This window comes from Phocoena sinus, chromosome 18 (genome assembly GCF_008692025.1).
Source record: "Phocoena sinus isolate mPhoSin1 chromosome 18, mPhoSin1.pri, whole genome shotgun sequence".
NCBI classification, from domain to species: domain Eukaryota; kingdom Metazoa; phylum Chordata; class Mammalia; order Artiodactyla; family Phocoenidae; genus Phocoena; species Phocoena sinus.
The window spans coordinates 22,704,801-23,814,932 of NC_045780.1; the positions used below are offsets into that span (position 1 = coordinate 22,704,801).

General features: G+C 41.1%; 4 protein-coding genes and 2 pseudogenes across 13 annotated transcripts; 4 read left to right on the forward strand and 2 right to left on the reverse strand.

Moving 5' to 3' along the window:
- Nucleotides 1-181,149: 181,149 nt before the first annotated feature.
- On the reverse strand, nucleotides 181,150-193,560 carry LACC1 (laccase domain containing 1). 3 transcript variants are annotated; one of them, XM_032611568.1, is made up of 8 exons: nucleotides 193,117-193,545; nucleotides 192,399-192,435; nucleotides 191,336-191,942; nucleotides 190,538-190,716; nucleotides 189,260-189,425; nucleotides 186,247-186,472; nucleotides 184,934-185,094; nucleotides 181,150-183,912 (listed from the first exon to the last, which is right to left on the reverse strand). In XM_032611568.1, the coding sequence occupies exons 3-7, from the start codon at nucleotides 191,883-191,885 to the stop codon at nucleotides 184,935-184,937; spliced, it is 1,281 nt and encodes a 426-aa protein (XP_032467459.1). In that variant the 5' UTR covers nucleotides 191,886-191,942; nucleotides 192,399-192,435; nucleotides 193,117-193,545; the 3' UTR covers nucleotides 181,150-183,912; nucleotide 184,934. The 3 variants fall into 3 exon arrangements, 2 of the variants coding, with proteins under 2 accessions (XP_032467459.1, XP_032467458.1); XR_004346703.1 differs by lacking the exon at nucleotides 192,399-192,435 and having other exon boundaries at nucleotides 184,934-185,083; XM_032611567.1 differs by lacking the exon at nucleotides 192,399-192,435 and having other exon boundaries at nucleotides 193,117-193,560.
- Nucleotides 193,561-193,834: 274 nt separating this feature from the next.
- CCDC122 (coiled-coil domain containing 122) lies at nucleotides 193,835-228,423 on the forward strand. The gene is made up of 6 exons (XM_032611487.1): nucleotides 193,835-193,864; nucleotides 203,048-203,135; nucleotides 203,649-203,764; nucleotides 212,266-212,664; nucleotides 213,414-213,530; nucleotides 227,732-228,423. Exons 2-6 carry the CDS (start codon nucleotides 203,090-203,092, stop codon nucleotides 227,879-227,881), a joined length of 828 nt encoding a protein of 275 aa, XP_032467378.1. The 5' UTR covers nucleotides 193,835-193,864; nucleotides 203,048-203,089; the 3' UTR covers nucleotides 227,882-228,423.
- A 38,074-nt stretch (nucleotides 228,424-266,497) lies between these two features.
- ENOX1 (ecto-NOX disulfide-thiol exchanger 1) lies at nucleotides 266,498-889,330 on the forward strand. 7 transcript variants are annotated; one of them, XM_032611633.1, is made up of 20 exons: nucleotides 266,528-266,893; nucleotides 420,750-420,815; nucleotides 476,593-476,754; nucleotides 585,921-586,064; nucleotides 620,218-620,364; nucleotides 633,962-633,998; nucleotides 669,661-669,804; nucleotides 670,654-670,791; nucleotides 731,307-731,477; nucleotides 732,900-733,106; nucleotides 736,727-736,960; nucleotides 747,399-747,611; nucleotides 763,754-763,860; nucleotides 768,024-768,141; nucleotides 793,043-793,227; nucleotides 821,170-821,277; nucleotides 825,614-825,670; nucleotides 851,813-851,915; nucleotides 864,514-864,599; nucleotides 888,356-889,320. In XM_032611633.1, exons 7-20 carry the CDS (start codon nucleotides 669,792-669,794, stop codon nucleotides 888,485-888,487), a joined length of 1,872 nt encoding a protein of 623 aa, XP_032467524.1. In that variant the 5' UTR covers nucleotides 266,528-266,893; nucleotides 420,750-420,815; nucleotides 476,593-476,754; nucleotides 585,921-586,064; nucleotides 620,218-620,364; nucleotides 633,962-633,998; nucleotides 669,661-669,791; the 3' UTR covers nucleotides 888,488-889,320. The 7 variants fall into 7 exon arrangements, with proteins under 7 accessions (XP_032467527.1, XP_032467522.1, XP_032467524.1 ...); XM_032611630.1 differs by lacking the exon at nucleotides 633,962-633,998; XM_032611631.1 differs by lacking the exons at nucleotides 633,962-633,998; nucleotides 821,170-821,277 and having other exon boundaries at nucleotides 266,527-266,893.
- Nucleotides 889,331-936,359: 47,029 nt separating this feature from the next.
- On the forward strand, nucleotides 936,360-937,027 carry LOC116743337 (annotated as a pseudogene).
- Nucleotides 937,028-1,004,975: 67,948 nt separating this feature from the next.
- On the reverse strand, nucleotides 1,004,976-1,077,461 carry DNAJC15 (DnaJ heat shock protein family (Hsp40) member C15). 2 transcript variants are annotated; one of them, XM_032611664.1, is made up of 6 exons: nucleotides 1,077,300-1,077,461; nucleotides 1,051,156-1,051,207; nucleotides 1,048,794-1,048,867; nucleotides 1,039,770-1,039,846; nucleotides 1,033,258-1,033,328; nucleotides 1,004,976-1,015,264 (listed from the first exon to the last, which is right to left on the reverse strand). In XM_032611664.1, the coding sequence occupies exons 1-6, from the start codon at nucleotides 1,077,402-1,077,404 to the stop codon at nucleotides 1,015,194-1,015,196; spliced, it is 450 nt and encodes a 149-aa protein (XP_032467555.1). In that variant the 5' UTR covers nucleotides 1,077,405-1,077,461; the 3' UTR covers nucleotides 1,004,976-1,015,193. The 2 variants fall into 2 exon arrangements, 1 of the variants encoding a protein (XP_032467555.1); XR_004346729.1 differs by lacking the exon at nucleotides 1,039,770-1,039,846 and having other exon boundaries at nucleotides 1,077,300-1,077,431.
- Nucleotides 1,077,462-1,079,688: 2,227 nt separating this feature from the next.
- On the forward strand, nucleotides 1,079,689-1,080,484 carry LOC116742936 (annotated as a pseudogene).
- The last annotated feature ends 29,648 nt before the right edge of the window (nucleotides 1,080,485-1,110,132 follow it).

Genomic DNA, 1,110,132 nt, shown 5'->3' on the forward strand with positions numbered 1-1,110,132 from the left:
TTATGCACCCAACATAGGAGCACCTCAATACATAAGGCAAACGCTAACAGCTATAATAAGAGATAATTGACAGTAACACAATAATAGTGGGGGACTTTAACACCTCACTTACACAAATGGACAGATCAAACAGACAGAAAATTAATAATGAAACACAAGCTTTAAATGACACAGTAGACAAGATAAATTTAACTGATATTTATAGGACATTCCATCTGAAAAGAGCAGATTACACTTTCTTCTCAAGTGCACACAGAACATTCTTCAGGATAGATCACATCTTGGGTCACAAATCAAGCCTCAGTAATTTTAAGAAAACTGAAATCATATCAAGCATATTTCTGACCACAACGCTATGAGATTAGAAATAAGTTACAGGGGAAAAAAACGTAAAAAACACAAACACATGGAGGTTAAACAATACATTACTAAATAACCAAGAGAACACTGAAAATATCAAAGAGGAAATCAAAAAATACCTAGAAACAAATGACAATGAAAACACGACAATCCAAAACTTTTGGGTTGCAGCAAAAGGAGTTCTAAGAGGGAAGTTTATAGCAATACAATCCTACCTCAAAAAACAAGAAAAATCTCAAATAAACAACTTAACCTTATGCCTAAAGGAACTAGAGAAAGAAGAAAAAACAAAACCCAAAGTTAGCAGAAGGAAAGAAATCATAAAGATCAGAGCAGAAATAAATGAAATAGAAACAAAGAAAACAATAGCAAAGATCAATAAAACTAAAAGCTGGCTCTTTGAGAAGACAAACAAAATTAATAAACATTTAGCTAGACTCATCAAGGAAAAGAGGGAGAGCACTCAAATCAATAAACCTAGAAATGAAAAAGGAGAAATTACATTGGACATGGCAGAAATGCAAAGTATCATAAGAGACTACTATAAGCAACTCTATGCCAATAAAATGGACAACCTGGAAGAAATGGACAAATTCTTAGAAAGCTATAACCTTCTAAGAATGAACCAGGAAGAAATAGAAAATATGAACAGACCAATCACAAGTAATGAAATTGAAACTGTGATTTAAAATCTCCCAATGAATAAAAGTCCAGGACCAGATGGCTTCACAGGAGAATTCTATCAAACATTTAGAGACGATCTAACACACATCCTTCTCAAACTCTTCCAAAAAATTGCAGAGGAAGGAGCACTCCCAAACTCATTCTATGAGGCCACCATCACCCTGATACCAAAACCAGACAAGGATACTCCAAAAAATGAAAATTACAGACCAATATCACTGATGAATAAAATGCACAAATCCTCAACAAAATATTAGCAAAAAGAATCCAACAACACATTAAAAGGATCATAAACCATGACCAAGTGGGATTTATCCCAGGAATGGAAGGATTCAATATACACAAATCAATCAATGTGATACACCATATTAACAAATTGAAGAATAAAAACCATATGATCATCTCAATCGATGCAGAAGAAATTTCGACAAAATTCAACACCCATTCATGACAAAAAATCTCCAGATAGTGGGCATAGAGGGAACCTGCCTCAACATAATAAAGGCCATATACAACAAACCCACAGCAAACATCATTCTCAATGGTGAAAAACTGAAACCATTTCCTCTAAGATGAGAAACAAGACAAGGATGTCCACTCTGACCACTATTATTCAACATAGCTTTGGAAGTCCTAGCATGGCAATCAGAGTAGAAAAGGAAAAAAAAGGAATACAAATTGGAAAAGAAGAAGTAAAACTGTCACTGTTTGCAGATGACATGATACTACACATAGAGAATCCAAAAGATGCCACCAGCAATCTACTAGAGCTAATCAATGAATTTGGTAAATTTGCAGGATACAAAATTAATGCACAGAAATCTCTTGCATCCGTATACACTAACAATAAAATATCAGAAAGAGAAATTAAGGAAACACATTCACCATTGCTACAAAAAGAATAAAATACCTAGGAATAAACCTACCTAAGGAGATAAAAGACTCAGAAAACTATAAGACACTGATGAAAGAAATCAAAGTTGACACAAACAGATGGAGAGATATACCATGTTCTTGGATTGGAAGAATCAATATTGTGAAAATGACTGTACTACCCAAAGCAATCTAAAGATTCAATGCAATCCCTATCAAATTACCAGTGACATTTTTTACAGAACTAGAACAAAAAAATCTTAAAATTTGTATGGAAACATAAAAGACCCCAAATAGCCAAAGCAATCTTGAGGGATAAAAACGGAGCTGGAGGAATCAGACTCCCTGACTTCAGACTACACTACAAAGCTACAGTCATCAATATGGTATTGGCACAAAAACAGAAATACAGGACAGAAAACCCAGTGATAAACACACACACCTATGGTCAACTAATCTATGAGAAAGGAGGCAAGCATATACAACAGAGAAAAGACAGTCTCTTCAATAAGTGGTGCTGGGAAAACTGGACAGCTACATGTAAAAGAAAGAAATTAGAACACTCCCTAACACCATACACAAAAATAAATTCAAAATGGATTAAAGACCTAAATGTAAGACCGGACACTGTAAAACTCTTGGAGGAAAACCTTGGAAGGACACTCTTTGACATAAATCACAGCAAGATCTTTTTTGACCTACCTCCTACAGTAATGGGAATAAAAACAAAAATAAACAAATGTGACCTAATGAAACTTAAAAGCTTTTGCACAGCAAAGGAAACCATAAACAAGACAAGAAGACAACCCTCAGAATAGGAGAAAATATTTGCAAATGAATCAATGGATAAAGGATTAATCTCCAAAATATATAAACAGCTCATGTAGCTCAATATTAAAAAAACAAACAACCCAATCAAAAAATGGGCAGAAGACCTATATTGACATTTCTCCAAAGAATACATTCAGATGGCCAAAAGGTACATGAAAAAATTCTCAACATCACTAATTATTAGAGAAATGCATATCAAATGTACAATTCACACCAGTTAAAATGGCCATCATCAAAAGATCTACAAACAGTAAATGCTGGAGAGGCTGTGGAGAAAAGGGAACCCTCTTGCACTATTCTTGGGAATGTAAATTGATACAGCCACTATGGAGAACAGTATGGAGGTTCCTTAAAAATCTAAAAATAGAATTACCATGTGACCCAGCAATCCCACTATTGGGCATATACCCAGAGAAAACCATAATTCAAAAAGACACATGCACTCCAATGTTCATTGCAGCACTATTTACAATAACCAGGTCATGGAAGCAACCTAAATGTCCATCGAGAGACAAATGGATAAACAAGATGTGGTACATATATACAATGGAGTATTGCCCAGCCATAAAAAGGAATAAAGTTGGGTCATTTGTAGAGACGTGGATGGACCTAGAGACTGTCATACAGAGTGAAGTAAGTCAGAAAGAGAAAAACAAATGTCGTATATTAACGCATATATGTGGAATCTAGAAAAATGGTACAGATGAACCAGTGTGCAAGGCAGAAATAGAGACACAGATGTAGAGAACAAATGTATGGACACCAAGGGGGGAAAGCGTCAGGGGTGTGGGGGTAGTGGTGGGATGAATTGGGAGATTGGGATTGACATGTATACACTAATATGTATAAAATAGATAAGTAATAAGAACCAGCTGTATATAATAAATAAATAAATAAAATTCAAATAGAAAGTTAAAAATAGAAATCAACAGGACTTGGAGAAGGATTTTACATGGTGACTGAGGGCAAGGGAGACATCAAGGGTGTCTTTTCAGGTTCTTACTTGTACAAGTGGGTCTGACAGTGATGACGTTCTCTGAGACAAGAAACACAGATAGAAGGCCAGGTTTTAGAGGGAAAATTTTAAATTCAGTTTTGGACATATTTAGATGGAGGATTTTTTCTTTAAGAGTTTGTTCTATAGAATGTCTTTCCCATATTCTTGATTATTCTTTGTTGTGTTTGGTTTGTTTTATTTATTTTTCTTACCTCCTCCAGTCTAACACTTCAAAAATACAATCACAAGCTCAGACTGTAGTTATTTATCATGTCACTGCATCCAAATATTGGTGCTTGCCTAATTTGAACCTTCCTGGAGAGTAATGCAAAGAAGAGAGAAGATGGAAAATTTGTGAAGATTCCCCAGGAGTGCTTGCAGGATGTCAGACACTGACCCCAGTTAGAGTCCAAATGTGTCAGGGAACTTTCCTGGCTCTGGCTAACAAAGGCCACCTAATGTGCCAGGATTGCTTTTCTTGAAGGTGCTGTGCGAGGATGAGCAAGCCAAGTTTAGAAGAATTGGCTCTAATACACAGAGTCATTTCAGAGAAACACTAATGAGCTCTCCCTTCATTGAAAGTTAAATCTGTCAAGGATATGAATCAGGTGTCATGTGAAAGAAGCCAATCAACTCTTTCAAAGCAATTTCCTGTTAGAGCTCTGTGATGGGAGGTGCCATTTCCCTTGCTCCAGGGTGGTTGAGATCCTGGTGGCAAGTTGTCTTGAAATCCTTTCCATGAGAAAGCACACAGTGAATATGACAGCCTGTGCAAAGTCAGTTCACATCCAGAGAAAGGGAATATGTAGTCATGACTCTCTCTCTCTCTCTCTCTCTCTCTCTCTCTCTCCTGTCTCTCTCACTCTCTCTCTCTCATTGACCAGTAATATTATGAGGATGTATTAGGCCTTTTTTCAACACATTTTTTTTCTTTATTCTGCTTGCATATATTCTTTAGTTCTGCTGGGACTTAAAAGAAGAAATTAGCTTTCTATCTATTGATATCTGATAAGAAATTTGGTTATGGTATCTGATTGGAATGAGGTATGTAGACTTTATGATGATTAAGTTATGTGTTGTTCTTTGACAGCTTAAATTTTAAAATTTTGCTCCAAGCATTGAGTTTGCCTACAGTTTCAGTAGTTGGCAATTCCTTACTTGTAATAGAACCTTGAGTTTTGTAAATGTATGAAGGAGGAGATAGATGATTTATAGCTGTTTCACAAGCTATGAATATAATTCAATTGTCAAAGGAGGAAAGGTGGTAGATGTTCAGGTGGTAGATATTCAGGAACTTGTTCTTTTATGTGATTTTCCGTATTTCTGATTTGTTTGAAGATTATCATCTTAGGAAATTATAAAATAAAAGGTTATATATATGTAGCCTAGAACTGGGCCAAAGAGCCATGACTTTGCTTAATACCAATGCTGCCTAATGCAAAACACCACAGAATTTTGAAGTGGGGAGGATCTTAAGCCATCAGGTGGTCCAGAGCTCTCTGGAGGGCTGTGATTTGGGATCCTGGTTTTAATACTCCTCACCTCTCATTACCCATAGGTAAACAAAGACCCAGAGGGGAAGTGACCTGGTAAAAGTTACGTGATTAGTATCTCAGAATTCATCTTCTTGTGAATTTTATTCAAAGAACCAAGCACTTGAGCTAGTCTTTATTCTAAGGGCATGATTTGAAATATTACAAAGAGAAAGTCTCAGATGATAGCACTGGGAAGAACTATCCTACATGAAGTCCCTCTCGATGGGTTCTGGGCTTTGGATGTGCTCGGGCCATTTTATTTCCATTTTGGATTCCTGCAGACCCTGTAATTAGGAGGAAGCCACCAGGTTCTTGTGGCTGAGTGGAATTGAGGGAAATGAGAGGAGGGAAGCATCTCAGCACATGTCTGAACTTGCCCCTTACTTTGGACCACTCCTGCACACAGAGTATGAAGCTCTTGAGCTGGTAAGCAAGGACCTTGGGCTAGAATGTTTTGCTTTCACATTCTCAAACTTTGTGTTTACTTCCTTTCCTCTAAGATAACACTTGCTTACTCCCCATGTGGTTCCCAATCATATATTGAGAAATATGGGTGAAGTCTACCTTTTAATAATTTATCATGTTGCTTGTTCTTGAATTTGATGGATGAAACAAATGACCCAGAGTTTGTGATTAATGGAACCCCATCTCCACTCCAACCCCAACTCATTAACCAATGACTTTGACTTGTGCCTGTCATATCAGTAAATATGCCAGAGGCCTTAATTAAATCTGGAGCTGAGCTGGTGATCTTAGTTGAAGTACTCTGATTCATTCTAAACAATCATTTGATAGAATAGCCTCAGTTTTTCTATATGTAAAATGAATTTAATGTTGGTGACACCGGTGTTAAAGTAACTTTAAGAAAATTGCTGAAGGCTGTGACATATTGACCTAGTGTATTATCATTTTATAATGGAGAGTTTTACCTACCAAAGAGAAGACCTATCAGTTGCTCATGTCATCGCTGGTAATTTGTTATTAATGATTTCTAAAAATTCCAGCACTGCAGGAAGCTTCAAGCATCATTACTGCATAACATTTTGCTTTCATGTTAATGGACAGCTATTTTTCACTGTCACTTTCACGAGTAGCAAGAGAACAGAGATGAAAAATTTTAGCAAATATGGACAGTTGAAGACGTATTCCAGGCTTTGTCACTTGTTAATAATTGAATGATCAAATTCAGCTTTACCAGAACCAAGAATTTCCTGGACACAGACAGTAACCCATATACGTCCTTACCAGTGCCCTTGTTACATCACACCCACTCAGAAGCAAAATCAGGAAACACTGAATTTTGTTAGCAAAGTCAGGAAACACTGAATTTTGTTAGCACTTCCATGCTTAAAGAGTTAAAAAATCCACATCATTCCCCCTCCACATGTCCTCAAATCCATTCTCTATGTCTGTCTCTATGCTTTTTTATAACTGAGAAGGAAAAAGTCATGGTATAATTTCATCCAGTGGAAAAGCTTCTATTCGATTCAACTTCTTCATGGATTAGAAGGAGGAAGCACTTTTGATGTCACCAAAAAGATCTTCTCCTTCTAGAAGGCCTTTTAAAAATATTATGTCTCACAGAGAGTTCTCTGGTTTGCAGACATCTCATAGAGGTAAGGGGTCTCTGCTTACCACAATCTGGAATAGTCTAAGTCAAGCCCAGTTAGCACACTGTAGGAGCAAAACCATGCTAACTCCTGATATTACCAGTGGAAGCAGTTCCTTTCTGTCTAAATCACAAGTCCCTACTCTGCATATCCAGCTTGTAATCTGTCTCTCTTCAAAATTTTTGTGCCCTGGGGATGGCTGTATCTGAAGGTGCTAACTGTCAGCAGGGACAAGGACATCAGGGCTCTTGTACTCTTTCCTCTTCCATGCCTGTCCTTTGATTAGTTGGTGTTGTGAGAACAAGCTTACAAATTGAAGGGCACATTTTCAAAGGGATGAAGAATGCCAAGACAATAGCTGTTTGCCAATGTGGTGTAATTGGCAGGCGTGAAAGGTGGAGAAAGGAGATATTTAGCATGTTTACACTCATTATTAATAGTTTACAGCTAAGCAATTGCATATTTTGTTTTTATGTCTTCTGACTTCATGCAGTTTTCCTTTATGCAGTCCAAGCATGTGCAACAAATACTTTCTCATCCAGTTATAGATGGCAGTGTAGCTTTTCCCCATCAGCAGGGTCCTTGGTTGTGGTAACAGTCAACAGAAACAAGGACATCAGGGGTCTTGTTCTTCTCTCCTCTTATTTTCCATGGCTGCTCTTTGTTGTTTGGCTTAGGTAATTTGATGCCAAGTAATGGCTCTGATGCATCATATTTTCCATCCATTAACTAATGCTAATCCGAAGAAGAATGGGGCATAGACAGGGAAAGGTCCCTTTCCTTCCCTTACAAAACAAGTTAGTGTTTATTCTTGGAATCTGTTCTAGACAAATTAAAGCACAAAGAGACTGCACTATCCATTAAACACGATGACAAACTAGCTGTAAAACCTCACAATTTGTTCAGAGTCAGTAAATGAATATTGTGATATTTCTTATCTGTGTTATGGGCTAGTGAAGTATTTCCTAAAAGGCATTTCACAGAAGAGAAGCCCTTGGAGGTGCTTCAGAGAAGGGATTCTGGAGTTCAGTAAAATTGGGAAGTGTTTCATAGAGGAATTCCCTCTTTGAAATTCACAATGCATAATAGGATTTTACAGCTCTGACAACTCATCTGTTAAAAAACAAAACTAAACTATTATACTTTGTATAACCCAGAACTTTTAAAATTCATTTGATCACAGAGCACATTTTAACACTCATTTTTTGGAATATCTGGAAGCTGTAAGTGAAGCAACTGATCTATAAATTATAGTTTGAGAGTAGATCAGTACTTTTATTTAAAAGATAAAATTTCCAACTCAAGGTCTGCAACTGATTTGTAATAAATCACAAATCACCATCGTATCCTGCTCTACCCCATCAATAAATTTACTTTTAAGTGAAAATTTATTAAGTTTTTATGATGTGTCAGGTACTATAGTAAGTGCTTTATATGTCTTATTTAATTTATTCCTTTAAACTTGTGTTTATTTTCTTTTTTTTACACATCATTATTGGAGTATAATTGCTTTACAATGGTGTGTTAGTTTCTCCTTTATAACAAAGTGAATCAGCTATACGTATATCCCCATACCTCCTCCCTCTTGTGTCTCCCTCTCACTCTCCCTATCCCACCTCTCTAGGTGGTCACAAAGCACTGAGCTGATCTCCCTGTGCTGCATAGCTACTTGCCACTAGCTATGTATTTTACATTTGGTAGTGTATATACGTCCATGCCACTCTCTCACTTCACCCCAACTTACCATTCCCCCTCCACATGTCCTCAAGTCCATTCTCTATGTCTGCATTTTTATTCCTATCCTGCCCCTAGGTTCTTCATAACTGTTTTTTTTTTTTAGATTCCATATATTTGTGTTAGCATGCAGTATTTGTTTTTCTCTTTCTGACTTACTTCACTCTGTATGACAGACTCTAGGTCCATCCACCTCACTACAAATAACTCAATTTCATTTCTTTTGATGGATGAGTAATATTCCATTGTATATATGGGCCACATCTTCTTTATCTATACATCTGTCAGACACTTAGATTGCTTCCATGTCCTGGCTATTGTAAACAGAGTTGCAATGAACATCTAGGTATTTTTTGATTTCCTCTTTGATTTCTTCAGTGATCTCTTGGTTATTTAGTAGTGTATCATTTAGCTTCCATGTGTTTGTATTTTTTACAGATTTTTTTCCTGTAATTGGTATCTAGTCTTATAGCATCGTGGTTAGAAAAGATATGTGACACAATTTCAATTTTCTTAAATTTACCAATGCTTGATTTGTGACCCAAGATATGATCTTTCCTAGAGAAAGTTCCATCAGCACTTGAGAAGAAAGTTTAATCTGCTCTTTTTGGATGTAATGTTCTATAAAGAAAAATTAGTCCATTTTATTTAATGTGTCATTTAAAGCTTGTGTTTCCTTATTCATTTTCATTTTGGATGATCTGTCCATTGGTGAAAGTGGGCTCTTAAAGTTCCCTACTATTATTGTATTACTGTAGATTTCCCCTTTTATGGCTGTTAGCATTTGCCTTATGTATTGAGGTGCTCCTATGTTGGGTACATAAAATTTTACCATCTTCTTCTTGGATTGATCCTTGATCATTATGTAGCGTCCTTCTTTGTTCCTTGTAATAGTCTTTATTTTAAAGTTTATTTTGTCTGATATGAGAATTGTTACTCCAGCTTTCTTTTGATTTCCATTTGCATGGAATATCTTTTTCCATCCCCTCACTTTCAGTCCGTATGTGTCCCTAGGTCTGAAGTGGGTCTCTTGTAGACAGCATATATACGGATCTTGTTTTTGTATCCATTCAGCTAGTCTATGTCTTTTGGTTGGAGCACTTAATCCATTTATATTTAAGGTAGTTATTGATATGTATGTTCCTATTACTATTTTCTTAATTGTTTTGGGCTTGTTTTTGTAGGTCTTTTCCTTCTCTTGTGTTTCCTGCCTAGAGGAGTTCCTTTAGCATTTGTCGTAGAGCTAGTTTGGTGGTGCTGAATTCTCTTAGCTTTTGCTTATCTGTAAAGGTTTTAATTTCTCCGTTGAATCTGAAAGACATCCTTGCTGTGTAGAGTAATCTTGGTTGTAGGTTTTTTCCCTTTCATCACTTTAAATATGTCCTGCCACTTCCTTCTAGCTTTCAGAGTTTCTGCTGAAAGATCAGCTGTTAACCTTATGGGGATTCCCTTGTATCTTAATTGTTGCTTTTCCCTTGTTGCTTTTAATATATTTTCTTTGTATTTAATTTTTGATAGTTTGATTAATATGTGCCTTGGCGTGTTTCTCCTTGCATTTATCCTGTATGGGACTCTCTGCACTTCCTGGACTTTATTGACTATTTCCTTACCCATATTAGGGAAGTTTTCAACTGTAATCTCTTCGAATATTTTCTCAGTCCCTTTTTTTCTCCTCTTCTTCCTCTGGGACACTTAGAACTTGAATGTTGGTGCATTTTATGTTGTCCCAGAGGTCTCTGAGATTGTCCTTAATTCTTTTTGTTTTTTTGTTTTTTTGTTTGTTTTTTCTTCTGCTGTGCTGTAGTTATTTCCACTATTTTATCTTCCAGGTCACTTATCCATTCTTCTGCCTCAGTTATTCTGCTATTGATTCCTTCTAGAGAATTTTTAATTTCATTTATTGTGTTGTTCATGGTTGTTTGTTTGCTCTTTAGTTCTTCTAGGTCCTTGTTAAACGTTTCTTGTATTTTCTCCATTCTATTTCCAAGATTTTAGATCAATTTTACTATCATTACTCAGAATTCTTTTTCAGGTAGACTGCTTATTTCCTCTTCCTTTGTTTGGTCTGGTGGGTTTTTACCTTGCTCCTTCATCTGCTGTGTATTTCTCTGTCTTCTCATTTTGCTTAACTTACTGTGTTTGGGGTCTCTGTTTTGCAGGCTGCAGGTTCATAGTTCCCATTGTTTTTGGTGTCTCTCCCCAGTGGGTAATGTTGGTTCAGTTGGTTGTGTAGGCTTCCTGGTGGAGGGGACTGGTGCCTGTGTTCTGGTGGATGAGGCTGAATCTTGTCTTTCTGGTGGGCAGGACCACGTCCACTGGTGTGTTTTGGGGTGTCTGTGAACTTATTATGATTTTAGGCAGCCTCTCTGATAATGGGTGGGTTTGTGTTCCTGTCTTGCTAATTGTTTGGCATAGGGTGTCCAGCACTGTAGCTTGCTCGTCATTGAGTGGATCTGGGTCTTAGGGTTGAGATGGAGATCTCTGGGAGAGCTTTCATCATTTGGTATTACATGGGGCTGGGAATTCTCTGGTAGACCAATGTCCTGAACTCAGCTCTCCCACCTCAGAGGCTCAGGCCTGACACCCGGCCAGAGCACTAAGACCCTGTTAGCCACACAGCTCAGAAGAAAAGGGAGAAAAGGAAAGGAAGAAAAAATAAGTAAAATAAAGTTATTAAAATAGAAAAAGTTATTAAAAATAAAACAATAAAAGGTAATTAGGAAAAGAGATAAAAAGAAAGAAGAGAGCAACCAAGCCCAAAAGCAAATCCTCCAATGATAACAAGTGCTAAAAACTATACTAAAAAAAAAAAGGACAAACAGAACCCTAGGACAAATGGCAAAAGCAAAGCTATACAGACAAAATCACACAAAGAAGCATACACATACACACTCACAAAAAGAAAAAATATATATATAAATAAAAAAAGGAAGAGAGCAACTAAATCAATAAACAAATCTACCAATGATAATAAGCTCTAAATACTAAACTAAGATAAACATAAAACCAGACACATATTATTTGCAGAAAGCAAACCCCAAGTCTACAGCTGTTCCCAAAATCCACCACCTCAATTTTGGGATAATTCGTTGTCTATTCAGGTATCCCACAGATACAGGGTACTTCAAGTTGATTGTGGAGATTTAATCTGCTGCTCCTGAGGCTGCTGGGAGAGATTTCCCTTTCTCTTCTTTGTTCTCACAGCTCCCAGGGTTCAGCTTTGGATTTGGCCCCACCTCTGTGTGTAGGTCACCTGAGGGCATCTGTTGCCCTTCCAGACAGGACGGGGTTAAAGGAGTAGCTGATTAGGGTGTTCTGGCTCACTCAGGCCAGGGACATAGAGGGGTACGGAATGTGAGGCGAGCCTGCAGAGGCAGAGGCCAGTGTGACGTTGCACCAGCCTGAGGCCCACCGTGTATTCTCCCAAGGAAGTTGTCCCTGGATCATGCGACCCTGGCAGTGGTGGACTGCACAGGCTCCTGGGAGGGGAGGTGTGGATAGTGCTTACACACAGGCTTCTTGGTGGCTGTAGCAGCAGCCTTAGCATTTCATGCGGGTCTCTGGTGTCTGCGTTGATAGGTGTGGCTCACGCCCTTCTCTGGAGCTCGTTTAGGTGGTGTTCTGAGTCCCTATCCCTCATGCACTCTGAAACAATGATCTCTTGCCTCTTAGGAAGGTCCAGAGATTTTCCCGGACTCCCTCCCGGCTAGCTGGGGCGCACTAGCCCCCTTCCGGCTGTGTTCACACAGCTAACCCCAGTCCTCTCCCTGGGATCTGAACTCCAAAGCCTGAGCCTCAGCTCCCAGCCCCCACCCACTCCGGTGGGTGATCAGACAAACCTTTCGGGCTGGTGAGTGCTGGTTGGCACCAATCCTCTGTGTGGGAATCTCTCCACTTTGCCCTCTGCACCCCTGTTGCTGTGCTCTCCTCCATGGCTCCAAAGCTTCCCCCCTGCCCACCCCTCATCCCTGTCAGTGAAAGGGCTTCCTAATGTTTGGAAACATTTCCTCTTTCACAGCTCCCTCCCAGAGGTGCAGGTCCTGTCCTTATTCTTTTGTCTCTGTTTTTCCTTTTGCCCAACACAGGTACTTGAGGAGTTTCTTGCCTTTTGGGAAGTCTGAGGTCTTCTGCCAGCATTCAGTAGGTGTTCTGTAGGAGTGGTTCCACATGTAGATGTATTTCTGATGTATTTGTGGGGAGGAAGGTGATCTCCACCTCTTACTTCTCCACCATGAAGGCGCCCCCCCTTGTGATTATTTTCAAATAAACCCAAGTAGTGCAAGAATACATTTTTATCCAAAAAGTCAAAAAAATACATAGAGGGCTTCCCTGGTGGCGCAGTGGTTGAGAGTCCGCCTGCCGATGCAGGGGACACGGGTTCTTGCCCCGGTCCGGGAGGATCCCACGTGCCGCGGAGCGGCTGCTACCGTGAGCCATGACCGCTGAGCCTGCGCGTCCGAAAGCCTGTGCTCCGCAATGGGAGAGGCCACAACAGTGAGAGGCCCGCGTACCGCAAAAAAAAAAAAAAAAAAAAAAAAAACTTAAAAAAAAAAAAAAAAAAATACATAGAAAATTCTTTAATTTTTGTATGTAAATATCTAAATATTTTTCTGTGCATTTACATTAAAAATGGGTCCTTAGAAAACATGTATATTTCTTATTATTTAAATAAAATGGAATTCTATTATGCATACTGTTGAGCAACTAGCTCTTTTCATTTCAAAGTATTTGTTAGAGATATTTCTATGTCAGTATATGTGCATCTACCATATTAAATTTAATGGCTTCATGACATTTATAGTGTATATGTACCCCCAATTTTTTAGTGGTAGATATTCAGCTTATTTTAGAATTTTTCACCAATTATTTTTATTTCTGTTTCTGGTAGTATGGCAGATAGATAACTTTGAATTGAAACATCCAGAATGCTGGAGCAAACATAGAGTGTATCAACTGGTGCACAAAGAAAGAATCCTCAGAGGTCAAAAGCAAAGAGAATGCAGAGACCTGGTGGAACAAGAGACTGACAAAGTTGTCTTTCCTTTTGAGGTTTTCTATTGAACCCAGGAAAACTTGAGCTACTGCTTGCTGAGGTGCAGGAGCCAGGAAGTAAAAAGTCACATCCATACAAGAAGCTGAAGCCAATAGAAAACACCCAGCATAAAGCTGGCATCCAAAGGACTATACCTTCAATGTAACAGTAAACAAGAAGCAAAACCACTATCCAGACAGGAAAATAAATAAATGTACTTGTCTCAGTCTGGGTGCTGGGTAGAGGATGATAGCAATCTCTCCTGAAAATTCAAAACCATAAGCCTGACTTCATGTGGGTTTTCAATCTATTTCATGTGATGTCTTTGTGTTTCACAAAACATCAAGTAAAGAATATAAAGTGGACCCAAGTTAGTGGTGCCTTTAAGCATATTATGTAAGTAAAAGAAATCTGATTCTTTTTAGAGGGATTTCAACTCAGTCCTCAAAGAATTCCCACTGATAATGTGATAAGAAAAATGATCAGCCTACAGCCAAAATTCACAAAACACATAAAGAACCAAGACATCATGAATGAAAACCATCAAAAATAATAAGCAGGAGAATTGGACTTGCAAAGACTTCATATATTGAAATTATCAGACACTAAAGATAAACTATATTTAATGTTTAGAGACATAAAGGGAAAGCTTGAGGATATAAATAAGAATAAGGAATTGAAAAAGAAGAAGCAAATATATTTGTAAAAGAACCACTAGAGAATTTATAGAATTCTAGAAGTAATAAATAGACAAACTCAAAGTAATAAGACAATACAAACAACAGATAAGACAGACACAGCTAAAGAGAGAATTAGTCAATTGGAAGATATAGCTAAAGAAGTTATATAGAATACATTCCAGAGAGATCAAGAGACAGAAAATATGAAAGAGATGTTAAAGACATAGAGGATAAAGTAGGATTATCTTACAGACATTAATTAAAGTTTTAGAGGACAATAATCATGATAATGGGGAAAAGGTAATATTTGAAAAGATGATGGTTGAGAATTTTCCCTAACCATTGAAAGACTAATGCTGTTTTTTAAGAATGTCAATGAGTCCACAAGTATGATAAACAAGAGAAATTTATATCTAAACATATCACAGTGAAACAAAATACACACAAAAGAGATTTTAAAGAAACAGTCAGCAAGAAGACACTACAAATAAAAAGCAATTATCATTGTGGCTAACTTCTCAAAAGCAACAATGGCATCAATTTCTTCATGCTGAGAGAATATAAATGTCAATTTAGAATCTGATACTAAGAAAATTTCTTTCAAGATTGAGGTGAAGTAAAGATATTTTCAATCCTTTTGCTTAGCCATCCTTACAATATGCTATTTGCCTTGTCACAGAATGGTTGCTTCACCTCTGCGGATTGCCTCTGCATTCTGGGTAGGAAAAAGGGAAACAGCAAGGGCAAAAACCATGCCAGCTGAGTCTGTTCCTTTTTTTCCTGGAAGTCCCATGTACACATCCACCTATATCTCATTGGCCAAAACTCCATCACATAACCTCACGTATCTGCAAGGTAGCCTGAGACACCTCACCTCCCCCAACAAAATTTAGTTTCTATTTTCAAAAAGGAGGAGTAGGGTGGATATTAAAGAAGCCACTAATTAATGATTTCTATCAGAATCAAGAATGAAACATGGTTTTTGTCCTCAAAAATTTCATAGTCTGGTGAGAAAGATGGACCTATAAAACAGGTAAATGTAGAATTCCAGACACTGATTTCTATAGTTCTTTCCATAAATAAAAGGGAGAGGCTTTACTACTATCATTTTGGGCCTTTGTTTATTCATCATTCCATCAGAAAACCAACCAACTGACTTTAATAAGCATCCTCTTATGCTAGGAATTATACTAAGTCAAGGCTACAGAGAAATATCAAATGTGGTTCCCTCTATGTAAAGGACTATGAACTAATGGAAGATGTCCGGCAGAAAAAAAATACACTAGTGCAAGAAATTATTACAATATAAATAGGGGGAAAGGAATAAAAGAGGGCATTATAGGTTGAGTTGTACACACCAAAAATGAAATTTGGTGGTCTTAACCCCAAGCACCTCAAAATGTGACCTGATTTGGAGACAGGTTCCTTACAGAGGTAATCAAGTTAAAGTGAGGTCATTAGGGCAGGCCCTAATCCAATATGACTGTTATCTTTCTGTGCAGAAGAAATTTGGACACAGACATGCATGGAGGGAGGCATTGTGAAGAGAAGGGAAAAACATAACCATTTTGAGACCAAGGAGTGAGATCTGGGACAAATCTATCCTTTATAGCCCTCAGAGGGAACCAACACTGCCAACACCTTGATTTCAGACTTCTAGCCTCCAGAACTGTGAGACAATCAACTTATGTTGTTTAAACCACCCCATCTGTGGTACTTTGTCATGGCAGCCCTAACAAACTGATACAGAGGGAGTAGTAAATTGTCTTTGAGTCGTGGGAAGAAAAGGTATTTTACAAAAGCCTTCATTGATTATCTGAAGGTTGAGTTGTAAGCTGAGTAGGCATTCACCAGGCAGAGTTAAAGAAGGAAGAGTAATAGAAATTCCCACCTAAAAGGCTGTTATAAGTAGAGATTCAGATGTGTGGTGAAGCATGGCATGACTGAGAAAGCATTACAGCAGGAACATACGTTTTGAAGTAAGACACCATGAGGGAGAAGACTGGAGTAACAAGATGCTCAGATTAAGAAGGACCTTTGATTTCACGAAAAAGCACATCTCTTTGAAAAATAAATATGAAGTAGAGAAATCTTTGTAGCTAGTTTTGTATTGGATTGAGTCTGTTTCTGATTTCTTTGATGTCACTTAAATGAGCCTTCTCCATCAGATAAAACTGATGCTCAGATGAAATTGACCACTTCTAATCTCCAGTACATTCTGTACAGTACCCAGTACACTTGCAGGTACATTGTGTTGAACAAATACTTACTGATGGAAATAGGGAGCTGTATAATCAGTGTGCAATGAAGCAATATGGCTTCACACACTTCCATGAAATCAAGATCTTAGTCCTTCTAATACAAAAGTGATCTTTTGATTCCTTTGAGACTGTTTAAGAGCATTGGCTCAAAGATATGAATTCACTTAATGTAGAAGATTATACTGTCTGAGGATGTGTTGATATATAACTGCTACAATTATGTCTCTTCAATTAACTGTGATATTCTTGTACCTTTCTAATTTGAAATTTCTGTTCTGGTTACATGTTCATTACTCAATGTAATTAAGTCAGGTACATGCAAGAAATATTGGAGGAGCAGCAGATATAGCCCTTTCATGTTCAAAACCAGAGAATAGAAAACTCTAGTGTGTTTTAAAATAGAAACATTTTCAATTAAACCCACTCCCTCCCACCCAAGAAAACCCATCTGAATCAAGTTTGATGACAGTACTTCCTGACTGTAATAAATGACTGTAAATAAGCAATCTAATTTTCAATGCTTGCAGCATGAAGTATAATTAACCCAGCAAAACTTTCATGATAAAATTTGTCACATCTTGAATCAAGGTTATCAAAATGGCCATTATTTATACAGACAGCAGCCATTCATTGCTGACTTTTGTTATTCCTGCATTCTAAACCAATAGTCCATCTTTTATAGAGAAGTTAAATTTAAAAAGCAATTAAATAAAACAATATATTACAAATACTAGCTGCTAAAATACAGGAGGTGGAAGGTATTATACACGAGAGAAGCGTAAATAGCATAGCAACCGGATTCCATTAGAGAAATCTGTTATCCATTCATTGTGAGGCTTGGATACATTCTTCAATACCAGAGTACTTCTGCTTTTCCATCTGTAAAATAAAGGGATGCGAAATAGATGTCCCCTCATCCAAATGAAGCGCATTGAATTAAAGAAATAATGTTCCAGGTGTCCTTGCTTGATTGCACACTAAAAATGTCACAGCAAAATGAGCATTTTTGCTTGAAAAGGCTGGAGCAATTTACAACCAGTGTTCGAAGATGATCCTCAGAACTTAACAGAAAGAATTAACACCAGCTCTGTTTATGCAGAGATTTATTGTTTTTATTTAATGTATTTCTGGAAAAGGAGAGATGGCCAAGTAAATAAAAGTTCTTTAGAAGAATGTTGATGTTAACTGGCTATGAAAATTGCTCTCACTGAATCTGAGCACTCTTGCTGCTTTGGGACTGAGTAGAAAGAATTGTTCATACTAATTCTCACACCAGGTTAGAATCAGTAACAGGTTTACAAATAGAAAGACAATGACAGCTACAGGGTTTTTAAATGCAAATATAAGGAGACAGTCACAGATTTGACTTTTATTTATTAATTGAAGTTCTCTTTGGCATAAAATAATTGTAGGCCACCCTGCATTATACACACCTTCCTTATTATCTCATATTTAAGAAATGAACTGGACAATCTGGATGACCAGTAGGGAGGAGGGACAGTCTTAGGACCCAAAGAGCAGAAATAATTCCCTAGGTCTGCAGAGACCCTTATCAGTCTTACAGGGTGTTCCTCCAAATGTTTACATTGCCCTTCCCTGTTATCAATCCATTTTTCCCGTAACATGGAAGGTGCTGCACTTCTTACATTTTTAAAAAATGTGTTCAAAAATCCACTAACACTCTTGGTCTGAAAGATTTCTAACAAGTTAGAAAAATTGTCTCCAATTTTTAAAACAGCACAGATAGATTTTTATTTATTTATGCTCTTCAGTTCACTAAATTCCACCTAAATCCCTGACTGTGAATCATATTTCACACTCACAGCTTACCCAACCTGATAATTTCAACAACTTTTACCAATAGAACATATGTGTATTTCACATTCCACCCATATAAATATAGGTGCAAATAAGACAAATCGCCTAAAAAAGCTGTTAGTAATATCCACTTAAGTAAGTGGATATTGATTGATATCCACTTTAATCAATTGATTATTGATTAAATAGGAGGAGTGGGCTTTCTGTGGCAAAACCCATAATTGTTTAAGACAGATTAAATCAGTCACTCTAGGGAAACAGAACTTCATTATCATGTATTGAGTTCCTCCCCCATAGAAATGGATGGTGAATATTTGTTATCTAATTTAAGTCCGAAAGTGTTTGTAAATACCTGACCCAAGGAAAACAAAGATTGCCAAACAGCAGGCTGAAATAAAGCCAAATCTTTTGCTTGGTTCCAGTTCAGTGGGTCTCCTTGGATAAAAATGAAAATGGCTAGATCAGTGTTGTCTAATAGAAAAACAATGCAAGCCACATAGGTAATGTTAAATTTCTAGTAGCTATGTTAAAAAAGTGAAAATAAAATGAGTAAAATTAATGTTAGTAATATATTTTACTTAACTCAATATATCTAAAATATCACTATTTCAATATGTAATCAATATTAAAATTATTAAAGAGGTATTTTCGCCTTTTTTGGAACAGTCTTCAAATTCATCTGTGCATCTTATACTTAGAACCATCTCAGTTTGAACTAGCCCATTTCAAACGCTCGAGAGTCATCTATGGCCAGTGGCCACCACATCAGACAGCACAGAGCTCTAGAACAAGACAAATAAGAGAAAGATGAAGTTCAATTCTCTGGATGGCTCATGAGGCAAATTGTAAATGCTTCTCTGGAATTAATTGTCTTCAGTTTTTAGACACCAAAGCTGGGAAGCCTGGATTCAAACAGTCTGAAATGGGTTGTCCAAGATTCCAGCCAGCCAAAGTCAGTCAGTGGATGCACTTGCTTGAACACTGTTGAAACTTGGCAGGATTTCTTTTTGCCATCCAAACAAGTTTGCAATTTGCCACAGATGTGAACAGGATTTTTTTTTTATTGCTTCATCAGCCACATTAATCTTTAGTTAGGATGCCCATAGATAGAATCGATTATTCAAACAGGAATACTTTTAAAAGAAATTTTATTGAAATATAGTTGATTTACAATGTTGTGTTAATTTCTGCTGTACAGCAAAGTGACTCAGTTATACCTACATATATTCTTTTTCATATTCTTTTCCATTATGGTTTATCATAGGATATTGAATGTAGTTCCCTGTGCTATACAGTAGGACCTTGCTGTTTATCCATCCCATATATAATAGTTTGCATCTGCTAATTCCAAACTCCCAGTCCTTCCCTCCCCTACCTTTCCTCCCCCTCGGCAATCACAAGTCTGTTCTCTATGTCTGTGAGACTGTTTCTGACAAACAGGGAAACTTTTGAGAGAGAAAGGAGGTACTCCTAATAATTACCCTGGGACAACAGGCATAATATGAGACTGTCCCTGCTGGCATATCAGGGTACATGGTTACCTCTAGTCAGCGTTCCCAAAAGAACCTGGGTTACTGCCTGTAGGCACATGTTTCTCCATGATATATGTAACTCAATGAAGAGGAACCAGTTTCCACAGGAGCCCTGCACACAAAGCCCTAAACTCCTCCTATAGAATTTAGGTCTCATCCCAAAGCCAGCATCATAGAGGGTCTTTTACACCAATGTCTAACAACATTACTCTGATGCAATTTGCATGCTTCCTGTTTTGCAATTTTCCACGCTGGGTCATGCTTAAATTGGGGGTTTAATGAGAAATGGCTGTTGTCAGCTAAATGGAGCTTCTTGTTGGCGAGGTCTCCCAAGAAAACTAGAGGACCAGTAAACAAAGCTGTGCATATAGGTGGCCAGGAGATGTCTTTTTTTTGGGGGGGGGAGGGTCCTTCTCTTTTAAAATTTCTTTTTCTCCTATATAAAAAGAGAAGTAGAACAATCAGCAGCAACAGCTGAGGGAAATGTTCCACAGGAAGTAACAGATGGCTCAAAGCCACCTTCATTTCTGAGCGAGAGGGAGAGTGCCTGTAGGCCTGGAAAATTGAAGACTTGGAGACTAATTTTGTTTGACTCTTTAATCCATTTCAAACATAGGCTCCAAAATGGAAGATTAAAGGATTTCACTTTTGCTGCTGAGGGCATTCAGTTTAGAAAGGTGACAGATTCAGAAGCAGAATGACTTTAGGAGGAACAATAGGAGATTGAACAGGAGGAACTTACCTTTATTAACCCCAGAGTAATTGAATAAAATTCTCAAATAAGGATTTTGCTATTACTGTTTTTGTTGTTTACGTTAAGACTGGAGTGTTTTACCAAACTGTAAGACACTGGGTCACCATACGAGATTATATTTTATAGAGAAACTACAGGTCACATTATTCAGAGCAAAAAGTCATAAAGTAAGATTTGGAGGTTGGTTAATATGAACATTCCAGCAGATGTAATGAAAAACACAAAGGACTCAAGCTTATTCATTCATTCATCCAATATTTATTGAGCACCTACTATGCGGCAGGCAGTGTTCTGTTTCAGGTTCTGGGATCAGCTATGAACAAGGTGTACAGTGTAATGTGCATTACAACAGCAAGAAGTTGACAACAAAGAAATAAACAAATAGTAAGATAATTTCAGAGAAATATGAGCACATGAAGAAACCTTAAAGGTGGAAAGAACAAGTAGGATGGAATGGGGGTACTTTAAATAATGTAGTCAGGGAAGACTTCTCTGAGGAGGTGGTATTTAACCTAAAACACTGAGTGGTAAGAAGGAGCCTTCCAGGTGGCAGGAATAGTGTATGCAAATGTAGCTTGGCCCCATTATGTGCCAGGCATTATTCCAGGAATACAGTGTGAGCAAATTAGGCAAAATTCTTGCCCTCATAGAACTTATACTTTAGTGGGGGTGGGAAAATAAATATGAGCTAAATAGAAATACTTAGCTGGGAGGTGCTAGGTAGAAAAATTAATCAGGGAAATCATGGCTCAGGGAAGGTTTCACTTGCTACCTTCTCAGGGAAGGTGATATTTGAACAAGGACATATAGGATGCAAGGGAATGAGCCATGCAAATTTATGGGAGAAGACAAGCTTTCTAGAAAGAGGAAACAGCCAGTGCAAAGGCCTCAGGCAGAAAAAATGTGTAGCTTATTTGAGTAAAAGCAAGGAGGCCAATGTGGCTACAGTTTATCCAAGAAAAGAACAAGAGTAATTTGTACTTAGTATTAGAAGATGATGGGTGCCTGGCCAATACCATAAGACTTCATGATTTCATCAATTATTAGTGTGTTGTTTAATCTTCAATTCTAGGGGAACTTCCAGATATCTTTGTTATTGATTTCTACTTTAATTCATTGTGGACAGAGAACATACTTTGTATGACTTAAACTATTTTACAAATAATGAGATTTGTTTTATGGCACTCAGTGTGGTCTTAGTGATTGTCCTGTGTACACTTGAAAAGAATATGTTTTCCGTTATTGGCTGAAAGTTCTACAGATGTCAATTATGTCACTTGGATGATAGTGTTGTTCAGTCTTATATGTTTTTAAAGATTTTCTATCTAGTTTATTTCTACCAGTTAGGGAGAGAAATGAGTCAAAGTCTCCAACTCATATAATTGTGAGTATGTTTATTTCTCTTTTGACTTCTATCAGCTATTTCTTCTTCCTGAAAAATTATTTTAAATATTTAGTTATTTTTTTATTGGGGTATAGTTTTATACAATGTTGTGTTAGTTTCTACTGTACTGCAAAGTGAAGCAGAGTTCCCTGTGCTATACAGAAGGTTCTCACTATTTATCTATTCTATATATTAGTGTATATATGTTAGTCCCAATCTCCCAATTCATCACACCCGCCCTTTCCCCCTTGTGTCCATATATTTGTTCTCTACATCTGTGTCTCTATTTCTGCCTTGCAAACTGGTTCATCTGTACCATTTTTCTAGATTCCACAAATATGCGTTAATATATGATATTTGTTTTCCTCTTTCTGACTTACTTCACTCTGTATGACAGTCTCTAGGTCCATCCACGTCTCTACAAATGACCCAATTTTGTTCCTTTTTATGGCTGAGTAATATTCCACTGTATATATGTACCACATCTTCTTTATCCATTCATCTGTTGATGGGCATTTAACTTGCTTCCATGACCTGACTATTGTAAATAGTGCTGCAATGAACTGGGCAGAGGACCTAAATAGACATTTCTCCAAAGAAGACATACAGATGGCCAAGAAGCACATGAAAAGCTGCTCAACATCACTAATTATTAGAGAAATGCATATCAAAACTGCATTTTGTGAGGGATGACCTCACACCAGTTAGAATGGGCATCATCAGAAAATCTACAAACAACAAATGCTGGAGAAGGTGTGGAGAAAAGGGAACCCTCCTGCACTATTGGTGGGAATGTAAATGGATACAGCCACTATGGAGAACAGTATGGAGGTTCCTTAAAAAACTAAAAATAGAATTACCATATGACCCAGCAATCCCACTACTGGGCATATACCCAGAGAAAACCGTATTTTAAATATTTATTAGTAGTTTTGCTGGTACTTAATGCTCTAAGACTTTGTTTGTATGAAAACATACAAGGAGAAATAGATTTCCCCTTCATTTTTGAAGACTATTTTCACTCAGTATAGAATTTAAGGTTGAGTTATTTTATTTCAGCTTTTTATAGATGTGACCCCATTGTCTTTTGACTTCTGTTATTTCTGTTGAGAAGCAATCAATTTGTAATTGTTACTTTGAAAGTGATGAGTCTTTTTCTCCAGCTACTTTTAATTTGCCTTTGTTTTTGTTTTCAGTTTACAGCAGTTTGACTACATTGTGACTGGGGTTGGGTTTTGGGGTTTTTGTTGTTGCTGTTGTATTTAGTCTTTTGGGGTTCTTAGAGCTTCTTGAATATGGATTGGTATGTTCCATCAGGTTTTGGAAATGATCAGTCATTATCTCTGCTAATATTGTTCCTGTCCTATTTCCCTCTTCTCTATTTCTGTAAATCCAATCACAAATATTAGGTCTGGGCTTCCCTGGTGGCGCAGTGGTTGAGAGTCCGCCTGCCGATGCAGGGGACATGAGTTCATGCCCCGGTTCGGGAAGATCCCACATGCCGCAGAGCAGCTGGGCCCGTGAGCCATGGCCACTGAGCCTGCGCGTCTGGAGCCTGTGCTCCGCAACGGGAGAGGCCACAACAGTGAGAGGCCCGCGTACCGCAAAATAAATAAATAAATAAAAACAAAACAAAAAAAAATATTAGGTCTTTTTCTTTTTTTTTTGTATTTCATATATTCTACAGTCTTTCTGTATTTTTCATCCTCTTCTCTCTCTATGGTTCAATCTGGATTTTTATTCACTTACTCATCTTCTAGTTCAATATTTCTCTCTTCTGCTCTAATTTTGTTAAACTTATTTATTGAGTTATTAATCTAAAATACTGTATTTTTCAATTCAAAAATTTCTATTTGATTTTTTATTTGGAAGATACCAGTATCCTATTCTTCAGCTAGTCATCAGTTTTCTCAGAAATATTGACTATAGTTAATTTTAAGTTTTTTCTGATAACTCTAATAACTGCGTTGCCTTTGGATCTATTTCTATTATTTTCTTTCTGTTTCTTGATTTTCAGTCATTTGGTCCTGTCTCCAGGCATGGTAGTAATTTTCAATTGAATAATGGGTATTACCTATGAAAAATTGTAGAGACTTTTGTGTTATTATCTATTTCCATAAAAGATTTATTTTTCTTTTGGAAGGCAGTTAGAGTAGGACCCTGTAACCTTGATTCAGTGGGGGACTGGGAGGACTCAGGTTGAATTTCCATTTTTGTGAGGGCTTGTCTATTTCCAGTTTGCCTTTAGTCTCAGCATGTAGTTAGTTATTTATGGGTCTCAACTCAAAGAATAGAATGTTGACCATTGCCTCTCATCCTTGGTTGGGATTCAAGCTCCAATTTGTGTCTTCCCAGTACCATGATATCAACAAAGTTTGCTAGAGTTTTTAACTTCTTATGTGTTTCATTGTGTTTGTCTCCTTGTCTTTTCACCTTGCACAGCTTATCGGTGGTAAAATGTCTCAAAGTGAAAAGCAAGAAAGTGTCAGCTTGTCTCACTATATTTCCTTTCTTTCCAGAATATTTGTCCCCTCACTCCTTTCCCCCTTGATTATTCTCTAATGCTTTCAAATTGCTACATTTCAGTATTTGTTCAGCGTTCATTGATGTTATCAGAGAGGGAGTTGATTTAATATACAAGGTACCCTATGATTCTTAAAAATGTAGATGACTTGAACTTTTGAATTTCTTTTACTTCTAAATATCATTTTGATGAAAAAATATTTAAATATCAAAGAAGTGTTATATTTCCTCTGCCAAATAAAATAACAACTTGAAGTGAGGAAACCGATTACTTGACAACCACATTTTTAATAGATGACTACACTGTAGTTATGCTGGAAACCAAGTGATAGGAGGAAAAAAATAAGCCATGAGATCATATTACCAGCAAGATGTTAGTTGAAACCAAGGAGAAAGGTACTGGAAAACGGGTTCTGCAATGTCAGTGTGGGTGTGTGTAAGAGGAAGAGAACCATTAATAGCTCACTTATTTTTAGAAAATAAGTGGGCTATTATTTCATTCTAAAAATACTATCATTTATCTAGTAGCACTATGATCTTTCAGTGTAACTTGGTACACTGATTGAGAGGCAGGTGATATTAATCATTTCCTGCTGAAATTTTGAAAATAAGGTGGCAGAATTGAGTAGCCCCTTTTCCTCAGCTATTGAAAATTCACCAGTGCATCAGTTACATGAGAGACAGCACAACATGGTAGCATTGGTGGGAAAGTGCTATTCTGTGCATAACCTTTAAAAAGTGGTTATGTGAAACGAGTGAATAATGAGCAACTAGACTCTTTACTTGGGTTATCGACCTACAGCAAAGCACTAACCTGCCCTCCCACAACAAAGACACTAAACCACTAGAGAGTGGTGCTGTAATTCACCAAGCAGATGATACCAGAGTGTACGGAAGAAACAAAGGAAGAGTGAAGGAGTGAGAAGGGGTCTCAGAGTCATCGTAACTAGGGTTCAGATACCCAGGTTCTGACACTTCTTAACCATGTGGTCTTAGTCATGTTGCCTGAGTCTCTGCTTCTCCATTTGTAAAAAGAGGATAATAATGCCTACCTTGCAATGCTGTTGCACAGGTTAGAAATTTCCTAGCAAAATGATAGACATAAATAGGGTCTCAATAAATAATCGGTATTCTTGTTATCGCTTTCTCAAACCTCCAGGATAATAATGTATAACGAGTTACTTATTGTCATGTAATCATTTACGTGGAAGACAATTTGCCTTAGAGATTCTTTCAGAATGAACTTTTAATTTTTATATTAGAAGAGTCATGTGAAATCAGCAAAGAGGGAGAAAATGTTTTCATTAAAAGAATTCATAATAATCGTCCCAAGAGCTATTAGTAATTTCTCATGGGGAAATGAAACTAACATTATAAGGTTGAGAAAAAAGGAAATCAAATTCAGTGTGGCCTTTGTAATTATGATTTGTATTCCAGTTATCATTTGAATGCAATGAGACTTCAACATAGGCTTAGCTCTTTGTCATCATGATTAGAAACGCAAAATTAATTTGTGGCACAATGACCTGGACACGGATCAGCATGCTTTTTCTGGTATCACAACTTTAACGATTATTCATAGACAAGAACTTCTGCCGTATTTACCTACAACCACTGTCCTCAAAATACCTCACTCTGTTTAAATCCACAACCCGTAATTAGAATAATCATTGTCTCCCACTCAATGTTTTGCCCCTATCCCTTTCATTTTGAAGGCCTGGCAAACACCAACTTTCTCACCCTCACTCCCACTTCTATTTATAGAAAACCTCTACTTTTCTCTGCTGGTTCCCCCCACTCCCTCTCCACCCATTCTCTCTTGAACCCACACAACCAGGCTACTATACTCACCACTCCTCTTAAATTGTTTTATCAAAGACATCAAATCTAGTACATAGTCAATTCCACATGGTCACCTTACTCAGCAGCATTTAATACAAGTGATAATTTCCTAATTTTTTGAAAACACCTTCTCTAGTTGGCTACAAAGACACATAATTGCTTAGTTTGTCTCAGACTTCAGAAGCTGCTACTCTGCAGTTTCCTCTGATGGGTGCTTTCCTTTTTTTTTTTTTAAACAACATTATTGGAGTATAATTGTTTACAAGAGTGTGTTAGTTTCTCCTTTATAACAAAGCGAATCAGCTATACATATACATATATCCCCATATCTCCTCCCCCTTGGGTCTCCCTCCCACCCTCCTTATTCCACCCCTGTAGGTGGTCACAAAGCACCGAGCTGATCTCCATGTGCTATGTGGCTACTTCCCACTAGCTATCTATTTTACATTGGTAGTATACATAAGTCCATGCCGACTCTCTCACTTGTCCCAAGCTTACCCTACCCCCTCCCCGTGTCCTCAAGTACAAACTCAACATCTGTGTCTTTATTCCTGTCCTACCCCCAGGTTTGTCATAACCTTTTTTTTTTTTTTAGATTCCATATATATCTATTAGCATACGGTATTTGTTTTTCTCTTTCTGACTTACTTCACTCTGTGACAGTCTCTTCTGACAGTCTCTAGGTCCACCCACCTCACTACAAATAATTCAATATCGTACTTCTTATGCCTCAGTAAATTTACATTGTATATATGTGCCCACATCTTTATCCCTTCATCTGTCGATGGACAACTTAGGTTGCTTCCATGTCTTGGCTAATTGTAAATAGAGTTGCAATGAACACTGTGGTACAATGACTCTTTTTGAATTATGGTTTTTCTCAGGGTATAGGCTCAGTAGTGGGATTGCTGGGTAGTATGGTAGTTCTATTTTTAGTGTTTTAACGAACCTCCATACTGTTCTCCATAGTGGCTGTATCAATTTACATTCCCACCAACAGTGCAAGAGGGTTCCCTTTTCTCCACAACCCCTCCAGCATTTATTGTTTCTAGATTTTTTGATGATGGCCATTCTGACTGGTGTGAATTGATACCTCATTGCAGTTTTGATTTGCATTTCTCTAATGATTAATGAAGTTGAGCATTCTTTCATGTGTTTGTTAAAAATCTGTATATCTTCTTTGCAGAAATGTCTATATAGCTCTTCTGCCCATTTTTGGATTGGGTTGCTTTGTTTTGTTTTTTGATACTGAGCTGCATGAGCTGCTTGTAAATTTTGGAGATTAAACTTTTGTCAGTTGCTTCATTTGCAAACATTTTCTCCCATTCTGAGGGTTGTCTTTTCATCTTGTTTATGGTCTCCCTTGCTGTGCAAAAGCTTTTAAGTTTCATTAGGTCACATTTGTTTATTTTTGTTTTCATTTCCAGTACTGTAGGAGGTGGGTTAAAAAGGATCTGGCTGTATTTGTGTCATAGACTGTTCTGCCTATGTTTTCCTCTAAGAGTTTGATAGTGTCTTGCCTTACATTTAGGTCCTTAATCCATTTTGAGATTATTTTTGTGTATGGTGTTAAGGAGTGTTCTAATTTCATTCTTTCACATGCAGCTGTCCAGTTTTCCCAGCACCACTTATTGAAGAGGCTGTCTTTTCTCCATTGTATATTGCTGCCTCCTTTATCAAAAATAAGTTGACCATATGTGCGTGGGTTTATCTCTGGGCTTTCTATCCTGTTCCATTGATCTATATTTCTGTTTTTGTGCCAGTACCATTGTGTCTCGATTACTGTAGCTTTGTAGTATAGTCTGAAGTCAGGGAGCCTGATTCCTGCAGCTCCGTTTTTCTTTCCCAAGATTGCTTTCGCTATTTGGGGTCTTTTGTGCTTCCATACAAATTGTGAAATTTTTTGTTCTAGCTCTGTGAAAAATGTCATTGGTAGCTTGATAGGGATTGCACTGAATCTATAGATTGCTTTGGGTAGTATAGTCATTTTCACAATGTTGATTCTTCCAATCCAAGAACATGCTATATCTCTCCATCTGTTGGTATCATCTTTAATTTCTTTCATGAGTGTCTTATAGTTTCTGCTTACAGGTGTTTTGTCTCCTTAGGTAGGTTTATTCCTAGGTATTTTATTCTTTTTATTGCAGTGGTAAATAGGAGTGTTTCCTTAATTTCTCTTTCAGATTTTTCATCATCAGTGTATAGGAATGTAAGAGATTTCTGTGCATTAATTTTGTATCCTTCTACTCTACCAAATTCGCTGATTACTTCTAGTAGTTTTCTGGTAGCATCTTTAGAATTTTCTATGTTTAGTATCATGTCATCTGCAAACAGTGACAGCTTTACTTCTTTTCTGATTTGGATTCCTTTTATTTCTTTTTCTTCTCTGATTGCTGTGGCTAACACTTCCAAAACTATGTTAAATAACAGTGGTGAGATTGGGCAACCTTGTCTTATTCCTGGTCTTAGTGGAAATAATTTCAGTTTTTCACAATTGAGAAGGATGTTGGCTGTGGGTTTGTCATATATGGCCTCTACTATGTTGAGGTAAATTCCCTCTATTCCTACTTTCTAGTGGGTTTTTATCATAAATGGGTGTCAAATTTTGTCAAAAGCTTTTTCTGCATCTATTGAGATGATCATATGGTTTTTCTCCTTCAATTTGTTAATATGGTTTATCACATTGATTGATTTGTGTATATTGAAGAATCCTTGCATTCCTGGGATAAACCCCACGTGATCATGGTGTATGATCCTTTTAATGTGCTGTTGGATTCTGTTTGCTAGTATTTTGGTAAGGAATTTGCATCTATGTTCATGAGTGACATTGGCCTGTAGTTTTATTTATTTGTGACATCCTTGTTTGGTTTTGGTGTCAGGGTGATGGTGGTCTCATAGAATGAGTTTGGATGTGTTCCTCCCTCTGCTATATTTTGGAAGAGTTTGAGAATGATAGATGTTAGCTCTCCTCCAAATGTTTGATAGAATTCCCCTGTGAAGCCATCTGGTCCTGGGCTTTTGTCTGTTGGAAGATTTTTAATCACAGTCTCAATTTCAGTGCTTGTGGTTGGTCTGTTTCTATTTTCTATTTCTTCCTGGTTCAGTCTCGGAGGGTTGTGCTTTTCTAAGAGTTTGTCCATTTTATTGGTGTAGAGTTGCGTGTAATAATCTCTCATGATCCTTTGTATTTCTGCAGTGTCAGTTGTTACTTCTACTTTCTCATTTCTAATTCTATTGATTTGAGTCTTCTCCCTCTTTTTCTTGATGAGTCTGGCTAATGGTTTATCAATTTCGTTTATCTTCTCAAAGAACCAGCTTTTAGTTTTATTGATCTTTGCTAAAGTTTCCTTCATTTCTTTTTTATTTATTTCTGATCTGATCTTTATGATTTCTTCCCTTTTGCTAAATTTGGGGTTTTCTTGTTCTTCTTTCGCTTATTGCTTTAGGTGTTTGGTTAGGTTGTTTATTCGAGATGTTTCCAGTTTCTTGAGGTAGGATTGTATTGCTATAAACTTCCCTCTTAGAACTGATTTTGCTGCTTCCCATAGGTTTGGGGTCATATGTTTTCATTGTCATTTGTTTCTAGGTGTTTTTTATTTCCTCTTTGAATACTTCAGTGATCTCTTGGTTATTTAGTAGTGTATTGTTTAGCTTTCCATGTGTTTTGTATTTTTTACAGATTTTTTCCTGTAATTGATATCTAGTCTCATAGCATTGTGGTGGGAAAAGATACTCGATACAATTTCAATTTTCTTAAATTTACCAAGGCTTGATTTGTGATGCAAGATATGATCTATCCTGGAGAATGTTCCATGAGCACTTGAGAAGAAAGTGTATTCTGTTGTTTATGGATGGACTGTCCTATAAATATCAATTAAGTCCATCTTGTTTAATGTATCATTTAAAGCTTGTATTTCCTTATCTATTTTCATTTTGGATTATCTGTCCATTGGTGAAAGTGGGGTGTTAAAGTCCCCTACTATGATTGTGTTACTGTCAACTTCCCCTTTCGTGGCTGTTAGCATTTGCCTTATGTATTGAGGTGCTCCTATGTTTGGTGCATAAATATTTACTATTGTTATATCTTCTTCCTGGATTGATCCCTTGATCATTATGTAGTGTTCCTCTTTGTCCCTTGTAATGGTCTTTATTTTAAAGTCTATTTTATCTTATATGAGAATTGCAACTCTAGCTTTCTTTTGATTTCCATTTGCATGCAATATCTTTTTCCATTACCTCACTTTCAGTCTCTATGTTTCACCAGGTCTGAAGTGGGTCTCTTGTAGACAGCATATATTCAGACCTTGTATTTTTATCCATTCAGCCAGTCAGTCCATGTCTTCTGGTTGGAGCATTTAATCCATTTACATTTAAGGTAATTATCGATATGTATGTTCTTATTACCATTTTCTTAATTGTTTTGGGTTTGTTATTGTAGGTCTTTTCCTTCTCTTGTGTTTCCTGCCTAGAGAAGTTCCTTTAGCATTTGTTGTAAAGCTCATTTAGTGGTGCTGAATCCTCTTAACTTTTGCTTGTCTGTAAAGGTTTTAATTTCTCTGTCGAATCTGAATGAGATCCTTCCTGGGTAGGGTAAATCTTGGTTGTAGATTTTCCCTTTCATCACTTTAAATATGTCCAGCCACTTCCTTCTGCCTTGCAGAGTTTCTGCTGAAAGATCGGCTGTTAACCTTATGGGGATTCCCTTATTTGTTATTTGCTGTTTTTCCCTTGCTGCTTGTAATATTCTTTCTTTGTATTTAATTTTTGATAGTTTGATTAATATGTGTCTTGGCATGTTTCTCCTTGCATTTATCCTGTATGGGACTCTCTGTGCTTCCTGAACTTGATTGACTATTTCCTTTCCCATATTAGAGAAGTTTTTAACTATAATCTCTTCAAATATTTTTTCAGTCCCTTTCTTTTTCTCTTCCTCTTCTGGGACCCATATAATTTGAATGTTCGTGCTTTTAATGTTGTCCCAGAGGTCTCTGAGACTGTCCTCAATTCTTTTCATTCTTTTTTCTTTATTCTGCTCTGCAGTAGTTATTTCCACTATTTTATCTTCCAGGTCACTTATCCGTTCTTCTCCCTCAGTTATTCTGCTGTTGATTCCTTCTGGAGAATTTTTAATTTCATTTATTGTGTTGTTCATCATTGTTTGTTTGCTCTTAATTCTTCTAGGTCCTTGTTAAACATTTCTTGTATTTTCTCCATTCTATTTCCAAGATTTTGGATATCTTTACTATCATTATTCTGAATTCTTTTTCTGGTAGATTGCCTATTTCCTCTTCATTTGTTTGGTCTTGTGGGTTTTTACCTTGCTCCTTCATATGCTGTGTGTTTCTCTGTCTTCTCACTTTGCTTAACTTATTGTGTTTGCGGTCTCCTTTACACAGGCTGCAGGTTCGTAGTTCCAGTTGTTTTTGTTGTCTGCCCCCAGTGGGTAAGGTTGGTTCAGTGTGTTATGTAGGCTTCCTTGTGGATAGGGACTAATACAGGGGGCTATTTTCTGGTGGATGAGGCTGTATCTTGTCTTTCTGGTGGACAGGTCCATGCCCAGTGGTGTGTTTTGGGGTGTCTGTGACCTTATTATGATTTTAGGCAGCCTCTCTGGTAATGGATGGGGTTGTGTTCCTGTCTTGCTAATTGTTTGGCATAGAGTGTCCAGCACTGTAGTTTGCTGGTCACTGAGTGGAGCTGGGTCTTAGCATTGCCATCTAGATATCTGGGAGAGCTTTTGCTGTTTGATATTACGTGGAGCTGGGAGGTCTCTGGTGGACCAATGTCTTGAATTCAGCTCTCCCACCTCAGAGGCACAGGCCTGACACCCAGCTGGCACACCAAGACCCTCTCAGCCACATGGCTCAGAAGAAATGGGAGAAAAAAAGAAAGGAAGGAAGGAAGGAAGGAAGGAAGAAAGAAAGAAAGAAAGAAAGAGAGAAAGAAAAGAAAACATAGTAAAGTTATTAAAAGAAAAAATAACAAATAATTATTTAAAATAAAAAAATTTTTAAGTAATTTAAAAAAAGAAAGAGAGAGTAATCAAACCAAAATCACATCCACCAATGATAACAAGCACTAAAAAACTATATTAAAAAAAAAAAGAACAGACAGAACCCTAGGACAAATGGCAAAAGCAAAGCTATACAGACAAAATCACACACAGAAGCATACACATACACACTCACAAAAAGAGAAAAAGGAAAAAAATATATATATATCGTTGCTCCCGAAGCCCACTGCTTCAATTTGGGATGATTCGTTGTCTATTCAGGTATTCCACAGATGCAGGTACATCAAGTTGATTGTGGAGATTTAATCGCTGTTCCTGAGGCTGCTGGGAGAGATTTCCCTTTCTCTTCTTTGTTTGCACAGCTCATGGGGTTCAGCTTTGGGTTTGGACCCACCTCTGCGTGTAGGTCGCCGGAGGGCGTCTGTTCCCGCTCAGACAGGACGGGGTTAAAGGAGCCACTGATTCGGGGGCTCTGGGTCACTCAGGCCGGGGAGGGAGGGGTACGGATGCCGGGCGAGCCTGCGGCTGCAGAGGCCGGCGTGACGTTGCACCAGCCTGACGCGCTGTGCGTTCTCCCGGGGAAGTTGTGCCCGGATCACGGGACCCTGGCAGTGGCGGGCTGCACAGGCTCCTGGGAGGGGAGGTGTGGACGGTGACCTGTGGTTGCACACAGGCTTCTTGGTGGCGGCAGTAGCAGCCTTAGCATCTCATGCCCGTCTCTGGGGTCCGTGCTGATAGCGGCGGCTCGCGCCCGTCTCTGGAGCTCATTTAGGCGGTGCTCTGGATCCCCTCTCCTTGCGCACCCCTAAACAATGGTCTCTTGCCTTTTAGGCAGCTCCAGACTTTTCCCGGACTCCCTCCCGGCTAGTTGTGGCACACTAGCCCCCTTCAGGCTGTGTTCACGCAGCCAACCCCAGTCCTCTCCCCGCGCTCCGACCGAAGCCCGAGCCTCAGCTCCCAGCCCCGCCTGCCCCGGCGGGTGAGCAGACAAGCCTCTTGGGCTGGTGAGTGATGGTCGGCACCGATCCTCTGTGCGGGAATCTCTCTGCTTTGCCCTCCGCACCCCTGTTGCTGCGCCCTGCTCCGTGGCTCTGAAGCTTACCCCCGCCACCCCCCGTCTCTGCCAGTGAAGGGGCTTCCTTGTGTGTGGAAACTTTTCCTCCTTCACAGCTCCCTCCCACTGGCGCAGGTCCCGTCCCTATTCATTGTCTCTGTTTTTTCTTTTTGCTTTTGCCCTACCCAGGTACGTGGGGAGTTTCTTGCCTTTTGGGAGGTCTGAGATCTTCTGCCGGCGTTCAGTAGGTGTTCTGTAGGAGTTGTTCCACATGTAGATGTATTTCTGATGTGTTTGTGGGGAGGAAGGTGATCTCCGCGTCTTACTCTTCCGCCATCTTGAAGGTCTCCCCTTTCCTTTTCTTGATTTATGAACGTTGGAATGCACAGGGGCAAGTCATCAGACTCCTGTTTGTCCATATTCACTCCCTTATGATCTCATCCAGACTATGGCTTTAAGTGACCTCTACATATTTCATCACATCTAAGATTCTGTGATAGGTTGAATAATGGCCCCCAAAGATATCCAGGTTCTAATCCTTGAAATCTGTAAATGTTACTTTATACGGCAAAAAGGATTTTGCAAATCTGGTTAAGTTTAGGATCTTCTTGTAGGAAGATTGCCCAGGGTATTCAGGTGGGCCCTAAATGTAATCACAAATGTCCCTATAAGATGGAGGCAAGGGAGATTTGACTGTAGACACAGAAGTTAATGTGATACCGAAGCAACATGCTATATAACTGAAGATAGAGGAAGGGGCTTCAAGCCAAGGAATTTAAGGATCACAGCTCTAAGTACTGGAAAAGGCAAGGAGATGAGTTCTCCCCTAGAGCCTCTGAAGGCGTGTGGCTTTGATTTCAACCCCGTGAGACCATTTGGACTTCTGGCCTCCAGTGCTGTAAGAGTATAAATTTGTGATGTTTTAAGCCACCAAGTTTGTGGCAATTTATTACAGTAGCCATAGGAAACAGATACAGATAATACTTTTTTCTCTACATTTTAACATCTTTGAGATCGGATGCATCTAATAATCATGGCATCTTAGAATTGCTGTCAGCCACAGGGAAGTTGTGATCTAGTTGGAATAGTTCAGTAGTATAAGTACATTCACATTGTTGTACAACCAAACTCCAGAACCCTTCTCATCCCACAAAACTGAAACTATACATCTATTTAACCACCACTCCCATTGCCCCCTCCTCCCAGCCTTGGGCTACCACCCTTCTACTTTCTGTCTATGAATTTGACTACTCTGGGTACCTCAAATAAGTGGAATCACAGTGTTTATCTTTTTGTGATTGGCTTATTTCACTTAGCCAGTGACAATGATAATATCATCAAGGTTTATCCATGTTGTAGCATGTGCTAGAATTTCCTTCCTTTTAAAAACTGAATAATGTTCCTTTGTATATAATGTATATACCACATTTTGTTTATCCATTCACCTGTCTGTGGACACTTGGGTTGCTTCTCCCATGGGTTTTTGTCATGCTTAGAATAAAATCTGGAGTCCTTATATGGCTCAAAAGGCCCTATATGATCTGACCCCTAGCCATCACTTTGGCCTTTTTGCCTATTAAGCTTCTCCTCACTGCTCCCCAGCCACACAGGCTTCCATCACAGCGGGCTGTCTCCTCTCTCTCCAGGGCTCCAGGACTCCTCTCTGAGTGGTCCGCAGGGTCCCTCCCTCACTTCCTCTCTCAAGGCTTCCATCACATGTCCCTTCTGAGAGAGCACTTCCCTGACCACCACATCCAACACAGCACTGCTGCCACCTCCCCTGCCTGTGCATTATACTGATTCATTTTCCTCCATAGCATTTACTGCCTGACATTATTTGTGTTTTTATGTGTTTATTATCTGTCTCCCAACTAGAATAAAACTCCAGGAAGGCAGGGATATTGTCTCACTAAATGCTGAGTCCTGAGTGCCTAAAATAGGAAATAGCGTGTAGTAGAAATTCCATAGATGTCCTGGAATATTCAATAGAGTAAAAGAGATCAAATTCAGCAATTAACCTTTGGAGTATCTTACTATTTTTTTAATTAAAAGACTTTATTTATTAAAGCAAGTTTAGGTTTACAGAAAAATTGCATAGACAGTACAGAGATCCCATATATTTCCTTTCCAGTTTCCCCTATTATTAACCCTTTGCACTGATGTGGTACATTTGTTACAATTGATGCACCAGTATTAACACATTATTATTAACTAAAGTCTGTACACTAGGGTTCAGTTTTGGTGTTGTACGTTTCTATGGGTTTTGCAAATATGCAGTGTCATGTATCTACAATTAGAATATCATACCTAATAGTTTCACCACCCTAAAAATTCCCTGTGCCCCACCTATTCATCCCTCTCCTTCTTCCCAACCCCTGGCAACTGCTGGAGTGTTTTAATTTAATGTGACTAGGTGACTAGACTCTTCCTAGGACAGACATAGGAAAGCCCATGCTTTAGTTTTCCACTGCTCCTGACACATTGCCTTCATGTTTAATGTTCTTGCTTTTCAAAGCTATTAAGGAACTGGAGCACATTTCTGGGTTAAAAAAAGAAAAAAAAAACCCACATCACCTAATAATGTTCCATCTTGTATTCCTTTCAGAATTATTGCTTGGTTCTTAATTATCACCCAGCTGTGGTCTCCGAGGCTGCTGCCTGAAAGCTGTGATTAATATGGGGGCTCACTGGGAAATAGTTTCTCACATAGATTCATTTCCTCTTTCTAGGATTCTCCCTACTCCCACTTTTTTCCCTTTTCTTGTCTTCATTTTCTAACAGTCTGAGTTATTGAAATTTCTAAATATGTTTTTATGTAATGCCACTTTAATTAAGATATGGCCACAAGCAAATGGATTTTTCCCATCAGTCACAGGAAAAAGCTGTGCTTGAAAGTTTTCAAATGGCAGATGCTCTAATATAGGGGGTGGGGTAGGGAATATAGAGCGCTACCAAAGGGCTGGGGGTCTTTCTGTGGGGATGGGGACAGAGCGACTGCTAGGTGAATGACTTCTTTCCTGGTAAGGAGAGGATCTATATCCATACTCCCTGACTACCTGTGAAGTCAGCTGAAATGTGTCGAGGGGGAGTAAAGCTTTCTGGTCTCAGCTTGGCTGCTGGGGGATTCCTCCCTCTTTTACTCATATGACCACTGGAACTGGATCATTTATTTTCTTAGCCTTCAATTCTATCTCCTTGGAGAAACTCACCAGTTACAAAATCACAGTTATTGCTAAATGCAGAGAAGTCTTAGCACTAGGGAAGAAAATGTATTCGAGAGGAAATTATTTATGTTCATTGTGTAAATCAAGTTCATAAGAATGGTTTGTTTCACAAATTGCTTATCATTTCCTAAGCACACAATTCTTTCCTTCACACATGTTTTCCGTGTGCTCATCCTGATGTCAGTGTTACGTTTTCTTTCTCTCTCCCTCCTTTCCATCTGTGATGTCTTCTCTGTGGCCACCAGGGTGAGTCAGCCACTCCTTGTTCAATCTTCCCATTGTTCTTTATACATAATTTTAATATCATACATTTTACTCCTCTACTAAGTGACAAGTTCTTTCTTAAAGGCAAGAAGTTCATCTAGAGTACCATAATTCATGGTTAGGTGCTCAAGAAACTGTGGATTGAAAGCCTGAACTTAGATCTTTTAAACGCAGTGTAGCAGGAGTCCTGGCTGGAATGTGAACTGTTGACCCCATGGTCAACATGTCTGGAGGACTGGTGGAGCCAGCCCACTGCAAGCTGTTTTCGTGAAGACTGAGAATCTCTGGGGAGAGAATTAATACTACAAGACTCGTTCCTGGAAAGACTAATCTCTCCTGCCTCCAGGCTTCTACACATGCTATGCACACATGTTTTGCCTGAAACTCTTTCTCCGCCTATTTCATTTATATTTCAGAGCTGCGTCTAAATATCACTTCTCTAGGAAACCTTCGCTCGAGCCACCCAGATTGTCATCTCCTCTTGTTCTTCCCTCCCTAAGCGCCCTGATTTCTACATTAATACCTACATCATGTTAGTTACTTGTTCAATGTCTGTCCTACTTGCTTATAAATTCCATAAGGCTAAGACCACCCCTGTTTTGTTTATGGCTTTACCCCCAGAATCCAGCCCAGTTCCAGTGTACAGTAGAGATTCACAAATATTGTTAAATCAATAGATGAGTATACGCAAATGCCTCAGTGCCCCACTTCAGTAACTCATCAACCTGCATATGTTGTAAGCTTTTGATTTCCCCTCAAAGTTTTTCATCTTTCTCATCTTAGTAAATGCATCAGCATCCATCCAAGGTAGAATCTTGGTAGTTGATCTTGATTCTTCTCCTTACCATACCTCTATGTTGACTCTATCTGCAAATTCTTCTGGTTCTAGAATACATCTTCCATTTACTTATAACCATCTCTGGTGTCACTGTCCTTCAAGCCACCATCACCTCTTACTCAGTTGGCTGCAACTTGCATCCTTACACCTCTCCTTACTAGCACCCTTATTCCCCTCTAATTGCTAATTAGCCTCTGACTGCTAATTCCCCACATAGAGTCAAGAGGATCTTTGCAAAATGTAAAGAAAATTATTCCAGTGCTCTGCTCTTTAATGGCTACCCCAGTACAACTCACAAACCCAAACATAGCATGGCTACTCCTTACTACTCCAGTCCCACCTCCTGCCACTCTGTCTCTCTGTCACTGACTCTGTCTCTCTTCTAGCCACACTCACTCCAGATTTATCCTAGGTCTTCAAATATACCATGCTTCTTTATTCCTTATGGACTTTGCTGTTCCCTTTGCCTGGAAAAATCTTCACCCAGATCCTTAATGGGTTGTTTTCTTCCCCTGCTTTGGCTCTCAATCTAAATGTCATTTCCTGAATGAGGCTACCTCCTGACAATTCCATTAACTCTCGTTCCTTATCACAACACCTTGACTATTTCCTTCTCAGCACTTCATGTAGGTAATTGTCCATCTACTAACTTGTTCGCTTGTTGACTGTCAGTCTACACATGGGAATCTAAGCTCCATGATGCTTCTTTCCTACATAACTGTACACCATAAGCCCACTTTATTGCTCTGTAAATAATAGATGTTCAATAAACATTTGTGGACTGAAAGAATACATAATGACTGAACAAAGCTCAAGGACAATGGGGTGGAAGTGGAGTGGCCAGTTGGCTTTGATGACAATACAGAGTCTGTCATGACTAAATGCAGTGGCCCAGATATTGGCCTCCTTGATCGCCATCAGCCTCAGGGTGGACATTTGGAACAGTTGGCCTCTCTGGTGGGCATTGAAAGCCAGGCTCTCCCCTCAGGCACAGCAGAGGCAGATGTAGCACCATGGAAGTTCAGACACACTGGGGTCCCATGAGTGCCAAGAAGGTTAGTTGTTTGAACCCTTGGGAGGTGCCATATGGGAAGAATCTGGGCCTTACTAAGACCCTCATGGGAAGAATTTGAGGGGGCTGAAGTTTCTACAGATTGTGTGAGGGTAGAGCTAGAAAAAATGCCATTTTGTGAGAGTTGTGGCCAAGGACATGTGAGTTTGGATTGCCTAAGTCTTTCAAGCCTTGTCTCTCAATTGGTAAGTTACGTGGGGTTTGATTTTTATATTCAAGACATTTAGAGTAGGCAATATTAATAATCACTAAATATCAATAGTGTTGGAAGATGGACTCAGGGAGTTAAACAAAACCTCAGTCCCACTGGTAGTAGTGGTTACAGTTTTATGAAGTCACTTTGGAAGTACATTAAAAAGCAGACACAAAAGATAATTGAGCCGTGTTCCAGCTGTTGTAGAAACGCTTCAGGTATTATGTCAGGGAGCACATTAACAGTCTTAATAGGTCACAGGTGCTGCATTTTATTTTTTTAAAGCATCCTTACAAGGCGATCCAGTTTAAGTATACATTTGGGCCAAATTCTCATCCTTTATGGCTCTATGGGGACATGAATTCATTAGTGAAAAGGCGTAGAGTTCTTCAAAAGGAAGAATTGTCTACCCGTTAGTGAGTTGGCCTAAAATATTAGAAACTCCATATCCTCTTTCTACTCTGTTCATTCTCAAATTATTTCCTTCAGTGGGGGCTCTGGTTTTCCTCAGGGCTGACTTTCTTCTTGTCACCTCCAACATGAGTTCTGGGCGAGGAAAATGAGGTCACAGGAAACCAACATGGATTAGTCTTGCCCAATATCCAGCCTCCTCAGGCTTCTTCTCCCTCCATAGCTGAGGCTACTTAAGCCCAGTTTCAGGCTCAACCTTCTGAGGCTTAAACAGCAGCAAGAAGTTCCAGATCACACCCTGAGTCTCTGCACAAAGTCACGTGTGCCCCCAGTCCAGCTCTGCCCTTGTACACAGGCCCTTCTGTCTTAGCCCCAAGAACTAGTCTCCACCTCAGGCGCCAGTTCTGAGAATTTGGCTTCTTCCTTGTCCCCAGTGTCTGAGTTCCTGTATTGGAAACCTGACGCTCTCTGTTTTAAAAAGTTTTTTCTTCTTTTAAAAAATTTTTCTTATGGTAACATAACGTATAATCTACCATTTTAACCATTTTTAAATGCACAGTATTTTCACATTATACATTGTCATGCAACCATCACCACTATCTATCTCCAGAACTTTTTCGTCATCCCCAACTGAAACTCTGTACCCATGAAACACTAACTCCCCATTCCCCTCCTCCCCATGACCCCTGTATTCTACTTGCTGGCCATTGTCTCTTATACTGAGCCTTGTCTTGCTCTTGCCTGCCCACCTCTTTGTTCCCAAGCCACAAGGACGAGTAAGGGACTAGAGTCTTGTTTTTGAACTTTGACATAAGAGGTGAAGCCCTGCTACTTGCTAACAATTTTTTTTATATTTTCCGCCTGCCTGCACTTCTGAGTATCCCTTCATATCTCAGTCTTCACGGCCTTCCTCTGCCCGTCTCTCATAATTTCCTGGCTCTTTTGCTTTGACCTACTTCACAGGACAGTCTTCTTACTTCCAACGTCCCTCCCCCATACCTGTGGCTTATTTCCATACCCTCTGAGACAGCGTTCTCTCTGCTGGACTATACTTCTCAGCACCTGTAGCTGGACCCCTCTCCCTGCTCCCTTATTCTAAGTCTTTGTCCCTCCAAGGATGTTCTTCCCCAGCCTACCTGGCAGCCTCAGGGGGCAAGAGAACATGGCCATTCAGTGCCTAGTCACATGGAGACAAAGCCACTGGCTCTGCAACCTTTAGAAGTATAAGGCTCTCAATCTCCCTAGGAGCATGTAGACTCAAATTCAGAATTATAAGCCAAAAGCAATGAGAATTGATAAAGCACTGCGCAGGGAAAGTATCACTCTGGTAACACAAATGAGATGAGTTTTAATGGACTGGAATGAACCAATATGAAATCTCATTTGATACATAGATTTAAAAGACTGACTTCAAAAGTCATCGATTCTGTCTCCCGAGGCCCTCCACACCATCATGTGATATGTGAATCTCTTCCACAATAACCTGTACAAGGATAGGAGCTAAATACATCTGTACCTGAACAGGTGTCCTGTACCTGAACAGGTTAGATTGTTAAAACCCAAGGTCCCTTCCTAAAGAAAAGCTTGCTCTTCTAATGTACAATATTATTTTTCTGTTCTATTAAAGACTGATTCAGCTAAAGAATTAGTTTCTATATCATTTTAATAGTAAGTATTTTTAGAGGTCAGTGAAATATTACTGTGAAATTGAAGATAATGACCCAATTCCTCATCTTCTTCAATAGAAGTGACACATGTTAAGACTGAGAAGAGAGATGAGGTAGAATTAGATATTCATAATAACTCTGTGAATTCTCAAGTACTTCATTTTTCAGTGAGCTTTTAAAAATAGTACAGAGAACCTATTTAAAATAGCATTTGGGTCGTCTCTAGCAGTCTGATGCGCTTCGTCATGTGTCACTTTTGGTCAGAACCAAGGAAAAACAGGCATAGGGACCAGGTTCTCAGCATCAGGCAGGTGGGTGAGGAATTTAAAGCTGAATTTTCTACTGTAAAATGAATAAGGTCTGATGATCTAGTGTAAAAGATGGTGACCATAGTTGATAACAATATACTGTATAATTGACATTTGCTAGAAGAGAATTTAAATGTTATCATGAAAAAAAAAAAGAAAGAGAAATAAAAATTTTAAAAGAAAGCTGAATTATGGTGTGGAAGCATGATAGATACAGAGTGACTGCTTACCAGCTGAGCAGGAATGAGAGACCTAAAGTTCTAATCAGACTCATACAAGAAGCAGAGACAGTGAAAGCATTTGGGGGACAGGTTGAAAGAAGAAATTAAATGACTGGAATTGAGACTTAATGATGGGCAGAAGAATTTTGAGGTTTGTTTGTACCCATGCCCACTTAGAAGGCCAAAGCCCACCTGTGGTGTTCTCACTCAACAGATGACACCTTGTTCTAGATGCCTGGTATTTTCTAACATGTGCCAAAGAACAGGACAAAGGCTTTCTCGAAACAAATTTAGTTGTAGAAAGGGTATTTGGTGTTAGTTTGCAAGACCTGGGTTTAAATTCCAATTCCACTACTTTTTAGATGTATATTTGGTGCAAATTACTTACCCTCCCTGAACCTGTTTCTTCCTCTAAGTAACAGCAAAACCCACTTCACAAAGTCCTTTAGTCATCAAGTGAGTTAAGGGGTCTTTAGGCATTGGACAGCATTCTACAGTTAGTAAAGCAAGAGTTTTCTAAAAGAAATATCTTGCAGGCTCTAAAATCCAGCCATTTGTTCCACAGGAGATGTCAGCTGCATACAGAAAACAAAGTTGAGAGAGTTTGTATTTCCCTGTTCAGTTCTGTTCAAGGGTCCCATGTCATGTTTTTTCAGCTGTCAATAATGGAAATTTCTGCCAAATATGTAATAATAATAATTCTAACTCTGAACTTCTTCTGGCTGCCACTTCAGCACTAAGCCAGCACAGAGCCAAATGGAACAAATTTTTCTGGAACTTATCCGTGTTATATCATTTTATCTCAGACTTTTTTATATAGATCTTCCCCGATCTGTTTTGTAATATCACAGGAAAGAGAATAATTTTCTTTTTTTGAAAATAAACTTTATTTTTTAGAACAATTTTAAATTTTAAATTTATTTTTTAGAACAATTTAAAACTTTGTGAAGATGGTTCACAGAGTTCCCATATACCCCACACCTACTTTCTTCTGTTAGCCTCTTATATTAGTATGGTATATTTGCTGCAATTGATGAGCCAATGTTGAAACATTATTATTAAGTAAAGTCCATAATTTAATTAGTTTTCACCTAATTTCCTTTTTCTGTTACAGAATCTCATCTGGGACACCACATTACATTTAGACGTCATGTCTCCTTAAGGTTCTTAGCTGTGACAGTTTTTTAGACCTTCCTTGTTTTAGATGACTTGACAATTTTGAGGAGTATTTGTCACGTATTTTATAGAATGACCCTTAGTTAGAATTTATCTGATTTTTCTCTCATGGTTAAACTGGGATTTCGGGTTTTGGAGAGGAAGACCACAGACTTAAAGTACCCTTTTTCATCACATTATATTAAGGGTGCGTACTACCCACATGACATCACTGTTGTTGTTAATCGTGATCACCTGGCTGAGGTCATGTTTATCAGGTTTCTGTGCTGCAAAGTTATCTTTTCATTCCCTCTTTTCGTACTATTCTAAAGGAAGACATTGTGTGCTGGCTACATGGCCACACTTAAGGTGTGGGGATATGTGCCCCACTTCTTGACGGTGGAGCATCTACATAAATTATTTGGAATTCTTCTGCATGGGAGATATTTACCTTCTACCCCATTTATTTATCTATTCAATTCTTTATATCAATATATGCTCATGGACGTTTATTTCATACTTTGAATTATAATCCAATACTACTTTATTTGATTTTTTTCCCATATTGTTCCAGCTTTGGACTTTGGAAGCTCTTTCAGTTGGCTCCTATATCCCTTGGGAATATCTCCCTTATTATGGGGTTTGTTTGTTTTGCTTTTGTTTCTGTTTTTTGGACACTTCCTTACTTTCTGGACTGTAAGATGCTCCAATATCATCTCGTCTATTTCCTGACCCAGCCTTAGAATCAGCCATTTCTCCAAGGAGTCATAGTTCCTTTTATTGGGAATGGTATTAGAAACCAAGATCTGGCTACAAGGTGTGTTTATTGCTACTGTGGTGTTGGTGCTTCTGGGTCCTCTCAGCTGACAGAGCAAAGAAATATATGTGTGTATACTGACCTATGTATTTACACATATCTAAAAACCTTTTTTTTTATAGCCATCTATATCTATATTAAGCTGAACATGAGTTCATACTGATGTCTCCAAACCTAATCTGTTATCACACGGTTCATTGTGGCCTCCTCCCCTTGCTTATCTGTAAACATCCACTCTAACAGTGAGAAATCTGACTCTTATCATCTGCCATCCATTTTCTTGATTGTTCAGTTCCAATATACATGTATAGTAGTTTCAGAATCATTAACCCATATCCCTACTGGAAGCAATTTTACCAATCAGAGTGCAGTGCTTATGTGCAAGTTCTTTTTCCTTTAATTCTTACAGACTCCACTTATTTCCTAAATCACTTGGACCAGCACCTTTTCTCCCTACCTGCCTTAGTGAGGTTGTTTCACACACTGTAATACCGTTAGAGTCTCTTGTCATAGCTTACACTCCTCCTTGGTATCCCCTGACACCTTAAATGATTTCTTAAAAGTTTACATAAACCGAGTTTCACTCTTTGTCTTTTAAAGTTCAGTGGGTTTGGACAAAATGCATAGTGCTGTGTATCCACACTTTTCAGTATCATACAGAATAGTTTCACCACTTTAAAATCTCCTTTGTGCTTCATATTCAATACTCACCCCCACCACACCCTTGAACCCTTGGCAACCACTGAGTATTTTACTATCTTTATAACATTGACTCTTCCAGAATGTTATGTACATAATTGGAATCATACAGTACATAGCTCTTTCAGACTGGCTCCTTTTACATAGGGGTATGCAGTTAAGATGCATCCATGTCTTTTTGTGTCTTGATAATACATTTCTTATTATGGTTGAGTAATATTCCATCATCATATGACTGTACTGTAGTTCATGTATCCATTTTACCTCTTAAAGAATATCTTGGTTGCTTCCAGTTTTTAGTGATTATGAACAAAAGATGCTATAAACATTCAGAAACAATCCAGTTTTAGCACATTTCCATCAATGGAAAAATTCCCTTGAACTATTTTCATTTAATCCCTGCTCTCTCCCCAGCCCCAGGAAGTTTTGCCTTTTATAGAAATTATTTTAAATGTAGTCATTATAGTCTAATGCATTTGGCTTCTTTCACTTAGCATTACATTTACGAGGTTCATCTATGTTGTTGCACGTATCAGTAATCCATTCCTTTTAATTGCTGTGTAATGTTTCATTATAAGAATTTACTACTTTTTGTTTATATATCCATCATTTGATGGACCTTGTCATTTTTTGGCTATTACAAGTAATGCTACTATGACCATTCACATACAAGTTTTTGTATAGATATATGTTCTCATTTTGGGGGGGGTAGATATCTAGGAGTGAACTTGCTGGTCTGTTTGATAAGTTTATATTTAACTTTAAAAAAACTATCAAAGGGGCTTCCCTGGTGGCGCAGTGGTTGAGAGTCCTCCTGCCGATGCAGGGGACGCGGGTTCGTGCCCTGGTCCGGGAAGATCCCACGTGCCGCGGAGCGGCTGGGCCCCTAAGCCATGGCCGCTGAGCCTGCGCGTTCGGAGCCTGTGCTCCGCAACGGGAGAGTCCACAACAGTGAGAGGCCCGCGTACCGGAAAAAAAAAAAAAAACTATCAAAGTATTTCTCAAAGTGGTTGTATCATTTTACTCCTGCCAGCAGTGTATGAGGGTTCCACTTCTTCCACATCCTCACCAACACGTAGAATTTTCAGTCTTTTTTAATTAAGCTACTCTAGTGGGTGTGTAGTGGTTTCTTGTAGTTTTAATTTGCATTCCTTGATGACTAGTGGCACTCATTTGTAAATCTTCTTTGGAGAAATGTCTATTCAAACCATTTCTTATTTTTAATTTGGTTGTTTGTCTTATTATTGAATTGTAAGAGTTATTTATTTATACAAAATTATTTTATCAGTTGTTTTGCAAATATTTTCTCCCAGCCTCTGTTTTATCTTTTCATTCTCTTAGTAGTATCTTGTGAAGACCAAAAGTTGTGATTTTGATGAAGTCCTATTTATCACATTTTTAATAGATGTGCTTCTGATGCCATAGCTAAGAAATATTTACTAACCTAAAATCACAAACATTTTTCTCCTGTGTTCTCTTCGACATATCTTAGAGTTTCAGCTCTCACATTCAAGTCTGTGATCAATTTAAAGTTAATTTCTCAGCTCCATTTGTTGAAAAGACTGTTTTTCCCCTTTGAATTACCCTGGCTCACTTGTTGAAAATAAATTGACCATATACATGTGAGCTTAGTTCTGGACTATTCTGCACCATTGACCTTTATATCTACCATTATGCCAACATCACACTGTCCTGCCTACTATTATTTTGTGTTGAGCTTTGAAATCAGGTAGTGTAAGTCCTTCAACTTTGCACCTCTTTTTCAAAATTGTTTTGACTATTCTATGTCCTTTGCACTTACATATGATTCCTAAGATCGACTAATTGAATCTAATAAAAAAGAGCCAGCCAGAATTCTGTAGGGATCATTTTGAATCTGTAGATCAATTTGTGGAAAATTGACATCTCAATATCAAGTTTTATAATCTACAAACATGATATATTTCTCACTTATTTCGGTCTTCTTTAATTTCTTTCAGCAATGTATTATAATTTTCAATGTAGAGGTCTTATCTTTTTAAAGAAATATAAATTATTCCTAAGTATTTTGTTCTTTTTGATATTATTGTTAATAGAATTTTTTGTTTTTTGTTTTTTTTTTTGTTTTGTTTTTTCAGTACGCGGGCCTCTCACTGCTGTGGCCTCTCCCGTTGTGAAGCACAGGCTCCGGACGCGCAGGCTCAGCGGCCATGGCTCACGGGCCCAGCCGCTCCGCGGCATGTGGGATCTTCCCAGACCGGGGCACGAACCCGCGTCTCCTGCATTGGCAGACAGATTCTTAACCACTGCGCCACCAGGGAAGCCCTGGAATTTTTTATTAATTATATTTTTACATTGTTTGTTGCTAGTATATAGGAATACATTACTGTCTGTATATTCATCTTCCTGTTACCTTGCTAAACTCTTAACATTAGTTCTAACAGTCTTTTTCTTATATTCCTTAGGATTTTTTACACACAAGATCATTTCATCTGTGAATAAAGCATTTTACATCTTCCTTTCTAATCTATATACCTTTAGGTTTTTTCATTGGCTTGCTTCACTGGATAGAGTATCCAATATACAGTGAATTTCCCCAGTCTAAGGGAGAGAGAATTTAATCTTTCACCACTAAGTATGATACCAACTGTACGTTTTTTTCTTTAAGATATATTTTTGATGTGGAACCTTTTTAAAGTGTTTATTGAATTTTTTACAATATTGCTTCTGTTTTATGTTTTCCTTTTTTGGCTCTGAGGTATGTGGGATCTTAGTTCCCTGACCAGGGATCAAACCTCCGCCCCCTGCATTGGAAGGCAAAGTGTTAACCACTGGACTGCCAGGGAAGTCCCAACTGTAGGTTTTTTATAGATGTTCTTTATTAAATTAAGGAAGTTCTCTTTTCCTGCTTGTTTCTTGGGAGTTTTTTTTTGTTTTTGTTTTTTGCGGTACATGGGCCTCTCACTGTTGTGGCCTCTCCTGTTGCAGAGCACAGGCTCCGGACGCACGGGCTCAGCGTCCATGGCTCACGGGCCCAGCCGCTCCGCGGCATGTGGGATGCTCCCAGACCGGGGCACGAACCCGCGTCCCCTGCATCGGCAGGCAGACTCTCAACAACTGCACCACCAGGGAAGCCCATGATAACTGTCTTGCTTTGACATCAAGGTAATACTGGCCTCATTAAATAAGTAGAAAAGTATTCCCTCCTCTATTTTCTGAGTGTGTGTAGAACTGGTGTATTTCTTCCTTAAAAGAAATGACTTCACAGACTTTACCAGTAAAGTCATTTGGGCCTCAGCTTTTCTATGTGGAAAGAGTTTTAATTCTAATTCAATTTCTTTACTTGATGTAGATCTATTCAGATTTATTATTTCTATTATAGTCAGTTTTAGTAATTTGTGTCTTTCTAGGAATTTATCCATTTCATTTAAATTGTCTAATATGTTAGAATAAAGTTATTCATAATATCCCCTTATAACTATTTTAATTTCTTCATGGTTTGTGTTAATGTGTCTCTTTTGTTCCTGATTTTGGTAATTTATGTCTACTTCCATCTTTCCTTGATCAGACTAAGTAAAGGTTTATCAATTTTTTTAATGTTTTCAAAGAACCAAAATTTAGTGTAATTGAAATTCTCTATTGTTTTTCTGCTTTCTAATTTACTGATTTCCATTCAGATCTTTATTATTTCCTTCTACTCCCTTTGGATTTGGTTTGCTCTTCTTTTCCTAGTTTCTTATGATGGAAACCTAGATTAGTGATTTTATCTCTTTCATTCTTTTTAATACTATGTAAGTATTTATCACTATAATTTCCTTCTAACCACTATTTTAGATGTGTCTCATAAATTTTGATATGATTTGTTCTCATTTTTAATTAGTTCACAATATTTTCTAATTGCTTTTGTGATTTCTTTTTTGACCCATGAGTTATTTAGAATTGTGCTCTTTATTTTCCAAATATTTGCGTTCTCAGATTTCTTTTTGTGATTGGTTTTTAATTTAGTTTCATTGTAATCAGAGAATTACTTTGTATAATTTTAACCCTATTAAATTTATCACTATTTGTTTTATGGAATTGTCATAATATCTATACTGGGAAATTTTCCATATATACTCGAAATGAATGTGCATTCTGCTGTTGGTGGCAGAGTGCATTATATATGTCAATTAGGCCAATTTGGTTTATGTTGTTCAAATCTTTCTTACTGATCTTTCTAGTTCTGTCAATTACTGAGGGAGGAGTATTTAAATCGCCAACTAAAATTGTTGACTTGTTAACAATTTTAATTGTTATTAATGAAAATAACAATTATTTTTAATGGAATTGTATTATATGCTTTATACTTATCTTATAATTTAACATAATTCTCAAAACAATCCAGTGATGTATTCTTTTTACAGCTGAATAACCTAAGGATCATAGAAATTAAATAACTGGTTCAAGTATACAAAAAAGCATTAAATGAAGGATCTACAATTTGGATCCTGTCCTGTTAGACTCCATATGATACTGTAGAGTTTTCTTCAACCCCTTCTCTCTCTTTTCTTCCCTCCATGCTCTTCTCACTCACATAATTTTTCCTCCTAACATTCCCCATGCTCTTTTCAGATACTTAGTGGTTCATAGCGAGTTATCTGTCTCTTTTGTCAGAGCCCAGAGACTATGATATACTCATTCACAGTTGTCAATAATTAATTGTGAGCTGCCTTATATAAACGTATAGCCAAGAGAACTTTAATTTTATGGATAGATGATCCATAAGAGAAACCCAGGTGAGGACTGAGGAGAAGGAGATAGCAGTTGCTTTTCTCTCTTTCCCACCCTAGGACCATGTTTCTAGCATGGAGGATATGTTGGCTTTTATTCTGATTTCCCAAACCCAACTGGAAAATTTGAATATAAATGTCTCTCCCCCTTTTCCAGGTGTCTAGAGGATTATCTGAGGGAGTCAGAAGTAAAATTGACCTTCCCAGGGACACTAGGCTCTCAATTCCTTACTTAATTCTCTCTAGAATAATAAAATATTTGATAGAAGGTCTTCTAGACTGGCATCTTACTTTTGCCAATGAGAAAACTGGACGCCAGAGAGGCTGTGAGGTTTTGTCAGATCTCACAGCAGGTCACCACCCATCTGGAACTTAGGTTTACCTCTCTGGCCTCTCAGGCCAACATTCTGCCCACTCTGCTATACCACCTCCCTGATGGATGCTAGCAGAAGAACATTCTGATGAAAAGGACCTTAAGTTTTTACAACAGCTGCCTAAATTTTTTCTTTAGCATCACGCAGTATTATGAGTTAGATTTTGTACATAAATTTATTATTGGTGGATTTGTATCTCATTTTAGACATGAGAAAACTGAGGAGCTGGGTTGCACCAACTCCCATAGAGTCTGAAAAATACACCCAAGACGGCTCTTCATAGGGAAAGTGCTCAGTGCAGGCTTCCAACAATGGAGGAGTATGACTCAAGCAAGAGGAATGGTTGCCCATTCATAACAAGCCCAAGGGCACGGCATCGCTTTGGCAGTCCAACTGCCCCAGATAACCCAGGATCTGGATTGCCAAAGGCATCCATAGGGGATGGTACTAAGACTGCCTGTTGCTAACACCACCCTTTGATCACTCAGTCATACCTAAAAGCGTTTATTAAGAATCTGTGTGAGACTCCCTGCAGGGGCTTCTCTTTGTGTCTCTGTTGTTCACACTTCCCTGCTTCTCTTCTGTGGCTCTTCACCCCTGCCCAAAAAACTCCCCAATGCACATGCATCTCACATCTGGTGTTACCCTTGTCACAGCCAGAGCAGGCTCTCTTTTTGGTTCCTTCCAAGATGTTATTCAAAGTCCAGGACAGAACTCTGGACATGGATCTAGGCTTTATGCCACTGTAGAATCTACGCATTCCCCCTGCTTTCACAGGATTCTGTGTGAGAAGCAACCTAGTCAGTAGTTGGAGGTTATAGGGATGAAATTTTAGCATCTGTTTTCTTCTTTCAGAATGCAGAGTGAACATTTAGAAGAGTTTTTATGAAAGCAATTTACAGCCAATAATTGGAAGTGCTGAAGTGTTTTTGTAAGACCAGTGTCTCAGATTACAGGTTTACGATTTGCCTAAAAATAAGTCATTTATTTTAGGCTTAGACTTTAGAAAGAAGAAAAGTAAAGTCTTAGAATGATTTTCTTCAAGTTTCCCATGATGTTCTTTACATCAGGAAGGAAGGGAGAAGGGAGAATGCAAGATGGAGTTTCTAGAGAGGAGGGGAATCCAGCACTATTTTCCCTCCAATCATTTATGAGATTACATTTTCCTAGTCATATACACTATTTCCATTTTACGACTCAGACAATTTACTATGTTTAAAGTTACATTAATTTCTTTTTGTAATGCTTAGGTCAAATATACATACTATGTGTATCAGTGGAAAGTCCACCTCACATATTCAGCTCTTAGTATGGATTTTGTATTTGTGTCCTCATTGCCGTGGTGACTAGAAAAGGTTAAAGCCAAAGTCTCAAAAAACAGAGTGGCTGTGCAATAGAATGTCATAAATATGTGTATGCTTCTTAAAATATTCTTCTCAAATATGGATGAAAACATCTTTGATCCACTGTCTTAAAATTAATTTTCCATTTCTACCATGCAGGTTATTATCTGAAAAGACTATTCTCAAAACAACCTCTTACAATTCACTCCCTTTCTCTCCCAACTGTAATCTAATGGCTTTTTATCTCAAAAGACAGACTATGTAAATCATGAAAAATGCTTTGGGTTTTTGGTATGGATGAGAAATGGCGATGAGAATGAAGGGGAATGGAGTTGTTTTCTGACTGAAACACACTGTCTTTTTCAAATCTCCCCCTTTAAATCTATTTATACAAGAATAATAAGATATTTTTCCCAGTTTGTTTAAGAACTTGATAAATAAACTTGGGCAACACTTGACAGTGCCAAGATGTTAAACATTTACCGGCTGTAAGAATGCAAGCTCTTCTTTTTGTTGGCTGATGGCCCTCAGGTCCTTGACTGACCCTTGTTATTTCCTCATACATTTTAACTATCCAGTGGGATGGATTTTAAGGGTTTAGCCTCAAAAGTAACACTAAATAGGAGTAGAGGATATAATTCCTGAAAGGCCTGGATCCGTTGCAGTACTGGAATAAAAGAGCGTTTCTCATATCCACGTGTCTTTCCTATTATATTTCCAAATGCAAAGGCACGATGGGTGAAAAACACCCTTTGAGTCCTTTCCCCATACCCATTGCCCATTTCATCAGGATACCAGAAAGAGGATTAATATATCCCTTGGTCTATAATCCCTGGCTTAATTTGTAATCTCCAACCTAAATGCTAAGGTTCACCTAAGTTCTCCACAACCCTTTCTTTATTTCAGGATATTTCCATGTAGAACATATGATAAAAATAAAATCATAGCAATATATTTCACAGTTTATTTCCTACCTTTGATACCATCTCATATTTAATATCTAAGAATCAAGATTATCTCAAGCTCAATAACCTGGCCCTTCTTCTGCCATCTGGTGGAGAAATAGGGAAGCAGTGAAATTAAGTAATGAATGGAGAGTTTCTTCACTGAATCCATAAAAGCATCAGTAAGCAAATGTTTATGGAGCTGTTATTATTATGCATTATTTTTATTCAAATAGTACTCATCGAGGGAGGTACTTGGTACCATTAAGCTCAATACACTTCAAGTTAGCCGAACTCAGTCCTTGGCCCAGGAAGGACTGTGAAATATTACACATTTAAAAGCTCCCCGACAGTGTAGTATTTTCCAGCAATCAATTCAACACATAGGACAAGGCAGAGACTCTTTAAGACACTGAAGTTACCACTTAGCTCATTTCAGTAGTAATTTACTTTGTAATGATAGTCTGACCCTAAGATACTCATGCTTTTCTGAGCATTTTCTAAAGAGGGAAAAAAAAAGAGGGGGAGAAAAGGGGGATGGCAGGGGTAGGTGGGGTGGAGAAACTCTTTTATGCCTTATGAGGCAAAAAATAAGGTTTGGCAGCATTTTTCAGTAAGCCATTTAAGAGTGCCTGCAAGAGGAAAAAGATGAGAAAAAATAACATCTCTGTGAACAGTCTGCATTTTTCTCCATTCCTAATCTGCTGGCTATGGAGAGTAGAGATGTGATAGTAATCATACTAACTGGCACAGATTGGCAGGAAGTGGCAGCCTCCTCAAATAACTTGAACAAAATGATGCTACAAGCCTGTTGAACTGCCCCCACATATAGTCAAATCTGAATTCCCTTCTTCCTACCAAAATCCACAGAGAAGGGGCAGCCATAAATCATGTAGGAGATACTGCGGTTGTTATTAAATGTCCCGTACATTTCAAGGAAATGTGGCTCTTTATGCCATGGATTCTGGAGGAATCCACTCAAGAGAGAAGGATCATGCCAATTTATGTTGAAAGGGGCTGTTGGCTTGGTCTGTTAACATATGTTCTTTGGTTTTAAAGGACATTGAAATCTAAGGAAGGTCCTTCATAGTGTTCCAAGTCATTACTATAGCACTGAGGAAAAAGTAGTGCTGATGTAACTAACATAGTCAACTCAGATGGCCTTAGCCAGGGATGTGGAGCACAGTAATCTCCAACTCCCGCTTCCTGCCTCCTCCACTCAGCATCCTCTTGGACCAAACCTAGGATGAGCGGTCTGCCAGAAATTGTCCTCTTGCTTAAACAGGGGATAGAGACACCACCTTGAACGTCCCTAATTATAATCATCAGTGGATATATTTTGATTAGATATGGATATGTGATGCTTTTCTAAACAAAATGAGAATTTATCTAGTCCAAAAATATACCCCCTGGGGTTTTGGTAGCTGTTTCTCTCCTCTAACTTCTCCCCACACATCCTGATCTGCTGCAGCAACCCGAAAGGGCAACGTAGTTTTACAGTTGACTCCTAGAAATTCTGTCTCCCGCCAGAATGTCTACAAGCAGGCTCATGGAGCCTTCTGCCCACAAAGGGAGGCTCTGGAACCTGTAGAAGAGGAACTGGTAATCACTGGGAGCCAGTATACGTTCCTTAATATCAAGTTATGTCAATCTAAACTCATCTTTCATAAAAATTGTTTCTATAGTGTAAGTATATTGTATCTTGATAACAGCAAAATATCCCCAAACCTTCCTTATGACAAAGATGAAGGAGAAAAATGAGCTGAATCCAAACACATTTGAATTAATACACATTGAGAGATAGATCCCCAAAGAAGGATGTTTCTGGAAGAAAGCTAAAATATTCTGTCCTTTTTTACATTTTAATCAAAACTTGAAAAATATAGAAGGTATGCCTTTCAAGTTGGTCCAATAAACATTTAACTGAGTATGCTCTAGACACCAGGCCACGTGCCAGGATTTGGGGAGAAGGGTGTTGCAGAAAGCCCCACCTCCAGGAAACTAGTCAGACTCTGATTATGCTGTTGGTAGAAAGCTGGGAGAACTAAAGATTGGATGACATCATCACAAGCAAAAGCCATGCGACCTTCATTGGGCTAAATTTAGCAGGGATATATGTGAAATTCTGGACTAAGGATCAAAAAATATAATAACCTAGCAAGGCCATTACAGAATGGGAAGACAAGACTTAACAACTGCTTCATGAAAAAAACGTAATGGTTTGAGGTGAGCAATATAGAATGACAATGTGATGTAGCTCCCCCAGAAGCCAATGCAGTGTTGGGGCACATCATATAAAGATCCAGAAAAAATTGGCAACTACCCCCTTCTACTCTGTGATGGTTCTACTGATATCAGAGTATCCTGCACTGGATACCGCATATTAGTGGGCTATAGACAAACAAGAGATCCACTGAGATGGTGATGGACTAGAAACTAGAAACTACTCACCAGCAAATGTTTATTGAGTGCCTACTTTGTTTAAGTCACTGATTCTGGTGCTGGGTACAAATGGTGGACGAAACATTCAAGGTGCCTGTTCACACAGAGGTGACGGATTTAATGAAAACAGAAGATAAACAAATAGTTGAAAATATAACCTTACATGCTGGTAAGTACTACTTTAAAAGCCATCGAAACCATGTCCTGTGAAGCACATTGGAAGGGAGCTAGAGACACGATGAAAGGGGAAGATGAAAGAGATATGCAAATGCTTTATTAAAATGTAGAAGGGATTTTCTGTAAGAGAAAGACTAAATATATTCTGTAGGAATCTGAAGAATAGAATCAGGGCCAGTGAGACATGAAGACAGAATCAATTCAACATAAAATTAAACTCCTATGAATCTGGTCACTCCAAAGGAGAGAGAGCCTCCATCAGAAGAAGAAATGCTCTTCACCAATCCACTTGCCAAAGCAGAAACTTCTCAACCCCTGCTTGTGCAGGAGTTGGAGGCTCATGGCTGGTGGGTCCAACCTCTGTGTCCCCCCAGTACTTTGTAGGTGCCTCTGTTAGTGCTTTTCCCTCAGCTCACTTCTCTGAGCCCTGAGTAGCTTCATTAATGTCGCTGAAACCATCATCTATAGCCTCAACTCAAGGTCTCACCATTTTTACCTGGTATCTTATTCAGGAAACATTCAGTTGCAAGTGACAAAAAGCTAACTCAAGTTTGCCCAAGCAAAAAGGAATCTTTTGGTGTATGTAAGTGGAAATCCACTGGCATACTGGTTTCAACACAGCTGGATCTAGGTCCTAGATTCTAGGGGGCTCAAACAATATCAATAAATCTCTGTTTCCCCATCTTTTAGTGTATTTTCCTCTAAGTGGCTTAATGATCAAAGCGCCCTCTCTATATCGCAGGAGAGGTGGTTTCTGGAAACCAAAGGCTACATCCTTTCACCTGAAAGAAAAGAAAGGAAGGGAGGAAAGAACGAAGAAAGGGAGGGAGGGAGGAAGGAAAGAAGGAAGGAAGGAAGGAAGGAAGGAAGAGAGAAAGAAAGAATCGTACATCCAGGAGTCCATATGTGAAGTTTCATGAGAGAAGTCTGATTGGTGCTGCTTGGATTATGTGCCTAACCCTGGACCAGTCACAGTGAATCAGGGCTAGGGTACTATAATGGTCTGGGTTTGGGTCTTATGTCCATTAGTGTGAGGGTGGGCCAGGGGTTGATAACAGGGCAATTCTCTTTCAAAAAGCAGATGCTAGACAGACCAAAACAAAACAAAACACGTTAAATGTCTTCTATAGTCACACTGTTGCAATAGCTTCCTAATTGCCCCAAGTTTTCTCCAGTTTATGCTTTTCTTTGCTAGAAGAATAGTCTTCCTAAAGAGCAATTATAAATTCTCTGCCTTCCCTCCTCGAAACCTTAAGTAGATCCTATTTGCCTGCAAAATAAAGCCAAAACTCATTACAATCTGGACCTACCTACATCTGTCTTATTTCTCCCCCAGACTGCTCTCAAGGCCATAGCCCTAGCCATTCTGAATCGCTTGCAATTCCCCAAACATTCAAGATCATTCCATGCCTTCAGTCTTTACTCACATTGTCCCCTCTATCACCTTCCCCCAATCCCACTAATTTCCTTTTGAGAGGCATCCCCAGTATCACCGTCTCTCCAAGCCTGTCCTGCTCTCCCTCAGGTGGAATTTATCCACGTGGGCCTTGTGCATGTCTCTGTCTCTTTAGCTTTCACATTTGCTTACATGCCGCATCCCACTTGATAACGTGTGGGCTCCTTAGAGTAAATGAGTCTTATTCATCCTCATGTCCTGGTAATTGCCTGACAGATAATGGTACCTAATAAACACTTTTAAGACAGAACAAAAAGGTGGGGGGAAGGAAAAAAGGAATTAAAAAAAGAGAAGGAAAAGGACAGATTCCTCAGGGCCTGTTTTTTCCTCCGAGATAATAAATAAATTTTGAAAATTGCACTCTGGGTAAAATGTCCCGACTTTTTTGTCTAAATTGAGTAAAGAGTCATAGTGAGAATTTCAGGCTCAGTCATGGCGGAAGGTAGACGCAGGGAACATGGGAAGAGGGGACAGAAGGTCTTTGTCGTGTCCTTTTTAGATGTGGACTGGGGTAGACCAGCCACTTATCCCACCCATGCAAATGGTGAGCCCTGCACAGGTGTAGAAGCACCATTCTCAGGGATGCGCTGGGGCTGCCCCATTTCTGGCTCACTCCTGACTGGGCAGTCATGTGGAGAAATGGAAGTGAATGGAGAATTAAAAAGATGACCTAATTCTCTGCTGAAATCATTTCCAATCATAAGTCTGAGTGTATTTTAATTATACCTGGACACAGAGGCCCTCATCCATACATAACTGAAGTCCCAAGTGGACTGTCACTGAGGCTGTAAAGATTTCCTAAGCTTGTGTTATCTCAAGGGCCTGACATCACACATGATTAAGCAACAGCGTGGAGGCACAGCTGCACATTACCATGGCAACCTGCACTGGGCGCGCCTGCAGAGCTTGGTAACAAGAACATTTTATTATGGGTCATTAAGGGCAAACGGCTTCATTTACATTATTTCCTGTAAAATTCTATTATTTCGGGTGTTATACTCCATCTTCATCTAGGTGGCTCTTGTAGAAGAAATCGCAAAGGTGGGTTACTAGGTAGAGGAAAAATAACAAGCTTCAGGTAAACTGTCAACCACAGTGTTTTGTAGATGAGAAAAGCATTTTGCTGTAGGGATGCACGGTAAAGAGGCATCCAGTGTTCTCTGAAGACAGAGAATTCTTATTTTGAAAAGAGAAAGGTTTTTCTTTTTATTGTCTGTTTCCTCTGGCCTGAGTCATGCTTTAGACTGTCACTGATACTGATTCTTGGGTCCTGTAATCTGCTAAACAAGTATTGACAAATCTGGCTCTGCTGGTCTTTTTTCTTTAAATTTCTTTAAATTTTCTGTAATATGGTAAGAACGCTTAATGGGAGATGTACCCTGTTCACAAATGTTTAAGTGTACAATACAACATGTTGACTACAGGTACAATGTTGGACAGATCTCTAGAACTTATTCCTCTCGTTTAACTGAAACTTTAAGCCCGTTGATGAATAACTCCCCATTTCCTCCTGCCTCCACCCCTGGCAACCACCATTCATTCCTCTCCTTGATTCTATGAATTTGACTATTTTATAAGTAGAATCACACAGTGTTTGTCTTCCGGTGATTTGGCCTTTCTTATCCGCATCAGCTGCTGAATTTCAATATCTTATACCCCAGAGTAACCTTTCTTTCCCAGATGCACCAAATCCAGGAGCTTCTACCAGCACCTAAGAACTTAAAGCTCTAGAAAGCAATGAGCCCCTCTTTTGTGTATCTGTGTATGGAAGTAGGGAAATTAGTTGTTCAACCCTAGCCAGCGTCTTTCCGATAGCCCAGGCCCCTGGCCCCATCACAGGCTGACCTGGCGCTGATTGACAGTGATTGCCTCTGAGCTGTGACAGCACTAAGTCTACTTGGGGAACGGAGCTTAAAAGGTCATTCATTCACTCACAGCTCCATCTGCTGCCTATAATTAAGGATATCAATTCTACAAGGTAGAACCACAAATGCCACAGAATATGCTCTTACCTCCAAGTCCCTGTGACGTAACGAGAGTCCATTTAGGCTTTTCTGAATGCTCACAAGTCCTCTCATGATCAAGAAGACTCTGGAGTCTTGCAACCCAGGATGACAGTTGAGAACTAGAGATAAACAGCCTAGGGTCTAATCCTTACATTTTTCGAGTTAATTTAGTGCAGCCAGGAACATGTGAAATGCTTCACTGTTCAGAAAACTGCTTTCTTAAATGAGTGGAACAATGGACATGTCATTGAATTAGTGCACAATTTCACTGGCATTTTCCACCATCCTCCCAGGACGGCAGTAATTGACTTCAGATGACCCAAGGCAGAGAAGGGGTCAGCAAGTGGATGATCGTCAATGCTTTGCTTTGTAAAGAAGATGGTACAGAATTGTTGGCTCATATTAAAAACAAAAAATGTCAAAACTGTTCCTTAATGTTCACCAGAACTCTTAGAGCTAGAAAAAGTAGATTTTGTGTGTGTGTGGCAAATTCCAATCTTTTAATTCTAGAATTAAATTATCTCTGTTATAAACAGTTCAAGTTCTTCCATTAGAGTTGAGTGACACAAGGCAGGAGGCTGGTGAACTAAGACAATCTGATGAATGTTCCAGGGTGTAGTTCCTGGTGTGATGGAGGGACCAGAGAGGCGAGTTGGGTGCGGACTTCCTCTTGAGGTGTGAGCCAACACATAGAACCTCCAGCATGCTTTCAAGCCCAGAAGATACTTCTTGAGGGTTATGACAAAAAGATTATATTACAAGTTGTTTTTCTTGCCCCAGAAAATGGGATCGATCTAGATTAGATTTGGAAAATTAGGCTATACTACAGATATACAATATCAGGTACGTAAACACATTCTCTATGTAGAACAGAGGTGAATATGAGTTTTAACTGGTATTTTTATACCAGCAGTAACTTAATTCTAAAAGGGTCACAGCTATTTGACACATCAAACACCCCTTTAAAAGCATTTCAATTCAGAAAATGCCCTATTTGAGGAGGTGAATTTTCCTGTTCCCTAAATCAATAAACATGCAACTAATTAGAGTTAAAAGGGGCAAATCTCTGAGGACAGGGGTTTCACGGGAAACTCCCAACAGCCGGAGTTAAAAGATTGGATTTAATCACAAATTATTGTCCCAAATCCCCTCCTTCAGCTCTGGTATACTTACAGTGAACTCTCCTAAAGGTTTTACAAATGAAGAACTGTTTCTCTTAGATAAAGATAACTGAATAAGAACGATGTTTATACATAAAATTAATCCTTTGTGACCTACATTTTCAATGTCTTTTATCTAGAATACATGGGAAATTATTGTATAGACTACTAACATAAAATGTGTATATTTAAATATTATAAACAGAACATATACAGATCAGATTTGAGGGATGCAAATATATTAGACAAATATTGACAAAGATAAAAGGAGAGCAAAAATTTTAAATAAAACTTAATTTCATAAATTGGAAAGGTTTTTAAAATTTAGTGGTGATGTTTACCTCTAAATGTCCTCTTCCATTATGTATTCCTGGCTTCTAAATAGTATTAGAATTATAGTGACCTGCTTTACCAAAAATAAGAGTGGATTAATATAATAGTTTGAACAAAATCAACTAATTTAATTAACTTATCCATTACATCCTAAACTATTAAAAAGTAAAGTAGGGCTCCCCTGATGGCGCAGTGGTTGAGAGTCCGCCTGCTGATGCAGGGGACACAGGTTCGTGCCCCGGTGCGGGAAGATCCCACATGCCACAGAGCGGCTGGGCCCGTGAGCCATGGCCGCTGAGCCTGCACGTCCGGAGCCTGTGCTCCGCAACGGGAGAGGCCACAGCAGTGAGAAGCCCGCGTACCACAAAAAAAAAAAAAAAAGTAAAATAATCCTGCTCTGAATTAAAGGACTGAGCTGCCCGTGGACATTTCTCAAAGATTCCTAACTTTCACATTAGTTCCCTTATTACTTCTGAAGAAAATCATTACGACCCCTTTTTCAGGTCTGTCTCTCCTTAGTTCCTGAAGAAATAAGCAGGAAAAACTGTCATACTTGTTGTTTGGCACTAGACCTACAAAAAAGCAAAAAGTGCTATTGAAAATAAAAGGTTTAGTCATTTCAATCTTTTGACATAGACTAACAGTTTGAGTGATATTTTATTCTTTTGCTTTAAAGGCATGTCCATTTATGAGTGTAAATTTAAACTAACTCTTGAACCCTCTTTGACATTTCTTTTTGCACTGACTGCTTACTTCAAAACTCCTGATTCTATACCTCTTGCTAATATATGTGTCTAAATTATATGTGACCTTACTGTGAGACCTTGCATTCTTTGATTGGATGAAATGGTCACAAGTGTCCACTTATAAGACATCCTTATAGGCTAATTGGGAATCAGAAATAGTCAGGCTTAAAGAAACCATTTAAGTCATGGCTATCTCCAGTGTTGATTAACAAAGAGGTCTATAATTAGAATTTTGAGAGCTATCTTTTCAGAGTTAACATTTTGCATTGTTCGTGTAGAAGCTAAGTCTCAAGAGTTTTATGGACCTCACAGACATCGTCTAGTGATTTTCTGCAGCATCTTGATAGTGTAATGGGAGGCTAACATCCTGGCTCTGGAGCACAGATGGCAACGCTAAGCCATTGTAGTAAGCATTGTATTTATATTGTTAATGCATTAAGTCATATTCTTTTTTACTACAGTTTTAAGGACCTCATGTGCATAAGACTGAGGTGATCGTACTCATTAGTCCACATCAATCTGAGGAAGGTCCTTGATTTGTTTTATTACTTTCCTCTTCATCTCCCATCTCCAATCCCATTCCCCTCCCTGCTCTACTGGAAAAGTATGCAAAAGTGTGAGCTGTCCTTCCAGGTCCAACATATGGAAGCCCATGCATTTATGACCCAGCAATTTTGCCCCTGAAAATATATCCCAGAGAAAATCTTGTACCTTCACAAGAAACTATGCACCTGTCTGTTGATCACAGAGTTGTTCAGGAGAAGCAAAGAGATGCAAGCCACCTGTGTTCATCACTAAGTGAGCAGAAAAATAAAATATGTCTCATAGACATAGCAGGATATTATGTAACAGAACCAATGAAGTAGATTCTCATATAGTAACATGAAAAAGGAATGACACGGAATGAGATTAGAGCACAATGTCATTTATGTAAAGTTTTAAAACCATACACATAAAATAACACGAAGCATTTCTTAGATAGATGTTTATCTCATTTTTTTAAGGGAAAAATTGATGTAGTTTTTTAAGAATGAGAGGAAGAAGGAAAAGGAAAACATACAAGGGTAAAAGTGAAAAAGAAATTCAACAAAGGGTCTATGGATCTAATTTATTAACTATGTGCCAACACAATGCTAAGCTCTTTACACAAATTATCTTAGTCAAAATTATAACAACCTTAGGAGGTAGATACTGTTATTTCTATGAGGCTCAGAAAGGTTAATTGTCTCAACCAATGGTTCACTGCAAGAAAGTGTCAGATTCAATTTACAAATGAAGGAAACCTGGCCCAAGAGTCACCAGGCAGTTATAAAACCACTCATGTCTGAGAGCTGTGTTTTTTTTGTTGTTTTTTTTTTGCGGTACATGGGCCTCTCACTGTCGTGGCCTCTCCCGTTGCGGAGCACAGGCTCCAGACACGCAGGCTCAGCGGCCATGGGTCACGGGCCCAGCCGCTCCGCGGCATGTGGGATCCTCCCGGACCGGGGCACGAACCCGTGTCCCCTGCATCGGCAGGCGGACTCCCAACCACTGCGCCACCAGGGAAGCCCGAGAGCTGTGTTTTTGAAGTCAAGATTGTTTATTAGGAATTTTCCCACAGTCAGTTTTCTCTGTTACAATTCTATGCTCAGCTTTCAACTGTTAGTTGTTTTCTTCCCCCCAGATTCCAAGAAGTGGATATTGAAAGTAAAAGAAACAATTATAATCAACATTGAGAGATATACTCTGCGTCCCACAGGTAAATACAGGTGCATCTGATTTACACTTTAGTGTTTCATTGATTTGGTTAGCATGACTTGTTATGTAAGAAGCTAATAAGCCTAGATGCACTGTTAAAATTTATTTTCTTTATGTGAAAAGGTAAGAAAGTGATTCCATAATGTGGTGACTCATCTGCTATCATCACTTTACCTGAAGACCTGACTTGATCTACATATTATTTCTCTTTTCCATAGGCTGTTCTCAGTAGATTATTAAGCTTTTGAGAGTATGTGTCCTGTTTCTTCATCATCTAAACTATTCTATAGTTGATCTTTAAAATATTAAATAAAAATGTTTCTTAACCAGAATAATCAATTAAATGTCCTTCCTGGAAGTTTTATGCATTCCTTCCAGGTTGCTAGAGGTTAAATTTAACAATGATGAAATCTCTTAGAAAGTTTCAGAAATCCAGGCCACACACCTATCATTGAGTTGACCCTTTATTTTCTCTACAATTGCTTAGTGGAAAACGACTTTTGAGAGCTCTAACAGAGATGGCACAAAAGCCGCTTCTGATCAGTGAAAGAACAAGGGAAAAGATGAGCAGTGTTACATCACTGGCATCACTGAATAATATAATGCTTTAGATTTTCATTTTTCTATTAAGTATGTTCAGTATACTATGCAGAGAAAGAAGTAGAAACTTCAACTCAACTTGGAAGCCACAGTGAAAAGTACTGTCCATTGATAATCTCATATGAACCCTCAAAAGCTACAAAAAAAAAGGAAATTTAGGGGATGGGATAGGGAGGGGAAATGAAGTTTGTCTTAGATGAACTTTGAGATTCATGGCTCCAGAAATAGAAAAAGAATTGAATAGTAATGATAGAGGACATATTTAATACTTTCTACCTCTTGGAAATTTACTAATACCCTTTGTAATAATCCTTATGTTTCCACTAAGAAGAATCTAATTAAAGTGTTCCACATGGACTTCATTTCTTTATGTAGAGCAATGATTCTTTATGTTTTGGGGGTTATGAACCTCTCTTTTCATCTAATTTGATGAAAGTTATGGACTATCTTTTTTTTCAAAGTGCACATAATGCACCATTTTCCATAAAATTCCAAGGGTTCATAAATCTAAAACCCAAGAACTTAGACTAGAAAGTTCAAATTGATAGAATATTTAGCAACTCAATCTAAATTTCCCGTATAATTCTCTTCATAAAGTTTTCTAAGAAACATCTGGACATTTACCACTTTTGCAAGTATTCACACATAAAGAATGAAAACAAATCATCCTACTTCAGACCAAGTCCAATCTCGACGTAATTAGATTTTGTTTATTTTACTGGAGCTGCCATTGAATTCTGCAAATTGCAGACATCATAACGAAACTTTCAGAAACTAGTACCAAAGGATGCAAAAAATATCTGGTTACCAAGGAGAAGGCTGGTGATGCCTTGTGCTAGTGGAAGGGAGGTGACATTAATCAGGGGCGATCTCAAACTAATAGATGAGAACTGAGAGCTCATCAAAGCTTATAGCTTTTTTTTTAAAAATAAATTTATTTTTATTTATTTTTGGCTGTGTTGGGTCTTAGTTTCTGTGCGAGGGCTTTCTCTACTTGCGGCGAGCAGGGGCCACTCTTCATTGTGGTGCGCAGGCCTCTCACTGTCGCAGCCTCTCTTGTTGTGGAGCACAGGTTCCAGACGTGCAGGGTCAGTGGTTGTGGCTCACAGGCTCAGTTGCCCCGTGGTATGTGGGATCCTCCCAGACCAGGGCTCGAACCCGTGTCCCCTGCATTGGCAGGCGGATTCCTATCCACTGCGTCACCAGGGAAGCCCCAAAGCTTATAGCTTTTTGAAAAATAAATGTAGAAGAGTACACCAGTAGTATAGTTAACACTCAATTAAAATATTCTTGTCTAACTCCCATGCCAGGTACATCATTTAGGTTTAATGCAATCATGTATTGAGAGCAAATAGAAATGTTATTTCCCAGGTACATTTAATCCAGTCGAGAAGATTTGTTAAGCAGTGAGATTAGTTTCTTGTGCCTTGGGCTGCTCTAGAGAGAAACATTTATCCACTAGGAAAATATTTAGACCCCCAAAGCTGTACCTACTGTCCACCTGAATGCTCATCTCTGTTCCATACCAAGGATGCGACGGCGACATTAGATTCTGCTCAGTTAGCTCAGACACGACTAATGAAGGATGTCATTTTCCATATTCAGAGTTTTTTAGTTGCTCCTGTGTGGGTGATATTATTTATAGCAATATGACAAATTTAAGGTAAAAGATAACAAGAGACAGGAAGGTATTGTGAGGAAGCCTGAAATAGGAAATCAGAAAGACTGGGTTTGATCACTGACTCTGCTACTTAGTAACTATGTCAACTTGTACAGTCTCTCTGGGCTTCAATTTCTTCTCATGTAAAGTGAACATATAATGCTTATCTGTTAGGAATTTTCTGGGTTTCCCCATCAGTCATCATAGTGAGGTATGTTTTTCTCTACATTCTGAATACACTTTAAATATAATTTTTATGATCCTTAATTTATGTGTACAGTTTAAAAAGTCAAATATTACTGCAAGACTCAAAACAACAATAATGAAAAAAGCAGCAGTTTCTTTCCAGATTCCTGCCTCCCAGGGGCAACTACTATTAACTCTTTTTAATTGTTTATGTCCATTTTTATAATATGTTTGTATCTATTTCTGGATGTTTTCTCACACTTAGATATTATATATTGAATTCTTAAATTGAAAGATTAGAATTTACTTCTCCTGTCCCACCCTCCAGACACACACTTTCCCCTCATTCATCCTCCCAATGTAGTTTAAAACAGTTTGTGATTACATAAGGATTCAGTGTTTATATTATTATGGCAATAAACATCTCCAGAGCTGAGCCATGTAATTTACTAGAACTAAAAGAATGGAGGAAAGTCTCAGAGACATCTGGAACAACATTAAATGCAACAACATTTGAATTATAGGTGTCCCAGAAGAAGAAGAGAAAAAGAAAGGGACTGAGAAAATATTTGAAGAGATTATAGTTGAAAACTTCCCTAACATGGGTAAGGAAATAATCAAGTCCAGGAAGCTCAGAGAGGATAAATCCAAGGAGAAACACACCGAGACACATATTAATCAAACTATCAAAAAAAAAAATACAAAGAAAAAATATTAAAATCAGCAAGGGAAAAACAACAAAAAACATACAAGGGAATCCCCATAAGGTTAACAGCTGATCTTTCAGCAGAAGTTCTGCAAGCCAGAAGGCAGTAGGCAGTAGCAGGACATATTTAAAGTGATGAAAGGGAAGAACCTACAACCAAGATTACACTACCCAGCAAGGATCTCATTCAGATTCGACGAAGACATTAAAATCTTTACAGACAAGCAAAAGCTAAGAGAATTCAGCACAACCAAATGAGCTTTACAACAAATGCTAAAGGAACTTTTCTAGGCAGGAAACACAAGAGAAGGAAAAGACGTACAATAGCAAACTCAGAACAGTTAAGAAAATGGTGGGCTTCCCTTGTGGCGCAGTGGTTCAGAGTCCACCTGCTGATTCAGGGGACACAGGTTCATGCCCCAGTCTGGGAAGATCCCACATGCCGTGGAGTGGCTGGGCCCGTGAGCCATGGCCAATGAGCCTGCGCTTCCAGAGCCTGTGCTCCACAATGGGAGAGACCACAACAGTGAGAGGCCCGCGTACCACAAAAAAAAAAAATAAGAAGAAAGAAAAAGGTAATAGCAACATACATGTCAATAACTACCTTAAATGTAAATGGATTAAATACTCCAACCAAAAGACATAGACGGGCTGAATGGATACTAAAACAAGACATGTATATATGCTGTCTTCAAGAGACCCACTTCCGATGTAGGGACACATACAGACTGAAAGTGAGAGGATGGAAAAATATATTCCATAAAAGTGGAAATCAAAAGAAAGCTGGAGTAGGAATTCTCATATCCAACAAAATAGACTTTAAATTAAAGACTATTACAACAGACAAAGAAGGACACTACATAATGATCAAGGGATCAATCCAAGAAGAAGATATAACAATAGTAAATATTTATGCACCCAACATAGGAGCACCTCAATACATAAGGCAAATACTAATAGCCATAAAAGGGGAACTCAATAGTAACACAATCATTGTAAGGGACTATAACACCCTACTTTCACCAATGGACAGATATTCCAAAATGAAAATAAATAAGGAAACACAAGCTTTAAATTATACATTAAACAAACTGGATTTAATTGATATTTATAGGACATTCCATCCAAAAGCAACAGAATATACCTTCTTCTCAAGTGCTCATGGAACATTCTACAGGATAGATCATATCTTGGGTAACAAATCAAACCTTGGTAAATTTAAGAAAATTGAAATCATATCAAGTAATTTTTCTGACCTCAATGCTACGAGACTAGATATCAGTTACAAGGAAAAATCTGTAAAAAATACAAACACATGGAAGCTAAACAATGCACTACTAAATAACCAAGAGATCACTGAAGAAATCAAAAAGGAAATCAAAAAATACCTAGAAACAAATGACAGTGAAAACACGATAACCCAAAACCTATGGGATGCAGCAAAAGCAGTTCTAAGATGGAAGTTTATAGCAATACAATCCTAACTCAAGAAACAAGAAACATCTCAAATAAACAACCTAACCTTACACCTAAAGCAATTAGAGAAAGAAGAACAAAAGAAACCCATAGTTGGCAGAAGGAAAGAAATCATAAAGATCAGATAGGAAATAAATGAAAAAGAAATGAAGGAAACAATAGCAAAGATCAATAAAACTAAAGGCTGGTTCTTTGAGAAGATAAACAAAATTGAGAAACCATTAGCCAGACTCATCAAGAAAAAAAAGGAGAAGACTCAAATCAACAGAATTAGAAATGAAAAAAGAGAAGTAACAACTGACACTGCAGAAATACAAAGGATCATGAGAGATTACTAGAAGCAACTCTATGCCAATAAAATGGACAACCTGGAAGAAATGGACAAATTGTTAGAAAAGCACAACCTTCCAAGACAGAACCAGGAAGAAATAGAAACTATAAACAGACCAATCACAAGTGCTGAAATTGAAACTGTGATTAAAAATCTTCCAACAAACAAATGCCCAGGACCAGATGGCTTCACAGGAGATTTCCATCAAACATTTAGAGAAGAGCTTATACCTATCCTTCTCAAACTCTTCCAAAATATAGCAGAGGGAGGAACACTCCCAAACACATTCTACAAAGCCACCATCACCCTGATACCAAAACCAGACAAAGATGTCACAAAAAAGAAGACTACAGGCCAATATCACTGATGAACATAGATGCAAACATCCTCAACAGAATACTAGTAAACAGAATTCATCAGCACATTAAAAGGATCATACAACATGATCACTTGGGGTTTATCCCAGGAATGCAAGGATTCCTCAATATAAGCAAATCAGTCAATGTAATACACCATATTAACAAATTCATCTATTGAGATGATATGATCATCTCAATAGATGCAGAAAAAGCTTTCAAAAAAATTCAACACCCATTTATGATAAAAACCCTCCAGAAAATAGGCATAGAGGGAACTTACCTCAACATAATAAAAGCCATATATGACAAACCCACAGCCAACATCGTTCTCAAGAGTGAAGAACTGAAACCATTTCCTCTAAGATCAGGAACAAGACAAGGTTTTCCACTCTCACCACTATTATTCAACATAGTTTTGGAAGTTTTAGCCACAGCGATCAGACAAGAAAAAGAACTAAAAGGAATCCAAATCAGAAAAGAAGAAATAAAGCTCTCACTGTTGGCAGATGACATGATACTATACATAGAGAATCCTAAAGATGCTACCAGAAAACTACTAGAGCTAATCAATGAATTTGGTAAAATAGCAGGATACAAAATTAATGCACAGAAATCTCTTGCACTCCTAAACACTAATGATGAAAAATCTGAAATAGAAATTAAGGAAACACTCGCATTTACCATTGCAACAAAAAGAATAAAATACCTAGGAATAAACCTACCTAAGGAGATGAAAGACTTGTACTGAGAAAACTATAAGACACTGATGAAAGATATTAAAAATGATTCAAACAGATGGAGAGATATGCCATGTTCTTGGATTGGAAGAATCAACGTTGTGAAAATGACTATACTACCCAAAGCAATCTACAGATTCAATGCAATCCCTATCAAACTACCAATGACATTTTTCCAGAACTAGAACAAAAACTTCATTATTTGTATGGAAACACAAAAGACCCTGAATAGCCAAAGAAAGATGGAGACAGGAAAACGGATCTGAAGGAATGAGGCTCCTGGACTTCAGAGTATACTGCAAAGCTACAGTAATCAAGGCAGTATGGTAGTGGCATAAAAACAGAAATATAGATCAATGGAACAGGATAGAAAGCCCAGAGATAATCCCACACACATATGGTCATCTTATTTTTGATAAAGGAGGCAAGAATATACAATGGAGAAAAGACAGCCTCTTCAATAAGTGATGCTGGGAAAACTGGAAAGCTGCATGTAAAAGAATGAAATTAGAACACCACCTAATACCATACACAAAAATAAACTTAAAACAGATTAAAGACCTAAATATAAGGCCAGACACTATAAAACTCTTAGAGGAAAACATAGGCTGAACACTCTATGACATAAATCACAGCAAGATCCTTTTTGACCCACCTCCTAGAGAAATGGAAATAAAAACAGAAGTGAACAAATGGGACCTAATGAAACTTCAAAGCTTTTACACAGCAAAGGAAACCATAAACTAGATGAAAAGACAGCCCTCAGAATGGGAGAAAATATTTTCAAATGAAGCAACTGACAATGGATTAATCTCCAAAATTTACAAGCAGCGCATGTAGCTCAATATCAAAAAAACAAACAAACCAATCTAAAAATGGGCAGAAGATCTAAATAGACATTTCTCCAAAGAAGATATACAGATTGCCAACAAATACATGAAAGGATACTCAACATCACTAATCATTAGAGAAATGCAAACCAAAACTCCAATGAGGTATCACCTCACACCCCTCAGAATGGCCATCATCAAAAAATCTACAAACAATAAATGCTGGAGAGGGTGTGGAAAAAAGGGAACCCTCTTGCACTGTTGGTGGGAATGTAAATTGATATAGCCACTATGGTAAACAGTATGGAGGTTCCTTAAAAAACTAAAAATAGAATTACCATACGACCCAGCAATCCCACTACTGGGCATATACCTTGAGAAAACAATAATTCAAAAAGAGTCAAGTACCACAACGTTCATTTCAGCTTTATTTACAATTGCCAGATCATGGAAGCAACCTAAGTGTCCATCAACAGATGAATGGATAAAGAAGATGTGGCACTCATATACAATGGAATATTACTCAGCCATAAAAAGAAATGAAACTGAGTTATTTATAGTGAGGTGGATGGAGCTAGAGTCTGTCATACAGAGTGAAGTAAGTCAGAAAGAGAAAAACAAATACCATAAGCTAACACATATATATGGAATCCAGAAAAATAAATGGTTCTGAAGAACCTAGGGGCAGGACAGGAATAAAGACACAGACGTAGAGAATGGACTTGAGGACATGGGGTGGCAGAAGGGTAAGCTGGGACGAAGTGAGAGAGTGGCATGGACATATATACACTACCAAATGTAAAATACATAGCTAGTGGGAAGAAGCCACATAGCACAGGGAGATCAGCTTGGTGCTTTGTGACCACCTAGAGGGGTAGGATAGGGAGGGTGGGAGGGAGACACAAGAGGGAGGAGATATGGGGATATATGTATACATATAGTTGATTCACTTTGTTATACGGCAGAAACTAACACAACATTGTAAAGCAATTATACTCCAATAAAGATATCAAAATAATTAAAATTAAAAATATGGATGGTTTCACAGTCTCCTGTAATAACAGTAATGAGCTCTTACTGAGGCCCTAAAGCTCTGGGGGCACTGTGTTAGCCCTTGGCATATATTATAGCTAATTCCTACAACAGTACAGCTTATTAGAAATTATAGCTGTACAGATGAGAAACTAAGATCTCAGAGGTTACAGATGACACAGCTGGTTACTATGCAGCCAGCATTTGAATCCATATCTCTCTGGCTCCAAAGCTTGCATTTTTGTCCCATATGATGATCTAAGTGAGCATTTGTTGTACCTAGGGTTTAACATTTGCCATCACTTAATAAGTATAGATGCTCAAGGCCAGTCATATGGGGCCTGATTATTTGTGCACTAAATCTGAAATTATTTTGCATCATGTAAACACTGGTGTCTCCTACGGGGGCAGAAGGTCTGCAGATGGCTTTCCTTAATTAGAAAAAACTGGCAGAAACAGGAAAACAGCTAATTAAGATGTTTTTAATTAAAGAAAATTATCAAAAGCAATTTCATCTTCAGATTAAGCTATTTTATATACATATGGCACAATATATTACAGAATAAAACTTGAAGGAATACACTTAAATATGTGATCTCTTTATCAATCTGTTTGTCACATTTCAATGATTGACAGCCACTGCAGAAAGACCATGTCTTTCTTTTCCCCTCCCAGGGCACTTTTGATTCATCACACGTACCCACAGGTCATACTCAGGTCCCAGATCCTTATCCTGTCTGTGGGACATACAGTAGCTGGGGATGAAATTCCCTCTTGTTTCTCCTCCTGCCCCTCCTCCTAGAAACCTACAGAGGTTTCATTTTTTCACCTGTTGAGGCTCAGGAATAACATCTCCTTTTCTGAAAAAGAGCTACTGATATTTACCTATCTCTTGGGAAGCTTCAATTTTTTTTTTTTTTTCACATTCTGTGATCTGTCTTTTCAAGGCCAGACCATGGGGGCAAAAACAAGAAACCTGGTCAAAATATGTCTCTTTTTTCCTGGGCTTCTCCCCCTTGATAGCTTCCTTCCAATCAGGAAAAAGTCCTCTTTGACTCACTAAACTCATTTGATGAACTGTCTCAGCGGTCCCCCTTTAACAACGCCGTACGGTAAGCGTAGAGCCAGTTCTTTACATAACCTGTCAAATTTGTGACTGAGAAAGGGCACTCTTCATATTTTTGTTACTTTAAATATATTTGGGTTCATCAGAATGTTTTGGAGGTCTTGCTTCTACTATTCCCTTACACAGAGTGTTCTCAGTTCCTAGCATCCTCTCTGGTTTATATGAATGTTATGGTCCATGCGCGGTATGAAACACTTCCTAGTTACCTTTTTTTTCTTTCCTGATTTCCATTAAACAGAATTACTTACATTGTTTAGTTTTGTTTCTAACCATGAGAAAATAAAAGTTATGAAGGAAAAAACTCACCAAGATTCCTAGAAATTGCACCTAGTACCTCCAGTCAGTGGCAGAGAACACCTCCGCTCTCCCACTCCCAGGAGGTTTGCTCACCTGAGATGGGCCCAAAGACACCTGTTCATAGTAGAAAATCTAGAAGAGGATGAAGGAACAGCTCTGACTCCAGAGCAGAGTCTGTGGGGTATTGGTGATCCGTCATGTCACCACCTCAAGCCCGTGGCCTCTCGGCTCTGAGCCTGGATCTTCACCTACCTTGCCTATGTGTCTTGGTCTTAAATGCGATCTGTGTCTCTGGGCCTGGCCTGGTCAATGTTTGCTGATAGTTCAAGATGTGAACTGGTTACCACATAACTTTTATTTTACCCCAAATGTTGGATAAAAGAGGAAGATGAAACTGTGCATGCAGTCATGCCCAAACATGAGGTACATATCGGTGAAACATTTAAAGAATGATAGAGTGGCTGGGGAGAAAACTGGGTAGCAGGCAAGCAGTAGTACCAATGAGTTCAACTAACACATAGCAAATTCCTTGATCCAGGCTCAGCAAATTCTCCTTCCTTGGGCCAACATTTAAAAGTCAAATAGTTTGAACCAGACACCAAGAAAAGAGACAACATTTGTTTCATTTTTTTCATAATCAAGTGAGAAGGATTCTTAACAGAAAACAGATTAAGCATAAATGCCCAACATCACGAGAGACTTTACTTAACACGTATCAGGAACAAAGTAAAAACGTCTTAACAACATCTGACCTTTCAAATGAAGATAATTGTGGAAACTGTAAGAAACCAACAACAAACAGATTTATTTATTTATTTTTTTAATGCATTACTTTTGCTGTTTGCTCAGAAGATCAGATTGCCCCTTTTGGGCAATGACAGGGGATGATACTTTAAACTCCGAACTGAACCAGATAAAAGTTGCTGGTGGTTTCTTCCTCTTCAGGGAGTAGACCAGCAGAGTCCATGCCAGGCCTTGGCCTTCCCTGGATCATTTCCTGACCACAGAGCAAGCCCCGTGGAGAGAGGGACCCAGGGCTACTTTGGCATCTTTGTTTCAGACCATCCAGGGTGCAGTCTTCCATTTGAGTTTCTGGCTGGCAAGTTCCAAGGAATCTGATCTTTTAGCCAATAATCCATTTCAATATTGTCCCAAAGAGTTGTAATAATAGACACGAGTCAGTCAATCAATTTTGCACCAAGTACAAATTCTCCCCCAGCTCTCCTTTCTGAACCAGAGCTCTTTCCAGGAATCAAGCAACTGCTACTGAGAAATTGTTCACTCCTAACCTGTGAGCAGCATGCAGAAGAAGGATTTCAATTAAGATGTCAGGCTGGTGATGTTGGTTCAATCATTAACGTATTACATTTTCCAGATTGAATAGCTGAAGGTTACCCAGAAAGATAGGAAAGGAGAGTTGGAACCAGAAACACAGATTAGAGAATTAGATTAATTGATCATTTCATTTTCCAAACTACATTCAGAAAGTTTAGAATTATTTAATCTGGCCTGTGTTAAAGTTCGTATTTCACTATCTGGGAAGAAATGCTTTGCTAAGCAAATTAACAGAGTAATAAAATTATCTAGTGCATTTTAACCTACCAAAAACAATAGGGTATAACTATTTTCTTTTTTGTGCTTTATTTCTATAAAATTTGAATGAGTGAAGGAAAAGATAATATTTTGTTCAATAGTGAAGGTTTGATTTATTTATTTACTTATTTTTTGGAATAGTGATTCATGTAACTTTCTTACATGACAACAAGAGGATGAAACAGTGTTTAGAAAGAAAAACAGTACATTTAGGAAGACTCAAAAGACTGCCAGAAGTTTTGTTTCAACATTTCATGTCTCAGTCTAGCTTTTTTATTTCTATATTTGAAAATTAAGTTTTGTTATATTCAATCAGTATCGATAGAATTATATTACGATTGTAGGTAATTTGATGAAAAAAAATCACATCTAATATGACTAGGAATGACTTTATTGAGTCATACTGTGTCCTTGAATCAGCACTGCTATATCAAACTAGTTTTTCTCTGTATTAAAGACTTTCTTCTTTTTACAGTCCTTCGGATACAATTTTCTTTTAGGGAATCAAAAGCCAAAACAGAATTTTTTCCCAGGTTAAGCATTAGGGCACCTGGTATAGAGACCCGAGATGTGAGGCAAGAGCCAGTTTGGGTAGACCAGGAACCTGGTAACAGGTAGGAACCAGGTAGCTCAATGACCTGACACCAGGAACCCACTGTATCTGGAAGAAGTAATCCAGCTGGTCTCCATTCCTAAGACAGGGTAAAGGCTTTCTTGTATCTGAGCTAGCCAAGAAAATACATGGAACAAATATTGGTTAAGAACAGGACAATCTTATATTTATTATGGAACAAATATTGGTTGAGAACAGGACAATCTTATAATTTATTGTCCAAAGTGACGCACTCTTGAGAGTAAAAGATGCTATTAATAATTATGCCAAGACAAAAGGTGTAAACTAAGTCTCTTCCAGGCAAAATAAGACCTACAGCCAGCCAGTTAGAAACCAGGTAGACCTATACAGTTTTCAGAGCCTAAAAACTTAGGGCAGAGGGAATCAGCCACCAATACTTTCATTATACAGGTGGAGCAGCAAAGGTGTAGAGCTGTGAAGATGACTTTCTCAAAGCCTGACAGCAGTTACTGGCAGAATTAGGACTAGAATAGAACTTCCTGCTCCCAGCTCAGTGTTTTCCTAATGAATCCCATATTTTTATAGTGTTTTATTCTCTTCAAAGCACGGTCACAACCTCTTGTAGACCCAAGTCTCCCCAGGCCATCCCATTCCGGAATATAAACCAAGGTCATAGCAGAAACAACACACAGTATTTTCTTGGTTATTTCTCTACCTGTGATTTTAGAAATTCCAGTTCTACTTTAAATTCCCATCATATAATTTTGAGGAGCTTCCTCAGGCAAACTAATGTTTGTTCACGAATAAAATCCTCCCTACATTTTGGAGAATCCACCGTTTCTCTGCATCCACCTTCACACCAGGGTAGCACCGACATCACAAGCTGGAGATCCAGAGTCAGGACTGGGTTCCACTTCCTTGCCAGTATTATAGCTTTGAATACAATATTTAACCTCTCTAAGGCCTAATATTCATCTAGGTCTAAATTTTTGTAAAATGTGACCTTTGTAGAATTACTTTCTGGAACTATGACTATTAAGTGAAATAACGTACAGTCAATTCTCATTATTCACAACAATTAGAGTCTATAGAGTCACCACAGACACTGAATTAGTAAATACTGAACTGTCGTTAGGAGAAGAAATACAGAGTTAGGTTCCTGAGAGACTCTAGTCACATTTTTGTCAAGTAATCAATACATAATCTCGTCTTATATGTGTTTCTGTTTAAAGATAACTTGTTTAATATACAGTGTTGATTCATTAACGTTAAACTCATGGCCAATAGCATTATAACTCATGCTGAAACAAAGCTTATCTAATGTATACTTTTTTTCTCTAAAACAGATCACAGCTTTCTTGCGCTTAGCAATACAAAAAGGTACTTTAGCATTACACTTGGGGGCCATTTCATACGGTGAAATCACCAACAAAAAGCACAAAAATGAAAAAAAAACATGGTACTACACAGACTACAAAAAGGACCCTTGTTTACAGTATGAAAGTTGAAACAAGAAGAGAACGTCACCCTGTTTGACCTCAGCTGGGAACACACATGTCAGGGGACTCAAATTTTTCTCTGTTCTGCCCTTGTCCCTGAACGACCGCAAAAGCTCTGTGAGTATTGATTTTGGAGTCACGAATACTCTAGCAAGTAGGCAAATATGGAATTCCACAAAAAGCTTAGCACAGCACATGACACAGACACACACCCCCCCCAATAAATGTTAACCATTGTTGTTCTGGTGTGATCATGGTTAAGAAAAGCCCCTGCCCCTGCCAACGCCTAAGGCACAGGGAGGCCACCACCCAACAATTGCTGGAGACCCCAGAGCTGCCTACTGCTGGTGTCAACCAAAGGAAATATTTTCTAGCTCATTGATCAAGTCTTATATCCCAGATAGAAAGTGTTGTGAATTTTTCCCAAGTGTCTCCAATGTCCACCAGATAATGGACCCCTAGCGAGCCCACCTTCCAGGTTCTCTAGGATCAAACACTACTGAATCCTACGTGAACATCACGTCTCTGGCTCAGACACCCTTCCCCACTCCTGGGCCCCACTTCTCTGCGTTGCATTTGTCCCTCACAAGGTGCTGATGTGTTACGTAGGCAAACACATGGCACAGCGGAATGAATTAATGACCCAACATCAGACAAATTCTACACGCACTTGAACGCTTCCCAGTTTCTCGTACAAAAGGTACCCTCAGATTTTCCATTCCCCTCTTCCGTTTACTTTTTATTTTGTTTCTCAAGTTCCTCCTTCAGCCCTCTCTGTGGCTTTGCCTATTCTCCTATTCTGGGAGCCTGTTCTTGAAATGGATTTAACTCCTCCTTTGGCTGCCCTCAGGGTTTTCTCTTTCCCTCTTCTCTTTGACTCCTTGATTTCTGGCTCTTCACTGTCTCAAATTCCAATTACTCCCTCCTCCAGCAGATCCTCTTCCTGAGGATCTTTCTATAATTGAGCTTGTTGTTCTCCTCTGGCTGTCTTCACTTCCGAGAACAGTCTCCTCCCTGCGCCCTTTCCTCCCCTGTGGCCCTTGGACACAGTTGTTTTCTCTGGGGCAGGCCCAGACTGTCGCCTCTCCTCAGTAGGGGGTGTCTTCTCCCCGCTGTCTCTTCCTGTGCTTTTTGTGGAGCCCTAGCTGCATTCTCAGTTTCCCACTTCCCCTTTCTCTCTTATCTCCATCTGAAATCCATCACCCTTGACTCATGCGATTTGTAGGTTTGGATTTTGCAGAAAATTGCATTGTCTTAAAATAGGTGGTGCTTGAACAGGCTGTGTACCTCCTTTGTAGAACAGCTCAATGTCACATGGATTTGGAGACACCGCGGGTCACATCCCACCCTCTAAATTGCAACTCCACACAGGCCAGCCCGTTGTGATTGCCAACCCAGTGTGTGCCTTTCATTTGTCTTCCAAAACCAGCATGATGAAGAGCTGATCCAGTTGCTTCCAGTTCTGGAGTTTTAAATATTATACCCAAACGTTGATTTGCTCTACAAGTTAGCTCTCTGACCTTGCTGCTTCCACTTCCTCTACCCTGCCCCAATTCCACTTACCCAGCCCCCAATTACTGTCCCCAAACAACTCTCCCTAGATTGCCAAGGACTTCCCAAGGTCAATCTGATGACCTTGCCCATTCTCCTGTGCCTGCCTCCTTGTCTTCTCAGCTCTGTCCAACACTGTTCATTCTTTCCTTCAACAAATAGTCTTCCGGTATCTCTCCATACCAAGCACTGCTGTAGGTACTCAGAAAAGGTGCCCTCATGAAGTGTATATTTGATTAGGGGGCTGAGATCAAACCACATAAATAACCAATTGTTATTACGTACACAAACGAGCAAGTAAATTATCTAGTATATTAAATGGTCCTAGGGAAAACAGAAAAGGGAGAGCAGGTAGACATCACTGAGAAGGTAACAATCAAGCAGAGACTTGAAGGAGGTGAGAGGCAGCCATGTAGACAGCTGAGGAAGGGTACTCCAGGCAGAGAGGGTGGGCAGTGTTAACACCCTAAGGTGGGACCTGTCTGCATGTTCAAGGAATAGCAAGGAAGCCAGTGCACAGGAGAGGAGAAAGTTACGGGGAGGGTCATAGAAGACAAGTCAAAGAGCTGTTAGACCTCAGGCCATCTTGGACCTTGTGAGCCCTGCTGCTCGCATTCCCCCTTGGCCTCCATAAATGCTTTGTGCTGGCTCTCTCTTTAGTTTCTTCCTCTGCTTCCTCCTCCAGGAACCTTGTCCTCAGCTGATGCCCTTGGAGTTGGGGTCTCCACATGCTCTTTGATCTTCCTCCTCTTCCTCCTCACCATCCCTCCCTTTTCAATCACATCTACTTCCTTGGCTTCTGCGATGTGACTAATTACCAAACTTCCTCCAAGTTTATGCCCACTTCCAAGGTGCTGTTTTTAACTTGGTGTCTTACCCACATCTCACACTTCCTGTGAAATACATCAGCTTTCTCTCACACCAGTCATTTCTGGGGACTTTCCTATTTCCATTAGTGAAAATTCTACTTCCTTGGCCATTTGTGTATTAAAATTTCATAATTACCATCCTCCTCCTTATCTAATCAGTGTCAAAGGGCTGTTAAATCCATCTCCACAAACGAAAACCTCACATGAGGATCATACTTTTTTCTAAGAGAAACATAATTTTTACTAGAGTTTGCCAAGGCACTTTTAGACCTTCATAATATTATTGTATGTGTCTTCCAGAACTCTGAATACGATCAGTATTTCTGTAATGAGTCTAACAAATCAGGAATTGATTTCATTTTACACTAGAATCATTCAAACGTTTATAATAAAGTGCAATTCCAAGGTGTCAACTAGACAAGGTAGCCATGGTTTTGTTAACACCGGCAGAGTAATAGGATCTAGGTTACAGGCTCTTCTTTGGGCGCCAGAACACTCAGATCCTTTCCTGGGTCTTCCCTCACATTTGTTTATCTTCTTTGGCTGCTTTGCAGCTCCTGTCTGGCACTATAATTCAGTTGTTTATCACAGATCCACTCAGAAAAGAATTCAAGGAATGAGTGAAATTCCTGAAAGTAACCTGTCCACCCTCCAACCTGTTGAAAGATTGCACAACTTACAGGCCTGCATAACTCAGCACTAGTTTCCACTGGCACCATTCAGATTTTACAAGAGAGTCCCATCGTTCACCGCAAGGCTGGCTTGAGTTGTAGGGTACAGGCTGCCTTATTTACTTTTCCTCAGGCATTGTTATTTTCCGTGGCACTTCTTCTACAATAACAAAATGGGGGTTACCCCCTGCGGTGCCCATCTCTCCCCCTCTCTCCCTCCCCTTCCCTCCCGTTTCTCTCCTGAGAAGCCATTACCCAGCCTGCCTTTAGACAGATGGAGAAAGAGCCAGTAGAAGCACAGCTGATCTCTCTTGACCAGTGAGTGTCATTTCTCCCTCTTAGGGGACAGACCTTCCTGGAGCATGTAACATGTTCTCCATTCCTGTTTGTACAACTGCCCACTCTTCTTCCTTTGGCGAGGAAGAGGCATCTCCAGGGAGGAGCTATGCTCCCTGTGCGGCACAAGCTCTAGCTCTCTTAGCAAGGATCCAAAACCATCATTGGAACAAGATGGTATCAGTGGTGGGGTCTTCACGTGGATGCTCGTAAGGAAAGACAAGGTAGAGTGGTCCCAGTCCCATCAGACCAGCCAAAGTGTCCACTTGCAGAGACTGACCACTCAGCAGACACACCTGAGGGGTTTCTACGGGTCTTAACATTGGGATTTAGGAATCTGATGACAGTTCTGAGACCTGATGGAGAAAGGAAAGGGGTGAGGGTGACAGAAGAGAAGAGATCAGGGTTAGGGCAGAAATAAGGTTGGAGGGGTTTTCCCACTCCTCCCCCAGCCACCGGGGCCACTGTTGGGGCCCTGGGCCACCACAGACGGGCTTTCACTGTTCACAGGCCTGTCTAGCCTCAGTCTCACAGTGAGACCATGAGCTGACAGTGTTATTGACGTTTCTAGTACATTCTTAAAACACTTAGGCCCACGGTACTCTTTGCACATCTGTGTGAAGAGTCCAGTGTATTTGGACTGGGGTCTATAGGTTGGAAACTCAGTGAGATTTTGTTAGGGGCTCAGAATTCGAAGTCTAGCGCCTCCCACTGGCTACGTCTGCCACGCAGCCACTGTCTAAGTGTTCCTCCCGCACCTGTGCCTGAGGACTAAGAAGCTGCTGTGAATTCCTGGCTCAGGGAATTCTCCTGAAGCCTTGTGGTCTAAAGTCTGACGTCATCACATGTGGGTTCCTCTCATCTTCTGCTCTAGTTTCTACCACAGTGTGAAAGCCCCTTCCTGTGCTGTCCCGTTTGGAACTGGTCATTGGGTTCTGAACACATACTACTGGTCTGCAATCCCTGCAGAAAACTGACTCACATAATTTTCTCCAGGCTCCATTCTCTGTTCTCATGAGTAGGAGGTGCCCAAGACACCAATGACCAGGCAGGGAGTGTAGACACATTGTATGTCCCTAAATATAATGGGATCTGGTAACTGGCTGTGTGGTGGGAAAATGTCCAAGGGGAGGAGAACCTGTACACAAAACAGAAATTCATCTACATTCAAGGGGCATGCATTTCACAGTGGCCAAAATCTTGAGAATGCACAGCTCAGACATCCTTCATCGGCCTGACGTATAGTGGTACTGACTGAAATTCAGAAAAGCACACTGACCAATCCGATTAGCCAATACAAACAAATTCGATGAAAAAAAAATCATATCCTATGAACAACAAATGTATGTTTTATTGTAGACTTTATTTTTAAATTATCTATCTGGCCAATTTAGTCAACACACTTAAAGTCACTATGTATATGGGCATATTCTGGAAAGATAAATTTTGTTCTTCAGTTTATCACCTCTGCCAAAGAGTATCCTGGGTTGTTTAGCTTGTGTCATTCATCATTGACTAGTTAGCCTTTTAATTGTTCTCATCTTATGAAGAAGGAGAATGATGGGAAGTGTACAAAGGGAGGAGTTTCTGGAAATGGTGTAAAACTTTGACATAACTTCCTGAACCATCCTCTTGTTCTTGGTGACCTGGTCTGGAGAGTCAAGTGCACACATGTGCTCAGGAGGCCAGCAGTGCCAAGTGCCCTCAGCCTTGGAGGTGGACATGTGGGTGCATCCAACTCCCACAGAGCTGAGTCTGCGCTCACTTCCCAGATGGTTGCAATAAAACCTTCCTTTCACATAAAAGGGAAACATTTTAAAACAGCCCTCCTATGTACAGTACTATCCCAGGCAAAGGTAGGAAATCAAGTCTGAATCACCCATTTAAATCCAAAGTACTATTTTTATTGATGGTGTCAGTTGTTATTTGACACTCTGTCCTGAAGTCTGGGCCTCTTGGCCAGAGTTCCAGTCATTTGCTGATCATTAATGGAGTGGGTGAGACATGACTTATTAACGAGTTTCGGTTTGAGGCTGTGAGTTGGAGGCATAATGGTCTTGCCCCTTCTCTACCAAATGATCAAAGTCCAGCTTCCTAAACTGTGACCAAGCACAGCTCCCACCCACATCTTTCTCATCTCCACCCTTCCCAAAATAGGCAGGGTTTTATCAAAGAGCTTTCTTGTTTGATGCCACTATATGATTATAATTTGGACAGGGTAGCATTTTGAAATCCAAGATTTTTTATAAAGGGCTTTTGTTAAAAAATATAAAGCTGGATTTCCCCTAGTGATGTTTGTATTCACGGATCACCCAGGCTTTCGTGGCCCAGACTTCTTATGTATTCCCAGAAATTTGGCAAAATCTTCTGAGAGGAAGCCTCTGAAAAACTCTCCTGTTTTTAGCATCTCAATTGTCCTCAGGCTATTCAGCAAGATCCTAGAACCTGGGGACCAAGGAAGGGGCCAGAAAGGTGGCAAGCATCCTCAGTTCTCACAGCTGGGGTCAGGATTCAGGAACCCCTGGGGTGCAAGGTAGGAGATGGGTCTTTCAGCCTCTCTCCCTGAGGTGAGTTTACTGTCCTGGGCTGGCTGCCCTTTATGAGTCCACCGTGCCTGTTTGTTTTTTTGGTGGATTAGCTTTCCTCTCGTTGGTTCTCATGTTTCTATACCCCAGAATAGAGCCTGCTGACTGCCAGGAAGTGTTTTTCACCCCAGCCTGACCAGTCAGGGCAGTAACCACAGTCTAAGAACCAGGAAGATCCAACTGCAAGTCTGAAGCAATTTAATTTATTTTAATAAATTTTGACAATAAGTAGAAAATGTGGAGGCCAGTTCTCCTTTCCTTAGTCAATTCAAAATATGGACAAAAACAATCAAATCCAGGGCTTCCCTGGTGGCGCAGTGGTTGAGAGTCCGCCTGCTGATGCAGGGGACACGGGTTCGTGCCCTGGTCCGGGAAGATCCCACATGCCGCGGAGCGGCTGGGCCCGTGAGCCATGGCCGCTGAGTCTGTGCATCCAGAACCTGTGCTCCGCAATGGGAGAGGCCACAACAGTGAGAGGCCACAACAGTGAGAGGCGCGCGTGCCGCAAAAAAAAAAAAAAAAAAATCAAATCCAGATTTTACCCAAATGTGTCAGATGATTACTTCAGATTTTCCATTTCATCGTGTTATTCAAATGTGTTTCACCAGATGAAAATGCCTATGATCTCTCAGTGTTTCGTTATCATCAAACATTTGAGAGACCAGGAAAGCAATTTGGTGATATATGTCAAAAGCCATATAAACATGCATATCGTTGTGTAAGTGATTCCATTTCTTGAAATTTTTTTTTTGAAATTGATCCTCAGAGAATAAGCAACTGCTATACATAAAAATTTAGATAACTGAACAATCATCTTGAAACAGATCAAATGTCCAGCAAGAGATTTAGACTAAGTAATGGCTAATCCATGTTACAGAATATTATACAGCCATTTAAGAGTTCTATCTATAAGAATAGTAATGGCATGAGAAACATTCCATATCAGAAAAGGAAAAGAAAGGGGGTGGAGAGAGATACAGACAGAGGCAGAGGGTTGGGAGAAGGGGTGAGATGAGAAGATGAGAAACTGGAGGAGAACCGAATGTGAACTCAGTACTTTCAATTTGTGGGATGAGAGAGCAGGACTGAGCCGCGGCCAGCACGTGGGATGTTGGGATGAGCACGTAGAGACTCTTCTGAGGACCTGCACACTTGCTCAGCTGGTTGGTGTTAGTAAGCCATCCTAGAGACCTTGCAAGTCGTGAGAAGAAGGTGAGCAGCATTACGTGCAGATGGAGCCCACGTGCCCTCTGCTCAGACCAGGGAAACTTCTCTGTCTTTACCAACTGCCCTTACGGGGCATCCTTAGCATGCTTGGTCACGCTCCTCTTTAATAAAAAAAAAAGTACTAATGAAGAGTCCCTCATCCTGATGCTTTCTTAAAGGTACAGCACTCTGCCTCTTCTCCCTTTCCCAGGCACACTTCTCTTTCCAGGAAGAGAATCAAAGTGTCAGCTTCCTTGTGGTCCATTCCCTCCTCTGCCCGTTGAAGTCAGCCTTGACGCCCACTACAGCACTGAGACCGCGGTGGCGAAGGTCACCACGTGGCTTCCTAGTTGCCGAACCAAATAGGCCCCTTTAGGTTCTCACTGCTTGGACGTGGCACCGTACTTAACCATCCCTTATTGAAATTTGCTCTAAAACCCTCCAAAGGCACCACTCTCAACTGATTCTCCTTCTTTCACTCTTACCTTTCCTCCTTTGTCTCTTTTACTGGCACCTCCCACGAGGCCTGGCCATTCCCAGTGACCTGCTGAAAAATGTCTCCTTATCTTTCAAGACTTGGCTCCAAGTTCAATACCACTGTGACGTCTTTGTTCACTCAGGTCGCCTACCTGCCTCCCCACAGGTGGATCTACATGGAGGTTAATAACACTCAAGCATCAGGGCACTTCATTCGCAGAGGCCCTGGGCCTCATGCGTTCATAAGGTCATAGATCTTTGTAAACTTTGCATATAAAAACTATTTTAACTGTAATGAGTTAAGTCCGCTGTCTCTTTCCCACTCTGACTGCCCCTACCCCAATTTACATACGTCTCCTCATGCTGGGTAGCTTGGAAAGGCTGAGGACATTTGGGGGATCCAGTCTGGAGAGAGTTGAGCTAGAGAGACATTTATTTGGATTTCATCAGGTGTATTTATGTGGTTCCTAAACACTTCCATGTATAGTTAAGTGATACTAGCTGCGCCAGTGTAGGAATGGCTTCCAGGAATCCCCGTCCTGCCCACAGGGCTGACTCACCCTGTTACTCACCCTGTAACATGACACTCAGGAGTGAGGCCAGAGGCTGTACCATAGCAAGAGCAGCCCGCTATGCTGGGCACAGACCATGAGGGCAGTTAAGTGAAACGAGACGTACCGAAGTATCTTCTAGTCTTTCAAAATATAAAATTGTTAAGTGAGTGATTCAGCCTTTAATCACACCTAGTCAAAAAGATCAATAATAAAAAACAAATTTCACTGGACTAAGTTATAGGAAAGACTGAATTACATTTCTGTCTTTCTATGCAAAATAATTGTAAAAAAAATCACTGTCATATGCAGAGGAGATCAAAGATTATATGGTCAAAAAATACAGGGAAAAAAGTAATAGATGTTTGCTATGGAGTTAGTTAATAAGAATACTATGTCTTTTTTCCCACTTGGATTTTATATCTGTGCTATTTGTCTGATTTTTAAAATTTAAATTTGTTGGAATTTTTTCTCACTCTAAATAAATAAAATTTCTCTTTTATACTTCAATTTATATTTGTAAGTTGGTATTTTTTTTCTTATAGAGAGCCCTGCAGATCACATAAACTTTAGGCTTTATAAGCCTGGCTGCCCCTGGCCTCCCCTGCAGACCTAGGTAGCAGCCCCAGGTCTTCATCTGGTAGCTCCATTGTTGACACCAGATACAAATACTTAGTGCAGGCTACGTAAATGTTTGTTGAAAAACATATCATCTAAAAATCTTAGGATGCTACACTCAGAGGGTGAGAACTAAGGGTGCCAGAGCATCCTAGAAAACCAACCCCAATTTAGATGGGCCACTGCCAACTCTTATGCTCCTCTGCCCATATAGTGCTTCTAAATACCGTGTCTCATTTCATCTTTACAATGTCCCCGTTCCTGACGAGCGGGAGACAGAATAAAGGAGAAAGATGCAGGAATTCCTCTAATTACTCTAGGTGACTCAGAATATAGATGCAGCCAAATGAAGAAGAAATTAAAGAAGCATAATGAAAAGTATCTGCCTAGGACCCCTTGAAACACCGAGCTCCCCAAATTCCCTTTTCTGCAGAGACCACCCAAGTGTTAAGAATATATAGTCAGGGCTCAAAACTCATCTTCAAACATCAATCCCTGTACTTTGTTACTCTACTCTGTCTTGGAGGCCTTGCTATTTCAGGTGATGAACTCTACCCAAGGCCTAAATCGTAGGTTTTCAGCCAGTTGCTAAGTCTGCAGGACACACACCCAAGTTTGGCTTTTTCCATTTTCAAACTGCTTCTTGCCCCTGTTCTGGAGATACTCCCCTGTTCCAGAGTATATCTGTGGGACATCAGATACACTCTCCTTAGTTTGAGTCTAATGTTAATCCCTTTCTGTATCATTGATAACAATTTGCTCCATCTTCTGGGTTTTACCATTGGAACCCTGTGACCTAAACTCACCCTTGCCCTCCACCTCAGTTCAAGTTCTTTCCTTCTTTGATGACTAGTCTCTTCCCCTCTAGATTTTCATAACCATAGAGATGGAGTCCTTTTCTTTCAGCCTTTGTAGGTGTTCATCTGGCATCTTCATCATTGGGCCCTTAACCTCAGCATCCCCTCTCTCTACAGACATTACAAGCAAATTTCCTGGAAATAATTCACATTTGTCTGATAAATAGCTCCTGTGGTTTAATTCAGTTTATCCCACATCTTCTAATCCTGTCAGTCCACTTTTTAATATAGGTATAGAGCTGCATTCTAGTTCCATGTCTACAAGTCACTCAACAGCTCCTCACTGATAGAGAGCAAGAGAACACTACCTCAGGATTCATAAATAAAGGGGATGGCCTGGATAATCCAGTTTAGAAAGTCAGTAAAAGTAAACACAAGACAATCAGGAAAAAGAAAAGAAAGAGAAGGACGTGGAGAGACTAGCCATGAAGAAGATGGAACTCTCATTCCACGTTGTAGACAAAATATAAAAGAAGATTTGGAAAACAAAATTGCCGGTGTCTTCTAGAGAAAATTGAAAAATAAGTCTAAAACCTGGAAGCATAGGACAGGTATTTGAAACAAGAAACAAAATAAATAAAATGTAGAATTTTATGTCCCAGTGGCAGAGAAACGGCCTTCTCTGCCCAACTGAACTGAAGATGCAGTGGGCCTTACGGGTCCACACTGAACACAGAGAAAAAGAAAACCCAATCACCAAGACAGCAGGTATTGTAGGCAGATTATATTCTTAGCTTGTAAAAAATAATAATAATAATGAACTGCGTAGCTCTTCTTTATATGCTGCATTTTGAAATTTGATATTTAAAAGAATAACAGCAGATTAAAATAAGACGGCATTAGCACAAGAAATGTGTAAGGTTAAAAAGAGACACAATAAATTTATTTATGTGAGAATTCTTTGGAGGTAGATTCAAAGCATATTCAAGTTTGAAGATACAGGGACAATATATTTCAAAGGTAATAAGAATATTTGCGTCTTGTTTTTGAATAAACTTGGTATGACTCCAACAACCAGTTGTTCATAAATATAGGTTTTTCAGAATTATTAATTAAAAGCCAATTAACAATCATCTCAACCTGGATTTCTTTCCAGTTCCCTTGACAAATTCACTGTGGGTCTTCCTTGAAAGGGAAATATAACCAAGTTGTGTTCTGCCTGACATTCTTCCACCATCACACAAGGAAGCAAACAGGTTTTTTTCTGCTAATGTTGGCATAAATTTGTGCTCAAAGAATAGAACATCCCAGGGGAGTGTCAAACCACGAGAAAAGGGTAGGTAAGAGATAAAAATCTGCATTACCTGATCTTGGCCAAATCTGGGGGAATGGCATTTTTCAAATACTGGGAGTGCTTCCCTGCGCTTACACATTAAAAACTTTTCCTACGCAATGTCCAGAATACTATGTACATTTTGACAAATGAAGGTTCCTTTTAGGAAAAGGAGAGTCTCCAGGATTTTACCCCTCCCAAGTCATGTAAGTCTTGGAGTAGACAAAGGCCAGTGGCAATATCCACTGTTCTTCATCCCCGTTTCTGCCTCCCTCTAGGGCCCCAAGTACTTCAAGGGACTAGATGCCGTGTATTAAACAAACACATTGACTGGCACTGCTTTCTGTCATTTCATGAGGAAGCCCTCAGCAGTCACCTTAGCAGCAGACAAACAGCAAGGAGAGTAAAATTAAAAGGTACGTTTCTTTCTGTTATATCCTAGATCGTGCTGGGTCCCCAGAGAGGATTTCCCAAATCCATTGTACAGCCTTGCGTTGTAAATGAATATGCACATACCAGGGAGACATGTTAAACTTTTCTGGTTATTACAAAGAAATCCACCCCATTCTCTCCCACCCCCATGTCCACATCCCCCATGTCCACCACCTTCCCCCATGTACTCCGTACTTGGCATAATTCCCTGGCAGGGGAACATAGATTGTGTGATCTCTGATTGTGTCTTTTCTCAGGAGGAGATCCAACCATTCAAAAAGAGTTGTATTTCCTGGGGATGCACTGAATAGCATCTCTGTTTTCTCCGGAAGCTGTTTATGTGCTCACTTTGTGTTTCACCAGCCACACCTCCAACTAACTCAGGCAAAGAGGTACTGTAAAGAGTTCAAATTTGAATTGTTTTGGACAATTTTCTGGCAAGAATTGAAGTGTTCCAAGGTAGGGGCTACTTTTCCCACAGAAGAGTAGGCATCACTTGGCTGACAGGTCTTTTCAGCAAGCTCACCTCTCACTTCTCTAGCTGCAGGGAAGGATACCATAGCTAAGAGCTAAATTCCAGCTGCGTGCAGTGACCAGGCCACCTTGACCTACGAGAGTTAGTTATCACAGGTTCCAAGGGGAATCTGTGCATCTTAGGAACTGTTTCATCGAAGAATTGGAGCCGGATTTCTGGAATCAAAGGGAGATGTCTAATATTCTAAGAAGTTGAAGTAGTTCTGATAGTCTTAAAAAACTGATGTTATAACAATTCAATATTTCGGTGAAACTTCATTTTTATGGGCAAGAACCGAGACTGAGATCACTGTGACATTTATAAGCATTGCCATAAATATGTCCTTTCCATAAATCTGGGCTTTATGACTGCTTGACTAATAGAATTCAGAGGTAAAGACACTATTCTAGTTTTCATACACTGGTCTTAAAGACACTGGGTTTTCATTTCCTCTCTCTTGGAATTCTCACATTTGAGAACCAACCACCATGCTATCAGGAAGTCCAAGCAGCACATGAACCTGGTCAAGCTACCCCAGCTGACCCCCAACTGAGCAAACAAGTTGTCCCTGCTGACCCCTGACAGATCTCAGATTCATGATCAAAATAAATTATTGTTGTTTTAAGCAAGTGAATTTTAGAGTGGATTATTAAGCAGCAGTATCTAACTGATACCATCAACTTGCCACAGGCTATAGGTGGCAATCTGAGGATTAAAAGTAATTTCTCCCTAATTCGTATCAATTTCAAAATCTAAGAAAGCAGGTTTAGTTTAAGAGATGGGGTATTTTGCAGCAAACATAAATTTGATGTTGGTGTTTTGCAACAAGCTGTGTTAGATCAATATTCTGCATGTTTAAAATCGAAAACAGTAACATTAATAACAAAAGCATAGCACTAATGGTCAATTCCAGTGATATTATTCTTAATGTGGGAGTCTTACCATTGTTACCTTTGACATTTTTGCCTTCAATTTTGTGTCGCTCTGGGATGGACTATTTTAATGTTTTGATTTTTCTAGAACATTAGATTACATGGAGAGAGGATTGTGATTATATAACCATAAAGATGTTCAGCATGGGACAGAATACATCAACACACAACGCTATGGAATTTAAGGTAAATGAAACACTAGAGGCCCAGATGAATTTACTACAACACATCTCAAGTACTTACAGTAAAGATATATTCACTTATTTTTCCATTCACTCGACAAACACGTGATGAGATTTAACCATGTAGCAAACATCTGCTAGTGGTTAGACATAAAGATGAATGAGAAGGCATAGTGAATAACAATGAACACCAATGATTCTCTTCTGAAAACCTTGCTCCTTTTTCAAATCCTCTGGCTTCAAACACCTCCCACTCTTGTCTGCAAAACTGGGGCTTATGGATCACAAAACTAAATTAAAGTCTGTCAGTTTGATTAAAGATGTTAAGCTCTTTGCTCTGAGTCATGCAGACAATCAATAGCATGGGTGCAACCTAAGTGTCCATCAACAGATGAATGGATAAAGAAGATGTGGCACATATATACAATGGAGTATTACTCAGCCATAAAAAGAAATGAAATTGAGTTATTTGTAGTGAGCTGGATGGACCTAGAGTCTGTCATACAGAGTGAAGTTAGTCAGAAAGAGAAAAACAAATACTGTATGCTAACACGTATATATGGAATCTAAAAATAAACAAACAAAAATGGTCATGAAGAACCTAGGGGCAAGACGGGAATAAAGACGCAGACCTACTAGAGAATGGACTTGAGGATATGGGGAGGGGGAAGGGTAAGCTGGGACGAAGTGAGAGAGTGACATGGACATATATACACTACCAAACGTAAAATAGATAGCTAGTGGGAAGCAGCCACATAGCACAGGGAGATCAGCTAGGTGTTTTGTGACCACCTAGAGGGGTAGGATAGGGAGTGTGGGAGGAAGACACAAGAGGGAGGGGATATGGGGATATATGTATATGTATAGCTGATTCACTTTGTTATACAGCAGAAACTAACACACCATTGTAAAGCAATTATACTGCAATAAAGATGTTAAAAAAAAAATAGCATGGGTGGCTGTATTCCACATATCACCCTGGCCAGTGGATTGGTTTGAGGGTGAGCATTGCCAATCAGAGAAGAACTAATGATGTGGGTTTTCTGGCGAAGCAAAGGAAGCCCTTTCTTGACCCCAGACATGAATGGGAAAACATATATTACAGTTTGCTGGGGTATTAGTCACAACGTTGGGGGAACAAGCCAAAGAAATATGCATTTTTGACAAGCTCATCCAGAAAGTGTACAAATCACAATACCAGACAGAGAGCAAGAATCTATACTCATATCGGACACAGTCCAGATTCTGGAGAAAATACAGGTGTTTTAGTCAAGAATCATGATCATTTTCAGTGAAGAAAGAAGATGGCAACAGAAAGTGCATGGCTTGAAGCCAGTGAGGAAGAACCTGGGGCTCACAGAGGAAAAATACTTCTCTCTTCCATTCACTGAGTTTCAGGGGAAGCCTCAGGAGCACAGGGAGGGGCTGCAGAATCAAATGGAGACCACCCTGGGTGCAGCAGGACCCATCCAACGTGGGCTTGTTAAACAGTAATTGGAAAATAAGGAAAGAAGGTAAAACATGGTCCCTGACCTCCACAGTCGACCAACTTCTAAGCCCGTGAGGGAAGCAGCCAGTGTCTGACCACAGTCCAGTGGGGACACCAGGAAGACACTGCCTGCCCTGCTGAGGGGCATCTGCTGAGGAAGGGCTCTGAGAACACAGCCTCAGAACCCAATTCTAAAGAACCAGTAGACTTTTGTTCTTGGGTTGTTTGTGCTGTTCGTTTTATTTTGTTTTCATATTGTACCACGTTCCAAAAAGGATTTAAAGCAATTTTGAACTAGGATGCTCCCAGCTGAGAAGCACTTTGAGGGCAGAGAAAACAGCAGGAAGTAAAGGCACAGAATAATGATAAATGAACACAACCAGAGCAGGGAGGAGAAAGGAGTGGAGCGGGGTGATCAGACCGACCGGCTGCAATGGTGCCAAGAGAAGGTGACTCGTGCAGGTGAACCGTGATGAGGACCTAGACCAAGGCAGGACCACTGGACGCGGAAAAAGGGGACCTATGTGGAGATATTGTCTAAAGCAAAATCTGCAATACTGACCACAAATGGAACGTAGTGGGTTAAAGTAAAAGGGAATAGTTGGGAATAACGCTGAAGTTTCTACTTTGGCTCAGGCTGAGACATATGGGATAAGTGTCAGGCAAAGAGACACCCGTGCAGGCATGAAGCCGTCAGTTCAAACCCAGTCTGGTTTGGAATTTTTAAAATACAGATTATGGGCAAAACAGGTGAAAGGAATCAAATGTACCAACTTCCAGTTACAAAATAAGTAAGTCATGGGAATGCAATGTACAGCATGGTGACCATAGTTAATAATATTGCATTGCATATCTGAAAGTTACTGAGAGAGTAGGTCTTAAAAGTTTTCATCACAAGAAAAAAATTATAACTATGTACGGTGATGGATATTAACTAGACGTATTGTGCAATGTATACAAGTATTGAATCAAATACGCTGTACACCTGAAACTAATATAAAGTTATATGTCAATTATATTCAGTGAAACTTTTAATTCAGGAAAAAAATCCAGAAAAGAAGTGTTTTAAATATATTAGGATAGGTCAAATTATTAAATAAAGTGTTTTGATATCAAAAGATCAAGAAAAAAATTGCTTCAGGGCTTCCCTGGTGGTGCAGTGGTTGAGAGTCCACCTGCCGATGCAGGGGACGCGGGTTCGTGCCCCAGTCCGGGAGGATCCCACATGCCGCGGAGTGGCTGGGCCCATGAGCCATGGCCGCTGAGCCTGCGTGTCCGGAGCCTGTGCTCCGCAACGGGAGAGGCCACAACAGTGAGAGGCCCGCGTACCGCCCCCCCCAAAAAAAATTGCTTCAAAGAAACAGCAACAACAAATAGCTGATCTACAAAAATCCACCGTGATTACCTCACTCAAGGAGAGTAGTTTTGACCAAATGATGTGAAAGCAAGCTATTCTGCTAGAGCTATTTAATATAGTGGGTGCTACTTTTAGCTGTAATTGCAAATAAAGGGGAAGAGATGATCCTACTATCATAAAAATGTTGGTGATTTATCTGTAATAAACACCAGTTATGCAGAAGTAAAGTAAGGCATAGTGCTAAGAGATCTATAAGAGAATTCTGAAGATAAGCAAAGGATAAAAATAGATAGAGAAGATCAATGATAGATAGATAGATAGAAAGATAGATGATAGATAGATGATAAATTATGTGAGAGAAACATCTCTGGGAGAGCTACCTGTCAGAACTGGGAGCTTAAGCTCCAATCTAAAGGAGGGAGCAGAACAAGAAGAATACAGATTGGAGCACGAGGGCTTCAAAAATAACATGAAAATAGGATAGGAGCTCAATTTGCAACACACTTAAGAGCTATGTATTTATTACACAGATATGTCATTTTATCCTATGCTTCCTTGAGTATTGATGTTGCAATTGTTTTGTTGTGTTTGTTGTTGGCTATCATAAAATGCTCTGGAAAAGGACAGGGTACCAATAGGCTAGAGGACAGCGGTACCAGCCATGCATTCTCATTCCAGAATTGGGCAGGGGAAGGGGAGAAGCCAGTGGGAAATAATGACTAGCGGAGCTGGTTACTAGAGGCCACAAGTCAGCCGAGGGGCCAGGAACTGGTCCAACCTGCAAGACACCTAGAGCTTTACCCAGTGAAAGGACTATTAATCCAGGCCTCTGCAGGTTAAGCCCTGGTCCCCAAATAAGGCACAAACAGTGAGCACACCTTAGCTTTACCACTGAGCACATAAACTGCTTCAGAGAAAACAGCAGCATTTTATACAAGAAACCTGGCAAGCCCGTAGCATCGACAATGCACTGAGAGTCAGTTGATGTTTGACCTCCCCGAGACTCAGCCTCTTTGAGTTTCCAGCCCCTCTGAACCTTGATCATGAGCACATCTCACTAAGGCCTCTGATAATGGAAACCTTTTCTCTGCTATGTTCCCCAGCTGTCACTTGAACTTACTGGTAAAATTTCGGCGGACAATAGCGAGACTGTCAAGTCAAACAGTAACTCTTTTAGTGATTCCAGCAAGGTCTCTTGACTTACTTGGATGTCAAGAGTCCAGCATTGGCAGAGAGGACACAGAGGAGGAAGGGCAATAATTGGGGCAAGACATGTCATCAGAGAGAAATTCTCCTTTCTAGAAGGAAAGGGGCATCTGTGGGTGAGTGCCTTCCTGCTAAAGGCATAATTAAGTCACAGGTTAAATCTGTGAGATTCAAATACTTTGCTACCTTTGTCGATCATACGTCCAAAAATGTGAAGCCTAGAGCAGGGTCTTGAATGCATAAGAAAGAAGAAGAAATGCAGAAATGTTGAAAATAGCAGAATAATGGGAAATTATGAAGATGAGAAACGTTCTAAGGGAAAAAGACACAAGACGGGTTTTCTGTGATCTCAGAGTTCTGACTCCAGACGACAGTGGAATCACCTGGAAGAGTAACCAAGTTGGGAAGAGTTGGGTGATGCCCTGGTCAAGTGGGTTTGATTCTTTCCCTCACCATCTCTGACAATCCCAAGCTTTCACCTGTAGTTAGTGAGACAGGCCGTGGAGATACTTGAAATATTTAATAAATAAGACGGCAAGGTCTGACGAACCGGAACAGATGTGGGCCAGAGCTTTGGCGCAGATACTGGAGGCTTTCTGCCTGGCTGGATCCTGGGGAGATACCAGAATTGGGCCCAGGCATCCGGGGCATCAGAGCAGCTACTTAACAACCAAGACAAAACTACTTCAGTAGTTCACAAACCGCTACACACCCACCGTATGAACCAGTTGAATATCTGCCCTTTTTGGAGCCCTGATCTTGTTTCCATGCAAATCAAGTACCCTAATTTCATATAGCCCCAGATTTGGTTTTCTGATTACTTATCTATCTCCTCACTCTTGCAAAACCTTGAAGAGGGGGTCTTTTTTTCTCTGTGTTTTTGGTACACAGTACTTTACCTCTATTTCAGGTGGGAGTGCTGGAATCCTGGAAGAAGTAGAACCTGAGAAGGGCTTGTGTGGAGTAAATTTCAGGCATGCAGAGAGGGGAGAACTGGTTTTGCAAGCTGTAGAAATGCAATAAAAGAAGTGTCATAACTTGACCTTGGCAGGTAATGACAGTGGGAATGAAGAGGACAGTTTCGACGTGAAAGACATTTACTGAGTATACTTAACAGCTCTTGATAAATGATTGGAGGCACAAATAATGGGGGGTCAGGATGAAAGATGATGGCAAAGCTTGATTCCAGGGAAAATGGTGTTGCCCTTAAAAGCATGAGTAACTCAGAGAAGCCCCAGGTTGAGATCAGATTAGGAGGGGAAAAGAAGGGCTATAATAAGGACATTTGAATCTGATGGACTAGATGGAAAACCAAGGGGAGGGTTGTAAAAAACCGTCGCAAACATGGAATTAGAGCTTAGGAGAGACCTCAGGGATGGAGTTAGGGAATTAGCTCAGGCAGACTTAAATTTTACTGGACATAAAAAGACAAAGCTTAGTAGCAGCTCCTGATGCTTCCAGAGGTAGACTGGGATCCTGGCTGTGGCGCTCGCTTCCTCTTTTCCTGAGGCTCATTGGTCCTCCATGTCTCTCAGAGGAAGGTGAAGGATGAGTGTGGCTCCTGAGTCATCTAGCTGAGCTGACATCATGCAAAGCTGATGTCCAAGAGCCCAGGCAAGAGAGGAGGTAGGCTTGACCAGAGCTTTTCTCAACCTCCAAAGAATTACATTTATAACGGCTTTTGAATGGTGTATTTATAAATCAGTGGAAGTGGAGAGAATATTTCCTAGCCAGGCTAGGAAATGCTAGATTGTTCAGAGACGTTTTAGTCTGGCCCAAGAAACCCAATATCTCTAAGAAATGGGTTTTTTTCTGTAAGTACACAAGACAATACGTATTGATCCCAAACTGACATTGTCATTGTTATTGATAATAATAGCACAGATCTCAGCTCGTCAGCTAGCATGTTCTTGTGTTCTGCTCTTATTGGGTTTACTTGTTAGTGAGTTTGTTTATCTTTGCTGAGTGTACTATTTTCTCTTTCGGAAAGGATTTCTAATCTTTTAAAACTAAATTATTGTACTACTTCTGGACCAAATATTTTGAAAAACTCAGAGTTCCAACAGCCCCATCCCCACAGAACAATGGTTTTGATGTCTTAGCTTATGTAAGAGCACGCTCCCACAATTTAACCATTTCATTTCGCCGAAACAATCATACCACACTCAGTTGATAATATCCTTCTCTCCCAGATTTACTTATACTTCAAATAAAACAGTAAATTAAAAGAAAACAGCCAAGTGTTTACATTCTGGAGTCAGACTCCCTCTGTTTGAATCCTGGGGCCTTATAGTGGTTTCCTACAGCTGCTGTAACATATTACCACAAACTGGGTGGCTTAAGATGACAGAAATGTACTTTCTCACAGTTCTCGACACTTCAAGTTCCTAAATCAAGCTGTCAGCGGGGCCATACTCCCCCTGAAGGCTTTAGGGAAGAATCTTTCCTTGTCTCTTCCTAGTTTCTGGTGGCCCCAGACATCTCCAGGCCTGTGGCAGCATTTCTCCATCCATGCCTCCATCTTCACATGGTTGTTTTCCCTCTGAGTCTGTGTGTCCATCTGTCTCTTATAAGGACACTCACATTACATGCAGGGCCCATCCTAATCCAGGATTACCTCATCTCAAGATCGTCCATTTGATTACATACAGGAAGACCCTTTTTCAAATAATGTCACTTGCGCAAGTACCAGGGGATAGGACTTGGATGTATCTTTTTTTTTAAAGAAGATGTTGGGAGTAGGAGTTTATTAATTAATTTATTTATTTTTGCTGTGTTGGGTCTTCGTTTCTGTGCGAGGGCTTTCTCTAGTTGTGGCAAGCAGGGGCCACTCTTCATCGCGGTGCGCGGACCTCTCACTATGGCGGCCTCTCTTGTTGCGGAGCACAGGCTCCAAATGCGCAGGCTCAGTAGTTGTGGCTCACGGGCCCAGTTGCTCCGCGACATGTGGGATCCTCCCAGACCAGGGCTAGAACCCGTGTCCCCTGCATTAGCAGGCAGATTCTCAACCACTGCGCCACCAGGGAAGCCCGGATGTATCTTTTTGAGGGACAAAATTCAACCTACTACAGATCCCCATTACCAGCTGTGTGACCTTGGGCAACGTGCTTTGCCTCTCTGTGCCTTCGTTTCCTCGTATGTAAAGTGGAGATGGTAATAGTACCCAATAATTATATAAACAAATAAAATATGCAAACCACTTAGCACAGTGCTTGAAACATAAATATTGGCTATTATTATTTGCTTGGCATAATGCAAGAAACAAATAAAAATACAAGAAACAAAAGACAAGATCAAGTTATGACACTGTTCTTTACCATGCACTATACTTTATATTTCTGTAGTATGTATTTTACATTTTAAGTTTTATGCAATATCCATCTCACTTCAGCCTCACCCAGTCTTTGTGAAATAGAAAGAGATTTAAAGTATCATATTATACTACTTTACAACTGAGTAAACGGAGGTACTGTGTGGTTATTTGCAGTAGTTAATAGCATCACTGTAACTTGAAGATGGAATCCAGCACTCTTTCTATCTTAGCAATGTAGACGGGCAAGTTATTTCATATTTTTATGACAAATCATCCTTCCACATCCAACATTTTATCTAGATATAAAAGAGGGATTGTGATAGAGATCTTGATTTGAAATATACCTATGATAATATGGGAGAGAAACAAAAAAGATGAATTAGAAAAGGAGAAGAAAATATATTTATGAAGTGAAGAAAAGGTGGTCTTCAGAATGTCCTTTTCTTTCAAGTTTCATGTTTAATACTTTGGTATGTTTGGTCTGAAGCAGGTTACCAGGAGGCAACCTCTTCAGGCAAATCAATCAAATCTGCTCCTGTAGCCCCCTTGGATCACAGTAAGTTGGACCCACTAGCAGATGTCCTTGGGGCACCTGTTCCTTACTCCACCCTCTTTTTAATCTTGCTCAGTGGCAGCTAGCAGAGGTTCTAGCCCAACTTCTAACACTTCAGGGAACACGGGGGCAGAAACAGGCAATAAAAGAGCTGCAGGAAGAAACCATATATTTAATCCTTTGCTGACAGTGGTGAGGACAAACCCACTTTATTTTGTTCAAAAGGTATTCCTTGATGGGGAAAAAATTAGATATATTGAAAGGAAAGCACATGAAGGAGGGATTCTGGTGTTTTCATCTAGATCACTCAGCTTTTCGTTCTTAAATCCCCCTGTGAGCTCTTGCTAGAAGCCAGAAAGTTGCTTCATAGAATAAAAAGAACAGAAATAAAAGAGTAAAGAGGGGGGTGAGATAATTAGGTGGGGACACATTCTTATAAATTTTATTCTCGAAATATGGAGTGAGAATAATTATATAAGGAGACGAAATATGAGTATTATAACCTCCTTTGGAAATTGGACTCATACTGTTTAAAGTCATTTTAATAATCCTGTGGTTTGTTCTATAATGTATTTTCCAAATTGCTCTAGAAAGCCTCAGGGCACACGTACAATGAGATCATTCAGCAAAGCTCTTTAAACAATTGATAATAGTAATAAAATGGAAACTGCCTGCCTCTAATCCTAACCCACATTAAGATAATTTTTTAGTACTTTTATGGCATTTGCCTTGAGGTGACTGACCTCTGGGTACCGATTAATTAAATCCCACAAATGGAATGAGGGTCAAAATTCCGACAAGTACAATTAAATCCTGTTATAAAGCACCGTTTTAATTCACAGACTGGGTTACACCTGGGTCAGATTAAGCCCTTACAGATTATGCCTTTACGTGAGAGTGTAAAATGCATCTTTCACTCTATAACCTGAACGCTTATAACACGAGGTCATCTTTTGTCCAGGAGGACGATTAAATGACTGACTCAAAAATATTTTACTTTTGTTTCCTTCATTTATCTATGGTGTCTCTCAGTTCCTAGTCCCCATATGATGTCCATCTAATCCTACATTTAAAGCATTACCACATTTGACACAAAGATACAATAATTAATTTCCCAAACTCAACTGCTTCTCATTTTTCCAATCTGTCTTCAATGAAGGAACTGAACAAAATGTGTCCCATGTGCTGGAGGAAAAGCTATTCCAGCTAAGCATTAGGAGACAGGTGTTTCTTCCTGCCTTCAGTACTAGATTTTATTTAGTTATATTATATTTCTGGAAACTGTATTTTTTAAAGATGTAATTCCCCGCTAATTGGAACTTGCAGTCTGCAGGGCATATGTCTTCCAGGAGCTGGACTGAGAGACCCAAGCAGTAAACAACCAAACGTCCATCAGATGGTAAATGCTGGTGCATTGAATTCCTGCTGTTCTCTATTATATTTCAACAGGAACCCTTCAATGGAACATAGTCCATTGGGATAACTCTGCCTTTTCTTCAGCCACCCTCAGGGCTTCATGTCTCATTTCCTCTCTGCCAGGTTCAATCTGACCCCCCATTTCGTTGATCAGTTAGAGCCCATAACATCACGTGCAGAACATGCATCTCAAGATCATGGCAAAATCAAAGACCTTCCTTGCCCACCTGGGACAGATACAAAGTCTAACTTAAATGCAAAGACATGACAGTGTGCAAATAATAAACAGAAATCACAGACACAGCATATTACGGCTTCAAACCAGTGCTGGCTGAGCCAACCAAAGTGAAGAGTTTAGAGAGGGGTTTTCTGAAAAGTCTTCCAGGAGGCCGAAAGCTTGAGGACATGATTTAAATGTTAACGTTTAAAGGCATGAAGAGAGCGGCTCGGTGAGAAGAGGGTATGCTAGGAGCAGAATGACACGAGCCCAAGGAGGTGAGCTGTCGTGGGCGTACAAAACTTTGCTCGGCTGGAAAAGGGAATAATCCAAAACAGATAGCCTTTCCCACAGCCTCTCTGGAGAGTTGATAAGCAGATATCTCCTTGAAAGACTAACTGCTCTTGTGTTACACTTAGTGTAGCGTATTATAGATTCTCAGATGTCTCTTAGGACTCAAATGATAAAAACGATAGATAATATTTCCACATTGCTGATCTCTAAAGAACGATGGGTTGCTAATCGTCATATGGCTTATCTATTTTTTACAAGAATCACAGAAGCAACTTGGTGTCCATGGAAGTTTGTAAGTAAGCGAGGAGCTACTACAGAGATGATTCTTGAAGGTTCCTACCATCAGCAAGAACATAGCAGGTCAGGAAAGAGCCACATTACAGCGTCCAAAGGTTAGACATTAGAAGAGCCCTGTGTGCTATTACACAACTTGAATTCGTGTTTCTGGGCATGAAACCTCCCTTCAGCCCTGGCACTGCTCTCTCTACAGTCAGAGCACAAATCCACTTCTTAGATTGAGCCCACAGAATTTTCCTGTAAATGCAGAGTGACGACCCTTCTTTATCATTTGCTGTTTAAAGTTGTCTCTTCCATAAACCACATTGCCAAATCCTGAGTGGACCTGAGAATTTCTTCTCCTTTGACAGCTGCCGTCTTCCCCACTAATGCTCTGGTAAGGATGTCCCAGCTAGTGGAGCGGACAGCCCGGGATCCCAAGGCCTTTGGGATCCTCTCTCAGGGTTCTGGTCCACTGACCTTACCTCAAAACCACATCATTAACAGCAGCCCTAGGAGCTCAGGGCTCCGCATGAGGGCTTTGCCTCAAAGCTCCTTGCTTGTTCTCTAGGGCATAAAACAGACGCCTGCTGGCTTTCTTCTCTGTCAGAGATTGTTCTCTTGTCTCATTTTCACTCAGACTAAAAGCAGGAGAGCAGAGGCGCCATGAACAAGTGAATCTGCTTTTTCATCCACTTTCTCACTGACCCAACAAACAGTTCAGTCCTTACTCTGCACAGGACAGGATGCTAGGTTTTACTGGGAGTAAAACTACGTGCGTGGAGACCACGCAACTCCTCTGCTGCCTGCCCTGGTCTGGGAGTTCTTTGGTTCAAGCATGTGTAGAAAACCAGAGGGCTCAGTGTCCTTAGGGGCCAAAACCAAAGGACTGAGTGGGAAGGGAGTTTAAAGAAGTCAGTTATAAGGCACTTAATATATCACGTTCCAAACAGGCACCCTCCTCTCCTGACTTCAGACATAGCTTACTCGTGATGGTGGTCTCTGAGCAGACCGCTGTAAGCTGGGTCCTCCCTGGGCAGGTCCACTGCCCCCAACCACACCTGTGCAGATACATTTCCTACCCAGACATTAGCGGAAACTGCTGAGTCAATGGATAAATGTTAAATAAATGGATAAGTAAATAAATACTAAATAAATGTATAAAATATTCCCATTGGTCCTTTATTAGAGAGTGTGAAATAAGCAAAAAGGAGAAATCAGAAAGTAGAAAAGCAGAGATGATTGTGTTCTTTCTTGCTCTTTTCTTCTTTTTTCCAAAAAGAGGTAGGATGCACCACTTTCTCTATTTTCTTAGAAAACTCAAAACGGAGTGGATAAGTGATGTGCCTTGTAAGGATGGTGCCAGTTCAGGTGAGAACTCACATCTCCTCTGAAGCATTGACTTGTGTGAATTCCTCATCATCCCCTTGAGAAAAGTTCTCTTTCCTTCTAAGCCCCCAGAGTAAAATAAGTTTTAGTTCTGGTTTCTGCAGAGCATCTGGTCTTAAGTACGAATGGCTATTGGAGTTTGGAGACCAGAAAGCAAGAGAAATTTTAAGGGCTCCCTTAAGGGACACAAAACTTACCTGTGTGCAAAATAAAACGACCAAATATCCCCCACACACACACATGCACACACACATCCTCACACACCCACATACCCACACACACAGATGCTCAGTATTGGCAATGTTAGTACCTTTTCTGAGGAGACAGAAATGGTTGAATCTAATAGAATTCATCTCTAGAGGAAAGTTATAGAATATGCTTTGTGCGTCAGAAGAATTCCTAGAAAGAAAAAATAATAATCATTTGACAGTGCAAATTAACTGTTGCCACCTACTGCCTTTTTTCCCCTTTGCACAGAAGGTAATTAAGATGACACCAGGACAAACTGCCTTGATTGTCAAAATAAGTCAGACTTAACAAGTCATCAGTTTCTTCCCAAGTAAACCAGCACTCTTTCACCCCTTCCATCTTCCTTCACTTCCTCCAGCTGCCTTTCCAGCTGCTGGGTGATGCTGAGCTATTTGTTGAGTCAGCCTGGTGTGTCTTCCATTTGAAGGCGAGGTGGCAGTGTTGATGGACTTTTGAGATTCACTCCCATCCATCAGCCTGACAAGCTTCACTGGCGAGACGTCGGTACCTGTAGGAGCACTTCCCCAAGGCCTCGGCACACCAGCCAGGCTACTATCAGAGAAGAGAATAGACAGCGATCTGTCAGCCAATCCCCTGCATCCTTACACACTCATTTGCCAGAGTCCATAGGGAATGCTCCAGGCCTCCCACTGTAATCTGGAGGGTGCTAACCTCAGCTTGGTTCATGTCTGTGATTGTACATGCGTGCACATGAAGGCACACACGTGCACACGTGTGCTCACAAGGTAGGCTTAGAAAAAAAATCCATTTTACCTATCTCTCTTGCTTTTTTTTTTTTTTTTTTTTGCGGTACGCGGGCCTCTCACTGCTGCGGCCCCTCCCATTGCGGAGCACAGGCTCCGTCTCGGACGCGCAGGCTCAGCGGACATGGCTCACGGGCCCAGCCGCTCCACGGCACGTGGGATCCTCCCGGACCGGGGCACGAACCCGTACTCCCTGCATCGACAGGTGGACTCCCAACCACTGCGCCACCACGGAAGCCCTCTCTCTTGCTTTTTTATTTCTTCAGCAGAAATAAAAGATGATTAGTCTCCTTAGACGGAAGTTCCTATGGCACTCAGCACACCTTTTCTCTTTCTTTCTTTTTTTTTTCCTCTTTCAATCAATAGCACAGAAATGAAGTCTGCTTTTTGGGCTCAGACTTTCTGCACAAGATGAAACGGTGCCAGTCACATAAAAGTGATCGGGAGAAATGTCTGGAGAAAAAATACTTTTTTTCTAGCTTAACCTCAGTGAATAGGAAGAAACACTGCAAATGTGGGTTGGCATGACAGCTCTTATCTGCCAGACCCTGCGAAATCGCTTCCCCACCCCAGCGCCTACCCCTGGGTTTCAGATTTGCATTCCCACAAAAATCTTCCAGCCCAACTGTTTGGAAGATGGAAGAATACTATTAAGGTGCCATTTAAATCTCAGTGATTTTCTGAAAGGATTGATGTTTGCTAAACTTGTTTTTGTAGAGGAGGACTTCAAACTTATTTTAACCCCAGATCCATGCAAGCTAGAAAGCAGACTACTCTCCAGTGCTGATTGCCAGGAGGAAAACATTTGCCATTTATTAAAGAGAACACTGCAAGAAAATGCCATTTGCATGACCCAGATGTTAACCAATGGAAGCAAAGTCCACCCCTTGACCCCCTAAGTGCCTGGTTATTTTAAGTGCAAAGATTCCTGGTGCTTTTCTTTAGGAAGGTAAACACATCCACTACAGAATGTAGTTACTGAATTCAGTGGTCCCTTGATGAGAGCAATCACCAGGTGTTTGTTCTATGTACAATGCTCCTCAATGCCATTTCTGATTCTGAAAGTGTGCCTGGAGCCCCAGGCACTTATATTTTTAATAATCTTATATTTTCAGAAGTATGTTCAGCTACTATGAATAAAGATGCTGTAAAGAACATTATTGTACAATCTTTTGGTGGACAAACTTCTTTATGTCTCTTAGGTATATGCATAGGAATAGAATTACTTTGTCATGGATAGGTATACATAACACTACAGGAAACTGCCAATGAGTGCTCCAAAGTAGTTACACTCCCACCAGCAGTGTGTAAGAGTTCCCAAGGTTTCACCTCCTTGCCAATATTTGATGTCATACTTTTAATTTTAGTCATTCTAGTGGGTCTGAAATTGCATCTCGTTGTGGTTTTAATTTGCATTTCTCTGATGAAAATTGATGTTGAGCACAACCCAACCTTCCTTGCCACCGCCTTTTTGATTTTGTCAGTATGAGAGCTACAAGAAAGTTTGCAGGTAATTTTGGCTCACCTTTAGATTCAACTCAGTCAGGGTCCTGGAATTCAGTTACCATAGGAACATAAGTTTTCTGTTATTTCCTCTCTACTTACCATCCTTCTTCTTTACTCTTGCCTTCTCAGCAAAACTTGGTTTGGAGGGAGAATTACTGAGCCAGTTCTGTTCATCAAGGCTTCCTTGTGTCCACTGCTCTTTGCCTGCCCCATGGAAAAGTATGATTTAAATTTTGTATGGCTTTTTCTTTTTGTTACCATGGAAGAAAAGGGCTTTCATATGCCTCTAGATCCCAGCTAGAAGCAAAAGTCTTTTCCTTTCACCTTTTTCTAGTTTTTTAATTAATTGACAACAATTAAAAATTAGGAAAACCCAAGGACTATGCAGCTTCTATTGAAAGTAGGTTCTCTTGAACTCACTAGACCTGTAGTCCTAGATGCAGTGATTAGTCACAGCCAAACAGAGGTTTCTTCTTTACTCAAGGTGGGAACCCCCAACTTCCACCCAGTTCTCTCCACTCCCATCATCCAGCCGAAGTCACATGACCTGTGATTCCTGATCTTTTTGATATTCATCATCAAATATTTCCATCAGGATTGAAGGAGAGTTCTGCAGCAGGGTTTTTTGTTTTTTTTTTTTTTTTTTCTTCCTTGCAGCATGCGGGCCTCTCACTGCTGTGGCCCCTCCCGTTGTGGAGCACAGTCTCCGGACACGCAGGCTCAGCAGCCATGGCTCACGGGCCCAGCCGCTCCGCGGCACGTGGGATCCTCCTGAACCGGGGCACGAACCCGTGTCCCCTGCATCGGCAGGCGGACTCCCAACCACTGCGCCACCAGGGAAGCCCTGCAGCAGGGTTTTTAACCAAATTCGGATTCATCTGAACCCAAGGGCCATAAATATTAGTTTAAAAAATCTCGAGTGACTGATAATTTTTCTGGTTTAAGTCTCTGATCAAATTTGGCATATAAGGCTTCCCTGGTGGTGCAGTGGTCGAGAGTCTGCCTGCCGATGCAGGAGACACCGGTTCGTGCCCCGGTCCGGGAAGATCCCACATGCTGCGGAGCGGCTGGGCCCGTGAGCCATGGCCGCTGAGCCTGCGCGTCCGGAGCCTGTGCTCCACAACGGGAGAGACCACAACAGTGAGAGGCCTATGTATCACAAAAAAAAAAAAAAAATTGGCATATAATTTATCTCCCAGACTGAAAAATCAGGAATAATTGCAAGTAGGTATCTCTTGATTTGGAATAGAATGTCTCTGCTCTGGAAAGACATAGAACTGCCGAGACTAGAGACACTACCTTAATTTCCATACTCCGAGCTGTTATCCCTGAAGTATTGTCTGATGATGGACAGGTGACAATTAAACATACTGGACAGTATCTTTGACCTTTCTTTCAATACAACAACTATGTCTTTCAGAACCTTCTCAATCTTAGTTTACAAGTCAGCATTATAGGAGCTTCTTGCCATAAAATTCCCTACTCCTAGGACTTTTAATTAGGATCAGTTTCAAGCAAGAAGTCCCAGCCCAATTCTTACATGTATATTCTTCTGAACTTGGGATGCTCCCAGACTATGCCCAGATTTAGTACATTTAAATGAAGTCAAGCAGGATGAATTCTCCAAAAAGTCCTTTTATCCAAAATAGATGTTAGCCTTATATTGGAAGGTAACCAACAAAGAGCTATCAGGAAAACAGATTTTAAAAGTCATCGTTAGGACTTATATGATATGCTTTAACCAGCACAAAAAGTCATTCCTATAACTAAACTACTATTTTACATGACTGTTCTGCAACCAATCAAGAGCTTGCTGGGGACAGAGACGATATCTTATTCATCATATGACCTCAGCACCAAGCACACTGCCAGGCATATAGTGGAAGTTGAATAAATAGATGGTAAGACGTAGTCTAGTAGTCTTTTCTGAATTATGTTGGATGCAAGTTCAGAAAAAGCCAAGGAGCTCAAAAGCTCACACTCTTGCTGATTTCTGAAAGTCATGGGTTAAAAGATTTCAAAACCATATATGTGCTGTAATGAACCAAGAATGTCCTAGAATATGTTAAGATTTCGATCCTACAAGGGTTGGCAGGGTTGGGGGAGTTGGCAAGAGAGAACTCTGCAAAAAGAACCTTTTTGTTAACTATGAATCCACAGCTCTCCAGCAACTAGCCCTCCATTAGTAAAACTCAGGATTCATTCAGTAGGCATTCATGGGCCAGCCCATACTCTCTAGACAAGAAGAGCAGGGAAGGTAACATTGAGGTGTTGGGTCCATTAGGCCTTAGGAATCCCACACCCTGAAAGTTGACTATCTAGGCAGCTCATTGGTAGCAGAAGCTGTGGGAAATGAACAAATGGACAAAATTAGTGTGGGTTTTCAAGCAGTATCCAATTTATCTTTCTTGGTGACATTTTACAATGTGTGTTTTTTGCTTGATTTAGAGTCACATCCAATTCACAATAGCCCACTGTTGAAGCAGTGTCTCTGCTTCCTATTCCTAAATTTTAAATACCTTGGCAATGTCTACACATTCTCTCCCCATGTCACCCACAGACCTTTTCACCGGAGACCCTGATATTTCTTAAGTAGTGCCTGAGATGACAAATTAGCTCGAATTGATTCCTCTTACCTATTTTTATGTAATGTTGATTTCATTTTAACCATAAATTTTTTTAAATGGGAAAAAGATAATCTGATTGTTAAAATTCTCACGTTAAATCACATTATAAGTGGGTAGAAGATGGGACTTAAAGGCAGACCTTGGGCAAGTAAGTTCCTGTGTCTCTTGCTGCCTCCGTTGTAGCAACTGTCAAAGCGTAAGACTGAACTTAACGATAACATTGTCATTCTAGGATCGACCTAAAAAATGAGATTTCCTACCAGCCTTAATTTTTTTTTGCGGTACGCGGGCCTCTCACTGTTGTGGCCTCTCGTTGCGAAGCACAGGCTCCAGACACGCAAGCTCAGTGGCCATGGCTCACGGGCACAGCCGCTCTGCAGCATGTGGGATCTTCCCGGACCGGGGCACGAACCCGTGTCCCCTGCATCAGCAGGCGGACTCTCAACCACTGCGCCACCAGGGAAGCCCCAGCCTTAAATTTTTAAAATAAATATTTTATTAAAGTTGAACATCTCTAAAGAAAAGTCATAAATTATAGTTCTCTTGCTTGAAAGAATTATCACAAAAAGAACTCAGCCATCTAAGAACCACCTTGATGAAGAAATCAAACGTTACCAGCATTCAAAGCCCTCTTCATGGCTCACCCAATCACGACCCTCTTGGCCCTCCCCAAACATAACCTCTGTCCTTACTTCTAACACCACAAATTCTTGGGTTGGCCAAAAAGTTCGTTTTCCATAAGATCTCATGGAAAAACCCGAAAGAACTTATTGGCCAACCAAATACTTTGCTTTTGAACATTATAAAAATGAAATTATAACGTATGTGTTTTTTTTATGTTTGTAAGCCATATATTGGTCTATAATTTGGTGATAATCAAAATTCAGGTTTATTAATATCGATGACCAAAGTATTGGGCCTTTGTTTCTGTACCTTTGTGTCATTCAGGATTATGCAGGGAGGAAAAATATTGACTGTGCATTTTGAGTGGAGAGATATTTAATATAGAAAATTAGAAAGAATTGGAAGAGTTGAGGGAGCAAAGGTCAAGAGTCCACTCTAGAAGAGCTAGAGATGCAGTGATGGCTGGGAATCCACTGCCGATGACTTCAGTTGCCTGTCTAAAGGGAAGTCCTGTCTAAAGGGAAGTTCCCCCCCACCCCCCGCCCGTAGCCTACGGAAGCCATTAGCAATGATCTTAGCTCCCTATCCATGGCTGTCACAAGAGAAAAACACCTTCTCCTCTTCTCCTTCCTAATCTCACCGAAGTTCCTATCATTGGCAGATTTAACCCAGAATTCTACTGGAAAGAAATTCAGGAAAATGACATTCTAGATTTCCCTCCTGTGATGCAGGTGAGAATACAGAAAGGGGCAATGATGATGCTGAGCTAAAAGCATCATTTGGCAGAAGCTTAGCTCTAAATTAGCTGATGGAAGAGGATCAGCCTGTCTACATCTCTCACCTACTAATCTCTCCGTCTTTACATCCATTTCTAACACAAATCCTATAGCGCCCTCCATAGGGATACTTGAAAGCCTGCTTCTATTCTACTTTTATCAAGACCAGTGAATTAGAAGGTCCTCTTCTCTTTTTTCTTTTTTTTTAACATCTTTATTGGAGTATAATTGCTTTACAATGGTGTGTTCGTTTCTGCTTTATAACAAAGTGAATCAGCTATACATAAACATATATCCCCATATCTCCTCCCTCTTGTGTCTCCCTCCCACCCTCCTTATCCCACCTGTCTAGGTGGTCACAAAACACCGAGCGGATCTCCCTCTACTATGCGGCTCCTTCCCACTAGCTTTCTATTTTACATTTGGTAGTATATAAAAGTCCATGCACTCTCTCACCTCGTCCCAGCTTACCTTTCCCCCTCCTCTTGCCCGTAAGTCCATTCTCTACCTCTGCGTCTTTATTCTTATCCTGCTCCAAGTTTCTTCATAACCTTTTTTTTTTTTTTAGATTCCATATATATGTGTTAGCATACGGTATTTATTTTTCTCTTACTGACTTACTTCACTCTGTATGACAGACTCTATGTCCATCCACCTCACTACTAATAACTCGGTTTCATTTTTTTTATGGCTGAGTAATATTCCATCGCATATATGTGCCATATCTTCTTTATCCATTTATCTGTTGATGGACACATAGGTTGCTTCCATGTACTAGCTATTGCAAATAGAGCTGCAATGAACATTTTGGTACATGACTCTTTTTGAATTATGGTTTTCTCAGGGTATATGCCCAGTAGTGGGATTGCTGGGTCGTATGGTAGTTCTAGTTTTAGTTTTTTAAGGAACCTCCATACTGTTCTCCATAGTGGCTGTATCAATTTACATTCCCACCAACAGTGCAAGAGGGTTCCCTATTCTCTGCACCCTCTCCAGCATTTATCGTTTGTAGATTTTATGATGATGGCCATTCTGACTAGTGTGAGGTGATACCTCATTGTAGTTTTAATTTGCATTTCTCTAATGATTAGTGATGTTGAGCATCCTTTCATGTGTTTGTTGGCAATCTGTACATCTTCTGTGGAGAAGTGTCTATTTAGGTCTTCTGCCTATTTTTAGATTGGGTTGTTTGTTTTTTGATATTGAGCTACATGAGCTGCTTGTAAATTTTGGAGATTAATCCATTTGTCACTTGCTTCATTTGCAAGTATTTTCTCCCATTCTGAGGATTGTCTTTTCATCTTGTTTGTGGTTTCCGTTGCTGTGTAAAAGCTTTTAGGTTTCATTAGGTCCCATTTGTTTATTTTTGTTTTTATTTCCATTTCTGTAGGAGGTGGGTCAAAAACGATCATGCTGTGATTTATGTCATAGAGTGTTCTGCCTGTGTTTTCCTCTAAGAGTTTTATAGTGTCTGGCCTTATATTTAGGTCTTTAATCCATTTTGAGTTTATTTTTGTGTATGGTGTTAGGGAGTGTTCCAATTTCATTCTTTTACATGTAGCTGTCCAGTTTTCCCAGCACCACTTATTGAAGAGGCTGTCTTTTCTCCATTGTATATTCTTGCCTCCTTTATCAAAAAAAAGGTGACCATACGTGCATGGGTGTATCTCTGGGCTTTCTGTCCTATTCCATTGATCTATATTTCTGTTATTGCACCAGTATCATACTATCTTGATTGCTGTAGCTTTGTAGTATAGTCCGAAGTCAGGGAGCCTAATTCCTCCAGCTCCATCATTTTTCTCAAGATTGCTTTGGCTATTCACAGTCCTTTATGTTTCCATACAAATTGTGAAATTTTTTGTTGTAGTATTTTTTGATTTCCTCATTGATTTCTTCAGTGATCTCTTGGTTATTAGGTAGTGTATTGTTTAGCCTCCATGTGTTTGTATTTTTTACAGATATTTTCCTGTAATTGATATGTAGTCTCATAGCGTTGTGGTCAGAAAAGTTACCTGATACAATTTCAATTTTCTTAAATTTACCGAGGCTTGATTTGTGACCCAAGATATGATCTATCCTGGAGAATGTTCCATGAGCACTTGAGAAGAAAATATATTCTGTTGTTTTGGGATGGAATGTCCTATAAATATCAGTTAAGTCCCTCTTGTTTTATGTATCATTTAAAGCTTGTGTTTCCTTATTTATTTTCATTTTGGATGATCTGTACATTGGTGAAAGTGCTTTGTTAAAGTCCCCTACTATGATTGTGTTACTGTCGATTTCCCCTTTTATGGCTGTTAGCATTTGGCTTATATATTGAGGTGCTCCTATGTTGGGTTCATAAATATTTAGAATTGTTATATCATCTTCTTGGATTGATCCCTTGATCATTATGTAGTGTCCCTCTTTGTCTCTTTTAATAGTCTTTATTTTAAAGTCTATTTGGTCTCATATGAGAATTGCTACTCAAGCTTTCTTTTGAGTTCCATTTTCATGGAATATCTTTTTCCATCCCCTCACTTTCAGTCTGTATGTGTCCCTACATATGAAGTGGGTCTCTTGTAGACAGCATATATACGTGTCTTCTTTTAGTATCCATTCAGCCAGTCTATGTCTCTGGTTGGAGCATTTAATCCATTTACCTTTAAGGTAATTATTGATATGTATATTCCTATTATGATTTTCTTAATTGTTTTGGGTTTTTTATTGTATGTCTTTTCCTTCTCTTGTGTTTTCTGCCTAGAGAAGTTCCTTTAGCATTTTTTGTAAAGCTGCTTTGGTGATGCTGAATTTTCTTAGCTTTTGCTTACCTGTAAAGGTTTTAATTTCTCTGTTGAATCTGAATGAGATCCTTGCTGGGTAGAGTTATCTTGGTTGTAGGTTTTTCTGCTTCATCACATTAAATATGTCCTGCCACTCCTTTCTGGCTTGTAGAGTTTCTACTGAAAGATCAGCTGTTAACCTTATGGGGATTCCCTTGTATGTTATTTCTTGCTTTTCCCTTGCTCCTTTTAATATGATTTCTTTGTATTTAATTTTGAATAGTTTGATTAATATGTGTCTTGGCATGTTTCTCCTTGGATTTATGCTGTATGGGACTCTCTGCGCTTCCTAGACTTGACTATCTCCTTTCCCATATTAGGTAATTTTTCGACTATAATCCATTCAAATATTTTCTCAGTCCATTTCTTTTTCTCTTCTTCTTCTGGGATCGCTATAATTCAATGTTAGTGTGTTTAATGTTGTCCCAGAGGTCTCTGAGACTGTCCTCAATTCTTTTCATTCATTTTTCTTTATTCTGCTCTGTGGTAATTATTTCCACTATTTTATCTTCCAGGTCACTTATCCGTTTTTGTGCCTCAGTTATTCTGCTGTTGATTCCTTCTGGAGAATTTTTAATTTCATTTATTGTGTTGTTCATCATTGTTTGTTTTCCCTTTAGTTCTTCTAGGTCCTTGTTAAATTTTCTTGTATACTTTCCATTTTATTTCCAAGATTTTGGATCATCTTTATTATCATTACTCTGAATTGTTTTTCAGGTAGACTGCCTATTTCCTGCTCATTTGTTTGCTCTGATGGGTTTTTACCTTTTTCCTTCATCTGCTGTGTGTTTTTCTGTCTTCTCATTTTGCTTAACTTACTGCATTTGGGGTCTTCTTTTTGCAGGCTGCAGGTTCGTAGTTCCCTTTTTTTTTGGTTTCTGTCCCCAGTGGCTAAGGTTCGTTCAGTGGGTTGTGTAGGCTTCCTGGTGGAGGGGACTGGTGCCTGTGTTCTGGTGGATGAGGCTGGATCTTGTCGTTCTGGTGGGAAGGTCCATGTCTGGTGGTGTGTTTTGGGGTGTTTATGATCTTAGTATGATTTTAGGCAGCCTCTCTGCTAACGGGTGGCGTTGTGTTCCTGTCTTGCTAATTGTTTGGCATAGGGTGTCCAGCACTGTAGCTTGCTGGTCATTGAGTGGAGCTGGGTCTTAGCGTAGATTTGGAGATCTCTGGGAGAGCTTTTGCTCTTTGATATTACATGGAGCCATGAGGTCTCTGGTGGACCAATGTCCTTAACTTGGCTGTCCCACCTCAGAAGCACAGGCCTGACACCTGGCTGGAGCACCAAGACCCTGTCAGCCACACAGCTCAGAAGAAAAGGGAAAAAAAAGGAAATAAATAAATAAAATAAAATAACGTTATTAAAGTAAAAAATAATTATTAAAAATAAAAGAAATTAAAAATAATAAAAAAGGTAAAACAATAAGAAAAAAAGAAAGGAGAACCAAACCAAAAAACATATCCACCAATTATAACAAGCGCTAAAAACTATACTAAAAAATAAAGAAAAATAAAAGAAAAAATAAAAAGCAACAACATCAGCAACAAAAAAACATGGACAGGCAGAACCCTAGGACAAATGGTAAAACCAAAGCTATACGGAGAAAATCACACAAAGAAGTGCACACATACACACTCACAAAAAGAGCAAAAGGAAAAAAATACATATATCGTTGCTCCCAAAGTCCACCACTTCAATTTTGGCATGACTCATTGTCTATTCAGGTTTTCCACAGATGCAGGGTACATCAAGTTGATTGTGGAGCTTTAATCCACTGCTTCTGAGGCTGCTGGGAGGGATTTCCCTTTCTCTTCTTTGTTCCCACAGCTCCTGGGGTTCAACTTTGGATTGGCCCCGCCTCTACGTGTAGGTCGCCTGACAGCGTCTGTTCTTCGCTCAGACAGGACGGGGTTAAAGGAGCAGCTGATTCAGGGGCTCTGGCTCACTCAGGCCGTGGGGAGGGAGGGGTACGGATGGGGGGCGAGCCTGCGGCGGCAGAGGCCAGCGGGACGTTGCACCAACCTGAGGCGCGCCGTGCATTCTCCCGGGGAAGTTGTCCCTGGATCCCGGGACCCTGGCAGTGGCAGGTGCACAGGCTCCTGGGAGGAGAGGTGTGGAGAGTTACCTGTGCTCGCACACAGGCTTCTTGGTGGCTGTAGCAGCAGCTTTAGCATCTCATGCCCGTCTCTGGTGTCCGCGCTGATAGCTGCGGCTCACGCCTGTCTCTGGAGCTTATTTAGGCAGTGCTCTGAATCCCCTCTCCTCACGCACCGTGAAACAATGGTGTCTTGCCTCTTAGGCAAGTCCAGAACTTTTCCTGGACTCCCTCCCGGCTAGCTGTGGCGCACTAGCCCCCTTCAGGCTGTGTTCACGCCGCCAACCCCAGTCCTTTCCCTGGGATCCGACCTCCGAAGCCCGAGCCTTAGCTCCCAGCCCCGCCCGTCCCGGCAGGTGAGCAGACAAGCCTCTCGGGCTGGTGAGTGCTGGTCGGCACCCATTCTCCGTGCGGGAATCTCTCCGCTTTGCCCTCCGCACACCTGTTGCTGCGCTTTCCTCCGTGGCTCCGAAGCTTTCCCCGTGCACCCCACCCCCACCCCCGTCTCCCCCATTGAAGGGCCTTCCTAGTGTATGGAAACTTTTGCCTCTTCACAGCTCCCTCCCACTGGTGCAGGTCCCGTCCCTATTCTTTTGTCTCTGTTTTTCCTTTTTTCTTTTGCCCTACCCAGGTACGTGGGGGGGTTTCTTGCCTTTTGGGAAGGTTGAGGCCTTCTACCAGCGTTCAGTAGGTGTTCTGTAGGAGTTGTTCCACATGTAGATGTATTTCTGATGTATTTGTTGGGAGGAAGGTGATCTCCACGTCTTACTCCTCCGCCATCTTGAAGGTCTCCCCAGCCCTCTTCTCTTAACTTGCAGATTGCACGGGCAACTTGTGAAGATAAGCAGGCCGGTGTGTACTTATCTGAGGGTCCCCAGAATTAAAGCAGAATGCAATTCATCATCTGAATGAGACCACTTCCCATTGACCATGTCTCTGGGATGGTGACACTATCTCGTAGGGGCAGACGTAGTTGAAAATAATTACTATTTATTATCCTCTGCTAACAGAAATGATTTTCTCCCCTCACCTAGGTTTCCAACCTTAGAGGTTGTCCTGTCCTCACACAGGAATTACCAGCCAGGTAGGAGGTTTTTTTTTTTTTTTTTTTTTTGCTTTTCTGTGCTTTTAAATATCCTGAAAAATCTCATCTCCTGAAGGTCCCTGTAACTAGGAAACATAAGACATGCTCCAATTACAAGGTCCTCAATCCATTTTTTTCTGTGCTATTCTAGTTCAAAATAAAGATACCAAAGGCAGAACTGCAGAAACTAGATCTGAATCTTTATTACTACAAGCAGACAACTGCACTGCAAACCACCCCTCCCACTGCCACTTCTTATTGCTACTCAGAAATTCTGAGGTAAGTGCTTTTAAATAGAACAACAAATCTCACCTAAGAATAAGATCAGATCTAGTTCCTTGTTTTTCCTACAGAAAAAAGAACATGGAAGGAGATAGCTTTTGTCTGGTGACTGTTTATTTTAACCCAGACGCTTTCTCCATTTGTAATTTAGTCTCGCTTGTGTTTTCAGAAGTATTGCCAATTCGGATGGGTTTCTTGGGCAGGGACTAACAGACAAGGTTAAACACAGCTGCTCTGGTGACTGGAATCCTTAAGAGTTAGGCAAGACCTGAGCTGGTAAAATAAACTCAGAGAGGGCTGTCTGGACCCACTTTTCTAGAGACAAAATGAATATAAATAAGCATAGAATCCATATAGGCCAAGGTCAGAGGCAACGTGGGGACACAAATTGAGAGAGAAAGATACTATCTATAGTACATTTGCTACAAGACAGCACAACGTCAGACGTTCTGGCTTTGAATCATCAGGATATCACAAGGAAACATGGTCCAGGTTGGCAATGACCCTGTCAGCACTTTTTTGTAATATCAAATGCTTCTTTTACTGGGAATTTTGCAATCAGGTTGCAGAAGATAAAAATGACACTGAGATGCAAGGTCAAACCACAATGCTTATAATTTTTCAATTTGCTAAACACACACAGTCCTAACTGTACAGACAAAGGGGTCAATTGTTTTCCCAAGCGGTACCTCAACGTCTAGTGATGTACAAAGTACTTTTATACACATCATCTCATCACTATGGTGCGCACCCCGGTTACACAGATGAGTTGAACTGAAAATAGTTTCATTTACCACTTTTCACTATCTTTCTTTACCTTCTGGGTGGCATTAGTCTCCGTGTGGCCTAACAGACATCATTGTCATTTGGCTTTTCCAGGCCCAAGACACCTATAGAGAGGTCACCAGACTAGAACTACCCAGTTCTAACATCTTAGATGAGAGTCCCTCAGTCTTCCTGTGTTTCAGCTTCTTAAGATGTATGCTCTAGGGCTTCCCTGGTGGCGCAGTGGTTGAGAGTCCACCTGCCGATGCAGGGGGCACGGGTTCGTGCCCCGGTCCGGGAAGATCCCACATGCTGCGGAGCGGCTGGGCCCGTGAACCATGGCCGCTGAGCCTGTGCGTCCGGAGCCTGTGCTCCGCAACAGGAGAGGCCACAACAGTGAGAGGCCCGTGCACCGAAAAAAAAAAAAAAAAAGATGTATGCTCTAGATATATTGTCCAAATTGTGGTAATCCTCTCCAAAAAAATAAGATAAGAATGAGTCTGGGTGGCTATGGGACTTTTACACTCAGTGAGGGTATAGATCAGTGTGACTTTTTGTTGGCATTATGTAATAAAATTTAAAATGTAAAATATTATATCTAATAAATAGTCTAGTCCAATGAGATAGTCACATAAACATGTAAAGATGCACAAAGATGCTCATCACCATTAGAAACAACCTAAATACCCACCAACATGGGCCCATTTATAAAGATATGGTGTATTCCCACCAGAGAATCCACAAAAGAGAATCATGGAAATTTATATTTGTTGACTTGAGAAGAAGCGCCATGACGTATTTTTGAGAGAAAAGGAATTACAAAGCAGCATAGTTGATAAAATCCCATTTGTATATAAATCAAATAAATCGCATATCCCTCTGAGATCCAGTCTCAGCACCATGACCTTCACAGAAACAGCCCAGCTAACAAAAGGCTTTACCAAGCAATTTCAGCCTTTGCTCTCAACTTTCAGAAAACATTAAAGGACGTACAGCTGCTAACTCACAGTACCATATCTTAAAATATCTTTTGCAACCCACCTTTTTCATCCTGTTCTCTTTCACACTGTAATATTATAGCTCCTTCCTGAAGCCTCTCTCTACTCAACAGTTTTTCCAGAGTCTCATCCACAAACTTTGCTCCCAAATTGATCGTCACCTTCTCTTCCTGTCCCTCTTCCCTCTTCCTTTGGTAGTAATTACCATAATCTGAATAATAAGGTAGGGAGAGAAGAAAATACTAAGTGAACAAAATTTCCTTCCCAGGGAGTAGGAAGAAAATATTTATTGACTGTGTATATACTACAAAGTATCAACTTGGTAGCAAATGCAAAATTATTACACGGGTATCTACTGTATATATACATAGAAGCATCTGCAAGGATGTTGACGAAATTCTTAACAATAGTGATCTCAGTTGGGATTTCCTGTGAGTTTTGCTTTTAACTTTATATCTCTTCTTCTATCTCTTTGAATTATTCATGAAAAACGTGTTTTGTTTATAATCAGAAATGAGAAATAAACTCATATCAGCATGTAAAAAAGGGACTGTAGTAATGCTCACAGGGAATAATGGATGTGAAAAAATAAATACACCGTTTGAGTACAAAATATATGTACTTTAAATGAACTCTTTCTCCCTGTTTTCAACATTAATGAGCTTTATTATTTTGGAATTATTTTAATTACTGCTACATGTTAGCATTGGTCAGTTTCTTAACAGTTGAACATTTCCATATATTGCTTAATTTTTTCTTTTACTACCAGTCAATCCTGCTTAATTTGTGAGTCCACTGCATTGTGACTTGTACAGCATCTAATGACTTAAACACTTCAAACTAACTGTGATCATTTTCATCCATTTGCCCTGGAAGCCGTCATCTTTCAGGATCTTATTGGTGAAGAGGAAGTTAGTATATGTATGTTTGTATCCATTTCAATCTCCCCCATACTTAGACAGCCTTGTGTCTCTTTCAAAATATATAGCATCTATTTATTTTTATGATTTGTAAGCCAGACAAATTTCCCTGAAATTTCAAGATGGCTACCTGAGCAGTTCCCAAAATTCTGACTCATGGGTCTTCTTTTAGATGGGGGAATTCTGAAGAAAGTTCTGTAACACATCACCGGTGGGGCCTGGTTTTACAACTGCTAATAACCAGGCGACTGGCACTCCTGTTTCCTGAGAAAAGAGCTTGTTAGTCAGACTCTCCAACCAGAAATGCTAACTAGCACCCTTGCTTATGGCTGGAAATTCCATCCTGCGATTCCAGAAAGCAGAATGTGTTGCTGACACTTGTATTTACCTCTCAAAGTTTCTTCAGCACGATAACGCAATCTGTTCTAGTCATAGACAACTTAAAGCAGGTCTCTTTGTGAGGAGAGAGAAATAACTACTCATCAAAATCCTGAAGGACCTTGAAAAATTGAAAAAATGATTGGAAATGGGCTTTAATAGGCTGGTGACAGAACAGAACATTCAGAGGGAAAAAGTGTCCAAAGTAAGTGGAAAATGGTTGTCTTTTTAACTCTACAGATTCAGGTGTCGGGAAGGGACTATATCCTTCAGCGTTATTATATCAATATTAAGCAACATTTTAATAAATAGAGCAGGGTACCTGTTTGCTTTCTTTAGTTTTGTTTTGTTCTTGTTTTTTTGTGTGTCCTTCAGAGTCACTTGAATGGTCCTTAGTTCTGTGAATATGGCCAAGTAAGTGCCATTGACCTTTATTTCTCATTCTTTTAGAGTGACTTTGGAAATGTTGCTTTACTTTCTGGTAGGAAGTTGATCAACTTGGCCAAAAGCCAGGCTTTTCTGAAAAAAGAGCTCAGCAGAGTCACCTCCCCGGCAAAGTGTTCTCTGACTTTCCTCACCAGATGATTCTCCTTTTATGTAATCTCACCTTGTACCACTCCATCATTGCCTTCTCACAGTCGTGGCTTTGTGTTTTACTGTTATTCTTTCATACTTCAGTCCTGCTCTAGGCTTTAAGCAACATGAGGGTAAGGACCGAGACTCTCTTTGTTCCTCATTATATTCCTAATGCCTCACACAGTGTGACCCACACAAGCACTCAACAAACACGGTACTTGTCAAAAAAATAAATGAATGAAGACATGAATGAATGAATGAGTTGGAAAGATCTATTTACGGTGTTACCAATCAAGGTAAGTGGCAAAGAGGATAACAAAATCCAATAAGTTTACCACAAAGGTAGAAAGAAATGGGGCCAGTAGACTGGATTTGAGTTAGAAACTGAGAAGGGTATAGTTGTTTAATTTCAATGATGTGACAGACACTAGACATGGTCTTGATCCATCCTTCCTCGGAAGGCCTGTCTTAGGATCTGGCTAGGTATATAATGAAAGAAACATTCTCTATAAATGGTATCAACATGGACCTCAGACTTGTTATAGACGAAAGCTATCTGATCTGAGCAAGGGACAGGAAGTGACCTTCCCCCAAAAGCTTTTTGGGGTTAGGATAGGGCTCTGCCAAAGCAGAGGACTTCACCCAGCCTCACGGCCATGTTCCTGGACAGCATATGCAGTATTTGCCAACAAGAGTAGACAACATTCTGGAGTCAAATCAATACTCAGATGATGCATAACCTCCCTTCCTGCCTCTTCTTCTGCTGGAGGGTTTCTGGGCCACCTCACCCAACATGAAGTATTTCAAATCCAATGATTGGTACCCCATTGAACTCTCATTCACCTAACATTCACACAGGGATTTTCATTTGAACCTGCCCTGGAGGAGATTAGCACCCTATGAAAGTCACCAGGGGAAGGAGCTGAAATCACTATAACTCAAAGAGCCCTGGGCCATTAGCCGGGAGTCAGTGCCACTGAGTACAACCCAGGTCACCCTCCAATGACAACTTTCAAGCTGCACCCTGACACCCTTGACCACTCTAGGAACAGGGATTGTCCATCTATGCATTTCCAGCAAGGCTGACCTCTATTGGGAGCTTTCTTCCCTGCATCACTGTTGGTCCACTCATATGACTCAGAAGGAGCCTGAATTTCCCTCTTGCCAAGACACCTATAAACACTTAATGGATGCCAGGACACAGGATGAGGATGAAAGTAGAGATGAAAGAATTGGGGCTGAATGTCTGACTGTCTGTCTACTCTCATAGCCACATAGGGACTTAAATACTGTACCCTAGAAACTTCCAGTGCAAAACTAGGTAGAGGAATATCTTCATTATTTAGATAAAAACCAAAAGATAACTAATTCATAAACTCAGTCTACCTCTCACCAGTGCCACCTATAATTTTCAAACCTATACATTATCTTCCAAAATTATCAACTGAAATATCATCACCCTTAGAGGTTAAAAATCTCCATGTGATTCTCATTATCTACAGAATCAAATTCAATCTCCCAACACACCTTTGTCTCATACCCCTCCACACTTCCTTAAATGTTAGCTGTATCAATTTTTAAAATTTCTTTTTAGTATAAAATACTAAGTATAAAATATATATTTTAGCATGTATAAAATAATACACACTCAAACAATATAAAAGGCACAAAGAAAAAATATTTTCTCTTTTTCTATCTCCACCTCTTTCTCAGAAGTAAACTGTTATGCTTTGCCATGTAGCCCTTCAGATATTTTACTCTATATAAATCTTTATGTATTGGAGTTGCATTATAACCTACCAAGCCAACTAACGCACATATAATAAAAATATACAGAAAGAGAAAATTGCAAAGAGAAAGCAGCGTAAATAGAAGTTGAGGCTATTTATTCTACTCCGTGGAGCACAGAGCCTTGAGAGAGCCTGGGACTCCGCTGACCCTAAGGACAGCTGCTTCCAGGCCTGTGGAGGGTGAACATCTCACAGCTGAGTGTGGTCCTACTGCTTGTGGATGCAGGTTTGATTGTAGTTGATTCTCAGCTGATGAATTTGCTTGACGATCGAATCCCCTCATTGGATGTGACTCTATTATCTATATGAATATAATATTTTCACTGTTATAGTGAGGGTGTAATACGCTGCTTTGCAACCAGGAGCATTTTTTCAAGACTTTATCTGTTTTAACCACTGCCTGATATGCTATTGCTTAGATGTACTATAATAATTCATTCAACCTGTCTCTTTTTCATGGGTATTTCACTCCTGATTTTCACCCATTTAGGTGATGGGCCAAACATCCTTGTACATCTACCTCTGTGCTCTTGTTTGGTAGGATACATACCTGGCAGTAAAAACACTGGAATGAAAGGTAGGCACTTCTAAATTTTTGATAAGTATTACCAAATGGTTATATAAAATTTAAACATACTAATGGCATCACTCACTGTTTTCTAAAGAACATTTAGAGTTATTTATTATATAAAAGTACGAAGAAGAAAAGTAAACAGTCTCATAAACTCCACTGAAATTTATAATAGAGAACTGAAATATGTAAATATTAAAACTATAAAGGAAAAAAAATCTACCTCTCTACAATCTCTTCTAAAGATAACCACCTTGTATTTCCTTTCAAAATTTTTTGCATGCATATAATAGCGTTCTTACATGCAAATATATTTATGTATATATCCTTTTAGTAAAAAAAAAAAGGGTCATTATATACATGCAACTTTTCACTGTGCTGTTCTTTCCTTTGAAAAATACATCTTTGAGATTCTTTCCAAACCAGCATCCATAACTGTACCTGATTCTAGTGGCTGCATACCGTTCCATTTTCCTGGCAGTTCATAATTTAATTAACCAGTCCCTTACTGATTGATACTTATAATGTTTCAAGTTTCATGTTGTTACAAGTGATTCTTAACACACTTCTTATAAAAACACACTCATACTCTAACACACTCATTCTTAAAATTGAACATGGCTGTTCTTATTTTATTATCAATACATAGATGTAAGTGTAGTGTGGTTATTTATACATGTCTTCCTCAAAAAACTGTCTTCTTGAAGAAAAGAAACATGCTTTACTCTGTGGTAAACCCTCAGGACCTGGTACATTGTTACATGATAGGAGCTCACTAAATGTTACCTATATGAAAAAAGGAATGAAAAAAATGCTGCTAGTAAAGATCTATCTTTTCTTAGTTTTAATGTGAGTCTGAAAATATGCATTTCATGGGTCCATTGATACAAGAGACATTTGTTAAGCATCTATTATGTGCTAGACATTATGGCCTATACGGCCAGGAATTGAAGCAGGTGCATAAATAATGGAGATAAGTGGAGATAAGGGTCTCAGAACGCCACAAAGGAAGAGCCACAGGCAATCAGAGGGAGCCAGAGAACATTTCTAGAAAATAGTATATGCTTAAAATCAGACACTGCAGTATTGGTAAACCAAATCCTGGGCCAGTGGATGGTTGGGCAGGGGGACTTTGATTTATAGTATATACCAATTCCCGTGGCCATTTTCAAGCTACCAGAATATTTAACGGTCAAGTCTCTTAAGCCAGTACAACCTTCTCCAGCGTAACACTGAATCGCGGCATCCCAGCCAAGCTTCTGGAAACTCCCGTTCTCGTCCTGTCACCACGACCTCCCAATACCACATTATTTCAGTTATTGCCACTCCTCCCATGCACTAGACAGGTAAAACAAAGTATTCTTTGGAGGTCTGAGCAAGAGAAGTCAGGGGGCATTAGAGAATGACTTCTAACTGCCCTGTCCAGCTGTCCACGCTGCATGGCCAGTCTTGCTGGCCCTCAAAGTGTCCATTCCTGTAATAGGGGCGGGGCGGGTGCACGGTTGTCAGCGGGAGACCCTGAGCGAAGCCATTCGCGCGAGACCATTAGGACGAGATCCTGCGCACAGTGGTTAGAGGTTCTGCTCCGCCAACAGTCAGCTCCCAGTGGTCCCTGCGGCAGAGAGTGTAGTGAGAGGTGCATCGTGGCCTTCTCCCCGGGGCCCTCCAGGCCCTCTGGCCTCGGGTGAGCTAGGGAGCCCCGGGACAGAGAGCGCTGTGTCCCGCAGAGCTCCAGAGCCCTCGCCACAGCCGCCCACTGGCCGGGCCCAGGCCTTGAAGCAGCAGCAAACCTCTCCCCCATCCCCACCTCCGTGACTTAATGGCGAGGTCTGTCTCCGTGGGTCGTGGTCCATGGAGGCCTCAGCAGCTGCAGTATGTGGACACTGCCATTAAGGTAACAGCTTCAACAAGCTTCAGTCTTTCTGCCCAAGTCTCAAAAATTGGTCCAGCTTGGATCAATTGTCTACCCTCGGAGGTGGCCAGAGGGCAGGGCTAAGTTGCAGGGACATTGCACGTCATTACTTCAGGTCCACCTCTATGGTTGGGGCTATTGTCAAAGAAGGGCAGCAGTCGCGAGCTGGGAATTAACCTGATTTGCTACAACGTGTATTCCTATTGATCCTATACAAATGGTTCCCTCCAGTTTAAATGAAAAGCCTGAGGACCGGCCGGGTCCTGGGTGCCTGGCTCCCTCGGTGACGTCGGCTGGGCAGGGCCTGGGGGCCTGGCCCTGAGGGTGCCGCCAGCTGAGATCTGCCTCCTCTTCTGGGCCTGGACACTGGCGGGAGGACCCAGACTGGGTGCTGGACGAGCGCTCCTGGGCAGGGTTACCAGCCCGCGAAGGGACCCCATCCTCTTGGCCAGGTCCTGGACCTTGGAGGGCTAAAGTTGAGCCTTGGGACCTTGCCCTTTCTTGTCAGAACTGAGAATAACATCTGTTTTGATGGAGGTTTACAGGAACATCATGACCTGACCATGACCTGACCTCAAAAACAAAGGATCTAATACCAAGAAGTGTGCAACAACTAACCACGCCCCTCCCTCACCTTTCCAATAAAAGGGCTTTGCTTGAAAGCTTTTGGGAAGTTCAGGGTTTTTAAGGCGTGAGCCACGCATCTCCTGAAACGGCCCTGCGATAAACCTCTCTCTGCTCCAAACTCTGGTGTTTTGTTATTGTTTGGCCTCACTTTGTGTGGGGCGCAGGGACTTGCATTCTATAACCTTCCCTCCTTGAAGGCCTCTTTTCCTCATTACATTGCCTAAGCTGCTGAGTTCTTTACTAAAGTTTCCAGCTCAGCTTTGTTGACTGAGCCAGAAATCTAAGAAAGATAAGAAAAACAAATGGACTTTGCAGATTATAAATAGGGCTCCCCGCTAACCAAGCTCACATCCCCTGAGGCTTCAATGTGTATTTAAATATCAAATTTACAGCAGGAATATAGGGCCTGGAGTTTGAGAGATGAGTCAGAGTGTATTTTAAGAGGTATTGGATACATGTTAAGATTATACTTTTCTTTGGAGCCAGGAAACAAAGAGTGTCAGCTGTGCCATGAGAAGTTATAATTTCAAGATCCTGTCTTGGTTGCCCACGTGAGAATCTCATACAAGTTTCTAGAAGAGGGGCTTTACAGGCATTAGCCAATCTTAGCCCAGAGTATTTTTAGTATGATTATTTGGCTTTGGGCTTCACTCTTTATCAGAAATCTTGAAGACAAAATAAAAACAACCAACAAAAAAAATCGTATCTACCTCTTTGGGAGTTTGAAATGTATTTTTCCAAGTAGAGCTTCAATTTACAATATTCTCATTCATCAGATCCAGATTTGCAAACCAGTGTGATATTCTAATTTTCCACTTAAACCATGAAAACTAGTATGTTAGAAGAGGTCCCTTGGAGAATTAAATTGTGACTTTGATGATCAAAAGAAAGAATGGGGAATCACAGAGACAAAATTTAACCCAATCCCGTTAAAATCAATTAAGACGTATTTTTTTATTTAAATTAAGAATATTGACGCACTATCCCTGAAAATTAGCAGTACATTCATTCAACTTTTTCTATTTTTCTATTCTATTATTTTTCTATCAGAAGGTCTCAGACATGGGGAATTGGTAAAACTAATTACTTGCAAGAAAAAGAATGATGTGTTTTAAAACGACGCACAGAACATCGAAAACCAAAGGCTGAAGCAGGAAAAACTTAGCACAGGAAGAGGACTCAAGTAACATGATGACCAGGCTCTCCATAACCTTGAAGAAAACGCTTCCACCCGAGGCCTGCTTCCCAAGGATGCCACCAGTGCAGTTACAGAGCCTCATGCCCACGAGGGTCTTGTGCTTGGGGTTAATGGTGTTGTCTTGAAATTCTTAATTTTATCTTTGACTTGTGTTTTTAAAATAAGTGAGCCAGTGGAGCATGTACTAATGGCTTGGAGGCTTGGCCCACAGGAGGGCCCATCTCAACTGCCCTCCCTCAGACAGGCTCTCAACCACCCACCCTCTCATTCCCTGGTGCCTCAGGATATGCCCAGCCTCCCCTTCCTACCCCTTCGCACCAGAAGAAATAAAGTAGAACTAGTGTGCTCCACACCATCTTGGGACAGGATGTGTACTCCAGGGTGGCGTCCTGGGCTGGCTGTACCACAGTGCGTTAGGCAGGTGACTCTGGGCGGGGTGGGGGGGGGGTGAGCCTCTCATCCACCCCTGATCCAGGTACTGTGTACATTGGGGTGCAGAGGTCACAGTCCCTTGGGGGTCACTTGTGGGAAGGGGAGATTGATTTCCCTGCCCCCTAGTTGGGCATACATGTTGGTCCAGTGGCTAGACATTGATATATAATTATATCATATATATAATTAGTGACTTTTATATGCCTCTGTTTTACTTTTTCTTCACTTAATTGTCTCTTTATAAGAGTTAATGTTTTTAGCTGGTTCATCATCTGCCTTGTAGCAGTTCTCTGCCCAGAGTCGCATGTCTTGCTCTAGATCAAGAATCAGAAAACGCCTCTCTGCTGTTCCCTTTTCTTAGGCCCTTAGGTCCTGACTGCTTTGGCAGGGCTGCAACAAGACTTTTTTTTTTTAATGGCTCTTTGTTTTCCAGCAGGAACACAGGTATTCCATCATAGCTGGAAATTGATGACATAGTTTGGTGTCATAAACTGGACAGCTGTTCCTGAACAGCTTTCTATAACCAGAAAGAACAAATGAACATCGACCATTCCAGAATCCTATCATTCTGAGCTCAGAGCTTCTAAATTTTAATTAGTTTGTATTAAATAGTATTTTACATTAGTTCTTTAAATTAAACTATGTCTTTGAGGTGGGGTTTTTTTTTTTAATGGACACTTTAGGTGATGCATGTCACTTAATGGCAATATTTTCCAGTGAAAATTTTGTGAACATGTATTAACCCATAATGCTTCTAGGCCTGAGTTGTCTGTGTGTTCAAGTTAAACAATTAACTACTTTCTGGGGAAGATCTTGGCCCTGCCTAAGGGTACATCCTCTACCCAACCCCTGTGTGAAGCTGGGGCTGGCCCCTGGTTAGACCCCATATTATTCATAAAATGTCATAAGGAGATGTTGGCCCTGCCTAAGGGTACATCCTCTACCCAACCCCTGTGTGAAGCTGGGGCTGGCCCCGGGGCAGTCACATGCCCTGGTTAGACCCCATATTATTCATAAAATGTCATAAGGAGATGTCAAACCTGCCTTTCTCTCAGTTTATTCTTAAAATATATGTAGGGCACTTCCCTTTGTCAGTAACCTGGAGGTTAGGTAAATAGACAATATACTGTGAAGTTCTCTGTGGAACTTTTTTTTTAATAAAAAGCTTAGTTTTAAGAAATGTCATTCATGGAAGATTACCATAAGGCTATAGGAATCCACTCCTTCCTCTTGAATCTAAAAGAGCTAAGGAAGAAAAATATTGCTTTTGATTTCATTGCTTTGGTCCCTTGTACACTAGCTATGCTTTGGCATTGGGCCTCTTTGACCTGCATCCAGGGAGGTAAGAAGAGGAAGTCATTCTACACTTGCCATTTTATTTATCACAGAAATTATTGTTGAGGATGTCGTTCTCCTTGGGAAATCACAGGAGATGTTTCTCTCAGTTCTCAATATCAGGAAGAGCTGTGCATCTCTGAAAAAAAGGGATTTTTTCATTTTTAGACACTCTAAACATTGTAATCAATCATGTTTCATTTTGTTTGGCAGCTAGGAAGCTCAGAACCAAATCTGGAACCTCTTCAGGCAATGTATTTCAAGGAGTTTGTGTGTTAATTTTGTCTCTGGTTTTATTTTAGTTTCCTTCAGTTATCCTGTAGCATTGTATATATGTTTTCAGGTAGAATCTTAAATAATTTTTGGAATGAAACAAAGGATAAAAAACATGAATAGGGCTTCCCTGGTGGCGCAGTGGTTGAGAGTCCGCCTGCCGGTGTAGGGGACACGGGTTCATTCCCCGGTCCGGGAAGATCCCACATGCCGCGAAGCGGCGGGGCCCGTGAGCCATGGCCGCTGAGCCTGCGCGTCCGGAGCCTGTGCTCCGCAACAGGAGAGGCCACAACAGTGAGAGGCCCGCGTACCAAAAAAACAAACAAACAAACAAACAAACAAACAAAAAACATGAATAAATGACCTTAAGAATGGGGATGGACTGTCCTTGTGTCCCCAGTGTTTTTATCTTTTGGATCTACCCTTCCCTTCAGGCCCAGCCAAAGGAGGCAGGTGCATCTCTGTACCCTCCCAGGCTCTAAAGTAGCGGTTCACTGGGAACTTCCCCACTGGCAGTACCAGGAAAAAGAGGTGAGAGGAACATTGAAGAAGCCCATTAACAAAATCAGTCAGTAATTCATAACAATTGATGGGCTAGAGATGTGTTTTAAATGTTTATGACGGTCTCTTCCAGCTCTAAAATTTTATTTTATTCTATAATTCTATGAGCAGTTGTTAAACATACAGATTAATTCTAGTTTTGTAAGTTTTTGACACTCTGTGACCATTCTCTGTGTTTCTTGAAGCCCTTATCTTGAGTTCCTGCTGTTTAGATTCTTCCAGAAGGTCTGTTCAACATTAAAATCTAAATGAAGAGTCCTTGTCCCTCTTCCCACGCCTCCACAGCACAACAAAACTGAGGTTAGCAGCACACTTGCATCAGCCATCCCGGCCCCTATAGAAGTGATTCTTAACATGGGTGGGAGGGTGATCAACGTTTACATCACCATGATGGGATGGGTCAACATCATATTTTCTCCTGTGTGGTGCCCTGAGAAGAGCATAAATAGCATTTCTGGTGGTTTTGCTGTCAAGAATGCATGGGCATTCTTGTTTGAGCCTGAGGAATCATTGCACAGACCCAGGTTGAAGGACATTATACAGAATGAATATAGAATTAAATACAGATACAGAATTTAAAATGTCAAGGCCATGGAAGACAGGAAAAGAATGAGGAACCACTCCAAATAAAAGAAATTAAAGAGATATGACAACTAAATGCGACCCATGATTCTGGATTGGGTCCCGAATGAGAAAGGGAAAGAGACATTTGGGGACCATTGAGGAGATGTGAGAGGCGTCTGTGGATTGTGCTTTGGAGGGTAGTGTCATCAGTTGTGTCAGTGCTAATTTCCTGATTGGAAAATTTGTATGGTGAAAGGTAGGAAAGTGTCCTTGTTTGGGGTCATGATGTGGAAAAATATACACTGAAGGATCTAAATATGAAAGAGCGTCATGTTTGCAACTTTCCCTCATATGACTCAGAAAAAAACTAATGATCATGGGTGTATCTATCTCTATCTATATAAAGACAGAAAATGAAGGAATAAAGGTGGTAAAATGCTAATAAACGGGAATCTGGATGGGGGGGATATGGTATTCTTTAAGTTTGAAATTATTTCAAGGTAAATTATTTTTTAAAAACGTAGGATTTATGTTTATTGAAATGTAAAAATGTCCATGATTTATTTGTGTAGATTATCCATATATTTATATGTTAACGGAGGTAAATGTCTTCACCCATCAGATTGGGAAGATCGGGGAGAGGTTAAGAGGGACTTTGTCCTCTTATACACTTTATAAACACTTTGTAAACAAGTATTTACCTCATTGTAGGAAAATCCAGCTCATGGAGATTAAGATACCACTTAATTAGAGAAGGCAAAGAGGTCAGTCCTTCTCTGCAATGGCTTACCCAGATGACAGTTCACAGAAAAATACAATGCCAGCCTTTCTTTGTTATTCATTCTGTTTTCTTGATGTTTAGCTATCTCTTTGGATTGAGTGTTCTCCTGCTTTTTGCTAGTTTAGGTCGGTCATCAATTTAATTAAGAGAACTAGTTCCATCAACATTCACATACACAAACTTTCTTGTGCAGTGGATATGTATGGGGCTTTTTACCTAGTACCTTTCTATCAATCATTGGAGACCTCTGAAGAAAACGTGTTTCTTCAACTCTCCTCGAAGAGCTGTCCCCTACTGTCCACCTCCATGGATGCTGTAGAGTCCACTCTGTTAGCCCAGTGTTACCCTCCTCTGACACTTATTCACAGGGGTGAGACCCTAACTCAAGCAGAGCCAACAAGCTCTTTTTTCAGGAGTTTTAGACTTGGGACTGAGAGCATCGCATTCTCTCTCTCTGTCTAAGCGGCTAAAGTTCTGAGGGCTTTCAGCAGCTATCTTTCTGTCAGGTAGATAAAACTGTTAAAAAAAAAAAAAAGAATGTGAGGAATCAGGGTTTTCAAGAGCCTAATCCAGTTGTTCCAGAAGCCCAGCCATCTTTCTGACCTTGGTTTCCAGGAGACATGTTTCTGTGCTTACAATAAATACCCTTTTTCATTAAGGTAATTCAAGTTGGGTTTCTATAGCTTGCTATCAAAGGAGTTCTATGTAGTATGTGTGGAAAAAGCACAGCATCTATGAAACCACCACTCTGTTCTGGTCTCATGGCAGTTTGAGTCATGTTTCTTGCACAAGGAGATACTTGTCTTGTGACACTGAGTGTGCCACCTTCAAGCTACTACAAGAGTAATTTGTGTGATGGAGAATGACTCCAGAGCTGGGTTCTTATCCACCATCAAGAAACATATTTTTCTTCAATTCTCCAAGGAAAGAATATTTACATATGTAATTTCTTACAGAGATTATCATCATCTTAGACACCTGCCTGACACGTAGGCTTTCAGAGTCAACACTGCTAAAGTTGAGGAGAAAAATATTTGGGGAGGTGGGGGTGGATTTTAGAAAGATAAAAAGGAACAAAAAATGAAATCTGAAATGTTCAAGTTCTGATTCTCTCTCCCTCTTACCTTCTCTCCAAAATTACTTTGGGGAGGAGGTGGGGGAGCCTCTAAAAATTTCTTTCTGAGTTCTACTCTGCTCCTGCCACATTAAGCCTAGAAGTATCAGTTTTCTTTCTTTATTGGCTTTTCCTTCATGAGGAACTTTTCCACACTTAAAATAGTCAGAGGGTGGGCTTCCCTGGTTGCGCAGTGGTTAAGAATCCGCCTGCCGGACTTCCCTGGTGGCGCAGTGGTTGAGTCCGCCTGCCGACGCAGGGGACACGGGTTCGTGCCCCGGTCCGGGAAGATCCCACATGCCACGGAGCGGCTGGGCCCGTGAGCCATGGCCACTGAGCCTGTGCGTCCGGAGCCTGTGCTCCACAATGGGGGAGGCCACAGCAGTGAGAGGCCCGCGTACAGCAAAAAAAAAAAAAATAGAGTCCGCCTGCCAGTGCAGGGGACACGGGTTTGAGCCCTGGTCCGGGAAGATCCCACATGCCTCAGAGCAACTAAGCCTGTGAGCCTCAACTACTGAGCCTGCACTCTAGAGCCACAACTACTGAAGCCCGTGTGCGTAGAGCCTGCACACCACAACTAGAGAAAGCCTGTACTCAACAACGAAGACCCAACGTGGCCAAAAATAAATTAATTAAATAAATAAAAATTTTTCAAAAAGGTAAAACAACCTCCTTACCCATCTTCCCACTTCAACTCTTGTTCCCTCTCATCCATTCTCTACATAGCAACCAAAAGGCTATTTTTTAAGACATAAAATCAGAGAACTAAATCCCCTGTGTGAAACATTCCATGTGTTTCTCACCATACTTAGACTGAAAACCAAATTTCTGACCATGACTTCCAAACTCTGTCTGATCTGTGCCCTGTATACCTTCTTAGCCCCAAATCCCATCACCCTTTCCCTCACTCACTGTCCTGTAGCCACCCTAGTTCCTCTCAGACTCTTGAAAGTGGTCCAAAAAGTGCTCTTCTAAACCAGACAACCTGTGCTTACAGGGCAGCAACCTACAAAATTCAAGTCTTTCAGAAGCTCACGAAAGGGCTGATGTGCCAGTCAACGAGGAAGGTTCTACCCTGGGAGACAGAGACCCTTAGGACACCAAACCAACATCTATTATTCTACTGTCAACTTATGAGAAAACTAAGTAAGCAACTGCCTAATATTCCCCCTGCTCTGAGTGCCACGGGACACCCCCCACCATCATCACTCAGGTGAGACTGCAAAGCTAGACCCGGGCTCCTGACAGTAAATAGAGTGTTATGGTTTATAACACAAGTTTGATTTAGACAAAATTAGGTTTGAAACCTGGTTTTACCACTTAGTGGTTTTGTGACTTGAGGCCTGTAAACCCCTGTATCAGCAACACTTGTCATGAGGCTCATTCCTGAGATCCACGCAAAAACCTCTCATCCAGAATCCCTGGGGTTGAGAGCAGAAAAAGACATTTAAAACAAGTTTTCTAGATAGTTATTCCTGTACATATAGATTGACAGCATGGAACTGGTGCTCAAACCAAAACAGACTGATTTATTGAACAACAGAAACTACGACTGATCTCAGATGCAAACAATCCCGTTCAGCTTTGCATCTTTCAAACAATCTTTCTCCAAACATAAGCAATATATTAGATTTTTTTTTTAAAAAAAGAAATGCAATGAACAAAAGGTCAAGAGTTCCTGGGATATTTATTTCAAAGCCCTAGAGACCTCCTCTTTGACATTCCAAAGGCCCTCGATAGGCCTGTAAATTGAATGTCATATAACCACATGCACATGGAAATCCATTCTTCCAGAGACGTGCCCTCCCACAGTGCAGTTTCTATCAGGTGGAGACTTATAGCTCATGTGTAATATTGACAGAGCACCCTCATTTGACACTCTATCACTCTTTCCACCCTATATGTGTGTTACAAAGAATCGGACTCAATTTTTCATGTCTGCTGACAACTTTCCAGCCACATCGTTCCTCTTCTCCTGCTGCCCCACAGCCGGATGATAAGAAGCCTGGGTGCTCCCTCCTTTGGTACCAGCAGGAAATTCAGGTTACGCAAGCCTCAGCACATGTGAGGGGACACTCACTCCATCCCTACACTCTAACCGCCGTAAAAAGCCAGCGCAGTCGCCCTTTCCGGATCTCCCAAGCCTTTGGACCTGCTTGGGAGTTTGTCCTGCTCTCCTTTAAAAGTCTCATTATGGGGCTTCCCTGGTGGCGCAGTGGTTGGGAGTCCGCCTGCCGATGCAGGGGACGCGGGTTTGTGCCCTGGTCCGGGAGGATCCCACGTGCCGCGGAGCGGCTGGGCCCGTGAGCCATGGCCACTGGGCCTGCGCGTCCGGAGCCTGTGCTCCGCAATGGGAGAGGCCACAGCGGTGAGCGGCCCGCGTACCACACACACACACACACACACACACACACACACACACACACAAAAGTCTCATGTGAGTAATAAAGCTTATCAGGCTCTCATAGTGTGTGTGTGGCATCATCAGTCTAGACCCCTGAACTAAACTTGTGGTGGTGGCAGGTCCCTCCCATTTCCACAGAGGGACCTAAACAACCTGGGAAATGACAGATCCTTCCTTCCTTCCTTCCTTCCTTCCTTCCTTCTTCCTTCCTTCCTCCCTCTCTCCCTCCCTCCCTTCCTTCCTTCCTTCCTTCTGCAAAGGGTCTTAGTTGCGGCACACGGGATCTTCATTGTCACATGCAGGATCTTTTAGTTGAAGCATGTGGGCTCTTGGTTGCGGCATGCAGGATCTAGTTCCCCGACCAGAGATTGGACCCGGGCCCCCTGCATTGGGAGCGCAGAGTCTTAACGACTGGACCACAAGGGAAGTCCCAATAGCAGTACCTTCTAAGTCATCTTGGTGTCTGAAGTTCTCTGTCCCATCTGCACACAGCTGAGTCACCGCTCCAACGTGCTGCTCTGATTTTGTCACTTCTCCATTTAAGTTTGGAATTAAAATCTTTCAGTGGTTTCCCTACAAAATCAAGTTCTAAAAGCTTAGCATGGCATCTAAGGCCCATAATTTTAACACAACTTTACTTTCTGGGCCTGTCTCCTCTACCATTTTAGAAACTCTATTCTTTAGCCAAAGAGCTGAACTACTGATTCCCAGAGGAATTTTAACATCTGACTTGTATTCACAGTTAGCCTTGTATGTGCTTTTCCATTGTTGTCTTAAAGTATTACTTATATATTATGATGTTATTTAAACTTTCAGTTCTTAACGATATTCTTCTACCAGATTTTTAGAAGACAGGAACTTTCTTTGTTTCTCCCATAGGATTTAAGGCAAAGCCTGACCCATCATATGTGCTTACTGAATATTTATTCTTCTGATTTGATTTTATAAAGAGTTATAAATCTACTCTAGGATTTCTCAAGGGTGAAAAAACAAAGGATAATTTTTGTTGTAGACTTTTCAGCCATATTTTATGTTTTAATTATACATGACTTAATGGACTGGGTTTGGGAAAATATTCTTTAATATAAAAACGAAATGGATCTGCCCTTTAGTGTATTGTGATAAACAAATTTGAACTTTTCTCACAATTGTAACTTATCAAGATAAAACTTCCTTAGGCTGAATTACTAAGTCAATTGGTTTGTTTCAGATGTACTGATTTTTAGAGGAATTTTTCTAATCATACACTTTTAGTACAGATTTTAATCATTCAGTTAACACTTTACAAAGGCTCCTATTGCTAAAAAGGGCAACATGGTAAATTTCTTCCATTGGATTGGCGTTCACATGGGCATACACAACAGGGATTTGTGGATCATTCAAAAAAGCATTGTTTTTTCTTTAAATCCTCCACTCAGCATCCTTCCTGGGCAGATAATAACTCAAGGAGAAGGACTTGGAGCGTCATGGTTCTCTCAGTAACAATGGTTATCACTCCAGTAAAGCTTCTATCACAAAGACACAGGCTATGCTGTGGCAACCAATAGAATTCTGACTATTTGTGGGAAGGTCAAGACACATAGGTGGCTCATTTTCCCCTTAAACTTGGTTTGATGCAAAGAAAAGGATAGCCAGCAGAAAGCCTTCTGTAATCCAGAAGCTATTTGAACAATATTTATACCAATGCCTTTCTCAAAAACCTGCTAATAATATTGGAAACCAGATTCTATCCTCATTTATTAGGCAATTTGCTCAATAAAGACAGATGAGTCAATAGCCCTGCACACATAACCGTCTGGGAATTGGGGACTGCAGGTTAGAAAAGACTTTAGTAAAATATGTTCTGGGTCACATACTTGCGCTTCCTCAAATATTTTTGAGAACTATATTAAAGCTTGGATTGCCTGTTTCTACTGTACTTTTGTAAAGTGACACGGCTTAGGGATTGGATCACATGCGTCACAGCTTTCTAAGTATTACATCAGCTCCAGACTCTAAATTCTATAGCACTTTGTCAGTTTTTCTGCTACAGCGTCAGCTGCCATTCACTAAAAAGCTCACAGTTCATACATAACGCGCAAGACGCTCTCGGTGTCTAGGCTCTTCCCCACCCAACTCAGCACACTTTATGTGTCTCCTTCCTCTACTTAATCTTCACTCCCTTCATTTTTTTCTCTCACTCCCAACTCCTGCATACAGCCTCACATGTCTGAAATAATTTCCATTCAGCTTCTCTCCACATTCCTCACCTTTAAATGCTCCATGTAATTGGATAGTCTGAAAAGCTCAAAATTTCTGAAGTCTCTTTAGAGGAGTTTTCTATCTACCCTATTACTTTGCTAGGCTCAAACATACTTTCCCATATTTTCTTCCTATCTCGTACTTTTCTTGGCCATGTAATATTATAGCAGCATCTAAATCTGGCAGTGGCAAACTATCAACTCTTGATGCTAAATAAATCTTCGTTCATAGTGTTGGAGGCTAATAAAGTAGTTATCCAAGATCAGGCTCTGGAAGTCACTAATGATGGCATGTGAGGAACATGTCACTAAACTCCCTCAATTGCTGGAGCTTATTTCATTCTTTAAAAAAAAAAAAAAAAAAAAGTAGCCTAATTTTCCAGCTGCGCAAAGCAAAATGGAAGAAAGAAACCACTATCACAAATTGATGTCAGGTTTCTTAACAGATGTATATTTTTTTGAATAACCGGAATCACCACCTATGACTGGTTGTAACACAAGGGACATTTATCTGTAAAATATAGAAATAATTCCATGAAGACTAAAAAGCATAAGTAGAATGTATTTAAAATATGCTCACATACTTGGAGGATTTCTGGTAAATAAAATCTGAACGTTCCACTGGAATCTTAAATTAGGTTTCTATCCTTTGCATCAAATGAGTAAAATAATCATTCCTACAAATATACCACATGTTTGATAATTATTATATTCTGTTATTTCTTTTGTTCTTTTCCTGTAATAATCAAGCCAACAGATCCAGAACAGCAGTTTTATATTATAATGTTGACACCTTTTTATGGGAATTTGATCCTAAATATGACCAGAAAAGTCAGTCCCAAAATGTCTCCTTGGCAATGATCCATTTCTTTGTTCCCATTTCATTCTACAACATTCCCCAAGGGACATACCGAGTATGGGCACTTTTATTTATCAGTCTGCTGTTAGAACAATGGTGAAAAAGTAGCAATACTTACTTATGTTTCAGAGACATCCAGAACTGACTTTAAATGCTTACATATTGACTAACCAGCTTTCAGTTAAAATGTAGATTGAACACAAATGTTTACTCTTTTCTCTCCAGAAACCTCACTAAGGAGGCAGTAAAGGCAATAAAACATATAAATCCACAAGTATAAAGAGAGCAGGAAGACAAATGACAATAAAAGTTTGAAAGCTGAAAGTCTTATGGATGAGTAGTTACTAACTTAGGAAACTAGAGGAAGCCTGGAAGTGGTTTGAGCTGGAGAAGCCTCAAGGTAACTCCAGAAATAAGCAGGTGCATGTGACAAAACCACCGAAAGCCTCAGTAGTTGGGGTATCAATTACCTCTGAAGGTGGGGTGTTCAGGTGAGGCTGAAAACCAGAAGCTTAGTTGAAAATCTGTATAGGAAAAAATTAACCTCATAGATCTCCCTCCTCAGCCTCCTCAGACCGCCTCTTCCCCCACCGTAAAAGGAAACAAAAGGTTTGCTCACTGATGAGCTATAGCCTCACCTCGCTAGAGAGCTCTACTAAATACAGGGAAAACAGGCCAAATGTGAAATTTCTGAAAGGTGAACCCTCCTCACCCCCATCGCAGCACTTTCTCCCACTCAGTCCCAGAATGCTGCAAGAACTCATAACCCCCAGGCGTGAAATTGGAAGATTCATATCTAGGGAAACTGACTCAGCAGAAAGATCTGCAGATCTTGACAGTTGGGGTTCCTCTAAGAAGACACTCAGCCAGATTACCTTAGAGTGAAGCCCACTACTCAGCAAGGCCCCCTACTCATTCAGACCTTAGAAGCAACCTTTTTCATTAATAATAATAATGAACACACAGCCAATAATAACAGTAAATCTGAGAAAGACCTACAATATGAAAGACACAGACCAAAACAAAAGAGAGAAAACAGAGGCATTGAATGAAACAGAAGAAAACTTCAAAAAAAAAAATAAACTGCAACTAATCCTCATAAAAATAAAATAGATAAGAGGAGTCTGTAAAAAAGCAACATTTATTGAACAAAAACAAATTCTTGGGAATTAGGAAAAGAGCAAAAATGAACATTTTAATAGAAGGGATCGAAGATAAAGTTTAGTAAATCAAGTACAAAGTATGACATATCTGTTGATGAGATAGAAAATAGGAAGGATGATAAGAAAATTAGAGAATCAACCTGGAGGTCCATCATCCTTTTAATGGAATATTCAGAAAGAGAGGAAAAAAATAAAACAGGGAGAAATTATTAAAGAAATAACTTGAAAATGTGTCAGAACTAAAAAAAAAAAAAAATAGCTTCCAAATGGAAAGACCCACAGAATGCCCAGCACAATACTTGAGCAAAGATCCACATCAATTCCTATAGTGAGGAAATTTCAGGAGCTGAAGGACAAACAGGAAATCCTAAAACCTTTCAGGGAGTGAAAAATATACAAAGATCAGGAATCAAACTAACACTGATTACATCATGTTGTTACAACTACTACAAAATAACATAAAGTGAAATATCAGAATCTAGAAGATGCTGGAGCAATGCTTTCAAAATCCTGAGGGAAATGCTTTTCATTGTAATAAGATACCAAATGATTGATTAATTATAAAACTGGAATAAAGATTACAAGTTCTTGGGGCTTCCCTGGTGGCGCAGTGGTTGAGAGTCCGCCTGCCGATGCAGGGCACGCGGGTTCGTGCCCCGGTCCGGGTAGATCCCACATGCCGCGGAGCGGCTGGGCCCGTGAGCCATGGCCGCTGAGCCTGCGCATCCGGAGCCTGTGCTCCGCAACGGGAGAGGCCACAATGGTGAGAGGCCCGCGTACCACAAAAAAAAAAAAAAAGATTACAAGTTCTCAAAAAATGTATCTCCTATGAACTGTTTCCTAGGAAGTAACAAGGTGTGCTCCATCAAAACAATGAGGAAAGCAAGAAAGCAGAAGACACAGGATCTAGGAAACAATGGATCCAAAATAGGAGAGAGGCAAAGGGAATCTCCAAAATGGTAATGACTGAAAATTCCTTGGCAAAATTGGTGTGGCAGGCCTAGAGATCAGCCAGTCCGGACTAGAAGGGGAATAGAGAGATGTCTTTAAAAAAAAGAAAAAGAAAAAAATGATGGGATAGTTACCTGTTGTAATTGAATATATTTAAAGAGATTTGTATTTCTGGCACAGTTCAAGAATGAATCAATGACAGTAAACAGTATATAGAACTAAACAAATGAAGAAAAGGAGCTCATACAACTCAATATCAGAAAACAAACAACCGACTCAAAAAATGGGCACAAGATCTAAACATTTCTCCAAAGAAGACACACAGATGGCCAACACAAAAAGATGCTCAACACTGCTAATTATTAGAGAAATGCAAATCAAAACTACAATGAGGTATCAACTCACACCAGTCAGAATGGCTATCGTCAAAAAGTCTACAAATTGTAAATGCTGGAGAGGGTGTGGAGAAAAAGGAACCCTCCCACACTGTTGGTGGGAATGTAAATTGATACAGCCACTATGGAGAACAATATGAAGGTTCCTTAAAAAACTAAAAATGGAGTTACCATATAACCCAGCAATTCCACTCCTGGGCATATATCCAGAAAAGACAAAAATTCTAATTTGAAAAGATACATGCACCCCAATGTTCATAGTAGCACTATTTTTAATAATAAAAATCAGAGTGATTACCTCTGAGGACAGAGGTATTGACTGGAAAGGAGCACAAAGAAGCTCTTTGAAATACTGGAAATATTCTGTATCTTGATATGGTTTGTGGATCATGAGTATGTTCACAGATAAAAATTCAACCAACTATATGCCTAAGATTCATGCACTTTAATATATGTATAATATATATGTATAATGTATATTATACATGTATGTATACATGTATGTAAGGTATGTAATTATACATATAATATATGTGTATAACATGTGTATAATATGTATAATTATAATATTTTATATATATATATATATGCCATTGTAGCAATATTATTCCTCAACAGAAAAGAAAAGTTGCTTGGAAGAGAACCTCTCCAATCCTCTAAGCTCCTTCTCCTCACTCACTCTGAGCCTCCGTATCACCTCTACCGCTGATTTCCAGCACCCTGCACTCCTCCCCCCGCCCATCTGCCCTATTTACACTTGGAGTCCAAGCTGAAAGCTGGTTCCCAACTGTTCAGTCCCATGATTCCTCCAGTGGCAGCACGTTATACATTCTCTTCCCCCAACCACCCAGAAGTTAGAGTTTAGCCATCTCAAGTTTAATCATCTCATAAATATAGACTGTTCCAGATATCCTAGGCTTCCGTCAGCCCTAAGTAAAATGCCTGCCTGGGGGAATGTGCATAGACTATTTTTACGAGTGCATGCTGTCATCGTATTCCACATTCTAAGCTTGCTGAAGTCTTTCTACCCAGCCCATACCCCAGGAAGGAAGAAAAAAGGAAGAAAAGAAGAAAAAAGACTATGAAGAGATGGCTCTGTAAATTTCTAACCTCCTTTTTTTCCCCTCTGCTGGCACAAATTTCTTTTTAGCTTATTATAATTCTCATATTTTTTCTGCCTCTTCCTTTCCTTTACACTATTCTTATTCCTTCTTTGCTCTCTACCTATATCTGTTATAGTTTAATAAGACATTTGAAGAATGGAATAGTTCTGGAATTTTTATATTTTTATATTTTACTTTCTTTTTTTTTTTAATTTGTTGAACACTAGCATTTATGGAGTGCTGGAAACCAAGCTAAACATTTTCAGTAGAGATCACAAAGTGGTGGTCCATAGACTGTATCCGCCTGAAGTTTTGTTTTTAAATATTTGAATTTTTAAAAAAGTTTTTGGCCATGCCACACAGTATGTGGGATCTTAGTTCCCCAACAACTTCCCCTGCAGTGGAAGCACAGAGTCTTAACTACTGGACCACCAGGGAAGTCCTGGAATGATTTTTTTAATTGAATATATTTGGCACATAACACTGTATAAACTTAAGATGTACAACATGTTCTTTGATACACTTTTGTATTGTAATATGATTGCCATTGTAGCACTATTTATCACATCACATAATTATAGTACAATATTATTGTCTAGACTTAGAATGATTTTTCTAAATTAATGTACTTTTTAGAGCAGTTTTAGGTTTATAGAAAAATGGAACAGAAAGTACAGAGAGTTCCCTTATACTCTCTTTACAAGATACCCCGCCTTTTGCCCACAGTTTCCCTATTACTAACATCTTACATTGGTGCGTACAATCGATGGACCAATACTGACACATTATTATTAACTAAAGTCCATAGTTTACATCAGGGTTCATTCTTTGTGTTCTACTGTTCTGTGGTTTTGACAAATGCGTAGTCATGTATCCACCATTATAGTATTATACAGAATAGTTCCCTGCCCTAAAAATAATTTGTGTGCCAATTGTTCAGCTCCCTCCACCACACCACCAACCCCACTGAACCCCTGGCAACCTCCGATATTTCTACTCTGTTTAAAGTTGTTTTCCAGAATGTCATATAGTGAGAATCATATAGTATGTAGCCTTTCAGACTGGCTTCTTTCATTTGCCATATGTGCTAAGTTTCCTCCATGTCTTTTTCACTAGCTCATTTCTTTTTATCACTAAATAATTTTCCATTGTCTGAATGTACCACAATTTGTTTATCCATTCACCTATTGAATTACATCTTGGTTGCTTCCAATTTTGGCAGTTTTGAACGAAGCAGCTGTAGAAATGTGTGCACCATGTTTCACGTGGACCTAAGTTTTGGCTCATTCAGGAGCTCGATCGCTGGATCATATGGTAAGATTATGTTTAGCTTTGTCACAGAATAATTTTCTAAACATTCTAAAAATAAAGAAATGAGGCATTTCTTCCAAATAGGACATGGGAAATAGCCTTCCTTCCATTGCTACTCCAGTCCTGCTCAATAATAAGTCTCATAATAATTAACATGTTAACCTTTTATCCTGGACTTTGCTTCTCTTGAAAAGCCTCTGTACAAGTCAGAATTATATGGACCTGGGTGGTAAGGGAGAGAACCAAAATGCCTTAGACCAAATTTCCTAGGTAAGATCTCTTTTCCTGGGTTAACGAGCTTTGAAAGGAGATAGGGCAACCTTGACTCCAAGATCAGCTCCTCATGGCAGCTACTTAACCTCCCATAGCCTCAGTTTCCCATCCGTAAAACGGTGATAGAAATAAGAGCATAATGACACTGGAGAAAGGATTTGGCGAGATGCCATATCCAAAGCTCATAGGACACAGCCCGGGAAACGGGAGACACTCACAAGAGTTTATTTCCCCCCTTTGATTAAGACTGCTTGTATGCCATACTATATTTTTTCCTCCCATTTCACTGGGGCAATACAAATGGTTAGCCTATCTCCACTCAGGAGACCAGGAGCTCTCTGATAAGACTTTCAAGTGAATTCTTGAAAAAGTCTTGACCGGCCTTCTAAGAATGAGTGACATGCTGTGGACGTTATTAGGATGGAAATTGACCTTGGCAGCTCTCTTGATAGTGTGACTCCTTAATGCTCTTTAATGTATTACCCTCCCTAGAGCATCTGCATTTTAAGTGAGGATTCCAGAAGATAATACAAAGGAATTCGTGCCCAATGGAATTTTAATCAACCCTGTGGTTCACTCCCTTTAACCCGACCTAGGAAATACCAGTCTTTCTGCAACACAGACCAACATGTCCACAGAAGTCAACTCAAGACTCTTCAAACAACCATGGAATGTGGGATCATCCATCCTACAAGGAATACAAGGTTCAAATGAAAGGAACACCATGGTGTTGAGACTGATCGGAGCCTTGTGAAAGTGAGAATGCTGGTTTTTCTTTTTTTATAATATAAAAATTATTTTTTTGTGGAAATATATCTATCTTTAGGCGTGTTTTAGCCCTAGCTACCACAGAGAGTATCCAGTCAAAGTTAAGTGACTTGACAGAAAGCAAAAGTGTTGAGATTTGCTGATCACTTCCAGGATGTGTCAGATTTCTTAGAGCTAGCTCAGTGCTTTAGTATCATAATAAATTATATCTCCCTTTTGTCTCTTTGATTACCAGGGGATTAACAGCTCTTTTAAATGCACCTATGTTATGAGCATCTGCCAGTCATAGATCCCAGTATTCTTTCCCCAAGACAATTTACCCTCCTAATTTTCAGGGTTATATTTGCATCATGGAGCCAGTGTTTTCCCTTCCTCAAAAGAGGGCAGTATCCATGTCTTATTTGCCCCTGTACTTTGTGTACATGGTGCTGAATATCTATTGACAAACACCATGGTCTTATTGTAAATCAAGAAATTAAAGATGCCAATTCTCTCTTTACAATGTGATTACCAGTCCGATGGTTAACAATTTCCACCTTACAATTTACAAATTCCCCAAATCACAGATACCATTGTAGCATAGAATTTTTTCCATAAAGTTCAGTCAAGCATCATTAAAAACTTTTAACCGACCCCTTAAGACCTTCATAATTCTATAAATAGAGGAGTAGACTCATTTATAAGGCAAATAGTATGAATTCTGTCTGGAAATTTTATTGAAATAGTGTGTGAATTACCTTTCCTTATTTCCTTATGGGGCACATGGTAAAAGCGCTCATATCGTGAATCCAAACCACCGCCAGTGTGGCACTCCCACTCCATAATTTATCCCAAACTCCTAATTTGCTGTATAGGCATCATCTTTTTCCCAGATTTCTTAGCTTTCTCCTCACTTTCATGCCAACACTCTTCACTGGTTGGTTCGAATTGTTTGTTCTTTTCTGTTTGTGCCTTTGTTTAGCAGGGGCATTTTCCATAAAATACAGAGATTTTCTTGCTTCACAAAAGGTGCATGGATGCGACGATGAGCTAAGAACCATAAAGTTGGTCTGAGATGAGAATGCTTGACCTTGGGTAGGTTTCACCCCAGGAAAGTGACTCACTACTGCCAATGACCGTCACCTCAGTGTATAGGACTTAAATATGTAGTTCAGGAAAATTCAAAAGACTACATTCTGTGGACCACTGGAGTTACTTAGCTGTAGTCAAAACCACACATCTTAATTCTCTGAATGCCAATAGCCTTATAATGATTTTTTTTAAATTCTAATATAATTTGTGAATAGACACCCTTTTTGAGACGGAGTGGGAGGGAGACTAAATTAGTGAACGCTGTTGTGAGTGAGGAGCTGGGTTGCTTGCTTTATGCTCTACAGACATGACATCATTTAATTCTCTCAGTAACATTATGAAGTAGGTATATTGTTCCTATTTTTAAAGAAATGAAAGTTCTGAGAAGAGTTAAACTTCCCCAAGATTATACAACTAATAATTGACTGGGAAATAATTCAAAACTGGGTGGTCTTTCTAACTGGAACCTTGATGCTCAAAATGTCCTCTGACCACAGCATCAGTGTCACTTGGGAGGTGGCTGAAAATGCAAAGTCTCTGAGAAACTTAAACCAGTTTATACAGAATTATAGATTGAGGCCTACAAAATCTCATAACTGCCTAGGAAAGACTGGAAAACTAAGAAACTGAAGCGCAGAAGGATGGAAAAGATTGACAAAGTTGAATTCACTACTTAATTAGGTAATATAAACTTTGAGTCTGTTCTTTTCTCTGGGAACTTTGTACCCCATCCTCAGGTTGCTTTAGATTTCTCCTTTCAAACATTCTCCTCTGCTAGTCTTTCAGATCCCAATTAGTGACGAGGCCCCAGTTGCTCAGGCCTATCCTAGGGGTCATCTTTAATTATTCTTTTTTCATTGTCCTGCACGTAACCCATCACAACTTCTTTTAGATTCACCTCCAAAATAAATAGCAAAAATCAATCTCACTCCACCATCACCACCCTCATCCAAAACACCCCATTTCTTTCCTGGGTGACCTTATAACTCACCATTCATCCCGATTTTACTTTCAACATCTGCAAGTCATTCACTACACAGAAGTCAAAGTAATATTTTAAATTATTGTTAATAATTACTTATTGTATTTAGAATAAAGTTCAAACTCCATGATCCAGCAGCTTTTTCTACCGGCCTGTTTTTCATTTATCGCATGTAACACTGGCCTTCCTTTTTTTCTGGAACACGTCCAACTCATTCTCCCCTCAGGGTCTTCATACTTTCCTCTGTCTGGGAGGCTACTCCCCCCAGATCTTTCTGTGCCCCTTCTCATCATTCACACATCGGCTCAAATATCAACTTCTTGGAGGAGTCCTACCTGACCATCTTAACTAGGCAGCCCCTCCTGATATCTGATATTTATTCCATTTCCCTGTTTCATTTTTTTCCTAACACTGCTGCAAGTTAGGTTCCCCAGGAACCAGAGACTGAGGAGTGGTTTGCATGTAGGAAGTTTATTAGAGGTTCTCTTGATCAACACCTGAGTAAAGAAGGAAAATAAGAGGAGTGGATGAAGGGAGATGTTGGGCTACAACTGCAGTCTTAACAAAAACCTCAGCAAACCGCACAGTTGACTTCCGAAGCTGCAAGATATAGAGATATACCATTTTAGCAAGAGGCAACAAGTTTGACATCCCCAGGTCAACCAGTTCCTGGATGCCAGGGGCTCTCTTCAGTTGAGACAATTCCCAAAGTAAGCTGACAGCAAAAGCTATCTGTCTGCAGAACTCCCAGCAGCTTGGGGAGCAAGTTTTTTGGTACTGAATGAGGGTCTAGGTAGCACTTCACGGAGTTCACGAGTCTACCCTTTGAATCCACTGCTCTGTATACATTCTGGAGGCAGCTTTGTGGTGTATTCTTCCTCAGGTAAACTTACTGAGGTTTAGTGGCAAGAAACACAGCCCCAGCTGAGCAGCCAGTCTTGGGATCACAAGTGAAACGCATTGTCTCCTCCTCCACCTCCATTCTATATTCTCCTCAACCTCACCTAGCATCTCCACAGGTCTGGGTGTCTTCCCTGGTGGCATGAACCTGACCAGAGGGCTCTGAGCTCCCAGTCACCATGTCCTTCTCTGACTAAGGTTTCTAAACTTGCCTATTACTGTCAACACTGGGCAAAGTAGTACCAAGAGGCACCTAAAAAAATCACTTGGGTGCCAAATATATTCTTCCCTGCTTCCGCTGTATGACAGTCTCCCAACCTCCTCCTGATGCCACGAGTCACCCCCTTCTTGCCTGTTGGTCCCTTGGCACAAGGAACCCAAAGTGCCGAGCTGTCGATTATAGTTTAATAGGACTCTGCCCTCTGGTGGAAGGACCAGAGGGAACCAGGACAGAACCCAGAGAAACAAGGAGAGGAAGAGAAATTCTCCAAGCAGGTAACAGAGTGATGGTAAGCAGGGCCATTCCTGCCCTGACCCCTAACTCCTGGAAGTATGTATTCTACCTACTGAGGATGTCACACCGTATAATATACATTGATATCAAGTACACAGTGCACCCTAGATGATGACCCCCACTTCCTTACCCTAATCTCAAAGCTGCTGCCTCAGCTATGCCTTGAATGTACCATTCCAGTGCTCTGCTGAGCCAGAGTCTCTGATGGTGCAGTATGCGATAGGACCAGTGCATCTCACAGTCACGTACCCACTCCTGCGTTTTGGTGTGTCTGTGTGGCATCCACCTGGGGCAGCTAGTTGCTCCCAGCATCCCTGCAGTGAAGCCTAAGAGCACATCCCCTGTATCTGCAGCCATGATAGTTTTAACACCAAGAAGACTCACCTTTGTGACGATGTCATTGTCAGAACACATTTTGGAGTCAGTTCTTTCCTCAGCCTGGGGGCAAAGTTGTAAGAGTGAACTGGCAACCCTTTTAGGGCTACCACAAGCTTCAGAATATGATGGAGAAGCAAAAAAAAAAAAAAAAAAAGTCAGGTTTTGATGACTGGAATTTCTGGATCAGTGTAGACCTCAAGGGCTATGGTTCCAGGTACCACAGGCCTATCCTATTAAAGTTTTTGTAAGGTTTTGGGCCTCCATTGATATTTATTCTCTTTTACTCCAATCTCAAATTGCATTTTAAAGAAAACAAAAAGAAAAATTGTATCCTTTAAACTCATTTATTAATAATGTGCATTTGCCAATTGGATGAAAAACTAGGTGACAACTTCTTGCCAAAAGCCAAGTGGAACTGAGGTTAAGTTTTGTATTTACTTACCTAAAGAAAACCACATGTAAATAAAGTTAATATTTTATGTGTAGAACTATCTATCTGTATATCTGTGTACATTTATGTGTATTGACATATAAGGACATAGCAGATGTCAGCTGATTTCCAGATCGTGAGCCTTGCAATATTCCATTACAAATATACTTTTCAAAAGCAGAATTTTTTACTCAATGGCTAGGACCAGTCTATCCAAAATACACTTTTAATAATGATATGAGATATGTGGAAAATATGAGGGAGAAAAATCTATGAAAACCACTAATGCCAAAATCAAACTGAAGATGCAAGGCATGCCGAGGGCGTGCAGAGGGCGTGCTACGTGGACACGAGCAGCTGAGGTAGTCAGCCAGGCTCCACAAAGCAGCCCTCAGCTCAGTTGCAAGGGCCAGTATAGGACTGTATCATCCACCCTGTTCTTTCCTCTTTGGTTTCTGCATGAACCTAAATAAGTCCATTCTTCATCTGGAGGGGTGTGTCCACCTTCTGGTGTGGGTCTGGTTATTGGCTTCAGAGAGGAACCGGAGTATTGAAATTGGCCCTGGAAATCGTGACTTACAAAGCCTTTGAGCCACAGTCTTATTTGAACAGGGATAGGAGCCAGTTACAGGGAGGAGGCAGCTTCTTCTGCTGCGGCGGCTGAATTTCAATAAGCAGAAATCAGTCAACAAAGTCAGGACATGGGAGCCCTGACATGGGAGCCCTGACAGGCTCCGGCCTCCTCTGAGATGAGGCCAGTCGGGGGACTTCAGCCTGACACAGAACTTTTTACATATGATATTAAAGACACACGAGCAACGGCACGTCCCCAGGAGGGTCCTTCTCTGAAGAGGGAAAGTCATGGCTGTGTGGCCTTCTCATTCCTGCTCTGTTGTCTGAAGCCACGCAGAAATAAAAGGCATCTTCTTTTGAAGAGAGTTATGGAAAGAACGCATAATAGTTGCTAAACATCTTACCAAGATAATTAGCAAACAAATGCCACAGGTTATATAAATTGAGTGAGTGAATTTAAAATTTCATTTTGTCCTTAGATTTCCCTTCCTTAAACCTTGAGAGCCGGAATAAAACAACTCCACATTTTGGAGGCTAGACAGGGTATTCTTGAGTACAGTCACCGGGCAAGCAGGATTCAAGGGTGCCGGGCAGACCCCAGTGTGTTTCTGGTTTTATCCAGTCGTGCTTTAGTGGAAAACATTTAATAGCAGTAACTCCTTCAGTTATTACTCCTCGTAGGGTGTCTCTGATACCTCTCGACTTACTTCACTGACAAAAAGCATGCTTTTAATCTGCTTTGCATCACTGAGCCAACCGAAAAAAGGCGGAACACAAAACGGGTCCTGTTCCTTGTGAATTATTAAAGCACGTTGTCAGCAACTATAAACCCTGGAGATGGATGACAGCCTCAGAAGCAGACAGAAGACAGCCCAATCTGTGGAGTCCAGTGGAAAAAAAGAAAGAAAGAAAATGACTCTTGACTGGAAAACTGAAGATACTCCTATTTAGATTTAGAATATGGATTTGAGGGAGCTCTTCACAAACACCCCAAATCAAAATTAACCAACAAGTCTTCTTGGATAAAGTTTTATACTATTTCTCTTGTTCTTTCCTTAACATCTTACTTGGTTGGGATCAGAGTCAACTAAAGTGATTTAAATGATAAGTTTCAGAGGAAAAGCTTTTGGGCACTTAATATAGACATTGCTTGAAAAAAGTTAGTATATAAAAATAAACCAAGCCTGTTAATCACCAGATGGAACTAAAAGGAAGAATACTGAATATTTTCACGGGGTTCATGTGAGTCCTATTCTCTCTGTTGTCAGTTCTAATTCATTATCTATTCATTCAGCAAACATTTGCTGGGGTCTCTCAGTCACTTTCTCTCTGTTCTTTTTGAAGCGAATACTCTTGGGAAAGTATTTAGAACTTCCTGGCCAGCCAATGGATAAGAGAAAATGTCTTTACCATGGTGTTAGCCAACATTTTTCTTGATACATTGATTTAGGAGTTTATTTTCATCCATCCTACATTATTAAAAGCCAGGGAGAAGCTAAATATTAATCAAATATTTTGTTTCAAGAAACACCATGGGGTCCCCAGACTCTGATTCAGAATGGACTCATGGCCCAATGTCAAAAAAGGGAAACAGAGGCCATCGGGTGTCAGGGCCAGTGCTGCCCAGCCTGGGGCAGGGAAGCATCCTTCCCCTCTCTGAGCCTCAGTGACCTGCACTTGTCTGACACTATGAGTGAATGCCTCCCTAATGCTGGCACCCTTGGCACCTCACGCGCCCACCCTAGTCCAAGCCTTGCCCCTATGATACCACTTTGGTGAACTTTATGACTCCAGAGACATCTTGGGCATAAAGATCTTGTCTCTGTCTCCTCATAGTGGAAGGTCTAGTAAAAATTGAAACAGCTCACCCTGACTCCAAGGTTAATCACTCCTCAAGCCCAGCTGTAGGGGCTGCTTTCCAGAGGGGCTGCCCACCCTGGGGCTAAGGAAGCGCTACTGCACCGAGGGAGGTCACGAGGGCACTTTCTGAATGCTGACACTGGACATTCTTGCTCAGTGTTGATTGCTTCTTTGGTTCCTGTCTTGTGCTTTGGCTCTGAGCTTTGCTAACTGTGACTTTTGGCTCTGGTTCCTTTTGGGCTTCTGCCCCCTGGCCTCCACGCTGTCTCAGTGGCAGACCTTCCAGCTCTGATCAGCAGCTGCGTCCTTGATCTGGCTTGTTACATTCATTCCCTTTAGGTCTCCTGCTCTCTTTTCTCCACAGTCCTGGGCTGAGGTCCTAAGGCCATTTCAAAATCCCAGGTCTGGTCATTGATAGTGTGTCCTGGAAAGGCGAGTGGAGACCAGAAACATTTGTTTTCTATTATTCTTTCCCTTCATGAAAAACAGACTAAAACAATATATTCTGCCTTTCTGGACTGCATAGGTGTGTTATAAAGATTAACGTCCGTGAAGCCTGTGTGGATTAATGTAAAAAGCAGCCATGTAGAAGATTGCCAAGGTATTGCCTTGGCAACATTTCCACTTTAGCAAGAAACCTATAACACAAGCTGTCATTATAAAGTAAGGAGGCTGTTTTAGTTTTAGCAAATGCACCAAACTCTGTACTTCTAGGTACCTCTTGTCCCCTTCAAATTAGCCACTGTGGGAAACTGTCAACTTATTTCACTTATTTCAGCAGTTAATGCCCATTCAAAAATTTGTTAGGAATGAACTTTCGCTATTTCCTTTAGGGACAGACGCCTATTTTTCTCAAATCTCCTTAGTGGTAAAAAGTCTTTATTCTATCAGGGTTGTCCTGAATTTAAAATCACCAAATCTGGAGGGAAAGTCCCCCACAAGTCTGGGAAATATTGAAGAAAGAGAGAAAGAGACAGAGACACACAGAGAAATTGATTGACTGATTGATTCCACCTAAAACTATAAAAGAGGAAAAAAGAGCTTACACTAAAGTAGTAACTGGATGTGTGTTCTCATGCATGCGTGTGGGGCGGTGTAATGATTGTATGTAGGAAAGTCAGAGAGAGAGAATATCCTCGGTGTTTCAATTTGTTGATAAAGTAGTGACTTTATGTCCCACTGAACAAAGAATGCAAATCTAATGGGCCATGCATGCTACAACTTCCACCCCTGTCAGGAAAATTTCTCAGCTTCAGTCTTAATTAGAAGCATAATTTTTTTTTTTTTTTGGAACAGATGATGCTGTCAGCAGGAAGGCAGAAGGTCCCACAGGGCACATCACGGGAATGTCTCTCCACCCAGGATTCACATAGCTCTGTCATCATATCTGAACTCTGCTGCCGCAGATGACCAGCCAACAAGGCTGGATGTGCAGACTTGTGAATGCTTTCAATTGAATTTTTGAGGAAAAGTTTACTTTGCAAACTAGTCAGCTCCCCTTTCTCCAATGCCACTAGTCTCTATGTCCAGTATTCCTTCCCTCAGGCCTCTCTCTGCCTTTATAAAGATCAGCAATTATTTTCAGCTTCAAGCAGGAGGCTGCCCCACAGGGGCCCTCCAGAGGCAATAAGTATGGGAGAAGGTGGATGATTTACAGATCAACAGCTACCTGGCAGATACTGTGGGATACTTTGCTGTCAACACCAAAGGATTGACGAGCATAGTTTTGCTAGCCATAGAAAAATCTGTAAGAAAAAAAAAAGAGGGGGGCTTCTCTGGTGGCACAGTGGTTGAGAGTCTGCCTGCCGATGCAGGGGACACGGGTTCGTGCCCCGGTCCGGGGAGATCCCACATGCCGCGGAGCGGCTGGGCCCGTGAGCCATGGCCGCTGAGCCTGCGCGTCCGGAGCCTGTGCTCCACAACGGGAGAGGCCACAAGAGTGAGAAGCCCACGTACCGCAAAAAAAAAGAGGAATTACAACCTCTCCTCCTCCTCTTGAAAAATCTGGTTGTTTCTTTCTTTCTCTTTGGTAGCTAATTCCATTTTTAGATGCCTATGAAAAAGACAGAAACATTCTTGCTTTGTGAATTCTGGTATTTCCTAACTCATACTGTCTGTGATCTGGCCAACATTAACAATGGACTGAATTCCCTGTGTTTGCAGTATTTCCTGGATCCCCAGGAGGGTCCACCTGTTAGATTCTACTGAGGACCACTTGAGGCTAAGTCAGGACATAGGTGCTCAGTCCATGTCACTCCTCTTGACTCTCAGCTGTACTGTTCACCTCCTCACCCTGTAACTGGCATACCTCTCTTCCCAACTTGCCAGTACTACCAGACTGCCACATTTCAGAAACTGAAATGCCAGAGTATCCTGAGGTCCCATGTTCATGGTTTTTGTTTTGTTTTTTTCCTATTTTATCCCTCTGGTAGATTACTACAATGTTTTAGAGGGTAATTTTTTTTAATTTAATTTTTATTTATTTAGTTTTGGCTGTGTTGGGTCTTCGTTTCTGTGCGAGGGCTTTCTCTAGTTGTGGCGAGCAGGGACCACTCTTCATCGCGGTACGTGGGCCTCTCACTGTCGCGGCCTCTCTTGTTGTAGAGCACAAGCTCCAGACACACAGGCTCAGTAGTTGTGGCTCACAGGCCTAGTTGCTCCGCGGCATGTGGGATCTTCCCAGAACAGGGCTCGAACCCGTGTCCCCTGCATTGGCAGGCAGATTCTCAACCACTGCACCACCAGAGAAGCCCCTACTACAATGTTTTAGAATGGATTAGCTGAATCTGTTTCATCCTGTAGCCTAAATTCAATTCACCTTAACAATCATTTGTGGAATCCTCGCTAAGGACAGATATAAAAGCTACAGAGGGTACATAAAAATTTAAGACATCGTTCACAATCTAATTGGGTAGATATTCAAGCACAAAAAGGAATGTAACACAAGATAGAGTAAGATAGGTATCTTAGGATACATAAAACATTGTTCCTTGATCATTGTACTGTTAGATGTTGGCCATCAGGAATGGGATACTGATGAGGAAAAGGGTGAATGACAGAAATCAGGAAGCCACACTATCAAACACCTTTGCAATAAATAAGTTCAAACCTGAATTCTGAAAGGGGCCTATGTTCCTTTGGCTTCACTGAAACCTTCTAAGTAGTACTATGTAGGTCAATCTGTTTTCAAGGTTTAAGTGTGAAGAAGCTGTTATTTAGTTTTTTAAAGACTTTATCTTTTAGAGCAGCTTTAGGTTTACAACAAAATTGAAAGGAAGGTACAGAGATTTCCCCTATGTTCCCTGCCCAACATATGCACAGCCTCCCTCAATATCAATATCACTCACCAGCACGGTACTTTTTTTTTTTTTTAACCAAGGATGAACCTACATTGACACATCATAATCACCCACAGTCCATAGTTTACCTTAGGTTTCACTCTTGGTGTTATACCTTCTATGGATTTGGACAAATGTATAAGGACATATATCCATCACTATAATATTACACAGAGTACTTTAACTACCTTAAAAAAAAAACAAACTATGCTCTGCCTATTCATTCCTCCCAACCACTTTTCATTTTATGGTCTTCATAGTTTTACCTTTTCCAGAATGTCATTAGGTTGGAATCATACAGTATGTCACCTTTTCATATTGGCTTCTTTCACTTAGTAATATGCATTTAAGCTTCCTCTGTATCTTTCATGGCTTAATAGCTAATTTCTTTGTAGAACTGAATAATATTCGATTGGGTGTACCATAATTTATTTATCCATTCACCTACTAAAGGAAATCTTGGTTACTTCCAAGTTTGGGAAATTATAAATAAAGCTACTATAGACATCTGTGTGGAGGTTTTTTATATGGACCTATGTTTTCAAATCATTTGGGTAAATACCAAGGAACACAATTGCTGGATTATATGTTTACTGGAGACGTATGTTTATTTTTGTAAGAAACCACCAAACTCTCTTCCAAAGTGGTTGTACCATTTTGTATTTCCACCAGCAATGTATAAGAATTCCTGTTGCTTCAAATCCTTGTCAGCATTTGGTATTGTCAGTGTTCCAGGTTTTGGCCATTCTATTGGATATATAGTGGTATCTCGTTCTTTTAAAAGAAGCTGTAATTTTTATTTTTATTTTTATTTTTATTTTAGAAAATAATGGTGGAATGTAAAAGTTGGAAGAGATGTCATAGGCCATCTGATCAAACCCTCCAGAAGAGGCTGAATTCCTTCCTTCAACAGAAACATTACTCAATCAGGAGAGACAGTCCAACGTTTCTCGAAACAGACCCAGAAGTGATTTATTCACTTCCTCCTGACCCAGTAGCCTATTCTTTCTTCAGAAAACTCGGTTCATTTTTCTTACATCAAGAGAAAATCTGCTCCCCTGCAATCTCCCCCAGATGGACATATAAACCCTTCATTATGAAAGACTTCAGGTGTGGAAACAGGTATCATGATCCACCACCTCTCTGTTGCCCACCTCACCCTTCCACACCGTTCTCTTCTGCAGCTCAACATCACCAATTCCCTCAATAGATATCCCCTCAATTCTTTTATTTTGTTAGAATGTAAAAATAATCAATGACTATACTAGAAAATATATTAAAGCATAGAGTAACAACTCTAGAAGCATGTTGTCTAGTTAAAAAGATGAATGTATGATATGCACACTATAAGAGCACAAAAGAAGGGCACTGAATGAAATTAGGTGGCAATGACACTGAGCTGACTGATGATGAATGAGTAGAAGGATAAGAGGCAGATTCGGAGAAGATATTTTAGAAAAGATCTTATGATGTTCAGAGCTTGCACCACAGCCCAGAAGTAGGAAAGTGCACAGTATTTACATGATGATAGGCATTCTTTTTGGTAAATAGTTTGTATGAAGGACTGGTAAGAGATGAAACTAGAGAGGTGTGTGGAAATCAGATTGTGAAGGGCCTTACATGCTAAGCTCAAAAAGAAAATGTTATTTTTGTCCCCAAAGTTATAGGAATACATGTCATTAATGTGTTTAAGAAAGGGAGCATTTTTGTTGCTGAAAGTTCACTCCACTGGCAGGTGGAAAAAGAAAGGAGCAACCTAGGATCAAGAAGAGAAAAGTTAGGCTATTGAAGAGAAAGAAGTGACAAAAACCAGAGTGGCAGCAGTGTTGGAATGAAAGAGAGAAAAGGAAAATATATTTCAGAGATTGAATCACTGTGACCTGTAATTGATTGAAATTTAGTGGTGAACTTCTATTCAACATAGTACTGAAGGTCTTGGAGCAATTAGGTAACAAAAAAAAGGCAGCCAAATCAGAAAGAGAAAAGTAAAATGATCTCTGTTTACAGATAACATGTTCTTATACACAGAAAATCTAAAGATTTCACCAAAAATAATCTTAGAACTAATAATGAATTCAGTAAAGTTGCAGGATAGAAAAACACACAAAACCCAGTTGCGTTTCTATATACTAACAATGAACCATGCAAAAAGGAAGGTAAGAAAACAATCCCATTTGCAGTAGCATCAAAAAGCATAAAATACTTAAAATAAACTTCACCAAGTAGTTGGAAAAACTTGTACACTGAAAACTGTAATACACTGAAGAAAGAAATTAAAGAAGAAATTTAAAATGCAAGTAAATGGAAAACATCTCATGTTCATGGATTGGAAGACTTAATATTGTTAAGATGCCCATACTACCCAAAGCAATCTGCAGGGCTCAATACTATTCCCATCAAAATCCCAGTGGCATTTTTTATAGAAAAAAAAATTCTAAGATTCATACGAAATCACAAAAGACTTTGAATAGCCCAAAGCTACTTTGATCTTGAGATCTTGAGAAAGAAGAATAAAGCTGGAGGCATCCTAATTTCAAAATATATTACAGAGAGGACCTTCAAGATGGCAGAGGAGTAAGACATGGAGATCACCTTAATCCCCGCAAATACATCAAAAATAAATCTACATGTGGAACAACTCCTAATGAACACTAGCAGAAGACCTCAGACTTCCCAAAAGCCAAGAAAATCCCCACGTACCTGGGTAGGGCAAGAGAAAAAAAAAAAAACACAGACAAAAGAATAGGGACAGGACCTGCACCTCTGGGAGGGAGCTGTGAAGGAGGGAGCTGTGAAGGAGGAAAAGTTCCCACACACTAGGAAGACCATTCATGGACAGAGATGGGGGTTGGGCGGGAGGGACGATTCAGAGCCACGGAGGAGAGCGCAGCAATAGGGGTGCACAGGGCAAAGTGGAGAGATTCCTGCACAGAAGATCAGTGCCGACCAGCACTCAACAGCCTGAGAGGCTTGTCTGCTCACCCACCGGGGCAGGTGGGGGCTGGGAGCTGAGGCTTGGGCTTCGGAGGTCAGATCCCAGGGAGAGGACTGGGGTTGGCTGTGTGAACACAGACTGAAGGGGGCTAGTGCACCATAGCTAGCTGGGAGGGAGTCCGGGAAAAATTCTGGACCTGCGGAAGAGGCAACAGACCACTGTTTCGGGGTATGTGAGGAGAGGGGATTCCTTCCCTGTCTGCCCAGAAGAGGCAGAGCACCACCTAAATGAGCTCCAGAGAAGGGCGCAAGCCACGGCTATCAGCTCGGACACCAGAGACGGGCATGAAATGCTAATGTTGCTGCTGCTGCTGCCACCAAGAATCCTGTGTGCAAGCATGGGTCACTATCCACAGCCCCCACCCCGGGGAGCCTGTGTAGCCCGCCACTGCCAGGGTCCCGTGATCCAGGGACAACTTCCCTGGGAGAACACACAGTGCGTCTCAGGCTGGTGCAACGTCATGCCGGCCTCCGCCACTGGAGGCTCACCCCGCATTCCAATTATAACTACCATACCCCTCCCTCCCCACAGCATGAGTGAACCAGAGCCCCCTAATCAGCTGCTGCTTTAACCTCATCCTGTCTGGGTGGGAACAGATGCCTGAGGGCAACCTACATGCAGAGGTTGGGCCAAAACCAAAGCTGAGCCCCAGGAGCTGTGCGAACAAAGAAGATAATGGGAAATCTCTCCAACAGCCTCAGGAGCAGCAGATTAAATCCCCACAATAAACTTGATGTAACCTTCATCTGTGAAATACACGAATAGACAACGAATTGTCCCAAAATTGAGGTGGTGGACTGTGGGAGCAACTGTAGACTTGGGGTCGGCTGTCAATGACTGATTTGTTTCAGATTTTTATATTTAATCTTAGTGTAGTTTTAGCGCCTGTTATCATTGGTGGATTTGTTTATTGGCTTGGTTGCTCTCTTTTTTTATTTTAGTTTAATAAATTTTTCTTTCAGTTTTCTCCCTTTCCTTCTGAGCTGTGTGGCTGACAGGGTCCTGGTGCTCTGGCCTGGTGTCAGGCCTGAGGCTTTGAGGTGGGAGAGCCGAGATCAGGACATTGGACCACCAGAGACATCCCAGCCCCATGTAATATCAATCGGTACAAGCTCTCCCAGAGATCTCCATCTCAACACTAAGACCCAGATCCACCCAACAGCCAGCAAGATCCAGTGCTGGATGCCCCATGACAGTCAACTAGCAAGACAGGAATGAATCCCACCCATTAGCAGACAGGCTGCCTAAAATAATACTAAGTTCACAGACACACCACCGGACATGGCCTTGCCCACCAGAAAGACAAGATCCAGCCTCATCCACCAGAACAGAGACACCAGTCCCCTCCACCAGGAAGCCTACACAACCCACTGAACCAACCTCACCCACTTGGGGCAGGCACCAAAAACAACAGGAACTATGAACATGCAGCCTGTGAAAAGGAGACCTCAAACACAGTAAGTTAAGCAAAATGAGAAGACAGAGAAACACACAGCAGATGAAGGAGCAAGGTTAAAAACCCACCAGACCAAATAAATGAACAGGATATAGGCAGTCTACCTGAAAAAGAATTCAGGATAATGATAGTTAAGGTGGTCCAAAATCTTGGAAATAGAATGGAGAATATACAAGAAACGTGTAACAAGGACCTAGAAGAACTAAAGAACAAACAAACAATGATGAACAACACAATAAATGAAATTAAAAATTCTCTGGAAGGAATCAATAGAAGAATAACTGAGGCAGAAGAATGGATAAGTGACCCTGAAGATAAAATAGTGGAAATATCTACTGCAGAGCAGAATATGAAAAAAGAACGAAAAGAATTAAAGACACTCTCAGAGACCTCTGGAACAACTTTAAATGCACCAACATTCAAATTATAGGGGTCCCAGAAGAAGAGGAGAAAAAGAAGTGGACTGAGAAAATATTTGAAGAGATTATAGTTGAAAACTTCCCAAACATGGGAAAGAAAATAGGCAATCAAGTCCAAGAAGTGCACAGAGTCCCATATAGGATAAATCCAAGGAGAAACACACCAAGACACATATTAATCAAACTGTCAAATATTAAATACAAAGAAAAAAATATTAAAAGCAGCAAGGGAAAAGCGACAAATAACATACAAGGGAATCCCCATAAGGTTAACAGCTGATCTTTTGGCAGAAACCCTGCAAGCCAGAGGAGAGTGGCTGGACATATTTAAAGTGATGAAAGGCAAAAAACTACAACCAAGATTACTCTACCCAGCAAGGATCTCATTCAGATTTGACGGAGAAATTAAAACCTTTACAGACAAGCAAAAGTTAAGAGAATTCAGCACCATCAAAGCAGCTATACAACAAATACTAAAGGAACTTCTCTAGGCAGGAAACACAAGAAAAGGAAAAGACCTACAAAAACAAACCCAAAGCAATTAAGAAAATGGTAATAGGAACATACATATCGATAATTATCTTAAGTGTAAATGGATTAAATGCTCCAGCCAAAAGACATAGACTGGCTGAATGGATACAAAAACAAGACCCATATATATGCTGTCTACAAGAGACCCACTTCAGACCTAGGGATACATACAGACTGAAGGTGAAGGGATGGAAAAAGATATCCCATGCAAATGGAAGTCAAAAGAAAGCTGGAGTAGCAATTCTCATATCAGACAAAATAGACTTTAAAATAAAGACTATTAAAAGAGACAAAGAAGGACACTACATAAAGATCAAGCGATCAATCCAAGACGAAGATATAACAATTGTAAATATTTATGCACCCAACATAGAGGAACCTCAATACATAAGGCAAATGCTAACAGCTATAAAAGGGGAAATCGACAGTAACATAACAATAGTAGGAGACTGTAACACCCCACTTTCACCAATGGACAGATCATCCAAAATGAAAATAAATAAGGAAACACAAGCTTTAAATGACACATTAAAGAAGATGGACTTAATTGATACTTATAGGACATTCTATCCAAAAACAACAGAATGATATTTCTTCTCAAAGTGCTCATGGAACATTCTCCAGGACAGATCATATCTTGGGCCACAAAACAAGCCATGGTAAATTTAAGAAAATTGAAATCATATCAAGTATATTTTCTGACTACAATGCTATGAGACTAGATATCAATTACAGGAAAAGAACTGTAAAAAATACAGACACATGGAGGCTAAACAATACCCTACTAAATAGCCAAGAGATCACTGAAGAAATGAAAGAGGAATTCAAAAAATACCCAGAAACTAATAACAACAAAAACACAATGACCCAACGCCTACGGGACTCAGCAAAAGCAGTTCTAAGAGGGAAGTTATAGCAATACAAATCCTACCTCAAAAAACAAGAAACAGGGCTTCCCTGGTGGTGCAGTGGTTGGGAGTCCGCCTGCCAATGCAGGGGACAAGGGTTCGTGCCCTGGTCCGGGAGGATCCCATGTGCCGCGGAGCGGCTGGGCCCATTAGCCACAGCCGCTGAGCCTGTGCGTCTGGACCCTGTGCTCCGCAACGGGAGAGGCCACAACAGTGAGATACCTGTGTACCAAAAAAAAAAAAAAAAAAAAAAAAAAACAAGAAACATCTCAAATAAATAGCCTAACCAAGAGCAATTAGAGAAAGAAAAACAAAATAACCCCAAAGTCAGCAGAAGGAAAGAAATCATAAAGATCAGATCAGATATAAATGAAAAAGAAATGAAGGAAACAATAGCAAAGATCAATAAAACTAAAAGCTGGTTCTCAAAGAAGATAAACAAAATTGATAAACCATTAGCCAGACTCATCAAGAAAAGAAGGGAGAAGACTCAAATCAACAGAATTAGAAATGAAAAAGGAGAAGTAACCTCTGACACTGCAGAAATACAAAGGATCATGAGAGATTATTACAAGCAACTATATGCCAATAAAATGGACAACCTGGAAGAAATGGACAAATTCTTAGAAAAGCACAACTTCCGAGACTGAACCAGGAAGAAATGGAAAATATAAACAGACCAATCACAAGTAATGAAATTGAAACTGTGATTTAAAAATCTTCCAACAAAGAAAAGTCCAGGACTAGATAGCTTCACAGGCGAATTCTATCAAACATTTAGAGAAGAGCTAACACCTATCCTTCTCAAACTCTTTCAAAATATAGCAGAGGGAGGAATACTCCAAAACTCATTCTACAAGGCCACGATCACCCTGATACCAAAACCAGACAAAGATGTCACAAAAAAAGAAAACTCCAGGCCAATATCACTGATAAGCATAGATGCAAAACTCCTCAACAAAATACTAGCAAACAGAATCCAACAGCACATTAAAAGGATCATACACCATGATCACATGGGGTTTATCCCAGGAATGCAAGGATTCTTCAATATATGAAGATCAATCAATGTGATACACCACAAATTGATGTATAACAAATTGATGGATAAAAACCATATGATCATCTCAATAGATGCAGAAAAAACTTGTGACAAAGTTCAACACCTATTTATGATAAAAATTCTCCAAAAAGTGGGCATAGAGGGAACTTACCTCAACATAATAAAGGCCATATATGACAAACCTACAGCCAACAACATTCTCAATGGTGAAAAACTGAAACCATTTCCTCTAAGATCAGGAACAAGACAAGGTTGCCCACTCTCACCACTATTATTCAACATAGTTTTGGAAGTTTTAGCCATAGCAATCAGAGAAGAAAAAGAAATAAAAGGAATCTAAATTGGAAAAGAAGAAGTAAAACTGTCACTGTTTTCAGATGACATGGTACTATACATAGAGAATCCTAAAGATATTACCAGAAAACTACTAGAATGAATTTGGTAAAGTAGCAGGATACAAAATTAATACACAGAAATCTCTTGCATTCCTATACACTAATGAATAATCTGAAAGAGAAATTAAGGAAACACTCCCATTTACCACTGCAACAAAAAGAATAAAATACCTAGGAATAAACCTACCTAAGAAGACAAAAGACCTGTATGCAGAAAATTATAAGACACTGATGAAAGAAATTAAAGATAATAAAAACAGATGGAGAAATATACTATGTTCTTGGATTGGAAGAATCAATATTGTGAAAATGACTATACTACCCAAAACATTCTACAGATTCAATACAATCCCTATCAAACTACCAATGGCATTTTTCACAGAACTAGTACAAAATATTTCACAATTTGTGTGGAAACACAAAAGACCCCGAATAGCCAAAGTAATCTTGAGAAAGAAAAATGGAGCTGGAGGAATCAGGCTCTCTGACTTTAGACTATACTACAAAGCTACAGTAATCAAGACAGTATGGTACTAGCACAAAAACAGAAATATAGATCAATGGAACAGGATAGAAAGCCCAGAGATAAACCCACGCACATATGGTCACCTTATTTTTGATAAAGGAGGCAAAAATATACAATGGAGAAAAGCCAGCCTCTTCAATAAGTGGTGCTGGGAAAACTCAACAGCTACATGTAAAAGAATGAAATTATAATAGTCCCTAACACCATACACAAAAATAAACTCAAAATGGATTAAAGACCTAAATATAAGGCCAGACACTATAAATCTCTTAGAGGAAAACATAGGCAGAACACTCTATGACATAAATCACAGCAAGATCCTTTTTGACCCACCTCCTAGAGAAATGGAAATAAAAAGAAAAATAAACAAATGGGACCTAATGAAACTTCAAAGCTTTTGCACAGCAAAGGAAACCATAAACAAGACGAAAAGACAACCTTCAGAATGGGAGAAAATATTCATAAATGAAGCAACTGACAAAGAATTAATCTCCAAAATATAGAAGCAGCTCATGCAGTTCAATATCAAAAAAACAAACAATCCAATGCAAAAATGGGCAGAAGACCTAAATAGACATTTCTCCAAAGAAGATATACAGATTGCCAAGAAACACATGAAAGGACGCTCAACATCAGTAATCATTAGAGAAATGCAAATCAAAACTACAATGAGTTATCACCTCTCCCTGATGGTCAGAATGGCCATCATCAAAAAATCTACAATCAATGCTGGAGAGGGTGTGGAGAAAAGGGAACTGTTGGTGGGAATGTAAATTTATACAGCCACTATGGAGAACATTATGGAGGTTCCTTACAAAACTAAAAATAGAACTACCATATGACCCAGCAATCTCACTACTGGGCATATACCCTGAGAAAACCATAATTCAAAAAGAGACATGTACCACAATGTTCATTGCAGCACTATTTACAATAGCCAGGACATGGAAGCAACCTAAGTGTCCATCGACAGATGAATGGATAAAGAAGATGTGGCATGTTTATACAATGGATTACTACTCAGCCGTATAAAGAAATGAAACTGAAGTATTTGTAGTGAGGTGGATGGACCTAGAGTCTGTCATACAGAGTGAAGTAAGTCAGAAAGGGAAAAACAAATACCGTATGCTAACGCATATATATGGAATCCAAGAAAAAAAAAGAAAAAAAGGTCATGAAGAACCTAGGGGCAAGATGGGAATAAAGACACAGACCTACTAGAGAATGGACTTGAGGATATGGGGAGGGGGAAGGGTAAGCTGTGACAAAGTGAGAGAGTGGCACGGACATATATACACTACCAAACATAAAATAGGTAGCTAGTGGGGAGTAGCCGCATAGCACAGGGAGATCAGGTCGGTGCTTTGTGACCACCTAGAGGGGTGGCATAGGGAGGTTTGGAGGGAGGCGCAAGAGTGAGGGGATATGGAAACATATGTGTACATGCAGCTGATTCACTTTGTCATAAAGCAGAAACTAACACAACATTGTAAAGCAATTATACTCCAATAAAGATGTTTAAAAATATATATTACAAAGCTACAATCATTAAAGTAATATGATACTAGAAGAGAAAGACCATCTGAATAATGAGTAGAAAAAAGTACAAAAAGGGAAAGGTGCAGAATAGGTGTTGGTCCAAAGGAAAGAAAAGTCCAACCACCATAAAATAATCAAATTATATCTAAAGATGTCCAAGTAAACTAGAAGCCTTCACCACAAGAACAATCAGTCTCCTTCACAGGAAAGAAAAGCACTAGCACACCAATTCAATTCCCCAAAATAAAGGGAAGAAAGATATTTTTAAAAAACAGGTCACAATAATGTTCAGCTGAGTCATACTTATAATAAAGGATGTAATAATTGAGAGAAATCTAATAGTCTGCCTTTAAACAAAAAGGGTAAACAAGTAATTCAATCTCTATGGAAGAGAAAAATGGCAGAATTTTTAAAGAAGAAAGGATCTCATTTCCAAAAGATGTTAGTACAAGTTACATAAGTTTTCTGTAGGACTTAATGTTTTTACAACCATAATCCTGCAAGCCATGGGAATAGTTAAGAATTTAATCATTTAACTAGGCAATTGACTATTGAAGCAGTTTGGTTTTACCAAAAGAAAGAAAAAAATAGACATAATCTTGGAAACTTTTGCCATTTCAACATTTTTTATAATGAGCCAAACAAATTACCTTCTAGCTAGAAGAAAATTGTGTGAAATTCAGATGGAGAAAAATCAAGTTGGTGTCAAGGAAATGCTTGAATTGATCAATTCCAGCCCTTACAAGCAGGCTGAGGAAAATTTCAAACATAGTCATGAGGTAATGTCCATTATTGGCAGAGAAATAGGTTGTGTGTTCCCATCTCAAATTGTTCTAACTCTTCAATTTACCCTTTTCCAAATAATTTATTCCATAATGCGAGAATGTTTACCTTCTGATCCAAAGGCAGAGGGCCAATACATTTTCCCATCCACTTGTCTTTTTAAAAATAAGACAAAAAAGAAAAATAATAAAAAGAAAATGTATCAATTCCTAATAGACCCTAATAGCTAGATAGTAATAATGGATAGATCCTAATAGACCTAATTCCTTTTACTAGGGGCCTGCTCACATAGGTTCATAGACAAAACATTCTAAAACCTCACCCTTCTGTTGTGTAAACACATATCCCCTCCAGAGATAGAAATAACTGAGATCCTGTTTCTATATCAAACACACATGTGGGAATAGCTCCTAAAACTCTCTAAGGATATTTGCCCACTGTAAATAAAACATTTTCTGAGTATCTAGACCTGCAGTTGAGGGACTTTGTTTTCTTGTCATTATTTTCCAGATTCCACCAGAGGTCTATTGAAAGTGTTTTCTAGCAGATTCAGCAGTGAAGGCTATCTGAAGAATAGGCCCACCTCAGCTCCGATGCTCCACCATCAAGGTGGGAAAGCAACAGCTGCAGCTTTGCTGCAGGGTCCCTGTTGGTGTAAGAAACTCTCAATACTGAGACAGACTTTCAATACTAAGCTTCCATGGAAGGTCTTCCTCTAGTGCTGACAAACTTGGGAATCGTGAAAGGAGAGAACACTGAAGTAACAAAACATTGGCATTCAGTATTATGCTAACTGGAACTGAAGTAAACCCAAATACCAGACCTCAAGTAGCCAATATGAAACTCACTACAAGAAACGAACAAAACGCAAACATCCTCCAGTGTAAAATGATGGCACAGAAACATTGTTCTGATTCACCAAGCTTTCTAATCCTTTCTAGTCTTCATAACTATCCCAGTTCTTGCCTGAGCATTAAATGTACTCATTAAATTTCTCTCTGTTAGGCTACAGAAAATTAAGCCTTAGTGCGTGGGTTTGTTTTTGTGCCCTTAACATTCCCCCAAAGTTTTGTTTCAAAATCTAAAACTCTATTAATCCACACTAGTAGCCACTAGAATCCTGTCCTATCTTGGACTCTTCGAATGACTTATTACTGTACCCAAGTGAAGCGCATATTTTTTATTTCCTGCTCTAGTTTAGTTTCTCTTTCTTAACATGGGAACAATTAGTAGGGTACCTATAATTTTTCTTAACAGAGTTATGGTAAATGTTCTGCAAAAATTAGCTCACAGATATTTTTTCTGAACAAATATGAAGAGCCTTTTCATATTGGAACTGTTACGACACACTTAATAAATACTGATATAGAAGATTATAGTAATAGCTTCATAGTGGCTAACAGAACTGAAAGTTGTAATTATACATACACTCCAGCCCTCGGGATACCATATTACTGTCCACAATCCTTTTAACTTCTCAGGAATGGACGACCTGATGATCCATTCGGTTTTGCCTTTATCATCAAAATAGTTTATATCAACAAAAATTCAATCCACTAAAAGGCTATGGACTGTGACTCAGATACTTTAAAAACTGACCAAAGTATCATCCAGTGGACATCTCAGATTTCTACTAGTCCAGGATACGTATGCAAATCTAACTCACTATTTAATATTATAAATGTTATTTTGATGGGCAATCTAAGTCAATGGGTAAAAAGAGTAGAATTATAAAGCAGGACAAAGCATATGTAATCCATTTTACATCCATTATCGTGGGGCCCAATTCACCAAGATGCTAGCTTTTTGCTACTTAAGGTTACAAGGATTCCAGCCTCCAGTGAGGTATTGGACTGGATCACCTCTGCATTCACTTTCTGAGAAAGGTTGTAATAGAATGACAGGAAGGGTTTAGGTTTTAACTCCCTATCCCCATGTTGGATTTCAGTTTTGTCTGTGGTATAATACTGAACAAATCATTTAATCCTGAGTCTTGGTTTCTAATGTATGAAGTGGGAACAACAAAGCAAGCTTGGAGAATTGTAAATGCTTTTGTTGCATTTGTTCCATGACATTTTGATTTGTTCACAGTTCTGTCCTGGAGCTTCTTGAGGGCAGGGACTGTGTCTTATCCATCTCTAAATCTTAAATGCCCAACAAATATCCAGCAAATGAAAGACACTCAATAAATGAACTATGACCTCTCAGAAACATTTGTCACAATAATAATGACTTCCCATTCAGCAGCAATGCCTCTTTTTTTATTTTTATTTTTAATTTTTTGAGAAACCTCCACACTGTTTTCCATAGTGCCTGCACCAATTTACAATCTCACCAACAATACACAGGGGTTCCCTTTTTTCCACATCCTCACCAACACCTGTCATTTCTTGTCTTTTTGATAATAGCCATTTTGACAGTGTGAGGTGATAGCTCATTAAGGTTTTGATTCGTATCTCCCTGTTGATTAGTGATGTTGATTGGTGATGTCATTTCCTATTCCCTTTCCCTGCTTCTTGTTTTTTCACAGCACTTACTCTTTAGCAGTGACTTTATATTATAGATCTATTAATTTATTTGTTTACTGTATCCCTCCTGACTAGAATGCCCTTCATGAGGGCAGAAATTTGATCTTGTTACCTGCTGCATCTCCAGCACCCAGGAAAAAGTCTGGTATGGTATATATTAGGTACTCAATAAATATTTGTTGAGTGAATAATTAATGTCCAAATTCACTCTTTTGAATTATTCAATATCCATTTATTTTATGTAACAGTACCAGGCAAGCAACAGCTTTAGATCTCAGGGTGGGATTACATATGCTGCCTGCATTACTTACCACCCAGCATGCCGGGATGGAGGAGGTTGAGCCAAGGGGCACCACAAAAGGGGGGCTGGGGAGTGGCAGCAATTCTAAATTGCATCCAAACCAGAGAATGGCAAACCCAGTGCAGCCCACTGCAGTTGTTGGTATTAGAGTAGGGAAGCAACGGGATGGGAGAGCCTTAGCATAAGGGCACAGCTTCCTACTATCAGGAGAAGAGTAGAGACCACAGGACTCCAAATAGCAAACAAGGTTATCTGGGGAAATTGTCAGATGTACTGGAGCAGAAGAAAATTTGCAAAGCTCACAAGAGATCTATCACCTTAATGGTTGATTCCTTGATTTCAGTGCAGGATCATGGCTGCCTACTTGTTTGAATGATGCTCAATCCAGTATCAGGCATGGGGATGGGCTGGGACCGGTATTGTGGGGATTGTGCAAAGACAAATAAAATCTCTATCTTCAAAGTGGCTGGAGACTTATGGGAGATGATAAGACACAGCTAGTAGAAGTAAGAGCATTACATAATATGTATGTGCTCAATGGAGCCGTGGAGTCATAGCAAGTTATGTCTGTAAAGGAGGCTATTTCTGGATTGTGTTTAAATATAAACTAGTCTCTTGGGTAAAAGAAGAACAATTTACCAGTTGCAAATCTCTTCATCTGCAAAAATGTAGGCTTTAAATAGAATTCATTTCTCTGTGTCCCTCTACTTCTAAATTGCTATCATTCTTAATTCATATACATGTAACCCTGTATACATACACATATATACGTAGATAATAAAACCTCATTAATTGGACTTTGCTAATTTGGGATTTATAATCAACCATCAGAGTGAGGCTAGTTTAATTTTAATTTTGCTCTATCAGTAATATTAGTAGCTTGTCCAACAAACAGTGTAAACAAATTATAAAAGGAATGTTCACCAACTTTAAAGAGCAAACTGTTTTCAAATACAAAATTTCAAACACAAATAGCTGAAGTGGAGTCAGACACTTGGACTAATGTTTTGATACACTTCTTACAGATCCCTGAGCTAAGGCCCCCTGGAGAGAAGGGGGTTGACACACAAGGTCCCTGACCCTCACCTTACCTCAGAGCATCAGGAGTCAGAGCTTGACTTGACTTAAAGGAGAAGCCAAAGGAATTATCTCAGAAGAAATGTGACCTCGCCACTTATCCCTGGAGCCTCTACTGTACTTCTTGCTCTGGTGGTAAAAAGTCCTTGGAAAAATGTGTAATAGAAAAGATGTATTCTTTTTTTAATAGGTTATTACATAAAATTCATTCATTTATAAAGATTTATCAGATGGCTACTATGCAGGAGGCACGATTATGTATCCACCTAACATTATGGATTTTTCAGTACCATGCGTTTATCTATCCACAGTTCTTGAAAATATGCTAGAAGAATATCTCAATATCTCAAAAGACTGCATGTATACCTCACAGGAAAATGGGAATCTTACCCAAAATAGAAAGTAAGGTGACTAGGGAATCCTAAAACTTAGCAAAAGCTTTTAGGACTAAGGTCAGAAAAGCTGGGACGAAGTGAGAGAGTGGTATGGACATATATACACTGCCAAATGTAAAATAGCTAGTGGGAAGCAGCCGCATAGCACAGGGAGATCAGCTCGGTGCTTTGTGACCACCTAGAGGGGTGGGATGGCACAGGTGGGAGGGAGACGCAAGAGGGAGGAGATATGGGGATATGTGTATATGTATAGTTGATTCACTTTGTTATAAAGCAGAAACTAACACACCATTGTAAAGCAATTATACTGCAGTAAAGATGTTAAAAAATAATAAATAAAAATAAAAAAATTTAAAAAAAGAAAAGCTAAAATTCAGAATGAGATGGAAATGGGAAAAAGTCAGGAAGGGAATGAAAAAGAAAACCTTGGAAACCACACAACTAGAAATTTTCATTATACCTTAGAAAAATGATCACAAAGTGAAGAGGAGCTGGATATAGGAAGGCAGAAATATGAGTCACACCACCTAGCAGCCTCTCTCTGTGGCTGAGTCGAAAGACTAATCAAGATAGGCCATGGTCCTCCATCTCCCTTGGACACGTTGAGGTTATTTCCAATTTGATTCCTTTCCTAAGGCGCTCTCCTCACTCAATGTCTGACTTTCAGACACTGTTCATTCTTCAGAGCTTTGCTGCAGTTCCAGCCTCTTCTCAGCACAGCTCTCTCTGTCCAAAATGACAGCCACTTTCTGGATGCACCACGAGCCCTTACACCAACACAGTTTACCACTAAGCGGCTCTTCACTGGGTGTTGAGTTCTTCGTCTGGATTAGTCTGCAGAGTCCTAACTAGCAGGACTCATACCTTAAACCTTTTAATAATTTATGAACTTACTTATGAGAAAAGTCTTACAAGAGATAAAAAATTAAATCATCTTAAATTTATATATTTAATGACTTGTGTTTATTAAAAAGAATAATACTGTAGGAAGTGAACCTGTCTTGGAAAGTTTGGAATATGTGTTCCACAAGACCCATTCACTTAACTCCTAAAATATTTTTGACTGCATATTGATTAGATTGATGTGTGGTAGTAGGAGATGTTTCTTTACGGAGACTTTTCGTTCTAACCTGTGTGTTAATAATGTATGAAGTTGATTAGTGCAAATAATCAGATAATATGTCCCGAAGTAGACTCGAGACATTCATTACCACCACCACCTAAAAACTGCTCAGCCTCCTGTATCCTCTATCCTGCTTAATGACATCACCACTCACCCAGTGACCTAAATCAGGATACCAGTGGTTACCCAGCACTCCTCTTACTCTCATATTTGATTCCTCATCGAATTCTGTTGAATCTCTCCGATTCATCCCTGCGTCTCCTTCAGACAGCTTCTTCCTTGGTTGGGGCCTTAGTTTCTCCACCCAGGCTCTATGGTCATTTCCTAACTGGTTACCTTATATCTGGTCTCACCTCTCTCCAATCCGTGCCAGATACAGCTGCAGATGATCTTTCTAAAATGCAAATGTTTGTGTCATCCCCCTTTCTAAATATTAAAATGACTCTTAATGTCTAAAGCATAAAGTCCTAACTTTTTTGCGAGTCATTCAAAGGGCCTCACAATCTGATCCCTGCCTTTCTTTTTCATACCAACTTTAAGCATTTGCCTACACACATCGTACCTTCTACCTATGCTAAAATTGTCAGACTTTGAAATACCATGCCATTTCATCTCACCATGTAAAACCATCTTTAACTCTGTATCCATTTACACTGTTTGAGTTAACTTCAGTCCTAACCCAGGGGCCAATTTCTTTCTTGACCATCTCTACAAGGCTGATACTTTTGTCAGCACTGTGCCTAGTAAATGCTTTCAATGTATTTGTTCATACACCCATTTTACCAACTAGATATCCTCTACCCTCAGAAGGGTAGGGAGGAACACAGCAGTATGTGGAGAGAGTATGTAGTTTGGGACTTCATATATTACCAGTCACCATAATGACTACTCCAATGTTTGCTGAACATGGGTGAGTCAGTGATGAAAGAGTTTAAAGGAGGAATTTCAGGGAAAGAGAACATCAGGAGCAAAGGCTCAGAAGCAGCAGTGAAATTGCAGGAGGCTGAGACCAGACCAGGGTGTTTTTACCCTGACACTTCTAAATTGGAGATATTTATGAAGGGGTTATAGGTAAAGGAAGAAGCCAGTTTGAACAAGCAGTGACTCAATAAGTAAAACATGAAATGAAACAAAAATAACTCAAAGATTTCTGCCTGGGAGCCTGGAAGATTGGCTGCACCTTCGCAGAACATGATAAACCTGGATTACACATTCAGACCAGTTCTCACCATCTGAATTTGAAAAAATGTCTAAGAGGAAAAACTGAATGGTTCCCTACAAATTACTTACGAATATCCTTGCCAGTCTGAGGGTTTACGCCACCTGGTGGCAGTATACCCAATTTTAGATTCTATTTAAAGTGGTATAAACTCTCCAAATTTGTAGGTACCTGCAAATCCTAGCACAGTGTCAGGTATGAAGCAGTTACTCAGGCATTTTTTGTTGAACAAATGAATGAGCTAAATGTATAAATCAATTATTAAATGAGGCAAAGCTCTGTGGTGAAAAGAGCTCTGACCTGAAGGTCGAAGGTCAAGTGAGTAGGCATCCAGTTCCATAGTATTAACTGCGGGGTGACCTAGGAGAGTCACCAGATCTCTGGGTCTCAGTGTTGGTGTATGTAGAATCTCTAAGTAGGGCCAGAAGAGAAGCTACATATCAGTACTAAAAGTACAGGAAGATTCATTGGGATGACTGAATTTTGTTTTGTATTGTTTATAATTGAAATATTTAGTTGATTTACAATATTTTAGTTTCAAGTGTACACCATAGTGATTCAAAATTTTTACAGATTATACTCCATTTAAAGTTATTATAAAATATTGACTATATTCCCTGTTGTACAATATAACCTGTAGCTTATTTATTTTATACATAGTAGTTTGTACCTCTTAATCCCCTACCCCTATCTTGCCCCTCCCCCCTTCCCTCTCCCCACCAGTAACCACTAGTTTGTTCTCTTTATCTGTGAGTCTGTCTCTTTTGTTATATTCATTCGTTCACTTTATTTTTTAGATTCTACATATGACTGATATCGTATGATATTTGTCTTTGCCTTACTTCACTTAGTATGATAATCTCTAAATCCACCTATATTGCTGCTAATGACATTATTTCATTCTTTTTATGGCTGAGTAGTATTCCATTGTATATATGCACCACATCTCCTTTATCCATTCATGGATAAAGTATTCCATTGTATATATGTACCACATCTCCTTTATCCATTCATGGATGGACATTTAGGTTGCTTCCATATCTTGGCTATTGTGAATAGTGCTGCTATGGACACTGGGGTGCATGTATGTTTTCAAATTAGTGTTTTTGTTTCCTTTGGATATAAATAAATTATTGAATAAATAATAAAGGGAGGAGAGTAGATAAATCTGTGCAGAAAATTTTCAAATTATTTATGTGGATACTCTCCCTTCACAGAGATGGAACATAATTCCCTACTAAGTATAGCTGTGTACACACCACCAAAGAATATAAAGCATGGAAAGGAGGAATGAAAGAGTGACTTTATCATGGAGAAACCTGACAAACACTACCTCAGCAAGGTGATCAATGGTGCTAAGTCATGCTGATTAGTACTTACCCTTGACATGACTTCACCTCTGCTGTCTTCTTCCCCAATATCCATAATTCAAGTCTATTCAATAGAAACACATCAGAGAAATCCCAGTTGAGGGGCTTTCTACAAAATACCTAACGAGTATTCCTCAAAGCTGCTGAGGTCATGAAAAAATAAGGAAAGCTTGAGAAACTGTCACACCCAAGAGGAGCTTAAGGAGATATGATGGCTAAATGTAATGTGGTGTCCTGGATAGGATCCTGGAACAGAAAAAAGGACTCGAAAACAAAGGCAATCTGAATAAGGTATGAACTTCAGTTAACAATATTGTATCAATATTGGTTCATTAATTGCAACAAATGTACCAAACTAATGTAAGATGTTAGTAATAGGGAAAAGTGGGGTTTTTACAATTCTCTGTAAGTCTAAAAACTATGCTAAAATAAAGATTGTTTTTAAAAAAAGAAAGCACGAGCCAAACCTCCCATCACACTCAGCACCATGTGGAGATTCAAGGAAACGTCAAAGTATTATTAAGTACCTTTTGGAAAATTAGACAGCCAAGGATATGTGAAAGAAAATGGAGGTTTTCAATCCAGGAAAGAGAAAGATAAAATATGGTTTAGGCACAGTTAGATATGTTTTTCTTTTGAAAAAAGTATAGTTCATTAAAATACATAGAAAAAATAGAAAATATGGAAAAATACAGAAAAGCAGAAAGGGGAAACAAAAGTTTTCATAATCTCACCATCTAATGCAACTACTATTACTACTATTTTATTTTCAATTTTTAAAAAATATATAGAAAGATGGCGGAAGAGTAAGAGGCGGAGATCGCCTTCCTCCCCACGGATACACCAGAAATACATCCACACGTGGAATAACTCCTACAGAACTCCTACTGAAGGCTGGCAGAAGACCTCAGACCTCCCAAAAGGCAAGAAACTCCCCACGTAACTGGGTAGGGCAAAAGAAAAAACAGAGACAAAAGAATAAGGACGGCACCTGCACCAGTGGGAGGGAGCTGTGAAGGAGGAAAAGTTTCCACACACTAGGAAGCCCCTCCGCGGGCGGAGACTGCGGGAGGCAGAGGGGGGAGTTTCGGGACCGCGGAGTAGTGCACAGCGACGGGTGCGGAGGGCAAAGCGGGGAGATTCCTGCACAGACGATTGCTGCTGACCGGCACTCACCAGCCCGAGTGGCTTGTCTGCTCACCCGCCGGGGCGGGCGGGGCTGCGAGCTGAGGCTCGGGTTTTGGTTTTGGACGGAGCTCAGGGAGAGGACTGGGGTTGGCGGCTTGAACATAGCCTGAAGGGGTTAGTGCACCACGACTAGCCGGGAGGGAGTTCGGGGGAAAAGCCTGCACCGGCCGAAGAGGCAAGAGACTTTTTCTTCCCTCTTTGTTTCCTGGTGCGCGAGGAGAGGGGTTTAAGAGCGCTGCTTAAAGGAACTCCAGAGACGGGCGCGAGCCGCGGCTAAAAGCGCGAACCCCAGAGACGGGCGCGAGCCGCGGCTAAAACCGCGGACCCCAGAGACGGGCGGGAGACGCTAAGGCTGCTGCTGCCGCCACCAAGGGGCCTGTGTGCGAGCACAGGTCACTCTCCACACCCCTCTTCCGCGGAGCCTGTGCAGCCCGCCACTGCCAGGTTCCCGGGATCCAGGGACAACTTCCCCGGGAGTACGCACGGCGGGTCTCAGGCTGGTGCAACATCACGCCGGCCTCTGCCGCAACGTCACGCTGCCTCTGCAGCCGCAGACCCGCCCCGCACGTAGTGCCCCTCCTACCCCCATCCCCCAACCCCCGGCCTGAGTGAGCCGGAGGCCCCGAATCAGCGGCTCCTTTAACCCCGTCCTGTCTGAGCGAAGAAACAGACGCCCTCCAGCGACCTACACGCAGAGGCAGAGCCAAATCCAAAGCTGAGCTCCTGTGAGCTGTGAGAACAAAGAAGAGAAAGGGAAATCTCTCCCAGCAGCCACAGAAGCAGCGGATTAAAGCTCCACAATCAACTTGATATACCCTGCATCTGTGGAATACCTGAATAGACAAGGAATGATCCCAAATTGAAGAGGTGGAATTTAGGAGCGAGATCTATGATTTTTTTCCCTTTTCCTCTTTTTGTGAATGTGTACGTGTATGCTTCTGTGTGAGATCCTGTCTGTATACTCTTTCTTCCACCATTTGTCCTAGGGCTCTATCCGTCCATGACTTTTTTTTTTTAAATTCTTTTTCTTAATAATTAAGTTTAATTGTAATAACTTTATTATACTTTACCTTCGTTCTTTCTTTCTTTCCTTCCTTCCTTCCCTCCTTTAGACAACGAATCACCCCAAATTGAGGAGGTGGTCTCAGGGAGCAGGATTTATGATTTTTCCCCCTTTACCTCTTTTTGTGAAGGTGTATGTGTATGCTTCTGTGTAAGATTTTCTCTGTATAGCTTTGCTTCCAACATTTGTCCTAAGGTTCTATCCGTCCCTTTTTTTTTTTTTTTTCTAAATATTTTTTAATTCAATAACTATATTATACTTTATTTTATTTTTACTGTATCATCTTTCTTTCTGTCTTTTTTCCTTCTTTCCCTCCTTCCTTCCTTCCTCTCTCCCTCCCTCCCTCCCTCCTTTCTTTCCTTCTTTGCTTCTTTCTTCCTTCCTTCCTTTCCTCCTTTCCTTCTTTCTTTACTCATACTTCTACTAATTCTCCCTACTTTTTCTCCCTTTTATTCTGAGCTGTGTGGATGAAAGGCTCTTGGTGCTCCAGCCAGGAGTCAGGGCTCTGCCTCTGAGGTAGGAGAGCCAACTTCAGGACACTGGTCAACAAGAGACCTCCCAGCTCCACATAATATTAAACGGTGGAAATATCCCAGAGACCTCCATCTTAACACCAGCACCCAGCTTCACTCAACGACCAGCAAGCCACAGTGCTGGACAACCTATGCCAAACAACTAGCAAAACAGGAACACAACCCCACCCATTAGCAGAGAGGCTGCCTAAAATCATAATAAGGCCACAGACACCCCAAAACACACCACCAGACGTGAACCTGCCCACTAGAGAGACAAGATCCAGCCTCATCCAGCACAACACAGGCACTAGTCCCCTCCACCGGGAAGCCTACACAACCCACTGAAACAACCTTAGCCACTGGAGACAGACATCAAAAACAACGGGAACTACGAAAGTGCAGCCTGCAAAAAGGAGACCCCAAACACAGTAAGATAAGCAAAATGAGAAGACAGAAAAACACACAGCAGATGAAGGAGCAAGATAAAAACCCACCAGACCTAACAAATGAAGAGGAAATAGGCAATCTACCTGAAAAAGAATTCAGAATAATGATAGTAAGGATGATCCGAAATCTTGGAAGTAGAATGGACAAAATGCAAGAAACAGTTAACAAGGACCTACAAGAACTAAAGATGAAACAAGCAACGATGAACAATGCAATAAATGAAATTAAAATCACTCTAGATAGGATCAATAGCAGAATAACTGAGGCAGAAGAACGGATAAGTGACCTGGAAGATAAAGTAGTGGAAATAACTACTGCAGAGCAGAATAAAGAAAAAAGAATGAAAAGAACTGAGGACAGTCTCAGAGACCTCTGGGACAACATGAAACGCACCAACATTCGAATTATAGGGGTTCCAGAAGAAGAAGAAAGAAAGAAAGGGACTGAGAAAATATTTGAAGAGATTATAGTTGAAAACTTCCCTAATATGGGAAAGGAAATAGTTAATCAAGTCCAGGAAGCACAGAGGGTCCCATACAGGATAAATACAAGGAGAAACACGCCAAGACACATATTAATCAAACTGTCAAAAATTAAATACAAAGAAAGCATATTAAAAGCAGCAAGGGAAAAACAACAAATAACACACAAGGGAATCCCCATAAGGTTAACAGCTGATCTCTCAGCAGAAACCCTACAAGCCAGAAGGGAGTGGCAGGACATACTGAAAGTGATGAAGGAGAATAGCCTGCAACCAAGACTACTCTACCCAGCAAGGATCTCATTCACATTTGATGGAGAAATTAAAACCTTTACAGACAAGCAAAAGCTGAGAGAGTTCAGCACCACCAAACCAGCTTTACAACAAATGCTAAAGGAACTTCTCTAGACACGAAACACAAGAGAAGGAAATGACCTATAGTAGCGAACCCAAAACAATATATAAAATGGAAATAGGAACATACATATCGATAATTACCTTAAATGTAAATGGACTAAATGCTCCCACCAAAAGACACAGATTGGCTGAATGGATACAAAAACAAGACCCTTATATATGCTGTCTACAAGAGACCCACTTCAGACCTAGAGACACATACAGACTGAAAGTAAGGGGATGGAAAAAGATATTCCATGCAAATGGAAACCAAAAGAAAGCTGGAGTAGCAATTCTCATATCAGACAAAATAGACTTTAAAATAAGGACTATTAAAAGGGACAAAGAGGGCTTCCCTGGTGGCGCAGTGGTTGAGAGTCCGCCTGCCGATGCAGGGGACACGGGTTCGTGCCCCGGTCTGGGAGGATCCCACATGCCGCGGAGCGGCTGGGCCCGTGAGCCATGGCCGCTGAGCCTGCGCGTCCGGAGCCTGTCCTCCGCAACGGGAGAGGCCACAACAGTGAGAGGCCCGCGTAACGCATAAAAAAAAAAAAAAAAAAAAAAAAGGGACAAAGAAGGACACTACATAATGATCAAGGGATCGATCCAAGAAGAAGATATAACAATTGTAAATATTTATGCACCCAACATAGGAGCACCTCAATACATAAGGCAAATACTAACAACCATAAAAGGGGAGATCAACAGTAACACATTCATAGTAGGGGACTTTAACACCCCACTTTCACCCATGGACAGATCATCCAAAATGAAAATAAATAAGGAAACACAAGCTTTAAATGATACATTAAACAAGATGGACTTAATTGATATTTATAGGACACTCCATCCAAAAACAACAGAATACACATTTTTCTCAAGTGCTCATGGAACATTCTCCAGGATAGATCATATCTTGGGTCACAAATCAAGCCTTGGTAAATTTAAGAAAACTGAAATTGTATCAAGTATCTTTTCCGACCACAACGCCATGAGACTAGATATCAATTACAGGAAAAGATCTTTAAAAAATACAAACACATGGAGGCTAAACAATACACTACTTAATAATGAAGTGATCACTGAAGAAATCAAAGAGGAAATAAAAAAATACCTAGAAACAAATGACAATGGAGACACAACGACCCAAAACCTATGGGATGCAGCAAAAGCAGTTCTAAGGGGGAAGTTTATAGCAATACAAGCCCACCTTAAGAAGCAGGAAACATCTCGAATAAACAACCTAACCTTGCACCTCAAGCAATTAGAGAAAGAAGAACAAAAAAACCCCAAAGCTAGCAGAAGGAAAGAAATCATAAAAATCAGATCAGAAATAAATGAAAAAGAAATGAAGGAAACAATAGCAAAGATCAATAAAACTAAAAGCTGGTTCTTTGAGAAGATAAACAAAATAGATAAACCACTAGCCAGACTCATCAAGAAAAAAAGGGAGAAGACTCAAATCAATAGAATTAGAAATGAAAAAGGAGAAGTAACAACTGACACTGCAGAAATAAAAAAAATCATGAGAGATTACTACAAGCAACTCTATGCCAATAAAATGGACAATCTGGAAGAAATGGACAAATTCTTAGAAATGCACAACCTGCCAAGACTGAATCAGGAAGAAATAGAAAATATGAACAGACCAATCACAAGCACTGAAATTGAAACTGTGATTAAAAACCTTCCAACAAACAAAAGCCCAGGACCAGATGGCTTCACAGGTGAATTCTATCAAACGTTTAGAGAAGAGCTAACACCTATCCTTCTCAAACTCTTCCAAAATATAGCAGAGGGAGGAACACTCCCAAATTCCTTCTACGAAGCCACCATCACCTTGATACCAAAACCAGACAAGGATGTCACAAAGAAAGAAAACTACAGGCCAATATCACTGATGAACATAGATGCAAAAATCCTCAACAAAATACTAGCAAACAGAATCCAACAGCACATTAAAAGGATCATACACCATGATCAAGTGGGGTTTATTCCAGGAATGCAAGGATTCTTCAATATACGCAAATCTATCAATGTGATAAACCATATTAACAAATTGAAGGAGAAAAACCATATGATCATCTCAATAGATGCAGAGAAAGCTTTCGACAAAATTCAACACCCATTTATGATAAAAACCCTCCAGAAAGTAGGCATAGAGGGAACTTTCCTAAACATAATAAAAGCCATATATGACAAGCCCACAGCAAACATCATCCTCAATGGTGAAAAACTGAAAGCATTTCCACTAAGATCAGGAACAAGACAAGGTTGCCCACTCTCACCACTCTTATTCAACATAGTTTTGGAAGTTTTAGCCACAGCAATCAGAGAAGAAAAGGAAATAAAAGGAATCCAAATCGGAAAAGAAGAAGTAAAGCTGTCACTGTTTGCAGATGACATGATACTATACATAGAGAATCCTAAAGATGCTACCAGAAAACTACTAGAGCTAATCAATGAATTTGGTAAAGTAGCAGGATACAAAATTAATGCACAGAAATCTCTGGCATTCCTATATACTAATGATGAAAAATCTGAAAGTGAAATCAAGAAAACACTCCCATTTACCATTGCAACAAAAAGAATAAAATATCTAGGAATAAACCTACCTAAGGATACGAAAGACCTGTATGCAGAAAATTATAAGACACTGATGAAAGAAATTAAAGATGATACAAATAGATGGAGAGATATACCATGTTCTTGGATGGGAAGAATCAACATTGTGAAAATGACTCTACTACCCAAAGCAATCTACAGATTCAATGCAATCCCTATCAAACTACCACTGGCATTTTTCACAGAACTAGAACAAAAAATTTCGCAATTTGTATGGAAACACAAAAGACCCCGAATAGCCAAAGCAATCTTGAGAACGAAAAAAGGAGCTGGAGGAATAAGGCTCCCTGACTTCAGACTATATTACAAAGCAACAGTAATCAAGACAGTATGGTACTGGCACAAAAACAGAAAGATAGATCAGTGGAACAGGATAGAAAGCCCAGAGATAAACCCACGCACATATGGACACCTTATCTTTGATAAAGGAGGCAGGAATGTACAGTGGAGAAAGGACAGCCTCTTCAATAAATGGTGCTGGGAAAACTGGACAGGTACATGTAAAAGTATGAGATTAGATCACTCCCTAACACCATACACAAAAATAAGCTCAAAATGGATTAAAGACCTAAATGTAAGGCCAGAAACTATCAAACTCTTAGAAGAAAACATAGGAAGAACACTCTATGACATAAATCACAGCAAGATCCTTTCTGACCCACCTCCTAGAGTAATGGAAATAAAAACAAAAATAAACAAATGGGACCTAATGAAACTTCAAAGCTTTTGCACAGCAAAGGAAACCATAACCAAGACCAAAAGACAGCCCTCAGAATGGGAGAAAACATTTGCAAATGAAGCAACTGACAAAGGATTAATCTCCAAAATTTACAAGCAGCTCATGCAGCTCAATAACAAAAAAACAAACAACCCCATCCAAAAATGGGCAGAAGACCTAAATAGACATTTCTCCAAAGAAGATATACAGAATGCCAACAAACACATGAAAGAATGCTCAACATCATTAATCATTAGAGAAATGCAAATCAAAACTACAATGAGATATCATCTCACACCAGTCAGAATGGCCATCATCAAAAAATCTAGAAACAATAAATGCTGGAGAGGGTATGGAGAAAAGGGGACACTCTTGCACTGCTGGTGGGAATGTGAATTGGTTCAGCCACTGTGGAGAACAGTATGGAGGTTCCTTAAAAAACTACAGATAGAATTACCATATGACCCAGCAATCCCACTACTTGGCATATACCCTGAGAAAACCAAAATTCAAAAAGAGTCATGTACCAAAATGTTCATTGCAGCTCTATTTACAATACCCAGGACATGGAAACAACCTAAGCGCCCATCATCAGATGAATGGATAAAGAAGATGTGGCACATATACACAATGGAATATTACTCAGCCTTAAAAAGAAATGAAATTGAGCTATTTGTAATGAGATGGATAGACCTAGAGTCTGTCATACAGAGTGAAGTAAGTCAGAAAGAAAAAGACAAATACCGTATGCTAACACATATATATGGAATTTAAGGGAAAAAAATGTCATGAAGAACCTAGGGGTAAGATAGGAATAAAGACGCAGACCTACTGGAGAACGGACTTGAGGGTATGGGGAGGGGGAAGGGTGAGCTTTGACAGGGCGAGAGAGAGTCATGGACATATACACACTAACAAACGTAGTAAGGTAGATAGCTGGGGGGAAGCAGCCGCAAGGCACAGGGATATTAGCTCGGTGCTTTGTGACAGCCTGGAAGGGTGGGATGGGGAGAGTGGGAAGGAGGGGGACGCAAGAGGGAAGACATATGGGAACATATGTATATGTATAGCTGATTCACTTTGTTATAAAGCAGAAACTAACACACCATTGTAAAGCAATTATACCCCAATAAAGATGTTTAAAAAAAAAAAAAAAAAAAATTTCCAGAAAAGACACCACAAAGTAAAACTTGCTTCAAGTATGTTACAAAATATATGTATTTTTTTAAGTGATAATCTTAAAAATAGATATAAGCATATTCTGGATCGTCGGGCAGTCCAATTATAACTGAGTCCTGTTGCAAAAAAAAAATATATATATATATATATAAAGTTTTGTGGGTTTTCTCATGTTGTAATCACACTTGATATACAATTTAATTTGGAAGTTTTTCCCTCTCTTAACTTGAAGATAAATCTTACACAGAGCTAGTTAATTAGTATTATTCTGCATTTTGGACAATTAAGTCAAGTGAAAGGGAACTACTGGACTTCCCAAGACTAAATGAATCTCCTGAATCTGCTCTCCTTATCTAGGATGTAGTACAGAACCAGAGAGCATGTATACTATGTTATATAGGAGCTTAATGATGTGTCTCTTGATTTCACCGTGAAGGAGATGTGGTATTTAAGAAACAAAATGGAAAAGGGGAAAAATTCACTGTCAGGCAAGAGCCACAGAAATGAGAGGCGGGGAACTAAGAGTGTTGGGGTCAGAAAATAGTTTAGGGGAATATAGAAGGGGCATGTGTGTGTTTAAGGAGTGAGGTATGAATAATTATAAAATGGCATGGATTGAGAAGAGCACGAGAGATCATCTATTTTGCAAATGTGTGGCCTGTGAACATATTGGGAGAAGAATGTGGTTAAGAGTAAATGGTAGGAAGTATTAACATTATTAAAATCTCTGTAGGTAGGAGCTTGAATTCAGGCAATATTGTTTCTTAAGATTTGATACAATGACAATTTTCCAAATAAAAGTTTGATGCCTTAATTTCAGTTAGTCTGAGGGAACTAGAAACAGTAAACATTCTTGAGTACACATTGCCACCCAGTGGATGAATGTACATGATGCACAAATCATATGCAAAGGAAAAGACAAAGGAAGACTGTGAGAGGTTATCACCGTGATGCTAGTGTTAAAACTTTATGTTCAGTGATATCATATGTGATCCAAACCTGAATCACACCACTCATTCAGAAAGCCAGGCTAGATTTTAATACACATTTTTCAAAGTATTCTGGTAAATATTATGAAAGGCTTTCAGCAATGAAAGAAAAATATTGAGTGTGCTTACCACCACATTAGATACTAAAGTTTCATTAACGCTAATAAAACTTATGTTCATGAATTTCCAATAGGACAAGTAGGAGATACTTAACTTGTCATATGGCAGAAAGAGGGCTGTCAAGGCAGAGATTCGAGATTCCAGTCTTGACTCCCCAGGGTGCTAAAAGCTTTGACATGAAATCAGAGATGAATTACATCTTTGGCATAATAATTTTGAGTCTCCCTTCATCTGAAGGCAAATAAAAAATATGAGATTAGGGATACACAGAGACAATGGGTGAAGTTGGGTCATTTAAATACGTATTGAGGCCATGTTTATATAGGGATTTCCTAGTGGTTCAACTTGGAGGGGCATAGCAATATTCTCTTGGAGTAACTCTTCTGGTATTCTACAGACAAGTCTAAATTTATATACTGTCTTTCCTAAAAAGAAAAATAAAATTTATGCAATTGGCATGACATTGAATGTCTAAGGAAAACTAGTCTGGGGCTTTGGTTTTTGCTATGTTTATGCAGTATCCTAAATAGAGGTTTATCCATTCACTTTTGAACACCTCTCAATAGGGAACCCACGAACTAATGTGCTTCTCCTTTGTTGGATCTGGGATTTATCGATTTAATCCTACTTATGGGCTAATAAATTAGTCTATCACCAGTATTGGCAGAAGATGTGAGATGACTGAGTTAGAGACAAAAGATTTCATTATTCATAGTTAACAAGTAGGATAAACATCTTATCTTAGTTCCCTTCCCTCCACGTCCCATGGGGGCACCAAAGAGGGGCTCAGGTGTATTGTATGCACACAGTAGGTTTTTGTCCTAGGTTAAGAACACTGAGCTTGGGGAATTCACTTTTATAATAAGTGGTAAGCAAGTCTGCCTTTTCTCCAAAATGGTATCTTAACCTATCCCTCAAGATTGCTTGCTGCAAACACAACCCTGATAAATGTCCTGGAAAAAAAGAGCAAACAGGGCCTTGCTGGAGTACTTAAGGCCCATGGCAGATAGCCTTTCTCAACACTCATACTAATCCAAAATCAGTCTTCCTATAATTTCCACTAATTTGTTCTATTTTTTTCTATTCCGTCGGCATTCTGTACTTCAAATATCTATGTTGTGTTGTTTAAATTCCACTGAGACTTCTTTTCTCCAAGCGAATCATTTCTAGTCCCTTTGACCCATCCCTCCCATAATCTGGCTTTGGGCCCCCTCACCATTAGTATTGCTTTTCTCTGAACTGGTTTAAGGGGTACTTCCCAAAATGTACTACAATACCCCAAGTATGGTCTAATCAATTTAGAACAGAATAGAAACATTGCTTTGCTCATTCTAGAAGTATATTTCTATATGGCAACCTGGGATCCCATGAGGTTTTTTGGCAGTCCCATTAACTCTCATTGAAAAACACTAACTTTTACCATAAACTGCTATTAAGCCATACACTTTTATTCTATTCTAGACTATTCTTATGCCAGAGGATGGAAGTTCCATGTAGTTTTTCATTAAAGGAATCATCATACCAACCAGATTCCACTTAATAGAAAATGTAAAAGTAAGCTTCTAATTTTAGGATAGTTATTTAGCAGAAAAGTGTGGCTCCTTATTGTTTCCTATTTTGTGAATTATAGACCTCCTGTGTTAATATAAATGGCATATAATTCTCATATTCTTCATTCAAACAAGAATCCAACGGTCAGATATGTTTGCTTTCTCCTCTCCACTCCCCACACCATGCATATAAAAGAATGAGTTGACAATGTTCATCTTCTGCTTTAATAAAGAAAATTGAAATGTGTACATACTTTTTCTAAACAAAAATGTTACTTTAAATATTACTAGCAGTGCAAGAAGTTTAAATTTTTTAAAAATTATGGCTAAATTTCAAACATTCACGAAAGTAGAGAAAACAGTACAATGAACCCCCAGAAAACCATCGCTCGGGTTTAACAATTCAAGATTTTGCCATGTTTGCATCATATCCTTATTACTATCATTATTATTGAAACATTTGGTAGCAACTGGCATGTAACACATCAGTTTACTCCTACACAGTTCAATACAGATCAACATAGATATTTTTTACAGAACTTCAATATCATTAACCTCTAGAAAAACTAATAATTCCTGGCATCATTTAATACCTAGATCATATTCCAATTTTTCCCAATTGTCTCAAAAATATGTTCTATAGTTTATTTCTTCTCACTGGAATCCAAACTAGGCCCACTCATTTCATGGGACTGTTAGGTCTAATAAATTTATTTTAATCCAGAACAGTCCCCCTCCCATCTTTTCTTTGGTAAAATGATATAGCCATTTATTTTAAAAAAATTTTATTGAAGTATAGTTGACATATTGGTTTCAGCTGTATCTCCCACTTTTTAAAATTCTTGACCAGTTTCAAAAAGTGGATCACTTTTTTACCATCCCAAATTTGTGGTATCCTTTAACTTAATCCTCCCTCCCCCATATTTCTTACACATTGATAATTAGCTCTAGAGCTTGATTAGATTCAGGCTAAAACAAGTACTTAAGGAAAGTGAAATAATAGGGAAGCACTGGTAAGATGTAAACTGTAGCAATGTATGATGCAAAAATAAATAAGAAGAAAATAAAGGAAAATAAAAATTCAAAACTCAATTGTCACCATGAACAGTTCTATTTTCTACAGATGTTTCTCATGGAATGAGAGTACCCTTTTTGTTGTTGTTAGAAAGGAATGTGGTATTTTGAGCTACTGAATCTGCTAGAAATTTTAATTGTTTAATAAGATACAGTAACTGGACACCCCAGTCTTTTGAGAACTACATAAAAGAAAAAGCCTGCTCCAGATACAGAAAGGACATAGCTCACCTCAGGCAATTGGCACAGACATAGGGAGCGTGATGTAAGCATTTCTTTCTCTACGAAGAAAATGCGTCTACGGAGAGTATGAGAAGTTTGTCTCCACACAACTGACATGTGATCATTGTGAGTCCAAACCAAATGCATTAACCCGGAAAAAGCAGTACTGGCAGATTTCTTTTTTCCTTCATTAAGCAATGACCTCACACAGAACAATGCATTACTTACAGCAGTTGCCTCATCTTTGAAATCACAAGTAAAGTTTAAAAACACTGCCTACAATGGAAATGGACGTGCTCTGGACCAGAGCTCCCATAAACACATACAGTGAGCATAAGGACCATGCTTCCATTCTTTACTGCCCGATTTACAAAATTTTTATAGAGGGAAATCTATGGTTCCACTGCATCCAATGTATTTTGTGTGACTTTACATTAGCTGGGGCAAAGAGGCTATGCACCATACATGGCACATACTTCTTGTTTACCATTTAGCACACACACACAGATCCATGTCTAAGATTGGTGGCACTCTCTAAGAGTTCACATAAAAGGATGGATACATCGGAAGTACAACTTTAGGACAACTGAGTGAAAACAAATCCTACTTTGAGATATAAAATGAGTTCATATGTCACTGTCCTCTTATTTCCAGCTTCTGAATCCATGGGTATCATTTATGTTTTTGTCACGTGACACAGAATAAGCTTCTTTGAATCCCTCCCACCCCCCAATCTATTTACAGAAGAGCAGTTACTGGAGATTCTGTAGAAGTGAGACCCAGGTAGGTGAGGATTCCTAAATGTTTTTACCTACTTGAACTATAAGTTGCATCTAAAGTAAGAGCTATATATGTGTTTTGTACAAATAAATACAGAGATTAAGATTGGTTCAACTTTATGCCAAGAAACAGAGCAGAGCTACTTGTAGAAATACTACCTCCTAGTGGAAAGACCATGTTTTCCTTTGCTTTATAAAGCAATGGAGTGTAGCATATTTAATCACTATGCTACTCTTCAGAATTTAAAATTACAATTAGATAAATTTTAGTTTGCTAATTAGCACCTCTAAAAAATCATGTCATGAACTCTGATTTACAAACTTAATTCATCGTCTTACTAAAACGACAACTTATATTTTCTATGTGCAGTTAGTAGTAGTGCTTAGATTGAAAACAGAACAAAACTTATTAAAAGTCATCATTGTAGTTACACCCTGAAAGTCCCAGAAACCTATATACAAATGCTTAAAAATGAGAGAGATCTTGTAGAGGCAATAAGATATGACTATTTAACAACCAACATTGTTTTTGAGTTACTGAATCAATACTTTTCACTCAGTAAAACAGCAAGGAGACAACTTTTCATTCTATGCTTTGACACAGATAATGCAAAATCATAGATAATCGAACATAATTTTTATTTGGTTTTGGAGTATTTTGATACATAAAGTAAAACATGGCTGCCTAACACTCTGCATTCAACAAAATAATATACAGTGAAGAACTGGAAAATTATCCATCTTTCTCAATGGAATTATTTCTTAATCTTATTGTTATCATGAAACAAGAGTATTTTACATGAGTTTGATTGCATGAGTTTGTCCTATGATTTGTATTTAATGCCTTCCCTAAATTGGAAGAAATGAGGTATTATATATAAGTTTCACACTGAGCTATGAGTTACATAAAAGAATTAAACAACCTTACAACACATATCACAGTATTAAAATTGTTGCTTTATTGAATGTCACTTTCACTGGATATTAAATATCTTAAGGGCCATAGCTATAATTTTTAACCTACCCTAGCACCTCAACAAAATTTTGACTGAGTGGATGAATACGTGATATTAACAAAAAGTTGCAAAAATTTAATTTAGATAGCTCTGATGAACTGTAAAATCTGAAATGATATTTGGAGTCACAAGATGTGGGTTCAAATCTTACTTTATCACAAATTATGTGATTTTAGCCTCTACCTGAACGAGGCTCAGTTTTCTCATCTGAATAAAAGGAATAGCACCTGACATATACTTCAGGGTACCTGTAGAGGTAAAATGAGGTAATGGACTTGAAAGTCCTTTATAAGTACCAAACAAATGTAATTTTCTGCATATTCAGGTAAGAAATACATGTATGAAATAAGAAATCTTTTTAAGGTACAATGTGACAATTCACATTAAAAGTATGTACCATACATACCATTTTTCCCAAGTGAAAACAGCCTAACTCCTCTCTTCAGCCTACAAATACACTTAAGACTACTCATCCCCCCTCCCAAATACACACACACACACACACACACACACCATGCTTCAAAATACAGCCCTCGGTGCTTTATTTTCTCCAATAAATACTAGCGAAGAAGGGTTGACACTGGTGCATCCTCGTCCTCAAGCAACTGAAATCTGATTCCTCCACCATGACCTATAGAACAGCTTCAACATGGTTAATCCATTGGTTTCTTCTCATTTTCTCTCTGAAGATTTCTTTTTTTTTTTTTTTTAACTTACTTACTTATTTATTTTTGTATTTTGGCCACGCTGAACAGCATGCAGGATGCTGACCAGGGATCAAATCTGGGCCTCCATAGTGAAAGCACCAAATCCTAACCACTAGGCCACAAGGGAACTCCCTGAAGATTTCTTTTCCTCTCATATCTATGCTGGCTTCTTTCTCCAAAATAACTATACATTTTTTTCTTCTAGGATCAATCTTTTTGACTGGTTCAGCTTCTGGCTCTCCAAATGCAAGTGTGGCATGACGTTTCATCCTTGGACCTCCCTTCTTCTCACTCTATGTTTCTATGGAGATGATCCAGCCTATTCCAGCAGACTCGGGCATTGCCTCTGCATAGCCAACTCCCAAATTGCTGTCTTTTTCGCAACTCCCTCCCAGGTTCTTGGTCTCTATTTCTAATTGTTGACCACATAATTTCCATCTGGATGTACTTCAGTCTGTGTGTCAATCTCATCATCCCTCTCCCTTGCCCCAAACCTCCTCCCCATCTTTGCTGCCACTCTAGGTAGTCAGCCAAGCAGAGACTGTGGAGGCATCAGGGACTTCTCCACTCTTCCTCATCTCTTACCTCCATGATCTAGGAACAGGATCTGCAGATTCCATCTCTGAAATGTCTCGCTAATTCATCTACTCTTGCCTCTGTTTTAATTTCCACTGCATTCAGGTTTCATTATTTCTTTTTAAAAGTATCGTGACTGCCTCTTAACTAATCTCTCTGCTTTAGTCTCTCACAAGTTAAATCCATCCTGTTAAATATAATGCCAAGGACATAAAAACACTCTCCTACTTTCTATGCCTACTCTTTGCCTGGAAAATAAACTCCAAACTCTCTGACACAGCATTCAAAACCTGAACTAATCTGTTTCTAACCTGTTTTTCCAGTAACTCCTGCCCACACCTTTCTCTTTGCAGAACATGTTATACACGCACAGCTTCATGCCCTAGTTTATGGTATTCCCTCTACCTGTTATGGTTGTTCTTTATTTGTCAAAAGCCTATACATCATCTTTCGGGTGCATGTGGTAAGTCATTTTCTCTGTAATACCTTCTCTATTCTGCCTTTCACATAGAATTAATCCTTCCTTCTCCTGTAGTCTTTGGCTATTAAAATTAAAATGTTAGAAGTGTTTATCTCTTCCACTGCATTAGACTCAAAGGGAAAAAGTATTACTCATCTTGATTTCACCTATGATTCACACAGCACTTGACAAATAGAGGCTACCCAATAAATACTAAACTGAATAGACCTACTCCTGATTTACATAACAAATACAGAGTACAAACTTTAAGAATAATCCTTATCTGTGTAACATATAAACTATTGGGTTGGCCAAAAAGTTCATTTGGGTTTAAGTAAAAATAAAAGACACATTTTTCATTTTCACCAAGAACATTATTGAACAACGTATTCATTAACTGAGCAAATCTTTTGGCCAACCCAATACATCATATTAATTTTGTGTCAGTTATTGTTAGAATCAATGAAATCATTTGGCTTTGGATAATAATGAAAATATATCTGAAAGATGAATTATTCATTATAATCCTTTTGGTTTTAAGTATGTCAAACAGCTAAATTTCTCTCTTACAGTTGGTTTGGAAGGAAGCAGGAAATAGTTATGCAAAAATCCAGTCAAGTATCTGTAAAAATACATAGAAATCAAATATGAGGAGGCCATTAGTAGTGCTATTAAAATATCAATGTAAGAATCACTAAATCTATCAAAGCCTTTTGTATATTAAAGAGTTAAAGACATTGTAAAGCCTAAAAACAGTATTAATTCAATTAAAAGTAACCTTAAAGAAAATCAGGTATATGCTAAAGGGTCAGTGCCAAATCACTGTCACAAAATATTTTTTGTATAACTAAAAAAAAAAATCCATCTCTAAGAAATACTAATTTAATGAAATTACACTAAATCTTGCTCTATGATTATAGCTCAAGTGTCAGCAAACTATACCCTGTGGACCAAATCTTTATCTTGTAAATAAAGTTTTACTGAAGCTGGACATACTCATTCCTTCCTGCTCCTGTCTGCTTTTGCTCTACAAAAGCAGAGTTGAATAGCTGAGCAGAGACTACATGTTGCACAAAGCCTAAAATATGTACTATCTAGCCCTTTAAAGAAAACTGACCAACTCCTACTATAGATAATCAGCTGGAAATTTGGTTGTAAAACCAGGCTGGTCTGTTACATACGATAATACAAACGTATTATCATTATAGAATTTCGAATTTTTATGTAAAGATTTCTTCTCAAAAATTAAAAGAATTTAAAAAAGAAAAATATAAAGATGTTATGATAGAAAATATACAGATGTCAAAAAAAAGAAAATATACAGATGTCAAGTACATAGGAGAGTTAAATGGCATACATGATTTTTTAATGAAAAAATTATTTTATTTTTATACTTTTATATATACTTATAATATATTCTTCATTAACTAGGAAAAGAAGTAGCTGCTCTTTATATTAGAGTATGTCACAGAAAATTAACTGTCCTACTACTATTGCTTCACTAAAAAGTAGAGAATTAATTCTTCCTATAGGAATAAATAAGTAAAGTTAAATATAATTAATTATTTTTTAAAATGAGGGGAGGGAAAGGTGCAAAGAGGGAGGAGAAGGGAGAGGGAGCAGGGAGCGAGAAGCTACTATACCTCATTCTCTAATTGATATGAAGCCAATCTGTGTACCAAAGTTAAGGCCGTCTCGGACATGGGAGAAAAACTTGTCAGGATGACAGGAGGTACAGAGGTTGAGATCTTGGTTCTGGTCCTGAATATTCTGTGGTAGAATTCCTCCCTGTTCTAGAAGAATCCTTAGATAAAGATTTTTCAAAAGACAGAAAGTTTACTTTACCAACAGCCAAAGCAATATGGAAAAAGTATGGATATTGGTGTAAAAGAATTCTGGGAAAGATCTGCTTGGAACAATGCAAATTGTTATTCAGTTACAGAACAAGGACAAGTCAGGAAATGGTAGATTTCACCACCATTAATCATCTAAGTTCATATGTGAACTGTATAACCTCCATATTGTCCTGCAGACATGATCTGAGTATAGGATTCTATAAGCAAAATCAAGTAATTATTTAAGAAGAAACTTTTATAAGCAAAATCAAGTACTAATTTAAGAAGAATCTTGAAGACAAGATTCAATTGATTCAGACAGAGCGTGCTTTGTAGTCATCTGGCTCTCCCGCCTCCTTTCCTTCTATTAACCAGATTTTTCACAGAAAACTTGCTTCTCCTTAAACACTTCATGGTATGAAATATGACTATAAATTAGTGACACTTATTTCACAGGTCACATTTAAGAATCAATTTCAATCCTTTCTACTTATGTACTAAATGAGGCAGAATCTGGGTAAGGTTTTGCTGACTGGAAAAGAAACACGATTCAAATCAGACATCAATTTTCCTTTGTAGAAATGACAAATAATTTTTATTATCTATTAATAGCAAAATTTCATAAATTCAAAAATGCAAGGGACCATAAAAAACTTGAAAGTATCTATGTGTTTATATTATCTAGTATTTTTGCTGAAAAATATATTCCTCCAGTTAATTAGAGAATAAGAATAATTTAAAAATATCAGTTTCCTGATAGTTTATTATATTTAGGAGAATTTAGCTGAGGAATGTCTGTGAAGTGCCATTCTTTTCTATAAAAAGTGCCAACTTTTCTATATGAAGTTTAAGTACATCTCTTAAAATTAAATGCCAGCTGTTTCTTCCTTCACTTTTAAACCAATAAGAGATACCAGATCAAAAGACTGCTGTTATTCAAACTTAAATGAGAAAAGATTTCATATTTAAAATTAGTTTTTGTGTAAGTGTATATGTCAGCTACTTAAATACCTGCCACCTGAATTTTTCTTGGAGTTACTAATTGTTTTCTAAAATTATCTTCATTTTAGAAGCAATAAGCAATAATCTAACTTGCAGTTCTGGACTGAAATCAAGCATACCTCGTGGCTTTACGGATGTCAACATAGGGATTTGGTGAGCCAAAGAGCCGTACACATCCGGGATCAAGATTATGAAATGCCTTTGCTGATTCCCTTGGAAGAGTAAAACAGCAAGGTCCTACTGAAGGCCCCAGTACAACAATAATGTCTTCCAAACTACAGCCGTATTCTGCTATCATAGCATTCACTGTAGCCATAGCAACACCTAACAAAGTACCTCTCCAACCTAGTAAATAAGAAGAAAAAGAGATAAGCAAAGTTAAAACATAAGAAAATTTCATCATAATTTATATCTAAGTTAAAAATGAACAGAGTCAGTTTATGTATTTTCGAAGTCCAGAAATAGTAAATGAATCACAAAATTAATTAAGCCAAATAATCAACTAATTAATTAAAATACTGGGTTTTAAATGAGGTATATTATACAAAGCACCTGACACAGAAGAGACATTTAATGGGAGGTCCCTTCCACTTCCTTTTTAAAATGTTCTATACTTTGTTTCCACTGGAATTATATCTTCTTAGTCTTCTCTCCTTCACTTTTTATGCACACTTTTAAAAATCGTGGGAAAAAACACATAACATAAAATTTACCATTTTAACTGTTTACAAGTGTACTCTTCAGTAACGTTAAGTCTATTCACATTGTTGTGCAACCAATCTCCAGAACTTTCTCATTTTGCAAACTAAAACTCTATGCCCATTAAACAAGAACTTGGCCTTTCCACCTTCCCCAGTCTCTGGCAACCACCCGTCTTCTTTCTGTTCCTATGAATTTGACTACGCTAGGTACCTCCTATAAGTGGAACCATATAGTATTTGTCTTTTTGTGACTGGCTTACTTCACTTAGCATAATATTCTCAAGATTCATTCAATGTTGTAGCATGGGTCAGGATTTCCTTCCTTTTTAAGGCTGGATAATATTCCATTGTATGAATTTTGCTTATCCATTCAATCGTGGATAGACACTTGGGTTACTTTCACCTCTTAGCTATTGTGAATAATTCTGCTATGAGGATGGGTGTGCAAATATCCTGCCAACATCCTGCTTTCAATTCTTCTGGATATATATTCAGAAGTGGAATTGCCGGGTAATATGATAATTCTATTTAAAAATTTTTGAGGAACCATAATACTGTTTTCTATAGGAGCTGCACCATTTTATACTCCCACCAATAGTGCATTATGGTTTCCATTTCTCTTCACCAACACTTTTTTTTATAATATTATCCATCCTAATGGGTGTGAGGTGATATCCTGTGGTTTTGATTTGCTTTTCCCAAATTATTAGTGATGTTGGGCATCTTTTCACGTGCTTGTTGGACATTTGCATATCATCTTTGGAGAATGTTCTATTGAAGTCCTTTACCCATTTTTCAATGTTCTATTGAAGTCCTTTACCCATTTTTCAATCAAGTTGGTTTTTGTTGTTGTTGTTGAACTGTAGGTGTTCTTTATATATTCTGAATATTAACTCCTTAGTACATATATGAATTGCAAATATTTACTCTCAATCGGTTGGGTTGACTTTTCACTTTGTTTACTGTGTCCTTTGATGCACAGAAGTTTTGACAAAATCCAATTTATCTATTTTTACTTCTGTTGCTTGTGCTTTTGGCATCATATCTAAGAAACCATTGCTTAATCCAAGATCACAAGGATTTACGATTACACTTTCTTCTATGAGTTTTAGAGTTTTAGCCCTTACATTTAGATCTTTGATCCATTTTGAGTTAATTTTTATATATGACATAAGGGTCTAACATTATTTTTTTGCATATGACTATCCAGTTTTCCCAGTACCATTTGTTAAAGAAACTGTCCTTTCCCCATTGTATAGTCCAGGTACCTTGTGAAAAATCATTTGACCATATATACAAGGGTTTATTTCTGGGATGTCTATTCTATTCCATTGCTCTATACATCTGTCTTTATACTAGCACCATACATACTGTTTTGATTACTGTAGCTTTATAACAAGTTTTGAAATCGAGACGTGTGAGACATCTAACTTTGTTCCTTTTCAAGACTTTCTTTTATCTTTGATATTTTTGAATTTAATGTTTCAAAACCCAGGAAGTAGCAAATAATATTCCCGTTTTATATCCAGGAACTAAAACTCAAATTTTAAGTAACTTTTGACAATGTCACTGACTTCTAGTCATTCATTACTTTAGCTAGATCAAAAGAAAAATGCACCACTTTCTTATTTATCTATAGTCTAAAATGCAAAGTAATCGTTGATTTACAAGCAGAAGAAAATCTAAAAGATCATTCTTCATTTTACATAGACTCATAACCACTGGATAGTCTAAACAGTATTTTTTAAAAAAATCACCAGAAAACAAAATTCCATTAACAGAACCTAAAAATTCTTTGTTCTTATCTTTAGAGAATAGTTAAAGCCACTAGACTACAGCATATTAAACTAAATGCGGTTTTCCCAAACATATCTTGCTTTTTCTTACCTCCACACCTTTACACATGCTGCTGCATTTCATAAACACCTTCTGTGACCCAACATGTCTCAACTTCCTATTCCCTATTATCTGGACTTCAAGGGTTCTGAACTAGAGGCAGTACAACTCCCTGGGAGTGTTTTGAAAAGCATGGAGGCTTTTTTTTTTGGTTCTTACAACTCTGAGTGCTACTGGCATGAAGAATTTCAAAAAGCCAAGTAAACTTGGTCTGCAGTTAGTGTAAGACTATCTTGCCCCAAATATTAATAGCACCCCTGCTGAGAAACACTGGCACCTAACCAAATCCTATAAATCTCCCAGGAATCAGCCTAAGTACTGCTTTCTTGGGAATTATACTCTGATTCATATAATTTGACCTTAGGGACTCCTTTTATCTGCTCCTGTCCTAAGAGTCTGCTAGCTCTTCCCTATCTTTACACTTATCACCATGGGTAGTAATTAACTATTTGTAATATCCATCAGAAAGAAATTATAACTTTTCCTGTACCAAAAAAATTGGTAAAATCCTAGATGTTTAATTAAGTACACTTACCAGAGTGAGCAACCCCACATGCTTTTCTGACAGGATCGGCAAAAACTATTGGTATACAGTCAGCACCAAGAGCCGCTATTGTGACTCCTCTTTGATTTGTGGTGATTCCATCGTAAGATTCAGGCTCCTTCCTTCCCATAATCCAGACGTCATTGGCATGATCAGTCTAATACCAAAGATGTGAGAAAAAAATGTTTTGAAGATAGAGTTTCTCATACCATAAGCTTTTCTTAAAGTATGCATCTTGTACAAAATTATATAACCAGTTTAAGGTTACAAGCATTCATTAAATATATCAGGTCCATATATGATAAAATAACAAACTTACTTATTTAACTTTATGATATGATAATCTCTGCATATTTTCCTCAAAGGAAAGCAGACTTTTACATTTAACAAACATTTAAAAAAATTCAAAATAGTCCATCCATCATGAATACCTCCCACTAGAGATGGGTTAATCTCTAATTGCAGTACTTTCCACAAAGTACTAATTTACTGAAAGAAATTAAATTTCCAAATCAATGATATTTTTACTTTTCCTGGAGTCAAGTAACGCTAGAATTCTGTAAGAAACAATTATCTCATCAGTTGTACCCGAGTTCCTCCTAGTGTTGATTAATAATGGCTCTTCTCTCTCACCAACCAGGAACCTTCCTTCTAAATCAAAAAGGGCAGTGGTACTATACTCTGAGAATTCACTGTACTTTTAGATGTGAGGAGCTCCAGATGAAATATATATATATATCGTCATAGAATTGATCTTTAGGTTATGGTATACAGCTCTAAGAAAAAAATCACAAACATTATCCTAAATCTTAGATAAAACACTAGATGCAAAAGTTAAATAACTTATTTAAAGTCCACGTAGTCATTAGCAGAGTCAAGAATATACTTTAGGGACTTCCCCGGTGGCGCCACGGTTAGGAATCCACTTACCAATGCAGAAGACACGGGTTTGATCCCTGGTCCGGGAAGATCCCACATGCCACGGAGCAACTAAGCCCATGCGCCACAACTACTGAGCCTGCGTTCTAGAGCCTGCAAGCCACAACTACTGAGCCACGCACCACAACTATAGAAGCCTGCACGCCTACAGCCTGTGCTCCGCAACAAGAGAAGCCACCACAATGAGAAGCCCACGCACCGCAAGGAAGAGTAGCCCTTGCTCGTCGCAACTAGAGAAAGCCCGCATGCAGCAACGAAGACCCAACACAGCAATAAATAAATAAATAAGAATATACTTTACATCTTCCAAAATAGGAAACAAAATTGTACCTTTATTCGGTAAAATTTCTTCACGTTAAATCCTGCTGCATTCCCCAGCCTACGCAGATTTTCTTGAACAACAGCCTTGGGATCTCTCCGTTTGGAACTACTGAAGAGATTGAATGAGCTAAGAGTTGGTATGTAAGATATCCCACCTGTTCTTGTAGTAAATCCATGTATGAAAATATCTGTTGAAGATAAACAATGAAGATTAAAAACATGACACACAAAAGACTATAAGCATTACAAACCCAGTCTCTCATTAAGACTTTCCCTAATCACCTCATCCTGCATTAGTTTATCTGCCTTCTAATTTCTACAGCTCTTTATACCTCCACCTATTCTTATTCTCCACCTATTCTTCTTATAATGCTTTGAGTTTGTTTTACCTTTTCTGTGGGATTATTGCTCTTCAAAGGGTATCTTTTGTCCCATTTGTCTTTGTTATCCCAATAGCATATAGCTCACAGTAAACTTCATTCTTCTGTGAAAGCACCAATGAGTTAAGGTTTCAGAATTTCTGAGTAGGAAATGCTTACGGTCATAAATCTCATTTAAAAGGAAGGCTGGGGGATTTGTCTTAAAGCTGAATTTGCAATAAAGAGAAATTATTTACTTATGGTGGCTATCCCTTGACACCCCTGACACTACAAGGCAATGCATGACACTCCCATGTTGTAACTGATGCTAATGAACACATAAATTCACAACAGTCTACAAAAGAAAGAAGCAAAAAGAGGTGAACAACCTGTAAAGAAAGACTGGTTTTTCACATCCAGTAAAATCAACAGATAGTGTTTAACGTACCTGGGATCAAAGGAGATGTGATAATGGTTAATTCTCCTTTCAGTGTTGGCAAACTTCTCAAATATGTTTCTATTTCATTCTGGATTGCCTCTAGTTCTTGAGCTGTGATTATGTTTATTTCAGTAGGCTGTTTCAAAAGACCTCCCCTCAAAGTCATCTGTAAATCTTCAAACTCAAAATTGTAAACATCAGTGAAGAGTTGACCAATAAAAGCCTTCATTAATGTCTTCCGGTGCACAGGCACAATTACCTTAACGCTGCTCAAATTTTTTTCATCAATTTTTTGTTTAATGGTATACAATGAGGCAGCCATGCTGGGATTGCTAACAGTCTCAAATTCTCTCAGGAAAGCAGATAATCCATTGCTTGTTTCTAATTCACAATTATCATGGTCACAGCTGATGTTACTGCAACACATTATGCAAAGGAACTTGGCCTTGGCACCATGGTGGTTTCGGACAGCATTCAGTGCCATTAGTAATGTCTGATGACAGTTTTTCTGAGAGTTTAATTTCAAACCAAAGAGATCTATCAACACTGCTTCTGCCATCCTTCAACACTGTATAAAGTTCTTCAAAGAAGGTTTTTGTGCCCCCCCCAAAATCACCTGTAAAGAAAAATTAGCCTAAGTAAGAATACAAAGTTATATCAATCTCCTTATAGTTACAACAGAAACTTGTGGATGGGTAAAAAGAATTGCATTGACTTAAAAATGTAACCAAAATAGTGAATCTAGACTCCTCCCAGAAAAGCTAGTGCACTATTTGTCAGAACCAGGACAATGAAAAGCAAAGCCATCTCTTAATTCATTTTGTGAAAGTACTTTACATCTTTCCAGCAGAGCAAGTTTTTGTTTTGTTTTATTTTCAGGTAGCAATTTTTTAAAAATATCTTTATTGGAGTATAATTGCTTTACAATGGTGCAGGTAGCAAACTTTAAGCAGGGAATTACTTGTTGACTTAGACAAAGTCCTGTATTTTAATTACAGGGTGTCAACTTATTGATATATCATTAATCCGGATATCACTGGTTTGCTAATTTACATCCCTTCATATGAAATACCTGGGTCTCGAGTTCAATAGGTTAAAAGGAGCTGCACCTAAAAATTAAAAATTTTTAAATTCTTAATTGCTTTTTTTTTCCTTCAGAAAAATTGCATTTTGTTATTGTTGTTTTTCAGAAGCAAACTCACAGATACAGAGGACAAACTAGTGGTTACCAGCGGGGAGAGGGAAGGAGGGAGGGGCAAGATAGGGGTCGGAGATTAAGAGGTACAAACTACTATGTATAAAATAAATAAGCTACAAGGATATATTGTACAGCACAGAGAATATAGCCAATATTTGATAATAACTTTAAACGGCATAAAATCTATAAAAATATTGACTCACTATGTTGTACACCTGAAACTAATATTGTAAATCAACTATACTTCAATTTTTTTAAAATGCGTTTTTAAGGAGATAAAAGCAGACTCCAGGATTCACGCAGGGCTCAGGTATGGCAATTATCTCATAAGCAAGGGCAATTTGGATCAGGTGTGCGTCCCACCTGCTCTCCTCTTCACTCCCCGCGCACAGATCTTCTCCCCCCAGCCTCTGCCCTCCCCCACCCCAGGCTGCCGGTCTCTCTTTGGTGACCCCTTCGGTGACCCCCTGTGCCCCGGATGGTTTTCTCCTGCCGCCACTCCTAACCCCCTCGCTCTGCACCGTGAAAAGCCCCACGACGCCTCTGCCACCCGCCCGGTCCGCGCTCGTTCCGGTGGGGCGCCGATCCTCACCTGCCGGACTCCTCCCGCCCCTTCGAGATTTTCCGACGGCCGGACGCACACCCGAGGCCGTTCTCCGTCCTCGTCCTTCGCGCGTCGCCTTCCGCTGCACACTCGGTGGGCGGCGAGCTCTGAGGCGTCTGCCGCCCCCAAGTCCTCCGCCCGAACGAGACCAGGAGGCCGCGAGCGTGTCCCCGGGCGCTGGGCGGGCGGCGCCCGTCCCGCCTCACCCGCCTGACCGCGGACTGCCGGAGCCCCCGCCCGGCAGCCCCCTGACAGCCGCGGAGGCCGGGCCGGGGGGCTGGGTGCGGGGAAGCGGGAGCGACCCGGGTAGCGACCCTCGGGTCGGACGCGCCAGACCGCGGGGAACCGTCAGCAGTTCCGGGTCAGGAGGGCGCCAGCCCGCGCCCGGCGCCAGGAGGAGGAACGGGAACCGAAGCAGCCGACCGACCGAGTGACCGGAGCCAGGCGGGTCCGCGGGCCGGTGGCTGGGCGGGGTGGGCGGGGCGCGAGGGAACGGGGCGGGCCTCCTGACTGGGCGCGCGGCCGAGCGGCCTCGGGTCGATGACCTCCTCCCCCTGCGCGGGGGCGAGGAAGCCCTTTCCCGGCGTCCGCGCTGCCAGTCGTGCCTCAACGAGTCGCCGGCGCGGCAGAGCTGTCACGACACTCGGTTTCCTCCCCAGAGCCCAGGCCTGAGAACCTCCTCGCGTTAGCACTTGGCACTCTGTCCCATCCAAGTTCAAGTAACGTGCCTCCTGAGGTAGACTTTTTAAATTTTTTTTAGCGTTTTTGCTTTAGTTGTTTCCAGAAACGAGTTGGCTGAACCCCTCCTTTGCCTTTTTGCTGATCCTGCCTAACTTGCTGACTAAACTTTACAGCTCCTGCACGTGTGTGGATAAACGGAGGTCCTAGGTGCCCTTTGAAAACTACGCGCCAGGAGTAGAAAATTAGAAGGCACTGACCCTTAGAGTTGTGACAAAGATGTAAATTAGCGTCCTTTCTCTGCCCTGAAAGAGCATAGCATTCATTTATTTAAAAATATTGAACAGCTCCTACGTATATGGAAGGCAGACGCTCTGGCCAAGGGGAAATATCTCCAACCTTCAAAGAGTTGGAGAAAGGATGCTTCCTGTGGAACTGGTTATGACAGAAGGAGGGGGTCCGTTTCTTCTGACAGTCGCTCAGACGATAAGTGCTGAAGAACCTGTCCCTGAGAGAAAGAATCTCAGCCATCTGGGAGTTTAGAAGAGCACCTGAAGTGGGCAGGTGCTGCTATTCTATGGCATCCCCAGCCCAGAATAGGAACCCACTGTTCAGTGTCTGGCAGATGTTTCTGTCAAAAATTGTACTTTCATCATTTTTGCTGGACATTTATTAAGAGCACTGAGTGCTGTGTGGTGCACCTGATGCGCTCGGCTCTGAGCTTGCTTTATGTTCAATATTACTGTAAGCAAAATAGAGGTCTTTAGTTACAAAGCTGGGTGAAAACATTTATCTCTTTTTATAGACAATGGTGGGAATTCATTTTCTGTCGTGCAACGGTAACAGTAAAAAAGGTGAAAAAAGAAATATTTCAGAATAGGGAAGCTGTCAGGGAAGAGAAAGTTTGCTGTTATATTGTATTTATATACCATTTCCTTTCATCATCTGGTACTGGGCTGCGGCCTCATCTCCTAGCACTCTCTTACCTCATCCCCATTCCCCCCACTCCAGTGGCTCTCAATCCTGGCTACACCTCAGAACTACAAGTAGAACTTTAAAAAAATATAAATCCAGGGAGCTTCCCCCTCCACCACCTCCAGATAAACATTTGAATCAGAAACTCGGGAAGTCACATCTCACGCCGGGAGTCAAGTCTCGGCCTGTTTTGCTTTGCTTTTTGTTTTGTTTTAATCTCTACAGATGATTCAGATGCGTAATTAGATTTGAAAAAACAACTTCCCTATTCCCAAGCCACTCAAACTAAAGGCTGTTCCTTGGAACACCATATGATTTCATCCTTAGCATAAGCTATCCCTTCTGCTTAGAACACTCTTCTCTTTATATGCTTTTTTTAGCTGTTACTTGTTCAAGCCCCTTCAAGCTCAAACATCACCTTGAATCCCCATCCCCTTGCTAAGCAGAATTAACTGCTTCTTTTAGCATTTTGTTTGTATAGGAGAAGCTCTCTCATAGATGCAATCTGTATCCATAACCAAGCAGTACATTGAAAAAGTCAATTAAACATTAAATTGTATACCTCATAAAGATGAACATGGTAGTATATAAATTATATCTAAATAAAACTGTTTCAAAGGAAAGTCAGTTAAACCAGAGAGTTATGAAAAAGTATACCATAATACCTTAAACATTTTTTAACCTAAAACAACTATATGCTTGTTTGCCAATCTGTTGAGAAGGTCCAAGGCCTTTTCTTTGTACATGGCCTCCTGATTAGAGTTCTGCATCATATCTCTTCTATAAACTACACTTCTCAACCGTCAGCTAAGCTTTCCCAAGATTCGGTTCCCTTAAGAGGAAAATAACCTAGAGGCACTTGTGAAGCTGAGTGTAGATTTCTTCTTTATAATCATTTATAGTTATCTCACACATTCAAACAACTCACCTTAATTGGGTCTTTCCAAAATATTAAACATAGCTTTTAAAGAAACAACAAACTTTATTTCCACACTATTTCATTGGTTTACATAATATTTAATTAAATTATGAAAGCACAGTGACAAGTACAACTGGCATAAACAGGTTCAGGAACAAACACAAGTGACATTGTCAGCTGTACAGTTCCACTGGTAGGAGCAGAAGTGGGCAGACTCACTGGAGACTAGCTTTGTAACCCTTTAGCATCCAGCATGCGCATTCAGCGTGATGTGGGAATTAGCAGCTTATGATTTAAAAGGAAACAAAATGAGTCAATTGGTTAGAGGTTAAGTGTAAGTAGACTAAGAGAACACCTACTGTTCCTCTACATTTTCATTATTTGACTTTGCATCTATTTCCCCCATAGAGACTTAGAGCATTTTGGGGGCAGAGAGAGTGCCTGGCTGTTGAGGGGAACCTTTGGGAAAATCCCCAGGCATTCTTAATCACCATGTAAATTCTTATCATGAGAACAATTAGAATAAAATTGGGAGCACTTGTCTTTAAACCATTCACACTAGGGTTTATGAGTCCTTCCAGAAAAGGACATGTAACATGCAAATTTCCTTGTTAAAAGATTATGTTAGTTTCCTAAGTTTTCCATAACAAATGACCACAAACTGGATGGCTTAAAACAACAAAAATGCGTTGTGTTATAGTTATGGAGGCAGAAGTCTTAAATCAAGGTGTGTCAGGACCGTGCTGCCTTCAAAGCTTTCCTTGCCTCTTCCAGCTTATGTTGGCTCCATGTGTTCCTTGCGTTGGGGTGCATGACTTGGGGCTCTATGCCTGTGTCCTCACATGGTCTACTTTCCTGTGTGTCTGAGTCTCAAATCTCCCTGTACCTTTCTCACATAAAGACACCTGAGTGGAAGTAAAGAAAAGGCCAATCATAGAGTAAGCAAAGGCTGTTTATTCAGAGCTTGCTGGAATAAGGGAGTCAGCCGCATTACTTGTGTTTTGGCAGAGACTCAAAGGCAGGCAGAGGGGTGGGAAAGCTTATAGTGGAAAAAAAGGAAATCTTCAAGTATGCCCTGATTGCAGGCTGTTGGCCTGGGGAAGCTGTAGGTGGGCTCACTAGAAGTTGCGCATCCTGTGTGATTGGTTAGGGGTGCATATTTGGCTTTCTCTGGTTGGTCCTAAGTTGGAAGTAGGGACAAAAACTAGGGAAGCTGTTATTTATTAATCAAGCACTGGCCATTTTGGGGCCATTTGTTACAGGGGTTAGTGTTTGGCTCCTGAATTGTTATTAGAGATAGTGGTCTGACTTCAGATGGCAGGCTAGCTGGTTACTGTAGATGATGGATGGTTTCCTGGGTTGGTTGCTGCAGGTTGTGGGTCAGAGTCCTGTTTTTATCTATGGCCTAGTCACTGTTTGTTTGCATGCTCAGCGTCTCACCTGTCACTGAATTTAGGGCCCACCCTAAATCCAGGATGATCTCGTCTCGAGGTCTTTAACTCAATTACACCTGCAAACATCCTTTTTCCAAATAAGCTCATGTTCACAGTTTCTGGGGGTGAGGACTCAGACATCTGTCTGAGGGGCCACAGTTCAACCTGCTACGAGCTCCTTTTGGTTTAGAACTCATGTTTACTTGTTTACAGAGTAAAAATAAAACTTTTCCCCTTACTGTCCTGAATGAGACAAGCAGGGAGGTTATGACTGGATTTCACCAAAGACCTATAATTTCTTTTTCAAACAGTTGCCTGGGCATCCCTTAAAACTTAGATTTGAGCTGCAGACCAACCCTTGTATGTCTACACCCCAAAACGAGATGTTTTTGTAGTCCAGTACTGTCTGTACATTCAGAGAAATCCCACCTTCGGCTTAAAGCTATCAATGAGTAATATCTGAATGTTCTCTAACTTGCCTTTGAAAGAAAGTTAAGGAACAGTACCAATCCTCTGGTTTCTTTCTGTTTTCAGCATCCTGAAACTTTAATCTCATTACCTAGCCAGGGAAGAGAAAAGTCCCTAGTTTCAGCAGATTCTAAGACTCTGGTATATAATAGGTATGCAATACATTTTTAATGATTCAATTAATTTATTCTTTTTGGATGACTCTGATGATGTAACTTCTCTTGAAAACATGTGGTTGAAAAGACTTGTCCTCTTTTTTACCTGAAGTATGTACTATTGATTCTTACTCATTTGTGCAGTTTGTTACATTTTCCCCATGATTCCTCTTTAATTTATTGTTGGAATTGAACCATCCAGAACTGATTCCATCATGCTTATGACAAATATAGACATAATTTTAAACTCTCAATTCCAGGAAAACTTTTCTCTCTTCCCCAGGTCAGTTTTTTTAGCTTCCCCAGTTAAACATCAGCTTCAGTTATTAAACTCCCCCTCCCACTTGGAAAACAAAAACAAAAGCAATTTCACACTTATGTGAAAATTAACTAAGTAATTTTTCTTTCCTTGTTTTCTAATCAAATGTATGTTCTAAAGGGGGTAGGAGGTAATTATAAACTTAACTACTTAAACTGCTTGGCAGGTCCACATAGCAGCTTTTTCCATTCGGGATGAAAAATGGTGCTTATGTGACATGGGCGCACATGGACAGCTGCCTCGTCTTGATTCTTTTAAGCCTGAAGCTCTCAAAACCCGAGGGGAGTTTGACAGCCTTGCTTTATTTTGCTCATTAACTTGAAGGGATGTACCAGACGATGTCTGAGTTTCCAAAAACTCAAGCCATGGCCTTTTTAAAATCTCCTCCCAAGGGCCAATTACAGGCACTCGCCTCGAATTCAGACGAGATGGTGCACAAAAGTCATGCTCTTCACGATGCTTCAGTACATGCTAAATACCTAATAGATGTTAATTTGGATCCTAGTTGCTTCACGTTTCATCCTTCCTGCTTGGATGTATGACCTTTGGTGAATTTCCTTATTTCTCGAAGTCTTAGTCTCCTCATTTACAAAATACAGGTAAAAATCATGTCTAGCTTATAGGATTGCTCTGAAGGCTAAAACAGATCATCTGTGTGAAAGTACTTATGGTAATTAGTAAATGTTGGCTATAGTTAATATAGAACATGGTGGTTTATAGTATTTCCATTGCATTGTTTTCTGTAAAGCTACTTTTTTAGTTGAGTGTTTTGCCTAAATGATTTTTTTTTTTTTTTTTTTTTTTTTTTTTTGGCGGTACGCGGGCCTCTCTCACTGTTGTGGCCGCTCCCGTTGCGGAGCACAGGCTCCGGACGCATAGGCTCAGCGGCCATCGCTCACGGGCCTAGCCGCTCCGCGGCATGTGGGATCTTCCCGGACCGGGGCACGAACCCACGTCCCCTGCATCGGCAGGCGGACTCTCAACCACTGCGCCACCAGGGAAGCCCCTAAATGATTTTTTATAAGTAATATTTGGATATTTACTCTCAAATACTATAGGTATTATAAGGTATGTTTTTTTTAATCAGTCACTTAATTCATATTTATATTTCCCACAATGCTTTGTATATAATATGTACCGACATACATGGTTTGAATGAAAGAATAATTAATACTGTCTAGTCTCTAAACTCTTGTTTTTATTGATTTATGCAATTGTAATGAATTATCAGTAGATGGCAGTAGTTTGTTTTCATTTTTATTTTTTGTCCATTCTACAGTAGAGATCCAGAAAAAATGAAAACTTCCTCAATTTTAGACCAGATATCCTTTCATGAATAGCTGGTTTAAATAAGTATCACCCAAGAGTTCTTCAATTTATGCTGCTTCAGAAATAGATATCAAGAAATACCAGTTACTTTATTTTTTATTGTATAAATCTAAGTTTCTTAATTTTTTTTTTGGTTTCTTCATCAAATACTTTAAAGAATACAAAAATGAGTAAGACTTCCTGGAGCTTATAGTCTAATAGGGAAATATAGTATAAAGTAATGTAAACAGTAGGAATAGAAATTGTTGAGTGGCAGGAATTTGCTAAATGCTTTATATTCATTATTTCACTTCATCCTCACAAAAATCTAATGAGGAAGGTACTATTATTGACAAGGAATCTGAGGCTGAGGTTGGAAAGGATTTACCAAATAAACTAGTAAGTGGCACAACCTAGCTTCAAGATTAGCCCTATCTTACCCTGAGACCTAGACTGTTATCTATCTTGGTATAATAGAGATATAGAAACAATTGTACTAAAGAGAGAGAGAGAGAGAGAGCTCATATCTACCCAGAAAGATCAAGAAAAACTTCTTAAAGAAGATGCATCTAAGGTGGAGTTGAAAGATTGGTTGCTATTTGATGTGATCAGAAGTGTTTCAGAAGCATTATTCTATCAGTAGAACAGGGTCAATTGAAGTGGAGATAGACTATAGTTAGACACCTGTTATGTTCCAGGCACTGTTCTAGGTCTCTTCCCTCATGGAGCTTACATTAGTAAAAGGAAATAAAAAAGAAAAATGATAAAATTGATAAATGCTGTTAAGAAAAATGAGGCAGGGTAAGGAAATGGGGGATGAAGGTCATGTTTTAGAGGGATTATCAGGGAAGCTTTCTTAGCTAAGATAGTATTTGGAAGAGGTAAGGAGTGGTTGGATTCCAATATAATTTAAAGGTGGAACCAGTGAGTTTTGCCAAAAGAATTGCATGCAGCGTATAAGAGAAAGAAAAGAGTCAAGATTCTGATTTGTCTCTTGGGTAAAACAATTGGGGCAGCAGTCTTGGGCCACATACTTGGGGAATATCTCAAATGATTTCCCAAAGGGTCTATGGAACATCATCAATGAGCTCTCATTTATGATTATCTTGGGCAAGGCTGATTAAATTGCCTTGGGCTCTATACTCTTCTAGATACCTCCCTGACAATGTTCTAGAGTTTTGAGTGTGAATAAGAAAAATGAACTTATAATTTACTGGGATGGAGAAGACCATGAAGGAGCAGGTTTAGGGATAGTGATGGAGTGGACAGAGACATAAAGAGTTCGGTTTGGAACATAATAAGTTGAAATGCCTATAAGAAATTCAAGTGGAAATATCAGGTAGGAAATTGTGTATGAGTCTGGAGCTCAAGAGGGATGTCAGGTTAGGGATATGAATTTGGGAGTTGTGAGCCTATAAGGGAGTTTAAAGCCATAGACCTGGATGGCATTACCTGCAGAGTAAGTTTAGAGAAAAGAAGAGGCCTGAGGACTGAGTGCTAGGGCACTCTAACGTAAATGAGAAAGGTGAGGAGGAGCGGGCAAAGGAAACCAAGAAGTATGTTGTTTCGAGGAGGAGGGCATGACCAAATGTGTCAATGACATGGATATGTTAAGGAAGATGAGGATCAAACTTGCCATTGAAGTGGCAATGTGGATGTCATAGATACCTTGATAAGAACTTTAGAGTTGTAAACGATTAATTCTGGGGGGCTCAAGAAGAATAGGTGGAGAGGAAGTAGACAGCAAGGATCTTGGCTGTAAAGGAGAGCAAAGAAAGGGGTCAATAGCTGAAAGAGATTAAAGTGTCAAGCAAAAGTGGTTATTGTTGTTGATGATTATACGATAGGCCGTCCAGGATAGTATGTTTGACCAAATAAAGGAGGAAATTCTGTTGATGGGACGTTTGAAGGAGCAATGTCCTTGAGTAGGAGAGGAAGGGGTACAGAAGGAGAGGATTGGCCCTAGGTCAGAGCAAGTACACTTTATTCACTGCAAGAAAAGAATAGACTAGTATATAGGTATAGGTCCAGGAAGACTGGTAGATGGGGTGATTTACCACCCTCTCTGATATTTTCCTACTATCTCAGTTAAATAAGAAGACGGGTTATCAACTGAAAGAGGAGGGGGAAAGAGATGTGGGAGGTTTGAAGACAGAGAAGAGGGAATGAAATAATCATCCATGAAACTTGATGAATCCTAGGGGCCTAGCATCAAGGGCCCACTTGACATAAAGTGTCTTGAATTTTAAGTGAGACCACAGCACAGGTGTGTGCTTTTCTTGAGGCATATTCAGCTACTAGTATGTAAGCAAAGCAACTGGTTGGAATTTTTCCAGGGAAGTAGGACAGGGAGAGAGTGGCACAAAAAAAGTGAGGTTGAATGCAAAGGAATCTAAACTGGGTAAGTGACGTGAGTACATGAAAGGCTAAGGGACCCTGAAAAGGTAGAAGAGTCAATGTGGTTGAAGAGCTCTTACAGTCAAAATACTAGGAGGGATGAGCTGAAAACTAAGCGTTTGAATCTGAGATTATGGATGAGGTGTAGTGATACTCTGTGGGTGGCTGCGGAGGACGGATAAGGAAAAACATCAAAGAACAGAGAAGTCAGGGTATTAAAAGTACCACCTGTATGGATGTTGAAATTCCAAAGAAATATTTTAAAAAGTAGTAATAGAGACACAGTAATTCAGATACTGTAATCTAGGAGTGAAGGGTAGAGATTTAGAAGTCAACTGATAATAAGGAAGAGTAAAGCTTACTTTACTTTTTACTTTTTCTTACTTTACTCATCTGAAGCTCATGATGGCATGAACTTCAGAGAAACTAGGTGGTTTTAGGGAGAAGATGTGTTAAAAAGGATGTCATCTAAAAAGAAAAATCCATATGTTCAAATGTTAAGCAGGAACACTACATTCCTTTTATTAATCATGCAAAATTGTATGATTTCTTTTGTATAGGAATGGACGGGCACAATCAGATACTCTTTTTCCAAAGACTGGTAGTGCCTTTAACTCTGCCAACTCAGCATTCATTTGTTGCACTGGTACAGGAAAGAACTCTCTCTCTCCACCTTTCAGGGGAGAAAACAATCTACCCCTTCATCTCATCCGTTTCTCCTACGTATAGAAGAGATTGAATGGTGATTTTAAACTTGCGTAAGGCTTACCCTGGCCTTACACAGGAGTGCCATATTGCCTGCATCCTACACCCATGACAGAAGTTGCTAATTCAGCTTGGCACTGTTTTTCACAGATTCTGGTTATAGTTTTAGAATCCATTTCATAATTCTTCTAGAGGTACTAGCTACTAATCCAGAATAATTAGTTACTCACTCTATGTCATTTACTGTGCTAAGCATGTTACATACATTAATTATTACAACAGCCCTATGAGGTTTTACAGATGAGGACACTGATGAGCAAAGAAATTAAGAAACTTCCCAGGGTCATAACAGCTGAAAAGCAGGACAACCAAGATGGAAGGACAGTTCTACTTTTCCCCCAAATCTCTCACTCAGTCATTGTATTTTAATTCTTGGAGCTGATGACGCATGTCATTGTCATCCTTGTGAGATATTTGACAGTTAATTTACTTTCAGGATCACTCATACATGACGGAAAAAAAAAAGAAAAGTGAAAGATTATCTACACTGGTTATTTTGTAGGAGTAAAGAAGGTGAACTAAAAAGGGGAAAAGAGACACAAGAATGTCAGGCAACGAAGAAAGGAAGAGTCAAGGAGTTCCTGAAGAAGGTAATGAAGCTATCTTCAGAAATATATAACTAAAAGATGAGCGGTTACAAAAAAGTAGTATGCTAGGATAATTGTGTTAAAATTAGTAGCAAATTAGAATAGAGGGCAGCTGTTGAAGTTTACCGGGAGGAAACTTATAGAATGTTTAGAAAAAGTATAACAACCTGAAAATGCAGGCCTATAATGAAAATTCATCAACTGCAATTGAGAAATGGTTATGGTACCACTATAACTGTAGTATATGTGCAAATGGTCTAGATAAAAATTTTTAGGCCAATCAAAATATTTATACTGTTCCATAAAGTAACAGGTATAATATTGTAGTAGGTGACTTTGAATTGTCTGTTTTTATGGCCTTTGATTTTGGTTTTGTTTATAGTCAAAAAGGAAGAGTACCAACCCTAAATTTAGTTTATTTTTGAGAAAACGTAACAATTTTCATGACTGAGTGAAGAAACATGTTTCTTAGAATGTTTGCATTTAGATTTTTATTATGTACTTTATTTTGTCTAGCTCTGGCTAAACAAGACACATCTTCATTAACTGATGCTATCAAGCAAGTTGCACAGCAACAACTATCACAAACATCAGAAATAGAAAAAAACAAAAAAGTTCTGTTCAATTTGCAGGTAACCTATTTCACACAGTCTTTTAAATGAGTCTTTATGTTCTTCAAAGTTATATTAAATTTGTAACAGGAAAGTTATTAAGCATAACTTAATAACTCTGAGGAGGCAACTTAGAATGTCTGTTTTTCATATTTACACCTTCTAAATTATTCAGGTATCCCTAAGTAAAGTCTACATGAGTATTCCAGGTTCATGGAACATTTTACACATCCAGTGTGCAAACTTTCAACAATGTCACTGTGACTATAAATAAGCATAAAAAATATGTCACATAGAATTATTTTAAATTCACTCTATTTGATAGTTTTTCCTAAAATTCTGAATTGAAAGAAGGTTAAGTTTTTAAGCCTGTGTTCTTATGAATTACAAGTTGCCAGTGAACATTTCAGGTAGGTAAGGAACATTTCTGTGTTCCTTAAATTTCAAAACATGTTCATAATTCCACCACAGGCATCTGGAAGCCATACTTGTTTTTGTATTCAGCGTAATGAGACATAACTGTTCTCTGTTAATATAGCTAAAGGAGCAAAAATTAAAACAGTGTATTTAAGTTTTAAAGGTTTTTTTTTATTAAATATAACATAGAAATGAAAAGAATATGCTCTAGAGCAGGGGTCCCCAGCCCCTGGGCCACGGACAGGTACCGATCTGTGGCCTGTTAGGAACTGGGCCACACAGCAGGAGGTGAGCAGCAGATGAACGAGCAAAGCTTCATCTGTATTTACAGCCGCTCCCCATTGCTCACATTACCTCTCTGCCTCCTGTCAGATGAGTGGTGGCATTAGATTCCCATAGGAGCGCGAACCCTACCGTGAACTGCGCATGCGAGGGATCTAGGTTATGCGCTCCTCATGAGAATCTAATGCCTGATGATCTGAGGTGGAGCTGAGGCGCTGGGGAGCATCTGTAAATACAGGTTATCGTTAGCAGAGAGGTTTGACTGCACAGAGACCATAATATATCAATTGCTTGCAGATTCATATCAAAACCCTATCAGTGAGTGACAAGTGACAACAAGCTCAGGGCTCCCACTGATTCTGCATTATGGTGAATTGTCTAATTCTTTCATTATATATCACAATGTAATAATAATAGAAATAAAGTGCACAATAAATGTGATGCACTTGATTCATCCCGAAACCATCTCCCCCCCAGTCCCCCACCCTAGGCCAAGGAAAAACTGTCTTCCATGAAACCTGTCCCTGGTGCCAAAAAGGTTGGGGACTGCTGCTCTAGAGCTGAACTGCCTAGTTTAAAAGAAGAGATTTGCTACTTCCGGTTCCATGGTTTAATCTCTCCATGCTTCTGTTTTCTCATTTGTAAAATGGTGATAATAATAAGACCTGCCTGTAAGGTTTTCATGACAATTAAATGAAATAATACTTGTAAACATTATGTAAGATATCCTTGCTGGGGCCCTGGTAGGCAGTATGGGACCAGATTTTGATAATGGCTTTAGGTATTAGTGCATCAACAGAGATATGATGATAATAATTATACCTTTTTGGTAATATAGATTTCGTATAAGTATTTGCATTGCATTAGTCACTTTCAGAAAAGAATACATGTTGACAATAGGATATAATACAAAGATAATAATGTCAGATTTCTATAAAGAAATTTTCTATAAAAATCGTCAATCTTCAAAGAGTTTTACAGATGTTATTTCACTTATGTTGAGGGCCTAATTTCTATTAAGCATTTTGCTGAATACAGTCCTCACTTTTACACTACTCACCGTCTATTAAAGAGGGAGACAAATAAGTAAACAAATAATTACATGCAGGGAAGTGGTGTCAACAGTAGAAGCGCAAACACAGATTTAACACTGAAAGAGGAGTGATCGGTTGAGTTTTTAAAAATATCTGGAGTTCATTTGAATGATTAGGTGTCTGGGATAGGTTTGAGGGTTAGGGGGTGAGGAGGATGATATTCCAGACAAAAAGAACCTGAAAAAATTCACAGAGTCCTGAAATAAAATTGGTACATTCATAGAACTATAAGTAGTTTGATAGTGGAATAACATAGACTGTGTTTTGAGAAGCAACAAGAGATGTATAGCATGATAAAAAACTTGAACTTTATTCTAGAGGTGATGGGAGGGTTTTGATGGACTTCAAGCAAAAGAGTGAATGATTAAATTTACGTTTTAGAAAGAGAATTCTAGATGCATGAAAGATACTTGTTATAATCCAACATCAATTTAAGATAAAAAACTTCCAGCAAATTAGGAATAGAAGAGAGCTCCAGCCAACTAGAAAAGGGCATCTACATAAATCCTACAGCCAACAGCATACCTAATAGGGAGAGACTGAATGTTTCTCTCCTAAGATCAGGGATAAGGCAAGCGTGTGTCTTCTCATCACTTCTATTCATTCTACGGTACTGATAATTCAAGCCACTCCTTGCAAGAAAAAGAAATAAAAGGCATCCAGATTGGAAAGGAGGGAGTAAAACTGTTTTTATTCACAGATAGCATGATTATTTCTGGAAAATCCTAAGGAATCTATTATTTTAAAAAGCTATTAGGACTAATAAGGGAGTTTAGAAAGGTTGCAAGATAAGATTAATTATAAAAATCAGTTGTATTTACATATATTGAAAGAAACTATCAGAACTTAAAATTTTTAAAGCATTATCATTTACAGTAACATCAAAACTATGAAATACTTAGGGGTAAATTTGATGAAAGTTTTTGTGTTATAGACTGAATGTTTGTATCTCCCCGAAATTCATATGTTGAAGCCTTAATCACCAATGTGATTGTATTTGGAGGTGAGGTCTTTGGGAGGTAATTAAGCTTAGATGAGGTCATGAGAATGGGGTCCTGGTGGTAGGATTAGTGCCCTTATAAAAATAGACTCCAGAGAGCTTTCTTTCTGCCATGTGAGGACACAGTGAGAAGGTGGACCTCTACAAGCCAGGAAGAGTTCTCACCAGAACCTGACTATGCTGACACCCTTTCCAGCCTACAGAACTGTGAGAAATAAATTTCTGTTGTCTTAGCCACTAAGTCTATGGTATTTTGTTATGGCAGCGCCAGCAAACTAATACAATATGTAAGACCTATATACTGAAAACTGTGAAACACTGCTGAGAGAAATTAAGGACCAAAATAGAGAGATATACCATTTTCATGAATCATAAGATTCAGTATTGTTAACATGTGAGTTCTTTCTCTTTTATCTATTGTTTAAAAACAGCTCCAATCAAAATCCCAGCAGGCATTTTTTAGAGAAATTGACAGGCTGATTCTAAAAGTCCTATGGAAACGCAAAGAACCTATAGTAGCCAAAACAACTGTGAAGAACAATGTTGGAAGTACTACTATTACTTTTTTTTTTTTTTTGGCCGCGCCACACAGCTTGCAGGATCTCAGATCCCCAATCAGGGATTGAACCCGGGCCCTCGGTAGTGAGAGCCCAGAATCCTAACCACTAGGCCACCAGGGAACTCCCATAATATTACCTGACTTTGAGATTTATTATAGAGTACAGTAATCAGGACAGTGTAACATGGCATAGAGACAGACATATAGATCCATGGAACAGAACAGAGCAGTATCCAGAAATAGCCCCACACATAACAATTGATTTCAGAGGTGCTCTCATGGACAGAATGTTTGTGTTCCTTCCAATGTGATGGTATTTGGAGGTGAGGCTTTTAGGAGGTACATAGGTTTAGATGAGGTTGTGAGGGTGGGGGCCCTATGATGGGATTATAGGAAGAAAAAGAGACCCCAGAGCTTTTCTCCCTCCCCCTCCCTCTCCCTCTCCCTCTCCCCCTGCCCCTCCCCTCCCCCTCCCTCTCCCTCTCCCTCTCCCCCTCCCCCTCCCCTCCCCCTCCCCCCCCCTCCCCCTCCCCTCCCCCTCCCTCTCTCTCTGCCATATGAGGACACAGCAAAAAGGTGTTTGTCTGCAAGCCAGGAATAGGCCTCTCACCAGTAACCAAATCTGCTGCACCCCGATCTTGGACTTTCTAGCCTCCAGAGTTGTAAGAAATCAAGTCGGTTGTTTATGCCACCCAGTCTATAGTGTTTTTCCGTTTTTTTATTTGTTTTTTTGTTTGTTTTATAGAAGCCCAAACTGATTAAGACGGGTGCCAAGGCACTTCATTAGAGAAATGATAATCTTTCAACAAGTGGTGGAGGACAGCTACATGCTAAAAGTGAACTTCAATTTCCACCTCATACTGTATATGAAAATTAACTAAAAATGGATCATAGGCCTAAATACAAGAATTGAAAGTACAAAGCATCTAGAAGAAAATATATGAGAAAAACTTAGTGATGCTGGGTTTGGCAAAGATTTCTTAAATAGTACACAAAAATTTTTTAAATTGGACTTCATTAAAAAACGTTTTTATTTCTGTTCAAAAGGCACTGTTATGAAAATGAATGTGAGGTATACCTGCTGGGGCCCTGTGGGCATTTGGGTTGTCATAGACTGGGAGAAAATACTTGAAAACATACCTGACAATGTACTTGAATTTATTTATACTATATAAAGAACTCTAACAATTCAGGAAGGCAAACAACCCAGCTTAAAAATGGGCAAAAGATTTCAATGCTCATTTCATGCAAAAAGATATTGCAAAAGACAAGCACATGAAAAGATACTCAGTATCATCAATTATTAAAGAAATGCAAATTGAAATCATAATGAGATTTCATTCTATACCCACTAGAATGGGTAAATTTAAAACGACTGACCATACCAAGTGCTGGTGCAGATATAAAAGAACTGGAATTCTCAGACCCAATTATTTTGGAATGTAAGTGATGTACCATTTGAGAAAATAGTTTACAGTTTGTTAAAAGTTTAAAATATTTCTACCATATAACCCATACATTCAATTTCTAGCTATTCATTTACCCAAGAGAAATAAAAGTGTATGCCCACTGGAAAACCAGGAACAACACAGATGTCTACTAGATGAATGAGTAAACAAAGTGTGGTATATTCGTACAAGAAATATTGCTCAGCAATAAAAAGAAAGAGCTACTGATATATCTAACAACATGGATGAGTCTCTAAGTAGGCTGAGTGAAAGGAGTGAGACTAAAATTGTATATATTGTATGATTCTTTTCAGATAAAATTCTTGAAAATGCAAACTAATTTTTGGTGACAGAGCAGATGAATGTTTGCCTGGAAACAGAGAGCTGAGGAGGGAAGGATAGATCACAAGGGATCAGGAGGAAACTTTTTTGGACATGTCTGATATTTGGACATGTGGGTAGTGGATAAGTTCACTGTCTTAATTGTGACAGTCTCATGATCATAAAATTAAGTCAAAACTTATTAAATTGTAAAGTTTAAATATGTGCAGTTTATATCAGTTATATTTCAATAAATCTGTTAACAAAGAAAGGAACGAGAAGGGGGAGGGAGATGAGAAAGAGGAAGGAAAGAAGGAAGGAGAGGGAGGAGGAGGAAGAGGAAGAGAAGCAGGATGAGGGGGAGACACAACAACAACAAGAAGACATAAAATTCTAGTGAAAGAGTAGAAGTGGATCGGAGGAGGAATTGAATAAAGCCAGGGAGAAAAGTCAACAGTCTATTAGTTATGTTAGTCTAAGAAAGAGAAGAGATGATGACCAAATTAGTGTAAATGCCATCTCCCCATATTGATCAATAGGGTCAACAGCCTGATCTAGTTGACAGGTCATGTGTCCCTTTCCTGACCATTCCATGTACATCACTCATTCACTCATTTTTTAAATATTTATAGAGCACCTACTTTGTGCCAGGTACTATTTTAACTACGGGGAAGATGGTGGTAAAGAAGTTAGACAAGTTTACTGCACCCATGGAGTTTACTTTCTAGTTAGGGCAGGCAAGCAATAAAGATATAAAGTAATTCCATTGATTGAGGTGTTACAAAGGAAATACAATAGGATGATGTGTAGAGAATAACGGGGGAGGAAGGTGGATAGTTAATTTATATTTTGATTCAGGGAAGGCTGTTGTGAGGAGTAGTAATAAAGCTGAATTGTGAAAGACAAAGACCCCAGCAGGTAATAGCTAGGGATAGAGAATTCTAAGGTTCAGGGAACAATTTCAAATGCCCTTAGGAGAGAAGGAACTAGGTGTATTTCATAAACAAAAGGAAGCTGGAAGTGGGGAGAGTAGTACACGAGAGGGATGGCAAAGTGGATAGGGATTAGAGCATGTATGGCCTTAAAAGCCATATTACAGAATTTGAATTTTATTATTAGTGCAATGGAAAACCACTGGAGGATCTTGAGCAGGGAAGTAGCATGATATGATTTATGTTTTTAAAGGATTCTTCTGCCTGAAAAATGGAGTCTAGTTGGGGGAGAGGAGGAAGCATGGAAACAGGAGACCAGTTGGAAGCTGGACTATGCTACAAAGACTGGTCAGAAGTGAGCTGGGATTTTATATATTTTGGAGGCCCAACCATCAAGATTTGTTGGTAAATAGGTTGTGGGGGTTAAGGTAAAGGGAAGAATCAAGAATGACTACTAGGTTTTTAAGTGTCCAGGTGGAAAGTGGTACAGTTTATTGAAATCAGGAAAGCTGGAAGAGGAACATGTTGGGTGTGCAAATTAAAAGTTCTTTCCTGAACCTGTGTAGTTGAGACATCTATTACATATCCAAATAGAACTGTCAAGTGGTCATTTTAAATATTAGAGCTGGAGATAAAGGTTGAAGTTCATCAGCACGCTGTATTTTTCAGTGTACTTCCCTCTCTTGTCTCTGCCAAGAAAAGGATAGGCTGGGTCTGCCTTTCTAGTGAAGTGCTTCCCTCCCCAGATTATAGATTCATTTAAAGAGGATGACCATACTGGATAGAAGAAAAAGGATAAAGGCCTACAGTTTTATTGGTGGGAGGATCTACAGAATTTGATGAATAGTTAAATATAAAGAGAAAAGAGGGGCTTCCCTGGTGGCGCAGTGGTGAGAGTCTGCCTGCTGATGCAGGGGACACGAGTTCGTGCCCCAGTCTGGGAGGATCCCACATGCCGTGGAGCGGCTGGGCCCGTGAGCCACGGCCACTGAGCCTGTGCGTCCGGAGCCTGTGCTCCGCAACGGGAGAGAACACAACGGTGAGAGGCCCGCGTACCACAAAAAAAAAAAAAAAGAGAGAGAAGGGAGGAATTAAATATGGCTCCCAAAGGAATACCATTAACTAAGTTTGGGAACATAGGGGTGTGGTAATTTGCATTTTTAGTCCCAAATCTTCATCCTCGTGTATACACCCTTTGCCATTTATCATTATAATGCCCTCCCATAATGGGTGGACATACTTTCTACCCCTCCACTGAGATTTGATCATGTGACCAGCTAGGATGTTATTTAAACAGAAGTTTGAAAAAGTTGTTCCATAATTGGGCTTCCATTCTTCTGCATCTGCTATCATCATGAGTAGGACATGCCTGTCCTGGGCCACTGGAGGATAAGATACATGTGAAGCAAAGCCAAGGCACCCCGGTTGGCCCAGTTGAAGCCAACCTAAATCATCTTACAGCCAGCCAACTTCCAGACATTTGAGGAAATCCAACCAAAGTCAACAGAACCACCTAGCCAAGCCCAGTTGCTTCTTATCACATGAGCAATAAACACTAGTTATATGTCACGGAGGTTTTGTGATTCTGACAATAAGTGACTGATACAAGGGAGAGCAGGTTGGGATCGGGGAGGGGAGGATTAGTCTGATTTTTGGACACGATGAATTTGAGATGGCCAGTGGCAGCTGGGTATAGGACTTAACAGCCACTTACATTCTGTGAATCATTAGCATATATGTATCTCAAGATCTAAGTGTGGATAAGATTACCCAAGGAGTATATACAGAATGAGAGGAGGAAATTATGATGACTGCATCCTGAGGAAAACCTGTATTTGAAGGAACCATCGAGATTGAAAAGCAATGCTCAGAGATATCTGAGGTGAAGAAGAGAAGAATGCTGGGAGGTTTTAAAAAGGAGGTGCTGGTTAGAAATGCCAAATCCCTCAGAGAGGCAAAGCTAAATATACCTTTAAACTCATCTTACAAGTGAAGACAGTGAGGTTTGAATAGGGTAATTAAGTTTGTTATGTATGATCGCCCCAACTAGTAAATAGTAGTAAGGACACTAGAACCTAGATCTTTTGTGTTTTCAATTCAGGGTTTTATCATTTTTATCATACAGTTTTTCTTTAGTTTGTACTTCTGATTGCCCACAAATATATTGGTAAAATGATTGTAAAGTATCTTTTACATATAAAATATTAAGACAAAGGATAAAATTTTAATATTTAGAATTAGATGAACATTAAAAAATAAGAAATATATAACCCTGGGCTCCCTCTGATTATAAAATAATTTTGTTACTATATTACATGTCTCCGGTTATGCATCAATTTTTCTGTATCTGATAAATATATATTTTTTATGTTAAGTGATTTTTCTACACACACTATGGATCAAAACAATGACTTTTCTTTCATGTTGAATATCATGAACTAATAATAATAATGTTGAAATATCTTACAGAATGAACTTCATGAGCTTAAAACACAAATAGCATCTGTCTCTGCAGAAACTAAAGAAACAGAAAGGCAAATTTATCAGCAAGATGCTGCCATACAGACTACCAAACTTCAGTGTGGAAACCTGGAAAATCAAATCAAATCCTTACATACAGAAAATGTGAAGCTTAAATTTGACATAGAGGCAGCACAAGAAGATTTTGAGGAACAAATGATAAGATATAATGAATACTATGCAAAAATAAAAGCACATAAAGATAGTTTGAGAGAGGTAGAGAGCAAATGGTCATTCATGACTGAACTCAATGAGAAACGAGACCTTGTTAAAAAACTAAAGACAATGAAAGAGGAACTTATGCAGGATCTCCAAATTCCAGAAGGAAACCTGATGAAACAAGTACAGGTTTGAAATATCACTTATTAAAATGTTTTCTATTATTCCTTTTATTGCAAGTACACTTACTAAGTGATAAACTTATCATTAACTTAATAAAATACCCATGGGTGCTCTAACTCGATTCACAAACTTGAAAACTTGTATAAGTGCATGAGTTATGTAACAACTATGCCATATGTGCAAATGCATGAAGGAAACATCCCCAAATCCCTTATAGATTAATAAAAATATATAGTCAAACAAAATCACTGTGAACGATTAATCCATTTGTTACAGAAAGTGTGACTCACAAAGATGTTGAAACTCTAGCTTCCAGGCTAATGGATACAGACCAATTAAAATCAATTTAGTGTGCTTAATGCTATTATACAAACAATATGAATTAATAATTGTACCCTAAGCATCTTTTTCTTAATAGTCTTTGAAGATGTTGAGAGATAAAAACTTAAAATATCTATTATTTCTTGCTAAAGAATTAAAAAATATCCTTTATATTGTAGCTGGGCAATTGCCCCTGTGACTACCACTTTCCTTTATGTCTTATTTTCATTTGGTCTATATTTTCAAATCTAAGGTTTGCTTGTTTGAACAACCATTCTTTGTTCCTCGTACCTATAGAAGTAATATTCTAATCCTATTTATCAAAATTAAATGTGATGGCTAGTTTTCTTAAATTATAGAAACACTGAAAATCTTGGATTTATATTGACCATTCATTGTTTGATGTGTATATTTTAAATTCTATAAACATACAGGAAGACATTACAAACCTAAAGGATAAAATTATAACTGTAAAAGAATCCATCATTGAAAAAACTTGTTTTCTTGAGGAAGAAAAAAAGACACATGAAAACTTAAGAAAAGAAATAGAGGTAAGTCTTAATTATCTGGATTTCAGTGTTTTATGGGATCATTTTTTAAACTTTTACTATAGTCATAATTTCCATAGTTTACTCTCAATTCCCAAAATAGCTAGAGAACAAAAAAGAGCTACAAAAAGCAGTTGATAAGTCTAAACCATTAATAGATAAGTATAGAGACTCCCTCATTCAAAAATATTCAAATATATTAATACATTCAAAGAAAGCAAGTACTCACTCTTATTTAAATCTGGCCTAGAATTCTTCCAGGTCGCATTCCACCAATTTTGTACCCAGTTAATGGCTAGAAAGCAGAGGCTAATACTGTATGTGGCCTTTTCAGATTGGCTTCTTTCACCTAGCAATATGCATTTAAAATGCTTCCATGTGGGGGCTTCCCTGGTGGCGCAGTGGTTGAGAGTCCGCCTGCCAATACAGGGGACATGGGTTTGTGCCCTGGTCCGGGAAGATCCCACATGCCGGTGAGCCATGGCCACTGAGCCTGCGCGTCCAGAGCCTGTGCTCCGCAACGAGAGAGGCCACAGCAGTGAGAGGCCCGCGTACCGCAAAAAAAAAAAAAATCCTTCCATGTGTTTTCATGTCTTGATAGTGAGCTGAGTGATAATTCCATTCTCTAGATGTACCACTGTTTATCCATTCACCTGCTAGAGGACATCTTTCTTGCTTCCAGGTTTAGGCCATTATGAATAAAGTTGCTATAAACATTAAAAAAAAGAAAGTAGAAGCTATCCAGTCAAAAATATGACCACTCCTAGACAGAAATTAAAGACTCTTCAAAGTAAAGTAAAGACAATGGAAGTATTGGTATTCTAAACTCCTCTGACTTCCTATTTGTAATTTTCAACTGTCCAATTAAAAACAACAAACTGATGTGTAAAATTAAAAGTGAAGCTAAATTTGAGGTGCCACTGGCAGACCTCTATAGTCATATTGTTTAGATGAGGGCAGAACAAAAATGGAAAAGTGTACGTTGTTAAGGGCAAAAAAATAATTTTCACCCTTAAAAATTACTTTGGAAAATAAAAAGATGTATATTTTCAACTTGTTTGTGTCTAATTTGACACAATAAAAAAAACCTGAGGAATCTGAAGACAAAAACCCTCACCTTTACAAAACATTCTCTTCAAGAAACACCATGATTTTATCTTATATTTTACTAGCAATCTAAATAGATGGGTATTTTTTTTTACCCTTCTAGATATCAAGATTTATTATAAAACTATAATAGTAAGACAGTATATAAGTGGCATAGAAATAGAAAAAATGATTAAACAGAAAAAAAGAATCCAGAAATAATCCATCATAAATGGTACAAACAAAAATAAGTTAGCCATGGGCTTCCCTGGTGGCGCAGTGGTTGGGAGTCCGCCTGCCGATGCAGGGGACGCGGGTTCGTGCCCCGGTCCGGGAGGATCCCACGTGCCGTGGAGCGGCTGGGCCCGTGGGCCATGGCCGCTGGGCCTGCGCGTCCGGAGCCTGTGCTCCACAGCGGGAGAGGCCACAGCAGTGAGGGGCCCGCATACCGCAAAAAAAAAAAAAAAAAAAATAAGTTAGCCATATGAAAAAATAAAGACAATTCTGAAATAAAATTAGATTCCTACCTCTTAACACATGCATGCACATGCTTCCATGAGGATTGAAGACAATATAGGAGACAAACTTAGCCATTTGTGTTACAGAAGTATTTATTTTAAAAGACACACAGACATATACGCAAACTACATGATTAAATGTTACTTTTGACTATATCATAAATTTCTAGATTATTGAGATGCAGCATAACAATAAAGAAGACAAGACTCATTTTGAGAGAGGGTATTTGTAACATACATAAGTGACTAAGAGATAAGAAAATTTCAAACAAGCCATAGAACATTGGTAAAATGGTATGAAAAGTCTTACCTTTCAAAACATGAATATCAAAAAAAAAACCCAATGGAAATGATGAACAACCTCACTAACAATAAGGGGTTGATAATTCAAACCACAATAAGGCCCCATATTTAGCCTGTCAGTTATCAATATTACAATTTGTAAGATGTGGAGCACCTGAATTCTAGAATACTATTGGTATGAGTATAAATTGGTAAAAGCATTTTGGAGAGAAATTTGAGATTCTTAGTAATTTTTATTAAGGTATAATTGTCTTAAGAGTAGGTACACTATAAGGGTTTAGCTTGATTAATTTTGGCAATTTATACATACACCTGGGTTACCATGACCTAGATCAAGATATAAAACTTTTGCATCATGCCCAGAAAGTTCTCTTGTCCCTTTTCCTCAGGCTACCACTATGCTGATTTTGAAAACAGCTTTATTGAGATATAATTCACATACCATACAATTCACCCATTTAAACTGCATAGTTCAATGGGTTTTAGTATGAATACAGATAATTTGTAACCATTACCATAGTCAATTTTAGAAATTTTCATCACCTCAAAAGAAACCCCATACCCTTTAGCTGTGCCCTCTCCATGTGTCTATTGTATTTACCCATATTTTTACTCCACCATATTCTTTCTTCCTTCCTGATGTTCTAAGATTTCCTCTTTTATCATTTCCTTTCTCTTTAGAAAATTTCTAAATTCATTCTTTTAGGAGAAGTTGGCTGGTGGCAGTCTCTGGGTTTTTTCTTTTTTTTCATCTGAGAATGTCTTCATTTCCCTTTCATCTCTGAAAGATATTTTGGTGGATATAGAATTCTGGGTTGACAGTTCTTTTCAGTTGAAAAATGCTGTGCCACTTCTTTCTCGTCTCTATGATTTCTAACAGATAATCCACTGTCATTTGAATTGTTTTTCTCTCTACAGATAAGGTATTTGTTTCTTGCTGCTTTCAAGCTTTCCTGTCTTTAGTTTTCAGAAGTTTTACTGTTATATGTTTTGGAACTAATTTCTTTGGATTTATACTATCTGGAAAATTCTCAGCTTCTTGATTCTGTAGGCTTATGTCTTTTGCCAAATTTGAGAAGTTTTCAGCTCTGATTTATTTGAATACTTTTGCAGTTCTGCCCTCTCTTCTCCTATCCTTCCAGGACTCTGATGACACAAATCATAGGTCTTTTTGTGATATAGCCCTACAGGTCCCTGAGGCTCTCTTCATTTCTTTTTTTCAGTCTTTTGTCTCTCAGTTTTTCAGATTGAGTAATCCTTAGAGTTCTATCTTCCATTCACTGATTCTTTCCTTTATCCCCTCCATTCTGCTATTGAACCATCCCATGAAATTTTTTTATTCGGTTACTGTGTTTTTTCCATTTGGTTCTTGTATCCTTTTTTCCTTTGCTGAGACTTTTTATAATATTCATTTGTTTCAGGCAATTCATAATTGCTCATTGAAGCATTTTTATGATGATGGGCCTTTAAAATGCTCATCAGATAATGCTAACTTCTGCATTTTCTTGGGGTTGGCACATGTTGATTGTTATTTCTTACTCACTTTGAGGTCTTCCTGGGTCTTGCTTGATGAGAGATTTTCTATGAGATCTGGACATGTTGGGTATTATGTTTTAAGACTCTGGGTCATTGTTGCTTCCAGGTAGTACTGGAAGTTCAGAGTCCTCCATGGACACTCATGGAGGGAAGAAGGGCTTCTTGTTACTGCTAGTCAAAAGTGGGAGTTCTGGCTGCCCACTAGGCTTCTGTTGATAAGCCCGTGGCTGGGAAAGGGCAGGAGCACCTCTTTACTGCTCCCGTGTAGATGTGGCCTTGCTACTACTGAGCGGTGATAAAAGCCCTGACTCTCCACTAGGTCTCCTCTGACATTCTCCCAGTGAGGAGGGGGAAGAATGCCTTGTTACCACTAGATGGGAGTAGAAGTCCAGCCTTCCCAGATGGGCTCCACTCACACCAGAGGATGTGGTTTGTTACTTTCCAGAGGGAATGAAAAGTCCTGGCTCCCCAGTCAGCCTTCTCTGACACCGCCCCAGCAGGAGGACCAGGGCACCTTGTAATAGCCCAGCAAAGGTGAAAGTGTAGGCTTTGCTAGTGTGGGTGGTGGTGGGGCCATAGTTTTTTCTGTGGTGTTTGACTTGAGTAGTTACTACCTAAGAGTTTTCAGTCTTGCATAGTCTGCCTTTTTCCTGGTCCTTTGGCTAGATAACAGGCTTTTCTTGGAGTTTTTTGTTTTGTTTTGTTTTGTTTTTGTCTGTACCTATTGGCATTTCCAGCTTGCTGTCTTCCCCATATCCAGTCTGGGATATATGAGGCAAAATGAAAACCCAGGGAGCTCATTACCAAGTCGTTCCTAGGATCCTAAGGTCTCCAGCCAGTCTGCCTTCTCTCCACCTTTCAGAAGCTTCTTATGCTAATAATACATACAATGTCCAGGGATTTTAGTTGTACTTAGCATGAGGAATAGGTATATGAAATGCATCTACTTTATTTTGACAGAAGCAGAAGTGTACATAGGTATTTTTAGTGGTAAAGGGTGATGTAAATGTCTACTAATGATAGATTTAGATGGAATGTCATTGAGCTTGAGACCAGTTTTTAATGTTTTCATCAGTATATTTCTTATCGTGAAATTTAATAAACTCTTTTTTAAGCTTTCATAATAGGGTTACTAAAGATCCTTTTAGGCTTTTTAATTTTAGTTTTATTAACTCTAATGCATTAAAAAGTAGTCCTCAATTCTATCACAATGTTATGGTTGAAAAAATGAAAATCTAAGAAATTAGAGATTATCTGTAATAAACTATAACACTGAAGGACAAATACCACAGCCACAGCATTGTCTTGAGAGCACTGCATTTTTTCCCCAACAACTTTATTTATTGCTTGATGAGAATTTATCATTGACACAAGTAACTTCTTTCTCAAAACAACTAGTTTTTTAAGAGTATAAATTTAAGTACCAGAAGATTTTTATTACTTATTTCTTTTTTGAGTCTTTTTTTTTTTTTTCTATTCCTTCTGGATGTTTTAGCCATGGTCTTGGTACAGTTCATGGTCATCTTTTGCCTGGATTATAGCATTCTTTTGTTCTAATGTTTAATTCTTTCAATATTTTGTGCTTTGCATGTTTAATCTTGATATTAATGTTGCTTTTTACATTTTTTGATTAAGAAAAACTGAAAATGGTTTTTGAATTTTACATGTTTTTTTTTTAGTCAAATGAATGTTTTTGGTAATTTTAGGCCATGTCTGAATGAAAGAAGTATTTCCAAATAATTATCCCAAAAAGCCTTTTTTCCCTGTCTGTTGTCTGTCCTTATATGTATTTTAGAAGAAAGGAACTAAAGAGAGGAAAATAAAGATAAGTTATGAGTCACTGATGAAGAAAAGTGGGGAAGCAAAATACAAAGCAAACAAACACAAAGCATTAAGCAGGAATCATTTTTAAAAAACATGTTATTTGCCAAATCCAAGTGTTTTCAGGGAAGGGAAACTAGAGCAGTTAAGAAGTTTTTAGCAAATGATGAGTGCTGCAAGTAACATTTTGTGATAAACAGGTATTGTGTAAAGCATTTTAAGATTTATTAATGGTTACCCTTGCCTAAATTTTGTTCAATTTGAGCTCCAAATTTAAAGGACAGGGAAAAATTCAGAGTGCTTTTGGAGCTACTAGGGATCAGGAACAAAATACGTTTCACTTGTTACAATGCAACATGCAGGTTACACAATTAACTAATCCATTCATTTACTGAGGTCAGCCACAGAAATGATTACACAACTAGAAAGCCGGTCCTACATGAAAAACCCAAAGAAGCAAAGGTAAAAAAGGTAAACTAAAGGCAGGGTAAGAATGATTCAGATAGCTAGATGACATGGTAACAAATTATTCTGTCTACAAAAGGTACAAGAAGAAATGTTCAGTATTATTAAATCTATTGCTGTTTATTGAGTGCCTGGTATTTTTCCAAGCACTTTGTGTAGGCTATCCCATTTAAATTCTCACAGTAGCATATTTTACAGAATTTCAGAAAATTTAAATAACTTGTACAAGGTTATATAGCTAGTGATAAGGAACAGAACAGAATATGAGTCCATGTCTTTTGGACTCTACTCCCAATCTTTTTAAAAAATGGTTTTCACTTCTGTGGAAATATATTCTCCTTGGAAAAGATTAAAATTTTAGAGGGAAGGCTAAAGTTCCTTTGACCACTGCCTCCCATTACATTGCTCTCTTATCACACTCACCTCTTCCTAATGGCAACCGCTGTTTGGTGTGTGCACTTGGGTAAGCATGAGTATGTATGTATATATGTATATATACACATGTGCATGTACACACACACATGAACACACATCTATGCACAGGGGAAGATTACATAAAGTACCATACATACAATTTTGCAACTACTTTACTTAATAACTTAATAAATAAATAGTATTTTTTCATATTAGTACCTATGGGCCTACATTATTCTTTTGAACTGCTGCAAAATACCTCACAGTATGACTATGCCTTAAATTATATAAGCATGCCACAACTGATAGACATTAAGTTATTTCCAGCGTTTCACTATTAAAAGTAGTGTTGTAGTGAACATAGTACACACACCCTTTGTATCAAGAAGTAGAATTACTGATAAGTTCCGTGATCTTGCTAATATTTAATATGTTCTCTTAATAATTATCACCACAAATAATAATAATAACTTACATTTGAAATCGTTTTATACTGTTTTAGGGATTCCTACCCCTCATCATGAGGTTGATTGAGTAAATATTAAATTTGGCCTTATTTGGAGCCCCAAACTTCTGTATTATCTCCCTTCAAATCCTTGGCTTTAACTTGAACTGCAGTTACATTGGGGACGGAGGTAAAATTTCAAGGATCACAGTGGGGAAAAACAGCTACAATGCTGAAGAACTGACCTGAGATTTTAGCATCTGCCCACTGCTACTACTGCCACACTTTAGGAGTAAAGACCATGCTCAGAACTAAGAACTAACACAAAACTAGACTAAAGACAAGGCCTAGATCTAAGAACAAAACTGAAATGGACACTCTCTAGCAAAAGTATAAAATAAAGTCTCACAAGTTCAAGATGATCCACCAGTAACTTAACTGACTGTTAGAACAAAATTCAAACTTTTCAGAATAAAGTAACATAATCCAGAGTTTATAATATATGTACACTGTTCAGTTAATTAAAAGCATTCTTACACATGTAAACAAATAGAGAAGTATTACCAATAATTAAGAGAATAATTAATCAAGAAAAACAGTTGAATAATTAATCAAGTCACAGTTGACTCAGCAGTTGTTCGGCAGGGATGGAAAATTATGATTAAATATGTTAAATATTCTTACAGCAGCGGTCCCCAACCTTTTTGGCACCAGGGACCAGGTTTCGTGGCAGGACAATTTTTTCCACGGACAGGGATGGGGGGAGTAGAGCAATGGTTCAGGCAGTAACGCGAGTGATGAGGAGAGATGGGGAGCTGCAGATGAAGCATTGCTCACTCACCTACTGCTCACCTCCTGCTGTGCGGCCTGGTTCCTAACAGGCCGCAGACCAGTACTGGTCCACGGCCCCGGGGTTGGGGACTCCTGTTCTACGTGAAAGATGGATACACAGTAATGGGTAAAGAGAAAGAATATTAATCATATAAAAGAACCAAGTGGAAATCTTAGAACTGAAGAAAAAGTTGAAAAAATTTATTGGGTGTAATTGATAGCAGGTTAGACACAACAGAAGCAAGATCTTTCTTAAACTTGAAGACAGATCAGTAGAAGTCATCAAAGCAAGCATACAGAGAAAAAGAAAAATACTGAAGAAAATACATAGAGCCTCAGTGACTTGTGAGACCATGTTAAGCAATGTGACATATGGGTAATTAGAGTTTCAGGAGGTGAGAAGAGAGAGAGAAAAGGGAACAGAAATATTAAGAAATACTGCCAACAATTTTCCAAACTTGACTAAAAGAATAACTCATAGATTCAAGAAATTTACCAAACCCAAAGCAGGATAAATACAGAGAAAACTGTATCTAAGGAAATTATAGTCAAGCTAGTGAAAACCAAATACAAAGAAAAAAATCTTAAACGCAGCCAGAAAAAAAGACACATTAAATATACAAGAACAGTGATGGTTATTGATTTTTTTAATAGACTTTATTGTTTTAGAGCAGTTTTAGGTTCACAGCAAAATTGAGCAGAAGGTACAGAGTGTTCCCTCATACTCCCTGCCCCCTGGCAGCCTCCCAAGCTATCAACAGCTCCCACCAGGGTGGTACATTTGTTACAACTGATAAACCTGTGTTGACACATCATTATCACCCAGAGTTCATAGTTTACATTAGGGTTTACTCTTGGTGGTGTACCTTCTATGAATTTTGACAGATGTATAATGACATGTATCCACCATTATAATATCATACAGAAGAGTTTCAGGGGAGTGGTGGTGGTGGGATGAATTGGGAGATTGGGATTGACATATATACACTAATATGTATAAAATAACTAATTAAAAAAAAAGAAGAGTTTCACTGTCCAAAAAATCCTCTGTGCTCTATGTATTCATCCCTCCCTCCCCCAACCTCTGTCAGCCACAGATCTTTTTACTGTCTCCATGGTTTTACCTTTTCCAGAATATCATATAGTTAGTATCATACAGTTTGTGGCCTTTTCAGATTGGCTTCTTCCACTTATTAATATGCATTTAAGGTTCCTTGTAACATTTCATGGCTTGATAGCTCACCTTTTGTTTTATTTATTTATCTTTTTAGTGCTAAATAATATTCTGTTGTCTGGATATACAACAGTTTATTCTTTCACCTACTGAGGGACATCTTGATTGCTTCCAAGTTTTGGCAATTACAAATAAAGCTGCTATAAACATCTGTATTTTTGTGTGGATATCAGTTTTCAACTCCTTTGGGTAAATGCCAAAGGGTGTGATTGCTGGATCATGTGGTAGAGTATGTTTAGTTTTGTAAGGAAACCACCAAGCTGTCTTCCAAAGTGGCTGGACCATTTTGCATTCCCACCAGCAATGAATGAGAGAGTTCCTCTTGCTCCACATCCTCACCAGCATTTGGTGTTGTGAGTGTTGCAGATTTTGGTCATTCTAATAGGTGTGTAGTGGTATCTCATTGTTTTAATTCTCATTTCCCTGATGACATTTCATGTGGAGCATGTTTTCATATGCTTATTTGCCATTTGTATATCTTCTCTGGTGTGGTGTCTGTTCAGGTTTCTGGCCTATTTTTTAATCTGGTTATTTGTTTTCTTATTGTTGCATTTTAAGAGTTTGTTGTATATTTTGAATAACTGTTCTTTATCAGATGTGTCTTTTGCAAATATTTTCTCCCAGTCTGTGGCTTGTCTTATTTTTTTGACAGTGTCTTTTACAGAGCAGAAAGTTTAATTTTTATGAGGTCCAGCTTATCAATCATTTCTTTCATGGATTGTGCCTTCAGTGTTGTATGTAAAAAGACATCACCAAACCCAGGGTCATCTAGGCTTTCTCCTGTGTTATCGTCTAGGAGTTCTATAGTTTTGCATTCTATATTTAGGTCTGTGATCCACTCTGAGTATAGACAGAAAAGAAATAAATAAAAAAGGCAAATAGACTAATGGAACACAAATATTGAAATGGTAGACTTAAACCCAACATATCAGTGGTTACATCAAATGTAAATGGACTAAACATTCCAATTAAAGGTAAAAATGACCAGATTGGATTGAAAAACAATTTGCAAACATAACTTTTTCACAAGAGATGCACTTTGAATATAAAGACACAGACAGGTTGAAAGATAGAAAAAGATAAGCTATGAAGACATCAGTCTTAAGAAAGCTGGTCATGGCTGTATTAATATCAAGTAGATTTTAAGATATGGACTACCATCAAAGTTGAAGAGGGCCATTCAATTCACCAGAAACAAATAATAATACTAAATGTGTATTTACCTAATCATAAAGCTTCAAAATACATAAGCAAAAACTGACAAAATTAAAAAGAAAAAGATACAAATCTACAATCATATTGGAGAGCTTAACAACTTTTTTTGAGTAGTTGATAGAACAATACACAAAATCAGTAAGCAAGCATATAGAAAATTTGAACAACTTATCTACCAACTAAACCTAATTACCATATATAAAATACTCCACCTAATAACTGTTGATTATACTTTATTTTCAAATGCACATGGAACATTCACCAAGATAGACAGTACACTGGATGATAAATTTCAAAGAATTTGATATTCTTTGATAACAGCAGAATTTAATTAAAAATCAGTAACAATAAGAAAGCTAGAAAATACATAAACATTTTGAAATTGAGTATCACAATTATAAATAATCCATGAGTCAAAGAAGAAATCACAAAAAAAGAAGAAATCATGAGAATTATTACAAAATATTTGAAATTGAATGATAATGAAAACACAGCATATAAAAAACCATAGGGTATAGCTAGAGCAGTATTTAGAGGAAAATTTACAGCTTTAAGTGTGCATATTAGAAGAGAAAAAAGGTTTAAAAGCAATTATCTAAGCTTCCATCTTAAGAGACTAGAAAATAAGAATAAATTCAGCCCATAGCAAATAGGAAGAAATGACATAATAAATAGTAGAAATCAGTGAAATAGAAAATGGAAAATCAGAGAAAATCAGCAAAGCCAAAAGTTGAAAAGACTAATAAAATTGATAAACCATAACAATACTGATCAAAAAATGAGGATCGTGGGGACCACTACTTTAGGTCCTATAGACTTAAAAGGATGATAAAGGCCTATTATAAAGAACAATAAATTTAACAACTTAGATGAAATGGACAAATTCCTTGAAAAGCGCACATACCATCAGTAACAGGAAGAAATTACTTTTATGTTTAGACCTATGATCCATTTAATATTAAGCTATATAAATGGTGTAAAGTAGGAATCAATGAAATTGAACTCATAATTAAAACCCTCCCCACAAGGAAAGCTTCAGACTGACAATGGCTCACTGGTAGATTCTATCACACATTTAAGGAAGAAATAATACCCAGCCTATACAAATTTTTCAGAAAATGGAGGGTGGAACTCTTCCCAGCTTATTTTAGGAGGCCAGCATAACCCTGACACAAGAATGAACAGGAACATTACCAGAAAAGTAATTACAGACCAATGTTCCTCAGGAACGTAGATGCAAAATATTTTCAAATTGACATCTGCTGGTATGTATAAAAAGGTTAGTAACTCATGACCAGGCAAAGTTTATCTCAGGAATGCAGAGTTGGTTTAACTTTCAAAACACAATGTAAAGAAGTGAAGGAGCTAGTCATGTAGATCTGAGGAATAGCTTTCCAGGCAAAGGAAAAAATAAGTGCAGAAGTCTTAAGATGAGAACGTACTTGGACTCAGATTCTAGAAGTGAAGTATGTCTAGAGTGAAGGGAATGAAGAGGCCAGTCTTTTTGCCACTGTGTTTTCTGAGCACCACCCCTGATTCATTATTATTCTTATTTCTGCCTTGAGTGTAGCAATAACTAAATAAGAATAGTAACCCCTCCATTTCTTAGAGGCAAAAAAAGCTGTATTCTCTCCAGAACCACTACATCCTTAGCTGTGTAATGGTATTCAAGTTTGAATATTGACACATACCAAAGGCAGAATTATACCAATAGAGGCTGAACAATTGGCTGGCCTTCAAGAAGGCTCACAATGTGACCTTCATCTTTACGAAGTCACTTCTTGGCCAAAACCTCCTTTAGCCTTGTGGGCTTAGAAAATTAACCTTTTAAATATCCCAGGGTTGCGTAGACATGGAGAAGTGCTAGTAGAGTTCACAAGAACCTGATGTATAAAACTCAAATGCCAGTTTATTGGTTTACAATAATAAAACTCTCAAGGAAATCAGAAAACCTATCAGTCATCAGTGCTTCTTCTCCCTGTAAGGAAACTACACTGGAAACCAAATTATCATAAAGCTGGTTACTGAGCATAGAAATCAAGTCAGTCATTTGAGTTGGAGTGTTCTTAACCTCTGGCTCTGGACACTCAAGGAGCCAATCTCCGTAACAGTGTTATTCTTATCAGACAGTCACTGGATGGGAACTACCAACACATGCCTCCTTCACTTGCCTATTTTTGTGCTACGTTCTTCACATAATCCCTTCTGATGATATATTCTTTCTTTAGTTTATATTAATACCTCCTGTGATATCTAGCTGAGGCTGGTGATCTAGAGTCCCACTAAGGGACTTTGCATGTCTCTACTCTGATCTATGGTGTGTTAGTTTCACAGCTTCACTGCTGAAGAATAATTTTAGAAGCAGGCTAATATGATTTATGGAGTAACCAAAATTTTGTTCCAGGTTTTTTGATTTCTATTAGCATATTCTATGAACATGTATATAAGCATATTCAGTGACTATATTCTCCTTATGAATGTATGCTATTGATATATCAATGGATGTATTTATTACATATTAATATATGCAGTGATATGTATTACATATATACATATAAGTTGATATATATCCCTTTGAATATACTTGATATATTAAAAATCTTCTTTTGAATATAGTTTCCTTATCTAATATGATGTTTCTGTTTACCAGTTTATTTATAATTCTTTTAAAGTCATTTTCTGTTTTGCCAATATATCAGGAGGCCTAGTTCACCAATTTGAATGAACTATCTGACTTTGAAGAATTAACAAAACTGAAAACTTAAAAGGATGTTTAAAGTTTATAGCAATTTATGTGAAGTGTTACTTGACAAGTTTCACTTTGTTTTTTATACCAGTATTTGGAATGCTTACAGTGTTTTCTGTCCTAGTTCCCCTGATGCTCTGCAGAAACTGTGTTTCCATATAATTGGTTTCTTTTGTATTCCTGTATGTTTTATTTTATGCATTTAAAAAGCATTCTAAGAAGAAGTCCATAGTCCTCATATACTATCAAAATGAGCCATGGCATAATAAAGGTGAAGAAGCTCCAAGTTAAGGGAGAAGCTGGGAAAGAGAGAGGGGAAACTGTACTGAGGGTCCCAGTAAAAAGGAAAGCTGAGTTACAGAGAGAAGGGGAGACAGGTCGGGGACAGAGTCTTAAGGCCCCAGAAACCCAGAGTCTTGTCTCCCTACAGCCATCTTAAGCTATAAACTTATTTTGGCAAATTGGTTATTTTGACGAATTGGTGTTTTGACAAATTGATTCTTCTTTGTATTGACCTAGAATCACCTTCCTGACTGACTAGAGCTCTCCCTTAAATAGACATGAGAATGAAGAAGTAACTTTCCCAGCCCCACTGATCAGTTCATTTTAAAGTGGGTGTTTTACTACAATACCACTGTCACACTCACTGGGAGTACCACTTCACACCCACTAAGATGGCTATGATTGTGATCAAAAAGACAGGTAATACCAAATACTTTCAGTGTGTGAAGAATTGGAACCCTCCCACATGCTGGTGAGAATGTAAACTCGTGCAGCCAGAGTAGAAAATGGCATGGCAGTTCAGCAAAAAATTAAAAATAGAATTACTGTATGATCCAGCAATTCTACTTCTGGGTATATACCTAAAAGAATTGAAAGCAGAGTCTCAAAGATATATTTGTATCCATATTCATAGCAGTGTTGGTCACAATAGCCAAAAATAGGAACAACCCAAGTGTCCATCAATGGATGAATGGATAAACAAACTGTGGTGTATACACACAATGAAATATTATTCAGCCTTAACCCATGCACTTTCCACTGGGCCTCACTGCCCTCCACTGTAGCCTTGTCTGTCTCAGCATAAATACTGATCTACTTAATGGCAGGGAAATGGCCTACATGATCTCCTGGATCTTTTAGATCAATAGGTCTATGTTTCAGTGAACCACTAGATATAGGAAATGAAACCATTACTCTTAACCAGAACCTGCTTTGTTAAGTAGAAGGCCCTCCATCGCAGATGCTTCCCTTGTGTTCAAATCCCAAACACCATCACTTGCTAGCTGTGAAAACTTGAGTGCATTACTTAAACTCTTTGATCTTCAGTTTATACAAAAGTGGGGATAATAATATTTACATCATAAGGTATTATGAGAATTTAATTACATGTAAAAAGCTCTCATCACAGTATCTAGCATGTAATGTGTTGAATACTTATAATTACTGTTTATTTTTATTATCATTATTATTTACAGTGAGTAATTTTTAATCAAGTGCTTTCCTCTTTAGAGTAGTCAAAATATCCTTTATGGCTGTTTACTAGTTTTCCTTCTCAAGGCCCATTGACATGTGCTCTTCTTTTAATAGGTACAACATAAGAGATACGGTGCAATTCTTAAGCGTTTGCACTGTCAGGTGAACAAGCTTCAGTCAGATAGAAGACAATGGCAATGGAACATTCAACAGCTGCAAAAAACTGCAGCTGAACTGAGAAAATGCATTGGAACGAAAGATTAACATGGCCAAGGGTAATGTAGTATAGGGTAATGCTGAGCACAGACTATGCCACAAAAATTATGGGATAGAAAGGTGAGAATATCCTTTGGGTCTTAACAAATGACATCCACTATCAGAGGGCTCTCTTAATGACGGATATGTTTTCTTTTCTTTGAATCAGTCATCTGTTTGCTGAAATGCCTTCCAAGCCGATAATTGATAGCAATAGAGAGACAATAGGAAGGCTCACAGAAGAATAGTGAAAGACTCTGTATGAATATTTTGAGTGTATAAGATATATTGTACTCATGAATGCCTGTTTATAAACATGTTGCCTTCACTAGCACATGAAGCAAAAATTTAGAAGAAAAGAAGCATTTGAATTTACAGTGGTTTAAGTTGTTAAGATATTTTAAATGGTTGTCTGTTTCAAACTACCTGATTTTTACCCCTGGCTTCAAAGCAGTCCATAAATGTTGACATTTATAATAAGGTTGTTATGTGTTCAAGGCTTCAGATATTTACTTAGTTTTTCTCTAGAAGGTAACAATCATTTTTCTTTGCTGTTGGATAACATATTTTTAGAGTGTTGCAATGTATGCAATTTTTTGTTCACTTTTCTGTCTGTATGTTCTTTCTTACTATTCTATAGCTAAATTGAATTTATAACATCATGTAAGGCAAACATACCAGCTCTTAAATGTTAACCAATGTAGACTAACATTTTTTTCTCATTGAAAGTCATATACTATGTCCACAGCAACAAACTTGTGCCTTTTAGAATAAAAGCGCTCCTTCTTGTGGCTCCATTGCGTTAAATTTTTAGAAGCAGAAACAAAACATCAATTATTGAAGATATGGTTTTTAAATATTCACTTTTAGGATTTAATGAGTTCAAAGCAGTAACATCAAAGAGGTATCTTAGGTCCATTTTCTCCTCACCTTTCTATGTGCATAAGATTCAGTAAGAGTATAGCTGACATAAAACCTGATAATCTTGTTTGCCTAATATTAGTAGTCCTATTAGGAATTTGCATGGCTTATTATGGCTAACACTTCAAGTGGCTTATGCTGTAACACAATCAGCATTGGCCCATGACTCAGAACTAGGTTATTTTCATTCTTTCTTCTAATTTTTAGGATTAGGATTAGGGTTAGAGTTAGTAGATCACAGACGTAAATGCAAAATGCAAAATTATAAAACTGCTAGAAGATAACATAGGAGAAAGCCTAGCTAACCGTCAGTATGGTGATGTCTTTCTTAGATACAACACTGAAGGCACAACCCATGAAAGAAATAATTGATAAGCTAGACTTCATTAAAATTAAAAATGTCTGCTCTGTAATAGATACTGTCAAGAGAATGATAAGACAAGCTATAGACTGAAAGAAAATATTTGCAAAAGGCAAACCTGATAAAGAACTGTTATTCAAAATATAAAATAAACTCTTAAAACTCAACAATAAGAAAACAAATAACCAGATTAAAAAAATGGGCCAAAGGCCTAATAGACACCTCACCAAAGAAGATACACAGATGGCAAATAAGCATATGAAAATATGCTCCACATGATATGTCATCAAGGAAATGAGAATTAAAACAATGAGATACCACTACACACCTGTTAGCATGGCCAAAATCTGTAACACTGACAATACCAAATGCTGATGAGAATGTGGAGCAACAGAAATGCAAAATGGTACAACCATTGAGGAAGAAGTTCATCTCAGTCTAAGTTTAGAGGAAAATTTGACAAAACCTTCATTTGCGGGACCTGATGATGGTGGTCTCACTGGTGATACCAAGAAACTGAGTTCCTTGTATTAAGTGCACTTCATGTATTTCTAATAAGACGACTTTCCAGAAAGTGAGATTTGTTATGTTCTGGCTTTTAAAAGGTGAAATAGAAATAAATTTCATAATTTATCCAAGAAAACAGAAATGCAAAATGGTACAACCATTTTAGAAGATAGTTTGGTAGTTTCTTACAAAACTAAGCATACCCTTAACATATGGTCCTGCAGTCACACTCCTTGGTATTTATCCAAAGGAGTAGAAAACTGATGTCCACACAAAAACACAGATGGTTATAGCAGCTTTTTTCATAATTGTCAAAACTTGGAAGCAACCAAGATGACCTTTGGTAGGTGAATGGATAAATAAACTGTGGTATATCCAGACAATGGAATATTATTTAGTGCTTAAAAAAGAAATGTTTTTAAGCTATGAAAAGATACGAGGAAACTTCAATGTATATTTCTAAGTGAGAGAAGCCAATCTGAAAAAGTTACATAAGTCTAACTATATGACATTCTGGAAAAAGAAAAACTATGGAAGCAGTAAAAATATCAGTGGTTGCCAGGGTTGCTGAGGGTGGGGGGTTGGAGGAGAGATGAATAGGTGGAGCACAGGGGATTTTTTTAGGGCAGTGAAAATATTTTGTATGATGCTGTAATGATGGATATATGTCATTATACATTTGTCCAAATGCATAGACTGTACAGTACCAAGGGTGAATCCTAAGGTAAACTGTGGACTTTGGGTGATTATGATGTGTCAGTGTAGGTTCATCCTTGGTTTAAAAAGATGTACCATTATGGTGAGTAACGTTAATGAATGGGAAGGCTGTGCATGTGTCGGACCAGGGAGTATATGGGAAACCTCTGTGACTTTCTCTCAATTTTGTTATAAACCTACAACTGCTTTAAAAATTTGTTATTTTTTAAACATCTTTATTGGAGTATAATTGCTTTACAGCGTTGTGTTAGTTTCTGCTGTATAACAGAATGAACCAGCTATACGTATACATATATCCCCATATCCCCTCCTTCTTGCGTCTCCCTCCCGCCCTCCCTATCCCACCCCTCTAGGTGGTCACAAAGCACGGAGCTGATCTCCCTGTGCTATGCGGCTGCTTCCCACTAGCTATCTATTTTACATTTGGTAGTGTATATATGTCAATGCTACTCTCTCACTTCGTCCCAGCTTACCCTTCCCCCTCCCCGTGTCCTCAAGTCCATTCTCTACAACTGTGTCTTTATTCCTGTCCTGCCCCTAGGTTCATCAGAACCTTTTTTTTTTTTTAGATTCTGTATATATGTGTTAGCATATGGTATTTGTTTTTCTCTTTCTGACTTACTTCACTCTTTATAACATCAGTACATGAAAGTCAGTATTAGTAAAACATTTGGGCTAAGGAAAGTGAAATTCTGCTTATAAAAATTGCTTTGGAACCTTGTAAAGTTCACATAGGTGATTACAATTAATACTCGAAGTTCCTGTATCGTCTTGCATTGAACATGGAATCCCTTGTTCATCCATACAAATCATTAAGGCCTATATCAATACTGTGGAAATTTAGGACTATTTTTTGGTGGGGAGAGTCAGTAGACTAAGAAGAACTTATGGTTTTTCAACTAAAAACTATTTGATTTACTAGTTGCTCATATTTTCAATATTTTATTTTTCATTAACTAAGATAATGATTAGTAAAGCTAATGATCAGTAGCTAAAAGTTGTGTGCCTGTCATAAATACCCTATGCTATATTTGTTTACTTGAATTTATAATGTATTTCTAAGGGAAGGGTTTGGTTTTTGGTTTTTGTTCTTTTACTTTCCTGATAAATTTGGCAGTATAAGTAATGGGTCTTCTATATCACATAAGCTACCATATAGCACTTTCTCCTGAATGTTACTGAACTATGACCAAAACCAGGAAAAATAAATTGAAACAGATACTAATAACAGAATAGATTTATTCAATACATATCTAAGAATGGGATGCTCCAAATTGCTTTTTCTCTTCTGTAATGTTCTATCTCAGTGATGGCTATGAGGTCTACATTTTTAGAAAAATTAAAATAGCATATGATTTAGTAATGACAGAGTTGCTGTTTACATAACCCTGTAAAGACAGACATGAAATAATGAAACTTCAATCTTTTAATTAATGAGATGATGTATTCCAAAAGCGAAACCAGAGTTCATGTGATAAATAGTTTTAAAAGGCTTCTTACTCAAAAAGCTCTCTGGCATTACAATCATGTCAGAATTAGAATAAAACCCTTAAATTACAGATATTTGCCAGTGTTGCTCAGCCACATAGCACAAGGTAATTTAGAGGCAATGATAACACACTGCCAGTCTAAGATAGACCTTCAAATTTCTTTTTTGTCCAAAACGTTTAAGTCAAGACATATCGTCCACCTTATCTATTATGTATTACTTATTACTCCCCATGACATTATTTTACATAGAATAGAAATTTGTTATCCTCGTGCTTGTATTGGAGAAGCTTCCTCAAGGTGCTTTCAAGACTATTTCTCCTTGATTCCATAGTGCTTCTTTATGTGATATGGGAAAAATATAACAATCCTGCAAAAATGAGTTGTTTTGTCTTCAATGACTAGTGTTAACTAATTCATGCCCAGTTAGCCAGCCAGATGTCAGCACATATACTTGGCTGAAAGTATTACACAGTTTTCTCCTCATCCACCTTTCCCACAGAGACTGTGTACAGCCATTGTCAAGTGTCTGTCATTCCTTAGAGGGAGACCGTTTTGAGGACACCTCCATCCCTTGGATGTAATATTGACTTGGCTGGGAAATTAGATAATGTTGATATTATTTTAATTTGTGGTTCATACAAATTTGTATAAAGCACTCAATTCTCAGAAGAGTCCATTCTTTCTCTAATCTTTCACTAATTTAGATTATTCATCTTCTAAGCCTTTCAATCTCAATTAATCTGTCAATGTAATTTACTCAGGCACAGTTTCCTAATAATTAGTCTAATTCTCTCATTTTTCTTCCATTTCTTTCCAGCAAAAAATACCACTTCCTCTTCAGAGCTTTCCTTTTCTCAGTCTCTGCAGAGCCCCAGTTGTATCATCTTCAGACTCCAATTCGCATTTTTGGTGTAACTCCAAAGTTTAATTCACTTGCCTAAATTTAGATCCCGAACATTGAAAACAATCTCTTCATTTATAACTGTCTTATGCAAGAGACTCCATCTTTATTTTGAACTGCATCCCAGAGATAAACTTTCTCAGAAACACTGACACAGTCAGTGCTCTGCCCAGACCCTCTCAGATCTCTTTTTTATCCTTTTTGAGCACCCCTCTCCCAGGTGAGCTATGCTTTTACCTCCACTAGCTCTCACCAACACTGTCTGTGGGAATCCTGCTACCCTCAAAAGGACTTTACCTGCTATTACAGCCTTGCTTGGCTTTCTTTTTCTTTCCAGTCTTGCTTCCCTCACCAATTTCTCCTGGGAGGACTTCACTAATAAATCACTTGCTCGGAGTCTGCTTCTGGGAATCCCAAACCAACTCACCTTGCAAAAATAATTACACATTGAAATCTCTATTTTCAAGATATGACTTTACTCCGGTTCCTCATTCCAGATCAATTCTGCTTCCAGCAGCAGCAGCAACAGGAAAAAAAAAAAAAAAAAAAAGCAAGAAACTTAGCACCTTTGAAATCTAATTACTATCCCACTTAGTGTAATTATGATGTTTTTATTTGCTTTAAGTTAAAAACGCAAGCCAAAAGATACAAACTTTATTCCATTTATTTAGTACAACAGTACAAGTACACTATGAGCCTTCAAGTATAATAAATCAGTCACTATTTTGTATTAAACTTTTTTTCATATTACTATTCTTAGGAACTACCATGTTGCTGCATACTATAAATTTATTAAATAAATCTTGATTTTGAATTTAACAATTTTTTAATTTAAAATTTTTTCAACTGTGCTGAGGTCCTGTGATTTTTAGACAGGCTTATTAAAAGACTCACACAACCAGAAAAAAAGGGTGATATTTAAGGAAAACATTTTGGTTGCTCTCATTCCAACTAAATGACAAAGACAGGGACAGGAAAAAATCATGTGTGCACATCCCCAGATCCGATGGCCTCGTATAATCATCCTGGTTCTTTTAAACCATCCTTTCCTATCTTTTCCATTTTTTTAAATTAGCAGTTCTCCCTTTTAATCATTCATTATTCCACCTACAACTCAAAACCCTAGAGTAACAGTCTGTTGCAGATCAAGAGTAATTAACTCAGAATATTACAAAGAAATGTGGATCTAGAAGACAGAACATTGTAAAAAATCAAAATCATAGCATCTGTCATCATGGTTTCAGAAAATTTACAGTCACTTTAAAAGTGTTGCTAAGGGTATTTCATAATATCTTTGTGATTTTTTACATTAACAGCATCGAAAAATATAAAATGGTAACAGTTATAAAAAAATTATTAGTGTTGTGAAAATGGTTTTAACCTAGGCTAAATTTATTAAGACTTCTTGCTCTTGGCCTCCAAACATTTGTAAACATTAGTGTTGCTAGTCCTCAAAACTTCAAGCTGATATATAAATAAGTTAAAATTCTGCAAAATGTCCTACACTTATGGAAGTAGGGCCCAGCAATAGGAACAAAATTTGAATATCCACTTTCATTTTGTAACAGTCTAAAAAAGAAGCTGACTGGTATGCGTTAAAGCCCAACACAGCCATTGAGCTGATGATGGCAAAGAAATAAATTTCACGTTCTACCTTCTTTGTTAGGTAATTGCAAAAATAAATATGTCATGGTTATTTCCATTCAGGAGATTAATTTAGTTGGCAACAGAGACATGTATATAATAGGTTCAAATACAACATAAAACATCCTGTAATAGAAGCATAAACAAAACCCTGTGGAAACACAAAATAAGGTGCAGTTAATTCCAGACGAGGGTGGAAGAGTTTAAAAGAAGAGGTGACATTTGAGGTGGGCTGCAAAGCAATTATTTTCTCATGATTGTTTTCACTCTTCAGACTCTGAAAGTTTCTATTTTATTCCCTTTTGCATTGCCATCAGCAAGCAGATACCTAGCATACATAATAGGTGCTCTGGTGTATGTTGAATGAATTAGTGAATAAGATAACCGTTGCTCTTCTTGTCAATATTTCCCAACATCCCTGTCGTCAGTCTCTCCTACCTCTAATCTTATTATTAATACTATTTCTTGAGTTATCTTCTTTGAGTAAAAACTGAGCATGAAATGCCTCTTCTGGGAAAAAAAGAAAAAAGAAAAACTTTCGAAAGACAAAATCCATTTCAGGACTAAACAGTAAACACTGCCTTTTTTTCCATTTTTTTTCTGTTCGATTTAACAATAAACCCTTTCCACCAGCCAAAACAAAATTCTAGGTCTTCTGTAGGCATGTATTTTCACAAATTTGCTTCAAGTTCTCTCTCCTACATTCAGGAATCAACAATAACACAGCCTCAGAACCAAGTTCAACAGTTACAGCTACTATAAAGCTGAACTACATTTAAAATGCCTCAGTTTCTCTGCAATGCTGTAGTTTAGAAGTACTAAGAAATATATACCATGATTTCTGAATCAAAATAAATATTGGCGTACAATTTAGAGAACTTATGTAGAGTTCCTTGTTTAAAATAGGTTAAAATAACTTTAAGCTTTTATATATTGGGCTTAATTATGGATAGTCTGGCATGGGATCATTTGATTGACATAGGATGATACCAAATAACAGACAATTCATTTATTATTTAAAAAAGAACGTGAAAATTACTTCCAAAATTTACCTTTATGATTTTAAACCAAAATGTGTGAATATTTATAAAGACCAAAACTTTTCTTTAAATGCTTTTCTAGAAAATGAAATGAAACTTTTATGTAACTCTAATGAAAGTAAACATGTTTAACGAGCTACAAGCAGTATGTTCTTGTGTTCTTCAATTATAAACAGTTTGAACCATGCTTTTAAAAGAGTTTTATATATTGAAAAATTATGTAAAATGTTCCATCTTTTAAAGAAGAAAGCTGTGAAAGCTTCATGAAAATACAAGTAAACAGGGAGGACTGTATGGAAATAGAAAGAAAATCTTTATTAAAAATGGAAACTATAACATTCCTCTGAATAGAATACTGTAATATTCTATTGAATATTGTATATTCATAAATGTAATGACTATTCAGGATAATTTGGGGCAATTTCACTTTGTTTTTATTGTTTCTATATGGTTTATGCATAATTGTGGAGTTTAACTATAATTCTAATATAATTTTTCCCAATGACACACTTTATATCTTTCCTTATTACATCTGTAGCAAAATCATTTTCAGGAAACCAACTTCCTATGTCTATTATTATATTATTCTTTACACCACTAAAAATGCCCTCCCTTTTAATCATTTTCAAATATTCTTTACTTTCTTCCCCTAGAATGGCAATATTCCATTAGCTGATGGCACAGGGGTTTTAAGTGCTTTTCAGAGTTTTGGCATCAGAAGTATCCTTAACCATGTTTATTAGGCCTTGGAGAGTGTTAATTTTCAGGTAGAAAGGGAGTTTTGAGCTTTTGTTAGGATGTTTCCCAAATGCTTTAGTTTCAGATATAGTTTAGTATAATTATGGCTGCTTTAACCAGGGCCATGTGAGAAAAAGCACTGAGTAGCTGATAAATAAATGACCATTGTAACACAGTTTAACATCCCATATACCAAAGGGAAAACGTGTATTCTGTGATATTAACTATTGTAATTGCTAATGCATCACAATTTAGGCAAATAAGTTCAAAGTATACCAAGTTCTTGAAATAGTAAGCATTCTTTGAATCCGAATAAAAATTGCAGCACTATTTAATATGGCGGGCCCTGGAGTGGAGTGAATAAAAAAATGAAAAGCCATCTATTTTACGTTTGGTAGTGTATATATGTCCATGCCACTCTCTCACTTTGTCACAGCTTACCCTTCCCCCTCCCCATATCCTCAAGTCCATTCTCTAGTAGGTCTAGTGGGAAGCAGCCGCATAGCACAGGGAGATCAGCTTGGTGCTGTGTGACTACCTAGAGGGGTGGGAGGGAGGGAGATGCAAGAGGGAGGGGATATGGGGATATATGTATATCTATAACTGATTCACTTTGTTATAAAGCAGAAACTAACACACCATTGTAAAGCAATTATACTCCAATAAAGATGTTAAAAAGAAAAGCCAAATATACCTTATTAAAAATAATTAGTAAAAAGAGTTTATTAATATGCATATTACTTAGAGTATAAATTTGTTGAATGAATTAAGAGGAAAAGTAGATTGTGAAACATTAGGAACAGTATATTTTAATTATATATATTTTTAAAGTGACTATGAACTCTGTTTCAAAGTGCCGGAAATACATAGCCCATGTCCAGCCCAAGAACTGTTTTCTCTGAGCTAAATATTCCCAGTTTATAACAACTCACGTGACTTTAGTTCATATCCCTCCACATCCTAGTCACATCCCTCTGGATGTGTTCTGCCTTGGTATTGTCCTATGAAAGATGCAGAACAGAAAACAACACTTAAGGTATTAGTCTGATCAACCACCTGTAGAAGAGTCTTATTTCATTCCATACTTGGGACTCAGTTTTCTGTTAATGCAACCTAAGTTTACAAAGGCTTTTATGGTAGCCATGTCATGTTGATCACTCGTGTTGAACTCACTCCCCAAACCTGAGAGATTATGTTAGCATACTAGCGATGTACAAGCATTCCAGTTTCTCAACATCTTCGCCAATACTTATTTTATTTTTATAATAACCATCCTTATGGATATAAAGTGATACCTCACTTTGGTTTTGAGCCCATGTTTCCTTAGTGATGTAGAGAATTATTTCATGTGCTTATTGGCCATTTGTATATCTTCTTTGGAGAAATGTCTACTCAAGTCCTTTGTCCATTTTTAAATTCGGTTGTTTTTATTTTTGTTGTTGTTGAGCTGTAGAAGTTCTTGATATATTATAGATATTAATCCTTTATCAAATATTTTATTTACAAATATTTTCCCCACTCCATGGATTTCCTCTTCATTCTGTTGATTGCGTCCTTTGATGTGCAGAAAATTTTAATTTTGATGAAATCCAGTTTATTTGTTTTTTCTTTTTGACTGTGCTTTTGGTATCATATCCAAAAAATTCCTGCCAAGTCCAATGTCATGAAAATTTTCTTCTATGTTTTTTTCTAAGAGTTTTATTGTTTGGGTTCTTACATTTAGGTCTTTAATCCATTTTGTGTTAATTTTGTGTATGACAAAAGATAAGAGTCCAACTTCATTCCTTTCCATGTGGACATCCAGTTTTCTAGCACTATTTGTTGAAAAGACTGTCCTCTCCCCATTGGATGGTCTTGGCACCTGTCAAAAATCATTTGACCATATATGGGGTGGTTTATTTTGGGGCTCTGTATTCTATTTCATTGGTCAATACATCTATCTTGATGCCAGAATAATCTTTTGTTTGTGATACAAGTAGCACATATTTATTCCAGTTTGTCATTTGTCTTTTTACTTTGTTTATAGTACTTCTTTTGCCATGCAAAGTTGCTTTATTTTTATGTAGTTAAATTTATCAGTGTTTTTCTTTATTGCTTCTGTATTTTGTGTCACAGGAAAGTTTTCCCTGTACCTAACTCGTAAAGGAACATGCCCATGTTTTCTTCTAGTACATGAATAACACTATAAGGTTTTCAGAGAAAAAGAGAGAGTAGACCCCTTTTTAGCAAATACATGATAATAAACTAAATTGAGAAACGACTACACAAAGACCACTGGCCAAGTTAGAATGTAATCCTTTGTGTAATAGTAATGATGACAGTCATGATGACGATGATGACAATGCTATCTATGACTTCATTTTCTGTACAATACACCATAGGAGGTCTTTGCATACAGTAAGTGTAGGGAAAGAAGAAAAACACAGTGAAGAGCTTTAACTTTAGAGTTATATAAACTTGAGTTCTAATACCTGTTTCACTAGATTCATTCCAAACTATCACTCATTGTTGGTGTGATTTGGGGCAAGTTTCTTACATTCATTAAGTCTCCATTTTAAAATCTGTAGAATGGGAATAATCATGATTTACTTCATGGAGTTGTAGATTAAATAAGATAATGCAGATAAAGTCCTCAGTGATTAGAATAAAATATCCCATACATATTAACTACTATTAATACAATCAGTATTAATTAGTTCACAGAATTCTCAATTTATCATTGAAATTACTGAAGCAGTTGAAAGTTAAAGTCATATAACTAGTATGTGTCAGAATTTGGACTCAAACCTAACCTCTGATCTCCTATTCCTCTACTACATCAGTAGGAAGTCATTTTAACATGAATGTTGATTTTATAAAAACCTAGAGTAGAGGGACCTGGTTGTTAAGAGAACTCTCTTCTGATTGGAAACAATGGTAATCGTATAAGAAACAATGTACAAAACTGTAGTGTATGACCCCATGATCTTTGCCTCTTTTTCCACAGTCAAATGGGAAGTGATCGAATTTTAGAGCTGAGAAGCGAGAGAAGATTAAGACCGGGAAGGTGTCACTGGATTGAGTAGTTAAGATCTTATGGTTGATTTTTGAGCCAGAAACCAGTGTGTAAGGTTAAGGAGTGAGTGTATTCCGGCAGCAGCAGGGTTGGCACGGTGGCTAAGACTAGATAGGCTTTCTGGTGCAGGAGTTAGGAGAAGCCCTAGCCAGGAGGCAGAGGATGGATAGTGTAGAACATTTATTCCCCATGGCTCATATTTCCATAAAGGGAAGAGAATGTCCAATCTACTCTCCAGGAATGGAAAATTATGGTAGGAATGTTTTCAGCTAATCTCCGAACTTCCACTTGTCCCAATAGATGAGTGACTTAACCTTTTGTTGATTTGGAAGAAGGCTTAGCCCCCGACTCTTCTTCTTGTAAGCCAGACTGCAAATCAAGTGCAGAGAGGGCACATTCTGGGCTGCTGTTATAGGAGAAAGTTCAATTTAATAAAACTATTCAGCCAAACATGTAAAGAAACATTTACCAATCAGCTTCATCAATAGTAAAGTTAATGTTCCAATATCTATCTGTCCAAACGCGAAGGGAGAAAAAAGGAGTGCGATGGGGGTTAGCGGTAGGCAGAAAATGTAGCTGGTAGGTGGTTAGCTTCAGTAAGTTCTAGTAGCAGTGACATAGGCAGAATCTAGTTCCAGGTGGGAGCACTTGCTACAGAGATTCAAAACTGAATCTAAGGGGTGATAGTTGCTTCCTTGTGAGCAGTTTTGTTCTAGAATCTAAGCACAAGCTTACCCCTTAGGCCTGGAATTTGTGGCCTTCAGTATGAGGACTGATGGGATGCAGTACATCCAAACAAAAAAGTGGATAAATTGAGATAACATACATTGACTGCACTTTTGAGAAATGAGATAGTAAATGAAAGGCTAGAAATGCAAGATAACTTGTAGGGTAGCTAGAAGGGTTAAGAGAAGGATTTCCTAGGGCCTGGGAAATCTGACCATGCTTGCAGGGCTTATGAAAAAGGCAGCATTGAAGATACAAGAGAGTGGGAGCTATTCGTGGAGTGCATCCTGGAAGCCCAGGAGGAGACAGGCTTCAGGGCAGAGAGGAAGGGAGTAACCTTCAAAAGAAAGAGCACTCCTGAGTCAGGATGAAAAAATTAGAGACTGAATAAAGGAAAAGGACAATTTAAAGAAAAGGAAATCAGAGGAGTTCTTGATTAGATAGAGTGTAAGAAAAACAGCTGAAGGTGACAGTGTAGTGTTAGTAGTGTAGAGTTAGTCATTTGAGGAAAATGAAAATGGTGTGAACTGCCATAAAGCCATAAAAAAAGGGATTAGCTTTAATGATCTAAATGACACCAATTAGAGTAAATCCACAGTTAGTGTAAATCCATGGTGAACCTACTAAGTTCAGCTTTGCAGTGTTTATTCAGCAGTGTTCTGTTTCCAGGATGAGGAGACACAGCAAAAGGTGGGATGGAAATTGGATTAAATAAACTCAGTAGGTCAAAGACTTTTTACCTTTTCTTTCTTAAAAAAAATTATGGAATTTTACCGTAGGGTCATCATTTTAAGTGTCTGTTCTCTCTATTCGGTGGTATAGTGGTAAATATAGAAGTTGTAAAAAAGAATATTGAACTCAAAACATACCTGGGAAGTAGTTTGTGTGGTTTGTTGGTCTATTTTAAAACTAAATTCAACATCTCAGATTACAAGTGAAGTGCTGATATTTAGGGAAGCCTAAATGCCCACGCTAGACATTTGCTAGGGCACCACACAAATATGTAACTTGATTTAATTAAGTATTCCAGGGTTCTGGATCGTTTATTAGTTGTACACCTACTAAGTGCATCTCTCGGCAGCATAATATAAAGTGCAATATATAGTCTTTTTTCTCCTTTATCTTATACCCAGTTGTTCCTCCAGTTAAGACGTGAAACAGATGAATCAGTTCAGCGACACTGAAAGAGCAATTATAGTGAAGTACCAACATATTTCACAGATTTTCAGAGGAATGAACAATATGAGCTATTTTGGGGATGATGGACAGGATTTGGATGAAAAGGAAAGGAAAAAATTGGATATTTCAAACTACAGCCATCATGTGCTGGAATGCCCACAGCACGCAGGTCTAATTACTCTTGGGAAAGAGTAAAGGAGAATGTTTGAATCAGATATACTGAGACTGAGGCCGGGTGGGGTTGGGAGGGCTGCTTCATGGAGGGAGAGAAGGGAACCCCATCTCTGAGTGTCTACATTATTGGTTTATCTGCTGGATCTAACTCTTCTAGGTTGCTTTGGCTATGAAGTCATAACTACGGTATGCGTTTCCACATGGTGTTCTATGAATATTATTATTTATAATAATTCCTTCATAATGATTTTCAAAACATGAAGTCTACACATATCAGTGTTCTCTGTAATCATTAAGTCCCTCTCCCGCAAGCAATCCTCAGCCAACCGACCCATTAGTCTAAGTTAAAATGGAAACTAACAATTTTGGAGCATGCCACAAGGCTTTTAAGGAACCTATACTTTTTTCTTTTTAAAGTCTTAAAATATGTGGAATAAATATGAAGAGGTAGCAATTTAAATTTTTTAATTTCTCTCTTAAAGCCAAAAACTAAGTCCAGATGTTTTTATTGGTTATAGCTCTAAAAGCAGCTAATGGGTTGATGCCATTTTATCCTTCCCCTGGTAAGTAAAATTTTTATATATCACTTATATGTGGAATCTAAAAAATAATACAAATGAACATGTTTACAAAACAGGAAAAGACTCACAGACATAGAAAACAAACTTATGGTTACCAAAGGGGAAAGAGGCAGGGGAGGGATACATTAGGAGTATGAGATTAACAGTTACACACCACTATATATAAAATAGATAAACAGCAAGGATTTACTGTATAGCACAGGGAGCTATATTCAATATCTTATAATAACCTATAATGGAAAAGAATCAGAAAAAATACATATTTATGTATAACTGAATCTAACACTTGAAACTAACACGATATTGTAAGTCAACTATACTTTGATTAAAAAAATGAAAGTAAAAAATTTTTTTAAAAAATGCTTGAACGAAACCTGCTAGAATATATCCTATAACCCCCAAACTTACAGCAGATCTGATATAATACCAGGCTGACTCCGAATCAGAAAGCCCCAGACAGTTGCATGAATTATAAGGGATCTCAGGAGTCAACTTAGTTATAGAGCTCATAACTGAGCAGGGAAGACAGATGTTAAATTATTATGAGGTTATTTATTGAATTGTAGAGATAGTAAGTGCTCTGAAGATGTAATACAGGGAACTCTTGAGAGAATGACCCAGTCTGGGGGTGGTCTCAAGAAAGACTATCTGGCTAAGGAATGCTATGCATGTAGCAAATTTATCACCCCATGGAGATTCTAGAATGTAAGAGAACAAGCAAATTATCATCAGCAAGCACCTCTTATGTCTCTTATTTTCTCATAAGCACTTTATAAACATTAATTCTATCCTCATAATTTCCCCATGAGGTAGATGCTATTATGACCATCATTCCCATTTTGCATATGGAGAAATTGAGACACAGAGTGGTGAAGTAAGTTGTACCTGGTCCCATAGTGACATCATGGCTTAGCTGGGATTTGAACCCTGGTGATCTCAATCACCACACTGTTGCTGCTTCTCAGCCCACATATAGCAGAGGGGAAGAAGCAAGCGCACCAAGGTATAAAATAACATATACTGAGAGTAGCTTAAGTACATATGTCTTCTGCATCCAGTAGAAAATTCAATCAGATCAAGGATTACTAAATTCCACCAGAAATCAAAGCGTTGCTGAGTAATATTTTGACATATAATTTGTATTTTCTCTCACCTAATTTTTCCTCTTATTCTTTTCCATATTCAAGCCAATAGCTCTCTGTGCTCTACTACTTCAGGTGTAGAAAGTAAAAATAGCCCCTATCCTTTCTGGCTTTTCTTTCTAAAAATAAAACTAAGCCCATAGAAGAACTTACACTCCTTATGGAGGATGCATAAAGGAGAACATGTTTGCAGGAGCAAACCAAGTTTGAAAAAAGTAGGAGGAAGAAAAAGGCTTTCGGCAGGGAGGGAAGTCCTGGGGCAGGAGTCAGATGCAGCTTTCAGGAAATATCTGGGGAGGCAGAAGAACCCAGTGCAGAACGGCTTCCAACACTGGCTATGACTGTGGAGGAAGGACAACGTGGAAGTATCAGAGTGCCGCCAGCCTGGAGGGACAAAGGACGTGGAAAGAGACAATGAGTGTGAATTCAGTGGGACACCATCAGGAAACCACTGTCTTCATCCATGTCCTGGTCGGTGTATCCTTTCTACAACTTGGCAACCTCTCCAAGAAATCCCATAGCATTTCTGGTCATTTTCAAACCATGTCTACAGTCTCATCTTTAGGTAAGCATAAGTGTAACTCTAATTTCCTGCTTACAATAAGACTTCTCTTCTCTCAGCTGAAGTCTGACTCCTGCCTTTGTTTGGGTACCAGGATTAGGAAGTGCAGGCTGCTTCTACTGCTGTCTTCTTCTAAACTCCAACTCCCAATACCATGACCTCCTCTCCCCACCCCCAAGGTGAAGGAGGAGGGCCGAGAGCAAAGAGCAAAGGCCTATTTACTTAGCTTTGCTGTTCCTAGTCTGTCAAATGTAGACTCTCTTTCTCTCCCAAGATGTATGTGCAGATGATTTAAATATCTCCTAGTCAGGGCACTCTAGTCTGCACTGTTCTCTAGTAGGATACCTTCCAAATGACCTCTTGCTGTCCCCTGCAGTGTCCGCCCTCTAGGGTGCACCCACAGTCTCCTTCTGCTGGGGTCCTTTCACTTCAACCGGCAGCCTCTTGAGCTGGCTCAAACCTGGCTCCTCTCGGTGTCCACTCGTTGTGATGTGCAAAATCCCGGAAAAATGGCACATTTTGAGCATGGAGGAAGTTTCCAAAAGAAGCAGAAGTTAAAATTTCCTCCAAGCAGGCGTAATGGGAAGTCCGGAGTCAGAAATTAAGGTGAGTTTTAGAAAGTAAATGGATATTTTTTTTTGCACAGTTATGTTTGTGGTTCGAGAGTCATACCTGCTAAAACAGTAAGTCTCCTCTAGAATGTTGTCCCTGGAATTGTGTAACACATGGCCCTAATCATCTATTAACGTAGGCCAAGTTTTTGTGCATTGCAGTAAATTTTCTTGGACTTTCTAGGAATGGTTGAAGAGAAGGAGTTGTCAATTGCCGTTATCTTATAGGAGGCGGAGGAATGAGTTACTCTCTAATCAGTTTGTAACCATGTAAGTCATGGTATCCAATGAGGAGTGCCTTCTGGTTTCTCATTCAAGATTTAACAACAGTCTTCTTTAATAGAACAATGTGAAGAAAGAGCTTCCTTCCCCTCGTCTCCTCCCCTTCACCCTCCCTCTTTCTTCTTTTGTCAGTTGATCAATAGTAGCTCAACTTCCACAAGTCACTGCTAATTGTCAGGAAGTTGGCTCCTGTTCACCATCTACTTTCTAGATTGTAGCTTGTCCTTGTTGTGGCAGCAGGGGACCATCATGTTTTGATAATTTGCTATTCTATTGATCTTCTCTGTTAATTTACAAAATAGTTAGCAAAAATATCCATTACCTGGGCATTTATCCAATATTAATAACCATTCTAAAAGGACAAAATTCCATACTTAAAAATGTGTGATGTTACTGTGTCACTGGATTCCACTTTATCTCTGAAGACCCAGATGCTGCTGGGTCAACTTTGACATGCTTAGCTAATGCGAAAAAGAGAACAAAGAAAATAAACGTACATAATGGGTCTGCAGTTAAAAAAAGGAGGCAGCATGGTTGGGGGGGGTGTCTCTCAAGAATCACACCTATGTATGCTGCTTCTCACTCTGGCTTTCTGACTTGTCAAATCTTTTGATTTTTTAATTACACATCTCTGAATCCTTAGAAAGGTAACAATACCTAAGCCTAGAAAATCTGTTAAAATTCTTTAAAAAGAAACAAAAAGCAAGGAAGATGGAACAGAAACAGAAATGGCTGTTTTCAGCTCACAAAACAGAATATGTTTTTGGAAGGATGACGTGGTTTCGTAACAATTTCAGGTCAATAGTTCATATTACTCTTCTAAGGCTCATCCTTTAATTGGTTATGAGTTGTTTTATAATTGTCCTCAGAGTTCCCTGTATACCCATAAATGCCTATTCAGCAAAATTGGCAGATTAAAAACTCTCATTCTTTAAATGTGTTCAAAAACACATTTTATAAACTAATTATGTATTTCAGACCAGCTAATTTTTGCTGATAAAATACATGTTAGACGTGCAGATTTTATCCCATCATCATCTCCATTGATTACTGACAGAATTAGTAGGGGTTCAATAGTGTGGAATACAATTAAATGAAACAATTTCAAATGGATGGAGGAGGGCATTTTGTCCTAATGTGAATCATTCTATTTTAGTGAAACCTATTACACGCGTATATTTATTAGCCATTCACACATCTCCAAGGCACTGATGAGCCATGCAAAACATAGTGATGGGCTGAGAAGTATCCCATGCTATTGTATCCAAAGGTAATTAACACCTAAATCCTGGAAACGGTGCACTGAGTGGGCAGTAAACCGGTTTAGATATGACACCTGGCAACATCATCTACTGGGCAGCACATTGCTTCTAAATCCCATTCAAGGCCATCCTCTCCTGAAAGCAAATTACATCTCTCAACTCCTTAATTTCTCCAGCATTAAAGGTTGGGAGAAATGCTTGGGAGGAGAGAACATTGGTGAAGATTCCCAAGGTCTTGTTTTACGAGAGCTTTCCATTTCACACCAAATCATAATTCATATATTAATTAGGTGGTTCTTAAACACATTTGGGGAATCCTTAGCCTTAAAACCTTTAAAATATCTGAGGATTTTCGTTACCTCCATAAGGTGATGGAAGTAAGGTAGAGTATAACACTCCAAATACAAATACATTGTATTTATATAATTATAATTGGATTCATAAGTCTATATCACTATCTGCCTACTTTTTGTAAATGTCAATATTTGCATATATTAACTTTTAATAGTTACATCTTAAGTCAGGAATTTTGACTTAAATTTGAGGAGAAAGGCAAAATTGGAACTTCTTAGCATGAGCACAAGAAAAGCGAAGTGTTCTCAATTCTCATATTAAAATCACCTGAGAGATTTTTAAAACTACTGAATCCTTGGATCCACTCCAAAGCAATTAAATCAGACTTGCTTAAGAGACCTGGGCATCAGGATCTTACAAAGTTATTCACATGTTTCTGATATGTAGCTGAAGTTGAGACCCACTGGAAAAGGTCAACCGACAACCAGTAAGAAGAGGAGGTGTCTTCTAGCTGTGGTGGAGTCTGGGAAGTAGGGCAAAAACTGCTTAGAGCATAATGGAATTGCCCTGGGAGCAGTACCTGCATGAAGAAAGAAGCTGGAGAGCCAATTAGGGCTCGATGGAATAAAGAAGGCAGGCTTTTAAGATCTCCACGTGAAGAAGGACTTGGTCTGGGAAGAGGCTGAATCAAAATTTCACGACAGTGATGTTCAGAGGGTCTCGATCTCAGATATAATCCTATTCTGTTGACTGTAATCACCAATCTGCAGAATAGTCAACAAATCCTGCATTAAAGGAACTTTTGAGCAATCCAAAGGTTGCTATTCACGTCTTAGCCCTGAAGACAGGAAAGAAAAATTTGCATTAAATGAGCCACTATTTATTGGGTATCAGCTCTGCATGAGACACTATGGAAGACATAAATAAATACATGGTCTCTGCCTCTTATGAGCATATTTCCAACGAGTTGGAAAGAATTGTAGCACTGATCTCATGTTCCATATTATAGCAAATGTTCACTTTCAAGTCATCTTTCTTCACGCCCTACTTCTTCAACACGACTTAAGAACTATTTAAAAACAGTCAGTGACTAGTTGTCACGGAGTGGGTCAGATTGTACGTGCTATGGTTTTAAACAAGAAGAGATCACTATGGACAGGGCTGACCTAGGAGAAGGCTTCACAGGGGGCTTATACCCGAGCTGGGTTTGAGGCTGAACTGGCTGTAGTTAAGTGACAGGAGGGTGTTGTTGGTCTTGGGGATGTGTTTTCCTGCTGTCACTGTTGTCCTTTGGGGGAGTCAGAGAAAGGTTTGGTTTGCTGACAGTCAGTTGGCCTCACTGCACCAGCATCTCCAGGAGAGGTGACACCACACACGAGCCAGCTTCCACAAAAGGCTGCGTAACTGAACCTCTGTCCACACTGCCACACCATTCACACACTCTGTGAACCACACACACGCGTCACCGTCACACCCGGGAGCCTTTACCAGGCCAAAGCAATTGGCATTTTATCTAAAGAAGGAGCACCAAATCTGAGAACATAGTTGGAAAAAGAATAAATAAATGATTTATTGATATTATATTACAATATATGACAAAATCATATTTTATGTTTCTAGACTTTATAGGCCACCTGGTGGTCACTTAAGTTCATTAAAAGCTAAAGTTCTGGGAGAGGTTAGTTGCCATTAACAAGACTGATCAAGAATGGGATAAATGAAAGGTATCCGAGTATGGGAAGTAGAAAGAGAGGAACAGCCCACAGGGAGAGGCAGGGTGCCAGTAGGAAGGAGGGGACACTCAAAAGGCAGTGGGAGACAGCCAACAAACGCCGTCCGCTCCACAGTTTTCCTGAAGACAGTCTTTGTCGGGGTAGTCCTGGAGTTTCCCCAGAGCTGCAGCTTCCCAAGACTGGCTGTACACTGGTGTGGCCTGGGGACCTACACAGTGAATCAGAATCACTGAGATGGGACCCAGGAATGGACAGTTTTTATTTTTTATTTTAAGTAAATCAATGTTGTGGAAAGCTTTATTCTTTCTTACTTTTATTTTTTTTTGGTATGCCATCAGCAATTTTTTAAATTGAAATACAGTTGATTTACAATATATCAGGTGTACAGCAAAGTGATTCACTTGTACATATATATATATATACTTTTTCAGATTCTTTTCCATTATAAGTTGTTACAAGATATTGAATATAGTTCCCTGTGCTATACAGTAGGTCTTTGCTGTTTATCTATTTTATATATAGTAGTATCTGTTAATCCCAAATTCCCAATTTCTCTCTCCCAGCTTCCCCCTTTGGTAACCATAAGTTTGTTTTCTATGTCTGTGAGTCTGTTTCTGTTTTGTAAGTAAGTTCATTTGTATCATTTTTTTAGAGTCCACATATAAGTGCTATCATATGATATTTGTCTCTGTCTGACTTACTTCACTTTGTATGATAAACTCCAGGTCCATCCATGTTGCTGCAAATGGCATTATTTCGTTCTTTTTCATGGCTGAGTAATGTACAGCTTTTAAAATGCCACAGATGGTGCTGATGTGCAGGCACACAGTGTTCTAGAACAGACCTGGCAGGAAAGGCCTGGGATGGATCATTGGAGGCTCATCCACCTGCAGTGTGATCTTAGGCACCAGAGAGGCTACAGAGTAAACAATCCCAAGGTGCTGGACAACGGATATCAAACCCCAATGTGCATAAGAATAGCCTGTTAAATGAAGATGTCTGGGTGCCAGACCAGAGGTTTATGATTCAGCACATCTTACGACTCAGGCAAGGAACATAAGTCTTTCACAAACTCCCCAGGTGATACTGATGCAGGTGGTTCGAGGACCTCAATTTGAGAAACACTGTGCTGGGTGTTGCCAGGACGTGGATCACGAACCACCTTGCACACTGACCAGTGGAGAAGCCAGGTGACCTAGTGCCCTGAGTCCTCCTGGGAAGAGCTGGGGACAACACATCCAGCCCAGCTCTTTTCCACCATGTGGGCTTCATAGAATGAGCATTGTTCACACTACATAGGCCCTGGCCTCCTTCCTGGGTTATGTGTTTCTTTTCTCCTCCTCTTCTTTGTGAAGAAAGAAATGTGTTAGCCTCTGAGGTGGATCAGACTGAGGTTGGAGAGTTGTCAGCTGAGCAGATGAGATGGGTTATTTCGAAAACCTGGGGAGATTTTGCTCAGTTTCTACTTGACGATGCTTCCATGTAGGGTAACTTAACTTTCTTTCGAGAAAGATTTTTTTTAATATTTAATAATTGTGAAGGCAATTATTTTGTTTTTATTGACTATTTCTTTGAATACCAAGAGTAAAGTGACTTTAAATGAATTCATAAAGAAACAAACAGCCACTTTAAAATATTTTGGAATCTTCATGACAGGTAACAAACGTTTTTCTTGTTTAATGTGTTTTGTTATTTATGTTGTGTATATGTATTGAATATACACAACTGTTCAGTCTGCAAAACTTCTAACAAAGAGAAAATTAAAGCCCAGTAGATGGCACTGTTTGCTACTTTTTTACAAGTTAATTCGGCAAGGAAACATTCCCCTCACCCCCAAATCTATTTGTTCTTACAATAATATAAATCCAACCTCCATTTTTAAAAAGGATTTCTTACAAGAAGCCCAATCATTCTGTCCTCTTCTGGACCTACACTGAGTAACTCTGTCACAATTTATTAAATAGAAAAGTACTTGAGGATTATTAATCTTGAGTGTAGAATGCATTTAACTTGCTCCTTTTCCTTCAGTGCTGCTGAGACAGCTGTATTTCCCCTCCTCCACCCACCCCCATACACTCTACAGATGCTCCCTCTTCAAAAAAGATGTAGGTTAAAAATCAATTTCAGGCCAGAACTGCACTCGTGTTTAAATGAAATTGTTTGTATTGGGATTATACCTATAGCTGTTCTCTAACATCATTTTTTTTCAAATGCTATAATACATATATGAAAAAAACCCTTCATGGTGTCTTTTGACATGAGAAGGAACTAATGTGTGACCCATGTGTGTAGGTCACTGAGATCAGAAGGGGCACTGGTGTGAGCTCTGGGGGCTCCAGTCCCAGGTCTAATCATAGGACCCTGGGTCCAGCATTTAACTTGTCTGAACATCATTGTTACCATGTGTATAATTGTGATAACAATGCCTATGCCGTAGGAGTATTATGAAAATGAAACTCGATAGTAGAAGCATCCAGTACCGTGCATGATTCATAAGAGGTACTCAAGTAGTGGTATCTGTTGTTCATGGTGTTATATCAACAATCTCCTAGAGTCAGTCATGCCTGACACAAAACTTTCTAAAAACTTCAGAAAAATAAATTCCATAATCTCCATTAGCAATATATTTAGTCGTAACCCTCCCCCAACCTATGGGATGCTAATTTACTGTGTTTTCTCATCATTAGCATCCAACCTATATTTTTAAGCTTCTTGGGCTTTAGAGGCACACAGAGGCAATTCAGCAAGCATCATTTACTATTGAAGGTTAACGCAGTCATACCCTGTAATCTCCTACTTAGCTGCCAATACTAATTTAATACAGAGAGGTGAACACATGGCTGAAACATTCAGTGCAGTGTCTATTTTGCCCATCTCAGTTTAAGATCATGAAAATTATATACTGTCTACAAAAGCTAGTATTTCTAGTTAGTGAGAGTTTCCCAACATCAGAGCACTAAATACATCAAAGTGCCAAGGTATTCTACTACGAATTAAAATTTGATGTCTGTCGGCATTCGATTTGATAAAAATTCTGAAGCCAAGCAGACAAAGGTGAACAAAATGAACTGGAATATTCAGGAGGAAGAAAAGTACCAACTAGTAAAGAGAAAAGGGGGGGAATCACCCTAAAAACAACTTGAATTTTCTATATTTATCTGTGTGTATTTGCTCCACTTGGTTGTCAGTTTTAATTGGTCTGCAGCATGCTGGGGTTCTAATGTATTCAGAATTTCAATTGTTATTTCCACCATCTATTATAGTATCCCCAAAATGCAGTCTATTCTTGGTGAATAATAAGAGTTTCTCTCTTTATTGAAATAAAGAGCTTATTAAATCTACTGTTAGTTTTTATACCTGGTGACACAACTGTTCAGAAGTGCAGAAAATGAGAAACTGTCTCCTTCACAAATCATATTTACTAGGAGCAAGGTTGATTCCTCAAGGTTGGTCCAATGCTATTTAAGATTTTGTAAAGGTTAAAGCCAAGGCAGGTATATACCAAACTGTCAGAAGTTCACTACTGACACTCATGTCTTTCCAACGCAATAGTTTTCTGGATGCCAAGACTATTTTTAAAGAGGAAAGAGTCCTGCTGTGCTGCGTGTATGTCTGCGTGCTATAGCTATATAAACTTCGATGGTTCTAAAATTTGAGAGGCCACGTGATATACTGAAAAGAGCATAGGCCTTAGAGAAAGACAGATCTGGAATCTTAGATAGATACTAGCATTTATTTGTTTTCTTACCTTGGGAACTTATTTAAACTTTCTGAAGCAGAACTTTGTCATCTATAAAAAATGAGGATAATAATACATGCCCTATAGGAAGTGACTGGTGTATTTTATCACAGTGCCTGAAAAATAGGAATAGCTCAATACTCGCTTAAAAATTAACTCAGAACATAGGTGGGCCCTTAAACAACTTTATATATGAAAATCTGGATTCACAACTACAAAAAATTCGTTGTTGATAATTTTTTAAGCATAATCGTAAGAGAAATAAAAATAGAATCATTTTTAAAAGCCTCTATTAGTGCATTTAAAGTTTAACAAGAATAACACTGTACAAAACATTAAGTACAGTGAAATAAACTGTAGAATTAACAGAACACCAAAAGGAAGACATCATGTTGTTTCTGAGCCATTCATTGGTTGATTCCTATTAATGAAAATTAACTTCCATACTTGAGTAACACCTAACAAGTATTTGTCTATGTTTTACTTTAAATAGGACTGGTTGATATTTAGATGTTTAGGTTTGTTAATTTAGCTAGTGTCAATATGTATGTGTGTATATATTATTTTGTGCTGTTCAGAAATATTAGTTAATATATGCCTGATCAGGATATGGAAATTAAAGGTTAAGCAAAATAAACATAAAGAAGACACAAGGGTCATGGGGTAGGGAGTTGGGACCCACTACCTTCTGTCCTTTTCTCTGCATGTCTCTCAGATCTCTCATTTGATATGAAAAGTTGGAAAAGTACTGAAAATCTCAGATGGTTTTATTGAAGGGATAATAAAATTGAACTACCACACGTTGATATTGGACGCACTCACGAATCCAGGGTTGTATATTCTCCAATTTCTCAAAATGTTATTACAACAGTCTATTATACAGTCTTCATTTTACATAAGATTTTCTTCCAAGAGAGATAGTTTGATGGATGTTTTGTTTGTCAGTTTACTAGAAATTGAAAAACTGAACTGAGGACACAAAGTTAGCTGAATTTACCAATATGTGCGTCTAACAGAGGCTGCGTGGCTGAGAAAGGATTGGTAGTCTCTTGGTTCATAATCAGAATTAATTATGATTTGGAGAAATAAGACCGTAAGTTCAACCACTGACTTCCTTGATGAACCATTTTGAAAAGCTAATTAGGCAAAATGCTACTAAAAGACTGAGATGCATCTGCAAAGTGAAAGCATATGCATGTATATAAAGGCTGTGGAGGATGTCGATTTTGTCCCTAAACTAGTGCACATTCAAACATGTTCATTGTCATTTGATTCTGGCACTATCAAGCGTTGAAAATCACTCTAGCAACTAATACGTGAGCGAGCAGTTCCTTCGGCTCAGTCTTGAAAATCACTCTAGCAACTAATACGTGAGCGAGCAGTTCCTTCGGCTCAGTCTAGTCTAGGTGAGAGGATTACTCACTATTTCTGGCCACATCTAAGAAAAGCAGCCGCTGAGAAATGCACAGCCATTCTCATACCCTCCCCTTCCCTACTCTCTACAATTCCCAACTCCCCTGTTGCACAGTCCAGCTTGTGTGACCAACACTTTTCAAAACTCAATGTAAGCACACCAATGTCTCAGAATTCTCATATGCCATTAGCACAAACAGGGGACCTTAGTAGCAGTCTCTCAGTCACAAGGCACGTGTGTCCTGGTATCAGGGCCTGACTTCCGGACAACACAGAAGATTCTGGCAATAAACACATCACACATTTTCTTAATGAAACGAAAAGTTAAACTTTTAAGGGCTCTTCTACTGTGTTTTGCAAGTTATAGTTGAGTCTATTAGAGAAATGGCTATGCACCTGAGCTACTGATCAGGGATAGCAGCTTGTTGGGAGAAAGATATGATTGGAAAGTAGGACTGAAAGCTGGCATCACAAGTTTTGCTAAATGAAACAGAAAATTCGCAATATATAATGGTTTTCCGTGGGTTGAGCAGCAGGCTAGATGGCAGGGGTGTCAGGCCGTGAATTCAATAATTATTTCTTGAATCCTGCCGATAGGCTATCCATAATATTAATTAATTAATTAAATGACTATTTACTAAACACTTGCTGTGGACCCCAGTCAGAGTTTGGTGCACATATCCAAAGGAAAGAAAATAGATATGCTTCCTGACATGTTCACAGACCAGTCCTGGTTATGGCTATGAAGTTCCTGTGATATCAGTTAAGAAGAGCCTGGGCAGAGATTCTGCAGGCTTGGATTCCTCCCTAGCTGTGCTGCTGACTTGCCGAGGGATATTAGCGAGGGCATTTAACCTTGCAGTCTCACTCTCTGCTTTCATACAAGGAGGCTAACAAGAGTTAGCCTAGATAGGGCCTAGATAGGGCCGTCAGTGAAACTGCCCTGTCTAGCTTCCCCGCAGTGTTGGTGTGATGGACAAACCAGATAATCGATATGAGAATGCTTTGAAAATTGTAAAGTACCCATTTTAATTTCACCTTGCGATAGACAGAAATAATAATTTCCACCTATTCACCTCACATGCAAGCTGCTGCTTCTTGGCACGTATTGAACAACAGTGCTCACTCCCTGATTTACAAACAGAATTAGACAGAGTTCCTGCCCTGTGGTTTTAAACTAGGCAGACATGCATGATAAAACAATGAGAAAACATTCAAGGTAGACAGTATTGTGGTAGACATTAATGTGTTTATAAAAGGCCTACGAATTTCTTAGATGGAAAGTGCTATGGGCATTTTTCATAGTCCTTAGGATGTTTGCTTCTTGTGAAATAATGCAAAATACATATTTTTTTTAACCTAATGTAAAATAAAAAGAAAGCTACAGGAGGATTGAAAAGAAAAGAAGTTGAGTAAAAAGAAGGGAATAAGTCAGAAAGACAAATATCATATGATATCACTTATATGTGGAATCTAAAAATACGATACAGGACTTCCCTGGTGGCACAGTGGTTAAGAATCAGCCTGCCAATGCAGGGGTCATGGGTTCGAGCCCTGGTCCGGGAAGATCCCACATGCCGCAGAGCAACTTAGCCCGTGAGCCACAACTACTGAGCCAGCGCACCACAACTACTGAAGCCTGTGTGCCTAGAGCCTGTGCTCCGCAGCAAGAGAAGCCACCACAATGAGAAGCCTGTGCACCACAACAAAGAGTAGCCCCCGCTCACCACAACTAGAGAAAGCCTGCGCGCAGCAACGAAGACCCAATGCAGCAAAAAATAAATAAATAATAAAATAAAAATAAATTTATTAAAAAAATAAAAATATGATACAAATGAACTTATTTACAAAACAGAAACAGACTCACAGAGATAAAAAAAAAACAAACTTATGGTTACTAAGGGGAAAGGATAGGAGGAGGGATAAGTTAAGAGCTTGGGATTAACAGATACAAACTACAATATGCAAAATAGACAAACAACAAGGATCTACTGTATAACACAGGGAACTATTTTCAGTATCTTGTAATAAACTAAAATGGAAAAGAATCTGAAAAAGAATATACATATGTATATATGTACGTATAACTGAATCACTTTGCTGTACACCCGAAACTTTGTAAACCAGCTATACTTCAATTAAAAAAAACAGAAGGGAATAAATAATGTGGGGCAATTAAGTCCAGCAAAATGTACTGAACACCTTACTATATGCTTTATACTATGCTGTGTCCTTGATGGGGGAAACATTGCTATTGGCATGAAGTGAACAACAAGCATGTTCTTTATTTTGCTCTAGAAACTATGCCAAGTAGTTCACCTCATGATTGACTGCGATCCTATAGTTTTGAAATTATTAATATTTTTAAATAGTAACAATTGTAGTAATACCCTCCAGATATTTTAGCATCTATATAATGCCTTAGATTTTACAAAATTTTTATGTGAACAATCTAATCTTCATAATAATTTTGTGAGATGGGCATCACCATTATCTCTAATTTACAGATGAAAAAGTTGGGCAGGCGTTGGTAAAATAATTTACTGAAAGTAAGACAGTAATTGGGAGACCCATGGCTTGAACCCAGTCTTCTGACTCTAAGATGTGTTTTCCATCTTCATGTCACATAAGTCAACAGTCTAAAATAAAGCACTGTGAAGCCTGAATTTGGATGCATTGTGCCCTTACTCTCATCTTATTCCATTTGTAGAATTTACAAGTCAATGCCATTGGTTTCCAGAGTAATGCAGTTATTAGAAGAATTTCGTGAAATGGTTGCTTGAGCAAACACTGTCTTCTTAAGGAATGTCACTGTGAAGTACTTTTTTTTAATATTTATTTTATTTTTGGCTGCGTTGGGTCTTCGTTGCTGAGCGTGGGCTTTCTCTAGTTGCAGCGAGCGGGGGCTACCCTTTGTTGCGGTGCGTGGGCTTCTTGTTGCATTGGCTTCTCTTGTTGCGGAGCACGGGCTCTAGGCATGCAGGCTACAGTAGTTGTGGCACACGGGCTTAGTAGTTGTGGCACACAGGCTTAGTTGCTCCACAGCATGTGGGATCTTCCCAGACCAGAGCTCGAACCTGTTTCCCCTGCGTTGGCAGGCAGATTGTTAACAACTGTGCCAGCAGGGAAGTCACTGTCACTGTGAAGATTTAATTGTGGATTGTGTTTCTGCATAGGTATAGGATATATTTCTTTCATGAGATTGTTAGAATGCTCAAAAAAAAAAAAAAAAAAAAGGAGACCCGATGTGAGATTCACTAAAAAGTTTAAAGCATTTATTTTATTTTCATTAGTTACAGGTAATCACGTGTAACATGAAATCTAAAAAGAGAGTGAAAATAGCTTTAAAGAAATATAAGCCAGGGCTTCCCTGGTGGCGCAGTGGTTGGGAGTCCGCATGCCAATGCAGGGGGCATGGGTTCGTGCCCCAGTCCGGGAGGATCCCGCGTGCTGCGGAGCGGCTGGGCCCGTGGGCCGTGGCCGCTGGGCCTGTGCGTTCCGGGCCTGTGCTCCACGGCGGGAGAGGCCACAACAGTGAGAGGCCCGCATACCACAAAACAAAAACAAAAACAAACAAAAAAAAGAAATATAAGCCAAATACAAAGTCATAATTGACATTTACTTTTTAAGAATGAAATAAGATTCTAGTTAACTGTCTAATTAATGAGAAGCCTATATGAGTAAAACACATACACAATCACACAATTATGCATGGTTGTTAGCAAAACTTTACTGATTTCCTGGAAATTCTAATAGTCTTCTAGTCCAAGAACAGATTACTACATGGCCCCTTTGCCAAAGTTAGGGTAAAAGACAACAACTACTACAATAACTTGGGGTAATGCCTTAGTTGAGGCTCATATAACAGAATACCACAGACTGGCTAGCTTAAACACCAGACTGGTATCTCTCACAGTTCTGAAGGCTGGGAAGTCCAAGATCAAGGTGTTGGCAGATCCAGGGTCTGGTGAAGACTCTCTTGCAGATGGCCATCTTCTTGTCTTATGCTCACATGGTAGAGAGCAAGCTCTCATGTCGCTTCTTGTAAGGCTTGTAAGGCCACTGATCCCATTCATGAGGGCTCCACCCTCATGACCTAATTACCTCCAAAGGCCCCACCGCCTAATACCAATACCATCACTGGGGATCAGTCTTCCACATAATGAATTTTGGGGGGACACATTCAGTCCATAGCAGGTAGCTTAGATCTCTCTCCCTCCCTCTCTCTCTCTCTCTCTCTCAGACACGCACATGCACACAATAAGAACAAGATCTTTAACAAAATATCTTTTACCACGATAAGAACAAAATCTTGTTTTTCTCTCCCAGACTATTGTCTCCCTTCTAGAAATCTGAAATGAAGATTGTCTCATTAAAACAGCTGCTAAAGGCCAACTTCCATTTCTTTTCATTTTTCCTTCTATAATTGTAATGGAATAAAACTATCAAAATATATTATCCTACTCTGAATTTTCTATTCAGAGAATAGAAAGTTACAGTATCAGAGAATCATCTGACTAGAAGAGTGCTTGATTGATTATCAATGTCTGCCTTTAGGAAATACTATGTGTAAATACTTTTATTTAGACCTATTTATAAAGATCTTCAGAGAGGACAATCCCATCATCTTTCTTACCTCAATTTGGATGCAATCACTTTCTTTGTCTGGAAACTCTTCTTTATACTTTGATTAAATCCCTTATACATCACAGATTAAGAAATATAAATATACAGACTGGATCTTTACATTTGAAAACTTGACCCTTGGACTGTCTTAAATATGGAAAAGAACTTGAGTTCATGTATTTCCAAAAACTTGTGATTGTTATGATATGAAAATCACTGAATGTTCAGGCTGGGTCACACAGGATGTAACCCTTAATGAAATCTTCATGGTGTGAGGCTTGGTCCCCAGTTTTGCAGTTGCAAAAAATTGGTAAGTGGTCTGGTCCTGGGCAAATGATTCATGCTAGCTGAAATCACAAGAAACTGGTTTACAAGGGTGAACATGTGGTATGATATGAGGGGTGGGGAGTTGAACATGAAGGAGGGTAGGCAGATGCATGCCTTTTCTGCTGGGCATTTTTTTTTAAGATATCAATACTTTATGTATTCAGAACAAAGCCTAGACATGGGAAATAAGTAAAAAGAGACCGTTTGTAGTGAAAACTAGGTGTCCCCAAGTCTATGCAATGGAGTTCTGTTTTGAGCAGAGAAGAATCTACAGTCAGTCACACTGAAGAAACAAGAAGAGATGGCTGACACCTTGAAGGTATACAGAGAAAGCAGACATGTGCACTCAAAGGTCCATTTGTTGGTGGAGGATGGTGTATTAGTCCAGGTTCTCCAGAGAGGTAGAATATATATATATATAGATATAGATATAGAGATATATCTATATATGTGTGTGTGTGTATATGTATATATATCTGAATCACTTTGCTGTACACTTGAAAGTAACACAACATTGTAAATCAACTACACTTCAAGTTTTTTAAAAGTTAACTTTACTGATCTCTAAAACAAAAAAGAGAAACTTACCCATGTTCACCCAGAGAGTGACAGACCCATGATTTAAATTTAGCTCAATCTGATCTTAAATCCCATAATATTTTTACTTTTCTATGCTCTCTATTTACTATTAAATATTATATTCATTCCAGTGATTTTAATTTGTGACGATTAAAGGATATACAACATACTATATTTTAGCAGAACTGCCACAAAGTAATTAAAATTTAAAAATATTTTGGTACTTATTTTTTCTTAATTATTCTGGTCAAATATGGCCTTATTATATTAATTGAAATAAAGGCTGACTTTTGATAATGGGGTCAAAAGAAATAAAAGCAGAACACATCCATCTCTTTGAGCTTCAGCCAAGCCAAGCACCACATATGAGGGGCATTCCATGGCTACTCTACTCTCATGGACTTGGTTGTGGAGCAGTGGCCTCGTCCTGTCTCCGTTTCAGACTTTCTTCTTTCACCTCACCTTTCAGATTCCATGCTATAAACTTGGTACCTCTTCCTGCCCAAGGCCACTTCTTAGCCCAAGGTGGACCCATAGACATAAACTTGCAGCATCTAGGACAGGAAAGAATCAAGATAAATGACCCTGTGCAACAAAAGTATCCCTTTTTAGTTGCTGAAATTCTCTGATTTGCTAAACATGATGGCTCTCTCTGATGAATGCTAGAGACATGCTATCAATTCTCTAAAACTTTTTAATGCATATTGCTATGCCATGTATACAATTTCCAAGATTACAGCTTGTCTCATATGTTGCATTTTATTATCTCATTCTTTTCTTAGATTAGTTGCACATACAAGGTGGTAACTTATTTCCTTAAAACTTTCATAATTCACAAGGTAGGGTGTATATTCTTCAGAGAACTCCTATAGATAAATAATCTCACCTTGTTTTCTTTGTTTCCTTCCTTCCTACTGTCAATTCTTTAGCTTTCATTTTAAGAGTGATGCCAGAGGTCCTGGTCTCCTGGATTTGCAGAATGGGATAGCCTGGATTGGGGTTGTTTTACTCTGGGAACTTGTGCTCTGTACAACTAACAAATCAACAAAATTATAAACATTGTTATTATGTTCCATTAATAATTATAGCTTCCTGGGTGAAATAGCATGCTCAATTGCAAAAGCGGGGGATTCGGAATTATAGTCAGCATTTTCGTCTTGAAGGACTGTTTATAGCCTCTTAAAACAAAATAAAACACTTCCCAAATTTTGCCTGCAGCAATTGACACAAAACATGAACGCAAATAATTCACCTCCAGGCCAACCTTCTGTATAACCGGTAGATGGTCACTCCAGTGAACATTCTGGTTACTTATTGAAATCAAGAATCTTTCCTGCTCCATCAGGGAATTCAGTACCAGATCCAAGGTCAGAGCCGGACCTCATCTTGGGGGTGGAGGTTAAGTAATGCAAAGCATCCAGAGAATGGCTAGAGGCCAAGGAGCAGGGCTTGTGACTCCAGAACGAGGCAGCTCAAGGTGAGATTAAGTTTTTAAAGGGTCATTAAGAAGTACTCACTGTTAGAAGTGGGGAAGTAAAAAGGGAAGGTTTCAAGGATGACTTGGTAAAATCCTGTTTAAAGGACTCGCTGAGCAAAGAATCCTGAAAAGGAAGAGTATGAAAGGAAAAAAAACCCAAAACCACTTTTGAATCTTTTTGTGAAAGAGTTTAACTGTTTTTGCTAAAATGCTAGTATATATATATTTTTTCTTTTTAACATCTTTATAGGGGTATAATTGCTTTACAATGGTGTGTTAGTTTCTGCTTTATAACAAAGTGAATCAGTTATACATATACACATGTTCCCATATGTCTTCCCTCTTGCGTATCCCTCCCTCCCACTCTCCCTATCCCACCCCTCCAGGCTGTCACAAAGCACCGAGCTAATATCCCTGTGCCTTGCGGCTGCTTCCCCCCAGCTATCTACCTTACTACGTTTGTTAGTGTTTATATGTCCATGACTCTCTCTCGCCCTGTCAAAGCTCACCCTTCCCCCTCCCCATATCCTCAAGTCCCTTCTCCAGTAGGTCTGCGTCTTTATTCCTGTCTTACCCCTAGGTTCTTCATGACATTTTTTCCCCTTAAATTCCATATATATGTGTTAGCATACGGTATTTGTCTTTTTCTTTCTGACTTACTTCACTCTGTATGACAGACTCTAGGTCTATCCATCTCATTACAAATAGCTCAATTTCGTTTCTTTTTAAGGCTGAGTAATATTCCATTGTATATATGTGCCACATCTTCTTTATCCATTCATCCGATGATGGGCGCTTAGGTTGTTTCCATCTCCGGGCTATTGTAAATAGAGCTGCAATGAACATTTTGGTACGTGACTCTTTTTGAATTTTGGTTTTCTCAGGGTATATGCCCAGTAGTGGGATTGCTGGGTCACATGGTAATTCTATTTGTAGTTTTTTAAGGAACCTCCATACTGTTCTCCATAGTGGCTGAACCAATTCACATTCCCACCAGCAGTGCAAGAGTGTTCCCTTTTCTCCACACCCTCTCCAGCATTTATTGTTTCTAGATTTTTTGATGATGGCCATTCTGACTGGTGTGAGCTGATATCTCATTGTAGTTTTGATTTGCATTTCTCTAATGATTAATGATGTTGAGCATTCTTTCATGTGTTTGTTGGCAATCTGTATATCTTCTTTGGCGAAATGTCTATTTAGGTCTTCTGCCCATAACATGCTAGTATATATTTAAATGGCTGATACGTTGACTTGGATGACATTTTAAAACAATAAACTGATGCAAAGAAGATGTCTGGAAAGGTATACGCCAAAGTAGGAATGTTGGTTCGTCCCTGAGAGGTGATGTTACAGCATTTTTTTTCTTCTTTATACATTTCTGTATTGCTTGTTTTCCCCCAAGGAGTACACACACTGCTTTCACAATTAAGGAGGAATAAACAGTGAATTATTTTTGTTTAAAAAAAATAAAGTTTACAGTTGGTCTTAATCTGTAAAATAAATGTTCCTATAGCTAAGTTAGCAGCTCAAAACACCGTTGGGGAAGCAGGATCTGTGTGACAGGAAAAACAGAGACTAATTAAAAACAAATGAACACAAAAGCTTGGGTTTTGCGACAGCAGCAGAATTTACAGAATTACAACACCTCTAGAATTATGGAACCCACAAGTTCCTGCATGTGTCTGTTTCTGCCAACTTCTGGTTGTCTGTGGCTTTCTTAAAATATCCTTGGAAGGGACTCCAAGAAATCATCAAATCAGTTCAATGTTCTTTAAGTTATAGTCTAACAAAGGCTCCAGCATTTCTACAGGAGCTTCCCATTCGTGGACGTGTTCCAATTTTCTGCCACACACTTGATTTAAATCCAAGATTGCGTAGACTTACTTAGCTCCCACAACGTTTGAAGCCCTTTCTCACGTTGTAATTTTCTTAATCAATGAGGTAGTTATTATTGTCCACATTACACAGGAGAATCAACTGAAGCTCAGAAAGTGACTTGCCCAAGGTCTCATAGCAACTTGTTTGCCAGGCTGGATTGAACTCAGATCTTACAACTTGATGTCCAGTGCCATTTTTATATGACACTAAGTCAGCCTCTGGAGAAGTAAAAAGATGTGACTGGTAGTCCTGGTGTCCCCACATGAAGCCTCTGGGGCCCTTGGAGAGGCAGGCTATGTAAGTGGTCAATACATGGATGGTTGAGCTTTCCACAGCTCTAATTATGTGACTGGCTTTATGTTCATGCCACCCTATAAGTGGGAGAGGAGTTCATGGTAACACTTCCTTTAACTGAAAATCTCTTGTTTCCTTGGATGATTGCTTTTCCTCTTTATAAGTCTGTCATGAATTGAGTGAAGGAGTTGTAGTTTCAAAAGTTCTATTAACCAAAAATAAATAACGTTAAAAAGTGAAAAGAACAGAGGGCAAAAATTAAGAAATTTTAAGGAGAGTCATAATAAAATATTACACCAAAATTATCCAAGAATAGACGGAAGGGTCTTTGTAGATACAGAAATTTCAAAATACATGGGTGGTCCTACTAATTTGTGGATCAGTTGAAATACAAACTATATAAAATTGATGAGCATATTCTAATCAACTCCACTCTGCCCAGGGATCTCCAGGGATACTTAATCCACAGCTGCCATTGCCAATATGGCTGATTTTTTCTTGTCAGTAATTTTCTTCTTATCCCCAATCTAAAATTCAGAATTCAGCAACAGACTAGCTTTTTACCTTATACATCGTGTGGTAATTTATTACTACTAGGGAATATGAATATGAAAATATGCATATATACCTTGGCCACTAATCAATTTTCAATGGAATGGTTTATTTACTTAACAAATGGCTCGTTAAGTCACATTGGTAATTCAAGTTGAAGTTTTTTGTACCTGGTCAAGTGATAAATTATGCTTATGTTCACTTTTTTGTTCCCAAGAATAATGATAGCTAGATTGTAGGCTCCTTAAAGGCAGAGATAGATTGCATTTTATACTTTATTTGTTAACAATCATGGCATTAGGAATGGTACTGATTATGAAGTAGGTACTCAATAAATACTTGTGGGGTTTACTGATTTGCTTATGCATCTTCTCGGTATTGACAACCAAATAACTTATTGGATTAAAAACAGAAGTAAGGATAGTAGTATATCTACCAATTCATTTCCCTTTAGCCATAAATATCAATGTGCAAAGGATCTATGTTAGACAGGGGTTCTTAACCTGAGCTTCAGAGGGTGTTCCCTTAACTTCCTGAAATTTTATTCAAATTTTTTTTGTGTTCAGATGCTCACTTTCCAGAGGAGAGGATCTAGAGCTTTCTTCACCTTCCAGGAAATCCATCATTCCATAAACTATTAAGAACCTGTGGTCTTTAATATTTTCGCCTGTCTCCGGAATGTCAGCACTGATAACTCTGGAAGCCCACCTACATTTGCTTGGAATACACTATAACCTTTTTCCTCTGATTTTTGACTTCCCCAAACATGCCTGATCTCCAGTTAGAATTAAATTGCCCTAAGTAATATCCGGAATAAAACAATGTATAAGACCATGAAGAGAAACAGGATAACTTGAAACTTCTTCTTGTTCCCATGCTACACTCTGTACTGAGCTGGCATTTGGGTCCAGGTGCAAGTCAAGGTGCTTTTTTTAATCATTTAAAACTCTAATGCACTAAGTGATCTGTGACCTAATTATGGGGGAAATTACCTGTATCCTTATGCGTGCTCACAACCACTAAACGCAACAGCAGCATTTCAGCTAACGGTCCCTGGCTTCTCACTTGAGAGAATTTGGAGCAATCTGCTCCCAGCATGAGCAGTTGACTTTGGAATTCACGGTACATCTCACAGCCTAAATTTACCAGTCTTCAGAGGCAGAAAGCTTTTGTTATAACTTCAGAGGGGCAGATTAGTTCATTGTGGTCAAATCAGTGTGAAGTGTTTCTCTACACACCCCACCCTTTCCCAATCCAGTATTTTTAAGGAAGTTAATGTTTGACTAGTTCATTGCACTGCTGCAAATTGAAAAAAGCAGTTATGTTAAGGAGCATTCCCTTTTTAGGAAGAAAAATCGAACCTTTATAATTATGCTATTAATTCTCAGTTCAACTGATAATAACATATGAAAATGAATTTCTCGGTAGAACGTTTTATTATTATTTAGTGTTTAGCTAGCATGAAGAGCTATGGTTTATAGCATTTTAATCGTAGCTAGTCCTCTAAACTTTTAAGTGGGTCAGAAACACTTTCTCTCTTACGTCGTTAGTCTTTCTTTCTATGGTTTATCTTTTAAATTAACATACATTAAGATTGCTCCAAGCCTACCTTCTTATTTTTAAATGTTGGCTTCTTCTAAATGTATTTGTTTTTACAAACACAAGTCTAATCCCTTTGGTGCTCATCAGAGAAGTTATGGCTTTGTTCCATTCTTCCATCCCACCAAGCAAGTAAGCACTTGGGAAGCTGTTGAATGAAACCATAAAGGCAACTTTTTAAGCAAAACAAAATTATTTAAAATTATTTTGGAAGACTCTAATAGCCATTTTAAAGGTTGGCTGTCAAGAGCCCATTTTGGGTATCAGAGTTTTTCTGCTCCTTCTGCAAGTTCTAGAGCTTCCTTTCAAGTAAAAATTTAAAATATCTAAGCTTTCAACCTAACAAAAAAGCACGTGAATTCCATATCACAACAAGTGGCTTCTAAGAAGATTGTAAATTGAGTGACAGAAGAGGAATCATTTAAAGGGACTCCCACTAGAGAACAGACGACAGCACCCAAATAAATCCATTTTAATTTTCACTTTATTTCAGTTCTATTTCAAAGCTGTGATATCATGAGTGGAGAGAGAAGCAGCTCATAGAAGAGCCTGAGTTCAAAGGAACTGAAATTTAGCATGGAATGTAAAATCGAGGACTTTTGCTTCTAAGAGGATGACTGTAGAAATACCAAGGTTGAAGGATGTGGGCTTGGTGCTACAGCAGAATTAGTCGTCTGGGGTGACCCTGCATGTATTGGCAAGTAGCCATTAAGTAATGCTCTTTACAAGAGAAAATCTTGTACCCGACAAGCTATTAGAAACGTGCATTTCTCTTAAACCTCTTTTCCTGCCCTTCTACTCTAGAAGAGACATTATAAACTGCTAATGAAATGTGACTTTCATGTTGAGAGACTGGATTCCCCCAGGACTGAAATGAAGCACGCTTTAGCCTTCTCACACCCAGGTGCTCCATCGGGTTCCCTGCAGAGTGATCTCTGCCAGCACCCTGGTGAGACTGCACAATGGGTCAGTACTCTCTGCCGTCATTCTTTGCACTGGGGCTCTGGCCGACAAAGGGGAAAATCGTCACACACAGGGAAATGGTATAAGTTAAAATCAAGCAAGTCTGGTGGGGTGGTAATGACTTTCCCAGCATCCAAGTCTTCGCCTTCAGGACATGTGAAGCTAGAAAACAATGTCATTCATTCAACATTTATAGAGAACACACAAAGTACACGGTACTGGGCTCAGTACTGGAGGGCATGCAAAAGTGTACGAAACACAAACCCTGCCCCCACCCCTGCCCGAGGATTCTTGCCAGGAAGGGTATTTCAAGTATCAACCAGACCTTATGACCCTTTAAGAAATTCTTGAGGGAATAAAAGTGCATTCAGAATTTAAAACAAGCATGGAAAAGAATACCGCTAGGACAATAAGTCTTTTAGGAGAAAGGGCACGTAAATGTGCCTGAAATTTTTATTTCTATGGTATACAATGTAGCTTGGCTGAATGAGAGAGCAGAGGTTTAAAGGGCCAAGAGCGGCGCCAGGCTGGCCGGTTCTTGGAGAAGCCGGACTTCAAGGAAGTCGGATGCCTGCACAGTTAGCTGAATCCGAACAAAGAGGAAGCCGGCACTTTTACCTGGGAAGTGGATAACTTCGAGGAAAAGTGGCCTCCGAGGAGGAAAAATGGCAACATTCCGCCCGGAGTGGAAGCCCTCACAACCCTCGAATGTGCCTGCTGACCGCACCCTTGACCGACCTCACCCTCGCTCCCCCGCCCGGCTTCCTCTACCCAGTCTAGGCGGCAGGCCGCGCTCCGCCGGGTTCCACCGCCCACTCCACGCCCGCAGCTCTTGCACGCGCCGGCTCCAGCCGGTAATCGGCCATGTGCGCCGGGTTCCCCGCTCGGCCCCTCAGCGGGCCAAGCGCCTCCAAGGCTGCGGTGGCCACGGTGGGGGCTCGATCCCCGTCCCCACGCGCCCAGCCGAGAAGTCCCGACAGCGGCGGTGGCGGGAGCGAGCGGCCCGGCCCCTCGCTAGAGGGAGCAGCGCGACAGTGGGCTGCGGGCGCCGCCTCTGCTGCATCGGTGGCTGCGCGTTCCGCTCGGCCCAGCCCAGCTCGGATTTGGAGCCCGCGCGCGCCGCGCTGCCTTCCCCTCCTCCTCTGCCACCGCCCCGCGGGCGGCTCCCCCGGGCCACACGCACGTTCGATCCTCTTTTCCCTGGTTTACGGATTTCCGAGGGCGAAGAATTTCGCCTCGGTCCCTGCGAGTGTCTCTCGGCCTCTCCCCCTTTCCCCTCGCGACTCCCCCTTCCCGTGGGCGCGCGCGCGCACGCTCGCTCACACACACACACTTACACTCGCCGGCGCGCGTGCGCACGGCCCGCGCGCCCTGAGCCCGCGGAGTCTCCAGCGCCTCTCAGCAGATCCCACTCTCTCCGGCGCCGCTACTCACACAGGCTTCCAGCCGCCACTGGGCGTCCTCTGTCTGCGGTAGCGCGGCCGAGGCGGCGGTGGGAAAGGTAGCTGCAGCCCGGCGCGGTCTCAGAGCTCCGTGGCCCTGGACCGAGTCCGGGGAGAAGCGGAGAAGGAGGACGCCGAGGGCGAGGAGGAGCCGCGCGCCGCGCCCGAGTCCGCGCGCTGGCTGCCTTCGCTACCGGTACCGCAGCCCCAGGTAAGCTGCTCCGGGGCCCGCAGCATCCCCGGGGCGTCCGGGTCGGAGCGAGGGTTCCGCGGTCCCACCGCCGCCGCGGCACCAGGACAGAGGCTCGGAGGGGAGTGGGCTCGGGGGGAGGGGAATGGAAGCTAGAGGTGAGGCCGGTAGGGAGGGGGGGCAGGGGAGCGTGGGGGCTTCACCGCAGCCCCCCCGCGCCCTTCCCCCTCCCTACCTCAGCTCCAGCCGGGTGACTTTTACGAGCCTGAGGGCGCCTGGCGCCCCAGACAGCTATTCTCAGTTCTCCCCAGCGCCGCCAGCTAGTGTTGGCTGCGGGCTCCGCGCCCCGCCGCGCGCCTCCCACCTCCCGGATGCACCTTGGACAGCGCACCCCGCTGCCCGCCGCCCCCTGAACCGCACCCGGGTCCGCGTCCTGCTCGCGCAATCCTCCCACTGCTCTCTTCTTCCCGGTTCGTCACCCTCCCGCCCTGCATCCATTCTCCCAGCCGTGGCGGACTCCTCTGGGTGGCGGGCCGGAAACTTTCCTCCCCGCCTTGTCTGAACTAGGTACTATTGTTGTTATTTGTGACTGTCCCCTTACTCGGGGAACTCAGACACAGTGGACTGGTTTTCCTCGGCGGGAGGCCCGGTCCAGCCCGAGGCAAGAGAGGCATCGGGCAGCAGGACTCGGCGGCTGCCAGGGTGCAGAGCCTACGCCTCGGTAGCCGGACGCCTGCCGCCTCCCCTCTTCTCCGGACTCCACACGTGCGCGCCTCCCCACGGACGCCGCCCCTCCCCCGACCCACCCCACGTCCTCCCCCTGCACTGCCACGGCCACCCCATAGGTTGGACACCTGGGGCTTGCGGGTCCTGATTGGCTGAAGGCGTAACCCCGCCTCCTTTCCGGGGTGGGGGGTGGTTTGGAGTGTTGTGGTTGTCATCCCGCGGCGCCGCACATGGGGGAAGTTGGGGTCGACAGGTGGGGAAGCGGGGCTCGGTTGGATCCTCTCGTCCCATTGTGTATAACTACGCTCTCACCCGCCTTCCTCCAAATGCGCTCCTGCTTTTCTCCTTTTCTGTTTTTTTCTCAACGTTTTGCTGCTGTGACATTAAAAGAAAAAAACTGGCTTGTAACCTTATTTTTATTAATATTGTATTTGCTCGGTGGTGGCGATTTTTAAAGCAGATCTAGAAGGATGAGGGAAACAAGTGCTTATGGGGAGGTTCGTGGCAAAACTGGGCTGCAGCTTTTGAGTCCGGTAGTTTTGAGAAAGTAATGGGTGCCTAATGGTTATGAGGAGGGTGGAGAAAGTGAGAAGGAAATGTTTCTTGGTGGGGGCCGGACACAGGTGAGCAACCTTGAGAAGCTGAGGGAGAAGAAGTGGGTCATGTGTGGGGTGAGACGTGAAGGAGAAACCCGGATGGGCGCTCCCGGGAGCGTTTTGCTGAAGATGGCTCTGTCCGGAAAAGTAATTTTGACTAGTATTCAGTTCATTATTTAACACACTTTGTTTCTGTCCTGCTAACGTTGCCCTTTTGATATATTTTATAGTAATAATGTCAATCCACGTAATGGGTTTTGCTTATTCCAGTTTCTTGCGATATATCGATTTGCAAGTGGTAATGAATTTCAAAAAGTGAATTTCAAAGGCTCCTTTAGAGGGATGCACTAAATAGTTCAAGTGCTTTGGAGTATTGTGAAGGATGAGCATTGCATAAAATCAAAGACTGTTCTGGCATTATTTAGGGTCTTTGCAGAAATATATGTGTGTGCGTAAGTGACACTGATTTCTCTTCATTTCAAAGCATGATTGCCTCTAGCACTTTCCAGCTTTAATTCCTTCAGGCTGTTTTGATGTCGTGTCTGTACATCTAAGAATATTGTAATTCTTATCTTTAGAAGCCTTGTCAGTGGAAAACAAACAGCAACTGATGCAAGCTAATGTTGACAACTTTATAGTGAGTACACTATTTTATTTGTAAGCTAGTGAAATATGCAAGAGTAACATAGCATGACTGTTATTCCCTAGGGACCAATATCAAAACAAAGTGGGGAATCACATGAGGCTATTCCAGGGAGCACAGTTCAATTATTAAAAAGTGAATATATGTTAAGATTCTTGGGTGTAAAGAAAAGCAGAATATTCCCACTTGAATTATTATCCTTGTACGCAGTGGTAGCAGATGATTTGAAGTAAAACGACATATTAAATATGTTTGATGATTCCAAAGTAGATGGTAAAGGCTTTCCATTTATTATTTTTTATATAAGTAGAATTGCTTTTCTGACTGAAGAACTTTGTATTCAAAGGACAGAATTTGATACATCTGGCAAATTGGTAATTATTGCTATTGTTGAGAAAATAATTCTTACTTGTTTTCATATCTCCAGGTCATGCTTTGATTTGCCCTCAGGGATTTAGATTCTAGTTTTTGGTCTATCAAATTGAGATGGGTTGGAGGTAGGTAGAACAAAAATGTATATAGTCACACACACACACACACACACGCAAAATGTATGTATGTATATCAGCACACAGCTATATATTTATACACATAATTTGGGGGTGCATTCAGTGTGTTTAGTTATATATATGTTATTGTCATCCTTAGAATTTTTTCTCATTTCTCCTTGTCCAAATGGTGGCCCTGTTTTAAACTGTGGAAAGCATTATCACCAGTAAAATTGGCCAATAGATCATGGAAACAGACAATAGTATTTTGTTGCTTGGCAACCACCTACTGTGAATTGAAAAAACAAAGCAGTGACAGCTGCTTCCACATCCTGACACTCATAACTGTAACTCAAGCATCGCAACCCTCCAAATGAGACAGATCTACTAACTTTCATTTGAGGAAGGTGAAGTGGTTTCCCTTTTGGGGATGTTTTTAAAATGTACATTTAAAATTGTTATTATAATAAGAATTATATTGGTATTGTGGGATGAGATGAAGCATCTAATTTCAGTTGCCCTCTTAAGCCTAGTATAAACTGAAAATGCAAGACTGGGAGGATTGTTTTAGACCCTTCTCATTCTTCCCTTCATAGTCATTAAGCATCGTAAGCACATTTTCTGCTGCCGTTAGATGCTCTTAGGATTTTACAAAAACTTGAGTTCTCTGTGATACCTAAATAGGTGACTGGATTTTACTGCCAGGAGGGAGTTAGAGACTGATGCTTTGGCCTAACCCTTTAGTTTTAAGGGACACTGAGGCACAGTTAGGTGTTGTGATTTGAGCCTGGTTACAGAGTCATTCTCCAGGATGTCTTGCCTTGGGTCACACTTGAAAAATTTTCTCCTGTTTCCTCACTCAAATTATTCTTTCTTTGTTCTTTACACAGAATTGTAACCAAGATTTTTATCCTAATAAAGATACTTAGAAAATACAGTAATATTTGGAGTCAAAATTCAGTGTTGACACCAGGCTACATTATGGTTTTAGATGCATTGTGTATTCAGCCCTCAGTCGCGGAAAGTCCTGTGACTTTCCACCTCTTTCGTCGAACTGGGGAAGCCCAGTCCCTTGCTTTGGTAATTGTTTACATCTTTGGACCACCTTTAATGATCTATTATTCTCTAAATGAATTTTAAACGGGGATGAGATTGAGGATTGTGTTGGTCAGCTTGTATACCTGCAAGAGTTTAACCATTACAGCTAATTAATCACGTGTTGTGGTCTGTCTGTAACGTGATAGACGTACTGTTGTTGATCTAGTGATCTGGGCTCAAAAAAAAAAAGATACAAACGAACTTATTTACAAAACAGAAACAGACTCACAGAGAACGAATTTATGGTTACCAGGGGTGAAGGGTGGCAGGGTGGATAGATTGGGAGTTTCGGATTGACATGTACACACTGCTATATTTAAAGCAGATAACCAACAAGGACCTACTGTATAGCACAGGGAACGCTGCTCAATATTTGGTAATAACCTAAATAAGAAAAGAATTTGAAAAAGAATAGATACATGTATAGGTATACTGAATCACTTTGCTGTACACCTGAAACTAACAAACATCGTTAATCACCTATGCACCAACATAAAATAAAATTAAAAAGAAATAGAGTACATGGGACAGACTGTGTACCTGCATAGTCTTCGTTTCAGTCTTTTGTCAAAGCTGTCTTGCCAAAGGTATTATCTGAAGCCCGCTTGTGGAGGACAACTCACCTATCTGTGAGAGATGGCAATAGTGTGCCGATTGCTTCTGAACTCTGAAATGATAATGAATGGAGTACTGGATGGCGAACTTGGATCACATGTGCATCATTAAGGCTTTTTTTCTAAACTTAGGCAATGTATTGCATGTGTGATACATTTTGAGGTTCCTTATGCTATTTTAAAGAATCTGTATTCTGTTATTTATTATTTATGACAAAGGTAGTCATTGAACTTTAATGCACCTTAACTGGAAGAGAAACTTGGATTGGACTGGTTGGAGAAACAGTTGTAGTGACAGTATTAAGTACCACTGCAGAGCCATTTTCACTGGAAAAGCATGCACTGTAGCAGATTTGTAGGGGAAATAAATTGATTTACAGCATGTTTAACCTAGTTTTAGAAGTCTGCTATTAACTTGTTCTAGCTAGAAGGATTTCCAAGCAAGCATAATAATTTCGCAGATTTCAAGTGAACGTCACTGATTTTTAAAATCATTTTTCACAGTCTGGTTGTAGTTTGTTCAGGACAAGTGCTTGCTTTGGATCCCCTAGGATTAATCTGAATTTTAAGGTTATTATTATTTTTAAAAATTCAGAACCATTTCTCTTTGCGTGGCATGATGTTAATATCCTGTAGTTCATACATTTAATTTATTCCACTGGAATCTTGAAATTTAATTAACTTCGCTCTCCTCTCTTCATGTTCAAGAGAATATGTGTATGCGTATGTGTTTGCATTCTTTTCCTTTTCATGGTTTTCATCCTAACGATAGAGCACCAAAGGGCCTGATTTGTATTTTTTTCATACAGTAAAGAGAAGGTTTAAACAAGAGATATTTGCGTTTTCCATTCCCTTATGTCAGCTTCTGCTATTATAACCTGGAAAACTCTCACCCACACAAATAGGATGATTGCTAAACAAGCAAACAAATAAATATTTATCCAAGCAGCATCTCATTTGCTGCCCTCCAGGCTGGCCAAGAAAGCATATTTTCTCACTCTTAGACACACATATACTTCCACACCCACCCACATACACATTGAGTTTAAGGTCCTGTAGATTCTTTTTTTTTTTTTTTTTAAAGAGTAGACGGAAATAGTATTTGATTGGGAGATCTGTGTGTTGATAGATTTTAAGTAAAGCTGATGTAGTCAGATTCTCAGAAACGTAGCAGCAGAGGAAGATTTAAATTGAATTATTCCCTTTGGAAAAATTTCAAGTTTATGCTGAGAACATAACCCATGACCCTTACAACAGTACCCGCAACGGAGCCTGCCACGTGGTAGACACTTAGTGTGTATTTTGTGGAGTATGCACCTGCCGCATCCTTTATGTGATGCTGCAAATATTTCAGTCTGTATCTGCACGAATAGCAAAAGTTGGGGAAATGGAGGAGAAATGACGACTTTTCTAATTGTTTCTGGCCGTGTATAAAAACATGTCAAAACAACTAACTTAGCCGGTGATATTTTGGAATATACTCTTGTCGGTGTAGGAAAGTTATACCAAGGGTATTGATTTTGCACAAACACAGCCATCCTAAGTACAGAAGAGCACTTTAATAGCCCACAGCAGCATAACAAAGGTAACGGCAGCTGGGCCGAAGGAATACTTTATTTAGCTGGAGCTGGAGGGTGAAATCTGTTCGCCCCAGTGTAATTATCCAGACTGGAGTGTGGCCAGGGCGCTGTGGTTAACAACCCAGACAGGGAGAAAAGCCGCCGATGAGGTCTTTAGTGACTCCGACTGTCCAGACCTCTGCTTGGTTTGTAAGAGAGCACCTTGAGTAGCTTGAAAACCCAGAAGCTGTTGTGCATTTAAGGGATAGAGCCCAGAGCTACCATCGAGGTCCCAGGTACCCAAATTTCTGGTGATTGGAAGAAGTCTTAATCCTGAGAGATCAGTGGCATTGAAATAAGACTTTCTTCTTCATCCTGCTCCATCTTTGTGAAGTATGTGAAGGGCGACCATGTCTCTGGGGACAGCCCTGGCAGAATCACCAGGTAGGGTAAAGCCTGACAGGCTTCCAATTCCCCGTAAAGCATCCTTCACCTTTCCACCACTACCTCCGTTGTTTGTCTCGCTTGTAGGGTTTAATTCACAGTTTTGTAGCAGCAAGTGTCTGTTAAGGTGTATGCTGATCAAAGGTTATAGAGCTTTTCTGGAGGGATTCCTGAGTGTCTTCCGTATATTAGGTGCTCAATAGATACTTGTTTCATTTTACTACTATTTTGAGAGATAGGGAAGATAGTTATGTCCACAGAACCTATGTAAGTAATACCGTACTAGTTCCTTTTAGGATGATTTCTTTAACAAACATTTATTGAGCGTTTACTGTATGACTGGCATAGTATCTGGCTTTGGGGATCATAGAGATTATTAAGGCACAGTTCCTGCTTGTAGCAGAGAATATGCTGCCTGCGGGGAAGACTTGCAGGAAGTGCACAAATTCAGTGTGATTTACAAGTGACTGTGCTGGCGGGTGGGGGGCGGGAAGGGGGAGGAGGTTTGGAGAGCAGGGCAGGGGGCAGACCATGGAAGAACTAGTAAGACCCATCAAAGATGTTGAACTTTATGATATGGGTCAGTGTTTCACAATCTTCCCGTTCTTGCCACAGTACTGATTCCTGGGTCCCAACCCCGGCCCCCCGAATCAGACTCTCCAGGGACCCGCCAAGTCGAGTAGACACATTCATATGCTCGGATGCTCACTGCTCCCAGGCACATCTGCAGAAGTCTTGTGCAAGCACCTACTGTTCTCCACCTGAGGGCTTTCTCTGTCACATGTGGGGCAGCTGTGGGGCAGCTGTAGGGCAGCAAAGTTGGATGGCCTCAGGAGTGGACCTCATCCAATGATTGAAGAGAGCTGGGTGGCAGTACCCTAGCATCTTGGCCCATCAGGTGCAGAGACTGATGTGTGTCCTACGCTGTGTCCCAGGATCCCCTAGCGAGACTGATGATGTTGCCCATGGTGGCTGTCTGCTAGATAATCTGGGCTTTCTTGGCTGCCTTCCTTTCCCGTACTAGTCCTTCCTAGGATCCCCTCCCAGATGAATAGCTTGCATTGAAATTCTTTCATGGACTGCCCTGGTGGTCCAGTAGTTAAGACTCCACGCTTCCACTGCAGGGGTGCGGGTTCCATCCCTGGTCAGGGAAGATCCACATGCCACGCAGTATGGCCAAAAGAAAAAAGTAAATAAATTCTGTCTCAAAGTCTGTTTCTGGAGAAACCCAACGTAAGATACTGAAGAATCTGCTTCATTTATTTTTAAAATAATGCCCCCACTGGTTTGCTTCATTAGGCAAATTTGGGCACTCTGGCCTCAGGTGATAGAGAGCTACTGAAGGATTAAGGTGAGGGCATCGTTACTCTTGATCTGCAGCTGAGAACGACCTTGCCGGCAGGTGTGTGGGGAATGGATCGATAGGGGAAGAGTTGGGGGCATGGAGACCAGCTAGGAGATGGCGGTGCCTAGACAAACCGAGAAGATAGTGGCTGGGAGGCTGGAGATGGGGAAAGGATGCAAGAATGATTTGGGTGGAAAGCTGGCTGGAAAAGTCAGCAGGACCAAGAGGCCTGAGACGCGTGCTCACTTAGCTCATCCCAAGACGGAGACATCAGTCCTCCACCCGCGGCTTGGCCTGCTGTCCCTCCAGCTCAATACGCCCTAAAGGGCTGAGACGCCTCTGCCTTGCCTGTAATTGTGGTCAGGTTCTCTAGAGTTAAGTAGTACAGTTCTGGGCATAAATAAAAGAAGACAGAAAGATAAACTGAAGCATATAAATAATTTACCACCAGATCATTAAAGGAAGAAAGTTATATTTTACGGGCGGGATTCGTGGAGTGGTAGAGGAGAGTTGGAGAGACGTCTGTGGCGCATGTCCATTTTGCGATGAATAGTGATTTTTTTTCCCGTCACACTCTTGGCTAAGAAGGGACTTTCATCCAGCATCAGTTTCTGGAAGACCTAGCAGGCACTCCTATCTATTGTTTTCCCCGCTTCTCCCGTAGCCTATATTTTTAGCTGAGTGAATGAGTGATAGCTGGGAGTGGGCTGGCTCTTTCCTCTTGGTCTGTCAAAGTGCCAGGCTTTTTTCTGCAGTTTCTCCTGCCTGTTCTTAGGCAACCAGCTCCAAAGGAGATCAAAGGGTGTGGAGGGTGGGAGAAGGGAAGCATGCATCCAGAAAGAGAGCGGTTTTGAAATGAATTCTTAATCATGAAATGAGCAGGTTAAGGCTTGTTAGCTGAGCTGAAATAAGATCAGGCAGTCTCCCAATTGTCCCGTGCATGAAGACTAAGGTCCTGGCTCCGTCTGCAGTCAGAAAGGCAAAGGCTGAATAATCAAACAAGAGCAACCTAGCACCATCATATTTCTGCAAAAGTAGCACTGAGCCAATGACAAAGAGAAGACGGAATTCTGAGAAGTTGTCAAGGGGGCCAACACAGAGTTTACTGGGTCTTGCTTCACCGGGAGATAAGAGTCCTGACGGTAGAAACACGGCGCTTGTGAGTGTATGGACCAGAGACAGTATGGGTGAAACACGGTGGCCAGGAAGAGGCCTTATTAATTTAGAAGAGTAGGCACGTATTTATGATAGATTTTAATTAAACTTTTTATTTGGAGATCATTACAGATTCTTGTGCAGTTGTCAGAAACAACATGGTCAGAGCCTGTGTACCCTCTACCCATTTCCCCCCTGTGGTGGTAACGTCTTGCGAACCTATAGGGCAGCATCACAACCAGGACATGGATCGCTGTGGTCCACCAGTCTTGGTCAGGTTTCCCCAGTTTCACCTGTACTCATTTGTGGGTGTGTGGGCCCAGGCGTGCATGCGTATATTTTCTCCTATTAAATACTTATATTTTAAAATTTTTTCAAAGAACCTTTTTTCCCCTAGGATTTTGGGGAAAAAATGCACTTTTTAAGACTAGTCCTGGATTAATTGTAACTGAAGAAAGGGTATTACTATAGAATAAATCCCCCAACCCGTGCAGCTCGGGGACTGTGCAGAATAGCTCAGGGTCACCTGCACGCAGCAGGAAGGTCAGTAGGCCAGTCCTGCCGGTATGGCTTCCACTTAATTTATTCCTGTGTGACCATTATATGGCAGTAAACAAACCTTTTAAAAGTGTATCTGTTGGGAAAGAGGCTTGCTTATTACAGCTCGCTGTGACTCCTGGTCCTTGCCCCAGGCTTCCTGGCCTTCCCTCCCTTCCCCCCCGGGTGCCGGAGGCTCACCCCTGCAGGCTGTTCACCCAGGTTTCCGAGTCAGCTGGCTTGCTGTGTTCAGCCCGTGGAAGGCACGTGGGAGACAGCAGGGAGAAGGGCAAAGCCAGGGAGGGTATTTTTTTTCCTTCCTCCAGCTTCGCGCGGCGTTCCCGGGCGGAGGGAATCCCTCTCCGGTAGCACCACTCACGCTTGACAGACCTTCTCTGGTTCTAGCTGCTCACAAGTGACCTTGGCCCGTGGACTCCAGCAGCAGCCCCTCCTTCCGTTGTCTGTTGTCAGCCTAGGCAAGGCGGCAGCTACCTGCCCTTGCTGATCTCTGGATTATCTCACTGTCACGTGTAGGCTCTCTGCTCCCCCATCACCTGAGTAACCAATTCTCTCTTGTAAATTTCCTCCGTGAAAAATACTTGAAGAGATTCCTATTTTCCTAGTTAGACAGTCCCCAGGTCCGGAAAGCGTGGGCACGGTGTCACTCTGATGACGTTTTCCTCTTTCTGACATTTTGGCTTCTTCCGCTGCAAAAGTCTGGCCAGCTCCAATCGTGGCAGAAAGTACCTGCATTTAGAACGTCACTCCTCCCACCAGGAGCCTCCATCCTTTTACTGACTCTTCATCCCCTCCTAGTCTCTGGTTTTCCAAGCGCTGATTTCCCTTTGTCAGATTTATTCGGCGTTTTGGCAACCTCTCCTAGTGTCCTTGCTAGTCTGTCCTTGAGCTCTTCTTGTTACTAACCATCTCTACCTGATTTTCTGCCAGTGGTTCTTACTGACCTTACCTCCGTGTGTAATATCCTTATGCCCGTATTAACATGTTGGTCTCGTGACTCATTCCTGAATGTCCTCTGGTTTACAGGTTATACCTCGGCTACCTAAGGATTTGGTTTTGCCGGCACTTCACTTTCCCGCACACGTGTGCTTTCTAAATGTGTTATCGGGCTTCTCCACCTCACCTCCTATAGAAGTGTACGTGGTTCTCTAACAAAATCATTGGTAAGAACGTTAGTAAGGATGCTTTGGGAAGAAGGGAATAGGACTCAAGGAGCACCTTCGAGGCTAAAGCAGATTTAGAAGCCATGTCAGAGGAAGCCGAGCTGGTGGCCAGCTGGCGTGGTGGCCTCGCGCACTACCTTAAGGACCTGCTCAGGCTCCTCCCCCTGTCGGAGAGCAGTCTTGTTGGTTGCTCCCATATTGGTCCCATAGTTGGCCTCATCGGGCAGCTTTGTCCCTTCTCCGGGGGGTCCCCAGCCAAGCACAGAGAGCTGGGAGTTGGAGCAAGGAGAAGGCTTTCGAGCTCTCTCCGACTAAGATGCCAAGAGGTCGCACAGACAACCTGTTGTAGGTGCCCCGTCCTCAGATGTCAGGAGCAGTACCTTCAGGCATTGCAGCTCACGTGGGGTTACTCTAAATTCACCACCAGGTCTAAGGACTGGGGCTTGGGAAAGCCCAAAGCTTCGGCGAAAGAAGAGTTTAAGTGTAAAATTATGCTTATATACTTATATACTATATACTATATAAAAGAGTTTAAGTAGAAGAATAGCCTATGGCATGGGTGGTAAATGTGCTCAGGTCTTGACGTTCTCCTGCCCTTGCAGGGGGAACAGGGCTGGAGAATGTTCAATGGGCCGGTGCACAGGATTTTGCACAGACGGATCTCCTTGGAGCTGGGCCACTCGCTGGCCTCTCCTCTGCCCGGTGATCCCAAGTGTTGAGAGCTGGGTGGGAGGACTGTGGATTAGGTGGCTCTGGGTGAGCTGACAATGGAAAAGAAATAAGCTTATTTTAAATGGGCATAAGCTTTGAAGGCAAGTAATTAAGACACACTTCAGCCACTTGGACAAATTAGGGTTCTAGTTAATACAAATGCAAGACTGGAAAGAATAAATCACTCGCACACCTATAATCACTGAAGAACAGTTTGCTTAGTAACAAAATACCAATTATGCCTGCTCTTATGTGAGTTTCTCCTCTATTTCCCTTTAAAAAAAGTCCCTCAGAACAGACTGAGTTGAAGGTCCTTTCTTCCTGGGTTGGACTCTACGCACTTTCCTTCAAGAAAGTGGTGCCCACGTGAGGGCAGCCCGCGGTTTCTCCTGACATCCGTCTGAAGCCTGGTCTTTTACCCAGTTCAGTTGCATCTTTCTGCAAAGTTACAGCCTCCCTTTCTTTCCTTATTTCTCAGCGATGTGCAGTGGCACAAGGAGAGAGTTTTTAAAAGGCATTTCCTTGAGCATCAGGGACTTGATTCTGTCCAGAAACGCAAAGCAGGTGCTGTAGCAGGCAGAGAGGTTGCTTTCTGTGCCTGGTGGGTGTTCTCCATACTGTGTTGAGTTGGCCCTCAGTAGTTTCTGATTTTTCTCATCTAGTTATTAATGTCAACATATATATTCTAAATCTCCCATCATATTGTGACCTAGCTCGATACTCATTTTGTAGTAGAGATTTAACATTTTTGGAGCAAAGCATGCTACATAATCTTTGTGCCAAATGAATAGGTATTTATGGTTTCCAGGTTCCCACTAGGTGCTGGGAGTGCAGTAGCGAACAAAAATCCCTGGTCCTGTCCTCCTGGGAGTCCATAGTTTACTGGAAAAAATATCAAGTAAAACAAAAATCATTATGTAATTGGAGCTCATGATAAGTTCTTGGAAGAGACCAGATTTCTCTGAAAGGATACCATGAGGGTGGTCAGGGAAGGCCTATATGGGAGAGTAATTTATAAATTAAGACCTGAAGGTTGATGGGGGTTATCCCACGGCGAGGTGGTGGGGAGGGTCCCATGTATGAGGCCCAGATGTGAGAAAGAGTCACTGGAAGATAGCCAGTGCGGCTGGAGCGCAGAGAGTGAGGGTGACAGTGGCTGGAATAAGGCTCTGAGATGTAGGTTAGGGCCTGATGATGCCGGACCTACCGGGCCAGGCTGAGGACTTTTGACTTTTAGCCTAAGTGCCGTGGGGCGCCATCGAAAAGTTTTTCTTTTTCTTTAAATTGGGGTGAAACTTATACGACATAAGATGAACCATTTTAAAGCGAACGATTCAGTGGCCTTTAGTATATTCAGTGTTGTGCAGTTGCCCCCTGTGTCTAAAACATTTCCATCACCAGGAACGGAAGGAAATCCCTACCCACTAAGCAGTTATTGAAGGGTTTCGGGGGCAGTCATGTGTGATTTGTAGCGTGGAAGATCTTCCTGGCAAGTTTCTGGAGAAGGAATCGGAGAGGGCAAGAGCGGAAGCAAGACAACCAACTTGGAAACTGGGGTCAACTCCAGGGAGAGGTGGTGGTGATGACCTCTTGGACAAGGGGCAAGAGTAGTGACCATAGATGTGGAGAAGAATGGAATGATCCAAGGAGAGTCATCTAATCGGGTTTGATGATCTGTTAAGTGATTTGGTCACCTTGTAATAACCTACGTCACTCTTCCCCAAAGGGTGATCCATGCCCTGTTCAGATCTATGTAGGGTGCTTATTAAAAGTACAGCTTCTTAAGCCCACCTCAAGATACTGATGCAGAAGGACTGAAGAGGGTCCCTAAGGGGTTTCTTACTGGAACTGAGGTGTGAGAACCACTCAGTGTCTTCTTTCTCATTCTGATGCCCTTTCAGGTTGAAGGCGGCTAACAGTCCATCCAAGTGGGATGAATTAGAACGAGACACAGAACAGGCAAATGGATAACCTAGGGCATGCTTGTGATTTGGAGTGGGAGGGATGCTTTCCAGAGATGTATCTTTAACTTGATCCCAAAGGCAAATGTGTAACACAGACAGTTTTATGGGTGGTGTTTATCTTTGATTCTTTCCTTTCGTGGAGTATTCGGACTCTCCCAGAATTAAATGGTGACTGACTGTGAGCCATGGCATTATCATGAAATACAGTGTAGGTACAGTATAGTAATTTATTGTAAAAGAAACAAGTGCAGGAAATTAACTTCTAGAACAAACCATCCTAGTATTTTTGGAGTCACCTAATATCTACAAGATTCCTGCTACTTCAAAGAGATGTTTACTTCACTTAACTGATTTTAGAGCCAGAGTTTCTGAGACTTTATTGTCAGAAAATCCTACAAGCTGTAGTAAAAATCACCAATAAACAGATCACGGTTTTTGTCTTTGTCTTCTGTTTTCCATTTGCCTTTGGTACGTTTTTCTAACCCAGTTCTTCCTCTCAGAGATGTCACTTGGAGCCAAGTCTAAGCTGCTCAGATGTTTCTGTCCTAGTGGTGTTTGGACATTTCAGATAATCCTCGTCCTCCCAACAATTTGTGTAATATGTTTGGTTAAATTATACCTTTAGAACTGAAAAGGCTCACAGAGAGCATCCAGTTTTCTAGTTGGCTTGAAGTGATTTAAAGTGACTGTAATCGTCCTCCACTGCTGAGGAGTGGGGTTAGGTTTTGGGGTGGGAGGTCTTCCCCATGAGAAAAGGGTATGGATGTCCAGCAGCAGCCAAGGGCTGAACCCTCTGCATATCAGCATGGTAGCACCCCACACCGGCCGCCCCTGGGTACTTTCTGTGCTCACTGTCACGTGTGTTACCCTCTCTCTACCTCCCGCCCTCCCGCCACTGCCGCTTTCCCTTTTAGGAAAATGAAGTGCTCAGCTTCTTTAAGAAGATGTTTCCTTTCGATTCATGTTATTTCCACTCTTCTAGAAAGACACTGAGGCACCTCTGGCTGTGTTTCTTTTCCAGCATGTACAAATTCAGATCTTAAAGCAGTTTCATTGCTTTGCCATGGAATTTTATAACGAAATAATATTTTGAGTGCCTGGGTAGCATCTTCAATTTTTTTTTTTGTCCCCCTCGGAACACTTCAGTTTGGAGAGGGATATGAGGCAAAGCCGTCCACTTATTTCACACTAGAGAGAAACAGAATCGGTAAATAGCCAGCTTTGTTTAAAGCTGGATTTTTCTGCGGCCCCTCCCCCCAAATGCATGTTGTTGTACAAGAGCAAACACTATACAAGAATACAAAAAGGAAAGGAAAATTCTTCGGAACTAATACAGTTAACCATTGCTGACATTTTAGTAAAATTCTTCCAGGAATATCTCTCTGTCTCTGTCTGTCTTTCTCTGTCTGTGTGTGTGTGTGTGTATATATACACACACACACACACACACACATATATTACATACACACACGTACATACACACACAAGATACAGATAAAATTCTAAATAAATGGAATTTTGCTGTACATGCTATTCTGTAATCTGCTATGTTGTTCTAGTGACATGTTCTGGGCATCTTTCCATGTCAACAAATATATCTCATCTTTTTTTTTTTTTTTTTGCGGTACGCGGGCCTCTCACTGTTGTGGCCTCTCCCGTTGCGGAGCACAGGCTCCGGACGCACAGGCTCAGCGGCCATGGCTCACGGGCCCAGCCACTCTGTGGCATGTGGGATCTTCCCGGACCGGGGCATGAACCCGTGTCCCCTGCATCGGCAGGCAGACTCTCAACCACTGCGCCACCAGGGAAGCCCTATATGTCATCTTTTTAATGACTGAATAGTTGTATTAGATGCTTTTCATTGTAAGTAATGCAAATCCCAGGGCAAACTAGCTTAGATAATAGGAACATACTGAAAAATCCAGTAGGTAGGGTGTTCAGGCATGATTTAGTTGGGATTTAGGATTTCTTTCTTTATAATTTTCTCTTTCCTGCTGTTTTTCATGCTCATGGTGGCAAAATAGCTGTGGTTCTAGGGGCCCATTCACTGTCCAGAGAAAGAGAGCTTCACTTAATCATCAAATAAATCATTAAAAAAAAAAATCCTGGCTTCCTTCTACTTGGACCATTTTAGGTAAAGTGACCAGGGCAGGGACTTCCCTGGTGGTCCAGTGGTTAAGACTTCGCACTCCCAGTGCAAGGGGCCCGGGTTTGATCCCTGGTCAGGGAACTAGATTCCACATGCATGCAGCAGCTAAAGATCCCCCATGTCACAGCCAAATAAATTAATTAATTAGTTAAAAAAAACGTGACCAGGGCAATGTTCTGATTGCTTCAGATTTGGGTCGAAGTTCATGCTAACCCTCTGGACTTCGTGTGTAGGAAACTCAGAGTACTGGTAGAAAAGAAGGGAAACAGCTTGCTGAGGAGGCTGTCTGTTAGATTTTATTCTAGGCTTACTGATAGACATTTGTCTCCAGTTTTTCAATCTAGAACTCATTACAGCTCTAAGCATGCTTGTAGGTACATCATTTTACACTTGTGCAATAATCTCATTTGGGTAGATTCTTATTAGAAGAATTGCCGGTTCAAAGGGTATGCCCATTTTACAGTTAATAGCCATAAGCCATCTAAGCTATAAGACCACCCTTTTGCCAATTATACATTGAAATCCTTCAACTGCCTGTTGGGAGTTTTAAATTTTTTACTTTTTAGCTTTTGAATCTTTAAGTGGAGACTTCAGACTTACAGCAGAATTTCAGATGTCACAATTTCTCTGAGCAAGACACATTTGACGTGACAGAGAGTTTAAGGTTAATCAGAGCTTCTGTGGTGTAAAATGTTTCACCAGGAAGGCAAAGAGAAAAGGATGGAGAGGAATGCACTCTACCAGCTGCAAGTCTAGTGCTTGATGAGCGATGGCTCAGGGATGGGCTCTTTGGCTGCCATTGGTATGTGCTCTGCATTCACCCCGTCACTGTCTATCTCACATCTCAGTGTGATCCGAAGACAGGCCAGACGTGATTGGAAATGCTGGGAGAGGATGGTCATTCATACATTTATCCTGCACTTTCAACTGTAGTACATCTGAACTTCTGGCAGTTGAATGTAGTAGGAAAAAGCTAACTTGGAAATCAGTGGTCTCTCGGATGGTAGGACCTTGTGTACCTTGGTCATCCTTTGGAGGAAGTGAGTGGGGAAGCTCATGGGAAGACACACTTTCAGGGACCCAGTGGCAGTGAGATGCTATTTGCTGGGATAGCATTTGTTAGTGTGTGTGAGAATGGTGCGTGAGTGGAAACCTAGCAGGAGAATTACAGTTAGCATCTTTTGAGTATTTTCAGGTACAGTTTCCTGTTTGATCCTCATGGCAACCTTTTCTTATGCCAATAATAAGAGGAAACCAAGGCTCAAAAAGATTGAGTAACTGGTCCACTGTCATAGCTGGTAAGTGGAAGAGGCAGGAATTTTGAACCCTGTCCTCCACCACATTGTGTGCTGTGATGCTCCTTGTCTCCCCAGTAGAAATGATTAGTAGCGACGTGCTTTGTTTTTTCTGATGATGCAAAAGAAGGAATATAATGTCTAGTATTAAGATATGGCATCGAAGAGATTCACCTGAGAATTGTAAATGATAAAAGGGACCGAAAGTGCGAATGGCCCAAATGAGGTGTGTGACCCAGAAAGCAAAGAAGTTGCATCAACAGTGACAAAGAGGACAGGCTTCCCTGTAAGAACTGACTGCAGGGTGGGAGTTTCATGAGCATGAGACATGTAGAAAGGGGCCAAATGGAAAAAAGTGGGTAAGATAAAACGTATGAAATACGTGAGCATGTTCCAAAGCTATGCGTAGGCTAAAGAAATAGAAATTATTATTGTTAAATTAGATATGTTTGTCACAGAAACATTTCCATGACAGCATTTTATCACCGAGTAGAGAAGTGGCGGAGTTTTGGAGATGTGTGAACTTGGCTGCTATGTTGTTGATTGGGGTTCAGAACACTAGAAGGATATGGCTCGATGCAGTCAAATAATAGCCTCATCAAGAAGAAGAAGAAAAAGGGAAACTTACAAATGAAGCACAACGGTATCAGGGTGCAAATACATTTATACGGGAAAAGAGAACGTTAGGGTATATAGCATGCTTCGTGGAGAAAAGTAATGGCTTAAACTCACAGGAATGGGATTACCTAAGACAGGGTCAGTTCTTCTGACATTTAGAATAAGGAAGAGTTGTTTGGATCGTGGGTCAAAAGGAGGGCTCCAGCTCTCTGAGTCTCTGTCTGATGCCCCCCAGCTCACTGCCGAATACCACGTGGAGCCGGGGAGCACCACCAGGTTGAGTGGCCCCAGCGAGTCTCCTCTTGCGAATGGGAACCAGCGAGTTGCTGTCCTCAGGCTCCTGTCTGCTGCCGAGCACAGCCCGTGCCTGTGATGTCTGCCAGTGGACAAGGTGATTCAGAGCCACGGGGGAGCGTGTAAGGCTTTGGCGAGTGCCCAGGTATACGCGGTAGGCCCCGCTCATTGTTAGTGCTTTGGTGGGAGCTGAGCGCATCCTCTCCCACTGATGCTCTGATGAAGCCATTATGGAATATCTGCTAGAGTAGCTCCTTGGTCATCTTTCCTGGGAATCAACTCCATTTCCCAGTTGCACTGATCATTAAAAGCTTCCTGAAGCGTGTAGCCCAAACTCTTCTCGCCTTGGCTGCAGGCAGTTGTGGCTGCCCTATTTGGCAGTCGCCGTGAGTAGCTGTGAGCCCTAGTGATGTTATTGGCCGAGTTGTTAAACAGAAGCTGAAGAAAGTTTGGCTCCCTGCATCCTTCAGGGCCGAGCTCCTGGTCCCAGGGTGAAAAACAACAGAAACAGCCACTGAAAGTGTCACTGAGTGGCACACCGTGAATGGCCTTCCATGCCCAACGGGGGGATCCATGCCTGTAGAAGATGCTGTTGCAGACTTTCAGTGCTCCAGATCTGTGCTCCTGTCTCTTTAGTCTCCAAATCTTAGCGTGAAATATTTAGTACCCTAGGAAAGCTAAATTAATGGTGAGTCAAAGTAATTAAGGCAAAGTAAATAATCTCCAAGGTTCTCATTCCCCTTGAAACTAATTTCATATCTTATCCTTCATGTGTTAAAAATAGTTCTCTGCTAATTCAAGATGCCTGTGCTCTGTGTTGGTGAAGTGCACTTCAGTTCTATTGAAAGGATGCAGATTAGAGAGTTATTTTCAATTGGGCAATTTTTTTTTAAGAGAGACATTTATTTTGGCACCAGGAGAGCATGAATCTCTTTGGGTGAGCAGAGCGGGGGATACAGCTGTGGCTGGGCAGCTGATGGGCCAATTCGCTTATGATCGCTTTCAGCCGGGGTAGGCTTTTTCATCCTTTAGAGTGAGGACTTTCCGTTCCCAGCCGTCTAGCCAACGATCAGGTTCGTTTGACTCTTTTGCAGGATTTTGACTGGTCATAGCTTGACCTTGAATATGTCTACACGTTCAGAAACTACATGTGTTTAGTTCTTCTGAGCGAGGGGAACGTTGGGACATGAATGTCGTTTTAGAGTCTTTTCTCACCTTAAAATCATCATGACATATAACTAAGGGAACAGTTGTGAGCGTATGGGTTTTGAGGCATCAGTGTACCAAAGCGGATCCTTCTACAACTGAGCTATAGCAGTGACAATGCCCCATTGTCCCAGGCCCGCAGGGGACATGGTGCTTTGGCTTGAGTGAGGAGAGGACACTGTGCTTCCTCAAGCTAATGGAACAGCTTTAGGATTTCTTACTGTTACAGCAGCGGTCTTAATCAAGTGAGAGAATTCCTTCTCTTTTTGTGACAAGAGAGTATTTTGGTTAGGAAGAACAGAGGTGTTTGAAGAGAAACATTCAGCATATAGTCCTCAGTTACCTACAGCTGAAGTGTGAGATCGTCATTCTGCTGTCGGTCCCTCCCAAGATCCTTCACTTCCGTTTGCGGTTTTGCATTTGAGGTGACGGCATGCGGGTGCAATCTGCAGTATTCAGTGGCCGTCACAGAGTGGAATCTAGTCACACATCCGTGCAGAAAACTGTGGTTAATTAATGGAAGGAGAAGCACATGTAAAGAGACTTTAATGATTCTCTGACTTTTAGATATTTCGTTTTAGTGTCAGGAGAACATTCTTTTGGGGGACAGTGAAGTGTCCTCTTTTGCTAAAGTTTAAATTTCTCTCCCTGAGAAAAGAATATTGAAGTTGAGTGTAGGCATGTGGTAGGTATGGGGAATAATAACTTTTTTTTTTTTTTTACTGTATGTAAAGATATACTGTATTTGTACACTGTGGTGTTTGTTTGAATATTACCATCTTTATCATCATTATTTACGTACATTTGTACAGCACCTAACAACGTGCGAAGCACCATCTCATCTTTTGACCATCATGACTTCTGAATGAACTGGGTAACGATTATTATCCCTTCTTTAAAGGTGATGAAACTGAAATTTGGTGACGTCAGTTCATTATTCATTCCTTCATTGATCCGTTCTTTATTTCACGAACTTTTACTGCACGTTCTCTAGTGTTCTGACAGTTCTGAATGTACAGAGGTGAGATGATCCCTGCCCCGAGGAGCACGGAGGCTCCAGAAGGAAGTGGGCTGGCACAGATAACTAATCCTGTGTCGTAGGCATGATGATGCAGATAGTATTAGAGGCGCCTACAGCGAGGTGCCATCCCTTGTGACCAGGGAGCGGGGGTACCATTCACAGAGGTGAGAATTAAGCTGGGCTCCAAAGCGGTTCTTCAGGGAGAGAAGGTCATTCAAAAGGGAGACGCAGAGGCCCAGCAGAACACAGTTATGTCCAGGGAGAGTAGTGTGAAGTGGCTGGAGCACTGGGGACACGTGGCAAGTACAAGAACGGGGAGATGAGGCTTGGAGTGTCACATAGCTTGTCTGTGACAGAGTCAAGAAGGTACAGGGCTTTCTGCTTCCCGCTTTGACATTTCTCCTTTACACTAGGTTCTTTGTTGCCTATTTACGTTTTCTTTTTTTTTTTTTTCTAAGTAAATCGTTAGCACCCTCTACACAAGCCATGTTAAAGAAAATGACAAGTGGGGATTTCACTTGACAGGGTTATCTCAGGTAGCTAGAGATGGGGCTTCTTGCATTTTGGTCGGCGTGTGAATCTGTGCGTGTTCCTTTGCATAAGCTGAGGTGAAGTGACAGTGGAGTGGGGGGGTGCCGAGGCCCAGGTATGCTTGGTTAAATGTTCTGACAGGTGAAGCAAATGCTACTTCATCAACCCAACAGGCATGCTTTTCCTGCCTGACCCTGGCCCTAGTTTAGAGGTCTCCCAGGTTATGTATAGTTGGCACTCGGAAATCTAAAAGCTTTTAGTAATTATCCTGCAGGGGATTTTTTAAAGCTGTTTCTCTGGTTGAAATGACGTTTTGTTCACAGAGCTGAGTGAGTGCTGGAAATAATTGAAAATGACTTGAAGAAGGGGAGGGTAAAGTGGAGGTAAGGCATATTAGCTGCTGGCTGAGATTATTGCTTGAAAGCAGGCGGTTCTGTTAGATTCCATACACTGTATGTGGCGTAAAGAACAAACCTTTCCATTTTTTTTTTTCCTGAGAACCATGATGCTATCTCGGTAATTGAAAATAATCTAAAGTTGCTCTTTAACTAGATTTACACAATCCCCTTTCAAATCAGCTGTTATCTGCCCTTACGTTTCACAGTTAATGTTGCTGTCTGCACAGCCCCTGCTAACAAGAAGATCAAGTGTAACTCTTTTCATGATTTGAAATAAAGTGTTTCTATTGTAATTATCCCGGCTCCTGGTTGTGCCGTTTTAAAAGTGGGCTCATTTCTCAGCTGGGTTTATGGGGATGTTTCCTTGTGGAATGTAAGGCCTTCTGTTCCAGCAGTGTTTTCTTTCACGAACATCTCAAGGATTTCTCTAACTCTCTCATTTTCATTTTTTTTTTTTTTAACATTTAAAAACATTTTCATAGATATTTCAGGGCGGGGGCTGGGATGAGGGAGAGGTAGGGCCTGGGCCGTTTTTTCTTCTGCGATGCTGAGTGACACTTGTGAGGCATCACATTCCCTGTTTATGTTTTTGCCAACCTCATTTTGGCAAAATGAGAAAAAAACCCACTAGGCCTATTAAACTGCAGTAGGCAGGTTTTAAATTGGTGTTTTTCGTGGTGGTGAGAGGGTAAACATTGACATGCCCTGCCAGGGAAGGTTGTGCAAAGCTGTGGAGTCTCCTTTGGAATTCTCCTGGAACAGGATACATTCTCGTATGTTTAAGATACAGATTCTCTACAGGTCTTCTGCGTCTGTGCCGATGCGCGTAACTCTCTATTTTCAGGCTGTGCTCACATTTTATTTTTAAGTTGCTATGTTATCCCTCTTGCATAATTGATCTACAAAAGCCTTTTGCTTATTCCAGGCTAGCAAAATTTCAGTGACGCATTTTTTAAAATCAAAATTGCTAATTGCTTACTTCCTCGAGGAAGACATCAATCAACAGCCCTGAAAAGATGAAAGGACATTAAGTCCTATGTACGTTGGAGTACTGAATCCATTGGAGACTTGTACTGAGGAGGGTCTCAGTAGTTAGTATTTGTTACTGGTATTTTGGGAAGTGAACTAAGAATAGGGCCGGGGGTGGAAGACACTAACCGAAGCAACCAGTTGCTTTTAAGACTTCTTTTAAATATAGTCCACAGGGCTCCACTTCACCATGTCCATTGCAGTGGTCACCCTGATACCTGACTCTTCCAGTTAACAACAGTGGTCCCTTAAACATTTTAAGCCAAACTTCCCTTGGGTGCAAAAGAAGAGGATTGGACAGGATGACCCGCTAAGATTCTCAACTGCTTTGAATTGATGAATTCTATTAAATCTGAAGAATATTCTGTGCACCCATATACCAGTAATACAGAGTGTAGACTCAGGAGCCATCGTTAAGCTACTGGGCTGCCTGCCATTGTAGGTTCTCCACTGTGTTGATCAGCTCCATTAGTAGGAATAATTGAGAATTGACTGAATCATTTAGACTCCCTCCTGATTACATTAACTAAAATATAAATAGTCCATAAATACTTCAGGCTTCATACAACGTGACACTTTTTTTTTCTCAAAATATCTTCTGACTTTAGGTACAGTAAGTATGTGTTGCCTCGTGAATAGTAAGAGAGTAAATACCTTGCCTAATTCCCACAGTTGGCTACCCACAGTGCCTTTTCTTTGGATGGTAGGATTCCAAGTGAGCGTGCTTGTCCCAGATTATTAACTTCCTTCTGGTGAGAATGGATACCACTGGCTTACTCTGGTTGGAGGCAAGAGATCCAGCTTCTACTCTTCTTTCTATATTGTGTTTTGTCCGGTTCAGTACTTAACTAGTAGCGCTACCACTTAAAAGGACATACAGGACCAGTTGTAGGGAGTTACATTCAAACTTTATCCCCTGGTTAACTAAACAACTGAGGAAGTTGATAAGGAAGAAACTCAAACCTGAGAGTTAAAAGGAAGCTAACTTCTCACCCCCAGTTATCTCAGAGAACTGAGACTTGGCTTTCCTGTAGAATAAATAATCTCTCCTGACCTGCACACCTTTTCTTCTTTCTTCTCAAGGGTAGACTGTCGACAGCCCAGGGAGTAAAGGGAAAATTGGAGGGAGGTATGCCTGGAAGAAACGGAAGTGGCTGCATCAGCAGCTCACATTTATCTTAGAGCTCCAAACAGAAAGCGCGCAGTGGAAGGCGAGACCGAATTGGTAACAAAGTTTAAATTGCCCCAGAGCTGCTTTAATTTATGAGCTTCTCAGAGTAATGGAGATGTTGCCAGAAGAATTCTGCATACTTTTGCCAACAGTGGGCGGTCCCTCCAGACGGATCTCAGCAGTCCTGGCCGTGTCACGTGCAGCCAGGCACTTTAAACATCATTCGCCTACCTGTACTAGTACGTCCAGCTTTATTTGACATCTGGTGTAGAAAAAGAAGGAGGATGTGCAGTAATTAGATTCGCAGGAGGCGGCAGCATGACCTAAAGAAGGACACAGACGCCTGCTTTTATTTTTATTGTTTTCATCTCGCTTCCTGTTCTCCTGCTGACTACTTGGAATGCTGTTTCCAGCTCCTCTTCTGTAAAAGTTTGTAGTATTTTACTCATTGAGGCTGGGAAGTGACACAGATTTGGCTTAAAGCAGTGAGAACATTGTGAACACTTAAAATGTCATATAACAAGAATCCTGGGAGATTCAGCAGGCACAAAGGAGGAGAAAGAATGGCGCCACGGGCTCTTCGGTTAATTAGCGAGTTGAGGCGGGTCGCAACAGTGAAATTCATCTGAAAACAATCCGGTCTAGTCCAAAAATAGTGGGCGGGGAGTTGATATTTGTAACTTGCTAACGCAAAGTCCTTTCTGCGAAAATGTGTAGATAGTTCTATATACTGTCAGAGAATGGTGTGACTTTTTTCACTGTATGAAAAGTACTTTGAGAGTTATTGCACTTATCTCAGCAATTTCAAGGTGACAGGTCCATCTGATGGTGTAGAAAGATGAGAGTATTTTCCTGTAAGTTTGAAGTACTTTCCGTAAGTTTTTGTATGAAATAGGGTGGTTTCTTAAGACTGAAAACATCTATTAAAAGATTTTTACTGATCTTAGTTTTGAGGAACTTGCTTTTTCTTACCTCTCTCTATATCTGAGAGGACGATCAGGTACCTTGTGGACAGTTTTGCTCTGGAATGCTTGGGAAGCATTGTTTCCTGAAAACAAAATGAGGAGGGTGGGGCAGGCCGGAAGACCCTCAGGCCTCTTTCTTTTCTTTTCTTTTTTTTTTTACATCTTTATTGGAGTACAATTGCTTTACAATGGTGTGTTAGTTTCTGCTTTATTACAAAGTGAATCAGTTATACATATACATATGTTCCCATATCTCTTCCCTCTTGCATCTCCCTCCCTCCCACCCTCCCTATCCCACCCCTCCAGGCAGTCAGGAAGCACCAAGCTGATCTCCCTGTGCTATGCAGCTGCTTCCCACTAGCTATCTGCCTTACATTTGGTAGTGTATATATGTCCATGCCTCTCTCTCGCTTTGTCACAGCTTACCCTTCCCCCTCCCCATATCCTTAAGTCCATTCTCTAGTAGGTCTGTGTCTTTATTCCTGTCTTAACCCTAGGTTCTTCGTGACATTTTTTTTTCTTAAATTCCATATATATGTGTTAACATACGGTATTTGTCTTTCTCTTTCTGAGTTACTTCACTCTGTATGACAGACTCTAAGTCTATCCACCTCATTACAAATAGCTCAATTACGTTTCTTTTTACAGCTGAGTAATATTCCATTGTATATATGTGCCACATCTTCTTTATGCATTCATCCGATGATGGACACTTAGGTTGCTTCCATCTCTGGGCTATTGTAAATAGAGCTGCAATGAACATTTTGGTACATGACTCTTTTTGAATTATGGTTTTCTCAGGGTATATGCCCAGTAGTGGGATTGCTGGGTCATATGGTAGTTCTATTTGTAGTTTTTTTAAGAAACCTCCATACTGTTCTCCACAGTGGCTGTATCAATTTACATTCCCACCAACAGTGCAAGAGTGTTCCCTTTTCTCCACACCCTCTCCAGCATTTATTGTTTCTAGATTTTCTGATGATGGCCATTCTGACTGGTGTGAGCTGATATCTCATTGTAGTTTTGATTTGCATTTCTCTAATGATTAATGATGTTGAGCATTCTTTCATGTGTTTGTTGGCAGTCTGTATATCTTCTTTGGAGAAATGTCTATTTAGGTCATCTGCCCATTTTTGGATTGGGTTGTTTGTTTTTTTGTTATTGAGCTGCATGAGCTGCTTATAAATATTGGAGATTAATCCTTTGTCAGTTGCTTCATTAGCAAATATTTTCTCCCATTCTGAGGATTGTCTTTTGGTCTTCTTTATGGTTTCCTTTGCTGTGCAAAAGCTTTGAAGTTTCATTAGGTGCTATTTGTTTATTTTTGTGTTTATTTCCATTTACCTAGGAGGTGGGTACAAAAGGATCTTGCTGTGATTTATGTCATAGAGTGTTCTGCCTATGTTTTCCTCTAAGAGTTTGATAGTTTCTGGCCTTACATTTAGGTCTTTAATCCATTTTGAGCTTTTTTGTGTGTGTATGGTGTTAGGGAGTGATCTAATCTCATAATTTTACATGTACCAGTCCAGTTTTCCCAGCACCACTTATTGAAGAGGCTGTCCTTTCTCCACTGTACATTCCTGCCTCCTTTATCAAAGATAAGGTGACCATATGTGCGTGGGTTTATCTCTGGGCTTTCTATCCTGTTCCATTGATCTATCTGTTTTTGTGCCAGTACCATACTGTCTTGATTACTGTAGGTTTGTAGTATAGTCTGAAGTCAGGGAGCCTGATTCCTCCAGCTCCGTTTTTCGTTCTCAAGATTGCTTTGGCTATTCGGGGTCTTTTGTGTTTCCATACAAATTGTGAAATTTTTTGTTCTAGTTCTGTGAAAAATGCCAGTGGTAGTTTGATAGGGATTGCATTGAATCTGTAGGTTGCTTTGGGTAGTAGAGTCATTTTCACAGTGTTGATTCTTCCAGTCCAAGAACATGGTATATCTCTCCATCGATTTGTACCATCTTTAATATCTTTCATCAGTGTCTTATAATTTTCTGCATGCAGGTCTTTTGTCTCCTTAGGTAGGTTTATTCCTAGATATTTCATTCTTTTTGTTGCAATGGTAAATGGGAGTGTTTTCTTGATTTCACTTACAGATTTTTCATTATTAGTGTATAGGAATGCCAGAGATTTCTGTGCATTAATTTTGTATCCTGCTACTTTACCAAATTCATTGATTAGCTCTAGTAGTTTTCTGGTAGCATATTTAGGATTCTCTATGTATAGTATCATGTCATCTGCAAACAGTGACAGCTTTACTTCTTCTTCTCCGATTTGGATTCCTTTTATTTCCTTTTCTTCTCTGATTGCTGTGGCTAAAACTTCCAAAACTATGTTGAATAAGAGGGGTGAGAGTGGGCAACCTTGTCTTGTTCCTGATCTTAGTGGAAATGCTTTCAGTTTGTCAACATTGAGGACGATGTTGGCTGTGGGTTTGTCATATATGGCCGTTATTATGTTGAGGAAAGTTCCCTCTATGCCTACTTTCTGCAGGGTTTTTATCATAAATGGGTGCTGAATTTTGTCGAAAGCTTTCTCTGCATCTATTGAGATGATCATATGGTTTTTCTCCTTCAAGTTGTTAATGTGGTGTATCACGTTGATTGATTTGCATATACTGAAGAATCCTTGCATTCCTGGAATAAACCCTAGTTGACCATGATGTATGATCCGTTTAATGTGCTGTTGGATTCTGTTTGCTAGTATTTTGTTGAGGATATTTGCATCTATGTTCATCAGTGATATTGGCCTGTAGTTTTCTTTCTTTGTGACATCCTTGTCTGGTTTTGGTATCAGGGTGATGGTGGCCTCGTAGAATGAGTTTGGGAGTGTTCCTCCCTGTGCTATATTTTGGAAGAGTTTGAGAAGGATAGGTGTTAGCTCTTCTCTAAATATTTGATAGAATTCGCCTGTGAAGCCATCTGGTCCTGGGCTTTTGTTTGTTGGAAGATTTTTTTTTTTTTTTTTTTTTTGTGGTACGTGGGCCTCTCACTGTTGTGGCCTCTCCCATTGTGGAGCACAGGCTCCGGACGCGGAGGCTCAGCGACCATGGCTCACGGGCCCAGCTGCTCCACGGCACGTGGGATCTTCCCGGACCGGGGCATGAACACGTGTCCCCTGCATCGGCACGCAGACTCTCAAGCACTGCGCCACCAGGGAAGCCCTGTTGGAAGATTTTTAATCACAGTTTCAATTTCAGTGCTTGTGATTGGTCTTTTTATATTTTCTATTTCTTCCTGATTCAGTCTTGGCAGGTTGTGCATTTCTAAGAATTTGTCCGTTTCTTCCAGGTTGTCCATTTTATTGGCATAGAGCTGCTTGTAGTAATTTCTCATGATCTTTTGTATTTCTGCAGTGTCAGTTGTTACTTCTCCTTTTTCATTTCTAATTCTGTTGATTTGAGTGTTCTCCCTTTTTTTCTTGATGAGTCTGGCTAATGGTTTATCAGTTTTGTTTATCTTCGCAAAGAACCAGCTTTTAGTTTTATTGATGTTTGCTATCGTTTCCTTCATGTCTTTTTCATTTATTGCTGATCTGATTTTTATGATTTCTTTCCTTCTGCTAACTTCGGGTTTTTTTTGTTCTTCTTTCTCTAATTGCTTTAGGTGCAAGATTAGGTTGTTTATTCGAGATGTTTCCTGTTTAAGGTAGGATTGTATTGCTATAAACTTCCCCCTTAGAACTGCTTTTGCTGCATCCCATAGATTTTGGGTTGTCGTGTGTCCATTGTCATTTGTTTCTAGGTATTTTTTTATTTCCTCTTTGATTTCTTCAGTGATCACTTCATTATTAAGTAGTGTATTGTTTAGCGTCCATGTGTTTGTATTTTTTACAGATCGTTTTCTGTAATTGATATCTAGTCTCATAGCGTTGTGGTCAGAAGAGACACTTGATACAATTTCAATTTTCTTAAATTTACCAAAAAGACTTGATTTGTGACCCAAGATATGATCTATCCTGGAGAATGTTCCATGAGCACTTGAGAAAAATATATATTCTGTTGTTTTTCGATGGAATGTCCTATAAATATCAGTTAAGTCCATCTTGTTTAATGTATCATTTAAAGCTTCTGTTTCCTTATTTATTTTCATTTTGGATGATCTGTCCATTGGTCAAAGTGGGGTGTTAAAGTCCCCTACTATGAATGTGTTACTGTCGATTTCCCCTTTTATGGCTGTTAGTATTTGCCTTATGTATTGAGGTGCTCCTATGTTGGGTGCATAAATGTTTACAATTGTTATATCTTTTTCTTGGATTGATCCCTTGATCATTTTGTAGTGTCCTTCTTTGTCTCTTCTAATAGTCTTTATTTTAAAGTCTATTTTGTCTGATATGAGAATTGCTACTCCAGTTTTCTTTTGGTTTCCGTTTGCATGAAATATCTTTTTCCATCCCCTTACTTTCAGTCTGTATGTGTCTCTAGGTCTGAAATGGGTCTCTTGTAGACAGCAAATATATGGGTCTTGTTTTTGTATCCATTCAGCCAGTCTGTGTCTTTTGGTGGGAGCATTTAGTCCATTTACATTTAAGGTCATTATCGATATGTATGTTCCTATTCCCATTTTCTTAATTGTTTTGGGTTCGTTATTGTAGGTCTTTCCGTTCTCTTGTGTTTCTTGCCTAGAGAAGTTCCTTTAGCAGTTGTTGTAAAGCTGGTTTGGTGGTGCTGAACTCTCTCAGCTTTTGCTTGTCTGTAAAAGTTGTAATTTCTCCATCAAATTTGAATGAGATCCTTGCTGGGTAGGGTAATCTTGGTTGCAGGTTTTTCTCCTTCATCACTTTAAATATGTCCTGTCAGTCGCTTCTGGCTTGCAGAGTTTCTGCCGAAAGATCAGCTGTTAACCTCATGGGGCTTTCCTTGTGTTTTATTTGTTGTTTTTCCCTTGCTGCTTTTAATATGTTTTCTTTGTATTTAATTTTTGATAGTTTGATTAATATGTGTCTTGGCGTGTTTCTTCTTGGATTTATCCTGCATGGGACTCTCTGTGCTTCCTGGACTTGAGTAACTATTTCCTTTCCCATATTAGGGAAGTTTTCAACTATAATCTCTTCAAATATTTTCTCAGTCCCTTTCTTTTTTTCTTCTTCTTCTGGAACCCCTATAATTCGAATGTTGGTGCGTTTAATGTTGTCCCAGAGGTCTCTGAGACTGTCCTCAGTTCTTTTCATTCTTTTTTCTTTATTCTGCTCTGCAGTAGTTATTTCCACTATTTTATCTTCCAGGTCACTTATCTGTTCTTCTGCCTCAGTTATTCTGCTATTGATCCCATCTAGAGTATTTTTAATTTCATTTATTGTGTTGTTCATCGTTGTTTGTTTCATCTTTAGTTCTTCTAGGTCCTTGTTAAATGTTTCTTGCATTTTGTCTATTCTATTTCCAAGATTTTGGATCATCTTTACTATCATTATTCTGAATTCTTTTGCAGGTAGACTGCCTATTTCCTCTTCATTTGTTAGGTCTGGTGGTTTTTTATCTTGCTCCTTCATCTGCTGTGTGTTTTTCTGTCTTCTCATTTTGCTTATCTTAGTGTGTTTGGGGTCTCCTTTTTGCAGGCTGCAGGTTCGTAGTTCCCGTTGTTTTTGGTGTCTGTCCCCAGTGGCTAAGGTTGGTTCAGTGAGTTGTGTAGGCTTCCTGGTGGAGGGGTCTAGTGCCTGTCCCCCCCTGATGGATGAGGCTGGATCTTGTCTTTCTGGTGGGCAGGTCCACGTCTGGTGGTGTGTTTTGGGGTGTCTGTGGACTTATTATGATTTTAGGCAGCCTCTCTGCTAATGGGTGGGGTTGTGTTCCTGTCTTGCTAGTTGTTTGGCATAGGGTGTCCAGCACTGTAGCTTGCTGGCCGTTGAGTGAAGCTGGGTGCTGGTGTTGAGATGGAGATCTCTGGGAGATTTTCGCTGTTTGATATTATGTGGAGCTGGGAGGTCTCTTGTGGACCAGTGTCCTGAAGTTGGCTCTCCCACCTCAGAGGCACAGCACTGACTCCTGGCTGCAGCACCAAGAGCCTTTCATCTACACAGCTCAGAATAAAAGGGAGAAAAGGTAGAAAGAAAGAATTAGTAGACGAAAGAAAGAAAGAAAGAAAGAAAGGAGGGAGGCAGGGAGGGAGGGAGGAAGGAAGGAAGGAGGGAAGGAAGGAAAAACAGAAAGAAAGATGATAAAGTAAAATTAAATGCAGTAAGATAAAATATAAAGTTATTAAAACAAAATAATTATTAAGAGAAAAAAAAAGAAGAAAAAATTAAAAAAAAAAAGGACGGATAGAACCCTAGGGTAAATGGTGGAAGCAAAGCTCTACAGACAAATTCTCACACAGAAGCATACACAGACACACTCACAAAAAGAGGAAAAGGGGGAAAAAATCATGAATCTTGCTCTCAAAGTCCACCTCCTCAATTTGGGATGATTCGTTGTCTAAAGGAGGGAAGGAGGGAAAGAAAGAAAGAAAGAAAAAAGATAAAGTTATTAAAATAAAAAATAATTATTAAGAAAAAAAATTAATTAAAAAAACACAAAAAACGGATGGATAGAACCCTAGGACAAATGGTGGAAGCAAAGGTATACAGACAAAATCTCACACATACACATACACATACACATACACACTCACAAAAAGAGGAAAAGGGGAAAAAAATCATAAATCTTCCTCTCAAAGTCCACCTCCTTAATTTGGGATGATTCGTTGTCTATTCATGTATTCCACAGATGCAGGGTACATCAAGTTGATTGTGGAGCTTTAATTCGATGCTTCTGAGGCTGCTGGGAGAGATTTCCCTTTCTCTTCTTCGTTCTCACAGCTCCCCGGGGCTCAGCTTTGGATTTGGCCCCGCGTCTGCGTGTAGGTCGCCAGAGGGTGTCTGTTCTTCGCTCAGACAGGACGGGGTTAAAGGAGCAGCTGCTTCGGGAACTCTGGCTCACTCAGGCCATGGGGGAGGGAGGGGCACAGAGTGCAGGGCGAGCCCGCGGCGGCAAAGGCTGGCGTGACGTTGCACCAGCCTGAGGCGCGCCGTGAGTTCTCCCGGGGAAGTTGTCCCTGGATCCTGGGACCCTGGCAGTGGCGGGCTGCACAGGCTCCCCGGAAGAGGGGTGTGGAGAGTGACCTGTACTCGCACACAGGCTTCTTGGTGGCGGCAACAGCAGCCTTAGCGTCTCATGCCCGTCTCTGGGGTCCGCGCTTTTAGCCGCGGCTCGCGCCCGTCTCCGGAGCTCCTTTAAGCCGCGCTCTTAATCCCCTCTCCTCATGCACCAAGAAACAAAGAGGGAAGAAAAAGTCTCTTGCCTCTTCGGCAGCTCCAGACTTTTCCCTGGACTCCCTCCGGCTAGCCGTGGCGCACTAACCCCCTTCAGGCTGTGTTCACGCCGCCAACCCCAGTCCTCTCCTGGTGCTCCGACCGAAGCCCGAGCCTCAACCCTCAGCCCTGCCCGTCCCGGCGGGTGAGCAGACAAGCCTCTTGGGCTGGTGAGTGCTGGTCGGCACCTATCCTCTGTGCGGGAATCTCTCCCCTTTGCCCTCCGCACACCTGTCCGCACACCTGTTGCTGTGCTCTCCTCCGCGGCTCTGAAGCTTTACCCCTCCGCCACCTGCAGTCTCCGCCCGCGAAGTGGCTTCCTAGTGTGTGGAAACCTTTCTTCCTTCACAGCTCCCTCCCACTGGTGCAGGTCCCGTCCCTATTCTTTTGTCTCTGTTTATTCTTTTTTCTTTTGCCCTACCCAGGTACGTGGGGGGGTTTCTTGCCTTTTGGGAGGTCTGAGGTCTTCTGCCAGCATTTAGTAGGTGTTCTGTAGGAGTTGCTCCACGTGTAGATGTATTTCTGGTGTATCTGTGGGGAGGAAGGTGATCTCTGCGTCTTTCTCTTATGCCATCTTCCCGGAAACCTCTGAGGCCTCTTTCTGTGAATTTGGGCAACTCACTTAGAATCTTGGTCATCACAGCTTCCCTCTCAAAGTATTAATAATTATACTTGCTTTTTGTTTTGTTTTCTTCTGTATCTCAGGAATTTGGGGAAAATAAGCAATAGTAAAATGTTTGAGCTCTTCACAGGGAAAAATGCAATATAATATAATTACATAATGCGCCAGGTTGGTGGTATTTATTTCTTTGTTTTTTCTACTTTAATGCTCTGGAAGTTAAGTCAGGAAAGCACAGTACCCCTCGGCCCCCTGAAAAGATTTTTCACAAATGCCGTGCATCTGAATTTTGTTTTAAGCAAAAGGTCTTTTTACTTTATTTGTTTACTTATTTATTTAAATTTTTTGGCTGTACCACAGGCACGAGGGATCTTAGTTACCCGACCAGGGATCAAACCCGCAGTGGAAGTGCAGAGTGTTGGGTTCCCTTGGAAATTTTCATTTCTGATCTTGCTTAGAAACTACAGGAAGAGAAGACATAGCTGAAGAAAGCAGGTTAGAACGGAGGAGTGGTGGTGCAGGCAGGCAGTAGGGACTCGTGCCCCAGGAGTTAGGGGGCACTAAAGGAGACAGACTGTGTCCCTGCGCTGGGGTGTGTGATGCGGCTCAAGCAAGCGTATGTGCCCCAGGTTACCGGGAGAGGTGGGGGAGGGCACAGACGGACAGCAGGCTACAGCAGGCTGCCAGAGTTCTGGTCCTCTACCTACCGGGGCAGCGTTCAAAGTGAATAGGTGGTACTGACATTCTCAGAGCTCACCAGGGGCCGTTGGAGAGAGACTAAATCCCAATCATCCATCCGTTTTAGTGATGCAGAGGAGTGTACAACTTGTTGCATTTTAGGAGGATTTAGTGTTTTGAAATTTTAAATAAAATTTTAGCACTGGGTGATGCTTTCCAGCTTTCTAGAAAATACACTTAGCTGGGCCAGAATACTCTTTGATGATGGCAGGTAAATGAAGTGTTTGTTTTCGTTATCTAAATGGGGAAAAAAAAAATTGAGCTGTTTTCACATTGTATGGAAGAGATTAACTTACTGTTGATGATAACCGTTCAGATGAGTAGATGCTTCTGCATCCAGTGAGGTCTTCCCAAAGCCCCTCTGTAATTCCCATGACTGAACATTTTGTGGTCAATAAGCAATTATGTTACTCTCCTGAAAGAATGTAAGTCTCATGAAGGCAGAGATTGTGTCATGCTTGCTCATGGTTGTAGCTGCAACATCTGATATGGTACCAAACACAGAGGAGATGCTCAGTAATTATCTGTTGAATGAACGAATGGATGGATGGATGGATACGCTTCAATATAGTGCAGCTTGATGTGCTTGTACGCTGGCTGCATTCAGATGCCATCAAAGAAGTAAGTATCTTAAAATGTTGCTTATATCTACACACTGAAGCGACGTCACTCTTTATCACTCCAAGGTGATATAAAATGGAAACCATTAAGCCTTGTTTTCAAAATGCTTATCCCGCTGACTCTGATGTGCAGCCTGTAATGTCTGCACCGAGCTCTGATTTAGAGTTTTACAATTACGTTTAAGTCTGAAAGATAGTGGCCTCTCTATCAGCTCCCTCTCCATCATTTTTTTTTTTTTTTTTTAAATGAGACATTTCCTTATTAGGCATTGTGGAGCATAGCCTGAGGGGTTGCAAAGTTAAATGGGGATAAGTTTAATTTAACTCTTGGGTTATATGTTTAATTACATATCTTTAGGTGTATCGTAGAGACTAATCAATTTCCAGCCCAGGTTTTTATTTACTTATCTTTCTGACACATGTTTTCTTTGTTCCATTCTATAGCTTTTTCTAAAATAGAGCTGTCTTTCTCAGTTTCCTTGTCCTTGAGCAAATAACGTCTCCTTTTCCTTGCTTTAGGTCTCTTTTCTAGTAAGCAACTTGACCACATGAATTGCTACTGTCTACCTTGCTGTCATGCCTTGCCCTGTGCCCTGAAATCTGGCTGGACTTTAAACAAACAAAAATACTTGTTTATATGTGACTATGTTTATTTATTACTATTTGTTACTATATACATTGTTACTACTGCGATTACTATTATCAATAATAACATTTATTGAATACTAACTGTTCTCTAAGAGCATTATAAATATCATTTCACTTAGCCATCTAATTTAGGCCCTATTAGCTAAGTACTGTTCTGTCCCTGTTTCACAGATAAGGAACCCAGGGCTTATAAGTCAACTCGGTAACTTGCCCAAAGCCATTCAGGTAGTTAGTTTTAAACGAAAATTTTTATTTTGAGATGATTGTAGATATGTGTTCAGTTATAAGAAATAGATACTATGTATCTTTTACTTAGTTTCTTCAAATGATAATATCCTGCAAAACTATGACACCGTATCATAACCAGTGTACTGACAATGATGCCGTCAAGACATAGAATATTCCCGTCACCACGAGGATCCTCCACATTGCCCTTTTTGTTATTCCCATACCCACCTCCTCTCCTCTTGCCCCCACCCCATAGCTGTGACCCCAGCAACCACTAATCTGTTTTCCAGATTCTATAATTTTGTCATTTCCCTAGTAAATATATAAATATAAATATAGTGTGTGGCCCTTGGGGATTGGCTTCTTCTCACTCAGCGTGACTCTCTGAAGACTCATCTAAGCTGTGGCACCAGTAATTTGTTCCATTTTATTGATGAGATGTAGTCCACTTTTTAAACCATTTTCTGTTGAAGAACTTCTGGGTTGTTTCCAGTCTTTGACTGCTGTGAATAAAGTGACTATGGACATTCATGTATAGGTTTTTTGTTTGAACGTATCCCAGGTCTTTCCTGGGATAAATGCAGTTGCAAGAGTGCAGTTGGTGGTAGTTTCATGTTTAGTTTTATAACAGTTTTCCACGGTGGCTGTCCCAGTTTACATTCCCAGCAGCAGTGTATGTGTGCCCTGGTTTCTCTGCATCCTCCCCAGCATTCGGTGTTACTATTATTTTTTGCTTAGCCACCTTGATGGGTATTTAGTGGTATCTCAATGGTGGTTTTCATTTACTTTCCCCTAATTCTTTGGTGAAACGTTCTGCATCTGGGTGCACATGGCAGCATGGCTCAGGGCTGGCTGCCCCCAAGTCTGGTAGTTGACTGACTGTCCGCTGGAGTGATGAGGACGGTGGAACCCCATGGCCTCTTCTTGTTTCCCTTCATCCAACAACCCACCCTGGTGACCGGGCAGGGTTCTGAGAGAGTAGAAGTTCACAAGGCCTTTTGAGACCTAGTTTTGGAACTGGCACACTTTTACTTCCCCTGTATTCTGTTACTCAGAGCAAGTCACAAGGCCAACCCTGATTCAAGGAGTGGAGACATAGACTATCTATCTCTTGAAGGGAGAAATTGCAAAGTCAAATATCCGAGAGTATAGATACAGGGAGGAACAGAGAATTGGGGGCTGTTTTGCAATTAATATACCACATCAGGTATCTTGTATAATTATCTTCCACCCATTTTTCCCTTCATAACACACATTAACCTTGTACACTAGTATACCTAATACACTATTTAGTGTACTTAGTGAAAATATATTTGACTAGGAGTTGGAAAGTCAGTTGTGTGTGTGTGTGTGTGTGTTAAGATATTGGATTAAGGGTTCTTAGTGTTATCCAGCTTATTTACAAACATTTACCTTTAACACACACACAGTTGACTTCTGCCTAAATCTCAATGGGACAGTTAGAATTAAAGAAGATTATATTTTCATCTTTTTTGTAGTGTGTTACATAAGCTAATTTCCGCCCATCCAATTTCAACTCAGCTGCTTCTGGGGCAGCCCCTAAATCCATCCAGCAAATCCTCACTAAGTGCCAGGTACTGGGGGTAAAAAAGAGGAATAAGATACCTGCTGAGGACTTCCAGCCCAGTGTACAGAACAATGCCGAGTGGTGGGTTGTATCTCCCATCTCATATACTTCTTTTTCCCTGGACCTCTTGCACTTATTAACTTTTTTTTCCCTTCCCAGCAGAAACGACATGGCCTTATCTTTTTCCCACTTTCCCACCCCCGGTGTGTGGTCATATATACCTCTAGGATGCTTAGAGCTCTGTCTGTGGATGGGGTGTCTCATGCCACCTGGCTGAGTGACAGTGTTCCGGCTATGGTTTTCTAATTAGTAAGGGATTTCTCCATTTCCTAGTTAATTCTGCTCATTTTAGTAATAAACCACGGGCAGCTGGAGGGAGTGCAGGTCTCACACCATAATTATTTCATGGCTTTTGTTGAAGGTCTAATGCTCTCTGTAACGTTTTTACTTCTTTTGCTAAAATCGCACCAAAAAATAATCGACATGTGTTCCTGCCATTTTTACCTACTTGACAGTTTAGAAAACAACTGTGGATAACTTTCTAATTTCATTTTGGTTGAAAATGTCGTACAGGGGAGAACAGTCTGGGTGAATGTATACCAGATGTTAGGAGCGGTGATCTCTGGCTGGCAAGTTTAATGATGATTTGTTATCTTATTTTGGCTTTGTTGTGTTTCCTAATGTTATACTGTAAAATGTATTATGGCTGTAAAAATTATTTTTAGTATGGAAGAAATTTACGGCCCACACGTAATGTTTTATGACCAGAGAGAGTGTGTGTGAGAGTGAGAGGGATGAGAGCTTCCCGGGTAGGCAAGGTCCTGACTAAGGCAGTGACAGAGGCCTCCTGAATGACTGTATGTCAACGTAGAGAAATAGGAAGCAGGTTTAGGGAGCTCTGACCAGATTTCATTCTTCGATGTTAATTCCCTATGTTTTTCGCCTGGTGTCTCCTTTTTGCTGTGCCCTTCACACGGTGCGTCATTCATGCTAAAGGATGATGCTGCTGACACTGATGGTCAGCTGGAGACGTGGGTATAGCTGAAAATGCTCACGTTCTACCCCAGATCCTTTCAATTAGAAACACGCTTTGAGGTTTTCTGGGCAGTGTGGAAGAGAGAACTGGTTTTGTGTTCTGGGGTTTGTAACAATGGTATCCTTTCTTTTATGTCCTGAGCAGATAGAGTTCTGGGGTTGTGAAGGATGGAGGAACATGTGACCTCGGAGTTTTCTATTGCAGAGAATCAGTGCAGCAAACAGGATATGCTGCACTGTGGAGCAAGCATCGTATTTATGGTTGTGGGGTGAACAAGAACGTAAGCAGATTCAGTTATACAGGCAGTCCACATGATGTCATATGTAGAATTCAGAGTCAGGAACCTGAGACTAATCATTCAAAATACAAGTAGATACAGAGAGGACACACTCCAGTTGAAGTCCCTGTTCTGAATTGTAAGGGCTAGATTCCTATTAAGGAAACCTGGTTATAAAAGGATGAGGTAGCAGAAACCATCCTAAAGGAATCAAGGCCAAAAGGAAGGTGAAGCATTACTGTTATGGGCTCCCGGAGTTCCTCTTCTGTGCTGAGGGATTATACTGTTTCCCATTGCAGAAACTGTTTTAGGAAGGACCATATGCATTAAATCTTAGAATTTTTTCCAAACCACTTGGCTGATGAGCTCAAGGACTCATTCGAACCGTCTAGGCCAAAGATATAGAAACAGGAATGCAGAGGAGATATCTTTATTTCCTCTTTTTCCCCTAGAAAATGTACCTCCACAGCATACATTTTCCTGTATGTCGTTGTGATCAACTTCCTTTGTCCCCCGAGGAATTGAGATGGTAACTTAATTCCTTTTTTTTTTGCACGGTACACGGGCCTCTCACTGTTGTGGCCTCTCCCGCTGCGGAGCACAGGCTCCGGACGCGCAGGCTCAGCGGCCATGGCTCACGGGCCCAGCTGCTCCGCGGCATGTGGGATCTTCCCGGACCGGGGCACGAACCCGTGTCCCCTGCCTCGGCAGGCGGACTCCCAACCACTGCACCACCAGGGAAGCCCAAGATGGTAACTTAATTCTTAATTCCAGTGACCTCTGGCAAGATTCCAGGATACAATATCAATATATAAAAATCAGTTGTTTAGAGATTGGTTCAAGATGGCAGAGTAGAAGGACGTGCTCTCACTCCCTCTTGTGAGAGCACCAGAATCACAACTAACTGCTGAACAATCAAGGACAGGAAGACACTGGAACTCACCAAAAAAGACACCCCACATCCAAAGACAAAGGAGAAGCCAAAATGAGATGGTAGGAGGGGTGCAATCACAATAAAATCAAATCCCGTAACAGCTGGTTGGGTGACTCACAAAATGGAGAACACTTATGCCACAGAAGTCCACCCACTGGAGTGAAGGTTCTGAGCCCCACGTCAGGCTTCCCAACTTGGCAACGGGAGGAGGAATTCCTAGAGAATCAGACTTTGAAGGCTAGTGGGATTTGATTGCAGGACTTCGACAGGACTGGGGGAAACAGAGATTCCATTCTTGGAAGGCACACACAAAGTAGTGTGTGCATCGGGACCCAGGGGAAGGAGCAGTGACCCCATAGGAGACTAAACCAGACCTACCTGCTAGTGTTGGAGGGTCTCCTGCAGAGGCAGGGGTTGGCTGTGTCTCACTGTGAGGACAAAGACACTGGCAGCAGAAGTTCTGGGAAGTACTCCTTGGTGTAAGCCCTCTCAGAGTCCACCATTAGCCTCACCAAAGAGCCCAGGTAGGCTCCAGTGTTGGGTCGCCTCAGGCTAAACAACCAACAGGGAGAGAACCCAGCCCCACCCATCAGCAGACAGCGGATTAAAGTTTTACTGAGATCTGCCCACCAGAGCAACAGCCAGCTCTACCCACCACCAGTCCCTCCCATCAGGAAACTTACACAAGCCTCGTAGATAGCCTAATCCACCAGAGGGCAGAGAGCAGAAGCAAGAAGAACTACAATCCTGCAGCCTGTGGAACAAAATCCACATTCACAGAAAGATAGACAAGATGAATAGGCAGAGGGCTCTGTACCAGATGAAGGAATAAGATAAAACCCCAGAAAAACAACTAAATGAAGTGGAGATAGGCAACCTTCCAGAAAAAGAATTCAGAATAATGATAGTGAAGATGATCCAGAACCTCAGAAAAAGAATGGAGGCAAAGATCGAGAAGCTGCAGGAAATGTTTAACAAAGACCTAGAAGAATTAAAGAACAAACAAACAGAGATGAACAATACAATAACTGAAGTGAAAAATGTGCTAGAAGGAATCAATAGCAGAATAACTGAGGCACAAGAACGGATAAGTGACCTGGATGACAGCACGGTGGAATTCACTGCTGCGAAACAGAATGAAGAAAAAAGAATGAAAGGAAATGAAGACAGCCTAAGAAACCCCTGGGACAACATTAAACACAAAAACATTCGCATTATAGGGGTCCCAGAAGAAGAAGAGAGAGAGAAAGGACCCAAGAAAATATTTGAAGAGATTATAGTGGAAACTTCCCTAACATGGGAAAGAAAATAGCCACCCAAGTCCAGGAAGTGCAGAGAGTCCCATACAGGATAAACACAAGGACAAACATGCCGAGACACATAGTAATCAAATTGGCAAAAACTAAAGACAAAGAAAAATTATTGAAAGCAGCAAGGGAAAAATGACAAATAACATACAGGGGAACTCCCGTAAGGTTAACAGCTGATTTCTCAGCAGAAACTCTACAAGCCAGAAGGGAGTGGCATGACATATTTAAAGTGATGAAAGGAAAGAACGTACACCAAGATTATTCTACCCAGGAAGGCTCTCATTCAGATTTGAGGGAGAAATCAAAAGGTTTACAGACAAGCAAAAGCTAAGAGAACTCAGAACCACCAAAACAGCTCTACAACAAATGCTAAAGAAACTTCTCTAAGTGGGAAACACAAGAAAAGAACCTGCAAAAGCAAACCCATAACAACTAAGAAAATGGTCATAGGAACATACATATCAATAATTACCTTAAACGTGAATGGATTAAATGCTCCCACCAAAAGACACAGGGTCGCTGAATGGATACAAAAACAAGACCCATCAATATGCTGTCTACAAGAGACCCACTTCAGACCTAGGGACATGTACATACTGAAAGTGAGGGGATGGAAAAAGATAGTCCATGCAAACGGAAATCAAAAGAAAGCTGGAGTGGCAGTACTCATATCAGATAAAATAGGCTTTAAAATAAAGAATGTTACAAGAGACAAGGAAGGACACGACGTAATGATCAAGGGATCAATCCAAGAAGAAGATATAACAATTACAAATATATAGGTACCCAACATAAGAGCACCTCAATACATAAGGCAACTGCTAACAGCTATAAAATAGGAAATCGAAAGTAACACAAAAATAGTGGGGGACTTTTAACACCTCAGTTACACCAATGGACAGATCATCCAAACAGAAAATTAATAAGGAAACACAAGCTTTAAATGACACAATAGACCAGATAGATTTAATTGATATTTATAGGACATTCCATCAAAAAACAGCAGATTACACTTTCTTGTGAAGTGCGCACAGAACATTCTCCAGGGTAGATCACATCTTGGGTTATAAATCAAGCCTCAGTAAATTTAAGACAATTGAAATCATATCAAGCATCTTTTCTTACCACAACGCTATGTGATTAGAAATCAATTACGGGGAAAAAAACGTAAAAAACACAAGCACATGGAGGCTAAACAATACATTACTAAATGACCAAGAGATCACTGAAGAAATCAAAGAGAAATCAAAAAATACCTAGAGACAAATGACATGAAAACACGACCATCCAAAACCTATTAGATGCAGCAAAAGCAGTTCTAAGAGGGAAGTTTATAGCAGTACAATCCTACCTCAAGAAACAAGAAAAATCCCAAATAAACAATCTAACCTTTCACCTAAAGGAACTAGAGAAAGAAGAACAAACAAAACCCAAAGTTAGGAGAAGGAAAGCAATCATAAAGATCAGAGCAGAAATAAATGAAATAGAAACAAAGAAAACAATAGCAAAGATCAATAAAACTAAAAGCTGTTTCTTTGAGAAGATAAACAAAATTGATAAACCATTAGCCAGATTATCAAGAAAAAGAGGGAAAGGACTCAAATCATTAAAATTAGAAGTGAAAAAGGAGAAGTTACAACAGACACTGCAGAAACACAAAGCATCCGAAGAGACTACTACAAGCAACTCTATGCCAATAAAATGGACAGGCTGGAAGCAGTGGACAAATTCCTAGAAAGGTATAACCTTCCAAGACTGAACCAGGAAGAAATAGAAAATATGAACAGAACAATCACAAGTAAAGAAATTGAACCTGTGATTAAAAATCTTCCAACAAACAAAAGTCCAGGACCAGATGGCTTCACAGGTGAATTCTGTCAAACATTTAGAGAAGAGCTAACACGCATCCTTTTCAAACTCTTCCAAAAAATTGCAGAGGAAGGAACACTCCCAAACTTATTCTGTGAGGCCACCATCACTCTGACACCAAAAGCAGACTAAGATACTACAAAAAAAGAAAATTACAGACCAATATCACTGATCAATAGAGATGCAAAAATCCTCAACAAAATACTAGGAAACAGAATCCAACAAAATATTAAAAGGATCACCAAGTGGGATTTATCCCAGGGATGCAGTGATTATTCAATATACTCAAATCAATAAATGTGATACACCATATTAACAAATTGAAGAATAAAAACAATATGATCATCTTAACAGATGCAGAAAAGGCTTTTGACAAAGTTCAACATCCACGTATGATAAAAACTCTCCGGAAAATGGGCATAGAGGGAACCTACCTCAACATAATGAAGGCCATATATGACAAGCCCACAGCAAACATCATTCTCAATGTGAAAAATTGAAACCATTTCCTCTAAGATCAGGAACAAGACAAGGATGTCCACTCTCACCCCTATTATTCAACATAGTTTTGGAAGTCTTAGCCATGGCAATCAGAGAAGAAAAAGGAATACAAATTGGAAAAGAAGAAGTAAAACTGTCACTGTTTGCAGATGACATGATACTATACATAGAGAATCCTAAAAATGCCACCAGAAAACTACTAGAGCCAATCAATGAATGTGGTAAAGTTGCAGGATACAAAATTAATGCACAGAAATCTCTGGCATTCCTATACACTAATGATAAAAAATCTGAAAGAGAAATTAAGGAAACACTCCCATTTACCACTGCAACAGAACGAGTAAAATACCTAGGAATAAACTTACCTAGGGAGACAAAAGACCTGTATGCAGAAAACTATAAGACACTGATGAAAGAAATTAAAGATGATAGAAACACATGGAGACATATACCATGTTCTTGGATTGGAAGAATCAATATTGTGAAAATGACTATACTACCCAAAGCAATCTACAGATTCAATGCAATCCCTATCAAATTACCAATGGCATTTTTCACAGAACTAGAAGAAAAAACCATAAAATTTGTATGGAGACACAAAAGACCCCAAATAACCAAGAAGTCTTGAGGGGAAAAAAACGGAGATGAAGGAATCAGACTCCCTGACTTCAGACTATACTACAAAGCTACAGTAATCAAGACAGTGTGGTACTGGCACAAAAATAGAAATATAGATCAATGGAACAGGAAAGTCCAGAGATTAACCCATGTACCTATGGTCAACTAATATACGATAAAGTAGGCAAGGATATACAATGGAGAAAAGACAGTCTCTTCATTAAGTGGTGCTGGGAAAACTGGACAGCTACATGTAAAAAATGAAATTAGAACACTCCCTTACACCATACACAAAAATAAACTCAGGATGGATTAGTGACCTAAATGTAAGACTGGACACTATAAAACTGTTAGAGGAAAACATAGGAAGGAAACTCTTTGACATAAATCACAGCAAGATCTTTTCTGATCCACCTCCTAGCGTAATGGAAATAAAAACAAAAATAAACAAATGGGATCTAATGAAAGTTAAAAGCTTTTGCACAGCAAAGGAAACCATAAACAAGACAAAAAGACTACCCTTAGAATGGGAGAAAATACTTGCTAATGAATCAATGGACAAAGGATTAATCTCCAAAATATATAAACAGCTCATGCAGCTCAATATTAAAAAAACAACCACCCACTCCAAAAATGGGCAGAAGACCTAAATAGACATTTCTCCAAAGAAGACATACAGATGGCCAAGAAGCACATGTAAAGCTGCTCACCATCACTAATTATTAGAGAAATGCAAATGAAAACTGCAATGAGGTATCACCTCACACCTGTTTTAATGGGCATCATCAGAAAATCTAGGAACAACAAATGCTGGAGAGGGTGTGGAGAAAAGGGAACCCTCTTGCTCTTTTGATGGGAATGTAAATTGATACAGCCACTATGGAGAACAGTATGGAGGTTCCTTAAAAAACTAAAAATAGAATTACCATATGACCCAGAAATCCCACTACTGGGCATATACTTAGAGAGAACCATAATTCAGAAAGACACATGCACCCCAATGTTCATTTCAGCACTGTTTACAATAGCCAGGTTATGGAAGCAACCTAAATGCCCATCGATAGACGAATGGATAAAGAAGATGTGGTACATATATACAATGGAATATTATTCAGCCATAAAAAGGAACGCAATTGGGTCATTTGTAGAGATGTGGATGAATCTATAGACTGTCATACAGAGTGAAGTAAGGCAGAAAGAGAAAAACAAATATTGTATATTAACGCGTATATATGGAACCTAGAAAAATGTTACAGATGAATCGGTTTGCAGGGCAGAAATAGAGACACATATGTAGAGAACAAACGTATGGACGCCAAGGGCGGAAAGTGGCAGTGAGGGGGGTGTTGGTGTGATGAATTGGGAGATTGGGATTGACATATATACACTAATATGTATAAAATGGATAACTAATAAGAACCTGGTATATAAAAAAATAAATAAAATTCAAAAATTCAAAAATAAATCAGTTTTATGGTATACTAACAGTGAACAATCAGAAATTGATATAAAAATGCCATTTACAGTAGCATCAAAGATAGAAATACTTAGGGATAAATCTGACAAAAGATGTGCAAAACCTATACACTGAAAACCCATAAAATATTACTGAGAAAAACTAAAGAAGACCTAAATAAATTGAGAGATGTATTTTGTACATGGTCAGAAGTCTCAGTATTGTTATGATGTCTGTTTTCCCCAAACTGATCTATAGTTTCAATGCAACCACAATCAAAATGCTAGCACTGTTTGAAATTGCAGTGGTGAATCTAAGAAGTCACATAGATACGCAAAGTTCCCAGACTAGGTAGCCAAAACAACTTTGGACGAGAAGAACTAAGTTGCAAGACTAAAACTACCTGATTTCATGACTTATAAAGCTCAGTAACCAAGAGTGTGGTGTTGGTGTCACAGTAGACAAATAGATTACTGTGGAAGAGCAGAGAGTCAGAAATAGATCCACACATATATATATATACAACCGGTTTTAGACAAAGGTGCAAAGGCAATTCAGTGGCGTAAGACTGTTCCTTCAAGAAATGACTCTGGAACAATTGGATATCCATAAGCAAAAAGAACATTGAACCATGCCTTATAGTGTATATTAAAATGAACACAGAATAGATTATAAAATAATGAGAACCTAAAACAATAAATCTTGTAGAAGAAAACATAGGAAAAAAATCTTTGTGACATTGGGTTGGAAGAGATTTCTTAGATATGATACAGAAACCACAATCTATAAAAGAACAAATTGATAAGTTAGACTTCATCTAAAATTAAAAATTCCTGCTCTTCAAAAGATACTGTTAAGAAAATGCAAAGATAGGGGGCTTCCCTGGTGGCACAGTGGTTGAGAATATGCCTGCCAATGCAGAGGACATGGATTTGAGCCCCGGTCCAGGAAGATCCCTTGTGCCACGGAGCAAATAAGCCCATGCACCGCAACTACTGAGCCTGTGATCTACAGCCCGAGTGCCACAACTACTGAGTCCATGCACCACAGCTACTGAAGCCCTCGCGCCTAGAGCCTGTGCTCTGCAACAAGAGAAGCCACTGCAATGGGAAGCCTGTGCACCGCAACGAAGAGTAGCCCCCCACTCGCCACAACTAGAGAAAGCCCGCGCGCAGCAACAAAGACCCAGTGCAGCCAAAAATAAATAAATTTTTTAAAAAGAAAGAAAATGCAAAGATAGACCACAGATTGGGAGAAACTATTTCCAAATACATATGATAATGGACTTGCATCCAGAATATAGAAATTATTCTCAAAACTTAATAAGAAAACAAGCAACCCACTAAAATAACAGGTATGTGATATGAACAGATATTTCACTGAAGAAGAAATAAACAAGATGCTCAACGTCGTGAATCATTAGGGAAATGCAAATTAAAACTCCAATGAAATAACACAATAGGCATATCAGAATGGCTATAATTAAGACAACTCACTGTATCAAGTGTCGATGACGTTATGGAGGAAATGAACTTTCATACTTTGTTCTTGGGAACGGGAAATGGTATAGCCACTTCGGAAAACACTTTGGCAGTTCCCTAAAAAAAATTAAACATCTTCCACATGATTCATCCATTCCCACTTCTAAATATTTACCCAAGAGGAAACAAATAGAAACATGTCTCTGTTCAAAGAATTACATGTGAATGTTCGTAGTAGTGGACTTAGTAATAGCCAAAAAGTTGAAACAATTCAAATGCTCATCCACAGGTGAAAGGGCAAACTCATTGTACAATAGCATAGCTCAGCCCGTGCTGAAACGACTCAGGAATAAAAGGTAAATGAAGTGTTGATTCATGCAACAGCATGGACGAAGCTCAGTGTAATTAGGCTGAGTGAAAGAAACAAGTCCGCCTCCATCCCCACCAAAAGAATACATGCTGTATAGTTCCATATATTTAAAATTATTAAAAATGCTAATAAATTTAGTATCCAAAAGCAAAACAGTGTTGCCTCGGGATGGGGAAAGGCAGAGAGGGGGTGACAGGGAGAGATGGCAAAAGGGCATGAAAAACTTTTGGAGCTAGTGGGCTATGTTCATGATCCTGATTGAGGTGATGGCTTCATAGCTGTATGCTAAAACTTATGAAATTGTACGCTTAAAATGTGCAGTGTCTTGAATTTGAATTACTCTTCCATAAAGCTCTTAAGAAACAGTGTAGTAAAGGGAGGAGTGGTACAGGGTCTGTCTGGGGGCACAAAGAAAGGAGTGGTCAGTCTTTGCTGGGAGGTGATCTTCGCTGAGCTGTAAAAGGTGAGTAAGCATTTGTCAGAACTGCTGCAAAGACAAAACACTCCAAGCCTCATGGAGGCTCAGTGAGGGCTGAGAGGTGTGAAGCAGCGTGGCAAAAAATTTGAGGACTCACAGAGAGATTTAGCATCCTGGCAGCTGTGGAAGTAAAGGCACCTAGAGAAGTAGGTAGGGGCCAGACCATAGAGGACTTGCTTATCATCCTGAAGAGTTAGGATTTTAGCTCATAGGCACATCTGGGCAGTAACAGGCTGTATTTGTTTTAAGGAAGATTATTTTCACCCTAGAATGAATGCTTAACTCTGATAATTAAGGATATATAGGATTTTAGGTAAATAACAAGAGAATTTTCCATTGATAAAGGTTCCATATGATCACTTCCTGTGAAAGTATTTTATCTTGAATGTGCCCCCCGCCCCAAGTGTGATCACATGGAAAATTTGGCACCTAACATCAACTGTGCAGATGCGTACACATGGATATCCATTCCTGGATTTCTCTCCTGTCTTCTCCTTACCCCACCTGTTGACAGAGAGGGAACTTTTGCCAATCTTGTTCCAAGGCTCTTTTGTCAAAATGTTCCAGGTCAGAGATTCACCTTAATCTAAATAGCGAAACTGCTCCACTGCAGAATCACATCAGCCTGGAGTTGAGAACCAAGCTCAGCAGCCTGGAGATTTGGAAGGCATCTCAATGTGGTTGAGCTCCAGTGGTCCAGCCACTAAAGACCAGGTCCACCTCTCCCTGGGTGCTTTGCAAAGCGCCTGCAGTGTTGAAAGCCAGCATTGCAAAGGCACCGTGAATCCCTCAGCGGAAATGTTTTACTTTGGCCACCGTTAAGGGATGTTGGCAATAATAATACTGGCATGAGTTGAGCACCGAAGAGGAGAGTCCTCTAATTATGAATCTGCGTCGGTTCCACTGTAAATATTTCTACTACCTGATAATCTTTGGCCACTAAACCCAGATTATGCCAAATTTTGCTTTCTTGGTACAAAAAGCTTCTTGTTTTCCTTCGTCCTGGGAATGAACCTTTAGCTGTATGTGTTGGAAAACTAAATCTCCATGGAATACCTCTGTGTGCATCTGGGGAAAACCTAAAGATTTATTGCTTCTGACTTTTAAAACTAGTGATTTAGCAATCTTTTAATTGTTATTTTTAAAAAAGCAGATCTGGTACTTGCATTTTTGTTGAGTACCAGGAATAGTGATGAGCATTGATTTTATAGTATATTAGAATTAATGGGGTATGTATCATCATTTTACTTATTTATTTATTTATTTATTTATGCGGTACATGGGTACTCTCACTGTTGTGGCCTCTCCCGTTGCGGAACACAGGCTCCAGACGCGCAGGCTCAGCGGCCATGGCTCACGGGCCCAGCCGCTCCGCAGCACGTGGGATCTTCCTGGACCGGGGCACAAACCCATGTTCCCTGCATGAGCAGGCGGGCTCTCAACCACTGCGCCACCAGGGAAGCCCCATTTTATTTATTTTTTTAAAATAAATTTATTTATTTATTTATGGCTGCATTGAGTCTTCGTTTTTGCGCGTGGGCTTTTTCTTTAGTTGGGGCGAGCGGGGGCTACTCTTTTTTGCGGTGCACGGGCTTCTCATTGCAGTGACTTCTCTTGTTGCAGAGCATGGGCTCTAGGCACGCGGGCTTCAGTAGTTGTGGCTCGCAGGCTCTAGAGCTCAGGCTCAGTAGTTGTGGCGCGCGGGCTTCAGTAGTTGTGGCTCGCAGGCTCTAGAGCTCAGGCTCAGTAGTTGTGGCTCACGGGCTTAGTTTGTTTGTGCCCTGTGGGATCTTCCTAGACCTGGGCTTGAACCCGTGTCCCCTGCAGTGGCAGGTTGATTCTTAACCACTGCACCACCAGAGAAGTCCCTCATCATTTGATTTTAATATTCATTGTCTTGCTGGGAGGGTTAATAATATATTCAGCAAAGAACCCTGAATTCTTAAAGCTCAGAGGTAAAAATCAATAAAATAAAATGATGGTGAGAATAGTTTCACGTGTTTCATAATTTTGCTGTGATTAGTTGCTGAGTTACTAATTACTCAGCTACCTTAAAAGATGGGGAGAAGTGAGTGTGTTTGTTGTTATCATGATTATTGTTTTTACTGTTACTCTTAGTTAAAAGAATAACGTCAGTCACATTCTCAGAGATCAGTGGTTTGTATAGGTTTTAAATTAAGCCAAACCCTACTAATTGCCAGGTGAGGAGCCGGGCCGGTCCCCTGCTGGCAAACAGGTGCGTCTCTGCTCCCGTGTTGCTGACGTGGCCCTTGCTGTTGTCACTGAGTCCAGCATTTCCATGGCTCCTTTCTCCAAGGTGAGCTCCAGCCTGGGCCACAGAGGCCACTCTCTGCACCTGTTTAAAGGTACAAAAACATAGTTGTGTTTGTCCGTATATGACACAGATCGGTTGTCATGAAAGAAGCATTTCTTTCAAAATGTAAAGAATCCATCTTGTGTAAGCTTTGACTTGGTTGCAAAGCCATGGGAAGTGGGGTCTTTCCAATCCCTCCTAGGAAGTTATTGTAGCTGGCTTTCCTCCCTGCCTTGTTCTTATTAATGTCCAAATATATTCATGTAAATAATTTCGTTTAAACGGGACTGACTCCACTTCATTTATGATAAGTCATCACTAAAATTCACATGAAAGGAAGAAGAAAGAGTTCTATGTAACCTGATGAGAAACCATTATATAATAACTATTGATGATGTTGATAATAATAGCTGATGATTACCAAGTATTTACTGTTTGCCTGGCACTTTTTAGTGTGCTTCGCATATGGCTATAACTTGACCCTTATAACAACCCTATGAGGTAGATATGATTATTTTCCCTATGTTACAGATCTAGAAACTCAGTCTCAAAAAACTGAGGAATTTACTCAGAGTTACACAGATTGTAAGTGGTGGAGGAAAATTCAAACCCAGGCCGTCTGTCTTTAGAGTCTGTGTTCTGAGGCAGTGCATTATGTTGTCTCTTGATTATATAACCTTTTAAAGAAATCATCTTAAAGACTCAATGTAGCTTGAAGATGGCGGAAGAGTAAGACGCGGAGATCGCCTTCCTCCCCACGGATACACCAGAAATACATCCACACGTGGAACAACTCCTATAGAACTCCTACTGAAGGCTGGCAGAAGACCTCAGACCTCCCAAAAGGCAAGAAACTCCCCACGTAACTGGGTAGGGCAAAAGAAAAAAACAGAGACAAAAGAATAAGGACGGCACCTGCACCAGTGGGAGGGAGCTGTGAAGGAGGAAAAGTTTCCACACACTAGGAAGCCCCTCCGCGGGCGGAGACTGCGGGAGGCAGAGGGGGGAGTTTCGGGACCGCGGAGTAGTGCACAGCGACGGGTGCGGAGGGCAAAGCGGGGAGATTCCTGCACAGAAGATCGGTGCCGACCAGCACTCACCAACCCGAGAGGCTTGCTGCTCACCCACCGGGGCGGGCGGGGCTGCGAGCTGAGGCTAGGGTTTTGGTTTTGGACGGAGCTCAGGGAGAGGACTGGGGTTGGCGGCTTGAACATAGCCTGAAGGGGTTAGTGCACCACGACTAGCCGGGAGGGAGTTCGGGGAAAAGCCTGCACCGGCCGAAGAGGCAAGAGACTTTTTCTTCCCTCTTTGTCTCCTGGTGCGCGAGGAGAGGGGTCTAAGAGCGCTGCTTAAAGGAACTCCAGAGACGGGCGCGAGCCGCGGCTAAAAGCGCGAACCCCAGAGACGGGCGCGAGCCGCGGCTGAGGGCGCGAGCCCCCGAGACGGGCGCGAGCCGCGGCTGAAAGCACAAACCCGAGACGGGCGCGAGCCGCGGCTGAGGGCGCAAGCCCCCGAGACGGGCGCAAGCCGCGGCTGAAAGCGCAAACCCCAGAGACGGGCGCGAGCCGCGGCTAAAACCGCGGACCCCAGAGACGGGCGGGAGACGCTAAGGCTGCTGCTGCCGCCACCAAGGGGCCTGTGTGCGAGCACAGGTCACTCTCCACACCCCTCTTCCGCGGAGCCTGTGCAGCCCGCCACTGCCAGGTTCCCGGGATCCAGGGACAACTTCCCCGGGACAGCGCACGGCGGGCCTCAGGCTGGTGCAACGTCACGCCGGCCTCTGCCGCAACGTCACGCTGCCTCTGCCGCCGCAGGCCGGCCCCGCACGCAGTGCCCCTCCTTCCCCCATCCCCCAACCCCCGGCCTGAGTGAGCCGGAGGCCCCGAATCAGCGGCTCCTTTAACCCCGTCCTGTCTGAGCGAAAAAACAGACGCCCTCCAGCGACCTACACGCAGAGGCAGGGCCAAATCCAAAGCTGAGCTCCTGTGAGCTGTGAAAACAAAGAAGAGAAAGGGAAATCTCTCCCAGCAGCCACAGAAGCAGCGGATTAAAGCTCCACAATCAACTTGATATACCCTGCATCTGTGGAATACCTGAATAGACAAGGAATGATCCCAAATTGAAGAGGTGGAATTTAGGAGCGAAATCTATGATTTTTTTCCCTTTTCCTCTTTTTGTGAAGGTGTACGTGTATGCTCCTGTGTGACATCTAGTCTGTATACTCTAGCTTCCACCATTTGTCCTAGGGCTCTATCCGTCCATGACTTTTTTTTAAAAATTCTTTTTCTTAATAATTAAGTTTAATTGTAATAACTTTATTATACTTTACCTTCGTTCTTTCTTTCTTTCCTTCCTTCCCTCCCTCCTTTAGACAACGAATCACCCCAAATTGAGGAGGTGGTCTCAGGGAGCAGGATTTATGATTTTTCCCCCTTTACCTCTTTTTGTGAAGGTGTATGTGTATGCTTCTGTGTAAGATTTTCTCTGTATAGCTTTGCTTCCAACATTTGTCCTAAGGTTCTATCCGTCCCTTTTTTTTTTTTTTCTAAATATTTTTTAATTCAATAACTATATTATACTTTATTTTATTTTTACTGTATCATCTTTCTTTCTGTCTTTTTTCCTTCTTTACCTCCTTCCTTCCTTCCTCCCTCCCTCCCTCCCTCCCTCCTTTCTTTCCTTCTTTGCTTCTTTCTTCCTTCCTTCCTTTCCTCCTTTCCTTCTTTCTTTACTCATACTTCTACTAATTCTCCCTACTTTTTCTCCCTTTTATTCTGAGCTGTGTGGATGAAAGGCTCTTGGTGCTCCAGCCAGGAGTCAGGGCTCTGCCTCTGAGGTAGGAGAGCCAACTTCAGGACACTGGTCAACAAGAGACCTCCCAGCTCCACATAATATTAAACGGTGGAAATATCCCAGAGACCTCCATCTTAACACCAGCACCCAGCTTCACTCAACGACCAGCAAGCCACAGTGCTGGACAACCTATGCCAAACAACTAGCAAAACAGGAACACAACCCCACCCATTAGCAGAGAGGCTGCCTAAAATCATAATAAGGCCACAGACACCCCAAAACACACCACCAGACGTGAACCTGCCCACTAGAGAGACAAGATCCAGCCTCATCCAGCACAACACAGGCACTAGTCCCCTCCACCAGGAAGCCTACACAACCCACTGAAACAACCTTAGCCACTGGAGACAGACATCAAAAACAACGGGAACTACGAAAGTGCAGCCTGCAAAAAGGAGACCCCAAACACAGTAAGATAAGCAAAATGAGAAGACAGAAAAACACACAGCAGATGAAGGAGCAAGATAAAAACCCACCAGACCTAACAAATGAAGAGGAAATAGGCAATCTACCTGAAAAAGAATTCAGAATAATGATAGTAAGGATGATCCGAAATCTTGGAAGTAGAATGGACAAAATGCAAGAAACAGTTAACAAGGACCTACAAGAACTAAAGATGAAACAAGCAACGATGAACAATGCAATAAATGAAATTAAAATCACTCTAGATAGGATCAATAGCAGAATAACTGAGGCAGAAGAACGGATAAGTGACCTGGAAGATAAAGTAGTGGAAATAACTACTGCAGAGCAGAATAAAGAAAAAAGAATGAAAAGAACTGAGGACAGTCTCAGAGACCTCTGGGACAACATGAAACGCACCAACATTCGAATTATAGGGGTTCCAGAAGAAGAAGAAAGAAAGAAAGGGACTGAGAAAATATTTGAAGAGATCATAGTTGAAAACTTCCCTAATATGGGAAAGGAAATAGTTAATCAAGTCCAGGAAGCACAGAGGGTCCCATACAGGATAAATACAAGGAGAAACATGCCAAGACACATATTAATCAAACTGTCAAAAATTAAATACAAAGAAAGCATATTAAAAGCAGCAAGGGAAAAACAACAAATAACACACAAGGGAATCCCCATAAGGTTAACAGCTGATCTCTCAGCAGAAACCCTACAAGCCAGAAGGGAGTGGCAGGACATACTGAAAGTGATGAAGGAGAATAGCCTGAAACCAAGACTACTCTACCCAGCAAGGATCTCATTCACATTTGATGGAGAAATTAAAACCTTTACAGACAAGCAAAAGCTGAGAGAGTTCAGCACCACCAAACCAGCTTTACAACAAATGCTAAAGGAACTTCTCTAGACACGAAACACAAGAGAAGGAAATGACCTATAGTAGCGAACCCAAAACAATATATAAAATGGAAATAGGAACATACATATCGATAATTACCTTAAATGTAAATGGACTAAATGCTCCCACCAAAAGACACAGATTGGCTGAATGGATACAAAAACAAGACCCTTATATATGCTGTCTACAAGAGACCCACTTCAGAACTAGAGACACATACAGACTGAAAGTAAGGGGATGGAAAAAGATATTCCATGCAAATGGAAACCAAAAGAAAGCTGGAGTAGCAATTCTTATATCAGACAAAATAGACTTTAAAATAAGGACTATTAAAAGGGACAAAGAAGGACACTACATAATGATCAAGGGATCGATCCAAGAAGAAGATATAACAATTGTAAATATTTATGCACCCAACATAGGAGCACCTCAATACATAAGGCAAATACTAACAACCATAAAAGGGGAGATCAACAGTAACACATTCATAGTAGGGGACTTTAACACCCCACTTTCACCCATGGACAGATCATCCAAAATGAAAATAAATAAGGAAACACAAGCTTTAAATGATACATTAAACAAGATGGACTTAATTGATATTTATAGGACACTCCATCCAAAAACAACAGAATACACATTTTTCTCAAGTGCTCATGGAACATTCTCCAGGATAGATCATATCTTGGGTCACAAATCAAGCCTTGGTAAATTTAAGAAAACTGAAATTGTATCAAGTATCTTTTCCGACCACAACGCCATGAGACTAGATATCAATTACAGGAAAAGATCTGTAAAAAATACAAACACATGGAGGCTAAACAATACACTACTTAATAACGAAGTGATCACTGAAGAAATCAAAGAGGAAATAAAAAAATACCTAGAAACAAATGACAATGGAGACACAACGATCCAAAACCTATGGGATGCAGCAAAAGCAGTTCTAAGGGGGAAGTTTATAGCAATACAAGCCCACCTTAAGAAGCAGGAAACATCTCGAATAAACAACCTAACCTTGCACCTCAAGCAATTAGAGAAAGAAGAACAAAAAAACCCCAAAGCTAGCAGAAGGAAAGAAATCATAAAAATCAGATCAGAAATAAATGAAAAAGAAATGAAGGAAACAATAGCAAAGATCAATAAAACTAAAAGCTGGTTCTTTGAGAAGATAAACAAAATAGATAAACCACTAGCCAGACTCATCAAGAAAAAAAGGGAGAAGACTCAAATCAATAGAATTAGAAATGAAAAAGGAGAAGTAACAACTGACACTGCAGAAATAAAAAAAATCATGAGAGATTACTACAAGCAACTCTATGCCAATAAAATGGACAATCTGGAAGAAATGGACAAATTCTTAGAAATGCACAACCTGCCAAGACTGAATCAGGAAGAAATAGAAAATATGAACAGACCAATCACAAGCACTGAAATTGAAACTGTGATTAAAAACCTTCCAACAAACAAAAGCCCAGGACCAGATGGCTTCACAGGTGAATTCTATCAAACGTTTAGAGAAGAGCTAACACCTATCCTTCTCAAACTCTTCCAAAATATAGCAGAGGGAGGAACACTCCCAAATTCCTTCTACGAAGCCACCATCACCTTGATACCAAAACCAGACAAGGATGTCACAAAGAAAGAAAACTACAGGCCAATATCACTGATGAACATAGATGCAAAAATCCTCAACAAAATACTAGCAAACAGAATCCAACAGCACATTAAAAGGATCATACACCATGATCAAGTGGGGTTTATTCCAGGAATGCAGGGATTCTTCAATATACGCAAATCTATCAATGTGATAAACCATATTAACAAATTGAAGGAGAAAAACCATATGATCATCTCAATAGATGCAGAGAAAGCTTTCGACAAAATTCAACACCCATTTATGATAAAAACCCTCCAGAAAGTAGGCATAGAGGGAACTTTCCTAAACATAATAAAAGCCATATATGACAAGCCCACAGCAAACATCATCCTCAATGGTGAAAAACTGAAAGCATTTCCACTAAGATCAGGAACAAGACAAGGTTGCCCACTCTCACCACTCTTATTCAACATAGTTTTGGAAGTTTTAGCCACAGCAATCAGAGAAGAAAAGGAAATAAAAGGAATCCAAATTGGACAAGAAGAAGTAAAGCTGTCACTGTTTGCAGATGACATGATACTATACATAGAGAATCCTAAAGATGCTACCAGAAAACTACTAGAGCTAATCAATGAATTTGGTAAAGTAGCAGGATACAAAATTAATGCACAGAAATCTCTGGCATTCCTATATACTAATGATGAAAAATCTGAAAGTGAAATCAAGAAAACACTCCCACTTACCATTGCAACAAAAAGAATAAAATATCTAGGAATAAACCTACCTAAGGATACGAAAGACCTGTATGCAGAAAATTATAAGACACTGATGAAAGAAATTAAAGATGATACAAATAGATGGAGAGATATACCATGTTCTTGGATGGGAAGAATCAACATTGTGAAAATGACTCTACTACCCAAAGCAATCTACAGATTCAATGCAATCCCTATCAAACTACCACTGGCATTTTTCACAGAACTAGAACAAAAAATTTCGCAATTTGTATGGAAACACAAAAGACCCCGAATAGCCAAAGCAATCTTTAGAACGAAAAAAGGAGCTGGAGGAATAAGGCTCCCTGACTTCAGACTATATTACAAAGCAACAGTAATCAAGACAGTATGGTACTGGCACAAAAACAGAAAGACAGATCAGTGGAACAGGATAGAAAGCCCAGAGATAAACCCACGCACATATGGACACCTTATCTTTGATAAAGGAGGCAGGAATGTACAGTGGAGAAAGGACAGCCTCTTCAATAAATGGTGCTGGGAAAACTGGACAGGTACATGTAAAAGTATGAGATTAGATCACTCCCTAACACCATACACAAAAATAAGCTCAAAATGGATTAAAGACCTAAATGTAAGGCCAGAAACTATCAAACTCTTAGAAGAAAACATAGGAAGAACACTCTATGACATAAATCACAGCAAGATCCTTTCTGACCCACCTCCTAGAGTAATGGAAATAAAAACAAAAATAAACAAATGGGACCTAATGAAACTTCAAAGCTTTTGCACAGCAAAGGAAACCATAACCAAGACCAAAAGACAACCCTCAGAATGGGAGAAAACATTTGCAAATGAAGCAACTGACAAAGGATTAATCTCCAAAATTTACAAGCAGCTCATGCAGCTCAATAACAAAAAAACAAACAACCCCATCCAAAAATGGGCAGAAGACCTAAATAGACATTTCTCCAAAGAAGATATACAGAATGCCAACAAACACATGAAAGAATGCTCAACATCATTAATCATTAGAGAAATGCAAATCAAAACTACAATGAGATATCATCTCACACCAGTCAGAATGGCCATCATCAAAAAATCAAGAAACAATAAATGCTGGAGAGGGTGTGGAGAAAAGGGGACACTCTTGCACTGCTGGTGGGAATGTGAATTGGTTCAGCCACTGTGGAGAACAGTATGGAGGTTCCTTAAAAAACTACAAATAGAATTACCATATGACCCAGCAATCCCACTACTTGGCATATACCCTGAGAAAACCAAAATTCAAAGAGAGTCATGTACCAAAATGTTCATTGCAGCTCTATTTACAATAGCCAGGACATGGAAACAACCTAAGCGCCCATCATCGGATGAATGGATAAAGAAGATGTGGCACATATACACAATGGAATATTACTCAGCCTTAAAAAGAAATGAAATTGAGCTATTTGTAATGAGATGGATAGACCTAGAATCTGTCATACAGAGTGAAGTAAGTCAGAAAGACAAAGACAAATACCGTATGCTAACACATATATATGGAATTTAAGGGAAAAAAATGTCATGAAGAACCTAGGGGTAAGATAGGAATAAAGACGCAGACCTACTGGAGAACGGACTTAAGGATATGGGGAGGGGGAAGGGTGAGTTTTGACAGGGCGAGAGAGAGTCATGGACATATACACACTAACAAACGTAGTAAGGTAGATAGCTGGGGGGAAGCAGCCGCAAGGCACAGGGATATTAGCTCGGTGCTTTGTGACAGCCTGGAAGGGTGGGATGGGGAGAGTGGGAGGGAGGGAGACGCAAGAGGGAAGACATATGGGAACATATGTATATGTATAGCTGATTCACTTTGTTGTAAAGCAGAAACTAACACACCATTGTAAAGCAATTATACCCCAATAAAGATGTTTAAAAAAAAAATAAATAAATAAATAAATAAATAAATAAGCAACAAAAAAAAAAAAAAAAGACTCAATGTAAGTTATAATTCAAATGCCATTAATGACTAAAGAAATGATAGTGCTACAATTTACTGAGTACTTACTATATCAGGTGCTGTGCTAAGTACTTTGCATGTATTATTTAGTGTTTTGCATGTATTATTTAATCCTCTTAGTAATGCTTTGAGGCAGGTATTATCATTCACATTTTATAGATGAGGAAAAGAAATGAAGCTTAGAGAGGTTTACTGGCTTGCCCAAGGCCAGACAGTAAATTTGAGATAGGATTCAAAGCCAGGTTCTTGACTCAGATGCTTGTGTTTTTAACCCAATGGGAAAAGATTATAAAAACTCAAATTGGACTGTCTCATGCATAGCCTGCTCTATTATGTAAGTCATGTTATTAATTTTGAACTTTTTGGTTAATATAAGCAACTCGTACATCTCAGGATAATTGCAGATTCTCAGATGTTTTCACCTTCACATTTAAAAGTGTTTCAAGCCTGCACAGTTCTTTTAATTGTTGGACAGTATAATCTAGAGCAGGGCTTCTTAACCTTTTTTAGTGTCGTGGACATCTTTGTTTTTTTTTTATTTTTATTTCTACATCTTTATTGGAGTATAATTGTTTTACAATGGTGTGTTAGTTTCTGCTTTATGACAAAGTGAATCAGTTATACATATACATATGTTCCCATATCTCTTCCCTCTTGCGTCTCCCTCCCTCCCACCCTCCCTCTCCCACCCCTCCAGGCAGTCACAAAGCACTGAGCTGATCTCCCTGTGCTATGCAGCTGCTTCCCACTAGCTATCTGTTTTACGTTTGGTAGTGTATATATGTCCATGCCTCTCTCTCGCTTTGTCACAGATTACCCTTCCCCCTCCCCATATCTTCAAGTCCGTTCTCTAGTAGGTCTGTGTCTTTATTCCTGTCTTAACCCTAGGTTCTTCATGACATTTTTTTTTTCTTAAAGTCCATATATATGTGTTAGCATACGGTATTTGTCTTTCTCTTTCTGACTTACTTCACTCTGTATGACAGACTCTAGGTCTATCCACCTCATTACAAATAGCTCAATTTCGTTTCTTTTTATGGCTGAGTAATATTCCATTGTATATATGTGCCACGTCTTCTTTATCCATTCATCCGATGATGGGCACTTAGGTTGTTTCCATGTCCTGGCTATTGTAAATAGAGCTGCAATGAACGTTTTGGTACATGACTCGTTTTGAATTTTGATTTTCTCAGGGTATATGCCCAGTAGTGGGATTGCTGGGTCATATGGTAGTTCTATTTGTAGTTTTTTAAGGAACCTCCATACTGTTCTCCGTAGTGGCTGTACCAATTCACATTCCCACCAGCAGTACAAGAGTGTTCCCTTTTCTCCACACCCTCTCCAGCATTTATTGTTTCTAGATTTTTTTTTTTTTTTTTTTTTTTTTTTTTTTTTTTTTTTTTTGCGGTACGTGGGCCTCTCACTGTTGTGGCCTCTCCCGTTGCGGAGCACAGGCTCCGGACGCGCAGGCTCAGCGGCCATGGCTCACGGGCCCAGCCATTCCGCGGCATGTGGGATCTTCCCGGACCGGGGCACGAACCCATGTCCCCTGCATCAGCAGGCGGACTCTCAACCACTGCGCCACCAGGGAAGCCCTGTTTCTAGATTTTTTGATGATGGCCATTCTGACTGGTGTGAGCTGATATCTCATTGTAGTTTTGATTTGCATTTCTCTAATGATTAATGATGTTGAGCATTCTTTCATGTGTTTGTTGGCAGTCTGTATATCTTCTTTGGAGAAATGTCTATTTAGGTCTTTTGCCCATTTTTGGATGGGGTTGTTTGTTTTTTTTTGTTATTGAACTGCATGAGCTGCTTATAAATTTTGGAGATTAATCCTTTGTCAGTTGCTTCATTTGCAAATATTTTCTCCCATTTTGAGGGTTGTCTTTTGGTCTTGTTTATGGTTTCCTTTGCTGTGCAAAAGCTTTGAAGTTTCATTAGGTGCTATTTGTTTATTTTTGTTTTTATTTCCATTTCTCTAGGAGGTGGGTCAAAATGGATCTTGCTGTGATTTATGTCATAGAGTGTTCTGCCTATGTTTTCCTCTAAGAGTTTGATAATTTCTGGCCTTACATTTAGGTCTTTAATCCATTTTGAGCTTATTTTTGTGTATGGTGTTAGGGAGTGGTCGAATCTCATACTTTTACATGTACCTGTCCGGTTTTCCCAGCACCACTTATTGAAGAGGCTGTCCTTTCTCCACTGTACATTCCTGCCTCCTTTATCAAAGATAAGGTGACCATATGTGCGTGGGTTTATCTCTGGGCTTTCTATCCTGTTCCATTGATCTATCTATTTTTGTGCCAGTACCATACTGTCTTGATTACTGTAGCTTTGTAGTATAGCCTGAAGTCAGGGAGCCTGATTGCTCCAGCTCTGTTTTTCATTCTCAAGATTGCTTTGGCTATTCAGGGTCTTTGGTGTTTCCATACAAATTGTGAAATTTTTTGTTCTAGTTCTGTGAACATGTATGTCTTTGATAGTCTGGTAGAGTTCATGTCCTCCTTCTGAGAGCAAAGTATGTGACTGCATAAGATAAAATACATAGAATTATAAGGAACCAATTAATTATAGTTATCAAAATATTAAATTTGTTTTGTAGTAATACATGTGCTCCTTGATTAACACATTATATTTGATCTGGCAATGGGTATAATAACCACTGTAATTTCAAGATGGTTATAAACATACATGATATTTTGAAATATTAGCATCAGTTACAATGAGATATGAAGATACCTGTGGCTTCTGTTGGTGACAAATGTGTAAGTACTGCTAATGCTGCCATGATTTGTTGCCTAAATTCATAATTGAAGCAAATGCTAAATTTCAGTTAGATACTGGTAAAAATAAAGATCTAACTTTTTTCCCATCTGAGTGTAAGTACCTCCATAAACTCCATCCATGGTTCCCTTTGGTATTCGAGGACCTAGATTAACATACTCTAGCCAAGAGGGTATTGCTTCATCTTTATGTGCTTCGAGTAAGAGGTATCCCATTCGATATGCTGTGCACATCTACATGCTCAAAACTGTTTTACCTCTCCAGAGGACCTGGGATCCCCTTCACTACCACCACGTAGAGGTTGGCCCCAGAAGGTTCTCTCTGCGTGGCTTTGTAGTGTTAGTTGGTTATTTGCCTGCTCGTGAAGTCTGAAGTCAACATCCCTCACCATCTTAGATCTTATAGTTCTAAAGAGAAAAGGCAAAAAGCACGGAAATACACTTTCAACATTGAGGATGTGTTACAGATGCCCAGGAAGGGCAATAACGGTAGTATAAGCAGTAAATGGGAGACTTTGATGTTAGAAGGAAGTTACCTGCTCTTACTGCAATCAGATAGAATTCACTAGAATTTTACCCTTTCCCATACCTTTGTTTCGTGCACAATAATAGTACATATAGGGGCTTCCCTGGTGGTGCAGTGGTTAAGAATCCGCCTGCCAATGCAGGGGACACGGGTTCGATCCCTGGTCCGGGAAGATCTCACATGCCACGGAGCAACTAAGCCCGTGCACCACAGCTACTGAGCCTGCGTGCCACAGCTACTGAAGCCCTCGTGCCTAGAGCCTGTGCTCCACAACAAGAGAAGCCACCAAAATGAGATGGCCGTGGTTCATTTGTTCATTCAGAAACATTTAAGTGTTGTGCTATGTCCAAGGCACTGAGTTGTCATTCGTCTGTCATTTGAATCTCACAGTTCTTTGAAATTGTACCCATTTTTCAGACTAGGGACCTGAGGCACGTAGCGGTTTAGATGTGCCTGTGAGTGGTAGAGCCGATGGTTTTACTATTTATACTGAGAGGTACCATTTACTCTCGGCAGCTCTCCTAGCGTGCTGAACTGGATGGCAGGGCTTGGTAACTGAACAAATAAGCTGTTCCAGTTCCCAGGAACATCTGGGACATGGTGACACAGACTAACAGGATATATAGGAACAGCGATTTTCAACTGAAATTTGCTGGACTTGTTAAGGGAAGACAAACTGCATTTTGAAGTTCTGATTGCCTTTTGGAAGCAAGAAAGTCGATTTCAGGTTAATGGGTTTGGAGCCAGCTTACTTTGTGCTGGACTGGCTTTTGGTAAACAGCCATATGTTATGAGTCCCCTCATAAATTCTGTTTACTTGCCTCTTATTTTTCTTTTGTGCTGTTTTAGTCACTGTTGCCCATTCATTCTCAACCTTGTTTTTCCATGTTTTTGCCACCTCCTCTCTTCCGCCTTTCAGAAATTCCCTGTCACTTTTTCTCAGAACTCTGGATGGACAGTGGTCCTTTGTACCCTGTGAAATACCTTCTCCTTCGAGGTTCAGATTGTTTTCTCACTCCTACTGCCCTTCAGCTCAGGGTGATTGGTTAGCTGCTGTCCAGGTTAGAGCTCAGCATGACTGCTTTTCATTCCCTTAGTTACACTGCCTGTCTGTACCCTGCCCTGCCCTAGCCCTAGCCCTAGCCCTACACACCTTCTGTTTTTCAAAGCCCCTCTTACGTTTTACCCCTATTACCCTAGGATACACTTCTAAAGTTTGTTCACATATACTAGTTGCTTTAAAATTTTTTGATTCAATTTTCACTCTTTAAGAAGTTTTTCCAGTGACACATGTAATATAAGTTTATATTGTACAAAATTCAAGCATTACAGAAGTACATTAAGGTAGGAAATGAAAGTATCCAATCCCATAATTTCCCCTCCATTTGTCTATTACTCCATACTGTTTCTTTCCTGTGTATATACCAACAAATACTGTTGTAGCTATTTATTTTCATAAAAATACTTTTATACCATGCATGTTTTTCTGTATCTTGCCTTTTAAAAATTTTACTTGGCCATGTCTCATAGACATAGTTTCATGTCAGTACAAATAGATACACCTCAATTTTTAAAGTGATATAGGAAGTCATTTTCTATATATGCCCAGAATTTATTTGATCTGTCTCTTGTAGACAGATATTTGAATTGTTTCCCATTTGTTAAACCATCACAGAGCCGCAGTGAATATTTACATATACTCTAATTGCCTATAAAAATATGGTGTGGGCTTCCCTGGTGGCGCAGTGGTTGAGAGTCCGCCTGCCGATTCAGGGGACACGGGCTCGTGCCCCGGTCCGGGAAGATCCCACATGCCGCGGAGCGGCTGGGCCCGTGAGCCATGGTCGCGGAGCCTGTGCGTCTGGAGCCTGTGCTCCACAACGGGAGAGGCTGCAGCGGTGGGAGGCCCGCGTACCGCAAGAAAAAAAAAAAAGTGGTGTGTGTGTACGCGTGTCTTTACCATAAGATTAATGGAAAGTTTGAAAGAAAACTGATCTGTCCATAATTCTGCCATGCTCATCTGGTGGTTTTGAGTTTTCTACATTCCCTTCCAGATTTCAGCCTTTTGTGTACGTGATTTTACGTCTTGCATTCATCGTTTGATATCTTGCTTTTTTCATTTAGCATTATGTTATAAACACTTTTCCATGTTGATACGTTTTCTTGGTGGTTCTAATGGAAGTGCCATTTTCCATGATATTGACATTCTGTTTGATGTTTTTGTCTTCTTCTACTCTTGCTTTCTGTTACCTGTCTCACGATGCTTCGCTGCTTTGAGCTTTCTACTGCAGTTATCTCTTTCTTGCATGTCCTTTGTTAAGCAGCTTCTTCTTCCTCTCCCCTTGTGAAACCTTCTGACCAGAGGCTGCTGCAGCCTTGCCACCTCCTTTCTGGGACTCAAGCCCCAGCACATTCTTAGTGCTCAATAAACACACGGTCATCCTTTGCCAGGGAGTGCCTTCCCGGTTATCTCCCTAAGAATTTTGCCTACATCAAGGTGCCTCTACAAACACTGCTTCTGGAAAAACGTGTACCCTGTTGGTAATCCATGGATGCTAAGATGCACTGTAGATGTAGTTTATATTCATAGCCATTTATGCAGTGCATTATTTAGGCAGTTCAGCACCAAGGAGAATGACTCCTTTAGCTTGGGTTCAAGGTCAGTGGAGGATTTACTGTGTTTAGGCCTCTGTAGTGCTGTTGGTAAGATGTAATTTTTCTATAATAGATGAAAAGCCAAACCCGGTATAAACACAGTTTAATAACGGTGAAAGCACTGGCAGAGCTGTACACCGAGGAGACATGAAAGTTCACACTCCTGTAGCTTAGACTTAATTGAAGCAAATAGTCTTCATGTTTACATTTGGGTTGTTTGTTTTTAAATGTATTTATTTATTTTTGGCTGTGTTGGGTCTTCGCTGCTGTGCGTGGGCTTTCTCTAGTTGCAGCAAGCAGGGGATACTCTTCCTCGTGGTGTGCAGGCTTCTCACTGAGGTGGCTTCTCTCGTTGCGGAGCACAGACTCTAGGCGCGCGGGCTTCAGTACTTGTGGCACGTGGGCTCAGTAGTTGTGGCTCATGGGCTCTAGAGCGCAGGCTCAGTTGTTGTGGCGCACGGGCTTAGTTGCTCTGCGGCATGTGGGATCTTCCCGGACCAGGGCTCAATCCCGTGTCCCCTGCATTGTCAGGCGGATTCTTAACCACTGAGCCACCGGGGAAGCCCTGCGTTGTGTGTTTTAATGTCAGTCTTAGAGTGGTTCATCAGATGCCTTCCATTCCTCTACACATAACAGCTTAACAACCTACTCTAGGATTCCATTTGGTCTTTGTCTTGTCTCCAGGCCCTGGGGACAGATTTACATTTTCCTCTGTGTGCCTTGGAAATCCTTGACATGGTACCCTGGCCTCCTTTCCTCTGAATATCTCTAGTGCTGAGAGGCACTGCTTCCTCATTAGCTGTTGCTTCACTGACAAAAAATGACTTGAGAGGCGTATTAGGGTCTTGAACTGAGACTCCTTTTGTCTGTTTGTATACCGAGTTCTCAGAACTAGTTCAAGGTTGCCTAGAGCCAGTTTTCGGAGAAGACTCCAAGCCTCCTGCTTTCTCTTGAAAGGAACACTAGCTATTCCTTGTGCCCTGTGGACTCAGTAGATTTTCACTGAAACGGAAATCTTGTCTAGGATAGAAGGTAGTGGAAAGTTGCTAAATCCAGAGGAAAATCACCTTTTTTTATGAAGAATGAGACGGCTTAAATGCTTCTGTTCCCTCCCTGCGTGCGACAGTCCTTATCCTGCTTCACCTGCCCCTTCTGAGGCCAGGGGAGGGAGATTAAGTCTCTTTAAGGAACACTAGAGGTGCAGTGCTTTTTTCCAGTGCAGTGGTATGAGCTATTTGAGTTGTGCCCTGACCGTCTTCTCAAGGGTTTTCATAGAACTTGAAGATTTATGCCTGAGAACCCCCTGGGCTGGACCTATTAGAAAGTCTGCTACAAGAGCTGCTTGAAAGACTTTCTGAGTTAATAGGAAATGAGATTCTCTTGTCTTCCAGTGAATACCTTCTGGAGGAGTATGATTTGAAGGATGTCTAAGATCCCATCTAGCCTGTAATATCTTCTCGTTTGACCTGTGGTGAGATTTGTGGTTCTCACAATTAATTTGTTAGAGGTTAGTCATCGTGTTTCTAAGAAGGACTAATGACAATTCAGATAAATCCCCAAAGAGGGATTATCACAGCAGGCTTCTGAATGGTCCCTCTGCCCTCATCCTCATTCTCCTACCATCTGTTTTTAATACAGTAGCCCAGGTGATCATGTCACTCTTCTCCAAGCCAAAATTGTAGTCTGTGACATCAAGACCAAAAATATTGAAGTCAACTTTTAAGTCTTCTCTTCCTCTCACACCCATATCCCATCTCTAAGCAGGTCTCATCAGCTCAATTTCCAAAGCATATCCAGAATTTGACCACTTAGCTTTTCCATTGTCACCCTCCTGGTTGAGAAACCAGCATCTCTTACCTGATTTATGATAGTGGCCTCCTAACTGGTCTCTGTGCTTTTAAGGGCAACAGACAAAGCCTGTTAGACAAATCCTGTTAAAATGTAATTTAGTTTGACAAGGGAGCCAATAATTCAGTGGAGAAAGAATAGTCCTTTCCAAGTAGATGCTGAAACAACTTGATTTCTACATGTAAAAGAATAAAGTTAGACCCCCTTTCTCTCACACCATATAGAAAAATTATTTCACAGTGGATTAAAGACCTAAGTATAAGAGCTAAAATTATAAAACTCTGAGAAGGAGACATGGCTATAAAACTTCATGATCTTGGATTAAGCAAGAGTTTCTGAGATACACCACCAAAAGCACAAGAAAGCAAAAGAAAAAAATAGGTAACTTGGACTTCATCAAAATTAAAAACTTTAGTGTTTTACAGCAAATCATAAAAAAGTGAAACAACAACCCACAAAATGGTAGAAAATATTTGCAAACCGTATATCTGATAAGGGACTTGTATCTAGGATGTGTAGTGAACTCTTACAACTCAGTAATAAAAACACATGCCCTATTAAAAAATGAGCAGAGGATCTGAACAGGCATTTCTCCAAAGAAGATGTACAAATGATCAATAAGAACAAAAAGATGCTCAATACTACTAGCCATCTATGAAATGCAAATCAAAACCACAATGAGGTGCTGCTTCATACCAGCTTAGATGGCTATGATCAGAAAGACAGATAAAATTACGAGTGTTGAGGATATGGAGAAGTTGGAACCCTTATGCGCTGCTGATAGAATGTAAAAAGATTCAACCGCTTTGGAAAACAGCTTGGCAGTTCCTCAGAAGGTTAAGCATAGAGTTCCCATGTGACCCAGCAAGCATACTTCTAGGTATTTCCCCAAGATAATTGAAAATGCATGCCTCTACAAAAACTGGTATACAGATGTTCAGAAAAGCATTATTTATAACAGCTAACAAGTGGAAGCAACCCAAATGTCCGTCAACTGATAACTGGATAAACCAAGTGTGCTTTATCCATACAATGGAATGTTATTCAGCAGTAAAAAGAAATGACGTACTAGTACCTGATACACGAGAATGAACCTTGAAAACATACCAAGTGTAAGAAGCCAATCACAGAAGACCACGTATTGCATGATGCAGTTTATATGAAATGTCCTGAAAAGGCAAATCTATGGAGACACAGAGTATATTAGTGGTTGCCTAGGGCTAGGAGTTCGGGGGATGGGGAGTGATTGCTGAGGGGTGTGGGGTTTCTTTTTGGAGTGATAAAAATGTTCTAAAGTTGATTGTGGTGACGGTTTCACAATTCTGTGAATATACTAAAGACCATTGAATCGTACACTCTGTAAATGGATGAATGCATGGTGTGTCAATTGTTATCTCAGTACAGATGTTTTAAAAATAAAAAGGGATATTACTCCATTGTTCGAAACCCTCCAGTAGCTTCCCTTCTCATTCAGGGTAAAAGCAAAGTCTTTACAGTGGTCCTTGGTGCCTCGAATACTCACTACGCTTTGCCTCATTTACCCCACTCTAGACACATTGGCCTTGTTTCTGTGTCTCAGAAATGTTAGACTCACTACTTAGGAATCTTCTGTGTCCTCTGCCCGGAACGCTTTCCCCCATATCTATCCACAAGACTTTCTCACTTTCTTCAGGCCTTTATCCAGCTATCGCCTATCTAACCATCTTATTTAAAATGCAACCCCACCACAGCAGCTCTCCTCTTTTGTTATTTTTCTTTATTTCTCTTAGAACTCACAGAATATATACATGCACATATATACATACATATATATTTATTATCAATTAATTAGTTTATGTATTGTGTTAGCCTCTCATGAAGGCAAGAATTTTGGTCTGATATTGTCTACAAACACATCCTCAGCACCTAGAAGAGTGCTGAAATATAGCCGGTGCTCAGTGGGTATTTGTTGAATGAAAGAATCCTTATAAGATTGTCAGTGAACAATTGGTATCAATCTGATTAGATGGTTGGAACCTAGGAAACAGTAGCAGAAGAAAGGGGAGAAAGGATAGATTTAAAAAAAAAAAATGTACCTTTGCAGATTGGTCAAAGTTGGGGATACCATCCATAAAGAGGCAACCCTGGGACTTCCCTGGCGGTCCAGTGGTTTAAGACTCTGCGCTTCCACCACAGAGGGCGCGGGTTCAATCCCTGGTGGGGAACAAAGATCCCACAAGCCTTTCGACATGGCCAAAATGTAAAAAAAAAATAAAAAAAGAGGCAACCCCATTAAGTCATGAATGGTGGAGGGTTAAGTTCTTGGGTGCTAGTTGAGAAGGTTCGGAGAGGAAATGGCATGGAAGGGCTCCCAAAGCAGAAAAGCGTTGGGTTAAAGGCAGTGCCTCTTCTTTTGCAGCTGTAATTAGGGGGGAATATTGGGCCTTCATAAGAATTGAGTTACTGATTAGCAAATCTAGTATGAATAAATGAGATGATTTCAGAGTTTTTGAGGCAAAAATCATTCATCTGTGCTTCAGATGCTTGTTAACGGTCAGGTATCGTGAAAAGGAACTGAGCAAACATAACGCAAGAGGGATCAATTGTCATCTTGGTAGGCCTGTTCGATATTAACTCTCATTTTTTTAAACATCTCTAATGATATGCAATTAAAGGATTATTATTTGGAAGGCACTTCACTTTGAAAAGTGGCAAATGAAAGCACTGTTTCTATTTAAATGTGGATGAGAGACGGACCATATAAATACAGCGGACGAATGTAACTGTACCAATTCATCTTTTTAATTGATAACTTAAGAACTACTAATTCCATTGTAATTCTATACATGACACTAGAGAAAGGCAGTTAACCATAGAATAAATGTTTTTGGTATCAGATATTTTTTTCTTTTTCACTGACTGTCACACAGAGCTTTTCCTTAAATTACTGGATTGTTTGCCTTATACTTGACTGTCTAACTACATTTTGTTATGTTGAAAAACTGATTAAAGACCCTTATATCTAAGGAACTATGGCCTGATTTATAAAATTATTTTCCTGTAGGTTGTATCATATACTGTGTGCTCTTTGAGCCTGGGTAAAAGGGCTTTTGAAAGTATTCATGTTGTAAAATAAATAATATGGCGTTCCCAATGCTTTATAATAATATTTGAAAACACCACCTTATTAATAATATTTTCCTACACATGTTCATTTAAAACACTGAAGATCTTCAAGGAAACTAATTACGGTCATGAATTTAGGTTTAATTTAAAGTAAGAATTCTACAGAAAAAAAATAAAGAGAGAAAAATGGCTTAAAATCATAGCCCCTGTTCTCCTATCAGAATTGGTTCAAGTGAGGCTGGTCCCCTGTGTGGGAAGTGGAGAAGCATAAGGATTAGATCCCCCAGTTTTAGTTGCGTTTGCCGTGTAAGGGCCCATTGTGTGTTCTGTGGGATCGGCAGATTAGCCATACGTGAATTGTAAATAATAAAAGTCAAGGTGTGTTCGTGATATTCACAAATTATGATTCGCTTGATAACATTTATGTTTGTGGATACCAGACCTTAAATCAGGTGGTCCTTTCTGGAAGGTCAGGCCCCGTCTACTTCCTTCTTGAGTACGTTATCCTGCTTTGCACTTACGGTATGTAAATGCATTAACTGTGCTTTCTGGGTGAGGCATATAACTTGTGTAGTTGGGTCATTAAGATTAATAGAGGGGCTACGTATCTTGAAGTATTTCTAGTAATTACCAGACAGCCTGGGCACCGGCCTAGTGACTGATGCAGGTTTCCTCAAGCAAACGTTGGTCTGGATCTCCGGGAAAACTTTGCATTTGTCAGCAGCAGTGAAGGCCTGAACAGGCTGACGGGTACCCCTCTCTTCCATGCCTCCTTCCCGTTTCTAAACATTTATTTATTTATTTATTTTTGGCTGTGTTGGGTCTTCGTTTCTATGCGAGGGCTTTCGCTAGTTGCAGCGAGCAGGGCCCACTCTTCATCGCGGTGCGCGGGCCTCTCACTGTCGCGGCCTCTCGTTGTGGAGCGCAGGCTCAGTAGTTGTGGCTCACGGGCCCAGTTGCCCCGCGGCATGTGGGATCTTCCCGGACCAGGGCTCGAACCCGTGTCCCCTGCATTGGCAGGCGGATTCTTAACCACTGCGCCACCAGGGAAGCCCTCCTTCCCGTTTCTGAGCATGCAAGGCTCTTCCATTTGCTTCAGAGCTTTCCTGAACTATTCCAGATAGGTGGGAGCTCTTCCCCAGCACCGATCTTACTGGCCAAGGACATCACCCAAAATTACAGTTTGTAAACAACATTAGCACAGGCTCTTAACCCTGTGGCAACTTTGCCAGAAAGCTTGCTCACCCGACGAGCTCGGTGTAATCTGAATACCGTCACACTGAAAGGAAACACTTGCTTGCCATTCCCAGGGCTAAATTAAGGGTACGTCAGGAATATTTCTAGAAACTGAAAACATAAAAGACATTTTCATCCAAATGAGTCGTTCAGTCCGATGTAATCCTGACTTTAGAAAAAAATTCTTACTGACAGCACCTCTGAAACATAACCCGTTGACTAGAGGGAATAAGCAAAGCACGATGCTTCATTCGCTGACCGTTTTTGATAATTTTCTTGCCGTAAGTTGAGAAAATAAAAAATATTTACGATAAAGCTCTTCAGGTTTTCTGGCCTCCATTAATAATTAAAAGATCAATAAATGCACTGTAGCAAAAGTTTCTACACAAGTATAAATGTGTACGATTGAATCAATAAGGTACATTAAACGATGTGCCCTGCAACCAAGCTGCCTGAGAGAGTGCAAAGTAGGTTTAAAAAAAAAAATCAATAAAAGGAGGAAAATGGAAGTAGTTAGTTCTGAAAATGGGTTTTGATCATCATTCTCTATTGTTCACTTTACCTTCTCTAATGCTGCACTTTTGTGGGAAGTCTGAGAAAGCAAGGATTCCTGCCACCATTGTCCATGCTGTGGTCAGTACTGAGTGGAAGACCTGTGTTGTTTGAAGCCTGAACCTTGAACAGCCTTCTGGAGTGATGAGATCTATGTGTGTTAACTGTCCTTAGGTTTTGAATTGTTTTTCTCTGTGGCCTTTAACCTTTCACATTTCATTTTTGCTCCACGTTTGCCTTCTTCTTTCATACTTCCCGATTCTACAAGTACTTGGTGTGGTTGAGAATGAGTGGGAATAAATTTTATTGCTTGTTTCAGTTTCAGTTTGGTAAATACTATACTGTGTTTTATGGATTACATTATTGTTTTGTTTTTATAAATAGCAGAGAGGAATTTTTTTATGTCTGTTCAGAAAAGCCAAGCTGTAATTGTGATCTTTAAAGGCCCAGTTTCCTGGACTGTTACCTTAAATGTCATGCTTTCTGATATGTTTAAACACTGAGAATTTTGATTAACATTTTATGGCATAGGAATGTGTCCCCCATTTTCCCAAACCCATTTTCCATTTTAAAACATTAGGGTTTTTTGTTTGGTTGTTTCTGTGCTGGCACAAAATTGGCTTTAGCTGGGGCGTCTGAAAGCACGTTATAAACGGGCACCATCACCCCCTTCTTTGGAGACTGAGAAGCAGACAGACAGCAGTCTGGTAGAAGGCCTGCCTAGGTCAGGGTTGGCAGTGAAGTCCTAAAGATGTATCTTGAGCCTGGTTTTTCTCATCTGTAAAATTATGGTATGCGATCTCTAAAAATACGACTGGTTCTCGTAGTAAGTTCTCTGATTCTGTGTCTCCAGAGCTGTCCTCTGTCCTTGGGAGTATATCCCACATACCTTTGTTCCAAACAAAGCAAACTGGATTCTCCTTTACATCCCTCTTTATTACCATCTCTTCAACAGGAATGCTCAGTTTTCTCAGTTGCTAGCAGTACATGCTGTGACCTCATTAAATAATCCAGAGCTGTCATCCTCTATGCACCCATACCTACAGACGTTAAAACATCAAGTTGCTAAAGGCTCTTTACATCTGGGTGTTCTGAAAGGCAAATGACAGGTCAGAAGTTGATTGCTGGCACTTCTGGATCTGCCTTATTGCCTTCTCCAGGATGAGCCCCTTAGGGAAAGGAAGGCAGGGTGACCTCAGCAGTCTCCAAAGATACTTTCAAGTTTGAAGGTGGCAGATTGCAGCAACACTTTTGTTTCTCTTTTGGTTACAGATAAGAACTTCTGCTGTCAGGGGATCTTATCTATTTGCGTGGGTTATGGAGGGGGCTTCTATGGGCTTGACTTAGCCCCCATCCAAACAATCAGGGGAGTTTTCATGAAGTCCTGCTGCAAGGCAAAAGGATGGAAGAGGTACCCCTTGTCTTAGTATCCAAGGGCTGCCATAATAAAGTACCACAAACAGGGTAGCTTAAATCAACACAAATTTGCTGTCTCATAGTTCTGGAGGCCAGAAGTCTGAAATTGAGGTATTAGCAGGGCCATGCTCCCCCTGACGCCTCTAGGGGGGGATCCTTCCTTGCCTCTCCCTAGTTTCTGGTGGTTTGCTGGCAACGGTGGAAGGCAGTCCTTGGCCTCCTTGGCTCGTGCCATGGCACTTCAGTCTCTGCCTTGGTCATCACATGGCCCTTGTGTTTCAGCATCTGTACTCTTCTTCCTATAAAGATGCCAGTCATATTGGATTCGGGCTCACCGTAAGTGTCTCATCTTAACTTGATTACATCTTCAAAGACTCTATTTCCAAATAAGGTTGGATCCACAGATACCAGATATTAGGCTTCAACATACCATTTTGGGGGACACAGTTCACCCCAGAATAACACTAAAGCTTTCTCCCATATCTAAGATGCAGAGAGCCTCTCGGTGAGGGGTTGAACCTGCAGATGAGCAATCTGAACAATGTATTTGGAAAACAAGCCTCTGGTACAAAGAAAGATGAAACATGCTTTTTTAAAGGACAGTGCTTTCGGTGTATTGAAAGACTGGGTCTCTTGTTTTACTTCAGAACATTCAGACAAAGTCCAAGGATAAATCACCACGTTGGATGTGGCTTTCGCTAATGCCTTTTGATGCTTCTGACATGTTTGTAAAGGCCAAGATTCATTTGTGCATAGAGGTTATTATCTTTCAGTTTTTTGTGTGGGAAGTAACTGAGCCGATGGTGTTCTTCAAAAACAGTTACTGGACCTTTCACATAGCAATTACTATCTGGTCTTTTATCTTGCTACAGAAGAGAAAATGTACCATTATATAAAATACAGTGTTATGTAATACACACACACACACATATATATATCTGTGTGTGTGTATATATATATATATATATGTTCTATATATATATGTATGTGTGTCTGTATGTATGTGTATGTGTATATATATATATATATATATATATATATATATATATTCCCCTGTAAGAATGGTATAAGATTATTTCGGGTACATGAAATCCTTATATTTTTGTTCCCCATTCCCCCGTGATACATACACTTTTTGTGGGGAGTGGGGTCTAATCATCCAGGTCTGAAGGTATATCCGGGAGAGAGGTTTACCATGGAGGGAGGTTCCAGGAGGGACTGGCTAATAGTGAGGTGTCTCTTGTGACTGGCCTAGTCTCTTGGATGTGGGCTGTCTTTTGTGCTGTGCTTGGGCCCTGTGCAATTAGCTGTAATTTGTGTCAGTGATGTGAGCTGTCACCATGTGCGGCCTGGCCTCTGCCACATCCAGAGCAGTCTGATGGACAGGTGGAGAACTTGCTTTGTCTGGCTTTCATGGGGTGGACCGAAAGGCCAGAGAGAATCCAGTGAGTGCTGAGGGACAGTGAACGAAAAACGTCAACAGGCAGTGCTGCCTGAACCATGCTGAACTTTTGGTATTTACCAACTTAATTCTTGTGGGGATTTTCATTTAAGAAAATCTTGGAGCAAGATTTGAGAGGAATATATCTTATTATCCTTTCACCCAATAGCCCATTGTCTTTTTTTTTTTCTTTTTAAGGGTACTGCTTTTGGTATTGGTTCTTCAGTACTGAGCAGTTGGAAACTAATTCGCTTAAAATATTTTTTTAAGTGGTAGGGGGCTGATTGGGCCTTAATCCTTATTTGGCATGTGTGTTTCAATGACTTGGTAGAAGATATAATTAATTTTATGAGAATGGAAGTGTATTCTAGAAGCTTAAATTGTTTATACATCAGTTTCAAATAGCCTTTGGTTAAAAAGATTTGAGGGAGTCCCCACTTTCACCAATGGACAGATCATCCAAAATGAAAATAAATAAGGAAACACAAGCTTTAAATGATACATTAAACAAGATGGACTTAATTGATATTTATAGGACATTCCATCCAAAAAGAACAGAATACACATTTTTCTCAAGTGCTCATAGAACATTCCCCAGGATAGATCATATCTTGGGTCACAAATCAAGCCTCGGTAAATTTAAGAAAATTGAAATCATATCAAGTATCTTTACTGACCACAACGTTAAGAGACTAGATATCAATTACAGGAAAATATCTGTAAAAAATACAAACACATGGAGGCTAAACAATACACTACTTAATAAACAAGTGATCACTGAAGAAATCAAAGAGGAAATCAAAAAATACCTAGAAACAAATGACAATGGAGACACAACGACCCAAAACCTATGGAATACAGCAAAAGCAGTTCTAAGAGGGAAGTTTATAGCAATCCTACCTTAAGAAACAGGAAACATCTCAAATAAACAACCTAACCTTGCACCTAAAGCAATTAGAGAAAGAAGAAAAAAACCCCAAAGTTAGCAGAAGGAAAGAAATCATAAAGATCAGATCAGAAGTAAATGAAAAAGAAATGAAGGAAACAATAGCAAAGATCAATAAAACTAAAAGCTGGTTCTTTGAGAAGGTAAACAAAATTGATAAACCATTAGCCAGACTCATCAAGAAAAAAAGGGAGAAGACTCAAATCAATAGAATTAGAAATGAAAAAGTAGAAGTAACAACTGACACTGCAGAAATACAAAGGATCATGAGAGATTACTACAAGCAACTCTATGACAATAAAATGGACAACCTGGAAGATATGGACAAATTCTTAGAAAGGCACAACTGCCGAGACTGAACCAGGAAGAAATAGAAAATAAGAACAGACCAATCACAAGCACTGAAATTGAAACTGTGATTAAATGTCTTCCAACAAACAAAAGCCCAGGACCAGATGGCTTCACAGGCAAATTCTATCAAACATTTAGAGAAGAGCTAACACCTAACCTTCTCAAACCCTTCCAAAATGTAGCAGAGGGTGGAACACTCCCAAACTCATTCTACGAGGCCACCATCACCCTGATACCAAAACCAGACAAAGATGTCACAAAGAAAGAAAATTACAGGCCAGTATCACTGATGAACATAGATGCAAAAATCCTCAACAAAATACTAGCAAACAGAATCCAACAGCACATCAAAAGGATCATACACCATGATCAAGAGGGGTTTATTCCAGGAATGCAAGGAATCCTCAATATATGCAAATCAATCAGCGTGATACACCATATTAACAAACTGAAGGAGAAAAAACATATGATCATCTCAATAGATGCAGAGACATCTTTTGACAAAATTCAACACCCATTTATGATAAAAACCCTGCAGAAAGTAGGCATAGAGGGAACTTTCCTCAACATAATAAAGGCCATATATGACAAACCCACAGCCAACATCATCCTCAATGGTAAAAAAATGAAACCATTTCCCCTAAGATCAGGAACAAGACAAGGCTGGCCACTCTCACCACTGTTATTCAACATAGTTTTGGAAGTTTTAGCCACAGCAATCAGAGAAGAAAAAGAAATAAAAGGAGTCGAAATCAGCAAAGAAGTAAAGCTGTCACTGTTTGCAGATGACATGATACTATACATAGAGAATCCTAAAGATGCTACCGGAAAACTACTAGAGCTAATCAATGAATTTGGTAAAGTAGCAGGATACAAAATTAATGCACAGAAATCTCTTGCACTCCTATACACTAATGATGAAAACTGAAAGTGAACTTAAGAAAACACTCCCATTTACCATTGTAACAAAAAGAATAAAATATCTAGGAATAAACCTACCTAAGGAGACAAAAGACCTGTATGCAGAAAATCATGACACTGATGAAAGAAATCAAAGATGATAGAAATAGATGGAGAGATATACCATCTTCTTGGATTGGAGGAATCAACATTGTGAAAATGACTCTACTACCCAAAGCAATCTACAGATTCAGTGCCATCCCTTTCAAAGTACCAATACCATTTTTTTTTTGCGGTACATGGGCCTCTCACTCTTGTGGCCTTTCCCATTGCGGAGCACAGGCTCTGGACGCGCAGGCTCAGCAGCCATGGTTTACGGGCTCAGCTGTTCTGTGGCACGTGCGATCTTCCCAGACTGGCACATGAACCCGTGTCCCCTGCATCGGCAGGCAGACTCTCAACCACTGCGCCAGCAGGGAAGCCCACCAGTAGCATTTTTCACAGAACTAGAACAAAAAATTTCACAATTTGCATGGAAACACAAAAGACCCCGAATAGCCAAAGCAATCTTGAGAAAGGAAAAATGGCACTGGAGGAATCAGGCTCCCTGACTTCAGACTATACTACAAAGCTACAGTAAGCAGGACAGTATGGTACTGGCACAGAAACAGAAATATAGATCAATGGAACAGGTTAGAAAGCCCAGAGATAAACCCACATACATATGGTCACCTTATCTTTGATAAAGGAGGCAAGAATATACAGTGGAGAAAAGACAGCCTCTTTAGTAAGTGGTGCTGGGAAAACTGGACAGGTCATGTAAAAGTATGAAATTAGAATACTCCCTAACACCATACACAAAAATAAACTCAAAATGAATTAAAGACCTAAATGTAAGGCCAGACACTACCAAACTCCTAGAGGAAAATATAGGCAGAATGCTCTATGACATAAATTGTAGCAAGATCCTTTTGGACCCACCTCCTAGAGAAATGGAAATAAAAACAAAAATAAACAAATGGGACCTAATGAAACTTCAAAGCTTTCGCACAGCAAAGGAAACCATAAACAAGATGAAAAGACAGCTCTCAGAATGGGAGAAAATCTTTGCAAATGAAGCAACTGACAAAGGATTAATCTCCAATATTTATAAGCAGCTCATGCAGCTCAATAACGAAAAAACAAACAACCCAATCCAAAAATGGGCAGATGATCTAAATAGACATTTCTCCAAAGAAGATATACAGATTGCCAACAAACACTTGAAAGAATGCTCAACATCATTAATCATTAGAGAAATGCAAATCAAAACTACAATGAGATATCATCTCACACCAGTCAGAATGGCCATCATCAAAAAATCTAGAAACAATAAATGCTGGAGAGGGTGTGGAGAAAAGGGAACCCTCTGTACTGTTGGTGGGAATGTAAATTGATACAGCTACTATGGAGAACAGTATGGAGGTTCCTTAAAAAACTAAAAATAGGGGTTTCCCTGGTGGCGCAGTGGTTGAGAGTCCGCCTGTCGATGCAAGGGAGACGGGTTCGTGCCCTGGTCCGGAAGATCCCACATCAATTGGAGTGGCTAGGCCCGTGAGCCATGGCTGCTGAGCCTGCGCGTCCGGAGCCTGTGCTCCGCAACGCGAGAGGCCACAACAGTGAGAGGCCCGGGTACCGCAAAAAAACAAAAAAAACAAAAAATAGAACTACCATATGAACCAGCAGTCCCACTACTGCACATATACCCTGAGAAGACCATAATTCAGAGTCTTTTCTACCAAAATTCTCATTGCAGAGCTATTTACAATAGCCAGGACATGGAAGCAACCTAAGTGCCCATCAACAGATGAATGAATAAAGATGATGTGACACATATTTACGATGGACTATTAGCCATAAAATACAATGAAACTGAGTTATTTGTAGTGAGGTGGATGGACCTAGAGTCTGTCATACAGAGTGAAGTAAGTCAGAAAGAGAACGACAAATACCGTATGCTAACGCATATATATGGAATCTACGAAAAAAACAAAAGGTCACGAAGAACCTAGGGGTAAGATGGGAATAAAGACACAGACCTACTAGAGAATGGACTTGAGGATATGGGGAGGGGGAAGGGTAAGCTGTGACAAAGTGAGAGAGTGGCATGGACATATATACACTACCAAACGTAAAATAGATAGCTAGTGGGAAGCAGCCGCATAGCACAGGGAGATCATCTCAGTGTTTTTTGACCCCCTAGAGTGGTGGGATAGGGAGGGCGGGAGGGAGGGAGATGCAAGAGGGAAGAGATATGGGGACATATGTATATGTATAACTGATTCACTTTGTTATAAAGCAGAAACTGACACACCACTGTAAAGCAGTTATACTCCAATAAAGGTGTTAAAAAAATAAAATAAAAATGAGCAAAGGACTTGAACAGACGTTTCTCCAGAGAAGACATACAAATGCCTAAAAAGCACATGAAAAAATGCTCAACATCCTAATCCTTAGGAAAATGCAAATCAAAACCACAATGAGATACCAGTTCACATACACTAAGACAGCTATATATAGAAAAAATGCAGAAAATAATGTGTCAGTGAGGATGTAGAAAAATTGGAACACTTGTACAATGCTGGTGGAAATGTAAAACGGATCAGTCACTGTGGGAAACAGTTTGGTGATTCCTCTAAAGTTAAACATAGAATTATCCCATGACGCAGCAATTCCACTCCTAGATATCTAGCCAAAAGAATTAGAAACCTGTATTCAAACAAAAACTTGTACATAAATTTTCATAGTGGCACTATTTACTATAGCCAAAGGTGAAAACATCACAAATTTCATCCAAAGAGGAATGGTAAGAATATGTGGTATATCCATATTCAGCTATAAAGAATATTTAGCCATAAATAGATTGAAAGACTGATACATGATATACAACATAGATGAACCTTGAAAACTTCAATCTAATAGAAGCCAAGCACAAAAGGCTACGTATCAAATGATTCCATTTGTTTAAAATATCCAGAAAAGGCAAATCCATAATACAGAAAAGTGATTAGTGGTTGCCAAGAGTTGGGGGGAGAGGGAAATGGGGTGTGACAAAGGGTTTTCTTTTGTGTCAATGACAATGTTCTGGAAATTCATAGTGGTAATGGTTGCACAACATTACGAATGAACTAAATTGCACTAAAATTTTCACTTTAAAATGGTTCGTTTTCTGTTATGTGAATATCACCTCAATTTTTAAAATGTAAAGTAGAAGAGAGTAGGCCAGTAGTTCAAGAAAATTGTGTTGTTTTAGCAGAAAGAAAACAAAACTTTAGATTTGTATTACTACAATATTTGATGCTAAAATTCTTTTTGAAAATATTTTAAATAAATGTATCAAATGTTAGCCAACTTTGACACTGACAAATAAAATTCCCTTCCCGTGAACTTTCTGTAGTACTCTATATCCGTAAAGCATCTTTCTAGTACATCATCTACAAGTGGCAAAAATGGATATTTTCATTAAGCAGTGTATATATATATATATAAAGGTATATTACATAGGATATCCTCTACCATATGAATACTGGGGCAAAAAGTAAATGAACCTAAAATTAAGCCTAGTAATTGAAGTTTCAGTATTTATTTTTCTTAAAAATTATCTTAGTATCTAAAAAATATACATTATTTAGATAAATTTAGCATCAGTTTAAGGTCTTAAGTTACCTGAATATTTTGGAGATCATCTTCAAGCTGACATACTATAAAATATAATTACTTTTGAAATAATATTTGTCAGAATAATGATTCAATCTTGTTATTACAAATTTACATATTTTATAATCTTAAACATTAAGCAGAAGCAGTGCTAGATCATTCAGTCAGTAAACCCAAATTAGTTTAGAAAGAATGTGGCCAAGTAGGATAAAAATGTATGAAAAAGTATTCTTTTTTTAAAAATTGAGATACACGAAACAGAATAGAGAGGCCAGAAATAAACCCACACAATTATGGTCAATTAGTTTATGACAGAGGAGCCAAGAATATACAGTCAGGGAAGGACCGTCCCTTCAATAAATGGTGTTGGGAAAACTGGACAACCACATGCAGAAAATGAAACTTACACTCTACACAACATGCAACAATATGGATGGTCCTTGTGGGCATTATGCTAAGTGATATAAGTCAGACAGGAAAAGACAAATACCATATGATCTCGCTTAAATGTGGAATTAAACACATATATAACAACAAACAAAACTCATAGATACAGAGAAAAGATTGATGGTTGCCAGAGGTGGGGGCTGGGGGGGTAGGAGAAATGGATGAAGGGGATCAAAATGTACAAATTTCCAGTTCTAAGTCATGGGTATGTAATGTACAGCATAGTGACTACAGTTAATAATATGGTATTGCATTTTTGAAAGTTGCTAAGAGTGTAGATCTTAAAAGTCCTCATCACAAGAAAAAAGATTTGTAACTATATATGGTGATGGATGCTAACTAGACATTTTGGTGATCATTTCACAACATATATAAATATCAAATCATGTCACATACCTGAAACTAATATCATGTTATATGTCAGTTATATCTCAATTAAAAATTGGTGCAAGAAAATCTTAAAAAAAAAAAAAGGATTTGAGTGTGTATACTTAAAAATAACCACAGTGTATCTCTTAATCTCATATCCCAATCTTTCCCCTTCCCGCTTCGCTCTCCCCATTGGTAACCACTAGTTTGTCTTCTATGTCTGTGAGTCTGTTTGTTCTATTTTGATATATACATTCATTTGTTTTATTTTTTAGATTCCATATGTAAGTGATAATGTGGAGTATTTGTCTTTTCTGACTTACTTCCCTAAGCATAATATTTTTTAGGTCCATCCATATTGTTGCAAATGGCAAAATTTCACTCTTCTTATGGCTGAGTAATATTCCATGTGCATATATCCCCCATCTTCTTCATCCATTTATCTGTTGGTGGACACTTAGGTTGCTTCCATCTCTTGGCTATTGTAAATGGTGCTGCTGTGAACATTGGGGTGCATGTATGGAATAGATATGCAGCAAGGGTATACTGTATAGCACAAGGAACTATAGACATTATTTTGTAACAACTTTAAATGGAGTATAATCGATCTATAAAAATATTCAGTCACTATGTTGTACACCTGAAGCTAACATATTATAAATCAACTATACTTCAATTTATAAAAGGATAAATACAGTAGGAGATAAATCTAGGTTCAATGTATTTTCTGTTATTGGATACTTACTCATAAGGAGTGGGGGAAGAAAAAAGAGAGAAAATTGAGTCATACAACAGGAGTGGGTCCCTGGAGTTCAGCTAATGTGTCCTGTGTCTCTTGGCAGGTCTGCCACTGGCTGTGTAAGGCTGTATAAGAATCAACCATGCAAATCCGCTGTTTTTAAGGGTTAGCTGAGTAGGGGCAGGAGCAAGGGGCATCAGACCGGACTTGGTGATGTTGTAAGTCTCTTAAATTATATTCACATCACAGGTGACTCCTATAAGGTTTGAAGTGAGTTCTGATGCCCTTAATATTGATTTTGATTTTCGTTCCCTTTTCCTTCTCTGCTTGGGATACACTGTTAATTAACTCTAACCTGTGAAACTTGTGTGCCTCATTTTGCTTGTGTAATTTACATTACAAGTCCACGGGGCAAGCTTCTTTCTGTCCTCTGCAGTGCCAAAGACTCTGATGGCAGAAATGTTTATTATTATTAGGTATTATAATGTTCTGCTAAGATACTGTGCTGATTGCATGTAGTCAGAAGTGTCAGCTTTAGTCCTTTTTAACTGGAACTATTTTATTTTGCTTTAAGCCAGTTAGACAGTGATTTCCTCAGGAAGACTAAGCTAGATACTAAATTGAAATGTAGTTTGAATGCATTTTTGAATTATGCTGGTTATTCTGAGCCAAAAGCAGTTGCACCTTCCTAGTAAAGTATGTTTTAATAATTTTAAATCTCCTCTCACTCCAGAATGGCTAAGTGGATTTTTCTTTTCTTTTCTCAAATTATTCCCAAACAAAGAAAAAAATAGGATGGGGACCAAGCCTAAATAAATTTGGCTGAGGAGGGGCATTATGATTGAGTGAAAACACGTGGCTCTAATATTCTGCTTAGAAATATCTTCAACAGGAACTTTTAAAAAACTGTAAACTCTGTCAATTACTGTAGAAGGCTCCATCCATAGAGAGTGACAGAGAACCGAGGCACACGTCAGAATAATGCAGTCCAGGAAACACTCTATGGGAAACATCTTAACAGAGAAAACCCTGTTAATTAAAACTGGCTTGGAAAGGCCAGCCGAATGAGTGAAGTTTACACGGGAGTAATCTCTAGCGTATGGCAAATTGATGTGATTACCCATGGCCGTTACCTAGAACTTGGCAGGGGTTCTGGGAAGTGGGGAGGAACTCAGAGACGTGGTGGGATTAGTGGGTTTGTGCTTGTCATAGCTCGTTACTCGTTTTATTCATCCAGTAGACGTTTATTGGGTACCTCTTATGTAATTGGCACTGTGCTAGGAACTGGGCCTCTGGAGTGGAGGAAGACGTTGTTTCTGCCCTCAGGGATGAGACACACCATCAAGAAGACTGAGGAAGCCCTGTGAGAGAGCAGTTGCAGGTTACAGGGTATCACAGGAGTACTGAGAATGGATAGCTAGACTAGCCCAAGCCAGGGAAAGCTTCCTGGAGGAGAGGGTGCATGAGTTGAATCCTGCAGAATCGAGGTGAGGATGCGGGAACAGCACGAACAAGCACTGAGGTCAGAAATAACGCAGGCACAGCGGGAAGCCATGAGCAGTTCCCGGACCACGCGGAGTACGGGGCCGTGATGGTGAGGCTAGCTGTTGGACAGAGGTACATGGGAGCCTGTGTTAGGGAATTAGGGCTGTAGGCGATACGGGGCTGCTGAAGGGTTTTGAGCACAGATGAGATGGAGTCAGTTTTGTGTTTTACAAGGATCTCTGGGAAATGGTTTCTTGAGTAGAAGATGGGCTCGAGGGTGGGAATAAGACCAGAGGCATGCAAAATGCAAACTAGCTGGGGTGGGGGGAGACTTTTTGAGTTATGCAAGCTAAAAGGGAGAATTGGAATCTTATTGGTAAAAGCAGTCAGCCCTGGAGTTTAATTGGATGTAAGTTCTGAGGGCAATGGAGTCATGTAGAATGAATCCCAGATTTCTTGTTTGGGCATCTAGAGGACTGCTGGCGCTAACGGTTGAAACTGGGAGCAAAAGTGAAGGATCAAGTTTATGGACGAAAATGAGGCTGTGCCTAATTGGATGCACCATGGGAAAGAAACAGTTTCTCTGCTGCAAGGCCAGCCCTGGGGAGTCCACCTTTTCTCTCCTTCCTTTCTTTCCCCTCTTCTCTTTGCTGCTTTACTGCAGAAGTATTTAGGGTGGCTAACTACAGTTATGCATTTGGGAGCTATTAGCATATGTGGGGTGGGTAAAATTGCGAGAGTGGAAAAGATTCCCCACCCCAATGGGTAGCGGGGAAGAGGGGAACCCAAATTTAGGGTAGGGGAGATTTTCCAGAGATTCCCCCAGAGGAGGGAATCCTACGCAGAAATGAGGGGGGGTGGTCTCCCAGAGTAGAAGCCGAGGGGATTCCACCGTTTCCAGTGTGAATCATATTTACATGAGACGGCTGCCTTCTCCATAAATAATGCAAGAGAGAATGTTTACCTAGGCCTAGCTGAGTTATCCCCAAAGCCAAATTTTACTGTAATCAAGAGTGGTGTTTTAATCTGAGTTAAATAAATACTGATGTAGATTTTCTCCTTTATCTTAGCCTATATTAGATCTGGAGTACATATTGAGTAAATACAATTTTAGGGAACGTTGGATATTTGAAATATTGGATTTTCTATTCTATCTTCTGCCACTTTTTCACTAAATGACCTCGGGCAAAGTAGATACCTATTTTGGGGCCTCTCTTTTCTCACGTATAGAACAAAAGGACTGGACTAAGTGGTTATTATGATTATTACTCTTGATTGAATGAATAAAGCAGAGAGAGAGGCTCAGGTTTGAGTTGGAAGGTAACTGGGTACCCAGGAGCTCGTTAGGAGCTTAACTGACCAAAGAAAGGGCAGACGCTTTCTCTCCAGCCTCCTCTCCCAGTCACTTACGTTCTCGATGATGCTCCACACACCTCCATCAGCCATTTAAAAATAATTCAGACAAAATATTTTATAAATATGCATGATTGGATTGTATAGATGTGGCCCATTTTTTCCTCTCCAACTTGTGTTTCATAGAACGTTGACTAGTGACGTGTAACACCAAGGAGTTAGTGGTCAGATAAGTCTTGGGAGATGCGACTCACCATACCCCTCTCTTAGAAGTTCCCAGCACATCTCACATTCTGCAAGAATGTCTGCTGTGCAGAAATGTTTTTTCTTTTTCCTTAATCCAGCATTCATTTTCTCAAATGAATATATTAAATTCTTATTTTACTCAGACTCTGTTGCCATCCCAGAGAATCCTTGATCTCAGTGCACTTTATGGGAAACAATAATGTATTTGCCCAAGCTCTCCAGATGTTCACTGAAGGGATGGAGTATCGAATGCCAGAGACACGAGCACTGTGCTAGACTCAGATGGATATCACCACCCCGCGAAATCCTGCAATCTAAGGAGGCCTGGAAAATAGATATGGAAAGAAAAAAATGCTTTTTACCCCTTTAAATTGACAAGTGATGCTATTTTGTTCAGACTGTCTTTAATTCCACATTTAAGCAATGGCATTGAACTAAAACTTATGAATTTGAGGTTTCCACTCCTTTCTTTTATTCTGAGGACCATTCCAGGAAATGAATGTGCTCTGACTTGTGAAAATCTGGCCGGTTTGATTCATAGGTCACTTGCCCTCTCCCCACCTTAGTTTTGTCCCTTCATCCCTCTTCAGGGAAGAAGAAAAAGAAAGATGACAAGAAAAGAAAAAAGCAAAGGAAAATAAAAGGAGGGGAAATTGGATTCATAAAAGCCCAAGAGGTATTAAATTCCCACAGCTGCTACCACAGCTTTGAGTACTTTAGGCTATGGGACATTTCCTGTAATAAAAAGTAGGGTAAGCGGGGGCCTTTGTTTTAAACTTAGAATGAGTTCTTGTTGTGGATTGGTGATATTAGTGTTCCTATCAGATGTGCTATTAATAATATGGCTATTTGGGATCTACAAGTAACCTTAAAATTTGACTTCTTTAAAATGAAAGAATCAATAAGCAAATGCCTAATAATAAGGGCAATGATTTTAGCATTAACCGCCCCCCTCAAAGTTGATAATATCTTTCAGATGGCTTCATACATTTGATTAAAGGTGGGGTTAGTGGGGAGGGTGGGATGGGAAGGAGAGTAGAGGGAGGCTGTCGAATCCTGTCTGTCCCTTGGCCATCTGACACAAGGTTTAATTCAGAGCACGAGCCTCTCTACATTCCTGCCTCTGCTCCGTCCCCTCTTCTTCCACAGCAGCTACCTGTGGACTCCATCACCATCTTTTGCCATCCCCGTTCTCCTCGTGGTGAGCCCCCGACCACGTCGATAACAGACTTTCTAGAACCACTTTGTGATGATGGTCTACTTAGGTTGTCTGCCAGCCAAGTAGAAAAGAACGTGGATTGAATTCATTTTAATCTGTGTCTGCGCTGTGAGGGACAGCACAATTCTGGTTATCCTTGCGAAGCGGAACCTCAACTGGGTGGTGGGGATAATTGCTGCATCTGGAGGTGGGTGTTGCTCTTTTCTTTCCATCCGGTTGAACACATGTAGCGAGGAATTAGCCACGGAATGATCATAAAGAAGGATGTAACTTGAGTTCATTAAAATGATTTGGGGGACATGGGCATTTACTCTGGAGTCTGAGCTGGCAAGAAGGGCTCCAGGAAAGAGCTGGAGTATCAGTAACCAACACTTGCATGGGGGAGAGAAAAGATAGAGACAGATGTTCAGGGTGTTCCTTGGTGCAGGACTTTGGCCTTGAGGCCAAAGTTCAAATGCTTTTGCCTAAAAAAAGCAATATGTTTTCTTTAGTCTCTTTAGGGCTGAATTCTGATCAAAGGAGAATTTCTACTTCCTCCTTTAAGCCTGTTCTTCTCTTTGTCCTTGATTGGCTGAAGCATTGGTTAAAGTGTATATTTTTGAGGTGATTCAGGTGTTCGCTAGTAGTTCATTTTTTAATCTCATGCAGATGATGGGATGGTCACTGAATGACTAAAGTTGAGATATGAAATTGCATAACAAAAGTCAGAGCTTAAAAACTGAAGATTTTCTTTGTCCTTTCACGTGTGTTTTTCTGTGGGTTTTACATTTTTTCAATTGCATGACCATACTTAGTTTCTTTCCTTTGTTGTCTGAATATGTGGTTTGCTTTGAAAAATAATATTGTCATCATGCGCTCCTTGGATCATATCTGGTTACCCAGAAAGTTAGGAGCATCAAAACTATTTTAAGTGGCTCCTAGCTGGTCAGGAGCAGAAGGTGGCTATAGAAATAACGGCAGTGACCAGCAGTTACTGCTCCTGCAGAAATTTATTACTGGTGGAAGATACACTTGACACAGGAGACAAAAGATATGATTTTATTAATATTTGTAAAATTCTTGCTGTCCAATTCCTGGCCTAGTCTCAGGGAGAGGAGCATGACTTCGGCCGATAAATGTGTTAGCTCTTTTGAGCCTTCTCTTTGGGACACCTCGTAGCAAGAGAATAACATCACTAGTCGGTGAACCTGAGCTCCATATTCTGTATACTATTATTATTCTTAATAATATTATTATCATTTATTATATGTTTCGGATATACAGCATTGTAATTTGACACCTGTATATACTACAAAGTGATCACCGTCCCAAGTCTAGTTAGTATCCATCACCGTGCAGTTGACCCCCTTCACCCATTTTGCCCATGCCCCAACCCCTTCCCCTCTGGTAACCAGTAATTTAATCTCTGTATCTATGAGTTGTTTTTTTTTTTTTTTAAATTTTGTTTGTTAATTTGTTTTTTTAGATTCCACATATGAATGAAATCATATGTCACTATGTTTTTCTTTCTCTGACTTATTTCACATAGCATAATGACTTTATCCGTGTTGTCGCAAATGGCAAGATTTCATTCTTTTTTATGGCTGAGTAATATTCCACTGCCTCTGTGTGTGTGTGTGTGTGTGTATGTATATGCATTTGTGTGTGTATATATACACAAATACATATACATACTACATCTTCTTTATCCATTTATCTGTTGATGGACAGTTAGGTTGTTTCCATATCTTGGCTATTGTAAATAATGCTGCAATGAACATAGGGGTGCAGATATCTTTTTGAATTACTGTTTTTGTATTCTTTGGGTAAATACCTTAGTCATGTGGTAGTTCTAGTCTTAATTTTTTTGATGACCCTCCATACTGTTTTCCATAGTGTCTGTACCAATATACAGTCCCCACCAGCAGTGTATGATGGCTCCCCTTTCTCCACATTGTCTTCCACATCCGTTATTTCTTGTCTTCTCAATAATAGCCAGTCTAAAAGGTGTGAGATGATATCTCATTATGGTTTTGATTTGCATTTCCCTGGTAATTAGTGATGCTGATGATCTTTTCACATGCCTGTTGGCCATCTGTATGAAATTTCTTTGGAAAAATGTCTATTCAGAGCTTCTGCCTGTTTTTAACAGGGTTTTTGGTTTTGTTTTTAATTGTTGAGTTGTATCAGTTCTTTATATACTTTGAATATTAACCCCATATTGGACATACGATTCATAAATATCTTTGCCCATTCTGTAGTTTGCCTTTTCATTTTGATAATATTTTCCTTCACTGTGCAGAAGCTTTTTAGTTTGAAGTAGTACCATTTGTTTATTTTGCTTTTGTTTCTCTTGCCTTCAGAGTCAGATCCACAGAAACATCCCTAACATTGATGTCACTGGGGTTCCCACCTATGTTTTCTTCTAGGAATCTTATGGTTTCAGGTCTTACATTGAAGTCTTTAATACATTTTTTTTTTTTTTTTTGCGGTACACGGGCCTCTCACTGTTGTGGCCTCTCCCGCTTCGGAGCACAGGCTCCGGACGCGCAGGTTCAGCGGCCATGGCTCACGGGTCCAGCCGCTCCGCGGCATGTGGGATCTTCCCGGACCAGGGCACGAACCCGTGTCCCCTGCATCGGCAGGTGGACTCTCAACCACTGTGCCACCAGGGAAGCCCCTGAAGTCTTTAATGCATTTAAAATTTTTATGTATGGTGTATGCTAATGGTCTAGTTTCATTCTTTTGCATGTGGCTGTCCTGTTTTCTCAGCACCATTTATTGAAAAAACTATCCTTTCTCCATTATATGTTCTTTGCTCCTTTGTCAAAAATTTGTTGTCCATATATGTGTACGTTTATTTCTGGGCCCTCAATTCTGTTCCATTGATATGTGTGTCTGTTTTTGTGCTAGTACTCTCTTGTTTTTATTACCATAGCTTTGTATTATAGTTTGAAATCAGGGAATGTGATACTGCCAGCTTTTTTCTTCTTTTTTAAGATTGTCTTTGCTATTTAGGGTCTTTTGTGTTTCCATACAAATTTTAGAATTAATGTTCTAGTTCTGTGAAATATGCCATTGGAATTTAGATAGGGATGGCATTGAATCTGTAGATTGCTTTGGGTAATAGGGAAATTTTAACAAATTTTAGCAATATTAATTTTTTCACTACCTTGGTTAAATTTATTCCTAGGTATTTTATTCTATTTGATGTAATTGTGAGATTGTTTTCTTAGTATCTCTTTGTACTAGTTTGTTATTAGTGTATAGAAATATCACAGATTACTGTATACTGATTTTTGTATCCTGTGACTTTACTGAATTCATTTACTAGTTCTAACAGTTTTTGGTGGAGTCTTTAGGGTTTTATATATACAATATCATGTCATCTGCAAATAGTGGCAGTTTTACTTCTTTTTTTTTCCAATTTGGATTTTTTTTTTTGGTCTGAATGCTGTGGCTAGGAACTCCAATACTATGTTGAATGAAAGTGTTGAGAATGGGCATTCTTGTCATCTTCCTGATCTTAGAGGAAAAGCTTTCATGTTTTCACTGTTGAGTATGATGTTAGCTGTGGGCTTTTCACATATGACCTTTATTATGTTGAGGTATATTCTGTTTTATACTTAAATTGTTGAGAGTTTTTACCTCAAATGGATGTTGAAATTTGTTAAAAGCTTTTTCTGCATCTCTTGAGATGACCTTATGATTTTTATATTTCTTTTTGTTAAGTGATATATTGACTGCTTTTATGGATGTCAAACCATCCTTGCATCCCTCTAATAGACTCCACTTGATCATGATATATGATCCTTTTAAAGTATTGTTGGATTCAGTTAACTAATATTTTGTTGAGGATTTTTGTATCTATGTTCATCAGGGATATTGCCTGTAATTTTCCTTTCTTGTGGTGTCCTTGTCTGGTTTTGTTGTCAAGGTAAGGTAATGTTAATTCATACAATGTTTGGAAGGTTTACCTCCACTTCAGTTTTTTGAAGAGTTTGAAAAGTGTAGGTATTAAATCTTTGACTGTTTTATAGGATTCACCAGTGAATCCATCTGGTCCTGGGCTTTTTGTTTGTTGGGAGATTTTTGGTTACTGTCTTACTCTCCTATTCAGTCTATTCAGATTTTCTATTTCTTCCTGATTCATTCTTGGAAGATTGCACATTTCTAGGTCTTTAAACATTTCTTATAGGTTTTCTAATTAGTTGGTGTGTAATCGTAGTAGTCTCTTATGATCCTTTGTATTTCTGTGGTATCTGTTGTAACTTTTCCTCTTTCATTTTTATTTGAGTCCTTTCTCTTTTTTCTTGGTTAGTCTAGCTAAAGGTTTGTTGATTTAGTTTATCTTTTCAAAGAATCAGCTCTTAGTTTCATTGATATTTTCTATTGGTTTTTAAATCTATTTCTTCTCTAATATTCTTTCATTTCACTAATTTTGGACTTCATTTGTTCTTCTATTTCTAGGTTTTTTTAGGTATGAAGGTAGATTGTTTATTGGGGATTTTTCTTGTTTCTTGAGGTAGACCTGTATTGTTATGAACTTTTCTCTTAGAAATGCTTCTGCTGCATCCTTTAATTTTTGGTGTGTTGTATTTCTGTTTTCATTTCTCACTAGGTATTTTTAAATTTCTCTTTGATTTTTTTTAGATGACCCATTGGTTGCTAAGTGGCATGTTGTTTAATATCCATGTTTTTGTGCTTTTATCTATTTTTTTTTTCTTGTGGATGACTTTTAGTTTTGTACCACTTTGGTTGGAGAAGATGGTATTGTTTCTTTTTTTAAAAAAATTTACTGAGGCTTCTTTTGTGACCCAGCATGCAGTGTATCCTGGAGAATGTTCCATGTGCACTTGAGAAGAATGTCTGTTCTAGTGCTTTTGGATGGAATGTTCTGTATATATCTATTAAATTTATCTAGTCGAGTATGTCATTTAAGGCCGGTGTTTCCTTGTTGATTTTCTGTGTGGATGATCTATCCATTGATGTAAATGGGGTGTTGAATTCCCCTACTATTATTGTATTCCTTTCAGTTTCTCCCTTTAAGTTCATTAATATTTGCTATGTGTCTTGGCGCCCCTATGTTCGGTGCATATACATTTATAAATATTATATCCTCTTCATGGATTGACTTATTTATCATTATATAACACCCTTCTTTGTCTTTTATACAGTCTTTGCTTTAAAGTCTATTTTCTCTGATATGAATATATCTACCCCAGCTTTCTTTTCATTTCCATTTGCATGGAATATCTTTTTTTATCCCTTCACATTCAGTCTGTGTATGTCCTTTCTTCTAAAGTAAGACTCTTATAGGCAGATATATAAAATGGGTCTTCTTTTTGTATCCATTCAGCCACTTGATGTCTTTGGTGAATTTAGTCTGCTTACATTTAAATTAATTATAGATAGGTATGTACTTATTGCCATTTTGTTCATTGTTTTCTGGGTGTTTTATTTTTAATTTTTGAATTTTATTTCATTTTTTTATACAGCAGGTTCTTATTAGTCATCAGTTTTATACACATCTGTGTATACATGTCAATCCTAATCGCCCAATTCATCACACCCCCACCCCCTGCCGCTTTCCATACGTTTGTCCTCTACATCTGTGTCGCAGTTTCTTCCTTGCAAACCAGTTCATCTGTACAATTTTTCTAGGTTCCACATATATGTGTTTATAATAGACAGTATTTGTTCTTCTCTTTCTGACTTACTTCACTCTATATGACAGTCTCTAGATCCATCCACATCTCAACAAATGACCCAATTTCATTCCTTTTTATGGCTGAGTAATATTCCATTGTGTATATGTACCACATCTTCTTTATCCATTTGTCTGTCGATGGGCATTTAGGTTGCTTCTGTTATGTGGCTATTGTAAATAGTGCTGCAATGAACATTGGGGTGCATGTGTCTTTTTGAATTATGGTTTTCTTTGGGTATATGCCCAGTAGTGGGATTGCTGGATCAAATGGTAATTTTATTTTTAGCTTTTTAAGGAACCACCATACTGTTCTCCATAGTGGCTGTATCAATAAACACTACCACCAACAGTGCAAGAGGGTTCCATTTTCTCCACACCCTCTCCAGCATTTGTTGTTTGTAGATTTTCTGATGACTCCCATTCTAACTAGTGTGAGGTGGTACCTCATTGTAGTTTTGATTTGCATTTATCTAATAATTAGTGATGTTGAACAGCCTTTCATGTGCTTCTTGGCCATCTGTATGTCTTCTTTGGAGAAATGTCTATTTAGCTCTGACCATTTTTGGATTGGGTTTTTTATTTTTTTAATATGGAGCTGCATGAGCTGTTTATATATTTTGGAAATTAATCCTTTGTCCGTTTAATTGTTTGCAAATATTTTCTCCCATTCTGAGGGTTGTCTTTTCATTTTGTTTATGGTTTCCTTTGCTGTGCAAAAGCTTTCAAGTTTCATTAGGTCCCATCTGTTTATTTTTGTTTTTATTTCTATTACTATAGGTGGTGTATCAAAAAAGATCTTGCTGTGATTTATGTCAAAGAGTGTTCTTCCTATGTTTTCCTCCAAGAGTTTTATAGTGTCCAGTCTTACATTTAGGTCTTTAGTCGATTTTGAGTTTATTTTTGTGTATGGTGTTAGAGAGTGTTCGATTTTCATTCCTTTACATGTAGCTGTCCAGTTTTCCCAGCACCACTTATTGAAGAGACTGTCTTTTCTCCATTGTATATCCTTGCCTCCTTTGTTATAGATTAGTTGACCATAGGTGCGTGGATTTATCTCTGGGCTTTCTATCTTGTTCCACTGATCTAGGTTCCTCTTTTTCTGACAGTACCATACTCTCTTGATTACTGTAGCTTTGTAGTATGGTCTGAATTCAGGGAGCGTGATTCCTCCAGCTCTGATTTTTTCCCGTAAGACTGCTTTGGCTATTTGGGGTCTTTTGTGTCTCCATACAAATTAAAAATTCTTTTCTAGTTCTATATAAAATGCCATTGGTAATTTGATAGGGATTGCATTGAATCTGTAGATTGCTTTGGGTAGTATAGTCATTTTCACAATATTGATTCTTCCAAACCAAGAACATGGTATATCTCTCCATCTGTTGGCATCATCTTTAATTTCTTTCATCAGTGTCTTATAGTTTTCTGCATAAAGGTGTTTTGTCTCCCTAGGTAGGTTTATTCCTAGGTATTTTATTCGTTTTGTCGCAATCGTAAATGGGAGTGTTTCCTTAATTTCTCTTTCAGATTTTTTATCATTAGTGTATTGGAATGCAAAAGATTTCTGTGCATTAATTTTGTATCCTGCAACTTTACCAAATTCATTGATTAGCTCTCGTAGTTTTCTGGTGGCATCTTTAGGATTCTCTATGTATAGTATCATGTCATCTGCAAAGAGTGACAGTTTTACTTCTTCTTTTCCAATCTGTATTCCTTTTATATCTTTTTCTTCTCTGATTGCCATGGCTAGGACTTCCAAAACTATGTTGAATAATAGTGGTCAGAGTGGACATCCTTGTCTCGTTCCTGATCTTAGAGGAAATGCTTTCAGCTTTTCATCATTGAGAATGCTGTTTGCTGTGGGTTTGTCGTGTATGGCCTTTATTTTGTTGAGGTAGGTTCCCTCTATGCCCACTTTCTGGAGAGTTTTTATCATCAGTGGGTGTTGAATTTTGTCAAAAAGCTTTTCCTGCCTCTATTAAGATGATCATATGGTTTTTATTCTTCAATTTGTTAATATGGTGTATCACATTGATTGATTTGCGTATACTGAAGAATCCTTGCATCCCTGGTATAAATCCCACTTGATCATGGTGTATGATCCTTTTAATGTGTTGTTGGATTCTGTTTGCTAGTATTTTGTTGAGGATTTTTGCATCGCTATACATCAGGGATATTGGCCTGTAATTTTCTTTTTTTTGTAGTATCTTTGGTTTTGGTATCACGGTGATGGTGGCCTCATAGAATGAGTTTGGGAGTGTTCCTTCCTCCACAGTTTTTTGGAAGAGTTTGAGGAGGATAGGTGTTAGCTCTTCTCTAAATGTTTGATAGAATTCACCTGTGAAGCCATCTGGTCCTGGACTTTTGTTTGCTGAAAGATTTTTAATCACAGTTTCAATTTCAGTGCTTGTGATTGGTGTGTTCATATTTTCTGTTTCTTCCTGGTTTAGTCTTGGAAGGTTATACCTCTCTAAGAATTTGTCCATTTCTTCTAGATTATCCATTTTACTGTCATAGAGTTGCTTGTAGTAGTCTCTTAGGATGGTTTGTATTTCTGTGGTGTCTGTTGTGACTTCTCCTTTTTCATTTCTAATTTTATTGATTTGAGTCCTCTCCCTCTTTTTCTTGATGAGTCTGGCTAATGGTTTGTCAATTTTGTTTATCTTCTCAAAGAACCAACTTTTAGTTTTATTGATCTTTGCTATTGTTTTCTTTGTTTCTATTTCATTTTTCTCTGCTCTGTTCTTTATGATTTCTTTCCTTCTCCTAACTTTGGGTTTTCTTTGTTTTTCTTTCTCTAGTACCTTTAGGTGCAAGGTTAGATTGTTTAATTGAGATTTTTCTTGTTTCTTGAGGTAGGCTTCTGTAGCTATAAAATTCCCTCTTAGAACTGCTTTTGCTACATCCCATAAGTTTTGGATTGTCGTGGTTTCATTGTCATTTGTCTCTAGGTAATTTTTGATTTCCTCTTTGATTTCTTCCATGATCTCTTGGTTATTTAGTAACGTATTGTTTAGCCTCCATGTGTTTGTGTCTTTTACGTTTTTTTCCTTGTAATACATTTCTAATCTCATAGCATTGTTGTCGGAAAAGATGCTTGATATGATTTAACTTTCTAAATTTACTGAGGCTTGATTTGTGACCCAAGATGTGATCTATCCTGGAGAAGGTTCCGTGCACACTTGAGAAGAAAGTGTAATCTGCTGTTTTTGGATGGAATGTCCTATAAATATTAATTAATTCTATCTGGTCTGTTGTGTCACTTATAGCTTTTGTTTCCTTATTTATTTTCATTTTGGATTATCTGTCCATTGGTGTAAGTGAGGTGTTAAAGTCCCTCACTATTATTGTGTTACTGTTGATTTCGTCTTTTAGAGCTGTTAGCAGTTGCCTTATGTATTGAGGTGCTCCTATGTTGGGTGCATATATATATTTATAATTGTTATATCTTTTTCTTGGATTGATCCCGTGATCATTATGTAGTGTTCTTCCTTGTCTCTTGTAACATTCTTTATTTTAAAGTCTGTTTTATCTGATATGAGTATTGCTACTCCAGCTTTCTTTTGATTTCCATTTGCATGGCATATCTTTTCCCATCCTCTCATTTTCAGTCTGTATGTGTCCCTAGCTCTGAAGTGGGTCTCTTGTAGACAGCATATATATGGGTCTTGTATTTGTATCCTTTCAGCAAGCCTGTGTCTTTTCGTTGGAGTATTTAATTCATTCACGTTTAATGTAATTATCGATATGTTCCTGTGACCATTTTCTTAATTGTTTTGGGTGTGTTTTTGTAGGTCCTTTTCTTCTCTTGTGTTTCCCACTTAGAAAAGTTCCTTTAGCATTTGTTGTAGAGCTGGTTTGGTGGTGCTGAATTCTATTAGCTTTCCTTGTCTGTAAAGCTTTTGATTTCTCCATCAAATCTGAATGAGATCCTTGCCGGGTAGAGTAATCTTGGTTGTATGTTCTTCCCTATCATGACTTTAAGTATATCACGCCACTCCATTCTGGCTTGTAGAGTTTCTGCTGAGAAATCAGCTGTTAACCTTATGGGAGTTGCCTTGTATGTTATTTGTCGTTTTTCCCTTGCTGCTTACAATGATTTTTCTTTGTCTTTAATTTTTGCCACTTTGATTACTATGTGTCTCAGCATGTCTCTCCTTGTATTTATCCTGTATGGGACTCTCTGCGCTTCCTGGACTTTGGTGGCTATTTCCTTTCCCATGTTAGGGAAGTTTTCTACTATAATCTCTTCAAATACTTTCTCGCGTCCTCTCTCTCTCTGTTCTCTTTCTGGGACCCCTATAATGCGAATGTTGTTGCATTTAATGTTGTCCCAGAAGTGTCTTAGGCTGTCTTCATTTCTTTTCATTCTTTTTTCTTTATTCTGCTCCGCAGCAGTGAATTCTACCATTCTGTTCCAGGTCACTTAGCCGTTCTTCTGGCTCAGTTATTATGCTATTGATTCCTTTTAATGTAGTTTTCATTTCAGTTATTGTATTTTTCATCTCTGTTTGTTTGTTCTTTAATTCTTCTAGGTCTTTGTTAAACATTTCTTGCATCTTCTTGATCTTTGCCTCCATTATTTTTCCTAGGTCCTGGATCATGTTCACTATTATTATTCTGAATTCTTCTTCTGGAAGGTTGCCTATCTCCACTTCATGTAGTGTTTCTTCTCTGCTTTTATCTTGTTCCTTCATCTGGTACATAGCCCTCTGCCTTTTCATCTTGTCTGTCTTTCTGTGAAAGTGGTTTTTGTTCCACAGGCTGCCTGATAGTAGTTCTTCTTGCTTCTGCTGTCTGCCCTCTGGTGGATGAGGCTATCTAAGTGGCTTGTGCAAGTTTCCTGATGGGAGGGACTGGTGGTGGGCAGAACTGGCTGTTTCTCTGGTGGGCAGAGTTCAGTAAAACTTTAATCTGCTTGATTGCTGATGGGTGGGGCTGGGTTCCCTCTCTGTTGGTTGTTTGGCCTGAGGCAACCCAACACTGGAGCCTACCTGGGGTCTTTCATGGGGCTAATGGCAGACTCTGGGAGGGCTCATGCCAAGGAGTACTTCCCGGAACTTCTGCTGCCAGTGTCCTTGTCCCCACGGTGAGCCACAGCCACCCCCCGCCTCTGCAGGAGACCCTCCAACACTAGCAGGTAGGTCTGGTTCAGTCTCCCCTGGGGTCACTCTTCCTTCCCCTGGGTCCCGATGGTCACACTACTTTGTGTGTGCCTTCCAAGTGTGGAGTGTCTGTTTCCCCCAGTTCTGTCAAAGTCCTGCAGTCAAATCCCACTATCCTTCAAAGTCTGCTTCTCTAGGAATTCCTCCTCCCGTTGCCGGACCCCCAGGTTGGGAAGCCTGACGTGGGGCTCAGAACCTTCACTCCAGTGTGTGGACGTCTCTGGTATAAGTGTTCTTCAGTCTGTGAGTCACCCACACAGCATTTATGGGATTTGATTTTACTGTGATTGCGCCCCTCCTACCGTCTCATTATGGCTTCTCCTTTGTCTTTAGATGTGGGGTATTTTTTTGGTGAGTTCCTGTGTCCTCCTGTCGATGGTTGTCCAGCAGCCAGTTGTGATTCTGGTGTTCTCGCTAGAGGGAGTGAGAGCACGTCCTTCTATCCGCCATCTTGGTTCAGGGCTCCTGTTTTGTTTTTTGTTCTGGGTGTTTTTTGTAATTTCTGTTTTCTTCTCTTTCTGTCTTGTGTTTTGGCAGTTTTATTTAGTGTCCTTTTGTTTAGTGGTTACATTCCTTTCTCATTTTCTTTTGTGTATTTACTATACGTTTTTTCCTTGTGGTTATTATGATGTTCAAATATAACATCTTATGTAAATAGTAGCCTGTTTTAAGTTGGTAGCAAGTGAAATCTGAACGTATTCCAAAGCTTTATCTTTTTACTCCCTCCCCCCATGTTTTATACTTTTTATGACACGTTTTACATTTTAAAACTTTATGTATCCCTTAACTAATCACTGTAATTTTAGTTACTTTTGCTACTTCTGTCTTTTAACCTTCATACTTGCTTTATAAGTGGTTGATTCACTACCTTTATTTTATATTTTCCTTTTCCAGGGAGATTTTTACTTTTTAAGTTTTATTATTATTAATTAGTGCCATTTTTCAGCTTAAAGAAGTTCCTTTAATATTTCTTATAGAGGCAGTTTAGTGGTGATGAACTTCTCTAGATTTTGCTTATCTGGGAAACTCTTGATCTCTCCTCCTATTCAGAGTGATAAGCTTTGCTGTGTAGAGAATTAGTTGGAAGTGTTTTTGTTTTTCTTTTTTAGCACTTTGCTTATGTCATGATACTGCCTTCTGGCTCATAAAGTTTCTGCTGATAACTTTATGGGATTTCCCTGTACCTTTTTGATGGCTCTTAATTGTGGATCATCATGGCTGGTGTGTGGTTTTTTCCTTGGTGAGACCATATTTCTTCCTCTCCTCCCCATGTCAAGGCTGTCCTTTTACCCTTTGTTTGGAGGCTCTGTTCATCCAGTTTTCAGGTCCCTTTCCATGGGAATTATTCCATTTATATTTGTAGATTTCTTGTGTCCGCTGGCGGAGGTAAGTTCAGGATCTTCCTACACCAGCATTTTCTCCATACTTTTTAGATTGGTGGTGATTATAAAGGCCCAGCTCACCATATCGTGATCCCTTAACATTGAAGCATTTTAGGGAAGCAGGGTCCTTTACAGTCATCCTGTCAGGCTCAGAGTGATTGGATGATGGTAGCTTAATCCGTGAGAAAGGAGCTCCTCATAAAAGCAGAATTAAAAAAGAAAATGCACTCATCACTTCTAGATACCAGTCAGGAAAATCTTAGGTTATCCTTTCCTGCCAAGGTGAAATGCTTTAGAATTACAACTTAATAATCAAGGAAGCTGGGACATACATGCCATGTGATAATGTTTGAATTCCTGATATGCAAGAAAATGTTACCTCAGCTTTGTCTTGCCAAACAGCAGAGCGTTCAGTGCTGGCTGTCATGCTCTGTCCTTCCCCTTCTCTCAGTGGGCCTGTGCTCTCATGATGAGAATAATAGAGTCTGATAATTTTTCCTTTGTCATTATCTCATATGTGCTTACTTCATAGCAAGATGAAGCAGGGTAACTGAATAATGTAAAAGTGTATTTCTTGCATAGAGTTAAATAGAAGCTGGCTGTGTGAAAGAGGGAGATGGTGAAGGGGAAGGACAGAAAAGGGGGGATGGAAAGAAAGGAAAGTGTATTCTTTGTTTTTTTTTTTTTTTTTTTTTTTTATGGGTTACGCGGGCCTCTCACTGTTGTGGCCTCTCCCGTTGCGGAGGACAGGCTCCGGACGCGCAGGCTCAGCGGCCATGGCTCACGGGCCCAGCCGCTCCGCGGCATGTGGGATCCTCCCAGACCGGGGCACGAACCCGTGTCCCCTGCATCGGCAGGCGGACTCTCAACCACTGCGCCACCAGGGAAGCCCGAAAGTGTATTCTTTTGAGGAAGGATGAATTATATAAGTATGAATTGGAAACAAAACAGAATCTTTAAGCTCATTTCAGTTTTTAGTTGAATTTCCTCCAAAACCTATTACCAGGGTTATAATACAAAGGCAAACTTGACTCGTTTTTGTTTAATCTTTACATATGCATTTGGTGTTTATTGAGTTGCTACTATTGTGCTAGTCAGGGGAGACACACAAATGAATAAAAGTGTCCTTGTGCCCAGGTTCAGACAAGTAGATTGCTTCCCTTTCTCCACATGTTGCCAAGGAGAGACGGAAGCATGGGTGCTATGGGAATTCCCTCTTCTGTCCTTTCCATCCATGGGTTGGAGGTATTGATAAAACAGAGATGTCAAAAGGAGGACAAATCAGGGGAGGTATCAGACATATCAGGGGCGTATACAGAGGTTATACCAGGTGTGTTTGAATTTAGCATTCTGGGTCCTGAGGAGGATAGATATGGCATTCCTATTTGTACAGAAGCATTTGGTACCTTTCATGCATGAAAAGTCCTTTGTACACATTTGATTTATTTAATTGAAAGGAACTGGTAGAGAGGCAAAGTAAGCACTTCCATTTGGGCAGTAGGAAAAAGAACATGAAAAATGGACCCCCAGAATCTTCCTGGTGTTCACAGCATTATTTAAAAGACCTCGTGTGATGTCATGTATGATTTATGCTGTGTAGGTATTTTTCTACTATGTTTGAAGAAGATAGGTATTAAAGTGTACTAGATCATGTAGTTTCACATATAAAAACAGCCTAGTGATGTGAAGAGATAAGGTGTTGTACTGCTGATCAGATAGCACAGAATAATTGTTTTCAGTGGCAAAGCTTATATTTGGACATTTTTATCCTAATGAAACATTCAGGAGTCTAATTTCCTTTTTTCCTACTTGTAGCTTGAGGGTTTGGTCCAGTTCTTCTTTCTTTCATATATATATTTTTTCTTTCTTTCTTCCTTTTTTCTTTTTTTTTTGTCTTTTTATCTTTTCCTCCAGGCATTTGTGTAGATTCTTGAAATGCTACCACCACTTTGATGGAGAGTAACACGTGCTCAGAAGGAGTCTTGGATCCCGTTTCTAGCTATGATATCAACTCAATTCTAAATCTGAGTGCTTTCAGTGACTCTCCTGTCTTGGGCTTTCCCTTTTACAAAAGTGTGCTAAAAATACATCTGTACTCACAGAGTGCTTTGTTTCCTACTTGAAATGAACAGAAGTTTAAGAGTTTGAAGTGCTTTTAGGAATAGCAGGTAGAGTTGGCTGTCTTCTAATTCTGAATTTTCAGTTGAAATTTGTGGTGATGTCATTTCAAAACAATCCTAACGGGTAGAATATAGAGCACTTATACGGCTCCTGAGTAACTTTTTGAAAATGGAAGCATTTAAATGAGCATCCCAGTTTTGCTTTTACAGATGTTGGTTTCAATCATGTCCTGGGCTTAAGTGGTAGGAAACAAGCAAGGGGAAATGAATACCGTCCCACCAAGAGGTAATTTCACACCTGCCAAAGTTCCAAGAGCCCAAATACGGCTTTTCTAGGGTGATTTTCAAGATGTGTAAGTATAAAAAGCTGCAATATCTGTATTAAAATGGGACAAAACTACTGAGAGGCAGGCCCAGGCCCTCACTTGCCCTGCAAGGTGGAAGGTGAGGGCAATGTTTAGGGATTATCTGTGTAGTGATAGAGCTCCAGAACCTCGAATGTTTCTTCAGATGGCAGAACAGTATGGGGAAGGCTGGAAGCTCAGTAACTGTGTGGATAGTCTAGGAAAGAAAACGTCTTTTGTCGCCTGGATTTTTTAAAGGTCTGCTTGATAATGTAATGATGTAATTCTCCTTGACAGTTTGTTGCATTTTTTTAGGTTCCCTTATAATGATTCAGATGGAGATTGTCACATTTGTGTGAAGTTGAGGGGACTGTCTTGGGAGTCTTTCACATTCAGACATGGGATTTGTAATCATTCTTATTTCATTTAACATTTGTCCAATATTTCTGAACCTCAGAGTTTGAAGAAAATTCGGTGGAAGGTGGCTGTCTTCATAACAAACTAGCTTTGTGATCATGAATAAATTAATTACACTTTCTTCTTTATCCTCAGAGTGAGAATGAAAGTAATAAGAGAAATATTGCCCACCTTGTGGATTGGTTGTTATGATTTAATAAGATAGTATATGGTAAAGTGGCTCTCATAGTGTCTGGCATTTAGGATGTACCAGGAAACCATATCTACCCCAATCATTGTTACGATTTTATGTCCTAATCTTTATCTGATATGACATGTTTCTTAAAACTTTGTCAAGTACTCCTCTACTCTCTCAAGAGATAGAGAATTTACTGTATCCCCAGGCAGGCCCACGTTGGCCTCTTCAGAAATTCTTCTTCATACTGGTTTTCTGCCTTCTCAGAAGTTTCCTCCCATTGGTTTCTACGTGTCACTCTTAACCCTTCTGTTTTCTCTGTGGCAGACATTCAACAGTTAGAAGTCAGTGGTTGTGGTCCTCCTAGGTCTTTTTTTTTTTTTTTTTTTTTTTGCGGCACGCGGGCCTCTCGCCGTTGTGGCTTCTCCCGTTGCGGAGGACAGGCTCCGGACACGCAGGCTCAGCGGCCATGGCTCACGGGCCCAGCCGCTCCGCGGCATGTGGGATCCTCCCGGACCGGGGCACGAACCCGCATCCCCTGCATCGGCAGGCGGACTCTCAACCACTGCACCACCAGGGAAGCCCTAGGTCTTTTTTTTTTTTAATACCTTATTATCCTTATTTTGCAAAAGCAAAACTGACACTCACAAAGGTTAATTAACTTCCCTTTGGTTATATAGGTAATAAGTTACCAAAACAATTTGAGCCCAGTACCTTTTGATGGGTTATTTTCTGCATCCCTTTTCAAACGTGACCCCTGGAACTGAGATTACTACCCCAGCTGTGGTCTGCCGGGCACAGAGTAGAGAGACAGATTATTGTTTTCCTAGCTTGGGACCCTATGATCTTTTGTTCTTTATTATACCCACCACATTCGAGATCTAACAGGTGTTTACTAAATGAACTCAAATTAGGGGCTGAGGTGCTGCAATCACATAGCCATGGATAGAGCAGAGTCTCTGCCTCCTGGAAACTTAAGTCTTAGGGGCAAGGCTGGCTATGGGGTCCAGTGCAATTGAAAATGTGGGGTCCCTTGTTCAAAAATGGGAAAAGAGGCCATTAAAGGTGTAAGACATAAAGTTTTTTCCTCTTTTTTGTGGTTTCTTTTGTTTTGTTTTTTACTTGCTATTTAATGTCATTCTAAGTAAGGAATAATTGGAAATTTAAATTATTAGCATGAACTTTACCATTCATTTTTATATTATGCCATGCAGGTTTTAAATGTAAATATAAGGGCACTAAACTTGTATGTGGAATCACTGAAATTACACAATTCCTATGTGTCCCGTTCTTATCAGAACAGTGGAAACACTGAACAAAACTACCTCAGTTATTTATTTCACTTCTTATGTACATATTCTGCCTAACACTCTCTATCTACCATTGCTTGCTGATAAGTAATGAAGAACTGAAAGGAAAACCACGGGTTACCCTCTCCTTTTCTTTCTACGTCATTATTTTCAGCATAAACGGTTGGCTAACACTTAGAACTGTTGCCTTCTTTCTACAGTCAAATCAAGTTCTGGTTCAAATAAAAAGCATGGCCTTTTGGGGCATTCTGCCTCCACTTACTCACTACTCAGTGATCAATGTAATACACTTACCTTGTGCTTTGAGTCTTGCCAGACTCGCACACATCGTGGGTCCCCGGAATTCCGTCCTCATGGGGTATCGGGAAAGCTCTCTGCAATGAGGGGGAGAAGCACTGTGGACATACGTGCTGCGTACTCCTCTGCTCACGCTCCATTCACTTCCAAAACACAGCTTCAAAGATAAAATTACGAAGATTTTCAAGATGTTGACAGAGGGCATCAAACCAAGTGAGGGCGTGAGAGTGGGGCTCCGTGTGACTTCACAGGTCACATACCCATGATGCCAGCCCTGCCTACTGGAGAAACAGGTAAGTCGAATGCAAGGCAGATGGAAACTGAGCTATAATTGGGAGAGCCCTATGGGCTTGGGCACCTGGCGAGAAAGTTTCAAGGAAAAGGTGATGTTGAGTAGCCACTGAGGGAAGGCGTCGATAAAGAGAGGCATTGGCTGTAGTTTATGATGCTGTGTTGCATATTTGAAAGTTGCTAAGAGAGTAGATCTCAAAAATTCTCATCACAAGAAAAGAAATTGTAACTATGTTTGGTGATGGATGTTAACTAAACTTATTGTAATCATTTCACCATAGATACATATATTGAATCATTATGTTGTACACCTGAAACTAATAGAATGTTACATGTCAATTATAACTCAATTTTAAAAAGAGAGGGGCATCGAAGGGATTTCTACATGAGGGAAAACATGTGCCAAGGCATGGAGGATGGGAGTGCAGAACTCATTAGGTGCAGGAACAACTGTGGTCCAGGCTGGCCTGAGCAAAGACAACATGGTGGGTTTATAGAACGTTTACTCTGTGTGGCACGAGAATAATTGAATAAGATCCTTGCTTCTTTATTCTCATTTATATTGCATAGGGCCTGTAAATCTGCAAACATTGTCCTGAGAGAAACATCAGATTTGTGTATGTGATTTTTCAATAATAATGTAAGTAATTTATGTTAACTTTAGACAGTTTCCCCCCAAAATGAAACACCGTTAATTCTCTGTCTTGCTTTTAAAATGAATCCAGTTAGAGATATAAATCTTGACTTTTTTCAAATATATCTGCTTGAAGAAAGGATTAGGTGAACAGGCTATGAGTTCTTTTCTTCATATGTGAAAATTCCACATTTTCCACATTTTCCAAATGTCGCCCTTATCATGTCTCAGAGATAGCATATGTGTTCTGATATCTTCTCCAGCAGCCTGAGACAGGAGGTCAGAATTGGGCAAGAGACTCATTCATCTAGACAGGCTAGGGGTTAGGAGGTGATGTGGTCCATTAGATCCATGGTCAAAGAGTATAGCAGACCCTTTTAGGATTCAGGCTAGTCTCTCGGAGTTCTGGCTGTCCTATTGCATGTTTTGAGGTTTTCCATACTTGGTGAGCTGCATTTGGGTCCCCTGGTGGTTGCTGCTTTGGATTCCTTATGTTGAGATGAGGTCTTAAATCAGGTGTCTTGCCTATGAATGCCTTAGGACTTGGTGCATTTCTACTTTCCACACCTTTCACCTGTGATCTTCTCCTTATCTCACAGCTTCCCAGCCACTGGTTGTTTCCATTGGTTTGGGGAGGATTCAGGGCGAGCCTGAATGCTTAGTCACTGCATGGTCACCTCCAGCTCCCAGACAGACAGGCAGCCTAGAGCGGACAAAGCCATAGAAACCAACACCTAACCCTGCACATGTGAGTGCGGATGCATGTATGTTCGTAGGTATGTGAATGAGTGTATGCACCTGTGTGCACCTGTGGGTAGGTGTGCAGTGCTGCAACTCAGTGGGAAGTATAAGAACACAGTTCTCTCCGCTGAGAGACATCTGACTCTAATAGGCGGTGTACGAGGCTTAGGAACCTTGGTGAAAGCGAGCATCTGGAAGGGTACTCCAGACCTTCACGGAGGGTGGCCAATGGGAACTTAAATGCTACTTCTAGATCAGCTTGTAATTAGACTTGGAGACTTCAGAGAGAGGTGGAGAAGGGTTGTGGTAGGAAACAGAAATGAGGGACTAACAACAATTTTTTCCTATGCATGGAGTATTTCTCCATTAATCCCTTTGTATCCATTACAGCTGATCTTAACATGGTTTTAAGGTTTCTCCGTAAAGGACTTGTGCGTTCTGAAGATAATTTAGAGATATTTTGTTTTATTGTGGATGTTATTTTCTTTTATATTTTTCACTTGGTTATTACTTTTGTAGGCCGTGTTACGGACTTTCGTAAGCCGATTTTCAATTTAACCACCTTGCTCAAATTTCTTATTCTATTTTAAATTTATTTATATATTGATTCTGTTCATTCTTACCTTGGTTTAGCTTATTTTATATTTTTATGTTGATGGTCATATTTTCTATTGATTGTGTTAAATTTTCTTCTATGTTGATAGTCACACTTTCTGCTAATCAGTTTTTTCTCTCCTCCTCCAGTCATTATGCCTCTGATTTCCTTCTCTTCTCTCACATTATTGGCCTGAAGTAGTGATTGCAGGTAAAATGTGTCTAAAGTTTTTCAGTTATGGTCGTAGCTGTAGATTTTGGTACATAATCATTCTCTGGTTAAGAAACTACCCTCATTCTTAGTAGTCTGAGAATTTTTGACATGAATCATTGTTAGACTTTTTCAAATGTTGTTTCTGCATTTATTGAGATATCATGTGATTTTATTATTGCTGTTAATGTGGTTGATTACTTTAATAGATTTTCTCATGTCAAACCATCCTTGAATTATCAGGATATTTATTTTCCAGACATAAGATATGTCTGGTTATCAGGGTGAACTTTATTTGATCATGACCCCTCCTTCTCCTCCATTATTATTTTAATACTTTGTTGGCTTTGATTGGCTGATGTTTGCTTTAGGATATTTGCATATATGTTGATTAGTGGAATTTTCTTGCATTGTCCTTATCAGGTTTTATAATTAAGATACCAGTGTTCTCCTCCAATATATTAGACAGCGTTTTTGTTTTCCTATATATATTAACAGTTTAGTGTACGAGGTAGGGATTTTTCTATTCCTTCAAATTACAGCTCACTGGCAAAATGATTTGAGCCTGGTCTTTTTTGTTGTGGAAGATATTTTTTAAATTTATCATTATTACAATTACTGGTTTGTTTTTTTTTTGCGGTACGCAGGCCTCTCACTGTTGTGGCCTCTCCCATTGTGGAGCACAGGCTCCGGACACGCAGGCTTAGCGGCCATGGCTCATGGGCCAAGCCGCTCCGCAGCATGTGGGATCTTCCTGGACCGGGGCACGAACCCGTGTCCCCCGCATCGGCAGGCGGACTCTCAACCACTGCACCACCAGGGAAGCCCCCAATTACTGTTTTTTATGCTTGTTGTTTAATGATGGTTTCTACTTCATCTCAATTTTGATATTTAATATTTTCAAGAATGTGTAACAGTTGTTCTTTTCTCATTTAAAATTTTCTGTTTGTAGTTGTATCTGTGTTTTTATTCTTTTCAACTAATTAATGTTTATTGAGGTATAATTAACATAATATTAGTCTCAGGTGTACAACATAATGGTTTGGTATTTGTATATGATATGAAATGATCACAATTAGTCTGGCTAACATTTGTCACCACACATAGTTACAAAATATTTTTCTTGTAATGAGAACTTTTTTTTTTTTTTTTTTTTTTTTTCCGGTACGCGGGCTTCTCACCGCCGTGGCCTCTCCAGTTGTGGAGCACAGGCTCCGGACGCGCAGGCCCAGCGGCCGTGGCTCACGGGCCCAGCCGCTCCGCGGCACGTGGGATCCTCCCGGACCGGGGCACGAACCCGTGTCCCCTGCATCGGCAGGCGGACTCTCAACCACTGCGCCACCAGGGAAGCCCAAATGAGAACTTTTAAGATCTACTCTCAGAGCAAATTTCAACATAATAAAAGTATATTATGTGATATTACTATAGATAATAGTATTATTATTTATAGTAACCATGCTGTACATTACATCCCCATGACTTACTTATTTTATAACTTTCCAGTTATAAGTTTGTACCTTTTGACTCCCTTCACACACTTGGCCCATGCCTACCCCTAGTCTTTTTTCTTGTGGTAGGTTATTTATTTTCCAGACATAGGTTCTTTTTGTTGTTTTTTAGCTTCCTTTTTGTTTTTAATTTCTGATTTGATTATGTATGGTCATAGGACACTTTCTGTATGATGTTGATCCTTTGGAATTTATTGTTTCTTCTGGCCTATTACATCATCAGTTTTTAGGAGTGTTGTAACACACATTTCTCTGCTTCTGGGTGGAGTCTTATCTAAAGCTACTAGTTTCACTTTATTCACTATGCTATTGTATTTTATTATATTGTTTTGCTACCTTATTGTCTATGTCATCCATCAGTTTCCAAGAGTGTGAGTTAATATCATAATTACAATTTTAGACATATCCACTTTTCTCCATATTTTGTATATTTTGAGGCAAAATTGTTAGGTGCATTTATGTACATGATGGATTCATATTCTCAACCTATTCTTCCATTTACTAACATGTAATTTCATTGTCCCCTATGATTTTTCCTTGAATTCTATTTTTTGTCAGATATTAAGAATGCTATGCTAGCTTTCTTTTGGTTCATTTATATTTGACATATATATTTTATCCTTTCACTTCTATAATTTTATATCCCTTTTAAAAATGTGATTTTTATAAACAAGATATTGCTTGTGTTTTAGAGTCATTTAGGGAATATTTGTCTTTTGTGTGGAGAGACTATAATTGATACATATAAAGTGTACTGATTTTAAGCGTATGCTTTGATGAACCAAATGTATATACCTATATAACTACACTCCAAAGTATGGAAATTTTGATCACCTAGATTGAGCCCTCTTGCCTTTTTCTAGTCACTTTCCACACCCTGCTCTGAAGCACAGATACAATCACTTTTCTAATGTTTATCAATGTATCTTGGCTTGACCCGTTGTGGAAACTTGTATACATGACATTATACATTATATACTCATGTCTGGTGTCTTCAGCACAGCATGATATTTTTAAGATTCTGTAGATTGTTGTCAGTGTCAGCAGTTCATTTCTTTTATTGCTGTGCATAATTTTGTTGTATGGATATACCACACTTTATCCGTCAGGCTATTGATGGAAATTTTAGTTGTTTTGATTAATTGGCTACTATAAATACGGCTGCTATAAACATTTATGTACAGTGCCTTTTTTGGTAGAAGAAGGAATGGAGTGTGTAAATACCAGGGAATGGAATTATTGAATCATGGGATAGGTATATGAAAAACTGCAAATAGTTTTCTAATTTGCATTTCCTAGATAACTAGTGACGTCTAATTGAACATCTTTACATGTGCTAATTGACCATTTGTATCTTCTTATGTGAAGGTTCTATTTAATTCTTTGGTCTGTTTTTTATTTTGTTAGTCTATTTCTTTATTATTAAATTATAGAATAAAAAATATTTTGGATACAAGTCCTTTGTCAGGTATGTGTATTTTGAATATTTTCTTCCTATTTATGGCTTGTCTTTCATTTTCTAACAATGTCTTGATGAGCAGAAGTTTTCATTTTGGTGAGTAACATCAGTTTTTTTTGCCTAACCCTTAGTGGGTTTGTGTGCAGAAAGATCCTTGCCATCCTAAGGACATAAAGATATTTTCCTATGTTTTCATGTAGCCACATTACAGTTTTAGTTTTTAGGTTTAGGCCTTTGAACCATCTTGGATTACTTTTTCTGTATGTTTTGTGGCTCATTTTTTCAAATACAGATTTTTAGTTGTTTCAGCATCATTTGTTTAAAAGATTATACTTTCTCTACTAAATGATTTTTGTGCCTTTTTTGGAAATTAGTTGGTCATATATGTCCACACATATTTCTCAATTATTTTTTCTATTCTCTTGATTTACTTCATTTGCTTGATTACTGTAACATTTTTGTGAAATTTAAAAGCAGGCTTTGTAAATCATTCAACTTTGTTCTTCTTTTTAAAGATTATTTTGGTGATATGTCATTGTGGTTTTGATTTACATTTCCCTGATGATTAATGATGTTGAGCAACTTTTAATGTACCACATAAATTTTGTGACTTTAAAGAAAAATTGCTGTGGAAAATCCCATTGGGATGTTGATAGGGGTTGCACTGAATCTATAGAATGTTTTGGGTGGTATGGATATTTTAATAATATTATTTCTTCCATTCCATGAACATGAAATATCTTTCCATTTATTGGTGTCCTCTTCAATTTCCTTAATCAACGTCATACTTTTCCATGTATGTATCGTTCATCTCCTTGGTAAAAATTTTTGTTAATTTAATTTTATTCATTTTTTTATACAGCAGGTTCTTATTAGTCATCAGTTTTATACACATCAGTATATACAAGTCAATCCCAATCGCCCAAATCATCACTCCTCCATCCCCACCCCCCTGCAGCTTTCCCCTCTTGGTGTCCATACGTTTGTTCTCTACATCTGTGTCTCAAGTTCTGCCCTGCAAACTGGTTCATCTGTACCATTTTTCTAGGTTCCACATATATGCATTATCCTTGGTAAAATTTATTCCTATTTTTTTTGTTTTGTAAATGAGGTTGTTTTCTTCATTTCTCTTTCTGGTATTTTGTTGTTAGTGTATAGAAATGCAACTGATTTTTATATATTGATTTTGTATCCTGCAAATTTGCTGTATTTGTTTCTTAGTTCTAACAGTTTTATGGTAGAGCCTTTAGTTTTTTAATATTTAGTATCATACCATCTGTAAATAGAGACATTTTTACTTCTTCCTTTCCAATTTGGATGCCTTTTTATTTCTTTTTCTTTCCTAATTGCTCTTTCTAGGACTTCCAGTAACATAAGTGGCAAGAGTGGGCATCCTTTTCTTGTACCTGATCTTATACAAAATGCTTGAAGCTTTTCACTGTTAAATATGATGTTAGCCTTGGGCTCATCGTATATGGCCTTTATATTGAGATATGTTCCCTCTATACCCAGTTTGTTGAAAGTTTTTATCATGAAAGGATGTTGACTTTTGTCAAATGTTTTTTCTGCATCTACTGAGATGATCATATGATTTTTATCCTTCATTTTGTTAATGTGGTATATCACATTGAGTGTTTTGCAGATATTGAACTGTCATTGCATCCCTGGAATGAATCCCACTTGATCACTTTGTATATAATCTCTTTAATGTACTGTTGAATTTAGTTTGCCAACATATTGTTGAGGATTTTTGCATCTGTGTTCATCAGGGATATTGGCCTTTAATTTTCTTTTCTTGTAGTGTCCTTGTCTGGTTTTGATATCAGGGTAATGCTGGCCTTGTAAAATCAGTTTGGAAGTGTTCCTTCCTCTTCTATTTTTTGGAAGGGTTTGAGGATTCATATTAATTCTTCTTTAAATGTTTGGTAGAATTCACAGTGAAGTTACTTGGTCCTGGATTTTTGTTTTTTTGGGAGGTTTTGATTACTGATTCAGTCTCCTTGCTAGTAAACCATCTATTTCAATTTTCTGTTTCTTCACGATTCAGCCTTTGTAGGTTGTATGTTTCTAGGAATTAATCCATTTCTTCTAGGTTGTCCAATTTGTTGGCATATAATTTTACATAGTAGTCTCTTATAATTATTTGTGTGGCATTGGTTGTGATATCCCCTCTTTCATTTCTAATTTCATGTATTTAAGTCCTTTCTCTTTATTTTTTGGTGAGTCTAGCTAAAGCTTTGTCTATTTTGTTTATTTTTTTCAAAAACCAGCTTTTAGTTTCATTGATCTTTTCTATTGATTTTTTAGCCTCTATTTCATTTACTTCCTCTCTGATCTTTATGTCCTTTCTTTTATTAACTTGGGGCTTCGTTTGCTCCTCTTTTTCTAGTTCCTTGGGGTGTAAAATGAAGTTGTTTGAGATTTTTCTTTCTCTCAATAAAGGTATTTATTGTTATAAACCTCCTGTATAGCCCTGCTTTTGCTACATCCCATAAATTTTGGTATATTGTTTCCATCTTTATTTGTGTGAAGATTTTTAAAAATTTCTCTTTTGATGTCTTCTTTGACTCATTGATTGTTCAGTAGCATTTTGTTTAATCTTCACATATTTGTGAATGTTCCATTCTTTTCTTATAATTGGTTTCTAGTTTTGTACCGTAGTGGTTGGAAAACATGCTTGGCATATATCAACCTTCTTTAATTTATTAGGAGCTATTTTTTATTAATGTTTAATACCATTTTTTAAAGTGAAGTATACTTGGCTTATAATGTGTTAGTTTCAGGTGTACAGCATAGTGATTCAGTTATACATATATTACTGAATATATATATGTATATGTGTGTGTGTATTAGGCCCATCTGATCTAAAGTGTTGAGGTGCCAGATTTGCATACCAGCTCCTTTCAGGGAGATACAAATGACTTAGAGCTGGCTAGAGGGAGAAGGCAAAGGAGGTACCTGCCAGCTTCCCTGGTTTCCGGGGAGGGTAGTGGGTCCCTTAGTTATTTTTAAAAAGTGATTCTTTTTCTAGTTTCTTAACTTGGCAACATAGATCACTGGTTCTAAACCCTTATTATTTTTTAATGAAAGTTCTTTAAAGTGACCAATTCCATTTAAGTACTCTTTAGTTCATTTCATAAATTTTTATATGATGTGTTTCGTTATTATTCATTTCTAAATATTTTCTAATTTCTCTTATGATTTCTTCATTGGACCCAAATATTTGAGGGGGGATATCTAGACCTTAATTATTGATGTCTAATTTAAATGCCTTGTGGACAGATAACATTCTGTATGATATTCAATATATAAAAATTATCGAGAATTGTTTTATGTCCTAATATATGGTCTGTCCTATTGAATATTCTTCAGTGTACTTGACAAGAATGTGTATTATGTGAATTGTACATTGTTGTATTTTACATTTTATATATATTTTAAGTTAATTTGGTTGATAGTGTTGTTCAAATCTCATATATATACAGGTTATTTTTTTCTCTTTTTATTACTTCCTGAGAGAGATATTATAAATCATCAAGTATGTGTGAATTTTTCTATTTTCCCCCTTATTTCTGCCATTTTTTTTGCTTTGTGTTTATTAAAATTCTTAGGTGTATGCATGTTTGGATTGTTATTCTTTAATGAAATGGCCCTGTAAGTAATACCCCTTTTTTGGTGAAATAATTTATTTTCTCTGGTAATATCCATTGGCTTGAAGTATACTTTGTTTGGTATTTACATAGCCACACCAGCTTTCTTATGTGTCATATTATGTGAATTACAGTTTTCCCATTGTTTTCAACCTGTGTCTTTACTTCTAAAGTGCATCATTTTTATAGAACATGTAATTGTTTGCTTCCTTCTCTAGTTTAACAATCTATGCTTTGTAATTTGATGATTTAATCTATATATATTTAATGTAATTATTGATATTTGTGTTTAATTATGCACTCTTACTATTCGGTTTCTATTTGTCCCCTCTATTTTGTGGGGTTTTTTTTGGTTGCTCCCTTGTCTTTTTGTTAATTGAATATTTTGGGTATCCCATTTTATATCCTCTTTTGTCTTTTGTATATATCTCTTGTATTATTTTTAATGGTTGCTCTAGAGAGTAAAACATTCAGCTTCATCTCATTGTAGACTACCTTCAAGTAATGTTATAAAGCTGCATGTAAAATGGAAGAACCTTACAACAGTACACTTTTATTTTCATCCCTCTCTGCCTTTGTGCTATTGATAGCTCATATTTTTTCTAACATACGTTATAAAATCCACAGTACATTACTATTGCTTTTGCATTAGTGAACTGACTTTTAAAAATTGAAGAAAATATGTAGTATTTTATATTTATCCATATATTATTCGTCTTCTTTTCATTCTTTCCTATAGATCTCAATATTTGATATCCACATCTAAAGTGATCTCAGTATTATTTCTCTTCACCCAAAAAAGACTTCTTTGGTCTTTTTTGTTATGCAGATATTTTGCTAAAAATAACTTCTGCTTATCTGACAGTATCTCTATTTTGCCTTCATTTTTGAAATGAAAGATATTGCAAGCTGTTTTTGGGCCAAGTATAGAATTTTAGTTGTTTTTTTCAGCACTTTGAAGATGTCATTCCATTGTCTCCTGGCCTTTATTATATTATTTACAACAGTAGCTCTGTTGTCATTCTTATTCTCTCCCTCTCTCCCCCCACAAAACCTCCATTCCCACTGCCCCCCCATATATAGACCATTTTTCAATTCTCTTTCTTTTGCTTTTTGGCAGCGTGACTATAATTTTCCAAGGTGTGGTTTTCTTTTTATTTATCCTGGATTTGTCATTGTTGTTTTTGGTAAAACTTGCAAAATTTTCAGTCAATATTTTTTTCAGTTAATTCTCCTGTTCCTGTCTATTTCTTCTCTCCTCTGAGGTTTCCAATCATAAGTATGTTAGACTACCTTGTAACATCCTTCAGTTTATTGAGACTCTATAATGATAGTAAATTTATTTGTTTATTTCTGATTTTTATGCTTTAGCTTGGATGATTTCTGTTGACCTTGCTTCAAGTTTACTGATTCTTTCTTGTGGCCAATCTACTGTTTATTCCATTCATTAAAATTTTCAATTTCAGATACTGTATTTTTCAGCTTAGGATTTACATGTTCTATTTTGACAGCTTCTGTACATTTCCTGAAATTCCCTGGCTAGTCATCCTTCAGACCCAAAGTGTCATATAGATTTTGTAACATCTTTACAATAATTATTTTAAAGTTTTTGTTTGCTGATTCCAACATCAGAGTTGCTTCCATTGCCTGAATTTTCTCTTGATTATGTGTCACGTTTTCTTATTTTCATATCTAGTGAATTTTTATTGCATACTGATATCATGAATGATATGCTGTAGACACTCTGGATTGTGTTATTTTCCTCTGAATATATTGTTGTGTTGTAGCAGCTGGTTGGGTTACATAGAAATCACATTAAACTTATGGAGGCTTGGTAAAAGACTGTTAGTGTAGGCATATCTTGGTTTTGCCTTTAGTCCTAGGGCAAATAGTATTTCAACACAGTCTTTTCTTCTAAGGCATGGCCCATCTGTGGCATTACTGGAAAGCCCAAGTTGTTTCCCACGTCACCCCTAAGTTGGCAGGACTTGAATTGCAAATTTTGTTTCCTCTGAGATAAACAGCTGCTGAAATATCTCTTTAGTTCTTCCAGCCTTCCATTGGTTGGTTTCTCCTGTGCTCTTTGGAGTCTTGCCCCACGCCTGCACAATTACGTAATCAGCCAAGGGTTTATATGAAGACCGTAGGTTTTGGGTTTCACCCCAACACTGGCCACTTTTTACAGTGCTCTGGCAGCCTCAGACACTGTCCTCTGATTCCTCAAACCAACAAGACTGTGGATTTCTGCTTGAATTCCAGCTACACTGTCCCAGGGGAAAAGATGTATAAAAGTAGATCTTACCCAGTGTGGTTTCCTTCTTTCAAAGGTCAGCTCTCCTTTTTGTTTGGTTTATGTTCAGTACCTTCAAAGAGTTGGTTTTATATTTTGTGTAGAGTTTGTACTTATTTTCAGCACGAAGGTTAGTCTGATAAAAGCTACTCCACCATTACTAGAAGTCAGAACTCCTCTGCAGGTCTTCATTGTTGAATTTAAGCCATTTATAATGACTTTATGTACTGTTACATCAGGACTTGTTTCTGCCATCTTATTCACATTTTATATTTATGTCTTTTTCTTTTTTCCTTTTTTCTTCTAATTTCCTTTGGAGATATCAAATTTTCTTTTGTTCGTTTAAAAAGATATTCATTCCGTTTTTATTCTTTAGGTGGTTCTCCCTACCTTACTGAGATACTTCCTTCTTTTTAGTTTTCTCTGTCAATACCTTAATTTAATTGTTACCCATAATCCTCTTTATTAAGAAAAGTACAAGAGCACATCTATCTTTGGTATCATTCCTTATCCCTGACATCTTGGTATTTTAGAATTTTAGTTCTTTGTTATCAAGGATACTTTCTTCAAAGAATATATATAAAACTGAATCAATTTGCTGTACCCCAGAAACTAACACAGCATTGTAAATTAACTGTACTTCAATTTAAAAAAAAAGGATATTTTCTTTAGATTTTTTGCCTGGGTAAGAGATGCAACAGCCTGTTCTAGTTCACCGTTTTGCCATCAATTGCATGTAATTGTTTTTTTTAATAAAATATATTCCATTAGACACAGCGTTGTTTTTTAAAATGCAAAACTGAGAAGCTCATAAAGAGACAGCTTCTTAAGGAAGACTGATACAGAATTGGTAAGTATAGCTTATTTTTATAGTTAGCAATTTCTTTTTGAACAAACAGGGAAAAACAAAGCAGATACAGTTTTCATTCGGAATTTATGTTAAGTTCTCTCACCTCCTAGCGTATTGCCTGTTGGTTATACGTTTTGCTTTGAATGTCTAACTCCTGAGTAAAAATCCACTATCGAGAAACAGTGTTGAGATAGTCTATAGAACTACGTTAGGAATAGGCTCATCACTGGGCCTTTTGACAGTAGAAGGAGGATAGATGTGTAAGATTCCCAGAGAAGCCTAAAAGAGGTAGCTGAGAATGCCATCTGAAGCTGCCCAGATTTACAGTCTTGATAAGTGGTCTCTACTCAGGGAGACAGCCACATTTCTGGTTACCCATAAGTGAAGAGGATGAGCAAAAAGATGGTGAATGGGACAAGAGAAGAAAGCTGATTGTTGGGTGGCGTAGTTATTCCATACTCTTTGTCTTTCTGTGGAGGAGAGAAAATTTGTACACTACACCTGAGGAAGGAAGCATATGGAAAGAACATTTCGCATTTCACAATGTTTCCTCACTTAGGCCTCTTGAGCGTTTGACCTTTCTTGAGAGGTGAGTTGGGGAGTACGAACTCAGCATGCCCCGGACTTGCTGATCTGTCTACCAGTAGTTTTCTAGCTTATGCTAGTGGATAAGTTTAATCCTTCAGTGGAATGTTAGCCAGCACTTTTGGCAGCAGATGTAAAGCCATGTTCCCCAATCAGATTGAACAGAAGAACACTGATATCTCTGTCCCTATTATATGACTGCTTTCCTTTGCTTTCTTATTTTGTTTGGAACGTGAGAGGAGTATTATTTATCGATCCAGTAAAATCCACTATTATATTTTTGAACCTAACTTGTATGATGATTAAAATGATAGCAATAAAAAGGGTGCAAGCAAGCTACTAATACATGCAAAAACTTGGATGGATCTAAAGGGCATTATTTTGAGTGGAAAAAAAAGCCAATCTCAAGAGGTTTCATAATATGTGATTCCATATATATAACATTCTTGAAATGACAGAATTATAGAGATGAAGTGTATGTTAGTGGTAACCAAGGACAGGGATGAGATGGGGGAGAAGCATAAGAGAGTTCCTTGGTGAGGGAGGATAGAATTCTGTTTCTTGTTCGGAGTGGTGGTTACTTGAATCTATACAGGGGATAAAAATTGCATAGAAGTACAGTACATACACACACACACACTCACACACATGCACACATGAGCGTATGTAATAGCTGGTAAAATCTCAATAAGGCCTGTAGTCTTTATAAGAGTATCATACCAATGTACTTTCCTGGATTTGATGTTATATTATAGATACGTAAGATGTTACCATTTGGGGGAAGCTGGGCTAAAGGTACACACAACTCTATAATACTTTTGTAATTTTCTGAGAGTTGATAACTATTTCAAAGTAAAAACTTAAAAAGAAAGTCATGTAAACATTGTCATTTAATCTTAGCAACTCCTCCCCTAAAAGATAACAAGTGGCAGGGTAGAGCTTATAAAGCTGAGGATGCTATGAGAACCTTTGCAGTAATATGTTTTGTCCTAAGCTAAAGTCATGGCGCAAATAATCTTGAAAACCCCCCCAAAATATCCTAGTAAATAATGAAATTTTAAAGGCCATTTATCTCTTTCTGAAAAATTTTTTTGAAGTCGAAAGCAGATTTTATTTCTGCCCTTACTAGATGAGAGTGTTTACTGCCTTGCTTCCTGATTTAAAATCCAAGACTTATGAAACTCAAACTGATTTGTGAATGTACAAATACACTTTCATTTACCATTGGCTCCAATAAAAATCAAGATGCTTCTAAAAAACGATGGTTTGCGGGGAAAGAAATGCAGACTTGGGAACAGTTAATGGTTTTGGTAATATTCAGTGCACAGGTATTAACCGGTGTTCACTCTTTAGCAGTAATATATATTTCAAGCCCCTAAATATTCAAAACATGAACTAATTTTTCTCCATTATTGAAATCTGTGTATGCAAACCTAGTAGTATTTGAAAGCTAATCTCCCTATGTGCCAGAGTAATTACAGCAAAGTAAATAATCTCCAGTGTTCTTATTCCCTATAGGAATGGTTTAATATCTTTCAAAACTGGTTTTCAGCTCACTCAAAAAGCCTGAGAAAAGTTCTTTAGTATTCAGAAAAGGAGTAACTTTAAGGAAGCTCTGGAGCGTGTCTCCCCTCTAGCAATTGCTGTTGGACCACAGCACTTTTTCCATCTGAGAATGGAAACAAATCTCTTTGATGCTTTTCCCTAACAGGGGATTGTGTGAGTTCCTCTGCTGAGCCCCAGATCAGAGCCCTGAACCAGAAGCCGCTGTGTGTAAACGTGAAGTGGTTTATTGATCATTGCATAGATGGCATTCCTCCATCAAGTCATTCTAAATTGCGGGCCCAGCATGATATTAGGGGGCACCGAGCTTTTCCAGGAGATGCTCCACGGAGGGCCTGAGCCACCATGCTAGTTTATTATCCGCTGGGCTTTTGGTTGTCCTTCACAAGCTTTGGGGTGTTGGTCCCAGTGTCTGTATAGGTTTCAGAATGAGTCGTGCAGTTGCTTCTCAAGGTGTAAGGCAGTAATGAGCTGTGGTGAGTTCTTTGCTTCTAGATCTGCAGTGTTGGATATCAGGCCTCAAAGTGCCAAAGCAATTCTTGCTGTTGAAAACTAAAATTGTTCTTCACAGGGCTCTATGCTAGTGGATGGGCTGGAAGCTCTGCATTTTTTTTTTTTTTTCCCCCGACAGGTTAAAACTGTGAGAAGAGTTTCTCGGCATATATGACTCATGTTCCTTCTACAGCAGGATCGCTGGGAGACATTTTGTTTTGAATAAATATATCTTTAGTGAAGTGTGCAAAAGACGTGACATGTGCTGCCTGCAGTTTTCAGCCTGTTATAATTTTGTGAAAAGTATAGCAATGTTGATTGAAATTTTCTATTTTGGATCTCGGTGTTAAGATGATTTCTGTTTTACTTTTTGTCTCGATCAAAGACAAGGGGAAAAAACTATGCCTTTTTGTGAGTTTTTATCTGTACTAAAATTGTTATCGTCTAAATTTCCAAAAGATACCTTTTTATAATATAATTTAATTGCTTAAATTTTAGTTCACAGTCTGTCTATTTTATAACCACTGAGTTTTACATTTTATTATTGATGTCGTGACTTGGAATTCTGCAGCATTTCTGAGATTTTTCTGGCTATTCTAGAAATGAGAGCTTTTGGAGGTCCATATTTCCAATTTATATTTTTGATCTTTTCTTTCACTTTTTAGACAGTTTCTATTGATAGATCAAGATTGGATGTATTCACCAAAAGGTATTTATACAGGAGTTGCCACTCTTACATATTGGTTGCCAAAAACCAAATGGAGAGCTTTAAAAAAGTGGGCCAACAGAGCATCATTTGCGGGGGCGCATCACTGTTGGATACAGTGAAGCGAACATTGGGTGATGATTAGGGGGATCAGAAGGGTTCCCTGATGACGTGCTTATTTCTTCTGAGTTCTCTGTCCCTCTAGTTTCCCTGACCCGCTCCTCTCCTGCATCCCCGTCACTCTCACTGATGTTTATAGAGCGTTGTCTGAATGTTTTCCCTGCCTTATCTTTTTTCTCCCTCTTCCTTCTTTGTCCTGACAAATGTGAATGTTGTGTGTGGCTCTGTCCCTTCCTTCCTCAACCCTGATTCTGGAGTAACTGTGAACATCTGAAGGTTCGGCGTCACTGGCTTTCTGGGCCTTTCCTGAACAGGGCAGAAAGCGCACCAGAAGCTTTATTTCCTGTAGCGTGTGGGGCCCCAGTCAGTCTTGCCTTCTCCCCCCACCAGGCCAGATGCTGACAGAGAGGAGACAGGGTGAGTCCTGGTACCCACATCCGCACCAGGGCCTCCCTTCCCACATCCCGCTGTGTCTGTCCAGCCAGTGGAAACCGGAGTCTTGGTGGAAGCCATCCCTTCAGATGGAACCTGGGTACTTTGCTCAGCTTCCCTTCAGATGGAACCTGGGTACTTTGCTCAGCTTTTGCTCATCCTGGGAGGCTGGACCCTGCCCTTCATCTCCTCAGTCAGTGCAGGAGAACCCCTCGGAAATGGCTAGCCTCTCCGAGGGGAAATTCCTGCCGCTGTACCTGACCTACCGGATTGAACCTCCCAAGTGTCAGCATTGGCCTGGTTAAGTCTGAGTTTGCCTTGTCCTTCAGAGCATTGTGGTTGAATAGCTGGCCACCTTCCTCAAGGCTCGGTCCTAAAGTTGGGTCTGTTTCCCACATCCTGGCCCGGTCTAGTCCTGGTCTCCTTGGCTTCCCCAGAGGACTGGCTTTCCTGTTTGGGCATAAGTTGAAACAGGCCATTTTTCTTCTCTCTCTTACTCACTCTGAGGGCTTCAGCAATGACCTCCATGAGGAAATATTTCCTAAGCTCCAATTCTGTATTTTTATCTGCCCAGTGGACCCCACCTGCATATGTTCTCCTGGACTTTAAACTCTATATATTGATACGTCTGGAAGGGAACTAACTTCTTGCTTCCCTCTCATGCCAGGTCCTCTTCTAGCCTTTGCCATTATTTCTGTTAATGGCACTACCATCTGTCCTGTACTCCGTGCCAAAGACTTGGGAGTCATCTTTTATTCCACCTTGTACCTCACTTTGCACATTCAGTCAATTGCTAGAATGTCAGTTCTTCCTTGTTACTTTCCCATTTTTCTAATCCTCATTCTCATTCCTTCACTTGCTGCCTTCGCTTATACTGTTCCTCTGTCTGAGATGCAGTTCCTCCTCATAAATTTAGTTATCGTTTAAGAGCTAGTAAAGATGCTTTCTGCTCCAAAATAATCTTCCCTGATATGCCCAGCAGGAGTTATTCTCTAACATGTTAGTTTCTCTGAAACCATATTTTGTCATTATTTATGTTCCTGTTGTATTGTCCCGGTTATACGGTAAGCCCCTGAAGTAAAGATACGAGTGTGCTTATATCTGTGTGGTTTATTGTTATAAATCTAGAGCTTAGAAATTTAAACCACATCGAGGCCCACTCAGAACTCCCTGAATTGGTTCTTGAACTCCAGGCACCATTGCTGCCCTGCCGTGGATGTCCTGTCTGTGTGCTCCACACGGCACCACTTTATGTGGCCCCCACCACGTCAACCACCTTGTTGTGTTTTCTCTACCTATAGTGGCTAAAACCAGCTCATTCTGTAGAAAATACCTTTGCTATCACCCCAGTTATTTCCCAGCTGAGCCCAAACAACCAGGAAACAGACACAGAAGGAACCCAAAGAGGTCAAAAGCAAAGAGGATGGTATAACCACTTCGGAAGACAGTTTGGCATTCGCCTCAAAAGGTTAGACATAGAGGGGCCATATGACCCAGCAGTTCTTCCCTTAGGTGTATACCCGGGAGAACTAGCAGTACATTAGGTCCACAGGAATACCTGTATGCAAATGTTCAAGACAGGCGTTCTTCACATTAGCCAAACATGTCCATCATCTGATGAGTGGATAAGTGAAATGCGGTATATCCGGACAGTGGACTTTGATTCAGCTGTAAAAAGGAATGAAATACTGACACATGCTGCAACACGGATGAGCCTTGAAGACATACAGGCAAATCCATAGAAACAGAAAGTAAATTAGTGGTTGCCGCGGGCTGTGATGGGGGGATGGGGAGTGACTGGTAATGGGTGTGGGGTTTTGTTTTGGGGATGATGAATTTGTTCTGGGATTACATAGTGGTGGTGTTGCACAACGCTGAACATACCAAAAACCACTGACTTATATACTTTAAAAGGGTGAATTTTTATGGTATGTGACTTGTGTCTCAATAAGATTGTTAATTTAAAAAAATACAAAAGATTAGAGAATTGGAAGGTAAAAGGAGAAAGGGCTTGAATGTTTCACTGAAACATGGTGGGCTCTCTGACTGTGGGGAGAAAGCTGGTTAAAGCACTTTTCCAGATGAGGAAATCAAGGCTCAGAGAGGTTAAGTAACCCTATGTAGGACCCTGTGTAGTGAGGGTGGAGCGAGGGACCATTCTTTAAAACACATGCTAATTCCGCCAATTATGTTTCCCTCTGCGAGGAGCTTATACCTCCTGTCATGTGTGTCTTGTGAACATGCTGCTCTGTGAGGCCTGATGACTGAGTGAGTTTGAAGTCAGACCTGCCTCAGGATAAAGCCCCACCGACTGTGTGCCTTCCCTCGCCTGGACTGATGGGGGCTGCAGACTGGACCGTGTTATCAGTGCCCTCGCTCCTGTCCCTCTGTTCTTTGGGTTTTCCATCCTCACTAGAAACAGAGCAGTTTTTGGCTGTCCCTGTGAGAGGAGAAGGGTTGCAGCTTACGCTTAGCAGTGGCTTTTCACTTCTTCAGTGCACCACGTGGGAGACGAGATGCACCAAACAATTAAGGAGAGGGTCCTACTCACATTGTTACAAGGGAGAGAATGTTCATTAATGAGGACTGTCTCAAAGAAGAGGGTGAAAAATTGGGTTTCATAAAACAAGGGAGTCATTGAATAAGGGTGGAAATGGGTCTTATCTCAGAATCAGAGAAGGCAGGGTGGACCTTGCAGTTGGCCACTGCTTCAGTCACATCTTCTGGAACACCAACAATAACTGAAATGATGGATGCTTCCACTGAGGTTATAAAGATGGGAGCAGTCTTGAAGTGTCGCTCGAGAATATATAGTCCCCTTTTTACACAATTGAAATGAGACCCACTTACCTTTTGGTGGTCAGTTTTAAAGAAAACTAAAAAGACTTAAAGAGAGTTAAAGAAAGGGAAGACTGACCTGTGTGAACCAAGTTCAGTAGGTAAGTGAGTGTCCTGGCAAAGTGACCGCTAAGCCAGAGCCACTGCCAGCTAGGGAAGCATAATCACAGCAGGAGAGGAACTCAGAGTAGTAAAGTGATGGAATGCTTTTTCATAAGGGCTGATGGAGTTCTTTGTGAACATAAAAGTGGTTTTAAAAAATCCCAGCTTTGGGGTTAAGACTGATTTTGTTCTAGCCCAGACTAGCTCAGTAACAAATTAATCTTTCTTAGTGGTGTTGTTGTTTTTTTTTTCCCCTAAGCCTAATTTCCATGATTTTACCATATGGAAACTCTGACTTCTACAAAGAAGTTGCTCCGTGGAGCAAGCTTGGCGCATTTTTCAAATGTTTCTTGACATGAACAGCTCTATATCCCAATTAGCAAAGGGAATAAAGTTGATTATGCATATCCATGGGCTGACGATTTACATCTGATTAGCCAGCTTGAAGGTAAACAATCAAAAGTCACTAGAAATAACTTTTGTTTCTTTTGTCTTCAGAAAGACCATCACTAAGTCCTAGCTTTCTCCCACTCCCCATGGTTGAGACGCCCTATTTTAAAATTTATTTATTTATTTATTTATGGCTGTGTTGGGTCTTCGTTTCTGTGCCAGGGCTTGCTCTAGTTGTGGTAAGCGGGGTCCACTCTTCATCGCGGTGCACGGGCCTCTCACTGTTGCGGCCTCTCTTGTTGCGGAGCACAGGTTCCAGACGCGCAGGCTCAGTAGTTGTGGCTCATGGGCCCAGTTGCTCTGCGGCATGTGGGATCTTCCCAGACCAGGACTCGAACCCGTGTCCCCTGCATTAGCAGGCAGATTCTCAACCACTGTGCCACCAGGGAAGCCCCGAAATGCCCCATTTTAAAGCGATGGACTTAAAATTATATTGAGTAATAAAATATGTAGAATCTAAATCTTAGTTAGCTGACATTTTGTTTGTTGTTTTCCTAACCATATTCTGATACCCATCTGTTTTTGTGATAACCGTTAGCTAATCATAGGCATTAAAATACAGGAGGGGGGACATATGTGTAGACTTACAACACGTCCTGGTAACCTACTCATGGATTTATTCTCGGAGCTGAAAAGTCTTCCAACCTTTTTTTTCTGACTAAAACTAGGCAAACTGTCAGACTGAGGGAGGGAGGAAATTAGCTCTACTTCCTCTGTTATGAAAATGAACAGTTCATCCTTGTTTTAGGCTCACTGGGGTCAGAACATGTTCTTCTGGTCCTGTGTATGAGAAAAATTCAGTAAAGTAAATTTATAGTGTGAACTGTTCAGTAGCTCAGGTGGTCTCGTGGTATTGCGTCAGTTGGGTTTGGCAGACCTGAAGACGATGAACTTTATGTGAGTGTCCCCTGTTCCTGGTTGGTATAATTTACTCAAAATAGCAGCTCATTTAGCCACATGACCCGGCTCTCTCCACCCATTCACATGAACACCGTTTTTGTCTTCTTTCTCCATTGAAGTCATCCTTTTTATTTATTTCTTGACTTATTTATTTTTAACATCTTTATTGGAGTATAATTGCTTTAAAATGGTGTGTTAATTTCTGCTTTATATCAAAGTGAATCAGCTATATGTATACACATATCCCCATATCCTCTCCCTCTTGCGTCTCCCTCCCACCCTCCCTATGCCACCCCTCTAGGTGGTCACAAAGTACCGAGCTGATCTCCCTGTGCTATGCGGCTGCTTCCCATTAGCCATCCGTTTCACATTTGGTAGTGTATATATGTCCATGCCACTATCTCACTTCCTCTCAGCTTACCCTTCCCCCTCCCTGTGTCCTCAGGTCCATTCTCTACACCTGCATCTTTATTTCTGTCCTGCTCCTAGGTTCTTCAGAGCCATTTTATTTATTTTTTTAGATTCCGTATATATCTGTTAGCATACGGTATTTGTTTTTCTCTTTCTGACTTACTTCATTCCGTATGACAGACTCTAGGTCCATCCAACTCCCTGCAAATAATTCAATTTCGCTTCTTTCTATGGCTGAGTAATATTCCATTGTATATATGTACCACATCTTCTTTATCCATTCATCTGTCTATGGACACTTAGGTTGCTTCCATGTCCAGGCTATTGTAAATAAAGCTGCAAGAACATTGTGGTACATGACTCTTTTTGAATGATGGTTTTCGCAGGGTATATGCCCACTAGTGGGATTGCTGGGTCATATGGTAGTTCTATTGTTGTTTTTTTAAGGAACCTCCATACTGTTCTCCATAGTGGCTGTATCAATTTACATTCCCACCAACAGTGCAAGAGGGTTCCCTTTTTTCCACACCCTCTCCAGAATTGATTATTTGTAGATTTTTTGATGATGGTCATTCTGCCTGGTGTGAGGTGATACCTCATTGTAGTTTTGATTTGCATTTCTCTAATGATTACTGACGTTGAGCATCCTTTCATCTGTTTGTTGGCAATATGTACATCTTCTTTGGAGAAATGTCTATTTAGGTCTTCTGCCCATTTTTGGACTGGGTTGTTTGCTATTTTGATATTGAGCTGCATGAGCTGCTTGTAAATTTTGGAGATTAATCCTTTGTCAGTTGCTAAATTTGCAAATATTTTCTCCCATTCTGAGGGCTGTCTTTTCATCTTGTTTATGGATTCCTTTGCTGTGCAAAAGCTTTGAAGTTTCATTAGGTCCCATTTGTTTATTTTTGTTTTTATTTCCATTTCTCTAGGAGGTGGGTCAAAAAGGATCTTGCTGTGATGTATGACATACAGTATTCTGCCTATGTTTTCCTCTAAGAGTTTTATAGTGTCTAGCCTTACATTTAGGTTTTTAATCCATTTTGAGATTATTTTTGTGTATGGTGTTAGGGAGTGTTTTCATTTCATTCTTTTACATGTAGCTGTCCAGTTTTCCCAGCACCACTTATTGAAGAGGCTGTCTTTTCTCCACTGTATATTCTTGCCTCCTTTATCAAAGATAAGGTGACCATATGTGCGTGGGTTTATCTCTGGGCTTTCTATCCTGTTCCATTGATCTATATTTCTGTTTTTGTGCCAGTACCATATTGTCTTGATTACTGTAGCTTCGTAGTACAGTCTGAAGTCAGGGAGCCTGATTCCTCCAGCTCTGTTTTTCTGTCTCAAGATTGCTTTGGCTGTTCAGGGTCTTTTGTGTTTCCATACAAATTGTGAAATTTTTGATTCTAGTTGTGTGAAAAATGACATTGGTAGTTGGATAGGGATTGCATTGAATCTGTAGATTGCTTTGGGAAGTATAGCCATTTTCACAATGTTGATTCTTCCAATCCAAGAACATAGTATATCTCTCCATTGTTTTGTATCATCTTTAATTTCTTTCATCAGTGTCTTATAGTTTTCTGCATACAGGTCTTTTGTCTCCCTAGGTAAGTTTATTCCTAGGTATTTTATTCTTTTTGTTGCAGTGGTAAATGGGAGTGTTTCCTTAATTTCTCTTTCAGATTTTTTATCATTAGTGTATAGGAATGCCAGAGATTTCTCTGCATTAATTTTGTATCCTGCTACTTTACCAAATTCATTGATTAGGTCTTGTACTTTTCTGGTAGCATCTTGAGGACTCTCTGTGTTATAGTATCATGTCCTCTGCAAATAGTAACAGTTTTACTTGCATTTTTCTGGTTTGGATTTCTTTTATTTCTTTTTCTTGTCTGATTGCTGTGGCTAAAACTTTCAAAACTATGTTGAATGATAGTGGTGAGAGTGGGCAACCTTGTCTTGTTCCTCATCTTAGTGGAAATGATTTCAGATTTTCACCATTGAGAACGATGGTGGCCGTGGGTTTGTCATATATGGCCTTTATTATGTTGAGGTAAGTTCCCTCTATGCCTACTTTCTGGAGAGTTTATCAAAAATTGGTGTTGAATTTTGTCAAAAGCCTTTTCTGCATCTATTGAGATGATCATATGGCTTTTCTCCTTTAATATTTTAATATGGTGTATCACATTGATTGATTTTCATATGTTGACGAATCCTTGCATTCCTGGGATAAACCCCACTTGATCATGGTGTATGATCCTTTTAATGTGCTGCTGGTTTCTGTTTGCTACTATTCTGTTGAGGATTTTTGCATCTGTGTTCATCAGTGATACTGGCTTGTGGTTTTCTTTTTCTGTGACATCTTAGTCTGGTTTTGGTATCAGGGTGATGGTGGCCTCATAGAATGAGTTTGGGAGTGTTCCTCCCTCTGCTGTATTTTGGAAGAGTTTGAGAAGGATGGGTGTTAGCTCTTCTCTAAATGTTTGATAGAATTCATGTGTGAATCCACCTGGTCCTGGGCTTTTGTTTGTTGGAAGATTTTTAATCACAGTTTCAATTTCAGTGCTTGTGATTGGTCTGTTTATATTTTCTTTTTCTTCCTGGTTCAGTCTCAGAAGGTTGTGCTTTTCTAAGAATTTGTCCATGTATTCCAGGTTGTCCATTTTATTGGCATATAGCTGCTTGTAGTAATCTTTCCTGATCCTTTGTATTTCTGCAGTGTCAGTTGTTAACTTCTCCTTTTTCATTTCTAATTCTGTTGAGTCGTCTCCCTTTTTCTCTTGGTGAGTGTGGCTAATGGTTTCTCAATTTTGTTTATCTTTTCAAAGAAACAGCTTTTAGTTTTATTGATCGTTGCTGTCATTTCTTTTTCATTTATTTCTGATCTGATCTTTATGATTTCTTTCCTTCTGCTAACTTTGGAATTTTTCATTCTTCTTACTCTAATTGCTTTAGATGTAAGGTTAGGCTGTTTATTTGAGATTTTTCTTGTTTCTTGAGGTAGGATTGTATTGCTGTAAACTTCCCTGTTAGAACTGCTTTTGCTGCATCCCCTAGGTTTTGGGCTGTCATGTTTTCATTGTCATTTGTTTCTAGGTATTTTTTGATTTCCTCTTTGATTTCTTCAGTGATCTTTTGGTTATTTAGTAGCGTATTATTTAGCCTCCATGTGTTCGTATTTTTTACAGTTTTTTTTTTTCCTGTAATTGATATCTAGCGTTGTAGTCAGAAAAGATAGTTGATATGATTTCAGTTTTCTTAAATTTACCAAGGCTTGATTTGTGACCCAAGATATGTTCTATCCTGGACAATGTTCCATGAGCACTTGAGAAAAAAGTGTATTGTGTTGTTTTTGGAGGAATGTCCTATAAGTATCAATTAAGTCCATCCTGTTTAATGTATCATTTAAAGCTTGTGTTTCCTTATTTATTTTCATTTTGGATGATCTGTCCATTGGTGAAAGTGGGGTGTTAAAGTTCCCTACTATGATTGTGTTACTGTCAATTTCCCCTTTTATGGCTGTTTTTAGCATTTACCTTATGTATTGAGGTGCTCCTGTGTTGGGTGCCTAAACATTTACAATTGTTATATCTTCTTCTTGGATTGTTCCCTTGATCATTATGTAGTGTCCTTCTTTGTCTCTTGTAATCGTCTTTATTTTAAAGTCTATTTTATCTGATATGAGAATTGCTACTCCAGCTTTCTTTTGATTTCCATTAGCATGGAGTATCTTTTTCCATCCCCTCACTTTCAGTCTGTATGTGTCCCTAGGTCTGAAGTGGGTCTCTTGTAGACAGTATATATACGAGTCTTGTTTTTGTACCCATGCAGCCAGTCTGTGTCTTTTGGTTGGAGCATTTAACCATTTATGTTTAAGGTAATTATCATTATGTATGTTCCTATTACCATTTTCTTAATTGTTTTGGGTTTGTTATTGTAGGTCTTTTCCTTCTCTTGGCTTTCCTGCCTAGAGAAGTTCCTTTAGCATTTGTTGTAAAGCTGGTTTGGTGGTGCTGAATTCTCTTAGCTTTTGCTTGTTTGTTAAGGTTTTAATTTCTCTGTCGAATCTGAATGAGATCCTTGCTGGATAGAGTCATCTTGCTTGTAGATTTTTCCCTTTCATCACTTTAAGTATGTCCTGCCAGTCCCTTCTGCCTTGCGGAGTTTCTGCTGAATGATCAGCTGTTAACCTTGTGGGGATTTCTTTGTATGTTGTTTTTCCTTCGCTGTTTTTAATATTTTTTCTTTGTATTTAATTTTTGATAGTTTGATTAATATGTGTCTTGGCATGTTTCTCCTTGGATTTATCCTTTAATGGACTCTATGTGCTTCCTGGAATTGACTGACTATTTCTTTTCCCATATTAGGGAAGTTTTCAACTATAATCTCCTCAAATATTTTCTCAGCCCCTTTCTTTTTTCTCTTCTTCTGGGACCACTGTAATTCGAATGTTGTCTGTGTTTAATGTTGTTCTAGCGGTCTCTGAGACAGTCCTCAGTTTTTTCATTCTTTTTTCTTTATTCTGCTCTGCAGTAGTTATTTCCACTATTTTATCTTCCATGTCATTTATCCGTTCTTCTGCCTCAGTTATTCTGCTATTGATTCCTTCTAGAGAATTTTCAGTTTCATTTATTGTGTTGTTCATCATTGTTTGTTTGCTCTTTCGCTCTTCTAGGTCCTTGTTAAATGTTTCTTGTATTTTCTCCATTCTATTTCCAAGATTTTGGATCATCTTTCCTATCATTACCCTGAATTCTTTTTCAGGTGGACTGCCCATTTCCTCTTTATTTGTTTGCTCTGGTGGGTTTTACCTTGCTCCTTCATCTGCTGTGTATTTCTCTGTGTTCTCATTTTGCTTAACTTACTGTGTTTGGGGTCTCCTTTTTGCATGCTGTAGGTTTGTGGTTCCCGTTTTTTTTGGTGTCTGCCCCCAGTGGGTAAGTTTGGTTCAGTGTGTTGTGTAGGCTTTTACCGTCATTTTATAAATAAAAAAGTAAGAGCTCTGCGACATTAAGAAATTTGTCTAAGAATATATACCGGGGCCTCCGTGGTGGAGCAGTGGTTGAGAGTCCGCCTGCTGATGCAGGGCACACGGGTTCGTGCCCTGGTCCGGGAAGATCCCACATGCCACGGAGCGGCTGGGCCCATGAGCTATGGCCGCTGGGCCTGTGCGTCCAAAGCCTGTGCTCCGCAACGGGAGAGGCCACAACAGTGAGAGGCCTGCGTACCACCAGAAGAAAAAAAAAAAAAAAGAATATATACCATGTAAATACTTCCATGCAGTTAGGAGAGCATGCAGAACCACAAATCCAAGAGTGTGTTTAAACTCAAAGTCTCTTTCTGGGCTTCTATTTTCACCGTGACGATGTGGCTCTGGAAGGCATGGGGCCACTTCGTCCCCGAATTGGTGGAGTGGAAGTGCAAAGGCGCCCAGCGTCTTTTGAAAATGAAAAACCAGTGCTGCAGCTGTACCTTCTTCCAGGAGGTGCCGAAACCATCTCAAGATGTGTGTGGTAAAACCCAGGACGCTAGTGAAGCCACCATTCTCAGGGAGAAGACCCTGGACCAGGCCCCTTTTGAATCTGCTTGCCTATTCATCCTTTTCAAACCATGGAAGTAGTTATATTGTTGGTAATTTTTTCTTCTTAAGATTTTTTTGATGTGGACCATTTTTAAAGTGTTTATCGAATTTGTTACAATATCGCTTCTGTTTTATGTTTTGGTTTTTTGGCCCCAAGGCATGTGGGATCTTAGCTCCCTGACAGGGATAGAACCCACACCCCCTGCGTCAGAAGGCAAAGTCTTAACCTCTGGACCACCAGGGAAGTCCCAGTAATTATTTTTTAATTATAAAAGCATACATACTGTGTGAAAAAAAAGTCAGATCAGAAAGAAGGTATGAGGAAGGAATTCATGTTCCCACCTCTCAGAGATAATGATTGTTTACATTTTGGTAAATATCTTTCCAAGTGTTTGTTTTTTTCCTGTGCACATGAACAAACATTTTAAATAGGCGGATGTTATACATTTTTTTAACTCAATTAAAATTTGCAGGATAGCATTCTATGTAAGTAAGTATGCTTATATCTTGAATTGCGGTGGGTATATGATAGTACAGTATAAAGAGTTAGTCTGTTTTATTAAGCAGCTCCCTGTTGATGGATGTGTAGATTGTTCTGTAGGATAAATTCTGGGGAAAATTCTGCATCAGAAATATTGAGTCTCGCTGTTAAACTACTTTCCAGAACTCTGTTATCAGCAGTATTTAACTGTGCCCTTTTCCTACACCTTCAATAGCCCGGAGTATTTTTTTAATCTTTGTCATCCTGGTATGCAAAATATCATTGAAAATTTGAATTGCTTTGATTTAGGAGTTTGAAAACTTTACATAAATTTAGAAGCAATTTGTGTACTTTTTTTGTCATTTGTTTTGCTTTTTCTAATAGGAGGTTTGTCTTTTTGTATTGGTTCACAAGAGTTCTTTATATACTAGGGAGATTAACCCTCTGCTATATAAGTCAATTTACTCAAAATAAATTAGGTGCCAGGCAATGTACCAACTAGGCATTTTTCTCAATTTGTTGACTATCTTTTCACTTGGCTTTATAGTACTTTTCTCCAATTAAAAAGCTACTTATTTATTTAGCTAGCTAAATGTATCAGTCTCTGTAGTTTCTGGTTTTTAAAATCATGCTTGGAAAAACCTTTCCCTTGGGCTCTAGAAATCGTCTTGTAAACTTTCTTCTAATTTTTCTGTGATTTTTTTTTTTAGGCATCTAAATATTTAATCTGTGTGGAATTAATCTGGGGGGAAGACACTTGCTGAGTGTCCAAAATGATCATTTCTGCATGTTTAACCCATTACACGAGCACCTTCATTTGAGAGTCCGTAGCTTTTCCACTTTCGTCATACACAAAGTTCCCGTGGGTTTGGATCTAATTCTGTTTCCTCTACTCTGTTCAGTAGATCACCATGCTGCTAACTCAGAGATACAGAAGTGTATCACTGAATAGCAGTATCAGCTTTCACTTGCAGAATTGGATAGAGAATATTTGGAGAGCACTGAGAGGGCGTCCTAAGGCTGCCAAAAGGTGGTCCCTGGATGAACCATAAACATGTACTAGGAGGAGCCCAGTGAGGGTCAGGATGGGAAACGAGGAATGCATTCTAGGCAGAGACTTCAGTGCGACTGGTCCCAGGGGTGGGGAGCAAGAGGGAGGGTGTGTGTGTGTGTGTGTGTGTGTGTGTGTGAGAGAGAGAGAGCGAGAGAGAGAGAACTAGGAGGCATATGTCATGGTAAATGAGGTTGTAGCCATGGTCTGGTGCCTAATGTTTGGGGTTCTCGCTGCCATGTAAGAAATTCAGATTTATTTTCAGATGGTGTATATCATTAAAGTGTTTCAAGCAGAGGCCAGATACTGCCTGATTTGTGTGTTAGATAAATTTTGTTTGCTTTACATGGGTAGGATCCACTGTAGAGAAATTAGCCTGTAGGCAGGGAGATCACTAGACATTTCTGTAGTGACGGCGACCTGAACTAAGGAAGGGGTGGTGGAGGGAGAGAAGGGGGGCTGATGGCAGGCTGTCTGGTGATGACTCAAGCAGGATGATTGATGATGCAGGTGGGAGAACGGAGGGTGGTCCAGGGTTCCCAGCATGGCTGAATAGCCTCCATTTTCTAGACTGGGAGGAGACAGGACCATCCTGTGAAGAGGAAGATGGCAGACTTAACCTGGCAGCTTTAGGAGACCGACAGAGGTGAGAGGAGAATCTGACCAAAGGAAATTGTTGGGCTTTCCACCCCAGCTGCCGTTCGAGGCATCAGATGGAGTGTTCAAATTGTGTATTTCGCATTCCCATACCCCTTTTGAGCAAATGCCTGTGACATTTGTGTACCTCATGTTGGTGAGAACTCCTGCCCTTCTCCCACAGCTGCCCCTGAAGCAGCTGAAAGAGTCTAGAATTGTTTTTTAGAGAAACGACATATGTAACCTAGCCAGTGGGAAACAAGTTGCAGTTTCTCAGATTCATACGTTATCTGCATCAGCAGCTCAATTTCCAGATGTGCTTTGCAGATGATATTTGAAGCTAGCCGACTCTGAATAGTGAGGACCCTATAAAAGCAACAATAAGAAAGACTTGCTGGAGCTCACAGAATAGCTCATCACAGAAGCCAGAGCAGAAGTACTGCTTACAGAATTTTTCTTTGCTTGTACGCATGGGCTGGTCTCTGTCAAATGAAAGGAAGAATTACTTTTGCTAATTGGGAGGCTATTTCCAATAGTTAGATTCACCTCTGATATAAGTTACAGCGTGAAGAGCAGTGAAGGAAGAATAAAATGCATGTGATTTGTGCCACTGAAGTGCCACCTGCGTGTCATTAAGTAAGGAAGTAAGGGAACGTTGTCACCATCCTCAATTTGTATTTACTGAACCCCACGGTGTTCGAGGTCAGGCTTATGAATAGTCACTTTGTCGGGTTGTGTACACTAATAATTTATGCTGGGCAAGTAGATGAGGTTACTAATTTTGCTTTCTTTAGCATCTATGTACCACCTGGGCAGATCACCTTTTTAAAATCTGCTTGTCTTTTTGTTTTTTTAACTTATTTATAAGCAAGGCTGGCTGTTTTTCTGCCGAAAAGAGTGTTCCGATACAAAACCCTCAGAAGCCGCTTCCATACCCCCAAAGACTTCACATTCTAAAGAAAGTGAAGAGGGAGGGTTGGTAGACAGAGCTCTGTAAGGTCTCAGATGCTTCTTTTCCCAGCTGAGGTCTTCTGAGCTCAGAAGGGCTGTGGACAGGGCATTGGTGTTCTGGCCTGGATTTTCTTGTCTAAGCTACAGGCTCTGTTCTGTTCTGTAATAATGAAACAGTGCTTCAAACGTCATCAGAGCAGCGTCCAACTTATTCTCCTTGGTCTTCTCATTGGGAGCCAGGACCAAACGTGCAAACGTGTTGGGTAGGAGGTGGAGGGGCCTTGAACAAAGCAGAGAGTATGGAAAATTGCTAAAAAATGCCAGTGAGAAAGAAATGCATTGTGGTAATGAACCCTGGGAGTGCTGAGTGGGTGTGTATACACAGACAGGCATATATTCATATTTATATTAATATGTTCACGCATATAAGACCACGTAAAATTTTTAATGCAGAAAAACACATTTTACCCGTATAGGTTGATTTATGGACACAAAAGTCAATGGAGGGCTTCCCTGGTGGCGCGGTGGTTGAGAGTCTGCCTGCCGATGCAGGGGACACGGGTTCGTCCCCCGGTACGGGAAGATTCCACATTCCGCAGAGCAGCTGGGCCCGTGAGCCATGGCCGCTGAGCCTGCGCGTCCGGAGCCTGTGCTCCGCAACGGGAGAGGCCACAACAGTGAGAGAGGCCCGCGTACCACAAAAAAAAAAAAAGTGAATGGAAAAAAATTTTGTATGATGTAGCCCTAAAGCAGTCCATCGGAATGGTAATGAAAACCTACTGATAGATCTTTTTGGCGGCGCTGATTTTACCATTTTCTCCTAAATGCAGTTTGGCTCCTTTTTTGTCTAAATATCAGAGGTACCAAATACATGTCAGCTTGTTAGAGGCGGGCTTGATGCTTAAGGCCTAAATCTGTGCTCGTTCTTCATATGTTCGTTAAATATCTCACACACTCTCCCAGTTTTCTTTTCTTCCTGTCATTCCTCTTTGCCGGATCTCTTCACTTTGGTGTTCTTCGGGGCCCTGGACTTGGTCTCACTCCTCTCAGTTGCCTGAATCTCTTTTAAGCCTTCTGGCCTGTGTAGGTATTTTTGACTCTGGTGGTCGATCCTGGTGGCTTTCCCTGCAAATCCACTCTACCCTTGTTGATCCTAGACACACAGCTCCACTGTGTTCCCCAGCCTTCCTTGCAGTTAGGGGGCCATGTGGGTGACATCTCTCCAGTGGGTTGTGGGCAGACATGCTGCCTTTTTCAGACCTGACCCACAAAAGCCTACTGCAGGAGCTCCTCTCTGAACTGTCCTCCTTGCAACTCAGTAACATGGGTGCTGCTATGGGACAGGCTCCCGGAATGATTTTCCCCCCATCCCCATTAGAGTTTCTGGCATCACCGTCTGAGAAACTTCTTATGACTAAAGCCAAAGAATTTTGGTGGTCTGTTTATAACATTTAGTCTACCCTGCCCAAGACAACTCCCAAATCTCTGTATCTCTACCCAGAGCTTGGGCGATGTCTCTCAGGCATCTTGAACCCAACTTGTCTAAACATTGCCCACACCTCCCTCTCTCTGACCCTGCTCCTTCTCCAGCGTCCTTTTCCCTGTGAATAGTAAGCCGGCCACCCAGGGGCCCATGCCCCATACTTGGGATCATTTTTGATGCTCTTACCACTGCATCCCTCACTTAGTCCAGTGGTCTGCAGACGTCAGCCCTGGACCAAATCTGGCCTATTGGCCTGCTTATTGTAAAGAAAGTTTTACTGTAACACAGGCACACCTATGCCCTTGGATATTGTCTATGTCTACTTTCTCACCCAAGCAGCAGGGTTGAGTAGCTGTGACAGAAACTGTATGGTTGGCAAAGCCTAAGTTTTTCCTCTCTGGCCCTTTAAGGAACCTTGTGCCATCCCCTGACCTAGGATTGTCACAGTCTGTTAATTCCGCCTTCTTAATATTCTCTTGAACCCATCCACTTCTTTCCATCTCCATCATTGCCATCCTCATCCAGACGACTGAAACGGCATCCTAAGTGATTTCTGTGTATCTAGTCTCACCGTTTTATAATCCATCCTCCATATGGCATCCAAAGTAATTGTGCTAAAAGGAAAATGTTGAAGATCTATTTATTGCTACACTTAGCCTACTCTAATGATACAACTCCCAAATCTATGTGTCTTTCTCTACAACGCCAGTCTCTCTCCTGAAGCTCAGATGCAAACGTCACCACCTTGGTTAAAATCCTTCAGTGACCTCTGTGGCCCTGAGAATAAAATAGCTGAGGCCCGAGCGTGTCTCCTGACTTAAACCGCAGCCATTCTTTACTTCTTTAAGTGCTACACGTACATCGTGTTCTCCCTTGTCTCTGGGTCTTCCCTTCCCCTTTCCCACATTCCTCTTTCACCTGGATAAGTCTTACTTATTTCTCAGGTCAAAACTTAAAAGGACTTTGTCTAGGAGGCCCTTCCTGATTTCCAGATTAGGTTTGATCTCCTTCCTCTGTGCTCTCATAATACCTTGCGTTTCCTCTGTCATAGTTACTACACTTTACTCACCTTATTATCTCTCTCTCTTTCTATCACTGGCTGTAAATTCTGCAAGAGGAGGGGCCACGTCTGTATTGAGTCTTGCTGCAATTCCAGCATCCATCATACCTGGAACATGGCTGGCAGGCTGTGGGCAGTGCAGTGCGGTGACACCAAGTCATATTTCCTGCCCTTTCCTCCCTCCAGGAACTTATAGGGAGAAGGAGAATGCCTTTTTTAGAGTAAGGATTCTAACTGTTAATTAAGTCCAAAGAAAATAAGTGATGAAGGGAGCAAATTATAAGCTAGAATGCAAAACACATGCACATATAACCACACATGAGGCACTCATTCATTAAGTGCCCAAACATCCTAGACATCTAACACTACAAATGGGTGTGATCTATCCCTCCCCACCCCCCCCCAAGTGTGACAGGGTCAGCCATCTTCAGTCATAAACAATAGAGGAAAGAGAACATTTCTTGTTGCCCTAGTTAGCCGGGGCCCTGGAGCAAGTTGTCATTCACTCATCGTTACATTCATTCTTCCACTGGTTTGTTTAACAATATTTGTTAAGCACGATGCCAGATGCATGGGACTCAAATATTCAGGGGATAAAAGGAGCTATTACCTAAGTGGGAAGGCAGACACCTAAAATATATGGCAGGACAATATGGTAAGCACTGCCCCGGTACGAGGCATATGTCATGGTAAATGAGGTTGTAGCCATGGTCTGGTGCCTAATGTTTGGGGTTCTCGCTGCCATGTAAGAAATTCAGATTTATTTTCAGATGGTGTATATCATTAAAGTGTTTTAAGCAGAGGCCAGATACTGCCTGATTTGTGTGTTAGATAAATTTTGTTTGCTTTACATGGGTAGGATCCACTGTAGAGAAATTAGCCTGTAGGCAGGGAGATCACTAGACATTTCTGTAGTGACGACGACCTGAACTAAGGAAGGGGTGGTGGAGGGAGAGAAGGGGGGCTGATGGCAGGCTGTCTGGTGATGACTCAAGCAGGATGATTGATGATGCAGGTGGGAGAACGGAGGGTGGTCCAGGGTTCCCAGCATGGCTGAATAGCCTCCAACCAAGCACAATATGGTTCAGCAGTCGGTCCGAAGTAGTTACGAGAGCACAGAGGAGGAAGGAAATTCTCTTCGCCCCATTTCCGACAAGAGGAAGGTGGAGATGTGCGTACACATTTTTACGGGAGGAATGAAGGAAGCGGCTAAAGTTCACCTCTCTTGTGGTTTGGTTTTGCTTGAGGAGCTTCTCATTGCTGCCTTGCCCACTTTTCCGTGGAGCTCGGACAGAGCTAGCCGGCTGTTTTCCACGTGAATTTGCTTGGCAGATCGAATAATGCGTGTGTTGCTGCAGGACCGGCAGGAGAAACATTCCTTTGACATATTCGGTCGAGTCACAGGAGAGAAGACAGACACCGTTCCCATGGTGTCACCACCCCTCCCCGGCCTCCCCAAGGAGGAGACGCAGTAGGAAAACTCAGTTCCTGGGCGTTGACCACTTGAAATAGCCACACGGGGACAGATCACACTTGATTAAGAGCGACACTGTGCGAGTGAGGTTTGAGTCTACACGGGAAACTGTGTTTAACAGACAACTCACTTGGCTCAGAACAAGCCCCAGTCTTAGTGGGCAAACATTCACACGGTCCGACTTTAGAATCTCCTTTTGCCTCGTTAAGCCAGATAAGAGAAATGAACTGATAATGTGAGGGAGAAATTCTGTGTTTTCCTCAGTTTCTTTCTTTTTATTTTTTCACAGTTTTTTTTTTCAGGAATTCTTATTTTTCTTCCTCACCCCTTTCCTTCATCCTCCAAAATCTCTTGGAAATAGGCTAATTCTGATTTTAAAAATCTCCTTGGCCACTGATGGTATAAGTAACTGATAGCATGTATTCACATCCCATCAAACTGGGGAGACTTGGATGATTTACTTAATTAAGCTCACTAAGCCTCAGTTTCTTCATCTTAAAAGTGAGGTTATTAACGCTACCATCTACCTCAAGATTGTTATGAGGACTCAGTGAGGTCGCATAAATACGACCCTGGCGCATCCTAACAGCTCCTTCGGGTTCCCTTTTGTTATGAGGTCCCAAACTCTAAGCCTTGCCTATCATTTGGTCTTTGTTTAGAATGTCAAGACACTTTCCTTTGCCATTTTAACCATGACATAGCAAGAGCCTGCTGAAGGGTTATCTATACTGAGGTCTCATCCATCACTTTGATTCCTTGGTTGATTTATGTTGGCCAAGACTTCATTTATTTTAGGAGATTTCTCATTGTTTAAAACCGTGTGGTGGTTTATCCATTCCATATATACTGGTTTGCAACTGCTAATCCCAAACTCCCAATCCAACCCTCTCCCACCCCGCTTCCCCTTGACAGCCACTAGTCTATTCTCTATGTCCCTGATTCTGTTTCTGTTTCACAGATAGGTTCCTTTGCATCATATTTTAGATTCCACATATAAGTGATATCATATGGTATTTGTCTTTCTCTTTCTGACTTACTTCACTTAGTATGATAACCTCTAGTTGCATCCGTGTTGCTGCAAATGGCATTATTTCGTTCAAGGTTCTACTGGATGGCCCAGGGAACTATATTCAATATCCTGTGATAAACCGTAATGGAAAAGAATACGAAAAAGAATGTGTGTATGTATAACTGAGTCACTTTGCTGTACAGCAGTTATTAATACAACATTGTAATTCAACTATACTTAAATAAAACGTAAATTACAAAAAAAAAAAAAAGTGTGCTGATTTTTGCCCTGGGTCTTCTAAAAGGCTGTGGCAAGCGTCTTCAGTTCCTGAGGAGGGAGAATCTGCTAAGCGATAGGACTGGGCTCAGCAGGCCAAGGTGCTCTCATTTCCCAGGATGCTCAGGGGCAACACTAGCTGGGCTCAACATGGAGCTCACAGTCGTCTAAACATCCAGAGGGATGGAAACAGCAGAAGAACACAGATGTCTATCATTTATTAGCCTTTTTTCCCCACCACCAGCACCTTAAAGAAAAAAAAAATATGTCACCACTTAATACTTGTCTTTCAGAATTTCCTTCTGAATCGAGGCCTTACATAGTTCAAGTCTGACTTGCCAAGTACACTGACTCATTTCTTCATTATGTAAGCCATTAACACGTCACCGCTCAGAGGCTGGAGTACCTGCTTTAGGCTGCCAGCAAGGTGCCCCAGTGACTCTCAGCTGAGCCCGTACACTTGTGCTCACCTGCTGTCCCCAGAGAACTGCCAGCTCAGCTCTTCGCCATTAACTGCGAGTCCTGCAGAGAAGCTTCATTAGATCAAAAAGCTGCTCCTCCCTGCTGCCTTCTGGGCAGCCACCTACCCAGGGGAATGGGAGGAAACTATGCAAAAGGCAGATCGCAATTCCCGGGAAGTGAAACTTTTTGCAGAAAATGCCGATCGACTAGATCTGAGTGTATGCGAACAGGGAGAGACCCAGTGTGGGCAAGTGTCATCCAGGCGAACTTGAAAGCTGAGTGGGGATCTTTGGCACCAAGTCGTATTTAAAGCCAACACTGTAGAGGATGACCTTGGGGATCTTGGGAAAGTGAGGAAGAGCAGCATGATTTGCACAATGAGGCCAGAAAGAAAGCAAACGCTGAAGGAACAATTAATTCTAAAAAGTATTAGCTCTAAAGAAACACTCTAAACATGGTTTCTCTGAAAGCCATTACAAAGCTCAAATATTTATATTGATACTAGTTAGCTATGACCATGGAACTTTTTGGTTTGGCTGACACAACGTACGTACTCCCATATTGTAATTATCTAGGGAAAATATTGTTGCAAAAAGTTCATGAAAAGACGTAACTTGTCACTGATCATGATTGGCAGAAGCTACTGCGCATAGTGGAGCGTTGGCTTATTTAAGCTCTTAACCCTCTCCTGTTACCATAGAGGTCACTTCATTCAGCCTGGTGAATGCAAACATGGGGATTCATTTGTTTCTGAAGATTCTCTGTAGGCCGATGGTCCTCAGAGGCGTTCCAGGACCTCCAAAACAAAAATATTATTATCCTCTAGTGATCACCATTACTGGTGTGGCCTCTCAGAGGGTCATTAGAACCTACTAGACTTTAAATAAATGTGTTTGGAGACATCCTGGGACCTCAGACTTTTGCTTATTTTCTTCCTTAATTTTACTTCAATTGGCGTAGTAATTGCTTTACAATGTTGTGTTAGTTTCTGCTGTACAGCGAAGTGAATCAGCTCTGTGTATACAAACACCCCCTCCCTCTTGGACCTCCCTCCCACCCCATCCCCCATCCTACCCATCTAGGTCATCACAAAGCACCGAGCTGAGCTCCCCGTGCTATACCGCAGGTTCCCACTAGCCATCTGTTTTACACATGGTAGTGTATATACGTCAAACCTGATCTCCCAGTTCATCCCACCCTCCCCTTCCTCCCCTGTGGCCACACATCCATTCTCTGCGTCTTCCTTAATTTTAGATAACGCTCTTCTTCCTTCCTTTGACAGTGTAGCTCTGATGTCCTATCAAGTTTAGCTGAGTAAAGTCCTCCCTGACCACTTGGGTTCCTCAGTAACTGACACACTTGTGTCTACCATGTAGTCAAGAATCTGACATTCATTATATTTCATTCTTTGCACTCAGTAAAATATCATTGTTCAAAGAGCTTAAAGGGGCAATAAGACAGTTACGTACATGGCTAAAATACAAAATAGAAAAGGACGTGGGAACTCAAGTGAGGGAGATGTTATTTCCGGTTAGGACATCAGAACAACCTCATGGAATAGTTATATTTAAGGTGGAACTTGGGAAAGATCAGGTGCTGACACGTGAGTTGCTTCTTGCATAGACGCCTGCATCTTCGTCTTCGGACGTTCACATTCAACCACATAGTATAACAAAAGCATGTCCTTGCCCAGGAGCCCTGGAATATTTTTCAAGAGGGCATGTTTCCTTTTACCTCTTTCTTCACTTCTTGGACCCCGTTACTTTGATGCAATATTTAAGACAGGGTGAAGGAGTGAGTGAGGGCCTGAGGGGTAGAGTGGTTGCTTTTACAAAATCACCTCTGGAGGTAGATCTGTGGCCACTTCATCCCAGAGTGAAGAGAAACCCATCTCAGAAACCCAACTGAAGTTGGTTTTGTATAAGCCTTACTTTTTGCCTGGTTCTTTTGTCTTTGCCGTGTCAGCTGTGCATCTAATTAAGAAAGGTTACACCTGACTCACAGCTAAGCGTCAGATTAGTGAGGTGAACTCTGGGAGGCATGGCACACCAGGTGCTTGGTTCCTACCATCAGCTGAAACCCAGACCTGCTTCTGCACCTGAGGAGACACTTGCTGTCCTCTCTGAAGCTGCTTCCCTTTCCCATCCCAGCTTCTCCTGTCATCACTTACCAAAGGGCCACTGGGGAGCTTGTATTGGAGGGGTGGAGGCAGGATCTAAAAATCCCTCTTGCCTTGTAGGACTGTCCCCACCCTGGCTTTGCTAGCCAGTTGCAGGAAGCGTATCGTATTCCCCAGCCAGCTATTGGAGGAGAACTTCTCTGCGATTATCTGCTGTTGACCTTGGCCTAATTTCTCACGTTTTGGCTGATATTCTAAAGGCGGAGGATGAGGTTTAGATTTCACGTGCTGCATTCTTCCTCTGAAGTGGTTTGTTTTCCTAGCCTAGTGATTCTATTCTATTACCTTAAAAACCCGAGGTTTATTTTATAAACGTGACAACTGGTCATTATATGAGGATTATTTCACAGGCCCTAGAAGCAGAACATGTAAAATGTCAAGTGCCAGGTGTGTTTTTTTTTTTTTCCTGATTTCTTTTTTTTTTTTACAGAATTTTGAAAACGGCTTAAATCTAATTGGTTCCCCCAGGATCTCAGCTCCTGTTACGTTTGTGGTGCTTCTTTTTTTGAGAGGCATCTGGAGAGACTGAACTGCCACTGCTGGTTTTCCTATTATTGGATTCATATGAATGAGAATGGCAGCCACGACGACCACCACCGTCGGTGGCCAGCCTATATCGCCTGTGAAAGAAAAATAAAGAGAATAAGAAAAACAAAGCACATATTAGTGGTAGTAGAGTATAATCCATGTAGATAACACTTACCAAGCACAGTTCTAATAAATAGGCTTTATGTGGGTCTAGTCTACTAAAAGTAAACACTTCTTTAGGCAACAGAGCTGAGTTATTATTAGTGGCCCGGATTCAGATGTTCCTATAGTCTGAACAATGTGAGAAGATGGCCAAAGTCTCTCCCTTAATCACAGTGAGGTCACAGCTTTGAAACCCCACATAGTGAAGCAAATAAGAAGCCACCCTCATAGCAGGAAAAGGGAAAGGGGGAGAGTGTAAGCAAACCAGGGGCTTCTTGCTTCAAAACGTTTTAGCCAGATTCTTACACTTAAGGATCTGAGCTATAATCACGACGGAAAAACATACTTAGAGTGTTTATTTTTAAATATATACTATTAAATGGTACTAAAAGACTCTGGTTTCGGAGTGTGAGTCTTCCACTGTGGAATTGAAAGCTAGGAAGAAGGGAAGTCAAGGCTTTAGGAGACTATTGACATGGTTTGGGCAAAGCATACCGAGGTCACTCGGAGAAGCCAGATAAAAAAGCTTGTTGAGTACAGCGGTTGGGCTGCCTTTTGTTATTGGATTAGAAATAGCATAGGAAGTAATAGCAAAGAAATTGTTCCTACTTTGGAAGATAAATGATTTGAAGTCTCTGTATTCAGAGAGCCTTATCTTGTAACATTTGACATCTACTTCTCTTAAACACAGGCAGGAAGAGTAACAACAAGAATGGGCTCAAACTGTGTTTTGATTAAGTGCCTCTTTGGCGTGTGTGTGTGTGTGTGTGTGTGTGTGTGTGTGTGTGTGTGTGTCCGTCCCAAGTGAGAATATCTGTTTAATTGAAATCTGATTGTTCTGTTATTGGTGAGGGAGGACCTGCCCACGCATAGAAAAACCTAATTTCAGGCTTAGCAGGCAATGAAGTTAACAATAAAACATGTTTATTGAATTAAAAACAGTAAGCTTCTGGTTAATTCATTTAGGAATATTTCTCAAGATTTTCTTCCCAAGATAAAAACTTATATATCTGCCAGACGGGATAAGGGCCAGCCAGACTCCATGTGGGTAAATGTCCTCGTTTTCTTGTCCTCAGGGAGACAGCACAGACTAGGGGCACCGGGAGTGCAATGTTAATGTTGCCTGTGTCATTGCTGAGCTGTCCAACCCCGGGTAAATGACTTGGTCTCATCGGCCCTCAGTGTTTCTCACGTATGAAATAAGGGAACTGGATTAGGGGACTTCTAAGGCTCTTTCTGCATCTAATATTTGATAAAACAGAGGTGTAAACAGTGGAAAGAAAAGCACGGAGTGGTGAGGAAAAGATAAGTGTGGTAGTTCAGTGCTTGAGGAAGGATTTTCTGGGCAGAGAAGGAAACAAGCCAGGGCAAGGCTGCAACAAAGGTTCTCTCCGTCTTTGTTCAGCTCCTGTCTCCCTGATGGTTTTAGGTAACTCAGGAATGCTCCTTTTGCCTGCCCCTCCTTATTTTCTCTTTTTCTCTCTGTCCCATATTTCCTTACTTCTTTCTCTACACCCCTACCCACGACCATCTTTACATCTCTCTGAGGAATAGATGTGGTTAGGATTTGTCAGGAAGACACAAGAAAAATAAAACTTGTTGGAAAAATAGTTTTCCACTTTGTTTTTTCCTCTTATTTCCTAGGATCTGTTATAGTTTCAATTTTGCTAAATAAAAACAGCGAAAATTTTCAACTCATGGGTTGTGTGTTCATCATGGTGATAATCGCGGTGCAGGTACTAACGTTGAGTGCTTACCGTGCGCCAGGAAGAGCGGTAACTTAGTTACTCCCCCCAACAGCACTAATGAGGTAGGTCCTGTTACTAGCACCATTATGCAGATGCGGCCGCTGGATCAGAAAGGTTAAGTAACTTGCCCACGGTTTCCAGCTAATTATGACAAAGCTAGCCTCCGATCCAAGGCAGTTGTTTGCCAGCGTCGCCTCTTTCATTCACTTGGCCTAGCTGCATCTCCTCTGAGGCAGAGATGATATGTTTTATTCATTTTTCCCATTCCCTTGAGATTTGGTGCAATGCTGGAGGAAAGTATACTTTGAATTCGTGTAGGATGGACTTACAGGCGTACCGTCCTACCTGGGAGAGAAAGCTGTCCAAGGCGTCCTCTGTCTCCAGGGGAGAAGCTGTGCCCATAAGTGCCCTCCCAGCTGTGCAGAGATTTGTGTTGACAAATCTTTGACTTGGCATTTGAAAGTATCTGCTTCCTGTCTGTGTGAAGTTTTTTTTTTTTTTTTTGCGGTACGTGGGCCTCTCACTGTTGTGGCCTCTCCCGTTGCGGAGCACAGGCCCCGGACGCACAGGCTCAGCGGCCATGGCTCACGGGCGCAGCCACTCTGCGGCATGTGGGATCTTCCCGGACCGGGGCACGAACCCGCGTCCCCTGCATCGGCAGGCGGACTCTCAACCACTGCGCCACCAGGGAAACCCTGTGTGAACTTTTATAATTTAGAAGTTTCAGTTTTAAGAAAGTTAGACTAGTTTAAAGGAGTTGAATTATATTTCTGTGCAAACAGTGAAACTGTAGTATCATTTAAACAAATGTAGCTGATAAGTTAATATATGAACCAAGAAATAGCTGGGAACAGAACGTCAATGAAAGCACTAGATTTAATTGTGAGGAAAAAAAATTCCTTTAAGGTTTTATTTGCTTGAATGCATTTGACTTTGGAGATATAGTAGTTTTGCACTTACGAACATTTGATACAGGGGAAAAAAATGGATCAATGTGTTTACATGCCAGGGTCAATCTTTCTACTACTATGTATGATGTTAGGGGTGAGAGAAATAAGAGAGCTCATTCTTTTTATATTTGTTGCCATGGTACAAGGATAATATCTTCTTGTGAGGATGTCTGTATTAGAGGGTGAAGGATGCATTGTTTATTCATTATGTCCTCTAAGGTCTCACTTACCTGGTAGTTGGATTTCCAGCAGCTCTATCATCTGGAACATACATAGGTGCCTAGAAGTATAGGATCATGGAAGATTAATGTTGGAAGGGATCTTAGAGATCCTTTAACCCAACTGCCTTATTTTGCAGATGAAAAGGTACAGCCTCAAACAACTAAGGGACCTGGTCATGGATTAGAATAAAGTCTTCAAATAGAAAATGATAATTACAAAGGTTGCATACTATTTACCCTATTAATTTACTTTATAAGTATTTGTGGAGTACCTCATAATGTGGAAGACATTAGGGGTAGAGCAGTCCTCCTTGGTCTAGGAAAGATACAGGCTCTTCTTCGAGCTCTTACCAAACATATGTGTCATGAGGACACAGATGAGAAATATCTGAGAATGAGTCCTGATAAACTTTTTTTTTAACATCTTTATTGGAGTATAATTGTTTTACAATGGTGTGTTAGTTTCTGCTGTATAACACAGTGAATCAGCTATATGTATACATATATTGACGATCACGGGGACTTTGTCTTGTTAACTCCCCAGTGTCTCATGCCCTCCGGGGGATGAAGCCGCTGACCACGGCTGTGACCACAGTGTCGAAATCTGGGAACATTTAGTGTTGCAAATCTACTGACTTAAAAAGCCTACAAGGAATTATAACATTTATTTATTTATTTATTGGCTGCGTCGGGTGTTAGTTGCGGCACGCTGGATCTTTCGTTATGGTGTGCAGGCTTCTCTCTAGTTGTGGTGTGCGGATTTTCTCTCTCCAGTTGTGACACATGGGCTCTAGAGTGTGCCGGCCCAGTAGTTGCGGCGCACGGGCTTAGTTGCCCTGCTGCACGTGGGATCTTAGTTCCCTGACCAGGGATCGAACCCGTGTCCCCTGCATTGGAAGGCAGATTCTATACCACTGGACCACCAGGGAAATCCCTGTAACTTCTTATTCCAGTGCTAAAACTTAAATTCATGTTGACAGCCCCGAGTCAAGAAAAAGTTAAAGTTCTTTCGACCTGTTCTTTTAGCAAAGTGGTTAAGTATACATTACATTTTAGCTTTCAAATATAAAGAGTATAGATGAGCTTCACTTCTCTGGGACATTTACTCATTTCGTCCTCAAAACATTTAGTCATCGAAATCTGTTGAACACCTTTTATGCATAACAGCTTATCTCTAGACCATGAATAAATAAGTTTGATGTTAGTGGAGGGGAGATTGGTCGTCGCTGTAAATAAATTTGATGTTTGGCCGTTAACTTCACAGCAGGGTTTTGTGTACTGAAGCACCCTTATGAAGGTTGGGATGAAAGAGGTCACGCTAAATGTGGGAGGGAGACGGAGAAATAAATAAGCTACAGCAACTTCTGCAACCCAGGCAATGTGCCAAGTCTGTGACTTCATTTGATCCTCACACCAGTTCTGTGTGGCCCTCAGTCGTCCCCATTTGCCGATGAGGAAGCTCAGAATCAAGGAGTGAGTTAATTTGCCCACGATGACATAGTTGGCAAATAGCAGGGTTTGGATCTGTGTCTCTGTGGCTTGGTCCACTGTCCTTGAAGCAAGTGGCATTTCCCTCTTCCACTGACATGGAGTGTAGCGTGGTGGACACATGCATTCGTTCATTTATGTATCCATCCATCCATTCAGGAAATATTTGGAGACCAGCTTTATGCTGGACTCTTTAAGGAGGTGCAGATACGAATTAATAGTAATTTGAGCTATGGCATAATATAATAAATAATAAAAGTTCACGACAAAACTATATGACCGTGGCGGTTTTTAATTTTAGACTATAGACTCAGTGCTACTACTTTAAGATTATGCCTCTTATATTTGGAGGAATTATTTTTTTGAATTTTAAAAAAACATTGATTAGCCGTGAGAACACCAGATTAGCCGTGCACCTCCCAGATTCCAGGTGAGTGGGATATCAGTTGATGGTGGTTTATTGCCTCGGCAGCTCTGAATTAGTGAAGCCTAGATGGTGACATTTATAGCACATAGAGTTAGAGAACAAGAAGTATACTAACAGCATGTTCTAGAAAGCACAGGATCTCGAGCCACAAGATCTGGGTTTGAATGAAGGCTCTTTCACTTGGGTGGCATTGTGCAAAATTTTTAAATCTCTTTGAGCCTGGATTTACTGATTTAATAGTGTTTATGTCACATAGTGTTATGGGAATGAAAAGACACAGTATATGTGAAAAATGCTTGGCAAAGACAGCTGTAGTGTTTAATTGTGTAGAGATAGGATCATCACTCTGATAATTGTCTGGCCAGGGTCTCAGGTGTCTTGTGAGGATAAGAGAGCATTTGACATTGGACCCAAGCTGTGAAGGAAAGACAAGAAATAGAGCTGTACAGAGGGATCGTTATGACTATAAAGGGACAAGAGTGTGAGCATTTGCCCTTTTTTTGCCTACTCTGTTCCTAGCCATTTCTAGTGACAGGTACCACTGGCATCCTGCAGCCTTCTGTTTCCAGCCCCTAGGGTTGCCTCTAAGATGTCTCATAGTGGTGTCGAAAGCCCACTGCTTTGAATGCCCCCCTGGTTTCTAATCCACTGCTTGCTTTTGGTCATTCCTACTTGTGTGCCCATCTGCTCTCCAGGCCTCCCGCCATCGGCCCATCTTGCTCGCTGACTAGGCTCTTCCTAGGAGCAGACTCTCTGAATCAAGTCCCCTGTGAATTATACCCAGTTTGCCTTCCTTCTTGCCATCTGTCTTTCCTGAACGCTCTTGGCAAATCTCAATAACCACACTACCAAAAAAGCAAGAAAACTTTACTGAGAGGAGAAGACAGAGTTAGGGAAAATGATGCGTACAAGCAGGACAAAGGATTCTGTAGGGCAGAGCGGACAGGGAGATAGGGCCTGGTGGAGGATATTGATGTGAATGGGAGCCTGTGGGTAGTTTCAGGCAGTGAGCTGCCTGAGCATCTATCTAACAATAGGGCAGGTGTCCACTCTTCTCTGTGTGTGCAGAGAGCCTGTCAGTCATATGTGCCTCTGTGAAAGCATTCGGTAAGAAAATCAATGTTGTAGGGGGAGTGATTCCCATCTTTACATGTGGTTTTAACCCTGACAGGTGATTTTCTAAATCTCCAGCTAGGAGGACAGGGTGCAGCTGACCAAGCATCTCAAACTCCTTTCTCCCGAACCTCCTCCCTTGGGCGCCCTCGGTCCAGTTACTGTGGGTACCACTTGCTGTGGTTTTGTCCATTAGCCGGCCTGTGCCTGCCATTGTAGAGGTCCTTTGGAAATACATTATTGGAGAAGAGCAGCAGAGAGGAAGTCTGCAAACCAACAAGAAAACAAACAACCTACATTCAGTAAGAGCAGGGAGTGTATGACTCACAGCGAGAAACACAGAGGCAGACACCCCCTCTTTGTTTCCCTTTCAGACTTCAAAACGTCAAGGTGAGAGACCTCGCAGCTTCTGAGGGAGAGCCTGGTGGATGATGAGGGAAAGCCTGGTAGATGGAAAAGGAGAGTCTATTTTGAAGCCGTGTAGAGGTGGCATGCAGAAAAGATAGCATGCCCAGTCCTCCCGGGGCTGCCCCGTCTTCTTCAAATACGACCGGAATGGCTTTAGTGGTGATTTCATCTAGTTGAATTTTACTCCTTTAAATGATATTGCAGGGCTTCCCTGGCGGCGCAGTGGTTGGGAGTCCGCCTGCCGATACAGGGGACGCGGGTTCGTGCCCCGGTCCGGGAAGATCCCACATGCCGCGGAGCGGCTGGGCCCGTGAGCCATGGCCGCTGAGCCTGCACGTCTGGAGCCTGTGCTCCGCAGCGGGAGAGAGGCCACAACGGCGAGAGGCCCGCGTACTGCAAGAAAAAAAAAAAATAGTATTGCAAAAACGTGACCTGTCAACTCTGGTTTTCCCTTTTCCTAAAATGTGTTCAGCGCTTTGGGTGTTCTTCGGGAAACCTAAGGCACAGGGGAGGAGGTCCTGAGGAGGTGTGTGAAGAGGTGGTGTTAGGCCAGCTGCTTCCATTTCTGAGGAAGCTCATTATGTGTAACCCCGAGGAGGTTTCTGAAGGGCTTGTGCCTGAGAGGCCTTGTTCATAATTAAAATGTCTGTTTAAAAATCAGTGTCCCATTGCACTTGAATATTTGATTTGCTGTCTGTGAGGCTTGCTTTCATGTTATTGAATTTTTAGATTTGTCAACCACATTTGATGGATCATTTCAGTAGCATCCAGACAGGATGAGCTAGCTATAGGAAAGGAGGCCGCATCAACCCCACCCTTCCCTTATCCGGGGTGCGTGTTCCCGCATGAAGAGCGGTGCTTGCGGGTGCCCTGAACGTTCGGGATGATTTACAGAGGCTCTGATATGTGGTGTGAACTCCTGCAGGGAATCCTGGTTCCTTGTTTCAGCTCTGCTGATCCCTTGCTGTGTGACCTCCGGAAAGACTTTTCCCCCTGTTTGCCCTCAGCTTCCTTGCACGTTAATGGAAACAACAACAATAACACAACTCTTTCTCTTTATTCCTAGAAAGACTGTTGAAATGATCTCAGATTTGCTTTGAATTGCAAAACCCATCTATTAAACATGACACATATTTGCATATATCCACGTATGTGAGTGTATGTATCACACACATGCACACATCTGCTATTCACGCTAAGGCAGAGGCCAGGCAAGTTGACCTTGAGTTCCCTTGGTGAACTTGGACCCCCGCTGCTTCCTTAGGGCTCCACATGGCATCCTGTGTGGTCTTCATAGGTCGTTTCCCAAGGGTCTTCCCTCTCGCAGGGAATGGTCTCTCTTCTTATTCGGAAATCAGCTTTGATTTCTCTTTCCCCCTCACCTCTCATTTCCAATCTATCCATCACCAATCCTGGCAGCTCTTCTTTCAAAGCATATTTCAAATCCACCCACTTCTACTGCTGTCACCATCATCAGCAGCCTCTGTTGACTCCGTTGACTCCTCTCTGTAATCCGTCTTCCACACGGGAGCCAGAGTGACTTTTCAGAAATGTAAAACACATTATGCCAAGCCCTGCTTCAGACTAGCCCGTGGCTCCTGGCGCTTCTAGGATGAAATTCGAACTTCTAACCATGGCCTCCTTAGCTTCCTTGGTGGCCTTGCCCTCCCTGCCTGGTTCACTAAGCTCTAGTGAAGCTTGACTCCTTTCTGTTCTTTAACACCCGACACTTTCTTACCTTAAGAATTTTTAAAAATAAGCTTTATATTTGTAGAGCAGTTTTAGGTTCATAAAAATTGAGGAGAAAGTACACAGAGTTTTCATATATCTCCTGCCCATGTGTGCAGTCTCTCCCACTATGGATACCCCCCCCACCAGAGCGATGCATTTGTGACAGCTGATGAACCTGCATTGACACATCACTGTCACCCAAGGTCCATAGTTAACCTTAGGGTTCACTCTTGATGCTGTCCATCCTATGGCTTTTGACAAACGGATGATGACATGCATCTACCATAATATAGTATCATACAGAAGTTTCACTGCCCCAGTAAATCTCTGTGCCCGTCCTATTCTTCTCTCCCTCTTCTCATCCCTGGCAACCACTGATCTTTTAACTGTCTCCATAGTTTTGCCTTTCCTAGAACGTCATACCCTTGGAAGCATACAGTGTGTTGCCTTTTCAGAATAGCTTCTTTCACTTAGTGATATGCATTTGAGATTCTTCCCTGTCTTTCCATGACCTTAAGGATTTTGCTTTAGCTTTTTGCTCTGCTTGCCTTTTCCTGTCCACCCTATTTAACTAGCCTCTCGTGTCACATCACCTTCTCGCAGGTTCTTTCTAGCACTTGTTACCCTCTGACATTTTCTTTTATTGTTTACTACCTGTCTCTCCCGCGAGATTTCAAGCTCTGTGGGAGTGAAGGTCTTGTCTGCCTCACTCCTGGTTGCGCCCCAGTGTCTAGAACAGTTCTTAGCGCATAGCAGATGCTCAGTAAATGTCGGGAGAGTCGAATGCATCAGTGACCTTCAATATACGAACCTGTTTTAGCTTTCCTCTTCTCTCCTAGTTGGTCTTCAAGGTGACAAACTCTCTCATTCACACTGCTCCAGGTTTTGTTCGGAGGAAGAGGCAGACATTCATGTTAAGTCACTGAGTCTGAGAATTATTTCTTGTTCACCTTTGGCTTCTGAAGCTCTCTTGGTTGTCTGCTGAATTTAATGGGCCTCCAGGCAAGCGGAAGTTGGGAGCCTTGCACAAGAGAGAACAGAGGCGGTAGAAAATGATTAAGGGAAAATAGCAGAAAAGGGTAATTTTACATTTATTGAGTCACACATTGTACTCCAAGCTGTGTGTAACATAAAAAACGAATTAGGAGACAAGTCAGATATGAAATGAATGAGCACATACAAGCCCACAAATACTGCAGAGAGGAAGGTATTTCTCCAGATGCCTCTTCTCATTTACCAAACTGTAGCCTTATCAGAATATATGGGCTCGTTCGGGAGAGGCATTACGCAGCCAGTGTTTGTGGCCCAGTCATGCCCTGGCGGCACAGAGAGACCTGCAATTTCATTACTGCTTCTTTTGAAGAAACTTTCTTCGACCTAACAGACTTTCTAGGGAGACCAAACCAAGTGCAGCTGAGTTTAATGTTCTCATTAAAATGTTAAAGAGGCTTTATTCATGAATGGCTGAAGCTGTAATTTCTTTATCCTCATAAACTGTGGAAATATGTGGCCGTCTCTTACAGTGGCGTTCACCCAGACCCCTCTCTCAGGAAAGTCTGCTTAGTGGAGGGGTTGGCTGGATCTAGGGGCTGGGAAGGGGATTATCTGGATCGTATCTTTCAGGGATGTAGTGGAAGTGATGGGAGGGGGCCCCCCTTCCTTGATCTGTTTTCATGCTGTAGCTCTTGTTGTGTAAGCACTGTTTGTCTACTTGACCTTGAGTTCTAACTTGGAAATCACATGAGAGACAAATACTCAAATACACGCATGCACCCAAATGTTGTGGGAAGAAGTGGGTTTTTATCCTCCCATAAGCAGTAGCTTATTGAGGTGAGATTAGAAGAAATCCACACATGTTGAGGTGCTGGTAAGCTGAACAGGGAGTTGATCTGGAAAAGGAATTATGTGAATCACAGGTGGAGCTGGCACTCAGAACTGGCTTTGGGTGGTGACCAGTGCAAAAACATAGCTGTAGAGCTTTAGGGAGTGGATACAGATGGCAAATACAACTATTTTTCTTCCTCTAAATATTTATAATGTTGTACAGGTAACACTGAAATCGTAGAGCTGTCTGTGGTCCATGTATAGCTAGGAAACTGTATTGCCAGAAACCTCAAACTGAAACTTAAGGGGACGAAAGATTAAAACATGCTCTCTTTTCCTCAATTCCTTATTATTAGAAAGCATTGTCTGTTGAATGGTAACAGATCTAGGTCCCACGATACGCAGATGTGGTAATGTAAGTAACATCTAGGGATTGTTTAAAGATATTTTTTTCTTTTTCCATTGATGGGTCATTGAGGTACTTTACTCTGGGTCAGATTTAAATTAAAATACATGCGTCCTAGAGTTGTCAACGTTTTTTCCTCAAGAGGCAAATCCTTCTTTTCAGATGTGAGTGCAGGGCTTTCGTTAAAACTGTTTCAGGGGCTTCCCTGGTGGCGCAGTGGTTGAGAGTCTGCCTGCCGATGCAGGGGACACGGGTTCGTGCCCCGGTCTGGGAAGATCCCACATGCCGCGGAGCGGCTGGGCCCGTGAGCCATGGCCGCTGGGCCTGTGCGTCCAGAGCCTGTGCTCCGCAACGGGAGAGGCCACAATAGTGAGAGGCCCGCGTACAGCCAAAAAAAAAACTGTTTCAGGTCAGAGGGGGCAGTGGAGTTGAAAGTTAACATAGGAGGCTCTTTCTACGTGAAAATTGGATGGGTTTCTGAAGAGGCCTTTTCTGGAGGGGTGACCATCTCAGCCCAGTGGTTTTCATGGTGTTGATGTTGTTAACGTTAAAAAGAAACACTCATGATTTTTGAACACAAAGAAAGTACACGCTGATTTTAGAAATACTGTTGATGAAATACATTTTCAAGAGATTCAGAGCCAGATATAACAAATTACGCTGCCGGCTAAGCCAGCTCTGCTCTAACTCTTGGTTGGTTGATATGGAATGACTTGCATCCCCGTTTCGGGGAACTGCTAACCTGGTCTCTGAATTCTGACATGAGTCCAGAGAGGCAGGACCTCTTGGGGTTCTATTTAGACCTAGCTCCACCTGTCGTGTCTCCTCTTTCCCTTTTCCAAGATAGGATTGCAATCCCTTTCCTGGTCTACAGAGCGAACCCATTCTGGAGCCTTCTTGGCTTGCCTACGAAATCTTGGTGAGCTATGATCAGGTCCTTACTTCCTAGTCTGACTCAGAACTGTTGAAGAAGTGTAAAGGTGTGATGAGAGCATCAGTAATTATAGGGTCTGGACAAAGTATCATGGGAACAAATGGAGGGACTGACTAATTTATCCCAGGCTACTGTATTTCTTTCGGAGAACTTTTATCTGTCCTCTAGAGTTCTCCTCTTTGCTCATTTGCTGTTAGAATGTTAGTTGTCACATCTGACCACTCAGTATCCCTGCCCAGTCAGCCCCTCTGCCCTTTCTACTTCTTGGAGGTGAGTTACATCCACAGCCCTGTGTTTACCTTATGATTAGGTGCCAGTGCCAAAAGCCTAGAGGAGATTTTCAAAGTGCATCCGTGTGCCATAGTATTTCCCTCCGGCTGCTGAATTCTGTTGTGTCTTAGGCTAATACTGATTGGTCAGTTGATTCTTTGATTGATTAATTCATTCGTCAGACATTTGGGGAGCATATACTATATGCCAGGGGCACATACTACATGCAGGTGCTGGGATAAAAGGGTGAGCAAAGCAGATTTGCCTACAGAGTTTTGCTGATCATGCACAGGGGTGAAAATAAGAGTGAAATACCTAAAGAAAGCCAAATTGCTTTTCTGTAATTCAAAGAGCATGTGTGAGATTGCCATATCACAGCCGACTCTGTAGAGTACTCCGTAAGTGCATTTCATGCAGGAAGTGGTGGTACCAGACATTTTCTGTATTATAATAATCTTCATGTATTTATTAAGCTGTAACTTGTAAGGCTTCCTGATGGGGCGTTAAATGAGCCTTTTTGTGTGCTACATCGTGTCTTTGTCAGGAAGCACTCTGGTAACTCCTGCCTGTAATGAGGCCCATTTCAGTCATTCCAGGAGGGTTTGGGGGATCGGCACAAGGAGGGGTAAGACGAACACTTAGGAAAGGGTTGGATTCATGGTGGGTTGAAGGGAGCGTCCTTAGGAAAAACCGGAGATAGAATGAAATCCTTTTGCCTAGTATATTTTACGTCTCGGTACCCTTTGAGCACAGCAGCTGAGTAGCCCAGCATTGTTCTACATTTTGAAAACTGCTAAGAAAATGCTAGCTTACTACATTTATAAAGTTTTTTTTAGAATAAATTAATTTATTTCTTTTTGGCTGCGTTGGGTCTTTGTTGCTGCGCGCGGGCTTTCTCTAGTTGCGGCGAGCGGGGGCTACTCTTCATTGCGGTGCGCAGGCTTCTCATTGCGGTGGCTTCTCTTGTTGTGGAACATGGGCTCTAGGTGTGCAGGCTTCTGTAGCTGTGGTGACCAGGCTCAGTAGTTGTGGCGCACGGGCTTAGTTGCTCCGCGGCATGTGGGATCTTCCTGGACCAGGGATCGAACCCGTGTCCCCTGAATTGGCAGACGGATTCTTAACCACTCTGCCACCAGGGAAGTCCCTAAAGTTTGTTTTTTTTGCCTTCTCAACTGTTGACCTGGCAGCAGGTTGGGAGAATCTGTGAACTCCAAGTGTGACGATGGGACAGCAGAAGAGCCCAGAAATTTTCCTATAATTTCCAAGCTCTGTGCCTGGGAGGTCTGGCTACACACTGATAACAGAGGTTCGCCTCTGGGAAAGGAGAGAGCCTAGAAGAGGGGAAAGAAGTATGGGCACATTAGTGAGGAACAGGGAAGAGAGATCAAGGGGGGAAAGGTAGAAAGATGCTCTGTTATCCTCGCTTCTCTCCCTCATCTCCTTCTTCTCATAGCAGGAGGGGGTGAGAAAGCAGGCAGATTGAAAAGGAGAAGAAGGGAGTTGAATTAGAGACGGGAGGGCACTTGGAGGTGGTAAGGGAGAAGGAGAATGAGTCAGAGGAAGCGAGGGGGAAGGAGGCAGGATAAGGACTACTTAAATGTAGGGAGGGAGAGGAGACAGGCACAGAGAGGGGCGTGCACACCGTGGTCTCACGGAGAGCCTTCAATTGCTCCCAGCGATGCAGCAGCCAGATAGCCAGTGTCCCTCCCCGAAGACAGTTTCCTGACTTTTGTATTAACTTTAATGCCATTCGCTTTATGGTCCCTGTATTGCTGGTTGCAGCTGCACTGACCCTCTGCGTGATCAGAGAGCGGAGACTTAGTTCTGTTGTCCCTGCCCCCTCGCAGTGTTCGGCAGACTTCTGAGTCAGTGCTGCTTGCATTTGATGTCTGCCATTCCTCCTTGTCTATACAGGTAGGGGAGCTGAAAGGGAAAAAAAAATGTTCCTAACGGCTGCCGCCTTTAGAGCTCATGCATACACATATTCAAAGCAGTTGGGAAAAGCAACTCGATACAGTCACAATCCAATATTTTTTCTAAGTAAAGGTAGTTGACTCCTTCATTGCTGGGCTGGGTACTTGCCCTAACCCAGCACCACACTCACTGCGCCTATAGGTGGGCTGCTTCTTGAAACAACTTTCCTCTTCTTTTTTCGAAGCTCAGCTCAGGAAGCCCTCACAGTGTTCCAGGTCTGGGTCAGGTGCTTTCTAAGTGTGCACCAGTGTCCTCCTCTGCGCCCTGGCTTCTGGTGCCAACCCTTCTCCTATTAGAGCTCCCATTCCTATTGTAATTTCTGTTCTTCCCCTACACTTTGGGCTCTTTACACAATGTTGGATGTTATGGAGCATCTAAATAGATGTTCACTAACTGCTTATGGAATGAATGAATGGCTATGGTGCTGCTTTTGTAAGCGTAAAACAAAAGTCTTCTAGAATCAACTATGCTTTAGGAATGAGTGTACAATCAGCCCACGTATTCTGGAAGAGAAAAGTTGACTTAGCCAACAGTAAGGGATTTCTGGGGACTTTATTCAGCTATAATAAAGGGACTGTGATTCCTTTAACTTCTGGACACCAGAGGACAGTCTTGAAGTTTCAGGCAACCTGTTTCTTGTGATTCTAGCAATTGCAGGTCAGATAGATGAGGAGCTTCAAAACCATACTTCTCAGACATGAATGTGCATAGGGATCACTTGAGGATCCTGTGAAAATACAGATTCTGTTTCAGGAGGTTTTAGCATTTCAGGCTCCCTGGTGATGCTGCTGTTGCTGGTCCGTAGACCTGACTCGAGTCACAAGCTTTTAAAATACTTTCTAGTAAAGAAAGTTGGGATTTATTCTATGGGAATATACAGATGCATTTTTATAGTTTGAGGAACCACAGACTTCCCAAGAGAAAACGTAGAAACATGTAACCCTTATGTCAACTCGGAAATTTGCAGGAAGTCTTTCCTACACTTAAAAAGAGGAACCCTATACTCAGCCCCCCAAAACTGCTTTCAAATGATACTCTAGGTTGTACTGCCCTTAACTAATACACAGCTTTATTTATGAAGGCTTTTGCAGATTTGCGAGGCCCTGGCCCTGACCCTAGCCCTGGTGTAGCTACTTTAGCAACAAGGACGGCTTTTAAAGCACAAATATTCTGTGGAAGATCGACAGTTCAAGGGCTGTGTTTACGATGAGACCTTTGCATTCATGGATTGTGACCATGCAGAGACCTTCTCCAAGGACAGCCAATTAGAATGGCTGGAAGTAGGAAGGGGCAACATTCAGCTCAAACTTTGCAAGCGAAACCTTGAATCTGCTTACATATATTCCAACAGCTCTCTGAGTTTGCTGTTCGGAGTTTTCTCTAACACGGCTGCCTTTATTTTACAGGTCCTTTGCAGCCAGCACGATGCCACCTTTATAACCCGTGGAGGAGAGAGCGCTCACCATGTTCAGGTAAAGGGACGGCGGGTACAGCAAGCAACGAGCACGGCCACTGGCAGGTCGCTTGTCACTGTTTGAGAAGTGATGCGGCTTAATCATTCAGTTGACATCACTCTCTTGTGTTTTACTCACTTATACTGGGGTGCAGAGGGCCAGTCATGGGTGGTCTCAGTGAACTAATGTGCATTTGGGGAGCATCTCAGAGTACCTACAACAGGGGCTCTGTAGACAACCAGGGAGGAAACAGGACTGGTCACCTGGAATCTCTTTCCATCTTCTACAGTGCTAACATAGAGTTATTGCTATTGTTTATCTTTATTGCCGTATCAGAAGGCTTTAATCTTTTCAACATTGATGTAAATACTGAAGACTCTTCTAATTAAAGTCTTATCTCTGTTCCCTTATCTGAAGTTGCCCTTCTGAAGATTCTTTGCATTTTCCTTTTCAATAAATGTATGTCCCACAACTTTGATTTGCCCCACTAGGTCACCAAGATTAATTTTCCATTAACCTTTATGGCTTCTTTCTTTCTAATCATCTTTTTAGAGTATTAAACTTTGGGTCAGCCTCTGTATAGGATATAAACCATCTCCTTCTTTGATGGTCTTTATGGAACGGACATAGATGGTGATGATCTCTGGTCCGTTGACTGAATCTGGCCCTGTTAATTGAATCGGACCATCTGTGGATAGACCCGCACAGGCGTTCCATTGACCATGGCAATTTTGTCATTGGCCTTGCCTCTTTTGTGACCCAGTCTGTATTAGTTTTCTCTGGCAGCTGTAACAAAGGAACACAAACTGGGTGGCTTAAACGACAGACACTTACCATCACGCGGTTCTGGAGGCTAGAAGTCCGAAATCAAGGTGTCAGCAGGCTTGGTTCTTCCTGAGAGTTGTGAGGCAGAATATGGTCCATGCCTTTCTCCTAGCTTTTGGTAGCCTCAGGTGTTCCTTGGCCTACGAACGGCCATCTTCTTCCTGTGTCTTCGCATTGTTTATCTCTGTGTTCAAATTTCTGCCCTTTTAAAGACACCTGTCGTCTTGGATTAGGGACTCCTTTAATGACTTCATCATAATTTGACCATCTGCATAGATTCTACATCTAAATGAGGCCACATTTAATCAAGACTTCCACACACTTTTTGGCACACCTAATTCAACCCATAACACTATCTAAGGGAAGGGGACTTCGTTCCTCTTGGTTTTCCCTAAAGAAACTAGCACAAAGCTTGTCGCTTAATATTGGTTGAACGAGTGAATGGCAAAGACCATAATGACCGTGGCCAGATTCATTTGGCAAAAGCAAAGTGCAGTGACCAGAGGTGGGCAGCTCTTCTGCTCCCTTATCCTCAGTGACCTCTTACTTTTAGGATAGTCCCAGTTCAACAACATCCTAAACGGGACACGAGCTTTCCTTTAAAAGTAAGCGCAAGTAGACCTTTTCTAAACTGTAGCCCTCTCTGTGAGCCAGGCCCGCTTTCTCTACCGCATGGCAGGCTGACAATTTACACGCCACCTCTATCAGGACATCAAGATATCTTTCCAGCTAATTCAATACCATTGCAATCATACTTAGCCGGGCTATTCTTTCTTTCCAGCTGCATCACTTTGGGCTTATTAAATTTAATGTCTGTTCCAGAGCTCTCATCTCTAAATGCAGTCCTGAAACAGGTCTGCTCCCGTTGTGTCTTCTCTCTTCTCTGTGCTTCCCCGGGTAGAAATTATTAGCAATGGTCTTTTGCGTGTTGCTTAAGATTTGAGTATCGGTAACATGTGAGGATCCTGGTCTCAAGATAGCACTTAAATGATCCGTTCCTCAGAGATGTTTATTTAGAAAATCCTTATTTCCTGCAAGGGTAGAGCTTTCTGGACGTATCTACTGTGACTTCCAGGAGAGGATTACCTTTCTGCCCCAAAAGGAAGCCTCCTGCTGGGAGAAGTCCAAGGCCAGTGGGGACTTGGTCCTGGGAATGAAGCAGGCATCTTTAGAGACCCTGTGAATTGATCTCAGGCCCCGGGTTAGTGCTGCAGGTGAGCAGGCCGACATCTAGATACAGACTGTGTGGCTCCCACCTGGGCCCCCCAAGGCTGGACATCACGTGGGCTGGGATAATTGACTTCCAGGCTTCCCAACCCCACGGAAGCTTTCCTGTTCCTGGGGGTGGGGCTGCAGGCCATCCCATGGCCGAGGGATAGTGTTGGCCTAGACAGCACTGGCGTTATAAGATGATGACGGGCAGTAGAAAATGAAAATGAAAATAAAAATTCATGTTAGCCTTTTTCATGCTGACGTTAGTCCTAACAAAACTGGTGAATCACAAGGCAGATTTTTGTGGTGTGTGTGATGCCTGCAGGCACGGTTCCACCAAATGCCATCGTACACGGTTGTATAACTTCATCCTGGCACCTCCACTGCTTGCTTGTCTTTTCCATTTTATTGAAGTGCTGACTACCCTCTATTACAAGTGCTTACTGTCCTTCTGTAATAACTTCCAAGTGAATCCCCTCGTTTGGTGTGTGAGAATGTCTACAGGCCTAAATTAAAAGTCAAACAATTTGTTTTTGTCACACAGCGACCATATCAGAGTGATGGTGGAAGAGCTCTTTGATGGTGACGTGTCGAGTTCAGTGAGCAATTGCATCTCGGTTGTTAAACAGTCCTTAAACAGCTTGTTTAGTACCCTAAAGTGGCACTGCTACAATTATACCATTCTAATAAATCTTATTTTAATAACTAGGTTATTTTGTGTGTACCTAACACTTCTCTACCATTAAAGAGAAATAAACCAGAAATGAAACCTCAAGTGTCTTGAAAACTAAAAACTAACTTATTGTTGCCAAGTCTTTTCCCCTCTTCCATTTTGCACTTTCCAGTTTCTCTAATCTGAGATTTCTGAAAATTCAGATATACCTGTTTCGTGGAATTGATAATAATATGCATATTCACTGTGAAACTCTGACTTTTAAAAAAAAGGGGAAATGCTTTATATGCTATTTTAGTTAATAATTAACACGGTAGTTTTAAGGCCTCTGAAATTTTGGAGTGTTTCGATGATACATGGGAGACATTTTAATTAAAGAAATGATACCTTGAATCAAGATTCTATCAGACTTTCTCAGAAAATACTTGCACACGGGTAAGATACGAATCTTCGTGTTTGTTCTCTTTGGGTTCTTTTCCTGCCTGTCTCCTGACGGTTGGTTCTTTTTTTGTTTCTTTTAAATCTGTAAGTTTATACTCAGAGCTTTTAAGCTGGTAACATAGGAGTCATGAAGAAGAGCAGAGGGCTTCCGGCAGAGAACTCAGAAGCTTGGCATACTTCTCCATGTCTTGCTGCCCTGACATTTGGCTCTCACTAAGCTCTATCAGGTTTTCTATAATTCTTTCATATTTTCACTTTCTTTTCCGCTTTTCATGTATGACCATCATTTTCATGGCTTTTCCTTCCTTGTGTTTTTGTTTGTTTATAAGACCATTCAGTTTGTTCATTTGCTCATTCACTCACTCATCCGTGCAAGTATTGTCCTTCTCACATGTGCCAGAAATGGCTCTGGGGATAGCATCAAGGTGGTCACAATTTAGGTGGGAGATGGTCGTGCAGAAATTGTTGCTGTGTTGGGGCTCTGTACTGTGTGCTCCGCACACACAGGGAAAAGAGCAACGGAGTTGGCTTGGGGAAGTCAGGAAGTGCTTCAAAGATAAGGTGGCATTTGAGTGGACATTGAAAAGAGTAAGAACCTTGCCAGATGGACCCGTGTGGTGGAGAGAGAACATTCTAAAGGAGAAAGGGTGGGCGGCCTAGCAGGGAGGTGTGGGGAGCAGGGTGGGTGTGTACCGCTCGCTGTTTGGGCGACGTTGCTGGAGCGTGAGGTGGGAGGGAGGGTGTAGGGCTGGCTGAGGCTCCGCGGGAAAGTAGGCATCGATGGAGAAGGTCCCCTTACATACTGTGAGCCTTCCTTCCATCTCAGGTCTGCAACCTGTCGTTGCCTCGGGTTCATCCTGCACCTTGCAAGGAGGCTGCCTGTGTTAGCAGGCTTATCTCCTGCCAAACGCCTCACTGCTGCTAGAGGGAAGTCAGGGCTTCCTAACCTGGCTCTCGAAGAGCTCAGAGCCCTCTCTCTCTCTCTCTTTTTTTTAACATCTTTATTGGGGTATAATTGCTTTACAGTGGTGTGTTAGTTGCTGCTGTATAACAAAGTGTATCAGCTATACATATACATCTGTCCTCATATCCCCTCCCTCTAGCGTCTCCCTCCCACCCTCCCTATCCCAGCCCTCTAGGTGGTCACAAAGCACCGAGCTGATCCCCCTGTGCTATGTGGCTGCTTCCCACTAGCTATCTATTTTACGTTTGGTAGTGTATATATGTCCATGCTACTCTCTCACTTCGTCCCAGCTTACCCTTCCCACTCCCCGTGTCCTCGAGTCCATTCTCTGCGTCTGTGTCTTTATTCCTGTCCCGCCCCCTAGGTTCATAAGAACCTTTTTTTTTTTTTTTTTACATTCCATATATATATGTGTTAGCATACGGTATTTGTTTTTCTCTTTCTGGCTTACTTCACTCTGTATGACAGTCTCTAGGTCCATCCACCTCACTACAAATAGTTCAATTTCATTCCTTTTGATGGCTGAGTCATATTCCATTGTATATATGCGCCACATCTTCTTTATCCATTCATCTTTCGATGGACACTTAGGTTGCTTCCGTGTCCTGGCTATGGTAAATAGAGATGCAATGAACTTTGTGGTACTTGGCTCTTTTTTGAATTATGGTTTTTGAAGGGTATATGCCCCATAAATGCTGGGTCATTTACTCCGTAAATCATCTGTCCTGGCTGCACTCGCCTGCTTTGCTTCTCACACAGAGTTTGTTCCTTTGTCCTTCCAGCCTCCATCTGCAGAAGCCCCCATCCTTCAGGACGTCACTCAAATCCATCCCCTTTATGAAACTTTTCTCCACTCATGAGTAATTTACCCCTTCCTCACTGCAGGGGACCTTTCAATGTCCTCCTCCCATCACAGTGTCACATGCCTCTCTTATCTCATGGGTTAGTTCTCTAACACTCTCAGAAGGGCTGGCAGGTGCAGAGGAAACGGCCTACATCCTATTACGTGTCCTGTTTGTACTCAAAGTGCACAAACTTACATATTATAAATGCTGCATTGACGTTCGTTAAGAGTGGAGGGAAAACAGAGTTCCTTTAATTTGTAAGGCTGCTACAGAGGTGGAACCGAGGGGTTGATTACTTGTCGTATGGAAGAGGCAGTGGTTAATGTAAGGTCCAGATGACACTCTTGCAGGGCAGAATACTTGTCGGTGAAGGGAGAAGGATTACATTAAACAGAAAGCTGGGATATGGACAGAAAAGCGGTCCACTTTGAAAACTAGTTAAACCGCCCTAAGGCTGAGACATGGGAAGAAGAGACTTAGAAAGCCATTAAGCCATGTGTGCCTGGTCTTGACAGCGAGCGACAAATGACAAAACAGGTAAAAGCACCTATATTGCATTAAGAAGCTCTGCATCTTTCTAAGAGATGGCCTCTGGAAGACTTGATTCAATTTAAGACTTCTCCATTGCAGATCTGGAGACAATCACAATTTCAGAAACATAAATATATATTTATATAAATATGCATATAAATATATTGAAAGTCTGCTGCCACTGAGCTCAAAAGACCATAATCCTATTACTTGTGATTTTGACAGGGGTAAGTATGAATAACTGAAAGGAGAGATCGATTAAAGGAATAATATGAACAGGAATAATGGAGTTAAGGTAATTGAGGCAATATTGGGCCTAATGGACCTTGTTCTCTTAATGCCTCTCTTCTGCTCTTCGTATCGAGTTGGCCCTAAAGTCCATTCGGCTCTGCACCGGGAGGGAAGAACATAATGGAAGAATTAGTATTGCTGTCTATAAAAGAATCAATCTTGTTTTTACAGAAGAACATCCATCGGTCTGTGAAACCAATTAGCTGGAATTTTTTACATTCAGCTTATAAGGTAACGAGACAAAGCGATGAGCAGAGCCCGTCTGCCTCGCACGTAGTAGATGTTCAGGAAACGTTTCTTGAATTAAAAGCCAAAGCAGACCATGGATTTAGTTGAAACACTACTTCAGTGTAAGTCCTTTCGTCGGTACTAATTCAGTCCCATCCCTTTTCCTCGACGGACTGTGTCTGTCGTACTCTAAGTAGAGATGATTCAATTTCGTTGATCTCTGCAGTGAGTTCTCTCACACGTCAGTTGCCGGGCAGCCCAGGCCAGCCTCGCGTGACCTTGGGTCTCTGTATTACTTAGGGTCTGACCAGTGGCCTGTGACTTGGTTTTCGGCCCTGTAGGGCACTGGCAGATTACATGATTTTGAGAAATATCTCTTTGATGACATTACTGCCTCTTCAGAAAACTTCACTGTCTCCCCTTTGTCTCCCAAGTTACAGGCTCATTAATGCTTTAGAGTCCCTTCCCCACCCCACAGAGCTTCTGCGTTTGGACTTCTCCCACAGCCTATCCACACTGAACTCCCACCTGCCCCTACTCAGGCCCGAGGCGGAAGGCAGATTGGTCTCTGCACCGCATCATCCCATTTTCAAACGGGCACAATGCTCCCCTTGGAATTCTTCTTCTCATATGTAGATCCATCCAATTAGAGTCAGTCTGCCCAAGGCAATCGTGATAGTCCTTAAAACTGTATGTTACCAAGAATCGTGCTGTGAAGACGTTTATTTCAGTGAGATGAATGGTGTTAGGAACTAGAGAGTTGCAGGCACACGGTAACAAGGTTGTTTTACCAGCAGGTATTTCAATGATAATGATGTTTTCAGTATCCACAGGAGTGTAACTTCAAAACCTGAACATCACTGAAAAGTATATTTCACTGTATCCCTTTTCACAAGTTTGTAGTGAACTAAACTGGTATTTTAAAAAATGATTTCAACATCGTAATGACCCGCTATGGTGAAAAACTGAGAGTAAAAACTTAAAGCAGCTGTATTTTAAGTAGAAGAGCTTTTTTTCCTTTCTGCCTTAGTCTGCATTAAATAAATCTTGTTTCTCCATCAACTGATCACTTTGTATCTAACACACATCACGCAGACTGTACAGTAGAAATGTTTGTAACGTTTATTCTTCGAAACTGAGTTTAAGTCCTTTTTCCTCCATTGAGTTTGCCTCTTACCATTCCACTCTTCTGTCATGGTTTTCCCCCCTCCAGATACCCTTTTTTAGGCCAATTATCCACTCAAGGACCTCTTTAATATTTAACCTTTTTGAGAATTTTTAAAGGCTGCTCTGAAATACGGACATATTTTTATTTCACATCGTTGGGACAATGTGACATCCTTGTTTACAGAAAACATACAATTATTAAATTCAGTTTCACCCCAAATTTCTCTTTTCCCTACTTCCTATTCTACCTGAACATTGGGTCTTGTCTAAATGGTTAAAAATTTTTTTTTTTTTTAAATCGAGTAATCCCCATTTCAATGTCAACGTGAAAGGATGAAGAATGACTAATAGGTTTCAGGTTAAAGATGGTACATGTTTTATTTAGTTCCTGGCACTTCCTGAAACACGATTAAAGTGACACTTAAGGGATTTTTTTTTTTAAGTTACATATCTATAAGAACAAAGGAATGGGGGCTTCCCTGGTGGCACAGTGGTTGAGAGTCCGCCTGCCGATGCAGGGGACGCGGGTTCGTGCCCTGGTCCGGGAGGATCCCACATGCCGCGGAGCGGCTGGGCCCGTGAGCCATGGCCGCTGAGCCTGTGCGTCCGGAGCCTGTTGCTCCGCAACGGGAGAGGCCACAACAGTGAGAGGCCCGCGCACAGCAAAAAAAACAAAAAACAAAAAAACAAAAAAACAACTCGAGGATACTGACATCAGGGGTTCCCAAAGAAGAGGCCTAACTAGAACAATCCTAAAATAAGTCTCAAATCAACCCCCCTCCCCACACACAAAACCTTCCTGTTGACTCTCTCGGGCCTCACCAAAAATTACCAGCAGACAGCCAAGGATCATCAGACATTTACGGAAAGTCTCTATTATGAGAGACAGAAACTAAAACATGCAAACGGAAAAAAAGCAACTTGGAGGAAAACAGAACCTTTGCAGGAAGAAAACATCTTAAAAAAAGAAAATCATTTGTATCTTCAGATAGATAAGGTGTGATATTACAACTGTGAAACAGAAGAGACTTTATAAGGGTTGGGAGATAAAGTTAAGGAAATCTCCCAGAATGTGAAGTAAAAGAGAAAGAATAGAAAATAATATAGAAAAAATAAGAAATTTATAAGATTGGTTCATGAGGTCCAACGTCCAAAAACAGCAGCACCAGCTTGAGAGAATATAGAAAACAGAGGACAGAAAACCGTCAAAGGAATAATTCAACACAATCTTCCCCAACCAAAGATAGGAGGTTCCCAATTAAAAGGTAATACCAGTACATGGTCATAAAACTTGACAACACTATATGATGTGCTCCAATAAATGACAGGGTAAACCAAAAAGACCCCAGATCCCAGAGACGGGACCAATGTAAGAGCCAGCTGTGCAGAGGGACAAGCGATCCACTGATCTCAACAGGAGTAGGTAGAGAGCTTCAGGAGAGACCACTTGAAGATGATGAAATTGATAAAACACCTGATCTATTCCTACTGAGAGGAGATTTACAAATCTGGGGGCTGCTTTGGGGATAACCTCAGGATAATTATATAAGGAAACTAACCAAAGTGAAATGTAACACTGATTTGTTACATTGAAATGAAACATTTCAATGAAATGTAACAGGAAGGAGAAAAAGGAATGCAGAAAAGGAAATGTAATCATAGAATATTACATGACTCAGATACTAATAATGTCTCTGTAGCTATAATGATTTAAAATGGGTATTTAATATAACCAAAATTGTGCTAGAATTCTGAGGATAGGAACATGGGACAAATATAGGTGGATGAAAACCAACCAACCAACCAACCCTCATCTTCCTTATTGGAAGGCCAATAGGTAACGCCTAAAATTGAAAAACCAAGAAATAGTGATACAAGCATGTTATTAAAATCAGTTCTCAATTTCGCCTCAATGTGGCGCACATAGGAACAGATAACTTAGAAACATAGTAAGCTGGGGACATCCATTTGGGGACTATTGTATAGCTAAGAAACTTCCAAATGAAATCTTTTCAGATTTTCTAATGAGAAACCTGAATTTGCTTTCATGAACATAACTTCTTTTCACATTGCTATTTGCCTAAATAGCTAAATAGAATTCTTGATCAAGATGTCAGTGATTCTCCTCTTGGAATTCATATTAGTCCCTGTCAGATACTACACAAGCATCGATTAAGAAATATTCAAGCTGTTTCACCACTATTCCAAATTTTACAGCAGTTAAGATTATGTTTAAAAAATCCAACAGCTTTCATCATTTTCTTTGCTCTATAAATGCAATACTCCGATACTGCCCTTTGAATTTTTTTTCTATGAAGTAATTAAGAATGATGACGGGACCCCTAATTGGTAAAATGCGTGTTCATTGTCAGAGCAGTCACCCCATAGGTAGCTTGGATGCCAGTGAAAGGGCACATTAGCCCCCAGTGGAAAGAAGTTTCTGAAACCCATAAAGAGAGAACTTGGGGAGCTGATACCAAGAGCTTTGCCCACCAGTTCCCCCTCCCCAACTTGCTAGAGGCCCACCTACAGCCAGCTGTACCTTGCACGTCTGGAATGCAAATGCCTCCCCCAGCTGCATGGACGGCTTCTCCGGAAGGGCAGTAGTGCCTTCTGCAGCGGCCTGTTAACATGGGTGTCCCTGGACATGCAGTGCTTCTCAGCAGAGCAGTGGGGACTGTGCCTTTGGACTCTGGGGAAGCTGATGGCCAGCTGTGACCTCTCCAGCTACACGGGGCCCCACCTTCTTCTCTGAGGCTGAGGGGTGTCAGGACCTCATAGCAAACCTGGAACCAAGTCACAGCACAGCGGTGTGCTGAGACCTACCGGCTGGGATGCGCTGATTTCTAGATGTGGAAGCAGAGTCCCAAATGATGACTTAAAAAGTTGTAAGCAGTTAACCTGCGGGCCTGGCACTGCTTAACAGGTGAGACTGTGTTACGAACAAATTGGCGTAAATACAAATTGATTCTCAAGGAATATCTCTCATGTGGTCGTATTAGATCTTCCAGACCTTTTACTTCATCCGGGGATTGGAAGGAGCTGCATTGAACCCCGTTTCCATGAGGCGAGACGATAAAATATATGTAATTGTGGAATATGGCCCACTTCTTAAATTCAGAGGCTCTTCAGTTTGTGGATTAACCACATGCTGTATTTTACCATTTTGTCTCAAGTATGAAGGTAAAGAACAATACATCTGAAGATAGTAAACTTCATCTTTTTCTAAAAGGAAGAAGAGAAGTTGAACTTAATGGGGAATAGAACTTGTGTTTTGAATCTCCGATTGTTCATTTTCTTGCTGTCCCTTTAACGTGGTCCTAGGGAAGTTAGTAATAATGTTTTAGGAGAAGAGTTAGGAAATGGATAGTCACTCTTGCACTAAATTTTTAAGCTGGGAAAGAAGAAAGGCAGTTAAGAATACAGAGCGGTGACTTCTCACTCTCCCTACCGAGGGGAAGCAGAACGTGGTCCATTTGGTGCCCTCCATATTCAAGGCTGAAATTGGAAACAGTGGTGCTTTAATTCGCTGCTGAGTTAATGGGCCTGCTGATTTGTTCTCATTTTTCAGGCCTCTAAAATGTCCTTAAAACCCTCTCAAGGGTTTTATACTTTTAGCCTGAGGTCTCTGTGCTTCATTTTTCCTTTTGTTCTTCAGACACTCTCATTGCCTCTCCTTGTTTCGTCTTCTGAGAGGTTCAGAATAATGCATGGTATGTATGTACTGAATAACTTGGATGGAGCTTGTGACATGTCTCGATGATGTTAAGCCACTCAGAATCCTAGAAAATAGTCCCAGCTTGCATTAGCAGTCGATTAATGCAGGTGAACTTCAGAGTCTTAATTTTAAAGAATTTACATTTTTACCAGTGATGATTGAAAACCATTGGCATTCTCTCTGCCTGCATTACTGATTACAGTTGCAAATACTTGCAAAAAGTGCTAGGATGACTTTTCACTGTTCCATAAGGAGCAGAGTATTATTTTACCCGTTTAATGGCTATTAAATATTAAAAAACCAATTTTCCAAAAATACATCCATAACTGTATGTAACATGTGCACAAATCACAATGGGAAATATATTCTGATACGCATGCCTAATAATACTTGTGTAGATTAGTTTCCGTGTCTAAGAGAATTTGCCGAGAGGAAAGGTTAAATTCGGGGGAGGTTTCTCATTTGAGACTTTGTTCCGAGGACGGAACAAATAGGGGTGATTTCAGATGAAACCAAGCAAGTTATTACTCAGGTAGTTACTTTTTGCCCCAGGATTTCCTGGATGTGAGCTGTACGTGAGCCCCAACCTCAGGATCTGAATCAGGAATGGTGGAAAACCATAGTGAGTTAGTTATCTGGGATGTGGGATCCAGAAGCCCCATCACCTCTTGAATTTTCCCTGTGAAAAACAGGGGTTATTTTTTAATGTTAAGGGAATTCCTTCGGAGTAGAGATTCAGAGGAGAGCAGGAACGTATTAGGGGAGGGGTCTTAAGAGAGAAGGGTTAGCCGCGCCTTCTGGAGAGCAGAGAGGGGGCAGGGCACAGGGGTGGGGCCTGTGAGCTGGGGGCACAGCTAGAAAGGAGGAGAGTGAGGGGAAAGCAGGGAGTCAGCTGGTGGACTTGAGATCCGGGGCTGAAATTTAATTTCAGAAGAAACGTTTGGAACACTTGGCAACATGTCACATGATTGATCAAAGTGACATTTGGGGGAGGTAATTTGTTTTTTTTAACATCTTTATTGGAGTATAATTGCTTTACAACGGTGTGTCAGTTTCTGCTGTATAACAAAGTGAATCAACTATATGTATACATATATCCCCATATCTCCTCCCTCTTGCGTCTCCCTCCCTCCCACCCTCCCTATCCCACCCTTCTAGGTGGTCAAAAAGCACCGAGCTGATCTCCCTGTGCTATGCAGCTGCTTCCCACTATCTATTTTACATTTGGTAGTGTATATTGGGGGAGGTGATTCTTGCTGTGGGTTATACAGTAACTCAGAAGAGGGAGAAGGCAGGCACATAGTGAGAAGAGCTGCAGTGAGGAAGGGAGAAGGAGAAGAGATTGGCCTTGGTGACAGGACTGATAGAGAAGACGGAAGATGAGGAGAGCTTACTGAGAGCTTTCAGTCAAGGCTGGGGGGCTGCCTCGGAGAACTCCTCCCATCCCTACTGGTCCGAAAAAAAAAGAGGGCGTATCCAAAAGATTATATACAGCAGACGTCCAGATGCCTGCTAGAATAGATCAGTTCTCTTCCCCGCTTACAGGTCATGGAACCGTGGCAATGGAACAGTTTGCAAAAGATAGAAAATTTGGTCGGTTCTCCTTTGGACGTGCTACGACCCTTTCCCTCATTCCTCCCACTCCCGGGAGATCCTACAGTCGTCAATAAATAAAGGGGTGTGAGAAGAGTTAGCTGTCGGGAAGGGAGCACAGGCCCGGGATGGGCTGCGCACACACAGTAATTGGATCCGGGTGTGGGGATAAGCATTCCAGGTCTCACAGAGGAGATGGGAAGAGCCGAGGTTGGAGAGCACACACAGTAAGCTGCCTTTTGAGGCCAAGGGAGGAAAGGAGACAGAGAAGGAGCAGTCAGAGTGGCATTAAACCCGTGAAATTGATCTGAACTTGACAGGGATATTTGCTTCATTGGAGCTGATCGTATGACATGTGCTTTTAGGCCATAAATGAGGGGACAGTTCCATCCCCCAAGACTTAGCATCCACAGAGAATTCACAATATAAATACAGCAAGGCGAGCCCCCAAAGCAGCCTTGCTGAGCAGATGTTCAGCCACCAGAAAGATTTTCATGAGCCTCTTTTACAAATATAGTTCCCCATTCTTCTTCTTAGAGTCAGCCTCTTAGAGTGAGAAATCTTTAAATGAGTATCAGGAAGGAAATTTTCAAGAAAGTCCTGTACTCCATAGTGGTGGAGCTATTTTAACAAAATGAGTGAAAGTGGTCAAAAGGTACAGACTTCTAGTTCTAAAATAAATAAGTCGTGGGGATGTAGTGTAGAACATGGTAACTCTAGTTAATAACAGTGTATTGTACATTTGAACATTGCTAAGAGAGTAGATCTTAAAAGTTGTCGTCCCAAGAAAAGCTATGTGTGATGATGGATGTTAACCAGACTTCTTATGGTGATCGTTTTGTAATATATTCGTATATTGAATCATTATGTTGTACATCCGAAACTAACATAATGTTATATGTCTCCCAATAAAAAATTTTGAGAAGAGAATACATTGATTTTTACATTGTAATCAAAATCAAGCAGCACTCAACGAACCACCAGGATGGATTATAATACTGAACACTTTGTTCTAAGTGGGAAATCCCTTTGAGTCTTGTATCAGTCAGGGTTTTGCAGAGAAACAGAATCAATAGATATGCACGCATCTACGCCTGTGTGTATGTACATATAGTATATTTATTTTAAGTAATTGGTTCACATAACTGTGGGAGCTGGCAAGTCTGAAACTCATAGGGGTGGCCAGCAGGCAGGAGTTGATGTCGTAGCCTTGAATCTGGAATCTGTAGGGCAAGTCAGCAGGCTGGAAACTTAGGCAGGATTTCTTTTTTTTTAATTAATTTATTTTATTTACTCTATTCTTGGCTTTTTTAAAAATTAATTTATTTTATTTATTCTATTCTTGGCTGCAGTGGGTCTTCGTTGCTGCGCGCGGGCTTTCTCTAGTTGCGGCGAGCAGGGGCTACTCTTCGTGGCGGTGTGCGGGCTTCTCATTGCAGTGGCTTCTCATGTTGGGGAGCACAGGCTCTAGGCCCACGGGCTTCAGTAGTTGTGGCACACGGGCTCAGTAGTTGTGGCTCATGGGTTCTAGAGTGCAGGCTCAGTAGTTGTGGCACACGGGCTTAGTTGCTCCGCGGCATGTGGGATCTTCCCGGACCAGGGCTCAAACCCGTGTCCCCTGCATTGGCAGGCGGCTTCTTAACCCCTGTGCCACCAGGGAAGCCCTAGGCAGGATTTCTATGTTACAGTTTTCAGGCAGAATTCTTTTTTCTCCTGGAAACTCAGTTTTTGCTCCTAAGGCCTTCAACTTGATTATATGAGGCCCACTCAGATTATCCAGGGTACTCACCTTCACCTAAAGTTAACTGAGGGATACTGTGAATTATATCTACAAAAATGCCTCTATAGCAACAGCTGGACTTGTGTTGGACCAAATAACTGGGCACCAAAGCCTACCAAGTTGACATCCCATACCTCTGATTTTTACTTTGGTGGAAGAGCAAAGTTAGCTGTGTTTTGTCCCGTTTCCTCAATGTTGAAATCTTTACAACGAAGAAAGATTTTCTTAGTGATTCAAAAGTGGCAGTTTTGGTGGTACCTTTTTTCCTGTCAAATTACGAAAAAAAAAAGAGAAAAAAAAAACTTTGAAAAGCTGGGCAGCACCAGCACCTTGCTTCTGTCGCACGGGATGCAGACGGTCTTGTCTGCTCTGTCTGGTGAGTGGGTGGCATGGGTGATACAAGTTTTATACTCTTCCTGAACTCTGTACTGAGACCACTCCCCTGACTGTGCAGCCATTGCATGGGATGTGGGGAGTTAATGTTTTCTGGGAAGAACTTTAATGTTAGGATTTACTGTCTTTTGCACGTATAAATTTGAAGCCTTAGTGTTATGCTCTTCTAGTCATTTGCATTTAATATGCATGCAAATTCACAATGTATACTATGTACCGAGCACATAATTTATCAATCGGTACTTTCCCTGGTTGTTAGCAATTTTGGCCTTGTTAAAAATTAATGCTTTGAAGAGATATATGATTTCAAATTTATATGTAGTATCTTTAGTTTCTAGAGGAAGATACGGAGTACATTCTCTGCTGGAAAGGTAGAGCTCTGCTGTAACGTTCTCCGTGTTTAAGGAAGTTACATATAATGCTACAGGTTAGAATGCTTGTATTTATCTTTCCTATGAATGGGTTCGGATTAGTTGTCACAGATGTTTGTTTCCCCTAACAATGCTGAAAAATATGTTTCTGAAGCATGATTGCAACCCACAGCATCCTGATACGACGGGGAGGGAGAGTCCTTTCAGGTGATACACACACCTCACGCAACAAGAGTACGTATTGTACGTTTGATGGAAGAACATCAGGTCTGTACAGCATGACCCACGGCAGGAGGATCCCAGAGAGAGACTCTGAGGCCTCTCCGGCTGCCATTTAGGCCTGTTGCCTTGGCAACCAAAACACAGCCATCAGTCGTTTCCTGGGCCAGGAACTCCAGTCAGCCCTGACTCCACCACGCCCTTCCCTCTTCCCGCTTCCAACCTATCGCTGGTTCTGACCCGGCAGCTTCAGATTTTCCTCCTCACACATCACCAGGCCCCCACCTGTGTCTATTCTTTCCCCTCTGGGAGACTGAAACCTCATCACCGGCCTCCTGGCTTCTCAGCTGTGTACCTCTTTCATCAGTGCAAACAAGGTTTCCCAAACCTTCCTTCCCACTGTTGAAGGAAGTCCTCTTTCAGTTTAAACCTCCAGGCGTTCAGCATCAGGCTTCCATCCTCAGCTTCAGCTGTCGGCTCTGTTCTACTAGTTACCCTTCTCTCTGTGCTCATCTTCATGGCTATTAGTCACCCTCCTCCTGCAACTTACCCACACCGTGGACGGCTTTACCCTCTCTGTCCCTCTCAAAATCAGCCCTCCTTAAGTGATAACGAGCAAAGGCTCTCCAGCTGACAAGTCGGTGATGGCGCCAGCACCAGCATAGTCAACGCCATAAATATTATGAGCGGCTTCTGTGTCAGCGTAGTGCTTAGTAGCTGCATAAAGTGGGCTAAATTCATCCGGACTCGCGGACCAAGTCGGGGCCTCTGTGTGTTGTCGTGCAGCCTGGCAAGGACATAAGTCGGGGTGAGAAGCCATTTTGGCTCTGCTCACACACACGGGTGTCCTTGGGCACAGCTGGATCTGCCAGGGTAAGAGGTGCCTTCCACCCGCCCCCCCACTCATCCCCCGACAGAGGCACCTTCAGTAACCAAACTGTGCTGAGCCACAGAGCCGAAGGGGCCCCATTTTCTAGCTCCTTTGTGGGCCAAGGTGGCGTCACGTACTAATTTGCAGATGGGCACCCTCTGCACTTGGGGAGGCCTTAACTCAACGGCATATATGTGAGAATCAAGAAGAACTGAAATTAAGTTTTCTCTGAAGAGGAGAAAACATCCAAAGGAAGACCAAATCTACTCTCTCTCCTTTAGAAACTGTGAATGGTGGGGAATCGTACTTTTGCTTTTGGATTATGTGACAGTGTTTGATATAATGACATCCAAGCGAAATATTCTGCAGTCTTCCTCTTTCCCTCCTCTTCTTTTTTTGGTAGGAAGCATAGCAGATTATAAATGTCTAAACTATTTTGGGTGGCTCCGTGATGCATTTTCACCAGGCTGGATGGTATCGTAAGTCACTGTAGCCGCCAGGTTCCATCCATGTGCTGTGGGCAGAGCGGCCTTCTGTCACGGAATGTTCCGGGGGGCATGGAAGCCACATGCTTGATTTACATACCGCTCAGGAGCCCTCAGGGTGAGGACTGGAGCCTGGCTTACTTCTGGAGCTCAGACATGGACTGATCTCTCCCATGGCTTAGAATTCCCCGAAAGAGGCTGGACTGAGAGAAAGCCACGTGGGAAGAAATCTGCCCGTGGGACCAGACTGAGCGACAGCCTGGATGTCCAAGGGAACAGAGGCTCCAGGTACCTCTCCTGACTTAACTAGCTTCCCCTCAACTCCCCTTACCAACAGAAGACACCTGCTCACACACACACACAAACAAGTACGCTCTGGCATGAACGAGACTGTGGCATACGGCGTGGGTTGGCAAACTCCGGCCCTCGGGACAAATCCAGCCTGTGACTGTTTTCGTAAGGATGAAAGGCTAAGAATTGTTTTTAGGGTTTTAAAGCATTGTAAAAACAAAGCAAAGAAGAACGTGTTACAGAGATACATTACTTAAGCCTTTGAAGCCTAAAATATTTATTATCTGGCCCTTAAAGATAAAGTTTTCCAGTTCCTGCAAAGAACTGGTCTCAGTGCCTAACGACGTCTTCTTGGTGGTGCCTTTTTGAAAGAGCAAGGCCCGAGAGTGGAAATGGTTTCCCTGATGGCCGGGCCTGGAGGTTGGCGTTTTAGAGGAACTTATTTGTCCAGAGAATGTTGTTGGTGGGGGGGGGGGGGGGTCGATGGTGACTTGTGGGTGGCAGAGTAACAGTGGTCAGTGGAGCCCACGAAAAGCACAGCGAAGAGGAGAGGAATGCTCTCAGGTGCGGGAACAGCCATGCCCACAAGCACCAGGGCATCTCATAGGGAGTCACTGAGGAGAGGAATCCTGGGTGGAGTACGGAGAACCGGGACCTGGGCTTTTGCCTTAAACGCAACATATTTGTAGCACCATGAGCGAGGAGGCTGGGGTGGGGGGTGGGGGGGACTTTGCGTTTACACTTATATTTAGTTCACAAAGTACATCTCATTTTGGAATTGTGAGAACCCTCTGAGACAGGTGAAAGGGCGTTTCTTTCGACTTCAATCTATAGAGAAGAAAGGATTGATGCTTGGTCAGAGGTGCGTCCTGTTCAAGGTCGTACGGTTGTTATATGGTGGGGTTGGAAATCAGACTCATATTCTGGCTCTAAAATCTGAGCACCATCCTCAGGGTCAGTGAATTATCATTGTGAAGTGTTAACCCTGCACCCCAACTCCCCAACACAAAAGGCTTTCCACTCAATATGAAGTCTATATGTAAGTTTCTTGTGTTAACGTATAAAACAACAAAAATGGGTAGCATAGCTCTAGAACTGGAATCGTTTTGCATATCTCGCCTTTGTAACTTTCTCACATGGCCGAGTATACGTGGGAGAGAGTCTTAGCAGGTGTACAAGATGGCTCGCGCTGCTCGGGATTGTTTGTGTACGTCTGGGAACGCTGGCTTGAGACAGATTGCTTGGCCATTCTAGCTTGACCTTCATAAAGAACCTATGAAAGGAGCAATTGTGAGACATAATTAATGACACTACGACAGCCTTCATCAAAATTGGAGTGGCTTTCACTATTTTACCATAGATGTCAGAGCAAGATACCATTTACCAATAATAGATAAATCGAGTGGCTTGTTGTGTGTATGTGTGATTTGGATGGCACAGACCGTCATTCCTACCTGATAAGACAGGAGAGAGAAGTTTACCCATTTACTCACCATCTAGAGACTTTGATATTTTTCTCCTCATTAAGTGTGCAGGGGAGCCAGCTGCGTCTGCATGGGCTCTGGCTCTCCATCTGGGTCTGAACCTGAGCAATGGATTTGGTCCTGGAGCCAGTGTCACTGATAGAGGAAACAGCCAGCCACAGGGAAATCCATCACAAGGACAACGAGAGCAGTCCAGCCGTCCCAGGAATCTAACCGCATCCATATTCAGATAAGGAGAGCACTGAGTGATATCAGGGACTCTGGGGGTAATGCTGCCTTTACACTGCTCATAAAGTATGTTAAAAAAAATAAAGCCTTAGAAGTCATGCTTGTGAAGAGTGAGGACAGGGAAATGAGCGAAGCAATTCACACGGTGTCCTTTTCTTTGGAGCAAGAAGTTGCGTCAGTTTCTCAGAGTGGCTACTTCATCTTTTACCTTCTCAGTAAGCACTCCTTGGTCAGCCATGGGTTAGCAGCTCAGGATCTGACTTGGATCTTTGCCTCGCTGACTCCTTGTACCTTTTTGATTTCAGCTCAAATGTCATTTCTTAGAGAGCCTTCCTCCCACCCAGTCTGGGGTTTCCTTCCCCTGGCTCTGCCCCAGCATTCTCTATCTCTTCATTTTGTTTTATTTTCTTCACAGCACCTATCGCTGTTTGAAATTGTTTTATTTCTTGATTGGCCTGTTTACTGTCTCTCTCTCTTACCTCTGGGACGTAAGCTCCATGGAACAGAAGCCAACTGTTTCTCTCTGTTCTACTGTTGTTTTCTGGAGCACATAGAACAGTGCCTGGCATATGGCAGGTGCTTCAGAAGTTCATTGAGTGACTCGATGAAAGCATGAATTAGTGAGGAAGTATGTGGTTTTCTGTTGCTTAATTCCACGGCATAGTGCCCGGATACTGGCTTGTGGTCTTTCCCTAGTAGGAGAATCCAGAGGGAGGGACTCTGTTAGTTTTCTATTGTTGCAGTAAGACGTTACCACAAACTTAGCGACTTAAACAGTACAGATTTATTATCTTAAAGTTCTAGAGATTAGAAGTCCAGCACAGGTCTCACTGGTTTAACATCAAACCATTAGCAGGGCTGCGTTCCTCTCTGGAGGCTCCAGAGGAAATCCATTTTCTTGCCTTTTTCAGCTTCCAGAGACCACGCACATTCCTTGGTTTGTAGCCCCTTTCAAGATGTTCAAAGCCAGCAATGATCTGAATCTTTCTGACTGCCATCTCTCTGATTCACTACAGCTGGGGAAGTTTCTCTGCTTTTAAGGACTCCTGATTAGATTGGGTTTACTTGGATAATCTAGGAAAATCTGCCACCTCAATGTCCTTGTTACTCCTATCGGTAAAGTCCTTTTTGCCAGGTAAGGTAACGTAGTCACAGGTTCCGGGAAAAGGATGTGGACATCTTGGGTGCGGGAGGGGAAAGGGGTCATTATTCTGCCTACAATGTGGATTTACTCACAGAGCAGGTAGAGAGGATGCTCCAGCCCAGAACACTGTGTTCCCAGAATATATATTGTGAAGGACAGAGTCTTCCCAACACATTTATTCATTCAGTAAGAAAGTTCTGGAGCTCATCGCACTCTTTGACAGTTTTGTTTCTGATGGCAGAGTGGGCGAGGCTAGATTGCTGTTTTGTAGGGTTTTGTAGGGTTGGGTGTGGGGAACTTGGAGAAGTTCACCTGAATTCAGGCCCAGGCCTGACGGTGAGAAATTGGGGTGCTAACCAAAATGGGATCAGTGTGTCCAGTGGGGACTCATAGCAGCTGGAGTGGTGGTGACAGATAACATTTATTGAGTGTTGGCCTGTTTGGAGTACTTTATTTAATTCATGCAATCTGTACATCAACCCTGTAACAGAGGTGCTGTTATTATCCCTATTATACAGATAATGAAACTAAGGCACAAAGAGGTTAAATAAGTCGCCTAAGATCTTACAACTAATAAGTGATTGAGCCAGGGTTAAAAATCCCATGTCGTCTAGCTCTAGACCCTGCTCCCTAACCAGTGTACTCCCCTGCCTCTCATGGGGCCACTCAGAGAGTGGGTGAAGGAGCGAATGAGAGGGCCAGAGTGGGGTCCGGAGGGCACAGCCTCAGTTTCTGTGCAGGTGTGTTGGGGGGTGGTTGATTGGACCCCTGGGTTTCCGCTTCCGGAACCTGGGCCAGATGGCACTGTGCGCAGGCGCAGCCCTCCTCCCGGGGCGGGGGAGACGTGGGAGGTGCTGTCTGTGCTGGGAGGATGCAGAACCGCGCCGCCCGTGGGCGTTCCCTGTGAGGCGCAGGCCGAGGAGCCGCGTTCTGAGCTCCTGGGTGAGCCATTTGCTGGGCTTCTGGGTTTCGTGGCGTACAGGGTGGAACGGTTACAGAAGAAAGAGTTGGAAGCCGCGAGCTGACGTGTCCGTTTCATCAGTTTCCAGTTGTGGGTTTGGGCGAAGCCCGTTGGATTCGCTGAGCTTCTGTGAAGAGAGCCTACAAATTGTCTGCATCTCCAGGTGGGAGAAGGATCAAATGATTATTGAGAAGTGCTCTGTAAATATTGGTTATTACTGTCCATGAGCCTGACCAGCAAGGTGGGGAAAAGGAAGCAAGTTGGGGCACCTCAGTGCCTCAAAACCTGTCTGGCTTGTATCACCCTTGGGGTAGCCTGAAGAGAGGGAGCAAGATACGAGATTTTCTTCCCATGAGACTGATTGATGGCAGGGATTTACAGGTCAGCCTGGGAAAGCATGTAATCAATCAGGGAGTAAGAAGGATATCTTGTTTGGGGCGTATAGGTCCATGGTCACGATGGCGCTAATAACCCGGCAGTGGACAAGCCTCCTCCACTTGTTCCCGTCGCCCCTCATTTTAGTAGCTATCAGGTGGCCAGGTCTTGTAGGAAGGTGGTTTTCTGTAGTGGGTTTGCCATGATTGTGTGAGCGCAGGTGATGGCTGTGAGTTTCAGGCTTCAGAGGGAGGTGCAAAAACTTCCCTTGGAGTTGGTGAGCCTCTGCAAATACTTAATCAATCACGCATAACTGTCAAGAGCAGTGAAGGTTCTGGGATTTTACCCTGCCTGTGAGCTAATAAGTGAGGCTGCCACAGTTCCATACATGTTGGGAAAAGACACAAAACTCCTGGGTCAGACACAAAGGATTCTATTCCACATGGCACAGCCTGCGGCTCGAGCTTCCTGCTTGCGTCAGTTTCCCTTGTCCCCCAGTTCCCAGGGGGGCAACACTGAGTGACGCCAGGTGGGTACTTCACACCTGGTGGGTCTGTGTCACAGCTGAGGAAGGCAGAGTTTAGGAAGCCACCAGTCTTTTGTTTTTTAATTATTTACTTTTTACATCTTTATTAGAGTATAATTGCTTTACAATGGTGTGTTAGTTTCTGCTGTATAACAAAGTGAATCAGTTATATGTATACATATGTTCCCATATCTCTTCCCTCTTGTGTCTCCCTCCCACCCTCCCTATTCCACCCCTCTAGGCGGTCACAAAGGGAAGCCACCAGTCTTATAAAGAGCTGCTGGCAAATGTACTCAGCCTTTATTATCCTGGTCAGGTAACCAATTTGTCCTCTGTCCTGGAGGGAGATGCCGTCTTCATCCTTCCAGGCTGTTTAATTTACAGACATCCTTGTAAAGATAGTCTGGTATAAATGCCATCACAAGACATGTAGTAAAGCTTCCCAATAGAAACTAATGCATAATTAGCTAAATTCCTAATAATGACCTATCAAAGGTGTTTGTCTTTAAATAACACGGAATTGTACCAGTGAGTTGATATAATCTGAATTCTCTTTAGGAAAAAAATTCATTTCTAATTCTCTTCACTTACTGAGTTACACTCAGTATTTTTGGATGGTGATTCAGCCAGACTTGTTGCTTAAATTCTCAATTACCATGGAGTTCAGAATTTGTAATGAGTTGGTAATTGAAGGATATTTTAATTAAAAGTGGTTTACCTGGAGCTGCAGAAGGCGTGTGATTGATTGTTTGATCAGCTTTGGTTACAGGAGTAACAAAAGTAAGAATTTAACACTTTGACAGTGGAGGATACTGATAGAAACTTACCTGAAGAGTTTTACTTAGAACAATACACTTTTCTTTGATTTCCACGATAAACTTGCTAGGCGAATTCTACTGGGAAAATTATTATTTGAGGTACAAGTTTCTTTATATTTGATTTTTCAAATAATTCCCCCAATATGTTAAATCTTTACTTACGATCATGGTTGAAAATTGTAGCCCTGTCATTTCCTACTCAGTATGTGGCCAGTGATAAATTGAACCCCAAAGTCTTGGATAATCCATGAAATAAATGAACTTTGAATTTTTTTAGGTTTAAACTTGATATAAGGACCCACACGGTGCTGTAAATATCAGGAAGTTCAAGGACTCACATTCTTCCTGGGGGTTGGTGAGGGCTGTGAATGTGGCTGGATCTAGACTTGAATGCAGCTGGATCTGGATTGAACTTCAGATCTGCCAATTCCTAATTCTGTAATTTGCCTAAAATATCGGAGCCTCAAATCTCCTCATGTAACAACTGTAGATAATGACTACTGCATCACAGGATGGTTGTGGAGCCTGAATGGAGTAAGTTATTCAAAGCTGATACATCCCTTTAATAATGTCAAGGGAATATTGAAGTCGGTTCAGGACCATTATAAAGTTTTGTTGATTACTTTCAGCTTGGGTGAAGCTTTAAATTCTTAAATTCCTTCTTTAAAGCACTCATTTATTGTCTGTTATTTTTCTAGTTATCTAGGTGCATTGGGGAATTAAAATCATCCTTTAAAAATCATCTCATGGCTATCAAAAGCTCATAAATTGTGAGATGCTAATAGGAAAGTCAAGATCTGCTCCAACTTATTCTTGCAGGAGCGCCCAGAGCTATCTTGGGAAAAGAAAGGGTTGGCTTAAATTCCCAGCATAAGATGCTTTGCAGATTTCAAAATATGTCACTCACTATAAAATCAAATCAATTATTTATCAGCCACACACATACTAATCAGGGTTGAAAGTATACAGACAACAGGGAAGAATGGACGGGTACCTTACTATTACCACTGCTAGTATTAAGAAATAACGACAGCTCACGCATGTGTGATGCCCTCAATTTTATGAGAAATCAGGAACTGAATATTTAAAAACCAATTACAATGAATTAAGATGACTGAAAGAGCTATGACAGTTTGAGATTCTATTTTTATCGAATTAATCAGTGTCTCCAATGAAAAGTAGGAAAGAGATTTTCAGACTTGACAAACAACATGACAGCTTTGCAATGGGAATGGAACGAGAAAGCACAGTGAGCAGCTGTGAAGTTCTGGATTTCTTAAAATAAGCAGCTGCTGTGTTCTGAATATGAAGGCACCCATGACTGAAGAGGTAGAGGGGGAGAGGGAAGTTGATGGGCTGAAGGAAGATAAATGGTAAGGTGCCTGCCTTCTCCTGAAGTGTAAATCTCTATTCACTGCTACCGCGTAGAAAACAGAACTCTATGACGAGACCAGCTTTTATTCCAAATGTGTGTGTGTATGTATATGTATATTTTTATGTATGTCTTCAGACTGTATATAAAATGTTAAGGACTTTACTTAGTAGAGATTGGGTTAAATATTTACTTCCAGCTAAGTATTACCATATGCCTAAACTTTTAAATAGTAACAATTTTAAAAGGAGAAAACAAACGAACAATTTGGAAAATATCAAAGCTCATCTAAACTGGTTGTTAATGGAGGTAACTGGGTAATGCTGATATTATTTCCATTTAGTCCAACTCATATTCAATAAGCGCCTCCCGTGGGCAGGGTGCTGCCCTGGGTCTGTAGTGACTAACCTGGCCATGATCATCAGCAAATCTTCTCATCTCCTTCACAGCCAGAGAGTACACAGTGGGGAACGCAGACACCACGGCCCAGGCCTTGGCATCATCCCATGTAAGAGATGAGGTTTCTTGAATCTAACTCTTGCCCTCAAGAACCTTATAATCCAGTAGGGAAACTTGCACATTAGTGAGACAGGACACACATACACAATTTACATCAGTTTGCTTATGTCAGCAGTTTTCCTTTATAAGTAAAAAAATGAGTTCATTTTCACAGGTATTTTTTCCCCTACCTAATTGTAATTGTTCTACTTTGAAAGACAGTGAAAGGAGTGTCTCTTCCTTTTCATTTTCTACCTGTATTTTTCTTTACCTTGGACTGTATATGATCATGGAGATAAATATCTCACGCCTAGTATAAACACAGCTGTAGCATAAATGAAGCAGTAGAAAATCAGCTCTAGTGGAGGAAGTTCCAACTCTGGGCTCTATTAGACAGGAAAATGGATATTCCAGTAAACAGAGTTGTTGAGGCAACAGCAGTCGTCTGCACAAAGCTGCAGGGTCAGCATTTTTCAGATAGTATCATGGATGAGCAGTTAATGAAGTAAAGACATCCAATCCCAGCAGAATCTTGAGGAGATGAGGTCTATACTTTCATCTCCTGGAACGTTGGAGCAAATCAGTGTTGATTCTATTGTAATCATCTCTTGGGTGCTTCCACCCTAAGTTGTTTCTATTACTTTGAAAATCATTGTGTTGAAATGACCTTAGTGTCAGTGACACCCACAGGATAAATTTAAATGCTTTTCTAAAAATATTTTTCCTCAATAATTCCTTCAATTCACAATTAAAGTATGAAGTGTTGGAAACTTTCTTGTTAAACTCTTCATTTTCTTCATCTTACTGATTTTTTCTTTTTCTTTCTTTCTTTTCTTTTTTTTTTTAACCACAAATGGCCCATTCTGTATGGATAGTATTTCTCTCAGCTTCTAGCTTTCTTTCCTGATATTGATTAAATTTGGGGATATTCAAAGCAAACAGACCTATAGAGACAGATAAAACTACGTGTCGGTGTGTACGTGTGTGTGCGGGAGTTGTTATCCGTTTTTAAAGAACTATAGAATACTGGCAGGAGTTTTCGAAATTGGAGGCTGAATTGTGTGGTGGTTATTAGCATATGTAAATTTGGACAAGTTATGAAGTAATTCTCTAAGCTTTTTTGTGAACTCATTTGTAGAATTAGGATAATAATATCTAATGCTCTTGTTGTGTATTAGAAGTTGGAAAGCATTTGAAATAGTGCCTGGTACATAGTAAGTGCTCAATAATAAATGTTATCATTGTGGCCATTATCATTCGGGTCATATTTATCTTGATTAGTATATATTTTAGGGTTTTGTCAAATGGAAAGCTTCATTTTAATTTGAGACATCTTAAGAGGCACATGAGACTTCTTTTTAAATTTTTTCTGTTACTGATAATGTCTCTGATTTCAGTTGAATTATTTAAATCACACAGTGGTCACAGGGACTCAAGGGCCTTGAGGGCAGGAGCATGTTTTATTCTAATGTATATCACCTTCTGGGTAGAACTTTATTCAGAGCAAGTGCTCAGCAAATTCGGACAGAGCTCTGGCATCTGGATTTAGTTTCTCACTTGCGTGGAGTTATACTAGGTTCACGTTTTGGGCTCAGGATTTTTAAGGTCCTAAAGCTAGAATTGGAGGCAAAAAGACCTGAGAATTGAGTTCCGGCTCTGCTCAGTTCTGGTCCAAAGCGTGTGGCGCTTCCTGGTCAGACATCCCTCCAAATCTCTAGTCTTTAAGAATTTGTTCAACACTTATTGAATGAAGGCATGGGGAAAATGATTGTCTGTAATGGAAATATAATGTATTTACAGCTTCACTGATTTATTTACCTTGCCCAAGGCAGGATCAATGTTTTGGGGGTAAAATTAGTGAAAGTTGCTCTATTTTAGTTTTTCTTGATTTTACTGTAGACTCTGTGTGTGTGTGTGTGTGTGTGTGTGTGTGTGTTCTAAATCAGGTAGTTGGGATGTGTATTCAGAGATTTACATACTAGATAATAAAATCTCTCAATTGCTTGAGTCAGAGAGCACCAGCCATGCTTATTTGATTTCAGAATTTTAGGGGGCAGTAACTGTGGGTTACTCCAACAAGATAGATGAGTGATTCTGGGGAGGCTCTCTTTGTGTGGGTGGGTGAGTGGGTGGGGAATGGGACAGGCTTTTAACTACCTGAGAGTGCTGTTTTTACATTTTGCTAGTTACATAAAGGATTGCATGATGAAATTTGATTTGACTGGTGCGTATTACCCCAGTAACTTTTTATTTAGCGCTGGAAGAAATTAGCTCCTAAGGAATTGGCCTATTGCCCTGAGGCTGATTTGCCTCGGGCTTTGCCACTTACCAACTGCATGGTTTGGGGTGAGTTATTTTAACCTCTCTGAGCCTTGGTACCATTATCCTTAAAGAGTAAGACAGGAAGAAGGGAAGAAAAGAGGTCACACCAGCCAAGTCTTTTCTCTGTGTTGGTTGAATGGAAGCGTTCCTGGAACTGCCACTTCTCTGCTTTCTTCTCATTGGCCAGAAGTGGATCACATGAACATTGCTTGCCGAAAAGGGTACGGGAGAAGTATGTACTTCACTTTTCTATTCTTTTTGGTGGCTCCTGGTGCCACCTTTTCCCCCTCTTTCAAGCAAAAAGGTGATTGATCGGGGGTATTAGGCTGCTTCTAGGAATTTCTGTGTGTGAGAAGTACTGTTACATTAAACATGTGGCAGAACCTACCTACACGCTTAGTAAGTCGTAGGCGTGTGGAAAATAATGTATTTTCTCATGTCTGTTACACTGTGGATTGCTAGATGCTTTAATAGTGTTTTAGGAGAAAATGAAGAGTAAATCCAAATTTTAGGATGTATCTCATTTTCAAAAATGTTAAAAGTGAAAAAAGTACATATCCTGTAATTGAGGAGCTGTGAAAGTAGATATGATGAACCTGGAAATTTAATTTTCTTCCTTAGATGATATTTTAAAGTACGGCATAAACATTACATGATTTCAACTATTCAGAGATAAAACAGATGTTCCTTCTCAAGGATATATACTTGGAATGTAATAATTTGGGGGAAGTATTTTAAGATTAATTTTGCAAGGCTGCCAAAATATATATTTTTATATAATAAAAACAAGAATAACAGTAGAGAAAGACTTGCCTTTAATAAAAACAGCATTGAAAAATTTCTAAATAAATCACTTACAGATACAAAGGGCATTGTTAAAGACATTAAAAAAAAAACAACACCCCAAAACATAAAAACCATCCTGGGTCAGACTCCCGATCTACCATAGTATGTACTGTGGGAGGGTACTGTTGTCAACTCCAAAGGTTAAATGCTTGTCCCTAATTCCGACTGTCCTAATCAATACTGTTTATTTGTATTTCAGTTCAGCTAATGAGTCAAATCGGGTACTGGTGATCTAAGACTAATGTCAACTCTCTTCAGTGCAAATCTCCTTAAGAAAATATTGGGTTCTTAACATTTTTATATAATAGGCAATTTATTTTCTCATTAACTAATTTTACTTAATTTCTCAAAATTTTTCTCTTGGTGCAAGAGTTTGTATGTGTCACATTTTTTGTGGTGTATGTGTTAATGTTCATGCCACCCCCATGCTGTCTTCTCAAATAGGTGTTAATACTCCTAAAACAAAAGAAAACTAAAACTAAAAATCCAGATTTGTGGAGGGTTGTGTTCTAAGCTGGAAGCCTCAGTGAATTAATTACGTAATGTGCATAATATAATTTTAATAAAACAGCATAATGCCATCAGCAGTGGTTGTAAAATCCAGTCTTCAGATACGTTATACATGAAATATGCGACATCCTTTATCAGTCGTTTCCTCACAGTCTAAATTCGTGCCAGTCTGTACACACATACACTCACATACATACACACATAAACACACGTGTACAGACATGTAAACACATACATAAGCACATGTAGTTTCCATATATATAAAAATACATATTTTTATATAAAAGTGTATTTTAGAAGGTTATGAAACAGCCTTAGAGAAGAAAATATATAGCCATAAATAAATAAAGACCCAGCTAAGCAATCTGGCTGGGAGATGTCTGATTCAAAAAAAGTAGCCATTTGGTGCTATTATCACTTCCTATGCACTACACAGATGTAAACTCTTTGGTTTAGTTGGCAAAGAAGTTTATTAGGTTAGAAATCAGTTCCTTAAATTACAGTCTGCTAAAATGCAGTGCAGTTAAAGAAACAGTGTCTGAATCAGAGGGTCAAATATTACAGTTTTCTGAAAAAGACCCTGGACCCTTACGATGATAGGGTGAGTTAATTCTGTTTCTCCGGGTGAGGTCTCACTGTGAGGACACAGTGTACCACTTTGGCTGAGATGCAATTTCCAATAAATATGGAAATTATGGCTTCCAGTGCTGGGCGCCCCCACCCCCCAACCTCGTATGAAATCTCACAGGAAATAACTTGAAACTATGTGATAGGTTTGAAATTAATCCCTGTCCCCCTCCCTGAAGTAACCAACCTCTGTTTACAAGATGTACATTATTTCATGGCCATCCAGAAAGATGAGAAAATGGAGTCCTGTTTTGTAGAATGAGACTGCAGTGATAAAAATCTCCTCGTCTGTACTTGGTCATGAGGAGATGAGCCGAACAAAGCAGGCTCTGGTTTTGTGAGTTGGGCAAAGCGGCCTCTGCTTTGGTAAGTTAAAGAGTTGCTCTTTGACCCGTTTTCCTGCTCCTGCTCTTTCTTTGGCTTCCTCTAATGATGCTCAGCAGAGAACGGTGATTGGGATGTTTCCCTTTGCCAGATAAGGAGAGTTTTGTAACGATGGATTTCAGACTGAAATCCGTCGTTCTCAACCTTGTAAAATCCTGGTAGGACAAAGGCGAAACGTGCCTGCCATTTTCAGACTTGTTTGTTGAGGAACGGTTAGAGATTCATTAGGTTACTTGGGTCGGCTTTCCAATCTACTGACCCCGGGTTGTGGTGAAGGAAAGCACAGCGTTTATTGTAAGGCAGCAGACAAGGCATCCAGGGCAGTTGGCGCTCAGAATACCCCTGAACTCCTTGATGGGTTTCAGGAAAGCATTTTTTAAATTTTTTCGGTACGCGGGCCTCGCACTGTTGTGGCCTCTCCCGTTGCGGAGCACAGGCTCCGGACGCGCAGGCTCAGCGGCCATGGCTCACGGGCCCAGCCGCTCCGCGGCATGTGGGATCTTCCCGGACCGGGGCACGAACCCGCGTCCCCTGCATCGGCAGGCGGACTCTCAACCACTGCGCCACCGGGGAAGCCCAGGAAAGCATTTTTAAAGGTACAGGGAGAGAGGAGAGTCACATGGCAGGGTGTGTGATCAGTTCGTGCACGGTTCTTTGATTGGTTGATCGTGAGATAGCAGGGCGGTATCACAGGGATTAATACTACCAGTCCTCAGGCTCCAGTAGATCTGGGGCCTCTGTGCTCATGGCCATCAGGTAAAGTCTTCTGTTTGGTGGGGGTTTTAGCATCTGTAAAACAACTCAGGAATTGTGCATCAGAGACAGTTGTCTAGGTACTTTGGAGATGGGGAGAGGGGTTATCCCCAGAAGGCCCCATGGGTCCTGCTTCTTTACAGTTATACAGTGATTGTTGGGGGATGATGTTATTAAGAGTAGGGAGAGACAGGAGGTGTTTTGAAAATCTCTGTAGATAAAGCAGAGACGCTCAGCATTTGTGAGTGGATTCTTAAAGGACTTGAATTCAAATATGGCAACTGCCCACTGAGATCAGAAAAACCCAATCTGAACATCCTCAGAATTTGCCTCCTGTTCCATGGGTATCTGAGAATAGGGAGGGTTCTGGGTAGGCCTGGCCTCTGCTGGCTGTCCGTGGGCTACGGGGCTTCATGGGGCAAGGGCTTGTGCTAGTGATCTTTTACTCCCCTCAGGACCGGTTTTTCCGAGGATCCTCCTTAACTTTCTGTATTACCTGCGGTAGATTGTCTGTTCTCTTTCAGTTGTGCTTCCATGGTTGAAAAAGATGCAGAGAGTAACTCTGCTTTGTTCATTTCTAACCAAAGGAATTTTGTAAAGATTTAGTAAAAACAAATACTTGTGTGCAATATTTTGAACTCTTGGAAAATTGGTTCTGAATAAATTTAATCTTCATACAAGGATTGTGCCAGGATTGGAATTCTATGAAAGATGAGGGGCTGTGAGCTGAGTCCCCTGGGCTTTACATCGACGTGCTTCCAAGCGGCACCATTAGAAAGCTTGTGCTGTTCTCCATAAAGTTAGAACCATATAAAAGTTTTTTTCCCCTCCAGCCCCTTTCTTTCCAGTTTCCCCCTCTGGTGCCAAGACCACAGAGAAGTGCTGGTTGAGTTAGGCCTGGGAGGTCCCCGTGTAGCTGTCTAGGCTCCTGTGGGCCTGGGAGAGACTCTGGCTCAGGCTTGTGTTTGGAGTAGGACTGAGCTGGGGGTGGCCTTCCCTGGAGAACCGGGGGGGTTCCGAACTCAGGTCTGGCTGCTCACCGCTCAAAAATCAGTACTCGAGAGAGAGGCAAATGTTGGTAGAAAGGAAAGCTGCTTTTAATCAGAACGCTGGCGATCTGGGGAGATGGTGGACTCAGTGTCCCCCCACAAAACCACCTCCGAAGATTCTGCTCAGCCGGGAAAGTTTTTAAAGAGAAAAAGGGAAGTAACCTCAGTTAATCATTGAGATGGGGGGGGGGGGTCAGAGTCGTCCCCATCCCCCTCTGTGCAGGCTTGTGGACTTCTTGTGATCTTTCCTTAGATGCTACCTTGTTCACACAGTTTGTTCGTGAGGTTACTGAAGGGGAAGCTAGGGAAGAGATCTCATCATATGTTAATTACTTATTCTTCATCTGTACCTCTTTGATCTATGGAAAGAACCAACAAGTTAGGCAAGGTATTACGTGATCAAGAGATTTGAAAGGTGTGCTGGAGCTGGAGTTGAGCAGAGCATCGGGGTGCCTGGTTTAAGGTTAGTGACAAGACAAAAGAGGCCTCCTGCAGAGACCCCTTTCCTGCAAGCAGCTCTTTGCTGCCAAAAAAGCTGCTTACAGGGGCAACCTGTACTAGGAACCCTGGGTCGTGCTGGGAACTCTTCCTGATTGGATTGGGCTGGGCACACCTGTGTCCCTTACACCCAGGTCCCCCACCCCTCTTCCTGTGTGGCTCTAAGATCAGCCCTTCTCCTTCCTGCCTCCTCATGAAACCCGACACTGTTCCACTGCCCAGCCTCGCCACAAGCTGCAGAGGGCAGCCGGGACCGATGGCCCCCAGCTGCTGCGGGACAAAGCCAGTCCTGACACACCAGCCCTTGACGGAGGGAAGACTGAGCTGGGCACAGAGGGGTGAGCGAGACTGTGCTCAGCTGGGATGAACGTGATTTATTTCATGATCAGTCTTAACAAGGTTTTGGTTGGCTTGTTACCATGTCTGCTTTTCAAAGGATTTGGGTGGGGGAAGCTGGACTGTTCTGAACATCCATTTTGGAGTGTGATCCCCTTTACATTTGTTGAATAAGTAGGAATGCCACAGTATAGGATCATTTTTACTAAGATTATATTTGTGATAGGAGCCTCATGACAAAAATTCATGGCCTTCAGGAGTTTCCAGAGGTGGCCATAGAGACCGTTGGGATGAGAAAACCGAGGCCCTGGAAGCTTAGGTGATGACGCTCAAAGCTAAGCGGCAAGTTGTTCTACTGGAGCCTGGGCAGCCTAGGCTGACGGTCTGCCCGCTTTTCCAGAGTCAGCGTCCCACGATTCCATGAAACAGTTGTTAACCACAGACTTCAAGTGCAGAATTTCACCTTTGAGGAGATTCCATCATTTGAAATTGGATGTGATGTTATGCTACTCCTACCAATAGGAGACCCTTTTGTAGTGTTTGCTATGTGTCACTATAACTTGCATGGCCCTGGGCATGGTTCCCAGTCCCAGTGGTGCATTGTCAGCCCATTTGATGTTAACCCTTCTTGATGTTAACCTTCTTAGTAACAGCAAACCTTCTGTGTCTTGACTTCCCAAACCTCAGGTGGCTTGAATGTGGTCCAGGTCAGAACTCTCTTCTTATTCAATCATTTGGCCTCTCTTGTAGGATCGAGGCCCAGCTAACTCCACTGGCTGCACCAGTGGCTGTGCTGGGGAGAAGTCCAGCCCAGGGACAGGGCGCTGCTGCTTCCCCATTGACAGATAAGTGTCTGTGGACCATTGCAGGACGGCTTCCAAGGACTGCCGGGCCTCTTTCTGTATATGGCCCTGGGTCCTGGGACTCCCTAGTTTTCTTTTGTCCCGAGTAGAGGTCAGCGTGAGCATTACGCTTTGCCCACTCTGCACACATGCACTTGCTCCCACGGCAAGTCTAGTGCAAGTTCTGGCCCCTCCTTTGCTGGCTTATCTCGCTATGAGTAGCTGACAAGATCCAACAGAATCCTGATATACATCACATTTTTCTGATATTGGGTATCTTTAAACATATTCTCACCTGTCACATGTGGAAATTATAGAAGGTGTATGGATTGAATATATGGGCTGGCCAAAAAGTTCATTCGGGGTTTTCTGTAACCTGTTACATCTTTTAGGCCAACCCACGATTTCCACGTTTAAAGTAAAGAGTGGCAGGTGTTCTTCTAGCGCATTTACCTCTGTCAAAAGACCAAAAATATATCGTATATTCACTCTTTTTATATTACATATTCTGGAAGTTTTTTTGTTTTGTTTTTTTTTAACAGGGATCGTCACAGGAAACCGAGTTTTTAGTTCAGTTGCAACTTGGTTTTTAAGAGTGGGCATTTGTTCAAACAAAGAAACGCTTATCAGTGGAAATGATCACTGTGATAAATTGCCTTAGCTTCCCCGCTTACCTGTTATTTCCTCGTGGCGCAAAAATCCCAGTTTTAAGTTTGAAAAAAATTAGGCTGAAGGTCTTTCCCAGCAGAGCTTCCGTTTCCCACTGGTAATTTACAGAGTTTTTCTCTGGTACCCCTTCTGGGACTCTATCCTCTTTCATCACTTCATAGGTATTAATCTCCTGTTTATTCCCCACTGTCTATCTTTATTTCCACTCAGATTTTGGTCTCTCTGTATTGTCATGCTGCTTTTCATTCCTTTCTCTCCCCTTGGTCCTGATCTTCAGAGCAGCTGTCATTGAAATGTTCCCTGTTCTCTGCACACATACACAGTATATGGGTATTTGGTCCTTGGGAGAATTAGCGCCCTGGAGAGCCGCCATGCTTGATTAGTAAGTGGCAGATACACCACTGCGGTGTAGAAAAGTTCTAACGGTTGTGTTTGTCCACATACGCCTTTTGTGTTTATGGCCTCTTTTGTCCATTAGCAGTGTTGTATTACGGTTTTGGACTTGACTTTTATTTGCAAAATGACACATTTATAGTGTCATCTGGCTGATAGGCCCTGACACGGCCTCTCCCAACTTTCCATTTAAGTATCAGTGGTGACACAGAAAAAGATAAAGACGTGATACCAGTGGAAAATAAGAGGGATAGCCTTTTGCAGGATTCCCGAAGGAATTTCTACTGATTACGAGGCTGATAGAGCTGAACTGAGGAGAAAAGTTGTTGGCCAGCATTGGATTTCTGTACCAGTAGAAAGCCTGAGCAGCTCTCTCCTGTGGGTCATGTGCTTTTTGACATGTTCAGAATGCCATAGCAGATGAGAGTTCCCTGGTGGCCTAGTGGTTAGGATTCTGGGCTTTCACTGCTGGGGCCCGGGTTCAATCTCTGGTCGGGGAACTGAGATCCCGCAAGCCGTGTGGCGCAGACAAAAAAAAAAAAAAATACTGTAGCAGAGCTTCTCCTCTGCACCAAATTTTTAATATGTCTTCATAGACTGCAATTCCCAGTAGTTTACTGTCCTTTTTTAGTGGGTGGTGCAGAAGGGGAAGAATAAAATCCATCCCAGGTGGTGAAGTCCCTTCCCCATGTAACACACCAAGGATTGTAGCTTTTCTGTCGCTCTGTGTTTACTGGGGTTTGGGGGTAGAGAAATATGCAATGAGGAAAAAAGAAATCTCACCCCAATCACTTAGGGTAGTCCGGGATGAATGCTAGCTAAACCTTAAACGTTTCCAGACTAACTTGTACCATAAGGTGAAACTCAGAAGGGGATTCAGAAACCACCACCCCAGGGGCGTTGCCAGCCAGGAGCTCACACATATTATCTGTTGGCCAACTAAGTATGAGTAACTTTCTCCCATTTAGAGAGTAAATAAACACATAGAAACCCAAAATAGTAGTCCAGGAGAAGATAACGTTAATAGCGACTAGGTGTCGCTTTTAAGTTTTTCAATAAAACATATAAGTTGTATATGAACACAATATTACAGTAGATAAATAAAGCAATGTACAAATACTTAGATTAACAGTTATAGTCTTTCTTTTTACTCTCTAATTTCACTTACCTCCCCAGAAGTAAATATAATTACCCTTTTAGCGTCTGCCCTTCTAAATATTTGTTATGCGTGCACGTACTGCCCCTCCCTCCCCCCCACACTAAGACATACTTTAAAATAGAAACAGCATTATGTTGGTCATATTGTTCTCAAACTTATTCTTTGTTTAATAATATACGGTAGTCCTCTTTATCTGTGGGGGAGACATCCCAAGGCCCCCAGTGGATGCCTGAAACCTTGGATGGTACTGAACCCTCTATATATTGTTTTTTCCTATACATACATGCCTATCGTAAAGTTTACTTTATGAATTAGGCACAGTAAGAGACTAAAAATAATAATAAAATAGGACGATGATAACAATATACTGTAATAAAAGTTGTGTGAATATGTGTGTCTATCTCTCAAAATACGTTTTTAAAAAAATATTCTTTTCCATTATGGTTTATCATAAGATACTGAATACAGTTCCCTGTGCTCTACAGTAGGACCTTGTTTATCCATTCTACATATAAAAGCTTCCATCTGCTTACCCCAGCCTCCCGCTCCATCTCTCTCCCAACCCCCTCCCCCTTGGCAGCCACCCAGTCTATTCTTTATGTCAGTGACTCTGTTTCATAGATAGATCGGTTCATTTGTGGCATATTTTAGATTCCACATATAAGTGATATCATGTGGTATTTGTCTTTCTCTTTCTGACTTCACTTCACTTGGTATGATAATCTCTAGTTGCATCCATGTTGCTGCCAATGGCATTATCTCATTCTTTTTTATGGCTGAGTAGTATTGCATTGTATCTATGCACCACATCTTCTTTATCCATTCTTCTGTCGATGGACATTTAGGTTGTTTCCATGTCTTGGCTATTGTAAATAGTGCTGCTATGAACATAGGGGTGCGTGTATCTTTTTGAATTAGAGTTTTGTCTGGATATGTGCTCAGGAGTGGGATTGCTGGATCATATGGTAGTTCTATTTTTAGTTTTCTGAGGAACCTCCATACTGTTTTCCACAGTGGCTGCACCAACTTGCATTCCCACCTACAGTGTAGGAGGGTTCCCTTTTCTCCACACCTTCTCCAGCATTTGTTATTTGTAGACTTTTTAATGATGGCAGTTCTGACTGGTGTGAGGTGGTACCTCATTGTAGTTTTGATTTTTCAGAATATCTTATCGTGCACATTTAATGCCTTTTTCGCCTTAACTAAGCGCTTATCATTCACTGTGGCTGTAACTTTTGCAGTTGAGGTGCAACAGCAAAACTAGCACGAATTTCTTTTTTCCTCCTTCACAATTTCACAGAAGATTTGTTCTTACCATAGATCTTAGCAACCTCAGCATATGATTTTTTTTCTTTCCTTATTAGTCAAGAGCTTTCACATTTTCACTTAAAGGAAGCACTTTATGGCTTCTCTTTGGCTCGTCTGAATTGCCAGAATCACTACTCTTGTGCTTTGGGGCCATTATTAAGTAAAAAGAGGGTGGTGACTTGAACACAAGCACTGTGATATTGCAACAGTTGATCTGATGACTGAGACAGCTACTAAGTGACTAACAAGTGGGATACTCTGGTCAAAGGGATGATTCACATCCCGCATGGGACAGATCAGGATGGCATGAGATTTCATCATGTTACTTAGAATGATGTGCTATTTAAATCTTACGAATTATTTCTGGAATTTTCCATTTAATATTTTCAGACTGTATTGACTGTGGGTAACTGAAACCTCAGAAAGCAAAACTGCACGTAAGGGGGGACTACTGTATCTTAGAGATTTTTTCCCCATATTATTACATATAAATCTACTTCATTCTGCTTAACAGCTATACAGTATTCCACCGTATGGGCACGCCATAGTTTATCATTCCCCTGAGGTAGATTTTTACGTGGAATCCAGTATGGGCTTATTACAAACAATGGTACAATGACCTGCCTTGTATCTTTATGTACATGTGTAAAAATGTCTGTGGGACAGAGCCCTAGAAGAGGAATTGTTGGATCAAATGGTGCACGCATTTTACATTTTGACAGATGTGACAAACTTCTTTTAAAATAGCTACCAATTTCCTTTGTCATCAGTGGTCTATGAAAGTGCTAATTTCCCACATACTTAAACCAACACCAAACATTATCAAACTTAAAAATTTTTTTTTAGGATGGCAGATCACTTGCAGTGCTGTGATTAGTAGTGAAAGTCAGTACCTTTTCACATGTTTACCAGTGTAAACATCTTTAATAATCATAAAATTTAAATTTTACGTTTAAAATCTAAGAGAATTTTTATTTTGAAACTTGAATTATTGACTGTGAAATTCATTTGGAAGAATAAATGGGTGAGCTACTTAAAATTTTGAGGAAAAGAAAAGGTAAATGGCAGTGGAGGAAAGAACACTTGCCTTACAAGATTCCCTCAGTAAACAATCTAAGAATCATCAGATAACACAGTGGTGCAACTACAAGGGCTTTAAAAGATCCAGTAGAAAAAAAAAAAAAAAGATCCAGTAGATGAAATAATTCAGTATATGATAAAAATGGTATCAAGATCAATGAAGAATCAAATGATTTCTCAAAAATGATATTAAAATCATTTATACAGCTTAATATATATGTGATTTTGGACTTGGGAAGGTATACTAACTATACAAAAGAAAAAATGCTAAAGCAAAAGACATATTTTAATGTACTAAATTTAAACATTTCTGAATTATAAAAAATAAATGCACCATATACAGAATCAACTGGCTCTGAAAACGGGGGAAAATATTTGCAACAAATATGACAGACATAAGGTTAATATGATCAATAGTTAAAGGAATTTCCCAAATTCATAAGAAAAAGAAACCCTAACACCTCAATAGAAAAATGAACAAAGAGCATGAATAAATAAAATGTAAATTCTCCCCCGCTCAGCCTGCTCTAGGAAGAGCAAACGGCTGATGGAAGTTGGGTGTCACAAAGTAAGCTGACAAATGAGTTCTTCTTTTGTGTAAAGGTACTGCTGTTTGTCTTGTCGGCAGTGGAAAACATTCTTGTTTTAAAGAATGTAATATTGGAAGGCATTGTACATTTTTACAATCAAATAACTTACAAGATCTATTATGGAAAATAAAATGGCTTAAAAGTACTTTATTGAGAGCAATATGTAATCGGATACAACACAATCACAGTGTGATGAAACTGTCGAGTTGCCTAAATTTTGGTGATAGATAGATGATAGATAGATAGACAGAAAGGTACTTACATATAGATAATTGTGTTGCCAATTTTGTTTTAAAGATACTATTTCCTTACAGCATGGAATCTCTTTTATTTGTCCTAAAATAAATTAGCAAGTAAGGCTCCCTGCAAAAAATGTCGCACACCGTTCCGCTGACTCACACTCTCTTCTTGGCCCTTACTACTCCAGTGGTGAAAAGAGACAGGATACAGACCAGAGGAAGCACACACATGACTCAGTTTCCCTGGTTCCCAGCAGCTCTTCTAAGGAACAGAGGAAGCAACTAGTTCTTGGTCTAAGCCGGAGGAGCCTCAGGCTTGCCTGGTCACACTACTGCACAGGATATAAGTACCCTAAAGAGAACCCCAACATTGTGTTGCTAGAAGGATGCAGAATTTGCAAACTCTTTTCAATGCCACGACCAAGAGTTTACTTGGCCCTGACCCACACCAGTGTTTCCTGCTCTAGGAGGGAGCCTTGTGCTATTAGTAGCTGCAATCCAGTAGTCCAAATTCTAGCAGTCTGCCCTAAGGGGGAAAAAAAAAAAATCAAAGATTTATGTTAAAAAATATGTATTGCAGTATTATTAAAAACAGCAAAAAATGTATAAACGTATCCTCAAATAGAAGAATGTTTAAATAAATTATGGCACCTTCATAGGGCTTCCCTGGTAGCGCAGTGGTTGAGAGTCCGCCTGCCAATGCAGGGGACACGGGTTTGTGCCCCGGTCCGGGAAGATCCCACATGCCGCGGAGTGGCTGGGCCCGTGAGCCATGGCTGCTGAGCCTGTGCATCTGGAGCCTGTGTTCTGCAACGGGAGAGGCCACAACAGTGAGAGGCCCGTATACCGCAAAAAAAAAAAAAAAAAAAAAAAAATTATGGCACCTTCATAAGGTAGAATATTATTATAGCCATTAAAGACTCATGTTTTTAAAGACCATTTAACCAAATGGGAAAACCCATTAGTATGTTAAGTGGATAAAGCAGGGTCCCAAATGGTATTTATTATAGTCTAAGCCCATTTTATAAAGAGAAGAAAATAGTAAGTGCATAGGAAGAAACTAGAGTGGACTACTCCAAAGAAAACGTAAGAGTAGTTTATAGCTAGATGGTATTATGTAGAGTTATATTTTTATGCATTTCTCTTTGCCAAAGTATTCTACTGTGAGCAGATATTATCAGAAGTCTGTATACACACATACACACACTTCTTTATATACTACATTGACATCCACAAGGAGTTAATCCTTTTCTGTGCATGTGTTTCTTTGTAGAGAAAAGAAGGAGCTTCATCTTTTGAATTAAACAAAATAAACAAAACCTGTTTTAGGGACTATGTATTAATGGCAATAAGCTTTAACTGGGGAGAGGGTGTTTTAATTATATTCCTGTTGTAAATGATATTTTATTGCTGCCCTATTCTTGGGATATTCTGTTCCCACTGTTGTTGAAATAGCACTTAAGGACTGTGAGGCAAAAATGTTCAGAAAATAAAGGTGCGATATAATCAAATGCGAGGGCTAAACAACTGAAAATGGATACTCATCTAACAAAATCCCGCACTTGTGTGTCAATGGAGGCTCAGTAGGGAAGCTGGACTTCTACCTTCACTTGGCAATAATGAGATTGTATCATCCCTATCCCTATCAGATCAGTATCAGGGAAAGCCTATTAAAATAGAAGGTTTAAATAAGATCCAGTGTCTCAGAGCGTAATACAAATATGTTCAGGTTTTAATTGAAAATCAGTCTTCACACCCAGAACCGGGAATATCTCAGGTAGTATGAAAAAAGGTAATCTATTTATGCCAACATCGAGATGACAGTCAGAATTATCTAACAAGGATTTTAAAGCATTCATGATAAAAGCGCTTCAGTAAGCAACTACAAACACTGTTGAAATAAATGAAAACACTAGAAAGCTCCAGCAAAGAAATAGAAAGCCTCAACAAGGAAACGTAAAATATAAAGTACAACCAAGTAGACATTTAGAACTGAAAATACAAAAACCAAAATAAAAATCTCAGTGGATGTGCTGAGCAGAAGAATGGAGGGGATAGAAGAAAGAATCAGTGAACTGGAAGACAGAATGAGAAAAATTAACCCAATGTGAACAACAGAGGGAAAATAGAATGGGAAAAAAGTTCTCAATGAATAGAGGATCAGGGACCTGTGAAATTATAACAAAAAATCTAATATTCATGACATTGAAGTACCAGAAGGAAAGGAGAAAGAGAGTGTGCTGAAAAACAACTTGAAATTATAATGGCAAAAAAACCCAAAAAAGATACAGTGGCTGAAAGCTTCCTAAATTTGGCAAGAGACAAGAAGCTACAGATTCAAGAAGCTGAACAAATCCCCAGAAGAATAAACACAGATCCACACCACCACACATTATAATTAAATTTCAAAACTATGATGCATCTTGAAAGCAGCAAGAGAAAACAACCTTTTACCTACAGGAGCAAAATAATTAAAAGGGCAGATTTCTCATTAGAAACAATGGAAGCCAGAAGGAAGTGGCACAATATTTTTCATGTGCTCAAAGAAAAGAACTGTCAACTGATAGTCCTAAACCCAGTAAAAATATCTTTCAGGAATGAAGGTGAAATCAAGACATTTTCAGAATAAGGAAAACTAAGAGAATTAGACCCCAGTTGACCTGTCCTACAAAAGTGGCTTGAGAAATTTCTCTGAACAGAAAGGAAACAATAAATAAAAGGGATTCAGGGCACTCAGAAAAGAAGAACTAACGTGGTAAGCAAAAATATGGGTAAATATATTAGATTTTCTTCTCTTGCATTTTCCAAATTGTGTTCAGTAGTTGAAATGAAAATTATAACACTGTGTGATATAGCTTCTAAATTAATGTAGAGGAAATATTGATTACATTTTAAATAGGGAAGGTAAAGAGACATAAAAGTAGGTAAGTTTTCTCTATTGCACTTGAACTGGTAAAATGATGCCACCAATAGACTGTGGCAAGTTAGTTATATATGTAATACCTAGAGAAGCCATTGAAAAATTATACAGAGAGATACATTCAAAAACACTACAGATAAGTCAAAATGGGATTCTACAGTGTTCATCTCACTTACTTGAAGCACAAGAAAAACATAGAGAAATGAAAAACAGAACAAACAGAATTAAAAATAAGATGGCAGAAGCCCTAATATATCAATAATTACATTAATGCAGATAATCTAAAAATATCAAGTAAAAGACAAATTGTCAGGATGGATTAAAAAACAAAAACCAACTATATGCTGTCTACAGGGAACTCACTTCAAATATAACAATATAGGAACACTGAAAGTTAAAGGACAGAAAAATATGTATCATGTCAACATTGATCAAAGGAATTCAAGGCTGTAACATCAGATAATGTAGACAAAGAAAATCACCAGAGAAAGAGCTGAACTTTATATAATGACAAAAAGGTTAATCTACCATGAAGATATAGCTGTCCTAAATGTGACTGCAGCAAACAACAGAGCTACAAAATATGTGTAAAGAAAAAAACTGATAGAGCTGAAGGGAGAAATATGCAAATCCAAAATTACAGGTGGAGATTTCAACATCCCGTTCTCAACAGTTGACAGCATAAGTACACGGAAAATCAGCAAGGATATAGAAGAACTCATAACACCATTAACCAACAAATCAACAGGATCTAATTGACATTTAGAAACTACTCCACACAACAGCAGAATACACATTCTTTTCAAGTGCCCATGGAACAGATACCAGAAAGACTATGTACTGGGTCATAAGACAAACTTAACAAATTTAAAGCAATTGAAATTATATAGAGTATGTTCTCTGACCCCAATAGAATTAAACTAGAAATCAATAACAGGAAGATAGGATGATCTCTTAACACTTTGAAACTAAGCAACATAATTCTAAATAATCCACAGGTCAAAGAGGAAGTATCAAAGGAAAATAAAAAATACGTTGAACTAAATGAAAATGAAGATACAGCATAACATTTTGGGGCAGCAGCTAAAGCAGTTTTGAGAGGGACATTCATAGGACTAAATTCATATAAAAATGAGGAAAGTCTTAAATCAGTAATCTAAGTTCCCCCCTCAAGAAGCTGGAAAAAGAACAGCAAACTAAACCCAATGCAAGTTAAAAAAAAAAAAAAAAAAAGGAAGTAATAAGGGTAAAAGTCAAAATCAGTGAAATTGAGAACAGAAAAATCAAAGAACGAGGAACTGCTTCTTTGAAAAAATCAATAAAATTGATAAAACCTCCAGCAAGACTGACAAAGAGAAAAAGAGAGAAGATAGAAATAACTAGTATCAGGAATGAAACAACAGATATCACTACAGACCCTGCAGGCTTCAAAAAGAAATAAAGGTGATACTATGAACAGTCTTACCTACATGAAGTTGGCAGCCTAGATGGAATAGACTAATTCCTTTAAAAACACAAAATAATACAACTCACCCAATATGATGTAGATAATTTGAATAGCCCTGTAACTATTAAGGAAATAGTATTCATAACTTTAAAACTCCCACAGAAGGAATCTCTAGGCACAGTTGATTTTTTTCTGGAGAGGTCTATTGCACATTTAAAGAATAATTAATACCAATTTTGTAGTCTCTTCCAGAAGGTAGACGAGAACTCTTCTCAGTTCATTGTGGGATGCTAACATTGCCCTGATACCAAAACCAGACAAAAACAATACAAAATAGAAAACTATATAGCAATATTTCTCATATAGAGATGCAAAAATCCTTATCAAAATAGTAACAAATAGAATTCAACAATATATGTAACAATTGTAAGCCATGACCTGGTAGGATTTATTCCATGGAAAAATAGCTGGTTCAGTATTTGAAAATCCATCCATGTAATCCACAATATTAATAAGTTAGAGAAAACACATGACCATATCAATTGATACAGAAAAAGCATTTGACAAAATTCAACACCTATTCATGGTATTAAAATCTCATTAAAAAATAGGGATAGAGGAGCTTTCCCAATTTGATATGTGACAATCTACAAAAAAAACCTACACAGAACTTTACAGTTAAAGATGAAAGGCTGAATGCTTTCTCCGTATGATTGGGAACAAGGCAAGGATATCCACCCTCACCATTCTTACTCAACAGAGTACTATAAAGTGAGGAACAAAAAGCACATAGATTGGGAAGGAAGAAATAAAACTGCCATTATTTACAGGCAACGTGGTTGTATATATAGAAAATCACAAAGAATCTATGTTTTTAAAAAACCCTAGAACTAATAAGTGAGTTCAGGAAGATCACAGGATGCAGCTAAACATACAGTCAGTTGTATTTCTGTATACTAGCACTGAACACATTGACACAGAAATTCAGAAATACAATACTGCTTACAGTTGCTCAAAAGAAGAGAAGTGTTTAGGTGTAAATCTAACAAAACGTACAAGACTTGTATACTAAAAGCTACACAATACTGATGAAAGAAATAAAAAAAGATTCAAACAAATGGAAAGGCATACCGTGTTCATGGAGTGGAAGATGTCAGTTATCCTCAAGCTGATATATAGGTTTGCTAGCAATTCCTATCAAAATCACAGGGACAATTTTGTGGCTATTGACAAGATTATTCTAAATTTTATATAAAAAGGCAAAAGAACTAGAATAGTTTAAACAATTTTGAAAAAAGCAGCATGAGAGGATTCAATCTACCCAGTTCCATGACTTATTATATAGACACTATAATCAAGACTGTGGTTTTGGTGGAGGGATAGATGCATAAATCAATGGAGGAGAATTGGGACCCCAGTCAAAGACCCATACAGATGTGCACAATTGACTTTTGACAGAGGTGCAAATGCAATTCATTGGAGGCAGGATACCTTTTTTAACACACAGTGCTGGAGCAATAACATTTATAGGTGAAAAATGAACCTCAATCTTAGTTTCACACCTTATACAAAAATTAACTCAAAATAGATCGTGGAGTTAAGTACAAAACTGTTAGAAAAAAGTAGGATGAAATCCCTGGGATCTAGGCATAGACAAAGAGTTCTTAAACTTTATGCCAAAAGCATGATCCACGAAAGAAAAAAAAAAATAAATCAGATTTCATTAATATTAAATTGTTTTGCTCTGCCAAAGACTCTGATGGGAGAATAAAAATATAAGCTATAGACTGGGAGAAAATGTTTGCATACCCTAGAGTATATAAAGAACTCTCAAAAGTCAACACTGAAAAACAATCTAATTATTAAGTTGGGAAGAGACGTGAAGAATTTCACCAAAGGGTATATGTAGGTAGCCAATAAACATGTGAAAACGATGGATAGTATTAGTCATCATGGAAATACATATTAATACCACAATGCCAAATCACTGTCCATCTATCAGAATGGCTAAATTAAAACTAGTGACAACATCTAATGCTGGCAAGGATGCAGGGAAACTAGATCACTGATAGATTGCTGGTAGGAATGTGAAATTGTACAGCCACCTTGGAAAACAGTGTGGCAATGTCTGAAAAAACTAAGCAGGCAACTAGTGTAAACTTTTGTTATCACTCAGAAATATTTAAGTACAGTTTTTATCATCTGGAAATATTTATTATAAAATGTAAGGCTTAATATTTGTTTGCGAAGATAGTGTTAGATGATGGGAAATGAAATGTATTGTATTGCACTTACGGAACAAAGTACTGGGCTGTAGTGGAAGGCACAGATCATAAAGCTGCTGATTTATTCTGAGAGTCATAAAAGTCTTGGTGAGAAAAATACTGAGGAGAATTTATGATAATTAATTGGTTATCAAATTAATTTTTTTACACAAGTTCCCCTGGAGGAAAAAGCATTAATTTTCAAATCACCCCGCAGGAATTCTTGGGTAAAAACTTTCTAGGAGTCATAAAGTCTGCTTTCTTTTTACTCTTTTGGAAAGAACCCATAATTCTACTCCTATGACTTTAGCAAAAAAAAAATAATAATAATAATAATAAATCTGCCCTTTATAGCTGATGACAGATGGGGCACCGACAAAGATGTTATTTCTATCCATTTAGAACTATTTGTTAATGATAATCCAGTTCCCTTCCAGATCTTTCTCAATCATCAAATATGATGCTCTCAAATTAGTGACTTACAAGACTGTGAGTAACCCATACGGGATATCTGTGTTTTCATTTCCCACATGTTCTGCTACTGTCAACTGGGCCGGGCAAGTGAGATCTACTTGGTTGGCCCTTCCTAGCTGTAATACACACCATCTTATTCACAATGAGCCTACCTGGGACATTAATCTGCTCTCTCTGACTGCTTCACAGAGGTCAGCTTTCAGAGTAGTTGAAATGATTTTCCTTTGGATTGCTTGCTTATGGTCACCCCCTTTCAACTCTACCCACAAAACAGATTACCAAGAATTCTCTAATAATATTAGTATTAACGTTCATATGTGAAGATGACTGTTGACAGTGATCGATTGGATATGAATGACAGAAAAAAAATGCAGAGTTTGCAGAAAGGAAAAGAAAGTGTCTCCCCGGAAGGTGATAACCAGCATCTTTGAGAGCACTTAGGGAGTCTGTGTTTGTGAGGCCAGTGAATTAGGAGGGTGGAAAGCAATGTGGCATTGCTGAAACTGATGAAGAAGAGCAAGGTACCATGCCAGGGGCAAGCGCAGGCTCTTAGGCAGAGCTCCCAACTGCTGAGAGGTTGACTTGTTTTGCAAACTCTACAAGTAATTTGTTGTTCAGTCACATTCCATGGTCACTGGCACTATCGTGCAGAGTGGCTTCACAAAAGAAGCATTGCTAGAATGCATTAGAAATGATGATTTAAGATTGAACTGGCTCTGTTGAAATGACCTTAAATTACATGCTGCAACGTTGTTTTTCCCCAAGTGGCTAAAATCACTGACTTAAGATATTTAAAATGTCAGAAACATATATCCTTAATAAGATCGGAGAGTCAGCCAACTTCACGGAGCATCATAGGTCTTCACCATCATCTAAGTAGACCTTTGAGACTACAAGGGTCGTGCCTGGATTTCTCTCATTATAAATTAATCTGAAATGATTGATGCATTCTGACATCTGGACAGGGCTGCAGCAGATGTGTGACTGAGTCATGTTTGCAAGTTCCTTGCTTCAGATCCTTCAACGTAATTTAGCATTTAACATTTAAACGTTTAGCCTGGAGGATTAGTCTTCCAAGTATTGTCATTCTTGATGCCCAGCAGATGGATCCAGGGATACATGTGCATATCTGGGTGAACAGATCTGAATTAAGGAAAGGCAGCTTCTTCCGGCACCAGTGTATACCGATGGAATATCATTGGTGTAAACAGGAAACATGGCACCTATTAACTCAGGCTTCCATGTGTAACACTTAGGCAGTTGGCAAGACAAAGTTTACTCCAGCCCCCTCACAGGGGTGGGAGCAAGATAACAATAATAATTGTTGGCATTGCTGAACTATGTTAGATATGCTGCGTGATGTGACAGCAAGCCTCCCCACAACGGCAATCACCTGAATTTGGCAATTCACAGTCAGTTGAAATTCTTATACTGAGTAGTATTTTATATAGGTCTGTTTATTGGAAATGAGTGATTTATTTATTTTTAAATTTATTTTCTTTTATTGAGGTGTAATTGACATATAACATTATATTAGTTTCAGGTGTACAACATAATGATTTGATATATGTATGTATTGTAAAATGATCGCCACAATAAGTGTAGTTAACGTCCGTCACCACACACAATTATTAACTATCATCACCATGCCGTACGTTTATTTTTAGCATCTAAATTTGAAAGTTGCTAGCGTGCTTTCCAAGATTTTGCTCGGTTTGGTAAACCGTGAGAAGCCAAGAAGACTGAAGAGAAGACTGAACGGAGAAAAGGACCAGGGAAAAGTGGAAAATGTTTTGACAACCTGAATGCAAACAAACAAACCAAGGAACTTCGTGATCCACTTTGTAACTCTATATGTGTAGGTTACTGCTGCCCTCATGAGTATGAGTAACTAATTTTAGGCAGCAATGAGACCAAAACGTTGTGAAAAAAGAAATTGAAGCTCGAGAAAGTGATATGTTCATTCAGTATGTGAACTAGCTCTGTTAACTAACCATGAAGAGATATACACTTTTCTTAATAGAAAATCAGTTTTCCCCAATTCCACTTAATAAACGTTGAGTAAATACTTTAGAAATATCAGTTTGAATGGGTATCAAACCTTTAGCCTTTCTGGGGCACCTACATGATTTGCTCTCAGACTCTGTGTGTGTGTGTGTGTGTGTGTGTGTGTGTGTGTGTGTGTGAGAGAGAGAGAGAGAGAGAGAGAGAGAGAGAGAGAGAGAGAGGGATGGCAGGGGCAGGGGGGAGAGGCAAGTGAGCAAGTACAAACACGCACAGTTGAATACACAGCACAAGAAAAGTACTCACATGCATGGAATTAGATGGGTCTGAGTTTGGAGAAGCTAGATTCCATTTATCACCTGCAAAATATCACAAAAACATTACATAAATGCCATGAGCACTTTGATGTCTGGACTCTGTCTTGATGACCAGGGCAGATGGTTGATATGTCCTAAGAATGGGCACTTTGCAGCTCCCAGCGTTTGGAACTCTGCCATATAAATTTGAAATGGGGCAAAGTGAAATGTTGGGATTTTCATATACTCATGAGAGGTGCAAAATTTCAAAATGTGGGGATCGTAGGAAGTTATTCTCTGAGAAAACAGCCCTATTAGTAAAGATCGGAGACCGTCATTTATCTGGCTGTTGTCTGGTGAACAGGAAGGAGATGGGAAAAATTCTTACATAAATGAAGCCCCTAAGAATGTAGTGCAGTCATGTTTTTCTTGTATTTATGACAGTTATTTTAATATTTGTTAATGCACCTTACATTAATTCTTATGCCATAATATTGTAATAGTTGTCAGTTTTCAGTGCAATTATATGTGTGCTAGCTTTAATGAGAGCCTGCAAAGAGATTAAAATAAAAGGATTCTCCAGGGACATGGGTTCGATCCCTGGTCCGGGAAGATCCCACATGCCGCGGAGCAACTAAGCCCTTGAGCCACAACTACTGAGTCTGCTCTGTAGAGCCTGCGAGCCACAACTACTGAGCCTGTGCGCCCTAGAGCCCATGCACCACAACTACTGAAGCCCGTGCTCTCTGGGGCCCGTGTGCTGCAACTACTGAATCCCGTGCGCCTAGAGCCTGTGCTCCATCCACAACAAGAGAAGCCACCGCAATGAGAAGCCCGCACACCGCAATGAAGAGTAGCCCTCGCTCACCACAACTAGAGAAAGCCTGCATGCAGCAACAAAGACCCAACACAGCCAAAAATAAAATAAAATAAAATAAAAAAATAAAAGGATTCCATGACATGGTTTACGTTACAAATAAGGACATTTTTTTTTCAAATGCAAGTGTGAAGTTATACGGAGAGAAATAATCAGGTGCTACGTGTGCCATACTTTATAATTGCTTTGCCTTTTAGCTGTGAACCTTAGACTTTCATCTCATCTGTAGGTTTGTCATCATTAGGTAAGAGGAAGCAACATCTGAATGGCGGTGATGCTGCTTCTAGAAAGCTCGAATTGTGTATCCACGACAACATAACTCAGACCCAGAATTATTTGTTATAACCGAAATATAAATTATTTATAAAAATATAAATAAAGCCAAAGTGACTATTTTTTTATTAAAATAGAACCGCTGGGTGGAGAAAATTTATGAAAATAATAAGGAGCTTTTAAGCCATTGGACTATACCGTTACGAATGAGTTATGGCAAGCATAATGAGTGTCGTGCAGGTGTGAGAGGAAAAAAAGAAAACTTTATTCACAGATATGCACAAATAAAAAGTGATGGATTGCGATTTGTGGGTTTGCTGACCGCAAAGGGGAGCGGTATCTTGTATGTATCCACCTGATCCTGTGAAAGATGCAGAGACTGGGAAAAGTGTCATGTCAAAAACCAGCCTTTCTCCAGCGCCTGCTCTGTGACTGCCCTCTGCTAGGCATCTTAGGTACAGTGTAATTCGAGGACAACAAGGAGAGTGAAGAGTCACAGAGTAATTGGCAGAGATCGGAAGGGGGGGTGCCAGCAGTGTGGAAATTCAAGTGACAAGAGGGGGGTGGGTGGGTGACACATCAGAGAGAGGCCCAACAGTAAGAAGTGACCTTCAGGGCAGCTCTGGGGACTCAGCAGGGTGCCCAGCAGAAGGCTTCTGCCCTCCCTGTGCCTCAGTGAGGACTAAAGGCAGTTCTGTGCTTGTTCAAAGGACATTTGTCACACAGCAGGTCTTTAGTTCATATGTGGCATGGGAAGAATGGGAAAAAGACCAGAGCGCAAAGGGACATTTGTATCTGTCTTTCTGTCCGTCCATGCATCCATCTAGCCAATTCAAAGAGGTGGATGGCAAGTTCTTGGTTAACTTAACTACAGCTGTGCCCATTGTTGTTATCAGGACAGCAGTGGATATTTGTAACGATGCCCTAAGTCACCGAGGAAAAGCTGTATAATATTATTCTTAAGAAGGTAGACACATGTAAAAATCTATTCTAGAAAGATTTCCATCTTTTCAAGAGATCAATGGTTCCTCGAGGGAAGAAATCATTTCTTATTCATCTCTATATCTTTTGACACCCAGCGCAATGTTCTTTGCATAGGAGATAAAAATACTTGTGACACTGAGCAGAAGAGAAATAATTTATGTTTTTGGGAAAAAGAATTATGTTGTTTAAAAGCCAGTATTTTTATTATCAGGAGACGCAACCCGCAATAATATATTGCCCTTCCCATACTCCTACCCGTTCTCACCCCTCAAAATAAGGTGATGTTTTCATGTATCGAATTAAGGACTCAGTTACTGAAGTGTCTTTAGTAATGCAGAGGACGTGTTTCTAAGATGTTTTTCAGGAAAATTTAACAGAGGAAGATATTGTACAGGTGGTGTCACATGAAGGGATTATTTCCTGCCAACTTGCGTTGTAGGCACCAGGCAGAGGTCCCCTACTCCTGCCTTTTCCCAGATGATTCTCAGCTCAGTGACTTGGGTGCTACTGGCTGTAAGCCTTATGCAGTACCCTAAGCTCAAGGTGGAATTTAGCCAGATAAGACTCAGGGATCAGGACCGTAGAGCTTCCGTAAGATGCCTCTACCTGAGGCTCAGCTAGGGCATCCTCACATCTACCCAGGCCCAGCACATCCCCAAAGAGACTAAATTTTCTTCCAGTAGACCCCGCATCATGTGGTAGAAAGAGCAGTAGGTTTCTTGAGTCTGTGGTCTGGGATTTTAGTGACCATATTTGCCCTAAATGGTACGCTGTAACCTCCTTGGGCTTCGGTTTTCATAATTATAACATGAGGATTGTCATATCCGCCCTACAGAATTGTTGGTAGATCACGTGAAATAATGGGTCTGATGCGTTGAGGGGATCGAAAGCACTAGACACACATCAGGCCAGGGTTCCTCTGTGGCCAGACCAGAGTTTTGGTAACTTTGCTGCCAAGGATGTCTTAACTTACTACCACTAATAATGGTTGAAAATAAGGAAAATTATAAGGAACTTTTTACTAATAAACTATGCAATTATGAATGAGTTATTTGGGATATATTGGTAACACCTATGTAAGGAAAGTTAGTGTCATTTATGAAAAATGAACCTCTTTGCGCACTAAGTACAAACTATGTACGCTTGGCCCAGTTAATCCAATACTTTGCATCTATTATCTTTGCCAGAGATTCCCCCAGCTTCGCAGCAGAATTCTGACCGCCTCCACGGATTTCAACAAGCTCACTAACACTCAGCTATTTTCACTAAAATCTAGTTAAGATCCTGTTAACACTTTTCAGCGGGTCAGCAATGTTCTGTCTCTGATGGAAACATCCCACTGAACACCGAGCTATCCTTAGATAAGTGAAAGAATCCTATTTCAACTCTCCAGGTCCTTGTCAGCTTGGTGTTCCCTTCAGAGCTCCTGGTAAACTGCTCCTTGACTTTTAAAAAAAAAAAGTAGTTTCGCATTCTAAATAGTGTATTTTAAAGGAGCCCAAACCTTTTTCTGCAATTTTATTCATAGCACACCATGTCGCCTGTAGTTTGGTATTTGTTCTAACAGGTTACAATAAAAGTGAAAGCCAGCTGTGTCATACTTTTCACAATTTGCTATTTGCCCTTCTTCAGTTGGAGGTATTTCCAGGGACTAAGGTTCACTGGCGAGTCCTGTACCTTCTGCTTAGCGACCATGCAGGCAGAGAGGAGACCCCTTTATTTTATTTATTTCTTTTTTTAATTGAAGTATAGTTAATTTACAGTGTTGTATTAATTACTGCTACACAGCAAAGTGATTCAGTTATACATATATATATATATATATATATATATATACACACACACACACACACACACACACACACACATTCTTTCTTTATAATCTTTTCCATTATGGTTTATCATGGGGTACTGAATATAGTTCTCTGTGCTCTACAGTAGGACCTTGTTGTTTACCCATCCTATATATAAAAGCTGACATCTGCTCACCCCAACCTCCCACTCCATCCTTTCCCCAGCCCCCTTTCCTTTGGCAACCACCAGTCTCTTCTCTGTGTCCATGATTCTGTTTCTGTTTCATAGATAGGTTCATTTGTGTCATATTTTACATTCCATGTATAAGTGATATATGACATTTACCTTTCTCTGTCTGACTTACTTCACTTAATATGATCATCTCTAGTTGCATCCATGTTGCTGCAAATGGCATTAATTTGTTCTTTTTTATGGCTGAGTAGTATTCCATTGTATATATGTACTACATCTTCTTTATCCATTCATCTGTCGATGGACATTTAGGTTGTTTCCATGTCTTGGCTATTGAGAATACTGCTGTTATGAACGTGGTGCATGTATCTTTTTGAATTATAGTTTTGTCTGGATATATGCCCAGAAGTGGGATTGCTGGCTCATATGGTAATTCTATTTTTAGTTTTCTGAGGAACCTCCATACTGTTTTCCACAGTGACTGCACCAACTTACGTTCCCACCAACAATGTAGGAGGGTTCCCTTTTTGAGGAGACCCCTTTATGAGCAGATGAAGAAGGCTTGAGAAAGGGCCAGACTTTCTGAACCACAGAATGTGTTTATACAAGTTCTGAAAATGGAATGTTGGAAGTTTGGGTAGTCGTCTTTCAGTCTGCTTGAGCATAGGAGCTACGACAAGGTATTATCTCATTCAGCAAATATGTACCTCTTACAGTGTGCCAAGCACTACAGGTCTTGTGGAAAAAGCATTGATCAAAACAGACAAAACTCTACCTTCATGAAGCATATTTCCTCATGGCGGGGGGCAATATATTTTTAGGAGGAGAGTGCTATGCTAGTAATTTGGCTCTCAGGGAGAAAAGAGGCCTAGTTTTTAGCATTTGCTAAGCATGGCTAATTTCAGGCTACCAGTGTGAATGGGAGTTGGGGAGAGAGGTGTATAACCAGCAATCTGTTTTTTTTGAGGAAGCTCCATAGTGTTTTCCACAGGAGCTGCACCAATTTACATTCCCACTGACAATGCACAAGGGTTCCCTTTTCTCCACATCTCTTCAGGACTTGTTATTTGCTGTCTTTTTTGCAGTGCTGACGTTGACAGGTGTGAAGTGATACCTCACTGTGGTTTTGATTTGTGTTTCCCTGATGTTTAGTGATGTTCAGCATCTTCTCATGTGTTTGTTGGCCATCTGTAGGTCTTCTTTGGAAAAATGTCTATTCAGGTCCTCTGTCCATTTTTTAAACCAGTTGTTTGTTTTTCTCCTGTTGAACTGTATGAGTTCTTTGCACATTTTGGATAGTAGCCCCTTGTTAGGTATATGATTTGCAAATATCCTCTCCCATTCAGTAGACTACTTTTTCAGTTTGTTCACTGTGCAAAAACTTTTTGTTTGATGTAGTCCCATTTGATTATTTTTGCTTTTGTTTCCTTGCCTGAGGAGATATATCCAAAACAATATTGTAAGACCGATGTCAAAAAGCATACTGCGTATGTTTTCTTCTGGAAGTTTTATGGTTTCAGCTCTTCAAGTCTTTAATCCATTTTTAGTTTCTTTTTGTGCAGAGAGAATTAAGAGGCATCCTTTGGGCCCAGCCGCACACTCCCCCTCTGGTCACCAGAGCTGTATGCTCTAGTGATATGCTTTTTTGTGGGCTCTGTGGGCCCTTCTGTTGTGGCGGGCTGGCTACTTTGGGTGTGGTGATATGTAGGGCAGACTCCTGGCTCGGGTGACTACCAGGCCCTGCCTCATGCGGTGGCTGCCAGCCTGCTGGTGGATGGGGCCAGGTCCCAGCTTGGCTGGCTGTGTAGCCCTGAGTGTGCCTGGGGCTGGTGTCAGCCTACTGGTGGGCAGGTAAGTCCCTGGCACTAATAAGCTAGAGGGAGGACTCCAAAATGGTGCTCACCATCGTCAGTGTCCTTGTGGCTAAATGAGCTCCTAAGAGTGGCTGCTGCCAGTGTCTTTGTTCCCAGTGGACTCCCAGTTGCCTCTTGCCTCTCCAGGAGGCTCTCCAAGGTGAGCAGGTGGGTCCAAACCAGGCTCCTTTCAAATCACTGCCTCTGTGCTGGACTTGGAGTGTGTGAGGTTTGCGTGTGCCCTTAGGAGTGGAGTCTCTGTTTCCTATAGCCCTCCACCTCTCTCAAATGCAAACCCTGCTGGCCTTCAAAGCCTGATGTTCTGGGGGCTTGTTTTCCTAGTGGAGGACCTCCAGGCTGGGGAGCCCATTGCGGGGCTCAGACCACTTGATCCTTGGGGAGAACCTCTGCAATTGTGATTATCCTCCCATTTGTAGCTCACCTACCTGGTGGTGTGGGTTCTGACTATACCAATTCTCCATCCCTCTTACCTATCCCATTTCAGTTCCTTCTTTATATCTTTAGTTGTGGAAAACACTTTCTCCTAGTCTTCAGATCTTCTTCGTAGATAGTTTCTCTGTAAATAGTTATGATATCGGTGTGTCCATGGAAGCAGGTGAGTTCGGGGCTTCCTACTCTGCCATCTTGGACACTCAAACCAGAATTAGCTTCTCTGTTACTGTCTCTGTCCCTTACTAGCTGTTGGTTTCCCTTTGCCCATGCATGATTAGCTCCACGGAAGTAGGGACATAATGCTTCATACCATTACACTCCTGGTGCCTAGCACAGAGTAGGCACTCAGTAAATATCTGTGGAGTGAATGTTGTTATTCTTTTCTCCATAGTTTAGTTTCCATAACTGTGAGATCTAAATAATAATACAAACTTTACAGGTAGTTTTGAAGAATAAATATAAAATGATGTGTACAAAGTGCATTGCACATCCAATATACAGAAAACATGACTACATGGAAGCTGTAATTATTATTTTCCATATTCTGTGTCATTTAGAATCTTGATAAAGATTTTTGACATCCAGAAGGGAGGCTTCTTCATTGGGAAAAATAATGGTGACTAATTTTCATTAAGACTTTTTCACTAAGCACCATCTCTTGAGTAACTCAGAAATAGAGGACTTCCTCATCTGAAAGCCATAAAGTCCAAACTAACTGCATCACTGCAATTAGAAAGAATTTGTCCTACCCACAGTAATAAACTAGGACAGAAGCAAGAGAAACATGCTCTAGGAACTGACTTCCTACACGTAAATATTATTTGCTAAGATGATTGTTGTTTTAAAATGGTACCTACTCTGGGCTTTTGGACTAAAAATGAAAGGCCTGCAGTGGTGTTAAAAGTAGATGAGCAGAGACCGAACTGTTTGAGAGACGTACACTCAGTTGTCACGGTAGCCAAAAACTTCCAAATAGATCCTTTCCTCCTGCCCAGATGTTTAATGTCTATAGTAACATGCCCTAGATGGTGACAGAACCAGATGTGAATGTATAATACCTTTTTTTTTTTTTTGTCCTTGACAGTTTCGAAAACCTTTTTAACGCTCAGGAGGAATTTAGCTGGGAGTAAGCAAGTGAGAATTTGGTAGAACATCTGTGTTTCTGAAGTTTGTATTTTTGAGCTGTGTATGAATTCTCAGTTGCCTTTTTAGATGAATGTATTAATTTCACACATTTTGAAGAGGAATTCATAAAACCAACTAATAAGAGTATATCTGGGAATTGAGGCTACAGAATTTAAAACCGTTGATATGAATCTTTTATTTTCTCATGTTATGGCTTAGGTACCAATTCAGGCTAATGACTGTTAAAGAAAAGAGCACATTAATTTGCAAGTCACTCCTAAAGTTGACTGTTTTAAGAAAAGACCTTTGCCTTGATTATAGCTTTTCAGTAAGTGAAATTGTATGTACATATTTTTAAGTGTATTTTATTTTCGCAAGATTTTTTATTCTTATTTTATACAAGAAAGCTAGTGTTAGCCAACATTTTCCTGTGAAAATACCTCTGATGAAGGTAAAAAGTATAACCTCATCTTACCACTGACTCTGTGACCTAATGAAAGAATGTTAACTGAGGGTCATAATACATGTTCAAAGAACAGTTAACTTTTGTTGAGAAAAAAAATTTAATGTTCAGTTAATCTGCATGAAGACTAATGAACATGAAAGTCTAATACGTAAAAGAAGTAAAGTATTTATTGCAGGTTGGTTTTACTTTTTTTTCTGGTGACTGGAGGGTGGAGGAGAATGAGGGACAATAAGGATTTTGTAAGCAGATCAGAGTCAGATAATCAGGGAGAAAGAAAAGAGTAGGAGAAACCGATGGAAAAAAATGTAACTAACTCCTCCTACCTGGTATTGCTCCTAGACCTTTACCTCATGTGGGTCCTTGTTCCCCTTCTCTCTCAATAGCCACACAAAATCCTGCTTGCTCAGCCCCATTGACCCAGGTATGCTTCTCTCCCCTTTCTAAGATACGCTTTGTTCCCCCAGCTGTGCAACCAGCCCCAGAGAGGCAGTGTGTCTCTGAGTCACCTGAGCTCCGTGCTGCTGCCTTCCTGCTGTCCACCCACCTCTCTTCACCTCTGGCGATCTTCCTAGTGTCTGCAGGCTCTCCTGGGCCGACTATCTCAAAGGGAAGTAAGTGCCTCTCAGGTAAGTCTTTTTCACCTCCCCTGTGGATCTTTGCGGATTTCAGTCTGATGATCTCTTTAAGCAGAAGTTGTCCTTTTAGGGCAATGCCGTTTAATAGAACTTCCTGCAGCCACAGAAGTGTTCTGGGTCTGTGCTATCCAGTATGGTAGCCAGTAGCCACTTGGGGCTACTTAGACTTGAATTAATTAAAATGAAATACAATTAAATATTTATCTCCTTAGCCACACTACCCACATTTGAGGTGCTCACGTGCTGCTGGTGGCAGCTGAATTAGATGGTACAGCTTTAGGGGAATCCCAGGTCTGGTGGGAATGGGCCAATTCTGGTCAAGTTCAGATGGGTGGAGAGAAGCCCCAGGGAATCGTGGTCTCAGAGGAAAGCCACGGTGGATGCAAAGGTCCAGCAACTATCTGTTATCCGGGCTTCCTGGAGCAGGCTATCTTGAAGGGAGACTGGAGCAGGGCAATTCCATGGCCTCCTCACGCCCCAGCTCCCAATAAACAGTGGTGTAGCCTCAAGTGTGGAATTTCGAGTTAGGCCTGCGTTTGTTGGAATGTCGGCTCCACCAGTAGTTAGCTATGGGACATAGGAAGTTACTCAAGCTTTGTTTCTTCATTTGTAAAATCAAGATGATAATACCTACTTGCCAGGGCTGCGGTGTAAATTCAGTGAGGTGATAAATGGAAGGCAGCACAGCACCTGGCATATCCTAACCACCTACTGTATCAGCCGGAAATTAGATGCTGTAGGTCCTGTGTGTCAGCCTCAGGCCCTGCTTCCTGCTTCTGAAACAAAATACTGATTAGCCTTTTGAACTGAAGTGCTAAACAAACAAGAGAATAACTCAGGAATTGTTGCTACATTGCCTGTAATTTTCAAACACATTATTTTATACAAACATAAGTCTCCTCATACGAAGATGCTGTTTTGAAGAATAATGTGTGCGTGTGCGTGCGCGTGTGTGTACAGACTAATCTTTATTCACAGTTACACCAGGCAGGTACTGGTAACAGTGCGTGTGGAAAGATGTCCTTGACCTCTGTTTGTGGACCCAAGTCAGCTGCCATTTTCATCACAGACATTCACACTTGCTCATGATTGAAGTTGCCTAGTCCAAGGATCGTGCTACATTCCTGTGGTCCGCATTCCAGGTTGCAAAGGGAGGAGAAATATTTTAAAGAGCAGATTGTCTGCACATCTTGGGAGTTTCTTCTGGCTTCTTTCCTTGCAATTCCACATACTTTCACCCACGCGAGAGCAAATGGGGTTGGTGTTGATGGGGCTCCGTAAGAGAGAATCAGCTGGCTGACCTTGTAGAGATCCTGCTGGAACTTGAAGATATGAGAATCAGACTGTGGTCCAAATACGCAGATGGTTTCACCTGCCTGAACTTCTAGTTTCAGCGTGCTTCCAAACTCCATCTCTCAGCTTCTGTGCAAAACAGATCATATGTTTTGACAAGAGGAGAAGGGGGAGGAGTTCAGGTGACTAATATTTATGGCCCATCCTCACTATGAATTGAGTTTTAAACAGTCAAGATCTTCCCCTGGAAGAAGGCTGACAAATTGTCTGAAAAGGGGTGCCTGTGTGTGCTGGAGTGGGGGAAAGCCACAGAAGTACAAATCCAAACGGGGGGCCTCAAGAGCGGGGCTTCCCCACCCTCCCTCTCCGATTCCTGCTAAGCAGGAAACATGTTCTGTAGCTCCTCCCAGTTGACTTCACCTTCCAGATAAGTGTTGAAGGTTTCGAAGGGCTGCTTTTTTTATTTTAGGGACTCTGTCCCCTCCCCTGAAATCTGGGCTGTCTTGTGATTATTTCAACTAGCAGAGTACACCTGCTAAAAGAAAAGAGGCATCTCTTTTTAAAAAAAAAATTTAGTTTAAGGGTTTCATTACAGACAGGGTAACCAAGAGAAAGAAATTGGGGAATTTGCAGCTGACTCGGAGATTTGGAGGGGCCCCTCCTATAGCGGTCTCCCAGACTCTCTCTCTGCTCACCCCATCCCCAAACAATTTTATTTCTGATCCAACAGTAGGTAAGGCTATGGGATTGTTTCTTTATTTTGGTCCTTTTCCCTGGAAGTATGTAGACCTGAAGGTGCATTCTGGGCAAAACAGTAGAATTCCTTTGCTGTCTGCAAAACTGTTGATCCACCCAACCTGCCGGAAGGTAAACAGGTGAGGAAGTCCCTCCAGGAAGCAATCGCTACCAGACCCTAGACTGCTGCTCTCCTCTAAAACAATTTTTAGCAAAAATTTTAAACCAAGTATACTAGCCGTTCTTGGAATTCGTTGGTATTTATTTTGTTAATATACAAAACACTAGCCAAATATTGTTACTGAGTAATCATTATGAGAGGTACTAATATTTTTGAGAATTTCAGTGATGTAGAACAGTGGTCTGCAAACTTTTTGGCACCAGGGACTGGTTTCATGGAAGACAGGTTTTCCACAGACCGGAGTGGAGTGGGGAATGGTTTCGGGATGATTCTAGCACATTACATCTATTGTGCACTTTATTTCTATTATTATTACATTGTGATATATAATGAAATAATTATACAGCTCACCATAATGCAGAATCAGTGGGAGCCCTGAGCTTGTTTTCCTGCAACTAGCTGGTCCCCTCTGGGGGTGATGGGAGACAGTGACGCCCGACGTGAGTTGCTTATGTCCAGTCTACTCCGTGATCTCGCGTTGGTTGCTGTCACTTCAGAAAACTCTGCTTCACAAAGACAGGATGTTGGAAATGGAAGCAGGCTTTTCAGTGCTTTTGTGGCAATCTCAGGATATTCCGCCTTGACTTTAATCCAGAACGTATGGAGATTTGAAGTGTTTCACACATACTTTTTTTTTTTTTTTTTGCGGTACGTGGGCCTCTCACTGTTGTGGCCTCTCCCGTTGCGGAGCACAGGCTCCGGACGCGCAGGCTCAGCGGCCATGGCTCACGGGCCCAGCCGCTCCGCGGCATGTGGGATCTTCCCGGACCGGGGCACGAACCCGTGTCCCCTGCATCGGCAGGCGGATTCTCAACCACTGCGCCACCAGGGAAGCCCCACACATACTTTTAAGGCCACCGTCATTTGCGATCTCAAGCAGTTGATCCTCTTCTAGCACGGACAAAGTTGATTCACCTGGCTTATTCACAAATGGGTCACGGATCCATTCCCTCCCAGTTCGGGGATCTTTTGTGGTTGGGAAGTAAAGCTCAGACTCTTTTGAAAGCTGCAGTAGGTGATAGAAAGAAGGCCCTGGTTCATTCTCTTTCAAGATCTCTGCTACTGTTTGAAACATGTCAAAAATCCCAGTGTTTACTCGTCACTCCCAGAATTCCAGTTTGGCTTTGAGTGCAGCCACTTTATCTGCCGACTTGAACACAGTTTTCGTTCTCCCCTGAAGTGACAGATTGAGTTTGTTGAGCAGGTTGAATATGTCACACAAGTAAGCAAGTTTTGCGACCCACTGTGTGTCACCGAAATGTGCTGCCAGTGGTGACTGTTTTTCTAAACGAAATCTCTGGAGCGGCTCTTGGAACTCAGAAACTCTGGCCAGTGATCTCCCTTTAGAAAGCCATCTCACTCCTGTGTCTAAGAGAAGACGTGTGTGCTCTGCGTCCATCTCCTCACAGAGCCGCGCGAACAGACGTGAGTTAAGGGCATGCACTTTAACGTGCTTGATAATTTTAATCACATCCCGCGAAACGTTGTTAAGTTCAGGTGACGTTTTTCGGCTAGCCAGCACTTCTCTGTGGATGACACAGCACGTAGACTCACATTCAGAAGTTTCGCTACTTTGACTGGAGTAGTGAAACCAGTCATGGCAGCCACTCCATCTGTGCATACACTGACCCAAAATGACCAATTCAGTCTTCCTGGAATGTAATCATTCAAAGACTTGAATAGTTCTGCAGCTTTGGTGTTGGTTGGTAACGAAAGTGCCCGTAACATATCCTCATGCACATCCTCCTGAAAAACGTATCGCACGAAACGAGCATTGTTGCCTTGTTGTGAACGTTGGTAGACTCGTCAGCCTGGATCGCGTGCCACGGTGACTCATTACTGCTCTCTAACAGTTGTGCCTCAGTATCCTCTGCTGTTTCATCAGTTCGTCTAGTTATGGTATTAGCCACCTTTTGAACGGCAGCCTCTCCTAAAAGTTCACGACAGATGTCCTTGCAGCAGGCAGCATCAACTCTTCACCAATAGGAAAGGGCTTCTTAGCTTTGGCAATGCGGTTAGCCACTCAGTGCTCTCAGTGCAGACACATTTGATGAAGTGGTGGCCTTCAATAATTGCTTCTGTTCTTTGTGTTCACATTTAAAAAAAAACAAAAAAAAACAGAAAAACTCCAGAGGCTTGTCTTTTAATGCAGGGTGCTTGGTCCCCATGTGGTGAAACAGTCTTGAAAGTTTCCAAACGGCTTCGCTGGATAGCTGGTCGCTGCATATTATACAAAGTGGGTTCGGAGAATGTGAGTCACCTGTTGCAATGAACCCGTGAGTTAAGTAGGACTCTTGGCATTTTCTTTGAAATGCAGCTTTCTTTTCGTTGGCAGTCGTAGAGTCTTCTGCTGTCTCCTCGTTGGGTCTTTCCCCCTTTTCAAAGAAGCTCTCCAGCACTGTTTGTTTTTTACTAATTTTGGCTAGGGTTAGCCTGAGGGCTTACCAAAACTGTGACTGAGACAAGTGCGTGGTGCGGGAAAGAGGCACGATGGAAGTGGTCAATAGAATAATGGACAGGCCACGTACAGACTAAAATAAGTGTTGGATTCTGACTTGAAGCCTGCTACCGGGTGCAGCTGTACGACTGAAGTACATCCACTCACTTGCCACTGTAGCCTGCCACCAGCTGGGCTTAATTGTCACTCGCCACTCACTGATAGGGTTTTGATATGATTCTGCAAGCAGTTGATTTATTACGGTCTCTGTGCAGTCAAACCTCTCTGCTAAGGATAATCTGTATTTGCAGCCGCTCCCCAGCGCTAGCATCACTGCCTCACCTCCACCTCAGATCATCACACATCAGATTCTCATAAGGAGAGTGAAGCCTAGATCCCTCGCATGTGCAGTTCATGTGCTCCTGTGAGAATCCGATACTGCCACTGATCTGACAGGCGGTGGAGCTCAGGTGGTAATGCAAGTGATGGGGGGCGGCTGTAAATACAGAGGAAGCTTTGCTTGCTCGTCTGCCGCTCACCTCCCGCTGTGCAGCCTGGTTCCTAACAGGCCACAGACTGGTACCAGTCCATGGCCCGGGGGTTGGGGACCCCCTGATGTAGAACTTTAAGAATTTCTGACATTGTTTTTGTATGGGTGCCCGGCAAAGGAATAATTATTAGCAACTGCTACTTGAGATTGATTTTCAGAGTGCTGAAGCACTGTTGACTTTATCAGATCCAAATTTGACTTTCAGAGAGTCTGTGATAAAAAATAGCAGTTTTCGGACCTTTTCTCTGCAGGAAGGATAGTAATCTGGCAAATACCAGCGCACCTTAAGTTGGCTTAATTGAGTCATGTAGGCTTTCTTTAGCAAAAGTCTAATTCCTTTCTTTTTATCTTCTTTTCTCCCTCCCTCCCTCCCTTCCTTCCTTCCATAATATGTTTCATTATGATTGCATTTTCAGCATAGAAACATCTATACCAATAACTTTTACATAATGATGTAAAACTTTAAAAATCCAACCAATGGGGATATATGTACACATATAGCTGATTCATCTTGTTATACAGCAAAACTAACACAACACTGTAAAGTAATTATACTCCAATAAAGATGCTAAAAATAAATAAATAAATGTTAAAAATATGTAAATAAATAAAAATGCAACCAAACTCATTCTGAGAAATTAACTTCAATCACATACTAAGAGATACACTGATGTTCTATTATTTACAAGAGTAAATCAAGTAGTCTATCCCGTAAATGTTTTTTCCCTAGGATTTTGTTTTTCATTCTGTGTGTATTTGTTTTTATTTAAACAGCGATAGTATTTTTAATAACCTATGGATAAAACCACATGAATCTTCCCAGAAGTTACTTAGTCACACATTTTTACCTGTCTCAGACACTCAAGATGTTAAATTAATAACAGATATACTAAGTTATGTTTATAAGTACTGAACGCTTCAGGAAACATCGATCAGCTGACATACAGCCACAAAAGTCTTAAATCTAGAAGTCACTTACGTTTAAATAGATATCTAATCACAAGACATTGTACTGGTACATTTCCTTGGATGCCTTTCACATTTCATATCCGTCCAAAAGAGGTTCAGATGATTTTTTTCCCTACTGAGAAGAATGATTAAAAACTTGCCGGCCATATACTGTGAAAAATACATACAGAGCATTGTGATAATTAGGAGTAATTAGTCTAGAAGAAGCTGCAGGAAGCTTCTTGAAGTGGTCGGAACGTCACCCCAGTCACCTCCATTGAGGAGCTTGTGTGGTGGGGGTGCGGCGCCCCAGGGAGAAGGTGACACCAGGCAGATGTGGGGCTTATTGGGAGGACTTCAAAGCCAAAGCTTGTCTGTTCATTTCAAAGGTTCCTTGGGAAGTGTTACCTGAGACTTTTATGAGCCCAAACCTTGATTATCCTTTGGCAGGATTTGTGGCTGGAACCTATAAGATGTGCCTTTAAGTCTGAGGAAAGACGCAGGTCGGGGGAATCAAAGACATACCTGGCCGAGTCCCCAGTTTTGCCCAGGTTTTGCCACTCCCACAGTGCTTTTTTAGGATTTTAATGAAGTATTTTATGCATGTAATGAATAATACGTAACATGTATTTACATTATGAGGAATAGTAGAACAGCAGCTGTGTGTGTCACAGCTTAAGAAATAGAACTACAGCGAGAGACCTTCAAGATGGCAGAGGAGGAAGACGTAGAGATCACCTTCCTCCCCACAGATACATCAGAAATACATCTACATGTGGAACAGCTCCTGCAGAACACCTGCTGAACGCTGGCAGAAGACATCAGACTTCCCAAAAGGCAAGAAACTCCCCATGTACCTGGGTAGGGCAAAAGAAGAAAAAGAGACAGAAGGATAGGGACGGGACCTGCACCTCAGGGAAGGAGCTGTGAAGGAGGAAAAGTTTCCACACACTAGGAAGCCCGTTCACTGGCAGAGACGGGGGGGGGGGGGGGGGGGGGGGGGGGTGGGGGGGTGGGCGGGCGGTAAGCTCCGGAGCCACAGAGTGGAAACTTGAGATGACTAAGACATTAAGCATGCTGTTTTCTCTAGAGTGGACTTGCCTGTGCTTCAGCTGGGCGTCAGGGAGTGCTGAAAACTTAGGAGAATTATTTGGACTGGGGTTTTCTGACAGCCGACGTGTAAATTTGAAGCGCACGCTTAAGTGAGATCTGGTCCCCTGTTGTAGATGCTAAGGGGAGACTGTTATATTATTATCTTCATTATTATCAGTTTTTTAAATCCTCGGAGTGGCAGGGACAAGTAGGCTTCCTACCTGTTTCCTCTGCAGAGGGAATAGTGTTCACTTTCTCTGAGGGTGAGGTTTCGTCCAGTGCAAATTGAATTTAGGAATCTCAGGTTTAACTTCCCTCTCTCTCTGTGTCGTTAATACCCAAGGCTGTGGGAACCTAGCTCCAGTCACTTCTCCTCAGGGAAGCCTCAGCTTCAAGCTTTTCTTACCATTCTGATTTTAGTATGTGGATTCCGTCTTTTGTTCATTTCCCTTGTTTCCTGGTGAGCCCAGCAATGTGTTTATATGTGAGTTAGTTACAATTTATCCAACACGCAGGTGTTTTTTGACAGGAGAGCTTTCCTAAGTGTTCAGTCCACCAGTGGTTGGAAATACAAGTCTGGCCCAGTGCTCAGTGCCTTTAAAATACCACTTCATCCCATGTCCAGCAAGTGCACTATAGTTGACACACCAAGACTTTCATATTGGGAGCACCCGTATTTAAATCTCATCCATTGGTTTTAAAATTTTGCAGTTAGATCTGGGGTTGGGATGGAATGGAGGGTTAGAGTGAGCAAGGCCCTGCATCCTCACATCTGCATCACCGGAGGAGCCTTGTTTTGATCATTTATTTATTGAGATTCTCAGTAGAACTTTCACTGTAGGAAGAAAATCTGGAAACCTATGCACTCAGTCTCATGCACTGATGAGGAAATTGGAGCCCAGAAGCCACATCTCTAGAGGGTGTGGGACACGGTGCTCAAGGAAGATTTTCAGCTTCACGTTTCAGCCTCACTTTCCTCACATCAGAGTACTAGGCCCTATTCTACAGATCATACTGATTCATATTGCAGGTTTGTATTTTGATCTTATTCTTTCTACTTTTAATCGTTGTGTGGATTTTTCAGCCTTACTCACAGCAGAGGAAAGGAAACAAGGTATAAGCATTAGTTTGATTACTGATTATTATTACCGAATAAAAGAAATAGAGCTCTAGAGGGATAACGTGACTTTTTTTTTTTTTTTTTTTTTTTTTTTTTTTCCCCGTACGAGGGCCTCTCACCGCTGTGGCCTCTCCCGTCGCGGAGCACAGGCTCCGGACGCGCAGGCTCTGTAGCCACGGCTCACGGGCCCAGCCGCTCCGCGGCACGTGGGATCCTCCCGGGCCGGGGCACGAACCCGCGTCCCCTGCATCAGCAGGCAGACTCTCAACCACTGCGCCACCAGGGAAGCCCTAACGTGACTTTTTTGATCTGATAGTGAACAAATGAGCTAAAACTGTGGTCCAGAGTTTTCCACTCCAAATCCACTCGCTTATACATCTATTTTAATGAGATAATATTAAATCTATCCTTAGAGTATGTCAAAAATTTTTTTCTAATATATATGCTTCAGTTTTATCAGGTCAGTATGAGAAAGTGAAATGAACTTAATTTAGTTAAATGAATAGAAACATACTTAATCTGGTTTGAGATTTTTTCCCAGGAGTGAATTAGGAATGAAATTTTTTGTTTATCTCGTCCCATTTCACTTCAGAAACATAATTTGGACCTTTGTTTCCATTGCCTTATCAGAAAGGAAGATTAACTAAAAAAGAGTTCTCTGCTCTCAACTCTGTCTTTCTCATTGTAGACTTAAATGGAAAAAATACACAGAGGTTAATCAAATCGGAGGACAACTCCTAAGACTGTTTCTACATGGTCTGTCTAAATCATTATTTCTGGTGTTTGTGGCTCCTGAAATGAAGTTGTATCAACTGATAGTTAAAGAATGTATTTATTTTTACTTGGAGTTGAATTGTTACCCGCGTAAATATATAGCACATATTTAAAAGTGAAGAAAACTGCTAGGGAACTTTGTGAAGCTCTGATTTGAGTCTAATGGTTGCAGTGATCGAGTGGAACATCAACTCAAGATGAACTGTGCTGTCAGTGCATCAGACAGTTCTTTGCAAAAAGTGTGAGATTTTTTTTTATTCTAGAAAAAATATATACTGATAAATTATCCTAGCCATCATATAGAATGGAATTAACATAGAAGTATTCTGCAGGTAAAAAGTCATTCTCACCCTGTTACTCAGGAATATGAGTCAGCAATATAGGACTGTTATCAAAAAGGCCAACATTATCTGGGTTGTAGTAACCAGAATGTAACACACAAGAATCATGAAATAATTCACTCACTGTGCTAAACATTGATAAAGCCCATATTAGAGTCTAACTTGCATTTCCATATTTTAAGCACAATATTAGGAAATTGGATATGGGCCAGAGAAAAGGGGTGGAAATTATTTGAAAGTACAGAAACCTATCTATGCTGCAAACCGAAAGAAAGCAGAATTCTTTACAACCAAGAAGGAAGAGCGAAGGCCTGGTGTAAGAAGTTTTGAGTAGGTCTCATCTATAGCAGAATTGAGACTGACAGAGTCTCTTGTCCGAAGTCTATCTTTTAAGGTAAAGTTCTTGCACTAGAAGAAGTGGCCCTGATGCCAGGGTTGATTGTTCTTGTATCACTTTTCAAATGTAGCACCTGTTCATTGAGATTTAAGGGGTATGAGGGCATTGGTGTCTTACTGAGTTACTTCTCAATGTAATTCCAAAGCCAAATGTGAGCCATAACTAAGAGAAAGATAGGGCAGGCGTAAGTCAGAGGCCATGAGAAGGGAAGGCTTGTCCCTCCTGTTGGTTCAGAGTGAGGGCTGGGCTAGGCACTGAGAAAGAGATGGAGAGAGGCCCCAGCCTTCAAGGAGGTCGTTGTTGAGAACTTGCCAACACAGTTGGTTCAGTATTGAAAGATATGTAGGAGTTTGCCACTTAATCAAGTAGTGAGGGAACATCAGACAGAGAGTAAAGATGAAGTACCAAGTATGAATGGAATTCTGTGTGAAGCACCAAGTTTAGGCAGAGGGCAGAGATTAAAATTAGATGGTTAGGTGGGTGTCAAAATATGAAGACCTCTTTTTTTAGGTAAAGAAATGTATTGTCATTCTGTTGTCAGTAGTGAGCCATTTTGCTTGAGACTTGATCAGATTTGTGTCATGTAGACATTCTCAGGGGACAGTTTGAAGACTAACCTTGCCTAGGTTGGGGCTGGGGGGAGGGAGTGGCTAAAGTAGATTCAGGGAGACTAGTAAGGACTCTAGGATGCAGATCTGTCTCAGGGAGTACCCATGGAGATAAGAACAGACGGTTGGGAGGGAACATGAAGAATTTACGAGGTAGAGTCAGTAGTTCTTGGCAGCTCATGTGGCAGAGTGGTAATCAAGAGTGACTGATGAATCTAAGGATGCTTCGTGGTGGTACCATAGACTAAGGAGAGAATTGGTGATATTAGTATCCTGTGGCTGCTGTAACAAATTCCCACAAAATTAGTGGTTTGCAACAGTACAAAATTGTTATCTTATAATTCCGGAGGCCGGAAGTCTGAAAAGGGTTTCACTGGGCTAAAATTAACGTGTCAGTATGGCTGCATTCCCTCCAGACACTTTAGGGAGGAATCCCTTCTTGCTTCTTCCAGCTCCTAGAGGCTGTTCACATTCTTTGCTTCATGGCCCCCTTCTGTCTTCAGGGGCAGCAGTGGCCGGTCGGGTCTTTCCCACATTGAATCACTCAACACTGACTCTTCTGCCTCACGTTTATCAGCACCTTTGTGAAGGGCACATTCTGAAGGAGGGATGGATCACCGTGAGGGGCAGGCCAAAAATAAAGCACTACATTTCCCTTCTAGGAAAGCGCTAGGTATGTCAGCTTCTTTGTTTTATGTGGTCTTAAACTGTAGCTCCTGTATTCAGAATGATCCAGAAGTTTGTCATGTCATTAGATTTCATTGCTTTTGACGTGGCACCTGATAGCAGTGTAACAGGTTTATGTTGAAAGTCCAGTTCTCAAAAAGTGTATCAACAATGGTCGGAGTATGACCTTTTGGTACCGTCCTAACGTAGTGTCAGTTTCTCACGTTACACCCCATAGTCTCTGCTCTGTTTAATATTCTGTTCTTAGCAAACCTTCTGGTGCAGTTCTGATAGGACTGTTGACCCCGCTGCACATAACAAATTACACATACATTTTGAAACTCGACATTATGACTGTCTCGCAAGTTTACACATTTCCGGTGAAATTTTAGAACACAGGTTAATATCTGGGCTTCGTGAAAATGAAAATGTGAAGAGGATGAGTATGCATAGCAGGGTGTGTGTGTGTGTGTGTGTGTGTGTGTGTGTGTGTGTGTGTGTGTGTGTGTGTGCGTGCGTGTGTGTGCATGTGTGTGTGTGTGTGAAGTACCTGCTTAACCAACCAACAAGCTAATGAAACCAACACTTCCATCCTGACTCCTTTACTCACTTATTCCCCACCCCCCATGCCTTGAATTGATGGTTTAGCAGCTTTTTGGCTTCTGCAGTAGTTGTTGCTGTCAGATTACTGGCTGGCTGAAGGTAATTAGAGCGTCTCCGTCAGGAGCCTGAGCACATTTCATGCTGCCCTGATTCCAGCTGTGGGGTGAGAGTGGGGCTGGCGTTGTTACTGCCCTGCTGACTTTCAGATTCTAACTTTTTGTTCTGTGCACACGCAGTAACATTTTAAGGAAAACCATTTCTCACAAGTGTTCAGCTTGCTTTCTGCATTTATATTCTGGATTTTTATGTGTCCCTGCACCAGAACGTTCAAGTAGCAGGATGATTGGCATACAGAGGCACCTAAAACATGGCCCTTACCCTCAAAAAAGTTTCCAGTCTAATAGGAGAAGTGTAGTGCCTTACAGGCATAAATATCTGTATACAGGGTTAAATACATGTGCTATGAGAAAGGGGGGAGGGAAGGAGGGGTGGGGAGAGGGAGAGAGAGAGAGAGAGAGAGAGCGAGAGTGCTTTTCAGTGGTTTAGCAGGAGAGAGTTTCTGATTGTGGAGAGAATCAAGGAAGCTTTTCTTATGAGTTAATATTTAAGTGCAGTTTTGTTGGGTGGATAGAATATTTAGAACTGGGAGGAAGTTGGGGCCCATGACATTCCAAACACAGATACAAAATTAGCAGAGGTCAAGAGATAAGAAATAGCATTAAGTATGTGGAAGGCTGAATGACATAGTGTGGCTGTCATTGGAGTGGTGGGATTAATGTGGAAAGGAAAACTATGATTCTCTAAAAGACATCAGGTTTGCTAGTGAGGAATTTGGTGTTGACAGATTTCTTCCTAAGGTTTTTATTCTTTACATTCCTGAAATAAATTCCATCTGGCCATGCATATTATTTTATTTGTTACCGGATTCTGTTTGTCAATATTTGGTTTCAGATTTCCGCATTGCTATTCCTGAGTTTGCACTATAGTTTTCTATTTGGTTTGGTCTGTCAGGTTTTGGTATCAGTGTTACTATTGCTTTGTAAGAAGAGCTTGGAAATCACCCTTGTCTTTTTTTCCTTATGCTCTGGAAGAGTTTATATGATATTAGAATTATCTGTAACTTTAAAGTTCTGGCAGATTGTACTGTGAAACCATCTAGGCCTTGTGTGTGTGTGTGTGTGTGTGTGTGTGTGTGTGTCCAGTTTGGGGGGTAACCATTTACTTTATTTGCATGGTAATTGGTCTGAATAGATCTTTCTTTTTCTGGAGGCAGTTTGTGATACCATATGTTCTGTAAAATTACCTCTTTCATCCAAGTTTTGAAGTTTATTTGTATAGAGTTGAGCAGAGAAATCTCTTAGGATTTTTTTAGAAATGTCTTCTATATCGGTGTTATTTATCTCTTATTGTTTCTTATGTTGTATAATTGTATCAGCTTTCTTCCTTATCCCCTGTGATTTGGTTAGCTAACAGTGTAAGTACTAGCTTTTTGATTTATTTATTAATCCTCTACTCTTTTTTCTTCTAATTAATTTATACTTATGTATATTCCTTTTTCTGCTTTCTATAGTTTTTGTTTCTTTTAACATCCTAACTCAAATGCTCAATTCATTTTTTATTTGTTCTTATTTATTAATAAACTGTTTAAGTCTATGAATTTTCCTTTGAGCACTGCTTTAACTACCCCATAGGGGTTTTTTTCCATATAGTTGTTTTCTAGATGTTATTTTCTTGACCCCCAAATTATGAGAGGGTTAAAATTTTTGGAAGATATATGGTATACTTTTTTTCTAATTTTGTTAGTAATTAACAGATTTATTGCATCATGATAAAAGAATGTTTTCTACACTTTCCTGTTTGGTGAAATTTATGATGTCTTATTTGTGACATAACACATTGTCAAATTTTGTGCCTGTTTGACAGATACTGGAAAAGAAGATATTTGTTTTCAGGGTGCAGATATGATCTGTACTAATTAGATCTGCTATTTAAATTATTAGATAAATTATTAGTTTTCAGATTATTAAATCTGATTATTAAATCAGATTATTATTAAATTATTAGTTTTCAGATATTCTAAATTATTACCTATTTTTTTGTACACTTGATGTATCACAAGTAGAAAGAGATAAATAATTTTCTGTTCCTATCTGTTTCTATATTTTATCCTCGTGTCCCCTGTTGACATTTTGGGTAGGGACAATTCTTCATTGTGAATGTCTGCCCTGTGTGTTGCAGGATGTTTACCTTCTCTGGCTTCTATACAGTTTAGGCTGGTAGATTCCTCCAATTTATTTTGATAACCGAAAATATCCCCTAGGTTTGTAGAGACAGTATCATTTGTAACTTAGAAGCACTCGTGGTTAGAAAATATGTTTTTAAATCTTTCTTTCCTCTCATTTATATGATAGTTCTATGTCTTATGAGAAAATTTAAGATTTTTTTTTAAAAAATTATTTTAAATTATGTATGAAACAATTGTTTTCCTTTCTGAGGTTCTGATGAAATTAATTAAATAGTGATGGCAGAAGAAGCCAGTAGGAATCAGAGGTTGCTAAAATTGCTTGAGTCAGACCCTTTCCATTCCAATATCTTGCTCTCCTTAGGGTGCAAGAAACTGCAAGAAAGGTCTACCAAATAGACTAACTCTTCCAGTAGCCTTAAAATAAGTCTCTGTATATTTCAACAGAATCCTGACTTCCATTACCATCTGCTGCAATTAATCTCCCAACGGGCAAGCTGTGTAAAATTGACAAGTTCTTGAATGTAAATATGGCATACTAAATAACATACATACACGAAATTTTAAACTAAATTCTTTAGTTCTAAAATAAATTCCTAAAGACTCAAGCAAATTTCTGTATATATAACACAAAAAACATCAGGATTCCATTGAAAGAGGGCGGAACCTTATCTATAAAAATAAACTCTGAAGTTCTTAGAACTCAAGATGAGCTAACTAAAAATTGTATGCAAACAGTGTGGAAGGAATATAACAATTTCAAAGTAACTTTTGGTTAGCTCATCAGAATTTGAAAGAATCCCCCTGAATGTGTGGATAGGATTTGAAACAGCTTAGCTGAAGCTAACACACATTGACATCAAAGTCTTTTTTAGGGTGGTTGAAAATGACTTTCACTGCTAGAAAGGAGAATAAGTGTGTATTTTTAGGTATTCACCTGAGCCTACGGAACTGCTCTTAGTGCAGCTATTCTGGTCAGCACTTGAAAATACCTGGTAGAGAAGCTGTTCCACATCTACCACTGGTGAGAATTAAGTTATAATATGTCTGTGAATGCTCATAACATTACTTGTTGGTACTAAAAGGGTCCATTATAGTTTACAAAAACTAAGAAGGCTGAAGGTCAGCTGACTCCGCACGTGCAGATTGCTAATTTGTAGTGAATATAATATGATAAAAATCCACTTAATGTAAAAATGAATGCAGAATGCCGTTTAATGGTCTTTCCTGGTGTTGCAGGTGATGTCGGATTTTGTGTTTCTAAAGGACATGAGTGTTCCAGGTTATGTCTTGGTACCACAGATTTAGAAGAAGCCCACTGATTCGTTCTTTCACTCTGAAACTAGATTTAGATTTTTCAGGTCTCACCTTCCTTTAAAAAGACCCGCTACCAGCTGCTTACACCTGGGTGGACTCCCTGCCCACATACCCCTTACCGCCGAGCCCTGCCCTCTCTGGTGGTTGTCTTGGTGGCCATCTCAAAGAACTCCTTGGGACTGCTTTTCCCTACTCTATCGAGGGTCTCTCTGGGACAGGTCGGCTTGTTCCCAGTTTCCTACACACGTTCCTCTGCGGTAAGACGTGGCCTTCTTTAAATGTAAATATATTTAAATTCTTCCTTTCCGATTAAGAATGAGTGGTTAGCTGAAGCTAACACACATTTGCAGATCTCAACGACTGCAGTTTCTTCCCTTCAGGCTCCTTTTAGTTTGCTTTATCATGAGCCTTCTAAGCAAGTCTTAACTTTTTGTGTGTCTCCAAGACATCTGAGCCCCGGTCCCCATGTTCATCTACCCCTCATTCCTTGTAGTCTCGTGAGGAGGTCAGGAACATAGACACCAATGGTCAGAAGTCAACGGGAAGTTCCCCATGTACAGGAAAGACATCAGCTCTCTTGTGAAAATAGGGCAAATGTACCTGCTGAGTACTGGAGCCTAAAATGCTCTTCGTTTTTGCACTGGGGAACTGTGCTATATCCTTCTTAGCTTCAGTTTACTGTGTTAGTCATGACCATGGGATCTTAAGGTTGCAGGAATAGGAAGGGGGATGTTAAAAGTTATCTCATGGAAATGGTTTTCTGCTGTGTAAATCCTCTCTCCAATATCTCCATCAAGTGGATAATTAAATCTCTGTTTGAACACCTCTGGGTACAGAAAACTCACTCCTAAAACCATCTAAGGATTAAAAATTCTACATTTTGTTAAGCCACTATTCTTTTCTCTGTGACTTTAACCCATTATGGAGTTCTGTTTATTGAGTGCTTAGTAGGTTCCAGGCATTATTCTAGATACTTTCAGTTGTCAGGCAACTCTGTGACATACCTTGATTTTACCGATGAGGAAACCCAAGCCATAGAAAGGTTAAGTAGCTTACCCAGGGTCACACACTAGAAGAAAAAAACATAAGGAACTAGAATTCCTATCTAGGCAATAGGATTTCTGGTCCCATGCTCTTAATTAATGCTACAGTACTCAATAAATCGAGGATGACCTATAGAATAGATGTAAACTTAATAAGTCTTCCAGTTATAAAGCTTTATAAATCATGGAGGGAAGAGATGGGATGTGGAATTAAGTCAGGTAATAATATTTGAGTTCCTTGTTCATTCATTCGTTCATTCATTCAGCAAAGGTACCTTCTGTGACTTGGCACTCTTATAGATGCTGTGGATAAGCAGTGAACGAGACATACCAGCTGGACTCAAATCAAGCTGACATTCTAGAAAGAGGAAGGCAGAAGCAAACAGATAGTGAACAGGAAAGTATCAGGCAATGATATGAGGGAAATAAAGCAAGGTGACTGTATTATAACTGTTGAGTGATTCTGCTTTTGATAGGAAGGCCTTTCCGAGGAAGTAACGTTTGAATTGAGAGCAAATATTTGATTTTTCATTCATTATTATTAAGAATTAGAAATAAAAGTTTTCACATGTGTCAAAATTTTGGGAAACAAAATAAAATCCTCCTTGATCAAAGTATATTTTTCCCGGGCTTCCCTGGTCTCGCAGTGGTTGAGAATCCGCCTGCCAAGGCAGGGGGCACGGTACGAGCCCTGATCCAGGAAGATCCCACGTGCTGCAAAGCAACTAAGCCCGTGCACCACAACTACTGAGCCTGCGCTCTAGAGCCCACGAGTCAAAGCTACTGAAGCCCGCACGCCTAGAGCGCATGCTCCGCAACAAGAGGAGCCACGGCAATGAGAAGGCTGCACACCTTAACAAAGAGTAGCCCCGGCTCGCCGCAGCTAGAGGAAGCCTGCGCGCAGCAACAAAGACCCAACACAGCCAAAAATAAAATAATTAATTTAAAAAATATATATATATTTTTTCCCAACTTACCTCTTCCCCTTTATTTAGAATACAGTTGAGTTCGAGTCAGCTCTTAGTTGAGATAACTTTTGTTGATATTTCCAGGTTGTATTTAAGTCTTTCCTAACCAGAAGAGAAGCCAAATGGTCTCATCTGCCTTGATGTCTGTCCTGTGATTTTGAGGATCTCTTGGTGTTCTTCCCAAGTTGTGTTTAGGTCTGTACATCTTGCTTGTATCAGAAGCCAGATGGCTTCAAATGGCTGTCCTATGGATGTCAGATAAACTCTGAACAAAGCTAGTTTTGTTTTGTTTTTTCCTCCTTTCTCTCTAACTATACATTACATGAACATTTTATTGGATTGTCCATAGGCTCAATCAAGTCTCTGGTTCCTATTTCTCTTTCTCTGTAGTCTCCCATTTTAAATAGCTCTTTACTCCAGGGGTTCTGTGATTGTGGGTAATTACAGTAGCTGTGGCTTTAAGGATTAAGGCTTTCCTCTGTAAGGACTATGAATTAGGATAGAGACATGGAAACAGACAGAGATTGATAGAGAATGCCAAGAGTTTGAAAAGTCACTTAGGGTTGCTATAAATGTTTGAGCTTTCTGCCTGGAATACTCCTTCCACAGTTTGCATGGTTAAAAAGAAAAAATCCTACTCATCTTAGAAGATTTATATAAAACAGCTGCCATTATCTTTTCAAGCTTTTCCTGGCGCCCATGTTTTTACCCAGGCCCATCCTCCACCTGGCCATCGCTCCTTCCTAAGCAGCTGTGTCCTGGATACGGCTGTCTGGCATAAGGCCTGTAGTGCTTTATGGCATGTACATACAACTCTGATCTACACTGAGATCCTTGAAGTCAGGGACCAGGGACCGTGCCATCTTCTTGTTTTGTTATTTTTTATTGAAATGAAATTCACATAACAAAAAACCATTGTTTTTAAGATTTTTTTTTGATGAGGGACATTTTTTAAAGTCTTTTGATTGAATTCGTTACAATACTGTTTCTGTTTTATGGTTTATTCCGGTTTTTTTTGGCCCTGAGGCATGTGGAATCTTAGCTCCCCAACCAGGGATCGAACCTTCTGCATTGGAAGGCAAAGTCTTAACCACTGGACCTCCGGGGAAGTCCCACAGAAAAACATTTTAAAGTGAACAATTCAGTGGCATTTCGTACATTCACAGAGTTACGCAACCACCATTGCTATCTAGTTCCAAAACAGTTTCTTCATCCCCAAACGGAAATCCCATACCGGTCAAGCAGTTCTCTCTGTCCCTCTACCCCCTCAGCCTCTGGCAACCACTTCTTGTTTATTTTTGTATCCTCCAGGGCCTTGAGCAACACCTGGCTCAGAGTGAGTGCTTAATCAATGTTTATCAGAATAATGAATGGATTACAAATTTCTGAAAGGAGAGGAACTGTCTCTATTTCAATTGCCTCATTCATTCCTGCTATTTTGGACTAACCAGCGTGAACCAGACAGTGTGCTGGGGGCAGGGTAGGGAGCTGTGAATGACACAGACAATCCTTGCCCTCCTGAAGCTTATAATCGAACCCAATGCTATCCAACAGATACATTATGTGATCCACATATGTAAACCTTCTAGCAGTCACATGTATTAGTTTTCTGTTACTGCTGTAACAGTGACCACAAACTGAGTGGCTTAAAACAACCCACGTTTATTCTCTTATAGAACTGAAGGTCAGAAGACTAATGTAGTTCTCACTGTGCTAAAAATCAAGGTGTCAGCTGGGCTACCTTCCTTCTGGATGAATTCACATAAAGCCTTCCAAATCTGATCGATACATGTTTTACATGAAAGCGCATCTCAGTTTGAACTAGCCATGTTTCAAGTCTCAATAGCCACGTGTGACTAGTGCCTACCATATTGGACAGCCCAGATCTAGGGGGGATAGAGAGACATGGAAAAATAAGTACAAGTGTGATATGTATTAAGAAAAAGCACAGAGTCCCGTGAGATCACACTATAGGGAACCTAACCCCACTGGCGTGGGAAGATTTCCTGGATAAAGAAGAAACCTGAATAACAGGTGGGTTGGGTCTTAAAAAGCAGAAGGAGAGATGAGATACTCTCCTTCTCTCCCAGTTTAAAACCCTCAGACAGCTTCTGTTGTCCTATGGCAAGATTTGGGGATTTGGGGCCAGTTAAGGATTTGGGGCCAGTCTAAGTAGGGAAATGATGGGACTAGATGTGCATTTTTTTTTTTTTTTTTTTTTTTTTTTTTTTTGCGGTACGCGGGCCTCTCACTGTTGCGGCCTCTCCCGTTGCGGAGCACAGGCTCCGGACGCACAGGCTCAGCGGTCATGGCTCACGGGCCCAGCCGCTCCGCGGCATGTGGGATCCTCCCGGACCGGGGCACGAACCCGCGTCCCCTGCATCGGCAGGCGGACTCTCAACCACTGCGCCACCAGGGAAGCCCTAGATGTGCGTTTCTAAGACAGGCAGTTGGCTCTGACTGCTTTTAAGATCCCATTTTCTTCATTCTCAACATTTCTCCCTCAGTTGTCTTTTCCATTGAAGAAAATATTTTTTGTTCCATTATCCACTCTCACAAGTTTCTTGTTAGACTACAAGGTCAATACATTTCAACAGAATATAAATTATTTCATGTTTTTTCCTTTTAGTCTTTGGGAACTTACGTATTACAGTGTATTTCTAGGATGTGCTTCCCAGGCATTAATTAGCCCTTAGATACAGTCAAGGTGTACATCCTCATCCCTTGTAACTAGTAGAAGGTCATGCCCCCTGTGTTGGTTGATCTTAGAAAGGAGAACCTGGTGTAAAATTCCAAATGGCCAGGCAGGCGTTTTATTGGGTGAAGGGAACTTCAGCCGGCACTTTGCTAAATGACTGAGGAATCTGTGTCTTATTCTTCTGGTGACAGTCCTAGTCTTGCTGTTCTGAGCCACTGGGATAAATGGTCACTTGTTAATAACCACAGTATAAAGGCATCCTGTAACACAAACCTCTGGAGAAGAGTTTAAGGATTGATGGGTCAGCAGGAAGGCAGAGGCACTTCTTAGGAACAGTTTAATAAAACTGATTTTAGATGCCTGGAAGATATGGCCTGAAGGCTGCCTACTGAAATCTTCTATGTCACTTGCCTCTGTCCAGAGAGTAGCTGATATATTTTCCACTCGTCAGAGGCAGGGCATGGAGGGCAATGAAAGCGGCAGTGGTGGAGTTTCCTGAGATTGACCTAGTTTATTTTACGAAAACAATCTAAGCTTGGCAGACTTTCCTCTCAACTCTCACCTGGTAGGCAGGTAGTGCTTGCTTCTTTGTCCAAGGAGACCTCAGAGATTGAAAGTGTCAGATGGAGTCCAACTTCCTCGTAGCTCTCATTAACACACCAAATGAGAAGGCCGTCCTCAGTCCTCTGCCTCCTTTCAGGAGGTCTTTATACTCATGTGTTTTCAGTAAAGTAAAATATTAAAGGGCCAGGTGATTCTCTGCATACTTGATGCTTGCACCTTTCCTTTCAGAATGGAAAATATTCCTTAGTTATAGGTGCTTATAACAAATTTTAAATTCAGGTGAACTTTAGCCCAAACCTTGTAAAGCAATAAACTCCCGCCAAGCATCTGGGTCTCTCCTGTGCCCTCCCTCCAGGAATACTGTCTTCCCTTTTGCTGCTGTCTCTTGCCCAGTTTGTCTACCTCTCAGGTGGTTAAAAAGAGCTTGAGTCTTCCTGGTCCTGTTTGTCTTCTGTATCCCATGATGCTATGTATCTTCTTAGTCTTGTCTCTGTCTTCAGACCCCGCTTTGCAGAAACTTCCCTGAGGGAAGGAAAAAACATCCTGCTTTAATTAGTCCATTTCCCTCTCTGCCCCATTTCAGTCTGATGCACAGTTCCTAGAGCATCAAGCAGGTGTAGGCACGGTGCAGTTCGGAGTCTCTCATCCTGGATGTCAGTCACTGCGGAGGAATCTTGAGTGTCCTGGATCTTCCACACCCCGTATCTCTGCAGCGAATCAGTGTAAATATCCACGTAGTGATTCTGGAGCAGGGAGTCCCCTACGATGATAAAGTATGTTTGTCGGAAACCTGTGGTTCCCCTTGACTGAGAATTCGAGCATGACAGGTGTTGAGACAGCACAGATGCCCTGCTGGGATTAAAGTGGAAAATGAAAGTCTATTTTGATCAGCAGTGGAAGTGCCAGCATTCTGCATGTCCTCACATGTCTGATAGTGAATTACAAAGACGGGAAACTTGGAGAGCAGTATATATGGCGCACACATCCAACCGTTTCCATTAACGTCTTCCAAGCTCTGATTTTAACCCACAATGTTAATTTTAGTAGAAATTAATGGATTATAAGTTGGAGGTCAAGAGAATGGAGTGGGTACATGCCGCCGAGAGGCTGAAAGGACTCTTTCCTTTGCAGAATCCATTGACCACACTGCACTTTTCTGATTGGCTGGGAGTAGCTGTTCTGTGATTCAGTTTCCTGATTGGCATCTTTATAACCTTCTAAGACCCCTACCTTTCTGAAAAGCCCTTCCCATGGGCCCTTGTTTTCTCCTATCAGATGGACACACATATTATATTACATTTTAAATAGCACTGAGGCTGCTCTATGCAGCACTAGCCTTGAAGATTTGCCATCCATGTTGTAATTTTGAGGGAGAAAATTAGTTAAATGACAGGAGAAATATGGCATAAAATTCTTTCTCAGTTTCGTTCTCTGTTCTAGTCATCCGTATCCCTGTCACTGACCTCATTAGGTCAAGGGCTTCAAAGCATTTTGTACAGAATTGGCGTATGTTTTTGGTGACTGTGGTATGCATTTTAGCATCTGAACGGTGCTCTTCTCTCCTGTTTGGAGGGAACAGTGGTTTCTGGATATCTCTAATTTTTAAATTGAAAAGCTAGTATTACATGGTGCATTTTGCCTGAGGGAAGGCTTTCAGGCAGGAAGCGGAAGTTGGTCTCAGCTTTTCCCACCAGTCACCGAACTCCTCAAACTATCACCAGCAGCGGTTTAAGACCAAGCACTTGAATTAATCTCTGTGGCACGACTGATTTTGGGGGATGCTGTTCTTTTAATTGTCTTCAGGTTATCTCAGGCACCCGAGGCAAACAATATATTGACTAGCATGGGTCTGACTCTCTAAGGAAGGTTTTTTTGATTAGAATAATAATGGAAAAAAAATGAGTCTCAGTCATGTTAAATACGGACCGTGGTAGCCCTCTGTGGACGTCTGGGTAACATACTTGCTGGGCTGTGCTGCTAGCTCACATCTGGAATAGCTCCTCAGTGCCGAACAGATGCTGGTGTGAAATAGGTCATTGTAGCAGGAGAGCACCAGAACACGCACATTTCTTCATTCTTGCGGTGACAGCCATTGCGTTTTACTCGTGCTAATTGAGAAAACGTCTCGTCCTCTCTGAAATAAGAATACACGCGTGATAGCAGGCCTTGGCAGCATCTAGGGGTAAAAATCAGACTAGCTCCAGAGGACTCCTACAACACCATCTCCACAGTACAAACAAATAACTCTCAGTACTAAGCAGTGGCATTGGGGGAAGGGCAAGCATAAGAGTGCTTAGGGCTCGAATGCAGACATTTCTGAGCGCCTTCGTGGTTGCAGACACCCAGAAGGACGCTAACTCATGGGGTACATCAGTCTTGTGAAGGGAGAAGTCACTGAGACAAGAAAAACGAGCAGCCTGAGGACAGGAAGCAGATACATTCAGTGAGTCCTTGTCACCAGCCGTCATTAGCATGCAAGTCTGCTGTTAGTTTTCCATGCTTTATTTGATTTCCTTGACCAAGCAGGGAGCCTTTGGAGCAGTTAATATCACACGAGTTATTGTTTCTTTCTGGAACAGTTAATATCACACAAGTTATTGTTTCTTTTTGGAATGCCTTATATTATTTTTAGTGTCAGTGAGATCCTTCTCTGTCCCCCTGTACCTCCAAAATTTCAAAGAGAATCAAAGAAAGCATATCTGTCCCAGAGGTAATGGAGTGACTCAGTGATATCTATGAAGGGATGATTTTAACTTTCACGTCTCATGCAAGAGGTGATTTTTATGTGGAAACTGTAAGAACTGGCCTCGGGGATAACCAGATAATTATCCCTCAAACAGCAGGGATAGATTCCAGGGGGATTATAGCCGAAAACCGGCATGGATCAGCTTTGCCCCTGGGAATTCTGGTCACCACAGTGGAACACATAGCAACTGATTTCGCTGTGTGGAGCACATTCGCTTCTACCTCTGCAGGGCACCCACTGGAGACCTGTGTCTCAAAAGGCAGGTGAGCAGAGATTTCCTGTGTAAGAATTCAGGGCAGGGCTGAGTGAGATTTCTGTTTACAGCAGTAGCAAAAAAAAAAAAAAAAAAAAAATTGCTTTCTTCCCTCTGTTCCCAGAGGTGCTCACTGATGAATCAGACGAAACCCATTAGTCCTTAAGGCACAAGTGCCATGACACCCCCAGCCCGAACCATCATTGTCCCCACTGTGCTCAGAGCCTGGGCACCCTCCCCACCTAAGCTCTGAAAAGGTCTCAGCTTCCAAGGGACAAGAGAGCAAAATAATATTCTACTGTCTTCACCTCAGTTAAAACTCTGTTTTTTTCTTCGAGCAAAACAGTCCTTAGCATTTCCTTTTAAGCATTTTGTGGCTGTTTCTTTTTTCCTCTGGGAAAATTTAGATGCAAAAGCACAAAGTTTTGTAATCTGCTGGAGGAAGAGGCTTATATGAGCCTAGAAAAGTCTAGCCGGTGGAATTGGGAGGGATTTTTTTCCAGGTTGATTCTTTGTTTTGTTTCTTTTGTTTGTCTATGTCTTTTTCTCTGTGTCTATAGGTGTGTAAATACATTTCTGTTTATATACATCAGTGTTTATTCTTTTGATCCCTTCCTCTCTTGGAGAATGCTCTTGATAAGGTACCCTCTGATCTCTTAATGTGTCTTCATTCTAGGAGATTTTTCTGGTATACTGCATGGTTGACTGCCTGCTTCTACAATACTTGAAATTCTCACTTCCTTTAGCTCCTGAGATGTCTCTGACTCCTGGTTCTTCCTGCTTATCTCTTATGAACTTGTACACAGTAACAAACAAATGTTTAGAAACTGATGGAAGGGACTTTAGGTATTATCTACTTCCACCCCTTCAAATCTCAAACGAGGAATTAGAGGACTTATATTTCTGTGTCTCTTCTTTAACAAACTCCTTGAAAGGTAGTTTTAAGGTGGTAAAGATTAAGCACGGATTGTTGCCTTGAATTCCCATCCAGTTGAGAAGCAAACACAGGAGTCGGACAAATGGAGCACATACCATAAGGTTTATTTATCAATATGACTGAATTGGAGACTATGGCTTACATTGGTGACCACATGGGCTTCTTAATACGGCCCCTTTGGTATAAACTGACCCTTCAGTTACAGGTGGAGCTAGACAGTTGCAGACTTGCCCAGCTGTGGCAGGCTGTTGAAAGCAAGATGAATAGGAGGTCCCGTGCCTCCTGTGATCTTAAAGAAGGAAGGTGATGAGCTGGACAAGCTCAGTAACTTTGCCTAAACATAAAAATCAGATAAATTACTCCTTTTCAAGGAGAAGTAAATGGGAAGGCAGAGACTGTATCTTCTTGTGAAGTTGATTTTCCCTTAACCTCTGTGGAAACACGAGGAATGGGGGTGAGGAGGTGGGGATAAACATTCATCGCCAGTAGGAATCGTGGAACCATTTTCCTAAGGACATCTGGCCCAAAATATAAAGTAGGGTTGCAGCGGGAACAGTAGGATCCTTCTTGGCTTTTGCGCGTTTGCTAATACCTTCTCACCATGCTTCTCATCACTGCTTCCTCCACTCCCACCCAGGTGGCCACTGAAGACTTCCTGCTCAAGCCATCTTTCATCCACACACATAGTCTCAGTAATGAGTCTGAATGAAAGATACTCATTCATTGTAACCAATCACAGTCTGTTTTTCCCTGGTCCTTTCCCGCAGTGAATTGCTCTCAGTGATGTCTCACTTTTCTCTGCACCCCATCTCCCCAACTTGTAAAATCCATCATCTCTGTTTAATTTTCATCCCACTTGGTACATCCCTGGTGGTCCAGTGGTTAAGACTTTGCCTTCCAATGCAGGGGGGTTGCGGGTTCGATCCCTGGTCAGGGAGCTATGATCCCACATGCCTCGTGGCCAAAAAACCAAAACATAAAACAGAAGCAATATTGTAACAAATTCAATAAAGACTTTAAAAATGGTCCACATCAAAAAAACCTTTAAAGTATGTTTTTCATCCCCATTGACCATTATGAGACACTAACATGATTGATACTCCTTCTTATTTTAACTTTTTAATGCCTTTGTCCTCTTAAGTCTTTGATATGTTATTCTTCCCCAAAGCCTTTCTACAGGGTTCTTTTCTTATCTCCTTTTCTTGTCTTTTATTAGGTCCTCTTTATCTATCCATGGCTTCCACTGCTACCTACATACAGATAATTCCCAAATGACTACCCCCTTCAGCCCTAACCGCTTTCCCAAGCTCTAGGACCAGATTTCCCAACTTTCTGGTTTCTCTTGGGGCACATCTTACTGGAACTTTGAAATTTGAGCATCTCCAAATGAAACAAACTACATCTCACAAAACAGTCTGCTTTGATCTCTCATCCCCTGTCTTGGTTAACATCATCACTATTCCCTTTGCCTCCTAACCTGACAAGCTCTGAAGGTACCTCATTTTTATTCAGTGTGTCCAAACTGTGCTGGGTACTAAGAAAACAGAGACAAATTAAGACAAATTTCCTGCTCTCAACAATTGCAGATGTTGGGCTTCCCTGGTGGCGCAGTGGTTGAGGGTCCACCTGCCGATGCAGGGGACGCGGGTTCGTGCCCCGGTCCGGGAAGATCCCACGTGCCGCGGAGCGGCCGGGCCCGTGAGTCATGGCCGCTGAGCCTGCGCGTCTGGAGCCTGTGCTCCGCAACGGGAGAGGCCACAACAGTGAGAGGCCCGCGTACTGCAAAAAAAAAAACACAAAAAAACACAATTGCAGATGTTAATTTAAGCTGATGAGAAGTTTTCCTTGGGGGATGAGGATTGGTGGTAGATGAAGCTGAGCGAGAGCAGCAGAGGCCAAATGGAGGGAGACAGGGTCTGTACTGCTAAGGAGCTTGCCCTTTCTACTCCAAGTAAAAGACTTTAATAAAGAGGCATTGTCTCAATATGCTTCTCCACGTAGGAATACCAGGGGACTCTTCCTCTGCTGAGAGTCTCACTGGGAGTGGCTTTTACCCAAGCCTTTGGGTTACAAGGAAATCAAAGCTTTCAAGAAGGCCTGTGAGCCAAAGCAAAGGGGATTAGGAGAACAGAAAAAATTATTCTCTAATTAATAATTGGTCAATTGATTAATGAAGATGTCCTGGGTGAATATCTGGGGTCTGTCTATCTTTCCTTCTTTCTATCTTTCCTTCTTTCTATCTACTCATTGATTCATCCAACCAGCCAGCCAGCGAGCATCCCTACTTACCTACCTACCTACCTACCTGCCATCCATCCATCCATCCATCCAGTCTATTTATCTGTCTGCTGTGGCTGGTTTTTATAAGTTGTATGCCATGCTTCATAAGTGAGCCCAATAAGAATAAAGAACCAGGGATGAGAAGGGCAGACGTGATCCAACACAATTATAGAAAAGGTAATTTTAAAGCAATGTGGTTTGGAAGAGGCTGAGGATGGAGGCAGGAAGACCTCTGCAGCAACTATTGAAGTATTATTATTGATTATTTTAATAAATACTTACTGATTGCCTTACATGTGCTATAAGCCCTGGAGGTTTGACAGGCCTGCACCCATAGTGAACAGCGTGAAATCAGTAGGTTGCACTTTCCTACCGTCCCCAGCCTCGGAACCCTTCTCAATGCAGTCCCCTGGGCTGCCACTACGAGTAGTCCAAAATTGGCTTTAGCAATGGAGTCTGTTTGCCTTCCTCTGTCTAATTTCATCAATAAAATGAGTTTTATAAACTTAATGATCGTGGTGATGAAAGTAATGATTATACTGACAATGGATCCAAGTCAACAGATTCATGTGGGAGGTTGAATTTTGGCAGACCCAGAAAAACCCAACTCTGGAATTTTCGGGCCTGCTCCAGGTAGAGTGGCCAAGGCTAGAACTAATGACCGTGTCTGGAGGCATTGTTTTCAGAGCTTGGTTCTTTCTTATTTGTGCTGCCCTCTCTTCTGTCAGCTTGTGGTCTGACCTGACCCTCAGAACCTCAGCTGGAGTGGGCTGGTCTGACAACACCGGTCCGGGAGGAGTTTATCACGCTGACATTGGTTTTGGTGAAAGTGTGGTTTTTCTCTTTCTTAGGGACAGAAATGGCCAGAGGATTCTCGGCCTTCCTTCCAAAGGCACCCTGACATGTTTGTTAAGGATAGCTCTTCCTTGTCAAAGGCTGAAATGTTAATTCAGATTTTGGGTATTCGTAACATACATCATTCTCCATGGACAGTGAGTGAAGTTCCAGCTGTTACAGAAGGTTTCATGCATATCAGGGAATGGGGAAAATGGTTTGTGGATTATCCTTTTGAGGCAAAGCATTTATCTGACACCTTTGATCAAAATATTGTGGCTGTAAGTATATTCTATCCAATTTAACTCAAGTATATAAATAATAGTGCCGATTGTCAAAGAATGAAAAAGAGGAGTGCTACTCTATCACAAAGAAAAATCCATCACCTAGGGATTTTTCATATTTTGTTTTGAAAGTACAACTGATCAGGATTTTTATAGTAGGGAAGCATTTTCTGTGGTTTTGAGAGACCCAAAGTAAACATTTTCAAATGTCAGAAAGCTTTAAAACCCAAATAGACTATGTTCTCATTAGAAAGCAGACTGGCTAGAATTCACAAATTGAAATATCCTGTAAATATTTATTATAAATTTATTGTAAACAAGACAACAAGGAAAGGCATGTAGGTAATTCAATAAAAATCAAGCTCTGGGTTTCTAGCTTTTAAAATCAAAGATGTTTGAGGTTCCATAGCCATACCGTGACTCATGTTATCACAATTTATGAATCTACTTTATAAATCCTGTTTCTCTTCCTTGCGGTCTGACTGTAGGAAGGAAGCACAGTAGACGTGTAGATTAAGTACTAATCCTTTCTCTAACAAGGTACTTATCTCTCTGAACCTCAGTTTCTCTCCTCTAAATTCGGGATATTTTGATTCTCATTCTACTTTTTATAAATATATGTAGATTAATTAATTATTTATTGGGCCATATCTAGACAGGGGTAAAATTAACTTTAGGAATTATATTTATCATTTCAGGCAATTTTAACCTTTTTTTTTTTTTTTAAACAAAGTACCTCTTGGCAAGCAGTTTATTTATTGGGTATAATTTTGTCCATTTAAAGCATATTAGACATTTAAAACTATTGTAGAATGATTAGATGAAAGGGATAGAACTCATTGGACTGCAGATCGCATGATTTTTAAAGCAATAATAGAGGTTAAGATATTATAAATTAATAGTGACATGGTGAAAAAGCCTTTGATGCTGATTTTCTATTAAAATGTGCTACTTTGCTAACTCTTCAGAGTTAAGTGTAAGGAATGTGCCCTGATATTGACTTCCTATTAAAGATCTGGTTATTACATGGTTTTTATTCCAAGTTTCCAGGCCACTAATTACACTGTCAGGTTTTAGTTGTATCTTTCTTGCTTCACCTTTTCTGGTGAGTTTCAAAAAGTGCTTGGAAAAACCAATCGGGAATTGACATGGAGGTACTTTGCTCAGATTATGAATAAACACGTTCATTTCACAGATGAAATCACTTTTTCCATTAGCCGTTTCTAATTCTAGGAGATCAGATCTTCTGCTCATTCTTACTCTAAGTGATCTGGGCCCGGTCACTGAAAAACTAATTATGGACAGGACTTTAGTGATAATTGGCACAATAAAACAACTCCAGTAATAATGGCATGTCCTTGCACTTTACAGTATTTCATAAAACATTTTCACACACCTGAATGTTTAGACTCACTTTATTTAGAATATAAGTATAGTTTACTACATTATTAAATATTCAAAGTTGTGTACCTTTTCTTCTGAGAGTGGAAACGTCTTTTAATTATTCTCCTATCAAGTGATACCAGTCCAAACAACACTAAGTTCCTAGAGTTCTTAGCTTCTAGTTTTAGCTCTTTGTCTTTCAGAAATAATAGTTTACTCCCCATATAACCAAAGTTTCTTCTGTACAGCTGCACATAGAAGGACTTGATAGATATGCTATTGCCACTGAAAAGAACAATTTGTATATTCCGAACCCAGAAATAAAATACATTTATTCACCTGGGGTGTTCATCTTCTTTAGAAATACTAGTAGAATAGAATTCATGTGGTATAATAAGTATAAAATTCTCCGACCCATGCATTGATGGTTTGCCCTAAAATGACCATACCCAAAACGTTCAAAACGCCTAAACTTTGTGGAGAAGTTCATTGAGTTTGACTCCTTGTGACTGTGGAATAAGCATCCTTTCTAAGAAATCAGTATGACCTCATAGAGAAATTTGGTCTTATTATTTTAAGAATAAAGAAATCTAATGTCAAGTATAAACTGGCCTATTAATCCATGCTAATAAATGACAAAGGGGGAAAAAAAATGTAAACCTTAACCTCTCCAGAGCAACTTACTTACATTCCACATTTGTATGAGAAGGCATGATTTTGGTAAGTAAACACATTTAGTCGAAACTCAGAAAAGCAGGCATTTCTCAATTTTCCTATTCTTAATTATCATCAGTCACAAATTATTTTGATACTATATCATGCATGGTGATTATAAACATTAAGTTTTAAAAAAGAGGCCAACAAATAAAGTAGAAAATTTTCTTTAAAAATTATCATACTAGGTGAGATTCATTTCCATCCATCAGTGGCTTTGTTTGGCTTTTCAGAGTCATCCTAAGGGACATTTACTAGGATGGCGTTTTGGGGGTTATTTTGTTTTTAACCTAAATCTTAGTGATACGTCAGCAGTTGCCTTCATTCCCCTGGTCTTGCTTTGTACGTAGGGCACCCTTGGAATTTCTGCTATTGTCAGTTGATTTTGTCCCAAGTGCTAATTTGGAAACTCGCAGGCAAATAAGGGAAAAGAGGCATCTATCTTTCCGTTAACTAAGTCAGGCTAAAATTCTGCTGAAGATGAGTTGAAATCCCCCCTCCCCACCCCACCCCCCCCCCCCCCCCCCCCCGCCTCCCCAGATTGTGTCTTCATGGGTACCGGACCTGTGAGCACCTAGTTACCCTTCACTCACCCAACCCTTTCCCTTTCCTCCCATCAGGCTCTTGGGATCCCAAGGCCCCCTCCTGGATCCCTGAGTGAGACCCGTTGGCTGTGGGCGTTTCTGAGGTCCCGACCTCACGCATTCTGTGTGAGCAGCTGAGGAGCTGCTAAACCCCTGGCAGGCGCTGCGAGCGAAAACCACGGCAGAGGAAAGGGGGACATGTGGGCTTGATGTCCAAAGCTGGAACTCGAGGTCACTTTTTGTTGAGGAAGCATCGTCCCTGGCACTTTCCCCTTCACTCAGCTCCGGCCTCGCTGGCCGTTTCGTGCTGGGAACACACCAAGCCTTTCCCAGCCGCCGCAGCTTTGCTCTGATCGTTCTCTCTGCCCGGAACTTCCTGCTGCTGCCCTTCTGTCTCCTCCTTCGGATGTCATCTGATGTCACTTCCTCAGAGTGCCCTTCCACCCCACGACAGCTCTTGCTTTTACCGTCTCCACGGTGCTTTTCACTGTCCCACTGAGCCTCCTTCATCCATTGGTTTATTCTTATGCTCTGTGCCCGTCACTCCTCCCTCCCCGACACTGAACTACAAGCCCCGTGAGTGTGGACACCTCATGTCTCTCTGATCATGACCTTCACCCCTCTCTTAGGAGAGCCGCGCACTGGTGGTAGGCGGTCCTCAAATGTCGAATGAACGAATGCACGAATAAATGAACGCACGAATGAATGAATGAGCCGGATGGTAGTCTTCCAACTCTGCCTTAGCAGCATTTATCGCCAGGGGCTGCAGGGACCAGCCTGGAAAGTTCTCCGTCCTTATGGCAGGGTTTCTGTGGGACAGGCATTTCTTTTTTCAAACATTTGCCCTAGAGATAAACTTTGGGAATGCAGCTTTCCTTTCTTCTGTTAGGGATTAGCTCTCCGTCTGAGATAACCGTTGATCCAGTTTATTCCTTGAGAGCAAAGAGTAAGGCAACATTTTCTTATTTAAACAAACAGAGTTGAGCTGTCTGAGAGGTTAACTGCTCGGCAGTCTACGTTTTTAAAGTTGTCTCCTTCTTCTATCTCAGTGCCCCTTTTGTTGCGTTCACACTGGCTTACTCGTGGTCCCTGAGGTGGTGGATTTTTTAAGGCTCTTCCCTGCCTTCGGAACGCACACACTTGTCTTTGGTTTTCTTAGGGCTCCTTCTCAAGTCCTGCTTGTTCCTTGCTGCATTACTTGACTGATCCTTTGGGGCTCCCCTTTCTGTGGTCACATAGTACTTAAGTAAGGCTTGTTGGATTTTATCCTACTCTGCTTATATTGCTCGCTGGTCTCATTGTTATTAACAGACCATGTTTATTTAAGACTTGCCACGTGCCAGGCGTCATAACTCCTTTACCTGTATAGGAGTCCTATGATGTAGCTGCTCTTATTATTCTGACACACGGTACTTATCGGTATCTTATAGATAAGGATTCTGAGCCCCGGAGGTTAACTGGCTATCAGTAACACAGTGAACAATTCGGGGGTCAGGATTTGCACCTTGTCGCCAGCTCCCCACTTGCACAAGTACAGGCGAGCTCGTTGTTGGCTGGACTCCTGCCCTGTCATTCTGTGCATACCAGTGGCAAGTCCGGTCAACGCCCTACAGGGAGCACACCCTCAATAACCCAAGTCAGTGGTGATGATGAGGGAGAGGATGCAAAACCCTGGAATATAAGATCCGGGTGAATCACTGGGAGGATGGAAAAGGAATCCTAGGAAGTGGCTGGATTTATTTTATCAAATGAATTCTTTTCTTTTCGCCCCCGACTCTTCCCAAAATTGTTGGTAAGGAAGGAGGGGGAACAAATAAAAGAAATGTTTACTGCCTTTTGAGTGACCTCTAGATAAAAGGAGCGGGCACTTTTGGGTCAGGTTCCCGTCTGAGGATAAGGCAAGAGGCTGCCAGGTGAAGGTGACCCCTTTGTAGGGACCTCTGTGACTCTGTGACAATTGAGGGAGTTTTTATCAATTAGTCCTAGTCCTGGTGACCTTGCTACCTGAGATAAGCTTCACACCTAAATAAAGCAGGTCACAGTTCGCACTATGCACACAGTACAGCCGCTGATGTATTGTTTAACGCACCTAATTTTCTAGAAGACTGCCTCCTACTCCAGAACAAAACTAAAGCCAGACAAATGAAAAATTAGGAGAAGTATTTGTAATACATACGACAGATGATGGGCTAATTTCCTTGCTAAACAAGGGGCTCCTGTGTTTGCATCAATAAACGGTAACAGCCCAGTAAAAGAAAATAAGTAAAGAATGTGAATGGTTAGTTCAAAGAAAAATACAGTAGCCAAGAAACATGGCCTCATTAATGATGAAAGGAAAAAAAAGTTAAAATAAGATGGTATTTTTCACTCGTCAGTTGAAAACAGTTTAAACAGGTGGTGTTACCTAGTGATGGTGAAAAGTTTTCACACTGTTAGAAGGAGTGTAGATTGGCAAGGTGTTTTTTTGCAAGAGTTTTGGTCTATCTGTACAAAATATGCAGCTCTAACTGCAGGAAAGCATATTGCATTTTCTTTTGTAACAGTTAAATCTTGGAAGTAACCTGAAAGTATATGAATAGGAATACAGGTGTTTATAGTGACCTGTTCAGTAAGTTACAAAGCAGCTGTTAAAAATAGCAAGTCAATCTATGACAATGATACGGACCAATGCTGCAGGGATTTCATATACAGTTGAGCATATCTGAAGAAACTAGCAAATGTTTCCATATAGTTTAAGCATGTACCAGCAAATATGCACATGTGCAAATCTGCAGATATATATGCTTTTGTATGCATGGGCTGTACATGAAACTGTTTTGGTTATTATCTCTAGGAAGCGGGACTCTGGTCGTTGGGAAGCCTTTATTTCTTGGTTAGTCTTTTGAACTAGTTGAAATTCTTACTTTAATCATATACTAGTTTTGAAGAAAAACCCCAGTTAGAGTATATTTAAAGGACTTTATTAAAGGAGAATATATTTCAGCATTTTTAGAAAGTTACTTACAGCGAAGACCTAGATATTTTTTCTTGTGGTCCATGCTGCTGGCCTGTTGTGATTCCTGTTAGAAATTAAGATTTTCTTCGTTATACGTTCTAAGAGCCATACATTTTGCTAGTCTCTCACTCCCGCCACTGTTCTGGACGGTTCCCTTCCTGCTGTATTACCTTTGGCTACTGACTTGAAGGAGGAAATTCCACGTATTCTCTGCAGTTATGATTCTTATTCTCTTGTTCACGATTCTGGATATGTATGATTTGTGATACTTTATTATACCTCAAGAACCATAGAGGAAGCATATTTAAATAAGTATTCCTTTTCAGAAGCTGTTTTGAACTGGCTGAGAGACAGTGAGATCTAAATCTGCAGAATCTGCAGTGGGTTTGGGGTCCACAGATTTAAAATCTCCCCGAGTCTGTGTTTTCGCCCATGCTGTGCAGAAAGTAAGCTTGTGCACAGAATACTGCATTCCGGTGTGGTTTATAAACAGCCAAAGGACAAAACTGGTTTTTATTAAAGGAGAGAATCGAGCACTGAAAATGAGAAAAAATAAAAATAAAAACATCAAGTAAGGGTGCATCGGTTTGGAGGAGGTATTTTTGTGGCCTGGGACCCTTGCACGTTTGAGGAATCAGCAGGCCAGATGGTGGGTCTCACTCTTAAGTGCCGTCCCCCTGCTCCCCTAGACCAGCACAGCTGAATTCCACTGAGACTTGCCAGTGGGCCAGATGTGTGTGAGTCTACCAGATTTAGCTGAGCGAGTGGTGCAGTGAACTGAAGAAGTGTCCTTAGTAACACACTATGCTCTGTTTGTGGCACCTTTTACGTAATGGAAGCCAAATAGTTGAGAGAAGAGGGGCAAGGGCTGGGAGGCTGGAAACAAGAGAAGTTTCCTCATGGTGCTTTTGTCCTCTTTAAGGGGACAAAGTGTGGTTAGAGGATAGAAGTAGATGATGAAGTGGCAGAAGAGAAATGCTCTTTAATCAGAAAGATCTCTCAGTCCCCAAGACTGTATTGACCAGCTGGTAAAAGGAAGTTTTGCTGCATGAAAACATTAAAAAAAGAAAATCCAACAGTTTTCTTATAAAAATCAACTTCTCTTTAATCTTTGTGATTTCCCACCTATAATTCACCAGAATGATCCATTTTGCCCTTCAGCCGGAAGAGTGGAGAAAAAAAAAAAACAGGAATGAAAAATAATGAATTGTCTGACCTATTTAATGTTGAAAGGCGGAAGTGTGTCCTTGTCACAGAGGCAAAAATAAATAAATGAAAGCTTGTCAGAGTAACTAAGGCAAATCAGTGACTAACTCACTGCGATCAGTGATAGAAACGCTGGACTTTCCCTGCTGCCGACACAAACCCAGACCCATCCTGGAAATAGTCTGGCTCCCTCAGTGTGGTGCTGGAACCCTGGTCCTGCCGGCTCACACATCCAGCCGTGCTCGGCCTCAAGGAAGTGAACAACAGACTAATTGTTCTTCATTTCACTGCTGCTTGAGCAAGGACACTCAGAGGGACAGTTCACACTGGAGATGGGGCAGAATTCTCCCAGCCGGTCAAGCCCTGGCATCGATGCAACGGCTGATGGCCTTTCTGCTGAAAAAGTGACAGCAGTTAGCAAGGTGCCTATGGAAAGTGGAAAGGGCCGCTGCCAACTCGAAGCCTAGCGAAGTCATTTCCTGTTCTCCCCGGAGGTACCCAATGTGACACAGACGCAGCCTTCCAAGTGGCGTTGCCCAGGAGTATGGCTCTCACAGACAGGACCCCTTCAGCTCTTCTCTTTGTTGTGATTTCTTGCAGTGGGACACGGGGCCTAGATTTGCTGGAATTTCACAAGGCAGGGGATATGGGTGATGGTGGAAGGATATCAGTTCTAGTAAGTCTTCTAGGCCCCATCAGGTATGACCTCCTAACCAACAGTTTCCCTATATCTTGTTTCTTACCATTCCTGTTTTTTCTATGTATATCCACAAAATGAATCTTTTGCTTTCAGCCCAGCTCTTTAAGCTGTTGGAACCTGACAGGTTTAACTGTAAAGCATCTTAGGATATGATCCTCGCCAGTGACAGGTGAGGTGGGAGGAGGGTGCTATTTCTAGCACTTAGTGAAGCTCTGGAAGCTGTGTGACACCAGATTGTGTTTAGGACCAGATCAAAGCCACTGTGCTTCTCATCTCAGCCACCTTTGTCCCTCCTGGCACGGAAGCCATCCGCACAGGGGTCCTCTCGCAAACACTCATTTCTGTTCCCATCAGCAGGTTTCTTCTGCAAGAACCATCCTGCCAGTGCCCCTTCCCTGAAGTTGTGGTTTGCTCCTAGGTCTTCTGAAAGCTCAGACTTCTTTATACAACTCTGGCTGTATATGAAACTTGCCTCTTCTGTAGAGAGGATATCCTCCCTGTTCAATTTCTACGCCCCAAATGCTCCTGGACTTGGAGATGGTATGAGCATCTCCTGACTCTCCATTTCTTCTCCCATCTTAAGTAGAAAACTTTCTCACCTTGAGTTCCAGGCAATCCTGCCACTGCCCTTCCTGGTCATTTGGATGGACTTTTCTATCCTTATCCGCTCTGATAAGTCATGTAAATCTTCTGCTTTACAGTGGACTGTGTGCTCTCACTGGCTTGCCCTTGCTTGTTGGAATATTTGTTGTTTTCTTTTTTCACCCACTCACATCCTGTCTCACTCAACTCTCTTACCTTTTCCCCTAGTCCTTTCCTTGAAAACTCCTGCCAATAGAGATTTCTTCTTTAAATTTTACTGTAGCCCCTCTTTGGCCCATAATTAGATGCAGTGATTGTGACAGTTGACTATTATTTTGTATTATAATTTAAATCCTGTGATGCTGTGTAACTTGTCGATGTTGTGTGCCTTCCAGATCTATTTAGATTGTCGAGCTCTTTGAAGAGAGAACCTTCTGGGAACTTTCTTCCATATAATTCTCATCAAACCTATGTCTGATATTTAAGTGTCTGATAAGTGTTTGTGGAATGTAAGAAAGAATTAATCAATCATGAATAGTATCTTAAGATGTTAGGGAGCCTGCCCTTCTTTTGTTGCTGGTTTGCCAGCTGTGGCCTTTCCTAAACAAATTTCCTGATGTGAACTCTCAGTTTTAACTTGCCATGAGATTTGAGAGAGCTACTGTAAAGTCATTTGAGCTTGTAAGAAAAAAAAAAATGTTTTTAACTAAACGTTATAAGTACAAAGTAAAAGTTTGTAGTAGAATCAAAGTAGTGTCTATATTCACTGTCATCTCTATAAATAAGGAGATATAGTGTCCTTCAGGGAAAACCTAACGTTCCCCATTTCAATTACTACAGAATGTTTCTTTTGTCTTTTGCTACCTACTAGGAAAGAAACACAATTAGTTCTATGGTTAAAACAATTGGACAACTAAGCCTAGTGACTGTTTTTAATTGCTTGCTTGTTTTCTTGGAAGCATCAAAGAGAACAGGGAAGGTTAAAAGTTTAGGAAAAAATACTATTATTTATGCCTCATGGTACAGTTAGAGCCGACCCTGGGACACTTTTTGCTGTGCTTTGAACATCCATTGGCATCAAAGTACTTTTCATTTGAAGAAACCATTCGTAACTGAGAGTATTTTAAGTAACGGGAGATTTGGGAAGATGGAAAACTCTTAAGTGTGGGAGGAGGTGGGCTATAACTGCTGAGCCTTTCTCTGCTTTGATTCCTCTGCTCTGTGCCGTCTCTGTCAAGCAGTATGTCATCCTGAGCTGCAGTGGAGCAATTCATACATATTTACCAGTTGCAGATTATAAATGTGCAGCCCGGAGAGTAGCACTGTTCTTTGTCTTTCTGCTTTTCTTTCTGCACTAATGATTTAAAAACTCCTCTAACACATTCAGAATCTGGAGGCTGATTTTGTTACTTGTCGTTTCCTTTGTGCGCCAATTAAGTCTTTGTAATTTAAATGGAATTTTATTTTCCAGTTTAGAAGCTTCTAAGTAGGTAGACTGAGGTTTTCTCCATCCTGTCCGGGCTTTGATATAATGAGTTATTAAGGTACTAGGAGAAAATATTGATTCTGCTAATAGCTTCTGCCTTGCCACATAATGTTTTACATTTTCCTCAGCTGAAAGACCATATTCCCTTTCTCCTCATCTGATTGACCATAAAGGCTTTGGCCTTTCCTCTGCAATTATCTCACTTATCAAAGCGGTGGGAAAAGTCAAGTACAGACTAATTAGTGAAGGGAACATGTCTAAATAGAGCACCTTAAATAACACAAAGAAGTACAATCCAGTACTTTGAAATTAGCAAAGTTGGGTACAAAGTAAAGAAGCAAGCGTTGAGAATACCAGTCGTTGAGGACACGTGTGCTACTGATGGCAGTTGTCCTTTGTATGATTATTAAGACACAGATAGGGTGATGTAATGATAGCACTTTTCCCCCATAGCTTCTCTCCCTGATCCTAGTTTCTGTTTACTTTTGAAAGATTTGAGATATTAGTGGGTTTGAGTTTATTGTAGATTTACTTTTCAGAGTTTAGTATCTCGAGATACCTACGTTTAGGAATATATCGTTCAACACGAGCTCTTGGGTATAAAGACATGTTAAAAATGCAAGTATCATTTTGTTATAGATAAAGCTACTTTGTACTTTCAGAATGTCTTAGAAGTCTTACTTCTTGCCAAGGTATAATTAGCCCAATTTTGAAAATTAAAAAAAAAAAAATGCTAGAAAATGAACAAATGGGACTATATCAAACTAAAAGCTCCTGCGTGGTGAAGGAAACCATAATCACAGTTAAAAGGCACCCTAGGGCTTCCCTGGCGGTGTATTGGTTAAGAATCCGCCTGCCAACGCAGGGGACGCGGGTTCGAGCCCTGGTCTGGGAAGATCCCACATGCCTCGGAGCAGCTAAGCCCGTGCGCCACAACCACTGAGCCTGCGCTCTAGAGCCTGCGCACCTAGAGCCCGCGTGCCTAGAGCCCGCGTGCCTAGAGCCCGCGTGCCTAGAGCCCGTGCTCTGCAACAAGAGGAGCCCCTACAAGGAGAAACCCGCACACCGCAACGAAGACTAGCGCCCACTCGCTGCAACTAGAGAAAGCCCACGTGCAGCAACAAAGACCCAATGCAGCCAAAAATAAATAAATAAAATAAATAAATTTATTTAAAAAAAAGTCACCCTACTGAATGGGCGAAAATATTTCCAAATCATATATCCAATAAGGGGTTTATATCCAAAATATATAAAGAACCCATACAACAACAACAACAAAATAAACAAAAACCTGATTTTTAAAAATAGGGGAGGGACCTTCAAGATGGCGGAGGAGTAAGACATGGAGATCACCTTCCTCCCCACAGGTATATCAGAAATACATCTACATGTGGAACAACTCCTACAGAACACCTACTGAACGCTGGCAGATGACATCAGACTTCCCAAAAGGCAAGAAACTCCCCACGTACCTGGGTAGGGCAAGAGAAAAAAGAAACAACAGAGACAAAAGAATAGGGACGGGACCTGCACCTCTGGGAAGGAGCTGTGAAAGGGGAAAAGTTTCCACACACTAGGAAGCCCCTTCACTGGTGGAGATGGGAGGTGGGCAGGGGGGAAAGTTTCGGAGCCACGGAGGAGAGCACAGCAACAGGGGTGCAGAGGGCGAAGCGGAGAGATTCCCGCACAGAGGATCGGTGCCGACCAGCACTCACCAGCCCGAGAGGCTTGTGTGCTCACCCGCCGGGACAGGCGGAGGCTGGGAGCTGAGGCTTGGGCTTTGGTCAGAGAGCAGGGAGAGGACTGGGGTTGGCTGTGTGAACACAGCCTGAAGGGGGCTAGTGCGCCACAGCTAGCCGGGAGGGAGTCCGGGAAAAGTCTGGAGCTGCCTAAGAGGCAAGAGACCATTGTTTCGGGGTGCACGAGGAGTTGAGATTCAGAGCACTGCCTAAACGAGCTCCAGAGACAGGCAGGAGCTGCAGCTATCAACCCGGACACCAGAGATGGGCATGAGATGCTAAGGCTGCTGCTGCAGCCACCAAGAAGCCTGTGCGCAAGCACAGGTCACTGTCCACACCTCCCCTCCTGGGAACCTGTGCAGCCCGCCACTGCCAGGGTCCCGGGATCCAGGGACAACCTCCCTGGGAGAACACGAGGTGCGCCTCAGGCTGGTGCAACGTCGTGCCGGCCTCTGCCGCTGCAGGCTCGCCCCGCGTTCCGTACCCCTCCCTCCCCCAGGCCTGAGTGAGCCAGAGCCCCCTAATCAGCTGCTACTTTAACCCCATCCTGTCTGGGCGGGGAACACATGCCCTGAGGCGACTTACACGCAGAGGCAGGGCCAAATCCAAAGCTGGACCCCAGGAGCTGTGCAAACAAAGAAGAGAAAGGGAAATCACTCCCAGCAGCCTCAGGAGCAGCAGAATAAATCTCCACAATCAACTTGATGACCGCTGCATCTGTGGAATACCTGAATAGACAACGAATTATCCCAAAACTGAGGAGGTGGACATTGAGAGTAACTGTAGACTTGGGTTTTGCTTTCTGCGTCTAATTTGTTTCTGGTTTTATGTATATCTTAGTTTAGTATTTAGAGCTTATCATCATTGGTAGATTTGTTTAATTTGTTGCTCTCTTCCTTTTTATATATATATATATATATGTGTGTGTGTGTGTGTATATATATATATATATATATATTTCTTTGCTTTTTCTCCTTTTGTGAGTGTGTACGTGTATGCTCGTTTGTGTGATTTTGTCTGTATAGCTTTGCATTTACCATTTGTCTGAGGGTTTTGTCTGTCTTTTTAGTATAGTTTTTAGTGCTTGTTAACATTGGTGGATTTGTTTTTTGGTTTGGTTGCTCTCTTCTTTCTTTCTTTTTTTTAAATTACTATAAAATTTTTAATAATAATTTTTAAAATTTGAATATTTTATTTTTTCTTTCTTTTTTTTCTCCCTTTTCTTCTGAGCTGTGTGACTGACAGGGTCTTGGTCCTCTGGCCGGGTGTCAGGCATGAGCCTCAGAGGTAGGAGAGCCAGGTTCAGGCCATTGGTCCACCAGAGACCTCCCGGCTACACATAATACCAAGTGGAAAGAGCTCTCCCAGAGATATCCATCTCAGCACTAAGACCCAGCTGCACTCAGTGACCAACAAGCTACAGTGCAGGACACCCTTTGCCAAACAACTAGCAAGACAGGAACACAACCCCACCCATTGGCAGAGAGGCTGCCTAAAATCATAATAAGGTCACAGACACCCCAAAACACACCACCGGACATGGTCCTGCCCACGAGAAAGACAAGATGTAGCCTATCCACCAGAACACAGGCACCAGTCCCCTCCACCAGGAAGCCTACACAGCCCACTGAAACCAACCTTAGCCACTGGGGGAAGACATCAAAAACAACGGGAACTATGAACCTGCAGCCTGTGAAAAGGAGATGCCAAACACAGTAATTTAAGCAAAATGAGAAGACAGAGAAATACGCAGCAGATGAAGGAGCAAGGTGAAAACCCACCAGACCAAAAAAAAAGGAGAGGAAATAGGCAGTCCACCTGAAAAAGAATTCAGAGTAATGATAGTAAAGATAATCCAAAACCTTGGAAATAGAATGGAGAAAATAAAAGAAACTTTTCACAGGGACCTAGAAGAACTAAAGAGCAAACAGACAATGATGAACAGTGCAATAAATGAAATTAAAAATTCTCTAGAAGTAATCAATAGCAGAATAACTGAGGCAGAAGAACGGATAAGTGACCTGGAAGATAAAATAGTGGAAATAACTACCACAGAAGAGAATAAAGAAAAATGAGTGAAAAGAATTGAGGACAGTCTCAGAGACCTCTGGGATAACATTAAATGCACCAACATTCTAATTATAGGGGTCCTGGAAGAAGAAGAGAAAAAAAGGGACTGAAAAAATACTTGAAGAGCTTACAGTTGGAAACTTCGCTAATATGGGAAAGAAAATAGTCAAGTCCAGGAAGCACAGATAGTCCCATACAGGATAAATCCAAGGAGAAACACACCAAGACACATATTAATCAAACTATCAAAAGTTAAATACAAAGAAATAATATTAAAAGCAGCAAAGGAAAAGCAACAAATAACGTACAGGGGAATCCCCGTAAGGTTAACAGCTGGTCTTGCAGTAGAAACTCCGCAAGCCAGAAAGGAGTGGCAGGACATATTTAAAGTGATGCAAGGGAAAAACCTACAACCAAGATTACTCTACCCAGCAAGGATCTCATTCAGATTCGACAGAGAAATTAAAACCTTTACAAACAAGCAAAAGCTAAGAGAATTCAGCACCACTAAACCAGCTTTACAACAAATGCTGAAGGAACTTCTCTGGGCAGGAAACATAAGAGAAGGAAAAGACCTACAATAACAAACCCAAACAACTACGAAAATGGTAATAGGAACACACATATCTATAACTACCTTAAACGTAAATGGATTATATTCTCCAACCAAAAGACATAGACTGGCTGAATGGATACAAAAACAGGACCCATATATATGCTGTCTACAAGAGACCAGTTCAGACCCAGGGACACATACAGACTGAATGTGATGGGATGGAAAAAGATATTCCATGCAAGTGGGAATCAAAAGAAAGCTGGAGTAACAATTCTCATATCAGATAAAATAGACTTTAAAATAAAGTCTATTGCAAGAGACAAAGAAGGACACTACATAATGATCAAGGGATCAATCCAAGAATAAGATATAATAATTGTAAACATCTATGCACCCAACATAGGAGCACCTCAATACATAAGGCAAATGCAAGCAGCCATAAAACGGGAAATCGACAGTAACACAATAATAGGGGACTTTAACACCCCACTTTCACCAATGGACAGATCATCCAAAATGAAAATAAATAAGGAAACACAGCTTTAAATGACACATTAAACAAGATGGACTTAATTGACATTTATAGGCTATTCCATCCAAAAACAAAAGAAAACATTTTCTTCTCTAGTGCTCATGGAACATTCGCCAGTATAGGTCATATCTTGGGTCACAAATGAAGCCTTGGTAAATTTAAGAAAATTGAAATTGTATCAAGTATCTTTTCTGAACACAACACTCTGAGACTAGGTATCTATTACAGGAAAAAAACTGTAAGAATAGATACATATGGAGGGTAAACAATATGCTACTAAATAACCAAGAGATAACTGAATAAATCAAAGAGGAAATCATAAAATACCTAGAAACAAATGACAATGAAAACATGATGGCCCAAAACCTATGGGATGCAGCAAAAGCAGTTCTAAGAGGGAAGTTTATAGCAGTAGAATCCTACCTCAAGAAGCAAGAAACATCTCAAATAAAGAACCTAACCTTACACCTAATGCAATTAGAGAAAGGAGAACAAAAAAAACCCAACGTTAGCAGAAGGAAGGAAATCATAAAGATCAGATCAGAAATAAATGAAAAAGAAATGAAGGAAACAATAGCAAAGATCAAAAAACTAAAACCTGCTTCTTTGAGAAGATAAACAAAATTGATAAACCATTAGCCATAGTCATCAAGAAAAAAAGGGAGAAGACTCAAATCACTAGAATTAGAAATGAAAAAGGAGAAGTAACAACTGACACTGCCGAAATACAAAGAATCATGAGAGATTAGTACAAGCAACTATATGCCAATAAAACGGACAACCTGGAAGAAAAGAACAATTTCTTAGAAAAGCACAACCTTCTGAGACTGAACCAGGAAGGAATAGAAAGTATAAACAGACCAGTCACAAGCACTGAAATTGAGACTGTGATTAAAAATCTTCCAACAAACAGAGGTCCAGGACCAGATGGCTTCACAGGTGACTTCTATGAAACATTTAGAGAAGAGCTAATATCCATCCTTCTCAAACTCTTCCAAAATATAGCAGAGGGAGGAACACTCCCAAACTCATTCTACAAGGCCACCATCACCCTGATACCAAAACAAGACAAAGATGTCACAAAGAAAGAAGACTATAGGCCAATATCACTGATGAACATAGACGCAAAAATCCTCCACAAAATACTAGCAAACAGAATCCAACGGCACATTAAAAGGATCATACATCATGAGCAAGTGAGGTTTATCCCAGGAATGCAAGGATTCTTCAATATATGGAAATCATTCAGTGTGGTAAACCTTATTAAAAAACTGAAGGATAAAAACCATATGATCATCTCAATAGGTGCAGAGAAAGCTTTCGAGAAAATTCAACACCCATTTATGATAAAAACCCTGCAGAAAGTAGGCATAGAGGGCACTTACCTCAACATAATAAAGGCCATATATCAGAAACCCACAGCCAACATTGTTCCCAGTGGTGAAAAACTGAAACCATTTCATCTAAGATCAGGAACACGACTCGTTTTTCCACTCTCAACACTATTATTTAACATCGTTTTGCCAGTTTTAGCCACAGCAATCAGAGAAGAAAAAGAAATAAAAGGAATCCAAATCAGAAAATAAGAAGTAAAGCTGTCACTGTTTGCAGATGACATGATACTATACATAGAGAATCCTAAAGGCACTACCAGAAAACTACTAGAGCTAATCAATGAATTTGGTAAAGTAGCAGGATACAAAATAAATGCACAGAATTCTCTTGCGTTCCTATACACTGATGATGAAAAATCTGAAAGAGGAGTTAAGGGAACACTCCCATTTACCACTGCAACAAAAAGAATAATACCTAGGAATAAAGCTACCTAGGGAGACAAAAGACCTGTATGTGAAACTATAAGACACTGATGAAAGAAATTAAAGATTATGGAGATATACCATGGAGATGGAGATATATATACCATGTTGTTGGATTGGAAGTATCAACATTGTGAAAATGACTCTACTACCCAAAGCAATCTACAGATTCAGTGCAATCCCTTTCAAACTACCAGTGCCTTTTTTCACAGAACTAGGACCAAAAATTGCACAATTTGTATGGAAACCCATAAGACCGTGAATAGCCAAAGCGATGTTGGGAAAGAAAAACGGAGCTGGAGGAATCAGACTCCCAGGCTTCAGACTGTACTACAAAGCTACATTAATCAAGACAGTGTGGTACTGGCACAAAAACAGAAATATAGATCAATGGAACAGGATATAAAGCCCAGAGATAAACCCATGCACATATGGTCACCTTATATCTGATAAAGGAGGCAAAAATATAAACCCATGCATGTATGGTCACCTCATATCTGATGAAGGAGGCAAAAATAGACAGTGGAGAAAAGACAGCCTCTTCAGTGAGTGGTGCTGGGAAAACTGGACAGCTACATGTAAAATAATGAAATTACAACACTCCCTAACACCATACACAAAAATAAACTCCAAATGGATTAAAGGCCTAAATGTAAGGCCAGACACTCTAAAACTCTTAGAGGAAAGCATAGGCAGAACACTCTGTCACATAAATCACAGCAAGATCTTTTTTGATCCACCTCCTAGACAAATGGAAATTAAGACAAAAATAAACACATGGGACCTAATGAACCTTAAAAGCTTCTGCACAGCAAAGGAAACCATAAAGAAGACAAAAAGACAGCCCTTAGAATGGGAGAAAGTATTTGTAAATGAATAAAAGAACTGCTGACAGTGGTTTAATCTCCAAAATTTACAAGTACCTCATGCAGCTCAATATCAAAAAACAAACAGCTCAGTCCAAAAATGAGCAGAAGACCTAAATAGACATTTCTCCAAAGAAGATATACAGATTGCCAACAAACACATGAAAGGATGCTCAACATCACTAATCATTAGAGTAATGCAAATCAAAACTACCATGAGGTATCACCTCACACCAGTCAGAATGGTCATCATCAAAAAGTCTACAAACAATCAGTGTTGTAGAACATGTGGAGAAAAGGGAACCCTCTTGCACTGTTGGTGGGAATGTGAATTGATACACCTACTATGGAAAACAGTCTGGAGGTTCCTTAAGTAACTAAAAATAGAACTACTATACGGCCCAGCAATCCCACTCCTGGGCATATATCCTGAGAAAACCATAATTCAAAAGGAGTCATGTGCCACAGTGTTCATTGCAGCTCTATTTACAATAGCCAGGACATGGAAGCAACCTAAGTGTCCCTCGACAGATGAATGGATAAAGAAGATGTGGCACATACATATGGTGGAATATTACTCAGCCATAAAGAGAAACGAAATTGAGTTATTTGTAGTGAGGTGGATGGACCTAGAGTCTGTCATACACAGTGAAGTAAGTCAGAAAGAGTAAAACAAATACTGTATGCTAACACATATATATGGAATCCAAAAATTGTTCTGAAGAACCTAGGGTCTGGACAGGAATAAAGACTCAGATGTAGAGAAGGGACTTGAGGACACAGGGAGGGGGAAGGGTAAGCTAGGATGAAGTGAGAGAGTGGCATGGACTTATATATACTACCAAATGTAAAATAGATAGCTAGTGGGAAGCAGCCACATAGCACAGGGAGATCATCTCGGTGCTTTGTGTCCACCTCAAGGGGTGGGATAGGGAGGGTGGGAGGGAGACACAAGGGGGAGGAGATATGGGGATATATGTATATGTACAGCTGATTCACTTTGTTATAAAGCAGAAACTAACACACCATTGTAAAGCAATTATACTCCAATAAAGATGTTAAAAAATAAAATTAATTAAGTAAATAAATAAATGTTTAAAAATGCTAAAAACATTTAAAAAAATAAAAGCAAAAATAAAAATAGGCAGAGGACCTGAATAGACATTTTTCCAAAGAAGGCATACAGGTGGCCAACAGGTGCATGAAAAGATGTTCAACGTCACTAAATATTAAGGAAATGCAAATCACAACCACAGTAAGATATCATTTCACACCTGTTAGAATGGCTATTATAAAAAAGACAAAAAATTACAAGTGTTGGAGAAGATGTGGAGAATAGGGACCCATTATACATTGTTGGTGGGACTGTAAATTGGTGCAGCCACTGTGAAAAACGGTATGGAGATTCCCCCCCAAATTAAAAATTATGGGTCCTCCACAGACCCAGCAATACACTTCTATGTATTGATAAGAAGAATACAAAAACACTAATTCAAAAACGAGTATGCCCCTCTATGATCATTGCAACATTATCTACATTAGCCAAGGTATGGAAACAACCTACGTTTTGCCTTCATGGATGAATGGATAAAGAAGATGTGGTATATATATATATATATATATATATATATATATATATATATATATATATATACAATGGAATACTACTCAGCCTTGAAAAGAATGAAATCCTGCCATTTGAGACAACACGGTGGACTTTGAAGGTGTTATACTAAGTGAAATAAGTCGGGTGACAAAAAAACAAATACCATATTATTTCACTCATATGTGTAATCTAAAAAACCAAAACAAATTAACAAAATAAAACAAAAACAAACTCATAGATATAGAGAACAGATTAGTTGTTACCAGAGGGGAAGGCAGTTGGGCCGTGAGTGAAATGGGTAAAGGGGGAAGGTCAACTGTATGGCGATGGGTGGGAACTAGACTTGTGGTGGTGATCACTTTGTAGTGTTTACAGATGTTGAATTATAATGCTGTACTCTGGAAACATATATAATAAGAGAAAAATTTTGGTGGTGTAATAGGAAGTGTTTCAGGCTGGAAACCAAGTTTGGTTCTTGGTTTTATAACCAGTCACTGTGTGTCCTTGTAGTGGTCACATTAGTCCTTTGGGTACCAATTTCATCATTTTGGAATGTGAGATTTTTAAAAAACTATGAAAATCAAAGGAGATAATGAATGTTCAATTACTTTGTGAATTGTACAGCACTATAAATATGTAACTTCCTCCCTTGCTCCCCAACTTTATTGAGATATTATTGACATATATGTAAGTTTAAGGTACAAAATGTGATGGTTTGATACATATACACATGGTGAAATGATTACCACAATATAATTAAGTAACATCTTTGTCCCCTCACATAATTACCATTTATTTTGGTGGTGATAATATTTAAGATCAACTCTCTTAACAACTTTCAAATATATATGTATAATACAGTGGTGGTAACCATGCTGTACATTAACTCCCCGGAAATTATTTGTCTTATAGCTAGAAGTTTGTACCCTTTGACCTGGTATCTCCCTATTTTTCCCACACCTCAGCCCCTGGTAGCTACCATTCTACTTTCTGTTTCTGTGATTTCAACTTTTTTAGATTCCACATATAAGTGAGAACATACAGTATTTATCTTTTTCTGTCTGATTTATTTCACTTAATTTAACACCCTTAAGTCCTTCTATGTTATCACAAAAGTCAGGTTTTCCTTCTTTTTTGTGGATGAATAATATTCCACTGTGTATATATACCAGATTACTTTGTTCCTTCATTCAGTGATGGACGCTTAGGTTGTTTCCACCTCTTGGCTATTGTGAATAAGGCTGCAGTGAACATGGAGGCGCAGATACCTCTTTGAGATACAGATTTAATTTCCTTTGGATACATATGGGTTTGACAGGTCATACGGTGGTTCTGTTTTTAACTTTTTGAGGAACCTGCATACTGTTTTCCATAGTGGCTGTAGCAATTTACATTCCCATCAAGAGTGCACCAGGATTCCCTTTTCTCTGTATCATTGTCAACACTTGTTATTTCTTTGTTTTCTTGTTAACTGCAGTTCTAACAAGTGTGAGGTGATAGCTCATTGTGGTTTTGGTTTGCAATTCCCTAATGGTTAGTGTTGTTGAGCATCTTTTCGTGTCCTGTTGGCCATTTAGATGCCTTCTTTGGAAAAATATCTATTCATCTGCCCATTTTTTAATCAGATTTTTCTTTTTTGGCTGTTGAGCTATATGAGTTACTTATATATTTTGGATATTAACCCCTTATCAGATATTTGGTTTGCAGATACTTTCTCCCATTCTGTATGTTGCCTTTTTATTTTGCTGATTGTTTCTTTTGCTGTGCAGAAGCTTTTTAGTTTGATGTAATCCATTTGTTTATTTTCATTTTCATTGCTTGTGCTTTTGGTGTCATATCCGAAAATCATTGCCAAGACCAATGTCAAGGAGTTTTTTGCATATTTTTCATTTAGCAGTTTTATAGTTTTGGGTCTTACATTTAAGTCTTTAATTCATTAAAATTAATTTTTGTGACTGGTGTAAGACAGGGCTCCAGTTTTATTCTTTTGCATATGAATATCCAGTTTTCCCAGCACCATTTTTTGAAGAGACTGTCCTTTCTTCATCGTATGGTCTAGGTACATTGTTGAAAATTATTTAACCATATATACAAGGGTTTGTTCTGGGGAGCTCTCTATGCTATTCCATTGGTCTGTATGTCTGTCTTTATGCCAGTACCATACTGCTTTGATTACTGTAGCTTTATAATAAGTTTTGAATTCAGGAAGTGTGAGACTTTTAATTTTGTGTTTATTCAAGATTGTTTTGACTATTCAGAGTTCCCTATAAATAGGATGGATTTTTAAAATTTTTTGGTAGGGATTGCATTAAATCTGTAGTTCACTTTTAGTAGTGTTGACATCTTTATAATATTAAGTCTTCCAATCCATGAACTTGGGATTTCTTTCCGTTTATGTGTGTCTTTTTCAATTTCTTTCATCATTGTCTTGTAATTTTCAACATACAGATCTTTTACCCCCTTGGTTAAATTTATTCCAAAGTATTTTATTATTTTGGATTCTATCATAATATATATGGTATTCTTTATTTCTTTTTCAGATATAATATTTTTCAGGTATTCCTTTTTTTAGTATATAGAAACAGAACTGACTTTTATATGTTGATTTTGTACCTTTACCTTTACTGAATTAGTTTATTAATTCTAACAATCTTTTGGTATCTCATTTAAATTACATAAGGGCCAGTGAAGGGTTCCTTTTGAGATAAATGTAGGCAGAAATAGGATTGCAATCCAGACTACTGTTAAATTAGTAATGTTGCTTCCTATTTTGTCTCTGTTCCTTCTGATGTGTAGTTGTATCGTTGTGTACACCTGTCTTTTTGTATCTTGTATACATTTTGGAAGGGATGGAAAATCTCTTTAGAATCTCCAAAAAAGATTGTGGAATCTCTTTGGAAATAACAAGGAATGTCTCCTGTATTTATTATATTATTACAAGGACCCACTGTAATTATTTATATTTTCCCAAGTGGCATTAGTGCCCTTGGAAAGGTAATGTTCTGCTTTCTCCCAGTATTCTAGGCCTAGAATGGAAATAATAACAACAACAAACCAATACTTCAGTGTATCTACCTTAAATAAACATCCACCATGTGCCTGATTTATGCTGTGCTTTTTGTTTCTTCATTATTCTGCACTTCCTTTAATCCCTCTACTTGTCATTTTCTACGGAAAATGACAATTTGTAAGACCAGAAACCAAAACAAAATTGAATCATACAAATGACATCAGAAAGGAAGGAGGTATTTTAGTGAGCCAGTTCTGAGGAATGGTGAGTATTTGACCCCAGTGAAGTATGAGCTTTCTCTTCAGACTTTGTCCTCAGAGCAGCCAAGGGTCAAGCCCAGTGTGTCTTATGGGGCAGATTTTTTTTCTTTTCTTTTCTTGTTTGTTTGTTTTGTTTTGGAAAATTAAAATACTTGTGGAATGGTGGTAGTCCTACATTCACCATTGACTTTTGTCATGACTTCTTCATAGACCACTCAAGGCAGGTTCTCCAATTCAGTACATAGGTGCTGTAACGACAGCTATATAATCCTAAGCCAAATAGTAACACTTACGTTCTACGCTGTTGCCATCTTTCCTGTTTATATACCTTTGCCATCTCCTGGTGTCCCCTCTTACCTTTAGGTGCCCATTGTGTCCTTAGGTTGCCTCTGACTGTCCAAAGTTCCCATTTTGTTTCAGGACCTCTCAACTTCCACCCCCAACCTTCCACCTGCCCACCTACAAAAAAGCCCAGGCTCCAAAATTACTTCTTCCTCTTAGTGTCATTACAAACTTCCATTTTTTTCTCTAATTCTGGCTGATTAAATTAGGAAAAAGTAATATGATTAAACTAATTCATAATAAGATCTCTAACCAGTGAAAACCCCTCCCTTAATTCTATGGGTATGTTTCCATTTTAAAGGAGAATGATAGTCTTCAAATATGCTACTTATGTGGATAAACAATAATTTGTTCATTCATTAGTTCAGTAGATAACTGAGTGTCTAGTCTTACTGTCATATGTTAAGACAGATAAAGGACCATGAAGTCAGGTAGGTCCTTTCGGGTCGGTTGGTCCTGGACCTTAAATTATGACATGGTCTAAACCCTTAAGTCACTCTTGTTTTGGTCCTGCTGTTCATCCCGGGAGTGCATGATCCTGCCTCTGCGTGATCCTACCCTAGGCAGCAGCAATCTCAGAGCAAGTGGGAGGAGGAAGAAAGGGAGGAGGAAGCAGGAAGGAAGGGAGGAGGAAGTGCAGTTTCAGAGATGAGAGCAAGCAAGCTGGGGCATGGAGATGCAGCGGAAACAAAACGAGGAGAAAGTATAGCCGAGGGAGTTGAATTATTTAACCATCAAAATCTCTTCTGACCCTAAAATTCTGTGTAAATGAGAAAGAAAAAGGGAGGAAATAAGAATGAAAAGGGAAGTGGGAAGGCTCTGGGAATACAGTAAAAGCTGCACTTTTTAGCTAAGAGCCTCAGATTAATAAATGTATTATGATGCATGCTTGCCACCTAGAGCAGAGGTGAGCCCTTTTCTGTGGCTTCTGGGAATTTCAAAAATCAATTGGCATGTGGCCCCCCTGGCATGCCCCTTCTGTGACATCACAGAGCGTCTCCCACGGGGAGGTGGAGCCTGTCAATAAATACTTCAGCATTTTCTTTTTAAGCATTTTCTTTCCTAAGCCAGAACCCTCAAAGAGAGTTGGTAGTATATCAGAAACCTCTCAGAGGATCAGGGTTACCACCTGCTCCTTCCTGGCAGAGGTTGGAGAGATGATGCACGGAAACGTCAGGTAGAGATGAGGGCTGGCTAAGAGCAAAGTCCAATCCCCTTATAAAGTGAATGTTTGCTAAACTGAAGAAGTGGGGTGGAGGGGAGTTAAGGGTTTGTGAGGAGAATTTAAACACACTAAGCTCACTGTATACGTGTTAAGTCAAAACAGCCTTATCTTGTCTGGGTTGGTGCAGTTGCCCTGGGCCCATCCTCTCCTGCCCTGGCCAGGTGTAGCCGTGGAAGGAAGCCCCCAGGAGGCTAGAGCAGCTTTGTGGGCAGTTGTGCCACCGTGATGTTAGGTGGGATTTAAATGGTGTTAGGATAGCAAATATTCTTTTGCTCTGCAGTCAAACATAATCAGTAATGGTTGCAGCTTATAAACCAATGACTATTAAATTTGATCAAATTATAAGTTACCTTTTAAGACAAAAGAAAATGCTTTTGGTATATAAAAATGCTTTGTAGCTTTAAAAGGTCAGCAGCTTCCTGGAGCAGAAATATGCCATGTAATTTTTTTAGAAGATAAGCAGTCCCCTAAACTCAATTTAATTGCCCCATTTTGAGGCCTCACCTCAAATGTCGACTCATTATCTGTTAGGTGTGTCATGTTTGGAGGAAGATCCGAGAAAGAGTGTCTTGAGGGGATAGCATCTGTGACTTTGATTTTATTTTTGAAAGCCAAGTGAAATTAAATTTAAGATTCTGTGTTTTTTTGAGAGTTACCTAAAGTTCCTCAAAAAAAAAAAAAAAAAAGGTCTCTTGCATTATTAGAGTATTTGAAGGATAAGACACAAATACACTAGGGATTTACTCTTTAAATATGGGTTGTTTATAGTCTAAGCTTTTCAATAATTAAGAGACATATTCTGTGATATGAAACCCTTGCTGTAATAGCATAAAACAGTGATTTAAATTCTGTTGTAACATCTTAAAAGGTTCATCAGAGATTAGCTCTCTTTTCAACACAATACAAAGTGCGACTCTTCTGCTGTGTACAAGTATCCTGAAGATAGGTCTTGTAATCTTTGGAAGGAGGAGAATTGGCGTTTTTGAGCACATTATTGTGGGAAAGTTACTTAACCTCTCTGAGGCTTCATTTTCTCATGTATCAACCAGGCCAGTAATATTTATCTATCTTTCAGAGTTTTGGTAGTGGTTGATTCTCTGAGCAGTGGAATTGCATCTTATATCTAGAAGGGATAGCTGTATCTTATCTGCAGTCAGGTACAAGAAAAGAAAGATGTGTAGGCAAAACTATGCTTGAACTGTCCCTAAATTGCCTACAAAGAATAACAAACGTGGTTCTCTGCCTGCTTGCACCATCTCTCGAGAAGTCCTGCACAGCCCATTTTTCCCTCCAGCATGAGACTGGGTAGCTGATAGTGAGCTCTGGAGGAAGACCCCACGTTGTATGAAAACTTGCATATGGTGGGACGCCCACCATGTGTGCCTAAGATACCCAACCCCAGACCTTCCGCAGCTAGTATTGGTTTCTCTTCCCCTTGCTCCGAGGACCTTGGTATCAGTCTTTCCTGAACCAACAGGACCTGAATGTGGGATTCAGTACGGCTTTAAGGCCTTGCTCACAAGAGTTTCACTTGAAGTGGACGGTTCTGAACTGAGAACCGGGTTATTGCGAGATGGTCCTCATTTTCATCCGACACTGAGGAGGACACAGATGGGAGTGAGGCTCAGAGCCTATGTACATTTACAAGATGCAGAGCAGTATCTTCTAGTATCCACTTATGCCATTAGTATTTTAAGTAATAGTAAATTTATGCAGTGTTTAAAGTTACGTCATCTGAAAAGGCATGTATTGCTGTTCCATAGGCTATTTTTACATGAAGTATCTTTGATCGTAGTGAAACACAAAACTTCTATTTTTGTGACATCAACAGTATAAACTGAAAATATAAACGGAGTTAGAAATGAATTAAAGTTATTTTACTAGGTTGTGGGTTGGATAGAGAGGCTAGCACTTCCTAATGAATTATTTTAAAATAGTTCAGCGGTTAATGTTTTGCTATCCTTGTCTGAGTCGGGCTTCAGGGACTAGGTAAAAATGCATTTCTCAGTGACTGAATTTTCAGATTTCCATTTGCAAGGTAGAGGCATTAAAGATGTAGGGTCTTCTGGAGACTATTTCATTGCTATTTCTGAATAAATTCAGTGTGACACCACAGAAGAACTGTCTCTGTCAACAACAGTCTAATTCCATAAATATTTGCTATTTTGTTTATTTGCCAAGGATGGTCCTAGGTGGCAAGGATAAAAAACCTTTGGGGAATTTTTTATATTTAAGATGAACACAGAAGCAGAGAGTTTCAAAAAGTGTAGTAAATTCGGTGGCAGAGGGAAGCACAGGAGTCGGTGGGAGTTCCAGAAAGGGGCCCGAAACCACTGGGTGAGAGTCTGGAGAGAGACTTTTTTTTTTTAATTAATCACTTTAAGGTGAACAATTCATTGGAATTTGGGAGGGTTTTGGCTGGAGGGAGTATCTGAAATCAGTTTGGATAGGATTTTGATGAAAGAGGAGGAAACAGGTGAATGAAGGCGTAGACATCACATAGTAAATATCTGTTGGTTTTACATGGCGGTGTGCATTCCTTTCCTGGTAACAACACCTCAAAGTTTTCCTTTGGGAACCAGGTCTCTTCTTAACCTGTGGAATTCAAGTGGTGCTGACATCATCCCACTCAGAGTATTACTCCCTCACCCTGCTTGCAAACCACAGAGATGGCATGTGAACCAAGCCAGGTTAATTAGACCAATCTTAAAATATTTCTTGAACTCATGGAAGAAATTTGTTTTGTTTTGTTTTGTTTTAAGCTTAGGTTGTTATATGATACAGGACTTCTGGTAATTATTTTAGCTCTATTAATGATAACTTGCTTAAAAAGAAAGCCATTGCAGAGGGTAGCAGAATTAAGGAGAAAGCTTCTGATAATATAAATGAAGCAGCTAGATCTGGCCATACCTGAATCCATTATCCCTTGGACTTTTCGGCTGAGTGTGCCAATAAATACTCCTTTTTACTTTAGCTACTTCGAATTGGGTTTCTGTCATTTGAAACTGGAACAGTTCTAATAAATTATTTTGGGTTTTGGGGGGGTTTTAAAGAAATTTTGTTACTTTTGACTTAAAAAGAAACTGTGGCAGTTTCCCAATATTTCCTCTGAAAGGGAAGCTTATTTCTTCTTTTTACGTGTACGGATTATTTATCAGAAATTTAAGCTTAGTTCTAAAAGTCTTATTTCAGAACAGCATTTTATATCAATTATACACAAAAGAAAAGAAGACTGTCACCAAATTTTAGACACAGAAAGTTGTTAATTTTATATAAAATTTTATTTTGTTTTTGTATATTCTCTAGCCCCCCGCTTACTGAGGAGGACTTAAGTTTCTAGACACGATGCCCCTGGCAGTGGGGGAGTTAAACCTGAACACCATTTTCAGGTTTGCACCTGCCTTACCTGACAGCACTTGGGGTCTCAGACCCCTCTCTTTTCTGGGTTTGCAGTGATACCTCAGCACCAGAGATTCCCACTTTCTAGAAGTGACTCGGAAGAGGTCATCTCTTGTTTAGTCTCACTGCAGTTTTTCGAGCCATCTGAAGATATGCAGATGTATTCAGGCAAAACACATTTTTTTGTAGTATCTGATCATCCGTTGTTAACTCAGTCTAGTCATTCCAAATAGTAAAATTTCCTGCGCTGTTGGCTCACCAGTATTTCAAAATGAAAGCATTCCCTTGGGACCTACAAGACTAAAACAAACCCACATTGCACCTCTGTCTGCCTCATCTGGTGATTATTTAGCAAGTGCACTTTCAGAGCTTTCTCTTTGATGTCTTTTTAAGTTACCTTCTCAATCAGAGATAACTTTCATCTTCACACATCATTAATGACTTTTTTAAACGTTTGTTCCCCTTATACACATATCTTGTCACTTATCTGGGGGTACAAATTAAGTTAATGTGTTCTTCTGTGGGTTCCCTGGCTCTTTGAAACCATTGCATTTCCATGCATTCCCATATTTTGTCCCTGGTTTGTTTTCATTTAAGGAAAAAAAAACAGGTGTAGACTTAAGAACGTTAACTTGAGAAAAGTAGTCGATTGTATTAGGGAACTAAAATAAAATTCAGACTTTGCTAAAGAGCCTCGTTCCCCAGTTGGTCTTTGGACCTAGGGTGGGGTTCTTGGAGAAGTTAAGTGTGATCCAGTTCAGAGGCAAGAGGACGGGCCACGTCCATCTCTCCTATGATTTAATGGTTGGCTGAGCCAGCTTAAAAAACAATGAGATTGCATGCCTTGTTGAAACAATAATCCTCAATTGGTCCAAAGGGAGATGCTAACAACTCATATGGCAAGAAAAGCAGTTTAGTCCAGCCTGCGTTGTCTGTGTCTGAGATACTTTGCAGAAGGTACTCACTTCAAAGGAATTCAATCTGACGTCGAGACTTGGCAAGTCAAACCCAGGGATGTTGTGAGAAGGATAATTTAATTTGTACTCTTCTATTTTCTGGTTCCTGTTTCTTTCTGTTCAAGCCATTCTGAAGTACTTAGGAGTGGTTAAGTGAGACTGTGGTGGTAGGTAAAAGGTCTTTTTTTGATGATAGGTCTTGACTGAATGTTTTTCACAAATAAAAAAGTAGCAATTGGAGGTGCAGGGCACATATCTCTGCTGTTGAAATCTGCAGTCTTTCAAGGCGTGGATCCTTAGAAGGCAGTGAGCTGGAGACATGCAGTGGGGAGGCAAAGGGTATTTATTTTGATTTAGGTCTCTTCCAGTGGTGTCCCTTTGCTGTGAGAGTGACATGGGAACTCCTTCCCACCATCCACAAGCCCCTGTGGGATGCCCCTCCTGCCCCCGTGACCTCTCCTCATGCCACTTGCCCATTGTTTACCAGACTCCAGGTGTACAGGTCGAGGTTCCCCTCCACCGTTGCACGGGGCATTTGCATCTGCTACCTATGCTGCTCTTGACCAGAACCAGAGTTTGGTGGCTTCTTTTGATCCTTTAGCTTTCAGCTTGAATGCCAGCCCCTCCAAGGACCTTCTCTAAACCCGCTTAAAACTTCCTCCACTTCTTATCCAGTCATTCCATCCAGTGACCACGTTTACTGCCTTCATAGCAGTTATCACTATTTGAAATTGTCCTTTAGCTCCTCTGTTTCCTGTTCCCACTAGAATTCATGGACTAGCATAATTACTTATGCTTTGCCTCCTTTTGTGTACAATAACTTCATGAACTTTGTTTTCCCTTTTTAAAATATTTTGGCCAAGTACTGTGATCATATTTTCTTTCTTAAAGAAAGTTTTGATTTTCTTGTTTGTTTATTGTGCCTGGAGCACAACATTTTTTGCTACAGTTTTTCATTTACTTAATTTTTCTTGACTTGCAGGCTTAGTTCCAACCCCTCAGTAAAATGCCACCTAATAAAACTGTCTGTACAATTTGTAAAAAATACGTGTTCCATGAGGATGAGGACCTTATTCACCACTGAGTAAATGGTGAGTATATAACTCACCACTTATTCAGTGGTGAGTTATATAACACCACCACCAATATAACTAAGTCTTCCCAGCACTTAAATATCATCTAGTACAATATAGGGGCTCAATTAACAATGAATATCTGAATTTTCTAGACCCGTTCAAATGCTGATCCACTGTTATATATGAATCAAACATAAACCAATGTCGATAGTTCAGTTGCCCCTTGCCATTGCCGGGAAGACTTCAACCAGTTGACATAGCACCACCTCCCTTCACCCCACACCTATCGGAGGTCCCTGTGGCTCAGACCAGGTGGCCGGTTTGATTGGATGAAAGAGGAGAGAGAACAGTGGATGCAAATAGTCAGACATGTCATCATTGGCTTGGAGGAGACACCTTCCTCTGAAACATCCTCTGACACAAACAGCATCCACCCTTTCGCCCCCAGGAAACACGCACAGTGTTACACAGCGTGGATGTCAACCTTCGAAAATCCACAAGTCCCCGAAAGTTTCTTGCCGTGTTTTCACATGTGACCTTTGGCTTTGCTTTATGAAATTGTGTAACCCTGCCGCCTGGCAGAAAAGCAGGGAGAGAAGCAGGAAGCTCAGCATTCCCAGGCGATCTTTCATAGAGACTGGGGGCCCACATACCAGACCACTGACTGACGCCGTTCTTGGGATTCTAGTCCGCCCCCCCCCACCCTCGTGTTTCCTTCTCCCCTGGGGCCTCTTATTTGTGTAAGAGAGGACATAGAAAGAGACCTGACAAAAAGATTATTTTTGTGAAGCAATTTAAAGGCAGAATAAAGAGCAAATGCCACCCTCGGGTCAGCCGGAAAGACTAGATGTGTAAGAACTGTATTTTCATTGTCACTTTGGAGACGGCACCTTCGTACACCTAGGGGTCCTTTGGAGATGGCTGTCTGTTTGCTGATACACATGTGGCCTGTTTCAGTGGGAGGCATAGGCTTTTTGCGTTAATGAGATCTGGAATTCTGAGATGGCAGAGAAGCATCATCAGACCTCTGCTTCCCCTCCACCCTCAGACACAGCTCTGTGGTCACGAGAGGGCGGGGCTGCCGGCGAGGTCAGCTTGGACAGGTGCTCAGAGATGCCCTGTCACCTCAAGGCGCTAGGGGTTGGGAGGACAGAGCACCGGATGCAGAATTAGGGCTGTGAGGTATTTGTGTGGAGATGGGAGCAGAAGGAAATTTGGAAAAGAAAATAAGGATTGGCCTCTATTCAGTATGGTTTGTCACAGGCTTGTTTCCGAGCAAAACAACTGTTCTCTCTTATCAACCCGTTCTTTGCTTTTAAAATTAAGCAAAAATACCACTCTCTCCTCAGTCTTAAGTGCGCGGCTTGTCTTGACCCCCAGGTGCCTTCAATTATTGGCTTCTTCCCAGAGCAGAGAGACGCACTAACTTCCTGTCAGGGGAGATGCAGCTTACCTGATGGAACTTGACTTTGGTTCCTTTTGTAGTCGGACCATTTGGGAGGTGGGTGCTTCCTGTTGAGATTACATTCCTAGTCCAAAAAAACCCCAGTGAGCTAATGTGGGCATGAAGATTGGCCCTCGTAATTGTTTTGGCAATGGGGATACTGTCTTATCAAGAAAATACAACGGCACCTTTTTAAAATTCAACTCTGTCAACTTTTATCAAGCATCTACCGGGTGTCAGGCCCTGTGTTGCACTCAGGGGATGAAAAGAGATGAAAAGTGCTCATTGTGAGGGTAGAAAACAAGATGCCTGCTTATACAGGAGAAGGATAAGAAGCAGTTGTGTGCTTGGGTTCTTATGTTATTATAATTCAAAATAGTCGTTTATCAAATGCCTAACTTTTCTCAGGCACTTGCGCCAATCATCTCCACTCCTTGAAAGAATCTGGCTAAGGAGATAGTATTAACTTTAATTTACAGCCAAAGAAACTAAGGCTCAGAGAGGATGAATAACTTTCCAAGTTTATACAGGGCGGAAGTGATTCTGATTCACTGCATACTTTTTTATTTTTTTTCAGTTGGACAATAATTTAGATAGGAATGAATTTTCAAATAAAGCCAGATCATATGCCAGTTTTTAAGACCCTCTAACAAGAGAGATACCCAAAGGAGAGAGAGGATCTTCTTAATGTTTAAAAGCCCAGTGATCTAGTGTGGCTGAAGGATTCGAGGACTACTTAAAGAGAATCAACATGTGACACAGAATGAGAGAAAGAAGGGATAATTTCTGAGACGTTGGAAGCAAGATTGTCTTCTCTGTTCTATGACTGGGAACAGGGATAAGGAGAAAGCTTGGAGTTCTATTTTGAAGGTATAAAGCACCAGGAGATATGAGCAACAGCAGATCTTTAACATAAGGTCCTTTCCTGTTAGAAGAAGGGGGCGGGGAGCCTTAAATACTGTAGCTCAGTGACTCACTTTTTATGACAAACCACAGAGTTAAAAGCATTTAATATGACCAATCAACAATACACATTTATATATTCTCACAAAATACTTTCACATATATATGTGAAACAAGTGTTTCATGAAACATTACCTTTGTTACATGATATACTCTGATACCTTCTATTCTAGCTTATAAAACAAATTCCGGTAATGAGCCATGTACTAATGGCTCACGACATGATGTTTCCAAAACAAGGCTCTATCTAATCCATCAGATTTTTTTCCTCTCCTCTCTTCATTCCTTAACCCCAGGAGAAACATCTCTACAGCAAATAGAGACACTAACACCCTTCCCCTCCTTCACCCGCTTCCTCATTCCACGATCCCGTGTACAACACACGTGCCTCCTGCCCCCGGACCTCCCACACATACCTGTGCTTTATTTTTTTATTTTTTTTTATTTTTTTTGTTTGTTTGTTTGTTTTTTTGCATTTTATTTTATTTTATTTTATTTTTTTAACATCTTTATTGGGGTATAATTGCTTTACAATGGTGTGTTAGTTTCTGCTTTATAACAAAGTGAATCAGCTATACATATACATATGCTCCCATGTGTCTTCCCTCTTGCCATACCTGTGCTTTAAATTCCAGGGACCTCTGGTATCTGTACCAGTTCACTTTTGCAGATGAGGGATGTGTATTATTTATCATTGGTACTCTGCAGATCATGATTGTTGAGGGTCCCCCCCACCCCCATAAATGAAGCTTCTCTAACGTTCAGAAAATGTTCTCTCTTTTGGATGCTTTTTGACATAACTTTTATAACTGGAGGGAAAAAAAAAGAAGAACTTGGTACTCAACAGTCTTACAATTCCATTAGGAACTTTTCCTTTTATTTTCAAGAGAAAGGTCAAAACTTGAAAACCTAAATGAAACGTAGGCCCAATAAATGTTTTGAGGGTGATCATTTCCATTACAAACATGATGGTTTTTATAATAGAAATGCTTCTTTTGAAAGTAGCGGTACTGAAATTTGTGTTAGGGAAAAACAAATTGTCATTCAGCAGAATTGTCTGCTTCAATTTTGTCTTCTTGTGAAAAGTGCAATAGAACAAAAGTTTCGTTTTAATTTTTTTAGAGTCAGCGTTAACCCGGTCTGAACCACTGAAGGTTTCTGACCAAACCTTATAATGTCTGTTGTGAGAAGAATAGTATTGGATAGTATGTGGTACACTGTTCAGTTTTCTTTGAAATCATTTTTAGCACAAAAACTGCAAAGGAAAAATATTAAAGAGAGATTGGAGTTTGATCGTAGAACCGTGAGAGGTTTTCATAAGCTTGCAATTTGGAAAATTTATTAAATAATGAAACTGAAATAATGATAAGATAATAATCAGTAGTTTTGATAAATGATCTATAATATTAGACTTCATTGTAGATAAAAATTCATTACAAACACTTCCCATCAGCATGTTGCTTGAGCCAGAATCACAACGCCATCGTGTTAACACCACCCTGTCCCTCATTTCCCACGTGAGCCATTATTAATTATCTCCTAATGATTCTACCCTGAGAGATACCTCGAATCCACCTCCTTTTGTTTCTCAAGTGAAAGACATGTCTTTGGAGGGGAGACGTCGTTAGGAGTCTGCAGTGACTACCTTATTGCCCACCCACTTCCGTTCTTGCCTATTCTAATCAGCTTTTCCTGGAGCTGCCCAAGTAGACGATTACAAACATAAATCAGACCATGACATTGCCCTGTACACTGGGAAGTGCATTTCTAATACAGTCAACAACCCCATAAAGCTCTACAGGATCTATGTCCTGTATGCCCGTGTCACTAATTTCATCACTTCCTGCCATACTTCCTTTCTGTTACTTAAACTCACCAAGCCCCTTTCCTTCTCAGACCCTTCCTTCACACCTTCTGACTCCGAACGTCAGGAGTTTTGTTTGTTTCAGGGGAGTCATCTCAGAAGACTGTGCGTATGTTCTTGCGGTGCTGCCATTACTTGATATATTTTTAAAATTTTTATTGAAATATTGTTGATTTACAATGCTGTGTTTCAGGAGTACAGCAAAGTGATTCAGTTATATATATATATTTTAAATATTCTCTTCCATTGTAGGTTATTACAAAATACTGAGTATAGTTCCCTGTGCTACAGACCTGATATATTTTTAAAACGTCTTTGAAACTGCATTCAGGGGCCTGCATTGCAGAGGTTTTTTTTGTTTGTTTTTAACTCTTCAGTGGAAGAATATTTACTAATACAAAGTTTGATTTAGGATATTATAATTTCCAAAGCACTTGGACAGATCTTCTCATTAAAGTTTTTAAAATTTTCATTAGACCCATGATTGAAGTTGATATTGATCCTCAGAAAGCTAAGTAGATGGTAATATAGTAGATGGTAATATCAATCTAAATATATTAGCAATTGTATTAATTGTAAATAGGCATAATGCTCTGATTAAAGGACAAAGGTTGTTAGATTGGATAAGACCCGACTTAATGGTACTTCTATATATATATATATATATATATATATATATATATAAAAAACATAGGGATGTAAAAAGGTTAGAAGTGAAATGATGGGAAAAAGCACAAAATGCAAATACCAATGTTGTCTCTCCATCCCCCTCAAAAAGGCAGTGGTAGCTGTATTAATACTATGAGGATTTTTAAAGCAAAAAACATTACCAGATATAAAGAGGGTATTTTACAATGGTGAGAGCTTTAATTCACCTGGAAGTTATAATAATCCTCAAATTTTAGCCGCTTAATAATATGAGCTAATTAGAGCAAAAAGTGATAGAACTAAGAGAAGAAATGTTTAAAAAACAACAGATAGTAAGAGATTGTGATATATCTCTCTCAGTAATAGAGAGAACAGACAAAAAGTTAGTAAGCGTTTAGAAGTTTTGAACACTATAACAAACTTTACTTATGGACACATAAAAAACATTGAACACACAACAAATCCAGAAAACCATTTTTGTCTAATATACACGGAACGTATACAAAACTTGATCAGATCAAAAGTCAAGTCTCAAAATATTTGAAAGGATAAAAATCTCACAAAGTATTCAACGTTGATCAGTATTCTAGCTACATCAGTGACAATAATCTTGAAAACAACATTAAAATCTTGAGTATTTTCATATTTAAAAATTAAGAATTATTCTTCTACATAAACAATGAAATGGGTCAAAGAAATAACAATGATAATTAGAAAATATTTTTACCTGAATGATAATGAAATTTTGACATCTCAAAATTTCATGTATAAAAATGCAACTAAAGCCATCCTTAAGGGAAATTTTAATTTAATGCATATGTTAGAATAAAGACTGCAAATTAGTTCACTGAATATCCATCTCAACAAGGAAGGAAAAATAAACTGAAAGAAAGTAGCAGGAAGGAAGAAAATAAACAGAAGAGCAAAAAATAATTCATATTTTAAAACAAATGTATAGTAGAGACCATCATCAAAGCCATTGTGTTCTTGAAAAGTCTGTTAAAAATGGCAAGGTCAAACAAGGAAAAAGAGAATAAAATAGGAATGAAAAAAGAAGATATCAGTATAGTTCCTTGCAGACATTGAAGAATATTATCAACAACTATAATAAGGGTAAAATTTCTAAAGAAAATACTAGCAAGTTAACTCAATTAATATATAAAAAAGTTACCACACGAGCAAATTGAGTTTAAGGTATAGCACAAGATTGGTTTAATGTAACTTTCCACACTAATTTTATAAAGGAGAAAAATTGTGTGATTATTTCATTATATATCAAGAAAGTATTGATTGAGATTCACCATTAGTTCATGATAGTAACTCTTAGTATACCAGGAAAAGGAACTTTTCTTAATCTGAAAAGGGTATCCACCCCAAAATCTACAGTACAGTTTGCCTATGTGCCCCCCAAATCTGTAATTAAAGCCAGTGTCCTGTCAGAGGTCATTCTGACCTCATTCAGACCTGTGCTGTGCCATTTGACGTTTAATTGCTCATCTTCTCTATGATATCATCAAAATTGCTGAACTAAAAGAAAAATGAAGGGAATACTTTTAATATTTGATACCATATAGAATGCCTATAAAGTTGTTAAGAATAGATTAAATATCGTGAATTTAAGTTAGACATTGCCTGAGAGAATACCCGTATTGAGAGGAATGCAGAATTGGAAGTCAGGGCCAGGGCCACAGCACAGGTCAAGGGCAAGATCTAGGATAAGCCGAGAGAAAATAGCTAGTGCTGAGAAGATGGGCAGCTGTCCTAGGTCCAGGGAGGCTGTGTCCAGAGACCAAGAAATGCAAGTTGACTGAGAAGCAGCACTTCCATCTGCTTGGAGGACAGAGGCTAAGTAAGTACTACACTGTAGAATGACTTCTGCTCCTGTATCTGAGAACTCTGCCTGGTGGGTGTTAACTGTAGCCAGAAGGACCTTGCCCTGGGGTAAGAGACTTGGCAGGTGCCTGGGGTGCCCCCAAATAATCCTTAGACTCCAGGTGAATGAGACAGTAGTCCTTCTACTCCTTGGTTTCAATCAGTAATAAGCCAAGAAAATTCTTACGTCTGTGGTTCATCATCATAAGATAGAAGAAACATTGTTTTTCAGCAGTTTCCTTCCCCTGGTTCAATACTTTTGGATATCGTATCTCACATCACAGGGCCTTTTATAATTTAATTTGAGAGCTTATTAATTTCCAGTGAAATATTTTGATACAGTTGTCCTCATTCACAGAAACAATGTGTAATAGCTACACAGAAAATAAAGTAGCTATTATCACAGTCATCATTATTATTTCTGCACATTTTCTGTATTTCCCAAGCCCCTTCATCCTGGGAATAGAAACACATCACAATAACAGTCACAAAACAGCATTTCTTTGGCTCCAGCTAGCTCCCTCAGATTCCTCCCAGGCAGCTGGGGAGTCTCTAGTGAACGTCTCACGTATATTCTGTGAGCGAGTCCTCTTGATTACTGCTAATCACCAGCAGGTTTATTCCCCACCCACCCCGGGGAGGGTTTCCAGTGGCTCTGACTCCACACGCGGTCCCTGTGTCATTGGGGACCAGGAGTTCTTGTGCTTTCCGCTAATGCCCATTCGAGGGTGACAGGGTCTCACATCCAGGGCACTTAGCTGCAGCCCAGGAGTGAGTGTCATCTCCTATAAATTGATAAATGCTGCTGGATAAATGCTACTAGTATCTTGCGTTTCTAGTGCCCCACTGAGATTTTGGAAAAACTGCTCTTCTTTGTTGACACTACCTTTATTGTAATTTCTCTAGCGAGGACTCCTATGCGCCTGCTGGAACAGTACCCCCGTATTCGGAGAGGAGCCATTTTGTTGCTCTCAGCATCAGTTCTTTTCACTTGTATCTTTGTCCCTTGTCGTAGAAGAAAGTTGTTTCCTTGTCAGTCCTTTTCCTTCCCTTCCTAGCCCAGGAGGCTCCTTGCTTCCTCCTGTGTCTGCATGGACTGGTCCAAAGCCAGTCCACACACCAGGTACACCTGACTCTGGGGGCACGTAGGGCTTCAGCTCAGATTTGGGACGTAAGTAAGTACATGCCTAGGACTCCCCCAACAGAAGGGGAAATGGCTTAGTGCTGTTCACAATTAAATCTTAAAAATATTATTTCCCGAACATATAAGATTGTGAGTAACCAGAATAATAGACAAACGTCATGGAAGGTGATGATATACTTTGAAGGAGGAAGCCTGTCATGAAGTCACTTCTCTGCTTCCTTTATCATTCTGGTCTGGAATGTGTATTTTTCTTGAGGAAGGGTTTATAGAGTTGAGAACCCATGGAGTTTTTTTGGGTTTTTTTTTAAGTGAAACTCTCTGTTTTTTAATAGTCCAAAAACTAATTATCTTGTATCCTCTTACGGTTGGAAGCCTTTCAGCGAAATAGGGGATTTTTGTATTTCTCCAAAGCAAATACTGTAAACTCTCCTATGCTGGAGGACCAAATTCCTGAAATGCAAGGCTAGTTACCTGCCTCATTAAGAAACATGAGTACAAACAAATTTTATGAAAAAAATTATGGAAAGCAATTGGCTAGAGAGTGATTACAGAGGTTAATCTGAGTACTAATTGGCTTGTTTAGGACTGAGCACCAAACCAGATTCACCAGTCATTTCTAGTGTAAATAAATGATACATCATTATGGCAATTAAAACATGATTCATTTTCCCACAGTGTTTCTACATTAATGGAAAAATAATCATTTGGGCTTAATCCAAATCCACAAAAAATATGCACCATCTCAATGGGGCTTTTACCTTTCAAGTAATTTTTCCTACTGTTGAATGTGTAGAATGATGCAAGACTGCATTTCTGAACTGTAGGGCTGAAAGGAGATTCTCATAAGGACTATGCCTTCCTTCCAAGCCCTATGTGTTTATGCTCTAGGTCACTGTTCTAGTGAATGTGACACTGCAGTCATCCGTACAGTTACAAGTTATAGGGTGCGTGCGCAAATTATAACTTTTTTTGCACAGAGCAAGAAGCAGAGCTGTATCAGGTGGTATAAGAGGGATAGGTAAAAGTCATGTGATACAATAAAGAAGATAAATTCTGGAGAATTTTTTAACTGGGGGAATTTTTTTCCTGGGAAAGTGCTTATTTCTGCTAAATTAAGAGTTTCTAGCTGACACACGCCAAAAATGCCACAGGGCGTGGGTAGACTGACGGTACCTGCTGATCCCATGCTCCCCCTGGGCTGGACCTTTGACCCCTGAATCTTGAGCATGGTGACGTGGTCAGCCCTCCTCCTTTCTGAGACCCACGGGAAGTCACGGCACTTCACTTGCATGCTGTTTTCTCTTGGTGTGAGAGTAACTCTTCACCACAAAGTGCCTGAGGTCCCAAACCAAAGAACCTGGGGTTGTGGTGGCAGGGAGAAGTAGCAGGGAAGCAGAGCATGAGAAGACCCAGTTAGGACAAGCATAGCACCCTGTGATGCTGGAGGAGAAGGAAGAGGTGGGTCTCACCAGGTGGTCAAGGGGCGCACTAGCGTACGTCTTGCTTTGGGACAATTCTCTAGGATTTCAGAACCTTAGGATATGTCTCCTGATTGCATTTTTGCTTACTGGGTATGTCTGTGAGCTTCTTACCGATAAGTTCCGAGTCTTTCTTCATTAGTGTACTTTCAGGTCCAAACACGGGGCCAGGCACTTGGTAGTTATTAAGTATTTGGCGGTGATAATAATTCTGGTGATGATGATGGTGCTAGCAGCAGCCGCTAACATTTACTCACTGAGCATTTTATATGTATTATCTAATGTAATCTTCATAGCAGTTGTCTTGAAGGTGTTATTGGTTGGTTTTGTTTTTTTTTTCATTCATTGATGATGCACAGAGTTTCAGCCCATTGCCCAAGGTCCCACAGCTGGTAAGTGTAAGAGCTGGGGATCAGATCTCTCTGATAAGAAAACAGTACAAAAATGCAAGTAGTTGGATGAACTAGTGAGTAACGAAAGCAGTGTTTCCATTTATATCCGTGGACCTAGAAGCTGTATTAGACTGGGGCAAGGTTTCTTAACCTGTTGCATTTCGTGCCAGGTAATACTTTGCCTTGCGGGCTGACCTGTGCCTTGTAGGTGTTTAACAGCATTCCTACCTTCCACCCACTAGATGCCAGGGGCATGCGTTCCCCCACTCCCGCTCTCCCAGTTGTGACAACCAAAAGTGTCTCTAGAGGGCAAAATCGTTGCCGGTTGAGAAGTCCCAGAGTGAGAAGGGCCACCTGAGGCCTCTACTTCAGAAGCACGGATTCCTACTGTGGTCACCTGGGAATTACTTTACCTTCCAGAAACCAACAGCATCACTTTCCACAGCCCTTAGAAGAGCGAGCTTAGGTGCATTTCCTTTCCTCTGTGGTGGCATTACTGTCTTCACTCTCTAGGAGTTAGGGGATGAGGTAGGGAACAGTATTTAGTTTTTTGGTTTTTTTCCGTGTTTTCTCCTTCTGTTATAGGAGAGAAAGAGAGCAAAAACATTATCCCTCAAAAATGACAAGAACCTGTCCAAATAATCACTTTCTCATCCTAGGAGAGGAAAAGGGTAGACATTTAGGAGTAGGGCCATGGGTGAAGGGTACTGTAGAGGTAGGAGGAATTTACTTCACTGGATGCAGCAACAGTGTGCCTAGTCTTGAGAACACAAGACCTGGCCAAATGCAAGTATCCCAGGCCCAAAGGAAGTTGGGAAGAGGACCCAAGTGGATTGTTTCATACCCCACTCTTAGGTTTCTTGAGAATCTCTGTTTATTGGGGACTCTAAGTCTGTTTGTGGTTGACTTGTAAAATGGAAAGGGTGAGTTGGACAGGAGGGTGTGATGTGATTTAAAATAGGAAGATCCAGTATACATCTTTGGAGAGAAAATTCAACTTTCACATTTGAAAATCATTGATAAGGAGTCCCATGCTCATTGGGCACTACAGTAAGGAGCTGCAGCTCCAGGGTTCACAGTGTGAGAACCTCACGTGGCTGTACTGTCCTTCAGTTGTACTCTCTTTAGCCTTCTGGCGTGGATACCAAGGCTACTTTAAATAGGTACTCAAGCGTCTCTGTAACAGTGAAAATTCCTAAGTACTGCGGAACACATTTTAGGGAGTATAGTCGTGTTTAAAGTTACTTAGGTAAGCCCCTGAGAGACCATTTGAGATTCATGCAGCTAACTCTGTATATATTTAATTCATTAAAAGCAACATTAATGCATGAGAGAATGGCATTTTATGGAATTTTTAAAAAATTTATTTATTTTTTGGCTGCGTTGGGTCTTCGTCGCGGTGCGTGGGCTTCACATTGTGGTGGCTTCTCGTCGCAGAGCACAAGCTCTAGGCGTGCAGGCTCAGTAGTTGTGGCTCGCGGGCTCTAGAACGCAGGCTCAGTAGTTGTGGCGCACAGGCTTAGTTGCTCCGCGGAATGTGGGATCTTCCCGGACCAGGGCTCAAACCCGTGTCCCTTGCGTTAGCAGGCAGATTCTGAACCACTGCGCCACCAGGGAAGCCCTTATGGAATTTTTATGCTTTAGGACTGAGCATGTTTTTAATTCTAGATTAATAAAAAAAATCAATTATTCAGCTTGGATAATCCTGATTTAAGAAAATCCGGATTTGCAAAGTAGATAAACTGGGCCATGAGTTCTTAGTACTATAAATATATTCTTAACCGTGTTCAAAAAAAACTACTGATTTAAATAATCCTTCTAATTCATTAAGGGCCATTCAGGTCTCCAGTATTTGACTGAGAGGCCGTGAAGATGGGAGGGGAGTAAGTGACCAAGCTAAGGTGCTCAGGACTCAACCTGATTGCGTATCGATCAGAAATTTTTTAAAAAAGCTGTCAGAAAGGTAAAGATATCAGAAGTGTAAGGCGAGTTCAAGGAAAACGTCATTTGGCTTTCTGAAATAAGTTTGTATTTCACCTTCTTTGAAAATTATTTCTGTGGAAATCCTAGAAAAATTAGACAAAATATTGAGAAGAGAGAGAAGGTAAGCAGGATAGTAACGTGGTTTTGTCTAAACAGCAGTGGGAAGTTTAGCCTTTGGTCTTTGTCTTCAATCTGCCCATCCCTGGGGGAAGGACAGGATTGCCACGAGCTGTAGCTCCCTCTCTAGGCCCTTTAGGATTTACCTAGTAGTCCCTGCTTTCAAGAACTGCATATTCTGGTGTTCAATACTTTAAGGCATGCCCATTAAAAAGACCACTATGCTTTTGATAAAAGTTCTTTCCCAAACATTTTGGTCTCAGGGCTTCTTTACACCCTTCAGAATGACTGAGGATGCCAAAGAACTTTTGTTCATGTGATTTATATCTATCAATGTTTACTGTATTAGAAATCAAATAGAAAAAATAATATATAAAAAATAATTTATAAGCAACATTAAGCATATTACCTGTTAAATCACACACTTTTTGGAAAATATATTTTTCAAAACCAAAAATATTAGTGAGGACAGTAAGTGTTCTTTTTGATTTTTGCGCATCTCTTTAATATCTTACTTGACTGGTTCAATAGGAGACATCTGGATTCTCGTACCTACTTCACTATTCAGTTTGTTTGATGATATGTTTCAGTTGAAGAATATAAAGAAAATCCCGCCCCACACATATATGGGAGGAGTATTTCAATAGCCTTCTCAAATAATTGTGGACATTGTTCTCTGATACTGTACCACACTCAAAAACTGCTTTGATTTTTTTTTAAGGCAACAGCAGTTTTACCCACGATGGCCTTTGCCCCATCAGTGCAAAGCTCAACATGGTGAAAAAGGCAGATAACATTTTAGTATTATTATGAAAATAGATTTGACTTCCCAGATCCAAAGAAAGAATGTCAGGGGGCACTTAGGAGTCTGCAGTCCATACTTTGAGAACTGCTGTCGTGGAAAAACATTTTAAAACATGGGGAAAAGTCCATGGCTATTAGTGATAAAGGGACACAGAAAATTGTCCCATTTCTTAAATCAAAATATTTCTAGTAAAGAGAAAAACTGGAAAGTGTATATCAAACTGTTGAACAATGGTAATATCTCAGGATTGAAAAATTAGGAGTCATTTTATTTTCTTTTTTGTTTATTTTATAGAATTTCTTACAGAAAATGTTTTGTAACAGAACAGGTATTGATTCAGTCTTTAATATGATAGAAATTAAATATTTTGAAATTTTAAGCAAAACCTCTTGTAGTCCCATTACCCTAAGAAGATTGATTTAACTCCTTTTAAAAAACTTTTATTGTGGTGTGAGAACACGTAACCTGAGATCTACCCTCTTAACTTTTTAAGTGTACAATACAGAGTTGTAAACTGTAGACAGTGTGTACAACAGATCGCTAGAACTTACTTGTTTTTACTTCCTGTTCATTTTAGGTATTAATTAATTTGTATATATATACTTTGAATAGAATAGTAGAAAATTCATTTTTCTACTTATTATTGTATATGACCAAGAGCTTTCATCTTAATTATATATAAAATATTAGCATTCTTATTACTGATACAAATTTTGGCTCCTGTGGAAATGAACTGGCTAATCTAAATGGTACCCAATGATATTAGTTGACGCAGTTTCTTCGAAACAGGAAGCAACAGTGATTTTTCATTAACCGACTTTAAAGAAATGTAATCACTGCATTAACACTCTGATAATTTTAGATCCTAAATTATTTGATTTTAATGATTTAGCAAATTCCTGTTTGTTCTTAAAGATTTAAAAATAGCCAGTGGTACTTTAGGTAGTTTCATTTATTGTTATTTTCACTATAACCACACTCTTTTAACTTTCATCATTCTCAACCTGGTTGATTCTACACACCACTTAGGGCTAATGTGTAAAGATAACGATTTTCAAATTCTGGTGATGCATGATGTCTGCATAGGAGAGGTTTCTCTGGTTGACACTCAGCTACAGCCATTTTCCAAGCCATGTAATTTTAATTGCTTAGCATCTCTTGTATGATGAGCTCTAGCTGAGGGCATCTTAACACAGGTAGACTCTGCAGGCTCACTCTCAGGTGGCTTCCTATCAGAAGTGATAAGTGAGAAATAATGGAATGGCAGCACCTTTCCTTTGTGCAGCTTTGATTCTTTTGGAGAAATTGTACTCTTTCTGTCACAGAGTAAATCCCCCAAACATCTTGTCTACTCTGATTATATACTTCAGTTCTTAACAATATCTGTGTCAAGCTTGTTACCTCCATTGAAGCAGATGATTTATGAAAGCTGATAGGTATTGTTTGAAATACTATGAACATAGGATGCTTTGTTTAGTTATTTCCTGTCTACTCCAAGATAGCCTTCTCTCACATGCCACACGAAATATTAGACGGATAGTAAAATGTAACATATACCCAGGAGGGTTGTCTTAGCTTCAGTGGTTGATTCAGAGGGATACTGAGTCAGAGGCGTTCTTGGCAACTAAATTCAGACTAGTCCAGGTTGGACAGCTTCGTGTGACAGCCGCATTAATTATTTGTTTGTTGTTTTCATAGCTGTGCAAACAACAGACTATTGATTTTTTTAATTGAGTGGGTGCTGGAGGTACTCTGCTGGGGATCAAACCTGGCTTCTCTACTTCTAGTAGTAGTATTTGGTATTATAGTAATAATAACAAGAATACTAGCAGTAGTATTTGGTATTACCGGTGATCACTAGTAATAATAATTACCAGTAGTAATTAGTCTCTTTCTATCAATGTCTTTTTCTGTAAAATGGGCGTAACAAGGTTTCTATGAGCACACTCTGACCTCACTAAAGACAATTTCAAGTGTAGGAGAACATGACATTGCTTCAACTTAAAAATAAGAAAAAAGAAATAGTAGAGTCAGAGAACCAGAAAGAGACACCGGCAAACATGTAAGTTCCCAAGTTAAAAAAAAAAAATCAATGGAGTAGCTGAATAACAGAATGAAAATGCTGAATGCCGAATGGTGATTTGGGAAGTTAAGGCACTCCTTCCTCCCCAAATCCAAAGAAATGAGACAGAAAATGAAGGCATGAGAGAAATGTAGGGGCATGGAAAAATCAATCCAGGAGGTCAAACATTTATTGACTGGGCATTCTAGAAGGGAGCAGAGAAAATAGAAAAGAAAATAATCAAAGAAATTATCAGAGAAATAGCAGAAGATAATTTCTCTAAGTTGGAGATAGACTTGTGTCTTGAGATTAAATGGTTTGGCCAATTTCCAGCAAAATGAAAGGAAAACAACCTATACCTAGGTGCATCTTGATGAAATTTCAGAACTCCTAGGATAGGGTGAAGAAAGAATTCTGTTCCCAAGGATGAAAAGGAAAGCTACCTAAAAAAAAAAAAAAAAAGAAAGCATTATGTTAGCAGGCTTTTTTGGGCCACCCTGGATTCTGCAAGATAGTGAAGTTTAAAACATTAAATTGTCATGGAAAATTATTTTGAACTCGGAAATCTCAAACATAAAGGTACCATAAAGATATTTTTAGAGGTGCCCAACCTTCTACAAAAAATAACTTCTCGATCTAACACAACAAAATGAAACGCAAATGAGTGACAGAATTAAAAAATGAACAAGAAAATCTCCAAACTCATAACAAGGATGGAATTTTATATTAAGTAACAGTGCAGAAATTTTTATCCAATAGACTGATAAAATTCAGTGTTGGTGAATATAGGGAATAGGTACTCTCATATATGTACTTTGGGTGAAATCATAATAATCTAGTGCAGTAATTTGGAAGATAGTATGGCAGCATATATTATTATTTAAAATCTGCATTCCATTTGATCCAACAGTTCTAGTGTCTGTAGTAAGACAACAGTCCTATGTATAGCGAGAGAGTATATACTAGGGGGTACAATGGGCAAGGGGTAGAACTGGGGGGCTGGTGTTGAGCCAGGAACGTCATCTCACTAGTCTTCTGCACCATTTACGTGACTTAAGTAATTAAGCGCTCAAGAACTCAGAAGGAGAGGGGGTCTCGCAGAGGCTACGTCAGCGAAAAGGAGATGAAGCCTGATCTACTTTTACGGGAAACAAACACATATGATCAGCGGAGAAAAGGTGGAGTTGAGTCTTCTCCAAATGCACGTGAATCAAAACATTCAGTTTTGAGCCGAAACCAAGCTTAGAAAGCTTCAACCCCAAAGGAAGCCCTTTGGGAAAATTGTGACAGAGTGAAAATTGGATTATAATGGAAACGTATCTACTCTATAATTTTATGGTTTTCCAAACAGTATATCATCTCACTTTACATTGTGTTTACTTAATTAGACGTTTGAAATATGGAAAACAATATTTAGAAGAGCAGAAACATGGACTTAATGGGACTCAAACAGCATAAACAGAAAAGATAAATTCAGGTGTCTTTATATTTTAATCATATGGATAATTCTGGTGTAGAAAGTTAGCTGCCTTGCTTGCTGCTCTCCATCACTCAGATTCTTTATCACATACATCATATCCATTTTTATTTCTTGCAAGATGCATCAGGCCAAATTCAGTGACAAAGCATGAAACCAAAAAATACATTCTCTCTAGATTTCTTCCCAGCTGGGCTGAAACAAGCTTAATAAACTCTACTTATAAGAAAGGATTGAGAAATGAGGGTCCTGAAATCAATATAAAAAAATACCGGGCTTCCCTGGTGGCGCAGTGGTTGAGAGTCCGCCTGCCGAGGCAGGGGACATGGGTTCGTGCCCCGATCTGGGAAGATCCCACATGCCGCGGAGCCGCTGGGCCCGTGCGTCCGGAGCCTGTGCTCCGCAACGGGAGAGGCCACAACAGTGAGATCCCCAGGTATCGCAAAAAAAACCAAACAAACAAAAACAAAAAAACCCAAAAAATACCAAGTCAGTTCTCCTTTCCTTAAGAAGCATACAGTAGAATTTTTAGTGGAGAGAAGGTCCATAACTGGGGTTTATGGGGAGAAATATAGAATTGAGTATAGTAGAGTATAGTGGTTGTGAAGTGACAACAACTGTCCCTGGGATTGTGACATCATGGCTGTGGAACGCACAGCGCAAGACCTGGCACATAATACCCCGCAACTCCTCGCTAATATATTTAAATTATTAATTTACTTAACACACTCTTATTGAGTGTCTGCTCTGCATCAGGTGCTGTGCCAGGCACTCAAGGGTAGGTCTTTGGGAGGGGAAGAGACCCAAGGTTGAGTGAGGTTATGTCTTGCCCTCCCATTTACTTCAAAGCAAATTTCAAGTTAAGAAGAATGTAGGGGCTTCCCTGGTGGCGCAGTGGTTAAGAATCCACCTGCCAATGCAGGGGACACGGGTTCGAGCCCTGGTCCGGGAAGATCCCACATGCCGCAGAGCAACTAAGCCCGTGCGCCACAACTACTGAGCCTGCACTCTAGAGCCTGCGAGCTACAACTGCTGAAGCCCATGCACCTAGAGCCCCTGCTCCGCAGCAAGAGAAGCCACGGCAGTGAGAAGCCCACGCACTACAACGAAGAGTAGCCCCCACTCGCCGCAACTAGAGAAAGCCTGCACACAGCAATGAACACCCAACACAGCCAAAAATAAATAAATAAAATTAATTAATTAAAAAAATTTTTTTCATCCTGTTTTTTCAAGGCCAGAATAAAGGATGAAAATAATGGGTAAGAAACAAAGGCTTTTAAGTGCAAGATGTAGAGGTTTTAATTAAAGGATGATGAAAAAGTGACTAGTCTCCAAATCTTTAGTAAAGCTAGTTAATTCTCCACTAATGCTGTAGAAATTATGCTCTAGTGAGCTGGGACATTTTATTCATAATCAGGCACATTATGTGCTTTTAATTAACAGTTGTACTTCCATTTGTCGGCCACTATTGAAAGAAGAGCCATACCAAATAGTATCCTACGTTGTTTCATAGTCATCCTCAAAAAACTTTAGGCATCAAGCCTGCATAGAGTATTCTTTGCTAAGAATTGCACGAATCAGACTAACAGACCCATCTCTCTTCTCTAGCAGTACACCATCCAAAATAAATTATGGACAGGTTAAGAGGACACCAGTCAATCCAAGGAATTAAAAATATGTATTATTCAGCAACCCACTGAATGAGAGAAAACATTTGCAAATCATATATCTGATAAGGGATTAATATGCAGAATATATAAAGAACTCCTACAACTCAAAAATAACAAGAGAAAGCAAACAAACTTATTTAACAAATGGGCAAAGGACTTGCATAGACTTTTCTCCAAAGAAGACATACACATGGCCAACAAGTTTAAAAGTTGCTCACCATTACTTATCATTAGAGAGATGCAAATCAAAACCACAGTGAGGTATCTCCTCACCCGCTTTAGAATGGCTGCTATCAAAAAAACAAAACAAAACAGAAAATACCGAGTGTTGATAAGGATGTGGAGAAATGGAACACTTGTGCACTGCTGGTGGGGAGAAGAGTAATGGATTAAAAAAAAAGTCGTTAAGGGTAGGGTCGTCTCATTGATTGTGTTTGTGATGTGCCATGCCAGCCACTTCACCTGCACGTGAATCCCTCATTAAGAAGGAGAATCCAATGGTTGAGTGGCTACATTTTCTGTGCTAATTATAGTCTAGCCAGGGGCATTGGTTGATGACTGATGCTTAATGGTTAGATTTACCTCCTCTAGAGCCAGAATGACACCTCAGAGAGCGGGTGTTTCTGTTATCGTCCAGTGTAGGGGACCTCAGAGACTACCTGGAGGGTGGAGGGTGTCTGAGAGAGGGGACTCAAGGGACAGGGTCCCTGGTCACTTCTACCCAAGCAGCTTTGCATCTGTCAGGAGATTGGGTTTTTTTCCTCGAAAGATTCTGCTTGAAAATAGCTTAACTGCAAAGAGGGTGGTTAAAAAGTCACTGATCCCGTTCACGATCTTTGTCAGATGGGAAAATAGCAACTGTGAGAATTAAGTGATATCCTCTTTATTCTGGTCCTTCTTGCTCTTGTCCTCCTTTTCACGTTCCCCATTTTAGTTATCTCCTAGTTAGTGCAGAGTTTCAAAGGAATACCATCCTTTTAATCTTACCACCAGCCTCTGCAGGGATTGAGCAGATATGGTACACCACCATTGACAAAATAAGAACCTAGGTTTTCCCGTCTTCTAACCCACATCTCTTAGAACTAGACCTCATTTTCTGAGAGCCTCATCCAGGGTAGGGCCAAGGAACGTGGGTTTTTAATATGCACCTCAGACGTTGCTTCTGTAGGTAGTCTTGAGGCCACATTTTGAGAATAACCAGACTCGATTTTTTGCGAAGGAAGAACCCCTGCAGTTTGTGGATCAGGAATTATTATTGAACTTTATGGATAAAATGCAGAGAACAAAACAACTCACTCAAGGATGCCCTGCTACTGTGATGTGGTTGAGACCCAAAATTCTATGTTTTTCCCACAAAACTGTTGCTTCCCAAACGCTGGTCTACACAACAGTGCCTTTCCGTGTTTGGCTTTTTTTCTGTGATCCATAGCGAAATAAGAAAAACGTAGGACAGTATTGTGTTTTATCAAGAATCTCCATTTATTCTGAGATTCTTTAATACTAAATGTTTTTAGTAACAAAAAACATGATGGTAATTGTATGTAGTAGTTTTTTTAATGGCATGAAATCCACAAATCTGTGTACTAAAGCACTAAAAGCCCGGTGGCTCTACCTGAAAAGAAAACATGAGGCGAACAGTGGAACTCTGCTCTCCAGGCCTCCCTGTGCCCCACTTCTGGGTGCCCGGTGAGTTCCACAGAGCACCGTTTGAGAACCACTGAGGTGGTGGAAAGTACACCAGACAAGGAGTTGGCAGACCTTGATTCTAATCTTATCTCCATCATTAATTAGCTATGTGACTTCAGCAAATCAATTCATTTCTCTAGGCTTGTATCATCTTCTAGGATTCTGTGTGCTTAGGGATAAGTTTCTATGTTTTGAAATAAGGGAATTATTAAAATGGATTAGGAGTTATTTTCCTTCATTATGAGTAATTCATCAACTCTACTGCATTTGTATGAAACGCTAATATAATTTTTTATTAAGCCCAGCACACAGAAAGCTCATTAGGCTGACACTGGCTTATCCAGAGTGGTGGTGAACTCAAAGCAATTGCTATTCCCTAGTAATCTAGATCTCTGTGGTTTAGTAGTAAAATATTGAATTATCTGAATCTCGTTAATACAAGACTCATTTTTTTTTCAATTTCCCTATTTTTAAATAGAGTTTCTGCTCCTAATTCAAGAACTTTGATGTATATGCCAATGAGCATCAGCCTCTGACTCCTCAGAAGGTGGCCTCACCTTGATAACCACAAGCCCTCACAAATGTTCTGGTCCACAAATAAATTGTCAGATGCTTAGGATTTGATTCCGTTTGTGATGCTGTACCAATCAGTCTCCGTGGTGTCTTATAAATACTTAAATGCCACATCAGCTTAAAAATTCATACTTCATTTGGGGGTAGCTCTCTTGCCTTGTAGCACTAATTTTCCCGTGTATTCGACAAGCACGTAATGAGCTTGCTCTATCTGCCGAACTGAGCTAGGCCTTGAGGACAGAGTCCCAGACCTCAGGGAGCTCCTAGTCCAGCAGAGGAGCTAGTCTTACGAATAAGTGATTAAAATATAGTAGAAATACGGTATTGGACAATTTATATTTTCAGTCTTTAAGCTTAAACTTCTATTCATATTTGTCCAAAGCAATGGCCTTTTAGGGCCAAGTATCTTTGGGTGTAGGCTGGGACTTTAGGTCAGAGAGGTCCTAGGTTCACTGACCGCCCCCCTTGATAAAGTTCAGAGGCTGTTGAGGGCTTCCCTCCTCTGCTGTCCTTCCTTTTTAGGAGGAAGGACACGAGAGTGGCCTTGTAGGGCTCAGGGACAAAGAACTACTTGGGTACCAAAGGACCTGACTTGAATGCAAGGTATAGAGGGTATAGGGAAGACTTGGCAGCCTTCCTCATGGAGGTGAGGGTAGTCACTGGTCTCATGGGAAAGAGAACTTGGGCACAGTCCCTCCTGTGGGAGCCAGAGTACCGGACCAGGATTGGTTGTTAAGCAAACTGGGCTGAGCCTCTGGCATTAGTCTTTGGGCGATCCTGCCTGCTTCTCTCTACTGGGTCTATAGTATCCTGCACAACATGCGTCATCACATCGGGTTATATCCAAACACGTCTTCTAAGAGTGGATATCTCATTGTTCTAAAACCGATGCCAAGTGTTTTATTATTCAATTGGTCATGTCAGTAAAACATTGGGGTTTATCGACTTGTGCCTTTCATCATGTACCTATAAAATATAGAATTTGATTGCTCTCTTACAGAAAAAAAAAACCTACTTCTAGACACAAGAGGTCAGTGTACCTCATGCAGAGGGTCTGGACACAAGTCAAATTCTGTTGACTTTTTCACACAGCTCCAAATGAGAGTGTGGGCCAGAACACACTCTTCTTTTGTTTGGAAAATAGTGATATGTTCTCAGGTATCCCCATGTTAGGGAAAACTGTTTCTGGTAAAGTATACACACCAAGTTTGTATCATACAGGGTTCTGGCAAATTCCTGGAAGTTAGTGCATAAGAATTTTCCTCCTCCTGTCTTTCCCTCAGTTCGTTCTTCTTCACTCCCTCCCTCCCTCCTTCCCTTTAGCTAAGCTAGAGGGAATCATATTGTTTGCATGTAGATTAAAACATGGCCCTACTAGTTCGTTCCTTTCAGCTTTTACCTGGACGGGGGGTAATATGAGTGAAGGGCTGGGAGGGACCTTGGGGTCCTGGGAAGCAGTGTTCCTCCCTTCTCTGGACTCTTAGGGTAGTAAATATTATAGATTGTGTACATTTTGCATTTGAGTGTACGTTGGAATGTTTGTTGTTTGTCAGTCTTCGCCTGCAGTATTGTGGTTCCTTAAGGACAGGAATCATATATAACTACATCTCCCACACTGACCAGTGAACTATTGTTCGTGTAGTTGTGGATCAGTGAGTGGTGTGACAGAGTGGATGAGTGGGGTCTTCTGATGGAGACCCACCTTTTCTCCTCATTTGCCAGCCCAGGGTGATTTCAGGTAGCCAAATCATCTACATAGTTATGTTTCTTTACATGAGATATTTGACATCAAATTCTTTTTTTAAAAAACATAACATCTGATAGGCATAATATAGCCTATGGCTAATTACTGCTTTTTGATTCACTGCACTCCACGTGTCTGTGCAAACATCTCTTTCCCTCCACTCCATTCAGTTGAGCCCCATTTGGCCTTTCCTGGCCCTACCCAGTTGTCACAAGTGTTTGCATCACAGTCCACCCTGGTCAGTGGTGGGGCCAAAGGATGAAGCAGCCTTTTTACACACTGCACCCCTTTCTTGCCTGTTCTTCTGTGTCATTCACTAAACGTAGCGTGTTCTCTTGTGCATGAGGACGCAAGAGTTTTTGGACTCAAGTCAGGGTTTGAGTCCCAGCTCTACCCCTTCTTAGCTTCATGACCTTGGACAAATTACTCTTCTAATCTCATTTCCATCATCTATTAAAATGAAGATAATTAAACCTCTTGCACAGGGTGGCAGAAGTTAAATAAGGTAACGAGTAAGTGTTGGTTTCCCTCCCTTTCTCTCAGCTGGTTTGAGTCTATGTGAAAGAAAGAGAATGACTGTGTACTTTTCTATAGTGTAATTCGTAGGCACAGGCTTTATGTTTCAACTCTCCGAAGTAATATATTTTTTGGAAAGTATGGACCATTTCCTGTTTAACTTATAGAGTTGATGCTAAACCCTCTGCAGATAATGAAGAAAAGAAAAAGTGTAGTTTTCGGCGTTGGAGAAACTCACTTTAGTCTCTCTTTTTTTTTTTTTTTCTGCTGCGATACGCGGGCCTCTCACTGCTGTGGCCTCTCCCGTAGCGGAGCACAGGCTCCGGACGCGCAGGCTCAGTGGCCATGGCTCACGGGCCCAGCCGCTCCGCGGCATGCGGGATCTTCCCGGACCGGGGCACGCACCCGTGTCCCCTGCATCGGCAGGCGGACTCCCAACCACTGCGCCACCAGGGAAGCCCTTTAGTCTCGTTTTGATTAAAGTTTATGGCACTTTGCTAATGTCTCACAATGTGCCTATGAAAAGGGATATAGTAGTCTAGAATTATTATGCTAGATCTTTAAAACTAAACTTCTAAAGAATGGGGCTCTTGGGTTTATGGAGTTAAAGGCAGTTAGAGATTAACTTTGCAGACACGTGAAGCTCTGCCATGTTTTAGAGTTGTGCCCTTCACCTCTTAATGTGGCCCGTTTTCATTGCACATCTTCTGAGGTGTTTGCTAAAGCCCTTGGCCATTTGGCGTTCATCTGTGGTGATTTTAGCAACCCTGCTTTTGCCAGGTCACTTTTTTCTTTTTTTTTAATCCAGTACAAATATACCACACTGAAAAGTTTTCAGCAGCTTCAATTAGTTATTAGCTGTCTTAGTTTAGTAAATTTTATTTTTTTTAATCCTGATGTCTAACGAGGAAGAGAGAGTTCATGAAAGGATTGCTTTTAAAGAGTGATGGTCACTGCGGGTGATGGTCGGGGCCCAGGATGAGCCTGCTGCCGTGATTATGTGGTTCCTCACCCAGAGCCTGCCTCCTTCCTGGTCTTCCATTGAAGTCTCTTCCTGCCCACTGCCAGGGTTGTTGCAAAGCATCCTGGGACCTGGACCTGCTTGTCGTCACTTCCTTGACCCTTAAGTGCTTACATTATGCTTCCATCACAGTGCCACCTTCTCTTGAAACGGTCTCTACTCCATCTGGCTGACGGCCACTGCAGGAAAGCCCTCTAGTCCCACATCTGTGTAGCTCATTTGATGGTGGTTTTCTTTGTGGGTACATACCGTGTCTCCCCATCTAGATAAAAACCCTTGTGAGAAAAATAGACGTCTTATCATTTTCTGGACCCCACCCAGCTAGCCTACTTTCTTGCATGTAGCAGGAGATAAGTCAGTGTTTATTAGTAACTATCTTAGTCTAATCAGGCTGCTGTAACAAAAATACCATAAGTTGGTGGCTTATAAACAACCGAAATTTATTTCTTAAGGTTCTGGAGGCTGCAAAGGTCAAGATCAAGGTGCCAGCAGGTTCCGTTTCCAGTGAGGGCCCATTTCCTGGTGTCTTTTCAGAAGAGGCAATGGAGCTTTCTCAAGCCTCTTTCACGAGGACACTAATCCTACCCATGAGGGCTTTACCTTCATGACCTAATCACTCCCCAAAGGCCCCCTCCCTTTAATACCATTGCATTGGACATTTGGTTTCAACATATGAATTTGAAGGAACACACACCATAGCAGTGACTTTAGAGAGTTTTTAAGAATTTAAATAAAATATAGTTCTGAAATTAAAAACAACAACGACAACAAAAGACTTGCTGTGTACTTAGGAGGACTTATTAGTAAGATAAAGAGAACATCAAGGTAGTTATGTATGCAGGGTGACTATTATCCTTAAGGGAATATAAGGAACAATAAGGGGCAATATTGTTCCCTTAAGGGAACAATAAGGGGCCATACCAGTGGAGTACATCCCAACAAGGGTTGCTGGGGAAGGCACTCTAGGACTTGCTTCTGACCTCCTATGGGAGAGTTAGCGAAAGGATGGGCACGGCCCAGGGTCATTGTGATGAAACCTGATCACCAAGCCAGCAGAGCAGTTCATCAGTAGGCACTGTCGCATTTCTAAACTAGAGTTCGTTTATTTATTCAATTACTTGATGAACATTTTTAAAAGCATTTACTGTGGGCCGAGTGCTCTGCTGGGCTCTGGGAACACTAAGATGAATGAGGCCAAGGCTCATTCAGGAAGCTCATAGCCCGGTGGGGAAGCAGACACATACGTGGACACTTAAAAAGTGGTGTAAACGTTCAGGGATGGAGATGTTATATGTAACAGAGAGGATCTAGCAGGGACACTGAACCCACTGGAAGTCTGGATCCATTTCCTTAGTCTAAGTCAAGGACAAGGGAGCAGAGACCAGGGCATTGAGTATGAGTTTGGGACGGTCGAGAGGGTTGGTTATGGCGCAGGTCAGAGAAGATCACATGGGATGAGGAGTTCTGAGCACGGTCTGTGTTTGGTTCTGTCTCCTCTCGCTAACCAACTCCCTTCTCACCCCATGGCCTGCTCCTGGGATCTGCTCTGTGGTCTGGGGTGTCCTGGTCTTCACTGTCCCAGGCCCAGTTTGTCTGGCTGCCAACCGGGTGCTCAGTATAGGCTTCCTGCCAGGTGCTCTGGGCAAGCTGAGATGAACTCATCACAGTCTCAGAACTAGTTAAGGGAGATCCTGGACGGTGTGGGGAAAGGCATTTCAGGTGCTGGGAACAGTTTGAGCTGAAGCACAGAGACAGGAAATGGGAAGAAACGGTCAAAGTGGTGGCCAAGTAGGCTGAGGGGTAGGTTGAAGTTTTGTTTTTAGGCTGGAGAATATATTCCTTGTTAGCAGGCAGGGAAGTTTTTGTTGGTGTTGTCTTTTCGTTTTTGTTTTGTTTCCCAAAGAAGCATGTGATTAGTGCAATGCTGCAGGCTGTGGGGTCAGAGGTGGTACATATGGTGGATGGTAAGGTTGGGGGGAACACACACGTGTTCAGTAATGTAATTGAATTGAGTTGAATCGGTTGCAATTTGGTATGAATTGATATGCATCTCAGTTGCTCTGACAATACCTCTTGAAGAAACTTGTGCACAAAGATTCCTAACCAAAAGGCACTACATGGTTATTTGCATACTTGGAACTAGCACCCAGGCTTTTCATATTCTCCACCCATGCTCTCTTTAGGCCCCGAAGCCTTTCATATACTATGAAAAGGAAGTAAGATTTGGCAAGAATTTCCTACTTGGGTGGGAGAGAGAGTTTTGTCATGTATTGCCTAGAATTACTCGTTTCAATCTTAAATTTAATGAAAGAATGTTAAAATGAATGGATATTCTCCTTGGTCACGTTTTCTATAATTTACTATTAAATTCTTCAGTGTAGACACAATGGTGTATGTGTGCGTGTGTGTTGTATGTGAATTAATTTACATCACAAGGATGGAAAACGAATACGAGGTTCCTAATTGAGAATATTCAGTTCAGGGCGTTTTGCCGGTATTTGAAAGATTCATGGGATGGTTACAATAAATGTTTCAGTGATCTTTGTATCTGATCAACAAGGAGGATTTGGGATTTCTCCCCCAGTGGGGAAATTAAGGGGTTCAACATTTGTGGATGAACAAGATGTTAGAATCTAGTGAACCAAATATGGGAAAGCCAGTCACCTGTTGAACATGACCATAGGTTTGTAGTTCAGCACCGTCTTGTATGAAAAACTGTCCCTAACTAGCTAAAAGGATTAGCTGAATGTTGTGTTAGAATATTATGATACCTGCCCGCACTGAACTTTTGATCCAAAATGATGTTGGAACACCAAAAAGGACAGAAAGAGGGATTTCTCATGGAACTGACTACATACCTGTTGTTGTGCCTGCTTGCTAATAGATGTTTGCACATGTGGCCGAGTTTTGTAGTCAGGCTGTGGGAGAGGAGACAGTCTCACCTGTCAAAGGAAATCTAATATCCATGAATGATCAAACTGGCTTGGATCAGTTCTCACAGCTCACCTCCTGAGAATGAACTGATAGAAGGAGGCAGGGCATTTAAAGGAGAGGAAACCTTATTGATACGGTTGATGAGTTCTTCCTAGTGAGGAATGCATTCTTTAGATTGGTTTTGTTTGGGGGCTGCTCTCTTTGATCAGCCATCAGGGCTCCCTGACTTGTCTCATAGGCTCCGTTTCGAAGGAAAAGAATAGTGCATTCTTTGACCATGGGGCAGAGCAGAGATAATTGGCCCACACTAGGGCCTATCAGGCCTACGACCAAGGCAGGGTGCACTAACTCCTGAACTTTTTGTTCAGAGATGTTGACTGGACTTTATTTCCTAAAGTAGTAGGATTCATAGAACTGTATGTTTCACATGAAACTTGTAGGGACTTGAAGACTTGAGGGCATTTCCCTTAAATGACCAGGCTAAAAGCTTCATAAATATGTTTTCTGCCATAAAATATAATTGTGAGGTACAGTGTATAGCCTGTTTTATCTGAAACACATTGTTTATTCGTGTGGTAATCTGAGCTCTCCATCACTGAATTAGCATAATGGCTTTAGCCTGTTTTCGTCTTAGGGTATTGTTTAGAAGGAAAAATTAATATGGTCTGTTTCTACTAATCACAAATTCCATTTTGTCTTTCTTTGATACAGTTTCTTTGATGTGAGGGAAAAGACTAAATCTCTTTTAAAGGAAGAAAAATGTCAGCGAGTCTGTTTAGCATGTATGCAATCTCAAGGATTTAGTAAACCGTGTAAGATGGGGAAGTTAATATTCTGTGTTTGGGGCCACTTTGCTTGTTTGAGGAATTTAATTACAACTTGGGTGGCTTTCTAGGCATGTAGGCTATTCTGACCCCAGGACTGTAGAACGTTTTGCAACTATCCTGTTCGATGTACTAGGCCACTGAGAGACAAGTTAGACAGAACACCAACTAGACTTTTCTAGAAGCCGGAGCGAAGGAACCAATCCCTCCCCATTGTTCTCTGTGTTCTTCTTGTGCAAAAGAATTTTGTTTTCCCCAGATGGCTTCAGTGGTCATTGCCGAGCTGGGAAACTTGATCCTTCAGTAGCCAGGAGAGCAGAGAGCTCTCAAAATTTCTTGCTTCTTCCAGCTGGAGAGGAAAGGACCAAATTCACAAGCCAAGCTTCACTTCCCCCATCTGCTTACACATTTACAGCACCGAAGCCAGCATGCGCTAACGTGTACAGGCGTGTCCCTGAAAACCACCGTTTAATTCGCATTTTCATAGGTCCATAGAAGATTTCCCACTGACTTAAATAATTTCAGAGATTATTTTATCGGAAATTTGGATTGATCTCCAGTTGGCAGTGGCTTTAACTTTCTGTTTTCCAGGCTTGCTGTCCAGAAGTTAATGGTATGTAAATGAGCACAGGGGTTTAGAAACCTTTGGTAAATTTTATCATACAGCAAGTAACCATTCCTTACTTTGCATACAACCACTCTTCTATGCCACGAGCATCTCTGGAGCTCCTACTCACCACCAGACACCTGGGGCAGAAAATAAATAAGGCTTAATGTCCGCCCCGAGGGGGTTTAGAGTCTCCGGTGGAAGATGGGAGTAGATCTGTGGGTGTCGCTCAGTGCAGTCAGTGCTGGTGCTGTGAGGCCAGTGTGCTCTGGGCCCTGGAAGGGAAGCAGAGGGGACTCTCACTCACCCTGGACATCCAGGGATGGTGTGCAGGTTTTGTCGGATGAGAAGGCATTAGCTGTGTGAAGAGGGGGCTGGGGGCGTACCAGGCATGCTGGCGGCGGGAAGCGAACACGTGGAGGCATGGGGCATGGAGTATGGAGTAGGGGGATGTCCTGGAGCAACCCTAAGCTGATTAATCCATTAAGCTCAAATCGAAGGTGCTGTGAGCAGTGCTCCCCCAGCACTGTCAGGGCGATTGCAAATCTTGGTTTTGAAGCTGCCGGTCTAGCCTAGTGTAATGGTTGACACGCGGACTCAAGCCAGACAGCCTGGACTCACGTCTTGAGTGGGATTTGAGGCCAGTCCCTTTAGCCTCTCTGTGCACGTGTTTCCTCATCTATAACACGAGTATTATGATAGTATCATCTCCTACGTGAGGTTGTGGTGAGAATTTAATCAAGTAACAGGGCCTAGCGTGTAGTAAATATCAATACTATATAAGTATTTGTTAAGTAAAATGTGTGAGACTGGGAGGGTCAGGGCAGTGACTTGTTCATATAAGATGCTCAAATGATGAATACAGAATTCCCAGAAATGTTCCTAATGACAAGCTGACAAACCCTGCAGAAAGTTCAGAGATGGAAGAAAAGCAGCAGGACACCAACTGTAGGCAAGTAAGAGTTACCCAGGGAGCTTGTCAAAGTGCAGGCTCTTGGCCCCGCCCTCTATGGCAAGTAAGAGTTACCCAGGGAGCTTGTCAAAGTGCAGGCTCTCGGCCCCGCCCTCCAGAGAATCTAATTCCTAGCTCTTGGCTGGGATCCAGAAGCATGCATTTAAAAAACCACCCGCAGTGATCCGTGATTTTCATGCACACAGTCCCAGAATCTTTGTGAGACATTGCCTAAGCCTTTTCCCTTTTAGAGCAAGTGACCTGTAGGGACTCTGAAGACCTGTGTTCTGGTCCCAGCTCTGCCAATTCCTGGTTGTGTGACCTTGGACATGTGGATTAAAGCTGTGAACATCCGTGAATTTGTCTGTGAATACTGGCATGGCTCCGCTCTGAAAATGAAACAAGACGTGTATCTGAAAGGCACCAGTGAACCGATGACCATTGTGGAGTGGTCTCGTTACTGAAAGGGAGGGGGCCTCAGCCCACAGCTGGGCAGGCAGGAAGCCTCAGCCCTGATGACAAGGTTATTTTAGGATTGGGGAGGGTGAGGGTAATGGATGCTGGACCTCTGGGCATGTTTTTCTGTGGAATCCACCTATATTTTCTGTTGTATGATTATCCGGCTAATATTCCAGCGCTCAGCAGACATAGATAAAGGGCGTTACTACTTTATAGGGTAAACAGCCCCATTATTAGACAGCTCTGGTTATAAGAAAGTTCTTACAGATTAAGCCAAAGTAGGCCTACCATTTGATATGCTAGATTTCAGCATATCGTTTTAGACAACTGAATGTGGAAGGGTTAATTAGAACAGGCTGTTTGAATTGCATGGGGCCAGAACCCAGAACTTGGGTGGGGAGAACACAGAGGAGCGTTGGCTGGCAGATACTGTTCACTGTTCCCTCCCAGCTCTTGAAGTTAATACTCCCTCTCAGCCAATGCGTTTGGGCTGCAGCCACAAGTCCACATGCCAAAGTGAAGAGAGAAGAGAGAATTTAGGAAAGAACGAAAGGATAGGAGAGAGATTTTTTAATTTATTAAGATAAAAACATATTTGGTATTAGATAGAAACATGTTCCTGAAATATAGTTGCTTCTGGTTTAGGAATTTAGCAGCTACCCGTAGGGACTTACTGTGACGCACCTAACTAGTTAGGACTAAAAAAAAAAAAAAAAAATCTCAATTGGAAATTTAGGACGTATAAAACTGGTCTGAATTTTATTTTATTCCACTTTAGTTTTAATAGAATCCAACAAGAAAAAGAGCTGAAATCCAAAATTACCTCTTTGTCTTTAGAGGTGAGTATGAAATAGATATTTTTGCTCTATTTGACATATAAGAATAAAAGCTAATTATTACTGCTCCTCTCCCTGCCTGCGAAGAGAGAAATATATGCACGTACAAATGGGTACACAAATGTGTCTGTACGTAAACAGGCATTGCATTAGTATATGCATTTCGTGGTTAAAGATTTTGGTGTATTCTAGGAAAACAATTGTTTACATAATAAATTAATGCTAAATAGTAGTGTTGAGATCCTTATTTTTCCTTGAAAACTGTTGTTTTGCAAACTGTGATCAACACCTAAGGGAGAACGTTTACTTGAAGTTGAACTTTTACTTGTTGAAGTTTACTTGAAGGAGTACTTGTGATTTTTCTCCTTTTTTATATATTGATTTAAAATGTATTCATTGCTTTTGTGTTACTTTTTTCTCATTATAATGTCTCACAAGGGAAACATAAATCACACTTGGAGGTGTGGTTATGATACTTGACCTGTCATTTTAAAAGCTCCCCCAAATTTCCTGAGTGAGTAGATGGGTAGTTGCTCATGTTTACTCATAGACAGTTCACTGGGTTGCAAGGTGAGGTTTGTGTTAAGAATAATGGAATAATACTTTTCTTGTTTATTATTACTTCAGGGTTACCCTGAAGTATCTTTAGAGTTACCCTGTCCAGTGTTGATTAAAACAATAAATAATCGGAGAAGGGCAAAAACAGGAATAGTCCCAAACTGTGCCCATCTCTCTAGTCTTATTTCTTGCCACTTCTCTGCTTGCTCTCTGCACACCAGCCCTTTCTCCTTTGAGGGTTTTGTTTTGTTTTTTTAATGCTTCACACCCTCCATTGTGCTGTTCCATCTGGCCCCTAAGTCCCTTCATTTTTTTCAGACCTAGTACTACTTATTCTTAAGGCCTCAGGATAAATGCTATTTCTTTAGGAATCCTCTATAACCTTTCTCTCTATTACCTATCTAGCCAGCTCTTCCTTCTTTATCCTAGGACTTAGCACAAATTATAATTATTATTCCTTTTACCGTGAGTCTTCCAAGCTATACTGTAAATTCCATGATGGCAGGAGCTCTTTTTCATCGTTATATCTCTGGCAACCAGCACAATGCTTGACACATCTTAGATACTTGACTAATATTTGTTAGAAAAATGGATAGATGGATAGATAGATGACTAGATGGATGGGTGGATGGGTGGATGGAGGAATATGATGCTCACATAAGAGGGTAGATTCTGACCTCATGAGTCAGAATCTTACAGCAATTTGAGCCAGGAAATTTGTACTTCTTAGGTTATAGGTGCCTAGGTTCATTGACTTATTTGACTGCCACGCAAAAATGCAAGTGATAGGCAGTGAGGAAAGTATGAACATCAAAATATGAAAGCTGATAATATCACAATTATTTCCTTGGCCAAAAATGGGAGGGGAAGCACACTGGTTTTGAAAGCTCTCTAAAAATTTAACATAAAACTTTTTTTTGTAAAAGGTTTTCTTTATTATATAGTATGTTAGACATTTCTAGAACAGTGCTGGCAAGTCTTTCAGTCAATTATATGCTCATTGGCAAAGTATTTCAAAATATTTTGGTAAACTTTAGAGCTGCGTGCCATTCAGCAACTCACATGACATTTCCATGTCAGTTTGTTGCTTTCCTGCTGCATTTTGTTCACTCATCACTTGAGTGCCTCTTGCCAGCTTTTGTTCTCAAGATGGAATAGGTTTGAATCTGGGAATGAAGCTGTGCAAAATGGTACAAGTGCCTCAAATACCATGTGTAATTACAAGTGTATAGCACAGTCAGAAGGAAAGCAAGTTAGAATTAGCTTTCAGGGCTCTTTCATTCTGGAAGGATTATTTTTTTTTTAATGGTAAAGTTATTTTTTTATTGTTCTAAAATATGCATAGCATACAAGCTATTTTTTTTTTTTTTTTTTTATGCGTTACGCGGGCCTCTCACTGTTGTGGCCTCTCCCGTTGCGGAGGACAGGCTCCGGACGCGCAGGCCCAGCGGCCATGGCTCACGGGCCCAGCCGCTCCGCGGCATGTGGGATCCTCCCAGACCGGGGCACGAACCCGTGTCCCCTGCATCGGCAGGCGGACTCTCAACCACTGCGCCACCAGGGAAGCCCCAAGCTATTTTTTATTAATCTTATTTTATTTACTTTTGTACAGCAGGTTCTTATTAATTGTCTGTTTTATACATATTAGTGTATATATGTCAATCCCAATCTCCCAGTTCATCCCACCACCACTGCCCCCTCTCCCCACTTTTGCCCCTTGGTGTCCATACGTTTGTTCTCTACATCTGTATCTCTATTTCTGCCTTACAAACCAGTTCATCTATACCATTTCTCTGGATTCCACATATATGCAATAATATTTGCTTTTCTCATTCTGACTTACTTCACTCTGTATGTCGGTCTCTAGGTCCATCCACGTCTTTACAAATGACCCAATTGCATTCCTTTTTATGGCTGAATAATATTCCATTGTATATATATACCACATCTTCTTTATCCATTTGTCTGTGGGCATTTAGGTTGCTTCCATGACCTGGCTATTGTAAACAGTTCTGCAGTGAACATTGGGGTGCATGTGTCTTCTTGCATTACGGTTTTCTCTGGTTATATGCCTAGTAGTGGGATTGCTGGGTCATATGGTAATTGTTTTTTTTAAACATCTATATTGGAGTATAATTGCTTTACAATGTTGTGTTAGCATCTGCTGTATAACAAAATGAATCAGCTATATGTATACGTATATCTCCATATCCCCTCCCTCTTTCATCTCCCTCCCACCCTCCCTATCCCACCCCTCTAGATGGGCACAAAGCACCAAGCTGATTTCCCTGGGCTATATGGCTGTTTCCCACTAGCTATCTGTTTTGCATTTGGTAGTGCATATATGTAAATGCTACTCTCTCACTTCTTCCCAGCTTACCCTTCCCCCTCCCCATGTCCTCAAGTCCATTCTCTATGTCTGCATCTTTATTCCTGTCATGGCCCTAGGTTCTTCAGAACCACTGTTTTTTTGTTTTTTTTTTCAGTTCCATATATGTGTGTTAGCTTACAGTATTGGTTTTTCTCTTTCTGACTTACTTCACTCTGTATGACAGACTCGAGGTCCATCCACCTCAGTATAATAATTCCATTTTGGTTTTTTTATGGCTGAGTAATATTCCATTGTATATATGTGCCACATCTTCTTTATCCATTCATCTGTCAATGGACACTTAGGTTGCTTCCATGTCCCGGCTATTGTAAATAGAGCTGCAATGAACACTGTGGTACATGACCCTTTTTGAATTATGGTTTTCTCAGGGTATATGCCCAGTAGTGGGATTGCTGGGTCATATGGTAGTCCTATTTTTAGTTTTTTAAGGAACCTCCATACTGTTCTCCATAGTGGCTGTATCAATTTACATTCCCACCAACAATGCAGGAGGGTTCCCTTTTCTCCACACCCTCTCCAGCATTTATTATTTGTAGATATTTTGATGATGGCCATTCTGACTAGTGTGAGGTGATACCACATTGTAGTTTTGATTTGCATTTCTCTAATAATTAGTGATGCTGAGCAGCTTTTCATGTGCTTCTTGGCCATCTGTATATCTTCTTTGGAGAAATGTCTATTTAGGTCTTCTGCCCATTTTTGGATTGGGTTCTTTGTTTTTTTGATATTGAGCTGCATGAGCTGCTTCTATTATATCTTGGAGATTAATCCTTTGTCAGTTGCTTCATTTACAAATATTTTCTCCCATTCTGAGTGTTGTCTTTTTGTCTTGTTTCTGGTTTCCTTGGCTGTGCAAAAGCTTTGAAGTTTCATTAGGTTCCATTTGTTTATTTTTGTTTTTATTTCCCTCACTCTAGGAAGTGGATAAAAAAAGATCGTGCTGTGATTTATGTCAAAGAGTGTTCTTCCTATGTTTTCCTCTAAGAGTTGTATAGTGTCTGGTCTTACATTTAGGTCTCTAATCCATTTTGAGTTTATTTTTGTGTATGGTTTTAAGGAGTGTTCTAATTTCACTCTTTTGCATGTAGCTGTCCAGTTTTCCCAGCACCACTTACTGAAGAGACTGTCTTTTTTCCATTGTATATCCTTGCCTCCTTTGTCATAATAGATTAGTTGACTATAGGTGCATGGGTTTATCTCTGGGCTTTCTATCCTGTTCCATTGATCTGTATTTCTGTTTTCGTGCCAGTACCATATTGCCTTGATTACTGTACCTTTGTAGTATAGTCTGAAGTCAGGGAGTCTGATTCCTCCAGCTCTGTTTTTTCCCCTCAAGACTCCTTTGGCTATTCAGGGTCTTTTGTGTCTCCATACAAATTTTAAGATTTTTTTTCTTTTAGTTCTGTGAAAAATGCCATTGGTAGTTTGATAGGGATTGCACTGAATCTGTAGATTGCTTTGGGTAGTGTAGTCATTTTCACAATATTGATTCTTCCAATCCAAGAACATGGTATATCTCTCCATCTGTTTATATCATCTTTAATTTCTTTCATCAGTGTCTTATAGTTTTGTGCATACAGGTCTTTTGTCTCCCTAGGTAGGTTTATTCCTAGGTATTTTATTCGTTGTGTTGCAGTGGTAAATGGGAGCGTTTCCTTAATTTCTCTTTCAGATTTTTCATCATTAGTGTGTAGGAATACAAAAGATTTCTGTGCATTTATTTTGTATCCTGCGACTTTACCACATTCATTGATTTGCTCTAGTAGTTTTCTGGTGGCATCTTTAGGATTCTCTATGTATAGTATCATGTCACCTGCAAGCAGTGACAGTTTTACTTCTTCTTTTCCAGTTGGTATTCCTTTTATTTCTTTTTCTTCTCTGATTGCTGTGGCTAGGGCTTCCAAAATTATGTTGAATAATAGTGGTGAGAGTGGGCAACCATGCCTTTTTCCTGATCTTAGAGGAAATGCTTTCAGTTTTTCACCATTGAGAATGATGTTTGCTGTGGGTTTGTCAGTTATGGACTTTACTATGTTGAGGTAGGTTCTCTCTATGCCCACTATCTGGAGAGTTTTTATCATAAATGGGTGTTGAATTTTGTCAAAAGCGTTTTCTGCATCTATTGAGATGATCATATGATTTTTATTCTTCAATTTGTTAATATGGTGTATCACATTGATTGATTTGCGTATATTGAAGAACCCTTGCATCCCTGGGATAAATCCCACTTGATCACAGTGTATGATGCTTTTAATATGTTGTTGGATTCTGTTTGGTAGTATTCTGTTGAGGATTTTTGAATCTATATTCATCAGTTTTATTGGTCTTTAATTTTCTTTTTTTGTAGTATCTTTGTCTGGTTTTGGTATCAGACTGATGGTGGTCTCATAGAATGAGTTTGGGAGTTTCCTTCCTCTGCAATTTTTTGGAAGCGTTTGAAAAGGATGGGTGTCAGCTCTTCTCTGAATGTCAATAGAATTCACCTGTGAAGCCATCTGGTCCTGGACTTTTGTCTGTTGGAAGATTTTTAATCACAGTTTTAATTGCATTACTTGTGATTGGTCTGTTCATATTTTCTGTTTCTCCCTGGTTCAGTCTTGGAAGATTATACCTTTATAAGAACTTTTCCATTTCTTCCAGGTTGTTCATTTTATTGGCATGGAATTGCTTGCAGTAGTCTCTTAGGATGCTTTGTATTTCTGCAGTGTCTGTTGTAACTTCTCCTTTTTCATTTCTAATTTTATTGATTTGAGTCCTCACCCTCTTTTCCTTGATGAGTTTGGCTAATGGTTTATCAATTTTCTTTATCTTCTCAAAGAACCAGCTTTCAGTTTTATTGATCTTTGCTATTGTTTTCTTTGTTTCTATTTCATTTATTTCTGCTCAGGTCTTTATGATTTCTTTCCTTCTGCTGACTTTGGGTTTTGTTTGTTCGTCTTCCTCTAGTTCCTTTAGGCGTAAGTTTAGAATGTTTATTTGAGGTTTTTTTCTGTCTTGATGTAGGCTTTTATAGCTATAAACTTCTCTCTTAGAACTGCTTTTGCTGCATCCCACAGGATTTGGATCGTCGTGTTTTCATTGTCATTTGTCTCTAGGTATTTTTTGATTTCCTCTTTGATTTCTTCAGTGATCTCTTGGTTATTTAGTAATGTATTGTTTAGCCTCCATGTGCTTGTGTTTTTTACGTTTTTTTCCCCGTAATTGATTTCTAATCTCATAACGTTGTGGTCAGAAAAGATGCTTGATATGATGTCAATTTTCTTAAATTTTCTGAGGCTTGAATTGTGACCCAAGATGTGATCTATCATGGAGAATGTTTCGTGCGCACTTGAGAAGAAAGTGTAATCTGCTGTTTTGGGATGGAATGTCCTATAAATGTCAATTAAAGCTATCTGGTCTATTGTGTCATTTAAAGCTTCTGTTTCCTTGTTTATTTTCATTTTGGATGATCTGTCCATTGGTGTAAGTGAGATGTTAAAGTCCTCCACTACTTTTGTTTTACTGTCAGTTTCCTTTTTTATAGCCGTTAGCAGTCGCCTTATGTATTGAGGTGCTCCTATGTTGGGTGCATATATACTTATAATTGTTATATCTTTTTCTTGGATGGATCCCTCGATCATTATGTAATGTCCTTCCTTGTCTCTTGTAACATTCTTTATTTTAAAGTCTATTTTATCTGATATGAGTATTGCTACTCCAGCTTTCTTTTGATTTCCACTTGCATGTAATATCTTTTTCCATCCCCTCACTTTCAGTCTGTATGGGTCCCTAGCTCTGAAGTGGATCTGTTGTAGACAGCATATATATGGGTCTTGTTTTTGTATCCATTCAGCAAGCCTGTGTCTTTCGGTTGGAGCATTTTATCCATTCACGTTTAAGGTAATTATCAATATGTATGTTCCTATGACCATTTTCTTAATTGTTTTGTTTTTGTTTTTGTAGGTCCTTTTCTTCTCTTGTGTTTCCCACTTAAAGAAGTTCCTTTAGCGTTTGTTGTAGAGCTGGTTTGGTGGTGCTGAATTCTGTTAGCTTTTGCTTGTCTGCAAAGCTTTTGATTTCTCCATCAAATCTGAATGAGATCCTTGCCATGTAGAGTAATCTTGTTTGTACTTCTTCTCTTTCATCACTTTAAGTATATCATGCCACTCCTTTCTGGCTTGTAGAGTTTCTGCTGAGAAATCAGCTGCTGTTGACCTTATGGGAGTTCCCTTGTATGTTATTTGTCATTTTTCCCTTGCTGCTTTCAATAATTTTTCTTTGTCTTTAATTTTTACCAGTTTGATTACTATGTGTCTCAGCATGTTTCTCCTTGGGTTTATTCTGTATGGGACTCTCTGAGCTTCCTGGACTTGGGTGGCTATTTCTTTTCCTATGTTTGGGAAGTTTTCGACTATAATCTCTTCAAATATTTTCTTGGGTCCTTTCTCTCTCTCTTCTCCTTCTGAGACCCCTATAATGTCAATGTTGTTGCATTTAATGTTGTCCCAGAGGTCTCTTAGGCTGTCTTCATTTCTTTTCATTCTTTTTTCTTTATTCTGTTCAGTGGCAGTGAATTCCACCATTCTGTCTTCCAGGTCACTTATCCCTTCTTCTGCCTCAGTTATTCTGCTATTGATTCCTTCTAGTGTAGTTTTCATTTCAGTTATTGTGTTGTTCATCTCTGTTTCTTTGTTCTTTAATTCTTCTAAGTCTTTGTTAAATATTTCTTGCATCTTCTCTATCTTTGCCTCCATTCTTGTTCCGAGGTCCTGGATCATCTTCACTACCATTATTCTGAATTCTTTTTCTGGAAGGTTCCCTATCTCCACTTCATTTACTTGTTTTTCTGGGGTTTTATCTTGTTCCTTCATCTGGTACATAGCCCTCTGCCTTTTCATCTTGTCTATCTTTCTGTGAATGTGATTTTTGTTCCACAGGCTGCAGGATTGTAGTTCTTCTTGCTTCTGCTCTCTGCCCTCTGGTGGATTAGGCTATCTAAGAGGCTTGTGCAAGTTTCCTGATGGGAGGGACTGGCGGTGGGTAGAGCTGGCTGTTGCTCTGGTGGGCAGATCTCAGTAAAACTTTAATCCGCTGTCTGCTGATGGGTGGGGCTGGGTTCTCTCCCTGTTGGTTGTTTAGCCTGAGGCGACCCAACACTGGAGCCTTCCCCGGGCTCTTTGGTGTGGCTAATGGCAGACTCTTGGAGGGCTCACGCCAAGCAGTACTTCCCAGAACTTCTGCTGCGAGTGTCCTTGTCCCTGTGATAGCCACGTCTTCCCCCTGCTTCTGCCGGAGTCCCTGCAATACTAGCAGGTAGGTCTGGTTCAGTCTCCTATGGGGTCACTGCTCCTTCCACCTGGGTCTTGGTGGGCACACTACTTTGTGTGTGCCCTCCAAGAGTGGAGTCTGTGTTTCCCCCAGTCCTGTCAAAGTCCTGCAATCAATTCCCACTAACCTTCAAAGTCTGATTCTCCAGGAATTCCTCCTCCCGTTGCTGGACCTCCAGGTTGGGAAGCCTGACGTGGGGCTCAGAACCTTCACTCCAGTGGGTGGACTTCTGTGGTCTAAGTGTTCTCCAGTTTGTGAATCACCCACCCAGCAGTTATGGGATTTGATTTTATTGTGATTGTGCCGCTCCTACCATCTCACTGCGGCTTCTCCTTTGTCTCTGGATGTGGGGTGTCTTTTTTGCTGAGTTCCAGTGTCTTCCTGTCGATGATTGTTCAGCAGTTAGTTGCTAGAAAGATTTTTAAGTAACTGTTTGCAGTGGTTTAAATCTGAGTAGCCATCTTTGGACCTCCTAGTAATAGAAAAGCTCACCCTGATCTTATAAAAGTACAAATAAATAGATAAATCACACTCACACAGACACACACACAGTTCTAAGCTTTACACTAGGGTACTAGCATGGTCACCCGTGGGAAGGAAATTTCTGGGGATCTCTTAGAACAGACCTGCAGGATTATTATAGCAGGAAGCAGCAGCTGCTGGTGACAGTTCTTTCCCCTCCAGGGAGATGAAATGATGCAGACCAATGGTCTGACATTTCCCAAAGCACTATAAAAGCATAAATAAGAATCAGTGAAATGGCATATTGCTTTATGCTTTATTTTGGAATTTGAGAATTTCTTTGGCAAACCACTTTTCTTCCCCCCCAAGAGAACCCCTTGACCTAATTTTAGTAAGTTTTAACTGAAGGGTCTTGCTCACAGCACAGCATGATTCAGAAGTGGCGTGTTGTTTTGTTTGGGATTTTCCTTTTAAGTCTCTGGAAAAATTCAGGTCAATCTGATACGTTTGCATTGAAGTAAAGTGACATCTGGATTTCAGTACTAATGGAGCGAAGAGTCAATATAAATATAACTGCACAAACTCCATCACGTGTACAATAATCATAAACTAAACTATTCTGAATGAAATTGCTGTCAGATAATGTGTCGGCTTACCAACACTAAGAACATTCCTAAAGCAAATCTCAATAAAAATTAAAATAGTTTTATGTGTAAAGAAGCTTGTCTTGTCCACATCATTTTAAAAGGCCTTCATGAAAGAGAAAACACGTTCAGCCATGTGCTTTGAAAAACACGCCCAGGGTGAACAGAGATCCCGAAGCTGCCTCCATGATTAAGTGCCTCAACTAATATCCATGTTTTATCCAACACATATACCTTACTAAGCTGTAGTTCCACTGGGCTCTTTAAGGAGCTAAATATGTGGAATAGGGCATCAAGTTGAATATTTAGAGGAATTCAGGAATATAAACTCTATCCTTGTATGGCACTGGTAGAAAATTTTTTAAAAATCACAGTATGGACATGACCTAATTTCCTCATATTTTTTCCACTTCCCTGTAGTATTGGGTTGGCCAAAAAGTTCGTTCGGGGTTTTTCATGTTATGGAAAAACCCAAACGAACTTTTTGGCGAAACCCAGTAATAGGAATAGTAACATAAGCACCAGCAACACTACTTAAGGCTTTCTGTGTGCCAGGCCCTTTTTCAATGAGTTATGTAAAGTAACCCACTTAATTCTCACAACAGCCATGTAAGGTAGGTACTATTATCTCCCAACGGACAGATGAGCCAACAAAGTATAGAGAGGTGAAATAACTCGCTCAAGGTCATACAGCCAGTAAGTCAGTTGCAGAGGTGGAATTTGAACCCAGGCAGCCTGGTTCCAGAGTTTGTACTCCAAACAACTGCATGATTCTGTCTCTCACCTCTGTAGGTGCACATATTTTTATAGCCCAGTATTAGAATTCAAAGTGCGGGGAATGGCTTTGTCAGAGCCCCTAGGAGCTGTCCCCAGCAGGGGATTGGAGTACGCAGAGTAGCACCAGCTATCACTGGTATCTTAGCGTGTTTGAGAATTTGCAAAGCATTTTCACTTCGACTTGCTCCTTTCTCTGTAAAGACAGTAAAATTCGAAGGTTGTTATTAATGCACAGAATTTACAAAATACCTGTTATATGTCCTCTTCCAGAAGGTGGGATACCAGAAGATGTCCTCTTCCAGAAGATGGGATACCGTAGTAAATTAGACATGGAACTCGCTCTCCTAGAACTTATCTACTTAAAAGGACTGCGTAGTAATTAGAATGTTAGTAACAACCATTGCTACATGTGAATGCTTCAGAAAGGCAGTGCAGGCAGGCAGGGTGGCAACATCTTGTTCTTTCCTGATTCTAGAAGGCTGGTGAAAATTCACATGCCATGATCTCAAGGCTCTTTAAGCTCTGATTTCATTCATAGGAAGGGGATCTTATAACATTTATATATTATTTACTTTTTTGGTTGTTATTCCATTGCAGAAACATTTTGGTGACTTCCCTCTTCTAGATGTATATGTATATGTATACACACACACACACACACACAGATAAACTCTTCCCATAAAGACTTCCAACAGATATCTGAAGTCCATTACTACTTGTCAACCTTTCCGAGCCCTAATTTTTGCTAAAAAAGAATATACATGTGGTAGGACTCTCCAACCCTGAGAACATATGTCTGGAAACTTAGCAGCAGCTGGAAAATTCTCATTCAGGAAGGGGGAAAAAGAAGCCTGCAAATTTTTTTCTTTAGGAAAAGCAAGCCAGCATTCATTTTTAAAGCTCCTACAAGATGGGAATTATTTAAAGTCTGCTGTTGAATTTCAGATGTTTGCCTGTATCAAACGATACTGGAAAAATTCTTTATTTGAAATGTTTGGACATGGAGCAAAGGAAATTTGAAGATGAATGAGAATACCATCCACAGACTCTACAGTCTTTCATATTTTGACATTTGTCTCCTTTTAAAGTTTTTCACTTCATTTTTACTTTTTCCAAATCTGTATCACAGAGTAGTTTATTATATCCAGAAATTTCAAATCCATGCCACATCATGTACATCCCAGATTTCAAGTGGCATGAATTCTGTGGTGTTCTACTATGCCGGAAGTCTTTTGAGCTTTATCATGTTTGATAGTGGAGGTATTGTTACCTAGAAATGAATGTCAGGGATGTAGTTCACAAACCCTGATTCTGATGGACACTGTCATTTCATATGTTGGCAATCACAGAGGGGATAAATGACAGACTCAGGGTATTTCAGGATGGCTCCAGTTTAAGGAGTTTTTCATTGTTGTATTAGTGAATGAGAGACCAAGGTGCCCCTTTTTCTCTGATATGTGTCAGATGCCATCATGAAGAGTCATGAAGGACAGGCCTTTACCCACCTCATATATCTTTCATAAATATTTTAACCACAGTTTTTTAATTTCATCAACACCTAATGTCCCTAAAGTAGGCTATTTTGTCCTGTATTCTGAAATAGTTCTGTGATATGGCCTGCCATAAGATAGGATTTGTAGAAGACATTTCTATTTGAGACTTTAAAATGTACTATTTTAATTTCTAAAATACCATTATTTAAACGCTAAGGGGTACACTATGAAGCATAGTCTAATGGGATGATTTCCAGATAGATTTTTTAAAATGTTAATAAATGTTTCACATTCAAAATGTTTAATATTTCAAAAATATTTAATTTTATCAATAAGATGCGTATATATATACATATACATACATATATATATACTTTTAAAAATTGAAAGATACAGTAGGCCTATGATGAAATGGACCTCACCCCCAGCACAGAGAAAAGCTTATAATTCTTTTGTATGTTTCTCTGTTTATACTTTTGCTGCTGTAGCTCTAAATATATTTGTGATATTGGCTGTATCATGTGTGTTTGTGTACGTGTATAATCACCATTTGTTGATTTGTCAAATTTAGATATTAATATATTGACTTACTATTATGATAAATAAGGATCTAGATTATTTGTACTACTACTGTCCCACTCTCAATATAGTATCTTTTTTTTTTTTTTTTTTTTTTTCTTGCAGTAAGCGGGCCTCCCACTGCTGCGGCCCCTCCGGCTGCGGAGCACAGGCTCCAGACGCGCAGGCCCAGCGGCCATGGCTCACGGGCCCAGCCGCTCCGCGGCATGTGGGATCTTCCCAGACCGGGGCACGAACCCGCGTCCCCTGCATCGGCAGGCGGACTCCCAGCCACTGTGCCACCAGGGAAGCCCTATACTACCATTTTTAGTTCTTCTTTTGTTACCTACATATTTTTAAATAATATATTTATTCCTATATTTCTATCTTATTAACTACAGGCAGTATCTAATGAATTCTTACCTTATAAGATGAGATTATTACCCTTTCCGTAACTTCTCCCTTTAATATTTTCTAGTTTTGCTCACTTGTGCTTTTAATTTTACACTACTAAGGTTGGTATCATTTATATTCTCTTTTTAATCATATTAAGACTTCAGCATTTTGTCAGTAGATTGACTCTAAAGGTTAAAAACCTCAACAAAAAATTATTATGAGTATGTAAGCATTATTATTCACTGCTGACCGAAGTAGTGTACTGTGATTACATTGCCTTATTTTTTGTAGCTATTTGTTTTTCCTAGAGTTTCTATTTGTTTTTAGTTTTCTTTCCATAATCTGTCTTTATGGCATCCTTAAGTACTTTCAGCTTCTTTGCAATACTCCCTTTTCCTAGATACTTCCTGCTGTCCCAGACTGGAGCAACTGTTATCTAGGCATCTTGTCTTCCATTAATCTTCCTGGGATCCACGTCTTCATCTTTCTCACTTTAATCCCATGTACTGCTGAAGCGTACATACCCTCTGCATTTTCTACCTAGTCTGTAAGGAAGACTAGTCTCTTCTCTCCCATTTATTTATTTATTTATTCAATCATCATTTATAGGATTCTGAACTCATACTATTTTTTTTCCTTTGGGTTATATGGTCTGGTACTATAATTATTTGTTTTGTTTCTCAAATTTTTCCAGTTTTGGCCATTGGAAGTTCTTTCAGGTTGGCGTCTGTGCCTTTTGACATGCCCAATATTAGTTTGTTGTTTCTATCATTATTTATTTTTTTATTTATTTTTTGCGGTACGCGGGCCTCTCACTGTTGTGGCCTTTCCCCTTGCGGAGCATAGGCTCCGGACGCGCAGGCTCAGGGGCCATGGCTCATGGGCCCAGCCGCTCCGTGGCACGTGGGATCTTCCCGGACTGGGGCATGAACCCGTGTCCCCTGCATCGGCCAGGCGGACTCTCAACTACTGCGCCACCAGGGAAGCCCACTATCATTATTCTTTAACACTCCATGCTTCCTGGCACTATATAAGGTGCTCCAAACTCATCCACAGTAGATGTTTAAACTAACCCACAGAGTGGAAAAATCAGTAATCTCATAAATATTTATTTAATGTTCAATGAGTATGCCAGTTGCTATGGGGAACAATGAAGTTTAAGGTATAATTTCTGCTTTCAAGAATTCTATAATCTATTTTCAGAGGTAAAATAAACTAATGAAAGATAATGGAAAATACAAGGCAGTACAAGATTAAATTAGTAAGGACTGGAGAAGCTCACAGAAGAGGAAAAAAATAACATTAATCTGAATATATCAAGAAAGGAAACCTAGAGAGGTGGATCTAGTTTAGTCAAGTGAAGTGGAAAGGAAAAAAATAAGTGCAGGAACTGTTATTTTAGGGTGTGAGAAGTAGTAAGAGACAAAAGCATCTTAGGTGAAGTTGACAGAATTTCTTGTTTAGTAAGACAAAGATCAACTAAAACTGTTACAAGAAGAAATAGAAAATAAGACTAGCTCTGTATTTGTTGAATTAATTGATTGACTTGAACACTCCCACAGCAACAACCAAAAAAAAAGAAAAAACCCTCCAGATCCAGATGGTATTACTGATGAATTCCTTCAAATATTTGAGGAAGAAATAATATTAATCTTAGGTAAATACAGAAAATAGAGTAGTACACTTCCTAAGTCATTTTCTGAGATCTGTACTACTTTAATACCAAGTTCTGATGAGGACACTATTAAAGAAATACACACTGATATCTGTCATGACCACAGACACAAAAATATTTAACCCACAATTAGGAATAGAATGCAGTGATATATAAAAAGAATGATAGTTGCAGGATACAAAATTAATAATACATAATCACTGTGTTGTGCAAAGGAAGCCAGACAAAAAGTAACTTAGAATGTATGATTCTATATATATGAAGTTCAAGTATAGGCAAAGATATCAATGGTGATAGAAACCAGAACTCCTCATTTGGAAGGGCTTGACTGGAAAGGAGCTTTCTGGAGTGATGAAAATGCTCTTTATCTTAACTATTGTGTTGGTTACATTTGACAGAGCTCACTGAAATGTACACTTAAAAATCTGTGTATTGTACTGTATGTAAATTACATCCCAGTTGAAAAAATTGAGGACGTAGTCTTTGATATTCCGTACTGATCTTTGAGGATTTATCAGACCTTGAGTTTTCAATATTCATAATCATAGGAAGGAATGTGACTTTTCTAAATCTTAAAGCTGCTTTGATTATTGCTTTCTACTCTCCTGGGCATGGAGACACACAGCAGTTTCCCCCCCCTTGAATTTCCACATTCTGTCAGTGTTCTTACAATTTTTGCCAAACCCAGGCTTAAAATTTTCTTATAATCTTTGACTGTTTCTTCTCTTTTATCATGAATTCCGTCTAATTCACGGAATTTCCTGTATTCTCTGCTTTTTCTTCCATCTGGGCCTTCCTTTATATTTTCACGCCTGTCTCTCTAATTCACTCTGTTAGCAGTAGTCCTCTCCTTTTTTTTTTTCTTATTCTGAACACTGATGCCACATTTATCTTCAAAAACGCACTCCTAGTCAACATCCACCTGAAACGAAGACACTTCCAATAGCTCTAAGCCAGTCACCAAAACTTCACATGTGTTTTTCTGGAATTCACACTCTAGTCTTATTCTCCAGCTCCATAAAATCTCCACTCCAGTCTCCAAATGGGTCTCAGTTCTCCTCATCTTTACTTTTTTGCTCACTAGTAAAGGGATATATGTGTCACCTTAAAAATTTCACACTGATCTGTACCTCTTGTGAAGGTACCTGTACTTGTAGACAGCAAGAACCTTAGTTGGGGAATTGTTCCATTGTTTTTTGTTTTGTTTCATGTTTGGTTTTTTTGTTTTTATTTATTTTTTGGTTATAGGAAGACACTGCTGCCAAAGCTTTATCACTGACTAGCTTATTTAACAAATATGTATTGGGCACCTGCCATATACCAGGCACAGTACTGGGAGCTGTAGGTTGGGTTGCAAGCATGGTGAACATGGTGCCTACCTTGACAGAGCTTGAAGGCCCTAATTAGAGAGGAATTTAAAAAGTAAGTGCTGTGGAGGGGGAGGAGTCTCATATTAGCTATGTATTGCTGGTTAACAAATTACCCTGAAACTTAGCAGATTCCCCAGAGAAACAGAACAGGGTGTGTGTGTGTGTGTGTGTGTGTGTGTGTGGTGTATATATCTATACACGCAAATATATATATACACAAATATAGGGAGATATACAGGTATATATCTTTACCCATCTATTTTACAGAGAACTTTATTTCAAAGAATTAGCTCACGTGATTATGGGGGCTGGCAAGTCCAAACTCTGCAGGGCAGGCTGGAGATCCAAGAAAGTGTTCATGTTTCAGCTCAAGTCCAGAGGCAGTCTGCAGGCATAGTGCCTCTTTCTTGGGAGATCTCAGCTTGTTTTCTTTTAAGGCCCTCATCTGACTGGATGAGACCCACCAGTATTACACAGGATAATGTGCTTTACTCAGTGTCTACTGATTTAAATCTTAATTTCATCTAAAAAATACTTTCATAGCAACATCTGACTGGTGTCTGACCAAATATCTGGGTACTGTGGCCAAGCCAAATTGACACATAATATTAACCATCACAGTCAGGAATCTGGCCATGGCTTAGAGGGGTCCTTCCAGCTCATGGTCTCTCACAAGGCTTCAATCAAGGTGTTGGCCAGACTCACAGTTATTACAAATGGGGCAGGATCTGAAGTTCACCCCTCTCAACTGGGGCAGCATCCATTTCCACGTTCCCTCAGTGGCTGTTGGCAGGGTTCAGTTGCCGACGGGTGGGTGGACTGAGGGCCTCAGTCCCTTGCCAAATGGTCCTCTCCATAGAGCACTTCACAACATGGCAGCTGGCATCATTAGAGTCAGGGCAAGAGAGAGGTCACTTCCCATCCCTTCTGCCATACTCTGTTCATCAGAAGACACTAGGTGTAGCCCACACTCAAGGTGGGGAAGGAGAGGGGGTTACACAAGGGTGTGAATACTAGTACAGAGTCATTAAGAGAATCAATGGAAGATCCTTTCTAGTTTGAAATGTTTTAACTCTATGATGAGAAACTAGAGAAGGGATGGAATATTGTTATGGCCTAGGAAGATTCACTGAAAAGGTGAGGCTTCCCCCACATGCCCCAGAGCAACTAAGCCTGCACGCCACAACTACTGAGCCTGCGCTCTAGAGCCCGCGAGCCACGACTACTGAAGCCCGTGCGCCTAGAGCCGGTGCTCCGCAACAAGAGAAGCCACCATAGTGAGAAGCCCGTGCGCGACAACAAAGACCCAGTGCAGCCAAAAATAAAAAAATAAATAAATGTATTAAAAGAAAAGGTGAGGCTTCCACGTGCTATGCTCGGTGGGTTCATACACCTAGAGGAGGACACAGCAGCAGTTCCTAACAAGTGATGTACATCTGAATCACCTGTGGAGCACTTTAAAAATGCATATAGTGAGGATTTTCCTCTGGTGATTCCGATTTAGTTGACCTGGGGCATCCTTAGTTGAGATTCACTAGAATGTAACGAGCAAACTATTTCTAATTGACCCAAGGGTTTGGGTCATAAATAGTCTGTTTTAAGGTTAGAGAGGGTGGTGGGAACATGTGTTCCTAATGAGGATGTAGATCTGATCCTTAAGAAAATAGGGAGCCGCGGTAAGTTCTTGAGTAGTGGATGAATATAATTAGAGTTACATTTTAAAAAATAGTTCGTTTATGCATTCATTCTTTCATTTTTTTAATTCTGATATTTATTTCTCACCACCATCGACCAGTCAAACAAGATGCCGAATCTTTTGACTGTTTGTAGGATGAGCTACAAGAAGGAACACCAGCAAAAAGCGTATGGTAGTACATGAAATGTGATGTCATGAGATGGATGAATGGGAAGAGGAGTTGACAGGATTTCCTAATTCAGTGGAAGGGATAAAGAAGGGTGAGAAAGGAATGATGACACCACGTCTTTTGCAAGGTCCCTCTCTTTAAGCAGACCTCCCGGGGCTGGGAAGCAGAGAAGGGGGTGAGAGAATTCAAGTCACTGTGTGCTTTTAGCTCTACTGTTCAGTACAATATCCTATGGGTCTGACAAAGACAAGTAGTGTGGCTCAGTAAGCCCTTGAAAGAGGGATTTAGTCAGAGGCATTATATTTTAAATCCATAAATGATGAGATTCCTGCCAAGCTTCTTTTGAATCAAATAAAGTCCAGAATATGGGGGAAATAGGAATGCTCATTAACGTGATAAGACAGCATTTCTACATGGATGATACAAAATCAAATAGAGTCTTTGTTTTCACTGCTTGTGGAGAATCAAAGCTGGAATCCTTTTGTGGCTCTGTGCTTATAACAACATAGTGCATCTTTTCATCATACTTTCCAGGATAAAAGGGTGTATAGTTTCTCTGAGCAGTGACAGGCATGTTTCCTTGAACAATACCCTGTAAAGGTCACGTTGGAGATTTGAGTCACAAGCCCTGTGACTTAAATTTGAGGCTAAGTTTAAAAATGGTGTGCCCAGAGCTTGCCAATTCCACTAAAAAGCCCTGGTGTCATTTTGGATTACAGTTGAATAGAACAGGACCCAGTGGGATATTGTATCTTTCTTGGTAGCAATACATAGATTTTCTTCTTTGTATCGTTCCCTGGCTATGTCATTACGGTAGATATCTACTTTCACACCAAATCCTGGAAAATAACGTCTAATTTCATGGCCCTATTTTTTTTCTAAAGTAGCTCATTTTCTAGCTTTTCAATTATCATTAGAGGATTTCTGTGAAAGCCTAATTATTTGTGTGTGTTTAGTTATGGTTGATCTTGAATGCTACCTTCCTTACTGAAGCCTAGATTCCCCTCATTCCTGAGAAGGAGGATCGCCAGCCCTTTCAAAGTTTCAGAGCACTTTCTCCCTCACTGACGTCATCACGCTGTGTTCTATAACGGCACTACCACTCCTTCCTAACAATTGATGAGTTCTTACCATGCACCCCTTATTGTGCCAAGCAGTTTGTATGGGTTATCTTACTTAACGCTCACAGCAGCCTACGTGGGAAGTATATCATTTCTGTATTTTGCAGATGAGGAAGCCAAGGTTAAAGAGTTTAAATATCTTGCCCAAGATCATACAGCTAGTTAGTGATGAAGAAGAACCCTAGGCAGTCTGGTCCAGACCCCATCCTTTCAAACATGTATTAGTACCACCTTCTCATAATTTTCGATGTCCAAGTTGCATCTGCTTCCGAAGCAGTAACATGCTTGAGGGAAAGGCTATCTTGCTTTTATCAGTGTTCCTGGAATTTTCTGACATACTGACTGACTCAGAAGTATGAACTATGATATTTGTCTTTCTCTGTCTGGCTTAGAGAAAGACAAATATCATATGATATCACTTATATGTGGAATCTAAAAAAAGGATACAAATGAACTTATTTTTAAAACAGAAATAGACTCACAGACATAGAAAACAAATTTATGGTTACCAGAGAGGAAAGGGGGAGAGGGATAAATTAGGAGTTTAGGATTAAAATACATACACTCCTGGGCTTCCCTGGTGGCGCAACGGTTGAGAGTCCGCCTGCCCATGCAGGGGACACGGGTTCGTGCCCCGGTTCGGGAAGATCCCACATGCCGCGGAGCGGTTAGGCCCGTGAGCCATGGCCGCTGAGCCTGCGTGTCCGGGCAACGGGAGAGGCCACAACAGTGAGAGGCCCACATACCGAAAAAAAAAAAACACAAAAACATACACTACTATATATAAAATAGGTAACCAACAAGGACTTACTGTATAGCACAGGGAACTATACTCAATATCTTGTAATAACCTATAATGGAAGAGAATGTAAAAAAGAATATATATATTTATATACATATATGTATAATTGAATCATGTTGCTATATATCTGAAACTAACACATTATAAATCAACTATATTTCAATAAAAATTTAAAAAATAAAAGAAGTATGCAAAAAGGAAGTGTACAGTAAATAGTGGCTGAGTGAATGTTTGGAAATTACCGTCGAGGTTTTATGGGAAACAGGGTACACATTTAGGCATACCACCTGAAACTTTGTTTTTAAGGGATGTGAGGAAATCAGAAAGCTAGTATGTGAGACTTTAAGAAGAGTTTCTATTCATTTTGTATTCCCGTCATTTAGGTTAGAGTCCATGGTCCAGATATTTTCATTCCCTGTTCTTTGTCAAACTCTTCTTCCTTCTTTTATGCAAAGGTAAACTGGCTCTGTTTGGCTCTGTTCTCTTTTTTTTCTTTCCCCACGTGATAATCCTAGGCTCCAGTTCTGCAGAGCTCTGAAAACTCTATCAGTTGTTCTTCCTTGTTTCTTTATTCATGCCTTAAGCTTTTGTTGCCTAAATTAAAATAAAATTTTTTAAAAGTTACACGTGACCTTCCTGCTTTATCCTTCTCTAGCCTTTCCGAGGAGCTTCCCAAGTATAGTGTGGTTATGACCTAGAAGTTCCAAGGCTCATACAGAAGGCTATGGCATTAAAAGCTGGCACGTTGAGGGGAATTTTGAAGTGATTGATTGGTGGGCAGTGACCCTGAAACATGCCGTAAGAGTGGGTGCTGGGACAGCTGGTGGAGAGTAAGCTGTTGGCAATAGAACAACCCAAAACATGTAGATTTTTGACTAAAAATAAGAACGGAAACCTAGATGGAGCCCTGCCGAGACTTGTCAGCCACCCTTTAGCTGTTAAGATGGATATAGGTACGAGGAGATGCAGTCCTGTCACTCAGAGACATCCACAGAAGATGCAGACTCTATTCCTGGTTGCATCAGGGATGCCATTCCCCTTAGGGAAAGGTGATGTTCTCTTTCACTGGGACGATGAAGGCACTGTGGGTCACATGGAGGCATCAGAGGAAGATGGGCCGTTTGCATTGCTATCTCCTTGATGTCACACAGCACACAAACCTGCCCCGCAACCCATGGGCACCACTGGGTTTCCAAAGAGCTCTCTTCGCATAAGGAGGAAGGTGGGAGAGGAAGTGCACTGCTTAAAGTTGGCTATCTGTATTTCTGTGGGGCCTGACTCAATAAGACAATGTCTGATATAAAACTAAAGCAAACGAGGAGAGGAATTTTCTTGATCTATTTGGTAGTACGTGAGTTACTTTAGTATGCAGCGTTACCTGTTCTCTTGTCAATGATATTTCTGTTTATGAAATATTTTTCTTTTTTTATTGAAGCGTAGTTGATTTACAAAGATGTGTTAGTTTCTGGTGTTGAGCAGTGATTCAGTTGTATATATACTTCTTCAGATTATTTTCCATTATAGTTTTACAACATATTGAATGTCATTCCCTGTGCTATAGTGTAGGTCCTTGTTGTTTATCTATTTTATGTACAGTAGTGTGTATCTGTTGATCCCATACTCCTAATTTATCCCTTCCCTCCCTTTGGTAGCCATAGGTTTGTTTTCTATGTCTGTGAGTCTATTTCTGTTTTGTAAATAAGTTCTTTTGTATCATTTGTTTTAGATTCCACATATAAATGATATCATATGATATTCGTCTTTCTCTGTCGACTGACTTCACTTTTTATGATAATTTCTAGGTCCGTCCATGTTGCTGCAAATGGCATTATTTCATTCTTTTATATGGCTGAGTAATATTCCATAGTATGTATGTGCCACATCTTTTTATCCATTTATCTGTCCAGGGACACTTAGGTTGCTTCCATGTCCTGGCTCTTGTAAATAGTGCTTCTATGAACATTGGGGTGCATGTATCTTTTTGAATTAGAGTTTCCTTATTTTCTGGATACATGCCCAGGAGTGGGATTGCTGGATCATATGGTAACTTTATTTGTAGCTTTTGAAGGAAGCTTCTTACTGTTCTCCACAGTGGCTGCACCAAGTGAAATATTTTTCTAAATCACACAGGCCACAGAGTGAAATGAGGGGGAGAGTCAGCCCTGAGGCCTTTTAGGCTTTGATGCCTGGGCTGTAAACCTGACTTCAGGAATCTGTGCCTTAGCTTTCTTATCTGGAAAATGGGGCCAGTGCCCTCTAATTGCAGGGCCATCGTTCAGATTAAAGAGTCTGTGCCCAGTGCCTCACAGCTGGTGGGTTCTCAGTGAAAAGTAGTGTTCCCGCCTTCATGCTCATACCCTGAGCACCGTCCTTCAACCCTTGTCTGGTTAAATAAGGGGAAAAGCAGAGTTCGCTTAGTTATAAAATACTGGTGGCCTTTAGAAGTTTGTAAACACAATGCTGAAAGATTACCATCCACCCTGTCATTTATGAGTAAGAAGATCTGGGGGTACAAAAGTAATAGCAATTAATACTGTTATCTTAATAATAGCGGTAGGTGCTACTACAGCACTTTCTGACCACAGTGGCTGGTACTGGCAGTCATGGTGCTTTGGACACATCCTAATGGTGTGCTTTTTTTCTCCTTCCAGGAGCATCTGGCATGTCAGAGCTACAGTGTCTTCCATGGGACTTCCTTTGTGAACAGCTTCCGTTTAAAAGAGTTGTGTGAATACCTTGTTTCAGTCAAGTTCCCAAAGAACACATTTGTCCTCTGATCTGCTGGAGGTCTTAAGGTTTGTGTTAATTTTTCCATTTGTCTCACTGAAGTTATTATTAATTTTGAGGGATATTTTTTAAATGGGTACTAGTCATACCCTCTTGCAATAAGGACTGTGGAAGTAGGTTATGCACAGATTGTAATCCTTTGATTTCATTGGGAGATGGATATAAATGAGAAGAAATTTGATATGATCCTTCTCATACTTACTGTTAGATACTCTGTGGGATGTTACAAGGATATTAGAAATAAAATATCCCCCAGGTTGGCTTAAAACAAGTTTTATTTCTGTGTTCATAAATTCTAACTGAACAGATCCAGTACATTTATATTGAGTGTCTACATATATCAGATTTTGTTAAGTACTTTCAATTAGCTAAGACCTCGCTGATAAATTATATTTTGAAACATTGAAAATCAAAACTGCATTTGTCAATACCAACTAGTGTTACCATTATGACATTTTTCAAATTATAAAACCTCAGTAGCCAGAATGTTTTCATCTAGCTCTGCCAAGGGGTCCTCACCCTATGATTGATGAGGATAGAACGGGGATGGTGGTGGTGGTTTAATGTGTGTGCGTTAACAACTCGAAAAATCGCTAACAGTATTGTTGCTCACTTAAAGACAGAGCTTGCTAGCAAAGCAAGCATTTTATTTTGGAAGTGCGTGTTCTGCTTCTGAGATGGTACCAAGTAAACCACTTTTATTCTGAAAGTGCTTTCTGACAAAGACCTACCTAAAGGCTGAAATTAATCCACCCATCTTTCATAGATGGAAAAATGAGCAAGAGAGCAGATAAAGCTTGGCTCACTGAGTGGATAAAAACTAAGTGAAGAGCAAGGGAGAAGGAACAGAGTACTTTCCCTAGAATGACATGTCTTTCCCCACAGACTTTTATTTCATTCGGTTGGACTTTTATTCTGTCCACGGTGACAAATGTTTTCTCCTGTAATGGCCCTCTGCTGTGGGGTTTTTTTTTTAAACTTCTCTTGCTGAGAAATCAAAGTAGATTTCACTGCAGTGCTGGGCTAGATTCCAGTTTTCCCACTGCACCCTTCATTGCTGGGCCCCATGATTGATTCACTTTGAAGGGTGAGGCATGTGGTACATACATATTGGGGGAGAGGACGGATGGGAGGTTGTGTCTCCATCTTTAACTCTCCAGTCTGTCAGCTTGGTAGGATGTTATGGTGTGCAGAGATGTAACAAGTGTCTGACGGGAAAAGAGGTGCTAGAAAGGCCTTGAGAAGTTACCTAAATGTTCTTCCCTAGTCTGCAAATAAGATCCCACTTGAACTGTCCGAAACCAATGAGAAACTATTTGTTTTCAGACCTTTATACCTAGGTATCCACTTTCCTTTTGAATCTTAACATAGATTCTCCTTTCTTAGAAACCTCACTGTCTAGAAAACCTAAGTGTTTCCCGACGTCCTCGCATGGCACTTTATCTCTTCTGTTATGGAGACAGAATATATTGGTCAGAGTCCCCCTGTATCATCATAGACTTAAGTCTCAAGTCATCCTTTTTCTCTTCAGGAGAGAGAAACCCATTTTTCTGAACCGTTCCTGTGAAATTGTACAGTCCACAAATTTATTGATCCCCACAGTTTTGTTCTGAGTCTCTTAAGTTCTCTACATTCCACTTAAGTTTGAGAATACAGACAGGTTGCAGGAACATGAAAAATCATCTATTGTTGTTTCTCAGTGGGGCCGCTATTGACATTTTCAGGGGGATACTTCTCTGTGATGCAGGATCAGCCCATGGATTTGATCAATAGAGAGGTTAGTAGCCCTGCCTTCAAGGAACTAAAGACCAGCAGCACCCCGCCACCCAGGCCCCACTTGACGTGATAACCAAATTCAAACCTCCTTTGCCTGTCCCTGCAGAGGAGGACCCGGATTGCCCAGACCAGAGAGTCGCCGGTGAGAGTTGAGCATGCTGAAATGGGCAGAGTTGAGCAAATGGTGGGGCCGGGCCTGGACCCCAGTTTTTAACTCTGGGTGCCCTTCTCTTCCCCCCTATCATTCTTCAATGCTGGGTCTACACTGGCTTTTCAGCTGTCTAGAAACACACCAACGTGTGTATATGGATACTCTTTTGGAGAACCAGAATTTCTGGTTTGGTGTTTAGGGGAGATCACTGTTGTTTGATGTGGGAACATGGAGAGGAGGAACAGAGTACTTTCAGAAGATAACATCAGAACTCAGTGCAGGGAAACAGGAGAGAGTAGACAGCTCTGGGGACTTACAGAAAAGACAGGGCTCGGACCCCAGAGGAAATAGGACCTAAGTGACTCATCAGCTCAGTCACTGAGAAAGGAAGGAGGGGTAGAGCATCTGAAGTCCAAGGGAAGACTAGAACAGGTCAGTAGCAAAGGAGTAGTTTTTCACTTGCTTTGTATCATGCACCCCAGTGTCAGCTCTCTGCTCCGTGTCACAGGCTTCCTCGGTAGTTCAGGAATCAGTTTGCGGGTAGCTCAAAGGGGCCTTCACTGCAGCTGAAACTCTCTCTCGCATCAGCCCCGATATCCCTCACCCAGCCTCCATCCACATTTCTGCCTTGTCCCTCACTTATCTTTTGGCAGCTGCCCCCATTCCTGCCCCCCATTCTTCATGTCTGCAGAGAATGAGGAAATGACTTGATGCCTTTTATTTCTCTGGATTCTTCCAATATCTCAAGTAAGGCTATCCATTAAAAGGAAAGGACAGGGCTTCGCTGGTGGCGCAGTGGTTGAGAGTCCGCCTGCCGATGCAGGGGACACGGGTTCGTGCCCCGGTCCGGGAAGATCCCACGTGCCGTGGAGCGGCTGGGCCCGTGAGCCATGGCCGCTGAGCCTGCGCGTCCGGAGCCTGTGCTCCGCAACGGGAGAGGCCCGCGTACCGGAAAAAAAAGCAAAAAAAAACACACAGTTATAAGTAGGGGTATCTTGGTTGTTACAGTTACTCTCCTCCTTAGCTTGCACGAAATACACACAGCAGCTACAGAGTTGCACATGGGAACTGAACTAAAGGACTCTTTTTCTTTGCTCTCTAGTAAAATGAAGAATCCTACATGATAAGATTTATCATCTATAAATAGACTACGTTTATGGAGATAGAAATAACATCAAAGGCCTCCCTTATCTTGTGTTGTTTAATTATTTAAAGCTTTATAACTGAGTTCCTGAGCCCAATTTTTCAAACATGGTGACTTTCCTGTCCTCTCTTCTTTGGCGCACGGGACACCAAGTTATATGTGACTTCTCAGAGTTTCTCATTTCCTGAAGTGCTCTATTAGCTCTATAAACATGGAAGAATAAATATTAGCTTTATGAGACCATGTTCCTCTACCAGTTGAAAAATAGCGTACAATAAAAAATACAAGGATGTAATGTTGAAAATTATAGGCCAGTATGCTCTCTTATCGTGGGTATATATCTAATCCTCATGCACAGAGACTGCGTTTTCAGAAAAATATGTGCTGTGTAATACCACTTGTGTCTGTGATGTATTTTCACCCCTCAGGTTTAACAGTATATCTCAAGTGAGTCTTGCCTCACTAGTGAAATGTTTCAGACTTATTTACTACTCTGATTTAAAAGCAAGCAAACAGAGCTCTCCGGATCTTGCTATTAATTCTAAAAATTACATATGATCCAAAGTTAAGATGTTTGTGGCTTCCTTTCTAATTACATTAGAAAATGTCTGATGGCAACTTTGAATCAAGAGGAAGTTTTGTGAGGAGTTTAAAAATAAAAAGTCAATTGTGGTCTTGCACTGCTAGTCAGTACTTTATGTGTGCAAATTGTTATTTCAAAATCCAGACTCTAATTACACATTTTTAGCAGCAGTGAAAATGTAGCATCCATTGACTGTGCCCCTAAAGCTTCACGTTCACACCTCGTAAGGAAGAAAAAGAGTAACCTACATGGATAGTGTGTGAGTTGAAACACTCTTTTAAAACTAGAGGATTAAATATAATTATGTTCAGATAATTCACTTCCTTCTAGAAATGATCATCCATTTGCCAAAAGTGCCAATGATTCATCATATCAAGGACAGTTTCTTCTTCTACATTAACTCTCCATTGTTCCTCTTGCTAAAAACAGAAAATAATCAGCCTTGTGTATTCTGGGCTCAAAAGTAAGAAAATTGGACTTACTGGACTAGCTCCTTCTAATTGCCTAAATTTCTACAGCATTCTTCTTTTAAACAACAAAATTTAAAAATATATTAAATTTTATTATGAAGTAGTTTAAGCCTACAGAAAATAATAGATGTACCTACTGCCATATTTTATTTTAAGATTTTCATTTTTGATGACATTTATTGTTTTCTTTCTAACTTTATAAGCAAAACATACATGTTCATTGCAGACAAATAGAAATGCATAAAAACATAAAGGAAAAATTTGAAATCACCCATAACACCCCCCCCCCCCCCGAGAGAACCTTCATTGTTAGCATTTTTATGCATTTCTTCCCAGTGTTTACACATTTTTACAAATTGAGGTATAATTGACCTACATCACTATGTTAGTTCCAGGTATGCAATATAGTGATTCAATATTTCTGTACATGACAAAATGATCACTATGATATGTCTGGTTATCATCTGTCACCATACAAAGATATCACAGTATATCTACCTGTATCCCCCATACTTTACATTTCATCCCTGTGACTCATTGTTTTTTGTAACTGGGATTTTGTACCTCTTAATCTCCCTCAACTATTGCACTCATCTCCCAATCCCCCTTCTCTCTGGTAACCACCTCTTTGTTACATTCTGTATCTATGAGTCTGTTCTTTTATGTTCATTTATTTGTTTTGGTTTTTAGATTCCACATATACGTGAAACCATACAGCATTTGTCTTTCTCTGTCTGACTTATTTCACTTAGCATAATACCCTCTAGGTCCATCCATGTTGTCACAAATGGCAAGATTTCATTCTTTTTTATGACTGAGTTGTATACCACATCTTTATCCATTTATCTATTGATGGACACTTAGGTTGCTTCCATATCTTGCCTGTTGTAAATAGTGCTGCATTGAACATAGGGGTACATATATCTCTTCAAATCACTGTTTTTGTTTTTGTCAGAATAATGCTCGGAGGTGGAATTGCTGGATAGGATGGTAGTTCTCTTTTTAATTTTTTGAGGAGCCTCCATACTATTTTCCATGGCGGCTGTACCAATTTACATTCTCACCAACAGTTGCCTAGGGTTCCTTTTTCTCCACATCCTCACCAACACTTATTATTTGTTGTCTTTTTGATAATAACCATTCTCACAGGTGTGAGACGATATCTCATTGTGGTTTTAATTTGCATGTCCCTGATGACTAGTAATGTTGAACATTTTTTCATGTGTCCATTGCCATCTATATGTCTTCTTTGAAAAACATGTCTGTTCACGTTCTCTGCCTATTTTTCAATCAGTTGTTTCATTTTTTGATGTTGAGTTGTATGAGTTTTATATATTTGGGATATTAACCCCTTACCAGATATATCACTTGCAAATATCTTCTCCCATTCAATAGCTAGCGGTTTTGTTTTGTTGGTAATTTCCTTCACTGTGCAGAAGTTTTTCCGCTTGATGCAGTCCCGTTTTTTAACTTTTGCTCTTGTTTCCCTTGCCTAAAGAGACATTTCCAGAAAGTTATTACCAAGGCCAGTGTCAAGAGTATACTGCCTATGTTTTCTTCTAGGAGTTTTATGGTGTCAGGTCATTTAAGTTTTTAATAAATTTTGAGTTTATTTTTGTATATGGTGTGAGAAGGTAGTCTAGTTTGATTCTTTTGCATATAGGCGTCCAGTTTTCCCAACACCACTTATTGAAGAGGCTGTCTTATCCCCATTGTGTATTGTTGTTGCCCCCTTTGTCATTGACTAATTGCCCATATAAGTGTATGTTCATTCCTGGGCTCTCTATTCTGTTCCATTTATCTATGTGTATGTTTTTGTGCCAGTACCATACTGTTTTGATGACTGTATCTTTGTAGTATAGCTTGAAATCAGGGAGCTTGATTCCTCCAGCTTTATTGTATGTTTGCTTTCACCAATGAGATTTTTCCTTTTATAGTTTTCGTATTTCTAGGTGTACTCTTTTCTTTTTTGCTTAGAGAAATTCCTTTAACATCTCTTGTAAGGCTGGTTTAGTGGTCCTGGACTCCTTTAGCTTTTGCTTGTCTGTAAAACTCTTTATCTCTCCATCAACTCTGAATTATAGCCTTGCTCAGTAAAGTATTATTAGTTGTGGGTTTTTCCCTTCATCACTTTCAAAATATTGTGCCACTCTCTTCTGACCTGAAGAATTTCTGCTGAAATGTCAGCTGATAGCCTTTGTGAGTTCCCTTGTATGTAACTAGTTGCTTTTATCTTACTGCTTTTAATATTCTCTCTTTATCTGTAATTTTTGCCATTTTAATTCTAATATATCTTGGTGTGGACCTCTTTGGGTTTATCTTGTTTGGTATTCTCTGAGCTTCCTAGACTTGGATATCTGTTTCCTTTCCCAGGTTAGGGAAATTTTCAGATATTATGTCTCCAAATAAGTTCTCTCCTCCTTTCTTTCTCTCTTCTCTTTTTGGGACCCCTATAATGAGAATGTTTTAGTACATTTGATGTTGTCCCAGAGGTCTCTTAACATATCCTCATTTTTTTTTTAAATCCTTTTCTCTTTTTCTGTTCAACTTGAGTGATCTCCACTACTCTGTCTTCCAGTTTGCTGATCCTTTCCTCTGTATCATGTAATCTACTGTTGATTCCTTCTTTTTTATTGCAGTCATGGTATTCTTCAGCTCTGTTTGTCTCTTCTTTATATTTTCTAAGTCTTTGTTAAACTTTTCACTGTGTTCAGCAATTCTTCTCCCAAGTTCCTCAAGCACCTTGAACTCTTTATTGGGTAGATTGCTTATCCTCACTTCACTTAGCCCTTCTGAGATGTTACCTTGTTCCTTCATTTTGAAAATATTCCTCTGTGGTCTTATTTTGCCTGATTATTTGCTTTTATTTCTCTATATTAGGTAGGTCAGTTACATTTACCAATCTAGGAAATTTGGCCTTACATAGGAGACATCGATGCGTCTGAGCTGCACACTCCCCTCTGTTCACTGTAGCTGTATGATCTAGGTATTCCTTCCCCTATGTAGGCTGCATGGGCCCTTCTGTTGTGGTGGGGCTGATTACTGTGTGCTGATGTGACTGGTCTCCAGCCTGGTTGGTTGCCAGGCCCTGCCTAGTACAGAGGCTGCTGGCCACTGGTGGGCGGTGGGGGGCCTGTGTCCCAGTTAGCTGCCTGCATGACCCAGTAAGTCCTGGACCCGGTGCTAGCCTGACTGTGGGTGGGGCTGTGTCCCTGAAAGGCTGGCTACTAGGCCTGGGGCATCCCAGGACTAGTGCTGAAAAGTTGGCGAGTGGGGCCAGGTCTAGGCACTAATAAACTAGAGGGAGGACTCCAAAATGGTGCCTGCCAGCACTAGTGTTCTCATGGTAGACTAAGCTCCTAAAAATGGCTGCCACCAGTGTCTCTGTCACCAGGGTGAGTCCCAGTTGCCTCTTGCCTCTCTGGGAGGCTCTCCAAGATCAGCAAGTGTGTCTGACTCAGACTCCTTTCAAATTATTGCTTCTGCATTGGGTCTCTGCATATGTGTGATTTTGCATGTGCCCTTTAAGAGCAGAGTCTGTTTTCTGTAGCCTTCCGGCTTTCCTGAATACAAGCTCTGCTGGCCTTCAAAGCCAGAAATACTGTGGACTCATCTTCCTGGTGCAAGACCCCCAGGCTTCAGAGCCCAGTGTGGTGCTCAGACTCCTTGCTTCTTGGGGGAAATCTATGCAATTGTGATTATACTCCTATTTGTGGGCCACCTACCTAGAGATGTGGGTCTTGACTATATGGCATCTCCGCCCCTCTTACTGATCTTGTTGTGGCTCCTCCTTTATCTTCAGTTGTAGAAGATCTTTTCTGCTAGACTTTAGATCATTCCCATTGAGAGTTGCTCTGTAAACAGTTGTAATTTTCGTTTCCTGTGGGAGGAGGTGAGCTCAGGGTCTTCCTACTCACCACCTTGGCCACCATCTCCGCTGCCATATTTTAAAATGTTAATACTTCTAAAGTTGCTTCGGATATCTATTTTTTAAAGTGAAAAAAAAATTACCATTCTTTCTATTTACCTATCGCCATAGATACTATAACTTATATAAGATTTTGTATTTCACTCCTTTATATTATATTATATATCTGTTTCTGATTATGTCTGTGTCTGTATATATGGGCTATTATTTTTAAGTTTACATAGATGGATCATACTGAATTTATACCTTTCAATTTGTTTTTCCTCAACAGTTTTGTTTTTTAGCATTATCTGCTAACATATGGACATTTGACTTATTCGTAGTAGTTAATTGTTTTATGTATCTACCTTCTCATAATGGAACATTCACCAGTCTTTTTTTTTTTTTTTTTCTGGACAACCACCTTCCTACACCCATCTCACCATTCACAGTAGACACGTAAACATGTAGGTGTGGGTTTAACGTTTGGTAGTGCAGCACCCTCCCTGCCATTGAATAGGCACTTGAGAAACAGTTATTCTTTAACTCTACTAGAAAAACTTTTATTTCCTTCTTGTCAACAAAGTTTTCTATTTTGTTTTGTTATTACCATTAGATGTGCCTCTGTCCCTTTTCCACTGAATTTTCTGTGAGCAGTTTCTAATGTGGCTTTATTAATTCCATCTAAATCAAGTATATTTATGTGTAAGCAATGAGAAAAGACCAAAGGAATAGAGCAAAGACAAACAAGAGAGAATGAAAGAAGGAAGAAGGGATTACATCTAATTTTTAGCCTCTGAGACTCGATTGGTATTCCTGAGAGATACTTTTTAAAGGACGTTTGCACAGTTTCTTATTCTCCATCACCTCAGAGGTCAGCCAGCTTTGGAGGCCTTTCTCTCCCATTTAACCAATCAAATACTTCCTTTTGTCCCTTGCTTTCATAATAACATAATATAGAAAAATGTGTATTATTTTTTTAAATTTAGATATATTTCAAGATCTATCTCAAGTGTTTTTTTAGATTGTGGTGCCTCAAAAAATGGGAGCTATCAAAAAATCTGTAAATGGATATATATTTGTACTTTTTAGTAGATTTTACCATTGTTTTGCATTTTGCCTGGCATGTGCTAAATAAATATTTGGTGAATGGTTGAATAAATAAACAAAGAAATAAATATTTGTAGAAGTTACAGTAATAAATATTTGTAGAGGTTACATGGTCATTTGACTTAGAGGTATTTTAGTGTTACTAGTAGTCAGCTTTCATCTACTAAAACACTTAACCTCAACATTTAGATCTCCTCTGATTGAAAACTAAAGGTCTAAAAACAAATGAAAGATCACAGTTAACTGAGAGCACCAATTCCCAAAAGTTATTAAAATTAAAGTCTCTATTTAAGGTTACCAGATTATTTAGGGCTCTAAAACAAGTGTCTACTCCCTTAAAATTTTAAGAGCTGTATGTCTGTGTTTAGACTATTCTCAAATTCTGTTTTGTTATTCTAAGAAATTAAACTTTTATTAGTCCATTTTATTTTTGTACATGACAGTGGGCTAAGCCAGTTGACGCCACTAAAAAAGTGAAACTTTGAAAAATTGAAGAGTAAAAGCAATTATTTCTAGAACTGACAGAGCCTTTCCTGGGTTCAATTCTTGCTCCTTGTAATTATTTATTCCTTTCAAGATACTGGAAATTATTAGACTGTAATTGATCTCAGCACTTGCCAAATGTAATTTTCTATATAAAACCATTAGTAAGTATTGAGAATTTCCTTTCGTTTTCCCTTGCAAACAATGCTCTGGTCTTTTCTGAAAGTCAAGTTTATAGGGTTTTTCCCCACCCTTAATCTTTATTTTTGTTGTATTTGATGGAGTTCTACTAAGCTAAGGTGTGCACCAAGTTTAGTTTGTAACTGAGTATAAGTCATCAGAAAATAGGATTTCAGCCAGAAATTCTTGCACACATTACCTCTAGCTGCTCTGCCAAGTGTCACAGTACTATTTAGGCCTCCCCATATGTCTGAAAACAGCAGGAAAATGCTTTTCAATCTTAGCTCACATATGCTTTTAAGTAGAATTTGTTCTGGTAGTACTGATATCCCCAGTATGAGATTATTAGTACTGTTTTCTAATGGTAAAGGTATGCTTTTTTATCAGTATCCGTCATAATGATAGCTCTGCGGATGGCTCTGGGTTCTCATTTGGCATATTTGTTGATAAGAGGGCTAGAGGAGGGAGACCTTCAAGATGGCGGAGGAATAAGATGTGGAGATCACTTTACTCCCCACAAATACATCAGAACTACATATACAGGTGGAACAACTCCTACAGAACACCTACTGAACTCTGGTAGAAGACCTCAGACTTCCCAAAAGGCAAGAAACTCCCCACATACCTGGCCATGTGGCTGACAGGGTCTGGGTGCTCCAGCCACATGTCAGGCCTGTGCCTCTGAGGTGGGAGAGCCAAGTTCAGGACATTGGTCCACCAGAGACCTCCCTGCTCCACATAATATGAAACGGCAAAAGCTCTCCCAGAGACCTCCATCTAAACGCTAAGACCCAGCTCCACTCAACGACCTCAAGCTACAGTGCTGGATATCCTATGCCAAACAACTAGCAAGACAGGAACACAACCACACCCATTAGCAGAGAGGCTGCCTAAAACCATAATAAGGTTACAGTCACCCCAAAACACACCACCAGATGTGGTCCTCCACACCAGAACACAGGCACCAGTCCCCTCCACCAGCAAGCCTACACAACCCACTGAACCAACCTTAGCCACTGGGGGCAGAGGCCAAAAACAATGGGAACTGTGAACCTGCAGCCTGTGAAAAGGAGAACCCAAGCACGGTAAGTTAAGCAAAATGAGAAGACAGAGAAACACACAGCAGATGAAGGACCAAGGTAAAAACCCACCAGAGCAAACAAATGAACAGGAAATAGGCAGTCTACCTGAAAAAGAATTCAGAATAATGATAGTAAAGATGATCCAAAATCTTAGAAATAGAAAGGAGAAAATACAAGAAACGTTTAACAAGGACCTAGAAGAATTAAGAGCAAACAAACAATGATGAACAACACAATAAGTGAAATGAAAAATTCTCTACAAGAAATCAATAGCAGAATAACTGAGGCAGAAAAACGGATAAATGACCTGGAAGATAACATAGTGGAAATAACTACCGCAGAGCAGAATGAAGAAAAAAGAATGGAAAGAATTCAGGACAGTCTCAGAGACCTCGGGGACAACATTAAATGCACCAACATTCGAATTATGGGGGTCCCAGAAGAAGAAGAGAAGAAGAAGGGGACTGAGAAAATATTTGAAAAGATTATAGTTGAAAACTTCCCTAATATGGGAAAGCAAATAGTCAATCAAGTCCAGGAAGCACAGAGAGTCCCATACAGCATAAATCAAAGGAGAAACACGACAAGACACATATTAATCAAACTATCAAAAATTAAATACAAAGAAAAAATATTAAAAACAGCAAGGGGAAAGCAACAAATAACGTAAAACGGAAGCCCCATAAGGTTAACGGCTGATCTTCCAGCAGGAAATGGGCAAGCCAGAAGGGAGTGGCAGGACATATTTAAAGTGATGCAAGGGAAAAACCTACAACCAAGATTACTCTACCCAGCAACAGTCTCATTCAGATTCAATGGAGAAATTAAAACCTTTACAGACAAGCAAAAGTTAAGAGAATTCAGTACCACCCAACCAGCTTTACAACAAATGCTAAAGGAACTTCTCTAGACAGGAAACACAAGGGAAGGAAAAGACCTACAATAACAACCCAAAACAATTAAGAAAATCGTAATAGGAACATACATATCAATAATTACTTTAAATGTAAATGGATTAAATGCTCCAGCCAAAAGACATAGACTGGCTGAATGGATACAAAAGAAGACCCGTATATATGCTGTCTACAAGAGACCCACCTCAGACCTAGGGACACATGCAGACTGAAAGTGAGAGGATTGAAAAAGGTATTCCATGCAAATGGAGATCAAAAGAAAGCTGGAGTAGCAATGCTCATATCAGATACAATAGACTTTAAAATAAAGACTATTACAAGAGACAAGGAAGGCCACTACATCATGATCAAGGGATCAATCCAAGAAGAAGATATAACAATTGTAAATATTTAGGCACCCAACCTAGGAGCACCTCAATACATAAGGCAAATGCTAACAGCCGTTAAAGGGGAAATCAACAGTAACACAATCATAGTAGGGGACTTTAACACCTCACTTTCACCAATGGACAGATTATCTAAAATGCAAATAAATAAGGAAACACAATCTTTAAATGATACATTAAATGAGATGGACTTAATTGATATTTATAGGACATTCCATCCAAAAACAGCAGATTACACTTTCTTCTCAAGTGCTCATGGAACATTCTCTAGGATAGATCATATCTTGGGTCACAAATCAAGCCTTGGCACATTTAAGAAAATTGAAATCGTATCAAGTATCTTTTTCTACCACAACGCTATGAGACTGGATATCAATTACAGGAAAAAAATCTGTAAAAGACAAAACAAATGCATGGAGGCTAAGCAGTACACTATTAAATAACCAAGAGGTCACTGAAGAAATCAAAGAGGAAATCATAAAATATTTAGAAATAAATGACTGTGGAAACATGATGACACAAGACCTATGGGATGCAGCAAAAGCAGTTCTAAGAGGGAAGTTTATAGCAATAAAATCCTACCTCAAGAAACAAGAAACATCTCAAATAAACGACCTAACCTTACACCTAAAGCAACTAGAGAAAGAAGAACAAAAAAACCCCAAAGTTAGCAGAAGGAAAGAAATCATAAAGATCAGATAGGAAATAAATGAAAAAGAAATGAAGGAAACAATAGCAAAGATCAATAAAACTAAAACGTGGCTCTTTGAGAAGATAAACAAAATTGATAAACCGTTAGCCAGACTCATCAAGAAAAGAAGAGAGAAGACTCAAATCACTAGAATTAGAAATGAAAAAGGAGAGGTAACAACAGACAGTGCAGAAATACAAAGGATCTTGAGAGATTACTACAAGCAACTCTGTGCCAATAAAATGGACAACCTGGAAGAAATGGACAAATTCATAGAAAAGCACAACCTTCTGACAGTGAACTAGGAAGAAATAAAAAATATAAACAGACCAGTCACAGGCACTGAAATTGAGACTGTGATTAAAAAATCTTCCAACAAACAAAAGTCCAGGATCACATGGCTTCGCAGGCGAATTCTACCGAACATTTAGAGAAGAGCTAACACCTATCCTTCTCAAACTCTTCCAAAATATAGCAGAGGGAGGAACACTCCCAACCTCATTCTACGTGGCCACTATCACCCCGATACCAAAACCAAAGATGTCACAAACAAAGAAAACTACAGGCCAATATCACTGAGAAAGATAGATGCAAAAGTCCTCTACAAAATACTAACAAACAGAATCCAACAACACATTAAAAGGATCATACACCATGATCACCAGGGGTTTAGCCCAGGAATGCTAGGATTCCTCAATATACGCAAATCAGTCAATGGCATAAGCCATATCAAGAAGCTGAAGGAGGAAGACCTTATGATCATCTCAATAGATGCAGAAAAAGCTTTTGACAAAATTCAACACCCATTTATGATAAAAACCCTCCAGCAAGTAGGCACAGAGGGAACTTAACATAATAAAGGCCATATATGACAAACATCGTTCTCAAAGGTGAAAAGCTGAAAGCATTTCCTCTAAGATCAGGAACAAGGCAAGGTTGCCCTCTCTCACCACTGTTATTCAACATAGTATTGGCAGTTTTAGCCATAGCAATCAGAGAAGAAAAAGAAATGAAAGGAATCCAAATTGGAAAAGAAGAAGTAACGCTGTCACTGTTTGCAGATGACATGATACTATACATAGAGAATCCTAAAGATGCTACCAGAAAACTACCAGAGCTAATCAATGAATTTGGTGAAGTAGCAGGATACAAAATTAATGCACAGAAATCTCTGGCATTCCTATACACTAATGATGAAAAATCTGAAAGAGACATTAAGGAAACACTCCCATTTACCACTGCAACAAAAAGAATAAAATACCTAGGATTCAACCTACCTAAGGAGACGAGACAAAAGACCTGTATGCAGAACTATAAGGCACTGATGAAAGAAATTAAAGATGATACAAACAGATGGAGAGATATACCATGTTCTTGGATTGGAAGAATCAATATTGTGAAAATAACTATACTACCCAAAGCAATCTACAGATTCAGTGCAATCCCTATCAAACTACCAATGGCATTTTTCACAGAAGTAGAACAAAAATTTCACAATTTGTATGGAAACACAAAAGACCGTGAATAGCCAAAGCAATCTTGAGAAAGAAAAATGGAGCTGGAGAAATCAACCTCCCCAATTTCAGGCTATACTACAAAGCTACAGTAATCAATACAGTGTGGTACTGGCACAAAAACAGAAATATAGATCAATGTAACAGGATAGAAAGCCCAGAGATAAACACACACACATATAGTCACCTTATTTTTGATAAAGGAGGCAAGAATATACAATGGAGAAAAGACAGCCTCTACAATAGGTGGTGCTGGGAAAACTGGACATGTAAAATAATGAAATTAGAACACTCTGTAACACCATACACAAAAATAAACTCAAAATGGATTAGAGACCAAAATGTAAGGCCAGACACTATTAAACTCTTAGAGGAAAACATAGGCAGAACACGCTTTGACATAAATCACAGCAAGATCCTTTTTGACCCAGCTCCTAGAGAAATGGCAATAAAAACAAAAATAACAAATGGGATCTAATGAAACTTAAAAGCTTTTGCACAGCAAAGGAAAACATAAACAAGATGAAAAGACAACCCTCAGAATGGGAGAAAATATTTGCAAATGAAGCAACTGACAAAGGATTTATCGCCAAAATTTACAAGCAGCTCATGCAGCTCAATATCAAAAAAGCAAACAACGCAATCCAAAAGTGGGCAGAAGACCTAAATAGACATTTCTCCAAAGAAGATATACAGATTGCCAACAAACACATGAAAGGATGCTCAACGTCAGTGATCATTAGAGAAATGCAAATCGAAACTACAATGAGGTATCGCCTCACACCAGTCAGAACGGCCATCACCAAAAAAATCTACAAACGTTAAATGCTGGAGAGGGTGTGGAGAAAAGGGAACCATCTTGCACTGTTGATGGGAATGTAAATTGATACAGCCACCATGGAGAACAGTATGGAGGTTCCGTAAAAAACTAAAATTAGAACTGCCGTACGACCCAGCAATCCCACTACTAGGCATATACCCTGAGAAAACCATAATTCAAAAAGAGTCATGTACCACAGTGTTCACTGCAGCTCTATTTATAATAACCAGGACGTGGAAGTGACCTAAGTGTCCATCGACAGATGAGTGGATAAAGAAGTTGTGTCACATATATACAGTGGAATATTACTCAGCCATAAAAAGTAATGAAATTGAGTTATTTGTAGTGAGGTGGATGGACCTAGAGTCTGTCATACAGAGTGAAGTAAGTCAGAAAGAGAAAAGCAAATACTGTAGGCTAACACATATATATGGAATCGGAAAAAAAAAAATGGTTCTGAAGAACCCAAGGGCAGGAGAGTAATAAAGACACAGACGTAGAGAATGGACTTGAGGACAGGGGGAGCAGGGAAGGGTAAGCTGGGATGAAGTGAAAAAGTGGCCTGGACATATATACACTACCAAATGTAAAACAGATAGCTACTCGGAAGCAGCCATATAGCACAGGAAGATCAGCTTGGTGCTTTGTGTCCACCTAGAGGGGTGGGATAGGGAGGGTGGGAGGGAGATAGAAGAGGGAGGAGATATGTGGATATATGTATATGTATAGCTGATTCACTTCGTTATGCAGCAGAAACTAACACACCATTGTAAAGCAATTATACCCCAATAAAGATGTTTAAATAATTAATTAATTTAATTAAAAAAAAGAGTGCTAGAGTTCCCACAAACTGCACACTCTTAATTTCTGGTGGATTTCACTTTAGAAAATCAAAATGCTGCTCTGTCAATCTGTGTGCCTACAAGATGTGGCATCGGGACTCAGCTCAAATTATCACCAGATCTGCAGCCTTCCTTTCCTCCCTCTCCTTTCCTCTGCAGGCCCCTTCTCTCAGGAGTTGGGGTGGAGCCCCTGGGTTCTGATACCATCCAAGAAGATGAAGCTGCAGAGGAGAAAGAGGACATGTGTCCAGTAATAGGCCTACTGTCATCCTTCTGCATTTTCTTCCCCTTGTCTTTTATATCAGGATCCCTAGCACTTAAAAAAATGAAAAGAAAGAAAGATTTAGGCACCAGTGCTTGGCAGAAAGAAGATTGGTCATGGTGTTGGATTATAAGTTTTTCGAGTACAGTTTGAAAGTATCTGTTAAAATTTGAAACGTAATGGAGAAGAATGAAAAAAATTCGGTTTTTAATTCAGATTAGAGGATCAGCAAATTCATAATGAGTAAATTGAAACCTGCGTTTGGATTCCTTAATATAGAAACAGCTATGGAAAATTTAAAGATAAGCAATGCATTATTCCCAAAAGCATTGAAGACAAAATTAGGCTAACAGGTCTAGGCAGAAAACAAAGCTAATGAGTGTTAGGAACTTAGAAAAATTGTAAATTTCAAGCGCGCTCCTAATACTTGAAGCATAGATGTAAGTAATTAAGGACAAAGAATTTCAAGGATGCTTGTGAAAGAGACAAAATGAGTATAGGGAAGCCTCCCTAATTTAGGTTAACTAGAGAGAGCATATTTGTTGGAATTATGTGATGTTTCATTTCAAGACAGTTATACACTCTCCAGTAAATACAGTGGTATAAGCTTGTGGCTAATCAAAATGACAACAACCACAACAAAAACCCTCTCTGTCTTGCTTTACGAATCCCTAATTTCTCCCTAATAATTTTACTCTAAGATGATCTACGTGGGGAGAGATTACAAAAGTTTGGCCTTTGATCATCCTAAGCAACTTGTACTGATTTAGAAAACAGTGGATTCACCTGAAGTCAGTGGGCAACTTTATTTGAATATAGGTCTCCTAATATACCTCTGTGACAAATTTATTACTATTTAAATTGAAAGGATCTTTTAAGATCACAGGTGTATTGGTGCTGAAACCCAGAAAGATGATTTCCAAGTGACTGAGTATTTTCATTGACATAAAACATTTTATTTTCTCTTAACAGTAAGGTTAAAGGGGAAGAAGAACAGACATTAAAGTTCAGGGCACCTGACTCACAGCTTGTGTCTCCACTGAAGAAAGAGGTCATAGAGTCCGGACATCCCCAGCCTGGGAGAGATAAGTGGGAGGAGAAGATAAGGGCTAGGAGAGGTGATTGCCGACTGGCTTTCTCTTCCCTGTTATCCCAGAATTTGGCATGCAGTCAGTGTTTCTTTAATTTTATGTTTCGCTTCTATGGATAGCACAGGGTTTGTGTGTTGTGTACTGGAGGGAGGAGAGGGAGTTCCTTCCATAGTAGCCACAAGGGAATGACATCTTTTTATGAGAAAGGCATTTTTCTCAATTCTTTCCTGAAAATATGGACAACATGTGAATAAATACTATAGGCGAAAGTTTTCCAGATAAAAAGTCTCAGACCATTTCCATTCATTTGAAAATTTGCACACGCACAAAGGACTGCTATTTACTGAACAATGCCATCACTGTTAGAAATTCCATCCTAAATTTTAGCAGAGTACGTATAAATCCCCAAATAAAGACAAGTTAAGGGAACAGAATGTACTTTTCCTTTCATTTAAAAGAATTTGTTATTGTTGTTGTTTTTAAATTCTGGGTAAAAATCCATCAATCACAGTTTCTTAGGAGTATCACAAGTATACATATTTGAAAACCCCGAAGGAGAGCAGTCGTAATAGAATGAGACAATTTTCAACATTCTAGAGCTCGATTTTCTTCTCAGAAACATTGCTAAATTGAAAGTAAAAGACACCACATTAAGAAATCCCACTTGCATTTAAAATATTGATAAAAATGATAATGCAAGCGCTATAGGAAATGTAATTGATAAAAATGTATTTCTACTTACGCATTTCTCAGCAAAGTAAAACATAACCCACATAACATATTCTGCCACCTCTTTTCCTGTCTGCAAATTCCTGTCGTTTGTGAAAATATGTGGCTGCTTAAGCTATCGATTGAAAATATGAAAATTGTGTTTTTAAAATGAATATTAAAGAAGGAGGTGGCAGGTGTAAATAGTACTGACCTCTCATTATACTGCACTTAGAACTCTTTCTTTCTAACATTACCTCACCCTTTGTTTTGCTGAGGTCCTGGAGGGCATGCAGAACTCTGCCCAGAGTAGGCTGTGATTTAAATGTTTGCTAAACAAATAAATAAGAAAATTAATTAAAGGTGGCCTACAAAGGTGAATTTCCAAAAACCCCATAATTTCAGTGGGCTAAATACCAGATGGTAAGGGTATTGGAGGCATAACATTACATGTTCTCATTTTACTTTTCCTCTCCAAAGCCCCACTCTATTTATTGCTGTGGCATCTGGCAGGCTTTCTTTTCTGGGCCCAGCATGCTCCACGCCATGTGTTAGCATTTTCCTGGAATGAAAGTCAAGGAAATACCATTTCTAAAAATATGCTTTATGGGTGTTTTAAAATATAATATTTCCTTTCTACTAGCTCATTTGCTTAGGGGTCCTGATAAATGACATTCACGCACAGAAAAAAAAAAATCACAGTGAATCTGATTTTATGTATGCAACAAACATCACAATTGCCTTAACAAAGTGTGCAAACAGTATCCTCCTTTTCTGAGACATTTTATTTTTGTGGGTTTATGGCCACAGGCACTCCGTGCTCACTAAAAATAGGAGCCAAACATTTACTCAGTGCTTATTTATATCAAGAACTGTGCTTTACATGTATTAGCAAGTATAGTCCCTTAAGGATCCTGTATAAAACGTATTATTTATCATTTTCGTTTTACAAATAAGGAAATTTAGACATCGACTCTTTATTTAAGCACTTTGCCAAGTTCACATGGCTAGTAACTTACGAGTTGGGATTGCTTTCTTTTTTTTTTTCTTTTAACTTTTTCCTTTAATTTATTATTTATTGTGAAAGACTCAGTTTTTAAGGTTTTTTTTTCTTTTGCAAGATTTTACTATGCAAATGTTTAACCACACAGAAAAGTTAAAAGAAATTGGCAGTGAACACTCATATGCTTACCTCTATGCATCCCTGTTTTCATCCACGAATCCACTGAATTTTTGGAAACATTTCTAAGTAAATTGTAGACATCGCTACAATTCCCCCAAATGCTTTGGTGTATGTACCATTACTAGAATTCAAAGTTTTATGATTTCTTATATGATTCTTATTTTTTAAGTAAAAGTGTTAGGTAAAATTTACATATTTACATAAAATGCACAGATCTTAAGTGTACATTTCTATGAGTTCCAACAGTTATATACACCTGTGCTACCCAAATGTCTATCAACCCCAGAAAATTCCCTCATACACCTTCCCAGCACATCCCCATCCCCGCCTCTAGAGTAAATCAGTTCTAGTTCTAGAACTCCGGATAAGTAAGTAGACTCATATACTACATACTCTTTCAAGTCAGGTTTCTTTTACATAGTATGTTTTTGAGATTAATCTGTTCTTGAGTCTGTCAGTAACTCATTTCTGTCTCTTGCTGAGTGATATTTGATTGCATAAATAGACAACAGTTTGTTAATCCATTCTTCTATGGATGGACACTTGTGTTCTTTACAGGCTCTATTTTGGATGAAGTTGCCATGAACATTCTTGAACAAGTCTTTCGTGAAGATATGGTTTCATTTCTTTTAGGCCAATATCTAAGAGTGGAATTTTAGTCATAGGTAGGTGTATATTGAGTTTTAGAAGAAATTACCATATCTTTGTACAAAATAGTTGTACCATTTTACATTCGCATCAACCATATATGATAGTTTTAGTTGTTACACATCTTCAACAGCATTTGGTCTTGTCAGTCTCTTTAATTTTCGCCATTCTGGTAAGCTAGAATTGGGTTTGCAGTGATATTTCATTGTGACCTAATATGCATTTTTCTTGATGACTAATATGCTGACATCTTCTTCATGTGCTTACTGGCCATATCTTCTTTCGTAAAGTGTCCATTGAAGTATTTGCCCATCTTTATATGGGGTTGCTTGTATGTATTTTTATTTTTGAGGTATAAAATATATATTCGTCTCCAGGATTTTATTAGATGTATACATTGCAACTGATTCCTTCCAATTCCAATGTATTGCTTGTCTATTCATTCTCTTAATGATGTTTTCTGTTGAGCAGAAGTTTTAATTTGGGGGGGGGTGTAATTTATTGGGTTTTTTTTTCTTTCACAGGTACTGGCTTTTGTATCCTAAGATAACTTTATGCTCAAGTCAAAAAAATTCTGTGGTTTCTTTGAAAAGTTGTATAGTTTTAGATTTTATGTTTAGATTTATGATCCTTATTGAATTAACTTTTGTATATTATGTTTATTATGTTTTGTATATTATTTATTATCTTCTATATGGGATGTTTAATTCTTCCAACACTATTTTTGAAAAGCCTTTCCTTTCCTTATTGGAATGCCTTAGTGCTAGTCTCAAAAATCAAGTGACCACATAAGTGTGCACCTATTTCTGAGCTCTCTATTCTGTTCCATTGATTTTGTTGCTCCTTATGCTAGTACCACACTGTATTGATTACCGTAGCTTTACAGCCAGTCTTCAAGTCAGATGTGTAAGTCCTCCATTTTTGTTCTTTTATAAAATTGGCTTAGATATTGTATTTCTTCTGAAAATTCATGTAGATTTTAGAATTAGCTTACCAGTTTTTTTTGTTTGTTTTTTTGTTTGTTTTTTTTTTTTGCCGTACGCAGGCCTCTCACTGTTGTGGCCTCTCCCGTTGCGGAGCACAGGCTCCGGACGCGCAGGCTCAGCAGCAGCCATGGCTCACGGGCCCAGCCGCTCCGCGGCACGTGGGATCCTCCCGGACCGGGACACAAACCTGTGTCCCCCGCGTCGGCAGGCGGACTCTCAACCACTGCGCCACCAGGGAAGCCCCAGCTTACCAGTTTTAAAAATAATCAGTTTAGTCAGATTACAGTTGAGAATATGTTAAATCTAAGGCTCAGTTTGGAAAGAATTGACATCAGTATTGAGCCTCTCAATCCATAAATGTACATTCTCTTCATTAATATTTCTCAGCAATATTTTATAGTTTTTAGAGTATAATTCCTACATGCCTCTTGGTGCATTTATTACTAAGAATTCTATGTATTTTTAATAATTTAGGTGTAATTTAAATTTTTTAACTTCCAATTCGTTCCTGCTAATATGTAAAACTGTAAGTGTACTTTTATCCTGATAACCAAAATCAAACAAAGATACAGACCAATATTTGTTACGTATGTAGACTCAAAAATCTTCAACAAAATTCTGGATCGAATACAACAACACGTAGAGAGGATTATACACCATGACCAAGTGGGATTTATCTCAGGAGTGCAAGGTTAGTTCAAAATTCAGAAATTAATGAATGTAAGACTCCATATTCATAGAATAAAAGACAAAAACCATATGATCATCTCAATAGATGCAAGAAGAGCATTTGGCAAAATACCTTTTGTTAAAAACACTCAATGGGGGCTTCCCTGGTGGTGCAGTGGTTGAGACTCCGCCTGCCAACGCAAGGGACACGGGTTCGTGCCCCGGTCCAGGAAGATCCCACATGCTGCGGAGAGGCTAGGCCCGTGAGCCATGGCCACTGAGCCTGCATGTCCGGAACCTGTGCCCCGCAACGGGAGAGGCCACAACAGTGAGAGGCCCACGTACTGCAAGAAAATAAATAAATAAATAAATAAAATAAATTAAAAAAATAAAAACACTCAACGAACTAGGAATATGAAGAAACTTTCTCAATCTGATAAAGAATTATCTATGAAAAACCCCCAGCTAACATCATACTTATTGGTGAAAGACTGAAAGTTTCCCACCTGAGATCAAAAAACACAAGGATGTCTACTCTTGCCACTTTTATTCAGTAATTTACTGGAGGTTCTAACAAGGCAGTTAGGCAAGAAAAATAAATAAAGGGCCTCTGGATTGAAAAGGGACAAATAAAACAAACTCTGTTTACAGATGACACAGTCTCATATATAGAAAATCCTAAGGAGTTCACAAAAAAAAACTGTTGCGCTAATAAATGAGTTCGGCAAGCTGTAGGATAGAAGATCAGTACATAAAAACCAGTTATATTTCTATATGCCAGCAATGAGCAATCTAAAAATTAAATTAAGAAAATTTCATTTAAAATAGCATAAAAAATAACAAAATACTTAGGAAAAAATTTAATAAAAGAAGTGTAAGACGTGTACACTGAAAACTACAAAGCATGTTGAAAGAAATTATGACCTAAATAAATGGAGAGTTACCACATGTTCATGTATTCAGCATGTTATTTCTCAATATTATTGTTGTATAGTTTGTTGTCCCTGATCTTCTATTTCTTATTCATCCCATATTCCTGGCCTTTTAATTTGGTCCCAAGATTTTGCATCATCCGTTTTGGGCTTAAGACCCTGAAATTCACTTTTACAGCTTAGACAACTCTCTTGAAATTCAGAACCACATTTCAGGAGGTCTTTGAAGCATGTCCACATGGATACTCCATTTTAAATGCCTTATACTCAATTATTTTCTTCCCAAATCCTTTCCTCCCAGTGTATTTTCTGAGATAAAAAGACACCTTTACCCCATTACTTAATCCATATTTATCTCCATCTTCTCTCTCTCACTTTCCACATCCAGTCACTTAAGTTCTATTTATGAATCTTCTAAAATATCCCTCAAATTAATTCTCAGGTCTTTAATATCCTCTGGAGTACACAGCATCCTTTCTAACATTTGTTCTTACCTCAAGTCTCAGCCCCCTTCAACCCATTCCTCACTAAGTTAGAATAATATTTCTAAAAATATAAATATAATTAAGTCACTTTTCTACATTAAATAATTTAAAGATCTTCTCTTACAATGTTTGTTTTCAGGCTTTTTTCTATTATTTTAAAGTAATAGAATTTTGTTTTCAAAAGAAGTTTCAAATACTAGAGTCAAACAAATATGTAAATGGGTGGTGAGAGCCGAGTTTCTCTCTGTCAGGGTCTTTGCAGATAAGCAAGGAGGGAAAGCCAGAATGAACCATTTAGTACTGGGTTATAGTTGGACATGTTAGTATGAACTCATGTTTAGTGTAATATATATACAGATGGATGGATACAGAAACAATTATAGCTATGTATATATACCTGGGCTTGAATATATACATACATTCCTAACTCTTTCTGCTGAGAGGGCCTGGGAGCAGTGATACCCCAGTAGCATCTTAGCACACCCATGCCCAGATACTAGTTTCTAAATATCGTCCTCCATGAAAAGGAACTAGGGATCTTTGAAGAAATGGCTGGTTCTAGGGCTGGGGCAGTAAAAATACAATATAGGACTGAATTATCTGGTTTGCCCTAAAACAAGAAGTGCTCAAAGAACAAAAAGATGGGGGCATGTCAAGGGAATAGAAGAGCCAGCCTAAAATAGTTGCCAATGGCAAAAGCTGGAGCAATTTGAGCAGCAAAATAGATAATACGGTATTTATTGTCCTATAATCTAAAATATAAAATAAATGTGCATGAGTTCATCCTAATATAAACAAATGATTAAATTAATAATCGGAGTAGAAGGGACAAACCTTCTTTGTAGAAGAATTCCAAATAACGTAGGTGGGTATAGCCCCCTCCAGGAAGCAAAGCTTACCCTCATCCTTCAGTGTGGGCTGGAGTGACTAGCTTCCAAATAAGAGAGTATGTGAAGAGGGCAAATAGTAACTTTACAGTGAAGAAACTCAGTATATACTACCTTAACCGAGCGATCAAGGTTAGCATTGCAAGTGCCAAGTCTTGTCGATGATATATGCCCCCTGATATGATGTGATGGAAAGTGTACCTCACCTCTGTGGTGTTCCTCCCAAAACCCATAACCCTAGTCTACTCACGAGGAAAACATCAGGCAAACCCAGAGTGAGTGTGAAATGCCTGGCTAATATTCCCCAAGACTGTATGACTAACAAGGAAAAACTGAGAAACTGTCACACATCAAAAGAGACGGAAGAGACATGGTGTCTCGATGCAGTGTGGTGTCTTGGATTGGATCCTGGAACAGAGAAAGTACACGAGTGGAAATACTGGTGAAACACAAATGTAGTCCAGAGTTTAGTTAATAGCGAGGTACCAATGTTGGTTTCTCAGTTGTAACAAATGTGCCGTGGTGGTAACATAAAGAGATTAATATTAGGGGAAACTGGGTGAGGTGTTTATGGGAACTCTCTGTATTATCTTTAAAACTTTTGTAAATCTAAAATTTTTCCAATTTCAAAAGTTATTTAAAAAATTTAGAAGGCCCGAGAGAAGACACACATTGGCAAATGTACTGTGGTTGAAGCAGAGTTTCGGGGCCCAGAGTCCCGACTGGCCGGCCTCTCCTTCACTCTTTTCACGCCTTCCCAATCTGTCTCCCTCCCTTCCCGGGACCCGAGGGTTCCCTGGCATGTATATTGCAAACTACTGCCCCATAGAATGAAATCCCAAGTCCTAGACATGTCTTCTGGGGCCCTGCACGTTCTCACCCTTGCCTAGTGTTCACCATCATATGTTGGCTTTCTTGCCTCTTGTGTTTATTTCATTCATTTACTCTGGAGGCGATTTCTTTTCCTCACTCAGACCACGACCTTCTTGTTGATTTTGTACATGCTTCTCTCTCAGCTTGGAAGATTTTTCTTAAGCTTGTTCAGTTACAAAAACTCTTCATTTTGTGCCCTCTTTATATGGTCCTAGAATGCAGCTCAAGAGTCTGCTCTCTGAAGTCTCTAAGAGAAAGGGAGGTGCTCTGAAACGATTTCTACAGTAACACGTAGAAATTAGCTGTGTGCGTGCAACTTTCCTCCAATGGTTGACAGACTCCTTAAGGATATGTTATTCATCTCTCTCTGCCAAATCAAGAAGTGCCTAGCGCATAGTAGGTATTCGATAAATGTCGAATGGATGGATGAATAATAGTAGCAAGTTTATTAAAACAAAATTGTTTTTGAAGCATTTGTATTTATTTGAATTTAGTTGTTATAAAGCTTCACATTCAACATTTTAATAAACAAGTTGATCCCAGTTTGCCAGCTTAAAAAGAAAAACTTTGGGTTTTTCAAGAGTAAGTAAGCCTTTTCTTTTAAATTTTTAATTGGCGTATAGTTGCTTTACAATGTGTTAGTTTCTACGGTACAGCAAAGTGAATCAGCTATACGTATACGTATATCCCCTCTTTTTTGGTTTTCCTCCCCATTTAGGTCACCACAGAGCACTGAGTAGAGTTCCCTGTGCTATACAGTAGGTTCTCATTAGTTATCTATTTTACACAGAGTATCAATAGTGTATATATGTGAATCCCAATCTCCCAATTCATCCCACCCCCCTTTCCCCCTTGATATCCAAATGTTTGTTCTCTACGTCTTTCGTCTCTATTTCTGCTTTGTAAATAAGATCGTCTACACCAATGTTTTTCAGATTCCACACATATATATTAGTATACAATATTTGTCTTTCTCTTTCTAGCTTACTTCAAAAGTAAATAACAGTCAATTCAATCAGTATGTATATACAAAATATTGAGGGCTGTTAGGTTTTATGCCTTTAAATTACAGAAACATCGACATGGTGCTTACTTTACAGTAAATGAAACAGGTGCTGTAATGTGCCTTTTCAGGCTGCGGGTGTTAGAAGGAGTTGTCAGTAAAGCTGGCCACGTACATTTGTCTTCATTAGTCATTCCAGGGTGATGCTTTCTGATGCAGGTGGCCCAGCTATTGTCAGGCACTTTAATTTGCCAATTATTATACCCATGGCTAAGAACAGATAGTGATGAGTTTCACATTTTGCTCACTGGGCAAGCTTAATGTTCTTGTCACCTTACATTGAGTTTTAAATGTGCAAAGCATAAGGAGTGTCAAACGTTTTTCTCAGACTTGGGGGTTGGGTGTGTGTGGGAGGGTCGTACCTAGTAACTTGAGTTGCTTCTGGACACAGAAATTGAAGGGCCTGATTGATTAATAAAAGAGCAAGATAATATGGCAAAAGTACATCCAGGAAGGTAACGTGTGTACGTGTGTACATTCCCTTTCTCGACATATTTCATCCCTCAGACGTCTCTTTTTCTTTTCTTTCACAGAAGCACCACTTGCTAGTTTATGGTATCTGCATGCTAGCTTGGATGGGTTAGATTACTACTATTTAAAGAAACAGAACGGTAGGATGTTATTTACAAGATAGCACTCAACCTTAATAATTTCCTTCTTCGAATATCCTCAGGCAACACAGGTTACCCAAAACGCAGAATGAGATGCATCCTAAAATTGACATAATGAATATTCACTACCTTATGTTTTGGGCAACTTGGCTCCAGCCTGACTCACTAATGCCTTCTTTTAAAAATTGCAGTAGGGAGGGAGAAAAGCTCCCTTTGGAAAAAAACTAAAACCACACTGGTCTGCTGTTCTTTTGCTTAATTGCCTGGGAGTGAAGTTGACTCATGTATGGAGACTTAACCCAGTACCACTATTAGAAAAGATTATTTAACATTATAAGAAGGCATGGGAGAATATCAGGCACACAGTGTCCCAAACATAAACTTTATTTCCTATCCTCTCGAAGCAGTTGTTTGCATATAATGTTGTTCACACCACTGATAACAGAAAGTGTATTTAATAACTACTCAGAATTAATATGCTGTAGTATGCATGGCTGCCTAATTTAATTTATCTCTGATTAAGCCTATTATGTTTGAGATCACTTTACAGAAGAGATTTTTTTTTTTTTTTGGCCAGCTGTAAGCCTATTTGAATTGTAATATAAGTTAATAATGTGTGAAATACCAGTGGTGCCTACTTCTCAGTGTTCCTTTTGCCAACTGACTTCCTGACATGATGCGTACCCAGATCGTTCATACCCATACCCATTTAGTTCCTATCTTGCATGAAGGCCAGATATTGGAATAAATATGAAAATCAACTATTTTAGGGGTCAGGGACAAATGGCACAGTGTTGCTTTAATTCTGAAATCCAGAGAGAAGGCCATCGCATTATAAACGTGATTGAAAAATCAATGACTGATAATCACGTAACATGACATAAAAGACAACACATAACTTTTGCATGATTTTTGTCCTACGTGTATTCCCTCAACATTAACTACTCATCCGATCAGATAGAGTGGGAACCTCAAGGGTTTGGCAGTGAACTAAGCAGCTTTTGCCTTGATGCCTGGGTAATTAGGTCTCTCTGGTGGGCCCAGCATGAGAGAGGGAAGGGACTCGTATGTTGCTGCTGTTCTGTGGCTTGTTCTCTGTGTTGCACACCAAGCTTGTCTTTAATGCTTCGGCTCAACCAACTGTTCCATCTGCCAGGTTAGTTCTTCATTTCAATGTCAGGAGTGGTTATCACCCAAAAAAGTGATAGGGCTAATTATGACCCCTTGCTCAGCATGTGAACTTTATTATTTGTGTGTATGTTTAAATTTGGTCGTCCGATTGCTTCTTACCCACGCTCTGCTTGGAAGGCCCTTTCTGGCCTTCTCGTTAGCATCCTACCTAGCCCTCAAAGGCCTTCTTTAAATCCTACCTGCTCTGTGCAGATTTCCGAACCGTCTCAGGCCATAGCTGTTTCCTCTTTGAGCTCCCCGTGAGGTCCTCTGCTTGATCATTTAGTCACCTTCCTGTGTTTTACAGTGAGCTGCCTGAAGGCAGAGGCCCTGAGTTTGAAATCTCTGTGGTCCCCCAGTACCTGCCTAACACAGTTTCTTGTGCAAAAAAATTATGTCAGTAGGTGGTGGTGATTGATAGTCATGACAAGGGAGAAACGTACCCTGAACCCTAGGTGAATACATTTAAAGTTAGTTTGTGGGTTCTCATTTGTTTTAAATATGAAGTGGAAACTTGCAGGCAATATTTTAAAAGTCAGAGATAATAAAGTAGATTTCTCCTTGCTTTGAACGGCTCTTGCTAGACCTATAGTTTGAATCTCAGAATGGACGCAAAGCAGTGTTTCTTAGCCCTGAGTAGCAGTAGAATAAGCACGGAATTTTAGACATATGTGCCGGTGACTGGGACTTACCTCCAGATCAGTTAAATCAGGGAATAGTATCATTTAAAAAAAAAAAAAGAAGAAGAAAAGAAAGCTAACCAGATGATTTTAGTAAGAAGGCAGAATTGAGAACCACTGGTGTAAGAGAAAGTTAAGGTCATTAAATACATTCATCCATCTGCTGTTGGATGGCTTTCTACAGCTGTTCAGCGATGAAAGAAGAGTGCTTCTAATAGGAGGATTAAAATGGCAACTTTCTGATGCAGGCATCCATTGCCACTTCCAATCCTTCTCTCAAGCTACCAGCCAAGGTGACCCACAATCTCCATTTGTCAGGGACTGTGCTAGTTTTAGCACAGGAGGTCCTACACAGTGGGAAGCCCCTCAGTCGGTCACCCTACTACTAGCACACTCATCCTTCGGATTCTACAGAATTGTTTTCTGAAAAACTTCCTCTTGAGAAGAAGGAAAAGTATTTTGGGGGTGGAAATAGAGTATTTTATGAAAATATAGAAATAATTAGAACACTTTCAAACCTTAGCAGCCTTGAGGGGCAGGAGACATATCAAGAGAGAAAGGAAACACATTGCAACAGGTTCTAATAGAATTCCTACAATTCACATGAAACAGGGGGGCTTCATTGCATGTAGCTAATTAAAGAACATCAGAATATTCATTCACTTTTATCTCCACTATGTAGATAAATTAAGAATGATTTTGTAATGTAAGAAGGCATTATGGAGAACAGTATGGAGGTTCTTAAAAAACTACAAATAGAATTACCATATGACCCAGCAATCCCACTACCGGGCATATACCCTGAGAAAACCAAAATTCAAAAAGTCGTGTACCAAAATGTTCACTGCAGCTCTATTTACAATAGCCCAGAGATGGAAACAACCTAAGTGTCCGTCATCGGATGAATGGATAAAGAAGATGTGGCACATATATACAATGGAATATTACTCAGCCTTAAAGAGAAATGAAATTGAGCTATTTGTAATGAGATGGATAGACCTAGAGTCTGTCATACAGAGTGAAGTAAGTCAGAAAGAAAAAGACAAATACCGTATGTTAACACATATATATGGAATTTAAGAAAAAAAAATGTCATGAAGAACCTAGGGGTAAGACAGGAATAAAGACGCAGACCTACTGGAGAACGGACTTGAAGATATGGGGAGGGGGAAGGGTGAGCTTTGACAGGGCGAGAGAGAGTCATGGACATATACACACTAACAAACATAGTAAGGTAGATAGCTAGTGGGAAGCAGCTGCATGGCACAGGGATATTAGCTCGGTGCTTTGTGACAGCCTGGAGGGGTGGGATAGGGAGAGTGGGAGGGAGGGAGACGCAAGAGGGAAGACATATGGGAACATATGTATATGTATAACTGATTCACTTTGTTATAAAGCAGAAACTAACACACCATTGTAAAGCAATTATACCCCAATAAAGATGTTAAAAAAAAAAAAGAAGGCATTAAATGGAAATCCCAAATTTGTAAATATAATCAACTAAATTATAAGCTACTTGAGGCTAGTTATTTTTAAAAGTAAGAAAACAGAAGGCTGTTACTGAAGGCTACATGGAAAGTTACCGACAGAGCATCTGGCTCCTAGATCTTTTTCTGGTAGGTTCTTTGGCCTCTTTCCTACTATATCCTTTCGTTCCCAGCAAACACTTTGCACAGTCTTTTCCTTTCAGATAAAAGTAAATGTTGGTAGATTGATAGAAAAAGTGAACATATTGTGCTATTAGAAATAATTTAACTGGTGGATTTGTAATTGTAGCATGAAAATGTATTCATCATGAACACACATTTGAGTTTTATTCTGGTTATCACGGTTCAGTCCTGCAGTCTAAGGATTAATTTATCCCACAGTTATTTTCCATTCCAGTCACGTTGATCACCAAGCAGCCAGTCCGCTCACTACATGGTTGATTCATTTCATTCACTGATTGCCAGCATTGCCAGATGTGTCCCAGTAATATGTCTGTCTTCATTGGCAGCAGTTCAGTGGATGCTTTGGTGATCAGCTGCTCAAGACATTGACGGTACCACATAGATGAAATGTTAAACTATACTTAGAAATATCTGGTTTCACTGGAATGGCGATGGATTTTTCTCCCACTCTAAAAGTTATATGCTGCTGTACACGTCACGTTTACCCTTCTTTCCTTAACCAAACATTTACGTGAAGTAGTAAAACTCAGAGCAGTATATTATAGAATGAGAAACCGCAGATCAGCTCATCCGTCTTTTCCAAACTATGTTACTATTTGGGGGGGGAAATGGGGAGGATTTGTAGGCGGATAAGTTTGTAATATGCCAGGTAAAACAAAATCAAGCTGCTGCCTTAAATGGGGGAGGGGGCAAGCATGGCATGAAGGGGTCACATTCCAAAATTATCCAGCCACAGAACTCTTTATTGTGAACATCTGGAGGGACGTCATCCAACCTCCTAATTTTATAGTTAAATAAACTACAAAAAGGTTAAGGAACTGATCCAAAGTCAAATACTTTGTTTAACTTTTTTTCCAGGCCTCCTCCCCACACCCCTATTCTCACAATGCTTTCCCTAATTACCTGTAAGAACTTCCCCGTTGCTTTTCAGTGGCTGACAAGTTGCTTCTAGCTGACCGGCACACCAGTGATCTGATGCCTAAAAATGGAAGTGAAAACCCTTCACTTAGAGCGTGTATTTTTAGAGTTAAGGTGTCAATATCTTCTCATGTTCTGATTTTAATAGCTTTTATTTATTGGACACCTACAATATGTCAGGTTCTTTATATGCATTTTACAATTTCATCCATATGACAACCTGCAAAATATATAATAGTATGTCCATTTTCCTTGTGGGGAGGTTATCAGCTCCCTGAAGGTCATACATTCAATAAGTGGAAGAGTCGGGATGCAAAACAAGGTCAGTCTGACGACAAAGTTTTTCATCTTATCAAAAGCTCAAGGATGGGATTACAGCTACGTTAGAAGCATTCCTGTTGACAACATGGTTAACTTTTTAGAAGCTTATTGGCCCATAATGGAGTGTGACACAGAATAAAGAGGATGACATAATTTTAGGTAGACGAACTTGTAAGAAATATACTCAGGAAAATAAAAATATCTTCAACTAATGTATTAAAAGGATAACCAGCAAGCTGACTTAAATTTGTTTGGGGGATGAAGTGAGGAATGCATACATATATATATATATATATATATATATATATATATATATATATATGCAGTAAAAGGGTGAGTACATAATTAGAAGGTGATCTGTGTATGTAATTGTGAGAATTTCTTATGTGGATAGTTTCTTGCTGGATAATGGTGATTTTTTTATATGAGTTTTGGGTGCAAGTTGTTGAATGAATGGCTGGAGTTTCACAGCTAATGTTCAGGGCAGAAATTACCCAACTGCCTTCCAAGTGAGTGATCACTGTTTAGTTATCTTAAAGGCAGATGATTTTCTGCAGTCTCTTTTCTTATTTAATAAACTTACATAGCTTTTCTTAAAATAGTTATTTATTCAGCCCAGTCCTCTCACTATTCTATTTTTAAATCATTTTCTTGATGTCTGTTTTTTTCTTTTTTTCCTCCCCCATCCCTCCATCTCTCCCTCCTCCCTTCCCTTCCCTCCCTCCCTCCCTCCCTCCCTCCCTCCCTCCCTCCCTCCCTCTCTCTCTCTCCCTTCCTCCCTCCCTTCCTTCCTTCATATTTAAAATTTGATGTGGCATCTGCCTCAAATTGACTGTTGGTCCAAATTTCTAGAGCCAAGATAATAATGAGAGTCTATAAAGATAAATTTATGGAGGAATTTAACTCACTTTGCCTGGTACTCCCTAGACAGTCGCAGAGAATTAAAATGATTTCAGTAATATCCTACCTGAAAGTATTACAGTTGTTGCGTAGTTAGTAGCTGATTTAGGGCAACACCTAAAGTTCTCTGGATAAACTTTCTAGGGTGAAGTACATAATAAGTACGTAAGTACAAAATAAAATTTATAAGACTGGTAACTTGTCGTTCTGTCAGATTGAACACATGCGTTTATATCTTCTAATTCCAAAAAATCTCCCTAAAATTTCAGCAAAGAATTTAAAGACAGCTATACACAGATTGAGAGTGAGAGAGAACAGAGGGGGAGGTGGCTCTAAACAAGAGGTGTCAGCAGACTTTGGGAAGATGGCCCAGTGATGGAGGGGGAGTGGCTGAGGGGTACTGAGAGAAGCCCACAGATTGATTCTGCAGGACCCTGGGGAGACTTAAGAAGGGTGTGAGGGTGAGCCTGGAAAAGGGGGGACTAGTTCGCAGTAGTTACAGAGTAGTTGGTAGTTAGTAGTACTTAGTGGAATGGAGTGCAGGGACTAGCTCGGCCCTGTTCCTCTCCCACCCTCACACTGCCACTACCAAATCTCCATCCCCGCTGGAGGCTTGAGGCATAGTCTTGGGCTAAATTGAATCAGAGATGCTCTGGACTCAGGGAAACGAGGCCCAGGATAGAGAGGTGAAACTGGGAGAACTAAGTGAAACTCTGTAGAGTGAACAGGTGAGACCCTCCTGGACTGTTCTACAATGTAGCTCCCAACGCACCTGTAGCCAGGGACAGGCTCTTTATTTTTTTATTTGATTTTTATTTTATATTGGAGCATAGCTGATTGTGTTAGTTTCAGGTGTACAGCAAAGTGATTTGGTTATACATATACGTGTATCTATTCTTTTCCACATTCTTTCGGGACAGGCTCTTTAGACAGCAGTTTAAAGGATTCTTATCTAGAGAAACTGAATGACCCAAAGAAATGACCTGACTGGCATTTGGAGTCCCTATCGGAATGGCTAGATTCCTACCCAGTTACCTCATGGGACGCCTGCCAGGTGATACGCACACCCTGCCAGCGTTTCTAATCAGTTGTGTAGGGACTCACTGTACCTAAATATAAATAAATTGTATATTTTCTTTACAGATGTGTTACATATATATGTGAAAGTCTTAAATATAAACGAATAGTGAGAGGATCACCAGATATTTGAGTATGGCTCCCAGCAGAAACTATAGAATAAAATATCGAGATCAAAACAGAGAGAGAGAAACGGGTTGGGGGGCTTGGAAAAATATAGATAATTCAAGAAGCGAAAGAAGAGCTTTTAAAAATCTATAATATCTTCAGAAAGATGGGAGACAATATTATCTCCATGAAATAAAAGGTAAATTCTATAAAAAAAGAAACACTCAGAAAATAAGAAAGAGATCTTGGAAACTAAACTCAGAGTTAAAAAAAAAAAATTCAGAGGTGTAAAAGGTAAAGTCCAGCAAACTTTCTAGAAAGCAGATTAACAGGCAAAGTTGGATAGTGGGGTGGGAAAAAGAAGGTAAAAAAGGTATTGGATCAGTCCACAAGGTTCAGCATTTCGCTACAGAGGTTCCAAAAGGAGAAAATAGATAAAATGGTGGGGAGCCAAATATCAGAGAATAATTCAAGAAAACTTGCAAACCAGAACAACAGGAATTTCCAACTCTAACGGGAAGAGAAAGTGCCCAGAACGATGGATAAGAAAATATCCTCATTAAGGTTTTTTTACTATGAGATTTCAGAAAACCAGGGACTAAAAAGGAGATTCCTAAACCTTCCAGAGAAATAAAACAGGTCACAGATAAAAGAGCAGGAGAACCAGTGGCCTCAGACTTCTCAACTGCAACACTGGATGCTAGAAGACAGTGAAACTCAGCCTGCAAAATTCTGAGGGGGACGAATTTTTACTTAGAATTAAATGACAAGCTTAATTAGCAAGCACGCGTGAGAGTAGAGTTAAGACTTTTTCAGACACGCAAGGAAGGTCTCAACAAACTTACCTCCCATGTACCTTTTCTTAGGAAGCTACTAGAGAATGAGCTCCACAAAAATGAGGATGTAAACCAAGAAAGAGGAAACCATGGGATCCAGGAAGCGGGGGACCCAACACAGGCGAGAGGCACAGGGATTTCGCAAGATGGTGTTAAAAAGAAGCCCCAGGACAACAGGTGGGCAGCTGGCCTGGGAAACCACTAGACCGGACGGACTCAATGGTAGGCTTGTGGAGGGAAAAACAGATCTGAGAGATTCATTTGTTGAGTTGCTCACGCCAAAAGTGATTTTAGTAGGGCTTTTATAGTTCCTTTGAAAAGGTCAAGAGTGATCGGTAATAGATACACACAAGAAGGAAGGAAGAAAAAGGTAGCACCAGGAAAAAAATATTGAACAAGCTAGGAAGTGCGTTCTTATACTGCGTGGCTCAGCAGTAAACAATATTATGTGGTCACAACAATGTAAACACAGAATATCGATTTAACCCCAAATTGCAGTTTAATCAACTGGAAATATGGGGGAAGAACGCTTGTTGGGAAGTGGTGATGGTGTAACAGTGTCAAGTTTTCCTCATTTTGCAGAGTAGTAAGACATTAGATAATCTCTAAAAATGATCATTTAAGAAATATCAGTGTCCATATATCACTTAAATATATGGAATCAAATATCAGAATTGAAAGTTAAAGGTGGTGTCCTTTCTTTGCCATGACGGGATTCAACCTCCTTGACGGGGGAGAGCTGGGTTAGACTTACTGGTTAGTCTTCCTGCCCTGGGCCAGCCCACAGGTTAACCAAACTTGAGAGCAACCGCTTGGGGCAAAAGTCTTACCCGTATAGGAGGCTACTCGCTCTGGCAAGTCATTATCTTTCACAGTAAAAGCAAACCACAAACAAAAAAGAGGTTTCTGGGGAGCTAGGAGAGGGTGGTGGAGACAGGTGGGGATGGCTGGTTTTGATTATAGGCCTCTTACGGAGTACTTGCTTTTTTAAGCTACAGGCGTATATTACTTTGATAAGTATTAAGTTGGTTTCTTAAATTACTGGAATTGGAAATAGAGGTTATCAAACCAAAGTGTGCAGTACCCCTCCGCCCCATAAAAGCAAAAACAGAAAAGGAGGAAGAGGTTGATGGTGCTTTTCTTGACGCCTTTCAAGACTCATTTATTTATCTCATATCTGATTGCAAGGTGGGAGCCTCAGAACCCTCTGCCAGTCTCACTCCAACCAGCATCTCCTGTCATCTGCGACCACCCCCCGTATTCTGTGTTTAAGCTCTTAGTGGGCTGCTTCGTGTTCCCTTTATAATACCTGTATTTTCCCTCACCTGGGCCTTTGCTGGCTGTGCAGTTATATGCACCTTCCATTCATACATGTTCTCGAAACACACACACATGCACGCACGCACACACACACACATACCCCTTCCCAAAGCCCCCTGGTTCCACCTGCATCCCTACCTGTTTATATCTCAGCCAGGATCCCTCTCTGGATCATAGCATCCTCCCCTTTCCTTTAATTCCTGTTACATTGTCCTTGATCACCACTAACTGATCACACACTGCTTTCAATCACGGTCATTTTTTCCCTTGTCCAGTCTCTGTTAAGAGCTAGCAGGTGACAAGGGCAGGAACCATACTGCACAGATATTTATTCCTCCTACAGAGCCCGGCAGAGTGTTGACATAATCCAGGTACTGCCTCAGATAATAATTAAATGCATAAATGAATCTTTCATTAAGTGTGAAATATGTCCAGTCATATGGCCCAATGCTAAACATCTGTATCCATGTAAATAAATATTGCTAGAAGGTAAGGAGTTTTTGTTCCTTATTGTTTTAAGGAAGCTTACGTGCTTTCTCCTAAAAGAGGAAGATTGTACTCAGAGCCCAGATGGTTAACTGCTCCCTAAAATTTGTGCTTGTGCTTCCTTTGTGGGGAATGTGGAAAACTTGTCACCTGGAGGGTTTGTATTTGACTCCGCAGGGCTTACAGGGTAGCCTGGCATTGAGGAAAATGTTGCGAGTAGGTTGTCGCCTTCCCTCAGGGTAGAGAAGCTCCTAGACACCCCCCTGCACCTGGTGGATGTAGCCCTGCCTAAGATGTGGCAGAAGGAAAACCACTAATATGAAGCAGGCATTCAGTGGATACCCGGTTATAACGTGGTCACCTGGTCGAGTGGCACACTAGGGCTCCCAGCCACAGCTTCACGTCTAATTGCTCTTTCTACTTCATCAGGCTTTATACCGTGCTCCCCAAATCTCCTTATGACCACTCAGACGATCACCTAATAAGTTCAATAACAAGCTTAATCGAAAACATTCCCTTTTCTTAAGTAACGGAATGCCCATCAGTATTATGGTATATGCACACAGTGGAGTACTATGGGGCCATTAATAAGAATGAGGTAGGGCTTCCCTGGTGGCGCAGTGGTTGAGAGTCCGCCTGCCGATGCAGGGGACACGGGTTCGTGCCCCGGTCCGGGAAGATCCCACATGTCGCGGAGCGGCTGTGCCCGTGAGCCATGGCCGCTGAGCCTGCGCGTCCGGAGCCTGTGCTCCGCAACGGGAGAGGCCACAACAGTGAGAGGCCCGCGTACCACAAAAAAAAAAAAAAAAAAAGAATGAGGTAGATCTTTAAGTTGTGATACGGCAAGGGCTTTAACACATATTGCTAAAGGAAAATGTAAATGTGGACTAGGATGACCTCTTTCATGTCTCTACTCAAATACCATCTTTTCCATGAGGCCTTCCTTAACCACTGCATTTATAATTGCAAATGCTCCCCGCCCCTCCCCCCCCACTCCACCGGCTTTTTCTTCATTATCGTTTATCCTTATTTGACCTAATGTTTATTTCACTCTTTTGTTTATGATCTAGCTCCCCTGCTGGAATGTGAGGTGCATGAGGGATGTTGCATGTTTTACTTACTCCTTGTCCCCCTGGAAAAATGAATGGCTGGGCGAATGAATTTGTATGAAAAAGTTTATTATTTGCATAGAAGGTTACTATTTGCCCAGCATTTCTAGAAGGCTACACAGACCTAACGGTAGTTCTCCCTGCGCAATAGAAATGGAAGCACATGGGAGGAAGGCAGACTTTTGTTGCTTATATCTTACCATGGACATGCGTCACTTTTGAAGATAAAGACACTAGTGTAATAGGGAGTCCCGTGTGAAGTGTTTCTCGAATAGCTGTAATAAAATATAAGTTATTTAGTCAGCACCATTTATTTCTGGTCCTGAAGTAATGAACATCATTCAGAATTTCTCTTCTGTTCAGAATTCAAGTTGTAAATGGTCCATGATTCAAGTCCACACTTCATATTTTACGAAGCCTTTACCAACAGAGACATTTTATTTTCCACTGGAGGGGAACGATCTGTACGGATGTTGTGGCGGGAAAATATTCGGGTTTTGGGCCAGATAACATTTGTATCTTCTGACTTTCAGCTAAGTGACCCGGGCGGGTTACTTAACTACCCTGAGTCTCAGTTCCTTTCCCTGTAACACTGGGATAATTTTTCCTAAGAGCAAAGGATGTTGTCCAAGCAAAACAAGATGAAGTCTGTGTATTCAGGGCCAAGCAGTATCTGGTTCAAAGCAGGGTTCGGCAAGTGTCAGGTTCTTCCCTCTTCCCTGCAGAAGGTGACCAAGGGATATTCTTAGCCCTAACTATTCAAAGCATGGCCCCAACATCACCAAGGACTTTATTAGGAATGCAAAATCTCAGGACTTCCCTGGTGGTCCAGTGGTTAAGACTCCATGCTTCCACTGCAGAGGCTGCGGGTTTGATCCCTGGTGGGGGAAGTTACCCATGCCGTGGGGCGTGGCCAAAAAAAAAAAAAAAAAAGAAAAAAAAAAGAAAAATCTCAACGCCCACCTGACCTAATGAATCAGAACCTGTAGTTTAACAGAATGCCCAGGTGATTCCTCTGCACATTAAAGTTTGAGAAGCTCTGTTTTTATGCTTCTTACAAATGTTTCAGACAGGCTTGTATTAATCTTATTTTATCTTCTGTATTTTGTAAGATGTATTTTGACATCTTAGAGTCTTGCAGATGCCAAGGAAGCACCGCCCTTCCCAGGGTTAGCTGATTCCTAGAGACAGCGAACAGCTTGCCTGGGAGCACACCTTAGATTGCCAAGTGAACCAATCCTGAGGCCATGCCCACACCTGCCCCTTTTTATCAGGCTCCTGCAGTCCAGTGACTGCTGTGACTATCCCCCTGCCCTAAGTCACACCAGGGCCAGGTGCTGGACAATCAGGAATCATCCCTGTGCCCCAGAACGCACTGAAATTATTGAAGCTATCCAGTCCTAAACCTTCTTAGCCTGCAGAAACCACAGGAAAGGCTTTTGCCCACATTTTTTCCTTATTGCCTCTCCTCCTGAGCAACCCTGGTACCTCTGCACGTGGCCCTGCGTGGCCTGATGTGGCACTTCATGCCTCTTCCTCTTGGAAACTATATGTAACAAACTATCTTTTCTATGGCAAGCATCTCCTAACCTGTTCCCCATACCATACCTGCATAAAACCACAACCCTGGATACATTTAAAAACAGGGCTGCCGGGTTATATGCCACTTTTAAACTTTTTTCCCGGGTTGAATGCCACTTGCCAGTCCTTCCCATTCACCTTGCCGACTTTGGTTTCATTTGGAGAAGCGTGAGGGTGCCCAGCAGAGCCAGATGTTCTGGTGGAGCATGACTAGCAGGCTGAAAACACAGGAGGATGCTAAGCCACTTCATCAGCCTGAACTTACTTTTAGATAAAGATGATCAAAGATAGCCATGAACAAGGTTGTACATCTGCTTAACGCAGTCTGACTACATTGAATGCCAATAATGGTCCTTAAGCCCGAGCTTTGTACACTCCAGAAACTGCTAATACAAATGATTAAGACCTATATACATTAATGTGTATGCAATAGATAACGAATAAGAACCTGCTGTATAAAAAAATAAAATTCAAAAAAAAAAAATAGTAAAGAGTAAAAAAAACAAAACAAATGACTAAGACCTCCAAGATCGTGGAACTGTTTGAATTGAAACACACAAACTTATTTACAGTATTCTGAGATGTCAAGGAAATGAATGAAAACCTGCCATCCACATCCATTTATTTCTTCCCTGTGGCTTCTTAATATTGTGTATATGTTTTAGGTAGAAATAACTCCTACCAGGGAGCGGCTGTCATGTCACCAAGCAGCTTCCCTTCCCACATTTGCCTTTACCTCTTCTCTCTTCTGTTTTGAAAAGAATCTTGGTATATGGAAGTGAGCTAACTGAAGCTGAAGTTAATAAAAGCAAATATTAAAAGAACATAAAAGGGACTTTTCTTCCTATGACTCAAAGAAAAAAAAATGCAATAAGGAATATCTATTTCAGAAATACTCCACATGTGTTAGCTAACGAGAACAGAAGATAATAGTTTCACAGTAACTTTTCCCTTATAAAAATTTTGTACTACAGTTTTATTAAGGAATTAGGATTTGATTAGCAACTTTTAATTAGAAATATTAGATAAGGAAATTTTCCATTACGTTATGACTATCAGTTTTGCTTCCATAAAAAAATAAACCCACACACACAGAGGTAACTACGTGAGGTGACGGATGTGTTATTAACTTTATTGTGGTAATCATTTCACAATATTTGTGCACTGATGAAAAATTAATCAATAGTCGATCTAAGAAAAAATTGTAAATTTTATTCAAACCAACCTGAGGATTATAACCCGAGAGACAGTGTCTCAGAGAGCTCTGAGAACTGTTCCGAAGAGGTAAAGGGGGAAGGTCAGTGTATATGTGATTTTGCAGAAGGGGGTTCGTGCAATCAAGCACACATCTTGGTAGAAGGTTACTGCTATTTGTAAGGAACAGATACAGTTAATGGTTTTAGTGCTTTTCGAAGTATGGGAAGATGCAAGAAACTGAGCTCATAAAATTTTCTCCTGAAAATATCAGCTATCTAAGGGTCACTTCTGCCAGTTTTCCTAGAGCACGAAGTACTGCATCCTGATCTTTGCCCTGAATTCCTTTCAGGGCGCATTGTAGGTCAGCGACTGCAGTGATCAATGACTTGAGTCTTGTAGAACTGGATGGTGAACGACATTCCTTATTTTACAGTCCCTCCTTTTCAGCCTTAATTTCTACCAAGGTTTTGGAGGTATACCATGACCAATTTGTCCCACTATGCTAGGAATGCTCATTCCCAGGCAAGGCAAGTATTTCGTTGATGGACCACTCAGTGTGCTATTACTGGACTAGGCCCTGTTAACAGTAGCCAAAAGCCCAGTTTTATAGGTAAGGGAACTGAGACTCTGTTACGGTCCAGGAGATGGTTCCCTCTTGTTGTTTCTTTCCACATCTAGGGTTGCACTATTACCGTCATGGATCTTACGGAGCTCTGTATTTGGTCAGTTGTTTCAAGTCACCTCGTCATCATTATTTCTTATCAGAGGCTCAGTCACACATTTGGTAATGCAAGAAACAACAATCTTGGAAAACAGGCAGAATACAAGTAACACAATACAAGTAATACAAGAATACAAGTAATATGGTTAGTAACATGAATAAGGTCATAAGTATTTAAGCTAAGGACTTCCATTTGGGGGTGCCCAGTATCTCCTCAGTCTTTTGACCAATGTGGTCTGCACCAGTCGCTGTCTTTAAGGGAAATGATATATTGGCTTTGTATCAATACATAAAGTTCAGCAGAGATGTCTGTACATACAAGGCGAGTGGCGGGTCATCCTGAGCCCTTACGTGATTGAGACAGGAATGTTACCTTCCAAGGAGTTACATGGCTGGTGCCAGAAGAAGAGAAATTGATCTTTATGGTTGAGCCGGCCTTTCTGCCATTGGGGAGGTCTGGTTAATGCAAAAAGCAGGTGCACTGTGCACACCAGAGGGTTGGGAGGAGGCCCAAACGGGCAGAGAAAATAATTTCTGTTTAAATTTTTCTGATTTTGCCTTCAAATGTGAATTTTTATTTCATCATATGTATATCAAATCATCGTGTTAAATGCATGTCATACAATTTTATTTCTCAATTATACTTTGATAATGCTGGGAGGGGAAAACACTTATTTGTCATGATGATAAAAAGAAACTTTGGCTACAGATATCAGGATTTTGTTTTCCATTCCTGGCCCTATCAGATTCAACATTACAGCCCGAGCAGTGTCTAAAATTTGACTTGTGGTGTGGCCTGCACAAACGACAGCGTCCCCTGAACGTCCCACCTGCTTGTTTCTCAGTAGGTATTTTGTTTGATTTCTCCTTGACCCTTTTCCAAGAAACCTAATTTGCCCAGGGGAGTCTCACACAGGAAAAGAGTGTTTGCATCTGCTTAGGGAAATGTGCCTGAAATAATGACTTATTTAGAACGAGTAACAGAATGGAATGGAATGGATTGATAAGCCAGTTTGAGCAGGCAGAGAGCAACCCAGGCCTCGTAACTCTTATAAAAGGAGCCCTGCAGCAAAGCAGTTTGCCCAGACCGCCTGCCAAAACCTATCTCCCTTCAAGGAACGTTGTCTCTGTAAACTCCATGCAAACTTCTGACTCCTACAAACACCTCGAGGCACGCTATCTCAAGTTCCACTTATACTTCTAAGATGGTGCGGATTTCTCGGTTCAGCCCTGCGGACCCCAGGGTAGAAATTGCTCTCCGAGGTATGTTACCCATTTTAAACTTCCTCGAGTCCTTCAGATGACTGCAGAGCGCTGGGTGGTGGTAGTGCTGTGCCCGGTAGTTAAGGCACTTCCTTGGTGGCCAGGACAGGTGGCGGGTGTGCTGAGACCTGGCTTCCCCCGAGAGAGTTGGACTCAGCTTCTTTCTCGCTTAAAATGAACCAGGCGGTCAGAAGTAGGGAGTAGGGAGCTGACGTCCATCTAGCAGAATGAAGGATGAATTGAAGCAAAGAAAAAAGAAGAAAAGAGAAGAAAACAGAACATTGCCCCTGCATGGCTCTTTTGTGCTGCTCCATTTCCCATTTCTGTTGCTTTGTCTTTTTTCTCTTCACTTGTCTGCCAAGAAGTTGTAGTTGATTTGATTATAACCATAGCCTCAAGGTTGGCGGCTCTGAAATGTCAGAGGTAACAGAAAGCTTCTTAAAATAAATTTTGAAAACGTGCAGCTAGGTTAATTTCTTCCCATCTTAATGTTTCTCCGCTATTTAATACAAAAAAAAAAACCCACAGAAAACCCCACAGCCCAACCATTGACCATATTTCAGTTAGCAAGTTTAAGCTTAAATAAAGTTCTGTTTATGCAGAGGGGTAAGGAGAGCTTCCCTTTTTAAAAAAAAAATTTTTAATCTATCTTTGCACAATTAGCAAATTATTAAATGACCTTTCCTTCAAAGTCTGCAAGCCCTTGCTTGTTTCCACTAGTAAGAGAACATGTTTTACAAGGTTCACGTTGATTAATTGACAAATGCTGGTAAAATCAAAACAGGGCTAAAATGCAGTCCACCGGCATTTTAAATTCCTTTTGTTCAATAATGTTTCAAGTGCCTATACATTTATGGTTCGCCTTTCAATGAATATTACTGTCGTAATTGAAACACCTGTTGTGGAAACATATGTCTGAAGACGACAGTCAGAAACCCCAGCTAAGACTAAACATTTCTATATCTGCATATGCTTTTCTGCTCAATTAAAAGCACTGATTGCTGTGAGCACTTTAAAGATGGATGCTTTATATTTTATGCGAAATGAACACTAACACATTTTAATACATTTTGAAATTCAGGTACCCTTGATTGACCTAAGTATAGTGTTCCATACATTCATAGAGAGCTTAAACCATACAAATCAATCAATAAATGCTCTAACCTACTAGCCTCACGCCATTCACTGAAAGCATGGCATTCTTAGCTCATTGCCACCCAGCTGTTTTGGCAGCTCTGCTGGGCTCCATTAGAGGGCCTGGAGCTTGGCTGTTTCACACTCAGATGTGTTTCAGACATCGAAGATGCTTGGCCAAACCCAGATTCCCGTTTTTTACTCGTAAGTAGCTGTCCAGTAGAATTTCTTGCATCCCAGGACAAACCTGAAGGTGCCGAGGATCCCAGCAGGAGAAAATGTACGTTAGGTCATAGACTGTCCTGCAGAGTTCCCACACCCATCCTGTCGTGGTCCTTACTCACTGGATAGACTCAGAGATTCTGGTGCCTCAAGAACCACCCTAGCGTGTAGATTCAGGGCTCCACCAATCTGATAGCTTTGTCTGGGCCATCTTCAAAAGTCCTGCCTCATCCCAGTTCTTGGGAAATTAGATATCGTCCAAAAGTGCCTTGACATGCTCTTCTCAACAAAGTCATTCTAACTCAGCAAATATTTGCCAATTCTCCTAGATGCCAGGCCCTGCGCTGGGCCCTGGGGATGCAGACATAAACCCAGACAGACTCTCTATCCTGAGGGAGCTTACAATATCCAATCGTAACTGTCAACATTTGCAATTTGTTATTTGAGAGGTGTCTTTACATAGTTTGCCAAATTCTTTTGAGTCCCTATAGGATGCCAGGCACCATTCTAGGTCTTCAGTAAATATTCTAAATGTTTTCTTTGTCTGGTAATCATCAGAGACCTCTATGTTCTGGTGGCCCCCTGAGGCAAATCTCATTTGCGAGTCTTCTGTGGGAACTACCTCAGTTGCTGGTTACCAGGTAACAGTTGTACTCAAGAGTACCACAGCTGCCAGACCTGGATTTGGTCAGTGGAACTGAACTGAGACCCTCACTCTGAACTCAAAGGATGTGCCGCCCTCAGGATGGGCGTGAAGATCCTGGAGCAGGAATGTGGGGCTGGTGATAACGGACTTAAGGACAATTTGGGCCATTTAGAATCAGGCTGATTGGGGAATGTAGAGGCACATTAAACTGACAAGCCAGGGCAGAGGTCTGGGCAGAAGTCACACTGGGCCAGTAAATGGTAGAATTCCAAGTGACTGACTAGAAGGTAAGGACAGAAAGCAGACTAGTGGAGGCAACCCGTTAGATCAGACAAGGTGAGTTGTCGGAGCCGGCAGCCCAGCCAGCACGTGAGCGTTCCAGAACCTCAGCCACTGCTGCTGGCATGGGTCCAGCCATCGCATCACGAGCATGAGACATAAGGATGATAAACGGGGAGAAAACCTCTCCCATGGAACTTGGTCGCAGGAAGTAAAATGTGCTTCGAGTCACCTAGATTACGGGCTGAGAGCAGACCGGGCAGCGTGGCAGAGAATTTCTGAGTTTGGGCTCATTACGTTCTCGCAGCCCAGACATCATTAAGACAGCGTCTGGCGTGCGATAAACACCGTTCTGCCAAACTGACCTGCGTCCTGAGAGGGAGGCAGGTTCCAAAATGAAGCGGTTTGTACATGGCAATATTATAAAAATTAAATTAAACTGCCCTGCCACTTAATGGAGACCAAAGAAAAACCACAGGAGAGTCAGACACCTGAGGAGGAGGACCGTTTGTCTAAATGATACATGCGTTGCCCCTGTATTGATGTCGTTCCCTCCTTTGGTTTCTTTCCTGTGGGGTGGCATTTAGCAAGGAGAGGACAGAGCTGCACAGAACTGGGAAGTTGGAAGTGTGTGTGGTGAGCTGTGAGCTGGTCGGAGATGTTTTCCTTGTGGGAGCATTTGGAAAGAAAGAAATGAAGAGGGAAGGGTGGAGGACTGAAGCCCTGCAGGACTCCCAGGTTTAAGTCTGCGAGATGCCAGAACTGGGTGACTTGCTTGCAGCTCGCCCAGGATCCCTTCTGATCTTCCCTCGGGAAGGTACTGCCTGCCCGTCTCCATCACCCAGGGGCTCCTTTATGTTGATGGCAATAGCCACCAGTCAAAAGAGTAGGAAAGATGATTCCTTGTGACCTTAATAAAAGTCCTGTCGTGCCGGTGTTGTGCATCACACACGGAAGCTGTAAAACACAGTCTTTTTCAAAGTGTCCTACGTCCCCAAGTTGGGCGGGTGGGACATGACAGAGACCCCCCCCCCCACACACCCGAACAGCAGTTATGCTCACTGCCACTCTGACCGCTGAAGCCATGAAGGACCACAGAGCCATTCCTCACTCTGCAGTCCCGAACCAACATTCCCTATTTTGACACTAGATGGAGCGTTGTTATTATTACAGCGGCTCTCAAATGTGCATATGTAAAACCCAGAAGGCTGAAAACATTTCTCTAGAACATTGTATTATTCTGCCGAATCGGAGAACACTGGGAGAGGAGAGCCAATGCGAAGTGTGTAATCCAAACACTGGCTTTTCCTTTCCACCCGAGAAAACCGTGACCAGCCCAAGTTCATGCGGTGAGTCAGCAGCAGACCCAGAGCCAGAAGCCAGGCCCCAAGTCTAGCGAGACCCAGGCGGCCCCACAGTCTGCACACCTGCCCGGGGAGGAGGGGTGACACGTGGGTCTAGGGAGCCACAGTTTCAGCTCTCCAAAGCTGCCTTCTTTTACATGGGGAATAATAAGAGGGTTAAGTCTCCAAGGCACGTCTTCCTAAAAATACACTCTTCCTGCATCTTGGCTCTACTTGTTGATGGCTCAGAGAAAACAGTGAACACAGTCCAGACACTTGGTTCGTTTATCTTTTTAACCTCTCTCTCACACACAGGCACACACACCCGTACACTTACACATACACGCACACCTCTTTGAAAAAGTACCAATATGAATGAATTAACTTTTATAAAATGAATAAGCAAAACTATAACCTATTATATTTAGCTTCCTGCTGACTTAAATTTCCCTTAGGTTTTTAACTCCAGTTTCGTTAGCTTCTAGGCCCTGTGGAAACCCATCAAAGTCTTGTCCTCTTCGTGGTCTCAGCCTCTCAGCAGCGTCTTCACTTGGGCATTAGAGCCTCATGCCTCCTCCGTCCGGGTCTACCCAGGAGACCTTGCTTCCCCCCTTCCTTGTCCCTCTGTAGCAGAAGAGGGACACAGTACAAAATGTGAAGTCTGCAGCCCAGCCTTCATCTGTATTCAAGAGACCAATGTGATTAAATGACTGGGAGAAAATGATGGGTTTCTCCTTGCTCTCCTCCCTTCTGACTAATAGGACCCAGCACAGAGCAAAATTCTTACACACCCTGTAGTTGATAGCTCTTGGCAGACTTTTTTCTTAGCAGATCCTCTTAATGAGATCGATTTAACTTGTATTTTAAACAGACCGAAAAGGCATGATTATTGCAGTATGCTTTTCCTGATGTCATTGGTAGCACTTCTCACTCACAAACCTACGGTGCTGATTCCGACTGTTACTTCCGTTATGGCATCATTCTCTCTCTGTTTCTACCAAGGTACTTTAAGTCCTCTCCTTCCTGTTACATGTACTTCTAACCATTTAGGGTGCTTGTGAGAAGGGCAGGCCAGTGAGAAAGAAACCATCTAGTTTGTGATTTTTACGTCATGTTAGACTTCTCAAACTTGAATCTTTTTGAAGGAAAACACCTTTAAAAGTCTGATTTTAAACCCTTGGCATGGATGGGCTGATTTGGTTTTGGTTTTGGTTTTGGTTTTGGTTTTGGTTTTGGTTTTTTTCCTCTGGCTTGGAATGCTCTCCCCTGCCTGGCCTAATCTTCTTCATCCTTTAAGACCCAGCTCAAATGTCATCTCTTCTGCTGAGCATCTACCCTCCCTACTCCCATGTTCCCTTCCAGAATCCTCACTCTTTATTCTGTACTGCCAGAACATTTGATTCATACCACGAGAATGTAACCCCAGCACATTACAACCAGATATACGTGTGTCTGTCCCGCCAGACCAGTTGCAGGCTACTTGAAGGCAGGACCAGCAGACGGTAGTCATCTTGCATCACCTGCTCAGCACAGCAGATGAGGTGCCCTGGGAGTTCTATACATATTTATGGGGTCGACTCAAATTACGGCAGCATCAGCTCTTTTAACATCAGGGTTCTGAGGTTTTGGAAAGTGTGTCAAGTAAAGGTATAATTTTAAAACCGTGGTCTTCTGAAATTTTCTGAAGAAAGAACTTTATATTCTTATTTTTAAGGGGAAAGTGTTAACATAAAACTCAGCATACGTTGCCTGCATCTGGGGTTACTGGTCATGTGTTTGCTCCCCACATCTTAACGGGATAGAAATTTTTGTCACCAATTCACTTCGCCTTGTGCAAAAGATATATCCTAGAAAAGTTGTGTGTAAAAGTGATGTCTGTAAATCAAGTTAGGTTTTAAAAATGCACTGAGGGAGCGGTTTAAAGAAAATATTTTTCCAAGTGAACGAGGATAATTTTCCAAGTAAAATGGATCATTTCTGGACTTAACCAGAGAATTTGCCTGTTGTAGAGAAGTATTTTTCCTAGAATGATAAAAGGCTCCCCTATATTCAAAATTCACCTGGCATAAATTTCATGCTTTTCCATAGTCTATTTAAAACACTGGACTTACTGCTAAGATTTTAAATTTATACAACAGATATTCTTGGCTTACTAACAGTGAATAACTTCTCACTGTCATAAAATTGATATGTATTATGCATTATTTCTGGTTCAGTTACTTTAAAAATTACTTGTGTGGGCATTTAATGATTTAACACAAAGCTTCTTGGAAGGAGTCAGTGTATTATACTCTTGATCTGCAAGTAGAGCTGGGGGCTGATGTGAAGGCTTACGCTGTCCCGGGATGTGGAAAAGGGGACCAGGCACCCGTCTCAGTGAAATACTTACCATCCGAAGAACCGAAGATGTTGTGCTGGGGACTAAAGTTTTATACGAGTTTTATTTAAAGGTTTCCATTTTCCTTTTTTCTAGATTGGCCGAAGGGAATTGAAGAGAGGGGCGGAGAAGTGTAAGTTTGGGGTTAGTGCTGTTAGAGTTTATAGTGAATGACTTACTCATTGTCCCTTTCCATTCAGAGTTCAGGGCCACCGCCACCTCTTCTCCTATCCCCCGGTGGTGGGCACAGCAGAAGTCCTTTAATAATGCATTCACTGAGTTTGAAAAACAATATTCTTGGCTCTGAAACTGCATTCAACACATCCTCAGCAAATGCCGTGTGGCAAACCTAGTTCTTTTAGACTGCGGTTCTACAGTGCATCAGTAAAGCACGCGGGTGTTGGCCTTTTTCAGTGAACAAGACGAGAAATGTTGAGGACCTTTTAAATTAAAACGCAACTTTAAATACGCACTCTCATTTTCCTGGACAGCTGAGGCCTGCCTATGCTAATACGCAGCTGATCTTAGGTCTGCGGAGGGCTTGGGAATCGGTCACACCCAGTTCATCTTTGCTTGTCTTAGCTCCGCCTGTGGAAGCACGGGGCCTGCTCTGTTCAATTCTCCCTACATTTAGGCGTTCAATTTCCCGGGAAATCTTTCTCATGCCTGGACACTTCTCTCGTGAGCATCACATTTGGACCAACGTATATGCCTCCACCCAATTTTAATTAAGTAGTAAAGCTGATCTCTATTTATTAGAATTTCAAAAATAGATATCCCCCCTCCAACCTCCACTTTAAAAAACGGTTTTATTGGCTGTGTCTTTTCTCACTCCTAAAAAATATCTAAGGAGAAACCCCCTACCTCATTGTGAGAGCTCATCCAACTTTGATTGCGGGTCCTTGGGATGAGAACACGCAGAGACACGTGGTTGCCTGGAGGTTAGGTTTACCCAAATGTGACCGTTACTAGCAGACCCGCCGTACTGCCTTGGGGCAGGTAGGTTCTGGGATGGGCCTCCAGGTGCGAGAGTGGCATCTGACCTATTCCACTGGATTAAAAATTAAAATCTGTTTAGAAGCAAGCTGCTCACTTCTAGCCTGGAGCTTCTAGCAGTAATCCCAGGTTAATGAATGTGTTTCAAGGGAATAGCGTTTCCTTCCTCCTTGCTTCAATTTCCCCCTCTCTCTTTTTGTTTTACTTTTCTCATCTGCCTGCTTTCCTGTTTGGACAGTGGCAACAACCATCATAATTCTAATAATCTGAGCTGAATACTGATTTAGAAAGGCTGTGTACAGCCTTTGTAAGAAACGACACAGATTTAGCTTAGCATAAAGTAATTTTCAATCAGTTAACTGAAGTCTCTAGTACACAGAGAATCCTTTTTTGATTACAGCTGTTTGGGGAAAATTGCAAATAATATAAAAACAGGCTTACATCGTAGACTTTAGCTAATACCTAGGATGCGATAAGGAATTATTCCAATTTCTTAAATTTACATTTATACATCCAGTACTATGTATTGACGGCTGGTCTTCAGAATGATGATCAGAATATTCAGAGATATAAAATATGAATAGGACAGTTCTGTATTCTTTCTTTGTTTTTCATAATTCTGACTTTTTTTATTGTAGCTTTATTTTTATTTTTTTAAACATCTTTATTGGAGTGTAATTGCTTTACAATGGTGTGTTAGTTTCTGCTTTGTAACAAAATGAATCAGCTATATATATACATGTATCCTCATATCTCCTCCCTCTTGCGTCTCCCTCCCACCCTCCCTATCCCAACGCTCTAGGTGGACACAAAGCACTGAGCTGATCTCCCTGTGCTATGCGCCTGCTTCCCACTAGCTATCTATTTTACATTTGGTAGTGTACATGTCCATGCCACTCTCTCACTTCGCCCCAGCTTACCCTTCCCCCTCCCCGTGTCCTCAAGTCCATTCTCTACATCTGCGTCTTTATTCCTGTCCTGCCCCTAGGTTCTTCAGAACCATTTTTTCTTTTTTTTAGATTCCATATATATATGTGTTAGCATACGGTATTTGTTTTTCTCTTTCTGACTTACTTCACTCTGTACGACAGACTCTAGGTCCATCCACCTCACTACAAATAACTCAATTTCGTTTCTTTATATGGCTGACTAATATTCCATTGTATATATGTGCCACATCTTCTTTATCCATTCATCTGTTGATGGACACCTAGGTTGCTTCCATGTCCTAGCTATTGTAAATAGAGCTGCAATGAACATTGTGGTTATGGTTCTTTTTGAACTATGACTCTTTTTGAATTATGGTTTTCTCTCGGTATATGCCCAGTAATGGGATTGCTGAGTCGTATTTTTAGTTTTTTAAGGAACCTCCATACTGTTCTCCATAGTGGCTGTATCAATTTACATTCCCACCAACAGTGCAAGAGGGTTCCCTTCTGTCCACACCCTCTCCAACATTTAATGTTTGTAGATTTTTTTATGATAGCCATTCTGACTGGTGTGACATGATACCTCATTGTACTTTTGATTTTCATTTCTCTAATGATTAGTGATGTTGAGCATCCTTTCATGTGTTTGCTGGCGATCTGTATATCTTCACTGGAGAAATGTCTATTTAGGTCTTCTGCCCATTTTGGACTGGGTTGTTTATTTTTTTAATATTGAGATGCATGAGCTGCTTGTAAATTTTGGAGGTTAATCCTTTGTCAGTTACTTTGTTTGCAAATATTTTCTCCCATTCTGAGGGTTCTCTTTTCATCTTATTTATGGTTTCCTTTGCTGTGCAAAAACTTTTAAGTTTCATTAGGTCCCATTTGTTTATTTTTGTTTTTATTTCCACTTCTCTAGGGGGTGGTTCAAAAAGGATATTGCTGTGATTTATGTGATAGAGTCTTCTGCCTATGTTTTCCTCTAAGAGTTTTATAGGGTCTGGCCTTACATTTGGGTCTTTAATCCATTTCAAGTTTATTTTTGTGTATGAAGTTATAGAGTGTTCTAATTTCATTCTTTTACATGTAGCTGTCCAGTTTTCCCAGCATCACTTACTGAAGAGGCTGTCTTTTCTCCACTGTATATGTTTGCTTCCTTTATCAGAGATAAGGTGACCATATGTACGTGGGATTATCGCTGGGCTTTCTATCCTGTTCCATTGCTCCATATCCCGCTTTTGTGCCAGTACCACACTGTCTTGATTACTGTAGCTTTGTAGTATAGTCTGAAGTCTGGAGCCTGATTCCTCCAGCTCTGTTTTTCTTTTTTTTTTCTTTTTTTTTTTTTGCCGTATGCGGGCCTCTCACTGTTGTGGCCTCTCCCGTTGAGGAGCACTGGCTCCGGACGTGCAGGCTCAGCGGCCATGGCTCACGGGCCCAGCCGCTCCATGGCATGTGTGATCTTCCCAGACCGGGGCACGAACCCGTGTCCCCTGCATCGGCAGGCGGACTCTCAACCACTGCGCCACCAGGGAAGCCCCCCCAGCTCCATTTTTCTTTCTCAAGATGGCTTTGGCTATTTGGGGTCTTTTGTGGTTCCATACAAACTATGAAATTTTTTGTTCTAGTTATGTGAATAATGGCATTGTTAGTTTGATAGGGATTACACTGAATCTGTAGACTGCTCTGGGTAGTATGGTCATTTTCACAGTGTTGATTCTTCTAATCCAAGAACATGGTCTATCTCTCCATCTGTTTGTATCATCTTTAATTTCTTTCATCAGTGCCTTATAGTTTTCTGCATACAGGTCTTTTGTCTCCTTAGGTAGGTTTGTTCCCAGATATTTTATTCTTTTTGTTGCAGTGGTAAATGGAAGTGTTTCCTTAATGTCTCTGTCAAATTTTTCATCATTAGTGTATCGGAATGCAAGAGATTTCTGTGCATTAACTTTGTATCCTGCTGCTTTACCAAATTCATTGATTAGCTCTAGTAGTTTTCTGGTAGCATCTTTAGAATTCTCTATGTATAGTATCATGTCATCTGCAAATAGTAACAGTTTTACTTCTTTTTTTCCCGATTTGTATTCCTTTTCTTTCTTTTTCTTCTCTGATTGCTGTGGTTAACACTTCCAAAACTATGTTGAATAATAGCAGTGAGAGTGGGCAACCTTGTCTTCTTCCTGATCCTAGTAGAAATGGTTTCAGTTTTTCACCACTGAGAACGATGTTGGCTGTGGGTGTGTCATGTATGGCCTTTATTATGTTGAGGTAAGTTCCCTCTATGCCTACTTTCTGGAGGGTTTTTATCATAAATGGGTGTTGAATTTTGTCGAAAGCTTTTTCTGCCTCTATTGAGATGATCATAAGGTTTTTCTCCTTCAATTTGTTAATATAGTGTATCGTACCATATTGATTGATTTGCGTATATTGAAGAATCCCTGCATCCCTGGGATAAATCCCACTTGATCATGGTGTATGATCCTTTTAATGTGCTGTTGGATTCTGTTTGCTAGTATTTTGTTGAGGATTTTTGCATCTGTGTTCATCAGTGTTGTTGGCCTGTAGTTTTCTTTCTTTGTGACATCTTTGTCTGGTTTTGGTATCAGGATGATGGTGGCCTCATAGAATGAGTTTGGGAGTGTTCCTCCTCTGCTGTATTTTCGAAGAGTTTGAGAAGGATAGGTGTTAGCTCCTCTCTAAATGTTTGATAGAATTCATCTGTGAAGCCATCTGGTCCTGGGCTTCTGTTTGTTGGAAGATTTTTAATCACAGTTTCAATTTCAGTGCTTGTGATTGGTCTGTTCATATTTTCTATTTCTTCCTGGTTCAGCCTCAGGAGGTTGTTCTTTGCTACGAATTTGTCCATTTCTTCCAGGTTGTCCATTTTATTGGCATACAGTTGCTTGTAGTGATCTCTCATGATCCTTTGTATTTCTGCAGTGTCAGTTGTTACTTCTCCTTTTTCATTTCTAATTCTGTTGATTTGAGTCTTCTCCCTTTTTTTTTTGATGAGTCTGGCTAACGGTTTATCAATTTTGTTTATCTTCTCAAAGAACCAGGTTTTCATTTTATTAATCTCTGCTGTTGTTTCCCTCATTTCTTTTTCATTTATTTCTGATCTGATCTTTATGATTTCTTTCTTTATGGTAACTTTGGGGGGTTTTTGTTCTTTCTCTAATTGCTTTAGGGGTAAGGTCAGGTTGTTAATATTTGAGATTTCCCTGGCTTCTTGAGGTAGGATTGTATTGCTATAAACTTCCCTCTTAGAACTGCTTTTGCTGCATCCCATAGCTTTTGGGTCTTCATGTTTTCATTGTTATTTGTTTCTAGGTATTTTTGGATTTCCTCTTTGATTTCTTCAGTGATCTCTTGGTTATTTAGTAGTGTGTTGTTTAGCTTCCATGTGTTTGTAGTTTTTACAGATTTTTCCCTGTAATTGATACCTAGTCTCATAGTGTTGTGGTTGGAAAGATACTTGATACGATTTCAATTTTCTTAAATGTACAGAGGCTTGACTTGTGACCCAAGATGTGATCTATCCTGGAGAATGTTCCATGAGCACTTGAGAAGATAGTGCATTCTGTTGTTTTTGGATGGAATGTCCTATAAATATCAATTAAGTCCATCTTGTTTAATGTATCACTTAAAGCTTGTGTTTCCTTATTTATTTTCATTTTGGATGATCTGTCCATTGGTGAAAGGGGTTGTTAAGTCCCCTACTATTATTGTGTTACTGTCGATTTCCTGTTCTGTGGCTGTTAGCATTTGCCTTATGTATTGAGGTGCTTCTATGTTGGGTGACTAAATATTTACAACTGTTATATCTTCATCTTGGATTGATTCCTTGATCATTATGTAGTGTCCTTATTTGTCTCTTGTAATAGTCTTTATTTTAAAGTCTATTATGTCTTTTATGAGCATTGCTACTCCAGCTTTCTTTTGATTTTCATTTGCATGGAATATCTTTTTCCATCCCCTCACTTTCAGTCTGTATGTGCCTCTAGTTCTGAAGTGGGTTTCTTGTAGAAGCATATATATGGGGCTTGTTTTTGTATCCATTCAGCCAGTCTATGTCTTTTGGTTGGAGCATTTAATCCATTTACATTTAAGGTAGTTATTGATATGTATATTCCTATTACCATTTTCTTAATTGTTTTGGGTTTGTTTTTGTGAGTCTTTTCCTTCCCTTGTGCTTCCAGCGTAGATAAGGTCCTTCAGCATTTGTTGGAAAGCTGGTTTGGTGCTGCTGAATTCTCTTAGCTTTTGCTTGGCTGCAAAGGTTTTAATTTCGCCGTCAATTCTGAATTAGATTGTTGCTGGGTAGAGTAATCTTGGTTGTAGGTTTTTCCCTTGCATCACTTTAAATATGTCCTGCCACTCCCTTCTGGCTTGCAGAGTTTCTGCTGAAAGATCAGCTGTTAATCATATGGGGATTCCCTTGTATGTTATTTGTCATTTTTCCCTTGCTCCTTTTAATATTTTTTCTTTGTATTTAATTTTTGATAGTTTGATTAGTATGTGTCTTGGCATGTTTCTCCTTTGATTTACCCTGCATGGGACTCTGCACATCCTGGACTTGATTGACTATTTCCTTTCCCATATTAGGGAAGTTTTCAACTATAATCTTTTCAAATATTTTCTTAGTCCCTTTCTTCTCTTCTTCTTCTCGGACCCCTATAATTCAAATATTGGTGCGTTTAATGTTGTCCCCGAGGTCTCTGAGACTGTCCTCAATTCTTTTCTTTCTTTTTTCTTTTTTCTGCTCTGCGGTAGTTATTTCCACTATTTTATCTTCCAGCTCACTTATTCATTCGTCTGCCTCAGCTATTCTGCTATTGATTCCTTCCAGAGAATTTTTCATTTCATTTATTTTGCTGTTCATCATTTTTTGTTTGCTCTTTACTTCTTCTAGTTCCTTGTTAAACATTTCTTGTATTTTCTCCACTCTATTTCCAAGATTTTGGATCATCTTTACTATCGTTACTCTGAATTCTTTTTGAGGTAGACTGCCCCTCTTCATTTGTTTAGTCTCGTGGGTTTTTACCTTGCTCCTTCATCTGCTGTGTATTTCTCTGTCTTCTCATTTTGCTTAACTTACTGTGTTTGCGATCTCCTTTTCCAGGCTGCAGGTTTGTAGTTCCCGTTGTTTTTGGTGTCTGCCCCCAGTGGGTAAGGTTGGTTTAGTGGGTTTTGTAGGCTTCCTGGTGGAGGGGACTGGTGCCTGTGTTCTGGTGGATGAGGCTGGATCTTGTCTTTCTGGTGGGCAGGACTGCGTCCGGTGGTGTGTTTTGGGGTGTCTGTTAACTTATTATGATATTAGGCAGCCTCTCTGCTAATGGGTGGGGTTGTGTTCCTGTCTTGCTAGTTGTTTGGCATAGGGTGTCCAGCTCTGTAGCTTGCTGGTCGTTGAGTGGAGCTGAGTCTTAGCGTTGAGATGGAGATCTCTGGGAGAGCTTTTGCCGTTTGATATTACGTGGGGTTGGGAGTTCTCTGGTGGACCAGTGTCATTAACTTGGCTCTCCCACCTCAGAAGCTCAGGCCTGATACCCAGCCGAAGCACCAAGACCCTGTCAGCCACATGGCTTTGGCTAGAGGGTTTGGTATGAGGCTTTGTGGGCTGGAATTTCCGCAGCCATTGTTTCATGATGAGGTGAGTCATTCTCCTCCCAAGCGTCGTCTCTGCTCCCAAACCATGCCATTACTCTGTCAATTGTGACATTTTTGAAGAGTACTGCTTAGATGTCTTGATTTGGGTTTGTCTGATGTTCTCTTACAACTAAATTGAGGTTATACAATTTTGGCAAAGATACCACAGAGGCGATACACACTTCTCAGTGTATCATGTCAAAGGCCACATGCTGTCAATATAATCTTATCACTGGTCTTAATGTCCTTTTGATAACATCAGTTGAAACAATATTATTCTCTCTGTAGTAAGTGAAATTATATCATTAATTAGAACATAGTATTCTATCATTCCAATGATTGAAGTTTAAATTTACCATATTAATAAAAATATGCTTTTATAAATATAATATACATTTTCACCTGGATTAACATGATTCTTCAATGAATTTTTTATTGTAATTAACACTTCTTACAGTATTCCAGTTTTAGGCATACATCTAAGGTAACTCTGATTTTTTTATTTCCTGATCTGTAAAGTGGTTGTGAGAATCAGATGAGAATTTAAATGTGAAAATGGTAGCATATAGTTGGTGCCTGGCAAATTTTAGGAAAAGTAGAATTCTGGTTTTAATAATTTTTTTATGTAAAAAAAAAAAAAAATCACATTACCTCTCAAGGTAGTAAAATGTTAAAAAAAAGTCATGAGGGGCCTCCCTGGTGGCACAGCGGTTGAGAGTCCGCCTGCCGATTCAGGGGACGCGGGTTCGTGCCCTGGTCTGGGAGGATCCCACATGCCGCGGAGCGGCTGGGCCCGTGAGCCATGGCCGCTGAGCCTGCACGTCCGGAGCCTGTGCTCCGCAACGGGAGAGGCCACAACAGTGAGGGGCATGCGTACCACAAAAAAAAAAAAAAAAAAAAAGTCATTAGTTAGTTAAATATCATGGTAACTATTGTCGGCAGTTACTACTGTTCAAACATATAGAAGCACATTGATCAAAATTAGTATAGAGATTTTTAACATTTCTGGCTCTTGAAGTTAGCCTTTTTCTACTTCTTTAATTGCTCTGCTAGTATGAACTTCAGGATTTTTCCCATTGTTCTGTACCTAATTGTTAGACCTGGTGATTAACACATAAATGATACGAAAGCCCCAGGTTCATCAGACTTTGAGGGTATGACTTTTTAGATCTAGATAAGGAACAGGACCAGGGCTTAAATTATATTTCTTAGGTTAAACACCTGTCCCTATTTCACCCTTTTATTTATTCCCTATTTTAAAATTGGACTTATTTTGTTTAAGGAGGTATCCTATAGAACATCAAAGTTTTAGGAGCTGAAGTGTTTTCTCGTGGAAGAAAATCTAAAAATGTCTTGTCTGCAGCTGTTTGTGATTTTAATACTTCTGAAACTGTTTCCTCTGTCTATAATACCCTCCTGACAGATCTGTAGGCATATTGAAAGCGTTGCAGTGTGGCCTAAACATTTCATGAGAAAAGTCTGGCTCATTGCTCATTTATTCACTGAGCACCTGTGTTTGGCTAGGTAGGTGCCGGACACACAATCGTGAGCAAAAGAAACAGAATGCCTGCCTGTATGGAACTTCAGTCTAGTAGAAGAGACAGGCATTGAGAGGAAAACAAATGGAGAAAAATATGTATTAACAAATACACAAAATGTTATGAAGTTAAAGAACAGGTTGCCGTAAGAGAGGATGGTCATTAATCATGGAAGAGATATGAGAAAAGATTCTGCCAGTCAAGCCAGCAATCACTGAGCCGGTGCTCTCTCTGCAAGGGTCAGAGCCAGGGACTCTGTAACAGCACGTTCATGAACCCTTGAAATTGGAAGATCTGAAAGGGCATCTTGTAGACTTGCCAGCCGACACTATACTGTTGAGTGTAGAAGGTCAACCAGCTGCTGCTTTCAGAAACTGCCGGAAGCCTTCTCTCCCGCCCTTTCTTCTTTTCATTAATGATTCTGTTATTTATCAACTCTCTGCTCCCGTGACTGTCAAATTCTGGTGCACATCAGAATCTCTTTTGGAGCTGTTTTTTAAAATGCCTGGACCTCACATCAGATCTACTTAGGGTTTGTTTAAAAATCTGAGGGTGGAAACCAGCATAGGCATTTGTGAAAACCTCCTCAGGTGACTCTGGTGTCCGTCAAAGGCTGAGAACCACGGTGTGCCAGGCACAGAGGCTAGTTCTGTGGCTACTGAGAGAAGCACGTGTCTGCCTGGGGACAAGCGTGGCTTTGTCTATTATATAAGTTCAGCAGTGGAAGCATTTGACTGCTCTGTGGCAAGCTCACATTGTTCTCCTTTTGAACTAAATCTTCTTGCACCGTCATCTGTATATTCTGACTGCTCCTCCAGTCCTATCTCTCTGTCTCCAAAAGTTTCTCTCAGTCTGTTCCCTCTCTCCATCTCCACTGCCACTGCCCCATTTTGCCTGGGCTCTAGGAATTACTTTAGAACTACCCTCCCCCAAGCTTCTCTCCCTGTGAGCTGACCCTTAGTTTACCCTGAGGAGGTTTCTAAATTACAAATTTGATCCTATCGCTCCCAATTTAAAACACTCTGTTTGGTCCTCATTGCCTATGGAGATCAAAGTCCCTAGCTTGGCCCGCACCTGTGTTTTCAGCATCATTCCCCACCATTTCACCATTTGCCCCACAAAGTCCAGGCGATTAAAAACACTCATTTCTATACCACACCATGCACTTTTCAGCTAAGCATCTTTGCTCATAGAGTTGTCAATGCCTGAAACACTTCTTATTCCAGTTTTCACCTTCATCCGTCCTTCAAGAAAATCTAAAATTCACTTCCACCGGCAGAGTTGATTTGAGTCTTCCTCTCTGGTCTTTATATAAACCTGTGTTTTAATTAATGTACCCCTTTGTCTATGTGCGTACCTATATACTGACATACCTATCTGGGCCAGCCCTCTTTGGAGTGAGTTTTTGTTTGCCTAGAACTTAAAATGGTGCTACAGACAGTAGGAGTTAACTAAACATTCACCGAGTGAGTGGGAAAAAGAGTGAATGAACCTGAAACTGGTTTGCTGTATCCCCTCCCACTGGTCCTAATTCCATTTTTTTTTTTTTTTTTTTTGGTGTATTACTTAACTAATCTAGTCTATCATATACGTCTGCTTTTCTCCTAATACATGAAGATTACTCTCACCCTTTGTCTTTTTGCCCTAGTCACACACCTAGTAAGTTATCATTTGAAAAGTGACACCAACTCCTTGGGATTCCAGTAGTCATTATGGGTAGTTTCAAAGTTGCACTAAGTTCTCAAAGTCAAATGACCTCAACCTGATAAACTTGCTACAAACTCAGATTTGCAAGAGAGTAAAGTGGGTAGCATTTAACCTACTATCATATTACATTGGTTTCAGGATTGAGCTGCTGATCTCACAAATTCAAATACATTTTAACAATCCTGCATTTTTACTCCCCTCCATTATAGGCCATTACAAGATATTGTTATCTGTAAAACTTCTGATCTCTCCATCAAATCTGAATGAAAGCCTTGCCAGGTAGAGTATTTTGGGTTGTAGGTTTTCCCCTTTCATTGCTTTAAATATATGGTGCCACTCCCTTCTGGCCTGCAGAGTTTCTGCTGAAGAGTCAGCTGATAGCCTTATGGGTGTTTTCTTGTATGTAACTTGTTGCTCTTCTTTTTTTTTTTTTTGTGGTACGTGGGCCTCTCACTGTTGCGGCCTCTCCCGCTGCGGAGCACAGGCTCCGGACGCGCAGGATCAGCGGCCACGGCCCCCTGGGCCCAGCCGCTCTGCGACATGTGGGATCCTCCTGGACTGGGGTGCGAACCCACGTCCCCTGCATCGGCAGGTGGACCCTCAACCACTGCGCCACCAGGGAAGCCCTGTTGGTCTTCTTTTGATGCTTTTAATATTATCTCCTTAACTTTAACTTTTGCCATTTTCATTACATGTCTTCGTCTGGTCCTCTTTGGGTTGATCGTGTCTGGGACTCTGCTCCCTGGACCTGGATGTCTGTTTCCTTTCCTAGGTTAGGGAAGTTTTCAGATATTATGTCTCCAGATATGTTCTCTGCCCCTTTTTCTTTCTCTTCTCCTCTGGGACCCCTATAATACGAATGTTAATACACTTGATGTTATCCCAAAGGCCTCTTCAACTGTACTGCTTTATTTTTATTCTTTCTTCCGTTGAGAGTCAGTGATCTCCTCTACTCTGTCTTCTGGCTTGCTGATCCATTCCTCTGTGTCTTCTAAAATCTCCTGTTGATTCCTTCTAGTGTATTTTTTATTTCAGTTATTGTATTCTTCATGTCTGTTCGGTTCTTCTTTATATTTTTCCACTCTTTGTTAAAAGCTTCTGACGTCTCACTCTGTCCGTCCAGTCTTCTCCCGAGTTCTCTGAACACCGTTGAACTCTTTATCGGGTAGATTGCTCCTCTTCACGCAGTTCTTCTGGGGTTTTCTCTTGTTCTCTTGTTTGGAACATATTCCTTTGTCACCTCATTTTACCTAATTTACCAGTTTTATTTCTTTGTGTTTGTAAGGTTAGTTATATCTCCCAACCTCGGGGAAGTGGCCTTTGGTAGGAGACGTCTTAGGCATCCTGGCAGTGCAATTCCTGCTGGTCACCAGAGCTGTCTGTATGCTTTAGGGGTGCCCCTGAAGTGGGCTTCATGGGTCCTTCTGTTGTGGTGGGCTGACTACCATGGGCAGTCTGGCAGGCTGGCTTCCCAGCCCTGTTGGTTGCCAGGCCCTGCCTTGTGTGGAGGCTGCTAGCCCACCGGCGGGCAGAGCTAGGTTCTAGGGTGGGTAGTTCTGGGACCAAGGATCCCAGATCTAGTATCAGCCTGCTGGTTGGTGGGATCGGTTTCTGACACAGCTGGCTGCAGAGTCTGGCTGTCCCATAGTTGGTGTTGGTCTGTTAGTGAGGGGGGCTGGGTCCTAGGGTGGCTGGATGAGGGGTCCAAGGTGTCTCAGAACTGACGTCGGCCTGCTGGTGGGCGGGGCTGGGGCGCAGGGGTTCCTGGGGCTGGCGCCTGCCCACTGGGGATTGAGGCTGGTCCCTGGGCTATTGCTGGCCCACTGGTGAGTGGAGCTGGGTCTCGGGATCTTTGACTGCAGGTTGCTGGTGTTCCTGGGGCTAGTGCCCGGGTGGGTAGCACCAGGTCCTGAGCGCTCTGGCAGATAAGGCCAGGTCCTGGGGTAGCTGTGGGCTCAGGGGATCTGTAGGCAGCTGTCTGCTGGTGGACGGAGCTGTGTCCCTTCCCAGCTGCTGCGTGGCCTGAGGCATCCTAGTATTGGCGCCTACAGGCTATTGTGTGGGGGCAGGACTGGATCCTGAAGCTAAAAAGCTAGAGGGAGGATTCCAAAATGGTACTTGCCAGCATCAGAGTCCTCGTGGTGGAACGAGCTCCCAGAAATGGCTGCCACCAGTGTCTGTATCCACAGGATGAGTTCCAGTTGCCTTTTGCCTCTCTGGGAGGCTCTCCAAGATCAACAGGTGGGTCTGACCAGAGTGTCTGTTTCCCACAGACCTCTGGCTCTCCCAAAAGTAAGCCCTGCTAGCCTTTCAAAGCCAAACATTCTGGGGGCTTATCCTCCCAGTGCAGGCCCCCCTGGGCTGGGGAACAGAATGTGGGACTCGGACCCCTCGCTCCTTGGGGAGAACCTCTGCAGTTGTAATTATCCTCCAGTTTGTGGGATACGGGTCTTGCCTTTGCTGCATCTCTGCTCCCCCTACCTGTCTTGTGGTTCCTCCCTTATATCTTCAGTTGGAGAAGGTCTCTTCTGGCAGTCTTCTGGTCTTTCTCATCAATAGTTGCTCTGTAAATAGTTGTAATTTTGGTGTGCTGGTGAGAAGAGGTGAGCTCGGGGCCTTCCTACTCTGCCATCTTGGCCGCTCTCCTCCCAGTATTGAATCTCACACTTGCTTCTTTTTTTTTTGTTTTAACTTTTTATTTTATATTGGAGCATAGTTGATTAACAGTGTTGTGTTAGTTTCAGGTGTACAACAAAGTGATTCAGTTATACCTATACATGTATCTATTCTTTTTCATATTCTTTTCCCAGTTAAGTTGTTACAGAATACTGAGCAGAGTTCCCAGTGCTATACAGTAGGTCCTTGACTGTTATCCATTTTAAATATAGCCGTGTGTACATGTCAATCCCAAACTCCCTAACCATCCCGCGCCCTGACCCTTCCCTCCTGGTAACCATAAGTTCATTCTCTAAGTCTATGAGTCTGTTTCTGTTTTGCAAATAAGTTCTCTTGTATTATATATATATTTTTTTTTAGATTCCTCATATAAGTGATATCATACTATATTTCTCTTTCTCTGTCTGACTTACTTCACTCAGTATGACAATCTCTAGTTCAATCCATGTTGCTGCAAATGGCATTATTTCATTCTTTTTAATGGCTGAGTAATATTCCATTTGTGTGTGTGTGTGTGTGTGTGTGTGTGTGTGTGTGTGTGTACCACATCTTCTTTATACATTCATCTGCCAATGGACATTTAGGATGCTTCCATGTCTTAGCTGTTGTAAACAGCACTGCAATAAACATTGGGGTGCATGCATCGTTTTGGGCCATGTTTTTCTCTGGGTATATGCCCAGGAGTGGGATTGCAGGATCATATGGAGAATATCTGAGGCTCACCTAGTGCCCTTCCTCTCCCCTCTCCCACCACCACCTCAGGCTGTCATTCCATGCTTGCATTGTTTATTATAACTTCCCAACTTATGAATTATTTTCCTTGCACGTGTGGATTATTCTGCTTTGCAGAGGGAAACTCACAACAGGGCAATTGAACAATTCTGTGGTCTTTGTTGTTTATCGTTAATGACCTTCCCCCCAAATATTTCAATTTTTCCTTGTTCCTCCTCTTCAGATGTTTTGAAACATATTCTGTGTACTACCTTTGGTTGTTTCTCAAAATGTTCAACCCCAGTCCTTCTGGATTTAGGCCTCTCCAGTGTTCTCCTAAGGGATCTTCTGATGCTTGTATGATTGTCTCTACTTTGTGTCATTGCTGCCATTTACTTCTCATCCTTGTAGAATCAGAATTTGTCAGAGGTCTTGTAAAGACATGGTGAATTCTATAATGGCATCCCCTTTTCTTTCACTCAGATTATGACTGTATAGTTATGTGATCAGAATCTTATTTTTCAGAATCTCTTTTAAAGTAGAGCTGACATCTCTGCGTTCATATTATACTTATCTTTTTGCTGGTGTTTTACAATGTTTTTCCTGAGTCAGTGGTGTAGATCTGATTAGAATAAATGTTCTCTATCCTCCCTATTATGGAATCCAGGCTGGTATAGTAAGTTTCTTCTAAGAGTCCAGTCATCTTCATGTTGTTATTGACTTTATTTGCAGCTAGTCAATATTAAGGCTATTATATAGTTCTTCCCTGGCCTCAAAGTTTGAGAACAGACTCCTGCCACTCTTAACCTAGTTTAATTAAACCATTGGGAATCTGCTCTCCATGACTTTATTTAAAACTCTCTTAAAATCTATAATATAGTGTGTATTTTTTCAGTCTCTTGGTTAATGAATTCTGAGATTACTCTCTGTGCTATAAAGAATGTGCATTATTGGGCTTCCCTGGTGGCGCAGTGGTTGAGAGTCCGCCTGCCGATGCAGGGGACACGGGTTCGTGCCCCGGTCCGGGAAGATCCCACATGCCGCGGAGCGGCTGGACCCGTGAGCCATGGCCGCTGAGCCTGCGCGTCCGGAGCCTGTGTTCCGCAACGGGAGAGGCCACAAAAGTGATAGGCCCGCGTAACACACACACACACACACACACACACACACACACAAAATGTGCATTATTTTCTTTCTACTAAAATGATCTCTTTTACGCTTTTGAGCAGTAAAACCCTAGTTTTAGTATTGCATGAGTTGGGGAGTAAATGCATGTTTATATTGTCAAGACTTTCTTAATCTTTTCAGTCTATCTTTTATATTAAAAAAGAAAACACCTCACTTTAGTTTTCTAGTTGATAAGCTAGCATCTTTATGTAGGAAAATGTTTTACTTAGGAAGCATGCATTCAAATCCCTTGACATTTTCCTCAAAGCAACATCTTAGAGAATAAAAACTACCTCTGTCATTATATGGATACAGAGACCAATGTAATCTGAATGATTTCACTTCAGTGTGCAGTAGTGAAGAGAGGGGCAACTTTGTCCTTTCAGTGCCCTCTCCCACTCTGATTTCACACATCAGCATTTACCTTACCCTTCCTGAGCTGCCTGCTTACTTTCCCTCTCTCTCTTCCTATTGAGGTATTTTTTATCCTTCGTGACTCAGCCTATATTTTTCTTGTCTGCGGTACTTCCCTGGCACCCCAGAAGAAAATAACATCTCTTCTGTCTCCTCACCACGCATTTCTACAATAACATTTTCTCTTTAATATTACCGATTGTGACATCTAGTGACTGACCTCCTAGGTACTGTAGAGACACATCATTCTGTGCTGTGCATGGTTGTAAAGACAGGTTAGTAGGCAGAATTTTCTTTTCTTAAACACTGGATTTAATATAAAAGCTAAGTTACAAGAGCTTTCAAAATGCCAACTGCACATAATATTTTGTACGTGTTTAAAAGAGAAATGAAATGAATAATGTACGAGTGACATTAGTTCATGTTTTAAAGTATGTGAGTCATAATTCTCCCCACACATTTCAAAACACCCAGGCATCATTTTTTAAAAAATTTTTATTGGAGTATAGTTGATCTACAATGTTGTGTTAGTTTCAAGTCTACAGCAAAGTGAATCAGTTATTCATATACATATATCCACTCTTTTTAAGATTCTTTTCCCGTATAGGCCATGACAGAGTACTCAGTAGAGTTCCCTGTGCTGTACAGTAGGTCCTTATTAGTTATCTGCTTTATATATAGTAGTGTGTATATGTCAATCCCAATCTCCCAATCCCTCCCCCACTTTCCCCCTTGGTAACCATAAGTTTGTTTTCTACATCTATGACTCTATTTCTGTTTTGTAAATAAGTTCATTTGTACCCACATATAAGCGATATCATATGATATTTTGTCTTTCTCTGCCTGGCTTACTCAGTACGACAATCCCTAGGTCCATCCATGTTGCTGCAAATGCAGGCTTCATTTTTTAAAGGACAGTATTTAACCGAAACCGATGCTGGTTGCAGTGCTTAGTAGCTGGGCAGAAAGGTCAGGGGCCAGGAGAATGTCACAGGAGGAGGTGGCTTCCCGTAGTCTGTCCTCTCCCACCTGCTTGTGGCCCTGTCTGTTGGGACTGGGAAGCGGAGGGGACCATGCATATTGTAGCGCTAAACAGAGAGTCCACATGGTCAGCTGTGTTCTGTCCAACAGACCACGCTGCCTCTTGACACTTCTTGGCGGTTTCTAACAAGCAGTGCTCCTAAGAGTCCTGAGTTGTAAATTGTTCCAGGTCTCAGGCTTCCTGGCCAGAACAGCACGGCCCATCAGTTTCTAGCTTTAGAATAATAAGAGGGAAAACAAACGGTGTTTCCTGGTGAGATGGCATCATCGTAAGTGACCAGGCAGATCCTGCTCATAGGTCGGTCTGCTGTGGAGAAGCAGAAGACTGTGCTGAGAGGTTGATCATTCAAATTGCTCTCTGCCTTTACGTACCTGGGAAACTAGTTGGAGAGAAAATACAAACAGAGACACACAAAGAAAATAACCATATACACACACAAAAATCGGGCGTGTGAAATGGCCAGAGGGGCATATGGAACACTGGTTGTCGAAATGCATTTGTTCCTCAGTTTGCTGGCGGATACCAGCTTAACAATTTTTGCCGTGTCTTTATCATGAGAGCACTTATTTACGTTTTTGTTTATATACGACTCCAAAAAGTATCTGTTTAAGCTTCTCCCTAAGTAATAATATCTGCAAAATCACATGGTTTTCTTCTGATACAGTTTTTTCCTGATACACGTTAAGTTGAACTATGTGAAGCTGCCGATATTTGACTATTTTTAAGAGCATCCATTTCACGTAGCTTAAAGTAAACACAGCTATTCAACATTTAAAACGATGGTTTCATGAGTCACATTAAATCCCTGGATATCATGCTGGAGGAACATATCACCCTGGAGGAGCTCTGGAGCTGGAGGGATCAAGCAGTTGTTAAGAGTTGATCTTGTAAGGTTTCTCCGAGGAGGGGGCCAGGATGTGAAGCTGGAAGGAAGGATGCACAGACAAGAGAGGGAAGAGCAGGGATCACAGGGGAGGAGCCGTCCGTGAGGACGGGTAGGGGGCTGAGTGCGCCACCAGTGGGAAAGGAAAGCCGATGGACCAGAGAGGGTGCTCCGGACTCCTCTGATGTAAATTCTTAATCCTCGCGTTTATTTGGCAAACATGTTTTCAAAGCACATGAGCAGGGTTTTATGACCCTTCTGAAGATTTCTGCAGATTACTCTGTTATGATGATTAATACCTTAAGCAGGGTCAGGTAGCGTTTCTGTTAGGGAGTATGCAGTTGTCTGCAGGGGGACCACAGTTGGAAAGAGCTGTGTAATGCAAGTACAGGAGGTGTGAATTTGCACGCAGACAGCTGCATGGGGTGTGAGGCTCCGTGGCTGTCTCCCCCTTAGAGAGTCAAGCTTCCCAGGCTGTCAAATCCCAGAGAGGGCTCTCCTGCCAAAGACAGCAACTGACGGGGTTGAGGTTCCCTCCAGTTCATTCCAGAAGCTCCCCTGGCCATTCCTGCGGATGTCTTTCCATCTTTCTGGCCCGTCCCTACTGTGCTGAAGATTCCAGCCTCGGGCTCTCCTCCTTATTAGGTGGGTAAGGAAGATAACACCCAGCAGATTCCCCAGCGCTTACTGGGAGGGTGTATCAGAGGTCAGTTTCCCAGGATCAGTTTCCATGGCTGCCATGCCTGCAGGCCCAGGCTTAGCCCTGCCCGAGGTGTGTTCCAGCAGAGAACGTGGAGCCATCGAGCATTGGGCCCTGGGACAACATGAACTATATTTTCTTGGAATAAAACAAAAAGAAAACAGCTTTGTCCTCATGTGTTGGCAAAATTCAGAGTGCTTCAGCTGTAGAAATGTGTCCTCATCACTTTTAGAGCTCAGTGTAATTTAGGAAAGTATGGGCAGGACTAATTATTTCCTTATATTTAAAGAGAATAAGTTTGTATGTGTTTTGACAGTTTATTGGCATTTGGTATCCAGTGTTAATTATTTGTGTCTGTGGCAGAAAGAACGTGGCAGGGCTGCTCCCTTGCATTGATGGTCCCTAGATCCAAAAAAAAGCTTTGAAGGTCGAATAGACACCAGCAATAATAACCACAAAAACAGTCAATCCATGGATTAATCTCAGAGCCAAGATGAGGGCCAAATTACCCACATATCTTTAAAATGGTACAGTTATTTTATTTATCGTGAGTCCAAGGACACCATAACTCCCGGTGGTGATTATATATCGTGTTCCTTGAAGATGCAGTGGACTTCACTTGTATGAGTCATTCAACAAATTTGTATGTGTGCATTTTAAAATGTAGATTTTAGTAGTATTCAGGTATGGTGAAGCCAAGAGATCGGGAGAAGGCTGCCATTGAAGATATAGTGTGTCGCTCACAGTTCCTAAGAGGAGAGAGTATGCGTGCCAGCCTGGGAGGTGGGTGGGCAGAGGGGGAGGCACCAGGGTCGGTCAGGATGCGGAAGGAGCAAGGGAAGAAAGTGGGCAAGAGGCTTCGTGACAGTTTCTGAGAGAAGGAACGGGTGAAGCGGGGTGAGCACGTGTAGGATTGGCTAGTTTGAATCATTTCATCGGGCTCTGAGGCACAGGGGCTGTCTTTAGTTGTCCGGTGCCTAGCCCTGGGGTGACTAGGGCAGGGGGATAGTGGAGTCTATTTGAGGGTATGAGCTCTGGATTGGCTGGGTCGCATTTGAAGATTATGCCCCTGTTGTTTGCTGTCTTTAGGAATTGACCAGCCCTGGGAGAGGCAGTCCCTCCAGTGTCAGGAAGGGCCCAGAGGTTAAAGCATCAGGAAATAGAAACGATAAAAAAAAAAAAAAAAAAAAACTAATGCAGTACGTATATATATGTACACACACACATACACAGACATACACACTCATTCTACTTATTCAGTGCATTTGTGCGGGGGGAAAGGGAGAACGCATGTCTACTGTGTACCAGACACTGTTTTGGTTGATGGCGATTTAGCAGGAAAAACATAAACAGTTTTTAAAAGTCAGCTTGCCCTTATGGAACACCAGCTTGTCAAAGACATAGTTATGTAATGTAACCTCAAATACTGAGAAATCCTATGGAGAAAGATACAGCTGGTGGAAGGACAGAAGAGAACTGAAGTTACTATTTTTGGTAGGTCAGGGACGGCCTCTCTGCAGAGGGTGATATTTCAGTAGAGAAGGGACTAAGGGGCTAGAAAAGGGCAGATGTCCAGGCATCTGGAGGAACCACAGGTGCCGAGTCACTGAGAGGATCCTGCTTGGCAGACTCAGGGAACAGTAACAAGGCCCGTGTCCTGGGATCCCCGGGAGAAGGGGGGCTGTAGGAAAGGAGGCGGCAGAGGTGACCGGCAGGCAGAATCTGAAGGACCTTGGAGGCCATCCAAGGGCAAAGGGAAGCTGTTTATGCTTCTGTGATGCTAGAAATTCAAACTATATGACGGTAAGAGTTAAGCTTTGGTCTCAAAATGCAAATTAAATAGCTGTCTCCTCGCTATTTTCTTTTACACTATTCAATTTTTTCAATATTTATTTGAGATGGCTTTGTTTGCAAATGGGAAAGCTTACTGTCTTTCTCCCCAAAGTTTTACATTTGGAAATTTTTTTTGCAGTTGAAAACAAACAAAAACTTTCCCATATAATGCAAAAAGACAGCTTTAGATCAGGAGTGTTGGAAAATGACTCTGTACCGCTGAGTTCCTTGGCATATATGTGGCATTTAAATAAAATGAAATACAATTTGAAAACCACCACACTTCTGAAAATCTAGAAGAAGAAAAAAGATCTGGGAGCAATCAACAATTTGCTTTCATTTTCTGTTAAATCGTGATTTTTTTTTGCACTTGGTATTGTTTGCTAAGTATGAAGTAAAATCCACTCACAATCTACTTAACGTAAGCGCGCCCAGAACGAAATAGCTCATTTCACATCTAATTGTGGATATCGTTCCTTTGTTAAAAATTCATAGGGTTTATAAACGTGTCCATTAAGTACCGGAGTCTCCATTATTTCCCCAGCTCTTTTCCCACTGCCAATTCTGATCAGAATTTTAAAACACCCCTCTCTATGAAGGTGTTCTCTGAAGAACCAAAAGCCGGGGGTGGGGAGTGGGGAGGTAGAACTTATGAATATAACTAGAAAGACCCCCTGACCAAATATGCTGCAGTTTCCTGATTTAGTTTCAGTATAATGTAGGTAAATGGACAGGGGCAGACCATCCTGTGTTTACCTCAACGTCATGTTACTGCTCTAAAGTTCTGCCCCTCGGTAATCTTTAAATGTGGTCTTAACTAACAGCTGGTCGGGTTGTTCGGTTGTGTTGCTTTTTGGAAAATGGAGGAAACTGAAGAGCAGGCAGTTGGCTTAGCTTCTTCTCCGTTCTGGTTCTAGCGCCCCTCCACCCACGTTAGCGAGACCTAAGTCATGTGCCGCTTCTTAATACTGGGCATGTTGTTTGCTGCAGGGGACAAGACAAGCAATGCTCTGCAGTCCAGTGTCTTGGTTAATCTCCATGTGGGGCCCCTGTTGCTTGTACTTCATGTGTTTTCATTGATTTGGGTCAAGAACATGCACATACTAGAAAACTAATGGCGGGGAATTCCCCGGCGGTCCAGTGGTTAGGGCTTGGTGCTTTCACTGAGTGGGTCTGGGGTCAGTCCCCGGTTGGGGAAGTAAGATCCTGCAAGCTGCATGGCATGGCCAAAAAGAAAAAAGGAAGAATGAAAAGTAATAAGAAAAAAATATAAAAAACTATTAAAAAAGTAAATTAAATTTAAAAAAAAAAAGCAAAGAAAAAGGAAACTAGTGGAGAGTATAAAATAAGGCTGTGTAACTGTACATAACAAAACTGTGATCACGTGGCATGGAGGAAAAACACTTTTCTGGATTTCGTATGTAAATTTACAGCCATTGTGTTACACTTAATATATTTCAGAAATCACCTTTTCTCCTCATATGAACTTATCTTTGTAATTTAACTCAGCAAGAAGCTTGCAAATTCTGGAACAATTTGAGCTCAATACAACTCTGATTGGAAGGATCGACTATCACCTGTATTTTATCCTGCATCACTTTTCAGTATTAACTCACATCTTCTCGTTAGTTTGCTGCCCTGCGTAAAACGGCCTACTCATCTCCCTGGTTCCCGAGTGTGTGATCCAACGGCAGATAACGTAGATAAAAGATCCCTGCAGCTGTTGGCCATTGTTCTGAATTTCGTTTAATGGATTAAGTCATCAAGGTGATAATACTACACGCTTTTCCCACGTTTGATCTCCGGGACCACAGGAGTTTACAGACCAAAACAGTGACGCTACTGCCAAACCCTGCCACTCACAGCCTCCAACCGCCTAGCTTATTATTCTGGTGTCCTGTGAACCAACAATGAATCAAGCCAAAATACTGATGGAAAAAAACCAGAGAGACCAGAATGTGGACTTTTCAGGGGGGAGTAGTCGGTGTGAAGATGCGCTCACAAAATTGTCATTGGTGGAGGTTTGGCTTCTGTTTTGTAATCCAAAGAATTCCTCTATGAGAACCTATCTAAAGGGATCTGGATTTTAACTATCAAAATGTCTCACCGTGTCGCCAGTAATGCTTCGTTTCTTTCAGTTCCTCCAAGAGGCATTATGCGTTAGCCCCCTCACATAACTCGTGAGATGAGGAGTGAAGGCATACAGTGGAGAAGGGAACCGGCCCGGGGCAAACTTGTGATGAGAGCTCTCTTGTGACGTACAGATTGTGCTGTCAAACTGCTGTGCACATTTTTACAGGAGAGGCACAAAGGGGGTCCCCAGACCAGCTCTCAGGGTTTAAGGCTATCTTCACTGGGAACGAAAAACTGACTGCCACAATGGTACTGATCCCTGGTAAGCACACAGTGGGAGTTGGGCTCAAGTGTACGTCACACAGTAACACAGACCCTTGTGCTTCCAGCCCCTCCAGTCGCCAGTCCCCTGGGAGAGGAATTAGAAGTTGGGATTTCTGGTTCACTCAGCTCCCAGCTTTACCCGGCCCCGAGGTACCCCCATTTCCTACTTCCTGTAGCCCTCCTTCATGGTGGAAGGCAGAAAGCAGGCTTGAACTCCAGGCCAGCCTGGTTGCCAGCTGCCAACGGAATGAGATAGCTTGTGAGGTAAGAGAGGTAGGATGGGAAGGGGTGCTAGCACAAAACGGGTGAGGAAAAGGAAAAGAGGAGTAGTCACCTGACTCTGCCTCCCAGCCATCCCACTCATACGGCCCTGACCAGCCTTTCCATCTCGCCCTCTTTATCTCTCACTATCGTAGTGTTCGTTAGGTGGCAGAAATGTGGTGGGAGTGTTGGTAAACTGGAGATTCCAATAGAAGTTGTCTACACAGGGATAGCAGTTCTAGGCAAGCCTCAATGGTGATGATACTTACACCAGGCTCTCAGCTCAAGACCACAGATCGACCCTCATTATATGTATTTGGACAAAATCAAGCCCAGTGTGGGGCTAAAGCATCTGTGAGGTTGTCTGATAAAACCTAACCCATTAAAACCCTCAGAGTGTCGATCAACCCTAGGCAGACATCTTATACATATGTTCCCCACCTCTGTTTCTCTAGGTGCACAATGAATATTCTAAAAAAAATGTGCTTCTCCATAAAGCCTGGGTCTTCAGATGTTTTCCAGCAGACGTTTCTGCTGATTTGCTCAGATTCTTTCCCCTGTCTACTTTTATAACTGAAGGAGAAGGGTCAGGATGGCTGAATGGGGGTGGGGTGAGGGCCGTGCAAAGACACAACAAGGCTTGCAGGTCCTGATGACCGAGGGATACTCAGACCCTGCCTCTACTTCACTGTGACAGGCTGTCTCCTGGCACAGTGCCAGCGCTAGCATTTTTCCCTGCAAGCATCTCTGGCTTCATGTTTGCCTACTGCTCCAGCAACTCCTGGTTTCAGCCTACTTGTCTTTCTCTTTGTTGGGCAGTGGGGGAAGGAGGAGAATGGTGGGCGGGGGAAGCAAAGAATCTTAGTGATTTTTCCTTCCTTCCTTCAAGACTAACAGTACGTTAATAAGTAGTTCTATCCAGAATCCAGTTGTTGTTGTTTTCTTATAACAGGCAGGCTCTGAAGAGTATCTAGTTTGCCACACTGCAGCAAGTTCAAGTTTGCTAATATTTTTTTTTTCAGTTGAACTATAGTGGACTTATTATGGTAGTTTCAGGTGTACAACATAGACAGTATTTTTGTATGTTATACTCCATATAAAGTAATTATAAAATATTGGCTCTATTCCCTGTACTGGTACTGTATCTCATTTATTTTATACCTAGCAGTTTGTACTCTTAATCCCCTTCCCTCTCCCCACTGCTAACCACTAATTTGTTCTCTACATCTGTGACTCTCTTTCTGTTTTGTTGTATGTGTTCGTCTGCTAGCGCTTCTTACTTTGCAAACTTTTTGGAGATGGGGTCTGTGTCTTGCTCACCACTGTATCCCTAATCGCAAGCACAGTGACCCACATACAGTAAGCATGTAATAAAGATCTACTGAGTGAATGCATCCCTGGGGGACGAACTAACCCTTTACCCCAGACTCCTCCAGTCAAACCAGGAGGGACCTCCTAGTCTGGCTCTTTGTTGGAGAAAAGTTCCCCAAATCTATAACAATAGAGGCCTAGGCCTGGGCTCTGCCAGTCGTTAGCTTTGTGACCTGGGGTAAATGGGCCGGTCTTAATTTTCTGAAACTTAGCTTTTCTTCTTTTGCAAAAAAAGTGCCAATAACATCTGTCACATAGGTTGTTGTGAGTTTTCATGAAATCCAAGATGTGGGACTGTTATATAGTAAGCTGTTTTCCCACTGGGTGCCTCTGGGGGAGGGCTGAGGGAATGACTCTCACTTTATAGACTTCAGCTTTTTTCTTTCTTTTTTTGTCAACTCATTCCAAGCATTAGTATTAGTAAAAATGCCTTTAAAATAAAAATGTCCTTATAAGAATATTAGTTTCCATCTGCCTGACGTATATGGATGTTTATTCTCAGATTGAAAGGAACTGCGTCACTGCATTTCCATGCAAATCTCACTACTCAAAAAAAGGGCAGTTGAATTAGCTGGTAAATAGGAAGGGTAGCAAGTGTTTGGGGAGCGTGTTTGAATGAAGATGGTGTCTCCTATGAAAGTAAGGGTTTAGTATTAGGAGATTTTGCTGTGGGGAGTCTGGAAATAATGCTACACTTAGTTTTCATGTTGATTATGTATCTCACGGTTTCATCTACCCTACTTTTAGCTTATTAATAATTAATAAAACTCTTTGTGTTGTAGAGAACGCGTCAGACTGATGTGCTGGATAAGCTCATGAACACATGTCTGCTTCATTGTGCGAGTAATAAGATTGCATTAATGGGCCGGGGCCTGGTGAATATTTGTAGGTGGCAGCCACGTGGTTCTCAAGTGCCGTCACCTCATACCCTGCACTGGTTAACCACCACTAGTTGCTGCTTATTTTCTCAGTCATCATTTTACAGTAAACATTGTCTCATGATAAACCATAAAATTTAGAAACGCACAAGAACGTCGGGGTTCTTGAAGAGCCGATGATCTTTTTCATTAAGGCTAGAAAGGGGAAAACGTGATAATGCTATAGTGGGAATTCTTTGAAAATATTTGTTTGGCTTGGGTTTAAGCCATCTAGCTGTGAAAATAATAAACCATGGTAGCAATAGCAATATGCTGTAATTCCCACAGAGCACATTCAGCATAATTTCTTTTTTTATATTCATAATAAAACCATAAATAAATGTGCTTACTCTCAGCTCACGTGAAATTACTTTCAGCACCAGGTGTTTTTCTCTCATACCTGTCTCCTTTAGGGTCAGTTTTTGCTTGCCCCCCCCCCCCCCCCCCCCCCCGCCATCACCACCGGTGATATGTGAGTCATCTGTGAATAAATAACTGGGGGTGGCATCGGATCTTGAACTTGAGTTTGGCGAGTTTGAGGGGAGACGGATCTTTGTCTCACACGCAATAGGCAGGAAGGGGCCAGATGGTGCCTCAAAACAGCCATTTAAAACTTCTTAGGCTCCAGGCACCAGCAGCTTTCTTCTGGAGGCCTCACCCCACACCGTATCAAACATGCAAAATGCACTCACGTGTGACATTCAATATAGTTTTCTCTATAGGACTCTTGGACAGGATTTTTTGTTTTTTTGAAGAGGGGGGCCGTGCCGAGCAGCATGTGGGATCTTAGTTCCCCGACCGGGGATCGAACCTGCACCCCCTGCAGTGGAAGCGTGGATTCTTAACCTCTGGACTGCCAGGGAAGTCCCGGACAGGGTTTTTATAATTCTGCCTTTGAAATTATTTTCCTACAAGTTGCTCATTTCATTTACAGCCAGCTCTGACTTCTCCATAACCGTGCGGGCTCAGAGACTTTTTCCAGTGCGACACAGCCCCACTTACAAATGATTTCTAACTCAAACGATGTCTGTGTGGATGTTAACTTTGCTAATTAGAGAAGTTGTCCTAATACAAAATGCATAGGTATTTCATTAAATAACTGTTTGCTTTTGATCATGCACATTTCACTGCACGTTGACACAAACCATTTTCAGTTCTCCAACATTATCGTAGACCTCGGTGCCTTTAGTGCCTTGCTGGCAACACAGCCGTAGTTAGAAAAATAGGTGACTTTCCCAGGGCCGGATGGCTTCTTAATGTGGAAGATAGGAGTAGAGAAAGAGATTCCATTTGAGGAGCTTAGTCCTCCAAATGCCATCCCCTTGTACAGAGGAAGGGTTTCTATTAAGACATGCTTAAGGGGCAAATAGCACTGAGTGTCAGAGAGTATGAGTGTTCGTGGGAGAAGGTGGGGTAGAGCAGCACATTTATACCTTTCTATGGGAGGAGAGAGAGAGAAAGAGAAAGAGGTGGGGGGAGCGAAAGGGGAGGGGAGGGAGGAGGGAAGGAAGGGAAGGAGTTATGGTTATAGCAGCAATGTTTTACAGTGACCTTCAGCCTTGTCTTCAGTGCTGGAACCTTCCCATCAGCGTTTATCCCACCCCCTCTTTTTGACTCTTGCCAAACACAGCCAGTATCGACTAAAGTTTGCCCCACTTCCTCAGGATGCTCCCTGCCAGCCTAGAATTTTCCAATTGGATATCTTGCTGCACATGCGTTACTCGTGCCCTAGTAGCCCTCCCCCAACTAGCCCAACGCCATGTCACCACCTCCGACTCCCTGAAGAGGAGAAAGGACCGACCATCCCAGGGAACCCAAGGCCCCCACTATCCTGCCTACTGGTTACACAGCATCAGCAAGGGCTGTGCGCGCTCATTTCGAGAAGAAAAAACAAGGTCTCCCGCCCCCGGTAACACACTAGAGGTGAGGTGTCCTGCTCAGGGGGTGATCGGCTGCCGCGGGGCTAATGCTTTATTCATTGTGTTGCAATGGCATCACTAAGAGCACATTAGCTTAAAGAGTAACTAATATGTTCTTGGTGAGAAACATTAAACAGGATGAGCAACCAGCTCAGGCCGGTCATGCTCTGATCCAGGTTTTATTGCAGGTAGATTTCCATAGATTAAAGAGCTCTAATCAGGGCTTTCTGGAAAACAGATAACTCATTTACTAGAGTTTGCAGCCGTTTAAGGGTCAGTTTTCCACCCACTACAATTAAAATGTTCCACTTTGTAGCTTAATATGTTTTCCGTGGTTGGGTCAAGGTGTAAAATGAGGGTGTAATGAAAAAAAAAAAAAATGAATACAAAACAGCACAAATTATAGAGTTAAATATACTCTGCTTTCCCTTACATGAGAGGATAATAATGTACAGAAATCACTTTCTGTACATAAGTGTGGCTGAAAAGACCAGTATGTGAATGATATACCTTAATACACTACGCATTAATTTAAAAATCTTCTTGGATTTGTGGCGCTGTCCATGGTTTATAGAGGTTACCTCTCCTGATGGCTGTGTCTTTGAAGCCAGAAATCCACCCGAGGTCTGTTTCGGAGGCGTTACCCCGTTTCTCAAAAGGACTCCTCCTCTGGTCTCTCTGCTGCTCTCTATCGGCAGCCTGTAGTTTTACCATTTCAAGTGAACCTTTTCTGTAGTTCCCGCTTTCTGTTTACGTTGTCTATTCTGTAGAACTTTTTGAATGGGAAGGGAAGAGAACAGAGGGGGTGCCAGCAGGAAAAAACTCGTCGTTTGAGTGGAAGCAAGGATTCTCTGATACGTCCTTATGTATTTTAATGAACTTGTCTGTGACTTACTTATTTGGCGGTTGTGCCTCAATGTCCCTATTCAGGGTCTCGAAGCGCCCCAAGGCCGACACGTGTCTGTAGAAGTAGGATTGAAAGACGGGGCTCAGCTGTCTTGTTTTCTAGATAAGGACTTTGCTGCGGGGAGACTTTCTGAACTGTTAAGGCTATTTTGAAACAGTTGCCTGTCAGAAACATTTTGGGGACTTTTGTATCTGGGAGAAGTTAGAAGTGATGAACTCTCAGGTTGGAATCTTGACGTTCTGTGAGCTTGGGTGTGTTTGTCCTGATTGATAGGTATCCATTAATGAGGGGAATTAGTTGACCCATGTCATGTTTCATAAACAGTCTTCAAGTATAATATTGCCCTTCTCAGAAAATCTGAAATATACTAAGTATGGAAGGTGTCTCTACAAAGACTTTGAAATTACATATTTTTATCATAGCAGCTTCCAGTCCTGTTTTCTTTTCTTTTCTTTTCCGTTTTTAATGGAAAGAGAAGTACTTTACTCCTATAGTCTCAAGCTTTCTCTTTTATTATATTCTTCAATTTAGAAATATAAAGTTAATTTTTTTAAAAAAGCAAAGAGTTCCCGAAAACAAAATAATTTTGCCTCTGTCATTTCTCTACACTTACGTATGTAATGCCGAATAGTATTTTTCTTTGTATCAAAAGATAATTGGCGGGCTTCCCTGGTGGCGCAGTGGTTGAGGGTCCGCCTGCAGATGCAGGGGACACGGGTTCATGCCCCGGTCCGGGAAGAGCCCACATGCCGTGGAGAGGCTGGGCCCGTGAGCCATGGCCGCTGAGCCTGCGCGTCTGGAGCCTTTGCTCCACAACGGGAGAGGCCACAACAGTGAGAGGCTGGCGTACTGCAACAACAACAACAACAACAAAAAAAAAACCAGATAATTGGCTTTATCTGCTCTCCTGCCGTGCTGGTTGAGTTATCCCTTTGGCAAAGTTGGTTATTTTGTTTGAATGCATCATTACAGAGGGAGGCCTTCTGTTTCTCTCATATTCATTCTCTCTTTTTCTCTTTCAACGCTGAGTTCTTCGAAGACAGATATGTCATGGGTAAAACTTTATCATCCATTCAGTAACCGTTTCCTCCCTAAGCTGGAAGGATGACGAACTGTAGTTTAAAATTGGCTACTAGACAAAGTAGAAAAATGGAGGATGTAATCACAGACCCTTAATGGCATTTTGTGTTTGAGAAATGGCCAGACCTGCTTTTTATCCTCTGTGGTGCATGTCAAATTGAAACTTTTCCTTTCTTCCCCTGATTTCACTTCTTTAGCACTATAGGTATCTGCCTTTGTTACACTAACGCAGCACTTAATGGATCAGGCGATGCCGTTATTTATAGATTTCAGCTTCTCCAAGGAGCAGCTGGGAAGAAGTGTCACAAAAGGAGAACATCGCTGTAACCTGCTTATGACCCTACATTGGTTACCAGGGAGGTGTGGAATCTTAGATCTTGGAGAAGGACTTGTTAAGCGCACCAAGAGCTTATCTGGAAAATTCTAACATTTTTAAAAAGTTGTCTTTGATACTTGTCTGTGTTCTAGTTTCCAACAGCAATTTTCCCTTTTGTGTTCTTTAGCTTTCAGACCTCCAGCCTTTGAGACTGGACCCTGGAACTGAATTTTGTCTTTTTGTCCCATTATTACTTCCTTCTTTCCCTTTCTTATTTTCCTTTTTACTTTCTTTCCTTCCTTCTATGCCTGAATTTATTTGAAAAGCATACGTGTGTGTGCGCGTGGGTGTGTGCGTGCGTGTGTGTATATAAAATTTTGTATATGTAATTTATATGATGATTTAAATACATTTTAAATTTATAAATACATTATAATTTTATACGTATACTGAGCATCTGGCATATTCTAGGTACTATGCTTGCTCCCTGCAGGGATGCAAAAAATGGCCAGTTTCCATGATCATTCTAAGCATGTTGTTTATTAGGGACATAGACATAAACAACTAATTAGGATATGAAGTTACAAGTGCTGGTATAGAGAAAGGTTCAGAGCACTGTGGGAACACAGAGGAGGGAATACATACCTCCTTTGTCTTCTTGCCTTAAGGGGCAAGCTAAAAACTACTTAGAACAGGAATGGCATTTCTCTCCTCAGGTGCACTGTGCTGTGAGGTGTGTCACATCATGACCCCTTTGAAAAGAGTTCAGTGGTTTTATAAACACGTGAGTAAGATATTAAAGAAGGTCGTAGGTCAGGTATTAAAGAAGACCTTTTGATTTTGTGGCTTTGATAGAAAGTACTGCAGGGTCCATCACTGCCTGAATCCATCTTAACCCAGTTCCATCCTCTGCCCATACTGTTTCTAAGAGGTGACTTTTCTGTCCATTTCCGAGTAGGATCTTTCTAGCTTTATTTGATATAATATTCCTACCTTGCAATTTCCTTCATCAGAAATTCCCCCACCAAATCTAATTCCTCATAAACTTTAATATAATTTAAATCTCTTCTTCAAAATCTTAATCCTTTTATCTCACACTAATTGGGAGACATCAATCATTAATAACCAACATCCTGTATAGTTAGCAGACGTGAAAACTTCATCATGCATTATCACATAGTACCTTAGGTAGTCTTTGCTATCGGCTGCCTCCTTATAACCCTCTTCAAGCTCTCTCCTCTAAAGGGTACCCACCATCCAAAAACTACTCCCATCTAAGAAGTAAGCAGCAACATAGACTTTGCTGACATTTCTGTAGAGGACCCAGGGGAAAGGTTTACATTGTATATTTCCCAGTGAAGCACCTCAAAGTCCGCTTTAGTCATTTCTCTTCTCTGAAGTCCCCTTTTCTCATGAGTGGCTACCAAAGATCCCTTCTTTCTTTCCCGTCAAAGCACTTAGCCTTGGTGTCCTTTTTTTTTCTCTTTTTTTTTTTAGCCACATTTTTTTTTTAATAAAGTTATTTATTTTTGGCTGCATTAGGTCTTTGTTGCTGTGCGCGGGCTTTCTCTAATTGCGGCGAGTGGGGGCTACTCTTCGTTGCAGTGTGCGGGCTTCTCACTGCAGTGGTGGCTTCTCGTTGTGGAGCACGGGCTCTAGGCGCGTGGGCTTCAGTAGTTGTGGCGTGCGGGCTTCAGTAGTTGTGGCGCGTGGGCTCAGTAGTTGTGGCGCACGGGCTTAGTTGCTCCGCGGCATGTGGGATCTTCCCGGACCAGGGCTCGAACCCGTGTCCCCTGCATTGACAGGTGGATTCTTAACCACTGCGCCACCAGGGAAGCCCCTTTTTTACCACATTTTGCAGAGCAATTCTGCTCTGCCTCGAAACTTGCAGATTCCGCCCATCTCCTAGATCAGTGTAAGAGGACCCATTCTCCTTAGAAGCCTGTTTAGTAATCCTCTACCATAATTTAAGCATGTCTTTGTGATCCTTTTGTGTTTGAAGAGATAATAGTGAGAATTTTTGTAAAACTGATGAAAGACATTAGGCTCTTCTGGGGTTGTTCCTCAGTGGGAGAATTAGTCTGAATTACTTCACTTACCATTATAGGAAGCAGAAATGTCTCCCTTATTCCTAAACGGTTGCTTAAAAATCATGGAGTTAAAATGTAAGTAATATCTATTTAACAATACTCTATATTGTTTTAAACTATGAGCATTTCCATAACCTCAAGAGAACATCCTACTGATTACGTGGAGATCAAAGTGAGATATTTTCTTAGTAATAGAAGCAGAAAGTAGAACTTTGGATGAGAATGCATTTTTCTTTTTTACTAGAATATAAAACATAATAATGCTAGTGAATACTTCCTATAAAGTAAGAGAGTTTCAGCTGTCATATGAAATGTTTCCTTTGGAATGACCTCTCAACAAGACGTTAATAAATCAGATTTTCTCACTATAATTATTCTTCTACTGAAGTAGGTATAAACCTAAGGACTTAAGTCAAACAAAATCATCCTTTTAAATTAACGAAAGAAAAATTTTCAAGACTTAACTCATCTCCACCCCCTTTTAATAGGAATCTGTGTTTTGTGGACAGTTACAGGTGGATTTTATTACTCACTGTGTGTGTGTGTGTGTGTGTGTGTGTGTGTGTGTGTGTGTGTATGTGTGTGTCCGTCTTTGCGTTCCTTGGGACCTTAGACAGGTAGAATGAGTTGTGTTTCTTAGAGCAGAAGCCTGTGTCATTTTTGTAGGCCAAATAATATTTTCTCAGGCTTGGTGAGTTTCAGAAACTATTTGCCCCATGGATACAGCTCAGTGAAATTCTGAGCATAAATATGTCTTGTTGAACAGTTATGAAATTGGGTCTGAGGTTTTGTACTTGAATGTACCTTAACAAAGAACAGGTTAGATTTCAGTTGAAACCTGGACAGAGCTGTACTGTTATCCTTGGCATCTGTACATCTGATTGTACAAAAGCTTCACTAAAAGCTGTAAATAGAAACTGCCAATTTCACAATTCATCATGAATCTCTTGAAATCTTTTGCAGTTGCACAGGTAGAAAAAGAAAAACCCAGAGAGAAAAATGTATACATCTTTTAAATTACATTGTATTATTTTATAAAGGAACGGTGAAAAGGAAGAAATGTTCTGGTACAATTTAGATGTGACACAGAAAACTAGGGCAACACTTACTTTTAGAAATATCAAGTGTTACTCACTGTTTTAAAATTAATTACATAATTACCCAGTAGAACACAAAGGTCCCAGGGTACCTTAATGGAAACACTACACTTTCAAATAAAATAATAATAATTAGCACCTACTATATTCCAAGTGCTTTATTAGCTATAATTTTTAACTCCCCACATCTCTGTGTGTAAATAAACGTTAAGAATATTAATCTTTTCTATAGTTTAGAAATAAGGAAACTAAGGCAGAGACATTCATTGGAAAGATGAATTAGGCATTATGGCCTTGAATCATTTAAAGAGGCAGGTACTCTGTAGGAACAATAGATGTTAGTAGAGTATAAAAATCACTCTTGTAACTATTCATAAATTACCAGGTAGTAATTAATTTAAAATATCACCTTTCTCCCAAACCAAATCACTTTAAAATTTTTGAAGAATTGAAAGGCATCCTTGGGCTTCCCTGGTGGCACAGTGGTTAAGAATCCGCCCGCCAATGCAGGGGACACGGGTTCGAGCCCTGATCCGGGAAGATCCCACATGCCGCGGAGCAGCTAAGCCCGTGTGCCACAACTACTGAGCCTGCGCTCTAAAGCCTGTGAGCCACAACTACTGAGCCCGCGTGCCACAGCTACTGAAGCCTGCGCACCTAGAGCCCGTGCTCCGCAACAAAAGAAGCCACTGCAGTGAGAAGCCTGCACACCTCAACGAAGAGTAGCCCCTGCTCGCCGCAGCTAGGGAGAAGCCCACACCCAGCAACGAAGACCCAACGCAGCCAAAAATAAATAAATCTATTAAAAAAAGAATTGCAAGGCATTCTTGAGTCTATTGGAAATGCCTAAGACATGACAGAATTTCCTTTAGAGTCACCATTCTAGGTAGGTACATGGCAGCCACATGAAGTTGTATGTCATTCAAACCGTTGGATAGGGACCTTGAAGAGACGTCATACATAGAATGTCACCCTCTCATTAGGGGATAAATTCAGGTTTACAAACCACAGCTTGCCAAGGAAGCAATACTTTTTGCTTTTGTGATGAAACAGTAGCAGTTTTGTTACTATTCTCGGTGAAACAGTATCAGTCATAAAATGGAGATGGAGAGCGTGGGTAGAAGCTAAGGGCCACCAGGACACTCGATTCCCCTTAGTAATACCACAGTCACTAAAGTGAAAACGAACACTGGAACAGGTATAAAGCCAAGGAGAGCTACCACCACCCCTAAAATACTGTAGTGATAAAGGCAAAGTGAAACATGGCCAGTCAGGCACAAGTCATAAAGCCTACAAAGTAAAGGAACATTCTCTGATACAGTGTTCCAGAACTGCAGACTCATTGGACAGAAAAAAAAAGTTGTCATTAATGCCAGTTTGGGGAGAACTTGAGCTAGAAAAAGAACCAGCCAACTGAACTTCACTGGGGAGATGAGTAAGACAAATAGTGACCTTGCAGTGATCTCAAGCGCCTCTCCTCCTGGGCCATTTGAACAAAAGCATGAACACATTGTAGCCTGACTTTGCTTTGGCGTTCTGAAATGGCTGGCGGTGGAGAGAGGAAAATGCTTTGAGGTTTCACCCCAGAACTGTTGCTGGTCTGTGGCTAGCTAAAGGGCAGGCATTTTGGTTAGCTATATATTGATGTTATTGGGTGTATTTTATATGGTGAGAATCTCTTTGTCTGATGGCATCCACTGCCTGGGATAAATGATGCATATAATATCTAAACACGTTCTGAGTTTATTTGGGTGGTAGAGTCTAATTGCGAGGTTTGAAACATTTGTCCTGAGTACACTTTGCTCCCAAAGTTGAAATCATTCACTACTTCTTGATGAAGGTGTTTTATCTTCCTGATAGACTATTGGAAATAATTCCCCACCATCTCTCATTCCCCTATGTCTGAGGGCTAGGGATTTGTGGAGACCATAGAAACGATTTGCTCAATATCCACCTATCCTTGAGATATTGAAACCTGAGCTTCCATTTGAATTAAACTTATACTCACCTGGCAGTAAGGGGTTTTTTGTATGTTTTTTGGGTTTTTTGAGAATACAGTGTTCAAAAGGATCACTGATTCTTGCACCTGAGAATCAAAGAAATAAAAGAGCATACCATAAAAGGGCCAAACTTCACACTAGATACACTGACAGACTGTAACACTAATTCTAAAATATGTATTAGCAAAAGACAGTTGCAAAATTTTCTAAATTTGTGTCTAAATAAAGATAAGTACTTCGAATTCAGTTGTTCTACCAATCTACTTAAAATTCAAACTTCTCAGGTCAGCCATCCAAGTGATGTGTTTTGTCTTCCAGTCTTGAACTGGTAAAAGTGCTTTTAAAATATGTACATAGGAATGCTATGTCTTTGCATTTTTAAGGATGGAGAGAAGGCATAGCATTTTATAAGTGGTACAACATAGAGGGACCCTTTGTAACTTTAAGTAATGTTTTGTTTTTTTGTCTTTTTCAGAAAGGTGCTTTGAAAAGTCTTATAAAAATACATTTCTATATAAGCTGTGCAATTCTCGGGAAAAGTCAGACCAAACAAATTGCAGCCAGTTAAATTTATCTTGTCATAGAACTAAGAAAACAAATGCTTTTCCTCTGCTGCCCCAGCACCCTCTGCGTCTTCTTCGACGGGTGGGCAGCACACCATTCTTTCCTTTTGCCTTTCCTGACGATTGTAATTTGGGCACACTCTTTACCAATCTCACGGGGAGCAGCTCCTTGCTTTTCTTTCTCCCTCTTCCCAACTTTTTCTCCCTCTCTGAATACATTTCACAGACGACCGTCTTCGAAAATAACAACATCAATTAATTTTTGAACTTAAAAAAAAAATCACATTTAGCCCCGAGTCTGCCCTCTCCATTGATGTGTCATGTGCGGAGTAGGCTGTGAGGGTCTGATAAGTCCCGTTTGTGAAGTCTCTTCAGTAGGAGGCCAGGCACTAGCCGCTCCACAGACAGGCTGTTTATTTCATCCAGCCCTGCTCCAGGTGGTTTGACAGTTGACCCGCACATCATCCCGGGAGGATGCAGCTTCGCCTCTGTGCCTCCCACTGAAAGCTGTTCTTTGTCACTTATTTGTTTGGTTGTTGTTGTTTGTTTTGAATAGACAACAGTTTTTCCCATGACAGCTCCCCCAGTTAACAATGACACTTTCTCACCGCACTGCTCTTCTTCCCCTTTTGCAGAATCCGATGATCTCCGTGGGGACCCTGCACTCAGCCATCAAAGCACTCCCGCCCCTCAGGATGTTCGTAATTCAATAGTAGATGCAGGCGGCGTTGAAAGCATCACACAGTGTCCCCAGCAGCTTCCTCAGATGATGGCTGCAGGTAAATGTCGGTGGCCAGCACGGAACACAAACAAGGCATTTTGCGTCTTAGTGGAAAGCCTCCCCAGCCATGAAAATAAGTATTGAACCAGGAGCCTGGGCTCCTCAGAGAAACCAGGCTCTGGAACTAGTGAACCTCAAAGAGCATTAAGTCAAATTTAACTTATTTTGCTGACCCCCTTTTTTTTTTTTTTTTAAGCTCTGTGCTATTTGTCTTCAATATTATTTATTTGTTTATTTTGTTTCGATGAAAGCCTGTGCTTATAAGAAATATTTCGGGAGTCACTTTAGAAAGACACCTGCGTTTCCTTAATGTACGTATGTAAATAGTTTGTAAAGGACGGAATATGTTACAAGGTAACACTTAATAAATTCAGTCAGGACCAATTTGACTGCTTGACATCTGATTTTAGAGATTTTATTAGACGGTTAGAGGGAGTGCCTGCTTCAGAATTACTCTCGGAAACAGGTGAATTTATTTATTCTAAGCCAATTGACTTGTTTTACCCAGAGAGTCCCCTGGCTTTGCCTCTCCACCAGGGAACTTAACTAATGTTTCACCTGGAGAAGGAAGCGATTCTTCAGTTTTTTCCAGGGGTACTTCCTTAATGGCATGCTGCGTATAATATAAACTGCGTGTCATTCAGTTTCCCCCCAGAATGTGTTTGGAAACTCTTTTATGTTTCCGCCTGGAGAAAGCACCGCTGTAGGTTACAGTGCTATTATTTTTTGTGGTTTGGGAATGTGCTTAAACGAAGCCTCACGTCTCTAGAAATGTGATTTGTTTTCAAAGAGACACCATTGCCTGTGGACTCTAAGTCAGAGTTTCTTCCCCGCTACCCCATCACAGCAGCCGATGGTTTGGGGAGTCTCGCCATCGACACGACCCAGCTGAACATGTCAGTGACGGACCCCACCGCCTGGGCCACCGCTATGAATAACTTGGGCATGGTTCCCGTGGGGTTGCCTGGACAGCAGCTCGTGTCAGGTAAGCTTGCTCTTGGGTTGGAAGATGCCTGCAACCACGCCACTGGGTGTGGGCGACAGGCGCCTTGGCCGTCTTTGCACGCGCAGGTGTTGAGCCCGGTCTGGGACTGATGACCGGGGCATGGTTAGGCAGGCTGTATGCCTGAGATTCTTCTCATCACCTCGCTCTTCTGCCTAACGGCCATTCTCAGAAAAAGCCACACGCGGTTATCTCTCACCGGTGGCACTGCAACACCAATTTTGTATTTTAAATGGGTAAATAGAAGAGCTAATATTTGCTTTCCAATTTACAAAACTCTTCCACAGACGTTACGCCATTTGATTCCACAGCCGTCTCTTTGAGACAGGTATACACTTACGGTGGGCGTGGCTCTTGTTCATGTTCCCATGTTAAAAACAGGGAAAGAGGGGTCCAGAGTTTGGGTGACTTGTCCAGCACTGAAGTGGCAGAACTTAGAAACCCAACTCAACGGACACTGCATTCCCTGTTTTCTTTCCGTCACACTTTGAAATAGTAATAACAGTCGTGTATTCAATATAGAAAAAGTTTGGAGATGTCACAAAGTAGAAGGTCATTTGAAAGAGTTGATCATTTAATTTAACGCATGTTTATTGCAGATTTTCCATGTACCCTGTAACAAGTGCTTTGGGAAATAGAAAAAAATATATATGTATATAAGTGCCCTCGAGGGTTGAGTGAGCATATCTCCCCAAACTGAAAAACACAGCGACAAAAAACAGCAATAAAAATAATGTGTAGAATCAGGTGCTAAGAGGTGGTTCGGTAATTTCCAGAAGGATCAATGCCTGGGGCTCTGAGGGAAGATGTTATCAGGGAGGTGGGACTTGAGCTGTCTGGAAAGATACATAGGGCTTCAGTATTCACTTATTCAACACACATTTTTTCCCCCTACTTATTTATTTATTTATTTAATTTTATTTTACTTATTCATTTTTTACAGCAGGTTCTCATTATTTACTTTATACATATTAGTGTATACATGTCAATCCCAATCTCCCAATTCATCCCACACACCCCTCACCCGCCCCTTTCCCTGCTTGGTGTCCATACATTTGTTCTCTTACCATCTGTGTCTCTACTTCTGCCTTGCAGACCGGTTCATCTGTAACATTTTTCTAGATTCCACTTATATGCATTAATATACAATATTTGTTTTTCTCTTTCTAACTTACTTCACTCTGTATGTCAGTCTCTAGGTGCATCCGTGTCTCTACAAATGACCCAGTTTCATTCCTTTTTATGGCTGAGTAATATTCCATTGTATATATGTATCACAACTTCTTTATCCATTTGTCTGTCAATGGGCATTTAGGTTGCTTCCATGACCTGGCTATTGTAAATAGTGCTGCAATGAACATTGGGGTGCATGTATCTTTTTGAATTATGGTTTTCTCTGGGTATATGCCCAGTAGTAGGATTGCTGGGTCATATGGTAATTCTATTTTTAGTTTTTTAAGGAACCTCCATACTGTTCTCCATAGTGGCTGTATCAATTTACATTCCCACCAACAGTGCAAGAGGGTTCCCTTTTCTCCAGACCCTCTCCAGCATTTGTTGTCTGCAGATTTTCTGATGATGGGCATTCTGACCATTGTGAGGTGATAGCTTATTGTGGTTTTCATTTGCATTTTGGTAATAATTAGTGATGATGAGCAGTTTTTCATGTGCCTTTTGGCCATCTGTATGTCTTCTGTGGAGAAATGTCTATTTAGGTCTTCTGCCCATTATTGGATTAGATTGTTTTTTTAATATTGGGCTGCATGAGCAGTTTATATATTTTGGAGATTAATCCTCTGTCCACTGATTCATTTGCAAATATGTTCTCCCATTCTAAGGGTTGTCTTTTCATCTTGTTTATAGTTTCCTTTGCTGTGCAAAAGCTTTTAAGTTTCAATAGGCCCCATTTGTTTATTTTTGGTTTTATTTCCATAACTCTAGAAGGTGGGTCAAAAAAAGATCTTGCTGTGATTTATGTCAAAGAGTGTTCTTCCTATGTTTTCCTCTAAGAGTTTTATAGTGCCAGGCCTTACATTTAGGTCTTTAATCCATTTTGAGTTTATTTTTGTGTATGGTGTTAGGGAGTGTCCTAATTTCATTCTTTTACATATAGCTGTCCAGTTTTCCCCACACCACTTATTGAAGAGGCTGTCTTTGTTGTATATCCTTGTCTCCTTTGTCATAGATTAGTTGACCACAGATGCATAGGTTTACCTCTGGGCTTTCTATCCTGTTCCCTTGATCTATATTTCTGTTTTTGTGCCAGTACCATATTGTCTTGTTTACTGTAGCTTTGTAGTATAGTCTGAGTTAGGGAGTCTGATTCCTCAACATTGCTTTGGCTGTTCAGGGTCTTTTGTGTCTACATACAAATTTTAAGATTTTTTTGTCCTGGTTCTGTAAAAACTGCCATTGGTAATTTGATAGGGATTGCATTGAATCTTTAGAATACTTTGGATAGTATGGTCATTTGCACAATATTGATTCTTCCAATCCAAGAACATGGTATATCTCTCCATCTGTTGGTGTCATCTTTGATTTCTTTCATCTGTGTCTTATAGTTTTCTGAGTACAGCAGGTCTTTTACCTCCTTAGGTAGGTTTATTCCTAGGTATTTTATTCTTTTTTGTCACAGTGGTGAATGGGGTTGTTTCCTTAATTTCTCTTTCGGATCTTTTGTTATTAGTGTATATGAATGCAAGAGATTTCTGTGCATTAATTTTTGTATCCTGCAACTTTGCCAAATTCATTGATTAGCTCTAGTAGTTTTCTGGTGGCATCTTTAGGATTCTCTATGTATAGTATCATGTCATTTGCAAACAGTGACAGTTTTACTTCTTCTTTTCCAATTTGTGTTCCTTTTATTTCTTTTCCTTCTCTGATTGCCATGGCTAGGACTTCCAAAACTGTGTTGAATAATAGTGGTGAGAGTGGACATCCTTATCTTGTTCCTGATCTTAGAGGATATGCTTTCAGTTTTTCACCATTGAGAATGATGTTTGCTGTGGGTTTGTCATATGTGGCCTTTATTGTGTGGAGGTAAGTTCCCTCTATGCCTGCTTTCTGGAGGGTTTTTATCATAAATGGGTGTTGAATTTTGTCAAAAGCTTTTTCTGCATCTGTTGAGATGATCTTTTGGTTTTTATTCTTCAATTTGTTAATATGGTGTATCACATTGATTGATTTGTGTATATTGAAGAATCCTTGCATCCCTGGGATAAATCCCACTTGATCATAGTGTATGATGCTTTTAATGTGTTGTTGGATTCTGTTTGCTAGTATTTTGTTGAGGATTTTTGCATCTATATTCATCAATGATATTGGTCTGTAATTTTCTTTTTTTGTAGTATCTCTGTCTGGTTTTGATGTCAGGGGGATGGTGGCCTCGTAGAATGAGTTTGGGAGTGTTCCTTCCTGTGAAGGTTTTTGGAAGAGTGTGAGAAAGATGGGTGTTAGCTCTCCTCTAAATGTTTGATAGAATTCACCTGTGAAGCCATCTGGTCCTAGACTTTTGTTTGTTGGAAGAATTTTAATCACAGTGTCAATTTCATTACTTGTGATTGGTCTGTTCATATTTTCTATTTCTTCCTGGTTCAGTCTTGGAAATTTATACCTTTCTAAGAATTTGTCCATTTCTTCCACGTTGTCCATTTTATTAACGTTGAGTTGCTTGTAGTAGCCTCTAATGATGCTTTGTATTTCTGTGGTGTCCGTTGTAACTTCTTCTGTTTCATTTCTAATTTTATTGATTTGAGTCCTCTCCCTCTTTTTCTTGAGGAGTCTGGCTAAAGGTTTATCAATTTTGTTTATCTTCTCAAAGAACCAACATTTAGTTTTATTGGTATTTGCTATTGTTTTCTTTGTTTCTATTTCATTTATTTCTGCTCTGATCTTTAATGATTTCTTTCCTTCTAACTTAACATTAGTTAACCGTATAAGTTTGGATTTTGCTTTGTTCTTCTTTCTCTAGTTCCCTTAGGTGTAAGGTTAGATTGTTTATTTGAGATTTTTCTAATTTCTTGAGGTAGGATTGTATTGCTATAAACTTCCCTCTTAGAACTGCTTTTGTTACATCCATAGGGTTTGGATCATCGTGTTTTCATTGTCATTTGTCTCTAGGTATTTGTTGATTTCCTCTTTGATTTCTTCAGTGATTTCTTGGTTACTTAGTAACGTATTGTTTAGCCTCCATGTGTTTGTGATTTTTACATTTTTTTCTCTGTAATTGGTTTCTAATCTCCTAGCACTGTGGTCAGAAAAGATGCTTCATATGGTTTCAGTTTTCTTAAATTTACCAAGGCTTGATTTGTGACCCAAGATGTGATCTATCCTGGAGAATGTTCTGTGTGCAGTTGAGAAGAAACTGTAATCTGCTGTTTCGGATTGGAATGTCCTATCAATATCAATTAAATCTGTCTGGTCTGTTGTGTCATTTAAAACATGTGTTTCCTTATTAATTTTCTGTCTGGATGATCTGTCCATTGGTATAAGTGAGGTGTTAAAGTCCCCCACTATTATTGTGTTACTGTTGATTTCCTCTTTTATAGCAGTTAGCGTTGGCCTTATGTATTGAGATGCTTCTATATTGGGTGCAGATATATTTATAATTGTTATATCTCCTTGGATTGATCCCTGGATCATTATGTAGTGTCCTTCCTTGTCTCTTGTAACTTTATGTTAAAGCCTATTTTATCTGATATGAGTATTGCTACTCCAGCTTTCTTTTGATTTCCATTTGGATGGATATCTTTTTCTATCCCCTCACTTTCATTCCGTATGTGTTCCTAGGTCTGAAGTGGGTCTCTTGTAGACAGCGTATAAATGGGTCTTGTTTTTGTATCCATTCAGCCAGTCTATGTCTTTTGGTTGGAGCATTTAATCCATTCACATTTAAGGTGATTATCGATATGTTTGTTCCTATTACCATTTTCTTAATTGTTTTGGGTTTATTTTGTAGGTCCTTTTGTCCTCTTGTGTTTCCCACTTAGAGAAGTTCCTTTAGCATTTGTTGTAGAGCTGGTTTGGTGGTGCTGAATTCTCTTAGCTTTTGCTTGTCTGTAAAGCTTTTGATTTCTCCATCGAATCTGAATGAGATCCTTGCTGGTAGAGTAATCTTGGTTGTAGGTTCTTCCCTTTCATCACTTTAAATGTATCGTGGCACTCCCTTCTGGCTTGTAGAGTTTCTGCTGAGAAATCAGCTGTTAACCTTATGGGAGTTCCCTTGTATGTTATTCGTCGTTTTTCCCTGTTGCTTTTAATACTTTTTCTTTGTCTTTAATTTCTGTCAGTTTGATTACTATATGTCTTGGCATGTTTCTCCTTGGGTTTATCCTGCCTGGGACTCTCTGCGCTTCCTGGACTTGGATGGCTATTTCCTTTGCCATGTTAGGGTAGTTTTCGACTATAATCTCTTCAGATATTTTCTCGGGTCCTTTCTCTCTCTCTTCTCCTTCTGGGACCCCTACGGTGCAAGTGTTGGTGTGTTTAATATTGTCCCAGAGGTCTCTTAGGCTGTCTTCATTTCTTTTGATTCTTTTTTCTTTATTCTGTTCTGTGGCAGTGAATTCCACCATTCTGTCTTCCAGGTCACTTATCTGTTCTTCTGCCTCAGTTATTCTGCTATTGATTCCTTGTAGTGTATTTTTCATTTCAGTTTTTCATTTTTCATTCCCATTTTTCATCTCTTGTTTGTTTGTTCCTTAATTCTTCTAGATCTTTGTTAAGCATTTCTTGCATCTTCTCGATCTTTGCCTCCATTCTTTTTCCGAGGACCTGGATCATCTTCACTATGATTATTCTGAATTCTTTTTCTGGAAGGTTGCCTATCTCCACTTCACTTAATTGTTTTTCTGGGGGTTTATCTTGTTCCTTCATCTGGTACATAGTCCTCTGCCTTTTCACTTTGTCTGTCTTTCTGTGAATGTGGTTTTCATTCCACAGGCTGCAGGATTGTAGTTCCTCCTGCTTCTGCTGTCTGACCGTGGTAGATGAGGCTATCTCAGAGGCTTGTGCAAGTTTCCTGATGGGAGGGACTGCTGGTGGGTAGAACTGGCTGTTGCTCTGGTGGGCAGAGCTCAGTAAACTTTAATCTGGTTGTCTGCTGATGGGTGGGGCTGAGTTCCCTCCCTGTTGTTGGTTGTTTGGCCTGAGGCGACCCAGCCCTGGAAGCTGCAGGCTCTTTGGTGGGGCTAATGGCAGACTCTGGGAGGGCTCATGCCAAGGAGTACTTCCCAGAACTTCTGCTGCCAGTGTCCTCGTCCCCGTGGTGAGCCACAGCCACCCCCTGCCTCTGCAGGAGACCTTCCAACACTAACAGGTAGGTCTGGTTCGGTGTCCTATGGGGTCACTGCTCCTTCCCCTGGGTCCCGATGCACACACTACCTTGTGTGTGCCCTCCAAGAGTGGAGTCTCTATTTCCCTCAGTCCTGTCGAAGTCCTGCAGTCGAATCCCTCTAGCCTTCAAAGTCTGATTCTCTGGGAATTCCTCCTCCTGTTGCTGGACCCCCAGGTTGTGAAGCCTGATGTGGGGCTCAGAACCTTCACTCCAGTGGGGGGACTTCTGTGGTATAATTGTTCTCCAGTCTGTGAGTCACCCACCCAGTGGATATGGGATTTGATTTTGTTGTGATTGCCCCCCTCCTACTATCTCATTGTGGCTTCTCCTTTGTCTTTGGATGTGGGGTATCTTTTTTGGTGAGTTCCAGTGTCTTCCTGTCGATGATTGTTCAACACTTAGTTGTGATTCCTGTGCTCTCGCAAGAGGGAGTCACACACTCAACACATTTTTTGATACACTGTCCTCGTGCAGTCACTCCAGCAGTAAACCAAATAGGCATGGTCCCTGCTCTCCCAGTATTTGCAATGGAGAAGCAACAGTTATTATAGTGTGGTCATTGTTATATGTCAGAAGAACAGTTCACTTTTGTGCATCAAGTTAGCTGAGGGTAGACGGTATGCATTAAGTAGAAACCAATTGCCTTTGGAGAGTTACTAAGTTTCACACCCACGAACCTGTGTACTTTGAGTTGAGTTGACCAAACATTTGGTTTTTGGTTGTTGTTGTTTGTTTTTGTTCTTTTTGTCAATATGGGCCATACATGTAAAAGTCTAAACTAGCTGTAGTAAATTATATATAATGTGTATGCATGTGTGCACATGTATACAAACATATATGTACACACACATACATATATAAATATATATGTGGTTTCTTATTTAATATAAGAAAGAACATGAGAAGAGAGGACAGGAAAGCGAGAAACAGAAAAAGGAAAGTCAAATATTGAGTTAAAAGCATTATACTTAGGATATTTATAAAATTCTCCAAAATGTTATAAAATTCATACAGTTGAGGATTGGTCTGCTATGGGATGTGTGTGTATGTACATAAAATGACATTCTCTATGGTTTGAACATGCGTTTATCCGGACTCCTTTTCTCTAAAGCTAATCTAGACAGCTAATCTAATAAGTTGAGAGCAGAGATTTGTATGTTTCTGCCCAAATTTTCTCAACTGCCTAATTGAAAGATTCCTGTAGCAGAAATTACTTTACTCTTGTCTCCACCTCCCACTCCTCTCAGAAAGTGTTGTGTGACTTCCAGAGTAAGCCACAGCCTCAATAATTCATGATTTTTTCTTACGATTTTGAGTCTTCTGACGTTTTAACCATGACCAGTTTATGATTTTCCCAGTAACTTACCATGAAAAGAATTACAGCCCTACTTGTTATAGAAGATTTACCATATCTACTGTGAATTACATTCTCTGTCTCTCGTGTTAGCCAAACTGCTTCAACTGTGTCTGAGCCTTTTGCGCTCTTCCTGAGCATCCTTCATCATTCCCCTCATCCAGCAGCTGAAGTACACTCTGCTTTGCTCTCAGGGCTGCCAGCAGACTCTCTTTAATGACCCTCTCTCAGGGTCAAGTCCTGTTTTATTTGGTGAGTGTTTATATGTTTTCCTCCAGTCTTTTTTCTATGCAAATATTTGAATCCTATTAAATATAAAATTTTCTATTGTGTATTTTTATTAGCACCTTATCCTAAATTATTTTTCCTTTCTATAGTTTTATATTAAAATTTTAGAATAATCCATTAAATAAATCTTCCACAGTTTTCCTGTATTTACATTTAAGCTATTTCCATTCTTTTACTCTTACTAACCAAGTTTCTTGGGAGAACATAATCTCTTCAAGTATGTAAAAACATTTTACCTTTTCTGTAAAATGATGATTATATCTGTTTCCTGGGACAGTTGTGAGATTATAATATGATAACTTCACATACAGTAGCTGCATAGTACCTACACATAGTAAGCATTCATTAAACATTAACTGTTATTCCTTCCTTCCTTCCTTTGATGTTTTTCAACAAATAATATTGCAGTGAACCTTTTTTATGCGTAGAGCTTTGCAGCAGTTAGAATTATTTTGCTTGGATGGACTACTACATGTAGAATTAGTTGGTCAAAACAAATGAACATTTTAAACTTTCTTGTTAAATACTGGGTAATTAATTTCCAAAATATAAACATATATTTAATATTTACTGACTTGATATACAAAGATGGCATCCTGTTATTTTACTTTAAATTATTTTATAACTACTCCTTTTAAATTGTATCATTTTCCTGCATTTATTTTCTATTCATATTTACTCTTTTGTAAATATATTTATTACTTTCATACTATATCCATTTATCACATAGGGTTCTGGGTGATTTTTTTATTAGCTTGTATTTGGTCATTACTTTTAAGCATTTTAATCTTTAAAAAAATTTTTTTTTAATTTATATTTATTTTTGGCTGTGTTGGGTCTTCGTTTCTATGCGAGGGCTTTCTCTAGTTGCGGCAAGCGGGGGCCACCCTTCATCGCGGTGCGCGGGCCTCTCACTATTGCGGACCCTCTTGTTGCGGAGCACAGGCTTCAGATGCGCAGGCTCAGTAGTTGTGGCTCATGGGCCCAGTCGCTCCACGGCACGTGGGATCTTCCCAGACCAGGGCTCGAACCCGTGTCCCCTGCATTGGCAGGCAGATTCTCAACCACTGCGCCACCAGGGAAGCCCTAAGTATTTTAATCTTGACGTTCATATTTTCTAAAAATATTTATCCAGTCTGTATTTTGCCTCTTTAGTATTGTTCCTTTAAAAAAAAAAAAAAAGTTTAACATTTCCTTTATGAGTCCTTTATGGTTATTTCATTTCTAAATACAGAAAGGTTTTGCCCACTCTCTACAGTTGATATATAGTCCTAACTTGCCATGGCTCCATGAATGTACTTCCTTCTTTTATCAGAAATTCATTTCTTATGTATATTTCAATCTGTTGCTGAAATACCTATTCTGTACTACTGATCTCTTTTTATTCTGGCACCACATTGTTTCAATTCTTATAGCTTTATAGTATATTTATATAAAATATCTTTTTACTGTACCCAATGTGTGGTGCTCTTTGTTTCTTTTTCCCATAGTCGTAGAGCCACAGAATGTTACTCCTGGCCCAGTTTTCATGCTGGTGCCTCTTTGAGGCAACCTTTAATGTCTCAGAAGGGACTTAAAGATAATTTAGTGTATCCTTCTTTCCAAGAAATCTCCTCTAAAATGTCTCTGACAGAATTATGGAGAGGCTGGATTTTATGCGCGCTTGGCTTTCTCCCAAAGTTTCTGGTATTTCTAAGTGACCAACGCCTCTTCCCATGTTTGTTAAAATTAAATTGACACTAAATCCCTTTCCTTACTACTTTTTTACTATTTTTTGAGAGATTAAAATTATCGGCAAAACAAGGCACACATTTTTCATATCCTCTGATTTTAATCCAAAGGATTTCCGAGGAAATCTGAGGCAGTTATTGCTGCCACATCACGCCATTTTGATGGGGCATTGCGAGCTCCCACAGTTACACCTCCTTCATTTTCCTCCCCTTTCATCATCACTCACATGTTCCCCACCACAATCCCATTCCCACTTTCATGAAAGTCCCCATTTACCTTCTTCATATGAAGTGCTACTTGAGATCATTACATTGAATTTGTTTCTTTTATCCAAAATACACCATTCTACTGGTACGCTGGTATACTAAATCCCATACTCGAAGTCCTCCTTTGTGTATGAGCTAATATTTCCCTCCTTATGGTATTGCATGTTTATTTTATTCCTCATACTTTTAGATTTGTGGACTTTAAAATTTTTTCTTTTCTTTTTTTTCTTTTTTAATTATCAATTCTTTCTGCATTGGTATAGATCCAGGTTTCCTAAACTGGCCTGTTGGGATATCAGTGTCCCACAGTTGTTAGGTAGGGTGGATGTCATGTAAGTATTTACGTGACCTAACAAGCATGGCAAATTCTGGGTTTAACACAAGTAGGTTGCTTTCTTTGTGGGTTCCTCAGAGCCTTTACTCTGCTAATGAGTAATGCACAGTGTAAAAGAGTGGTATCTCTTAGGTAGGATTCCCTAGACGTAATTTAGCCTTTTAAAGATATCTATTAGCATCTCATGAGACACTAGAATATAGCCATCTAAGCCAGACTTTTCCCATCAACTGTGGAGATCCCTCTCTAGGACCATCCGTCTTTCTTTGCCACATATGATATCTTCCTTGCGATCTAGTTTACGATCAATTTTGTTTGTTTGTGTTTTCACTGAACAGTGTCCCTGCCTAATCTCAAGTTTCAAAATAATCCTCACGTGGTCTGGTGTTGCCTGAAAGCTTCTTCCCAGTTTCCTACAATACACGTCGTCTCCTTTCAGGAGCGCCCCGATCCCCACCTCTGGTGTCATCAGCTGAAACCAAGAATATCAAATCCCGAGCTTTGACACCATCTGTGTGACCAGCTGCTCCCTTCCTATATACCCTGGCTTCTTCTCCAGAGTTATCATCATCAACTGGAAAGCTTGGGAAGCAGCAGCTGAGTCCCCAGGTGTTAAGTTGCTTGCCCAGGCCTGCCTGGGAACGGGTAATATTTCCTGGACGTTCTCTGACTGTGAGATTATACCTCGCTTTGCTGTAAACTTTTTGAAGTTTTCTTTCCTAATGTCAGCAATCTCTCCTTAGCTGTTACTGACTTTAAGTGGACATGCATCTCTTACCCCAGGTTTCTCAGTGTGCCATTTGTTGTATTTCAAATACATGTTCGGAAAAGGCATCACACCTCCCTGTTAGCTGTGGAAGTGCCACGTACCTTATCACGTCTTAACCTGGAGCTTAACCTGGAGAGGTCTCAAAAGACCTCTTCCCTCTCACAGGTATCCGAGTTGTTCCTTGGTTCCTACCTTGCGGTTTCTCCTGAAGCTCTGAGTTTGCTCTCAGTGCCTCTGTTCTCTGCCACTCTGGGGAGAGCTGAGATTTACAACTCATGGGGACAGTCCCCTCTCTGTCCTCTTCCTCTCTCCGACTTACGGATGCCCCCATTCATTTTAATTCCACTCTGCTTCCTCAGAATATTTTTTCTCTAGTTTCCTTGTTGGGTTGTATAATCCTCCCAGGAACAACTTTATCCTCTTCAGTATGCCCAGATATGAAGAGGCATTTGTTAAATCCTTTCATCTCCTGAAGCATCACTCTTTTAACTGGGATTTATTGAGCCAAACGTACTGAATACTGGGAATAAAAGACATAGGCCTCACTCTCCTGTATTAGACCCTAGTGGGGGAAATAGAGAAGAGGGAATAAGCAAATACAAATCAATGTAAGTGGTTCTGCCACTAGCAGATAAAGGGTGCTATTGGATGTCGCTGAAAAGCGGTAAGCAGGAGTGTCATATGATTAGAGCTGTAGTTTTTGTTTGTTTTGTTTTTGTTTTGTTTTGTTTTTTTATGATTTTTATTGGAGTATAGTTGATTTACAATGTTGTGTTAGTTTCAGGTATACAGCAAAAGTGAATCAGTTATACTTATATCCACTCTCTTTTAGATTCGTTTCCCATATAGGCTATTACAGAGTATTGAGTAGAGTTCCCTACGCTATATAGTAGGTCTTTATTAGTTGTCTGTTTTATATATGGTTAGTGTGTATATGTCAATCCCAATCTCCCAATTTATCCTTCCTCTAGAGACTGTCATACTGAGTGAAGTAAGTCAGAGAGAGACAAATATCACGATATCTCTTATATGTGGAATCTAGAGCTGTAGTTTTACAGAGCACTTTTATTAAGTCCTACAGACAGCCGATGGGAATGAGGGAAGATTGGCAGCAAAGAGATCAGATGGGAGGCTGTAGCAGTTTCCCAGGTAAGAGAAAATGATGGCAATAATAATCATGGTGGTAGAGACAGAAATGAAGGGACCCATGAGACATTTAATTATAGAAAAAAAAACAGGAATTGATGACTGAGTCCATGTGGAACGTAAGGCGGGTAAAGAATCAACAGTGACTCCTGGGCTTCTAGCTTTGGAAATTATGTAAATGGTGGAGTCATTGACTGAGATGGGGAAGGCTGGAAGGGAAAAGGGTGAGGGAAGATGGCGAGTTTCTCTTTGGCTGTGTTGAATACGAAGAAGCTGTTGAAGGAAACACGTGGTGATCAGTCACACGTAAGGGGTCTAGAGCTCATGAAAGAAGCGGGTATGGAGATGTGGCTTTGGCAGTCACAGCACATGGATGGCCATTGACTCCTATCTCTACTAGTTACACTTTTGCTGTGGAATTAGAAACAGGCCCCCAGCTGCTCATGCAGGTCTCAGCCTAACCTCTAATTGCATCTCCAAATAGCTCATTCATCTGTGCCCTCTCTTTTGACCCACTGGATTGCTGTCTGTTGCTGGACTTCGAGGTTTGAAATAAGAGAAGTAGTCAGAGACTTTAAAATGTAACCTCGGGATCTATACCTGAAGCCATCTCATCAGCGCACAGAGACACTCAGATAGACTATCTGATGATAAACCATCCCCCATACTCGTTTTTAAGATGAAAATTATACTCAGGCCAGCAAACTTCCTTTCTTTAGTCCCTTCAGATATTGATGGTGACACTCTGTCACAGGCATGATTAAGGGATGCAGATAGCCTGGTGCTTAGTAGTTGGACTCTCTAAAAGATGATGCTTGGTCCTCTTTTGTTTTCCTTTTCCATCTTGTTGAAAGATTTCTCATTATCAAGTGTCAGAAAATAAATAGGCCCTTGACTCATATCTCACAATTTATGTACCTGATTTCATGTCTCCTTGACAGTTCTGTTATACTTTCCACGGTTATTTACCCTTTTCTCCCCAGGACAGCAGGACAGTACATTGGTGTATTCATTCATTCACCACAATATTACTGAAAGTTCATAACGTACAGCGTGTGTTACAAGACACCAGAGAAACAGCAGTTTACATGACAGACAGGTGATGCCCCTGTGGAGATACACATTTCTAAAGAAGCAGATGTTATCCAAGTAGCTGTGCAGGTGATTATATAATTACAGTTGTGGGCTGTTACAAAAGAGGGATGGGAGCCTGACTTTTAGCTCAGAGGCATTGGAGTGTGTTCAGAAAAGGTTCCCCTGAAGAAGTGATATTCGGCCTAAGACCCCAAGGATAAATGAAAATTATCCTGGTAGCAGGAGGGAAGAACAGGAAGAAAGGGCGAATTTGGGAAGATGAGAAAATTCTAAAAGCAGAGAATTCCCTGTGGAAAGGCCTGAGGTGATAAGAACTTGGCTCTTTCAAGGAAATGGAAGTAGGTGTATGCATGGGCAAGAAGCGGCAGTTGGCATGGGGCGGGTTGGCAGATTGGTACTTAACATATGTCTGGAGAGGTTGGCTGGGGCCAGATCCTGCCTGCCAAAGCAAGGAGTACAGATTTTGTTGGAAGTGCAGGCTATTGAAGGATTTTAAACAGGGAAGCAACCTCCGACTCGTGTTTAAAAGAGAAAAAAAGTCAGCCAAGTTGTTTTATAGGGACTGGATTGAAGAGTGGTGAGAGGCACCTGACCTCACACCTAGAGGCTTCTGGAAATCCCAGAAGAGATTAATGGTAGCATGGAGTATTGAGTACCTATTACGTGTCAGGCATTGCCGTAGGCGCTGGGGATGTACATGCCCTCCTGGAGCTTTCGTTCTAGTGCTTTGTTTATGATGTGTGTGTGTACAGTGTTTCTAGAGGTGAGACAATTTGTAGATAATTGTTTCCAAAAACTGTAATATTTCCTTCTGCCTGTACTGTGTACTGTATAAGGTAATTGATGTCACTTCAGACAAATCAAGGCTTGTCCTCCAGTAACTCTCCACAAGTGACAACAGCCCATATCCTTGTTGGCTAGAGCTGTTAGGAAGTGAAAGTCCTTTCCAGATGCTTGCATAACATAATATAGTTATTTGAAATATAGTCATTTTCTTCTCTTCCATGGAATGAAGCACATAAACATTACTTGCTTTGTAAATTTACTCCCTTATAGATTGACTTCTTTTGAATTATCGATGTGTAATTTCTTTCTTCCTGTGTATGCCATAACAATTTTTTGGAAAATTTTAAACTGGTTTCCGTCTCTTGATTAGCTTAGTCTTTATTTGGTCTGCTGTACTGTGGTATATGTACCAGTCAACTAGCGTGTTGAACTACGCAAGTCACTTTCTTACCTACTAGCCTAAAACTAGAGAAAAATATATTCAAAGAATTGCATGCATATTTGTATATGCATATATCTATACATTTATATATGTATACATAAATGTCTTTACATAAATGTCTATACATAAATGTATATATCTATACATTTATATATGTATAGATATATATTAAGTATACACATATTGCATAGAAATATAACGTGTACATGTGCATATACGTTGCAAACACATGCATTCCCTAGCTTTCTTGGTTTCCTTTTCTTCCACTGGGATAGAGAAGCTTTGATATCTTTGACAGCAACATGAGCTGAAGGGAGATATTTGCATTTCATAATGGAAAATTGTATCCTGGCCCTACAGTAGACATTCTAATGCAGCCGGGAACAGAAAGAAAAACCAAACAGTTTTATTCCGATATTAAAATCAATTTGTGTGTTTTCTGTCTTGTGTGCACACATGCATATTACTGTGTATTGGAGTTTTGTTTTGAATTAATGTCAACGCCTTTTATTTGTAAATATAGAATAATTGCATAGCGACTTCTGTATCTTGTTTCTTTTATTTCCTTTTATTTTGCAGCCTTATCATTTTCTGTGTTCCATATTGTGTTTCTGAGTTGTAGATATATCACATTATACCTTTATATAATTAGGCTATCATGTATCTCACAGACTGTGACGGACTCTACACTTATACAAGCAAGAACCATATCGAATTCATCTTTGTATTTCCTCTATTATCAAACACAGAGCTGGGTGCTCAATAACTATATAGTTGATTGAATGTGTGATTTGATTTCTTTATATAATTAATTATCTAAAATGTATTAATTTTGGAAAAGTCACTTTTATACCTGGTCCTTGGACTGTTCTAAAGTATAGCTTTTATGTCATTAATCATGGTTAGATATGAAGGGTGGCCGTAACCATCAGCCTCCTTATTTGATGTCTGTGAGATTTGATGTCTTTTTCTACTTGTTATCTTCCCATCTCTCCTTATCATGCTTATTCTTTCATTTATCTTCTTATACGTGTGAAATATATTTATAACAGCTGTTTCAGTGTACTTATCTACTAAGTCTGTTATGTGTGATGTTTCTAAGTTCTTTCTATGGGTTTTTCTCCTTGTGATGAGTCATATTTTTCTATTTCTTCTTTGAATGCCTAGTAATTCTTCGTTGGATGCCAGACATTGTGAATTTTACATTGTTAGGTGCTGGGAGGTACACCTCAGGCTCTGTTTGGGTTTCTCTTCCCTGAGTTAAATCCTCAAAACTTTCTAGACAGCAGACTGGGACAATCATAGGTTTCACTTCATCTGTCTCTCTTCTCTCGGTAATTACTGTCCTGTACTTCCCGTTGTCCAATCCCTGAAAACTGTCACTTCATGTATTTTGTCTTACTTTTTAGCTGCTTGAAGCAGAAGGTTTAATTCTATCCCTGTTGCTTCCTCATGGCTGCAAGCAGAAGTTTTCAAAGTCTTTTGAAAAAAATGTGTGTGTGTGTGTGTGTGTGTGTGTGTGTGTGTGTGTGTGTGTGTTTCCCTAGGGACATAATCAGTATAAATCTGAGGCTATGCTATGAATGGTTTTACTAGGAATACTGAAAACAATAGTAATAACTCCACCAGTTACTGAGCACCTAGTATGTACCAAATACTCTAAGTACCTTGCTTCATTTAATCCTCTGCTAGCTAAATATTATTAACCCCATTTTCCAGATAAGGGAACCGAACTTGGGTGATGTTAATTAACTTACGTAAGGTTAGCCAGGTAGAATGAGGCAGTGCTGGAATGGAAATCCAGGTCTGGCTGCCTAAACTGTTTCCACTCTATCAGGAATTGGGGGGAAATGATTAAAACAAAACCTCCTACATTTTTGCCTCAGGCCAGCCCTATCTTCACACTTTTACTTTTAAAAATAAATACCTTAGGTGGAAATATATCTTGTGGGATGGGAGGGAGTGATGATTGTAGAGATTTTTTTGTATTGCATTGAAATTTAAAAGATTTCAGTTATTTAATTTTTATGCATATCATTTATTGTGCTTGAAATCTGGAGATTTCCATTAAAAGTTACAAGTTTAGGACTTGGGGTCCAGTGATCTAAGATCTGTACTAAAGTTTAACCAGGAAAAACTTAGTAATACAAAGTTGACTGCTGTGAATAAGACCGTGGTGGTCATGCCCTCCAGTTAATGTCAGTAATCAAAAATGATCATAAATATAGGGCAGATATGTACATTTCAGTCTAAAAATAAGTAAAGAAAGCTCTCCCAAAGGAAAAAAGAAACTTAGAACTTGTCAGTGATTAACACACATCAGATGGACTTGAGTCCAGCATATGTGCTCTTGGGAAGGTACCAAATCCGGAGCAGGTGGGCTGGTTGGTTTGGTAACATGGGTGGAGGGAGTTCTTGGCTGAAGGATTCTGTTGATGCTTTCCCAAAAGAGTGAGAGGCAAAGTTATCTGGTGAGGTTAGGTGGGCTGATGAGGAATGAAAAGTTTGAGGAGGGAGAGCCCTTGAAGGCAGTCGCTGGAGGAGTGAGAAGAAGCTGATTATGGAAACTTAGGAAGGTTGACGAACACTCATTGCGAGCCTAGCGTGATTTCCCCCAGCAGTATTGTATGTTCCCACTGGCGGGGGGGTGGGCACAGAGAGAAGGAGGGTGGCTTTTATCCAGGTTGGGTTTCAGCCCGTGGCTGAAATAAAAGGACAAGGGCACAAAGTGGATATGATGAGCTTTGCAGGAGAGTCATTATGGAGCCAGACCACACAGTTGACTGGGGGCAGAGCAGTGAAAAGGGGGAGGACTGGTGTCAGGGAGAATGTGGAGGGGTCCCTGGATGGGAGAAGCTGGTAAGAGCAAGCAGGAGGTTGGAAGGGTTGGAAGGTGTGAGGGAGAAAGGGGAGTTAGCTGATAACAGCAATGAATGGGGACCCTTTCTGTGGTCTTTGCAAAGAAAAATCCTTTTCATTAGAAATTGATGAACTCTCTCTCTGCAAGAGGCAGACGGTGGCTTTAGAGCCTGAGGTCTTGGGTTTGAATCCAGGCTCTTTCCATTAGCTGTATAACTTCGAACGACGTATTTCCCTTCTTTGAGTTCGTCTGTCTGTAGAGGGGACATAATACTCTCAACATCAGAGAACTGTTGCAGTTTCCACAATGGGTAATGAAAGTGTAGGACATAGTGTGGGGATCCAAAATGTTAGTTTCCTTTACCCTCATTGGAGGGCAGTGTAGGGAGGAGTAGTGGGGTGGGAGCGATCTTGGCCGACTCTCTATTTTAAGGGAAGGAAAGAAGATGTGGCCCCTCTAAACAGTGATTCCCTTGTTCTGACTTTTCTCCTGTTCTAGGAGCAGTGACAATGCTTCTCCTCTACAAGCCAAGTGGAGGCATCCACATGTACCAGAACACACCCATAAATTGTAGCTCTGTGACAATATTACTCAAAGTAATTTCCACAAGTCACTGTGTCAACTGTAGATTGCAGGGCCTATTTCAAACCTTCTGAGACATGAGGCCCGGAAATGACAACTGAAAACTTGAGAACATAACTCCTTGAAGTACTTCAGGGCCTGGGCTGGTGGGGAAACAAAGCAAAACAAAATACCCCGTTAGGCCTGGGAATGGGTAGGGAAACTTGTCTGATGCTGCATTTCCCTGGCCTTAACTGTAACGTAATTTTACAACTGATTTTTTTTGGTGAAAGTACCCAAGCCATAAAGTACCTAAAAGGGAGCTGCCAACGCAAATCTAAAAAACATATTTTGATCATCTGCTGTGTTCAAGCACTGTGTATAATCTTATCTAACCAGGTTTTATCTTGGAGAACAAGGTCTTGGGCATCAAGATACACATCCTTGAACTATAATAAACCATATTTTCCTCCTCGTTAGGGACATTTACTTGTTCTCATAGAAGGCACATCTTTGACCTTGAAGCCTTACTTCTGCAGGTTTATGCCTGTGGGCGAAGAGACACTTTATCCTGAAGAGCAAGGGGAAATACTGTAGTCTTCAAGTTCACTAAGGCTTTGCGACCACGAGGGCATCTTTAAAGAAATATTCCTCCCTTCACTGGCTGGAACTCTTGTGGTCTCCATCAGTTAATGCTTCCTAGCCATGTACTCTGTCTCAGCAGGAAAAATAGGCCTCACACTCTAATGCGAGGCACCTAAAGTCTCCTCAGGGGACCCTCGCTCAGAGTGAATCACTGCTGACGAGGTTCTAACCAGAGGCATTTTCATGAACTGGGCAATCACTCAAAAATGCTCATTTTCTGTTTTCAAAACTTTGTGGCCTCTCTCGGAAACCATGTATTTGAGAACGTCTTTTTGAATGTGTTCATCCCCAGCTGTGAGAAAATACTGCCTTGTCGTGGGTAGGAAAAAAGCAATTTAGGGAAATTTTAGAGGAAGATGATGATGTCATACGTGTCTGGATTTCTGTGTCATCCTCGCTGGGGCTCGGCTGGGAGAGGGACAGGCCAGAGGCTCTGCAGGGGCCAGAGGAGGCCCTGACTGACTAGAGAAGCCTGGGAAGGCAGGAAGGTGCCGGAAAAGCCAGTCAGCATCGTATAGGGAAGCAGAGCACCGGCGGCCCCGGAGGCTGGGTGTGAATCCCCCTCTGCGCTGTCACATGGGGACTAAATGACCCTGGGCCAGTTGCACAGGTCCCGAGGGCCTTGCTATGCCCACCTGTCAAAGGAGGGTGTCCAGGTTCTCTTAAAGGTCTGAAACACTAGATTTAGGAAAATCCTCAAAATTCAAAACATGAGCCCTTACTATGCACAGTGACTAGCATCCAGGTAGTATCTTGAGGAAATAAAGCAGGATGGTAACTTTTAACAAGAACCACAGGAAGAGTATCTCTATAATTGAGGTAATCTTTCTGGCAGCAGTGGTGGTTTTTATTTGTTTGTCTGTGTATTGGTTCTTTAATGGACCCAGAGAGCCCCTGCAGAGTTAATTAATCACACACCCAGCCATGGAAGTGATGTGGGAGAATCATTGTAAGGAACTTTCATCTTTCTAGGCTTTGAAGAAACAACTTGCAACACAGGGAAGGCAAGTCCTTTGGCAGAGCCGTGGCATCTACTGAATAACCAATAACCCAGGGCAAACGTGAGGGTGAGAGTCGTGTAGATGCTAGAAATCAGGCCTCAGTTCAAGCAGCCTTGGGAGCAGGGTGAACAGGGCCTTCTGTAGCTCACCTTTTCCTATCAACAGAGGGTAATAGGGTACAGACTATCTAAAATCCTAAGTAAGCGGCCTTGTTTGTTCGTATTTGTAGTTGCTCTTGGTCGTGGCTATATCTGATTTATGAATTGTCAGTTCCTTAAGGAAATTAGGAACTTCATAAACACATGAGTAAGGAGGAACCAGAAGTGTCTGTTTTCGTTTTCCCACCCACCTCCCTTCACAAAGCTCTTGCTGTTCCCGAGCCCAGGCTTAAACTGAGGAAGAGAGCCAACACAGCTTCCGTGCAGCCCTTTGCACGGTCGATGTGTGACGGGTTCCTTTTTTGAGTGAGTAAACCACGTGTTCTGTTTTCAACGGCCTCCTGCTGGGCCCCACGCTTAGGAAGGAAAAGGAAATAAGACCAAGCCTGTTCCAGTCATGTTCATGAGAACCTGAAAACAAGACATGGGGCGAAAAATAACTGAAATAAGAATCATTATCAAGAATTATTAAGAACCATTAATAAGGATCGTTAAGAATTTATCGTAACATGGTATCCATTGTATGGGAAGGTAAGAGCTCCAGCTCAGTAGAAGTAAGATTTGGGCGTTAGAAGGGACTTTAGATAGTAATATCTTATACTGGTGTTCAGGGTTTAATTTTTCAGAGAGATTTCAGATACCGTATTTCATTTAAACCTTAGTGATCCATTCCACAGTGGCAAGTGTGTCTCATACTGTTCCCATGCAGACGTTACTAACCTATCGGGACCCTCTTTCCTACTGAAGTAGTGTGTGTTTTTATATGTCAACATGGCACTCCAGGCAGCCAACACCAGTACAAGCATGAAGAAGACTTTCTGCTGACCCTGATCTGGTCCAGCCCTTGCATTTCACGGATGAGGAGATAAGGTCTGGATAGGGTCTAGTTAAGTTCTACAGAATAATGTATCTTGACTGCTTTCTCCATCTTTGATAGGTGGAGAGGACCATCCAGGCACTCTTACCTCTTTCCTTCCACACCTGGTGAAGAGCGTGCCAGGTCTGGGAGTGCCATTGTGCTTTCCACTGAATGAAACTGGTTATAAAGCAACAACTAAACTCTAACCTTGGCTGCGTAAGCACAAGACTTACTAGGAGATGACATTTTTCATTCATTCACTGTAAGAGTTTTGTGTACATTAAAGTAAAGGGAAAGCCTATTGATATTTCCCAGGGCAATTGAGATACGGATAAAATTAATGAACCATGCTCATTTCTCCACATTTACAATCAGAGTCTCCTTAACTCTTCCTTGTTAAATTTTGTATTCTGGTTACTTTCTTTTCCCTGGGAGACCATGCTTGCTTATCCATCCTTTCCTCATGCTGTATCTGCGTGTGTGTCCATCTGTCCATCCGTCCACCCATCCCTTCTTCCTTCCACCCAACCTGTATCTTCTGCTTGATGCTAAGCCTTTTAAGGGAAAGAACTATGTTTTATTCATCTTTGTGCCCCGACACCTCCCAGCACGGTGCATGTTCAGTAAATGTTTGTAAAAGGAATTTTTTGCCTTTGATTTCTTGCCCCTTTACCCGCTCTCTTTTTATTAGAATGGTACAAACCATTTGTACCCCCTTTTTCTCCTATTTGAAAAAGAGAAATTAAAAAGTACCTTCCTTAAAGGCTTGTGATTATCTTTCATCAGGTTGTAGACCTGAGTACTCACAGCAGGCAGCTCTAAGACTGTGTAAGTTTCTCGCTGCTACTTGTACTTCCAGCCAACGACATATCAAAGGGGTGAGGCGCTATTGTGTTTGGGCTGAAAATGAATTTCCTTCCAGGAGCAATTCAGAAGCATACAATGCATCATTTTCTTTCCTCTTATTATTTGTTCTTCCCCTTTTTTATATAACTTATTTATAATGACTAATATAACTATCAGAAATGTCCGCAGAGCTGTGCCCGGCTTTGCCTCAAACTCCTTGGTACCAACTGACAGTGGTCAGGATCGGGGATCCACCCCACTCCAGTAGCAGCCTCACCCCTCACACCTTTTGTTTGTTTGTGTGTGTGTTTGTTTGTTTGTTTTGTGTGAGGACAGAGAGAAGAACGCAGAGAAGGGATTTCTTTAAGAGACTTCTCAGGAGAGTCATGCTTTTCGTGCTTTGACTGAAAAAACAAATCGGTAAAGAAAATAGTAGCCTTTAAGGAAAAACATATTATAATTTTTAAAGTGTATGTAAAAATAAAGCCAAAATATGCAGAAAGTATTGAAACTAAAATTTTATTCTCAAGAAAATGGATTTTTGAATTGATATTGCCCCCTCCCAATTTTAGGGATTCCGTACTATTTCTCATTGTATAAAGTGACAGTATCCATCTATTTTCTATTTTCCCTCCCTCCCTCCCTCCGTCCCTCCCTCTCTTCCTTCCTTCCATACCTCCCTCCCTCTTTTCCTTCTTTACTAGTTGTCCACCTTTCACTGTGAAGAACCAGAGTTATTTCTGCCCTCATGGAGCTATTGTTCAATGGTGGAGACAGATAGTAAGCAGGTAAATTAATAAGTACATCATTACAAATCATAATAATTACTAGGAAGGAGATAGTAGGATGCTGCAATGGTAGAGCACAAAGGAGGGAATCTACCATGGATCTTCATGGAATCAGGTCAAAATTTAGCCTGAGAGGGGGCTTCCCTGGTGGCGCCGTGGTTGAGAGTCCACCTGCCGATGCGGGGGACACGGGTTCGTGCCCCGGTCCGGGAAGCTCCCACATGCCGCGGAGCGGCTGGGCCCGTGAGCCATGGCCGCTGAGCCTGCGCGTCCGGACCCTGTGCTCCGCAGTGGGAGAGGTCACAGCAGTGAGAGGCCCACGTACCGCAAAAAAAAAAAAAAAAAAAAAAAAAATTTAGCCCGAGATCTTGAAGGCTGAGGAGGACTCAGCTCTGGAAAGAGTGGAAGGAAGAGAGTTTGAGTTACCCTAAGGGCAGAAGGAGCTTGACTTGCTTGAAGAACTGCTGGAAGACCGGTTTATGGGATGCGGTGGAAATTGTTATGAGAAGACTTATAGAGGTGGTTAGAGGCCCTGTGCATCCTGAGAAAGGGTCTGGACTTAATTCTAAGATCAACTGAAGGTTTGTTACTCATACATTCATTCATTCACTCACTCAACCAACAAGAGACTCCATGATTGAATTAAAGATGGGTTTCGGCGCTGGAGTGGGGATGGAAGCAAGGGAATCAGTAAAGAGACCTTGCGAGTCCCAATAAGAGGAGAAGAGTGAGTGTGGCCTCCACTGGGGGATGGGAGTGAAGTTGGAGAGATGGGGACAGACCCGTGATACAGTTTTGAGGTCGAGGCCTCAGGACTGTGTGATTAGATGAGAGGGGAATGAGGGAGAAAGGGGAATCAAGGTGGATCCCAAGTTCCTAGCTCAAGAAACGGGGTAAGTAGTGGTGGCGCTTCATGAGACGAGAACTACAAGAGGAACAAATGTAGGGGAGACTCGTGTATCAGATCTATACATCTTAGGTCTGAGCTCTTGTGAGAAATCTAAGTGATACGACGTAGGCAGAGGGAGATACGGGTCTGGGGTGGGAGACGTGGGGCAGACACATACACATACGGGGATGCCTGTGTTCCTCAGCACGTGGAACATAGCCGGCGCCATGGGTGTATGGGAAACGGCATGAAGAGAATAGCGGCAGGGGAGGGGGGAGGAGCGGGCTTGGAAAATCTCCAGCATTTAAAATTTAGAAAGAAGGGATAAGTCAGTCATGGGGGTTGAGAAGGAGCAGCCAGAAATTTAGCAGGAAGCAGAAATGTGTGACCTTATGGGGGCCAAGCCACATTTCTCAGCCCCGGAGCAGCCGCAGGAGTGATTTCTTCTAAGAGCTCAAGTAAAGAGACTGAAGTGGGGAGGTCACTCACTGGTGACCTTAACGAGAGCTAATTCTATTTGTAGAGGTAGGAGCCAGGTTGGTGGGTTAAAGATTGAACAGAGGGCTTCCCTGGTGGCGCAGTGGTTGGGAGTCCGCCTGCCGATGCAGGGGACGCGGGTTCGTGCCCCGGTCCGGGAGGATCCCACATGCCGCGGAGCGGCTGGGCCCGTGAGCCATGGCCGCTGAGCCTGCGCGTCCGGACGGAACCTGTGCTCCGCAACGGGAGAGGCCACAGCGGTGAGAGACCCGTGTACCGCAAAAAAAAAAAAAAAAAAAAAAAAAAAAAATTGAACAGAAGAATCAAGTGAGATGAAGCCAGTGAGAAGCCAAAATGAGCTACACAAAGAAAAGAGATTTTTAATAGTAATAATACCCTGATGATATTGATGGATTCACTACTTTTCATTTTTGCTTCATATTTAAATTTGGACCAACTATTAAACCCCCTTCCAAAAAGAGCAAAAAAAAGAGGGAGGGAGGAAAGAAGACGGAGAGTAATGACAAATTTAAAGCAGAAACATTTTGTACAGTCAGCTCTTTGAAGATGTTTGTCTAGAAAGAGAGCACATAAATTTAAAGGCAACTTGAGGGAGATATGGGATCAAGAGAAAACGAAGATGAGCTCAGATGTAACAGTAACAGATGTAACTTTTGGAAATGGTCCCTTAGATAGGAAAAAGTATTTGATTCAGGACAGAGGGACTAGTATAAAAAGTAGAGTCCTTGAGAAAAAAGAGCCCCAAAACCCTTGATGTGAGCCAAGCTCTTCAGTCCACATTACAGATAGTAAAACTGAGGCACAGAGAAATAGTGAATCCTTGTTCTGGGATCAAACAGTGAGCCACTGGGAGGGAGGATTTTAAAACTCGACATGAAACACATTCTTGACTGACACAGTCTTGTAATTGCCAAAATTTGCATATACTGACTGAATTTTTTTCTTTTCTTTTTATTGGAGTAGAGTTGCTTTACACTGCTATGTCAGTTACTGCTGTACAGCAAAGTCAATCAGCCATACATATACATATATCCCCTCTTTTTCGGATCTCCTTCCCATTTAGTCACCAAAGAGCACCAGTAGAGTTCCCTGTGCTCTACAGTAGGTTCTCATTAGTTATCTATTTTATACATAGTAGTGTATATATGTCAATCCCAATCTCCTAATTCATCCCACCCCTCCCTTCCCCCTTGGTATCCGTACATTTATCCTCTGTGTCTATGTCTCTATTTCTGCTTTGCAAATAAGTGCATCTATACCATCTTCCTAACTTCCACATATATGCATTAATATTCGATATTTATTTTTCTCTTTCTGACTTACTTCACTCTGTATGACTGTCTCTAGGTCCATCCATGTCTCTGCATATGACACAATTTCATTCCTTTTTATGGCTAAGTAATATTCCATGGTATATATGCCACATCTTCTTTAACCATTCCTCTGTTGATGGACATTTAGGTTGCTTCCATGTCTTGGCTATAGTAAGTAGTGCTGCAATTGAACATTGGGGTGCATGTATCTTTTTGAATTATGGTTTTCTCAGGGTATATGCCCAGTAATGGGATTGCTGGGTCATATGGTAGTTCTATTTTTAGTTTTTTAAGGAACCTCCGTACTGTTCTCCATAGTGGCTGTATCCATTTACATTCCCACCAACAGTGCAAAAGGGTTCCCTTTTCTCCACACCCTCTCCAACATTTATTGTTTGTAAGTTTTTTGATGATGACCATTCTGACCAGTGTGAGGTGATACTTCATTGTAGTTTTGATTTGCATTTCTCTAATAATTAGTGATATTGAGCATCTTTTCATGTGTTTGTTGTCTATCTGTATGTCTTCTTTTTTTTTGTTTTTTTTTGCGGTACGCGGGCCTCTCACTGTTGTGGCCTCTCCCGTTGCGGAGCACGGGCTCCGGACGCGCAGGCTCAGCGGCCATGGCTCACGGGCCCAGCCGCTCCGCGGCATGTGGGATCTTCCCGGACCGGGGCACGAACCCGTGTCCCCTGCATCGGCAGGCGGACTCTCAACCACTGCGCCACCAGGGAAGCCCTGTATGTCTTCTTTGGAGAAATGTCTATTTAGGTCTTCCACCCTTTTTTTGATTGGGTTGTTTCGTTTGTTGTTTTGATATTGAGCTGCATGAGCTGTTTGTGTATTTTGGAGATTAATCCTTTGGCAGTTGCTTCATTTGTAAATATTCTCTCCCATTCTGAGTGTTGTCTTTTCGCCTTGTTTATGTGCAAAAGCTTTTAAGTTTCATTAGGTCCCATTTGTTTATTTTTGGTTTTATTTTCATTACTCTAGGAGGTGGGTCAAAAAAGATCTTGCTGTGATTTATGTCAAAGAATGTTCTGCCTGTGTTTTCTCTTAGAGTTTTATAGTGTCTGGCCTTCCATTTAGGTCTTTAATCCATTTTGAGTTTATTTTTGTGTGTGGTGTTAGGAAGTGTTCTAATTTCATTCTTTTACATGTAGCTGTCCAGTTTTCCCAGCACCACTTATTGAAGAGGCTGTCTTTTCTCCATTGTATATCCTTGCCTCCTTTGTCATAGATTAGGTGACCATAGGTGCGTGGGTTTATCTCTGGGCTTTTTATTCTGTTCCATTGATCTATATTTCTGTTTTTCTGCCTGTACTCACTGAATTTTTGCAGACGTTTTCCTTGATAAATAACAGAGCAATGACGACAGGTGTTCACTGAAGTTACTGGGCACGGCCATCTAGTGCGACACCATTGCTCTCTTTTGTGTAATCTCTCCTTCTGAAGAGTGATTTTACATGTCTAAAGTTCACTTATATGCCTTGATTTCCTATCTTTGTGCTGTAACTCATTCTAAATATTTACTTTGGTTAACTAATTGATTATTGTGAAACCCATTGTAGTACACATGGCTTTTAGAAACGATGAGAATTATTACTTCTCTTGCTGTGAAATAATAAGGCCTCACCTCCATGTTGGAACCTGCTCTCCAAGGATACACAACACTTGTGAATAATAGATTTCTCACAATCCTCACCTCCATTGCATCTTATATCTGCATATAAGTTATTTTTGTCTGTTCTTTCACACGTGCTAGGTCAGAGGACCCACAAATCATTTCTCTTTCTCTCCCCACCCCACTGTCTCTCCCTCGTCCCCCTCCCTCTCTTTCTCTCCCCACCCCACTGTCTCTCCCTCTTCCCCTCCCTCTCTCTCTCTCCCTTCCCCCCAAAATCACCACCCCCCAAATATAGTGGGAGCAGTATTATCTATTATTCCACAGAAAATATGGAATTACTCCCCAGACCCTAGTGGTTTGCCTCCGTGAAATGGAGTTCTATGCCTAAACAAAGAGATATTTTACATAAACAAGATGACTGTGTTTAGCCTTATGGAATTCTAGTAAACACTAGTAAAGGATTTGACTTTTACTTGCTGGGCATATGAATTTCGGGGTAGTAAGGGTAAATCTCTTAATCTCTGTGACCTTCATGTTCCTCATTAGAAAGTGGGCCTATCAGTAATATCTATCATGATGTCCTTTCTTTCAGGGATCAGATGTAGTGTGTATTATATAATTTTGAAAAGGAAATTAGGCGATGCCTTGGAATCAGTAAAGCCCTTTACACACTTTAAGTGTTTTAACTATCCAAGTTTCTAGAACTCGGAAAGTTGAAATACTAAGTTTCTAGAACTGACTCAGAGGAATGAATGTTTTAAATTTTGATGCTGCCAAATTGTCCTCGACAAAAGTTTCACCCATTTTACACTTTCACCATAAGTGGATATTTAAAAGCACTTTAACCTTTACTCTCTCTCTCTGGGTGAAAAAGATCTCACACATCGATTTGCATTACTTTGACTGCTCTGTTGGTAGTCTTTGAACTGTTTCCAAGTTTCAAATAGCATAAGTAACTCTGCAGTTAGTATCTTGGACTTTTTATTTCCCATTTGGAATATTTCTTTAAGTTCAGTTTCCAGGTCAGCAGATGATATGGTCATTTCAGTTACTCTGGAGGCATCACAAATTATTTTTGAAAGGGCTTTATAATTTCTACCCTCATCAGAGATGTTTTCTGTTTTCTTTTTAGCATCCTTGCTCACTCTGGGTGTTGTTGAAATTATGTCTGCTAATTTAGTAAGCAAGAGTTCTGCCTTCTTTGTATTTGCCCAGGAGCCATAATTTAAAGGGCCTCCTAATGGTCCCACAGCCAAATGGAAGCCTGCACTGACACCAGAGGTGTTTTTGCTGTTCTTTCACCTGCTAGTTAATAATTAGGCAATATTTCCAGGCTCACAGTTGGATCAGACTGAACTGCTCTTGCTGAGCTGTTAATGATTCAGAAACACCTTCCCCTACCTCTCCACCCACCTAAATTCTACCAGGTCCTCCGAGGGCACCTCCAGTCCCAGTCCATTCAAATAGCCTCCCCTGGTAGCTTGGGCCAACTGTGGTGTTGCCCTTCCCCTTCCACACCAAGGCAATGATTGCTCTTACCGTATGGTTTGACCCTGGGCTATGGTCAATTTGTTTCCATTATTTGTTCTGCTGATAGGATTTTGTAGAACGGATACACTCCACCTGTCAGAGGACGCTCACACCAGGCCTTTTCTCTTTAGTAGGTTTTCCTCTCTGTGAGCAGAGACTCTGCCTAGCACAGTGCTAGACACACAGGGATGCATAATTTACATGGATTGTGGTGTTGAAATGAATCCCACGTCAGACAGATTTTACTCCAAAGAGTGATGGAGTACAAGAAAAGCCGTCCTCTCCCCCTCAAGTCATTTCCAGAACTCTGGACAAGCACAGCAAATTATTATTATACTTCATCGTCCAACATTATTGTTTTCAGATCATTCTGATTTGTTCTTTAGGTACCGTCCCCTCATGGTCATTTTTTGCTTAGTCTTCTGGCTTTTTCCAGTGAGCAAGATTAGTTTCTCCTCAAACAAAATAGTTGAAACATTCTCACACATGGGTTGAGTTTCTTCTCTATTTAGATCATGTCTCTTAAGTGACACGGATCCACTTAATCCTGGCAGCCTTCATTGTTATTATTGACTCCGTCTCTAATGTTAGTGTTTTCCAACTCTGCTGTTTTCAGAATATACCTGTTCGTGTCATTCATGTGTTCTTTTATTAGTCATCTCAGGTTTCACTGACATACTGAGCTTCTCCGGCTGGGGAAGAGCTGCCACCCGCTTGTGGCTATCTCTGCTTCCTCAGCTTCAAGCACTTCTAAATCGTGATGGTTCAATTTTACCTCCTCTGCCATGATTTCTAAGCCACTGATTCTCTAGAGTGAATCCTTGGCAAATGCCCCAAAACACCGGTATGTAGGTGTGTGTGTGTGTGTGTGTGTGTGTGTGTGTGTGTGTGTGTGTGTGTGTGTATACATGTTTGTGCATATGTATATATGTCTATAAACATATGTGTGTTTATATAGTCACATATACATTCATGTATATATATATATGTGTGTATGTGTATCTATATATCCTCTAGCAATTAGAATAAAATTAAAACTACAGAAGTTTTCAAAACTTTTTAACGTTAAAACACTCTTGAATGATCACTGAAGCAGAAAGTCATAAAAGATAGTGATTATCCAGTTGAATAGTAGGGATGAGGGGGTTCTTGGGAGCACGTTTCAAAAACCATGATCTGTCCCCCTGCTGTTCATTTCACATCTCTTCACTGTACCCTTTGCCCACCAGGTTCCAGCCACATTGGCCTCCTGGTACTTCTGGAATGTGCTAAGCCTGTTCCTGCCCGCGGGCCTTTGCTCCACCCATACACTCTGCCTAGAATCTCCTCACCTAGAGCTTTCCGCTTCCCACAGCCTGACCCCTCGTTATTAGGAGCTCAAATCAAAAGTCACGTTTCCAGAGAGACCTTCCTTCACCAGTCAGATGGCTTGCTCCCTCCTTTCCACCTCCAGGTAACTCTGTTACATCCCTACACCCAGCACTTAACCACTACCTGAAAGTAGCTTCTTTCCTTATGGCTTATGTTCCACCAGTTCCCCATCAGGAGGTAAGGTTCGGCAGAGGAGAGGCCACTCTGTCCTTAGAAGGCACTTATTAGTATTTGCTGGGAGAAAAATATATTGATGAGACGTTAGCTCTAGTGGACTCGAAAACTTTCATACAACTTCCTTCTCTCATTTCTAAATCCATTAGGGGTTTTGTGTGTGTGTGTGTGTGTGTGTGTGTGTGTGTGTGTGTGTGTGTGTGTGTGAGATACGCGGGCCTATCACTGTTGTGGCCTCTCCCGTTGCGGAGCACAGGCTCCGGATGCGCAGTCTCGACGGCCATGGCTCACGGGCCCAGCCGCTCCACGGCACGTGGGATCTTCCCAGACCGGGGCACGAACCCGTGTCCCCTGCATCGGCAGGCAGACTCTTAACCGCTGCGCCACCAGGGAAGCCCCAGGGTATATTTTTTAAGCTCCCAATTTTTAAAAATGTGTTTCACGAGCTTCTTCTGTAGTTAATGTTATCAGGTCAAGTTTTGATATTTGAAGTCTGATTGCTGATAGGAATTTTTTTTTTTTTTTTTAAACATCTTTATTGGGGTATAATTGCTTTACAATGGTGTGTTAGTTTCTGCTTTACAACAAAGTGAATCAGCTATACATATACATATGTTCCCATATGTCTTCCCTCTTGCGTCTCCCTCCCTCCCACTCTCCCCATCCCACCCTTCCAGGCTGTCACAAAGCACCGAGCTAATATCCCTGTGCCTTGCGGCTGCTTCCCCCCAGCTATCTACCTTACTACGTTTGTTAGTGTGTATATGTCCATGACTCTCTCTCGCCCTGTCAAAACTCACCCTTCCCCCTCCCCATATCCTTAACTCCGTTCTCCAGTAGGTCTGCGTCTTTATTCCTATCTTACCCCTAGGTTCTTCATGACATTTTTTTCCCTTAAATTCCATATATATGTGTTAGCATACGGTATTTGTCTTTTTCTTTCTGACTTACTTCACTCTGTATGACAGATTCTAGGTCTATCCATCTCATTACAAATAGCTCAATTTCATTTCTTTTTAAGGCTGAGTAATATTCCATTGTGTATATGTGCCACATCTTCTTTATCCATTCATCCGATGATGGGCGCTTAGGTTGTTTCCATGTCCTGGCTATTGTAAATAGAGCTGCAATGAACATTTTGGTACATGACTCTCTTTGAATTTTGGTTTTCTCAGGGTATATGCCAAGTAGTGGGATTGCTGGGTCATATGGTAATTCTATTTGTAGTTTTTTAAGGAACCTCCATACTGTTCTCCACAGTGGCTGAACCAATTCACATTCCCACCAGCAGTGCAAGAGTGTCCCCTTTTCTCCACACCCTCTCCAGCATTTATTGTTTCTTGATTTTTTGATGATGGCCATTCTGACTGGTGTGAGATGATATCTCATTGTAGTTTTGATTTGCATTTCTCTAATGATTAATGCTGTTGAGCATTCTTTCATGTGTTTGTTGGCATTCTGTATATCTTCTTTGGAGAAATGTCTGTTTAGGTCTTCTGCCCATTTTTGGATGGGGTTGTTTGTTTTTTTGTTATTGAGCTGCATGAGCTGCTTGTAAATTTTGGAGATTAATCCTTTGTCAGTTGCTTCATTTGCAAATGTTTTCTCCCATTCTGAGGGTTGTCTTTTGGTCTTGGTTATGGTCTCCTTTGCTGTGCAAAAGCTTTGAAGTTTCATTAGGTCCCATTTGTTTATTTTTGTTTTTATTTCCATTACTCTAGGAGGTGGGTCAGAAAGGATCTTGCTGTGATTTATGTCATAGAGTGTTCTTCCTATGTTTTCTTCTAAGAGTTTGATAGTTTCTGGCCTTACATTTAGGTCTTTAATCCATTTTGAGCTTATTTTTGTGTATGGTGTTAGGGAGTGATCTAATCTCATACTTTTACATGTACCTGTCCAGTTTTCCCAGCACCATTTATTGAAGAGGCTGTCCTTTCTCCACTGTACATTCCTGCCTCCTTTATCAAAGATAAGGTGTCCATATGTGCGTGGGTTTATCTCTGGGCTTTCTATCCTGTTCCACTGATCTATCTTTCTGTTTTTGTGCCAGTACCATACTGTCTTGATTACTGTTGCTTTGTAATATAGTCTGAAGTCAGGGAGCCTTATTCCTCCAGCTCCTTTTTTCGTTCTAAAGATTGCTTTGGCTATTCGGGGTCTTTTGTGTTTCCATACAAATTGCGAAATTTTTTGTTCTAGTTCTGTGAAAAATGCCAGTGGTAGTTTGATAGGGATTGCATTGAATCTGTAGATTGCTTTGGGTAGTAGAGTCATTTTCACAATGTTGATTCTTCCCATCCAAGAACATGGTATATCTCTCCATCTATTTGTATCATCTTTAATTTCTTTCATCAGTGTCTTATAATTTTCTGCATACAGGTCTTTCGTATCCTTAGGTAGGTTTATTCCTAGATATTTTATTCTTTTTGTTGCAATGGTAAATGGGAGTGTTTTCTTGATTTCACTTTCAGATTTTTCATCATTAGTATATAGGAATGCCAGAGATTTCTGTGCATTAATTTTGTATCCTGCTACTTTACCAAATTCATTGATTAGCTCTAGTAGTTTTCTGGTAGCATCTTTAGGATTCTCTATGTATAGTATCATGTCATCTGCAAACAGTGACAGCTTTACTTCTTCTTTTCCGATTTGGATTCCTTTTATTTCCTTTTCTTCTCTGATTGCTGTGGCTAAAACTTCCAAAACTATGTTGAATAAGAGTGGTGAGAGTGGGCAACCTTGTCTTGTTCCTGATCTTAGTGGAAATGCTTTCAGTTTTTCACCATTGAGGATGATGTTTGCTGTGGGCTTGTCATATATGGCTTTTATTATGTTTAGGAAAGTTCCCTCTATGCCTACTTTCTGGAGGGTTTTTATCATAAATGGGTGTTGAATTTTGTCGAAAGCTTTCTCTGCATCTATTGAGATGATCATATGGTTTTTCTCCTTCAATTTGTTAATATAGTTTATCACATTGATAGATTTGCGTATATTGAAGAATCCTTGCATTCCTGGAATAAACCCCACTTGATCATGGTGTATGATCCTTTTAATGTGCTGTTGGATTCTGTTTGCTAGTATTTTGTTGAGGATTTTTGCATCTATGTTCATCAGTGATATTGGCCTGTAGTTTTCTTTCTTTGTGACAGCTGATAGGAATTTGAAAGCCCATGGTCAGAGGGTGCTACAAAGAATGAGATGTGTTAAAATCAGTTCTAAACATTTTAAAATAGCACCTGAAGAGAAGTTTTACTTACTAAAGTATTAAGTAGAATTTCAAAGTTCATTTCCCCAAGGGAACCATCACGTTCTTGTACCACTTAAATTACAATGCCCAAAAGTAATTTTATTTCTTATCTTTTAACTGGAAATGAAACAAAAAGCTAAAAATTTTATATCCAAGTAAACGATGGCGGGTTAATATTACTATTTGGTGAACATTGGTTTTTATCACTTTTCTCCCAGTTGTAGATTTACTGAATGGGAAGCAGCTATTAGGCACATCATTTATTTGGGAAAAACAATATGTTAATATAGTATTGTAATTTGTATTCTCTTCATTCCTTTATCGTAGAAGAGTCTGTCCATGCTGAACTGGACTCCTAGTTCTAAAAATTATTTTATGTAGAGTTAAATTTTTAATAGGCCTACTCATCCAATCCTAAATAATCCTCTTGGGAAAACAACATCAACACTGTTACAAAGAAATTATATACATTATCAGCATGTCTCAGTAATGACATGCTCAATGACATGGAGGGGTGTGTAACATGAATCCCGTCTCATCTATTTCCCAACTAAGATAGGGATTTTTTAAAAAGGAACTTGGAACATACAGAGAAAAATTTTATAGCGTAGTTTTATTATAAAAATTTTGAGTACGTAACAGTTATCTTTAGAAGAAAACTATTGTAATCTAAGGGCTCAGAATAACCACTCTTATATCAATGTATTTACTTTCGGTCACTTTTTTTTACAAAAGTATAAACAAATATATTTGATACTAAAAATATGGTATCGTTTCAAATATATGATTGTTTATCACTTTTTCTTACCAGGGAGGAAAAAGACAATTTTCTCATGTCAGTAAATATTCTTTGGATGCATAATAGTAGACTTAGCCACATGTAATGTTGACCCATTCCTTAAATCCTTGCTAAAACCGCTATTATTGTAATTTAAACCTTTGCTAATGAGTGAAAAGAATCTTGCTTTTATTTGAACCTTTTCAAATCTTTTTTTCCCAGTTTTATTAAGATATAATTGACATTCAGCATTATATAAGTTTAAGGTACACAGCACAGTGATTTAATTTATATATATCATGAAATGATTGCCACGATAGGTATAGTTAATATTCATCATCTCAGATAGGTGAGAAAAATAAATAAATAGATAGATTGTTCCTGTCTTGAGAACTCCTAACAGCTTTCCTATATAACACACAGCAGTGTTAACTCTAGTCAGCGTGTTGTTCGTTACTTATTCATCTTCTAACTGGAAATTTGTACCTTTGAACCACCTTCATCCAATTCCGCCTCTCCCCACCCCTCCCCTTTGGCAACCACAAATCTAATCTCTTTTCTATGAGTTTGGACCTTTTCAAAATCTTAATTGATTATATGCATCTATTTCTCCTCTCGTGAATTCCCTGTTTGTTCTCTACTGAAACATTTTCCTTTGTTTCTTTTTGATTTATTAGTGTTCTTTCTATTAGGGGCTTTGCCCTTTTATATGTCATATATATATATATATATATATATATATATATATATATATGTTGCACATATTTTTAATAGTTACAATTTGAATTTAGTGTAGGCTACTATGTTTTAATAGAATTGTTACTTTATATAAAAGTTAATCATGGTACGTTTTCTTGAGAATCTTGAGAGTATTCTGATAGCTGTGAGCTAGCTTATTGACAGTATAAGATCAAATTTTCTCCTGCTTATAACTACTTCTTATTTGTATTCATGAAATACTCCAAATATACATTAACATGCACTCATTTATGCATCAGTCAGAGGATCCTTCCCTCCCATTGGGAAACAGGAAGGCTTACTCTATATCTTGATGCTACAGGTCCTTCCAAGCCCTGTGAGACCTTGATGCTACCATGCCCCATACTTCTTTGCTCTGTGCTTTCTGCATAATATCCTTCCCTGAGGAAGTAAACACTAAACAGCCTGATGTGAATTATGGTACCAGGTAGGGACCAAGGAAAAAGCAGAACAAAAAGAAAAATTCATTATCGTTTCAAGTATATTCTCCTGACAGACAGAGATGGCTCGGCAATAACGATGTTATCTCCGTGTTCAGGGATGACAAGGAAAGTATGTTTCACCCAGCAGTACTTGAGACTGCCTTGTTTTAATAATTTCAAAAGACTGTGCATTGTTGGAAACTCTGCCTTCTGAAAGATTGTTTTCCTCCTGAACGGCTTTGCTCAGAACACAGCACCACTTTGTGGGTTGAAAAACCACCTGGCATAGTGGCAAAACCATGGGCTAAGAGCCAGACTCTGCCAGGCTCTGTGCAGAAATGCTCTTACCGTCCATGTGAGCTGAGGCAAAGTATTTAACTTCTCTAGACCTGAGTTTTCTTGTCTCGAAAATGGGAGTTCTCTCATCTGCTTCTTGGGGTTGCAATGGGAATTAATAATATAGTGTATGTGATGCCTTTGCAGTGTATGCAAAGGTACTCAGTAATTGGTGGTATTAGTATAATTATTATTTAGTAAACTGGTTTTGTATAGCTCTCTTTCCAAGAAGATTTTGCTGCATCATTAGAAGAAGTACTTCTATGTCTTATTCCTACTGTGCTGGTTAGAAGGAGGCAGCTCAGAGATGCTTCTGTCATCCATTCTCCACAACTGCGGTTGTGTCAGCAAAGCTGTGTTAATAGTAATAATTGCTCACATTCATTGTGTATGTGCCAGGTATTTTGCCAAGCATCTTAGAGTTATTATCTCATCTAATCCTCATCTAATGAAATAGGTGCTAATAGTACCTCATTTTTACAAACGAGTACCCCCAAGGCACAGAGGAGCTAAGGAATCTGTTCTAAGGCCAGTGAGAAGCACAGCCAGAAAATACACATGAGCAGTCTGGCTCCCCCGCCCATCAGTCTCCTGCATTTTGCTGTGCTGCCTCCCTGGAGACATTTAACTCAGAAAGGTGCTGAAAGAAGAGAAGGAGGATGCTCAGAGTTGAGCGTGTCATTAACCAGCAGGGTGGTGTCCAGAAGGAGCAAAGCCACTGCCAAACAAACTCCATGCATTCTGCTAACAACAAACTGGCTTTGTATTTCTTTCAATAAAGAGTCTCCACAGTGCCAGGAGAATTCCTATCGTTGGTAATGGTGTCATTGCTTCTTTTCCCGAGAACCCTTTTCTGTAATTGCAACCCTATAAACAGCAGCAGCAGGGGACCACAAGGGAAGCCTTTGTTGATAGTACTGTAGGGTCTGTTGTCTTTGAGTAAGTAAATAGACCTTATTTATTAATAAGCATGTAGAATTTATTTAAGATACTAATTGTGAGGGAAGCAGTGGAAGGATGTGTGGATTTCCCATTGGATTACAAACTGAAAAGAATCACATTGCAGTATTAACAAGATCTAAACTAGCTTTGCCTCAATATTCATTTTAGCACCCAGGATAAGGATGTCGCTCTCCTCGATTCTATTTTAAAATCTGAAATAAAAACAGTTTAAGCTTTGCTTGCCTTGAATCATTATTACAGTGGGGTTGAGCCATCTGTGTTTTTCTCATTCTGCTCATGGTTCCAAGGAGAAGTCTTAAAATTTAACACGTTGGGAGAAGAATTTCTGTGGAGGAAATTCAGATATACAGTGACATCTAAAACCCTGCAAGTTGGTATGTTACTTGGGAGACTTTTTCACTCTTGGATTGAGTTGAGAGTGAGAATTAATCTCACCCTACCAAATCATCTATAATTTCCCAAACTGCTTGAGGTCTGGAACCATGCTTCGTGCCAAATTTTGCTGAGTTCACCGATAATCCCCAATATGTTTCCTGTTGACTTCTGAGATTTTAGAATTGGCATAATAGTGGGCTGTTTGTTTAAATTTTACTTCGTATATCTATGAAGTATTGCTATAATCGACACACAATAAACTCTACATATTTAAATTGCATGACTCAATAAGCTTCGGCACGTGAATACATTTGTGAAGTCATCATCACAATCAAAATGATGAACGTGTTTGTCACACCAAGAAGCGTCCTTGTTCCTTTTGTAAATGCTCCCTCCTGCCTGTTCAAACCCACTCTCCCCAACAAGCCAATACCCAGGCAATCATGAATCTTCTATTCATCTCTGTACATTATTTTGCATTTTCCAGAATTTTATATAAATGACACCATACAGAATGTACTCCATTTCTGGCTTCTTTCACTCAGTATAATCATCCTGAAAATCATGTGTTGTCATATATATGGATGGATGAATAGAAGTAGTAAGAGTGGATATCCTTGCCTTGTTCCTGATCTTACAAAGAAAATGCAGTTTAGGATGAGGATGCCTCTAGGTTTTATCATCACCTTTATTTGGTTGAGGAAATTTTCTTCAAGTTTTAGTTCGCTAGGAGAGTGGATGTTGGATTTTTTTCAAATACTTTTTCTGCATCTATGGAGATGATTGTAGTTTTGGGGTTTTGTTGTTGTTTTATTTTTTAGTTTTAGTCTGAAACTTTGGTAAATTAAATTGATTTTTTAATGTTAAACCAATCTTGCATTCCTGGAATAAATCCTACTTGGTCATGATGTATTATCCTTTATATGGATCATTAGACTCAATTTGCTAAAATTTTTCATCAAAGTTCATGACAGATACTAATAATTTTCTTTTCTTCTAATGCTTTTTTCTGCTTTTGGTATCAGTGTAATGTTGGCATCATAAAATGAGTTGGGAAATATTGCCTCCTCTTCAATTTTCTGGAAGAATTACTGTTATGTTTTCTTTAATATTTAATTTATACTAGGGTAGAGTTCTCTACTGAAGTCATCTGAAATTACAGTTTCCTTATAAGAATGACTTTATGAATTCAATTCCTTTAATAGATATAGGGCTATATATTTATTTTGACTTTAATGAGCTTCAGTAATGTGTGTCTTGCAAGGAACCTGTTCCATCCAAGCTGTCAGTTTTATTGGCATAAATCTGTTTGCAGTATTAATTTATAGTTATTAGGATCTGTAATTATGTTACCTTTCTCATGTCTAATATTAATAGTTTGTATCTTCTATCTATTCCTTCCTAATCCTGGCTGGAAGTTTATCAATTTAATTGATCTTCACAAAGAATTAACATTTGGTTTCATGGATTTTCTCTACAGTTTTAAGGTTTTGTATTTGATTCCTGTTTTATCTTTATTATTTCCTTTTACTGTTTATATTGGGCTTAATTTGCTCATCTTTTTCTCTAGATTTTTAAAGTGGAAGGCAGGTGCATTGATTTGAGACTCTTTTCTAATTAGGCATTTTAGTGCTATAAATTTCCCTCTAAGTCTGCTTTAGCTGCATCCCATGAATTTTGGTTTGTTGTATTTATTTTCATTTAGTTTAAAATACTTTTTAATTTCTCTTTTGGTTTCTTCTTTGACCCTAAATGTTATTCAGAAATACGTTATTTTGTTTCCAAATATTTGATGATTGGCCAGGTGTCTTTCTGTCATTAATTTCTAATTTAATTCCATTATGGTCTGAGAATACACTTTGTGAGATTTGTATCTTTGTAATTTTATTGAGATTTGCTTTATGCCCCAAATATGGTCTATCTTTGGTAAATGCACCATGTACACTTGAAAAGAATGTGTTTTCTGCTATTGTTAAGAGAAGTGTTCTATAAACATTAATCGGGTCCAATTGATCCATGGTGTTATTTTAGCTTTCTATATTCTTACTGATTTGCTACCTATTTGTTCTAGCAATTATTAAGAGAGAAGTACTGAAATCTCTGACTGATATTATGGATTTTTCTATCTCATCTTTCCATTCTATCAATTTTTACTTCATGTATTTTCAGTCTTCTTATTCAGTGCAAAAATATTTGGGGTTTGTTATGTTCTTTTGATTATTTGACTCCTTTATTATTATGAAATGACGCTTTTATCTCTGGTAGCGTTTTTTTTTGTTCCAACATCTACTTTGTCTGATATTAATATAGCTCCCCTCTCCAGCTTTCTTTTAACTAGTATTAGCATGGTATATAATTTAAATACTTTTAACCTATTTATGACTTCAGATTTAACATGGGTTTCTTATAGGCAGCATATAGTTGGGTCTTGCTTTCGTAATCCAGTCTAACAATCTCTGCCTTTTAATTAGGATACTTAGACTGCTTACCTTTAATATGATTATCGGTACAGTTGGGTTAAAATAAATCTTACTAATTGGTTTTATTTGTCTATTCTATTCTTTATGCCATCCTTTCTGTCTTCTTTTCAATTGAGTATCTTTCATGATTCCAGTTTTCTCTCCCGTTGGTTTACCACTTCATGTATAGTATAAGAACCATAGACAGTATAATTTTATATCCCCCTCTTGTCTTGTGTGCTATTTGCTGTTATACATTTTACTTCTACATTTATTATGAACCCAAATACATTCCTAGTATTTTTGCTTTTTCATTCAATTATCTTTTAAAGAAATACAAAAATCTGTTTTACACTGAACCACATATTTACCATTTCCCATGTTCTTCATTCCTTTGTGTAGAACAAGACTAAGATTTACATTTTATATCATTTTTTGCTGCCTAAAGGACTTTATTTAATATTATCATAGTGTATATCTGCTGTTTTGGATTCTTCAGTTTATTATGTCCAAAAATGTCAATATGTTGCTTTCATTTTTGAAAGATATTTTATTGGGTACAGAATTCTAGATTGACAGAATTTTTTTTCCCAGTTCTTTAAAGATGTCACTCCAGTCTTTTGGCTTGCACTGTTTTCAGCAAGAAATCTGCTGTCATTGTTATCTTGTTCCTCTGTACATAATATAACTACTTTTCTCGGGATGCTTTTAATAATTTGTCTTTATCACTGGTTTTAAATAACTTGATTATGATGTGTCTTGGTATACTTTTCTCCATGTTTTTTGTGCCATATATTCTTGAGCTTCTTGGATCTGTATTTGTCGCTTTTATTTTCCGTGAAAGTTTCTGTCCCACTGGAACCGTGAAGCCCAAACCCAGTCTTCAACCTTTTTGTGTCCCCAGCACCCAACACAAGGTTTGAGCACAAGTGCTTGGTGATGGTGGTGTTTAATAAGTGTGTCACAGAGTTCTCTGTTCCAGATATCAGGTAAGGGTACTGGGCAGAAAAGGCCCCAGGATCAACCCTCATAATACACACTTGATACAACCTCCCAGTTTACTCTCTTTGATTTAAGCTTAACTTAGCTCTGTTTGTACAACAAACACTTGATGCTGAAATTGTTCATTTCACTCACGCCTCTGTCCCATCACTCTGGGATGGAAGGAAGACAAATACCTTTGATAAAGGTTTCAAATCCTTTTGACTGACTTACCAAATGTATTTGAAAAAAAAAATGTGATGATCTGTTTTTGTTACAGTCAAAAGAAAAAAAAAAAAAACCATTACTGAATAAGGGTATGAAGGCCCAAGCTAGCATTTCTACTCTGGTTTTTCTGGCGAGTGGAAATTCCCTGTCCAGTTTCAACCAGCAGATGTAGATTAGCTGGGCCTTGGACTCGGTCCCTGACAGATCTGTACTTTGTAACTGCAGTCCTCCACGCCATGGACGCTTTTGAGGTAGACTCAGCCTGAAGGAGGCCTGCTGATCCAGAATGCCCCCCACCCCGTACTAAGATAGAGGAGAAAGATACATAACAACATAGATAAAGAATGATGGAACACCCAACAATCCCCTGCCCTCAAAAAAGTCATTCGATAAATGCCGTAAACGTGGCCACTGTTGGAAGCTTGGCTCCAGCCCCAAGGGGAAGCCACTGTCTGACTTGGGAATGTATTTACAAAGTGCCCTGTGCTCGGGCTTGGGGGCACGGTGGCTCGGCTAGACAGATACTTTCAGTGAGGAAGGCTACTTGTCATTCAGAGTGTGGACTGTCTCTTTTCAGGAGGATGGCACAGGTGCTGTGTAGCCCTCCCGAATTTTGCTGCTACCTTCTAATGCAGTTATGTGCCCATGTGTCTGCATCACAGTGTCCTGAGCACCTCAGGGCCAGGGGTCCTGGCTTACCTCTGTGTCCCCAGCGACTAGCACATTGCTTAGCAACCCGGTAGATACTGAATGAGCAGATATCTCAGAGGGATCTAGGGCAGTAGGCCGCTCAGCTCCTCAGTGTTTCCAGCTATAAAACTTAGTGCAGGGACTTCCCTGGCAGTCCAGTGGTTAAGACTTCACCTTCCAATGCAGGGGGTGCGGGTTCGATCCCTGGTCGGGGAGCTAAGATCCCACATGCTTTGGGGCCAAAAAACCAAGAAAACATAAATAAAACAGAAGCAATATAGTAACAAACTCAGTAAAGATTTTAAAAATGGTCCACATCAAAAAATCTTTAAAGAAAGAAAAAAAAAAAAAAAGAACTTAGTGGATGACCCTAAGGTGGAGAATGGCATGGTTGTGTTGGGACCATGGGTTATGGTGAGAAGAAAGAGGGTACGCCACACACACACACGCACACACATCCATGCTCCCTCCGTTTCCCCTCCTCCCTCCTGTCATGCTCCTGTGTACTCTTTAAAGCACAGTAATATATGGAGTAATGTATTGAATTCTCTGTCTGCACAAGATAAACACTTAGCACCATTGTGGAGCCCCAGAGGCCTTTGAAGTGGAAAACCCTAACTGTAATTTACATTTGTATATTGATTTCTGGTTTGTAAATTGCTGGCATATAAATACCTGTCGTAACATCTGGCATCCACAGTAACTGTGGGAAGTAGGCAGGGCAGGTTGTAGCCTCACATCTGCGAGGAGGAACCTTAGGTGGGCGTGGGGCTGACCCCTAAATGTTGGGCATCCCAGCTCTTTCCCTGGGCCCTGGGCCTCCCTGGAGACCACAGGCAAGTAGACCCTCACTGCAGCCAGGAGAGGATGGGCCACAATCTACCTCTCCTCCAAGTCCAGTGATGCTGTGGGCAAATGTCTTTAGTCTCCCAAACCTCAACCTCCTCATTCATGTTTAAAGCGGGAACGATCTTGGAGAGATGTAATGAGGACCGGCTTATTAAGCGATAGGAAAAGGACTCTGAAAATGTAGTGTTGCCCAAAGGCTTAGTGACAATTCAAAACAAGATGTGTCTGGGAGTGAGCATGAGAGGTGGACCCCCAAATGAAGAAGAAAAACATTCTTTGGATTTACAACTGGACAGAAAATAATTTCAAGTGAAAATCTGGCAGCTAGTCTCTGCTCTTAACCTTGAACTCTCCAGGAAAAAAAAAAATTGGGGTATACATTTCATGCGGGAAATGAGTTCTCTGAGTTTTTCCTACTGAGGAATTGACAGTGTGGAGGAAGACTCGACCAAAACAAGCACTTAAGAAATGTTCCTCAAAGTATACCATGCTCAGCGCAAAGAGCTGAATTAGTTTTAAATGGCAATTTCTTGGTGAAATTATTCCACCTCAGTTTACTTCTCTAAAAAAAATCAGCCACTGGGGTTACTCGGGATATCGCTAGAAATGGCAGGCTATCAGAGAGTCTGGTCTGGCGTTGGTGTTGTCTAAATTAAAATGCACGCCAACGTGTAAATAATTAAATCTAGCCAGAGCATCAGATGTAACGAAGTATTTTTAAAGTCTTGTGCTGCTCAGTTTTAATTTATTTAAAAGATATGCGTGTGTGCGCATGTGTATGTGTAAAGAAGCTTAATAACATAGCTATGTTCATTTAAGTTAATAAAATAGGATTGCAAAGGGAAAAACTAAGTTTAAGGGGAAAACAGATATGCCAGATATATGAAGAGCACAGTGGTGTGTTTGGGTATAACATCTAATATTCCTGGCAGAAAAAGCAGAGCGGAAATAGCACTGAATTCTGTAATTCTCATTTCCAGGCACAGAAAAACATCTTGGGTCCTTGGCGGGTAGGGAGGAGTATTTTCCTGATACTAAACTCTCGGAGAAATTTCTCCTGTGGAGATACTGTACAGCACTGCCTCTCTCAGTTGTTTACCTAGAAGACCCTCCTGATTTCCACCTAAAGAATTACTTCTTGAAATGAGGATAGATGATAAAACTTTAGCTTAGAAAGCAACGGAGGACTGAGATACGCCTTTTTTTAAAAAGAGGATGCTCACGCAATACTGTATCGTGTATACGGTGTAGCACACACATGCGTGTTCTACACACACAAATATACATAATACTCATCATTAAAGTAATTAGCTAATATGTATCGAGCACTTCCTGTGTACCTGGCACTCTCCTAAGCCCTTTAGGTGTTTTAATTTATTTAAGCCTCACAACCACCCTATCAAGGTAAGTATTATTTTTATTCCTCTTTTTGAAGATTAAGAATGGAGAAGTATGGCTTCCCTGGTGGTGCAGTGGTTGAGAGTCCGCCTGCCGATGCAGGGGACACGGGTTCATGCACCGGTCCGGGAAGATCCCACATGCCGTAGAGCGGCTAGGCCCGTGAGCCATGGTCACTGAGCCTGCGCGTCCAGAGCCTGTGCTCCGCAACGGGAGAGGCCACAACAGTGAGAGGCCAGTGTAATGCAATAAATAAATAAATAAATAAATGAAATAAAAATAAATTAATTAAAAAAAAAAAAAAAAAAAAATGGAGAAGTAGAGAGGCTAGTCAGCTGGGCAGAAGGGTGAGCCTGCCCTGGGCCATCCCTCCATCTGTCTGTTACTGCCTTTCCCTCCGATTTCTCTTTTCTTTCCATCTTCAACTCTCTTTGCCCCCTATCTCCTCATTCCTACCCAGGATCTACATTTCCTTTACTCTCTCCATCTTTATTTTTCCCTGAATTGACCATAGTATAAAATCAAAGATAGTGTCTATTGAATATGGTTTATGCTTCCTATGTAAAATTTTAGCAGTGGATGAGTTAAAATTTTTATTTCACCTCTTTTGTCAGCTTGCTTTGATTAAGTAGCTCTTTACTTATGCCACCGTTAGATTATAGCATTCCCCTGTGGCATGAAAGTAAGTTGTACCCATAATAAATAATTTTTAGGAAGTATCCATTCCTGGCCTGAATTTTCCAAGTGGTCCCAAGCCGATTGACCTTGCATGGATTTCAGTGATACCGTATCACCCTCCTGCCTCTCCATCCCATTCCGCTAGGATCAGGCCTGTGTTTTGCAGACACGAGCTGGCGGGAGGGGGAGTGTGATGCTCCAGTGACGAGCGCTGAGACCTGTCCTGTCAGTGTTTTCTGTGGTCTCGAGCACCCCGTCACTCCTCTGCCTCTCAGACTCAGTATCAGTCACATGTGAGTAACAATCATGTCACTGTCCAATGATATTAAGAGGAATGACTAGCAGAAGCCCTCGTGGCTCTCATTGTTCAGTTAATAAGCTAAACAGAAAGAACACCAGATATCATTTGCCCTAGAATCTTACATGAATTTATGCAGTGACATTACGATTGAACAACCAAGCGTTACACTGTCTTGTCCCTTTAGTATGAACTCTGTCAATTCTGCGAATTTTGCAATTTCTCTCATTCATTTAACAAAAATTTCTTGAGGGTGACACCCGGTGCCGGAGACTGTGTTGGATCCAGGCGTTAAGGTGATGCTTACACAGTAGAAAAATTAAATTAGTATTAGATTAGTCTGTGATTTAAATACAGCACACGCTTCACAGTTTCCCTTAGGAGCATGAAGTGTTTACTTTTAAAATAGGCTCAATTTTCTCTCCAAGTCCACAGCTCTGTACTGATCTTATTTAAAGAGACCAACTCTGTGTTCCTTCAGTCCCTTCAAACAGTAAGTTTAAACTGAAACCTACGTAAATTGTTTAAAATAATATGATGTGAATGTTTTCTTTGAAGCTAAACGTTGAATACATTTTCCTTTGTTCCTGTTTAAATTTATGAGATGTTACCTATCTCCCAGATGCCTTTGTAAACCGAAACCAAGGTTGATAAATAAAATCAAAAGGTTGGGCCCTGTATATTGCCTTGGAGAGATGCAGGTTTCAAAGGAAAGATGCCTATAAAGACGTTCACGGGCTGTGAAATGCCACCTCTGCTGTCACGACCACTGACTACAGCGGGCTTTATATCAGTACGACGCCAGGCTATTACCCTGACTTCAAAGAAGAGGAACAGCTCTACAGAGCGAAGAGGCACTGAATGCCAGAAAGAAATGTGTTGACGTAAATGCTCTAGTCTTTCAACATACACTTGGAGTGTCCCCACTCCTTGGAAAGATCGGCAGATAAATGGATTAATAGATGGGTAAAAATTAAAGAGTGCGTCCTACGTGCTTGACAGAATATTCACACATATTTCTCAAGATTCAATAGTGTGTGGCTTGTACTTTCTGCTCCTGTGCCACGAGCCTGTCAGTGAGGACAAAGCAGAGAACACCAAGAGCCTATCCAGTCCTTTTTCCCGATCATTATGTAACAGTCCTGCTGTACGAAGTCACATAACATCTTACAGAGAGGAAATTAATCATCAGCTAGTGAGATAGGGCTGTAAAAAGAAGTTTGAAAGAAGTAATTTAGAGACCCCAATTAGGGCCTATTCTCGTGGGTCTCCCACGAGCATCGCTGGCTGATCCCAGGTCCAGGGGTGTGAGAAGGGGTTGCGGGGAGAGAGTGGGGGTGTGGGGAGGGAAGGGTGGGAGAAGAGGGAAGAAGATATAGAAACTTCTGGGCACACAAAGAGGCTTTTGCAGTACTCTGGATGAGAACTAATGAGAATAAATTGAAGTGGGGTGGAAAGAGAAGATGCCGTAGAAAACCTCTCAAGGGTAGGTCTGTCCGAAAGGCCTACCCTGGATGTGTTTGCCTACAGAGGTTTCAAACTGGGAACTGAGAGGAAGGGCAAGTACCATTAAAAGAAATAGGGAAACCCCAAAGTTACTTCATCTGCTCAGGAGGGTCTAATAGCACTGGGACAGGATGGATGCCCTGCACACTAAACAGGTTGCCATGGAGGACGTTCAGACGAAACAGAGAAACAGGTGAGAGGGTGCAGGAGGCCACAGGGCAGGGACAAGAACTCAGCATGAGCTTCCAACACCGGGACGTAGGGGTAACCCCGCTTGCCAGCAGACTTGGCAATGGCCCTCCAAGTTGGAAATCAACAACAAAGCGTTCAGAAGAAATAAGCGTTAGGGGGAAGGTGTCTAAATGGATTTGTCTAAGGGTATCTCCTCTCCTTCTGTGGCTGAGTGTGACCTGCAAGGAGAAATTTGCTGGGGGATTGGAAGGGGCAGGAACTTACAGAGAGACTTGTCCCGCTGTTGTGCAAGATACTGAAGGCCCGGGAGGGAACATTCGAGACAGGAGGAGAACCTAAAAAGGAAGATTGGGGAAAATTCAGTGCAGGACGCAGAATCTTCTATTTCATTTCACAATGCCAACTGCAGAGCTGCACGATGGCGTCCTGCAGAGACAAGACACGTGTGTTCCAGTTGAATGAGGTCGTTCGGTGATGTCAGCTCCGTGATGGGACTGCCAGAAAGGCCCGCATCACTAGAGGATGTGAAGCTGTCGGCACAGGCCTGGCACAGAGCAAGTGTTCGAACGTGACCAGTGTCTTTCAGTCACGACGTACCAAGTCAGCAAAAAACACAGAGTTCAGAAAGGGAGCGAGCACTGCTGATCGGAGCATCAGCGTCTGCGTGGCCTGTTTCTGGGGACAACCCCAGACCTCAGAGAAGGTGGTCTTCGAGGACAGTCCCACGTGGAAGGACTGCGGGAGGCAGGGTGCCGAGCATGGCCGAGAGAAGACGCGGGTATTCCCGTGAGCTTCCGTCATGGATTTGACCAGTAGAGGTGGGAGAGAGAATTAGGCCTGGGGCAGCAGCTCAGGAGTGCAGACTAAGGACAACGGATTTAACTACGGGATGTTAGGTCCTGAGCCAGCACAGGAAGGGTCACTGTCTCATTGTGAAAACCGTTAGAAAATGGAATGGGCCACCCTGGGAGTTAGCGAATGTGCTGTCTCTAGACGCCTCCCAAGGAAGGCAGATGGAGAGGTGTTGGAGATGGCAAATGCACAGTGAAGAAGCGCAGGACTTTTTGATTCCAATTCCAGCTTTACTCCTAACCAGCTGTGTCGCTTTGGGCAAGTCACTTAACCTCTCTGGGCCTCAGTTTTCTCCTCCCCAAATCAAGAGGGTAGGACTAGGAAATGCCCAAGTCGCCTTCAGCCTTGGAAGTAACACCCAGTGTCTTTTGCTTCCTTGTCTAAGTGAACCACTCCCCACCTGGCTGGCACTGCCAGTGTGGTTTTTATGCCTCAGCTGTGAGGCTCATTGTGTCTGAAGGGTGTGTTTCAGCAGGCCCAGGAGACACAGAGCTGCTTCATTTGGGTGTGACAGCTCAGGCCTCTGTAAAAAAAAAAACCTGCTCCGGCACTGAATTCAAATCACCCGGCCTCCAGCGTGCATGAATTTCCCGGAACCTTTGACGGGCTTTTACCTCCAGCTCCCTCAAAATGTATCTGGTTCCTGTGCACAGGTTGCTAGAAAGATCTGACAGACCCCTTTCTAGCTGTCAGTTCTCTGCACCGGTTTTGGTCAGAAGGTTTGAAAATCCTCTTCACTTGGTGTCGTGTCATATTTTCAGACATGGGCACAGATTTCCTCACTCAAGTCAACAGTGCTTGAAATAGCTGTTGACGGCTACATTCCTCCAACTGCCAGCATCACATCCCCCGTGGAAGGGGACAGAGGGCTTTATTGATGGAATGAGGTCTTTGTTCATAACCTGTGCACAGCAGGGCTCGAGGAGCTCACCTCGGATATGCATCCTGGGTTTAAATGGAAAACATACCTCTCCACCTTTGGATCTCTTTGGAAAGATCACAACAGCATTTTCAGTTTTGCTTTCGTAGAGATTCTGCTTGAAGATATTCACTTATCATGTAAAGGACACTATTATGTTAACTGATAATCTGTGTGGTTGCTTTGTTCTCCACAAATATATGGCAGTCTTCAAGGTTTGCTTCTTTGCAGAGGGAGAACCTAAGAGCAGTTCTGCCTCCAGAGGACCGATTTGGGACATTTCTTCTAAGACAATATTTACGACTATCTTTGTGTTTATGATCCCAATAAGGATATTGTGGAAATACCTTTTTTATATGCCCATTGCATATATAGAAGCCATCCTTTTTAAGACTTGGGTCAGCTGTCATGCCCTCCCGGGTTCCTTCTGGGACAATTACCCCCACCCTGCTGTATTAGTTTCCTGGGGCTGTCACAACAAAGTACCAAAAGCTGGGAGGGCTTAAAGCAGAAATGTCTCCTCTCACAGTTGTGGAGGCGAGAAGTCGGGATCACACTGTTGGCAGGGCTGTCGTCTCCCTGAAGGATCTAAGGAAGAATCTGCCCCACGCCTTTCTCCTAGCTGCTGGTTTCTGTCAGCAGTCCTCAGCGTTCCTTGGCTTACAGCCGCATCACGCCAGTCACTACCTGCGTCCTCTCTGTGTGTCTGTCTGTGTCTCTTCTCTTTTTCTTATAAGGACACCAGTCCTATTAGATGGGCCCCCCCCCAACCAAGTATGACCTCAACTTGATTACATCCTCAAAGACCCCGTTTCTAAATAAAGTCACATTCCCAGGCACCAGGGGAGTTAGGACTTCAACATACCCGTTCAGGGGACACAGTTTAGCCCAGGACACCCCCTATCCCAGACTGGTTCTGATGCCCCGCTTCTCTGTGTTTCCATAGCACATCGTATTTAAATGTTCCACAACTGTCGTCACACTGTAGTGATTGTCATTTTCTGTTTAGTTGTTTCTGCCACTAGACTGCTGCTTCCACGAAGAGAGGACTCATATCTTTGTCTTTGCAGGCCAAGTACCTAGCAAAACATCCAGCACCTAGTAGGCGCTCAACTGTTCGTCAAATGAAATACATCACCGTGATGATCTCTGATGTGTATACAATGTTGATAACATACTTATATAAGGTTACATTAAATAGATGTAAAAATACGTATTAACGTTGTATGTAATTGTTACCATTAGTCGCATACTTAACCATGTGTTGGACATTCTGTTAAACACTTCGGGTTTTTATTTAATCCTAATTAATCCACCCAAGAACGTTAAGATTTAAATATGATTATCCCCATTTTACAGATATTATAAACAAGACTTAGTAAGGTTAATTAAATTTCCTGAGGTCACGGAGCCAGTGTGTGGGAGACCCAGGGTCCTGACCACAGGCTGCAGACTTGGGCGCGATAGACGGCTGCCCTGAAGACTGTCCTCTCTGATGCTCCCATTTTGTGGATGTAGCATGTCTGGTATTCATGTTCGCCTTTACCTGATGAACACACAGAAGCCCAGAGAGGTTAAGGAACCAGCCAGCCTTGTGGTCACCCAGCTGTGCCCACATCCTTTTACTTCAAGATCACCTTTTTAGAAACTACTTTCCTTTGTTGATCATGAAATGGTTTTTTAAGAATATTAAAGAAAAGGAGGACACGGAATGGAAAAAGAGTTACTTTCGTAGTCCATGAACTTAACCGATCTTATAGAAGGGCAGGACTTGTCAACTGCAACGGGAAACCATTGTGAAACAATCTCCCCTTCCTAAACTCCCAGGAAACAGAGTGTCCTCAAGTATCACGTGGTTTCTCTGTCGAGGGACGATAGATCATATATTTTTTTTAATTTTATTTTTGGCTCTGTTGGGTCTTCGTTTCTGTGCGAGGGCTTTCTCTAGTTGTGGCAAGCGGGGGCCACTCTTCTTCGCGGTGCGCGGGCCTCTCACCGTCGCGGCCTCTCGTTGCGGAGCACAGGCTCCAGACGCGCCGGCTCAGCAGTTGTGGCTCACGGGCCTAGTTGCTCCGCGGCATGTGGGGTCTTCCCAGACCAGGGCTCGAACCCGTGTTCCCTGCATTGACAGGCAGATTCTCAACCACTGTGCCACCAGGGAAGCCCTTGACAGATCACATTTTGAATCAATAATTCTTCTGAAGAAAGGAGAGGAGCTACTGCATATTTGTCATAGCCCCTCCAGCTTGCCTGTGCCTGTGCAAGTCCTGAGTCCGGGACCCGCACGTGCATGGCATCTCCCTGGACTTGAGGTCCCACCTGGCCCTCAGGTAGGAGGAAGGGGATCCCAGAGCCCTGCTTCTGTGCTTGCAGCCAGCCATACGAAGAGGAGCTGGACAGGGCCGCAGTCTTGGCAATAAGTAACACTTCTTCTTGTTTAAGTGCAGTTTCGAGAAGAAAGTTCTACTATATGCTTAATTGGATTCTTTCTTCCTGCAATTTCCACCTCCTCCCTCTTTTCCCTGAGTGGAATTGGAGCTCTCCATCTCTCAAGTTCACGGGGGCAGCTTTTCTAAGCAAGACAAGGACCTGACTCTGAGAATGGACATTCTCTCCCCACCTTTGTCTTGCGGTGCACGTGTCTCAGACTTTCAAAAATTGTGCCTTTGCTTTAATGCGTTAGTCCATAATAGGCTCCTGTGCTCCTTCTATTTTTTTAAACATCTTTATTGGAGTATAATTGCTTTACAATGGTGTGTTAGTTTCTGCTTTATACAGAGTGAATCAGCTGTACGTATACATACATCCCCATGTCCCCTCCCTCTTGCATCTCCCTCCCACCCTCCCTATCCCACCTCTCTAGGAGATCACAAAGCACAGAGCTGATCTCCCTGTGCTATGTGGCTGCTTCCCACTAGCCATCTATTTTACATTTGGTAGTGTATATATATCCGTGCCACTCTCTCACTTCGTTCCAGCTTACTCTTTCCCCTCCCCATGTCCTCAGTTTCAGTCTCTATGTCTGTGTCTTTATTCCTGTCCTGCCCCTAGGTTCTTCAGAACCTTTTTTTTTTTTTTAGATTCCATATATATGTGTTAGCATACAGTATTTGTTTTTCTCTTTCTGACTTACTTCACTCTGTATGACAGACCCTAGGTCCATCCACCTCACCACAAATAACTCAATTTCGTTTCTTTTTATGGCTGAGTAATATTCCATTGTATATATGTGCCACATCTTCTTTTTCCATTCATCTGTCGAGGGACACTTAGGTTGCTTCCATGTCCTGGCGCCTGTAAATAGAGCTGCAATGAACACTGTGGTACTTGACTCTTTTTGAATTATGGTTTTCTCAGTGTATGTGCCCGGTAGTGAGATTGCTGGGTCGTATGGTACTTTTATTTTTAGTTTTTTAAGGAACCTCCATACTGTTCTCCATAGTGGCTGTATCAATTTACATTCCCACCAGTAGTGCAAGAGGGTTCCCTTTCTTCCACACCCTCTCCAGCATCTGTTGTTTGTAGATTTTCTGATGATGCCCATTCTAACTGGTGTGAGGTGATACCTCATTGTAGTTTTGATTTGCATATCTCTAATAATTAGTGATGCTGAGCAGCTTCTCATGTGCTTCTTGGCCATCTGTATGTCTGCTTTGGAGAAATGTCTATTTAGGTCTTCTGCCCATTTTTGGAGTGGGCTGTGTGTTTTTTTTTTTTTTTTGCGGTACGTGGGCCTCTCATTGTTGTGGCCTCTCCCGTTGCAGAGCACAGGCTCCGGACGCCCAGGCTCAGCGGCCATGGCTCACGGGCCCAGCCGCTCCACGGCATGTGGGATCTTCCCGGACCGGGGCACGAACCCGCGTCCCCTGCATCGGCAGGCGGACTCTCAACCACTGCGCCACCAGGGAAGCCCTGTGTGTTTTTTTAATATTGAGCTGTATGAGCTGTTTATATATTTTGGGGATTAATCCTTTGTCCATTGATTCGTTTGCAAATATTTTCTCCCATTCTGAGGGTTGTCTTTTCGTCTGGTTTGTAGTTTCCTTCACTGTGCAAAACGTTTTAAGTTTCATTATGTCCCAATTGTTTATTGTTGTTTTTATTTCCATTTCTCTAGGAGGTAGATCAAAACAGATCTCGCTGTGATTTATGTCAAAGAGTGTTCTGCCTGTGTTTTCCTCTAAGAGTTTTCAGTGTCCGGGCTTACATTTAGGTCTCTAATCCATTGTGAGTTTATTTTTCTGTATGTGGTTAGGGAGTGTTCTAATTTCATTCTTTTACATGTAGCTGTCCAGTTTTCCCAGCACCACTTATTGAAGAGGCTGTCTTTTCTCCACTGTATATTCTTGCCTCCTTTATCAAAAATAAGGTGACCATATTTGCGTGGGTTTATCTCTGGGCTTTCTATCCTGTTCCCTTTATCTATATTTCTGTTTTTGTGCCAGTACCATACTGTCTTGATTACTGCAGCTTTGTAGTATAGTCTGAAGTCCGGGAGCCTGATTCCTCCAGCTCCATTTCTCTTCCTAAAGACTGCTTTGGCTCTTTGGGGTGTTTTATGTTTCCATACAAATTGTGAAATTTTTTGTTCTAGTTCTGTGACAAATGCCAGTGGTAGTTTGATAGGGATTGCATTGAATCTGTAGATTGCTTTGAGTAGTATAGTCATTTTCACAATGTCGATTCTTCCAATCCAAGAACCTGTTATATCTCTCCATCTGTTTGTATCATCTATAATTTCTTTCATCAGTGTCTTATAGTTCTGCATACAGGTCTTCTGTCTCCTTAGGTAGGTTTATTCCTAGGTATTTTATTCGTTTTGTTGCAATGGTAAATGGGAGCGTTTCCTTAAATTCTGTTTCAGATTTTTCATCATTAGTGTATAGGACTGCCAGAGATTTCTGTGCATTAATTTTGTATCCTGCTACTTTACCAAATTCATTGATTAGCTCTAGCAGTTTTCTGGTAGCTTCTTTAGGATTCTCTATGTATAGTATCATGTCATCTGCAAACAGTGACAGCTTTACTTCTTCTTTTCCAATTTGGATTCTTTTCATTTCTTTTTCTTCTCTGATTGCTGTGGCTAAAACTTCCAAAACTGTTGAATAAAGGTGGTAAGAGTGGGCAACCTTGTCTTGTTCCTGATCTTAGAGGAAATAGTTTCAGTTTTTCACCATTGAGAACGATGGTGGCTGTGGGTTTGTCATCTATGGCCTTTATTATGTTGAGGTAAGTTCCCTCTATGCCCACTTTCTGGAGGGTTTTTATCATAAATGGGTGTTGAATTTTCTCGAAAGCTTTCTCTGCATCTATTGAGATGATCATATGGTTTTTCTCCTTCAGTTTGTTAATATGGTGCATCACATTGACTGATTTGCTTACACTGAAGAATCCTTGCATTCCTGGGATAAACCCCACTTGATCATGGTGTATGATCCTTTTAATATGCTGTTGGATTCTGTTTGCTAGTATTTTGTGGAGGATTTTTGCATCTATGTTCATCAGTGATATTGGCTGGCCTGTAGTTTTCTTTCTTTGTGACATCTTTGGTTTTGGTATCAGGATGATGGTGGCCTCGTAGAAAGAGGTTGGGAGTGTTCCTCCCTCTGCTATATTTTGGAAGAGTTTGAGAAGGATAGGTGTTAGCTCTTCTCTGAATGTTTGATAGAATTCACCTTTGAAGCCGTCTAGTTCTGGGCTTTTGTTTGTTGGAAGATTTTTAAGCAGAGTCTCAATTTCATTGCTTGTGGTTGGTCTGTTTATATTTTCTGTTTCTTGCTGGTTCAGTCTCGGAAGGTTGTGCTTTTCTAAGAATTTGTTAATTTCTTCCAGGTTGTCCATTTTATTGGCATATAGTTGCTTATAGTACTCTCTCACGATCCTTTGTATTTCTGCAGTGTCAGTTGTTACTTCTCCTTTTTCATTTCTAATTCTATTGATTTCAGTCTTCTCCCTTTTTTTCTTGATGAGTCTGGCTAATGGTTTATCAATTTTGTTTATCTTCTCAAAGAACCAGCTTTTAGTTTTATTGATCTTTGCTATTGTTTTCTTCGTTTCTTTTTCATTTATTTCTGATCTGATCTTTATGTTCTTTCCTTCTGCTAATTTTGGTTTTTTTTTATTCCTCTAATTCCTTTAGGTTTAAGGTTAGGTTGTTTATTTGAGATGTTTCTTCTTTCTTGAGGTAGGGCTGTATTGCTATAAACTTCCCTCTTAGAACTGCTTTTGCTGCATCCTATAGGTTTTCGGTTGCCGTATTTTCATTCTCATTTGTGTCTAGGTAGATTTTGATTTCCTCTTTGATTTCTTCAGTGATCTCTTGGTTATTTGGTAGTGTATTGTTTAGCCTCCATGTGTTTGCATTTTTTACAGATGTTTTCCTGTAATTGATATCTAGTCTCATAGCGTTGTGGTCGGAAAAGATACTTGATATGATTTCAGTTTTCTTAAATTTTTAAATTTACCAAGGCTTGATTTGTGACCCAAGATATGATCTATCCTGGAGAATGTTCCATGAGCACTTGAGAAGAAAGTGTATTCTCTTGTTTTTGGATGGAATGTCCTATAAATATCAGTTAAGTCCATCTTGTTTAATGTATCATTTAAAGCTTGTGTTTCCTTATTTATTTTCATTTTGGATGATCTGTCCATTGGTGAAAGTGGGGTGTTAAAGTCCCCTACTATGATTGTGTTACTCATGATTTCCCCTTTTATGGCTGTTAGTATTTGCCTTATGTATTGAGGTGCTCCTATGTTGGGTGCATAAATATTTACAATTGCTATATCTTCTTGTTGGATTGATCCCTTGATCATTATGTAGTGTCCTTCTTTGTCTCTTGTAATAGTCTTTATTTTAAAGTCTATTTTGTGTGTTATGAGAATTGCTACTCCAGCTTTTTTTTCATTTCCATTTGCATGGAATGTCTTTTTCCATCCCTTCACTTTCAGTCTGTATGTGTCCCTGGGTCTGAAGTGGGTCTCTTCTAGACAACATATATACAGGTCTTGTTTTTGTATCCATTCAGCCAGTCTATGTCTTTTGGTTGAGCATTTAATCCATTTACCTTTAAGGTAGTTATGATATGTATGTTCTGTTACCATTTTCGTAATTGTTTTGGGTTTGTTATTTTAGGTCTTTTCCTTCTCTTGTGTTTCTTGCCTAGAGAAGTTTCTTTAGCATTTTTAAAGCTGGTTTGGTGGTGCTGAATTCTCTTAGCTTTTGCTCGTCTGTAAAGGTTTCAATTTCTCTGTCAAATCTGAACGAGATCCTTGCTGGGTAGAGTAATCTTGGTTGTAGCTTTTTCCCTTTCATTACTTTAAATATGTCCTGCCAGTCCCTTCTGGCTTGCAGAGTTTCTGCTGAAAGATCAGCTGTAAACCTTGTGGGGATTCCCTTGTGTGTTATTTGTTGTTTTTCCCTTGCTGCTTTTAATATTTTTTCTTTGTATTTAATTTTTGATAGTTTGATTACTGTTTGTCTTGATGTGTTTCTCCTTGGATTTATCCTGTATGGGACTGTCTGTGCTTCCTGGAGTTGACTGACTATTTCCTTTCCCATATTAGGGAAGTTTTCAACTATACTCTCTTCAGATATTTTCTCAGTCCCTTTCTTTTTCTCTTCTTCTTCTGGGACCCCTATAATTCATACGTTGGTGCGTTTAATGTCCTATAGGTCTCTGAAACTGTCCTCAGTTCTCTTCATTCTTTTTTCTTTATTCTACTCTGCAGTAGTTATTTCCACTCTTTTATCTTCCAGGTCACTTATCCATTCTTCTGCCTCAGTTATTCTACTATTGATTCCTTCTAGAGAATTTTTCATTTCATTTATTGCGTTGTTCATCATTGTTTGTTTGCTCTTTAGTTCTTCTAGGTCCCTGTTAAACTTTTCTTGTATTTTCTCCATTCTATTTCCAAGATTTTGGATCATCTTTACTATCATGACTTTGAATTCTTTTTCAGGTAGACTGCCTATTTCCTCTTAATTTGTTTGGTTTGGTGGGTTTTTACCTTGCTCCTTCATCTCCCGTGTGTTTCTCTGTCTTCTCATTTTGCTTCTCTTACTGTGTTTGGGGGGTCTCCTTTGCACAGTCTGCAGGTTTGTAGTTCCTGTTGTTTTTGGTGTCTGCCCCCAGTGGCTAAGTTTGGTTCAGTGCATTGTGGGGGTTTCCTGGTGGAGTGGACTGGTGCCTGTGTTCTGGTGGATGAGGTTGAATCTTGTCTTTCTGGTGGGCAGGGCCATGTCTGGTGGTGTATTTTGGGGAGACTGTGACCTAATTATGATTTTAGGCAGCTTCTCTGCTAATGGATGGGGTTGTGTTCCTGTCTTGCTAGTTGTTTGGCATAGGGTGTCCAGCACTGGAGCTTGCTGGTTGTTCAGTGGAGCTGGGTCTTAGCATTGAGCTGGAGATCTCTGGGAGAGCTTTCACTGTTTGATATTACGTGGAGCTGGGAGGTCTCTGGTGGACCAGTGTCCTGAACTCGGCTCTCCCACCTCAGAGACACAGGCCTGACACCCAGCCAGGGCACCAAAGATCCTGTCAGCCACATGGCTCAGAAGAAAAGGGAGAAAGAAAGAAGGAAAAAAATAAAGTTATTAAAATGAAAAATTTAAAAACAATTATTAAAAATAAAAGAAAATTAAAAAGTAATAAAAAGAAGAAATAAAGAAAGAAGAGAGCAACCAAACCAAAAAACAAATCCACCAATGATAACAAGCACTAAAAAGCCATACTGAAAAAAAAAAAAAAAAAATCAGACAGAACCCTAGGACAAATGGTAAAAGCAAAGCTATACAGACAAAATCACACAAAGTTCACCTCCTCAATTTTGGGATGATTGGTTGTCTATTCAGGTATTCCACAGACACAGGGTACATCGAGTTGGTTGTGGAGCTTTAATCCGCTGCTTCTGAGGCTGCTGGGAGAGATTTCCCTTTCTCTTCTTTGTTCTCACAGCTCCCAGGGGCTCAGCTTTGGATTTGGCCCCGCCTCTGCGTGTAGGTCGACGGAGGGTGTCTGTTCTTCGCTCAGACAGGACGGGGTTAAAGGAGCCGCTGATTCGTGGGCTCTGGCTCACTCAGGCCGCGGGGGAGGGAGGGGCACGGAGTGCGGGGCGGGCCTGCGTCGGCAGAGGCCGTCGTGACGTTGCACCAGCCTGAGGCGCGCCGTGCGTTCTACCGGAGGAGTTGACCCTGCATCCCGGGACCCTGGCAGTGGCGGGCTGCACAGGCTCCCCGGAAGCGGGGTGTGGATAGTGACCTGTGCTGGCACACAGGCATCTTGGTGGCGGCAACAGCAGCCTTAGCGTCTCACGTCCGTCTCTGGGGTCCGCGCTGATAGCCGCGGCTCATGCCCGTCTCTGGAGCTTGTTTAGGCGGTGCTCTGGATCCCCTCTCCTTGCGCACCCCGAAGCAATGGTCTCTTACCTCTTTGGCAGCTCCAGACCTTTCCCCGGACTCCTTCCCGGCTAGCTGTGGCACACTAACCCCCTTCAGGCTGTGTTCAGGCCGCCAACCCCAGTCCTCTCCCTGCGCTCCAACAGAAGCCCGAGCCTCAGCTCCCAGCCCCGCCCGCCCCGGCGGGTGAGCAGACAAGCCTCTCGGGCTGGTGAGTGCCGGTCGGCACCGATCCTCTGTGCGGGAATCTCCCCGCTTTGCCCTCCGCGCTCGTGTTGCTGCTGTGCTCTCCACCGTGGCTCTGAAGCTTCCCTTCCGCCACCCGCAGTCTCCACCCGTGAAGGGGCTTCTTAGTGTGTGGAAACCTTTCCTCCTTCACAGCTCCCTCCCACTGGTGCAGGTCCCGACCCTATCCTTTTGTCTCTGTTTACTCTTTTTTCTTTTGCCCTACCCAGGTACGTGGGGAGTTTCTTGCCTTTTGGGAGGTCTGAGGTCTTCTGCCAGCCTTCAGTAGGTGTTCTGTGGGAGCTGTTCCACATGTAGATGTGTTTCTGATGTATTTGTGGGGAGGATGGTGATCTCCACGTCTTACTCCTCCACCATCTTGAAGGTCTTCAAAGGGTGCATTCTGCTGATCTTGGAGAGTCTCCTGGAGAGGCTGGGGGTGGCTGTGTCTCCTGCTGGGGACACAGACAGTAGCCTAGCAGCAGCCACACTCAAAAACTCCTACCCTGTGGAAGCCAGAAGACACTGCTGGCAGGTGCCTGGTGAGATCCTCCTATGCTCTTGGAGAAAACAATTTTCATCTGTTCATATATTGTTAAAAAGTAATGGGTTCATACTTTTTTTTTAAAGTCTAATCCTTCCCACTTCTTCCTCTCAAATACTGAATCTCAGATCCTTTGATGTGCAGCATAATTGAAGTGTTAATTCCTTGCTAAGCTCTTTTCAAGCTACTACACTCACCATGCAGATTTCATTCCATCCCACAGTCTCTTTGTATTAATGTCTCAGAAAAAGCAAAGTAACTCTTGCTCTGTATTCAAATATTTTGCCCAAGAGTAGTATCTTTTGTCTCCATTCCTGAAGATGTGTTTATTTATTTGGCCTTCAAAAAGAAAGCACAAGTCTGCTACAACTAAAAGAGAATGCAAGAACTGGGCTTCTCGTCTCATTTTGGGAAACATCTGGTTATTGTAATTCACGGAGCTCTCATGCGGTCCTGAGTGGTTTCAGCCTTAAATCACCCTGTGTTGGCAAACAATAGTAAGGGCCGGGCCAGGAAAGGAACAGACCAATCTCATGTACGGAATGAGATTAAATAAAGGCATCAGCGTGCCAGTATTCCCATTACCAATATTTCTGTTTCTGATATATCCTCCTGAGAAGCCAATGTGTTATTTCAGTGATGTTGACATTGGAAGCCATTCTGCTGTTCTGGAGCTCCCCTTTAGAATTGACATCGGGATCAGAAGGCTACATCTTGGTTTGTTTTAAAGCGTAGAGTACATTTGTGGTAGTGGCATGTTATTAGGTCAATGATCTAGTTGGGTCATTCTAGGTGGAAACTTCGAAGTGGTTAAAAGAGATGTTTTTATATCCGGAGCCAGAGACCTGGACCCTAGTTCTGACTCTGCCATTTGTTTGCTTTGTGATGATGGAAATTTTACTTTACTGCTTTAAGCCTCGATTACTTTAGCTGTGAAATGGGAATAACACCTGTGAAACTTGATGAAGATTTCAAACGAATAACCAAAGTGTGAGTCCTGCCTCTGTCACTTCCAAACTTTTATGTCATTTGTACTTCACTTTGTTTTGAACAATTATCAGTGAAGAATCCTGGAGTCCCAGGAGGCTAGTGCTCCAAGAGATTTTCCACTCAAAAGCCCCGTGTGAGAGACGAAGAACCTGAGAACCATAATTATAGAAGTACCTCGAATGTCAGGGTGACTGCTTTGAAAGAGAATGCTTATTTGACATTTACACTGAGGGTTTCTTAAAAAAGGCCAAAACCAAGAAACAAACCCAAAACCCCACCTCATTTTCCTGAAGTAAGGCTGGTATGCAGTCAAATTAAATGGATTTCCTCATAAATGGGACAGCAGTCCTCTTGAGCTTATAAATCAGGATCACCCTGCTTATTCTGTTCGATCCAGAAGAGGAATGGAAATACCCAAAGCAGCTGGAGGAAAAGCTATAATAAACTTCTTCCTAGAAAGGAAAAGTCCATGCTGGTCCTCTGTATCCCCTGGAGAGTCGGTAAACAAAGTCTGTAGTTGTCACTTCACCTGCCTCTGGGCTTATCTGACCTTCCAGCACAGGTAAGCAAAGGATGAGGCCATGCAGGGGCCAAAGGCACGGGCTGGCTGGACGTGAGAACCACAAAGGACAGGGGGTGGGAGGGAAGAATAGGAATGGTCTAGAATAATGGGGAGAAAAGGAGAACAAGAGAAAGAAATTTCATCCCTGAGAACTATAGTGGAGGGTCTCCACGGCTACTGCTGGGGGGGATCTGTGCTTCTGTTTGTCTACCTCCGAACAGTACCACACCACCAATGAGAGTATGTTTTCTGAAAACAGAAAAATTCTCAGGAGAGGGCTCCCCTTGCAGCTACTCTAGAAACTCAATACATCTTAACAGTCCCTACTCTTAGAAAGGTCTTACTAATTAAAAAAAAAATCAAAAAAAATCCCTGAATATCACTTTTGAAATGACTTGCTTTATTATCCCACTAAAAAAAAAACATTCAGTGTTTATATTGGAAAACCTACCCTTTTTGTGCCCTTCCATTTTTTATGCAGGGCGTAAATTTGTATTTTTTATACAACAAGTAAAGATTTCAGAAGGGTGGTCAATTATTTGCTGATTGAATTATAGGAAGAACGTGTGATTCTCCAATAGAACTCAGAAATGTATATAGCTAACATTATGCCCACATGTATCTAACCCAGCCTTAGTAATTATAATCACTCTTTGTTTTTTGTTTCCTGAGGGGAATAGGTTAGGTTGGACCTGAATGCATCATTTATAAAGTATGCACATATAAACTGAACTTTCTTAAATCAAGGTCACTTGGGTAAGAAGGCTCTTTTGACAAAACTGGGTTGACAGTTGTATTCACTGGGCACTTCAGTGTTCAATGATATTCTTCCCACATCCTGGGTCATAAGGCAGTCACATCTACATCAAAGTTAAGAAACAAGATCATGTTCACAGTAACAGCAAAGCTTCATGGTGTGTGCTTTTACACTTGAATATGCTGTGTTCTGTTCTGCCATGTTAATATTTTAAATAATATAGCTTCCTTTCCACGTAGTATTAAGTTCATCTTTCATTTTCTCTTTACCTTTCTGAAATAGCTTTCTATATTGCTATATTTATGCCAGGGGAAATTCCTAAAACATAGGAAGCATAAAGTCAAATCATCTTTGCAGGAAAACAGCAAAAGTAACAACAAAAACCGGTTTAAGATCCTCCAGCCAAAATGATATCTTGTGTACTTTACAGACTCAATCTGTGTACCAGGCTTTGATCCAGGCCTCAACATAATGACTGGGATCACCCCTATTAACCCAATGATACCAGGCCTGGGGCTGGTACCACCCCCGCCAACAGAAGTGGCCGTCGTCAAAGAAATAATCCACTGCAAAAGCTGTACTCTTTTCCCCCAAAACCCAAGTAAGTGATACCTGTGAGAAGTATTTGATCATCGATTTAAGTTTCTTTCTTTTTTTACTACAGTATTGCATTCATTTTCAGATGTGACTCAAAGTTCTCCCACCTAGGTACACAGAGTGGGGATCGTTCTACAGCAGTCCTTCGTCTCTAGATCAAAACAAATATGTGGGTCCCTGTGTCCATCCAGGAGCTGAATTGACACCACGAGGGGAGCATGAGTGATTGGGGTGAACAGCCAGCATTAAGGACCTTTTTGCGCGCAACAAAGCCTAGCGTTTGCCGCAGATTGCAGTGTGAAATATGTGAATACTTCCATCCGTCTTCACAAATGTGGGAGAGAAACTCTGAAATGCGTTTTGCTAGATGGAAAACGGAATTAATTTGGCAGTTAGCAATTTGGTGGTGGAGGGGAGCGGGGAGCCTGCATCTCAGAGTTCCTGGACCAGATTGCATTCGCTTGAAGGAAACATACATTTGATGAAATAAATAGGCCAGTTTGTTTTTTTGTTTTTTTAACTTAGTCTCTGATACTAAATTCATGGGCTTCAATAGCTGGGATTTTTTTTTATTCATATGAAATCAGTGTTGCCTTTTTAAAGTGGACTTTTCAGAAGATTGCTTTTTATCTTTTTATGCAGGCTCCCTCAGATTTAGTAGTTTGCTCATTTAAATGTGAATAATAAAAAAAAAAAAGAAAGGGAGAGGGTGGTTTCAGGCCTTGTGTTTCGCAGCCAAGTAAGTACTGCGCCTGCTTTCAGGCTCTGCTCCCTGTTCTGCCTTACTGCTCCATTATCCTGCAACCAGCCAAGGCAGACAACAACCATCGGTTTGTTTTTTTGTTTGCGATACGCGGGCCTCTCACTGTTGTGGCCTCTCCCGTTGCGGAGCACAGGCTCCGGATGCGCAGGCTCAGCGGCCATGGCTCACGGGCCCAGCCGCTCCGCGGCATGTGGGATCTTCCTGGACCGGGGCACGAACCCGTGTCCCCCGCATTGGCAGGCGGACTCTCAACCACTGCACCACCAGGGAAGCCCAACCCTCGGTTTTTCGTCATGTTTTCATTTCATCATGCTCTGTACTTAATGAAGTTTTTTTAATCTTTTTTTTCTGATTTTCCGGGCCTCTGTATTATGAAGGAGAAATGAAATGATGGTAACATTTGCTTGATCTCTGTTCGCGGACGAGCATAGCCACTCTGTGTAGAAATGAACACAGAAAGTAGAGAAAGGTGGGGAGAAGGAGGGGACAGGCACTGAAAGCCAGGACATCCTGCCATCTGTGTAGATCACTCTAGAAATCCATCATTACTCAGAATGGAGAAAGGTAGTCTGTGAGTTTGACTTTCACCAGGTGAACCAGAAAAAAAAAAAAACAGGAACTATAACTAAAAGGCAAAACCCTCTGTTTTTTTGTGATTCTCAGATCTTCCACCTCCCTCCACAAGAGAACGACCTCCCGGGTGTAAGACCGTGTTTGTCGGGGGATTACCAGAAAACGCCACTGAGGAAATCATCCAAGAAGTCTTTGAGCAGTGCGGTGACATCACAGCGATTCGGAAAAGCAAGAAGAATTTTTGTCACATTCGCTTTGCCGAGGAGTTCATGGTTGATAAAGCCATTTACCTTTCTGGTACTTTGCATCACATAAGGGGGTTTTCTCGGTGCTTTGGGATGTTTTGTTACGTTAATATGAGCGTATTCCCTTTTGCCTTAATGCATAATAAAAGTCCTCACAGTTTGGGGCTGGAGAAGGAGGAATTCTGCCCTTAGGCTGCCAGAAGCTCCCTGTTAAGTCTGTGAACGCACGTACGTCCCTGCTTGCAGACATGGTGTCCCACCATCCAGGCTTTAGGAATTCCATCGAGTTTCTAATTAATGTTCTCAAGTGCTTCTTAGATGAGAAGCAATATTATGAATACTGAGGACCATTATTATTATTGGATGTAATTCTCTGGGGGAATAAAGTCCTCTGTCAGCATAATTTCAGTTTTTCAGAAGTGGTTCACTTTCTAGACACCAGGGCACCAGATCAAGATGAGTGCCTTGCAGACAGTGGTCCCCAGGCCTGAGGAGGAGGCCCAGGAAACCGCCCCGTTGCTAGTGCATTTAGCCTGGCTAAGCCCGCCCCACCATCCCTGCTTCCCTGGTGCCATTTATCAGGGAAATTCTTACAGAGGTTGAAATTAAGCCTTCTGCTGCCTTCCACCCTATGGGTGTTGGAGCAAATGTATGGAGCCTGTCAGCAAGGCCTTTGCCAAATCTAAGCATCGCAGAGCTGGTATTGAAATGTAGCTTTGGAAGGATGTCTTTTTAGATTTAACTCACTGCCATTCCCTCTCTGTCTCCATCTGCATATTTCAGTCTGTCACTCTGCACATTACTTCCCTCTTCCAGAGGCAAAGCTAGTGGGGAAAAGTGGGAAAAGAAGAGGGGAAAAAAATCTGAACATTACTACCAGGTTTACCTAACTCTGCAGTCAGCCCCGATGACCATAAAATTGTCTTGCAAACCCCAGAAGCCTTGGGGTTATTCCAACACTGAAGAGACTTTCCTGAGCTAGATAGTGACCTAGAGAACTTTAAAACCCTTATTCCAATAAAACCTGACAGTGGAAAAGAAAGCCTGAAAGTATTCCAGAATGGAGGGGGACGATAAAACATCAAATAAAAATACAACACTCGGATCTCTCACAAAGTCTTGAGCTACAGCATCAGAGTAATCTATTAGACAACTGGGGATTCTATTGAGTGTATGGCACTGGCTTTCACTGGCAAGATAACCTCTCTCTGAGCCTCTCCTTTCTCTTCTGCAAAATCGAGATAGTAATAGTGCTACCTCATCGGATTGCTATGCGGATTGAATCAAAATAAGGGATATTAAGTGCCTAGCAGGGCACGTGCAACATGGGAACCATTCAGTAAGTGGTTGTTTTTAACACAAATATCCTGATGATGATAGAGAAGGAACCCTGCCCTGGGAATTTGGGTTCTAATCACAGCTCCACCAATACAACTATGGCTTTACCCCCACCTGATTAAATGAAAGGGCTACAGTAAATCAAAGGTGTTTTTCAACACTGGCATAACATAATGTTTAGACCCAATCAGAAGACTCATAGTACATTGCCAAAAGATGAACAGTTCCAAATTTAGGCACATGAAAGTTTCAGATTTATGCCTTGATGCTATATTTTTTTCAAGCTCCGACCCGGGCCCCTGCCTGACTACCCCTTGGCATCCCACAGCAAAGGCCTCACCTCCAGCCGACCTGCCTGAGTACACAGGGGGTCTCCCAGCTCTGCCTGGGCTGCCCTGGCAAGGTTGCAGCATGGTCCTGGGAAGATCTGAAAGGCTGACTGGGAGGGGCAGGAAGGAAGGCAGGCTGCCGCTCTTACGTAAGAGCTCCTGCAAGCCCTAGCCCAGCTGGATGGCCTAATTTTAGGACCACAATCACATTTGAGGGCCAAGCTAATTTTAGACTCAGCTTCATCACGGGCTCTTTTAAGGCCTTAATGATGGTGTTGTGATGAAAGAGAGGGTGATTTTTGGAACCAGAAATGTCTGAAAAGTGATGCTCGGGACATGACCAGGGGAAAGTTGCTTGGCCAGTTGGGACAGCTGGCCAGTCTTAGGCCATTCTGCCTGCTCAGCTGTTATGTATATATCACCACGGCCTGCTGATTTGTTAAATTTCCACAGCCCACAACCAAAATATACTCTGCTTTAGCATTAATTCTGCTCCTCTGTGATCAGATGTTTGCTTTTTTTTTTTTCTTTTTGCTTGTGAACACTTTTTTCAAAATTTATTTTCTAACATCTTTATTGGGGTATAATTGCTTTACAATGGTGCGCTAGTGTCTGCTGTATCACAAAGTGAATCAGCTATACGTGTACATACATCCCCAAATCCCCTCCCTCTTGAGATGTTTGCGTTTTTGATAGGTATTGTTATGTCTTCCCAGTTTTAGAGAGACAATACCTTTTAAACCTGGGAGTGAGAAGGTCATAACAGGAATCAGACTTGAGATCTGTTTCACATTTGTAACTTTTCAAAGGTGTGAAGTACCCTACTGGGGAGAAGCCAGCCTCTCCTGGGATTTTTCAGCTGAGTTTCAACCCCAAATGCTAAAATAATCCATTAAAATCTACCACAAGGTCCTGAGCATCAGTGCAGTGCAGCCTAGCATTTCACAGTGGTGTCTCATTTGCAAAGTCCCTGCACAGCAAAAGTGCTTATTTTGCTCTCTCTTCTGGCAGCCCCTGACAGCAGGGATCCTGCTGGGACCTGAATTTATGTTTTTAAAAATCTGAGTACCCCAAACTGAAGAGCAACCTCAAAACCAAACCTCCTTCCCTTGAAGTTAGTCTGGCGGCCTGGTTTCAGTTCTGTTTGTGTTGATTTCTCAGATCAAGTTTCTGCTTATAATCTTTATAAGTTGTGTAGCTCACAGTAAATCCCCCAAAGACTTCCAGGCCCATTTTTTTGGTCTAGCTCTGGGCTCTCACACGGGCTCCTGTGGCCTTCAAAGATTGCATGGACAATTTGCGCAGTGCTGCGTGCCAGATGAGGTGCTGGAGGGGCTGTAAGGAAGGCCGCGGTGAGGCCTCTTGATTGAAGGTAAAATATTCTCCTGTGTGCCCCAGAGGATAAGTGGAAATAAAACAGTATTGCAAAATTGCCTCGGTAATTGTGGCTTTTGCAGCTGCCGAGAGAGAATGGAGCAAGCAGCATTTTCTAGGAGAATGAATTAATAGCCTGTGATCTTTTTAAATATCATAGATAATATTTATAAACTCGCACTCCACCTCTTTCTAAAAAATAAAAGGGCTTATGCAACAGAGTTACAGTAAATTGAAAATATAAAATTGAGGCCATAAAAAGTGGAGGGGGGAAAAAAGCTACATGCCCCATATTTTTCTGATCTTCCTGGAAGCCAGAAGGAAGAAGGAGTTAGGATAAGTGCCCTGGTTCTTGAGATCATCCTCTTGGCAACATTGGCTTGAAGACCCCTCCCACTGGAGCGTTTATCCCCAAATCTATAATAGGCGTACCTTGGGCCGCGCTTCCGCTTCCGGATGGCCTCGGAGGGTAACAGCTTCCCACCTCCTATGGGAAGGATGTCCTCTGTAAGGGAAAAAGAAATCAGTGAGAGCTCCCCTGGCGCGCCTTGAGGGCCCGGCCCCGACTGTGACAGTCGTGCGTGACAGTGTTGTGACAGTGGGATGTGACCCGCCTTCCCACTGGTTTCAGGTTACCGGATGCGCTTAGGGTCTAGCACGGACAAAAAGGACTCAGGCCGGCTGCACGTGGACTTCGCCCAGGCCCGGGACGACTTCTACGAGTGGGAGTGCAAGCAGAGGATGCGCGCCCGCGAGGAGCGGCACCGGCGCAAGCTGGAGGAGGACCGGCTGCGGCCGCCCTCGCCGCCGCCCATCATGCACTACTCAGAGCACGAGGCCGCGCTCTTGGCCGAGAAGCTGAAAGGTAGGAGCTGCGCGCGTTTGCTTCCTCCGCCGCCCCGCCTGCCATGGCCCGCCGCCAGGGAAACAGAGAGATCCCCAGGCGCCAGGCCCAGGCGTTTCTCCTGTCCCTACGCGTGCTGAGTTCATGGGACCGGGGTCCCCCGTGCTTCCTCCTGCTGCCTGGACAGAGCCGTGCCCCTGCCCAGCCCTCTCCCCTGCCTTCTCCCTGAATGTGTGTGTATATATCAACCAAACTCAAGCAGAGGGGGGCAGAAGAGCCCTCCGCACTAGCCCCATAGCAGGCCACCATCTGACTTCCTACCCCTGTTGAATGAACCAGTGCCTCCTCCTGCAGGCGGGCAGGTCCCGGGGCTCCTCCAGGTCTGTAGTTTGCACCTCTGCTGGCCTCTTAAGAAAGCCCCCCCCCCCCACACACACACACACCAGGCTCGTCTGCAACCGTGCTGGGGCCCGTGCAGAACAGAAGAGAAATGTAGAATAGGCTCCCTGTCTAGAGATGGAGGGGAAGGGACCCTCCTAAGGTCTACGGAAGAATTAGAACTAGAAGTGGGCACGTGTCATTTCTTTGACTGTTTTCTGTGCTCCTCTCCCGGGTTTGAGGCCCTGGGGGATAAAGACAGAGAGACGGAGGCTTTAGTACCTGCCACAGTGAACTACAGATGACTGGGGAGAGGCCGGATTTGGAAGGTAGGATGACATGTGTGTCAGTTCTGATCCATTATTGAGCAGAGTTGTTTGACTCCAGCAACGTGGGTGTACTTACAGGCAAGTGATGGTCACACCCTCCTCAGTCCGTTGGGCGTGTCAGGTTTCGATGAAAAAACAGGTCGTGGTCGCTGGCCACCATGAACTGTAGTACAAAGCCAAGGAAGGACATGACTGTCAACCAGCATATGAGCAACGTGCTCTGGGAACTCACGGACAAGTGTGAGAGGTGGTGATGACAGTGTCAAGAAAGTCTTCACAGAGGAGGCAGAACTTGAACCTTGCAGGATAAACAAGATTTGTTTCCCCAGGAGAAGAAAGGGCCTAAAGACATTCTTGTCAGAGGCTGGAGCTCAAGAGTAAAGACAGAAGGAGGCAGAGGGGAATTGGGCACAGGCGGAGAAAGGCAAGTCGCCTCCTCGGGGGAACAGAGCGAAGGTGAAGCTGGGAAAGCAGCCTGAGGCCAGATGGTGAAGGCCCGAGGGCTGCCACCGGATTTGGGTTTTATTCCATAAACAATGGAGAAGTCATTAGGAGAGGAGAGATGCGATTGATCCTTGGAGTGTTTTAGAGCATAGCTGGCAGTGTTTAAAGTGGATTGGATGTTTTCACTAAAGGAAATATGAAAAGCTGCCTGAAACCTATTTTAGGAAGATAGGAAGTTGACATTCTGTTTCTTTAAAAAAAAGCATTTAAGGGCTTCCCTGGTGGCGCAGCGGTTGAGAGTCTGCCTAACGATGCAGGGGACACAGGTTCGTGCCCCGGTCCGGGAAGATCCCACACGCCGTGGAGCGGCTGGGCCCGTGAGCCATGGCTGGTGAGCCTGCGCATCCAGAGCCTGTGCTCCGCAACGGGAGAGGCCCGCGTACTGCAAAAAAACAAAAAAAAAAAAAAAAAAAAAAAAACTTCTAGCCCTCATCCCCTGCTCCAGCCTTGGGAACCCCTAATCAGATGCAGTTGCCACTGAAACTGTTGACTTGGGAAAAAGAAAAAAAGAAAAACACCTCACATTGTAAGAGCTGTGAGTTGAGTTTGTTCAGTGTCTTATTGAGGACTCTAGCTCAGGGGACAGCCTCTCAGCTCTGAGGAAGTTTTCCAAAGAGGTAACGGAGGAAGTCGGTATATATGTGATTTTGGTGAAGGGGCTGCCTGTACCCAAGCACACATCTTAGGAGAAGGATGCTGCTAGTCACAAGGAACAGGTATCTTAGTTAATGGCTCTAGTACTTTTCTAAGTGTGGGAAGATGCAAGAATTTGGGTTCATAAAAGTTCCTTCTGAAAATATCTACCCATGTGGAAGCCTGTTCTTCCAGTTTCCCCAGAGCACAGAGTGCCGCATTCCTTTTCTCTGCCCTGCATTCCTTTCAGGGTGTGTTGAAGGTCAGCGACTGCAGTGGCTAATGACCTGATCCTTGTAGAACCTTCTTTAGTTGACGTAACCATAGAGCTCCTCTTCCTGATGCCCTTGGCATAGGCTCTGCTGCTCCGAGAAGGCGTGTCTTACCATCATAGGCTGTGGCTGTCCCTTTCATGAAAAGCACATAAAATGCACACGCAGACGTCCTCACTTTTCCATTCAGACTAGAATCCGTAGGGAGTGGGCAGAATGAGAAACAGCAACATTCTCAAGCAGGAACGTTGATTTTGGAACAAATAACTTTTTCTTTAATTAATTAAAGATGGTGTAATTATTACACCATCCAGTACATGGTGTAGTATCACCTCACCTAATGAGCTGCATCAGCTAAACTGTATTCGATCGTGTCCACACCTAGAAGTGACAAAAACTAGCACCTTGACGCCGTGACCCCGTGGAGGAGTTTCAGGAAAGTTTGGCATCTACGTTACGTTCTCACCCCACCTCTGCCAGGCTTACACGCAAAGACACACAGAAGTGTCTTTGCGTGTAAGAGTTCCACAGCATTGCCTTTCCTGTTAAAGGATGGCAGATTGGGAAGTCAGTTTGGTAAAGTCATTTGCAAACCTTGCCATTTCAAAACTGTATATTTATATAGATGAGTATAATTTGAAGAATTTAGGAGCCGTACTTTTGCCAAGTACTGTGTGATCCCTTGAGGAGAGAACAGATTGGAAATTTTAATAGATGGCAGTTACAGTAGAATGAGCTAGATGGGGCGACATCTTAGGCAACAGTCAGGTAATATCAAGCATGACAATTTCAACCCAAGCACAGAGTCTGGAGTATAAACAGCATTTAATTGCTTAGGAAATTGGCTGCCTCTGAGAGGAAATCCACTCCATGCTCCTGATAACGCTGCAGAGCCAGACAGCAGGAGCCAGGGAAACTGTTTCCCTGAAGATGATTTCCTTGATGTGGGGATGTAAAACACCATCAAGACCTCAGGTAAAAAAAAAAGCCCAGATCAGAAAGGAAATGGAAATACAATCTGAAAATACCTAATTGGATTTGACTTTTTTTCCTCCCCTGAGAAATCTTGCTATCTCAGGTTTATTACAAGCATTTTTTCCCCCATTTTACACCATACTCGTTTAGCCTTACAATTTTCTTGTGGAAAATCAGCTTTATCCAGCAAAATCTGTACTGGCCAAGTCTTTACTATAACCGACAAGGACCTCCATATCCTGCCCGGTGGTAAAACTATGCATACAGTAGATGCTCAGTAAATTAATTCCTGTCTCTGTTTCTTAGCTGTTTGGAGCTATGAGCGTGTTGCATTTCCGGCCAGCAGTGCTGCCAGGCGTGATGGGAAGTGTAGGGAAGTGCGATGTGCCCTCGGCCATCATTCCACTCACTCCACAAGTATTCGCTGAGCTCTTTGCCATGTCCCTGGCACTGTGATGCCAGGGAAGCAGCACACAAAGCCCCTGCCTCACAGAGTTTAGGTGTAGTTTAGGTTTCTTGAGTGACAGAGGCAGTTACAAAGCTCTTCCCACTATTATGCGTGGGAAGTGCAGCGCGCTAGCCCGGGAGTGGTAGGCGACCCAGCCTGGCAGAGGTGGGGTGAGAGAGGGGTGACCTTCTGGGACCCGGTAGCCCCGATCCAGTGGTCCCTGGGTCTTCTGAAGTCAGAGGAGACACTGAGTTGTAATGGTGTAGCGTCTGAGGCGCTGAGCACCCAGTGTCCATTATGGTTAATACAAATTCTAAAAAAGAAAATTAGCGGGCACCCTGCTGATTAAATAGACATTGTTCCGAGACAGTTCAACTTAGTGAAGACTGACTGGGAAGTGACTGCCCACAGATCCAAAGTTTGTAGCACGGCTTTGAGAAGGTGAGAAGCAGCTCAATACCACCATGATTACACTTTATTGGAAACAGTAGTACCAGGCAGATGAGATAATGAATTTCTCTTTGTCTAACACAGACCATCCACCCCTGGAGGAGCCCCCTGTTTGGACTGTGGAAGGGAGAGATTGATTAGACAGTGAGGAAAGATGATCTCCTGATTCACTGGGGATTTCTCCTGGCAAGAGCATTTAAAAGTTCTTGTGTCCTTTTTCCCCCTTTGGAAAGCTTCACATAATCTTTCATTATATGATGAATGACGAGTTTCTCTCTGAATCAGGTGAAGTTTTGACAGAGCTTTGCAAGCATTGTCCTTGGGATTCCCTGATATGTCATCCAGGATACAGTCTTCCTGCGATCAGCATTTGTAATTTCTGAGGACTAGTCTCTGATGTGCATACAGAATGGCCCCCGATCAGCCTGCCAGAGGGAGAAACCACGGAAGTGGTTGCCAGCATCTTGCTGAGATGGTTGTCAATATTTATGGTTCTGAGAAACTAAAAAAATCCATAATGCTCTGAGCCAAGTCGAAGTTCCATTAGCTAGAAGCCAGGCTTCCTTCTCAGGGCAAAGGAAATATGAAGCACGGGAACCTGTTTGAGAATGACGTCCTTGGACGTTACTGACCTTCACAAGGCAAGATAGACCATTTCAACTAGAAACATTTTACCTGATCCAAAAGCAGGAAAAATCAGTGCATGTTTATGTTGTCCCCGCTGAATTTTCTCATTTTCACAGGTACTAAATTGTTGGAGAGATTGTGTGTGTGTGTGTGTGTGTGTGTGTCTGTGTGTGTGTAAGTGAACTTGTAGGTATGTCGAGGGTAGAGGGGGAAGTATTAACATTTATGTAGCCTTTCACACTATCAGTGATTTGAAGGCTAGGTAAGGTACCACCCCTCTTGATGGTTAATTGAGCAGCCAGAGAATGGAGATTTGTTTAGGGATGTCTAAGTTTTAGGTACACATAGTGAAATCTTGGGGATGTTGTAGTATCAGTGCCGTCCTGGAATGTCCATTCTACCTGAATCAGTATGTGACTGTACACTATAAGTTATTTCCACCTATCATAGATGCTAGAAATCAGGGACAGCTGTATAGACATACCACTCATTCTGTGTGTGTGTGTGTGTGTGTGTGTGTGTGTGTGTGTGTGTGTCTATCCCCATTTCTGTGGAAAGAAAAGTGTTGTAGGATGTCTTCCTTTTTTCCCTCATTCTCGAGACGTTTTGTTCAAACATGGAATCTCCCTTCCTGTCATTCCTTTCTAGACCCACCAGAAATCAGGCTACTCCAACCCACTTCAGTTTTCATATTCAGGGCTCGTGGCCTGGCTCTTGTCACACTTATTGTTCTGAAATTCAGGGCCAGATCTCCCTGTGCACCCAAAGAGGGAGAAGAAATACAAAATGAGCCTGTATCAGTGATTTTACTTAACTCACTAATTAATGAGAGAATGAGTAAATGTTAAAACTGGTTCAAAAGAGAGTTTGCTTTGTAAAGACATATTTTCTTCTGGACAAAAATTCATTTACGTTGTTACAGAGAAGAATTATTTGCATTGTTATGCCTTTTCACAATTTGTCTTCTGTCCCTAAAGAGTTGTAAAATAGCCTAGTCAATAACAATTAGAGATTCACATCCCTGGAAAATCAGATAATCCCAGAGGCGGTGGAGAGGATCCTCTAGCCCAGCATTCCATCGAAAGGGGCTGCAGTCTCTGTGCCCATTTCCAAGACTTTGACATTTTTTTTTCACATTTTTTTCTGGGATGAAGATGACTGACGTTTAAGCAGCTCTTCTTTAAATGGGGGTGGAGGTTTTGGGGACAGGGATTCACAAAGCTCATGAGAATCACATCAGAGCCTTTCAGTATTCGCCACTCTCTCAGATGCTACTTTCCATTTCAGGTTTTCATTATCTTTTAACTTCGGTGAGCTCCTCACCAGTTTCCCTGGCTTTTATTGAGTGACTTCTTCTAGCGCTTCTCCGGTTTCAATGTGCATATGAAACGCTTGGACTAGGTTACAGATTCTGAGTCTGGAGGCCTGAGTACGGTGAGGCTACGTTTTTGATAAGCCCCCAAACGAGGCTCGTGCTTGTGGTCTTTGACTAGCAAAGATGTGTGCCATATGCAATTTTTAGAATGCCTCCTACGTGCCCCATGCCCAGTAAACGTGGAAAAGAGGGATAGGGAGGGAGGTGACGAGAAATGAAATGAGATGGGTATGGATTCAGCTACTGAAGTGTGATAATCATTATATTATTTAGTCCTCACGAAGCTGAATACAAAGGTTATTACCTTCCCAGAATTAAAAAGCTAAATTCAAAGCTAAACGCAAGGGTTATTGCCTTCCAGAATTTAAAAAAAAAAAAAACTTTCAAAAAGATTTTTAAGTCACTGGATAAGCTGATTAGCTTACTGTGGAAAGCTCTGCTTCTGTGTAATTATCTGATATCTCTCTTAACTTTCATTGCTTATGGTAATAACCTCGGAGGCCTGGAGGATGAAAGGACCAGCCAGCTTAAGTGCCATGAGAACATTTATCTCTGGTAGACAATGTGAAAACACTCTTCAACCTGAAATTAAAATGTTTATTATCAACTGGTATTTCCCAACTTTTGACCACTGGATTTGCTGTAACTCTCCAGCGCTAACGCACTGCAGATCTATTAGAAATAGAGTATAATGAAAGAAACTACGAAGGGAAAAACTCAGAGTGAGCAGAAGACTGAAATATGTTTTGGAAGTTTTCTTCTCACGTTGACCCCTCAGAACTGGAGGGCCAGTGGATACATGAACCAATGATTACTGTACAGAGTGACTGATGTTTTCATAGCAGGATAGGTAGGGAATTGTGGAAACGTAGCAAAGGGACACCGAATTCATGTTAGGGTTGCAGAAAAGCTTCCTTTATGAAAGGCACTTAGGCTGACTCTTGAGGGAAGCATAGCAGTTAGCCGGGTGGACCAGGAGTTCCGGGGCCCCTAGAATGAGTGCACAGTACATGCAAAAGCAGGGAGACAAGCCCATGGTCCTTAACAAAGAGAAGCGTGACAAAGGAATGGCGAATGGATTGAAGGGGAAACTGCAGCTCAAGGGAGGCCATGGAGCAAACAGTTGCAGTAGGCCAGGTGTGACATTGTGAAGACGCTGATTAGAAAACATTGGGCAATTCTTAATGAGCAAATGGTCCATAGTCACTCCAAACTATGCCAATTTCCCCAGTTCTTTGTGTGGAGAAGGCATGTCTGCACATTCTAGTTTCTGAAGGGCACCCATGTTCAGAGTTGAACCCACGCACGTTCACAGAAAGTATTTGGAATTTTTTATAAGTGCGTCTTTGATGTGATTTTTATGAGCTGTGTTAATTTATTTCTGCATGAATAGCTTTAGGAGTGCCGCAATCTAAATCCTGTTTAAATTAGTTTATACTGTTTTCTGTTTTCTCTGTGATCTTTCCCCTGAATCCAGAATTGAATTTTCATTTGGGTATTGAAAATGACCGCTCCCAACACCCTCCTGTAGCCATTCAGGGGGAGCTGCTGGCTTCGTCTTCATTTAATATAAAGTCACGTCTTACATGGCAACAGACATCGACTAGACTTAGCCAGCCGTAGGTTAGCTAATGTTTTCACAGTTAATTTGAACGTCAGTACATCAGTCATCCACCAGCCCGCCTCAGAAAGTTCAGAAACGAGGTTGAAATTGGGAGTTTTCAAAACTATGTACTAAGCCATATATATATGAGATATACACAGTATATAATGTACATTTTATTTTACATATACTGAGAAAATGGAATTCTGCCTACTATTACTTGTTACAATGTTAGAAAGTCTCTTACCTACTTACTTTTTCAGCTGTGTATTTTCAGTTGCTTAATCCTAAAATTGCTGTCTCTCTTTCTGAAAACTATCAATTAGCTCTAATCTGGTGAACTTATGCTTTAGGTCTAAGAGTGAAGAACGATAAAAATTGGCTCTTAGGTCATTCAATGAGACATGCATTTTTACAATTTAAGTGTGCTCTTCCTGACAGTAAATTAGGGTATTTATGAACTGCGTGACCACAAGCAAGAGAAGAAAACACTGCGCCCATGCGAGGGTGAAAGAAAGATGGGACCCCGTTGCTCTCTCTCTCTCTCTCCTTGGAAGCCCCATAATGAAAACATCTAGGATTTTTCTCTGTGTTACATAGAGATGCAAGTCACAGCAAAGGCGAAAAATGGTCCATGAAGTCAGAGTTCTCTTTTCTGTTGTTGTTATTTTTTAAGAGGGGGGGAAAAAAAAGAAAAGATTTCTTATACGCATTAGGTTGATTTCTGCTGTCTTTTCGGAGGCCCATTCTCCTAACACATGTCTGCAGAGAGGCAGAGAGAGGGAGAGAGGCAGAATTTATTCTGACTGTAAGGGTCGCAGTGGGGCTCCCACAAGCATAATGCTGAATTACGGGCCTCTCCACGGGTTGAACGCAGTGTTAAGTCGTGTGATGGATTCTATCTTATACAAGCCGCTCTGGTCCATGAAATAAGAACCCCGTGCAGCTGGAGTTCATTGAGGGTTGAACTCAGACTGAAATTCCAGAGTTAACAAAACTGTGCAAACCAGCTGTGACGCTGAACAAGTGCGCGCTCAACTGCGGGTTGGTTGAAATTGGCAAGGAAACTTGAGTCTTTCACGTGCAGGCCGCCCTATGGGCCTTCCCCAGGCCACTTATCTCCTGGGATCAAAGCGTGAGGGCAGATGGGGCAGGTTTGCCCAGGAGTAAAGCTTTGATCCCCAAGCCCAGACTGGCACCACCCAGGTGGGAGAGGGCCCGGGACGGTGACCCATCAACAGCAGGATTTCCATCCTGGAGAATCCGCGGGCGCTGGGTCAAGCGACCCTACCTTCACTCAGTGCAAGTACCTCCTGGGCAGGAAGCAGCCACAGCAGTGAAGTGCCCTGGTCTGAAAGGGGGCCTCTGGGAGAAAAGGTACTCAAGGTGTTCCCACAGCGCTCTGCCAAATTCACAAAGCACTCCGCAAATGCAGGCTTTGTATGGTGTGTAAAATACTAACAGCGGTGGTTGATTGTAAAACCTCTGGTGAGTAAAATAAAATAAAATTCCTTTACTAAATATGAATCACCCTCTGTTCATCTAGAGTGTGTATGTATGTGTGTGTGTATATGTATGCACACAATATATAATAATATATAAACAATGGACGATACACATACAGTGTATAAGGATGTCTCTGGTGTCTCTGGTGTTCCTCTAGCAGAGGGAACATGGTAGTCACTTAGTGTTTGTCAGATGCGTGAGAAGCATTTGAATCTTTTAGTCTAATTTTGCTTCTTAGTTTTAGAACTCAGATTCTACTCCGTTTACTTGGAAAATGTAGGATGTTTTTTAAAATTTTTATTGAAGTCTAGTTAATTTACAATGTTGTGTTAGTTTCTAGGATATTTCTCTTAAATCACATCTTTTCGGGGGTAAAAAAATAGGGATGAAAGGCTCGTCTCCTCAAGTTTGTCTGGAAAATACGCAGTAAGCCTTCAGCAATGGGATCAATTAATGTTGTAATAACTGACATACAGCTTCCACTTCCAGTTAACTTAATCTCCTTCAAACTTGCTTCTTCTCCACCTCCAAGTCAGTCGTAAAACACAGATCTGTTCCAGTAACTATTTGCGAACGGGCAAGTATATTGATTTCTTTGAAATAAACTTTATCACTTATTTACAGGTAGAACCTCCCATCCCCTCCCCCCATCAACACACCCCTCAAACCAAGTTCAAATGGGTTTCCAGTAGCCTTCGAAGGCAAACACTGACCACCTCGGAACAGGTCCTCTTTCGTTGAAAACAAGGAAATATTCTAGTTTTCAGCCTAATCAAATATGTTCTATTAAACCTAAAGTGAAATTAGTTTTGAACTGTAGTAGTAGAAGAATTGACCTATTCCTACTACCACCTTGGGAACAATATCTCACATCACAACCACTTCTAAAAGTAATTTAATCTGTCATCCACATCTTGACAATAACTCAGCAGATTCTAAGTCAGAAAACTAGTAGCACCGTATGCGATTTCTGGCGAAAGAATAAAGAAATCAGCTGGAGGCCAAATAGGTGAATAACTGTTTTTCGAGCCAGTCTTAAGAAGGAGAAATCTGGGTTTGGTGGAAGAGTGCGGGTGTACCATATTTCAAAGGATGCCCAGAACAGATCTTCTAAAACTGAGCTCATCGAGAGGGTGAACCACCCTTTGTTTCTTGGGTTGCTTGTGCAGTGCCGTGGAGTTAGCTGTGGGAAGACAAGCTAAGTGATGATGGAGCCATTAGTCGCAGGAAAGCTCACAAGGTCAAGTTCTGAACACACATCCATTAGGATGGACCGTGCTTTGCCTTTAGAGAGGAACCAAAGTGAAAACCAAAATCTCTCCTGGGCGTGATTTGGACTTGGTGGTTTTGCATTTCCAGACGATAGCAAGTTTTCAGAGGCCATCACAGTGCTGCTGTCCTGGATTGAGCGAGGGGAAGTAAACCGGCGGTCCGCAAACCAGTTCTATTCCATGGTGCAGTCGGCCAACAGCCATGTCCGCCGGCTGATGAACGAGAAAGCCACCCATGAGCAGGAGATGGAGGAGGCCAAGGAGAATTTCAAAAATGCCTTAACCGGGATCCTCACTCAATGTAAGTAAGATTTGGGGGGGCCATCTCTTTTGTCACGACGTTGCCTTTTCTTATGTACTCTTTTTTTTTTCATTTGGGGGTAAGTAGTCCCATAATTTCCCATCTTACTCCATATCGAATGGCAAAACCTCATAACCAATTTCATGTCCTGTGGCAACTTGGAGGAACACGGACCCCGCCCTGAGAGCTTACTTCTCAAGGTGAGCAGCATTTCTGTAGCTTTTCCTCAGAACACCCGGCCTGGCCCCCAGGGCGGGGCAGACAGACGCTGCTTCGGTGCCTGCTGGACCCACTGCAGTTCACACCGCCCCTGCAGGGTGGCCACCCTCACGTGCGGGCTCTACACCCAGACCCTCACATCCTCCCCGTGCCGAGAGTAGAAGCAGCCCCTGAATACACTGTCACGCGTTGTCCTTGGGCTCTGTTTAGAAAGAAGGTCAGAAAGACTCCTCAGGATCCTTTATTTGAGGTGAGCCTTGGCTGTCAACACAGGCAACTCAGGAGTAGAGATTTTTCTGCAGTATTATTTTTTGTCCTTTTTTTCATTTGGAAAGCAAATTGCCTGAACCACTGGATGCCGGTGATTTTTCACGTCCAGGTCCTAAACTGATGAAAGGGAGTAAACGGGGCTTTTTCTCATAGAACAATAGTTAGGGAAATTACCCAGGGCTCTATTCAAAACAAAGGGCATATATTTTTTTACGGGCACTCTGCATCTGTAGTTAATGTCACAGTGGCGTCGCGCCTCACAGCTGATCATGTGCCCCTCGCTTGGTAAAAGCTATTAAATGACACTCGTAACGGTGCTGCGCTCCATTCCACACCAGGTGCAGGACCCCGCACGGGATGGCAACATATGAAATTTACATATTCATTCTGAGAACACGTATTATTTTCAATGACATCACGTACCACAACGCCCATCACCTCCTTCATCAGTGTAAACCCCAGCCATAATGTATCCGTTAGGATGGAAAGAGAGGAGGGGATGAAAAGCCAGCATCTTCACTGTAAATGTGTTTTATATGACTTTGTTGTCAAAAGACCATTTTTGCCACAGTGTAAAATGTCACGTGAGGAAAGTCCCAAACGTAAACTCTGATAAGTGACCAAATATCCGGTATGAGACCAACCTGGGACACCCTGTCTTTGTAGGAAAAAAAAAAAGGAAAAACGGAACTGCTGTATCTCATAGAGACTACTGTCAGACCACCTTACCTAGATTCCCTGGTGGCGAGCAATGACCTTTTACCAGACTGTGTATGCCCAGCAGTTCTGAAGTTGGGGTTACTAGGGCTAGGCTAAAGTCCACTAACACCCAGACCACCTTTTAAAGGAGAGAAGCAGAGAATTGATTAGTAGGCGGGGTAGGGTGGATTGGTAGCAGAGAAAAGGGAGAGAGGGAAAGGCCACACCATTCTAATAATACAATTCCTGCAAAGTTATGGCAAGAAGCCAACTGCCTGGACAGTAGAATGATCACTGATTACCTTTTGCTCACTAGCATCAGTTTGAAATAAATCCTTATTCCTGTGCGGTGTACAGTCCCACTGGGCAGGGAAGACTCAATCCTTGACTCTCACAAGGAAGATAGGAAGGCAGCCACATATTAGAATAGGGGAGGGATTTTGGTTTTTTCTTACGATACCCGTTGAAAGAAGCACTTGTTAAAAACAAGACCCCCAGCATGTGGCTGAAAGAACGGGATGTGCCTAATATTATACAGGTAGAAGCCAACCTAAGTGTAGAACCACCGAGAGATAGACAAAGAAGTCCAGCACGTGGGGATACAAACGTCAGTGTTTTACTCCTGATAAAAGCTGAATTGGATAATGGGGTTGAGATCTGCAGCGATGATGGGCTTCCTGATGCTGGACCTGGGGGTTGAGCATCCAGCCACAGGCAGCTCCGAGGACCACAGGCTTCTTCCTGTGGCGCCTGTATCTGTATGTACCACATCACACGTGGAGAAGCAGACGGGAATGAGTACAGGTGACCCTCGAACATTGCACAGGGGTTAGGGGCTTGGGCCCTCTGCAGGATGAAAAATCTGAGTATAACTTTACAGTCGGCCCTCCCTGTCCCCAGTTCCATGTCCGCAGATTCAACCAAGCATGGATGATGCAGTATGGTAGTATATATAAATGGACCTGCACAGTTCAAACCTGCGTTGTTCAAGGGCCCACTGTACCCTGTACAGGCAGGCTGGTTCACTTGCTCCCTGAAAAAGAAGAGAATGAAGGGCTAGAGCAGGGCCAGGAGTTTTGGAGGAAGATCCCACCTCATGGAAACCACAAGAATGGAGATTACTAACATAGATAACACTTAGGTACCTCACCTGTAAAATATCAAAATTTAAATTCTTGCTTTTAGCCTTCAAACCTGTCCTTCTTTGGTTTTTTCCTTCCCATTTTAATAAATTCGCGGACCAAAATCCTGTAATTTTCACACCCACCATTCCCCACCACCAAAGCCCACATGTAGGACAGCAGGAAATCCCATTGTTTCAACATTCAAAATTGATCCACTTTTATTCATTTTCACTGCCACCATTCAAGTGCAGGCTGCCTGAACGATGATAAGAGCCTGTTATGTCAGTTAAATATGGTGTCCACTTGTAAGTAATAGAAAACCCAAGCAAACTTTATCTTTAAAAATGGAGCATTTTCTTTTTATACCCAGTGAAACCCGGATTTGTTGGCACTGATTCAGTGGTTTAAGGCTGTCAGGCCTGAGGTCTCTGTGATACTATCAATATTAACCTTCTTAGATAGTTGTCTAAGAGGGCTGCTGTTGCTCCTGCCATCACATCTTGTTTTTACAAGCTGGAATCACATAAGAAAAAGGAGAGGAAGAAAGGAAGAGGAAGGGGTTGCACCTTTAGAGCAGGAAAGCAAATTTGCCCAAAGATCCCCAATAGGCTTCAATTTATGTCTTGTTGTGCAGAATTATTACATGTGGCCATGCCGAGCTACAAAGAAAATGGGAAATATACTTTTTGACTGGGCCCATTGCTCTCCAGAATAAAACTGGAGTTCTCCGAGTTAGGAAGGAGGGGAGAATGGCTACAGAGAGACATTTTGCAGTTTCTGCCATGTGTAATTCCTCCCTTTCCACCTTTCCTCCAGCTCAATCTATTTTTCACACATTGTCTGACATAAGTCAGAGCACGTCTTCCCCACTTAAATCCCTTGAGTAGATTCCCATTGCGCTTACAATAACATTCATCCTCCCGAGCCTCAAGCTCTCCGTGCTTGCCTCTTCAACGTCAGCTCTCCCTCACCTCATGAGGCATCATCTCCACTGGCCTTTTTCCTGCCGAGCCCGTTAAAGCTACCTCCCACCTCCGAGCCTTTGCACATCTGTTCCCTCTGTCTGCTGTGCTCTTCCCTGTACTCTGCGTACTTCCATCCCTCTCATCCTTTAGGTCTTGGCTGTAAGGCCACCCTTTCAGAGAGGCCTTCCTGATCCATCCTCTCCTAGCAGGCTCACCATTTCTGCATCTCATCAGGTTCCTCGGGGCGCTTATCCAAACGGGTATGACTTAATGAATTCTCTGGTTTTAGTTTATTATAATAAACGTCACAAAGGAAAGGACACGTCTCTCCTAGTCATCGATGTATATCAAGTGCCTGGAACATGGAAATACGCAACAAATATTTGGTGGGTGAGTGAGTGAATGAATGAGTCCGTTGGAAGGAAGGCAGGAAGGAAGGCTGAAACAGTAAGCTCAGAAGTTTCCAGGAACCTTGTAGAACAGTTTGACATCGGTGTTAGCACTGTCTGTGGGTAACAGAGTTTCACCTTGCATGTGTAATCAAACAAGTTGAAGAAAGAGCTCACCAGCTATGCTCTTGTTGGAAGCTGCTATATTTTACCAGACACTTGGTAACAGGCTAGAGGATGGTAGGAGAGTTGGGGTAGAAGAATAAACACAGAAGTTCATGTTGACATCTCCCCAGCTGTCACTGTCTGACGACCTGTACCTTCCCCATCTCCCTATTACTGTTTGCGAGATTCCCCCCCTTAACCCTGTAATTTGATTCTGGGAAGTATTTCAGCAGCCAGCAGATACCAACAGGGATTGTGAAAACACCAGCTGAACTTGACAGGCCCCCAGAGCTGTCCAAGGGGTACACGCCCCAGCCACAGAGGCCCTGAGGGGCCTTTGTGTGAATCCTCAGTAGCCGGGACCCTTCAGGATGACTTGAAGATGGCAGATACTTTCAGTGTGAGCCTCAGCTGGAGTTAAGCCTGTGACGTAGAACGGGAACATTGCATAGCTCACTGAGCCATCTCAGAATTTTCCATTCGTTTTTATGTGCTTTTACAAAGACGACAATTCCCCAGATGCAAAGGGGAACCAAATTCTAATGTGAAATTCACCATAAAAATATTAGCAGTAACCTGACTAGCCTGGTAGGTGTGTGTACATTTCCTCATCCTTTGAATTTTGAAATAGATCTCATGTCATGTCTGGTGGAGTTATGTTTGTTCGTCTCCACCGCATTTTCTGCTTCCCCAGATGGCTTCAGGGTGAGTTTGGTGTCCACACACGGAGCTACCTCTAAAATAATAGCTGCGGAAGTCCACAGCAGTCGACGTACTTGCCATATTTTCCAAAAGTAGAACCAGTCATCCCCCCACTTATCAGCTTTCATATTTCTGGCAAACACCACAGGAATCCCATTTGGCTTTGTCTTTTAGAATTAGATTAGGATTGTAAAGCACTGGGTTTCGGGAATGACATCTCGGCTGTCTTTCTCCAGAGTGGCTGGAAATTTCCTGGTTATTTGACAGTTGCTCCCTCCCACGTAAAAGATCCACACAATGTCAATGTTACGCTCCTAGAATTCCATGGCAGCCTCTCCATTAGAGAGTCAAGTTTCAGGGAGTCGTTCCTAGGCGTTTTGGAAGCAGGTCTATTGTTGAACTAGTTTATTACAGCAAGTAGGGCTGGCCCGGTGTCCTGAGGAGAGGGCCCACTGAACAACTTCCAGGCAAATTCCGGTACGTTACAAAGCTCCAGGCGCAGTAAAAGTGTGGGTCCCTATATAGATTTTGTTGGAAATAGCCAACTGGTTGACCAGGAGAAGGGAAATTCCAGTGCATGTTAGTCCATTAAAATGGATTAAATGCACATATCTCCTTGCCTTGCTTATCCTTGCTTTCATATTTGAACAAATAACATGTGTTCAAAGGGAAAAAAGGCCCAAGAGCCATGAATAATTTAAAGGTTGAGATTTATTTCAAGGTCTACATCAAAGGCCAGCAGTTACCTTCTAGCTTTGTTGGTGTTCAGTTCTGCCAACATTTGTTTAAGTTCTAACCTTCTTCCTATCTCTGGCCTTCACCCCAGGATGGGCTATGTAAATATAATCAAATAGGCATTGTTTCCATCTGAGCCTTGGCATAAAGTGTCAAAGGGCAGCAACTAAACCCAACCACGAGTTTGGGAAGTATGGCATCCATTCACTTCTACTTTGGATCGTTTTTCACCTGTGACAATGGGTGTGCAGTTTTCAAAGATGTTAGATGAGAGCATCCTTTAAACTGGTGGGGCACCTAGGGCTTTCCCTTCCTTTCTGGGCCAGCTGGATAGATCTCATTCACTATATATAAAGGAAAAAAAAGTTCAGTACAGGTGAATCATCTCATCCTTATGTCATTTTATTCTCATATCATCCTTATCTCATCTTTATGTCACCTCTCAGCCTATCTGTTGGGCAGAAACTCCCCCAAGTTTCCCAACCGAGAGACTTTCAGGTTTTGATCTTCCTTGCTTTTTAAACATTGATACGTCAGAGGAACTCCCCATAGGCCTGCCCACATTCAGGTTTTCAGTTATGAGCAAAGCTTGTCATTTCAAAGCTCAGAGAAGAGCTGTTTGTAAAGTTGTGGAAGCATGTTCCACAACACTCAATTATTAATGTGCATGCCAGGTTGATCAATTGTCCATGCCTTGTTACAACACACACACATCAGATGAAAATTTAAACACTCCATGATCATCCCACTCTGGTAATTTCCCAGCACACTTCCTGGTAAGAGAGGAAAGAGGGAAGGGAGCAAAGTGGGGAAAAGGCAAACGGGAAGCAGAAGGTGATGGAGAAGGACTTAGTAATATTAATTTAAGATTATGTGGGGCTTCCCTCATGGTGCAGTGGTTGAGAGTCCGCCTGCCGATGCAGGGGACACGGGTTCGTGCCCCGGCCCGGGAAGATCCCACATGCCGCAGAGCGGCTGGGCCCGTGAGCCATGGCCGCTGAGCCTGCGCATGCGGAGCCTGTGCTCCGCAACGGGAAAGGCCACAGCAGTGAGAGGCCCGCGTACCACACAAAAAAAAGGATTATGTGCCGTAAGTATTAGCAGGATGGAAAACTAGAAATTGTTGAGTGTCAGAGCTGGAGGGGACCTCAGACCCTCATTGGCCCAAGCCCCCTCATTTTATAGAGGAGGAAACTGAAGTTCCAAGAGCAGCCCTGATCGGCCCCTGTCATTTAGCAATTTATGGGCAGATTAGAACCCAGGACTCTTGGCTCCTTGGACAGTTCGCTTTCTCTGTGTGCGTGTGTGTTTATGAAAAATGAAAATGATCAGAGGAGGATAAGTATAAGTTTATAGTTTACAGGTGGGTGTGAAGAAGTGTGCTGACATCACACTGAATATAAGAGCTGCTCCCTGGTCAGAAAACAAAGTCTTTGCTTCTAGCACGACCCTCTATCCCCGCTCCGCACTCGTACTTCCTCCCCATCCCTTGTCTGAAGCATTTCCCCTCCTCCCCAGGCCAGAACCAAAGCTCCTATCACACCTCCTCCGTGAATCTTTTCTGTCTGTCCTACGCATAGCCACCTCCCTTTCTCCTCCCTTCTGTAGCGCTTCTGTAGACAGTCGGTACTGTCTACTTGGGCATTTGATTATTCTTTTAAGCATCAGGTTTGGGGTTTTGGTTTTTTCCTCCAGCAAGATTTTAGGCTAAGCAGAGACAGAGACCGTTTGCTGTTCTCTTCTCCCGCCTCACTGCCCCACTTGCAGGCAACATTCTTGTAAGCACCTCAGTATACAAATACGGGTTTTTGATCCTATGTCACAGGTGGAAATGAAAGTAGTATTGGAAGTTGGGCTGGAACCTAATAACTGCGAAACACATTGTAAATGTTGGTTTGGGGGGTAAACCGTGATCTTAACTGGCTTTGATCTAATATACCGTTCTCCTTAAAAGTGAAATACATAGAATATACTTTAGTTGAGAATTTTGCAGAAGTAGTATTAGAGCGCTGTCATTGATGTTATTTTAACCTGGAGATTGGGAAGGTTAGAACTATCATGCAGATTTGTTTTGTGCATTTATGATAGGAAATGGCATCAACCTCATCTTAGATCTCGAAAAAAGCCGACAGTGGAGAGTTGTGAGCCCAGCTTGACCATAAATTAGCCAGGTGACTTTAGGAAAGGCCTTGAAGCTCCTTAAGTCTTTGTTTTCTCATCTCTGCGATGAAAGGGTTTGACCAGACAGTCCCCTATGCTCTCTTCCTACTCTGAAAATTCGGCTGTCCTTATCGTATCAACAACAGTGATAAGCAAAAGTAGGACAGCACGGATTTTAGATGAAAGCGTGTGCTGAGCGCGCACCCCGAAAGGAGTCAGTTGCAGTCTGGTAGACAGGTGAGCAGGGGCCCTCTTTGCAGACCCTGGGATTCTTCCTTGCTGTCTTTCACATTCCTGAGTACACTTTTGGAGAGGGCTCAGTGCAGCTTCCTGCCCCATCACAGCCGCAAATATTTGTCGTCTTTGCAGTAGAAAATTCTGGTCACCTTAACATTTTGGACCAGCCGTTGTTAAAGCCTTTCCTGCCCGCCTTGGCGCTCTCTGCAGCCTCCCTCTCGGCAGTTCTCATGCTGGGATTCACCGGGGCTGCAAGGACCAGCAGCGTCTCTGGATCTTTTTGTCCCCAGTGCCTAGTGCAAGGTCTGGCACGGCGGTATGCTCCACAGTGTTCGTAAGACTTTGGCCCATAGTACAAATGCATATACAAATGGGTATAAATGCACGATTTGAAGTTGCACAGATGCTATTTTCCATCCCCAGCTTCACCACTTGCTAAGTATATGACTGGTAATGATACCCTCTCTGTGAATCTCAGTTTCTCAGTGAAATGGGCATAATAATAGCACCTGCCTCAGATCGTTGTTGGGGAATTTAAACGAGGTAATGTTTTAAATCAGAGGTTCTCAAACTTCATTATGCGTTGGAATGACCCGGGGACCTTGGAAAAACAGACTCTGCTGGATGGGTGGTTGCCAGAGGCAGAGGTTGGGGGGTGCAGGGAAGGGGTGAAGGAGGGCAAGAGACACAAACTTCTAGTTATAAAATAAGTAATTCCCGGAGATGAAATGCACGGCCCGACAGCAATAGTTAACAGTACTGTATTGTGTATTTGAAAGTTGTTAAGACAGTAAACCTTAAAAATTTTCGTCTCGAGAAAAAAAACTTGTAACCATGTGAGATGACGGATGTTCACTAACCTTGTGGTAATCATGTCATGGTACGTACGTACTGCAAATCATTATGCTGTGTACCTTCAGCTTACACAGTGTTGTATGTCAGTTATATCTATCTCAATAAAACTGGGAAAAATGTTTTTAGGAGAAGGATCTGCTGGGCCCCACCGCCCCGCCCCCCCGAGTTTCTGTGCAGTAGGTCTAGGGGCTACTTGCATTTTAATAAATTCCCAAGTGATGCCCACGATGCTGGTCCAGGATCCACGCTTTGAAAGCCACTGTTTTAAATCATCAAGCGTAGTGCCCGGGCCAGTAAGTCTAAGTAATCAGAAATAGCCAGTTACTGTTGCCTGATTCTCCTGGCGCCACTCGTGGAGTTGATGGTGACCCAGAGGAAAGCAGGGTCACGAAGGAGAAGGGATACCCCGAAACCAGGTCTCTTCCCTTCTTGCTGGGTGATCAGTCTTCACGACAGGCCAGTTACTGATAAAAAGGGCAGTTCTGGGCTTTCCTGGTGGCACAGTGGTTGAGAGTCCGCCTGCCGATGCAGGGGACACGGGTTCGTGCCCGGTCGGGGAAGATCCCACAGGCCGTGGAGCGGCTGGGCCCGTGAGCCATGGCCGCTGAGCCTGCGCGTCCGGAGCCTGTGCTCCGCAACAGGAGAGGCCACAGCAGTGAGAGGGCCCGCGTACCGCAAAAAAAAAAAAAGGGCAGTTCTGATGAGTCTGTGGACTTCTTTCCGTGCTTCGCAATGGAAACTGCAAATGTGGATAGCTCAGGTTCAGAGAATCGGTCATCATGTAATTCAGGCCTTTTCTCATTGATCAGGAATGGCAAAATTTAACGTTTGATTACCAGCTGTTGACAAGGGATAGGAAAACAATCTGAAAAACACTTACGGGCATAAAATGTGAGTGCGACTTGGCGATAGCTCTCAAAAATTAAAAATTCATACACTCTTTTATATATTTTTTCCACTGCTGAGAATTTCTTATAAAGATACTTAGGTAAGAATGTGTCAGAAAGTATGTCTGAGGATGTTCACTGCAGCCTTACTGATAATACACGTAGGACTTAAGAGCAAGATACAGCACAGTGTATATATCAATAATATTGGCACTTTATGTAAGTAAAACAAGGTTACACATAGTGTACTGTATGTATAACTTTTTCTTTGGAGGGATACTCTGTTAACAGTGGTTACCTTTAAAGAGAGACACTGGATGGGCGGTAGTCAGGATGGGAAGATAGACTTTTACTTTTCATTTTATTCATTTTTTTCTTATATACGTATATTACTTTCATTTAGTCAATAGGGATCATCCAGACAGGGTGATTGATTGGATTTTCAAAAGCCTAATAGATGCTATATATTGTAAGGAACCATTAAAATTATAATAGCTTCATGGATTTTTGTTCCATTACTTTCCAGAATATTTGAACAGATGCATTAATAAGGGTATCTACAGTTCCCTGAAGTGTATTGGGATTTATACTATACAGAGCTTCAAAAGTCACTGTCTGCCTAATAGCTTACCATTTATTGGAAAAATGTCACCATTTCCTGCTTGCTCAGAATTTGCCAAAAGCACCGTGTTTCTTTTTGTGGAATTTGATCCAGCATGTTTTTCTTCCTATCCGCACCCCACTCCCCAAAAGAACCAGATTTCTGGCCTCACCTAGCCAGGAAGTTCAGAACCGTGGTACCTGCTGGTGGCGTTCTGGCCTCAGGTTTAACAGGACTGGAATGGATTCACAGGGTTACACAGCATGGCTCTTTTTAGTCATCTCAAGACAAAAACCCCAGAATGCCCTTTTTCCTCCTTGACTTGAAATTCCCGTCCGTGCCTCCTTAATGTATGGGTTTGATGGAGTTAATTCTGTTTCCTGGGCTTCCCGCCAGACTCACTGGCTCCTGAGTGAGGACCCAGAACACAAGTGAGGGCGCAGGAATCTCTCTGGGAATCACTCTAGCAGCTTCCCCTGTCATGTTCAACACTAACGGCTCCTCCCTCTGGCTTTGTCTCACTCCTCTGGGCGTCCAGAGGGCCCAAATCACTTATTCCACTCACTGTTATAATTCTGCAATCCAGGGCCAAAGCTCATCCGTCCCACCCTAGCTTTTGGTATTTAAAAACAACACTAAAACGCTAGTGGGGGAACTCAGCTCTTTTCATTTGTTACACGCCTTTGAAAATCTCTTAAAGGAAAGTAAAATTTCCTCTGAACCCCACAGAGTTAAGGCTCTATCAGGAGCCTAGATAACATTAAAAACAAAAATTCAGCTTGGAAGATTTGTTTGAGGTGCTCTATTTAGGCAGGCCTACTGCCTATAAGGACTTAATCAGTTTCTCTTGATATTTGGGAGACTAAATGGATTGAAAGCTCTCTCACAGCTGCTTAGCTGGAACAAAAGATGCAGGAGGTGTGGGGGACTCAAGACACACACTCAGGAGCACATGGAGGAAAAGGTCTGGGTTTGTTCTCTGGAGGAACCTAACCTTTCTCTTTCATTGCTTCCAAGGCTTTTCTGCCCAGAGCTCAAGAATCAGGAGCCTCGTACCCCCCAGAAGTCTGAGGTTTTGTGCTTGGTGCCTGGCCCCTTCCCAGGGAGCTTGTTTGAGTGTGTTCTATTTCTGGGTGTTTACCCAGAATGTCCTGTTCTGAGCTCGTCTTTTCTGAGAAGACTGAAGACAAGTGCTTCTCAAGATAATTGATCAAATTCTCTCTCATGTAAGAAGTCTGTTCTGAAGTCAGCAGATGTCCAGACATTTTGAGGTGAGGGGAAAGTACAAAAAAAAAAAAGGTTGTTTATTTACCTAGTCTTAGGATTTTTTGTTGAAATGCTGAAGAATTTATACACATGTGTGTGCATGTTATGTGCATAAGAGAATGAATAATCACTAGTAAGGTGTTCAATTAATTAAACACAGAGGGCATTAGAGGAGGCTCTAATGTCGTGGTGGCCTAAGTATGCAAATCAAAACCTAAGCCTGTAAATGCATCACGGTTAAGAAATGGAAACCTAAGGACAACCAATCACAAATAACCAGCTAGGTTTTGAGAGACAACCAAACAATAATCTCCTGGCTTTGCTTCTGCCTTTTCTCTGTAAGTCTCTCCCCAACTCCTGTCAACGGTGCACTCCTAAACACTTCCGGTTTGGTGCCGCTCGACTGGAATCCATTTTTGTTGAAATAAACTTCAAACATTTTAATATACCTCAGTTTATCTTTTAACAAGAGGTTTGTCTCTGCCAAGAGTGATTAGCAGTTTCCTCAAAGCTCTATTTATCCTCCGCTAATGTTCACTTATACCTGCTGGAAATGTACTAGGGACTCTACTATGACACCTAAGACGGACATTCCAGCATACTTTAGAAAAATCAGTCCCTTTTAATTTTTTCCGTTTCTCTCAAATAACCTAATTTCGGCAAAGTTAATACAGAGGATTGTGGGAGGGTGGTTTGCAAGGTGTGAAGGGTAAATATTAATTCTCTTACGGAGCGCTCTTTCTGTCGTTAATACTTCCCAAATGCTGAAGACTTCTAATCGCTATAGGCTCTTATGGGGCCCTGCAGCCACCACTCTGTAGACCCCTGGGTGGTGGAGGCCCCGGTGGCGGTTGATGTGAATCTGCTCTGCTCTCAGCTCAGCGTCTGCACGCTACCTTTCTGAACAAAGGCCAGTGCCATCTTGTTTACTATTTCTGTCTTCTCTGAGCGGTGAAGTAGAGTGTTAAAGATTCCACTTAGTAACTCCCTGTTACTAAGAATAGAATAAGCAGTATGAATTATACTGGAGAAGTAGTGAGTGGTAGTCGGATTCAGGGACTTGCTCTTTGGTGTTTCCTGCTGCAGTGAAGAGAGCATGGTCTTTCCCTGGGACACCAGTCCTAGCGGTCACCCTGATTTATGGTTTTAAAAATATGCCGTCTTTGAATCACATTCATTACGGCATACTCTTGGAGGTAGTTTTTCACTAATGATGATGAATTCCTGCTGATCCTAGCACTCTTCTGAGTCCTTTTGTGTGCCCAAGATCTTTCATTTGCAAGACGAATGGCTCATTCAGGGACAGTCTGCACAGAAATGAGAGAAGTCAACTGGACCATAGAAACACTGTGCGAGTATTTTTTAAACCTAAGCTGAGTTACACGGTTTTTGTTTTTTGGGATTGAGGGTTTTTTTTTTAAACTTGTTAATATGTGGGGGGAAAGTATAAAACTTAATAAGAAAAGAAGTATAAAAGTTCTCATATTTAGTTTTGCTTTTAATTAATTACGCTACTGAAAAGAATACAATTACAGGAAATTGAGAATGGCCCAGAAAATTCAAGATAAGTCTCTGAATTCTGACTTCTTTCTGAACTTCCGGTGTGTATTCCGGCTCCCTCTGGATGACCTTCAGGCATCTCAGATTCAGCCCGTCCAGAAGTAAACCCCTTATCTTCTTTCTCAGACCTCCACCTGTGCTCTCGGTCTCTGATGTGCTTCTCAAGTTTGAGTCATCCTGGTCTCTCTTCTCTCCAGCCTCACAGCAAGTCAGCCGCCGTGTCCCATCGACTCCTTGCTCCTCCCTCCATTCCAGTGCTCTGTCTTAATTCAAACCTTCATCATCTCTCCCAAACAAATCCTACTCGGATATGCCTCCTCTAGCCTACAGTATAAAGTCACAGTCTGGCTCGGCATACACGGTCCTTCCTGACTTATTCCCACCCAGCTTTAGCCCTCTCCCCACCAGCTACTTTCACACAAAGTCCTTTCACAATTCCATGGCCACCTCTGAACCGGATGTCCCTGCCTTCTCTACTGGGCAAGCATTGATTCATCATTTAAGACTTAGCAAATGTTGTTCTCTTTGGGGGTGTTCCCTGACTCCATCTACTGAGTTAGCTATCATGTCCCCATAGCTGTCATCCATACCTCTCTTGCATAGGATAGTTATCTGCTTGTCTTTCTTGCTCCCCAGAGACCATGGTCTCATCAAGGGCATGGACTTTGTCTTAATCATATATTTCTAGCAATCAGTGTCTTAATCATATATTTCTAGGAATCAGTCAAATGCCTGGTGACTAGGAGGGTCTCAGATGTTTTCTCAATGGATGGATGAATGAGTGAATGGAAATTAAACCCTGGAATATGGTAATAACATGTTCTAAATAACTGAGGCATTGGGGCTTCCCTGCTGGCGCAGTGGGTGAGAGTCCGCCTGCCGATGCAGGGGACACGGGTTCGTGCCCCGGTCCGGGAGGATCCCACATGCCGCGGAGTGGCTGGGCCCGTGAGCCATGGCCGCTGAGCCTGCGCGTCCGGAGGCTGTGCTCCGCAACGGGAGAGGCCACAACAGTGAGAGGCCTGCGTACCGCAAAAAAAAAAAAAAAAAAAAAAAAACCTGAGGCATTTATCCTCAAACAGGGAATATCTGCAGGAGTACATGCCTTGAGTAGATATTAGGGGATCCATTTTTGCCCTTGAACCTGTGCAGAGTCTTTCTTCTAAGTACCTTCCCTTCTGTACTCCTCCAAGTGCATTACTGGTCTCTCTTCCTCCCACTCCACACACGCATGTATGACCACATAATTTTCTCTTTAGTGTATCCCCTCTATTAACAGCCTTCTCCAGTTGATGGCAGAATTTTGACTTCTATCACCCAGATAACTCAGCCTCGACCTTTCCTGTCCTCTCTCCTCAGGCCTGGTGTCAGGACACCACAGTTGTTACTCTTCTAAATGATGCTGATCAAAGAGGTCTACTATCAAAAGCAATGAGACCCATTACTCTTTAACAATCCCGTGATCACCACCCCCGCCAGATAGTCTCATCAGGCAGTGGATTCCACCATGGGCATTTTGGGCCGAGTGCTCTGTGCTGCCCGTGCAGCAGGCATCTGGAGGCCCCAGATGATCCCAGCCTCCCCGCAGGCAAAGCCATGGGAAGCCCAGGCAGTGGGGCTGAACCAGTTCTCCTCGGCCAGCCACGGGCAGTGCATCCAAGCAGAGCCCTGGGGGTCGGTGGTCAGGGGAAAGTCAGCCCTGGGAGCAGCTCATTGTGACTAGTCTGGCAGCGTTACTTCCTCCAGGTGAGGCAGGAGAGGGGAACTGCACGCGCTCAAGGGCAGTGCGAGCTTAGCTTAAATCCTCCTGTTACAGGCGAGCGCGGCAAGTTCATCAGGAGACATGATGATCAAGTTTGATAAATAAGGAGATTTGGAGTTGCGATCTTCGTGAGTCAGAAAACGGTCCGTGTAAAACCCCTGCGAAAATCACCCGTAGACCGAGAAGTAGTTGCTTATTAGCGTTAGAAGATATTTACCATGTAGTAAGTGAAGGGAATCTGCTTTCTTCCTTTCCTCCATCACACACTTGTTTATTTCTAATGTTTGCAATGGGGGCACCAGGTGTTGCTCTTCTGTGGGGATTCTTCTATTACTCTCTGACTTTCCTCGGACACCTGGAAGATGTGGAAGAGCTTTGATGTCCTTTTTTAGAATAGAGCCTTGGGAATCACTTTAGAAAGATTTATGTTAAGTAGAGCATTGGCACCCCTAAGAAGCTCATTTTGACTGTGCCTTCCTAACTAAATATTTAGGAGTTCAGGTTTAATCATACGGTTCATTCAGTGCTGTAATTTCCTTAATCCCGTGCTTACTAGATCAATAACTGCTTAAGCAAGATTGAATCTGCAGTTGGTTGACCCCCGCCTCTCACATCCACTACTAAGAGCCCATCCCTTTCCCTGTCTACGTTTGTTCACCACCCTTCAACGTTGATCACGGACGTAGCGCCTCCCCTGGAAGCCACAGAAGTGCTAAATTAAGTCAAAGTGTTAGAGTTAGAACTTCCAGAGTGTCGGGAGCCAGAGGGAGGAGAACCTTATGAAAGTTGAAGTGGAGTACGTGGCCATGATGAACTACGAAGGACGCCATATGGTGTTGGAATAAGATCTGCACGAGGTGCTGCTGGTTGGGTGAGCCTTGGTCTGTCTTGAGGTGAAGGCAGCGGCTCCCATTTTCTGCCAGAGGGCTGGAGGGCTGGCTTTAATGGGTGCGACAGGGGGAGAAGAGGGGACCAAGGGGTAAAAATGGCCTTGAGACTGAAGGGAGATATGACACAAACTACTCATTGCCCCAACTTGGAACTCGGACACGGTAATGTCTTCAGCGGGCTGCACTGGGGTCCTTGAGATGGAGACCAAAAGCTAAAAAGAGATGTGTTTGGTTCTTCCTCATTCAGCCACTCCCCCCGGGCTTCACTTCTAAGGCTCCAATCCAGGCATTACTCGATCCGTATATCTATATTTGTGTGTCAACACCAGTGCCTGTATATCTATAGATCTAGGTGTATAGATGTACCAAGTCATGTTTTTAGACAAGAAGTAACAGATGCTTGGAAGCAGATGTCCATGAACTTCTCCCAGTCATATTTAGAGTTTGTTTTAACCTAAAGTTATGGACACAGACATGAAGGGAGACCTCCCCAACCTTGCTGCCATGTAAGTACAAAAAGGCACAAATGGGATGGATATTGATGATGTTATTTCTGCTGCGACATCATCCATAGACTCCTAGTGTCTTTGCTTTGCTTCCCTATAGTGATCACAACATAAATTACTTGTCTTGTTTGACTTCCTTGTTCACCAAAGTTGAGCAGATTGTGGCCGTTTTCAACGCTTCTACCAGACAAAAAGCTTGGGACCATTTCTCGAAAGCTCAACGCAAGAACATAGACATTTGGCGAAAGCATTCTGAGGTTGGTGATTTTATTATTACTTTTCTAACCACCGTCACACAGCTGGATTGGCAGGGGATAGTGTGGCTGCAGCCATGATGGTTTTTGTTACAGTGGGCGGGCATCCTGCCCCTCGCTGTCAGCTCCAGATCCAGCTCAGATTTGTTCCTTATCCAGAAAAGCAGCTGACTTAATGCTTAGAGGACGGAGTGCTTGTGTCCCCTGCAAAGGGAGAAAAGCATCTCTCCCATTCGTAGTAAAGAGCTCAGAAATAAGCTAAGACACTTCGCCTAATCACTGTGCAAAACAAGAAAACGAAAAAGTGTAACGTAAACTAGAAAACTAGTTTTTAAATTACTGAGTTTCTTTTCAGTGTTCTACAGCATGATGGTGACGGTTTGCTCTTTGGCTAGAAATGGCAAGTATGCCTTTCATCCACATCTTCTCATCCTAAGCAATGTCTCCGTCCCCTGTGCTAGCCAGCAGGTCCTATCAGACCTCTCCCCAGGGCAGATTTCCTCAGGGAAGTGAATGTCCAGGCTAGCCCTGTCCACCCTTCTGCATCAATGCATGTGTGAAGTGTGAGTATCTACCCCAAGGCAAGAGTTCAGAACTTAACCTTCGCTGCCACCTAGAAGGACCAGATTGTGTCATTAGTCATTGGTGGTCCAGCTGTTATTTTTAATTCCTCAGTGTAGTGTACGCTTTGAACCTGTAATTTAAAAGTAAGTATACTGTCTTTGTTTGCTTCTTCCTTTTTTTTTTTTAACGAGAGAATGTTTTTCATTTGGATGCCTCTCCGTCTCTAGCGTGTTAGTATTAAAGTTCTCTAAATGATAATCCCCTCTTTCCAAATCCCAAACTTATAGAAGGTAAGGTTTATTAATGTAATGATTTTGGCTCACACTTGTAAAATAAGTGTTTTATGTAGAGTCTGAGGAACCACAGAGTACGGCAGTATCAATCATTTGGGTAGCGTTTTAAGTGCCCATTAACTAATGCTAAATTACAGTTGAATACCAATGGCACTTGATGTAGCATCCATATGCATACCAAGTGAATTCTTTATTATCACTGTTATTATGGTGAGTACTGAATGCGCAATAATGGGACACTTAAAAGGCTAGTGCAGTTTATTATTAAGAAGGACATTTTTGGGCTTCCCTGGTGGCGCAGTGGTTGAGAGTCCGCCTGCCGATGCAGGGGACACGGGTTCGTGCCCCGGTCTGGGAGGATCCCGCATGCCGCGGGGCGGCTGGGCCCGTGAGCCATGGCCGCTGAGCCTGCGCGTCCGGAGCCTGTCCTCCGCGGCGGGAGAGGCCACAACAGTGAGAGGCCCGCGTAACGCATAAAAAAAAAAAAAAAAAAAAAAAAAGAAGGACATTTTTAATTTTGTTCACAAATACCGAGAAGGTGCTTGGTGACTGATGCAGGAGGCGGGATTTCTCTCTTATTCTTCGGGGGTCAGAAAACGAAAGGATGCTTACCCAGTGCTCTCCCAGACACTGACTTGAGCCCCATGTCAAGGTTGATTTTCATGAGGAAAGAGTCCCAAAAATCAATGATGAAATTCATGAATCGAGGGTTCTGAAACACTAATTGGAATCCATAGACTATGATTCAGATTTGGGAATGATCTGCCTGTGAATTGTTTATTTATTTTTTCTTTTGGCTTCACATAAAACCAGACATGATTAAAAGAAACATTAAGAGAAGGGCAGGTGGCATGACGCTGAGTAAACCCGGGCATAAAGAAGACTGTCGTTAATCTGGGAGTGGCGGCAACTGTCCGTTACTGATCTAAATCACGCTTCCTGCCACGTCGTATCCCGTTCCCCCAGCCCTGCCTCCCCCCTTGCAGGGCCATCCCCTCCCTTGCTGAACAGGACCCGCGAAGGCTTCCAGCCTTGTCCCGAGGAAGCCTGCTTGCTTTGCTCCCTACTGGGAGGTAGAAAGGGACACAGCCCAGAAAGATGCTTCTGTAAAGGGTCTTTGTGTCTCCCTGCCACTCCCACCACCACCTCTTCTGATTATAGGAGGAAATAGAATTCTAAATTACCTTTGATTTTCTCTCCTCCGTGTTGCCCGATTGATTAAATACCAGTTGGCGATTTAACGTTGTGGATGATTTCTCAGTTGCATGTGAGCTTGATAATTGGCTTGATTTTTCCGCGTTCCTGTGAACAGCGTCTGTTAATTACCTGCAGCACCTTTACAGATTTATTAGCGTGTCCACGTGATTTACTGCTGAACCAGAGGCACGCTGTGGAAACAGCCTCAGCTTTTTTTTTTTTTCCTCCAATCTTTTCCTTTCTGCCAACCTTCCCCACGAGAACAGCTAATGTATGACAGTTTGTCATTAACTGTAGGAACTAAACAACAGGCCCTTTTAGCCTCGTTTATTCTTTCCACCTGAAGTTTCTTTGCTTCAAGTATTTTCAGGCCACCTCCTCGGGAATTGGGCTCTTTGTCGGTAGAAAGATTAGTTGTCCACAACCTAAAAACTTCCCCACTAATCACATCCGCCTCCAAGACCCGATGGTGTTACTTAAGGCGGAATAGGCACCTCTTTCTACAGGGTGGCATGGGCAAGTGAGGGGACACTGCCTGTCATCCTGGTGCCTCTCAGGACTGCCCTGTGATGGGTGGCCCTGTCCCAGGGACCTTGCCTTCTGCCCTCCCCCCTTTCCCTGTCTTTGGTGACTTCCCTGTCTTTGTCTCTGCAATTGTGGTTCCCAGAGTTCAGAGCTGACCATGCAAATGTGGTTAGCAATACAGAATTCCCTTCCCATCGTGCTACAGTTAAAATCTGTGTGCTAAGGAGAGAAGAGAGTTGAGAGCACCTATAACAGAATAATATAGACGTATCCATCCATCGAATGAGCACTTTAAACTGTGTTTAAAGTCATGCCATTAATACGTTAGGTGTTGTAATTTAGTTTTATTCTTATTCATAGATTTATTATAAAGTGAAATTATTTTAACTGTTTGACTTTTTTTTTAGACTCCAATTTAAATGGGGAGAAAAACAACAATGCAGCTCTTTTCACCCCACCCCGCTTTTTTTCTGTTGTTTTGAGGACAGAACATATAAAAGAACAGAATGGATAAGGATTTGCAAATATATAATTTACAGCTTGATCCAAAATAATAATATAATTATTTAATGTAAGCAATTAGTGTCCTGATTTTTAAGCACAGTAGTAAACAATTTATTGTGTAATTCTTCACTTTTTTCAGTGAGTTTTCACATATACTCTTGCAGTCAAACAGCCTTGTATTACTACTACCCCATTTTTGTGTGAGTAGACAAAGGCTCAGGAAATTAAATGCCTTGATTGCAGTCACTTTTCTAGGAAGTGGAGAAAGAAATGACCCTTAGATCTTAAAGGGATGCTAAAACAACCATTACAACATAAACAATAAACCCCACGTGATAATTTAAAACACCAACAAAGAAGGCATCTGTTTTCATTTTGTCCTCCGACATCATTTGAATTTCACCATTTGGATATCTGAAGTGTGTGTGTGTGTGTGTGTGTGTGTGTGTGTGTGTGTGTGTGTATGTGATCACACATGGGCACATACACATGCAGGGACACTATTTTGCATGAATAATAATAGTGGTCAACATTTTCAACTTAATGGACCAAGTCTCTCACGTGATGCTAAGTATCTCACATGCATTAACTATTTTATCCTCAAAACTCTCCTTGTCGCACTATCTCAGTGAGTGAATTGACACTAAGAAAGATGAAGAAACCTCCCTGAAGTGACACAGTGGGTCAGTGGTAGACCGGCCTTTTAAAAAAACTCTCTTGCTCACATTCCTGGCTGCCCCTACGTTCCAGTTCTGGTAATAGACATTTCTATGGGAGCCTCACAACAGCCCTACCAGTTGGACGTTGTTGTCCCCCTTTTTACAAATGAGGAAATTCAGAGATTAAAGAACTTGCTGAAGAGCCCTTGACTCACCATTGGTGATCAGGAATTTCTCCCAAGTCTGATACCGAATCCCTCGATTGGTCCACACCCCAGACCCCTCAGAACTTCACTCTAGATTAGGTGGGGCAATGTTTGGGAGGTGAAGACATTCCTACGTCAGTCATAACACACGGAGAGACCACTGGGAAAGGTGTGTCATGTGTCGCTGACTCTGACGCCCGTGGGTCCTCTGCTTCCAGGAGCTCCGGAACGCTCAGAGTGAGCAGCTTATGGGCATCCGCCGAGAAGAAGAGATGGAAATGTCAGATGATGAGAACTGTGACAGCCCTACTAAAAAAATGAGAGTTGATGAATCAGGTAACGTGGGTAACTGCCACATCCCTGTGAGATACCTTAATGATCTTCCTAATCTGAGATGGGGCATACAGATTGAGAAATGGCCACAGAACTCACTTTTATTTGAGTTAAACTAAACTTTCATCTTTGACTGACTCTGCCTTGTATTAATAGAACTTGAAATTCCTTCTTGGGAACATAATGGTTTAAATTGTTCCAGTTGTTTCTCTGTATGTGGGTCCGGGGCCACACTTACTTTCAGGGATATTTGCCTGTTCCCATAAAAATCCTTTTCCACAGTGTGGCAGCCACCTCTGATGCTGAAATACAGATAAAATCTGGTTTCAGTCAGTGTACTTCTTACGTGGGAAACGTTTAATCCCTAAAGAAGTTTTCTAGCCTCCGAAGCAATGTGCTGGAGAATTAGACTGCTTTCCGATCAATTTTAGTTCCTAACCTGTAATTAAAGGGATGGTCCTGTTTGGTACCAAGAAAGGGGCATCAATCCTTGAGTTATAAAAAGGAGAGAAGCTTAAAGAGAACCCTGATTGATATTCTCTGCCTAATCTGAGATGCTGATTTAAAACTCTCTTCTCAAATTGTATGTTATTCCCTTGATGTTGTAAAAGCAAGCAGAAGTGCTCACTCAAACGTAGGAGGCACCAAGGGAGACTGCTTGTCCGAGGGGAAGGGTGTTTCCTAAAGGGCCTGGGGAAAACCACAGTCGCCACCTTTGGCAAAAAGGGAATAAAACACTCACCTCTCCCAGGCCTTTTCGGGTGACCAGGAACAGAGGATCTTTGCTGGTTTGGTTAGTAGAAGCCAAAATCAAGATTCCAAAATGGTCAAGTCATCAAGATTACAGAGCGGTCAGTTAGGTTGACCGGTCAGTTCCACATCTTGGCTGTTGTGAATAGTGCTGCTATGAACATAGGGGTGCATGTTTCTCTTTGAATTATAGCTTTGTCCAGATATATGCCCAAGAGTGGGATTGCCGGATCATACGGTAATTCCATTTTTAGTTTTCTGAGGAACCTCCATACTGTTTTCCATAGTGGCTGCACCGACGTACGTTCCCACCAACAGTGTAGGAGGGTTCCCTTTTCTCCACATCCTCTCTAGCATTTGTTATTTGTAGATTTATTGGTGATGGGCATTCTGACCCGTGTGAGGTGGTACCTCATTATAGTTTTGATTTGCATCTCTCTAATAATTAGTGATGTTGAGCATCTTTTCATGTGCCTACTGGCCGTCTCTATTTCTTCTTTGGAGAAATGTCTATTAAGGTCTTCTGCTCATTTTTCAATTGAGTTGTTTGTTTTTATTGTTGTTGAGTTGTATGAGCTATTTGTATATTTTGGAGATTAAGCTCTTCTCAGTCGCATCATTTGCAGATATTTTCTCCCATTCCATAGGTTGTCTTTTCATTTTTTTTTTTTTTTATGGTTTCCTTTGCTGTGCAAAAGCTTGTAAGTTTGATTAGGTCCCACTTGTTTACCTTCGTTTTTATTTCTGTTGCTTTGGGAGACTGAGCTAAGAAAACATTGGTACGATTTATGTCAGAAAATGTTTTGCCTGTGTTCTCTCCTAGGAGTTTTATAGTGTCATGTCTTATATTTAAGTCTTTAAGCCATTTTGAGTTTATTTTTGCGTATGCTGAGAGGGTGTGTTCTAACTTCATTGATTTACATGCAGCTGTCCAACCTTCCTAGCACCACTTGCTGAAGAGACTGTCTTTTCCCATTTTATATTCTTGCGTCCTTTGTCGAAGATTAATTGACTGTAGGTGTGTGGGTTTGTTTCTGGGCTCTCCATACTGTTTCACTGATCTGTACGTTTGTTTTTGTACCAATACCATGCTGTTTTGATTACTGTAGCTTTATAGTATTGTCTGAAGTCTGGGAGAGTTATGCCTCCTGGAAGCAACCTAAATGTCCATTGACAGATGATTGGATAAAGAAGATGTGGTACATGTATACAATGGAATACTACTCAGCCATAAAAAAAGAACAAAATAATACCATTTGCAGCAATATGGATGCAACTAGAGATTACCATACTAAGTGAAGTAAGTGACAAAGAGAAAGACAAATACCATATGATATCACTTATATGTGGAATCTAAAATATGGCACAATTGAACCTATCTACAAAACAGAAACAGACTCCCAGATGTAGAGATCAGACCTGTAGTTGCCAAGAGGGAGGAGAGGAGGGGGAGGGATGGACTGGGAGTTTGGGGTTTATAGATGCAAACTATTGCATTTAGAATGGATAAACAACAAGGTCCTAGTGTAGAACACAGGGAAGTATATCCAGTCTCTTGGGATAAACCATAATGGAAAAGGATATATATATAAAAGAATGTCTGTATGTGTATAACTGAGTCACTTTGCTGTACAGCAGAGATTGGCACAGCACTGTAAATCAACTCTACTTCAATAAATAAATAAATAGTGGTCAGAATGCTCTGTTTTTCCAGGGCTTTAGAAGAGAATGCCAGAAGCACAAGATGATCACAAGAAAAAGCTCCTGCATCCAGACGTATACAGAAGGGAGTTTCATTTCCCTAGAACAGTGGTTCTGAAAAGCATGGTCCCCAGTCCAGCAATGTTAGCATCACCTAGGAACTTATTGGTAATGTAAATTCTCGGGGGTGCTCCTCGAGACCTACTAAATCAGACTCCAGAGGATGTGGGGGTGGGGGGGATGTGAGATTCAGAATCTGTGATTTAAAGCCTTCGGCGGGATCCTGATGCAGGCTAAAGTTTGAGAACCACGGCCTTAGACAATTTCCCTTTCATCCTCAAATTCCGTTCATTTGAATCTTTTAGAAGCTTAGCATAAAAGCAGGCACCACACCACTATTTTCTGAAGCCATATATTATCCTTTGTCTGAAAAATGAACCGAGCATTTATGTGTCAATGTATGTCTCTTACTAAACTGATATCAGATTTCTCAGGACTGCTCGATTATTGGGTTTGGATTTGCTTATTTGAGGAAACCACCTTCCACGCAGCGTTTCTATTCTGCAGACCTTCATATATCAGAAGAAGAAAGTGAGTTTTGGGTGTGATTTTTCTTAAATTCAAGGAGCTCTTCCAATAAATAAATAAATACTTTTTTTCCTCAAAAAAAGTTTTCATCATTTTTTTAATCAGAGTTTTTCAGGACATCTCTGCTTTTCTGATTGTCAAGAATACTTCCTTGTAGTTCTGCTGTTTACCACGTATAGTAATTTACAGTGTGTCTTTGACTAGATGAGGGGCAAGTTTACACAAAACCTGGATCCTTAACATCTTTATAAGGTAGGTGTAGAAGAAAAGAATGGAATCAATCAGGAATTCTGATTTGAACCTGTGGCTTTTTTCCCCCTTTGTGGGGAGTGGCATTTCTTTTTAAACAACCTGTCAATTTCTCAAGTAAGAATTATGTATAATTCCATAGCCTGCTTGGGATAAGACAAGAATAATAATGACTCAGGAATAGTCACAAGCCACAGAGGAGATCTTACAGACCACGGCAGCCAGCATATACCTGCAGGATTGGCCCCTGATCTGTGCTCCGGAAGAATCCGCAGGGATACCAAGGACCTCTCCTCTCAGTGAGGACCACAGGGGTCCTCCCTGGAAGTTCGACTGAAGAGCCTTCTTCCCAGACCTCTGTGGTTTTCCTCCCAGACGTCTGATAAGAGCCTGAAGTAGGACTTGAACTTGCAGAGCTTTCTCCAGGCTCGTTCCTTGGTCAGCAGGATTAATGAACACAATACAGTATGTGTTCCACACCAGGCCGAGGGCAGAGATGAAAGAACCAGGGTTCGAATGCCAGGCCCTGAGGGGTTCAAAGTCTTTTGTGCTTTTTGAAATGAGACGGACCCGGAGAATGCGGTGTGTGGTTTATGAGGAAAGCGCAAGACTGATTGGAGGGAAGGGAAGGCAACTGACCTTCCTTATTCCGCTGGGCCCTCAGGATCCTGCCTAAAGGCAGGTAGGTGGTGGTGGTTCTTTCAGCCATGCGTATTCGGGGTGGGGGCAGCCTAACAGCAAGAATCCCATCTTGTCTTTTGACCAAGCTTCAGACAAGATCGTGTGAACTGCTGAAAGGGGGGACTGAGGCCCTACAGCCTGAGGGAAACAGGCCTTCCAGCAGCATCTCCATAGGCGACCCGCCACTCGTTTTTTTAGGTACAAATCTGCATGTGTTAATCTAGTCACCTCCAAGCAGACCTCCGAAAACAGAGCGCTCTACTGAACGGACAGAGGAATTGCCAGACCTGAAATAGAAGTAAACTTCTCCATCCTTTAAGGAATCCCTGCCCCCTCCTTTTCTGCCGAAACAATGAGACCTTGCCTCACCGGCAGCAGCTGACCCAGGAATTCTTGGAAATCCCGGGGAGCCTCGGGCCTGCCCTGCCCTCCATCTTCCTCCTAAAACAAAAACCTGCGCAGGTTTTATTGCATTTCTGAGGGGGAGGTGGAGAGAATTGACTTTGGTTTTCAGAAAAAGCAAGGTTTATTGTGTGAGGACTTGTATGATACCTTGCGTTCAATGTTTTTTTTTTAATCAGAGTTTCTCAGGGCATCTCTGCTTTTCTGATTATGAAGAATACTTCCTTGTACTTTTGCTGTTTACCACGTATAGTAATTTACAGTGTGTCTTTGGCCAGAGTTCCGCCAGACCGGCTGTCACTTCCACATCCCTCTGGGCGGCGGGCCAGTCACCGCTGCTCAGCCGGTGACTCTTAAAGGGGAAAAAGGAGTTTGCTGGAGCCAAACTAAGATGCTGATAAAAATGAAAATGAGTTTTGCTAATACACTTGAAAATCAAGACAGATTTATCGAAGCATTCGTTCAAGAAAATCGGCATCCTGTTCCAAAGTCTGTGAAGATAATTTTTGATAAAAATTCAAACGTATTCTTGCATATAGTCTGTCTCCTGCTGCAATCAAGCCAAACTTTCAAAGCCAGATCACTTCCTCCTTCTCCCTCTCTCTCCCCCCTCACCTCTATTCTCCCTCACTCCTTCCTCTCACCCTTTCTCCTTCCTCCCTCCCTCCAGGTTGGCAGTGGGGGAGGGCCAGGAGTTGCACAGGAAGGAAGGGAGAAGAGAAGTCTGTCCTAGACGGTAAGGCTTCCCTGTCAGAACCTGATCAGTGTCAGTATTGTGAGTTCAGTGAGTCGGTGCGTATGAAGCCCTTCCAACAATACTTAGCGTGGAGCATGTAACAGGTAACTCAGTGACTGTAACTGTGCTTCTCGTCTTAGTCATCCCCCAACGCCTAGTCCTGGGCCCTTCACCAAGTAAGTGCTCAATAAAAGGGGGTTGACTTCAGTTACATAATCCCCTTCTTCTGGTCCCTGTTTTTGATGGTTCCGTCGTGTAAGTTGATCAGAAGACGGTAGCCCTTGCTCTGGCTAAACTGAAATGGCAGGCATTAAGCAGCGTGTTCAGACAAGAATGGTTCATTTCTCCACAACGTTCAGAACTTCTGCACGCCCAGAATTCAGTGCCACATGCTGAAGAGACGACAGACCAGAGAATTGAAACTCAGCGTCATTCTGATGATTGACAAACGCTTGTCAAGCATCTTGTGTTCAAGACACTGTGGACCCAGGGGGTATGGAGAGAGCTAGACACAGCCTACCCTGCGCTCTGAGGTGTGAGATACTTTGCAAGAGATAAATAAGCATTTTAAGTTAATAGAAATACAGTGCCTGATGCCAAATATATTTTAAGCCGTTAATTTAAATTCAGGATAAAACGGAATGAACGTCCCTCTCCAGTGTATGTACCTAACCCAATATTTGGTGAGTATACATTGCACATTGAACACAGATTTTAGAAGAGAGTAAATCTAAAACGGCCCTTGCTTAATAGACGACCCTTAAACTATTCCATGTGCACAAATGCTCTTGGGTTTTAATTACACCTTATTTAAACTCTGAGCTCCTTATAGGAGCAAATACTCTTTTAATTATGAAGAATGTTTTCTGGGTTGTTAACTTTCCATGGAAACTCACCACAAAATAGGTACGGACCTTTTTTTTTTTTTGATTCCAGTAAGAAGTCAAAGATTTTCCAGCTCTTTCAGCCAATGGAGTCAAATTAGGGACTCATAATTAAGTTCACTTGGAATCAGCAGTATTCAGTCTGTCTAAACAGTTTCATATATAGCTGGAAGTCTTAGGTTAAAAAAGTTAATAGTAAGGCTCTCTCGGGCTATACCCTGATCTCTTTGAACACCAGGACTGCCTTCATTTTTCTGATTCAGTTTATTTCCAGTATGGGAGTGCTTTTGAAAGACATAAGAATGCCCAACAGACAGATTACAATTAGGCACGAGTCCAAGAAGAGGTTCACTGCAGCCCCCAGCACCAGCCTGGGCACAGAAGGGAAGGGCTACTGGATTCCAGTTCAGGGTCCTGCAGCCGACTGATGGGGCCCTGACGGGAGCCATGTCACTCGCAGCTGGTAGAAGCTTCCTTTTAGGAAACATTGAGTGTGATCCTAGCAGGCTTACTCTGGGGTCGCTGAGAACCGGGCAGAGGGACAAGGGCCTTCAGACGTGCAAAGTGAGATGGCTCAGTCTCACATGCCTGGGACTGTGCTCCCTGCCCAGCAGACTCCCGAAGGCAGGCGTACCAGTGGTGAGAAGGATAGGCTGTTCGTAGACCTTCTGTTTTCACACGTGATGAGCGTCTGAAGGAGAAGTAGAACAGTGATGTGTGTCCATCAGTCACCGCCAAGGTAAAGACAAGCGTTGTATTTCCAACCGTGACAGAATGTCTTCTGGGAACCCAAGGGCCAAACAAGGAGGTGTGATTAATTAAAACTTATATGGCTTAAAGATGATGAAACCAGTCTTCCGAGGCGGGCTGAGCAGCCTGCTTCATTCCTAATCTCTTGAAAGAGAGCTTCATTTGCAAGGAGACAAGGCTTCTTTCTCTGTTTCTTCCCTTTATTTATTTATTTTTTTAAATCTTGCTCATCTCGCCACAGGAAATCCAATCACTGTTTATTTGGGGTCGATTTTTTGGTTCCTTGATTTCACGTGCAGTTACAGTTCCCATTTCGTAATGGATATGTTTCTGAACAGCGTAGAAATCAGTTCTTTACCTTTTAAACGTAAGAGGCAGATGCTGTTAAACCGACCCCATGCAGCAGGATTCCTCTGTCACGGCAGCACTCCTGTCCAACCAGACCGTGCTTACCTGTTCTGTAAATTCACATTTGGAGGCTAAACTGTCCTTACGCGGAGCCCCCTTATAATCGTAGTTTTCTGTAGCCCTCCACAGTGCCGTATTCCCAACATCGCTCTCATGCATAAACAGATTTTCCAGAATTGTGTGTTTCGTGTCAAATCGATTTGGGTTGCTGACATTGTGTTGTGTCTCGGAGACCACAGATTTTTCCCTAATGCTCTAGCCATTCAGCTGAACGGCGCCTCCAGAAAACCCAGGCGAGCCCTGGTTGAGGGTCTGCATCAGTTCACACCTGGTCAGTACTAGCTTAGAGCCGGCTGGGTTCTCTGAGTAGTTTTCTGTGTGCCAGCCCAGCACATTCTCCCAGCTCAGCCACCTTGCAGAGAGGACTCCGGCTCTATCAAGCCCTGGCTTCTGGCCTGGTGACAGGAGCCCCTGGAGTGTGGTGAAGGGCTCCTGAGCTGATGGGTAGCTGGCAGGCAGAGGAGAAAAGCGAGGAACTTAGCAGCCAATGTTCAGAAAGGGAGAAGTGCGGAGACCTTGACCCAGGAGGAATGGAGACAAATGGCCAGTGGGCCGCACGAGGTCACGGCACAGCCGCCCGTGCCCAGCCTGCGGCGCTGTGATGCCTTTCAACTGCCAGGAGCGCCATGATCTAGATTGCAGTTTATCATGTTTTCGGGGCATTTCATTCTGATAAGTTTTGATGCAGGATCATTCCGTAGGGGAGTAGATTTAATCCTGTTTTCTTAGCAGGCTCTGAGGACACTGAGGGAATATTTATGTAATAAGGTGCAAAGTTGCTATGGAAAATACTATAGCAACCTAACATCTTCGCAGAGCCAGGAGCCACTTATAACAGCAATCTAAATTTACATTTATTTTAGTGTCATTTTATCGACACTCTTAGTATCTCATTCTGACAGGATGTTAAAATATGTTTTCAGCTTGCATCTGAGCAAAATTAACACAGTGTTCTTGGAATTTAAGTGGGGTTTGCACAACTTCTGGAAAAAAGCAGAATATTTTCGAGGGAGTTTAGATGACAGAATCTGGGTAAGTTTGTAACTCTTCTTTCTCTTTCCTAAATGTACGAAAGAATTCCTTAGTGCCATTTATTCCTAGTTTTTTCTCTTAGTTGGTAACTAATGAGTCGGAATTTCTGATTACCAAATGAGGATTATCCTTTTCGACACTGACGTAATTTTTTAAGTGCTCACCTATGATTCTAGCTGGCGCTTATAGAAAACACTTTTAGTAGATCAGCTCATTGCCCTCCAGCAGCATGTGACTTTTTGATAATGAAATCTATTTTTTATATAAAAAATACCTATTCATTTTGGAAAGTCTAATGATTAAGAATAATAAAAGATAAAAGTCAGTTATAACACTACAAAAGACTCTTTAGTTTCTGATTCGTTTTCTTCTTCACAGCCTAACTATATGAGCATTTTTGTATGTATTTTTTAATATATACATGATTACGTTTTTAGTCAGACCTTTTTGTATAACAAGTGGGGTTTTTTTTAAAGCTTTTTTAATATATTAATGAAATAGAAAATATAGAGCAAATGCGTGTGTATCCTTTCTGGATCACGGGCTCCTTCCCGTGAACCTTTAGGACTTCAAGCTGTAATCTTTGGGGTGGTCAGAGTAGATACCTGAGGTCATTAAAGCCTGAAAATTGGGCCAGCCCTCCCCAAAGCATCTTTTAGGTCCCTTAAATGTGAGTGTGGCAGGGAACTATAGATACGTAGCTGGTTAGTAGTGGAAAGATAGTATCTATTGATTTTCTTCTCTACCTCTCCATCTGAAATCTTAAAGTGTGACTTTAACACTGTGAAAGTGGGACATTGGCCAAAAGAATCGATACCAGACTATATTAAAACCCATGCTGCTACCAGCTTCTTGGCCCTGATGTACTGTTTGTGAACACCATTGTCCTAATTCTCCTGTGCTTTTATACTGCATCGTTCATCAAGACACAGTTGGCGACATAAAGTTATTGTACCTTGACTCCTAACACTGTTGCCTGTAAGCTTCATTAATCCAAGACCTGAAGATCTACTGAAGGAATACAGAAAGTGAGGACAGATATCCAATTGAATTCCAGTGAGCCACACTCAGTTAAATGCCCCATAACTGATGGAGAAAGTAATTGCCAGAAGTAGCAGTAATTATTTCTCCCCTTTCTTAGAAATTCCGCCTTCCAGTTGTGATACTTCGAAGCGCTGCACGTTGAAGTTTATAGCAATTTTAACAATTATTATTATAGCGAGCGCTCCCATGTCTAAATGGCTGAGAGACTCCTCTCTTTCACTGGCATGCATGTCCTTGATCCCAAAGAATGCTCAGCAGACCTTCTCCCCAGCTCCAGGACACAGTGTGGGAAGCTTTCTGGGAAGGGGCTAGAGAAGGGACATTTTATTTTGAGGCTCCCCATTACCAGCAGAGAAGTAGGGAGACAGATTTCTGGAGCAGTCGATTCATCGTAGTGCTTCAGGGCAGGTGTTGCAGGTTCTTTAATGAGCCCATTGTACTGATAACTTCTAGAGCCGCTGTGTCCCAGAGACCTCTGCATTCCACGTCCTGCATGTGGGTCATTGCCGCCTGATGCAGTTACCCAAATTTTCAGTTATCAGAATTACCTTAGGAATATGTAAATATCTAACACTAGGGTATCGGTTAATTAATCATATATCCATAAGCAGCCTTGAAAGCAACCATGTTTTAGAAAACTATATAATGGCATGAGAGAAGGCTCTCTGTATATTGCTAAGTGATTTTAAAAAAAGCAATTACAAATCAATGTACAGATCATTCCAGTTGTGTGTCTGTGGATGTGTTGTATTCACAATGTGTATGTTAGGGGGAATCTGTAAGGAGATAGGTCCAATATTCAGAGTGACTGTTTCTAGATTGTGTGATTACCAGTGATCTTTTTTCTTACTTTTGCATCTCAAAAATTTCTACAGCACATACATGTATGATTTAAATAATTGGACTACAGCAAATATTAATATAAAAATTACCCAGGAGAATCTGTGGTGAAATTTGTATTGATTGAGGAATACTACCTGGCCATTTTCAATCACAGGAAAGTTGAAAGTAGTCATGAATGATAACTGGTATCAGATGATAGAAGTTCATTGAATTGCCCTCTTTTGCTTCAAGTTGGGGAATAATCACCTTTAATTTTCCATAATATTTTACCTTCCTAGACCACATCGTCCTGCAGTTTCCTCTTCCAAATATGATCATATTTGCGTGACTATTTAATTAAGGATCCAAGAAATAATTCAAGTTCTGATCCAGGCAGACATGTTGAATTCTTACCCACGAGGAGACTGGCAACCATGAGTCTCTTCAGATATGAAGAGACCCCTAGAAAGCACCTTAAATAACCTTCTCCTTTCTTCACAAACAGGAATGTGCAGTCCCACGTTGAGCAGTTAATGTTATTTGCCCAAGATAGTAAGTGGAAGGTACTAGAACTAGAGCTAATACTAATACTAGGTATTAGTACTAGAACTCGGTACTAATTTCCTTCTTTCCACGTTAATGACCTTTCTATGGCACTACTAAATGTTGTGGGGAAAAAAGCTCCAGAATAGAATATCCCTCAAATGCCGTTAAGTGGCATCTTAAGAGTCAGTAAAATCAACCAAGGATTTTGAATGCCTGCTACGTGCATGGCACCACGATGCCGTCTGGAACAGAGGTAGGCCGGAGATGTTTACTACCTTAAAATGTTAATCCAGACCAGGCTGACTGGGGCTTTTGCGTAGTCTTCCCGTTACTTTCTGGATTTTTCTACTGACTAGAAAGAGATTGGCTTCAACATAGGCAGTGTATCCAGCAAACTGTTTTCTAGCCCATTCCAACAGAAATGCCAGCTTTTAAAAATATTCAGGAAATTGGCACAGTCCCTTTTCTAGCTGAATGATATTTATTTCCTCATAAACAACCAGCTCTATGGCTTTGGGCAAGAAGAAGAACTGCTTTGAAGAGGCAAAGTGTATCAGGAAGGAATCATGCCATATCATGTATTCCTTTGGTAAACCAGGCACACTGTCACAGCCCGAGTCTTCCATTCCCTGACTCTCCAAAAAGGTAAAGAGAAAAATAAAACTACTTCTCTAAACACAAGCACAGATGTGATGATGGATCTGCAATGATCTGAGCTACAATATTAGTTCTTTGATTTCCCATCTCATCCCATGTTTCCCCTGCATCCCCAGGGCCTGGGAGAGCCTACCTGAAAATCATTCATTGACTCTCCATCTAATTTCAAGACTTACTGAAGCGCTCTCCATCCTTCCTTGTTCCTGAGGCTTTTCTTTATGAGATCTACCCCTCAATCAATCTTAAAAATAAAAGTTTGAGCGAGAGCACCTACAATAATATCAATGTTATTGAGATGCACAGACTCAGGGAAGTTTTGATCGGGAAGAGATCTTAGAAGTAACGTGTCCTCTCCCTTCTTACCCCATGTTCAAAATTAATGAGAAAAATGTGGTTTTTATCCCCAAACAATAATCAGCTGGAATGCTGAATAATGTCTGCAAGTTTGTATTGGGGATATTTTTTTTTGTAATTACAAGTTTTCACGTAAAACTTAAGTGATAACACACATTTGGCAAATCTCTTGGAAGTAGGATAAGAGATTTAATTCTTCTTTTAGTGACTTCCTAGTCGGTTGATTAAGAAATGTCTCCACCTGCCATACTAGACTTTTCTCATATAGTTTATATAATCCGAACGTCGTAAAGCCATCCATTTCTCTATCCTTAGCTCTTTGCTTCCATGAAATTGTCTTAAGCAACGCCATAATACGAAGCAATGATAAAATGAAAACAAATATTTAGTGAATTCTTACTTATGACATGTATGGGACCGTGATATCATTTGTCTTGCAGTGCCATATGAAGGGGGAAAAATAGCAGACCAAGTCTTGTAAGACTACTTGAGACTCAGTCTTTGATCTGAGAGTGGTGTTTATCTGCTCTGAAAAATCCCTGTAGCTCCCCAGAGTTCTCCTTTTCCTGGAATAGCGCTGGATCGTGGGTCCATAAAGCTCTCGCTCTCAGAAGTCAGAGCCAGAACTAGCAGATAAACTCTAACATGCAGAGCTGTGAGAGCTGAGAGTATCTGAGAAGAAGTTGTGTAAATCTGTTCATCTGAGCTCTTACCGACCCTGTAGAAGGTTTTGTTTGGTTCTTTGTTTGTTTTAAGCAAATAAAGGTGAACACATGCTGAGATGGAGGACCTTCTACCCAATCTGCTCCTTTGAGACTAGCTTTCTCAGAGGAATTCTTCTCACCTTTCAGAAACAAAATATTTCATGCTAATTCCTGCTTAATTGGAGGGAAGTCATTTCTTTAAAATCATTGAATATGAATTTGAAGTCTGTTTCATCCCCGTCCTCTTTAATTCCATCAAGGTCACCTCCTAAACTTGCCCAGACAGCACTATTTCTCAATTAGAAAAAGGGGTAGAGCTGTTTTAAAGCATTTAGCATCTGATTAATAGCGCTGAACTGGGGCTTCAGCACTTGCAGAGGGATTCTGAGGAGTCGCCAGTAAGAATATTCATTGCTACCTGGAAAAGTGTCCTCTTCAGAAACCAAAAGCAAATCATTTTAATGAAGAAGGCAAAAACTGCTTTTTTTATGGGGATGTGAGAAAGATGATTGTACTCAATATATAGCGGGTTTTAATATCCGAACAACTCTCTCCCAGGGAAAACTTGCTATAATTTAGCCATCCAGACGGTTTATAAAATGCACCCACTTTTCCCTGCCCAAGGACTCTGAGTCTGTCGAAGCAGGATTTTGTCGCACTCAGGCTCTGGGGATGGGAAGAAGTGATGAGAAGAGGTGTCCAGTTGACAAATGTGAGCTGGAGCCATCCAAGTGGAGAAGAAATCAAGAGTTCCGAAAATAAGTTTTTGAGAGCCTTCCTTCCAACTTTCCTCCCCATTTCCCGGGCCTGACTGAGGAACGCCGAGCTCACCTTGACGCTCTTTTGAAGAGGGCTGGTCAAACCACTAGAAAAGCTCTGAGAAAGTGGCCTACATGAGTGAGAATTGGTGTCCCTGGAAGCGAGGTTTTAGAGTCACCAAACAGAGTGCAGAAATAACTTTGAACCAGATGAGGTCAGAGGCCCCTTGAGGGATCGTCGTTTTGTTTCCAGCGTGGCTTGGCAAATGATGTCCCTTCCCTAAGCCTCAGCCTTCTTAGCAGTAACATAAGGCTCATCCTAAGAGGGTCTCCTCGAGGTTGTAAGAAATAACCGATTAAGGGTTTCCATGGCATTTTGCAAATGGTGCTGTGACAATGTGGGGAATGGATACTGCTAAGCAGTAACAAAGGTAAAGTGAGCAGTTCCCAGCCCTGGCTGCACACAGGAAAGACCTGGGAAGCTTTATACAACAAACACCAATGCCTGGGGGTTAATGCCCAGGCATCTGTGTTATTAAAACGCTCCGCAGACGAGTCTGATGCACAAAGGATTGGGAACCACTGGCGTGTGACATGAAGATTGATGGCTGTCAATTATAGGTGGGAAAGAAGAAAAAAAAAACAAATAGAGGTAAGGTAACAGAATATGAAAACAAGAAGAAAATGAAAATGAAGGAGAAGATAAAAATGATTAGTGGAGAGGAAGTGGCTGACATGGGCAATGTTAAAGGACCAAAGAAAGAAGAAACGAAAGGGAGGTAGTTTAGTCGTTTAAATACGGCATGCGTGACACAGATGGAGAACCCCCCTCATCATATCTGTGCGAGATGCATCCAAGTATCCTTTGGTTAATTGGAAAAAAGACTAGCTGGGAGGAAAGGAAAAATTAAAGTAGCCTGGATGCAGAAAGACAGAGTCCCTGCTTTTCTCTCATGCTAGGAGAATAGCCAAGAACTATTTTCTCATCCATCAGTGGTGAGAGAGAGAAGCAGGGGTGCCTGGGCATTTGCCAAAGAGAAACGCCTCAGAGGACCTAGCGACTGGTCTGGGGAGAGTGTGCACGCAGGAAGGGCCTCCTCTCCTCCACTGAGAGGCTGGTCCAAGCGCCCTTGGTCAAGGGTGATTAGTTCCCACAGAGCACGGAGATATAGCTCAGCCTCTCCTGGGTGCAGGCCACAACCCTGCTGTAGCCGAGCTTTCCCCAGAAATATGGCTGCAAAGAAAAGTAATACACAACCACGTGTAGTAGGTCAGAAAAATGTGTTTTGGAGACACTGCCTGGAGGATTTGTGAAAGCAGTCACAGTATCATCACGGAAAGGCAGTAACCCGCATTCAGAGAGGAGCAGGGAGATAGATGAATGAAATGCGAGAAGGCAAGGCAGATGGCAGAGAACCCTGGAAGGCTGTGTTGGATGGTAAAGGCTGGAGAAGAGTAGGTCCTTTCAATAACAGAGAAGCCGTTAGAAAAGGCTGAGAGAAAGCAGGCGTCAAAAAACAATGAAAGAAACACAAGCCTGGAAAAAGGTTATGAAGAAGTGGGGATGTGGTCTCTAAAGGCTAGTGAAGAGGTTCCAGAACTTCGGTGTGCATTAGAATGACTCGAGAAACTTGCTGAAATGTACAACCTCAGGCCCCCATTTCAGAAACTCAGATTCAGAGGGTCTGGGATGGGTCTGGGAATTCTCACATATGAGATACCATGGTGGGACAGGTGGAGGCTGTGTGTGGACAAACTTTGAGGACAGCTGGCCTGGAGACACCAGCTACTTTTTCATACCAGTGCCATTCTACCTTGGTTACGTATCTAGAGAGGATGGGAATCTTTTTCCCTGATGCCAGGCACAAACATGTGGGCTTAAATAAACCAGTCTCAGCGTTGGTAAGGAGGCTGGTAGGGAGGGGAATTCACTGCCCACTACTTCCCGCCAGCCTTGGTTCCCACTCCGTGGACTGGATAGAGTCTGTGTGCGGCACGAAACCCAAGGGAAGAGAAAGCCTTTCTATTCAACTCATCTTTGTTATCCCAAGTATTTGGTGTCTTAAAAGAAAAGCTTTGTGGGAAATGTCACTCTTCCTTGCAAAGGGCAATGCCTAGGACTGAGAACACACTTCAGGTGTGGGCTGACCTCCGCTGCACATTTCAGAGGGATATGTTTTATGTAGTAGAAACCAGCTGTTAGAGAAAGAGAGAGAGAGAGAGAGAGAGAGAGAGAGAGAGTGTGTGTGTGTGTGTGTGTGTGTGTGTGTGTGTGTGTGTGTGTGTGTAGGGACTTAGAAGGAGTAGAAAAACATCACTCCTTGAGGGGAAGTTTCCTTGAAGGAAATTGGAAGTGACCATTTGTTAAAAGGGAAGGAAATCTGCCAGTTGGGAGGAGAGAAAGGTGTCGGCCCGGCCCTGGCATTGCAGCCAGAGGAGAAATAGAGGAGTAATGCCTTCGGGGGAAGGGTTGCTGTTTAAAGCTACTCTGTTTGGATGAGACCAGCCACTAGTGAGGGTGGAGCACGGTCCCCCGGAGAGGTGTGCCATCTGTGAGGGGGGAACACGGCCAGGGAGGGGGCACTGTTCCTGAAGACCCGTGTCATTCTGTGATGTATCCTGGTCTAAGTCGGATGGCCCTAAAAAAGACTCTCTGAAGCTTTCAGAGAGAAAAAACTGTACCTGCATCTTGGAAATCGGAATGGGGACTGCAAGTGAAAAAGAAAACTGAAGGGTAAGCAAAAACAAAACAAACAAAAAAAAAAACGAGAGTTGGGAGGAAGTGCCCTTCTGGATGTGTCTACCGCCGCGACCCGAGTCGTCGGGCCCTTAGCAACCCAGCCTCCCCTCCTCCCTGCACCCATCTTGCCCTGTCTCCTGGGCACTGGCTCCTTCTGGAATCGTCAGGGTCCTTTGGGAAAGCGGTCCTCACCGTGGGACGGCCCCACCCCACTCCTTGCAGCTTTTCACAGTGTAAGCCTGACTTCAAGGCCCAGCCCCGCCCCGCTCCGCCCCGCCTTCTTCAGAAAGGAGCCTCACCCACCCCCAGCTTTCTTTTCCCAGTCTCTTCCTCGGTCTGACCACCACGGCTCGTGGTGGGGAGAGGAGGGAAGCGGCCTCCGCACGTTCATACCTGTATCGTTTTCCCCATCGCTGGGCGTGGAGCCCCCGAAGTCAGGCGGGTGTGCTTGCCTAGAGCAGGCTCTGAGCCAACGTTTGCGGGACTCACTGCAGCTGTGCTTCCCTGAGGACTCTCAGGGCATCCCTCACCCAGCAGAGCATCCTGCAACCTTTTAAATGGCAGACACCCTGCTGTTGGAAGAAGCGAGCATGCCTCTTTCCTTCACTTACTTTCCTCCAAGGACAATGAGAGAGTTGGGGGAGGTATTAGATACAATAACATCAATGGAAAAGCGGTAAGGCGTGAATGAGGTGAATTCTCAGCAGCGTCAGTGGCCCAGAGGCACCGCACGGTCACGGCCACCGGTGCAGACCGCTTCCTGAGGAGGAGCTCTGTGGACAGGGCGACAGAGGATTTTCTTTTCCTGAGTCACCTGCTGCCGGTTGTGCCCGCAGACGCGCATTTAAGCCATTATAATAACGAGATCCAGCTTACCTGCACTCTCGAAATTACCCTTATTCCACTGGCCTCACACAAAGATGGAAATAGACCCTGCATTGTGCTTCTGGTGAGCTCTCCCTAATCATAGCTAATGCGCAGACTATAATACACACTACAAATAGAAAATGTTATGTCAGTGCTAAGTTGTAATAATAATAATCCTGCAAAACCGTAGCTGAAGGAATTTCCGCCAGCAGTTGGAGGAAGATCGCTGCTTCAGTGGCGATACAGGTGTTGCTGGAAAACAGATTGATTATAGTTCATCCGGACCACGATAGGCTGTCTAGCAAGAGACTGCAGCAGGCGTCTCTGATGCTCTCCAGCTCTGTGCCTGGACGCTGGGGGCACCGACATGACAGCATTCCAAGGACCCCGTGCTTTGTCTGGTCACCTGAGGGTCATCTGATGTTTGTCCTGGGCCTTCCTGAGCCTATTCAGACCCTGGGGAATCTGTGGAAGAGGGTTTTCACTGCCTTTACTCCAGCTGAAGGCACAGGACACCTAGAAAAGCAGAACATAGAGGAGTTGGGTGGGGTAGGCACTGGAACACTGGTCCTTTGGGACTCCTGAGACCAGGCAGAGTCCTTGGACACCGCTCTCTTCATAGAGCCTTTTATAAAAAAATTTTATTGAAATATAATTGATTTACAATGTTGTGTTAGTTTCAGTTGTACAGCAAAGTGAATCAGTTATAATATATATATATCCATTCTTTTTTATAGACTCTTTTCCACTATAGGTTATTATAAGATGTTGAATATAGTTCCCTGTGCTATACAGTAGGTCTTTGTTGGTTATCTATTTTATATATAGTAGTGTGTGTATTTTAATCCTAAACTGCTAATTTATTCCTCTCCCTTTACCCTTTTGTAACCATAAGTTTTCTATGTCTGTGAGTCTACTTCTGTTTTGTCAGTAAGTTCATTTGTATCATTTTTTTAGATTCCACATATAAGTGTTATATGATATTTGTCTTTCTCTGTCTGACTTACTTCATGTAGTATGAGAATCTCTAGGTCCACCCATGTCGCCGCAAACGGGCAATATTTCTTGTTTATGGCTGAGTAATATTCCATTGTATATATGTGCCACATCTTCTTTATCCTTTCATCTGTTGATGGACACTTAAGTTGCTTCCATGTCTTAGCTGTTGTGAATAGTGTTGCTGTAAACATTGGGTACATGTATCTTTTCAAATTAGAGTTTTCTCCAGAAGCACAGAGCCGAAGGAATCAGGCTCCCTCACTTCAGACTATACTACAAAGCTGCAGTCATCAAAACAGTATGGACTGGCACAGCAACAGACATCTAGATCAATGGAATAGGATTTAAACAGGATAGAAAGCCCAGAAATAAACCCACGCACTTATGGTCAATTCATGGAGCCTTAATAACCGGCCGAGGCCCAGGAGCTCAGTGGTCGGTGGTCTCAGTGAAGCCATTTCAGAGGAGGGGGACACAGCATAGAAGGCGGGATCCCTGAGCGGATCAAGTCAGGCCTCAAGGCTCCAGGAGCCTGAGTTTAACTTCTGTATGGCTCATTCCCAGACTCCTCCTGCAGAAGATCTATGTGTGTTCGTTTTAAAATGGGCTTATCCTCTCTGCCTCCGTAGTGGAGCCCTTCTCCTGCAGAACAGTCCCCAAAAAGACCCAGCAAGGGAATGTTTGCCTCTGTTAGGAGCTGATCAGGTCCCACAGCAGGGTCCCTGGTTTCCTTCGTGCTCGAGCTGCAGTGCTTACCTGCGAGGGGCCACCCCGGTGCCATCACGTCGGGGAGTGTAGGTTCTGGAGTCCCCCTTGCGGAGGATAAACCCTGCACCTCCAGCCACCTGTGCAAACCTCCACACCTCTCAAACTCAGTCCCATCACTTGGAAAATAAAAATAATAGTTGTATTTACTATGTCATGTTTTTGTGAAGGTGAAAGGAGATTGTGCAAACATTGCCTGGCACACAAAATTGTTAGCTATTACTACCACTGTTACTATTCCTATGACTACAGCTACTCCTGCTGCTACTGCTACTGTTATTGGGGGAAAACAGGGAAGGAAAACAGCAGTGACTGTACCTTTTGCCCATATTTCCCCCTCCCTCCATAAGGAGGTGGCTGGGGCATGGAGACAGGGCTGGGACGGGACTGCCTTCACAGGTGCAGCACATGGGGCTGAGGCTCATTCAGAAGGTCGAGGAATGGAAGCAGAATGCCAAGCTGAGCCTGTGGTGCCGTCAGACGTATTTGTTCAAACAAGCCAATTGTAGCTCCAGTTCAGAAGCCGGGGGATAGAAGCGGCCGTGGCCTGAGCTGCCGCTCACCAAGTGTGTCTCGGCCCTGGCAGCATCAGCACCACTCGGAGCTTGGAGGAATGCAGATTCTTAGGCTGCGTCCCAGACATACCCCATTGGAAACTGGGGAAGGGGCCCAGAGATACGTGTTTAGCACACCCACCAGGAATTTCTGATTCAAGCCAATATTTGGGAAACTCTGGGTAAGGCCAGCTGTTTTACAAATAAGTTCCAAATCTTCAAGTGTCTTTACCAAAGAAAAAAAGTTCATTTCTTGGGCACACTAGAGTCCAAAGCAGATATTCTTGGTCTGTGGGCACCTTTCCTCCAAACGATGACTCAGAGACCCAGGCCGACTCCGGCAGCAGGAAGATAACAAGGGATTGAGCAGAAGGCACACCTCACGCCCCCCTCACGCTGCATCGGTGAGAACCAGTCAGATGGCAGCCCCTGGGCCAGTCACCTCTCAGGAACAAGCTTCACTAAACAGAGAGAAGCACGACACAGTGTGCGGTCTGTGCCGCAGCAGCGCCACTGGGCCCCCCACCCCAGGCACCCTGCCGGAGGAAGAGCAGAATGCAGGAAGGCAGATGGAGCCTGGGGACGGTCCCTAGGTGCCCAGGCCATGGGGGCTGGAAGGCGCGCTGATGTGGTGGCCATGTCTTCCAGGTCTCAGACCCATCCAGTCGTCCTGGGTTCTGGACCTTTCAGCACAAGTGCCTTTCTGGGCAGCAGCCGATGGAAACCTTGAAAAAGACATTCTTTGCGCGTAGGGAGGAAATGCGCAGCTGGGCAGCGTCCTCCCAGCATCTCAGGAGGACATCTGGCAAAGTGGAGGGAGGACCCCCCCCCCCCCGCCAACGACACCAAGACAAACAGTTTTCGAGAAATTCAGATATTGTTAGAAACAGTATGTTAAAGTGTTTGATTATTTAGTTGCATCTTGCCTGAGCATGGAAGAGACATTAACATACTGTCAGCTTACAGGGACGTAACCCAAAATAGCTTACACATTTTCATATAGGGCTAATTATTTTTCTGAGGCTGGCTCAGGGTGCTAAGCGAGAGATTTCAAGGCTTTCAGCAGAGTATTTACTTAAAGAAGGTAAGCATGCCATTATCTGTTCCCAGGGAAACACCGTAAGTAATGGAAGAGACAGAGGAGGAGGTCACTCTGACCATGATTAATACAAAGACTAATGGTTTATATAGGATCTAGTCAAGGGTGCAGCAAGGTGCCGTAATGCCTTTAAGCCTCTTCTTCAGCAGTACAATTTAATCTTTGGATCAATTTATATACACTTTGGTCATTTTAGTAGCCTAGTGCTAAGTTCTGAAATGGAATTTAATCTTGTTTAGCAGAGTTTTTTCAGCGTTGTCGTTTTGGTTTTGATCCAATCAGAAAATCCCTGTAACCGAATTTTCCTAAGGTCCTAAGCAAGTATAAACTGATGCCCGCACTGGCCTTGCCCTCGTGGAGGCCACAGCTCTCCTCACATGGCTTCACTATGAATAGCTGATTGGTGAATGAATGAATGATAATCCAGAGGCATCCCTGGATTCAGCAGTGCCTTTAAAATCACCAAAGGAAAATTCAGTTGTGTTCAGAATAGTTTACATTTAAAGTGCCTTCACTGTATCCTTTTTAAAAATTTTTATTGAAAATCGGTAATCCACGTGTTAGCTAAATATTCTATTTATTGGAACACAGTGCAGTCCACAGGGATTCCTACAAAAAGATGCATACCGTTGTTTATTTTTAATCCTTCTTGTTTGAACAGTGGATTCGTTGTGCTGTCTCTCAGGGGTCAGTTTTATCACAGAAGCTTGATTATACGTTGTTCGAAACTGTTTACTTTGATACAGTGTCCTAGAAAGAATGATAGAGAGAAATGAAAGGGTGGTCCTTTTAAGTTTCTGAATTTTGAGTACACTGAGAAATGATGTTACGTTAGAAATTATTAGGATTTTGTTTCCTTTAGAGCTCTGGTCCAAGAAACTAATCTAGCTTCTTCCAGGAAGCTTCATCTGAGGGGTGGATGATGCTGAATACTGTTTACAGACAGGTGACCACAAGTTAAGTGGAGTCAATACATAATTTCTCACCCTTTAGAAGAAAACCACTTTGCTGCCCCATGAGTAACCAACATTTCCTTTGCAACTATCAAGCTTGAAATTATTTAATAAGGAATGTAAATCAGTTATATGCCCCAATTATAAAAACGTTGATGGGATTGGCTATGGTATTGATTTGGGGGCGGGGGATGGGGGGGATGGAGTTACAGCTGCTGGGGTTTTTTAATCTTTTTTTATATGATGATATCCCATTCGTATTCCAGAAATGCAAATGACACTGAATCCTACTCGGTAGGAACAGTGGTCAGTCGGCTTAAGCCAAGAATAAGAAATGTCAGCAGTGCCATCCCACAGGCTTATAAGAGAAGCCCTAAAATAACGGATGGTGCACTTCCCTCTATGTATTTCTGTTCAGAAAATGTACTGAAACGTTGCTGTCACATGCTTTACAGCTGCTTGCATTTGGCTACACAGATTCCAGCGTATCTTGCGGACCATGCAATGCATCTGGAAAATGTGATTTCCATCCCTGCACACTAACCGATTTCTTCACAAACACCTGCTATCAGATATGACAATAAAAATGCCACTCGGAATTGAGAAAGGGCCAGATAGAGCTTCCTAAGGAAATGACTTAAGTGTCTTTGAATGCTACTCAATGTCGTAATGTGCTTCTGTAGCGCCAACACTTTTCCCATCATTTGCGTTTTCTGTAATTTTGCCCTATTACAACATCCCTCTCTTAAATGATGCCTCATAACCATTTCCTTAGGGGTTGGTAAACTGAATTGTCAGGAGTTGGTACCTCAGGGTGTGGACAAGATCTGAAGTTGGGCTGTGCAGTGTTGAAAAAGCACTAGCTCATACTCCTGGGTATACCCTGGGTCGTTCCCCATTGTTTTTTTTTTTTTTTTTGCGGTACGCGGGCCTCTCACTCTTGTGGCCTCTCCCGTTGCGGAGCACAGGCTCCGGATGCGCAGGCTCAGCGGCCATGGCTCACGGGCCCAGCCGCTCCGCGGCATGTGGGATCTTCCCGGACCGGGGCACAAACCTGTGTCCCCTGCATCGGCAGGCGGACTCTCAACCACTGCGCCACCAGGGAAGCCCCATTTCCGATTTTATGTCCCTGAAAACTGTAAAATTGGCAGTTCCTCTGTTTTGCACACACATATACACCAAATAAAATTTCCTTTATTCAGCCTCCAGTTCATTCCACGCACCATTGCCAGACCAATCTTCCTAAATCACCGATCGCATCACGTCCTTCTGCCGCCTGGGCACCTTCAGTGGATCTCAGTTGACCTCCCCATTTGACCCTACCTCTCCAGCCTGACTTCTGAACCTCCATCCTCTCTCATCACCCGGTGTGGCTCAGCTTTCTCTCAGCTGCTTCCAGACAGACTCTTGCCTTTTGGTCAAGCTTCTCTGCTTCCTGCCCCAAATATTCTATCTTCAGTTCTCATCTCTGGGCTTTGCTTCTGCTCTTGCCCCTGAGTGAGGTGCCCTTCCCCAGTTCTTGGGCTTTCACCCTTCAAAGCCCTCTTTTTTTTTTTAAGTTATTAATTTATTTATTTTTGCTGTGTTGCGTCTTCATTTCTGTGCAAGGGCTTTCTCTAGTTGTGGCAAGCGGGGGCCACTCTTCATCGCGGTGCGCGGGCCTCTCACTGTCACAGCCTCTCTTGTTGCGGAGCACCGGCTCCAGACGCACAGGCTCAGTAGTTGTGGCGCACGGGCCCAGTTGCTCCGTGGCATTGTGGGATCCTCCCAGACCAGGGCTCGAACCCGTGTCCCCTGCATTAGCAGGCAGATTCTCAACCTCTGCGCCACCAGGGAAGCCCGAAAGCCCTCTTTTATTAATCCAGTCTGCCTTTTCCTTTCTCTTCTCTGAATTCCTGTAGGATGGATTCTCTTGCAATAAACCTTGACACTAAATTAGTCACTTGTTTATTTAGCCAGCCAACATTTATTGAGTGCCTGCTATATGCCAGGCATCAGGCTCTTCTCTCTTGCTTTGAGTGTGTTCCTTTCAAACGTGTTGGTTTCTATTATATTTCAAGCTCCTTGAGAGAAGAGACATACTCTGTCTCTCTGTCTTGTGATCCAAGATGCCCAGACAGGCTCGGGCATGGAGTACATATGCAGTAACTGCTTGTCAACTAATTGATCCCTGACGGTTTGAGGTAGGGAATTTTCTGGTTAAGTGCATGTTCTATTCGATTAGTATTTCAGTGTGTACTATACATAATCATTTTGCAAAGTAGAATACCATAAAACACTCAACTATAAAACTACTGTTAACATAATTTGATGGTTGATATTTAAGGAGAGAACTCACTGGGGTTTCAGGGCACCTCCGTACAGATCTGTCACCATTGCACGGTAATGTGTGGGTGGAACATCTGAGGGGCTGACCTGGATTTGGCTCTAGGATTGGTATTGGATATGGTGTGGGGTGCGGAAATGATCCTGGACCGAGAACCTGCTGGACAGGGACTCCATGCCATGCCCTTACCAACCGGAAGTTACTTCTTTAAAGAAGCTTCTGATAAGAAGCTTTTAAAATATCTACACTTTTCTCTTGCTTACAAAAGTAGAGAATGGATTTTCTGAAGGAGGGGGGAAGAAAGCATGGGAAACTGGTGAGACAGTAGAGGGGGAGCATTTGGAGTTCTTTTCAAACAGTCTGGTATGAACTAAACTCATCTGGCTGGCAGAATATCCCAGTGACAGGGAGCAGAGACTCTGGAGCCCCATCTGGGTTTGAAGGCTGTTGATGCTACTCTCTTTGTGGGATCAGACAGGTTCTCTAACTTCCCTGAGCCTCATTTTTCTCATCTCTAGAGAGGGGGTGGGTAAGAGCAGCACCCACATCAGAGGCTTGATGGGGGGATGATGTGAGTTAGTTCACGGTCCCGTGTCTGTCGTACAGAGAGTACTTCGGAAGCTATTGTGATTATTGCAGAGACCACCAAGCAGTAAGCTGGAAACTAGGGAAGGGAGTCGCCATCCTCAATTTTGTTTTGAACCATTCACTCTGTTCTATTCCATTTCAGCTGTTTTTGGAGCCTTGAGATGCGTAAGACCCTGAGTTAAGTGTCTCGGTTTCTCAGTCAGGTGGAGATGTGAGTGAGCTCTGAATCTGCACATAGAGAATTTCAGGTTTCAGGAAGGAGTATTAGGGTAGGAATCTGTTGGTGAAACAGATGGAATCAGGTCAGCATTCTGATAGGAGTCAGAGGGAACTAACTAGCTAACTAACTGACTCATGCAGTCAGTCTGACCCGGCAGTAGAGCAGGAAGGAACAGTGTGTGTGTGGATCAATCCCCAGCTCCCCTGGGCGGCTGCGGCTGCGTGCCTCCATTGGGGGGCCGCTGATAATTTGAAAGAAAGTGGCCCTCCAAGGAGCTAAGCCGTCCTGCCTTCCTGCCTTCCTGCCGAAAGGGAAAGGGCAGCCACGAGGTAGATAACGATGATTCCCTGGAGTTCTGGGCACTCTCATCACCTAGCAACACGAATCAGCTTCTGAGAGGGAGCCTGGGATCAGGGAAGAGATCAAGAGACAAGAATTTGGAAGGAGTCAATCCTGTGCCCACAATCGTACATAAGACAGGACAAATAGAATAGCGAAAAATTCCCAAAGAAGCAATGCTCACCAGCTGCAAAATAAAGCCCCCCAGGGTAGCTCATTTGGGTTTGGTACAAACGTGAAGAATCCGGTTTAGAATCCCTTTCGCACTGAAGGCTGTCCATCTAAGCGAGAAGGTCACTCACTTGAACTCATTCTGTTTGCCCCTCAGCCCTGGCCGCCCAGGCCTACGCGCTTAAAGAAGAGAACGACAGCCTCCGGTGGCAGCTGGACGCCTACAGGAACGAAGTGGAGCTGCTGAAGCAGGAGAAAGAGCAGCTGTTTCGAACGGAAGAAAACCTGACCAAGGACCAGCAGGTGCAGTTCCTGCAGCAGACCATGCAAGGCATGCAACAGGTACCTGCGCCCGCATTGGTGTCTTTGTTCTCTAGAGAAAGGGACGTGCGTATGCAGTGGCGGCTATTTGCTGGGAAAGGTGGAGGAGAAAAAAGAACAGCAGCAAAGCTTAGTGGCTAGGTCAGGAAAGTGCCGATGACCGTGGAAGGGGAGGGTCAGGGGAGAAGCCACACTAAAGAAATAGGTTGAAGCGCTACACCCTCGAAGTGGGAAGCAAAGGAAGAGAAGCTAGGAGTTTGCAAGCTCCGTATATAAAATTTAGCCTCATGGCAAACGGTCAGAAAATCCTTGCCAGTTGTGACACCAGTGTTCTGTAATCTTAGAACTTCTCAACTTAAAAGCAGGCAGACTGATTTCTACAGAAGCGTGGCGAGTTTGTTTTTGAGATAGATGAATACGTAAACTGTATTATTTCCATTTCTCATCTTGGATGATACTTAGGATGTAGACCGGTTCTCTGAACACACTGTGTATTTCAGAAATGTTTGTTGATGGGGTGGATGAAGCACTAAAATTTGGGGCGATAGGTAACTTCAGAAACAGGCCAGCAGCTCTGCTTTTGTTAAAGATCGACAGGCTTCATCCTGGCACACTCTCGTTAAAGCTGGGTCTTTCCAGCTCATGTAAGAAAGAGATAGAAGCTGTGGGCTTTGGAGGAAGCGGAAGGAACGTGGACTGTGGGAAATGAGGGCTTGAGGGGGTGGGAAAAGACTGGGCACTGACAGCAGAGGGTAGAATCAAAGAGTCATAGCTGGGTTTGTATCTGAAGACATTGACTGATACGTGATACTCTTAAGGTGTGTGAATTATCTTAGAATAATATAGCCTGAATTATCATCACACATGGTTATTTGTATTACTCCTCTGAGTATATAAATCTAACCACTCTTTTCTGGAAAAAAAAGATTGTTCTCTATAAACAAGGAAAATATAAGCAAGGTGATGGGCAATTGTATAGTGAGTAGGATAATTTTTTCGAATTCCCCCACCGATATTGACTGCTCTCTAAGAGCAGGAGCCTGAATTGCCTACAAAAGTGTCGCGATGATTAGAGGTAACTGCTGCGGCTAAAACCTCCGCCAAGCAGGGAAAAAATAATTGAGAGGAAGGGATGTAAGAAAGCGTGGATCGGGATACAAACAAGTTAATGACCAAGTCACAGAAATTCTGTCTTAAACATCTCCTGCCATTTAAAAGCCATTTTGGCGTCTTGGCTTTGAGTCCTAACTCGCTGATGCTCACAGTGTGTGTTAGACAAATCAGCGAGATTCAGAGGTCAGACCCAGCCAGGAAAGTGTCATTACAGGCGGGGCTCAGGCCCCCCGCGCTTGGAAATCGGTGTTAACAGCTGCCGCCGGGAGCTCCCGGGGCTTGTCCATCTGTCCGCACGTTGGGGGTGAGTGGCGCCCTTGCCAGGAGGAGGAGCGTCCGCCGTCTCTCATACCTTATGCGTCGGGCCCTCTTTTCCTCCAGGAAAGATGACTCTGGTTGCATGAAAAGTCGATATAAACTTTTAAGCTGTATATATAAGTCCATGCCACTCTCTCACTTCGTCCCAGCTGACCCTCCCCCTCCCCATGTCCTCAAGTCCATTCTCAACGTCTGCGTCTTTATACTACCAAATGTAAAATAGATAGCTAGTGGGAAGCAGCTGCATAGCACAGGGAGACCAGCTCGGTGCTTTGTGACCGCCTGGAGGGGTGGGATAGGGAGGGTGGGAGGGAGACGCAAGAGGGAGGGGATATGGGGGCATATGTATACGTATAGCTGATTCACTTTGTTACTAACTAACTAACACAACATTGTAAAGCAATTATACTCCAATAAAGATGTTATATTAAAAAAAAAAACCTTTAAGCTGGTTGAAGCTTCAAATCTGAAAGAAGTCAGGAGGCGAGGGTGAGCTAGCCAATCAGGAAGAAGCATGCGGGGTGTCAGCGCCCCGCCCCGGTCCACACTGGAGCCCCCCGCTGTGCATCCCCACGGAGCTCCAGCCCCTTAAAGGAGCAGTTCCGTTCTCGCGGCTTCTCATACATTTGCAGAATCTCCTTGTCCGTAGGAAATGTACTTCACTGTGTTTGCTTTGTTTTGGGGGGAATTTTGTTTGGAAGTTTGTTTTGGTTTGTTCTGGTTTGGTTTAAACCACAGAAAGTTCTGGACCTAGAAGTGCAAGAGCAGGGTGCTGGTAGGGTTGGTCCCTCTGTGGGCGGCGAGGGGGAGTCTGCTCCGGACTTTCCCCTTTCCTCCTCAGGTTTGCTGGCGAGCTTTGTCCTTCCTTGGCTTGTAGATGCATCACCCTGCTTTCTGCCTTCGTCTTCAGATGGCCTTCTCCCCGCGTGTGTGCCTGTGTCCCAATTTCCCCTTTTTATAAGGTCACAATTTGTATAGGATTAAGGGGCCCACACTATTCCTGTATGACCTCGTCTTAACTAATGACATCTGCCGTGACCCTGTTTCCAAATAAGCTTGCATTCTGAAGTACAGGCTTTAGAACATCACCATATAAATTTGGGGGGACACAATTCAATATTTGTTGAATGGAGGAACGAATGGACAAAGGCACAGAGGCAAGAACTCGCCTGGTGCCTCCGGGGAGCTCTGGGTTGTTTAGGATTCTTGGATCATAAAGGGCAGGGCAGGGTGTGGGGAGAGGTGATGCCCTAGGGGTCCGTGTAGCACCTCCTTAGCACGCGGAAAGCACTAGTGCAAAGGCAGCAGTTATGATTTCCATTTTCACTAGTGGTTAGCTGGATGCACGGCGATCACTGTGGCAACACATCTTTAATATAGTTTTTAAATATATGTGCTCATTTAAGAGTCATCTTTCTACCTTACCCGCTTTGAGCGAATCCCCACAACTTGCCAGTTTGAGCCCCACTGCAAAGAGTTCTCCTGACTTTAAAACCCACCCTCAATCTGCCCTCTGTCCACTTTATAAATCAGAAAAGCATCGTCTCCCAGGCAAGTCAACAGATAGAGGAGAGGGCTGGTCTCTCATATGTCATTGCTTTAGCAATCCATATAGGGGAAATTATTTCTGCAACAAACAAGAATATAAACAGTCTTAACAGCCTTAAGACAAGCATAAAATTTTTAGAGTTGCCTTCATGTTTAGCCAAAAAGTTTCTAACCTTTCTTCTTTTCATCCCTGAAGGGTATGTTCACTGACTTCCCATGGTTTCTCATGAGTTCATGGAGGAAACTTTAAGGGCAGGGCTCTGAAAAATGAAAGAGCCTCGGGTGACTTTGTCTGGTTGTTTCTTAGTCTCCCCTTGCCTTGCATGTGAGTCACAATTTAATGTTAGAGGTTTCACACAAAAGGAAATGATAGCTTGTATCCATGGTAACATGGTAGCCTTAACCTGATCTGAAGCTGGCAACAGTTAACCTGTCTCTGCCACAGGGAGAGTCAGGTTGCAGGCTTTCGTTTATATCTTTAGGTATCCAAGAAAAGCATATCCATATTTGAAATTCTTATTTACCTTCAGGTTACCACACTGAATTATTTTCTTAGGTCGATCGAGGTAAAATTTGCACACAAAAAAACTACACTTGTGAGGGTTCTGGGAGTTTTGACAAATTCATACAGTCATGTAACCATCGCTACCACAATCAATATATAAAATAATTCCATCACCGCCCCCCAAAGTTCCCTTATGCCCCTTTTTAGTCCACCGCACTCCCAGCAACCACTGATTTGTTTTCTACCCTCATGGTTCTGCCTTTTCAGGAAAGTCATATAAGTGGAATCGTACTGTGTACAACCTCTTGAGCCTGGCTTCTGTCAGTCAGCATAATGAATTAGGGATTCATCTGTGTTGCTGTATGTGTCTGTTGTTCGTTCTTTTTATGCTGAATGGCATTCCACGGTAAGGAAGGGCCATGCTTTGTTTATCTAGTCACCAGTTAATGGACATTTGGGTGGTTTCCTGTTTGAGGCCAATATGAATGAATCTGCTATAAACATTCACTTACAGACTCTTTGTTTGGACATAATTTTTCATCTCACTTGGGTAAATACCTAGGAGTAGGATTGCTGGGTCATATGGTAAGTGTGTTTGACATTTTAAGAAAATGCTAAACTGTTTTCCAAAGTGTCTGTCCCATTGTGCTTTCCCGAGGGTTTACATGAGAACTACAATTGTTCTGTGTCCTTATCAGCCAGCACTTGGAATGGCCAGTTGGTTTGTTTTATTTTACTCTGTCTTTTTTAGCCACTATAATACGCGTATATTAGTATCTCGTTACGGTTTTAACCACACCTGAATTTAAACAGGATCTGTATTTTTATTCACGAGGATAAGTCAGTATGTCATATTTCTAAATAACCAACTTAAAAATCAGAATTCTTTTTGAAGCCATGTGTAAATCATATTGATAGGACTGGTAAATATTTAGATGATAAGAGGATACCATTATAAGCTGCTGGTTATAAAACTGTGAGTGACTAATGATGACTATGTCAGAAGGGTCCCTCATACGTACTTCCAGCTGATGCTGTTTAATGCTGTTAGCAAATGTCATCTGAAGACCAGCTGTCTTTTTTTTTTTTTTTTTTTATGCGTTACGCGGGCCTCTCACTGTTGTGGCCTCTCCCGTTGCGGAGGACAGGCTCCGGACGCGCAGGCCCAGCGGCCATGGCTCGCGGGCCCAGCCGCTCCGCGGCACGTGGGATCTTCCCAGACCGGGGCACGAACCCGCGTCCCCTGCATCGGCAGGCGGACTCTCAACCACTGCGCCACCAGGGAAGCCCAGACCAGCTGTCTTAGGCCAGTAAACCATTAGCCCACGTAGAACTCTCTAACGCTCTTGGCTTGCCATTATTAAAGACCAGGGCTAGTCCGCTGTCTTGACAATTTTCAGCAGGGGAGACCAGGAAAAAAAATTGGGGGAAAGAGGACTATTACGACCAACACCATTTTAGAAATTAAGTAATTGTTTTTTTTCCCTTATGCTCAAAGAGGAGTAGATGTGGGATTCTCTGTATATGTATTACAAAAGCTAGTCTAGACTAATTTTACAGAAGAGGACAGAGAAATACAATAATGTTACTTTCTTAAAATACAAAGTAACCCCAGCTAGTTTTACCAGAAGTTGGTCAAGGATTGGCCTTTGGGATATATATTAAGAAATAAATGAAAGTGTGTTGAAATGAGAACATCAGTGAGTGCATCTATCTGACCACTTTAGGAAAGTTAAGCATCTCTTGTGAAATCTCCTTTAAACGATTCAGTTGCTTAGTAAGTACATTCTTAGAGATAGTGAAAAGTTTGTGTTCAATTCCCTTCCTGATTTCATATGTAATGAAGTCTCACGTGTACATGTCAAAGTCAGGATCATTATTATGGCAGCAGGAGTCATATCAAGGATTGCGATGATGATGGCTGTGCTGGGGATGGTGACTGTGGTAGGGGTGCTGGCTCTGCTGGCGGTGGGGGTGGTTTTGATCATCAGAAAACTTTAGGGGAAGACAGGTAAAATGAACTTACCCAAGACAACTTTATATAATTTCTTCTTAATTTCTGAAAAAAAAGCATGTCCCTTAAAAATTTTGAAAATCCTAGAAAGGCCAGCAGCCCACTGCTCCCAGTGGCCTTCACAGGTGATGCTACAAAGAACTGGGGCGCGGGCTTCCCTGGTGGCGCAGTGGTTGAGAGTCCGCCTGCCGATGCAGGGGACACGGGTTCGTGCCCCGGTCCGGAAAGATCCCGCATGCCGCAGAGCGGCTGGGCCCGTGAGCCACGGCCGCTGAGCCTGCGCGTCCGGAGCCTGTGCTCCGCAACGGGAGAGGCCACAACAGTGAGAGGCCCGCGTACCGCAAACAAAAAAACAGAACTTGGGCGAGGTGCTGCAGACAGATAACACGGATAAATGCAACAGGGGTCTCCATTCTCTTGATAACTGTTCACTTGTCATTTCTGTTTTCATTTTCTTTCTGAAATGCCCAGCAGTCATATAAGGGACCTACGAGGCTGATGCTCTGTGCCCATTGTCCTTTTTCTCATATTATCTGTTAAAACTTTATCTTTTATCCTTTCCACTGAAGCTTCTATTTGATAATTGTGTTATTTTATATGCAAATGTTATTTCTGTTCTTTGTCTACTATCTTTTCACACAGTCTTATTTTTTGGTTGCAGTATCTTCTCAAATCTTTTTGAGAATACTAATTAGAATTTTTTAATTCTTATTGTTCCTGAATCATTTCTATTTATTCCAGGACTGGTTGTTTGGTTTCTGTGTCTGCGTCAGTCTCTTTCATGCTCCAGGTTCCTTCTCACGTGAGGTAATGCGTGGTAGCCTGTTTGTATCGGGGATGAAGGGCTGGGGTCACTTTTCTAGGACTCCGTGTGGCTTACTGATGGCTGAGTCCAAGTCACCTCCACAGCTGAGTCTTTCTCCTGCCCGGTGGCTCACTGACTGGCAGACTTCATTTTGAGGAGATTTGGGAATTCCACAAAGGCCAGGGTCTGTCCTACACTAAGAACTCCATGGAATTCCCTTCCCATTCGCTCTGCTCTCTTAAGTTTAATCACTGACAGACATTTTAATTGCCTGTGGAGGAAGGAAAAAGCAAAAGCAAACACACATGGACCAGGTCTGACATTTTGAACAAGGACCTGTTTCAGGGGCTTTTAGCTTAATCCAGTTGTTGAATGAATCCTTGGTTAGCATGGTGCCCGGGGAGGGGGTGGGGGAAGAATATTACATGTTTTTCCGGCTTTCCAGAAACAAGGGAAGGGAAGAACAGTGAGCACATATTCTGAGTGTCTAAGAGGCAGGAACATAGAGACTTAAGGCAGAATATTTTGGAATATAGGTGCTTCAGAGTAAAGAAGCAGATCCACAAATTAGAGGGGCTTAAGGGAGGAGAAAAGGAAGGTAAGTAGTCTGGAAAAGGTGACAGGAAGAGGCTGCAGTATGTAATAACAAGAGAGAAGTTGGATTTTTAAGTGGGTTTTTTTGTTTTGGTTTGGGTTTGGGTTTTTTTTGCGGTACGCGGGCCTCTCGCTGTTGTGGCCTCTCCCGTTGCAGGGCACAGGCTCCGGACGCGCAGGCTCAGCGGCCGTGGCTCACAGGCCCAGCCGCTCCGCTGCATGTGGGATCTTCCCGGACCGGGGCACAAACCCGTGTCCCCTGCATCGGCAGGCGGACTCTCAACCACTGCACCACCAGGGAAGCCCTAAGTGGGTTCTTTAAAAATTTGACACAGGGGGCTTCCCTGGTGGCGCAGTGGTTGAGAATCCACCTGCCAGTGCAGGGGACATGGGTTTGAGCCCTGGTCTGGGAATATCCCACATGCAGTGGAGCAACTAAGCCCGTGCGCCTAGAGCCTGCGCTCTAGAGCCCGCAAGCCACAGCTACTGAGCCCACGTGCCACAGCTGCTGAAGCCCACGCACCTAGAGCCCGTGCTCCGCAACAAGAGAAGCCATGGCAATGAGAAGCCCACGCACCGCAATGAAGAGTAGCCCCCGCTCTCCGCAACCAGAGAAAGCCCGCGCGCAGCAACAAAGACGCAACTCAGCCAAAAATAAATAAATAAATAAATGTATAAAAAAAAAGTTCAAAAAATAATATGTATGCATAAAGACATATTCACACACATATCTGGAATTTTTACGAGCTGTGGCTGCAGAGACATGATCCATGTTTACTTTATTTTATTTCAACTTACCCAGATGAAGTTTCTTTCTTTCTGAATAGAAAACAACTCACAAGGCATTTCCCACATTCATGTTAAAAGCCTTTGATATTTTGCTAGAATCAGAACAATCATAGAAACATGTACATCTCTCAGATGTGGCTTTACATAGGTTCCAGGGCAGGATATCAGGGTTCACAGCGCTGCTTAATTTGGGGTGTACCGTGGTTGTCCTTCCTTAACTACCCCAGAGTTTGTCATTTCCTTTTCTACCTGTTCTTCAACCAGTACCTTGGGATGATGCATTGTAATAGCAGCCTGCGTGATGGTGATGATAATATTTATAATTCAGTGCCCCTTCCCTCTGGCTGCTAAACGTCAGCTGTCTCGGTGGCAGCATGTGCATTTTCTGACATTTGCAGATCACGCTCCCTGGCACTTCTCAGAATGTCTGTACCCACTGCAGTGTGAGACTCTTGAAGGGATGGTTGGGGACATTTGGAACGAGAAATAGTAACCGGTGCTCCGGTTCTTGGCTCAGGGCTTCACATTGCAAAGCCCAACCCGTTTGAAATGATCGCACCTGACATCTGCTTAGGGGCTTAGGAGTTACTAAGGCACATTCCCATTTGACTCCAGACAAGATACAGAGGACTAAAAGTGAAGCTCACGGAGAGGAAACCGCCCTGAGTTTTCAGCAGTTTCAAACAAGGGAGGACCATGGGCATCTTGCCATTTTCACTGGACAGAGAGAGACCTTCAGATAAGGAAGGAGATACTCTGCCTTCGTGGACGTGAGCGGCACCGAGCTTCTGCCCAAGAAAATGAAAACACCAAAGCAGTAGGAGGAGGGAGAGGGTTTCCAGCTTGGCTGTTTTCTGCACAACCGTGTACAAATCAGCCTATCTGAACCTCAGGTTCTGCATCTGGAGAATGGACCCTGCCAGCCTCGGTCAGCGTTTGTGGCCGTAAAATGAGGTCACCTATGTGAACGCATTTGGAAAAGCTGTTCTGCAAAGGCAAACTGCAATCGCCACATTCCTGGGGCCAACGTGAAGACATGTAGAGGTTTAAGAGAAGGCTCAGGACTTGCAGAGTAAGTCTGGACAAATCCAGAGCTGAGCTTCCTGACCCTGGGGTGGCCGGTGCTGTTGCCTCTCCGCCCCTTACAGCTGGAGGACCTGCTCGCCCCAGTTTACTCTCAAAAACAACTTCTTTACTCCACTCCGTGCTCACATCTCAGGAGTATGAGCTTATCCCGGCTTCTCAGGTAGAACTCGAGACCCAGAGATGAAGGGTGACTTGCCCAGGGTCCAGCATGGTCGCGGTAGAGTCAGATTTCCAACCCAGGCCTGCCTGACCACGGCCCCTGCATTCCCTCTGTCACCCCGTAACTCCCCACAGTGGACCAGGTGGAGAAGTGGGGCTTCAGGGCCACAGTGACCAGGGGAGCAGGACATGGGGAAGCTCTACCCTTCCGGCGCTCCTTGCTTGCGAGAAATATTTTTGGCAAAAACCCGTTGCCTCTTTTCTGACTCTGTCACAGCCCTTAATGTGGTTTTTACGTTAGCAGAGTAAGAGCTAGCAAGAAGAAAGGAACACACACGTGGCTTTTATTTATTAAATTTGAACTGTGAAAAGAAATCTCTTCACTTCTGGGACGAGAAAGAGAAGCCCTAATAAAGTTTACTTCTGGGAGGCTTCAGCCCACCATTAGAGCTCCTGCTCTGCCCGTAATTAACTTGATCATCAAATGCATCCTAATTAGTAATCGTCTCTTCTGAAAGCAGTGAGGTTAGCAGATGGACGCATGTGGGAGCCAGGGGTAGAAATAATGGCATTGCCCTGCAGACCATTAAAATCGCTTGGCTTCTACCTTTTTTCGCTTTCCCCAGTGTCTGCAGTAGGAAATATGGACCCTTGGGGGATTTGCAGCCATTCCCAGGATAAAGGAACTTGGCTTCCCCCCCCCCCCCCCCCTGCACACTGTCAGCCATAGTTGGTGGATGACCTTTGAATGACCCTCCCCTCCACCACCTCTTTTAGAAATTGCCTCCAGGCCAAGAGTACCAGCTTTATAGTGAAATGGATCTTTTCTTGAATGCAGCAAATCAAAATGGGCTTTGGCCGCAGACACGTACTGTTTGGCCATTGTAGTATCTCCCTCCAGCCACGGACACTAAAATGAATCCTTGTGTTCTGGCCTTGACTCCATTTCTCTATAGTCTAACCATGCAAAGAAGCAGCCTCATCCACGCTGAAACCCTGAACCCGGATGCACACATGGCCGCCTGTGTATAGCAGGTGTCACGCTCCCAGCCAGACTGATGTAATTATCCATCATCTCCAGTTGGGCTGCGGTTGCGAGGGAGTCGTGCTCCGGGGCTTTCTCCGTGCAGCTGGTTAGGAGAGGAAACATGAGGATTAGGAAAAGCAGCCCATTTCCTTCTCATCAGAAATGAAGGCTGTGAAGAGAAAACAGGGAGAAGTGTAGGGGGGGGTGGTGAAAGAATACAACATGGAAACAAAGAGGAAGGAGAAGAATGACTCAGAGGGAGAAGAATCCTCTTTATCTGAGTAAGAGAATAAACAGAGAGGCCGAGAAGCGTAGGTGGGAGCTGCAGTTTTTCTGGGTCCAGGTTTGTCGTTATGGTTTTTGTTTTATTTTTCTTCATACAAAAGAGTATATGCTCAATGCAAAAAAACTTGGAAACCTAAAAGAAGCACATAAAAGGAAACACATCATTCAGAGTGTCACTACCCAGATATAACTATGGTTAACATTTACATATATTCTTTCAGTCTCCTTCTCTCTTTGCACATAAACATGTAGTGTTATCAGTTTTAAAGATCAACCAATGGGCTAGCCAGACATAGTCAGTTAACGTTTCTGGACTTGTAACCAAAGAGTGGAATTGGGAATTCAGTACCAGGATGTTAGATGGTTAGTTAAAGACTAAGTTTTCTCCTCTCTGTTTAACAAAGCACCCTGAATAGTCATCAAGGGAAGCTTAAACAAATGTATTGCCCAATCTGGTGCTCACTTTATAGACCACCCACTTCACTCAGTTGATCACTGAAAAGACCCTGCCTCATGAAGTTCTTAACTTGATGCGACTCCCTCAGTTTGGTAATTACCTCTCCAGCTTCGGTGCTTTCTGTTTCATCTCTGTATCTCGCTCTCGCGCTCGCTCTCTCCCTGTCTCTCTCTCTCTCTCTCTCACACGCGCACACACACACACACACACACACACACACACACACACACACACACTAAGTAAATGGCCACAACAGCTTTATTTTCTGGAAGTAATTGGGGAAGATAAAAAAGGAGAAAGTATATTTGAACTCTGGTTATAGGTTTCCAAGGAAGGGGCATTACAAATGGTGCTTATAAATGAAAGATGAGCAAAATGACACTCCACACCTTTATTATCACCTTTTTCTTCTTTCGTTTGTTTTGTAGTTTATTGTAGTTACATTTGTAATTTATTCTGCTGTCCCCCATGCATACACATTCCACTTTTTATGTCCTCCACCACACCACCACTTTAATTTATTTTAAGCCGGGTATCGCTCAGGTATTCCGGTCAGAAGGCTTTCATTGGCAAGCACCGGTACTCTCATTCACGGTATTAGAGAAATATGTTTTCACCCATGATTTACATTTTATCCTAACTCATTTCCTGAACCAGTGCATTACACATTTTTCAATCATTTAAATACAGAGTGGCACTCGGCAATTTTGTCCTTCACTAATTCTCTGTGCAACTTGTTTTCTTTTCTCCTGGGTTTATATTTCTTCCCTAGTGGTTTGTATTTCTTCAGTGCTACTCACAATTTATTTCAGGAAGATCTTGGTAATGACCTAACTGTAAAGTCCATAAAAAAGCTGTTGTGCTGAGTTTCTTTTTACAATATAATTTCCCCAGGTACTCCTTCTATTTATCATTTAGGGAGAAGGAGAAAAGAGGTGTTTGTGATGTAGTTTCACCGCTCGGCATCGGGTAACATGAGCTCACGTAGATTTCTGAGAGTTGCCAGGTCACTTAAGGAGCACTCCAAGGTCTGACCTTTCCCTCATGGGTCCTTGGGTCTTAGTTGATGGGTCTGGTCTTTTCAGTCTGCTTTTCTGCCCAGCTGGTGATTGATGTGCTCAATTTTAAGTCCACGATTTGCTGGACATTTCTCACGGTCCACCCACAGTATAAAAAGCAAGATAGAATGTGATGATAATGGGAATTCTGCTTTACGTATAAAATTTGGACTGGAGATGGGCTCAATTTCACCACTATTTTTACCTCAAGAGAACTGCAGAATACAGACTGCTGAAGCTAGGAGAGGCATTGGTGAGCCCCCTAGACCAGCCCACTTATTTCCTGATTTTAATCAAATAGAGTTTAAGTCACTGAGCTAAGCCGTATCCCCCCCACCCCCGCAACCTCCCTTCTCACCTCCGCTGCTCATGGCTCCTGATTCCTGGTCCTTGGCTCCTTACTGGGCCTCCACATGCTTGCATTCTGAGACTCTTTTCCTTTTACATTCATTTATATCGATCTCCTAGCCCCCTGAAAACTGAGGTGAGACACAGGGGCTATGATTTCCCCCCAGCATGTTAAATAACTGTTAGTTTCTTTTTTCTTCTGATATTGGAGTAGAGACTAATTCTGGCACCTAAGGCCAGTCTTTCATGGCTAATTTAGTCATTTATAGCCAACAGCTCTCTGAATAAACAGATGAAGAAAAGAACAAATTGTTGAGTCGCCACACGTTTTATTCTCAGCTATTGAAAACTGTAAACCATCTTCCCTCATTCTTTTTTATTTTTAAGAATTGACTGATTGATTGATTAATTGATTGGCTACGTTGGGTCTTCGTTGCTGCGCTCGGGCCTTCTCCAGTTGCTGTGAGCGGGGGCCACTCTTTGTTGCGGCGCGCGGGCTTCTCATTGCCGTGGCTTCTCTTGTTGCGGAGCACGGGCTGTAGAGCCCAGGCTCAGTAGTTGTGACTCACGGGCTTAGTTGCTCCGCGGCATGTGGGATCTTCCCGGACCAGGGCTCGAACCCGTGTTCCCTGCATTGGCAGGCGGATTCTTAACCACTGCGCCACCAGGGAAGCCCCAACTTCCCTCATTCATAATCTCTGCTGCTCTTCCTACTCATGCCTGAATACATAATAATCTCATCTCATTGATTGAATAGAGCCAGATTTCTGACAAATCTTTGTTGGAGTGTAAGGATTGATGGAGCCCTTCTGTCTTTAGGGGTCGTGAATGCCCTCTGCTGGTATTAGATGCTAAGGAGCTTATTAGTCACTGATGTCATCTGGTGTGGCCCCAGGGCTATGAAAGAATGACTACAACCTTGGGAAATAAGCTGTTGTGTTTTTACTTACGCTGAGTGTGTGTACGTGCAGTCACAAATGTTTCTGTTCAATGTTTTCTGCTATCCAAATGCTTTAAGAGCCTTGCATCCTGGGAGTTGACGTTTTTATCACGTTTATCAAGGAACCAAGGCTTAGAAAGAGTAGTAAGAAGACTCCAAACCAGGCAATAGAGTACTTAAAATTTCTTCCTGATTGTTTTTCCTAATCTTTTGAAAGTGAGATTACATCACACGTTGATACTTGAAGGACAGTGGCAACATGCCAAGCCTACTTTGAATGAAAGACCCTAGAAGATGTCAGGGGGTGAGGACATTTTCCTAAGCAGCTCTGCCATTCCCTTCTTCTTGCTGTTCCTGCCGATGTTTGCAGTTGATGAAGCATTTACATAGCACTCAGCTCCTGTACTCTTGATTGGCAGGACCTGTACAGAAAACTGTACTTTTCAAATAGATGTGGGACATTTACAAAAATTAATCCCATACTAGACCTTAAGGCAAGTCTCAACAAATTTCAAAGGGGTGATAATATTTTCTGATCACAATAAAATTGTTAGAAATCAATGTCAGAAAAGGTAACTAAAATAAATTCTATATACTTAGAAATTTTAAAACACACATCTAAATCCACAGGTCTAAAAAGAAATCAGAGTTTTAATTTTAAAATAGTTGGAAGTAGTTGATTATTAAAATACAGCATATTAAAACTTGTGGGATGCAGCTAAAACAGAACCTAGAGGAAAAATTTTAAACTTTTAAATGTCTGTTTAGTGAAAAAAGAAAACTGGAAACACGAATGAGCATCCAACCCTTATTACAAAAAAAATAAACACAAAGAAGGAAAGATAAATAAAGATAAGGATAGACATTACTAAAATAACACAGAGTCATACATTAGAGAAGATCAACAAAGCCAAATGTTGCTATTTGAAAACACTAATAGAATGGAAAAATTTGGCAACACTGATCATAAAGAGAATAACTTAAAAAACAATGTTTTAAAAGAAAGTGAGTTATAGCTATAGATGTAACAGAGATTGAAGAACTATGAAAAAATCAGGAATAGTTTTACTACAAATTTTTAAACTCAGGTGATATAAACAAATTCCTAAAGGAAGAAAAGAAAACCTTATCAAAATTAAATCAGGAAAAAATTGAAAGCCTGGATGATCTCATAAAAAAATTGGAGTTAGAAGCTTAAAATCTTACATCAAAGCAACAGATCCAAAATGGATTTACTGGAAGGTTCTACCAAACATTCAAGGAAGATTATGCCAGCCTTTTGCAAAATTGTTCAGAGAATAGAAAAGGAGGAAACGCCTCCCAGCTAACTCATAAGGCTAGTGTACCTAGTACACTTGATATCAAAACAGGACAAAGGCAGTAAAAAAGAGGGGTGGAAATGACAGGTCAGTCTCACTTATGAACATAGATTTAAAATTCCTTTTTAAAAGCTAATTTAATCTGGTATTTTATAAACCACCAAACTGGATTTATTCCAGGAATGCAAGGTTGGTTCAACGTTGCAGAAGTCTATTAATATGATACAATCCCATTAACAGGTTAAACCTGAATAATACAGTCTTTTTAATAGCCACTGAATATCCATTCATAATATGAAACTACAGAAAAAATGAAGATTGGAACAACTTGGAATAAAAGAAAACTTTCATATCTTCTTAAAGATTATCCACAGTGAACTCAGTGGCAAAACAGGTGGTTTTCTTTAAACTTCCCAAAGTAATTCTCACATAATCCTTCTTAATCCTGATATAATCACTTGGACTAGAATATAACTGCTTTACGTCACTTACTTGTATCATGATTTACATTTTCAAATTATCATCAGGAAGTAAAAATCACTGCTATATAGAGTCTATTGGCAGTCCCTAAAAATGTGGTCTCCCTATTCTTTCTTTTGGAAAGAAATGAAAGTCATCAACACTGATCTTGGTGTTGATTTCCCTGTTTCTAGAATGCACATGTAACTAGCTGTGGATCACACAAGATCATCTTTTCTGTGCCATCATTGTTAGAAGCTGGCCTTTCAGCTGACTTCAGCAAAACCTGTGATTGAAATTTTCATTAAAAGGACACGGGTAGACTTCCCACATGTAATGTTAAATTGCATGCAATCGCCGATCTCAAGTTGAAGGATTGCTAAGGCTGGAGGAACACATCATCACAGGGTAGATATTAAGTGTAGAGCTACAGCTTTAATTTCTCTTAATTTTTATACCTGGGGACCCTTTTTTGCTGTTATCATTCATGGCCATGCTGACCCAATTTATTGTAAAGGGTCTGAGTGATTCAGCTCACTTCTTTAGTGCTTCCTATGTTTAATGGTGCAGAAGCAGAGAAGATTGGTTTAAAATGGTAATTTTCTGTCTGCATCCTTGAGATCTATGCAAAATGGGTGGTGCTATATTTTATTTTACCCAATGGATCTCAGCCCCAGATATTAAGAATATGTGGCACATTTCACAATGGCAGTCAGTCTCTGTTGAGCTTTTCTCTTGCAGCTGCTGCTACTGTTGCTGCGGTTTTGTTTTCTTCCTTAAATGCAGTCTGCAGTTCAGGGACTGGGCAAACCTGAGATAGTCCAGAGGCTAAGTTACTGCCACGGAGACCACCTGCAGGTGGTTAAAGCCCCTCAGGGAGACTGTCCTTATCTGGTGAGGCCTTCACCTGTCTCCCCAGGGCTTGGCTCTGGAACAGGGAACAGGTGAAACTTGGAGAGCTCCACGAGGTTCTGGTTACTCTGAGACTCCTAATGAGGGGTCCCAGACCAGCCCCAGTGTATTAAAATAACGTGGAGACTTCAGGGAACGAGCAGACATCCTCTGCCTCACACCTTCTCTGTGACAGACGAATGTGCCCATTATTTGCAAACCTTGTTGCAGAGCCACTAAAGATTCAAAGCACTCAGTTCAGGGACAGTTCTCCTCTCCTCACCCTGCCCCTAGATGTCTGAGTCTCCTAGCCATAAAAACGTCAACTTGCACTAACAAAGGAAAATTGGGAAGATTGTTATCATTGAATTAGCTTCACTCAAGTTCTACCATTAATCAAGAGTTAGGCAACATAGGTGATGACCCATGTCCATCCTTAGTTAGACATCTGTGGCTGATGTAGAGATAGAACTTTCAGCTGTATTTTCTCTCTTCATTTACATGTTAGATCATTACAACTTTCTCACCAATTAGGATTCAACTAAAAGCTCTCAAAACCACGTTCTTACTCTGTAACCATTAAGTCAAAAGCTGCTTTCCTAAAACTGCAGTCAGGGTGGTCACTGATGATGGTAGTATCTGTTACTGATGCCAGAAAGAGCATGGTTTGGCTCTCCACGGGCTGAACTGAATTAGCCCCAGATCACTTTGCATAAGCCAACTCCAAAGGTGGCCACGGGATTTTGGTCACAAGTCACCCATAAAGGGTTTTCTAGCTATAAGCTCTGATCGTGACTGGGTTATAAACCCTGCAGAAAAAGAACAAATCTCTTTTGGCCTTTGGGGCACAATGCAAGACCCAGCTGTGCAATTAGGTTCTTGTTTGAAGTAAATGGGCCAACCTGGCTGGAAAGCATGTTAATATTTTAAATTTCTACATTAACAGCTGTACATGTGCCCAGAGGCTGGGGTGATGACCACCTTATATAACTGCCAAAAAAAAAGTGACAAGAATAAATAAATCCCAGCAAATTGGATTATCGTTTGCAGTGGAATTGCCAGCAGAGGCAACGGAGGGAATATCACTGATTTATATTCCTACTTCAGCAACACATTTGACACCTTCTCTTGGGAATTGCATGAATGGTGTTAATTCAAGTTGGCTGGCCCTGTGTTTTGAAAATTGGCTGAAGGAGGACAACCAGCATGGCCAGGATGGGACTGAACAACAGACCTTCCGCTATGAATATTAACCCCCAGGAGTGCCCACTCATGTAAGGCCCGCTCACTTGACCTTAGTCTGTCCATTTTTGCAAAGAGGATAGTAACAGCCCTTTCATTTAACTTAGTACCCTTTGCCATTGAGGAGCCTCACATATTAATGGATGTTCTTCAGTCTCATAATGTCCCACTCGTGAGTATTGTCATCTTTATTTAACATGTGAGGGAAGTGAAAAACAGGAAGTTGAAACGACACTGCAAATCACGCTATTAAAAAGAAAATCATCTGAAGAAGAGAAAATGGGTTTTTGAGTCTTCTAAGCCACTTTTGCATCTTCTTTTCCTGCGTTCAGTAAGCAAGACATTAATTGATGTGTTGCTTTGCAAATGATAAATCATTCCTCATGAGAAAGTTGTGAGGGAAAGAGGAGACCAGAGCAGTAAAGTGGCTTGTTTGAGGTCACACAGCAAGTCAGCGATAGAGCTAACCATGTTAACCTTGAAACAATGACCTGGGGCTTATTTTTTTTTTGCCTTTTCTCCAATCCTTGGCTGTATTTCTTTTCATAATAATGTTGCCTTATTGGGGTACAGTGTATCGTGATAAGTAACCCCATTGGATTATACAAATGCCAAAGGGTATCTTGTCTTTTACACAAGGCCCTCCCAGGAGGATATCCAAGTAAAGGAAATGGTCTCTAAAACCAAGTCTGATGACATATTTCTCCCCTCCCAAGGTCATTATCTCCTCTCCTGCCCAGACACTGGGTTTCGTGCCAGGGGTGTGCCTAGTGTAACTTGACACTCCGAGGGGGTCCTTTTTTAAACATCCTCTTCTGCTACAGGACAAAACTATTTTCAGTAATAATCATGAAATGAAACAAGTAATAATAGTGGCCAAGAAAGAAATACAGTGAGATTTTTCTTATATTGAATTTCACATACAATTATGCCTGTAAAAACATTTTTAAATAAAATAGTACAATGTAAGGAAAAAATCACAACTCTATTAAATAATTTTTTTAACCCACCTAACAGTTTGAACTTTGATCTTTTGATTATAGTTAATATATTACAGTCTGTAAATAATTGTCCAGTAAATACGTGAATCTTAACAAACCCAAATGCAAAAGACACAATTTAGGCAACTACTAACAGTACCACTGATTTGATAACATTTTCTTGATCTGTCCTTTAGTTTTAAGGCAAACAGTCAACAGTTCTGAAAGAACTCATTTCAACTTGAAAACTATTAAAATTCAGTAAAAATATGTAACATAAGAACTAAAATTTGCACTCAACAAAAATAATACAACTCATGGTTCTCACCATGTTTCCCTGTTTCAAATTTTAGGCATAAAAATTCTTTAAGAGGTCCTGTGGAATGAAGTAGCTCAGTTCTAGCTCTCAGTCTTTGCGATAACTGTGCCAGCATTGTTTATTTCGAATCTACTGTAGAAATGTAAGAATACATGTAGTGCTACAGGGATTGGAGACACTGTGTCTGAGACAAGCTCAAAATCCAAAAACTGGGTGTAGCTGAGTCCCGTGTGAGCATATGGGGGTGGGGGAGGGGGAGGGTGGGAGCAGACTGCGATACTGACATTTTCCAAATTCGTTTCTACATCGAGTATGTTTATTAAAGGGTAAGAAGTGAAACTGCTCATTTGAAGCTTGCACATGTATATTGACTCTTATCGGTAAGGCCAGTAATTGGTTAGGCTTTAGATGAACAAAGGATTTTATCACTGATTATGTTAGAATTGCCGGTGCATGCTGATAATCAGTGGATGGACCTTCCTTTAGTTTGATTACCATTAAGTCTTGTGCAGTGGCACCTGCTTATTTCCTGCCCCAGGGCGACAGCGCCCAGAGCCCCGCCCTTGGAGTCCTTCCACTGCCTGCAGACTTAGGCCCCCAGATCTGCACCTCAGTGGTTACCTGCGTTACCCAATTCTCGGTCACTCTTGAAGTCTTACATTTATCGCTCCTGCTTCCCTTCGGGAATTTTGCACAGCTCATGGAATTCAGGGATTCTTCCCTTACCCTGTAGCAGGGGAAACACCAGTGTTAGGGGCCAGCCTCAGAGAACCTGGAAACATTCCAGCTCCAAACCCTTGCTCTCCGGGTTGTATGCTTCCCCTCCAGAGAACCCATGGCCCGTGGCCTCCCTTCGCCCACGTCCCGTGAGGTCTTACTCCAGTGTATGCACACTGTGTGTGTCCTCGGTCAGGCCCTTGCTCGTCTGTTCAGAGAAGGGAACCCCTGTCAGAGCACACTGCCCTGGGTGGGTGGCAGGGTGCCTCATGTCTCAGGGACCCTCTTGAGGATCCAAACCCTTGAAAACACTTACTTCTGCCTTCTCCCCAGTCTCCCAGAGCTGTCCCAGGCTCCCAGGGTACCAGTAGGCATGACCCCAGGGTTCCTTGTCTTGACCTCTTGGAGGGCCAGCCCTGTCAGACCCGCGCCTGGGCTGTTTGTCTCTGACCAACGTTAGGATCTTAACAGCAGGGTCAGGGAACAGGGCCGGGCTCCTCCAAGCGTCTCTCAGTTGTAAATGAAACCTGATCCCATCACGAGTAAGAGATTGCCTTTCTACCTAGCAATGAGAATGGCATTTAAAATTCAATATCAGAAAAGATATTGACGAGATTAAGGGCCTGAAGGAATTGATTTATGAGGAAAGACCCAAGGAATTAAATATGCATAGCCTGGTGTAATAGGATATCAGGCCCTGAGCACAATTTCATTCCTATGATCTGGTGTTCCTGCTATCAGTCATCTAAATGGTGGGGTTCTCTCCAAAAGATGTTTCTCCCCCAGGGGTCACTGAGCTGTTGGCAGAGAGGGAGGCACTGGGATGGATAAACCAGGCCACAGGCTTGGTCACCCTCGGACCTTGATATAAATGGAAGCACAGTTTCATCCGCCGGTAGAAGCAGATGACATTTTAAACAAGAATAAATTTGGAGTAGTCTTACCACCTCGTGCGACAAAAAAATTCAAACTAGTTCAATTCCATCTTTTTTCTTTTATTTCCCAAGGAGAAAAGTGAAAGTAGTGAGTACCAGGTAGTAAATGACTGTCCTTCCCCTGAGCCAGGTTTCTCTCCTTTCTCAGGAATACTGTTAGATGGGTTGGCCTTTAGGCAAAGCCTTGCTCTTAGGTTGTGATAATATGCACTTGATTTTTTACATCTCAGGCTTTTCCCAACAATCAGGGATTGGCTCGGGATTCAGTGTTAGACGTGAGGTGGGAACAGGCAGACTGCAGCAGTGGGACCTAGCGCGGCTGCCCTTCCTAAGTGGTTCTGAAGTCTGTGAGAAGCAAAGCAGGCCTGAGGGGTGGAAGGTCTGGAGAGCCTGGGGAGAAAAGCAGCAGAAGCAGGGAGCTGTGTTTGGGTAGCAGGATCTCACCAAGGAGGAAGGGACGAATGAGCGGATCCCCTCACCTTGTAGCAGGACAAGATGAAAAGGATCTGGCAGAACTGGCCACCGGGGGGGTTCAGATAGCAGGCTGAAATACACGGAGTAATGGGGTTGGAGACAAGGTGTGCAGACATGGTGATGCTGGATGCCCGCAGGCGTCGCCCCACGGTCTGGACATTAAAACAACTGCTGATTGGTCTGTCCAGACATAGTCACACCCACCCTGGCCTTTGGTGGAAAACTGTCTTTGGAAGCCAGCAGACCTCATTTCCTTAGGCGATATCCTACTGGCCTTTAAAGGCTTATCCCACTAAGTAGGGCGTCGAAGTTATAGGAAAGTTATCGAGATGGAGTAACATTTATTAAAACTGAATCAAAAGAGCAAAAACACATTAAAAATTGATGACACTGTATGGGCTCAAATATTTCCAGACCTCAAGCATTAGTATTTGGTGGCTCATTTCTGATGAGTAGAGAACAAGGTCTGATTCAAAATGGATCCCCTGAGCTCATGTTCTCCTAACACCTGAACTGATCGCCAAGAATCTCCTAGGGAAACCACATTGGTTGTAGCCACTATTAGAGTATTTTGTGCCACCCTAAATTCATTTTAGTGGATAGACTAGCATCCTCGTGACCCGGCATCTTGAGGACAGTCTACTTTGTTTCCTCCGTGTCCTGCATACTGTCTAGCCCAGCACCGTGTACTTAGGAGATAAGTGATGATTGAAAGAACGGATAACTGAATGATTGCTTGATTGATTGATAATTGAATATTACTGGATTGTTTTAAAAGAACTGAACATAGAGCCAGTCGCTGGGGAAATCTTGAAATGAGGGGAAGCGGGAAAGAGAGAAAATGTGTGTGTGTGTTTGTGTATAGGTGTCAGTCACTATCGGTATATATTATATCTACCTAGTGGCACGAGTTCACGTGACCTGCCGCCACCGTGATTTAGAAAGAGTACTCCTCCACCGCCATGGAAGACACAAAGTCAGATGCTCTCAGTTTCATGCCACCCAGCAGCTCCATCCCCAAGCAGCTCACCAGTCCTGCAAGAGATTCCTGAGGTGGCACTATTCAGTGAGTGTCAGCTTGTCACGAGACGTTGCTGGTGTTCTTTCATACAGAGAATCTGCTCCGTAGTCTGGGGCTTTCATGGAATCTAAGCTCATCTGATATGTTAGCTATATAGAGACTTGACCTCAGTGACAAAATTATAGAATTTAAGGGGAAAAGACAAGGAAAGGGTTACAGTTTTTAACGGAAAGTGAAATCCACCGCAGCACTCACAGAAGGATACACAAAGGCACGTCTCCAGCAGCCTCGGTCTTAAGTGGAAATGGTGAATGCGTAGGTAGAAGTCATTGCTAGGAAGGTTTTAAGTCTGGCATGTCCTGATTTCCATTTCAAATTGACGGATCAGTGTGGTTGTCAGGGTAGAAACCACAGTTTGAAGTAGGAAAATCGAGTTGTGCAAGTGGTAGGTCTTTCCCCGATACCGTGGCCTCGGAAACATGACTTAACCTCTGGGTGCCTATGAATCGCCCATCTGTAAACATGGAAACGTGACCTCACTTATTCTGGGGCTCCAGATAACACTGGTAATGCTCTCCGGATTTGTCAGAGAGAAAGACCCATTACACACGGAAGTCTCCATCCCCAAAGAGCATTACAAATGATCCTATTAAATCAGTGGCCTGGAAATATGAAGATGTGTCAGGTTCGGCATTTATTTACCTGTTTCTGTCCGCCAGAGTGTTTGCACTTGATTGGCGTATGGATAATTGCCTAATTGGCACACACTCAATTGTAACCACCAAAAATGTAATAGTGCATCTGTTTAATGCCACACTTCCCAGTGTTAAATTAAAATTGCGCTGCAGTCAGCCGGTCCAGCCGAGAGGCTCTTCCGATTAAGTTCTAGCTGCCTGTGAACTTCTGTAATTGAGGCACTCTGGAACTTAAAAATTCAAACTGGAAAGAATATTATACAGTCTCACAGATTTCAAGTGAAAAAGGACCAGAAAGGCTGACTTAAATTATCTAGTTGCAGACTATCTCATTGTTTTTATAAGGCATCTAGTCATGTGAACAATCACAGTTTCGGATCACCACGGTTTTGAATCCATAAATGTTAGATCCGTGAGTTTACCTTTTGTAAACAAAAGAAACAATTCATTGGAAAGAATGCGGAAAATAGTCCAGGGGCGTTTATTTTGTTTTTCCTCTAGCGGTGGTTTTGGTTTATTTGTTTGCTTTTTGGTGGAACATGGGGAAGAAATTACATAATAATAAATTCACTGATTGGATTTTCTTAGACTTTTAAGAAATATTCCCGGGCTGAGAGTCCGCCTGCCGATGCAGGGGACACGGGTTCGTGCCCCGGTCCGGGAGGATCCCACATGCCGCGGAGCGGCTGGGCCCGTGAGCCATGGCCACTGAGCCTGCGCGTCCGGAGCCTGTGCTCCACCGCGGGAGAGGCCACAACAGTGAGGGGCCCACGTACCACAAAAAAAAAAAAAAAAAAAGAAAAAAGAAATACTACCCTATAGATTAAGGATGGTATCTAGAACTTCCAGAGTAAAGAATCAAAATGTCTTAAGTGCTATTTTCCTCTGAAGATTTCATATACCCATATGTCTAGAACAATAAATTACCCAGTGATAGATCCTCAGGTAGTTGTTCTCGTTTTGGGCTTTTGTGTGTGTGTGTGTGTGGTTTTTTTTGTTTTTCTTTTTTTTTTTGCTAGATCGTGGCTTAATCTCATAGAATTGGGGAAACCAGAGCAAGCATTCATTCACCTCTTTACTCATTCATTCATTTAGCACCTGCCGTGTGTTAGAGGTCACCCAGTTATTGACCCTACCATTGGTGGATGTAGGCTCGTTGGGGAGATATCTATGAAATGTAATATATCGTATAAAAGTGCTTTTGGAGCGTGGAGGTTAGAACAGCTCACTTTGCTTGGGTGATCAGAGGGGGTCTTTATTGAGGAAGAAACCAAGACTACTGCTTATAGCTCTGCAGGTTTTGCCCTGGACAAGGGCATCAGGCCAGATGGGTGAAAGGGGTTGAAATCAAGCCCCTACTGTACTGCCCAACCATGTGCCTTACTGAAGGGTCCTGTCCGCCTAGAGGATGGGGCTCTTTTCTATCGTATAAAGTCATCATATGGATTGACGTCAGCCCGAAAACATTCTTTAAGTTGGCTTAAAAAATGAATAGGAAGCTGCCAGGCAGAATTCCGGGTAGTGAGCTTTTCACAGAGTCATGAGAGGACCTGGCATGGCTGGGGAAGGACGACACAGCCAGTGGTTTGGATTTTGTCCAGTAGAGATCGGGGGATCGATGGTATTTCTTAAGCACAAGAGCACTTTGATTCAGTTTTCTCAGGAGTGTAGGGTGAACGACAGGAGGAAAAAGCAGATCCAGAAGAGAGCTGCTCATCCTGAACGTGACAGTGAAGATGGTTGGAGAGAAGGCAGAGGAACGGGCAGAGAGGTTGTGGGCGTGATGCAAGGGCGGGCATGGACCTCAAGGTTTTCACTCTGGTTACCAGGGGAATAGAATTAGCCTTGTGGGGGAGGGGTCATAGTAAGCACAGTTTGGAACACTGTAGGGAAAGGGTCTGGTGGGCAGTAGGAGGGGCGGAGGCTGTGAGGTCAGCTTTGAAAAGCAGGAGCGCGGGAGCCGAGCCCGTGCAGTTGAAGCCATGGGTGTGAACAGGATCGCCTGGAGAGAGAGGACATGCCACGGCAAACAGAACCTGGCATCCTAGTTGGCCGTTAGAAGAGCGTTAGTGACTTTAGTAAGAGCAGAGTCTGAGTAGGGTACTCTGGACAGAAGCAACGTTGTAGCAGGATTAAATAAGCATTTAAAGAGACAGTGGTTTTCCTTCCCAGCTGCATATTAAAATTATCTGTGGAGGTTTTTTGTTTGTTTGTTTGTTTTGCGGTACACGGGCCTCTCCCGCTGCGGAGCGCAGGCTCCGGACGCGCAGGCTCAGCGGCCATGGCTCACGGGCCCAGCCGCTCCGCGGCATGTGGGATCTTCCCGGACCGGGGCACGAACCCGTGTCCCCTGCATCGGCAGGCGGACTCTCAACCACTGCGCCACCAGGGAAGCCCTGTGGAGGTTTTTTTAAAAAATATTATTGCCTGGGTCCGTCCCCTAGATATTCTGAGTTAATTGGTCTTCTGTGGGACCCAGGAATAAGTGTGTTTGAAAAGTTCTCCAGATTTAAGAACCACTACCCTTGACTCTCCCTTTAAGAAGTGTCAGTAAACCTCAAAAGCTGGCAGACATGTGAGATGCATAAAACCCCAGGGGGTCAGAGAAGTATGAGATTTTTCAATGATGAGGAATCTTTTTTAAAATATATATAAATTAATTTATTTATTTGGCTGCATCGGGTCTTAGTTGCAGCACGCGGGGTCCTCGTTGAGGCACGCTGGATCTTCCGTTGCGGCTCACGGGCTTCTCTCTAGTTGTGGCATGCGGGTTTTCTCTCTCTCGTTGTGGCTCACGGGCTCTGTAGTTTGCGGCACGCAGGGCTCTCTCATTGAGGAGCACGAGCTCAGTAGCCATGGCAGGTGGGCTTAGTTGCCCCGTGGTATGTGGGATCTTAGTTCCCCACCCAGGGATCGAACCTACATCCCCTGCATTGGAAGACAGATTCTTTACCGCTCGACCACCAGGCAAGTCCCAAGGTGAAGAATCTTGATATTATTAGACTGACAGAGGTTAGAAAGTTGGATAATGCAAAGTGTTAGTGTGGGTGTGGGGTACAGTAACTCTTATAGCACTGGTGGGCGGGTAGGCTGGTACAGCCATTCTGTGATGCAGCTTTGGCAGTGAACTCCTCAGGCATGCCCCGTGACCGACAGCTCCACTGCTGGATATGCACCAGGGCATGTCTCCCTCGGGTCCATAGGGACGAGCATTAGCATCTCCCACTACAGCCTTATACAGGGGGAGGAGAATTGGAGATAATCTGAGTGGCCTTCACTGGGAGAGTGGAATAGGTATAACTGGGTGGACGTATCCCGTAAAATAGTATGCGGCCACCAGAAGCGATAGTTAGATATATATACGTATCAACATGGATCTTAAAAACATAGTAAGCAAGAAATATGAACACTATCACTTAACATACAAATGCATACTCTCAAAACAACAGTATATATTTTGGAAAAACACATTCAAATAAAAAAGAAACCGTTGAAAGCGGTTGCCTACATACGAGAAGAAAAGGAACTGGGGATGATTCCTTGGAATCACACTTTTAAATTAAAAAAAAAGTGTGATTCCAAGGAACAGTGAGAACGGATGGAAGCTTACATGGGAAGTGAGGTCAGGGGAATGGTGTGTGTGTGTGTGTGTGTGTGTGTGTGTATGTATGTACACGAGCGCACGCACGTTTTAATAGCATGAAGCAGTGTTGTAAATGTGTGGATGAAATGGCAGACTTAGTGGAGTTCTCACTTCCCCTCTGATCTATTCACAGTGTTGGTAAAAACAGCTGAGAGTTGTGTCCAAGTGGTTTTCCTTTCTTTGTCCTTTCCCCAACCTTAATTAAGTTCATCTGTTTGCTCTTGTTGCTGTTCTTACTAAAGCAGTGTCTGCTCCTTTACAGACATACCAGAAAATTACAAGCAAAACTAACAGAAAGATCCATAAGCCCACTCACCCAGAGACAGTATCCAGATTCAGTTCTATGAATAGTTTGCAAAATTCAGTGAAACCCTCTCATAGCCTGAACTTTTCATGTGGAGAACAGTATATCATGAGTTAATTCCATGTCCAGAGACACTTGCACAACTTCATTTTAATGGCTGCATGGTGTTCCGTTGTACAGAGGCACCATCGTTACCGGAGCCAGTCCCCCTCTGCTGGACATCAGTCGTTTCTAAATTTTGCTACTTCGAGTGCTACAGTTGAGTGAACATAAGCTACCTATGTTTGAAGACAATTTCCTGTCCTTCATTTGGCTCATTTTTAAAGGAGGTTTAAGGAGTGGATTCGAAATTGTCTAATGACATAAGAATCCACTCGGCATCGTGGAAGTCAGAGCACCAGATCCCCTCGGAACTGTTCTGGGGCTGGTCATGAATGAGAATAGAGAAACAGGGTCATGCCCCACTGTTTGGAAATGGTCATTTTCATTACTTATCACGGTGCCAGAGTACAATATGGCCCCCGGGTTTCTGCACTTTGGTCAGTTGGTGCACGATGGAATCACGTAACGCGTGAAGGGAGCCCCTGTGGGTTGCGTGTATTGCATCATATGTGAGTATGATACGGGCAGGTGGTAAAATAAGGGGCGCTGAGTGTTTCGAAAACTGCAAGGAAATCACTGTTTGTGCTGGGGGACCAAAGCAGGTTCTTAAACCTACAGCCAGCACCGGACGAGGGAGCAGGACACGCAAGCCCAGGGGTTAAGGCACAGGGTGTTTTTCTGAATACTTCCTCCCCCGACCACGTACCGCAAAACTAGCAGTTTTGAAGATTTAAGTTAATCCTTCCACTTGGCAACTTTAAGCGTCAGGAATCCAGTGCCAGTGTTTATTCCGGCCTTGATAGTTCAGAACTGGCCAGGCAGCTCTGCAGCCAGCTTGTCCAGCCCCAGAAGTCACAGCCTTGGTGTGGAGACAGCTACCCTCGTGGCAGGAACGCACTGACATTCTCGTATCGTTAGTGCAGCACTTGTCGAGTGCAGGAGCAGAAGAAACAGACTTCCGTCTTTGCAGACTAGCCCTTTGTTGTCAAGAAGCTCTGAATACGACATAGCTGCTTCCGGGGCCTGTTTCGAAGCTCTTGAATGTACTCTCCAGCCTGTGTATATATTAGCACATAACCATGTTCCAAAGAATTAGTTCTGGGCAGCCCCGTCCTCCTGGCAGGCCAGGCAAGCCTCCCATGCATTACAGTTGATAGGGCAAATAGCGCTCAAGGCTTCACAGCAATGCGTTCAGTGGCCCTGCTTCAAAACAACGGTGCAGGCCATAGCTGAGTGTTTTGACAGCTTGTATCAGCAGTTTTCTCGACTGATACATTGATGGCAGTTTGGACTTCAGTCCTGCTGATCTAATAAAACATCACCATCATAACAGAGAAGGTAAAAGGCTCTTTTGTGCTCCCAGCCACCTGGTGAAGCAGCTTTACAGAGCTACTGTAAAGCTAGCTTTAGGGTCATATGTAAAATGATGTAACCTCGGACAAGTTGACTCATTATTTTAAGTGTCTTTATGATTTAATTTCTTCAGCTGTCAATGTCTTAGTTTCTTACCACTATTCTACATATTTTTACAGATACGCATCTGTTTAAAGGAATATAAAGGTGCCTTCACAAACACTGGAACAAGCGTCGTGCATCAGTGTCACAAACAGCCTGATACTGTGGCATTATCTGCACACTCGTTCCACTACGGGGGGGGTGTGTGTGAAACAGACATTTCAGAAACGTCAACTGAAGTCTGGATTAAGCTTTAAGACACGTACAAACCTTTCCCTCGTGTTTTGGAATGGTTGTTTTCAATATCTTACCGTATTCCATTGGCCTTCAATCCTACTTATCCTAAATATCCTTTTCACAGCAATTGCTGACCATCCAGGAGGAGTTAAACAACAAAAAGTCAGAATTGGAACAAGCAAAGGAAGAGCAGTCACACACACAGGCATTACTCAAAGTCCTCCAGGAACAAGTAAGTGAATGCAACAGCTCTGCCTCGTGAATTAGTTCAGACACGGACACACGCCTCCCCCGTGTTCGACACACAGGCAAACAGTGCTGCAGTTAATCTTGGAAGTGACCAGCCTGGACCCTCCCCACCTCTTAGCAGCTTTGCTGGGTAGAATTTATAATCTCATGTGCAGCATCTCTGTTTTCACTCTCGTGCCTCTTTAGACCACCCAAGCCCCCCAGCGATGTGTGAACGTTTCTTCCAGAAGACAAACGAATTTCGATAAAGTTTTAAAACATTGGCAATGCAGATAAATTTCACAGCAAGCAGCTAGTTTCCTTTTAAGTCTAATCGCAAGGAAAATGAGTTTAGCATAGCCCACAATCCTCCTGCAGACATCTGAATCAGAAGGACTGATTCATAGCGACATTTAAAAAAATCTCTCCCCTGTGCATCAGGGCACTTATCTAACCAGGGTGAGCAACAGACCTTTCATATGAAGTTTGTAAATCTGAACGTTTCACCCTGGCTTTCTTTGATACTAAAGTGTGGCCTGACATTGATAAGTAGATTTGAAACTATCGTCTTACAGCAGGGTGAGATGGATCGCTCGGCAGCTGAGTGAAATCTAAGCCCAGTATCTACACGCGAGAAGCTGAGAAAGCTCTTGAAATGCTTTCCTATTTCTGGCCTTCGCGTGCTGCCCATGATGTAATGAATGGCAAATGGAAGGGGAAAAAAAACATCACCTATAGTACCCGTAGCCCTTTGGGGGTAGTCAAATTTAGGTTGCTTTAAAATTTTCACTCACAATGGTATATGAGGAGGTCCTCTGTACAACATATATAACTTCAAAAGTGATATTTTTTTAAAAAACTATGAGGTTGGAAGAGTGCGAGCCTAGTCAGCTGTGACTCAGTCACTTTCCAAGTGATTTTTAACTTTTTAATGGTTTGGACTCAAAATATATTGTCAGTCACTTTCCCCTAAAAGTATAAGTGAATTGTGAGGGAAAAGTGAAGATGTTAGATAGTTTATAAGCTTTTATAGCTTTGGAGGAAAATGCTTTCTAAAGCTAATCGTTACCTTTATACGATTAAGATAGATTCAGTAACTTAGACTGAGGCTTACATTATATGATTTTGGATAAGTTAGATTGAACTGAAAAAATATCGATGGCTAAATTCACAATGACCTACTGTCTAAGAGACCTGCAGTCACTGTTCTTTCTTCTTTTACATTATTCAAAGGCTTTCAACAAAGTAGAGCTGATGTGGTCCAGATTTGCTCCTGATCGGACAGACGTAGCTCTGAGCTTTGTTGTTTTACATTTTCTCTCTCTGCCTCCTTGATTTACTGGGATGAGGAGGGGTGAATTCCTGTCTCTAAATGACTCAAATCCTTTATTTTGATTCAAAATCCAAACTCCAGTCATAAAAATAGATGCTAAGTTTTGCAGAATTCATTGCTATATCCTTGTCGTCATGGCATGCGTTTTTAAAGAGCAATGTGCGTACACAGGCTTTGGTAAAGCATCACACTTCATTCTCCATTACTTAAAAAAAAAAAAAGATAAATGGGGAACATGAACAAGATTCAGAACAACGAAAATCATTAAAAACCTAGGAAATATGACTGGAAAGGAAGCATTTTTAAATCTGCTGTAGTAATGGGATGGCCCCTTGTCAAGCAAAGGCACCGAGAATACATAAGCTTAAGAGAGCCCACGGCAGCCAAATGCATTTGGGTGCTGTTCGCCACCAGACTGTTTTCCCGAGAGCCCCTTGCCCGGTGCCCCTGTCATCCTTGTAGATGAGAGCAGGCAGTGGACACGTTCCTTCCGTCTCCCTGTAGCTTCCCGCCACACACAGACATACATTTAAAAACACACCTCTGCCTCTCTGAACAATGCCTTAGAAAGCTTTCTTTGGACTTGTGTAGAGTAGCTATACGTGCAAACACCTTTTCAGTGCCTGCATAGACAGGGCCTAAACAGATGGCCTCACCCCCAGAGATTTGATTGGGCCTAGACTCTTACTACAGTAAGTTCCCTGCATACGAACCTTCGAGTTGAGAGCTTCCGAAGATGTAAATGTGCGTTCGCCTGTCCAATCACATAAGTCAGTTCACGTGTCTGGCGTACATTGTCACCTGTGTGCATCCTCTACAAGTGGTCGTGCTTTTGCGTACTTTACTGTACAGCACTGTATAGAGTGCAGTCGTGCAGTATCTTTATTTCAAGCCCAGGATGTCCGAAAGCAAGCGTAAAAGCAGCCGTGACGTAGCTGGTACTACTGTACTTTTCAAGGTACTGTCCTGTAAGATTAAAAATGTTTTCTTTATTTTTTGTCTGTTTGTTTTTTACGTATTATTTGTGTGAAAAGTATTATAGACCCATTACAGTACAGTACAGTACTATATAGCCGATTGTGTTAGCTGGGTACCTAGGCTACCTTTGTTGGACTTACAAGCAAATTGGACTTACAGACGCGCTCTCGGAACGGAACTCGTTCGTATGTAGGGGACTTACTGTATTATATAGACGCGCACACACACACACACAGGAAAAGACACATCCTGCTCTGAAGACGTGGAATTTTGCTCTTTAACGTGACTGCCACTTGATGGAAATCCTGAAAAGAAGGAACAGGTTGTGAGGGCAGACCCTTACCGTGCGTAGCCCTCAGCCCAGGGAAGGCAGGCTCATTCCCTAAGCTCTCTGTTTGCTAAGATGCAGCTTCACCAGGTCCCACCAGGCCCCACTGGCTCCTGCCTTTCATGTCCTTCACAGAGGTGGTAGCTTCCAACACCTGGAGCCTGTTCCCAAGCCCAGGTATCCTCAGACAAGATGTTAGCCCCTCCGTCTGGAGGAGACCAGCAGCTCCGGAGAGAGCAGGGAGCCAGGCCATTGAGGGCAGAAGTAACAAAACCTTCTTCTGAGCCAACCCCGCTCTTCACTCCCAGAAGCACGAGTTACAAGGTGGGACAAGCAGAGGGGGTTGACGCAAAGGAGAAGATGAGGGACACCTATGAAAAGAAAACCTTAAGACAGGAAAGCAGAGAGGGGTTTTTAAGTCCCTTTGTGCCCTCTGATAACAGATGGCACTGCTGTCACTGAGGCGCACTTCTTCTTCTCGTGTGTATCACACATTGCCTGTGCTCCCTTGTCTTTGTTATGTGTAGAAGCATCAGTGGTGTAGCCCCAGAGAACGCAGGGCAGCATGCCTCTTTGTCAAGCAGGAGCGTGATGTGGAGATGAGTCTTAACCTGCCCCACTGGCCCACAGCCAGCTGCCCCATACTCAGCTCCTCCGTGGCGCCGTTGCTTTGGCAGAGGCTCTCTCTTGGCATGGAGAGCGTGTGGTTCTCTTGCTGGGAGTCTGAGATCGCCTGACAAAAATCAAAGAAGCTTTCATGTTAACGTGTACCAAGAGCCCGAAAGAACCAACATTTGAATCAAACACATTGGTGGTGCATTTATTCTCTTTCAAACTTGACGCATTTATATCCCACCGTGAATATTTTAGGCATAAAAAAGAGGATGTAGAAGATGCAGCTTCCTAAGCATAACAGGCCAGGAGGAAGTACCAGCAAACAGCTGCAAGGCCTGCTCCCCTTTGCCCTTATTCTCTGTCTTCATGTGTCTGCTTCAAGTCAGGCTAGGATAACAGGCCAGCTAAAGGTTTCCAGAAATCTCCCGATAACTGATGACTCCTAAGCCTTCTGAGGGAGAGGCATTTTCAGATGTTCACTGTTAGAAATCTCGTTTGAGAGATAGCTTTTCTTCTGATGCCTCAGTGACCAAGGAGATGTGTTCCCAATCCGTCCTTTCCAAAAAGAAGCAAATCGTCTTGTTTTAGACCTCCAGAAACCATGTCAGTCATTCAAATAGGTTCTCAAGGAGGACACGTACAGTAGCACTGTGGCATGTTAAAACAAGGGGAGATAACATAATTCTCGAATAATTGTTATATAACATCATTTAGCTGGTGGCAACTTGCAAACACTGCCGGGTTGAAGTTAATAGCAATACAATGAGGAAATGGAATCATTTATTATTCTTAAGAATGAATTTTATGCATTTTATGCCTGTGGAACTGCTTTCTAATTTTATTATTTAAAAATAATGACCAAGGCCCACTTATTTCTTGCCAGCCATCAGGTTTCGTAAAGTATTGGTCTCACACTGGCTTCAGGAAGACTCGTTAGAATTATGTGCTCCATCTGTTTTTCTTGTTGGAAGTTTCATAAAGGGCAGCCTCAGATAAATCAGGGTTTACAGGATGATATACACTTAGTAGATAATGCTTACTTATTCATTTGGGTTTTTTTGTTTTGTTTTTTCTTAAAATCTGCAGTTGAAGGGTACCAAGGAGTTGGTCGAGACCAATGGCCACAGCCATGAGGACACAAATGTAGGTACCACAAACCTGGTGTTTGCTCTTCTTGCTTGGTGTTGGTTGAAAGCCCACGAGAACGTGGTACTTTTTGACACAAAGGAAGTCAGAAGCCCTGCGTCTCAGCGGCTTATTAAGATGACTAATATATGGTAGGTACTGTTAGCTTAGGTTACCAGATGTGGACATAGGAGTACTTGAGCTAAGCTCTATCATAAAAATTCTCATCTCAGTGAATTTATTCGAGCCCTTTATATTTTCAAAGCTATAGACCAGTGAGGTGTTGGGAGGGCAAATGGAATGAGACCCAACAGGGTAATACATTGTATACTGCATGTGTTTTTTATTAAGTTTGCCTGGCAATGAAGAGGGTAGCGAAATGGCTGCTATGCTGAAGGGGTTTCAAAGCAAACCCCTTCTCCCAGAAAAGCCCTTGAAAGCGTACCTTTCTCTGTTTCTGACCCCGATCAGTTGCATAGAGCATCCGTCCTCTTGAGACAGAGTCTAATGGTACAGGATCCCACCTGGCACTCTGCTTCCTCCTTGGTGTACCTTGAATTTCCCAGTATTAGTCAAGTACTCTCTTTGCCTTGGAAGTTCTTTAGTCTCAGGTGAAACAGTACGCCATGTGGATCATTGTCTCTCCATACGTTGGATGGTTTTGTTTTCGCCTTTTTTAAAAATCTCTTTGATATCTGTATGTATTTGACTATCCTCTTCATAGAAAATGCTTACTGAGCCGTTCTTTTCACATAACACAGAATCAGACATGGTCATGAATGCCTGATTAAGCTAGAGGGAGGAGAAATTATACATTCCATGTTCACTCTTGTTTTAATTATATACAGCAGAGACCCTGACATTCGGAGTACCAAAAAATCCCCCTTAATAACTACTGTTCCTACCAAACAGATGTTTAACATATGATGCTTATTGAGAACCTACTGTGTACATGGGGCTCTGCTAACCGTGGGAGGGGGTGGTTAGAAAGAAATATAGGCTTGGTGTCTGCCCTCAAAGAACTTACAACGAAAGGCTGTTGATGAGCTAAGGGAGACGTGGGCAGGCAATATACAAGATGGGATACATGTGCAGGAAGGTGAGGCCGCTGTGATTTGTTGTAGTTTGAAATCCAGACTTTGCTGTTTATCAGCTGGGTCAGCTTGACGAGCTACTGAACCCCTCAGAGCTTCATTTTCTTCATTTGTAAAACTGACTATGCAGCCTACCTCAAAAGCTTATCACGATGTAATGAGCTAAGGCACGTGGAAATCTTAAGGTGCTGTTATTATGGTCTCTCTGTGCTAGATACTCAAGAACGGCTCCTGGATCTGTGGGATTTGGGTTTGGCTTTGAAGAATAGATAGGACTGAGAAAGCAGAAAGTTAGGGAAGGAAGCCACTCACCCAGAGCTCCCCACAGGCAACAGTGTGACCTAAGTAGAGTTTGTCTTCCCGCTCCAGTATTTCATTACCCCATCCTTACCCGAAAACCCCTTTTCAGGATCCTGTTTTCCAGAGACACGTTACTGCCACGTTTTGAAACTTTCATATGCACCCCCCCTCAGAGTCAGCCCCTCTGTGCCCCCCAAGGAAGCTGCTGTCTAATCCAATAAGCCAGACCAAGTGGCAGTATGTCTCGATTTCCTGATCTGTGAAATGGGGGTGACATTACCTCCCTTTCCTTCCTTCAGGTTTACTGTGAGAAGCAAATGACATCACTGATGTGGAAGCCCTTTGTAATTGTGAGGTTCTAACTACATGGGATGTTGTTAGGATTACAAACTCATCTGCTGATTGAATTCAGTGTGGAATTCACGCTGAACGTGGAAAGATAGGCCTGACACAATATCTAGTCTGTAGCCTCTTTCTTGAGAAATGTCAAAAGGTATATATTGTGAAGTGGAAAGAGTGAAAAGAGATCATCTTTAAGGTCTGTCGTCCTCTCTTAGAGGAAAGTTTTTAACGTTTAAGAATACCTCTCTAGGGCTTCCCTGGTGGCGCAGTGGTTGAGAGTCCGCCTGCCGATGCAGGGGACACGGGTTCGTGCCCCGGTCCGGGAAGATCCCACATGCCGCGGAGCGGCTGGGCCCGTGAGCCATGGCCGCTGAGCCTGCGCGTCCGGAGCCTGTGCTCCGCAACGGGAGAGGCCACAACAGGGAGAGGCCCGCGTACCGCAAAAAAAAAAAAAAAAAAACCTCTCTAGAATCCATGACGTGTGCTTTGTAATCAACCCCCAAAAATGATGGTTGAGAAATGGGCTTCAGTCAGGCCAAGCGGGAGAGAGGAGCAGCCTCTTGCCCGCTGGGGCGGGTTCGGGGAGAGATTTGTGGACTGATGGAGTCTGGTAGCACTTGCCCGACATCTCAGCTGGCCGCCTCCTCCCTCACCGAGCAGTGGGCTAGGCTAGTTTGTGCAACTCTAAAAAATTGCCTGTTCTTTCAAGCGTCTCCCAGTAGGTGGATTATTCACCTGTCCTTCCCTTTTCTGTCTGTCACGTTGTCTCCTTTGGGTAGTTTGCCCAGCACCTCCACTAGGTTGTGTGGAAGAAAAGAAACAAAGGTCAGTTATTTTGGCCACACGGTCGGAGCGCTAGCAAAATATTTTAAGATATTTTTAAACGTCTGAAATGAAGTCTACGTGTCATCTGAAGTTTTCACCAGCCCTGCGGTGGTGAAAGGAGAGGGGGGCTTTCAAGCCAGACTGAGAGGGTTTGAATCCATTTTGATCACTGAGGAGTCATGTGGCCAGAGTCAGTTCAGTGATTTGACCTTTTTGAACTTCAGTTTCCTCATCCAGAAGCGTACTAAGCGAAACCCCATATATGAACACCTGGCCCAGAGTACGTCCTTGACAAGTATCAATTCCCTTTTCATGCATCAGTATCAGAATATTCAATACAGTAGGTAGTGCTCTGACAGGATGAATTTTAATGCAGATCATGAGCTCTAAAGCTTCTGGCCCAGAGGTTACTGACTGAGACATATTGATTATTTTCACCATTATTATTCACATGCAGGGATAGGAGCTGTGTATATTACCATTTCTTAATAATAATTATATAGCGGACTGGTGCTGGCTTAGCTAGGTATTCTTGTGAGAATTAACAATTGCTTTCTTAAAGCAGTATATTTTATTGGAGAAGGAAAAGGTTTGTATGAAACTGGAAAATTACAGAAAAGTATACAAAGGTAGAGAAAAAGAAGCTAATATCTCATTACTCAGAGATAGTCACCATCAGTATTTTATTTTAGTTCTTCCCACACGTGCATGCATACGACCAGAGGGGAAAAAACCATAAATAAATGAACCAATAAATATGATCACAGTGTCTTCCATTTTGTACCTTATTGATTTCTCATTATACCATGAGTATTCTTCTTGTCAGTAAATGTTCCTCAGAGACATGGCTCTTAAGGGCTGTGTAACGTAGATATGAACTAACTGAACCACGCGCCTATGTGTTAGGCATTTAACTTCCTATTGTTTTTTTAATTTTATAAATAATGCCGTAATTAACACGTCCATAAATCCTGGTCTGCATTGCTCAGATTTGTTTCTGGTTGATTCTGTATATTAATAGCTGTGTCATGAAGCCTGGCAGGGAGATTCAGACGTAACAGAATTGTTGGGCATTCAGAATGTTAGCATGACAGATGCACACCTGCCGCTCAAAGATGTGTCAGAAAAAAAAAAAAAAAAAAGATGTGTCCGGTTTTGCAACTTAGTAACTCTTTTGCCTATTTAGTCTCAAGAGCTAAGCTTATGAGACGTAGCCGCACCTAGAGTCAGTCAGTTACTAATTATTTTCTACTGTTTTTATATTTTATTGGGCAAGGACAGTATCTGACCAACACCTTGTTCAGTATTCTTGAGGTCCCCAAACAGAGGCACCCTTACAAAGCCCACCCTTGTCCCCATGCGCAAGACCTTCTGTGAGCTCACGCCCATGAGAAGAGGTTTCTGAAAGGCTAATCTAAAAACATTGGAGCCGGAACCTGAGATCAGTTGCAAAGGCCTTTTCTCCAAGAGGACTGCACTTAAGATCTGAAGCGGGTTTTTCCTTGTATTTGGAACGGGATATATTTTAGTATACCCAAGTTTAAAACTAGCCTTCAGTACAGATCCTTCAGAGATTTCAGTTATTCCAAAACCAATTTTCTTTCCTCAAAAGCAAAGCTGTGATTTTTCGTTTGGTCTCTGTCTCCGAGCTCTCTTAACCCCTAGGATTGCTGAATAACTAACCTGGTCCCTGGTCATTACGTATAACAGATATCAAAATCTTCAATTAAAAACTTTAAAAATTTAATTTAAAATTAAATTTACTATTAATTACTTTATTGAATGTAATTAATTTGATATCTGTCCTCACCTTGCATCTCTTTTGATGACCTTCCTCCCAGGTACCTCCCTCCCAGAGGTATCACCACCCATGATCCTTAACCTGCATATGCTTGGCGAGAAAGTGGAAGGGAAAGGAGAGGATGCAAGAAATGCAGGAACAGCTAGGAGGGGTCAAATAAAGTGGCTACTTAAGCCGGCAACGTATAGAACAATTTGGTCTAGAAGCTTTCCATGAATTTTTTCTCCCCCCTCTTTGTTTCTGCTACAGGAAAGCTTTTACCGCCCCCTCCTCTACTTGCATAATTCAAGCTCACACACTGGAGCTACAGAAATCATTTGCAGTCTGGAAAGAGGTTGAATCTGTGGCACTGAAGGTTACCCTGTCTAGTGGAACACCTTTCCCACCCAACAATAAAACAAAAACACAAAAGAGAAAAGATTTTTCAGTTTTTCACGTTGCCTCTGTAAGTAAGTAAATCCTCAGGTTGTCTTTAAATTTGTCAGGGTAAAGATGTTAAGAGCATATGGAAGAGATACCGTGTGCAGAACAGTCTTCAAGTTTAGCACACGCTGCGGCAGAAAGCTGCCATTAACCGTGTATTCTAACAGTGCCTATGGCGGAACCTCTGCTAGCGTCGAGCCCTTGGCCCAGCTGCAGAACGTGCGTACCATCCTTTGGGTACATTAAGCACAAGAGAGTATATACATACTGATGTATCAAACAAGGCTGAAGAAAAACCCCACCGGAAACTGGGACCATAGTCTCAGAGGACAAAGACGACTCAGGCTCTATCCTTCCCTCCTGTAGCTTCTGGCCTGTTCTTGGAGGCCCCGACCTTGAACTGGAGGAGACAGTAAGGAACACCTCAGCACAAAGGTCTGTCCCTCCCTCGCCCCATTCCACAGGCTGCATGGCAGGGAACTGGAGCACCGGCCCAGGGAGCGTGCGCCTGCAGATACCGGGGGTGAGACTGCAGACGCCACGGTCCTTCCGGCCCCTGGGGGTCTTTCCTCTCACCATCTCGCTGCCTGAGGCTGTACGAAGGCCCCCAGTCTGTGTTCCAACACAGTCTTCCATCCCCCCCTTTCTTTTTTTTAATTTATTTTTTATTTATTTACTTGTTTTTTTGGCGGTACGCGGGCCTCTCACTGTTGCGGCCTCTCCCGTTGCGGAGCACAGGCTCCGGACGCGCAGGCCCAGTGGCCATGGCTCACGGGCCCAGCCGCTCCACGACATGTGGGATCTTCCTGGACCGGGGCACGAACCCGTGTCCCCTGCATCGGCAGGCATCTCAACCACTGCGCCACCAGGGAAGCCCTTTTTTTTTTTTTTAATTTTATTGGAGTATGGTTGATTGACATTGTTGTGTTAGTTTCAGGTGTACAGCAAAGTGATTCAGTTCTACATATACGTATATTCATTCCTGTAGATTCTTTTCTCATAGAGGTTATCGGAAAATATTGAGTAGAGTTCCCTGTGCTCTAAGTAGGTCCTTGTTGGTTATCTGTCTTGTACGTGGTAGTGTGTAAGTTCATCCCAAGCTCCTGCTTTATCCTTCCCCACCACGTTTCCCCTTTGGTAACCGTAAGTTTGTTTTCGCTATCTGTAAGTCTGTTTCTGTTTTGTAAATAAATTCACTTGTATCATTTTTTTAAAAATTAGATTCCACCTAGCAGTGATATCATATTATATTTGTCTTTCTCTGTCTGACTTACTTCGCCTTCCATCCCTTCTGGACTCAGTAAATCAACAAGTCGTCACTGAAGGAGGCAGCAGAATGTAGAGATTAAGAACAGATCTGGGCACCGAGTAGCCTGGCTTTAGTCCTGGTTCCGCCATTTACTGTCCGGGGGACCCTGGGCCATTCATCGCACCCTGCGCCACCATTCTGTTCACTTCTAAAACAAAGGTAGTGACTGCAGCTACCTCGTAGGGTTATCGTGAGCATTGCTAAGCAGTGCTGACGTGGCCGGGAAGCGTTGGGTATTATTATTGCTCCATCCTTTTTCGTGGACTGATGCTTCCTTTAGCCTGTAATGTATGGCCCCATTCACATATTAAATGCTCACACCCAGCCTCTGGCCTTTTGTTCCAGTCACAGCCTCTGTAACGTTGCTTTTCTTCTGCTGGTGCTTCCGTTCCCACCGCTACCCCGACCCCACCCTCCTGCGCCCACCCAGCTGCCTTCTTCCAGCTAGTTTACCATGTTTTCTGCTGTGAATTAGCCGCATCCCCGCCATTTGCTGTGAAACCCAGAATTGCACGTGAAAAAAACCACACACATCCCAACCCAGCCCCCTCGGAAAGGACTGATGGTCGGAGGAGACCCTGTTCATAAACTCTCTTCTCAGCATGTGCCCCAAGGAAGGATTAGAGAGGGAACTGCTGTCAAAGTTGGACAAAGCTGGCTTCAGGGTTAGTGTCTTTGGTTCCAGTAAACACTCGAGAAGTTTCCTTACCAGGAGCCTCACTGCCAACCCGCCATGTGTTTCCACAGCTGGAGCTGGGCCTACAGTTAGGCCTTTTTGTCAGGACGGGAGCTGATAGGACCTGCTTGGCCATTAGAGGATTTGGAGCGTGTAATAGGATTAGTGCATGTTTAATAAAGCTGACAGGTTGGGTTTGGAGACATGAAAACAGCCAAAGTAGACATAAATTTCAGTGCTGACTGAAATGGTCTGACACAGACATGGATACCTATATAGCTAAAATCAAGATCTGAAACCAAGATTTTCCACTCTGGAGTCAATTATACTTCCCCCAGAAGGTTAATGATAATCCTACGTGATACAGAAGCAAAAGCAATTGTTTAGAATGGAAGATTGGTAACTTTTATAAATCCAATACCCACACACACACAAATGCTCTTATCTTAAAAGAGCCATTTTCTTTTTTGTGGAAAATATAAAGAAAACAATCACCTGCAATCTTACCACTCAGAAATCAGTGTTTACACTTTCTTGTGTTTCCTTCAGCCTCGCCTATGTGCACATATATACATTTTTACCAAACTTACAGCATATTATATGGGCAGTTTTACAGCCATACATTTTTTTTCATTGTAAATCATGAGCAGTTCCCCATGTTATTAAGTGTTTCCTTGATACAACTTTTAATGACTGCCTAATACTTCATGCCACAGATGTGCTGTAGCGTATTGAATCAGTCCCTGCTGTGGGCCTTTAAAATAGCATTTGTTTTTGCTGCCATGGATAGTGTGCAATGAGTATTCTTTAATGGTGGATTAGTTAATCCATCCACCATTTAAGCACTTTTGAAATGGGGATGCTTTTCCATTAGAATGGGATTTAGGGATAGAGGGAGATCCACTAACTCTTTACAAAGATTAAAGCTCAGCCCCTACATGGTAAGTGATGAGCTAGACAACCAGTAATACTGTCTGAATGTGACCACATAGAATACTGAGTTCTTCAACAGGACATGAAAATGGCTCCCAAGAATGTCTGCATTCTGCAGAGAAAGGCAAATGGTATAGCCTTCGTGAATGATTTAGAAGAATGATACTGAGACATGTTATTGGGGGTTTTGTGCTGTGAACTAGAGCGTCTTCCTGGTGGTCTAGGGATGGCAGAACCTGTTCTCTGTGTGGATCCCAAACCCAGGCCACCCCTACCCACCCTCTCCAGAGAATACATGAGATTGAGAAGAATGTCCAAGTACAAGGACAACATGAGTTCTAAGCCCAAACAGAAGCTTAACTTTTTATTTCTAATATGGCCAGGAAGATACATGGAAACTCAAAACCGTCAACAAGAGATGCACACAGGAATATACAGACATGACTTGAGTGCAGGCAGTATCATTTTAAAGTATAATAAACCTAGAGAGCTCAGTCACGGGAACCAGGCCTCCCAGGAGATACAGCTTAGCACTGCCTGATGTGCTGCTCAAAACGGAACAGGAAGAAAGTTGAGGAGCATTTGTGGAAAAAGCCAGGAGCCCGAAATGTGGACAGAAGCACTTTGTTCTAGTGCCTCTGGAAGATGGTAGGGGAAAGTGGGGCGCCTCCTTCTCTTCACACAGCTTCGGTTCCTGCTGACATATCACCAGGATTAGTGACCTGAAAACAGCAGGGAACAGGGATTCACCAGGAGATGAGCGTCCCCTGGTGTTAGTTCTCTATGTTCCTAGACACTTATTGTTTTTCGAACATTAAATGTTCTACAGTGATTTCTACACTCCCAGTTTCTGCTAACCACAGAGACCAGGAAAGGAAGAGGTGTGAAATGTGCCGGCCAGGGCTGGGGCGAGCATGGCCCGGCTCACCGTCTTGACGCTGGTCTTGCAAGGATTCTCTGTTCAGCACTCCCTGGGTCTCAGGAGGGTTGTGTAACGCTGCACGGGGCAGTCATTCTCTCACCACACACACTGCTCATCTCCAGACCTCATCCATCACAGTGCCACAGAACTCACTAGACGGTGGTGTTTCTTTGAGGAAACGTGTAAGGACGAGGACAGAGAAGGGGAAAGTAGGTGGAAAGGTGGAAAGAAGAAAAAAGGGGGAGGGGGGCGGAGAAGACTGCCGGGAAGAGTTTTCCTAAGTTTCGTCGCTTGCTGCCGCCACCATCCCACCCATCCCCGCCAACTCGAGAAGCGAAACGGCCTTCACCAGAGGTGTGTCTGTAGTTGCACGACTATGCCCACGTAATGAAAACTCTACCCCAGAAGAAGTTTATCCCGGACTTCGAAGCAAACAGCTCAGGTGTTAACCTGCAGATGCAATATTGATGGGCTTCCTGGGGGTGACGACAAAGGTCAGACTTGGAAATACTACTTGGACATTTCAGAGGACCCATGAGCAAGGGAAGTGCGTTCTACTCGTTCAGCCTTGCCCTGACGGAGGCGCCCCTCTCCGTTCCCCCAACCCTGTCTAGGACCTGAGAGGTGGGAAGCGGCCCCAGCTGTGAGTTCGTGCCAAATGCAGCCTCCCCTCCCTCCCTCCTGGCCTGCCCACCCCGCCCAGAGGGGCACCCGGCCACACTGCTCTCCCAGGCACCAGGCACCCTGTTTGTAGCCACCTGGAACTTCCTCAGGCCACACCTCAGCCTGAACTCCCTCCATGTCTTTCTTCCTAATTCAGGCAGAGCAAACGTTGAGCTGGGGAGGAAAGCTACTGCCCCTGCCCAGTGGAAGAGGCCTTCACATCTTACGTTCTTTCTAGAAAGACTCATCAGCCTTGGAACACTTCATAGGTTTTGTTGTTGTTGCTGTTTTAAGATTTCTCTTCTTTTTTTTTTCCTTCTCCCAAGAAAATCCTCTAAGCCTCAGCCTCCCCAGCCCTGAAATTGCCCTTGTAGGGCAGATTTGTGGCCATGATGCTGCATTGCCGTCACTTGTATTGTTATGTCAGCTTCCTTGTGAGATTTCAGAGTGCCTTTCATGTCTGGACAGTTTCCAGACTGTTCGGTGTATGCTGATGAGCTACTTACGTTTATGAGACTTTCAGAATCTAATTTGCACAGTTTCTTGCCATTGCCAGCTTTGAGAAAGATGACTTGAGACTAGGAGAAAGGTCTGCAAGTGCGACCTACGTAAAGCCCCCAAACCTATGTGGGTCTAATCCCCCACTCGCCTCACCACACGTACACACACACTGACACACATGCACACAAGTATAACATGTCTTACCGCTGTAAGCTTAGGTATCGTTCCTGGACATTTTTTTTTTAATAAATGAATTATTTATTTATTTATTTTTGGCTGCGTTGGGTCTTCGTTGCTGCACACAGGCTTTCTCTAGTTGCGGAGAGCGGAGGCTACTCTTTGTTACGGTACGCAGGCTTCTCGTTGCAGTGGCTTCTCTTGTTGTGGAGCACAGGTCTAGGTGCACGAGCTTCAGTAGTTGTAGCTTGCAGGCTCAGTAGTTGTGGCTCACAGGCTTCAGTAGTTGTGGCACACAGCCTCTAGAGCACAGGCTCAGTAGTTGTGGCGCACGGGCTTAGTTGCTCCGCGTCATGTGGGATCTTCCCAGACCAGGGCTCGAACACGTGTCCCCTGCATTGGCAGGCGGATTCTTAACCACTGCTCCACCAGGGAAGCCTGTTCCTGGACATTGTACACAGCAGTATTCAAGTTGGTCCCCTTGGTAAGAACAGAATAACTGTTGGCCTGCTATTGGGAATAACTGTTGACCTGGGATCCTGAAGAAATGACTTTAGTCAACAGGTCAAATTCGGCTAGGTGCACCATACATGAAAAACTCTAAATAATTAGATATTTTTATTGGTAATTCAGCTTTCCTCCATCTATGATGTCATGCTTTTTGCCGGCAGTGCAAATTCTGCTGTGTTGAAGCCCAGCTCAATTCCTACTTCTTGGGGTCTTATCCTAAGATCAGCCCAAATCAATTACCATCTTCTAAATATTCCCACAGTAGTTATCATTATCCCAAACATTCTGAACTACCCAGTTATGATACGCCTAGCTTCTCAACTCAGGTGTAAGTGCCTTAAGGGCAGGTAATGTGTAGGTGTGTGTTACAGAACCTAACAGAGTGATGAGCCTGTGTAGGTGGGCACATCTGTAATACATTTATAACGCTTGTTGACTGATGATTGAGTGGAGGTAGAAACTCCAGCCACCTCAGACAGCTCTGTGAATCTGTTTGGCCTGATTAGGTGAGAAATGCAAACACTTCCTTATCTATATTATCTGCAGGTGATCTTAAGGATTAAGCACATCTCGTTGCAGTTCAGTTTCAGATGTGTACAGAGGTCTTGCCGACTGTGAAAGTTAGAATTGAGGTGGTAGGGGTCACTCATCCAGCTTTCTTATGTTACAGCTTTAATTTGGTGTAAGTTTTCTTTGCCTATGGCTATGCGTCTGTGAGTCTTAACATTCTCTAAGGCAATACTTCCCAAACTTTAGTAAGCAACAGAACCAAAAGGAGAGCTTCTTAAAGCACAGATTGCTGGGCTCACCCCTTAGAGTTTGAGATTGGGAAGGTTTGGGCTGAAGCCTGAGAATTTGCTAATAAGCTCCCAGGGCCATCAGTCTGCAGACCACATTTTGGGTAACTACTGCCTGCTGTCCACTCCAGTTCAGGTCAGGTGCTGCTAGGGGCTTCCTTGTCATAGTTACATCACACTGTCCTTCAATATATTTTACATGCCTGTTACATACTCTAGACTCTTAGGTTCTTTGAGAGCACGAACCACTATTACTCATCTTTGAATCTTATCTAGCACAAAACCAACCATATAGTAGGTGCTCAATACATATCTGATGGATGAGAGAGTGGTGGAGGTTCGATAAATTCTAATCGAACTATACTGAACTGAGGTGTCCAGAGACTTTAGTCTAAATGTTGAACTTTGCTGTGATTCGATCCCCAAAGGAAAATATACAGTTACTAATTGCCAGGCTCTGGTTTATAAGAAATCACAGCCCTTTGGAGAATGCACAAAAGATACGTGGACTCACAACTAGGTGCTTCTGTGTCCACCCAAGTCCACACAATGGGCAGTGCAGTGTTGTAGACAGAGTGCTGTGTGTTGGGAGCACACACAAGCACAGCCTGGTCACCATCCTCAAGGAGCACATGGCCCCTTGTGGAGACAGCAGGTGCTGAAAAGGGAAATCACCAAACACTGGCTTCGGTGTTCTCAGCAAAGAAAGGACTTGGCCTGGGATTAGGGGCTTGAACGAAGTCCAGAAGTTGTGACTCCCTGAGAGGTAACTTGGACAGAAGGCAGTTTAGACTAATAGCTCCAAAGTCTGGCTACCTGGGGCCCGGTCTTACAGCCACTGCTCTCTAGGTATGTGAGCTGAGGAAAGCACTTAGCTTATTTGTGCCTCGATTTTATCATCTGTAAAATGGGGATAAGAGCAGGACCAACACCTGGCATCTACCAGGCACTCAGCAAGAGCTAACTATTATAATCACTGCCCTTATTCATACTATTTTTTAATTCAGAGGACCCCAAATTCTACATCCACCATGAACCATGCACCAGCAATCCAGACCACTTTGTTCTTGGAGTATTTCTCATAGGTGGCATCTCACTGCAAGAAAGCAGTGAGAAGAGAGAATTGGATTTTGGTGTGTTAGGGAGGGGAGACTGTCTAATGTTTACTGAGATCTCACAGTATGGCTGGCAAACCTTGTAAAATTTGATTTTACTTTAATAATAATTAAATGTCTCTCTTGCCCATTTATCAGATTGCATCCCATCTATTCTCATGACCTAATTTACCTCTGTACAGGTCAAAAAGACTCTGAATTTTAATATTATCATTAGTAACGTAAACTCAGCAGGTGAAAATTATGATAGTGAGTGCTTTGTAGCAGAGAAAAATACGAAATGTCATACTGAGAAATGGACTGGGAAAATAACATGCCAAGAGCACCGCAACACAATTAATCTTCACCAACAATAGAGTCAGTATCATACAAGATGAATCAAACTGACTAATTCTGGATGCACGTACATACATTTTAAAGTATTTCGCGTCAGTTTCTTCTGTTTGCTGCTCCCTTTTTATTGGTTAAGGAGATTTTTCACGTCAGTACTTTTTCAGGCTCTGAAGGGTAGCCTCACTTGTGTGGATATAGTAGCATGGGTCCCATTTTTTACGTATTGAAGAGAAACACACAAGATCAAGTGTATCTTTTTTCACTTGGCAACATTTATGGCAGCATATAGCAAAACTAAAAACACTACAACCTGCCCTTTAAATAATGAATGGAGCTAAAGGAACACAGAAGATTTTTTTTCTCATTTTTACATAACTTTTATTTAATATGATTGTCACAAAACTATGCCAAAAGAAAGGCATCTCATCACCAGCTTGAGATCATAGTTTAAGCTTGGTGTGAACTGTGATAGCCATAGTTAAGTTATGATCCAGGCAGGAGTATACTCTTAGTTTTTAATGGAAAACATTACAAAATTGAAATTACTCCTTCCTATCAGGGTTCTCTTGTTAAAAGTATATGTGGGATAATCCTGTGTTTTCAAATAAGAATTAAACAACTATATATATACACACACACACAACTATATATATACACACACAACTATATATATACACACACACACAACTGTATATATACACACACACACAACTATATATATACACACACACAACTATATATATACACACACACACAACTATATATATATACACACACACAACTATATATATACACACACACACACTATATATATACACACACACAACTATATATATACACACACACACAACTATATATATACACACACACAACTATATATATACACACACACAACTATGTATATACACACACACACAACTATATATACACACACACAACTATATATATACACACACACAACTATATATATACACACACACAACTATGTATATACACACACACAACTATATATATATACACACACACAACTATATATATACACACACACACACTATATATATATACATTCATGTGTGTGTATATATATTACGTAATACTCTATATATGAGTATGTGGGAGGAGGGTTATATATAAAATATGAAAGGTAAATATCTGAATGTTAATAGTGCTTATATCTGAGCAGTAGCATTCCAGTTAATTTTTAAAATCTATATTCTGTACGTTTTCTGCCGGTATATATATTTGTAAAGAGAAAACCAAGAAACGTTATTATTAAGAATTAACGTGGCATGGACATATATACACTACCAAACGTAAAATAGATAGCTAGTGGGAAGCAGCTGCATAGCACAGGGAGATCAGCTCGGTGCTTTGTGACCACCTAGAGGGGTGGGATAGGGAAGGTGGGAGGGAGACGCAAGAGGGAGGGGATATGGGGATATATGTATATGTATAGCTGATTCACTTTGGTATAAAGCAGAAACTAACACACCATTGTAAAGCAGTTATACTCCAATAAAGATGTTAAAAAAAAAAAAGAACGTGAACTAGAGAATTATCTTAAATTTGAAACAGGAAAAGAAAGGGAAAAGTTTATAAGCTTATATTATGGTCTCCCCAAAAAGAGTTAATATTTAATTTAAAAACATATTGAAGGGCTTCCCTGGTGGCACAGTGGTTGAGAGTCCGCCTGCCGATGCAGGGGACACAGGTTCATGCCCCGGTCCTGGAAGATCCCACATGCCGTGGAGCGGCTGGGCCCGTGAGCCATGGCCGCTGAGCCTGCGCGTCCGGAGCCTGTGCTCCGCAACGGGAGAGGCCACAGCAGTGAGAGGCCCGTGTACTGCAAAAAATTTTTTAAATTTTAAAAATTTAAAAAATTAAAAAATATTGAAAGCACTAATAATAGATACAAACTCAAAGTTAACTTTTTACTGTCTAAATCTAAAGTAGTAAAGAAATTATTTTACTTTAAAATGATGCTACATCAAATACATTTAGGGACCAGAAGAATGTAAAATACCCAAAGCGACTGCATTGTTTTTTCCCCTCTCCATTATATGTAGTCCTCCTAGACTTCTGGGAAATCACTCCCAGCCAAGGGTACTGACCAGATCCTGTGACTGCCAGTCGGTCTCACCTATGAAGTTTATCCTCTCTGGGTAATAACAGATTCATTCAACAAATATTACCGAGAGTCTACCATTTATTCTTTCAACCAACACTATTGGTTGAAGATTTACCACGTGCAGGGGACTGTGCTAGCAACTGAGGACACTGTCGCTTTGTAGAGAAATGACTGCAGGTAGAGCAGGCACATGAAGACCAGGCAGAGACACTCTGAGGGTGGCAAGGACAACTCCCCCGTTACCTGTGGGACGGGGGAGAGACGGCAGATGGGCTGGAGAGCCCCTGCCAGCCCAGATGCTATCCTGAGCCTATGACCCATATTTCCCGCTACCTTTCCAAGACCTCACATCCAGTATTTCTGAAATACTGGAGCCAGTACTTCTCATTCTTTGTGACCTCTGATTCTAGCATCATTATTCTGCTAGTGGTCCAGACTTTGCTGAAAAGCTTTTAATTCTTTCCTTTCCTCTGTCCATTCTTCCTTTAGAATGGCTTCTGTATCCCCCACTTTTCTCTTTTATCCCATCACCTCAGTGGTTCTGCTTTATTATCACATACTTGAGGTATAGCTGGGGCTCCCCCAGTCCCCCTGCCCGAGTCTCTTCATCTGCTTGGCTGGTCCTGCCCGTGGCCCTCATTTGGTCTTTGGAGCGCTGCCTCGACCTCGGCTTTCCCCTGCACACATCTTCCAAACTGCGTGCCTGTTGTAACCATGGTTACAAGTCACACTTGGCCAAAGGACAAGGTGTCACCACCTAACAGCAGCAGAGAGCCAGGCCCATCCCAGCTAACACTGCTGCTGGGCCAGGCCCCTGCTGCCTTTCTGCTCTGCTCCCCTTTGCGTTCACGATTGCACCCGAGCCACCGCTCATCAGCCAGCATGGAGCCCCTGCTGGTCCCCCAAGAGGCCCGGACTGCTGGCAGCCCTCAGAAGGGGATGGCGTCCCAGTGGTCAACAGGCATTTTTCAGTTGACAAGGACTGTAATAGGCTGACATTACAGTCCATTCAAGAGAGGCAGCCCAGCATGGTGGTTAAGAGTCTGGAGTGAGACAGCGTCGGTTCACATCCTGAGTCTGCTTCTTACTAGTTGTGTGACCTTAGACAAGTCCTTGGCCTCTCCATTCCTCATTTTCCTCATCTGTAAAATGTACTGACCTCCTAGAGCTGTTAGGGGGATTGGGTGAGTTCATATTTGTAAAGTTCTTATACTACTACCTGCACAAAGTAAGCACTATATGTGTTTATTAAATAAATATAACCAAGAGTGATCTAAAAAGAAAGCCACCAGGAGAAATGCTTTACGTGGATATCTCTGGTAACTAAACCACAGTGAGTTTTCTCTTTTTTAAAGGGTCCTTTTTATTTTTTTAAAGGGTTTTTTAAATTAAATTGATTTCTTCATTTATGTTTGGCTGCGTTGGGTCTTTGTTGCTGCGAGCGGGCTTTCTTTAGTTGTGGACAGCAGGGGCTACTCTTTACTGCAGTGTGCGGGCTTCTCGTTGCGGAGCACAGGCTCTAGGCACGCGGGCTTCAGTAGTTGTGGCACACGGGCTCAGTAGTTGTGGCTCACGGGCTCTAGAGCGCAGGCTTAATAGCTGTGGCGCACGGGCTTAGTTGCTCCGCAGCATGTGGGATCTTCCTGGACCAGGGCTCGAACCTGTGTCCGCTGCCTTGGCAGGCGGATTCTTAAACACTGCGCCACCAGGGAAGCCCTTAAAGGGTCCTTTTCATGATGCATAACCAGTTCTCACTGATTTTAATCTTTGCAAGTGGAAATCTTAGAAAATCTTGGAGTTGTCTTAGGACATAATGCATGCACTCTGGGTCTGAGTCCAGCAACTGAAGCCCAGTGCGGTGGCTCGTATCCCAGTGTGTAAAATGTGCTAGTGTTGTGATGAATCACTAACTCTTGGCTGAGGGCTGGCGCTCCACACATCTGCTCTCAGATGGTCTCTCTGAGGCTGAAGCCTGTTGGGCCTCCGAGGCTCCCCTCTGCAGACCCTGGACATCAAAGGCTTCTGAGAAAAGGGACAGGTGGGTGGGGACCCATGACCCTCAGGCCTGGCAGTACCAACCTTCAGCAACTGGTAAGATTAGTGAGGCCTTGGGACTTCTAAGCCACAGAAAATTCCCGAGATCCTGCATTCCCTTGAACCGTAAGAAATTTTGAAGCTTACTCAGTTACTCATTCTCATCAATCCTTTTCTCATCCATTTGCTTTTTAAATGTTTTTTTCCTCCCTCTTCTTCTTCTCTTCCTTCCAATTTCATTGGCACTGAAATCCAGGATAAGTGAACCTTGTCAGTACCAAGTTGGCTGCCTTACTCTGAAGGGAAACTCCAAGTCAGGGAAAAGGGGACACAGCAGAGATGAAATATTGGAGCAAGAAGACACTGTAGAACTCATCTGCTTCAAATCCCTCTCTTTACAAACAGGAATCATGAAACAAGGGTACACAGCGAGTGGCAATTACAACCAGTCTTCTGTGTCCAGATCCATCATTTTTCTTTCACTGTTCCAGGCCATTGTCTGTGGGCCGTTCCTTCATTTATCAGCCACTGGCCACCTGCAACGTGACAGTCACTGGCTCATAAAGGAAAGTGTGAGACGTATCCCCATCCCCCTTCCTCCTCCGACCATGGTTCTGATCTTACGAGGAATCCCTGAAGGTTAGTGGAGACTGGCCTGTCACTTGATGGATTACTTTGGGTACACTGAAAAAATTCTGAGTAAAGGATACTGAAGTAGCTAACTAGCATCTTGACCATAGTCTACGGGGCCCTTGATTCCATGGAGTGTGATGTCTAAGTAAGGCCTTATGGTGTGGTGGTGACGGTGTGGGAAGTGACATGGGGAATCTTTACCATGCGGATCTTGACAACTGCCCCACTCACCTTGCACTAGGAGCTATAGGGCCCGCCAGCCCTTGGAGGGCCACAGGGTAGATTTCATATGTGTGTGGTGTGGGGAGGATGTCGTTTGGTATGTCACTCAGTCAAGTAGTCAGCTAGTGGCTGTGCTTACATATAGCTCTTCAAAATGGCATCTGCCTGTCATAGGCTTCTTTTTATTTCTTTTTAAAGTATAAGGATAGCAGTAGAAGAACAGTGCCACAGAACATTTAGAAAACAGAAAATATGTACAGTTTGAATCCCATGACAATTTATCACTTTCGCATACATGTTTTTATATAATTGTGGTCAGGGTCTTATACAGAATTCTCACCTAGATTTAGTACCCCAAGTATTTATTATGTACCTGTGCTGTATCCACTCAGTCCTGAGGATAATAAAAGTGAGTAACAATCCTAATAATAGTGATGCCTTCCTGGAAGGTTATAGTTTTCGAAAGCACCATGTCACGTATGACATTTGGTCTTCACAGCACCCCGGGGGATAGGTATAGGTTATTATCTATGATTTACGTAAAAGAAAGTTCAGAGATACCCTGCCTAAAGTTATCTAGTACATAAATAACGGTGACAGAATTAGAACACGGATCCCTTTCGGCCATGCTGTCTCACTTGCTTGGATACGGTGAGTGGCCTAAAGGAGTTGGCGGTTTTGTTGAGGAAACAAACACAGGTGATTCGGTTTATTCCAAATGTATAAGTGGCCAGCTGCCACAGAAGTGACAGGGGAAATGTGCTGAGATACGGAAAATGTACAAATAGCCTGGAATAAATGCCCTTAAGAGATACGGGACTTGTGCTATGTATAAAAATATATGTCGGAGGTGGTGAAGAAAAGGAGAGAGCTTTCTCTGAACGTATCTGGACAGAACATCTAAAGGAGATAGGCTGTATCGGTAGGATTGAACCTGAATGCCAGGCTCAATCTGATTTTCCCATGGGTTATTGGAAAGCATCGGAGTTTTTCCTATGGGTTATTGGAAAGCATCGGAGTTTTTCCTATGGGTTATCAGAAAGCATCTGAGTTTTAAATTGGAGATTGACAAGATGAAAGCGGCATTTTAGAAACTGATCTGGTAATATCAGGTAAGGTGGACTGGAAGAGGAAGAAACCAAAGGCATAGACAAGGTAGGAGGTTCTTGGGGTGGTCCAAGTAAGAAACGAGGAGAAGGGACAGTAGAGCGCTGGTAGTGGAAATGGGGAAGGGGAATGAGAGACATTTCACAGATACTTGATAGAATTCAGGTCTAGGGAGGCCTTAGGGGATAGAAGAGAATGAATCAAAGGCCTGCAAGTGGAAGAATGATGGCGCTACTAGTAGAAACAGAAAAGTTAGAGGAAAATGCAGTCTGACATGTGAGGTGAATTGGACTTTAGCCATAAAATTACAGAATTTTAGAAGAACCACCACATCAGGAAGGACTTGGATTCACACATTTTTCAAAATAAGGACATTCCTTTCAAGGAAGCCTTAAATAGAAGTCCTGTATTGTAAAACAGAAGCAAGTTGTAATGGAGTGGGAATTCTAGCGATCTGCTCCTTGGACCTTCCATGTCACCTCTGTAGAGGTGACGGGGTTCCATAAAGCATTATTCAGAGATGGTGGACCCTACCCAGCACGCTCATTTTTAGACAACTGATCTGAGGCTTAAAGATGTTGCATAACTTGCCCCAGGTCAACTAACTGTTAGTGGAAGAGCCAAGGCTAAAACTTAAGCATGTAGTATGTCCCCTACCACCTCATGACCACCTCTCATTCTGAATTTGAAATGGGCAGTGATAATTTCAAGCAAACAAACCCAGTGGTCAGTTGGTGATAAGGAACAGAAGTTAAAGAGTTAAGTGTGACGATAGTTGAACCCGTGAGAATGAAAGAACTCTGATCAAAGGAAACAGAGAAGAAAAAGTGGTGACTGAGCTTTGGCAAAAGTATCAAAGTTAGAGGATAAAAGGAGAAAGTAACCTTCTTATCCATGTGTACCGGGCCCGCAGAGGGAAGAAAAAAACCAATGAAGACGAAATAAAAAATTAGGAGGAAAAAGACCAGGACTTCTTATGTAACAGAAGCAAATGAGGCAGGTGGTTTAAGGGGACAGAGTCAGTGATGTCAAATATCACATGGTACGAAGACTGAGAAAATAGTCACTGAAAATCTTTCAAAGGACAGTTTCATCGGGTGATTAATGAGAAAGCTGAGGTTTCAGGTGGTGAGACAGTAGATGCAGTGGGTATGCACCATGTATTCGAGAGGCTTTGCAGCAGAAAGCAAATAGCACTAAAAAGTTAAGCAGGTCACAGGAATAACGAAGTGAAAGGAAGAACGAAAGGCTTTTATCAGGCTGAAGAAACCGTATTCTTGGTTCTTAGGGGCTTGGGTAGGCGTAGGGGAACGAAAACAAAACAAAAGCAAAGCACAGTTCTAGCTCAGTAAGTTATTTAAAAAGAGCTTTTCTAAATGGATAAACTACTTTGACCATTTCTTAAAGTAATTGACAAGGACTCTTCGAGGGGAAATTTGTGCCTTTGAGTAGCTTAACCTTTAAGAAGTCTTAAAAAAAAACCTCCATGATATCTAGTTTCAGATATTGAAAAACCTCTTCTTGCAGCCCTTTAATGATTCCTTCTGAGTATCACAGAAATTAGAGTTAAAAGGTAGACCGAGGGCTTCCCTGGTGGCGCAGTGGTTGAGAGTCCGCCTGCCGATGCAGGGGACACGGGTTCGTGCCCCGGTCTGGGAGGATCCCACATGCCGCGGAGCGGCTGGGCCCGTGAGCCATGGCCGCTGGGCCTGCGCGTCCGGAGCCTGTCCTCCGCAACGGGAGAGGCCACAACAGTGAGAGGCCCGCGTAACGCATAAAAAAAAAAAAAAAAAAAAAAAAAGGTAGACCGAGAAAAGATTTATTAGATAACCTTGTTCATTCTCCTGCCAAGTGCAGAATTGTTACTTATTGTGCATTTTCTAGTCTGCAGTGCGTTTTACTGTGTCAAGTGAATGGTGTTCTCACCACTTCCTTTGGAATACTATTTCATAATCCTGTTGATCTCACTGTGCGGAAACCCTTGATCCCCATCCTGATGTTTCCTCCCTACCGTATACTTTGTACACCATTAACAATTTGTCCTTAATAACCTCCATCTGCACTGATCCACGTCCAGTTTGCAATCTCTAAGCACCTGGAACACCTTCACCAGTAGACACGTAATTCTTCAGGGCATATTACAACTATCAGGGTAAAGGATGTGTATGTGATAAAAGATAAAGAGTCTACTAATTTTACGTTTCTAATGATGGAAGTTTCTTTCTATATTCCAGAGATTTGGGGTAGGAATGAGTCAAAAGAACAGTGAAGTTTTTAAGAAAGGGGCAAAGTCTTTCTAACTTACGATCCAACATCCCACTGTTCTTTTGAATGAGTCAAAAGAACAGTGAAGTTTTTAAGAAAGGGGCAAAGTCTTTCTAACTTACAATCCAACATCCCAGTAAAAGGTATTCCCCAATTACTGAAGAGATAAGTTGGAACATTCTGGGTAGAGAATGTGAAACTCTTAAGGTAGGACCAGGACTTAGACTTGAAGCATGGATTTATAGAGTTAGAGATGAAGCACAAACTAGATATCCTCTGATATCCTTGAAAATGTGCTCCCATATGGTCAATTTGTCCCTTTTGTGATGGGTTGTTCTCAGAGAAGGTTTTGGCAGATGTCCATTTGAGGTTCTATCCTGTGCTCCCAAGACAGTGGTCCTGGCTTCACCAGCTTTATCCTCACGGATCTTACAGGCTGATCATGCCCCGATAGAGGGGCCCAGATGGAAGCTTGAACATACAGTGGATTATGTTACAGGAGAGGAACAGTGAGCTTGGGGGAGCCATCTCTTTTATGTCAACCAATAAGCAAGCCTTTTCTTTGTCCCAGAAGGAGACATCAGGGTTGTGTGCTACAAACACTAACTTGAGAAATGGGCCATAAAAGAGCTGTCAGGGCCTTGCTTCGAAGTTCAAAACCCTGTGGATCCTACTTTCTCTCAGATATCTTGACAATATGTCATAGAAACCTTAAGCTCAAATTTGGACAAATTATCTTCACCCATACTTGCTTCTTTCTCTATTTTCCTTTTCACGGAGGCACTGAGTCGTTCTCAACATTTTCCTCATCCACCAGGTCATCGGATTTTTTTTAGTTCTACCTCTTAAATATCTCTTACGTTTCGCCCTCTGCACATCACTGACTTGGGTTCTACCCTCGTTATAAAAAGGTCAGAATTAAATAGACGATTGCAATAGGCTCTAACCTGGCATCCCTGCCCCCACTTCCCCCTCCTGCAAGCCAGTATCCTAAAATGCAGAATTGTTCGTGTAACTCCTGTGTTGAACACTCTTCACTCATTAAGCCTTCCAGGTAAAATCCAAGCTCCTTATCCTGGTCCACCTACCTCTCCAGCTCCATCTACTGACATTTCCTGTAAGCTTTCTTACAGACCTTTTATAAGAGGGAAGACATATGGGAACATAGGTATATGTATAACTGATTCACTTTGTTATAAAGCAGAAACTAACATACCATTGTAAAGCAATTATACCCCAATAAAGATGTTAAAAAAATGAATTTCTTTGGATAATTTTTTCTCTCTTGATTTTTAGAATATTAAAATATAACTACCTGGGTATGGGGGGGTGGAGCATGGGGAGTAGTTATCTTCCATGCCAAAAAAAAAAAAAAAAAAGAATTGCTTGCTGGCAAGCATGCACCTCTTGCCACTTTTAGACTCAGTATCATTTAAAACGTAGCATTCCTTGGCATGTGGTAGGCATGTAATATATATGCAGCATAAATATTTCTTGAGTGGCTGAAAGTAAAAATAGGCTTAGCTTAAATGCAAGAAGGGTTTGACTTGGGGAATTATTTAGTTCCACCTTCTCTCTGTGTACTCCCTTCAACCAGTTATAATGATGGAGCTCTTTTGACAGACATTGGATGATAGTTTAGCTAAATGAAAACACAAAAAGAGGGTACGGATATCGCTTATATCTACTTTGAAGACAACCCCAAACTCGCCACCTACTAATAACTGTAATTCTCTTGTTAAATTAAACAGCTCTACTACAAATACAGACAAATCAAATTAATTTTACTTTTCTAAGGAACCAGTGAGTCATTACAATACTTCTCGCCTTTTTTGTTCTAGTGGAAAACGATAAAAAGCACGGCACGTCAAGTGGCTATCTAAAACTACTGTCCTGTCTTCTGACCCTTAAAACACACCCATATTAACTTTCAATTATGTCTCTGGCAAAATGTATAACAAAAGCATTCACCCATCTCATTAATTCTGTGACTCTGTCAGCAATAGCCTGAACTTTTTAAAAAAATTTATTTTATTAAAGTATAGTTGACTTACAATGTTAATCTTTGCTGTACAGCAAAGTGCTTCCGTTATACATATATATGTATATATGTGTGTGTGTGTGTGTGTGTGTGTGTGTGTGTGTATATATACACACACATTCTTTTTCATATTCTTTTCCATTATGGTTTATCACAGGATATTGAATATCGTTCCCTGTACTATACAGTAGGATATCGTTGTTTATCCATCCTATAAATAACAGTTTGCATCTGCTAATCCCAAACTCCCACTCCACCCCTCCCCCAGTTCCTCCCTTCCCCCTTGGCAACGACAAGTCTGATCTCTGTGTCTGTGAGTCTGTTTCGTAGATAAGTTCATTTGTGTCATATTTTAGATTCCACAGATAAGTGATATCATATGGTATTTGTCTGTCTCTTTCTGAAGGATCTGAGCTTTTACATCATGCCTGAGGCAGGCTTAGGCTCTAGGACGCTTAGTCAGTAGTAACGCTTTTGAATGGTCACAAGTTGGTCCACTTCACTAAATGGCGTTAAAGACCCAAGTCTCTTGTTTACGTGCTTGGACACACCTTTGACTATAATGGAAATGAGAGTTCCCCTTCTGTAGGCTCTTGAAGCCACCTTATTACAATATGCAATTGTAACTGGAACCTGCCTGATGAGCTTAAGCACCGCTTCCTGGCAGAGCTCTTCTTCTCCCTCCGGGGGAGTCAGAAAAGCAGCAACATCTCCACCCTGGACAGAACTCACAGTGGTACCCAAAGGCTGAACCATCTGCCAAGCCTTGGTTCTGTGCTGGGCCAGGCCTGCTGCACTGCTTGCTGTTGGAGCCTGGCAGAGAGGTGTGTCTACTCCGTGGTCACAGACGAGGACCATGCAGGAACGCACCATTTGTGGTCGGCAGAGCATAGGCTGCAATATTCAGTCTCAAGAAATATTTCCACAGACTCTTAGTTTTCCATCCTCATGTAGCCAGCCCTAAGACATCGTCAAAGTAGCAGTCACTGGTAAGGCCTGTCTGGCTCCTTGTAGACTTGTTGATCCAGTAGCACCTGCTGGAGCCTGCTCAAAGTGCCCTTTCTTTATGACTCCAGCTTTGGACATGGGGACAGGAGCCTTACAGCACCTTGACTAGGCTTAGTCTGGCCTGCCCTTGCCATCTCTTGCTGGTTCCTGATGCGCTGCCTGCCCTCTGTGGTTCATTTTCCTTAAAAAACCTGGATCCTTAACTGTGTGATGGCCTCAGGACACCACTCAGTGTTGGCAATTAATGTGGGCCTGTTCTCTGCTAAACTCTCCTCAGTAATTTCATTTGAACCCAGTTATCATCCAGGCTGTTAACAGATCACCCCTTCCTGGAGAGACCGTTTCCACTCATCCATGAGCTTCATTATTTATATTTTTCTTAAATAATACAATCATCATCCTAGTTAGTATTTTTTTTTTGGACACACCTTTGACTGTAATGGAAATGAGAGTTCCCCTTCTGCTCTGTTTCCTCCTATACCTCTTCAAGCCGTTAAAACACATCCATATGTTATTTCATCACAGAAGGAATTCCCTGTGACTTCTCTTTATAAAATATTCTGATCCCGTCTACATACACCTTTGGGTTTGTTGTTTTCAAGTTCTGGACTGTGTTTCTACTGGGACTGCCTCCCAAGATCCCTTTTTAGAAGTATAAGAGCATCTTTCTAGTGACCTTTTAAGTCTAACTGGCTCGACTTGCCTTGGACCAGTCTTAATTTGAATGCCTTCAGGTAGAATCTTTACATGCTCAAAATGCTCCCAATAATTTCCTATATTCTTTTATTTGGCCAACTCTGTTAATTTATATAAACTAGCTAAATATCTATCCTGTAACCAGTTCCAGTCCTGGGAACACCTGCCAAACCATCTAAGTTGTCCTTTGTCCCTCCCTACCTACCCTTTGTCCTTCTGACAGAGTCCTTATCATCTAATGGAAACAGTATCCTTAACTCTTTGTCCAATGTGCTAGTCCTTCTTTAAGGCCTATCTTAAGTGAGAAATTTCCCTCCAATGAGATTCCACTACCCTAATGATTCTACCATCCCATATATGCAGGTCTCTGATCATTAAATTTGATCTCCTATTAAATCATTCTCCATTTTGAGTCCTAATATCAAGTCTGGGAGAATATGAGTTAAATCTTTTTCTCTGTTTTTAAATTAAAAATAATAAAAGAGGGCTTCCCCGGTGGTGCAGTGGTTGAGAGTCCGCCTGGCGATGCAGGGGACACGGGTTCGTGCCCCAGTCCGGAAGGATCCCACATGCCGCAGAGCGGCTGGGCCCGTGAGCCATGGCCGCTGAGCTTGCGCGTCCGGAGCCTGTGCTCCGCAACGGGAGAGGTCGCAACAGTGAGAGGCCCGCGTACCGCAAAATAATAATAATAATAATACTAAAAGAACTAAAAATAGTCGAGCCTCAATGTTTCACATACTGGCTTGCTGTACAATTCTTCATTTCTAGTTTCCAGAGAAAACGATTCACCAACCTTTGCTTTATCTACCTTTTGCAGTTATGTATAAGGACATAGACTTACTCACCTTAAACACTCCTAACGACAGTTCTATCTCACCTTCCCAATAGGCCCTGCTTCCCCACACACTCACACAAATTACTTGCATAGTATTATAAATGAGTCTGTATATGCTTTTCAGGAAATTTTTTCATATTTGAAATAAAAACTTTGTTAAAGTAGCTAAAGTCAAATAGTTGTTGCTAACAGTTTTATCAAAACATGGATTAAAAAGGTAAGATAATTGCACAAAATGTGCCACTTTTGCAAAGAGTTACTTAGTTTGCTGGGAGCAGTAGCTAGGAGGCTAAGTTTTAGAATTACTCTTCTACTCTTGGGCAAATAGATCAATCACTTATAAAAGTTTATCTTCAGTTATAAATGGACGTGATTACCTCTTTTATAGAGTTTAAAAGACCTGGTGGCTTTTGTTGGAATGCACAGAATCTACATAAACACCTATATGTTTTTGTTTTTGAACTTTATAGGAAATTAATGTGTTGACAGTCGCATTGGTCAACCAAGACCGAGAGAACAATATTGAGAAAAGAAGCCAAGGCTTAAAATCAGAGAAAGAAGCTCTGCTGATCGGTAAGGAACTTCTGTTTTCCTCATCTGTTCTCTCGTAGGTAATAATTCACTTACACAATATTTAAGTAATTCACCTCCAACTTGTTAATTTAAAAGCTTTGTCAGAGGTAGGATTAACTTCATCAAGATTGTATTATACACATTTCAAATTAGGGGCATGCAAGCCAGTGGGGACTTTGCTCTTCTGTAACTATGTATATTAGTTGGTTATCCAACATAAAACTGAGTACGAGGAAAACAGATTAACTTGCATGTCACATGTTATAAATCTGAATTTCAAAATGTGGACACAACTGGACGCCAGGTTGGGTTCAGTGCAAAAGTTTCACACCAAGCCAGATCCCCAGGCTCAGGAGCGGCCACGTCCTGAGGTCAGTCCCAAGGCCAGACCTGAAATGCTGATGATACAGGGACATCTAGACTACAGTGCTAGGCCAATCTAGGACAGTCTAGCCAGGCTTCCCTGCCCAAGTCTGGACTCATTTATCCAAGATAAATAAGACGAGCTGGCCACTGAGGAAGGGGAAGGAAGAAGCAAGGAAGTTGCTGTTCACCTAAACATATTCAGTTGCCCCACGAGATATATCTAAGTTGGCTTTTTCTTTGTCAGGACCAGAGAAAGCTCTAAATATTCTCTCTTTTCTTATGTATTTATTTTTTATTGAAGTATAGTTGAATTACAATGTTGTGTTAATTACTGCTGTACAGAAAAGTGACTCAGTTATACATATATGTATACATTCTTCTTCGTATTCTTTTCCATTATGGTTTATCACAGGATATTGAATATAGTCCCCTGTGCTGTACAGTAGAACCTTGTTGTTTATCCATCCTGTATATATACCGGTTTGCATCTGCTAACCCCAGACTCCCAATCCAACCCTGTCCCCACTTGATAGTGACCAGCGTATACAAAAGCAGTACTTAGTCTCATAAGGAAGTCTTCTCAGTGGGGCTGTGGTGGTACCGTGCCTGGGACCCCACCTTCGAAGCCTGTATATTTAAGGCCGTCTCCAGAGTTCTCAAATCCAGAGAAGGAGAAGCCACCAGCTTCACTCCCTGATGCACAGCATTGATTCAAGCTGCACCTTGGCACTGACCCCAGTGTTAGCGTCCAAGTTTAGCCTGGCTCCTCTATGGCAATGATTAAGAGTGAGGAACAAGGCTGTTGTACACGAGACAAACTGTTCTTCTGTGGTTCGTTATCTGGCAGGAGTACCGCCTGGTTGCAGTTTCTAAATATTGCATGCACTCACCTCAAAATGACAGGTGCATCAGGTCCTGTAGAAGCTGGCACAGGAGGAATTAAATTCAAAAGAGAGTCCCAACTTCATCCATCATCTATAGATTTTCTCAACTACAAGGTTATTGAATATGACATCAACTTAGAGCTACTCCAAGGAAAACCAATTATTTCTTTTCCTCTGTGATGATATACAGCTGTGATAACATGCCGTGCACAAATTTCATAAGACATGCTGATGTGCTATCGGTTCCAGGAACCCAAAATGAACCCGTATGCAGTTAGCAACTGGATTTTTCTCCTATTGGAAAATGTGTCAAACTCTGACAACTGTTTCTCTTTCGCTCAGTGTGACAAAGTTGTGATTTCCCCCATGATACTTTCAGGGTATGAACAGAGCACGTAATTAATGATCAGCAGTAAACTCTCCCTCTTTAAGTCTGAGTAATATAGACCGCTTGACGGTAAAAAAATGGAAATGGGTATCCATTTTCTTTATTTCCTTCCTCTCACAAAAGACCTCTGCTTCTCCTTTTATGTTCTACTTGGAGAACTTAGTTCATTTACAATATCTGCTAAATAGTTACTGTATATATAGATAGATGGATAGATTATATATATACGCACACTTTATGTTATTTTACATATATAAATTTATTTACAGTATTTATATTATATATAAATTACTCTAGGTGTAGACACGGACACACATACACACACACACACACACACACACACACACACACACACACACACAGGTCTTCCTCAATTTATGATGGGGTTACATGCCGATAAACTCATCATAGGTTTAAAATATGTAAGTCAAAAATGCATTTAATACACCTAACCTACCAAACGTCGTGGCTTAGCTCAGCCTACCTTAAACACGCTCAGAATACTTATTAGCTAACAGTTGGGCAACATCTAACACAAAGCCTATTTTATAATAAAGTGCTGAATAGCTCATGTAATTTATTAACTACCCTGCTGAAAGTTAAAAACAGAATTGGTTGTGTGGGTCCAGAATGGTGTGTCGGTTGTTCACCCTCATGATCGTGTTGCTAACTGGGAACTTCGTCTCAATACCGCCGTCCAGCATCGGAATATGATACTGCATATCACTAGGTGGGGAAAAGATCAAAATTCAAAATTGGAACTATGGTTTCTACTAAATGTGTACTGCTCTCGCACCATCATAAAGTCAAAAAAATCGTTAAGTTGAACCATTGTAAGTTGGGGACCATGTGTACACACACACACACACACACACACACACACGACACAAACATTTTTTTTCAATCAGCCACCTCACAAGTTTAAAAACAATATGCTTTACACACTGTAGGTTAATGGGAGTAAATACGAGGGTTACGTTTATAACATGTCAACTCTGCTGAGGTCTCTAATATTAGAAAAAACTTAAAAATTGGTAAATTCAACTGTGTTTGGAATTTAAAATTTAGTAAGTCGGGATCTTCAATAAAAATTAGGTACAGCCAACTCCAAATTTTCCAGGCCTTTTCTCTCACTTTTGGTCTCTTAAACTGGTCCCTTAGATTAGCATTTGAAAGTTCAGCATTGAACAAAAGAAAAACGGCATGTGACACTCAATTTGAATGAATATATGAGACTTGTTAGGTAGAAGGGAGGCTGGAGACTTAAGGTTTGGTTAAATTTAGGAATTTAATTTTCCCTCCATTTCTCCATTACCTCTCCACCACAATATTTTATTTTACTCTGTTTAATGTAAGTTTTATTACAGATGTGACTTCCTGCCCAAACCCTACCCCCAAATTCCTAGGTACTTACACTGTTTTGTAGTCAAAGAGAGAGTAAACATTCAAAAGAATGCCAGGGTAGAGAAGAGTTTCCAAGACTGGCTAAACAGATCTTGCCGAAGGGTGCAGTTGTCCCCGCCATTAAACGTGCCTCTCTGCTAATTGAGTTTGGCCGTTCATGTTTTGTAGAAATCTAAATGTTGGGACCATAAAGACCTCTCCTGCAGCTTCTGGAATCCAGATAAGGACTGTGATAGAGACGGAATGACAGAATATGGGTCCAAAACTGCTCTGGACCAGGCTAGAGAGAGAAGGGAGTTTCTGGTGCTGGGGCTACTCTTTTCTGAAGAATACTTGTGGGGAGAATGATTCTGGGAGCCCCCTGGACTTCTGATACATCTGGAGGGGTCAGGAATACTCTGCAATTTCCCTGGAATCTTCCCTTGGAATAACTAAACCCATATGTAGGGTAGGCCTGCTCTAAGTCACTCTGAAAGGCTAGGAGCACAGCAGAAAATCTCCCTTGTATTGGAAATGCTTATCGGCAAAATCTTCAGCACGTGTAGATGCGCTATACGCAAATATATTCAGGTAACCCCCTGTTGGGACACACAGATGTTATATAAAAAATGCACAGTGGCACAAATCTTGATTGCCTGGAAGAGAAAAGGGGAGTGAAAGATAAGCTATTCAGATGGATCTCATCTACAGAAAACATAAAACTGAGGCTACAGCTTCCTAAATAATGAGCAGTCCTAGTTACTTGTGACATTAATTTATCCGGACAAAAGAGTATATTCTTTCCAGAGAGTCTCACGACCGTCTTATAAAATTGGTGTCTTTAAGACATATAAATTTTATATACATTACAGAAGATCAATGGAATTTCATCAGTAACACTACTTGGAGCTTTGCAGATTTCGATCCTGAGTCCCTTGGGAGACCCACCATGCTACCAAGCTTTCTGCTTGACAGTGAACGTAGCATCAAGCGCTATGTTCCAACTCAACTAAAGTAGCTAGGCCCTTAGGAAGCACTTCATTATTGATTGCTAGATTATTTATTATGCAATCAATCCTTGTGAAGACAGGTTGGCATATAATTGAACCTAAAAGAATTACATTTTTATGGGAGTTTTGGAGGGTAGCATTTTATATCTCAAAACTGTATGCTAACCACACATTAGGTCAGCTTGACATTGCCTAGTGTCTATGCCAGAGCTCCTCGTTCCTTCCACATGTGCCCTACATGTTGGATTTGGCATGCGTTGAACTTGTGTGGGAGAGGATGAGTCAGTACTTCTGGTTTAGGACCAAAGCTCTGGAGCCGTGTTTGGTTGGAAACCCCTGGCTATTGTTATGAAGGAGAATGGATCAAAATTTTTTATTGACAGGCAAATAGCTCTTCTGAGGAGATGTTGACAGTCTAACCCTGGGTCTGTATCACTCCATCTTCTCTTGCTCTTTAATTAATTCCAACACAACACATTTCCAATCCCAGCAGCCCTGACAGGCACCCTGTCAATGCTGGTCATCATTGTAAATCCCATCCAAATATAGTCAAAACCTTCTCAACAGCTCTGTTTATAAAGTTGCTGTTCCAGGGCTTCCCTGGTGGCGCAGTGGTTGAGAGTCCGCCTGCCGATGCAGGGGACACGGGTTCGTGCCCCGGTCTGGGAAGATCCCACATGCCGCAGAGCGGCTAGGCCCGTGAGTCATGGCCGCTGAGTCTGCGGCATCTGGAGCCTGTGCTCCGCAACGGGAGAGGCCACAACAGTGAGAGGCCCGCGTACCGCCAAAAAAAAAAACAAAACAAACAAACAAAAAAAAAAAAAGTTGCTGTTCCAGACTCCCCCAGGCCCCGGACAACCATCCTCACATTCTTAACGATCAGGCAAGCTTCTTCACATACCATCGTGACTCCTCTGCGGATCAGGACATACATATTATGGGGAACCAAGGTGACTGTTCACATCAAGCCCCTCCCCTCCTACCACCACCACCACCATTTCCATCACTCTCACCATTTAACCCATCTCCTCACAGCCAGCCTATATCTGAATTGGAAATGTCCCCCCTTATACATGGGTGTTAGGAAACAGATGAAGGAGATGTAGAGAAAAACACTTAAAGAAGGTTGAGTGGCGACTTTTTGGTGTTTTCAGTGAATAGAGTTGAGGCTATATTTAGTCCACCTGAGAAAAGTAATCCGGGGAGTGTGTTCTTGTCTGAAAGCTACTGACCATAAAGAATGAGTCATTGACCTAAATCTTGTTTCCAAGACACAAATGTCCATATCAGTAAATCAACAAACATTTGTCAAGAGCCTACTCTAAAAATTACCAGCCTTCATTGTGGAAAAGAATCATCTGGGCAGCCTGTTCAAAAGACAGAATCTTTGTCCTCACACACAGAGATTCTGTTTATTGTAAAACTAACATCCAAGGTGATACTGGAGCAGTCACCTCTGGGACTGTGTTTTGGGAGCTGGTGGCCTGCCATGTACCAGGATGTATCTTAGCGGACGGTGGTGATAAGGTGATCTCTTCCCTCAAGAATTTTATAGACTAGTGAGAAAGAAAGTAGTTAGTGACCATGAAACTAAAATCAGAAATACAGAGAAGGAGCTATTTCTGCTGCAGATGCCTTGTGGGAAGAAAGGACAGTTGAGGGAGCCCTAAAGGATGAATAGAGTTTCCTCTGGTTAGATGGGGAGTTGTCAAGGCCATTTCAGATACAAGGAACAATTTACTGAAAGGCCCAAATACAGTCTCAGGAGTTTAGTTAAAATAAGACAGAAAGACAGATATTTTTTAAAAAACTAAAAACCTAACTGTACAAGATCAGGTATTATAATCACCGAATAAGTAGGAAAAAGGGCTTTTTGGAAAATTAAAGGTTTTTAGAATCCCAAGGCACTTAGAAACATCAGACCAAACCACAAGTGTTTGCTCCCTCTTCTGCTACCCACTCCCAGTCTTGTCCCTCTCCACGTCTCGTAAATGCTTTGTCACTCTGCAGCCACCCACAGACAACTGTCCCCTAGTGGCTTAGTGGGAGACCCAGATTTCACATAACCCCTCCCTGATGGCTCTCAACTTCTGGTCAGTCCTCTGTAGGTTTCCAGCTAATATGACTGTGTCTAGAGACATCTATTCCTCTGCAGAGCTGAGATTCCTGGAAACAGATCCAAAAGAATGTTGCTGTGATTTATGTCAGAGTGTTCTGCCTGTGTTTTCCTCTAGGAGTTTTATGGTATCCAGTCTTACGGTTAGTCTTTAACCCATTTTAAGTTTATTTTTGTGTATGGTGTTGGAGAATGTTCTAATTTCATTCTTTTACATGTCGACGTCCAGCTTTCCCAGCACCACTTCTGAAAGAGACTGTCTTTTCTCCACTGTATATTCTTACCTCCTTTGTCATAGATTAATTGGCCATAAGTGTGTGGGTTTACTTCTGGGCTATTCTGTCCTGTTCCATTGATCTATATATCTGTTTCTGTGCCAGTATCAATACAATTTTAAGAATAAGAGTCCACAAGAGAAAAAGAAATCTGTATATTATGTTGAGGTAGGTTCCCTCTGTGCCCACTTTCAGGAGAGTTTTTATCCTAAGTGGGTGTTGAATTTTATCACAAGCTTTCTCTGCATCTACTGAGACGACCACATGGTTTGTAGCTTTCAGTTGTTAACGTGGCGCATCACATTGACTGATCTGCGGATACCGGAGAATCCTTGCGTCCTGGGATAAATCCCACTTGATCCTGGTGTATGATGCTTTTAATGTGCTGTTAAGAGTTGATTTCGTAGTATTTTGTTGAGGACTTCTGTATCTATGTTCATCAGTGATACTGGCCTGTAGTTTTCATTTTTTGGTAAAATATCTTTGTCTGGTTTTGGTATCAGGGTGATAGTGATGGTGGCCTCACAGAATGAGTTCAGGAGTGTTCCTTCCTCTGCAATTTTTTGGAAGAGTTTCAGAAGGACAGCTGTTAACTCTGCTCTAAATGTTTGGTAGAATTCGCCTGTGAAGCCATCTGGTCCTGGACTTCTGTTTGTTGGAAGTTTTTAAATTATTGATTCAATTTCGGTGCTGGTGATGGGTCTGTTCATGTTTTCTGTTTCTTCCTGGTTCAGTCTTGGGAAATTGTACCTCTCTAAGAACTTGTCCATTTCTTCTAGGTTGTCCATTTTATTGGTGTATAGTTGCTCATACCAGTCTCCTATGATCCTCTGTATCTCTGTGGTGTTCGTTGTAACTTCTCCTTTTTCATTTCTGATTTTATTGACTTGGCGCCCTCTCTCTTTTTTTCTTGATGAGTCTGGCTAAAGGTTTATCAACTTTGTTTATCTTTACAAAGAACCAGCTTTTTGTTTCATTGATCTTTTCTATTTTTTTCTAAGCCTCTATTTCATTTATTTCTACTCTGATCTTTATGATTTCTTTCCTTCTACTAATGCTGGGTTTTGTTTGTTCTTGCTCTAATTGCTTTAGGTGTAAGGTTAGGTTGTTTGTTTGAGATTTTTCTTGTTTCCTGATGTAAGCTTATCTCACTATAAACTTCCCTCTTAGAACTGCTTTTGCTGTGTCCCGTAGGTTTTGGATCGTGGTGTTTTTGTTGTCATTTGTCTCTAGGTGTATTTTTATTTCCTCTTTGATTTCTTCAGTGATCCATTGGTTGTTGCAAACACTTCTGATTGGTTTCCCAGTTTCCCTTTTGTCTATTCACCATACAGCAGCTTGAATGAAAATCTGAAAACATAATTCAGCTCCTATCATGCCCCTGCTTAGAACCCTCCCATTGGTTTCCTGCTATGTTTAGAGCTTAATCCAGCCCCCTTACACTGGGGCCCTACGTGATCTGGCTCCCCACCTACCTCTAAACACATGCTGCACCACTCTGAAACCAAGTTTGTTCCTGCCACCCCATTTCCACCTCAGGTCCTTTGCACTCGCTGGTGCCTATACCTGAGTCACCTTCCCCCAGGCTCTCTGTGGCTGACCCCTCTTCATCTGACACACGGACAAATTCGCCTTCCTTGACCTCCTATAAAGCAGCCCTCCACCAAGCTTGAGGATACTCCCCGCTCCTGTCTTATTACCTGTTTTGTTTTCTGCAATATGCCCACCACTCTCTGAAAATATCTCCTTTTTTCATCTTCGCATTTATCGTCTGTGTTGCTTACCTAGAATGTAAGTTCTCCAAGAGCAGGAACCTTGTCAGTCTGGGCAATGCTGTGTCCCTAGAACCTTGGCATCTAATTGCTGCTAAGGAAATGAACCAGTAAAAATCTAGCACTACTTGGTTAATTGAAATGTCACTCCCTTGGTCTCGGTGACATCTAAACATGAGAATAAACTAGATGATGTTGGTGGGAAAAGCTCAGAATGCCTTTATGTGCTTGTTTAAATGGGCCTCTTCCTAATGAGGGATTTGCCACATGTTGTCTGGAGCTGGTTTGTGTATCTTTCTAAAGTAGTGTTTCAGGCCCTGAACTGTACAGGAAACTCAAGAGTACTGACAGCCTCCTCTATTCCTTCTTTATTTTCTTAAATTAGCTACTTACAGTTGTATTTTCCACTGTTGGGAAGCCCATTCTTCAATGTGGAGACCTCGCTTCTCCATGGAACCGGCCAAGACCAATTCTCGAGTCATCCCTTTGGAGACCCACCAGTTCAGTAATGGCTGAGCTCTCCACCCTCAGTTCCTAGTGCTCCTTTTACCCAGCCTTTACAGTGTTTACGGTCTTCCAGAGAACCATAAATAGTTTCCAATTCTGGGTTGGTAGCATTTTTCATTGGATTTTGAGTTACAACTATCCTTTTTTTTTTTTTTCCCCCCCCCATTCTCAGGAAATATCCCAGTTCCTTTAAAGGAGCTTTAAGAGACTTTAGTTTGATTGTTTAGGAAGCTTCCCCGAAGTGAATCTGATCCAGAGCCAGGGCCTAGAAACTACATTTTCTCAGACGCCGTGACTGATGCTTCTGTGATGCCACTGGCATGGGCAGGATCAAGGGGGGAAGGAGGGGTGCAGTACTTGGGGGATGATGACTAAGGGTGTTCCCATTTCCACTGCATCTCTAGCGATACTGAAGAACTTGGTTGCCATCCAGAGGAAAACCTTGGAAAACCTTTATTTAACTACCTGCTTTGACCCCACACGTCTTTAGTGGCAACTGCTCAACTTTTATAAGGAAAAGCTAATGGCTTGTTAATATCAGCTACCACCAAGATGGTTCTAAACACTCTCCTAGGGAAAAATACTCACGTCCGGATTAGGATTTCTAATCTGATTTTAGAAAGATATATAGAAATCACATGTGCATTTTCCCCTTAGCTTTATGAGCAAAATAGTTTCAATAAAAAGTTTCCATGCCCAAAATATCCAAGTTACTCTGTCCTGAATTCATAACAGGATGAGTTAAGGGCAGGAATCACTGATGAATAATTCCTCAAAGTTACCTGGTATTTGAAAGAGTACTACATCCTTGGTTAGTACTGGTAGCAATTTTTAAGGTTCTTATTTCTCCTGATTTGTCAATAATAGAAGAGTAGAAATTTTAAAGAAGTACACTGGCCATTCTCAGTTCGAGAGGATAAGTTCATGTATTGTAACTGTATACTATATTCCTGCTACTATTCTGCTATTCCAGAACACACGAATACTGTCTAAGGGCAGAGTTCCTTGGGGTTACAGACCCAAGATTAGGGCTGTGGGACAGTAAACAGTGAGGGAGGCCGTCATCACAGAGGCAAGAAAAGCGGCCACCCCAGGTCCTCCCACTTCTGGTATCCCTGAATTTCCTCCTTCATCTTCTTAGGTCAAGAGTTGTCTGGGCTTCCCTGGTGGCGCAGTGGTTGAGAGTCCGCCTGCCGATGCAGGGCACACGGGCTCGTGCCCCGGTCCGGGAAGATCCCACATGCCGCGGAGCGGCTGGGCCCGTGAGCCATGGCCGCTGAGCCTGCGCGTCCGGAGCCTGTGCTCCGCAACGGGAGAGGCCACAAGAGTGAGAGGCCCACCTACGGCAAAAAAAAAAAAAGAGTTGTCAGCCACTCCCCCATAGCCCCCACCCCCATCCTCTTCTGAACCATCCTATTCATTCTATTGGAGGCATTTAACTGACTTCATGTCACACTCCCAGGGGCATTTATAGGAGAGGCTGCAGGTTATCCAGGAGATGTTGATGATTCTTTGTCCTGTAGGGATATTAACATAAAAAATGTTCTTCTCTATTTGCTGGGGCCCTGGGATACTTGAAAGGCTGCTCAAGCCCGTCTACCTTCTGAGATACCCCCTTGTCCCATGGGAAACTCACACATTCATGTCACCCAAGGCTACAGCACCCCACCGCCTCCCCTGTGCTCGGCTGGCACAAAGCCAGATTAGTCAGTCTGCGGCCTAAGCGGAAGTCCAGCCAAGGAAAGGAATGGGCTTCGCCGCCTCGCAGGGCCCCCCCCCATCCCCAGTCTCTACAAGCCGCTCTCTTGAGGCGCTCCCTGGGAGCATCGCATTTAAGAGAAGAGAAAAGCTTCTCACTGGGAACACCCTTGCCTTCTCAAAAGCCAGCCAGCACTGACTGCTCCTCCCTTCCCCATCCTCCTTTCCTCCTTATAGGGGGCAGGGGTCTGCCTACCGTTCGTTGGAGGCTCTCTGTGGAAAGCAGTAGACATAGCACCACTTGTCCTCAGCCTGGGACAGCAGGGAAAGCCCCACTCACCATCCTGAAATAGAAGCAGTTCCCCTTGGGAATTCCCTGACAGTCCAGCGGTTAGGACTCGGTGCTTTCACTCCTGAGGGCCCAGGTGCAATCCCTGGTCGGGGAACTAAGATCCCACAAGCCACGCAGCATGGCGAGGCCAAAAAAAAAAAAAAAAAAAAAAATCAATTCCCCATAAGAATTCTGCCCCCTCTCTCCCACTTAAGGAATGCAAATGAAAATGTTATTTTTTTAAATACTTCTATTCTAATTTATTTTCTAAGTAAATCATTCATGGGATTCTATACTTTAACTCTTATTGGTAACGCACTTACTTAGAGTGCCGCCTCACGAGATTTGAGAATTTCAGACACAGGGAAGTAGTTGCCAGGTCTATACAGTTAAAACATAAATTATCAAAGTGGTAGGAGAGGGGACAAAACAATCCCACTTACGTATATTAAAAATGGCTATTGGCCACTTAAAGAGATTAAAACTACCATCGTTACCTTCTGTCATCACCATTATTCCATAAGAGAAGGACATTTTAACAAAAAACGAAGAACATAATCTCAGAATCAAACAGTAGTTCCTTATATTTCAGGGAAAAGGTCAGTCTCTGAAGACTGAGGTTTTAGCTTTATGGAGAAATGTTAACTAATCGTCTCTGTGTTCCTCATTTCACTGTCCACCAAGAAAACCCACATAAAAGCAGCGTTCTGAGGATAGGTCTCGAAAGTACTTGTGTAGACTCTTTGGGTCTCTGCTCTCAGCCTAAGGATAAACGGAGAACTTTTCTTTAAAAACCGACACTCATCCAGAGCATCGCAAGCATCACACAGGAGATCGGGGGGCCATGAGACCCTATCCCAGGTCAATCCAAGGCCACCTGCAATTCATAGCGTGACTTAGCGCGGAACGATGTGCTTGCCCTGTGGGTCTGAAGCCTCTGACCTTCGGCTTTCGAGCACCAAAGCATCACAATAAACAGAACGTTGAGACCTTATCCTCAAATTCGATTCATCTCAAAGCCTGTTTCAGAGAGAAGCCAAAAGTGTCCGTCTGAACCCAGTTTCTTGACAGATAGAAGCATACAGCCTATGGAGCTGACGTCCCCATTTTCACCATTTTGATTCTGGTTGTAAGAGCAGGGAGGGTAGGAGGGTAATGCTTTTACGTCAGCCTCGACGCTACCGTTCAGCTTTCCATCTGTCCGTGCGGTGTTGACAGTTGAATTTCACGATGGAAAAGCCCTCTGATTTATAATCAGACTCCAGCCAAACCGTCCGTTCCTGGGCCTTTTAAAATGATCTTGTAAATTACAGCAGCGAGAAGGAGAGAGCAGGCTAGCTCCCTCAAAACAACAGCGAGATCCAGGGGGAGACAGCAGAGGATTTGTGCCTGCCTCAGTGGCAGTGAGGGGAAATATGGATTAAATCCTCTTTGTAACCAGCAGCTGTAATTATCAGGGGAATCTGACACAGCTGTAGGAGCCGTTTTCCTACTGCAGTCTAGTGAGGGAAAGAAAAGGGATCATTTTATCCTTCCAATAACTACAAGTTTATATTGGCAAATCAAGCATAAAATTGGTCGTTGAAAGGCTTCCAGGAGCCTTTGTTTAGAAATACCTTCATTCATCCATGTGTTTTCTTAGAGTCTCGCTTTTCCAACTACTGTCGTTCCGGGAGACAGTGTTCTGTTGGCCGTGTTACCGTTACCGTCTTCAAAATGTGCAGTTATTGAATGCTTGCCGAGAGCCGTTAGAAATGGCAAGACCGCGACTCAGCCTGACAAAACCGTCACTGGGGTCAGATGGCATTATTCGCCTGAGCCTTTTATTTGCCTCTTAGTAATGTCCGGTGTTTGTCTTTTTAATGCAGGCATCATATCAACGTTTCTTCACGTCCACCCTTTTGGAGCCAACATAGAATACCTCTGGTCATACATGCAGCAGCTGGACTCCAAGGTAAAGCCTTTTTCTCAACTTGCGTTGCTGAAATGTAGCATGTTGACTGCTGGCTGCAGGTCGAAGCTGCGTGAGCTGCGTTAGGGATATCATAGCGTATAGGAGGTTTATCTGTACTTCTTCACAAGGACTCAGTTTCTGGTAGAGAGTTGTCTTCTTTTCACTTGCTTTTGTCTTTGTAGAAAGAAAAGCAGTTATCGAAAATAACAGTTACTTTCAGCACATGCCAAATTATTTTGAAAAGCATATGAGGGATTTAAAAGTGCAGGTTGGCCTGAAAGTTCCCACGACAACGGAGAAATCATGTCAGGGTGACTGATGGGGCATTATCCTTAGACCATGTTCTCACAGGATTCTATGTTAAGGGCTCCACACAACAGAGGAAAAATCACCTCAAATAACATAAAACTCTGATATGACTCTCAAGAAAACTGTATTAATGGTGGTTTTTTGGAAAAAAAAAAAAAAAAAAGACTACAAAAGTTCCTCTCAGTTATGCCCCTCGAGGGTCATACCCAGGGTCAGGACATCACTCCTCATTTCCGTGAGGCTAGTTTTCCTCCTCTGCAGACCAGCTGCCCTCCTAGCCCATTGGGGTGTTTGTGCGCCGAAAGAGAAGGGACAGAAAGAGCTCAATTTGTGTATCAAATTCCAGTGAATAGTGAGAGAGGCCTCTGTGAAAATCAAGTGATGGCGTTCACCAGTACTGCCTTGGGGAGCCCTGGAAGGGGACAGAGATGCTAGGCCTGTCACTGGGCAGTTTGCTAAGTGTCCTGCTGAGAAGGAAAATGGAAGTAAGAAGCTCTTCCATAGAGCACAGCAAAGCGCCTGGGATGTGCAGGACCGGGCCCACAGCTCGCTGACCTGAATACACACACATACAGTCATTCTGAATCTTCAGTGGTCAGTATCGATTACACTGCTACACTGTCATCTAATTTTGATTCAGATGATCTTACCAATTCACAATCCCACAACCGCCTGACCTTTCTTTTTCTTTCTTTTTTTTTTTTTACATCTTTATTGGAGTATAATTGCTTTACAGTGGTGTGTTAGTTTCTGCTTTATAACAAAGTGAATCAGTTATACATATACATATGTTCCCATATCTCTTCCCTGTTGCGTCTGCCTCCCTCCCACCCTCCCTATCCCACCCCTCCAGGTGGTCACAGAGCACCGAGCTGATCTCCCTGTGCTATGCGGCTGCTTCCCACTAGCTATCTACCTTACGTTTGGTAGTGTATATATGTCCATGCCTCTCTCTCGCTTTGTCACAGCTTACCCTTCCCCCCACCATATCCTCAAGTCCATGCTCTAGGAGGTCTGTGTCTTTATTCCTGTCTTACCCCTAGGTTCTTCATGACATTTTTTTTTCTTAAATTCCATATACATGTGTTAGCATACGGTATTTGTCTCTCTCTTTCTGACTTACTTCACTCTGTATGACAGACTCTAGGTCTATCCACCTCATTAGAAATAGCTCAATGTCGTTTCTTTTTATGGCTGAGTGATATTCCATATGTGGAATGTATATATGTGCCACGTCTTTTTTATCCATTCGTCTGTTGATGGACACTTAGGTTGTTTCCATCTCTGGGCTATTGTAAATAGAGCTGCAGTGAACATTTTGGTACATGACTCTTTGTGAATTATGGTTTTCTCAGGGTATATGCCCAGTAGTGGGATTGCTTGCACTTGACCTTTCTAGTGGGTCTTATACTTCAGCTTTGAGAGAAGTCATCTGGAACAAAACGTGTTTTTCAGGCATAGAGATCCATGCCCTCCTATTCTCCCGCAGCTGGTGACAGGGCAGACCATACAGAGTGAGATGAAAGGAGGAGACTGGAAGAGTCTTGACGTTCGGAATCACGTCATTGCCTTCCCTGTGGCCTCCCCTCACTTCCACGGGGGGAGGGGAGGGTGACAGAAAACACTCCTTTGAACTCAGATGAAATGAGGAGGAGTGATACGATGTTACTTTGTTGAAAGAAAGCCTTGAAGACCTACTTCGTTTTTCCTTCTCCAATACCATTCTTCATAATATCAGCACTACCTTTGCCCGGAGGATTAAATGAAAGGCCACTTGCACCACTGTGCTTGGCATAGAGTAAGCCCTCAAGACATGATTCCTATTGTTGCTGTTATCCACCCTTCCCTTGTATTGTTGTCATTTCTTTCCTCCCCTTTCTGGAAATCCCAAGTGGGAAGCCTTTGTGAAGAAGTAGTGGTTGTTTCAGTATGAGCTGAAATGGCCAAGGAATCCACTCATCATTCATCTAAGAATTGTAGGGCTCCTGTCTCCTCTGGCCCATCAGTGCAGGTTGATGATCTGTAGGTCTGTGACAGGCGTGTGCACGTGTGAGTTGCGTACGTGTGTGTGCGCGCGTACACGTCCAGGTATAATTGATTATTTGATGGGTAGGAGCTCTTGTTCTATTCTTCCCCGCAGGACGGTGTCCATCCCTCACTCGCTCGGGTGAGATCTGTGTGGTCTCCCTCAGTAAGGAGAGAATTCACACACCTGGTCTCTGGTCCTTAGTTGATGGGCCTTTCCGGAAGGGATTCGGTCAAAGGGAATTCCGTTTCATCTCAGACTGATACCTTTATTTTAGAAGATAATAAAGAAGGTATTTCCCTCACAGAGGAAATATACAGGGTCTCGGTCTCTCCCAGACAGCCCTTCACCTCCTGGACAGAATGCTCAGTGGAGCTGTCAAATTCTTCCCGCACGCCCGAAAATATGTCAAAAAGTGTTCTGACTAAAACTCCTGGGTGCCAGGGATTGGACCGGATATTCTTTCTATCCCAGTGAGGCTGAGAGGATACTTAGACTTTTTAATCCAGAGAGCAAATTACTGCTGTATCCTGGAGTTCCATATCCTTGGGGCTTTAAGCAGAAAACAAAATAATGAGAGGTTTGCCCTCTAAGTATCCACCAGGGCCTTGTACCTGCACCGACTGCCAGAAGGCTCATAATCCTGGAGCTGCTGCCAGACCCCGACGCTGAGGTTCTCCTGCACAGCGGCCTGGGGCACCTGCTCTGGTTAATCAGAAACGAACCGGGTGTCAGGGGGATGCTGCATTAAAGCAGGGGACTCGGCCTGGCCTTCGCAACACAGGAGGTTTGCTGACTCTGGTGAAAGAGAATTTTTAAAAATTCCACTTAGCACAACACAGTTTCCTTGAGATCAGACAGCATCGCTATTACCACGACTTTTGTTAAGATAACATTTAGATTCTGCCTTCCCCTGTGCGGACGGGAAGAAGGAAAGCAGGCTCCGTCCAGCCTGTAACAGAGCCGTTTTTCTTAGGATTTCCCCAAAGGCCACAGCTGGGTATATGAATGATCAGAAATGGAAGGGGAGACAGGAACTGATTTAAATTAGTCTGGGCATGTAAATTGCACTTGGGTCCCTAAAACTGTGTATCCCCAAACAGGCCATTTTCCAGTTACATACGATTTCTGCTCTTGAGAACGATATTTGCATATTACTTTGTCTCCTCTGCCTCTTCTAAACCACTCTCATTCGCTCAGCTTTCTTGTATCAAAAATATGTGACCAAGTCAGAAAGTTGCATTCAGAGGGAGGCAGGGCCGTGGTGGTCAGAGGAGATGGCTTCTTGAAGCTTTGCTGAGTCAAAACTCATGCCTTGGTGGGGGGTCTTCCCTGGTGGCGCAGTGGTTGAGAGTCCGCCTGCTGATGCAGGGGACACGGGTTTGTGCCCCGGTCCGGGAGGATCCCGCGTGCCGCGGAGCGGCTGGGCCCGTGAGCCATGGCCGCTGAGCCTGCGCGTCCGGAGCCTGTGCCACGCAACGGGAGAGGCCGCAGCAGTGAGAGGCCCGCATACTGCAAAAAAAAACAAAAAAAAATACTCATGCCTTGGGCACGGGCAGGTAAGCTCTTCCACACAGGCAACACTGTCTTGAAAATGGTTTCTGATCAGTATCTAGAACCTCTCACATCAGCCCAGAGCCGTTCAAGGTCACTCACTGCTCCTAGGAAGGAAGCAGGGAAGCAAGGAAGTCACGTTTGAACAGCAGTGGATGAGCATTTTCAGTCTTACAGGCAAGAGGAGGGAGTCCTCTGCTCTCCCCCCAATTTATGTGTTGTCTAAGAGATTAAGACCCAGTTCTCCGAGTGTGTCTGGCTCCCGCCTCTGCACCCCGGCAGCCTCTTCCCAAAACCCACGAAGTGGAAGATTTGATTCTGAAACCAGACTCAATGTAATGTGGCCACAGAGACTGGAGTTTTTTTAGAAAGAGTTGCCATTTTTGGCATGACACCGTGTCTGGTAACAGGCTTGGGCGCTCGTGAAGTGTTCATTTCCCACCAAAGGGGCAAACCATTTGCATTTGTATACTAGAAGCATACCTCTGAAACACAGACTATCTTGTCAGTTCCAAGGAGGTTCAAATCAGCCTTAATTGAAGGGCATTCTTTCCCAGATGACAGCTAGCTAGGCAGTAAGGTTGGAGAAAATGTTCCAAGTAGTGTTTGTAAGATGGCCCACCTGAATAATCTTTAATAGTGTGTATATTCTGGTGTTCTCCTAAATAGCCACCTGTCACAGTATGTTAATGAGTGAGTGAGTTTTCTGTTGCTTAGACAGGCTATCGTGAATGTGTTTTCTAGACATCACAGCACCTCTGGAAAGCATAAGGCATATGAAACTTCGGAGGTAACGAGACTTCCATCTGACTGCGGGAAAAGTGGAAAGGAAGCTGCTCTTTCACAGCAAGAGAAATTGACAAGGTCACCAGGGACCCAGTGACTGGTCGGCTAAGTCACTGCTTTTCACAAACCCAGCACTGTCTAGGGACTAGGCAGAACAGAACGGGGAGTGGCCAGGGCACAAAAGAAATCTAAGAAAAGACCCTGCTCTCAAAAAGCTTGTAGTCTAGGGGCTTCCCTGGTGGCACAGTGGTTGAGAGTCCGCCTGCCGATGCAGGGGACACGGGTTCGTGCCCCAGCCATGGCCGCTGAGCCTGCGCTTCCGGAGCCTGTGCTCCGCAACGGGAGAGGCCGCAACAGTGAGAGGCCCGCGTACCGCAAAAAAAAAAAAAAAAAAAAAAAAGCTTATAGTCTAAATGAGGAAATGGTATATTTATGAACTAACTTGAGAATCAGATGTCAACTAATGAAGTGCTAGATTTGGCAGGCAGATAGATACTGAGTGAAATAGGAGTTGGAGAAGGGCGAAGTACATAAGGGTCATGACCACCAGGCGGTGCCCTTGAGTCCGTGTTCGTGCTCCTGGTTTCCTCTGGGGCACTTCAGCTGTCCTTGCTGCATGTCTCCCCTTTCTCCTCTTTCTCTCCTTCCTTCCTTCCCTCATCTTCCATCCAGAGCCTTCCTTTGCTCCTTCTAATTCTTTCCTTCTGTTTATCTTCTTCCTTCTTCCCTGTTCTTTTCCTCGTACCTCCTTGCCTTCCTCCCTGCTCCTCTTCCTTCCAGTCCTTTCCTTCTCTTTTCCTAAGTCCTCACTTCTGTTTATCTTCTTTCCTGTTTCCTCTCATACCTCTTCCTCTGTGTCCTTCCTCCCTCCCCACCTACGTTCTGTATCTCTCTCTGCAGATGTCTGTTGCAAGGTGTCTGTGTGATCTGCCCCGGGATATGAGGATGAACAAGATTTAAATGTGCGCTAAAGGCTAACCGTCAGTTTATCCTATGGAAGGAAATCTGGCTTTGCAGTTGGCTTCTCTGACTCTCCAGCCTTGACAAAGCCTATGTCGGTGTCTTTTCAGTCCCCCAAACAGGAACCGCTCGCTCTCCACTTGCCTGCCTTGCCTGACTGATACGGGGCATGGAGCCGACCACCCGCAGAACAATTGATTTATGCCGGCCCACGTCAATTTATACACGTGCTCAGCGGCCCGGCAAGGAGGCAATGGGCTTGAGCTAGAGTCAGCAAATCAGAAAATAAGTCAAATTTCAAACTACCTCTGTGGTATTGCCACCACACAAGCCCCTTGGTTACACGGAGCCTTTATTTCCTTCTCATCTTTCCTTTTCAATTAGAGCAAATCAATCCTTTCTAAAAGAATAAATGTTAGAAAATTTTAAACAAAATAGGAGTGGAGGGATCCACTGACAACATCAAAGACTAAAAGGACACAGACCCCCAGTTTCTTAGAATAAAAGCCAGCTGGGTAAGAGGGTAATAAAAGCATCGTGTTTGTGAGAGTCCTCCCTAGTTTCTACAGCACCACTACGTGGTATATGGGAAAATGAGATTTCATAGTCACGGCACCTTTCTGATCTATATCGTAATGCCACACGGGACTCTCTTAGCCACGTGTATCTGATTCGCCTAATAGTATCCTTGTGAGAGAGTGAATCCAGTGCTGCGAAGGCAGGGCTGGATCAGCATCAGAAACCCTGCACTGAGTTCTAGCCCCTCCACTCACCAGCTGGGCCAGCAGCAGCCCTTCCCTGGACCGCGGTGTTCCATCTATGACAAACAGGAGCTTAGAGAGGATCCCTGACCTCAGAAGGGATATGGGGAAGGGAATCCTGCACACCTGGTGGGGAAACGGATACCTCTCACTCTGAGTTCAGCCAGTGAGTGCCAGATGCTTTGTTTATGTGAGGACTCCATGACGATTTCAGGTCTCAAGACCAGTGGTCTTGAAATGATTGGTAGGAAGAGAAAGGATATTGTGAAGGCAGTATCACAAGAGCTGACACATTTTTATAAGGAAGAGAAGGAAACAGAATTAAAGTAAATGAAGATATTTGTCAAGTAAAAATTCTTTGGCCATAGGGTAAAACAGAAGGACAAACTGAATTTTCTCTCGACTTTGTCTTGGAGATCCCAAAATGTCACATGTCGTATAGGTTATTTCGTCAGGGTAGGGAAAAGGTTTAGAAACCATCAGACTAACATGAAAGCAGTTTCTCCTTCATTTTTCTTCTCACATGAGATATAAACGTCTTTAGGGAAATGCTCTAGAATTTAGCTGAGCACCTTATTAAATGGATTTTTTTTTTTCATCAGGCTCCTTTTATTGGTTCCCGAATAGAGTTGTCCCTTGGTATCTGCAGGGGATTGGTTCCAGGAACCCCTGTGACTACCAAAATCCATAGATGCTCAAGTCCTTTATATAAAATGACTTGGTATTTGCATATACCCTATACATCCTCCCTATACTTTAAATCATCTCTAGATTATTTACAATAATATCTCATTGTGGTTTTGTTGGCATTTCCCTGATGATCAGTGATGTTAGGCACCTTTTCATGTACCTATCGGCCATCAGTATGTCTTCTTTGGAAAATGTCTATTCAGATCCTCTGCCCATTTTTTGATTGGATTATTTGTATTTTTGCTATTGAGCTTATGAGTTCTTTATATAATTTGAATATTAACCCTTTATCAGACATATGCTTTGCAAATATTTTCTCAGATTCGGTAGGTTGTCTTTTCACTTTGTGGATGGTTTCCTTTGCTGTACAGAAGCTTGTTATTTTTTTTTTAAATGGATATTTTAGATGGGATTTCATTGGAGGGTGACTGCTCCGTAATTGTGACACATCCCTGTCCACATTATTTACATCTTCATGGCAGAATCAGGCTGTTACCTTGTACTACCAACAGCAACTGAGAGTTCACTACTTCTGAGGACACCAATTTTCATTATGCTCATTTCTGGCTAATTGGTTATTCAAACTAAGTAATTATGAGAATTTCAAATCCTAGTTTCACTACTTCTTAGCTGTGTGACCTTGGACAACTTATTTAACGTCTCTGTAACCTTAGTTTCACTGTCTATAAAACAGGTTTTTTTATGGGCTATAATGTGTGTTAAATGACTTAATATATGAAGAGCATTCACAGCCGTATCTGGCACACAGTAAGCGCTACTAAGTGTTGGCTGCCGTTTGTTTTGTGCTTGAAAGTGCACAAAAGACCTATTACATTCTCTCAGTTTGAGATCTTTGCCACAACCTAGTGGACAGATGAATTTTAAATGGCTTGCCCGAAGACCGGTGCTAATACATGGTAGGGCCAGCACTCAAATCCAAGTCCTTAGAGCATCTGATGAGCTTCTTTCCAATTCCCTTGTCTTGCAAATGAGAAAATACCCAAAGAGATTAAGTGACTTAGGCAAGATGGTGAAGCTGGTTACTGGTCATTCCATGACTGGAGTCTGATCTTTTGCCTCTACATTTCTTTCTTCCAGCAAGTGAAAGGTTTATTTGCTTGTTTAATGAACTTTTTGATGAGATAATACACTTAAAGCATGTACGCTGTGCCTGGCCCACAGCGAGGACTCAGGAAGTGGTGCCTACCTATTTCCTGCTGCATGCCTTCTTCTGCTTCCTTTGTGGTTGAAGTCTAGGCTCAGGTCAAAAGCCACGATGGAAAACAAGATGTTGCTACTTTTCAGTACAGGCGAGCCAAGATTCCGCACGATTTGCTTGCAAATTTTTGGTGAATGGTTCAGGAGGGGATGCCCAACTATTAGCATATGACTGTATAGGCTGGTTGAGCTGGGAACTTTCAGGGGTTTTTTTTGCTGTTGATGTTGATATCACTCTAAAGCAGTATTCATCACAGAGGAGCTCTGCCCTCCTGTACAGGGACACCTCCCCCATGGTCCCCACCCATGAGCACAGAGGCAATGACCAAATGGATTATTTCTAATTCCCACTCCACAATCCCCAACCCATTTGGGTACTGACATCGGTGTCAAAGCACATAGCCAGGGAGCCTGGATCTGCACCTCAGCTCCACACTTACTGCCTGGGTTACCTAATCACTCTGGACCTCAGTTTCCTCATTTGTAAATTATCCCCTCTCTTAGAAGAGCATGGTGAGAATTAAAGAAAGAGTGTTAAGAAGAGTCTGGCAAGGAAAAGTCTTGCAGTGGTTGTGAGATGTTACACTTTTTACAGTCAGCTGCAGGACTGCTAGGTGGGATGGCCTGACCTAACCCCAGCTGGCCTCCTACAAAGCCATTAGCTTTAAATCAGATCTTTATTTTCCCCTCGAGAATTCAGCTTTTTCTCCCCTTCCTAACGAACAGTACGAGGCTTCTTCGCCACTTTTCCAAAAAAAAGTGATAGCTCTGCTGGAAACAAGTGTGTGGTGGGATGGCTGTTCCTTCCATCTGTCAGTTTCTCTGTGGCCTCTGCTTGATCTGGAAAAAGACTGCTCATCCCAGGGGTATCACTTGAATTTGACTGGGGACTGGAACGTACTGTAGATGACCTGTACCGTCCTCCAAAAGAAAAAAGGGAGCTTGTTAAGAGAACACCTTGACTTCATAAAGCTTAAGGAAAACTGCCTCTGGACCAACTAAAAACTGGGTTTGACCACACACTTCTCTGTACTTGCTCTCTTTGGCTTATGAACACAGGGCTTGACCCATCTACCGCAAAAGGTTTGATTGTTGGTGTGTAGTATTCGATCAGCATCGCCTAAGACGTATACAGAGAAATTGTATTAGCGCCAGGCCCTGCGTTACATTTTACAAACAATCCTCACAATTACGCTGAAAGAGATGTTTTTATTTCTATTATACACATGAAGAAACTGAGAATTACAGCTATTAAATGACTTGCCCAAGGTCAGACGCTCGAGGCCTAGCCCAGATGCAAATTCAGGGGTATCTGATTTAAATCCTCAATGTAAACCCAAATATGCCTGACCCGGGGCAATTATTAACAATAATCTGGGTACACCCCACACTGGGCGGAATTAGAGACTCCAGAGAAGAGGCTAGGGAATGTGCTTTTTTTTTTTTTTTTTTTTTTTTTATCGGTTAAATACAAATTGTGGTGTATTCTTAACATGGAACACTTTACTGCCAACACACACGATATTTACATACATATTGGTTTATGTAGAGAGCCTTACGGAGGACAATTGTTGAGGAAAACAGCAGGCTACCCAGTGGTCAATATGCAGATACATTTAGAAAAAGCTTAGAGTTGAACCTGCCCGTGTTATTGCTGGGCTGGGGAATTTAAAAGGTTTCTTCCTCCCTCCCCCCCCCCCCTCCTTTTCTCCATTTTTTCCTTCTTTCTTTTTTTTCTTAACATCTTTATTGGAGTATAATTGCTTTACAATGGTGTGTTCGTTTCTGCTTTATAACAAAGTGAATCAGTTATACATATACATATGCCCCCATATCTCTCCCTCTTGCGTCTCCCTCCCTCCCACCCTCCCTATCCCACCCCTCTAGGTGATCACAAACCACCTAGTTGATCTCCCTGTGCTATGCGGCTGCTTCCGACTAGCTATCTATTTTACGTTTGGTAGTGTATATATGTCCATGCCACTCTCTCACTTTGTCACAGCTTACCCTTGCCCCTCCCCATATCCTCAAGTCCATGCTCTAGTAGGTCTGTGTCTTTATTCCCGTCTTACTCCTAGGTTCTTCATGACCTTTCTTTTTTTTTCCCTTAGATTCCATATATATGTGTTAGCATACAGTATTTGTAAATTGATACAGCCACTATGGAGAACAGTATGGAGGTTCCTTAAAAAGCTACAAACAGAACTACCATACGACCCAGCAATCCCACTACTGGGCATATACCCTGAGAAAACCATAATTCAAAAAGAGTCATGTACCACAATGTTCATTGCAGCTCTATTTACAAGAGCCAGGGCATGGAAGCAGCCTAAGTGTCCATCGACAGATGAATGGATAAAGAAGATGTGGCACATATATACAATGGAATATTACTCAGCCATAAACAGAAACGAAATTGAGTTATTTGTAGTTGGTGGATGGACCTAGAGTCTGTCATACAGAGTGAAGTAAGTCAGAAAGGGAATGTGCTTTTAACAAGTGCCCCAGGTGACTGATACTTAGAAAGAATGCACTACACCCCTGGTTCTTCACCCACAGCTTCTGACAGTCATGGGGATCATTTAGAGCAAACCAGTGCCAGGGGCCAGTCCACATGTGGTGAACTCTTCCCCAGTTCTTTCTCTGATATAACACTCGACCCTCTGTAGTCCCTCGGTTTTCTCAGCTGTAACACGAAGATAGATCATAATGTCTGTCCCGTATATGTTCCAGGATTGTTGTGAGAAGGAACTCAGGATACTGGTGAAGGTGCTTTGGACATTGCTCACTGAAAGAAAACTTACTTTTTCAAATTCATTATGAATCTTTTGTGAGCTGACATGGGAATCTAATAATCCCGTTAACATGGCTTTATGGAAAAATATATTCAGATTTCAAAACAATTCATATAAAAATTTTAGAATACAATTGATTTCAACTTTCAGGACTGCCTCTGTTTAACTAAAGTTTTGTTTCATAGGCCTAGGAAAATTGACTGTATCATGTAAAATCTTTTTGATGTGAATATTAAATGAACAGTTAATTTGACTTCCTGGTCTATTTAGTCTCCCTTAATTGTTTTTTTTTTTTAATTGAAGTATATAGTTGATTTACAATGTTGTGTTAGTTTCTGGTGTACGGCAAAGTGATTCAGTTATACACATCTATACATATTCTTTTTCATATTCTTTTCCATTATGGTTATTTATTATTATTTTTTTTTTTTGCGTTACGCGGGCCTCTCACTGTTGTGGCCTCTCCCACTGCGGAGCGCAGGCTCCGGATGCGCAGGCTCAGCGGCCATGGCTCACGGGCCCAGCCGCTCCGCGGCATGCGGGATCTTCCCGGACCGGGGCACAAACCCGTGTCCCCTGCATCGGCAGGCGGACTCTCAACCACTGCGCCACCAGGGAAGCCCTCCATTATGGTTTATTATAGGATACTGAATGCAGTTCCTTGTGCAATACAGTAGGACCTTGTTTATCTATTTTATATATAGTAGTTTGTATCTGCTAATCCCAAACTCCGCATTTATCCCTCCCCACCCCCTTTCCCTTTGGTGACCGTAAGTTTCTTTTCTATGTCTGTGAGTCTGTTTCTGTTTTGTAAATAAGTTCATCTGTCACATTTTATATTCCACATATAAATGATAGATGGTTTTCGTCTATCTCTTTCTGACTGAGTGTGATGACCTCTAGGTCCATCTATGCTGCTGCAAATGGCATTATTTCATTCTTTTTTATGGCTGAGTAGTATTTCATGATATATATATACTACATCTTCTTCCTCCATTCATCTGTCAGTATACACTTAGGTTGCTTCCATGTCTTGGCTATTGTAAACAGTGCCGCTGTGAACACTGAGGTGCGTGTACCTTTTCGAATTATGGTTTTCTCCAGATATATGTCTAGAAATGGGAATGCAGGATCATGTGGTAGCTCTATTTTTAGTTTTTTAAGGAAGCTCCATAGTGTTTTCCATAGTGGCTGTACCAATTTACATTCCCACCAGCAGTGTAGGAGGGTTCCTTTTTCTCCAAACCCTCTCCAGCATTTGTTATTTGTAGAGTTTTTAATAATGGCCATTCTGACCGGTGTGAGGTGGTACCTCATTGTAGCTTCGATTTCCATTTTCTCTAATAATTAGCAATGTTGAGCATCATTCCATGTGCCTATTGGCCATCTGTATGCCTTCTTTGGAGAAATGTCTATTTAGGTCTTCTGCCCATTTTTTGATTGGGTTGTTTGGTTTTTTTCTTATTGAGTTGGATGAGCTGTTTGTATATTTTGGAAATTAAGCCCTTGTCTGTCACATCATTGGCAAGTATTTTCTCCCACTCTGTAGGTTGTCTTTTCATTTTGTTCATGGTTTTCTTTACTGTGCAAAAGCTTTTGAGTTTAATTAGGTCCCATTTGTTTATTTTTGCTTTTTATTTCTGTTGCCTTGGGAGACTAACCTAAGAAAACACTGGTACAATTTATGTCAGAGAATGTTTTGCCTATGTTCTCTCCTAGGAGTTTTATGGTGTCATGTCTAATATTTAAGTCTTTAAGCCATTTTCAGTTTATTTTTGTGTATGGTGTGAGGGAGTATTCTAACTTCGTTGACTTACATGAGGCTGTCCAGCTTTCCCAACACCACTTGCTGAATAGACTGTCTTTCCTCCATTGTATATTCTTGCCTCCTTTGTCAAAGATTAATTGACCGTAGGTGTGTGGGTTTATTTCTGGGCTCTCTATTCTGTTCCATTGATCCATATGTCTATTTTTGTGTCAATACCATGATTTTGATTACTGTAGCTTTGTAGTATTGTCTGAAGTCTGGGAGGGTTATGCCTCCTGCTTCGTCCTTTTTTCCTCAGGATTGCTTTGGCAATTCTGGGTCTTTTATGGTTCCAATATAAACTTTAGGATTCTTTGTTCTAGTTCTGTGAAAAATGTCATGAGTAACTTGATAGGGTTCACATTAAATCTGTAGATGGCTTTGGTTAGCATGGCCATTTTAACAGTACTAATTCTTCCAATCCAAGAGCATGGGATATTTTTCTGTTTCTTTGAATCGTCTTCAGTTTCTTTTATCAGTGTCTTTTATAATTCTCAGCACATAAGTCTTTCACCTCTTTAGTCAGGTTTATTCCTAAGGTTTTTTTTTGGGGGGGGGGCGGGGTTGATGTGATTTTTAAAGGGATTTTTTTTTTTTACTCTCCCTTTCTGATATTTCATGGTTAGTGTAAAGTAAAGAAATGCAACATATTTCTGTATGTTAATCTTGTATTCTGCTACTTGACTGAATTATTTTATCAGTTCTGATAGTTTTTGTGTGGATATTTTAGGGTTTTCTATATATAGTATCATGTCATCTGCATACAATGACAATTTTACTTCTCTTCCAATTTGGATACCTTTTATTTCTTTTACTTGTCTGACTGCTGGTGGATAGGACTTGCAATACTATGTTGAATAGAAGCGGTGAGAGTGGGCATCTTTGTCCTGTTCCAGATTTGAGGAGGAAGGCTTTCAGCATTTCACAATTGAGAATTATGTTGGCTGTGGGTTTGTCATGAAAAGCTTTTATTATGTTAAGATATGTTCCCTCTATACCCACTTTGGTAAGAGTTTTTATCATAAATGGATGTTGAATTTTTTTTTATGTCATTAAGTTTTTAGGTATTTGGGTTCTTTTCTTCATATATATATATATTTTTAACATCTTTATTGGAGTATAATTGCTTTACAGTAGTGTGTTAGTTTCTGCTTTATAACAAAGTGAATCAGCTATACATGTACATGTATCCCCTCATCTCCTTTCTCTTGCATCTCCCTCCCACCCTCCCTATCCCACCCCTCAAGGTGGCCACAAAGCACCGTGCTGATCTCCCTGTGCTATGCGGCTGCTTCCCACTAGCTATCTATTTTACATTTGGTAGTGTATATATGTCCATGCCACTCTCTCACTTCGTCCCAGCTGACCCTTCCCCCTCCCCGTGTCCTCAAGTCCATTCTCTACGTCTGCATCTTTATTCCTGTCCTGACCCTAGGCTCTTCAGAACCTTTTTTTTTTTTTTTTTAGATTCCATATATATGTGTTAGCATACGGTATTTGTTTTTCTCTTTCTGACTTACTTCACTCTGTATGACATACCCTAGGTCCATCCACCTCACTACAAATAACTCAATTTCGTTTCTTTTTATGGCTGAGTAATATTCCATTGTATATATGTGCCACATCTTCTTTATCCATGTATACTGAATTTTATCAAATGCTTTTTCTGCATCTTTTGAGATGATCATGTGATTTCTGTCTTTTCTTTTGTTGATGTGGTATGTCACATTGTTTGATTTGTGTATTGAACCATTCTTGTGACCCTGTGATGAATTCAGTTTGATCATGGGGTATGATCTTTTCTATGCGTTCCTGAATTTCGTTTGATAACTTTTTTGTTATTTTTTTTATTGCAGTATAGTTGATTTACAATGTTGTGTTAGTTTCAGGTGTACAGGAAAGTGATTCAGTTACACATAGATATATATCTGTTCTTTTTCAGATTCTTTTTCCTTATAGGTTATTACAAAACATTGAGTATAGTTCCCTGTGCTTTACAGTAGGTCTTTGTTGGTTATTTATTTATATATAGTAGTGTGTATATGTTAATCCCAAACTTCTAATTTATCCTTTCCCCCCCACTTCCCCTTTGGTAAGCATAAGTTTGTTTTCTGTGTCTGTGGGTCTATATCTGTTGTTTATATAAGTTCATTTGTATCATTTTTTTTAGATTCCTCATATAAGCAATATCATATGATATTTGTCTTTGTCTGGCTTACTTCACGTAGTCTGATAATCTCTAAGTCCATCCATGTTGCTGCAAATGGCATTATTCCATTCTTTTTCATGGCTGAGTAATATTCCATTACATAAATATACCACATCTTCTTTATCCATTCCTCTGTCAATGGACATTTAGGTTGCTTCCATGTTTTAGCTACTGTAAATAGTCCCGCTATGAAAAATGCAGTGCATGTATCTTTTCAAATTATAGTTTTCTTCGGATATATGCCCAGGGGTGAGATTGCAGGATCATGTGGTAGCTCTATTTTTAGTTTTTTAAGGAACCTCCATACTGTTTTCCATAGTGGCTGTACCAACTTACATTCCCACCAACAATGTACGAGGGTTCCCTTTTCTCTACATCCTCTCCACCATTTGTTATTTGTAGAGTTTGTTTTTAATTTATTTATTTAATTTATTTTTGGCTGTGTTGGGTCTTCGTTGCTGCGCGTGGGCTTTCTCTAGTTGAGGCAAGCAGAGGCTACTCTTTGTTGAGGTGCGCAGGCTTCTCATTGCGGTGGCTTCTCTTGTTGCAGAGCACGGGCTCTAGGCATGTGGGATTCAGTGGTTGTGGCATGTGGGTTCAGTGGTTGTGGCATGTGGGTTCAGTAGTCGTGGCTTGCGGGCTCTAGAGCACAGGCTCAGTAGTTGTGGCACACGGGCTTAGTTGCTCCACGGCACGTGGGATCCTCCCAGACCACAGCTTGAACCTGTGTCCCCTGCATTGACAGGTGGACTCTCAACCACTGCACCACCAGGGAAGCCCGTTTGTAGAGTTTTTAATGATGGCCATTCTGACTGGTGTGAAGCGGTACCTCATTGTAGCTTTGTTGCATTTGTCTAATAATTAGCAATGTTGAGTTTGGTTCCATATGTCTTTTGGCCACCTGTGTATCTTCTTTGGAAAAATGTCTGTTTAGATCTTTTACCCATTTCTTGATTGGGTTGATTTTTCGTTGTTGAGTTGTATGAACTGTTTGTGTATTTTGGAGATTAATCCCTTGTCAGTTGCATTGTTTGCAAATATTTTCTCCCATTCTATAGGTTGTCTTTTCATTTTGTATATGGCTTCCTGTGCTATGCAAAAGCTTTTAAGTTTGATGAGGCCCCGTTTATTTTTGTTTTTATTTCCATTACTCTAGGAGAGAGATCAAAAAAAAAAAATTGCTGCAATTTATGTCAGAGAGTGTTCTGCCTATGTTTTCCTCTAGGAGTTTTATAGTATCCAGTTGTACATTCAGGTCTTTAATCCATTTGAGTTTATTTTTGTGTATGGCATTAGAGAATGTTCTAATTTCATTTTTTTACATGTAGCTGTCCAGTTTTCCCAGCACCTCTTATTAAAAAGACTCTTTTCTTCATTGTATATTCTTGCCTCCTTTGTTGTAGATTAATTGACTGTAGGTGTGTGGGCTTATTTCCAGGCTTTCTATCCTGTTCCATTGATCTATATTTCTCTTTTTGTACCAGTACCATACTGTTTTGATGACTGTAGCTTTGTAGTATAGTCTGAAGTCAGCGAGCCTGATTCCTCCAACTCCATTTTTCTTTCTCAAGATTGTTTTGGCTATTCGGGGTCTTTTGTGTGTCCATAAAATTTTTAAGTATTTGTTCTAATTCTGTGAAAAATGCCATCAGTAATTTGATGGGGATTGCGTAGAATCTATAGATTGCCTTAGGTGGTATAGTCATTTTGACAATATTGATCCTTCCAATCCAAGAACACAGTATATCTTTCAGTCTGTTTGTGTCATCTTCAATTTCTTTCATCAGCATCTTAACAGTTTTCAATGTACAGGTCTTTTGGCTCCTTAGGTAGGTTTATTCCAGGGTATTTTATTCTCTTTGCTGTGATGCTAAATGGGATTATTTCTTTAATTTCTCTTTCTGATATTTTGTTGTTAGTATATAGAAATGCAACAGATTTCTGTGTATTCATTTCATATCCTGAGACTTTACCAAATTCATTGATGAGGTCTAGTAAATAGTTTTCTGGTAGCATCTGTAAGATTTTCTATGTACAGTATCATGTCATCTGCAAATGTAAGTTTTACTTCTTTTCCAATTTGGAAAAGAAGTCTTTTATTTCTTTTTCTTCTCTGATTGCTGTGGCTAGGACTTCCAAAACTCTGTTGAGTAAAAATGGCGAGAGTGGACATCCTTGTCTTCTTCCTGATCTTAGAGGAAATGCTTTTAGCTTTTCACCAGTGAGTATGATGTTAGCCGTGGGTTTGTCATATATGGCCTTTATTATTTTGAGATATGTTTCCTCTGTGCCCACTTTCTGGAGAGTTTTTATCATAAATGGGTGTTGAATTTTTATCAAAAGCATTTTCTGCATCTATTGAGATGATCATATGGTTTGTATTCAGTTTGTTAATATGGTGTATCACACTTATTGATTTGTGGATATTGAAAAGCCCCTTGCATCCCGGGGATAGATCCCACTTGATTATGGTGTATGATCCTTTTAATGTATTGTTGGAGTCAGTTTGCTAGTATTTTGTTGAGGATTTTTGCGTCTCTGTTCATCAGTGATACTAGCCTGTAATTTTCTCTTTTTGTGGTATCTTTGTCTGATTTTGGTATCAGGGTGATGGGGGCCTCATAGATTGAGTTTGGGAGTGTTCCTTCCTCTACAGTTCTTTGGAATAGTTTCAGAAGGATAGGTGTTAACTCTTCTCTAAATGTTTGGTAGAATTTGCCTGCAAAGCCATCTGGCACTGGACTTCTGTTTGTTGGGAGTCTTTTAATCACTGATTCAATTTCAGTACCGGTAATTGGTCTGTTCATATTTTCCATTTCTTCCTGGTTCAGTCTTGGGAGATTGTACCTTCCTAAGAATTGGTTTATTTCTTCTAGGTTGTCCATTTTATTGGTGTATAGTTGCTCGTACTAGTCTCATCCCCTGTATCTCTGTGGTGTTCATTGTAACTTCTCCTTTTTCATTTTTAATTTTATTAATTTGGGCCCTCTTTTTTTCTTGGTGAGCCTGGCTAAAAGTTTATCAATTTTGTTTATCGTTTCAAAGAACCAGCTTTTAGGTTCATTGATCTTTTCTACTGTTTTCTTAGTCTCTATTTCTGTTCTGTTCTTTATGATTTCTTTCCTTCTACTAACTTTGGGTTTTGTTTGTTCCTCCTTCTCTAGTTGCTTTAGGTGTAAGGTTAGGTTGTTTATTTGAGATTTTTTGTTGTTGTTGTTCCCTGAGATAAGCTCGTATCACTATACACTTCCCTCTTAAAATTCTTTTTGCTGTGTCCCATAGGGTTTAGAATGTAATGTTTTTGCTTTCACTTGTCTCTAGGTATTTTTTTTATTTCCTCTTTGATTTCTTCAGTGATCCATCGGTTATTTAGTAGCATCTTGTTTAGCCTCCATGTGTTTATGTTTTTTGCAGGTTTTTTTCATGTAGTTGATTTCTAATCTCACAGTGCTGTGCTTGGAAAAGATGCTTGGTATGATTTCAGTTTTTCTTAAATTTACCGAGGCTTGCTTTGTGGCCCAACATGTGATCAGTCCTGGAGAATGTTCCATGTGCACTTGAGAAGAAAGTGTATTCTGATGCTTTTGGATGGAATCTTCTATAAATATCAATTAAGTCCATCAAGTCTAATGTGTCATTTAAAGGCCTGTATTTCCTTATTGACTTTCTGTCTGGATGATCTGTCCATTGATGAAAAGTCCCCCACTGTTACTGTTGATTTCTCCTTTTATGGCTGTTAGTATTTGCCTTATGTATTGAGGTGCTCCTATGTTGGGTGCATATATATTTACAATTGTTATATCTTCTTCTTGGATTGATCCCTTGATCCCTGTGTAGTGTCCTTCTTTGTTTCTTGTAACAGCATTTATTTTAAACTCTATTTTGTCTTCTGTGAGTACTGCTCCTCCAGCTTTCTTTTGATTTCCATTTGGGAATACCTTTTTTCCCTCCCCTCACTTTCACTTTGCATGTGTCTCTAGGTCTGAGAAGTGGATCTCTTGTAGACAGCTCATATACAGATCTTGTTTTTGTATTCATTCAGCCAGTCTGTGTCGTTTGGTTGCGACATTTAATTCGTTTACATATGGTAGTTATCAACATGTATGTTGATACATAGGTCTTAGGTCTTTTTTCTTCCTTTCTTCTTTTGTTCTCTTGTGACTTGATGACTGTCTTTAGTGTTGTGTTTGGACTCCTTTATCTTTTCTGTGTGTGTATCTACTACAGATTTTTTTGTTTGCAGTTACCATGAGGTCTTGATATAGTAGTCAATATATATATGTACATAATTGTTTTAAGTCGCTGATCTCTTAATTCCAAATGTTTTCAAATATCCTGCATTTGTACTCTCCTCCTGATTACTGGCTTAGATATCATATTTGTGTGTAGATGATTTCCTACCTTTACTGTATGTTTGCCATTACCAGTGAGCTTTCCCATTTTGTAATTTTCTTGTTTCTAGTTGTGGCATTTCCCTTTCCACCTGGAGAAGTTCCTTTAGCATTTCTTGTAAAGCTGCTTTGGTGGTGCTAAATTCTTCTAGTGTTTGCTTGACTGTACAGCTTTGGATTCCTCTGTCAAATCTGAATGAGCGCCTTGCTGGGTAGAGTATTCTTGGTTGTAGGTTTTTCCCTTTCATCACATTAATTCTCTTGTGCCACTCCCTTCTGGCCGACAACGTTTCTGCTGAAAAATCAGCTGATAACCTTATGGGGATTCCTTTGTATGTTATTTGTTGCTTGTCTCTTGTCAATTTAATATTTTTTCTTTGTCTTTAATTTTTGTCAATTTGATTACTGTTTCTTGGCATGCCTGAGACTCTCTTCCTGGACTTGGGTGACTGTTTCCTTTCCCATGTTAGGGAAGTTTTCAGCTTTTATCACTTCAAATGTCTTCTCAGGCCCCTTCTCTCTCTCTTCTCCTTCTGGGACCCCTGTAATGCAAATGTTGGTGCGTTTGATGCTGTCCCAGAGGTCACTTAAACTGTCCTCATTTCTTTTCATTATTTTTTCTTTATCCTTCCCTGTGGCAGTGATTTCCACTGCTGTGTCTTCCAGCTCACTTATCCATTCTTCTGTTTCATTTATTCTGTTATTGACTCCTTCTAGTGTTTTTCATTTCAGTTATTGTATTCTTCAACTCTGTTTGGTTGCTCTTTACATTTTCTAACTCTTTATTAAAAACTTGTAACTTCTCTTGGGCTTCCCTGGTGGCGCAGTGGTTGGGAGTCCGCCTGCTGATGAAGGGGGCGCGGGTTCGTGCCCCGGTCCGGGAGGATCCCGCGTGCCGCGGAGCGGCTGGGCCTGTGGGCCGTGGCCGCTGAGCCTGCACGTCCGGGGCCTATGCTCCGTGCCGGGGGGAGGCCACGGCAGTGAGAGGCCCGTGTACTGCAAAACAAACAAACAAACAAACTTGTAACTTCCCACTCTGTGCATCCATTCTTTTCCTGAGTTCTTGGCTCATCCTTGCAATCATTATTCTGAATTCTTTCTCGGGTAGATTGCCTATCTCCGTGTCACTTAGTTGTGCTTCTGGGGTTTTATGTTGTTCCTTCATCTGAAACATATTCTTCTGCCATCTCACTTTGTCTCAATCTCTATTTGTATGTTTATGTATGTGGAAGTTAGTTATGTTTCTTAACCTTGGAGAAGTGGCCCTCTGTAGGGGATGTCCTATGTGTCCCAGCAATACACTCCCTTCTTGTCACCCAAGGGCCAGGGGACCAGCTGGTCCCAGGGTAGGTTCTGACCTGTGTTTGCTGACTTGGTCCGCACGCTGCTGGATCCTAGTTCTCTTGCTTCTAATGTCTGCCCCCTGGTGGGTGGGGCTGGCCTAGAGGCTTGTGCAGGCTTCCTGGTGGGAAGGGCTGATGCTTGCCCACTGGTGGTGGGTGGGGCTGGGTCTTGGCCCTCTGCTGGGCAGGGCCATGTCAAGGGGCATGTCTAGAGGTGGCTGTGGGATCAGGAAGTCTTTATGCAGCCTGTCCACTGGTGGGTGGGGCTTGGTTCCCACCGTGTTGGTCATTTCACCCGAGGTGTCCCAGCACTGAAGCCTACAGGCGGTTGGGGCCAGGTCTTGGTGCCAAAGTGGCAGCCTCCAGGAGAGCTCACGCCAATGAATATTCCCCAGTACCTCTTCCACCAGTGCCCTTGTCCCCACAGTGAGCCACAGCTGCCCCCTGCCTCCCCAGGAGACCCTGCGAGACCAGCAGGTAGGTCTGACCCAGGCTCCTGTGGAGTCACTGCTTTTGCCCTGGGTCTTGGTACACACACGAAATCACGTGAGCCCTCCAAGAATGGGGTCTCTGTTTCCTCTGGTCCTGTGGATCTCCTGCACTCAAGCCCCACTGGCCTTCAGAGCCAAATGCTCCGGGAAGTCCTCCTCCCAATGCCGGACCCCCAGGCTGGGGAGTCTGACATGGAGCTCAGAACTCTCACTCCTGTGGGAGAACTTCTGCAATATAATTGTTCTCCGGTTTGTGGGTCGCCCACCCAGGGGATATGGGATTTGATTATTTCGCAAGTGTGCCCCTTCTACTATCTCGCTGAGTTTCTTCTTTATGTCTTTGGATTAGAATATCTTTTTTGGTAGGTTCCAGTCTTTTTATCAATGGTTGTTCAGCAGTTAGTTGTGATTTTGGTGTGCTCATGTCAGGAGGTGAGCTCAAGGTCCTTCTATTCTGCCATCTTCATGATGTACATACTCTTAATTACTGATTGATAGATTTTTTTACAAACCAGTGCCGTATCGACAGGCTCAACAGAACCCCTTCACAGTAGCAATAAGGAAGTCTAATTGTGCATCTATAACAGAACTTGCTTCAGCACCAACTGGGTAACTGCTGGGATTCTGAGTGATGCAGGATGCCTCAGCAACACTGGCAGGAGTCCTTGTCCAGCTTCTAGAAGCTGTCTGTGTTCCTTGAATCGTGGCTCCCTGACTCTGTCTTCAAAGCCAGCCATGGCAAGATGAGTCCTTCTCACCTTGCCATCCTAGATATCTAGTCTTCTGACCCAGTTTGCTAGTATTTTGTTGAGAATTTCTGCATGTATATTCATCAAAGATATCGGCCTGTAATTTTCTTTTTTTATATTGTCTTTGTCTGGTTTTGGTATCAGGGTGATGGCGGCTTCATAGAATGACTTCGGGAGTGTTCCTTCTTCAGCCTTTTGGAAGAGTTTGAGAAGGATCAGTATAAGTTCTTCTTTGTATGTTTGGTAGAATTGCCCAGTGAAGCCATCTGGTCCTGGACTTTTGTTTGCAGGGAGGCTTTTTTTTTCTTTTTAAATTACAGATTCTATTTCATTTCTAGTGATCGGTCTGTTCGAAATATCTATTTCTTCTTGATTCAGTTTTGGTGGGTTGTATGTTTCTAGAAACTTGTCCATTTCTTCTACGTTGTCCAACTTGTTGGTATATAATTGTTTGTATTTCTGTGGTATCAGTTGTTTGTTTGGTCTCTCTTAATTGGTTGTTGTTTGTTTTTTTTTTTTTGGCCACATGGCATGTGTGTGGGATCCTTGTTCCCTGACCAGGGGTCGATCCCACACCCCCTGCATTGGAAGTGCAGAGTCTTAACCAATGGACCACAAGGGAAGTCCCTGGTCTCTCTTAATTGTTAAATGGAAAGTAACGTATAGTCTGTAAAATGATATCCATACAGTGATTGTACCAGGAAAAATAATGAGGTCTTATTCACTGAACATTTCTATGTGCCCAAATCTGTGCTAAGCCAGTAGTCTTCACACATCCTTACTAAATGTTGTCATCCCCACCTGCTGAGACTTACTTAGAGAAACTATCATCTTGGTAGGGTCATTTGGATCATAACAATAGTACGATATGGAATTTAAACAGAAACGTCAGACCTCCATTTCCAAGATCTCAGTGAACTTGCTATTTGAGATCCCTGTATATATGCATGGATTAGGATGCGAACCCAGAAAAAAAAAAGAGCAATGGCTGCATTAGAGTAAAAGGGTTGTGGTTGTGTTGTTCTTTATTTAAGAAAAAATGAATTAATTACTGGTATAAAAATATATGTAATAAAAGTTGGGAGAAGAAAAAAAACCTGCATTTAAAAAACCTACCTGGGTTTTATGACTGGATGGACCTTGAGACTTTTATTGCTGTGGGTGCTGGCTTTCATTTTTATTCCCAAACCTTTATGGTCTTCTGGTCCCTGTGAAAGTTAAGAGAAAGTTAGGGTGGCAAGAAATCCACCGACATGCCCTCTGGCCCTCACCAAGTTAGATAAAAGTACTGCCCTTTGTATCAGAGGAGCGGTAGCTTTCCCCAAGTGGTGATCAGTTTGCTCTGAGCCATCGTAAATCCCGCCCCATCTCCTTTTTTATCTAGGGAGGGCTGTTCAGGCATGGTGCTGTCAGTAAGGTAGCCATCCATATGAAGGGTGAACCTGAAACTTGCCACCCACTTGTCTCATGCCCCCCTCCCACCAGCTGCCCAGGAGATGACGAAGCTAATCACATTCAGCCCTTTAACTTGTGCCCCTTTTATAAAGAACGTTACTTTACAGCCTAGTAGGAAACTACATGTTTGTCTCATTGGGAAAGCATGTCCTCACTCAACCCCCTGCTTCCTTGTTTCCCAAGAGTGACTTTTCTTCCTTTCTAACAAACAGATATCTGCAAACGAAATCGAAACGCTTTTGATGAGGTTGCCGCGCATGTTTAAACAGGAATTCACAGGCGTGGGAGCAACGCTGGAAAAAAGGTGGAAGTTGTGTGCCTTCGAAGGAATTAAAACTACCTAACTGTGAAGAGCAGCAAAGCCTCTGGATATGACACTGCCTGGACCCAGCCAGGGCTGTGCAGTGTGGGCCCAGGAGGTCTGGGGCTGGTCCAGCGCAGGACCTTTATGGAGCCATCAGAGCCTGACTTCAGTTACATCTGTGGCGTTCTCTTGTGAGTGGAAATGTAATTGTGTACCAGTTCCCTAAAACAAACAAAGCTTCATACTGTGACAGATCTGTTTGCTACGAAAACCAACGATTCCACAGTCATGATGGCAAAACCTTAAAATATGCTACGTTTGAGAATAGCTCACCAAGTAAAATATTTAAAGTTAATGATGGTGTGGCAATGGTTGTTGCTAGGCTACAGAGTTGTTGTATATGTAATCTATAGCTGAAATCATTCAATGACATTTTCCTGAAAGTCTTTCTGTTTTAGTAAAAAAAAAAAAAAAAAAAAGAGAGAGAGAGAGAAAAAGTAATTTTACAGTGAGGAAAATAAATCATACCAAAAGAAAACTTGAATATGTGTCTGAACAGTTACTGTATTTTGTAAATTAAGTTATATGCTGTTATAGGGACTTCTGCCTTATTGAAGAGGCAGAAGATGTGATTGTCCTCCTTGAGAATGCTTTACCAAGAATATTATTTTTCTAATGTAACAGTTCTCCATCATAAGTTCTTTTAACATGGACGGCATAACAATTTTCATAAAATGTAAATAAAAGAAAAACTAGTGCTACTGTCTTGTACTTGGTATAAAATTCAGGTTTCTGCATCAAAATAAACATTTAGTAAATATTCCTGTTACAAATTTTATAGCAAAGATATTAATTTTTTTCAATAAATATGACTTCTACCGTATTGGTTTTGCAAATTGTTCTTTGATATATTTTCATTCTTCCTTAAGAAATATTTTTCACATTATTCAGTCCCATCTCACAGACCATCATTTGTAAATGATTAAATAAATGCATGAGTGACATTGAGACAAAATGTTATTTCAAACAGGAATATATAAAAACCATAAAGTGGAAAGTACTAAGAAAAGGAGATTATACAGCATTAGAATAGATAGATAGACAGTATTGGAAAATACCAAGATGATATGACATCCAAATGTAATCAACATAAATGTTACCGTTGTTTTGTGTTCTCATGCATAGGAACAAAGCAGCCAATTAATATTATTAATTCCTGGATTTACTTATTTGTATGTTTTCTGGAATACATACAAGTTAGAAAAGGAATTAAAGAATTCACACTTGGACCAACAGTTTAGAGAGAATCTGGGCTTCCCTTCTTTAATTACAAGTAGACTAGGGCTTTAAATTGTATCTCCTTCCTGCTTCCTTACATAAAAATTATTTTAAAAAGACAAGTATTCAAGATTTGATTAATTTTAAATGAAACATTTTTTAGGAAGACAGCTGAACAGTGAATGTTCTTTGAAATTCTGAAAAGACATTCATAATTCCCTATTGGACATAATTGTCCTCAGGCTCTTTTTATTGAGCCCTGATAAATTAAGGTTCTTATTCATGCCTCCCATAAACATCTACACATATGTTATGTTCAGGCTCAGTGCTAAACCCATGAATAGGGAGCTGAGTAAGAAAGGACCCACCCCCCTCCCACCCACAATGAGCCCATAGCTCAATGGGAAAAAGACATTTTCCCAAAAGTGTCTATATGATGTGAGCCACGTAACAGGAAAGATGTGACAACAGAGCTATGGGATTCAAACTAAATATCAATGTCATATTAAATGTTGAAATACTAGAGGCCTTCCCATTACCACCTGTTAATGCCCACTACCACCATCATCCTGACACATGTATCCACAGCGAGCTAGCTACTGCTTAAGTTACTACTGACTAAATGTTCTTCACTTTCTGTTTAGTCCAGTGTTATCACGGTAAGCAAGAGAAATGAAGCATGCCAACTTTTATCCGAGCATTTTAGGAAATTGTGGCAGCTTTCGAAGGCTGTCTAGTTTTCTATTCCTTAGCCAAAGGAGAGCCAGAACAGGTTTTGGATACTAGAGAAAGTCACATGCTTGCACTATTGCCATTTTGGAAAGCTCTGATGTGAATTCAAACTATACACTCTGTTACGTAAAGCCAACAATTTTAAAGCAGGAGTTTTACTGGCCACTTGAACTCTTTGTACACAGTGTCAATTTGTTAAAAAAAAAACAGAAAGAGAAAAAAATAAAACACGAGAGAACATTTTAAGACTTCAAAAAAAAAAAATAGGAGACACAAATAAGGATATAACAGTCAGAAAGGAGACGACCTCATTTATAGATAACGTTACTATAAAATAGAAGACCTAAGAGGTTCACCTGAAAAATAATTAGAAAAAACGAATTCTGTGAAGTGGCAGTTATAAAGTAGGGACACAAGGGGAGGTACCACAATCTAGACGATCTGCAACTTGAAAGTCTGGTAGGTGTTTTCAAATGTGCATTCATACTTTCAAGTATTGCCTGTAGTCACTTTAGCCGAAGGATACACTGCACAGGGTATCTGACTCTGGAAAAGGAGCTTAGAGCTCTGACTAGGAAAAGGAGTTGGTGCGACCTTATTTTAGATCTGACAAAAGGACACCACTTTCTAACTTCTTCAATTGTGCAGATAACTTTTGCAGGAAAAAAAAAAAAACTTCTAAATTAGTTCACCCACATTCTGGTTTCAGATGGGACTTTAGAGATCACCTGGGGAAGGAACTAACTTTGGTACCTTTGAGGGCCGTCTACATATGTCTGTCACCCCATCCTCCCTAATCTTCGGGATAACCCTATACAAGGATAGTATTATTGTCCTCATTGGTCACACAAGGAGAATAAGGCTCAGAAGTTCTAACCATTTGGCCCGGTTCGCACAGTTAGAAAATTCTGAATATGGGGTTTGAAACCAGGACCCAGTGACTCCAAAACATGTTCTTCTTTTCACTACATCACGCTTCTAGTTCAGTCTATCCCCACTCCTCCTGTGAGCCCGATGCCCATGCAGTACCTTCGGATCACCGCTTTTACTCTCCTTTATTCTCCACCATCCCCTGCACGTGCGTACAAGTGGGAAAACTCTGGCCTTTGTCTCCTAAATCTACCCAATAACAAATCATTGTTCTTGGATTCTGAGAAGTAAGCAGAGCATTGAAAGTTTGGAGATCTTGTAACCCGGCCCCAACGGGGCTTTCTGGCTTGCTTTTTCACTGCTCCCCTGAGTAGGGCTAACATTTTTTGCCTTTCTGCTTTTGCTCATATCTTTCTATCTGAAGGAAAAGACCTTACGCGCATCTAGTTGTCAAAATTCTACACAGCCTTAAGAGGAAAACACAAAGACACCCTCTGCCGTGAAGCTTCTCTCCATTCCCCAAAAGTCATTTCCCGGCCTCTGCACGGCCATCCCACATTGACTATTTCTTAAGGCATTTACTGCCCAGCTGTCTTTGCCTCATCTCCCCGTTAGACCGCAAGTTCTTTGAGGGATCCAAGCATGTCTCGTTTACTTTGAATTATTTCTCAAAGTGGTTTTACTTATAAATATTTAGAAAGCAGGACAGAGAAGGAACCAAGATGTTTTCCTGCCTCCAGAGACTAGTTTGCTTAGACACAAAAGGAAAAATTACAAAGTATTTGAAAAGGCTGCAAATATTTTAGATCCAAGATTCCAAGGCAGACAATGTGATAATGTACTACATAATATTGAAATACAAAAAGCAACCCAATTCCTTCTTAAAGTTCAAACCCAGGTCAATTATTAACTCTTCTACGAAGCCCTGATCCCCTCAGGAATCTCCTCCTGTGTTCCCACTACTCCAATACAATTCTACGGCAGCCCTAATGCTGTACGTTAACCATTTATGAATGCAGCTGTCTCTCCCACGTCCTGCAGGCTGGAGACCTCCCTTATTCATCCCTCTAGTCCCTCAGACTGACACGACATACCATGACTTTTAAGTATTTATTGACTGAATGAACCCAATGCATGAAAGAAAAGCCCACACAGGAATTTTCTGAATTTGTTGAGTCAGAACGTATTGAGATATTAGGTCCAGTAATAGAGGCTAGAACTTTCTTTCCCTCAGTCGTAAGACCTCGGCAGCATTCTTGCCTTTTTGAAAAACATTTTTTGTTTGGAAAAATATGTATAACATAATATTTATCTTTCAACCATTTGTAATTGTATAATTCAGTGGCATGAAGTACATTCACAATGGTACATAACCAGTCACCACTGTATTTATAACTTTTCCTCATCATCCCCAACAAATTTTACGGTACCCATTAAACAGTAACTCCCTATCCCGCCTCCTTCAACCCCTGGTAACCTCTCTTCTACTTTATGTCTCTTTGAATTTGCCTATTCTAGGTCTCTCATACGTGTGGAACCATACGGTATTTGTCCTTCTGTCTCACTTACTTCACTTAGCTAAATGTCTTCAAGGTTCATCCATGTTGTAGCATGTGTCCGAATTTCATTCCTTTTTGAGGCTGAATAATATTCCATTGTATGAGAACTCTTCCAGCTGGCTTAAGTATCCTTTTTCTGTTGGAGCAAGGAAAAGTCAGTGGTCTATGCTTGAAAGGACTCAAATACTTTTAGTAAATACCACATCAAAAACAACATTTGGAAGTGTAGAGAAGTTTGTCTCCATCTTGATAAACCTCTCGTTTGCAATGAGGGTAATAAAAAAGAAATGACAGAAGTAGAAAATGTTGGCAGTAATTGTGGAGAAAACGAGACTTTTAAACATGCATGCGACAAATATGGTATGTGACAAGTTGTTTTTTCTTGGTAAGGGCTAGGGACGTTTTACTTGGACTTTTTTTTTCTTTTAAATCTCTTTTCTAAAAATGGGTGCTGTGTTTATTTGTTACACTCAATAAAAGCTGTTTTATCCTGAAAACGTAAGAACTATTTTACCATAATGCTCATAGTTTCTCCTCATAAACTGAGAAAATAAAGAGATGTTAGGCTCCTAAAATCTTATAGCTTGGCTCACTTTATATCAAAATGGTAAAAGGTTCACATGTATATTCAATCAGCCTGTCATTAGTATCTGAATAAACTATACTTTTATGTGTAGCACACCAAACATGAACATTTCAGAGTTAAGTTATAATGAATGTGTTTATGTATTAGATCATTAAAAATACTGTGTTTCTAGTTCCACCAACTCTAATTTCCCTCTTCTACTTTCTAGTGGATTTTTTTTTTTTTTAATTCCTGGGCTTCAGACATTTAGCAATTTCTCATACTATGTAGGACAGCGTGCAGTCTGTGTCAGAGTTGAGTCCCAGCCCTAACCCTCACTGGCCTTGTGACTAAAGCGCGTTACTTAAAGCCAGTGAGGTGCTAGTCCCAGATTCATGAGACGGTACTGTTAACACCTATGTCGGAGGATGGCTGTGATGATTAAATAAGAGAGCGTGCATAAAGCACACAGATCAGAGCCAGGGAGACTGAGGCACTGGCTTCTTCAGAAACAGTACTTTAGATATATCATCCCAAGCAAAGCAGCCAAGTGCTTTCCCTGCTCTTAGCCAATTCCTGTCTTTAGGGATAAATAGTCAATATGTTTCTAAACATACGAATAAAATAAGACAAGTACAAGCATCATCCCCACAAACAGTCCATTAAATATGTTCAATATTCCATTAAATACGTTAAGACCAACATAAGCAGAATAGTTGCAACTCTCTAACCTGCAAAGACACTCACAACTCTTATAGTCAAATGGGCAGTCACCATCACAGTGACCCTCAGCCAGGAGTAAATCTAGAGCCAGAATTCTTTGTTACAGCTCCCTTTTTACTTATTTCGCATATTTCCAACAGACAGTAATCAGGGTCATATACATTCAACTGGGAAGAAACTATATGGCGCTGGGCAGCTGCCATTTTGAATGATGGTCAACTAGGTATACAGTATGCGAGGATTAAGTGAAGTATTAATTATGTTTTCTTTAACCCAGAAGAAACACTGTCAGGAAGAATTACAGTTGTAGCTGGAACATGCAACAGTATTATTTTAGAGAACATACATGTCTATTACAGTTGCTGAGAGTATCAAAGTAAAAGACTCCAGTAAATCTAGTAATTACAGACTGGTTGTGTCAATAAAATAAGCTGTTCGGGTCCAAAATTTTAACTCCGTTTGCCTGCTCTCAGAACTGTACGGATACCCAGACAATAAAGCTCAGATGTTTCTAATACACATTTCACCTCTTTTATAATGTACGTGTATTGTACAGGGCTATGGAATGGAACGTTCTTACTTCACGGGAAAAACAGACCCAAATAGCAAACATTTTACAGTAGAAGATGGTACTTTTCTATACAAAGCAAAAAAGTGGTTAATGTACAACAGAAAGTGCATTGCATGTAATGAAATGCTTTTTTATTTGTCTAGCAAATATATTTACTGTGTGTTGAAAATTGTAATATCTTCCCCTGCACAAAGAAATTTCTATATAAAGCTCATTTGCGACTGTAGGGAGTAATGCTCTTTTTCTTGTTTACTAAAGTAGTCTGTCTTAAAAAAAATCAACCCCAACACTGTCAGGTTCACGTAAGAAGAGCTATGTGTAGATAAGAATAGCACTGAATCGGAAACCGGACTATTCCATTTCATATGCTTTTCATCTGAGCAAGTAACTATGTAACCCACGACATCTGGTAGCAATCTCTTTTTGGAAAGCATTCTTCTTTCCAAGAAAAATGGAAAAAGCTAAAAATTGGTCAAGTTGAGGCGCTCATCAATAAATAAATCTTTTGCCTTTGAATATGTTTATGCCTAAGTGAGGGTTGCTTTCTCTAGTATTTTTTGATACAGAATGTGAAATATGGGCTGGCAAGTCAAACACTGTCTTCAGGCAGAGATAAGGTATGAACACCACTGTGGGTGGTTTATTAAACAGGCATTAAGTGTTACATCAAATCAACATATCATGCATCATTTTTATGACAGTAAATCAAGTTTCAAATAGAAAGTGCTATGAATTCTTGGTGAGGATAATTGTCACTTCCTAAGGCTGGGCAGCAACTGGGAAGGGAGCCGGTAACGGTAACTTTGGTTCAATGTACGCCAAAGAAAAGGCTTTGTGGTGCTGGGCCTGGTATACTATCAAACTGTGGGTGGCAGAGGACAGCAAAGTCTAGACTATGCCAACCTACAGTCCAGTATTTTATAGATCGCTGCTTGATTCTACAGGCTGAGAAATGAAGCTTCCAACCTCTCGGCCATGGAAGGAGTAGATTGCCTGGTCGTAGAGACAGTATAGCGAGGCATTCGAGAGCATTTTTCTGGAATCACTCCAAGTGAGTGATCACAGGAACGTGACTCAATCTCTGAAATGGGGATAATAGTAACAACCTGTCTCATAGGGTCTTTCTGTAATTTTATCCATTATCTGGGTCTTACTAGGTCATCTAAGTTCATAGACCTTAGCAGACGTTTTCTGTCAAACGTTTTCAGTCTCATGGCCTCACAGTTCACTGCCAGTTGGAAAGTATATCCCCTCAGAGGTCACCACTAACATATCAAGTGGATTCAGCTTCCTGATTTCTCCCTGGAGTAACAAATGCTTTAACACAACGTAACCGGAAATCTCCCACAGTCCCAAGAGCCTGGCGGACTGTGTGGATCTAGAGCGAGGCCTCCAAAGAACTCCAGATTCCTGTGGCCTCACTGGGAGGTTTTAGGGACTCGTGAAATCAGTGAAGAATCAGTAAAGCTCCGAACTCACGCCAGACCTCCTGGAAGACAGTTTTGGCAAAAGCAAACCTGGTGTGTTTTTTCAAATATAAAATATTTCAAGGCAAACAGAACAACATCCCAATCTTGGGACTGAGAAAGAACTCGGTAGGTTGTCCCTGGTCCTCGATCTCCAGGAAGAAGGGGCCGTTTTGGTGGGAGAATAGAAGGGACAAAATCTATCTTGTGCTTCTCTGCTTCATGTACTTTATGGAAAGGCAACATGGATGGTATACCTCATGTTTCTCCAGCATGCAGGTTTAAGGAAAAACATGGGAGGAGAAGGGGTGAGGAAATCCTCATTACTGCCGCTGGAAATTTCTCAAACCTGGAAGCACCCAACTCCTGCTTTGTTCTTATAACCCCCCCTTTGGACTCCTATTTCCTTCTTTTCCCATAAGGCTTTGCCCTGTAAGTCCTCATCTCACTGTCTCATGATTTATCAGGTCACGTACAGTGGAATATTTTAATAAACTGGGAAGGAACACCCACCACTATGCATATATACAGGCACGAATGCACATGTGCACAGACATGTATACGTTCACACACTAATAAAACTTCACGTACACACGTGTGTATGTCATACACAATGCAAACGTACACAGATGTAGCCACATTTACACAGAAACAGCTATACTGACACTCAAATATCTCTGCTTTCAGTAATCGTTTTTGCCCCTTCAGGTTCTCCCCTCTTCTCCTTCTATTTCTATCAGGTACTCACTCTTCCCAGGAGGGTGATTAACTTAGGACAAATAAGAGAAGGTGCCACTAACCACTGTAGATAATAAACATATGAAACGTACTCTGAAAAGATGACACTGGCAAAAAATGTAGGTGGGTTTGAAAACTTTCCAAAAAGTTTACGAAAGAGTCAGAAAAGGGAAGGAAACTGAGCTAGCTAACCCACGAGGACATCAATGAGCCCTGTTCCAGGGAGGCCCTGGAGCAAGGTTCTAACCCAGGAAGTCTTATATTTACAGCAACAATTCCTATAGCAGATGGAGATTATTAACAGCCCTATTTAATGGCTAATCTGTATCTACTCCTCTTTCCCTGTAATTCTGTAACCTCCTCCCACTCCAGCTCTGGACTTGGTCATTTTGACCTGCTTTTGGCCAAAGAGATATTAGCAGAAGCTTGACAAGCACCTGCAAATTTCTGCTTGCCCTCTTGCATGACTGGGTTTGTGCACTCTTGCACTCTGACATGGCTATAAGAACGTATCAGGCTAGCCTATGGGAGGATGAATAATATAAGTAATTGAGGCAAGTGGCCTGAGTCAAGGCCACCCTAGATCAGCTACCAGCCGGCTGATCTCACCTCAAAGACAAGAAGTATAATTCAGCCTTAATTGGGTTTTTTTTTTAATTTATTATTTATCTTTGGCTGCATTGGGTCTTTGTTGCTGCACACAGGCTTCTCATTGTGGTGGCTTCTCTTGTTTCAGAGCACGGGCTCTAGGCATGTGGGCTCAGCAGTTGTGGCTCGCAGGTTCAGGATTTGTGGTGCACGGGCCGAGTTGCTCCGTGGCATGTGGGATCTTCCCAGACCAGGGATCGAACCCGCGTCCCCTGCGTCGGCAGGTGGATTCTTAACCACTGCGCTACCAGGGAAGTCCCCAGCCTTAATTATTGGTTGGCAGACTTGCGAGCTTAAGTAAATGGTTGTTTTAAGCCACTGAATTTTGGAGTGACTTGTTACGCAGCTTTATTTGTGGCAAGAGATAACTAACACAGAAATTGTGATTTAGAATTAGGGTGCTGTCATAACAAAAAAGTAAAACATGTGGCATTGGCTTTGAGACCAAGAAGTGGGCGGAGTCTGGGAAAGTAATGAGAAAACTGCTATAGAAGGATGGAAAAATAGCAACACTGATTATGTAGCAGCAGAAAAAAAAAAAAAAACGGTAAAATTGTCATTTGGTCATTCAAAAGACAGGAAACGTACCTATTGAACTTCGGGATTTGAGTAATAACATTTCCAGGCAGAATGTTGAAAGTATCAGTGGCTCTCACTACCTACATATTGATAAGGTTCCTGTAAGAAAAGAGAAGGGTTCAAGAAATAACCAACCAGTGTGTAAGCAAGTTTAGCGGGACTACAGAAGGACCATAAGTTCTTGGTTGGAAAACAAAATTGTTTCTTATCTCTAGTCTCTTCGGTCAGCAAAAAATTCTCAAAGTAAAATAATGCCTGGGGCAAGGATTCAAACAAACATTTAAGACCTTTTATTATGACTTCTGAAAGAAAGCAAGCAGAACCTAGCAGAACCTCTAAGCTAGACAAAAGGGCTGCTAGGAATCTTAAGAGCCTTGCCCCACAGCAACCTGACTTGCCCAAATAACAGTAATTAAGTCTAGAGAGAGATCTAGCTCTAAAAGAAGTGGAGGTTTTGCTTTTGGCTCATCAGATCTGTAAGAAACTCACAAAAACTTTGTGGGTACTGCATTGGCAAGAGTTCTACCAGTTTATACTAAAAGAAACTGAGACTGTGGAAAAAGTAGGAAAATCTCTGGGCCCCCCATTTCCACAAACAAAAAGGAGGGTGAGAAAACTCCTCAAAGCACACAGAGATAGCCAAGGAGAGTGAATAACTAAAGTCATCCTGGATGGTAGAACAGAGAGCCAAGGAGCAGAACTGAGGCCCAATCAAGGAATATTGCCCTCCTGTGGAATAGGAGGAGGTCCTGGCAGCCTTCACAGGACCAGACTTCAGAACTGCTATGAACTACTGCCTCATGTAACTTCCATTCTTCATCCTTTTGAATGGGACTGTCTGCTAGGATTATCCTGTCCTTTCTTACCCTAGTGTATCAGGTTTGGGGTAAAAGAGCTTATCTTCTTCATTCATAGGCCTTCGTCAAAAAGAATTTACATCCAGGAGCCACATTCGAACATGGTACGTGTCTTGAGACTCTAGACCTTGAGCCCGATGCTATGATTAAATGAGATCATTAGGGATCTTGGGAGGAGGGGGTAAGCATATTCTGCATGTGTGAATAAAATGAATAGTTGGGATCAGGGTGCAGACATCCATCACTTCTGTACCAGTTTCCATTCCAATTTCTGTATCAATTTTCTACTGCCACCCATAATGGTGCATAACAGACCACCCAAAAATGAATGGCTTAAAACAATCGTTTAGCTCACAAGGTCTACAGGTTTGTGATTTAAGTTGGGGATTTCTCCTGATCTCAGGTTCACTCGCGTGAACTTTAAGTCAGCTAGCTGCTGACTGGGATCATGTTTCTGGTGGTAGTCGGCTGGCGGTTGGCTTGAAGCAAGCGTGTCTCAATGACCTCAGCTGTGACAAATCCACTCTCCTCCGTTAAGTGTCTCTCATCCTTCCAGCAGACCAGCCCCAGCATATACTCATGATAATGATGAAGGAGCAAGAGAAGAGGAGGATTAAGGTTATGATTATGAAGAGCAGGAAGAGAACAAGCCTCAACGCACCACGACTTTCCCAGTCTCTGTTTTCATCGCACTTGCTAACCACCAACTGGCCGATGTAAGGCACAGAGCCGAGCCCAGACAAGGGATGGGGCCTGCAATGCAATCCACCTACCATAATTCCAAAAGTGTCTTCCACAGAAACGAATGTTCCAGAAGACGTTATGAGATATTCCACTAAAAACAGAGTTCTACAGTCACACGAATTTGTCAAGTGCTGTTTATTATATCCTTTTGGTGAATCACGGTACCCATTAACCTATGAAAGGCTCTGAGAATTCCCATGTCTGTTTACCTTGGTTTAACTAGTATCTCAGACACTTATTTTAGCCATGAGACACATTAATCAGAGAGAACTTCTGAAGACATCTTGCAGAACACGTGTTTCCCGAATCACATTCTGAGAAGCGCTAGTCTTAAGTTATGAAAACTTGTAATAACTGCATTACAATCAAAAGTGTTAGGAGACCTAGGAACTTTCGGGGCACAGATTAATAAACTGCTCGTGGTTACCCCTTTCTCTACTCCCAGAGGAGAAACCAAGCGTCAGGAAAGCTATCCAAGCCCCACAGAAAGGGAGCAGCAAAGCTGGGATGCGTGCCCACATCTGCCTGACCAAACACCTACCACCTTTTCATCTCCCTACCTGTCAGTGGTGGGATATCAGGCACCATGACAAACGGCAGGGGAAGCAGCACAGGTGACAGTCTAGCAGTTGAGAAACTGGTTTTAGTGCTGACTTTGCCACTAAGTTTTCTTGAACAGGTCACAACCTCTTAAGCAGGGTAGATTGGAAACACCATTCTTTACGTTCCCTTGCAACTTGAAGAATCTGGAAACTATTCTGATGAACAGCTCTTTAGGACACAAGAATCCTCTGACGCTCCCGATCTGCCGCCATAAAAATGACCTAAAACTTACTGCCTTGTCATTAATCTGGTCCTGAATTAAACAAGTTCATTTTGAAATTTGCTTATTTCACTCACTTAAGATACCCAAAATATCCTTCCAGCCTGAAACTCTTCCCTTGCCCTTCCTAATGTTCCAGTGAAATCTCGATGATGTACTACAGGGAGGGCACATTAATATTCTGAGGAAATACAATACCTGTACTGCAGACTCTAATTTTAGAACAGTCATCACTGAGGATGGTTTTCCTCTTCCTGTCCTAATTTTTTTTTTTTTTTTCAGGTTGTCAGCCCTTTGGACTACACTGAGCTAGGTGGTGACTTTCTTTTATTACACATTTCTTTCCTGAGGGCTTGCCCTTTGTTAGGAATGGCAGGAGGCCCAGAAAAGGGGAGAATCCGTAGCCCTTGGCTGCTCTGAGTGTGCCCTCTAACTGGGGAGATGAAACCTGGTGCAACGGGAGGCCACACAGAAAGCACCAAATGAATAGCAGAGACAAGATCACGTTGTCAGGGAAGCTCTCACACTGTCGTGAAATCCATCTAGGCTTTACCTCACCATCACGCTGAGGCAATGAGGTGAACTAGTTTCAAATCCTTCGATCTAATATCTGGTTTTGATGTGGCAGCTCCCGTAGCACCAAACTCGGCCTTGAATGAAATCCTTTTGTCTTGGAGGAAACATCCAAAATACATTTGAGTCTCCTGTTCTCCTACAGGCTGCAAGGTGCCTCCTATGCTTTTACTGACAGCGGTCTGACAGCACGCACTCGGGAGAGCCTCCCCTTCGCGTAGGGCACGGAGGGCCTCTACAGCAGGGTTTCTCCATCTCCGCACTAGTCACAATTGGAGTCAGATACTTTGTTGTGAGGCTGTCCTGTGCACTGCGGGCTGCTTAGCAGCTCTAGATGCCACTGGATGACAACAGCACCCCTTACCCCAGGCGTGACAATCAAATATGACTCCAGACATTGTCAAATGTCCCCTGGCGGGGAGTAACCTCTCTACTGGCTAAGAACCACTGCTCAAGAGAATGAGAAAAAAATCCCAATTTCATTGTTGCTGTTAAAAATGGATACCACCTCCACCGTCACCAAGCAATGTCCCTGGGGTGTCGAGCTTCCTTCCATCCTCCAGCCTAGTGCGTAGTTGGGACTTCTCACGGCTGTTCACGGGAAAGACCTTTCACCTTCCAAAGGCAGCTGTTCTGTTTTCCGTTTGTCCTCTACCCCCAATTACTTTTGCTGCTCTACTCACGAGGTTTTATAGCTCTTTATAAAGCTTCCAATAGGTCTATAACCATCATTCTTGAGCAGTTTGGGACAAATTTTGTGGCAAAATTGGGGAAGATTCCAGTGGCATGACATGGTGTCACATTCAGAAGGCTTGCTTCTCAGCAGCTGTCAGCTAGGGTGATTCACCAAAGCATGCATCTTCTCAAGGTGAATTCTCTGTGGACCCACCTAAGCATACTTCCCAAGACCTCCACCCCTATCAAGCCAGGGTCAAATTGAGGGTCTTAAAAAGTCTGGAGTCCAGTCTCTTCAGCAAGTGATGTTGGGAAAGTTGGACAGCCGCATGTAAATCGATGAGGTTAGAACACACCCTCTCACCGTACAGAAAAATAAACTTAAAATGGCTTTAAAGACTTAAACATAAGACATGACACCATAAAACTCCTAGAAGACGTCATAGGCAAAACATTCTCTGACATAAATCATACCAACGTTTTCTTAAGTCAGTCTCCCAAGGCAATAGAAATAAAAACAAAAATCAACAAATGGGACCTAATCAAACTTACAAGCTTTTGCACAGCAAAGGAAACCATAAAAAAGGGTGAAAAGACGACCTACAGAATGGAAGAAATTATTTGCAAATGTTGTGACCGACAAGGGCTTAATTTCCAAAATATACAAACAGCTCATATAACTCAATAACAAAAAAACAAACAACCCAATTGAAACATGGGCAGAAGACCTAAATAGACATTTCTCCAAAGAAGAAATACAAATGGCCAACGGGCACATGAAAAGATGCTCAACATCGCTAATTATTAGAGAAATGCAAATCAAAACTACAATGAGGTATCACCTCACACAGGTCAGAATGGTCATCATTAAAAAGTCTACAAATAACAAATGCTGGAAAGGATGTGGAGAAAAGGGGAACCCTCCTGCTTTTGGTGGGAATGTAAGTCGGTGAAGCCACTACAGAAATCAGTATGGAGGTTCCTCAGAAAACTAAAAATAGAATCACCATATGATCCAGCAATCCCACTCCTGGGCATATATCCGGAGAAAACTATAATTCAAAAAGATACATGCACCCCTATGTTCATAGCAGTACTATTCACAACAGCCAAGACATGGAAACAACCTAAATGTCCATCAACAGATGAATGGATAAAGAAGATGTGGTACATATACACAATGGAATACTACTCAGCCATAAGAAAAGAATGAAATGCCATTTGCAGCAACATGGACGGACCTGGAGATTGTCATACTGAGTGAAGTCAGAAAGAGAAAGACAAATACCATATGGTACCACTTATATGTGAAATCTAAAATATGACACAAATGAACCTATCTATGGAACAGAAACAGACTCGCGGACTTGTGGCTGCCAAGGGGGAGGGGGTTGGGGAAGAGATGGAGTGGGAGGTTGGGGTCAGCAGACGGAAGCTATTGTATATGGAATGGATAAACAACAAGGTCCTACTGTAGAGCACAGGGAACCGTATTCAGTAACCTATGATAAATGGAGAAGAATATTAAAAAAGAATGTATACATATATGTCTAACTGAATCACGTTGCTGCACAGCAAAAATTGACACAACATTGTAGATTAACTACACTTCAACTAAAAAAGAAAAAGTCTGGAGTCTCCAGAAGACAATATCATTTGCTGTAAACCATAAAGCTCACAGATGGGACAACAAGGATTTGAAGGTGGCTTTATTTACCTCCAAATGTTCACGCTCTTTCCTTCACCAGCACGCCAACCACATGCCTTCAGAAAAACTAGAAACAACAATTTGGGAACCCTATGAAGGGCATTCCACGGTTTTCTCCACCCCTCGTCACGCAATAGTACATACACGGATATCTTTTTATGCCTATAACATCAAATCAACAGACTGTGATACTAGATTAATTCAATAAACATACAGCATTCACTGTGTGGCAGGTCCACCCTCATTGAATCCTCATAATAACCCACAGCAAATACTCTCCTCATTCACTTTTTCGTCAACTTATTTCCATGTTCTGGTGAAGAGTCTGTGGAAAACCACTTCAGACCCCTCGGCAGTGGTCCCCACCCCACCAGTGGCCTGAGCCCTGGGAGCACAGCCCCGTCCTCAGCAGGGAACTGCTGGGCAGACACGGGGGACACCTGCACCTACACACCAGTCTGTGACCTCGGGCCGAGTAGCAGTAAACTTGGGTCCTGGAGCAGCCCACCCGCTCTGACAGTCCTCCTTGGGGGCAGCCTTTCCAGCAGCGGCCTGCTCTCCCTCTTCAACAGACTGGATGAGGCCCACCTACGTTATGGAGAGTCATCTGCTTTACTCAAAGTTTACTGATTTAAACGTCACCCACATCTAAAAAACAACCGGATGCCACACCTATCCAGGTTGACGCTTATAACCATCGCCCCAAGGAACAGGAGTAAGGCAGGAGTGTTTTTCTTAACATCCACTGACTGTTCCAAAGGCAAGCTGGCCCTTTCGATTCCAGCAGGAAGGAGGTATTGCGCTCAGTGTATCAAAAACAAAACAACGAAGCAGTGGAAGAGCCACAAAGAGGATTAACACAGACTGGTGGGAATGTGTCAATGCCAAGCGCTTCCCTCAAAGAAAAGTGGAGGGAAGCAAAGCTAGTGCCAGCCCAGGGTGCTGCAGGGATAAGCACAGCAGGATAGCTGCCTTCCTTGATATCCATGCCTGCAGATTAGATCTGACTCTTTTAGATAAGTCTCCATGTTAACAGATAAAAGTATGGTGCAGTCATGGAAATAATGAAATTCCCAAGAGCTCTGAAAACCTGTCCCCCACCTAAACTAAACTCTTCTATCATCCAAAATGGCTTTTAAGGGTGTTCACTGATGGTAAGCATAAGAAAATATACTCCGAGCTCTTGCAAACGATTCCATCTAGAGACAAGCACATGGGGACATAGCATAAATTAACAAGCTTCCTTTGTAAGAGGAGTTCCCACTGCCTACAATCCCTTCTGGTGCCGTCTGCATCCTTGGCTTGGTTTCAGAGACTTTTATGTTGTTGAGGTTTTTGGGTTTTGTTTAATGATTTCCCCCCCTAATAAAAAATGATTAGTGAAGAGAGGTCTTGAGTGCTGCAAGGAGAAACACTGGAGGATGTTATGTATTAAAAACTGGCTTGGGATCCAGGTGTCAGCTTCTTACAACTCCGCCCAGGGCTGGTTCCAGTTCTCTTTGCTATATTCAGACTGGTCTCTGAAGAGAAAAGTGTCCATGTATAGCAGTTTTGTGAAATGCTTAAATAGTACACACACACACACACACACACACACACACACACACACACACGCACATAAAGGGAGATGACTTGGTTGTTCAAGAGGGAGATCATAACTCCAAGATACGTTCCAATCTTTCCTCCTTTGCTATCTGACCGTGGAAACTTAACTACCCTATGCCTCAGGTGATCCACCAGCAATGCTCAAGTGGTAACAACATTTGTCTGTCTTCTTCCTAGTAAGTTATAAATCAGGATGTTGGAACGCTCTGTAATCTTAAAGTCTATAAATCAAGCACAGCGAAATATAGAAACTATCAATATCATCACCTTAGGTCAAAAACAAGATTTAAATTCCAAGCTCCAGTGACGAAAGGCTACTGGGTGGAAATGCCGTCAGCTGGCCCATCGCTCTTGTCTCCATGTTTAACATGTCCTCCTTCAGATCAAAGGAATCTTCCGTGAAAGACAGCCTCACAGTACAGTAGCATTGTTATAATAGCAGACTGACCAAAACGGAGACAGATGGCTGCTCAGTGGCAGGTTTTTTTGGGGGGTTTTGTTTGTTTGTTTTTTTGCGGTACGCGGGCCTCTCACTGTTGCGGCCTCTCCCGTTGCGGAGCACAGGCTCCGGACGTGCAGGCTCAGCGGCCATGGCTCACGGGCCCAGCCTCTCCGCGGCATGTGGGATCTTCCCGGACCCGGGCACGAACCCGTGTCCCCTGCATCGGCAGGCAGACTCTCAACCACGGTGCCACCAGGGAAGCCCCCCATATAATCTTTAGTCAGTCCTCCCAGGCTGCAGGGAGTTTTATGATGTCCTTCTTTCATAATGTCAAAGGATTTCTGCCAATCCCTAATGGCCTACTTCTGTTTTCCGAACCATTTTCTTGAAGGAGACCCAAACTTCGGTAAAACACTCCAGTGTGGTACTCTCCCTTGGCACTTTTGAGGCACCTCTAGCACCTTTTGTCAGTCCTTTGAGTCAATGACATAAAAAGAAATCACAGCCAAGTAAAAATGACTGTGAATGAAGCAAAGCTAGGTCTCTATGACTTGCAAGTACCCAGCGGCCAAGAGCTTCGATGATGCTCCCTCTACTGATTGACGTGCTCCACTGTCCTTTTACTGACTGTTTCAGTACCATACTGGGTTTGTTTATGTACCATAAAAGTATTCCTGGGAAAATATGCACTAAATGGGTCAGTGCTGAATGGGATATGACTGTACCCTTAAAAACATTATGGTTTGACACTCAAGGGACAGCAGCAATCCTCACGAGTTATGAAGGCCATGCACTCTGACCACTTCTAGGAAGCCTTGAATACCTGCCCCCCACGGTCCCTGTCTGAGGGCCTCACCATATACGAGGCACTGTCCCTGCCGCAGCCTGGTACAGGGCTCTGGACGGTGTAGTGGGTCCTCTGCTGGACATGGCCCAGCAACCCACAAGGTCCCTCCTGAAAAGCTGGATGATGGCACCTACAGAGAGAGGCCACCAGAAAGGAGGGACTCCAGGAGCTGAGGGACACTCTAACACCCACCACCAAGCAGGAGCTGGGAGGTTGGAGGACAGCAGGAAGTCAGTCAGTAGGAACAAAAAAGGCAGAACAAAACTGCTGTCGTCACAATGGCGGAACAGGAGATCAAGGAACAGTCTCTCCTGCTCTCCTAACCTGACGGACCTGGAAAGAGGCCTTGCTCTATGGAAACTGGCTTTCCCCGTGTACTTTATGTTTTTTAACTGGCTTAACCTAACATGCTCCTGTTTCTTGCATTTCCCAAGAGCCTAACGCTGGTATCACCTCACTCTACCCCAGATCAGCTGAATCTGAGCGTCAGTGCGCCGCCCTGACGTGGATTTATAATAGCTACTTTTAGCACCAGGATGAGTCTCTTAGGCAGCCTTCAGTGCGAGGAGGCTTTATTTATGCCCTTCTTTGGGGGCATTCAGCAGCCCTAATGAATGCCTATCTCGCGCCAGCCAAGCAACATGCCAGACGCTACAGGTACAAATGAAAATGAGAAATGACCTCAATCTGAAGAGCATTCCAAGAACCTGAACTTCCAAGTCTACAGTCCTCTGACAGTCCCACAGCTTGCAAAGATATCCCATCCTAAGATTTCCTGTCAGAGATTATGGAACCAACACCACTATTAAATAAACACCACCATGCCAATGGATCAACAAGAGCTTAGGAGGGTTTAGTTATGTAGACAACTGAGAAGAGAAAATTAGAGTTAAACATCTAAGGCACAAGATGGAAAGGTTAGCTCTTCTACTCAAGAGTCCCAACAAAAATAAAGCATCAGCAGAAAAAAAGATGAAACCACTAGACTACCACAGAAAGACTTTCTTAATGGTATGTTTCTGATACAAATGCAATTCTAACCTGCTCGGGTTCGGTCAGCAGGTGAGAGAAGAAGGGCAAAGGAGGTTCCTCTTGAGATTCAGAAGAAGCCTGAGTCAACAGAAAAATACAAAATGACTGCTTCCCCTCAGAGTATTCTAAGGAAAGAAAGAGCTGCTGTTAGCCCCCAAAATGCTTTTATGTAAATTAGAAAAAGATGCTTCCTCTGGGCAGACAAAACCCCATGCCAGTGCTTAGGCCTCAGCAAACAGAGCGTAGGCTGGATTTCCACACTCATTTCTCTTCTTGGCAAGGTATCCTTGTGCAGTTAACTACCTATAAACCATTACATGGCACAGGGAAGGGGGAAGAGAAGAGAGAATCAGACAAAGAAAGAATAAAAAGAATCACGCAGAAAGAGAGAAATGGAGAGGCAGAGAATGAAACTGAGAGGGGAGGTCAAAGAAAGAAGGGAAGAGAAGGAAAGACAGAAGGGAGTGAAGGGGAGAAGACAGAAGGAAGACTCATGAAACAAAGAAAAAGGAAGGGGGCCAGATGCTTTGGGTTTGTTTCTCCATGGCCAGTCCATGCTTGGTGGTGACGGAGAGGCCGGGTGAATACTCTTAACACATTCAGTTCCGTTTAGACCAACACACCTGTCTGGAGGACCAACTTGTGATGCACTGTGGTTGAGGCTCTGGGTACAGATCTGAGTGATGCTGCCTGCTGGGGAGCATTCAGAATGAAATAAAACGTCTACCAACCTCTCTGGGAGCACCAACGCACACGTGATTAATTCCGACAAGAAAGTGCCATTTCAGGCAAGGTAATGGAGTCTCATGACTTCGTCAGTCAGTCAGAAAGTCAAGACTTGACCAGAAGAAAACAAACAATGAACCAACCAGCCAACCAACCAACAGCCCACCCGCATTCAACCAACAAGAAGAGCCCTTGCCTGTAAGGCACATACTATTGAGGTGTATAGTTTCTAGACATGTAATAAAAATGCCAGATGTCTTGCAGACATTTTTGACTATCACAGCTGCTGTTAAAAAACAGAAACAGTTGTTTGATCCACCTCCCTCCACATCACCACCACAAAACAATTCCCTCCCACCTATCAGCACCTGCCATGTGGCCTGATGTTAGACATTCCTTTAGCAGCCGGAGGAGAACCTCCACAGCACGTGACATTTCCTAGATCAGCAGCTTGGTTACCAATTTAGAATCTTCCCAGCACCTGGAACCTAGAAATACATTGTTAAGATTCCCCAACAATAAAACAGGCCTGGTCATGTCAGCTCAGCTCCTTAACTGGGGAAATACCAGACAGCCAGCTGAGAGCCTAGTAAGCCCTATGCACATGAACTCAGAACTGGTGGATGTCTGCAGGAAGACAGACACTACAGGAGGGGGAAGGCATACTAAAAACCAGACCCGGGGTGGGATAGGGAGGGTGGGAGGGAGACGCAAGAGGGAGGAGATATGGGGATATATGTATAGCTGATTCACTTTGTTATAAAGCAGAAACTAACACATCATTGTAAAGCAATTATACTCCAATAAAGATGTTAAAAAAAGAAAAAAACAGACCCACCTGCAGCACGCTTTCATCATAGCCAGTGCTCCAAAGGCCATGTCCTAGTGTTTTGGTTCTTTCATTCGTTCAGTACATGTTTACCGGGCCCCTGCCTGAGTGTTAAATATGGAGGCAAGCTGTGCAGACACAGAAGTGAAGAAGAGCTAAGCCCTGCCCTCAAGGAACTTACACCCTTATTAAACAAAGAACTCCACAAGTAATTAATTATTCAGTAAGAATTACTAAAAAGTAACTACATGTGTAACTGAGACCAAGTACAGGGCTCTAGGCAGGTGTGTAACTGGGGCATCTGATCAGGTCTTCAGGGCATGACACTTAAACTGAGATCTAAGGATTGAACCATAGCTAACCAGACGAAGAGGGAGAAAAGAGCAGACCAGGAAGAGAGAAGAGCCATCCAGAAATCCTTGAGACCGGGGTGGCTCCCACCTGGATCAAGAGGAGTGACGGGGAACAGGTCAGAGTTATACCATTGGGCTCTGGAAGGCCAGGTTACGGGTAACCTCTGTTTATTGTCTTTTAGACCGAGTCATGGTTTTTCTCTTTGACTCAACTGTCTAATCTAGAAATACCTGATCTCTGGTGTGTGAGCTGGCTGCGATGTGTAGCTCCATCCGTGAGACATCAATATAAAGAAGTTAAAGAAACAGACTCACAGATATAGAGAACAGACTTGTGGTTGCCAAGAGGGGGATGAGGGTGGGAGAGGGATGGATTGGGAGCTTGGGATTAGCAGATGCAAACTATTAAATATATACAGAATGGATAAACAACAAGGTCCTATGTATAGCGCAGGGAATTACATTCAATATCCTCTAACAGAGCATGATGGAAATGTATATATTGAAAAAGTATATATTATATACATATACACACACACACATATATATGTATAACTGAATCACTTTGCTGTATACCAGAAACTGACACAACATTGTAAATCAACTATACTTCGATAAAAAATAAATTAAAAAAAAGTTAACCTTCAAGGTTCAAACCTCAGTACCACACAAGGCTCCAGTAGCCCCTTCTCTATTTTTGTACCTCCCAACAGAGCTTCCGCACCACCCAAGAGACCCCTCTGCCTCTCTTGGCAATAGATCACATGGCTTTCAGTGACTTGCATGCACTTGAGCTTCCTGAGAATTCTCGTAAGCCTGCTCTGCTTCTCCATGGGAACAGGGCACAAGCACTTAATGTTAACATACTGAGTTCTCTCTAAGAAGGTTAAAGAGCACAAATGACTTTACTACATCCTCTAGGGGTCTGTACTCCTGCCATCTAATCATCTTAATTCCTTTTCCATTCATTAGAAAAGGGGACTGCTAGGAGAAGAGAATCCCAGAATTCATATAAGTCTGAGTAATAGCCCTAAAAAAATGTATAAAAGATTTCAATCCTCCTTACTTCCCTTCCTCTAGTCAGATTCAACTAATGGTACATCATAGAGGGAGTCAAGGTATTCCTCTAACATTTATAGCATGCAATTTTGCAGCTAGAATAAGAAATAAGTAGAAATTTTCTGTTTCTGGGATGGCTGGAATTTGAGGTATAATGTAGTCCAGGGATGGGAGATGAGTTCTACCCTGGATTTCAACCCCGTTTCATTGGCAGTGGTGGTCAGAAGCAGAGTCTTGATGATTCTGAGGCCCAGCAGGTAGGTCTATGCGGTCAGCCAATGCTGGGGCATGGGAGTGGTGAATCACAGCAAGTGTGCCACTTGTTTCCCATCCATGGGAAACTGAAAGACCACAGAAGGCCATGCATCAGATCTTCAAGACCTCATCAGATTAAGTTACTAACATCTGCTCCAACAGGGGAAAATTTCCCCAGTCCTCACGACCTGATATACACAAACACGTCACCTGAACAGTAATTACTCATATTTGATTCATTTGTGGCCCCTATCTGCTGCTACAGGATCACCGACCCTTTGGAAATTCTTTATTTCTTAAGTCTTTCTATAGTTCTCTACAAGGTAGCTCTCATGGGCCCATAAGCAAGTCTATTCCTGCCAGTGCTACTGGTCTACCAAGCTGAAAGGGTACTGCCACTCCCAGAAGCATCCCATTTCCCTCTAGAATTCCCCAGGGCTGAATAGTCTTCAGGAATCCACTATTTGTCTCACAAGTACAGTGGGTTCCACCGCCTCTCCATCAGTATCGTTTCTGATGCCCGAAACCAAACTTTCAGGACCAAACTTTGCTGTGATATGCAGTGAAATGAGTGTGTTAGATAGAATTCGAAGAATGACTCACCGTGACCCTCACTTTGTGCCCCTTCCCTTCTGAGTGTGGGTGGAATCTGTGAACACAATGAGACGTCTCTCCTGTGATTATGTTACTTTATATGGCAAAGGAAAGATTATCCAGCTGGGTCTAACTTAAACTGAATAAGCCCTTTAAACACAGCGCTTTCTCCAGCTCATGGGAGAGAGAGAAGTCAGAGATATAAAGCACAAGGATTTGATGTACCGTTGCCGCCTTGAAGATGGAGGGGCAAAGTAGAAAGAAATGCAGGTGCCCTCCGAAGCTGAAATTGGCCCCTGAAAGAAAACAAGGACCTCAGCCCTTTGGCCACAAGGAACGGAATCCTGTCAACCTCGTGAATGTCCCTGGAAGCAGATTCTTCCCCGGAGTCTCCAAGGAAGAGCTCAGCCGGACTGACACCATGACTTTGGCCTTGCGAGACACTGAGCAGAGAATGCAGCCAAGACTTCTGACCTCCAGAACTATGAGATAATGAGTGGGTATTGCTCCAGGTTGCTAAGTTTTGGTAGTGTGTTACACATAAATAGGAAACTTATACATGGAGAAAGGAGAGGAAAATCCTCTCCTCTGCTCCCTACACCAGTGTTGTTTTGCTACCCGTGTTTAACAGTCCAGGGAGATGAATCTTTCTGATTTTAGGCACAATATTACTGTTTTCCAAAGATGTGTCCAATGGGTACTGGGCCTAGGGATAGTCATTACTCAGTCTTTAGAATACCCTTCCCAGCTCTTGGCTAAAACTCTTACATGCCTCATTTCATTATGATGAGTTCTTATAGGAGGCTTCCCAGTTCCACTTTGAAGAGATGTATGAGATCATCTATACTCACTCACTCACTCATGTATTCATTAAAGAGTGAACATCTAACATGTGGAGCTGTGTTCTAGGTTCAAGTGATACAGAAGGAATGCATCAAAGTCCAGCCTCTCACAGAGCTTACGTTTTCCTAAGAGGTAAAGAGACAAATACTTATCTATTTCAAGTGATGCCAAGTGCTATAAAGAAAAACGGAGCAAAGTAAGGGGATTGAGAGCAACCCAGGAGAGGAGAAAGTATTTTATATACCTGGGTTAGCAAGGATCTGTAGACAAGGGGGCCATATGAGCAGTTAAACAGTCAGCCATGTGAATATGTGGGGAAGAACACCACAGGCAGAGGGGATCCTAAGTGTAAAGGTGCTGAAGTAGGAGGGTGTTTGGCATGTCTGAGGGCTGCCATTGCTGGACAGGAGTAAGCGAGGCGGGGAGAAGGAAATGAGGTCAGTGAAGTGTCAGAGGCTGGATCATGTGGGGCCCTATGGGCCACTGAAGAACTTTGAATTTTACCCTGAGTGAGGTAGAAAACACTGGAGGGATTTAAACAGAGCAGTTTCATCACCTGACTTGCAGTTCTGTGGAGGAGGAACTAGAGGGGAGGGGGAACCAGCTGGTGAGCCAGTGTACTGAGCATTGATGTTGGTTTGTGGAGGGATAGCCATGAAGACAATGAGAAGATGTTGGATTCTGGACATGTTAGAAGGTGGTGTTGACAAGATTTGTGGAGAGGTTAGACACGGAATGTGAAGGAAAGAGAACAGTCAAGAAAAATACACGCCTGTGTCTGAACTCCAGCAGTGGACGGGGCTTAAGTTCTTTCCCAGGAGATGCCTCAGGCTACTAGTCCTGTTCTATGAGTTCTCCACCTGCCACTAGACACTGAAGCCCAGTGGTTGTAATGTCCAGGTTAACCTTGAGATCTCTGCTTTGGTAAATAAAATTCTAGACACAGCCAAGTTTCTGTTGGGAGGCAAGAAAGCCAGGTGAGGCAAAATCTTCCAAGCAATAAAGATCTCCGACTCAGCAGGCAGACTGTTTTCCTTATTTAACATGAAAGAGCAGAAAGTACATGGCATTGGTTCCCCAGCCCCTAATTCCAACAGACTTACACATTTTTTCCCAGCTTATGAGTAGGATGTTAAAATCTGAATATGAGTGTAAAGTCTGGAACCCAGTCCTAAGACATCCTGAGTCCCTACTGCAGAATTGGTCCAAGTAGTATTTCAAGGGTTCTACAGCATTTCAATCCAATCATTGCTTTTGTATATGAGCAGAGAATAAATAAGTCCTGGAGTTCTGGCATGAAAATCACATATGGTCCCTGAATGCGGGGCACCATTTTATAAATAAGAAAAGAAGTGTGAATACAATAAAACCTTTTATACAGCTAAAAACAGCCGGTTCAGACAAGATGGGTATAGACCCATTCTCCTGACTCCTGTCCACTAAGCACAAGGATAAAACCTGCGAATGGTACAAGAGGCACCAAAGGAAAGCAAAATGTGGTAACAAGAAAGCCAACTGGTCTGGGACCTCGGGACCTGAGGAACAACACAGTAGCAAGGCATCTTGCATTCCCCCACCCAAAAGAGGAAGGCCATCCAGACACGGAATCTCCAACCTCCAATCTAGCAACAAAAGGCGTCCCAGGTTACTCCTCCCTGGATAAGACAGGAGAGCCTCTTACAACAAAGGAGGATCATCAGAGCCCCACCATAAATGGCCGGGGGAGGCACTCTCTTTCCCCGCAGGCCTCACTCTCTTTTTCCACCAGGAGGTACCAAGGCCTTAGGCCAAGGGTCCAGCAGGAGAGGAACAGCTACAGTAGGTGGACAGTCCTAAAGCCTCTTTGTCCCCAAGGTCCGAGACTCTCCTCCCCGCAGCTGATGGAAATAACATGGAAAAGGCCCAGAAAACTAAAAAGCTAAAACAAACTTTAGCTTGTAAACGATTCTGATATTTTTGTAGCTAAGGATTAATAGGAAAGATTGGCATATATAGTAGGGTTGAGCTGTGGGGCTAATAAAATAGTCTCTGTAAAAGATTTTACCTAGAAACTGAGATGTCCAGGTGGGGTTGCTAGTAGTGAAATCCTTAATCCTAGCTTTATATTTTAAATACAGACAAACTGAGGTTAAAATGAAATACACAATTTTACTGGTATACAGGAAGAAAGAAAGAGACATTGGTCTGTATAAGGCTTTAGACTAAAATCTGATTTTCAGCTAAGGTGCTGTGGCGGAATACACATTAAAAAAGCTTTTAAATAAAACTGAAATATGTTTTTAAGCAACAGTCCAAGGTAGCAGACCTCCTAGCTCTATCAAGATGGCCTTATTCTTGCAGGCCAAAGTTTAAATATAAAAACAGACCAGGGCTTCCCTGGTGGCGCAGTGGTTGAGAGTCTGCCTGCCGATGCAGGGGACACGGGTTCGTGCCCTGGTCCAGGAAGATACCACATGCCGTGGAGCGGCTGGGCCCGTGAGCCATGGCTGCTGAGCCTCTGCATCCCGAGCCTGTGCTCCGCAGCGGGAGAGGCCACAACAGTGAGAGGCCTGCGTACCGCAAAAAAAAAAAAAAAAAAAAAAAAATCCCATATAGAAAAGCTGTGTACAGTAATCAGTCAAGCAACCAACTGCCCCTCTTCAGCCTTCCTTTGAAGATATGATCCCTCCACAAATGACCTGCTCTATAAAAAACAGAGGAAAAAAATCAGTTCTTATAAAAGCTAACTGGAAATTTCAAGAAGAGAATTCCCCTAATACTACTTAGATGCTTTTAAAACAAAATATTTAGTTAATAGAATCCACTTGGATACATTCCTGTCATAACGAAAAGGACTTTTTAAAAATCCATTCTACTTTTGTAAATAAAGAAGTATTAACTCAATCAATAAAACTAAAGACTACCAAGGCTGCAAGGGATGAAACCATTTTCAACTACTGAAAAGACAACTAGCGCCATGGAGCAGACTGCTCCCTGGAACAAGATGAAGATGCTCAGTGTCACCTCACCAGCAACCTCCCATATGGTCTTTCCAAGTGTCTTTGTCTTCACTTATTAGTGTGAAATATAGGAACTAAATATTTTTAAATGTAAAGAATCTCTAGCTTGCTAAAGATTTTGTGTTATCAGCTATAAGAAAGAATGAAATCTTGCCATTTGCAACTACATGGATGGACCTTATTATGCTTAGTCAAATAAGTCAAACAGAGAAAGACAAATACAGTATGTTATCACCTATATATGGAATCTAAAAAATAAAACAAATGAATGAATATAACAAAACAGAAACAGACTCACATACAGAGAACAAACTAGTGGTTACCAGTGGGGAGAGGGAAGGAGAGGGGCAAGATAAGGGTAGGGGATTAAGAGGTACAAACTACTATGTATAAAATAAGATACAAGGATATATCGTACAGCACATGGAATACAGCCAATATTTTATAACTTTAAGTAGAGTATAATCTATAAAACTATTGAATTCCTATGTTATACACCTAATATATAGTATTGTAAATCAACTACACTTTAATTGAAATAAAGACTGTGTTAAAGGAACAGTTCACACAATCCACTGGATTAAAGGTGAGTTATGGGCTTATTTTTTTAGGACCCTTTTTCTAGATTATAAAATACTACATACTCAGTATAAAACTCTTTCAAAAATACAAAGACATATAAAGAAAAAAATAAAATAAAAATCAGCCCTTGGGATGTAATGTACAACATGATGACTATTGTTAACACTGCTGTATGGTATATTTGAAAGTTGTAAAGAGAGTAGATCCTAAGATTTATCATCATAAGGAAAACAACATTTTCTTTTTTTTTTTTTTTGAGTCTATATGACATGATGGATGTTAACTAAACTTACTTTGGTAATCATTTCACAATACGTGAAGGTCAAGTCATTATACTGTACTCCTTAAACATACACAGTGCTGTATGGCAATTATATCTCAATAAAACTGGGGAAAATCTGTTACCAAAAAAAAAAAAATTGGTCTTACCATTCCGAGTTAAGTACATTAAAAATTATTTTATATCTTTCTATCATTTTACCTCTGAAAATATATCTTTTTAAAAAGTTGGAATAATGCTATGTGAAAAGTACAAATTCTGTTTTCTCCTTTATTATATCTTTTATTTTCCCATATTAGTAAATGCTTTTCAAAATATGATTTTCAATCACCACACATTATTCTACCCTATAGATGTACCATAATTTACTCATTGTCCTTCTCATTGAATATTTAGTTTCTAACCAACTTTTTCTATTCAATGTTGTTCTGAATACCTTTATATATAAAACTATTTTCTGCATCTCTAATAATTTCCTTATGATCTGGTAACAGAATTGGAATTGCCAATTCAAAGGAAATTAGGAAGTCCAAGTTTAAATAATCCAAGGATCAAATAAGAAATTACATTAGAAATTAGAATATATTTTCAATTGTACTAAAAACATATCAAAGTTTGTGGGTTGCAGTTAAAGCCTTGTTTAAAGGGAAATTTACTGTTTCATAAATAAGGTAGTGAAGAAAGACTGAAAATCAATTTATCTGAGAAACCATCTCTAGAAGTTAAAAAAATAGCAAATGAACAAGATGGAAGAAAACAATAAATGTTAAGAAAATGAATTATTGATAATAATAATAATGTTTAATAAACTTATAAACACTGGAGAAACAAAGACAAAAGTTGGCTCTTTCAGTAGACTAATAGCATAGATCAGGAGTAAGAAAACTTATTCTGGAAAGGACTAAGTAAATTATTTTTTTAGTCTTGGCAAGTCTATGGTCTCTGTGCAACTCGTTATCTGGCACTGTAGTATGAAAGCAATCATAAACAATAAATGAATAGGTGCAGCTGTGTCCCAATAAAACTTTATTGACAAAAACAGATCCAAAGCTAGATTTGGCCCAAGCCTATAACTGACCAGCCTGAAAAAGATGAGCCCAGAGATGATATGTGTGTGAGAGAGAGAAGAATGGAGACAGACAAAGAGGGGACACAAACAGCAAAAATTAGGAATGAAAAACGTGACATCAAGACTTGCACAAGCCTCTTAGAGAGCCTCATCCACCAGAGGGCAGAGAGCAGAAGCAAGAAGAACTACAATCCCACAGCCTGTGAGACGAAAAGCACTTTCACAGAAAAATAGACAAAATGAAAAGGCAGAGGACTATGTAAAAGGTGAAGGAAAAAGATAAAACCCCAGAAAAACAACTAAATGAAGTGGAGATAGGCAACCTTCCAGAAAAAGAATTCAGAATAATGATAGTGAAGATGATCTAGGACCTCAGAAAAAGAATGGAGTCAAAGATCAAGAAGATGCAAGAAATGTTTAACAAAGACCTAGAAAAATTAAAGAACAAACAAACAGAGATGAATAGTACAATAACTAACTAAAATGAAAAATACACTAGAAGGAATCAATAGCAGAATAACTGAGGCAGAAGAACAAATAAATGAACTGGAAGACAGAATGGTGGAATTCACTGCTGCAGAAGAGAATAAACAAAAAAGAATGAAAAGACATGAAGACAGCATAAGAGACCTCTGGAACAACATTAAATACACATACATTCGCATTATAAGGGCCCCAGAAAGAGAAGAAAGAGAGAAAAGACCCAAGAAAATATTTGAAGAGATTATAGTCAGAAACTTCCCTAACTTGGGGAAGGAAATAGCCACCCAAGTTCAGGAAGCACAGAATCCCAGGCAAGATAAACCCAAGGAGAAACATGCCAAGACACATGGTAATCAAATTGACAAAACTTAAAGACAAAGAAAAATTATTAAAAGCAACAAAGGAGGGCTCCCCTGGTGGCGAAGTAGTTAAGAAACTGCCTATCAATGCAGAGGACACAGTTTAGAAGCTTGGTCTGGGAAGATCCCACATGCAGCGGAGCAACTAAGCCTGTGCGCCACAACTACTGAGCCCACGGGCCACAACTATTTTAGCCTGCATGCCTAGAGTCTGTCCTCTGCAACAAGAGAAGCCAGTGTAATGAGAAGCCTGCAAACCTCAATGAACAGTATCACCTGCTCACCGCAACTAGAGAAAGCCCACATGCAGCAACGAAGACCCAATGCAGCCAAAAATTAATTAATTCATTCATTTTTTTTAAAAAAAGCAACAGAGGAAAAACGACAGATAACATATGAGGGAACTCCCAAAAGGTTAACAGCTGATTTCTCAGCAGAAACTCTACAAGCCAAAAGGTAGTGGCACATTATATTTAAAGTGATGAAAGGGAAGAACCTACAACCAGATTAATCTATCCAGCAAGGATCTCATTCACATTCGATGGAGAAATCAAAAGCTTTACAGACAAGCAAAAGCTAAGAGAATGCAGCATCACCAAAGCAGCTCTACAACAAATGCTAAAGCCACTTCACTAAGTGGGAAACACAAGACAAGAAAAGGACCTACAAAAACAAACCCAAAACAACTACAAAAATGGTAACAGGAACATACATATCAATAATTACCTTAAGTGTGAATGGATTAAATGCTCCAACCAAAAGACACAGGCTCGCTGAATGGATACAAAAACAACACCCACATATATGTGTCTACAAGAGACCCACTTCAGACCCAGGGACACATACAGACTGAAAGTGAGGGGATGGAAAAAGATATTCCATGCAAATGGAAATCAAAAGAAAGCTGTAGTAGCCATACTCTTATCAGATAAAATAGACTTTAAAATAAAGAATGTAACAAGAGACAAGGAAGGACACTATATAATGATCAAGGGATCGATCCAAGAAGAAGATATAACAATTATAAATATATATGCACCCAACATAGGAGCACCTCAATACATAAGTCAAATGCTAACATCTATAAATGAGGAAATCAACAGTTACACAATAATAGTAGAAGACTTTAACACCTCACTTACACCAATGGACAGATCATCCAGAAAGAAAATTAATTAGGAAACACAAGCTTTAAATGACACAATAGACCAGATAGATTTAATTGATATTTATAGGACATTCCATCCAAACACAGCAGATTATACTTTCTTCTCAAGTGCACATGGAACATTCTCAAAGATAGAACACATCTTGGGTCATAAATCAAGCCTCAGTAAATTTAACAAAAATTGAAATCATATCAAGCAACTTTTATGACCACAACACTATGAGATTAGAAATCAATTACAGGGGAAAAAAACACAAACACATGGAGGCTAAACAATACATTACTAAATAACCAAGAGATGACTGAAGAAATCTAAGAGGAAATTTAAAAATACCTAGAGACAAATGACAATGAAAACACGACAATCCAAAACCTATGGGATGCAGCAATAGCAGTTATAAGGGGGAAGTTTATAGCAATACGATCCCTCTTCAAGAAACAATAAAAATCTCAAATAAACAAACTAACCTTACACCTAAAGGAACTAGAGAAAGAAGAACAAACAAACCCCAATGTTAGTATAAAGAAAGAACTCATAAAGATCAGAGAGGAAATAAATGAAATACAAACAAAGAAAACAATAGCAAAGATCAATAAAGCTAAAAACTGGTTCTTTGAAAATATAAACAAAATTGATAATCCGTTAACCAGACTCATCAAGAAAAAGAGGGAGAGGACTCAAATCAATAAAATTTCAAATGAAAAACGAGAAGTTACAACAGAGCACCACAGAAATACAAAGCATCATAAGAGACTACTACAAGCAAAGCTATGCCAATAAAATGGACAACCATTATTATTCAACATAGCTTTGGAAGTTCTAGCCATGAAAGGAAGACAAACTGGAAAAGAAGAAGTAAAACTGTCACTGTTTGAAGATGACATGATACTATACATACATAATCCTGAAGATGTCACCAGAAAACTACCAGAACCAATCAATGAATTTGGTAAAGTTGCAGGATACAAAATTAATGCACAGAAATCTCTTGCATTCATATAAACTAACAATGAAAGAACAGAAAGAGAAATTAAGGAAACAATCCCATTCACCATTGCAACAAAAAGAATAAAATAGCTAGGAATAAACCTACCTAAGGAGACAAAAGACCTGTACTCAGAAAACTGTAAGACACTGATGAAAGAAATCAAAGATGACACAAACAGATGGAGAGATATACCATGTTCTTGGATTGGAAGAATCAATATTGTGAAAATGACTATACTACCCAAAGCAATCTACAGATTCAACGCAATCCCTATCAAATTACCAATGGCATTTTTTACAGAAGTAGAACAAAAAGTTTTGTGTAGACACAAAAGATCTCAAATAGCCAGAGCAATCTTAAGGAAAAAAATGGAGCTGGAGGAATCAGGCCCCCTGACTTCTGACTACACTACAAAGCTACAGTAATCAAGACAATATGTTACTGGCACAAAAACAGAAATTTAGATCAATGGAACAGGATAGGAAGCCCAGAGATAAACCCACGCACCTATAGTCAACTAATCTATGACAAAGGAGGCAAGGATATTCAATGGGGAAAAGACAGTCTCTTCAATAATTGGTGCTGGGAAAATTGGACAGGTACATGGAAAAGAATGAAATTTGAACACTCCCTAACACCATACACAAAAATAAACTCAAAATGGATTAAAGACCTAAATGTAAAACTGGATGCTATAAAACTCTTAGAGGAGAACATAGGAAGAACACTCTTTGACATAAATCACAGCAAGATCTTTTTTGACCCACCTCCTAGAATAATGGAAATAAAAACAAAAATAAACAAATGGGACCTAATGAAACTTAAAAGCTTTTGCACAGCAAAGGATCTATAAACAAGATGAAAAGACGACCCTCAGAATGGGAGAAAATATTTGCAAACAAATCAAAGGACAAAGGATTAATCTCCAAAATATATAAACCGCTCATGCAGCTCAATATTAAAAAAACAAACAACCCAATCCAAAAATGGGCAGAAGACCTAAATAGACATTTCTCCAAGAAGACATACAGATGGCCAAGAGGCATATGAAAAGCTTCTCAACATCACAAATTATTAGAGAAATGCAAATCAAAACTACAACGAGGTTATCACCTCACATTGGTTAGAATGGGAATCATCAGAAAATCTACAAACAACAAATGCTGGAGAGGATGTGGAGAAAAGGCAACCCTCTTGCACTCTTGGTGGGAATGTAAATTGATATAGCCACTATGGAGAGCAGTATGGAGGTTCCTTAAAAAACTAAAAATAGAATTACCATATGACCCAGCAATCCCACTACTGGGCATATACCCTGAGAAAACCATAATTCAAAAAGACACATGCACCCCAATGTTCATTGCAGCACTATTTACAATAGCCAGGTCATGTAAGTAACCTAAATGCCCATCGACAGACAAATGGATAAAGAAGATGTGGTACATATATACAATGGAATATTACTCAGCCATAAAAAGGAACGAAATTGGGTCATTTGTAGAGATGTGGATGGACCTAGAGACTGTCATACAGACTAAAGTAAGTCAGAAAGAGAAAAACAAATATTGTATATTAACACATATATGTGGAATCTTGAAAAATGGTACAGATGAACTGGACTGCAAGGCAGAAATAGAGACACAGATGTAGAGAACAGACGTATGGACACCAAGGGGGGAAAGCAGGGTTGGGGGGTGGGGGGGTTGGTGGTGGGATGAATTGGGAGATTGGGATTGACATATATACACTAATATGTATAAAATAGATAATTAATAAGAACCTGCTGTATAAAAAATAAACAAAATAAAGTTAAAAAAATGAAAAAAAAAGGAAAAGGTGACATTATTATGGGTCCTCTATTGGAAAAATCATAAGAGCTTATTATGAGCAACTTTAAGCCAATTAATTAAAAAATTTAGATGAAATGTACCCTAAGAAAGCTCAACTTACCAAATCCAAAAATAAACTCCAAATAGTTCTATTTCTATTACAGGAATAAGCCCATAATCTAAAGCCTTCCCTCACTGAGAATCTTAAATCCAGAAGAATTTACCAGTCCCTTCCATCAAATATTTGCCAATTAAAAATTGTCACTTGCCATCTGCCTCTACAAGGATGAAGTCTCTGGCCACTGACCTTCAACACACTCTGGAAGGAGTTTAGGGTAGATCAGGAATGAGGCACTCTGTGATCTGAGAAAAACTGGCAGAACAGGCCTTCAGATGAATATTTTTCAGAAGACTTTATGAACCAGAAGTGAGTTCTCACCAGACATCACGCCTGCTGGCATCTTGATCTTGGACTTTCCAGCCTCCAGAACAGTGAGAAATAAATATTTGTTGTTTAAAATACCCCATCTGGGGGCTTCCCTGGTGGCGCAGTGGTTGAGAGTCCGCCTGCCGATGCAGGGGACACGGGTTTGTGCCCCGGTCTGGGAAGATCCCACATGCCGCAGAGTGGCTGGGCCCGTGAGCCATGGCCGCTGAGCCTGCGCGTCCGGAGCCTGTGCTCCGCAACGGGAGAGGCCACAACAGTGAGAGGCCCGCGTATGGCAAAAAAGAAAAAAGAAAAAGAAAATCTACAAACAATAAATGCTGGAGAGGGTGTGGAGAAAAGGGAACCCTCCTACACTGTTGGTGGGAATGTAAATTGATACAGCCACTATGGAGAACAGTACAGAGGTTCCTTAAAAAACTAAAAATAGAATTACCATATGACCCAGCAGTCCCACTACTGGGCATATACCCGGAGAAAACCACGGTTCAAAAGGATACATGCACCCCAATGCTCATTGCAGCACTGCTTATGACAGCCAAGAAATGGAAGCAATGTAAATATCTATCAGCAGATGAAAGGATAAAGAAGATGTGGTACATATATACAATGGAATATTACTCAAACATTAAAAAGAAAGAAATAATGCCATTTGTGGCAACAATGGATGGACCTGGAGATTATCATACTGAGTGAAGTAAGTCAGACAAGAAAAGACAAATATCATATGATAGTGCTTTTATGAGGAATCTTAAAAAATACAAAAGCTAAATAACTAAGATCCTCTTAATTGCTTTTGGCTGTGATCTAACTAACAGAACGCCAGTCTTGTTTGTGGCAGCAGTGGGCCCAGGTGAAAATGATCAATTCCCTGAACACTCTTGTATCTAAGAGGCAACATAGTTCTGGCCAATGAGATATAAGAAGTCTACTGAATGGGACTTCTGAGACGAATACCTTGTGTAAGTTTGTGATAAGAAGATTGTAAACTTGAAAGAAAAATCCCATATGGAAAAGTTGTTTTTATGGTGAACTTATTCTATGAGCCCAATTTCTTGCATCTTCTCATACCTAGAAAAGCACTAAAATCATTACGGACATATGCAGACATCTGCATCTCGCCACTAGCAGCAGCCTTCTGCCAAAACGTGTGCTTGATTGCACTCTATCCCCTAAAATCACATATATACTGACTTCTCCCCTTACCTCTTTGGAGCAGGTCCTCAGAACTGATAGGCTGTCTCCCAAGCTACAGTACTCATTTTGCCCCAAATAAAACTTAACTCACAATTCTCACATTGTGCACTTTTTTTTAGTCAACATATTTAAGGAATAAATTACATCAGACTGACAAATTCTGTAGAGTATTAAAAGAGGGACTATTTCCCAGCTCACTCAATGAGGAAAGCACAAAACTTGCCAAGGATATTAAATAAAGGAAAATTAGAGGTCCATCTCTCACATTTACATATATTCAAACGTTTTACGCAAAATTTTAGCAAACCAAATCTAATAACATACAGAAAGGATAACACATCATGACCGATTTGGGTTTAAGAAAGAAAAAAAAGCAAGTTTGATTAAACATTCAAAAATCAACGTATTAACCATTTCCAAAACAGGCAGTCATGGCTGCCAGGGAGGAAGTACTCACGTTGCAGGCTGAAGCGTAAGGAGGGGCTGAATTTCCTAAAGCACAGGCTGGTGGAGGCTCTTTGGGCTGAGCAGGAGCTGGAGCTGGAGCTGGAGCTGCAGCAGGAGCGGGACCCGGAGCCTGCGCCAGACCCTGCGCTGCCGCCTGTAGCCAGAGCCAGAATATCTGCTTCTGGTGTTGCGGCTGCCCCAGAACATCTCCGAATTGAGACTCTGCACTCGGCCAGCAGCTAGTGCTGCCTGTGCTGAGCATGCGCGGACGTCTGGGTTTGGGAGTGCAACGTGCGCTGTGAGCAACGATGCGCTGAGCTACCCATAGCACCTGGCAACTAATGGCGTGGCGTTCGTCGGCTTAAGCGACTGCCTCTTGTTTGGAGATGAGCAACTTGGCCCGCTGAGGGCTGCACCACGAGGCCTTTTCTGCAGCCACCTCTCCTCGGCCTCGAGAGCGTGCCCTCCTCCAGGCCCTTATGCCCCACTGCTCGGATAACGTGCTCGCTCGCCACCTGGTTAATGACACATCATGCTCGCCAGCCGGCCTCTCGTGTTGGCCAGTGCCTTTGCTTACAGGCCAAAATCCCAGCCTTTTACTATGACGACCGCTATCCCTGCATCTTCCCTCAACTTCCTCTGACAGAGACAGTAACCAAATGCGTGCATGGCAGGATGCTCAGTGTCTGGTGGTGTAGCCATAATCCGGATGCTGGGCTGCCTGCAGACGCTACAAGTGCTGAGGGTCACTGCTGTCTGGGCCCTCTCAAGTGGCAGCCTGCTGCTCCGGGATGCCTTCAGAAGCATTTCCACAGAATTCAGCAGCTGAGCAACAGGGCCACCTGTGCAGCTGGCGAGGAGCAGTCCCCTATGACTAATCTGAAGAACTACGAATCAAGCCTCCCGTGGCTCCAGAACTACCAGAAAGTACTGCTCGCCGCAGGTGCTGAGCCCAGAGGAGCAGGCTTCTGTCACCGACTCTAAATGACTTCGGGATTCTGGGGCACCCCACCTGTTGCTGAACTTCAACGTATGTGTTGTTTGCTTCTTGCTCTACACATCCCTTTGAAACGTTTGTAATCGAGGGATGCAGAAGAGCTGGAAAATCCTAGAAGTAATCCAGGAAGGGATTCGCATGGGAGTGGCCCCTCTCTCTCCATTTATGTGACTTGAAAACTGGGCAGTGACTCGCAGAGGTCCATGAAATATCCTGCAGAAGGTTGATGATGATGACTCCCAATTACCTGACTACCGATCTGTCAGAAGAATGTCCACGAGCTAATCATGCCCTCTTTGAACATTACTATAAAATTTCTCACTACCCCCTCCAGGCTGGGACACAGAGTTTTGAAGGCAAAAGCCTGCTGTGGCCCACCTTGCCTGGCAAAGAATAAAGCTATTCTTTTCTACTTCACCCAAAATTCTGTCTCTGAGAATTCATTCAGTGTCAGGATACAGAGGCCGGATTTGGTTTCATTCCCTTCCTGTTTTGAAGATATAACAGAACTCTTATTACTACTTCTCCCAGAAAGTTATCTGAATACGTGACAGAGCTGGAGGGGAGAATAAAAAAAACAACAATGTATTTTACCACATTAACATTTTAAAAGACAAAATATGATCATCTAAACAGATGCAGAAATGTAACATCCTTTCATAAAAAATAAGTCTATATGTTAACAAAGAATAGAAGGGAATTCTTTTATGTATTAAAGACTATCTATCCAGGAGGAGGAGCTTCAAGAGGGCGGAAGAGTAAGACGCGGAGATCACCTTCCTCCCCACAGATACATCAGAAGTACATCTACACGTAGAACAGCTCCTACAGAACACCTACTGAAGGCTGGCATTAGACCTCAGACCTCCCCAAATGCAAGAAACTCCCCACGTACCTGGGTACGGCAAAAGAAAAAAGAATAAACAGAGACAAAGAATAGGGACGGGACCTGCACCAGTGGGAGGGAGCTGTGAAGGAAGAAAGGTTTCCACCCACTAGGAAGCCCCTTCGCGGGCGGAGATTGTGGGTGGCGGAGGGGGGAGCTTCAGAGCCACGGAGGAGAGCACAGCAACAGGGGTGCAGAGGGCAGTGCGGGGAGATTCCCGCACAGAGGATCAGTGCCGACCAGCACCCAGCAGCCCGAGAGGCTTGTCTGCTCACCCGCCGGGACGGGCGGGGCTGAGAGCTGAGGCTCGGGCTTCCGTCAGAGCGCAGGGAGAGGACTGGGGTTGGCGGCGTGAACACAGCCTGCAGTGGGTTAGTGCACCACGGCTAGCCGGGAGGGAGTCCGGGAAAAAGTCTGGACCTGCCGAAGAGGCAAGAGAATTTTTCTTCCCTCTTTGTTTCCTGGTGCGCGAGGAGAGGGGATTAAGGGCGCTGCTTAAAGGAGATCCAGAGACGGGCGTGAGCCGTGGCTATCAGCGCGGACCCCAGAGACAGGTGTGAGACGCTAACGCCGCTGCTGCCGCCACCAAGAAGCCTGTGTGCGAGCACAGGTCACTGTCCACATCTCCCTTCCGGGAGCCTGTGCACCCGCCACTGCCAGGGTCCCGGGATCCAGGGACAACTTCCCCGGAAGAACGCACGGCGCGCCTCAGGCTGGTGCAACGTCACGCCGGCCTCTGCCGCCGAAGGCTCGTCCCGCATCTGTACCCCTCCCTCCAACCCGGCCTGAGTGAGCCAGAGCCCACGAATCAGTGGCTGCTTTAACTCCGTCCTGTCTGAGCGAAGAACAGATGCCCTCAGGCGACCTACACGCAGAGGCAGGATCAAATCCAAAGCTGAGCCCCTGGGAGCTGTGTGAACAAAGAAGAGAAAGGAGAGTCTCTACCAGCAGCCTCAGAAGCAGTGGATTAAAGCTCCACAATCAACTCGATGTACCCTGCATCTGTGGAATACATGACTAGACAACAAACCATCCCAAAATTGAGGACGTGGACTTTGGGAGCAATGATATATATATATATATATTTTTTTTTTTTTTTCCTTTTTCTCTTTTTGTGAGTGTGTATGTGTATGCTTCTGTGTGTGATTTTGTCTGTATAGCTTTGCTTTTACCATTTGTCCCAGGGTTCTGTCTGTCCGGGTTTTTTTGTTTGTTTGCTTTTGTTTTTTTTAGTATAGTTTTCAGCTCTTTTTATCATTGGTGGATTTGTTTCTTGGTTTGGTTGTTCTTTCTTTTTTTAATTACTTAAAAATTTTTTAATAATTATTTTTTGTTTTTTATTTTAATAACTTTTACTTTAGTTTATCTCTTCCTTCCTTCCTTCCTACCCTCCTTCCTTCCTTGCTTCCTTTTATTCTGAGCTGTGTGGATGACAGGCTTCTGGTGCTCGAACCAGGCGTCAGGGCTGTGCCTCTGAGGTGGGAGAGCCAAGTTCAGGACATTGGTCCACCACAGACCTCCCAGCTCCATGTAATATCAAATGGCGAAAATCTCCCAGAGATCTCTATCTCAACGCCAAGACCTAGCTTCACTCAACGACCTGCTGGACAGCTACAGTGCTGGACACCCTATGCCAAACAACTAGCAAAACAGGAACACAACTCCATCCATTAGCAGAGAGGCTGCCTAAAATCATAATAAGGCCACAGACACCCCAAAACACACCACCAGACGTGGACCTGCCCACCAGAAAGACAAGATCCAGCCTCATCCACCAGAACGCAGTCACTAGTCCCCTCCACCAGGAAGCCTACACAACCCACTATAGTCACATTTTAATAAAAGTTCTAGTCAGCACAATGAAGGCAGAAAAAGAAATAAGTATATACGTGTTGGAGAGGAAGAAGTAATAAAACAACATTTTCCTCTTTTTTTTTCTTTTGTGCAGAAAGCAAGATTGTATATGTAGAAAGTTCAAAGTACAATTACAAGCTATTAAAATTTAAAATCATATTTATAAGGTTACAGCTTTCATGGGGTAAATATACCAATTGTGATGGTTAATATTCTGTGCCAACTTGACTGGGATAAGGGATGCCAAGATAGCTGGTAAAGCATTATTTCAGGGTATGTCTGTGAAGGTATTTCTGAAAGAGATTAGCATTTGAATCAGCAGACTGCTTAAAGATCTCCATTACTCACATGGGTGACCATCCGTTCCTTTGAGAGCCTGAACACAACAAAAAGGCAGAAAAGGGGCAGATTTGCTCTGTTTGAGCTGAGACTTCCATCTTCTGCCCTTCAGTGCTCCTGGCTTTCAGGCTTTCGAACTCACACTGGAAGTTATGCCATCAGAGGCCAATTCTCAGGCCTTCAGACTCAGAGTGAATTATGCCACTAGCATTCCTGGTTCTCCAGCTTGGAAACAGCAAATCAGAGGACTTCTTGGCCTCCATACAGCATGAGCCAATTCCTAAAATATATCTCCTCATACACACTTATATATATCCTATTGGTTCTCTTCATCTGAACAACCCTATTACGCCAATTAATCATACTTCTTTATACCAGAAAAAAATGAAAATAAAGTTTTAAGAGATTTCATTTGCAATAACATCCAAATGCATAAAATACCTGTGAAAAAAATCAAACAAAAAATCATATGCAAGACTTCTACGTAGAAAACTATAAACTATTACTGAGGAAATTAAAAAATATCTAAGTAGGTATATGTACATACATTGAGAAACTCAACATTGTCAAGATATCAATTTCCCTAAACTGATTTATTAATTCAATGCACTCCAAAAGAAAATAGCAACATGTTTTACTGTTTTCATTGTGGAAATTGACAAGGTGATTCTAAATGTTATATGGAAATACAAAAGATAAAAACCAGTATAATTTTTTAAATAAATTTATTTTATTTATTTATTTATGGCTGTGTTGGGTCTTCATTGCTGTGCTCGGGCTTTTCTCTGGATGCGGCTAGTGGAGGCTACTCTTTGTTGCAGTGCACAGGCTTCTAACTGTGGTGGCTTCTCTTCCTGCAGAGCATTGGCTCTAGGCACGTGACCTTCAGTAGTTGTGGTGCATGGGCTTAGCTGCTCCATGGAATGTGGGACCTTCCTGGACCAGGGATTGAACCTGTGTCCCCTGCACTGGCAGGCAGATTCTTAACCAGTGCACCACCAGTGAAGCCCAAAAATCAGTATAATTTTGAAGCGCAAAAATATTAGAGTGCCAACTCAACTGGACATCAAATTTTGAAAATTAAGAGAGTATGATATTGGAGCTACGATAGACAAATGAAGCAATGGAATAGAATGGAGAGTCTAAAGATACACCTACACAATACACCAGAGGGCAGACAGAAGAAGCAAGAAGAACTACAATCCTGCAGCCTGTGGAACGAAAACCACTTTCAAAGAAAGACAGACAAGATGAAAAGGCAGAGGACTATGTACCAGATGAATGAACAAGATAAAACCCCAGAAAAACAACTAAATGAAGTGGAGATGGGCAACCTTCCAGAAAAGAACTAACAATAATGATAGTGAAGATAATCCAGGTCCTCGGAAAAAGAATGGAGGCAAAAACCGAGAAGATGCGAAAAATGTTTAACAAAGATCTAGAAGAATTAAAGAACAAACAAACAGAGATGAACAATACAATAACTGAAATGAAAACTACACTAGAAGGAATCAATGGCAGAATAACTGAGGCAGAAGAACAGATAAATGACCTGGAAAACAGAATAATGGAATTCACTGCTGCAGAAAAGAATAAAGAAAAAAGAATAAAAAGAAATGAAAACAACCTAAGCGACCTCTGGGACAACATTAAACACACCAATATTATAGAGGTCCCAGAAGGAGAAGAGAAAGAGAAAGGACCGAAGAATATATTTGAGGACATTATAGTTGAAAACTTCCCTAACATGGGAAAGGAAATAGGCACCCAAGTCCAGGAAGTGCAAAGAGTCCCAGGTGGGATAAACCCAAGGAGAAACATTCCAAGACACATGGTAATCAAACTGACAACAATTAAAGACAAAGAAAAATTGTTAAAAGTAACAAGGGAAAATGACAAATACAAGGGGACTTGCATAAGGTTAATAGCTGATTTCTCAGCAGAAACTCTACAAACCAGAAGGGAGAGGCATGTTATATCTAAAGTGATGAAAGGGAAGAACCTACAACCAAGATTACTCTACCTGGCAGGGATGTCATTCACATTCGACGGAGAAATCAAAAGCTTTACAGACAAGCAAAAGCTAAGAGAATGCAGCATCACCAAACCAGCTCTACAACAAATGCTAAAGCAATTTCTCTAAGTGGGAAACACAAGAGAAGAAAAGGACCTACAAAAACAAACCCAAAACAACTACGAAAATGGTAACAGGAACATACATATCAATAATTACCTTAAGTGTGAATGGATTAAATGCTCCAACCAAAAGACACAGGCTCGCTGAATGGATACAAAAACAACACCCACATATATGTTGTCTACAAGAGACCCCACTTCAGACCTAGGGACACATACAGACTGAAAGTGAGGGGATGGAAAAAGATATTCCATGCAAATGGAAATCAAAAGAAAGCTGGAGTAGTAATACTCATATCAGAAAAAATAGACTTAAAATAAAGAATGTAACAAGAGACAAAGAAGGACACTACATAATGATCAAGGGATCGATCCAAGAAGAAGATATAACAATTATAAATATATATGCACCAAACGTAGGAGGACCTCAACATAAGGCAAATGCTAACAGCTATAAAAGAGGAAATCGACAGTTACACAATAATAGTAGAAGACTTTAACACCTCACTTACACCAATGGACAGATCATCCAGAAAGAAAATTAATTAGGAAACACAAGCTTTAAATGACACAATAGGCCAGATAGATTTAATTGATATTTATAGGATATTCCATCCAAAAACAGCAGATTACACTTACTTCTCAAGTGCACACAGAACATTCTCCAGGATAGATCACATCTTGGGTCATAAATCAAGCCTCAGTAAATTTAAGAAAATTGAAATCATATCAAGAATCTTTTCCGACCACAAAGCTATGAGATTAGAAATCAATTACAGGGAAAAAAACGTAAAATACACAAACACATGGAGGCTAAACAATACGTTACTAAATAACCAAGAGATCACTGAAGAAATCAAAGAGGAAATCAACAAATACCTAGAGACAAATGACAATGAAAACACGACGATCCAAAAACCTATGGGAGGCAGCAAAAGCAGTTCTAAATGGGAAGTTTATAGCAATACAATCCTACTTCAAGAAACAAGAAAAATATCAAATAAACAATCTAACCTTACACCTAAAGATACTAGAGAAAGAAGAATAAACAAAACGCAAAGTTAGCAGAAGGAAAGAGATCATAAAGATCAGACCAGAAATAAATGAAATAGAAACAAAGAAAACAATAGCAAAGATCAATAAAACTAAAAGCTGGTTCTTTGAGAAGATAAAAAAAATTGATAAACCGTTAACCAGGCTCATCAAGAAAAAGAGGGACAGGACTCAAATTAATAAAATTGGAAATGCAAAAGGAGAAGTTACAATGGACACTGCAAAAATGCACAGCATTGTCAGAGACTACTACAAGCAACTCTATGCCAATACAATGGACAACCTGGAAGAAATGGACAAATTCTTAGAAGAGCAAGACAAGGACGTCCACTCTCGTCACAATTATTCAACATAGTTTTGGAAGTCCTAGCCACAGCAGAGAAGTAAAAGAAATAAAAGGAATACAAATTGGAAAGAAGAAGTAAAACTCTCACTGTTTGCAGATGACGTGATACTATACATAGAGAATCCTAAAGATGCCACCAGAAAACTACTAGAGCTAATCAATGAATTTGGTAAAGTTGCAGGATACAAAATTAATGCACAGAAATCTCTTGGATTCCTATACACTAACAATGAAAGAACAGAAAGAGAAATTAAGGAAACAATCCCATTCACCACTGCAACAAAAAGAATAACATACCTAGGAATAAACCTACCTAAGGAGGTAAAAGAACTGTACTCAGAAAACTATAAGACACTGATGAAAGAAATCAAAGATGACATAAACAGATGGAGAGATATACCATGTTCTTGGATTGGAAGAATCAATATTGTGAAAATGACTATACTACCCAAAGCAATCTACAGATTCAACACAATCCCTATCGAATTACCAATGGCATTTTTTACAGAACTAGAACAAAAAACCTTAAAATTTGTATGGAGACACAAAAGATCCCGAATAGCCAAAGCAATCTTGAGGGAAAAGAACAGAGCTGGAGGAATCAGACTCCCTGACTTCAGACTGTACTACAAAGCTACAGTAATCAAGACAATATGGTACTGGCACAAAAACAGAAACATAGATCAATGGAACAGGACAGAAAACCCAGAGATAAACCCACGCACCTTGGTCAACTAATCTATGACAAAGGAGACAAGGATATACAATGGAGAAAAGACAGTCTCTTCAGTAAGCGATGCTGGGAAAACTGGACAGCTACATGTAAAAGAATGAAATTAGAACATTCCCTAACACCATATACAAAAATAAACTCAGAATGTATTAAAGAGCTAAATGTAAGGCTGGACATTATAAAACTCATAGAGGAAAACATAGGCAGAACACTCTTTGACATAAATCACCGCAAGATCTTCTTTGACCACCTCCTAGAGTAATGGAAATAAAAACAAAAATAAACAAATGGGACCTAATGAAACTTAAACCTTTTGCACAGCAAAGTAAACTATAAACAAGATGAAAAGACAACCGTCAGGACCTCCCTGGTGGCACAGTGGTTAAGAATCCAGCTGCCAATGCAGGGGATTCGAGCCCTGGTCCAGGAAGATCCCACATTCCGTGGAGCAACTATGCCTGTGCACTGCAACTACTGAGCCCGCATGCCTAGAGCCCATGCTCCGCAACAAGAGAAGCTACCACAATGAGAAGCCCACACACCGCAACGAAGAGTAGCCCCACCTGTGACAAACAGAGAAAGCCCACGTGTAGCAATGATGACCCAATGCAGCCAAAAATATAAATAAATAAAATATAAAAATTAAAAAAAAAGACAACTCTCAGAATGGGAGAAAATATTTGCAAACTACTCAATGGACAAAGGATTAATCTCCAAAATATATAAACAGCTCATGCAGCTCAATATTAAAAAAACAAACAACCCAATCCAAAAATGGGCAGAAGACCTAAATAGTCATTTCTCCAAGAAGACATACAGATGGCCAAGAGGCATATGAAAAGCTTCTCAACATCACAAATTATTAGAGAAATGCAAATCAAAAATCCAATGAGGTTATCACCTCACACTTGTTAGAATGGGAATCAGAAAATCTACAAACAACAAATGCTGGAGAGGATGTGGAGAAAAGGGAACCCTCTTGCACTCTTGGTGGGAATATAAATTGATATAGCCACTATGGAGAACAGTATGGAGGTTCCTTAAAAAACTAAAAATAGAATTACCATATGACCCAGCAATCCCACTACTGGGCATATACCCTGAGAAAACCATAATTCAAAAAGACACATGCACCCCAATGTCCATTGCAGCACTATTTACAATAGCCAGGTCATGGAAGCAACCTAAATGCCCATGAACAGTAATATTCCATATATATAATGAAATATTACTCAGCCATAAAAAGGAATGGAATTGGGTCATTTGTAGAGATGTGGATGGACCTAGAGACTGTCATACAGAGTAAAGTAAGTCAGAAAGAGGAAAACAAATATTGTATATTAACACATATATGTGGAATCTTGAAAAATGGTACAGATGAACTGGACTGCAAGGCAGAAATAGAGACACAGATGTAGAGAACAAACATATGGACACACCAAGCAGGGGAAGGGGGTGGTAGTGTGTGGGATGAATTGCGAGATTGGGATTGACATATATGCACTAATATGTATAACATAGATAACTAATAAGAACCTGCTGTATAAAAAATAAATTTAAAATGTTCTGCATCAGAATAAAAAAGTAAAATTGTATGATCATATCAGTAGCTGTAGGAAAAAAAAAAAGATAGACCTACACATAGAAAGATACTCATCTATGATAACCACTCATCTGTATTCTTAGTTAGCAAAGGATTTCTTGTTTTCTGGGGTTTTTTTCTTGTTGTTTTGTTGCTTTGTTTTTTTCATGAGAGGATGTTGAATTTCTGCATCTGTTGAGATAATCATATTTTCTTTAACTCTTGAATGTGGGAAAATAAATCAACATCAATTTTTGTAGGTTAGTACCTTTCTTTACTGTTCTAAGAATATTTTTATACTCCAAAATCATGTAGAACTCATCCAAAGGTAACTTTATCATGTCATCTTTAAGATATAGATTTATAATCCATAGGGAATTATTTTTTGTATGGGGGGGTGACTAGAAGTCAAGTTTTATTTTCTACATGTATAGCCTACTTCCCCAGCACCATTTAGCTAACTGAGCAGAAACTTAAGTGGCCACACATAGCAAAAAATATAGACTTCACAACATTAGTTCAGACAAGTCATGAAACAAATGCACAAACAATAACAAATAGCAACAAGAACAGACTAAACTAGTGTACTGGTAATAAATTCTCTCAATTTTTAATAGGCTATGAAAGTCCTTTACTGCTTCTTCACTATGGAAGAATAATTTCCAGAGTACAAAATACTAGATTGTAGGGTTTTTTTCTCTCAATACTTTATTTCACTCCACTCACTTCTTGCTCACATGGTTTCTGAGAAGAAGTCAGATGTAATTCTTATCTTAGTTCCTTTATAGGTAAGATATTTTTTTCCTCTGGTTTCCTTCATGATTTTTTCTTTATCTCTGATTTTCTATAATTTGAAAATACTACGCCTTGTAAGTCACTGTTTACTATAAAAGTTAAAAGGTGAAACTATTTAAAATAACTATTACTAGAATAATAGACATACAATTTTAAAATATGTAAATTAACAATGCAAAATGTCGGGTGAGAAGTAAAATTATGTTTTTTGTATGTAACTGAAGTTATAAGCTTAAAATAGGCTCTTATAACATCTTAAATACAAGCTATTTTATATAAACTTCATAGTTATGACATAGAAAAAATCTTTAATAGACACCCAAAGATGAAGAGAAAGGAATCAATTCACACTACAAAATATATATATATTTTGTGTGCGTGAACACATACTGAAAACAAAAATGGTGATCATAAATCCTTACCTATCAATAATTACTTTAAATGTAATATATTAAATCACCAACCTAAAGACAGAGTGGCTCAAGGGATAAAAAACTTCCCAACAAAGAAGAGCCTACAACCAGATGGCTTGACTGATGAATTCCACCAAACATTTAAAGAAGAATTAACACCAAACCTTCTCAAACTCTTCCAAAAACTTGAAGAAGAGAGAACACTTCCAAACTCATAACCTTGTATACAGAAAATTCTAAAGAATTCACACACACAAAAAAATATATATTTTAGAGCTAATAAACCATTTCAGCACGACAGTAGGATAAAAAATAAACAAAAGTTAGTTGTATTTCTATACACTATCAATGAACAATCTAAAAACGAAATTGAGAAAATAATTCCACTTACAAGAGTATCAAAAAGAATGAAATACTAAGGTTTAAATTTAGCAAAACAAGTACAAGGCTTATACACTGAAAACTACAAAACATCATTGAAAGAAACTAAAGGAGACCTAATTAAACAGAAAGACACCCCGTGTGAGCAGATTGGAAGATTTAATATTGTTCTGGTGGCAATACTCCCCAAAGTGATGTACAGATTCATGCCATCCTTATCACAAATCCAGATGGCTCTTTTTTTTTTTTTTTTTTGCAGAAATTGACAAGCTGATCCTAACGTTCATATAGAAATTCAAGGAACTCAGAATAGCCAAAATCTTGAAAAATTTGGAGGACTCACACTTCCAAATTTCAACACTTACTACAAAGTCAAAACAGTATAGTAGTGGTATAAACATAGATGTGTAAATCAATGGAATAGAATTGAAAGTCTAGAAATATATCCACGCATTTATGCTCAATTGATTTTTGACAAGGGTGCCATGACCATTCAAGGGAGGAAAAAAACAGTCTTCAAGAAATGGTGCCGGGACAATTGAATATACACATGCAAAGAATGGAGTTGGACCTCTACCTTGCACCATATTTTTGCTCAAAATAAATTTACCCAAAATAGATCAAAGACCTCAATGTAAGAAAAAAAACTTAGGTTAAATCTTCATGGCCTTGGACTAGGCAATAATCTCCTAGATATGACACCTATAGCCCAAGCAACCAACAAGAAAATACATTGGATTTTATCAAAATTAAAAATTTTGTGCATCAAATGATACTATCAAGAAATTACAGAGTCATAATGGTGTCCGTGTAACCTCCAGAGACTGGTGCATTGGACCTCAGCCACCCATAAAAGATGACAGCAGCAGCTAGGCCAACTTTTGAACCTGCAATAGGTAGGAGAGGAAAAGGAGAAGGTGATTTGAGCCAACTCTCAAAGCAATATTCAAGTAGAAACCTACCCTCTCATACAGATAAAATATAGACAAACCACTCAGGATGTCCCTGAAGAGGTTAGGAACCATGACTTCAGGAGACAGTTGGAAGAGAGAGAAAAAAAATAAGAGATATTCCAACCGAGAACACACAACCTCCTCTTCAGTGTCAAAGAAGCCTTGATTAGACCAGATTCCCACTGCCAACCTTGATGCAGCTGATCTTCTAACGGATAAGATGAAGATGAAGACTTTGATAAAGAGAGTGATGATGATGATACTGTAGCTCTTGAAGAACTTGAAAAGATTAACAAAGAAAGAGCTGAAGAGCAGGCCAGAAAAGAACAAGAACAAAAAGGTGAAGAAAAAAGGATTCGTATGAAAAACATTCTGAATTGAAATCCTCTCCTTAATCTCACTGGTCCATCCCAGCCTCAGCCCAACTTCAAAGTTAAAAGAAGGTGGGATGATGACTTTGTTTTCAAAGACTGTGCAAAAGGTGTGGATGATCAGAAGAAGAAAAAGATTTGTGAATGATACGCTGCAATCTGAATTTCACAAAAAGTTCATGGAGAAATATATTAAATAGTACAGTTTTTGCGCTTAATTAAAGACTGTAAAATGTAAACACTCTGACTTTATTGTGGTTAGTTTTTTTTCTCTTTCCCCCCTTCTAAATTGTGTATAGGTTTCCCTAATTTTAAGTTCCAAAATATCTTTTCCTTTATTGATACCTTATTTGATAAGGACTTGGGAATTGGTTTAACCCAGTTTTCATCTCTGAATATTTCCAGTCATATATTTTCTTTTTAATATGGGAAACGGAATCTGCTTGTAATGTGTTTCTAATAATCTAAAAAAAAAAACCAGAAATTACAAAGAGAAATCAAAAAATGGGATAGAATATTTGCAAATCATGTGTCTGTTCAGAGTCTAGTATCCAGAATATATAAAGAACCAATATTAGTGAACAATAAAAAGACAAACAACCCAATTTAAAAATGAGACAGGATCTGAATAGACATTTCTCCAAAGAAGATATATAAATGGCCATGAGCAAATGTCTAGGTGTTTCTATTTAGCCCTCTAGAAGTTTATTTTGGCCCATTATTCTAATTTTTTTTTTACTTATTTTTAAATTTCTATGATACCGTCAGGTACACAGGTATCCCTTCCAGTCTCCCATCAGTTTCCAATTTGATCAGCAAACTACCAGTGTCCTCATCTAGATCATTAACAGGCAGAAAGCAGAGCCGTGTCATATACCACTGTACCCCTTTCTGCAGATAATCAGCAACAGTTCACTGATTAGTGCTCTTTCAACCTTTTTGTACAAAAACTAGGCGATGATGTTGTAGCAAATTAACCTTCAAATATCAGGGACTCAATACAGCAGAAATTTAATTCTTATTCATGTCTCAGTCCAGCGTAGGGTAAATGACTTTCCTGGGCACTTTATCACCATGCAATTCTCAGGGAACTGCGCTGCCTCCATCGAATGGCTCTAACGTGCACTTGGATAGGCAACAGAGAGTGTAAGCTAAGAACCTCACAGGAGATTTCAGGGGCCAGGTCAGTGGCATGTATCACTTCTGCCCACATCTCATGGGTCACACCAGCCTCAAACTAACTGCTGGGAAATGTAATCTTCCAAAGTGCCCAAGGAAAAGAAGTGGTATAGATGAGCATCTACCCACAACTTCCTCAATTTAATAAAACCTCAATCTTCCAAAGCTGGCACTGGCAGGAGACCTTCCAAGTGGGAAGGGGTGAGAGGACCTTGCAGCCTTACCCTTTTTCCCCTCAGGATTTGCATTCCTTTGGAGCTCTTCCATTTACATCACTACCATCACCATGCAGATATCAGAGGCTGCTGCAGCCATTTAAATGCACCCACCAAAGGGGGACTCACACTTTCCACCAACCTAACAATGTGGAAAAGATGCTATTCACCAGTGCAGCTACATGAAACAGGACAGCTTGTTCCTTACACAGCCCAAAGAAACATGGTGATAACTCCACCAATTCACAAGTTCTCTCTGGGGAGAATTGTTGCCCCTCTAAGCAACAAAACCTGATATGCTCCTATGTCCACTCTCTCTTGCAGGGGGTCCCACATCTGTTCCAAGCAGAAAGACTCTTAGATGTCTTACCCCAAAGAACTGTGAGAATTTTTCCCGATAAATCACCTCCTTTACAAAAAACTGATACCTGTAAGCCTTTCTTTTTCAGGGGAGATCCCAGTCCCAACCCCAGAAGCAGTGTGGTCCCAACTCCATAGTTTAAGCAGGACAAACACAACAGAGTACCTACCACGTATTACACCTCGGGATAGATGAGATAATTTTTTTTAATCTTATTTATTTATTTATTTAACATCTTTCAAGACAAGGAGCTGACTGAGAACGAACATTCCCTCCTCACCTTTGTCTGGCTGTGAAAGTGTCTCAGACTTTCAAAAATTGGGCCTTTGCTTTAATGCGTTAGTCCATAATAGGCTCCTGTGCTCTTTTTGTTTTTTTTAACATCTTTATTGGAGTATAATTGCTTTACAATGGTATCTTAGTTTCTGCTTTATAAGAAAGTGAATCAGCTATAAGTATACATATATCCCGATATCCCCTCTCCCTTGGGTCTCCATCACACCCTCCCTATCCCACTCTTCTAGGTGGTCACAAAGCACCGAGCTGATCTCCCTGTGCTATGCGGCTCCTTCCCACTAGCTATCTATTTTACGTTTGGTAGTGTATATATGTCCATGCCACTCTCTTGCTTCATCCCAGCTTACCCTTTCCCCTCCCCATGTCCTCAAGTCCATTTGCTACATCTGCGTCTTTACTCCTGTCCCTACATTCCTCTGAACGTTTTTTTTTTTTTTTAGATTCCATATATATGTGTTAGCATACGGTATTTGTTTTTCTCTTTCTGACTTACTTCACTCAGTATGACATCTACCTCACTACATGTCCATCTACTCACTATGTCCATCTACCTCACTACAAATAACTCAATTTCGTTTCTTTTTATGGCTGAGTAATATTCCATTGTATATATGTGCCACATCTTCTTTATCCATTCATCTGTCAATGGACACCTAGGTTGCTTCCATGTCCTGGCTATTTTAAATAGAGATGGAATGAACATTGTGGTACTTGACTCTTTTTTGAATTATGGTTTTCGAAGGGTATATGCCCAGTAGTGGGATTGCTGGGTCGTATGGTAGTTCTATTTTTAGTTTTATAAGGAACCTCCATACTCTTCTCCATAGTGGCTGTATCAATTTACATTCCCACCAACAGTGCAAGAGGGTTCCCTTTTCTGTACACCCTCTCCAGCATTTATTGTTCGTAGATTTTTTGATGATGGCCATTCTGATTGGTGTGAGGTGATAACTCATGTAGTTCAGATTTGCATTTCTCTAATGATAAGTGATATTGAGCTTCCTTTCATGTGTTTGTTGGCAAACTGTATATCTTCTTCGGAGAAATGTCTATTTAGGTCTTCTGCCCATTTTTGGATTGGGTTGTTTGCTTTTTAATATTGAGCTGCATTAGCTGCTTGTAAATTGTGGAGATGGATCCTTCGTCAGTTGCTTCATTTGCAAATATTTTCTCCCATTCTGAGGGCTGTCTTTTCGTCTTGTTTATGGTTTCATTTGCTGTGCAAAAGCTTTTAAGTTTTGGGCTTTCCTGGTGGCGCAGTGGTTGAGAGTCCGCCTGCCGATGCAAGGGACACGGGTTCATGCCCCGGTCCGGGAAGATCCCACATGCCGTGGAGTGGCTAGGCCTGTGAGCCATGGCCGCTAAGCCTGCGCGTCCGGAGCCTGTGCTCTGCAACGGGAGAGGCCAGAGCAGTGAGAGGCCCGCGTACTGCAAAAAAAAAAAAAGGCTTTTGCATTTCATTAGGTTCCATTTGTTCATTTTTGTTTTTGTTTCCATTACTCTAGGAGGTGGGTCAAAAAGGATCTTCCTGTGATTTATGTCATAGAGTGTTCTGCCTATGTTTTCCTCTAAGAGTTTGATAGTGTTTGGCCTTACACTTAGGTCTTTAATCCATTTTGAGTTTACTTTTGTTTATGATGTTAGGGAGTGTTCTAATTTCATTCCTTTACATGTAGCTGTCCAGTTTTCCTAACACCACTTACTGAAGAGGCTGTCTTTTCTCCATTGTATATTCTTGACTCCTTTAACAAAGATAAGGTGACCATATGTGCATGGGTTTATCTCTGGGCTTTCTATCCTAATCCATTGATCTAAATTTCTGTTTTTGTGCCAATACCATACTGTCTTGATTACTGTAGTATCAGTAGTCTGACACTGTATGTTATTTGTTGTTTTTCCCTTGCTGCTTTTAATATTTTTTCTTTGTATTTAATTTTTGAAAGTTTGATTAATATGTGTCTTGGTGTGTTTCTCCTGGATTTGTCCTCTATGGGACTCTCTGTGCTTCCTGGACTTGATTGACTGTTTCCTTTCCCATAGTAGGGAAGTTTTCAACTATAATCTCTTCAAATATTTTCTCAGTCCCTTTCTTTTTCTCTTCTTCTTCTGGACCCCTATAATTCAAATATTGGTGTGTTTAATGTTGTCCCAGAGGTCTCAAAGACTGTCCTAAATTCTTTTCATTCTTTTTTCTTTATTCTGCTCTGCAGTAGTTATTTCCACTATTTTATCTTCCCAGTCCCCTATCTGTTCTTCTGCCTCAGTTATTCTGCCATTGATTCCTTCTAGAGAATTTTTAATTTCATTTACTGTGTTGTTCATCATTGTTTGTTTGCTCTTTAGTTCTTCTAGGTTCTTCTTAAATGTTTCTTGTATTTTCTCCATTCTATTTCCAAGATTTTGGATATCTTTACTATCATTACTCTGAATTCTTTTTCAGGTAGACTGTGTATTTCCTCTTCATTTGTTTGGTCTGGTTAGTTTTTACCTTGCTCCTTCATCTGCTGTGTGTTTCTCTGTCTTCTCATTTTGCTTAACTTACTGTGTTTGGGGTCTTCCTTTTGCAGGCTGCAGGTTCGTAGTTCCTGTTGTTTTTGGTGTCTGCTCCTAGTGGCTAAGATTGGCTCAGTGGGTTGTGTAGGCTTCCTGGTGGAGGGGACTGATGCCTGTCTTCTGGTGGATGAGGCTGGATCTTGTCTTTCTGGTGGGCAGGACTGCATCCGGTGGTGTGTTTTGGGGTGTCTGTGACCTTATTATGATTTTAGGCAGCCTCTCTGCTAATGGGTGGGGTTGTGTTCCTGTCTTGCTAGTTGTTTGGCATAGGGTGTCCAGCACTGGAGCTTTCTGGTTGTTTAGTGGAGCTGGTCTTAGTGTTGAGATGGAGATCTCTGGGAGAGCTTTCACTGTTTGACATTACATGGAGCCGGGAGGTCTCTGATGGACCAGTGTTCTGAACTTGGGTCTCCCACCATAGAGGCACAGGCCTGACACCTGGCCAGAGTACCAAGACTATGTCAACCACACGGCTCAGAAGAAAAGGGAGGAAAAAAAGAAAGAAGGATAGAAAGAATAACACAATTAAAAAGAAAGTTATTAAATTTAAATTTTTTTAATTAATAAAATTTTTTAAAAAATAAAAGGAATTTTTAAAAATAAATTTAAAAAATTAAAAAGTCATAAAAAAAGAAGAAAGAAAGAAGAGTGCAACCAAACCAAAAAAACAAATCTACCAATGATAACAAGTGCTAAAAACTATATTAAAAAAAAAAAAAAGGACAGACAGAACCCTAGGATAGGGTAAAAGCAAAAGTATACAGACAAAATCACACAAAGAAGCACACACATACACACTCACAAAAAGAGAAAAAGGAAAAAAATATATATAACTATATATTTTTAGAAAAGGAAGAGAGCAACCAAATCAATAAACAAATCTACCAGTGATAATAAACTCTAAATACTAAAGTAAGGTAAACATAAAACCATAAACCAGTCAGTCACATACTGCAAACCCCAAGTCTACAGTTGCTCCCACAGTCCAGTGCCTCAATTTTGGGATGATTCGTTGTCTATTCATGTATTCCACAGATGCAGGGTACATCAAGTGGATTGTGGAGATTTCATCCGCTGCTTCTGAGGCTGCTGGGAGAGATTTCCCTTTCTCTTCTTTGTTCGCACAGCTCCCAGGGTTCAGCTTTGGATTTGGCCCCGCCTCTGCGTGTAAGTCGCCTGAGGGCATCTGTTCCCGCCCAGACAGGATGGAGTTAAAGTAGCAGCTGATTAGGGCGCTCCAGCTCACTCAGGCTGGGGGGAGGGAGGGGTACGGATGTGGGGCGAGCCTGCGGTGGCAGAGGCTGGTGGGACGTTGCACCAGCCTGAGGCGCGCCGTGCGTTCTCCCAGGGAAGGTGTCCCTGGATCACGGGACCCTGACAGTGGCGGGCTACACAGGCTCCCAGGAGGGAGCAACATATTTATTTTTGTTTGCAAATATTTCATTATAGGGACCAACCCAAATGTTATAGGATGTTTAACATCCTTGAGCCTCACCCATTAAGGGCTGCTTGAGCTCTCATCATGACAAACACATTTCAAACTGCCCCAGGAGGTGGCTGAACCCCACTCTCAGCTGAAGGTGCTCATACATCCCCTGACCTTGGGACGAGCTTAGGCATCTCTTCTCCCATGGTCCCAACCCATCATGCCTCTCTTTGACCTTTTTTTTTAAAAAATTATTTACTTATTTATTTCTGGCTGTGTTGGGTCTTCGTTGCTATGCGTGGGCTTTCTCTAGTTGCGGCAAGCGGGGGCTACTCTTTGTTGCGGTGCTCGGGCTTCTCACTGCAGTGACTTCTGTTGTGGTGCAGCATGAGCTCTAGGCACGTGGGCTTCCGTAGTTGCAGCACACGGGCTCAGTAGTTGTGGCTCGCAGGCTTAGCTGCTCCGCGGCATGTGGGATCTTCCTGGACCAGGGCTCGAACCCGTTGTCCCTGCATTGGCAGGCGGGTTCTTAACCACTGCACCACCAGGGAAGTCCTCCCCTTGACCTTACATTTGATTTTATGATAAAATCATTCACTGTCATGTCTGTTGAGGGAGATAGTGAATAAGTAAATTGTAAATGTTCTCAATCAGTATTCATTACCTGCATGCAACTGTCGACTGAAAAAAAACAAACAAATGTACAACGTGAGAGTTGTGAGTGAAGTTTTATTTGGGGCCTAATGAGGACTGTAGCCCAGGAGACAGCCTCTCAGAGAGGTCTGAGGAACTGCTTTGAAGACATAGCGGGGAGGTTAGTATATACATATGACTTTAGCAAAGAGGGGATCCATGCAATCAAGCACACGTTTTGGCAGAAGGTTGCTGCTAGTCACGAGGAGCAGATGTCTCCTTAATGGTTTTAGTGCTTTTCTAAATTGTTTTTTTTTTTTGGACGCGCTGTGTGGCATGTGGGATCTTAGTTCCCTGACCAGGGATCGAACCTTTGCCCCCTGAATTGGAAGCGTGGAGTCTTAACTACTGGACCACCAGGGAAGTCCCTTAGTGTTTTTCTAGATGTGAGAACATGCCAGAAATTGAACTTATAAAATCTTCTCCTGAAAATATATATCTGAAGGTCTGTTCTGCCTGTTTTTCCCAGAGCACAGAGTACCTCCTTCCTGATCTCCACCCCAAACTCTTTTCAGGGTGTGTTGAAGGTCAGCGACTGCAGTGGCTAGTGACTTAATCCTTGTAGGACCAGAGGGAAGGTGACACTTTTTAGTTGGCACCACACAAGAGACATAAAGAGATCCAAAGGAAATTAGGAGAGGTGAGCACTGTCACAGGGGAATCATTCAGTTCAGAGAAAATTAATTCCTTTATCCCCTTGGGACAGGGCCATTCATTTATTCAATCAACAAAGCTGTTAATTCATTACTATATTCCAGGCATTATGTTAGATGCTAGATATATGGAGATAAATAGGATACAGTCCCTGCCTGGAGTTTTTGATCCAGTGATGGAGACTGAAATGTGATAAGCCAATTACAACATTAAATGTGTGTTCAAAGCTATGATGGTGGCAAAGAGCCTTAAGGACACTCCTGACAAGTCATTGTGCTCTATTTCTGCAACTATTCAGGGACACTTTGAAGAGGCCTGGGCAATGACTGATCCAAGTTGTAGACTTCCAGCAACTTCCCATCCCAGTCATGGCAAGGACCCCAGAGGCCAGAGAGAAACTGGTAAGTTGCCTGGGGTCATGGTGATAGCTTAAGTAAAAACCACAGGTTACCGGAATCCAGGGACAACTTCCCCGGGAGAACACATGGCGTGCCTCAGGCTGGTGCAACGTCCCGCCGGCCTCTGCCGCCGCAGGCTCTCCCCGCACTCCGTGCCCTCCCTCCCCCACCCTCCACCCGCCGCCTGAGTAAGCCAGAGTTCCCGAAGCAGCTGCTCCTTTAACCCCGTCCTGTCTGAGCGAAGAACAGACGCCCTCCAGCGACCTACATGCAGAGGCGGGGCCAAATCCAAAGCTGAGCCCCTGGGAGAACAAAGAAGAGAAAGGGAAATCTCTCCCAGCAGCCTCAGGAGCAGCGGATTAAAGCTCCACAATCAACTCGATGTACCCTGCATCTGTGCAATACATGAATAGACAACGGATCATCCCAAATTAAGGAGGTGGACTTTGAGAGCAAGACTTATTATTTTTTCCCCTTTTCCTCTTTTTGTGGGCGTGTATGTGTATGCTTCTGTGTGAGATTTTGTCTGTATAGCTTTGCTTCCACCATTTGTCCTAGGGTTCTCTCCATCTGTTTTTTTTTTTTGTTGTTGTTGTTTGTTTTATTTTATCTTACTTTATTTTATTTTACTTTATCTTCTTTCTTTCTTTTTTTCCTTCCTTTCCTCCTTCCTTTCTTCCTTCCTCCCTCCCTCCCTCCTTTCCTTCTTTCTTTCTTTCTTTCTACTTCTACTAATTCTTTCTTTCTACTTTTTCTCCCTTTTATTCTGAGCCGTGTGGATGCTAAGGCTCTTGGTGCTACGGCCAGGAGTCAGTGCTGTGCCTCTGACGTGGGAGAGCCAACTGCAGGACACTGGTCCACAAGACACCTCCCAGATCCACATACTATCAAACGGCGAAAATCTCCCAGAGATCTCCATCTCAACACCAGCACCCAGCTTCACTCAACGACCAGCAAGCTACAGTGCTGGACACCCTATGCCAAACAACTAGCAAGACAGGAACACAACCCCACCCATTAGCAGAGAGTCTGCCTAAAATCATAATAAGTCCACAGACACCCCAAAACACACCACCAGACGTGGACCTGCCCACCAGAAAGACAAGATCAAGCCTGATCCACCAGAACACAGGCACTAGTCCCCTTTGCCAGGAAGCCTACACAACCCACTGAACCAACCATAGCCCCTGGGGACAGACACCAAAAACAACGGGAACTACGAACCGGCAGCCTGCAAAAAGGAGACCCCAAACACAGTAAGATAAGCAAAATGAGAAGACAGAAAAACACACAGCAGATGAAGGAGCAAGATAAAAACCCACCAGACCTAATAAATGAAGAGGAAATAGGCAGTCTACCTGAAAAAGAATTCAGAGTAATGACAGTAAAGATGATCCAAAACCTTGGAAATAGAATAGACAAAATGCAAGAAACATTTAACAAGGACCTAGAAGAACTAAAGATGAAACAAACAACGATGAACAACACAATAAATGAAATTAAAAATACTCTAGATGGGATCAATAGCAGAATAACTGAGGCAGAAGAATGGATACGTGACCTGGAAGATAAAATACTGGAAATAACTACTGCAGAGCAGAATAAAGAAAAAAGAATGAAAAGAACTGAGGACAGTCTCAGAGACCTCTGGGACAACATTAAACGCACCAACATTCGAATTATAGGGGTTCCAGAAGAAGAAGAGAAAAAGAAAGGGACTGAGAAAATATTTGAAGAGATTATAGTTGAAAACTTCCCTAATATGGGAAAAGAAATAGTTAAACAAGTCTAGGAAGCACAGAGAGTCCCATACAGGATAAATCCAAGGAGAAATATGCCAAGACACATATTAATCAAACTGTCAAAAATTGAATACAAAGAAAACATATTAAAAGCAGCAAGGGAAAAACAACAAATAACACACAAGGGAATCCCCATAAGGTTAACAGCTGATCTTTCAGCAGAAACTCTGCAAGCCAGAAGGGACTGGCAGGACATATTTAAAGTGATGAAGGAGAAAAACGTGCAACCAAGTATACTCTACCCAGCAAGGATCTCATTCAGATTTGATGGAGAAATTAAATCCTTTACAGATAAGCAAAAGCTGAGAGAGCTCAGCACCACCAAACCAGCTTTACAACAAATGCTAAAGGAACTTCTCTAGGCAAGAAACACAAGAGAAGGAAAAGACCTACAATAACGAATCCAAAACAATTAAGAAAATGGGAATAGGAACATACATATCGATAATTACCTTAAATGTAAATAGACTAAACGCTCCCACCAAAAGACACAGATTGGCTGAATGGATAAAAATAAAAAAGACCCATATATATGCTGTCTACAAGAGACCCACTTCAGACCTAGAGACACATACAGACTAAAAGTAAGGGAATGGAAAAAGATATTCCATGCAAATGGAAACCAAAAGAAAGCTGGAGTAGCAATTCTCATATCAGACAAAATAGACTTTAAAATAAAGACTATTAGAAGAGACAAAGAAAGACACTACATAATGATCAAGAGATTGATCCAAGAAGAAGATATAACAATTGTAAATATTTATGCACCCAACATAGGAGCACCTCAATACATAAGGCAAATACTAACAGCCATAAAAGGGGAAATTGACAGCAACACATTCATAGCAGGGGACTTTAACACCCCACTTTCACCCATGGACAGATCATCCAAAATGAAAATAAATAAGGAAACACAAGCTTTAAGTGATACATTAAACAAGATGGACTTAATTGATATTTATAGGGCATTCCATCCAAAAACAACAGAATACACATTTTTCTCAAGTGCTCATGGAACATTCTCCAGGATAGATCATATCTTAGGTCACAAATCAAGCCTTGGTAAACTTAAGAAAATTGAAATTGTATCAAGTATCTTATCCGACCACAACACTATGAGACTAGATATCAATTACAGAAAAGGATCTGTAAAAAATACAAACACATGGAGGCTAAACAATACACTACTTAATAACGAAGTGATCACTGAGGAAATCAAAGAGGAAATTAAAAAATACCTAGAAACAAATGACAATGGAGACACAACGACCCAAAACCTATGGGATGCAGCCAAAGCAGTTCTAAGAGGGAAGTTTATAGCAATACAATCCTACCTTAAGAAGCAGGAAACATCTCGAATAAACAACCTAACCTTGCACCTAAGGCAATTAGAGAAAGAAGAACAAAAAAACCCCAAAGTTAGCAGAAGGAAAGAAATCATAAAAATCAGATCAGAAATAAATGAAAAAGAAATGAAGGAAACAATAGCAAAGATCAATAAAACTAAAAGCTGGTTCTTTGAGAAGATAAACAAAATTGATAAACCATTAGCCAGACTCATCAAGAAAAAAGAGAGAAGACTCAAATCAATAGAATTAGAAATGAAAAAGGAGAAGTAACAACTGACACTGCAGAAATACAAAAGATCATGAGAGACTACTGCAAGCAACTCTATGCCAATAAAATGGACAACCTGGAAGAAATGGACAAATTCTTAGAAATGCACAATGTGCCAAGACTGAACCAGGAAGAAATAGAAAATATGAACAGACCAATCACAAGCACTGAAATTGAAACTGTGATTAAAAATCTTCCCACAAACAAAAGCCCAGGACCAGACGGTTTCACAGGCAAATTCTATCAAACATTTAGAGCAGAGCTAACACCTATCCTTCTCAAACTCCTCCAAAATATAGCGCAGGGAGGAACACTCCCAAACTCATTCTACGAGGCCACCATCACCTTGATACCAAAACCAGGCAAGGATGTCACAAAGAAAGAAAACTACAGGCCAATATCACTGACGAACATAGATGCAAATATCCTCAACCCAATACTAGCAAACAGAATCCAACAGCACATTAAAAGGATCATACACCATGATCAAGTGGGGTTTATTCAAGGAATGCAAGAATTCTTCAATATACGCAAATCAATCAATGTGATACACCATGTTAACAAATTGAAGGAGAAACACCATATGATCATCTCAATAGATGCAGAGAAAGCTTTCGACAAAATTCAACACCCATTTATGATAAAAACTCTGCAGAAAGTAGGCACAGAGGGAACTTTCCTCAACATAATAATGGCCATATATGACAAACCCACAGCCAACATCATCCTCAATGGTGAAAAACTGAAAGCATTTCCACTAAGATCAGGAACAAGACAAGGTTGCCCACTCTCACCACTATTATTCAACATAGTTTTGGAAGTTTTAGCCATAGCAATCAGAGAAGAAAAGGAAATAAAAGGAATCCAAATCGGAAAAGAAGAAGTAAAGCTGTCACTGTTTGCAGATGACATGATACTATACATAGAGAATTCTAAAGATGCTACCAGAAAACTACTAGAGCTAATCAATGAATTTGGTAAAGCAGCAGGATACAAAGTTAATGCACAGAAATCTCTGGCATTCCTATACACTAATGATGAAAAATCTAAAAGTGAAATCAAGAAAACACTCCCATTTACCATTGCAACAAAAAGAATAAAATATCTAGGAATAAACCTACCTAAGGAGACAAAAGACCTGTATGCAGAAAATTATAAGACACTGATGAAAGAAATTAAAGATGATACAAAATAGATGGAGAGATATACCATGTTCTTGGATTGGAAGAATCAACATTGTGAAAATGACTCTACTTCCCAAAGCAATCTACAGATTCAGTGCAATCTCTATCAAACTACCACTGGCATTTTTCACAGAACTAGAACAAAACATTTCACAATTTGTATGGAAACACAAAAGACCCCGAATAGCCAAAGCAATCTTGAGAACAAAACACGGAGCTGGAGGAATCAGGCTCCCTGACTTCAGACTATACTACAAAGCTACAGTAATCAAGCCAGTATGGTACTGGCACAAAAACAGAAATATAGATCGATGGAACAGGATAGAAAGCCCAGAGATAAACCCACGCACATATGGTCACCTTATCTTTGATAAAGGAGGCAGGAATATACAGTGGAGAAAGGACAGCCTCTTCCATAAGTGGTGCTGGGAAAACTGGACAGCTACATGTAAAAGTATGAGATTAGATCACTCCCTAACACCATACACAAAAATAAGCTCAAAATGGATTAAAGAGCTAAATGTAATGCCAGAAACTATCAAACTCTTAGAGGAAAACATAGGCAGAACTCTATGACATAAATCACAGCAAGATCCTTTTTGACCCACCTCCTAGAGAAATGGAAATAAAAACTAAAATAAACAAATGAAACTTCAAAGCTTTTGCACAGCAAAGGAAACAACAAACAAGACCAGAAGACAACCCTCAGAATGGGAGAAAATATTTGCAAATGAAGCAACTGACAAAGGATTAATCTCCAAAATTTATAAGCAGCTCATGCAGCTCAATAACAAAAAAACAACCCAATCCAAAAGTGGGCAGAAGACCTAAATAGACATTTCTCCAAAGAAGATATACAGACTGCCAACAAACATATGAAAGAATGCTCAACATCATTAATCATTAGAGAAATGGAAATCAAAACTACAATGAGATATCAGCTCACACCAGTCAGAATGGCCATCATCAAAAAATCTAGAAAGAATAAATGCTGGAGAGGGTATGGAGAAAAGGGAACACTCTTGCACTGGTGGTGGGAATGTGAATTGGTACAGCCACTATGGAGAACAGTATGGAGGTTCCTTAAAAAACTACAAATAGAACTACCATATGACCCAGCAATCCCACTACTGGCATATATCCTGAGAAAACCATAATTCAAAAGGAGTCATGTACCAAAATGTTCATTGCAGCTCTATTTACAATAGCCCAGAGATTGAAACAACCTAAGTGTCCATCATCGGATGAATGGATAAAGAAGATGTGGCACATATATACAATTGAATATTACTCAGCCATAAAAAGAAACGAAATTGAGCTATTTGTAATGAGGTGGATAGACCTAGAGTCTGTCATACAGAGTGAAGTAAGTCAGAAAGAGAAAGACAAGTACCGTATGCTAACACATATATATGGAATTTAAGAAAAAAAATGTCATGAAGAACCTAGGGGTAGACAGGAATGAAGACACAGACCTACTAGAGAATGCACTTGAGGATATGGGGAGGGGGAAGGGTGAGCTGTGACAAAGCGAGAGAGAGGCATGGACATATGTACACTACCAAACGTAAGGTAGATAGCTAGTGGGAAGCAGCCACATAGCACAGGGAGATCAGCTCGGTGCTTTGTGACCGCCTGGAAGGGTGGGATAGGGAGGGTGGGAGGGAGGGAGACGCAAGAGGGAAGAGATATGGGAACATATATATATGTATAACTGATTCACTTTGTTATAAAGCAGAAACTAACACACCATTGTAAAGCAATTATACTCCAATAAAGATGTAAAAAAAAAAAAGAAGAAAAGAAAATGAGGTGATTGGTTCCACAGTGTCTGCAAATCTGGGAAAGACAATTTATCATACCCATCAGATTAGCAAAAATATAGTCAGCAATTTCAAGGGATGCCAAGGATGTGGGAAATTAGTACAACCACACTAGAGGCAAACTGGCCATTTCTAGTAAAATAGAAAATGTACATGCCGCATAATCCAATAATTTCACTTCCAGCTATATATTCTAAGGAAATTCTTCCACATATTCATGAAGAGATATGCACAAGGATGCTGATACAGCATACGAAATAGCAAAACACAAAGCCCAATTTAAATGTCAATTAATAGAGAAACAGATGAATAAAATGTGGTGTATTCATATAACTAAACACTGTAAATCCATTCCAGCACAAAAATTACAAACCATAGATGGATCTTAGAAGCACAGCATGAACAGTAAAATAAGTAACTTTTAGAAAGATACACACAAAATCGTGTCATTTATATGAATGTACCTAGACCACACAGAACAATAGTATTTATTGTCTAGGGTCGTAAGTACGTCTAATAAAGTTAAAATCACGGACTGGAAAACAAAAAACAAAAAAACCCCACAGGTTAAATTCAAGTCCTGGAATTGCAGAACCCAGCAATAAGCAGGCACCTTATGCCAAAGGACAATCCATCTTATGACCTGACAAGACAACGCTTGCTTGTCTTCTCTATGAGCCCAGCTGAAACATTAGCCTCTCTGTTGCTTAATGACGCAGTTGTTATTGTTGCTTTCCAAAATGAAGCATCACACGGACATACAGACATATGTGCTGAAAGTATGGCCTCTGCCAATGAAATACGTGTCAAAGCAAGCTCTTCCCCGGAATGAATTCACTTATCAGTGTCACTCCACCCACCAACTGTTAAGAAATAAGGGTCCAGGAATGGTAACATGACCGTATAAAGATGTATAAAATGCACATTGTGAATTAGTCCTCGAAGATGAAAGGTTGTGTGCTCGGAAGTACTTAAATCTTTGTTGAAATTGCAAATTTCTCCTGCTTGAACTGTAGACGCTGGGTGTGATTCATCAGGGCCTCACTCCTCTTGAGACTTCAGACATGCTGAGAAATGACCCAATAATCCCAGAGGAAGATGATCCCAACTGTTCTCTGAATTTTCAGAAACTCAGTACATGTATCCACTAGGAGAACGAGGTTGTAATAGCTCCTCGTGGTGGCCCATGGTGTCAGAAGTTTCCAGCCCAGGACTTGGAATTAATAGACACTGCATCAATGACTTTGTCTATAGATTGATCTGGGGCCTCGTCCCTCACGGAGCTTTATGTGAGCATCACTGAGCCCAGGCAAAACGGGGAGCTATGCGCATGTGTGCATGTGTGTATTCATGGGTACTTGTGTGTGTCCCTCCTCTGCTATGAAGCCCTTATTCGTAAACCCTTCAGGCATAGAAAAGGAAATTCATCCAAATGAGACAATAAGGAATTTGAACGTACTCTGTAAATTGTAAAACACAAGCTAATGATAGTTGCTAGTTACCATTTTATTACTAGTGCCCATTTAAAATCTCTGCTTGTCACAATTAGTTATCATGAAAAACATATAAAGAGGAGAATTTTGTTATTTAAAAAGCTGCAACTTGAGTTCCTCTGAGGACAAAAGAGCTGTCTGTCTTCAAGAAAATACCTTACTGGGAATATTCGGTGCAGAGGTAAAGCCTCAAGGACTTTGTCATAAGCAGACAGAGGAATAAAGGTAAGGAACGAGGCAATCAGAAAAGAGAGAAGGTGAGGCTATAGGGACTGTGGAGTTCAAAGAACTTTTAAGAACTGGATGTCATATTTCAATCTAAGTTGTGTAGCAGTGTACTATAAATCCCCCTCCTTGCCCTACAATGTCAGAAAGCCATCTGCATATCCAACCTTAGAGATCAGACGTATTTGGGAAAGTAGAGGAAGTAGGGTGGTATTGAGCATGGCGTGGCACTGAGCATGGTGGCAGTGTAGAAAACAACCAGAGAGCATGAGATGGCAAGACAGTCCCTGGAATTGGCCCCTTAGCTACCGCAGAAATTCAGAGCCATGGTCGCTAGAAGAAATGGGGCAGAGCTAATGGTAACACTGTATGTCTGGCCCTGTTCTTAGTGCTTTACTTGCAATGGTTCATTGCATCATCACCCGAAATTTATAAAAATATTATTATGCCTATTTTACAGACAAAGAAACAGAGAGGTAAAGTCACCCGCGCAAGATCACACAGTGAGTCAGAGTACCCAGATGTGGGATCTGGGCAGATGGACTCCTTGGGCCCATATTTTTGTTCACAGTGCTCTGAAGCCAATGCCATTCGAATCTCAAAAGTCACAAGGATCCCAGTTGACATCTGGGCTGCAAATTTCTTGTGACTAACAGTTTTCAAACTAATGGAGTCAGGGGCCAGGCCATATTTTGATTTTGTTGTGAGTCTGTTGGTACTCTTGGAAACCATATGTCAAGTCAGGTCTCACAAACGAGCCCCAGCAGCCCGTGGAGGTGAGAGCCCACTGGGATGGCCTTTCCATGAAGGCCATGAATCATTCCCATTTCTGGGAGCCAGACCAGCGCTGGCCAGAGTATGACAGGAAAGAGAGGAACTGATCGTGGTCTAGGACAGGTGCAGACCAGATCCAGAAAACTCCCAAGGAAGCCTGTACAAGTTTAGATTAACCTCCAAGATCCAGGCAGTGTTCACAGCTAGGATCTCTGTTCTTGGCTTGGAATGATGGACTTGGGAAACCTGAGTAGGCCAACCAAAGCAGGATGGGTCCCTAGGAGCCTGGAGTGGTCGGTGGGGGGCACAGCATGTGTCCCCAAACACCGGGGAACAGGAGACAAATGGTATCAGAGAGATACAGTGGAGTCAGGCCAGCAAAGCAGTGAGGATCTGAGGAGGGAAGAGGAAGACTAGAGTGTGGGTGAGATACGGGAGACAGACGGACGGGGCATGCCGAGGTCAAGGTGTTTGTGTTTCTGGTCGTTTGGCGTGGGAAGGCTCAGGTCAGGAGTGACAACGGTGATTACGTGGCTGCACTCGATCCTTCAGGAACCCTGCCTTGCTTTGCCTCTTGCATGTTCAAGCTTTCCGATTTAGACCTGTGGGTCCACAATCGGCCATCAGCCAACCCTGCTTCCAAAGGAAGTGTCCTCTGGAAATGAAAGGAGCGTTTCTTAAAACCCTCTTGAGAAGCGTGAGGTTAAGAGAATTGGGAAGATGAAATGACAGTGAGATGAGAATAGCTTTGGAGGCGGGGAGGTAGATCAGTGGGCTTGACACAGGAGTCATCTCAGGGGCTTATGAAAGCCCAGTGCTGCCTGGCACTGCCAGCTTCCTCACCGATGGCTACTGTTGCTCTATCAGAAATGTATCCTCTTTCCAGTGGCCTTCTTCAGGGCTCTAGCACAGAGGTTTCTGGAACATATCAATCCCCCTGCCCTGAACCTGTAGCCTTAGTTCCCTGGTTACCCAAAAATGGCTGGAATGCCTGAGGTCTTATGATTATTCGGCAACTGGGGAAAGCGGGTGGGAGAGTAGATGTGAGGGACCGTTCTCCCCTCCTCCTCTACTGCTAATACTTCCCATCCTAGGGAACAATCAGAGGCCATCAAATGAGCAATAGAAACTAATATGGGTTTAATGAAACGGGGGCCCTGGATTGACAGTGCTTTGTTTTAAGGACTCTCTGTGCTTTATTAATAACTTGCTACTCCCCAGGAAGGGAAAACAGATGGTTTATCTGTTTCCAAGTCAGAGGTTGAAGGACTAAGATCAATAAACATGGCCCCACAGCAAACACTGCTCTCTGGCTACACTCCACATTCCTCTTCCCTTTGCCCACCTCCCACTATAAAGAGTGAAAATGCTAGAGACTCATGTTCCAAGCCCCCTTTCCAACTAAAGGTGGTGCTAACAGAACTATGCTGGGAGGTCTCTGGGAAGTATTTTCCCTCCCTCATCAAAGGAGGTAGGCACACAAGGAGAACACTCTTATGTGACCCTCCTTGCTGCTTTTTGGACATGGTCAGGGGAGGATATAGTGCCTGGAGCGGTGGCAGCCATCTTGTGACCATGAGGAGAAAGCCAAAAACAGATGAGATGACAATCTAGTGTCTTGATGTCATAGAAATGCTAAATGCTTACCCAGGACCCACCTACCTACCTCCAGATTTCTTGGTGAGTAAATAAAAACATATTTATTGCTTAAGCCCCTGCTATTTAGGTTTTCTGCTACTTGTAGCAAAACATATTCTTTGCAAATTTAGTTGCAGTCAACAAAGCAGCGCAAATAGTATAAAGTGTTAGAAAGATGGATGTCTATACCTAACAAATAATTGTGTTACAAAAACTATATAGAGATATGATAAATAGATAGACAGATAGAGAGAGATATGAATTCCCAAGAGAGAGAGGTGAGTTCCCAAGAAAGGATTTGGCATCAAGCTTTGGAGGGTGAGTGTCAAGTTCAGTGGATCCTCATTTATCTACCCCTGAGATTTTGGTGGTGCCTGCGATGCTCACATATCCAGCCTATCTTGACTTGGTAGAGATTCTGTAAAAGGAAATAAAGGACTCTGATTTAGCCTCTAGGGATGGAGCTGAGTAGGTGGGTGGGACATGGGGGTGGGTCAGGAAATGCTTCCCTGAGATAGTGATAATTGAGGTGACAGGAGAAGGTTGAGTAGGCGATGTCCCGGTGAAGGGAGAATGAAGAACAGTAAACTCAGAGGAGGCAGAAGAGGGGACGGTATCACCTCTGAAGAATTGAAAGACAGGCAGCAGGGCTGAACGCAGAAGGGAGGAATAGTCTGCGGTAGGTGAAGCTCGTGAAGCAGGCAGGATCCTTGGAAGCCTCGTTAACAATATTAGTCTTCATCAGAAGAGTGGAAAGCCACTGAAGAATTTAAATTAATTGGCGCTTTAATGTGTATTTTAAAATATTTACCATTGGGATTTCCCTGGTGGTCCAGTGGTTAAGACTCCACGCTTCCGACGCAGGGGGGCCCAGGTTCGATCTCTGGTGGGGGAATTAAGAGCCCACCTGCTATGGGGTGTGGCCAAAATAAATAAATAAATATATATTTTTTTAATGCTTGCTATTGAGTTAAGGCTGAGATTATTTAGCTACCTCGGCAAGCTGGCAACAGAATTGGGAGACTGGTGATAGACTGTGAGAACTGTTCTCAGAAGAGGTTCCTTCTCCAGATCTGACGGTTGTGGAAAATCCCCCAGGTCCCTCTGCTGTTCATCACCAGCAAACACTTGAGGAGCCCTGACAGTGAACTGGATGCCGGGCTGGGCTGGATATACGTCTAGTGCTGTGTTTGTATAAGAATAGTTTTAACATATGCTGGCTCGTGGCATCAACACTTTATCAGAGGAATAAATGGAAAGTTATTCCGGGTTGAGAGGGTAAAGAGATCAGTTTATGGAAAAGAGAGCCTCCTTATACACATACGCTGTAAACTACAGATCAAAAGCCAGAAGAGGGGTGTCAACCGTGAATAATGAAATCACACATCCAAAGGTCTGGATGGAATCAGACATCCTGATGAGTTCCTTTTAAGGAAAAATTAAGGCTTTTGCCTAATGCTGAATGCTTTGAAATTAAGTGCTCTGAAGGCAAAGCAAGGTAGCTCTCACATTCAGTGGGTTCATTTAAACAGTGCGCCCTAGAATGTCTCACCAGCCAAGCGGGGAGAGAGTGGCTTTCAGTGCATCTGATGGACACTTTGATCTCCAATAATCTGGTTGTTCCATGATGTCAGGCGGTTAGAGACTGAGCTGACCTTACCTGAAGACCTTTGCTTTGGACTAAAAACTCCAGTCCACATCTTAACCGAGAAAACTCCCAGTATGGTGAAATTTTCAGAAAAACACAACCCAGTCGCCATCAGAGCCACAACCATGCCTCAGGGAAGTACATTTGTGAACTCCCACTCACTTCCCAGCCTTTACTCTGCATCCCTGTCTTCTTTCTACCCTCAGCTCTAAAGAACAGCAGATGCTGAAGGAGGGAGACCCACCGTCCGGTGGGCCTGGTACCATCCTGGTTTTAGCACTGAAGGTCCTGCATCCAAGGCACCCCACCAGTCATGGGCAAACTGGGACGGTCGGTCACCCCACTGAGGTTCCCAGTGCTCTCCGATGGACACGTGCCCTCTCAGCAGCTCTGGACGTGTGTTAGCCCCTGTGCTTCGAGAAGCCTCTCTGCCCCTGGGCTTCCTTGCCCTCTCCCCCTCTCATCTCTCCTTCCTTTACCTCCTGTCTCTGCTGACACTTCCCTTCCAATCTCTACAAAGCCATTGCTTCTCAAGATTCTGTCCTTAGCTTACTTTCTTTCTCTCTTCACTTCATGTTGGGTTGAATGGTGTCCCCTCAAATTTCTGTCCACTTAGAACCTCAGAATGTGACCTTGTTTGGAACTAGAGTCTTGGCAGATGTAATTGGTTAAGATGAGGTTGTGGACAAAGAATGGTGCCACCCCGGGTGGTGCACCCTGAGGGGAACTCAGGATAGAGTAAAACAGGACACTGGCCCTAGATACTTAAGGTGAAGATCAAAGGAATAATTTCAGTGAGCCCAGATTCTTGCATCTTCCCACACACAGAAAAGCACTAAAATCATTAACTTGAGATATCTGGTTTTTGTCATTAGCAGTAATCTTTCAATGTCAGGCTATATTTTTTATCCCGGCAACTACTCCTCTATATCCTGGCTGCTACCCCTGCTTCTCTTGGGGGCAGTTCCTCAAAGCTGTCTGAGAGGCTGTCTCCCAGGCTGAAGCCCTCAATAAGGTCCCCGAGTAGAATATAACTTGCAACTTTTAGGTTGCGCTTCTTTCTTTCTTTCTTTTTCAGTTGACATGGTCATACTGGATTAGGAAGGGTCTTAAATCCAGGATGACTAATTTTTCTCTCTCTTTTTTTTTTTTTTTTGGCCATGCCATGCAATTTGCAGGATCTTAGCTCCCAGACCAGGGATTGAACCTGGGCACCAGCAGTGAAAGCACTGAGTCCTAACCACTGGACCGCCAGGGAATTCCCACTAATGTCCTTATAAGAAAAGGAGAGGACACACACAGATAGACACAGAGGGAAGAAGGCCACATGACAACAGAGGCAGAGATTGGAGTGGTGCCACCGCAAGCCAAGGAGCACCAGCAATTGCCAGTGTTAAAAACAAGACAACAGGGCCTCCCGGGTGGCGCAGTGGCTGAGAGTCCGCCTGCCGATGCAGGGGACGCGGGTTCGTGCCCCGGTCCGGGAAGATCCCACGTGCCGCGGGGCGGCTGGGCCCGTGAGCCACGGCCGCTGAGCCTGAGCGTCCGGAGCCTGTGCTCCGCAACGGGAGAGGCCACAGCAGTGAGAGGCCCATGTACCGCAAAAAAAAAAAAAAAACACAAGACAACAGGCCCCAAATGGAGTCACTTATGCTAAACCCTATGTCACTAAAAAGAGATTTAATACTTAATTGTAGTTTCAGCCTCTTCCAGAAATGGAATCTGAAACCAGCCAATCAGGAATCACCTGTTCAGCTCTAGTGAGGTCATCTGCTATGCGGACCCCTGCCTTCCCCTACAAGAAGGTAACCTTGCAACAACCAATCGCTTTTTTGTCTAGTATAACTTCCTTGTTCCCGCTCCCTTCTGCCTATAAAAGTCTCTCATTTTGTACGTCTCCTCGGATCTCCTTTCTGTCTGCTGCATGGGACGCTGCTCCATTCATGAATCACTGAATAAAGCCAATAAAGGTCTTGAAAATTTAGTCAGTGGAATTTTGTTTTTTAACACGAGCAGCTGTCAGAGGTAGGAAGAGGCAGGGACGAATTCTCAGGAACCTTCAGAGGGTGCATGGCCCTCGTGACAACTTGATCTCAGACTTCTAGCCTCCTGAACTCTGACAGACTAAACTTCCACTCTTTTATGTCATCCAGTTTGTGATAACTTGTTACAGTAAGCCTAGGAAACACAACCACCTTCTTAAATAATTTAATTTAATCTTCAAGGTGGCAAGTCCATCTACATGCCTGTGACATCTAGTTCTTAAGTGCTGGCTGGGAGCTCTCTCCTGAGTTCTAGATCTGGTTTCCAAGCACTGGTTCCAAGTTCCAGCAGACACAACGGATCTCAGTGCCCTGCATGCACTGTCTGCGTAACGTGTCCAGCACTGAACTGATCTCTGCCACGTACCTAGTCTCCCCTCAATATTTTTTTAATCTAGGTCAGTGGCATCGCCAAACACCTGCCTCCCCAGCCTTAAACCCTGATGTTACCCTTGATTATTCCTCATGTTTCTCCTCTCTCTACATTGATCTTACCATTAAAATGTCACAACTCTCCCTTAGAAGCTTCTCTCTGTAGAGTGTTGGGTGAAGTTATCATCAAGTGATCTTCCCAGCTACGTTTCAGACATGTGTCTGATCTTGTCCGGGACACTGGGGCACCAGGCAAGTGGGGGAGATCCAGCCAGAGTAAGTCTGGCTATAAGGTTTGTGTGACTTTGTGAGGGTATAACCTACATATTCCTGGCTTCATTAGCCTGTGATTATAAAACAAGGTCACACTTGCCTTTTATAACCCAAATTGTTATGGCAGGAGACCTCGTCCTGCTTGCCTGCAGGAAACATTTCTTTCTCAAAGTGCCCTCCTGCTGTTTCCAGAAGTCCCTAGAGGGATGTCTCATCTAAATTCACAAATCAAACTGGCACCTGCTGGCATCAGAAAGTGTGTTGGTCCGGGCCATTCGGGCCATATGTGTCAGAGACCATCACAGACTAGCTTACGGAAGACAAGAGAATAAGTGGCTCCCATTATTAAGAAGGACGCTGAGGGTTTTCGTGTAACTGAAGTAGCAGTGGAGGGTCCAGGACCTCAAGGACCAGAAGCAGTGTTCAGTGCCTCCACGACACTTCCCTCTGCTCCTGTCTCTCATTTCTGCTGTCTTGGCTCTCCTTGATGTACTGGCTTCAGTTTCTCTCCTCGCCCACGTGGCACAGAACATGGCTACATGAATCAACCCCAGGGACAGACTCTGATGAACTCTGCGTGCATCTCACGCCCAAGCCTGGGCTGATCGTTGTGCCCAGGGAAAGGGAGCACATGGCCATTTCTGCAGCTAGGAGGCAAAGTCGGTACTGGGAGAAAGAGAGCGACAGCCCAGATCCGTAGCTACCACAGGCCACTACACGTGTGTCTTCCTCTGTCATCCTCTCTGTGTGTCTGTGTCCACTGCCTCCAAAGCCACACGGTAAAGCCTCGTCAGTGCCAATAAGACCCACAGCACGAGCTGAAGGCCCAGGTGACAAAGCACATCACCCGGAAGAGGAGGGCATTCTTTTATGCGAAAACTCATAGTCTGATACCCAAGGACCCCGGTGAGGTCAGCAGCACGGTGAGGTTACGTGCAGCACCGGATGAGGGAGGGAGGAGGACGAAGGAAGTCGGTGTCAATGTCTAGGGTATGGATCTGTGTGAGGAGGTGGAAGTTATCAGAACAAGGTCAAGGACCACGTACCAAGGCTACCCTTAAGGACAGCTGTTCAGGCAGCACCAAGTGAGACAAAGAGTTGGAAAGTCAAGGTCACACCAGCAGGGGGAGTCTTTTTGGCTCAGGGTTTTTTTTAAGGGTTGGGATGTGTGTGTGTGTGTGTGTCCTTACGGGACTGAATAATCCAAGTGGATAAGCCAACCAGCTCTAGATGGATTCAAGATTCTGTAACTTTACAATCTCTTGACTCTGCATGTCCTTCTCAAAGCATCAGGTCATCAGGCCCCGTTGTCACTTCTCGTCAGCAGCCACAGAGCAGCTCGCTGCCTCATTTGGATTAGGGACAGCGGGGAGCCAGGTGGGGTGGGACTAGAGCGTGCAAGCAGTACTGCCCGGTCCTAGAGCAGGAGCCCTGGTACCACCCTCTGGCCTGGGTCGACTGTCATAGAATACGAGGCTAGCGGCTCTACCATAGCCCATCCTGGTCTAATACAGTCCTGGTCCAATGACCCTCCCATTGCCTGAGCCTTGACTGTAGCAAGTCAGTGGAGCCAAAGTTAGCAGCCATGGCTGATTTAAAAAAGACCAATTACAATTATTCTCACTTGCGGCATGAAACACAAGTGACTGTGCTCACCGAGAGAGGCTCGGGGAATAGAAGTCTGTGGCTTGACAGAGTGTAATTAACATATCACCCACACAATGCCCAAAGATGGAGTCCACAGCACGCCACGATGACTCCCAGGAAACACAGTGCAATTGTATCATCCCATCCAAATGCACTGGGATGAGAATTTATGTGTCTGGATGAAAGTCAAGGAAGATTAAGAAGGGCTTATGCCAGAGGCAGCTTCCCTGACCAGCATGAGGAGGCAGGACACGAGGGGAACTAGAAGGGTCTGGTCAAGTAAATAATTCCACAGCCATACAATAGAACATGATGTATAATTAGGCGTTACACTGCCGAAGAACAAATAATGACATGAAAAGTGTCCACAATATACCATGAAAAGAACAGAACATGAAAACGGAAAAAAAAAAGCATAATCTTGGGATTCTCAAATGTTTATTATCTTTTGTGTGCCTTTTTCGTATTTCTAAATTTTTTCTTTGAACCTGGGTTACTTGTAAAAGGAGGAAATCTCGATTGGCACTCTTTGAAAAAACACCACCACCACTAAATGTCAGAAAGATCTTTCTCAAGCTAGGAGATTTCTTTTTAATTATTCCTGCCCTTCCCTCCCCATTCCCTGGCACTGAATCCTGCCCAGGAGTCTTTCCTGAAAAGTCAAGTCCTTTTCCCTTAATACTTGGGGCCACCAGGGGGCAGGAAGTCCCAGGGCGGACTCTGATATGGGACAGTCACACACACACACACACACACACACACACACACACACACACGAGAGAGAGAGAGAGAGAGAGAGAGAGAGAGAGAGAGAGAGAGAGAGAGAGAGAGAGAGAGAGAGAGAGAGAGAGAGAGAGAGAGAGAGGAGGGAGGGAGGGAGGGAGGGAGGGAGGGAGGGAGGGAGGGAGGGAGGGAGGGAGGGAGGGAGGGAGGGAGGGAGGGAGGGAGGGAGGGAGGGAGGGAGAGAGAGAGAGGAATTTCAATGGGGACTTGAAAAATAAACTCCTTAATGGTGTTCTATAAAAACCAATTACTGAAGAAAATAAATTATAACAAAAGCCACAAGGCAAAGGCTGGCCATCTGTTGTGAGTGTCATAAAGGAGATTTCTGCGTGTGGAACTTGGTTGAGGCAAATTTTCTCCAAGGACTCCTCCGAAACTCAAGTTCTATGAAATAGTGAGTCCCTAAAAAAGGAAGTACAGGGGACAAAATGAGGCAAAACACGCCACTCTGCTTTGATATATATTCCGTGATTTCTAATACCACTGCTTGCTCAGCCTCAGGTTGGTAAACTGGCCCTTTATTTTTCTTTAAGTTCCAAAAAACCTACCCAGTTATATAGTCTGTTCCTCCTTAGAGAAAAGCTGGCCGTCGCCATGCTTCAGTCTCCTTCTCTCTCTCTCTGTCCCTCGGACAGTTCTGATGGCAAATCGCCCCTTCTGTCTGCCAGCCCACTCAGCCTGATTCGTGGTATGAAGCTTTTGGTAACCACCAGATGCTCAAAGGAGAGTGTGTCCTCTTTGGAAAGGGCTCAGCTTCACTCCTTCTCATTCCTGGACCCTGATCTCTCTGGGGGAGGCATTGAATCCCACAGAGCAGCTGGTGGCTGTGTCTTAATTCACAATGCAATGGGAAAGCAAAGCAGCACAGCTCATGCTGGGAGAGTCAGCGCTTCATGCTATGTGCCTATATATTTTAAGCCAATATGTTTACATATAGTAGTGTGGGTTGGAGGAGTCACCAGATCTAAAATAGATTTTTTTTTCCCCTGGCATGTTTGTGGGAAAGAAAGGAGGAAGGGGGAGCTAGTACTGGTTGACAGCCAAGAGGAACATTGGAGATGCTTATCTCAACGCATCTCACGCTTCTCAAGAGCTGCATTTTATAGAGTGGGACCTGAGCATCTTAGCTGCTCAAATATCTTGCCCAGGGGTTAGGCAGCCTATAAGTGGCAAAGCAAGTGTTAGAACTGGGGTAGTCCGTTTCTTAAGGTTTATTTAAGCAACTGAAAAGCTACGATTTTGTTAAATGTTTCTGAGTGTCACATCATTTGAAGAAAATGGTAATGAGTGGATGTGCAGGTCAGGCTTGTACCTCAACAATGTGTCAGTTTAAATTTCAAGTTACATGTAATTAAATTGTATAATTCAGAATATAATGATGCCTCTGTATTAGCAAGATAGACACACTCAGTGATGCTTACTACTGAACACAAAAGAGCCACTTAACTTAAACAAGATAATTCAAATGTTTGCTTGTGTAAAGCTCGTAAGGTGCCATTTCATTAAATCATGTTTTCATTTATGTAAGATGACTGTTATATCAAAGCAATTTTATTGTTATAGAAGTTAGAATAGTATTGTGGATTATTAGTAAGTGATGAACATATAATGAAAAATACTTTTTAGAATAAAATACACTGGGCTATATTAATTTATTTAATCATTTAATAAATAACAGCTGAACACTTGCTATGTTCTAGGCTCAGTTCTAGGTGCCTGAGATACAGCAGATCTCTTCCACTGAGCAAGTGGAGGGAAACAGAAATTATAAGAGGCTGGATAATGGCCCCCAAAGATATCAGTTCCTAAGCCCTGGACCAGAACACATGTCAAGGCAGAGTGGCGTGTTTTGCCTCATTTTTTGCCCTGTATTTCCTTTTTTATGGACTCACTATTTCATAGAACTTGAGTTTCGGAGGAGTCCTTGGAAATAATTTGCCTCAACCTCCTTCCCCATGCAGAAATCTCACTGTAAATGTCACCTTACATGGAAAGAGGGTCGTTGTAGATGTGATTAAATTAAGGGTGTTGACATGGGAAGATTATCTTGGATTATCAGAGTGGATCCCAAATGCAATCACATGTATTCTTCTAAGAGGGAAACAGAGGGAGATTTTGACAGTGTCACACAAAGGAGGAGGTGATGTGAAGATGGCACAGAGAGAAGACGTTGGCCTTGAAGACGGGAGTGATGCAGTCACAAGCCAAGGAATGCCAGAGGCCACCAAAACATGGAAGAGGGAAGAACAGATTCTCCTAGAATAAAATAATGCCATTTTCAGCAACATGGATGGACTTAGAGATTATCACACTAAGTGAAGTAAGTCAGACAGAGAAAGACAAGTATCGTATGATATCATTTTTATGTAGAATCTAAAATATGACACAAATGAATTTATCTATGAAAGAGAAACAGACTCACAGACATAGAGGACAGACTTGTGGTTGCCAAAGGGAAAGGTGGGGGAAGGGTAGGGATGGACCCGGAGTTTGGGTTTAGCGGATGCAAACCATTATATACAGAACAGATAAACAACAAGGTCCTACTGTACAGCACAGGGAACTAATTCAATATCCTGTGATAAACCTAATGGAAAAAGAATGTATATATATATATATATATATATATATATATATATATATATATATATATATATATATGTACATATATATAACTGAATCACTTCGTTGTACAGCAGAAATTAATACAACATTGTAAACTAACTATACTTCAATAAAATAAAATTTTAAAATAATTATAAATAAAGCAAAAAAACACAAATGTAAAAGTGATAAAATAATAATACCTCCTTAAAAAGTTTTCCAGGGTCTTCCCTGGTGGTCCAGTGGTAAAGAATCTGCTTTACATAGAGAATGGACTTGAGGATATGGGGAGGGGCAAGGGTAAGCTGTGACAAAGTGAGAGAGTGACCTGGACATATACACAGTACCAAACGTAAAACAGATAGCTAGTGGGAAGCAGCCGCATAGCACAGGGAGATCAGCTTGGTGCTTTGTGACCACCTAGAGGGGTGGGATAGGAAGGGTGGGAGGGAGAGAGATGCAAGAGGGAAGAGATATGGGGACATAGGTATACGTATAACTGATTCACTTTGTTATAAAGCAGAAACTAACACACCATTGTAAAGCAATTATACTCCAATAAAGATGTTAAAAACAACAACAACAACAAAAAGAACAAAGTTAATAGGAAAAAAACCCCAAAACGGAATCCTGGGGATGTACGTATACGTATAGCTGATTCACTTTGTTATACAGCAGAAACTAACACAACACTGTAAAGCAAATATACTCCAATAAAGATGTAAAAAAAAAAAAAGAATCTGCTTTATAGTGCAGGGGACAGGGGTTCGATCAATCCCTGGTCAGGGAAGTGGGCTCCCACGTGCCGCGGGGCAACTAGGTCCCCATGCCACAACTACTGAGCTCGCGTGACTCAACTAGAGAGCCTGCGTGCCGCAAACTACAGAGCCCATGAGTTCTGGAACGCGTGTGCCACAACTAGAGAGCCCATGAGCCCTGGAGCCCACGTGTCACAACTAGAGAGAAACCCGCATGCTGCAACGAAGAAGCCTGCGTGCTGCAACTAAGACCCGATGCAGCCAAAAATAAATTACATAAATAAATAAAATAATAAATAAACCTTTCTTTAAAAAAGTTTTCCCCAAAAAAAAGTTTTCCAAATAACAAAAACAATTCACTCATTAAAAAAAAAAAAAAAAAGGACAGATTCTCCTCTAGAGCTTCCAGAGGGAGTGTGGTCCCGCCGACTGACATCTTGATTTTGGCTGAGTGGTGCTGATTCTGGACTTCTGATCTGCATAACTGTGAAACAATACATTCCTGTGTCACCAAGAGTGCGGTAATTTGTTTCAGCAGCACTGGGAAACTAACACAGACACGCGCACTTAAGTATGATTACATCAGCGGCGATCAATGCGACTGGGAGATGTGATCAACGGTGACCGGAGGAATCACTTCAGAGGACACGGCGCAGGCAGGCCGCTCTGCAGCGAGCATTTCAGCAAGAACCTCTGAGCCCGGAGCAATGCAGAAACAGGACGGCGGCCACGTGGTGGTTCACAGGTGGGCAGGGCTCCGGGGGCGTGGGGAGCAAATGGAAGCCGGGGAGATGGACGCAAGGCGGCCCAGGGCACAGGGCTGTGGGATGCTGTCAGAGAGACTGGCTGCAGCCACTTCGGGTAGGCTTTGTTGTACAGAGTAAGGAACTTGGAGTTTAGATTGGTGAGCTGTGAAGACTGGAGGATTTCAGCAGAGAAACGTGATCTGCTTTCCATCAGGGAGAGATCCCCCTGTAAAGAATGGATGGATTGCAGGGCTGACAGGGCTGGGAGCAAAGATGCTGGTGGCTACATCAGTGCCCCATCTGGTTCTGGAAACCAGCTCCTCTTCTGGGCGCCCCTATTTCAGTGATATTAACACTGTTTCCGGAAACCCATGGCAATAAGTTGGGGGATGTTTTCCACATTTCCTTCTGCTAGTCTCCTGCTGTCACTACGATCAGGTGGCCTCCAATTCCGTGACAGCCCAGCCATCTCTGCCTTTCTGGTGCCACCACCCCCCTTTTGCTCAGGCCCTCCTTGTGGTTTGCCTGGATGAACAGATGAGAGCCCCTGGCTGTACCCTGGTCCCTTCCTTATTAGCTGGGTGACCCTGGATAAGTTACTAAACGTCTCTGTTCCTTAGTTTCATTACATGTAAAATGATGAAAATGGCCATCTCCTTTCATAAGAGTGTCGTGGGGATTAGAGGAGATAACAGACGTGAAGCGCTTAAAACCGTGACTATCTTGATGGATCTTACCACCATTATCTTCTCCTTCATCACCACCATCATCACCCTAACCTGTCCTCCAGTCCCTCCTCCATGCCATCGCGGGATCAATCTTCTGAAGTTCTGCTTTGATCAGCGCACTCTCTTCCATTACCTTCCATCACTGCGGGATGCCTTCCATGTGAGGTAGGAGCTCCACAGCCTGGCTTTCAGCCCTGGTATCAATACTTGGCCAGTCTTCCCAGCTCCCTCCTTACCCCCTACACCACAGCCAAAGGGTGAACCTCATTTTCCCCAAACATGGGCTAGATTTGCTTTTTTACCTCCAGGCGTCTGAACCTGTGACTTCCTTTCCCCGCCCACCCCCCCCACCGTATTTCCCTCCCCAGGGCTGCGTCCCGGGCGTATCCTCTGGTCTCTGCCTACATTTAAGCTTTTCAGTCTCGGAAACCTTGAAAACTCTCAATACTCCCCATGCAGTCCCTACCCTTCTCTCTCCCGAATACACTCGTTTATTTACATCTCCATGTCAGAGTAAACCTGGAGACCCTCGTTCCTGCTGGCTCTCCTCAGGAAAAACCTGGATCAGAACAACTTAATGTGAGGCAGTGCAACAGGCCTGGTGCCACGTCTCCCTCTGTGACATCGAGCATCTCCTGATGTTTACAGGAAAGAGCTAAATCAGACTCTATGTTCTATCTGTTTCTTTGAGTTTAACCTTCGTTGCTTTTGTTATTATAATCATACATAATGGCCTGCCTCAGGGAACCCTGCCCCTCTGCTGGAATGTTGAACCAAAGTGCCTTTGTACATCCTGACCCTGTCCACCCAAGCATGGCTGCAAGAAAGAAGAAATGAACACATCCCCTCCCCGAGGCTGGCCATTCCAGGGGACATTTGCAAATCTTATGGCCTTTTTACTTTACTTCCTCATCTCCTCCCTCTCTCTATTCTATAAAAGAAACTGGCATCCAAACCCTGATAAGATGTCTGTTCAGAGACACCAGTCTGCCATCTTCTTGGTCTGCCAGCTTTCCAAATAAAGTTGTGTTCCTTGCCTGAACACCTCGTGTCCGATTCATTGGCCTGTCTTGCGGCGAGCAGAGCGAGCTTGGACTCGGTAACACTGATGGCCTCCTGAAGGCCACAGGGCCTGGGAGGGATGGGGCAGTGAGCGTCCACTCTTCCTAAGAGTCAAGGCCCAAAGCAGACAAATGGGAAACACGCCCCTCTCTCCATGCAGGATTCTCAGGTGAGGCTGTGTGCTCTCTGAGGAAAATCTGTGCTTGTCTCGCTCGGTAAACTTCATGAATGACCTAGTAAGGTGGTTAGCCCACCCCCATCTCCCCCGGGTCCACAGCCAGGAGTCCTCAGCCCACCCCGTCCAGCAGTCGTGATGGTGGAGAAGGAAACATCATGGCACACCTAGGCTAAGATGTAGGTTAAAAGATTCCCAAAGTGGGCTTCCCTGGTGGCGCAGTGGTTAAGAGTCCGCCTGCCAATGAAGGGGACATGGGTTCGAGCCCTGGTCCAGGAAGATCCCACATGCCACGGAGCAGCTAAGCCCGTGCGCCACAACTACCGAGCCTGCGCTCTGGAGCCCACGAGCCACCACTACTGAGCCCACATGCCACAACTACTGAAGCCCACGTGCCACAGCTACTGAGCCTGTGCTCTGGAGCCCGGGGGCCACAACTACTGAAGCCCGCGCACCTAGAGCCCGTGCTCCGCAACAAGGGAAGCCACCACAGTGAGAAGCCCGCGCACCGCAACAAAGAGTAGCCCCCGCTTGCCGCAACTAGAGAAAGCCTGCGCACAGCAACGAAGACCCAATGCAGCCAAAAATAAAATAAATATATTAAAAAAAAAGAAAGAAAGAAAGGCATAGCATTTTCCCAACGCCAGTATGAGGTCCCAGTGACCAGGGAGGTCACTACAGGGATGACCAGGGGGAGGAAATTCAAGACCAGAACTGATGGGGGGAGGGGGATACCAAGCAGGGCCCTGTGGGGCTGCTGGGCACAAAGCCTTTCTGTGTCCCCCATTTCTTTGATTACAGGAAACAGCCTTCATTCAGCCTCCATGACCTTCCCTGAGTTCCAGTGGGGCAGATTCAAGCAGCTGTTCATTAGGGAAGGGAGGGGATACCAGACAAGGGAGAAACAAAGCCAGGAGAAACAACAGTTCAGCCTCAGGGCAAGGTCCTGGTTCCCCATCAACGGACACACACAGCAATATCCTTGAGCTGTTGTGCAGATACTGAAACCCCCTCCAGGTGGGAGAAGTTAACGATTGACATGGTATGCTGCCCACAAGCATGTAGACCCCAGACCAGTTGGAACCGGAAGGTTGATGATGCTGACTCCTTTCCTCACCACCAACCCATCAGAAGAAGGTCCACGAGCTGATCACGCCCTCTTTGAACCATTACTGTAAAACGTCTCCCTACCCTCTCCAAGTTGGGACACATAGTTTTTCGAGGCAGGAGTGCACTCTGTCCCCCTTTGCCTGGCAAAGTAATAAAGCTATCCTTTTCCGCTTCACCCAAAACTCTGTCTCCGAGACATGACTTGGCACTGGTGTACGGAGAAGCTGAGCTTCCGTCATCGAAGGGGAGGAGGTGTGAAGGGACAATTCCCTTGCGCAGGCCCAAGTCTGGAAGGTGTGGGAGAAAGAAATGTCTACCTGGAATTTCAACTCTAATCTTCTCTACGTACTTAGAATACTCTGGAGAGTTGGTCTGGCCATTGTTTCTTTTGCCCCGTTGCCAGGAACATTCTTAGCTGCCTTGTGCACCCAAAGCACATGCACATTTTCTTGGAGGAAAGGGAATTTCCACTCCAAGATCAGAAGGAAGTATCGGAAGGCATATTTTGGTTCCCTTTCTCACGCTCCCAGCCCTCTGGCCAAAGGAGGAGGAATTGGCCTGATGGAGGAATGGCAAGAGGAAGAAACTCCTGGGACCATACCCCACATGCCAGTAGGTCGGGGTGCTTGGCCTTAAAAGTGGGGAACAGGCTCAGCCCCTTGCTCTCAGGCCAAAGGGTCCTTTGTGTCCCCAAGCTGCCTGGGGGTGGAGATGGAGGTCACAGACCCCCATCTCCTGCTTTGGGAGGTCCAGCCAGGTAGGTATCTGCCCTCTTAGTTCCTTCTCCTCCATCTGTGACTCACTGGGGAGGCGGGGCTGGCCCTCAATGGGAGCCTCATAACTTCAGTTCTGGGGGAGGGTGCAAGAGGGCATATTTTGGCCCTGGAGGCCCACAGTGCTGCAGTCCTGAGTGGCCCAGAAGCCCTATACTTGTCACTGAGCCTTTTCTGGGCCCACAGTCAAGTAGATCCCACCTTTCGTTTCCCCAGGGTGGCAACCTATACCATCTCTGGATTGATCAGAACCCAGATGAGACCTCCAAACCTCTAACCATTCAGTAAAGAACTCCACGCATCTACATTGTCCTCTGAGTTATTGGACTTTGTGGGGGCTGAAGCATAGGGTGGTCCAGGGAGAGGTGGACCTGGTCCAGCCCTCTGAGTGGGTTACTTCTGAGATTACCTGTTGATTCGGCTGCTGAGAAGAGACTCATGAGCAGGAGATGCTAGGGCAGACTCCAGGTTTGGGAGACAATGTGACTTCACTTCTTGATTGCCCTCCAAGGGTTGGCCAAGATCATCCTTAAGAATAGAAGATGACGGGACCCTTCCACACCTACATAATGCATCTAGTCCCTTCTCTAGATTATAAATTCCTCATAATCTGGAGATATGCTTTACTTACCTTTGTATTTAACTGTCAAGCATTGAGCCTGGCGTAAGGTAGGAAATCACTGTATTTATTGCACTGAATTAAAGCCTGGATTGAATGAGATGTGCCTGGGGATGATGAATTTAAGGATGAGGTTGATGGCATGGGCTCTGTCAGGGTCTAAAAAAGAAATCCCCCAAAATGTCACTGCTGATCTCCTTTGAATAAGAAGTAAATGACACAACCCAGTGGAACCAGAATCTTTAAGTTCAAAGAACAGATAAACTGTGAAAAGAGAGACAATAAAGGAATTGGGGCCCTCTCTAATTAGTTTGTTTTTTCTTTCTCTTATCCCCCATATATTTTCTTGTACATCCTCCATAAGTGATTGCAATATGGATCCTTATGCATCATTTACCTCTGCTGGTTCTGGTTCATGCAGGGATACACACGCAAACACATATGTGCAACTGTCCCTCTCAATTGGGTATCTGCTAAATTGCTATTCAGAAATAAAGACCCAATGAGATTAATACCACAAATCTCTTCCAAGGCACCGGGTCCCTTCTGTCGCGGCCTCTCAGCTACACAGCAGTTATCCAGATGCCAGCTATTTCCCAGCCGTTAGGAACCAGGTAAGTTAAATTGACCATCTGAGATTCTGCCTCAGGGCATCAAGTTCAGTCAGTCATTGAAGCTACCGCTAGTTTTGAAATAGTGTTTGCTTTAAATCTCCAATAATGTAAATCTCACAGGCAGGAAGGGTCCCTCAGCAGCCATTCCAGCCTCAGTGAGAAACCAGAAAAGATGCTAAGAAGTTAAGAGGTGGTAAGGACCAGGGTCTGTTGTTTGACTAACACAACAATCATCTCTAACCTACAGAGACAAGACGTAGACCTTTGTTTCATTCATGTTGCAGAGGAAAGCCGCTGTTTGGGGTTCCAGATTATGGTATAAATAAGATACACACATCAATCTAGGCAGTCATTTCTCCCTTGTTAATTCTTATATTTTGTTCGTATTTAATATGCCATTGAGATCTAAACTCCTAAAATGTGTTCATTCCACCCATATCTACTAGCACGCACTGTGGTCTGTGTTAGGCAGTAGGCTCTAGGGATGCTTAGGAGCTCCCAGACTCCTGAGCTCACACGTAAATGCTGTTACGATTCTGCGGTAAGCATCGTAAAAGAGTGCATTAGTTTGCTAGGGCTGCTGTAATAAGTACCATAAACTGGGAGGCTTAAAACAACAGAGATTTATTCTCTTGGAATTCTGGAGGCTAGAAGTCTAAAATCAAGGTACCAGCAGGGCATGCTCTCTCTGAAGACCCGAGGGGAGGGTCCATTTCTTTCTCTTCCTAATTTCTGTTTGTTGTAGGCAATCCTCAGCGCTCCTTAGCTTGTAGGTGCATCACTCCAGTCTCTGCCTTGGTCATCACATGGTGTTCCCCCTGTGTGTTTCTGTCTACACATGGCCTTCTTATAAGAACACCAGTCAGGACTTTCCTGGTGGTGCAGTGGTTAAGAATCCACCTGCCAATGCAGGGGACACGGGTTCGAGCCTGGTCTGGGAAGATCCCACATGCCGCGGAGCAGCTAAGCCCATGCGCCACAAAATACTGAGCCTGTGCTCTAGAGCCCATGAGCCACAACTCCTGAGCCTGCGCTCTAGAGCCCGCGAGCCACAACTACTGAGCCCATTTGCCACAACTACTGAAGCCCGCGTGCCTAGAGCCCGTGCTCCGCAACAAGAGGAGCCACCGCAGTGAGAAGCCTGTGCACCTCAACGAAGAGTAGCCCCCGCTACCGCAACTAGAGAAAGCCCGCGCGCAGCAACAAAGACCCAACGCAGCCAGAGATTAAAATTAAATTTAAAAAAGAAAGAAAAAGAACACCAGTCATATCGGATTAGGAGCCCACCCTAATCCAATATGACTTTATCTTAACCGACTTCATCTGCAGTGATGCTATTTCCAAATAAGGTCATATCCAAGGTATGGAGGTTAGGACTCCAACATCCCTTCTGTGAAGGACACAATTCAATGCCTAACAGATGGATCTTTAAAATCTGATGCACTCTTGTGAATGAGAGAAAGGCGTTAAGGCTTAACCTTACTCTGTGTGCAGGACTTAAGGCATGAGTGCAACCTGACTCGTCTTGACGACGGGTCAGCATTTCACACTGGTTCTGGTCAGGCCTTTGTCCTCTGAGTGTCAGGGCAATCCTGCCATAAACCACTGAGGTCTAACCGCTGAGGCCCACGGACCTCTGGTTTCTCTCTTCCTTCTTTCTTTCCCCAATGGCATCTTATTCTGAACCCTAGAATGTACTTTTTCAATGTTAACCAAGCAATTCTTACCAGGGAGCCTTGAAATTTTTCAGTTCCAGGAGACTGCCGATTTGAGCAAAAGTGTGTGGGGAAGCCTGTTGTGAGCAGACTTCTTGGGCAGGTGACTGCAGGACAAAGAGACTTCCTATGGGAACTAAAGGGCTACCTGGAAGGGCCTTAAGCTCACCTCCTCTCACGAGCACACCAAAGTCACAACTACCTACCGAACAACCGTCGATACAAAAGATTGGAGCCTACCAAAAAAAGATATTCTACATCCAAAGACATAAAGAAGAAACCATGCCAAGACGGTAGGAGGGTTGCGTGTGAGATATAATCAATCCCATACCCTCTGGGTGGGCAACGCACAAACCAGAGAACAACTGTATCACAGAAGTTCTCCCACAGGAGTGAGAGCTCTGAGCCCCTAGCCAGGCTCTCCAGCCTGGGGGTCCGGCATTGGGAGGACTGCCCAGAGCATTCAGCTTTGAAGTTCAGTGGGGCTTGAGTGCAAGAGCTCCACAGGACTGGGGGAAACGGAGACTCCACTCTTGAAGGGTGCACACAAGGTCTCGTGTGCACTGGGACCCAGGGCAAAAGTAGTGACTTCATAGGAGTCTGGGCCAGACCTACCTGCTGGCCTTGGAAGGTCTCTTGGAGGTGGGGGAGGGGCAGCTGTGCCTCTCTCTGGGGACGTAGACACAGGGGGTGGCGATATCGGGGAGTGTTCATCTATGTGAACTCCGGCCAGAGGCAGACGTCTTACTTGGGTCCTTGACATGGAACCTGGCCCACTCAACAGCCTATAGGCTCCAGTGCTGGGACGCCTCAGTCCAAGTGACCAACACGATGGGAACACAGCTCAGCCATCAGCAGACAGGCTGCCTAAAGACTTCCTGAGCCCACAGCCACCTCTAGACACAGCCCTAGACACGGCCCTGCCCCCCAGAGGGCCAAGACCCAGCCCCACCCACCAGTGGGCAGGCACCAGCCCCTCCCACCAGGCAGCCGGCACAAGCCTCTAGAGCAGCCTCACCCACCAGGAGGTAGACAGAGAAGCAAAAGAACTACGATCCAGCAGCGTGCGGAACCAAAAGGGAACCCTCTTGCACTGTTGGTGGGAATGTATATTGATACAGCCACTATGGAGAACAGTATGGAGGTTCCTTAAAAAACTAAAAATAGAACTACCATACAACCCAGCAATCCCACTACTGGGCATATACCCTGAGAAAACCATAATTCAAAAAGGGTCATGTACCAAAATGTTCATTGTAGCTCTATTTACAATAGCCAGGAGATGGAAGCAACCTAAGTGTCCGTCATTGGATGAATGGATAAAGAAGATGTGGCACATATATACAATTGAATATTACTCAGCCATAAAAAGAAACGAAAGTGAGTTATTTGTAATGAGGTGGATGGACCTAGAGTCTGTCATACAGAGTGAAGTAAGTCAGAAAGAGAAAAACAAATACCGTACCCTAACACATATATATGGAATCTAAGAAAAAAAAGAAAAAAAATGTCATGAAGAACCTATGGGTAAGACCGAAATAAAGACACAGACCTACTAGAGAATGGACTTAAGAATATGGGGAGGGGGAAGGGTAAGTCGTGACAAAGCGAGAGAGTGGCATGGACATATATACACTACCAAACGTAAAATAGATAGCTAGTGGGAAGCAGCCGCATAGCACAGGGAGATCAGCTCGGTGCTCTGTGACCACCTAGAGGGGTGGGATAGGGCGGGTGGGAGGGAGACGCAAGAGGGAGGAGATATGGGAACATATGTATATGCATAGCTGATTCACTTTGTTATAAAGCAGAAACTAACACACCACTGTAAAGCAATTATACTCCAAAAAAGATGTTTAAAAAAAGCGGATCAGAGCCTACCCTGGGACCAGCTGGTCCCTGGCCCTTGGGTGACGAGAGGGGAGTGCACTGCTGGGACACACAGGACATCCCCTACAGAGGGCCACCTCTCCAAGGTCAAGAAATGTAACTAACCTACTGCATACATAAAAATACAAATAGAAATTTAAACAAAGGAATATGTTCCAGACGAAGGAACAAGACAAAATCCTAGAACAACTAAGTGAAGTGGAGATAAGCAGTCTACCTGAGAAAGAGTTCAGAGTAATGATCGTAAAGACGATCCAAGAACTCAGGAAAAGGATGGATGCACAGAGTGAGACGTTACAGGAAGTTTTTAGCAAAAAGGACTATTTGGACCTGGTTGCCCATGGTCACCTCAGGCCTGCATACTAGCCTTCCAGGGGAGGCCCTCTTTTACGCTCAGAACAAGAGTTTTCCTCGAGGGAAAAGAGTTTATGAGAGAGAGAAAAGCACTTTGCAAACTGTGGTAAGTATCAGTGGGTTATTCTAATGATCTCCATTTTCTGTAGCACCTAGAACAGTGCTGTCATTACTGACTAAATGCTCCTGTTGAAATTCCCCACAAGGAACCAGAAGACAGCGAGTTTAGGACTCAGGCCACAGGGAGGGCCCTAACGGCAGAGACCAACAGCTCTGGTGGAAAAGATCTCTAGCCCCCTTCTCTGCTCCTGTTCCCACTCTCAGCCCAGCCTAACCCAGAGAGGATGGAACCGTTCCCATCTTCCTTTCCTGCAGTTTTCTGCACCAGAGTCTGGCCTGAGCTAAATGGCAGTGGGTGGGGAGGGGAGCTTTAAACAGGATGACTGATTACAGTTTTAATATCAGATTATTTGGGGGTTTTTAATATCTGTTAATAAGAATGTACGGGGGCTTCCCTGGTGGCGCAGTGGTTGAGAGTCTGCCTGCCGATGCAGGGGACGCGGGTTCGTGCCCCAGTCTGGGAAGATCCCACACGCCGCGGAGTGGCTGGGCCCGTGAGCCACGGCCGCTGAGCCTGCGCGTCCGGAGCCTGTGCTCCGCAACGGGAGAGGCCACAACAGTGAGAGGCCCACGTACCGCAAAAAAAAATAAAATAAAATAAAAAGAATGTACGTTATTACCTGGAAGTAACCAGAAGAGTTATGCACTCTGTCCTAGATATTGTGGAGATTCATGAACACACAGCATCTGAGAGGCAAAAACCAGAAAGGTGCTGAAATCTGGTTTTCACACATTCCCTGGATGATGATGTCCACGACTTCCGGAGAGGAGCACCAGGGCAGACAGCACTTCCTACATCCCTTATGCTGAGTGTGAGCCAATGCGTTCAAGATAGTCTTACCCCTCTCATTCTCTGTACAGCAGCTTCTCAAAATCCATGTGATGAGTATACGTATAAATATCCACAGATAATATATGTATTTATAAATTTATAGAAAATATACTATATATATTTAATATAATATAATTTATTGTGATATAAACTTTCTATTTAATATTATATATCGACAGTATATTTATAAATTTATAAATAATATACAAATTTATAATTTTTATACATATATATATTCAATTTCTAAAGTTTCTGTAGTTGTGAACCTAATCCATCTTTGGCCAAGCACACAGCTGCAACAGATGCGTAACCAAGTCCCAATCAGGGCTCACAGCCCACATTACCTCACAGCAGGCAGGGCTGTCCAAATCCTTTTTCTAATAAGGTACTCACATGCCACTCAGTCGGCTGCCTTCCAAGCTCAGGCCTTCAAAGATGGCAGGTTGCGAGGCAGAACGTTTGGGGCACGATTAGTGCCCCCAAAGCAGTAGAAACTAAAATTCTTTTTTTTTTTTTTTTTTTGCGGTATGTGGGCTTATCACTGCTGTGGTTTCTCCCATTGTGGAGCACAGGCTCCGGATGCGCAGGCCCAGCGGCTATGGCTCACGGGCCCAGGCGCTCCACGGCATGCGGAATCCTCCCAGACCGGGGCACGAACCCATGTCCCCTGCATCGGCAGGCGGACTCTCAACCACTGCGCCACCAGGGAATTCCCCCAGGTGAGGAATTTTAAATGTGCTTCTCTCAACAGGGAAGGCAGACAAATGGCTTTGGCTGGTCAAGGGTTATATTTCTCACAGCCAGGATATTCCAAGTGGTTACTCATTCCATGGGATCAATAAACAGCCAGACTCATATGCATACACCTGTCTTCGCCTCACCAATGCTAACATAGACCATTTCTTGAGCTTCTCCCAAGGTAGAGCCTTAAAAAATCCTGACACCACCGAAATATGTGCCATAACAAAAACAATAACAAGATGAAGATGAGAGAGACAAACTCAGCTCCGCACGTGCCCTCAAGACAGTTGTTCTGTGTAGTTCAGACTTTTCTTCTTGTGCAGAAGAAACACAGACCAGATTTAACTGTCAGCAAGAACAAGCCCAGATTTTTAACGCAGTCATCTTTGCCCCAAATAGCATCCGAAAGAAAAATAGCCTATGGGAGATGAATTAATGTGACAGGGCAATCACTGTTAGTCATAAGACCCCTTGAAGGACGTGCAGAACACAAAGATCAGGAAAGTTTAAGTGCTACAATCTCCATTTACAGACTTCCTTCGTGCTTGAGCTCCCGGTGGCTAGGCTGGGTATTCACCCGGCCCTCTCAGCCAATGCCTGTCCAGGAGCACCAACTACCCGCTCCACGGCCCATTCATCCCTGAAGGACCAGACTACACGTGGGGTCCCACTTTTCCCTTTATATCCACATTTCCTTCTGGAAGCAGAATCATGGGAAAATGTACCTATCTACTTCCTGAAAGGGGTTTTGTGGGAATATGTACGCTTTTCAAAAACAGGGTGACTTTTCTAAGAAGTTTTTGTGAGAAGGTAGGATCAGAGCCAATCTGTCATCCTCCTTCAATAGCATATTTTTTAGCCTTCTCTTGATACTCCATCCCTGTATCGTTGTGACTGATAATACATCAGCCTTAAGACCCTGAGTCTGGGAAGTCAGGCCTTCCACTGGGCTCACTTTGCCCTCAACCCTTCCACCAAATCACAGGGAAGAACAACTGAGGAGACCAGCTTGGACTTTTGCAAATATACCCGTCTTGGCATCCACTCTGGTCCAATCTTTTGACTGCAGAAGAACTTTCTATCAGTATTGGTGTTGACCAGTTAGCTGAGTCCCCAGTGAAGACAGGAGAATAGAAAACTCAGTGTAAGAAAATAGGCATGCAGAAGACCTGTAGTCACAATGCTACACACCAACACGACAGCAACCTTGGGCTCCCTAAGCAAATGGGAAAAGAAAATTAGAAATAATAGTATCCAAGAGCAGATATATATTGAGAGTCTACTGTGTGCCAAACAATATTCTGGCCCCTGAAGACAGAGAGGGACACACTTGATAGAAAAAAGACTTTGACCTTAAGGACCTCGGGGATAAGTGGGGATGTACCAAGGTGAGTGTTCTTACAGCACAACGACAGAGGTTCTGCAACACAGGTGGAACGGAAATCATCTAAGAGCAGAGAGAAGTAGCTGAGGTTTTCAGAGCAGCCAGGGACAGTTTCTCAGAGGATGTTGATCACTTAGGAACTTTTTATTTTATTATTTTTGGCCGCGCAGAGCAGGGACCTTAGTTCCCCGACCAGGTATCTAACCTGGCCCATGGCTGAGCGCCATGTCCTAACCACTGGACCACCAAGGAATTCCCATTTAGGAATTTTCAAGGACAAGCTGTCATTTTCATGACAAACCAGCGGTGTATGTGGCTTGTCTGGCTCCTTGGGCCAGCAGTTGTGTTACAAGTCAAACTGACCTGGGTTTGAACCGAGGTTCTGACCCACTGGCAGGCCGTGTGGCCCTGATCAAATCACTGAGCCTTGCTGAGTCTCTAGTTCTGAATCTGTGAAATAAGAGAGTAATATCCGTCTCATAGAATTCTCATAAGGATAAAACCCCACAGCACATACAAAATGCTCACTACAGAGCCCAACACATTCTAGGCTTTCAATGCAACTTCTGTTAGTTATTTTTTTTTTTTTTTTTTGGCTGCACAACATGGTATGTGGAAACTTAGTTCCCCAACCAGGGATGGAACCCGTGCCCCCTGCATTGGAATCGCAGAGACTTAACCACTGGACCGCCAGGGAAGTCCAAGTTTTTATATTTTGTGCTCTGTTTCTTGAACTGAATGATGGACCACATTTAAGAAGAGAGTCCCAAAGGAGAGAAGACCGCTATGGGTTTTTTTTTCTTCCCCCCTCTCAAGTTTGCCTTTAAAAAAAAGAAAAAACAAAGAATACAATGTAGCTCCCTAAGGCATTGCGTTAGTGAAAGGAAAGAACTCTGCTGCTCCTCCCTTTTGAGCCTGTTAGACTTTGAGGGATATCTGAAGAGTTCCCCATGAAAGGGCAGGCTGCCGCCAGTATCCTGTTTCAGCACGCCTGCTTGGTTGACGGCAGCCCGCTTGCATAATCAATACTGACTTAGGGTAGCAGGCTGTGTCCCCTCACCCTACACAACAGGTCTGATATTGATTCTCAGCGCTGCCACTGCTCTGCTGGCAGTCAGGGTTCCTATTCCATGTCTAGAGAGGCAGGTGTGGAGAGCTGCGGCTGGTCCCTGGGGAGGCAGCTGGGAGCCCCACAGTTCTCAGGGGTATCTCATAGGCTGGAGACATCAGAGAGCTGAGCTGGCACCAAGGGTGGCCCAGAAATCAGCTCCCTGGTGGCAGAGCTGTCCAGGCCAGTTAGTGTAGCAGGAGGGGGGTTCTGGCCTGGAGTCCGCAGCACTGATTCAGTTCCACATACTAGGGTTGACAGACTTAGCAAATAAAAATACCCAATGTCCAGTTAAATTTGAACTTCGTATAAACAATGAATTTTTTAAAGTATAAGTACCTCCCCAGTACTGCATGGGACATATATTGCATTACACTAAAAATAATTGTCCGTTGTTTACCTGAAATTTAAATTTACCTGGCTGTCCTGTATTTATGTCCCAAATATTTCATGGGATATACTTAAACTGAGAATTATTCATTGTTTATCTGAAATCCAAATTTAACTGGGTCTCCCGTATTTTATATCTGGCAAGACTACCACGTACACATATACAGGCGTAAAGGAAACAGACACGGCTCTGTCTGCTACAACCCTGCCATCTAATGCAGCAAATCTCCCCCAGGAAAAGTCCAAACTTCTCCCGCTGGCGTGCCAGGAATTCCACAATGTGGCCCACTCTTTGCCAGCCTTTTCTTGCTCTTTCCCAACACGGCCTCTCCGTTCTAGCCTACGTCACCCTATTCCTGGCCCCTGAATGTGTCCAAAATGTCCTACCCTTCCTCACTCAGGGACAAAGACTTGAAATCCCTCCCTCTTCCTGTCCACAGACCCACATCGCTCCCATGCTTCACGACCCGCTTAAATCTCACCCCTCCTCTAAGCGTTCCACAGTTACCCCTTCCCCCCCCCCCCACTCCATAACCCCAAGGCAACACCTTCCTTCCTGGAACTTGGGACGCCTCTGCTTTCTCCTTCACTCACGTGGCCTTGGGTCACGTGCTACGCAATTTTCCTGTGTCTTGGCAGGTGGGAACGATAACTGTAATCTACAAGGTAAGAAATGACTCAACCCTTTGATCTCCCGCGTCTGTTCTGAGCTCCCACCCGCCTGGCTGGTGGGTACAGTAATCCCAGGCTCTGTGTGGGCTCCCAACATGCGACCACACGTGACTCCCAGGCTTGTAGCACGTGGGGGACAGGGCGGGGCAGGGAGCCAGCGCTAACTCCGCTCAGCCCTCAAGTCTGAAAAGGCAACCTCGGCACCTGCACAGTCATCTCCCGAATCGCACGCGAGGTCCGGCAGCGCCCCCTCCAGGGGAGTGCAGACGCACACATTAACACCGCTCAGCCTGTTCCACCCAGGTCCAAAGTAACGCCTCTGACGAGCCTTTTCTGATTTCTTCCGAAAGAAGCCAAAGCCCTTCCGAGCGCCCGTGGACCCTCCCTGGTCCCCCTCCCTCCCCTCTTCCTTGGTGCATCTTCCACTGCCACCTTCACTCTGTCCCAGCCACTAGGGCCTCCTTGCTGTTCCTCCAACTGGCCACGCATGCTCCCTCCTCATGGTCTCCACCTTTTGCTGTTCCCTCTGCCTGGACCGTTCTCCCCTCTGTTACCCACACAGCTCACTCTCTCTCCCTAGATCGCAGCGGGTGCCTAATGAGGCCAACGTCTGGGTTCAGTCCCCACGGGAGCCAGTTAACTTCCGTCTGCTCCACAGCCGGAGGCTGCACCCGACACTGGAGCCAAGGGCACGTGACAAAGGGTCCTCGTGTAATGTCGCTTCAGCGAGGTCTACCCTGACCGCAGCATTTATAACCGCAGTAGCCTTCCCAGCAGCCTCCATCCCTGCTCCAGCTTTATTTTCCTCCTTGGCACTTACCATCAGGGAACATACGTATTTTTAAACTAGCTTTTCTTATTTCCTATCACTCGCCACACTGAAACATAAACTCCATGAGAATAGGAATTGTTTAAGCTGTTTTGTTTCACTGTTGTATCCCTAGGTGTCCAAGAAAGACATAATAGTCAATAAATATTTACTGAGTGAATAAATATTTTCTAGTATATTAACATTATACAGAAACATACAAAAGTCTGTAACGCCACCTAGTTTATTTCCTGATGTCCACAGAGCGCCTCTCCCCCTAGGAGACTTCATTCTAGTGGATGAAGAGTAAATGAGCAAGGGACTCAAAGAAGTGTGCTCTTAACGCATAACAGGTGCTTGGTAAATACTCATTGAAAGAAAAAAGAAGATTCTAAAAAATACATACCTCTTTAGAGAGGATCGAGGGGTAATCTTGGAGAAAACCATGCTGACCTCTGCAGGAGTGAAGGCACCATGGGGAGTAACTTTCTCCAGCAGAGTTGGAGACGGAGTGTTAAGTCACGCCCCCCTTCCCTGGATGCCCTTGGCCGGAAGTGCACGCAAGCTCCGTAGCTGGGTGCTGCCTCCGGCCGTGGAGTGGACTGAAGTTAACTGGCTCCCGTGGGGACTGAGCCACACGTTGGCCTCATTAGCGCCCGCTGCAACCAACCAGCCCCACACAGACTCCGCAACACAGAGAGAGATCACGGGATGCTGGGCCAGCGCATGAATAAACCAGCACACCCGTAAATAATGAAATATTTATAGATGCCGCAGGGTTTAGCAAGACTTCGTGAGGAGGGCATTGAGCGCAGAGTAGAGCACCGGCTTTCCTCCCTCTGGGCTGGGAGGGCACCGCCACCTCTGTGTGGGTTCAAGGTGGGCATGAGGTCTCCTCCGTCTGATGACCTGCAGTTTGTGGGGTTTTGCTGCTGTTGCTATTGTTCTTTTGATTATTAAAAGAAAGTTATCTTCTGTTTCAGGAGAAACTAATTGCAAACACCTTGGATGCCAGGAGGCTTAATTTGCTCCCAGTTCGACCATTTGCTGCTGAGTAAAAAAGGCCCATTGCCCTATTTCTGAAAAGCAATTAAGCAACCTTTCCTCAAACCTCAGCCTCCGGGAAGCAGCTTCCCAAGGTGGCTGTAAAGTCACGGGTCATTTAGCAAATGAAGGAATCTTTGTATTCCCTCAAAGAGAAGGGCCATGCTTTGCATCACCCACCCCTTTGCCTATAAAGTGTCTAGAGAACCTTGCCCCAGCCCTGAGTCTGATTCATCCACGTGGTTTCCTCCACACCCACCCTCCATACAGAGCTTGAGGCAAGGATTATAGTGCAGCTAATTTATTTGGGAAGTGAAACCCTGGAGAGGTGAGAGTAAGAGGAAAAAAGGGGGAAAACAAGGAGGGAAGACAAGAAGCAACGTGATACAGTAGTGCTGCCCTGGACACCATTTCTCAGTGAGCAGCCAACAACTTGGGCTTCAACTTTGGAAACAAGGTGGCCACAAAGGGTTTCTTAGGAGGCCTGCAGTGTTTGTGTCCAATACAATGGAGGTCTCAAAGAGTTCTTCCTACTTCCAAACTGAGGGTAAAATTGCTATACAGAACATCTTTTGGAATCCATTTGTCGTGCCTTCTTGCTTAAATCCAAATCAGGTCAGAGATTCACCTGGAGTGATTCTGTGGGGTGGCTACCCTCCCCCTCTTAGGGCCCACATTATTTGGCTCTTTTTAGAAGCCATATCCCCAGATTCCTCTTGCTTTGGCCCTAGTGGCACCTTTTTTTTACTTCCTGCCTACTCTCTCCTCAGCAGAGGACTGAAAGTCTCCAGGGTTACAGTGAGGCCCTAGGTTTCAAGACTGTGGCTCTGAATGGTATACAAGACTGGAGAAGAATCACTCAGACTTTCAAGGGGGCAACTGCAATCAAGTTGGCTCCAACGGGAAATGGATCCGAGCTGGGACAAGAGATGGGGAGGATTTGGCAGTGGTCCGTCTAGGGTTATGGTCTGTCTCTCCTTGTCACAGCCTCCGTGTTCCTCGAGGCTTGAGGGCCATGCTTTTCACTTGCAGAGACTGAAGTCTCTGACTAGAAGTCTGGTCCAGAACATTATCACAGCATCCCTGTGAGGGGCTGGTGAGACACTTCAGTGACACTGAAAGACACTGATGTCTATGGCTTCCCTAGAACATTAGATATAAGACAGAGGAGGTGGTTTGAGATTCATTTAGCAATTTCTTTCAAAAAGGTGATGGAATATGCATGTTTTTCCAGAGAATATACATTTTTCTACCATTTTCTGCAGACCACTTATTACTTTGCACTGGATCATACCTAAGGGTGTGTGTGTGTGTGTGTGTGTGTGTGTGTGTGTGTGTGTGTGTATTAGGGATTATGAGGTCAAATAATGAGGCAGGAATAAAATCTGAAAAAAATTCTTTACCCTGATCCCATGACAGCACAAAACAAATCAGTGCAGTAGGGCTATTTCAGAGGCGGCAGATGAATTGAAATCTCTCTGCCATCCCTCTGTGCTCAGAAGACACAGGGACCCTTCCTGCCCTTTAACTGTTCTGCCTACGAGACCCATTGTAATGCTTTTTTCCAGGAAGAATGCGAAATTAATTTGGTTTCCCTGCATCTTTTTCTATTTTTATCTAAGTGCTAACTGTTCATTCAAAAAGAAAAATAAAGGATCACACAATATGCATGCAACTGCCTTTGAAACTTAAGGATGAAAAACTGGTTATGAAAGAGGTTAGTGTTGTTATTCCAGAGAGATAACCCCGGTTGCTATGGCGAGGAATCTTCTATCAATCACCCGGATGAAGTTGGCTCCTCTTGCAAGAACAGCCTCTATTAGAGCTGCAGTTTGAATATATTTGCCACTGAGCTTTGACTCAGATGTTTAACTTTGTGGACAGGTCTGTGTTTTATCAATTGAAATATTGTAGATGTTAAATGTAGGGCTTATAGAATGCAGCTGAGTGAAACTGCATGCTCTCAGAATGGGCCAATTTAACTATCAGGCTAGGTATTCTTTTTTTTTGTGGGGTGAGGGATGGGTTCGATGAATTCCTTGATTGATTTTTTAAAAAATTTTTCAATGGTTTTGATCTGTGGCGTTTATAGCTTAATGATCTGCCATTCCTGTTGAAATTTATTCAGGCAATAATCCACAAGAAATTGGTTGTTCTCCGCCGTTTATGGCTTGTTATTTAACATTTACCAGAATGGCTATTTATTTTGGAAACAACCAATTGTGAGAGGTTTATTGCTATTGTAAACCATAATCAACTGCTTGTATCATTACTGGTTTTGCGAGAGATAAAACGGGCAGCTGCAAGCGGAAAATTGTTGAGTCGCTTTAAACATTTGCATCTGTGATTGTACAGGGGCGCTCCTTCCCCTGAAGTTCACCTGCGTTTACGGCAACCCTGCACTCGCCTTCAGTATGAAATCTTCGGCGAGAGTGGCATGGACATATATACACTACCAAATGTAAAACAGATAGCTAGTGGGAAGCAGCCGCATAGCACAGGGAGATCAGCTCGGTGCTTTGTGACCACCTAGAGGGGTGGGATGGGGAGGGTGGGAGGGAGACGCAAGAGGGAGGGGATATGGGGATATATGTATATGTATAGCTGATTCACTCTGTTATACAGCAGAAACTACCACACCATTGTAAAGCAATTATACTCCAATAAAGATGTTAAAAAAAAAAATCGGATCCAAATAAGATAACTCTCCTAAAGGTCTCCGCAGTTTTTTTTCAATTACTTACATGAAAAAGGAAGACACGATTTGGATGAGCTAGGACAATGCTGTAGATTACATTTTGTTTATCCCAGTATCATAGCAGGAATTCAGTTTCACTGCTTTTAGACAAATCCAACTGTTTGAGCAATTTATTCCACCAAACCCTCAGAGAGCTCCTTCTGTCACCGGGGTTTCTGCTTTAGCACTCGCTGCTCTGCTGTAAGATTCACCACAGAGGACTAAGACCCAGAACGTGATTAGAGCTCTGAGTGGCCATTCAGCCTGGAGTCCCCAGGAGTATCTGTGGCCGTGACTGTGATTTATAGAGGACACCGTGTGCATCAAAGCCACACAGATTCTCTTGGGCAAGTTTGATCTGAATGGTTTGCAATTTCTGGTGGGAATCATAGAGTCCTAGAGCTGACAGGGGCGTGGAGGGGAACGACAGGGGCTGAAGGTCCCTAGCAGCTGAGTATTCCAGGTCCTGGGGCAGTGAAACTAAGTCTGCGAGAGTGTGCAAATCATGACATCTCTCTGAGCCCCAGTTCCCATGAGTAGGTACTTATTACTGCCGTTTCACCAAAGGGATCACACCTGTGTGAACATTCTTTTTTTTGTGTGTGCGATACGCGGGCCTCTCACTGCTGTGGCCTCTCCCGTTGCGGAGCATAGGCTTTGGACGCGCAGGCTCAGCGGCCATGGCTCACGGGACCAGCCGCTCCGCGGTGCGCGGGATCTTCCCAGACCGGGGCACGAACCCGTGTCCCTTGCATCGGCAGGCGGACTCTCAACCACTGCGCCACCAGGGAAGCCCTGTCTGAACATTCTTAATCACTCTGATATCTACAACAATATTTAAGGAATTTTAAAACAGAAACATTCCCATAGCTCCAAACATCTTCACATGTGTACCCTACTTTTGCCTAATTCCAATTATGATGAGTTTATACTCTTAAGTCCCATGTTTTTCGTAACTTCACCATCATATCATCATTATTAGTGTCTCCTTCAAACGTTGGATGAAAGGTATCTGGCATGAAAATTATCTGACTGTCCTAAGTCAGGTCCCTTGGAGTCTGCATTAGATCCATGTCAATCCAGGGAATGTTTGCTGGGTACTTCCAATATGCCAAGCACCATGCTAGGTCCTGGGTGAGCACGTAGCCCCCGTCGCTAACACACATCCTGCATCCCTCAGGCAGCCTCTACACTGGCCTAGGCTGCAGAGCCCGGTCCAGGTCCTCGAAAGATGAGAATAATGTTGCAGACTAGATTCAAAGCTGCCTTTACTTTTGTTTCCTCCGGGGCAGCCAAAAACAAGCAGTCTAAAGGGAACATAAGACGAACATACAGGAGGGTAAAGGGGCTCCCCATGACCCCATTGTTTCTCACAGGGCACACCCAGGGTTTCCTGGTCCTGCCAGCTGGTGTGGATTTGAGGTCCACCAGGATAGAGAAGCATAGAACTGCTGCCCCACTGCCTTTGTACTCGGAGCCTCACCAAACACCAGAAAGGACAGATGTGACCAAATAAGGCAGTAATCCTGCCACTCAGTGTGCAATTTCAAGGTTCTAGGGCAGTGTATCCCAATGGAACTTTCTCCAACGATGGAAATGTTCTATGTCTTTACTGTACAAAATGGTAGCCACTAGGTGACTGCGGCTATTGAACACTTGATACGTGGCTAGCGCACTTGAGAAAATAAGATTTTAATTGTATTTAATTTTAATTGTAGATAATTTAAGTTTCTATTTAAACAGCCACATGTAGCTGCTGGCTACCATATTGGACAATGTAATTCCAGGCTTTGAGATTCCAGGGGGCCAGCATTGGAACAGTCTCCCTTGGCTCAGTTTCCCTATCTATGCCTCTTAGTAACTCTCTGTAGGCCGACCTAGATTGTGTCCTTATGTCCTTATGCACCCCCAATCTTCACAGCGGTTTGGCTTTCCTTCCCTCTGTGTGTCGGTGGTGAGAGGCAGAGTAGAAGAGCTCTGTACATCAGACAGTTTCTTTCTTGCGACAACTGGAACCAACTCAGGCTGATTTAAGCAGGAAATGAACTCATTACAGGGATATTGACAGGTGCACAGAATCACTGAGAAGGCAGAAGAACCAGGTTCAGCGTCCTGCAGCAAGGACAGTGGCTTGGATGGAATGGGGGGTGGTGGTCACGGTCTCCATTACTGATACTGATGACATCAGTCACTGGATGCCACAGGTCAGGGTGCCAATGCTGCCTTCAAAAGGTTATCCTTCTGCAGCCACTGGCAGTGACCTTGTCATCATAATTTTGGAGCAGGCTGGTGGTGTCTGGGTCATCTGCTCACATGCTGGCTGCAGAGGGGCTGGAGAAGCAAGTAGCTACCACTTCCAGCTTCTACAATGGGAGGCAGGATCTACCTTAGCTCAGGGAACTCCACAAAGCTAGGAAGGGGCTCAGATGCTCGGTGATGAAAAGAATGAATACTCCTTAAAGAGCACAACACAACACTTATCAAAATCTCCGCTGAAGTCAGCAAGATCTTCAATTCCCCTGATTCAGTAAAGGCTATCTGTGAATCTAACCAGGCCAAAATTGTATTGGCCGCCCTGTAGAACTGCTTTCCCTGCAGGGCACTTAAGTGCGATGTCATGGGTGGACAGGAAAGGATGTTATATGACACAGCCCCATGAAATGTATAACGTCCCTTCTAAGGACATTGTGGAGGACATTGTTCACAACCCCTCACAGCTGCGCTGGCTGCCGGAAAGCTTAGAGCGGCAGCCATGGCCCACCTGAAACCTGAGTATAAGGTCCCGGAGTATGTAGTTTATGCACAAATGTCCTCCTTTGTTGTTTCTTACCTTTCTAACCCTTATCTCCCTTCGCCCTAATCTTGTCACCTAAAGTAAATGGTTTAGTTTACATTCTAGTTACATATTTGCAATCCACCTTACCTCCCATTTGGAGCAGGTCAAAATAAACATATATAACCTGCACCCACAATTGCGCCAAGAGGTCATCTCACTGTGCAAAGGATGCACAAAGAAGGGCCAGTGGGCTCTGCCTGGGGAGCTGGGCGGAGGGGCGGGGAAGCAGTGCTGGGAAAGCCCCTGAAAGGAGGCACCCTTTGAAGGATGGAGAGGTAGACATTTATTCACACACACACAAAAAAAAAACAAGGCAAGGAAGAGCCTTCCAGGCAGCCTGAGCAAAACCAATGTTTAATTTTGGTTTTCAGCTCTTCTCTTTCTTTTTTTTTTTTTTTGGCCATGCGGCACACAGGATCTTACTCCCCCCAGCAGGGACTGAACCCGTGCCCCAGCAGTGGAAGTGCAGAGTCTTAACCACTGGACCGCCAGGGAAGTCCCTCAGCTCTTCTCCTCTAAACAATCACTGTTGCAGTCTGGAGGTGAGTTTTTTTTTTTTTTTTTTTTTTTTTGCGGTACGCGGGCCTCTCACTGCTGTGGCCTCTCCCGTTGCGGAGCACAGGCTCCGGACGCGCAGGCTCAGCGGCCATGGCTCACGGGCCTAGCTGCTCCGTGGCATGTGGGATCTTCCCAGACCAGGACACGAACCCGCGTCCCCTGCATCGGCAGGCGGACTCTCAACGACTGCGCCACCAGGGAAGCCCTGGAGGTGAGTTTTTAACACACAGGCTCCTGGATGGTTTTCTCTGACTCATGTTCTTGTCTTCCACCGCTGTCCTATTTCCAGGGTGCCCAGAAAACAGAGGAAAAGGACTCCGAGGCTAAATTAAGAGGCTCTCTGCTGGCCTGGCTTGGATCCCATCTGCCCCATTTGGCCGCCATCCTCGTGACAGGTGGGCCTGGCACGGCAGTTCAGGCCTTTCAGCTAATTGTGGGCGGCTCTGAAAAGGCCTGTTCACTCACTCCAAAAAGAAACACCCAAATAAATCCACCCTCTGGTACTTGCTTCGGCAGCACATATACTAAAATTGGAACTGTTCATTGCAACTCTATTTACAATAGCCAGGACATGGAAGCAACCTCAATGTCCCTCGACAGATGAATGGATAAAGAAGACGTGACACATATATACAATGGAGTATTACTCAGCCATAAAAAGAAACGAAATTGAGTTATTTGTAGTGAGGTGGATGGACCTAGAGACTGTCATACAGAGTGAAGTAAGTCAAAAAGAGAAAAATAAATACCGTATGCTAACACATATATATGGAATCTAAAAAAAAAAAAAAAGGTTCTGAAGAACCTAGGGGCAGGACAGGAATAAAGACATAGAGAATGGACTTGAGGACATGGGGAGGCGGAAGGGTAAGCTGGGATGAAGTGAGAGAGTGGCATGGACTTATATATACTACCAAACGTAAAACAGAGAGCTAGTGGGAAGCAGCCACATAGCACAGGGATATCAGCTTGGTGCTTTGTGACCACCTAGAGGGGTGGGATAGGAAGGGTGGGAGGGAGGGAGACGTAAGAGGGAAGAGATATGGGGACATATGTATATGTATAGCTGATTCACTTTGTTATAAAGCAGAAACTAACACACCATTGTAAAGCAATTATACTCCAATAAAGATGTTAAAAAAAAAGTCCACCCTCTTTGGTAGATTGAGCAGCCAAAGGAGCTTTCTGGAGAGCCAATGGTGCCAGACCAGTTTACTTTCCTTGTCTGATGGATGAAAGGGAACACAGATAAGGAGACCAGCAATAGATGCCATCTTCTGGGGCTGCAGGAGAGATTTTGACTCTGCCCGCGTGATGTTCTCATCAGTAGAGCAAAATGGCAGGGTCCTGGTGGAGTGGCATATGGAAGTAAGTCAAGAGGCCCTTGATGATCAACACGACTGAGACCCGGAGAGTCTGGGTGAAACCCAAGCTCTGGGGCCAACGTCACAGTGGGATGTTTCAAAGACTCTACTGAGACCAAAGGGTCCTTCATTTGGCGATTTGGTGACCTGCACGGGCTTCAAGCAGGGCATAGAGTAATCTCTCACGGGAGGGGCTAGTGTGGTTGCAGGGGCCCCTTGGGGGTAGGAAGCTCTGCCAGCGAGGGAGTGAGGTCTCTGAGGAGCTGGAGGTCTTATTCCCTGGGCCTAGCACTTTCTGTGGGAGGTGACACGCTGTGTCTTAAAGAGCCTGGCCTTGGTTGTCTTGGGTGCCAGGCAGAGACTCAGGTTTGGATGCCAGCTCTGACTCTCCCTGCTAGCTGGGTGATCACAGAAGAGTCACTTACTCTCTCCAGGCTTCAGGTTCCTTGTCTGTAAAATGGGCACGATTCCATTTACTTTTTTGTATACTAATAATTAGAGGTTAAAATGAATGTAAAATGCACAGTGCCCAGCACTCAGTAGGCACTCAATAAATGTTACTTCCTTTCCTTCCTAACCCCAGGCTTCCCAGCATTGCTTATATTAGCCTAGATACAACACTGCCACAAAGGGTGTGTAATGAAACAAAAATCTCTTGGGGACTCAGAATCCCAGACCAGGAGCCTTGTAATATAAGACATATTCAGACAAAAAGTAAAGCACACTGAAGCATAATCACAAGTGGATAGAGCCAGTTGGACTTTGGGTTTTCGTTTGTTTAATTTTATTTTTTTCCACCTTTATTGAGAGATAATTGTCAGATAACTTTGTATAAGTTTAAGGTGTACAATGTGATAAGTTGATACTTATATATAATATATATATACACTTATATTGCAAACAAATTTCCACAATAAGGTTAGTTAACATTGACATCACCTCATATCATTAGCATTTTTAATTTTTGTGGTGAGAACATGTAAGATGTGCTCTCTTATCAACGTTCAGATATATAATACAGTTTTGTTAACTATGGTCACCATATCCCCAGAACTTGTTCATTTTATAAGTGAAAGTCTGTACCCTTTAATCAACATCTCCCCATTTCTTCCATGCCCCAGACCCTGGCAACCACCATTCCACTCTCTGTTTCTATGAGTTTGGCTTTTTGTAGATTGCACACATAAATAAGATCGTATAGTATTTGTCCTTCTCTGTCTAGCTTATTTCACACAGCATAATGCCTGCAAGGTCCATCCATGTTGTTGCAAACAGCAGGATTTTCTTCCTTCTCATGGCTGAAAAATATTCCATTTTGTATATATATGAATATGTACATTTATATGTATATATAAATACACAAACACACACACACACACACACATCACATCTTCCTTATCCATTCACCCATTGATGGCCTCTTAGGTTGTTTCTGTATCTTGGCTATTATGAATAATCCTGCACTGAACATAGGGGTGCAGATATCTCTTTGATGTCCTGATTTCATTTCCTTGGGATATGTATCCAGAAATGGGATTGCTGGATCATATGGTAGTCCTATGTTTAGTTTTTTGAGGAACCTCCATGTTGTTTTCCTTATTTGCTGCATTAATTTATGTTTCTACCAACAGTGCACAATGACTTCCTTTTCCCCACATCCTCGGCAACACTTATCTTTTTGAAGATATCTAAGAGATGTGAGGTGATATCTCATTGTTGTTTTGATTTGCATTTCCCTGATGAAACTGTTGGCCAGCTGTATGCCTTCTTTGGAAAATGTCTACCTCTACCCACTTTTTAATAAGATTTAAAAAAAAAAATTTTGGCCACGCTCCGTGGCATGCGGGATCTTATTTATTTATTGCTATCAAGTTGTTTGAGTTCTTCGTATATTTTGGACATTAACCCCTCATCAGATATATGGTTTGCAAATATTTTCTCCCTTTTGGTAGGTTGACTTTTCATTTTGTTGATGGTTTCCTTTGCTGTGCAGAAGCTTTTTAGTTTTATGTAATCCTACTTGTTTATTTCTGCTTTCGTCGCTTTTGCTTCTAGTGTCAAATCTAAAAAGTCATTGCCAAGACCAACGGCAAAAAGTTTTCTCTCTCTGTTTTCGTCTAGGAGTTTTATGGTTTTTTAGGTCTTATGTTTAAGTCTTTAACCCATTTCAAGTTAATTTTTGTGAGTGGTGTAAGATAGAGGAGTCCAATTTCATTCTTCTGTATGTGATTATCCAGTTTTCCCAGCACCATTTACTAAAGAGACTATTCTTTCCCCATTGAGTATTCTTGGCTCCCATGTTAAATATTAGTTGATCATATATGCAAAGGTTATTATCTGGATCATCTATTTATTGATATATTGGGGTATTGAAATCCCCTACTATAATTGTATTGTTGTCTATTTCTCCTTTCAGATTTGTTAGTATTTGCTTTTTTTTATAAATAACATTTAGTTCCAATTTTTATCTCATTTCTTTTCCTCCTTGAATCTCATAGCATCTTAATTGAAACCTGAATAGAAGCACGTGGCTTTTTTTTTTTTTTTAATATTTATTTATTTATTTATTTTTGGCTGTGTCAGGTCTTAGTTGTGGCCCATGGGATCTTCCATTGCGGCGCACAGGCTCCAGAGCGCGTGGGCTCTGTAGTTGCGGTACACGGGCTCAGGTGCATGGGCTCACTAGTTGCAGCAAGCAGGCTCAGTAGTTGCGGTGTGCAGGCTTAGTTGCCCTGTGGCATGTGGGATCTTAGTTCCCCAACCAGGGATCAAGCATGCGTCCCCTGCATTGGAAGGCGGATTCTCAACCACTGGATCACCAGGGAATTCCCTTTTAGTATTTGCTTACTAACATATTTAGGAATTCCAATGTTGACAGCATATATTATTTATATTCTCTTGATGAAGTGACACCTTTATCATATAATGACCTTCCTTTTCTCTTGTTACAGCTTTTGAGTTAAAGTCTACTTTTTAAAAAAAAATTATTTATTTAATTTATTTATTTTTGGTTGCATTGGGTCTTCACTGCTGCTCACAGGCCCCCTCCAGCTGCGGCGAGCAAGGGCCACTCCTCACTGCAGTGCACGGGCCTCCCATTGCGGTGGCTTCTCTTGTTGTGGAGCACAGGCTCTAGTCACGTGGGCTTCAGTAGTTGTGGTGCGCGGGCTCAGTAGTTGTGGCTCACGGGCTCTAGAGCACAGGCTCGGTAGTTGTGGAGCACCAGCTTAGTTGCCCCACGGCATGTGGGATCCTCCCGGACCAGGCTTCAAACCCGTGTCCCCTGCATTGGCAGGTGGATTCTTAACTGCTGCACCACCAGGGAAGACGCTAACAGTCTATTTTAAGCTACTAACAACTTAGCTTTGATCTCACACAAAAACTCTATCTTTTTATTCCCCCTTTGATGTTTTTGATGTCACAAATTACCTCTTTTTATATTGTGTATTCATTAGCAAGTAATTGTAGCTATAGTTATTTTTTAACACTTTTGTTCTTTAATCTTTTTACTAAAGTTAAGTGGTTAACACACTACCATATTACAGTATTAGAATATTCTGAATTTGATTATATACTTACTTTTACCAGTGTGTTGTATTTTGTCATGCTTTCAAGTTACTAATTAGCATCCTTTCCTTTCAACTTGAAAAACTCCTTTTAGTATGTCTTGTAAGGTAGATCTAGTGGTGATGAACTCCTCTCAGCCTTTGCTTGTCTGGGAATGTTTTATCTCTCTTTCATTTCTGAAGGACAAGTTTACCAGATAAAGTATTCTTGGTTGGCAAGTTTTTTTGGTGTTTTTTTTTTTCCCTTTCAGCACTTTACATTTATCTATCATTCTACTATCTTCTAGACTGCAAGGTTTCTGCTACGAAATTCACTGATGCTTTTTGGGGGTTCCCTTGAAAGCAATGAGCTTCTTTTCTCTTGCTGCTTTTAAGTTTCTGTCTTTGATTTTTGATAGTTTCATTATAATATGTTTTCAAGAAGAGATTTTTTTAGTTGAATTTGGAGACCTATGAGCTTCATGTTGTCCCCCCAGCTGCTCACAGCCCCCTAGTTGTGCAGCTCACAACTCAGCACTCTGGATGGAGTGAGAGAGAACTGGGCCTCTGTGGCCGCATCCTGCATAGCTGGAGAAGCCAGATGCTCATTCACATGTTCTCACTTTCCCCTGTGGGGGGAAATCACAGGCCAAGAAGGGCTCTCTTGGCCCCAAGTTGTGCCCACCCAGGGCAGGGGTGGTGGTTGATGGGATAAAGTCAACTTGGTCCTCTTACCCCTTCTAATGCATCCAATCTGATTTCTTTGCTCCAATGATGTCCTGGACTTTCTCCACTGGACTTCCACTAAGGCTCTCTTGCCCATGGGTGATTGTCTAAATCAGGGGCTCCTGTACCGTGGCCAAGAAGAGCTCTAGCCAGTCCATGAACTACTTCAGGGTTCGCAGGCAGGACAAAGGACCCTGATGCATGGGTGGGCTAGACTCTTCCTGGGTCCCTTGCTGTGTGATGCTGAATCCCACCGCTCCCATAAAGCACCTTTGTCTGTAGATGGATGCTAAATTGTTGTTGAAGGGGAGATATAATTGAGAGATGTCTTATTCCTCCATCCTGCTCCAGGTGGATTTTGTATTAGTCAGGGTTCTCCAGAGAAAGAGAACCAATAGGATATGTATGTATATATGGAGAGATTTATTTTAAGTAATTGGCTCATGTGATTATGGAGGCTGGGGAGTCCAAAATCTGATGGGTGGGCCAGGAAGCTGGAGACCCAGGGAAGAGCCAATGTTGCAGGTCAAATGTGAGAGTCATCTGCTGGCAGAATTCCTTCTTGCTTAGGAGAGGTCAGTCTTTATACTAATTTCTTTAACTGATTAGATGAGGCCCACCCACATTACGGAGGGCAAACTGCTTTATTCAAAGTCTACCAATTTAAATGCTAGACTCAGGTAAAAAAACACCCTCACAGACACATTCAGAATAACCTTTCACCACGTATTTGTGCACTATAGCCCTGCCAAGGTGACACGTAAAATTAACCATTTTAAACTTCACACTGTACCCAAGTGACTGGGGGACCCTCCCCTCATTTCTGTCACTACATTTTGCCCCCGCTGGGTTAGGGGTTTTCTTTCTGTGCTTCCAGAGCACATAGTGTCTTCTTAGAGGCAGGGCTCATGACTTACTCATCTGGGTATCCTAGCAACTGGCATAGAGCCAGGCACATAGTAAGTGCTCAATAAATGTTTATTGAATGTACAAGAACTAAGAGATTATAGGTGCTTAGTGAGCCAGATGATAACCCTCTGTTTCTTTCTTGAACCAGGAAGATGCAGGAGGCCTTCATCTGTGCCTCTACGCCTGGATGTAGGCATATGCATGGCAGTGTGGAGGCTGAATGCCACCTTTCCCACTACCAGCTCTGTGATTCCAAACAGCTTAGTTCACCTCTCTGGCACAGAGCAGCCATTCAGTAAACACTAACTCTCATTCAATAAAACCAGAATTAGCTAGAAAAATACTTGTGGGGGAAGTTGACTGGACACTGTGCATTCTGATGGACCCCCAGAAAAGGCTGAAGGATGGTTTGGTCCAGGTTGAGGACAAACGCGATGATGGATGATGCAGAGGAGGGCAATCAGGGTGCTGTAATTTGTGTCTCTGTCAAGTATTAGACACATCTGATTCCATTGTTTAATCGTCACAACAACTTGCAAGGCAAGAGAGGCTTCTCTTAAACCTTTTTTTGTGCCTTGAACCTCTGGACCCTTTTTCAGAATAGTTTTCAAATACAGGCAATAAAAAATAAAATTACGGGTATTCCCTGGTGGCGCAGTGGTTGAGAGTCCGCCTGTCGATGCAGGGGACACGGGTTCGTGCCCCGGTCCGGGAAGATCCCACATGCCGCGGAGCGGCTGGGCCCGTGAGCCATGGCCGCTGAGCCTGCGCGTCCGGAGCCTGTGCTCCGCAACGGGAGAGGCCACAACAGTGAGAGGCCTGCATATCACACACAAAAAATAAATAAAATAAAATAAATTACAAAGGAAACCAATTAGTTTAAAATACAGTTTTTATAAAACTAAAACACATGATAGAGTAATGTATGTGCCTCATTATTAATACATTAAGTATTGAGATCTGGCAAGTCTAAAAACTATAATTTTTAAGTAGATGAACATAAATGATATGTAGAGATATTGTAAATATCTGTAATTGCAGAGAACTGTAATGTGATATGAAAATATCTGTGATTTCTACTGCTGACAGTTACGGGCTACTAACACTACTGTGATTTTTTGCCTATGTTCATAACTGAAGGGCATGCTAGATTTCAGTTAGAGATTAGTGAAAATAAAAATGACTTTTTTTTCCTATCCAAGTCCATGGACCCCCTGTATTCCATTCACAATTCCCTTGGCAGTCTATGATTAAGGTAAATTCTTTCATTCCCAATTTACAGATGAGGAAACAGGAGTTCAGAGAAGTTAAGTAAATTTTCAAAGATCACAGAGTAAGTGAAAGAGCTAGAACTCTTTCAGAAGCACCGTTTGCCTCTAAAGCTTGTTCTGTTTTCACTTTAGCAGCGCTTCTCAATCTTTAACGAGCATGTAATCACTTGGGAACCTTGTTAAAACGCATAGTCCTATGCCCCACCCCTAGTGATTCTAATTCAGAAGATTTGTGGGGGGAGTGTGAGAGTCTGCGCTTCTAAACTAGCTCTCCAGTGACATTGTTGCTGCTGGTTCTGGGACTGACCACACTGCACTTCCCACTGATGATTTGACTCCTGGAGGAGAAAGAGATAACTCTGGCTATCTTGACCTGAAGGTCAGAGTGCCTTCTCGGTCAGGACCTGCGGGTGTAAGCTTGCTCTCACCATCTCCTTTTGCTCTCTCTTCCCCCTTCTGCTAACCGTCTCTCCTTAAGCTGCCTGCTCGTCACATGATTCCTCTCTAGGCTCCCCCAGAATTCCATTTTAAGCTGGCTTCACTTAGATAAAAATGCTGTGGGAAAAGGAGAGGCCCCAGGGTGATTAACCTGTCAGGCCGTGGGGACGGCCCTGCCAGCAGCTCCCAGAGTCCCTCCCACACCACCCTTTGGACCTCAGTCCTGCCGCCTTCCCGAGCTGTGCTCCTGCTGAGCCCGTGTAGACAGGCTGAGACACACAGGGTGCGTCTAGCGCAGGGATGCTCAACCTTGGCTGGACGTGGAAATACCAGAGGGGCTTTAAAAAAGTGTTGCCTGGCTCCCACTCCAGAAAGTCTGATGGTCTGGGGTACTGCCTGGACATCAGGAGTTGTAACAGCTACAGAGGTGATTCCAAGAAACAGCCAAAGTGGAGAATCACTGACTTAGTGAAAAGAAATCGGTTATGTGCACAGTTGTGGAGTTATGCACCAGGCACCATGCTTGATGTTTTACACATATCACTTTATTTCATCCTCACCGCAATTGTGTGAAGTGAAACGATCCCCATTTTACAGATGAGGAAACTGAGGACTCATAGAGGCTATATAACTTGTCCAAAGCCACACAGCAAGTAAGTATATGAGCCAGAATTTAAATCTTTATACAACTTTATAAAGTTGTATAAAGCTGACTATAAAGTTATATGAGGATTTTCCACTGGGGGGTGGGGGGGTGGATGGGGGTTGGTGCCCCTGACCCCCGTTGTTCAGCGGTCAACTGTATTGCTATTCATTATTTTTAAAGATCCACTTATTGTTGTAATATCTGTATAGTACTTGAAATAAAAAACCAGCAAAGCCAAAGAGATAGGCAAGTAAAAATGAACATTTTTGGAAAAGCTACCGTGTACAGGCACTAATCTGGTATATCTGTAACTATGAAATCATTAAACTCCCCAAATTACCCTCTGAGGTACATATTATTATACGCATTTTATGGGTCAGGAGACCAAAAGAGAGGCTACAAAACTTTGACCAGGTCACTCTGCTAATAGAAAGTGGATCAGGGATTTATTTACACTTAGGTCTATGTGCTGCTTCTATAGATTCCATGCTCCTTAGAGAACAGTGAATCCAAGTAGCTCAGAAAAGGCTGTGTCTTGCCCAGGCACACAGCTCATTAGCTGCAAAGCTACAGGACCAGAGCCCATGTCTTCAGTCCCTAAATTACAGGAACTCAGGTGTGTTCTTTGAGAAAAACTGCCATCTTCAAACATATTTTTGAAAAAGCACAAAATTCTCAAATAAATCTTTATGGGGTAATTTAAGTTAGACATGCAGTGTTATCAGAAAATGCCCTGATAATACGAAGATAATAACGAAGATTTGTGGTCCTCTCCCCTCTGAAAGCACTTTGGATGGGAGAATACAGTTTCCCAAGGGGCATCGGCATAAATATTAGCAGCAGGAAGAGAAAGACTAGGTACCATCCTCCTCTGAAAGCGGATCAAACTGGTAACATGTGTGGGTGTGTCTGCTTAGTGGAGTGGTTGGAGAACAAGACCAAAGATGACTCCATGTCAAGTGAAAACATCTTCATATAGAGCCAAACATGTGCAGATCCCATTAGAGCAATGCAGCTCAGTTGCAGGTGCTACCTGGCAGCTCTGCACCTGGCTCTGTGAAACACACTAATTGGCTTCAAGGTTTAGTCGGACACCTGATTGGCTGGGCTGTAAAGGAAAATTTTAAACACAGCAGCGTGGTAGGTTTGCAGCCTGGAGCCCGTGCAGAGCATTCTATGCGTAATGGAGTATGTGCTTGACATTGGCGAACTCATACACCAAGCCCCAGAGAGAAAATTTAAAATAATGCAGTATTACCCAAGACAGATTCCAGTGAATAGAAGATCTCCCAGTCACCTGCAAAATGAAGCAACAATTCATGCCTGGAGCTGGAAAATAAAAAATTTAGCTTCAAAGCCCGTGCTATTAGGCCATGGGTGAGAAACTTTGCCCATTTACAAAACAGGAAGGTTCAGTGCTCTGGTGACTCTGTGCAAAGGCAGAATGGCTCTTGGATGAAAAAAATCAATGTTGCTCTTCCTCGCAAAAATATGAATAATGCCCTGAACAAACACCTCTCTCCAAGGAGTCCAGAGCATTCAGTGCATTCTCTCCATTGGTTCCCATTCCTTTCTCATTAGTCTCATTGTCTCCCTCCGTGGGCAAGCAGGTGGGTGGTATTCCAGAAGGAGAAAGCAAGGCGAGGCAGGCTGGGGCGCTGGGCTTGGACCCGCAGCTCACGGATGGTCTGGGAGGAATCTCACCCAGGCGCCCCGAGGCTGCGAGGGTCCTGAGGTGTCACTGGTGCAAGAGTGAAAAAGAGGCCAAGAATAGGAAAGGACAAAGCTGACGGGCTCACTAAGAGAAAGAGAAACGTTCACTGCCATTGTGGATTTCTAACCCCCAGACAGCAAAGACCAAAAGCTGTTTTAGGCTAAGGCAGCCTTGGGAACAAAATTGGTGGTGTTGGGGGTTGGATGGGGGGGTGCACAGCCTAGAATTACGTAGAGTCGACTGCCACACATCCCCTCATTGAATCCAGAAAGTCGGAACCCATATTGTAACTGAACACTAAAAATCGTTAAACCTCTTTTGGTTGATCGATTTGTCCCCCGAAGCCAATTTATACCATGGTAATCACACCACTGCCCAAGAATGACGCTCTGAGCAGTTACCGCCTGACCGGCTGACCTCCACTAACAAGGTGTTCGCACCTCCAGATATTTCTGGTCAGTTTAGCCTGACTGTTCTTTCCCCAGGGGTAACTGTCAGCCAGGCTTTGGGGGAAAACATCCTACTCCCTTGATATTAAGAAATACAAGAGGCCCTCAGACCTACTGACACCAGACACTACTCAGAGCCCCGAGGGAAGAAGCTATAACCGACAGAGCATTCCTGAACCACACGCCAGACCCTAGGAACCGCCCTTCAGGCATTATGGCTCTATTAAAAAATTAATGCAAAAAGGAAGATGGTAACACATTAAAGTCATCCATTTGTTGTTGTATTTCCACAGAGTAATATGGAGGGCATAGCTGCTTCACACATATCTTGAGCAAAAAATTCAAATTAATAATTTCATTATTTGCATACTTTCCGGTTTTCTCTGATTTTCCTCCTCATTACATTTCTTAAAATTTAACATCACACACGCCCTACGTATGCTTGCAGTTTTCATATCACGGTAAATATGTCCTCAATTATGTCTGTAGAGGAAACCGATGTTCCATACGTAAATCCCATTAACAGAGTCAAATATAACAGACTCACTGCGTGATTCTGTATATTGTTCTTAATTCACCAGACTGCTGTGAAAAACATGTTCCTCCCCTGACGAAACAAGATCCAAGCTCGCGTTTGATGGTAAACAGACTCTTCATGTTATGTTGGCCCAACATTGGCAGTCCTCCTTTCTCTACCGACTTGAAAACACTTGATCACAGGACAGTCTCATGACAGCATGAGTGATGGCAACACACACTGTACCCTCTGAAGGTCTAACTGGCCTTGAAAGAAAAGATAATTAAGATGTGACCATTCCCCAGGGCACGGTGTGTGTGGGGAGATGATGAAAGGGTGGGAGACGAGAAACAGAGGGCACGACCCTCCATACTCTCCCCGTTAGACGCTGGAAACTGAACAGTGGCCTTATTCTCCACTTACCCCAAGTACGGGATCCTGGCATGTGTGCAGACATTCAATGACATATTCCAGGGGTGACAGTTGGGTTGTGTCAGCATTTCTATTACCAATGCTTATGTTTAGCGTTCTTTATGCAGTCGAAAGTGCTGTGGGTCAAAAATTGACATGAAGATACCTCAGGCAAAAAACAACCAAACAAACCCAGGAAGCAGGCACTTTCTCTGGCATTTGCATTAGAAGATAAATACAAAAATCAATTTTAAAGCACCGTTGGGCTGATTTCTATTTTTTTCCCTTGCTTATTTTGGTATGAGAGGTGAAAACCCAAGTTTCATTAAAGGCTTCTGAGAAAATCCACATGTCTATGATTTTGGTTTCTGACAGCTGCCTTTAGAAGTGATGCCATCAATACTGTGTCCTGAGGGACGAAGGGGCAGAGCATCTCCCCCAGCATGGAGGTCTAAAAAGAAATTAGAGCAGGGCCTGTACGAGGGCTCACAGGGCAGATGAAGTTACATGACACATAAGGTTAGTGTCTTTCCTTCAAGAGTTGTACAACGGAAAAAATTTAGTGTAAATTCAATTTTAGCAAGTCAGCTTTAATTATATTTGGAAAACTAAATACATAGAAGTATCTTAGAGTTTATCCTTTACAATTTTAAAGCAAAACAAACATGGCAGTATTTATTATTAATTATTTTCACAGATCGGGTTTAAAAAAAAATCTGTTTACGAGGGGGAAAAAAGCCCAACAAAGATACAGTATATAAGTGAGTACAAAATGCAGTGGAACAGAATGCAAATTGAATACCTAAGTACCAAGAAGCTGAGGAACAAAGCATACATCAGGTCCGAGGGGGGTCAATTAGGGAAGGCTGCATTTCTGTGTGTACACGCTGCTCTTTCTGCAACACTGCTATCCACCATTCCAGGCCAGCCTGGGAGATGCAGACTGTGCAAATATAGTCTGACATCTCACCACCAGAGGAAAACTATTATTAGATATTTTCATCCTACTCCAGAGGCATGGAAGCCAAAATGTAAAGTTTCTAAAGTCAGCTCTTGGTTATCCACATTCATAGATGGAAACAGCAAAAGCAAGAGTAGATAAATGGAAAGATGGATGAGCTGGCTTTGGAATGCACTTATTTTTTGAATATAGGTACATCTATGTTCATGGAACTCACAAGTCTGCTATTAATATTATAGTCATGAGGAGGTAGAAATCTCCAAGAGTTAAACCTTTTCACCACTTGATTAGAGCAGGTGAAAGAACAGAGAGTTACATGACAACCTTAAAGACCCAGTCTTACAGGAATAAAGACACAGACCTACTAGAGAATGGACTTGAGGATATGGGGAGGGGGAAGGGTAAGCTGTGACAAAGTGAGAGAGAGGCATGGACATATATACACTACCAAACGTAAGGTAGATAGCTGGTGGGAAGCAGCCACATGGCACAGGGAGATCAGCTGGGTGCTTTGTGACCACCTAGAGGGGTGGGATAGGGAGGGTGGGAGGGAGGGAGACGCAAGAGGGAAGAGATATGGGAACATATGTATATGGATAACTGATTCACTCTGTATAAAGCAGAAACTAACATACCATTGTAACGCAATTATACTCCAATAAAGATGTAAAAAAAAAAAAAAGACCCAGTCTTAGGTTGGTGACTACAGTTCTATGGGTTCTATTAGACAACGCTCTGTGCAAAATTTAATTTTGGAATCTGGCATAAAAGCATGGCTTGAACCAATAACCCAGTCCACACTTGGGAATACTGGAAAGCAATTTTCAAAAATTCTTCTGAGCACTCAATTTCCTTTCAAATGCAAGTTACCTCTTTTTATTTCAGTTCTCTCTTTTTAACCTTAATTTTTTCATTGCCTCTCTTCTTTCAGTAAATGCAGGCTTCTATTCTCATCTGTATTATACTGAGTAATTTCTCCATTTCTCTCCCCAAGATCTGCTGCTTCACTTTCATGAGCTGTTTTCTGAACCTTGCTCTAGACGTTCTCCTTGAAAGCTCTTACCCAGCAGTGTTTCAAATAAAATCTCAGCAAAGTTTCCTCCAGCCACACTCTAAGTCAGAGAAGCTCACACTGCTAAACTCTACGACTGAACTTTCGCTATGAGCGGTCAGATGGACATCACAGGCTTCTGGAGCAGAAGGAAGGACATTAGGGACTCCTTGCTCATGCCAAGTGACACTGCATCCTGCCATAAACCCAGTTCCCAAATTATAACCCAAGGGCACAGCTGTCAAAAAAGGAGCTGAGAGCCACGCAGGCCCCGTTAATTCTACCATGATTCCTGCACTGTCTACAATTAGTGCAGTAAAGGTAAAGCACATGGGCTTTGGAGTCAAGCCAAACTGGACTCGGATTCCAGTCCCACCTCTTACTAGCTGTGTATTCTTGGCAAAGTTCCTAAGCTCCTCTGGGCCTTTGTCTCTTCATCTCTAAAATGGGCACAGAAATAGCAGCTGCCTCTCAGGGGTGCCATGAAAATTAAGAGGGAGAACGCAGGCAGGCTGCTTGGCACAGCAGTTCCCGACGGCTGATTTAATTGTCCAGGGCATTTGCCCCTCTAAGTTGCGGGGCTAATTTGAAATTTAAGGTTGACATCTAGCCTGAGTGATCACATTCTGCCCATGTGGCACTGAACTCCCTCTTGATGTTGGAGACTGCAAATCTATATCTATGTAACAGTCTGTTCAGACTTAAAACGTTGCCCAGTGCTGCCAGGCACTGCTGAATAGAGCGGAGGGGGACAGGGTTATTACGACAGGAAGAGAAATGAACAGTACTTAATGAACTTCCACTTCAATTGAGCAGGGCTTTTAATAAAAAAAAAAAAAAAGGAAGAAAAAGCTTTTTATAAATTCTTTGCTCAGCAACAATAAAAAAAAAGGGAAAAGCGCACTCGGCTGGGAACAGGAGCTACAGAGCTCATAAAAATTATTAGAAGGAACATTTTCTTTGTCTACCATACCCAGCAATGTCACTAGTGGGCAGTGATCCAGATCACTTAAATTCCACCTAAAAAACGAGTCCAGAGAACCTTCTCAACTTTTCCAACTAATAAATCATCTAACCTCCTAATGTGTCTAACTCCACCATAAATAAAATGTTGGCTCCTAATTCATGGCATATTTTTGACAAGTAGATGACACTGACCTAGTGTTAACAGGATATGCTCGTTGGCTATGCTCTTTTTCCACTAGGAGGGAGGCTCAGTGCTGACACATTTACTCACTGCCATTACATCCTCCTTGTAGCCAGAGGCCTTTGTCCAGGAGGTGCTGGGCAAGGTGCAGAGTCTCTGTGAATGGTGTGGCTCCCACTGTGCCAAATGAGCTGGCCTCCTAGTATATTTCACTTCTTGCTGCAGCCTCTGTAGCTCATCCTAAGTGGGTTGAGTCATAGAAACTTCATATTTTTTGACATTAAGGGCCTGGCTAATTCATCTTCCCCCACAAACGTCATTAAACTACCTTAAGCTAATTGCCAAATGTGTTGCAGATTCAGCATTAGAAGCTCTTTCAAGGTCCCCCATGACAAGCAGAGGATACCTATACTTGGATAAAGTATGTTATTTCTTATGACCCTGCTGGGTAATCACAAGCATACCCAATAATACAACCCTTAATATTTCTTAATTCAAAAGTATCAGGAAAAAAAAAGTTCTCTATATTTAAGAATCTGTTTTGTTCTTCTATTTAGTTTGAGTATACAACACATTTTAAGGATGAACCTATTTTGTATCTTTACTGCCTGATATAGTAAGTATTCAATATTTGCTGAATAACCAAAATGCACTTCAAACTAAATAAAGGAAATGACTTGAAGATTAAATAAAACAATGTCTCCCTGAGTGAACATACTTTTTTCCTTACTAAACTTCTCTCCACTTTTTTTTTTGGTAATTAATTAATTAATTAATTATTTTTATTTTTGGCTGTGTTAGGTCTTTGTTGCTGTGCACGGGCTTTCTCTAATTACGGCGAGCGGGGGCTCCTCTTCGTTGTGGTGCGCGGGCTTCTCATTGCAGTGGCATCTCTTGTTGCGGAGTATGGGCTGCAGGCGCATGGGCTTCAGTAGTTGTGGCTCGCAGGCTCTAGAGCGCAGGCCCAGTAGTTGTGGCACATGGGCTTAGCTGCTCCGTGGCATGTGGGATCTTCCTGGACCAGGGATCAAACCTGTGTCCCCTGCATTGGCAGGCAGATTCTTATCCACTGCACCACCAGGGAAGCCCAACTTCTCTCCACTTTTGACTTCATGCTGGAGACTGGCACCATCAACTGTACTGTAAATGGCATTCTGTGCTCCCCTTTAATTAACTGTCTACTTGACTTACACTTTCTCTGGAATCTGGGAAGTAACTGCTTTGTTTTTAAAAGGTCTTTCCTAATCCCTCAGACTGCATCTAAGATGTAAGAATAAACAGAAACGGGCTTCCCTGATGGCACAGTGGTTGAGAGTCCGCCTGCCGATGCAGGGGACACGGGTTCGTGCCCCGGTCCGGGAAGATCCCACATGCCGCGGAGCGGCTGGGCCCGTGAGCCATGGCCGCTGAGCCTGCGCGTCCGGAGCCTGTTGCTCCGCAACGGGAGAGGCCACAACAGTGAGAGGCCCGCGTACGGCAAAAAAAAAAAAAAAAAAAAAAAAAAAAAAAAGAATAAACAGAAACTGCAACATCAATAAAGAATTTAATTAAGAAGAATATGCAATGACAGCAAATACATAAAAGCAATCCTTACTGAAGATAGGTAACCATTCAAATAAGCTTTTTACAGATAATAAGGAGTTGAGTGGGTAGCTGTTTATCCAATTTTATAAGTATTCCGCCTTTTAGAGACTGAGCACCGAATTAATATCTACCTAAAAAAATAGTTGTATCATCTGAAACTACACCAGCTAGTTGAACTTAAATTCTACATTCCTGAAGAATTTTTTAAAGGCAATGCTGGGACTTCCCTGGCGGTCCAGTGGTTAAGACTCCGTGCTTCCAATGCAGGGAGCGCGGGTTTGATCCCTGGTCGGGGAACTAAGATCCCACATGCCACACTGCGAGGCCAAAACTTAAAAATAAATAAATAAAGACAATGCCTTAACTGATTTGATTAAGGGGGTAAACAATCCAGACCCTGCCCTGCTACATATTAAAGATGGCCCCTCATTCTTTCACAATCCTCTATATCCTCTCCCTTTGAATCTAGGGGGGCTCCATGAAAGACTTTTCCATTAAAACTGCCCGTTTTCAGACCCAGGTTGAGTTGGCAGCTTCCACTTCCTGTCTCTTAGACTGCAGCTGCTGTGGTGTGATGATGCCCTAGTAGCTCCGGGTAGAAACCTCTGTACAAAGGAACTGAGGCTCCAGGCCAACACCCCCGGTTAACCTCCAAGCCAACAGCCCCAGCTGATGCTGCATGGAATGGAGATGAGCTGTCTCCACCATGCATTAACCAAACTGCAGATTCAAGAGTCAAATAAATGATTACTGGCACAACAAACCTTAATTCAAGGTATTCTACCAGATGGGACACTGAAAGAAGGAATAATTATATTTTCTGAGCACTTGCTATATGACTAAATGCTTTATACAACCTTATTCCCTGTAACAGCCTTTTTAGATAGGATTCTTATTTTCTCTATTTTATAGATGATGCAATTATAAGACTTGCAGATTAATTGCCCAAGATCATGTGATGGGAAGATGGTATTCAAAATCAGATCTGTCTCTTGGGTACGTGCTCAGCAGATAAATGAGAACAGAATGAAGGAAATTCCAAACTAATGCTGGGGACTCAAATTTTCATGAATACAGTACGGAGAAGAAAATGATGTCAATTAACAGGTATGTCCTGAGGGTACTCCAATATTGCTTAGCATAACTTTCAAAATCAGTGGTAACATTTTTTGAAGCACAGTATTCAGAAAACAACATGTTTTTAGTACTTACAACTTTATGATGTCTACTAAGTGCCAAGTGCTCCACACTAAAGAGGTTACAAAGACAAACGACAAGATTCTTGCTCTAAAGGCTCTTGCACTTTTGTAGAAGAAATAAGTCATGTTACACGAAGAGTTGTTTCACAAGGTACCATAAGTGAGGAATAAAGTGCTGTGGGAATTTATTCATTCATTAAAGAAATATTTATTGGCTGCCAGTGTAGCAGTGACCAAGACAGATATGGTCCCTGCTCTCAAAGAACTGATGATTCATGATATTACTTTTGCTGGAAGCACCAGAAAAGGAGGGATAGAGATTTTAGCTTGGCCTTAAACTATACTGAGGCTTTGGGCATGTGGAGAATTAGGAGGGTTTTTGAGGTACAGGGGTAACAGTGAGCAGAAAAAAAAAAATACTAAAGCACAAGAAAATTAGGACACACAGGGGGATTTTAAGAACCATATTTCAGTGACTCTAACAATCAATCAATTAAGTCAGCCATTCATAATTTTACGTACCAAAAGAAAACACAGTCAGATTACCCTGGTGGTGCAGTGGTTAAGAATCCACCTGCCAATGCAGGGACACAGGCTCGATTCGTAGTCCGGGAAGATCCCACATACTGCAGAGCAACTAAGCCTGTGCGCCACAACTACTGAGCCTGAGCTCTAGAGCCCTTGAGCCACAACTACTGAAGCCCGTGCATCTAGAGCCCATGCTCTGGAACAAGAGAAGCCACCCCAATGAGAAGCCTGCACACTGCAACAAAGAGTAGCCTCTGCTCGCCACAACTAGAGAAAAGCCCGCGTGTAGCAACGAAGACCCAATGCAGCCAAAAATAAATAAATAAATTTATAAAAAGAAAAAAAGACATAGTTAACATTTACAGCAGTAGCTCTCCACCCAGGGCAATTTTGCCCTCCAAGGAACATTTGGCAACATTCACAAACATTTTTGATTGTCACAACTGAGGGGGTGCTACTGGCCTTTCATAGGTACAGGCCCCTTGTTGCTAATCATCCTACCATGTGCAGGAGAGCTCCCCATAAAGAGAAATTATTCAGCTCAATAAGTCAATATTGCCAACGCTGAAAACTTCCCCACTGGAGAGCTTCAAGATGGAGGAGTTAAGATGTGGAGCTCACCTTCCTCCCAACAAATACATCAGAAATACATCTACACGTGGAACAACTCCTACAGAACACCTACTGAACGCTGGCAGAAGACCTCAGACTTCCCAAAAGGCAACAAACTCCCACGTACCTGGGTACGGCAAAAGAAAAAAAAGAAAAAACAGAGACGAAAGAATAGGGATGGGACCTGCACCAGTGGGAGGGAGCTGTGAAGGAGGAAAGGTTTCCACACATTAGGAAGCTCCTTCACTGGTGGAGACAAGGGGTGGCGGAGGGGAAGCTTCGGAGCCATGGAGGAGAGCACAGCAACAGGGGTGCGGAGGGCAAAGCGGGGAGATTCCCACACAGAGGATCAGTGCTGACCGGCACTCAGCACCCTGAGAGGCTTTGCTCACCCAACGGGGCGGGCGGGGCTGGGAGCTGCTACTTTAACCCCGTCCTGTCTGGGCAGGAACAGACGCCCTCAGGTGACCTACACGCACATGCAGGGCTAAATCCAAAGCTGAACCCCAGGAGCTATGCAAACACAGAAGAAAAAGGGAAATTTCTCCCAGCAGCCCCAGAAGCAGTGGACTAAACCTCCACAATCAACTTGACGTACCCTGCATCTGTGGGATACCTGAATAAACAATGAATCATCCCAAAATTGAGGTGGTGGACTTTGGGAGCAACTGCAGGCTTAGGGTTTGCTTTCTGCACCTAATTTGTTTCTATTTTTATGTTTATCTTAGTTTGGTATTTAGTGTTTATTATAATTCGTAGATTTGTTTTTTGTGGTTTGGTTGCTCTTTTCTTCCTTCCCTCCTTACCTCCTTCCTTCCTTCCTTTTTCTTTTTCTCTCCCTCTCTCTCTCGCTCCCTTTCTCTCTCTCCCTTTTCTTCTCAGCCGAGTGGCTGACAGTGTCTTGGTGCTCCAGCTGGGTGTCAGGCCTGTGCCTCTGAGGTGGGAGAGCCGAGTTCAGGAACACTGGTCCGCCAGAGACCTCCCGGCTCCAAATAGCAAACAGCGAAAGCTCTCCTAGAGATCTCCATCTCAATTCTAAGACCCAGCTCCACTCAGCGACCAGTGCCAGACACCCTATGCCAAACAACTAGCAAGACAAGAACACAACCCCACCCATTAGCAGAGAGGCTGCCTAAAATCATAATAAGGTCACAGAAACCCCAAAACACACCACCGGATGCAGTCCTGCCCACCAGAAAAACAAGATCCAGACTCATCCACCAGAACACAGGCACCAGTCCCCTCCACCAGGAAGCCTACACAACACACTGAACCAACCTTAGCCACTGGGAGCAGACACCAAAAACAACGGGAACTACAAACCTGCAGACTGCGAAAAGGAGACCCCAAACACAGTAAGTTAAGCAAAATGAGAAGACAGAGAAACACACAGCAGATGAAGGAGCAAGGTAAAAACTCACCAGACCTAACAATTGAAGAGGAAACAGGCAGTTTACCTGAAAAAGAATTCAGAGTAATGATAGTAAAGATGATCCAAAATATTGCGAATAGAATGGAGAAAATCCAAGAAACGTTTAACAAGGACCTAGAAGAACTAAAGAGCAAACAAACAATGATGAACAACACAATAAATGAAATTAAAATTCTCTAGAAGGAATGAATAGCAGAATAACTGAGGCAGAAGAACACATAAGGGACCTGGAAGATAAATCACTGGAAATAACTACTGTAGAGCAGAATAACGAAAATAGAATGGAAAGAATTGAGGACATTCTCAGAGACCTCTGGGACAACATTAAACACACCAACATCCGAATTATAGGGGTCCCAGAAGAAGAAGAGAAAAAGAAAGGGACTGAGAAAATATTAGAGGAGATTATAGTTGAAAATTTCCCTAATACGGGAAAGGAAATAGTCAATCAACTCCAGGAAGCACAGAGAGTCCCATACAGGATAAATCCAAGGAGAAACACGCCAAGACACATATTAATCAAACTATCAAAAATTAAATAGAAAGAAAAAATATTAAAAGCAGCAAGGTAAAAACAACAAATAACATACAAGGGAATCCCCATAAGGTTAACAGCTGATCTTTCAGCAGAAACTCTGCAAGCCAGAAGGGACTGGCAGGACATATTTAAAGTGATGAAGGAGAAAAACCTGCAACCAAGATGAACCTACACAGCAAGAATCTGATTCAGATTTGATGGAGAAATTAAACCTTTACAGACACGCAAAACCTAAGAGAATTCAGCACCACCAAACCAACTTTACAACAAATGCTAAAGGAACTTCTCTAGGCAGGAAACACAAGAGAAGGAAAAGACCTACAATAACAAACCCAAAACAATTAAGAAAATGGTAATAGGAACATACATTATCGATAACTACGTTAAATGGATTAAGTGCTCCAACCAAAAGACACAGGCTCGCTGAATGGGTGCAAAAACAAGACCCACATATATGCTTCTATAAGACACCCACTTCAGACCTAGGGACCCATACAGACTGAAAGTGAGGGGATGGAAAAAGATATTCCACGCAAATGGAAATCAAAAGAAAGCTGGAGCAGCAATTCTCATATCAGACAAAACAGACTTTAAAATAAAGACTATTACAAGAGACAAAGATGGACACTACATAAGATCAAGCGATCAATCCAAGAAGAGATAGAACAATTGTAAACATTTATGCAGGCAACACAGGAGCACCTGAATATATAAGACAAATGCTAACAGCCATAGAATGGGAAATCGAAAGTAACACACAATCATATTAGGGGACTTTAACACCCCACTTTCACCAATGGACAGATCATCCAAAATGAAAATAAATAAACACAAGCTTTAAATGATACTTTAAACAAGATGGATTTAATTGATGTTTATATGACATTCCATCCAAAAACAACAGAATACACTTTCTTCTCAAGTGCTCATGGAACATTCTTCAGGATAGATCATATCTTGGGTCACAAATCAAGCCTTGGTAAATTTAAGAAAATTGAAATTTTTTCAAGCATCTTTTCTGACCACAACGCTATGAGACTAGATATCGATTACAGGAAAAAACTGTAAAAAATACAAATACATGGAGGCTAAACAATACACTACTAAATAACCAAGAGATCACTGAAGAAATCAGAGGAAATCAAAAAATACCAGAAACAAATGACAATGGAAACACGATGACCCAAAACCTATGGGATGCAGCAAAAGCAGTTCTAAGAGGGAAGTTTATAGCAATACAGTCCTACCTCAAGAAACAAGAAACATCTCAAATAAACAATCTGATCTTACACCTAAAGCAATTACAGAAAGAACAAAAAACTGCCAAAGTTAGCAGAAGGAAAAAAATCATAATGATCAGATCAGAAGTAAATGAAAAGGAAATTAAGGAAATGATACCAAAGAGCAATAAAATTAAAAGCTGGTTCTTTGGGAAGATAAACAAAATTGATAAACCATTAGCCAGACTCATCAAGAAAAAAAGGGAGAAGACTCAAGTCAATAGAATTAGAAATGAAAAAGAAGAAGTAACAAATGACACTGCTTAAATACAAAGGACCGTGAGAGATTACTACAAGCAACTATATGCCAGTAAAATGGACAAACTGGAAGAAACGGACAAATTCTTAGAAAAGCACAACCTTCCGAGACTGAACCAAGAAGAAATAGAAAATATAAGCAGACCAATCACAAGCACTGAAATTGAGACTGTGATTAAAAATCTTCCAACAAACAAAAGCCCAGGACCAGATAGTTTCACAGGCGAATTCTTTCAAACATTTAGAGAAGAGCTAACACCTATCCTTCTCAAACTTCCAAAACATAGTAGAGGGTAGGAACACTCCCAAACTCATTCTAGGAGGCCACCATCAAACTGATACCAAAACCAGACAAAGATGTCACAAGGAAAGAAAACTACAGATCAATATCACTGATGAACATAGATGCAAAAATCCTCAACAAAATACTAGCGAACAGACTCCAACAGCACATTAAAAGGATCATACACCATGATCAAGTGGGGTTTATCCCAGGAATGCAAGGATTCTTCAACATATGCAAATCAATCAATGTGACACACCATATTAACAAACTGAAGAAGAAAAACCATATGATCATCTCAATAGATGCAGAAAAAGCTTTTGACAAAATTCAACACCCATTTATGACAAAAACCCTCCAGAAAGTAGGCACAGAGGGAACTTACCTCAACATAATAAAGGCCATATTACAAACCCACAGCCAACATCGTCCTCAATGGTGAAAAACTAAAACCATTTCCTCTAAGATGAGGAACAAGACAAGGTTGCCCACTCTCACCACTATTATTCAACATAGTTTTGGAAGTTTTAGCCACAGCAATCAGAGAAGAAAAAGAAGTAAAAGGAATCCTATTCAGAAAAGAAGTAAAACTGTCACTGTTTACAGATGACATGATACTATACATAGAGAATCGTAAAGATGCTACCAGAAAACTACTAGAGGTGATCAATGAATCTGGTAAAGTAGCAGGATACAAAATTAATGCACAGAAGCCTCTTTCATTCCTATACGCTAATGATGAAAAAACCAAAAGAGAAATTAAGGAAACACTCCCATTTACCATTACAACAAAATGAATAAAATACCTAGGAATAAACCTCCCTAAGGAGACAAAAGACCTGTATGCAGAAAACTATAAGACACTGATGAAAGAAATTAAAGATGATACCAACAGATGGAGACATATACCATGTTCTTGGATTGGAAGAATCAACATTGTGAAAATGGCTATACTACCCAAAGCAATCTACAGATTCAATGCAATCCCTATCAAACTACCAATGGCATTTTTCACAGAACTAGAACAAAAAGTTGCACAATATGTATGGAAACAGAAAAGACCCCGAATAGCCAAAGTAATCTTGAGAAAGAAAAACGGAGCTGGAGGAATCAGGCTCCCGGACTTCAGACTATACTATAAAGCTACAGTAATGAAGACAGTATGGTACTGGCACAAAAACAGAAATATAGATCAATGGAACAGGATAGAAAGCCCAGAGATAAACCCACGCACCTCTGGTCAACTAATGTATGACGAAGGAGGCAAGAATACAAAATGGAGAAAAGACAGCCTCTTCAATAAGTGGTGCTGGGAAAACTGGACAGCTACATGTAAAAGAATGAAATTAGAATACTCCTTAACACTGTACACAAAAATAAACTCAAAAGGGATTAAAGACCTAAAGGTAAGGCCAAACACTATCAAACTCTTAGAGGAAAACATAGGCAGAACACTCTATGACATAAATCATGGCAAGATCCTTTTTGACCCACCTCCTGGAGAAATAGAAATAAAAACAAAAATAAACAAATGGGACCTAATGAAACTTCAAACCTTTGCACAGCAAGGGAAACCATAAACAAGATGAAAAGACAACCCTCAGAATGGGAGAAAATATTTGCAAATGAAGCAACTGACAAAGGATTAATCTCCAAAATATAGAAGCAGCTCATGCAGCTCAATATCAAAAAAAACCAAACAATCCAATCCAAAAATGGGCAGAAGACCTAAACAGACATTGCTCCAAAGAAGATATACAGATTGCTAACAAACACATGAAAGGATGCGCAACATCACTAATCATTAGAGAAATGCAAATCAAAACTACAATGAGTATCACCTCACACCAGTCAGAATGGCCATCAAAAGATCTACAAATAATAAATGCTGGACAGGGTGTGGAGAATAGAGGACCCTCTTGCACTGTTGGTGGGAATGTAAATTGATACAGCCACTATGGAGGTTCCTTAAAAAACTAAAAATAGAACTACCATACGACCCAGCAATCCCACTACTAGGCATATACCGTGAGAAAACCATAATTCAAAAAGAGTCATGTACCAAAATGTTCATTGCAGTTCTATTTACAATAGCCAGGACATGGAAACAACCTAAGTGTCCATCGACAGATGAATACATAAAGAAGATGTGGCACATATATACAATGGAATATTACTCAGACATAAAAAAAACCAAAATGGAATTATTATACTGAGGTGGATGGACCTAGAGTCTGTCATACAGAGCGAAGTAAGTCAGAAAGGGAAAAACAAATACTGTATGCTAACACATATATATGGAATCTAAAAAAAAAGAAAAAAAGAAAGAAATGGTTTTGAAGAACCTAGAGGCAGGACAGGAATAAACACGCAGACATAGAGAATGGACTTGAGGACACGGGGAGAGGGAAGGGTAAGCTGGGACACAGAGAGAGAGTGGCATGGACATACATACACTACCAGATGTAAAATAGATAGCTAGTGGGAAGCAGCCACATAGCACAGGGAGATCAGCTCGGTGCTTTGTGACCACAGGCACAGGGTGGGTGGGAGAGAGGCAGATGCAAGAGGGAGGAGATATGGGGATATATGTATAGCTGATTCACTTTGTTATACAGAGAAACTAACACACCACTGTAAAGCAATTATACTCCAGTAAAGATGTTAAGAAAAAAAAAAGAAAAAGAAAACTCCCCCACTACAGGATGTGATAAATTGAAAAATATGTCCAGAATATTAAGAAAGCATTTTAAGATAGATGAAATACAATAGTTCAGCTTATCTGGGATGAACCCAGGGTTGTGAAGGAGTACTAGAAAATAATGCTGGTATTCTGCCTCTGAGTCTCTTTTCTCACTTTTAGAATAGTAAAGTGATGATGACCAGGGGCTGTTTTGAGAAAATAATTTAACACGCTGTACATTTCAGGGCCAGGAGTTCCAGACCATGTGTTCATCCCCTGCTTTGGAGAAACCCTGCACTCTAATCAAACTAACTAATACATCCCATTTCTGCTAATTGTGACTGATCTCAGGGGAAACAAAAGAGTCACCCAATCATATGGTATATCTCATTGTTTTTAAAGCCAAGGTCTATGCTACTTGTGATTCTATGAAGCTCCCCCTGATGCTCAATTTAAAATATTGTTTTCTTTTTTTGAACTTCTTTAGCACTGCCTCTCAAATAGTATTTGTGTGGTTTATCTTTTCCCTAACTGTAAGTCCCTTTGGGTCACGATCCATGACTGGTTCACACCTGTAACTCTCAAGGAACCTTACAGTGCCTCACACGTTACAGGTGGTTAATAAATATTTGTAGAATGAATAATTGAATAAATATACAGTACCAGAAGACTATAATTAAATACAAAACCCTCAGACTTCTCCCAGCTCTTTTCAGGCTTTCCTCACAGGGCTCATTTTGTAAACCTTCAATCATTTTAGTTGCTCTCCAAGTTCTCATGCTTCAGCTCTAGGGTCTCAGGGAGAGCAGAGTTCTTTCCTAACCACTGCTTTACAAAACACCATTTAGTAAATTCAATCAACTTTCAAATCACTTCCCTGGGATGGCAGTCAGTGTTTCGTCTCAAAATATTTAAAGCACCTTACATAGGCAGAGTACTAAATTCCTCTGAGGAAACAAGGGACAACATAAATATAAGCAGCAAGAAACTTTCTACCCATCGCTCACAAATTCCAATTATATTACCGATGATTATACTTGTATGGGGGGTTAGTGGGGGTGGGGTGGGAGGAATTCGGAACTAACAGAAGTCTTAAAATGTATGACTATCAGAGAGAGGAAGAAAGTAAGGGGGAAAGATCAGTGATTGAATTTTAACGTGTTCCTCTGAAAGATAAAACAAAGATGGACTGTTCATGTTTTATTATTATACAGCTTAGTAGTGGAAGAAATGATTGTGGTCACTACATGTATAAAAATTATGAAGGTCATGATTTAGATTAACTTGCAGGACATTTTTTATAAGGTCCCCCTTTTTCTCCTTCAGAGTGGTCCTTGAGCATCAATCAATGTTTGGTGGCTGCTTCTAGCAAGTCTTTTGCTTCATTAATTTTGGTTGCTAAGTAAGGAGATCCACCTGAGAGGACAAAGAAAAGTAAATGGATTAAAACACACTTCATTATTGACAGTTTTTAAAGTCTCAAGTGAAATATAATACTTATGGAGTACAGACTTAGAGTCACTGTGCCCTAAAATAAAATTGTCAGTTCTTTTTTAGAGTTCTTCACAATGAATTACTGCTAATGCAAAGAGCAAGAGGAAAACTGAGGTGAATTTCAAATTCAGAATCATTATAAATCACAAACAGACGCTTTTTGACATACAAAAATACTGGCCCCAGAACTGTCACGTTAAAGCTATTTAAGCACCATACGCCTTCTAACTTCTAGCCCCGAGCACTCTCACTGCTTAACACTAGAACTAACAATCATATTACAGTTCACCAGTCCCTTTGTGTTTGTTTTTATTTTTTTTCTCCCCTTGAGTACAAATGATCTATAGCTGTTGAAAACATCATAAGACCTCAGTAGCTCACAACAAACCAAAAACATCTAGATAGCACTGGTGTGTATATTGTCCTGACTTTATCCAGGCCTTTTACTGATATCATACCACCCACTTTAAAAAGGAAAAAGAAAAAAAAAAAGGCGGTGGGGGGGAAGAAAGCGGGGAAACAGAACAGCATAAGGGCAATGCTGAAGGAGCTATATTTAGTTTTTTACCCTTGAAGATATCACTGACATTTTCACATCAAGATCTGAATCACTATAAACACTTACGGATTACATCACAGAGTGCCCTTGAATATACAATAAGAATTACAAATGAAATTGATGCAAGTTTCCATATGCACTTGACTCTGAAATAAACTGACGTCAGGATTATCTTTGAAAATGATCTCAGAATTAGGTAATGTCAATCTTGGTAACAAGCTGGTTAAATTTTGAGAGTTACCAATGTAATGCCAGGCATCCTGTATATCCTCAACAACTACCGAAATATTAATTGAACTCAAACATAACCTTTAATTGATTGATATGAATTCTGGATATTTAAATCACTGGCCATAACATGCTCATTTAGCAGAAAGAAAAAAAATCAAAGGCATGGAAGATCGAAAGTCTCATTAAACATTATATTTATTGATGGCAATGTTAGAGGAAAAAAATTGACAGTTTATTCAGAATAACACTGAATTACCCTTCACCCTCTTTTAATGAGGGGGACACTGGACTTCTCAATTATGTGCATGGCAGAAACTTTGGGTTCGGCACTCATTCTACCTTCCTAAAACTTGGAAAAGGCCCTAAGCCTAAAACTACGATTCCTATATTCTCTTCAAGTAGTGTTTGATTCAAATTAGGATCTATCAATGAGAGGCAGTCTTGTGAGATTTGAAAGGCTAAAGAGAAAGGTTTTCTTGCTGGGCCTCTTTGTTACTGCTGCTAGCAAGTGAAATCATGGTGTAGTGATGGCCTCAGCTGTGCTTTCCTTACAGTTCTAGTGGCACTCCATGAGGTAGTCAATGAGTAGCTCTCCTGACAGCAGTTCTGTAATTACTAGGGGAGCCATTCTTGTAAGCCAAGTCTAAAATGTACTCCTTTAGACCTTCCAACAATTTGTAACCATTCATTCCCTGCACTAAATGCTCTCCTGCTTAAAATCTCTGGTTTCTGGCACTGAATCTTGACTAATATAAAATATATAGGATACATATCCTTTATTTAATGGAAACAATACAGTCTTGAATCTTTCGATCCTGCTCAGGTTTCTTGGGGGAATCATCTGGATTCCATTTAATTAGAATACTCACCCTCTGGGCTTCCCTGGTGGCGCAGTAGTTGAGAATCTGCCTGCCAATGCAGGGGACACTGGTTCGAGCCCTGGTCTGGGAAAAGCCCACATGCCGTGGAGCAACTGGGCCTGTGAGCCACAATTACTGAGCCTGTGCTCTAGAGCCTGTGTGCCACAACTACTGAAGCCTGTGCTCTAGAGCCCACGAGCCACAACTACTGAGCCCACCTGCCACAACTACTGAAGCCCACGCGCCTAGAGCCTGTGCTCCGCAGCAAGAGAAGCCACCGCACCACAACGAAGAGTAGCCCTCGCTCACTGCAACTAGAGAAAGCCAGCACATAGCAACGAAGACCCAACGTAGCCAAAAATAAAAAAATAATAAATTAATTAAAAAAATTTATCGAAAAACTAACACTGGATATACATTGACCTCAACGAAGTTTGATGACACTATCAATTCATACTGTCCAAAAATAACTGGGGCTCAGCAAGCCCACGATCAAAACCACTGTGATGAGCATAGTAACTAGGCATTATTCTAATATAGTATTTCATTTGGTTCCTCCAACTACCCTTTGTAGTTGCTCAATTCTTATTTTCATTACATAAAGAAAACTGAATCACAAAAAAGTTTAGCTACTTGCCCAACACTAGCCACAGAGTCAAAATGAGGTGGAGTCAGGATTCCCAGGAATCCCACACCACACAGTCTCTCACTCTCTTTACAAACTTCTTTGCTTATTAAATTCCTACCATGTTAAACATTTGGTTGTTATAAACCTTTTCTACTTTCTTCAAGCCGGTAACCCCATCCCAGGTCCTCTTCCTTCTTAGGAAGATTGAAATCATGCCTTGTGGTTTACTTTTAAAGTATATGTCTATGTACTCATTACATAATAAATACGTTGAAGAGCAATCATGTCTTAGATCTCTCTGTATTATCAGCACAGCTCTGAGTACACAGAAGGGAGTGGAGACGTGTCCTTGATGGGGAGAAGGAAGTGGTGAATCACTATTCCCTTACTTTCTCACATCAAGTACCAGTTTCAGAAAAGTAAAATCACTCCAGAGAGACAGAAAACAGGATAAACAAGTGTGTTATGAGTGGGTGCTTTAAAAATAAATACCTGCAAAACACCTGGGTAAAACAATCCTAACCAGCACAAGAGAAAATAAGCAAATATTCTACAACTAACAATTGTTACAAAGTTAGGTACAGGCATACCTTGTTTTCTCATGCTTTGTTTTATTGCACTTTGTAGATAGAGTCTTTTACAATTGAAGGTTTGCAGCAACACTGTGTCAAGTAAGTCGTATCAGTGCCATTTTTACAACAGGCTTATTTTTTAATTATGGTATGAACATACATTGTTTTTTAAATATAATGCTATTTCACACTTAACAAACAACAGTATAGTGTAAACATAACTTTTGTATGTACTGGGAAACCAAAATATACGTGTGACTTGCTTTATTGCAATATTTGCTTTATTGGAGTGGTCTGGAACTGAACCTAGTATCTTTGAGGTATGCCTGTATAATTTATTACTAATGTGAGTTTCACAGAAAGTACACCAATGTGAGGATTAAGAATATATAAGTTCCTTTTTTCCTTGGGTCTTCCTTATGCAGATCCATATATTCCTTAACTCTCGTTAAAACTTATGAATGTCTACATCCCAAATCTGTAAGACAGAAGTAAGAAGTATTGCCATCTGCTGATTTGAAGGGCTCTTAAAAGCCACCCACCCTTCTTTAAAGAAAGATGTTAAAATCACATTGAAGCACATAGGAGACTGACGTCTCTGAACTTCAGATAAGTTCCAGTGATCTGCTCCCCAGTGAAACTGGTGAAAACTATATAATAACCCCCAACCATTTGTAACCTCTAGAAACGATCTTAAAAACAAAAAGAAAAAAGAAAAATCTACTAGAGAAGATCTATGAGAAGTCAGTAGGAATCTGTGGTAAACGGCTCCCTCCTATTCCCCTCCCAGCTCAGCAAGGCAGAGACTCCATGCTGGACTGCTCTAAAAGGAACACAGGCCTCCATCTCTCCCCAGCTCCTGGACAGAGGGCTTTCTTTCTGGGAGGAGCAGGACGGACCTTCGTATTTCTCTTCCTACTCGCAGTTGCCTGGTGCTGAGCCTCGGTCACAGGAAAGTGGAACAGAGGCTCTACCGTGGACATGGCTCCCTTAGAATAAATACTGGGACCTCAACAGCTCTTTTCCCAGCCCACAAGGCATGGTGGTTTCACACCAGGATAGGCAAGCTGAGAAGACCTCTGGCTACTTCACTAAAACCATCCAGCCAGTTAATAAACAAATAATAATAACAAGCTAGCCTGGGGGGTGGGGGGTGGCAAACCAATACCCAGAGCTGCTATAATACATAATCTAAAATATTCAGTTTCCAACAAAATATTTCAGGGCATGTAAAGGAACAGGCAAGTATGACAGTATGACCCATACACACATCATGAAAAAAGTAGCAACAGAAACTATCTCTGAGAGGGACCAAATTCTGGATTTATGGAAAAAGTTTCCAAAGTAGTCATTATACATTCACAGAACTAAAATTAAAAAAAAAATCACTAGAGGGGCTCAAGAGTAGATTTGAACTGGCATAAGACAGAATGAGCAAACTTGAAGATACAATGATTGCGATTATGCAAACTGAAGATCAGAGAGAAAAAGGAAAGAAGGAGAAAAAACCAGAGCCTCAGAGAAATGTGGGACATCATAAAATCCATAAAAGTACATGAAATGGGAGTACCAGGAGAGGAAAGGAGAAAAAACAATCTTTAAAGATATACTGGCTAAAAATTTCCCAAGTTTATTGAAAAACAATAACCTACACATCCAAGAAGCTCAACAAACTCCAAGTAGGATAAATTTAATAAGGCCTAAAACACACATCATTAAAACATGCTAAAAGTCAAAGACAAGGAGAAAATATGGAAGGTAGCATTAATTAAAAAATGAGGCCATTAGACTGAGGTGGCTTTAATGCCTTAGTAGACTACATAATCAAATTAAAACCTAAGGCTATAAGTCTCTCCACATTAAGAAATTAAAACCTGAGTACAACTAATCACAAACAGCCAACTAGACTTTTCCAAGTAAAGCAAATGCTTACGCTACAGCCAATCAAATAATTTTCTTGGTTTGATTTGGCCTCTCCTCTATAAAAATCTTTCCACTAGAGGGCTCCTAACCACTTTCGGACTGGTGCTGCCCAATTCAAATCAATTTTTGCTCAAACGAACTCTTAAAATTTTTAATATGACTCAGTTTATCTTTTAACAGTAGCAAGAGAAAGACAGTGTGACACTTATAAAGGAACCCAATAACATAAAAAGCTAACTTAGCAGAAAAACAATGGAGGCCAGGAAGGCAGTGGTATAACATAAAGTCCTCAAAGAGAAAACTGTTGACCAAGAATGCTATACCTTCAGCAAAGCTGTTATTCAGAAATGAAGGTGAAATAAACACTATCCTAGATAATCAAAAACTGAAAGAATTTACTGTTAACCGATCCACTTTAGAAGAAATACTAAAGGAAATTATTTAGGCTGAAAGAAAGTGACCTCAGATGGTAATCTGAATTTACATATACAAAGAGCACTAGTAAATGTAACTGTGTAATTATAAAAGACAATATAAATGCCTATTTTGCTTTCTTCTCTTAACTGATTGAAAAGGTAACTGTAAAAAAATATGCATAAAATGCACTGTTTGGTCTGTAACACAGAAATATAATACATGCATAATATACATGCTAGTAACAGCACAAAGGTGTATAGGAGCAAAGCTGTTATAGATTAAGAAAATAACAGCAGACAGTAATGATTCTAACAATGTACTGTTCAGCTTGTAACATTAGTAGATGTTATGTGTATAACAATAATACCACAAAAGGGGGAAAATGGGAATAGAGCTATATAGAAGTAATATTTCCATATATATTATAAGAATTAAGCTAGTATAAATCTGAAGCTGATTCTGAGAAATTAAGATGTATATGGTAAACCCTAGAGCAATCACTTTTAAAAACCCTCAAGAATAATGAAATAATAAAATCAAAATACTACATTAGAAAATATTCAGTGCAAAAGAAAGCAATAAAGGAAGACTAACAGAGGGGTAAAAAAGACATGACATTGAAAACAAAAAGCAAATGCAGGGACTTCCCTGGTGGCACAGTGGTTAAGAATCTGCCTGCCAATGCAGGGGACACAGGTTCAAGCCCTGGTCTGGGAAGATCCCACATGCCGCAGGGCAACTAAGCCCGTGAACCACAACTACTGAGCCTGCACTCTACAGCCTGTGTGCCACAACTACTAAGCTCACTCACCACAGCTACCGAAGCCCATGCACCTAGAGCCCATGCTCCGCAACAAGAGAAGCCACCGCAATGAGAAGCCCACACATCGCAATGAAGAGTAGCCCCTGCTCACTGCAACTAGAGAAAGTCCACACACAGCAACAAAGACCCAATGTAGCAAATAAATAAATATTTTTTAAAAAGCAAATGCAGACATAAATCCAACTATATCAATAATAAAATTACATGTGAACGGAATAAACAATCCAATCTGTCATTAGGTTGTCAGGTTGGATTAAAAAAACATGATCCAACTAAAGGCTGTTTACAGGAGACAGACTTTAGATTCAAAAACACAAATAGATGGAAAGTAAAAGGATGGAAAAAGAGGTATCATGAAACACCAACCACAGACAAACTAGAATGGCTATACTCATGAGACAAAATAGAGTTTAAAACAAAAAAGTGTTCCTATAAATATATATGCTCTTAACAACAGAGCACCAAAATATATGAAACGAAAACTAAGAAAAATGAACAGAGAAACAGACAATTCAACAATAAGAATTAATGCCCCACTTTCAATAATGGATAGAACAACTAGACAGAAGATCAACAAGGAAGTAGAAGACTTGGACAACACTTAAAACCAACTAGACCTAACAGATATCTACAGAACACTCCACCCAACAACAGAATATACATTCTTCTCAAGTGCACATGGAACATTTTCTAGGAGAAACCATATGATAGACCATAAAACAAACCTCAATAAATTAAAAGGATAGAAACAATACATTATGTTCTCCAACCACAATTGAATGAAATTAGAAATCAATAGCAGGGACAAATTTGGGAAATACTTACAGGCCATAGCTTAAGTAGTGCTTAGAGAGCAATTATAGTTTTAAGTTCCTGGGTTAAAAAAGAAAAAAGATCTAGGGACTTCCCTGGTAGTCCAGTGGCAAAGAATCTGCCTTCTGATGCAGGGGATGTGAGTTTGATCCCTGGTCCGGGAACTAGGTTCCCACATGCCACAGGGCAGCTAAGCTGCATGCCACAACTACTGAGCTCTCGCGCTGCAAAACTAGAGCCCACGTGCTCTGGAGCCCGCGCACCACAACTACAGAGCCCATGAGCCCTGGAGCCTGTGCACCACAACTAGAGAGAGAAAACCCAAATGCCACAACTAGAGAGAAGCCCATGTGCTGCAATGAAGAGCCTGCGCACCACAACAAAAGACCCCACATGCCGCAACGAAGATCCTGCCTACCTCAACTAAGACCCGACTCAGCCAAAATAAATGAATGAATAAATGAATGAATAAATTAAATTAAATAAAAAAGAAAAGAAAAAAAGCTCTCAAATCAATAACCTAAACTTCAACCTTAAGACACTGGAAAGAGAAGAGCAAACTAAACCTAAAGCAGGAAGAAGAAAGGAAATAGTAAAAATTAAAACAAAAATTCATGAAAGAGAGAACAGAAAAACAACAGGGAAAATCAACCAGCCCAAAAGATGGTTCTTTGAAAAGAAGTCCTTAGCTTGTTGATCAGCAAAACAAACCTCTAGCTTGTCTGACCAAGAAAAAAAGAAAACAGATTCAAATTACTAGAATCAGAAATCAAAGAGAGGACATTACTATCATACCTTGCAGAAATAAAAATAATTATAAAGGAGTACTATAAATAACTATTTCAACATATTAGAAAACATATATAAAATTAGACAAAATTCCTCAAAAGACACAAATTACTGAAACCGTCTCAAGAAAAAAAAAAAAAAAAAAAAGGACAATCTGAATAGATCTATTACAAGTGAAGAGACTGAATCAGTAATCAAAAAACTATGCAAAGAAAACCCAGGTCTAGATGGTTTATAGAAGGGGAGGGAATGCTTCCTAACTCATTTTACAAGGCCCATATTATCTTGATAACAAACCAAACAAAGACATCACAAGAAAACTATAGATCAATATTTCTTATGAATGTGAATGCAAAAAACTCAACAAAATACTAGCAAACTGAATCTAGCAACATACTAAAAAAATTTTGTACACCATGACCAAGTGGGATTTATCCCAGGGATGAAAGATTGGTTTAACAGCCGAAAATCAATTAATGTAACCCACTACATCAACAGAATAAAAAGCAAAAAACAAAAATCACATAATAACCTGAATATGTGCAGAAAAAGCATTTGACAAAAACACTCAACAAACTTAGAAAGTAACTTCTTAACCTGACAAAGGGCATCTATGAAAAACCCACAGCTAATACCCCACTTAATGGGGGAAAGATTGGGTGCTTTTCCATAAGATCAGAACCAAGACAAGAATGTCCCTGCTTACAACTTCTTCTCAACATTGTACTGAGCTTCTATTCAGGGAAATTAGGTAAGGAAAAGAAATAAATTGTATCCAGATTGGAAAGGAAGAAGTAAAACAAACTCTATTCATAGATGACATAGTTTTACATATAGAAAACCCTAATGAACTTACCAAAAAAACTACTGGAATAAACAAGTTCAGCAAGGTTGAAGGATATAAGATCAATATATAAAAATCAATGATATTCCTATACATTCACAATGAATAATTCAAAACTGAAATTAAGAAAATAATTCTACGGACTTCCTTGGTGGCCCAGAGGTTTAGAATCCACCTGCCAGTGCAGGGGACTGGGTTCGAGCCCTGGTCTGGGAAGATCCTACATGCCACGGAGCAACTAAGCCCGTGAGCCACAACTAATGAGCCCGCACTCTAGAGCCCACGAGCCACAACTACTGAGCTGGCGCTCTACAGCCCTCAAGCCACAACTACTGAGCCTGAGAGCCACAACTACTGAAGCCCGCGTGCCTAGAGCCCATGCTCCGCAACAAGAGAAGCCACCACAATGAGAAGCCCGAGCACCACAACAGAGAGTAGCCCCCACTCGGTACAACTAGAGAAAGCCCGCGTGCAACAACGAAGACCCAATGCAGCCAAAAATAAATAAATAAATAAAATATAATAAAAAAAGGAAAATAATTCTATTCACAACAGTATCAAAAAGAATAAAACACTTTAGAACTACAAAATATTGGTGAAAGAAATTAAAGATCTAAATAAATGGAAAAACATTCCACGTCCATGGATCAGTAGGTTTAACGTTAAGATGGCAATACTCCCTAAGCTGACTTACAGATTCAGCACAATCTCTATGAGAATTCCAGTTGACTTGTTTGTAAAAACTGACAAGCTGATTCTAAAATTCACATGAAATTGCAAGGGACCCAGAATAGCCAAAACAATCCTATAAAAAAGAATAAAGTAAGAGGAGTCACACTTCAAAAATTTAAAGACTTGGGGCTTCCCTGGTGGCGCAGTGGTTGAGAGTCCGCCTGCCAATGCAGGGGACACGGGTTCGTGCCCCGGTCCGGGAAGATCCCACATGCCGCGGAGCGGCTGGGCCCGTGAGCCATGGCCGCTGAGCCTGCGCATCTGGAGCCTGTGCTCCACTACGGGAGAGGCCACAACAGTGAGAGGCCCGCGGACCGTAAAAAATAAAATAAAATAAAATAAAACTTATTACAAGGTAAAGGTTATCAAGACAGTGTGGTACTGGCACCAAAGACAAACATACAGATCAACGGAACAGAACTGAGGATTGGGAGATGGGGTGCGGGTAGAGCTAAAGGATAGAGTTTCCTTCTGAGGTGATGAAAATGTTCTAAAATTGACTGTGGTAAAGGTGGTACACATCTGTAAATATACCAAAAACTACGGAATTGTACACTTTAAATGGATGAATCATATGGTACATGAATTGTATCTCAATATAGCTATTTTAAAACAACAGACAGAAGGCTCTGAAGGATACTTTGAGTCTGATTCAGTTTATCAGATCCTTATAGAGAATCACAGAAACCTAGGGTTGGAAGAATCTTAAAGGGTTCTTACCTGTTACACAATACATGAACACCTCCTATTACATCACCAACAAACTGTCCTCCAACAGTTTTCAATCTCAGATTACCTTTACTGCTTTGCTTGAACATCAGTTTTTCCACTGCTGTAGCTCCAGTGCCTAGAACAGTACCTAGCTCCCAGTAGGTACTTGTAATTACTAGTTGACTGATATCTCATGAAGGGGAACTAGGATAGCTCCAACTACAAGCACAGTCTTCCTTATAGAGGTCCAATCTTCACTGCTCATAGTTTCTTCTAAGTGAACATAATTCTGCCTCCATAAAGGCACAGAAGAGACTTCACATATTCATGCAACATTTTAAGTATTAGATATTGCATAGAAGTCCTCCAATTTTCTCACGATAGCAAGGTTTCTTATTCATTATTGCTTCACCCAAAAACCTAGGAGTTACCCTTCTTCATTTTTACTACCTCCAATCCATGAGCTTTGTTGGCTTTATCTTCAAAATATATCCTGAACTGGACCATTCTTTACCTCCTTTGTTACAAAACCCATAGTGTAAATCAATATCATTCTTTCTTTGGTAACAATTTTCTCTACTAACTTCCTTGCTTCCACTCTTGACATCCTATAGCTATCTTTTCTCCATAGCTGCCAAAGCAGACTTTCTCATATTGTAAATCAGATATCATATCATTCCCATTACACTTGAAGGTAAAAGCCAAAGTTCTTAGCATTAGCTCTCCAGCTACGTCATCATCTGGCCCTGGATGTTCTCTCCAATCATATTTCCTACCACTTTTCTCCTTCTCACTACACTCTAGCCAATATCCTTACAATTCCAGAAATACACAGTATGTTCTCATTCCAAGACCTTTGCACTTGATGTTCCTTCTGCCTAAAATACTCTTAAGATTTTTGCATGACTTCCTACTCCCTCAGGTCTTTGCTCAAATATTATTCCCTTACAGAGAATTTTAAGATGATATAAGTAATACTGCAACTGCCTCCTCTCCAGCTGCTGATCTCTACCCCTCCCCCACTCTGCTTAATTTTTCTAAAAGCTCTTATTATCATGTGACGTTTTTCATACTAGCCTTTTCTGCCTAACTACTCCCAAAACTTAGTGGCTAACAACAACAATGTTTTTTTTCCCTCACTATTCCATGGATTAGCTGGACAGTTCTCCTAAGCTGGGTCAGGGGAGCCAGGGCTGGATGGTACAGGGTGGCCTCACTGGGACTTCACCTGGGATGGCTAGTCCTTACTCTCAACTTGGTCTTTTATCCTTCAGGAGGCATAGACCAACCTGGTCTTCTTCACATGGTAGTCTCCAGGTTCTAAGAGGGTAACGGCTGAAGCTGCAAAGCTTCTTGAGGCCTAGACTCAGAATTCATACAGTGTTACTTCTGCTATATTTTGTTGAATGAATGAATGACTGCTCATATGACACTGCTTCCAGCTTCTCAACATCCTGTTTGGTTTCCTCTGAATACTACTTAGTTTGTCCATGTCTTCCAAAACCTAGCATCCAGAAAGGGACACAAAATTCTGGACAAGATCTAACTTCAGCTCAGTATAGCTGGGTAATAAATATTAGTTGAAAAAGTGAGTGCCAAGTACAGAAGATTGTGGTAATATTCAGTCTCATAATACAGATACTGTGTGCCCTTTAATGCAGCTTAAGAATGCACTGGCTTACTTCTAGTGGCTTTTACACCATTGAATCTTATAGCCTTTAAGATCAAATATACCCCCATGGCTCTTTTTCATGTGTAACACTGCCAAGTCTCTGCCCTATATTTACACAATTGATTTTGGGGACCTAAAAGAACATTACATTTATCCCTGTTGAATTTAAATTTAATTTCTTCTAATTCATTGATTTCTCTAGTTGATCATTTCCACTGACACACTTTTTGGTCTGAGACGAAAAAGTCTGAAAACTGTTGCTTTCATACAAAATACATGGCATTCAAAAAAATAATTACCTTGTATACCCAAAGAAGGCCTGAAAAGGGAGAAAATAAGTTCCTAGAGGAGTATTAGGAACCCCTGGGGGTCCACAGTGCACGCCTTGCTAAGGCTGCTATACATCAATGAGAACGAACAAATGACTGCTCCACATTACAATATGGATGAATCGCACAAAGATAATGTTGACCCAAAGCAGCCAGATGCAAATGACTCGACATTCAAGAGACGAAGCTAACCTGCGATATATACATCAAGATAGTGGCTCCTTTTAAGGCTGCGGTAGACTGAAAGGGGTCTTGAAAGTACCCCACACTTTTCAGGGGTATGGTGATGTTTTCGTCCTTGATCTGGCGGCTGTTTATATGAGTATGTTTGTAAAAATTTATTTAGATATATATTATGATGTGAACTTTGCTGCCTGTATTTTCTACTTCAATACAAAGAGAACCTAAAAATAAGAGATTGAGGAGAAACATAATCTCTTTAAAAAAAGGAAATCAAATTACATCACTCTACTGCTTAAAACCTGAGAGTAACTTCCCACTCTATTTAGAATAAAGTTCAAATATTGGGTTGGCCAAAAACGACCCAAATATTAGGTCGTTCGGGTTTTTCTGTGACATCTTACGGAATATTAATATTATACAAAACCTATAGTGTTTCACTACCATAAAGCATACTGTTTTCAAACTCTGGGCACCACTTCATCTCATGCAGCTTCTCCCCTTGCTTATTACACCCCTATCACACTAGTTTTCTCCCTTAAGCACAATAAGTTCTTTCCTCCTAGGAACATGCTAGTTCCTTAACTTTCCAACCACTCTTCACATGGCTAGCTTCTTTTCATCCCTTAGAGCTCCTCAGAGAGGCCTCCCCAATCATCCCATGTAAAGTTGCCTCTTTCCCGTATTCTATAATCTCAGGCCATTGTGCCCTTTATTGCACTTATTGCAATTTGAAATAGGTTTAATTGTTTTTTGTCTGTCCCTCCACTAGAATGTATGTTCCACGAGGACAAGGATTTAGTTGCCCTGTTTTACAGTTTTTGGGGTTTTTAAAATTTTATTTATTTTATTTTTATTTATTTTTGGCTGTATTGGGTTTTCACTGTGGTGCGCAGGCTTCTCATTGCGGTGGCTTCTCTTGTTGAGGAGCACGGGCTCTAGGCGTGTGGGCTTCAGCAGTTGTGGCACACAGGCTCAGTAGTTGTGGCTTATGGGCTCTAGAGCGCAGGCTCAGTAGTTGTGGCACACGAGCTTAGTTGCTCCACAGCATGTGGGATCTCCCCGGGCCAGGGCTCGAACCTGTGACCCCTGAACTGGCAGGCGGATTCTTAACCACTGCACCACCAGGGAAACCCCGCTCTGCTTTACAGTTTAAATCCCAAGATTTATTAGCACAATGTTCTGACACCTTGTAGAAGTTGAATAAATAATTTCTGAATGAATAAAAAGCATAGTTTCAGGTCATTTCACATCAAGCTAATAAGTCTTTTAAAATTTTGATATGATCATTATATATTCATTTTCACAACACTATTTTACCTGTACATTTGATTTGTATGCCTTCTTTTTATTGATTTGCTTATTCATTCACTCATGAAAAAATTAGAATTTATTAAATGTCAAACACATAGGTTCTAAAGATAAATAAGCCATGTTCTTTACTTTTAAACATCTCACCACTTATCAAGGAAAATTAATATGTGAGAAAAACGAAATTATCTTATACAAAGTCTTAAATCTAATTAAAATGTTGAAATGAAGGGAAATGAAAGATGAGCCCTCTAAAACAAATAATAGTCTAGTACATCTATCAAAAAAGGAAATTGAGCTAATTAGGCATTACTTTTTCTTAGTAATTCCATGTTGACTCTTAGTGATCATCTCTTCCTTTTTCTAAATGTTTGAAATACATATTTTAAATGCAATATATTATAATAAGTTGTAATATATTATTACCAGGGCTTCATGTCAAATTTGGCTTCTTTTACAATAAGGGTAATTAAGGAAAACCCATTCAACAGTATAATTACTTTGACTTGCTTTTAATCCCAATATTTAATTTAATTTTGATTTAAATACTATTAAAGAAGAGAGAGCATTATATGTTTATTGAAAGGGGACATACATGGAAAAAAGACTGAGAATGTGCTGCGGCAGGCAGATTTCAGCTAAGTGTAAGGAAGAACTTTTTAGTAGTTACCGCTGCCTATCAGAGCACTACTTTGCAAAGCAGGAAGCTCTCCATCACTAAATATCTTTAAGGAAAGCTAACAGGGCATTTTTCCCAGGATGGAGCAGAAAGATTTAGTAGGCAGCATTGATTAGACCAGTGTCCTCAAACTATGGTGAAGCACTTTTTAAAAAATTTTTCTTGGATGTCACAGCAATGTCAAATGGCTATAAAGATTTCTGAATGCTTTTTTGCGGTACGCAGGCCTCTCACCGCTGTGGCCTCTCCCATTGCGAAGCACAGGCTTCGGAGGCGCAGGCTCAGTGGCTCACGGGCCCAGCCGCTCTGCGGCATGTGGTATCTTCCCGGACCGGGGCACGAACCCGTGTCCCCTGCATCGGCAGGCGGACTCTCAACCACTGCACCACCAGGGAAGCCCTGAATGCTTACTTCTGATTTCAGTTTTTGATTTGTTGCACACCGGTAACAAACTGGCCTGGCATGAACAGGCAAACGACATTTTGAGAAGCACTGGATTAGACAGTCTATGAGAGATCTCTGAGGTTCTACAGTTTTTCAAACTTACCTAGTCTGTCTTCCTATTTTCGTTAGGCATTAATATCAAACTACTAACTTCATAACTAATCGTTTTCTCCAGTACTTTAAAAAAAATACAAGCTAAAAGATATTCTAAACGCATTAGATCAAAGAGCGGAGACATTTTTACTGCATTAACCTTTTATCTCACTAAAAGAAAAGGCAAATTTTAGGGGTTTTTTGTTTTTCAAAATTTACTTTTACCAAAGCACATCTGAATGCTCATTTAAAACTGGTTACAAAAAATTTATTTCCAGTTATCTCCCACACCTAATTTTCTGGTGTCCCTTTCTTTGCACAAGCTAATAATGAAATATGTAACAAGTTATCTTGATCACACATTTGAAGTTCTTGCTTTGTTTTACCAGCTGGTAGCAAAACCAAGAGAAAAGCCACGTGGGGGTGGGGTGGTGAGAGAAAGAATATGCATGAATTTCAGGAGCACTGGGTGGAGGAGTCAAGTGTTTGCAACCACCTATAAATAACACTCAGTGGTGACCTGGCCAAGCAAATATGGTAAAGAATTGTAAAAAGAGCAGGCAAAACTGAGAGTTGCCCGTTCTCATACTTCCCCAAATATTCCTGGCTTTTTCTCTGCAAGGACAGACATTTTCATTGAAAATCTATTATCTTCTTATAGAGACAGATTGTACCAGATGAGGAATACCCTTATCTAAATATAACTACTGTAGAGTTAGAAATCAGAAAATATAAACCATTGTGAAAATAAATAACAAAATCCATTATCTTCTTCCCATTAAAAATGAAGCAAAACAAAACAGCCTTCTTTCTCAAGAGATAATTTCCAGATTTATGAGCTATCATCTCCCAACTCCATCAAACATGAATTTTTTTCCCTCAAGTAGTTGCAATATTCCTTAAATCATCATACTTGTACTAGAGCAGGAGTTCTTAACTATGAGTATATATGGATGGGTTTTAAGAAGTCTATGAACTCTATGAAACTCCAAATATTATAAAATTTTGGGTGAATGAGCAATTATATGGACAAGATGTCTACAGTTGTCACATTTGTTGTTGACAACTGTTGATTAAAAGCATCTTTCTTAGGTTAAAAATGTGATCCGAATAGAAATACAAGGTACGGGTTCTTAATTAATTGAATAGGTATATAAAAGTATTATATCATATATCCAAATAAAGCTTTAGAAATAAATCCTTTCATTTTGTAGATGATAACACTGACATTTGGAGAGGTTAGGGGAGTGTTCAAGGCCATGCTGCTAGCTAGGAGGCAGAGGATGAAGAAGAAGAATGCTGGCTCCTACTTCCGGATCCATTCCCTCCCACTCTGCCACCAATGCAAGGCCAGACTAGAGGATACTAGTAAGCACACTAAGGGCAGCCAACAACCCCAATTCTGATAAATATACAATCTCAGAATAAATCAAGTAATTCTTTAAACACTACTGGCTCATAACATATATAAACATTTTCTATATTTTTACTAAAGGTATTTAAAAATATATATTCTTTTAGACACATTTTAGAGCTCACTTCCTTGCCAGTAGACACAATCAACAACTTGTCAATCATCTGAAATACATGAGTGCTTGATCCCACTGCAATCAACGAGAGAAGGGCATACACTTGATAAACTCCTCCCTCCCTCTCTCCCTTCCTTCCTTCCTTTCTCCCTTCCTACCTTTCTTTAATATTTTATTCCCTCCCTCCCTCCCTTTCTTTCTTTAATATCTTTATTGGAATATAATTGCTCTACAACATCCCCATATCTCCTCCCTCATGTCCCTCCCACTCTCCCTATCCCACCCCTCTAGGTGATCACAAAGCACTGAGCTGATCTCCCTGTGCGATGCAGCTGCTTCCCACTAGCTATCTATTTTACATTTGGTAGTGTATGTATGTCCATACCACTCTCTCACTTCGTCCTAGCTTACCCTTCCCCCTCCCTGCATCCTCAAATCCATTCTCTATGTCTGTGTCTTTATTCCTGTCCTGCCCCTAGGTTCATCAGAACCATTTAAACACATTTCTTTCTGAGTCAATTACTCTGAAAGCCCACAATGCAAAGTAAATTAGTTGAATGGATCTTTTAGTAACTGTTGAAGCTGTTTAGAAATTTTAAGCAAAGCCTCTTTTCAAAGTTTATTCTCTTGTTTATTCACACTAAAGAACAGCAAGTGCAAAAACCAAAGGAGATGATATTTAGTGAAAAGAATTTTTATAAAATTCAGAAAGCTGAAAAAGAATGCCTGATTTTGGAGTCAGGATGGGTAGAAATCCAAAATTTGTTTTTAATTTTTTGCAAAATAATTAGAAAACTGAAAGTCTGTAAGAATCCAAGAAACCCTTCACTCTCTGCCCCCTACTCCCCCACTTCTGACTTCTGAAATACAGTGTAACCTTCTGCCATCTGTTATTTTAGAGCAGAAACAGTAATAAACATATGGGCTTTCTCTCTCAAGCAGCTGTAGGGTAGTTAAAGTTATAATAATTGTCTTTCTGTAAGATAAATCTACATTTAAAACCTGGCCAGTTAAAAAAAAATAGCTCAGCCTCAGAGCCTTCCAGAATAAAATTAAGAAATTCAGAATCATCTGTGACATACTACATTAAGAGATTTAGAGAATATCCTCCAAGTCTTGTACTTTTATGTGTAAGGTTAAACAAATGTAATTCATGATGCCCAAATCAGTTAATACAGTCAAAGAGTCCACAAGTCATGTTTTTTCTTTCTCCATCAAAATGCTAGGAGCCTCGGGACTTCCCTGATGGTCCAGTGGTAAAGAATCTGCCTTCCAATGCAGGGGACGTGGGTTCAATCCCTGGTCGGGGTACTAAGATCCCACATGCTGCGGGGCAACTAAGCCCACACACAGCTCTGCTACTGAGGTCATGCGCCTCGACAGAGAGCCCGTGCACCACAACTACAGAGCCCATGTGCCCTGGAGCCCAAGCGCCACAGCTAGAAAGAAGCCCGCGTGCCCCAAAGAAGATCCCGTGTGCCACAAAAGACCCTGCATGCCACAACTAAGACCTGACGCAGCCAAAAGAATAAAGAAAATAAGTAAAATAAATAAATATTTTAAAAAAAGATTAAAAAATGCTAGGAGCCTCAAACAGGGGTTAGATACTCATATATAGAAATTGCTAACGAAGTTTTCCAAAACTGATAACTATAAATGCATCACTTCAGTGGGTCACTGAACTCCAATCTAAAGGCTCATTTATTTATAAGAAAAATCACAACACGTGTGACACATAAATTTCCATTTCAGCTATATAACAGGAATTCTACCTACCTTTATCTGGGTGATTCAAAATCATGATTCTCCTGTGAGCTGCTCTAATCTTGGCCTTGCCGGCAGATGGGCTGTAAAAAGAAATTAAAGTGCTTGTAACAAATAGTGTCAAATGCAGATTATAAATTAATGGTTTATATGAGTTTTAAGAAATTAAAAACTAATGAGAATTTCACCATCTTGTGGATAAATATGAAATTACAGCTTGTCACTTCATTCTACCAACCATCAAAATAAATCATATTCAATGCTGCATGTACTTTCCTTCAGTCCTTATTCTCAATTAAAAAAACATATACACAATATAAGGATAGGAGAATCATAGCCTGTAGACTATTACTGTGAGTTTGAAAATTTATGCTTCAAGCTCTTTGAGGGGAAGGCAGTATATATAATGTAACAAACAGGTATTTGAACTCTAGGGCTACCAGACTTCAGGATTTTAATCCCAGCACTGCCATGAAAGATGGGGTAGCCTTGGTCAAATTTTTACCCTCTCTGAGCTTCGGTTTCTTCATTGTGAAACAGGGATAGGAACAACGTAGTCCTCATAGAGGAATTACAAGGATTAAATTAGTTGATGCCAACAAAGTGCTACAGCAGTGCCTGGTGTGTAGCAAATGTTCCATAATAGTTAGCTTTTACTATTATTATCTTTCAACAGAACATCTCAAAACCCTTAATAGCTCATAATTTATTTAGCTTTGTGAGAAAACTATGGGAAAAGCTTGGCTGTTAGAGCCTATGCTCTAAACAAAAATTAAAGGAGAAAGTTAAATAAACCTAAAATTATTCCTGCAAAACCTAATTTATCCAGTACTGGAACTCCTTCTCTCTAGTACATTTTCCAGGTAAGGAAAAAAATTAACACTAATAATAACAAGATCCTGGTGTTCCTACTTAATATTTATACTAGCTTATCTAAGCTGCTTTTCTGAGCCTCAAATGGAAATAACAGTAGCTGACTCAAAGTACACAGTGGTTGCTGTGAAACTCGAAATCATCTACATGGATGAACCACACTGTAGGGGCTAAACGCAGGAACTTTTAGAGATATTCAGACACTGGTTTAAATCCATCACTCATAATCTATAAAACTTTGTCTTGGAACTTCCCTGGTGGTCCGGTGGTTAAGACTCCGTACTTCCTCTTCAGGGGACGCGGGTTCGATCCCTGGTTGGGGAACCAAGATCCCACATGCCGTGTGGTACGGCAAAAACAAACAAACAAAAACACTTTGTCTTGCTTACTTGAACTCTCTGACTTATAATTTTCTCACAAGCAAAATTTTCTCATAAGCATACCTCCTAGGATTATTTTAAGGACAAGTCAGATTATATAAGCAAAAAGGATGAGCATGACCTGGCATAAAGTTAGTGTTCAAAGAATAGTAGTTATTATCATGAACATATAGAATGCTTATGAAAGTGTATTACATTTCCTACTTTTTAAAAAATGGGGTATAAATAATCTAATCTAGCATATCTTGAATGACTCAAAAAGCATTATCATGAGTATCAATTAAGTGCAAAGAAACTCTCAAGGTCTGCAGAGATTTGCTTGCCCTTCTCCTAAATGGTCATAAAATGCTATCCATTTAAGTTCTTCTGTCTGTTTTGAACACTGCCTTCCTTGCTGTCAGTTGTCAATCCTCAATTCTGCCAGTGTTCTAGTCTCTAGCTATTACTTGCCAGTTACTTGCTACTTCTAATCTCCTGCAGTTAAGTAACAGATCATCAAACATGTTAAAATACACTATCAATTGCTACATACGCATATAAACATTCTTCTATAAATAAAATAAATAAGTCAAGTCAAAAAGCAAGTCAAAAGAGAAATCAAAAAAAATCTTGAGACAAATGAACAACCTACCAAAACTTATGGGATGCAGCCAAAGCATTTCTAAGAGGAATTATAGTCATAAAAGCCTACATTCAGAGGGAAAAAAAAGAACTCAGATAAACAACCTAACTTTACACCTCAGGGAAGTATGAAAAGAAGAACAAACTAAGCCCAAAATTAGTAGAAGGAAAATAAAGATCACAGTGAAAATAAATGAAATAGAGACTAAAAAGACCAAGAAACCAAAAATCAATGAAACTAAGAGCTAGTTTTTTGAGAATATCTACAAAACAGACAAACCACTAGCTAGATCACCAAGAAAACAGAGGACTCAAGTAAAATCAGAAATGAAAAAGGAGAGATTACAACTGATACCACAGAAATACAAAGGATAAGAGACTACTGTGAACTGTACTATACAATAACAAATTGGACACCCTAGGAGAAATAAATGGATAAATTCCTAGAAACAAAGCATCTACCAAGACTGAATCATAGAAAATATGAACAGACCAGTTACTACTACTGAGACTGAATCAGCAATCAGAAAACTTCCAACAAAGAAAAGTCCAGGACCAGATGTCTTCACTTAATTCTACCAAACATTTAAAGAATAATTAACACCAATCCTTAAACTCTTCCAAAACATGGAGAGGAGGAAACACTTCCAAACTCATTTTATGAGGCTAGCATTACCCTGACACCAAAACCAGACAAGGGCACTACAAGAAAAGAAAAATACAGGCCAATATCCCTGATGATCACAAATGCAAAAATTCTCAACAAATATTACCAAATCGAATTCAACAATACATTAAAAGAAAGGATCATATACCATGATTAAGTGGGATTTATTCCAAACAAAACGAAGGATAAAAATCACATAGTCATTTCAATAGATGTAGAAGAAGCATTCGACAAAATTCAATATCCATTAATGATAAAAACTCTTGACAAGGTTGGTATAGAGGGAACGAACCTCAACATAATAAAGACCATATATGAAAAGCCCACAGCTAACATTATACTCAATGATGAAAAGCTGAAAGCTTTTCCTCTAAGATCAGAAACAAGACAAAGTTGCCCACTCTTACCACCTTTATTCAACATAGCATTGGAAGTCCTAGTCAGAGCAATTAGTCAAGAAAAAGAAATAAAAGGCATCCAAATGAGAAAGGAAGAAGTAAAACTGTCATTATTTGCAGATGACATTTTTACCTATAAAAAACCCTAAAGACTACACCAAAAAACTGTTAGAACTAATCAACAAATTCAGTAAAGTTGCAGGCTCTAAAATCAATGTACAATAATTTATTGTTTCTATATACTAATAACAAACTATCAGAAAATCAAGAAAACAATCCCATTTAAAATTGCATCAAAAACAATAAAATACCGAAGAATAAATTTAACCAAGGAGGTGAAAGACCTGTACACTGAAAACCAGAAGACACTGATGAAAGAAACTGAAGACACAAAAAAATGCAAAGATATTCTGTGCTCATAGATTGGAAGAAGTAATTTTTTTAAAATGTCCATACTATCCAAAGCACTATACAGATTCAATGCAACTTATATCAAAATTCCAAAGGCATTTTTCACAGAAATAGAACAAAAATTCCTAAAATTTGTATGGAACCAACCACAAAAGATCCTAAATAACCAAAGGAATCTTGAGAAAGAAGAACAAAGCTGGAGGCATCAAACTTCCTGATTTCAATCTATCAATATATTACAAATGCTCTAGTAATCAAACAGTATGGTATTGGCATAAAAAGACACATAGATTAATGGTACAGAACAGAGCCTAGAAATAAACCCATACCTATACAGTCAATTAATTTACAACAAAGGAACAGAGAATATACAGTAAGGGAAAGGATAGTCTCTTCAATAAATGGTGTTTATTGGGAACAGAAAATCTGAACAGTCATATGCAAAGGAATAAAACTGGACCTTTATCTTATACCACACACCAAAATTAACTCAAAATGGATTAAAGACTTAGATGTAACACCTTAAAACTACTAGAAGAAAATATAGGATATAAGCTCCTTGATATCGGTCTTGTAAAGATTAAGCAAGATGAGAGAACCCTAGTTCTTAAACAAAGCATTAAGAATTAAACGTAGCTCTGATATATCTCCAGTATAGACAATTCCACCACAAATTGAAAATGTAACTTTAAATATCATTTTGCCTAGATCAGGGATTTCAAACTGCTCCCTGGAATGCATTTGACTGGGAGTAGGTGAGTGGGGTGTATAGAACAGAGTAGTGTTCCCTGATCCTGTAGCAAATGGAGCAGTTTGGGTCTCATCTTTTTCTACTAGTAGTCTATTGAATAACATTTAAACAGAGTTCCACAGAAGTTTTTAGAAAGTGTGAAAATCACAAATGTGTGCATAATTTCAGAATATATCAGGTATATTAAGTTTTCCTGGGCAGCTCAGTAAAATATTTCAGGCTTACGCAATATGTAAGAATATACAGAGTCATCTGGTAACATAGTCATCTAGTAACATAGGGGTTTCTTTGTTTTTAAAAAGCGTATCAACAGAGTCAGCTCCATTTTGTCTTTACCTACTTGTTATGTAGTCTAAATCATTTGGATTCACTTATCACAGAAAATGGAACCACAGCAATGTATTCACATTTTGAGAATCTCCTCAAAATCAGTGCTGCCTGACTGAAAGAAAGGGCTAGAGGAAAGCAAATAAGGTCCACCTTTCTATTTAATGTGTTAAGGGCAAATATTTAGCTTCTGCATTCATGACAGAGATGGGAATAGAGCGGTGCCAACATTTATTCAGCACTTGTTATTTGGCAGGCACTTGGATAAAAAGGTATCACTCATGTCATTATGAATTCCGACAAGGCAGATATTATTAATTCCAAATCAAAAACGAAGAAGCTGAAGTGCAGAAAAGCTAACAATAAGTGCCTCAGCGACAGAATCAGGACGAGGATCTGTCTTCTTACCTGATATTTATTGGGTAGTTACCAAGTTCTACGTTTATGGTAAAACTTCATATGTGTTCATCTTCGCAGCAACCCTATGCAGTAGAAACTAATGTTTTCTCTATTTTACAAATGATGAGACTGAAGTCACGCACCTAACAGGTGGTAAAAATGGTATTTGTACCTAGATTCACTTGTTATCAGAGTCTGTGCTGTTAGCCACTCAATTTTCATTGTGAAATTTTGTACAGCTTCCAGCTCAATGGGATAAAACTTTATAACCATGTATCTTAAGTCAACTCCTAATTATCTTTCCTAAAAACCGGAGTACCTTGGATGATATTAAATGATACCCTCAAAAACTTTTGTGTTTGGTTTAATAATGTGCATCATATTCACATTTCAACACTATGAATGGGATGATATGGGGGCCCAAGAAAAATAACAATGCCACTCTGAATAATATTAAAGAAAAAAATAGTTAGCAATACAGCTAATTTCCTAGTTTGGTTCCCCTGCTTAAAATCATTTCTTTTTTTTGTATTCTCAGTGAGAGAGCCCATTTCTTCTTATTTTTTAATTTTTTAAAATAAATTTATTTATTTATGGCTGCATTGGGTCTTCATTGCTGCACACGGGCTTTCTCTAGTTGCAGCGAGCAGAGGCTACTCTTCATGGCGGTGCACGGGCTTCTCGTTGCAGTGGCTTCTCTTGTTGTGGAGCACGGGCTCTAGGGGAATGGACTTCAGTAGTTGTGGCACGCAGGCTCAGTAGTTGTGGTGCACGGGCTTAGTTGCTCCCCGGCATGTGGGATCTTCCTGGACCAGGGCTCGAACCCGTGTCCTCTGCATTGGCAGGCGGATTCTTAACCACTGCGCCACCAGGAAAGCCCCCATCTCTTCTTATATTTAAATGAAGCACCAAGCTAAATTGAGCTGTTCCTCCCCTACCCACCTTTTTGTTTTTTCTTGATTAGTCATAAGAAATTACAAAATGTTTGGCCTTAAATATCTGCTAATCTAAAAGAGATTTAAAAATTCTGTTGATATAGGACTTTACGATCTATTCTCCTTAATTATGTTGACTAAGTCACCATAAGATGTGTTGTAGCTAACATATTGTAACCAATCCCCATAAAAATTTGAGTGAGCTCTAAGGGAACATAAGGTAAACAAATATAGATACTGGTAAATCTATGGTAGGGGATGTATTATTAACTTTAAGTGTTAAATGATATACAGCAATCACATAATATCATTAACTTTCTCCAAGCCATCCAAAGTTAGACAATAAATGGATACTAAGGTAAAACAAGTATAATGAAATATGCTAGATGTCAAATTGTGGAACTAAGAAAGAACTGTGAAACAGATCCCAAAAATATGATACATATCAAATTAGAAAACTGAATCCAGAAAGAATTCATTGTCACAATAAAGGTTATTTTGATAAGTGCATGGGAACTTTAGTATTAAAATACAATAGCTCCTTGTTAAGAAATAAAGGCACATCACAAATACGCCTGATTTTTTTTAGGGGTGGTAGGATAATTTCTTAGATTTGAGGTTTTAAAATGTAAATATTTGATATTTTCTCCTCTGCCTCCTATTCATAATTTAAAATATAAGGATAACTTTACTGTCACATTTTCTTCTTTTTCAAGACAAAGTTAGCCACAGAACAAAATAATACTTATGCAGCACACCTACCTTACACCTAAAATAAGACTTGCTTCTTGCCTACTCATTTTTTGTTCAAATCCTCCTTTATAGTAGGATGAAAAACTCTATACAGGAAAGAAAGAGCAAGAAATAATTAGTTCCACATATGAGATGGCACGACCCCAATCCCATCACACAGCTGCAATAAGAGTAATGTGGGCTTCCCTGGTGGCGCAGTGGTTGGGAGTCCGCCTGCCGATGCAGGGGACACGGGTTCGTATCCCGATCCGGGAAGATCCCACATGCCGCGGAGCGGCTGGGCCTGTGAGCCATGGCCACTGAGCCTGCGCGTCCGGAGCCTGTGCTCCGCAACGGGAGAGGCCACAACAGTGAGAGGCCCATATACCGCAAAAAAAAAAAAAAAAAAAAAAAAAAAAGAGTAATGTATTTTCCGGGGCTTCCCTGGTGGTGCAGTGGTTGAGAATCTGCCTGCCAGTGCAGGGGACACGGGTTCAAGCCCTGGTCTGGGAGGATCCCACATGCCGCGGAGCAACTGGGCCCGTGAGCCACAACTACTGAGCCTGCGCGTCTGGAGCCTGTGCTCCGCAACAAGAGAGGCCGTGACAGTGAGAGGCCCGCGCACTGCGACGAAGAGTGGCCCCCGCTCGCCACAACTAGAGAAAGCTCTCACACAGAAACTAAGACCCAACACAGCCAGAAATAAATTAATTAATTAACTCCTACCCCCAACATCTTCTTAAAAAAAAATTTTTTTCAAAAAAAAAGAGCAATGTATTTTCCAGAAGTCAACTTGGAATTGTAGGAGGTGGGGAGGGAGAGCACTAAACAATAATCCTCTACAAGAAATTATGACCAAGATAAACACTACACTGAAGGAATAAAAGAGGTCAGTAGAAGCAAAAGGCCTGAACTTTATCTAAGCTCTACGGTAATTTTCTCATTGGATAACCTTGACCAAGTCACTTACTGTAGAGATGACAGACATCTTTTTAACCTACTAGACTGGCTGACTGAGAAAGAGGAGAAGCTGACAAGGTGAGGAGGACATCAGGATATTAGACAGGGAGGCCAAGAGACCAGAAAACTAGACTGAAAGGCCAATGTGGCTGGAGAGGCCTGAGCAAGGAGGAGAGAAGTAGTAGAGAGATAACAGGCACCAGATTGTGGAGGGCATTGGAAGCAATGGAAATGATTTAGGATTTTATTCTCAGTGGTAGGAGAACCAGAGCACTGGGGTAACAGATTCGACTTGGTTTTAGAAGAATTACTCTAACTGCTGTGTGGAAAATAGAAAGACAGGTACAGAGTGCAGGCAGGAGACCAGTTAAGATGACATAACAGTAATCTAGGCAAGAGATGATGCTGGTAAGGACCAATGTGGTAGTAGAGGAGGAGGTGAGAGCTGTCAGATTTTGGATGTATTTTGAAAGCAGAAATAACATTTGCTTGGATTGAATATGGGATATGAGAAAAAGCAGGGAACTAAAGATGATGCAGTAAACGCTGCTATACGCTGCACAGATCCCCCTTCAGAGCGGAGGCACTTACTCCTCAGACACTGGGGCTGCCGCTGGCAGACAGCACTTAGCTGTCAAACTCCAGCAATTGCCTTGGCTGAAGAATGTCAAGCTCACGCCCCCTTCGCAGGAGGGTCTCTAGCTGATGACTGGCTGACGTCAGGGTATAAACACTGTGCTTCTCCAGGGCTCAGTCCTTGGACTTTTTAGCTATATTTACCTCCCAGGTGATGTCACTTAGCTTCGTGGCCTCTTGCCCCAAATCGGGATAATCACAATGAGTCACCCGAGCGTCAGAGGTCCCGGGGGGTTGGCTGTCTCAGGCCTCTTACTAAGACTGCACTGCAGCCTAAATTATCCCTTCATTCTTCTTCCTTCTCTTGCCTCCTGGAGCTGTTGATCCTAAGAGCATTCTCTAATAAACTAACAGCTTGCTAAACTTTGTCTCACTCTGCAAATGACTGCAAGGTTTCTGGCCTAAACTGCCATTAGAGACTTAGACAAGGCGTGGTTATTTGTTACTTGTTTCTTGTGGGTAACACATATCAGGAGATTGGTTTTGGTTACATTAAGTTTCAAAAATGTCTATGTAAGTGGAGGAAAAGTCTGACCTGGAGATAACATTTGGGAGTCATGAGTACACAGACGGTATTTAAAAGTGTGAGACTAAATGAGGTCACCTAGAGTGGGAGTGTAGATAAGAAGTCCAAAGACTGAGCCCTAGAAACTGCAACATTTAATGGCACAGAGATGGAGAGGAATCAGTAAAGGAAACTGTGATGGCTTAGTGGTGCAGGAGGAGGAAAAGCGGATGCCAAAAGTGAGGAAGTGAAAAATAGTTTCAGGACTTCCCTGGTGGCGCAGTGGTTGAGAGTCCGCCTGCCGATGCAGGGGACACGGGTTCGTGCCCCGGTCCCCCGGTCCGGGAAGATCCCACATGCCACGGAGCGGCTGGGCCCATGAGCCATGGCCGCTGAGCCTGCGCGTCCGGAGCCTGTGCTCCGCAACGGGAGAGGCCACAACAGTGAGAGGCCCGCGTAGCAAAAAAAAAAGTTTCAAATGCTTCCAATAGGTCAAGTAAGACAAGAACTGAGGGCTGACGGCTGGATTTACCCTTTGGTAAATCTAAGTCTAGTGAAGGTACTGGAAGTGAAGGTTTGATTAAGAGTGAGTTTAAGAGAGAACAGGAGAGGGCTTCCTTGGTGGCGCAATGGTTAAGAATCCACTTGCTAATGCACGGGACACGGGTTCGAGCCCTGGTCCGGGAAGATCCCACATGCTGTGGAACAACTAAGCCCGCCCGCCACAACTACTGAAGCCCACGCGCCTAGAGCCTGTGCGCCGCAACAAGATAAGCCACTGCAATGAGAAGCCCGCGCACCACAACGAAGAGTAGCCCCTGCTCACCACAACTAGAGAAAGCCCGTGCGCAGCAACGAAGACCCAATGCAGACAAAAATAAATTAAAAAAACAAAAACAAAAACACAGAACAGGAGGAAAGGAATGGGAGACAGCAAAGAGAGACAACTCTTCAGGAGCTCTTAGAGAAAACAAGATGCATGAACTCAACTTTTAGAAGGAAAAAAATTCACACATGATTGAATGCGTGCATGTTTCTAAAACGTGAACCCATCTTTTTCTAAGGAAAAACAAAGTGTATGCTTGCATAAAACAAAATCTGAAAGTATACACACCAAAATGTTATTTTGGGGTGGTGGAATTATGAATAATTATTTTCTTCATGTTTATTTTTATTTTCTAGATTTTCAACAATAAACACAGTTACAAATACAATTTCTTTTTTAAAAAAAAGGGACTAAAAGGAAACCAACTAAATTATTAGAGCTTAAGAAATGAGTCCTAAGGAGCCAGATCTGGTCATTTGTATAAGCTATTCTCTTTGAACAGCTTGTCATAAATTTCCATTGGTAATAATTCCCTGGCAATTAACTCATTCAACAAATACATTAGCACCTACTATGTGCCAGGACCTTTCAAATGAGACAAGTGAAGTTCTGTCCTTTATCACATAGATGCTAATCTATCAATGTACCAGTACTGTGAGGAATATGATGTACTATTCCAAATTTCAAGTAATTAACAATCTAGTAAGAAAACAAAAAACAACCCCCTCCTCCAAATTGTGAGGGGAGGAAGGGAAGCAAATTGTTTAAGTACACATACTAATGTGGACAAATTATGTATATATACACAAGCACACACACACAGGGGAATATATAAAGGAATAAGAGATATATAGGGGAATATATATAAAGGAATAGAAAACTTAACAGAGGAAGAACGGCTGGTTTTAAGGTTTCTCTCAGGTGATCAAAATTTTTACTAGATGCATACCTTACTCCCTAATATTTCTATGAGTATCTACCTTTGTGAGCTCCAAATTTTCAGCATAATAAATTGATGATGTTTCATGAACTGTCATTTCCACTATATTCACAAAGCTCATTAACCCTAAAAGTAGCCATTATATCTAAGCAAATTTTTTACTTCGTTTTTTTCCAGGTAGAAAAGGAGACTAAGAAAAGGTTACTTAAAGTCTAGCAACTGGATGAGGCTCATACCCTAAAACACTGACCTGTTTACAAATAAGCTTACAAGTAAATATACAATCATCATAATCCTTCTAAAGGAGCTATGTCATTTTTGAGGACAGACATTTAATATTTGGGGGCTATATACAGAAAGGCAGACAGAGAAAACGACGAAAAACAACTGCTCGTGCTACTTCAGGAAAAATCATGCCTTCTAAACTCATATGGAATTTAGGTTTTACATTACATAATTTTAAAAAGAAATTGTAAGCCCTTTGAAGCTTACAAGTAATACACCAATACTGCATTATATTAGGATATACAGACATAGGGAATGCAGAACTATTTTCTGACAACACTGGTGGGTCAAGGAAATGTTTAAATTCAAAAAGATGCGATTACAATAAGGAACACCAAACAGATGGAGTAGACAGTTATATTTTTCTAATAGAATTTCCAAGAACAGAAATAGTGGGATTTATTCTGCTGTCTATTGGAAACACACCCTGAACCTTACAAATTATTATTTTGTATTATTTTATTTATAAAGTATATATATATAAAGTATATATATATATATATATAAACAAAAAAATCAAAAGAATTTTCCTTCCAAAGTTAACATTGAATGCTGTAGTGCTATATATTATTAAAGAAGATGTGAAACGAACCAAGTTAAAGTCTTCATTAGCTAATTTACTCAATCACTTGAAACATAAAAGCCCTCCAAACAACCAGGAAAATATATCATTCCATAGTCTTAAGAGAAGAAACACATTTACCATAAACTATAAACGTTAATTATGTATAATAATCTATTTGATTTATAGAGCCACAGGATGATTTTAATTAGTGTTATTTCCATGAATTTCACTTAACCATAAAACAATGTTAAGTCCAATTTAAAAAATTTGTATTCAAGTAAAAAGAAAAATTAACCAATAGAAAAATAAAAGCCTCAAAAGAAGATAAATGACTTGGGCTGTTTTCCCCAAGAAAAAAATTAGGGGCAATTAGACAATAGCTGGGTCAATAATATACATTAATACCTTAAAAAAATCAAGTAAAAGGTACTGGTTCAAAACAGCAGACTGAATAATAAAAGTCTTTTGCTTTCCAAAGTGCCTTTGAAATGAGAAAAGATATTTTAAACAAGAAAAATCCATAAGAGGCCTAGAAAACAAGAAATGGATCAAGTAGCAAACCAGAAAGTTTAAAGAAATCCTGGAAGACTGAAAACAGGTAAGACTGCACATATAGAAAAAATCACAGCAGCCCCAATTTAGCAGCCCCTCTGACTAAATTCAGAGTCAACAAATACAAAAAATAACATCAGGGTAATTAATTAAACCAGAACAGCAGAGAGAGATGATTCCTAACTCCATTAACATAGGGCATAAGGGCCTGCCACCTACCACTTTGGCCCTCAGGCCAAGAAAGAGAATCATATGCCCGGGATGCACCCAGCTGTGGGTGGTAGGTCCCAAGAGAAGCAAAGGCGAGTACCAACAGATCACACTGAACCCAGAGGGCTGAAGAGGGGGACAGTTATGCCAAGCAGTAAAATACACATAGTACTCAACCACTCCTGGGTTCTGGAGGTTCCAAGACTGCCTCTGGGCTCCTTGATTTGGAAGAGACATGACTGTTGATATAAGCCACCTACATGCTCACAGCACACTGCCAATCTTCTCATTCAATTAAACTGTTGAAGTAAATCTACCAAACTGCTAAGAAAGGCCACTTATATGAGTTCCAGGAGCAGAGACACATTGGAAGGAAAAAATAAAGAAAAAATATATGAGGATCTAACAGAACAAAAAATAGACAATTTTCACATAAGGCTAAAAATTCCTGTGAAATTTCAGAACATCAATAATAAAGAGAAAATTCCCCAAATTTCCAGCACTAAACCACAAACACACAAACAAAAAACACCCCAACCTAAAAACCAAAAGCACAAACAAAAGAAAATCAAAATCAAAACAAGCAGTGTACAAAGGAAAAAGAACACCAGAAAATCTGGCTAAGTCTGAAAGTACCAAAAAATGTGGCTGAAAGTATGGCGGAAAGTATAAAGGTGGGCACGGAGATTCCGTCTGAGCAGACTTCTGTAGCATCCCTCTAATACTGGCTCCACCAGATTCCAAGGAGCCAGCAGCTACATGACAACAGTGAGAGGGAAAGAAACAAACTCTCCATGCATTCCATATGAACAGAATTATTCTAGGCAATATTCCAGAAGAATGGGGAAAAAAGCATGAAAAAAAGAAAGATGAGATTTAAGAAAAAGATGATGCTAAAGCATCAAAGAAGCAAATAAAGTTTAAGAAAAAATGAAAAAAGAACCCATAGGAACTTGAGCCTTGAACATTCTCTTTCGAGTGACAGGGATTTATTGACACACGACTACAGTCCCTATTTGTTAGTAACTCTATTTGATTCAATAATGAACACAGTTACAAAATCAGAACACTGTAAATGCTGTGCTTATGAATTTGGCTTTTTGGAATCAGTGCCAAGAGAAAGTATGTATATATTTCATTCCTCAATTTCCCTGGAACAATTAATATTTAAAGAAGTATTTTAAAAACTCCTATCTTCACTGAGGTATAATTATGATGATGATAAAGATATTCCAAGATGTTTCACTGCAAACTGTAAGAGTAGTACTTGTGGAAAAGGGGCCAGATTTATCAAAAGGCACTTGTCTTAACTTGAAGCCCACAAAAGGGAGGGAAAGGGGGCACGTATCACTTTTCTCTCCTTAAGAAATGCAGGGGCCGGGACTTCCCTGGTAGCGCAGTGGTTAAGCATCTGCCTGCCAAGGCAGGGGACACAGGTTCGAGCCCTGGTCCAGGAAGATCCCACATGCCACGGAGCAACTAAGCCCGTGAGCCACAACTACTGAGCCTGCGCTCTAGAGCCCGCAAGCCACAACTACTGAGCCTGCATGCCACGACAACTGAAGCCTGTGTGCCTAGAGCCCGTGCTCCACAACAAGAGAAGCCACCACAATGAGAAGTCCACACACTGCAACAAAGAGTAGCCTCCGCTCGCCACAACTAGAGAAAGCCTTCGCACAGCAACGAAGACCCAATGCAGCCAATAAATAAATAAATAGAGACACCTTTGAAAAGAAAAAAGAAATGCAGGGGTTGCATTCAGGATACCCATAATAATCTCTTAAACTATTCTACCTTATCTGTGAGCCTGTACAGAGCAGTGAAATGTTTCTCATTTTCTTTCTCTCTTTTCCTTTCAGTGTTAAATAATGTAGTTCTATAAAACACAAGTCTATTTATGGTATAAATATATCTACTGAAGATCAGCATAACAGGAGAGAAATGATTTCTGAAAGTCTCTAAATTTGCTTTACATAAACATATGGAAATACATTTAAATAACTATGTCAAGCCACCATCACCTAAGTCCCTGGACCATCTCAGTACCCTCTTAACAGGTTTCACAGCTTCTCCTCTGACTCATTCTAGTCTATACTCTTTGCAGCAGGCAGAGTGATCACCTAAATAGGTAATCTTGTTGCCCACAAGCTCAAAACCTTCCAAAGGCTTTCCATCACACTTAAACCAAAACCTGCTATCTTTGTCACAGTCTATTTGGCTCTAAGTGATCTGGGCCCAAACTACCACTGTTCCTTCCACATACTCCACTGGAGTTACTCTTGCTGCTCAACTCATTTCCACCTCGGGACCTTTGCAGTGTTCCCACTAGAAAGCTCTTTCTTCAGATGTTCACATGGCCTCATCCCTCATCTTCTCAGAGAGGCCTTCCTGGACCTATCTAATATAGATTCCTCTCTCCTGTTAAAGAATCAATCTCTTACACTGATTTAGTTCTCTAAAGAAAACTAAACTTCTACCTTCAACACCTCTACATATTATATATCTTATTTATTTGTTAATTGTTTCCACTAAAAAGTAAACTCCTAGAGGGCAGTGTCTTTGTCTGGTTCATGACTACCTCCCACTCCCCACAATAATGTCCAGTATATAGTAGGTGCTTAATGAACATTTATTGAATGAATGCTAAATACCTATTAATACTTTAGCCAAATAAAATATAAACAGGAAAACAGAAAATAAACACATGCTCCCTCTAATCACAGACATGCATTTATAAGTCTGCAAAATCACTTGCAGTTCTTTTGACCCCGAGTTTAATTATCTGTCATAATATAGTATGTCATCCTTTGAAAGCGTGGTTATTGTTCATGACTAACTAAGCCTCACAAGCCTATAATGCCTTTGCTAAAACAAGCCATTCATTCTCAAATTGCTGTAAGCCAAGCTGATCTATCCCAGATCTTCTGTTTCCCAGAAATCAATGTTTATGTTGTACTGCTTCAGTGAGTTTTCTTTGCATGGTCTCTAGTGGTCACAAACCACAGTTCACCCAGTTCACCACACTATAGCTTTTTAGATACCTACTATCATTCATCTTTTACTTATATTCAGCTCAGCAGAGTAGCTGTAATGCTGGTAGATGAATGTATAAGCCCTATAGGTTTCAAGGTTGGAATCATATAATTTTATGTTTGAGATAGCCAGGTGTGGTGGTATGAGGGAACTAGTTTCAAATGTGAAGATGAAATAAACTTTTGGGTAAGCTCCATCAGGACAGGCACCATGTCTGTTTTGTTCACCAGCTATGCCTAGCCCCTGGCACAGGACAATCACTAAATGAATACTAATTAAACAAGGAAAATAAATTACCTCAAAGTTGATGTAATACTACTAAAAGGAATACGATAATTAAAAGTCAAAGTCAGGAATAAGTTTAGATATAAAATAACATGACCAAGAAACTTAAAAGAAACTAAATCAATAAAGTAAAGTTGCCAATGATACAAACATTTGTATGAAAATCCAAAACATTTTCCTGAATTACTATCAATAATGGCACATAAACAAAAATCAAAGCAAGGTTAGATTTCTAACTAAAGCCATTTTTAACTTACAGGAGTTGAAATCTTCTTTGCAGTTTCTGTGATTACTTGTCCTAGAGGTTTCCAGATTTGAAATGTGTAGCGACCTAAATAGTAACAGGAATAAAAGCAAATATATTTTCTATAATGAAAGCCAACACCCACAAAGTGCTCACCACAGTATTTATTGTTTACTTTATATATGTTATTTTAATACCTATCTCAAAATCTACCTGAAAGACAGTCACATTTTTTCAAATTTCTAATTTATTAAATGGAGGACAGATTTCATTTTAATATAATTTTCATAGCTACTAAATTAAGCTTTAGTTCATAATTATAAAATTAGAAAATTTCAATGGTTATGTATAAAATCCTACTTTTATACAATGTTACAGGTCATAAAAACAATAACACCCTAGTACTCAATTTCTCACTGAGGATGACTACTCTCCTAAAAGCTTCTTTTATTTTAGTGCTTTCCTTTCTTAGGCATCCTAATAATCAAAACTCCTCTGAGTCTGGACAACTAAGTATCAACAGCAAAACAGGTCCTAAATTGTTTTGAGGGCATAGAACAAGAATAAAATATTATCTGGCTAATTTACCTTTTGTACCCTAATCAGAATGTGTGTCTACTTATACTAGGGTCTCTTTTCCCAAAGCTCTGCTAGAAAACCAGTTACGACCCTCTGAACTTAAATTCAATTTCTAACCATAACATTATTTGCAAATCAAGATTTCTACTGGGAAAGTTCAACTACATAGATGTTTTATAAGAAGTAACCTGTCTAAACATACTGTCATTCCTGTGCAAACAACATGTTACAGGGAAAAACAAAGGATGCTAGACATAGGAAGATGTGAAGTAGCCAATCTAAGTAGGAGATAAAAAGCTCTTGAGATCAAGTAGAACATTAAATAATGTAAAATTAAATGAAGCTGAAACCCTAACTCATCTAAATCTCTTATATAAATATCAACTTCCATTTGATTCTACAACAGTATAAAATCTGGCTTTTAAAGTGCCTTAAAATTCCTTCAAAACCACAATCATGCAATCTCAATGTAAAAAAGCAATTAAAGGCTTCAAGAAGTGACATCTGGACATTTACTTTAACTATAGAGGAGAATATCTAGTTCCAATAGTCTAGGGGTACTTTCTCCTAAATTCTACTCTTCAGTCGTATTTGACCCTGAAAGAGAACTGCCTGCTATTAATATTCTAGTTAGTAAACTGAATTTGGCAACAGAGTAGTATGTATAGAATACATACACCAATTCTTCTCATTGTAGAAACAAGACCTTGGCAAAAGTATATCTTTCTCTAATTTCAAATAAAAATCTTACATTTGAATTTGAAATAACTATGCCTATTCTGCTACAGTAATTAATATAAAAATTGCTTTATGTTTATGGGCAAGTTTGTCAGAATTCCTTTTCAGACATGATACTCTTCTCATGAAACCTGAGTAAGTAGTTAACTATAGTTATATGAGACACAAGACTTTGACAGTACAAGAACCAAGAGAATCTGAACCACTGATCTTCCTGATTTTAAAGTTCTTACTGGTAAGGTGCTTTAAACAGAGTTGTGTGGAATTAAATATTATACAAAACAAAACAAAATCTTTTATGTCTCTTTTTCTATTGGATCTCACTGCATATAACCACAATGGAATGTAGCTCCACCTAAAAAGAAGATCCAATTAACAAGATCAAATCCATGGAACTTAAGAGACACAAATGCTAAATGAAAAATGTAAACCTTTATCAACAAGGAAATGCTCTCAGATTAACATTTAATTAGAGAATAGCTATGCAATTTAAAACTATAAATTAATGGTTAGAAGAGACAGCAATTTTACTTTAAATCTTTATTCTTTCTAAAAAGATTTTGGCAGTAAAAGAAGTTCTCCTGGGTTTGTCAAAGAAATTACACCAACATGTTAAAATGAACGATAAATATACTATAAAGAATGGCTACGCTCATCAGAAAGAACTGACAGCTCAGAAAATGTGTATTCTTATCGGCAAGAAAAAAATACGGGAGAATAAAAGAGCCCCATTATCACTTACACTGCTTCATATTAAAGAGATTTTATTTTTTAATAGTACACTATAGCTCAAACTAAAAAAATGGGAGGAAGATCAATTATTATTGGGGCTAGTTCTCCTAGCTTTTGTATTGTTAATTTCCTTCACTACAAAGTTTATCTAGATTTTGCTGTGCTGACAAATCTTCAGTGACTATAAATGTTGCAAAGAATGGGAACGTATGCCTTAAAATCAAAATCCTCAGAATACTAAGAGCCTTCTCATGAATCACTATAGAAGCTACTTGGAAATATTTCTCCTGCAACATTTATTAATATATATCCTTTATTTATCTTACCTGCAAATCCAAGAGCTGCAATACCCAGTCCCACAGCTATCAAACTTCTTGCCTATGGAGGAAAAAATGATTATCACTTATAGTGTTACATACTGGGTTTTTAAAGTAAATCATTTAAAATAATGAGAATAATTATGATTAATAACACATTTTCCTCAAGCTCTGTGGTGTAGAATTTTTTTTAATCTTCAGGATTACAGCTAATTTTCAGTGAATTAAAATAATTCTAGATTTCATTTAATTTCCATGTATTTGAATTTGTTCTAATCAAGAGCTTTTATGTTACCTATTGCTAAAATGTTTTCTATAGACTATTCTTAATAGTGGGTTTAATGTATTTATCTTCTATAAAGCTAAAAGGTAAATATTTCCTCCTCATTTACATATGCAATGCTCAATGGACTCTGCTATATTTAAAAAACTTGATAAAATGTATCCATGTTTAGAAAAGAAGTCAAACTGTGAAAAATTAGTAAAAGTGATGAATAACTTAAGAGCTAGCTTATTTCTACCTTTCTTGACCAATGTAAAAATTTTACAGTAAGAGCCAAGAATTCAGAGTTTAAAGTTATGAGCTCATCCTGATAAATTTTAAATTAGTTATATACTCCATATCAGTCTATGCTTTTCTCCTGAACCACCTTGGGAAAATATTTGTCACAACAGAAAAAGGTTTTATGTAGCAAAGATCAACGGTTGCCCCCCAAGATCCATTTTCCCCTTCTTCTACAGGATCAAAATTCCTATTTTTAGCCAGACACATATTTCCAAGCCCCGCCTTAGACTTAGGTACAGCTATGTTTACTAAGTGTTGGCTTATAAGATATAAGCAGAGTGGTGTGTGCAGCCTCAGAGAAGTCCTTCATGGGACGGTAGAATGTCCTTCTCCCTTTCCATTCCTCCTTCCTGCTGGCTGCAATGTAGACATTATACCAGGAGCTGCCATGTCGGATAAGGGAGGAAGAACAATGAGATGAAAGGAGACCGCATCCTGGATGATCATGTAGCTGCCACAGCACCCCTGGACTGCTTCTATTTACATGAGATAAAAATAAAATTGTCTTCCTAAGATACTACTACTATTTTCAGTTTTCAGGTACTTGCAGCCAAATCAAATTTTGATGGAATCAGAATTAAGGAGAGACACTACAGAAACAGTTTCTGTCTGATTAGTGGTGAAAGAGGCAAACCCATAAGATCCAAAAACTAAAAAAAAAGCTACAGTAATCTCACTAGGGAACAGAATGGAGTCATTTGACAACAGTACAAAAGAAATCGTAAGATGGAGACTGAGACTAGATGGATGGTAAAACCGAAAAGCCCTATAGCCATCAGTTTTCAAGTTCTGTAAGGAATGCAAATCTTAGGAAATCAAAGCCCCAAGTCTTCAAGAGGAGACTCTATAAGGATAAACATCAAGACACAAAGGCCAACTGTATGAACGTGCTCTAACTTTAACACCCAGTAACTCTCTCTTAGAAGTCTAGAGCTCTTCATAGACAAGATGAGGGAAGTTCATCTAGGTTTCCCCTCCTCAGTTCCAGTTCCTTTTTTTTAAAGAGTTAGACTTTTTTTTTTTAATAAATTTATTTATTTATTTTGCTTCACTGAGTCTTCGTTGCTGCACATGGGCTTTCTCTAGTTCTGGTGAGCGGGATCTACTCTTCGCTGCAGCGTGCGGGCTTCTCACTGCGGTGGCTTCTCTTATTGCGGAGCACAGGCTCTAGGCGTGTGGGCTTCAGTAGTTGTGGCATGTGGGCTCAGTAGTTGTGGCTCACAGGTTCTAGACTGCATGCTCAGTAGTTGTGGTACACAGGCTTAGTTGCTCTGCAGCAGGTGGGATCTTCCTGGACCAGGGTTGGAACCCGTGTCTCCTGCATTGGCAGGTGGATTCTTAACCACTGCGCCACCAGGGAAGTCCTCAGCTCCAGTTCTAAGATTCACCTTTTCACCAGGCAGAGCACTAGGGCAATCTCAGTAAGGGAAGATTCTTACCCTGGCAGAGAAGGACAAGCCTAGAGCTAGCTAGCAAGAGGCCAAACAGTCTTTGAGGTTCCCTTCAGGTTGTCTAGATGTAATTACTCCTGAACTGAAGGGAAATGAGTATTGATTTCAAGAAGATGTTCTGTTGAGGTATATTTTTGCCATTTTCTAGAGCTTCCCAGGGGCTACATATTTTGAGTTTTCCAGTCTTATTTTCCATTGGTTCACTTTAAGGATCCTCAGTCCAACCAAAGTACTCAACTGGGGCTTCCCTGGTGGCACAGTGGTTAAGAATCCACCTGCCAATGCATGGGACACGGGTTCGAGCCCTGGTCTGGGAAGATCCCACATGCCACAGAGCAACAAAGCCTGTGCACCACAACTACTGAGCCTGCGAGCCACAACTACTGAGCCAGGGCACCACAACTACTGAAGCCCATGCGCCTAGAGCCCATGCTCTGCATCAAGAGAAGCCACTGCAATGAGAAGCCTGCGCACCGCAACGAAGAGTAGCCCCCGCCCACCGCAACTAGACAAAGCCTGCACGCAGCAATGAAGACCCAACTCAGTCATAAATAAATAAATTTATTTTTTAAAAAGTACTCAACTGTTTTCATGTGTGAATTTATTTTCCTTCCTCATAAACTTGTTCATTCTTTCATCTGACCAGAAATATTTATCTTTGCTATCAAGATCTGACGTATTCTTAATATTTCAGCTTGAACCAGCCACAGAATGGGAGAAGTCATTTGCAACACATAACGATGAGCACATGCCCCAAAATACAGAGAATTCCTCCACATTAAAAAGACAGATGGGGCTTCCCTGGTGGCGCAGTGGTTGAGAGTCCGCCTGCTGATGAAGGCGACACGGGTTCGTGCCCCGGTCCGGGAAGATCCCACATGCCGCAGAGCGGCTGGGCCCATGCGCCATGGCCGCTGAGCCTGCGCGTCCGGAGCCTGTGCTCCGCAACGGGAGAGGCCACAACAGTGAGAGGCCCGCGTAGCGCAAAAGAAAAAAAAAAAAGACAGATGATCCAGTAGAAAATGAACAAAAGAGTCCAGGGGGATCTCCCTGGTGGGTCCAGTGGTAAAGAATCCACCTTCCAATACAGGAGACATGGGTTTGATCCCTGGTAGGGGAACTAAGATCCCACATGCCAGGGCAACTAAGCCCACGTGCCACATCAAAGAGCCCACATGCTGCAATGAAAGATCCCACATGCCACATCGAAGATCCCGTGTGTCACAACTAAGACCCAACACAGCCGTAAATAAATAAATAAATAAAATATTAAAAAAAAAAAAAAGAGTAGGTCAGGGACTTCATAGAAAAAATCTAAATGGCTAATAAACATATGAATACTAACAATAAACACCAAACCAAAATGTTGTAGAAATATTAATACAAGAATATAAAGATCTCTGGCCTTTGTGAAATTTGTTCTATCCACCGATGCATCAAGCACCAAGCAATAATATCTACACTTCTAGGGTTATTCTGAGGATAATATTAATAACATAGGTAAAGGACTTAGCACAGTGGCTTGGCACATAGTAAACAGGCAGTAAACGTGAACCACTTTAATGTTATCAATAAGAATAACTAGCTATTAGGAATGTAAGTGGTGTAACAGAAATACGAACAATGTTTCATAAACTCTTAAATTTGTCCAAGTAAAAGACAACTCACAGAAGTGGTTTTTGAGGTAGGCCGTGGAAAATGAATTGGTCTTCTCTAGGTTAGATAATCCAAATTTTCACATTTTGAAAAACGCATATTTGAAAAACATAAAGTCTTGAAAAGTTGAGTTATTTTAATTTCACAATTTTATAGGTTGATTACTGCATCATTTTTATTATTCCTACTATTCAAATATATATATATGAGACAAACAGTTGCCTCATTCTGAAGAGATTTTTATGTCAAGGTATTTATATCAGAAACATTAAATCATCAGACATTTGATCATTTTTCACTTTAATCTAACAATACGTAAGGCTCAATTGTGTTTAACAATTAAAAATTCAATTTAATTTAACAAATTAAGTATTGAGTACTCTGATGATTATTCTCCATTTGTCTCTCCAGATTCATTTTCCACCCTTCTCAGAAGACTACATTATCCAGTCCTCACTTGCCCTCTCTCGCTTCTGGTTGGGTTTTGCCAATGAGAGGAAGTGTTGAACAGAACACCATGCACTGGTTACCAATCCCAGAAAAGGACTCTATACATTTCTGCCCATTATATCTTGGTATCAAGGTTGTGAAGGAAAACACAACAGTCAAGCGCTAGGCAGAACAATGATTCACTCACATAGAGAAGAGACAGAGTAAGATCAGCTCCAGTCACGTGCACTAGTCTCATGCGGCTAGTGGCCGCCAGCCAGCTGACAAAGGGAAATTGGCCCACAAGCACCCTCCCTCTCTTTATCCCACACTATCCCTAGAGTCTGAAATACTGAAAGCTGAGGGCAAGCCTGAAACAGGGGACGATAATCCCACAAAGTACAGGTTGTGTGAGCTCCAAGTGTTCCAAGTCCAAGACCCATTCTTACGAGGCCAAGAGGGGTTGAAAGGCTATGCACATGAGACTTTTTCCCAACAGGAAGCATCAGCAGAAAAGCAAAGAGTGGAAGGAGGTAGAAACAATAGTACAACGTATTCCCTGCTATATTTCCTCTTTGGCCATGGCTCTTGTTGAGTGGCTCCTCTTCCATACCTGTAACTCTCACTGGGTTCTGGAGCATAGTTCCCAACCCCTTGCCTCTTTGCCTGAGTGGATAACTGTTTCCAACTGGTGCTAGTCCCTGGGTGATTCATCATCCCTTTTTGGTTACTTTAAACTATGCCCACAACTCTGCAAATAGTCCCTTCATTAAACTATGTTCCAAAAAACCATCCATTACTACCAGGACCCTCAATGATACAAGCATGACTGTACACCAGTCACTATACACAAGGCAAAGGCCTATATCAAATGGGTCCTCTACAGGATGCTAAACATGGTGAGCCTCCAACATTTATGCTAATCTCCCAAAGATCTTTATTTTTAACCTATCGCATTTATTTCACTAATGTATGCTTAGATGTGTTCTGTCTCCTTAAGCTTTTCTAGATAGCAAGAGCTTTTAAAAAAATCTGATGAACTCTATGGATCAACACCTTAGAAAAGCGCAAATATATATATACACCCTAGAAAAGCACAAATATTTTTGTATATAATTTGAGGGAATCCATGGGTTTCCCTGAAGCCCTTCAGCTCACAAACCCCAACATGAGAACCTCTAAGAAATAAATAAATGGGGGGCTTCTCTCATGGCACAGTGGCTGAGAGTCCACCTGCCAATTCAGGGGACACCGGTTGGATCCCTGGTCTGGGAAGATCCCACGTGCCGTGGAGCAGCTAAGCCTGAGTGCCACAACTACCAAGCCTGCATTCTAGAGCCCATGAGCTACAACTACTGAAGCCCACGTGCCTAGAGCCCATGCTCCGCAACAAGAGAAGCCACTGCAATGAGAAGCCCGCGCACTGAAACGAAGAGTAGCCCCTGCTCACCACAACTAGAAAAAGCCCACGTGCAGCAACAAAGACCCAACACAGCCAAAAATAAATAAATTAAATTAATTAATTAAATAAATTTTTTAAAATAAATGTGGACTTCCCTGGTGGCACAGTGGTTAAGAATCTGCCTGCCAATGCAGGGGACGTGAGTTGGATCCTTGGTCCAGGAAGATTCCACGTGCCGCAGAGCAACTAAACCCGTGTGCCACACTACTGAGCCTGCGCTCTAGAGCCTGTGCGCTGCAAGTACTGAAATCCATGCGCCACAACTACTGAAGCCCGCGCACTCTAGGGCCCGTGCTCCACAAGAGAAGCCACTGCAATGAGAAATCCACGCACCGCAACGAAGAGTGGCCCCCACTCGCCACAACTAGAGGAAGCCCACGCGCAGCAATGAAGACCCAACGCAGCCAAAACATATAAGAAAAAAAATTAAAATTAAAAATAAACTAATGCCCACTGAAATAAGAAAGGTGTTTCATTTACTTTGAGTTCCTAGAGCATATCAGAAGATCTGCCATTTATATTTCATTTCTCATTCATTCAACAATAGTACAATAAGAAAAATAATGCTAATGCCAGAATTAATCTCTATTTCTGAAGACTAACTTTATAGAAAGATAAACACTAAATGCCTTGCAACCTTTAAAAACAAACCCAAATTAGGTAGATCACTGGAGCAAATAAGAATGTTCAATAAATGACCCCAAACTGTGCAATCAAGTCTTACTCATCCACACTGAAAATGGACAAAGTATTAGCATAGCTAATCAACAACTCATTTTTTATTGGAATTAAATTACTTATTGGAAGGGGACTGTATCTGATTTACCTCTTTAATAGTATTTTCAATTAATTTGATATTAAAATAGTTTATACCTTTTGAGCATAAACAACTGATAACAAAAATCTATTTGGAAGTAGAACTCAACTTGAAATTTTAAAACTATTATGCGTCCTGCGCTACCAGATTCCTGTACTCTGCAATAAGAATAAAGGTCCTCTGCATGAAGTTTTCTATGGAAATACTGTCAGAGAGATAAGCAAATAAGTTAAAACTTTAACCTCAAATGGTCCAGAATAAGAATATTATTCGTTTCCTAGAGAAAAATATTTATCTACTACCTGTTTTTCAGTCACTAAGAAGTCATTTGTATTTTTTTTTTCAGACACAAATTTAGAGAGCTCTAAAACAACAAATTCCACCAACTCTCCACATACATGAATGACCCAAACAGAAAAAAAAGATCATCTAGTTGCAAATACAGAAGACAGGAAGCACAGGAAAATCCATCTGAAATCTGAGCAAGTAGTTCACACAGAACTCTCAGCCATACCTTTATCTGACCTTAAATTTTTTTAAAGTAAAATAACATCTAAAGCATACTGGGGCTTTAAAAAACAAAAGCCCATGGTTCATTTGGCATAACTGTGTAAATATCAGAGAATTCCATCAACATCTTCTCTATTTGACTATTGTTGAAAAAAATTTCACATATGCTTTATCACTATGCTATTTCACATTTACTTAAACTTCAGTGTTGTACCTTCAGGCTAACAGGATCTATTTTATTTCTTTTATATACGTAACACCATATTTGATCTATGTCAAGCACAATGATGTGCTTCAATTTTTATTCTGAATGTTTTTATAAACAATGATGCTTTAAAACTAAATTGCCAGCAACAGAACAAAAACGACACTGAAAAGACAATTTAAAAGCAAAATGGAGAGTGAGGCATAGTGCTAGTACCATAAGTGCTGTCATTGTCTACCAATTAGGCAATAACCAGGTTAAATGTCTATGATTGCTCATGCAACTAGACTGATATCACGTTACATCTGTGTTTTTACAGAAACTAGGGAAATGGTGCTACTTTTTTGACTTAGGGAAATTAGAATATGGGCTGAAAATAAGACAGGCAGTGTGATTTAAAAAGAAAGATATGTATACACCTGTACTCTGGCCTAAGCTAAAATGGCCATAGGTGTCAAACATATATAGGAGCCAGCAGATGGTAAATGTGGATGCCATACAAGGTATTTTTGTTGTTGTTGTTTTAAACATCCACAAGGCTGCCTTCAGGAAGTTTTAGTTTTGAAACTTTTTCTTTGAAGGTTCAGATGGTTAGAAAAGCAGCTAACACTTTCTAGGCCTGCAGAAGATCTAAATAAATTCTTAGATACATTTTTTTCTATATAAAATTATGCAAGCACGTATTTATAACTAGTTGATCTTTCTATAAAAAAGGTATATATGTGCACATATATACCTAAAAACTAATACAGTTACAAATCAATTAAAAATTCTACCAACTAATTCTTTTACAACTGGTCCAGACCAGTGTTTGGGGAAAGTGGTCTATATAAGAAAAATAGAAAAATTCCATTCACACCAAATTTGGAAATTCAGTTTTTAACAATCTCATTATAGTCACCACAGAAAACAAAGATGATATGTACACATATAACTAATTTATGTGTTATTGGCCAATGTTATTTAGTTAAGTGTTTAAAAATTCATGACAACTTTAGATTATATTTCTCAAAAATGCCAAAAAGCATAGTTTTCACTGCATCCCCTTTGACCATACACAATGCATGAATATTTTAGATTTTAAAATGTCCAAGCATATGTATAATAGCATTGCAGAAATTAACGAACAGTAAATTCCCAGTGAAATCACTGACTGATTTAAAATGGTTGGAGAGTTACCATAACGAATCCTCTGCCTAGGGACTTCCCTGGTGGCACAGTGGTTAAGACTCTGCACTCCCAATGCAGGGGGCCGGGGTTCGATCCCTGGTCAGGGAACTAGCTCCCACATGCATGCCACAGCTTGCCTGCAAGCTGCAACAAAGGAGCCCACGTGCCACAAATAAGACCCGGCGCGACCAAATAAATAAATAGAATAAATAAATAATTATTAAAAAAAAAAGAATCCTCTGCCTAGACTGCTAAAGCTGACCGGAGAAAAGTCTTATGAACACACTACACAGCACCATGACAAAAGTATGGTTTCTGATGGCGGCTGGGCTTTCAAATCCACTCAGTCTCATCATCTCCTTCATCCCTGATTCATGCCATTCCCCATTCCTTTTTGCCCTTACTGTTCTAAATTTTACTTTTTTCATTAGCCTTCATGTTTTTCACCCATGAAGCAAGCATGAACTTCCTCAATCTTCCCGTTCACCCCTGAATGTATAATCCATGTGCTTCAAAGTTAATCAGGCCTGGGCTCCAATTCCAGCTCAACATTTACCAAATCTGCGACCCTAAGCTGATCTCTCTAGGCCCATTTCCTCATCTATAAAATGGGAATGTGGGAATGTGAAAACCTAATCACAGCGTGCTCAAAATGATTTATGAGAAAAGATTATGAAAAATGACCAACGAACTGTGTAAACATGGCAGATGTCTGTTAGTTCTTTCTTCACTCCCACAATTTTACTCTTAATCCTTTCTGTCCTCTGTTCATTCCTCCTGGAAAATCCCTGCTTATTTCAAATAGCTTTAAGGTCACCTCCAGGTAAAATTTACGCCACCCATCTCCTCACTCAAGTAAAACTTTTTAGTGACTCCATGGTACTTAGCAGTTCTATTATAGTACATAGCACATTATTTAATAATGGCTTACCTATTTCAAATCCTTGCTAAAATGTGAGCTTCTGGAGGTAGGGACTGTTTACCTCTTTGGATTTCTGAAATCTAACAAAGTACCTAGTACATAGTAGGTTCTCAAAAGTTAATATAATGAGATGAAAATGATCTTAAGAAGCATCCCCACTATCCAGATGCCTTTTGGAACTTGAATTATTTATGTACTGTATTGGTGTCTGCTAGAGGATGGAATTATGATTGAAATGGGAAAATATAATGGAAAATGATCGTTAAATTTAATCAAGAAATTAACACATAATCATGTCTCAAAATATTCTGGACCAGGTATATATATCCAGAAGTCTCACAGAAGAAAAAGAAAATGAAGTTAAGGGCCTAACGCCAGGTAAATTTCCTTACAAAAATGAGATGCATATAATTCACAGATCCATGTAGAGAAACATGAAGGAGTAACTGAATTGTTAAACAAAGAAAAATAACAAAACTCCAAATAAAAAAAGTCAGGCATTTTTTTCAAGCAGCCATTTGGAGACTCTCCCATCTCTGAGTATTTCAAAGGGATAGACAATAAACAACAGAAATCAGAAAAATATACAACGGAAAGTGACATGTGCTATGAAGAAAATTAAGCAGCCAAAGAATTATGTGTGGGGACTTCCTTGGTGGCACAGTGGTTAAGAATCCACCTGCCAATGCAGGGGACACGGGTTCGAGCCCTGGTCAGGAAAGATCCCATGTGCTGTGGAGCAACTAAGCCCATGCGCCACAACTACTGAAGCCCACGTGCCTAGGGCCCATGCTCTGCAACAAGAGAAGCCACCACAATAAGAAGAATGCACACTGCAACAAAGACTAGCCCCCGCTCGCCGCAACTAGAGAAAGCCCACGTGCATCAACAAAGACCCAACGCAGCCAAAAATAAATAAATAAAAATTAATTAATTAATTAATTTTTTAAAAAGCCAACAAGATTTGTTGAGACCAGATGTGAGGTATAAAAGAAAGAGAAGATGATGAATGGATAAAGAATATGTAGTGCATAGGTACAGTGGAATATTCACCCATAAAGAGAAGGGAAGTCTAGCATTTGTGACAACATAGATGAACCTGGTAGACATTACACAAAGTGAAATAAAACCAAACACAGAGAGACAAATATTGATTGATCTCACATACATGTGGAATCTAAAAAAGTCAAAAATTCATGGAAGCAGAGAGTAGAACAGCAGTTAACAGAGGCTGGGGTGGGAGAAATGGGGTGATGTGGGTCAAAGTTCCTGTAAGATGAATAAGTTTTATACTTGAAATTTGCTAAGAGTAGTAGACCTAAGCTTTCTCACCGTATGTGTACATACATGTGCACAGACGCGTGCACACACACACACACACACACACACATATACACACAGAAGGTAACAATGTGAGGTGACCAATGTGTTAATTAGCTTGAATTATGGTGATCATTTCACAATGTATATGTCTATTAAATCATGTTGTCCACCTTACATATATACAATCTTTATTTGTCAATTATACCTCAGTAAAGCTGGGGGGAAAGAATGTCAAGGTTATTGCCTTACACAACTGGAAGAATGGAGTTCCCTTTTGCTGGGAGGAAAGTCTGTGAGAGGGAGTGGGGCAGAGGGAAGGGCTGTCATAAGTTCCTTTGGTCTTGCTTTTCTAAAAACACGCCACCCTCAGTGTGATAAAACCCAAGCAAAGCTGTACATGAATTCCTAACACCTGGGGAAGAAACTGTCTCATCTACTAATGGAAAAGAAGAATGAGTAGGTTGTCTCAAAATACATACTTTGTTATCTCGCAGTGGCTCAGTCCTCAAGGGTTAATCACAAGCAAATCACTTTCTGCTGAACTCAGTGTTTTATGCTGCCTTATTATTTGGTTCAATTTCTACAAAGAAAGCTATTTGAATTTAAACAGCAAGTGGAAAGGAGAAAAAAGGGAAGGAACAAGAAAGACTGCTTGGCAAATCAGCAGAATTTGAGAAAGAGAGGTAGTGCACATGCAGATCAAAAGAAGGAGAGCAAGGGAATTTATATTCCAGAAAAAGTGTCAGACATGATAAAATGACATTAGGAAGAGAATTTTTACAATTATCCTTCCCTAAAATTTTCAAGCTGGCATGAATGTCCCAGATTTTCATATCTAAATCCACCTGGCCCTTACCATTGCTGTTCCATTGCCAAAAAAAAAGTACACTTGAACTTCTCTCAAAGCACCAATTCTTTAATTAAGTGAAAATTTTAAATTAAGTAAAAAGAAAAAGCAATGTTAACTACATCTTACTTGCTTGACTTTAAAGGCAATTTATTTTAAACCATCGGCAAGCATTAATATCTACAGCATGACTAGAGAGTAAATAAAAGGGCAAACCAAAAACAATCTGAAACAGTAAAACAAAACCCAAAAGCAAACATAATAAGAAACAAGGGGCTTCCCTGGTGGAGCAGTGGTTGAGAGTCCGCCTGCCGATGCAGGGGACACGGGTTCGTGCCCCGGTCCAGAAGGATCCCACATGCCGCGGAGCGGCTGGGCCCGTGAGCCATGGCCGCTGAGCCTGCGCATCCGGAGCCTGTGCTCCGCAATGGGAGAGGCCACAGCGGTGAGAGGACCGCGTACCATAAAAAAAAAAAAAAAGAAAGAAACAAAACGCTCAGGCTCAGGACAAATGAGTACTCCTCCACTCTAAAATAATGAACAAAAAATTCTCCAAACTTAAATCCTTGCTATAACTGATGATCTTAAGAATAACCTTTTAAGTACTGTTTAGCATTTATTCATTGACCCACTGATACAAACCTTGTCTCTAATAACGCAAGCAGCTTTCTTTGTTCAAGTTAAATGTGACTAGTCAGAAAGTCCTGTCCCAATACCAACTTAGTCCTGGTCGCCTCAGATAGTACCAGGAGTCCCTGGGTTCATCACAGGTTTGCTAAACCAGGCTGCACATTTGGCTTCAAGTTCTCAAACCCAAGGATACTGTGATGGTTCACTTTATGTGTCAGTTTGGCTAGGTCAGTCAATTAAACCTCAATGTAGGTGTTGCTGTGTTGGTATTTGGTACATGTGGTTAACATCTATAATCAGCTGACTTTATTAAGTAAAGCAGTTTATCTTTGATAACATAGGTGTGACCCATCCAAGCAGTTGAAAGGCCTTAAGAAAACTGAGATTTCCCTGAGGAAGTAGAAATTCTGCCTCAAGACTTAGCTGCTGTCTGAAAGTTGCCAGCCTGCAGGCCTGCCCTACAAATTTTAGAATTGCCAGCCCACACAATTGTGTAAGCCAGTTCCTAGAAATAGATAAATAATACATTCTACTTAGTTCTGTTTCTTTGGAGAACCCTGGCTGATACATATTTCTACTGTGTTTCAGGACCAGAAAATAATGTTTTTAGGTATATCGCCCTGACTCATTCATTATTCACTAATTCAACATTTATTTAAACATTTAATCGGGGTACTTACTACACACCAGGCACTGTACTAGGGGTAGAGATATAGATCAATAAGGTCACCTCACAAAGGTTACAAACTGATTCACAATCTCAAAACAAAGCCTGCGAGTCCTCAAAAACTTACTAGTTTGCTTTTATATTTTATTTCTCCATAAATTTATCTAATTTCTTTTAGAACTTACTAGATTTTTAGCCAGAAATATTTCTTAGGATAATAAAGGGATGGTTATTCTAGTTGTCAATGACTCTCAAAAGTTGACACATGACACACCCTCTCTTAGGACCAGATTTTAAATCAGATCATAGACAAGGACCAGATTTTAAATCAGATCATAGATAAGATTCCCTCTAGGCTATCTGCAAAGGCACATGGTTGTAACCCCATCCCTTTGTCATGTTACCTCATCAGTGTGCAGAGACACTGGAGTTAAGATCCACTGCTTTATACAGCTACACTGAGATAACCAATGTGCTGAGAATAATCTACTGCACAGATTTTACTAATTAGTGTTAACACATTCCATCAAATTTGAAACAAGCACGCACTAACTAAAAACTCTCTTTAAGGTGTATACGATTATAATAATATAGTAATTGACATTTCTTTAATTGGTAAAAGCTTTCACTTTAACACTAGGTTTAACCTGAGGGAGAGATTCCATTTTTCTATCTTTATTACAATTTAGTAAGTCAGTGCTAGTAGGGAGTAGTGGAAGTAAGACGCTGAAAGTCGGTTTCAGCAGATATTTGATCAGAGGCTGCCAATAAGAAACTTGCACTTACCCTTACATGTTTTCCCTGTGAGCTGGTCCCTACCTGTGTCTGGACCAGGTCACTTCCCAAAATAAGCTCTCCGTCCTCTGAAGCTGCTGGCTCTAAGGGACTTGGGGTATCTGAGTCATAGCCCTACTACCCTCATTCAGTTGAGTCTAGTATGTCTCCACCCTTCTGTTTCACCACTGTTCATATAAAGATAGTATTATTGACCCCAGTCCCTAACACAGAAGGATGTCTGGTATATATATGTCTTCTCAGTTTCTAAACAGCAAAGAAAAATGGAATGACTCTAGACAGGCAGCAGGAACAAGTAAATATCCAAATATGAAAGAAATCAATGCCAACAGTACCCTCTCCCCTATTCAAATACTCCCACCTCTCTACATCCCAGTTTGTCTATTGTAATCCCAGACCACAACTTCATAACTTGTCTCCTTTACTGAACTGTGAGCCTCTAGAGAGCAAGAAGCAGGTACTATTCATCTTTGTATTCCTAGAATACGTATGGGTTAAATAAAAGTTAGTGTTAACTGACTGGATGGATGAATGTGTGTGTAGATGGTTAGGTGGACAGGTGGCCAGTTGCTAAGTACTCTGCTTCTGGGTCATAGATGGCTCCTGAGAAGAGTCCAGATAAAACTGAAGGATAGGGTCAATGCTAGACCAAGAGGGAAAAGGGAGGATACAGGAGAGAACAAAGGTTAGAAGCTGGGAAACCTGAATTCTGATTGAGATTCTGCCCTTAACTCACGGTGACCTTAGGTTATTGCAATTGGATATATGTGTATGTTGGAGGGCAGGGATCATCTACAGAATATGTTAAATATCTACAGAATATGTTAAATACAGACTAGACCAGTAACCTATAAAATATTTCAAACATAGAGCAGACAACGTGTAAAATATAAGGTCAACTTCCATCTATTTAACAATATGGAATCATCTCAAGATAATAACCCTAAGCAGACAGGCCAAAAAGGGGCAAGATTTTCAAAGTCAAATTCTAATTAGAAAATTAAACCAGAATGATACTGAAAGATGACTTCGGTGTTTGGGAGATATCTGTTAGGAAGTAAGAACTATGGCAAGCTTTACATCCGTGCTCTGTGGCTCTTCATGCTAGATGTGTCAAGTCTATCAGTGAAGCTTGTGAGACGTGTTCTTTGGCCTGAAGCTTCAGATATATCTGCTCTAAAAAGCTTGGTCTTCTCGGCAATTCAAGGTTCATTTAGTTCTAGGAGTTAGTTTCTTTAACTTGTTTGTCACTGCTATTTTATTCACTGGCCCTAAATTTCTCTCTTTCAAATTTAAGGATTTTCCTTAGCTCTTTCTATTATCTAAACTTTGGAGAAAAGGGACTTTTTTAACTAACATATCCTTTATCATTTTGTTATTGTACTTTTATTGTTTTATTGACTTTTATTAAATTATTTTTGTCCAATAACTTCCTGAATTAAGAGTTCTACACTATTCCTGAATTAAGTTCTAAACTACTTTAGCCTACCTTCAAATGAGCCTTCCCTGCCTCTTTCCCCCTCACACAATCACACACTTCTCCTGCCAATTCATTTATATATTTTCTTTTGCGGGAAATGTTCCATTTCTATTTGACTTTTGAAAGGTGCAAACAGAAGTACACACAGTACTCTACGAACAGACACATTATACTTTTATACAGAAAAGATATGTTTTGGGAATTCCCTGGTGGTCCACTGGTTAGGACTCTGTGCTTCCACTGCAGGGGGCCCCGTTCGATCCCTGGTTGGGGAACTAAGATCCCACACACACAAAATATATATATATGTTTCTGTTTTATTTTCAATAGTTTCCATAAGATGTCCAATGTTTTGCTGGTTTTAGAGCTGAAAGAAATGATAGAAAACATCTAGCCAAAACCCACTCCACTTCCTCCATTTTTATGGAAGAAGACACTGAGGTCCTGAATAGTCACATGCCTTGTCCAAGTTGCAGCCATTGTTTTTTGTTTGTTTGTTTTCTTTTGTTTTTAATTTATTTATTTTTGGCTACGTTGGGTCTTCATTGCTGCACGCGGGCTTTCTCTAGCTGCGGCAAGTGGGGGCTACTCTTCATTGCTGTGCACCGGCTCCAGTAGTTGTGGCGTGTGGGCTCAGTAGTTGTGGCTCACGGGCTTAGTTGCTCCGTGGCATGTGGGATCTTCCCGGACCAGGCTCGAACCTGTGTCCCCTGCATTGGCAGGCGGATTCTTAACCACTGCACCACCAGGGAAGCACCACAGCAATTGTTATCAGTGTCTGCACTGGGACTGGAACACAGGTATCCTAATTCCAGACCAGAGCCTAGGTCTTCAAGCAACAATTTAATCTCCTACAGTCTTTTAACAGATTATAAAAACCATTCAATTATCTTTCCAGTGTGAGCTCATACTCAGTGAAACATCCCTAACTGACTTTAGTGCCCATTCACAAACCTTTTGCCTTGTACAACGTCTTACTAGGTAGTTTGATAAATTACCCAGAGGAAATAGTGTCATTTGATTGTCTAATGTCAAGTTAGATCCTAGCACTGGTCCTTGATATCCTCACTCCTTATATAATTCCCTATTTTTTTTCCACAAAATTTTACCTTCCCTCAACCTCCAACAAGAAGTTGTATGTTCAAAACTCCTACATTTAATATAAAACTAACAGTTTGTTAAGTATGAAAGTAGGATTACTAGTACCTCCTTCAACTTCTGGATGGGGCCATGTGGCAATCTGTCACACTCCAGTATAAAGGCCATTAATAATGAGAGGCATCCGTTTAGCCAACAACTCAAAGCCTTACAATTGTCAAGGGAGTGGTTCAATGAACATTCTTAAACTGATGCTACGAATTCAAATCGGGACAATCTGTCTTGAAGGTAATTTCACCATAGGAATCAACAGCCTTAAACATATTCATGTCGTTAGGCTCAGAAAATAATCAGAGAGGTGCATAAAAACTTTTATATGAGAATATGCATCACTGCATTATTTATAATATATAAAACTGGAAACAATTTGAATACCCAACAATAGGGGAATAATTAAATAAATTAAGACACATCTAAAATACGCATCCACAATTAAATAATATATTGAGGAATGTTTACAGACCACGTTAGAGAATAAAAGCAAGTTATACGACGGAATGTTCAGCATATATGCACACAGGAAAAAAATGGAATGCTATAAAACAAAACATTAACAGTAGTTATATATTCTTATTACCTACCTTTTATCACTAAAACAAAATCTTTGGATCACAGACTTTGGAATTCAAAGAAATATGGTTTGAATTGCTCTCTACATGTCAGCAACATAACCTTGGCCAAGTTACTTAACCTCTATACTAGAGCTTCCTCATCTGTAAAATGAGATAAACAATACCTACCTCCTTGGGTTGCTATGAATTTTTAAAAATTAGGACATACATATACATCACCTAGTATTTTACATGTGGTAAACATTCAATAAATGGTACCTACTTCAATTACTATATGATATTATTATACAATTGTTTCTTTTAAAATCAGGGGAAAAATAAAGGTTAAAAAAGAAAAGTTGTGGAAGATCCCACCAGTCAGAAGGGTTTAATAAATAACTTCTTAAGTCAGAAAACCCTCTGATCTGTCTACTTTAAAATAAACTTTAAAAACAAATTCTTCAACAGCAACAAATATACCTCATCTTTGGTATCTCCCTTTTAATCCTGCACTTAATTTTGCACCCTGATCATAAAAGTGATCTTGCTGTGTCTCTAGCTAGCCTCCTCCCTATCATGTACTTTTTTTTTTTAACATCTTTATTGGGGTATAATTGCTTTACAATGGTGTGTTAGTTTCTGCTATATAACAAAGTGAATCAGCTATATGTATACATACATCCCCATATCCCCTCCCTCTTGTGTCTCCCTCCCACCCTCCCTATCCCACCCCTCTAGGTGGTCACAAAGCACCGAGCTGATCTCCCTGTGCTATGCAGCTGCTTCCCACTAGCTATCTATTTTACGTTTGGTAGTGTATATGCGTCCATGCCACTCTCTCACTTCATCCCATCTTACCATTCCCCCTCCCTGTGTCCTCAAGTCCATTCTCTATGTCTGCGTTTTTATTCCTGTCCTGCCACTAGGTTCATCAGAGTCAGTTTTTTTTTTAAGATTCCATATATATGTGTTAGCATGTGGTATTTGTTTTTCTCTTTCTGACTTACTTCACTCTGTATGACAGACTCTAGGTCCATCCACCTCACTACAAATAACTCAATTTCGTTTCTTTTTATGTCTGAGTAATATTCCATTGTATATATGTGCCACATCTCCTCTCATGTACTCTTACAAGCTTTTACTATACTGACTTCGAAGACCCTGGCAAGCACCCCTTAAACTCTCTCTTTCGGCTTACCTGCAACACCTTGCAATTCAGTTATTCTTCTTGCTTGGGAAATCATCCCATTTCCTGAAAGCTACTTTTACTCCCTTACAATAGGGTCTTTTACTTTAAGGCTGTAATTTCTTACAGTAGCAATGCTTATAGCTTAATTTCATTACACAGTATTCTTTTCTTCCTTTTTGAGTTAAGGTGAAATAAAATTAACTCTGCTTTGAAGTTTAAGAAATTTTAAACAGGGCTTCCTTGGTGGTGCGGCGGTTAAGAATCCGCCTGCCAACGCAGGGGACACGGGTTCGAGCCCTGGTCCGGGAAGATCCCACATGCCGTGGAGCAACTAAGCCCATGCACCACAACTACTGAGCCTGCACTCTAGAGCCCATGAGCCACAACTACTAAGCCTGCATGCCACAACTACTGAAGCCCGAGCACCTAGAGCCCATGCTCCGCAACAAGAGAAGCCACCGCAGTGAGAAGCCCGTGCACCACAATGAAGAGGAGCCCCCGCTCGCCGCAACTAGAGAAAGCCCACACACAGCAACGAAGACCCAATGCAGCCAAAATTAAATAAATAAAATTATTTAAAAAAACAGAATTTAAAAACATATCTTGAAGCTTCTGAAGACGCAGAAAAGTACCACAAAAACCAAGACTGTATATCATTTCTTGGAGTTGAATTTCATCAATTTCTTATATCTAAATGATGGAGAAATAATATGGTACAGTATAAAAGTCAAGGACTTTTAGAGTCAAAATTGGTTTCACATCCTAGTCCTGCCACTTACTAGCTATATGACCTTGAGAAAGTTAATTAACCTCTTGGATCCTCAGTTTTCTTACATGTAAAATGGTGAAAAGTAACATCTAACTTCATGGGTTATTATGAGAAGCGGGAGAATATAATACAGTGCCTGGTAAACAGCATTCACTAAATGTTAGTTCATTTCCTCCCTAACTATTTGTTTGCATATCATAAACTCAATACATTCTTGCATATCATTAATTTTTACCTTATTTTTATATATTCAATGATTAAAAATAAAAAATATTACTAATATTATGGGGGCAAGAGACAGGTATGAAACTTGTTACCTTATAAAAAGTTTAAAAGACTGGGAAGCACTGTTTAAAGACAAACTCAGAAAAAAAATAAAGGTTATTAAAAAACAAAAATCATGAGAAGATCCCACATGGTCACAGCTTTTGTACTGGCCCAAAGTGATTTTATACTACAAGCACCTGAAACAATCCCCTACAAAATCTCACAGTTAAAAAACCTTACCATATTGATCAAACATAGACAATAAACTTAGTGCTAGGCATAGATCCACTGACACAAAACTGAGAGTAAATGCGTCAACGATTCTAAACTGTTTCTGAATAGAATATCACAAGCTTTCTAGCATGGAAGGAAAGAATGAAATGGGTTACCCCAAATGGAAATATACAAATTAGGTATCAATTCATGGCACTTACTAAAACTTCTACTTAAAATTCTTTACCTCCAGCGAGCAACTAAGCCCGTGAACCACAACTACTGAGCCTGCACTCTAGAGCCTGCGTGCCACAACTACTGAAGCCCATGAACATAGAGCCTGTGCTCTGTAACAAGAGAAGCCACCGCAATGCGAAGCCCGCATACTGCAATGAAGAGTAGCCCCTGCTCGCCGCAACTAGAGAAAGCCCACCCACAGCAACAAAGACCCAATGCAACCAAAAATAAAAATAATTAATTAAAAAAAAATCTTTACCAAAAACACGTAACACATTTAGAAATACTGTAAGTACTATACACTAATAAAGTTCTAGGTGAGTAAAACTTTAACATCATTGCAGCTAGGCTGTATGTCTATGGCTGCTTCTGCTTTACAACAGCAGAGTTTGGAAGTGTGACAGAAGCCATAAGGTCTGCAAACCTAAAATACTATTCAGCCCTTTACAAAAGAAGTTTGCTGCCCTCTGTCCTTGAGGGTGGCAATCCTGGCTCACTCATCTCTTCCCCACACACACCTCGTATATAGCTTCTATGTATTTGGTGTTAAAAAAAAATCTATTATACTGAATTGAATCGACAAACTTTAAAAACAGAGCTGGAGACTGCCTGTGTTATCAGAGGCACCAAGCAATAAAGTTACCAAAATTTGGAAAAGCACGTCAGAAGTCAGAGCATCATGTGTACTCTGACTACACCTAATATTTGATACATGCTTATATTTTATGCCTCTCTTTACCATTAAAAAAAAAATCAGAGAGAGAATATCATTTATCTTAGTCTTTTTTATTCCTTAAGGCCATCAGTTCATTATACTGTAAAACATGTCCTCTAATCCTCTGTTTTTCTTCCATCTAGTTGTTTCATTCCTTTGTTAATTTAATTATTCAGTGGATTTATAGAGCAGTAACCAAGGCTGGTAGCATGCTGAGAACTGAGAGAACAAGGATCCTTAAAACTTGGTCTTGCCTGTAAAGAATATCTAATTTTAGTTTAAAAGACATGTTTCAAAAAGGAGAAGAAGCACTATTTAAATAATGCCAGCAAATCAACAAGTGGGCCAAGTCAGGTATCTGTTACTATCACCTAGTTTCAAATATCCACCAGAAAAACACACACACACAAACACACATTACTTTAAATGTTCCACCATCTTGAATCAAAGAATTTCTGAGAACTGGGAAAACAGCCCACTCCATCATAGCTGCTACTGCTGGGGGAAAAAAAAAAGCATCAAAATTGTTTACAAATTCCCTAAGGCATTATATTCTTCCAAAACAGCAAAAGCAGTAAATAACCTTCTAGATAAATATGAACTGCCTGAAATTGTTATAAAATGCTAAAACTTCTATCTTGAGACTGCAACATTTAACTTTCAAGATAGACAATAGTTGTACCAGAGGAAAAATTTTAAAAAATAATAAATTCTGCATCAAAATGGTAGCTGTGATGGAGAAATATGGAGACTAGTCACTCAACAAACATCTGTTTAGCATTTATCTATAAGTATACAAATACTTATTTAGCATCTACGACAGGCTTTGTGCTAAATTCTGGGCAGAGTAGTGAGCAGGACAGACACAGACTCTTCTCCCTTAGAAACTAACATAAAGGAGAAATCCAACAGAAAAAGAATACATGCATCAATATGTTGAACCAAACATCCATGTTTATTTATTAGGCCACTCAGTAGTAATAAAAGTTAATAGCTGTTCATTTAATAAACAAGTAACTACCATGTATCGACTGCAATGCCAATCACAGAAGCAAGCATATAAGTTCTTGCCCTAAGACTTCACAACCTAGGTGCTTATACATATACAAATAATTTTGATATAGTATAAGAAATAATTTAATAAAAAACTGTATATGACTTTCTAAGGAAGTACTTAGGATAAAACAACTTTATTCTACTAGGGAAAGGGAACTCGAGTCAGGTAAGGCTTCACATCAGTAACCTGAGTCTTAAAAAATGAACAGCAGGGGCTTCCCTGGTGGCACAGCGGTTAGGAATCACTGCCTGCCAGTGCAGGGGACACAGGTTCGAGCTCTGGTCCGGGAGGATACCACATGCCGCAGAGCAGCTAGGCCCGTCCGCCACAGCTGCTGAGCTTGCGCTCTGAAGCCCGCGAGCCACAACTGCTGAGCCTGAGTGCCACAAGTACTGAGGCCCGCGTGCCTAGAGCCCGTGCTCTGCAGCGAGAGAGGCCACCCAATGGGAGGCCCGCGCACCGCAAGGAGGAGTAGCTCCCACTCGCCACAGCTAAAAGAAAAGCCCGTGCGCAGCAACGGAGACCCAATGCAGCCAAAAATAAAAATAAATAAAGTAAATATATTAAAAGAAATTAAAAGGACAGCAGTTTGCCAGGCAACGAATTTCAGACAGAAGAGAAAACTACAGTAAGTAAAGTCATAGCACAGGGTACAGTACAGTGAAGGAGATGGAGAATGAGGCTGCAGTCAGTCATTTAGGGGTTAGTTCATGAACAGTCCTGTATATCACAATGGCATATTTATACAATTTATATAATCACCATGGGAAGTTTGGACCTTGGTAAATTTATAAAAAGGAACTTGGTAAATTAATTTAAAAAATTATAGTACCATAATTAGCTGTGTAGTATAGAAAAATAACTGATGGCTGTGTGAAGTGTAAAAAGGCTAAAGGACCAGAAGCAAAGAGACCTGTTTTTAAAGGCTATTATTAATACAATAGGTCAGAGGAGAGAGGCTAGACCAACAGAATAACAGTGAGAAGGGAGAAAGTGGAGTGTTGATGGCATTATTCAAGGTAGTGGATAGGTGAGAATCACCATGCATAGGGAGGGGATATAACAAGCTACATTTTAGATAAGCTGAATTTTGTATTTTTATTTGTAGGACTCACTGGTAGACAACTGAAAATTCTTATTAACTCCATTCTTCTCATTCCTTCCCACTCCAGAATAACATGTACTCATTAAACAATTTCTTTTTAAAGTGCTTACCACATAACAGGCACCTTTATAAATGTTGGAAATACACAGACAGCAAAGTCCCTCTTCAGGGAGCTTACATTTTAGCCTCCTCTTATGATAACAATGATAGGAACACTGTTTTACAGTGAAAGGAACAGTGAGGAAAGAATAGGGCAAGGTTAAAAATATGGATATACAATACATAATCCATGTGATTTCTTCAAAGGTAAGCTTCAAGGTAAATATTTTAAATTCCAATTGCAACTGAAAAATAAAAGTGGTCTCTTTTTTTTGGTAATGAATAAGCACTTGATAATTTACATGTCTGATAGGTTTTGATTTTCAGGTATAAGGTTTGCTTACACTGAAACATATATGTGGCTAATTTTCTTATATGTTACATCATCCTAATAATACTAGGAGTTACACTCTTCAGGAAAGTACTGAAAATTGAAAGGCTACCAAGTCATACAAACTGAATTTTGTTCAAACTGCTTTAAAAATTGTTAATATTCTCCTCTTAACTTTAAGGTTTCTTTTCTACTTGTCCATGAGAAGCAGCTTTGCTGAAGCAAAGTCTGGTCATGACTTGTGATTATTAAACAATTAATTGTAAGATAGTATTTTATTCAAAGTACTATGCAGGTATTTCCTCCTACATTTTTAGCTTTTAATCTCCCAAATAGGCTAATGAACCTGAATTCTTAATCCCTAAAAGAAAGCTTACATGAGACAGTTATTTAACATCTACAACTGCAGATATATATTTCAAAAACTTTAAAATAAATTGCATCTTTTTAAAAAATGGTATGAAAAATGTCTTCTTCAATTCCTTGACAAACATTTGATTGTCTACTATTTTCAATAAGATTAGCAAATATATCCCATACTTAGGTCATTTGTTCTTTGTTATCCTACACTTTGTCAACTTCCCATCACTTTCAGTACTTCTAAGTTTCCCCAAAGTTATTATTATCAACTCTCTTATGTTCCACCTCATCATTGGTCACTGCCTGGACCAGTGATTCCCTACAGAAGCAGAACAGACCCTTAGGGACCTTCTGAAAATTTGCAAGGACATTTTTTGGTTGTCACAATAAGCTGGGTAGGAAGGAGGGTATTTAGTGGATGAGGACTATGGATCCTAGAAGTCCTAAAACAACAAACAACTGCCTGCATCCCTCAAGATTTTAAAAGACTCTACTGGACACTGAGTAGGTGAAAAGCTTATCTATGATCATCTTAGTCTAGGACTTCACTACATATAAAATGTTATCATTTTTGCACCATTTTAGTGAAGACTGAATTTTCCAGAATTGCAGCTATCATGTAAATTGAGGTAAGATTCCACTTTGTTTCATTCAAAATTTTACCAAAAATTGTTCACAACTTGGGAAAAATTAGTTTGTCGATGACGATGGCTCTTATGGTATTTGAACTGCCAATGTAATACATCTGAAATCAGCCTGCATTTATAGCCATCCCACTCACAATGATTTCTTTGCACTGGTGCAATATGCCAGCAACTGATCAGTTCTTCATTGTGTCTTCTAATGTAATCATGCCTGAGTACTTACATATTTAAATAGTAGACACGTTATTTTCTAATAAAATACTTATTTTACCTTTATGCTTCAATTAGAGCAGTACACTGATTTTTTTAAATTATGCTTATGGGTATTTTTTATTGCCTATAAATCTTTAGGATATTACAGGAAACTTTAATATTTGTTATAAAAAGAGGGCTCTGGGCTGGACAGGTTTAGAATCACTGGCCTACACTTTAGCTTTCAGGTGCCCAGACTACTAAAGATGTCTCCTAACTGATAGCTTGGATTCTATACACTCCCTTTTCCAAAGAAAAGTACCTACAGATGTAAAAAAAATCACCAATATTATTTCTATCTTCAAAATACCACAGGGCTCCAATTGCCTTGCAAATCAGTCCAGTACTGAGATTTTTACAACTCTCCATAGAGAGGTGAGTTCTGCCTAACCTAATATCTTATCCAGTTTACATCACAGACTGAACACTCTATTCAGAAAGCCTTATTTCTGGGATCTATCCTCAATATTTTGAAATATTTTGAAATAACCTATAAGGAGAAAGAACCTGCATATATATATATCCGAATCACTCTGCTGTACACCTGAAACCAACATAACATTGTAAATCAACTATACTTCAATTAAAAAAAAAAGTTAAATAATTAAAAAAAAGAAAACCTTATTTCTAAGGAGTCAGCAAATCACAGTGGAAAGAGTGTTAGGATTTAGAACCTTAGGCCCACCACTTATTAGGAGAATGATCCTGGATGAGTTACCACTTTCTGAGTCTCCTCGTTTAAGTAACAACTGAAAATGACCTTCTTCACAGGGCTGTGGTATGGAATGAATCAGACATAGCAGGAACTCAAAGAGTTTGCTACTTCAAACTTTTTATCTGTTTTGTTCGTTTACTTCTTCCAAGGATGATACCTGGCTGGTATCCAGCAGTGCTCAAGAAATGTCTGTTGAACAAAAGCATATTGCTTTCTGAAACCTTTCCAGCTCACTAACTCTGGTCCAGAAATTTATCAGGTAAGTAACGATAACTGAGCGCCTACAAACTGAGTGCTTACTTGAAGTAAACACCCAGTCTGCTCTTCGGAAACAAAACCTGCCAGAAAATGACAGGTCAACAATAAAAGATGTCACAAGACTGTGTATGACTAGTCAACGAACAGTATGTACAACAAGTGCTGTGCATCGAAGGGCAAGACATATCACTGTTGGCTGGATCAACACGGAAGGTGGTGTGGAAAAGGGATGAAACAGACTTTCTCCAACTAATCCATTCTTCTCACATGTAGCCTGAGAGAACTTTACAATTGTCCAACAGGTCACTCCTCTGCTTAGAGCTCATCAAAATGCAGGGGACACGGGTTCGAGCCCTGGTCGGGGAAGATCCCACATGCCAAGGAGCAACTAAGCCCGTGAGCCACAACTACTGAGCCTGCGTGCCACAACTGCTGAAGCCCACGAGCCTAGAGCCCGTGTTCTGCAACGAGAAGCCCACGCACCACAACAAAGAGTAGCCCCCGTTGGCGGCAACTAGAGAAAGCCTGTGAGCAGCAACAAAGACCTAACGCGGCCAAAAATAAATAAATAAATTTATTTTTTTAAAAAATAATGTTTATATTGATTTCACGTCAAAATATCACTGTGGACATACTGGATTAAATAAAAATGCATTGTTAAAATTAAATCCACCCATTTTTTTCACTTCTTAAATATGGCTACTGAAAATCTAAAAACACGTATGCGGCTCGCATTGTTTCCAGCCTGAAGAGACCCCCTTACTATGTCTGACTGGGCCCTGTTTACCTGGCCTACGACTCTGTAGATGACACTACTGGCGCCTGAAACGTTTTTTCCTCTTCACCGAGTCTGCCGCTACTCATTCTTCAGACTTTAGTTTTACAACGATGGTTACAGCGCTTTCTCCTAGAAGCCTCCCCTGGCCTCACCCCCTAGCCCCGAAAGACTGGACTGCGGTCTCCTCCTACATGGTGGGAACACCCACCCTACAGCACTTATCACACTGCATCTGCAATTGCCTGTTCCCTGGTCTGTCTTCCCGACAAGAATGAAAGCTCCTTGAGGGACCAGAGATTCTCCGAACACGCCTACTCGTCAACGCCGGGCACCTAGGAGCATCAACTCTGAATAAATGAGGGGTGGTACAAAGATAGTGGATGAACACAGGGACGACCCCGGTTCGGGGGTAAGGGTGTAGAGAGGTGAGACAGGGACTGGGGTGGGGGGGGGCGGTGGGGGAGCGCTAGCGGGTAAGCTCGGGCAGCTTGGAGCGGGAGAACGGCAGGAGAGCCGGCAGACTCACCAGTCTCTGGTCAGTGTCGGCGTCCGACAGCTTGGTCGGGGGCGGCGAGGCCTCAGCGTAGCGCAGGCCCTCGCCGGCGCTGGCGACGCCGCCACGGGCAGCCATGACTCTGCGGCGCGGGGCACTCGGAACGCCCCGCTGCCTACGAGGCGGCCGCAGGGACAAACTAGTTAGGGCGGGTCCGTTCGCGGTTTTACCTATGCCTCTCCCGCTGCGCTAGTGGAGGGCGGGGCCCCAAAGGATCTCTTTCTCACCCAGGCTCAGACCAACTTGTCCCCTCAAGCCAAAGGTCAGATCCGAGCTGGGGCCCCTAGGGTGTGGAGGAGTTTTTTCTTTGTTTCAGATTTGCAGGCCTAAAGCCAACCTTGGGACTCGTTGGGGCAAAGCGTGATGGGGCCCGTCTTCCTTCCCCTATCCTGACCTGAGAGCCTGGGTTTAAGCCCTGCAGTCTGATGTTAGATATGATGTTGGTCTCATCAGATGCCGGACCAGGAGAGACCCGGAGAGTCTAAGTGCAGTGCCCAAGTTCCCTGACGTTCCCTGAGACCCACACCAGACCTTTCTAAACCTGCCTTCCCACACACACCCCGCCCAACCACTGATCATACTTCATAATACCACGGTTCTCCCATCCATGAGGGCAATAGAAGTGGCAATCTGCTTACTCCACCCCTTCCCACCATATGACTGGCTCTATGTACGATGAAATTACAAAGAAGAAACTTGTAACCTTCCACCCCACAAATGGTTTTGTACTGACTTGGATATAGAAAGACCCACTTTGTCATTCGTTTTTTCTTTATTTTATTTTTCAGATTTATTATTATTAATTTTTAAGTAAAGCCTTTTGGAGCAAAAATTAACCAACAAGTGAAGCCAATGTAGTGCTTTCCAACTCCTGTGCCAACTTGGCACCTCTTTTGCCTTTTATACCCATTGCAAAAGCAGCTTACAAATCTTTTCTTTTTTTTTTTTTAATTCCTGATTTAAAAGTTTTGAGGATCTACTAATTTATTGATTTAGTTAATATTATTAGCAAGCCCAAGAAGTTAGGGCCTGGAGGAATTTACAATCCAGTAGGGAAGATAAAACTAATACGAAGTGATTATAATGTATTCCAGAGCATGAGACTATATGCATCATACAGCAGTATAAAGAGGAAGGGACTAGGAGGATAGAAGAGATCTGAGTTCTGGTGTATGTTCCTTCATTTTCTAGGCTTGTGTTCCTGAATATACCCATTAACTGCTTCATATCTCTCCTTACCTGTGGAAGGGGAGTAACATTTCTCCAACATTCTGACTCAGGGAAATTGTAAGGATAAAATGAAAAAAGGAAAAACAAGAATATGGAAGTAATTTGTACAGTACACTTAAGAAGAGAGTTACTTCCACAATTTGATTGGTGTTTCTGGGAGGGAGTGGCCATTTTTTTTTTTTTTTTTTTTTTTTTTGCGGTACACAGGCCTCTCACTGTTGTGGCCTCTCCCGCTGCAGAGCACAGGCTCCGGACGCGCAGGCTCAGCGGCCATGGCTCACGGGCCCAGCCGCTCCGCGGCATGTGGGATCTTTCCGGACCGGGGCACGAACCCGTGTCCCCTGCATCAGCAGGCGGACTCCCAACCACTGCGCCACCAGGGAAGCCCCGGGAGTGGCCATTTTTAACCAGGGTCATCAGAGGAGGGTTGGCGGAGACTGAGCCATTGAGGTGGTCAGTAAAAAATGGGTAAGACTTTTTTACATGAAAGAGGAGGAAGACTGGAAATGTTAGCTGGAAACAAACAGACAGAAATGAAAAAGGTGGCGTGTAGAACTGGGTTAAAAAAAAAAAAAAACATGCCAAGACTCTTCAGAAAAATGGCCTTATTACATAAATTAACTTTCATTAGACTGATCCACAAGTATCAAGGACGTTGGTGAACTAAGTAAATAAATTGGATTGGAACCCACAGGTCATTCATTCACTCATCCATTCATATATTCGATAAATATGTGTTAAGCATCTGTTAGGTATCAGACACTCTATTCGGCACTGAGTCTACAATGCCAAGTAAATAAATAAGATACAGTAAGTCCCCTACATACAAACCTTCAAGTTATGAACTTTCAAAATGTGAACGTGCGTTCGCATGTCCAATCACATAAGTTAGTTCACGTGTCTGGAGTACACTGTCACATGTGTGCATCCTCTACAAGTGGCTGTGCTTTTATGTACTTTACTGTACAGTACTGTATAGAGTACAGTAGTACAGTACCTTTATTTTAAGTAAAGGATGTCCAGAAGCAAGCGTAAAAACAGCGATGTTGTAGCTGGTACTGCTAAGAAGTACAAAGGGATAACAGTGGAAACAAAAGTGAAAATAATTGAGAGAGTGGAGTGAGGCGAAAAGATGGTGGACGTGGTTCATTCATATAACATGAATCGTTCAACCACCGGCACGATTCTAAAGAACAAGAACAAGATCATGGAATGTGTGAAGTCTGCCATGCCGATGATGTCAACAATAATATAGAAGAAGCGTGGAAAAGTGATGGAGGAATTTCGCGCCAAGCTGGCGGGTAATCCTCGCGTCAGTGTGACACGCTAGCTCGGAAGTGTTTTCTGCCGCTGTCGTGGTTCATCCACTAAACTGCATGGTCGCTGTGTACATGGGCAGAACATGGGCATCGGCAAGAACAGGGACCTGCCCTGGCCCCTGCTCAGAAATGAATATAGGTATTTCCAGAGAAAGACCACAACCTCTTCAGTAGAAGGTAAACAGAATTTGGTGATTATGGGTAGGAAAACCTGGTTCGCCATTCATTCCAGAGAAGAATCGACCTTTAAGGGACAGAATTAATATAGTTCTCATTAGAAAACTCAAGGAACCTCCACAGGGAGCTCATTTTCTTGCCAAAAGTCTGGATGATGCCTTAAAACTTATTGAACAACCAGAATTAACAAATAAAGTGGACATGGTTTGGATAGTGGCGGGCAGTTCTGTTTATAAGGAAGCCACGAACAAGCCAGGCCATCTTAGACTATTCGTGACAAGGATCATGCGGGAATTTGAAAGTGACACATCTTTTCCAAAAATTGATTTGAAAATATGTAAACTTATCCCAGAATATCCAGGTGTTCTTTCTGATGTCCAGGAGGAGAAAGGCATTAAGTACAAATTTGAAGTATATGAAAAGAACGATTAATGTGAAAGTGTTTTCTGATCTATTTTAAGCCTCCTCCTACCCCCCCAAAAAAATTATGTATTTTTTGTTATAGAGACTTTTGTTGATTTTAGATCCATGGATAATTATTTCTAAGCAAAGTATTTCTATTCCCCATTAATCTTAACTAGACTCTATCAGATACCATTTGTGAAACATTTCTTGCTGTAACTGCCTGAATACCCATCGGGAGTCAAGAATAGGTGACCAGCACCTACCTAGGGCAGAATATCTACCAAGACAGCCCAAAGTGGGAGACTCCCCTGGTAGCATGAGTTGAAACAACCAGAGCCCATAGAGCTAGGAGCTAGGCAGATGGGTCCAAAGGTCAGAAATGGATTATAAACAGAAGAGCTAGCATTCAATTATTAAAATTAGATCAAAAGAGGGACTGTGAATTACTTTATATCACACTTCTGAAAAAAATTCTGTTCACTCAGACCAGGAGTCAATAAGTTGAAAACTTCAGGATATAGCAGCTCATGCAGCTCAATATCAAAAAAACAAACAACCCAATCCAAAAATGGGCAGAAGACCTAAAGAGACATTTCTCCAAATAAGATATACAGACTGCCAACAAACACATGAAAGGATGCTCAACATCACTAATCATTAGAGAAATGCAAATCAAAATACAATGAGGTATCACCTCACACCAGTCAGAATGGCCATCATCAAAAACTCTGCAAACAATAAATGCTGGAGAGGTGTGGAGAAAAGGGAGCCCTCTTGCACTGTTGGTGGGAATGTAAATTGATACAGCCACTATGGAGAACAGTATGGAAGTTCCTTAAAAAACTAGAAATAGAGCTACCATAAGACCCAGCAATCCCACTGCTGGGCATATACCCTGAGAAAACCATAATTCAAAGAGTCATGTACCACAATGTTCATTGCAGCTCTATTTACAATAGCCAGGGGCTTCCCTGGTGGCGCAGTGGTTGAGAGTCCGCCTGCCGATGCAGGGGATACGGGTTCGTGCCCCGGTCTCGGAGGATCCCACGTGCCGCGGAGCGGCTGGGCCCGTGAGCCCTGGCCGCTGGGCCTGCGCGTCCGGAGCCTGTGCTCTGCAGCGGGAGAGGCCACAACGGTGAGAGGCCCGCGTACTGCAAAAAAAAAAAAAAAAAAAAGTACTCTACAATAGCCAGGACATGGAAGCAATCTAAGTGTCCATCAACAGATGAATGGATAAAGAAGATGTGGCACATATATACAATGGAATATTACTCAGCTATAAAAGGAAACGAAATTGAGATATTTGTAGTGAGGTGGATGGACCTAGAGACTGTCATACAGAGTGAAGTCAGAAAAAGAAAAACAAATACCGTATGCTAACACATATATATGGAATCTAAAATTTAAAAAATGGTTCTGAAGAACCTAGGGGCAGGACAGGAATAAAGACGCAGCTGTAGAGAAGGGACTTGAGGACACAGGGAGGGGGAAGGGTAAGCTGGGATGAAGTGAGAGAGTGGCATGGACTTATATACACTGCCAAATGTAAAATAAAAAGCTAGTGGGAAGAAACAGCATAGCACAGGGAGATCAGCTCGGTGCTTTGCGACCACCTAAAGGGGAGGAGATATGGGGCTATATGTATAGCTGATTCACTTTGTTATAAAGCAGAAACTAACACACCATTGTAAAGCAATTATACTCCAATAAAGATATTAATAAATAAATAAAGGGGGGGCGAAACTCCGGGATATTCCACAGGGATAGTAAAAAGGCAGGTACGAGACTACCATTTCGGTGGTTAAAGGAGAAGGTCTGAGACCTTAAAAAACTTTGTTTCTGATCTTCAGTGAGATTGCATGGGATGTTACAATGATAGAACAAGAATTGGCTGCTCTTTACAAAAAAGAATATTATCAAGTGTAATGGCTAAAATTAAAAATTCAGAGGTAATAAATTGAGAATATTGCTAGAAACCAAAGTTAGTAAGTTAGAAACTAAACTTCACAGAATTAAAAAATTAAAACATGTTTTACCCATCACGTTAGCAAAGATTTAGATTAAGTATCCAAAAAAAAAAAAATAGCATTTTCTGCCTTATAAATTGGTACAACCTTTTTAGAGTGTAAGTTAGCAACATGAATTAAAATTCAAAATCTTCTGGGTTTGGACACAGAACTTCCACTTCTAGAAATTAATCCTGTACAAAGAAATGGACCCAAGAGTATTTGCTGCAACTTTTTTTTTCAAACTTGGAAACAGCCCAAATGTTGATTAATAAGAAATAACTAACCAATATGTCTCTAAAATGTAACATCTGCAGCAGTTCAAAAGAATGAAGTACTGACAGAAAAATGCCAAAAACTGCTAAGTAAAGGAAACAAATTGTGTGTAATACTCAAAAATGTTTAATAAATGTTCATGTGGGGGAAAAAAAAAGAGAGATGGAGAAACTTCTCAGTGTGTGGATGCAAGATCAGCATCAACATCGAGTCCCGCTCAGCTTAATGCTGATTCAAGGGAAAGCAAAGAATCAGAGGGCACGTCTTTTAATGTCAGCCATGGCTGGTTTCATCAGTTCAGGGCTGGAGCCAAGCTTCACAATGTAAAAGTAAGTGGCAAGGCAGTGAATGCAGATTCCGTAACTGCCAGGGAATTTCCTGAATTGCTTTGAGAAATTATTGATGAAGGCGCGTATTGACCCGAGCAGGTTTTTAATGTGGATGAGACAGGACTGTACTGGAAGAGGATGCCAGACCAAGGTTACATCAGTAAGGAGGAAAAGTTGATGTCAGGCTATAAGGCAGCAAAGGATAGGCTAACTCTGTTGTTTGGTGGAAATGCTTCCGGTGATATGAAACTGAAGTGTCCCTTAGTTTATCATTCAGAGAACCCAAGAGCCCTTAAAACATAGCCAAGGGCTCTTTTCCTGTTGTGTGGAAGAGTAACCCCAAAGCCTGGGTTACCCAAGCCATTTTCCAGGACGGGTTTTTCCACCACTTTATCCCGGAGGTAGAGAAATATTGCTTGGAGACAGACATCCCATTCAACATTCTTTTGCTGCTCGACAGTGCTCCGGGCCACTCCCCATACATGGATGACTTTCATCCCAACGTCAAAGTAGTGTATCTTCCACCGAATACCATGTCACTCACCCAACCTATGGACCAGGGAGTTACAGCGACTTCCAAGAAATATTATTTACGTTACACTTTTCGTCAGGCAGTAAAGGCAAGTGACGAATCAGGAACAACCTTGTGACAATTTTGGAAGGACTATAACATCTACAAGGCTATACAATCATTGACTTTGCTTGGCGTGAGGTTACGGCCGTCACCATGAATGGGGTTTGGAAGAACCTTTGCCCGTAATTTGTTCATGATTTTATGGATTTGAGACGGTGGATGAAGAATCCAAAGAGGTCTTCAGCCACTTAGTGACCCTCAGTGACAAGCCGTAGCTAGATCTGCAAGAGGACGACTTCATTGAACTCCTTGCTGTGCAACACGAGGGGCTTACTAATGAAGACCTGATGAGATTGGAGGGCCAGAGAAAGGACGAAGAGAGACAAGAGGAAGAAGTAACTGAAGAACCGAAGAGATTCATGACACAGGAAATGGCAAGGGGATTTTCTTTATTTGAGGAGGCACTGGTTTTGAGGCACAGGACCCGAACGTAGAACGGTACACAAAGGTTGCAGCAGCCATTCAGAATGCAATCCAGTGCTACCATGTCATCTACGACGAGAATAAAAGTGCGACTTCCCAGACATCACTGGGTCGTTTTTTTCAGAAGGGTGGAATTGAATCCAGCAAGGAACCAGACCTGTGCCATCAACGTCAGGCGTGAGTGAAATTGCAGCTTGCCCTCCATCTCCTGTTGCTGAAGATCCTTCAGCTCCGCCATCTCACACCACCTCTCCCTCCGCCAGTCAGTAACTCTTCTTGCCTGTTCACTCGATGCCAGCCCCTGTATGCCAGCTGTTGTACTGGACTGCTGTACTTTCAAGGTAGTGTACTCTAAGATTAAAAATGTTTTCTTTATTTTTTGTGTTTGTTTTTTATGTATGATTTGTGTGAAAAGTATTATAAACCTATTACAGTAGAGTACTATATAGTGGGTTGTGTTAGTTGGGTACCTAGGCTAATTTCGTGGGACTTACGAACGCGCTCTCGGAAGGGAACTCCTTTTTATGTAAGGGACTTACTGTATCTGATTTCTTGGAGTTCACAGACTCCACTTCACAAGAGGGTTATGGTGTCCCCTAGTGGCTGGGCCCTTGCAGTCAAAGTTTTCCAGCCTGGAGCAAAGGAGCAATTAAAGCAAGACTCTGGACAAATGCAGCTCCTCTTATGGCAGCTGCTGCCTCTGCTCAAGAACTGGAGGGAAGCTTCCAGAGTGGAAGTCAGGAAAAGAGGAGAAAGGAGAACCTGGCAGGGGAGAGGATAACAAGATAGAAGGGAGCTGGGCTCAGCAGGGTTGTAGCTCGCACTCCACCTACTGAGAGCAGATTGCTGGTTGCTTGCAGGTTTGCCCCAGTTCCACTGCTGCTTTGGGTATCTCCTCCTACAGCAGTAGCCACCTTTAAAGAAAAATCTTCCACAAAGACTACTCAGTTGTCAGACTTTGGTTCTTTGCTAAGGTTACCCTCACCAGCAAAAAAAAAAGGGCCAGAAACAGAACAATTAAGTCCTCTCTCCCCCCAGAAGGATCTCTTCCTGATTTAGCTAAATTGACTTCTCTGGCTTCCCTGAGAATGAAGAGGAATGCTTCTTGTGAAACCCAAAAGGGAATCCACATGAAATTTTCATTGGCCTATTTTTATTAGTTAAATCACTTCAGAGACAGCTAACACTACATTCAATAGACTTTTTAAAAGAAAAGCAGGTATTGGTAATACATCTTAGATATATCTCAATTAAAAAAAAGGTTTTAAACATTTGTTTTTTTAAAAAGACTTTTGGCAAAAAATAAGTAAACTGACCTCTGTGTGCCTCAGTTTCTCGTCAGTAAAGTAGGGCATAATAATAGCACCTCCTGCGTGAGGATTACATGAATTGACTTTTGTAAAGCTCTTAGAACATATCTACAACTTACTCTATATACCGAGTAAGTTCTATAAAGTGTTAGTTACTCTTTTCCTTATATTACCTCTTTCACCTGCTTGTTTCCTTGCATATTTTCTTCTTGCTTCTCAGCCCCAACTGTTGTGTTTGATCCCCAAGTGGTTGTCTTGTCTTTGAAATGATAAAATCTGATTAGACATTACAATGTGATAAAGTATAAGTGTTGGGGGCAGAAGGAGTTGTGTTTACAGAAATGAAATTAAATGCTTTGGAAAGACTCGACAAAAGCAAGTTAGAAAAAAAAAAGCCGTCAAATGGCAGGTGTAAGAGACTCATAAAAACGGAGCATGATTCTACACTCAGTTTGTTTTTAAAATGTCTTGTTCCCGCTTTATTTTAACAAACCCAAATTAGTCGTCACTGAGGATAGATCACCAGTGTAGAAGAAATTGGAGGCAGAACTGAATCAGAAGGCCCAAACCCAAGTAAAAGACTTTGGCCCTGCAGGTAAACATAGAGTACACGAATAGATATAGTGTATGTCTGTTCTTCTATTTAAATAATAGCACTTCCTGCGTGAGGATTACATGAATTGACTTTTGTAAAGCTCTTAGAACAATGCCAGATACATAGTAAGTTCTAGGAAAGACCCAGGCAGGAGTCGGAGAAGCGAGTGCTCAAGCTGGCCACGGAAGGGTGAATACAAGTTTGCTGGATTCATAAGAATAAGGCACGCTCGGGGGTGAGGAGGGGGTTGGGTTGGGGGGTCGGGAACGAGGTAGAGAAGGCATCGTATATGAATAGTACAGCAAGTCATCCAGTTTGGCTAACCTCAAAGACAATGAAGATGGATAAGGGTAGACAGATAACCCAAGGCCAGATACGGTGATATGGCGCAGATTTATTTACTAAGAAAAGGCATTTAGGGTTTATCTCATAGGTCAAGGCAAGACATCAAAAAATGTCAAATGTGGGCTTCCCTGGTGGCGCAGTGGTTGAGAGTCCGCCTGCCGATGCAGGGGACACGGGTTCGTGCCCCGGTCCGTGAAGATCCCACATGCCACGGAGCGGCTGGGCCCGTGAGCCATGGCCGCTGAGCCTGCGCGTCCGGAGCCTGTGCTCCGCAACGGGAGAAGCCACAACAGTGAGAGGCCCGCGTACAGCACACACACACACAAAAAAAAGTCAAATGTGGTAGTGACGTGATCAGATCTACATGCTAGGAAGATCATTCTGGTAGCGACGATGTGGGATGGATGTGCCAAAACTAGAAAAGGGAGATCAACAAGGGAGTTATTGCAATAGCCTGTTTTTAGGACTTAAATGAAGCTCAGGTTCTTGATGTCTCATCGCCGAAAGAATTCAGTGAGACACAAAGTGATCGGTAAGAAGTGGATTTATTTAGAGAGAAACACACTCCACAGAATGTGGGCCATCTCAGAAGGTGAAAAAGGCACCAGGGTATGGGGTTGTTAGTTCTTATGGGGTGGGTAATTTCACAGGCTAATGAGTGGCAGGATTATTCCAGCTATTTTAGGAAAGGGCGGGATTTCCAGGAATTGGGCCACTGCCCACTTTTTGATCTTTATGGTGGGTCTTGGAACTGTCATGGCTCCTGTGGGTGTGTCATTTAGCTTGCTGATGTGAGGCTCAAGGTCTAGTGGAAGTTGTCCGCCATCTTGGATCCATTTGGTTCTAATCAGTTTAAGTCATGTCCTCGGGCTATGTCATTCTCTCAAAGGTTGTGCCCTGCCTCCTTCCCTCCTGTCTCACGACCATTAGAAGACATGGCCTGAGGATGCAGCAAACACCCCTGAAAGCTACAAGGAGTTCAAAAAGAAACTGAGTCCTTAATCAAACTTCATTTGAAGTTTACCCCATCTCTGAAATTTTTAGTTATGAAGTAAAAATTCCCTTTATTTTCATTTCTCTTTTTGTTTTTTGAAGTGTAAGCATTTAAAAAGTAGAAAGAATAGTATAACAACGAGACCTCATAGTCCCTAAATCCAGATTCAACAATTGTCAAGATTCTCCCACAATACTCTCTCTAGGGACTTCCCTGGCGGTCCAGTAGTTGGGATTCTGTGCTTCCATTTCCAAGGGCATGGGCTTGATCCCTGGTCAGGGAACTAAGATCCCACACACACACACAAAAAGTACTCTATTTTCCTTTCTTGGATGAAGTATTTTAAAGCAAATGAAGATACCATTTCATTTCACCCTGAATATTTCAGTATATTTCCTGCTAAATATGGACGTTTTCTAACATATCACACCATTGAGACATCTAATAAAAATTGATAACTTTTTTTGTCATCTAATATCCAGTTATATCCAAATTTCTCTCGTCGTTACGAAAAATGTGTAAATAGCTGCTTTGTTCACGTCAGGATCCAAACGAAGTCGGCACACCACAGTTGATTTTTACGTCACATTCGTCTCATTTAGTCACAAAAATTCCCTTCCCCACATTTTTTCATGCCACTTGCTGCCAAACCCAACTACGTGTGCCCAATGCACGGCGAGGCCAAAGAAACCAGAACATTGGAGTTTGGAGCAGAGAAAGGTTTATTACAGGGGCCAAGCAAGGAAAACAGGTGTCTTGTACTCAAAAACTCTGAACTCCCCAATAGTTTTGGGGGAAGAGTTTTTATAGGCAAGATTTGGGGGGTGGGCTGCAGGGTGTGTGACTTTCTTCTGATTGGTTGGTGGTGAGGTAACAGGGTGGTGTTCCAGGAATAATTCTCCACGTGGGTGGGGGCCTTAATTCCTGAAGAAGAGCTCAAAGATATTGTTCTGCATATCTCTTGAGGAGGAACAAGGACTCTACCTTATCACTGCACTATCCTTTGACTGCTTTTCCCTTGTTTCTGTATTCCCTTGTTACCAAAACAAATTTGTATCTGCTGGCCAGTCTACTGTATGGACACTGGGCTGTGGTGAAGGAAAGTACTGGTGTTTATTGTAAGGCACCAGGCAAGGAGCACGGAGCAGCAAATGCTCAAATAACCTGAACTCCCCAATGGGAGGGAGAAGAGCTAGAAGTCAGGAGAGAATGGGGCTATGGAAACCAAGAAAATTTCAAAAGGGATGAAATAGTGAGAAATGCCAGATACCTACAGGTAAGGAAGAAAGGTTCCCATTGAATGTGGCAAGTAGGTGGTTGCTGGTGGAATCCCATCCAGACTAGATAGTCATCACCACCCACACCACATTCTAGAATATTCTAAAGAATATCCTTTTTAAAAAAGTATAAAAAGAGCAGTAAATCCTATTTCTCTGTGTATTGGTATCAGACAATTTATATAGCAGGAAGAGAAGGGAAAACTAGCTAACTTGGATTTTATCATCGATCAGATGATTAGGTTTTTAAAATGACTGTTACTCTGTGATCACCTGGGTATTTTCTTAAATGTTCATCTTTCAGAACTTAAGTAGGATGACAATGAACTGCTCTGCCTTCTCCTTAATGATATTCACTGAACTACCGATAACAAGAAAATACAGCTGAAGCGTGATTTCAGCACTGCATTTCTAATCTTACAGGAGATTTTAAAAACAAAGAAGTGAGTCTAAAGGGAATCACTAAAGCCAAACAAAAACGTGTTTTCATTTTTTAACTTCAACATGTATTTTCAGTTGACTGACTTCAATAGCGGGAAAGCTGGGTTTAGCCTATGTCAAAGGCAGAATGGTAAGTGCCCTTCATGGAGGTGTCCACTGTCTCATCGTAGAAAAGCGGTATCAGCCTCATGTAGATTTGTCTACAATGGTCCCCCAGAGCAGTATCTGCAGCTCAGGTGCCAGCTAGAGATAATCCCATGAAAGAAAACCTGGCACCAGTCCCCATATGTTATTTTCTGGATCCAATTTACATTTTGTGCTTTTGTCTAGCGGAGCCAAGACAGCATAAACAATGCCAAACCCGGTATTCTGATTATTTTCAGGCTGATTGAATCTGGCACATGACATGGTTTTATCTAATTAACCAACATGTGGTACAAAACAAAACAAATTTGAAATGGAAAGCTCTTTCTGCCTTTATTGAGAGACTGAGGTGAATATATAATTATTTTGTCCTTGTCTCTCAGCCAAAATTATAGTTGAGAAAGGAGGCCTTTTTCTACTAGATAGCAAAACAGGTTCTGTGTATTACTTACCTATCATAATGAAAATTTATTGTGTTTTACATTTTCCCAAATCCAGCCCTTCCCATGTCCCTCTTGGTCCCCAAAGGAGGAGAAATGTGTAGAAGATATGCTCCTAATTGTGGTATGATAAGAAATATATTTGGTCTTTATTCCTGGTTCCTGGCACAAAGCTCCTAAAACCCTTGGAATTTCCAGCAAGGAGTGCCTTCTGTTATTCCTAAGGAGCTCCTTAAGAGTACCTCTGAGTTTAAGCTAAGGAGGTGATTTAGGGTGGGGTCCCTGGGTAGCCTTAGGATGGGGATAGTCAAAGGGATCCGAAGTTTGAAATGTTCAGCCCCACCCCCCAAACTCTAGGAAGGAGAAGAGGGTGGCCTACAGATTAAGCTCCATAAAACCTCCTAAGAGGACATTTGAGTTTCCACGTTGGTGAACTCATCCACGTGCCTGGAGGGTGGTGCCCCCCCCCCCCCCCCCCCCCCCGCCCCGCCCCGCACAGTTCCAAGGGAACAGTGTAAGGCCAACTGGCCCGAGGCAGGGGAACACAATCAGATTCACAGGTTGCATCAGACCGAAATTCTCCGGACCACCCAGTTCCAGAAACTGCCCTAGAGACATTCCGGACCACCCAGTTCCAGGAACTGACCTGGGGACTTTGAACCCAGCCCAGCCTTCCCGCCTTTCGTGGGGCGGGACCAACGGTCCCCCAGGATACCTGAAAAGACCACCAAATAAGGAATACCCTGCGCCCTCCCAGATTCACCACACCCCTTTCCCTTCTTCCCCTATAAAATTTTGCCCAACCCTCGCCCGGGTGCGACTTCTCCGGCCCCTTTCTCTCGGACCAGTGAACCTCGCCCGGGAGCGCTCCCTAATAAAGCTCACTTGAAGCTTTCCTCTGTTTCGCGGTGCCGTTTGTTAAGATCCGACCTTACAAACAGAAGCTCCTACACTGGAGACTCTTCCAGAACTTACCCTATTGAAGCTGAACAGTATCCTGTGGGGCTCCTGGGCACAAAAGCCTTTCTGTGTCCCCCATTTCTTGATAACAGGAAATAAGCTTCATTCCGCCGTAATGAACTTTCCTGAGTTCCAAACTGACAGGTTCAAACAGTTGCTAATTAAAGGGGGGGCGGCGCAGTGGTTGAGAGTCCGCCTGCGGATGCAGGGGACGCGGGTTCGTGCCCCGGCCCGGGAGGATCCCACATGCCGCGGAGCGGCTGGGCCCGTGAGCCATGGCCGCTGAGCCTGCGCGTCCGGAGCCTGTGCTCCGCAACGGGACAGCCCACAACAGGGAGAGGCCCGCATACCGCAAAAAAAAAAAAAGGGAGGGGATGCAGAGACCAGGGACGGACAGCCAAGAAACAATAGTGCAGCCTTGGGGCAGGGTCCTAGTTTCCACTCAAGAGATACATATAATGATATCTTTGAGCTGTTTTGCAGATACTGAAACCCCCTCCAGGTGGGAGAAGTTAACTCTATGCTGCCCACAAGCACGCAGATCCCAGGCTGGTTGGAACCAGAAGGTTGATGTACTGATTCTCACTTACCTCACCACCAAACCCATCAGAAGAATTTTCACGTGCTGATCACACCCTCTTTGAACCATAACTATAAACTCCTCACTCCCTCTCCAGGTCGGGACACACAGTTTTGAGGGCATTAGCCACTGTGGCTCCCTTTGCCTGGCAAAGCAATAAAGCTATTCTTTTCTACTTCACCCAAAACTCTGTCTCCGAGATTTAAATCAGTGTTGGGGTACAGAGGCCGGATTTGGCTTCATTACCACCTCTTCATCTGGCTGTTCATCTGTATCAGTTGTAATATCCTTTATAATAAACTGGTTAACATAAGTGTTTCTCTGAGTTCTGTGAGTCTCTCTAGCAAATAAATCAAACCCATAGAGAGGGTTGTGGGAACCCCCAATTTATAGCCAATCAGTCAGAAGCAAAGGTCACCTGAACTTGCGTCCGGGGGCTGTCGGTACAGTCTTGCGGGACTAAGCCCTTATCCTGTGAGATCTCACCCTATCACCAGGTAGTGTAAGAACTGAATTTAACTGTAGGATACCTAGCTGGTGTCATGGAATTGTTTGGTGTGGGGAAACCCTTCTCTCTCTCTCTCTCTCTCTCTCAAACACACACACACACACAATTGGTGGCCGGAAGTGTCAGAAGTGATGTATTCTGTGTGAACAAAGATAAACAAACAGTGTTGCTCACCACCCAGTTCTACAACGGTTAAGTAGAGGGACGGTGCACTCAGAGAGGAAATTAAGACAAGATGAGGCACTCTGCTTTGGACAAGCAGGCACCTTAGATAGTTAGATGTATATCACAAGAAGAATTTTAATGACCTCAGACTCTCACATCTTCCCATATACAGAAAAGCATTAAAATCGTTAACTTGAGTTAGCTGTTCTTTGTGATTAGCAGTTATCTTTTTACCAAGATGTATGTTTGATTGCATGTATTTCCTAGCCAAAAAATCATATATAAACTGGCTTTGAAAAGGAGCAGGACCCTGTGGTCCTTCCCCGCAATGTCCTCTGCCTGCCTTTGTCTGTGGAAAAACTGTAGCCAAAGAATAAGTTTAATCAGGGAAATGAGAAACTGCAGAAACAAAGGAGAACAGTCCAACAAGACTAAATAATAATAGTTTAGTCATTAAGCATAGTCAAAGACGTTTAGTTCCTCTTCATGGGTTATAGGTAACATTCTGAGCTGTGAGCCGTCTTATAGATACCGAAACCCCCATCAGGTGAAAGAAGTTAACTACATGATGACCGGACTGTAGCCATGACATAAGCTGCCACAATTCCAAGAATTGGCCTCAAGGAAATGGGCACAAACCGACCCTGGAACTGAAGGTTAACTGTACCTAGAACAATCAAGATGGTGCTGGTCAGACCACCGCGTGACCAACATCAAGGTGACTGTCAGAGCTGGCTGTGCTGTTTCTGCATGGAGCCCCCTCCTCCTGTCTATAAAAGCTCTTGCATGCTGATTATTGGGGTGGGGTGGGGTAATTGACCTTTGGACAGGAGTCCATCCCCCCTCCCCTCCCCCACCCCCATTGCCGGCATCTGAAATAAAACAAATTTTCCTTTTCACAAACCTTGCCCCTTTATTGGCTTTTGAGGGGTGAGCAGCCAGACCCACTTTTGGTTACAGCTTCTCTACCTCTTTGGAGGAGTTCCCTCAACGCTAACAGTGGCTGTCTCTTGACTATAGTCTTCCGCAGGACGCTGAAAAAAACTTGATGAAATAAAATTCATATTTTATGCAAGACAAGAACATTTTAAACCTAAAAGTTGTGCCTCTTCCATCCCCTTTCATGTGTATTGTGTAACTGCATTAACTAAACCTCCTCAGGAGATAACATTCCTTCTTAATCTTGTAAAGGGCCATGATGACCCCATGACCCACCACTCACTTTGTAGTGTAGATCTGAATTGTGTGAACTGTTAATAATACCTCATTTAACCCTTTGTCTCAAAAACTTGTATAACTGTTTTGAGCTCTAACTGGGGGTGGGGTGGAGTCCTCAGAGCTTTCTGAAAGACTTTGTCTCCCGGGTTATAATCCTCAGGTTGTCACAAATAAAATTTTCCATTTTCTTCCTTATGTCAACTATTGATTAATTTTTTGTTGACAAACTCACATCTCTTATGTTGTATGTCTTTAGGTCAACATCCGTGTGAGTGGCAAAGGAGAAACAGGACTGTGTTTTTCCTTTCACTAATAAGCACATGAGCTTGTAGGGGAGCAGAATTTGCCACCCCAAAATATGTCTCTTTGGGATATTAAATATTTTAAGCTGGTCATTTTCTAAGAGTAGACATGGGAAAAACTCTGAAAACCAAGTAGGTGGTACCATTTTGCGAGAGATATTTACATTTGGAAGAGAAATCTCCATTTGAAAGGGTGTCTGCCTCCATACCAGGAAGAGAAAGATGCTCAAATCTCTGGGAGGTCTTATTAGTGGGGAAGGAAATGACTTAAACCTGCATCAAAATCACCCTTGTTTACTGTGCTTTTCCTGGTAACCTCCCACAACTGACTATCCCCACTCTCTACGTATTCTTTTTTAATAAATTTATTTATTTATTTATTTTTGGCTGCGTTGGGTCTTTGTCGCTGCGCACAGCTTTTCTCTGGTTGCGTCGAGCAGGGGCTACTCTTTGTTGCAGTGCGCGGGCTTCTCATTGCAGTGGCTTCTCTTGTTGTGGAGCATGGGCTCTAGGTGCACGGGCTTCAGTAGTTGCAGCACGCGGCTCAGTAGTTCTGGCTTGCAGGTTCTAGAACGCAGGCTCAGTAGTTGTGGCACACAGGCTTAGTTGCTCTGTGGCATGTGGGATCTTCCCGGACCAGAGCTCGAACCTGTGTCCCCTGCATTGGCAGGAGGATGCTTAACCACTGTGCCACCAGGGAAGTCCTACATTTTCTTTTGTCTTTAGCTGAGGATGATATTTAAGGTGAGGACTTCGGTCATTTTGACAAGTTATTCAGTTTTCTTTAGCCTCTCCTATGTGTACATGTTATTAAGCTTTGTTTTATTTTCTCCTGTTAACCTCTTTCATGTCAACTTAATTCTTAGACCAGCTAGAAGAACCTAGAAGGGTAGAAGAAAATTTCTTCCTCCCTAACAGGCTGTTTGTTAAAAAAAAACCCTCAAAACTGATTAAGAGAGTCTATCATATTTTGAAGAAGAATGTTAAGCAAAGTATAAGTTCAGCTATCAATTTAGGGCTGTAATTCTTCCATCCTTACTCTATCATAAATGGTGGTCGGAAAGCAGGTGTAAGCAGATAGGGTAAGGGGTCCCCGGAGAAAGAGAACCAGGCATGGCTTTCTTGACAGAAGAGAAGTCATTTTGGCCTAAGCCCTTTTGTGAGATCTAAGCCTGGCCACAATGCTTGCCTTTGAGTTGGTCTCAGTACCTAATGATCTTAAGGGAAGTGAGGGCAAGCAGGAAAGGAAAAGTAGTCAAGAAACAATATTTCAGTGATATAACAGAGCCCTAGGATATACACAACAATCTGATGTCTTTGAGTTCTGCAGGAACTAAGGCCCCCATTCGGGTGGAGGATGGAACGATGCTGTTGACCCTCATGACTTCAATCAACTAAAGCTTGGATTCTGTCGGCCTTTGCCCAATTCTATGCCGAATTCCTCACCACCCAAGTCCTTTCATGAATACATGTGCCCTTGGCTTAAAACATCCCCAATTTTTCTGTTTGGGGAGACACTGCTTTGGGAAAGATTCCTGGTGTTTTCTTTACTTGCTACAATTAATGATAAATACTTCCTTCTCCTGCTTTTTGCCTTGGTTGTGTCTTTTGGCTCGACATCCACCAAGAGGTAATCCCAGTTTTTCGGGTAATGCAGGCATTGCATTTATATTCATCTAGAATTGTTTCAGAATGTCTCACACAATGGTGAGTATAGTGGTACTCAGTTAAGTGTTGTTTCCTGTTGACGGCAGCAATAACACCGTTAGAGCAGGAAGTGGTACATAGCCACAGTTTTTTAAGAGAGAAGAACTAGTCTCTAAAATGATGCTAAAAAAATAAAATGTGTTTAAACATAACTTTTCTAGACTGGGGGGAGCCATAGTCTGGGGGTAACTTGTTTGGCATAGCCATGATGGATGGTGAGGTCTGGGTTTAGTGTGTGTGATGGGGTCAGGGGTGATGGGAACTCAACCAATGCAACCCCTGAGTGCTGTGAGGCTGAGGAGATGACCCACATGGCGAAGAGTTTGGTTATATGGAGTAGATTGAGCAAATAAGTAAATGTCTCAAAGATAAGGGAAATCAGGTTATTAATTTTTGAAGGTACAGATCTGAGAAAGGGAAGATTTAAAAAATCCTGTGGTATTTGATTGGAATTAGTATAAACTCATAGTTTTACATTTATATCAATGTCTAACTGTGTTAGTTTCCTATTGCTGCTGTAACAAATTACCTCAAACTTAGTGTCCAGAACAACATCTATTTATCAGCTCATAGTTCTGTAGGTCAGAAATCCAAGAGGGCTTGGCTGGGTTCTACGCTCAGGGTATCACAAGACCAAAATCTAGGTGTCATCAGGCTGGGCTCTTATCTACGCTCTGGGAAAAAGATCTGCTTCATTCGCGTCGTTGGTAGACTTTAGTTGCTTGTAGTTGTAGGACTGAGGTCCCTGTTTTCTTTCTGGCTGTCAGCCAGAACCATCCTCAGCTACTTGAGGTCACCTGCATCCTTCAGCATGTTTTACCACCATGTTCAAGCCAGCAACAGTATGTTCAAACCTCTTGTGCTTCAAATCTCTGACTTCCCTTATTCCATCTGGAGAAAATCTCCTCTTCTAAAGGACTCACCTGAATAGGCCAGGCTTACCTGAATAATCATAAGGTCAAATGACATAAGACTATAATTATATCTGTAAAATCCCTTCACAGCAGTACCTACATTAATGTTTGATTGAATAAATGAGAGACAAGAATCTTAGGGAGGCTACCCCAGAATTCTGTCTACTATACTGTTAAAAAAAATGATTAAAGAAGACAATTTAGATCATATGAACAAACTTTATTTAACACTTCATGAAGTGGACAGTCTCTGTTTGGAGAACTGCAAAATGGGGTGGGAGCCAGGAAGCTTCTGTAGAATAAAGAGCAAGGAAGAGAAAAATAGAAAATATCTGGCTGCCTGGGGCCACAGAGTCAATCTTGCTAGGGGTGAGAAGGAACAAAGAAATAAGTATAGAGCCCAGAGTTGGCTTGGAGTGTGGGGATTGGCAACTGGATATACTGCATTTCTGGTCAAGCAGAGCACTTACAGGGACATGAAAGTTATCTAAGTTTTGGTTTGCTGACATGGCACCCCGGACAGCTCTGTCTGGGTCTAGAAAATTATTGCAACAATACTATCTATTTATCAATGGGTCAATAAACATCTATATCAATAGATATAAAAATAGAGATATGTGATATGTATATTTCCTATTTATGTCTTCTGAAAGAGCCTAGAAGCAATGATATCTCAGGAAAAATGAGCACAACTTGCACCCAGTGTTGGTTCCTAAGTACCATTCCCCACAAAAAGGAAACAGATCTCTTTGGAGGAATGGATAATTTCTCAGAAGGAAAAGTATGAGATAAGCCTGAAACATCTTAAACCAGAAAGTAAGGAAGTGCTCAAAAAATGATAGGACATGTCAAAAGGAGAGAGGGGCTAGCACGAAGGGGCTCACACTGGCCAAACATGACAAAATAAATGAAAGTAATGGATTATAACCCATTGAACAAATAAATATCCATGAGTCCATATTTGTATAAATGAATACATAGGGGAAAAGAGACAGCTCTTCCTTAAGGTGAAATGTCACCCAATAAATGTTGAAGGAATGATGGAATTAGAAATAACTATGTTGCAGTCATAAATGATTCAGGCAGGAAACATCAATGGATGATCAGACCACTGGGTAAAAACTTGATGAGGAATAGGATATTTACATAGTCTCAAAGTATTTCTTCATAGATTGCATATCAGTTACTTATTAATTATTCATTAGCTATACAGCTGAGAAACCCAGCATGTACCATCTTAACCAAGCAATGATAGTTAGCGTTGTCAATAATGGGACATACTGCCATCATGTGTTTCCTAATATGATACACTGAGAAAAACAGAGCATCTCTGCTGTGGTATTCCTGCCAAAATGCGTAGTTTTATTTAATTCTTGAGGTGACATCAGACAAACCTTTGCAAAGAGCACAGCAAAGTTACTGGCCTGCACTCTTCAAAAATGTCAAGGTCATTAGAGACAAGGAAAAATTGGGAACATTTCCAGCTTGAGAAAGATCCGAGACAGGACAACTAAAAGGTCCTAGATTGGATCCTGGATAATAAAGACGAAAAAGGAAAAGGAGGAAAGAAGACTGCTTTTTGTCTGTTTTGTTATGAAGGACTCTTGGGGACAGCTAGCAAAATCTGCATGGAATCTTGTGGCTTAGATAGTAGTATGTATCAATGTTAATATCTTGATTTTTATGAGTATACTATGGTTATGTAGAAGAGTGTCTTTAGTTTTAGGAAATGCACACTGAGGTATTTAGGTGTAATGGGGCTATAAGTCTACAACTTACCCTCAGTTAGCAAAAAAAATTTTTTTAACCCTGTTGTGAGTTGAATTGTGTCCCCCAAAGAGATATGTTGAAGACCTAAATCTGTACATGTGAATATGACATTATTTGGAAATGGGGCCTTTGCAGAGGTAATCAGGTTAAAGTGAGGTCATATTGGATTAAGGTGGGCCTTAAATATAATGACCAGTGTCCTTACAGGGAGAGAAAGATTTGGAGACATAAGGACACACAAGAATGAAGGCCAAGTGATGGCAGAGGCAGAGATTGAAGTTTGGCAGCTATAAGCCAAGAGACGCCAAGGATTTCTAACAAACACCAGAAGCTAGATGACAAACATGGAACAGATTCTCCCTCAGAATCCCCAGAAGGAACCTGCTCTGCCATTTTGTTATGGCAGTCCTAGGAAACTAATACAAACCTTTTGTTTGCTTGCTATTAACATCAGCATCTTATATACATGATTTTCTGGACTTAAATATTCTAAAAGAGCCACTGAAAGAGATAAATGAGAATGTGTTGCAATGTACATGTAAGAAAAATGTGTCATTTTTCTATGTATATATCTTTCATTCACTTACCTGCAGGAAACTTGCAAGTGATGTCAGTGTATTTGCTTTGGTTTGAATGTTTGTGTCCCCCACCCCAGATTCATGTTTAAATCTTAACCCCCAAAGGTGATGGTTATTAGGAGGTAGGGCCTTTCGGAGGTGATTAGGTAACAAGGGTGGAGCCCTCATGAATGGGATTAGTGCCTTTATAAAAGAGATTCCTCAGAACACCTTAGCTCAATCTGCTGTGTGAGGTTACAACAAAAAGCCTGTGACCCAGACGAAGGTCCTCACCCAACTGTGCTGGTGTCCTGATCTCAGACTTCCATCCTCCAGAACTTTGAGCAATACATTTCTAATGTTGGTCTGCAAGGCAGAAATAGAGACACAGATGTAGAGAACCAACGTATGGACACCAAGGGGGGAAAGTGGCGGGGGTAGTGGTGGTGGTGGGATGAATTGGGAGATTGGGATTGACATACATACACTAACATGTATAAAATAGATAACTAATAAGAACATGCTGTATAAAAAAATAAATAAAATAAAATTCAAAAAATAATAAATAAATAAATTTCTGTTGTTTATAAGCCACCCGGTGTGTGGTATTTTGTTATAGCAGCCTGAATGGACTAAGACAATACCTTTAATCCTCATTTCCTTGCTGGATAGTATCTCCTTTAAAATACCCAATATGGGACTTCCCTGGTGGTCCAGTGGGTATCACGTTCCCAATGCAGCGGGCCTGGGTTTTGATCCCTGGTCAGGGAGCTAGATCTCACATGCTGCAACTAAGAGTCCTCATGCCACAACTAAAAGATGCCACATGCCGCAACTAAAGACCCCACGAGCTACAGCTGACTCGGCACAGCCTAAATAAATAAATAAATATTAAAATACCCCAATATGATCAAACAGAGCTAGAGAGCGTAGAGAGCAGTAGACAGGGGAATTCGATTTGAAGCCTGATTTTGGAACTAATGCAACACAGGAACAAACACAGTGCCTCACAGTGTTTGACACACAGTAGTAGCCCAGTGTGTGTGTGTGTGTGTGTGTGTGTGACTGAATAATTCCCTTGAGGTGTTTATTACCTTAGATCATTCTGATGTCTTAACAAAAGAATTGACAGCCACTCTCAGCTTCCTCTTTAGCCATTTGAGAGGGCACTTTGAAAAACCAGCAAGTCCTGGCTCCTTTTGTTTAATAATCCTTCATTTGGGTAATCTCGCTCCTCTCACATCTTACTATAAGCAGCAAGAATAAACTAGGCAGGATCTTCAACTTTCTGCCTGGAAATCTCCTTAGCTAGCTCACTCAGTTTATTAGGTACATTTTCTACTGTCCACATTACTGTAGGTAACAATGTTGCTAAGCTACCTATCACCGCATAACAAAGATCCCAGTTCCTGATAACATTTCCCTCATCTTTCACTGGCAGCCTCCTCATAGGCGAACAGGCTTCAACTAACAGTCTCTTCAACGGTTCTAAACTTCACTATCTTTTTCTGCAAAGTCCTGTCAGCTCCTGCTCTCTGTTCCAAAACCAAGCCCATATTTTCAGGGTTTTTTTAAAACAGCACCACACTTCCATGTACTAAAATCTCTATCAATTGCCTACTGCTACATTACATTTTATCCCAGTCTTGGGGTAGGATGCAAGAATTACTGCAGGCCATCTTGAAATCTGACTACCATAGTATTTAACAATATTTAACACACTGCATATCTTATTTTTGTTAGCTGTCCATCTAGAATGAAAGCTTCATTACGGCAGGGCTTTTTTTTTTTTTTTTTTTTTTTGCGGTACGCGGGCCTCCCACTGCTGTGGCCTCTCCCGTTGTGGAGCACAGGCTCCGGACGCACAGGCTCAGCGGCCATGGCTCATGGGCCCAGCGCTCCGCGGCATGTGGGATCTTCACGGACCGGGGCACGAACCCGTGTCCCCTGCATCGGCAGGCGTACTCTCAACCACTGCGCCACCAGGGAAGCCCCCCTCAACATCTCTGAGCATCTACTATGTGCCAGTCCTTAAGCTAAGTGCTGGGAACGCAACAGTACATCAGAAACATACTATGCATGCCCTTACAGCCTCATAAAGACAAATCAAAGAATTTCACTGCTGAAGATGTCTCAAAGGCCATAGTCCAGAATTTCCCAATGCCTATTTCATGAATCTGAGAAGCAGATTTTCACCTTCCTTTCTTTACATATATTGTTTGACAGAAGACTCAAATACATCTCTCTCTTCCATCTTGTGATGGGCAAAATTCTAAAATGACCCCCACTATCTTTGCCCCCTGGTGTTACTCCCATGATTGTGTTGTTTTACAGCCAAAGGGATTTTGCAGATATAGTCAAGGTTACTTAACTCGACCTTAAGATAGAGAAATTATCTGAGTGGTCTAAGCTAATCACATGAACTCTTTCGGAACAGAGAATTCACCTACATACTTACTATACAACCATCAAAATCTTCATATCAAATTCATCTCTCACATCCCATTCAGTTTTCACAAAGTATCCAAATAATATCCTTTAGAGTCAAAGATCCAATTTGGAGTTAAATATTGCATTTAGCTGTCACCTCTCTTCAGACTCATTGAACTTGGGACATTTTCTCACCCCTTCCTTGGCTTTTATCATCTTGAAACTTGAAGATCACAGGCCAGTTATTTTGGAGAATGTCCCTCCGTTTGGATTGGTCCAGTTTTTCTTCACGATGGTCGTGCATATTGCAGAATTGAAACTGTTTTCTTCTCACTGATAACTATAAAAGAGCATACAATTTCTATTTTTATGGTTACTAGTGATGTTAATTTTGATGACAAGGTGGTGTCTGCCAAGATCCTCCATCGGAGTCTTCTTCCCTTTGTAATTTTTTTTTAACATCTTTATTGGAGTATAATTGCTTTACATTGCTGTGTTAGTTTCTGCTGTATAACAAAGTGAATCAGCTATACGTGTATATATATATCCCCATATCCCCTCCCTCTTGTGTCTCCCTCCCACCCTCCGTATCCCATCCCTCTAGGTGGTCACAAAGCACCGAGCTGATCTCCCTGTGCTATGCGGCTGCTTCCCACTAGCTATCTATTTTACATTTGGTAGTGTATATATGTCAGTGCCATTCTCTCACTTCGTCCCAGTTTACCCTTCCCCCTCCCCGTGTCCTCAAGTCCATTCTCTACGTCTGCATCTTTATTCCTGTCCTGCCCCTACGTTCTTCAGAACTTTTTTTTTTTTTTAGATTCTATATATAGGTGTTAGCATATGGTATTTGTTTTTCTCTTTCTGACTTAATTCACTCTGTATGATAGACTCTAGGTCCATCCACCTCACTACAAATAACTCAATTTCGTTTCTTTTTATGGCTGAGTAATATTCCATTGTATATATGTGCCACATCTTCTTTACCCATTCATCTGTCGATGGACACTTAGGTTGCTTCCATGTCCTGGCTATTGTAAATAGAGCTGCAATGAACACTGTGGTACATGACTCTTTTTGAATTATGGTTTTCTTAGGGTATATCTTGGCTTCTGTTATAACTAGGTTTGGCCATGTAACTAAATTTTGTCCAGGAAAGTATGAGCAAAAGTGACAAGTGCAATCTCTAGGGTGTACACTTAAAAGGAATGGACTTTTCGTCCAGTTTCCTTTTCTCTCTCATCACTGGCTGGCTCATTTATGCATCACATACAGATGAGAGAAACACACTAGAGAAGGCAGAGCAACACAATAGAAGCCTGGACCCTTGACATCATAGAGTCACTTACTAGCCCTGGCCTGCATATGCCAGGACTGGTACCTAAGAGCAAATTTCTAAGCTATTTAAGCCACAGCTAATTTGAGTCTCTACTATTGCAGCTGAACCTAAAGTTTAATCAATCTAAGTTACACGAGTGAGGGGGGACTAGATAGAAATACAATGATGCCTGCAATAGCCTGAGGAAGTAAGATAATGGTTAACTAGTATCTAGACAATAACAAATATGGAGCCCCTATTACATAGTGGCAGTACACTGTAGGAATTTACCACAATTTTTGAATCTTTTGTTGATAGACGTAGCAGTTTCTAGTTTTCCACTCCCATGAAAGATACTCATATGAACATTCTTACACATGACTTGGTGAACACATGTACAGTGGACTGGCTGGATATGAAAATATTCAGCCTTAGAAGATTCTGCCAACAGTTTTCCAGACAGGTTGTCTGTAATTTACAAGCCCATTAGAAGAGCACAAGAGGTTTAGTTGTTTCACATCCTTGCTCACAGTAGTTTTTCTTTGTAATTTTAGCCCTTCTGTTGAGTGCGTGGAGGTATCTCATTGTAATTTCAATTTGCATTTTCCCCAAGACGAATGAAGTGGAGCCCCTTTTCATACATTTATTAGCTATTTGGATATCTTTTTTTTTTGCGTGTAAAGCGCTTATTCAAGTATTTTGCCCAGCTCGCAATATACTTGAATAAGCACAAAAACTTCAATAGTTTTTGAGTTTAAATAATAATGATCACTGCATTTATTTATTGATTACACTAGGTTGGATACATGGTACTAAGCACTTTGTACTTACCTAATGTATACAGCAACAGTATTCAGTTGGTCTTATGACTCGTATTCCCATTTTACACTTGAAGAAACTGAGGCCCTGGATGTTCAGTAATTCACCCAAAGCCTGTCAGTTGTAAGTGGTGGAGCCAAGATCTAAACACAGATCCATCTGACAGACTAGAGTTTGAACAGCAAACCCTTGGTAGATAACATAGGAATCACTCCCTTTCCTTGGGCTGCATGTAACTTCATTACCTTAACCGTTTTACTGGTACCTCAAGGAATGGAGCCATATAGTTGGTGAGCTGCTGACGACCACTCAGAAGAGGCTTGAACTTCAACCTGTGTGGTGTGCCTATGGGGATCCCAACCCCAAATCACACTCCTGGAAGTAATGAAAGGCCATGGGAATTTCTAATATGACTCCTTCTCCAAGTCAAGTCAGATAGGAGAACCCTAGGTCTTATCCATAGAAATGGAACTCTTGTCAGATTCCAGAAGGGATTAGAGATGGAACAGTGTCACAAAATGTCTATGAAGTGCTCAGTGCCTTCCAGTTATGCCAAAAGAGTTCCAGTTTCACTGGGGACTGTACTTCTGTGCCAGGCATTTATACGTTGGTAGGTAAAACTATATACTGCTTTATTTCTATTCTGAAAGAGATTTCAAGATAAAACACACTAAGGATATAGCTCTGTAACGTTTTAGCAATTGCAAGCCAAGAGCTGCTGGAACTGAAGTTAAGAACTCTTTGACAAATTTAAGTATTATTAGAAAACATATATAAACCTCTTGCGTTGACAGCTCAAAAAAAAATAACTTCCATTTATACATCATCAAGGTGTAATTTATGAACCACTTTCACATATGTTATCTCATTTGGCTCTCACAACCCCCTAAAAGTAGATTGGACAGGTGGTATTATGATTAATATTTCCATCTTACAAATGAAGCAACCAAAGTTCAGAGCGTTTTAGTGGTTGCCTGAGGTCAAAAAACTCTTAAATGGCACTGCCAGGTCTCAGGGGCAGGTCTTTTGCTTTCCCCAGCCCGCCAGCCCGCCTCCCAGCACCACACACTCTCTTAATGACCTAGTGATATTTACAAAGGACTGTGAATGCTCACAACAGAGTTGGCTTAGAGTTAAAACATCAGAACAGTTAGGAGTTCCCTAAGAGGGGGCACTTTTGGAAAAGGCACAGTAATTGGATAAAAAATAGTGCTCTAGAGAGTTTCTCTTTGATTCACCATTCATCATAGGTAAAGAACCTGTTCAGGGGAATCTCTCCCCCAAGCCACTGACTTGAGTCTTCTGAAGTTTTTCCAAAGTTAAAGGAGATTCCTTTCTCCCTGCAGCCAGTAGAGGCCTTGTGAAGGCTACTACACAGGGTTCGAACCCAGAGACGGAAGCAACTACATATTCCTCAGATTTGAATTTACAAACAACTCAATTCAGCCACCTTCCAGAAGATAAGAAATATTACGGAAAACATTTCTATATTCCTTATTTTCCCAAGTGACAGGACACACTGTCGTCAGAAAAATAGAGGGAACAAATGTACATCTTTCCATTTTTAAGTAGAATTCTTTGTGATACACTATAAAGCTAACTATTTTAACACTGTTAAAGAAAAGGAATTTGAACCAAAATTAGCATGTTTGCTATTCATGAAAATTTGACATGTTATATAAAGTACTGTCGTATAGGTAGTTTGATCATGTAATTATGGGATCGCATATTGGCACGTTAAGGCTTTTATGAATGTAGATTCTGATAGGTTTAGAAACTTTGACACAACTGCTTTGGAAAATAATATACAGCTGCTCTTTGGGAAAATTATAACAATTGAGAAACGTTCCAAATTCCGAATTTTGTCAAAAAACATATTTTGTCACAACCACCTTTCAAAATGTAAAAAGCTAGACTTGGATTCAGAAGACCTAAATTCAAGTTCTGGTTCTGCCATAGCTTTGTTACATAATGCTGACAAGTCACTTTACCTCTCTAAATTTCTGTTTCCTAAAATAGGTGGTAGTTAGATAATCTTAAACATGGAGCTAGAATAACAAGGTTCTGTTTGTTCCCCACTGTAGTGCCCGGGTCTGACAGAGTAGATGGCATATACTTATAATTCAATAAATATTTCTTACATGAACTTAAGGTGACTTATTACTGCAGCATTCCTGATTTTATGTTACAAATTTGAAGAATTTCTAAAGAATATGAAATTGTCATGATAGAAATATGCTCACTCACTCACACACACACACACACACACACACACACACTTAAAATGAGGAGATGCCAAGTATTAGGTGTTTCACATAGCTCCTTGGTTAGAAGAGGAAAAAAAAGCTTTAGAATAACTGCTGTCCTACATCTATTGGATTAATCTAGCTTTCTACTGCAGAATCAAATTTAAGGAAGCAAGACTTTTTAGAGTTTTCAGACTGTTTTCACGGGACACTTAACAAGAAAAAGCCAAGTCTATGTGTCTCTAATTATATACATTTATTCACACTAATGAAGGAATAATCTAAGGCAACCGATTTAAAAATCAGATATATATTCCTATTTATTTCCTCAGAAAATAAAGACACACTTGGATGTTAGCATTAGACCAGGTAGGTGAAGATTCTTTTTGATGTAATTTTTGCTCATTGGGCTATAGCTAAAATTGCTCACTGAGGCCTGAATTCCTATTTCCCGACAATGTCTCATTTTACAGCATTTTCTTTTGTACAGCTTTTGAAATCCTCCTTTTTTCAGTCAGCTTCCCTCTTCCCCAACCAAAATGTCTTTTGCTCAGATTAAACTCCTTTACCTAAAGGAAAGAACAAATGATTATTTCCCAGAGGCAGTTCTATTTTAAAAGAAAATCATTTCCTAAACAAATCTCTAATTGGCCAAATTTCAGGCAATTTAACAATCTCACTAGACTTCACGTGTTCCCCAGGTCCCTTAAAACATATAGGCAATTGTCTAATATAGTGGTGTTACAAACTTTTAAAGCCTTGGAACTCTTGCTTCAAACAAAAATCAGGTAGCACTCCACTGTATAGAAGAGATAATGGCTAAAGTACTAGGGTGGAAACAGTGATGGGGATCCAGAACCTTCCCTACTCTCCCTGCTTCTCTCCACCAGCATTGCTAGAGGCGCACACCTCAGGATAACCCATGTAAAGGCCAGACCATCTTCTCATACAAATGCACACACATAAGGTGAGAGAATGGGTGATAAGCCAGTAGAAGACTCACTCTTTTATTTTTTTAACATCTTTATTGGAGTATAATTGCTCTACAATGTGTGTTAGTTTCTGCTTTATAACAAAGTGAATCAGCTATACATGTACATATAGCCCCATATCTCCTCCCTCTTGCATCTCCCTCCCACCCGCCCTATCCCACCCCTCTAGGTGGTCACAAAGCACCAAGCTGATCTCCCTGTGCTATGTGGCTGCTTCCCACTAGCTATCTATTTTACATTTGGTAGTGTATATATGTCCATGCCACTCTTTCACTTCGTCCCAGCTTACCCTTCCCCCTCCCTGTGTCCTCAAGTCCATTCTCTACGTCTGCATCTTTATTCCTGTCCTGCCCCTACGTTCTTCAGAACCACTTTTTTTTTCTTTTTAGATTCCATGTATATGTGTTAGCATACGGCATTTGTTTTTCTCCTTCTGACTTACTTCACTCTGTATGACAGTTTGTAGGTCCATCCACCTCACTACAAATAACTCAGTTTCATTTCTTTTTATGGCTGAGTAATATTCCACTGTATATATGTGCCACATCTTTATCCATTCATCTGTCAATGGACACTTAGGTTGCTTCCATGTCCTGGCTATTGTATATAGCACTGCAATGAACGTGGTACATGATTCTTTTTGAATTACAGTATTCCCAGGGTATATGCTCAGTAGTGGGATTGCTCAGTCGTATGGTAGTTCTATCTTTAGTTTTTTAAGGAACCTCCATACTGTTCTCCATAGTGGCTGTATCAATTTACATTCCCACCAAAAGTGCAAGAGGGTTCCCTTTTCTCCATACCCTCTCCAGGATCTATTGTTTGTAGGTTTTTTGATGATGGCCATTCTGACTGGTGTGAGGTGATACCTCATTGTAGTTTTGATTTGCATTTCTCTAATGATTAGCGATGTTGAGCATCCTTTCATGTGTTTGTTGGCAATCTGTATATCTTCTTCGGAGAAATGTCTATTTAGGTTTTCTGCCCATTTTTGGATTGGGTTTTTTGTTTTTTTGAACTGAGCTGCATGACCTGTTTGTCAATTTTGGAGATTAATCCTTTGTCAGTTGCTTCATTTGCAAATATTTTCTTCCATTCTGAGGGTTGTCTTTTCGTCTTGTTTATGGTTTCCTTTGCTGTGCAAAAGCTTTGAAGTTTCATTAGGTCCCGTTTGTTTATTTTTGTTTTTATTTCTATATCTCTAGGAGGTGGGTCAAAGAGGATCTTACTGTGATTTAGGTCATAGAGTGTCCTGCCTACGTTTTCCTCTAAGAGTTTGATAGTGTCTGGTCTGACATTCAGGTCTTTAATCCATTTTGAGTTTATTTTTGTGTATGGTGTTACAGAGTGTTCTAATTTCATTCTTTTACATGTAGCTGTCCAGTTTTCCCAGCACCACTTATTGAAGAGGCTGTCTTTTCTCCATTGTATATTCTTGCCTCCTTTATCAAAAGTAAGGTGACCATATGTGCGTGGGTTTATCTCTGGCTTTCTATCCTGTTCCACTGATCTATATTTCTGTTTTTGTGCCACTACCATACTGTCTTGATTACTGTAGCTTTGTAGTATAGTTTGAAGTCCAGTAGCCTGATTCCTTCAGCTCCGTTTTTCTTTCTCAAGATTGTTTTGGCTATTCGGGGTCTTTTGTGTTTCCATACAAATTGTGCAATTTTTTGTTCTAGTTCTGTGAAAAATGCCAATGGTAGTTTGATAGGGATTGCATTGAATCTGTAGATTGCTTTGGGTAGTATAGTCGTTTTCACAACGTTGATTCTTCCAATCCAAGAACATGATATATCTCTCCATCTGTTTGTATCATCTTTAATTTCTTCCATCAGTGTCATCGTTTTCTGCATACAGGTCTTTTGTCTCCTTAGGTAGGTTTATTCCTAGGTATTTTATTCTTTTTGTTTCAATGGTGAATGGGAGTGTTGCCTTAATTTCTCTTTCAGATTTTTCGTCTTTAGTGTATCAGAATGCAGGAGATTTCTGTGCATGAATTTTGTATCCTGCTACTTTACCAAATTCATTGATTAGTTCTCGTAGTTTTCTCTGTGTGTAGTTTCATGGATGACTCACTGTTGAGCACCCTGAAGAAGCTTTTAGATGTCTATTGCTATTCACATTTTAGAAAACATACTCACATTTTTAAAAGCACTTTGAGAATGTAGCAAAGTGAGAAGTGAACAGAATAAGCAATTTAGATTTTGCCCATTATCTTCTATTTCTATCTCATGTTTGAAACGTGGGTGTGTTACATGGTTGTGTTGTAAAATAAATATGGTCAACTAAATGCATTCCTGAAGTCAGTATTACTATTACCAGCTCCTTTAACAGAACTGGTTTTCCCCTAATGGGCTTTCCCCTACTCAAAATTTGAATTTAATGCAACCACCAAAACAACTACTTTCTCTTCTGAAAAAAGAAGTTTCTGTGGTATTTTCCCAGCAGAAGAGATTCTGAAGATCACCTCCAGAAAGGCCACCCAGATCCATTGTTTGCATTTCTCACCCTGCAGTCACCTCCAACCCAAATGTTCTCAAACCCTCACCTTCCTCCTGATTCATGATGAATGGTTGTGCCACCTACCCATTTTACAAAGCTAAAACCTTAAGGTCACCATAAAAACAGCAACCATTAAATTACTGGGGTTCTTAACTAGACATATTGTGTAGGTCAGGATTTTTTAACCTGATCTACTGACGTTTGGGGCAGGATGATTCTCTGTGTGAGGGGCTGCCCTGTAAGGTGTTTAGCATTATCCCTGGCCTCCACTAGATGCCAATAGCCCCACTTCCACCCGCTTCCAGGCTTCACAATAAAAATGATCTCCAGGTGTTGCCAAATATCAGCTGGAGGCAAAGTCAACTCCATTTGAGAACAACTGATGTAGATTAACTCTTTACTCCTCACAATACCCCACAGGGTCCCACCCCAGACCTACTGAATCAGAAACACAAGGGTTAGCTCCAGATGTCTGTTTCAATACACCCTCCAGGTGGTTCTGATGGGCTCTGACATTTGAGAACCGGTGGTCTACTTGACAGACCTCTAACGCTGCAGGTGGCATAGAAACCCTGACCTCCTTCCCTAACAAGTCCCTTGCCTTTACCTTCTCCTCTCCTGTCCTACTCCACACACTGCCCACCATTCATTGAAATCTTTCACTAGCTATCAAACATGTGTTTGTCTTTATTTTCTAAGCACCAGTAATATAAGCAAAACAATCGAACTCCTAAGTGGCTTGATGACTACAGGTTGGGGTGTTCCAGCCATCCCGCCCCCACCTGGAGTAGGTACACACCTTGTCAGTGTAAGCCACAAGCCTCCAGCATTGTGCCTCCTTCTTCTTGGTGAACTCCTTGACTTTTGTGGGTCATTCTCAAATGTCCCTTTTCTTTGAATTATTCGGAGGGCTAATTCCTACTTTCCCTGAACATCCAATAGCCTTACACATCTTGTTATTTCGCTTATCCCATGGTGGCATTAACGTTTGTTTACGTGTCTTCTAGAGTAGCAGTTGGGTGAGGGAAGAGTCTTCTTTTATCTTTGGGTAGCCAGCTACACAAAGGACAGTGGTCATCATCGCAGCACACATCAGAGTCATCCAGGAGCTATTAAAAAATTGGATGCAGGGACTCACCCCCGGACCTATAGAATCTTGCAAATCCATATTTTAAACTATTCCCATACCATAGTTGAATTACTGCCCAATGTCTTGCACAGAGCAGGTATTTAATCAAAATTTCTTTAATGTCTGATCAATCACTTAACAGGGCTGTGTAGAGAATCATCTCTGCCTTCCCCTCAGCTTGCTGCTCCAGTTCTGCTTTTTCTTTCACTTTTGATTTCACTTTCCATTTCCTTTAACTTGAAAGTACTTGGCAGGGGCTTCCCTGGTGGCACAGTGGTTACGAATCCGCCTGCCAATGCAGGGGACACGGGTTCCAGCCCCGGTCTGGGAAGATCCCACAT

Bases quoted from the DNA above. Each gene is read 5' to 3' on its own strand.
- LACC1 (XM_032611567.1), bottom strand. From the start codon at position 191,885: ATGGCAGAAGCAGTGTTGATAGATCTCTTTGGTTTGAAATTAAACTCT. The intron at 189,426-190,537 runs GTACAATTTTGT...CTTTGGTATTAG, and splicing joins AGAAATTTTACCGAATAAAG to ACTGATCATGCCAATGACGT. The intron at 185,095-186,246 runs GTATGCTTGATT...TCTTTATCTAAG, and splicing joins GACATCCGTAAAGCCACGAG to GATTCTTCTAGAACAGGGAG.
- CCDC122 (XM_032611487.1), top strand. From the start codon at position 203,090: ATGTCAGGCAACGAAGAAAGGAAGAGTCAAGGAGTTCCTGAAGAAG. The intron at 203,765-212,265 runs GTAACCTATTTC...AATATCTTACAG, and splicing joins AAGTTCTGTTCAATTTGCAG to AATGAACTTCATGAGCTTAA. The intron at 212,665-213,413 runs GTTTGAAATATC...ATAAACATACAG, and splicing joins ACCTGATGAAACAAGTACAG to GAAGACATTACAAACCTAAA.
- ENOX1 (XM_032611630.1), top strand. From the start codon at position 620,277: ATGGGATCCAGGAAGCGGGGGACCCAACACAGGCGAGAGGCACAGGGA. The intron at 763,861-768,023 runs GTTGGTGATTTT...CTCTGCTTCCAG, and splicing joins TTTGGCGAAAGCATTCTGAG to GAGCTCCGGAACGCTCAGAG. The intron at 821,278-825,613 runs GTAAGTGAATGC...TAAAATCTGCAG, and splicing joins TCAAAGTCCTCCAGGAACAA to TTGAAGGGTACCAAGGAGTT.
- DNAJC15 (XM_032611664.1), bottom strand. From the start codon at position 1,077,404: ATGGCTGCCCGTGGCGGCGTCGCCAGCGCCGGCGAGGGCCTGCGCTAC. The intron at 1,051,208-1,077,299 runs GTGAGTCTGCCG...TTTCCTCCATAG, and splicing joins CCGACACTGACCAGAGACTG to GCAAGAAGTTTGATAGCTGT. The intron at 1,015,265-1,033,257 runs GTAGGTAGAATT...TTGTCCTCTCAG, and splicing joins TTTGAATCACCCAGATAAAG to GTGGATCTCCTTACTTAGCA.